This window comes from Homo sapiens, chromosome X (genome assembly GCF_000001405.40).
Source record: "Homo sapiens chromosome X, GRCh38.p14 Primary Assembly".
Taxonomy (NCBI): domain Eukaryota; kingdom Metazoa; phylum Chordata; class Mammalia; order Primates; family Hominidae; genus Homo; species Homo sapiens.
The window spans coordinates 69,107,786-70,106,325 of NC_000023.11; the positions used below are offsets into that span (position 1 = coordinate 69,107,786).

The 998,540-nt window shown below is 42.7% G+C and overlaps 5 protein-coding genes, 2 long non-coding RNA genes, 1 other non-coding gene and 6 pseudogenes across 24 annotated transcripts, besides 30 other annotated features; 9 read left to right on the forward strand and 5 right to left on the reverse strand.

The window, feature by feature from the left end:
• Positions 14,024-14,533: an enhancer, noted in NCBI's record as "H3K4me1 hESC enhancer chrX:68341652-68342161 (GRCh37/hg19 assembly coordinates)". NCBI's record gives its function as "activates a minimal SCP1, AML or CMV promoter by ChIP-STARR-seq in naive H9 embryonic stem cells {active_cell/tissue: H9 hESC(naive)}" and the evidence as "EXISTENCE:reporter gene assay evidence [ECO:0000049][PMID:30033119]".
• On the forward strand, positions 21,018-28,291 carry LOC107985646 (uncharacterized). The gene is made up of 3 exons (XR_001755985.2): positions 21,018-21,157; positions 21,822-21,975; positions 28,190-28,291. It is a non-coding gene; the product is annotated as an uncharacterized LOC107985646 (long non-coding RNA).
• Positions 31,385-32,307: an enhancer, noted in NCBI's record as "H3K4me1 hESC enhancer chrX:68359013-68359935 (GRCh37/hg19 assembly coordinates)". NCBI's record gives its function as "activates a minimal SCP1, AML or CMV promoter by ChIP-STARR-seq in naive H9 embryonic stem cells {active_cell/tissue: H9 hESC(naive)}" and the evidence as "EXISTENCE:reporter gene assay evidence [ECO:0000049][PMID:30033119]".
• Positions 32,308-33,229: an enhancer, noted in NCBI's record as "H3K4me1 hESC enhancer chrX:68359936-68360857 (GRCh37/hg19 assembly coordinates)". NCBI's record gives its function as "activates a minimal SCP1, AML or CMV promoter by ChIP-STARR-seq in naive H9 embryonic stem cells {active_cell/tissue: H9 hESC(naive)}" and the evidence as "EXISTENCE:reporter gene assay evidence [ECO:0000049][PMID:30033119]".
• Positions 42,358-43,557: an enhancer, noted in NCBI's record as "P300/CBP strongly-dependent group 1 enhancer chrX:68369986-68371185 (GRCh37/hg19 assembly coordinates)". NCBI's record gives its function as "activates an origin of replication core promoter dependent on BRD2, BRD4, P300/CBP, MED14 and CDK7 cofactors, with strong dependence on P300/CBP, by STARR-seq in HCT116 cells {active_cell/tissue: HCT116}" and the evidence as "EXISTENCE:reporter gene assay evidence [ECO:0000049][PMID:35650434]".
• Positions 50,637-51,136: an enhancer, noted in NCBI's record as "H3K4me1 hESC enhancer chrX:68378265-68378764 (GRCh37/hg19 assembly coordinates)". NCBI's record gives its function as "activates a minimal SCP1, AML or CMV promoter by ChIP-STARR-seq in primed H9 embryonic stem cells {active_cell/tissue: H9 hESC(primed)}" and the evidence as "EXISTENCE:reporter gene assay evidence [ECO:0000049][PMID:30033119]".
• PJA1 (praja ring finger ubiquitin ligase 1) lies at positions 52,961-57,668 on the reverse strand. Of its 5 annotated transcripts, NM_022368.5 has the most exons (3): positions 57,587-57,668; positions 55,161-55,681; positions 52,961-54,596 (listed from the first exon to the last, which is right to left on the reverse strand). In NM_022368.5, the coding sequence occupies exons 2-3, from the start codon at positions 55,451-55,453 to the stop codon at positions 53,522-53,524; spliced, it is 1,368 nt and encodes a 455-aa protein (NP_071763.2). In that variant the 5' UTR covers positions 55,454-55,681; positions 57,587-57,668; the 3' UTR covers positions 52,961-53,521. The 5 variants fall into 5 exon arrangements, with proteins under 5 accessions (NP_071763.2, NP_660095.1, NP_001369705.1 ...); NM_145119.4 differs by having other exon boundaries at positions 52,961-55,681; NM_001382776.1 differs by having other exon boundaries at positions 53,076-55,349.
• On the forward strand, positions 66,225-67,131 carry HMGN1P35 (high mobility group nucleosome binding domain 1 pseudogene 35; annotated as a pseudogene).
• Positions 67,132-71,771: 4,640 nt separating this feature from the next.
• On the forward strand, positions 71,772-102,139 carry LINC00269 (long intergenic non-protein coding RNA 269). The gene is made up of 5 exons (NR_103715.1): positions 71,772-71,860; positions 93,692-93,847; positions 96,547-96,664; positions 97,106-97,242; positions 100,467-102,139. It is a non-coding gene; the product is annotated as a long intergenic non-protein coding RNA 269 (long non-coding RNA).
• Positions 81,937-82,438: an enhancer, noted in NCBI's record as "H3K4me1 hESC enhancer chrX:68409565-68410066 (GRCh37/hg19 assembly coordinates)". NCBI's record gives its function as "activates a minimal SCP1, AML or CMV promoter by ChIP-STARR-seq in primed H9 embryonic stem cells {active_cell/tissue: H9 hESC(primed)}" and the evidence as "EXISTENCE:reporter gene assay evidence [ECO:0000049][PMID:30033119]".
• Positions 82,439-82,938: an enhancer, noted in NCBI's record as "H3K4me1 hESC enhancer chrX:68410067-68410566 (GRCh37/hg19 assembly coordinates)". NCBI's record gives its function as "activates a minimal SCP1, AML or CMV promoter by ChIP-STARR-seq in primed H9 embryonic stem cells {active_cell/tissue: H9 hESC(primed)}" and the evidence as "EXISTENCE:reporter gene assay evidence [ECO:0000049][PMID:30033119]".
• Positions 109,429-109,928: an enhancer, noted in NCBI's record as "H3K4me1 hESC enhancer chrX:68437057-68437556 (GRCh37/hg19 assembly coordinates)". NCBI's record gives its function as "activates a minimal SCP1, AML or CMV promoter by ChIP-STARR-seq in naive H9 embryonic stem cells {active_cell/tissue: H9 hESC(naive)}" and the evidence as "EXISTENCE:reporter gene assay evidence [ECO:0000049][PMID:30033119]".
• Positions 114,571-115,342: an enhancer, noted in NCBI's record as "H3K4me1 hESC enhancer chrX:68442199-68442970 (GRCh37/hg19 assembly coordinates)". NCBI's record gives its function as "activates a minimal SCP1, AML or CMV promoter by ChIP-STARR-seq in primed H9 embryonic stem cells {active_cell/tissue: H9 hESC(primed)}" and the evidence as "EXISTENCE:reporter gene assay evidence [ECO:0000049][PMID:30033119]".
• Positions 148,341-148,841: an enhancer, noted in NCBI's record as "H3K4me1 hESC enhancer chrX:68475969-68476469 (GRCh37/hg19 assembly coordinates)". NCBI's record gives its function as "activates a minimal SCP1, AML or CMV promoter by ChIP-STARR-seq in naive H9 embryonic stem cells {active_cell/tissue: H9 hESC(naive)}" and the evidence as "EXISTENCE:reporter gene assay evidence [ECO:0000049][PMID:30033119]".
• Positions 149,327-149,828: an enhancer, noted in NCBI's record as "H3K4me1 hESC enhancer chrX:68476955-68477456 (GRCh37/hg19 assembly coordinates)". NCBI's record gives its function as "activates a minimal SCP1, AML or CMV promoter by ChIP-STARR-seq in naive H9 embryonic stem cells {active_cell/tissue: H9 hESC(naive)}" and the evidence as "EXISTENCE:reporter gene assay evidence [ECO:0000049][PMID:30033119]".
• Positions 155,333-155,884: an enhancer, noted in NCBI's record as "NANOG-H3K27ac hESC enhancer chrX:68482961-68483512 (GRCh37/hg19 assembly coordinates)". NCBI's record gives its function as "activates a minimal SCP1, AML or CMV promoter by ChIP-STARR-seq in primed H9 embryonic stem cells {active_cell/tissue: H9 hESC(primed)}" and the evidence as "EXISTENCE:reporter gene assay evidence [ECO:0000049][PMID:30033119]".
• Positions 155,885-156,435: an enhancer, noted in NCBI's record as "OCT4-NANOG-H3K27ac hESC enhancer chrX:68483513-68484063 (GRCh37/hg19 assembly coordinates)". NCBI's record gives its function as "activates a minimal SCP1, AML or CMV promoter by ChIP-STARR-seq in primed H9 embryonic stem cells {active_cell/tissue: H9 hESC(primed)}" and the evidence as "EXISTENCE:reporter gene assay evidence [ECO:0000049][PMID:30033119]".
• Positions 156,436-156,986: an enhancer, noted in NCBI's record as "OCT4-NANOG-H3K27ac hESC enhancer chrX:68484064-68484614 (GRCh37/hg19 assembly coordinates)". NCBI's record gives its function as "activates a minimal SCP1, AML or CMV promoter by ChIP-STARR-seq in naive and primed H9 embryonic stem cells {active_cell/tissue: H9 hESC(naive and primed)}" and the evidence as "EXISTENCE:reporter gene assay evidence [ECO:0000049][PMID:30033119]".
• Positions 172,723-172,905: a silencer, noted in NCBI's record as "fragment chrX:68500351-68500533 (GRCh37/hg19 assembly coordinates)". NCBI's record gives its function as "represses an EF-1alpha promoter that drives an FKBP-Casp9 reporter gene in an ReSE screen in phorbol 12-myristate 13-acetate-treated (for megakaryocytic differentiation) K562 erythroleukemia cells {active_cell/tissue: K562(+PMA)}" and the evidence as "EXISTENCE:reporter gene assay evidence [ECO:0000049][PMID:32094911]".
• Positions 178,213-179,194: an enhancer, noted in NCBI's record as "H3K4me1 hESC enhancer chrX:68505841-68506822 (GRCh37/hg19 assembly coordinates)". NCBI's record gives its function as "activates a minimal SCP1, AML or CMV promoter by ChIP-STARR-seq in naive H9 embryonic stem cells {active_cell/tissue: H9 hESC(naive)}" and the evidence as "EXISTENCE:reporter gene assay evidence [ECO:0000049][PMID:30033119]".
• Positions 182,182-183,073: an enhancer, noted in NCBI's record as "NANOG-H3K4me1 hESC enhancer chrX:68509810-68510701 (GRCh37/hg19 assembly coordinates)". NCBI's record gives its function as "activates a minimal SCP1, AML or CMV promoter by ChIP-STARR-seq in naive H9 embryonic stem cells {active_cell/tissue: H9 hESC(naive)}" and the evidence as "EXISTENCE:reporter gene assay evidence [ECO:0000049][PMID:30033119]".
• Positions 185,682-186,182: an enhancer, noted in NCBI's record as "H3K4me1 hESC enhancer chrX:68513310-68513810 (GRCh37/hg19 assembly coordinates)". NCBI's record gives its function as "activates a minimal SCP1, AML or CMV promoter by ChIP-STARR-seq in primed H9 embryonic stem cells {active_cell/tissue: H9 hESC(primed)}" and the evidence as "EXISTENCE:reporter gene assay evidence [ECO:0000049][PMID:30033119]".
• Positions 186,183-186,683: an enhancer, noted in NCBI's record as "H3K4me1 hESC enhancer chrX:68513811-68514311 (GRCh37/hg19 assembly coordinates)". NCBI's record gives its function as "activates a minimal SCP1, AML or CMV promoter by ChIP-STARR-seq in primed H9 embryonic stem cells {active_cell/tissue: H9 hESC(primed)}" and the evidence as "EXISTENCE:reporter gene assay evidence [ECO:0000049][PMID:30033119]".
• Positions 197,711-198,221: an enhancer, noted in NCBI's record as "NANOG hESC enhancer chrX:68525339-68525849 (GRCh37/hg19 assembly coordinates)". NCBI's record gives its function as "activates a minimal SCP1, AML or CMV promoter by ChIP-STARR-seq in naive H9 embryonic stem cells {active_cell/tissue: H9 hESC(naive)}" and the evidence as "EXISTENCE:reporter gene assay evidence [ECO:0000049][PMID:30033119]".
• Positions 270,070-270,592: an enhancer, noted in NCBI's record as "NANOG hESC enhancer chrX:68597698-68598220 (GRCh37/hg19 assembly coordinates)". NCBI's record gives its function as "activates a minimal SCP1, AML or CMV promoter by ChIP-STARR-seq in naive H9 embryonic stem cells {active_cell/tissue: H9 hESC(naive)}" and the evidence as "EXISTENCE:reporter gene assay evidence [ECO:0000049][PMID:30033119]".
• Positions 279,868-279,917: a silencer, noted in NCBI's record as "silent region_20887". NCBI's record gives its function as "represses an Ori minimal core promoter by ATAC-STARR-seq in GM12878 lymphoblastoid cells {active_cell/tissue: GM12878}" and the evidence as "EXISTENCE:reporter gene assay evidence [ECO:0000049][PMID:35858748]".
• Positions 340,985-341,485: an enhancer, noted in NCBI's record as "H3K4me1 hESC enhancer chrX:68668613-68669113 (GRCh37/hg19 assembly coordinates)". NCBI's record gives its function as "activates a minimal SCP1, AML or CMV promoter by ChIP-STARR-seq in primed H9 embryonic stem cells {active_cell/tissue: H9 hESC(primed)}" and the evidence as "EXISTENCE:reporter gene assay evidence [ECO:0000049][PMID:30033119]".
• CYCSP43 (CYCS pseudogene 43) lies at positions 377,541-377,937 on the reverse strand (annotated as a pseudogene).
• On the forward strand, positions 396,541-424,723 carry NALF2 (NALCN channel auxiliary factor 2). Of its 3 annotated transcripts, NM_015686.3 has the most exons (3): positions 396,541-398,358; positions 421,208-421,379; positions 421,786-424,723. In NM_015686.3, the coding sequence occupies exons 1-3, from the start codon at positions 397,498-397,500 to the stop codon at positions 422,169-422,171; spliced, it is 1,419 nt and encodes a 472-aa protein (NP_056501.2). In that variant the 5' UTR covers positions 396,541-397,497; the 3' UTR covers positions 422,172-424,723. The 3 variants fall into 3 exon arrangements, with proteins under 3 accessions (NP_056501.2, XP_011529211.1, XP_011529210.1); XM_011530909.3 differs by lacking the exons at positions 421,208-421,379; positions 421,786-424,723 and adding an exon at positions 406,096-407,326; XM_011530908.3 differs by lacking the exons at positions 421,208-421,379; positions 421,786-424,723 and adding an exon at positions 398,726-402,470.
• Positions 397,494-397,667: a silencer, noted in NCBI's record as "fragment chrX:68725122-68725295 (GRCh37/hg19 assembly coordinates)". NCBI's record gives its function as "represses an EF-1alpha promoter that drives an FKBP-Casp9 reporter gene in an ReSE screen in phorbol 12-myristate 13-acetate-treated (for megakaryocytic differentiation) K562 erythroleukemia cells {active_cell/tissue: K562(+PMA)}" and the evidence as "EXISTENCE:reporter gene assay evidence [ECO:0000049][PMID:32094911]".
• Positions 398,599-399,098: an enhancer, noted in NCBI's record as "H3K4me1 hESC enhancer chrX:68726227-68726726 (GRCh37/hg19 assembly coordinates)". NCBI's record gives its function as "activates a minimal SCP1, AML or CMV promoter by ChIP-STARR-seq in primed H9 embryonic stem cells {active_cell/tissue: H9 hESC(primed)}" and the evidence as "EXISTENCE:reporter gene assay evidence [ECO:0000049][PMID:30033119]".
• Positions 468,468-468,668: a silencer, noted in NCBI's record as "peak7391 fragment used in MPRA reporter construct". NCBI's record gives its function as "represses an SCP1 promoter by STARR-seq MPRAs in K562 erythroleukemia cells {active_cell/tissue: K562}" and the evidence as "EXISTENCE:reporter gene assay evidence [ECO:0000049][PMID:32103011]".
• Positions 508,156-508,275: a silencer, noted in NCBI's record as "silent region_20888". NCBI's record gives its function as "represses an Ori minimal core promoter by ATAC-STARR-seq in GM12878 lymphoblastoid cells {active_cell/tissue: GM12878}" and the evidence as "EXISTENCE:reporter gene assay evidence [ECO:0000049][PMID:35858748]".
• EDA (ectodysplasin A) lies at positions 508,328-931,687 on the forward strand. Of its 10 annotated transcripts, none has more exons than NM_001399.5 (8): positions 508,328-508,919; positions 849,242-849,347; positions 915,433-915,456; positions 920,072-920,251; positions 921,719-921,753; positions 922,684-922,735; positions 925,613-925,743; positions 927,573-931,687. In NM_001399.5, the coding sequence occupies exons 1-8, from the start codon at positions 508,524-508,526 to the stop codon at positions 927,822-927,824; spliced, it is 1,176 nt and encodes a 391-aa protein (NP_001390.1). In that variant the 5' UTR covers positions 508,328-508,523; the 3' UTR covers positions 927,825-931,687. The 10 variants fall into 10 exon arrangements, 9 of the variants coding, with proteins under 9 accessions (NP_001390.1, NP_001005609.1, NP_001427691.1 ...); NM_001005609.2 differs by having other exon boundaries at positions 925,613-925,737; NM_001440762.1 differs by having other exon boundaries at positions 925,613-925,701.
• RNA5SP506 (RNA, 5S ribosomal pseudogene 506) lies at positions 564,694-564,812 on the forward strand (annotated as a pseudogene).
• LOC124905293 (uncharacterized) lies at positions 585,171-585,370 on the forward strand (annotated as a pseudogene).
• Positions 597,829-598,620: an enhancer, noted in NCBI's record as "OCT4-NANOG hESC enhancer chrX:68925458-68926249 (GRCh37/hg19 assembly coordinates)". NCBI's record gives its function as "activates a minimal SCP1, AML or CMV promoter by ChIP-STARR-seq in primed H9 embryonic stem cells {active_cell/tissue: H9 hESC(primed)}" and the evidence as "EXISTENCE:reporter gene assay evidence [ECO:0000049][PMID:30033119]".
• Positions 730,784-730,984: a silencer, noted in NCBI's record as "fragment chrX:69058411-69058611 (GRCh37/hg19 assembly coordinates)". NCBI's record gives its function as "represses an EF-1alpha promoter that drives an FKBP-Casp9 reporter gene in an ReSE screen in K562 erythroleukemia cells {active_cell/tissue: K562}" and the evidence as "EXISTENCE:reporter gene assay evidence [ECO:0000049][PMID:32094911]".
• PRKXP2 (PRKX pseudogene 2) lies at positions 770,360-771,159 on the reverse strand (annotated as a pseudogene).
• CNOT7P1 (CCR4-NOT transcription complex subunit 7 pseudogene 1) lies at positions 829,503-830,472 on the reverse strand (annotated as a pseudogene).
• On the forward strand, positions 915,072-915,138 carry MIR676 (microRNA 676). Its single transcript, NR_037494.1, has one exon. It is a non-coding gene; the product is annotated as a microRNA 676 (primary transcript).
• AWAT2 (acyl-CoA wax alcohol acyltransferase 2) lies at positions 932,757-942,153 on the reverse strand. 2 transcript variants are annotated; one of them, NM_001002254.1, is made up of 8 exons: positions 942,063-942,153; positions 936,567-936,677; positions 936,141-936,211; positions 935,693-935,897; positions 935,284-935,458; positions 934,402-934,601; positions 933,988-934,177; positions 932,757-933,837 (listed from the first exon to the last, which is right to left on the reverse strand). In NM_001002254.1, the coding sequence occupies exons 1-7, from the start codon at positions 942,145-942,147 to the stop codon at positions 934,023-934,025; spliced, it is 1,002 nt and encodes a 333-aa protein (NP_001002254.1). In that variant the 5' UTR covers positions 942,148-942,153; the 3' UTR covers positions 932,757-933,837; positions 933,988-934,022. The 2 variants fall into 2 exon arrangements, with proteins under 2 accessions (NP_001002254.1, XP_011529178.1); XM_011530876.3 differs by having other exon boundaries at positions 933,695-933,813.
• On the forward strand, positions 954,672-956,394 carry OTUD6A (OTU deubiquitinase 6A). Its single transcript, NM_207320.3, has one exon. The coding sequence runs from the start codon at positions 954,740-954,742 to the stop codon at positions 955,604-955,606; it is 867 nt and encodes a 288-aa protein (NP_997203.1). The 5' UTR covers positions 954,672-954,739; the 3' UTR covers positions 955,607-956,394.
• Positions 978,557-978,791: a silencer, noted in NCBI's record as "fragment chrX:69306192-69306426 (GRCh37/hg19 assembly coordinates)". NCBI's record gives its function as "represses an EF-1alpha promoter that drives an FKBP-Casp9 reporter gene in an ReSE screen in K562 erythroleukemia cells {active_cell/tissue: K562}" and the evidence as "EXISTENCE:reporter gene assay evidence [ECO:0000049][PMID:32094911]".

Genomic DNA, 998,540 nt, shown 5'->3' on the forward strand with positions numbered 1-998,540 from the left:
CCATGTCTCTTGGTTTCTTTCTCTCTTTGGTGTCAGCCTCTCTTTCTGCCTGCTTCTGTTTCTCTTTCTGGCCTTTCTGTCTGCCTTCGTCTCTCGTTTTCATCTTTGGACCCACTGTCTGTCTGTCTGTCTCTCTGGCCCTCTCCCTGGCTCCGTCTCCCTCTGTGTGTGTCTCTGGCTTTATTTCTCTGCCTGTCCCTTTCTCTCTCTCTGTTTGCCTTTCTCCAAACCTGTCTTCTTCTCTAGATGGGTCCATTTCTCTGTGTCCCTGAGCATGTCTTTTTCTATCTTCTCTATGTCTTCTCTCTCTCTGCTTCTCTTTCTGTCTCTCTTCCTCTCTGCCCCACTGCCCTCCCCTGCCATCTCTCCCTTTCCCTCCCCTGAATGGCTCCCAAGAGGCTTTCATCAGCTGCGGAAGCACCAAGTGTGAAGCCTGGCCCCGCAGTGGGCTGGCCGGCCGTGCTTTTGAGCAGGACCAGGCCCATGGCTGCTTTTCCCAGCACAGAGAAGGAGCAAAGAGGGGAAGGAGGAGGGCACCAGCCCCTGCACACAGGATCCTGGGGAAGATTGGAGAAGGAAGGAAGCAACCTTTTGTAGCTCCTCTGCTGAGCAACCCTTTTTACCATGTGATGGAAAGACTCTTTTATCCTCATTTTTCAGATGAGGACACTTAGTCTCAGAGAAGGAAGTGACTTGTCCAAGGTCACACAGTGAGTCCGTGGCAGAGCTGCTAGGATTTGAACCCAGGACTTTCTGCCATCATTTCCCCCTGGGAGAGGGCTTGCTCTTTGGCTTCTCTTAGGCCATGCTCTCTAAGTCCATGCTGGCCTCTGCCTGACAGCTCTCTCTAGGATCCTGGTCTTTGGGCTTTCTTAGTAAGAGACCCAGTTGAAAACCTCCTGGGAAGCAGGGCTGGTGAGGTCCAATGCATCACAATGATGCCACCCAAAGCTGACCCCCAGGAGAGAAACCCCCAGGGCCTCTTGGGAGACATGGCTGAGAATATGGCATCTGATGGGGTGACATAGACAGTCTGAGCTGAAGGAACCCTGGGAGCCACACAGTCCAGCCTCTCTCACTGCACAAATGGGGAGGTTGAGGCCCATGCATAGGGAGTGAGTCCAGATCACCTCAAGACACAGCTCTTAGGGGAGCAGGACAACATTTGAAGAAGAAAATTGTCAGGGACTAGTTTGTTTTGTATAAAGAACATGAAAAGTCTATGTAAGTAAATCCACCTCGCTCACTGCCACTAAGCCATTCATTTTCCATCTCTGGACAAGGCACTTGGAGAAAAGCCTGGGGCTAGTCCCTGTGCCCAGGTCCTTCTCATCTCTGGGGATGACTGAGGGTAGGGTCAGACTGTCTTCTAGGTTTCATGGTCTGCGGCCCTGGGCTTGCCTGCTCCTTTCCCCGCCAGGGGCGGTGTGGGGGCAATACCAGCCCAAGTGGGCAGTGCAGCTGGTGGGAAAGAGCATTTGCTACCAAGACATGAAGGGGCAGTTCGGAGGGGGGGGGGGGGCGCGGCAGGGATTATGGGGCAAAAATGATCAAAAAAGAGACAGAGAGAGACAGAGACAGAGAAGAGGAGGCAGAAGGTGTGAGAAGGCTGGGCCTGGGGCCTGGAGGGAGTTATCAAAGGACAGCGACTGCCTTGGCAGGTCATAGCAGCACCAGTTTCACTCAAGTAGGGCTTGCTGTTTACACACGTGATCTAATTTTGCTTCTCACCACAGGCCTGTGACATTGGTGAGGCTGAGATTACTGTTGCCCATTTGCCAGAAGGGTAAACCAAGGCCCAGGAAAGCAAAACCACTTTAAACTCTGGGGCAGTGAATGAGCTGCTGACCCAAGCCCTTGAGCAAGCCTCAGGTGGCCTTTGCCACTTTGCCCTCAGTCCTGCTCTGGGAGGCAGTGGCATGTGGGTTCCACTGAAGAATTCTCCAGTGAAGTACAGTCAAAGTAGAGGAGCAGGAGCCAGATTCGCTGGAGGGCATTTAGAGGGAGAGAGAAAATGATTTAGGCAGAAGAGGCATTGGCTGCGAGAGGAAGATGAAAGGATCCAACAGACAGGGCTTGGCTCAGGGATGAGTCAGGCCTCCCGAGATAGTAATCTACAAATATCTCTGAGGTGTAAACAGCCAAGTAGGCTTCAAGGAAGAGAAGGAGGAGCAGGAAGGCAGCAGGAGCTGGAAGGGGAGGGGAGGGGTGGGAAGTAGAATGCCTTGGCCAGTCAGTGCAGGGACACCCACCTTGGGAGCTGCGCTGGGAGAGTTAGGCTGAGCCAGGGAGCAGGGCCCTGGAGGACGGCCCTGATGAGCTACAGAAGACCTCAGTGGGTGCCCCATCCTGCAAGGGTGCTGACCTCCCACCCTAGGCCCTCCCATGGAGTGGGCAGGCCACTTCCCATTTTCTGCCCCACTCCCTGGAGTGGGGCTTAGTGCCAACTTGGGTCTCTTCCATCTCTAATAGGACTGACTCTATGAGCACACGCTGCATATTCCCAGCTCTGGGCCTGATTGTCCATCCACACATACTGCCTCAGGGTTGCTTGGCAGCCCAGGGCTGGGAGCAGGAGCCCCCTTCCTAAGCCCATCCCCTCCTTCCTCCCAGGGGCCCCAGGTGCCGGGAGATCTGGCTTGTCTGAGCAAGGCTTAGCCCCCTTGCATCAGCTCAGAGAAGAGGCCACACAGAGATGCCACCCACGGAGGGGCAGGGGCCAGAGCCTCAGCCTCACACTCACACACTTTTCTATGCTCTGCCCAATGTCCTGGTGAGAGGGCCTGGGGTGCTGGTCCTGCTTTAAGCAAAGAGGGAAACAATGTTCCTGGGTTTGAGATGAAATGTTGCCTATAGAAGGCAGAGGAAAAGAGACAGAAGCCATTTTTCTTGAGGGGTTGGAAATATTGTTCCACCCCACCAACAATCCACGTTTACACGAAGCTCACACACACATAGCCACACACATGCACATATGCATGCAGGCATCTCTTCTGCACTCTCTGCCGCGGTAAAACGGAAGGGCCTGGACAGGGGCTCAGAGGAGACCAGAAAGGCCCAGTATAATTCTTGTGTAGTGGCTTTCCGCCTAGCTCACTGGTGCCTCGCCTCAGCTCTGAAAGGTAGAGCTCATAATGTCCATTTCACAGACAAGGAGACTGAGGCTTAAAATGATGAGACTTATGCTCTCGCAGCTAGAAAGTAATAAAACGTGGGGCATCAGACTCGGGTGTGTGTGCCTCTGCCCATGGGCTTGGCCTCCTCCTGCGGGGGCGGTGTGATGGGGACCCTGCAGCTCCCTCTCTTCCGGTCCACCTTGATATTGCAAACCTAGCCCCTTGGGAAGTTATCCTCTGGGTGTCCTCTAAAGCTCCACTTTCTGGGGAAATGAAAGCCTGGCCAGGTCCACTAGCAAGAGGGAGGTGGCCCAGTTTCTGCTGTTCCACCAGGTAAGATGAACCCCTGGCTGCTCCTCTTTGACTTCCTGCCAGGAAGAGGGGTGGGAGGATCTGGGAAGCTCCTTCAGAGCAGGCGTGCTACGCCTTCCCATTTGCAGCCCAGGATCTGCACACTGGAGGCACCCTCGCAGAGCCCACAATGGATGCCAAGTGGCAGTGAGGCCCTGAGGAAGAAACAAAAGGATGTGGGGCAGGCATAGTGAGAAGGATAACTCCTGTGTGTGCAGCATGTGTCAGTCTTCAAAGTGCTTCCAGAGGCATGCCATGGAGACCTAGCCCCTATGAATGAGGGAGGGAGGAAAGGATGACCATCTCTATTTTCCACATGAGAAAAATGAGGACAAGAGAGTAGAAAGGGCTTGTTCAAGGTCCCATAGCTAGACTGTGGACCAGTGCTTTGAGTTGCTGTTGTTGATTTTTCATTGCAACTCATGGTTACAAAACCAACAATAACAATATTTATGTGTGTGTATAAAATCATTTTTTACATCAAGACTCAGTACACATTTATGTAAAAATATATAAGTGTACATAAAATGGAAACAAAAGCTTCGTGAAACTACTTATCCTTACCGTATGGGATGTACTCATTTTATTTTTATTTTTTAGAGACAAGACTCTCACTCTGTCGCCCAGGCTAGAGTGCAGTGGTGTGATCATGGCTTGCACTCCTGGGCTCAAGCAATCTTCCTGCCTCAGCCTCCTGAGTAGCTAGGACTACAGGTGTGCACCATCACACTTAGCTAAGTTTTTAAAAATTTTTTGTAGAGACAGGGTCTTGCTATGTTGTCCAGGCTGGTCTCAAACTCCTAGCGTCAAGTGATCTTCACACCTCAGCCTCCCAAAGTCCTGTGATTACAGGTATGAGCCACTGCACCTGGCCTGCGTGGGATGTACTCTATTCCATTTTTTAAAATCCTGATCAAGACTCACAGAATTGATTGTATGACTTGCTAATGAGTTGCAACACGCAGTTTGAAAAAGACTGCTCTGGGGGCTACAGGCCACAGCCTTAGTTCTCCTGCCTCCAGAGAGAGAGGGCTGTTTGCGTCATGCTGTCCTGCCTCATTTTGAAAAAGAGGGGATGGGACCAGCTTAGTCAAGTGAGGAGATGGAATGGCCATGGTGGCAGAGGATTGGACTGGGGTGCTGTGGTTCATTGGGCCAGAGGAGGCCTCTTGGTGAGGGCTTCCTGCTCCTCTGAGACAAGCACGGAGCACAGGTAAAAGCCATAGAGATCTCAAAATGCTGGCCCCTGAAGGAACATAGAACCAGGATGCTAATACTGGGGCCTGATGGGGTGAAGCCTGTGACAGAAGGAAAAGGATCTGACAGAGGGGAAAGGGAATCATCCTGTGAAAGGTACAGACACCCCTGCACATGGACTCACACATTCACTCACACACATGTGCACATACATGCACATATGCACACACACCTTCCTTTGCAGCCTCCTCCCTCCCATCCTCAAAATTCCAGTTCATCCCCTCCCTCCTGCATACACAGACACACACGCATGCCCTCCCATACCCTCACACCACATACACAGGTTGCTGTGGGTGTCAGGCCTCTGGTGCTAGAAGGGGAACGGCTGCCCCTCCTTGGTGGCCCTTGGTGACCATCGGCCTCTCAGAGAGCAGAGGGTGGGGGAGGCCGGTGGCTTTTCTGGGCCCAATTCTGGCCCACAAGAAGGACCTAGCTGGGGAGACAGAGGTTCTGGGTACCCTAAGAGGAGTGAGAAGGTCTGCTCAGGGCTGTTTCTCATCAAGAGGGCATGGACCCTGGGCACCTGGAACTCAGGGTTCAGAGAAGCCAGGGAAAAGAACAGGAGTGGAGGATGAGAGAAGATTATCTCATAGCGCAACACCCTCAAAAAGAAGATGGCTCAAAAGCTCAAGAGGCATAGGAGCACCTAGACATTGGACTTGAATGGTAGAACTGCCTATAGTCTGACAAAATGGGGCAGTTATTGGAAGTAAGAAGCACAACAGAAGGATTTTCCAAAGGAACTCAGAAATGGCAAGATTACACACCAAGGCTGCAAGGTAGGGCAGAGAACCAAGCCATGGTAGAATGGGGTAACATAGGACTAAAGTCAGAAGCAGTGAGGGCAGCAAACAGTGTCAGGCAGCAAGAAGACTGACAGGAAGTCCACAACCTAGTTCTTCTACCTTCTGGCTTCTCTATCCCAGAAAGAGTTGTATATTGAGAAGGAAAAGCAAACACCAACAAGAGGGCATTGAAGCTCAAAAAGGGCTGAGAAACAGAGACCTGAATGACTTATTAGTTAAGAATATGTGTCTTAGAGTCAGACAGCCCTGGCTCAAAGGCCTGACTGCCACATCCTAGTCATGTGACCCTAGGCAAGTCATTTAACGTTGCTGAGCCTCAGTTTCCCCATGTGTAAAATAAAAACGATCATGCTACCTACTTCACAGGGGGCATGGTGATTCCATGATAATGTGTGTAAATTGCTTGATACAATTTCTGGCACATAGTAAATATTTAATAAATAGCAGCTATTATGATTACTCCTCATTTTTCATGCTACAGACCTCAAGCAAGATCCCCCACCTCCATGCCTTCACTTGGGCTCTTCCACCCAACTAGAAAATCTTTCACCCCATTGCCACATATGCAAATCTTGCTCATGCCTTAAGGCCCAGCTCAACTGTTAACCTCCTCCACAAAGCCTTCCCTTATCACCTCCCAGCTGCCTCTCAGCTCTTTCTCCTCTAAACCTCTTAACACTGTATCTGTCCCTCTTTTCTGGCACTTGCCACCTTCTGTCTCTTATTAAAACTATTTGTTGGCATGGCTTACCTCTCCTACTAGACAGATGGGCAGCTTGCTGAGTAGAGGAATCACATCTTGCTCAGCCCTGGTTCGCCACTGTTTCCAGCCCAGTGATGTTGAATGCTCTTGTTATCATTGTAAATGACTTCGTCTCCAAGTCCGGGTACCAACAGCAATTGCAGATACAAGGTTAGAACTATCATTATCCTTCTAAGAACACATGGAGACTGGGAGGTTTACAAGTATAGCAACAATTCTCCAAAATAGGGAAATGTAGACTTTGGCAATATCAAGCCGCTTTGCTCAGTCTAGAACTTTAACAAAATTCTCAAAAGAAGTACTAAGTTGCTGGTTGTCAGGAAACCTCTGAATGAAGCTGGGAACATAAGGAAGCAGTGCATTCACTAAGAACATGTCCGGGCCAGTTAGGCCTCATTTGATATTGTGACTATGTTGGTCTCGAGTTCAGCAAAGCTTCTGACAAGGACCCCCACGCTGTCCTGGTGAATGAGATAGAGAACTGTGGGCTGGAGAAGGCCAGGCAAGGTGAGTTAGTAGCTGAATAGTTGAACTTAAGGTGTCTTGACTGATGTCAACCTGGAAGCAGTTATTTAGCAGCTGCCACAGGGCCCTGGGCCTTGATCCCATCCTGCACACCAAGGTTATCAGTGATTCGGAGGAGGACACAGAAGGCCTGGTCACCACCAGATCTCTGAAGACCAAGAGCTGCAGGGAACAGCTAATATGTTGATTGAAAAAAAAATGTTTTTTTAATTCTTGACCAGCTGGAAGCAGGGGCCAAAACCAGTCAGATAAAATTGAACAGGGGTAGATGTAACGTCCTGCTTTGAGATTCAAAGCCCAACTGCACAAATACGGGCTAGGGAGACAGACCTTAACAGCCACATGTGTGAAAAAGACCAAGGGCTTTGAGCTGACCACAAGCTTCACAAAAGCCAACAGTGTGACGTGGTGGCTAAAAAAGCTAATGAAATCTCAGTCTGTATGAATAGAAATACAGTTTTCAGATACAGAGAGGTAATAGCTCTACTGTACTCCTGCCTGTCCAGACCATCTGGAATATGGCGCCTGATTGTAGGCCCACATTTGCCAAGGCACATTGATAAACAGCCAGGGAAGGTCACGCAGGCTGGGGAACGGCCACATGTGAGAAGTGGTAGGAGAAACAGCGGCCATTTCCCCTATCCAAGGGTACTCATGAGCCTTGGCCTAAAATAGCAATGTTCTGCAGAGACCACTCACGCTGAGCACTTACTCTGTGTTAGTCACCATGGGAGAAGGCTTTACCGACATGGAACCCCCAACAGCGGCCCTAAGGGGAGGCATTCTCACTCTCATTTGACTCAGGAGGTGTGGAGTAACTTGCACAAGGTCACACATCTAGAAAGTCCCACAGCCAGCAGCACACAAGCCAGATCTGCTTAGTTCCAAAGACTGTACTTTTGTCCAAATAGCTGAAGACCCACATGGGGCAGAGAAAATAAGGGTGGTCTGAGAAGGCATATCTGGGATCTGTGGGTGAAAACCACTGGAAAGTATGATTTCAGCTCAATACATAGATGGTGTTTGTGGGGTTTTGCTTGGTTTTGTTCTGTTTTGCTTTCACTTTTTATTATGGAAAATTTCAGATATATGTAAAAGTAGACAGAATAGTTTCATGAACCCCCATGTATGTACCCATCACCCAGTTTCAACAATTACCAACTCATGGCCAGTGTTGTTCTATCCCCACCCCAACCTACTCCTCATCCAAGGATTATTTTTGAGCCTATTCCAGACATCCTACCAGCATGTATACAGAGGATGATTTTAACAGTCAGCCCTGTCCTGAGCTAGAACTGGTGTCCAGGAGAATGAGGAAAGGAGCTCATTGGCACTGGAAGGCTATGAGTATCCCTGAGGCCATTCTCCATTATGACCAGTCCCTCTCCTTTCCAACATAACTGAATTGATGGGGTGCAGGTCAAGGAGCAGAGAGGGTGGTGCTGCCATCTGAGCAGTGAAGACTACTAAAGTGCCTTGGGATTGCAAGGTTTTTCCTCAGCTAGAGAGCCCCCTACTCCCCCTAGTCTGCAACTGGCACTGTCCTATCCCCGGTACCCAAGGTTTGCTCAGAAAGAAAGAGGCACATATCTCCCTACCGCTAACACACACACACACACACACACACACACACACACTCAAACACATTCACATACTCACACACCCTATTAGAGTCTTTGGAAGGCATGTCCTAGGCCGCCTCTCACACCTTGCCCTGGAGCCCGGGATGAGTCACCTCCTCACCATGGACATGCAGGCACAGGTCTTCATGAGAGCCGTGGGAGCAAGCAAACTTCAAGGCTTCAGGGGCCGCCAACCCCCAGGCCTGAGCTACACTTCTAGCAGGTGGTTTCTCTCAGCACTGCCCACCACCCCCAAGTGCCCTTTAAGTGTACCCCTTCTTTATCAGTCCCTTCCCTGGCCTTCAGCAGGGCCTCCAGCCCTAGTAGGGGACAGTTGGAGGCAGAGGTGTGGTGGGTGCAGTACCCACATCAACTAGGGTAACAGCATGTGACCCATTTAAGGCCCAATATGCCCTTGACCTTGGCAGGGTTCTGGCCTTTGACCTGAACATATGGTCACAAACAGTCAATAGCTCCACAGGTATACACACTGGTTTTGGTGGCTCCCAAATGCCTGTGTCTGTGTTAGTTTATCAGCCTTTAACTAGAATGCCGGGATTGGCCTCCCGCTGTTCTCTCCAGAGACCAATGGCAATTGGGCCTTTAAATAAGTAAATATATTCCAGCGAAGGTGGTGGAGGAAATAGATAACAACAGTGAGTGGAAATTATGACTGGAAATATTGGTAGTTGTTGTTGATAACAGTAATAGGACAAATAGTTAAAGTTGTTGCTGATGGTGACGATGATGGATTTTGTTAAGCTGGTGATAATGGTAGTGGAAGCAGCAGTGGTGACAATGAAGGTAGTCACTTACCAACTTTGTGCTCTTGTGAAAGTCTTTGCACTTCCCTGCACCTAGTTTTCTCATCTGGAAAATGGGCTAAACATTCGTACTTTGCAGAGGATTGTATGACATATTTCTACACTGGGCCTGTCACAATTCCCAGCACATGGTGGGCATTCCATGACGAGTAGTAGGTCCTTTTCCTACCTTTGAATCTCACCGAGACAGTATGGTCTTCCCTAACACCTTATCCACGTAGTGCACCCGAACACCCCAGAGAGGGAGACTAGGTGGCCAAGAGGCTAATCTTGCTACCACTTGACCCAATTCACCGGGAAACCTCCAGGTTAAGCTCTGGTCCATAAGGAGATCTCCCAGAATGCCAAAGGGTGATGATCATCTCTTTGTGGCCAGGAGAGGAAAATGGCCCTTCCCCACTGCCTTGGGTAGATGTGGCAGGATTGACCAAGAAGAGGACACTGTGTGGCTTCTCCGTGCTCTGTAGTCTTCTAACAAGCCCCTCCATGTGGCACAGACAACATGCTGTCTGGAGACATCTCCTGCATTGTTATTAAGTCCCTTGTATTATTTGACTTGGCGTGCATATCTATGTGTGTGTCTGGGTGTGTGCAGTCTCTTCAACTAGACTGCAAGGCCCCCAAGACCTGGGGGTACCCCTTCATCCATTCTGTTCACTCTTCTCACAAGGGCGGCCACCTGGAAAGTTTCAGGCCAACCTAGTTCTTGCTTCTGTGGCTGGGCAGCTGTTAAGGGTCCTTCCAAAAAGGGTGAAGATTCCAAATCTTTCCTAAGCTCTAGGTCTCTGGGCTGAGGGGCCTTCCTGGCCCTTCAGAGACTGTCTTCCAGGCTCTGTCTTCCTCTAGGAAAATCTGTACAGGCCTCTGAACCGAGATTTCTCGGGTGTATCTCTGTGCCACTGTCTCTGTGAGTGAATGTCTTCCAGTCTCTGGGAAATGAGGGCGGAGCCAATGCAAACATTGCCGCTGAATAGAATCTTTGTGGCCTAATGATTTTGGAAAACGATTTCCACGGCGGGCTTATTATTCTGAGGATGGGAACCAGCTGTTTCCCCTTTCCCTGACAGCAGGATAAGAAGGAGCAGATGAAAACTCCAGTTGAAGAGACTGAGGTTTCTGACCTAGAGGGCTCAGTGACGCAGGGATCAGAGGCCCTAGATTTGGGTGTGCAGCATTCTCTCTAGAAAGCTCTAAGATCAGGTCACCTTCCATTCCAGCTGAATCTGGGCAAAGCATTCTTCTCTTTGGAATCAAGGCGTGGACACGATGGCCCCAGGAGGCTCAGGGAGCAAGAAGGCAACAGCATAAGCGGTACTGGGCAAGACTTTGGCAAGACCTGAATAGGAAGCAGGAAGTAAGAGGGCCTTGTGAAGCCCTGGGATAGAAATTTGGGACTCTGAACTGGGAGCTCCACTAAGAGACTGTGGATGGCCAAAGGAGAATGGCCCCATTCCTCACTGCAGACCAACTATAGATCAGGATGTGCCCCTGGTGCTTCTGAATCTATCGACCTCATTCACCCCTCAAGGCCAGCCTTTGAAGCAAAGGGATTATTGTGCTCATTTTACTGATTAGGAACCAACCTGAGGCTCATTCAGAAAGGTGAAGTGATTTGTCCAAAGTCACACACAGACAGCAATGACAGGGCCAGGATTTGAGCCTAGGTCTCGCTCCTAAGTCAGTGCTCTTTCCACTGTTCCAGAAGCCTTAGTTTCCAAGGAGAGCAGTGACAAGTTGGGCCACTGCTGCTGGTGGACAGGGAAGTGGGGAAGAGTGTGGCACTGACTTACTGGCACTTGTCAGGAGCAAGGCTGCTGCATCAGGCCAGGCCAGCATGGATGAGGTTCCTCATGACCCAAGCAACCTTGACCCTTGATGTCCCAGGGTACCAGGGCTGGCTGAGGGCAGTGTCTATGCTAGAGCCCTTTCTGACTCCAAAAAGAATAGGTGTAAGGGCCCTAGGCTCAGCAGTTACTGAAAATGGATTTGGTCTCATTCAAGGCATAGCTCCACCAGGGCATCCAGGGTTCTCTGCCAGTGCCAAGATAGTGCCCCTTGAGATACAAGGAGGCTAGTCCCACTCTCACAGAGCTATTGAGAGGCTGAAACAAGAGAACATATGTGCTTGTGCCCAGAGATGGTGCCATGCACCTGGGTGCTCCATGAGTGTTAGAATCCACATGGCTGAATGAAGGACAAAATAGTGAGGAGATCTGAACCCATGTCAGGGAGGCAGGGGGAGCTAGAAATCCATGGGGCCTGTGGCTGGCATACTCCAGAGCCCACTGCTTCCTCAAGGGGGCCTCTGCTTCCTTCCACAAGCCACAAGCAATGGGTTCAGCTCTCTTTCTGCTTCTCAGCTGCCCCACCTGCTCCGCCCCACCTGCTAAGCCCCTGCCCACTGGGGAAAAGGAAAACGTTCCCAGCAACTCTCCTCCCTCCTGTCTTTGCAACAAATCCACAGCCTTTTGTGTTTTAACTTTACGGTTACTCAGGACAGAGAAACAAGTAAAGAGTGGGGGGTGTCACCAGAATAACAACCAAGAGGAAGCCTCAAAGGGTCAAGAGAGTATAGTTCCAGTTGCTTTTGGCATTCATTGAAATGGAAATGGGGCTGGGGCAGCCGTTCTCATAGGCCTTTCCCAGACTCCTTTTCTTCCATGGTCCATGGACGTCGCTTGTTAACTTCATTCTCTGTTTTATGCCTGAGCTTGGGGCTCCTGTGTGCCCTAGCAAGGTGCCCTCATGATCAGCTCCCACCCCCATCGCTCCTCACCATCAATAGAGTCTGGGGGTAGCACAGACTGTCTTAGGGCAAAATAATAAGCATCGTGATTAACACCATTCAAGCTCAAGCAGACTCAAGTGTGTCATTTACATGGACCCTCGAATGCTTCTGCCGAGAGGGAGCTTAGAGATCATCTAGGTCATCCCCTCCCCCGTTCCTACCCTTTTGGGGAACAAAGAAGGAAACTGAGCCCCAGAGAAGGGGAGTCCTCAAGGTTCTACAGTGAGTAAGAGACTGAGCCAGAAGCAGAGGCCATGGTTCCTGATGGCTCAAAGGGCTTCAGCCATGCTTTTTGTTTCCAACCCTGAGGGCCTGCGGCTTGGGCCTCTGAGAATGAGCCTTAGAGGGTGCATCAGAACCAACTTTGGCCTGCTTTACACAGGGTGGGGTCAGAGGAGCTTTTCCCCTAGCTAAGGGTGACTTAGGCTGTCCTCTGAGGGGCAAAGGAAGGATATTCCCATCTGCTGCTGGCCTGCTATGAGTAAAATACCCCCACATTGGTCAGTTTTTTCCATCCTCATAGCAATCCTACCTAGGAAGAAGGCAGCATGATTATCCTTACTTTGCAGGTGAGGAAACTAAGTGTCAGAAATGTGAAGAGACTTGGCAAAGGTCACCTAGTTTAGAAAGTGCTGTTCTGGCATTGGAACCTGTGTCCTATGACCTCCATCCTCCTGCCTCAGAGGGCTCCTCAGAGCTCGTCTCAGCCAGGCCCCAGCCCGGCCCATGCTCCCTTCCCCTTCCACCTCCAACCCACCTCCAATTCACCTAGCTTGACCCCGATAGGAATGGCCAGGTGGGGGATCCACAGCTCAGTGCTCCTGGGAACACACAGGCTCTGACTCAGCCACTTCTAAGGACTCAGAGGACTTAGGAGGCAGCTCTCAGCACACTGTGGAACAGACAGGTGTCAGTGACAGGCACTGTGTGCAAGTCTTGTCTAGGTATGGTTCTGTGTATATGCACATGCGTGCATGCAGGATGACTGGGTGTCTGAGTCGATTTGCAATTGTGCAGGAGACCCTAGGTCTGTACATGTGTCTGACTCCAAGCACTTGAGGCTCTGTTTGCCTGGGTGGAAACAGATGTCTGGACGTGTGTGCCATTGTATACATGTATCTATCCACATGTACCACTGTGTCTATGGACGTGTATTTCTCCATGTAAATCTGTAACTACAACTGTGTGTGTGCAGGATTGTAAGCACGTGAGATAATCTTTCCAGTGTCCGGGTGTGGCTGGGTGTGGACACAGGTGCCTATACCAGTATCTGTGCCTGTTGACTGTTGACTCAGATTCGTGTGGGTGCCCAGGTGTGTATAATATCATGTGTGTAATTTATACGAGTCACTGTGCCTGCAGGAGTGTGATCATCAGGGTCTTTGTGCATCTGGGAGAGCATCTCCACCACATGTGCCTGGGTCTAGGGGTATCTGTAATGGCATATATATGTAGAGCACACACTTGAGTATGTCTGCACGTGCATCTGTCTGTGTACACCTGAGTCTCTGAGGGAGCCTGGTACACACAGACCTCGGTGTATTCTCAGACCTGATCTCAATCTCCACTGGGGAGTCTCAGTAGTCCCCCAACATCCCCTGCAGCCTCCGTGACCCTCTCCCCCATGCCGAGAAAGCAGGACCCATCCCGTGCAAGCATCCTTCTCACACCCTGCCAAGTGCACTAATCCCCCTGGGGAAGTGATTACCAACAACCATACACAGCCGGAGTTGCTTAATCACTCTTAAGAAATTTCTTTATAATCTGAGTAAATTACTTTAATTACTTGCAACTACCAATTAGTGTTTGAAGGTTTCCCTTCCAGAGAAACAAGCCTCCCCCTCTGGACTTCCAGCTCCCTCCTCCTTGAGGCTGAGGGGTGCTCACCTGGCTGCCCCTCCTACCAGGCGCCAGACTGCCCCCTCCACCGCCCACAGGGCCCAGGCACAGTGGCCCAGCCCCTGGCTCGGCTTTAGGAGGGCTCGGTTTCTCAGTGGTGCTCTGGGCCCTCCTTCCTGACCCCAGGGCCCATGCCGGAGGAGGAGGCTGGAGAGACTGGTGGTTAGCACACCAGCAGGCCCCAGCCGACTCACCTGATGCACCCCCATGGGGCCTGGCTCAGCTCTGATCCTGTTCCAGGCTCTGCTGCCAATGGCCAGAACTTACCCTCTCTGGGCCTCCCTCCTCTCCTGCCATCACCTGCCTCTCCTGGTATGCAGGGAAAATGGCTGCTGCCTCCGAGCTCCTTGCACAGACCGGGCAGAGCGGATGTAGGTGTCTAAAGGCCAAGCAGTCCTCCAAGTCAGGCTGCTGCTAGCTTATGCTGAAACTCCAGAAGAGACATTGACTTCACCCAGCTTCCACCCCCAGCCTAGGGAACCCCCTAGAGACTCCCAGAGAAAAGGCAGTGTGCTGTAAGAGGGGGAAGAGGAACACTGGCTTTGGGTTGGAATCCTGGCTCTGCTTCACCTGCATGCCCTTGCACAAGTCATTTCCCACTCTAAGCCTCAGTTTCCTTATCTGTAAAATGTGGAAGATGACATTGACTTCACACTTTGGTGTGAAGATTAAACCCCCAGCCGCACGGCAGTGTGCCAAGCACAGAGAAGACACAGAGTACATGCTAATTCTCAATGTGCTATGGGCTGCGGACACAGAAACAGGACCCTGTTGCTGCCTTTAGGAAGCTTCCAGTCTCGTATGTGGAGAACAATCGCAACAGAAGAAGAATTGTGGTACTCGTCCTTAAAAAGAGACACACAAATTATTGGGGATGGTCAGAAAACAAAAAAGTAGGAAAAGTAGAGTTAGTGAAGGAGATAATTTCATTTGGCATTCAACTCACCACCCAATTCCCGTTTGTCCTTCCCTGTGTTCATTAAGACCCTGGACACTTGGGCAAGAGCGTCTTTGTGTGGCACAGTCACATAGGAAGTCACAAGACCCCCCACAGTCCGCTCCAACTCATTTGGGTGCCTTAGTGCGTGTGCATATGTGTTTGCATGTCTGTGTACACATATGCACATGCATGTATAGGATAAATGTGTATGTGTGTGTGCACATGTTCATGAGAATCTTAGGGGAGAAAAAGAGTGGGTTAAGATGAGGCAAGAGAAGCAGGTGGCAGGGAGAAAGGCTCCCGTCTCCCCTCTGCCAGCTCCTCTCTCCCTCTTCCCAGTGCTGGGTGGCAGCCCCTGTTTACAGAGTTCAAGGAGCTCGACTACCCACCCACTGCCCCACTTCAGGCCCCTCTCTTCCACTCGGCACCCCCTTCCATCCCTGATACTCCCGATTTCTTCCAAGCTGTATTTGTACACACAGTTCCCAGAGCATTTGCCCCTCCCCTGTCCCATTAGATTGGTCCCACAGTTCCGACAACTAGGTGCTATTAATATCCGTTTTAAAGATGGGGAAACTGGGGCACAGAGAAATGATATGACACATCCCCTCCAAAAATTGTGCTCGAAGATAAGCTTCTTAAACCCTAGTCCCTTGGCCTCTATGGGGGATCCCACCAACTCTTTGAGGGGCGGGGTGGGGGATTGAAAAGGAAAGCTGCTTCTTTGTCTGGGGGCCGGGGATCACTTGGGTTCCAGCTCCACATCTTTTCTTCACACTTCAGTTTCACTGCCCCCCACCTTTTCCTCACCCCACAGAGATGAGGGAACTGGCAGGCTCCTGGGCAGGCGGTAGGGCTGTGGGGGTTAATTAACTGTTTCCCAAAAAGCTTTGAAGATGAAGGCTCCTGCAGGAGGCAGGCAGTGCAGGCCAGCTTGCAGGCAGGCAGAACTGCCAATGAGTTGGGGCGCCAGGTTGTTACTAAGGAAAAATTCCCAGCTTCTGGCCTCCACTCCACCCACCCCCTGCCAGGTGCTCTGTACTCCGCAAGCTCTCGAGACTCCGTGACCTATCATGCCTGGGCGAGCTTTTTGAAGGTATGCAGCCCTGGTGGAGGGGGAGATGAGACCCTGGTCTCTGGTGGGCAAATGAGGAGGGAGGGGAACGACCCGAGGCTGGAGGTAATGCAGGTCCCAGGGCCATGCAGAAGGGAAGCTGGAGGTGCTGCCCAAACATCCTGCCTGCGAGCCTGTCCCGGCTCGATTTGGCTCTGGCCTTAGCTCAACCACGCCAGGTTAGCCCGGCACACTCCTCTGGCATGTGCCTATGTGTGGGTGTGATCCAGAGGGGCAGAAAGATGGCTCCTGATTCAGTGCCTTGGGTCCTCAGAAGGCCAGAATTGGGATCCGAGATGTTTTTCCCCAGGAAAACCAGGTGAAAAGTAAACTTGTTCCCACCTACAAGCCAGAAAGTTTCCACAACTGCTTCTTTATTCTCTTTCTTGCTTCCCTCCCTCTCTCCTGGTGCTGCAGATATAGAAATGGCAATACCCTGACCCTAGACTGCTGGAACTTACAGTCTAGTTGGAGCGACCAAGTTGTTAGATAAAATACAACTATTTAACCCAGCATTCCTCTTCTATGAGCCATCCTACACTCATGCACGGGAAATTGTACACAACCTAAATGGCCATCATTAGGGGGCTGGTTTTAAAAGCTATTCCATACTATGGAATACAATGCAGTTGGTCAAAAGAATAAGATAGATCAATGCATGCAGAATGGAAAGATGCCCCACACATACGTTAAGTTTATTTTTATTTTATTTTATTTTGAGACAGAATTTCATTATGTTGCTCAGACTGGATTCGAACTCCTAGGTTCAAGTGATCCTCCTGCCTCAGCCTCCTGAGTACTGGGACTATAGGCGCGCACCACCACGCCTGGCTACCATTAAGTTTAAAAAGCTGTAAAACATTGGGTGCACGTGAAGTCAGATCCCACTTGTGAAAAGTGAAACCAGGCTGGGCACAGTGGCTAACGCCTGTAATCCCAGCACTTTGGGAGGCCAAGGCGGGCGGATCACCTGAGGTCAGGAGTTTGATACCAGCCTGGCCAACATGGCGAAACCCCGTCTCTACTAAAAATACAAGAATTAGCCGGGCGTGGTGGCAGGTGCCTGTAATCCCAGCTACTCAGGAGGCTGAGGCAGGAGAATTGCTTGGACCTGGGAGGCGGAGGTTGCAGTGAGCCAAGATTGTGCCATTGCACTCCAGCCTGGGTGACAGCAAGACTGCTTCTCAAAAAAAAAAAAAGAAACCAATTCTACATGTCTATCTGTACTTATTCATGTATGTGTGCAGATATACAGAACAAAGTGCCGGCTTTCCCTCGCCCCTCCTGGACTGCTCCACTAGCCCTGGCCTGGCCTGCAGGTGGGGCCTGACACTTCTTCACTGATCTTCTTCATCCCACAGTGGCACAACTACAAGACAGGAACTAAGAAGAAGTAACTGAATGCCTACTCTAGGCCAGGTCCTTGCTAGGACTGAACATGTGTTTGTCGAGGGTGGCTAAGTCTCAGCTGAGGCCGACCAGCACCACCAGACGTCATCCCGTTGTGACTTCTACCTCCACACCAGATGGCTTCTTCCCACACCAGTCAAACCAGGGTCTCCCTGATCTCTGGCAATGTATGTCTCCCTTTCTCCAGGTCTGGGGCCAGGGGTCAGCAAATGGGTGTGTGCTCTGTGGCCCATGCTAAACCCTGGGAGGGGTGATGGGGAGCCAGAGGAAAGAGTATCGCCCCCACAGTCTGTGGGGGGTGGTGAAAGAGGTAGGGTTCTGATGGCACATATAGAAACCAAACTCCAGTCAACTTGAGCTACAAAGGGATTGGTACCGAGACTCATGGAAAGGGTACTGACAGAACTCATGGGAACCAAAGAGCCAGACTTGAGAGCCACTGGAAGCCAAGGTTCAGGAAACAGGATGTGCAGTGCCTGTCTTGTAACCAGCACTGCCTGGTCAGGATGCTGTCACTGCCACACAGCCCTCATGGCCAATATCCACCTCTCCATTATGTCCCTTGCTCTCATGGCCAGCCCCCTCAACCACCTTAAGTTGAAGCAGTTATCTTAGATTACACCCCAGTAAGACCATAAAATAGGGAGAGGTGATTCCTTCAAAAGAAATCAGGTTGCCAGCCAGGGTGGCTCACGCCTGAAATCACAGCACGTGGGGAGGCCGAGACAGGCAGATTGCTTGAGCCCAGGCGTTCGAGACAAGCCTGGACAACATGGTGAAACCCCATCTCTACAAAAAAAATTTAAAATTATCTGGGCATGGTGGCGAATGCCTGTAGTCCCAGCTACTCAGGAGGTTGAGGTGGGAGGATTGCTTGAGTACCGGAGGTGGAGGTTGCAGTGAGCTGAGATCACACCACTATCACTGCCACTGCACTCCAACCTGGACAACAGAGCCAGACCCTGTCTCAAAAAATTTAAAAAAAAAGAAAAAGAAAAAAAGAAAAGAAATGAGGGGGCAGGGGGACGGGAAATGGGCAGCTTCCAAATGGCAAGTGGCCAGGACAAGGGATGCTAGGACATAGGTATCAGAGCAACCCTAGACCAACAAAGCCTTCTGTGCTGAGGGCGTGGGTAATGGCCATCCAGGCATGTGGGGGAGACGTGTTGAGCCTCCTCGAGGCTGGCCTCGCACCAGGCTCTTTCCACGTATCGTGCCCTTCATCCTCACCTCAGCCCTGAGACACAGGCAGTATCATCTCCAAATACAGATGGGGACCTGAAGGCTCGGAGGCAGGAAATGACTTTTCCGATGTCATCACCTACCAACAGGCTGAATTGGGACTCGAACCCAGGATTCTGGCTGTTCTCTCCCCCTGCCCCCCACCCACAGTGTGGGGAAGCCACTGCACTGCTGTTTGAGCAGCTCCTCAGGATCGCAGCAGGGCCTTCAGGACTCTGTTAGCGGCACTCTCTTGGGCTCTCTTCTCCCTCTCCCTCCTTTCCTCATTCCCACCTCTAGAGCTCAATCTATCTAATCTAAACAAATCTCTGAGCTTGATTTAGAAAGGGTGCTTGAGGCCTTTGGTGCCAGGCGGCCTCGTGGGCAGAGGCAGGGCGAGCTGTGGTCACATTCCCTGGAGGCTTTCCTGCCAGCTCTCTGCAAGGCTGGCCCAGATCTGTTGGCTATGGGCAGGGCCTGAGAAAGAGCCTCAGTCCAGGAGGGGACAGAGCAAGGACTTCCTATTTCTCTGCTGCCTCCTACCCACTCTAGCAGCACTGAGGCAGGCATGAGGCTGCGTGGAAAGCAGGGGGAGTGCAAGATGGCTACAGAAGGCAACCCAGGCTATCCAAGGGAGAAGGGGAGGATTCTTCTGGCTGGAGGGTGGCCTCAGGGGTTCTCCTGCTATCCTACCCCTCCTCTGAGCTGACTACCCAATCAACCACGTTGGTGGCTGGCTCTCCTACCCTCCCTCCCCTCTCCACTGCCAGGGCACAACTATCAGGACTCAAGCCCTTTCCAGGCACTTAGACTACCTCATGGGCTCCTGGCTTCTCACTCACACTAGGTGAGTTGCCCTCTTAGAGAGATGAGTCTTGGGGGACTCTGGATGGGTCTGTTCAGGACCTCAGGCAGGTCTAGGCCACTGGCTTGGAGGCCTACACTCTGCAGCCATGGCTGGCTCAGGGGGATTAGCAATTATCTGAACTCACACTTAGAAATCCTTGACCTGTTCCCCTTGGTCCATCAGCTATACGGCAAAATTAAGGACTGCAGCCTGGAGAAAAAAGTTCCTTCCCACTGTTGCTTGACTGAGCTGCCATGGGCAATGCCAGGAGGTGCATGGGTGTCGGTGAATAGGACAGAGAGACCTGCAGAGTGCAATTCCAACCCTGCCACTATTCGCTGTGTAACCTTGGGTAAGGCCCTCCCCTCTCTAGCTTTCCATTACAACCCCTAGGTCACAGAATTGCTGGAGGCTCAAATGAGTCAATGGTTATAAACAAACTTTGTAACACAAATAATTTATTGAGTGCTCACTAACTGCTGGGCACTATTCTAAGCACTTTCTAGTATTAACTCATTTAAGTCTCACGGCAACCCTGTGACCTAGGGACTTATGGTTGTCACAATTATACAGGGGGATTGGGGGAGACCTAAAGCACAAAGAAACTGTGTAACTCACCCTAAGTCACAGAGCTACTAAGTAGTGAACCAAAAGTTAAGTTCAGGAGACTTGGCTCCAAACATTTCCCCTTATTTCCCCTTAAACACTATGCTACACAGACAGTCACTAACTTATAATGGTTCGACTTAGAATTTTTTGACTTTACAATGCTGCAAAAGCAATAGGCATTCAGTAGAAACTGTAATTCGAGTACCCATACAACCATTGTTTTTACTTTCGATACAGTATTCAATAAAATACATGAGATATTCAACACTTCATTATAAAATACACTTTGTGTTAGATGACTTTGCCTAACTGTAGGCTAATGTAAGTGTTCTGAGCACGTTTGAGGTAGGCGAGGCTAAGCTAGGATGTTCAGTAGGTGAGGTGTATTAAATGAATGCTCGACTTATGATATTTTCAACTTATGATGGGTTTATGTGAACATACCCAACCTTAAGGTGCATCTGCACTATTAAAGGCTGCACATGCCTCAGTATGATTTTTAAATAACTGCCTCTAACTAAGGCTTGTCGTGGTGTTCTTCAGAGAGGAGGCTCTAAGGGAGAGCAAATGAGGATTTGGAGAGGAAAGAACAAGTGAGTGCCTGTTTTTGAAGCTGGTGGAGGTATGCAGAGGTCAGCTTGTGCCTGCCCTGGCTAGGAGCCTGGGGCCCCTTGGATTTCGGGGAGCCTCTGGGCGGCTCCCGTTCACTCTGGCTGCGGGAGCAGGTCGGTGGGGCAGGAGCAGCGGGTGAGCAGCTAATCAGAAGCAGCGGGTCTGCCCGGGCTGCGCCTTGACCGCTTGACTCGCTCCTACGCAGCAGCGAGCGCCTGCTGAAAGGCCTCTGCTCCACCCCGGAGCTACTGGCCGTGGAGGCTGCGGCGGTGGTGGCGGCGGCGGCGGGGCGAAGATGGAGAGCCCGCGAAGCTCCTCCCCAGGGGCAGGCTGCCCGCCACTTTGCTTTGATAGCCTGGTCCGGGAGGCAAGTCCGCAGTCCCGCAGCTCCTCCGGCGCTGCACGCATTCTTCCCGGCCAAGAAGGAACGCGGCGAGCTAACGGGATCCAGATGTAGGAGTCCTCTGGGCTTGGACCCCAAATACCCTAAATACCAGCCAGGCCACCGGGAGACCTGGGGACGTGCAGGAGGCATGCTGGGGACTCCCGGCCTCATCGAGGGCCTGGACCCCACCCTCAAGCCCCCTCCAGTTGTGCTCCAGGGGCCTGAGGGCAAGATCTGGAGCCTGGGCCCAGGCCTCTCCTCTCTCTTGAGTCTGTGCTTGGTCCTGGTGCTTAGCTGCGAGGCTCCCCAGCTCTTTCCCCATGGGAGATGAGGAGCCTGGTGGGTAGCTCTGAGGCCCATGGAAGAGGTTATGTGCTCCTGTTGGACTCAGAAGCCCTATCCTCTGACACTGCCACCACACTCGGTTCTGTCCCCAGCCTGAGCTGGCCCTCTTTGTCCAGAGGGGACTTTGGGCAGCCATGACGTCCAAGGATCACAAGACTTGAGTGCCAAGTCTTGGGTGCGTGTCACTTCAGTTTTCCAGGGCTCAGTTACCTCATCCCTAGAATGGGAGTATGTGTGGGCAGTTCTGCTATGTGAGGAAAAATAGATCCCAGCCCTGAAAGCTGAACCTGGCACCTGGTGGCTCAGAGGGAAAGGAGGCAACTCTCCAGAGACCTCTGGAGTGGTGCCCCCGCCCCCACTCTTACATGCTTGCTTCTTCTCCCACAGGGCCCGGCCATGCTAAGCAGAAGGAAAAGGACTGGCAATGTGTGTTTGGGTCCCTGCTGCAGGAACTAGAGGCTGGGAGGAAAGTTTGGGCAGGCAAATCTGGATGCATCCTTGGACATATTCCATTAAGAGCGGTGCCACTCAACCTATGGCGGTAAGCTGTGATCCCAGACCAAGAGGCATTACTGAGTATGTGGCAACACAGAGTATTGGATAAATGGTGTGTAATATAATATGATGGACTCTTAAAACTTCCCTCATCCTCAAGCTCTTTTTCAGTCTCCAACAAGCCCAGAGAGCCTGAAATTGCACCATTAGCACTTTACAGCAAGTTATTATTTGCCATTGACACCACAGTGTGAATTAGTTGATTAGCTTGCTGGAGTACCAGGAGTGATGGGGGTGGGGGAGATCATTTCAGAGCCTGGAAGGATAGATCTGGGCCTGACTCAGGTGCAGAGGAAGAGTGCCAGGCCCCCAAGGAGCTGGCACAGGGGGACTGCACCTTCCAGAGCACTGGACTGAGAAACAGAAAACCCACATTCAAGTTCTGCCATTGTCACTGACGAAGTTGTATGCCCACAGTCAGGTCATGCCCCCTTTCTGAGCCTCAGTGTCCTCATCTGTGCAGTAGGTAGAGTGTGCTCTGGATGGGGACAAGGAAGGTAGAGTGGTCTCTAAGTGTTATCTTAAGGAGAACATTCAAAGATTTTAATGTCCCAGCAAAGCTCTCAGCTGGGCCCAGCCCAGGGTCTCCCTATGGTCTTGAGAAAGTGGAGGAAACAAGGTCTTGGGGGTAGAAATTCTGGGCCATAGGAGTGGGGAGTAGGGGGTTCCTGCTTTGTGGGAGACCCAATTCCTGGTCTACACAGACTCAGAAAGGTAGATAAAGAGAGGAGGAAAGAAGAGGGAGTGAGAGGGCTAACTCCAGCCTATCCCCCTCACTGCATTCGCTTTTAAAATAAAACCCATTTATATATAAATGTTGGCCTGATGCCCAGTCTCTGTAGAAAAGCTTTTCTGTATTAAACGCTACAATGAATTAAATTAACCATAATGATTTCTTTGTGAATGGAAACCTCTCTCTCCTCTCTCTCTCTCTCTCTTTCTCTCTCCTTCCCTCTCTCTCTCCCCCTACCCTTTCCCCCCTCCTTTGTGACATGGTTTTGATCAGGTTTTCTCCTCCTTCTTCAACTCCAACACCCCCTACCCTGTCTCCCACCCTCCACCCTTCTACCCCACCACCACCCCTGCCAGCAGCACTGCCCTCCCACCAGTGACTAGTTCTGTGGGCCCTTCCCAGGTTAAACTGATGCCTTCTGGCTTCCAATGGGGAGCAGAAATCAGCCAGCTTAGGGGACTCATGTGCACAAATGGAGCTGAGGACATGCCCTGGGAAAGCATGTGCCCACCGTGACTTCCATGTGAGGTTTTCCAGCTGTACAAGACTTCTCTCAGTCTCACTTCACCTGTAAACTGGAGTGAGTGGTATTGAGGTCAACAAATGAATGCGGGGAAAGTGTAAGGGGGCTATTCCTGTGGGCATGGAATGTGGCTGTGCGCAGGAAAAGAGTAGATGGGAGTCCTTTGTGGGGCATGCCTGAGAACATACCTACCCACAGGGCCATCTCCAAATGTGGGTACCTGGACTCTTGTCCTTGCTCATACATTTAGCCATGTGTGTGTGCATGGCAGGAACATGAGTGCATATGCAGCTTGATCTTCTAGGAACCTCCCCCAGGGCTCTGTGGAGAGAAATCAGACATGGGCTCTGCCTTTGAGGCACTCACAGATGCTGTGCAAGGAGAAATGACCTGAAGAGAGGCTCCGACTTCCAGCTGGGAAGAACCAAGGAAGGCTTCCTGAGAGTGGTAGCTCTTAACCTGGGGGCCAGAAAGGGCAGGCGGAATAACAATAACCTTTCCCACAGACAGAGAGCTTTACACGTCCAAGGCCCTTTTATAGGCATTATGTCATTTCTCCCACACACCAAGCCTATAAAGTATGTGTTATTATCCCCATTTTAGAGATGAGAAGACAGGATTTCAAGCCTCCAATACAAGTTTATTCTACAGCCATAGCCTGGCCCCAGCCCATCACACATTTGATCTCTACCAGGCCAAGCCACCCAACACAGTGACTCCAGTCCTCAAGCTGTGACTCACACAGCTTTCCCCTCCTTTTGTACCATCACCTCACAAGTACATCCTTTCCATACCTCAGTGTCTCCATCTGTACTATGAGCAGTGCCCCCAGAGCCCAACCCACAGCCTTCAAAATTACCAGGCCATTGTATGCCACTGAGTCTCTTCCCAAACTGCATCCTCTGCCTCCTTGTCCACCTTCCAAACACCTGTTTACCTTTCAAGTCTCCCAACACCCCTCAGTACGATGCAGTGGCTGCCTCTTTTGCCTTCCCTCCCTCCCTGCACTCTGAACAATATCCCAGCAGGACACCCAAATAAGACATTTGAATGCTTTGTGGACATGTCTGTGCCTCCCACCAGATGGTGAGCTCGGAGAGGGTGGGAGTGATCTCTGATGCATTTCTGTTTCTCTGGGGCCCAACGCAGAACAAATCACTGAGATGTTTGTGGAAGGGGTGAGGTGTGGGGGGCTGGGGAGAGGGGCAGATGGTCTTTTCAATGCGGAGTCTACCGAGGTATTTGTGGCCTTCATTCAATCAAAAACTGTTAGGATAAATGAACATTTATGATAGTTCTAGGATATATCAATTTTGAGATGGTGAGGGCAAAGCCAGGGGGCTGCCATCCACTGACTGCAAGCTGGAAACAGGAAAGACAAGTATACTAAGGTTGGGGGTAGTGATGTGAGATGGATGACTCCCAGGGCTATGAAGCCTTCCTACTGAGGCTAAAAAGCCTCTGGAAAAATAGGTCCCAACAGCCACAGGGCACAACAGGCAGATGCTGCTGGCCCAAAACAACGAACCCATCACACAAAGGCAGATTTCTTTCTAGAAGGCTGGAATCCTCTAGAGGCTTTGTGGAAAGGGGAGACATGGGAGCCTGATAAAGGGGCAACATCTTGAGTCACACAGGCATGAAGGGCAGGGGCATGGAAGGGAAGTCTGCCCCTGCCCTTTCTGTTTCACTCAGCTGCCCTAAAACTGGTGGGCACTGGCCCAGCCCCAGGGCTTGTAGGGTTGTACCTGGATCCTAAATGCATAGATAGCCATATCTGACAGAGGCCAGAGATGTTAATGAGGCCATTCCCCAGCCTCTATGCCTTTGGAGGTCCCTCGGTAGATGGTGGCCATGGGGGTCACATAGGAGGGAGACCAGGCTATGGGGCTGGCTCAGAAGAGTTTGGCAGGGTCCCAGCAGGCCTGCCCTGGCACAGAGATGTGAACGCACGGCCGTTGCAACTGGTCTAATTGCTGTCTCATCAGCTCTCCTAGGGGCTCATTCCAGAGACAAGCAAAGGGAGGTTTCTGCTGTGAGACTTGAGGGAGCCTGAAGAGAGGTGGAGGGGCCAGCACCTTGAAAGGCACTGACAAACCCCAGCACGCCCAGGGCAGAGACCCAAGTCTGGGGGTATGGCAGGGAGAGGCAGGGAGCAAAATGGCCAGGAGGGAAGGGACTAACTTTCCCGTCGGCTGCTCTTGGCTCCCCCCTTGATCCTGTGTCTCTCCCTAGTTAATGTTCCATATCTCCTTTTCCAGGGTCCTTATTGGGCTGTCCCCACTTCCCCACCTGTCCTCCACACCTCAGACCACTGCTGACAGCTTCCCAGCTTCCCATCCCTACTTCAGCTGTCACCCAGGACCTCAAAAACCTAATTACAAGAATCAGCGGACTTAGCTCGTGGAACCTCTCAGTCACATTTGATATTTGTGACTACTTCCTGCTATGTGACAATTGCGACTCCCTAATCCTCTACTGTCTACTCAGACATGGCTTTCCTAGTTCTCCTCCGGCTTCTTTGACCATTCTTTCTCAGTCTCTTTCCCAGGCCCCTATTCTCCAGTATGCCCCTTAAATGTCGGGTCACCTCCCCTACGGATGCTCTCCCTGGCTCTCTCAGCCCCTCCTGCGGCTTCCACCACCTCCTCTCAGCAAGTAAATTCCATGTAACCTCAGCCTGGGCTACTCCCCCAAGCATCAGCTAGTACAGACATTTACCCAGTGGTCATCATCAAAGACACTTCAAACCCACCTTGCCCCAAACAGAATTTATACTCCCAGACCACACCTCATTGCTCCAGACCCACACCACACTTCATTTCAGCTTTATTTCTCCAGGGGTAACCCTACCATCCACCCAAGTTCCTGGCTAGAAACCTTTGCTCCTCCCTCTCCCTTGCTCCTCACATCTAATTAGTTACTGTGACCTGCCAATTTTACCTCCTTAATAGCTCTGGAATCCATCCCAAGCATTCCATCCCTACAAACACGGCCGGAATCCAGGCCTTTATCATTTCTCTGCCACCAGAGTGCGTCCTCCTCGGACCAGCCTCCACACTACAGCCACTTAGACCTTTCCTGCAGACAAATCTGAGCATGTAATTCTCCAATTCAAATCTGCCAGTGACTCCCCACTGCCCCCAGAGGAGAGTCTAAGTTCCTGAGCCTGGCGCACAGGCCCTTGAGATCCGGCCCCTGCTCACCTATCCCACCTCCCAGCCCTGGAAGGGATTGTGCTTTCATGCTATGCTCTATAGTCTCACCTTACTCTTCTGCTGGCAAGCTTCTACTCACACAGGCAGCTTGGTGGAGTGGTTGAGAGTGTGGGCTCAGGGCCCTGACTGCCTAACCAGGAAAGTCACTTATCCTCTCTGGGCCTCAGTTTCCCTATCTGTAAAATGGGGGTGAAGACTGTTTTTACCCCTTAAGGTTGTATTTCTCTTACAAGGGAATAAATTAGATCATGCATGTAAAGCACTTACAACAGTGCCTGACACACATGAAGCACTGTAGAGTGTTAACCACTATTTATTATTCCCCTTTAAGAACCAGTGCGGACAATACCGTATCTGTGAAGCCACACCCTCCTCTGAGACTACGTGCTCCTCTTCTGGCTCCTTCTGGGACTCTAGAGCCCTGGCTAACTTCTATCACAACACTTGAGACCATCTGCCTGCTGCTTGACCTTTCTCCCTTGCTACTTGATATCCAGGACTGAAGTCTACCCATATTTGCATCTCTGGCACCTAGCCCATGACTTTTCATATGGGCCTCAGACTAGCCTGAGATCAGTACTACAATATTATCATGTCCATTCTGCAGATGAAGAAATTGAGGCTCAGAGAGGTAAAGGCAATTTTCCAAGATCGCACAGCTAGAAATTAGCAAAACGTGGGTTTAAACCCAGATCTGCAGGATTCCGAACCCCACGATCTTTCTACTTTATCTAACTCCTTGGGGGAGGGGAGTCTTGAAATCTTGTCCTAGAAGGAAAGATTAAAGAACTAGTGGATGCTCTGCCTAGAGGAGAGACAACTCAGGAGCAAGGACAATCCCCTCCCTTCCCACCCATCTGCCTGAAGCCTACTGGTGCTGGTATGTGTGTTTCAATGTTGATGCCAATGCGTGTGTTGGACACGTGTGCAATGAGGTCATGCCAGAATGCTAGAGATGGAAACCTTCATCTCAGAGCCCCTGCTCACCTTTATATAGTTCTCCAGAGTTTACAAAATGTTTTTGCATCTCATCTCATCATTTGATCAGCCTCACGCACCTGGGATGTGGTAGTCATGCCCCAGACAGGGCAGTGAACTGCCGCAAGTCACCCAGAAGTGGCAGAGCTGGGACTCCAACATTTAGTCAATGCATAAAGTCTGCAGCAAGCCCCTTCCTTCCAGCAGGAAGCCTGAGGATTCTGAGACTGTGGCTGGGGAAGTTATTCCCCCAAAGAAAAGGGATGTGAATGCTGGGTGTGGCCCAACCTAGAGAGAGGACAGGCGAGAGAGAAGGTCTCTCAGACTCAGGGTTCCCATCTGCAAATGGAATAACACCCCCACCCTCACATGGTAGGCGTAAGTCTCAAAAGAGATGATATACGTAAAATGAAACAAATGCCTGGTCTGTCCTAAGCACCCAACAGATACCACACTGCAGCTTAACTCGTGGAAAGCTTGTTTGAAACAGTGGCAAAGGTGTTCAAGGAAAGCCTGCCTGTCAAGAATTAGGCAGAGCTGGGTTTTGAAATGCCATCTCTGCCCCTTACCAACTGTAGGGCCTTAAGAAAGTCACATAAACCCTCCAAGTTTTTGCTGCCTCATTTGTAGGATGGAGACAATGAAGTCTACCTGACAGAATCGTTGTGAACGGCCACATGCGAGTATGTGTGTAAAATGGCTGACACAGGAGCTGGCACTAATAGAGTCATTATTATTGTTCTCACAGATTAGATGGCAGAGCCAGTGATGAAGACTCTGGAGCCATACCACCTGGGTTCTAAGCCCAGCTTTATCTACTAGCTATGTGACCCTCAGCAAGTCACTTCACTTCTCTGTGCCTTGGTTTCTTCAGCACACGTACGGTTGGGATTAAATAAGTGACTACATGTCAAATGCTTCTGGCAAAGGGTACATGCTCTGAGTGTTGGTGAGCATTGTTATTATCAGACAAAGGCCCGAGAGGCATGAAATAGTGTCCCTCTTCTCCCAGGGCATCACATCCCCTTCGTGAACAAAGACATTAGTTGAGGCCAGTTTGAACAGATTAATGGGGTTCCTTTCATTCAGCTTCCTAAAGGCATAAAATGACCCCTCCTGAGCTGGGGCCCTGCTTGTAAGGATAACTGTGTGCAAGCCAGTCTTCAGCCAAGATGCCCTAGGCTGTCCCCCAGATTCAGCCAGAACTGTCCAGAGTCCTTGCAAAGGGCTTTGTTGGGCTCGGAGAGCTCAGAAAACATTACCTGCTATCCCTCTCCCTTCTTGGGAGGCCAGAGGTGGCCGTTAAGGAATAGATCCACCGTTCACACACCTAACTCTGGCCCCCACGGCTGTGGGCGGTAGGGGCTTGGCTACGTGGGCTCAGCAGCAGCAGGAGGACCGGGTAGGGCAGAGTTGGGGGCCAACACCTGGGGTCCAGGCCCAGGCGGTGGAGGGCCGACAATGCTGCCTGAAGTTCCTGTTCTGGCTCCATTTACAACAGGCTTCCTGGAGTCACGGTGCATTTTCCCAGGCGCCTGCTCTCGGCTTTCATAGCTGCCTCCCACCACCCAGACCCAGCTAGGCCGGCCTTAGGGCACCCAGAAGGAAGCAGGAGCCCAAGTACTGGCTCACTTGGGTCAGTGCTTGGGCTGGCTAGCCGCGGCTTTCACATACAACTCCGCAGCCGCGAGGAGATGACCCCTCCCCTCCCCATCCCCAGGCCAGCCCGGCCCCGCCCCGCCCCCAGTGCCGCGTGGAGGGAAATCAGGAGAAGCCGAGGAATTGTTTGTAATTACTGTGTTTTTAAAGGCTTTTCCGTGAGCCTTCAGCCGATTTCGGGGGAGGGCAGCTTGCCAGGGAGCATTGAAATGGAAATCCTGTGTTCTAGCCGGGACCCTCTTGGAAGGAGATTCTTCCCAGAGAAAAGACCAGAAGCCCCGCCCCGTCCCCCGGGTCCCCCGTGCGCGGCTGTGGTCATGGCGGGCTCAGCGATGTGTGGCGGCTTTGTGGAACGGCATTCCTGGCCAACGGGCCTCAGCTCTGCCTCGGGACCCCACCATTCAGCCCCCGCATGAAAGGCCGCTGCCCGGGCCCGCAGCTCCCACTCTCCCCCACCCCAAGGACGCACCCATTCACCTCCTCTCCCCACCGCAACTCCCTTTCCCCCACTTTCCCCAAACGGGAGGCGCTAGCCATGGAACATGGCACATCCAGGGCTACCTCCTCCCAAGTTACCCAGAGGTCATGTGTACAAGCAGCAATTCTAACAACAGTCCCTCAGGCGTGAGCGGCATTTTACAGTTTGCAATGCCTTTGCACATCCACCAGGCCAGTTACTCCTCGTAGCAACCCCGCTAGGAGCTTCTATTATTATCAGTTCTCAAATGGGGCTGGGGGAGGGGAAAGCCTTGCCCAAGGCCCCTGGGCTAGCAACTCAATAGAGCTGGGCCTAACCCAGGGGTCTGCAGGATGTCTCCTTCCACCCCCACCCCAGGCTGCCTCTCCCACACGCTGGCTGACACGCAGGCAGGACTGTTCTTCTGGTGCAATCCCTGGGCCTTGTGGTCTGGGATCATTTCCTGTGGCCTAAAGTACTTATTTGCAAGTTGTAAGGACTGCCCGGTTTCTGGAAGCCTGGCTGAATGCTTCCAGCTGGGAATTTAACCTTCTCAGACCCAGCTGTGGATCTTGAGAGCTCTCTTAGTTCCCAACCATTTTCCTGGAGCCCCCTGAGATAAATTAGTTGTGTCTGGGTGGGGACAATGGAGGAGTACTGGACTGGGATCCAGAAGACCTGGCCTGGGCCTGGCTCTGACACCCACTTGCTCTGTGACCTTGGGCAAGTCCCTTCACCTCTCTGATCGCAAATCAAGGCTTAGAAAGTGTGCTTCCCTGCCTGAGTTTGCAAGCCCAGCCTCTTGTTTTCACTGGAGCATGAATGGAATTGACCTTCCCTTACGCAGCTCCTCCACAGCTCAAGGTCTTGTGAGAACCTTGGAATTGTTGCACATGAGAGCTGATTAGGTAGGCCCCTGAAGATAGTGGAAACCACTTCCCCCATCCTCCAGCATCGGATAGATGGGCAAACTGAGGCACAGGAAAGGGGAGCCAGTTGCTCAAGGTCATCCAGGGAAGCTAATAGTAAGGTCAGGATTAAAATCCAGATCAACAGTGGTGATAACAAAGGTAGTGTGAGAGATTTTAGCTTCCTATAATTTTCCACCACTTCCCCAAGACTTCCTTTTATTCACATTTTACACATTATTATTATATATTATTAATTATAACATTAAAAATAAATGCATAGTTAAAATCCTGTGTAAAATGTTTATAAAGTTATCTTCAGAAAACTTTCCTATTTTTATGTATCTGTAACACACATCCTCTGAGCGTATACAGTGTTTGCTCAGCACTTGCAGCCTCAAGGGACAGCTAACCTCCCACCAGATCTCTGCTGCCCTCAAGGCCCTCCTATAGAGAAACGATGGTGGTGACTCAGTAGATATGGGCCCCTTGCACTCTTCCCAGAAGCCTCCTGTTTGTGTTTGGGAACACACAGCACCCGTGGGTACCTTCTTTTGGCCCAGGACCCCACCCCTCCTTAACTAGGGGAGGCTTCTCAGACAGAGCCCCACCCTCCTCCACTTCTGCCCTTACATTGGTTCTAGGAAGACAAAAGTACAAGGAGGAGAGTCCAAGATTTGCAAAGGAATAAAGAAAGTTTCATGGATGTTTCAGAGGTGACTCTGCCTGCCTTTCCCTCATGTCCTCCTCCTTCATAAAGGAAGCAATTTTTTTTTTTGACACAGTCTCACTCTGTCACCCAGGCTAGCGTGCAATGGCACGATCTCAGCTCACTGCGACCTTCACCTCCCAGGTTCAAGTGATTCTCCTGCCTCATCCTCCCAAGTAGCTGGAGTTACAGGCACCTGCCACCACGCCCGGCTAATTTTTGTATTTTTAGTAGAGACAGGGTTTCACCATGTTGGCCAGGCTGGTCTCGAACTCTTGACCTCAGGTGATCTGCCCACCTCGGCCTCCCGAAGTGCTGTGATTACAGGCGTAAGCCACCGTGCCCAGCCCTAAAGGAAGCATTTCTGAGCCTTCCTTAGTCCATAGAACATCAAGGAACTACAGCATGCTACAGCTCCAATAAGCCCTTAGACATCTCCAATTCAACCCTCTCAGGTTACAGATGAAGAAACTGAGGCCCAGAGAGGGGGCAGGGACTGAGAAACCTAGCATAAGACTGAAGACCAGAAACCTCTTCTGCCTGCACAGCCAATATTTTCCCACTGTCCCCTGTACCCTGCTGCCTCCTGCATACACGTACAGGCTCACCCGTGTGTGTGCTAATGCAGGTTGACGGCTGCTGGGAGGGTCACACATGGAGCCACACACCAGCCCATTCACTCTGACACATACCCCAGCTGGCCGTCCCCAGATACACACTCCACCATCCCCATTCGCCCACTCGCCTGCAACTGCCCATCCCATCCCCTCCTCACCATCCCCTCACACAGGCGCACCCACACTGATTCACAGGCCCCTCCCCGCTGGCTGCCCTGGGTCTCCCTTTGTTGATATGACTACCCACAGCTGCACAGAGGAGGTGCTGGGGCAGAGGAGACAGGGAGGGGTGTGTGGAGCGGGGGTTGGGGGAGTCGTATGAATGTAGACTGGATCCAGAAGGCTCCGGCTGGGAGACATGGGGCTCAGCCACACCTTGGATAGAGCAAAGCAAGGGGAAGACTCTCTAGTGTTTGGAGAGGGAACGGGAGACAAGGGCTAAATAGCCCACGCAAGGTAAGCTCAGGAGTGGAGGGGCTGGAGCCCCATTCTGACAAAGCTGGGATGAGGTCCTGGAAGAGTAGCCTGGCAGCCATCCAGAAAATGTCAGTTCGGGGGCCACTGGACATTAGTCTAGACTGGAGGTAGGCAAGGGATGGAAGCTGGGGGCAGCCTCTCTAGAGCTTGGGGAAGAAATTGCTGAGCTGGAGAGAGGCCAGGCAGAGGTCCCCAAGCAAAGAGCTATGAATTTGATAAGTCTCTTGGGCTTTATGAGATTGGACATTGCCTGACACCCTGTGGGTGGCAATCTATGATTATTAGATAAATGAATGAGTGAGCTCTGTCACGCTTTGCCATTGTCATCACAATGGCCTGGGCCTGAGCCCACCACACAGCCCTGGCTGACTTGGTGTGGCTGGCTGCGTGGGGAAGGTTTCAAAGGACAGTGCCTTGAGAAAAGGAACTGAGTCCTTGGGCACCACTAGTGGGATCGGGAGGCCTGGCACAATGGGGCACAGCAGGTGGGGCCCTGGGTCATCATCAGCCAGAGCTAGCAGGGCCCCTCCTAGTCTTTTTTTTTTTTTTTTTTTTTTTGAGATGGAATCTCGCTCTGTTGCCCAGGCTGGAGTGCAGTGGTGCGATCTCGGCTCACTGCAACCTCTGCCTCACGGGTTCAAGCCATTCTCCTGTCTCAGCCTCCCAAGTAGCTGGGAATAGAGACGCATGCCACCACACCTGGCTAATTTTTGTATTTTTAGTAGAGAAGGGGTTTCACCATATTGGTCAGGCTGGTCTCGAACTGCTGACCTCAGGTGATCCACCCGCCTCAGCCTCCCAAACTGCTGAGGTTACAGGTGTGAGCCACCGTGCCCAGCCCCCTCCTAGTCATCTAATCTAACCTCTCCCCCACTCTCTTAGGTGAGGAACCTGAGACTCAGACTGGGAATGAATTTTCCAAGATCCTGCAGCCCACTGGTGACAGGGCTCAGCCTGGGGCATGCCTTGCTCACCCAGTTCAGGCAGCTTACTGCTTCTCCTAGCTCCCGCCTCTGAGCTGCCTCAATCACAGCACTCTCAGCCGCTGAAGTCTGCAGACAGACGCTTGGGAGCCTTGACCCAGTGGCTTCTGGGCCTGGGAGAGATGTGAAGAAACCAGGAAGGATAGAGAACATATAAAGAAAGAGGAGAGATGAACTTCTCTTGGGGGAGCAGAGGAGGAACTACCGGGTCATAAGTAGAGTTGTGCATCTAGGAGACAGATGTCCATTCCAGCCCTTTTCTGCCACTCTGATGCCACTGAGGTTGAGCCAGTTGTTCCTTACTCTCAAAAAGTCCACAGGGCAAGGTTTGTGTTCCCCATACACCACACTGTGTGCGCCCGCATGCACACACACACTGATGCACATGCACAGAGCTCTAGGGGGGATCTATCCTATTATATGACAGAGGCAATGGTTATAAAGACAGTCTCTGTCCCTCCGTCTCACAGTAGGGCCTAGCATTGCAGTTAGAAGGGAAGTACTGGGTGGCTTGGGGGACAAAGGCCCTTGGATTCCATACACCCCCGATGGATATTTTTCTTGTTAACACACAATGCTGCTTGCATAACTGGAACTGGCTAGACACTGTGAGAAATGTTTAGTACTTGGGAAAAAGCAGGAGGAGGAATAAACAGCCACATAGCCATAGGGTCCCAGGGTCTGCTTTCCCAAAGATGGCCTGCTACCCCTACCCTCCCACATTCCCATGAATGGGGTCCTGGAAAGGAGGCTGCAAGGAGGGAGCAAGCGCTCCTCTCAGCCACATCGAATGGCCCACTAGGTATGCAGGGCTTGTCTCTTTGCACAGAACCCAAGGTTCTCTGTGGCCTCTCATCTTTTTGCCCAGCTGACCTAGCAGGACCCTCTGGTCCTGGATTCTGGTCAGATCCAATCTCTAGGCTGGGTCCAGGCTGGGTGAGCAGCAGTTGGACAACTGTCAGGGCCCAAGCTGAAGGGATGTCTCCACACGCCTAATAAGGTCTATGTAGAAAAACCAGTTGTTTCTATTCAACCCAAGCTTCAGTCTTGGCCCTAATTCCAGCGATAAAGCAATCTCTGAGACGGTAAGCAGTGGCTTAAGGATGTGGGAGAGATGAGGGGGAGATGATCAAAGAAAACTGATTTTATCAGATGATTTGGGAAAACTTCTTTGGCAAAAATGTGGTCAACTCCTTTGTCCCCTCAGCTGGCCCCCTTAGCGTTGTCAAATGCATAGGCCTTATCTTTAAATACAGGGCTAGGATGAAAGGACAAGGGAAAATGGGCCCAGATGCCTCAACCCAAGTCTGAAAGGAGATGCGTATGGGTACGTGTACAAGGCCAATGAGCAAAGATGGCATGATGCCCGTCCTCAGCCACCAGGGCCAACCCATATGAAAACCACCTTCTTGATGCTTCCCTGGAGCGAACAGGCCCAAGGGTAAATGGTCCTCAGAAACTGACATTCTCTCACTGTAGGCTTAGGGGTGGGGAGGGTGAGAAACATTGTATCCCCTGGCCCCTGCTCCTCAGTTCTTTTGCAGACAGAACTTCCTGTTGCCATACCCTTAATCCTTTTCTGGAGGCAAGACTTCCCAGAACTTCATTTTCTTCATGCCCACCTCTGCCTTTCCCATTACCTTTTGGGAGGTGGACTCCTTGAAAAGACGCCATGCTAGGCCCCAAGTATCCCATTCCAATTCTCATTCTGCCTGCCCCCTGGAAAATGGGTAAGGGGGATCTGGTGACTGGAACCCCTGGGTCCTTAAATGAGAAGCATGTTTGTTTATAGCCAGAAGAAATTCATCCCTACTCCCACCCCCTCCCACGTCTGTGTATATGTCTCAGAAGTTCCTGCCACAGCCTCTGCACCAAGCTGGCTGGGGAGGTGGGGTCCCCTCCTCCCACTTCTCCCAACCTTCCCACCCCTGGATCCCCGAGAGGCGGGGCTGAGGCAGCTGCCACATTCAGCGTGGCAGAGCCGCTAGCTCAGTACAAATCAGAAACACATTGGAGGCAATGCAGGCCGGGCGGGGAGCAGACAGGCCAGGGCTGGGGCCCATTAAGGCCGGAGCCCGGCCGCGCTGTTTACCATCTCAGCACAAGGTTTCAGGTTTGCCTCTTGATTGTTTGTTTGTTTCAGAGATGAGAAAGGCCAAGAAGGCAGCTGACAAGGACCATGGGGGGCATGGCGGGGAGGGGGTAAGGAGGCCCTGGCTCTCACAGGTTCTCCCCACCCTGCAACTCACCAAGTGTAGGAGAAGCAAGCTGCCTCTTTTCCCTACCCCCACCCCCAAATTTCAACCAGATGTGCAGTCAGATTCTTCCTCTCTTGGTTAGGGGAAACAAAAGAAATTAAAAATGGGACCCTAGAGACACCACTTTCAAAAGAACCCTAATATAAAGAAGGGATGAAAGGGAGACACAGGAAGGACTTCCGGAGGTGCAGGTGAAATGGGAGAGGTGAGGGGGGTAGCTCACCCCTTCCCCGAAAGACAAGTTCCTAAAGATTCCTATCTGGGGTTGGGTGGTTGCAGGGAGGGTGGTGCTGCCTGGAAGGATGATTGCTCTGGGAGGTCCCACTGAGTCTCAGATGTAAAGGATTCAAAGATGTCCGCAGACATGAATAGAGTCGATACATCTTGATTCAGTGAGTCCTGACTTAATCAGGGCTGGCAGTAGAGATCCTGGAGCCCAGCCCTTCGCCGAGAGACAGAGACTCTGAGGCCCAGGGAGGGGAAGGCATTGCTCAGGATAGCACAGCAGATCAGGTTCTGGACAAAGCCTGCATCAGAGGCCTGCTGGCTCCCGGTCCAGTGCTCTTTTCATTTTGTGCTGCTCCCCTTGCTCAAGTGTCGTGATTTTGTAGGAAAGCAGATTCCGGGCTTCTCTCACCCAGTCTCACCCCAGCTCTAAACTAGGGTCTGGGTGTTCTCTTTCAGGGGATCTCCGCAAAGTCTGAAAGTTCTCTCTGGATTTGCTCTGCAACCGCAGCTGCCTGTGAGGGAGTTTCTACTAGTGCTTGCCTCTTCACCCAGACCAGTCTCAAATACCCACAGTTGATTGTGAACAGCGTTGCCAAATGGTGAGCACTTGAGTTTAGGTGACTGGGCCCATGACCTTGTTTCTGGAAGCAGAGCTTCCAGCCTGCCACTGGCTAGTCCAACCCAGGCTACCAAGAATTTCATGCCCAGCACTGTTCAGTCCCTACTCGGCTCCTCCCTCATCTCAGATCTGTCTGCCTCCTTGCCAAGTCTGTTGTAAACCTGGTCTCCTTCCATGCCCACCAGAGGCCAGGCTGAGGGAGTAGAGACCCTCTGGTCTAATCTGTAGCTGTCTCTGGATGCTCTCTGGACTCCTGGAGGGACCTGGAAAGAGATGGTCCCCACAACATATACATACTTGCACACATACACTGTTTCCAGAAGCATCTGGTGACGGCTGTCCTTCCACTTGTGCCTAGGGGGCTGGCTAAGCCTCACCCTACTGTTAAGACTACCAGCCTTGCAGTAACCCATGGCCCATTGTCTACACAAAGCCCTTGCCCCAAGGGGCTTTGAAAACACCTGTGTTGGTGTCCATGCCAACAGTGCTAAGGATCAATGCTAAAGAACAGGTTTGGGGAGATGGTGACCAAGGAGATTAGATTCTCTTTCAGTGACCCCTCCTCTCTCTCTCTCTCTCACACACACACACACACACACACACACACACGCACACACATGCACAAACATCCTCCTCATTCCTCTCTCTCTCTTTCCCCCCTCACTCCCCATTTCTCTTTTTTCTTGCAATAAATTCTAAACAGATGGGCAAGTCTTCTACCCCCACTTCTGAAGCTGAGAGGGAATATCAGCCATGGGGGAACCAGAAATCACTCCCTTCCTCGGACTGGATCATCCCAGCCTCTCTGGGCCTCCCTTTCCAGTGTCTCATGCCTCACTGGATTAGGCCAGATATTACAAAGTATTTCCTTAGTCCTTTTTGTTCTGTGTCTACTATTGACACTTGTGCTTTCCTCGCTGCAGGGCCTTAAACATAGTGGGGGGTGAGGAGGAGGGAGGGGGGAGGACACACTTTCTAGGATTCAGCTATCTGAAGGGCCAGACCCAGGCTGCAACCCTATTATCACGGGGGAAGAAAAGCTAAACTCCTGGGCATGACTGAGAATATCAATGGAGTGTCGTGTCTGCCTATACAAGCTCTCTAAGCCTAGAGACAAGCACAAACAGAAACAGCAGCATTTGGAGCAATCAAGTGCTGCTTCTTGCTTTGCAGCAAGAGCTGGGTCTTGTTATTTGAGCTATAGACAGAGGGATTTCTATGTCTCCATGTGATTTTCCCTCTCAGCGCCAAGGCCCAGAATCCCTATGCATAGGCAGGGCTGGGACAAAGCCTCTCACATCTCAAAGATGTTCCCAGAATGAGCAGCGGAGACAAAGTTGGGCTGAGCTACCTGGTTTCTTCGGCCTGCAGCCCCTTATGGCTACAGCTGTGGCCACAGAGCCAGCACCCTGGCCCCTGGGGTTGACCTTTAAACTCAGCTGAAGCTTCACCTGGACTCTTAGACCCCTGGCTTGGGTGTCATCATCACCTGCAACTGGTTTCACAGCAACTTGTGCCTCTGCCTTGCACCCCAGATCCAGCAGCTAACCCCCAAGCTTATCTGTCTGGGCCCATCATAGGACTATGGAAGGTTGCCATAAGAGGGGCACAATCGCTACTTGCTTCTCTGACAAGTAATAATAGCAATGATAACTAACACCTTTCGAATGCTTGCTATGAGCCAGGCACTGTTCCAAGAGCTTTATATGTATGCTATGACATAGAAACTCAGCATTACTCTCATTTGACGCGAGAGACCTGAGGCACAGAGAGGTTGAGTAACATGTCTAAGGTCACACAGCTAGCATGTATAAGAAGTGGAATTCAGCCGAGTATAAAGATCATGCCCTCAAGCACACAATCACTGCCTTCCAGGGCTGCTGCCCTGTCTTCTCAGTCTTCCCAGGATTGCAGTCAGGCCTCCAAACCCCATGCCCTGTGGCTATTCTTCAATTGGCTGCCTATCAGAGTCTTACCAGATGCCAACCACCTGCCTGATACCTCCCCAACCCTCCGACCCTAGGCTCGCTTGCCTTCCTGCCTGCCAGGCTGGGCCTTGTCTTCTTGCCATCTGATGGGACCTTCCCCCATTACCTGCCCTGCTCTATCTAGGGCATTTCTTCAGAACTGACAGCATTGTTACCTCTGCTGGAGATTTAGCATGGTGCAGTCCAATAGAAATATAATGCGAACCACATATGGAATTTTCTAGTAGCTCAGTTAAAAAGTTTTTTCTAAAAAACAGGTGAAATTAATTTTAGTAATATATTTTATTTCACTCAATATATCCAAACTATTATTTCAACATGTAATCAATATAAAAATTATTAATGAGATGTTTTACTTGTGATCTTCCACAGTAAATCTTCAAAGTCCAGAGTGTATTTCTGCTTCCAACACATGTCAATTCCAACTAGGCACAGGTCAAGTGCTGACTAGCCACAGGTGACGAGTGGCTACTGTATTGAACAACACAGATCTAGAAACAGAGTGTGGACCTGGAGGGACCCAGAGTACAGAAGATAACGAAAATAATGCAGAGGCAGGGTTGGTATACTGTGCAAGGGAAGCAGGAAGCGGGAGGGATATTGACTTGGGAGCTAAGAGTCCTGGGTTCTACTCTTGGTGCTGATGCTACGTGACCAGGGAGCTTGAATAAATACTTCACCTTCTCTAGATATTACAACTATATTACAATGAGAAGATTGGCCTGAAGACTCTTCCAGCTTGAACATTCAACCACCACCGCCTCCTATCTCCCCACACACCGAGGATATCTAGTTATTAGTAAAAACAGGAAGTCCAGTAAGTGATGCAGTTCTCAGGAAGCAAGATGAGCACTGGTAGAGCCCCATTTCTCCAGACCATAAAAGTGTGGCCTCTTCTGGAAATATCCCTGGTTTTGTGGAACTTGGCCCTTCACTCCTCACAACCAAAGGACACTGAAACTCGGCCTTGGACTGTCACAGATAGACACTTAAATCAATGCAGATTCAGGTCACCTTTCCAACAACAGGAGCAGTTTAAGCACAAGTCAGCCCAGGGGTATATCAGGCAGTCAGTTCTCACCTTTTTGAGAACCCTCCTGGCTCAGTGTTTCTCAGTCTTCATTCATGGGCATCCACCTCCACGTTCTATGTACCCCATATCAACCAAAAAGGTTTTGATACAAGCTTGACTTTCCGGAGGTCAGATCACGGGGAAGAAAATAGGTATCTTGAATCTGCTTCTACAAACTACACATGCCCTTGGGAATTCTGTAATCTACCACCACCACATCCCTACCTCCTGACCAAGCTCACAGTCATTGGCCTAAATGAAAACACTTTTTCCATTAGAGAAGTGTTTTTAGTAGGGTTCTAATCCTGAGATTTCAGAAGACAAGGGAATTTTCCAGTGATTTGGGCTAGTTATAATCCACTTGGAGCCATGTTGGCCTATTAGAATTATTATTCTAAAGAAAATATAGCCTGCTTAAAGTTATTACTGGAGTAGCCTTATCACCAAGGTCAAATGTAGAATGAAAATAAGTATTCTACTTCCAGTTCATAAAAAGAAATAATTTTTCTTTTTGTTTTATTATTATTATTTTGAGACAGAGTCTCACTCTGTCACCCAGGCTGGAGTGCAGTGGCGTGACCACAGCACACTGCAACCTGGACCTCCCGGGCTCAAGGGGTCCTCCTGCCTCAGCCTTCTGAGTAGCTGGGACTACAGGTGTGTGCCACCACACCTGGCTAATTTTTTTAAAATTTTTTTGTAAATACAGGGTGTCGCCATGCTTCCCAGGCTGGGCTCAAACTCCTGGCCACAAGCAATCCTCCTTCCTCGACCTCCCAAAGTGCTGGGATTACAGGTGTGAGTCACCACACCCTGCTAGAAGTCATTTTTCTCTGGTGACTTAAGACTTTGTTTATGAAGGTGGGATGGGCCAGTGTATGTATTGATAGGGGAAAATCTTTGCAAATGTGGACAAGGACACAGAAAAAAAAATGGACATTTTGCTTGGACATTGCCCCTGAGACAATTATTTCAAGACTTGGTTACAGCTTTTGGCTATGGGACCTTGGGCAAGTTTCTTCCCTTCTCTGAGACTTGGCGCCCCCATCTATAAGGTGGGATCAACAAAGCCAGCCCACCTGAGTCCCAGAGTTGTTATGAGAGAGGGGCCTATAAGATAACTAACATGCAAACAGAATTTGTAGACTTCAAAGTGTTGAGCATGTTGAGCACATGTGAAGGGTTATCTCCCCACCCAGAGGAAAACAGGGGTACAAACGTGGAGACTATCATGTCTTTCGGCTATCTTCTGCATGTTCAGTGTCAGTGGAGAGGCTCAGAAAATGTTTTGTCTACTATGGTTCAAGGGTAGATTGGGCACTGGGAAGCAACCAGTGCCCAGGAGGGGTGGAAGGAATCTCTGAGTCAGAGGTGAGAATGGAAGAGGCAAAGGATGTAAAGATCTTGAGTAGGATCTTGAGCAAAGTTAATAATAATAATTTTTAAAGCTTATAGTTTATAGCATTCTACTTTTTGAGAAAACACTTGTGCAAATACTAATCTTCATAACAACTCTGAGAAGTGAGAACTATAATTATCTCAATTTTACTGCTGAGGCCCAGAGAGTGAAAGTCATTTATCCAAAGACACACAAGGCTACTAAATGACAAAGCCAGGATTTGAATCCTAGGCTGTGTGATGATAAAGTTATCCTCTGTTCACACTATGCTGCCCCTGACCCCAAGAGAACTGTGGACAAGCACACAATAATACTAACAGGCTCATGGCACTGTCCAGGCACTGTTCTATGTCCCTTATGCATATTATCTCATTTAATGCTCATCACACCCCTATCAGGTAGGTATCATGATTATCCTCCTCACTACATAGGGAACACTGAGGCACAGAGACATTAAGTCACCTATCTAAGGCTACCCAGCTGCCAAGTGGCAGAGCTGAGATATGAAGCTGGCCATCTGGCTCCGGTGTCCTTAACCACTTCCCCATGCAGCGTTTTAGGCCAAGCTGTCTTGCCCAGGCTGTGGCCTGAAGGAGGCACCACCTATGAGCCTCTCGGTTAGTGGCAGCAGGGAAACAACCCAGGCCCTCCTCTGCAGGCTGGATCCAGCATGCCCTCCCCAGGAGTAGCGAGCCACCATGCCCACCTTTTTTTTTTTTTTTCTCGAGACAGAGTCTCACTCTGTCACCCAGGCTGGAGTGCAGTGGCAAGATCTCGTCTCACTGCAACCTCTGCCTCCCAGGTTCAAGCGATTCTCCCGCCTCAGCCTCCCAAGTAGCTGGGACTGCAGGCGCCAGCCACCATGCCTGGCTAATTTTTTGTATTTTTTTAGTAGAGACAGGCTTCGCCATGTTGGCCAGGCTGGTCTCAAACTCCTGACCTCAGGTGATCTACCCACCTCAGCCTCCCACAGAGCTGGAATTACAGGCGTGAGCCACCATGCCCGGCCATGCCCACCTTTTAAGAGAGCTCAGTCAAGCAGAAGCAAGCTCAGCCTGACAGAGAGGCAAGATGGTGTAGTGGAAAGAATGTGTCCTCTAGCATCAGACAAACCTAAGTTGAAATTTTGGGTTTGGAAATTACTTTGTGGCCTTGGGCAACTCACTGAACTTCTGTGGATGTCAGTGTCCCACATCACTAAGGGCTGTTGTGAGAAGTAAATGAAATGGCTATATAGAAAAGTGAATTATATACTCTAAAGTGCTCTTGAAGGTTAGTTCTAATTGTTAGTTGTTCTATAGGGCTAAGTTCCTTGGCCCAGGCTGGGCCACAGCGGCGACAGGGAGAAGGGGGCTTTAGAAATGCTAATACCATGCGTGAGTGACAGTGCGAGGACAATGGAGGAGGGCGCTGTGAATGGGGCCGCCGAGGCCTGGGAGCCGGGCTCCCCACGTGGGAGCCGGGTGGGGGAGGGGCGGGAGGGGAGAAGCGGGTCCCAGCCTAGGGACTCCGAGCATGGGCTAATTGGAAGGGGCTGCAGCTCCGGGGGCAGGAAGGGGGAGGGGATTACCTGCTGGTCGGCCGCGGAGGGGCGGGGCTCCGAGGAGGTGGCGGGCCCTGCCGGCACGGGGAGGGGGCGCCGGAAGAGCCTTGACCCTCTGACCTGGAGACCCGGAGAAAAACGGTGGGGAAGCCGGGGGAAAAAGGCCCTGGGCCTAGGCCTGCTGGGGTGAAAACTGAGCAAGGGGTTTGGGGATGGGCAACTCTAGGTCCAAACCTCTTCTGGAGGTAGGAAAGACGTGACAGCTAGTTTCCAAACTCAGCTCGGGTCCTGACCACCTTGGGTTGACTTGGGAATCAGCCTCCCCAGAGAGAGAGAGCCAGCGAGAGGTGTGCGGTTGGGTGTGATGGGCTGGAGGGTAGGGGGAGGCAAAAGGTGGATTCTTACCTTCTTTTCTTCCCCCCCACGCTCCTCACCCCATCTCTTCCCTCTCTTCCTCTTCCCTCACCCCTCTCCTTTTGCCCTTCCCTCCCCTCCCCCTCCACCATGAAGGCTGTTTTTGTTCCTCCTCCTGGCCTAGCCCCTGAGGTGTGCAAACAGGAAAGACCTCTCCCTGGGCAGTGAGTAAGGAGGGAAAAATGAGGTGTTGAAAAGATGACAAGTCGCCCTGTCAGAGCTCACCTTGGCAGGGAGCAGGCGGCAGGGGCCTGTGGGTGGTTGGGGGAGGTCGGCCCTGGAAGCCAGCCTACATGTACCCAGAGCCAGGCAAGCTGATACGCAACAAGCAGGCACTGTGTATGCGTTTGTTTGGTTTAGAAAAGTCTAGCCCCCTCCCATTCCCACCATCAAAGATTCCTTCCTTTCCTTCCCAGTCGGAAGAGTAAAAGCCGCTGGGCCAGTGGTTTAGTGTATGATTGAAGGGGAAGGGGCAGTGGGAGAGGGCTGGGCAGGAGGCCCAAATCCGTCTTCTAAACTCCAAGACTTGGATCCCAAAGCCTCCTGGACATCCCTTGCATGTTTCAAAGGCACCTCGCACTTGACACATCCTAACCTGAATTCATCAATGCCACTTTCCACACCCGTGCATTCGGTCTCTCCTATATGGCTCCTATCTCAGTAAATGACCTCATCTTTCAGCCACCCAAGCCAAAATCTTGGGAGTCATCCAAGACTTCCTCATATCACCATTTGGATTGGTCTCCCAATCTGTTCAGTTCCCTCTTATCTCTCAAATCTGTCTCATCTCTCTTCCCTGTGGCCACGACCCTATGTCAGCTTCCTTCATTCATTTACTCATTCGGCAACTTTTTATTAAGCCCTTACCATGTGCCAGGCACTGTGCTAGCCACTGAAGATTTGGCTGTGAATAAATCCAATCTGGTTCACAGTCCCATGGAGTTTTCTGTCAGGCACAGCTGGGCTCGCTGCAGTGGGATGGGGCCAACAAGACGAGCCAGAACACGATGGTTAAAAGCAGGTATTCAGGCCAGGCGTGGTGGCTCACGCCTGTAATCCCAGCACTTTGGGAGGCCAAGGCAGGCAGATCACCTGAGGTCAGGAGTTCGAGACCAGCCTGGGCAACATGGTGAAACCCCATCTCTACTAAAAATACAAGTGGCTCTACCACTTATAACTGTGTGGCCTTGGGCAAGTCACTTAATCTCCCTGTGCTTGTTTTCTTGTGTGGAAGATGCGGGTGATGATAGCACCTACCTCATAGGGCTAATCTCAGGGTTGACTACATTGATATTTTAAAGTGCCAGCTAGCACAGTGTTCTATTCGCATTGTTAATTTTATTATTTAAAATATGCAGTGAGGCAAGGCCTGACCATAAACCAAGTTCCAGGAGTCCAGGGGGAGGCCAGGCTAGGCTGGGAAGCAGTGGGTTGGATTGCAAGAATATGACAGCAGGAGCTTGCCATGGTCCTGTCAAGAAGTCAGCATAAGCAAATCCAACCGAGTCCTCATTAGCTGGCAGAGGCCTGTCATAGGACCTCCAGGTGCAGCATCCAGAAATCCAAAGGATAGGAAGCAAAGGGTAGCATAACAGTTACTGCCAAGAAGGCTGGAGTAGCAGCTCCAGCTCTGCTGCTTCCTAGCTATGTGACCCTGAACAGGTCATTCCCCCTTCTGAGCCTCAGTTTCCTAAGGATGGCAGTTAGCAAGTGCTGAGAGCTTAATATGTGCCAGGCACTGTCCTATGCACCTGCTCCCTGCAAAGGGAGCTACTATTATTTAACTCCCATTTTACAGATGAGAAAACTGAGGCACAGAGCACTTCAGGCTCTTGCCCAAGGTCACAGAGCAAGTGAAGTGCAAAACTAAGACCTGAAGGCAGGTATCTTTGAGACTAGTGATCAGAGCACCTTCCTTATACAGCTGCTGTGAAAATTCACTGAGATGATACTTAGGGAAGTGTTTAAACAGGCTGGCAGGCTGCCCAGGAAGGACTGTCATCAGACTGTGGGCTCTTGTCACTGGGCTGAGGCTACAAAGGCAAAAGGAAGCCTGAGCCTCAGGCATCAAACAGGCCCTGAGGCAGCATCAGCAACTCCAGGAACAGGCCAGAATTCCGCTGGTCAGAAGCAGGGCTCAAGGTTAAGCCTGGGCTAGTGGCCAAGGGAACTAACCCATGAGACTGAGGGCAGAGACCATTTAAGTCACTTTTGGATTCCCCAGTGCTCCACAAAAGGAAGTACTTAATAAATATAGGAAGGAAATGGCACTTTTAGAGTGCCTCCTGTGTACGGCCACTGCACTAGTCCCTCATGCCCTCTTTGAAGCAGTCCTGTGAGGTTATTATCCCCCTTCAACTGATAAGGAAACTGAGGCTCAGAGAGGTGAAGTTTCTCACTAAGGGCCCAGAGCTGATGAGTAGTCAGGTGACTCTTCCAACCTAGAGAAGAGAGAGGGGAAAAAAAAAAAAAAGGACAAAGAACCCCTCCCATTCATGGCAGTGGAGGAAGGTGCATTTTAACACCCCAATTGACAATTCTCTGATGATCATGGGCCTTACCACCTCTGCCTCACACTACCCATCTATGGCCAATGGACAAGCTCTACCTCTGCAGAGCCAGCACAGGACGAGATTTGCACTTATATGTCCTAAGCCTTCACTGACAACCCTTGGGGACAGGGCCATAGAAGCCCCCACCCTCGCTGGCCTCAAAACTTGGTGCTGTGGGACATTTTCACATGAGAACGAAGAGACCAGCAGGAATTTCCGACTCCCACAGCCCTAGATAAGATCCCAGGTCAGCTACCCTCTTAGCTGAGGGGACTCTGGGCAAGCTTTGGGCCTTTCTTTTCCCAGTGCCCAGCCTGGGAGGGAGGAGTCAATGTGGCAGCCATGTCTAATCAGGCGGGGCCCCATGACACAGAAGCTCCTTCATCTAGGCCTGCGGAGGGGTCAGACTGGGGTTCTGGGAGGGGCCAGAGGAGACACAGAGCCCATCCAGCCCAGACCAGCCCACATTCCTCAGCAGGCCTGGATGGGGTGAGCATGCGCAACAGGAAGCCAAGCCCTTCACCAAGAGGCTAAGCTGCCATCTGTGCATGCAGACAGCAGTGAGCAAAGGGCCTGGGCCAGCGGAGTCAATTGCACAGAAAAAAAATAGCAAACATTTTGCTTCCTCCCCCTACCCCAGCCCCCACCCCACCATGGTGCAACACTCAGCTTCCAAAGGGAATGTTGGACTCCTGCTAACTATTTTTCTCCAGACTGGGGCCAGGCATCCAGAGTCAGCCTTGCTAAGTTGCTGAAGAGAGAATGATGGGGTGGAGGGATTCTTTCTACCCAGGGAGTAGTTTGTTTGTTTGTTTGTTTTCCTTCTGAACCTTGAGCTCCCACTGCTCCAGCCCAGAAAAAAAAGAGCTAGGAAAAACAACAACAGTCCCATTAAGATGGTATAGTATATTTTGTCTATCTATCATTTCATTTGCTCATTCCCACCACTCTATGGGATAGGGATTTTTTTTTGGGTCCCATTTTATAAATAAGCAAACCAAAGCTGAGAGAGGGCATATGCTTGATCAAGACTCACAGTTAATTAGCACTAAAACTGCTTCAGACCCAGGTCTGACTCCAAATGCTGTGGTCGTTCCACTAGGCGACATTGCCTGGGTGCAAAGCCTCTTTGCAACTCCAACATAGGACCAGGGTGGCCAACGAGGGCCCGCTTGGCTTCCCTCAGGAAGATCCCGGCCTGAGAGGTTTCAGTCAGTGTTCGAGCAACATTTGAATTGTCTTTTAATTATTTCCCCCCAATCATCTGCTTGTTGAAGAGAATTTAAGAAATGCCCTCAAAAAGGAAAGACACTTAAAATTACCTATATCCCACCACTGAGAGAGAACCACTGTTAGCTAACTTCATGGTAGGTTTCCTGATAATCTTTTTATTATGCACATATACAATGTGAAGATCTCTTTTACATACCTGAGATCATGGTGGACCTGCTTTGAGTGCTGGGCCACCTTCCAGCCCCCACATCATATCTTCATGAGGCCAGCTCAACTGCAGTTCTTCTCTCTTGGAGACCTGCTGGAGCCAAAATTTCTGGTTCCCCACCGGGGGCCTGGCCTTGTAGCTGAAAGTCTCGACTGGCGTTTTCCCATTTATATCCTGACAATAGACTCCCCAGTTCATTACTACATTACTAGATGTCACGTGGGAGGGTCTTTCTTTAACTCAGGGTCTCACATGCACAACACACACACACACACACACACACACACACACACACACACACACACACGGTACTGTTTCATACCTCCAGGCCTTCGTTCATTCAGGCCCCTTTGCCTGAGATTTCTGCCCTTTTTTCTCCCTCCCTCCCTCTTTCTCTGTCTCTGTCATGTATGCACATGGTAAAAAAAAAAAAAAAAAAAAAAAGAAAAGAAAGAAAGAAAACAAACAAAAATAAAAACAATCAAATTAACATAACAAAAACTCCAAAAGAGAAAAAGAGCATACACTGAGAAGCGAGGCTCCTCTTGTCCCTCACCTTGGCCCCTGTTTCTTATATATCATCTTTCCTGAGATATTCTGTATATTGGTTAGTACAAATGAAAATGTATCTTTTGTGAACCATGAATGATAATAACTGCCCACTGTTGGACACCTTGCTTTTGTAACTTCTTGATTTTTTGATACTGTTGCACGGCAATAACTGTGGATGTGCCTCATGCTGGGTACAGGCTGTCTAGCGAAGTATCTGATGGCTGTGCCATAATTTATTAAACCGGGCCCCTAGTAATGGATATTTAAATGCCTTTCTGTCTCTTGCTACTACAAACAATGCAACAATAAAGATACTTGTAAAAACAACCTTGTGCTTTTGCACATGTAGCATAAATTCCTACTACTGGAATTGCTGGGTCAGAAAGTATGTGGATTTTAAATGTTAATACATTTTACTAAAGGGCCCTTCAAACAAATGGTAACAATTGACACCCCCACCGTTAAAGACAACCCCACAAAGACAACGTAGAAAGGGCCCATCCTACACTCCCTTTCCTTACCTGTTTGGTGCTTCTGAGGCCCAGCCCCCTCCCAGCTGGGCCAGCCAGGCTCTTTGCTCTCAGGTCACCCTATGCCTGCCTCCACATTGCCTTTCACAAAGAATATGGCAAACCTATGTTTGTCTGTCTCCCACACTAGACTGTCAGCTTTTTGAGGGAAGGACTAAGCCCTACTCATCTCTTGCAGGCCCCAACTGAACACACCACAGGCAGAAGCTCAATCAATATTTGTTGAACTAAACTAGCCAGCTCTGAATCTCCATCTTTGAGTGCAAGAGTGGGCAGAAATGTGTTTGCTGAATGCAATGTGAGCATGATCCTGACTGAGCAGAGCCTTGGGCTTAGTTCCCTGGGTCCCTGCAGATCTGTCTCCATGTGTTTGGTGGCCCAGTCCCTGATTCCCTTCAGGCTGGCCCCCAGGCCCTGCTTTAGTGACACACCTCTGACTATGGGTAGACACTGTCTCCTAGTCCTCAGTTCCCGTGGAAGAATTCTTCTATGTATGTGTCTTGTTTCTCCTCTTTCTCCTACTGAAGTGCCTGACTTCTATTGTCTGTGTGCCCCTGAGCTGCTCTTGCCCTGGTCCCACAGTGCTCTGCTTGGAGGCAAGTGGCACAGAGTGCTTACAACCAGAGTGCCTGAATGGGGTCTAGCTGCAGCCAGTTGGGGCTTCTACACTGACATCCAGATCCCCGCATGCTCCCCACCACAGTGGGACTAGGATGGATGGGGAGAAAACATCTCTGTTGCCCTCCCCCACCGAGCAAACACGCTCTTGCTCTGTCTTCAAAATGCCATCACCTTTCTGAACGTTGGTCTCCTTACCACTCACCTGGGGTTGATGGCAGGGTCCAGTGAAATCAGTGAATGCAAAGGGGTCTGGGGAAATCTTATCCAAATGTGAGAGACTGTGAAGTCTCACTAATGTTTTACCACCCTTCTTGGGATAGTGAAGTACACAGGGAGGAAACAGGAGGAAGGGGGACCTCCAGGGATCAGCAAAACCCACAGCAATGGGCCTAGCTACTAAGCTCCAGGCTGCAGAGGCAAATGCCAAGGCAGGCTGAAAGGGTTGCCCAGGGGTCCCAGAACCTGGCTTGCTCCACGCCAGACCTTGAGCAAGGCTGGGACCATGTCGGCAAACACCCTATCAGCTTCATGTTTTTCAGAGGTTCAATCCGGGCCAAAGAGGGGTGTGCTGAGACTTGTTGCCATGTATTTCTCCATCTTCAGATAAACGCCACCTTCTCTCCACAGGCCTTGGGCATGAGAACAGCCTCTGACACACTGGGGATTCCACAGGACAAACAGAAAATGGGATAGAGGTTGAGGGTTGAGAGGGTGGCAGGAGGGGAAGGGGGCGCCAGGGCCTTCAGAGGCTGGGGGTGGGAGTGGGGCTAAGCTTGGTCCAAGCCCCCATGACTCCTACTGGGTTCTCTGAACACAGCCCCTGCCTGAGCCTACCTTGGGAGAGGAATCTATTCACCTTGTCACCAAGTGTTGCTGAACACTTTTGTGCCAAGCAGTGCATGCCAGGACTGTAGAAATGGCTCACAAATAGCTTTTGATCTCAAGAACTTAGAGATGGGAGACACAGAGAGGAAAGGGGCTAGGGGATATTGAATTTTTCTTTTCAGGAGCTGGCAAATTAGGTTTTTTTTTTTTGTTGTTGTTGTTGTTTTCGTTTTGTTTTTGACATGGAGTCTTGCTCTGTTGCCCAGGCTGGAGTGCAGTGGTGCGATCTCGGCTCACTGCAACCTCCACCTCCCGGGTTCAAGCCATTCTCCTGCCTCAGCCTCCCGAGTAGCTGGGACTACAGGCTCCCCACCACCACGCCCAGCTAATTTTTGTATTTTTAGTAGAGACGGGGTTTCACCACATTGGTCAGGCTGGTCTCAAACCCCTGACCTCGTGATCAGTCCACCTCGGCCTCCCAAAGTGCTGGGATTACAGGCTTAAGCCACCGCGCCCGGCCACAGATGAACTTTTTAAAGGATGAATAAAATTTAAACAGAGCTGGAAAGGACATTTCGGGTCAGAGGTCCTTAGGCACTTCCATGGAAGGGTTTCACTGAAACAAAGGGCTAAGAGAAGGGTAGGGCCTTAGGGCACAGTAAGAGCCTTCTAATGGTTCAGCTGTAGTGCCAGCTGGGGAGACCACCTCAGGAAGTTACAGTACTCTCTTGCAAGATGTAGTGCTTTATGCCTCAAATGATTGACCAAATCTGGGGCTTTTTATTTCACAGCCAGAAAACAAGACCAGAAACCCAGAAGTAAATTGCAGTGTGTGATACCTTCAATGAATATCCAAACAACTTACTCTCATAAATGACTGCTTCATGTCTGGAGGCCCCTGAGGCCTGCTGTTCTAAAACCATGGCCCCGGGTGCCAATGACAGGTCCACTGCATCATAAACAGAAATTGCCTGACCCTTGGCCATGTGGAATATCTCATATGATGAGGAAAACAATCACAAAAGTGGGCTACGGGGTTGGCAAGTGTGCCACTTGGGGTTCCTAGTTAACAAACAACAGAAACCAATGCTAGTTAATTGAATCAGAAAAGTTTTATTGGAAAGCTATAGAGGAGCTTGGGGAATTGTCAGAGAGGCTGGAGAATCAGAAACTGGCAGGAGCAAGGGAACTGGGCAGCCAAGGACACAGCCACATCCTGCCATAGGAGCTATTGGCCGCCAGCACTGTCAGCACGGAACCCACATCACTGCCGCCCCATACCACCACTGCTGCCGCCCCTGCTGCCACCAACATAATCACCACAGCAGCACGGGGACAAATGATTCAGGACCCCCACTTCTCTGACTTTCTCCCTCCAGCCTTAAAGTACTGGGCACGAGTGTATGATGGGCTTAGTTGACATCCCAGGTCCAAGTCGCAGCTGCTCAGGGCCCCAGGAGTACAGGTCTTGGGGCCTGTGGGCTTTCCTGGTAGAGCACGCCTCAAGTCCACAAGACACTGCAGTAGCAGGTTGCTCCAACACACCAGCAGGGGGCTTTGAGCACCGGGTAAGTGTCCCTTTCTGTGCAGAGATTAATTCTGACTAAAAGGCAAATTAGGGTCGCTGCTATGCAATAGCAACAGAAAGGAAGATGATTAGGACCCAATCGTGCTCCTAAAATACCTCCTTAGGTGGTGCCCGTCGGAGCACAGCAAAGGTTAATGGCAAACCTCCAAAACCCCACCCTAAAAGGGCTCTCCAAGGACTCAGACTCCTGAGCCTCCATAACCAGCTGAGGTGCTGGCTGAAGGCCAAGGGGAAACCTAGAATGACTTGTGAGGGATGAAGTCATAAATATCAGCTTGACCAGTTGCAGAAAAAAGAGCTGCAGTTTCAACCCACGTTTCTGTACTTGCAGTGAGAGAAGAAGAATGACATCTTGCTTTTTCTAAATTGGAAAAATTTTTGATTTTGCTTATTTTGTTGTAATAATATTCATGAAAATGCACTGACACTGTAAACAATATGAAGCAAATTCATTATTTCAAGTGAAAAACAAAAGCCTCCTTCCTGACTGCTTTCCCCCAATCCTCCGTCCCTCCCTAGAAGTAACCCCGGCCATCAGTTAGGCATGTCGCCTTCCAGACATTCTTAAGCATTTTCATATAAAGTTTGGTTTTGTAAGGCTTTATTTTACACAAACACTGTACATGTTGCTCTACACTATGCTTTCTTTACTTAACACTGTCTTGGAGATCTTTTCATGTCAGTACATCCAACTTTTAACTGCTGCATAGTTTTAATTCCATACTAGCAAGGAACCCAGGTTGGGCTGAAGGACATGCACCATTTGAATATGTTGATAGATAGCTACTACCCAAACCGTTCTCCAAAAAGACTGCTATAGTTTATATGCACACCAACCCCATGAGTCTTCTCATTTCATCTCTTCCTAGCCCAAACTAGATATTATCACGAAGAAAAGCTATTGGCTTCTGATAGATGTAATATGTTTCATTGGTGTGTTAAATTACATGTCACCGATTATGAGTCAGGTTGAACATGAACAACATCCAGCCTGTTGGAGATGTGCAGAAATAGCACTCAGAAACTGTTAGTAGGAGCATGAACAAGTACAATGACTTTGGAAAGCAATTTGGCAATATCTAGTTGGGGTGAAGATGCTCAAACCCTAGGACCCAGAAATTTCACTTCCATATACTTACCTCTAGAGAACTTCACACATGTGCACAAAAGCACATCTGTTTAGTATGTTCATTGCCGCAAAATGCTGGGAAGAACCTAAGTGTTCACCAGTAGGGAAATGGATAAATAAGGTGTGGTAATTCATACAATTAAATATTTTGTATACAGCAGTTAAACTGCATGAACTAGATCCATATGTATCGAAATGGCTGTCTCCAAAACACTGTTGAATCTAAAATTCAAGTTGCAAAATGATATATACAGTCTATCGGTTATATCCATTTAAAAAACATTAATACTCTTTGATTGTGAATATTTATATACACATATACATACAAACACACACTCATATATATGTCTAAAGACATAGACAAGAAGTAAACACACCATTTTCTGGGTAGTGCTTACCTCTGTGTAAGAAAGAAGGTAAATATTATGGGCTGAGGAACTTTACCTGTGCCTAAAAAAATTTATTTATTGGAGAGAGAGAGAAGAGAGGGGTGGCGAGGGGGAGAGAGAGAGAGACAGACAGACAGACAGACAGACAGAGACATCTCTGAAGCAAATACAGCCGAATGTTAAAACCTGTTCACTCTGTGTAGGTGAGTACCTGTATTTTCCTGTAGCACTTGTGTGGCATATTTTTTCAATTCCTATCTGTGTCACTGTGTTAAGCTATAAAATTGGCATATAGCTTTATTTTTTTGGACCCATTCCCTCTAAGAGTTACTATTTTCTCAAAGGTGATTTTAACTCATTCATCCCTACATTCAGTTTGGACTTAATCCTACCATTGTTTTGTTTCTTTACCATGCTTTCTTATTGTTTCTTTCTTTCCTTCTTTCTTTTCTTCCTTCTTCATCTATTTGACCTTTTCCCCTGCAGTAGTTGGACAACCATACACTTTATTCCTACTTTTAAAGTCACTACCTTCATTTTTTTTTTTTTTTTTTGCAATTGTTGAAGTCAGCATTTCCAGTGAAACTAAAGCTTTTGATGCAAATGCAAGGGATCAATTATAAAGTCATTCAGTACCACTGCTTCAGACAAAACCAAAAAATTCCATTATACCATGTAAAACCAAAAGAACAACTTTAATAAGCTTTTACGGCACTGCAATTACAGGAACATCGACCCATAACATGCAACAAAAATGATTTTGCCTTTTGGACATATTTAACAGATAAACTTGACATTACAAGTAACAGCAACACATTCCCATTCTACTGAAGAAAACAAATGCGATTTAACTTTCAGGTTAGAAAACGTATCTTCTTACTGCAATCTCAAGTAGCATTTAGAAAGTTTAGTTTTCCCTTTTCTAACCTCTAAAAGATGATATGATTTTTAATGCAATCATACACAACTGTTTTCACATTGGAAATAATCACGAGGAATCAATAGGTTTAGGCTAACTGACTGATTGGTTTTATTTCCATTGTTAATTTCAAGAGGGCTCCTGCAGTATTGTGGATTTCAGATGGGGAAAATAATCAGACCAGGAGTAAACGGCCTTGGTCTTTAGAGTGGGGGAGGGAACATGCAGCGGCACACGGGGCAGGTGCCTGACTTCTGAAGCCAGATGGACACACACGGCTTGTGGAAATAGTGGTGGCACGGCAGCTCAGTTGCCACCTCCCCCTTCACATATTCGCTACAGCAGATGGGGCAGCACATCTCCTGACCAACTGCGCCATGATCTTCAGTGACCAGGATCTCGGGAAGAGCGTCAATGCTCTCCTTGCTTGCTGGTGGATTGGCCACCTCTACATCCACTGCGAGAGACTCCAAGTGCGCAAGGGCAGTTTCCATTGCCTGGGCCAGGCGTTCTTCAAGTGCCATGTAGGTGAGGAACTGAGGGTCCACATAGGAAATGGCTTCAGCCACTCCTAACCCATCTGCAAATCCATCAAAGAGGCTCCAATCCACTTCTAGGTCTTCGCTCACACTGGAGTCATCTTCAAGGTTGTTGTTTCCATCCAGCATGAATACCCCAGGTTGCATCAACTCGTGACCAGAATCATTATCCCCCTCACTGCTACTGTCATTCTCATGGTACTGGAGCCAAGGAATTTCTCCTTCTTCCAGGGATGCCTGCTCTTCCTGAAGAGATGGTTCTCGAACTTCTTCAAGGTAATTGCTGCCATTGCTGCCAGCACTGGCCCCGGCGCCAGCCCCGGCACTGGCACTAGCACCGGGGCCAGGGCTGGTGCCAGTGCTGGCACTCACCTTAGCCTGTGGAGGTTCCCGCTCTTCTTTCCCCGGCAGAGTCTCCCAGCTTTCGCCACTGGAGGACAGGGTTTGCTCTCGGCTTCGATATTTCCGACGCAGAGCAGCAATCCACTCTTTGTCACTGTCAGAGTCTTCGTCGCAGTATTTGTAGTAATCATCACTGTGCGTCCAGAAGTCAGGGTCGGCCATGGTGCGTCGTCGTCTCGGCACCTTTTCTGGTTTCACTTGGTCACTCCTCGCTTCCCGTTTGTCTTCAGGGTACTTTGGCTCGGGATAGCCACTTGAACTCTCGCCTCTCCCTCTTCTTGCCAGGCCATCCGAGTGGCCCTCATTGTCATTGGCGGTATCCCTCCACCTGGAAGTACTGTGTGGCATATCGTCATCATCATCAGTATCAAAAAAAATTTTTGGTTTCACGCAGTTTGGACTTGCCAGGTTTCTGATTTTGGGCCTGACCACAGGTTCCTCTGCACTCTTTGAGGTGTTTTCCCCACCACCACAAATACTCACAGGAGCCCTGCTGGGACGTGCAGGTAAATTTTGCTCCCTTCTCTCCCTCTCCGAGCTGTCACCTTTTGTAGCCAGCTTGCCTTCAGAAGACGACTGTGAGGCCACACTACTTTGTGGCAGGAAGTCAGCTCTGCTAGCTGAGCATCTTGCTGCAGGGACTGGGTCTAACTTGTCTCGCTCCTCTCTCACATCACGGCTAAAACTAGAGAAATGTGGAGGTGGCCCAGCCAAAGACCTTGCCCCTTTCTCTGGGTCATACAGCTTATCATCTTTAAACTTGCCAGTTTTCCCTCTCACTGGCGGTCGCTCAACAGGCCCAGCCCCCTCCTCCTCACTATCATCTGCCCCATAAGAGTCAATATGTCCATAGGCCATTCCTCTTCTGCTACCCGAAGCTCTGTACTCTCTTGGCGGATACCTGGAATAGTCCTCATTATCAATATTCAGGTTGGTTCCCGAACTCTCGCTGTCGTCCCAACTACGACGAGTAGTGGAAAATGGCGATCGGCTCCTCTTGGTGGTTTGACTGGGGGCTGATCTGTGCATTGGGACTTCGGAGTTCGTCTTTCTCTGGCTGGCAATCCTTTCCCGCTGGCTCGTGGGTGGCCTGAAACTGACATAAGCATGCCTTCTTCCATACCTCCTACCTGTATTGGACTGATACCCTCCTGTTGGATTGGGCCATACAGGCTTGCTAGATTCCTGACCCATCACTCTGACTTAGGAGGGTTTCCAATACAGCTGGGGCTCGGGTAGGAGGGCTCCTGCTCCCTGCACACGTTTTTGAGATGGGAAAGTAAAATCAGTTTAGAATAAAGGAGCAGGGAGATTTATTTTCACTTCAGCAGGCAGGTAACAGAAAGAATAAGGGGCCTTTAAAATTAGTTTCACTTTCTTCTAAGGCCTGGAGTAGCATTCCAGTGACTGTCAGGTGTAGACCTGGAACACATTTTTAATGTTGGCAAAATGATTACAAGACTGGGTTTGCAGGAAAGCCAGACTTAGAGGAGAATCTGACGGAAGGTTGGGGGGTGACTGGACGCTTGGAAGGTGGGTGAAGTACTGTGGAATTGTGCAACGTGGGGAAAGGAAAGACTGCTATAGTTTTTTTTATGGGGTGTCTGCATTTTTCTGAGTGCTGCAGACATACAGGAGAAATGCAAATTGGAATAGAGTGGAAAATACAGATCGCCGTGTGTGCACGAGTGCCTATGTGTCTGTCTATCAAGAGGAGAGGGACAGGTGGAAGGGGACCAGTAATCCTGCAACAGAGGGATGTTTACGTTTGTAGGGGGAAAGGGTATGAGTGTTAGAATGAGACCCATTCTGGATGTGGGTATGAAAATGACAGGCATGGGTGGGGTGGCTTTGGAGGAGAGGGGTGCGTGTATGTATGAGGAAAGGGAAGGTGTTTGTGTGTGTAGCTGTATGTGAGGCAGCTGAAACTACAGAAGGATGCCCATGTTTATGCGTATGTCACAGGCAGAGGAGTGTATGGTTGGCAATGGAGAGGAGTGTCTGAGAGTTTGTGTGTGTGTATGTTAGTCAAAATGGGAGGCAACAATGGAGAAATGTCAGTGTGAGCAAATGCAGCAGGCACAAATGGAAGCGGGGGTGGGGGGTGCGCAGCACTGGAGAGGGATGTGCTTGAGGTGGATGGAACAGAGGCAGGCAATCAAAGAATGATGCCTGCCTGTGTGGATATGGCAAGCAGGGAGGCAGGTTGTGTCCCCGTAGAAGGATTTATGTGAGTGCGAGTGTGTGCACCTCAGGGACCAGCAAAAGAGAGCTGTGTCTGACACACGTGGCAGACAGAGCAATAGAGGAGAGCATTTGAGAAGGGGGTATGAATGAGCACATGTGGCTACATATGTATGTCACTGGCCAGCGATAGAAGGATGTCCTTATGTGTGTATATGACAGGAAGGAAGAAGGAGGGCAGCCGGAGGGGGTGTGTGAATAGGCATGTGTTCGCGAGAGCACGCAGAGGCCGAGCAGGGAGGGGGCCGGTGCTAGAGGTGTGTATGTGGTAGGCGGATAGAGGAGGGGGAAGGCATGGGAGGGTGTGAGGGTGTGAGGGTGTGTGAGAGGGTGTGTGCTGCGTGTGCCTGCGCATGCGCGGGGGAGGGGAAGCACTGGAACCTTGAGGATGGAGGGGCAAGGAGGGGGCTGCAATGGAAGGCTTCTGTGCGGGGGCGCGTGCTCGCGACACACGGGGGGTGGGGGGTAGGGGGGACGCAATGTCATAAAAAGAGGTGGGAAAAGGCCATCAGCTCAAACGGGAGACCCCAACCGATGTGGCAGGGGAGAGGGAAAATGAAAGAAAAGGGCGTGCGTGGGTCTAGTTTTCCCTGAGAATAATTATTTTTTCCTTCCAATTTTTTCCCTGGGAACAGTATTTTTACCTAAAAATCTTAACCATTTACCATTTGGCAAAACAACAGCAAAATATGGGAAGAAAGGCCACGGAGTGCTCCGCAAAGGGGCCGAGGAGGGAAGAAGGAAGGAGAGGGGAGGAGAGGCAGGGAGAAGTGGGAGAGGGCCGCGACCACCACTGCCCTCCCAATAGCGATGAAAGCCACTCGAGTGGGGACCGCGCCACACCAAAGGGGTTCCGGCAGCGGAAGATGTGGCCCCAGAACAGGCCGATGGAGGACATGGGCCTCACTCTGCAGTCAGGTCCCGCGTCCGCCCCACCCCTTCCCGAGGGGCGAACCTGAAAAGCAGTTCCCAGGAACCCCCCAAAATCCTCGCCCCCGTGCCCGGCCACTCGCCCCGCGCCCGGCCACTCGCGCCACCGCCAGCGCCCGGATGAATCGAGGAAACAATCAGCCTTTCACTCACCAAGTCCAGAAAGCCACACGCTTTTCAGAGAAGCAGAGCTCTCGGATCTCCGACCGCCACGACCGCCAGAGCCGCTGCTCCCGGTCCCGAGCTCCTCCCCCGCCAGACAGCAGCGGGGCGGGCGGCGACTGCGGCGGCGGAAGTGATTGTGAAGTCAGCTGGAGCCCGCCTCCTTGATGTGGCGGGGGCGGCAGCTGCTCTCCACAAATCAGGGTGGGCCCGAAAGCATTATTTCATCTTAAATGATGAAATCGTCAAGGATACAGAAAAGGACAGCGAAAAATGTCACAAACACCCAGCTTTAACTAATGTTAAACATTTAGCTATATTGCCTTCTGGTTTTTTAATAAATAAAATAAAATCTGCAAATTCTTTCTGATTAAGTCCAATGTGAGAGTAATTACGTTACTACATCACATCCTATGTTACGTGTTATGGTTGTACCGAAAGTATTAAAACTGTGAAACCATATTTAGGGTTGCAGTAAGCTTAAATTTTTTTTAACCTGATGGTTAAAGCAAATTGAAGCTGTTTATGTTGAATTTGTTGCTGCTAATCACAAAACCAAGCTTCTCTGTCCAAGAGATCATAGGACACAACACAGGTTCATATTCTGTTATTGCATTGCAGTTAAAAATATTGTAGTTACGCCTTTTGGATTTATACCATTTTACTGAATTCTGAAGTCTTTAAATTGCGCTTTATAATGGAACTCTAGTATTTACAGCCAATGTAAACATTTCCCATGTTCACAACAGTAGCAAAGTTTTGTTCTTACTGGAAACAAAATGCATAATAGAACAAAAATCTTAGGGGTAACAACATAATAGAAATAAAATGTATAACTTTCAAACCATTAAAGTAATAATATGTGGAACAAAGAGAAAAACTCATTCTTAACAAAGGTCAAGAAATGTTGCTGGGGGGGTACAAAAAAAAGGATGCAAAAAGAAAACAAAAATGCAGGAATCCAAATATATCAGCATGCATTATGGGTTAACATCTCCTAATAAAAACCAAACTCTTATTTTGAGCATTTTGTTTTTAAAAGCTAAGTTATATTCTATTTATGTGAGTTTCACCTAAAGCAGAAATAGGAATAAAAAATATATGAGAGTAAAATACTAGCAGAAAAAAGGGAGAGAGGGAATGAGGGAAGGAAAGAAGCAAAAAAAAAAAAAAGGAAGGAAAGGAAGGAGGAAACAAACTCGTAACAATATCAATATCCTAAACATCGAGAACTCAAAGTAAAAAGAACTAAAGAGAACAAAACAGGTTGCTTTATTCACTGAGAAAGATATGACAAGCTGGTGGTGTGTGCCTGTAGTCCCAACTACTTAGGAGGCTGAAGCAGGAGGATTGTGTGAGCCCAGGAGGTTGAGGCTGAAGTGAGTGAAGATCACGCCACTGCACTCCAGCCTGGACAACCAAGCAAGATGCCATCTCAAAATGATGATGATAATAATAACAATAATAGAACTTCATTGGTGAGAAATCTGAAACTATCAAATTTTTTAATGGAGATACATTTTCATCTAGCAATTCTACTTCTAGTCAATTGCTCTATTGTGTGTTCTATTGAGACACACAAATGGAGAAAGATATGTGAATAGGAGTGTAGCAAGATAATGCAAACAACTTTAATTCTCCTCAACAAATAAATTGTTTAAATTTATTTAAACATGTTGCATGGTGGCTCATGTACAGACATGGTGGTTGACACCTGTAATCGCAGCACTTTGGGAGACCAAGGCAGGAGGATTGCTTGAGCCCAGGAGTTGAGACCAGCCTGGACAATATGGTGAAACCCCATCTCTACAAAAAAAACGTAAAAATTTCCCTGGCGCAATGGTACGTGCCTGTAGTCCCAGCTACTTGGGAGGCTGAGGTGGGAGAATCACTTGAGCCCAGGAGGTTGAGGCTGCAGTGAGCCAAGATTGCGCCACTGTGATCCAGCCTGGGCAATAGTCAGACCCTGTCTCAAAAAAAAAAAAAAAAAAAAGAAAGAAAGAAAGAAGGCAAGTATATATGTATATATGTACTGGTCTAATATAAATATATTAAGTGAAAAAAGCATGTTGCAGAACAGTGCATTTTAAAAAAAAACATATGATAGTCACAAAAATTTATGTGCCAAACAATGTAGTTTCAAAATATATAAAGCAAATACTGTTAGAAATATAAAGAGAGATCAGGAAGTCTGCAATTATAGTGGGAAACTTCACCTCATTTCTTATGGTATAGATAAATCAAATAGACTGCAAAATAAATAACGATATGAGGAAATGGGACAGTACAATATACCGAATGTATATGTATTTTTGTTTTTTTGAGACAGAGTCTTGCTCTGTCATCCAGGCTGGAGTACAGTGGTAAAATCTTGGCTCACTGCAACCTCCACCTCCCGAGTTCAAGCAATCTCCTGCCTCAGCCTCCTGAGTTGCTGGGACTGCAGGTGTGCACCACCACACCCAGCTAGTTTTTGTATTTTTTAGTGGAAATGGGGTTTCACCATGTTGACCAGGCTGGTCTCGAATTCCTGATCTCAAGCAATCCACCTGCATCGGTATCCCAAAGTGCTGGAGTTACAAGCGTGAGCCACTGTGCCCAGCTTGTATATGTATTTTTGGACTCAAGAGAGGATACATTTTCTTTATAAAAATATTTTTAAATATGTCAACTATACAGAAAAGTAGAGTATAAAATACACATTTTAATGCACCTGTCACATGGATTGAGCAAATTTTATTTTCTCCAGATCCTCAGATCCTTCTGTTTTTGAAACAAAATAGTACAGATGAAGCCCTCACTTCATCCTATTCACTTGACCTCTCTCTTGAAAATAAGCCTTATTTGGAAGTTGATGTGCTGTCGTCTTGTTCATGTTTGTGTGTGTGTGTATGTGTATATATATATATATATATATATATATGTGTGTGTATATATATGTATGTATATATGTGTATATATGTATATGTGCATATAAGTGTATGTATACATATATATACAGATATATAATATATATTTACATATATATATCTGTGACCAATACACAATTTTGTTTCATGTATTTAAATTATACAGATGGTATCATTATAAATATATACTTTTGCAACTTAGATTTTCACTCTGTTGTTTTTTGAAACTCAGCAATTTTGATACCTGTAGATCTGAGTCATGCATTTTAACTGCTGAATATTACTGTATCAATTATCCAATACATTACTATAACATATTATTGTATGGACTTCTTTTGCATAAGTTATCCAATTTATCTCTTTTCCTACTGTTTCTGTTTTGTGCAATTATAAGTGAGGATTCAATGAACATCCTAGTGCATGGCTCCTTGTGCCTACATAGAAGAGTTTCTTCAGGGCAGAGCTTCCCAACTGAGTTATAAGTGTTCTGATATATTGATCCCCTTAGCTCTCCAGGAAGGTAGCTTTGGCTTCAGCAGCTGCCCCTAGAGACTGTTGCCTCTGGCCAAGAGCACACTGTCTGTTTATTCCAGTGAGCTGATAGCATTTTAAATATATGTTCTGATGTGAAAAGGATTGAAATAAATTGCTCTAGTATGGAAACATTGAAGTAGAATTTCTTGGTCAAAGAGTATGTAGTAGGTATCTATTGCTGTGTAACAAATTTCCCTAAAACATAGCAGCTAAAAACAACAAACATTTATCATATCAGTTTCTATGGGTCTGGAATCCAGGCATGGCTTAGTTAGGTGCCTCTGACTCAAACTTTCTTACGAGGTTGCACCCAAGCTCTCATCTAGGGTTGCAGTCTCATTTGAAGGCTCAAGTAGGGTAAGAGGTCCACTTCCAAGCTCTTTTACATGGTTGTTGACAGGCCAAAGAAGACCCATTTCTAAGCTAACTCATGTGGCTGTTGTCAGACTTTGATTCCTTGTCGTGTGGACCTATCCGTAGGCTTCCTAAGTCTCCTCACAGCATGGTAGCTGGAGAGAGAGAAAGAGAGAGAGAGAGAGAGAGAGAGATCCCAAGAGGAAAGATGCAGTCTTTTTATAACTTAATCTCAGAAGTGAGATCTCATCACTTTTGCCATATCCTATTCATTAAAAACAAGCCATGGAATTTGTTCATTTTATCTAAGTAATCAAATTTGTGGCCATAGAGTTGTTCATAATACTTTTTATTATCCTTTTAATGTCCATGAGGTCAGTAGCAATGGCTCCTCTCTAATTTCTGATATGAGTAATTTTGTTTACTCTCTTTTTTTCTGGGTCAGTCTGGCTACAAGCTTCTCAATCTTGTTGACCTTTTCAAAGAACCAGCTTTTGATTGTATTGCTTTTTCTCTACTATTGTTCTGTTTTCAATTTCATTGATTCCTGTTTTAATTTTTATTGCATTTTTTTCTGCTTACTTTGGGCTGAATTTGCTGTTTTATTTTCTAGTTTCCTAAGATGGAAGCTTAGATGATTTATTTAAGGTATTTCTTATTTTCTAATGTATGCATTCAATGCTACAAATTTCCCTCTAAGCACCACTTTTGCTGCATCCCACAAATTTTGGTAATTTATCTCAAAATATTTTAAAATTTATCTTGACACTTCTTCTCTAACCCATGTTTTCTTTAGAAGTATATTGTTTAATCCCCAAATATTATGTGATTTTCCAGCTACCATTCTTCTATTGATTCCTAATTCAATTTCATTGTGGTCTGAAAGCATACTTTGTATAATGTCTATTCTTTTAAATTTGTTGAGGCATGTTTCATGGCCCAGGATGTAGTCAATCTTGGTGAATGTTCAATGTGAGCTTGAAAAGAATGTGTATTCTGCTTTTGTTGGATGAAGTTGTCTATAAATGTCAATTAGATCCAGTTGATTGATGGTGCTATTCAGTTCAACTATATCTTTACTGATTTTCTGCCTGCTGGATCTGTCAATTACTGATTGAGTGGTGTTGAAGTCTCCAACTATAATTGTGGATTCATCTATTTTTTCTTGAAGTCCTATCAGTTTTTGACTCATGTATTTTGATGCTCTGTTGTTAGGCACACACACATTAAAGATTGTTGTGTCTTCTTGGAGAACTGACTCCTCTTTCATTACATAACACCCCTATTTATCCCTAATAATTTTCTTTGTTCTGAAATCTGCTGTGTCTGCAATTAACATAGCTACTCTGGCTTTCTTTTGATTACTGTTAGTATGGTATATATTTCTGAATCCCTTTACTTTTAGTTTGTCTTTAGAAAGTTGGTTTCATGTAGATAACATATAGTTAAATCTTGTTTTTAAAATCCATTCTGACAGTCTCTTTTAATTGGTGCATTTAGATCATTCACATTTAAAGTGATTATTGATATAGTTGGATTAATATTTACCATACTTGTAACTATTCCCTATTTGATGCCCTTGCTGTTTTTTTTTTTTTTTTTTTTTTGAGATGGAATCTTGCTCTGTCACCCAGGCTGGAGTGCAGTGGTGCGATCTCAGCTCACTGCAAACTCCACCTCCCAGGTTCAAGTGGTTCTCCAGCCTCCTGAGTAGCTGGGATTACAGGCGCCCACCACACCTGGGTAATTTTTGTATTTTTTTAGTAGAGACAGGGTTTCACCATGTTGCCCAGGCTGGTGTTGAACTCCTGACCTCAGGTGATCCACCCACCTTGGCCTCCCAAAGTGCTGGGATTACAGGTGTGAGCCACGATGTTCAGCCCTTTTTTTTTTTTTTTTTTGAGATAGGGTCTCACTCTGTCACTCAGACTGGATTGCAGTGGTGCGATGTCAGCTCACTGCAGCCTTGTCTCCCAGGCTCAAGTAATCCTCCCACCTCAGCCTCCTGAGTAGCTGGGACTACAGGCACACACCACCATGCTCAGCTAACTTTTTAACTTTTTTGTAGAGATGAGGCCTCCCTATATTTCCCAGGCTGGTCTGGAACTCCTGGGATCAAGCGATCCTCCCACCTCACCTCCCAAAGTGCTGGGATTACAGGCACGAACCACTGCACCCAGTTTCTCTGATTTTAATTAAGCATTTTATATGTTCAATTTTCTCTCCTCTCTTAGCATATTAATTTTACTTTTTATTTTTACTTTTTTAGTGATTACTCTAAAGCTTGCAATATACATTTACAACTAGTCCAAGTTCACTTTTAAATAACACTATAACTCCTCATGAATAGGGCAGGCACCTTATAACATAATATTTCCAATTCCTTCCTTCAATCTCTTATTACAGAAATGTAATAAGCATTTCTGTCATTCATTTCATTAGTATATATACTATAATCATCCAACATATTGTTACTATTATTTTTGAACAAGCTGTTATTAGATCAGTTAGTAACAAGAAAAACAAAATATTTTATTTTATTTATGCTGTCACTTATTTCTGTTTTAATGTTCTTCCTTTCTTTACGTAGATTCATATTTCTAACCAGTATTATTTTTCTTCTCTCTGAAGAACCTCTTTTAACATTTCTTGCAAGGCAGTTCCTAGAAGTGACATCATAACATGTTTGCCACATTCTATTTATTAAAGGTGAGTTACTAAGCCTAACCCACACTCAATGGGAGGAGATTACCCAAGAGCATGCATGGGGGCAGGAGGAGGACATCATGAGGCATCATGGGGGCAGGAGGAGGTTGGAGCATTTCAACCTGAATAAATATTCCCAATCTGTTTTCCAAAATGGTTGTAACAATTCACATTTTCACCTGAAGTTTATTCACATCTCTGCTTTTGGTGAGTATTTCACCAGATCCTCAGCACTCTTGATATAGGCTTTAAAATTGTTGCCAATTAAAATTGTTGCCAATCTGATGAGTATGGAACACTGGCTTTGCTTTTCCCTGAATTACTAGAGAAGTTAAGCATCCTTTTACAGTTTTTGACCATATAGATCTCTTCTCTGAAATGCTTGTTCATATCTTTTGTCCATGTTTCTACTGGGGTTGTTTTTATGGTTATTGATTTCTAGGAGTTCTTTGTATATTCTGAATACCAGATGTCAGCTGTATTTGTACCGTTGCAAATATCTTCTCATAGTCAGAATTTTCTTTAAATGTAAATATGAAATTTTAAAAGCACTTAAAATAAACCATGGGAGAATGTTTTTTCATAATCCTAGAATGGAGAAGACCTTTGTAAGTTCAATGAACTATAGAAGAGAAAAAAAAAGAGAAAGAGAAAAGTTTCAACTACATCAAAAAAAATATTCTGGCCAGCAAAAAATAAACAATTCTAAGTAAAGTAAAAGACAAATGCAGAGCCAGGCACAGTGGCTCGCCTTGACAACTTGAAGCCAGGAGTTCAAGACCAGCTTAGGCAACATAGCAAGACCCCATTTCAATTAAATATTTGCTGCTAATTGCATAAAGGACTAATTTCCCAAATACATGAAGAGCTCCTATAAATCAATAAAAGACCAACAAACCAATTTTAACATGAGCAAAGGATACCAATATACATTTTATTAGAAAGGAAATACAAATGGCATTTCAACATTTGAGAAGACGTTCAAGCTCAGTGATAAAAATAAAATGGGATGTGATTTCACCCATCAGACTGAGCAATGAGAGACAGTTTGATAAACACTGTTGTTGAAGGTGTGGAGCCACAGGCAGGCACCCTTCAACATTGCCGGTGGTAGGGTGAGGTTACTTGGTAGTTAGAGCCTCTGTAGTCAGCAAGTTGGCAATAGCTATCAAATTACTAATGCACATACTTTTTGGCCCAGAAATTCTACTTCTAGGAATTTGCTTACAGATATACTTGCACATGATTGAAGTGAAATATGTGCTGTTATATTCCTTACATCACAGTATTGTTTTTAATAGCAAAAAACTAGAACGAACCTAAACGTTTATCAAGAGGGAAATGAATAGTTGTGATGGTGGAAGACCTACTGTAACACAGCTAAGATGCAGAATCTAATGCTAGTTGTATCAGAAGGGATAAATCTAGAAATCAATATTGAATGCAAAAAGTGAGTTGTAAGAGGGTATGTATATTACCATAGTATTTATATATGTTTTAAAAGCACATAGAGGGCATTGTAGGTTCAAGATTGTTCTATCTTCTCAGAGAATTATTTGATCACTAATAAATGACGTAATGACGTATCTCTAATAAGACTTTTGGTATAAAGGTCAATCCTGTCAGCAATTCTACTTTCCAGTTTGTTTGTTTGTTTGTTTGTTTGTTTGTTTGTTTTGAGATGGAGTCTCGCTCTGTCGCCCAGGCAGGAGTGCAGCAGCATGATCTCGACTCACTGCAACCTCCGCCTCCTGGGTTCAGGCGATTCTCCTGCCTCAGCCTCTCAAGTAGCTGGGAATACAGGCTCATGCCACCATGCCAGGCTAATTTTTGTATTTTTAGTAGAGACACGGTTTTGCCATGTTGGCCAGGCTGGTCTTGAACTCCTGACCTCAAGTGATCTGCCTGCCTGGGCCTCCCAAAGTGCTGGAATTACAGGAGTGAGCAACCAGGCCGGCCTCCAGTTTTCTTTTGATAAGATTTTTTTCTGGTATATTTTTACTCATCTTTTAAAAATATTTTTAAGGTAATATCTTTATAATTACACACAAATATTTATGTAATTTTAGACACAGTCATAAAAGAAATCCTACGTGCATGCTTTACTAAAACTATAGTCTTTTCTGAGCTTGGGTGGCCGGAGGAGTGGTAGCAGCCAGCCAGCCTAGCTTCGCGAAGGCTCTCCGCGCGCCGCGGCCCACAGGCACCCGGCACGCGCCCTCCCCGCCGCCAGGATTCCCAAGAGGAAGGTCTGCTCCGCTGAAGGGGCCGCCAAGGAAGAGCCCAAGAGGAGATCTGCGCGATTGTCAGCTAAACCTCCTGCAAAAGTGGAAGCAAAGCCGAAAAAGGCTTTGCAAAGGACAAATCTTCAGACAAAAAAGTGCAAACAAAACGGAAAAGGGGAGCAAAGGGAAGACAGGCCAAAGTGGCTAACCAACAAACTAAAGAAGATTTACCTGCAGAAAACAGGGAAAGGAAAACTGAGGAGAGTCCAGCCTCTGATGAAGCAGGAGCCAAGACTGATTAGCACCATATACAATGTCTTATCAGTGGTCCCTGTCTCCCTTCTTGTACAATCCAGAGGAACATTTTTATCAACTATTTTGTAAATGCAAGTTTTTTAGTAGCTCTAGAAACATTTTTAAGAAGGAGGGAATCACACCTTATCCCATTTTTAAGTGTAAATGCTTTTTTTTTAAGAGTTGAAATCGTTTGTTGGTTGTTTATTTTTTGGTACAACCAGAAAATAGTGTGGGATATTGAATTATGGGAGTCTTTGACCGTCTCGGGTGCCAGCTTAACATTCCATAGATGGTGGGTTAGTTTTTATATCCTATAATACAAAGCATATTAAATGGCAATATGGAGTCAGTCCTGCATTTAATGTCTTGAACATTTTAAATTACTTCTAGTCCCATGTTTTTTTGTTTTTTTTTTTTAGTAGAATTGTTTCCTAAAGAAAACCACTCCTTGATCATGGCTCTCCCTGTCAGAATTGTGTGCACTCTATAACATCTTTGGTTCCGGTAGTCCTGTTTTCCTGATAACTTTGTTACTGTGCTGTGAAAGATTTAAAATTTGAATATGTGGTGTACATGCTATTCAGTTGTGAATTGGTGGGACGTATATAACAGCTTATCAACATGTGAAGGTACTGGTACTTGATAGCCTCTTAAGGAAAATTTGCTTCCAAATTTTAAGCAGGAAAGTCAGTGGAATAACTTTAAAAAAGAATTACAATACATGGCTTTTTAGATTTTTGTTACATATGTTAAGAATTGTGTACAAATCAAAATGTCTGTACTGATCCTCAACCAATAAACTCTCAATTATGAAAGAAAAAAATTATAGCCCTTTCTATTTTTACTTGCCTCCCACCTTGGCCTATATCAGTACCCCCTCCACAACCTATGTCAATAAACTAGTATTTATTATTCCATATTTTTCTTCATACCTGTGTAATCACATACAGACATATGCGTACACATATATGTATACTTCTGTGTGTATATACATACACACATATGCAATACATGCACAAGTTTTTATTTGTCCTTTTTTATTAAAATGAGATTATATACATACTTTTCCAGTTCATGTTCTTCTCACTCAATAACACTCCCTGGAAATCAATCAGTATGGCTCTAATTACTAATCTTCAATGGTTTCCTAGTGTTTCAGAGTGTGGATGTGTCACAATCTACTCAGCTATTACTATGATTTTTAGGGTTTAAAAAAGCTGTAAGTAATTATGCAATACACATCTGTTATGGTTTGAATGTCTCCTCCAAAACTCATGTTGAACTTTAATTGCCAATGTAATGGAATTGGGAGATGGGGCCTTTAAGAGGTGATTAGGTCATGAGGGCTCCACCCTCTTGAATGAATTAATGTCATTATTGTGGCAGTGAGTTAGTTACAGAGGGAATGGGTTCCTAATAAAATGATAAGTTTGGCCTCTTCTTACTCTGTGTTCTGCATGCTCACTTCCACCTTTTGCCTTCCACCATGGGATTACCCTCACCAGATGCCAGTGCCATGCTCTTGGACTTCCCAACCTCCAGAACCATGAGCCAAATAAACTTCTGTTCTTTACAAATTACCCAGTCTGTGGTATTCTGATACAGCAGCAGAAAATGAACTAAGACATCTTTGTCCATATAGGTCCTTAAGTACCGGGGCTTCCATTCTTATGGGATGATGTCTCAGAAGTAGGATTGCTGGGTCAAATGATGTGCATCTTTTTTATTTTAATAAATGGTGCCAGACTGCTTTCCCCAAAGGCTGGAGCCTTCTCACTTCCTCGACAATGTGTGGCCCAGCAGCCTGGCTAACTTGACTTATTCTTGGCAGAGATTCCTCTCCAAGGAATTTGAAATTCAAAAGGAGACACACAGAGATTGAGAAGACTGGAGCTGAGTCATATTCATATCAATCAATTCTGAAAACAAGCCCAATATCTTGAAAATACAGTCTTAGTTTTTGCCCAAGTTAGCCAGAGTTGAATTCTGTTGCTTGCAACCAAAAGACACTAATAAACCGTAGTTATGGACTGAGACCTCAACCTGGTCACAAATCCAGCCATGATCCCAACTACGAATTCAACTCTAATCCACACCGTAGACTTAATCCTCACCCAGGTTGGAAACTGAGGGCCATTCCTGGCCCCAGACTTCACTGAACTCCTGCCAAGAACCCCTCTTCAAGGGGTGTTCCTGGCTGTCAGTGGATACATTTCAGTGGAAACATTTCTGCCAAACATATCCATAACCTGGGACCAAAAGTTAAGGCTTCTTTGTGACAACCAATGCCCATGACTTCTGGAGACAGGGGGGAATTTCTTCTGAAGAAAATTTTGTAAAATCTAAGAGATGTTTTGGGGACATCTGGGTTGCAGGAAATAAAAGGCCAAAAGAGAACATGGTTCTGGGGTGAAGGTTTAGTTTGTGGAGGCAGATAATAGGGATATGAGGGAGCCAAGTGTCTGGAGCTGAATGGGGCTGGGTTGAATCGCCTGCTGGAGCCTACATGGGTCTCTATGAGAGAGAGATCCCATGCTCCCAAGGCAAGCTCAGAGGAGTTGTCATCAAGAGGTCCAGGCAGCCTGTAGCCCAGAGTCCTCCTCCTTTGTCTCTCTCAACATTCTGGCACTGCCTCAACTAGCCCAATGGGCCCCCATGAGGCTCAGGCCCCTTTTCCCACTGTCCTGACTTCCCACAGGCCCCAAAGCCACCTGCCACCTCCTCCTTCCCTTCAATTTACTTCCCATCATCTTTTCCCCAGGTGTGTCTTCTCACTGCATGCCTCCTGCTGAATTTCAGGGATTAGGACTGTCTACCATGGGACACAGCTCCCTTCTCTTCTCCCCAGAGCCAGGAGGCTCTTGCCAAATCTGGTCCCAGCCTCGCTCCAAGGATCTCTGAAGGGAATTAGGCAGAACTTGCTGGGTGTGTGGCTGGAGAGACAAGCCAAGAGTGTGGGGAGGCGACTACCATTTGTCAAACACCTATTGTTATATACCAGGTAGGGAGTTAGCACTTAGCTCCCCTATTTAATCTCCACAGCAAGCCAATGAGATAGCAATTTTTATGGTCAGATAGGGAAGCTGAGGCCCAGGGATGTTCAAAGATTTGTCCAAGGCTACTCAGCCAGAGGTGGCAGAGCTGGGATTTGGACTCAGGACTGTTGATTCCAAAGGCAGCTCCTTCTAGGACTAAAGCAAGAGGAATGTAGTGGCCTCAGTTCCTCCCTGAAAGGGAGGCCCTACCAGGTAGAGAGTTCCCTGGTGGAGGCCTAGAGCACCTTCCTGGACCCTGGGCCCACTCTGTAGGGAGGGCTAGCTGGGTAAGAGCTGTGCTAGAGGGGCAGAGAAGCAGGTTCCTCTCACCCCAACCCCTGCAGGTTCCGCTCAGGCAGTGCTGGCCTCCCTCCTCCCATAGGGTCTCCCCGCTCCCTTTATTCCTCAACAGAGAGAGAAGGGAGCCAGCAGACAGTGCTGAGAGTAGAGTAGGCAGTCAGAAGACCAGACACAGATCATTCACAGGCAAGAACTCTGGGCTGCCCCTGCTTCACTGTTTCCATCAGGGCAATGGGGCATGGGAGGGTGTATAAGACGATGGCTGAGACCGTGTCAACTCCACCAGTGTGTGTGTGGTGAGGCCTGCCTGGGCAGGCAAGTGCTGTGACCATGTCAGTGGAGATGGCTCTGCCCACAGAACATGATTCAGGGGATAGCAAGGGCAGGAGCTAGGGTAAGCCAGGAAGACACATCAATAGCTGGTACGAGAGCTCTGTTAGGCCCTGCCTGGGGTCCAAGCCCTGCCTCTGGCTGCTCCATCATGACAGAAAGGTGGAGGATAAGCAAATGAGAATCTGTGGTTAATAGAAATGGGGTCTTTTTGAAAAGAGGAACACTAGGGGAAGTGCAAGAAGGTAACAAAGGGCTGGAAACACTCTCCTGGTTGTCCTGAGAGGCAGAGGAAATTGCACCTGTAAGAAAAAGCTTGCCTTTAGATCTCCACAGAGGCAAGGGGCACTGTGTGGCTGATTAAACGGAGCTCTAGTTACAGGCCTGATACCCCTGCTTGCTGTGCAACCCTGAGCAGGTCTTTTTTTTCCTCTCTGGGTCTCAGTGTTTCCATCTGCACAGTGAGAATTTGGACCTAAATGTTCTCCAAGAGCTCTCTCAGCTCTCAAATTCCAGAATCTTCTCTAAACCTTCTCTGAGTCAAGCCCCTTGAGCATGGCTGTGCCTCAGGCACTGACAGTTGTTTTAATGTGCTGATCAGTAGTGGAAGTCACAGTAACATTGTGAGGTGGGGGTGGTGTGCATTGGGGTCATCCTAGGATCCAACGTGAACTCCTCACCACGGCCTAGAGGCTTGAGTGGATTAATGCCCTGCCCATCTTTCCAGCCTCCCCTCTCCCTCTCCAGTTTCCCCTGGCTTCCTTTCCTTGTCTGGGATGTATCAGACTCCCTCTTGCTTTGGCACCTTCACATACACTGTTCACTATACTTGGAACGCAGGATCCCCACCTCTTTGGTAATTCTCTTCCTTTTGATCTTAGCTGAAATGGCCCCTCTTCCAGGAAGTCTTCCTGGGCCCCTAGCCTAGGCCAGCTCCCAGTCTGAAACACACTCATAGCATCATGATAATGATCATAGTAGTAGTTGCTTGTACCATATAAGTATGTTTGTATCTGTCTCTCCTCCTCAATTACTATCAGCTCCCTGATAGCAGGACCCTTGTTTATCTCATTCACAGCTTTACCCCTGGTGTCCAATAACCCAGGAAACTTTTAACCAACAAATATTTCTTGAAAACAAAACCCCTAGAAGCTGCCATGTGCTGTAGACCTACTGGGGGCCAGGCACAGACATACAGCATCTCATTGGGTCCTTGGATCATGCTCTCCCTACTTATTTCTTAGGTGCAGAGATGGTGTGGCAGAGAGCTGATGGGTTTTTTCCTTCCAGAAGATCTTTGTCCTGGACCAGTTGGCTGGGGTGTGCAGAGCTGGGCCTGGCAAGCAGGTCTGCCTGTTTTGTGCCTCCTTTTTTGCTTGCCACCACTCTTCAGAGAGGAGCAGCAGCTGTGGCCGCTCCTCGTGTTCCCATAGCAACCAATGCTTACCTCCCGCTCACACTGGTTCCTAATTGCCTGATTACGCATCTTCTCCCCCGCCAGCTCGCCAGCTCGGGAGCTTCTTGAGAGCAGGGTCCATGGCAGGCTTTGCTCACCATTGCGTGGCTCCAGGCTCAGTGAGTATTAGTTAAATGAACAAAAATGAATGCATGACCATCCATGCACTTGGGTTTTTAAAAGCTTTCATCAAAAACAAGGCACCTGGCAGCCTGTAGTGGCTTGGGGGAGGGCGAATTTGAGGACTCGTTGCTCCTGGCTCACCTCTGCTGAGTGGCGTGGGTGGCCAGCCCCCCTTCTCCTCTCTCCCCTGCTGCCTGGGGAAGCTCTTTAGAAAACAGGCAAGACAGCCTGCACGGTCATGGCTGCTGGCAGGAGGGGGATGCTGGAGACGGTGTGACACCCTCCCCTACCAATCCCCCCACCCCTGCTCCACCATGCACAGGCACACTCGAACTCCCTCACCACCTCCTTCTGATGGAAGCCATCTCAAATGGCCAGTTTTTGCTTTCAGAATTACCAGAAACAATTGAGCAGCCTATTCAATTCTAATGCTCTGTTCACAATCTCACCAGTCAGCCCCTTTACTCTGTTCCCATTGCCACCATGTTAATCCCACTCACCACCATCTTCCACCTGAGCTGCTCCAACAGCTACCTCCCTGCCCCCTTTCTGTCCTTTTCTCTTCCCCCTCGTGCCCTCCCTCACGCCATCTTCCATGAAACAGACAGAAGGAGTGTCCCAAACAGAAATCATCCCACGTTATTCCTAGCCAGACTCACGACAGAGGCAGGTGCATTTTTACTATTTTTGTGGCATGACAGAGTCTGTGTAAGTCACTGAAGCGCCTAGAGGGGAAGCAGGTAGAGCTACTAGTCCATTAATTTAGTCTTTAAATGTTTGTTCCCTTAAATGTTTGGCTTTGGACCACGCATGAGCTAGTGAGCCCAGAGCTCACAAGGATGGGACCAATATGAGTTTTTACCCTAATGGAAGGAACAGAAAAAAAAAAAAAACAATATGTGATCTGCACTTTGTAGAGGGTGCTATGGGAATGTACAGGGAAGTATGTTTGTGCAGAACCAGATGAAGGAACATTTGAGCTGGGTTTCCTATCAGAAATTGTTGGTTGCAAGCAACAGAAAGCATCTCTGATTAACTTAGGAGAGAAGGGAATTTATGGGGTTGGAGGGGTAAGCTATAGGGAGCTTACAGAATCAAGGGAAAAGCTAGAGAACCAGGTATGGAAATCGACATAAGCAAAGGCACTTCTTGGGGAGGGGTTGGGAAGGAATAGGAAGCAGGAATGGTTTGATCAGGATGTTGCCAATAACATGAATGAAGTCTGTTTCCTCTATTCTTATATTGCTTATTCCAGATTCAAAGTCCAATGAGACTGTCCAGTCACCAAGCTTAGTCCCATGCTCGCCTCCTGGCTATACTGGGCTGAGGGGGGGAAGGCAACTTCCCTTTGGCTTCTATGGAAGGAGGCATGCATGGATTTATTGTTTCACCAACATTACCCACAATCAGGCAGAGACAATTCACTAAACTGGAGCCTAAGGAAAGGGGAGGAATGAAGGCTGGGAAGCCACAAACCAACAAATGTCCACTCTCTGCTTGATGGCAGCAAAAAAAAAGAGGAAGAGGGCATTCTAGCCAGAGAGAACCGAATGGACAAAGAAAGAGCTGAAGCCTGCTGTGCTCCTGGCAGGCAGGCAGCAATGTGTGACTGGGGCGTAAGAGGAGGAAGGCAAAGAGCCACAGATGAGATGGGAACAGGGAGAAGACAGATCACAGTGTGCCCTGTGGAGTGGGCCCTAGGGAGCCAGTCTCTGGGGGTGGGGGGTGACCACATTGGCATTTTAGAACCTTCACTCTGGGGGTGTCAAGAATGGATCAGAGATGGCAAAGTTGGAGATGGGGAGACCAGCAAGGAACTCTTGTAGGCAAGAGATGATGAGGCCTGAATTCCAACATTGGTGATGAAACGGAAAGAAGACAATGGATTCAAGAGCAATGCAGGACCTAGAATCCTGAAGTTTGAGGGGGTGGAGGATGGAGAGGAGTAAGAGATGACTGTGTGTCAAGAGGGAGGAGTGAGTTTGGGAGAATTTGTGCTTTCTTCATGGGCTTCAAGAAGCCCACAAAGAATGGGTGTTCTCTCAGCACTCATTCAATCAGTAGTTAATGTCAGCCTGGCCCCACTAGCATATACTCTATTGAAAAAGGTGGGGAGAGAGTGAGAACTTTGTTTTTTTGAGATAGAGTCTCATTCTGTCACCCAGGCTAGAGTGCAGTGGTGCAATCTCGGCTCACTGCAACCTCCACCTCTCGGGTTCAAGTGACTCTCGTGCCTCAGCCTTCTGAGTAGCTAGGATTACGGGCGTGCGCTGCCATGCCGAGCTATTTTTTTTTTTTTTTTTTAGTAGAGATGGGGTTTCACCATGTTGGCCAAGCTGGCCAACTTGTGACCTCAAATTACCCACCCACCTCAGCCTCCCAAAGTGCTGGGATTACAGGCATGAGCCACCCACACCCAGCCAAGAGTGAGAACTCTTAATGGGCCCTCTCATACTCTGCTGGTGGGAACATACACTGATGCAGTTACTCTGGAGAACAATCTGGAAGTATGTTTTACTGTTTTAAATATGCATACCTCAGCACGTTGATTTCTAGAAATTTGTCCTAAAGAAATAACAAGTGTGTACAGATAAACATAGGTACAAGGATGGCTCAACATTGTTTATAAAAGTAAAAAACTGGAAACTACCTCAATATGCATCAACAGGGAAACTGGCTAAATAATAAGCCAGTAGGGACAGAAAAGAGAGAAGACACTGACCACATCCCTGGCCTCTGCAGCCTGACAGGCCTCAGTGGAGGAGAAGGGTAAAGCTTTCATTTTTAGTGAAGTTTGGGTTTTGTCTGTTCCACTAGGCTGGACATGTTAATTCCTGGAGGTAATTGGAGGATTTTTTTTAATTATCTGAAAGCGTCTCAAAAAGTTCTGGCTCTTCAGGAGATTTCATCCAAGAAGTAGGGGAGAAATAGGTCACAGAGAGTGTTTAGGAAGAAATAGGAGGGAGAAAATAAGTTTTCTGCTTGTGGATTTCAACCCGTTTACTAAAGTTACAATAACAACCATTACCTCTGGGGAATTCTGATTGAGGGAGGCAAGACTTTTACTTAATACTTTAAAAACTTTTGCATTGTTTGAATGTTTTACAATGTGCCCAAATCACAGAAATAAAAAGATAGTAAAAACAACAAAGATACTCGCATTTGTGGAGAGAGTGGAGATGCTGACAAGCTCCCTGAACCCCTGGAGCTTCTAGAGCAGGGTTTCTCAACCTGGGCACTATTGACTTGTTGCAAGGGCTGTCCTGTGCATTGCTGGGGGTGGGGGGCAGTGAGGCAGACTGTTAGCAGTATCCCTGGCCTCTGCCCACGAGGTGCCAATAGCACACCCCCACCCTGAGTTCTGACAACCAAACTGTCTCCAGACATTGTCAAATGTCTCCTGGGGGACAAAATCACCCCCAGTTGAGACAACTGCTCTAGAGGGATTATTCAGAATACGTGGGTGTCTTCTGAGCCTCTGGGCCTGGTGACCTCATTAATCCTATCTCCTAATGGCTCCCTGCCAGCACCTTTCCATGGCTCCATTGGTCTGGGAGTCAGAAGATGTAGCTTCCAGTTTCGGTTCTGCCACTTACTAGCGATGTGATCTTGGGCCTTCCAGAGCCTCATTTCCTCATCCCTAAAATGGGATAATTAACAATGACATGGCTCAAGGACAACCAGGTTCTCCCTTTCAACTGGATCTTTCCCTACTGCTTTTCAGGTGCCCAGGTGTCTCCCACTGAAACCAAGAAACCAACCCACCTTCCAGGACCTTACTTCCTTCTGCAGCTACTTCCCTGCCTCTCTCTTCTTCTTCACAGCCAAACTTCTTCAAAGAGTCATCTCACTCTTTTGAAGGCATTTCACACTCAATGTGTCCTAAACTGATCTCATGATCTTCCTCCCCAAACCTACTGTCTTCTCCTGTCCCTTATCATAGCAAAGGGACCCCCTTACATCTAGTTACACAAGCCTAGGAGTCATTTTCAACATCTTCCACATTACCAACCTCATAGCCAATCCTGCTCGTTTTACTTCCTAAGTTGCTTTGGCTTTCAAGATTATTTATTTCTAAACAGGAAATACATTGAAAAATCAAAATAAATATAAAACGAGATTTAGTAAGGAGTCTCACCCAACTCCATTAACTTCAGCACTCCCCCTAAAACACACACATAAACCACCTTTATTTGGGGGGTGGGTTTCCTTCCAGTGCATCTTTATGGAAAGACAAACAATAGATATTGCTTCCTTTCTTCCACAAAATACAATACTCTACATGCTGTTCTGTACCTTGCATTTTTCACCTAAAAGTATATTTTGTCAATCTTTCTGTTCAGTATTAGAAATCTTTTGCTCTGTTTTTACAAATAGTATTCTACTGGGTGGACCTAACAACATTTCTTTTACCATTCCCTTATTTACAAGTGCCAGTTATAGGAAATCTGCTATTCTAAGCAATCTCTAAACATCTTTTCAACCCATCCACTTGTTTCAGTCTCCTTTGTCTCCACTCTAGCACAAGCTACCACCATCCTCTCCTGGACTCAGCAGAATAGCTTCCTAAATACTCTACCCAAATCATCTCTTGCTCTATCTTCACATAGTGGCTGGACTGGTATTTTCAAAACATGACTTTGATCATATCCTTGCCTTGCTTAACGACCTGCTGCAGCTTTCTTGTGGTTTCAGGGTAAAGACAAAACTCCTCCTTATGGCCTGTGAAGCCTCATTGAGTCTGGCCCTGCCTCACCCACCTCTCCCTGCTCCCCTGACCCCCTCTGCCCCCTCCTTCTCCACTCCACTCCCAGTGGCCACCTTTTAGTTCTTTGCATATGTTGTTCCTTCTTTTTTTTTTTAGACAGAGTCTTGCTCTGTTGCCCAGGCTGGAGTGCAGTGGCGCGATCTCGGCTCACTGCAAACTCTGCCTCCCGGGTTCACGCCATTCTCCTGCCTCAGCCTCCCGAGTAGCTGGGACTACAGGTGCCCGCCACCATGCCCGGCTAATTTTTTGTATTTTTAGTAGAGACGGGGTTTCACCGTGTTAGCCAGGATGGTCTCGATCTCCTGACCTCGTGATCCACCCGCCTCGGCCTCCCAAAGTGCTGGGATTACAGGCGTGAGCCACCAAGCCCGGCCCATATGTTGTTCCTTCTGCATAAAACACTCCACTCTGCTCCACTCACCAGGTTCCTTTCTATGTGTCCTTAAGATCTCACCTTCTTTGTCCACTCCTCAGGAAGCCTTCCCTGAGCTCCCTGCTAGGTCAAAGCCCCAAATTAAAGGATCTCATTAGCACCGCGTGCTTCTCCTGCATAACCCTAGTCCCAGTTGTAAGTTCACATTCATTTGGGGGACACTTTGATAAATGTCTGGCTCCTGTTCCCATGTGGACTATGAGGTCCATGAGGGCAGAGGCCTTACCTATCTTTGCTTTCCATAAAGGCCCTGCATCTAGAAAATTGTTGACCAAATGAATGAAAGGATGAGGCATATAAGGGCCCCAGCAGAGAACCTGACACATAGTAGGTGCTCAAGAAGTGTTGCTTTCCTCTTTCTTGCATTCACTGTCTTTGCTCTGGAGCCTGTAATGGGTTGCCTTCTATGTGCGCTACTCAACAACGCTGCTCTCTAAACACTCAGCCTGTGGCCTTTGCTTGGGCTTCTCCTTTCTTGATATGACTCATTTAATGGCTGATCATTTCTTCCTCCTGAAAATCCTCTCTTGTCTTGGCTTGATGCCCTGGGATCCCTTTACCCATGGTGGCTTCCTCTCTACTTTCTCTTCCTCTGCCTACCCCGAGATGTTGGGATTCCTCAGGTTTTATCCCAAACCCCTTCCCTTCTCATTCTATACACTCTCTTTTGAGCCATCTCATCTATGCTCATAGCTTCCATCAACATGTATGTCAAACTTTGAGTCTCCCGCTCAGGTTTTTGTAATATGCCTCAGGTCCCCGTATTAAATGCCAGCCTCTGCCTCTAGAATGTAAGTGGAGCGAGACAGCAGAGATTGTGTCTATGTTTGCTTATTACAGTGTCCCCAGCCCCTGAAGCAGTACTTGGCACATAGTAGTCACCCAATAAATACATATTGTCAAATACATAAATGGCAGGGCCCATGTTATGATGGTGACAGCTGCCTTCTCCAGAGGCAGCCTTTTTCTTGGCAAGGCAGTGGGGCAGAGAAAGAGGCTGGGTGCTAAATGTCATGTCCTGGCTTTTCTCATGCTGGGCCTTAGCAGATATCTCACACCCACAGTCAGGATGAAAGATGAAATTCCAAGCAGGATTTGCACCCAGGAGCCAGCAGTCTCTGAATCAGCAAACTGTCCTATGGGGTTGTTTCACCCCATTTGCAAACCATAAGGCAGCCTTTGAGAGAGAAGGCAGCTCAACACAACATGTGCTAGCATCATGTCCAGCCGAGTAGCCTTTAAGGGGAGCAAATAGCTGGCCACATCGTGTGGCAATGTTGTCAGAGGGGAGGAGGGCATTAGGCTGAGGCTGCACCTGCCAGGATATGGACATGAGGTTGAATCCTCCTGCCCCACTGAAGAGGGGAGCCAGACCACTCTGCTCCCAAACCCAGGGCCTTTCCAACAAAGGTCAAGGGTGGAGGAAAGCCAGGTTGAGTGGGCAGAGGAATTCTGCTTATAGCCCTGACACACTGCCTGTGGCACAGCCTCCTACAACAGACTGGCCTGTAAGGCCAGGTCCTGCCCGGTCTGCATGAGAACTGACACAAAAGTACAGACCGTTCTAAGTCAGAGCTGAGGTGGCCCTTTGAACCCCAGATCCACCCACCTCATGATTCCGTTGGAAAAGCTGAGGTTTAGGTTCAGGCAGAGACTGTCCTGTAGTTGGTAACTAGCAAGCCAGGGCGTCTGGCTTATCTCTTAGCCTTTAGCCTGCTTGGCCCTACAGACTTGATAGTTTCTTCCTGCTTACATTTTAGAGGGAAGAGACAGACCACAATTTTAAAAAGAATATGCAAGTAAAATATGTAGCATGAAAGATGGTGGCAAGGGTTATGGAAAAGAAGAAAGTAGTGGAGGGGGAATGAGGGTGCTAGGGTTTGTGATTTTAGATGGCATCATCAGGGGAGGCCTCCTTAACAAGGGAGCACTGGAGCAAAGTCTGAGGGAGGTGAGTGAGTGCACTTGCTCTCTCTACAGTGTACTGTGAGGACACCCAAGACAGAGCCCGAACCTCCAGACTGCCCCCAACAGGGCCATGGTCAGAGGGCCTCCTGGGAGGTTTGCCTATGGATTTTGGCCTGGCCACAGGGACAGGAATAAGCATATCTTCTGAAACTGAGGCTGGACACAGAACCAAAGGCCTATGACACCCTAGGTCAGGTAATATTAATAACAACAGTAATAATAATAATAATAGCACCATTTTATCTGCATTGAGCACATACCATATGCCAGGCACTGTTTCTAGCACGTTACGTGTGTTATCTATCTTATTCCATTCACACAATGACCCTATGAAAACAGTGCTGTTCTAATGCCCATTTCATAGATGAGAAAACAAAGTCTCAGAGTGGTTACAGAACTTGCCCAAGGTCACAAAGCCAATGAGCAGCAGAGTTGTGCTTTGATCCTAGGTCTTTGGACTCCAGAGCCCATGTTTCATAGACAGAAGCAGGTTTTAGCCATCTGGGCTGGAACGTTTGTCTAGAAACAGAGGGTAGATGAGATGATCTCTTGGGTTCTCTGCTGTGGTCATAAGGGCCAGGCAGCTCAGAGGCAGTTGAAAGTGATGTCTAATATGGAAGCCAACCTGGGATAGGATTGTGTCTGAGGCCTCTACAGAAGAGGTAGGCTTCATCTTCTCTGGAATGTGAGCTCCGTGAACGCAAAGCCTTTTCTGTCTGGTCTGCTGCTCTATCACCACTGCCTGACACTAGTCAGTGATCAATAAATATTGGTGTAAATGAGTGAATACAAGAATGAACCAATAATTCACTCTCACTTATCGAAGGTGGGCCCAGCCAGACACTGCCATCTTTCCAAACAACCAGGGCATCTGGACTTGTGTCTCCCTGAGAATGTGAGGCAAAGAAAGAAGGCATGGCAGAACTAGGAGCAAAGGAGATGCTGCTGGGGTCGGGAGCCAGGACAGAGCCCAGAGCTGAGGACTGGGACAGTGATGGGTGCAGAGAGGCCACCCTTTGTGAACACAGTTCTGGGTGCTTTACATATGCCTCCTCATATCATCCTTCCCACAGCTTTGGGAGATAGAGATTACTACCTCATAGAAAGATGAGGAGACTGAGGCATAGAGAGGCTAAATGACTTGCCATGAATCATACAAGCATTATGGGGTGGAGCTGGGTTTAAACTGAGATTGGCAAGGCAGGCCAATTGCTTTGTGTGGTCCCTAACTGGGGTGCAGTTAGAAACTCTTTCCCCTCTGCTGTCTACCTTCCCCCATCTCAACCTCCCAAGCTCCTTTGCTCTGCAGCTGTCCCCAGACCTCAGCCTGGGAGCTGGACCCTGCCTCTTCAGTCTCCCTAAAGAGTGGAGACTCCAATGCAACAGGTCTTCCCTCCCTCCCTCCCTCCTTCCCTCCCTCCATGTACCCTAGAGGTCTGAGGTCAGGGCAAAGCCAGGACCAGCAGTAAAGAACAGACATGGAGTGAGACAGATCCAGATTTAAGTCCTGGTTCTTCCACTTAATACCTCAGAGAGGAAGAACTACCTTGCTGAGCCTCAGTGTCCTCCTCTATACATATGGGATAATATCACCCATGTCATGGCGTTGTGGGGACTAACTGAAATCACTTAGGGGAAGGAACTGGATTCCAGGTGAGCTGGAGACAGGAAGAGGCAGTCATAATAGTCCACCACATTACAGCTTACACAGCACGTTTCCATTAATTTCTAGGCTCCCCTTTTTTTCTGTATAACCATTCTATTGGGTAAAGTTATTGTCCCTCTTCTGTAAATGAGAACACTGGGGCTTGGAAGTGACTTGCTAACCAAAGGCATGCAGTCTGGAAGTCACAAGGCAGACATTCTAAGCTAGATGCATGTGACACCCGAGTGTGTGGGGAGCCCCCTTCACCTTCCAAGGCGAGCACTCCTTTACCCTCCGATATCAAGTTTGGTGGTGACAGTACTCATCTTGTAAAGTGCTGGTTCTCCTGATCCTCTCCTCCAAAGCAAGACTCAGTGGTGCACTGAGAGGATCTCCTCCAGGCCACAGCCCTACCTCACTCTGCAGTAGCAGCAATGAGGAAAGAAAAATGGTTGTCCCAGCACAGGATGGGAGAGTGAAGCATGGTCACAATGAGGGCCAGAGAACGAGCAGGAGGTAAGCAGGAACCCTGAAGTAGTGCACCTCAAACCTAGGAAAAACCATGTCTTTGGCCATCTTTAGAGGCGGCTTACCAGAGAACAAGACACTTCCCCGTCGTCAGGTCATAGCAGTCATCCTCTGTGCGTGGCTCTGTCTCATATTGTGAACTTGTTCTTTGTGTAGAATGGGTCTCTTTTCTGCTGTAGCCCATGAGGTTTTTCCCTTATCTTTGATGGTCTGTGAATTTCCCACAAAGTGTCTAGGTATAGACTTATTTTATTTATTTGGCTTAGTCCTTGGCCCGCCCTTTCTCCCTGAAACTCATACCTCTTTTCCTTTCTGAAAAACTCTCAGCTATTATCTCTCAATGATTGCCTCCTCACCATTATCTGTTTGGAGCTTCTGTTAGACTTAGGCCAGAGCCCCTCAATGCCAACCTTCATGCCTACTAACTGCTCTTTCAAAGTTTGTTTCTATGCTGGTGTGAATCCCTCAGCACTAGCCTACAATTCTCTAATTCTTTCCATGACTGTGTCCAGGCTAGAGCTATCGCATTCATTGAAGTTTGCTTTCTTTTTATTTCGATAACTATATTTTTGACTTCCAAAGTTTCTACTTGATTTTCTCTTTTTATCTCTCTTCCTGTTTTTGTGCAATCCTATTTTGTCCTTTTAAGGAATATCATTCCTTCATTTCTCTCTGTGTGCATCCTGGGCATGCTTATTTTCAAAATCTGTCAGCCTATTCTCTAAAACTCATCTGGAGTAAATTTATGTGCTGATTGTAGATTTTGCTGGCTCTCCCTGAGCATTAGATTTCTTTATGTGTTTTGGAATTTTGGTTTGGAGAGGGAGTGTTGGTGTTGTTTTGTTTGTGTTTGTGTCTTATTGTCTTTCTCTCTCAGTGCTTGCCCCTCCCTATCTGGTGGTTTCATGGTGGCCTCCACTGGCCCCTCCACACCCCTCAGCCCAGAATCCGATTTTATGACACTCAGGTCTCTTGCCCTATAGGACATGTTGGGGGCATTCTCCTGCTTCAGTGTAGAACCTTGGGGCTCGGTTCACTTCCTTGTCATGAGGCCGAGTCTGCCTCCACCCAGCTCCTCATGGCCCAGGCTGCCTTGTAGTCAGAACTCCCAGAAGCAGCTGGAAGCTGTCTTTTCCAGCTCGTAAGGGGAGAGCCCTGCCCCTCCTCCCCCTGGTTTCTGCCTCCCATCCCACAATGGAGCACTTGTAGTACTCACAGGAGCTGAGTCCCGGCCACTCCTGCCCACCCCCCACCACGGCGCCCGTGTTCTGACCCAGGGGCCGGCAGGCTACAGCTGTGCTGGTTGCTTTGCATTTCTGTGTGTGCTCTATATCTCATTTTTTTCAGCCTGATTCTGTCTTTGGGGTTTTCTCTTTTTACAGTGTATTGATCTTCCATCACTCTGTGCTTGGTACAGAGGGGCTCTGTTGCCATCTTAACTGGAAATGTACTCTAATTGTGTACTGTATGTACCATAACCAGAAATTATTTAACCAATCCCCCATTGTTACACTTTTATGTTGTTTGCCATTTGGGGCTAGTACAAACAAGAAGGCAATAAACATCCTTAATGCACTTGTCTAATTCCTAATGCGAAGTTGTGAGATCAAAGGGTAGCCATGTTTCCATTTGATACATATTTCATTTTGTAGGTACTACCCCAACCATCACCACCACCACCAATACACCATCGCTGGCATCTGGTTTGTTGAACAGAACAAGGGAAACCCTGGAAATAAATGAGACCGTGCTGTCGTAAAGTCTAACTTAGTGTACACAGGTGAGGCATTCTTAGACAACTTCTTCCCTGTTTCCATCTCTTTTGGAGCCCCAGCTCCTTCTCATGGGTTATTTCATTTAATCTTCATGACATCCCTACAGGATAGGGAAATCTCATTTTGCAGAAGAGGAAGCCAAGGCTCAGAGAGGTAAGACGACCTCCTAAGATTTTACTGATAGGAAGAGGAGTCCACGTGAAGTTGAGGAGAAAGGTGGGGTGCTCCCCAGTCCACTGAGCTGCAGAAGGGGGGCCTTCTGGTCTTCACTGATCCATATGTTTAGGAATTTGGCTGCCTCCATGAGACCATGGTACAGCGATTGTGGGCAACTCCTAATTGTCTGGGTTTAGGCACACTGGGGCAGCCTCCACTGCGTGTGGGACAAGTGCTGGCTTTGCAACTCAGGCTCAGCCCCTCTGTAGTTAAGTAATGATGAGCTCCTCCTTATCCTCTCATTTTTCAACGGGAGATAGCCGGGTATAGTGAGAGCACACAGGCTCTGGATTCAGTTAAAAACCAGCTCTGCCACTTTCCTGCTGTTTGACCTTGGCAAGCCACCTCACCTCTGTGGGTCTCAGTTTCCACATCTGTAATGTGGGGTAATAAGGCTTCTCTTGGAGAGGCATTGTTAAGATGAAAGAAAGACCGGTGTGCCTGGCACATAGTAGAGATTCAAATAAAGCCTGTTTCTGACAAGGGTGAAAGGTCACATAGCTAAGCCTGCTCAGCCAATCAGCTGGGGCCACACCCTGTCCTGACTCCACACTCAGTGTTCTTCCCAATGCAACTGTCTGGGCCTCCTTCAGCTATTTGTTTCATTGTCCTGTCCTACCATGTTCCCTCCTGCCAAAAAGAAAGAACCATCCCAAGGAGCTGAAGCTCTGGCCTCTGTGCATGCTCCCACAGCTTCTGCTGGGCTGCCTGACAGGAGCATGGGCCCTGAAAGCTTCACACGTGTCCCCGGACCCCACCACAGGTGTGAGCCTGGATGCATGACTCTGCAAGATGCTACACACCAAGAGGACTGGAAGTTTGAGATTACTGTGGAGTGGTGGCTGCTGATGGGGCCTCCGGCCTGCCCACTGCCTAGGCCTGTAGCCCTCAAACAAGTCTCCCCTGCTCTCTTGGAGGCACTGCCCGCAGCCTGTTGGAAGATCACAAAAAGCAAGAATTGGCCCTTCCTCCTCTGGCAGAGCCTGCATAGCCTCTGGGAGGCAATTAGGGCTTGGGCCTGCCTTGGGAATTCCCAAGGGTACCCAAAAACACTTCAAAGTCACAAGCCCATCTGCCTGCTTCACCCTGGGGGAAAGGGGCAAGGGGGGCATATTGCAATCACTCCCCAGATGGGAAGCTGAGGAGACCAGTCTCAGGCCCACGGTGGCCTGGGATGGAAACTCTGGCCATGTGGGGTTCTTCCTTTGCACAGTGCTGTGGCACATGGAGATATCTGGTTGTGGGCTCAGTGTGAGGGAATGGGGTACTGGTGAGCAGAGGTGAGGCAGGGATACTTGGAGTCCCAAGTGCCTGCAGCTCTCACAGCTTACAACCTGGGTCTCAAGATAGGCAGAAAGACTCTGTCACAGGGAGGTGGCACTGGAACCTCATGAGATTAGAACTGAAGACCAAGGCCCTTCCAGCCTGGTCACTGGCACACTTCTAAGGTGCTCTCTGCCCATCACTGGCGGTTAGTGCTCCTAGAGCTCTGTGCCAGGCCCACCTCTCTTCCATCCTTCACATGCCTCTGGTGTGACCTCATCCACCCCTCAGATTGCAGCTACCACCTCTGTGCTAATAAGAGTTCAGATGAAGTGAGTGCTAACTCTGTGCCAGGCACTGTTCTAAACATTGTGCTTGTGTCAGTTCATTTAATCTTCACAGCAACCTAATGAGGTTGACCCTAATACTACGCCATCATACAGATGAAGAAGACAATGAGGTCTGGGAGGCTATGGAACTTGCTAGGAAGAGGCTGATGACTCCCAAACTGCTCTCTTTCGAGCTGGTTTCTCTTCTCATCTCCTTTCTTCCTGTTACTCATGACACACCTAGGCTGGAATGTCCCACAAGCTCCTCAGACCCACCACAGCCAAAACTGCACTGACATTTCTCCTGTACCCACACCCCATCTCAAAATCCTCCTTCTCCCAGAAGCCTCATCCCCCACAGTTACTCTCCCATCTACTACATCCCTGGGTGGTATATCTTGCATTCCTTTCTCTTCCCCCTGCAACACCTTGAGGGTCTTCAGTCCTACCCACTCACATTTCTTCAATCTCCCTCCTCTTTTTCTCCTTCCTCAGTGATCCTTCCCCCTGGGGTCTTCTTCTTCTCCTTCTTCTTTAGTTTTATTTTAATTAATACATAATAATTTTGCATATTTATGGGGTGTAGTGATGTTTCCATACATGTATACATTGTGCAGTGATCAAATCAGTGTAATTCACATAACCATCATTGAAGCATTTATCATTTCTCTGTGGTGGGGACATTCAAAATCCTCTCTTCTAGATATTTTGCAAGATACACTACATGATTGTTAACTGCATGGCCTTGCTGCACAGTAGCACACCAGAACTTACTCCTCCTGTCTAATTGTAACATAGTTACAGTTGGAACAACTTCTCCACATCTCCCCTCCCCAGCCTGTGGGAGCCATTGTTCTACTCTCTACTTCTATAAGATCAACTTTTTTAGATTCTTCATCTCATATCTCTACTTTTGTCTTCTCCCCTCACATTTATCTTCCACACTGCCATGGGAAGGGCCCATGGCCCATCCCCTGCTCAAAATCCTTCTATGGTTTCCCATGGCCTACGGTATCAAGGCCAAATTCCTGATCCTAACATGCAGGGGCCCCCACAGTGGGAACAACTATCTGTTGAACTTCACCCTTTACTTTCCCAGCCACTCCCTCTAGCCAATCTGGCCTCCTTGCTGTCCTTCTAAGGTACCTTTCAATGCCTTGAACTCCTGTCTTTGGCATACTCCATCCCATCCCCACACTCCTCTACACCCTTGGAATACTCTCCTTCTTCCCATCCACCTGTTCTGAATGTCCATCCCAAATGTCACCTTCTCGGTGAAGCCTTCCTGTCCTCTCCTGTTGAAAGTACTCTTGGCTGTGTTGAGACTGCAGCAGTGTAATATGGAGATCGGACAGACCATGAGATTTGGAGACAAAACTGAGCCATGGGACATCTGAGAAGGCCCTTTAATCACTCTACCTCAGTGTCCTTCCTTATAAAATGCAGCCATGAATACCTCTCCCCTGGGTTGTGTGAGGGTGGAATAAGAGGCAGCAGGCAAACCTTGGCACACAGTGAACAGGCCTTGGGAGAGCCCATCACCTCTTCCCAGGGGCACTCCATGTCCACAGCCCTCTGCGCCACAGCACACTGCCAAGGACTGTTCTACCACCCCCGACCCCTGAGATTGTTTCTCTATCTTTGCTTTCTTCCTAGCCCAGCATGCAGTAGTCCTCAGAAATCCCTGAGGGAGGAAAGTCCTGACAGGAAACCTTTCTGGGCAGCCTCAGTTTGGGGCCTGATGGTAGAGATTTTCCCCAGTCTTAACGAGTGAGGCCTGCATCATTGTATTGTACAGGTCAAGGTGGGTTGTTCTGGTTCCACTGAGCACTGAGGACTCCAGGAGTAACAAGCCCCCATCCTTCGTTGGCTGGAGAGGCTGTCATGACATGGTCATCTCCCCTAAGAAAGGGAACTTGGCCTGAGAAGCACTGGGCTCTGGGAGCAAGGCATGTGAGCTCTGGTCACAGAAAACCTGTTCTTAGAGGAGACCTGGATACCTTGTTCCTGGATTTATCAACTATCAGGTTTCTTAGCTTTTCTCCCCTGGGCCATGGGTCCAAGAACCAATGGAGCATTTCTGGGTTTGAGCAATCTGTACTTCCCTCTGTTCTTCCCCCCAGCCTGATCAAAGCTCTTGGACCTTACTCTCCTGTTCCTTTAACAGCAAGTTTAGGAGCATGGTCATGGGGGCTAGAGTGCCCAGACAATCCAGCTGAGCCCAACAAGACAGAGAATAAGCATAACCTTATATGTGATTGAGAATAACCTTATATGTGATTGAGTCATCAGTCACAAATCACACTCCCTGATTCAGAGACTCTCAGAGTAGCAGTGCTAGGGCAGTTCCATATACCTTTCTCCTTGCATTGCAGCTGGGCAGACTGAGGTCCAGAGAGGGTGAGGGACTGATTCAGATCACACAGCAAGACAGCAGTGGAACCCAGACCTCCAGACTCCCAGCCCAGGGCCATTTTTCCCACACCTAGGACTCTATCTGAGAAAGTGATGGTAACTGGTAGGAGAAGCTGGGGGTGGGGGCTGCAGGAGGCAGGAACTTGAGGGGAGGAATGTGGGACTGGAAGGTGGAGGGGAAGCAAAGCCCCCAGCGCTGAGTGGCGGCCCACCCTGGAGACATCAGCCCAGCTATCACACGGCTTCCTCTGCTGAGGATTAGCACAAACATCCCCCAGCTGTGGCCCTCCCTGCTGGCCAGCTGTGCAGGCTTTGGGTGGCGCGCCCCAGATGCAGGAGGCCCCAGGCTGGAGGCTGGACTTTCTCTCTTGTGACGTTGTGTGCTCTCCCGGCATCCAGAGGGCATGGGCCAGCCTCTGGCTCATCTCTGCTGTCAGGCCCGGTGAAGGACAGTCAACACTCCTGACTGATCAAAGGCACTCCCACCCTCTGGCCCCAGGAGTGCCGGGGCCGAAGGGGAGTGGGAGAGCTCAGATGCCGTCCTGTCATGCTTTGAAGTCCCCAATGCATTCTGGGGTAGAACTTGCTGTGGAGTGAGACCTCTGGAACACAAACTTAACAAAAATTCCTGACATGTGTTATGATGGAGGCAGGAGAGCCGAGTCCTGACACCCTTGGCCAGACCTTTCACCTCTCTGAGCCTTGCCCTTTCCAACTGGGCCAGGAGGGGACTGGATTCTGCAGAGTAAAGGCCAGGCCAGCTTGCCATCCCGTGACTCTGTGAGTTTCTCTTTCTTCTCTCAGAGGCCAGGTGGGCAGGGTGGCCCAGAAAAGGCTTATGGGCAGGAATAGAGGTAGTCTGGCACCAAGGACAGGGTGCGTGGGATAGCTGGGTGTGGGGGCTATTTATTCATTCATTTATTCATTCATCCATCCATGGAGCACCTACTGCATTCCTTAGCCCAAGGACTTGGAAATCGGGCACCCTAACATGCTGCTCCACTACTCAAGGGACCTATTAATAGATTCTGAACTGGCTCCTCCCCTCACCGTGCATTGCCTCTGTTCTAGAGCTAGGATGGGCACACTGGTTTGTGACTTTTAGCCATCAGGGGCCATATCCAGCAGGGGTTTTGGTTGAATCTGAGTCCAGCTAAGTTAAACCAAAAATAGATTTACTGGAAAGCTTTGGGATGGCTCACAGTCTTGTTGGGGAAGGGGGAGAACCAACCTCAGAGAAAGGGAAGGCACCCAATGAGGCAGGGAAGTATGTTACAGAACCAAGGGACAGTCAAGCTCATACACTACTTCCGGGACTGCTTCTCCTCACCTGACCCCTCCCAGTGGACCCTGACATTGGGAATCATTTCTGAAATGCTTCTTTTCATGAGGAGTATCTGGCTGTCTGTCAGGGGGCTTCAGGAGGGAGCTCTTTGAGCTTCTGGCCTTCCCCCCTCCCTCCCTGAACTCTCTCCAGCTACTGCAGCCTATGCCCAAGCTGATATTGTTTTCTAACTGACCAAGCTCTTTGGCTTCTCCAAATGCCCCAGCCAGCCCTGGGCTTTCTGAACTCACTATATCTCCAAATAACTTCTTTTTCCCCTCCATGTATGTCCTTTAGGGTCACAACGAAAGGGGCCAACACAGACATCTCCCTCACTGGTCTTGATCATTTTGTGCCTGGCCCCAGCCTAATTTAAAGCCCTGTAAACTAGTACATGTCGTGACCTCAGGGTAAAGGTGAAACCCCCTGCCATCTGCTGAGGGGGTAGGGGGGGCACCTGCTGGAGGAATGGTACAGTCCAGACCCATGATTGCCCCAGGAGAATCAGCCAGAGGCAAGCCAGTCTGCTCAAAGCCCTGGAGGCTGAGAGGTCTGGTGGCAGCCTGTCAAGGAGCCAACCGTGCAGGGGGCTGGCCAGGCTGGATGTGGGAACCACACTGGAGACTTATTGGCGCAGATCCCTCTCATAGCTATGCTACAAGCCCTCTTATCAGATGCAAAGGGGATCTTCTGTTCTCCACAAGGGCAATGTCCTACCAAGGTGGGGGTAAAACTGGCCTTGGGAAATTAGAGACATTACGTGACTTGCTGAAGGTTATGTAGATGATAATGAGCAGAGCTGCAACTCCCCAGTCCTCAGTCAGCAACAAAGCACTCTAGCAAAGACCACATTGTACCAGCTCCCCCAGATAGCTTTCAGGAGCCCCCAGCTCCCCCGCCAGCCACCTGCCTCAGGCCTTAACTACTTCATTAGAACCACAGTGTGTCCAAGCTTGAAGAGACCTCAGAGGTCAGTAGCCTAGCCCTCCCCTCACACACACATATGCATACACACACAAGTACACCATTACAGCTGGAAAATTGAGGCTTGGGGAGGGAAAGGAGAATGCCAAAGATTGGCAAGCAGGTTGATGGGTCTAGAAGCCAGATCCCTGGGCTCCTCTGGCAGCCATGGTTCTGTGTACAAGCCTGGCTACATTCCTGTCCTTATCTTACAACCTAGCCGCAACAGCTATTCCTACCTGTCCTCTTTTCTCCCTGTCCTCGAGCTTTGCATTCAGGGCCGAACCTACTGCTGGAGAAGTCCCCGCCTTCCACCCGAGCACCCATGGATCAGCTGGTGCCCCTACAGCTATCCTGGTGGAAGAGCCACCCCACTTCTGGCCCACTTCCTTCTCTTTTAATAGCATGTGTGAAGAAGAAGCTGTTGGTGCCAAAAAGATTCCAAGAAAATAGGTAGGCCCAGGCCAGGCAGCCCAAGCTGCTAATGCAAAGAGGCAGCTCCTACCCTTCCATCAAAGCCCTGGAATCCAGAACTGCAAAGGCCCCAGGGAGGAAGTAAAAGGAAGCTGAGTTGCTAAGTGGCCTGCCCCCATCCTCCACCCCACTGCAGATGCCTGGCTGGCTGGACAGGAGGGCACTAGCAGAGGAATGATGATAACCATCCCTCCCATCTGGACGGCCCTTTCACACACCACTAACAGGCTTCCCTCCCCTTCTCTTGTCCCAGCCACACAAAAGGCTTGGTAATTATCCCCAGTAGCCAGATGGAGGCTCAGAGAAGACAAGAAACCTGCCTGAGGTTGCACAGCTAGTTGGTGGTGGTATTAAGCACAATTTGCAATCCAGGAATCCATGTCCCGTGCATATTCCCCTTAGCTTTCACCTGGCTTACAAACCCAGGCCTTGGACTCCTGGATCTCTGCCCCAGCCAGAGGGCAAAGAGGATAGGGCACCCAGGCTGGGAGGGACTGTAATAGAAGAGGGTTTAAGATGGGGGAGGGCACTGAGGACCAATATGACAGAAAAAAGCAAGTCTACCCCTGTCCCAAGTTTCCCTCATTGCCCTCTCGACTGAAGAACTTTCTTTAGCTTTTCTTTTAGAGCAGATCTGCTGGAAACACATTCTCTTAGTTTTTCTTCATCTGAGAATGTCTTTACTTCTGCTTCCTTCTTGAATGATATTTTCACTGGATATTGAACTCTCTGGGTTGACAGTTCTTTTCTTCTGGAATTTAAAAAATACTGTGACACTTCCTCTGGTCTCCATGGTTTCAGGCAAGAAATCCACCATCATTCATACTCAGGTCTCTTCTGACTTCAAGGGCCTGCTCCAAAGGAGGCCATGCAGGGTAGCAGAAAGAACTCTGGAGGACTGGGAGTTGAGCCACAGCTCCACCACTTCCTATCCATGTGACATCGCATGAGTCCCTCCACCATTCCCAACCTCAGCTTTTACATTGCTGCTATAAAAGGGTGGGACTGGATTGTCACACTAAAGACCCTGACATTCCCTGGGTCTCTGAGAACTATCCAATTCCCAGGGGTGCCAAGCTCCTGATGATGAGGAAAGAGACCCCACAGAGACACCCTCTGTCCCTGCTTTCCTTGGGGGATGTGGCTTGAGTCCTGTACTTTTTGTTCCCTCGACTGACGCCTGCCCTGGCCTCACCTAGCCCATTGAGGCAGGGAGGGTTCTTAGGATGTTTCAGGCTTCCCAACCCAGCTCTCAAATCCTGAGCAACCAGGGGAACCCTCTCTTTCCCTCTCGTCAGGGCCATTGCAGAGCACTCCTTCAGTGGGCAGGGGGGCAATCTCCAGGACCATCCAATGTCTCTCCCCATCCTACCCACCCTACAGTACAGTCTGACTGCTGGGCTCTCCCAGACACTGCCATGCTGTTTTCATGCTTCCATTTTGTTCCCTTTGCCTTGGAAATCCTTTCTCCCTTGTCTACTTGGCAAGGTCTTGCAGAAGCAATACTAGCTCTTTACTTCTCTCTGCCTCAGTTTTCTCATCTGTAAATTAGAGATGACAATAATAGTAATAATACCTACCCCATAAAGTCATTGGGAAGATCAAACAAGCTACTCCCTATGAAATCCTTTGAACAGTGGTTGGCCCATAGTAAATATTCAGCAGACACTAGCTTATTATTACAGTTATCATTAACACTATTATAGTGTGATGGTTAAGTGCACAGACCTTAGAATCAGACTTCCTCTGTACAAATCCCCTGTGTCAACTTAACCAACTACTTGACCTCTATGTGCTTCAGTATTCTCATCTTTAAAAGGCGGTTAATAATAGCCCCACCTCATAAGGTTGTTATGAGGATCAAATGAGACAACACTTTGCACAGAGCCTGACACATAGTAAGCCCTCAAAAAATGTTAGCTGTGATGATAAGGATGCTCATCAACAATTCAGCTTCCTTTCCTCTTGAGAAAGAGAGGCAGCAGGTACTCTTGGGGAACGTGTCCACTGGAACATGAGCTAGGGAGAGACATCCATGCACCCATGCAACTCTTAGACCACATCACGTTCCTGGTTCTGGCTTGTGAGATTCCCCACCTCTGTGACTTCATGTGGCCTGTTCTCTATGCCTAGGTTGCCCTGTCCCCAGGCCAAGTTCCAAGGCCTCACCTTTGGGAGGCCTCCCACAGTTCCTGCATGTTGACTGAATTCCAGGTTCCTGTAGGACACACCCAACAGGCCATCTGAAGCTCTATCCGATGCTCCCCAAAGTCTGCTTGGGGTGGAGTTAGTTCTGCACTACAGCCCTTGATTCTAGTCCTGGCTCTGCCCCCTGACTTTCTGTGTGACTTGGGGTCAGTGTCTTTTCCTTTCTGGGCCTCGTTTTTTTTATCTATAACATGAGAAGTTTGGCTCAAATGGTCTTTAAGGTTTCTCCCAGATGGGTAAATCCTAGCATTACTCACCACTGTCATCCCAGGGCTAAGCTAGTCCAGTGCCTGATGTTAAACATTTGATAGGGACTCAGACTGAACTAAAGTGGACTGATTATAGAACCACAGACAAATGCCTCGACCCAGTCCCTCCCATACCTCCTGTACGTCCTGTCACCCAGGCTTTAGCCATCCTTGGCTGCCCAGCTCCCCAACCTCTGCAACTCAGGGCTTGAGGACAGAGCCTAGCTGCTGCCTGAAGGCTGGGCTGCTGGGGCCCCAGCAGGAATGTTCCTGGGCTTATTTTGGTCCCTTAAATTAGAAGGCTGGAGGTTCTAATTTACAACTCCCTGCCTGGAGCGGGAGCCTGGGCTGGGGTGGCCTGCCTCAGCTGCCAAGCATGAACCCCACTCTAGACCACAACCCAACCTCAGAGCTGCCTGTGGCTATTCCTGCATAGCAACAGCACAGACAACAAAGGCCCCTTAACCTTCCTCTTCTAGCGGCAACTATAGCAGTGGCTGCTGCTGCCTTGGGACTCAGCAGGATGAGGTACAGAACAGGGAATGGGCTGGCTAAGTCAAAACACTAGGAAGGCACAGATAGTTCCTGTGCCCACACTGGGCACTCACCCTTTGGGCATCTTGGCAAGGCCACAGGGGCTGCCCCCACAGAGCTAGGCCAGACAGAGAAATGTGGCCAATGGAAACTAAGGCCTGGGACCTAGAGGGCCACTGAGCTTTGAGGGAAGAGCCAGCTGTTTTCCATCTTCACTGAGGACTGAGGGAATAGAAACAGGCAGGAAAAACAGTGAGAAGAACCACTGGTTTCAAAAGACCAGCTTTCTATCCTAGGCATACTGTGGAGAGGTGACTGGACCTCCAGCCGTCCTCCTTCAATCCACTCTCCAGGCTGCCATCAGAGGTACCTTGCCAGCAAAGACCTGATCGGATTATTTCTTTAATTAAAACATTTCAATGGCTCCCTATCGCCTACAGGGGAAAATCCAGCCTTTCATTCAAGGAGCTAAGGCCCTTCACAATGTGGCCCCAGCCTACCTTTCTGCGCCACTCCCAAGGCCTCTCCTACCCCACACACCCTACAATACAGCCACTCTGGCGGCTGGCTTTCCCCCAGACCTCCCATGCTCTTTCATGCCTCCATTTTATTCCCTCTGCCTGGGAAGTCCTTTCTCCCTTGGCTCCTTAGCAAACTCTTTTTTATGGTTGAAGCCTCAGCTCAAATATTCCGTATTCAGGTACAAAGGTAACAGTTTCCTCTCTTGTGTTTCCAGTGTTTCCCTCAGACTTTTATTCATTCAAGCAGCATGTATTGGATACCTACTATACAACAAGCATTGTTCTAGGAACCAGGGATACAGTGGCAAAAATGACAAGCCATAGACCCTGCCCTCATGAAACTTCATGTAGAGGAGACATACAGCAGATCGGTAAGCTGACAAATACATAAGATGATCTGAAATAGTGTTGTGTACAGGGTGTACTGGAAAATGCTGAGTGATCTGCTTAAAGGAGGGCATCTGCGGCACCTGCTGACTTCTGTGGTGCTGACATTCCCATCATGGCTCATCTCAAGCTGGCAGTGTGAAGTCATTGAATACTGAGTTGGGAAGAGCCAGTGAAAGCCAGCTCCAGCACATTGGTACATACTAAAAAGAAAAGAAAACCAGTTAATAGAATAGAGAGCAACTGAGGCACAGACGCGGGGAGTGTTGCTAAATTCAATTAGGTGCGGGGTGGGGCCAGGGAAGGCCTCTTTGAAGAGGTGACATTTAGGGGATGGCCTGAATGACAAGAGGCCAGTTATGCAAAGATCTGGGGGAAGCTCTTGGCACTTTTGGTTTTTAAAAATACTTTTTCTATTGAGGCATAATTTCCATACATTAAAGTGCACTAATCTTAAGTGTACAGCTCCATGAATACTTACATATGTATCAGCCTCTGTAACCACCACCTAGGTCGAGATATAGACCATTTTCAGCACTCCAGAAGGCTCTTGTGTGCCTCTTCCCAATCAGTAATCCCTGTCCCAAGGGAAACTACTATTTTGACTTCTCTCCCTGTAGGTTGGTTCCGCATGTTTTTGAAGTTCATATCCATGGAATATAAATATAGCATGCCATAGTATGTTCTTTCTTTATGCTGTATTTCCCTCACTTAACATCACATCTGGGAGAGCCGCCCATGTTGTTACATGTTACATGTGGCCATGTTCTTTTTCACTGCTGTGTGGTATTCCATTATATGACCCTTTCCTGGTACCTTCCATGTTAATGATGTTTCCCTGTCTGTCTCCTCCTCGGGGCCTGAGACAGGGCAGTGTAACACAGCACGAGCAGCTATGAGCTCTGATGTGGGCCCGACCACTGCTGAGCTCAGGGATGTGGAGTCCTCTTCTCTGAACAGGATGTTCCCTTCTGTCTTTGTATCCATGAAACAGATAGTGGCAAGCCTTCCTACAGATGTAGCAAAGAGTTAGCAAGATGATCCACAGCAAGCACTTAGTGGAGGCCCTGGTCTGGAGGGTCTGCTCAAGGGCACCCCAGGTGCCTTCTCCACCCTTGGCCTGTGCATTTGGCAAGCAGCAGGTATAGTTCGTGCATGCATGTGGGGGAAACACAGCACACATATGATTGTATGTTGTGCTGTGAAATGACTGCCGAGATTGCTTTGGGGATGGTTGGGGTGAGGGACAGGTTTGAGGCACCAGAGGCACTTCCATTGCTGAGAGTGCCCGGAATGTGAGCTGCCACAGAAAGGTCTTCAGTACCCTCCCCACTAGGCTGGACCAGGATGTATAGAGGGAAAGAAAGAGGCAAGGGACTTATGACCCCTGCCACAGCGCTTGCACAGGAAGGAGTGCAGAGCATTCTTGCTGGGGTCTCTGCTCCCTCCCTGCACTCCGCTTCAATTTACAGTTGCATGAACTTAGGTTTGGAGAAGTAAGGTCAATTTCACATAGCCTAGAAAGTGTTGGAGGAGAGATTCAAACCTAGGTGTGTTTAACTGAAAGCCAGTGGGTTGAGGGCATCTTGTGAGACCTTGAGGGTGCTGACCCAGCCTCAAGGAGACAGAGTAGCTGGGCAAGCAGGCTGGGCTCTGGCCTGGAGGAAGGCCTTGGGCCTGGTGCTGCCAACTGCAGAAGGGCTGTCTGGGGAGCCCCTACCAACACATCCCACATAATGGGGCTCACCTAGGCATCACATCCTCTTTTTTCTCCCTTTACTCCCGAGAGGAGACAGTAAGCAGTGGAAGAGGAGTGCCTAAAAAGAAACACGTGTCCTCAGCATTCCAACTACAGCTCCCTGCCTGCCCACTCCCCTGCACCTCCCCCTCACTTCCCCACCAGCCCCTGCCCGTGAGCAGCCTTGTCCTTGGTGCTGCCACCTCTGGCTCTCCCCATACCTCCAATTTGTTTCCAGAGGCCTTGAAGGCCAATCTTTCTTCATGACAGAGCCTCGTCCTTTAGCCTCTCATTATCTCTCTCTTTCCCTGGCTCCTGGGAGCCCCAGGCCAGGGAGGGAGAGTGATGGGGTGGGGACACAAGAACATGTGGCTCCCAGTCCTGACTCTGCCACAGATTCCCTGCATGCCATTGGGTCAGTCCCTTCTCTTTTCTGGCCTCTTTCCCTATCTGTGCAATGAGCCAATCTCCAAGGGCCTTGTCAGCCTTGCGTTTCTCACCAGGCAGCAGAGACTCATTGCCCTAATGGAGAGAAGCAGAATGAACTCCAGCTCGAGGTCAAGAGCAGACCTGGAGGCAGAGAGGAGGCCAACTGGACTGTGTTCAAAATGGAGGGCTGATTCAGGAATAACGGCATAAAGAGGCTGGGATCTGCTCACCCTGGGCCCCTTTTCCTGTGACTGCTCCCTCAATATGCGTTCAACAAGTCACTATGGAGCAGTAGCTCTGGACCAGGCAATGAGTTAGGTGCAGCAAACCCTTGGTTCCTCACTTTGGCCTTACAATTCCAGCCATAGCTTCTACTTCTCTTCCCTACAGACATGGAGGAATTTGGGGCCTGATCATCCAAGGCCACACAGAGAATTAAAACCGAAAACTGGGCTCAAATTCTCATCTCCTAACCACCACTACCTCCCCACACCTTGTCAAAATTTTTCTCCCTAGAATCCTAGACTCACTGTCTGATCCGGAAGGCACTTTAATCATGCCTAAGAGCCTGGAGATTTATAAAGGAAGCTGTAACTGGGAAGAATCCGGCCTGCTGGGAAGCTGCTTCTCCCAGGTACCCACAAGCAAGATACATGGCTTCACTCCTCTGTGCCCCCACAGTATTTCGTTTCCCCATGTAGGCACATCAGTGGGTGCAGGTTGCCCCCTTTCATCATTTACTCACATGCTTGTCTCTGGCACTGAGCAGAGCCTGTGTCTCCTCTATCTCCGTATCTCCCAGGCCTGGGCCAGGCAGACATGGGGAAGCAATTCAGTGGGTGCCCGTGGTGTGGAATTGACCATGTTGCTCCTGAAACACAGTTTCTTTTTCTCTCTTTCTTTTTTCTTTCTTTCTTTTCTTTCTTTCTTTCTTTCTTTCTTTCTTTCTTTCTTTCTTTCTTTCTTTCTTTGTCTTTTTCTTTCTCTCTCTTTCTTTCTTCTTTCTTTCTCTTACCCTCTCTCTCTTTCTCCCCTTCCTTCCTTCCTTCCTTGCTTCCTTCCTTTTTTGAGACAGGGTCTTGCTCTATTACCCCGAGTGGAGTGGAGTGGTGCCATCTTGGCTCATTGCATCGTTGACCTCCCGAGCTCAAGTGATCCTCCCACCTCAGCCTCCCACTTTTCGGGACTACAGGCACACACCACCACAGCCAGGTAACTTTGTATTTTTAGTAGACAGGGTTTTACCATGTTGCCCAGGCTGGTCTTGAACTCCTGGCCTCAAGCAATCTACCTGCCTCAGCCTCCCAAAGTGCTGGGATTCCAGGCGTGAGCCACTGCGCCCAGCCCCTGAAATGTAGTTTCTTCTGTGCCTGCCCTCAGTGAGTGAGCTCTGGAGACAGGTGCTCTGGATTTGTGCAGTGGTTCTGTCACTAAGCCCAACTTTCACAGTGACTTAACCTTTCTGTGCCTTGCTTTCCTACTGGTAAAATATCAGCAATTACAGTACTGATTCATGGGGTTGCTGTGATGCACCCCAAATAGTGTCTGGTACATAGTAAATGTTCAGTATTTATTACCACTATTACTACTGCTCCCAACCCTACTACTGCACTCACTACTACTACCGTTTTAACTTAAGGATGTATGAAGCTATTTCCTAGATAGGCTTCCAGAAGTCGATATTCCTCATATATGATTGCCAGCCTAAAGGCTGTGAACTAGCCTCCTCTTCTCCAATTTTCTCATGCCTAGGACTCACCTGGGGATCTCATTAAAATGCAGGTTCTGATTCAGCAGATCTAGGGTGGGGCTAGAGACCCTGCACTTCTAACGAGCTCCCAGGTAGTACTGACACTGCTGGTCCAGGGACCACACTTTCTATAGCAGCCCTTGCCAATATTAACTACCAAAGAGAGCTACTGTCTATTGAAAATCCAGTAAGTGGCAGACCCTGTGGAAGTGCTCCACATGCATTATCTCCTTGAATCCTTGCATCAGCCCTGAAGGGTATGTATTTTCATCCCTATTCTACAGATGAGAAAACTGAGGCTCAGATAAATCAAGTGACTTTCCCAAAGTTACACAGCTTGGAAGTGGCAGAGATAGGGTTTGAACTCAGACCAGGCTGACTCCCAACCCCCATTTTTTTCCATTCTTGCAAACAGCCTCCCTGTGGTGTGGCAGACCCCAGAGGATGTCTGTCCCCCCACAGAGAGAGGACTGCAACACAGCACCTGAAGTGATAGCAAAAATCACTCTCTGGGCACAGCTCTTTAACATATCCGAAGCACTTACCTGCCCACCACAGGCCTGGTAAACAGGCAGGGCAAGGACCTGGATCCCTGTTGAAGCTGGTGAGGACTGAGAGCTGTTGGGGTGGGTGTGAGGGCACGCAGAGGGTAGAGGAAGGCCCTGGCCTGGATTCACCAAGGGATGGCCCATGACCCAGGAGCTATTCCTCATCTCTGTATGCTCAGGAATCCTCCAAGGTTGCAGACTCAGGGCCACTGAATGTCACTGGCCCAAAGCCCAAGATGCTGAGGTCTCAACCAAAGGACCCATTTTATGCACTGGGGGCAGGACAGCAAGCCAGCAAGAAGCCCCTGTGTTCTCACTGGCTTCTTACCATGAGGTAAGCCCTCAGCCTCAGCAGAGAGAGCCTGTTGCTTCTGGCAGCTCTGTGGTCCAGGGCTGCTGTGTCCCAGCCAAGCCTAGAGACATCCTCACACCTTCTGGCTCCCTGATTATGCCCATTCCTTTTCCTGACTAGGCCCATAACAACCTGTTTTCACACAGTGCATAAGACGATAAACATGTGCTACTCTCTTGGGTCTTTCCTGGGTCTCCTAACGGGACCATGGATCTGTTGGGTATCTGAGAGACAGGTTTCTGGGGTCGGAGATTCCCCTAGAATTGTAGGTAAAACCATAGGGGGATGTGACATTTTAGAAATGGCTATTCGTAGCTTTTACTATTCATCTACTGATTTAGCAAATATTGATTGAATGCTTATTTTGTGTGGGGCACTGAGTTGGGCACTAGGAGTACAGTGATGAGCGAAACAGAGATCCCTGCCTCCAGGAAGCTTCCAGTCTAGGGAGCAGTCAGTGAACAAGTAAGCAAACCAATAATATCTACACGTAAGGACAGATAGTGATGCTGGGTTCTGTCTAGTCCAGTGTCATTCACTACATAAACAGGCACTGCTAACATTTTTGAAGGGATGCCTGAGTGAGGGCCAGGGTGAGGGAGGGGCAGGGCCTGCCAAAGGTCAGACCCCCAAAACAGACCCTCAGGCTTCAGGGCATGCATGTGGACCATCGCATGCATGAACTGTTTAAGTGGGCATGGAGCTAATCAACAGAGCTGCAGAAGAGAATGACCACCTTGGGCCTGGCATGTTTTTTGGTGACCAAAAAAGCCACCCCCACCTCCATTCCTATACTGAGCTTATCCATTTCCAACACAGATTGCTCATGGGGGAACCTCACCCCACACCCCTCTTACCCCAAAGGCAGCCGTTCTCCCTCTAGCCTGCTGGGTGGGCTCTGGACCTTCCTTGGGCCTCACTCCTGAGAAGGTCCAGCTGGTGGGTCCAGCTGGGGATTTCAAGGACGATGGGGCCCATCTGGAGGGAGCTTGGAGTGAGCCAGAGGGGCCAGTAGGGAGGAAAAGCCCCTTGGGAACAGAAGACTGGGCTGGGAGGACTCTCTCAGAATGATGCAAAGAAGAAAAGGAAAGGCCAGGAACCTGGGCTGGCATTCATGAGCGCATTCTGAGGCCTGAAAGAACTCTGAGAGGTCACCTTCACTCATCCCACCTTCATCTAGGATGCACTTCCACTGTATCTGAATCTATGTCAGTGTGCAGTTTCTAAAGACTCCTGGCTGGCGAGTGAGCCCTCTCCCTGCCCACTGTGCCTTAGCACTCTTCTCTTTCTTCTCTGGTGGCTCCTGTGGCCCAGACACCAGGCACTGTGTGGGGAAAGGTAAAGAGTGGATCCACAGCTGAAGAAGTCCTCTCTCTGTTCTAGAGGACTTCAGTCTCATGCAGGAGACAAAGCCTAAAGAATTTTCTTGGATACAATGTGGTCAGTGCTTTCGGTCTTCTGATGAGGGAGAATTATGTCTGTGGAGGGTGGGGTGAGGGGACCAGCAGGGAGAGTAAGGAAAGGCCTCCCAGAGGAGGCATCAAGAAGAAGTGAGAGGCTCTATGGGCAGAAGGCCATCCCAAGCTTCCAGAGAGCTGCCTGCTCTGGTCAAATCCCCATTCAGATGTTCAAGTCCCGTATACCATGTTTCAGCCAAATGCTTGCCCAGCCTCTCCTTTCCCACTTCCCGAAGCAGGGAGCTCATTCCCTCTCAGGACAGAGATCATTTCAGGACAGGCCTAACTCTAAGAAGTTGCTTCCTTTTTTTTTTTTTTTTCTTTTTGAGATGGAGTCTCACTCTGTTGCCCAGGCTTGAGTGCAGTGGCACAATCTCGGCTCACTACAACCTCCGCCTCCTGGGTTCAAGCAATTCTCCTGTCTCAGCCTCCCAAGTAGCTGAGACTACAGAGGCATGCCACCACACCAGGCTAATTTTTGTATTTTCAGTAGAGACGGGGTTTCACCACGTTGGTCAGGCTGGTCTCAAACTCCTGACCTCAGGTGATCCACCTGCCTCAGCCTCTCAAAGTGCTGGGATTACAGGCGTAAGCCACAGTGCCCGGCCCAAAAGTTGCTTTCTCCAACTTTTGGGCTGAACTCTGTCTCTTTGTGGCTTCCATCCATTGGTCACAGTGCTGCCTCTGGGGGCCACCTAAGCTCTGTCTTCTCCCTCTGCCCTCCAACAGCTTCTTAGAGGTCTGAAGCATCACCATAGCCATAACCCCTGAGTCTTCTCCAAGCAAAACAACTCCACTTCCTTCAACTGTTCTTCATGAGACCAGGGCCCCCGCTTTCTCCACAGCATGCTTTTGCCTCCCTGGTCATGCTCCAGTGTGACTCTGGTACCCTTAATATGTGGCACACAGAGCTGACACCATATTCCAGGGCAGTCTGTCACCTCCTTGTTCTTGAAACTTTACTTCTATACTGCCTACAGATGCAGCTGAAGGTTCCATGGATGTATTTGGTCAGACCATGCATATGACAGTCACCTCCTCACCTCTGCTCCTTGCCCTCTCACCTGGTTCCCCCTTGCCAGCCTACATTTGAGGACTGGATCCAAGAGCAAGACCTAACATTTCTCCCTGTCGTATTTACTTTGTAAGCTTCAGCCCCTCCTTCTAGTCTGTCAGGAATGGGAATGTTTTTGAAAACAGACTCTGAAAGCCAATGAGATGTGCTCCTCCTGCCCACAGTTGGACCCAGGCTCCATATTTGATCAGTGAACAGCCACGTCCGCACATGTGCCACAAGGCATTTGTCTGCAAATTCATCCGGAGACCTTGACAGATGCCTGGAGGTCAGAAATCAGCCTCCTCTATGCTGCCATGTGGCCCCAGGAGCCTGAAGGAAACACCAAGTACATCTAGAAGTTGATGGTTGACCGATGGGAGAGGGGGCAAGATGCCAGTCACTCAGTCAGCCAACCTTTCCTGAAGATTGTTGGAGGCTCCAAGTGACATAGGGGATAATGCAGAGAACATTCAGAGACATCATCTACTGCCTGTGCGCTCTGGAAGTTTCTAGTCTCACAAAAAGGAAGACCAGGGAGGCCCTTAAGAAAATATAGCAGGCTGAATAATATCCCCCAAAGATATCAGGTCCTAATCCCTGGAACCTGTAAAAGTTACCTGATTTGGAAAAATGATCTTGGCAGATGTGATCAAGTTAAGGGTTTCTAAATGCAATCACATAAGAGGGAGGCAGAGGAGACTTGAAACAGATGGAAAAAGAAAAGAAAAGACCACGTGACCATAGAGGCAGAGATTGGAGTGAAGTGGCTACAAGCCAAGGAATGCTGGCAGCCACAGAAGCTGGAAAAGACAAGGACCAGATTCTCCCTTAGAGCCTCTGGAAGGAGCATGGCCCCATCAACACCTTGATTTTGGCCCAGTGATACTGGCTTTAGACGTCTAGCCTCCAGATCCGTGAGAGAATACATTTTTGTTTTCTTCAGCCACCAAGTTTGTGGTCATTGTTACAGAAGCCACAGGAAACCGAGATAGGTAATGAGGGAGGTCCACAGGCAGGTGAGGGGCCTGGACCACGACCAAGGTGGGCCAGGCAACTGATGGCCATAAATCTTAGGCAAGGCTTCCTGGAAGAGGCTGGAGCTGGGATCTCAAGAGTGATAGAGGAGGGGGCTTGGCAGAGGGAAGAGACAGGGCTCCCTGGGCTGTGACAATTGAGCAGATCAGGCCTGGTGTGGCCAGAGATCACTGAGACTGCAGAAGTGAAGGGGGGTGGTGTGTATGTGAAAAGGCCACATCCTGCCAAGTTGCCACTTTACGTCCTTCCCAGGGGAAAATGAGCAGAACCCTGCGTCGCCAGCAGGGTGGCCCTTGGTCATCCTGCAAAAAGCCAAGATGTGGGGTCAGACAGACCTGGTTCTAGCACCACCACATACTGGTGCCTGCTGCCTCCCTGAGCCTCAGTCTCCCCATCAGCAAAATGGGGATGATAATATTGGTATAATTTCTAAGGATACTTTCTCATTTTCCAGCTTTCCCTTGTTGTCGCATTTCTTCTTTAAGCTAGATGTTCACAGGCAAGAGGAGGGCTGCTGCTTTTAAATGAAGGGATGCCAGGGCGGCATGGAAATGCCAAGACCCCCCTCCTCGGGATGAGGTGGGGGTTGGGCAAAACAGTAGCTGGCTGTGATTCTGTGCACACTGAAGGCCAGTGCCCTCCCTGCTTGCCTCCAAGAGCTGCCCTGCCAGGGCAGGTGCCCCTTCTTCCCCATAGGGCCTGGCTCCTCCCTCCTGATGTCTGCCAGCCCAGCTCCCAGGCAGCCTCAGGAAGGCATGGAGGAGAGTCGAGCTTGGCTATTTATAACATGGGATGTGATAAACACTTCCAAGAGATATTTCCCGATAGACCAAATTCAACAGAGATTACATAAGCAATTAGATCTTCTGAGCTTCTTTTTGCACAGAGGCTGCCAAAAGCATGTGTGAGCAAGTCTTTCTTTATAGTCATACATTTATACTTTATGAGAATGTAATTGAAATGTTTCAGGTGAGCAAGCCCACCCTCCCTCCCTGCTCCACGACTCACCATCTCCCCCCAGCTGCCACAGGCTGGTTAGGGGACCTTGGGGCCTCTTCTTCTCAGCCAGCTGTATGTTCCTGGCCAAACTTCTGCCCCTGTCTGTACAAATACAGGGCTAGACAAGCTGGCGTCTTGAAGGATGTTGGGAGATTTGAGGACTCCCATGCCAGGGGCTGTGGGAAGAAGAGCACTAGGCAGGGAGCCCCAAGCCTGAACTGAAGCCTTACTGCCCCCATTGACTTGCTGAGTGGCCTCAGGCAGGACTCTTGCTCATTCTGTACCTTGTTTTTCCTTCTGTACAATGGGGAGAACAACCCCTAGACCATAGTGCTGTCATGAGAATTATGTGAGAATGTATATGTAAAGCTCCCACCCTGGTCTACGGTAGGTGCTCAAGACATTCTGAATCCTAGGGTCCCTTTCCTCTCTCTGGTCCACCATGGGCAGAGAGGACGGTTAGTAAGGAGTTTGGCTCCTGGTTCATCTGGCCTACCCTCACTGGACTCACCTTCCTCTTATGCCACTTGCTTCTCCCCAAGTGCAGACGCTGCTTTCTCACCACACCTGATGGCTGCGGTGGGCCTTAACAGTGGGAGTTGTCTCTTGCTAAGGGTGAGAGCTGTCTACTTTCGACAAGGGTTGCGCCTCCACTTCTTCCTGGTCCAAGTGCCAAGACTCAAGCTGATCCTCAGGTGCTGGCCCTTCCCACCACAGTAGGATCTTTTGTCTGTCAAAATGTGCAGGTCCAAATCCCCCAAAGCCTTACAGCCAGCAGCCCCTGGGTCCTGGCTCTCATAAGTTTAGCTGTCATGACTTGACACACAGTGGCCCAGCAGGCCCGCCTGCCCACTTTGTCCATGGGGGAACTGGGCAGGATGGCTGGCTGGCAGCAGCCCAAGGTGGCTGGGGTGCTGAGAGGAGGCCTGACCCTAATTATCCTCTCCTTCCTCAGCTCTGGTTGTCCTCTTCACGAACCCTGAGCTCCTGCCACACTCAGTTGCTTACTCTGTTCTTCCCACCTCCAGGCCTTTGCCTGTGCTGGTCCCTCAGCCTCTGCTCCATCTCCATGTAATAGGTCCCTACTCATCATACAGGTCCCAGTCCAAATACTGACCTACTCTGCAAAGGCAACGATCTCCAAGATCTGCACTCCCAGGGGCTTAGTGTGTCACCCTCTCCTGGTATCAGGGTGTACTGTGGGTCTATGCTCTCTGTGGTCCCCTGTGGCTAGCCTGGAGCGCCTAGCTCAGAGGAGATGCCCTGGGGTATTTTGGGCAGTAGGATCAGGGTGGTCAGTATGGGGGACAGTGAGGCAGGTGGAATCTCTTCCCCCAAGGCCAAGCAGAAATGGGCCAGCATAGCTGGGGGCTCCTTTCAGTGGAAGAAATGGAAGCGAGGGGTTGAGGGAGGGTGGAGCCTCTTAAAGCTAAGATGTGACTTTAAAGGCATTCAGCAAGCACTCAAAGAAGGTTATTGTGGGACCCCTGGAAATACTTCTGCTGTGTAAGTGGCAAGGGGTCTGTTTTAATGTGGTGGACAGAAAACTGGCCCTGGAATCAGAAGACCACCATGCAACCAGCTATGTGATCTTGGCCAAGTCACCTGTTCTGACTCTCAGTTTCTTCATTGTACAATGGCATAGGAATCCCTACCTTACATGGCTGTTTCAAGAAGCAAATGATAGCATGTGAACACTAGTCAGGACCGAAACAAACCACCATTTCCCTTCCCCACCAGGCCCTCCAGGGAGCTCACAATGTATCTGGGGGCCTTATCCAGTAGAGCCCAAGTAGATTCCTAAGTGTTGAGGGCCTCGAAGTTGAGTAATGAGTTCTTTTTTTGTTGTTGTTTGTTTTTTGTGACAGGTTCTCACTCTGTCACCCAGGCTGGAGTGCAGTGGTGTGATCTCCGCTCACTGCAACCTCTGCCTCCCAGGTTCAAGTGATTCTCCTGCCTCAGCCTCCAGAGTAGCTGGGATTACAGGCGCCTGCTACCATGCCTGGCTAATTTTTTGTATTTTTAGTAGAGACAGGGTTTCACCATGTTGGCCAGGCTGGTCTTGAACTCCTGCCCTCAGGTGATCCACCCACCTCGGCCTCCCGAAGTGCAGGAATTACAGGTGTGAGCCAGCACACTTGGCCGAGTGATGAGTTCTTAAAGGGACATCTTATGACGACAGAGGTCACGGGAGTGAGGATAAATGACTACAGCATAGATGCAGGTAAGACAACAGGAAGAATTCTCAAATGATGAGGACTTGGAACCAAGAAACTTTTAGAAAGGAAAGATCCTGTAAGGAATTGACATCTGAGCTCAAATCTGTATGACATGAAGGACCTGGCCATGAGAAGTGGAGCAAGTGTGTTCCAGACAGAGGGAACAGCAATGCAAAGGCTCTGAGGCAGGAACCAGCTTGTAGGTTCAGGGGCACACAAGAGATGAGTGTAATTGGAACAGAGTGAGTAAGGGGAAAGTGATACCAGATGAGGCCAGCGGTATCAGCAGGGGCCACTCTGGAGAGCCTTGTAGGCCATGGGTAAGGACTTCACATTTTCCTCTGAGTGACATCGGAAGCCTTGGGAGGGTTGTGAGGAGGGGAGTAACATGACTGACTTAGGACTGTCACAAATCATTCAGCTTTTGTGTGACTAACAGTTGGGAAGGGACAATCCTAGAAGCAGGGAAGCTGAGAAAAGGCTGCTGATCCAGGCCAGAGGTGAGAGTGACCTGGACAAGGATGGCTGCAGTGGAGGTGTGGGGAAGAGATTGGGTCTGTGATTTATTTAGAGGTAAAGAAAGAATACTTACACTGGGCACGGTGGCTCACATCTGTAGTCTCAGCACTTTGGGAGACTGAAGTGGGTGGATCACTTAAGGTCAGGAGTTCAGACCAGCCCAGACAACATGGTGAAATCCCGTCTCTACCAAAAATACACAAATTAGTGGGCGTGGTGGTGTGTGCCTGTAGTCCCAGCTACTCGGGAGGCTTAGGTGGGAGGACCACCTGAGCAGCAGAGGTTACAGTGAGCCGTGATGGCACCACTGCACTCCAGTCTGGGTGACAGAGTGAGGCCCTGCCTCAAGAAAAAAGGAAAAAGAGAGAACAAAGAACGCTTACTTGGCATCTATTATATGTGCATCCATCATCTCACTGAATCCTCCTGACTGCCCTGTGAAGTCAAGCTCATTTACCTCCACTGAACTGAGGAGGAAATTTAGTCTCAGACAGGCAAGTGGCCTGCCCAAAGTCACACAGCAAAGTGGCAGACTAGGACTAGGAGCCAGTTCTGTGTGATTCCAAAGCTTACATGCTTTCCATGACACTGTGACTGGGTCCTGGGCTAGGTCCTGCTTTCCCCGACATCAGCTCTCTGAAGAGGAGTTTCTTGCCACTGCTATGTTCTAAACCCGGCCTGGAGCCCTGTTCAGCCCACCTGATTCTCCTCCCTCACTCCTGAGACCAGCCTTCATGTCTTCATCTGTAAAATGCAGGGACAGCCCATTGTCACTATGGCAATGTGAGGGCTAAATGAGATGGGATGAGATAGCAAAAGCTCCCTGTCTAGGGTCTGGCACACTCCCTTCCCTCTTCCCTCTTAGCGGCAGGATTCACCTGTGGCCTAGATGCCCAGCAAGCTGCCCCCGCTGCCCTGGTGCTCCCTTCCCCACCCAGTTCCCCACTGAGAAGCCAGCACCCCTAGGCAGGGCCCTGTCAGGCACACGCTCTCCCTTGTTCTCGCTGTCCATTCCTCGTGGCTCAGGCAGATGGGATGAGTCCTGTCATGCAAGAAGGATGCAGAAGCAGGAAGAAAAGCTCACCTCCTCTGGCATGATGTTTTTTATTCCCACCAAAAACAAACGTAACTGACACTCACTCTGTGGGGTCCAAGCCCCTCTGGGGAAACAGAGAGGGAGCAAAATATCCATCCCATGCCTTTCCTCTCCACATCCCAACTCTTCTGCCACAAAGCCTCAAGAATACTTCAAACCAAAAGGAAGCAATGGCTTGCTCTCGGTGCAGCACTCTTACGGTACATCTGGAGAATCTCAGGCTCAGGAAAAAGGGACTTGGCCAAGAGCACACAGCTACTTAACAGTAGCACCAGAAATGAAATCCTCGTCTTCACTCCTAGAAGTGTGCCTTTGCCTCTCGTCGTGACCACACGGCAGCCCGCAGGTACCTGGCATGTGAGCCCATGTGCCCCTGACTAGCTTCCACTATTCTATGCAAGGGCCACTCAAGGGGCATTGGTGGGGGGTGTCTATGTTCAGCATCTCTTACAAGCCCCTGACCCTTGCTCCCTGTCCCCAGGACAGAGGTTCCATCCTGGGTCACCCCAGAGTAAGGACTCATTCCCCAAGCTGCGTGGATCAAGGGCCCAGGAACGGACGCCACTACTGTTCTCTTGCCTCAGCCACCCACCTCCATCCCTGGAGACTGGCTTCTCCCCGGATTACCTGGCACCCACTATGCCCCCTCTTGGCAGTCCCATCATTGACCCCAACCCAGACTCTCTCCTACTCAAGCCAGGAAGAGTGGGAGGGCACACAGAGGCCATGAGGAAACTCGTGCTGAGCCGGCCCTTGGGGACCTCATACTGGTGAGCAAGAAAGGGGCCATGGCCTCTGGGGGTGAGAGAGCCAGCGCGGGATTATGGGCTCCTCGCTCGGAAATGATTGGTCGTGACAAGCTCACTGCAGGAACAAAGCCATGTGAAATTGACCTCATCACCAGCGATCAGATCAGATTGTTTAGTGTGAGGGGAATGTGAGGGGGTGTTCAGCTAGGCGATGACCTAGTTAGGGCCTTAAAGAGGCAGAGCAGCTGCCCCACTCTGGGGAGACAGAGGCAAGAGGCCTCCCAGGGGAAGCCCCCACTGAGCTGCAGGTAGAGGAAGACCCATTCCCATGCAGGCCTTTCAGCATCTCCAGAGGGTAGCTGAGCACCTGGGCTAGGGTCTAGCCTCAGGGGACTAAGGGACAGTGATAGAGGGGGCCAGGGTAGGAAGCAAGGGCAGAGTTCCTATACTTGTCCAGGGAGATTAATGAGATAGAGCAAAAACTGGGGCAACTCGGAGGGTAGAAGTTGGGGAGATCCTAGGGGACAGGAGTTGAATTTATTTAACAATTATTTGTTTATTTACTACACCTCAGATGCTATTCTGAATATTTTACATATATTAACTCAACCCTCAAAACAACCCAATGAAGTAGATACAATTATGATGCCCATTTTATAGATGGGAAAAACTGAGACTTGCGAATCTATTATGTGGCCCAGCCTGGGCTGTCTGGTTCTGGTGTCTGTGCTATTAACTGCTGTATTCTACTGCATTGCCTCTCTTTGACAGGGTTGACCAAATGTGGCAGGCCAGATAGAAACTAGGAGGAGGTTCCCAATGCCTTTGAGGCCTTTCTTTCCTATCAGGCCCTAGGGGCACCAGGAGGCCCAGAGGCTGGGGCAGGGAAGAGGGGTCCTGTCGGGAACTTCAGGAACAGGTGCCTGTTTTCTCCTTGGATCCTGTTTCCTGACACTTGCTTGAGGAACCAAGAGGGGAGGGAAAGCAAAGGCACATGTGGTCAGCTGGGCAGAGCAGGCTCCTTTCTGCCAAGTGCTGCCTTAGGGAATATGATTTCTGCTGCCTGAGAAGTATAGAGGGATGCCAGAGAGGGGGCAGGACTTCTGGTGGGCACATGGTGTTAACTCTTTCATCTCTGATATGTATGCAAAAAGCTTAGCACAGGGCCTGGCACAGAGAAGTAAGGCACTCACTAAATGTGCAACAAACAGCAAAATCCACTGGGGGTAGGGCCAGAGCAACAGCTGCAGCATGAAGGATCCTGGTTGGCTTCTGGGAATCATTCCAGGGAGACCAGAAATCTCCCCTTGAGGGCTTGAAGCATAGAGAGACCCCTGCCACCCCAAGGAGTTTGGAAGCACCTGAGGCCAGTGCCTGGGTGGAATCTGCTGGGAGTTGCAAGTGTGCCGCTCTGATGGAAGTTGAGGGGTAGATACAGAACTGGTCTGGCCAGGCTAGGCTGGGCCCCTTCCTAGTTTGGTGCAAGCTGAAGAGCCCAGGCTGGCAGGATCTCAAGACTTCGTGCCTGCTCGCTAGGAAGTATGTGGCTGAAAAGCACTCTTGCTACTCCCGGGCGCTGGGCTGAAGGAGCTGACTCAATGCTCTGTGCCTCTCTTCTTACAGGGCATCCAGTCCTGAATGTGCCCCCAGAGCAGGCCTCTCTGCTCTCTGGCTCTTGGCTGCCCAGTTCCCTGGGCACCTGAGGTCTCCTGTCAAGGGCTTTGGGTCTCAGGCAGGGACGGGCCAGCCTGCCTCCTGCCCTGGCCTTCTTTCCAGCTGCCTGCCTACTGTCCCTATGTCCTCAGGCTGGGCCAGTTTCCATTCCCCCACCTTATCTCAGACTGAGGTGAGGTGGGACATGACCTGGTGGGACATCATTTCTGACCAGTAGCCCTTCCCTGGAATATTTCTGATGCTCCTGCCAACTCCCTCCCCAATTTGGTTTAGGATAGGGATGCCCTCTCCCAGGATGCAGCACAACTACAATGGGTTGGAGGGCCTCTCATTCTCTCCTGAGAGCCCACATTGAGAGAATGCAGGCAGAAAAGGACCTTAATTCTTCGGGGAGACCTCTGAAGGACTGCCAAAGGGCAGAGGGAGCTGGAGTGACCTGGATGATCCCAAGGACCACAATTAAGACCTGTGGGTGGAAGCCACAGAAATAGTGATTTTAGTCCACTTCCAGAAAAGACCTCCTGTCAGTTTGAGCTGTTCTGCAAGGGGATGGCTGAGTCAGGGCCTATCGATACCCCCGTCCCCAGAGGTTTGGAAGTAGAGGCTGGATGGACAACCATGACGGATGCTGTAATAGGGCCTTTGAAAGGAGGGTGGGACTATTCTATCCCCATGTCCTTCTCTGTGTTTTTTGTTGCAATTGCTACAGCCCCATGGGATGTTGTCCTCTGGTCAGCTCCCCTCAACAGAATACCTATGCAAGTTCTTGAAGTTAAAGACAAACAAAAAGGCCAAGAGCAAATTCAAGACATGGCTTTGGGGTGGAGGGAAAGAGAGGAGGAAAGAGACAAGGAGAAAATAAAAGTGTGGGGTGGGGGGCAGCGCAAGAGCAATGACAGAGAAAGGGAGATAGATAAATAGAAAAAGGGCCAGAGACATCAAACCAGAGGCAGGGACAAAGTTGGAGACGGAGAACTGTTTCCTGGACTTCATTCTCCTTTGTCTCCAGCCCAGTGGCATTGAGGTTTCTGAGGAACATAGCTGACCCCTAACCCTATATGTTGCTTCAAAAGTGAAGGAGTGGCCCCCAAGGGCAGCTGTGCCAGTTGCATTGGTCAAGGCCTTGGAACATGCCTGGCCTGGGCCACCAGGCTTCTCCTCAGTTGTGCCTTTGAGCAAAGAGAGGCTTTCAGTGGGGCCCCAGAGGCGCCCAGGTGGGAAAAGCCAAGAGAAGGCTCTGGGGGAGATGGTCTCTGACCTCATACATCTAAAGAGCTGCCACTGGGTAGAGAGGGCAGACTAGGGTCTGGTGGCCCCAGGGTACAGAGCTGTGATCCACAGGTGGCAGCCACACAGAGGTAGTACTCAGCTCAATCCAGGGAAGGACTTGATAGTCATCAGGGCTTTTCACAGAGGGATGGAGTAAGAGAGGCAAGAGAGGCTGGCTGACCTCCTGGTGGTGGAGTGGGAGGGCCCAGGATTGCATGGAAATGAGACTAGACAGCTTCAGAGCCTAAGAGAGGAGCTGATTCTGTGATTCCCTGTGTACTGGGTGACACATCTTTCCAGCCCAAAGGAGAGAATCCTGCGTTACTTTACATAGCCAAGCTTTCTAACAAGGCTTTTACATAAGAATGTTTCTATGTTTCTAATCTGAAGAATTTGCATGTATCTATGTTGTAATCTCTATGACTATGTAACTATCTATCTATGCATTTATAAATTTCCATAGCTCTGTATCTCTATATCTATCTATATATCTAAATGCCTCTATATCTAAGTAACTATAGGTCTATTTATGCATCTCTTTGCTCTATGTCTATCTATTCTCTATGCATCTCTCTCTCCACTTCTGAACGATCTCCAGGATGGAGATCCTGGAGGTTTAGAGCCCCCTGCTTCCTCAGCTGCCTCTGTCCATGGCCATTGCCCACCTTCATGCCAGTTGTTCAAGGCCTGCCCTCCTGGCCTCCTTTCCCACAGGACAGTGGCCGTCCCGGGCTTGGGCCAAGGGGTTACTAGGAGGATCCTGGCCAAAGTCCGGAAAGCCATCCTTGCAAGCCAGAAGCAGCTGCTCTGCCTGCATTTGGGGGTTAGGAAGACAGGAGAAGCAGGAAGAGAATTCTGGGGAAGTGTCGGGGAGGGGAAGTGTGGGGGAGGGGAGGGTGGGAGACAGGGAATGTAGGAGCAACCGAGCACTTGTTAATTTTTATTATGGGAGGCAGAACATCCAGATTAGTGGCCCGGTGTTGTCATGTACTTGCTGTGTGATCTAGGACAAAGTCCTGTCCTTCGCTGTGCTTTAGTGTTTCTGTCCACACCATGAACATCTTTAAGGATCCTTCTGGAGCTGCTGTCCTGGAGTTTGGTGACAGGGCAACGGTCATCAAACTTTTAAAATCATGAACTCTTATCACTAAAGCATTTTGAGCACACCAACTCAACATATTCACAGAAATTTGTTTATACACAATAGTGATTAAGAACACAGACTTTGGGCCTGGCCTGTGTGAGTTTGCATGCTGGCTTTTTGCTTGGGCAGGTGATTCCATCTCTTTCCACATGCTATGGAAAGTGGAGCTGGTAATACTACTTACGGCCATAAGGTGTTGTGAGGATCTTGTGAGTTAATGCATGTGGTGTCTGGGACACAGTAAGTGTACATGTGTTGCTATTATTATACATGCATTACTTTACTAATTGATTAGGTATATCACAAATGACATGCTGAACGTCAAAACTGTTAAAAGGTGAGGTAAAAATAAATAAAACATATATTGTGATATTTTTCTCTCATTCCCCAAATGGGTTGCCTGGTACAGTTGGAGTTGGAGGTGACTGTTGTAGAGTTTGGTTGGGACCTCTTCTCTCGCCTTCTGACTGACTCTACTAGAGGAGCTTGAGTTTGACAGTGGGCCCCCAGGAGCTGACTGGGATGCCCCTCACTACACAACCACTCCTGGGGCTGCTGCATCTTTCCAGGAGTCCCAAAGGGAGCCCTACTTCCCTAGACCCCAAGGGCCAGCGCCATCCCAGGGACCCTCCCACACAGGCCCCCAGGCTCTGCGGCCCACACATCAGGCCTCTGATTTTTCCACAGACCAGAGCCTGGTGTCCAGGTGGAGTCCCTTCTTCTTTCCCTCAGCATAGCCGGCCTCACAGGGTAGGACACCAACCTCTGAACCACAGATGAGCAAGCCAAGCCCAGGGCTAACAGTTGGCATGAATCACTATTTATCAAATTCATAATAAGAGCTCACCACTAGTCGGGCGCGGTGACTCACGCCTGTAATCCCAGCACTTTGGGAGGCCGAGGCAGGTGGATCACAAGGTCAGGAGATCGAGACCATCCTGGCTAACATGGTGAAACCCCGTCTCCACTAAAAATACAAAAAATTAGCCGGGCGAGGTGGCAGGCACCTGTAGTCCCAGCTACTCGGGAGGCTGAGGCAGGAGAATGGTGTGAACCCCGGGAAGTGGAGCTTGCAGTGAGCCAAGATCGCTCCACTGCACTCCAGCCTGGGCGACAGAGCGAGACTCCATTTCAAAAAAAAAAAAAAAAAAAAAGAAAGAAAAAGAAAAAAGAAAAAGAAAGAAAAGAGCTCACCACTGGCCGGGTGCGGTGGCTCACAATTGTAATCCCAGCACTTTGGGGGGCCAAGGCAGGTGTATCGCTTGAGGTCAGGGGTTCAAGACCAGGTTGGCCAACATGGTGAAACCCTGTCTCTACTAAAAATACAAAAATTAACCGGGCGTGGTGGCAGGCACCTGTAATCCCAGTTACTTGGGAGGCTGAGGCAGGAGAATCGCCTGAACCCGGGAGGCGGAGGTTGCAGTGAGCTGAGATCGCGCCACTGCACTCCAGCCTGGGTGACAGATCAAGACTCTGTCTCAAAAAAACAAAAACAAAAACAAACAAACAAACCCTCACCATTACTGAGCGCTTTGTTAGGCACTTTCTTAAGCACTTTACCTGCGCTGTCCCAAGTGTCTCGTGAGGCAGGTGCTCTTATTCCAATGTGACTGATGCTGGAGAGCACATGGTGAATAAGCCAGGGAGCCCGAAAAGACTTCCAGCAGTGTGACTGGAGAGCAGCCTCTTAACCACCTTTTGATGCAGAATGAACGAATGAGGGAACGGGTTCTCGGGCCCCCTCCACACTATTCCAAGTCACCTGCTGTTGCCTTCCTTAAGTCGGGGCTTATCCAGACCCCTCAGCTTCCCCGCTTTTTTTTCTCCCGGTCTCCAGGTCAGCAGGTCCAAGGCTCTTCCGGCGCCCCCTCCCCGTGCCGGCAGGGCCCCCTACCTCCTCGGAGCCCCGCCCCTCCGCGGCCGACCCGCAGGTAATCCCCACCCCCATCCTGCCCCCAGAGCTGCAGCCCCTTCCAATTAGCCCAGGCTCGGAGCTTCTAGGCTGGGACCGGCTTCTCCCCTCCCGCCCCTCCCCCACCTGGCTCCCACGTGGGGAGCCCGGCTCCCAGGCCTCGGCGGCCCCATTCACAGCGCCCTCCTCCATTGTCCTCGCACTGTCACTCACGCATGGTATTAGCATTTCTAAAGCCCCCTTCTCCGCGTCGCCGCTGTGGCCCAGCCAAAAAGGGGCTCACTTTGAAACGTAAGTTTTGGGAAGGGGTGCTTCCTAGGCTGCTCAAAAGCTTATCTTTGGGTCCTTTAACTCCGGGCCTCAGTGTGTTCGCCGATGAAATGGGGAGAATTGTTCTCCCTCATCTCTAGGCTCAAAACACCTGGAGCTTCTCAGCTCCAAGAGTGGTTGAGAAACAGGGCGGCCCCCAGGGGCCCCAATCAACTGCCTGTCCCTTCCTCTGGGTTTCCTGAGCCCTGCCAGTCTGGACCCTCCATTTCCCACCCACGTGCCAGGGGACACATGGAGTTTTGTCAAAACTGGTTTTCCCTGCCCTAACCCAGGCGCCTTTGTTAAGGGCCTGGCAGGATGGGGCATGAATGGGGGTGACTTCTTTGCCCTGGCATCTGAAACCCGCCTAAACACTTGGATGGAGAGACAGCGCCACCCAGTGGCTGCCTGGGCTCTATGCCAATGTTCCCTGGGGTGGGTCCTCGCATACCTAGCTTCTGGGCTGGTAACGGAGGAGTCTCACCAGAGAAACCCTTTTCACTTGTGGAATTTCATTTACATTCGTTTAGCTGCTTCAGACCCCAAGCTAAATAAAGAGCTGGTGGTTAGAGTCCCAGCCGGCTCAGCTCAACCTCACACCCCACCCCACCCCTCTCATCCCTTGACCACCCTCACCACCCCTGCCCTGAGGCTCAGTCCATGGGGCTGGCGATGGCTCTTGCTCTAGGCTTTTCACCTCCCTGGGCCTCACTTTTCTCCATCTGGAAAATGGTAGAATATTCCCCAGCCACCCCCTCCTCCTGGTGGGCTGGGGAAATGGGCACTAGCTCGGGAGTTCCCTTTTTGTGGGGTGAAGGGGGGTGTGGGTATGAGGGCCAGGCAGTCCTCCAAGTCAGTTGGCCACCTGGACCCTGAGAATAGGCTCTGGCCCCATCCGTACACCACTGCCTGGAGACCCATCAGCTGCTGACCAGCCCCTCTGAATACCAGGAAAATAGGACCACCCCTCCCCCATGCCTGCTTTCTTTCTTTAGTTCCTACCCCCTGCTTCTAGCCTCTTCCTGCTTCCTACCCCCAACCCTGCCTGTTCAGCCGTATGCTACAGGCTGTGGGCATTTCTCTTCAAGCCTCAGAGTGAGCAAAATGAGGCAGGTGACCTCTGTCTCCAGTTAAAGTCCCCTCCATATCCAGTTCCCTTCTGGAGCCCCTTTTGAACCTGCTCTGGCCGAAGCAAGTGTAGGGACCAAGGCAAAATTTCAACTTCACCCTTGGAAGTTTCGCTGAAAAATCAACTCACAGAAGGCAGATTAATCAGAGAAAAGGCATACAAATGTATTAACATGTGCACAGGGAGAATCACGGAGTGATTACCCACGCCCGCAGTGGGGGGCAGAAGCTTAGATACCATCTTGAGGTTACACAAAGAATGGGGACTTGGATCGTGGCAAACAGGTTATGGGAAGGGGGAGAAGAGGAATTCTGCTGAGGGGCAATAAATGATTACCAATGAGAATGACTGAATTGGGGAACACAGATTAACGTGTAAACAGTTCTCTTTGGAATTTAAACGACCCTGAGAGACACGTTATTCTGTGAAAAGAAACCAAACATTTTTGGTTTTCTTTTCTGCAATAGATAATAAGATAACAGGGAAGGAAAAAAAATTGTTCCCCTTGGAGGGTCTGTCCGTGGGGACAACGTACCCCACGTTGTAGTGGGGGGGGAAACATCCAGTGCCTGTTGATGTCTAGAGAACTTTAATTCAAAATACTCCTTATACCAGGGAGCCATATTTTGGGGTGAAATTCCTTGTGCTCCTTCACAGGCAATGAGGAGAGAGGGAACCAACAGTCGGCCCCAGAAGTCTGGAGTACCCAGCCTACATCCTCCCGAAGCTCCTGGCCTTCTCTGGTGGAGTCTCCCTCTGCGTAGGAGAGGGCAAAAGGGCTCCAAGCTCCCTCTGGCTTGGGGAGACAGAGGAGGTGGACTGGGCCTAGAGCTTCTTTTGTCTGAAATCTGCTTAGGCCTCCAGAAATACTGGACTGATGGAGAGAGTAGGAGAGAGGAGGAGGCTCGGTGGGGGAGGAGGAAGCAGAAGATGCTCAGCTCTCTGATGAAGCGTCACCTCTAAGCAGGCTCCAACCCAGACTTTTCCCCAATCCAGCAGGAGGTAGCAGCGAAAAAGAGCTGAGAGCAGGCCCAGCAACATGGATCTGCAGCATCAAGGGTAGGGCCCTGCTGGTCTTCAGCCCCTCTAGCTCTGCTCTGAAAAAAATCAGAGGCCCTGGGACACCTAGGTGTGGGTGTGGGGTATTTAAGGGGAGGCCCCCCATCCCAAAACAGCTCTATTCAGTCTGTCATTTTTATTAGAGTTCCAAATAAGATTTTACCTAGAGAAAATATGCCACCAAAAAATAAAATTTAACAAACCCTGATTTAACCCATCCCTACATTTTACAAAGGGAGAAACTAAGGCCTAAAAAGGTAAATTAAGGTGGTCCTGGCATCCAGCATAAGGCATTGCACCCACGAACTCCTCAATCAACACTTGTAGGAGGAGCAATTGAATGCCATGAAATTTTCAGATAAATTTAAAGCATAACTGAATTCACTTTCAATGTATATATGAACACACCACAAGACCTGCCACCTTCTCAAGCTCTCTAAGTAAGTTATCATACAAGCAACAACAAAGAAACTTAAGAATTTGCTCAAATGTTGGGAATTACCTAAAATCGGAGTGAACTCTCTTAATTGAGGTGTAAGCAAAGGGATCATTTCTAAAATTGCCTAATTGTCCTTGCCTGCTGTCCAAGCCAGGATGTGTATATATATATATATATATTCGTGTGTAAATTTTGGCTAATTTTCATCATGGGTTTAACATTAGCTTGGCTGATGTTTGACATGAAGAAGCCAAAAAGGAAAAGCTTTCTCTTGCTTTGAGGTTGAAATGTGAAAGATGTAATCCTGAACACAAAGACATATTCACACCCCAAAAGGGTGGTTTGGTACATGGGGCTCCTCATTGTCACTGAACCGAGGCAAGGGTTCCAGTACTCCAGTTCCTTTCTCAGCCCTCCATGGATCATCATGCACCACAGAATAACTTGTGGATGCACACTGGCATGATTTTTTCATCATCCTCATGTAGATTATCCCCAGGAGGGGTTTAATTCTGGGCTACTTTCTCTAACCAACTGTTGATGGACTATCAGGAAAGTAATGTAATGTTAGGAGGGGCTTGAGTAGGACTTAATGATCAAGAGAAGCCATCTACCAAAATGGGATCGTGCATACAAAAAGCAAAGAGAAATAGTTGGTGGGCTAGGCCCTGGTTTGACTTATCCATGCTGCTGATTTGCTCCACCCTCACAGCCCACTTCCCTATACCCCCAGTATGGCTAAGTAGAAAGAGCTTTCTGCCACTGACTCTCACTAAACATGACTTCATGCAAGCCACTTTTTTCTCTGAGCCTCAGTTTCTTCATCTGCAAAAAGGGGGTTGAAAGTGAGCTATAGATCAAGAAAAGTGAACAAATAATCCACAGAATGGGTGAAAATATTTGCCAATCATATATCTAATAAGGGTTTAGTGTTCAGAATGTATAAAGGACTCTTACAACCCAAGAATAAAAAGACAACCCAAATTTTTTTAAATGCACAAGAGAAATTTGGACAAATAATTTCTCCAAAGAAGATATGCAAATTTCCATTAGCACACGAGAAGATGCTCAACATCATAGTCATTAAGGAAATGCAAATCAAAACCACAATGAGGTACCACATCACACCCACTACCACGGCTAGGATAAATTTTTTTTAACTCAGAAAATAACAAGTGTGTGTAAGGATGTAGAGAAATGGGAACCCTCCTGCATTGCTGGTGGAAATATAAAAATGATACAGCCACTGTGGAAAATAATCTGTCATTTCCTCAAAATATTAAACATAGAATGACAACACGGCCCAGCAATTTCACTTCTAGGTATATACCCAAGAGAAATGAAAGCACAAGTTCATGCTAAAACTTGTACATGAAGGTTCACAGCAGCATTGTTCATAATACTCAAAAGGTGGAAATGACCCAAAAGGCCAGCAACTGGTTAATGAATAGACAAAATGCTGTATATCCATACAATGGAATACCACTCAGCATTAAAAAGGAATGAAGTACTGATCTAGGCTATAACATGGATGAACCTTGAAAACACTATGCTAACTGAAAGAAGCCAGATACAAAAGGGCACGTATTTTATTATTCCATTTATATGAAGTGTCCAGAATAGGCAAATCCATTGAGACAGAAAACAGATCAGTGGTTGATATGGGTTGGGGGAAAAGGGGGATGGAGAGTGACTGCTAATGGATATGGGGTTTCTTTTTAGGGTGATGAAATGCTCTGGAATTAGATAGTAATAATGCTTGCACATACTAAAATCCTGGAATTGTACACTTTAAAAGGGTGAATTTTATAGTATGTGAATTATATCTCAATCTTTTTTAGAAAGAGTGAACTGTAGCAGTAATTTACAAATTTGGCAGAATCGCAACTACTCCAGAACTACCCCTCCTCCTGGGGATTCTGGGCCTGTAAGTCTGTATCTTTAACATGCCCCTGGGGTGGTTCAGATGCAGCCAGGTTTGGGAACCACTGGACCAGCTCTAACATTCTAGGTCCCTGCCTGTGTCTGTAATGAGAGGTACCTGTAAACAGTTGCACACAGCCCCTTTCTCTGTGGGAGCTGGCCCCTCTCAGGTTCTGCATGCCCTGAAACAACCAGACCTCACACCCCAAGAAGGACCTGTTGCATTAGCCACAGAAACAGACCCCTCTTGTGCTCCTGAGGCTGCAGGGGGTTTTCCGACCTCTGAGGCAGGTCTGCTGGCGTTGGCCCCCCCGGGTGTGGGGGCCCTTTCACTCCTCCCCCCGCTCCTTCCTCCAGGGTCTCCCTCAGTGGAGCCTGAGATCCATTGCCCTTTGCTCTGCACCAATGCCAGGCCTACCCAGCAGGCCATGTGGTGGAGGAACTCAAACCCCGCTGGAGGACCTGGCAGGGGAGGGGGCCACAGGGATGACCCTCAGGTGCCTGGGAAACCTCAGGCCTGGGCCAGCTTGGCTCTGGTGCCTGGACCAGACTCTGAGGACGGAGCTCTTGGAGAGGAAATCCAGGCCCCATCTTCAGCAGGAGGCGCAAGCAGATGAGTGCTTCTGGTCCCCTTCAGTGTGAATGAGGACAGGAGTGTGTGTACGGGCCTAGCAAGGCCGTAGGCTCCACTGCAAGCCAAGGTGTTAAGGCCTTACCAAGAACTCCTTATGAGCTTTGCCTTGTCTGAGGCTCAACTCATACTCTTTCCTCACAATCGCTGCAACAATAATAACACCTCCCACTGATTGAGGACTGACTATCTGCTTGGCCCAATGAAGCATGCTTTGAGATATTTCACTTCAATTAATCCTCACAACTTTTTCAGTAGGAATTACTCTTCTCACTGTACCTGAGGAATGAGGAAGTCAAAACTCATATATTCACTCCATGAATATTTATTGAGCACTTACTATGTGTCAGGCCCTCTGCTAGGTGCTGGGAATACGGAAGTGAGTAAAGTCTAGCCCCTCTTAGAGATTACATTTGGTCTTTAAGCAGGAAATGAGCTTTCTAGAAAGAGGTTGGGCTGAGATAGCAAGCCAGGTCCACTTGAGTCCACAAGTCCTCCTCCCCCAGGCTGCCCCACCTCTACCACATGTGTAGATCCCCTCCACACAAAGCTCCCAGAAGCCCTCCCAGGGCTGCCCTGTGGCTGGGTTGGTCCAAGAACGTGAGAGGAGCACAGTGCTCCCAAATGTTAGTTGTTCACATCCCATCAGCATGATTTTTGCCATAGTCTCACCCCTGTTTCATTATTCAGCTGCTGTTTCTCTTTAAATTGACTCATTTCTGAAAAAAAAGACCTTTCATACATACTTACCTTAGTGTCATACTAAGCAATGATATCTATGAAATCATTTGTTAGTGTGCTGGTTGCATTCCTTTCCTAATAAACCTTTAAATGAATTTATCACTATCAACATATAAATCTTTATTTATGTGCCACTTAAAATTCCCTCAACACCAGCAATATGAGCACCATACTTTGGGGAAACACTGGGATAGAAAGAAAATATGACTCCCTTAGCTGCTTGGAGGGGAACTTGCGTGGAGACCACCTTTGTTGGGAAGTGGCTTTGGTAACCCTGCTTTGGGCTAGACCCTGAGCCTCCAGAGCCCAGAAGTGCCCTGATTGAAGGCTTATTTGTTATTCTAGAGAGGCCAGGAGAGAAGCAAGAGGAAATGCAGTTGACAAGATGCTGGAAGAGCCTTCATACTGCCAAGTGACCCCCCCCCTTTATAACCCCCACTCCCCCAGTCACCAGTTAGTCATTCTCCTCAAGGAAGGCTTGAGGCAAGTAGTGAAGGCTGTGGGCCTCTGGGCAGACTGAAGAAGGCAGAACCCCAGGCAGCAAACTGTCTGCATGTACAGAAATCCTGGGGAAGCCTTTGGATTATCTCAAGGTTCAGGCCAAGCTCACCCATATTTGATAAGGGCAGGGATCCACAGCCACAGTGGCTGCGTGACCCTAGACAATTAACTTCATCACACCTCGGTGTTCCCATTTTAAAAATGGGGAAATAAGAGGGCTTTCCTTTCAGAGTGGTTATGAGAATTAACAGACAAAATGTGTGAGTGGACTTCTGTAAAGGCCCATCTAAATATTATCATTTTATTATAATTACTATTCAACAAATTCAATAAACATGCTTTGGCTCCTTTGGTGCACAAGGCAGCATTCCAGGCACTTAGGCACGAGGGAGGAAAAGCGACGGGTGTGGAGGGGTACACAGAGATGAGTACAATGCAGTCCCTGCTGTCTACAAGCGGAAGCAGACAGACAAACAATTTGGGTTGAACCATATGAAATTGCCAACATTCATCCATTTTTGGCCCACAAACCAGTACTACTTTTGACATCAGGCAAAGTGAAATAAACCCAAAATAGAAACCAAGGAGGGAATGATTTTCTCTAGCTGGAAAAAGGAGGGAAGGTTTCCCTTGAGGAAGTGAGATTTGACTGAATCCTGAAGGATGGGTTGGACTCCAATAGGCTGGAAACCAGTGAGAAAACCCTTGCAGCCTAGGAGGAAGGGAGAGCATAGACAAAGGCATGGAGGCGGAGTCGTGCAGAGCTTGTTTGGGAAATGGGGATGGACCGTGTTGCTAAAGGCATAAGGTACCTGGGGGAATGCACTGCAGAGGAGCCCAGAGAGCCGAGCGGGACCCATTGTTGGGGGTCTTAGCTGCTGACCTTGTCTTCCCTTGGGACTTGGTGGCTGTCCATCAGCAAACAGGGGATGCCATCATTCCTGCGTGCTTATTTGGGCAAGTGACCCAAAGTGGGTCGGCAGCCTTTCTATGTTACCACAAAAGGCTGAAATGGTAGTCAGCCAAAAGAAAGAACTTTCTGGAAGTGAACTATAAGAACCTATTCTAGAATGACCAAGGAAGGCTGAGGATTCCCTTCACCTGGAGACCTTGAAAAGCAGAAGAGATTCTCATCTGTCTGGTTCCAGAACAATTCTGCCCAGAGGCAGGGGGCTGGACCAGATGACCTATTTGGGTTCTTTCCAGTCTGCTGCCTTGATGATCTCATCTTTCCCTCTTCCTCTGGATGAGGCTTCTTCACCCCAGCTTAGACTCATGGGGATTACTCCTGTTGCTAGAGATCTCCCAGGTCCCCAAAGCCACAGTTCTTCCAGTTGGTGATTCACAGCTTTGTCAGCAAGATCATCCCAAACATCTAGCCTCCCTCATCCTTGCTGTCAACTTGAGTAAGCTCAGCCTTTCTCCTCCTAGCTTCCCTTGGAGGTAAGAAAAAGCAGGCTATTAGCCTTGTATAGCCAAGACCCTTCCTGTTCAGTCTTATCATTAGCCTTCCTCTCACCTTTGAAGAGATAGGGAGGACCTCCCACATGCAATAGATTTTAGAGTCAAAAGGCCTGGGTTTGAATTGAGACTGGCTGTATGACCTTGGGCAAGTCGTTTAAGGGCACTTACTGTGTGCTAAGTGACAACTTGTTGAATAAATCCAGTTGTATGCATTATCCCCATTTTATGGGCAAGGAAACTGAGTGAGCCTCCAAGAGGTTAAGTCTCTTGCTCACTGTCACCCAGCTAGTAAGTGGTAGAGTTAGGACTGGAACTCAGATCTGACAGATTCCAAAGGCTGTGCCATCTCCACTCTGTTGTGTTACCTCTTGCTTCACTAACTCAACCTCAGTTTCTGCCATCTGTAAATTGGGGCTAATATGCTCTGCCCCACAGCTATTGGGACGATTTAAAAACAAATATACTGTGTGTGAAAGTGATGTATAAGTCAAAAAGTGCTGAGCAGACACTAGATAATTATACCTTCTGAAGCCCTGGTCAATTCTCTGGGCTTCTGCCCACACCTTTGGGAAGCAGTTTCTGAGGGCAGCAGGCAAAGTGAACCTCTCCCTTCCTTCGTACGGACCTCTTTTCCATCACAGCTGTTATCGCACTGGGCTGTCATTCTTTCCTTAGCATGCTGGCCTCCCTAATTCAACTGTGAGCATCTCCAGGGCCCAGTGCTTGCCACATAGTAGCACCCAAGGAGTGTGGCATGAATGAATAAATAATGTAGCAACTTTCCTCCACAAACCTGCTCCTTCTCTGTCAGAGTTCCTGCCATACTCCGTTCTCTGTCGATGGTCCAGACTCCTGTCCTCCCTCCCTAGACTAGAGCCCAGCTTTCTGACTGAGCTGCCTACTGCTAGCCTCCTGCCTACCAATCCTGTGGTCACACGCTAACCTCAGCCAGCTGGCATTCAGTCCTCAGCATCTGGCCCCAGCCCCATTCTCTTTGAGACCTTCCCACCCACTCTACTGCCTTCACACTGCCAGGGTACTGACCAAATGGCCAGCCTCAGTTTCTCAAACATGCTGGACATTTCCCTACTTCTCTGCCTCAGCACTCCCTCTACAGGAGTGTCCTTCTCATCCAATGCCCTCTTGTCAACGTGCATGTTCTGGCTTCTTTGTGAAGCTTTCCCTAACCATCCACCCCCTCCAAAGCTCAAGGTGATCTCATTTTCCCATGAATCTCCATTGTGCAGGGCAGATGCCCTTTAGAGGGCTCCTTCATATCTTCTATCTTCTCAGGTGTCATTTGCATCCTGCTCTGTGACCTTGGGCATGCTCCTACTCCTGTTCTGGGCTTCAGTCTCCAATCTGTACAGATGCGTCCAGTGACTCTTGCAACCCTGCCACCCTGTGATCTGGCTCCTTTGGGGGTCTGGGAGAACAAGACACCGAAGAGGAAGAGCTCCAAGTAGGCTGGCCCCAAGTGGGGCTTTCGACTCTTGACAGCACATGCTCAGCTCCCATTCCTGAAAATCAGCTTCTCAGATATTACATGCTAGTTGGCTTGCTTAATAAAGGGATAAATAAATATCTACTTAACATGATTACTGTCAGAGGCCTGAGCTCCAGAGCCTTTCCATCATTGGGGTTTTATTGCCAGAGAAGCTAATTAGCTCTAATTAGGCAACTCCCAGGTGCTTAAGACAGGGGGATTGGGGGAGAGGAGGGGATGGGGGAGTGGAAGGCAGGTGGAGAAGGGGAAGGAAAGGTGCTTGTTTCCTTATTCACCTCTCTCAGCTGCTAACCTCCCATGACTGGGCTTGGGACACCTCAGGAACCTCAAGCTTAGTGACATCTCAGGTACCTGGTTCTTAACTCCTCACCCATCTTGGATGAAGGGAGGAAGACTCTTGAGAACCTACTATGTCCAGGTGGTGCATTAAGTATGTTCTCTGCATGACCTCATTTGATCTTCACAATAACCTTCCGAGGTAGGAAGTATTCATTGCCCATTTCATAGATGAGGAAAAGGAGATGCACAGAAGTTAAGCTCTTTGTCTGGGTTCACACCACCAGGAAGCAGAGGAGCTGGACCTGGATCTGATTCCAAGGCCAGGGCTGCTGTCTTTGGCTACTGCTGCCCCTAACAGGAAGTTTGTACTGCTTAGAGAGGGGCTTTTGGATAGTCAGTGGCTTGCCTTTGCTGTGGTGCAGCTTTTCCAGGATGGGCCCAACTGGGCACAGCCAGAGCTTGCACAGTACCTGAGTTGGTCATGTTTAGATTCAGGGACTCCTCCCCCATGAGTCAAAGCTCTGGGCTGGAAATCCTGGATGACTCAGACTCCTGCCCTCAGGGAGCTCATGTTCCAGTGGAGGTCTATGGTCATTGGAATAGCAAGTCATTGAAGTACAAAACCTATATAAAGAAATACATCTGTATTCCATCATGACATTACTCTGCTCAGACATTTTTCCTAGGTTTTGAGGCCCTAAATCAGCAAATTTGGATTTCCATGAGACTGCCTGGGGTATGGGAAGGAGTGTAAACTGTGGAGCCTCAATCTGAATCTAGGTTCTGTCATTTATTAGGTGTATGATCTTGGCCATGTCCCTCTTTATCTCTGTCTGCCATTACTCCCACCATTCTGGACCTAGCATCCCAACTCTTACCTGGAAACCCAGTTTCTTAACTGGCTTCCCTGTCTGCTTCCTGCTTCTCTGTAATCCAGTCTTCGCACTGTAGCCAGAATCAGCTGGATAAACATGAGACAGCTCATGCGATAGCCCTCTCTAAGTCCTTCAAAGTCCTCACCATGGCCTGCAAAGCTGCATAATTGAACCCCTGTCTATCCTGTCTACCTCCCTGGCCTCCTTTCAGTCCACACTCTGTCACCAAACTCCACCATGTTGGTCTCAATGTTGTTTGAAACAAACTGACCTCCTTTCTACCTCAGGGCCTTTTTTCTTGCTGTTCCTGCCACTTCAATGTTCTCACCCCAGCCACATGTGCATTGTTGGCTTCTTCTCATTCTGAAATGTCACCTCCTCAGAGACATAACAGCAATATCACTTTTGTTCTGTATTCAGCACTTCTTTTGTCTCCTTCCAAACATGACCATTGGTCATTATTTTTTATTCCTTAAAAAAAATGTGTTTATTGTCTGTTTCCTTCTACTCAAGTGAGGATAATGACTTTCTTTTCATCACCACTGTGCCACAGATAGTGTGCAGCACATAGTAGGTGCTGTGCTCAATATGGATGTGTTAGATAGACAGATGGATAGGTTGACGGTTGGAGTAGTGAATGAATCAACACTTCTTAAAGCTGTCATGAGGATTAAATGAGATAATGAGTGTTAAATGTCTGGCACAGAGCCCAGCAAAGAACATAGCTCAATAGCTAATAGTTGAATCTGCGTGTGACCTGCTGCCAGACACCCAACTGCTTCCTGAGCCGGCCTCACCCTAGCCAACTAGTTCATCCCAACACTCTGCTCCCTTCAAGGCCCAGCTCCTACTGCCCTAGAAACAACCAATTCTTATCTGTAGGCAGTGGTGTGCTGGAGTTGAGAGCTGGTTATTAAATATTCAAGAACTTTACATGCAGCTTGTTAAGCTATTGGTAGCTTAAGAGTGGCCATGGTGGTAGTATTTATATCACAGAAATTGGAAGATAGTACAAGTTTGTACTATTTGCCACCTGCAAAGAGCCAGTTTCCCGGTACACCACCACTAGGCTTCACCTCTGCTGTCTCCCCACCCTAGCAAAGTACCCTACCCCATGTTCTCTGCCTGCATCCAGCCTGCCAGCCTTCAAGGTCCAGATCTAGCACTGAGTCCCCCAGAAAGCTGTGTAGCCCTCTCTGATCTCACTCCAGCTGATAGCCTCAGTGTGACCAGGCTAGAGTACCTAAGCCAGCATTTCTATGTATTGACTTTTGTCATCTTTTTCTTCAAGTAAACATGAGAATCTAGTCCCCAAAGTTCTTTTAAAACTGTGAAAGTAGCAGCATGGTCTATATATTTTTTCTTCTCTTCTTCCATGGTGCCTAGCACAGGACTGGGAACTGTAGAGGTATTCTGTAAAGACTCACAGCAGCAACTTGGTAGAGTGACAGGAATCTAGGACAGGGAAACAGGAGCTTTGCATTTTGGCTCAACTCAACCACTGACTTGCAGAGGGACCTGAGGCCAGTCCCTTTCCCTTTCTGGGCCTCAGTTGACCCATCTAAACTGATATTGATGATTTCAAAACTTCCTTCAAATTTCAGGCTACAAAGGGTTTATTCATTGACTGATATGCTAAAAAGTGTTTATTATTTTTATGGGAGAAGTCAGGTATTTTCTTTCCTTTCTTTCTTTTTTTTTTTTTTTTTTTTTTAGATGGAGTCTCGCTCTGTCTCCCAGGCTAGAGTGCAGTGGCGCAATCTCAGCTCACTGCAAACTGCCTCCCGTGTTCAAGTGATTCTCCTGCCTCAGCCTCCTGAGTAGCTGAGACTACATGCATGCGCCACCACACCCAGCTAATTTTTGTATTTTTAGTAGAGACGGGGTTTCACCACGTTGGCCAGGCCGGTCTCGAACTCCTGACCTCAGGAGATCCGGGGACCTCAGACTTCCAAAGTGCTGGGATTACAGGTGTGAGCCACTGTGCCTAGCCAAGGTATTTTCAAAGAAAGTGGCCTCTCTCCCACCCCATCCACCACAATAGAAGACTTGGAAGGGCCGTTAAAGAAGCTTAAACCCACCCATGACCTCTGTTCTGCAGATAATGATAGCTAGGATTTACTAAGCATTTATTATGTGCCAGGTACTACTCTAAATACCTTATTTACGTGGACTAACTAATTTAGCCTCCATAACAACAATGCTAAAATGTAGATACTATTAACAGTATCATTTTACAGATGAGGAAACTAAGGATCAAAGAAGTGAAACAACTTGCTGGAGTCACACAGTGAGGAAGTAGGCTTGAACTAGGCAGCCTGATCCTAAGCCCCACACACCTAACCACTATGCTGTACTACCTTTTACAGTTTCTCAGAGGAAGTGGCTGCCTCTCAGAGGCCCAGAGGCCCCCAGGCAGACAGCTAGCTTTCCCACCATGCTTCAATAGGTCCCAATGTAGCCTGAGCTTTACCAATAGGCCTTAGAGGAAACAGCATATATTGGTTTCTCCATGTCCTAGCTATATGACCTTGGGCAAGCCCCTCTGCCTCTCTGAGCCTCAGTTGTCTCATCTATTTCATGCTGGGGTCTGTAAGGATTGAGAGAAGAAGGAGATCAGCATGTACTGAATGCCTACGTGTGTCCAGGCACATTGCTTTAAATTACCTCCTCTGATTCTCCTGGAAGCCTAGAGGGAAAAATGATTTCTCTTGTTTTATAGAAGTGGAAACACTCTCAGAAAGGCTTATAACTTTCTTAAAGCCACACAGTCAGGAGGGTCAGAAATGGGATTCAAACCCCTAGACTTCATGCTCTTTTTGTTCAAACAAACATTTTATCTTAGAACAGCTTAAGATTTATTTAAAAGAAAAAAAAAGAGAATACAGAGTTCCCACATACCCCGTACCCAGTTTCCTCTGTTCTTAGCATCTTCCACTAGGATGATATATTTGTCACAATTAATGAGCCAATATTGATACATTGTTATTATTAAAGTCAGATTTTCTTCATTTTTACTTATTTTTTTTTCTGTCCTAAGATACCAAATTACATATAGTCATCATGTCTCCTTAGTCTCCTCTTGGCTGTGACAGTTTCTCAGACTTTCCTTGTTTTTGATGATCTGGACAATTTTGGGGGAGTACCAGTCAGGTATTTTAGAACATCCTTCAACTGGGATTTGTCTGATGTTTTTCTCATGATCAGACTGGGGTTATGGGTTTTAGAGAGGAAGACCACAGAGGTGAAGTGTCATTCTCATCCCATCATATCAAGGGTACTTATGATCAATATGACTTATCACTGTTGTTGACCTTGATCACCTGGAAGAGGTAGTGTTTGACAGGTTTCTCCACTGTAAAATTACTCTTTGTTTTTCTTCTTTCCATATTGTACTCTTTGGAGGAAAGTCACACATATGTGCAGCCCACTCTTAAGGAATGCAGAATGGGAAGATATGCTCCTTCTCCTTGTGGGAGCAGGATCTACATAAATTATTTGTAATTCTTCTACACGGGAGATTCACCCCTTCTCCTCCATGTATTTATTTATTTGATCATTTCTTTATATCACTATAGACTCATGGATATTTGTTTTATACTTTGGGTTATAATCCAATTCTACATTATTTATTTTGTTGCTCAAATTGTTCCAGTTTTGGCCATTGGAAGCTCTTTTAGCTGGCTCCTATATCCCTTTGACATAATCCCACCATTGTGGGTTTTATTTTTTTAGTATAATAATTCTTTTCTAGTGCTACAAGATGCTCCAGGCTCATCTTGTATATTTTCTGTTATCTGGAATCAACCACTTTTGTGAGGAGCTCTGGTTCCTTTTATTGGAGAATGGTATTAGAAACCAAGATCTGGGCACTGGGTGTGCTTGTTGCTACTGGGCCCTCATGGCTAAGAGAATAAGGAGATGTATGTGTATATACTAACTAGCATATATAAACATATCTACAAATATTTCTCTGCATAACCATCTGTACCTATATTAAGCTAAACATGAGTTCATACTGATGTCTCCCACTGTAATGCATCGCCACATGGATCATTCCAGCCTTCTCTCTTGCTTATCTGTACACTCTCACTCCGACAGTGAGCAGCCTGGCTTCCACCATCCGCCATATGACTTCGTGCTCTTTTCTTAGCCCTTCCTCCCTCACTTCTGCCAAGTTCCCAAGGCTTACATGGCATCTGCCATGGGAAGTAGCTGTGTTCAGCTTTCCTGGGCTATGGGTCGCCCTCAGTGGCTGGCTGTGATTTTGCAGCCTGGGAAAGCCTTGCCCTCAGGCCCCCTTTGGTTTGGTTTCCACAGGCAGTCCTCGAAGGAACCTCCTCCAGTCCTTTGGAGAACACAGGATGGTTGGCACCAGTGCCTGCCTGTGGATGACTAAACCATTAGACCTGCAGGAACTCATTGCTGGTGTGGCAGCAGCCCCTTCTCCACTGCCTGGTGTGCTAGTCTTACCATCCCTTCCCCTGCCATCCAAGGGGGTCTAGCCAGCCAAGGGGGTCTCTTGCTTAGCCTTGCTCAGACCAGCAGTCCCAGGCCAGTGGTCTGGGCTGAGGTGTGGTAGAAGATCCAGAGAAAATTAGAATCCCAGGCATGGGCAACCCACAGCATAAAGGGCTAAGGCTCCTTTGGCCAGAGTTCAAATCGGTTTGGTTCAGTGACTGTCACCTTGGAGCAGTACATTCTATAGCCCCATGCAAACGGGGCCCCTGCACCAGCCCCACTACTCAGGGGCCCCTGTGCTTTGGAGGGCCTTCCTCCTTGTGTTCTCATTTATTCTCTGGTGCCTAGTACAGGCCAGGGCTGGCAGCACCTCTCAAATGGAGTGCTCCGAGCCCAAACATGGACCCATGCACACCCCAGTCTCTGTGCCTCCTCTTTGGGGCAATCTCTGGCTGGCATGCATGGAGTCGACCAGATGCCCTGAGGAGCTCCAGGACTCGCATCTATGGTGTCTTCCTGGGGTTCTGTGGCTGGGCCTAGTTCCAGGAGAACGATCTGGCAGGCAGATAGCTCCTGCTCACTGGCACAGTACTTTTTTGTGCAGGATCATGAGAAAGATTAGGCTGCCAGAATGGTGCTAACAGGCTGATTTGGGGTGGCTCGAATTGTTTATATAGAAATGGGCCCAAGGCCCACAACACTCTAGGGGCAGTCCTTCTTTGGAACTTACAGAGTTAAAAGTACAAAATATCCAAGCTGCAAGGGAGTTTGGAAGCCATTTAGCCCAAGGCGTTATTGGTGTATATTTGTCATCATCCCCTTGCCCCAGAATCTGCCCTGGGCTGGCCCAAGCCTGGAGCTGCTGAGTTGGAGAGAGTAATAAACCTGGTCCCTGCCCTCTAAGGGCCTCCCAGTCTAATGAAAGACACAGACACAGAAATTGTCACTTAGAATAATGTATTTAAAAGAATAGCAGTAATACTGGTAGCAGATAGCACATACTGAGCTCTTACTCTGTACCAGGTACTGTGCTGTGTATTTGGCATGCATCATCTTATTATTTGCCCTCAATGAGTTCTGAAGTGGGTTCTACTATTATTCTTCTCTCATGGAGGAGGCAACTGAGGCTCACAAATGTAAAATGGCCTAAGCATGAGAGTCAAGAGTCTGCCTCAGATCTGTCCAGCTCCACAGCCTGAGTTCTTTCACACTCTCACACCTAAAGCCTGCAGAAACGGAGGCCAAATGGGGTAAGGCAACTTGCCCAGAAAGAAAGAACTTGAATCCAGTGCCCTCTGCCCTCAGCCCTGCAGGGAAGCCGCCAAGCCTTGCCAGAAAGACAGTGGCATGTGTCCACGATCTTGGCTCTCTTCTCCTGCCATGGTCTCATCACCTGGCACAGTCCCAACCCCAGGCTGAGCCGAGCAGGCCATGTGGCTAGCACATCTCCCTTTCAGCTCTGCCAGGCCTGCAGCTGGCCCACCCCTTGCATGCCCCCTCCAGTGCCCAGCTCCCTCTCCTCGGCCAACGACGCAGCCCTCCTTCCGTTCAACATTCCTGCCAGCTGGTGTGTGTGCCCTGTACGAGGAGGCTGGGTTGCCATGGCAGCCGTGGAGAGCTGGTGTGGACGGGGGCCACCCTGGCGCAGGGTTCCTAACCTCCCTGGGAAGGGAGGCTGTGGCCCCGGGCCTAAGGAGTGCTTTAGCAGGTCACCTCAGAAGGCCTACCCCCACCCCGCCCTGGCCCTCTGCCCACACCGGGTGTGCTTTAAGAGCTCTCACTTCACAAGAAAGGGATGAGCTAGGGAGGAAAAATGCCCAGGCCCTTCAGAGCTCAAGCCCAATATAGCAGAACTAATTTGAAATGTCACTTAGGGCAGTCTCTCTCCCAGCCAGCGAAAAGCTGGTTTATTTACATAGTCGGCCATGGCAGGAGGCCAAGAACCCCACCATGCCAAGGCGTAGGGGATGGGTGGCTGGGAGCCCCAGTTGTGTCCCCTTGGCCTGGAAACTTGCTGAAAACCACCATCTGGAAACCCCTGTGGGCAGAAGGGCCCCATGCATGCCTTCCCCGCTCCAGCCAGCACTCCCCCCTTTCAGGGCCGCAGGATAGGGCAGGAACTACTAGTGACTGTCTTGGTGCCAATTCTGTGCCAGGCACTATGCTGCATGCTTGACACAGTTTTCTCATTAAGCCCTTGCCAAGCTGAGTGGAGGGGTTATTATTACCTCCATTTCACAAGTGAGCAAACTGAGGCCAAGAAGGATGTATGACTTTTGGGGGCTATAAAGCAAGTAAGTAAGGATTACTTAACTTGCAGTTGGTATTCAAATCCAGGTCAGTCTGACTCCTGAGCCTATGTCTTGCCCCCTGCATCCATATTCTGTATCTTGAGTCCTTGGATCTCACTGGCCCAGCCACCACCAAGGATGGGGCCTGTGGGAGCCACTGAGCCTGTGAATTGATTTACTGATGGCTTTTTTTTTTTTTTTTTTGACACAGGGTCTTGCTTTGTCACCCAGGCTATGGTACAATCATAGCTCACTGCAGTCTTGAACTCCTGTGCACAAGCTATCCTCCTGCCTCAGCCTCCCAAGTAACCAAGTAGCTGGGACTGTAGGTGCACACCACTGTGCCCAGCTTCCAATGGCCTTTTTAAGCAGAGTCCCTATAGGCTCTACTGGATTTCCCAGTGAGCCACTGGTCTAGGGACTGACAGGAGTGGGGTAGGTCAGGGTGGACCCAGGCCCCTAGTAGAAGAATGGAAGCTCTTCCTTGTATCTACCTGTCTTCTTTAGTCATGAGAACACCCAGGTCCCTGGCTGAGATAGGGCATGTAGAATTGACACTCTTATCTGTCTATACTTGACTCTGTCATGTACCAGACATGTAGCAAACATCTTCTGTATGCCTGGAACTGTGCTGGACATTGGGAGGATGATGGTGAAAAAGACACAGTCCCTGCACGCACAAAGCTCCAACTCACTGTCCACAATAAGACACCAAAGGCTAACATTAAGTGGTCAATGCTAGGTGCTGTTTTAAGCAGCTCGTGTAGATTAATTTGTTATGTGTTTTTAAAATTTTTTTATTTTTAATTTTTGTGGGTACATAGTAGGTGTCTATATTTATGGGGTACATGAGATATTTTGATACAGACATATCTAATGTGTAATAATCACATCAGAGTAAATGGGGTATCTATCACCTCAAGCATTTGTGTTTTGTGTTACAAGTAATCCAGTTATACTCTTTCAGTTATTTTTAAATGCACAATTAAGTTATTATTGACTATATCATGTGGTTGTGCGATCAAATAGTAGATCTTATTCATTCATTCATTCACTCATTCTATTTTGTTGTACCCATTAACCATCCCACCTCCCGCCTAAGCTCCCCACTACCCTTCCCAGCCTCTGGTAACCATCCTTCTATTCTCTATGTCCGTGAGTTCAATTGTTTTGATATTCAGATCTCACAAATAAGTGAGAACATGCGATATGTGTCTTTCTGTGCCTGTTGTGTGAATTAGTTTGTATAATCCTTTTAGCAAGGCTATGTGATAAGTACTATTATTATTCACAGATGAGGAAGCAGAGGCATTGAGAAAAAAAGCATCTTGTCCAAGATCAAACAGCTAGCAAGTGACAAAGTTGGGGTTTAAACCCAGGTATACTGCTTTCAGAACCAAACTTCTGATCCAGCATTATTGAGAATACAAGGAAGAGAGCTGAATGTGGCAGCAAGAAGGCTCCAGACTAGACATAGAGGAGGCTTTCCAAGGCCACCGTGGCAGGCAGGCATGAGAAGGTGTTCACCAGCCAAAGGCCTTTCCTTGGGTACTTTTCCAGAGTGTCGACCCTGGGGAAAGGGGTCAGGGGTGGCTCAAGCTGCCTTCAGAGAAGTCTGACCACTCTGTCAGATCTTGACTCCATTTTTCTTGGATTTCCTATTTTGGCTGCTTCTTGGAGGGGCCCACTGGAGAAGGGCCTACACTCAGTGCTAGAGCCCTGGGAAGAAGATGTGGCTGGGATCAGCTGGAAATCATTAAGCGACGTTGGCAGGGCAGACTGAGGTGGGGAAGGATATGAAGAAGGCCCAGAACCCAAGGCGGTGGTGTGGCAAGTGGCCAGCCAGCAGGCTCAGGGCTGATGGGACAAACATAGGGTCAGGTGGGGAGGAGGAACTGCTTGGCCCCAAGTAGAGAGCCTGCTCACTAAGTGGTCCTCCTCGAGGCTCAAGACCCAGGGAGCAAACATCTGGAGAGAAGGCTGAGAGAGGAGATGGAGACTTGACCTGATAGATGGGAAAGGGGTCTGAAGTTCTTTTAGAACCCAGGCTACTTGGTGGGTTAGGATACCCCGACCACACTCGACTTTGCTGTATGCCTCCTGATGACTCATTTAGCCTTTCTGGGATTTCCCAAAGCAGCCCAGAAGGAATTAGAGAGAATTCAGTGGTGCTAAGGGCTAAGATGTCCCCTCCCCCTGCCCCAGCCCTACTGCCAGTGCCCACCAGCCATACAATTCCTCTGAAGAAAGGCAAGCAGGAGACTTGCCTTTGCTACTGCCACGAGCTCTGGAGAATTGTATCTGGTAAATGTTTCTTAACCTAGAAACCCAGGGAGGAGTGGGCAAGAGAGAGGCTGCTGTGTGGGCAGGAGGCCCATCTAAGCTCCTCAGGCAGTTGGCTCAGAACTGGTGCTGAGGCCGCCTTGAGGAAAGGGGCAGCACTAGCTGGCAAGTTAGTGGCAAAGCTGCTGACCTCAGGGAATTGATCTGGGGAGAAGGGCAGAAGCTCAGTTTCTGCCTGACCCATCTAGAACTGCAATGAGTTCCACTGAGTAGGGAGACTGTGGGACATCTCACCAGAGGCCACTGAGAACTAAGAGAGGTGCCAAGTAAAAGTGGGCTTTGTCCTAGGATTCCTCTAACCTCCTCAGCTGGTTCAGGATCCCAGGGACCCGCAAGCAGTCATGGGACCAGCACCCTGCGGCCTCTGATGCAGGCCTGACAGCACCTCTATGGCCTTTAACAAGCAGGTGGCCAGCAGAAGGAGATCCAGGGCCTTAGTGAGCTGGGAGAATGTGCTGGAGTGACATTCAAGGTACCAGAAATGTCATCTAGTTGCCACTAAGCCTCTGGGATGAATTTTGTAGGTCCCTGTCTCCTTTAATTTCACTCCTCTAACTCCACCAATGGCCCACTCTCCTTATACTCCTTCGGTGACTCTTCATTCTCCCCAACGTTCCCCACTCTACCATTTTCTCATGCTACCTCCTTGCATACTGTCTTCACATCCCGGCATTGGGATCAGCCACATTGACATGTGTATTTCCAATCCTTGCCCCATGCTCTGTCATCCCGAGTAGGCAGCCAAGAGCCAGCTGGGTCCCTGCGAGCCCTGTGTGAACAGGGCAGGTATATTCTGTGTCTCTCCATTTTAGCAGAGAGATGCCAACTTGGGCTACTGAAGGGGAGAAAAAGGACAGAGAAGGAAGGAGACCAATGAAACAGGATGGAGCTGCTCAGCTGTACCCCAACTCTCAGCAGCCTTAGTTAGCAACAAGGGCTCTCAGGCTTATGGGAGCACATGCTAGAAAGCATGTGAGCATAGAACAGGGCTCTGCCAATCATGGGCTGGCAGGCAGCAGGCAGATGAGCTCAGGATTCACCTTCCCTACAGCTCCCCCTACCCCCAGCTTCCCATGAAAGAACTCTTGCTGGCCCAGGTCCCAAAGTCCAGGGAAGCTCTGGGCACTGGGGGGTAACTGCCAGAACACTCTCCTTTCCCCCATCTTTGTGTCTGTTGATGCTAATTCCCCCGGCTGCCCATCTAAGAGCCCTGCTGTACTCCTCACTCTCCCTTTCTCACCCTCACAACCAATCAATCATAAAATCACCAAACCCTGCCCATTTCAACTCCTAAACCTCACATCTTTTTTTCCCATTCTGTACCTTTCACTATCACTAACCTAATCTTCAAAACAACAACACTATCTGTCCTTTGCTAAGTGCTTTAGATATGCCAGGTTCGATGCTAACTATTTACATATATTTGCCTCATTTAACACCCTCACAACAACCCTCTGTGAGCTGTACTACTTTATTGGCTCTATTTTACAGATTAGGGCAACTGAGGCCCAGAGCAATGAAGTCCCGTGCTCAAGGGCATTCGAACTCAGGCAATCTGATCCCAGAGCCACACATGAAGTCACGGTGCTCTCGTGTCCCCTCCCTGAACACTGATCTTACTGCCTTTCCTCCTCCCTCCTTACTGCTGCCAGGGTGGTTTCTCCAAAGCCCAGGTCTGATCATGTCTGTTGGACTCCTGGCCCAGGGCCCTGTTCTGGATTTCCTTAGAGTGTCCACGCATCCCTCCTCACTGCCATTGCCCCTTGTCCAGGCTGTCAGCATTTCTTGCCTTCCGACTTTTGCATTCCACTGTCAGCTTCTTGAGAGCTGGGGCTGCCTCTGTCCTGTTCACCAACAAAATATCCATCACACAGATGAGCTGGATAAAAATTCATTGAGTCAACAGATGGAAGAACAGACTCCCTGTTTCCTGTCTTCTCCCATCCAATACCTTTGCCACACTATTGCCAAAGGGATCTTTCCAAGTGTAGCCCTAAGCATGTCGTTCCTCTGCTGGAAATCCATCACTGACAAATGTGACCCGCAGACTCTACTTCTAGGAATTTATCCTATGGCTACAAATGCAAATAGACAGATGCCATATGCACAGATTATTTATTGCCCCCAATGTAATCACAAATGATTGGAAATAACCTAAATGTCCATCAGTTGGAGATGGATTAACTCTTGGACATGAAAAGAGAATGAGGTTCTAGATCCTTGAGGAATCACCACACTGTCATCCACAATGTTTAAACTAACTTACACTCCCACCAACAGAGTAAAAGTGTTCCTATTTCTCCACATCCTCTCCAGCATCTGCTGTTTCCTGACTTTTTAATGATCACCATTCTAACTGGCATGAGATGGTATCTCACTGTGGTTTTCATTTGCATTTCTCTAATGACCAGTGATGATGAGCTTTTTTTCATATGTTTGTGGGCCGCATAAATGTCTTCTTTTGAGAAGTGTCTGTTCATATCCTTTGCCCACTTTTTGATGGGGTTGTTTGTTTTTTTCTTGTAAATTTGTTTAAATTCCTTGTAGATGCTGGATATTAGCCCTTTGTCAGGTGGGTAGATTGCAAAAATTTTCTCCCATTCTGTAGGTTGCCTGTTCACTCTGATGATAGTTTCTTTTGCTGTGCAGAAGCTCTTTAATTAGATCCCATTTGTCAATTTGTCTTTTGTTGCCATTGCTTTTGGTGTTTTAGACATGAAGTCTTTGCCCATGCCTATGTCCTGACTGGTATTGCCTAGGTTTTCTTCTAGGGTTTTTATGGTTTTAGGTCTTATGTTTAAGTCTTTAATCCATCTTGAGTTAATTTTTGTATAAGGAAGGGGTCCAGTTTCAGTTTTCTGCCTATGGCTAGCCAGTTTTCCCAACACCATTTATTAAATAGGGAATCCTTTCCCCAATTGCTTGTTTTTGTCAGGTTTGTCAAAGATCAGATGGTTGTAAATGTGTGACGTTATTTCTGAGGCCTCTGTTCTGTTCCATTGGTCTATATATCTGTTTTGGTACCAATACCATGCTCTTTTGGTTACTGTAGACTTGTAGTATAGTTTGAAGCAGGTAGCATGACACCTCCAGCTTTGTTCTTTTGCTTAGGATTGTCTTGGCTATAAAGGCTCTTTTTTGGTTCCATATGAAACTAAAAGTATTTTTTTCTAATTCTGTGAAGAAGGTCAATGGTAGCTTGATGGGAATAGCATTGAATGTATAAATTACTTTGGACAGTATGGCCATTTTCACGATATTAATTCTTCCTATCCATGAGCATGGAATGTTTTTCCATTTGTTTGTGTCCTCTCTTATTTCCTTGAGCAGTGGTTTGTAGTTCTCCTTGAAGAGGTCCTTCACCTCCCTCGAACCAGAAATACCATTTGACCCAGCAATCCCATTACTGGGTATATACCCAAAGGATTATAAATCATTCTACTATAAAGATACATGCACATGTATGTTTACTGCAGCGCTATTCACAATGGCAAAGACTTGGAACCAACCCAAATGCCCATCAATGATAGACTGGATAAAGAAAATGTGGCACATATACACCATGGAATACTATGAAGCCACAAAAATGGATGAGTTCATGTCCTTTGCAGGGACATGGATGAAGCTGGAAACCATCATTCTCAGCAAACTAACACAGGAACAGAAAACCAAACACCACACGTTCCCACTCATAAGTGGGAGTTGAACAATGAGAGCACGTGGACACAGGGAGGGAAACATCACACACCAGGGCCTGTCAGGGGGTAGGAGGGTAGGGGAGAAATGTCATTAGGAGAAATACCTAATGTAGATGACTGGTTGATCAGTGCAGCAAACCACCATGACACATGTATACCTATGTAACAAACCTGCACATTCTGCACATGTATCCCAGAATTTAAACTATAATAAAAAAAAAGAATGAGGAAGCACTTTATATACTGACATGGAACAATCCCTAAATGTAATATTTGGTGAAAAAGCAAACTGCAGAATAGCGGCTATAGCATTCATATAAAATAAAGGAGGAAAAGTATATATAAATGCATTTGCGGGATTCCCAGGCAAGATGGCCAAATAGGGACAGCTTCGATCTGTAGCTCCCAGCGAGACCAATGCAGAAGGCAGGTGATTTCTGCATTTCCAACTGAGGTACACAGTTCATCTCACTGGGACTGGTTAGACAGTGGGTACAGCCCATGGAGGGTGAGCAGAAACAAGGTTTCTGCATTGCCTCACCCAGGAAGTGCAAGGGGTCAGGGAACTCCCTCCCCAAGCCAAGGGAAGTCATGAGGGACCATGCTGTGAGGGACGGTGCTATCCGGCCCAGATACTATGCTTTCCCCCATGGTCTTCACAACCCACAGACCAGTAGATTCCCTCAGATACCTACACCACCAGGACCCTGGGTTTCAAGCACAAAACTGGGTGGCCATTTGGGCAGACACCAAGCTAGCTGCAGGAGTTTTGTTTCACACCCCAATGGCACCTGGAATGCCAGCGAGACAGAACTGTTCATTCCCCCTGGAAAGGGGGCTGAAGCCAGGGAGTCAAGTGGTCTTGCTCAGTGGATCCCACCCCCATGGAGCCCAGCAAGCTAAGATCCACCGGCTTGAAATTCTTCCTGCCAGCACAGCAGTCTGAAGTCAACCTGGGATGCTCAAGCTTGGTGGGGTGAGGGGTGTCCAGCATTACTAAGGCTTCAGTATGCAGTTTTCCCCTCATAGTGCAAACAAAGCCACCGGGAAGTTCAGACTGGGCAGAACCTACCACAGCACTGCAAAGCCGCTGTAGACAGACTTCCTCTCTATATTCTTCCTCTCTGGGCAGGGAATCTCTGAAAGAAAGGCAGCAGCTCCAGTCAGGGGCTTATAGACAAAACTCCCATCTCACTGGGACAGAGCACCTGGGGGAAGGGGCAGCTGTGGGTGCAGCTTCAGCAGACTTAAATATTCCTGCCTGCTGGCTCTGAAGAGAGCAGTGGATCCCCCAGCACAATGCTCGAGCTCTGCTAAGGCACAGACTACCTCCTCAAGTGAGTCTTTGACACCCATGCCTCCTGACTGAGAGATACCTCCCAGCAGGGGTCAACAAACACCCCATACAGGAGAGCTCTGGCTGGCATCTGGCAGGTGCCCCTCTGGGATGAAGCTTCCAGAGGAAGGAGCAGGCAGCAATCTTTGCTGTTCTGCAGCCTCTGCTGGTGATACCCAGGCAAACAGGGTCTGGGGTGGACCCCCAGCAAACTCCAGCAGACCTGCAGAAGAGAGGCCTCACTGTTAGAAAGAAAATTAACAACAAAAAGCAATAGCATCAACATCGACAGAAAGGATGACCATGCAAAAACTCCATCCGAAGGTCACTAACAGCAAAGACCAAAGGTAGATAAATCCATGAAGATGAGTAAAAACCAGCACAAAAAGGCTGAAAATTCCAAAAACCAGAATGCCTCTTCTCTTCCAAAGGATCACAACTCCTCACCAGCAAGAGAACAAAACTGGATGGAGAATGAATTTGACAAATTGACAAAAGTAGGCTTCAGAAAGTGGGTAATAGCAAACTCCTCTGAGCTAACGGAGCATGTTCTAACCCAATGCAAGGAAGCTAAGAACCTTGATAAAAGGTTGGAGGAATTGCTAACTAGAATAAGCAGTTTAGAGAAGAACATAAATGACCGGATGGAGCTGAAAAACATAGCACGAGAACTTCATGAAGCATATACAAGCATCAACAGCCAAATCAATCAAGCGGAAGAAAGGTTATCAAAGATTGAAGATCAACTTAATGAAATAAAGCATGAAGACAGGATTAGAGAAAAAAGAATGAAAAGGAACGAACAAAGCTTCCAAGAAATATGGGATTATGTGAAAAGACCAAACCTACATTTGATTGGTGTACCTGAAAGTGACAGGGAGAATGGAAATAACTTGGAAAACACATTTCAGGATATTATTCAGGAGAACTTCCCCAACCTAGCAACACAGGCCAACATTCAAATTCAGGAAACACAGAGAACACCGCAAAGATACTCCTCAAGAAGAGGAAATCCAACTGCATGGAAACTGAACAACCTGCTCCTGAATGACTACTGGGTAAATAATGAAATTAAGATAGAAATAAATAAGTTCTTTGAAACCAATGAGAACAAAGAGACAATGTACCAGAATCTCTGGGACACGGCTAAAGCAGTGTTTAGAGGAAAATTTGTAGCACTAAATGCCCACAAGAGACAGCAGGAAAGATCTAAAATCAACACCCTAACATCACAATTAAAAGAACTAGAGAAGCAAATGCAAACAAATTCAAAAGCTAGCAGAAGACAAGAAATAACTAATATCAGAGCAGAACTGAAGGACATGGGGATATGAAAAACCCTTCAAAAAAATCAATGAATCCAAGAGCTGGTTTTTTGAAAAGATTAACAAAATAGAGAGACTGCTAGCCAGACTAACAAAGAAGAAAAGAGAGGGCTGGGCACAGTGGCTCAACCCTATAATCCCATCACTTTGGGAGGCCAAGGTTGCTTGATCACCTAAGGTCAGGAATTCAAAACCAGCCTGGCCAACATGGTGAAACCCTGTCTCTACTAAAAATACAAAAAATTAGCCAGGCATGGTGGTGCATGCCTGTAATCCCAGGTACTCAGGAGGCTGAGGCAGGAGAATTGCTTGAACCTTGGAGGCAGAGGTTGCAGTGAGCTGAGTTTGTGCCATTGCACTACAGCCTGGGCAACAAGAGTGAAACTCCGTCCCCCCATCCCCCAAAAAAAAGAAAGAAAAGAGAGAAGCACTGAATAGACACAATAAAAAATGGTAAAGGAGAGATCACCACCAATCCCACAGAAATACAAACTACCACTACCATCAGAGACTACTATAAACACCTCTATGCAAATAAACTAAAAAATCTAGAAGAAATGAATAAATTCCTGGACACCCGCCCAAGACTAAACCAGGAAGAAGTCGAATCCCTGAATAGCCCAATAACAAGTTCTGAAGCTGAGGGAATAATTAATAGCCTACCAACCAAAAACAGCCCAGGACCAGACAGATTCACAGCCGAATTCCACCAGAGGTAGAAAGAGGAGCTGGTATGATTCCTTCTGAAACTATTCCAAACAATAGAAAAAGAGGGACTCCTCCCTAACTTATTTTATGAGGTCAGCATCACCCTGAAAACAAAACCCGGCAGAGACACACACAAAAAAGAAAATTTCAAGCCAATATCCCTGATGAACATCAGTGTGAAAATCCTCAATAAAATACTGGCAAACCAATCCAGCAGCATATCAAAAAGCTTATCCATCATGATCAAGTGGGCTTCATTCCTGGGATGCAAGGCTGGTTCAACATATGAAAATCAATCAACGTAATCTATCACTTAAACAGAACCAATGACAAAAGCCACATGATTATCTCAATAGATGCAGAAAAGGCCTTCAATCATATTTAACAACTCAATACTAAAAACACTTAATAAACTAGGTATTGATGGAACATATCTCAAAAAAATAAGAGCTATTTATGACAAACCCATAGCCAATATCATACTGAATGGGCAAAAGCTGGAAGCATTCCCTTTGAAAACCGGCACAAGACAAGGATGCCCTCTCTCACCACTCCTATTTAACATAGTATTGGAAGTTCTGGCCAGGGCAATCAGGCGAGAGAAAGAAATAAATTGTATTCAAATATGAAGAGAGGAAGTCAAATTATCTCTGTTTGCAGATGACAAGATTTTATATTTAGAAAACCCCATTGTCTCAGCCCAAAAACTCCTTAAGCTGATAAGCAACTGTAGCAAAGTCTCAGGATACAAAATCAATGTGCAAAAATCACAAGCAATCCTATACACCAATAATAGACAAACAGAGTCAAATCATGAGGAAACTCCCATTCACAACTGCTACAAAGAGAATAAAATATCTAGGAATACAACTTACAAGCAATGTGAAGGACCTCTTCAAGGAGAACTGCAAACCACTGCTCAAGGAAATGAGAGAGGACACAAACAAATGGAAAAACATTCAATGCTCATGGATAGGAAGAATCAGTATGGTGAAAATGGCCATATTGCCCGAAATAATTTATAGATTCAATGCTATTCCCATCAAGCTACCATTGACCTTCTTCACAGAATTAGAAAAAACTACTTTTAGTTTTATATGGAACCAAAAAAGAGCCTTTATAGCCAAGACAATCCTAAGCAAAAAGAACAAAGCTGGAGGCATCACACTACCTGACATCAAACTATACTACAAGGCTACAGTAACCAAAAGGGCATGGTATTGGTACCAAAACAGATATATAGACCAACGGAACAAAACAAAGGCCTCAGAAATAATGCAACACATCTACAACCATCTGATCTTTGACAAACCTGACAAAAACAAGCAATGAGGAAAGAATTCCCTATTTAATAAATGGTGTTGGGAAAACTGGCTAGCCATAGGCAGAAAACTGAAACTGGACCCCTTCCTTACACCTTATACAAAAATTAACTCAAGATGGATTAAAGACTTAAATGTAAGATCTAAAACCATAAAAACCCTAGAAGAAAACCTAGGCAATACCATTCAAGACATAGGCATGGGCAAAGACTTCATGACTAAAACACCAAAAGCAATTGCAACAAAAGCCAGAATTGACAAATGTGATCTAATTAAACTAAAGAGCTTCTGCACAGCAAAAGAAACTATCTTCAGAATGAACAGGCAACCTACAGAATGGGAGAAAATTTTTGCAATCTACCCATCTGACAAAGGGCTAATATCCAGCATCTACAAGGAACTTAAACAAATTTACAAGAAAAAAACAAAACAAAACAACCCTATCAAAAAGTGGGCGAAGGATATGAACAGACACCTTCAAAAGAAGACATGTATGTGGCCAACGAACATATGAAAAAAAGCTCATCATCACTGGTCATTAGAGAAATGCAAATGAAAACCACAGTGAGATACCATCTCATGCCAGTTAGAATGGTGATCATTAAAAAGTCAGGAAACAACAGATGCTGGAGAGGATGTAGAGAAATAGAGATGCTTTTATACTGTTGGTGGGAGTATAAATCAGTTCAGCCATTGTGGAAGACAGTGTGGTGATTCCTCAAGGATCTAGAACTAGAAATACCATTTGACCCAGCAATCCCATTACTGGGTATATACCCAAAGGATTATAAATCATTCTACTATAAAGACACGTGCACACGCATGTTTATTGCAGCACTATTCACAATGGCAAAGACTTGGAACCAACACAAATGCTCATCAATGTTAGACTGGTTAAAGAAAATGTGGCACATATATACCACGGAATACTATGCAACCATAAAAAAAGAGTGAGTTCATGTTTCTTTCAACGACATGGTTGAAGCTGGAAACCATGATTCTCGGCCGAATTACACAAGATCAGAAAACCAAACACTACATGTTGTCACTCATAAGTGGGAGCTGAGCAATGAGAACACATGGACACAGGGAGGGAAACATCACACACCAGGGCCTGTCGAGAGGTGGGAGGCTAGGGGAGGGATAGCATTAGGAGAAATACCTAATGTAGATGACAGGCTGATGGGTGCAGCAAACCACCATGGCACATGTATACCTATGTAATAAACCTGTATGTTCTGCACATGTATCCCAGAACTTAAAGTATAATTTAAAAATGCATTTGCTGTGTATGTTAACCTACTTGTCTCTTCTACTTTTAAATTTTTTGAACTGTGTGAATTTATTACCTAGTGAAAAATATAAACTTCATTATTTAAAATCTAATAATGTGAATGACAATTTTTATTTACACAAACAAAACGAGGTCTCATCAGTCACACACCTAACCTTGGCCATGCTGTTTCCTCAACCTAAACTGCCCTTCCCCTTCCTTCTAGCTTCTCTGAATGGCTACATTTGTGCTGCCCATTCTGGTGGGCACAAGCTGCACATGGGTATTAAGCACTTGAAATGTGACTAGTCCAAATTGAGATGTGCTGTAAGTATAAAATCCACACCAGAATATGAACACTCAGTATGAAAAAAGAATCTCAAATATCTGTATAATTTTATGATCTTCATTACATGTTAAAATGAGAATATTTTAGACATGTTGGGTTTTAAAAGATACAATTAAAATTAACTTCAGCTTCCTTCTACTTTTTAAATATGGCTAGTACACCAGATTCAGTGGCTCACACCTGTAATCTCAGCACTTTGGGAGGCTGAGGTGTTTGGATCACTTGAGCCCAGGGGTTCGAGACCAGCCTGGGCAACACAGCAAAACCTCATCTCTACAAGATAGAAAGTGAAGATTAGCTGGGCTTGGTGGCACACACCTATAGTCCCAGCTACTTGGGAGGTTGAGGCAGGAGGATTGCTTGAGCCTGGGAGGTCAAGGCTGCAGTGAGCTGTGATCATGTCACTGCATTCCAGCCTAGGTAACAAAGCGAAGCCCTGTCTCTACAAAATATATATATATATACATACATACACTGAAAAGAAACATATGGCTAGGCGCAGTGGCTCACGCCTGTAATCCCAGCACTTTGGGAGGCTGAGGCAGGTAGATCACCTGAGGTCAGCAGTTCAAGACCAGCCTGACCAACATGGTGAAATCCCATCTCTACTAAATAAAAAAAAAATTGGCTGGGCATGGTGGCGCATGCCTATAACCCCAGCTACTTGGGAGGCTGAGGCAGGAGAATTGCTTGAACCCAGGAGGCAGAGGTTCCAGTGAGCCAAGATTGTACCATTGCACTTCAGCCTGGGCAACAAGAGCGAAAACTCTGTCCAAAAAAAAAAAAAAAAAAAAACGGCAAAAAAGGAAAAAAAAGAAACATATATGGCTACTAGAAAATTCCAGACTACGTATGTGGCTCACATCTGTGGCTTGCATGATACTCCTATTGCACAGGGCTAATCTAAATTCTATAGTTCTCCTGGTGTGCTTTGAAGGCCACCCCCTTTGTGAAGCTCTCTTTGAATCCCTGCCTGGATTCCTCTTTGCTGCCTTACTGGGATTCCAGTGCTGGGCAGGTGTGAGCTTGATGACTTCGTGTGTCTCTCACTCCCTAACCTGTGTTCAAGGCCCTGGAGGGAAAGGCCCAGTCAACTTCCTCTCTGCATCCTTCAGAGTCTTTGCCAACTGGGTATAGAGCGGGGCAAAGAAAACAGCTCAACTGATTCAACTTAGATGAGCTGAAGTGAATATTTTGATGGGTACTGAGAAGCTGGCAGGATTAACCCAGAGGTCAACCCAGGACCAAGGGCCCAGCAAGCAGCAGAGGCTACTCCTAAGGTCATCTCCATTCCTCTGCCTCAAGACCCAGTGGCATGGCCCCAAGTCAGCAGCTCTACTCTAGAAAAGCAGGAAGAATGGGACTATGTCAGAGGAAGGCTGAGATTTCCATTGCAGGTGCAGAGGTGAATAAAGGCCCGAGGGAAAGGGAACATATTTGCATCACCTATGAGCATTATCTTGTGTAATGCAGAGGCTATGCAAGTAGGATCTGGAATCAGAAAGTTGAGTGGAAAATCTAACTCTATTCTGTGAAAATATTAAAAACCATTGAGTTATATAGTTTAAATGGGTGAATTGTGTGATATGTGAATTATATTTCAATAAAGCCGTTACATAAAAAAATCATCTAGCTCTGCCATTGGCAAGCTGTGCAGCCAAGAGCAAATAGATTTCCTGTCTGTTCCTTAGCTTTTACGTCTATCAAAGGGAGGTGATAATAATAATACTTATCTCATGGCTGGGTGCGGTGGCTCACACCTGCAATTCCAGCACTTTGGGAGGCTGAGGTGGGTGGATCACCAGAGGTCAGGAGTTCGAGACCAGCCTGGCCAACATGGTGAATCCCCGTCTCTACTAAAAATACAAAAAACAGCCGGGCACGGTGGTGGGCACCTGTAATCTCAGTTACTCGGGTGGCTGAGGCAGGAGAATCACTTGAACCCAGGAGGCAGAGGTTGCAGTGAGCTGAGATCGCGCCATTGCACTCCAGCCTGGGCAACAGAGCGAGACTCTGTCTCAAAACAAAACAAAAACAAAAACAAACAACAACAAAAAAAAACATATCTCACGGGGTTTCTGTGAGAATTAAATGAACAAGTGCACATGAATCATTTCATGGTATGCCTACAGTAAGTGCTCATTAAATACTGGCAGCTATGTTATTACTGTGTGCCAAGCACTGTGCTAGTCATGTCACACACAGTATTTCAATCATCACAATTATGTCATAGCAAGCATGTATTACCACCCTCATATGAAGGATGCAGAAATTTAGTCCAGAGAGACCCCACATTGATGTAGGTCTCTACTGGCAGAGCTAACATTGGCTTGTCCAGTTCCTGCCCCTTCCCCCTTTGACATGCCTTGATCCACTCAAAGGACTTCTGGTCACCTTCAGGGCAGAAGTCTCAGCCACTGCTTCCCCTGAGTGCCAGTGAGGTCCAAGGAGTTCTGATAGGCCTTTCTCTAGGAATGTGCCTTGGCACCGGCCTGGCATGGGGTCTCCAGCCAGCTCTTTAGAATGGAGGCTGGATCTAAGGTTCAGAGTCAACCCCAGAGCAAGGACCATAGAGTCAATGGCCATTGGGTCATGCTAGCTAAGAAAGCACATGTTCTTGAAGCCAACTCTGAGTTCAGATAGCTAAAGATTCATCCAAAGCATTTACTGGATCCCAGGGACTGCTCTAAGTGACTTTGCATGCCTCATCTCAATGAATTATCACAATGAGGTAGGCTTTACTTCCCCAATTTATAGGCAGGGGACCTGAGGCTCAAAGAGGTGACTTACCCATCTGGAGCAAGAAATCAAACCCAGGCCCCATTTGCTCACCAACTCTATTCATTCATATTTCTTATTCTTTCATTCATTAATCACCAATTAGTTACTGAGGACACAATGTGAATTAATTCTGTTATAGAAACAAGACTGGGGGAGAACTGAGGAGGAAGAAACCCAATGACAGCTGGGAGGGGTGTGTGTGTGTGTTGTGGGGAGCATTGGCAGACAGTGAATGTCTCCCAGACAAAGCATTGATTGAAGAATAAACACGATTTCACTGGGGGTGGGGAAGGGAGAAGGGGAAGATGTTTTAGGGGAGGGAACAGCTTGGGCAGGGCTGTCAGAATGCAGTGTGTTTTGTGGCTGATGAGAGACAAGATGGAATGTGATGGGGCCTGTAGAGGACATGCGGGACAGTGCAGGAGGTGGACCTGCAACCTGTATCTTACAGGTCTTGTGTGCCAGTGCAAGGTGTCTGGACTGAACTTGATGGGCCTGGGGAGCCACAGAGGATTTTATGCATGGTCAGTTTGCTTTGTAGAAAGACCACTCTGACAGCAGGGTGGAGTGCAGATCTAGGAGGCTGACCTGGAGGCAGAAACCCAGACAGAAGACCTTGGGAATAGGTCAGGGAAAGTGATAGATAAACTACAGTTGTGGCCCTGAGGACAGCAAAGAGGGGACAAATCTCCCAAGAATTGTAGTTGGTAGATGGGACAGGATGGATTAAAGGCAGAGGATGGGTGGAAGTCAAGGCTGATTCCCAGGCTCTGGCTTGGGCATCTTGTTAGATGAGGTTGCCAGGCCCTGAGTCAGGAAGGAACACAGAGGAGGAGCAAACATAGGGCACGTTGAGTTTCAGGACATCCAGGTATGGAATGGCTGCATTTGGAGCCCAGCGGTGAGGTCTGGGCTGGAGAAAGATTTGAGAACCCTTGGCTGCTTTCTTGATTCTTGGTCTCATGCTCCTCCTATTATGTGCAACCAACGTCAAATATCTTCTGAAAATGGACAGTCCTGATGACACAGCAGAGAAACTCCCATTGGATTTGGGGTCTAAAAGCAGTCCAGCCAGGAGGCAGTGGGGTTTCTGCAGGGTTCATGCAAATGCAGCAAGACTCAGAGAGCTGGACTGGATGGAAAGACAAGAGGTCACCTCATCCAGCTTGGTTCTAGGCAGAATTCCCCCTAAACCATAATTTCCATAAGAGCCCTCCCCCTCCCCCATCATAGCCAGTCAGGGAAAGAGCTGGAAGAACTCTGAGTAGTGCCAGGAGAGGACCAACCGGAGTGTGATTTGCATATAATTTGCATAAGACAATCTGTTCTCTGGTAATTTTCAAGTGAAAATGTTATCATCGCTCCCGGAGGGTTACTGCTGCGTGATTTTTCTTTCCTTTGTTCTTCCGCACACACAGACTGCCCCAGGTCTGCCCTCGAGGAAGGCTTAATGGAGAGGAGGGGCCAGAGAAGGGCTGGGAAAGGAGGGTCTGTAGCGTCCAGACCTGTGCTCAGTCTGGGGCTCCCTTCCCAGGGCACAGTGTAGACCCATGTTTCTATTGAACCCCCTCAGGGCTCTTCAGAGCCTCCCACCCCCCACCAGGCCTAGGCTGCTGCCTGCCTCCCCCTGACCCCTGGCTGCTGTGCTCTGGGGCCTCCCTTGGGGCCTAGCTGCTCCGTGGGGCCCAGGCAGCTCACAGCACAGGCCTGGCTCAGGGGACGTTTTCTAATAGGCGGATAATTGCCTCTGTTAATTGCAATTTGATTTTAGCAATTTTTCTCTAAGAGCCTAGAGGCCTCAGGCCCAGATATGGAAAGGAGGTGCATGGGTAGAGCTTCCAAGCTAGGGTCTAACTGCTCAGAACTTACCACCTGCTGGGTCTCCCCTAGGCTCTGCCCCGGCTGGGCAGGGGACTGAAGCCTGCACTTCATCTCACCCCACAGCCTCAGCTCCACAAGGACATGCTGCAGATGGCTCTGAGAAACACCCTCCTTTCCCAGCCCTGAGGGAGTAGTTTGGTGGAAGCCTCTGGAAGGGGTCAGTTGGCAGACACCCCAGGGGCAGAGCAGGAGCCCCACTACAAAGCCTGGAGGGCTTCCAGCTGGAGCCAAGAGACTGCAGGAGTTCTCTCCCATGGCCATCTTTGTTCCTCAGACACTTTTCTGGGACTGCCAGCCTCTCCTCCCAGTTACCAGCCAGCTTTGTCTTCCAAGGTCCCTCAGAGCATGGCTTTTGGAGCCCAGCCACCTAATAAACCTAGAGCAGGTTCCTCTATTTTATTTCTCTGTGCTCCAACTCCTTGGTCTTAAAGTGGGGAAATAATAGTATCTCCATGGTAGTGATCAAAGCAGTTAATGTGGGCCAAGTTCTTCAAGTTCTTCACCCAGTGCCTGGCACATATTAACTTCTCTATAAATGGTAGCTGTATTCTGGCTTTTACCATAATCCACATCTTGGGATACCCTGGGCAGGCCTCTAGTCCTGCAGCCTATGATCATATGGGTCCTCAAAGGCCAAGGTGGAATCATGTGGGAGAAAGGTGCCTTAAGGTGAGCATCCCTAAATGAAGCAGGGTCTGCCCGGGACAGGGCTGGGGGCTAGGAGGCAAAAGCGGCAGCCTGAAGTCTCCAGAGTGGAAGTTCATCGCTTTGAAGCTGGGTGCTTCAGGATGAAGAGTAAATTATGCCTCTTGCCCATTCACTCTCCTTCACCTCTGCCTACCCATCCAAACTGGCCATTCCTCCACTAAAGAGGACTTCCTGGAGGAAGAGACCTCCAGGGAAGGGAGAGGTTTGTGGAGTCACATTGCTTCCTTGGAAAGGTATGTAGGCCAGATTCCTTTTCCTCTTGTTAGCTGTGAGCCTTGGGCCTCTGACTCTACCTCTCCCAGCCTTAGTTTGCCCCTCTGTACCAAAGAAGCCACTCTATGTCCCACATGGGGTGGCTATGGGGAGCAGCTAGAATAACGCGTGGCCGCCTGCAAGTAGGTGCTTCGTAAATAACCATTTCCTCCTCTGTTCCTTCCCGTTCCTTCATGTGTAAGGGGAGCAATTCTCTCCCTGTGTTTATGCCTGTGTTGCCTGCCTCTCCCCGCCCAATTCCTCAGCATGGAGGTGTCGGCCACTGCCTTCCTTCCCACTGCACACAGGCCTTCTCTGTAGCTGGCAAGGAGGGGGGAAGTGGAGGCAGGCAGTGGTTTGGGGCCCAGGGAGAGTGTCTCGGCGCCTGCCCACCACCTCTGGCCTGCCACTCCAGGCAGCATGCTAATTAAGACTGGAGGACCCACAGAACAAAATTGCAGGCCCCCTGCCTCAGCCCAGCCCCCAGTGGCCTAGTGGGGAAATCTGGCAGCACAGACAGGCCCTTTGCTTTGGGCTTGGTGGAGGTTGGGTAGAGCTGGGCTGGGCAGTGGCCCAGAGAGGAAACAGAGGAGGGATTGGCCTGGGTCTCCGGGAGCCTGGCCTCTTAGGCAGGGCAGGAACCAAGAGATGTGAGGAGAAGGCCACAATTTCTGCTTGGTCCTGGGCCATGCTCGGCCTGGTCTGGCCTGACCCTGCCTGTAAAGGAGGTGTTGACAGAATGATGGGGTGGGAGGTCCCCAGATGGGGGCACCGCAGGGCCAGCATGCTGGGAGGTGACTGCCTGGTACCTTTTCCTGGGGCTTCTGGACTCTATTACCTACTATAGATTTGTGAAACTCAGGGAAAAGTCCCTTTACTTCCCTGAGCCTCAGTTTCCTCTTCTCTCAAATGGGGCTGATGAACAATATGTAATGAAAACATGCATGGAAATGAGGCATGCTAGATTCAGGAGAGTGGTTATGTCTGGGGAGGCTGAGAGGAAGGGAAATGGGCCAGGGCAGAAGTACATAAGGACCCTTATCTCTATTGGATAGTTTTATTCCTAAAACAAGGCATGAAGCATGTGTGGAATACTGTTAAGATTTCACAAAATTGGGCGATAGGTACACAGGTGTCTGTTAAGGTATTTGTTTCTAGTTTCTTTTCTGTGTGTCTGAAATATTTCACAATCAAACAAATGTCCAGTGACAGCATCACATGCAGGATTTGAAATGTGCTGAACCTCAGGAATCCCTTACAAGAGTGAAGTGGACGTGCCCTGGGAAACAAACTCCAGTGCTGACCGGGACCCCGAGGCCAGAGGCATATGGCAATCTATGCATTTTAGGTAAAGTGAGCAGGAGAAAACAATCTCAAAATTCACATCCTCTTTCTGTGACGTATGCTTTCCAATAGGCATGTACACCTAACTAAGGAGTCAATTAAGTATTATAAGTAGGGTCAACGAGCTGGCATGGCATCTGTGGCACATATGAGGCAGACCCCTCTGTCTCCTCCGCCATGAAGTGCTGGAGTATTGGGTCAAACCTGATTCCAGTGACCACCTAGATCACTGGTTCTCAGCTCTGGCTCCACATGAGAATCACCTGGGGAGCTTTTAAAACATACTAATGTCCAGGCCCCATACCCAGGGACTCTGACTTAATTGGTGTGGGGTGGGAACTGAACATTCGTATGTTTTAAAAGCTCCCCAGATGATTCTCCTGTGTAGCCAAGGCTGTGAACCACTGCGCTACAGCCAGCAAGGCTGTTCCCAGCACCCCTCGGCCTCTCCCTCTTACCTGCTTTGAGAGAGGGCCCTGGAACCAAACACAAGCAGTCATCCTTCTCGGGCCAAAGCTGTGTGACCTTTTGCCTTTAGAGCACATTGCCCAGAATCCCTGACTCCTCCCTCAACCCACAGAGGACTGCTGGCTTTTAAGGACGGTGAGGAGGTGAAGAGGAATCATCCTCCACCATAAGGCTGAGTGAGGTTGTAATTAGAAATCATCCACCCCATTGGCTACTTCTCTACCTGCATCTCCTGGGCCTTTGGCCCTGGTGGATGCAGCAAACTCCTTCCTGAAACTCCTCCATTGGCTTTCATGAAGACTTATTGTCCTGATTCTCCTCTGATCTCTCTGCCAATGCCCTCTACCAACACACACAAACACACACATACAACTTCTCTGCTTCCTCCTCTTCTGTTCACCCACGCCTCATACATTTCCACCTTGAGGTCTGGCTTTGGCACAAAATTTCTGTCTTAAGACACTTTCTGCTCCCTCAGCCACACTGCCCTCTTAAAAGAGGCTTTTCTTTTCTTTTCTTTTCTTTTTTCTTTTTTCTTTTTTTTTTTTTGAGATGGAGTCTCGCTCTGTTGCCCAGGCTGGAGTGCAGTGGCATGATCTCGGCTCACTGCAACCTCCAAAAGGAGGCTTTACAAATTTCTTTCCAGCCCCATCCTCTTTGCCAAACTCCAGTCTCACATCCCCAACTGGGAGACACCTGGAATTCTCTCTAGCACCTCAAATTTAACATGGCTAAGCTAGATTCATCTCGTCTTCCATGTGCCCTCCACCAGCCATCTGGTCCAATTACTGCTCATGGTGCCACTGTTCACTCAGCTCAGCAAACTTCGGTCACCACAAATGCTCCCTGTCCCTGCTTTCCCCTCCCACATCCTCCAGCCAGTGGGTCACCCTCCAGACTGTTGAGTCTCCTCTGGTCATGTTCTCTGCACCCCAGGATTTTCCTCCACCTCTATGCTCCCCACCCCTGCTTCAGTTGAGACCGTCTCATCCCTGCTGAAACCATCACAACTGCTGCTTCCACAGTGGCGCTCCTCCCTCTCAACACTCCTCCCCATTGCCTGTCCATAAAGTCACAATTCTTCAGGATAGGAGACAAGATCCTGTGCAGTAGTCTGCAACTGCACGTTCTAACCCTCTCCCCATAGCTTCTGCAGGAAACCTTCCTCTCCTGGCAGGCTGCTGCCATTTGACATGCCTTGATCATCCAGGGCTCCACACTGTCCTCCAACAGTCTCAGTCTGCATGGAGGTCACAAAAATCATTGGCGTGCAGAGGCTGGGTAGGGAAGGGAAGTGAGGGATGTGAGCTGAGTTGGAGATGCAATCAGGAGTAGGGCAGTGTGTGGAGAATGGGAGTGGCATGCCTCATTTACAAGTGGTGACATTCTTCAATTCCCACCAATCATGCCCATGCAGGAATGAGGGCCTATCTTAGTTTCTTTGGACTGCAGTAACAGAATACCATAGACTGGGTGGCTTATAAACAATGGAAATTTATTTCTCACAATTCTGGAGGTTGAGAAGTCCAAGATCAAGGTGCTGGCCGATTTGGTTTCTGGTGAGGGCCTGCTTCCTAGATGGCCATCTTCTCACTGTAACCTCAGTAGCAGAAGGGGCAAGGGTATCTCCGGAGTCTCTTTTAGAAGGGCACTAATCTCATTCATGAGGACTGCACTCCCATGACCCGATCAGCTCCCAAAGACCCCACTTCGTAGTACCATCACCTAGGGGGCTACGATTTCAATGTATGAATTTTGGGGGGAATACAAACATTCAGACTATAACAGGGCCCAATGTTGCCAGATCCTCTAATTTATCCAGAGAAGCCAGAAATCCAAAACCTGAAGGTAAAATCTCTAGATTTTTTAAAATGTCAAATCATTCAGATTTTTGTAAAATTTTGAGCTGGGTCACACAAAACACATCTGCCACCAGGTGCTGCTCATTGACTCCAGTCTTGCAATATCCAGGCTGGTTCCACACCCAGCCCTGCTTAGAGTTGTGCCCTCCTACCCCTCCTGTCCCAAGCCTCCCCAGTCTTCAAGGCCCAGGTAAGGTACAATCGAGCTGGTGAAGCCCTCCCTGGCTACCCCAGTCCTCTCCAACTTCCTGTGACCTTTAGCCTTCAACATCATGTACCTGGCACCCTGGCTAGGGTGCTTAGGGAGGCAGCAGAGCACCAAGGTTAGAGGTTAGAAGTGTGGAATTGTAATTAGGCTGCTTGGATTTGAACGTCGGCTTAGCTATTTATCAGCTGTGTGACCCTAGGCAAGTTTTTTACCTTCTCTGTGACCCATTTTCTTTTTCATGAGGTTGTTATATGGATTAAATGAGATAATCTATGAAAAGCACTTGGGGCCGGGCACGGTGGCTCACGCCTGTAATCCCAGCACTTTGGGAGGCTGAGATGGGTGGATCACCTGAAGTCAGGAATTCGAGGCCAGCCTGGCCAACATGGTGAAACCCTGTCTCTACTAAAAATACAAAAATTGGCCTGGCATGGTGGCACACACCTGTAATCCTAGCTACTCAGGAGGCTGAGGCAGGAGAATCACTGGAACCTGGGAGACAGAGGTTGCAGTGAGCCGAGATCTCACCACTGCACTCCAGCCTGGGCGACAGAGTAAGACTCCATCTCAAAAAAAAAAAAAAAAAAGAAAGAAAGAAAGAAAAGAAAGAAAGAAAGAAAGAAAGAAAGAAAGGAAGGAAGGAAGGAAGGAAGGAAGGAAGGAAGGAAGAAAGAAAGAAAGAAAGAAAGAAAGAAAGAAAGAAAGAAAGAAAGAAAGAAAGAAAAAGAAAGAAAGAAAAGAAAAGCACTTGGAACAGTGCATGGTTTATAATAAACACTCAATAAATGGTACCTGTTATTATCATTGCTTCTGGGGGTTGTTTGCTCACCATTTACATGTTCAGATTTTGCCTATTTGTCTATATGCCCAGAGAGAGCAGGAATCATGCCTTATAGCATCTTCACCCTCTATCCCTGAACCCTTCAATACCTTGTCCACACACTCAGGAGCACAATCGACACATGAGAAAATGTTGGTTGCAACAGATTGAATTCAATCGACAAACATATATTGCATACTGACACTATGCCAGGCACGGTGCTAGACACCAACAGCAAAGCACTGCAGTAGCAACACTGGCATTAGAATCAGGCACCCCAGCCTGCTGCTTCCTAACTGTGTGAGTGCTAGCCGACTGCTTCCTACCAGTAGCCTTCATTTCAGCATCTGTAGGATGGCAAGACCTCCCTATACCTAGGGTTGCTGGGGGCACTCTGGAGAGGTATGGGTATCCTTGTCTCAACTTAGGTAGCTTTTCTAAGATTTGAAGGAAAGTACTCAAGTGTCTGTTCATGGGCGGGAAGCTGGCAGATAGGCTGCTTCTCCCAGTACCTTCTGGCTCTGAGCCTGCGGCCCTGAGAGGTTTCGCTATAGATTGCCTCACTGCCCCGCATGTGCTGTCTCCAGCCTCCCTCTCAGGGAACACACTCCTGCCAGGGTGTGCGTGTGTGTATGTGTGTGTGTGTGGTGTGTGTGTGTGTGTGTGTGGCCAACTTGACCACAGGCTGGATAAGACAGAGTAGCTTACATCATAGAATCACTGCCAATTTTAAAGCAAGTTTTAGACACCGTTCTTTAAAAAGTTTCCTGAGTGTTTCTCATCATCTGGGTAAGCTCTAGGCCGCTTGGCCAGCTCTCTGCTCCCCACTCTTTGCTACCCTATGGCAACTCAAATATACATATATCTACATCTTCCCTCCCACTTCATTATGCTGAATAATTTGACCTTCTCTAGCCCCTGCCCTTATGCAGCTCCCAGACTGCCTTTCTACCTTTCGAAATTCACTATCATGCTCTACTTAACACTGGACCACTTCCTTTCTCTCTCACCCTTTCTCTTTGCCCTAGAGGGGAAGGCAGCGGTGTAGAGATGTATCCCCTATCCCCACCCCGTGTGAATTTTGTCTCAACCCCTTGGATGCTAGAAGTGACTTTAGTTGTTTGGATTAAAACTGTTTTTTTCTCTTCCATCATATATTCACATGTGTGTGCAGCCATGAAGCATTTAGCGCATCTAGCGCAGCACCTGGCCTGTGAAAGGAGACCCTTGTGATTAACCCTCCCCCCATCTTACCCTTCAGGTTCTGAGGCCACAGACTGGAAAGAGACTGATCCCTGTCCTCCACCTCACCCCACCCAAGAGCTCACCGTCCAAAGAGGGAGAGGAAGAGCCAGACACCCAAACCTGTGCTGCCAACAGGAGTAGATAGAGGAGGTGGGAAAGCCATCTAACCAGGGGCTAGTAGGAAATCGCTCAATAGAAAGTGACATTTCAGCTGTGTCTTTAAGGATGAATGAGGGCAATGGGAGTGGCATGCAAAGGACAGAGGTGAGAAGCATCAGATAGTCCACCATGGCAGAAGAGAGAGTGGATATGGGTGTGGGGTCAGGGGAGGAGCTAGATTGGGGCCCACTGTGACTGGCCTTGAAAGCCAGGCTAAAGAATTTGGACTTAATCCTGTCGGCAATACTGAGCCATCAGAGGTTTTGTAAGTAGGGGAGTAACATGATCAGAGCTGTGTTTAAGGAAGATTAATTAAAAATAATGTATGGTGTGTTTAATTCATGGCTAGCCCTGGGCTTTGGAGAAGACGGGAGATGAAGAAAACAAGGCCCCAATGAGCAGGCAATTCACAAAATAATGGCCAATAAACATATGAAAAGATGTTCAACCCCACTAGAATGCAAAGAAATGCAAATTAAAGCAACAATGAGATACCATATTTGGCCTATCAAATTAGCAGGGATTAAAAATGATAACACTTGATGCTGCGGAGGGTTTTGTGAGGCGGTCCCTTGCTCACTGCGGGGAGGGGTGCGGGGGAGGGGGTCGGGCTGCAAATCACTTCGGCCGTTGGAAGGGCCGTTTGACAAGAAATAAGAAAAGCTTTTTAGAAGTGCACATAGTGTGACCGAGAAATCCCACTTCTAGGTATTTGTCCTAAAGAAATTGTGGATGTGAGTAAAAATTTATGCCCCAAATATCTCCCTGCCCTGGGTGTTATTTATAAAAGCAAATAGGTGGATCGAATAGGGGAAGTGTTAAAATTGTGTGGCTGCGACCTCGGAGACTGGACCTTAACATTTCTGAATCCTCAAACGCTGGAGGCAGCAGACAAAACCGCTATTTCTTTTTTAAGCTGCCGGTGGTGTGTTGCCCGGGTCTCTAAGGGGAGCAGCTAAAATTTGTCCTGGGGGCAGACGGTGCCTTTGTTCCGCTAGGGACCCACAGGCGAGGCCTCTTGGTCATGCAGATGTACCTCAAGTACCTATTCATTGTCTTGGGGAGGCCCTGACTCCATATGCAGATGCGGTAAGCAGCGATGTTAAGCATTCTGTTTAATAATGTAAAAGGCCTTCTTCATTGTGGGCTGGGCGGCATCTCTGCAGAATCTCTTGTGATGTTAAATGATTTTCAGCTTCCTTTGGCCAGGCTTTGCGACAGCATGGGGGCAGGTGGGGAGGGGGGTGGGGGGGTCGATGACAGCCCTGGCATGGGAATAGAAAGGACGGAAGAAAAGAAGCTCGGGTTTGAGGAGGACAGGGTCCCAGCAACGAGGCGGCAGCCTGGATTAAAGACCATGACCGCCAGCAGTGAGCCCTGGGAAAGGGCAGGGACTCAGAGCAAATGAGGCCGCTATCGATTGTAATTCCCCATGCCAGTATTACCCCAAGAGAAGTTCTGTACAGGAGAGGATTTTAGGTGGGCCATGGAGGAAAAAGAAATTGAATACTTGGGGCCGGGTGCGGTGGCTCACGCCTGAAATCCTAGCACTTTGGGAGACTGAGGTGGGTGGATCACAAGGTCAAGAGATCCAGACCATCCTGGCCAACATGGTGAAACCCCGTCTCTACTAAAAATACAAAAATTAGCTGGTTGTGGTGGTGCACGCCTGTATTCCCAGCTACTCAAGAGGCTGAGGCAGGAGAATCGCTTGAACCTGGGAGGCGGAGGTTGTAGTGAGCCAAGATTGCGCCACTGCACTCCAGCCTAGCAACAGAGAGAGACTCCGTCTCAAAAAAAATAAAATAAAATAAAATAAAATAAAATAAAATAAATTGAATACTTGCTTAGGATGAAACTGAAGCAAAAAGGTGAGGGGGGGAGTTTTGCTAGAAAGACCAATATTAGTGTACATGCTAGGACAGGTGGAACATGAATATGGCAAGTGGCGAAGGTGGTTCGCAATGAACTGCTATGGGAAACACCACTCCGTGTTACCAACAAGCCATCAGAAAGTCAGTAAGTTATGACTTACCGACTCAGTTGTATGTTGGGAAATTAAGACAGAGGCTGTAGTCCACACAGAGACTGCGGGTCTCAGAAATAGCTACAGCAACACAGAGAGAAAGGGGCGATGAGGGCACCAGAAGGGAACAGGGAAAATCCCAGAGCACTGGGGGCTGCAGGTGACAAAGGACAAGCAAAACAACAGAATCCCCGGAGTGGGAGCATTGTAAACTCAGGGAGGGCTCTAGCCTTCCTCCAGAGACCCAGGTGGGCTCTGGGACTTGGGCCATTTGGATGTTGAGTGCTCATGGGAGGCTGGGGAACTTGGAGATGTTCAGGTCCTAAGTGCATGACACATCCAGCCAGATGGCTAGGCAGCCATTCACAATTTTGATTTCAAGCATTCCTAATTATGTAGAGGGATGTCAATGAGATATTGTGAAGTGAAAAAGAACAGAAGGTCAAGCACAATGGCTCACACCTGTAATCCCAGAACTTTGGGAAACTGAGGCAGGAGGCTCACTTAAGGCCAGGAGTTTGAGAGCAGCTTGGGCAACATACTGAGGCCCCGTCTCTGAAAAAAAAAAAAATTTTTTTTTAACTAGCCCGGCATGGTGGCTTGGGCCTGTAGTACTAACTACTCAAGGGGCAGAGGCAGGAGGATTGTTTGAGCCCAGGAATTTGAGGCTGCAGTAAGCCTTGTTGTGCTACTGTACTCCCCAGCCTGGGTGATAGAGCAAGACCCTGTCTCAAATAAATAATTTTTTAAAAAAAAGAAAAAGAACACAAAACAATATTAAGTTATGACTTCAATTATTTTTTTTAAAGACTAGAAGGGAGGCTGGGCATGGTGGCTCACACCTGTAATCTCAACACTTGGGGAGGCCAAGGTGGGCAGATCAGGAGGTCAGGAGTTCGAGACCAGCCTGGCCAACATAGTGAAACCCCATCTCTACTAAAAATAGAAAAATTAGCCAGGTGGGCGCCTGTAATCCCAGCTACTTGGGAGGCTGAGGCAGAAGAATCACTGGAACCCAGGAGGTGGAGGTTGTGGTGAGCCGAGGTCACACCACTGCACTCCAGACTGGGCAACAGAGTGAGATTCTGTCTCAAAAAAAAAAAAAAAAAAAAGACTAGAAGGGAATTTACCAAAACATTATTGGTGAATCTCACCCAGGTGGAAGCCATAAGAGGAGCCATTGTCAGCCAAGGGAGTCCAAGAGACCGCCATATTTGAATCACGGGTTATTATGGGCTGTATGTTTGTATCCCCCCCAAATTCATGTGTTTCAATCTAATCCCCAAGGTGATGGTATTAGAAGGTAGGAACCTTTGCGAGGTGATTAGGTCATGCGGGTGCAGCCTTCATGAATGAGATTAGTACCCCTGTAAAACAGACCCCCAAAAGTTCTCAAGCCCTCTTTCCCCCATGTCAGGATACAACATGAAGTCAAAATCAGCAGTCTGCCACCCTGAAGAGGGGCCTCACTAAAACCTGAACACACTGTCATCCTGATCTCAGACTTCCAGCCTCCAGAACTGTGAGAAATAAATTTCTCTAGTTTCTAAGCCACCCGGTCTATGGTACTTTGTTATAGCAGCCCAAACTGACAAAGACAGCCATCAGAAAAGTAGACATTTGCAAGGCACCTTCATTCACTACCATTCCAGAAACGGGAAGTTGTATGGCAAAGTCCCAGGATGTGAGAAGTCTAATGTGCTGGTCACAGGTGTCAGTTGTGATCAGATCCATACGGCTTATCAGAGCCCTCTGGCCACTGAGCGGAGGATGCATTATAGCGAGTTAGAAGATCAGAGAGAACAGCTGGAAGTTGATTACAGTCATCCAAGAGAGAGGTGACAAGGATCTGTACTCCTACTGAGGCAGTGGGGAAAGAAAGAAGCAGAGGATTCAAGACATATTGAGGTGGTGGAATCTAAGAAATTTGGTGACAAATTGGATGTAGATGAAAAAGAAGGTGGCCTGAAGGGGGTCTTCCAGGTATCAGGGAGGGCTTGCACCCCTGGGTGGAACAGGTGGACTAGAGAATGAGGAGGCCTAGCTCTAGGCACAGCTGTCACAAGGCCAGCACTATCACCTCTCCATGCCTCTGCTCCCCTATGTCATTTGTTTTCCTAGGGGGCTGATCCCAGGTGTGAGGCAGTGAGGGATGGAGGGCAGCAAGGAAGGGCAAGGGAGTACCAGACAACTACTGACAGCAGGCCATAGCTGAAAGGGCCCTTGGGGACCTTCCAGTCCAACCTCTTCATGGTACAGGTAAGGAAACAGAGGCCCTCATTCTTACAAGGTTGGTAGCAGGAAGGAAGCGTAGCTTTTCCCAACACCACAGATTAGGACAGTCTCAGGGAAGGACACTGATAAGCTGGCTTAGGCCACATGGTCACCCTTGTGGCCAAGCAGGCTGGATTTTTTACCCTGTAGGGGCTAAGGGAAAACTTCCCCTTCACCCTCTGAAGGTTTGCTGAAATATCAATTCACAAAAGGCAGGCTAACTGGCGGGGGAAAGGCATACAATTTATTCATGTGTACATGTGTAGACAGGGAGCATCACAGAGTGATTACCCAAGCCCACAATGGAGTGCAAAAGCTTTTATACCATCTTGAGGTTACAGAAAGAACGGGAGCTCCCTTGAGGCATGGCCAAAAACAGGTCATGGTGGTAAATCAGGTTACGGTGGCAGGACACGTTATGGGAGGGGCAGAAGGGGAGGCCTGAGGAGCAAAGGTGGTCTCCTTAGGTAGATGAACCCTCACAGGTAGCAGCCCTCAGAGAGAATAGACGGTAAATGTTTCTTTCAGATCTTTAAGGTATGAGACTCTCAGCTCATCTTTCCCAGATCTTGACAAGGGAAGGCCTGGCTGCATCAATGCAGATTCTGCACAGATGCAAATCGCCCCCACAAAAGACAGCTTTGCAGGGACACTTCTGTTTGCTGAGCCCCTGACAGCCGTCTCAAAATATGTCAAATATAATTGGGGGTAAAATATTTTCATCTCCTTTAACCCAAAGAAGAAGGAAAATGAATCCCAAAAGGATCAAGACAATCATTATCACAGATTCTCTGGACTCTTAAAAATTAGAGTGAAGGTTAACTCTAAATGTGGACTTTGACCAATGCAACTTCACTGGTGTGTGTCCACAGAGAAAGAAGGTCATCCCATCCAAAAATGAAGTTAAAATATCATGAAGTCCATTCTCCTGCATCCAAACTACCAGTCTATCACCTCTTCCTCAACTCAGGAAATGATTAAGAGTATGGGCTTTTTTGAATTTGAATCTTAGTTCTGCCACTTACTAGCTTTGTGAACTGAATGAGTCATTTTACCTTTGGACTTCAGTTTCCCTAGAAAACTTCATAGGCTTGTTGTTTAGATTGAATGAGTTAATATTTGGAAGGTGCTAAGAACAGGGTCTAACATATAGTAAGTGCTATGCAAATGTTGTCAAAGGTACGATTATGTCATTCCTCACTTAAAACCCCATGCTACTTCCTCTTCCTCCCAAGCTAACCTCCTCCATGAAGTCTTCCCTGCCTGTCCTTCCCTCAACTCCCAAGAGGCTGTGCTGTACTGTAGCTTACCTTCCTCTACATAGAAGTCTCCCTGAGGGAGGTCAGGGACTCTGTCAGAGCTCTTGCTTGGCTCCCAGCATTACAGCACAGTGCCTGCACAAAAGCAGGACCTTGGGAAATGGTGAATGCATGGATGTCTTATGTTTGAAGAACTTCTTGCACTTTACAAAGCGCTTTTCACTTCTGTTATCTCACTTAAACCACACTCTAGACTTGTAGAATGGGTAATATTGCCTTCATTTTATAGATGGGGAAGCTAAGGTTTTGAAAAGTCAGGGGGCACAGCTAGCATATGGCAAGGCTGGGGTGCAAGCTCGGGGCTTCTGCTGTCAAAGCAAGTGGGAAGATAGCCCTGAGTGAAAGGTTACTGGAACCCAATTCCAATTCTGGTTTTTGCAGCTGGACTCGCTCTATGATTTCAAATACATTCTTTTCCCTCTCCGGGCCTCTGTTTCCTTACCTGTACCATGAAGAGGTTGGACTGGAAGGTCCCCAAGGGCCCTTTCAGCTACGGCCTGCTGTCAGTAGTTGTCTGGTGCTCCCTTGCCCTTCCTCGCTGCCCCCCATCCCTCACTGCCTCACATCTGGGATCAGCCCCCTAGGAGAACAAATGACACGGGGGAGCAGGGGCATGGAGAGGTGGCAGTGCTGGCTGGGCCCCAGTGGAGGCTAAACTGTTAGAGGACTCATTAGATGGTAATGAACTGCAGTTGAGCATATTGATTACCTCTCAAATCATTTCCTCCTAATTCAGTTCTCCAGGGTCAACAGGCCCCTGGCTTCTCTGGGCTTTCCACCCATCCTCTAACTAAATAGTCAAGGGCTTCATCTGAGGGCTGCCAAGCCCAAGGGGAGCAGGGTGGGAGGAGGGAAAATGCTAAGGTATAAGCCCCCATGTCTGTCTTACTGCCCCTTCAGCTTGCACTTGTATAGTCAGGGCCAGCCTCACAGATATGCCACCAGTGCAATCCACGGGGTCCCACACTTGCTTTAATGCTCTGCTGTTCTCACTTTGAAATTCCATTTTTTTTTTTTTTAAGACAGGGTCTCATTCTGTCGCCCAAGCTGGAGCAGCATGATTTCGGCTCACTGCAGCCTTGATCTCCCGGGCTCTGTTGATCCTCACACCTCAGCTACCTGAGTAGCCAGGACTACAGGCATGTGACACCACGCCCAGGTAACTTTTATACTTTTTGTAGAGATGGAGTTTTGCTATGTTGCTCAGGCTGGTCTCAAATTCCTGGGCTCAAGCAATCCGCCTGCCTCAGCTCCCAAAGTGCTGGGATTACAGGCGTGAGCCACTGCACCTGGCTGAAATTCTTAGTAATTTTTTTTTTTTTGACGGAGTCTGGCTCTGTCGCCCAGGCTGGTGTGCAGTGGCATGATCTCGGCTCACTGCAACCTCTGCCTCCCGGGTTCAAGCGATTCTCCTGCCTCAGCCTCCTGAGTAGCTGGGACTACAGGTGCGCCACCACGCCCTGCTAATTTTTTGTATTTTTAGTAGAGACGGGGTTTCACTGTGTTAGCCAGGATGGTCTCGATTTCCTGACCTTGTGATCCACCCGCCTCAGCCTCCCAAAGTGCTGGGATTACAGGTGTGAGCCACTGCGCCCAACTCTAATTTTTTTTTTTTTTTTTTTTTTTTATCAAGAGGCCTTGCATTTTTATTTTGCACTGGGCCCTGCAAAGTATGTAGTAGATAGGTAGTCACAGGCCAGACTGTGGTCTGTGTAAGTGGCACCCACTAGAGTGTTCAAAATGGTAGCTCTGGCTGGGAGGGCCTCTCGAGCCCATAGAGTTTAGTCCCCTAGATTGATGCTCAAGATTGGAATACACTTGCCCAAGGCCACACAGTCCAGCCAGTCAGTGGCAGTGTTGAAGAGTAGAACCTAGACCGCCTTTCCTTTTCCTCCAGATATTAGGACCCTCCAAGTTTCTCTAGAATAAGCCCTTGGTCTAGATCACTCCCGTCACCGCTTTTAAATTTTTTTTTATTATTTCCATAGGTTTTTGGGGAACAGGTGGTGTTTGGTTACATGAGTAAATTCTTTAGTGGTGATTTGTGAGATTTTGGTGCATCTGTCTCCTGAGCAGTATCCACTACACCCAATTTGTAGTCTTTCATCCCTCACCTCCTCCCCACCCTTTCCCCCGAGTCCCCAAATTTCATTGTTGTCATTCTTACGCCTTTGCATCCTCATAACTTAGCTCTCACTTACGAGTGAGAACATACGATGTTTGGTTTTCCATTCCTGAGTTACTTCACTTAGGATAATAGTCTCCAATCCCATTCCACGCGTCGCTTGCTTGATAGGCATTTGGGTTGGTTCCATATTTTTGCAATGGCAAATTGTGTCACTTTTTTTTTTTTTTTGAGACAGAGTCTCGCTCTGTCACCCAGGCTGGAGTGCAGTGGTGTGCAATCTTGGCTCACTGCAACCTCCACCTCCCGGGTTCAAGCAATTCCCTGCCTCAGCCTCCCGAGTAGCTGGGATTACAGGCGCCTGCCACCACACCTGACTAATTTTTGTATTTTTAGTAGAGACGGGGTTTCACCATCGTGGCCAGGCTGGTCTTGAACTCCTGACCTCGTGATGCACCCACCTCGGCCTCCCAAAGTGCTGGGATTACAGGTGTGAGCCACCGTGCCCAGCCATGTGACCCCTTTTTGACAAGTGATCTTTTAAGTGCTCAGAGCTGTAGATCATCAAGGAGCTTCAGCCCCCATCACAACTCTCATTGGATGCAATGGGCTCTGGTTTTCCTCCCAGGTCATTGCTCCCCTCTAGTGTGAGAGCTCATTGCCTCACATGGCAGACCATTCCATTGTGAGACACCTGTGACACATGTAACTTTTAGGAAAGCTCTTTAAGAAAATTATGTGAGTTTCCCTCCTTATAATAGTCACCCTTTGGCCCTAGTTATTTTCTTGAGGAACACTTAGAATTAAGTTGGCACCTTCTCCTCTCAAGACTCTCAGGTAGGCCAGCAGAACAGCTTTTCTGTAGGTGGGAAAATGATGGAGTTGATCTGTCCACCTTTAGTCCTATTAGCCCAAGGAATCAGGGTCTCCAATAAGGAGGCAGAGGAAGGGCATGACAAATGAGCACACTTGGCTTGCCGTGCTCCCAGGTGGGAGAGCACCCAAGGGTGTGGGCAGCCCCTGGCTGGGAGGTCAGTACTCTTTGAACATGAGAGCAAGGTAAGCTCTGGGGGTGCAAGGCTTCCCTGTTCTTTTGATTCTCTGCTAAATCCACCAGGGCTTGTTACAGAAATGAGTCCACAGGAGGAATGGTGATCATGCATGTGAATGCCCTGTAGGCCTCAGAATGGTTCTTAGAGAGAGGATGTATTTCAATTCCCTCTCTCTCCTGACTGAGGAAGAGCCTATGGGTTAGAATCACAAAAGGAGGTCTGTGGGTTAGACACCTGGAAGGACTGCCTGACTCCGAAGCCTGGGATGCATCTGATGAGTGCCCATAGAATGCTCTCTGGCCCTGGGGTGTTCAAGCTCAGCTGCACATTAGAATCAGAGGGGAGCTGTTTCAAAGTACCTGTACTCAGGCCCCATTCCCAGAGACTTGCATTTTTTCAGGCAGGGATATGGCCCAGGTATCAGCATTTTCAAATGGATCCCCAAGGGATTATAATGTGCAGCTGAGGCTAAAATCTAGTCATCTAGAGCAGGGCTTCTCCAACTTTAATGTAAAGAGAAATCACCTGGGGATTTTGTTTGAATGAGGATTTCGATTCAGTAGTTATGGGCCTGAGCTTCTGCATTCCTATCAAGCCACCAGGAAATGTCCATGTTGCCAGCCGTGGACAGCACCCTGAGACATCTTTAAGCCAAGGATGACTTGAGCCCTCTTAAGTCTAGGACTGGACAGACGGAGTAGGGCCTGAAAGCTCAAACATGGACTTGATGCCCTTCAAGGACACTGCAAACCTTAGTGGTATGGAGAGCCCAGGCCCGGCTCCTCTAGAAAAGCCTCAGGTTTGGTCCTGAGGCAGCAGTACTGGCTGAGTAAGAGAGTTCCCATGGCCAGTGCAGGAAGCTCTGTGAGCCAGTTTTTGGAGCTCAGAATTTGCAGCTACAAGGCAAATCTCACAGCTCCCAGCATCCTCATTCACTAAGCTCAAGAGCCTGGGCATGTGTTGGTCTGCCCTTCCTGCCAAGGTCAACAGCACTGGAATCCCCAACTCTCCACTGCCCTCAAGAGTGATGCGCCCTCAGCCTCCTTCAAACCCCCAACCTCGCCGCTAAGTTGGGCCTCAAATGGTGATGGGTGGCAGAGGGCCCAGATGTCCCCTGCTTTGCTCCCTTGGGCTGTCACTGTTCCCAGGGGCCCAATTAAGCCAGCGCTTTGTCCCTCGGCAGTGGAGGCAGGCATCCCTGGCACTCTTCCGCTCCAGACTCCATCTCTTCATCAGCTGTCACCAGACAGCCCACATAATGTCGGGATTTCATGCTCAATATTCTTGATGAAAGTGGAACATCAAAACCTCAGCGGGGTGGACACATGGAGACTAAGTGAGCGTCTTACCAAAGGAGCTATCTTCTCAGCACAAGAAATTAACAAAGATCCTTTTCCAAGGCTGTCTTATATTATTATTGTCATTATTATTGTTGTTGTTATTTGCTTCCCTTGCATCTAAGTAGGAACAATAAGTTATGCCTTGCTTTTACACACACACACACACACACACACACACACACATCTATATATCTATTCTCTCTTGTATGCTTGCTGATAGCAATCTCTGCCTCCTGTTATAATAAATATTGATTGGCACTGTTAGGAAACGCCAGGGCTTTAATCTCCTGGCTGCCTGCTCTCTGGCTCAGCAACATGGGTGTTAGGGAGGAAGATTGTATTATCTGCTCACACACCTGTTTTGCCACTCGCCTCTCTCCTGCAGCAAAACGTGGGCTATTAATGCCATGGGGAATTAGCTTTCCTGTGATGTCGCTTTGTCTCTTCCCTGTTCCCCTGTTCTTGTGACTCCAGGGAAAAGCACTTTTCTGGTCTGCCAGCCTCGGGCTGTTACTACCCACACAGCCCCCTAGGGCCCTGGCGTAGAGAAGGAGTGCACATAGTCAGTCACTTACTTGTTCTTCACTCATTTAGTTCTTCTCTCATTGAGCATTTGTCAAGCACCGACTTTGGGATGGGCTCAAGGCTGAATCCCATGGAAGCAGTGCTCCATGAAACATAGTCCCTGCCCTCCCAGAGCTCCCAGTTGGTAGGAAAATGATCCTGTTACATACAATGTGGTCAGCATGAAAGCAGAAGGCAGACTAGCCATGTGAGTGGCACCATAGAGGAAAGGGAGATGTTGGCTTCCTGGAGGAGGTGACCATGAGCCTAAATCAAACACCAATAGGATGGGAAATGTCAGCAAATCCCAGCTGAGGGTTCATTCAAGACCAAGCAGTTTGAGGTTCTCAGGAAATGGGTGGCGCTGAGAGGGGAAGAGATGTGTTGAGAGCACTGTTCATTTCTAGTTTGAAACCCCACCCTGCCACTGACCCACTACGTGACCTGGCACAGGTCACAGCCCCTCTCTGGCCTCCATCTGTCCTAAAATGAAACATGAGGTTTACCTCTTCTCAGAACGGGAGGTCCCCACATCCCTCCACCAGGGGCAGCTCCTCTTAGAGGCAGGAACCACCACAGTGTAAGGTTGTTCCCTGGGTGGAGGGTGCCTGTGACAATAACTCTGTCTTGACGCAGAGGTGAGCAGATCCTCTTGCTCAGAGAACCATGACACTGACAGGAAGAAAGGAGTGGGAAGGCAAGCAACCCTGGCTTCCAAAGAGCCTGCCACGGGGAGCCAGCACAGGGCCCTTGTCAGAAGTGGAAGAAGAGAAGAAGAACGTTTATTGCACCAGGCAAAATGGGAGGCACTTTCACATAGATGATGACATTAAATCCCTAACACAAGCCTGTGAAGCAGGGACGATCATACCCACCTCACCAATAAGGAACTTGAGGGGGTGGCAAGGTTTACAGAGATGCTCTGCTGTGCAGTGGCTAAGAGCTTGGGCTCTGGCTCAGACCACCAGATTTGAAGCGTGGCTCTACATCTTTGTAGATAGGGGATCTTGAACAAGTCACTTAACTCCCAGTTTTCTCAGCTCTGAATTGGAGATGATAATCATACCGATTAAATAGGTTAAATGAGATAATATGTAGAAACAACTTGGCTGGTGTATAGCAAGTGCTCAAAGGTCATTGCTACTAGTGGCTGAGGTTATGGAGTCGCTGTATAGCAGGGCTACAATTTGAACTTGAGGATGGCTCTAAAGCCAACGCTCTTTGCAATGTTCTGTACCCTCTAGCTTGCCAACTGCTCACCAGCACTGCCACTCAAGCCTTTCTTTTGAGCTAGGCTGAACAGAGCAGTACTTGCGGCGCTCCCTCCTGCTCAGTGGACTTAATGAAGCTAGGTGCTAGATTGCAGAGCAGAGCACTAAATGTTGTAATGGAGGAGACAGCACAGCGCTATAGGAGCCCAGCTGATGATCGGCACTTCTGGGAGGAGAAGGGGAGCTGTCACAGAGACTGCTCTGACAGTTATCATTCAATACCTACTCTTCCCTTCTCTCTGAGTAACAAAGCTCAAATTTTACCTACCATGGCAATGCCTAGCTGAAAGATTATATTTCCTAGCCTCTCTTACAACTAGATGTGACCATGTGACTACATTCTGAGCAATAAAATGTAAAAGCAAATGTCACATGGGACTTCTGGAGCTGCTGCCTAAAAGGAAATTATTGATAGCTAGGATATGTGCCCTTTCCCTTTTCTGTTGCCAAAATGGTGATGTGATGACTGGAGCTCCAGCAGCCATCTTGAACCCTGACAAGACCTCGAAAATGAAGCTGGTACTAGGATGTTAGAGCAGAGAGATGGAGGAGGTGAGATCTTGATGACTCCACAGTGCCACTGTGCCATCTCTGAACTGCCTATCTCCAGGCGTCTGGTATCTGAGACTATAAACCCTTGTGTGTCTAAGCTAGACTTTTTTGGGTTCAGTTTCTTGCACTGAGTGCAATTCCTAAGTGATTCAGAAAACTCCACAGGAAAGAAATAATTTGCATGGGCTCTAGGAATAAGTAATTCCGGACAGAGGAAACAGCCAGTTCAAGGCACGGATGGAGGTTTGAAATGTGTGACACATGATAGATTTGGCAGGGGTAACCAAGAAGTCAGACATACAGTAGACACCTTGTGTCCCAGCCAAACAGGACTCCTGGCTCATACACCGTGCACTCACTCACTCCACAGTGTGGTCCCCTGGACTCTTCTTTAATAACTCTGGGGACCAGCAGCTTCAGTTGTAATTGTTCATGACCTGTTTGTTTTTTCCTTACATCAAATCAAAAGTAATGCAATTTTCAGGTAGCCAGGTGCTATGATCTCCATTTTGCAGATGAGGAAACCGAGGCTTATGGAGGTTTACCAGCCTGTCCTAGGTTACACAGCTAGTAATGGCAGAGCTGGAATTTAAATCCTGGTTGGCCTGAGTCCATTGCCCTCTTTCTACCACTGGTTCTCAAACTCTAGATGCATCAGAATCATCAAGAAGGCTCATTAAAGCACAGATTGCTAGGTCCTACCCCAGAGTTTCTGATTCAGTGGATCTGCCATGGAGGAGCCAAGAGCTTGCATTTCCAATAAGGTGCACAGCAGGGGAGGTTGGGGAGGGAGTGATGCTGCTCATGTGTAGACCTACTTGGAAAACCACTGGATTAGAGCATTAGCTGGGGACTGGGTCTCCTCATAGCAGGTGTGACAGTGTGGAGGCACTGTGACTTAGCAAAGTGGTGCTTCGTCTGGAGTTCTTGAGTTTATGACCCTTTTCATCTATTGTCAGCCAGGCCAGGATGGGTGGCACCTGAGCCAAGCCCGGGCTTGGCAGGAATGCTGAGAATTCCAAACTAGCAAGCTGCTGGCAGGTTCCAGCTAAAATGCAGACAGGCACCACCCTTAGTCCCTAGGTTAGATTTCTTTGGCTCCTTGGCCCTCAGCCTCCAGAAGGGTTAATGCTGACCCACTGGAACAGAGAGACAGAATGAAGAACTTTTTGTAGGCCAGGAGCCAATCTGAATCTCACTGAAAACCTCCAACCAGACCTGAGAGATTCCATAAGCCCCCAAGAGGTTGCTTGAACTGGAGACTACCATGTAAATACTTTCCTATACATTCATGCAAAGGTTTTAAAAAGATTGTCTTAATAGTTGTGCCCTGTTGGCACGTCAGTTTCAGGCTCTGAATTCCTAGAGAGCAGGGAATGGATTTGCAGGGATGAGGAATTAAAACTCACAATGACAGAGAAAACGGTGATGACAATTATAGTGTTAGGGTTGATGTTGGTGGCCACAGTGTAAGGAGAAGAGGAGAGGGAAGTGGTGGTGGTGGTGGGGAGGTGGAAATGAAGGTGAGGGAGGTAGATGGATGTGAGGTTGATGAAGATGTAAGTGGTGAGTGAGGGTGACGAAGGTAGTGAACTGAGTTGTCCATACCCCTCTGAAGACACTTTCCCTCTTATCTCTGTATGTGTCTGTTTCGCCTTCTAGAACCTCCTCTGGGGCAGGGCCTGTGCCTTGCTCACCTTTGTGTCCTAGCACCTAGCCTGGTGCACTGCACATCGTCAATATCAACAAGTGCTTGCTGACGAATGGAGTGTGAAATGGCATGGGGCAGGAGAGATGGCAAGGCTGGCCAGCCATGATGACCTGGAAGAAGCGGCCACGTTGGAACACTCCCTTGCGGGAGCAGAGGCTCCACAGAATGATGTCCATGCCCCTGGAGCTCAGAGAGAGAACTGTCCCGGTGAGGTACAACAATGGTGCTCCCTGCCAGTGGTGGCTGTGGAATGAGCACGGGGGGCTCTAGAGACTGGCCTGTCTAGTCCAGCTGGGCTCAGTGGGCCCCAGCCAGGCAGCAGCAGCAGCAACTTTGGGGATTTGTTGATTTGTAGAGCCTGCCTGCTGGAGGCAGGCTGTTTTTCCATAATCATCTTTTGTCTGGCTGAACAATAGAGGTGAGGGGGCAGCCAGGCAGGTGGGACATAGCTTGACAAGACCCAGGAAGAGGAGGGGAGGCTCCCACACTGCTTCTAGCCAGCTGCCCCACTGCAGGCCTCCCTTCCTAGCTCGGGCCCTCTGCCGCGGACCCCCAAAGGCTGCTGAGAATCATCAGGCCTGGGATAGGCTCAGCCTGGGACCCCGCCCCCAACCGGGGCTGGCTTTCATACCTCCCCACACACCTCTTTCGCTCAGAAGCTTCGAGGCTTTTGATAAATGTTGGCGCGGTTCAGCGCCCGAAGAAGGCAGGCCGCTCCTGGGAGGAGCCTGTCGACATTCGACACTGGGAGAAGGATGGCCCCACATGGGAGCAGGGTGGGGGTGGGGGCTGCAGCCCAATTCCCCACAGAACAAAAAGAGATTTCTCTCTCCCTTGCACCAGCTGCTGAGTCCCAGCCCCGGCTTGATCATTTTTCAAACTGCAGTAAATTAACATTTTCTGGAGCAGGAAAACCACACTGAGAGGCCTAAATACCAAATTTAGGGATGGCCTCAAGCCCCTTTGGGCCTGCTTCCCCTCCCCCCATTCTTGCTGGGGACTGGGGAGGACAGAGCCCCAAAGGAACAGCTTCTTCCATTTCACTCACACCTTTCCTGGGACTGGCTGAGGGCCCCTCCCCCGTTCCCTGCACACAGCCCTGCCTGTCACCTCCTCTTTGCTGACATTCCCTTCTCCACCTCTCCCACCCCATAGAATGTAGTGCAGGCGTGTTTATTCCCACTTGGCAGAGGCGAGCCGGAGGACCTGGGAAAGAGTGGGGGAGAAAGGGTCCAGTGAGAGTGCAGGGAGGGGTCCTGACGTTGGGCCCCTGAGGCACAAGTTAGAAGTCCTGATACCCCTGGTTTCCCAAACCTGAACTTGATTTATTTCCACTGAGTTGTGAAGCATACAGTTTAGATAGGACAAGGAAGCCCCCAGGCTCTCTGGATCATCTTCCTGTCTCTGCAGGGTGGGAGCTCCCCTATTCCAAGCCTTCAAGGGAAGACATTCCGGGAATAAAGTCTGCTGTGGGTATCTCTGCTTTTGTATCTCCTTGTTGAGATACAGAAGTGTTCGTTTATTCTGAGCAAGGCGGTTGCCCTTTGCTGTGTGCTTAGTATGTGTCAAGTAGCACGTTGGGTGCTTTCCAGGCATCATGTCATTGAAACCTCAGAGAATACTTCCAGGGAAGGGAAACAGAGGCAGACACTGAGGCTCAGAGAAGTGAAATGACTTTCCCAAGGTCCCACGTCAGAGGCAGGACTGCTGTCCAGGTCTATTGGGTGTCAGAGCAGTGCTCTCTTCTCCTGCCACTGTCCCGTCACCCTTCCCGCTCCTCTGTTCAGTGGGCCCAGCTGCCCATGGCGACCTTCCCCTGTTCCCTCTGTCTCTTCTGACTCAGGACTGCCCACAGAGGCTTGAACCAGCTGCACTGTCCTGTCACCAGCTGGGGCCTCAGCTCTAGCAGTGGGGAGCCAGGATCTTGGCCTCACAATGGACTGGGGGGGGGTGGCCACAGCTGGAAGCAGCTGGAAGGCAGGCCTTGTAGAAGGAAGTGCAATGGCACACACACACACACAGAGATACACAGAGACACACACACACAGACACACACACACTGGGGTTGGGTGGGTGCTCAGGGAAACCATTCCCTTTGCCTTTCCAGAGAGCAGAAGGAAAAAAAGGAGTCAGGCTGTGGCCTGAACCCTTGTGTAGCTCAAGCCCTGGGGCGCTTGGCTCTCTCAACATCAGAGGGCTATGAAGTCCCTCAAAATCTGGCACCCATCTACCTTTTGGAACTTATTTCCTGCCCCTTCTCTTTATACTCTCTGGTTCAACCAAACTCAACATTCCTCCTCTGTGCCTTCCCTCATGCTGTTCCTGCTGCCTGGATACCTGCCCTCCTCACTTCCCCGTATGCAAATTCTATCCATCAGCTAGGGCCCAGGTCAACAGCCACTTCCCGCAGGAAGCCTTCTTGGTCCTCCTCACCTCGATACCTCCCTCTTCTCTGCCCCAACCTGAAAGAAATTCTTCCCTCCTCGGCACTTCCTCTCTTAAGGCATTAGCTACTTTCTCCCTGGAATTTGAATCATCTGGATCTGCCTCTTAGACTCCTTCTAGACCAGGAGTTCTCCGAGGGAGGAGCTTGGTCAGATTCATCTCTGTATTTTCTAGCACCTTGCTTGAGATTTCTCTGAAATGTATTGTCTACCGCATACCTCACACGGGAGGGTGGCATAGTGTAGTGGGAAAAACAAGGCTTTGGAGTCAGAGGCACCTAGGGTTAAATCCCTGCCCTGCTTCTTTCCAGCTGGTGCCCTTGAACCAGTTACCTTCCCACTGAGGCTTGATTTTCCTCAGCTCTTGTAAGATAAAAATAATAATTGCTGGCTGGGCGCGGTGGCTCACGCCTGTAATCCAAGCACTTTGGGAGGCTGAGGCAGGCAGATCACAAAGTCAAGAGATCAAGACCATCCTGGCCAGCATAGTGAAACCCCATCTCTACTAAAAATACAAAAATTAGCTGGTCGTGGTGGCGCGCGCCTGTAGTCCCAGCTACTCAGAAGGCTGAGGCAGGAGAATCACTTGAACCCGGGAGGCGGAGGTTGCAGTGAGCTGAGATCACGCCACAGCACTCCAGCCTGGTGACAGAGTAAGGCTCCATCTCAAAAAAAATTGCTACTACCCAGGGTTATGGTCAATATTAAATGTGGAACTAAAAAATAAAGCACCTCCTAAAATATGTGGCACATTTTTGTGTTCAATAGATTATTTGCTCATTACTTCTCCCTTTAACAGGGTCTGAGAAATGAATGAATAAATGAATGAATGAATGAGGAGATGAATTAATGTTGTGCCATCCAGCCGGCTGTAGCCTGAGGTGCTGGGCCACTTCTGGTCTGGCTGTCCTCTCCTCCAGGCAGACCCACCCACCAGCCCACACCCCTCCATTCTGTTCCCAGCCACCCCGGGCCCACAGTTTACATGCTGAAATTCCCAGAAGCCAAGACTTCCAAACAAACCCCCCAAGTTTGGATTTATCAGCCATGCTATTAAAACAGTAATTTTCAGCTGCCTAATGTTTCCAACTTCTGCTCTAATCCAGCGGGTAAATATTTACAGAGCCTGACACCACTCCTAGGCCACTTGCTCTGCTGCCAAACATTCATTTCCCTTGTAGCTCCACTGGTTTGATATTTTTAGGAGCGGGGGAGGATGGAGGGACGTGTGTGTGTGCATGTGTGTGTGTCTCTGTGTGTGTGTGCACACATGCATGCCTGCATGTGTGTGTAAGGGGTGGGAGAGAGGCTGTCTTTCTCATGGTGAGTTCCTGGATGGGGAGAGACACAGGGTAACATAGTCCTTTATACTTCCTTCACCCTGATCTCCCCTACTGGGGGCAGAGGGGAATGGGTATGGTGCAGTGTGTACAGATCCTCAGGCATCCCCTTCCTTGGCCTCCCTCAACCCTTTCACCTTCCCACCACACACACAGTCACACATGCACACACACAGCTAGCCAGCACAAATCTCCATACAGGCTAACCATAGAGACAGCAGAGAAGCCTCGGGGAGCACATGCAGGCACTGGAGGCCTACAGACTTAGGGGCCTGCCTCAATTCTGCCATTTGCCAGATGGGTGGCCGTGACTATGTCCGTCCCCAACTCTGAGTCTGTTTCCTCATCTGTGAAATGCAGGTAAGAATGCCCAGCCCCATGGTGAGATAAGTTGGCGAGCACCAAGCACAGTTATGCTAGGTGCCCTGTAAAAAGTGCTCCCCTCTTGCCTCCTCACCCTTTAGAAAGAAGATAGGAAGCATGCCCTCCAACCCACCAATGCCCCGGTCCTGCTGGAGTGCTGATCACTTGTCAGAACTTCCATGCCCTTGCCTGTGCTCTTCCTTCTGTCTGAAATATTCCCTGAGCCCCGGGAAAGTTCTCAGCATCTTTTCTTAAGACTCAGAACACATGGCTACCTCCTCTGAGAAGTATTCCCTCATGGCCCTAAGAGAATCTCACTCTGTCTCTCTCTCTGTCTTTCTCTTTGATTAAGCATTCTTAGTGAATGAAGCCTGAGTCATATTCATCTCCATGGCCTCAGCATCTAGCACAGAACTAGACAAGGTACTCAAAGAATATTTGTTGTGCATGTGCATATTTGTTTAATATTTATGGATTGGTTGGAAGAGGGGAAGGAGCAAAGGATGGCTTTTAGCTTGAGCTATCTGAGACACTTTATCCCCCTCACAGGGAGAACAAAAGGAAGAGAGAATGGGACCAACATTTATGGAATGCTCCTTGCAGGCAGGGATCTTGTCTGTCTTGTTCCTGTTGCAACCCCAGCATTTAGAATGGTGTCATGACATTTAATGAGCTCCACTCTGTGCCAAGCAGTAAATACTTTACGTGGATTAACTTACTTAACCCTTATAACAGCCCTATGAGGTAGGTGCCTTATTGTAGAGATGGGGGTCACTGGAGCACAGAGAGGTTAAGTCATTCAACCAGGGTCACACAGATAAGAAAAGGCAGAACTGGATTTTGAACTCAGGCAGTCTGGCTTCAGAGCCTGCACTGTTACTACACTATCCTATCTCTCTTCGTAGATACTCGAGGAATATTTGTTGAATGAATAAATGAATGAATGTTTACCATGTGAATGGCTGTACATGGCACAGTTATATATATTTTTATAGACTCCTCACAGCAGCCTTTCCTTGCAGGGTAGGTGCAATCATCTCCATTGTTCAGATGAAGAAACTGAGGCTCAGAGATGTAAAGTAGCTTGTCCCGGGTCACACAGCTAGGAAGCAGCCAGGCCAGCTTGCCTCTGGTGTCCTGTCCGGCTGGAAGCCACAGGAAGAAATCCAAAGGGTGCTTTATTCTCATCCTTTAGTGCACAGAAGGGAGCAGGACTTCTGAACACAGAGGTTTCAGCACCCCAAGAGGCCAAGCTGGAAATGATCATAGATATCATCCATCCCACCCTTTCAGATTGAAGATGAGGAGCTGGGCCCAGAAAGATTAGTAGTTTGCCCAAGGCCATATAGCAACTAAGCCAGTATACCTGAGCCTGCACAGTGCCCCTCCTCTCCTCATCTCTCTCAGGTCTCCCCAGGCCACCCAGGGATCATAGTCCAGCTGGCCCGGCCATGAATCTATTTCCCCATGGGATTGGCTTCTGCTAGCTGGAAACTGAGAGGGGTGTAATGAGGAGGAAAGAGTCCAGCAGGGAGAAAATGGGTTGCTTCGGGGAAGAATTCCAAACAGATTGAGCTACAATGGAGCCCCTGTTATTAGTAGTTGTAGTATCATAAGGATGCCTGAAATGTTGGTGGCGATGATGGTGATGATGATAACGTTCACGGGAGGGGGATAAGGAGAATGAGGATTTGGCATCATGGCTTAGCAGGTTCCTCTCTTCCCCTCCTAGACCAGGATTTGCTCGACCCACTCTAAAGAAAGGACAGCCCAAGTAGGGCCACGCGGATGGCTGCGTAGGCTGAGCCCTGCTCAAGAGTGCCGGCTGCAGGTGACCAGTGGGAGCTAAAATTCAACCCCAGCTCCTTGCACCAACCCATGTACCTTGCCCAGAGGAAAAGATGGCTTTTTCTAATTGCACAGGTTCCATGTATGTTAGGAGTGGCCTTGAGATGAAGCACACAGGAGCATGTATTGGGGATGGGGCAGGGACCAAATGCCACAGGTCATCTTTCCTGGCCAGGCCAACATCCTGGAGCCAAACAGCTGTAACCCTGAATCTGTCCCATTACTTGCTCCCTTGTGATTTGACCTTGAACCAATCACTTTACCTCTCTGAGCCTCAGTTTCCTCATCTGGAGAATGGGGCAGTGTTCGGAGAGTTAAATCAGATAGACAACGTGTTGAACAGAGTCTGGCCCAGAACAGGTGATGAAAACAAAATGAATTCCCTCCTGCATCCCCTTCCCTCTTTCTCCAGGCACTAAATATTTGTTCTATTTTTGTTTGGGGCCCAAGCCCCTCCCAGGCCCCACCCTCACCTGCCTAGGTATCAGGGATTAGAAAACAAAAATTGGCCCTAGGACCTCCAGAGATCCAGAGCACCAATGAAGGACCTCTTAGGCAGTTTCTCCTGAGCATTTGTAGCCAAGACCTAAATATCTGGGCCAGTAATGCCCTGCCTGGCTGTCTGGGAGGCTCCCTTTGGGAATTAAGGAGGCTGCAAGATCCCTGGGTCTTTCCCCTGCCCATCTGCTCCCCCTCCCCAAGGCTGCTGAGAGGCTGAGGTGATGGATGGGGCTCTGACTTCCCCTCACCACTTCTTTGATGAGAAGAAAGAAAAGTCCACCTGAGTCTCAAATCAAAAACAGGTGAATTGCCTCTAAGTCAGGCTGGGCCCTCTCTGGGGTCTACAGGAAGGTTGGGGGCTGAGGGGAGAAAGGGAGAATGTGATAAATCACACTGTCAGGTGGGGGTGCTACCCTCCAGCTGCAACAAGGACCACTGGCAGCTCCAGAGCTGCCTCCTCCGAGGATGGGTGTGTGCCCAGAACAAGAGCTGGGGAACAGGCAATCATCCCTAACGACTCCCACCTCCCATCCTGCCCCCAGTTCTGTCATGCACACATACAACTTCCTTCACATCACCAATCCCCCAAAGCACGTGCCAGGTGGCAACACCACCTCACCTGCGTTCTTATATCCCCAGCATGCTCACAGCTGGGAGGCGCGAGCCTCGGGGCCTGGTCTCAGCTCGCCACCACCTTGCTGCATGTACCTGGGCAAGTCTTTGCCCCTCTCTGGACCGCAGTTTCCTGATTCATCCCACAAGGGGCTAAGTTCTTTTGGAAGCTAAGAGGTGAAAGGCAGGCAATGGCCCTTGGGTGTGTACCCTGGGGTAGAGCTGGAGGGTGGAGTGAGGACCACAGTGGTCCCATATATTGGTGTTTGACTTATCTCTGCCCCAGACCTCTTCCAGCACTGACATTCTACAATTCCAGGCACCAAGAGCTGCCCAGATCCTCAGAGTCAGGGAGCAACTATGCCAGACAGATTCCCCAACATGCTGACATCAGGGCCCACACCCAACCCCAGTCCCTCTTCCAGTGCAACTCACAGACACAGACAGACTCCTCTCTGTCACACCAGTGGCCCCTAGCATTTTAAAGGGGGCCATGGGGACAGAGGGTGAATCTGGGAGAAGCCATGCTCAGGCCTCCTGGGATTGACAGTCACCACTGAAAAATGAAAAAAATAGAGGACGGACTGGGAGAGTCCTCAGATATCTACCTCTCCATTGTCTTCAGGGGCAAACTGAAGCCCAGGGAGAGGATGGGAAAGGTCACACGGCCAGGGCCAGAGGTCAGAGCCGGAGCTGGGATCAGGCCCCAGGTCTCTGGATTCTCAATCTCCCTCCCCTCCAGAAAAGGCTGCACTTGCTAAGAGGACTGGAGGGTTTCTGACCCACAGCTGCCTCCACTCCCAGATTCCAGCAGCGCTGGATGTTCCCTCCCTCACTCCCTGTCTCAACCCGCAAAACCTGGGAGCGAGCCCACAGCCCTGGGAAGAGGCAGGGCCAAGGCCCACTCCACCCTAACATCCCGACTCCTCCAGGGAGAGGCCGCCCGAGCCAGGGCAGAGGGAAAGGAGAGGGAAAGCAGAAGAGAATGGAGAAGGGGGAAGGAGGAGGGGAGAGAAGAGAAGGGAGAAGAGAGGAGGACAAGGGGAGAGGAGCAGGAGGGGGGAGAGAGAAGCGGGGAGTGAAAGCTGAAAGCTGATAAGGAAGAAAGGAGGGGAAAGGTCCGAGGAGAGGAGATGGAACGTGGGCTCTGAGAAGGGAGAAGGCTGACCAGGCGGGGAGTGGAGGGAGGGCAGGTAGGAGAGATACACCCAAAAAAGGGACAAGCTGAAGACAAGAGCAAGGGAAAGGGGTGGGCAGAGGGGCAGGGAAGAGGGCTTCAGCCCAGGGGACTCCCCTCCCCACGTTTCACGGACCTCCCCCAGGGGCAGTGGGGGCGAATTGAAAATGAAACACCTCGTCCCCGGGCCCAGGGATGTGACCCTCGGCATAAGAGGATTAGGGAGGCTTCCAAGAGGAAATGGGGAGGGTGCCAGGAGTGGGGGAGCCGAATGCAAACTCCTGCTGCCCCCGCACCCCCCCCGCCAACGCCGGCAGAAAGTGCGCGCCTCCACGCCCATTGGAGCCATGGAGCGCCAGTGCCCCCTTGTGGCCATGGCCCTTGGCTCACCCGGCCGCAGCGGCGGTCTAGAAAACTGGGGGAAAGGGTGCACGGGGTGGACCTTTGGACACCTGAAGGGTACGAGTGCGACGAAAATCCAGGGGGTGGGTCAGTGACTTTGCTGGAGGCCTCCAAACCCTTCAAGCATCAGTAAAGACCTCAATAGTGAGCCTGGGCGTTTCTCGTTGGCCTCTCCCACCCTTGCAAGGGTGGCTCACAAGGCATGGGCTGGAGGCTCTAAGGCACAAAAAAACCAGCGCACATCCACGCCTCCGAATGCCACGCTCACCCCAGCGGCACAGTTTCCGTCCTTATCCTGGCCTCTGCCTCTCATCAGCCTCTGGGTGCCTCCCACTTCACTCCCAAGGGCCTGCTTCCCTAGGCCATAGCGCACAGCCTGTGTTTGTGTGTGCGTGTGTGTGTGCGGCGGAGTGTAGAGGTTCTTGTCCACAGTGAGGGGTGGAACTGAGCTGGATAAGACACTTACCGGGAAGAGTCAAGAACCCTGGGTTCCAACTTGCTTCCATGGCTGTCTTGCTGTGCAACTTTGAGCATGTCTTTGCCCTCTCTGGGCCTCAGGCTCCCCATCTGGAAGCAAAAGACTTGGCCTCAATGATTTCTAAGGGTCTATCCAGCCCTCTACACTCTATCTCTATCTCTAACACTCTAACTCTATCATTCCAAAAGAGAGAGCTTGAGGAAGAAACTAGTCCAACGCAAGGGAGAATTAGTAAGTACTCCATTGTCGTGTGGAGAAGGGGTTTGCAACTATAATCAGGTGGACATCCCACCCAGCCCTTGGCCCCAACTCCTCCTCCAGTGCCCTCAGCAATACTTCTGCCCCAGATCTGCACAGAGACGCCTGTGGGTTTCAAACTCAGGCCCGCTCAGTGGGACTGGGGTAACTTCTTCCACGCCAGAGGTCCAGGGCAAGAGGCCAGCCGCCCTCCTCAGTCCCTCACCATGACAGGGGGTGCAGAACTCCTTATGTGTCCATTCAAAGCCCAGAGCCCCAGAGTGGATGGAAAGTGCAAGGTCAGCAAGATCTCTTCTCTTCAGTGAGCCCAGCTCAAGGCAGGAGACTCAGCCTGGAAATGGAGAAACCTGAGCCTGGCTCAGCTCCCCCAGAGAGGAGGGGAGGGAGGGGAGGAAGCACAGGGAGGTGAAGGGCACCTCAAGGAGGCAGCCTGTCTCAGGCAGGAGATACCTTGCCCAGTGCTGAGAAAGCCATGAAGGAGAACGAAGCCCTGAAAGGTGTGGGGTGGAGGAGGCAGGGTCACCCAGCTAGGGAAATGAACCAGAAAGAAGGCAAAGAGTGTCTTTGGTTTGAGTCAGTTAGGTGCTTGAGTCTGTCAGTTATTTTTTCTCTGCCTCAATTTCCTCATCTGCAAAATGGGGGTAATAGTATTCACATCACTGAGCTGTTGTGAGGATTACATGAGTTAACATTTGTAAAAAGCACTTAGAACATTCCCTGGTACCTAGTCCGTAATTTTGTTTTATTTCTATTTTTAACCCCCAGGAAATCCCGTCCCAGAGCATACAGTCTGAGGAATCCTGGAATGCTCTAAGACCCTTATACTTAAAGACTTAAAAGAATTGATCAGGGCCGGGCACGGTGGCTCACGCCTGTAATGCCAGCACTTTGGGAGGCCGAGGCAGTTGGATTGCTTGGGGCCAGAGTTGGAGACCAGCCTGGGCAACATGGTGAAACCCTATCTCTACAAAAAATACAAAAAAATTAGCCGAGTGTGGTGGTGCATGCCTGTGGTCCCAGCTGCTCAGGAGGCTGAGGTGGGAGGATCACCTGGGCCCAGGAGGTGGAGGCTGCAGTGAGCTGTGATCACCCACTGCACTCCCGTCTGGGACAGGAGTGAGACCCTGTCAAAAAAAAAAAAAAAAAAGAGAGAAAGAAAAGAAAGAAAGAACAGCTGAGCGTGGTGGCTCATGCCTGTAATCCCAGCACTTTGGGAGGCCGAGGCGGGCGGATCACAAGGTCAGGAAATCAAGACCATCCTGGCTAACATGGTGAAACCCCGTTTCTACTAAAAATAGAAAAAATTAGCCGGGCATGGTGGCGGGCACCTGTGGTCCCAGCTACTCGGGAGGCTGAGTCAGGAGAATGGCATGAACCCGGGAGGCGGAGCTTGCAGTGAGCCGAGATAGCGCCACTGCACTCTAGCCTGGGCAACAGAGCAGACTCTGTCTCAAAAAAAAAAAAAAAGAAAGAAAAAAAGAAAAGAAAAGAAAGAAAGAGAGAGAGAAAGAAAAGAAAAGAAAGAATTGATCAGGTTCAAATTTCACTCCTCAGCTCCCTGCTACCCATTATGAATACAAATAGGTCAATCTAAGCTCACAGACTGAAAAAGACTTACCTAAGATCACACAGCAAATTGTGGCTCAGTTGAGGTTTCTTCACTGCCAGGCCTGAACCTCACTGTTTGTCCTTCCCTAGACTGGTGTCCTTTGGTATCTCTGCTTGCCAGCTCTGACCCTAAATCTTAGATGGGATCTCAGCAAGTGTCCCAGTGGCTGGACCACAGCTCTGAGACTGGGAGGCTCTCTTTCGGTTTGTTGAAGGTCCTGTCTGGCAGTTAGTTCATCTCTTCACTCCTGTGTCCCTTGGAACCAGTTTTTCCAGCTGAAAGGAACCTTGGAGGTCAGCTGGTCCCCAAGCTTCCCCTTTCATCTGCCATCTGCCATCACTAGAGACCTCCATCACCATCTTTTTCCATCTCTGTACCCTCTGACCCCCTCCTTCAAACTCCCTGCCCCTGACTCTGCCCCGTCCTGCAGGTCTTTAACTCCAAATAACCTAGACCCTCCCTGGCCTCTTGTCGTATTTCCCTGGGGGCCAGCTGTGTCTGGTTGAAGAGCTTGCTCAGCCTGGTGATTAACATCAAACAGGACAACCAGGGAAACAGAGTCATCAGTCCTATTCAGCTCAGCAGCCAGCTGGCCCTCCTGCCTTGCCACCACCCCACCAGGCTGGCCGCTATGCCAGGTTTTGCCTTTTCTCAGTTTCTGCTTGGAGCGGCCAAGCGTAACAAGCCCAACTGCCCTGCCCAGGAGAGGGTAGTGTCCAGAGACTCAGGCAGGACTCCAGGCCTACGGAGAAGGTGACCATGGGCCACCACCAGCAGGGCTGAGGAGGTGGAGGAGCTCTCTCATCCTTCCAGCACTGCCCCCTCCCTCCCTGCAGCCCAGCTTGGGCTGGGCTATTCCCTAGCGCCTGGGCTAGACCTGTTTCCAATGATTCACGTCTATGCATTCCCACCTCGCCCCTGGGAGCCAGCTCTGCACTCTTAATAGATCTTACGGTTAAGAAGTTTTTTCCTGCTACTCAGCGTTAGTGCTTAAAGTGCAGTTACACTCTGAAAATTGACCATAAAATGACACCATGGGGTCCACATTTATCCTCCAGTCACAATTCCAGACCAGCTTGGTTCAGTTTTCAGGTTGAAAAATGGCTTTTGGGGGCTTCAAACTCCACCCAAGTCCTAAATCTGCCTCAGTGCTTCCCCCTCAGTGGCGCCTCCCTCCCCCAGGCTGGGGGAGAGGCAGGCCCTTGGACTGCTGAGGTGGCGAGCCAGGCCCAGCTCAGCTTGGACCATTTCCTGCCACAGTTGGGTGGAGGTGGGGGCAGCTGTGGGAGTGTGAGGGACTTGGCCTGGACATAGGCAGAGATGGGCCCAGCCTACCCAAGCTCTGGGGCCTTGAATGAGCCCCCATGCTGTGAGGGACACTGGAATGAGTCCCCCTTCCATCCCTGCTCTCCTGGCAGGGCGAGGGCCAAGGCTGAGAGAGGGAGCTTCCTCAGCCCAGAATCTCTGCAGAGCCTCTGGGAGGCAGGGTGGGAAAGGGAGGGATACTGGAGGTCTTCAGATGCCCCCCCTGCCCATTATTATGCCTTGAGGCAGGGGCAACCCTCTGTTCAATCGCTCTTGTTTGCTCAGCAAATGTGGCAATTCTCTTATCTTGGGTGTGCTACTCCTCAACTGTTTGGCCAGTCAGTTTAGGGCTAAGGGCTGGATTCACACTTGCTCTGGCCTTGAGATCACCCCTGGTGCAAGTCAGAATAAGGAGGCACCTGGCAGTATAAATGTGGGGGCCACGGGCTTTAGGTCTGAGCGCTGTGAGCTGCTGGCTCCTCAGGTTATCGGCTGCCGCTGCCGCCAAGTGCCTACACTAAAGCACAGGCAGGTTACCTGTAGGAGGACCCTCCTTAGTGTTTTTCCCTCCTGTTTACTCGAACAAGGCCTGGTTATCTGGTTCCCAAGTCTACAGCAAATTAGAAGCAGTAAATCAGAAGGAGGGCAGAGGGGCTGCTGGAAGCAGGCACACTAAAAGTGTCAAGAAGTGAGAGCTGATGGCCTGACAGCAGGGGAGTAGGCAGCAAACTAGTAAAACACAAAACAACCCCAACCAGGTACAAGAGCTCAAAGAAGACAAACAAGCTGGGGCCATTTAGCCTAGCGGGGACACCCTGGGGGAGAGCGCCACAGCACAGTGCTGATAATGGTGGGCTATTAATGAGGAGGACCCCAAATCTTTAGAAAGAAGAGTCCAGGAAGATGAGGAAGATATTTCCTAAACACGTATGTCAAAAATGAGTGATCTTGGGCCGGGTGTGGTGGCTCATGCCTGTAATCCCAGAACTTTGGGAGACCGAGGCAGGCAGATCGCCTGAGGTTGGGAGTTCAAGACCAGCCTGACCAACATGGAGAAACCCCATCTCTACTAAAGATCCAGAATTTTCCAGGCAAGGTGGCACATGCCTGTAATCCCAGCTACTCAGGAGGCTGAGGCAGAAGAATCACTTGAACCCGGGAGGCAGAGGTTGCGTTGAGCTGAGATTGCACCATTGAACTCCAGCCTAGGCAACAAGAGCGAAACTCCGTCTCAAAGAAGAAAAAAGAGTGATTTTTTTCGGGGGGAGGGTTTTTTGAGGTGGGCACTCACTGGAATAAAATCTCAGCTTTCAGGCAAATTCTAAAGTCCAGAGTGCCTCATTCCTCAAACCCTCCCCACCCTACAGAGCTGAAGTCAGCTGGGTGACCCATTCCAAGAGCCAGTGCACAGAGAGGCATGCCTGCCTGCTTTGGAGCCAGTCCTGAGTTCAGCCCCAGCTCCACCGCTTGCTGTCCATGGGACTCTTGACAAGTCACGTTACCTCAGCTATTTCCTCTGTAAAATGTTGGCAAGAATACCTGCTTTGCATGGCTGGGAGGATTCAGTCAGTAAAATTAAAGCCCACATGTCCAGCCCCCAGTGCATAGTAGGGACTCACCTGGTGTTTTGTTTTTCTCCTTCGAGGAGGTCTCCTTCCAGAGGTCAGAAAATTGTGGCCCAGCCTGTCTTTCCCAGCCCTCCCTTGTGATAGGATCTCAGCGGGCAGCAGCACTGGGGCTTCTGCTCTTAGCCTTTTTGGCAGGGACAATGGAGCTCGGAGGTGATACTGGCTTTGGGTGGGGCTATCTGCTGGCATGTGCCAGAAGATGGGGGAGAAGGAGGAGGAATCAGGGCTGTGGGAGCCAGGGGTTAAGGCTGTGGGGAAGAGGTCAAGAAGCCCCTTTTGCTTCTTCCTCTTCCTCTGGTCTCCACAGCCTTCCCTTGCAAGAGCATCTCCTCTAGCCTTCATGATGCCAGTCAAGAGCACCTGGAACTCGGGCTGGGCATGGTAGCCCATGCCTGTAATCCTAGCAGTTTGGGAGGCCAAGGCGGGTGGATCACTTGAGGCCAGGAGTTTGAGACCAACCTGGCCAAGATGGTGAAACCCCGTCTCTACTAAAAATACAAAAATTAGCCGTGTGTGGTGGTGTGCACCTGTAGTCCCAGCTACTGGGGTGGCTGAGGCAAGAGAATCGCTTGAACCAGGGAGGCAGAGTTGCAGCGAGCCACTGCACTCCAGCCTGGGTGACGGAGCGGGATGCCGTCTCAAAAAAAAAAAAAAAAAAAGCACCTGGAACTCAAGCCAGGAATAGTGAAGAGGGGCCCACCTCCTGGGGGACAGGTGCCAACAAATGTCATGGGAAAAGTACCTGTGGCACAAGCTAAGCTGGCCAGTGGCAGCATGGACCAGGCATAACCAGTGTCTGAAGACAGGCGGGTACACCTGGCACCTGCTGGCTGGGACACCAGTATTCCAGAGACATGTGGAACACAGTCCCTCTGCTCAGAGGCAAGCTTCAAACTTTCCCTCATTGTCTTTGGTGAACACCCTCCCCGCCGTGCCATGTAGGTGGGGCCGCAAAAGACAGGAAGGCTCCTGCTTGGGGAGAATGAGGGAGTAGGAGACACCTGGATCTATCTCATTCAAGAGAGAAAAGTGACATTTGAAGGACAGTGAAAAGAGCACTAGATTAAGCCAGTCTCATCCCATACCCAGACTGGTGCCATCTTTTGAGTTTCAGTTTCCCCAAAGAGCTTGGGCTTTGGGGACAGACAGACCTACTTCCTCGATGACTCTGGGCAGGTCATTTCTCCTTCATAAGCCTCAGTTTCCTCTTCTACTTCATGGGATTGCTGAAGAGAACCTGTGATTAAAAGGACTGGCCTGGCACAGTGGCTCATGCCTGTAATCCCAGCACTTTGGGAGGCCGAGGGAGGTGGATCACAACGTCAAGAGATCAAGACCATCCTGGCCAACACGGTGAAACCCCGTCTTTACTAAAAATACAGAAAAATTACCTGGGCGTGGTGGCACGTGCCTGTAGTCCCAGCTACTCAGGAGGCTGAGGCAGGAGGATTGCTTGAACCCGGGAGGCGGAGATTGCAGTGAGCTGAGATCGCACTACTGCACTCCAGCCTGGTGACAGAATGAGATTCCATCTCAAAAAAAGAACAAACAACAACAACAAAAGGACTAAGCCTGGTGTCTGGGGAGTACATACTAAATGGTGTATGTCTACACACTCCACTCCTCCGAGCACTTTTCATGAATTGACTCCTTTACTCCTCACAGCAATGCTGTGGACTAGGAATTGCTATAATGCTCATTTTAAGGACGGGGACACTGAGGTTCTGAGGGTGTAAGTGACTTTCCCTATGTTGCATAGCTAAGAAGCCACAGAAGCAGGATTCAAACCCAGGCATCATGACTCTAAAGCTTTTACCAATTATGCCATAATGAGGATTTTTTAAGCAAATGGATGCAAAAGTGCTTTGTCAACTGTAGGCTGCTAAACTCATGTGAGGGGAGGGTTGTGTTATTTAAAAATCATATCGGCCAGGTGCAGTGGTTCACGCCTGTAATCCCAGCCCTTTGGGAGGTCAAGGCTGGTAGATCACTTGAGGTCAGGAGTCTGAGAGCAGCCTGGGCAGCATGGTGAAACCCAGACTCTACTAAAAATACAAACAAGAAAAAAATTAGCCCGGCATGGTGGCGGGTGCCTGTAGTTCCAGCTACTTGGGAAACTGAGGTGAGAGGATCACTTGAACCCAGGAGGTGGAGGTTGCAGTTAGTCAAGATCACTCCACTGCACTCCAGCCTGGGCAACAGAGTGAGACTCCGTCTCAGTGAAAAAATTAATTAATTAATTAAAATAAAAATCATATTATCAGCTAGTCCCTGGAGACACGGTGGGCACGAGACTGTAGAATGAAAGGTCCCCCAGCCCTGCAGGTCTGGGTGGTCCCTACCAGGCCTCTTGTTTCCCTGGCTTCCAACAACCCATGTTCCTCTTGGCCTTGGCCTTCATGTGTGGAGCTTCTCTGCTGGCACCTGTCCCCTGGGACCTAAGCCTGTGGAGGGTGGCTCAGCACCCTGCTGCTGCCAGGAAAGGGACATCAAAGTGGCAGCATGAGGGTGAGATGGCTGCCTGCTTTGTTTTTAGAGGCTGTGGGTTTCATGGCACACACACAAGCATGCAAGGAAGGGGAGACAGACTGGCTGGCAGGCAGGCAGGTCAAGGAGCTGGTGGGCTAGGGAGTGGCTGGGAGGAGCAGTGTGGAAGGATGAGGGTGACAGCAAAATGTGGCAAAGGCCCAGAGGGAGGGAGGGAAGAGGTGGTATTGGTGTGGGTGGCTGGGAGGGTGTGTTCATTATGTCACTGCTGCTGGGCTTCTGGAGGGAAGCCCTGGGGAATGCTGCACGCCTAGCAGCAGGCTGCTAGAGGGTTGTGGGCTGCCATCGGTTGGTATTTCCTTCCTTCCTTCCTTCCTTCCTTCCTTCCTTCCTTCCTTCCTTCCTTCCTTCCTTCATGCATGTATGCATTCATTTCTACATTCATCCGACAACTACTCATTGAACCATCAAGTATGGAATCGTGGGTTTAGCAAAAGAGCTCTGGAGTCAGACTGCCTGTGTTGAATTCTGGCTGTACTTTTTATTGGCTGTGTGACCTGGAGCGAGCTACTCACCCACTGTGCCTCAGTGTCTGAATCTGTAAAGTGGGTATAATAATAGTACTTACCTCAGAGGATGGTTGTGAGGATTCGATGGGTTATTCCATGTAAAATTCTTAGGACAACGCCTGGCACATAGTAAGTGCTCAATAAACATTTGTTAAGTATGTTCCTGCTTGCATGCATGCATACACACATACACACACACACACACACACACACACACACACACACACACACACAAACAAACACATATGCACAGCCTTCCAGACCTTGTGTCAGGCACTAGGAGCACTAGGATAACAAGACAGACACAGTCCCTGCTCTCATGGAGCTGACTTTTAATCTTGAACTGATGCTATAGTGAAGCCCTTCCTGTCATTTCTAGAATCCTCCTAAGCAGACAGAAGTGGAACAATGTTTAAACTGGCACTGCTGGGCCCAGAATGCAGCCTCTGTCCCTCTCTGCTATGCATTCCTCAGTGGGTACAGGCCAGGCCTGACAGTTCTGCACTTTGGAGACCTTTCTCCACAGTCCTGAAAGGAACTAGCCCATGAGCTCAGGCAAATGGTGTGACCAGAGTGGACCTCATCATTAGCTGACTTCTAGGATATTTCCTAGATGGAAGAAATTAGTTACCCAAGAAAGTGGACCAGGAAAGAAAATCAAAATCTCTCTCTCTCTCTCTCTCTCTCTCTCTCTCTCTCTGTCTCTGTCTCTCACTTGATGTTCTTGGGCTTTCTGGATTAGCCCACACTGGTAGGCATGTCACTAGTGTGCCTACACACACCTCTGCATAGATATATGTAAGAACATGTGTGGGCACAGATGGACCCAGAGTGCCTGAGGAAAAATGTCCATGTAAAATGAAAGAACGGAGCAGGTAGAGGGTTGAGCTGAAGCCTGGACACCAGACCAGTGTGATGGGATTCAGTAGGTATGGCCTCTAGGGCCCAGAGGAACCTTGCTACCCCACCCATAGTGGCCACTCTGCCCCAGCTGAGGCATGGCCTCAGAACATCAAAGTGTGTCCCAGAGAGCAAGAGTACCCAGGAAGGGAAGGGTAAAAAAGAGGCATTAGGACAGAAAAGATTCTGTGCCGAACAAATATGGGAAAAGCCCAGTTAAACCAATGTAAATAGTTTTTTGGTTTCTGGTTTTCTACTGCAGGACTTCTCAGAGCCTTCAGTAAGCTATTGTACAAGCAAATTACTGAGGATGTGTGTGTTTCTGTGTGTCACAGTCTATTGTGTCTCCCAGATGAATTTAACCACAAAAGTATTTCTTTGCAGAATGGCTCCAGGCAAGTGTTCACTCTGGAGAATATAGCTTTGAGTTTTCTCCAAGCCCTGACCTCAGCCTTCTTCCATTGCCCTCACATACTAGAATCTTCTTGCCCAATTTCTGAAGTCCCAATGTAGAGGGTTGTTGGGGGTCACAGAACTTGCTGCCTGGCCTGTCACCTGCTTCTGCAGCCTGTTCTCTGTTCCCTCAGCCTCCATGCCCTCCCCACGCTTGTGGAATTCATCAGCGAAGTGTCAGAGGCTGGCCAACCAATTCCCCTTCAGAGCTTCCCACTGAGGCCAGCCCTGGAGGCAGAGTCTCCCTTCAGATCCCCTCAATGCCATCCACCTGATCCTGAGGTGGGTCAGCTAAGGTGGCGGCAGAGGGGCCCACCCCAGTGCCTGTGGGCCTGTGCTGTTCCACATGAAGGGGTTCCTGTTCATTACCACCCTAACTCATTAGAGCAGCACCAGGCCCAGGAGGATGAAGAAAGAGAGCTGTGCAAATTAATGAGCGACCAAATTAAACATGTTCCCTCAGCCAGCAAGAGGTTCCAGTTGATCAGCTGAGGACTAGGGATTTGAAAGTGGGAAGTCCCTGCCCCATGGGCCAGAGACCCTGAGGCAGCCATCTCTCACTGTTCCTTAAGGCAGCCCATCAGGAGCAGGGTTGCCAAATTTAGCAAACCAAAATACAGGGCACCCAATTACAATCTGAATTTCAATACTTGTACTGTTAGTACAAGTATATCCCATGCAATATTTGGGACATACTTATACGAAAAAATTATTCATTGCTTATCTCACATTCAAATTTAACTGAGGCCAGGCGCGGTGGCTCACGCCTGTAATCCTAGCACTTTGGGAGGCCGAGGCGGGCAGATCACCTGAGGTCGGGAGTTCTAGACCAGCCTGACCAACACAGAGAAACTCCATCTCTACTAAAAATACAAAATCAGCTGGGCGTGGTGGCGCATGCCTGTAATCCCAGCTGCTCGGGAGGCTGAGGCAGGAAAATCACTTGAACCCGGGAGGCAGAGGTTGTGTTGAGCCAAGATCGCACTATTGTACTCCAACCTGGGCAAGAAGAGTGAAACTCCGTCTCAAAAAAATAAAAAAAAAAAAATTAAAAATTAACTGAATGTCCTGTACTTTATCTGGCCATCTTGGTCTGGAGGGTCCCAAAGCTCCAGGAGCTGTGGCACAGATCCAGTCTGGGACAGGGACAAGCATCTTAAGCGCGAAGACTAAGAGAACTAGCCCGCCGCCCCAACCCCACCATGTAAGGGGCTAATTCTCCTTTATCTCTGAGGACCTGATTTCCTTGTACCCTTGAGGGCCTTGAGGAAACAATGAGATGCTAGTGAAAGGGCTCTGCCTGGATTGGGAGGCAGGAGCCCTGAGGGCAAGTCCCACCACTGCTCTGGTCTCACTGGGTGATCCTGGGACAGTCACTTCTGCTGCAGAGCAAGATATAAAGGCCCTGCCAGTGCTGATTCTACCAGTCTCTGTCAGAAATGCCTCTGAGTGGCTGGAGAGACTATGGCCACCATGGCCCCCCTCCCCCCGTAGGCTCTGTGGCACTAATGCTGGGAATACGGAGGTGCATGGCATCCACTCCAGGGGATGGTATGTGTGTCTGCTGCTCACCTTTCTCTACAGAGGAGGCTTAATCATATTATCCTCATGCATGGGAGCAGGGTGGACCCATTTTATAGATGGGGAGAACAAAGCCCGAAGAGATTTCTAGCTGAGTCAAAACAGGAACTTCGGCTTCCTTCAGGAGCCCCATCTTTTCTCCTTCCTCACTCTGGGTGGATCCAGATGGGGGCAGTCAGCCCTACCCCACGTGGGCACCTGTGTTGTTAGTGATGTCACCAGAAAGGCAGCTTGGATCGCTCCAGCTGCTCCCCTGCCCACCCTGCTCCCCACGCTTCAGTGGGCAGAGAGCTTAGGGTTAGCCATATTGTAAGGCCAGATGTGGATTTGGGTTCTAATTCTCTTCTCTTTTTTCCCCCTGAGGTCTAAATCCTTTAAGTCTTTCTTTTTGCTTCCTGAGGAAGGGAAACACATGGGCTTGAGTGGATGGGGCTTCTCTGCTTCCAGCTGCCATAGTCAAGCTCCCCAGACCCAGACCCAGCCCCAGATATGTCTCCAGCCTGATCTGGCCAATGAGGCTCTACAGCAGTGCCACCCAGGCCTCCAGTGCCGGGCACATTTGGGGGCTATTCCTGGACTGTAATAAGGCACTACTAGGCTGAGCGCGGTGGCTCACACCAGTAATCCCAGCACTTTGGGAGGCTGAGGTGGGCAGATCACGAGGTCACGAGTTCGAGACCAGCCTGTCCAATATGGTGAAACCCTGTCTCTACTAAAAAATACAAAAATTTGCCGTGCGTGATGGCGGGCACCTGTAGTCCCAGCTACTCGGGAGGCTGAGACAGGAGAATCATTTGAACCCGGGAGGCGGAGGTTGCAGTGAGCCAGGATCTCGCCACTGCACTCCAGCCTGGGTGACAAAGTGAGACTCCATCTCAAAATAATAATAATAATAATAATAATAATAATAATAGTAATAATAACAATAATAATAATAAGGTGCTCCTGCCAGAGAAAGCAGACTTGCAACCTTCTCTCTGAGGGGCAGGACACTCTCTGTTGCTCCTGGAACACCCTCCTTCCCCATCCTCCAGCACCAAATAGAGCACCCACACCATCACATTTTTGCTGGTGACTGACTCATTCACTGAACATAATTCAGAAACGCAAATAATAATCATGGCTTGTATCTGCATGTTAGGGCTGAATGGGACCTGATAGATTATTTAGTCCAGTCCCCTTTCTATGACAAATGGAGAAACTAAGGCCCAGGGGGAGGAAGGGACTTGAAAACATGTGTTCAACATCTGCCAAGCACCATGTAAATTTGACGAGTAAAGGCCCAGTGAGCTCCACTTTATAGATGAAGAAACTGAGGGCTACAGAGGATAACTGACTTATTCAAGGCCACACAGCCAGGAAGGGACTGAACCAAGATTTGAGCCCTAGTCTCTGACTCAAAAGCCCATGCTCCTACCACCACCAGGATGCTGCCTCTGCATGCTGGGCAGGACTCCAAATGAATGATGCCGTGCTCTGGCCTGCAAGACTGGGTACGCCTGACAGCCAGTTGGTGGCCACAGAGGAAGCTTTCCTTACTTCCGTGCCCACACTTGCCCTTTCACACTGCACTCTTCTCTCAGTCCTCACCCTCACAAAATTCTCTGCCCCAGCTCTACCACCCCCAGGCCAGGAAGCCCCTCCTGAAGTCTGACCCCATTCCTTAGTACTGTGGCCTGCTGTCCTTGCCGTCTGGAGGGGATCAGACGATCCCTACAATTTGTAAAGCACTATCCCTTAGGTGGGATCATTTAGGTCCCACTCTGGGTGTTTGGCACTATCTCTATTTTATACCTGAAGAAACTGAGGCTCAGCGAGGTTACTCACGTGCAGCCTTGAACCTGCCATCTCATTGATTCCATTCGCAGAGCTCCCTTTTCATCTCATCTCAAACACCTCAACTCTAGTCTCCATTAGAATTCCAAGCATGAAAATAACAGATGGCATTTGTCCAAAAGCCCCTCCCTGTCCCCAGTCGCCTACTCTGTGCTCTTCAGCCTTCCCTGGGGATCTGTCCTCACTGCCATAGCCCTATCCTGTCTCTTGGTTGGGAGGCGAAGGGGATGAGTCAGTTCTAGCTCTAGCATCGGGCCAGTGCCCCATTGATTGAGGCCTGTGCCATAGGTGCCCCTGCCTAGCATCCCCTCCTCCCATGACCCTGGGGTGATGGCTGTCAGCCCAGGCCTTGGCCAATCCTCCTATCTAATCTAGTCCCCTCTCAGCTTCCAAATGTCCTCATCCAGACTAGCAGGAGAGTTCAAGTGGAAGTTTCCACCCCTCAGATCCCCACCCCTTACTCCCATTATTAGTGAGACGCAGAGAAGTGAAGGGAAGACAGAGATACAGTTAGGAAGGGGGGAAAGGCAGGGGAAAAGGGGAGAGACAAAGCCCAAAAGAGAGGAGAAGGAGGAAGAACAGGAAGAGGAAAGAAAGCCAGAGACACAAGGACAGTGACAGAGAAGGAAAGGAAGGACATCACTCCATTGTTCCCCAAAGACAATCAATTCAGTTGCTGACAGGCAGCTAAGGTTCCTTCAGGAGAGGGGCTCTTTATTGCATCATCAACACCTAACAGAGTGCCTGGCATATAGTAGGCGCTCAACACATGCTCGCTCATTTGAAGGAATGAATGAAAGCCCATCTGTCCTCACCGGCTGTCCCACTAATCCCAACCTCACTTCCTCTGAGCTCCAATTCCATTTTGAGGAGTTGTAGTGCTCTTCATCTGGTGCCTGGCATGGCCTGCCAGAGACTGTCAGTTCTCTTTCCATGTGCTTATGTCATAGATTCCTAGACTGTCAGAGCTGGCAGAGCCCTCAGACAACCTCAGCCCACTCCTCATGGTACAAATGGGGGGCACTGAGGCCCAGAGCTGGGAAGGCACTTGTGCTGTGTCACTCAGCAGAGCTGGAAGTAGAAGGCTGTATGCATTCTGGCTGCCCTGGGGTTCAGTGCATTGCATCCTGCAGCTCTGGACCTCCCCAGTGAGCCCATCTGCAGCCATGCTGTGGGTGAGGTCAGAAATCTTTGTTCTGCAGAAGAGATGACAACTCCCTGTCCTCACAGCCTGGTGGACAGCCCTGGCCAGGTGGGGGCCCTGCTTCCAGGGGAGGACTACAGGCAGGATGGTACCGAGGCTCTCCTCCCCAGTGAGTTGAAGGTGGGGGTCCAGGAATGAAGGGAGCACCCACCAGGACCAGGACCCTGACACAGTCTCCCCACCCATCCATCCTACCTTTCTCTCCTGACTGCCATGGGGGTCTCATTCACTCTAGAGTCGAAGCCCTGAACTTGGGCTCTGATAGACCTGGGTCTTCTACTTCCTAGCTGCAAATCCCTTCACCTCTCCGAGCCTTGATTTCCTTGTCAGCAAAATGGGCTAACTACCATTCCAACTTCATATGATTTGTGTGAGACTTAAAGGAGGTAGTGTACATCCTAAGAATTGCATAGCACCTGTCTGGCACACAGTGAATGCTCAATAAATGTGAGTAATTATGGGGCCCTCTTTCACCATCCTGCTGACCTTACCTCCTCTCATTCTACTGGCTTCTTGCATGGTCTTGAAGTGCCCCACTACCAGCATCCACTGAAAAGGTAGTTTCTGGCCCCAGGGCCCCCAGATCTCCTTGAGCATTCAGTGTGACCTTGGGCAGCCCACTTCACCTCATTTCCCTCATCCTTCAAACGCCTTCGTGGTGCTTCCATATACATCAAGGGACCCTCGGCTTCTTCTAGGTTTAATATTGCATTTCTAGAAACCATCTTTCTGTGTTGAGCCGGGTCGGTCTAGAATCTAGCCTAAATCCTCATGCTTGGATGTGCATGTGTGTGTGTGTGTATGTGTGTGCATGTGTTCATGTGCACTCCTGGGGGGAGGGCTGGGAAGTCCCAAACTTCCCCCTTTTCTCAGGCCAGTTTCTCTTCCACAGGGCAAGAAGCTTGTGGCTAGCCAGGATCCAATCTCCCTGCTGCAGACTGGCTGCCACCTGCCTGCCAAAGGGACGGTGGATCTTGTTCTCTGCACCCAACCAGTCCCACCTGTGGTCCTCCACCAAGCCCACCTGTGGTCCTCTGCGAGCAGCATCATCCACTTGGCTACATCCTCCCAGCCTCAGGACTTGCCTTTCCACCAGCCCCCGCCAGGGCTTTCTCCTGATTCCTCTCCCTCTGCTTCTCAGTCGGGGGGCCCTCCCTGGTCCCCCAGTACCCCACCCCACCACACATACACACACACACACACACACACACACACACACACACACACTCCCTACAGCCAGCTCTCCATCTCCTGTCCCTCTCCTTTCCTCCTTTTCCAAGACAAATCCAAACGTCTTGGTTCCTGTGCCTGACTTGCTGTGTGATCCTGAACAGCACACTTCCTCTCCCTCTCTGCCTCCCTTGAACCATTTGTGAAATGAGGGGAATCACACCTCCTACCTGTCAGCATTGCTGCAGCCTCTACCACAGGCCACAACAGGGAGGAGAAATGGACTAGACGGGTGGTTGCTGGGGCAGGTCGTGCCACTGTGGCTGGTCCTATTGGCACAGTAGCATGAAGTTGCAGAGTCCTGGCAGGGACTTAGACGCAACAGAGGTGACCTACCCTCGGACATCAGAGTGCCCTCCACAGGGTCCCCACTCCTTCCCAGAAGGACTATGGGCTCCCTCTGCCCTTCTGAACTGTCCACACAGATAATACAAGGACATCCTGATGTGGGTCCTCGGTCCCTGGTCTGCTCCCCAACTGTAAATTTGCAAATAAAGTCATCTCTAAGGAAGCCCCTTGGGCCCAGGGCTGTGGCGAGGCCAGGACCTGCGGCCAGCCAGGTGGCTTCCATTAGGTGCCAGCCAGCCCAGGACAGCAGAGCCGCTAATCCCAAGGTTTATGGGGCAGTCCTGCTCGCCAAGGCTCAAGGGCCCAAAAAGCAAAAATGGAATTTCCAAACTCCACTCAGTTTTTCCTCGATTTTTGTACTGCTTCCCAATCCCGGACTCTCTTTTTCATTCCTTGTTTTTGTCTCCCTCATCCTCTCAATCTCACAGTGCCTCCCTCTGCTCTCTGCTGGGCCTCCAGGCTCTCTAACCGCCTCTCCCCTCCCTGCTGACCAACTTTCTCTATCTTCACAGAGAACTTGTAGGTATGACACTGTGGTTGCTACAACTTTGAAACCCCTTCTTCTTCTTGTGCTCTTGCTCTGGGCTCTCTCTGTCCCCCTAAGACTAAGTCATTCATTCTCCCCCTCTCCTTTCTTGTCTTTCCTGGCTCAGCTGCCTCTTCCTCCTGGGCAGCAGCAGGGGCCTCAGTGGGCAAGGTGGGGAGCAGATGTGGGATGCCCTGCACCCCCACTGCTACCTTAGCGGACAAGGCTCATGGCAGCCCAGTGGATGGGTGAGCAGACAGATGAGTGGGTGGTGCAAGCCCTCCCAAGCCAGGCCTGCCAAGCACACAAGTACTTAGCCTACCTGGCTGCACAGACTTCAGCAGGGGTTTTGATTGACAACAGGAAATAAAGTAAAACACATAAAACAGAAAAAAATGCAGCCACCCAGCAACTGAATGCAAGCAGAACAGTAAGCAAGCTGCTTGGGCTTGGAGGGTGCTGGATAGACAGGACAGGCACAGAAAGAGAAGACCCTAAGTACTGGGTACCTGCCTTATGCCAGGGCTCTGGGCCAGGCTGGATCTGCACAGCAGTCCTGGCACAAAGATAAGGAGATGAGGACCCAGAGAGGCTAAGTGGCTTCCCCAAGGCATCTCTCCTAAAACATCCATCACTCCTCCTAAAGGACTCTCCTGTCACTGTCCTGCCCCAGGGTTCCAGGCTTTTCTTTCTCAGGCCTGTCCTCTGTATGGGGCCCCGCTGACAGGGCAAACTGCTTAGATAAGGCCAGTTGCCAGGACAGCCTATGTCTTAACCATTGCTGAAGTATTGGTCATCTTCAGGGTTTCCCCTGTTGTGCTCCTATCAGCTGCTTCCACTCCAGGCCACACCCCTTGGGGTCACAGTGGCCTCTACTCTAGTCCCAGGGCAAAGTTGCTCACCCTCTTGGTGCTCTTTGCTCCTGGATCCACAAGCTTCTCCATGGCCTGGGGTTTAGGCCCATAACTCAGCATCTGAACCTACCTCAGTGGTCTCAGTGGACTTCCTGAGCTCCACCCAAGACACTTGCCCCAATCAGCCTCTTCTCATCTACTCTACCCTGTCTCTTCTCCCCCAGTTCCCCCCAGCTCTCCACCCATATTCCACACCCACCATGTTCCAATTCTGGCCTTCTCTTTTTCCTTTTGATCCATTTTCCTCGTCTGCTTTTGCTATCAGTCACCTCTCTCCATTTTCCAGAGACCTGATGAAGGGAAGACAGGGACCCCAGTTCCCGGTACCTGCAGAGCAACGTAGCAGCCATATAGGAGGTTGAAGCCATATCCTAAAGCTCCTAGCAATATCCCTGGGGAAGGGAAAGTAAAGGGAGCCTACGGATAAGCAACTTCCCTCAAATCAGCTCGTTGCAAGGAAGGCAAAACTTGAGGTTAAGATGGAGGTTTCAGGCCTTGGTTACATGCTGAGAGAGGATTGCTGCCCCCTTCTCCCAATGCCCATGGGAGGGTCTATGTGAGTGACACTTCTAGAGCACAGAGAATACACTGAGAATGGTGCCTCCGGAGTTGGGGGCTCTACTTCCCTCCTACCCAGAATCTCCTATCCAAGTATTGCAAGGCAAGGACTTATCTCTCCCCTTCCACGGCTACCACCTTGGGCCACGCTGCCATCACCTCTCCCCTGACTCCAACAACAGCCTCCTCTCTGTGCTCCTACAATTAATTCTCCACACAACAACCAGAAAAATCTTTCAAACATGTAAATCAGATCATAGCACACCACAGCTCAAAATCCTCCAATGGCTTTTTCTGCCCTTAGAATAAACTTAGGGTGGAGTTCGTGACCAACATGGTGAAACTCTGTCTCTACTAAAAATACAAAAAAATTATCCGTGTGTGGTGGTGCATGCCTGTAATCCCAGCTACTTGGGGGGCTGAGGCAGGAGAATCACTTGAACCCAGAACCCGAGACCCCACCCCTGCACTCCAGCCTGGGCGACAGAGCCAGACTCCGTCTCACAAAAAAAAAAAAAAAAAAAAAAAAGAATAAACCTAGGCTGCTTACACACCCCTTGAGGTGCTTCGTGATCTGGTCTTCCAGCTCCTGCTTCTCCACTCCCCCCACCTATCCATCCACCGCCACCCCAAGCACCTCCTTCCTTCCCCCATTCCTGTCCGCAGGCGGGGCTGAGAAAAATGGACATTCTGCCATCAATGATAGACTGGATTAAGAAAATGTGGCACATATATATCATGGAATACTATGCAGCCATAAGAAAGGATGAGTTCGTGTCCTTTGCAGGGACATGGATGAAGCTGGAAACCATCATTCTAAGGAAACTATCACAAGGACAGAAAACCAAACACGGCATGTTCTCACTCATAGGTGGGAGCTGAACAGCGAGAACACAGGGACACAGGGCAGGGAACATCACACACCCGGGCCTGTCGTGGGGTGGGGAGCTGGGGGAGGGATAACATTAGGAGAAATATCTAATGTAAATGACGAGTTGATGGGTGCAGCAAATCAACATGGCACATATATACATATGTAACAAACCTGCACGTTGTACGTTGTGCACATGTACCCTAGAACTTAAAGTATAATTTAAAAAAAAAAGAAAGAAAGAAAGAAAAAGAAAAATGGACACTCTAGTTCTGGAAGGGAGGACCGCACAAAAACTTGCCAATCAACTGACGTCTCTCTAATGGTCGAGGGAAGCCGACTAAGGTGTCTTTGAGGGGGCGGTGATGGTAGGGAATTTAGAGGGTGGAGAGATTTGAAGAAAAGTTAGGAGAGTTGGTGCTGAGCCTGGATCAAGCAGGAAGGAGAATATGCACACCTGAAAGAAAGAAGGCCACCGACTTGCATCGGCACCCACCCTGTGCCCCGCCATTCAGACCCATTTTCTCTTTCCGGCTTCACCACCGCAGAGTGTGTTCCACTAGTTCCATTTCACAGACCAAGAAACTGAGGCTCCGAGAAAAATGAAGTGAACTGCCCGAACTGCCCCGGGTCACGCAGCTGAGCCCGGCTGCCAGCACAAGCCAGTGGGACTCTTTTCACGCCTGGGGCTCTGAAGAGCTGCTTGGGAACCATCAATTACTGAATCGAAGCAATTGAGGGAGCCCGGCGCGGCCTCGCCGCCTGCCCGGGCGGCTGCTCGAGCCCCTCCTCTTCTGCCGGCTGAGGCGTTTAGTCATTTAGACTTTGAAGGCAGCCTATTCTCACCAGCAGCTTTCCTGCCCGCACATTTGCATTTGGAGCCTTTCATCTGATCTCTCGGAATTAAAGGCTTTGTCTCCGATTAAAAGAATTCCAGGCCGGAGGAGCCCGGAGAGGGAGGGGAGGGGGCTCCAGGCCCCAGGCCTTCCTTCCCAGAGCTCCTGGCCTCGAACCGGCTCCGCCGGCTCCAGCGCGGGAGGCGGGGCGGCCCGGAAGGCCTGGTTTGGCCGGATAAAGCGAGGACCGTCTCAGGGATCCTACTCTACTCTTTAACCCTGCCGACTTCCCTGGCCACCCCGGGCGGAGCCTCCCAGCAGCCTAGGATGCAGTTGGTCCAGTACCAGGAGCTGGCTCAGGCAGCCTCCCAATCCCGACTCTAATGTTTATTGGCTGTGTGCTATTGCGCAGCCGGGCTCTCCCCTCGGAGCCTCAGTTTCCTCCTCTACAAAATGGGAGCAAGGGAATCTGTAAAAGTTGGGCTCCACCTGCCCATGGCAGAGGAAAGGGTTTGCTATTAAGAGGCAGGGAAAGAAATGCAAACTCCAGATGTGTCCCTATGTCCCTTTGGACAAAAGCTTTCTCCTGTGTGGGCCTCAGGCTCCCCCTTGTAAAACGGGCTGTTGGGTTTGGAGGGCTCTCCTCCAACTCAGAAATATTATGGGATGCTGAGTCTCCAGGACCCATTCAGTCAGCTCCTTCCCTCTTGCCCTGACCCCAGCCTGGACTTGGTCCCCTCCCCCATCATTATAATACTTTTGTCCCAGTTCCCTAGGCCACCCTGGCTGCACATTAGATTAACTTAGGGAGATTTATGAAAATATCAATGTCAAGCCCCAGAGATCCAGATTTAATTGTTTTGGGGTGGGGCCAGGGCCAAGTTTTTCAAAGCTCCCCAGGTGATTCTAGTGTGCAGCCAGGTCTGAGAACCACTGCCCTAGGCCGTCCAGTACTTCTGCCACAGGCAACTCAAGGGTAGAGGGTGGGAACCCGGACCCTGGTTCTGACCTTTCCCCATGGTAACCCTGGGTTAGTCACTTGCCTTCTCTGCGCTGCAGTTATTTCAGGTATAGAAGATGAGAATGAGGGGATTAAATGAGATCATGCATGTAAAGCGCTGGCTGGGCACAGACGCAGTGCTCATTCACCAAATCCTGTCTCTATGGTCTCCTTTCCAATTTGGAGTTAACTCGGGGCTCCTCTCCGCAACCCTGAGAGGGCAGCAGGTTAAAGAAGTAGACATTACACATGGGCAGACTGAGGCCCAGAGGAGAAGTGACTCACCCAAGGTCAGGTAGCTAGAAGGATCCTTGAAGATCCAGAGTTCTTGCAGAGTGGGGGATAGCATCATCTTTAAGTGTGCAGCCTCTGGAGTCACTGCCTTGGATTCAAATTCTGGGTCCATCACTTATTAGCAGTGTGAACCTGAGTTGCTTATTTTCTGTGCCTCAGTTTTCTCATCTTTAAAATGGGGACAATAATAGCACTCCCCTCCTGGGCACTCATCAAGCTAGTTCCCCCTTTCCCAGCCCCAGCCACCTCCAACACTGTAAGTCAGAAAGCCCAGGCCCAGAGAGGGGAAGAGACTGGCCCAGTCATACAGTGCGTTAGAGGCAGAGCTTGGTCAAAACTCAGTTCCCCTCACCCTTCTGGGGGGCCTCCTGGTGTAGGAACCAGCACTTGTTTCTATGCCTCATATAGTCCTCTCCGCTCGCAAAGAATGGTAAAATCTTGTATGGCCAGGTCATTGGCAATTTTCTGTCTCCCAGTGTTCATGGAGAAAAGCAGCAAAGGAATTTTCATTCTCTCCCAGGCTTTCTTATTTTCTTTTATTTTTATTTTTTTCTCTGTGCGCTCTCTCAAGCTGGCTCTTCACTTGCTCTGATGCCTCTCTTCCCTTCCATTTTCTCCCTGTTTAATTCCCTCTGGTAACTCAAAACCATCTGAATGGATTTAAATAAACCTCTCCTCAAATAGTCTCCTTCAAGGGGGAGAGGATGGTAAGTTCAGCCTGAAGGGAGAGTTTCTCTGATGAGTCTAGTGAACGCTGACAGCACGCGGGGCGGGACGGGAGGGGGAGGTGCGCACAGTGACTGATGGTGGTGATTGACCTGGGAGGGAGCTGATGGTGTGGCAGGGGTGCAGGGGGTGCTGGCTTGGATGACAATGCAGAGACAATGCGGAGGCATGAGCTGAAGAAAGGGGATGCAGCCGGCCAGGGCTGAAGTGGGCGGGTGGGGGGTCCATGAATAGCGTCTCAGAGGAGTCAGCACCTGGGGAGTCACAGAACAGCCTCACTTGAGAGGCCCAGAAGGCTGGTCTAATCCACTTCAACTCCTGCTCCTCCCCCAACACACACACACACACACACACACACACACACACACACACACACACACACACACACACCAGATGGAAACGGGCCTTTCCCAAGGGGTTCAGGAAGCATTGAGCAGTGAAAGACCCTCTTAAATGGCAAAAGCATCACCTGGAGAGGGAATATCTTACCTCATTGGCACCAGTTAGTAACATTACATATGAGTTTATCATTTACCCCCAACAGTGTGTATTACATATCTATAGTCCCTAAGCACGGTGACAGGCCGAATAAGTGAAAATAATAATCATAATAATAGCAGCCAACCATTTCTGGGTGTTTACCATGTGCTGGGCACTGTTTTAGGTATTTCACATACACGGATTCATGAAATCTCACAACACAATGAGGATAGTACAATTAAAACCCCCATTTTGCAGATGAGGAAAACTGGGCCCAGAGAGGTTAAGAAACTTGCCCAAGATCATTCAGCTAGTAAGTGACAGAGATGGGTTTAAACTTGGCTGTTTGGCTTCAGAGCTCATGAAGTTAACTATTCTCATATGCAGAGATGAACAAAATGGGTCCCTCCCTCAGAGAGCTGGCAGTCTGGAGGAGATGCCCTCCTAACAGCAAAAAACAACCTTTCAGGGTAGCAAATGATGTCATATAAATAACCCTAGGAGTCAAGAAACTGCATTCAAATTCTGAGCTGTGTGGCCTTGGGCAAGTTACTCGACCTCAGATGGAAGGAGCCGTAACCCTTTCTCACAGGGTTGTTGGAATAATCCATTGAATGTGAAAGTGTTTAGTAACCCAAACAGAGCTGGAGGGAAGGGATCATTATTGGTAGTGTTTTCTATCCACCTGCTCGTGACCTATCACGTTCTGTTCCCCATCTGCCAATATATATACCCGTGCACTTACCCAACTTTGAACCTCTGTCCCCCAAGCCAACAGTACTCAACTCCCAGCAACACCCCACAAAAACACTCCTACTTGTAGACATGCACACACCTGTCCCTGCACACACACTCCTTGTGCAAATGCACAGCCCTATTCTTGCACACATGTGACTATCCCTATGTACACAAACCCTCCCTTGAAATTCTGTTAGCAAGAGCCCTGTCTACAGGGTTCAGAAACGCAATTCTTGTGCAACCCAGCTAATCTTTCTGTCACATGGGGGCTGTAGGTGGGTGGGCATCAGCAGAGAATGGGGTGGTGTAGGGTACAAAGTACAGTGTGGAAGAGGTCTGTCAGGAAGGCAGCAGAGACCTGCTCAGGCCCAGCCTTTCAAGCAATCTGTTTAGCCCTGCAGCTAAGGAGACCATTAGCGGTGGCTTCTCATTTCAGATTTCCCAGCATGCCATGGCTTGCAGACTGCACACTGTTTATTTGGAGAAGCCGAGAAAAATTGTTTGTATAATTAGAGTGGGGACAAGGGCTGCCCTTGAAGGGGTTCTCCACAGGAGATCTGGGCTTGCAGCAGACGCCAGCTCCAAGGTCCCGCCACCCGCCTGAGGAGCACCCGGCTACAGCCCAAGAACAACAGAGGCTGGCAAGCTTGAGCTGGCTGGCCTGCAGGGCCTCCACCATGGCCTCTCTGGCCCCCTTTCTTGGTGGTAACTGATTGGACAGACCACCATTGTTCCACCAGGGCCCCCCTAGGACCAAGTAGAGAAGAGAGAGGGTCAAAGTGCCAATGAAGCCTCCATGGGGTGCAAAGGGCCCAGGCTTTGGATTTAGATCTTTGCTTCACTGGGCCTCAGTTTCCTCATCTGGAAAACAGGGATGGTAATATGCCTATTGGATCATGGTGACTGGAAAGAGAAGTGACATCTGTGTCAAGGTCTGGCAGGATGCCACAGTGTTTCATAGATGCCTTCTTTCCCACCCTTTTCTGGGGTGGACTTTCATTTCTTGTTTCTTTTACGTCTAGTTAATCGCCATTTGAAGAGTTGGTTTTAATTCTATTCACCTGGGACTTTTCAATGACTTCTAACATAGTATCACTGAGTCCAGACAATTTGTTTCCTTCTCTCTCTAAGCAGCTCTCTCTCTAAGTCTTTTCTCCTATTGCCTTTGATTGTCAGAAATTCTGATTGGATCTAAATTTGTCCTCATGAAACAACTATTCCCCCTTTCCCATCCCCATACCGAGGTCTGAGTTCTACTTCCCATCTGTAGGCTGGCCACTCTTGACACAAGTCCTAGAGCTCAGAGCCAGGGGTCCATGATCAGGGAAGATCCCCACCTAACGAACAGAGATTCAGACTGGAGCCTGCTCCTTCAGGCCGGGCTTAACCTTGTATTCTATGGCCTAGCCTCGGCACCACACTTCCTTGCCCTCCTTCCCCAGAGTTGCAGCCTTAAAGTTCAGATCACCATCTGGGCAACCTTCTTCCCTGGTCCTGTCAGGGTGTTGTGGGGTAAGGAGCAAATATCTTTTTAGCTCCTAGGGAAGGAGCTGAAGTTTCCATTTGTACCTCACTTTTGCCATCTGTGAAATGGGGAACTGGGCTAGATAAACTTCAAGACACGCCATGATCTCAGTGAATGCTCACACTCATCTGTGAAGTGGGTAGAGAGGTACCAGGGTCACCAGGTCACAAAGCATCAAGGGGCAGAGCCAGGGTTCCAGTTCAGGTTAGGCTGACTCCAAAGTGCTCTTAAGTCTCAGAGAGATACATACACATAAAACAAAGAAAAGGCAGGAGAATCAGCTCTCTGGTTGAGAGGAAGCAGCATTCATTCATTCATTCATTCATCCGTTTCTTCTTTTCATTTATTTTCATTATGAAATATTTCAGACACACATGAAGGTTTCAAGATTGATGCAACAGCTCCCTTTCACCATCATTCAGCTGCAGAAATAATATGGATGTTTCAGATGTGTCCAAGTTAACACATGTAGCTGGAGTTTATTCATTTTCACTGCTGTAATGGTATTCCATTGTATAAATACATTATGACTTATTCATCCGGTCTCCTGATTATGAACCTGTGGGTAGCTTTGCATAATTGAAGAAAAGGAAGAGTGCTGCTGTGAACACCCTTATATGTGTCTCCCAATGGACACGTGTGTTAGCATTTCTCTGGGGTTTTGCTGGATCTGCGTGTGCGTGCTCATCGTCACCTTTACAAGTACTGCCAAGTTGCCCTGTTCATTCATCTCTTCATAGGGCAAATGTTTGCTGAGCACTTCCTATATGTCAGGCTCTGGTATGAGAGCAGAGCTGGAGAAGCCATCTCCTTTAAAGTGAGAAGCAGAGGGAAAGGGTTAGGCTTAGTTGGAAGGAACTTGGGGAGATGTAAGTAGGCAATTGCCAAGAATTTGTGGAGAACTCTATGGAAAGAGCTTTCAGGTGGTTTATGCCATCTTACTTTGGGACACATAGGGGAAGGGGAAAGACCTCTCCCTCCCAGCCAGCTCCCTATGGGATACAATCATGAGAGCTTGGGGCTGGCAGTCAGCAGGTCTGGGTATTGGTCCTGGGTCTGCCTCAAATTCATCATGTTCTGCTGGCTAGGTACCTTTCCCACTGTGGCCTGAATTTCTCCTCAGTACAAGGCAAGGAGGCAAGACAATGCTTCAGTCTGTATTGTCTACAGTCAACAGATTTGGGTTGTAAGAATTAATGTATCACGTTACCCTCCAGAGCCTTGAATTTCTTTTCTTTATCCTGGGCTTGCTAATCCTTGCTAGTATTTCTGGAGTATTCCTGGCACCTCCCATCTCCCAAGGCTGCCAGGAATACTCCAGAAGGGTTCAGTGGTATCCTTTGAAGCACTGTTCTCCCTTAGGTACATTCCTGTCAGGAGGCAGTGGGATGGCAAAGATGACCCTTGACTTCCCTGCTGGCTTCTAACTTGCTCCTCCCATTTCTGCAGGGCCTCTTTCCCAGACCCTGCTCCCACTTCAATTCAGCCATCTTCACACACAAAGTATAAATATAAAAAATAAATAAACCTAGAGTGAGCCCCAGAACTGAAGCAAATTGTTGGCAAGCGTTGGCCGCTGATTAGCATGCATAGTGGACGTGCAACTGGGCATATCGGATAGAACTGCACTTTTCCGCAGGCTAGAGCTATCAGCATGGGCTGAGCTGGGGAGTGATGCGTGGTGGTGGGGGCAGTGATGGTGCTCTAGTTGGACCCAGGGAGCTCATCTGCCAGGAGGGCCCCAGGCTTGCTCTCTCAGGCTGCTCTGCTCCTCATCCATGCTCCCCAAACCTCATCAGGGGTTTCCCTGCAGCAAGCAAGAACCTAGGACCCACTCAAGGGAGATGCAGAAGGTGCGGAAGTGGAGCCAGGTGGTCAGGGGCAGATAGGCCCAGGGTCTAGGGTCCGCTGAGTGACCTTGGGCAAGTGCATTCATCATCCTAAGCCTCCGCTTCCTCATCTGCAAAAGGGGAACAATAATAATAAATACCTTGTAGGGTTCTGGGGGCTCAAGGAGTTCAGAAGAATGCCTAGCAGTGATAAACACATAGTAGGAACATAAACAATGTGAGCCCTTTTCCGCCCCCATCATCACTATGTAATGATCGCCCCACCCCATGTATGGGCACAGACCAGGAAAAGCATGAAGCAAAAGGAATGTCTGGAGGAATCCATGGAGAAAGAAGAAGAAAAAGTGAAAACAGCTCACATATATTGAATGCACTGTGTGAAGTGCTTTGCAGTCTTTACCACTTCATTTTAACACCTCAGCAGTCCTTTGCAGATGAGGAAACTGAGGCACTGACAGGTTGTAACTTCCCCAAGGTCATGCAGCTACGTAGTAGCAGACCTGGCTGGTATTTAAACCCAGGTCATTTTACTTTAGTTGGGCCAAATACAGGACCCCCAAGTTCAATTTGAATTTCAGATAAAAAATGAATACTTCTGTAGTACATACTTATATGAAAAAGACATACTTATGCTACAAAATATTCATTGTTTGTCTGAAATTGAAACTTAACTAGGCCTGCTGTCTTTTCATTTGCTCAATCTGGCACCTCTAACTCCAGTGGCTGCACTCCTTAACAGTACCTTAAAACACCTCCCTCACTCTAAGGCCTCTGATGAACAGGTTAAGGATAGGCCCCTGCCTGGGGCCCCAGGTTCTCTCTCCCACCCACTTGCACTTCTACACCTGGTAACTACATTTGAAGAAGCACATAACCAGCCCCTCAGAACTTGGTTTTAATAGAGGAGAGATTGGATCTCAAACCTCGGTGGGGCCCTTAGCAGTCAGGGGGATCACTAAAAAGGGAGTGCCAGAGGAGCAGGTTGTCCCTCAGGGGACTTGGGGGCCCAAATCCCAGAGGCCTGAGCTGCAAGTCCATGGGGTAGAACAGTGGAAAGGTTATGCTTGCTCTGGAATGAGCAAACCTGGGTTTGAAGATGGGAACTGCCACCACATGATGCTAGGCAAGTGACTTCACCCCTCCAAGCCTCATTTTCTCATCTATAGAACAACTATGAACAATAATAGCGCCTTTATCTCATGGGGTTATTGTGGGGAGTAAAGGAGATAAGTCATGGCACATTGTAAGCACTCAGTGAGTGTGACTTATTGTTACCAATCCCCTGAAGCAGTTCCCTCCCCTCACCTACTCTTACCCAGGGTTCTCTCCTCCTGCACTGCAAGCTTGAGATTTCTTTCAGGGTGGAGAGAGGGAGACCAGGCAGCTGATGAGGGTCAGGCCTCTGGTGTTACTTCCTCTGCAGCTGCCACGCTTGACATGTGGGGACACCTGCTCCCACCCTCCTCCCAGCCCCCGTCCTGCCAGCCCCAGCTCCTGAATAATTCACGAAAATACCAATACCCCAGCTATCCTCTTTCATTGAATGGGGGCTCTGGACAAGTGGTTTCTCATCTAAACTCTGCTGTAGCTATGGGGAAGATCAGCTGGGGCGGGGGGGTGGGTGGGTACGGCACAGGGTATGGGATAGGGTAGGCAGGGCCAAGGGTTGAGGGGAGGAGCAAGAGGTGTAGCTTTATGGCTCCAAGTCCCCCATCCCTCCCATTGCTGATCTCCAACTTGGGAAACTTGGGAAAGCTTGGGAAACGCTGGAGACTTGTCTCTAGCCACTTTTCTTCTCTGAGTCTGTTTCCCCATCTGTGAAGTGCTGATACAATCCCCACATCATAGGGTGAGTGTGAGCAGAAAGTGAGAGGGTGGATGAGAAACCACTTTTTCAAGCTCTCTAACACTGTCCACAGGCAAAGCATTATCATTGCATCTGGGCCTTTGTTTTGCCATCTGTAAAATGGAAACCAGAATGCCTGCCTTCTAGGGGTGTTTTGAGGATCAAATAATATGTCTTCTGGGCTTCTCAGGCTGTTTCCCCCAGCACAGAGCACCGCTGCCCACCCTCCCTCCCCCTTGCCTGGTTAATTCCTTCTCATTCTTCAGAGCTGCTCAAAGTGTTTCCTCTTCTGAGAGACTTTCCTGCCTTCCCCTAACCCCCATCGCCCTCCGAACTGGCTTGGGCACCCCGTCCCCTGGCTTGCTTCACCCCCTGTCCGGACTCCCACCCCCACATTCTGTCCTGGCCCATTTCCTCCTCCGTTTCCATACTAGGCAGCCAGGTCACATCTTGTTCTTCATTTTCCCCTGCCAGCATGGGGCCTGGCATAGAGTCTGCACTCAGTAAACATTTGCAGAATGAGGAAAAGTGCCTCGTAAACACTGACGTGTTGTCCAGATATGAGGGGTTGTTAGCGGGGCATCCCTTTGAAACCCAACATTCTTCCTAGCATCATCGGCATCATGACGGAGCTGCATTTTTCACCACTGGATCTCTCCTCCTCATCTGAAGCCTTTGTCCCTGGGAGTGGGCCTAGGGTGACACTGAGGCTGGTGGGGTGGGTGGGGGGTACCTGGTGGAATCTGGGGCCAGCTGGGGCAGTCTGTGAGCTTGCTCCAGCCTGTCTCCCGGGCCTCTGGTCTGCTGTTCTGCCCCGCCTAGCCCACTGCGTTCAGTTGCAGACACCTCATTATCACAGCGATGCAGCCAAGCTGGAGGCAGTTCAGAGAAGAGCAGTGAGAGCAATGTGGGGAGGTGGGGGCCTGGCGCTGGTGCTGGCGGTGGGGGAAGGGAGCAGTCCCAGGGCCGAGGCTGGAGTTTGGCTCAGCAAGGCTCAGTGGGGAACCTGAGAAGTGCAGCATCTGTGCACCAGCGTCTGGAGAACGGACCTCCTCAGTAAGGGAAGAAATGAGCTAGCAGCAAAGACTAGAAGCCAAGGGGACCCCGGCATAAGCCAGCGTAGGACCCAGCCAACTACCCTTTCCAACCTTCAAATGCAACTTCACCTGTTGCCACCTTTGCCACTACTGCTGTGACTGAAGAGAGGCCACATCCTTCGAGTGAGAAGCAAAGGGAAGAGGCAAAGGAAGTGGGGAGGCTGGCAGTGCCCACTGAGACCCACAGTCTGTGGAAAGTGCTACTTGGTGATCTAGGCTGCCCCTGCTGTCTACTGCCCAAGGTGGAAGGGAACTTTGAACACTGCTGAGCACCACCCTCCCCCATCCCGCCTCCATCTTATTATGAAAAGATGCAGGCCTAAGGAGGGCACTCTTTAGGGGAGGGACTTGGCCAAAATTCCTTGAGTCTATGGTGCAACCTGGACTGGAACCTGGGCCTCTGAACTCCAAGTTTTGTTGTTTTTCCACCATGCTTCCAAGCTGGTTGTTGTTGTTGTTGTTGTTGTTGTTGTTGTTGTTGTTGTTGTTTTTGTTTTGAGACAAGGTCTCACTCTGTCACCCACCCTTAAACTCCTGGGCTCAAACGATCCTCCTGCCTCAGCCTCCTGAGTACCTGGGACTACAGGCATGCGCTACAATACCTGGCTAATTTTTTAAAGTTTTTGTAGAGACAGGGTCTTACTATGTTGCCTGGGCTAATCTCAAATTCCTGGCCTCGAGCAATCCTTCTGCCTCAGCTCCCCAAAGCACTAGGATTACAGGCGTGAGCCACCGTGCCTGGCTCCACCATCTTTTCTCTCCCCAGGAACTGAGAGAGCTGCTGTCCAGACTGTGTGTATCCTGCCATCTGTCTAGGGACACACACTGTAGTAACATCACCCCACAATCACACTCACACACCACACATACATAAATACACTTGTTCCAGGTGTGATACTACTTTGGCTTTCCAAGACACCTTCCAAAATGGAATGGCATGAGATGCGGATCAAGCCCAAGACCTCTTGCCTCATGGTCTGTGCTCTTGCCTCTAAGCCTTTGCCCTTGCTGGCCTCTCCGCCTGAAATGTTTTACTCTGGAATTTGACCTGGCTGGTTTCATCTCATCACCAATGTCATCACCAATGTTCCAATGTCACTCTTCTCAGAAGCCTTCCCTGACCACAGGTCACTCCCTAGCTCATCACACTGTTTCTTGTTCTTCGCAGCACTGAGCACTCTTTTAAATCAGCTTGTTTGTAGACTTTCTTATTCTCCCAAATGGAAACTCATTAAGGGCAGGAAGCACATCTGGCTGGTGAAGGAAATCAAAGTGCTTTACCCCCAAATAGATTTCTTCAACATATTTTGAGCCGGCTGTCAGGGAGCCAGGAAAGAGAAGTGTCCCTGCAAAGCCGTCTTTTGTGGGGGCGATTTGCATCTGTGCAGAATCTGCATTGATGCAGCCAGGCCTTCCCTTGTCAAGATCTGGGAAAGATGAGCTGAGAGTCTCATACCTTAAAGATCTGAAAGAAACATTTACCGTCTATTCTCTCTGAGGGCTGCTACCTGTGAGGGTTCATCTACCTAAGGAGACCACCTTTGCTCCTCAGGCCTCCCCTTCTGCCCCTCCCATAACCTGTTCTGCCACCATAACCTGATTTACCACCATGACCTGTTTTTGGCCATGCCTCAAGGGAGCTCCCATTCTTTCTGTAACCTCAAGATGGTATAAAAGCTTTTGCACTCCATTGTGGGCTTGGGTAATCACTCTGTGATGCTCCCTGTCTACACATGTACACATGAATAAATTGTATGCCTTTCCCCCGCCAGTTAGCCTGCCTTTTGTGAGTTGATATTTCAGCAAACCTTCAGAGGGTGAAGGGGGAGTTTTCCCGTGGCCTCTACACTGGTTTTCTGCTATAACCACAGCATCTAGAATAGTACCCTAGCACACTTGTGCACATACACACACACACACACACACACACACACACACACACATTAAGTGAATAAATAACCAAACTCAGAGCAAATTTTTTTTCTTCCAGAAAAAAAAATCTAGCCCATACATAAAGAACTTAACCCCAGGCCTGAACTGGAGGAGTACTGGGCTATTTCATTCATTCAATAAATATTTATTTATAACCAGGCATCATTCTAGGCACTGGAGACATAGTGAGCAAAACACAGATCCCTGCCTCCATAGATGGGAGCTGATGATGATGAAGAAGGCAAGTAAGAAAGTGATAATGCATGTGAGAAGCTGATAAGTGCCCTGAAGAAAAACAAAGTAGGAAGTGGGGTAAGAGTGCTGGGGTTGGGGTCACATTTTCTTTACTGCTTGTAGTAGAAGGACACTTAGGTGTGGAAATTTAAATATGGCAGTCATTTCAACAGAAACCTAACGGCCCTCAGACAGCCAGCCTGAGGATATAAGAAGAGTGCTTCAGGCAAAGGAAAGCACAAACATAAAAGCCGTGAGGTTGGAGTGTGCCTGAGTGACTGAGGACGTCTGGACAGCTGGAGCAAAATATGTGAAGGGGAGAGTAGTGGCAAGGGGGTCTATTGTCACAGGGTAGGCAACCCTCCTGTCAGTGGCCTGTGCTTGAGGAGCCAAGAATCAGGGACTGCAGAACACTCAGAAATGCCTTCCAAGGAGTGTCTCAGACTCCTGCCTCTGCCACCTTTCCTGAGTCTAGGGTCCTAGCCTGGCCCAGCTCCCTTGGGTGTCCTGGTTTGCTCTGCCTGTGGGCACAGGATGCTTCCATTAGCTTGGCTGAGGACAAAGAGGGCTGCTGGCAATAACCCTTACATTTGCTTGCACTATGTCCCTGAATCCTGCCATAGTTTCCCCCAGCCTACCTTAAAACAGTCAGGGTTGGTGACTTTAACCCCACATGACAGAAAAAATGAGATATAGAGAGTAGGCCAGTGATCGATGTTTACAAAGCACTTCTCATTGAATCTTCACAAGGACCTTGGAGTTCCAGCCTCTTTTGACAGATGGGAAAAGGGAGACAGGCATGTAAAGTGAGATTTTCTGAGGTTACACAGCCAGATCATGTCAAAGCTGGAACTGAAATTCAGATCTTTCTATCTCTGCTATTTCCATGATACCGCTCAGCCTCTGTGGAAGGAGTGGGAGGTTGGGAGGTGAAGCCCAGGACACAGGTAGGTCATTTACACTGAGGAGGTACTGATTAAATCTCATGGCATAATGGAAAGAATGTGGACTTTAGAATCCCTACAGACTGGAATTAGAATCCCAGAGTTGCTGTGTGACCTTGGGCAAGTTGCTTCTTTTCTGAGCCCCATTTTCTCGTGTCTAAAGCAGATTGAAAATCTCTACTTTGTGCAGTTGTTTCATGGATTCAGTGAAATCTCAGGTGGGCAAGTGCCCCATTTGGTGTCCAGCACATAGTCAATGCCTATCAGTGTGGGACCTTCTTTATATGTTCATTGAGTTATATCTGACTGAAGCGAAAAGGCAGAGGCTGCTGGCACTGTGGCCAGTCTTGCTACTCCCATGCCTGGGTGAAATTAGGGCTGGGGCTGGGCCTGGATAAGAGTCCCAGAGACTGTGCTAGACTTGTCAGCACCAAGTCTCAGACCTGGCCCTGAGAAGCCTTCTGGGACTAAGTCGGCCGCAATGCCATTCCTCTGCCAGTCCAACTCTTTACTGGGAACTCAGGAAAAAAAGGGTGGGGGGAGTGGATGAGCAGGGTCGGGATCTAAGCCCACCTCTTCTCCCTGTATTCTCATCCTGCCTTCCCTCTCTCCAGGCCTGCAGAGAAAGCAGTACCCTGCCTCCAGCAGTTCTGCCCCTCCCCCACCTGAGGGTTTCCCTCCCCACAACCCCAGGGCTCTGGGCTGTTTAATGGGGTGGAGCTGTCTTTAATCTGCTCCATAAATGTTTTCTGGATCCTCATTAGAAACCATAATGTCCTATTAATATGCTGATGAGATTTCATTTGGGGCTAGGTAAGGAAGAGTAGCTGGGAGGATGTGGGGTGGGGGCGAGGGAATGGAATTCCCCATGGGGATCCCAAGGGAACGAAGCGTAGCTGAGCTCATGGTGTCTCCCCCTAGTCCTTGGGAAACTCAGGAAGACTCAGTCGCAGGCCCCATCGTTCCCTCCACACAGACCCCCAGGGGTCTGAGTCAGCTGCTGTGGGGACTGGCAGATAGATGCGCACACGCCCCTCCACACCCCACCACTGAATATCACCTTGGGGCCTCACCCCAGTGACCAGTGTTAGTCACCAAAGCCTACACTCATTCTTCATTTGTTCCTACCACTGGCATCTACACTGAACATGTTGGGGCCTAGCACCCATTTAGGCCCTGGGCATACGGACTTCAGTAAGACACAATATGGCGCTTTTGGACAATGGAAAGAAGCAAGGTATGTAATGTGGCCAGCATGTAGCCGGCTCCCAGTAAATTGTGGCTATGAAGACAGGTTTCTGTCCTTGTGTTGCTCCTAATCTGATGGGTAAGGGAGGCAAATGTGTAAACAATTAAAATCCAGTTGAGATGATGGAGGAGTTTGAGCATAACAAAGAGGGAGGGGCTATGTGTGTTCATGCGGCTGGGTGTGTGGGTGCAATTCCTTAGATATTTACAGATGCGGCTTCTGTGCCAGGCCTTTCTGTGTGCTGTGCCCTCAGCCAGGAATGCCTGGTTCTGCTGGCTAACCTCACATCATGTCTGTCCCTGCGATCTCCACCATAGGCAGAGAAGGGTTGGCATATGCAGATGAATTGGCATCTCTGTCTTGTTTCCCTGAATGAGCTGTGAGCTCGAGCTGGTGCCTCGAATGGCTTTCACTAATGGTCATCTGCATGCTCCTCTCCAAGACTCCCTGTTCAGCAAGAACCCTATTCCCTCACTTCCTTCAAACTGCCTTGGCCACTGCTGGCTCCTGACTCCTGGCTCAGACCCTCTATTCCTGGCTTCTTAAAGTCATTCATATTGGGAGCCCTGATTCAGCTAGCCCTGACTTCCTAGGCAGGCAGCTGATCCCTTTCTGCAGGGCTCCCTGCCTAACTCCCCTCCCATGGCTACCCCTGGGAGCACCTTGGCCTGAGCCTCTCCTATTCCCCTCCCCTCTTCCCAGGAAAACTCCCCTTCCTGGCTATTTGGCCTCTGTCCCAGCTGGAGCACATTTGCTGTGGTACCTCACAGTTTGCAGGCTGCTCTTTCAACCCAGTATTCGGGTACTTGGTCAGTCATCTGGGCTCTGAACTCCTCAGGACCAGTCAGTCACCTATCCCTGTCTCTGTGACAGGTGGAAAGGACAAGTGGAACAGGCAGCGTTCAGGTTCTAACACCACTACTTATTTGCTGGGTGACCTTAGGCAAGTTACTTAAGCTCTCTATGCTTTGTTTTCTATAAAAGGGGAATAATAATATCTATGTCACAGAGACCTTGTGTGGATTCAAGGAGATAATGTGAATAAAGCACTCAGCGCAGTGCCTGACGCACACGAAGTGCTCACCAAATGCCAGTTATCATTCCCCAGCCTTCTCAGAGGTTCATACAGGTTATTGCCAAGCCCACACTGTGGCTGCCCAGCCTCCAGGTCTTTCCCCTGCCCCTAGTTCAGCTTATTCCTGTTGCCCAGGTTCTGTCTTTGGAATCAGGCCGACCTGAGTTCACTTCTAGTTCTACCACTTAACTCAGTGAGTATTTCTCTGATCCTCAGTTTGTTTCTCTGTAAACTGGGACTATGAATTGCCCCCCCCCACCCTCACCAGGTTGATGTGAGGATCAAATGAAATAAATGGCTGGCATCACAGTGCCCATCACAATGTCTGTCACATAGTAGGAATTTTTCTTACCAGATCCATGGAGCTCAGGTATGAAACCAGCTTGGCTTGGGCCCAGGGGTGGGGTAGGCACAGAGGGAGGAGAATAACTAGGAAAACTGACATGGATGACAAGAACGCCCTAGTAAGGGTAGTCAGGCTCACCGAGGCAGTACCTGAAGGGCATAGTAAGCTTAGACATGAGGTAGGCAGTGGGCACTGACAAGAGTGCTGAGCTGACTTTTGGGTCCAGTAGAAGCAGTAATAACTAAGTCTTGCAGAATGCAGTCCCAGGCAGTAACACCCTCATCCCTCGGGGTGGGAGTGGGAGTAGTAAAAGGAGGGGCCTGGGGAATATGCTCGTGGTGGTGGTCAGGCAAAGGGTGAGAGATACAAGGAAAAAGGCCCGTACTAGAGAGAACCCAGCAAGTGGGGATCAGGTAGAAGCAGAGCATGGGAGGAGAGCCTGGGCCCCCACTCCAACACCCCACATACCTGGTCTGCTGTCAGGAGCATTGAACTGCAGGCTGGTGGGGCTTAGGTTTGGGGGACTAGGCTGCCTGGGGTTGGTTTCCCATTTACTAGCCATGTGACTTTGGGCATGCCACTGGCCTCTCTGTGCCTCAGTCTCCTCATCTGTAAAGTAGCAATCATATTCTCTACCCCAAAGGGTTGTGCCTTACTATGTGTAAAGCACTTAGAACTGGGGTTGGCATATAAGTTTTGCTATTAATAGTATTACTTTAGCTATTACTTTATGATCCTGCCTGCCCCTCCCAGGTCTGTCTTAGGCCCTGGGCCAGGAAGGGAGGACCCTCAGGAGAGCCAGTCCGGCTGGGGATAAAGTCTGCTGAGGCTGACAGTGGGGAAAAGCTGAGATGGGTGCATCCACTCTCTGTCTTCCCATCAGTACCTGCTCCTCTGAGGTAGTCTCATCTCCAACGGCCCTCTGAGCTCTGATCGCCTGTGATATATGATCAAGAGTCCTTCATTAAGTGTCTGCCATCCTGTACTGGGATCTGACCAGGCCTGCCTTTAAGGACAAATCCAGACCCTCAGATAGGGGCAGAAAAGCAAAGAATCACAGATTCTTAGAGCTAACATCTTAAAGGGTCTAGAACTGTCCAGATTTCCAATATTCTGCCTCATTGTTTTCATGAGCAGTCAGAATTACTTAGAAATTCCAGACGGTTGACCAGGCACGGTGGCTCACGCCTGTAATCCCAGCACTTTGGGGGGCCAAGGTGGGTGGATCACCTGAGGTCAGGAGTTCGAGACCAGCCTGGCCAACATGGTGAAACCCCCGTCTCTACTAAAAATACAAAAATTAGCCAGGCATGGTGGCACACACCTGTAATCCCACCTACTCGGGAGGCTGAGGCAGGAGAATCACTTGAACCCAGGAGGTGGGGGTTGCAGTGAGCCGAGATCACACCATTGCACTCCAGCCTGGGCGACAAGAGCAAAACTCCATCTAAAAAAAAAAAAAAGAAATTCCAGACAATCTGGTTCAAATCCCAACTCACACACTTATTAGCCGTTTAACATTGGGCAAGCAATCTGACCTCTTTGAGCCTCAGTTTCCCCATCTGTAAGATGCAGGTAACAGCAATCTCTCCCTGTAGTGTCACTGTCAGGATAGAGAGTGGTGTGAGAATAGGCAGGAAGGTCTGAGTGGGGCAGACAGAATGATTATGAAAGTAGAATTTCTAAGTAAAGTGGGGTCGGGGGGCAAGTGAGTGGGTCCCAAGTGCAAACCCAGATATTTCAAAGGCCAGTCCCTGTCTCTGACTGCCTGAAGAGTTTTCTGGTGCCTGATTCCTTCCTGCAAGGACTTGGGTGGACCCTGGTTGGATGGGGCTCAAGACATGGCAGGGTCTGAAGCTGAAGTTGGGGGGAGACGGAAACCAGAGGCTGATTAACATAAAATCTCTCTGAGCTGCAACTCCTGGACACCAGAGCAAGGAAAGGCAGGAGGGGGACAGGAGCTGAGCAAGGCAGTAGAGGAAATGGAGACCTGGGCAGTGGATGACTTTAGGAGGACTCTAGGAACATACAGGCAGCCTTGAGGTCAAGGCCAAGGGCTTAAAGCCAGGAGCTGGCCCACCTCAAAGCAGCCATTGTGGTTCTCCAAAGCTCAACTTATCTCTAAGGAGCTGCTCAGATCAGGAAATCATCCATCTAAAAACATTTATTAAGCACTTACTAAGCAGACACTGGGGCTGGGAAAACAGAAGTGCAGCCCACAGGCCTTGCCTTCTTATGACTTGATATCTCTAAGTTGAAGTCCTGAGGCAGAGGCAAGGTGAGGGATGGGGCGTGTGTGGAACTTTATCTCAGCTCTATCACTGATTTGCATAATACAGCCTTCTTTCTCTCTGAGCCTCAGCTTCCCCACTGGCACAATAAGAGAGGGTGGGGGAACAGATGCTTTATAAGGGCCCATGAGTCTGAACTGGTGAAGTGGGCTCAGCGGCCATAATAGGGGCTGAGCAGAGCCCAAAGTCTCAGAGCAACAGGGCTGGGAAGCTCTTTCTGAGCCTAGAAGGTGCCCACTTATCCCCCCACCCCCTCCCCAAGCTTCCTGGCCCTCCTATACCTCCCAGGGAGGTCCTTTGGGCTGTGAAACTCCCTTCTCACCTTTCCTGCTATGTGGTGTGGTCTGTCCAGACGTCTGCTTGCCCACCAGGCCTGGAGCACTTAGGTTTTGGACCATGGAAGAGCAGCCATGGTGAACTGATGTGGCTGTTTCCCTTATAGGCCCCAGACCCTCTCTGGTGACCATAGGAGGCCAATTAGCAGAGAACAAAATGCTTCCTGCCCTGAGCCCTTGCCTACCACTGCCTGCATCTGCTCAGGGCTTAATGGTCATTTGAGCTGTCTCTGGGGACGGAGGATGGGGCTTCCACGGACTGCCTGGCTCCAGGCAACAGCCTGCATCCTGAGGGAGGCCAGAGGAGGAGGAGCAAGGTGATTGCAGCTGCTGGAGAAGCCCAAGAAAGCAGGAATACAGTATACTTGGAGCCAGCGCCAGCATCTGGAGGCTGCTCCTGCCACCTACCTGGGAACTGATGCTCCCCAGCATCTCCTGCACCTCTGCAAGGCCCTAGCTGCTGGTGGGCACAGTGGGTGGGTGCGGTGGGGGGCAGTGCGGGAAGCACTGAGCCTTTAGAGAATCCTCTTAGTGGAGGAAGCTGCTGGGGTCTAGACTCCTCCTCACTGGGCCCTATGCTCTTGTGGGTAGGATATGGCTAAGGGCCTTCATCTCAAACTTTCCAGGCTGGTCTGGAAAACTGGTTTCTCTGCCTGCCTGCTACGAAGAAAATGCTCGGTTGGAAGGGAGAAGAACTGGGTTATGGTTGGTGCCTGCCGCTGATGTGCTGCTCCATGGTTTTTCCAGCCCTGGGCCTCAGTTTTCTCATCTGTTAGGTCAGAATGACTGTGCACCTTGCCACGTCAGCTGACTGGCTTGGAAGAGTGACCTCCAAGAGTTCAGGCAGGTGGGATGGCTGATGTGGGGAGGCTGGAGTGGAGGGCACAGGGGTCAGGGGTGGAGAGAGACTAAGTCTAGAGAGGTGATGTCACTTCCACAGAGGGGTCTCCACTGATGCCCCTCTCCCACCTGGATCTGAAATCCCACCCTATCACATGTATTAGTTGTGTGACCTTGGGCAAGTCACTGAATCCTTCTGTGCCTCAATAGAGTGGGGATTAGGACAATCTTACAAATCACTCATGAGATAGTGTGTATAAATGAGGTTACCCTTGTGAAGCACCTAGCAGTGCCTAGACAGAACTCAGGTGAGGGAGAGGGACAGTGGGAGCACTGTCACATGGAGAAAATGCCTGCAGGAGCCCTCAGGCACAGCTGCCACCAGCCACCAGCCCCAGCCTCCCACCCCTGCCCTGCTATGAATAATGAACTGGTATCGATCCCCTACTCGGGAAATTCCCTGTGACCTGTGATAAAAATACACCCAGCCTGCCAGCCTGGAGCTCCAGACAGGTTTTCAACAGTCAGGGCTGAGCTTATCTGCACATCCCCCACCCCACTCCCAGCCCTAAGAGGGGAGCTCAGTAGAACAGGGCATTAGAGACTGAGACCAGGTGGTGCCCACCATCTCCACCATCCCATCTCCAGGTAGATGAGATTAAAAAGCGGGATAATCTGTGGTGGGAGCCTTCCTAGCCAGGCCCCAGGAGGGAGGACCTGGGTTTGAATCCTGCCTCTATCGCTTCCTGCCAAGTGTCTCAGTTTCATCAGCTGTAAAATGAAGATAGCCATTCCTTCCTCATAGAGATAGTCCTAGATTCAAATGATTTAAGGTATGTATAAATGCCCAGCACAGTGCCTGGCCAATGGGAGGCACTCAATAAATGGCAGTTAGGCCTTCCCAATTTTTCCTCCTGCTCCCTGTCTTTGCTGTAAAACTCAGGACTGTTTTGCAGGGGAATGAAACATTGAGTGACTTATTAAAAAATAAGAGGCTTATTGATATATAACTCACAAACCATAAAATTCACCCCCTTAAAGTGCACAATTGAGTGGTTTTTAAGTATATTCACAGGGTTGTGCAACCATCATGATTATCTAATTTTAGGACATTTTCATCTACCCTAAAAGAAATCTCTTGCCCATTAGCAGTCACTACCAATTCCCACCTCCTCCATCCCATGACCTTGACAACCATGGATCTACTTTTTATCTCTGTGGATTTACCTTTTCTGAATATTTTATACTAGTGGAATCACATCACATGTGGCATTTTGTGTCTGGCTTCTTTCAATTAGCTTAATGTTTTCCAGTTTCATCCTTGTTGTGCCAGGTAATAGTACTTCATTCTTTTTTATGGCTAAGAAATATTCCATCATACAGATAAACTATATTTTGTGTATCCATTCATGGGTCGACAGATATTTAGGTTGTTTCCACTTTTTGGTTATTGTGAATAATACTGCTACGAACCTTCATGTACAAGTTCTTCTGTAGACATATGTTTTCATTTATCTTGGAGATATATACATATATAACATTTTGAGGAACTGCTAAACCATTTTCTAAAGCAGCTGCATCATTTTACATTTCCACCATCAGTGTATGATGGTTCCAGTTTCTCCACATCCTTGTCAACACACATTATTATCTTTTTGATTCTAGCCAACCAAGTGGCTATGAACTGATATGTCATTGTGGTTTTGATGTTGAGCATCTTTTCATGTGTTTTTAGTCAGTTGTGTATCTTCCTTGAGAAATATATTTTCAGATACTTTGCCAATTTTTAAATTGGATTGCCTTTTGTGTGTGTGTGTGTGTGTGTGTGTGTGTGTGTGTGTGCTTGTTTTGTTTGTCTATTTAATTAGACAAAAATTCAAAAGGAGCAATAGGGATATTCAGTGACAAGTAATTCTCCTTCCTCCTTTCCTCCAAATATCCATTCTCCCTCCTGGGAGACAGACTCTTTTAGTAGTTTCTATTTATTTTTTCAGAGGTATTTCATGCATTTACAAACATATAAATCTATTAATATGTATAATAAGAAATTATTTAAATTACTTCAGTAATGAAATTTGTTTTATAATTTCATATGCTAGATCATCATAGGCACAAAACTTAACAACAAGGCAACATTCCTTATTTCAGTTCTGTGTTATTACTTTAGATTTTACCTTTATGTAATGATATATCATTTGTCATCTACCATATTTTTATCTTCATTGGATACTTCAAAAACATTAAGAGAAAATTTTTTCAGGCTGGATGCGGTGGCTCATGACTAATCCCAGCACTTTGGGAAGCCAAGGAGGGCAGATCTCTTGAGGTCAAGAGTTCGAGACCAGCCTGGCCAACATGGTAAAACCCCGTCTCTACTAAAAATACAAAAATTAGCTAGGCCTGGTGGCGTGCGCCTGTAGTCCCAGCTACTCAGGAGGCTGAGGCAGGAGAATTGCTTGAACCCAGGAGGCGGAGGTTGCTGTGAGCCAGAGATTGCACCACTGCACTCCAGCCTGGGGGACAGAGTAAGACTCCATCTTAAAAAAAAAAAAAAAAAAGAAAATTTTTTCTTTAGAGACAGGGTCTCATTCTGTCACCCAGGCTGGAGGGCAGTGGTGCAATCATGGCTCCCTGCAGCCTCAAACTCCTGGACTCAAGTGATCCTCTCACCTCAGCCTCCCAAATAGCTGGGATTACAGGTGGGTGACACCACACCCAGCTAATTACTTTATTTTTTGTAGAGATGGGGGTCTCACTTTGTTGCCCATCCTGGTGTCAAGCTCCTTGTCTCAAGTGATCCTCCTGCCTCGACGTCCCAAAGTGCTGGAATTACAGGTGTGAACCTAGCCTAAAAATATTTTAATATAGGAGGTTTCAAACATACCCAAAAGGAGAGAGACTAATACAATAGATCCCCAAGTACCCAACTAGTATGCACATTTTAAGCTATTAATAAACAATGCCAAGTTTTTATCTTACACAAGGTTTTTAGTTATTTATATTCCTATCTGCTACATATGAGATTTACACTATTTTTTATTTATACAGAGTAATTGTACATATTTATGAGGTACATGTGATATTTCGATATGTGCATTCAATGTGTAATTTTCAAATCTGGGTAATTGGAATGTCCATCACCTCAAACATTTATCCTTTCCTTTTCTTGGGAACATTCCAAATCTTCTCTTCTAGCTATCTTGAAATATACAGTACATTGTTGTTAACTATAGTCACTCTACTGTGCAACTGAATGCTAGAATTTATTCCTTCTATGTAACAGTATTTTTGAACCTAGTGATATGGTTTTGCTCTGTGTCCCCACCCAAATCTCACGTCCAATTGTAATCCCCAGGTGATTGGATTATGGTGGGTGGTTTCCCCCATGCTGTTCTTGTGATAGTGAGGGAGTTCTCACATGGTTTGATGATTTAAAAGTGTGTGGCAGTTTCCCCCTTGCTCTCTCTCTCTTTCTCTTGCCTCCATGTAAGACATGCCTTACTTCCCCTTCAGCTTCTGCCATGATTGTAAGTTTCCTGAGGCCTCCCTAGCCATGGGGAACTGTGAGTCAATTAAGCCTCCTTCCTTTATAAATTACCCAGTCTCAGGCAGTTCTTTATAGCAGTGTGAAAACAGACTAATACACCCGGTAACCAATCTTTCTTGATTCTCCCTTCCCTCTACCCTTCCCAGCCTCTTGTAACCACTATTTTATTCCTTGCCTCCACGAGATCAACTTTTAAAGCTCCCACATGAATGAGAACATGCAATATTTGTCTTCCCATGCCTGACTTATTTTACTTTACATAATGACCTCCAGTTCCATAAATGTTGCTACAAATGACAGCATTTCATTATTTCATTTTTTATGGCTGAATAGTATTTTATTGTATATATATGCCACATTTTCTTTATCCATTTATCCACTGAGTTCACTTACGTGGATTCTGTATGTTGGCTTTTGTGAATAGTGCTGCAGTAAACATGGGTGTGTAGGGGTCTCCTTGATATACTGATTTTCTTTCTTTTGGGTATATACCTAGCAATGGGATTGCTGGATCATATGGTAGATCTATTTTTAGTTTTGAAAGGCACCTCCATGCTTGTTTCCATGGTGGCTGTACCAATTTGCAGTCCCACCAGCAGTGTATTAGCATTCCACTTTCTCCACATCCTTGCCAGAATATGTTATTTTTTGTCTTTTTGATAATAGCCATTCTAACTGCAGGGAGATGATATTTAATTATGGTTTTGATTAGCACTTCCCTGATGATTAGTGATATTGAGCATCTTTCTTATGCCTATTGGTCATTTGTATGTCCTCTTTTGAGAAATGTCTATTCAAATCATTTGCCTATTTTTTTTTTTTTTTGAGAGGGAGTCTTGCTCTGTTGTTCAGGCTGGAGTGCAGTGGCACGATCTCAGCTCACCTCTGCCAGAGGCAGCCTCTGCCTCCTGGGTTCAAGCGATTATCCTGCCTCAGCCTCCTGAGTAGCTGGGATTACAGGCGCTTGCCACCACGCCCAACTAATTTTTGTATTTTTAGTAGGGAGACGGGGTTTCACCATGTTGGCCAGGCTGGTCTCGAACTCCTCACCTCAGGTGATCCACCCGCTTCAGCCTCCCAAAGTACTGGGATTACAGGCATGAGCCACCTCACCCAGCCATTTGATTATTTTAAAATTTATTTGTTTATTTGCTGTTAAGTTGTTTGAGTTTCTTATATATTCTGGTTATTAATCTCTTGTCAAATAGATAGTTTGCAAATATTTTCTCTCACTCTCTAGGTTGTCTCTTCACTCTATTGATTGTTTCCTTTGTTGTGCAGAAGCTTTTTACCTTGAGGTAATCCCATTAGTCTATTTTTGCTTTTGTCACCTGTGCTTTTGAGGTCTTACCCCAAACATCTTTCCTCAGACCAATTTTGGGAAACATTTCCCCAATGTTTTCTTCTAGTACATTCAGAGTTTCAGGTCTTACATTTAAGTTTTTAAACCATTTTGATTTTATTTTTTTATATGGTGAGAGATGGGTGTTTAGTTTCATCTTTCTGCATATGGATATCCAATTTTCTCAGCACTATTTATTGAAGAGACTGTCCTTTTCTCAATGAATGTTCTTGGCACTTTTGTGAAAAATGAGTTGGCTGTAAATGTGTGGGTTTATTTCTGGTTTTTCAATGTAATATTTTGTTCCATTTGACTATGTATCTGTTTTTATGCCAGTACCATGCTGTATTGGTTATTATACGTTTGTAGTATATTTTTATTTGCATATATATAAATATAAATATATAAATATATATTTTGAGACAGGGTCTCACTCTGTCACCCAGGCTGGAGTGGAGTGGTGTGATCACAACTCACTGTAGCTTGGATCTTTTGGGCTCAAGCAATCCTCCCACCTCAGCCTCCTAAGTAGCTGGAACTATATGCAGGCACACACCATCACACCTGGCTAATTTTTATATTTTTTGTAGAGATGAGGTTTCACCATATAGCTTAGGCTGTTGTAGTCTATTTTAAAGTCAGGTAGTGTGATGCCTTCAGCTTTGTTCTTTTTTGCTCAGAATTGTTTTCGCTATTCAAGATATCCGTGGTTCCATATGAATTTTAGGATTTTTTTTTCTATTTCTTTGAAGAATTTCATTGGCATTTTGATAGAGATTGCATTGAATATGTAGATTTCTTTGGATGGTATGGACATTTTAACAATATTAATTATTTCAATTTGTGAACATTGCATGCCTTTCCATTTTTCGTGCCCTCTTCAATTTTTTTAATCAGTGTTTTATAGTTTTCATTGTAGAGATCTTTCACTTCTTTGGTTAAATTTATTCTTGTTTTTTTTTTGTAGCTATTGTAAATGGGATTGCTTTCTTGATTTCTTTTACAGATTGTTCACTGTTGGCATATAAAAATGCTACTGACTTTTGTATGCTGATTTTTTTTTATCCTGCAACTTTACTGAATTTATCAGTATTAACAGTTTTTTAGTAGAGTCTCTAGATTTTTCTAAATATAAGATCATATCATCTGCAGTTTGGCTTATTTGTTTCCAATTTGAATGCCCTTTATTTATTTTTCTTTCCTAGTTGTCCTGGCTAAGATTTTCAGTACTACATTAAATAAAAGTGGTGAAAGTGGGCACTCTGGTCTTGCTCCAGATACTAGAGGAAAGGCTTTCACATTTTCTCCATTCGACATGATGTTAGCTGTGGGTTTATCATATATGGACTTCTTTTCTTTTCTTTTCTTGTCTTGTCTTGTCTTTTTTTCTTTTCTTTTTCTTTTTTTTTTTTTTTTTTTGAGACAGAGTGTCGCTCTCTCGCCCAGGCTGGAGTCCAGTGTCTTGATCTCGGCTCACTGCAACCTCCGCCTCCCAGGCTCAAGTGATTCTCCCACCTCAGCCTCCTGAGTAGCTGGGACTGAAGGCACCTGCCACTGCACCTGGCTAATTTTTGTATTTTTAGTAGAGACAGGGTTTCACTATATTTGTTAGACTGGTCTCCAACTCCTGACCTCAGGTGATCCACCCACCTTGGCCTCCCAAAGTGCTGGGATTACAGGCGTGAGCCACCACGCCCAGCCTATGGACTTTATTTCTTTAAGGTATGTTTCTTCTATACCAGTTTGTTGAGAGTTTTTATCATGAAAGGGTGTTGAATTTTATCAAATGCTTTTTCTGCATTTTTTGAGATGATCATATGGCATTTGTTCTTTATTCTGTTGATGTGGCCTATCACATTTATTAGTTTGCATATGTTGAATCTTTCTTGCATCTCTGGGATAAATCCCACTTGATCATGGTGTATTATATTTTTGATGTGTTGTTGAATTTGATGTGCTGATATTTTGTTGAGAAATTTTACATCTATGTTCATTAAGGATATTGGCCTGTAGTTTTTGTTGTTGTTGTTGTATCCTCATCTGGTTTTGGTATCAGAGTAATGCTGGCCTCATAGAATAAGTTAAAAAGAATTCTTTCCTCTTCAACTTTTTTTATATTTTGAGAATTAGGGCCAGTGTTTGGTAGAATTTAGCAATAAAGCCATCCAGTCCTGGGCTTTTCTTTGTTGGGAGATGTTTTATTACTGATTTAGTCTTGCTACTTGTTTCTGGTCTGTTCAGGTTTTCTCTTTCTTCCCCATTCAATCTTGGTGGGTTATTATATGTGTCCAGGAATTTGTCCATTTCCTCTAGGTTTTTCAATTTGTTGGAATATAGTTGTTCATAATAGTCTCTAGTGATCCTTTGTATTTCTGTTTTATCAGTTGTAATGTCTCCTCCTTCATTTCTGATTTTATTTGTTTGGGTTTTCTCTCTTTTTTCCTTAGTCTAGCTAAGAGTTTGTCAAATCCTTTAAGAAAACCAACTTTTCATTTCATTGATATCTTGTATTTTTTAGTCTCTGTTTCATTTAGTTCTGCTCTGAATTATTTCGTTTCTTTCTTTCTTTCCTTTATCAAATGCTTTTTTCTGCATTTTTTGAGATGGAGTCTCTCTCTGTCACCCAGGCTAGAGTGCAGTGGCACAATCTTAGCTCACTGCGACCTCTGCCTCCAGGGTTCAAGTGATTCTCCCACCTCAGCCTCCTGAGTAGCTGGGATTATAGGCACACGCCATCATGCCTGCCTAATTTTTTATATCTTTAGTATAGATGGGGTTTCTCCATGTTGGCCAGGCTGGTCTTGAACTCCTGACCTTGTGATCTGCCAGCCTCAGCCTCCCAAAGTGCTGGGATTACAGGCATGAGCCACCACTCCCAGCGATGTTTGTTCTTTATTCTGTTGATGTGGCCTATCGCATTTATTAATTTGCATATGTTAATCATTCTTGCATCCCTGGGAGCACCAGGTTGGCCATTCCACACGTCCCTGGGTAACATGGGGTCACCAGCAGTGTCTACAATGGGGTAGGTGGACAAATCCCCAGGCCAGCAGGTGAGGTGGGTGTGTGCCAGCAGTGTCTGTGGTAGGGTGAGTGGGCCAGTCATTGGGCCCCTGGGCTGGGCAAATGGGTGCAAGGTGGCCCAGCTTTTGGAAGTGGGATGTGGTTGCTGTCAGTTGCAGCGGCCCTCAGCAGACTGCTGTCACGCTCTTGGATTGTTTTTTGTTGTTGAATTGTAAGAGTTCCTCATATATTTTGAATACAAGTCCTTTATCAGGTGTATGATTAGCAAATATCTTCTTCCATCTTGTGATGTGTATTTGTCTCTTCATTTCTTGGTGGTGTCTGTGTTAGGCCATTCTTGCATTGCTCTAAAGGAATACCTGAGCCTGCGTAATTTATAAAGAAAAGTGGTTTAATTGGCTCATAGTTCTGCAGGCTGTACAAGCATAGCATCAGCATCTGTTTGGCTTCTGACAAGGGCTCAGGGAGCTTTTACTGTTGGCAGAAGGTGAAGCAGGAGCAAGCACATCACATGGCAAGAGCAGGAGGGGTGGGGGGAGGTGACACACAGTTTTAAACAACCAGATCTCACAAGAACTCACTCACTATTATGAGGACAGCACCCAGTCATGAGGGATTTGCCCCCATGACCCAAACACCTCCCACCGGCCCCACCTCCAACACTGGGGATTTCATTTCAATATGAGATTTGGTGGGGGCAAATATCCAAACCATATCAGTGTCCTTTGAAACACAAAAGTTTTTAATCATGATGAGATCAAACTTATCTTTTTATGTCACTTGCATTTTTTTTTTTTCCGAGATGGAGTCTCACTCTGTCACCCAGGGTAGAGTGCAGCGGCGCAATCTCAGCTCACTGCAACCTCTGTCTCCCGGGTTCAAGAGATTCTCCTGTCTCAGCCTCCTGAGTAGCTGGGACTACAGGCACCTGTCACCATGCCTGGCTAATTTTTGTATTTTTAGTAGAGACGAGGTTTCACCATATTGGCCAAGCTGGTCTCAAACTCCTGACTTTGTGATCCACCTGCCTCGGCCTCCCAAAGTCCTGGGATTACAGGAGTGAGCCACTGCACCTGGCCATCATTGGTATTTTTTATATTGTGCCTAAGAAACCATGGGAGCCTAATCCAAAGTCACTATTTTCTTCTAACACCTTTATAGTTTTAGCTCTTACATTTAGGTCTCCAGTACATTTTGAGTTAATTTATGAGTTGGTATGAGATGGCAGTCAAACTTCATTCTTTTGAATGTGGACATACAATTTTCCCAGCACCACTTGTTGAAAAGGCTATTCTTATCCCACTGAATTGTCTTGACACTCTTGTTGAAAATCAATTGACCATGTATGCAATAGTTTATTTCTGTATTCTCAGTTATGTTCCATTGTTTTCAATGTCTACCCTTATGCCAGCACTATAGTGTCTTGATTACAGTAGCTTTGTAGTAAATTTGAAATTGGGAAGAGTGAGTACAGTGAGCGTTCCAACTTTGTTCTTCTCATTTAAAAGTGTGTTGACTTTTCTAGATTCCTTTCAATTCAATATGAATTTTAGAATAAGTGTATCCATTTCTGCAAAAAAAAAAAAAAACTAGCTAGGTTATAAAATAGGGATTGGATTTGATCTATGGATCATTTGGGGGTCTCTTGCCCTCTTATCAATATGAAGCTTTCTGATACATTGACATGGGTTTTTTTTTATTTCTTCAGGTCTTCTTTATTTCTTTTAATGGTATTTTATAGTTTTCAATGTGCAAGTTTTGCATTTCTTTCATTAAATTAATTCCTAGGTATTTATTTATTTATTTATTTGAGACGGAGATTCATTCTTGTTGCCCAGGCTGGAGTGCAATGGTGCGATCTTGGCTCACTGCAACCTCCATCTCCCAGGTTCAATTGATTCTCCTGCCTCAGCCTCCCGAGTACCTTGGATTACAGGCTTGCTGAATTTTTTTATTAGTTCTAACTGTGTTGTGTGTGTATGCATTTCTTGGAATTTTCTATATACAAGGTAATGCTATCTGTGAATAGAGAACATTTTACCTCTTTCATTCCAACCTGGATGTTTAAAAATATATTTTTCTTGCCTAATTTCCCTGGCTAGAATCTGCAGCACAATGTTTAATAGAAATAGTGAAAGGAGACATCTTTGTTTTATGCTTGATCTTGGTGGGAATGCTGTGGTTGTTTTGTAGATTCCCTTCATCCAGTATAAGAAAATTCCTTCCTATTCCTAGTTTGTGTAGTGTTTTATTATGAAAGCTTGTTGCATTATGCCAAGTGCTGTTTCTTTGTCCATTGAGATGAACACATTTTGTCTTTTATGATATTAATATAGTGTACATTGATTGACCTTTGAATGTTAAGACAACCTTGAGTTCCTGGGAAAAATCCTACTTGGTCATTATGTGTAATCCTTTTTATCAGTTGCTAGGTTTGCATTACTAGTATTTTGTTGAGCATTTTATAGTCTATATTTATTCGACTGTAGTTTTTTTTTTTCCTGAGATAGTTTTGGTTTTAATATCTAGGTAATACTGGCCTCATAATATGAGTTGGCAAATGTTCCCTACTCTCATATTTTGGAAGATATTGTGAAGAATTCATATTAGTTTTTCTTTAAATGTTTGGTAGAATTCACCAGTGAAGTCATCTGAGCCTGGGTTTGTCTTTGTGGGATTTTAAAAATTATTAGTTCAATCTCTTTATTTTTTACAGTCTATTCAGAATTTCTATTTCTTCTCATATCATTTTCAGTCATTGTCTTTTTATAAATTTGTCCACTTCATCTGGATTGTCTAATTTATCAGCATGCAGTTGTTCATAGTATTCCCCTATAGCCCTTTTTATTTCTGAAAGGATGGTATTAAAATCCCTGCTATTGTTTCCCATTTTAGTAATTTGAGTCCTCTCTTTTTCTCTTGGCCAGCCTAGCTAATGGTTTGTCAATTCTATTGACATGTTTGAAGAACTATTTGTTTTAATTCTTGGTATTGCTTTTCTATACTTTATTTGATTAATTATCAAATAAAGTATAGAACTGCTTTAACCTCTGTTGTTTCCCTCTTTCTCCTTGCTTTGGGTTTAGTTTGCTCTTCCTTTTCTAGTTTCCTATGGTGGAAGGATGGGGTATTGTTTGAAATATTTGTTCTTTTCTAATATAGGCATTTAGCTATAAACATTCCTCTGACTATTGCTTTAGCTGCATCACATAATTTATTATGTGTTGTGTTTCTGTTTTCATTCATCTCAAAGTGTTTGATTATTTAGGAATGTGTTATTTAGTTTCCATAGATTAGTGAATTTCCCAAATTTTCTTGTTTTATTGACTTTCAATTTATTTCTATTTTGAGCGACTATGTCTTATATTATTTCAATCGTTTTAAATTTACCGAGACTGGCCAGGCTTGGTGGCTCATGCCTGTAATCCTACCACTTTGGGAGGCTGAGGCGGGCAGATCACCTGAGGTCAGGAGTTCCAGACCAGCCTGGCCAACATGGTGAAACCCTGTTTCTATTAAAAATACAAAAATTAGCCAAGCATGGTGTTGCACACCTGTAGTCCTAGCTACTCGGGAGGCTGAGGCAGGAGAATTGCTTGAACCCGGGAGATGGAGGTTGCGGTGAGCCAAGATCACGCCACTCCACTCCAGCCTGGGCGACAGAGCGAGACTTCATCTCAAAAAGATAAAAATAAAAATAAATTTACTGAGTCTCATTTTATGACCTAACATATGATCTATTCTATAGAATGTTCCATATGCACTTGAGAGGAGTGTGTTGAGAAGAAGCTGTCATTGGGTGGAGTGTTCTAAATATGTCTGTTAGATCAGTTGATAGTGTTGTCCAAATCTTCTATATCTTTGTTGATATATCTGTCTAGTTGTTCTATCAAGCATCCAAAGTGGCATATTAAAGTCTCCAACAATTATTGTTGAATTGTTTATTTCTTCCCTCAGTTCTGTCCAGTGTTTCCTTCATGTAATTTGCGCTCTTTTGTTAGGTACATATAGATTTATACTTTTTATGTCTTCCTGATTGATTGACTCTTTTGTCATTATAAAACATCATTCTTTTAATCTAGAAATAATTTTTGTCATTTTTTAAAACTTTTCTCTTAGATTCAGGGGTACATGTGCAAGTTTTTCATATAGGTAAACTCGTGTCATGCAGATATGTTGTAGAGATTATTTTGTCACCCAGGTATTAAGCCCAGTACCCAATAGTTACTTTTTCTGATCTTCTCCCTCCTCCCACCCCCAACCCTCAAGTAGGCCCCAGTGCCTGTTGTTCCCCTCTTTGCATCCATGAGTTCTTATCATTTAGCTCCCACTTATAAGTGAGAACATTTGGTATTTCATTTTCTGTTTGTGCATTAGTTTGCTAAGGATAATGGCCTCCAGCTTCATCCATGTTCCCACAAAAGACATGATCTCATTCTTTTTATGGCTACGTAGTATTCCATGGTGTATATGTACAACATTTTCTTTATTAAATCTGTCATTGATGGACATTTAGGTTGGTTCCATGTCTTTGCTAAGAATAATTTTGTCTTAAAATCTATTTTGTCAATAATAGTATAGCCAGTCCAGCCCTCTCTTGGTTATTGTTTGCATGATATTTTTTCCTTCCCTTTATGTTCAACTGATTTGTTTCTTTAAAACTAATGATGTCTCTTGTAGACAATGTATAGTTGCTCATTTTTTTTGTTTGTTTGTTTTTGTTTTTTGTTTTGTTTTGTTGTTGTTGAGATGGAGTCTTGCTCTGTCACCCAAGCTGGAGTGCGGTAGCACAATCTCGGTCCACTGCAACCTCGTCTCCCGGGTTCAAAGGATTCTCCTGCCTCAGCTTCCCGAGTAGCTGGGATTACAGGCTCCCACCACCATACCGGACTCATTTTTGTATTTTTAGTAGAGATAGGGTTTCGCCATGTTGTCCAGACTGGTCTAGAACTCCTGACCTCAGATGATCTGCCTGCTTCGGCCTCCCAAAGTGCTGGGATTACAGGCGTGAGCCACCATGTCCTGCCATCATGTTGTTTTTATCGATTCTGCCAATCCCTGCCTTTTGATTGGGGTGTTTAATTCATTGATACTTAAAGCAATTACTAATAAGGTTGAAATTATACCTGCCATTTTGTTATTTCTTCTCTATGTGTCTTATCTCTTTTTTGTTCCTCTATTCCTCCATTACTGCCTACTTCTATGTTAATTAGATATTTTATAGTGTACCATTTTAATTTTCTTATTTCTTTTACTATGTATCTTTTGAGCTATTTTCTTAGTAGTCACCCTGGGGATTACAATTAAGATCTTAATGTAAAACAATCTAGTTTGGATTTGTACTAAATATCAATAGTCTGCAATAAACTTGTTCCCATATATCTCCATTCCCTCCCCTTCCTTTGTACTATTATTGTCATACAAATTTCATCTTTATACATTATAAGCTTATCAACAGTTTTGTTATTATTGCTTTATGCCAATGTCTTTTAAGTCAGATAGAAGAAGAAAAGCGTCACAAACAAAAACGGGCTTATACTGACTTTTATATACCTATGTAGTACATTTACCATGCTCTATTTCTGTGGATTTAAGTTATCATCTAGAGTCCTTTCATTTCAGACCATAGAACCTCCTTAGTGTTTCTTGCAGTGCAGGCCTGCTGACAATAAAATCTCTATTTATTTTAAAAATATCTTGAAGTGCCTTAATTTCTTCTCCATTTTTGAAGAATAATTTTACTGGACATAGAAATCTTAACTGACAATATTTTTCTTTCAGCACTTTGAATATGCCATCCCTCTACCTTGTGGCCTCCATAATTTCTAACAAAAAGTTAGCTATTAATCTTATTGCTGACACTTGTATGTGATGAATCATTTTTCTCTTACTGCTTTCAAGCTTTTCTCTTTGTCTGTGACTTTTATCAATTGACCACGATGTGTGTATGTGTGGATCACATTGCATTTATCCTAGTTGGAGTTTGTTCAGCTTCTCAATATGTAAATTCATGTTTTTCATCAAATTAGGGACTTTTGGCCAGTTTTTTTCTCCAAATATTCCTTCTGCCCCTTTATCTTTCTTTTCTCCTTCTGAAACTCTCATTATGCATCTGTTGGTACATTTGATGCTGTCCCACATGTCTCTGAAGCTCTGTTCATTTTTCTTCATTTTTTTCTTTTTATTCTTCAGACTTGAAAATCTTAGTTCAAGTTCAGATTTGCTGATTTTGTTTAATTCTTTTTTTTAAATTTTATTATTATTATACTTTAAGTTTCAGGGTACATGTGCACAATGTGCAGGTTTGTTACATATGTATACATGTGCCATGTTGGTGTGCTGCACCCATTAACTCGTCATTTAGCATTAGGTATATCTCCCAATGCTATCCCTCCCCCCTCCCCCCACCCCACAACAGTCCCCGGAGTGTGATGTTCTCCTTCCTGTGTCCATGTGTTCTCATTGTTCAATTCCCACCTATCAGTGAGAACATGCAGTGTTTGGTTTTTTGTCCTTGCGATAGTTTGCTGGGAATGATGGTTTCCAGTTTCACCCATGTCCCTAGAAAGAACATGAACTCATCATTTTTTATGGCTGCATAGTATTCCATGGTGTATATGTGCCACATTTTCTTAATCCAGTCTATCGTTGTTGGACATTTGGGTTGGTTCCAAGTCTTTGCTATTGTGAATAGTGCCGCAATAAACATACGTGTGCATGTGTCTTTATAGCAGCATGATTTATAGTCCTTTGGGTATATACCCAGTAATGGGATGGCTGGGTCAAATGGTATTTCTAGTTCTAGATCCCTGAGGAATCGCCACACTGACTTCCACAATGGTTGAACTAGTTTACAGTCCCACCAACAGTGTAAAAGTGTTCCTATTTCTCCACATCCTCTCCAGCACCTGTTGTTTCCTGACTTTTTAATGATCGCCATTCTAACTGGTGTGAGATGGTATCTCATTGTGGTTTTGATTTGCATTTCTCTGATGGCCAGTGATGATGAGCATTTTTTCATATGTCTGTTGGCTGCATAAATGTCTTCTTTTGAGAAGTGTCTGTTCATATCCTTCGGCCACTTTTTGATGGGGTTGTTTGTTTTTTTCTTGTATATTTGTTTGAGTTCATTGTAGATTCTGGATATTAGCCCTTTGTCAGATGAGTAGGTTGTGAAAATTTTCTCCCATTTTGTAGGTTGCCTGTTCACTCTGATGGTAGTTTCTTTTGCTGTACAGAAGCTCTTTAGTTTAATTAGATCCCATTTGTCAATTTTGGCTTTTGTTGCCATTGCTTTTGGTGTTTTAGACATGAAGTCCTTGCCCATGCCTATGTCCTGAATGGTATTGCCTAGGTTTTCTTCTAGGGTTTTTATGGTTTTAGGTCTAACATGTAAGTCTTTAATCCATCTTGAATTAATTTTTGTATAAGGTGTAAGGAAGGGATCGGGTTTCAGCTTTCTACATATGGCTAGCCAGTTTTCCCAGCACCATTTATTAAATAGGGAATCCTTTCCCCACTGCTTGTTTTTGTCAGGTTTGTCAAAGATCAGATGGTTGTAGATATGCGGCATTATTTCTGAGGGCTGTGTTCTGTTCCATTGGTCTACATCTCTGTTTTGGTACCAGTACCATGCTGTTTTGGTTACTGTAGCCTTGTAGTATAGTTTGAAGTCAGGTAGCATGATGCCTCCAGCTTTGTTCCTTTGGCTTAGGGTTGACTTGGCAATGTGGGCTCTTTTTTGGTTCCATATGAACTTTAAAGTAGTTTTTTCCAATTCTGTGAAGAAAGTCATTGGTAGCTTGATGGGGATGGCATTGAATCTATAAATTACCTTGGGCAGTATGGCCATTTTCACGATATTGATTCTTCCTACCCATGAGCATGGAATGTTCTTCCATTTGTCTGTGTCCTCTTTTATTTCGTTGAGCAGTGGTTTGTAGTTCTCCTTGAAGAGGTCCTTCACATCCCTTGTAAGTTCGATTCCTAGGCATTTTACTCTCTTTGAAGCAATTGTGAATGGGAGTTCACTCATGATTTGGCTCTGTGTTTGTCTGTTATTGGTGTGTAAGAATGCTTCTGATTTTTGTACATTGATTTTGTATCCTGAGACTTTGCTGAAGTTGCTTATCGGCTTAAGGAGATTTTGGGCTGAGACAATGGGGATTTCTAGATATACAATCATGTCATCTGCAAACAGGGACAATTTGACTTCCTCTTTTGCTAATTGAATACCCTTTATTTCCTTCTCCTGCCTAATTGCCCTGGCCAGAACTTCCAACACTATGTTGAATAGGAGTGGTGAGAGAGGGCATCCCTGTCTTGTGCCAGTTTTCAAAGGGAATGCTTCCAGTATTTCCCCTTTCAGTATGATATTGGCTGTGGGTTTGTCATAGATAGCTCTTATTATTTTGAGATACGTCCCATCAATACCTAATTTATGGAGACTTTTTAGCATGAAGGTTGTTGAATTTTGTCAAAGGCCTTTTCTGCATCTATTGAGATAATCATGGGGTTTTTGTCTTTGGTTCAGTTTATATGCTGGATTACATTTATTGATTTGCGTATGTTGAACCAGCCTTGCATCCCAGGGATGAAGCCCACTTGATCATGGTGGATAAGCTTTTTGATGTGCTGCTGGGTTCGGTTTGCCAGTATTTTATTGAGGATTTTTGCATCGATGTTCATCAAGGATATTGGTCTAAAATTCTCTTTTCTTGTTGTGTCTCTGCCAGGCTTTGGTATCAGGATGATGCTGGCCTCATCCTGAGTTAGGGAAGATTTCCTCTTTTTCTATTGATTGGAATAGTTTCAGAAGGAATGGTACCAGCTCCTCCTTGTACCTCTGGTAGAATTCGGCTGTGAATCCATCTGGTCCTGGACTTTTTTTGGTTGGTAAGCTATTGATTATTGCCACAATTTCAGAGCCCGTTATTGGTCTATTCAGAGATTCAACTTCTTCCTGGTTTAGTCTTGGGAGGGTGCATGTGTCGAGGAATTTATCCATTTCTTCTAGATTTTCTAGTTTATTTGCATAGAGTTGTTTGTAGTATTCTCTGAAGGCAGTTTGTATTTCTGTGGGATCAGTGATTTTTTCTTCTGTGAGCTCAAATCTGCTGTTGAGCCCCTCTAGTGAATTTTTAAATGTCGTTTACTGTACTTTTTTGTTTGTTTGTTTGAGATGGAGTCTTGCTCTGTTGTCCAAGCTGGAGTGCAATGGTGTGATCTTGGCTCACTGCAACCTCCACCTCCCAGGTTCAAGCGATTCTTCTGCCTCAGCCTCTGAAGTACTGGGATTACAGGCACCCACCATACCCAGCTAATTTTTGTATTTTTGTAGAGACGGGGTTTCACCATGTTGGCCAGGTTGGTCTTGAACTCCTGACCTTAAGTGATCTGCCCACCTTGGCCTCTCAGAGTGTTGGGATTACAGACATGAGCCACCAAGCCTGGCCTACTGTACTTCTTAACTGCAAAATTTCTATTTGGTTTGTGTGTCCGTGTATGTGTATATGAAAATATATATAACATTAAATTTACCATTTTAACCATTTTTATATGTTTTTTGTATTTTATTTATTTATTTTTGAGACAGGGTCTCACTGTGTTGCCCAGGCTGGAGTGCAGTGGCATATGATCGTGGCTCAGTGCAGCCTTGAACTTCTGGGCTCAAGGGATCCTCGCTGGGACTACAGGTGCATGCCACCATGCCCAGCTAATTTTCTTCTACATTTTGATAGAGAAGATATCTTCCTATGTTGCCCATTCTGGTCTCGAACTCCTGGCCTCAAACAATCCTCACTCCTTGGCCTCGCAAAGTGCTGGGATTACAGGTGTGAGCCACCATGTCCAGCCCATTTTAACTATTTTTCAGTGTACAGTTGTATCTTAGTACCTGAAAAGGTTTGGTTCCAGGACCGTCCCCCATGGATACTGAAATCCATGGATGCTCAAGTCCCTTATATGAAATGACACAGTAGTTGTATATAACCTACACATCTTCCTGTAGACTTTAAATCATCTTTATATTACTTATAACATCTAATACAATATAAATATTATATAAATGTTATACTGTATTATTTTCATTCATATTATTTTTATCATTGTATTATTATTTTTATTGCTTCTTTCCACATATTTTTGAATTGAGTTCCAAATCAAAATATTCCAAATCAATGTTTTTTCCAAATATTTTCGATTTGGTTGAATCAGCAGATGCAGAACCTGTGGATACAGGGGGCCAACTGTACATATCATGGAATCAAGTGCATTCGCATTGTTGTGCAATCATTACCATAATTCATCTCCGGTACCTTTTCATTTTCCAAAACTAAAACTCTATACCCTTTAAACAATAACTTCCAAGTCTCTCCTCCCTTCAGCCCTTAGCAATCATCATTCTAATATTTTGTCTCTATAAATTTGAGACTACTCTAGCTACTCTAGCTAGGTGTAAGTGGAATCATACAATATTTGTTCTTTTATATATGGCTTATTTTTCACTTGGCATGATGTTTTCAAGGTTCATCCATACTATAGCATATGTCAGAACTTTCTTCCTTCTTAAGGCTGTGTAATATTCCACTGTATGTCTATACCACATTTTGTTTATTGATTCATCCCATTGATAAACATTTGGGTTGTTTCCACCTTTTGGCTATCATGAATGATGCTACTATGAGTATGAGTGTACAAATATTTGTTCAACTTCCTGCTTTAAATTCTTTGGGGTATATACTCAAAAGTGGAATTGCTTGATCATTTGGTAATTCTATGATTGTTTTTTTCTGTCATACTGTGTTCCACAGCAGGTGTACCATTTTATATTCCCACTAGCAGTGCACAAGTGTTCCAATTTCTCCTTATCCTGGTCAACATCTGTTGTTTCCTGTTTTTGTTTTTATAAAGCCATCATAATGGGTATGAAGTAGCAGTATCTCATTGAGTATCTTTTTATGTGCCTATTAGCCATTTGTATATCTTTTTTGGAGAAATGTCTATTCAAGTCCTTTGCTCATTTATATTGTTTTGTTTTATTTTGTTTGAGATGGAGTTTCGCTCTGTTGCCCAGGCTGGAGTGCAGTGGTGCGATCTCTGCTCACTGCATCCTCTGCCTCCCGGATTCAAGCAATTCCCTTGCCTCAGCTTTCCGAGTAGCTGGGACTACAGGTACACGCCACCTCACCCATCTAATTTTTCTATTTTTAGTAGAGATTAGATTTCACCATCTTGGCCAGGCTGGTCTCAAACTCTTGACCTTAAGTGATCTGCCTGCCTTGGCCTCCCGAAGTGGTGGGATTACAAGCATGAGCCACTACACCTGGTCCTTTGCTCATCTTTGTTTTTTTGTTGTTGTTGAGACAGAGTCTTGCTCTGTCGCCCAGGCTGGAGTGCAGTGATGCAATCTTGGCTCAATGCAACCTCTACCTCCCAGGTTCAAGCAATTCTCCTGTCTCAGCCTCCTGAAAAGCTGGGACTACAGGCATGCACCACCACGCCCGGCTAATTTTTATATTTTTAGTAGAGACGGGGTTTCGCCACGTTGGCCAGGCTTGTCTCAAACTCCTGACCTCAAGTGATCCGCCCGCCTCGGCGTCCCAAAGTGCTAGGATTACAGGCATCAGCCACCATGCCCGGCCCTTTGCTCATTTTTGAACTGGGTTGGTTGTTGTTGTTGTTGTTGAGTTTTAGGAGTTACTTATATATTCTGGATAGTAATTCGTTATTAAATACGTGACTTACAAATATTTTCACCCATTCCATAGAGTCACAAAATATTTTTCCCTTTCCTTTTTACTGAGTTAATAGTGTCCTGTAATGCAGAAAATTTCTAATTTTGGTGAAGTCCAACTTGTCTTTTTTTTTTCTTTTGCTGCTGCGCTTTTGGTGTCATATCCAAGAAATTATTTTTAAATCCAATGCATTGAAGATTTTTCCCTCTCCACACGTTCTCTTACATGAGTTTTATAGTTTTAGCTCTTATGTTTAGGCCTTTGATTCATTTTGAGTTAATTTTTGTATATGATGTTAGATAATGATCTAACTTTATTCTTTTGCATGTGGATATTTAGTTTTCTCAGAACCATTTGTTGAAAATACTGTACTTTCCCCATTGAATGGTTTCAGCACTCTTGTAAAAAATCATTTGACCATGTCTGTGAAGATTTACTTCTGAGCTCTATTCCATTGGTCTGTATGTCTGTCTTTATGCCAGTCTGTACTTCATGGTTTTGATTACTGTAGATTTGTAGTAAGTTTTACTATCAAAAAGTGTGAATTCTCCATCTTTTTTCTTCTTTTTCAAGAATGTTTTGGCTATTCAGGTCCCTTGAGATTCCATATGAATTTGAGGATGAGTTTTTCTGTTTCTGAAAAAAAAATAATGCTATTTTGATAGGGATTGCATTAAATCTATGGATCTCTTTGGGTAGTACTATCATCTCAGTCTTCCAATCCATGACCACAGATATCCTTCAGTTTTCTATGTCTTCTTTAAATTCCTTCAGCAACTTTTGTGTGTGTGTGTGTGTGTGTGTGTGTGTGTGTGTGAGATGGGGTCTCACTCCATCCAGTCTGGAGTGCAGTGGCATGATCACAACTCACTGCAGCCTTGATCTCCCAGGCTCAAGCAATCCTCCCACCTCAGCCTCCTGAGTAGTTGGGACAAGAGGTGTTCACCACCACGCCTGGCTTTTTAAAAAAACTGTAGTAGAGATGCAGTCTTGCTATATTGCCCAGGCTGATCTCAAACTCCTGAACTCAAGCAACCCTACCCGCCTTGGCCTTCAAAAGTTCTGAGATTACAGGCATGAACCACTGTGCCTGGACCTTCAGCAACATTTTTTTTTTGAGATAAGGTCTTGCTCTGACACCCAGGTTGGAGTGCAGTGGCATGATCACAGCTCACTGCAGCCTCGACCTCCTCAGCTTGAGGCTCAAGCATTCCCCCACCTCAGTTTCTTGAGTAGCTGGGACCACAGGCGCACACCACCATGCCCAGCTAATTTTTAATTTTTTTTTTCAGAGACAGGGTCTCACTATGTTGCCCAGAGTGGTCCTGAGCTGCTAGCCTCAAGCAATCCTTCCACCTTGGCCTCCCAACGTGTTGGGATTACAGGCATGAGCCACTGTACCTGGCCAACATTTTATAGTTTTCAGTGTACAACCATTTTGCCTCCTTGGTTAAGTTTATTCCTAAGTATTTTACTCTTTTTGATGCTATTGTCAGTGTAATTGTTCTCTTAATTTTCTTTTCAGATTGTTCAATGTTAGTGTATAGACCCACAACTTATTTTTGCATGTTGATTTTGTATTGTGGAACTTTGCTGAATTTGTTTATTAGTTCTAACAGTGTTTTATGGAATTTTTAGGGTTTTTCTATATATAAGACCATGTCATCTGTAAATGAAGATAATTTTACTTCTTCCTTTCCAAGTTGAATGGCATTTAATTATTTAGAGGTGGTTTCCTTCAGTTTAAAAAATATATTTATATATTAATCTTGTATCCTGCAATGTTGCTATAATAGCTTGTTAATTCCAGGAGATTTTTTTGTTGATTCTTTAGGATTTTTGTCATAGACTATCATATAATCTGTGAACAAAGACATTCTTATTTCTTCCTTCCCAATCTGTATACCTTTTATTTCTTTTTTTGTCTCACTGTATTAGCCAGGCCTGCTAGTATGATGTTAAATAGAAGTGGTGAGATCAGACACCCTTTCCTTGTGTCTGATCTTAGCAGGAAACCACCTAGTTTTTCACCATTAGTTTTGATGTTAGCTGTAAGTCTTTTTTAGATGTTCCTTATCAAGAGATGTTTTTTAAAAAATCATGAACAGGTGTTGAATTTTTTCAAATAATTTTTCTGCATCTATTGGTATGATCATGTCTTTTTTTCTTTCACTTGTTGATGTGATGAATTATATTAATTAATTTTCAATGTACATATTTATAATAGATGAGTTAAAGTCTTTGTTTAGTAAGTCCTAACTTTTGTGCCTCTTCAAGGACAGTTTCTATTGTATGTGGGACATAAGTTTGCTTCTCTGCCTGGCTCATAATTGTTTGTTGAAAACTGGACTTTTTAAATAATATAATGCCACAATTCTGGAAATCAGTTTCTCCCCACTTCCAGGGTTTGTTTCTGTTATTGTTTGTTTCAGTTGTTGTTGTTTGTTTAGTGATTTTTCCAACCAATTCTAAAAAGTGTATTCTCTGTCATAATTTGGCTACTGAAGGATATGTACCTTCATATCTCAAGCTCGGTTAGCTTACTGGTCAGCTAATGATTGGAGAGAGACTTCCTTAAGTGCCTTGAACCAATAATTATCTGCCCTGTGATGAGGGGCGTGTGCATGTTGGGACATCTCTTCAATGATCCAGCAGTTTACAACTTTGCCTTAGCCTTCATTTTCTACTTTTACCAGCCTCAATGCCAGTCAGAGGTGAAACCTTAGGGCATTCTCAGGTATATCTGGAGCATGCACACAATCCTGAACATGTGAGTGGCCTTCTAGAACCCTAGGAGTTTGTCAGAGCATGACAAATCCCCTTCTGAACATCTCATTCCTTAGATCCTCTTTTTAAGTTTTTGGCCAGATAGCCTCTTGTTTACCCCAATTGGTACAGCTGTTGTAATGTTAAATAATTGCCACTGATTTTTTTTTTTTAAATTCGCTTTGGATAGAATGTTTCCCACTGACTGAACTCTGAGCCAGGTCAAATAAAAGCAAATACTGTGAGTGGTCTTTTTCCAGGGAGCTGCTAGACAGGTCAAGTAGTAACAATTATCTGGGAATTGAGCTCTTTGAGGATCTCCAAACCTTGTCTGCCCCATCTGATTGCTTTAAGGCTGCTGGTTCTCAAGACTACCATGGATCTGGAAAGAAAGAGATGGGGAATAGGTCAAGTCCAAACCCCACAAAACTCACTGTTCTTACCAAGAGTCAGCAGGTTTTTTAATAAAACTCCTTGGATTGTTGCAAAATTTTGGTTAATTTCTGTTGCAAGCTTTTGGTTAATTTCCAGAGTTCTAGAAAAGTTGATTTTGATCATTTGTGCCAGAGTTCTCATTGTTTTCAAGGAGGAGCAGATTTTTAGAGGTTCTCACTCTACTGTTCAGACATCTTGCTCTGAGTGACTCTTGTAGGATAGGCAGACATCTATGAAAAAAGCAGGGGAAAAATTCCAGACAGAAGAAACAGCATGTGCAAAGGATGGAGCTGTGAAAGATCATGGCTTATTTGGGATTGGCAAGTGACCCTGAATGACTAGATCCTAGGAAAGGTGGTGAGGATGTATATTATTCGGGATTTATTTCTATTGCAAGTAACTAAAACTCGCTCAAGCAGGCTTGAGGGTTTGTGTAAAAAAGATATTAGTCAACTCATGAAATTGATAAGGCTATGAGTAGATCTAGCTTTAGGCACAGCTGGATCTAGTGCCTCAAATGATCTTTAGGATTCAGCTTTTGTCTCTCCTCCCTGAGCTCTGCTTTTTTGTATATCGGTGTCATTCTTAGACAAATTATTCTCTTATGGTTGCAAGATGGTGGCCAACAGGTCCAATCTTACATCCTCAAAGCTCTAAATTCAATGGTAAAAGAAATATCTTATTCCCAACAACTCTGTCAAAAGTCCCAGGACTAGGTCTCACTGTATTACTTTCTAAATTAATCACTGTGGCCAGGGGAAACAGGACAAATTGATTGGCCAGGCCTGAATCATATGCTCTTTCCTTGAACCAGGGGTAAAGTCAGCTACTAACTGAACCACAGAGACTGAGCAGGGGAAAAGGGTAGTTTTTCAAGGAATATATAGATTATCTTACTAGGAAATGGATAATAAATATGAATCAGGCAAAAACAATAAACACACCCTCCACAAAGAGTGGTAGAAGCTAGACTAAGAAGTGCCAGCTCTAGAGAGATTCTGCATCCCAGGATCACACTCCTGACCACTCAACAAACTGGTTAGAACACACTCTGTGCTGGGTACTGTAATACCAGCCCTCAATAAAGCTCCAGTCTAGTTTTAGACATTCTCTCTCTCTTTTTTTTTTTTTGAAAGGGAGTCTCACTCTGTCACCAGGCTGGACTGCAGTGGCACAATCTCAGCTCACTGCAACCTCTGCCTCCCGGGCAAGCGATTCTCATGCCTCAGCCTCCCAAGTAGCTGGGATTACAGGCACATGCCACCATGCTAGGCTAATTTTTGTATTTTTAGTAAAGATGGGGTTTCACCATGTTGGCCAGGCTGGTCTACCTACAGTTTCTTTAATGAGACTTTTTTAGGTGATCCCCTTGTCCAAACCTTTCATTGCCCAGACTAGAAAATTGACACCCAGAGAGGGATGGGAACTTTACCACTGTCACACAGCAAATCAGTGGCAAAACTGGGACAAGAACCAGGTTGGCTTCTTTGTGCTACATACATATCCCACATCCATTCTTCAAGTTATCTTTCCAGTCCACCTCTGGGGAGCCTTCTCAGAGTACCCCTGTCCCTGCTGGTATCCCCAACAGAATGGCTAACTTCCACTGGGTTGACTCTAATGGAGTTAGTAAGTCAGTCTTTGGGCTCACTGTTGGATTTTTTCCCCTGTTGCTTCACCCTTTGTCCAGCCCCAACATGTAGGCTTCCTGTCCCTATACTATCGGGTCTCTTGTTCCACCTTCTCTGGATAACCACTAAGAAGCTTTTGAAAGTAGCCACTTTTCCATGGGATATTCTGTGGGCAGCTCACAGAGGTAGCACTCAGATACAGGTAGTGTGAGCCAAGGGAAGTTGATAACACCCCACTCTAAGAGCATGGAAATCAGGGGGACTGTAACCCTTTCCACTCCTCTAACCGAGGAAGAGGAGAGAGGTGCAGAAAAGGTCACAAAAACACCTTGGGAGTTATCTAAGTAACCTGAGTCTGTCTGCTTCAGAAACTGGATCTCTCAGTCCCATCCACCAGTGAGGTCATCTGCACCCTTTCCTGGCTGTCTCCCCTGACCCACAAAACCATGGCAATTCCCCCTTTCTGGAAGCTTCCCTGCTGGTTTCTCTCACTGGGGCTCACTGCAGCCTCACTGCCCCACCATCACCTCATGCTTTGATCACCGCAGCACCCCTCTGCTTCTACTCACGCCCTTCCTCCCACTGTCAGTCTATTCTTTAGACAGAAACCAGGGGGATTTTGTTCAAATAGAAGTCGGACTATGTCCCTCCTCTGATAAAAACCCTCCCACAAACTCCCCATTTCACTCAAAATAAAATATGAAGTCTTTATAATGGCCTACAAGACCCTTCACCAACTGGTCTCCTGTTAAATCTCTGATTACTCTTGCCCTCCCTCCTTCCCCCTTCTCCTGCACCCTGACCTCCTGGACAGCCAGTCACGCTCTCTCCTCAGGACTTTTGAGACCTGGACAGGCAGTTCATTGTGCTTGGAATATTTGTTTCCCACATATCTGTGTGGTGTGCTCCCATAACAACTTCAGTTCTTTAATCAAATGTTACCTCCTTGGTGACGTCTCCCCTGACTACTCTTTTAAAATGTTTAACCTCCATCTTTCTCCAACATTCTTTTATTTTTCTCCATGGATCCTCTAATGTGCTACAACTTTTTTTTTAACTGAGTCTCACTCTGTCACCCAGGCTGGAGTGCAGTGGCATGATCTTGGCTCACTGCAACCTCTGTCTCCTGGGCTCAAGTGATTATCCTGCCTCAGCTTCCTGAGTAACTGGGACTATAGGTGTGCACCACCATGCCCGGCTACTTTTCTGTATTTTAGTAGAGACAGGGTTTCATCATGTTACCCAGGCTGGTCTCAAACTCCTGAGCTCAGGCAATCCACCTGCCTCGGTCTCCCAAAGTTACAGACATGAGCCACTGCACTCAGCCATATGCTACATCTTTTATTGATTGATTTTATTTATTGATATCATTGAGCCTTATGAAGTAGCAGTTTTTGTCTGTTTTTCCAGATACTTCATTGCCAGCACTTAGAGCAATGCCTGATGCATAGTAGGTGCTTCATACATATTTGTTGAATGAATACATGAATGAATAGTTCTGAATAATCAGAATTTTGGACAGTTTTTGAATCATGCAAAATCAGAGCTAAGAAGTTACTTAGACCACTTTGTCTAACTGCCCAGTTTCATTTGACAGGTGAGGAGACTGAGACTCAGAGAAGGAAACAGACTTGCCCACAGTGACAGAGGGAGTTAGTTTAGTCAGAAATCAGTTTAGGGGATGGTTCCAAGATGGCCGAATAGGAACAGCTCCAGTCTACAGCTCCCAGCGTGAGCAATGCAGAAGACGGGTAATTTCTGCATTTCCAATTGAGGTACCGGGTTCATCTCACCGGGGCTTGTCAGACAGTGGGTGCATGATAGTGGGTGCAGCCCAACGAGCATGAGCCAGAGCAGGGTGAAGCATTGCCTCACCCAGGAAGTGCAAGGGGTCAGGGAATTCCCTTTCCTAGCCAAGGGAAGCTGTGACAGAGGGCACCTGGAAAATCGGGTCACTCCCACCCTAATACTGAGCTTTTCCAATGGTCTTAGCAAATGGCACACCAGGAGATTATATCCCGCGCCTGGCTCAGAGGGTCACATGCCCACAGAGCCTCACTCTTTGCTAGCACAGTAGTCTGAGCGCAAACTGCAAGGCAGCAGTGAGGCTTGGGGAGGGGTGCCCGCCATTGCTGAGGCTTAAGTAAGTAAACAAAGCCACTGGGAAGCTCGAACTGGGTGGAGCCCACGGCAGCTCAGGGAGGCCTGCCTGCCTCGGTAGACTGCACCTCTGGGGGCAGGGCAGAGCTGAACAAAAGGCAGCAGAAGCCTCTGCAAACTTAAATGACCCTGTCTGACAGCTTTGAAGAGAGTAGTGGTTCTCCCAGCATGGAGTTTGAGACCTGAGAATGGACAGACTGCCTCCTCAAGTGGGTCCCTGACCCCCAAGTAGCCTAACTGGGAGGCACCCCCCAGGAGGGGCAGACTGACACCTCACATGGCCGCGTACCCCTCTGAGACGAAGCTTCCAGAGGAAAGATCATGCAGCAACATTTGCTGTTCAGCAATATTCGCTGTTCTGCAGCCTCCGCTGCGGATACCCAGGCAAACAGGGTCTGGAATGGACCTCCAGCAAACTCCAACAGACCTGCAGCTGAAGGTCCTGACTGTTAGAAGGAAAATTAACAAACAGAAAGGACATCCACACCAAAACCCCATCTGTACATCACCATCATCAAAGACCAAAGGTATATAAAACCACAAAGTTGGGGAAAAAACAGAGCAGAAAAGTTGAAAATTCTAAAAATCAGGGCGGCTCTCCCCCTACAAAGAAACACAGCTCCTTGCCAGCAATGAAACAAAGCTGGATGGAGAATGACTTTGACGAGTTGAGAGAAGAAGGCTTCAGATGATAAAACTTCTCCAAGCTAAAGGAGGAAGTTCGAACCCATCGCAAAGAAGTTAAAACCTTGAAAAAAGATTAGACGAAAGGCTAACTAGAATAACCAGTGTAGAGAAGTACTTAAATGACCTGATGGAGCTGAAAACCATGGAACGAGAACTACGTGACGAATGCACAAGCTTCAGTAGCCAATTCGATCAACTGGAAGAAAGGGTATCCATGATCAAAGATCAAATGAATGAAATGAAGCAAGAAGAGAAGTTTAGAGAAAAATGAGTAAAAAGAAATGAACAAAGCCTCCAAGAAATATGGGACTATGTGAAAAGACCAAATCTATGTCTGATTGGTGTACCTGAAAGTGATGGGGAGAATGGAACCAAGTTGGAAAACACTCTGCAGGATATTATCCAGGAGAACTTTCAGAACCTAGCAAGGCAGACCAACATTCAAATTCAAGAAATACAGAGAATGCCACAAAGATACTCCTTGAGAAGAGCAACTCCAAGACACATAATTGTCAGATTCACCAAAGTTGAAATGAAGGAAAAAATCTTAAGGGCAGCCAGAAACAAAGGTCAGGTTACCTACAAAGAGAAGCCCATCAGACTAACAGCGGATCTCTTGGCAGAAATGCTACAAGCCAGCAGAGTGTGGGGGCCAATATTCAACATTCTTAAAGAAAAGAATTTTCAATGCAGAATTTCATATCCAGCCAAACTAAGCTTCATAAATGAAGGAGAAATAAAATCCTTTACAGACAAGCAAATGCTGAGAGATTTTGTCACCACCAGGCCTGCCCTAAAAGAGCTCCTGAAGGAAGCACTAAACATGGAAAGGAATAACCGGTACCAGCCACTGAAAAAACATGCCAAATTGTAAAGACCATTGATACTAGGAAGAAACCGCATCAACTAATGAGCAAAATAACCAGCTAACATCATAATGACGGGATCAAATTCACACATAACAATATTAACCTTAAATGTAACTGGGATAAATGCTCCAATTAAAAGACACAGACTGGCAAATTGGATAAAGAGTCAAGACACATCAGTGTGCTGCATTCAGGAAACCCATCTCATATGCAGAGACACACATAGGCTCAAAATAAAAGGATGGAGGAAGATCTACCAAGCAAATGGCAAACAAAAAAAGGCTGGGGTTGCAATCCTAGTCTCTGATAAAACAGACTTTAAACCAACAAAGATCAAAAGAGACAAAGAAGGCCATTACATAATGGTAAAGGGATTAATTCAACAAGAAGAGCTAACTATCCTAAATATATATGCACCCAATACAGGAGCACCCAGATTCATAAAGCAAGTCCTTAGAGACCTACAAAGAGACTTAGACTCCCACACAATAATCATGGGAGACTTTAACACCCCACTGTGAACATCAGACAGATCAACGAGACAGAAAGTTAACAAGGATATCCAGGAATTGAACTCAGCTCTCCACCAAGCAGACCTAATAAACATCTACAGAACTCTCCACTCCAAATCAAGAGAATGTACATTCTTCTCAGCACCACATCGCACTTATTACAAAATTGACAACATAGTTGGAAGTAAAGCACTCCTCAGCAAATGTAAAAGAACAGAAATTACAACAAACTGTCTCTCAGACCACAGTGCAATCAAACTAGAACTCAGGATTAAGAAACTCACTGAAAACTGCACAACTACATGGAAACTGAACAACCTGCTCCTAAATGGCTACTGGGTACATAACAAAATGAAGGCAGAAATAAAGATGTTCTTTGAAACCAATGAGAACAAAGACACAACATACCAGAATCTCTGGGACACATCTAAAGCAGCATGTAGAGGCAAATTTATAGCACTAAATACCCACAAGAGAAAGCAGGAAAGATCTAAAATCAATACCCTAACATCACAATTGAAAGAACTAGAGAAGCAAGAGCAAACACATTCAAAAGCTAGCAGAAGGCAAGAAATAACTAAGATCAGAGCAGAACTGAAGGAGATAGAGACACAAATCCTTCAAAAAATCAATGAATCCAGGAGCTGGTTTTTTGAAAAGATCAACAGAATTGATAGACTGCTAGCAAGACTAATAAAGAAGAAAAGAGAGAAGAATCAAATAGATGCAATAAAAAATGATAAAGGGGATATCACCACCAATCCCACAGAAACACAAACTACCATCAGAGAATACTATAAACACCTCTACTCAAATAAACTAGAAAATCTAGAAGAAATGGATAAATTCCTCGACACAAACACCCTCCCAAGACTAAATCAGGAAGAAGTTGAATCTCTGAATAGACCAATAATAGGCTCTGAAATTGAGGCAATAATTAATAGACTACCAACCAAAAAAAGTCCAGGACAAGACGGATTCACAGCCGAATTCTACCAGAGGTACAAGGAGGAGCTGGTACCATTCCTTCTGAAACTATTCCAATCAATAGAAAAAGAGGGAATCCTCCCTAACTCATTTTATGAGGCCAGCATCATTCTGATACGAAAGCCTGGCAGAGACACAACAAAAAAAGAGAATTTTAGACCAATATCCCTGACGAACATTGATGCAAAAATCCTCAATAAAATCCTGGCAAACCAAATCCAGCAGCACATCAAAAAGCTTATCCACCATGATCAAGTGGGCTTCATCCCTGGGATGCAAGGCTGGTTCAACATATGCAAATCAATAAACATAATCCATCACATAAACAGAACCAAAGACAAAAACCCCATGATTATCTCAATAGATGCATAAAAAGCCTTTGACAAAATTCAACAGCCCTTCATGCTAAAAACTCTCAATAAATTAGGTGTTGATGGGACGTATCTCAAAATAATAAGAGCTATTTATGACAAACCCACAGCCAATATCATAATGAATAGGCAAAAACTGGAAGCATTCCCTTTGAAAACTGGCACAAGACAGGGATGCCCTCTCTCACCACTCCTATTCAACATAGTGTTGGAAGTTCTGGCTATGGCAATCAGGCAGGAGAAAGAAATAAAGGGTATTCAATTAGGAAAAGAGGAAGTCAAATTGTCCCTGTTTGCAGATGACATGATTGTATATTTAGAAAACCCCATCGTCTCAGCTCAAAATCTCCTTAAGCTGATAAGCAACTTCAGCAAAGTCTCAGGATACAAAATCAAGTTGCAAAAATCACAAGCATTCTTATACACCAACAACAGACAGAGAGCCAAATCATGAGTGAACTCTCATTCACAATTGCTTTGAAGAGAATAAAATACCTAGGAATCCAACTTACAAGGGATGTGAAGGACCTCTTCAAGGAGAACTACAAACCACTGCTCAATGAAATAAAAGAGGACACAAACAAATGGAAGAACATTCCATGCTCATGGATAGGAAGAATCAATATCGTGAAAATGGCCATACTGCCCAAGGTAATTTATAGATTCAATGCCATCCCCATCAAGCTACCAATGACTTTCTTCACAGAATTGGAAAAAACTACTTTAAAGTTCATATGGAACCAAAAAAGAGCCCACATTGCCAAGACAATCCTAAGCCAAAAGAACAAAGCTGGAGGCATCATGCTACCTGACTTCAAACTATACTACAAGGCTACAGTAACCAAAACAGCATGGTACTGGTACCAAAACAGAGATGTAGACCAATGGAACAGAACAGAGCCTTCAGAAATAACACCACACATCTACAACCATCTGATCTTTGACAAACCTGACAAAAACAAGAAATTGGGAAAGGATTCCCTATTTAATAAATGGTGCTGGGAAAACTGGCTAGCCATATGTACAAAGCTGAAACTGGATCCCTTCCTTACACCTTATACAAAAATTAATTCAAGATGGATTAAAGACTTACATGTTAGACCTAAAACCATAAAAACCCTAGAAGAAAACCTAGGCAATACCATTCAGGACATAGGCATGGGCAAGGACTTCATGTCTAAAACACCAAAAGCAATGGCAACAAAAGCCAAAATTGACAAATGGGATCTAATTAAACTAAAGAGCTTCTGCACAGCAAAAGAAACTACCATCAGAGTGAACAGGCACCCTACAGAGTGGGAGAAAATTTTTACAATCTACCCATCTGACAAAGGGCTAATATCCAGAATCTACAATGAACTCAAACAAATTTACAAGAAAAAAGTCAAACAACCCCATCAAAAAGTGGCCGAAGGATATGAACAGGCATAAAAGAAGACATTTATGCATCCAACAGACATATGAAAAAATGCTCATCATCACTGGCCATCAGAGAAATGCAAATCAAAACCACAATGAGATACCATCTCACACCAGTTAGAATGGCAATCCTTAAATAGTCAGGAAACAACAGGTGCTGGAGAGGATGTGGAGAAATAGGAACGCTCTTACACTGTTGGTGGGACTGTAAACTCATTCAACCATTGTGGAAGTCAGTGTGGCAATTCCTCAAGGATCTAGAACTAGAAATACCATTTGACCCAGCCATCCCATTACTGGGTATGTACCCAAAGGATTATAAATCATGCTGCTATAAAGACACATGCACACGTATGTTTATTGCGGCACTATTCACAATAGCAAAAACTTGGAACCAACCCAATTGTCCATCAATGATAGACTGGATTAAGAAAATGTGACACATATACACCATGGAATACTATGCAGCCTTAAAAAAGGATGAGTTCATGTCCTTTGTAGGGACATGGAAGTAGCTGGAAACCATCTTTCTTAGCAAACTATCCCAAGGACAAAAAACCAAACACCACATGTTCTCACTCATAAGTGGGAATTGAGCAATGAGAACACTTGGACACAGGAAGGAGAACATCACACACCGGGGCCTGTCGTGGGGTGGGGGAAGGGGGGAGGGATAGCATTAGGAGATATACCTAATGTAAATGACGAGTTAGTGGGTGCAGCATACCAACATGGCACATGTATAGATATGTAACAAACCTGCACGTTGTGCACATGTACCCTAGAACTTAAAGTATAATAATAATAAAAAAGAATATATATACAAAAAAAAGAGAAATCAGTAATTTAACTCAGAGAACCAGGGAGCTTTTCATAGCTGTTTTCTCAGGATCTATGCTGTCCTACAAGGAAGCCCCTTCTATGCATGAGGAGAGGGGAGGGGTCATTGCAGTGGGGAGAAGAGTGTGGTGATGAGTAGCATGCATCAAATGCCTATTTTGTCCCTGGTGTTACACTAGGCTTTTTTTTTTTTTTTTCGTTATAGCCACATTAACCCGGTCTGATATACTTAGGTGTCTCAATGGTCTCATTCCACTTGACACTTTGAATAAATATTCTTTTCCCCATTTTACAGGTAAGGAAGCTGAATCTCAGAGAAGTGAGTTGCCTAAAATCACATAGCCAGTAAACAGTGGTGCAAGGATTCAGTTCCAGGTATGTTAATGAATAGAGTCAAGAGTCTTTCTCTGACATTCAGGACTCTAGCCAGCTCCCCAGGGACTCCAATTGAAGACTGAGTCTCAGTCAGGGGCTCATGGTCCCAAATATCCTTTAGAAGCAGCAAGTCTGGAACAGGCCACGGCAGGCCCAGCAGCTGCAGGGGTGTCACACACTGCTGTACTGCCTGGCCCAGAGCCTCATTTTTCTGTGTCCCAGGCCTGAAAAGCTGGGCCTGTTTTCAGGGTTGGACTAACTTTTTCCCCACAGAGTATGGATAGTCCACAGTGGAGCCAAATGGAGGCTGCTCCCACCCCTTGAAAGAGAGGAGAAAGGGGGAAGGGGTGCAGAACAGCCTTCCAGAAGGGATAGCTTTGCCGAGTTTCAGCCTAATATCCTGGAGCTATTCCTAGGTAGATTGTGGTCAGTGGAATTATGCTTTTATCAGGCTGCTGGGAGTTTCAATAAAATCTTTATGGCCGGGAAAGTTCTCTTTATGGAAATCAGATTATTGAAGTGCCTGCCGGAGGAAGGGCATCACCAGCCTGCCTTTCTCCCCACTGCCTCCTTCCTCCTCTTCAGGATGGCTTCCCCACTCAGTTTCCTCCCTCCCCTCCCCATGGGCCCCCAGCTCCCAGGACAATTTCAGCTCCACAGGTTGAAACACAGAGAGTGCCTTGGCAAGTAAATGAGCACTAAGGGAACTTATTGAGGGTGTTGGTGGGACTGCAAAATTAATGTTGCAAAATAGCTCTTGCCCTGTCCCCCCTTCATCTTTCCCATTGAGAAGCCCTGGTTTTGCCATTTCTGGGTCAAGTTATCTCCACTCCTGGCTCACTATGTTGGCAATTCCTAGATTCTAATCCTTGGGACACAACTGAGCCCTCCTCTACCCCCACCATCTCCTGCCCTGTCCATCTGTCTACAGAACCTTCTGGAACCTTCCTGCCTGGCATCTCATGGGGCTGGGGTTGAGGCCTGGTCCTGAGGCAAGGTTGCTACAGCTCTATGGGGACTAGCTTGGGAGTGTCCTGCCCTGTAGCTCTTTCTTGGGGGTGGAGGAGCAACTATGGTTGAGGCCCCCCACACTCTATCCCATAAACTGTCTGCTGGGGGAAGTCTTGCCTCAGGAGGTTTTCCTTGTGGCTTTCTGGGAGGTTTTAATTTAGCAAAAAAAGGAAAGTGGTTTGGACCAAATGGTCTCTTTCAGGACTAGAGTCTTTAAAAAGCCCCCCTGAAATCTGGTGCTTTTGCCTACCCATGTTCTCCCACTGCCTATCTTCCAACATCCTGTCCCCAGTGTCTTCTACTAGGTGACTAGTTAGAAAAACATCATGTCCTCTGAGGAACAGTTGAAAGAACTGGAGGAGAGAAGACTGAGGAGGCCTGAGTCTATGTCTTCAGCCCTTTGAAAGACTGTCATGAGGCAGAGGAAGTGGACCCTGCATGGTCCCAGGAGTACAGTTAAACGAGGCCCCAGCTGGTATGTTCACTCTGTTATCACACAAAGCATTGTTCCCATTTTATAGATGAGGAAACTGAGGTCCAAGGCCACATAACTAGGAAATGGTGGGGCTGCCTTTCAAAGCCAGGTCACTTGACATCAAATCTAGCACTCTCCATATCCCGCTGCTCTGAGCACTGGACAAAGGCAACCAGTAGGCAGTGTTGGGTTCAGCATAGGCAACCCTTTTTAGCTATCCCTCAAAGCAGCCCCTACCCCACCCATGCAAGGTAGAGGCTGAGCTGTGCATACCCCCAGGCTGTTCCCAACCACTGCCTATAACCCACTCTGTCTAACCCTGTCTCTTCTCCACCCCTCACCCTGCCTTAGACCTTTGGCCTGTATCCCAATTCTGCATCTACCTCTGACATTCCTATTTGCCTGGAAGTAACACTCATTCTCCCAAATTGACATGCCCCAGAATTTCCTTACTCCCAGGCTGGCTTTGGACCTTTCAGAACTCAACTTAGCCCAGCTAGTTTGCCCTGTGCTCCCATCCTGTCCACTCCTGCCCTCCCGACTTAGACAATAAGGAAGAACTTCCTGACAGTCAGAGCTGTCCAAGGATGGCTGGGCAGAGCTGGCTGCCCGGGACCAGGCATTAGGTAGGGGGCTGTCCAAGCTGGGAATCCTTCCAGTGGTTTCCATTGATTTACATATTCATCTTTCCTGCGTGAGCCCTTCTATTATAATTCATCGGTTTTGCAAGCACCCTCTTGTTTCCCATTCTTTCTTGCTGTCTCCTTCTGCATCCTTGTCTTCATCTGACTTTCTCCTCTTTCTGTTTATTTTTCACTTTGATTCTCTCTTTATCTTTCTCTGTGTATTTTTACCTCCTCACATTTATCTCCCTTTTGCCTCCTCTGTTTCTGTCTTTTTCTTCCTTCCCTCGATCCTGAGTCTCTTTCTCTGTGTCCTCCCTGCCCCTTCTTTGTCTCTCTAGCTCAGTCCTCCATCTGTTTCACTTTTACTCTGGGTCCCACTGTATTCTTCTTTCTCTCTCTCCTATTTTCCCACCTTTCTCCCTTTCTGTCTCTGCCTCGCCTGCCCCAGCCCCTCCCTCAGAGCCTCTCCTGACCGAGGGTCTGCTCTACTTGGCGAAGCCTGCTTTCCTCAGCTCTCTACAAAGGAGCCACCTGTGTCTTTTGTGTCTCTCCAATCTCAGGCTGTAACTTCTGTGGCAGCTCATACTGGGAAGCTGGATTTGAACAAGATCCTCTTGGCCCCTGGGAAGCTGGAGGAAACCCTGGGTCCTGCAATTTCTTTCCCCAAAAGAGGAAGTTACATTCTCAGCCTCCTTTAGGCCTCAGCTGGAGCTCCTGGTCTGCTCAGAACCATGGGACTCAGGAATAAGCGGGCCCTCAATGACACTTAGGAAGTCTGGTCTTTTGAGCTCAGCTCCACCATGGCCACCCTTTCTCCATATCTGGAGGTCACTCCCCTCCTCTGGCACCCACTTCAGGTCTGGCCCCACCCTTGTTCCAGAATTGCTGATGCTTACTCTCAAAGGAACAGGAAGAAGCCCAGTATTGCTGAAGTCTAGACTGTGGGGTGACAATTTGGCCCCAGGTGGCCTAGAGCAAGAGCATAGCATGGGAAGAGTAGAGGACTCAGGTTGAGAGTGGGTGGGAGAAATCAAGGGATGAAACTGGAGAGGTAGGCTGGGGCTAGGCCAAAGAGGAGGGTTGGATTTTATCTTGAGACTACTGGGGAGATATTGAAGGTTACTAAGCAGGGAAGAGAGAGGGCCCTATCTGGCCTCTGGATGGGTCCTGGATTGCAGAGGGGCAAGAGAAGAAGCAGGGAGAATGGTGAGAAGGCTGTAGATGAAGTCTAGTTGAGAAATAATGGAGCTTTGGACCAGGGTGGTGGCAGTGGAGATGGAGAGGAGTGGACTTTTCATGGCATATTTAGGATGTGGGATATAGAGTTTGGTGGTTAATTAGCTGTATGTATGGTAGGAAGGGAGGTGTCAAGGCAGATTCTGGCTTGTACAGTTGGGTGGCCGGTACTACCTGCTATTGGCATGGAAAACATAAGAGGAGGAACAGTTTGGAGACAAGATGAGTTCCGGGTTGGCCATGTGGAATCCAAAGTGCTCATGGGTCATCCTGATTGAGATAGCAGTCAGGCAGTGGCAGGTCCTAGAGCTCAGAAGGCAGGTCTGGAGTGGAACTAGAGATGTGGGAGATGGCCAGGGAAGCTGTGGGAAGGGGTGAGCCAGCCCAGAGCAAGAGCATGGCATGGGAAGAGGAGAGGGCTTAGGTTAGGGTCTGGGGAGATTTTCAGGAATCTGCAGAGCAAAAGAAAGTCTGTTAAGGAGACTGAGCAGGATGGCTCAGAGAGATTGGATGCCTGGAGAGCACAGGGGCAGAAAAAAACAAGGAAATGATTAGTGCCAAAAGGAAGGGGTCATCAACTGTGTGAAATGTTATGAAGTCAAATATCATGAGGAAGGAAAAGTGTCCAGCAGATTTCATGATGAGAAGTGGTGACTTTCATAAGAACATTTTTCAGCAGTGATGGGCATGGTAGCTGGACTGCAGTAGTTGAAAAAGTGGGGACAGCCAAGAGTGTTTGCCCTAATCCTGCCACATTCCACTCTATTTAATCATGTTCCTCTGCTCAGGAATGGAGAGGAGCCACCAAGCTTCCATTGCTTTCCACTACCCTGAGGTCTGAAGTCTGATTTTCCCTCTCCCCACCCATGACTCTCCTGTGCACGCACACACACACACACACACACACACACGACAGACACATGCTTCTTCACTTCTTTTTGCTTCAGCAGGCTGAATTCTAGGGTTCCCCCACCCTTTCCCACTGCAGACTCAGAAATAAATTGTTCACTGCCCCAATGGTGAAATCTTATCTGGTCTGGTAAAAAAAACGTGTGTCTGGAGCAGCTGAGCTCCACGTTTCAGCCAAGTGGGTGAGCTGGCCGCTGGCTGGCTGGCTAGTGTGCAGCCTGGGGTGGGGGCAGGGGTGGGAGATGGGAGGAGGAAGGGGAGCAGAGACTGGGATGGGTGTGAGGAGCAGGGGAAGGGGAGGGGAAAGAAGAAAGAAGATTGGGAAGTGGGAAGCGGGGCAAGGAGAGCTGTGAATGCTGAGAGGCTGGAAATGTTGAAAATGGAACTGCTTCCTGCAGTCAAAACTTGTGTCTAAATCTTGCCTTCACTACTTGCTACCTCTGTGGCAAGTAACTTTCCTCTCTGAGGCTCAGTTTGCTCATCTATAAGATGGATTTCATAATAGGTATCTTATTGTACTCTTCATCAGGCAGAATATTTTCTTCTTACTCTTACGGTCATTGTCCTTGTCATTATTATTATCAGGACAGTGCTGGTGTTGGGAGAAAGCCAGGCAGCTTTCTGGGGACCTTGCCTGAGCTACAGAAGCAACCACCCTGGGTCCCTGGGCCCCAGAGTCCTATACTTTCTACCTGGCTTTCTTTTCAGGGAGTGCTCGGGTTGTCTGAAGCTGGTAGTGGCAGCCAGCAAAGATGTCCGGGGCAAGCTTTAAAGAATGGCCATCTGGCCCCAGGCTTAGCAGTTCCTGCAGCCCTTTTAGCTTTTGCTCAGAGACAGTCTGCAGAAGGGAAGGCAGCCCAGCCTCAGGGGCTGGAACTCCACCTGCTTAGACACACCTATCTTAGCTGTACACCAAAGCCAATCCATTTTCAGGCCTGACTTTTGTGAGCCACGACCGCAGCTTTCCACAGACACCTCCGGCCAGCTGCTCACCACATGCTGCCTGGGTTTGGAGATGGGAGAGCTTCTGATGCCACAGGAGGACAAGGAGGCCAGAGGAGCACACAAGGCATGCCATCCACCCACCCCCAGGATCCTGATGTAGAGGCTGGTGTTGCTCTCAGGCTTAGTGCTGGCGAGCTCTACCTTCTCCTGTCCCTGGATCTGCGGAGTCCTGAGGAAACTCCAAGCCATGTCTGCCCCTTTGTGCCTACTGCTGCTTCTGCTCTAACCCCTGCTCTCCTGCCCTGTCAGGACGTTTCAACAAAAGGAGATCTACTGCTGAGGGGATTACGACTGATGGAAAAGAATCCATCACAGCACTAGGGCAGCAGGAAGTGGAGAAATGAGACACACTTTTCAGTTTGGGAGGGGGATGCCACCTCTTTCTGATTGGCAAGGCAGGAAGCTGGGGCCCAGACCATGCAGAAAGCCAAGCCAAAAGGGTGCTGGTGCTCCTCCGGGGCTGTAGGCCAGGAGCAGCAGTGGCAGACCATCTGGATGCAATCAAGCCTGCAATGACCTCATGGGGAGAAGGGGGGAGCCCCCAGAACTGAGAGCTTTGGGCCTCGCTCTCACTGATGAGGGAGGGAGAGGAGCTGTGTGGGGATGAGACACGGAGCATTTAGTGAAGTGAGAAGTATGAAAATGGATGAGTCAGGACAGAGGGGAGAAGCAAGCTGCCATCCTCGACTCACTTGGACTCAAAACTTTGAGAGAACCAGCCTGAGGAGAGCCAAAGCAGAAGCTGAAGAAGAGCTCCCATTCCCCAAGTCCATGGGCTCCAAGTGCAGCCTTGCTTGGAAAGGCAGGGACAGCAGCATGTGGCAAGGTAGGTTTCAGATGGGTTCCAGTCCCTGCATAGACTTAGAAGTTGGTAGGCAAGGTAGCTGGCAAGGACTTTCCAGTGTGAGAGGACTGGGTCCTTTCGGATGATCCCTTGGAGAGGTCTGTAGGGCAGAACAGGAGAAGTGGAGTCCACAGTGCAGTACAGGGGAACTGGCAATGGCCTGAAGCCCAGGTCCCAAGCAGAGCTAGTGGAGGAGCTGGAGCTTCACAGCTTGGAGCAGAGAAGGGAGGGGAACAGGATCGTTGTCCTCAAAGTTCAGAAAGGCTGTCATGAGCAGAGGGAGCAGACAGTTTCTGTGGGGCCCCAGGGGGCAGAGATGCCTGGGCAAAAGCCACAGGGAAACAGAGTTCTTCAGCTTAATCCAAAAAATAATTGTCTTAAGAACTGTCCAAGCATGAAATTGGAGAGGAAGGAGATAGTGAGTGCCCCATTACTGGAGATGTGTGAACAAGGGCTGGACAGCCACATTGTGGATATTCAAAGAGTAGAGGCGGATGGTCTCTTGGCATCCTCTGGCGACCCTGTCATGAGACTGCCTGGCTCCATGAATGAGGTTACTCACCTGTGTGAGATGCAACCCAAGGAAAGAGCACTCACTCCTTGGAGCTCTCCAAGGGATGGTGACTTGAGTCTGTACCTCCCAAGACACCTAGCTCGATGTGATAACATCATGTGAGCATTTGCTTATGTGGCTGTGCTGTTCTTTCATCATTGGATCCACAGGCCTTGGGCCTCTTACAATATCAGCAACATCAGCATCTCAACACACTGAGTAGAGTGGACATGTTTGATGATACATTTTTTTTCATACCGCATGGCTCCTAATAGCTTCCTATGGGGCTCAATCCAGAAAGCAGCGATTGGTTTCAACTTCATGGGCAATTGAAGGGATTCTCCGGGGTGATTTTGACTACCTGCAATTGAGTCTTATAGACTGACTTAAGATGCTAAGCTCATGTAAGGCGTGGCTTCACAAGATGCTTTATAACACTGCTAGGCACAAAGCAGTGTGCTGGGGAAGGTATGGTGTGAGGGCCCAGACACAAAGGATCTCTTCCTGGAGGCCTGATGCCTCCATCCTTCCCTTAACAAAGGACAATTACCTCCCCTCTTCCCCTGCTCCTCCGTTGGAGATCCTGTTGCTGCTATCTTCTAAAGAGATCCAGACTCAGACCATTTTTTTCCATCTCACCAGTTTCATTTTGGTCCAAGCCACCATCATCTCATTGGAGCAATCCCAAGAGCTTCCTCACTGCTTTCTCTGCATTCACTCCTGCCTTCCATGCTGTTTGTTCACCCCAAAGTGGCTAGATCATTTCTGTTAAGATGTGAGTCAGATCCTGTCACTCATCTGCTCAAAACCCTCCAGTGGCTCCATTCTTCTCAGAGCAAAAGCCAAATGACTTACAAGGCCCTACAAGACCTGGCCCTCATGCCGCTTCTCAGACTCATTTCCCTCCACTCCACCCATCACTAGCCATTCCTCAAACCCACCTCGATACCTTTGTACCGCTCTTCCTGCTACTGGAGACACTCTTTCTATAAAACTTGATATAACTCATACCTTCACTTCCTTCAGTCTCTAATCCAATGCCACTTCATTGGAAAGGCCTTCTCCCTGACCACATTATATAAAATAGTGACTCCACCAGCCTATCCTACCCAGCACTATCTACTCTCCTCACCTGGATTTCCTTTCTCCATCACTTCTCACCATTTGACGTATTATATATTTATGTATGTATTTTACCTTTATTTGCCTATTAGAATATAAGACAGGGTTTTCTGTTCTCTGCTGTATCCCCAGCATCTAGTGCCTGGAGTGTAGTATGTGCTCAATAAATATGGAATGAATAGACAATTTAGAACATACCCCTATGGGCCCTCACAACCAGGGCAGAGAGCCAATTGCCTCTGTCCTAACACTCCATGCTTCCTGTTCTTTAATGTCACTCATTCTGACCTCCTGGACACTGGGCTCAGCCTGACTCCACTCATGAAGGCTTCCTTCCTGCCTTAGCTGACACTTTAGCCTTGCCCTTCTGTTTTTCTAATGCCTGTTTCCCACCTGCCTGATCCTTTCTGCTAGCCACAGCTAATCCTCTGGCCTGGCATCCTTACATGTGAGATGCAGGACTGTGGCCAGGCACTTCCTGGCTCATCAGACTCCCAGGCCTGGAATGTGTCAGGCAGGCCTACGCTGCACACTGCCACCACCTATGCCACTCCAACCAAAAGTACATGCTAACTTGCTCATAAGCACCCCAAGATGTTGAGAGAGGAGGGTTGGGGGAGAATTATTTGGAATTTATGCTATCTGAGCCTCTTCAGAGAGAGGCAAGCCTAGGACACAGTACTCTGGAAGGAAGTAGTTCCTGCCTCAATGGACAGGTTCCATGTTTTGCTGAGTTGGAGGTGACCCTGTAGAGAAAGATCAGGGCAAAGACCTGGCTCTAGAGGTGCAGAGAAAGCCTTGAAGGAAGCAAACAACACAGCTTGTCAGTGAGCAGCCCAGTGTTGGGAGAGGGCCAGGTGGCTAAACACTGGGGCTCGGGAGCTCTGTTCCTGGGGTAGTGACTGGGCCAGATGCACCTGAGAGTAACTTGGTACAAAATTCAGGGGCCTAGACAGAGGTCACAGACTCTCTTGAGTAACCAGGATCACTAGCTCACACTGAGGGCAGAGAGGAGAACTGAGCAGATGTGTAACAAGAAGCAGAGAGAGCACCAACCACTGTACTAGACACTTTGGATGCATTTTTTCACAACAGCCTTATGAAATATGCATGATTATTCCCATTTTACAAATGAGCAAAGTGAAACTCAGATTTGAAATGACATGTCCAGTGTTACAGCTACAAAATGGCAGAGCCAGAAAAGAACTTCTGACTCTGATTAGGTCTTTCTACCAAATTTGCATTGAGTGTATCCTGTGCAGTCTGCACTTTGCACCTATTGTCCAATTCGCACATTTGGACAGTCCCCCAGGGTAGGTGGTGTTGTTCCTGTTTCATAACTTAGGAATCAGGCTCAGGACTGGTTAAGGGACTGCCCCAGCTAGTGAGAAGTGAGGCTTAGTTTTAAACCAACTTCTTTTTTTTTTTTTTTAGACAGTCTCACTCTGTCACCCAGTGGCACGATCTCAGCTCACTACAACCTCTGCCTCCCAGGTTCAAGCGATTCTCCTGCCTAAGCCTCCTGAGTAGCTGTGATTACAGGTGCGTGCCACCACACTTGGCTGATTTTTTGTATTTTTAGTAGAGACAGGGTTTCACCGTGTTAGCCAGGATGGTCTCGATCTCCTGACCTCGTGATCCGCCTGCCTCGGCCTCCCAAAGTGCTGGGATTACAGGCGTGAGCCACCATGCCCGACTTAAACCAACTTCTATTACATTCCAAGGTCCATAACCTTTTTACTATACTCCCCAGTAAACATTTTGTTGAAAGAAAAAAAAAAAACAATGAATGAATGAACAAAGACAGCCAATTCTTGGGGATTTTGGAAAGAACACTTGCCTGAGAACAGGTTGGTCTCAAGTGGGGGCTAGAAGTGAAGGGGGTCTCAAGAGCCATCTAGATTGGAAGGGAGGGAGGATTTTAGATGTGTCCAGAGGGATTGAATGAGACTGGACAGTTTTCCCCAGGCCCTGTGGCACTGTCCTGGGTAGTGAGGCCAAGGTAAAGGTTGGGAGCAGGCCGGCTTCAGAGATGTGGAATCTGGGCATTCACACAGGGTCTGGTGCTCCGAAAGGTCCCACACTTGGCTTAATGCTCTGGAGTTGCTGTCTTGAAATTCTTAATGATTTTTGAACAGGAGCCTTGCATTTTTTTTTTTTTTCAGGCAGAGTTTCACTCTTGTTGCCCAAGCTGCAGTGCAATGACGCGATCTTGGCTCACTGCAACCTCCGCCTCCTGGGTTCAAGCGATTCTCTGGCCTCAGCCTCCCGAGTAGCTGGGGTTACAGGTGCGCCACATGCCCAGCTAATTTTTTGTATTTTTAGTAGAAATCGGGTTTCACCATGTTAGGCAGGTTGGTCTTGAATCCTGACCTCAGGTGATCTGCCCGCCTCGGCCTCCCAAAGTGCCAGGTTTACAGGTGTGAGCCACCACCCCGGGCTGTGAGCCTTGCATTTTAACTTTGCACTAGCCCCTGCAAATTACATAGCCAGTTTTACTGGGAATTCCAAGTCTTGGAGGAACAATGTCCTTCCTCCACGCCTCCTTGTGTCTGCTCTTTCCTCACAAATTTCACCCTGTACGTGATTCCTGAGTATATTCCCTAAAGCACAGCCTTGCATTGTCATTGCTCTGCTTAAGAACCTCCCATGTCTCCCTATTGCTCATTGCTTCACTCCAAACAGCTCAGCTTGTACAGCCCTCAAAGCCCCCCCTTCTGTCTGTTTTCTCAGGACCCTTTCACATAGACCTTCTCCTACTGCCCCCAACATGCCCACAGGCCTGGGTCTTCCCCGTGGGCCCTGGTGTACTGTAAACCTTCAATGCCTGATGGCTGGAGGAAGGTGCCCAGGCATTTATATGAGGAATTCTTCCTTTCTACCAGCACATCAGGTCAAAAAGGGCAGGGGTTTTTTTGTTTGCTTGGCGTGTGTGTGTGTGTGTGTGTCTGTGTGTGTGTGTCCTTTTCACTGATGGGTCCACAGCACCCAGGACAGGACCCAGCACATAGTAGATAGTAAATAAGTAACCACTGAATGAATGAATAAATGAGTGAATTCAAGCTTCTCTGTAATCTGGCTTCAACACACTCCAAGCCTGACCCCTATGTGCTTCAGCCCAATGGAACAAGTCCTTGTTCCCCATGTACATCCTTTAATGTTCCCACAACCTAGATGCCCCTACTTCCAACAATCACATCTTCATATCTGAGCCATTTTCAAGACTCCACCCAAATGCCATTTATTCCATGAACACTTCCCTAAACACTACAGCTAGCCATGACCTCTTCTTCTGGGTTCTCTGTAGTGATTGATACCTCTCTTAAAGCCTCTCTCCATTTTTTGGATGTAGCAGAAGGAGTCAAATAGACTTGGGCTCAAATCTTTTATCTGCTACTTACTAGCTGCATGATCTTTGACCTGTCACTCACCTCCCAAGCCTCAGTTTCTTCAACTGTAAATTAGACTTACAATAGCACTTACCTCATTGAGTGTATGTGAATTAAATGAAACAACTTACAACGATGAAATGAAAACAGCTTAGTGCTAAGTGCATATAATGATAATATTATTATCATCAACAACAACAATAATAATAGCAAAATGCTATTTATGTATCTGCACAATAATAGTACCTTCCTATGGGGAAGGTGCTATTGTTATTAATTCTCTCATTTTGCAGGTGGAGAAACAGACCCAGAGGTTTTGTAACCTGTTCAAGGTCACACTACTAGCAAACGGTGAAGCTAGGATTGACAAACCAGGCCGTCTGCTCTGCCCAGTTTCAGAGTTCCAGGCCTCTGTCTGCCTCCAGGACCCAGGAGAGCAGGTCTTGCTTCCTCAGGGAAGCACCCCAGGCAGCAGCTATGGCAGCTTCATAGCTCAGCCCAGCCCAGCCTGACCAAGAGGGACTGCATTTGTTCCAAATTACAGATGGTTTGTTTGAAACACAAATCATTTGTAATCAGAGGGGCAAGGTAGAAATAGATGCTTCTCTTTCTCTAAATGAAGCCCTCAGTCAGGCTTGCCCAAAGGGTATTCTTTTTCTTTTACTTGGCCCTGAGGAGGGCATGGTTATAGTGTGCTCTCAATGAGGTCTAAATAAAAGCAAACAAGGGCTAATTCAAAACTGGCTGTCTTGCCACCCACACCCCCCAGTTCCTGCCTCTCTGCCTTCTGTTCTGCCATTCCGGCCTTGGATTGGTGATGGCGCAGTGATTCCCCAGGGGGAATCTTAAGGGGTGCCGTGAAAATCTCCTCTAATTCTCTAAACAAAATGAATTTGAACCTGATTTTAACTGAAAAACTAATGGAAACCATGTATCAGCCTTGACTGAGAAGGTCTTGGGGAGGGGTGCTCAGAAAGTCCTCAGAGAACCAGGAATCCTGGGACTGTGCACACAGGTGGCATGGAGAATTAGGGCAAATTTCTGGATTATGAACTCCCAAACTACCTTGGCCTCAGCTGGGCTGGAGACCGTAGTCACCAAGTCCCCCTCTACAGGGATTACTTCCCCAACTTCTGTCTCTGCCTCTGCCCCCAACACCAGATCTTGAGGTCACTCTCACGGATGTCATCAGGGGGAGAGCCTTCTTTCTGTGAGTGAGTAGAAGGTAAGGGAGACCCAGAATCCAGTTGCATTTAGCTCAGCACTGTCCCCCCAACCCCCCACCTCAGAATTCCCATCTCTGTATTGTTCCAGTTTGGGGTTGCCTACAGGAGAAATTCACACAAGATCTGGAAGGCGGAAACACAGCAGCAGCCATTGCTCTGCTGGTTGACTTAGAGCAAGCTTCTCCAACCCGTGGCCTGTGGGCCACATGCAGCCCAGGACAGCTTTGAATGTGGCCCAACACAAATTTGTAAACTTTCTTAAAACATTATGAGATTCTTTTGAGATTTTTTTTTTTTTTAGCTCATTAGCTATCATTAGTGTTAGTGTATTTTATGTGTGGCCCAAGACAATTCTTCTTCCAATGTGGTCCAGGGAAGCCAAAAGATTGGGCACCCCTGAAGAGGTACTGTGGAAGCTCGCCGGCTGGCTTCTCTGTCTGTCATGGGGCAGTGGTCAGTCCTATGTCTTTCTAGCTCTCCCACATCTTCTTAGGCTTCTGCAAGTCCCTGGCCCCGAGCATGTGCAGCTCGGTGGTAGAGGATGCCAGCTTCTGCAGGTCCCCCACACAATCCAGGCTGGAGGCGTTGAGAGACAGGTGTGGGTTCCTGTTTGTCCTCATTCTCTCCCATTTCCTGTCCAGCTTTTCCTTCTGACTGCTAGCTTTGCTCTCCTTTAGCCACTTCAGTCCCACCACTAGATGTAGAGGCCACACCCTTCCGTAGGTTTCTTTATCAGCTCCCAATATGGTGAAAATTATAATTCCCATAATAAATTTCTTTTTTTTTTTTTTTTTGAGACGGAGTCTCGCTCTGTCGCCCAGGCTGGAGTGCAGTGGCGCGATCTCGGCTCACTGCAAGCTCCGCCTCCCGGGTTCACGCCATTCTCCTGCCTCAGCCTCCCGAGTAGCTGGGACTACAGGCGCCCGCCACCACGCCCGGCTAATTTTTTGTATTTTTAGTAGAGGCGGGGTTTCATTGTGTTAGCCAGGATGGTCTCGATCTCCTGACCTCATGATCCGCCCGCCTCTGCCTCCCAAAGTGCTGGGATTACAGGCGTGAGCCACCGCGCCCGGCCTAAATTTCTTATTCTATATCACTCACAGTGGCTCTGCTTCTCTGATCACACTCTAACAGATACAGTGTCCAGTAAATGCCATTTAATCAGTATGACTACAGTAGGGGTTTTACAGACTGGGACGAATCTTTGTCATCTGTGTATGTACCAAGGGGCTGGCAGAGAATCTTTGAGTTGCTTCGATGGTGCTTGCTGAATGGAAGGGAACTGATTCAAGGCTCTGGACAATCAGTCAGTAATTGCTGTGACCCATTGTGAGCTAAGTCCTGGATACGCAAATGTAATTGGATGCAATTAATACTCTGCAATCCATTTGGATGTAGAACACTCAGAAATAAACAACAACTGATGGCCAATGATAATAAGAATATTTAGTACTTATTGAGTACATTGTATGTGTTACTCCATTTAATCCTCACACTAGCTTCTGAGGTAGGTGGGAAATGTGATCCTTGGGGAAATTAAATAGCTTGCCCAAGTTCACAAAGAATGGAACTGCAATGGAAAGGATTATGCTCCAGGGCCTGCATAGGGCTGTAACTGCTGTGCCTGGCAGGGGCTTTCCTAGTAAGGGTGCCCTTGAAGGCACTGAGAGCACTGAAGAGTCATGGGCAAACTCTACCCCACTGTTGCCAAGTATTGTCAGAGCTCAGAGGCGGGAGGATAGAGCAGTGAGCAGGGGCCAAAGGCCAAGGGAAGCTTCCTGGTGGGATCATGGGGCCTGAGCTCAGCCTTGAAAACTAAAGAAGACTGAGCCTGAGCTTAGCCTTGAAAACTAAAGAGACTGAGCCAATTCTCCAGGCTAGAAACCTGGGCCTTATCCTTGATGACCCCTCTTTTATCCTCTCTGCCCCATCTGTCATCTAGTTCTCTAGATGCTTCATTGGAAATGTCTTCAACCATCCCCCTTTCTAGCTTCCACTACTCCTGGACCTGTGGGACCTCAGACCTTCCTCATCTCTGGCCTGGTCCTTTGGTCTAGCCTCTTCCTCCCTGGCCTCCTAGCTTCCAGTCATACCTGTTCAAATTCACACTGGCTTCCAAAGCTATCTTTTTCAAACTCAGCTCTGATCATGCCATACCCGCACTTCTATCAGGGTCCCACAGGATAAAATAATGACATTAAGATTGAACGATAATGAAGTTACTGATATTCAACCATTTTTGACCTACAAAAGTGGCAATTTCCTACAGTTTTTCTAATATTAGTAGTAGTAATAATAATCAGTTTATCAAGCCCTTATACTGTGTTAAGGCTGGACACATTGCCACCAAACACACTCCCCACAATTTTCCCACTCTTTTACCCCTGTTGTCTGCCTGCCTCTTTTGAGCTTTTTTCTGCCTTACTTGGTCTGGTTCAGTGTGTTTTCCTCTGTACCTTGGTCTCACTCCCTTTACTGCCTACTCTGTCTGTCTCTCTTCTGTTTATTTCTCTTTGTCACTTTGTCTCTCTCTCTCTCTCTGATTCTCTTTCTATCTCTGACTCTCTTTCTAGCTATCTGGCTTATAATGTCTGTTTTATTATTTTTCTCCTCCCCTTCACTGTCATTCTCACCTTCTCTGTGTGTATATTTTCCCCTTCCTCTGTCTCTATCTGTGTTCATTTACCCCACTCTTTCTCATCATGAGTGAGTGTGTGTGTGTGTGTGTGTATGTGTGTCTAGACATGTTTCTTGACCTCCCAGGACTCTGGTGTCTATGAGGCCCAGCTGAGATTGAGGTCCAGAGCTCCCCTTCTATGGAGCTGGAAAGACAGAACAGCCAGAAGCAAGCAGCTGGCTTGGGGGCTGTGTTTGTCCTTGAGTTCATGGCACCCCCACAAAGGCAGCTTCAGGAACTTGTGGCCTGCCCTAGGGCTGCAGCCTCATCCTGCCTGCAGCCAACAAGGCAATAGGTACACATGGCAATGGCCCAGATGCAAAACCCAGCTGTGCAAATTAGCCTAAGGCCTGCAAGAAATTAGACTGGATCTAAAAGAGATCAGGCTGTGGAAGAAGAAAAATGTTAGTTAAAAGAGAAAATTCCTGCTCCCACCTCTAGGTCATAGATCACAGAAGAGAATCCTCGAATCAGGAGGGACCTCAAGGGGCCATCTGGCTTGGCTGCATCTTAGAACAGGTCAGGCCCCAACCAGTCAAGAGAATGGCTGTCTTTCCATCTTTCAACAACACAGACCAGAGATTTTTCAGTGTCTACCAACAGTACTTTGTTCTTGGAATGAACCCCTGCATTGTGAAAACATTTGACAGAGAGCCCAGACCACTAGAGTCACTCATATTGGGACCCAGATATGTACTCTAACCTCAAATCTGTCTCCCACCCCACATTCTTTCACATCTCAGCACCCACCACCACCATTCACCAAAATCATCAAACCAAAGCCTGGGAATCTACCTTTCTTTCTTTTACCAGCCTGTCCAATCTATCAACAATCTTGGCAGCTCCAACTCCTAACTGCATTCCCAATCTGACTCCTCACATCACAACCAAACTTACTGCCATGGTTCAAGCCACCATCATGTCCACCTAGAAGCCTATGCACCTCCTTCCAGGTCTCCTAGACTCCATTATTGCCTTCTCCACTCCATTCTCCCCAGCATATGGGAAGATTTTTTTTAAAAGCTAAATCATCAGATCATGTCATTCCTCTGCTCAAAACTCTCCTCTGGGTTCTCATCACACCAAACCCCAAGTCTTCACTGTGACACATGAAACCCTGCATCATCTAACTGCATCTCCCTCTCCTCCTCTCCCACTCCACTCTGGCTACAATGCCCCCTTGCTGCTCCTTGAATATACCAAACTCATTCCCTCCTTAGGGACTGTGCCTTAACTCTCTGTTCTTTTTATTATGTTCTTCCCCCAGATCTTCATGTGTGTGTTCCTTCACTTCATTTCAAGCCCCACTCAAAGGTCACCTCCTCCAAGAGGCCCATTCTGACCGTCCTGGCTAAAATAGCCCTTGCCTCACATCCCCTCACAAAGTCTCCACCCCACAGCTCTCTATCTATTTTATAACCTTCCTTTATTTTTCTTCAAGGCATTTTGAACTGCGTGGCATTATATTCTATATTTATTTGATGATTGGCTGCCTCCATCACTGTTTCCCCAGTGCCTAGAATTGTGTCTAGCACTTGGTAGATAGCGAGTGGTGGTTGAATGGATGAATGAAACCCTTTTGCTTATAGACTATGTGACTTTGGTCAAGTTACTTAACTCTTCTGACTTTTAGTTTATTCATCTCTAAGATAGAAATAATGACACCTACCTTGTGAGCTGTTGTGCGGAGTAAACGAGATAATGGATGTAATGAATAGAGAGTCTGGCACTAGAAATTACTAATTATTAAAATAGCCAGTGTAGTTTCCACTGAATTCTTCAGGTTCTGTCCTCAGTGGAAGCAGAGAGCAGCTACTCACCCCTTTCCAGGTTGAATAAGCCCAATCCTATTCATTTTTGTGATGTTAGACATGGCAGTACAGGATGCAGGAGCCCCAAGCTGACAGCTTCTCAGAATCCACCTAGGGCAGGAATGAGCCACAGAGACTTTAAGTCAACTCCCTTAAATATGCTAATAGAGCTAAAGAAAACCATGGATAAGGAGCTAAAGGAAATTTGGGAAACAATCTATGAATAAAATAAAAATATCAATAAAATGGCAGAAATTATAAAAAGCAGCTAACTAGAAATTCTGGGACTGAAAATTATAAAAACTAAAGTTTTTTCTGAGCCACAGATGTCCTGTTTCCTCTATGAGGGACTATAGGCCAGGTGGCCAGGGTCTGTGATTTTGAGGTGCAAATCCCATGAGGTTCCAAGAAAAGGAATTTTATTACCATTGAGAGCACAGGATTTAGAGTTAGACAGACCTGGGGTCCAATCCCAGCTCTACTGTGTAACCTTGGGCAGTGGCTTACTCTCCCTGGCCTTAGTAATGGCAATCTTAGTAGTCTGTCAGGAGGAAGAAATGAGACAGCTCATGCAAAGCACTTAGGCCTGTATCTGGCATGTGGTCAGCACTCCCTAAGTGGCAGCTATTATTACAAGTATTATCGTGATCTCATCCATCCCTGTCTCTAGGCAGCTCTACACTCCAACCATATCTCAGAGGTCTGGCTCAAACTCTTTAAAACATCCCACCCTCCTGCCAGGAAAACCACCCCAGCTTCAAACTGGCTATAGCACATGGAGATTTTGCCCTGCATGGAGAAAAATGGCACCAGCTCTCCCTATGGCCATGGAGATCGAAGCTGGAGACATGGCCTCTGCTGTTTGGTGCCTATGGGCAAGAAGAAAAAACCCAAGTGACATCAGCAAAATGGCAGACCAGGCAGCTCCAAATGCCCATCCTTCCACAGAAACATATAAAAACTTGCAGAAAATGTCAGTATCAACTTTGTCAGAACTCCGAAAAACAGGCAAATGCTTATAGCAACCACAGAAACATTGAATTTTAAAAAGTCCACTTCAAAATGCTCCTGACATTCAAGAAAATCTCTGTCAAAACACTAGCTGAACATAAGATAAAGGAACAAAGATTTCAGTGACCACACAAGGCAAAAAAAAAAAAAAAAAAAAACCCACAGTCTTTGCAAAAATAGTTTGGAAAAGTCACTAAACAAATGGATGACTACAACCTTCAACAACCAAGAACAGCAAACCCCAGGGAAGGGGAAGAAAATGATTTCCAGAGTTACAACATTATAATATTCGAATGTCTAGCTTTCAACAAAAATCACAAAGCATACAAAGCTTATTCAAAGGGAAAAAAATAAGAACGCTCAGATGTTGGACTTACTATTGAAGGCTTTAATCAACTCTCTTAAATATGCTCAAAGACCTAAAGGAAACCATGGACAAAGAACAAAAGGAAATCAGGAAAATGATGTATGAACAAAATAAGGCTATCAATAAGGAGATAGAAATTATAAAAAGGAGCCAAGTAGAAATTCAACACCTGAAAAGTACAATAACTTAAATATAAAAATCATTAAGAAGTACCAACAACAGATTTAAGCAGGTAGAAATAAGGATTAGTGAACTTTAAGACAGAACAGTTGAAGTTATCCAGTGTGAGGACCAGAAAGAAAAAAAATAAATAAAGAAGGGAGAAAAGTGAACAGAGCCTAAGAGACCTATAGAGCACCATCAAGCAGACCAACATACACATTATGCAAGTCTCAGAAGGAGAAGACAGAAAAAGAGAAAGAAATAATATTGAAAGAAATAATTGCTGGAAAGGTCCCCAAACTTGATGAAAAACCCAAGTCTATAATCCAAGAAGCTCAACTAACTCCAAACTGTTCAAAGGCAAAGAGAGAATCTTGAAAGCAGCAAGAGAGAAGCAACTTATAAAGTAGAAGTTTTCCTCAGTAAGATTATCAGCTGATTTCTCACCAGAAGCCATGCAGATTAGAAGGCAACAGGGTGGCATATTTAAAGAGAATACTATGAACAACTGTACGCCAACAAATTAGATAAGCTCAATGAAATGAACATATTTCTAGAAACACACAAATTATCAAAACTCACTGAAGAAGAAAGAAAATCTTAACAGACCTAAAACCAAAAAAGAATCAGAAATTAAAAGAAAAAAAACAACTCCCAATAAAGTACAGGAACAGATTGTTTCTTTACTGGTAAATCCTACCAAACATTTAAAGAAAATTTAACATCAACTCTTCTAAGACTTTTCCAGAAAATTGAAGAGGAAGGAATGCAACCCAACTCATTCTTTGAGTATCACTATCTGATACTAAAGCCATATAAAGACATCACATTAAAAGAAAATTGAAGGTTAGTATTTTTATGAATATATATATATATATATATATATATACACAAAAATACAAAATACTAGCAAATCAAATCCAAGAATATATCACAAGAATTATAGACATAATCAAGAGGGATTTATCAGAGGAATGCAAGGTTGGTTCAACATAAGAAAATCAATGTAACACACCACATTAATAGAATGAAGTATAAAAATAGTCTCAATTGATGCAGAAAAGGCATTTGACAAAACTGAATATTCTTTCCTGATAAAAACAGTCAGAAAACTAGGAAGAGGAGGGAAATGCCTCGACATGATAAAAGTCGTATATGAAAAAGCCACAACTAACATCAGACTCAATGGTGAAATACTGAAAGCTTTCCCCCTAAGATCAGGAGCAAGACCAGGATACCTGCTTTCTCCACTGCTGTTCTACATTGTAACAGAAATTTTAGTCAGAGCAATTAGGCAAGAAGAAAATAAAATGCATTGAAGTTGGAAAGAAAGAAGTAAAAATATCTTTATTCATAGGTGACATGAGCCTATATATAGAGAATGCCAAATAATCCACAAAAAAACTACTAAAGCCAGTAAACAAATTCGGCAAACAAAGTGTACAAGTTCAACATGCAAAAATCAGTCGTATTTCTATAAACTAGCAATGAACAACGTGAAAAGGACAAAATACCTAGAAATAAATTTAACCAAGAAGGTGAAATACTTGTACACTGAAAATTACAAAACATTACTGAAAGACGTTAAAGAAGACCTAAATAAATGGGAAAACATCTATGTTCATGAATTGGAAGACAATATTGTTGAGATGTCAACACTATCTGTTTTAGTTTTTTCAGGCTGCTACAACAAAATACCACAGACTGGGTAATTTTTAAACAACAGAAATTTATTTCTTACAGTTCTTCTGGAGTCTGGGAAGTCCAAGATCAAGACATTAGTTGGTTTGAGGGCTGCTCTCTGCTTCCAAGATGGCACCTTGTTGCTGCATCCTCCAGAGGGGAAGGACACTATGTCTTCACATGATATTAGGAACAGAAGGGTGAGCTCACCCCCTCAAGCCTTTTTAAAGGTTTGAGGCACTAATTCTTATAAGTGCCTAAGACACTAATCTCATCCATGAGGGTGGATCCTTCATGGCCTAATCATCTCCTAAATGCCCTACCTCTTAATATTGTTGCATTGGGGATTAAGTTTCAGCATAGAATTTGAAGTGGACACAAACATTCAAACCATAGAACTACCCAAAGCAATCTACAGATTCAATGTGATCTTTATCAAATTCCAGTGGCTTTTTTGCACAAAATGGAAAAGCTTATTTTCAAATTCACAGGAATTGCAATGGACCCTGAATAGCCAAAAAAAGATTCTTGAAAAAGAATAAAGTTGGAGGATTAATGCTTTCCAATGTCAAACTTACTACAAAGCTATAATAATCTTTAGACTGGGGAGGCTGCAGCTCAGGCTGAACAAGGACTCTAAGCTCTCAATTCCCACATCCCACCCAGGATGATTCTCTTCCTCACAGGGGCCTGCCAGTGCCTCTTAATTTTCTTTATTCTCCTCTGAGCTGACCCAGCAGCAGCCTGGCCTCCAGCTGGGGATATCTACTGCTACACTTTCATGAGGAAAGAATGCGATGGCTACAAAGAGACTCAGAGAAGCAGGCTAGAGTAAGGGCTTGGCCAGGTGTTGGAGAAGGACAGGGGTCCCTACTCTGTAAGTCCTCCCACTCCTGTACCCCAAAGACTACAGTCATAGACTAAGAGAATGCCACAGCCAGAAGAGCCCTTAGAAACCAGAGTCCACCCAATCCCACTTTATAGATGAGAGATTGATGCCCGGAGATGGGAAAGGAGTGACCCAAAATTACACAACAGTTGAACTAAGTGAATCATAATACTACTGGGCTGGAAAACACTTTTAAATGTACCCTAGCCTTCCCATCAAACCCCTAATCTAATGAAGATTTGCTCTTAACAGCATCTCCAATGACAAGTGATTGTCAGGCTATGACTTAAACACCTTCAAAAACGGGGTGCTCACTCCCTTCCAAGGCAGATTTATATTTCTGGCTTTCTAAGCATAAGCAGGCTGGTTGAGAAGGAGTAGCCCCATCCTATCCAGCAAATCCTGAATGAACATAAGGCCCATCTCATGGTATCCCTACAGGGAGAAGTCTTGCCTCCCACCAGCCCTCACTCTTCTCTTCTCTCTCTGTCTTCTATGCAGCTCTTCATTTTGCCTGTGGCTGGGGTTTTGTTACAGTAAAGAAGCAAAGGGTTTGCTTTTCTAGGAACTGGCTCTATATACCTTCTGAGAATCACTAACCTCTAAATGCAGCCGAATGATTTTCCTCCCAAATCCCTCTTTGGGCAGAAACCAGAAGTCGAAAACTTTCAGGGTCCTTTGGAGTATCTGAAGGGCCTGCATCCAGGGTGGCCTGAAGTCAGCCTGAACTCACAGCCCCACATCCTGGCTGGTGGAAATGGGTGTTCCAGAGCCCCTGGAGCTCTGGAAATTGTCAGCACCTCCAGAGCTCACCTTTGCTTGGGGAAGGGCCCCTCTCTACTCTCTTCTTGCCCCCTCTCTGGCAACCTAATGCCCCACTTTCCCTGCTCCCCTACTTCTCCCCTACCAATACTTCAATAACAAGGCCCATTGGCTATTGTAGTCTAAACCCTGCCACCATTTTACAGGTGGGAAAATTGAGCTGCTGCAGATGCATGCATTTCAAGCTTCCCAGGAACCTGCAGGAATGCCACATCCTCGCTCCCATCCTCTCCCAAGTTCTTGGCCCAATCTACTTGCACACTCTGGGCAGACCTGACTCTGACATGCCAGGGTTAGAAAAGGCCTGGAGGAAGCCGAAAGCTTTTGACCTAAGGAAGACCCTGCTGATGGCGGACCTAGTGATTATCATGATCATTATCATGCCCAGGCATATTTGTTACCTACGCATGTTTTCCCCATAGCTGCATGTGCCCACTTCCACCCACCTGCCTGACTACCATGAGGATGACACTGGTGCCAGGGGGCACACTGGGATTCACTCCAGCTCAGCCCAGCCTGCCAAGGCCACCATTGCTTCTGGAGCACCCTACTGATGTCAAGTCTGCTTCTGTGGCTGCTGGGGATTTGGAGAGGGACAGCTGGCCTTTGCCCTCAGCCTGCTCTTCTTGCCCTGTTCTGCTCTCTCTCCTCTATATTCCTTCTTTGCTCATGGAACTTGGTTATAAATCCTAAACACCCAAACACCCATAAATTCTCAATTCATTCTGCAGATATTTCCTGTGTTGGGGTTTTCAGCAGCATCTGCTGGTTTGAAGTTCCCTCTTTATTTGTCCTGGGGGCACCATTACTCTCAACTTTAGCAGTTTTCCTGCTCTGTAGTTCTTGCCAGACTCCATCGGAGGAAGAGAAAATTGGTGAAAGAATAATTATTATTATTGTTATAAATATATATTTCATTTTGGTTTCTTTTTTTATCCCTCTAGGCTCTGATGAGTATCCCAGGCAGGGGCTGGCAAGAGGATGGCTTCTTTATGGACCTCAGGGCAGTGGGCTTGTCCTGTTGGATCCTGGCACTTTGCCTTCCAGGTAAAGACATCTGCCAAAAGGCCATTCCTTGCTATTCTGCCCAACGGTACCCAGTTCTCCAGCAACTTTCTTCCCACCAAATATCCTGGCTCAAGTTCCCAAGTCTCCAGGAAACTTCCTTAAGCAAGTAGTAAAGCACCTACTGCATATGAGGCACTATCCAATACTTGGGCTTGATTATTTCTCACCATATCTTTATAAGGCAGGGCTACTTAGTTACATTGTGCAGAGGAGGAGACCGAGGTTCAGAGAGGAGAAGTTATTGGTCCAAGGTGATCCAACTAGCAATTGAAAGAGCTGGGATTTCAATTCAGATCTGTCTGGCCCCAAAGCTGATACTCATTCCACTTGACTATACACTCTCCTCCGAATTCCTGAAGAACTTCTTTTATGAGCTGCAGTATCTCACACCTGGAACGAAGTTGCTTTGGCTTGCTCTACTTGTTTCTGGAGTCCACCTGACTACAGTATGTAGATTCTCAGAATTTTAGAAACTTATGGATCCATTCGTTTAAGGACTTAATACTATAGAAGGGAAAACTGAGGCCCAGAGAGGGCATGTAGGTGGCACATAATACATTCATTGTTTTCTTCATGAGATGTAAGCCCCTTGAAGACAGGAACCATGCCTCCCCCTACATTTCTTATACATATCCCCAACACACACAGACACACAGATGCACACCCCACTTGATGCAGTATTTAGCACAAATAAAAACTATGACTTGTTAAGTGACAGGGACTGCTGGGTGCCAGTTATCTTACTTGACTTTCACAGCAACCCTATGTGGTTCAATTTCTAGATAAGATTGAGGATCAGAGAGGGAAAGTGGTGTGTCCAAGGTCACACAGTAAGGTATTGGCTGAGGCAGGATTCGAATTTCAGGTCTGACAGACCCTTTCTGTCATTCTGCATGATCACTTTAACAACAGCATAACAACAGCTAATGTTTATTGAATGAGTACTATACGTGAAGGACTAGCTAAGTGAGTAATCTAATACAAGTAATTAATTCAATCTTTACAATAACCCTATGAAATTTCCTCACTCTACAGATGATAAAACGGTTGCTTAGGAAAGCTGAGAAACTTGCCCAAAGCCAAAAAAACTAGTGAGTGGCTGAGCCAGGTTGATTTGATCCAAGGTTGATCTTACCCACACTATAAAAGGTCCTCTTTATCTGCAGATAATTGATATTGGAGGGAAAATTCCACTGAAAGAGAATCGTTTAAATTGTCATAGTAAAAAAAGAATAGGTTTACTTAGATTTCTCATTAAAAAATGAAACCAAAAAGTATGATAAGCAATTTCTCTTATATTTTAAAAAATAGGGCTGAAATTATAGTTCTGTTCTAGTTCTTAGGGCAGGCAAAAACAACGACTCAAACATTAGTTGCTTTGTGGTGTGATTTTTCTGACAAAACTGTAGGACATCATGGCATAACATCTTTTACTTTGCTTTTCATAGCATGATCATAAAGAAGGTCATTTTATTAAAAGTATTCAAGGACTTTGGTTTTCCTAAGGATATCTCTCAATAATTTGTGAGTCAACTCATTTTTGAAGCTTTTATTTTGTTCTCATCCTTGTTGACTTGCTCGTCAACTTTTAACTGATCTAATTCTGCCAGCCTTCTCTTGTGTCAATGGCTTTGCTGAGATGCTGGAAGTTTTCCAATATCACTTTTGTTGATTTCATGAACTCCTGAATCTTTTCTAATATTTGCAGTTTTACTTTGCAAACTCATTGGCATTGTATTTTCTCTTTACGTTCTGGTGTTTATAATACTCAACAATCAGAAAAGACTGGTCGAGATTCTAATGTTAATCTGGGAGGGATGCCAGAGTAATTCTATAATTGGCCAGTTTGCTAGTGAATACCTTAATGGTCTCTTGCTTTCCTACCTAATCTTATGACTGCAGTGACTTAGAAAATGAATACTTGGATAATAAGAACATCTTTGCACTACTTCAGTAAGTACCTAGCAATTAACATATATTTAGTAGTCAATAAATATAGTAAAATAGGGAAGCACTGGATTTACCTCTCAGTTGTGTCATTTACTAGGTGTTACTTTGGGCAAGTTACTTTGTTACTTCATCTCAGTGAGCTTTGGTATCCTTTTCTGTAGAATGGGAACATGGTAGTATTTAAGCATCCTTCCTTCTGCTTCAAATGATTCAGCTAATCCAATCACACCATTTCTATTTTCCTTGCTAGTGATTGGTTCAGGAATGAATATACAACCCAATCCTAGCCAATGAGATATAAGGGGAAATCTACCTAGGCACCTCTAGGAAAGATTTCCTTCCTCCTAGGGAGACAAAGAGAGAGTTTCTGTCTTCCTCTAGGTGATGTTAACACCTAGAAGTGACATTTGGCACAGATGTATTCATCTCCAACCACCAGGGGAACCAACCTTAAAAAGAAGTTTTGCTAAGGATGGTGGAAAAAAGAGACGGAAAGATTCTAGTTCCCTGATGATATTGTTGAACCACTGATTTTGTCATGCTTGAGCCCACTCTACCCCTGGAATTCTGTTATTTGAGATAGTAATTTTCTAATTGGTTAGGCTGGTTTGAGTCATGGTTTCTCTTACTCGCAGCTAAAACCGTCCTAATGGACACAAGTACCTATTTCACACAGATCTTAAAATAAAAAAGATAATCCATGTAAAGGGCATAGCACTCAATACCTATTATCTTTAAGTACCTAGAAATTAAAAACTGTTTGCAGGTTTATTTACTACCCAAATGGTTTCTCTTGTGACTCTTTTTTAGAGAAGGGACAAAGTAGCAAATGTACATCTCTCTACACATCCTCATAGTTTATATCTTGCTGGGGTTGAGGTGGAGAGAGAGAAAAAGCATGAGTCTTTGTCTTGTCCTAGAACAATCAAGAGTTGATGTCCCTCTGAGGAACTGGATGGGTTGAACGCAAATTTTCTGTTTTGACACACCAGTTACATCAGTAAAGAGTGACTAAAGAAAGAAAGGAATTAGCAAGTCCTTTGCAATCTAGAAACCTCCCAATCAGGATGCCATGCACCTCTAAGAATCTCTAGAGTTTTCAAAACAGGCCTCCCATAGAGGGATTCACAAAAACTGGAATGTTTCCTCCGTGAGAAGACAGAGCTGAGGCCAGAACACAGCTCGTTCTCCAGTATTCCCCATCTCTGAAAATGGCACCACTATCCATTCAGAAGCAAAGCATCATCTTTGACACTTTCCTGTCTCCTTCTCTGCCCTCATATACAGTACAACCCCAAGTCCTGTTAGGAGGACTCAATGAACTAATAATGCCTAAAAGTAAGCATTCAGTAGATGCCTGGTACATATTAAGTGCTCAATAAGTGGTAGCTGCTATCATTATCATGCAACATACCAGCCTCAGGATGGGCACCAAGCTATTCCCTTGGTTCCCTCAAACATATTAGTACGAGCTGACTTTTTCACAAGGAAAATGAACAAAGAGAAGAAGGAAATACTATAATTTACAAAACCACAGGCAGCATAAAAACAATCTGTCAGGATCAATTCCAGTTTAATCCTAGTGAAAAAACTAATAAACTTGGAGGACCCTCAAACAGTGTCTCTTGAAGGGATGGCACACTCACTCCTGATGACCTGACACAATCCTAGCGGCACTTTTGTCTGGTGTCTTCTCCACAACTCTCTGCCTGTCTTACCATGTGGTCTCCCTAACCCAGGAGCTTGGACTCTTGTCTCATTCTAGTACAAGTGTCAACTTCCCAACCCTTCCATTTACAACACACCAGTAGCTCTAGTCAGTGACACACAGCTAGTTCATAGCTGATAGGTAGAGTCACAATGAGTGAAGCATTTGCACCCCCTAGCAGGAGGAGGCCTTTAGAAGTCCATGATGGCAGCCCTGCTGTTGTAGATGATGTTGGGCCAGCTCCCCTTTTCCAGCTATCCCATTTCTACCCATCTCCCAGCTGTGAGTGCTGTGGTTAACAGCAAGGCTTCCTTGGATACTTGCCCTGGGCTGATGGGAGCCACCTAATTCAGAGTTGCATGGGAGGTTATACTTCCCCCTCACCAGCAGGAAGGACAGTCAGTGACCGATATGGGAATACATAAGTCCAACCTCTCACTCAAGATGGGATAACCCTGTGATGTGATTTATGCTCCAGAGCCCCCACATCCACTCTGAAACAGGTCAAAACTAGACATTGCCTTTCTTGCCCCCTACCTCTTCCCTATCCTGCTTTCCTGCCTCACAAGCCTTTCCAGAAGGGCATGCCCCCAATAAGTCACACGCCCTGAATCCCTGCTTCAGGCTCCACTTCTCATGTACCCAACCTAAGACACTCATCCACAGCTGGAACTTGTCTAATTGTTCCAATGTTCCTCCCAAACAGGGGTATCGCTTACAGAAATCCACAGATTCCAGACCTAAAATAGAATCTGGTCTTAATCGCATAGTAACCCAGACACACACAAGTTGCAGGCAGAAGAGCAGCCTTTCTTCATACTACTCTGCAGGCTCCTGGATTCTCACAGTTGGATCAACTGCTCTAGACAAAGGTGCCAAAGCCGGGGTTCTCTCCTGAGGACAGCTGATCACTGGCATGGAGAAAGCAGATTTCTGAGACCACAAAGGAGAGAAATGTTAGAGACAGTTGGAGCCTCCAGGGCAGGGACAATCACTCCTCAGGCTAGCATCATCTGGGGGCCGCATACACATCTGGTAAATTGATGTTGACCTAAGTAGTGAAGAGCTGGCAGAATGAAGAGAAATAAGATTTGATTCAGCAGAAATGGGCCATTCATCCACTTCAGTTCAAACTTTCTTAGTTCCCAACATCCCTATGGTCTTGTCAGGACAAACCATGACCATCATCAGTCTCTGCCACCTTCCAGTCATCTGACAATCTGCACCTCTCACTCAATGGAACATTATGCAAATTTCACATTCAACAATGGTCTGTTGGTGCTGTAATTGACATCCAGATTAGCCCTAAGAAAGGATTTCCTGACATTAGCAGAAAAATGTTCAACATTACCTAGAGTGGTTGGTTAATGTCATATTCCAACTAATGAAAATGTGAGCAATTCACCACCCCCACTACTTTTCAAGTGTTAGCGATTTGACTCACAAAATCAATCGGGAAAGAAAATGTCATTAAAGAAAAAGTGCCTTCATACCCCCAAATAAATGTTTTCTGAATGCTTTTCTCCCCTGCTCATCATTGGCCATCTGTCTGCGTAATGTTTGCTATTTAAGAATGTTCCTCCTCTAGGTCTCTGATGGCTCTGCTTTGCTGCTTTCTCCATCCCTCCTTTTTCAGCAGCCAGTCCTGCATGGCACTAAGAATGATTCCAGTAAGAGGAATTTAGGTGAAACCTAAGGAATGATTTTCTGGCTTTGAAAGATGTGAGACACTGGAAAAAAAAATAGTGGAGAGAAGTAGTGGAATCTCCATGGGAATGACCTTGGAGAACACTGACCCTCACAGAATCATAGATTCATGGAGTCTCAGGGCTGCAATGAATTTAGGGGCTTGCAGTCTCACCTCTGATTCAGAGCCTCAAGCCTTCTCTGCAGTATTTCTACCAAGTGCTCAGCTTGACCCAGTTTGCACACCACCAGCTTACCCTCTCTCAAGGCAGGCAGTTGGTTTTATGACAGGATAGCTTGAACTCTGAGAAAGTTCCAAATCTGTCTCCCTATATCTACCACCTCTTATCTCAGTCCCCAGGGGCCATATAGACCATGCCTGTCACTGTGTCCTTTAGAGGTCTGAAGTCACATCCTGAGGCCAAATAGCCCCACTTCTTCCAACTATTTCTCATGGGACTTGGGCTCCCTGTCCCTTCTTAACCTCCTCATTCCCCTGTAGAGATGTACCCGTGTGCCCTTAATGTATGGGGCCTCTAGGCTGGATACGTGTTCCAGACAGCAGAGAAGAGCAAAGCTGTTACATACTTGACTTGGTCTCTTTATCTCTATTGATACATCCCAAGTTCATGATGGCTTTCAGGATAGCATTTCTGCTCAGTGTTTCCTCTCTTTCCTTAGAAGGGATTTATATTGCTGGAGAGGTCAGCCCATTGCATTAGGATCTGTGCCTGGCGTGGTAGTTGTGTGACCCTGGGTAAGTGAGTCCAGCTGTCTGAACCTGTTTCCTCATCTGCGAAATAAGGATTATAAGAGTACCTACCTCATATGGTTGTCATGGGAAGTAAATGAGATAATGGATGGAAAATACATGACACATGGCAAAAGCTCAGTATACATTAGCTCTCTTTCCCTTTCCTTTCCTTATTTCTTGGCCCTAGGGCCTGGCTGACAGCTGGGGGCATCTCTAGGCCTGTGTGTGAAGGAAAAGCCGACGGGTGGAGTAACAGGACCGTAACCAGATGGCCCAGATTTCCGAGGACAAGCCTAATTTTAAGTATTCTGTTCTGTGATCAGATCATGTATTAGACAATCTGGCCCGATATTTTAGCTTGAAAAATATGGTCACTAGAATTGATGATGACATAGCGTGAATGCCCTAGCATAGACCAGCAGGCAAAAGATGGCAGAGCTTGGGTCCTAGTCAGGTAGCAGTGTGCTCACCCCGTGTGGTAAAATCAGGCAGTGATCCTATAAAGAGAACAGGTGGCAGGAATAGAAAATCAAGGCCTTCTCTCTAGTTCTAGGACCCAGCTTGGGCCCCTTCTTCACATATCTGTTCCCTGCTCTAGGGTGGGCTAGGCATGGACTGAGAGGGGCAGGACAATGCCATATGGAGGGAAAGCTGCCTACCCTTAGGTGGGACCCTGGGCCGAAAGTCAGTGGAGAGGGGAGCTTGCCCAGATACTTCCTCCAACTGCCTCTGAGCACTCTGCTCCTTCCTGCTCTCCTTTTCCTTTTCTCCTCTTGGATCACCTCCCTCTGCTTTCTATGTGTCTGTTTCTAGGTCTCACTAGTCTTTTGAACTCTGTGGCAAATTCTAGGTAGATCTCTGGGCAGTTTTCATGTATACTGCCCAAGGAAGGTCTTTCAACAAAAGAGCTGGAGTCTGGGAACCAAGGGGAGGATCCAGGCTGGGACTAGTCCCTGCTTGGTCACAAATTTGCTGTGTGACCTCAGGCAAATCACATCTTCTCTGAGTCTCTGTCCCCATCAGCAAGGTTTGGACTAGGTGACCTCTAAAGGTCCTTCCATCTAAAAAGTTCCACGATTTCAGTATGTGTGTGTTGATGCATCCCACGGAATCTCTGTACATCTTTGTTTTTCTTCAAACTGTCAGCCTATTTCTCTGTCTTTTTTCCCTCTCTCTTTCTCCCCCCTTCCTTTCTTCCCTCCCTTTCTGCAGTTCCCTCTTCCTCTTAGACTCTGTCAAGCTCCCCGACCTCTTTCTTCCTCTGAGATGTTCTGTGCTGCCTTTCACCATTGCTCCAATGCTGTTCTTCAGTAAGCACTTATTTATCCCAGCTCTGGGCACCCCTCTGCCACAGGGGTCCCATATGCACTCAGGGTACCAATCTGGCCAACTTAGGGCCTGAGAAAGGGGGACTGGGCAGCCGTAATAATTAACGCCTAGGCTGCCTACCATGGTCCTCTGCTGCCACCTGTCGTTAGTCCGGAGTGACACTGCTCTGGGGGCTGCTGAGCCCACAGGGGCCACTACCGCTGCTCTGGCCGACAGGAATCCATTACATGCAGTGTCCTGCCAGGCCTGATTTAAAGCTCATCCTGTAATCCGTCTTGCGCCCCCTCTGGGCCTGTCTCCGGTTTCCTAGCCTGTGAAATGGATGGAAGTTGTCTTCAGCTCTGGCAGAGAGAGGTGAGGAGTAGAGGCTCTAGGGACACCTGGCTTTGCAGCCTGCCCCTGTGCTTGTCCTGGTGGGTGACCTGGGGTGAATCCTTCCCCATCCCCTTCTTTGCAGCCTGCAGTATTGAAATGGATGATGTGGGAAGACATGGTTGAGAGAAAAGGGGCAAGATGGATTCCTGTCTTTCACACAAGCAGTACAATGCTGAGAAACTGGAAATGGACATACCCACTGCATCTACAAACCTTTGGCCAGGTCACAACTCCATCTTAGCAGCCAAGCCTTTCTATTCATTCACCCATTCACTTATTACTCACCCATTCATTCCACCAAGCAGCCTGGGGCTGTGGGAAAAAGCACTCAGCGGGAAATCAGAAGCCCAACCTTCTCGGCTCAGCTCAGCCACGGTTCTCCAACCTGGGCCAAGCCCGTATCTTTCTCTGAGCCTCCATTCCCTCCTCTGTAACATGAAGGGGTTGGGACAGACCAGGAGAAGTCTAAATTCCCTCCCTCATTCTGCCATTCTAAAGTGATGATTCTCCAATTGCAGGTGCCTTGCTAAGCACACTGGGTGATGAACAATTACAGATCCCCACTCAGAGGCCAGGGAAAACCTGCCTCATAGCCCCCAGACACCCTCCACTCACCTCCTAGACCTCTGGCTGGCCTTTTCAAAGCCCACCAATGAGCAGGCCCTTGCTAAGTTCCTCCTTTCTTCCCCCGGGGCACTGTTCTGGTGCCAACTGTCAGGTCATATGACAAGCACAGATGTCTAGACGTCATCTAGCCCTGGCCACTTGGGTTCATGAAAATCAGCAATTCCTGGCACTGAAAAGTCCTTAAGACTTCCTCCTGGCGATGCCAGCCCCAGCATCCCCAGAGACTTGAACTGGGGCCAGGATGAGCGGGCTGGAGCTGGTTGGCATCAGACTCAGAGTCCCAAACTCCTCCCTCGCCAGGTTTTAAAGCCACTGAGAACCCTGCTGCACAGCCATTGACATCTGAAAGGTTGCAAAGAAGCCTAGCTTGGGGACTGGTGGCTTCCTGGCCCAAGCTCTGCTCCCAGAAATACTCAGCTGAAGCCAGGGTCCCAGGCCAGCTGCATCATCTCAGCCTGGCTACACTGCCATCGGCAAGGTGCCATGCACAGAATTGCAGCCAGGTAGTGGCCTCCCAAAAGGAGCTGGCTGGTGGTGTCTGGGAGCTGTTCCTCATCTCCCCATCCCTGCAAACCGCCCCCAGACCTCAGCCTTTCATGAGGGAGGTCCTGCCCACATCTGCTGCTGGCCGTCACATCTGCAATGGATTACAAGGCTGGCCCAGGCTCAGGCCCATCCCAGATGTGGATTCCCCTGGAATGTGCCTTCTCTCTAATTGTCCAGCCTCTGAAGGGTCCGAGACCCCCTCCTCTTCGTCCACCCCTGCTGCACCCCAGTGAGCATGCTGAGGCCTTCCTCCTTTCCCACAGCTTGTGCCGGAACAGCCACAGCCGGGACCAGGGCCAGCCCAGTCGGGGGCTGCACTCTCCTCCAGCCTGGTCCATGGGGCTGGGGAGCGGGAGGTCTCAGCCCATCCCCCTCTTTTTTCCTGGGGCCAGGCACTGCAGGGCAGAGGGAGAATCTCTGGAAAACTCACTAGAGGTGAAAGAATTTGGCTCTGAAGTGCAGGCTCCCCTAATCCCTGGCCCTTCCTGGGAATGCCATTAACCTCCCTAGCCCCACTGATGGAAAGAACAGGTCTTCATTGGGCCAGGCCAGCTCCTCAAAGGCTCCTAAATGACAGCTTGGCTGGGCAAAGTGGCTCTTCTGGGTCCCAACCAGCATCCTCATGCCCCGGTGGGTTGCAACAGCCTCCCAAGTGGTGGCATGGGCCCCAGTCTCTCTCCTTTAACACGATCTCTCACAGGGCCTCCAGAGAAATTTTTAAGACACAAATCTTAGCTCGAACTTTGGCTTTGAAACCTAGCTCTGCCAAACTGTCTGTGTGGTTCTGGGCAACTGGTTTCACCTCTCTGAGCCTCAAAATCCTCCTACACAAAATGAAGACACGACTGTCATTATTCCTGGCTGAGATTTATTGAGCGCTTACTGCCAGCCAGGTTCTGTTTTAAGCACTTTACATGTCTTACCTCAGAAAAACCCTATGAGAAAGGTGCTATTATTGCCTCCATTTTACAGATGATAAAACTGAGCTGTTGAAAAGTTGCATATCATGCCCAAGGTCACTCAACTAGTAAATGGCTGAGCCAGGATTGAACCCAGGCTGACTGACACTTGAGCGTGTACACAAGAAGGATTTCATTAATAGAACCTAATATAATCTGTATTATTATTAAAAGCAGTAATCTGATTATCCCCCTGCTTAAAAGCCAGTCGCTCCCCAATACTTACAATATAAAGTTCAAATTCCCTAGCCTGGTCTTTAAGGTCCTTTAAAATTTAGTTCTGATCCAATTGTTTTGCCTTTGCTCATAGACCCCTTTACTCCAGCTATTTCAGAGCACATTTACCATTTCATCTAATTTGCATGCAATACCCCTGTGGCTGTGTGCACTGTGATTCTCTCTGCCTGGAATCCCTTTGCCCTGTACACCTGCAGCTCTCCTACTCATTCTTCAGGACTCAAGACAACTGTCAGCACCCCTGTGAAGCCTTTCCAGATAGCTGATTCCTCCTTGGTGCACTTGTAACATTTTGCCCATGTATCTATTATCATACTTTTTACACTGTATTCTAAGGGCCAAGTCTCCTCCTCTCTCTGGAGCATCAGTTACCCTGGTGGGTGAATGAGTGGATGGTTTCTAAAGGCCCTTTCAGATTTGCCTTACCATGGCCTTGAGGTCAGTGTCTGAGTGAGCTCTGGGCTGGCTTTGGTCCCAGCCAACAGCTTGGGAAGATGTACAGAGAAGCAGAAAAGAGACGACTTGGGAAGGCGGGGTGAGACCCTGAGTCCTGCCACCACTTCTCCCTTTCTTCCTGCCAAACCTCTTTCCTCACCTTCCAAACCCCCCTGAAAAAATCCACTTCCTCCAAACAGCTTATCCTGCCCCTCCAGTAGTACCAGAAGTGGCTCATCCATTCCACAGCACTCCAACCCAGGCACAACCGCCTCCACTATACCTCCCCTAGGACAGATCTGCTCCTGTAGTTTGTTCTTTAGCTTAGGGGTGTCCCAGCCAGGGATCTTGGCTCATACATCTGTTTATCTGTAAGTCTGTCCATACTTTCTTTAGAATTGGTGTCCTTCATTTGGAGGACCTGTGTTCAGAGAACTGACCCAGGCCAGAAGGCCCAGGTGAGAGCCCAAACCAGGTCTCAGGGTTACAGAGTTCTTCTTTCTCCCAGGCATGAGCCAGAGAGAGAGAGACAGGGTACATCAGAGCTGGAGGCCCTTTAGGGCTCATCTGGTCCACTGCTGTGCCCCACCTTTCCCCCAGTGGTACAGCTGGGAAATCAGGGCTCAGAGCTAATTAGAGGTTCTCCAGCTAATCAGAGGCAGAGTGGAGAGTAGAGCTCTCTCCACCGCACCACCAAATCCTCAGGTCCTTTAACCCCTTACCTCAGGGTGACACCCTGAGCTGCTTTGGTTGGAGTCAGGGAGAGGGCTAAGAATTCTCAGTTCAGTCACGTCTCTCTGGGCCCCCTTCAAATGTCTTTCTTCCAGGAAGCCTTCCCAAATTATCCCCACTCCCATTTCATTCTGCCCACCTCGCTGCTGCCCATCTTCTCAGCACACTGATGTCCCTGCTCTCCCCTCTTCCACATGGTATGGGATGTGTCCTTCCTGTGGTCTCTGTACCATCTCCACTCCTAAAATAACCGAAGGACTGAGAGACAGATTTACTGACTTAGTGATTGCCTAGCTGGCATGGCTGGTTGAGAGCAGTGGACTGTCTGGCTGTCTGACTGAATGACACTGTCCTGCTGGCCACTAGAGACTGATGGTTGATGGACAGGCTGACTGACAGACAGATGAGCTGACAGACTGACCAACTCTAGGAAGACCCCAGAGGGTCCAAGAACACAGCACACCAAACAGAGGGGCAACACATAATGAGAGTCCCTCAGCAAGGCTTTTGTCAGGACACCTCCAGCAGCCTGTCACCAATGAGGAGGGGAGGGAGGTAGTGGAGGGATAGGGTGGCAGAGGAGCTAATGAAAACCAGATGTGCTGCTGGTCTGCCTCAGTGAGGGGACCAAGGTGAGGACTTGACCTGGCTCCTGGCACTAGGACCTTCTTGGTGGGCACTTTGCAGAAAAGCAGGAAAAAACCCAGGGGGTTGGGTGTCGGGGGCACTTTCCCTTTAGCATGCAGAACTGCATCTGGGCCTTCAGGAAGAGGAGCCTCATACTTTTCCCTGTCATATCCTCCATCCAGTTGACATTTTAAAATAATAGACTCAGTCTGGCTTTTTACAAAGGAACAGGGCCCCCAGTAGGCTCACAGGATTTTGAGCTGGTTCCTATTAAGTTCTTTGCAATTGGAAGGCACTCCATTTCTCAGGCAAACCCTCAACCTTTTGCTGACAGGTGGAATTGTGTTTGGGGGCTGCTTTCTCATGCTTTTCAGGGTTGGTCATTTCATCCCTTCTGTGTCTGTCACTGTACTCCTGGGAGGGGACGTGCCTTCCCTAAAGAGATCCATTTGCCCACAGGAAAGAAGGCTCACGCTCCTGCGGGTGAAGGTATTGGGTGAGTCTCTGGGAAGTCCATTCCCTTCCACAGTCTTACAAAGAAGAACAGGCTGGGGCTGAGAGAGAGGACCCTGGAATCTGAGAGTGCAAAAAAGGGAGGAAATCCTGCTTCCAGACTGCTGGGTCCATGGTCAGTCACACATAATTGCAGTCATAACGAACACATTTGAAGCTCACAGGCCTGTGCAAAACAATGTGATTAATAAGGGAAGACATAAAGCAAATGAGCACCCCAGACAAGCAAATTGTTTTCAGGGCCATGAAGCCAACCAGAGGCTAGGCTGCCCTGTTGGCCACCTCACTCCCCACCCCATGCCTGACCCACCAACTTCTGGTCTTTCCCATTTATCTCTCCCTGGCAAGCACAAGCTGTTACCCACAGTCTAGGCAGAGGGAGGGGCAACAAGGGAGGGGACAAGGCCATAAGCAGTTTTCAGTGATGGACAAAGGAAAGGGCCTGACCTTGGAATTAAGGGAGTTCTAGTCCTAGCCTTTCTGTGGATCAATTCTATGGTGGTGGTGGGTTAACAGGGAACACATTTCAGTTCAACGTGAGGAAGAACTTTCTGAAAGTTTGAACTGCCTAAAGGGAAAATGGTGAATTCCTGCACTAGTGGTGAGCTAACAGAGCTTGGTCGTTAGCTCACCCATTGGGATGTTATTGGAAGAGCTCAGGCATAAAATAGGGAAGTATGAGAAGCTTCCTTCCCACATTGTGGCTCTATGGCTCTGTGACCTTAGGCAAAGCACCTGAATGGTCTGAATCTTGAATTCCTCATCTGGAAAGAGAGATGGAGAGCATTTCTGAGAATAATGGAAAGCTCAGTTCTACCTTCGTCACAATGGTGTTGAAGGTCTGAAATGGATACTGTGAATACAAGCACTATGAGAAGGACTAGAAAGCCATGAGGGATGGTTCGGGGTGGCATTGACTCCCAACCTCAATGGCGTGGCTGGTGCTGCACTGCTGGGGGAGCAGGCAGCCTCCCAGTGCATCTCTTCTGCATTCCCCAAACTTTCACAGCCCCTAAAGCCCAGCTGAGATCCCACCCCATCACCTCATCTTGGGTGATTGGCTGTCCCTGACCTTAAGAGCCTTCTGACTGTTCTGCTCTCTGAGCTGCAACAGACAGTGGCATTTGGAGAATTTGCTATTCAGTTACCTGTGCTGTTTCTCTAATGTCATCTTGAACTGTTCCTAAATCTTTTCATAGTTGCTTGCCTGCCTCCTCATCCAGACTGTATTTAATTCTTCATCACACATTTTATTCCAAAAGTATTCAAAGCAGAAGCTACACTCCAAGCTCCATGGGGGACAGGAGTGGATCTTAAGCATCTTGGTCAGGGTAGTGTATCACACACTGAGAAACAGTACTAGCCTACTTTCACATATTGGAAGCACACAGCTCATGAAATCATCCAGAGGCTTGAGATCTAATTATTGAACAAGAGAGATGAGGTCCAGCCAAGATGCTACATTAGCAGCAGACTGCTCCATGCTGTCACTAACATTGCCACCTCTGGACACTTGCCCTTGTGCCAGCAGACTCTTGGCTCTGCTGTAGCCATCACAGATAATCTCTTGCACTGGGGTGGGAGCATCTGATTGGCTGTATTTAGGTCATGTGAATGTGTCTGTAACTGTTAGGGAGCTGAAAGAACTACCTGTCTCCCTTTGGCTTCTGTACTGCTTCCCACTTATCTTGAGAGTGCCCCTAAACAGGCAAGGTGTTCAGGTACTAGTCAGTCACTACTGTCCTCTCCCACCCAATGTTACAGCAATCACTCAAAGTTGTGTGAGCCTAACCATGCCTAGCTAATTTCTTTAATTTGCCCAGACTGGTCTCGAACTCCTGAGTTCAAGTTATTTTCCCACCTCAGCCTCCCAAAGTGCTGGGATTATAGGCGTGAGCCACCAAACCTGGCTAGGACTTCATTGCTTATCCCCCTGTCTCCAACTTCACCTCATCCTGTGGCTCTGATGCACTTCCCTATTTTCCAACCTGTGACCTCTTAACAATGAATCCTGACTCCTTCCCAGCAATATCATTACAGACTGCCTTAAATAGCATCCCACTCCACTCCCACCAGACCTAGGGAGCCTCCAACCAAATAACATAACTCCATCCCCATTCATGAATCAGCCTCTCCTGCAGACTACTGTCCACGCCCCACTTCCATTACCAGAGCATTACCAGTGCAGCTGGGAGTCCTGCTAGGAAGATGTGTGCTGGGAGAGGGGCTGTGGTGTAGATGGCCCAACAGTGGCCACTTGACTTCGGTCAGATGTTGCTAGTAAAATGGTAGTCATGGCTCTGTCTCCATTTTTACCTTTATCTGCAGACTTCTTTGCCTTGGGGGATAGGGCTTGAACTTCCTGGGAATCTATTCCAGAAGGAGAATCTTGATGAAGCTGTACAGAAGTGAGTTCTGCACTGCCCAGCACTCAGCTGCCTCCAGCCTGAGGTTCCTTCAGATTGGCTGGGAGCTTTCTCTCCATCTAAGGTAAAGCTTAGGGTTCCTGATCCTCATTACTTTTAGTGTAGCTGCCATCCATTCCACATGCCTCCCCACAGCTACTTCTGCCTCAACAACCAAGACTTGAGTTTGAACCTAAAAGGTAGGCTCAGCTGCCCCAGCTTACCTCTAATCACTTGTGATAGTCTCCACTTCAATCTCACAACACCAGGTAATTGTATCACAGGGGTAATTCCAGTGGGTTGTGACAGAGATAGCCAGCTGTCCACCAAAGATTGTGCTTCGCTTCTGTAAGTGTAGAGCTTTTGCTGGGAACCAACCATCTAGCTAGGGACTACATTTTCCACGGTCCTTATCTCAATGTTAGGCCACATGACTGGTTTTATGGCAATAGTAAGTGAGCAGAAATTATAGGTATCACTCAGAAGCTGAGACAGTTAAGTATTAGGTGTGCCTTCCTCATGCTCTCCTCCCCTTTCCTTGCAACCTTGGGACCTGTGTTGAAGGTGGCAACATTACAAGATAGTTGAAGCTACGTCTCTAAATGGCGACAGAAAGCAGAGTGGCCCAACCCTTGCAGACCACATTGGACTGCCATGAGCTAGCATTAAATTTTTGTTATGTTATACTTTTAAGATTTTGAAGTTGTGCTATAGCAGTTAGCCCATCCTGACAATATCTTAGGCCAAATATGCAGCCTAGTGTGGTCTCCAATAACCTTGCCTGAAGAGGCTCCAGTCAGCACCGTTTTGATCCATGCCGCCTGAATCTTTGCAGGAATGTCAGGCTCCCCTTTCCGTTGCTGTATGTAAATAGGTGTTTAATCTCATCCCAAACACAGAACTTCAGATCCTCTCTCTGCCAGATGGCCAAGAACTTGACATATGCTTTCCCAGCACTTTCTCTGCTTCAAATGACCTACACTAAAATCAACAACCAACTGTAGCTGAAAAATTTAGTGCCTTCAACCCATGTACCACCTCATGAATGGAACCCTGCAAGTTCTCTAACATGCCTCCTCAGTATAGGCTCCAAGTCATTTCTTTGAAAAGTATACATATTCTTTAGCATCTTCATGCCACTCTTTAAACTCCTTTCTTAGGAGGTGATTTGCTGCCGTATGTCCTCTCCAACATACCCATCCCCAAACAGCCCACAAAACCCCAGAGTTTTTGGTACCTGGTAGCATCCAACATAGGCTGTGTCCTTTGTTCTGTCACCTGCCTCAGGCTCCTGTGTCCCACAGGCTCCAATGTCTACTTGGCTCTTCCTGTCAATTCCACCATATTCCTCAGGGAATATGAAAGGTCTCTGCTCTCCAGAAGCAAACCTCTTAAATTTCTGTGTCTGTCTGATTTCCTGAGGGGAATTTTAGGCTTGAACAACCCTGGAAAATCTCCAATGCAAATAGAGTCCCAGCTCCTTGGTGAAGCCCCCATTCCCACGCATGACCCTCCTCCAGGGACTTTAATGCTGAGACTGCTGCTGTCTCCACCATATCCCTCTCCTCCTGGGAGGGGATTCCCAACACCATTATTGCCTGGGCTACATCCAGTTTGTCTCCAGCCCTAGACTCATTCTATTAACAATTTAAGGGCCACAGGGCCTCATCTGCATTCAGTTCTTCGGTATGCTTTGTTTTGGGTGCAGCTAGACTCTGCATCACACACACTTCAACAATTCTGGATGGGCCCCATCCCCTGATAACTGCCCCCACCCCAACACCATGTAACTCCCTTATTATGCCCTTTAACATCAGAAGAGTGGGCTAGTATAGTCCTTTACTGGAGGAAAAAGTCTTACTATTACCTGATCAATCACACATACAAAGCCAGGAACAATGTGAAGAATAGGTCTTTACTCACGGCTCCAGTTGCCTATTGCAAACAGGAGAGTCGTGTCTCTGCCCTCCCCCTCCCCCTTCGTGGATTAGCTCCTCTATTCAAATCAATGGCCTCAGTAGGCCTTTGTTCTCCCCTTTCAGGGCCACCCACAGAGTTGCCCTCTCTTGGTGTCTCAAGGAGCCTCTCCTCTGAGATTCCTCCTGTCCTCTCTTCCCCCGCCCAGGCTCCTTGGCCTTTTAAGCTGTCTGTCCCCTCAAGATCTAATCTTTTTTCCTCCTTGGCCTTAGGCATGATGTGTCAGTTATATTATTCAATTGAGTTTGCCCCTGGATGGAGCTAGAAAGGGCTTGTACCCCTGCAGGTGGAAAGGGAGATGAAGGAAAGCATTCCCCACTGGTCCAGCTTCAGGGTCAAGCACTTACAAGGGTCAAGCACTCACAGTGAACCATGATTCCTACCTCAGAGAAGCCCTCAGGTGCCTCTTACAATCGGGCCTTTCACGTTGACAGGGGTGACTGCCTCTTAACATACCCTCTGTGTGTAACGCTGCTAAAAGAATCTCGTATCAGTTTGCTCCCCTTTGGGTTGCATCACAAAAGATCCCCTTCGGTTATCCCAGTCTGGTGTGTTCCAGGCCCCAGGAAGGGTGCAGAGAGGAAAAACCCCATCTAGCTGCATTGGACAACTCCACTTATGTGACATTACTATGGCTCTATTCTCAACTTCACCAGATTTCAACTCTATCCCACCTCCATTATTTATTCCATTCAATCATGTATTCATTTATTCATCAAAACTCACTGTCTCAGGCCCTAAGCTAGGTGCTGGGGATACAGAGACAAATAAGATGTAGTCCCCACTCTCTGGTTGTTCCCACACAATGGAAACAGACAAGCACAGTATGCTGCAATTAGTACTATGAAAGAAGGAAGCAGTTACTCCTCTTTCCAATGTAGAGGCATTTATTTCATTTTCTTTCCTAATTTCTTTGGCTTGAACCTCTAGCACATTGTTAAATAGGAGTGGTGAGAGTGGACATCTTTGTTTTATTCCTAATCTCAGGAGAAGAAATTTTGGTCCTTCACCATTCAGTATGATGTTAGCTGTGGGTTTTTAAAGATAGCCTTTATCAGGATGCGGAAGTTTCCTTCTATTTCTAGTTTGCTTAGTATGTTTATCATGAAAAGGTATTAGATTTTTGTCAATTGTCTATTGAAATAATCATGTGGATTTTTTCATGATTCTAATAATATGGTATATGGTATATTACATTGATTGGTTTTCATATATTGAACCAACCTTGAACCCCTGGTGTAAGTCCCACTTGGTCATTGTAGATGATTCTTCTTAAATGCTGCTAGATTTGATTTGCTAGTATTTTGTTGAGGATTTTTGAAATCATATTCACAAGAGATATTGATCTGTAGTTTTCTTTTGTTGTGATGTATTTTTCTGGTTTTGTTATCAGGGCAATACTATCCTCATAAAAGAGTTAGGAAGTGTTCACTTTTCTATTTTTTGGAAGAGTTTGCAATTGATTGGCTATTTCACCTTTAAACATTTGGTAGAATTCACCAATGAAGCCATCTGGGCCTAGGTTTTTCTTCGTGGGTAGTTTTTTTTTTTAATTGCTAATTGAGTCTCTTTACTTGTTAAAGGTCTATTCAGATTATCAACTTCTTCTTGGATCCATTTCAGCGGTTTGTTTTTGTCTTAGTTCATTTTGTGCTGCCACAACAGAATACCTGAGACTGGGTAATTTATAAAAAACAGTAATTTATTTCTCACAGGTGTGGAGGCTGGGAAATCCACAGCCAAGGCACCAGCACCTGGTGAGGTCCTTCTTGCTGCATCCTCACACAGCAAAAGGTGGAAGAGCAAAAGGGGATGAGCACTGTGTTCTCACAGGTCTGAGGCCCAAGGATCTCTAAAGTATCTTTAGATAATTTAGAAATCTTGGTATAGGAAGCCATGCCTCCACAGCTCTTGCACTCTATGAGCCTGCAGAATTAGCATCACATGGATGACACCAGGGATCACTGCTTGCAACCCTGTGGCCTGAGCTGTGCCTGGGCCTGCTGAAGCCACAGCTAGGGTGGTCAAGGAGTGCTCCACCAGAATGCAGGGAGCAAAGACCTGAGGCAGCCCTGGCAAGCAAGCCCCAAGGTCCCACAGGCATCCTGGCCTCCCTGCCTTTTAAGCTATTCTGCCCTCAAGGCCCTGGCACTCTGGGCCTGTGATGGGTGGGACAGTCCCTAAAGAACTCTGAAATGCCTTTAAGGTCATTTTCCTATTATCTTAATAAATAGTATTTGGCTCCTGTTATCCATAATTATCTTCTTATCAAATAGTTTCTTGGCTATACCCTTGTTTTTTTTCTCCTAAAGAGGTTTTTAAATTCCTTATATGGCCAGCTGAGAATTTTCCAAATCTTTATGTTCTGCTTCCCTTTTAATTATAAATTCTGTCTTTAAATCATCTTTTCTTTACTGTAAGCTGTTGGGAGAAGCCAAACAGCATCCTGAACACTTTGCTGCTTAGAGATTTCTTCTGGCAAATATTCTAGTTCATCAGTCTTATGTTCTGCCTTCCACAGAGTCTTAGGACATGAACACAATTCAACCAAGTTCTTTGCCACTTTGGAACAAGGATGGCCTTTCCTCCAGTTTCCAACACTTTGCTCTTCATTTCCATCTGAGACCTATCAGAATCATTATGACAGAATCTTTACTATCCATATTTTTACCTGCATTCTGGTCACAACCACTTAGGTAATTTCTAAGAAGATTCAGGCTCTCCCTAGTTCTGGGGACTTCTGAGCCCTCACCGGAATCATCCTGAATGCTTCATTAACAGCAATACAGCTTTTTCTAGCCTGATTCTCCACATTTTTCCAGCCTCTACCCATTACCCAGTTCCAAAGCTGCTTCTACATTTTCAGGTTTTTGTTATAGCAACATCCCACTCATCTGGTACCAATTTCTGTCTTTGTTTATGTTGCTACAACAGAATACTTGAGACTGGGTATTTTATAAAAAACAGAAATTTATTTATAATAGTTCTGGTGACTGGAAAGTCCAAGATCAAGACAATGACCTGTGGTCAGGGCCTTTTTGTTGCAGCTTCACATGATAAAAGGCAGAAAGGCAAAAAGAGGACAAACACTGTGTCCTCACATGGCAGAAGAATGGAAAAGAGTAAACCCACTTCAACAAGTACTTTTTTTTTTTTTGAGAGAGAGTCTCACTCTATTGCCCAGGCCAGAGTGCAGAGGCACGATCTCATCTCACTGCAACCTCCGCCTCCCGGGTTCAAGTGATTCTCCTGCCTCAGCCTCCTGAGTAGTTGGGATTACAGGCACCTGCTACCACGCCTGGCTGATTTTTGTGTTTTTAGTAGAGACAGGGTTTCACCATGTTGGCCAGGCTGGTCTCGAACTCCTGACCTCAAAAGATCCACCCACCTCGGCCTCCCAAAGTGCTGGGATTACAGGCGTGAGCCATCGTACCCAGTCAACAAGCCCTATTTGTAGCAGCATTAATCCATTTATGAGAACAGACCCTTCATGACTTAAACATCTCCCCAAAGGCCCCACCTCCCAATACTATTGTATTAAGTATTGGATTAAGTTTCTAGCACATGAATTTTGGAGAATACATTCAGATCACAGCAGTATCTTTCTAGGAATTTGTTCATTTCATCTATGAAATGTGTTGGCTACAGTTATCGATATCTCCTTATAATCATTTTTAAGGTTGGTAATGATGCCTCTCTTTCATTCCTGATTTTAGTAATTTGAACCTTCTCTATTTCTATTTCAGTCTAACTAAAAGATTGTCAATTTTGTTGATGTTTTCAAAGAAAAAATTTTTTATCACTTTTCTCTATTGTTTGCTATTCCTTATTTCATTCATTTCCATTCCAATCCTTATTCTTCCCTTCCTTCTCCTTGCTTTAGGTTTAATTTGCTCTTCTTTTTGTTAGACAAATACTGCCAATTTTCTTGCCATGTCATTCTGGGTTAGTTACTCCATCTCTGAGAGCTTTAGTTCCTCATTTGCAAAATGCTAGGACCTACCTCTTCATAGGTTGTTGAGAGGATAAAGTGAGATAATGCTGAAGTACTTGGTGCTTAGCCTGGCACAGAGTCAGTGCTTAACAAATGGTAGTTCTTATTGCTTGTTTGTGCCAGGTCCTGTACTTGGCGTTTCATCCATGTAATGCTGCAATTATGCCCCATGACGTCTTGCAAGAGTGGAATCAATTATAAGACTTTAAAAATATCTTTTACTTATGGCCAACCCAAACACATTCGAAATCTAGAAAATGGGGTAAACCATTTCTCCACTGTTACTAGTTGATAGTCTTTAGTCCACAGATCTGCCTCAAATGGGTGCTTGGAAGGCTGTCATTCCTGGGTACCCCTCCTTCCTTCTTTTATTACTCCTTTGCCCCCACCCCCACTTCTACCCCCAGGGTCCTTGCACTATTCTGCTACCACCTCTTGTGGTCAAGGATGGTGAGATTGATTGGCCCTTTATGGCCAAGATCAGTGGGAAGAGCTCCTGGCTCTGGAAGGACAGGGGAACCCCTCATTCTTCAGATGAAGCACCTTCCAGACCAGTAAACCACTCTATTGCTTCTATCCATTTCCCGTCTGAAAAAAAAAAAGTCAATACATTGTTACAATAGATGGCTTCTTCATGTGAGGTAAACATGGGGAGGAATGATTGGATGACTTATGATATGAAAAGACTTCTCACCAGGAGTAAGAACAGTGAAGTGCAAGCATCCTAATGGAACCTTTTGCGCTCTTGCAAAGAAGAGTACTGCAACATCCCCTCAGTGAGTTGGGAGCGTCAGGTGGATATCAGGGATCTTTGCACACCAGGTAGAAGCTAGTCACATGAGATAAATCTTCACTGAGCATAAAAGCTAACTCTATGCCAGTCATCACATTGGACTTCCCAACATCATTTGAGGGCCACTGTCACTGAATTCTCCAATCAGACAGTAAGAAATCTTTTTCTCAAGAATACTACTAGCCACATTCTTGTCCCAGAAACACCTCCCAATTCCACAGGCTCCAACTCCGAGGTGTCCAGATGATATTTTGTGGGAGGAAGCTTATTAATTCCTGGAGTCTTGGAGAGAGCTGCCTACTCCTATCAAAGATTGAGGTAGCATGGCGTCCCTGTGATGCTCAAAAGTTGTTACACGCACCCCACTATTTGTTCCCACAATCTCCTCTCTTCAGCAGCTTTGACAAGAAACAACTAATCTTATCACTATTATTATTGCCTGGAGCTGGGAGTATCCCCTATCCTGATTACTTCCCTGATGAGTAGATATTGTTATAAACCATTATGTCGGTGGTTCTCAAGGTGTGGCCTCCAAACCAGCAGCATCAGCATTCACCTGAATAGCTGCTGGAAATGCAAATTCTTGGCCGCATCCCACACCTATTCAATCAGAAATCCTGGAGTAGGCCTTAGCCATCTGTGTTTTAACAATTCCTCCAGATGATACTGATGCCTGCTTGAGTTTTGAAAACCATTGCATTATGGGTCCGACCCCTATTCCTTCTTCCAGTTGTATTTTGTAAAGTGGCAAGCATCCTGACCAGTTCATTACCAGATACAAAATTGCTGTCTGGCAGTAAAGTAGCTTATGTCTAACCAGGACTTTCAAATGTTGTAGCAAAATCTGATCTCTGAACAGGCTTTCAGGTGTCTTACACAGGTGTCACGTTGTTTTTCTTTTGTGTCAGTGATGCTGTGTTGCCACCATCACTTGCCTATCAGCAGCTGGGAACTTGCTCCTTAGCACATATGCAAACTTGGCTCCTATCTGCCCATCTGGGCCCTTGCCACTGATGTCAAAAATATCCAGTGGCCAGATAGGACTCTCTTCCAAATATCAAAAAGGAAAGTGGGAGACCAGGGGCATCTCCTTCATAGCATTATGTGCATGAACTCAAAAGCCCATATACCCATTCTACCTGCCTCTGTTATGCCCAGAGGGTCCCCAACATATTTTTTTAAAGTTCTTTAAGTCTCAATTCAGGGATTCTTTGGATAATGATAAGAATATTTTTCACCTTTTGATTTCTGCCCATTGAAGCAGTTCCCATAACAACCAACTCTGAAACTCTCTCTTGGGCAGAATGTATCCAAGCAAAACATGCCTGCCAGCATACTTGTGATGTTGTGGATGCTCTCTGATTCCAGGTAAGGTTCACTGGGCAAGACAACTAGCAAAACACAAGTATGTTGCCCAGGTGATATTTATTTTATTCTAGAGGAAAAAAAAAAAAAAGGAATTCTAAGGGTTTGGTGGGCTGATTTATTTTCAAATAGGTTATTTGCATGGTCAGTGATTTTACTGAATGCTTGAGATGCAGGTATGACATTTTATTTGAACTTCCTTGGTTATTTTGGGCCACAGAAAATTAACTCCATATCTATTCCCTCCCTGAAGTGTCTATTGTCATGTATTCTACAGAGTACCATAGGGTCATATTTCTGAGGTCATTCAAAATGTACTTCTACACCCCATTCAAGGGCATTGTAACACCTTATGCAATACTCTATTCATCGGGGGCACTTTGTGCCTTTCTTGGAACCTAACACTTGTGCTTTGGGACAAGTGTTAGTTTCCACCAGAGGGGCAGTTCCCCTACAGCCTGCAGCTCCACATTATATCACTGAAATATGTCCTTTCCCCATCAGGGGAAGTGAGACTAGCTGAAATTCACAGAGTTTATAACTGCTCTGGGCACAGGCTACAGGAGTACCTTAGGCTTGAAGTCTTGCCCTTCCTATTCAGGGAGGTAGCCCTTTTTCCATCACAGATTGTTTGTATCCCTTTGCTAGATGTGGTGTTAATGTCTACCAGGTGTGCTTTATAGAAAAGAGCTCCTGATCTCTGTTACATACCAAATTGATAACAAGTACTGCTCAGGCAACCACTGAGTAACATTCAACTTAGTACCCTTAAAGACATATGTTAGAGAATTGATACCCACCCAAATTCTGAAGAGTAAAGATTTATCCATGATTTTTCACTTCAGGCTGAAAACTCAAGTTTTCCTTTTTTGAAAAAAAATTAATTTTATTTTAAGTTCCAGGATACATGTGGAGGACATGCAGGTTTGTTATACAGGTAAGCTTACGTGTGCCATGGTGGTTTGTTGCACCTATCAACCCATCACCTAGGTATTAAGCCCCACATGTATTAGCTATTCTTCCTGATGCTCTCCCCCACCCAACACCCCCAACAGGCCCCAGCATGTGTTGTTTCCCCTCCCTGTGTCCATGTGTTCTTATCGTTCAGCTTCCACTTATAATAAGTGAGCACATGCGGTGTTTGGTTTTCTGTTCCTGTATTAGAAACACAAGTTTTTCTAATTACTTGAGTTGTGTGCCTACTCCGTCAATTTTTAAACTTTCTCATTTTCTAATAAATGTCTTTATGGCTATAACTTCATTTCTGAGTATGCTTTGGCCCGGTTAATTTCCTCCTTAACCCATTAATTGTTTAGAATATGTTCTTAAATACCTAAATGTATGGCTATCATCATGGTCTAAATGTTTGTGACACCCCAAAATTTATATGTTGAAACCTAATCACTAATGTGATAGTATTGGAAGATGGGACCTTTGAGAAGAGATTTGATGAGTACCCTCATAAAAGAGGCCCCAAACAGCTAGCTACCCTCTACCACCATGTAAGGAGACAGTGAGAAGGCACTGTCTATGAACAGGAATGTGGGCTTTCATCAGACCCAATCTGCTGGCACCTTGATCCCACAGTTCCAGCCTCCAGAACTGTGGGAAATAAATTTTTGTTGTTTATAAGCTACCCAGTATATGGTGCTTTGTTAAAACACCCAAACAGACTAAGACAGATATTTGTCTTTTTATTTTTTATTTTTAAATTTGTTGCATTGTGCTCAGTAAATGTGGTCTGTTTACAATAAATTTTAAAAATATTTATCAAGATTGGCAATTTACATGAACATTTCATATGCACCTGAAAATAATATGTATTTTTAACTGTTGGGTACAAAGTTTTATATCTATATACATAAATGCATGCACACTGTTTATATCATCAAGTCTATTAATATTATTAGCCAATACCTCTCTATTCTTAATTATTCTTTATCTAGTGATCTTTCCATTTCTGAGAGTTATGCTAAAGTCTCCCACTTTGATTGTAGAATCATAAATTTCTCCTTGTAATTATTGTTTTATATATTTTGAAACTACTTCCTTAGGTTCATATGATTTTCTGCCTCTATTATATCTTCCTGGTAAATTGTTCCTTTATTCATTTTGAAATTTCCCTCTTTGTCCCTTTAATGTTATTTCATCTACTACTAATAATGCTTTCTTTTTGTTAATATTTGTCTGGCATATCATTTTCTATCCCCTTATATTTTTAACCTTCCTGTGTCATTTTGTTTAGCTGTTATTTGTCTTCTATACTCAAGCGAGAACACCTGTGATTTAATAGATGAATTTCTTCACATATATTCTTATTACTGATATGTTTTGACTCAAATCTGTCTTGTTTTGTATTTTCTATTTACCTTGATTTCTCTTTGTTTCTTCTGTACTGAAAAAATGATTTTCTTTTCTCACAGTTCCTCTTCTGATTTGAAATCTAAACATTTGGGAAGCAGGAAATGAATGATCAGAGAGTTGAAGTGTTTAGTTCAAGGGTAAGTGTTTAGTTCAAGTAAGTGTGACCTTAGTGACTTGATACCTTTAGGTATCTGTGCCAAGATTAAAACCCAGATCTGACTGATTTCAAAGTCAAATGTCTCATATCCTTTGTGGAATGAGGCAAGATATAAATAAGAAAACTCAAAATCCAGGCTCTTCCTAATTCAGATTCTTTATTAAGAACTGACTGTGTGCCAGGCACTGTTCAAAGAGCTTCTCATTTTCTTCACCTCACTGTCATCAGTTTGAACAGAAAATAAGCACAACGTACCTGTAAGTTATGCTAGGCAAGACTGCCTGCTGCTCAGTATTGGAGGCCTCCATGTCCTCTACCTGGACATAACATACGAGGTGAGCACTCATCTTCCCCAAAATACAAGGTAATCTACCAATCTCCACTGGGTAGTCCTTCATTCTTTCATTTAACCAATATACATCAAACACCTACCATATACCATGCATTAGTTTCTGCCCTCTTGGAGCTTATATTCTAGTGTAGAAGGCAGATAATAAACAAGAAGACAAAAAGTAAATTACGCTATCAGATAGTAATAAGTTCTATAAGAAAATAGAGTTGAATACTTTAGAGTGACTGGTGGGAGGTAGGGTCTACTTTAGATAGGGTGGTCAGGAAAGGCTCTCTACAAGAGAAAATGTATCTATATGTACAAGTGGTTGTAGATAGGAGATCTATGTGTCTGACTCTATAATAAGATGTAGTCAGAGATAGCCTCTCTGAGAAAGAGGCATTGGATCTGAGAAACTAAATAATGAAAAGAGCAAACTATGTGGCTATGGTGGCAGGCATTCCAGGCAAAGGAAACAGAGCGGCGGGAACAGGCCTCGAGATGGATTTTGGTGTGTTTAAGGTAAAGCAAGAAGGCTGGCATGGTTGAGGGGAAAGTGGTGGAAGATAAAGTCAGAAAGCGGGTTAGCGGCAGCATTAGCAGGACATTGCAGGCCATGGTTATGAGTTGATTTTGTTCTAAATACGATAAGAAGCCATTGAAAGGTCTTGTTGTTGCTTCTGCTGTTGTTTTATTGTTTTGTTTTGTTTTGTTTTGCATTTAACCATGGAAATTTTCAAACATATAACAAATTAGAATGATACAATGAATCCTCATGTAACTATCACTCAGCTCCAACAACTAACATATGGTCAATCTTATTTCCTTTATACCCTCCATGCCACCCATAGGCACTGAATTATTAAGCATAACCCAGATAGCATACCCTTTAATCTGCAAATACTTTATTATATAGCTACAAAAATGAGGACTCTTTATTTTTAAACATTACCACAATATATTGGAGAGATTTATATATGGGAGTGGTATGGTATAATTTGTATTTAAAAGATCATTCTAGCTACTTATGTAGAATGGATTATAGGTGCTCAAGGGTGGCAATGAAGAGATAGGTTAGGCTATTGCAGTGGTCCAGGAGACAGATGGTGATGGTTTGACCCAGGAGTAGCATTGGAGATGGAGACAAGTCAGGCTTCTGTAAATGGGAAGGTAATAGTAGCCCATGAAGCTAGGAAACCTTGTAATTATAAAATTCTAAGGGAGCTCCTGTTCTAAAACCACAGTCGCTTTTGTCAGCATTATCCAAATGCTTTGAGGAAAAAGAATGGTCCCTGGAAATGCTACTCTGGGGTAGCCAAGGATGGTTGCTCTGTACATCACCCAAACCATCTGGCCTGAGGTATAGATACTTATGCTGCCCAAATATATCACCACTTCACAGTTTTGAGGTACATGCTGGATGCTGGTCATGATGTAGTATAACACTCCTAGCACTACTAGGAGGGCCACAATACAATAGTTGACGTGGCAGTCCAGGGTTCTGCCTACTTATAAAGCTGCTGCAGATTTGCTGAGATCACTGCTCCTGAAGGCCTAAGCCAGGATGGAGATCCCAGGATCACTGCTTGCCAGACCAGCCAACGGCACTGTAGCCACAGAGGTCTCTAGCTGTAGTCAAGGAGGAAAAGAAAACGTACAAACTGGAAAAAAACTGGGGTTGAATTTAAGATTTTCTCTGGGGACTGAACTAGGCCATAAGATGACATGACAGGTGGCAGGAGGATGTAAAACAAATCACGAGGTTGATGTCAAGAAAATCAACAACAGGTTGGAAAGGAGTGTACATGCAGGGTCAGTGAAAGTGGCTCAGGGTGTAAGCTACAAATCATTCAGGAGCGTCAGAGGCTGGTTCCAGCCATGTGGTTTGAGATTTGGGTAGAGGTGGAGGTGGCTGATAGGAGAAATCCTGTCAGGCAGAGTGAGATACTGGCAGATGCTCCTCTACTCATCTGTTCCTTTTGGGATTACACATGAAGATGCATGTCTGCTGAGGCCTCAGCTTCCTGAATATTTAGGCCACTCTGCATGTAGCCAGAAGAAAAGGGATGGACAGTTGTGGCATGAGTCTTGTGTAATCTTGGTTGTCCTAGGGGAGTCTTAGCTTACTGTTTTGAGGGGTGCGTAAAGCTTCCCCTATTCTCCCCAGATATTTATGTCAATAAAATTTCAGAGCATGCACTCCTCTGGCCCTGGCACACAGTATTCATATTTCATACAGACCCGGGCCCTGGAAATAAGGTCCTGGTCTTTACAGTCCTGGAGGGAGGAAGTTTTCTGAGCTTATGCTCCAAGAATATCTCTCCAAAAGCCACAGAGTTGGCCAGCATTTCAGCTACTGACAGGGGTGGACTGTCCAGCTGCCTGAGAGGCCCACATTAAGTGCTGACAACAATAGATCAAGGTGAAAATCACTGCCCTACATGGGGAAGGCAGGGAATGAATGACCACAAAAACCTGCAACTTAATATGCTTACTCAAGGCCTCTGGGGAAGGATTTCACTTGTAACAGACCTCTTAGCAGGGCTCCAGATGGTGATAATGGCGAACATGATGATGATGATGTGATGGTTGCTACTTATTGAGTACTCACTGCATGCCAGACATTATGCTAAGTGCTTTATATACATTATCTCACTTAATCATCATAGCAACCCTGAGAGGCTCTTATTATTATCTTCATTCTAAGGAAACTGGAACTCTAAAAGGTTAAATAATTTGTTCAATGTTATCAGCTAGTAAGTGGCTGAGCCCAAATTCAAATACATGCAGTCTAACCTCAGAGTCTGAGCTCTTAACTCTGCTATGTTGCCCATAGAAGGTGTCCATTCAAAATATAACAAGTTTAGTGCAAAGCATCAGTGAGGTCTGTTGGACTAGATCCCTGTGGATAAAATTGCATAACATTCTGGAATATACTATGGCCTGGATTATCAGGCCATAGTCCTGAATGTGAAAATGGGGCAGGCATGAAAATAGGATGAGGGAAAGAGGAGGCCCAGGGACTCAACTCTCCCATGGCACAGATTCAATGATGCTTCTCCCAACATGCATGTTTGGCTGTGGGTAGTAGATAGTAGGGTCACCAAAATACATGCACTCTTTTCAGTTGTGGGAAAAGCCCAAGTAATAGCCATGCTGGAAAACTGTTAGGGCCTCTAGTTCACATTCTAGCTATATCCAGTGGACACCATTTAATAAGATTTTCCACTTCCAACAGTTCATTGTGTGGGAGCCCAGTCAAACCCTTCTAAAACTGCTCACCAAGTGAATTTCTTCATTCTACAGAGGGCTTCAGCAAGACTGTGGTATTCCAAAGCACAGAGAGCCAGTTGGTTTCACCTTGGCTCTTAGTAGCCGATCACCTTTGATAGGGATTGGTGCATTGCAATTTCAGTCTTTCCAGGAACCCAGTATAACGACCATGCAGGAGAAGGTTTCCTGACCATGCATATGGAAAAGCCATTGTCTTGTCCTCTCTTAGAGAAACGCTTCAGCTTTGCCCCCAAACTGTAAAAGTTAAGACATTATATAGCCACATAACAAATCAAGGAAGTTCTATCTCTCTTGTAACTATTCTCATGACAGCATGGCTGTAGATGGGAGTAGCCATTCTATGTGATTGACAGTCTTTAACTCTCACTTCCATCCTGACATTTCCCATAGATTCTCAAACTAACGTGGTTAGAAGTCTTTAATCCACCTTCTGCTAGTTAACCCTGTAATATTGTCACAGGCTCTTTCAATGAGGTTGGCAGGCACATGAACCAATTTATCTACCTCTAAAGGAACTAGGATACTGACCAAGGACACAGCCTTCCAGGACAGTATAACTTCTCAGAAGAAGAAACCAGGAGACAGAAGAAATGTGACTGAGCTGAGATTTTGACTATTCCACACATTGATGTACCAGGACCTATATTTCAATAAGACAGCATGGTAGTCATAAATGTCATTTACCAGTTATCTTTTATTTTACTCCTTCAGACATGGTAGAGTTGTACTTCTCTACTCCCACTGAAGTTGGACATGGTCATGTAATTTGCTTTGGCCAATGAAAAAATAACAGAATTGACATAGGTCGCTTCTAGGTAGAAAGTTCATGAGTCAGTGAATGATTCAGCTTGTCCCCCTCCCCTAATGCAGCAATTGTTGAAAAGGGTTGAGATGGATGCTCTGTCATCCTGGGTCTCTGATAATTATGATAAGCAGAGACCTCAGCTGACCTGCAATGGACATGCAGCATGAGCAAGAAATAAACCTTTATTGTTTTAAGCACTAGTTTTGGGGATGGTTTGTTACTGCAGCACACCTTAACCTATCTTGACCAATACAAATAAATGTTCTCCCTCTGAGAGAGGAGAGATTCAGGAACTCAAGGAAAGTACAGATAACACCTTCAGATTTCAGTTTCTCTGGCCCTCCCCATTCCTGACTGACTTCAGATCTTTGGGTAACGGAGAAGAATGGGAACTCTAACTTTGGCAGAATTATTAGCATCAGCACCGCAACTATAAGCAACCACTTCCTGTTTTGATCAACCCCAGTTTCTTGGGGTTAACCCCAGCCAACTCAAGAGGGTTATTCACAAAGCTGGGCCTATGAAATGTTTGGGAATGTGGAAAAGTGGCAAGTGGAAAACAGCCTTCTAGTTATCTTTGAGGACCTTGTCCCTTCAAACCAGCCTGAACCACCCATGGAGCATGTTGCCAGCAGCCAATAATGGTGATCCTTAGCACTTTTGCTCTTTATTTTCTCCCTTTCAGTTTTCCCGTTTTCTGTTCTGACTTTATCTCCCATTTCTAGTCTTACGTTTATTCTTCAGGCTTGATGACTGATCTTGCCTTCTCTGGGTTTTTAACTTTTGCCATTTGCTTGTTGGCCCTTGCCATTCTTTGCCACCACAAGTTAACAACAACCACACAATATCTTCCATTATTGAGCACCTATTATGTGCCAGGCACTATGCCAACCACTGCCTTATTTCATTTAATTCTCACAACAGCTCTGAGAAGTAGGTATTATTGGAGTTTCCATTTTACAGAAAAGAAAAATATGTGGCTCAGAGAGAAGTCAGCCAGTGAATGACAGCTCTAGGATTCCAATCAATTGTATCCCAAGCCTACCTAACACTTCTATACCCACCCAGCCCTGGCTCTTGGGAAGTAAACAATAGCAGCTATCCAATCACTGCCCGGCTTTCCAAAGGAGCCCATCTCAGCCCTCACTAAAGGATCAAACCCTACAGATGCTTTGGATGACTGAATAATCAATTATGCCCTTTGGCTTTTGTAACAACTCATAGATGGACTTTCCCACCCCTTTTAGAACATGGGGCAATAATGCAGCTGGATCATATCCCCATTTACTCTCCAAATTTTGTCCCACAGAGAACCCCAGTCTGGGAAAACCCCAAGTCATCTCTGGCACTATCACCTCTGAGCCAACCCAGTTATGTACCTGAAAGGCCAAAAATCTTTTTCCTGGGCTTGGGCCTGTCAACCAGCTCCCAAGCTATAATATTTAGAGGATATTTAGGGGCGTTTGTGCTTGGTGAGATTATAGAGGCTCACAACCCATCTCTCTGATTTTTCAAGCTGTTTCTGTGATCTAACCACTGAGATGGACTTCCTTGCATTGGCAGGTGAACCATCCTATCACAAGAGGCCCTTGAACACTGGCACAGGGTACTTTTACTCTTGAGCTTGTTTTTTAGGAAGCTAACAGCAACAAACATAAACTCCACAAGATTGAGAATAAGCACTACTCACCAGCAAAGTTGCTTCAGATGCCTAGAAGCCTTACCTCAAGGGGTCTCTGGACAATCCCTAACTATAAGATCAAAACGTGACATCTTGGAGCAACTTCCCCTCAGCCCACATGAGTGAAGATGGTTCTCTTCCTTGGAGATTTCAGTTGCAGATCACCACTTGGTTGTGAGTTCCTCCTTCCTGAGATACAAAGACACAAGAGAAGCTATGTAACAAGGTAAAGGATAATTACCAAGCAAATGCCTGCACCATCAGGATAAGGTCCACCATCACCCAGAATGTCTCTCAAAGATTAGGGAAATGGGAGGAGAAAGGTGCTGCTCCACTGTAAGATCACAGCTCATCCCATTAACAGTTGCCTTCAGACATCTCAGCCATTGTATAGCTCTAGCAGGCCTATGAGGTCTATTCCAGGCATTAAATATGCCTAACAGGACTTCTGGTGGCCACAGATCAGGCTTGTGTCTTATAGCACGTTGATATTCATGGGAGTTTAAAAATCCATGAGGCCATTGGGACTATTGAAGTTCCATTGAGATAATTGGAGCCTTTCTAACAGAACATGCTTACCTTGTGATCTGCGTTGAATCTTACTCCCCTCCCAGGGCAACAGGGCCATATGATGGTGGTGGATGCCCTCCCCATGGTGGCATGATTCATGCCTTTCTCCAGGTTTTCAACTACCCCAGCTACTGTTGCCTTGTTAAGCAGGGACTTCAATTTTGTCTCTTAAGTTCGTAGGTTTGATAGTTTTCAAAGTTCTTTCAGTCCACATTAGACTACCTATCACCCACTACCTACAAACCAGAGGATAGACTGAGTCAAACAGCAAGATAATAGAAGGGTATCTCCTGGTCTAGGCATCACAGCCACCATGGGGACTCCATCTAGCTCCCCACCACCAAGCTAATCTCTAAGAACTCCTTGTCCCTCTCCACCCAGAGCATGCCTTGGCCTTCTAATTATAGGCTTCACCCTCTACTTCCTAAAACCACAGAGTACCACCATAGTCACAGACCACCCAGGGAAACCTAACAAACTCTGTGTGATTCAACAGGAAATGATACCAGGCTTATGGCAATAGGCATCAAACACTAGTCAAAGCTGGGCTTGTGAGAGTCAGCCGTTTCATTCAAAAGACTAAAAGGATATTCCTTTATAGCGCTGGATCGGATATGACTTTTGTGAAGCATCTATTGTGCAATTCCTTCATCTGAGCATAACCTCTGACAGTAGGCTATGCCTACTATACATTTGGAGATGATCATTTTAATGATGTATCAGGAGTCAGATTGTGGTAGTCCAAGATAGGAGCCAAAGCAAATCTTCTCTAACCCCCTAGCAGGTTTACACTTTTGTGGAATCCCCCCAGAGACCCCAACAAAGAATGGCAGTTTGGCTGGAGAAAAGTATCTATAAATTTGTGAATGTGCCCTATAACCATGGATATCCTCCATGATCCACAGATCTGGCATTCTAGAAATTAGAACAATATGAATGGCATTTTCTTACTCCCCATCCTGAAGGTCTTTCTCTCTAGATTGGTCTAGAAACGGTGGTCTGAGGACCACATGGACCTCTCAAAGTTGGAATTTATCAATCCACAGTCCTCCTACATGCAAAATAATAGCTCAGAATACTAAGGAGGCATGTCTGGGAGTGTGTTAAGATGTCATGGAGGTGGTCCATCACACTTGGTCTAAGAGGATACGGGAGATACATTCTGCCTTGTGATTGGAGTGTTTAATCCATTCACACTTAATGTTATAATTAACATGGTAGAATTCACATCTGTTGTTTTGCTATTTGTTTTCTATATGTCACATCTTTTTTTTCTTCTGTTTTTCCATACTGCCTTCTTTTATATGAAATGCATATTTTCTAGTCTAGTATTTAAGTTGTTTTGTTGTTGTTTTACTACATTTTTAGTGGTTTTTTTTTTTTTTTTTTTTTTGACGAAGTCTCACTCTGTCGCCCAGGCTGGAGTGCAAGTGGCACGATCTCGGCTCACTGCAGGCTCTGCCTCCCAGGTTCACACTATTCTCCTACCTCAGCCTCCCAAGTAGCTGGGACTACAGGTGCCTGCCACCACGCCTGGCTAATTTTTTTGTATTTTTAGTAGAGACGGGGTTTCACCATGTTAGCCAGGATGGTCTCTATCTCCTGACTTCGTGATCTGCCCGCCTCAGCCTCCAAAGTGTTGGGATTACAGGCGTGAGCCACCACACCCGGCCTAGTTATTTTCTTAATAATTGCTCTGGGGATTACAATATGCATCTTAATTTAAAACAATCTAAATCAAATTAATACTAATTCAATTACAATAGTATATAGAAACTGCAGCTCCCTTCTACCTCCCTCTTTTGTATTATTATTGTTGTACGTCTTTTTTTTTTTTTTTTTTTTGAGACGGAGCCTTGCTCTGACGCCAGGCTGGAGTGCAGTGGCCCGATCTCGGCTCACTGTAAACTCCACCTTCCAGGTTCAAGTGATTCTCCAGCCTCAGCCTCTCAAGTAGCTGGGATCACAGGTGCCCGCCACCACACCCAGCTAATTTTTTTTTGTATTTTTAGTAGAGACGGTGTTTCACCATGTTGGCCAGGATGGTCTCGATCTCCTGACCTCGTGATCTGCCTGCCTCGGCCTCCCAAAGTGCTGGGATTACAAGCGTGAGCCACCACGCCAGGCCTATTGTCATCCCTCTTTATGTTAATTCCATTAACAGTTTTGTAATTATTGTTTTATGCATTCATCTTTTAATTTAGTTAAAAGAAGGAAAGAGTAAACCTATATATTTTTATACTGTATATTTATCTATGCAATGACCTTTGCCAATGCTCTTTATTTCTTTGTGTGGATTCAACTAGCCATCTAATTTGTTGTCCTTTCAGCCTAAAGGACTCCTTTTAGTATTTTATTTTATATTTTATTTTATTTCATTTTATTTTGAGATGAGGTCTCACTCTGTCGCCCAAGCTGGAGTGTAGTGGCACGATCACAGCTCACTGCAGCCTCGACCTCCCTAGGCCCAGTTGATCCTCCCATCTCAGCATCCTGAGTAGCTGGGAATATAGGCGTGCACCACCATGCCCAGCTAATTTTTGTATTTTTTGTAGAGACCAGGTTTTGCCATGTTGCCTAGGCTGGTCTCAAACTCCTGGGCTCAAGCAGTCTGCCTGCCTCGGCCTCCCAAAGTGCTGGGATTACAGGCATGAGCCATGTATTCCCATATTCCCAGCCCGTTCTCCAGCCCTTTTTTTTTTTTTTTCTTAACAACAGAAATTTATGTTCTCACAATTCTGGAGGCTAGAAGTCCAAGATGAAGGTTTTGTCAGGGTTGATTTCTGATGAGGCTTTTCTTCCTGGCTTGTAGACAGCTGTCTTCTTGCTCTGTCCTCACAGGGCCTCTTTGTGCATGCAAGGAGAGCAAACTTCAATGCCTCTTCCTCTTCTTATAAGGACATCAACCCTGTTGAATTAGAGCCCCACCCTTATGACCTATTTTAACTTTAATTACCTCCCTAAAGGTCCTCTCTCCAAATACAGTCACATTGGGGGTTAGGGCTTCAACATATGAATTTTGGGGGAAACACATTCATTCCGTAATATTTGGTATTATGTAAAGAAGGTATTTGGCAGTTGACTGTTTGTTCTCACGTTCAACAGTCCCCTGAAGACACTGTCACTCCTTATTAATTATTCCTATACTTGTAAATCCCTGACAGATTGCCTTTTTAAAAATGTAATCTTGGGCTAGAAAAGATATTTTTAAATGCACAAATTATAAATGTATAGCTCAGTAATCTATCACAAAGAAAACATCTATGTAAATATACAACCCAAGTCAGGAAACAGAACATTGCTATATCCCAAGTTTCACCTCATAACTTTTACCCTTTCCCTTCTCCACAAAGGTAAACCACTATATTGACTTTTAATACTATAGTTTAGTTATGCCTGTTTTTGAACATTATGAAGGGGAATCTTATAGTGGATGCTACTTTGCAGTTGGCTTTTTAATTTGGTGTTGTTTATGAGATTCATCCATGTTGCTGGGTGTAACTGTAGCTTGTTCATTTTCACTGCTGTATAGTATTCCACGGCAGGAATATACCACAATTTATTTATTCCTTCTACTACTGATAAACATTTGGGTGATTACAAATAATCCTACTATGAATATTTTTATACATATAATTGGTAGAATTTAGAGGTGGATTTGTTGGCTCACAAGGTATATGTGTTGTTAATTTTAAAATACATGACAAATTATTTTCTTTTTTTTAACTTTTATCTTAGTTTCAGGGCTACATGTGCAGATTTGTGATATAGGTAAATTGCATATTATGGGGGTGCACAGATTATTTTATCACCCAGGTACTAAGCACAGCACCCAATAGGTAGTTTCTCAATTCTTACCCTCCTCCCACTCTGCACCCTCAAGTAGGCCCCAGTCCATTGTTTCTTTCTGTCTACGTGTACTCAATGTTTAGCTCCCACTTAAAAGTGAGAACATGTGACATTTGGCTTTCTGCTCCTGTATTACATCACTTGGGATAATGGTCTCCAGCTCCACCCATCATTGAAGAGACTGTCCCTTCCGCATTGTGTGTTCTTGGCACCTTTGTTGAAAATCAACTGACCATATATGTGTAAACTTACTTCTGGGCTCTCTATTCTGTTCCATTGGTCTATGTGTCCGTTTTTATGCCAGAACCATGCTGTTTTGGTTACTATAGATTTGTAGTATATTTCAAAGTCAAGTAGTGTTGAGAAGTGACAGCTGCTGGCAGTCCTCGCAGCCCTCGCTTGCTCTCAGCGCCTCCTCGGCCTTGGCGCCCACTCTGGCCGTGCTTGAGGAGCCCTTCAGCCCCCCACTGCACTGTGGGAGCCCCTTTGGGCCAGCCAAGGCCGGAGCTGGCTCCCTCAGGTTGTGGGGAGGTGTGGAGGGAGAGGCGCACGTGGGAACCGGGGCCAGCGCGAGTTCCGGGTGGGCATGGGCTTGGCCACCCAACACTCGGAGCAGCCGGCTGGCCCGCAAGCCCCGGGCAGTGAGGGGCTGAGCACCTGGGCCAGCAGCTGCTGTGCTCGATTTCTCGACAGGCCTTAGCTGCCTCCCCGCAGGGCAGGGCTCGGAACCTGCAGCCTGCCATGCCTGAGCCTCCTCCCCCTGCCGCCCCCGCCCCCCAGCACCCCCCGCCCCCTCTCCCCCCCCCCGCCGTGGGCTTCTGCGCAGCCAAGCCTCCCGGACAAGCTTTACTCCCTGCTCCATGGCGCCCAGTCCCATAGACCACCCAAGGGTTGAGGAGTGCCGCGTATGGGACTGACAGGCAGCTCCACCTGTGGCCCCAGTGCGGGATCCACTGGGTAAAGCCAGCTGGGCTCCTGAGTCTGGTGGGGACTTGGAGAACCTTTACGTCTAGCTAAGGGATTGTAAATACACCAATCAGCACTCTGTATCTAGCTCAAGGTTTGTAAACACACCAATCAGCACCCTGTGTCTAGCTCAGGGTTTGTGAATGTAGCAATCAGCACTCTGGATCTAGTTAATCTGGTGGGGACTTGGAGAATCTTTATGTCTAGCTAAGGGATTGTGAATGCACCAATCGGCACTCTGTATCTAGCTCAAGGTTTGTAAATGCACCAATCAGCACTCTGTGTCTAGCTCAGGGTTTGTAAATACACCAATCGACACTCTGTATCTAGCTAATCTAGTGGGGACATGGAGAGCTTTTGTGTCTAGCTCAGGGATTGTAAATGCACCAATCAGCACCCTGTCAAAACAGACAAATCAGCTCTCTGTAAAACAGACCAATTGGCTCTCTGTAAAATGGACCAATCAGCAGGATGTGGGTGGGGCCAGATAAGAGAATAAAAGCAGGCTGCCTGAGCCAGCAGTGGCAACCCCCTGGGGTCCCCTTCCACACTGTGGAAGCTTTGTTTTTTTGCTCTTTGCAATAAATCTTGCTGCTGGTCACTGTTTGGGTCCACACTGCCTTTATGAGTTGTAACACTCACCGTGAAAGTCTGCAGCTTCACTCCTGAAGCCAGTGAGACCACAAACCCACCAGAAGGAAGAAACTGCAAACACATCCGAATATCCGAAGGAACAAATTCCGGACATGCCGCCTTTAAGAACTGTGACACTCACCGCGAGGGTCTGCAGCTTCATTCTTGAAGTCAATGAGACCAAGAACCCACCAATTCCAGACACAGTGTGATGCCTCCAGCTTTGTTGTTTTTGCTCAAGATTGCTTTGGTTATTTGATATCTTTTATGGTTCCATATTAACTTTAGGATTTTTTTTCTATTTCTGTGAAAAACGTCATGAGAGTTTTGATAGGAGTTGTGTTGAATTTGTAGATTGCTGTGGGCAGTATGGACATTTTAACAATATTAATTCTTCTAATCCATGAACACAATGTATCTTTCATTTTTTGTGTGTGTTTTCTTCAATTTGTTTCATCAATGTTATATAATTTTTAATGTATAGATCTTTCACCTCTTTGGTTAAGCATATTTTTAGAGCTATTGCCTGGGCCCTGGATTTACTGGAGTCTGGGCTAGTCTGGTGCTGGGGCAGGTCTGGATACTGGATCCATGGGAGCTGTCCCAGAGGCTGGGTGTGTGGTGTTGCTTTGGAGGCTAAGTCTGAAGGCTGGCCTGGTGCCTGGGTCCATGGGGGTCATCCCAGCACTGGGGTCTGCTTGGTCAAGCCTGGACCCTGAGTCTGCTAGAGCATGGGGTTGCAGGAGACAGCTAGGAGCCTGTGTCCACAGGAGACAGCCAGGGGCCTGTGTCCACAGGAACCAACCTGGAGGCTGTGTCCATCGGGGCAAGCTTGGGTTTGGGGGCTGCAAATTGTAGCCTGGTGCCTGGGGCTAGAGGTGCTGGCCTGGAACTGGGGCCTAGCCTGGAGGCTGGGTTCTTATGGGCTAGCCCAGTGCTGGGTGGTCTGGAGCTGCTTATGGCAACTGGGGTCCAGCCTGGAGGCTGGTGCCATGCAGCCCTGTCTCGTGCTGGATTTTACTGGGGCAGCCTGGTGTTGGGATCCCAGGAAAAGTCCAGTGCTCCTTCCCCTTTGTGGGGGATATCTCCCTCTGTGCACTGTGCTGCCTGGGGTTAGGAAAGGGATGACAGAGGTAATATGAAACTGTCCTTTCTACCCTCTTCAAATAATCTTTTCTGATTTGTGTGCTACATTCAGCTTCTGTCGTCTCTTACCTCGTCGTCTTAGCTCTTGTGAATGTATCTTTGTGTGTTTATAGTTGTTCAAATTGATGTTTTTGTTAGGGGATGAGTGCTAGGAAGTCCTATTCTGCCATCTTTCTGATATCACTCTCCCTCAACTTTTGTTTGTCAGAAAAAGCCTTTACTTCTCCTTCACTGTTAAAGGCTAATTTCACAGGGTACAAAATTACCAGTTTTTTTTTAATATCAACATTTAAAAGTATTACACTCTACTGTCTTGCTTGCATGGTTTCTGAGAAGTCAAATGAAACTCTTATCTATAGGTAAGGTGGTTCTTTTCCCCTCTGGCTTCTTACAATATTTTTTCTTTATATTTGATTTTTGAAGTTTGAATAAGATATGCCTAGGTGTAGATTTTTTGGTATTTATCTTGTTTGGTGTTCTCTGAGATTCCTGGATCTGTGGTTTGGTGTCTGGCATTAATTTGGAAGAAATTCTCTGTCAATATTGCTTCAAATATTTCCTCTATTCTGTTCTATCTTTATTCTCCTTCTGGTATCCCCATTACATGCATTTTACTCCTTTTATATAGTTGTTCTGCAGTTCTTGGATATTCTGTTACTTTTTTTTCCCCAGAGCATTTTTTATCTTCATTCTTCAGTTTTGGAAGTTTCTATTGCTATGTCCTTAAGTTCATGGGTTCTTTCCTCAGCTATGTCCAGTCTATTAATGAACCCATCAAGGTCATGCTTCATTTCTGTTATAGTGTTTTTGATCTCTAGCATTTCTTTTTTTACAATCTCTTAGAATTTCCATCTCCGCTTACATTATCTATCTGTTTTTCCATATTGTCTACTTTTTCCATTGAAACCCTTAGTGTATTAATCATAGCTTTTAAAATTTCTAAACTAGTAATTCCAATATTCCTGCCATATCTGACTCTGGTTCTGATGCTTGTTTACACTCTTTAAACTGTAAACAAGCAGTTTGCAGTTGTTTAAACTGTGGTGGGGTTTTTTTTTTTTTTTTTTCTTTTTGCATGACTTGTAGTCTTTTGTTGGAAAGTGGACAAGATGCCTTGGCTACAGGGAACTGTGGTGAATAGGTCTTTAGCAATATAATAGTAAGGCGCATTGCTAAAGGAGGGAAGGGGAAGCATTTTATACTCCTATAATTAGGTCTCAGTCTTTTGGTGAGCCTGTGTCCCTGGACTGTGAACTTCACAAGTGCTTCTTGGTTTCCCCCCATCTTGTGTCAGGATGGCTAGCGGGGACTGGGATTGGGTATTTCCTTTCCCCCAGGTAGGTTAGACTCTGATAAAAGTTCAGCAGGTTAGACTCTGGTAAAATAGTTTCTCCTGAGGGCGGACCTTGTTAAGAAGAACAGAATGTTCTGCATATTTCAAAATGGTTACTTTTCCCCCTCCCCTTGCTGAAAGAATGAGAGGATTTTTCTGATATTTACTGTGAGAACCTCGTAGAGCTCCTGGAGCTAAAATTCAAAAAAGAGTTGGGGTCCCCTAAGACTGGGTCCCCCTGAAGTTTTTAACCCTCATATTGTCCACCTTGAGTCTTGAGCAATTGGTCCATTACAGTTCAGGTTTTCTTCCCCTGACACTAGTTCTTGCAGAGGTTTCTGTTTGTAGGTTTCTTCTCTGGTAAGTAGTGATTCTGTGTATTTGCTTGTCTGTCTCTCCAGTTTTGAGGACAGTAATTTGCCCTGTGACCTTACTTCTCTGACGGATCTAAGAAGAGTACTTGAATTTTTAGTTTTTTTCAGCTTTTTACTTGTTGTTAGAATGGAGTGGCAATTTCTAAGCCCTTTACATGCTAGACTGGAAACCAGAAGTTCTTTGTGTTCACTTAAAAGATAAAATTTCAAAAAGAAAAATTCTTAGCTGCAACCATAGTCTAGATGATGCCTCACTGACTCTTGCAAATGTTGGTGAGAGTCAGGATTAGGCTTGACACATGGGTTATAAACCTGTAGTGATAGCCTGTAAGCCCCAAGTTTTTCTGTATGTCCTTGATCACTTAGGGGTTTGCCATTCAAGTACTGCAGGCATTTTGTCCTGTATCAACAAAGCCAGTGTTTCCCAAAAGTCAGAAGTATCAGAACTATTTTTTAAAAATTAATGAGGCTCCCATCTCCAGAATTTCTGATTTAGGAGGTCTCCATGAAGCCTGAGGATTTGTTGTTTTGTTTTGTATTTTCTTTCATTTGGCTTTTTATTCGTTTTTTGATTCTCAGCTATTGGGATGCCCATCGAGGGTTAGAAACTACTAGTCTAGCTCTCCCTCTCCCTCTCCCTCTCCCTCTCCCGTCTCCTCACGGTCTCCCTCTCCCTCTCCCTCGTCTCCCCACGGTCTCCCTCTCCCTCTCCCTCTCTCTCTACGGTCTCCCTCTGATGCCGAGGGGAGGCTACACTGTAGTGCCGCCATCTCGGCTCACTGCAACCTCCCTGCCTGATTCTCCTGCTTCAGCCTGCCAAGTGCCTGGGATTGCAGGCACACGCCGCCACGCCTGACTGGTTTTCGTATTTTTTTGGTGGAGACGGGGTTTTGCCGTGTTGGCTGGGCTGGTCTCCAGCTCCTAACCACAAGTGATCTGCTAGCCTCAGCCTCCCGAGGTGCCGGGATTGCAGATGGAGTCTCGCTCACTCAGTGCTCAATGTTGCCCAGGCTGGAGTGCAGTGGCGTGATCTCGGCTCGCTACAACCTCCACCTCCCAGCCACCTGCCTTGGCCTCCCAAAGTGCCGAGATTGCAGCCTTTGCCCAGCCACCACCCCGTCTGGGAAGCGAGGAGCGTCTCTGCCTTGCCGCCCATCGTCTGGGATGTGAGGAGCCCCTCTGCCCGGCCGCCCAGTCTGGGAAGTGAGGAGTGCCTCTTCCCGGCAGCCATCCCATCTAGGAAGTGAGGAGCGTCTCTGCCCGGCCGCCCATCGTCTGAGATGTGGGGAGCGCCTCTGCCCCGCTGCCCCGTCTGGGATGTGAGGAGCGCCTCTGGCCCGGCCACAACCCCATCTGGGAACTGAGGAGCGTCTCTGCCCCACTGCCACCCTGTCTGGGAGGTGAGGAGCATCTCTGCCCGGCCGCCCTGTCTGAGAAGTGAGGAGCCCCTCCGCCCAGCAGCCACCCAGTCTGGGAAGTGAGGAGCATCTCCGCCTGGCAGCCGCCCCCTCCAGGAGGTGGGGGACAGCCCCCGCCCGGCCAGCCTCCCCGTCCGGGAGGGAGGTGGAGGGCAGCCCCCACCCGGCCAGCCGCCCCATCCAGGAGGGAGGTGGGGGGCAGCCCTCGCCCAGCCAGCCACCCCTTCTGGGAGGGAGGTGGGGGGCAGCCCCCGCCCAGCCAGCCACCCCGTCCGGGAGGGAGGTGGGGGGCGCCTCTGCCCGGCCGCCCCGTCTGGGAGGTGGGGTGCCCCTCTGCCCGGCTGCCACCCCGTCTGGGAGGTGTACCCAGCAGCTCATTGAGAACGGGCCATGATGACGATGGCAGTTTTGTCGAGTGGAAGGGGGGGAAGTGTGGGGAAAGGAAAGAGAAATCAGATTGTTGCTGTGTCTGTGTAGAAAGAAGTAGACATGGGAGACTCCATTTCGTTCTGTACTAAGAAAAATTCTTCTGCCTTGGGATGCTGTTAATCTATGGCCTTACCCCCAACCCCTTGCTCTCTGAAACATGTGCTGTGTCCACTCAGGGTAAATGGATTAAGGGCGGTGCAAGATGTGCTTTGTTAAACAGATGCTTGAAGGCAGCATGCTCCTTAAGAGTCATCACCACTCCCTAATCTCAAGTACCCAGGGACACAAAAACTGCGGAAGGCCGCAGGGTCCTCTGCCTAGGAAAACCAGAGACCCTTGTTCACATGTTTATCTGCTGACCTTCCCTCCGCTAATGTCCTATGACCCTGCCAAATCCCCCTCTCCGAGAAACACCCAAGAATGATCAATAAATACTAAAAAAAAAAAAAAAAAAAAAAAGACTTGGTGCAGAATTGAATAAATTGAACCTCAACACTTAATTGTTTCAGGACATGAAATCCAAAACAACCTTCTGTAATGGCCAGTGATTGGCACTTGTGAGCATTTCTTATTTTATTTTATTTTTATTTTTTGAGACACAGTCTTGCTCTGTTGCCCAGGCTGGAGTGCAGTGGCACGGGCTTGGCTCACTGCAACCTCCACCTCCCAGGTTCAAGCAATTCTCCTGCCTCAGTGTCCCAAGTGGCTGAGACTACAGGTGCGCACCACCACACCCGGCTAACTTTTTGTATTTTTGGTAGAGATGGGGTTTCACCATGTTGGCCAGGCTGGTCTTGAGCTCCTGACCTCAGGTGATTCACCACCTGGGCCTCTCAAAAGTGCTGTGATTACAGGAATGAGCCACCATGCCAGACCACTTGTGAGCATTTAGTGTCCTAAAACAAATTCTCAGACAGATTATAAATGTGTACATTTTTACACTGAAAATACCACAAAAGGGGCCAGGCACGGTGGCTCACACTTGGAATCCCAGCACTTTGGTACGCCGAGGTGGGTTGATCGCCTGGGGCCGGAAGTTCCAGACCAGCCTGGCCAATAAGGTGAATGGTGAAACTCCATCTCTACTAAAAATACAAAAAGCACACAAACAAACAAACAAACAGAACAGAACAGCTGGGCATGCACCTGTGGTCCCAGCTACTTGGGGGGCTCAGGCACAAGAGTCACTGGGACCCAGGAGGTGGAAGTTGCAGTGAGCTGAGATTGTGTCACAGTCACTGCGCTCCGGCCTGGGAAACAGAGAGAGACTCCTGTCTCAAAAAAAAAAAGAGAGAAAAAAGAGAAAAGAAAAAAAGAAAGAAAGAGCCCCTCTTACAACTAAAAAAGTCTGGGCATAGCAGAACAAACAAACATGAAGACTTTCAAAGATGATGCTGTGGTCTGAAGGTTTATGTCCTACTCAAATTCAAATGTTGAAATCCTAAACCCCCAAGATGATGACATTAAAAGGTGGGGCCTTTAGGAGGTGAATAGTTCATAAGGGTGGAGCCCTCATGAATAGAATTAGTGCCCTTACTAAAGTGGCCTGAAGAAACGTGTTGCCCCATTCTACCATGTGAGGACACAGTGAGAAGGCACTGTCTATGAGCCAGAAAATGGGCCCTCATCAGACTCTAAATCTTCTGGCACCTAGATCTTGGACTTCCTAACCTCCAGAACTGGGAAAAATAAATTTCTATTGTTTATTTAAAAAAAAAAAAAGAAACTACTAGTCTATATCTCTTAATTAGAATTCTAGGATTCAAATTCCAAGTTGTCAATATGCATTTCTTTAGTGTGACCTGCAGGTGGTGCTGCTGTAGTATTCCAATATAACTCAGAAAAAGAGCTAATGGAAAGAAAGCCAGGTTTAGGAAGGAAATTAATATAAATTCAAAGCCCTAAATCCAACCAGAATAAAAGATGGCATTCTTAGGTGACAGAAAACTAAAGGTTAATTCATACCCCAAAAGAATCATTTGTTCCTCATATTACCTCAGAGTGGATCTGAAATGCCATTTTCCACCCTTCTAACTTGAATGAGCTTATATGTAGATAGTCAGCAAGTCCAGATTCATCAATACCTGGGCTCTCTCAAAACACCATTGCCTTTAACCACTGAAGACCTGCCACCACCTGAAATCTTCTCACTTCTCTTTTACAAAAAAGAGCCAAATTCAAGTAGAGGAACTTGAAAACTTGATGAACTTCTGCCATAGTTTATACATAGAGTCCTGGAGCCTGGGGATGCTGAATTAGAGTGAACACATTCCCTTTTCAAGGCTGAGCATCCTAACTGTAAGACCTAAGAATAAGTTGAAGGTCTGATACAGGAATAGAATTTTCCTCTTCTGAGAACACCTCTCAAGTAGATGATAATTTACTTGGCAAAGTGGATAATTTGGCTGTGAGCCTAGCCCAAAGATAATGTTGGCAGCACTTATCACAGATGAAGCGCAGGGTCTCAATTGCTCCAGGAGATAAGTTTCTGGTTCTCAAGCTAGATATTTCTAAGGTCAAGCAGACATATGGCCAGGGAGTGGTGGTGGTTTGGATTACTTAGCTCTGAGCTCCAAGGTGCCACCAGAAGCAGATGCCCTTCAATAAAGCAGAGCTTCCTAGCCTGTGTGCTGCAACACAGATATTAATCTCCTCAGCCTTAAGTGATTGGGCAGAACCTGAGGCAGCTGGAGCCTGGACCAGTCGCCTCCCTGACCATGAGTACTTTCCTGTTTATCCTACTGTGCTATACAAATGTTACCATTTTCTATGTGTGCTATGAATGAGAAAGGTTAGGAAGTTCTGCAATAAATTCTGCCAGGACTGGGGCAGGCCTGGACCAGGTAATTGCTGGGCCCACTAGACCCAATTCCCCAATAATGCCAAAGACCACCAATACATACAATACATGGGTATCACCAGTCTTTTTTAATGTGCGGTTCAGATATCAGGGTTATGGCTGAGCCAGCCCTATTTTCCTGTCACCAGCTGCTCCAATGTTATCCAGTTATGGATTCAGGCCACGCAGCATGGTCTCTTCTTGTGGCCTGCCCACTAAGCTACTATCAACTAGGACTACTTCCCTCTCCAATCTGTATCTTCATGCACTGGTTCCTCCTCATTTGCCTCATGAAATCACATGACCAGTGGTTCTTCAGTCCAGGGTGTCTAGGAATTTTTCTGGTTCCATGATCTAGGCTAGTGTGCCTCAGATAACACTTTGTCTTGGAAGCATGACCTCAGGGTAACATTGTTTCTTTGTGTTGATAGGTCAGTAGAATGTGATAAAATGATGGCTAACTGACCTTGTCTATAATAGAGGCAGAAAATAGTGGTGTATTTTTCTATTAGAACATGGATGTAATGTGGCTAGAAATCTCATGGAATCTTTCCTGAGGGGGGCTGCTAACCTATATGTAAGGAACAGTCTATCTTTCTACTACATATCTGCCTCCAATTCATACCCCCACCTAGATTAGGAGATAATTGAGAAATGCCAGCAACCCAGAATTTCCATGGAAGTCTATAGCAACACAGATACAGGTCGGAAGCCCACGGACAGTAGCCTGAGCCTATTCATATGCATAATAGTTCACAGGGGTCACCAGGCCTGTGAACACAAGGTGAGCATCTCTTCCCTAGCTTCTGTCAGTTGACTCTTGGGGCAACTGTAACTTTCCTCCATCACTCCAAATTTTCAGTAAAGGTTTATATGCCCATTCAGTCTTTTGTGGTGAACTGTGTTGAAGAAAGGTACAGGGCTTCCAAAGGAGTGTGTCTTATCCCCTTTCCTCCCACTCACTGAGGCTATGTAGATGTAGCAGCAAAAAATCAGAGGGAACTATAGTTCAGGACTTATAGGTGGTGACAGGGTGAAGCCAAGAGAGATATTAGCAGGGATAAGCATATGGAACAGAAGAGCAGTGCTCAAGCACAGCTCAGTGGTGGACATGAGACAAACCTCCTTTTCTTCCCCCCAAATATACCAGAGGGTAGGACTCTTGAGGAAAGAGCTTTGATACTTGAGAAATAAGCAAACATTATAATCATTTTTGGGGAAAATATTCAACTGCTCACACTATAATAAATGTAAAACAGGTAACACTGCATATATACTATGTTTACCATTTTGAAATGATATATCTATATCTCCACTTATTTACCAATAGATAGATAAATAGATAGGGAAATAGAAACTACATCAAAATGTGAACAAGGGTTACCTTGAGGCAGTGGGATATTGAGTGATATCTATCTAAATCTTTATACATTTTTATGTTTGAATAATAGCTTTATTGATATATACTTTATATACCATAAAATTCACCCTTTTAAATTGTACAATTCAGTGGCTTTTAGTATGTTCATAAAAGTGTGCAACCATCACAATCAATTTTAGAACATTTTCATCACCTCCAAGAGAAACTCCATACCCATTAGCAGTCACTCCACATTCCTCCCTCCCACTACTCCGTAGCTACCACTAATCAGCTTTCTGTCTCATCTCTATGGATTTTCCTATTCTGGACACTTCGTTTAAATAGAATCATATAATATGTGGCCTTTTGTGTTTGGTTTCCTTCACTTAATGTAATGTTTTCAAGGTTCATCCACATTGTAGCATGTATCAAAAACTTCATTTTTTTAAGGCTGAATAGCATTCCATTGTATGGATAGACCACATTTTGTTTATCCCTTCATCTGTTGATAGAAATTTAGGTTGTTTCCACTTCTTAGCTATTATCAATGATGTTGTTACACATGTTAGTGTATCAGTCTTTGTGTGGACAAGTTTTTATTTCTCTTGGATAGATAACTACGAGTGGAATAATTGTGTTATTCGTTTGGTAACTCTATGTTTAACTTAAGAAACTGCCAAACAGTTACATTTCTTATTTTCCAAAATTTCTACTGTGAGTATCTACTGCTTTTATGATCATAAAAAATAAGCAATTCACAACAGAGAAAGAAACCACAAAAGCTTCTGTCGCCTCTCATATACTAATCAACTCAGAGAATCACTCCAGGCTCAGCCTGCCGCCTTCCTCTTCTCATCTTTCTTCTTGTCTGATCCACTAGTTTCTGTCCCACTGGTATTGTACCTAAATGAAAGCCATTATGTCTGGAACAAAAGAGGTAATGGGAAAGGCCCCCAGGTGAGTATGCTGAGCTTAAGAAACAACAGCAAAAAGGCTGATGTGGCTGGAGCAGAGGAAGCAAAAGAAGGAAAGAGTGGTGGGCGAGGTCACAGAGGAAATGGTGTTGGGCTGGGAAGACCTCTCTAACAAGGTAGTATTTGAGCAGATATCCTCACAAAAGCATTTTAGACAAAGGGAACAGCCAGTACAAAGGGCCTGTGGTAGAAACATGCTTGACTTGTTTGAGGAATAGGCAAGGAAGCTGGTATGGTTGGAAGGAGTAAGCAAGGGCGTCAGCAATAGCAAAAAGGGCAGAGAGTGATGGAGAGGGGCAGATTTGGTAGTGTCCTAATGGCCACCGAGAAAGTATTCATTTTCAGAGAAATAGGGAGCCATAGGAAGGTTTTGAGGAAAGGAGGGACATGATTTGGCTTATTGGGCTGCTCTGTGAGGCGATGCTGCAGAGGTGAACAGAGGCCCTCCAACTATCCGAAATTTCTGGACCAACTCCAAATAGCCCTGTGCTTCACAAAGCCTGATATCTAGATATGTACGGATACATCAGCCAGAGGGATTTTTTTTTACTAACTTAAATTAGATTACAGCATCCTCTGTTTAACACCTTCCAGTGGCTTCCCATCACGTATTGGCTTCTCCAGTATCCTTGCCTGCAAGATCAGTGTCTGGCTTTGTCCTCATCACCTCCCACTCTCCCCTTTTCTCCCTCCCACATTGAGCTGCCTTCTTGGTTGCCCTCCCCCTACCCACTTGCCTGGCTCATTCCCACCTCAAGTCATGTGCACTTGTTCCATCTGCTGGGACACTCTTCTCTGAGCTCTTCTGATGGCTTGCTCTTTCTTATCATTCAGATCCCAGCCATTATGTCACCTCCACAAAGAGATCTTCCCTGATCACTCTCTATAAAGCAGCCGTAGAAGCCCTCCCTTTCATAACACCCTGATTTCTTCCTTCTCAGCACTTATCTTTCCATGTAATTGTCTTGACTATTTACTTATTGTCTAAGTTCATCCCTAGAATGTGAGTTCCAGAGGATAGAGACTTTATTTTGTTCATTACTATATCCCCAAAAACCTAGGACAGTGTTGGCACATAGTAGGCAGTTAATAAATGCTTGCTGAATAGATGACTGAAAGAAAATCAAGCCTTTCCCTCTCGATTTCTCTAGCACTGCTGAGACAGTCAAGATTTTTCAAAAGAAAATGTACAAGAAAAGGAGGCTAAAAGTAAAATAAAGAAAACGCAAAAAGTATAGCAGAGCTTTACAATAAAGCATTGGTTATTTATGAAAGAATTAGTGAGACTACATCTACATAAAACCCACAGCTAACATCATACAATGGTGAAAAACTGAAAGCTTCCTGCTAAGACCAAGAACAAGATGCAGATATCCACTTTTGCCAGTTCTATTCAACATTGTACTGGAATTTCTAGCCAGGGCAATTAAGCAAGAAAAGAGAATAAAAGACATCCAGATTGGAAAGGAAGATGTAAAGCTAACTTTATTTGCAGATGGCATGATCTTGTATATAGAAAATCCTAAAGAAGCCACTAAAAACTATCAGAACTAATAGATGAGTTCAGTAAGTTTGCAAGGAGCTTCCAGGGAAACAAGGGCTGGTAGGTAGGGTTTCCTGCCCCTCCCAGAGCTGCTGGGAGTTCACACTTCTTCAGGTACCATTTCTGTGGAATGAAACAGTCCAGACACACAAAGACTCTTTTTGCCTTTCTGCAAGCTCTTCCCCCGCCCCATGGCTATCGCCCCTTTGTGAAAAGGTTGAAGGATTATAGTCTCATATCCTGTGTGCCCTGTGAGCTGTGCTAGCCAAGACAATCTTCAACCAGAGTGTAGTTATCTCAGGATAAGGAATCGGGAGTGTGTAATGCATCCTCTCCTAAGCTTTTGTATTTTCTCTCTCCCTCTCTCCCTCTCTCCCTCCCTTTCTCTGGTTTTGTTTTTCACTTGGCTTCCTAGCAAATTTCCTTTTGATAAATTCTAATATTGTTTCATCTGAACTGAAGGGAATAGGATTTGTCTACATCTCAGTCGCTGCAGGGCTAGCTTGGAGGTCAGAGGTCCCTTGAGGCTAGGTGTGGGGGTGGCTGTAGCCAGCACAGCTGGAGATGCAGGGAAGGGTTGAAGCTGTGCAAATTTGTGTTTTGGACAATGGCTTAAGATACTGGAGGGATAGACTTTTGGCTAGGGATCGAGTGCATCTCAGTAAGGAAGAATGTGGTTGCCTGGAGACTTGCCGATCTGATCAAGATGACTTTAACTGGAAAAGGTGGTGGAAGGGGGGAGCAAAACATGCCCATATCAGACTGTAAGACCAGATACTATAGACAGCAACAGACATATCAGCGACAGAAGAATAATAGTGAAAGAGACACCCAGTGATTTGCAGGAGAAAATGACTGAGAAGGAAATCGGGCATGGCGCTTCCAGCCTTGACTGTCAATATACCAGTGTGAAGAGTAAGAGCTGAAAACAAAGCAAAATGAGATTTTTCAATACGAAGAAGTAAAAAAAAATCAAAGATATCATTAAGACTTAGATGAAAGGGATTCACAACTGAAAAATATACTAACTGGCACTTTTAAAGGATAGAAGGATATGGAAGCACTAATTTTGTGGCATCCAGAGGGGCAGGTTAAGAACAGAGAATCGGGAGAGAATACTAGGGAAAATAAACAGGACTCCAAGAATTGTGGAAAATAATCGTTTGCTCACTCATTTTGTGCCCTGCAGTCCGGATAGAGCAGTGAACAAGTTGGTCAAGGTTCCTGCTCTCATGAAGCTGATACTAAGGGGAGCTAGATAATAGACACATGAACAAGTAAATTAACAAAATAAAATCAGATAGTGAAAAGGCTCACAGAAAAATAAAACTGACAGACAATGAAAGGGAGGGAGGAATTACTATAATTTGGGTGGTCCTGGATGGCCTATGTGCAGAGGTGGCTTTTGAGCTAGTAACAAAGTGAGGGAGTGAACCGTGTGAACATCTAAGGGAAGAGCATACAAGCAAAGGAAACAGCAAAGGCAAAGGACTTGACCTCTTGGAAGAAATGAAAGAAGGCAATTATCTCAGTTTGGTTCTCTCAGATGCAGACACAGAGACAAGGATCTGAGTGCAGCTAGTTTATTGGGTGGGGTGGGAATACCAGTAGAGCAGTGGGAAAGTCAGAAAGGGAAGCAAATGCAGTCAGTAAAGGGTATGTTAATAAACCAGCTGCACAGTGGATAACGGTCTTAATACCCCAGGGAAACTCTGGGAAATGGGACAAAACACACATCTCAGAATTACTCTATCTTCTTGGAGTCATTAATTTATGGCTGTTCTCCATGAAGAGAGTGACCTTTCAAGCTTCCAGCAAAAGCAGCCAGATACAAAGCTGTAGTGGGAGTGCACTGAAATGACAAATCTGAGGAATCTGAGAAGTAGATGACACTGTCGGCTATAACTAGTAAGCCTGGAGCAGACCAAGATCAGTTTCCAAACTAGTAGCCAGCAGAGGTGTTTGAGTTAGCCTGCAGAGTTCTCTCTTGTTTCTGTTTGTTTTATTTTGTTTTTGCTTTTTGTTACCAATAATTAAAAATCAGATGATTTCACATTATTAATCTAGATTTCTAGTTCTCTTGGGAAAAAAGATCAAAAGATCTCATAATAGTGGATCTTCATTTGGCAAGGTGACGGTCTATTGGAACTGAGTAGCAGATGCCTCACTGAGAAGGATTATGTGCTTTCCAATTAACAAGTCTTTAAGTTTTGGATCAGTGGTCTAGGGTATTGTAGGTAGTGATAAGGAGTCTTAAAGCAAATTAAAATGGAGACCAGGCTTGAAGAATCCCTGAGCAGACAAAACCAGTTAGGCCTTGTAAGTGACCTAAGCCTGGCTTGATTTGCAAACGTAAGCAAAACTTAACTTGAGCTACTTCTTGTAAATGTCTATATTTTTTAAAAAAACAGAACTTAAGCTCAATCAATTATAAACAGTCAACAAACTTGTAATTATATAACTAGGAACTTTTCAAAGGGATAAACCACATAAGACAATTGTAAAATTGTAACCAATCAAATGTTTGCTTTGCTTTGTTTCTGTGTCTGTCCTATAAAACTTCCCACTTGTGTTCCCTTGGTAGAGTTCCTGAACCACTTCTGATTTGCAGCTGCCCAGTTCATGAATCATTGTTTGCTCAAATAAACTTTTAAAAATTGTATTATGCCTCAGTTTACTTCTTAACAGGAGTTAATATTTCATTCTAAGCACATGGGCAAATTGAAAGTAGGGGACTGATGCAATCTGTTCACTCTGTATGCAGAAAGAGTCAAGAGGAGAAGCAGGTAGACAAGTAAGAAGGCTGTTGTAATCCTGGGCAAGAGATGATGGGGTCTTGGAAATGGGTTCAATGGTGAAGACAAGCAGGGAAGGAATTTGGAGTGAATGGGACAGAGTATACTGATATATAGGGTGAGGGGGAATGAGGTATTTTGTATTATAGCCAGATTTCTGGCATAAGTAGATGTGTATATAGTACTACAAATTCACTGAAATAGGGAAGACTGGAGAAGAAACTGGTTTGAGGAGAAAATCAAAAGTTCTATTTTGAACACGATACATTTAAAATGCCTATTAGACAACCAAGTGGACATATGAAACCGGATATATGAGCTGTCTCTTAGATGTGGATCAGGAGCTCAGGGGTGAGGTGGGGGGTGGGGAGACAGGAATTTGGGAGTTATCAGAATTTAGAAATGGGACTACACCTTACGTTTCTGGCAATATTGTATCTGAGATATCCAGACAATAACTTTCTCTTACAAAATACCTAGAAACACTGGATGAAAGATAACAAATATCCTTTTAAATCCATTGCTGAACTCAAAAGGAAGCAAGCAAAATCCCCAAGAGCCAAAACAAAGAGCACAGCTTAAAAGAAGAGCCCTAGGCTGGTGCCACTTTATGAGTGCCCTGGAGGCAACTGTGGATTACCAACCAAGTAGAGTTTGAAGGGTTTGGCTGTTTATTCTGGACCTCCTTTTTGTTTGATTTGGGGTTGGGGAAGGCAAACTACCAATCATCATATTTATCGTAAAAAAGGCCCTATGCAGTTTTGTTTTTTAGATTTACTTTTATTATTACCTATATTTTAAGTTATTATGCAATTAACCACTTTTATTTTTAACAGCATTATTGAGGTATAATTGCTATTCAAAAATTGCACATATTTAATGTATACAATTCAATGACTTTGGACTATACATATACTTGTGAAACCATCACCATTTCCATCACCTACAAAAGTCTCCTTGTGTCTCAATTTTTGGTGGTAAGAACACTTAACATGAAATCCACCCTCTTAACAAATTCTTAAGTGTACAGTACAGTATTGTTGACTATAGGCACTATGCTGTAAAGCAGAACTTTAGAAAGAATGCATCTTGCATAATTCAAACTTTATACCAGTTAAACTCCCTATTTTCCCCTCCCTCAAGTCCCTGGTAACCACAGTTCTATTCTCTGCTTCTCTAAGTGTGACTAATTTAGGTACCTCATATAAGTGGAATCATGAATATTTGTCCTTCTGTGACTGGCTTATTTCACGTAGCATAATGTTCTCCAGGTTCATCCACACTGTTTCAAATCACAGGATTTCCTTCTTTTTAAAGGATGAGTAATATCATATCATATATGTATATATCACATTTTCTTTATCCATTCATCTGTCGATGGACACTTGTGTCATTTCCATAACTTGGCTATTGTGAATAATGGTGCAGTGAACACGGGCATGCAAATAACTCTTCAAGATCCTGATATCAGTTTTTTTTGGATATATACCCAGAAGTGGAACTACTGGATCATGTGGTAGTTCTACTTTTTAAAATTTCTTGAAAAACTTCTGTGCTTTTATCAGTAGCATCTGCACTATTTTATATTCCCACCGTGTGGAAGGGTTCCAATTTCTCCACATCCTTGCCAACACTTGTTATCTTTTGCTTTTTTTATTTTAATATCTTCTTCTTTTTTAATAAACTTTAAGTTCTAGGGTACATGTGCACAATGTGCAGGTTTGTTACATATGTATACATGTGCCATGATGGTGTGCTGCACCCATTAACTCGTCATTTACATTAGGTATATCTCCTAATGCTATCCCTCCCCCTGCCCCCACCCCATGACAGGCCCCGGTGTGTGATGTTCCCCTTCCTGTGTCCAAGTTCTCATTGTACAATTCCCACCTATGAGTGAGAACATGCGGTGTTTGGTTTTTTGTCCTTGCAATAGTTTGCTGAGAATGATGGTTTCCAGCTTCATCCATGTCCCTACAAAGGACATGAACTCATCCTTTTTTATGGCTGCATAATATTCCATGGTGTATATGTGCCACATATTCTTAATCCAGTCTATCACTGGTGGACATTTGGGTTGGTTCCAAGTCTTTGCTATTGTGAATAGTGCCACAATAAACATACATGTGCATGTGTCCTTATAGTAGCATGATTTATAATCCTTTGGGTACATACCCAGTAATGGGATGGCTGGGTCAAATGGTATTTCTAGTTCTAGATCCCTGAGGAATCGCCACACTGACTTCCACAATGGTTGAACTAGTTTACAGTCCCACCAACAGTGTAAAAGTGTTCCTATTTCTCCACATCCTCTCCAGCACCTGTTGTTTCCTGACTTTTTAATGATCGCCATTCTAACTGGTGTGAGATGGTATCTCATTGTGGTTTTGATTTTCATTTCTCTGATGGCCAGTGATGATGAGCATTTTTTCATGTGTCTGTTGGCTGCATAAATGTCTTCTTTTGAGAAGTGTCTGTTCATATCCTTTGCCCACTTTTTGATGGGGTTGTTTGTTTTTTTCTTGTGAATTTGTTTGAGTCCTTTGTAGATTCTGGATATTAGCCCTTTGTCAGATAAGTAGATTTCAAAAATTTTCTCCCATTCTGTAGGTTGCCTGTTCACTCTGATGGTAGTTTCTTTTGTTGTGCAGAAGCTCTTTAGTTTAATTAGATCCCATTTGTCAATTTTGGCTTTCGTTGCCATTGCTTTTGGTGTTTTAGACATGTAGTCCTTGCCCATGCCTATGTCCTGAATGGTATTGCCTAGGTTTTCTTCTAGGGTTTTTTTATGGTTTTAGGTCTAACATTTAAGTTTTAATCCATCTTGAATTGATTTTTGTATAAGGTGTAAGGAAGGGATCCAGTTTCAGCTTTCTACATATGGCTAGCCAGTCTTCCCGGCACCATTTATTAAATAGGGAATCCTTTCCCCATTGCTTGTTTTTCTCAGGTTTGTCAAAGATCAGATGGTTGTAGATGTGTGGTATTATTTCTGAGGGCTCTGTTCTATTCCATTGGTCTGTATCTCTGTTTTGGTACCAGTACCATGCTGTTTTGGTTACTATAGCCTTGTGGTGTAGTTTGAAGTCAGGTAGCATGATGCCTCCAGCTTTGTTCTTTTTGCTTAGGATTGTCTTGGCAATGTGGGCTCTTTTTTGGTTCCATATGAACTTTAAAGTAGTTTTTTCCAATTCTGTGAAGAAAGTCATTGGTAGCTTGATGGGGATGGCATTGAATCTATAAATTACCTTGGGCAGTATGGCCATTTTCACAATATTGATTCTTCCTACCCATGAGCATGGAATGTTCTTCCATTTGTTTGTGTCCTCTTTTATTTCGTTGAGCAGTGGTTTGTAGTATCCTTGAAGAGGTCCTTCACATCCCTTGTAAGTTGGATTCCTAGGTATTTTATTCTCTTTGAAGCAATTGTGAGTGGGAGTTCACTCATGATTTGACTCTCTCTTTATCTGTTATTGGTGTATAAGAATGCTTGTGATTTTTGCACATCGATTTTGTATCCTGAGACTTTGCTGAAGTTGCTTACCAGCTTAAGGAGATTTGGGGCTGAGACGATGGGGTTTTCTAAATATACAATCATGTCATCTGCAAACAGGGACAATTTGACTTCCTCTTTTGCTAATTGAATACGCTTTATTTCTTTCTCCTGCCTGATTGCCCTGGCCAGAACTTAAAACACTATGTTGAATAGGAGTGGTGAGAGAGGGCATCCCTGTCTTGTGCCAGTTTTCAAAGGGAATGTTTCCAGGTTTGCCCATTCAGTATGATATTGGCTGTGGGTTTGTCATGAATAGCTCTTATTATTTTGAGATACATCCCATCAATACCTAATTTATTGAGATTTTTTAGCATGAAGGTTGTTGAATTTTGTCAAAGGCCTTTTCTGCATCTATTGAGATAATCATGTGGTTTTTGTCTTTGGTTCTGTTTATATGCTGGATTGTGTTTATTGATTTTTGTATGTTGAACCAACCTTGCATCCCAGGGATGAAGCCCACTTGATCATGGTGGATAAGCTTTTTGATGTGCTGCTGGATTCAGTTTGCCAGTATTTTATTGAGGATTTTCGCATCAATGTTCATCAGGGATATTGGTCTAAAATTCTCTTTTTTTGTTGTGTCTCTGTCAGGCTTTGGTATCAGGATGATGCTGGCCTCATAAAATGAGTTAGGGAGGATTCCCTCTTTTTCTATTGATTGGAATAGTTTCATAAGGAGTGGTACCAGCTCCTCCTTCTACCAGAGGTACAAGGAGGATCTTTTGCTTTTTGATAATAGCCATCCTAACTGATGTGAGACTGTATCTCATTGTGATTTTGATGTGCATTTCCCTGATGATTAGTGATGTTGAACATCTTTCCATATACCGGATGTCCATCTGTATATCTTCTTTGGAGAAATGTCTATTCAAGTCCTTTGCCCATTTTTAAACCGGTTTTTTTTAATTGAGCTGTAGGGCGTTCTTATGTATTTTGTATATTTTTGTTTGTTTTACATTTGGAATTTAATTTTTATTTTATTATTTTTTGGCTTAAACTTTTTTATTTTAGGTTTGAGAGTACATATGAAGGTTTGTTATACACATAAACATGTGTCATGGGGGTTCGTTGTATATATTACACCACCCAGGTATTAAGCTCAGTACCCAATAGTTACCTTTACTGCTCCTCTCCCCCAGCCTACCCACCCCCCTCAAGTAGATCTCACTGTCTGTTGTTTCCTTCTTTGTGTTCATAAGTACTTATCATTTAGCTCCCACTTATAAGTGAGAAAATGCAGTATTTGTTTTTCTTTTCCTATGTTAGTTTGCTAAGGATGATAGCTTCCAGCTTCATCCATGTTACCACAAAAGACATTATCTCATTCTTTTTTATGGCTGCATAATATTCCATGGTGTATATGTACCACATTTTCTTTATCCAGTCAGTCATTGATGGACATTTAGGTTGATTCCATGTCTTTGCTATTGTGAACAGTGCTGCAATGAACATTTGCATGCATGTGTCTTAATGGTAGATTGCTTTATATTCCTCTGAGTACATACCCAGTAATGGGATTGCTGGGTCAAATGGTAGTTTTGATTTTAGCTCTTTGAGGAATTTCCATAGTGCTTTCCACAATGTTTAAACTAATTTACACTCCCACCAACAGTGTATAAGGGTTCCCTTTTCTCCGCAACCTCATCAGCATCTGTTATTTTTGATTCTTTAATAATAGCAATTCTGACTGTTGTAAGATGGTATCTCATTGTGGTTTTGATTTGCATTTCTCTAATGATCAGTGATATTGGGCTTTTTTTTTCATATGCTTATTGGCTATGTGTATGTTGTCTTTTGAGAAGTGTCTGTTCATGGCCTTTGCCCACTTTTTAAATGGGGTTTTTTGTTTTTCTCTTGTAAGTTTGTTTAAACACCATATAAATGCTGGATATTAGACCTTTGTCAGATCCATAGTTTGCAAATATTTTCTTCCATTCTGTAGGTTGTCTGTTTACTCTGTTGATAGTTTATTTTGCTCTGCAGAAGCTCATAAGTTTAATTAGATCCCATTTGTCAATTTTTGCTTTTGTGGCAATTGTTTTTGGTGTCTTGGTCATGAAATCTTTGCCCATTCCTAGGTCCAGGATGGCACAGCCTAGGTTGTCTTCCAGGGTTTTTATAGTTTTGGATTTTACATTTAAGTCTTCAATCCATCTTGAGTTGAGTTTGTGTATGGTGTAAGGAAGGGGTCCATCCTCAATCTTCTGCATATGACTAGCCAGTTATCCCAGCACCATTTATTGAATAGGAAGTCTTTTCTCCCTTGCTTGTTTTTGTCAGCTTTGTCAAAGATCAGATGGTCATAGATGTGCAGCCTTATTTCTGGACCCTCTATTCTATCCCATTGTTCCATGTGCCTGTTTTAGTACCAGTACCATACTATTTTGGTCACTGTGGCCTTGTAGTATAGTTTGAAGTCAGGTAATGTATTTCCTCCTATTTTGTTCTTTTTGCTTAGCATTGCCTTGGCTATTCGGTCTATTTCTTGGTTCCATATAAATTCTAAAATAATTTTTTCTAGTTCTGTAAAAAATGTTATTGGTAATTTGATAGGAATAACATTGAATCTGTAAATTGCTTTGGGCAGTATAGCCATTTAATGATATTCTTCCAATCCATGAGCATGGGATATTTTTCCATTTGTCTGTGTCTTCTCTGATTTCTTTGAGTAGTGTTGTGTAATTCTCATTGTAGAGATCTTTCACCTCCCTAGTTAGCTGTATTCTTAGTTATTTAATTTTTTGTGGCAATTGTGAACAGGATTGCTTCTCTGATTTGGTTCTTAGTTTGGTTGTTGTTGATGTATAGGAATGCTAGTGAGTTTTTACATTGATTTTGTATCCTGAAACTTTGCTGACATTGTTTATCAGCTGAAAGAGCTTTTGGACTAAGACTATGGGATTTTCTAGATATGGAATCATGTCGTCTGCAAACAGAGAAAGTTTCACTTCCTCCCTTCCTATTCGGATGCTCTTTATTTCTGTCTCTTGCCTGATTGCTCTGGCCAGGACTTATGATACTATGTTGAATAGGAGCGGTGAGAGAGGGCATCCTTGTCTTGTGCTGGTTTTCAAAAGGAATGCTTCCAGCTTTTGCCCATTCAGTATAATGTTGGCTGTGTGTTTGTCATAGATGACTCTTATGATTTTCTGTATAATTTTGAGGTATGTTCCTTCAATACCTAGTTTATTCAGAGTTTTTAACATGAAGTGATGTTGAATTTTATCAAAAGCCTTTTCTGCATCGATTGAGATAATCATGTGGTTTTTGTCTTTAATTTTGTTTCTGTGATGAATCACATTGATTGATTTGTGTATGTTGAACTTCATTCTGGGGATGAAGCCTACTTGATCATGGTGGATTCACTTTTTGATGGCTGCTGGATTTGGTTTGCAAGTATTTTCTTGATAATTTTTGCATTGATGTTCATCAAGGATGTTGGCCTGAAGTTTTCTTTTTTTTGTTGTGTCTCCACCAGGTTTTGGTATCAAGATGATGCTGGCATCATAGAATGAGTTAGGGAAAAGTCCCTCCCCCTCAATTTTTGGGAATACTTTCAGTAGGAATGGTACCAGCTCTTCTTTGTACATCTGGTAGAATTCGGCTGTGAAACCATCAGGTTCTGGGCTTTTTATGGTTTGTAGGCTATTTATTACTGATTCAATTTTGGAGTTTGTTATTGATCTGTTCAAGGAATCAGTTTCTTCCTGGCTCTGTCTTGGGAGGGTGTATGTGTCCAGGAATTTATCCATCTCTTCTAAGATTTCTAATTTGTGTGTGTAGAGGTGTTCATAGTGTTTGTTGATGGTTTTTATTTCTGTGGGGCCAGTAGTAACATTCCCTTCCTCATTTCTTTCTTTTTTTTTTCTTTTTGTCTTTTTTTTTGAGATGGAGTCTCACTCTGTCACTCAGGCTGGAGTGCAGTGGTGTGATCTTGGCTCATGGGCTCACTGCAACCTCTGCCTCCCAGGTTCAAGTGATTCTTCTGCCTCAGCATCCTGAGTAGCTGGGATTACAGGCATGCACCACCGTGCCTGGCTAATTTTTCTTTTTTTTTTTTTGTTGCCCAGGCTTCAGTGCAGTGGCACGATCTCAGCTCACTGCAAGCTCCATCTCCCAGGTTCACACCATTCTCCTGCCTCAGCCTCCTGAGTAGCTGGGACTACAGACACCCACCACCACACCTGGCTAATTTTTTGTATTTTTAGTAGAGATGGGGTTTCACCGTGTTAGCCAAGATGGTCTCGATCTCCTGACCTCACGATCTGCCCACCTTGGCCTCCCAAAGTGCTGGTATTACAGGCGTAAGCCACAGCAACTGGCTGCTAATATTTGAATTTTTAGTAGAGACGAGTTTCACCATGTTGGCCAGGCTGGTCTCAAACTCCCAACCTCAAGTGAACTGCCTACCTCAGCCTCCCAAAGTGCTGGGATTACAGGCGTGAGCCACCACACCCAGCCTCCCTTCATCATTTCTAATTGTATTTATTTGGATCTTGTCTCTTTCCTTCTTAATTAGTCTAAGCTAGTGGCCTGTCTATTTTATTAATTTTTTCAAAAAACCAACTCCTGGATTTGTTTATTTTTTTGAATGGTTTATTGTGTCTTGATTTTCTTCAGTTCAGCTCTGATTTTTGTTACTTCTCATCTTCTACTAGCTTTGGGGTTGATTTCTTCTTGCCTCTTGAATTCTTTCAGTTGTGAATCTAAGTTGCTAATTTGAGATCTTTCTAACTTTTTGTTGTATTTAGTGCTATGAATTTCCTGTTTAACACTGCCTTAACTGTGTCCCAGAGATTCTGGTGTATTATATCTTCGTTCTCATTATTTTCAAAGAACTTCTTGATTTCTGCCTTAATTTCATTATTTACTGAAGTCATTCAGGAGCATGTTGTTTAATTTCCATGTAATTGTATGGTTTTGAGCAATTTTCATTGTATTGACTTGTATTTTTATTGTGCTGTGGCCTGAGAGTGTGTTTGGCATGATTTCATTTTTTTTACATTTGTCAAGGATTGTTTTATGTCCAGTTATGTGGTTGATTTTAGAGTATGTGCCATGTGGTGATGAGAAGAATGTATATTCTGTTGTTTTGGGGTGGAGACTTCTTAAAAGTCTATCAAATCCATTTGATCCAATGCTGAGTTTAGGTCCTGAATATCTTTGTTAATTTTCTGCCTCAAAGATCTGTGTAATACTGTCAGTGGAGTGTTGAAGATTCCCACTATTATTATGTGGGAATCTATGTCTGTTGTCAGGTCTCTAAGAACTTGCTTTATGAATCTAGGTGATCCTGTGTTGGGTGCATATATATTTAGGACAGTTAAGTCTTCTTATTGAATTGAACACTTTAACATTATGAAATGCCCTTTTTTGTCTTTTTTGATTTTTGTTGGTTTGAAATCTGTTTTGTCTGAAATTAAAATTGCAACTCCTGCTTTTTTCTGTTTCTCATTTGCTTGTTAGATTTTTTTCCATCCCTTTATTTTGAGCCTATGAGTGTCATTACCTGTGAGATGGGTCTCTTGAAGACAGCATAAAGTTGGGTCTTGCTTTTTTTTTTAATCCAGCTTGACACTTTGTGCCTTTTAAGTGGGGTCACTTAGCCTATTTACATTCAAGGTTAGTGTTGATATGTGGGATTTGATCCTGTCATTGTGCTGTCAGCTGGTTATTATGTTGGCTTGTTTGTGTAGTTGTTTTACAGTGACACTGGTCTGTGTGTTTAAGTGTGTTTGTGTATTAGCTGGTAGCAGCCCTTCTTTTCTATATTTAGTGCTTCTTTCAAGATCTCCTGTAAGGCAAGTCTGGTGGTAATGAAGTCCCTCAACATTTGCTCATCTGAAAAGGATCTTTTTTCTTCTTCACATATGAAGCTTAGTTTGGCTGAATATGGAATTCTTGGTTGAAGAATTTTTTTATTTAACAATGTTGAATTTAGTCCCCCAGTCTCTTCTGGTTTGTAGGGTTTCAGCTGAGAGGTCCACTGTTAGCCTGATGGGGATCCCTTTGTAGGTGACCTGCCCTTTCTCTCTAGCTGCCTTTAACATGCTTTCTTTCATTTTGACCTTGGGAAATCTGACAATTATATGTCTTGGGATGACCTTGTGTATCATCTTGCCGGAGTTCTCTCTATTTCCTGAATTTGACTGTTGGCTTCTCTATCAAGGTTGGGAAGTTTTCATGGACAATACCCTGAAATATATTTTCCAAGTCATTTGCTTTCTCTCCCTCCCTTTCAGGGGGGCCAGTGATTCATAGATTTGGCCTCTTTACATAATCCCATACTTCTTGGAGGTTTTGTTTATTCTTTTTTCTCTATTTTTGTCTGAATGCCTTATTTCAGAAAACCAGTCTTCAAGTTCTGAGATTCTTTCCTCAGCTTGGTTTATTTTGCTGTTAATACTTGTGATTGCATTGTGAAATTATCCTATTGTGTTATTCAGCTCTGTCCGACGTGTTAGGTTTTCTTTATACCAGCTATTTCATTCTTCAGCTCCCTTATCACTTTATTGTGATTCTTATTTTCCTTGGATCAGGTTTTGCCATCCTCCTGCATCTCAACAATCTTTGTTCCAATCCATATTCTGAATTCTATTCCTGTCATTCCAGCCAGTTCAGCTTGGTTAAAAACTCTTGTTGGAGAACTGGTGTGGTTGTTTGGAGGACATATGACACTGGCCATTTGAGTTATCGGAGTTCTTGTGTTGGTTCTTTCTCATCTCTGTGTGTGGCTGTTCCTTTAACTGCAGTGTAGATTGAGTACAGTAATATACTTCCTTTCTGGATGTTTTCACCTGGCAGAGGCTTTGTGTAGGATCTTTATTTGAAGCTGACTTCTTCTCTCTGGTTTCACAGGGGTGTACGTTAGCAAGGTCTTTTTTGTGTTGAAGCTTTGGGGTGTGATCCAGCAGGTGGCACTTAGGCTTACTGGTCAGTTGGTAGACTCTTGCTCAGTTGTGTGATTCCCCTATGTTTCCTCACAGTTGAAGCCATGTTCCCTCTCAGTTCTCTGAAAGTGAGGATTCCTCTCCCCCTTGAGTGCTGGCTGTAGTTCATGGCAATTTCAGTGTTTGTGTTTCTTCCCCAGGTGAGAGACAGCAGATGAAGGGATCTCAGTAGTGGTTGGGGCCAAGGGTTGTTTGCTTGACTCCTGGGGGCCCCACCCCAGAGAGATGTAGGACAGCAATCTCTCAGTGCAGTCAGCCCAAGATGGAGGGTTTCTGCTGTGGCCACAAGCCAGGGGTTCCCTGTCTGGTGATGAGCTCTGAGGGGTGTGTGGGACCCATGGGAGACAGACTGGCCTCCTCTCCTTGGGTTGACTGTAGTTTGCTGATGGTATGGATAAGGTACTTAGGGTCTTTGCTCCTTCATTAGTCCAAGGGTGGCAAGGGAAGTTCCACTGGAAAGGCAGTGGCAGAGAGGCTTCCGGTGCCCCTGGGGGCTCTGTCCTGGGAGTTGCTGAGTTGCTACTGGCTCAATAGCTCTGGCGGGGAGTGGCTGGAGGCCCAGGCCTAGAGGACCTGTGTGAGGAGCTATGGGAACAGGCATCCACGTTACAGTCTGGCCCCTTTTACACAGGGTTGATGCAGTATGCTTGGGGCCTGCTCCAGTCCCTAGTCACCTCAGGTTTTCCAGAACCTGGAGGTGTCACTAGTGAAGACTGCAAAACAGCAAAGATGGCAGCCTGCCCTCCCCCTGGGAGCTTTTTCCCAGGGAGGTTCAGACCTGTTGCCAGCCCAAAGGCACCTGTAGGAAGTGACTGGAGACCCCAGTTGGGAGGTCACACTAGTGAGGAGGAACAGGATCAGGACCTGATTTAAAAAGCAGTCTGCCCACGTTTTGGTAGAACAGTTGTGCTGTGCTGGGGGTCCACTTCAGCCCCTGGTCACCTCAGACACTCTGAAGCTCAAAGGCTGGAATGGCTAAGTCACCCAAACAGCAGAGATGGTGGCCCACCTCCCCCTCTGGGAGCACCATCCCAGGGGGAATTCAGATCTCTGTCAGATGTAGAGCTTGGGCAGGGGTGGCTGGAGGACCTGGTTGTGAGGTCCCACCCAGCGAGGAGGAATGGGATCGGGCATCCACTTAAAGCAGCAGTCTGGCCACATTTTGGTAGAGAAGCTGTGCTGTACCAGAGGATCAGTTCTGCCCTGCGTCAGCTCACACTCTCCAAAGCCTGAAGGCTAGAACAGCTAAGGTACCCGAACAGCAAAGATGGTGGACTACACCTCCCCCAAGGAGCTCCTTCTTAGGGAGGTGTAATGCCACTACTGGTAGCCAGCTGGAACTCCAATCCAGTAGGTCTTATCTTGTGAGGTGCCATGGAAGTGGGGCCTGCAGGCTGTTGCTGCTCAGCCCTCTGGATTCTGCCTCTTTCCTACTATTCTACTTTCCCACTTTGCTGAAGCTGCAGCTACTTTTGCCAGAAATCCCAAGTATCTAAGGCTCCAGGGTCTCTGTGCACGCCTGAGCTCTGCTGAAACTCCACATAGCTCTGACTGTCAGACTGAATGCTGAAGGCCCTGGTGGAGTGGGTTCACAAGATCTCCTGACCTGAGGTTTGCAAAGATCTGTGGGAGAAGCATGGTTTCCAGGGGTCACTCATTCACTCATTACTTCCCTGGGCATGGGAGGATCCTTTGGCTCTGTGTTGCTCCCAGGTGGGCTGTTGTCCTGTCTCACTTTTCTCCCTTCCCTGTGGGTCAAGTTGTTTCCTTGATTAATCCCAATGGGCATACCTGGATGTTTCAGTTGAGCATATTGTATTTACTCACCCTTTCTCTTCCTTTCCATGACAGCCATGCACACTAGCTGCTTCTAGTCAGCCATTTGGCCACTCCTTGTATTTTGGATATTAAGTTTTTATCAGTACCATCATAAAAACAGACCTATAGACCAATGGAACAGAATAGAGAGCACAGAATTAGACGCACACATCTATAGTTAACTGATCTTCAACCAAGGTACCAAGAATACACAACAGGGAAAGGACAGTGTCTTCAACAAATAGTGTTGGGAAAACTCAATACCTGCATGCAAAAGAATGAAATTAGACCCTTATCTTACACCTTACACAAAAATAAACTCAAAATGGGTTAAACATTTAAACATAAAATCTGATACTAAAACTCCTAAAAGAAAACATAGAGGAAAAGCTTTATGACATTGGTCATAATTAACGAATTTAAAGTAAAACTTTAATTAAATTAACTCTAATTAAAGTAAACTAACTCTAACTAAAGTAAAAATTTGGCAAAACGAAAAAACAATTTTTAACTTTAAGATACCAATGACCTCTCATTACTTATTTTTCCATATCCAAACCTGGGCCTCAGTTCTTTTTCTATTTTCCGAAAGTTAATTTGTATTGAAGTATAACATATAAATAGAAAAGTGTATATATCTTAAGTGTCTAGCTTGATAACTTTTCTTTTCTTTTCTTTTCTTTTCTTTTCTTTTCTTTTTTATGGAGTCTCGCTCTGTCACCCAGGCTGGAGCGCAGTGGCAAGATCTCGGCTCACTGCAACCTCCAACTCCCTGGTTCAAGCAATTCTCCTGCCTCAGCCTTCTGAGTAGCTGGGATTACAGGTGCATGGCACCACACCTAGCTAATTTTTTTGTATTTTTAGTAGAGACAGGGTTTCACCATGTTAGCTAGACTGGTCTCAAACTCCTGACCTCAGACAATCTGCCCACCTCAGCTTCCCAAAGTGTTGGGATTACAGACGTGAGCCACCTTGCCTGGCCAATAAATTTTCTTTAAGTGAACAAATCCATGTAACCAACACCCAGATCAAGAAACAGAGCATTACCCCAGAAGCCTCACTTTACATCCTGTTCTGTCACTATCTCCCAAAGGTAACTCTATTCTAACTTCTAACATTGTAGGTCAATTTTATCTGTTTTGGAACTTTATAGAATGGACTTATATAGTATGTACTTTTTTATCTGGCCTCTTTTGCTCAATACTTCGCTTGTAAAATTCACCCGTGTTTTGGATGGAGGTGTAATTTGTTCATTCTCATTGCTGTATAGTATTCCAGTGTATGAACACATCACAATTTATTTATCCATTATACTGGTGATGAATGTTTGGAATGTTCCAGTTTGGAGCTATTACAAATAATGCTGATAATAATGATGCATTGTCTTATACATGTCTTTTGATGGAGAAATATTTGTATTTCTGTTAGGCATATACTAGAAGTGGAATCGCTGAGAGATAAGATATGTGTATATTAAGCTTCATTAGATACTTCCAGTTTTCCAAATTTGTTGTAAAAATTTACCCTCCCACCAGCAGTGTATAAGACTGCTTACATTTAATACAATTAATTTTTTATTATTTCACATTTTTCCATTCCGGTAGGTATAAAGAAATTTCACACTGTGGTTTTAATTCACATTTCCCTGATGACTAATGAAGTTAAATACTTTTTCATATGTTTACTAGTCATTCCAGTATCTTTGTTTTTTTGGGGGGGTTATTTTTGTTTTTCTTTGTGATTTACAAGTGTTTCTTATATAGTCTAGATACAATCTTCTGTTGGATCTATACATTGCAAATACCTTTACCTGCTTTGTGACTTCTCTTTTCACTTGTTAATGGTACCTTTTGATAAACAGAAGTTCTTAGTTTCAATACAATCCAATTTAACAATGTTTTCTTAAATGGTTAGTACTTTTATGTCCTGATCATGAAATCTCTGCTTATCTTAAGGTCATGAAGATATTCTCTATTTTTTTCCCTAAAAGCTCTATTGTTTTGCTTTTCACATTTAGATCTCTGATCATGCAGCTTTTGATTTAACAGACATATGGGTGTAGCAGAAAAAGGCTCTGGGCCCTTGTAAGAAGTAAGAGTAAGAATTAAAACCATCACACACACTAATGAAGGCCCCCAATGAACCAAACCTTAGTAAAGTATAGACTAGAAAAAAATCCCACTTCATAATCATATGAGAAAACAAGCACTTAGCTGTTTTGACTTTAGCATTATTGTATATGTATCAGTGAAGTCTCTTTTAAGGATTCGTACCACAAAGAGTTAAGGCTAAAATTTATATGACTTGTATGTCCAGGAAATTGCAACTAAATATTAACAAAAGTATTCCCAGATTGGTAGTGGTCTGGCGTGCCTAGTAGAAGCAAAGGTAAATCAACTGCAAGGATGGAACTTCAACCCAGGCCATACAGAACTCTGACAAATAAAGCCACATAAAACTGAGCTCACAATTCAAAGAAACAAAAGGCATGAGGAAATATGACACCATTAGTGAGAATTGGCAGAAATAAGACAACAGGATTATACCTCTATGAAATCCATATAATGGAATTAGCAGGTACAGAATATATGTCTCATATGGTAAAAGAAATAAAACTTAAAACAAGAAAAGGAAAAAGGAGCAATATACTATTTGAAAAAGACCGGAAATTATTTTCAGATTTTTAAAATAAAAACTTTTGAGATAATTATAGATTCACGTGCATTTGCAAGAAATAATGCAGAGAGATCCCATTATCTTTTACCCAGTTTCCCCCAATGGTAACATCTTACGTAACTATAGCACAATATCACAACCAGGATATTGACATGGAAACAACCCATTGATTTTATTCAAATTTCTCCAGTTTTACTTATAATCATTTATTTGTGTGTGTGCATTTAGTACTATGCAATTCTATTACTTATAAATTCATGTATCTGCCACCACAGTTAAGATATAAAAGTTCTATCACCATCAGGCTCCCTCATGTTGCCCTTTTATAACCCACCTCCTTCCTGCTCCCTCTCCCATACCTAATCCTTAGCACCCACTTATCTTTTTTTCATCTCTATAATTTTGTCATTTCAAAAATGCTATATAAATGGGATCATACAGTATGTAATATTTCAAGGTTAGTGTTTTTTACTGGCCATAATTCCCTGGAGATTTATCCCAGTGGTTGTGTTCATCAAGTTTGTTCTTTTTTGTTGCTGAGTAGTGAGAGATAGGACTAGCTGGATTTCCTAGGCCGACTAAGAATTCCTAAGCCTAGCTGGGGAAGGTGACCATGCCTATCTTTAAACTCGGGGCTTGTAACTCAGCTCACACCCAACCAATCAGGTAGTAAAAAGGGCTCACTAAAATACAAATTAAGCTAAAAGCAGGAGGTAAAGAAATAGTCAAATCATATATCGCCTGAGAGAACAGGGGGAGGGACAATGATCAGGATATAAACCCAGGCATTTGAGCAGGGAGTGGGCAACCCCCTTTGGGTCCCCTCCCATTGTATGGGAGCTCTGTTTTCACTCTATTAAAGCTTGCAACTGCACACTCTTCTGGTCCTTGTTTGTTACAGTTGGAGCTGAGCTTTCGCTCACCGTCCACCACTGCTGTTTGCCACCATGGCAAACACTGACTTCCACCCCTCCAGATCTGGCAGGGTATCCACTGTGTTTCTGATACAGCAAGGTGCCCATTGCCGCTCCTGACTGGGCTAAAGGCTCGTCATTTTTCCTGCATGGCTAAGTGCCCAGGTTCATCCTAATTGAGCTGAAAACTGGTCGCTGGGTTCCATGGTTCTCTTCTAGGACCCATGGCTTCTAATAGAGCTATAACACTCACCACATGGCCCAAGGTTCCATTCCTTGGAATCCGTGAGGCCAAGAACCCCAGATCAGAGAACAAAAGGCTTGCCATCATCTTGGGAGTGGCCCATCCCATCTTGGGAGCTCTAAGAACAAAGACCCGCCCATAACAGTAGTATTCTGGGGAGGAGCCAAGAAGGCCTAATAGGAACAGCTCCTGTCTACAGCTCCCAGCATGAGCAATGCAGAAGACGGGTGATTTCTGCATTTCCATCTGAGGTACCAGGTTCATCTCACTTGGGAGTGCCAGACAGTGGGCGCAGGTCAGTGGGTGCACACACTGTACACGAGCCGAAGCAGGGCGAGGCATTTCCTCACTTGGGAAGTGCAAGGGGTCAGGGAGATCCCTTTCCGAGTCAAAGAAAGGGGTGACGGACGCACCTGGAAAATTGGGTCACTCCCACGCGAATACTGCACTTTTACGACCGGCTTAAAAAACGGTGCACCACGAGATTATATCCCGCACCTGGCTGGGAGGGTCCTATGCCCATGGAGTCTCGCTGCTTGCTAGCACAGCAGTCTGAGATCAAACTGCAAGGCAGCAGCGAGGCTGGGGGAGGGGTGCCCGCCATTGCCCAGGCTTGCTTAGGTAAACAAAGCAGCCAGGAAGCTCCAACTGGGTGGAGCCCACCAAAGCTCAAGGAGGCCTGCCTGCCTCTGTAGGCTCCACCTCTGGGGGCAGGGCACAGACAAACAAAAAGACAGCAGTAACCTCTGCAGACTTAAATGTCCCTGTCTGACAGCTTTGAAGAGAGCAGTAGTTCTTGCAGCACTCAGCTGGAGATCTCAGAACGGGCAGACTGCCTCCTCAAGTGGGTCCCTGACCCCTGAGCAGCCTAACTGGGAGGCACCCCCCAGCAGGGGCACACTGACACCTCACATGGCAGGGTACTCCAACAGACCTGCAGCTGAGGGTCCTGTCTGTTAGAAGGAAAACTAACAAACAGAAAGGACATCCACACCAAAAACCCATCTGTACATCACCATCATCAAAGACCAAAAGTAGATGAAACCACAAAGATGGGGAAAAAACAGAAGAGAAAAACTGGAAACTCTAAAAAGCAGAGCGCCTCTCCTCCTCCAAAGGAATGCAGTTCCTCACCAGCAATGGAACAAAGCTGGATGGAGAATGACTTTGACGAGCTGAGAGAAGAAGACTTCAGATGATCAAATTGCTCTGAGCTACGGGAGGACATTCAAACCAAAGGCAAAGAAGTTGAAAACTTTGAAAACAATTTAGAAGAATGTATAACTGGAATAAGCAATACAGAGAAGTGCTTAAAGGAGCTGATGGAGCTGAAAACCAAGGCTCGAGAACTACGTGAAGAATGCAGAAGCCTCAGGAGCCGATACGATCAACTGGAAGAAAGGGTATCAGCAATGGAAGATAAAATGAATGAAATGAAGTGAGAAGGGAAGTTTAGAGAAAAAAGAATAAAAAGAAATGAGCAAAGCCTCCAAGAAATATGGGACCATGTGAAAAGACCAAATCTACGTCTGATTGGTGTACCTGAAAGTGATGGGGAGAATGGACCCAAGTTGGAAAACACTCTGCAGGATATTATCCAGGAGAACTTGCCCAATCTAGCCAGGCAGGCCAACATTCAGATTTAGGAAATACAGAGAAAGCCACAAAGATACTCCTCGAGAAGAGCAACTCCAAGACACATAATTGTCAGATTCACCAAAGTTGAAATGAAGGAAAAAATGTTAAGGGTAGCCAGAGAGAAAGGTCGGGTTACCCTCAAAGGGAAGCCCATCAGACTAACAGCAGATCTCTCCGCAGAAACCCCATAAGCCAGAAGAGAGTGGGGACCAATATTCAACATTCTTAAAGAAAATAATTTTCAAACCAGAATTTCATATCCAGCCAAACTAAGCTTCATAAGTGAAGGAGAAATAAAATACTTTACAGACAAGGAAATGCTGAGAGATTTTATCACCACCAGGCCTGCCCTAAAAGAGCTCCTGAAGGAAGCGCTAAACATGGAAAGGCACAACCAGTACCAGCCGCTGCAAAATCATGCCAAAATGTAAAGACAATCGAGACTAGGAAGAAACTGCATCAACTAAGGAGCAAAAGAACCAGCTAACATCATAAAGACAGGATCAAATTCACACATAACACTATTAACTTTAAATGTAAATGGACTAAATGTTCCAATTAAAAGACACAGACTGGAAAATTGGATAAAGAGTCAAGACACATCAGTGTGCTGTATTCAGGAAACCCATCTCACATGCAGAGACACACATAGGCTCAAAATAGAAGGATGGAGGAAGATCTACCAAGCAAATGGAAAACAAAAAAGGCAGGGGTTGCAATCCTAGTCTCTGATAAAACAGACTTTAAACCAACAAAGATCAAAAGAGACAAAGAAGGCCATTACTTAATGGTAAAGGGATCAATTCAACAAGAAGAGCTAACTATCCTAAATATATGTGCACCCAACACAGGAGCACCCACATTCATAAAGCAAGTCCTGAGTGACCTACAAAGAGACTTAGACTCCCACACATTAATAATGGGAGACTTTAACACCCCACTGTCAACGTTAGACAGATCAATGAGACAGAAAGTCAACAAGGATACCCAGGAATTGAACTCAGCTCTGCACCAAGTGGACCTAATAGACATCTACAGAACTCTCCACCCCAAATCAACAGAATATACATTTTTTTCAGCACCGCACCACACCTATTCCAAAATTGACCACATACTTGGAAGTAAAGCTCTCCTCAGCAAACGTAGAAGAACAGAGATTATAACAAACTATCTCTCAGACCACAGTGCAATCAAACTAGAACTCAGGATTAAGAATCTCACTCAAAACCACTCAACTACATGGAAACTGAACAACCTGCTCCTGAATGACTACTGGGTACATAACGAAATGAAGGCAGAAATAAAGATGTTCTTTGAAACCAACGAGAACAAAGACACAACATACCAGAATCTCTGGGACGCATTCAAAGCAGTGTGTAGAGGGAAATTTATAGCACTAAATGCCCACAAGAGAAAGCAGGAAAGATCCAAAACTGACACCCTAACATCACAATTAAAAGAACTAGAAAAGCAAGAGCAAACACATTCAAAAGCTAGCAGAAGGCAAGAAATAACTAAAATCAGAGTAGAACTGAAGGAAATAGAGACACAAAAAAACCCTCAAAAAATTAATGAATCCAGGAGGTGGTTTTTTGAAAGGATCAACAAAATTGATAGACTGCTAGCAAGACTAATAAAGAAAAAAAGAGAGAAGAATCAAAGAGATGCAATAAAAAATGATAAAGGGGATACCACCACCGATCCCACAGGAATACAAACTACCATCAGAGAATACTACAAACACCTCTATGCAAATAAACTAGAAAATCTAGAAGAAATGGATAAATTCCTCGACACATACACCCTCCCAAGACTAAACCAGGAAGAAGTTGAATCTCTGAATAGACCAAAAACAGGATCTGAAATTGTGACAATAATCAATAGCTTCCAACCAAAAAGAGTCCAGGACCAGATGGATTCACAGCCGAATTCTACCAGAGGTATAAGGAGGAGCTGGTACCATTCCTTCTGAAACTATTCCAATCAATAGAAAAAGAGGGAATCCTCCGTAACTCATTTTATGAGGCCAGCATAATTCTGATGCCAAAGCCGGGCAGAGACACAACCAAAAAAGAGAATTTTAGACCAATATCCTTGATGAACATTGAAGCAAAAATCCTCAATAAAATACTGGCAAAACGAATCCAGCAGCACATCAAAAAGCTTATCCACCATGATCAAGTGGGCTTCATCCCTGGGATGCAAGGCTGGTTCAATATACGCAAATCAATAAATGTAATCCAGCATATAAACAGAGCCAAAGACAAAAACCACATGATTATCTCAATAGATGCAGAAAAGACCTTTGACAAAATTCAACAACGCTTCATGCTAAAAACTCTCAATAAATTAGGTATAGATGGGACATATTTCAAAATAATAAGAGCTATCTATGACAAACCCACAGCCAATATAATACTGAATGGGCAAAAACTGGAAGCATTCCCTTTGAAAACTGGCACAAGACAGGGATGCCCTCTCTCACCACTCCTATTCAACATAGTGTTGGAAGTTCTGGCCAGGGCAATTAGGCAGGAGAAGGAAATAGAGGGTATCCAATTAGGAAAAGAGGAAGTCAAATTGTCCCTGTTTGCAGATGACATGATTGTATATCTAGAAAACCCCATTGTCTCAGCCCAAAATCTCCTTAAGCTGATAAGCAACTTCAGCAAAGTCTCAGGATACAAAATCAATGTACAAAATCACAAGCATTCTTATACACCAATAACAGACAAACAGAGAGCCAAATCATGAGTGAAATCCCATTCACAATTGCTTCAAAGAGAATAAAATACCTAGGAATCCAACTTACAAGGGATGTGAAGGACCTCTTCAAGGAGAACTACAAACCACTGCTCAAGGAAATAAAAGAGGATACAAACAAATAGAAGAACATTCCATGCTCATGGGGAGGAAGAATCAATATCGTGAAAATGGCCATACTGCCCAAGGTAATTTACAGATTCAATGCCATCCCCATCAAGCTACCAATGACTTTCTTCACAGAATTGGAAAAAACTACTTTAAAGTTCATATGGAACCAAAAAAGAGCCCGCATTGCCAAGTCAATCCTGAGCCAAAAGAACAAAGCTGGAGGCATCACACTACCTGACTTCAAACTATACTAGGAGGCTACAGTAACCAAAACAGCATGGTACTGGTACCAAAACAGAGATATAGATCAATGGAACAGAATAGAGCCCTCAGAAATAACGCCGCATATCTACAACTATCTGATCTTTGACAAACCTGAGAAAAACAAGCAATGGGGAAAGGATTCCCTATTTAATAAATGGTGCTGGGAAAACTGGCTAGCCATATGTAGAAAGCTGAAACTGGATCCCTTCCTTACACCTTATACAAAAATCAATTCAAGATGGATTAAAGACTTATATGTTAGACCTAAAACCATAAAAACCCTAGAAGAAAACCTAGGCTTTACCATTCAGGACATAGGCATGGGCACGGACTTCATGTCTAAAACACCAAAAGCAATGGCAACAAAAGACAAAATTGACAAATGGGATCTAATTAAACTAAAGAGCTTCTGCACAGCAAAAGAAACTACCATCAGAGTGAACAGGCAACCTACAAAATGGGAGAAAATTTTCGCAACCTACTCATCTGACAAAGGGCTAATATCCAGAATCTACAATGAACTCAAACAAGTTTACAAGAAAAAAACAAACAACCCCATCAAAAAGTGGGTGAAGGACATGAACAGACACTTCTCAAAAGAAGACATTTATGCAGCCAAAAAACACATGAAGAAATGCTCATCATCACTGGCCATCAGAGAAATGCAAATCAAAACCACAATGACATACCATCTCACACCAGTTAGAATGGCGATCATTAAAAAGTCAGGAAACAACAGGTGCTGGAGAGGATGTGGAGAAATAGGAACACTTTTACACTGTTGGTGAGACTGTAAACTAGTTCAACCATTGTGGAAGTCAGTGTGGCGATTCCTCAGGGATCTAGAACTAGAAATACCATTTGACCCAGCCATCCCTTTACTGGGTGTATACCCAAAGGACTATAAATCATGCTGCTATAAAGACACATGCACACGTATGTTTATTGCGGCATTATTCACAATAGCAAAGACTTGGAACCAACCCAAATGTCCAACAATGATAGACTGGATTAAGAAAATGTGGCACATATACACCATGGAATACTATGCAGCCATAAAAAAGGATGAGTTCATGTCCTTTGCAGGGACATGGATGAAATTGGAAATCATCATTCTCAGTAAACTATCGCAAGAACAAAAAACCAAACACCGCATATTCTCACTCATAGGTGGGAATTGAACAATGAGATCACATGGACACAGGAAGGGGAATATCACACTCTGGGGACTGTTGTGGGGTGGGGGGAGGGGGGAGGGATAGCATTGGGAGATATACCTAATGCTAGATGACGAGTTAATGGGTGCAGCACACCAGCATGGCACATGTATACATATGTAACTAACCTGCGCAATGTGCACATGTACCCTAAAACTTAAAGTATAATAAAAAAAATAAAAATAAAAAAATAAAAAATAAATAAATAAAGTAGAGAAAGATCTTAAAAAAAAAAAAGTAGTATTCCATGATATGGAAGTAACACAGTTTGTTTAATCATTTTCCCACTGAAAGATATCTGTATTGTTTCCAATTTTTGGCTACTATGAATAAAGCTGCTATAAATATTCATGTACAGGTGTTTGTGTAAACATGTTTTCATTTCTCTGGAATAAATCCCCAGGGGTCTAATTGATGGATCACATGGTAGCTGCAGGTTTAGTTTTATAAGAAACAGCGAAACTGTTTTTCAGATGACTATACCATTTTATATTCCTAGTAATTTATGTGGAATCTGGTTTCTCAGCGTCCACACCAGCATTTAGTGTTGTCACTGTTTTTTAAATTTTAGCCATGCTGATGTTTGTAGTGATACCTTATTATGGTTTTAATTTGTATTTCCCTAATGGATAATGATGCTATAAATATTTTAATGTGCTTATTTGCCATCCGTATATCCTCTTTGGTGAAATATGTCTTCATGTCTTTTGTCCATTTTCTAATTGGATTGTTTTGTTTTTCTACTTTTGAGTATTGATAATTCTTTATATATTCTAGATACCAGTACTTTATTGGATATATCACTTACGAATATCTTCCCCCAGCCTGTAGCTTCTGTCTTTATTCTCTTAACAGGATCTTTTCCAAAGTGAAGGTTTTTAATTTTGATGGGATCCAATCTATCAATTTTCCTTCTATGCATCATGCTTTTGATGCAAGTCTAGGAAATCTTTGCCTAGCCCTAGATTCTGAAGACTTTCTCCTGTTTTGTTCTCTAAAAGTTTTACAGATTCATGTTTTACATTTAAGTCTGTGGCCCATTTTGAGTTAATCCTTACATGAGTTGAGAGGTTTAGTTTGAGGTTCTCCTCCTCCTCCACCTCCTCCTTCTTCTCTTCTTCTACTTTCTTCTTCCTTTTTTCTTTTTTTTTTTTTTTTTGCCTATGTATGTCCAATTGTTCCTGCACCATTAGTTTAAAACACTCTCCTTCCACTGGACACAGTGGCTCGCACCTGTAATCCCAGCTACTTGGGAGGCTGAGGTGGGAGGATTGTTTGAGGCCACGAGTTTGAAACCAGCCTGAGCAACATAGCAACCCCATCTCTAAAATAATAATAACAAATTAGAGGAATGGTGGCTCATGCCTGTGGTCCTAACTACTCGGGAGACTGAGGCGGGAAGATTGTTTGAGCCCAGGAGTTCGAGGCTGCAGTGAGCTATGGTGTTGCCAACAGAGCGAGACCCTGTTTCTAAAAAAGGACCCTCCTTCCCTTTGTCCATCATTAAATTGGATTGCTTGTTGATTGTATGCGCTCTTCTTTAACTATTGATATGGTGAATTATTTTGACTGATTTTCAAATGATGAAAATAGGTTTCTATACCAGTAATAAACCCCACTTAGTCACTGTGTATAATTTTTTTAAATAAATTGTTAGATTTGGATTACTAATATTTTATTGAGAATTTTTGTGTCTAAGTTCATGAGAGATGTTGGTCTGCAGTTGTCTTTTCTTGTACTTTTGTTGTCTATTTTTGATATCAAGGTAGTACTCATAAAATGAGTTGGGAAATATTCTTCCTCTTTCATTTTCTGGAGTGAATTGAATAAAATTGGTGCTAATTCATCCTTAAATGTTTGGTAAGAATATTCAGTGAAAACATCTTGGCCTGGAGATTTCTTTTCCAGGAGTTTTAAATTTCCTTAATAGCTATAGAGCTAGTCAAATAATATAGTTCCTATTGGGTGAGTTTTGACAGTTTGTGGTTTTTAAGGAACTGGTCCAATTCTTCTAAGTTGTTGAATTTATGAGTGTAAAGTTGTTATAGTATTCCCATACTATCCTTTTAATAGCCTTAGGATCTGTGTTGCTATCCTGCCTCATTCTTGATATTGGTGGTTTGTGTCTTCTCTCTTTTTAATTTATCAGTCTTGCTAAAGGTTAATCGCTTTTATTTTTAAAGAACCACCTTCTTGTTTTCTTTATTTTCTCTATTGTTTTCCTACTGCCAGTTCATTGATTTATGTTCTTAATTGTTTTCTTCCTTCTGCTTCTTTCAAGTTTATTTTGCTCTTCTTTTCTAGTTTCCTGAGGTAAGAACTTATATTATTGATTTGAGACGCTACCTTTTTCTAATGTAAGCATTTAATGCTAAAAATGTCCCTTTCAGCTCTACCTTACCTGCATTCTCTGTATTTTGATATGTGTATTTTCACTTTAGTTCAGTTCTATATATTTTAAATTTTCCTTTGAGTCTAATAATTCCATGAATTATTCTGATGTATGTTGACTAATTTCCACAACTTTAGAGATTTTACAGTCATCTTTCTGTTATTGAGTTCTAGTTTGATTCCATTATGGCCAGAGAACATACTCTGTATGATTTCAATTCTTAAAAATTTTTGAGGTTTTTTTTTTATGATCCAGGATATGGTCTATGTTGGCGGATGTTTCATGGGCATTTGAAAACAATTTGTATTCTGCTCAATATATGTCAGTCAGATCCAATTGGTTTATGGTATTGTTCAGTTCTATACACTTGCTGATTTTCTGTCTAGAAGTTCTGCTCAGTTCTATACGCTTGCTGATTTTCTATCTAGAAGTTCTATCAGTTGCTAAGAAGATAGTGTTGAAGTTCCGCACTATAATTGTGGATTTTTCTATTTCTCCTTTCGGTTCTATCAGTTTTTATCTCATGTGTTTCGAGGCTCTCTTTTGGGGTGTGCACATAGGAGATCACTATGTCATTTTGGTGCATTGATCCTTTCATGACTATGCAATATCCTTCTTTGTCTGTAATAATTTTATTGGCTATGACATCTACTTTATAGAATATTAACACAGCCATTCCTGCCTTTTTATGTTTGAATGGCAAGTCTTTTATTTTCAACCTATGTTGATAAATTTAAGTGAACTCCTTGTAAACAGCAAATATGTCATTTAAAAAAACCCACTCTACCAATTTCTCTTTTAATTAGTGTATTTACACCATTAACACTTAAGGTAATTATTGATATTTTAGGGCTTAAATGTGACATTTTGCTATTTGCTTTCTGGTTCCTGTTTCCCATTCCTCTGTTTCTCTTTTCTTGCTTCTTGTGTGTTAATTAAACATTGATTTTTAGTGTTTTTAAGTGTATCAGTTTGTGTAGTTATTGTTTTATATTGTTATTACAATATGCATGTGTAACTTATCAAAGACTACTAATATCAATTTCTTACCACTTTAAGGTGTTTTAAATGTATCTGGATTTTCTTTTTATTCAGGTATAGTGAGGCCAACAGATCAGGAGATGATTACCGTTGAAAAGATAGTTTGTTACAAGATCCTAAGAGAAGGGCATAAGCAATGCCACACAGGACAGCATGGAAAAGTACCAGGCCAGTAAATTACGTGGCTGAAAGAGTGAAGGGAAAGCGTGGGCAAAAAGCTTTATTGTGGTTTTCTGAGGAAGGAATGCGCGAGGTAGGGCAAGTAATTGAGTATGCTTTGGTTTGGATAGTTTGAATACTTTTGGCTGTCTCTAGGCTGTAGGGAAGGTCCCTAGTTGTCTAGCACCTGGCCTTGGGGTGATTAGGGCAGAGGAATATTGCCTCCTGGAGCATAAAATCCAGGTAGAAGAAGTGGTCTGGAGTGTGGGTTCCGGATTGGTTCATTTGCATATGAAAGACATGCTCCCTGGTGAATGTATCGCTGAGAATTGTTTAGCCCTAGGAGGAGCAGTCTCTCCCCAGTCAGCAATGCCCTAGGTGCCAAAGCATCAATAATATAGGAAACAAGAAAATATAGTAATACACAAATGAAATATAGAAACATCACTTCCCTTTAGGCTCCTTTAGCTTCTTCATATTTAAATAACATTGCCTTGAGTATCAGGTGGTATTATATTTGTTTCAATCATCAAATATAATTTAGAAAACTCATGGGGATATGTAGCCATATTTCTGCTTTTTCTGTTGTTCTTTCATCTTTCCTGCAATTCTAAGATTCCTTCTTTTATCACTTCCTTTCTACTTGAAGAAACCTCTTTAGCAATTCTTTAAGGGGAGGTCTACTAGTGACCAATTCTTTCAGTCATCTTTCATGTGGCAATGTCTTTATTTTTTTTATTTTATTTTTTTTTATACTTTAAGTTTTAGGATACATGTGCACAATGTGCAGGTTAGTTATATATGTACACATGTGCCATGCTGGTGCACTGCACCCACTAACTCGTCCTCTAGCATTAGGTATATCTCACACTGCAATCCCTACCCCCTCCCCCAACCCCACAACAGTCCCCAGAGTGTGATGTTCCCCTTCTTGTGTCCATGTGTTCTCATAGTTCAATTCCCACCTATGAGTGAGAATATGTGGTGTTTGGTTTTTTGTTCTTGCAATAGTTTACCGAGAATGATGGTTTCCAATTTCATCCATGTCCCTACAAAGGACATGAACTCATCATTTTTTAAGACTGCATAGTATTCCATGGTGTATATGTGCCACATTTTCTTAATCCAGTCTATCATTGTTGGACATTTGGGTTGGTTCCAATTCTTTGCTATTGTGAATAGTGCCGCAATAAACATACGTGTGCATGTGTCTTTATAGCAGCATGATTTATAGTCCTTTGGGTATACACCCAGTAATGGGATGGCTGGGTCAAATGGTATTTCTAGTTCTAGATCCCTGAGGAATCGCCACACTGACTTCCACAATGGTTGAACTAGTTTACAGTCCCACCAACAGTGTAAAAGTGTTCCTATTTCTCCACATCCTCTCCAGCACCTGTTGTTTCCTGACTTTTTAATGATTGTCATACTAACTGGTGTGAAATGGTATGTCATTGTGGTTTTGATTTGCATTTCTCTGATGGCCAGTGACAGTGAGCATTTTTCATGTGTTTTTTGGCTGCATAAATGTCTTCTTTTGAGAAGTATCTGTTCATATCCTTTGCCCACTTTTTGATGGGGTTGTTTGTTTTTTTCTTGTAAACTTGTTTGAGTTCATTGTAGATTCTGGATATTAGCCCTTTGTCAGATGAGTAGGTTGCGAAAATTTTCTCCCATTTTGTAGGTTGCCTGTTCACTCTGATGGTAGTTTCTTTTGCTGTGCAGAACTCTTTAATTTAATTAGATCCCATTTGTCAATTTTGTCTTTTGTTGCCATTGCTTTTGGTGTTTTAGACATGAAGTCCTTGCCCATGCCTATGTCCTGAATGGTAATGCCTAGGTTTTCTTCTAGGGTTTTTATGGTTTTAGGTCTAACATATAAGTCTTTAATCCATCTTGAATTGATTTTGTATAAGGTGTAAGGAAGGGATCCGGTTTCAGCTTTCTACATATGGCTAGCCAGTTTTCCCAGCACCATTTATTAAATAGGGAATCCTTTCCCCATTGCTTGTTTTTCTCAGGTTTGTCAAAGATCATATAGTTGTAGATATGCGGTGTTATTTCTGAAGGCTCTGTTCTGTTCCATTGATCTATATCTCTGTTTTGGTACCAGTACCATGCTGTTTTGGTTACTGTAGCCTTGTAGTATAGTTTGAAGTCAGGTAGTGTGATGCCTCCAGCTTTGTTCTTTTGGCTCAGGATTGACTTGGCGATGAGGGCTCCTTTTTGGTTCCATATGAACTTTAAAGTAGTTTTTTCCAATTCTGTGAAGAAAGTCATTGGTAGCTTGATGGGAATGTCATTGAATCTATAAATTACCTTGGGCAGTATGGCCATTTTCACGATATTGATTCCTCTTACCCATGAACATGGAATGTTCTTCCATTTGTTTGTATCCTCTTTTATTTCCTTGAGCAGTGGTTTGTAGTTCTCCTTGAAGAGGTCCTTCACATCCCTTGTAAGTTGGATTCCTAGGTATTTTATTCTCTTTGAAGCCATTGTGAATGGGAGTTCACTCTCATGATTTGGCTCTCTTGTTTGTCTGTTATTGGTGTATAAGAATGCTTGTGATTTTTGTACATTGATTTTGTATCCTGAGACTTTGCTGAAGTTACTTATCAGTTTAAGGAGATTTTGGGCTGAGACAGTGGGGTTTTCTAGATATACAATCATGTCATCTGCAAACAGGGACAATTTGACTTCCTCTTTTCTTAATTGAATACCCTTTATTTCCTTCTCCTGCCTGATTGCCCTGGCCAGAACTTCCAACACTATGTTGAATAGGAGTGGTGAGAGAGGGCATCCCTGTCTTGTGCCAGTTTTCAAAGGGAATGCTTCCAGTTTTTGCCCATTCAGTATTATATTGGCTGTGGGTTTGTCATAGATACCTCTTATTATTTTGAGATACGTCCCATCAATACCTAATTTATTGAGAGTTTTTAGCATGAAGGGTTGTTGAATTTTGTCAAAGGCCTTTTCTGCATCTATTGAGATAATCATGTGGTTTTTGTCTTTGGCTCTGTTTATATGCTGGATTACATTTATTGGTTTGCGTATATTGAACCAGCCTTGCATCCCAGGGTTGAAGCCCACTTGATCATGGTGGATAAGCTTTTTGATGTGCTGCTGGATTCGTTTTGCCAGTATTTTATTGAGGATTTTTGCATCAATGTTCATCAAGGATATTGGTCTAAAATTCTCTTTTTTGGTTGTGTCTCTGCCCGGCTTTGGTATCAGAATTATGCTGGCCTCATAAAATGAGTTACGGAGGATTCCCTCTTTTTCTATTGATTGGAATAGTTTCAGAAGGAATGGTACCAGCTCCTCCTTATACCTCTGGTAGAATTCGGCTGTGAATCCATCTGGTCCTGGACTCTTTTTGGTTGGTAAGCTATTGATTATTGCCACAATTTCAGCTCCTGTTATTGGTCTTTTCAGAGATTCAACTTCTTCCTGGTTTAGTCTTGGGAGGGTGTATGTGTCGAGGAATTTATCCATTTCTGATTTTCTAGTTTATTTGCGTAGAGGTGTTTATAGTATTCTCTGATGGTAGTTTGTATTTCTGTGGGATTGGTGGTGATATCCCCTTTATCATTTTTTATTGCGTCTATTTGATTCTTCTCTCTTTTTTCCTTTATTAGTCTTGCTAGTGGTCTATCAGTTTTGTTGATCCTTTCAAAAAACCAGCTCCTGGATTCTTTAATTTTTTGAAGAGTTTTTTGTGTCTCTATGTCCTTCAGTTCTGCTCTGATTTTAGTTATTTCTTGCCTTCTGCTAGCTTTTGAATGTGTTTGCTCTTGCTTTTCTAGTTCTTTTAATTGTGATGTTAGGGTGTCAATTTTGGATCTTTCCTGCTTTCTCTTGTGGGCATTTAGTGCTATAAATTTCCCTCTACACACTGCTTTGAATGCATCCCAGAGATTCTGGTATGTCGTGTATTTGTTCTCATTGGTTTCAAAGAACATCTTTACTTCTGCCTTCATTTCGTTATGTACCCAGTAGTCATTCAGGAGCAGGTTGTTCAGTTTCCATGTAGTTGAGTGGTTTTGAGTGAGATTCTTAATCCTGAGTTCTAGTTTGATTGCGCTGTGGTCTGAGAGACAGTTTGTTATAATTTCTGTTCTTTTACATTTGCTGAGGAGTGCTTTACTTCCAACTATATGGTCAGTTTTGGAATAGGTGTGGTGTGGTGCTGAAAAAAATGTATATTCTGTTGATTTGGGGTGGAGAGTTCTGTAGATGTCTATTAGGTCCGCTTGGTGCAGAGCTGAGTTCAATTCCTGGGTATCCTTGTTGACGTTCTGTCTTGTTGATCTGTCTAATGTTGACAGTGGGCTGTTAAAGTTTCCCATTATTAATGTGTGGGAGTCTAAGTCTCTTTGTAGGTCACTCAGGACTTGCTTTATGAATCTGGGTGCTCCTGTATTGGGTGCATATATATTTAGGATAGTTAGCTCTTCTTGTTGAATTGATCCCTTGACCATTATGTAATGGCCTTCTTTGTCTCTTTTGATCTATGTTGGTTTATAGTCTGTTTTATCAGAGACTAGGATTGCAACCCCTGCCTTTTTTGTTTTCCATTTGCTTGGTAGATCTTCCTCCATCCTTTTATTTTGAGCCTATGTGTATCTCTGCATATGAGATGGGTTTCCTGAATACAGCACACTGATGTGTCTTGACTCTTTTTCCAATTTGCCAGTCTGTGTCTTTTAATTGGAGCATTTAGTCCATTTACATTTAAAGTTAATAGTGTTATGTGTGAATTTGATCCTGTCATTATGATGTTAGCTGGTTCTTTCGCTGGTTAGTTGATGCAGTTTCTTCCTAATCTCGATGGTCTTTACATTTTGGCATGATTTTGCAGCGGCTGGTACTGGTTGTTCCTTTCCATGTTTAGCGCTTCCTTCAGGAGCTCTTTTAGGGCAGGCCTGGTGGTGACAAAATCTCTCAGCATTTCCTTGTCTGTAAAGTATTTTATTTCTCCTTCACTTATGAAGCTTAGTTTGGCTGGATATGAAATTCTGCATTGAAAATTCTTTTCTTTAAGAATGTTGAATATTGGCCCCCACTCTCTTCTGGCTTATAGAGTTTCTGCTGAGAGATCTGCTGTTAGTCTGATGGGCTTCCCTTTGTGGGTAACCCGACCTTTCTCTCTGGCTGTCTTCAACATTTTTTCCTTCATTTCAACTTTGGTGAATCTGACAATTATGTGTCTTGGTGTTGCTCTTCTCGAGGAGTATCTTTGTGGCTTTCTCTGTATTTCCTGAATCTGAATGTTGGCCTGCCTTGCTAGATTGGGGAAGTTCTCCTGGATAATATCCTGCAGAGTGTTTTCCAACTTGGTTCCATTCTCCCCGTCAGTTTCAGGGACACCAATCAGACATAGATTTGGTCTTTTCACATAGTCCCATGTTTCTTGGAGGCTTTGCTCGTTTCTTTTTATTCTTTTTTCTCTAAACTTCCCTTCTCGCTTAATTTCATTCATTTCATCTTCCATCGCTGATACCCTTTCTTCCAGTTGATCACATCGGCTCCTGAGGCTTCTGCATTCTTCACGTAGTTCTCGAGCCTTGGTTTTCAGCTCCATCAGCTCCTTTAAGCACTTCTCTGTATTGGTTATTCTAGTTATACATTCTTCTAAATTTTTTTCAAAGTTTTCAACTTCTTTGCCTTTGGTTTGAATGTTCTCCCATAGCTCGGAGTAATTTGATCATCTGAAGTCTTCTTCTCTCAGCTCGTCAAAGTCATTCTCCATCCAGCTTTGTTCCATTGCTGGTGAGGAACTGCGTTCCTTTGGAGGAGGACAGGCACTCTGCTTTTTAGAGTTTCCAGTTTTTCTGCTCTGTTTTTTTCCCATCTTTGTTGTTTTATCTACTTTTTGTCTTTGATGATGGTGATGTACGGATGGGTTTTTGTTGTGGATGTCCTTTCTGTTTGTTAGTTTTCCTTCTAACAGACAGGACCCTCAGCTGCAGGTCTGTTGGAGTACCTGGCCGTGTGACATGTCAGTCTGCCCCTGCTGGGGGGTGCCTCCCAGTTAGGCTGCTCGGGGGTCAGGGGTCAGGGACCCACTTGAGGAAGCAGTCTGCCTGTTCTCAGATCTCCAGCTGCGTGCTGGGAGAACCACTGCTCTCTTCAAAGCTCAGACGGAAATGCAGAAATCACCCATCTTCTGCATCGCTCATGCTGGGAGCTGTAGACCAGAGCTGTTCCTATTCAGCTATCTTGGCTCCTCCCCCAGCAATGTCTTTATTTCCACTTTATTCCTGAAGTATAGTTTCATCAGATATAGAAGTCACAGTTGACAGCTCTTTTCTTGAAAAAAAGCACTTGAAAAATGTACCACTTCCTTCTGGTCTTCATGGTTTCAGATGAGAAATCTGCTGTAATTTGAATTGGTGTTCCCATATAGGTAATGTGTCATTTCCCTCTGTCTCCTTTCAGGCTTTTTTCTTTGTCATTACTTTTCAGAAGTTTAATTATCGTATGTCTTGATGTAGACTTTTTTGGGGTTCTCATTTTGGGGTTTGTTCAGTTTCTTAGAAGTTTTTAGTCATTATTTCTTTAAATATTCTTTCATTATCACTCTTTGCTTTCTCTTTCTGGGGCTCCAATGGTATCAATGTTTGATTTTTGTTATGCCACAGATATATAAGTCTCTGTTCATATTTTTTCCAGTCTATTTTATCTCTGTGGTTCAGACTGGATGAATTCCATTGACAAGTCTATCAGTCCCAACTGATTCGATCCTCTGTTATCTCCACTCTAGTATTGAACCCATCTAACAAGTATTTAATCTCTATTTTGATTATATAACATATATTTGATTCTTTTTTATAATTTCTATTTATTTACTGAGAAATTCTATTTTTTTCTTTGTTGTAAGATAATTTTTATAATGGCTATTTTAAAATCCTTGTCAGATAATTTCAACATCTGATTCATCTTAGTGTTGCCACCTGTTGATTATCTTTTCTCATTAAAGTTGTGATTTTCTTCTTATGATAGGCAATTTTTTATTGTATCCTAAACATTGTGTCTATTATTTTAGGAGGCTCTGGATCCTATTTAAATATTTTATTATAGCAAGAAGTCACCCTGTTAGATATAGCATACAGGTCTTGGCCTACTTTTGTGGACTCTGATTCTAATGACAATTAAATTTTAGAGCCTTTGAAGTGCCATTTTTGTGAGCTTGATTATCTGGTGCGGCTGGAGCTCTCACTAGTTTCTGGCAGTGATGCTGAGTAGGGAGAAGGAGTTTCCCCAGGCCATCCCACAATAGTATAGAACATCCCCTGGTCCATGCCACTTGTGATGGGATCCTCCTTGCTGCTGCTACTCAGTTACTTTGTTTCTCTTGGTGGAGGATGGAAGTACCCAGACTAATAAGGAAGGAGAACACTTCTCTTGGTCCCTTATCATCAGCAGGTTCTCCAATTGATCTTCCCTGCTAATGCTACCAGTTTCACCTGGGATTATCATCAAGATTCCCATGTCATCCAGGGGAAAAGTGAGTCTACCTTGGCTGTCTTCTATTGCTAGGTAGAAAGGAGATCAGGAAACACTAGGCCTGGGTAGCCTTCTTTTTGGTTGGGGTTATAGGATGTCCTGCTAAGTTTCCTCCAATCCTAGAGTCTCTAACCAGTCTACCCTCCTCTTTCCACTGTTTACAGTTCTCTTTTGTCTGGCTCTTGCATTATTTCCTGGGTTTATCTTATCATTGAATCTATACCACCCTGTCCAGGAGGAACTTGTTTATGCCATGTTATTTGGATCTGAAGCCCCATTTGTTTTCTTTTAAGAATTTGTATTTTTTTGTTCAGATTCTCTATCTTTTAATCTTTATGGCCATATTTTTCCTTTCTTATTTATATAAAAATGCTTTAAAGCCCTTGTCTACAAATTCCAATATGTGGCTTATTTCAGGTTGGTTTATATTGACTGCTGTTTCTCTTGACATTGAGTCACATTTTTCTGTTTCTTCACATATCTACTCACTTTTTATTTTACTTTTGACCTTGTGGATTGTACAGTATAGTGACTGTAGATTTTGTTTTGTCCTCAAAGTGTGTTGACTTTTTTTTCTAGTGGGCAGATAAATCACCAGTTGATAACATTGAACTGATGGGGGCTAGATTTCATACTTTTTTAGGATGAGTATCTTTCAATAATTTAGTCTTACTCTTAGGGTAAGTACCTTTATCCTTGGACATAGTCTTTATTCCAAAGTTAAAGGGTTTATGGGTTTCAATGAAAAGCTTGAAATATTTGCCAAGAGAAATTTACCCCTTTTACTTGGCAGCACTCAAACTCTAAATTCTGCCTTCTCTGCAGTGGGGAGCAGCTGAAATCTCTGCTCAGGATTTTCAGCCTTCTAGTTGTTACTTTCCTCCAGGTCCTTAGAGTCCCTCCATGCATGTGATTTCAGGGTCAGTCAAGGATTTTAGGGGCTCCCTCTACAGTTCCCCTTTTAAAAAAATCAGATTTCCCTCCTTAATTTCCAGCTGCTCTGGCAGGTCCAATCTCTGTCTTCTGACACTTCAGGCCAAAAATAATGTGACTGATTAAGTTCAAGCCATTCTGTGACATAAGAGCTGGGGATTGCTCTCAGGGAAAAGGCATATAATTGTGGATCTCAACCAGTGAAATTTCCTTCTTTTAAGGGTCAAATCTCTTCCTGCTTCTCCTTGTTTTTATTCAATATCCAGTGCATTCAAATAGCTGGCATTTTTCAAATATTAGTTTTAAAAATATTTTTCTAGAGTTTATAGTTGTCTGTGAGAAAGTTAGTCTAATACAACCTATTTTGCCATTACTGGAACTAGAACTCCTCTCCTTTAACTCACAGCCTGGTCATCTCTGAACTACGCTATTGTAATAGACTTCTTAATAGCTTCCATGCCTCTAGCTGTTCTTGTAATCCATGGTATGCACCACCAGCAGAGTGATCATTTGAAGATGCATATCTGATCCTGGTATCCTCTGATTACAATTCTTCAGTGCCTTTCCCCTGTAACATATACAGGATAAAGTCAAAATTCCTTAACATGACAAGTCTGCTGTCTATCTCTTCATCTTTATATTAGGACAGCTGCTCATCTTTCTTGACATCTATCCTCTCACCATACTGAATTACTTGCAGTTTCTCTATTATGCCCTGCTATCTTGTTTTAGGGCCTTTGCACCCTGCATTCTCCCTGATACTAAAATAAAACAAAATAGAAAAGAATGGAAATAAATATACTGCTATAATAATAATTCTAGACAACATTTATTGAGTGCATTTCATGTGCCAGGTGCTATGGTTGGAGCTTTTATTTTCTCATTTTGTCCTCATAACATTATGAGGTAAGTAACTTTGTAATCCCCACTTCACAGATGGCAAAACTGTGGCTCAGAGATGTTAAATGGTAGGGCAGCACTATTCTAGAATCAGGCTATGCTCTACTGTCTCCCACTAAAGCAAACTATACTTATAGGGCTTGGAAATGGAAGAACTAAGATTGCCTTTGAGAGTCAAACAGTTGAATTAACACAAGATGACTATTAACAGAGGTATGCAATGACACCTTAATAAGACAGAATAGCTCCCTTACCAGTAATGCTTGACTATAAACTGATGGAAGTCATTGGGACATACAAAGAAATAATGTGTCAAACAGAAGGACAGCTGGTCAACTATGATACTGTTATGGTTTGGATGTGGATTGTTTGTCCCCACAAAAACTTATGTTTTGATCCCAGTGTGGGGATCTTAGGAGGTAGGGCTTAGTGGGAGGTGTCTGGGTGATGGAAGTGGATTCCTCATGAGTAGCTTGGTGCTGTTCTAACAGTGGTGAGTGAGGTCTCACTCTTGCAAGACTGTATTAGTTTTTATAATGATGAATTAGTTCCTGTGAGGGGGTTTGTTATAAACCCAGCATGCCCCTCAGGTTTTCCTCTCTTTGCATGTGCGCACTTTCTTTTTGGCCTCCTCCACCATGTTGTGACATAGCAGAAAAGCCCTCACCAGAAGCCATGGTCATGCCCTTGAACTTTTCAACCTACAGAACCATCAGCTAAATAAACATCTTTTCTGTATAAGTTATCCAACTCAGGTATTTTTATAGCAACACAAAATAGATTAAGACGGATGCATACACAAAAAGAATCACCGAGACAAATATGAGCAGCTCCCTCTAGGCACTTTCCAAATGATTTGGAATCCTGGTCTAAGGACCTACCCATGATAACCAGCATATTTATTGTAGAGAAGAGATTTCCAGTTTTCTTGGCCAAATATTTTTATATATTTAAATAATACAACTAGCTCCCTTCACTTTTATTTCATGCTCACTAAACAAGCTTCTCACTATAATTTTGATTTCTTATCCCTTGCCTACATGTAAGAGAATGCACAGGTATGGTTTACATGTGTGTTGCTACTATGAGGGGAATCAGTCTAAGAGAACAAGCTGAGGGTGGCATTATGGCTATGACAGGAGAGCAAAAAAAAAAAAAAAAAAAAAAAAAAAGGGTATATCCTGGTTCCTACATGATATTATAGAGCCACTGAATTAAGCAGTCTGGAACCTTCCCTGTCACTAGAGCTTTTGTTATGGGTGAGAAAATACCTGTTCTAATAAAGAAGTAAGCTCATTTGGGATTTTCTGTTATATGTTGCCAAAAGCAACCCAACTTATAGAGTGAGGCAGATACCAAGTATTTAACGAATGTCGGGGAAGGGTATGATGAAAGAGAGTGTGAGCAGTGGGGCGAGGGGGAGTTACTGACGTATTGGTAGATAACAACAGTGAGGAGGGTGTAGGGTGGTTTATATGGGTTGGCTCTCTGTCCCCATCCAAATCTAATCTCAAATTGTAATCCCCCAAATCCCCACGTGTCAAGGGAGGAACCAAGTGGGAGGTGATTGGATCATGGGGTGGTTTTCCTCATGCTGTTCTCATGATAGTAAGTTCTCATGAGATTTGGTGGTTTTATAGAGGGCAGTTCCCCTGTGCTTGCTCTTCACTCCCTCCTGCCACCTTGTGAAGAAGTTACCTGCTTCCCCTTCCCCTTCTCCCAAGATTGTAAGCTTCCTGAGGCCTCCTAGCCATGTTTCCTGTTAAGCCTGCAGAACTGTGAGTCAAGTAAACCTCTTTCCTTTATAATTACCCAGTCTTGGGTAGTATTCTTTGTAGCAGTGTGAAAACAGACTAATACAGTGGTATTGTTGATAGTATGAGTCCCATAAGCAGAATTTTAACACAAGATTTGGGAGTAATGGCTTATAAGGAAAAATTGAAAGCAAGAAGGATTCCTACCTCACAGTCCTGATATGTGTAGTATGAAGGAAAAAACACCTATGAGAGAATTGATGTGCTAAGGGGCCATCTAGATTGCAGTTATGGCAGGAAGTTGAGGGAATATTTCAAGAAAAGGCTGAAGGGATTTTGCTGATCACAGAGTGTGCATTCCAGAGGGCACAGTGAAAGGATTTGTCTGGATGAAAAAAGAGGAGAAGTTCAAGATCTGGTCAGCTAAGAGAAAGTATAGAGTAATCCAGGCAATAATGAATGATGTGCTGGGCATTATCTGTCTGATTCAGATTCATTCCATGCTCTTCTCCTGTTAATGATGTTACTCAGGTATTCTTGTCCACCGGCTTTGGCTAATGGGAAACACTGGTGGGAGATGGAGTATGGAAGAAAGTATAAGCCAGGGCACACCTCGGGAGGCACTTTGTGTCAGTGGCTCCATCTTTCTCCATAATTTTAGCTCCCCACTAGACATACCTTTCATCACGATCCCAGATCTCACTAGCTAACCTTGGCTTTCGCTCCTCCCTTGTGTTTCTCCAGTGCTAGAGATAGTAGAGACTTCCTGTTGTGGCTAATATCTGTGCTGCTTTGCTGTTTGACTCTTCAACTTTTCTATTACCTGTGTTGCTAATTTCCTATATTAAATTTCCTGTTTTAAAAATTTAGAGGCCGGGCATGGTGGCTCCTGCTTGTAATCCCAGCACTCTTGGAGGTGGAGGAGGGTGGATCACCTGATGTCAGGAGTTCGAGACCAGCCTGACCAACATGGTAAAACCCCATCTCTACTAAATACAAAAAAAAAAAAATTAGGTTGGCGTGGTGATGAGCACCTGTAATTCCAGCTAGTTGGGAGGCTGAGGCAGGAGAATCACTTGAACCCGGGAGGTATAGGTTGCAGTGAGCCAAGATCGAGCCATTGCACTCCAGCCTGGGCAACAGAGTGAAACTCCGTCTCAAAAAAAAAAAAAAAAAGACTGCTTTGTTTTTTTTCTCTGGCTGTTATCAGTGCCTACAGTGTCTTGACTGTGACTAGAGCTGCACCCTTTCCAAAAATCATGTTAGTTTTGAATGCAGTTCTTGGGCCAGCAACTCCTCTTACATGGTTTAGTCCTGGTCTCTCTGGTTTCGCTTTCATAAGTAGTATGTCTTAAGGATCAGAATATTTTCCTGGGTCAAGTTAATACTGATGGTGTTGTTTAAAGTATCAGTTTAGAAACCTATTGACATACCAGGTTGGCCTCTTTATGGCAGACAATTATTGAAAGGGGTGGCTGCTTTTCTGCAGGTCCGTTAAAGTGACCATAATAGGATTAAAAAGCTGGAAATGTTCATGATGTAACAGAAATCTCTGGCTATTTTGAGATTCAGAAGTGGAGGATCTTTAATGTCACATGGTACTACCTAACAAATTTAAATCATTGCATGTGCCTTCATGTCCCACAACAGGCACCACAGAAAAGCAGACCTCATCCCATTATTCAAGGCCTTGGTTTGAACCATCTTCCTTATCCCACATTTTTAAATCTGTTTCCCATCCTCCTGATTGTAGACCTTACCACTAGTCTCCTTATAGCCTTTATTTGGCCTGATTTATCTAGAGTAAATATTTTTATTTCCTCATTGGCCACAATCTAGACTGTTCCTCTGGCTATGCTGTCTTTGGCTGCTTAAGGTAATTTGTTACCCTACATTGTTGGTCGAAATGTGTCCTCCAAGCTACTTGGCCACCTTGCCTCAGAGTCCTGTGGATGGTACTCCACTAGGTTTTTTTTCAAGCTCTAGGAGTGGGATCATAACTAGTAGGAGGAGTGCCTCTAACATACTTGTGGAAAGAGATAATTCAACCCTCACTATAATGGTCATATGCTTTCATCTGACCCAGTATCTGTTTGGGGAATCATCCCTCCCAAATTAGTTCATATGATTCAGATGAGGAAAACCATCCCATTTTTCACATTCAGAGGGTTGGGTAAATGAACTAGGCCTGGCTAATTGGAGTCCTCCCTCTTCTTGGCCATAATCATTAGCCCAGGATTGGTTAATAAAAATCTGGTCAATGAAATTCTTCCTTGGCATTTTTGCTGTAACTATTGAGATAGATGCAGACTTTCTCTCTGAGATCAAAGACACTAATGAACCATGTAAGCCTAGAGTTGAGAGAGGCCATCTTTATCACCATGACCCCAAGTGTGAAATCCAGCAAAGAAAGAAGCAGAACTAAGAGATGGAGAGACTGATTATATAATTTGAGGCCTGGGTCTAGCTGTGTCTGTAGCCAGTTGTACTCCTGTACTTCCCTTTTGGTCTTATACCACTTTGGGTTAAGCTTCTGTCACTTACAACCAAATGAGTCCTTACTTTTCAAATTTCATCTTAGGGAGATATTTATGTAAACAGGCCAGGGCAATTTAGATATGTTCATGCTAAATGAAGTCATGAGATTTATGAAGATGTGATTGAGGCAAATTATAACTTTCTGCCCCTTCTCTTCCCTCCCTGCCACAATTCATAAAGTTCTGGAAAACCACAGGTAAATTACAGAGGTTAGACCCATTTGAGTTGCCTATATATGTTCTGGAAGACATTCTTCTTTTTCTTCTCCTGGATCTCCTGGAGATTTTCCCTGATGACAACTTATACTATTTAAAAAGAGTCCAGGGCTTGGGATCAGAAGTCACAAATGGTACCTACCTTTAAGAACCAAGGTCATAATGACTACACAAGCTTGAGTGAGGAGAAAACACAACTGTGGCCATAGTGTGACTAAGGTAATACTGACCAGAGTCTCTGAGCTCACAGTCTTAGTTTTTGAGGAGGCAATATAGTAAAATGTAAAAAGCAAGAGTTTTGGAATCACATAGACCCATTTTCCAGTTCTATCTCTGCCACTTCCTAGTGAAATAATCCTAACAAAACTACTTCTCTGATCCTCAGTTACTCCAACAGTAAAATGAAGAATGTGCCCTACAAGGTTGTCTAGAAGGAGTAAATAAGATATTAACACCTATGGTCAAGGTAACTGCAATAGCTTTCTAATGCCCTGCAATTCTTGCCCCCTACCATCCATTCCCCACACAGCAGCCAGAAAGTTAAAAATTTACTATTGAGATATAAGTTATGTACAATAAGTGATTCGATTTGATTTGATAGTATGATTTTTTTGGTTTAATGGTACGATTTGACAGTATGGTTCGATAAGTTTTGACAGATATATACACCTATGAAAACACCACTACAATCAGGATACAGAACATTTTCATCATCCCCAAAAGATTCTTGATGCCCCTTTGCAGTCCAGTCACTCTTGCACGTCCAGCCCCATAGCTGGAATGACTTTTTTTAACATGTAACTCAGACCATGCAAGTCCTCTATTCCATTCCTTTCAATGGATTCCTATCCCTCAAGAAATTAAATCTAAATTTCTTACCATGTCCTTTCAATGCTGTTTGTGTTCTGAATCTTGCCACCTTGTAGCATGTGTTCCTTTATCAATACTATGTTTTAGCCACACTGGCCTCCTTTGTATTCACTAAGCCCTTCAAGCCCTTTACCACCTGTTATTGTTTCTTCTGCTTGGCATCCTCTTCCTCAATTATAATTACATCACTAGCTTGTCACCTTTCAGGTCTCAGCTTAAATGCAACTCCCTCAGAGAAGTCTTCCCTGTCTACCAAAAACGGACTCCCATAATTACTCTTTCTTTCTCAGGGTATCCCTAAGTACCCTGTTTCTTTCCTTCCCAGCCATCATCTCATTTATTTATTTATTTGCATACATACACCATCTGTCTGCAATGCCTGTCTCACTCAGTTGACTGTAGTCTCCATGGTAGAAAGATCATGAATCTTTTGCTTCCCATTGTATCTGTGGTGCCTGCCACCTAGCATTCAATAAATATTTGTTGAATGACTTAATTATGCATAAACATACCTAGAAGAGTGTCTGGCATATAACATGTGTGCAATAAATATTAGTTTCATCTGCCAACCCCTATCTTACTTTCCTCAACATCATAAAGGAAATATTGAAAAACCCATAGCTAACATCATACTCAATGGTAAAAGTTTGGAAGCTTTTCCTTTAAGATCAGGAATAAGGAAGAAATGCCCACTTTTACCACTTCTATTTAACATAATATTGGAAGTTCTGGCCAGAGCAATTAGGCAAAAATAAATAAATAAATAAATAAATAAAAGGCATCCTCATTGGAAAGGAAGGATTAAAATTATCTCTTTCACAGACAACATGATCCTGTATGTAGAAAACACTAAAGATTCCAGAAAAGAAAACTGTTAGAACTAATAAATAAATTCAGCCAAGTTGCAGAACACAAAATCAACACACAAAATATTAGTTGCATTTTGTCAACTAGGAAGGAACAATCCAAAAAGGATATTAAGAAGTAATTCCAACTGGACGCAGTGGCTCATGCCTATAATCCCAGCACTTTGGGAGGCCCGAGGCAGGTGGATCACCTGAGGTCAGGAGTTCAAGACCAGTCTGACCAACATGGAGAAACCCTGTCTCTACTAAAAATACAAAAATTAGCCAGGCGTGGTGGCGCATGCCTGTAATCCCAGCTACTCGGGAGGCTGAGGCACGAGAATTGCTTGAACCTGGGAGGCAGAAGTTGCAGTGAGCCAAGATCGCACCATTGCACTCCAGCCTGGGCAACAAGAGTGAAACTCTGTCTCAAAAAAAAAAAGTAATTCCATTTACAATAGCGTTGAAAAGAATAAAATACTTAAGAATAAATTTAACCAAGAAGTCAAAAGCCTTGTAAATGAAAACTACAAACACTGCTGAAAGAAAACATAAATAAATAGCAAGACATCTGGTTATCATGGATTGGAAGATTTAAGATTAAGATGACAATAATACTCAAAGCTATCTACAGATTCAATGCAATCCTCATCAAAAATCCTAATTGAGGTTTTTTTTCACATAAATAGAAAAACCCATCCTAAACTTCATATGGAATCTCAAGGGACCCCAAATAGTCAAAACACCCTTGAAAAAGAAGGAAAAAAGTCAGAGGACTCACACTTTTTTTTTTTGAGACAGGGCCTTGCACTGTCACCCAGGCTGAAATGCAGTGGTGCAATCATGGCTGACTAAAGCCTCAACCTCCTGTGCTCGAGATCCTCCCACCTAAGCCTCCCTGAGTAGCTAGGACTACAGGTATGTGTCACCATGCTCAGCTAATTTTTAAATTTTTTATAGAGACAGTGGTCTCACTATGTTTCCCAGGCTGGCCTAGAACACCTGGCCTCAAGTAATCCTCCTGCCTCAGCCTCCCAAAGTGCTGGGATTACTTGTGTGAACCACTGCCCAGCTGTCTCACACCTCTGGATCTCAAAACTTACTACAAATCTACAATAATGAAAACAGTATGGTACTGACATAAGGACAGACATATAGATGAATGGAATAGAATAGAGAGCCCAGATATAAACATTCACCTATATAGTCAACATTTTATTTTTGACAAAGGTACAAAGACCATTCAATGGGGGAAAGAAATACCTTTTCAACAAATGGTGGTAGGAAGACTGAATATCTACATTTAAAAGAATGAAGTTGGATCCTTACTCAGCACCGTATACAAAAATTAATTCAAAATGGATCAAATACCTGTACATAAGATCTAAAACTATAAAATTCTTAGAACACATGGGACATTGGATGTGGCATTTGATATGACAACAAAAACACAGGCAACAAAAGAAAAAAATAGATAAATGAGGCTTCAACAAATCAAAAACTTTTGTGCATCAAAGGACACTAACAAAAGAAAAGACAACCCACAGAATGAAAGAAAAGCTTTACAAATCATGTATCTGATAAGGAATTAATATTCAGAATATATAAAGAACTTCTACCATTCAATAACAGAAGAAACAAACAACCCAATTTGAAAATGGGCAAATAACTTGAGTAAAACATTTCTCCAAAGAAGATGTACAGATGGCCAACAATCATATGAAAAGATGCTCAACTTCACTAATTAGAGAAATGCATATTAAAACCACAATGAGAGACCATTTTACACCCATTAGGGATGACATTATTTTTAAAAATGTGAAATAACAAATGTTAGCAAGCATGTGGATAATTGGAACCCTCTTGCATTACTATTGGGAATGTAAAATGGTGCAGCTACTGTGAAAAAACAATTTGATCGTTCTTAAATGTAGAGTTACCATGTGAACTGGCAATTTCACTCCTGAGTATACTGAAAAGCACTGAAAGCAGGGACTCAAACAGATACTTGTACACCAAGGTTCATAGCAGCTTTATTCACAATAGCCAAAATGTGCAAACAACTCAAGTGTCCATCAACACATGAATGAATGAACAAAATGTGGTAAATACATAAAATTGAATATTGTTCAGCCTTAAAAAGAAATTAAATTCTGATGCATGTTATAACATGGATGAACCTTGAAAACATTATGCTAAGTGAAGTAAGCCAGACACAAAAGGACAAACATAGCATAATTTTATTTCTATGAGATACTCAGAATAGGCACATTTGCAGAGATAGAAAATAGAATAGAGGCTACTAGGAGCCAGGGGAAGGGAAAAATTAGGACTTATTATTTAATAGGTGCAGCGTTTCTGTTTGTAGTGATGAAAACATTCTGGAAATTGATAGTGGTGATGGTTGCTTGACATTGTGAATGTATTTAATGCCACCGAATTGTACATTTTTAAATGGTAAGTTTTATGTTATGTATATTACTACATTTAAAATGCAAAAAAAGTAAAGCCAAGATAGCTAACTTGAAAAAATAAAGGGATGGAGAAAGATATACCATGATAACACTAACTAAAGAACGCTGGAATGTCTATATTAATTTCAGAAAAGGAAGTTCAGAGCAAGGAAATATCCAGGATAAAGAGGAGCACTGCATTGATGATAAAGGGGTCAGTTCTCCAAGAACACATAGCAATCTTTAATGCTATGTGTCTAATAACAGACTGTCAAAATACATGATGCAAAAACTGATCAAACTGCATGAGAAATAGACAAATCCACAATTATAGTTGCAGATTTCAACAGACATCTTTCAGTAATTGATAGATCAAGTAGAAAGAAAATTAGTAAGGATATAGTGGAATTGAATGCCCCATCAATCAACTGGATCTAATTGACGTTTATGGAATACTTTATTCAACAACAGCAGAATACACATTCTTCTCAAGCTCACATGGATCATTCGCCAATATAGACCACATCATGAGCCATAAAAAAACACATGAACAATTTTTTTAAATAAAAATTATACAAAGTATGTTCTCAGTACACAGCAGAATTACACTAGAAATCTATAACAGAAAAATAGCTGGAAAATCCCCAAATATTTGGGGATTAAATAACACATTTTTAAATGGCATATAGATCAAATAAATAGTCTCAAAAGAAATTTTAAAAACATTTTGAGATAAAGAAAATAAAAATATAACTTACCAGTTTGTGGGATGCAGGGAAATTCAGAGGAGAATTTATAGCATTAAAAGTGTATATTAGAAAAGAAAGAAACTAAAATTAATAATCTAAGCTTCCAGCTATGAAACTAGAGAAAGTAGAATGATTTAAGCCTAAAGCAACTAGAAAAAAGAAAAAATTAAATCAGAAATCAATGAAATTGAAAACAGGAAAACAATACAGCAAATCAGCAAAACCAAAAACTTGTTCACTTGTTTGTTTGCTTGTTTAAAAAAAGGTAAATAAGATCAATAAACCTCTAGCTAGACTGACTGAGGGAAGAAAAAGAAGGCAAAAAATTCCAATGTGAAAAATGAAAGTGAAGTCATCACTGCTGATCCTATGGACATTCAAAAGATAATAAAGGAATAATATGAACATCCCTATGCTCACAACTTGACAACTTATATGAAATGGAACAATTTCTTGAAAGACACAAACTATTAAACTGACACAAGGAGAAATAGATCATTTGAATAGGCCTATATCTAGCAGAGAAATTGAATTAATCATTCATAACGTTACAAAAAAAATAGTTACAGGCCCAAATAGTTTCACTGGTGAACTCTACCAAACATTTAAAGAAGAAATGCTACAAATTATCTACAATCTCTTCCAGAAAAAAAGATAAAAAATATTCCTTAACTCATACTATGAGGCCAGCATTACCCTAATATGAAAACCTAATACCACTGCCCTAATACCAAAGATAAAGACATTACAAGAAAAGTCAACTACAGAACAATGTCTCTCATGAATACAAATGCAAAAATCCTCTACAAAATAGTATCAAACTGAATCCACAATGTATAAAAACTATACACATGACCAAGTGGGATTTATTTCAAATATGCAAGACTGGTTCAGCATTCAAAAATCAATTAATGTAATCCGCTGCATCAACAGGCTAAGGAAGAAAAATCATATGATCATGTCAACTGATCCAGAAAAAGCATTTCACAAAATTCAAAACCCATTCATGATAAAAAAACAAAACCTCTCAGCAATCTAATGGGGGGAACTTTTACAATTTGATAAAGAACATCTACAAAAAAACCTGCAGCTCACTTCATATTAATGGTGAGTAACAGGATGCTTTCTCCTTAAGATCAGGAACAGAGAAGGATATATCCTTTCATCACTCCTATTCAACATTATACTGGAAATCCCAGTTAGCGCAATAAGAGAAGAAAAGGAAATATAGTATACAAATTGGGAAAGAAAAAATAACACTCTGTTCACAGGTGACATTATAGTCAGTGTAGAAAGTCCCAGAAATTGACCAAAAAACCCCAAACCTCCTAGAACTAATATATACAAATTTCAATTGCTTTTATTTTCAAATTAGAATTTGAAATTAAAAACACAATAACATCTACAATAGCACCCAAAATTTAGATATAAATTTAACATGTATAGGATCTACATGTCAAAAACTAGAAAACTCAGATGAAAGAAATTAAATATGACCTGAATAAATTGAGAGAGGTTCTGTGTTCATGGATTAGAAGGCTTGATATTGTTAAATGTCAATTCTTCCCAATTTAATCTAAAGATTCAATGCAATTCTGATCAAAATCTCAGCAAGTTATTTTCTAGATATCAACAAACTGATTCTAAAGATTATATGGAAAAGCAAAATTCCCAGAATAGCCAACAAAATACTGGAGAAGGAGAATAAAGTTAAAAGATTGACACTATCCAACTTCAAGACTTATTATAAAGCTACAGTAATGGAAACAGTGTGCCACTGGTGAAAGATGGACAAGTAGATCAACGGAACAGAATAGAGACCCCAGAAAACAGACCCACACATATATAGGTAACTGATCTTTGACAAGGAGCAAAGGCAATTCTATATAGAAAGGATAGTTTTTTCAACAAAACATCCATATGCAAAAAATGACTGTAGACACAGACTTTAAACCTTTCACAATAATTAACTCAAAGGGAATCATAGACCTAAACATAAAGTGCAATACTATAAAAGTTCTAGAAGATAACACAAGAGAAAATCCATGTGACCTGGGATTTGGCAATTAGTTTTTAAATAAACACCAAAGTGCAACCCATGAAAGAAAAAATGATAAACTGGACTTTACTAAAATTAAAATTTCTCTGTGACACTGTTTAGAGAATCAAAAGACAAGCTACACTCTGGGAGAAAATATTTGCAAACCACATACGTGATGAAAAAAACTTGTATTCAAAATATACCATGAAGTCTTTAAACTCAACAATGAGAAAACAAATAATTCAATTAAGAAATAGGCAAAAAGATGAACAGATATCCACCTAATCAGATATACAGATATCAAATAAACATATGAAAAGATACTCAACATTATATGTCATTAGGTATTGCAAATTCAAACAACAATGAGATACCACTACACACCTATTAGAAAGATGAAAATTTTGGCCAGGTGCGGCAGCTCACACACCGCTCCTACATGATTTTTTAAAACCATATACATTTAACACATCACTCCTACATGATGTTTTAAAAGCATATACATTAAGTTCACTCTTCGTGCTTCAAGGTTCTGTGGATTTTGACAAATATATACTATCACGGTAATGAACCTGCATGAGCACTCCCTGAACCTAAAGTAAATGTTGCAATTTTTGTAAATGATGCATATGAGCCATAGCAATAAAAAGTATATTTTTAAGTAAAAAAAAAAAAAAAGACAGAAAGAAAGAAATGAAACAATTTCGGCCAGGCGTGGTGGCTCACGCCTGTAATCTCAGCACTTTGGGAGGCCGAGGCAGGCAGATCATGAGGTCAGGAGATTGAGACCATCCTGGTTAACACAGTGAAACCCCGTCTCTACTAAGAAATACAAAAAATTAGCCAGGCATGGTGGCGGGCGCCTGTAGTTCCAGCTACTCAGGAGGCTGAGGCAGGAGAATGGCATGAACCCAGGAGGCGGAGCTTGCAGTGAGCCAAGATCAAGCCACTGCACTCCAGCCTGGGTGACAGAGCGAGACTGTCTCAGAAAAAAAAAAAAAAAAAGCAGAAAGAAATAAATGAAACAATTTCACTGAAAGGAGTGGGGGTAATAGATTCTAAGTACCTTTAGAAATGTGTGGAGTAGGGCCAGGTGCAGTGGCTCATGCCTGTATTCCCAACACTTTGGGAGGCCAAGGCAGGAGGATCGCTTGAGCCCAGGAGTTGTAGACCAGCTGCTGTCTCTATACAAAGCACAAATATTAGCTGGCCATGGTGGCGTGCAACTGTATTCCCAGCTATTTGGGAGGCTGAAGTGGGAAGGTCACCTGAGTCCAGGAGGTCAAGGCCACACTGAGCCATGAACATGCCACTGCACTCCAGCCTGGGCAACAGAGTGAGACCCTGAAAAAGATGAAAGAAAGAGAAAAAAAGAGAGAGAGAGAGAGAGGGAGGGAAGGAAGGAAGGAAGGAAGGAAGGAAGGAAGGAAGGAAGGAAGGAAGGAAGGAAGGAAAGGGGAAGGGGAAGGAAGGAAGGAAAGAAGGGAAGGAAGGAAGGACTGAGAAAAGAAAAGAGTGGAGTTTGTAAGATTAACACAAAGAACTGCACATAAGCACTGTAATCTAGTTGATAAAGTCTGATTCCCATGGGGATATGTGTTAGCCATTCTGATATTGTTATGCATGTATACTGAAATTAAACAATTGACTAAATAGCAGATAGTGGGAACCAGTGTTTCTTACTGTTCTGTTGGTATGGGAATTCATAGATAAACAAGAAGAGGAGACTAAAATGATCCATGTGGTAATGGATTAGAGTTGGAGGCATCAGTATGAGCCCAGATTTAACTTAATACAGATATAAATGGTTATGTATATAAGTGATTATAGATAGGAGCATATACATGGGTTAGTATACGTACATATTTCTTTGCTCTGTCAGCTGAGAGAGCCTAGAAGCAATGACACCCCTGGAGCAAAAAGCACACCAAGTATCCAGATCTTAGTTTACAATATCATTCTTCAATTAGAAAAATGAGGGCTCCTTGGAGAAATGGCTGATTCTAGGACTGGGGCAGGAAACATACAAGTTGAGTTTGGCATCTTGCAGTGCTAGAAACAAGGATGTGCTAACGGACACACACACACACATACACACACACATACACACACCACACACACATTGATGAGGGGTATGTCAAAAGAGCACAGGAGCCAACTGAAAGAGCTCCCAATGGCCAAAGCTAGAACAATTTGAGCACAAGCTATAGTATTGGATTATAACCCAAAGTATAAAATGAGTATCCATGAGTCCATAGTGATATAAATGACTGAATAAATTAATAAACTGAGGAGAAGAAACAAATCTCCTGTGCAGAAGAGTTCCAAATAACTTATGTGGACATTCTGCCCTCAAGGAGGGGGGTGCATACCACCCCACTCCTTAGGTGAGGGTTGCACATAGTGACTTTCTTCCAAAGAGTACAGCATGGGAAGGGAAAAAAAAAAGAGAGAGAAAGAGAGGATAACTTTACAGTAGAGAAACCTGACAAACACTACCTAAGCAAGGTCAATAACAACAGACATAAATCGTGTTGATAGTATGTATTCTTGATATGATGTAATGAAAACAGCACTTCAACTCTGCTCTCTTTCTCCTAATAATCCATAACCCCATTCTTACATTATCTCTTGCCTGAGAAAAGCATCAGACCAATTTCAGTCATGAGGAATCCTACAAAATACCCAACCAGTACTCCAAAATTGTAAAGGAAAGTGTGAGAAACTACTACAGCCAAGAGGAACATAACGAGACACGACGACTACATGTAACCTGGTATCCTGAATGGGATACTGGGACAGAAAAAGGACATTAGATAAAAACTAACGAAATCTGAAAAAACCATGTGCTTTAATTAATAATGATGTACAAGTACTGGTTCATTAACTTTAACAGACGTACCATACTCATGTAATATGTTAATAATAAGAGAAACTTGGTGTAGAATATATGGGAAATCTCTGTAACATCTCAAATTTTCTGTAAATCTTAAACTGTTCTAAAAACCAAAGCCTATCTTAAAATATTTGGTAACTCAAAAGATGACAAAGTCCATCTCATTATGGTTCTTATTTGCATTTCTCTGATTAAAGGTGATATTGAACAGCTTTTTATAGGTTTACTGTCCATGCATACTTTTCTTTACTGATTTTCCTGTTTAAGTCCTTTGCCCTCTTTCCATTGAAGTATTTGTGTTTTTGTTAATACGTTGTAAGATGAAGGAAATTAACCTTTGTCTGTCACGTGTACTCTTTCTCAATTTGTCCTTTGTCTTTCAATATTATGACATTTTCTGCTTTACAGAATTTTTTCATTTTTACGTAGTCAAACCTGTCAATCTTCCTCTTATGGCTTATGCATTTCATATATGCTTGAAAAGGCTGCTGCTACACTGGAATTATAAAAACGTTCACTCATATTTCCTTCTACTGGTTCATGGTTTTATTGTTTTCACATTTTGTATTATTATTTTTTTAATTTTTTAAATTTTATTATTATTATACTTTAAGTTTTAGGTTACATGTGCACAACGTGCAGGTTTGTTACATATGTATACATGTGCCATGTTGGTGTGCTGTGCTGCACCCATTAACTCGTCATTTAGCATTAGGTATATCTCCTAATGCTATCCCTCCCCCCTCCCCCCACCCCACAACAGGCCCCGGTGTGTGATGTTCCCCTTCCTGTGTCCATGTGTTCTCATTGTTCAATTCCCACCTATGAGTAAGAACATGCGGTGTTTGGTTTTTTGTCTTTGCGATAGTTTGCTGAGAATGATGGTTTCCAGCTTCATCCATGTCCCTACAAAGAACATGAACTCATCATTTTCTATGGCTGCATAGTATTCCATGGTGTATATGTGCCACATTTTCTTAATCCAGTCTATCATTGTTGGACATTTGGGTTGGTTCCAAGTCTTTGCTATTGTGAATAGTGCCACAATAAACATACGTGTGCATGTGTCTGTATAGCAGCATGATTTATAATCCTTTGAGTATATACCCAGTAATGGGATGGCTGGGTCAAATGGTATTTCTAGTTCTAGATCCCTGAGGAATCACCACACTGACTTCCACAATGGTTGAACTAGTTTACAGTCCCACCAACAGTGTAAAAATGTTCCTATTTCTCCACATCCTCTCCAGCACCTGTTGTTTCCTGACTTTTTAATGATCGCCATTCTAACTGGTGTGAGATGGTATCTCATTGTGGTTTTGATTTGCATTTCTCTGATGGCCAGTGATGGTGAGCATTTTTTCATGTGTCTTTTGGCTGCATAAATGTCTTCTTTTGAAAAGTGTCTACAGACACTCCAGTGAGAATGGCGATCATTAAAAAGTCAGGAAACAACAGATGCTGGAGAGGATGTGGAGAAATAGGAACACTTTTACACTGTTGGTGGGACTGTAAACTAATTCAACCATTGTGGAAGTCAGTGTGGCGATTCCTCAGGGATCTAGAACTAGAAATACCATTTGACCCAGCCATCCCATTACTGGGTATATACCCAAAGGACTATAAATCATGTTGCTATAAAGACACATGCACACGTATGTTTACTGCGGCACTATTCACAATAGCAAAGACTTGGAACCAACCCAAATGTCCAACAATGACAGACTGGATTAAGAAAATGTGGCACATATACACCATGGAATACTATGCAGCCATAAAAAATGATGAGTTCAGGTCCTTTGTAGGGACATGGATGAAATTGGAAATCATCATTCTCAGTAAACTATCACAAGGACAAAAAACCAAACACTGCATGTTCTCACTCATAGATGGGAATTGCACAATAAGAACACATGGACACAGGAAGGGGAACATCACACTCTGGGGACTGTTATGGGGTGGGGGGTGGGGAGAGGGATAGCATTAGGAGATATACCTAATGCTAAATGACAAGTTAATGGGTGCAGCACACCAGCATGGCACATGTATACATATGTAACTAACCTGCACATTGTGCACATGTACCCTAAAACTTAAAGTATAATAATAATAATAATAATAAAAGAAAAGTGTCTGTTCATATCCTTTGCCCACTTTTTGATGGGGTTGTTTGATTTTTTTCTTGTAAATTTGTTTGAGTTCTTTGTAGATTCTGGTTATTAGCCCTTTGTCAGATGGGTAGACTGCAAAAATTTTCTCCCATTCTGTAGGTTGCCTGTTCACTCTGATGGTAGTTTCTTTTGCTGTGCAGAAACTCTTTAGTTTAATTATATCCCATTTGACTATTTTGGCTTTTGTTGCCATTGCTTTTGGTGTTTTAGTCATGAAGTCTTTGCCCATGCCTATGTCCTGAATGGTATTGCCTAGGTTTTCTTCTAGGGTTTTTATGGTGTTAGGTCTTACATTTAAGTCTTTAATCCATTTTGAGTTAATTTTTATATACAGTGTAAGGAAGGGATCCAGTTTCAGCTTTCTACACATGGCTAGCCAGTTTTCCCAGCACCATTTATTAAATAGGGAATCCTTTCCGCATTGCTTGTTTTTGTCAGGTTTGTCAAAGATCAGATGGTTATAGATGTGTGGTGTTATTTCTGAGGCCTCTGTTCTGTTCCATTGGTCTATATCTCTGTTTTGGTACCAGTACCATGCTGTTTTGGTTACTGTAGTATAGTCTGAAGTCAGGTAGCGTGATGCCTCCAGCTTTGTTCTTTTTCCTTAGGATTGCCTTGGCTATGCGGGCTCTTTTTTGGTTCCATATGAAATTTAAAGTAGTTTTTTCCAATTCTTTGAAGAAAGTCAGTGGTAGCTTGATGGGGATGGCATTGAATCTATAAATTACCTTGGACAATATGGCCATTTTCACAGTATTGATTCTTCCTATCCATGAGCATGGAATGTTCTTCCATTTGTTTGTGTCCTCTTTTATTTCGTTGAGTAGTGGTTTGTAGTTCTCCTCGAAGAGGTCCTTCACAGCCCTTGTAAGTTGGATTCCTAGGTATTTTATTCTCTTTGTGGTAATTATGAATGGGAGTCCACTCATGATTTGGCTCTCTGTTTGTCTCTTAATGGTGTATAGGGATGCTTGTGATTTTTGCACATTGATTTTGTATCCTGAGACTTTGCTGAAGTTGCTTACCAGCTTAAGGAGATTTTGGGCTGAGATGATAGAGTTTTCTAAATATACAATCATGTCATCTGCAAACAGGGACAATTTGACTTCCTCTTTTCCTAATTGAATACCATTTATTTCTTTCTCTTGCCTGATTGCCCTAGCCAGAACTTCCAACACTATGTTGAATAGGAGTGTTGAGAGAAGGCATCCTTGTTTTGTGCCGGTTTTCAAAGGGAATGCTTCCAGTTTTTGCCCATTCAGTATGATATTGGCTGTGGATTTGTCATAAATAGCTCTTATTATTTTGAGATATGTTCCATCAATACCTAGTTTATTGAGAGTTTTTAGCATGGAGGGCTGTGTGGCATCATCCTGATACCAAAGCCTGGCAGAGACACAACAAAAAAAAAAGAGAATTTTAGGCCAATATCCCTGATGAACATCCATGCGAAAATCCTCAATAAAATACTGGCAAACCGAATCCAGCAGCACATCAAAAAGCTTATCCACCACGATCAAGTTTGCTTCATCCCTGGGATACAAGCCTGGTTCAACATATGCAAATCAATAAACGTAATCCATCACATAAACAGAACCAATGACAAAAAACACATGATTATCTCAATAGGTGCAGAAAAGACCTTCGGTAGTGGCCAGTTATTACTCATTAGCATTTTTGAGATAAGCTCTCAAGTCTGCCCTTTCTGCCTTCTTGATGCCAGTGAAAATCATTTTTGTTCCAGGAATGCACTTCTTGTGATTCTCCAAATACTCCATCAGTGTACCCTCTCCCCAGTTGATGCCTCTGTTCTTATTGGCATCTGTGTAACAGAATTCAACAGCCTGACCTGTCTTCCACCCAAAGAGGTCATGGAGGTCTGGCCCAGGCTTGTGCTTGACTTCCTTTTCCACAGTGTGTCACTGGGCACACTTTTGAGCAAAAATCTTCTTGCCTTTCTCAACATCACCCACATTTAATTCTCTCTTTTATTGCTGGCACTATGAAGGTTCCCGCTGGGAAGCCAGACGTCCTGCCCTCTCTCTGACATACTATTCATTTAGTCATATCATCTACTTTAATGCTTTATATTTACCTTGATTTTTATCTTTTTTTTTCTTTTTCTGTTTTTTTTACAAGTACTTTAGTTTTTGTTTTTCTGTTTTTCCTTTTACTGTTTTATGTTTTATGCTTTTGCTATTCTTCAAAAACTTTTAAATTTACAATAGACAAATAATAAAATTAAAAAATTATAATCTACAATTGACACATAATTGCACATATTTATAGGTTGCAATGTGATGTTTAAATGCATATATACATAGTATAATGATGAAACTGGTAATTACCATATCCATCACTTTAAACGTATTTATCATTTCTGATAAATATGTGACAACATTCAAAATCTTCTCTTCTGGCTATCTTTTTAATTTTTTTTTTTTTTTTTTTTTTTGAGACGGAGTCTCTCTCAGTCGCCCAGGCTGGAGTGCAGTGGGAAGATCTCGGCTCACTGCAAGCTCCGCCTCCCAGGTTCACGCCATTCTCCTGCCTCAGCCTCCCGAGTAGCTGGGACTACAAGCGCCCGCCACTGCGCCCAGCTAATTGTTTTGTATTTTTAGTAGAGACGGGGTTTCACCGTGTTAGCCAGGATGGTCTCAATCTCCTGACCTCCTGATCCGCCCGTCTCGGCCTCCCAAAGTGCTGGGATTACAGGCGTGAGCCACCGCGCCCAGCCTCTTTTTAATTTTTAATTTTAATTTTTACAGATTTAGCAGGTGCAAGTGCAGTTTTGTTACATGGATATATTACATAATGGTGAAGTCTGTGTTTTTCGTGTAACCATCACCCAAATAGTGTACATTGTACCTATTCATTTCTAGTTATCACAAAAAATACAATACATTATTATTTGCTATAGTCGCCCTGCTGTGTAACAGAACGCCAGAACTTTTCTTCCTGTCTAACTATAACTTTGTGCCCATTGACCAGCCTCTTCTAGTTTCCCCCACCCCCAACCCCTGTCTCCTCTCCCCAGCTTCAGGTATCCACTGTTCTACTCTCTACATCCATTAAATCATTTTTTTTTTTTGGATTCCACATATGAGTGAGATCATGCAGTTTTTGTCTTTCTGTGCCTGGCTTTTTTCATTTCGTGTAATGTCTTCCAGGTTCATCTATGTTGCCACAAATGACAAGATACCATTTTGTTTCATAATTGAATAGTGTGTGTGTGGGGGGGGGTGTGTGCAACATTTTTTTTTATCCATTCATCGTCAAATGGGCAGTTAGGTTGATTCCATATTTTGGCTATTGTCAATAATGCTGCAATAAACATGGGTGTACAGATATCTTTTTCTGACATACTGATTTTATTTCCTTTGTATGTATACTCAGTAATGGGATTGCTGGATCATATTGTAGTTCTATTTTTAATTTTTAAAGGAACTTTCATACTGTTTTCCATGGTGGCTGTACTAATTTACATTTCTACCAGCAGTGTATGAGTTCCCTTTTCTCTGCATCCTCACCAGCATTTGCTAATTTTTGTCTTTTTGACAACAGCAATTCTAGCTAGGGTGAAGTGATATCTCATTATGGTTTTGATTGATTTTAATTTCTCTCTGATAATTAGTGATGTTGAGCATTTTTTCATATATCTGTTGGCCATTTGTATGTCTTCTTTTGAGAGATGTTTATTAAAGTCTTTTGCCAAAAATGGCAAAAATTAATTTGATTATTTGTTTTTGTTTTGTTTTGTTTTTGCTATTGAGTTGAGTTCCTTATATATTCTGGGTAGTAACTCCCTGCCAGATGCATGGTTTGCAAATACTTTCTCTCGTTCTGTAGACTGCTGTTTTCACTTTATTGATTGTTTCCTTTGCTGTGCAGAAGCTTTTAAGTTTGATGTAATCCCATTTGTCTATGTTTGCTTTTGTTGCCTGTTCTTTTGAGGTCTTATTTTAAAAATCCATGCCTAGTCCAATGTCTGGGCTTAAGTACTTCCCCCATATTTTCTTCTAGTAGTTTCATAGTTTGGGGATCCTACATTTAAATATTTAATCCATTTAGAGTTGATTTTTATATATGGTGAGAGATAGCGGTTTAGTTTCATGCTTACGTAAGTGTATGTCCAGTTTTCCCAACACCATTTATTGAAGATACTGCCCTTTCCCCAATGTGTGTTCTTGAAGCCTTTGCCAAAAGTCCGTGAGCTATAAATGCATGGGTTCATTCCTGGGTTCTCTATTCTGTTCCATTGGTTTATGTGCCTGTTTCTATGCCAGTACTGGGCTATTTTGGTTGCTATAGCTTTGTAGTATATTTTGAAGTCAGGTATTGTAATACCTCCAGCTTTGTTCTTTTTTGCTTGAAATTGCTTTGGTATCGGGGATCTTCTGCTTTTCCATATAAATTTTAAGATTGTTTTTCTATTTTTGTGAATAATGTCATTGGTATTTTGATAGGTATTGCATTGAGTCTGTTATTTCTATTCGTTTAATAGTTACCTTTAAATGTTACCATTTATACTTAAATAAACCAAGTTTAATCGATATCTCTATCTTCTCCTAAGTGATACAAAGACCTTCTAATGCTTTAATGCCCATCACTACCACCTCTCCCCCACTTACTTATTACCTTTAATAAGTAATTTAGTTCCACCCTTTTATAAATTCCCCCAACTTAGTCACTATTTTTATTGTTTCATATAGGTAATGGTTGTTTATGCTTATCTAAATTTCACAAATTTCTTTGCTCACTATTTTTTCTTTCATCTAATTCTTCCTTCTGGAGATTATTCTAAAAATCCGTTAGTGAGGATCTGATTTTACATTTCTGAAAATGTCTTTATTTGGCTCTTGTTTTTAAATATTAGCTTTTCAAAGACTAATCTTCTAGCTTGACAGATATTTTCCTTTGGCACTTTGAAAGTACTATTCTTGAGAAGTCTTCACAAAGTCAGAAGAGCAGTCTTGAGAAGAGCAGTCTTGAGAAGTCTTCTCTTTGTTTATGAGTCATTCCTTTGGAGATAATCCATCATCTTTGTCTGGCTTCTTTTCAGATATTCTCTATCTTTTTTACCACCATATGTCTATGTGAGGCTTTCTTTGTATTTGTGCTGCCTGGGATTGGCAGGGCAGTTGTAATTCTTGAATCTAAAGATTCATGTCATTCATCAACAAAAAAAAATTATCAGCCATTATTCTTCGGATCTTACTTCTCTCTCATTTTCTCCATTCTCTCCATCTAGAAATGCAATTATATATTCTCATTCTGTCTTCCATATCTTTAAATTTCTCCTTTACAATTCCTATCTCTTTCTCTGCTTCTGCTGCATTCTGAGCAATTTCTTCAGATCTGCATTTCAGATAATGCATTTTCTCTTTATTTCTATCTAATTTGCTACTTAACCCGCCCATTAAATTTTAAAATCAACAATTACATTTTTTTTATTAATGGGAAACTTACTTGGTTCTTTAAAAAATTTTATCTAGACTTCCAGTTCAGGAATGATAGTATAGATTCATTCATCTATTCTCTCCCTGCTGGATGCAACTATAATCCTAGAAACAATGCAAGAGGCAACCAAAAGATAACTCTGCAAGGTGAAAAGAGGATGATGAACTAGTTAGGGACCTAAGGACTTGAGGAAAGATACAGCAGGGTATCTAAAGATCACCCACCCAACAGAAGAAATAGACCCAGACCTATCAGCAACTGACCTCAACCTAGCAGCAGGTAGCCCAGGTAGATTCATTTCTTTCCCAGATGGAACAGGATTCCCAACGACAACCCCAGCTGAACTTGGCAGCACTGGCAAGGGGAATCGGTGGGGATTCCCTCTGACAATATGTGGCCAGAGGAAGCCTCTCCTGCTTCACTATGTCCAAGAATCCCCTCTTTCAGGGAGAGACAATGGGCAACTGGAAGCACCAGCAAGGGGGACCATACCATATCAAACAACCTGGAACTGGAAACCTCTTTGTCTCCATGATCTGACACTCCCCTGCCCCACCAAGAGATATGAGACAGGCTGGTCCAGGGGCATCAGCAGGGAAAATTCCATTGAAATGACCTGTCTGGAGCTGGAGGAACTCTCAGTCTCTCATAGACAGGGAGATCATGCTGCAAGAAGCACTGGGCTAGGAAACACTGTTCTTCTCCACAGGGCAAGAGATTCCCTTTCATACCAAGCAGCAGGTGGCACTGGTAGCCAGGAGGATCCCACCATAATGAGAGCCTTCTCCCAGATATTGTGCTAGGTTGCAAACATAAAAGAAATGTTATATTATTTTAAGTTCTAAACATAAAAGAAAAATTACTAACTTGTACTTAATCTGAATCTAACCTTTCTGCTCCTCAAACGATATCATTAAGAAAATTTAAAAGTAAACCACAGACTAGGAGAAAATGTTCACAACAAATATATCTGACAAAGGACTTGTATCCTGAATATATAAATCCTTATAAGTCAGTGGTTCTCAACTGGGGGTGATTTTTGTTCTCTGGGGACAGTTGACAATGTTTAAAGACATTTTTGGTTGTCACAACTGGAGTGGGTATTTTCCTAGTAGAATCTAGTAGGCAGAGGCCAGGGATGCTGTTTAAAGCCCTACAATGCACAGGACAGCCCCACACAACAAAGAATTATCTGGCCCGAAATGTCAATAGTATTATATCAAGAAACCCTGTTATATAAATCAGTAACGAAAAGACAGACAACCCAATTTTTTTTAATGGGCAAAAAACTTGAACTGATACTTCACAGAAAAACATACATAAATGGCCAATAAGCAGATAAAAGGTGTTCAACATCTTTGGTCTGAAGAAATGCAAACTAAAACCACAAGAAACCACCAAGCAACAACCAGAATGGTAAAGAAAAAGTTTAATAATACCACATGTTAGGGAAGATGTGAAACAACTGGATCTTTCATACATGGTAGCAGATACAATGATTTGAAAAGGAGTTTGGAATTTTCCTGTAAAGTTCAACATATACCTACTCTATGACCCAGCAATTCTACTCTTGTATATTTACCCCAAAGATATAAAAATATATGTCCACAACAAGACTTCTACAAGAATGTTTATAGCATCTTTATTTATAATAGTCCTAAATTAAAAACATCCCAAATGTCCATCATCAACAGGAGAATAAATAAGCAAATTGTAGTATGTCCATACAATGAAATACTATTCAGCAATAAAAAAGGGAAAGAAATTCAAAACCATAATGAGGTATTACTTCACAACCATAGGGTGGCCATAATCAAAAAGTCAGATATTAACAAGTGTTGGTGAGGATGTGGAGAAATCAGAACCTCATATGCTTCAGTTGGGAATCAAAATGCTGCAGCCACTTGGAAAAGAGTTTGGCAGTGTCTCAAGAAGTTAAACACAGAGTTACCACATGACCCAACATTTCCACTCCTAGGTATATTTCCAAGGGAAATGAAAATATACGTCCATGCAAAGACTTGTACATGATTATTTATAGCAGCGTTATGCATATTAGTCAAAAGTGGAAACAAAATGTGGTATATCCATACAATGGCATATTATTCACCATAAAAAGGAATGAAGTATTGATACATGCTACAACATGGATGAACCTTCAAAACATTATGCTAAGTGAAAGAAATCAACCACAAAAGACCACATGTTATATGATTCCATTTATATGAAATGTCCATAATAGGCAAATCTATAGAGACAAAAAGTGGATTGATGGGTGGTTGCTTAGGGATGGAGACGGGGGTTGTGGCTGGAGGGTGATGACTAAGGGGTATAGAGTTTCATTTTGGGATAATAAAAACTTTCTAAAATCAATTGTTGTGATGGTTATACAATTCTGTGAATATACTGTACTAGAAATCATTGAATTGTACACTTATATGGATAAATTGTGTGGTATGTGAATTACCTCTCAATGTAGCTGTCAGCAAAAAAGAGAATGAAGTATCTGATAAACAAATATGTAGAATATACAAAATATCATAAAACCAAAAGAAGTAGACCCCAAAGAGTATATACTGTGTTGTTTCATTTATATGAGATTCTAGAACAGGAAAACTAATGCACAGCAACAGAAACCATATCCATCGTTGCCTGTGTGGGCCAAGGACTAAGAGAAAGTGAAAATGAGAAGACTTTCAAGTGTGATGGAAGTATTTTACATCTTGATTTTAAGTGGTAGAAATAGAGAGCACACATTCATTAAAACTCATTGAGTTGTACACTTAGGATATGTGCACTTCACTGTATGTAAATTTTACCTCAGTTAAGAGAGGATACAGGAGACAAGTGACTCGAGAAAGGAAGAGAGGAGAAATAGAAGAGAGGAAGACGGGAGGGGAAGAGAGGGAGAAAGGAGGGAGCAGACTTAGGAGATATTTATAAAATAGAATCTATAGATTTGGCATCTGGTTGGATATAAAGGATCAGGGAGAGAAGGGACTGCAATAAAAAAGGTGGCAGAGTAATAGTCTGTAAGAATCCCGACTTTAAAGCCAGATAAATGGGTAAGAGACTCCTCCAAGAACTAGCTGTGGGATCCTGGGCAATCATCTCACCTCTCAGAGCCTTCCTTGGTTTATTCACCTGTAAAAATGATAACAACCCATCTTTCATGAATTTTTATAAGGATTAATGAAATAATACATGTAAAGACCTACAGGAATTCAATTATGACTCTCAGATTTCTGACTCAGCCCCTAGACAGGTCTTGCTCTGCCTCTGGGATGAGATAGTGGTCTCAGATACATGAAGGAGTTATAGAAGGGATATTCAGAGAAAAAAGCCCAAAGTGAGGATGAGCAGCAGTTTCCCAGCATGCTGAGGGCTGGACTTGGGGCCCAGGACAAAAGTCACTAGATCTACTTTTAGGAGACATCTTCCCACCAGATTCTTAAGCTGGTAGGTGGGATGCTGGTAATAACCTCACTCTTCTAGTTCATAGTCTGAGAGGCATACACCCTCTAAACCTCTTTTCTTACCTCTACCTGGGCCATCAAGTTTGGCCTTGGACCCCATTTTTCTGGCTTGGTGGGTAGAGTGGTACTCTCTCTGAGAGCAATGGGACACTTCCCTGGACTCTGTGGGGGAAGCCTACATCTTTTGTATCTGATCAAAATCCTGCTTCCTTTTCCATCCATGCCTTAATGTCCAAAGGTGTGCAAGGCCCAGAGGGTGGAAAGTCTGGGCCACCTCTGACCTATCAGAGCTACCAGGCAAAGCAATAGAAGCTGAGTCATGGTTTCTGGATTAGCTTCGAGGAATAACTTGGGAAGGGTCATGCTCCTCAGACTTTGACATGGTTGCTTGGGGATCTTAGGGGCTTCAGGCTGATGATTTTTGAGCCTGTAAGAGAAGTCATCCTATTTCCAGTGTTTTGAACCCCTTCCTTCTCCTATGACTTCCCACATCCCCAGATGAGCTGGTGAGCAGCACCACCTCCCAGTCATGACCCTGAACCTCATCAGTCCCAAGATTTGACTGAGTTTCATCCTGCCTGTCTCAAGACAGAGCAACATTCCTGAAGCACTGCAGAGAGTGTGGGGGTGGCTATAAGGAGCTGGAGAAAGTGGCCAGAAATTTGGGATTCTGACAACCTTTCATCAGAAGTCACCTCAGGTGAGGAAAAATAACCTCAGTTACCATGTGGGGGCAGCAGAGGCCAGTTAAAAAACCTGGAGCCTGGACTAGGCGTTCCTGGGTTAAAAGGTTTCGGTCTGTGCGGGGAGTCATGTCGAGTCTGCTCAGTCCCAGGCCAGCATTACCTCCCTGCAGGCCAGCGCAGACCTGGCCCAATGTGGGGAGGGGGTGTTCCAAAGCAGTCAGAGAAGTCCAAAAAGAGGAAAGGTTCCAGGACAGTAGGGCAGCCTTGAAGACCCAAAATGCCACAATAGACAAGTCCAAAGCATAGTAAGGGAAGAGAGCAGTTATTTACATATAATTTCGTTCAGTCCTTACTGTGAGTATGCACAGAAATCTCTCCCTCCCTAACTGATTCTCACATAGATACATTCTTCTCCACTTTTGATATTCTTGGCTGACCTCTCCTAGCCTAGAACTCCTGTTCAGAACAGCTACCTCAGCTTCTGCCCCAGATCACCCTAGCAATAACTTTTCCATGTCCATCATGCTGGCCTTTAATGCCTGGAAGAACCACCTTCTTACCTTTATGGTCCATGAATTTAGGGTATCCGGATATTGTAAGAATGCAACTCAGGGATTCAGGGAAGAGTGTCATCCTCCCCCTGGGTACACAAGAAGGGTGAGTCATCAGTGATTTCTTGGGGAAGAGGGTGAGGCTGGTAACCAGTGCTAGCTTGATTTGTTACAAAACTCAGAAAACAATGGCTATCTACATTCTACAAATGAGCCTGAAAGCCAGAAAAACTCCAGAAAGACAAGGCCTTACTGGGAGAGTCCAAAAGCAAGCTCAGACTTCAGAGAAGAAAGAGGGAGCCTGTTAACTGACGTGTTGGGAGTTCAAGATGCCATCCACTCTGGAGACCACATACCTGATAGAATAAACAAACCCAGATATTAGTTTAGACCAACCAGTGAATGTGCTGAGCATCCCTGAGGAATGTCCTGGAGAAGCCTCACTGTTTTTCCTCCTGCGCTTCCATACCCATGTGTCAGGGTCAGATGAACTTCGAGTGGTTTCCTGGCTTCCTTCCTGCAGGCCTAGAGACTTCCATCCTGAAAGCTGCCATTAACACATTATCCCTTTGGGTGGGTCACATCTCTCCTTTGGACTGGGTCAAGAGTGAGAAAAAGTTGCCCTGGCCCTCCCCCAAAGATAATTCTGAAGATAACCCTCAGGTAAAGGGCTCTACTGGCCATCATGAAGGCAAAACAGGACAGAAGTAACAAAAGCAACATATTGCACATACTAGGTTTGGTGAATTGTTACAGTGGAATAAATGTAAAGTGACAAAGGATCCACCTTCCAAAGTTTCCAGATAGTTGGAAGTTGGGCTCTATCTCCTGATCCCTTCTACGATGGCCACTGGAAGCTGCTAGGCTTCTTTCCTCTGCACTCCTTGGAGGGAGATCATCTCCCTCTAATCCCCCCACCCACATTTCACCCAACCCATCCCTGAAGCAAGGGCATGCAGGCCTCTTTTCTCTGCATGAGGAATCTGTATTTCAGAGGATGTTCACCCTGGGGAATGAGGAGGAGCACCCAACCCACAAGCCTTTGCTATACATAGAAATCTTCCCCTCTGGGAGTTTCCTCCCAGCAGATAACCAGACTTAATAACCTGCTGGTGAATGTGTCTCAGGCAGCATAAAAGAATAGAAAGACATCATGAGAGAAGAAAAAGGGAGGGCTTATTCTCTCCAACAAAGAACAGTTCAGGGAGGTCTAATATGTACTGAGGACCATATATAAGACACTTTAAGGTCATCATGACATTTTTTCTGCACAACAACCTTACGAAGTAACTATTTCTCCCCGTTTTTTTAACTGATAGGAAAACTGGCTCTGATTCTTTGTGCTCAGAAGTGCTAGGCTGGGTTGTAAACCCAGGCCTGCCTGATTCCAAAGTTAATGCTGTTTTAAAATACCAAAGTGCTGATTTATGAAGAGAGTGGGAGCTGATTGAGGCAACTGCGAGATCACTGGACCAGGACCCAAGCCACAGGAGGAGAACCACAGATCCTCCAGCAGACAGGACAGCCACAAAGCTGAAGTGCTTTGGCTTTGTGGAGGGCATATGCCAGAGTATTGCCCTCCCTCCAACACAGAGGCAGTAGAGGAGCAGGTTGTTGGAGAAGCCCCCAAGCCAGGGAAACCCAGGTTTTCCTTGGGCCCAAAGTCCCAGGTCACACATGGGTCAGTGTCCAAGGTGACTTGGACTCTAGTGCTCTGCCCAGATTTACTGCCTCAAGACCTCTACTCAGCTTCCTTCTATACTTAGCTCTACTGATAACAGGAGATGAGTCTGACCGTGACTTCACACTGAGTTGTGGAGGATGGAGCTCCTTCCTTACGCCCTGGCCCTAACTTTCACCACTTTCAGGAGGCAGTTGCCTCCAATGTGATGAGGCAGGAAGCTACAGAGAGGGGCTTTCTGGCCTTGACAAGCAATCTGCACCAGATCCAGGACCAGGAGCCTTTTGGCCAAGGCCTTGCCCTGCCTGGGAAGCAGACTCCAGAGAGGATCTGAAGAGCAGTGCTAGAGGGGTCCCATCTACCCATTACCAGATGGAAAATCTACCTCTATCTTGACAGGTATGTCTCATGTTCACCCATTAAAAAGTACTCAGTGAAGAAAGAAGCTGCTTCCCTTGAAAGGAGAAACTCATAGCACTGAAGAGAGAATCTATGGAAGAAGCAGCTCTAGTTTTCCCCCAACTCTGACCCTTTGAATTTCTCCTTTCCCCTTAGGGCCCTAGGTCTCCGTCTGATCTCACCATCATCACTTCCTTGGTAAAACAGAACCTGGGGGCTCCCAGGTTGAAGCAACGAATATCTTGGGGAGGAGGCATGCAGGAGAGAAGCTCTCATTCCCAGTACCCCCACAGTGAACTCCATGGTAGGGCTTGGCCTCTTTCTTTTTGCCCCTGCTGCCACATACTACATGCCCCAGCGATGTGTCACTCTCTTTTTAAGACTCTGGCCTGAGAGAGGCACAAAGCCTATCCTTGGCTTTCCCTGGGCACAGTAGAGTGAGCAGGAAGCAACTGCACAAAGAACTTTCTGAAGCAGTCTGGGAGAAGGAGAGGGACATGCCAGAAACCCAAACAGTCCAGCTTTCACAGCACATGTCTCAGAGCCAACCACAGCCAAGTTTTCTCTGAGACTCACACATTCTGTCTGTACTATATTCAGGCTCCAAAGCAGCAGAAGGCTGGCTCCTTCCCTCTCCATTCCTGACCTGTGCTCACAGGGTAGGCACCTCTTACCTCCAACCTCAGGGGGCAAGTGTTTGAGGGCTGGGTTCCCTCCCTGGCCAGTACTACAGAAACCTGCGTCACAGTCTTCTTGGAGTCCTCCCCCTCAGCTCTGGTTCCCTCTCTGAAGAATGCATTTCTTTTCCAGGTGATCCTTAGGACTCAGTTGTTGATTGATACCATTTATTAACTGACAGTTCAAGTGAGTGCCAACCCCCTACGTTGAGGGGTTTGGCTATGACCTTTATAGGCCCCACAGTCTGACAACACTGTAGCCCTATGAGACCTTTAACATCCAAATATCAAGAGTTACCCACACATGTACAACAAGGGTCTGATTTCATCAGAGTTGGCATCTTAATTCTCTGTACTGTGAAGTGTGGGGACTTGCATTCAGCCCAAAACAATAACCTTTATTAAAAACTCTTTGGATATACCTGAACCACTGTACTTTCATCCTTGCTATGAGAGGCATAAGAAATAGCTTTCAATTTAAGCAGGAAAAATGAAAATTGGAAACAAGATTTCCAGTGAATCTTGAAACTGAGAGAGCTTTGAAAATTAAAGACCCTCTACCTATGGCAATCTTTAACATAGGAAAAAATGGTCCTCCAAAGTATAAACTAGAAGAGAAGCTTTTGTGGGAAGGAAAGAAATGAATGAGGTAATCTCAATGTGACTAAAATCCTAAAGTGCTTTTCTCCATGGCTTTTCCATCCTAGAGGGTGTCTGAATTCCCTTTGCTCAAGCCACCCTCTCTATGCATCAAATCATAGAATCACAAAACCTTGGATGTCAAAAGCTTTAGAGATCATCTTGTGGCTATATCACCATAAGCAGTCATTCAACTTCTCCTTAGATATCTGCTTGAAGATACCTTCATTGAGAGGAATTCATTATCTCTGGAGGCAGACATGAGAGAATAACCTTCTGTTTCTACATGGTGTGGGTCATGTTTGGTATTAAAACACAGTCATGCTAGCAGATTCATTAAGGTAAAGCCATACTCCTCTAATGGAATTGGGATGGTCTCACTTTCTCACTTGAAATGTTTATTAATTAATTAATTCTAAATACGGAGCATCTATGTGCTAGGCATTGTGTTTGCAGCTAGAGAAACAAGGAGGAACAAAAACAGACATGGTTCCTGTTCTGAAGGATTCTGGAGTGTAGTGGGAGAGACAGTGATTAACCAAGGAATCACGCAAATAAGGGTGTAAATGCATCTAAGATAAGTGCTATGAAGAAAGGAAGACAGTTCTACAAGGGATCTAACAAGGGAACCTGACCTAGCCTGCAGGAACTAGTCAAGGAAATCTTCCCTGAGGAAGTGATGCTGGAACTGGAATCTGAGTATTAAGTAGGATTAGCCAGGCAAAGTGGCTAGAGGTAGGGAGTAAAGAGAGTGTTTCAGGCAAAAGAAACAGCATGTGCAAAGCTCCTGTGGCCAAAAAGACATGGCATTTGGAACTCAAAGGTGGCCAGTGTGGGCCAGGCATGGTGGCTCACACCTGCAATTCCAGAACTTTGGGAGGCCTAGGCAGGAGGATCACTTGAGGCCATTCTCAGGTATTCTGTTAGAGCAACACAAAATGGACTAAGACATAAGATTATTGGCTAAGAGTGAGAGGGTGGACACAGGGGTTGGAGGTTTAAGAAAAGAATGGAGAAGATTTGAAATAGTCATCCTGGAGAATGAAAAGTACTAAAGAAATTTAGTACCTGTTTGGATTGTGAAGCAATGTTGAAGGCTTGATTGAGATTGGTGATTTATAGTGGAGCAGGTCCCGTTTGTGACAATGGAGGTGGGTGGCTGAGGTAGAGTGGAAGAGATGGGGCAGTTTAGGAACCGGGAAGCCCAGGTGATGGCTGAATTTTAATTTGTATACTGAAGTCCCCTAGGATGATGGCGGGCCTTGCAGTCAGGGGTGGGGAAGCCAGTGAGACAGAAACCAAATCCTTCATTTGGTTTCAGTAGCTGCAGGGTCTGTACACTCCAAGCTCTGGAGTAGTGGTGAGCCTAGAGGTAGCCATCTAGGTACCTTTGTGGCCTAGAGTGGGATGGATCCTAGGGTGAGGCCACTCTGTCAACTTAGGGATAAGGTCAGATTCCTCATATTAGAAAGTAAAAGTGAAAGGGCCCAAGGTGGGTTAAAATGTGAACATTTACTTCTCTTGGTTTTGACTGAGAAGATATTAAAATATCTAGGAGGAATCTCCTGGGTTTAAGTCCATGTCCCAGCCCCATCTATCCCAGCTCACCCACAGCTGCCAAACAATCAAGAAGTTGAAAATGTTATTTGGTGTTTGAATCTTGGCAATTACCCAGAATCACTAAGTTTATTCTGAGAAGAGATCAAGTAGTCATGAACTCCGGAACCAGACTGCATATACTCAAATTCTCCCTTCGCCACTTGCCAACTGCATGACCTTAGACAAGTGACTTAACCTGTCTGTACCTCAGTGTCTAGAAAATAGAGACAACGGTAGATCTACCCCACATAATTGTTGTCATAGAGGGTTAAGTGGCTTAAAATATGTAAATGCTTAGAATAGTACCTGGTGCATGTTAAGCACTATGTAACTGTTCATTTTTATTGTTATTGACTCTCTCCCAATTCACTCAATGTCTCTCTCATTCACTCAATCACTTGATACTACCCTGCTTGCTGGAATCTCCCTGGCTCTGAACCCTAACCTGAATAACTACTTTTGATCCTTCCCCTATGCAGTTTCTTTCCCGGGTCTGTTTACCTCTAGACGAAATAAGCTCGGGGCCTTCAAATGTTCCTCGTATGACGTGACCACTAGTGCACTAGCCCAGCGACTTACCTTTGGACATCTTGCATCTTGTCATTGTATCCTAGCTTAAATGGGTTGTTCAGAATGGAGCACAGTGCTCCAGGTAGGACATGACAAGTGTAGGGAAGGGCAGAACCATCTCTTCTCTTGTTCTGGTTCTCTACTTATATTAATGCAGCCTAAAATCTAATTAGCTCTGTTGGCAGCACCATCACTCTGTTGGCTCACATTGACTTTACAATCAAATCAAGGTCTTTTTCACATGTGCTGTTGTTAAACCAGGCAGAGCTCTTCTATCCTGTGCTAGAGGAATAAACCCGGCTGTAGTTGCTAGGAGAAAGTCAAGTCTAGTAGCCAAAAGCCCAGTGTCTTAGGGGTTTAGTTCAGGCAAGAAATTGGTGGTTAGGGTTCATGGCAGTTGCTACTCACTGCCTGCCTAATAATGATTTTTCTCTTCTTCCTTACTTATAGAATCCCAATTTTGTTCAGGGCAGCAGTGTGCCCAGCTAAAAGTACTGGATTTCCCAGCTTCCTTTGCAGCTAGGAATGTCCTTATGACATGGTTCTAGTCAGAGATGTAGGTGGATGTCACTGGAGAGGGCGTTCCATTTGGAATAAAAATGTAAAGCCCCTCTAGAAGATCCTTTGTCCTTAGCCTTCTTGCCCCCTAGCTCTTTCCCTTCTTCTTCTCTAGAATGCAGACATGAGGCTTAGAGCTGTAGCAGCCATGTTGTGACCATGAGGCAAAAAGCAAGTGGATGAAAGCCTACCTTAAGATGGTGGAGATGAAAAACCAGGGTCTTGATGGCATCGTTGAACTGCCACATCAGTCCTATCTGGGCCTTCCATCAAGGAAATTTTTGTTGAATGAGACAAGTAAACCTCTGTCTGTTTAAGCCACTGTTGTAGAGTTGTCTGGTATTTGCAGCCAAAAATATTCCTAATTAATATAGTAACCCTACATGACAGAAAAACTGGGGTTCCAAATGGAGGGCAAACATGACTACAGGAATCCAGAAGAAGAAGATATGTAGAAATACAAGCGGGCAGTCGGGATTAGAGGAGTCTGTCAGTGGGCCACCAGACCTCTCAGCCACTGGGTTAGGGCGCAGGGTCAGGACTTCCTTCCTGGATGGTGAACTGAAAGAGCATGACTGGGTCTAGTCCTTGACAGAGCACTGGTAGAGGCAGGCAGGGTTTCTGACTGAGGGACTCAGATACAGGACATGAGACAGAAGGTTAGGGATCAGAAGTGGGGAATGAGGTAGAGACTCGATGGAAACTTGAGATCGGACTCAGATCAGTGGTGAAGGGACAACTTGATACTGAGTTTCAGTGTGCATACCCAGGTTACTTCAATCCTTCCTGTCTTAGGACAGGGATAGCCTGCAAATAGGAGAGAAATTACTCCAACTATGAAGGCAGGATCCAGGCAGATCCTGACAAGCGTCAGCTCAAGCTGCGCTTTAGCCATCCTGACACTCTTCTTACAGATTCACCCTTAATTACATGCCCTTCTTTCCATCTTTTTCCCCCATGACCTTTTAAGATCTGAGCTTAACAGAAAGCTCCTGATGCAACCACACTGGTCACTTTAAACAGCTCCCACTTTGTCTTCTTCCTAATTGTCAGCATTTCACTGCAAGAAACCTTCCCCTTCTCCCTCTCCCTCAAGTTGTCTTCCCCTCTGCCTGGTTTGAGGGCACTCTATTGCTCTTCTTGTTCAGTCTGGGCCCCCTCAGGAGTGACCCGCCTCCATCCCCTGGCTTTAGCCTCCACTAACCCGGGAGCAGGTGGAAAGAAAGGGCTGAGAAGAAGGACTGGCCAGGGCCCACCAGCTCTGGGGGAACAGCGGGCCACTCCAGTTCCCCTCCCCACCTTGGCTATTCTGCTCCAGGGGCCGATTAAGGCCAATGCCTTCCCTTCCCCCATCCCAATTTCTTGGGTCATCTGAAGTTAGAGAATGAGAGCCTCTTCTGACTGTTGGTTTGCTAGCACTTCTTCTTTGTGTGCAGCGGGAACTGTCTGGGTAAGTTATTGTTATATTGTGCTCCTGTGATAAATGGACCTTTGTGAGACACTTTTCACCCTGTGTGTGCTTGGGGAGAGGGAGGGAGTCTTGCCTGAGTGACTTCTCACAGAAAGCTCCAGAGGTGCTCAGAGCTGATAGCCTAGACCTGGCAGGCTGCTCTTTCATTGGCAGTCAAGGGTGTCAATCACTGTGGCCCTGCCAATCAGCTCCGAACTAGGTATCTGTAAGCGATTAGCTTTCTTTGTTAGAACACTGAACCCTCCAAGGACTAAACAAAGAATGGCTCAGGAAAGACAGTTCCTAGGTGGGCAGGGGCAGTCGTGCCAGTGTCACTAACTGGAACTCTTTGGTTTCATCCTCTTTCTAGCCCTGCCTCCTAGCTCCTTTCAATTCTACTTCTTTCATTTCCCTCCCATGTGCATTTATTTTCTCTGTCTCCACTGCTGCTGCCTTTGTTCAGCCCTCCACACCTCTCACCTGACTACTAACCAGTCTCCCAACTAGTTTCCCTGCCTGCCGTCTCACTCCCTCCAATCCAGTCTCCATGCTGCAGTCAAATCAATCTTCTAAAAATACAAGTCTGATCGTGTCACCTCCTGCTGAAAACCTTTCGGCCTGTTCCATGGCTCCTAGTGCCCTTGGGATAAAGTCCAAACTACTTAGCATGGCACCCAGGGCCCTTCATGATTTGGCTCCTGCCAAATCCTCAGCCTCATTTTGGCAGTGCTCCCACTTCACACCTAGTCATGATGAACTACTTTGCAGGTTTCTGAACGTACCATTCCTGGCGTTACTTCTGGTCCTTTACACATAACATTCCCACTGCCTGGGACATCCTTCACACACCGCCTTCTTTGCTACCTGTCCAGCCGGTCCTTACTCATCCCTTAAGGTTTCAACTAAACTCCTTCAGCTCAAGACACATATTTTACTCATGTCTATATTGCTGATGCCTAATACAGCATCTAGAATGTAATAGATCCTCAATAGATGTTTGACAAAGGAATGAATCAATGAATGAATGACTCAACTCCAGCGGCTGTGTGCAGAATCATCTCTGAGGGAATCTGGCAAAGTTGACTGGTCCCTCCCTCTATGGGAGGGACACCTACCATCCTTATTGCACTAGGTTGCAATTTCTTCTTTAACATGTCTGCCTCTCTAATTCAACTGTGAGCACCTCAAGGGCAGGGCCGTCTGATTCACCGCAGTATCCTACTTAGCCCCTAGCACAGTGCTTGTAACATAATGAATAAATAGGCCTCCCAAATGCCTGACAGTTTTGTCCCTTGTCTCATTTCCTGCTACTCCCTTCCCCACAAATTCTCACCATCAATATAGCCAAACTGCCACACTCGTGGCTTCACAAACATACAAAGCTGCTCCCTACCCCTGAAACTTTTCATCTGCATTCCTTTTATTTGGAATGCCCTTCTCAACCACCCACCCTAATCCTGCTACTTTAGAAACTAGCTCCATTTGTCCCTCTTCCAGAAACCTTTTATGTACCCACCCCAGTCCACCTCTGAGTAGTGCTAACGATGCCCACCCATTTCATTTGATCCTTGGCATCCCTTCGTGTTACTCAGGGGAAAACCAAGACTCAGAAAAGGAAAAGACTCTCAAGGGTACACAGCATATCAGCAGTTGAGTTATTTATCCAAGGCTCTAGTTCATGAATCCTCCCACTAGCCAATATACATGTCTTGTTTCCTTATATAGACTATAATTTCCTTTAAGGAAGGAATGCCTTGGCTCTTTCATCTTTCCAGGGCCTTACTGGAGTGTTAAGAGAATTCTAGAGTCAGACTGAGTTTCTTTTTTAGCTGCTCTGGTTACTTTAGGCAACAACCACACTAAACCTCAGCTTCTTTGTATGTAAATGAAGATAACAGTAGTACCTATCTCATAACACTGTTGTGAAGATTGGATGACGAATGCATGCAAAATGTATAGAGCAGTACCTAGCACATAGTACGCGCTCAATTAAGGCTATTTTCTTTATTGTTATTCTTAACATTAACAAATGCTTGCCGGCAACGGTTGACAAAAAATTACAATGTGAGTTACTGGGAGTGAGGAAGGCAAGCAGACCACAGGGTCAGTGGAGTCCAAACAAGGTTAGTGGCGCGTCAGGATGTTTGTACGTCCGAATTCCTAGTGCCATGTGACTCTGTGAGGGCCCAAGCACATGGTTCCATCCGGGCGGCGCAGCTTCTCTAACTCTCAGTCAGCTATTCTCAGCAGCCTGTAGGGGGAGCCAAAAAGCTAGGACGGGGGCTGGTGCTTGGGTGGGGGGCGGGCGGGTGGGGGGTGGAGGCTGCTGGAAATATTCCTAAGGGCAAACACCGACACCCCACCACTACTATCTTAGCCCACCGCCTTGCCCCCTCCAGGACGCTCTCCAAACTCAGTCTTCCTCAGCAGCTAAGCTGGGAGCTGTCCTTCAGCACCAAGGGCCGCCTTGTCCTCGGGCAGGACGGTGAGGGCGAAGGTGGAGTTAGGGACACTGGACTGGTCCGATCCGCAGCCGGCTCGAGCGTCTTCCAGTCACGGGGACGGCGGAGGCGACCCAGAGAGGCAGCAAGCAGCTACGAGATGCCTGCTGCTCCTTGCCTCCAAGAATCACCCTCAGAAGTCCCCTAGCCCTCGGGGGAGTGAGGGACGGCCATGGAGAGGAAGGCGGGCGCCCGGGTTAGTGGGGGAGGGGGAGCGCCGAGGCCTGGGACTCAGCGTGTGGCATGTGCACGCGGGCAGCGGGCGGATGAACGGAGGCGCTGAAGTGAATGGAGTTGGGGGTGGACTGGAAACATCCCCAAACAGCACCGGCTGCGGCCGGCGGGGGCTGGGGCGGGGTGGGGTGGGGGGAGTCCTGAGGCGCAGGCGCAGTCGGGGCACCAGTCCCGCTCCCTCCTCCTCTCCGTGCCTCTTTCTCCGCCCTGCTCCCCGCCAAACACACTTGCACAGGGGCTCTCAAGGTGTTCTCCGCACAGCGGAAGATGGCGACAGACTGAGGGTGCATGGCCAGCGGGAGCCACGGGGCCGTGCCGCTGGGCTGCAGCCACAGCGGTGCGAACGAGAGGCGGAAGCGAGAGGCGCACTAAGTAAAGCCCGGTGTCTGCGTCCGGCGCCTGTGGCGCTGCCGGGAGCCAGGTGGCCCGCCCGAGCCGGAACTCCAGGAGCAGCGGGTGCGGAGCCAGAGCGGAGCCCGCCAGGGACTGGCCCCGGCGAACACCCGGAGCGCGAACGAAGCCCGAAGGGCCCGGCAACGGACCGGCCGGCCGGCCTAGGAGGGCGCGAGCGAGGCAGGGAGCGGCGTGGAGCGGGCAGCGGGCGGACGGGCGGGAGCGGAGCGGCGCGGGGCGAGGGGAGCGGAGCGGAGCGCGGCGGCGGGGCCCGCACGGCGGCGCTGAGGGGCGCAGAGCTGCGCCGAACCGAGACGGCCGGTTTGGAGTGCGAGCCGGGCGGCCGCCGGCGCGGAGTGAAGTGGCACGGAGCCGAGGGCAGCTGAGGGGCCCGACACTATGAGGAGTGCGGCGCCGCCGCCGCAGCCGCCACCGCCCCAGTGCCCCGCACCGCCCCCAGCCGGGACGCCGGGCAGCGCCTAGCGGGCCGGGCGGCGGCGCCCGGGCTGAGAGCGACGGAGCGCGGGAGCGGCGCGGAGACGGCACCAGAGCGCCCCGCGACTCCGGCCTGAGCGGGGCATCGCGCCGGCCGGCCTGCCTCACCATGCAGCCCCCGAGGTAGAGCCTGGACGGCGCCGAGGAGCGCAGAGCGGCGCGCAGCCCGCCCGCCCCAGACGGCCGTCTGGCCTCGCGCCTGCCTGTTCCCTCCAGCCCGGACCCCCCTGAAATATGTTCAGGGGCGCTTGGATGTGGCCCGGGAAAGACGCCGCCGCGCTGACTATCTGCTGCTGCTGCTGCTGCTGGGCTCCCAGGCCGAGCGACAAACCTTGCGCCGACTCCGAGCGGGCGCAGCGATGGCGACTGTCCCTGGCGTCCCTGCTCTTCTTCACCGTGCTGCTCGCTGACCATCTGTGGCTGTGCGCGGGGGCCCGGCCCCGGGCCAGGGAGCTGAGCAGCGCCATGCGGCCCCCATGGGGGGCCGGCCGGGAGCGGCAGCCGGTGCCTCCTCGCGCGGTGCTGCCGCTGCCGCCGCCGCCGCCCGGCGAGCCCAGCGCGCCCCCAGGCACCTGCGGCCCCAGATACAGCAACCTGACCAAAGCCGCCCCCGCCGCCGGCTCTCGGCCGGTCTGCGGCGGCGTCCCAGAGCCCACGGGGCTGGACGCAGCTTGCACCAAATTGCAATCTTTGCAGAGACTTTTCGAACCGACTACTCCGGCCCCCCCTCTGCGGCCCCCTGACTCCCTTTCCCGTGCCCCGGCCGAGTTCCCCTCCGCCAAAAAAAACTTGCTCAAAGGCCACTTTCGGAACTTCACTCTCTCCTTTTGCGACACCTACACGGTCTGGGACTTGCTGCTGGGCATGGACCGCCCCGACAGCCTGGACTGTAGCCTGGACACCCTGATGGGGGACCTGCTGGCCGTGGTGGCCAGCCCGGGCTCCGGGGCCTGGGAGGCGTGTAGCAACTGTATCGAGGCGTACCAGCGGCTGGACCGACACGCTCAGGAAAAATATGACGAGTTCGACCTCGTGCTGCATAAATACTTACAGGCGGAAGAGTACTCAATCCGGTCCTGCACGAAAGGCTGTAAGGTAAGGACTGGCTTCCGCAGCCACAGCAGCCGCCCTGGGCAGCGGCAGCGGCCGCAGTGGGACCGGGAGAAAAAAGGAAGTCTCCCTTTCTACCCACCCCACCACTCCCACCGTGCCCAGTGCAGCACTACCAGTGCCACCCTGGGACCTTCCCTAGTGAAGAGGCCTCAGGGATTCAGGTCAGGTAACCACCTGGCTAACTTCTATTAATTCCGGGTTTGGGCACCTTAGGCCTGGGGCTTCCTGGCGCCCTGCTCCCTCATGAGTGGGGAGGGGCCGCAGGGCCCTGGGCTGACAATGAGGTGGCAGGAGGGATTGTGCTCCCCCCAGCCTCCATCCTCAGCCAGCCATGCCCCTCTCCTTTCAGAGGCTGGAACTGAACGTCCTGGGACTGGCTGGTGCAGGGGGAAGGCCAAAGATGGGAGGAAGAATATTTGGCAACCAAACCCTCACCCTTTGGCTTCTGCCAGTGGGTGAGAGGACGAGCACTCCTGGTGGTGGGGCACACCACACACTTGACCTTATGTGACCTGAGGTGACTGGCCAGAGCCGAGGCAGGTCGAGCCCAGGGGCTGCCTGTCTTCTCCCAAGGAAGTCACCTGCAGGCTCTTCTCCCCTGACAAAGGAAGGAGCTGGGAACAGGGAACAGCGACTGGTGGGAAGGCCACTGAAGGTTAGTGCATTCTCATACAAAACTCCCAGTGCCTTCCCAGCACCCCATGGTGACAGTGGGGGGAACACTGGCTTTCTAGCTGCTGGGGATAGGTATCCAGAGGAGAGGTGAGGCAGCTGCAGACCGGCCCGCCTAGGGAAGAGCTGAGTGTTAAGAAACTTCTTGACCCTCGGCGGGGTTGCTCTGGACAGTTAGGTGGGTGAGGGCTGCAAACATTTGGGACTTGATGGTACTGCCCTGCTCGCCCAGCCTGGCCAGGTGACCTGCCTTTGGGAGGAAAGAGAACAGCAAGGTCAAAGGGTCAGATGACAAGGAGACCAGGAGGGGTGGTGGCCTCACACATCCTCGAGCTGGGGCCAAGAGCTGGAGAGTGAGACAGTTGCTTTCTAGCCTAGCTCGTGTCCCTCCAAGACTTTGGGGAGGGGCAGAAAGTGCCATTTTCCATCCAGCATGGCCCTTGTGGACTTCTGCAGGGCTTCCATGCTTTTAGCGGGTTCCCTAGGGATTGGGGCAGAGGGTTGGGAAGGAAAAGGGTAGTTCCTCGCTCCTGACTTCACTTTCTCCTTCTCCTTTTTCCTGCTCTCGTAACCTAGCAGTCTCCCTCCCGCCTCCCTCAGCCTCAGCTGACTCACTGCCTCACTCACACTACCAAATGAGATATTCCACTTCTTAAAGGTATACAGACAGATAGACACACACACTGCCATACACCATCACCACCACCCCGGGCAAAGTCACATAGGCATGCAGAGAGGTCGTCACACCCACAAACAGTGTCATTAGAAGCAGATGCCGTGTCACACACACGCACATCTCCCCATGGTATCAGAGACACGCAGGCAGAAGTACTGTCACATGAAGAAGGGCACATTTTGTCTTACAGAGACACATACCCTCGATGTCAGCCACGGACACATACACTCAGTGGGAGCAGAGAGACAGGGTCCACAAGCAGATGGAATCAAGGATGTCTGTTTTTTGTGGCCCTCCCTTCAACCCCATGGCCCTGTTTTTTGTTTGTTTGTTTTGTTTTTTTCCTCAATCACCAGTATGAATGAGAGGCATGCCACAACTTCCCCATGGGGTTTTCTCCGTGTTGTAGTTGACTCCGATTTCTGTCTGGACCTGAACTAAATACAAATCTCTCATGTTGATTGTTTTTACCAAGCAGTGTGACGTAGGAGAAATACATCTGATCTCTCCAGTTCAGGAGGCCTTATCACCTCTACTTCTTGTTAGTGGTATGACCTTGGGCAAGTCACTTCACTTCTGTAAGCTTTCATTTCCTCATTTGTAAAACAGGGATCATCATCCTTGCTCTGCCCACATCCTGGGTCTTTTGTGGGAAGAAGGTGCAGATGTATTTTGTAATAAGAATATAACATCTGACATTAATGTAATGCTTAAGGTTTTTCCGCCCCTCTCGTGTGTGTTATGAGATCAAGGAGGCTGGTGATACTAGCACCACTACTCCCATTTTACAGATGAGGAAACTCAGGTGCAAGGGGATCAAATGGTTTGCCCTAAGGTCACTCAGCTAATGAGCAGGAGTGCCAGGACTCCAGCCCACGTGTTTTGGTGCCAACCTCGTGCTTTTGCCATGGCCTCACATCAAGTTCCTGATGGCCCTCCCTCCTCTCCTTTGTCTTCTTGTCTGTCTCTCTCCAGCAAACCAGCGAACTCCTCCTGTGCTCTCGCTGCCTGCTGTGCCGGCAGAAGGGCAGTGCCAGCTCCATAGCTCTCTTCCGGCCTTTCCCACCCTTGTCCAATGCTCTCTCCCTCAACTGAGGCCAGACCCACCTGGCTCTCGAATCCAGCTGTATGATGGGCACGAAGGGAAAAGACAGCCCTGCTACCCTACTTGGACTGTAGGCTCCTCTCTCCTCAGTCCCTCACCCCACCTCCCTGGCAGGCCTTACTTGCCATTCCCAAACCCCGTTCCTGGGCTCCAAGCCCTCCTGTCTGGTCCCCACCCCAAATGGGATCCCTGCGAGATGACGCCCCACCCTCAGAGCTTCTCCTGAGTGGAGAGACCACAGCCCCAGGCCAAGATGAAGAGGCTTTCTTACTTCTAGAAACCAAGCTGGGAACCTCTGTTTCAGAGCCAGGTGACCCCCTGTCCCCAGGACCCTGTACTGAGTGCATCAGTTAGCTCTTCCCTGGGTGGCCCCAGAAACCCTGTTCTCTGCCTTTGCAATATCTGCCCCCGTTTCAGGCCACACAGGGCCCCACGAATCATACCTGTCCTCGCTGCTGCCTGTGACACCTCCCAATTTAGTACCAGCTGCAACATTTCCTTAATGTGCAACTGACTTCCTCTCACACAGCAGGGCAATGTAACTTAGGTAGGCCGATGCCCTTCCCCGCCCTGGCCTCTCCCAACTCCCAGGGTCATGCCTCACCTCTCTCTTAGCTTCCTGTGCATCCCCACAAGCCCTATTTCCTCCAACCCCCACCCCACTCTCTTGGCCATAGCTAGGGTTACTGGACAACCACCACACTCCCCCATGGCTCTCCATCCTCCCAGTTCTGCCACACTCCTGCCTTTCTGATTGCCTCTTCCCCCACCTCTGTCTCTTTCCTACTCTCTCTTCAGAACATTCAGACTAGGGGGAGTGATGGAGATGGGGGCAAAATCCTGGCTTCTTCTCTCATAGCTGTTGATCTGAGGGGAAATAGAGGCCCAAGGGAGGGGCAGTTCTTAGCTCTCTCACCAGCCATAGGGTTGCATTAGTAAAGATGAGTGCCAGGGAAGGATGTGATAGTTCTGCTCTATTCCAGACTGACCCAAACCCACCTGGCAGACAGTGTGTTTGATTTTGGGTCTCACACTGACTGGGCTGAGAAGGAGGCAGGAACCCATGTTCTTCTGGAGAGAGTTGAAGGAGGTGTTTCACCTGGAGAAGAGGTGACTCGGGCAGATATGCTGTCTGACTTCACACCTCAGAATAGTTGACATGGTATAAATGAAAAAGCATGACCTGCGTGGCCCCAAAGGGCTTTTATAGTTAGAAAGTTCTAGGTTAAAACCTAGTTCTTTTATTTATTACCTGTGTAACCTTGAGCTAAGGACGTCAACTCTCTGAGCCTCACTTTTCTCACCTGTAAAATGGGGCTAATTCATCGTAACAGTCCTGTGAGGTCATTATTAATGAGAAGAGTCTTTACAGTACCCAGACCTGCCATATCAGAGTTGCTCAGTTTCTTCCTTTCAAAAAAGGAACAGACTGCCTTAGGAGGAAGTGAGCTCCTGCTCCCAGGAAGTGTCTGGCCCGATACAGGTGGACCCTTGGGGAAAATGCCGTGGAGGCAATTCTAACACCAGATTATGAGCAGAGTTGGACCAGGTGACCTTTGAGGTATATTTCAGCCTGGATTTTAGGCCTGTGAGCAAAGCTTGCTCATTGAACAGCAGCACTGGATGGGGAGGGCTGGGGAAGGAGGTTGGTCCTAACGCCCACACAAAGAGAGGGGGTGGGGGGCTGCCAGAGCCAGCGCCTTGCCTTCTGCCCGTACCCGCTGGGGCCCTGCTCTTCCTCCACTCCGGCTGGCAGCTGTTTCTGCCTCACTGCCTTCCTCTCTCCTCCCACCTGCCACAGCTTTCCTGCCAAGCAGGACTCCTTGCTAACACTGGGTATGAGGGGTGCTGAGAGCAGGGAGCTCAGGGCACTGGGTAAAGGACAGGAGCCCCAAGTTGGCCAGTGGTGTCTGTTTTCATCACACAGCTTGCAGTCAGGAAGCAGTGCCCCACAGGCAGCCTCCCTGACCCAGGGCTCTTAGAGCCAGAGAGGTACCCTGGTCCCTGTTTGGGGGTAGAGGAAGGGGCAGGCTGTCTATAAACAGCCTCCCGGGAGCCATGGCAAAGCCTGCCCTTGGGGAGGGGCCTCCAGATCCACAGAAGCTCATCTCTTCACCAAGGAATGTGAGCATGGGGTTCTGGGAAGGAGCAGGAGCCAGGAATCCTGGAGCAGGCAGAGAGAGGAGGCAATGTTTATAGTGAGGACAAGTGAGGACCCACCAACATCCTTTGTTCAGTGTCCCAGTCTCTTGTCCTTGGACCCAGTGACAATCACTGTTACCTTCCTGGAATAGCACACAGTGAATTAAGACTGGGAGTGGGAAAGTGGTCACTCCCACCCTGACCTGCCCCCACTCCAACCTCCATGTTCTTCCCACGTTAGCTCACACCCAACATGCCTATCCACTTTCCAATGACCCTACAACCTTCCCAATCTTCTACTTATCACCCTACGCTCTTCCTAAGCCACACCCACACCTTACTCCCTCTACCTACAGTCCTCCAACCCCTGCCCCTCCTGACAGTTATCTCCACCCCCTTCCACCTCAACTCTGGACCTCACTCCCCACCTCTTTCCTCTCAACAGTCAGCCCCTCACATTCCACATTACTCCCCCTATTCCCATCTCCCACCTGACACCCCTCCCAAACCTTTACTCCAAGATCCCACACCCTCTTCTGGCCTGCATGCCCCTTGGGCCTTGCATCACTCACACCCCACTCACACTTTACCTCCCTTCTCCCCATCCTTTTTCTTGCTCTCTTTCATCTTCTGGTCCTCTCTTCCACCCTCTTTCCTCCTGCCTCCCCCTCTCCCTCTCTGCTCTCTTTCTCCCACTTCCCTTCTCTCGTTACCATTCAGGGTAGACATGTACATGTGTGCATGCACACACAGACACACATTCATACAGACACACATCCCCCGGTCTTCTTCATGGCTACTTCCCATCCTTCCCGCAGGCTGGTGCCTGACTACTACAGTCACCATAGCAACGGGAACCTCCAGGAAGGATACACTGGTATCTCCTGAAGGTGGGGGTTGGGGGAGTTAGGTGGAGAAAGGGAGCCTAACAGCCTCCCACCCAATACCATGGTCTGGCAGGAAGAGTCTGCTGAACATGGTGAAGGTGGGAGTGAGGAAAGGGAAGACAGTGGGTGGAACCAAGATCAAAGGAGGGTCAAGAATCTCCCAACACATCGTAAGCATGCGAGGGTGCTTCTAAGCCATGCGGATGCATGTTGGTCCCCTCTGGATGTGTCAGTACCCTAAGGAAAGGGTATACTCACTTTTTTACATGTGGGTAGGGACATAGGCTGAACCTCAGACTCAGGGGCGGGAGTGTGCCTTAGAAAAACTCCTTTGGGGCAGTTATTCTGTGCCCCCACCCTCTGAGGCAGTTTACCTTCTGTGTGCCCATACAGACTGGGCATCAAACCTGCCCTCCCCAGCTCATTTCTCAGCCACATGTGGATTCCAGCTGCCAGTGTTAGCTGAAAGCCAGGGGTGGCCCCTGCTTCTGGGGATCTGGACAAATCTGGACCCCTACAAGCACCATTCTCCGATGCTGGCCTGGTAGGTCTCTGGGGAATGGGTATGTTTGCGTTTTGTGTGATTACAGGCACACAGACCAGAGTGTGTGCAAGAGGCCAGGGATGCTGGACCAGCCTTTTCTCCCTGGGCATAAAAGTGGGCTCAGTAACGCCTGAATTTTTGATACTGTTAGCCAGATAGGTGCTTAGAGGGGAGGGCAAGGGCACCAGGCGAGCTGCAGCTGGCTCTGGAGAGGGAAGGAGTTACTATGGAGTGACAGGGACTGCCAGGGCCAAAGCTCCTGCTCGAATGCATTCTGGAGAAAGGAGCTGGAACCTGAGCCACAAGTCTGTGCACCAGAAGATGAGGCCAACTGGCTGCAAAGACGAAAGGGCTAAGAAAGGGGAAGGAAAGAAGAAAATTGCGAGTCTTTGAGTGCCTAGGAGATGCCAGGGGCTTTATATATGTTCATGAACTCATTTAATCCTGGCAGTCATCCTAGCAGGCAGGCACTATCATGATTCCCATTTTACACATGAGACAACTGAGGCTCAGTGAGGTGAAATGACCTACCCAGGCCACATAGCAAAAGGACTGGCATACAAACCTAGGTCTGTCTGTTCTTTCTCCAGTGCACAGATGCATGAAGAAAATGCTAATAATCTCCTCCAACTGTCAGAGGTAGTGCCCAGCTGGCTACTGAGAGGCTGGGCTGAGAAGCTGGGCCGACTGGAAGGGAGGCCCAACAGAGCCTATTGGTAGCTTAGAGGTCCTCTGGAGTGGCCCAGATCCAAAACGAGGACCCACCAACATCCTCTTTGTTCAACGTCCCAGTCTCTTGTCCTTGGACCCAGTGACAATCACTGTTACCTTCCTGGAATAGCAACAAGAGAATGGGCACAGGGAAGGAACTGCAAAGGAGATGGGAGGACCTGGGCTCCTCTCGCCTGGAGGGAAGGTATCTCTGTTATATTCTCAGCCCCAATCTGCTGGAGGGATCAAGCAGAGCACGAGGGGAGAAGGTGCAGAACATTAACCTAAGTTAGTCCCTAAGCAGGCCTAATGCAGACCTGAGACCCTGGCCTCCACATCCACTACACCTCAACATGTGCAGTTTCTCCATATCCTTGCACATGCTGGTAGAGCTGGAAGGGAAAACGACTGCAGTAAGACTTTGTTGCCCCAGAGTCCGCTGAGGCCTGGCCTGGGCTTTGGATGCCCAGTTCCCATGCAAGGGTTTTGGTGAGCCCCTAAACTTGAACACCTAGGCTTTTCTTGGGGATTGAAGGAAGTGCCAGTCCACCAAGTTCTGCCAGAAGAGGGGCATTTGGTGGTGATGGGTGTTACCAATGTTCCCTGTCTTATTTGGTTTTAAGAAGATAGCATGGCTACCTGGCTGATCTGTGAAAGGTGAGCTTGTCTGTTTAGTGTTGAACTCATTAAAACTTCCAACTAAGTTAATCTCTTAGAATTATTATAGTCTCAGAATCTTATAATATCTTTTTTTCCAGTTAACCAAAAAGGCCTTTGAGAAATTTTGGAAAGTAGAAGTATAAAAGGAAAAAAGTCCCAGAGCACTTAGTCTTTTTTTTTTCCCGTGGTAAAATGTACATAACATAAAATATACCATTTCAACTATTTTTAAGTGTACAATTCAGTGGAATTAAGCACATTTGCAGTATTGTACAATTATCACCACTATCCATTTCTAAAACGTTTTCATCCTCCCAAACAGAAACTCTGTGCCCATTAAACAAGAACTCCCAGCCGGGCGCGGTGGCTCACACCTGTAATCCCAGCACTTTTGGAGGTCGAGCTGAGCAGATCACCTGAGGTCAGGAGTTCAAGACCAGCCTGGCCAACATGGCGAAACCCCAGCTCTACTAAAAATACAAAACTTAGCCGGGCATGGCGGTGCACACCTGTAATCCCAGCTACTCGGGGTGAGACAGGAGAATCACTTGAACCTGGGAGGTGGAGGTTGCCGTGAGCTGAGATCGCGTCACTGCACTCCAGCCTGGGTGACAGAGTAAGACTCTGTCTCAAAAAATTAAAAAAAAAAAAAACTCCCCATTCTTCCCTCCTTCCAGCCCCTGGTAAGCATTATTCTACTTTCTGTCTCTAGGAATTTGAGTAGGTACTTCATATAAGTGGAGTCATACACTATTTGTCCTTTTGTGTCCAGCTTATTTCATTTAGCATGAACATTTAGTGTTCAAGGTTCATCCATGTTGCAGTATACATCAGTACTTCATTCCTTTTTATGGCTGAGTAATAGTCCATTGTATATCTATGCCACATTTTGTTTATCCATTAATTTGTTGGTGGGCGTTTGGATTATCTCCACTTTTTGGCTATTATAAATAATGCTGCTATGAACATTGGTGTACAGGTATCCTTTGAGTCCCTGCTTTCATTTCTTTTGGGTTTATATTAATACCTAGGAGTAGAATTGCCAGATCATATGGCAATTCTATGTTTAACTTTTTGTGGAACTGCCATCCTGTTTTCCACAATGGCTGAACCATTTTACATTATATTACATTTTATGTTATACATTCTGCACCATTTTACATACATAACAGCAGTATGCAAGAATTCCAGTTTCTCCACATCCTTGTCAACACTTGTTATTTTCTGAAGTGTTTTCGATAATAGCCATCTTGATATGTGTGACTATATATTTTTACATAGTTGAAATCATACTGTTTTTTACCCTGCTCTTTTAAACTTGTTACACTATCTCTTCATGTAATTAAATATTCATAAACATCATTCTTGATGAGTGTACAATATTCCATCACATGAATGTAATGTAATTTATTTAACTAGTCCCCTATTGACATTTATGTTACTTCCAACATTTTGCTATTATAAATAATACTGTGATGATATTCTTTGTTCATAAGTCTGTTTCAGAACGATTCTTTTTTACGAATAAATGCTATCTCAGTCATTTTTTCTTATTTATCTACTTTGCTGAGTTTTTAAAATCACAAAATAATGCATGCTGTTTGTACCAAATCTAACAATACAGCGGTTTATAAAGAAAACATTAATGTTCCTCCTATTAGCTCCCCTCCCAATCCCACTGCCTGAGGTCCCTGATGTTAACAATATGTAGTGTGTTCTCCTGCCCCTCTGTGCAGGCTTACATAAACGTCTACACACAAAATGACTTTTTCTTTCCTTTTGCATACAAATGGGAGCATAGACATTAATTCTGCAAGGTGAAGTTTCAGAGCTAGATGTACAGAATCAAAGAGTATTAACCTTTTTGAGGCTCTTGACATACATTACCAACTTTCTTTCAAATTACTGGGTTATTCTAGTTTATACCCTCACCAAAAGTGTGAGACTAATATGCAGCACACTTTTCCAGTATTGGCTATCACATCTTTAAAGCTTTACTAATTTGGTAGTTGAAAAATGGTACAACATTGGCTTTTCATTTTCATTCCTTAGGTCAGACATTTGTTTTTCTTGTTTATAGGCCATTTGTCTTGCCTGCTTTGTGAATTATCTTTTCATGTTTTGTGTTTTCCTTACTGACTCGTACATGCTTTTTTGTATGTATTAATGATATTAACCTTTTTCTAATCACATTTGTGGCAGATTTTTTTCATTTGTTATTTGCACCATAGAGCTGAAAGGAGGGAATGGAAAGGAAGAGAACTATTCCACACACTTTGTGTCCTTTATCTTACTTAATTCTTGCATCTTCCTTATGAAGTACATGATATTATTCCCATTTTACAGAGGAGAAGACTGGCTCAGAGAGGTTAAATGGCTAGCTTAAGCTCATCCAGCTAGTAAGAGTTGGAGCTGGGATTTGAATGGCAGCAGACAATGGTACCACCCAGTCTTTGCTGGTGTAATTATACTATCGGTAAAGCTTTGTGTGGTAAAGCTTTGTGCTAGTTGCTTAACAGGCATAATTTACTGAAAAGTAAGGGTAGGTACTTTTATTATCTCCATTTTACAGATGAGGAAAGTGTGGATCAGGGAAGTCCAGTAACTTGCCTGGGGTTTTATAACCAGTATGAGCAAACCTAGGGTTTGGACTGCATGACTGAGTTTAAAGATGTTTGACCCTGTCTTCCCACTGTATTTGATTACTCCCTAGGCATCAACTTCTTGGATCCAAATTGAGGCCCAGGAAGGAAAAGTGCCTTTCTCACAGTCACCAGAAAGTTAGTGGCTGAGTCCCTGTCTCCCTACAGGTGGTGACTTGTCCAAATTCACACAGTTGGTGGCAGAGCCAGAATCTGAAGCCAGCTCTAACTCTCTATCTAACTGGAGCAGGGGCTTCTCGATGAAGAGAATTTGTGGAATATGCTGGGGAGAAGGAGTTGGGGAGAAAGTGGAGTGCATAGATACCCTGAGACTTTTCTGAAGGAATGGACTCTGGCATTGGAGTCTTCCAGGGCAAGGCTACTCTAGAAGCCCCCAGATGGTAGGACCTGGGACAGGAGAACTCATGTTCTGAGGCAAGAAAATCTTTCTTCTGGAGACATTTGCCTTCCCTTCACCAACTGCTAAAGATTAAAACAGGAATAGTGAGCCTTTGGCCCTGGGTAGGAAGCTGATGGGCGCAGAAGAAGCAAAGCAGTGTTTGCCTCTTTTTAACACCTCCATCTCTCAGGGTGTGTGTGTGTGCGTTTGTGTGTGTGTTGAGGAGAGAGAGAAAGGAATACTTTGATTGTGGAATGGAAATGATCATTTGTAGCACCTAATATCCAAATGCTATTCCCCCACATCTACTTACAAAGAAAACTTTACTCATGTGGAGAATGGACTACGTAGACTGATTTTAGAGTCACGCCTCCCATCCAGACATACAAATCTCTCCCTAATTTGATGTGAAATTATGTCAGAATGAGATTTGAGTCCACTGGCTTCAGTGGTTGTAGTGAATTGAAGGGACCATCCCAAGGGCAATATGAGTATAAGAGTTTAGACACCGAAGTCCAGATTAACCTGACTTCAAATTTCAGTTCGAAATCTGTCTTCTCTGTGGAATAGCTGTTGAGAACTTGAACATATTCTTTAATCTCTATTGGCATCTCATTTTCCTCACCTTTGGAACTAAAAAATAGGGTCATTATGAGGCTTAAATAACATGAAGCATGCTAATCTCTTAAGAGCACAGTGCCTGCGAGATGGAAAGTGCTCAAGACATGCTAGCCCCCATTGTTATTATTATTATTGGCTGTGGACCTTGGACAAGTTATTTAAACTCTTTGGTCCTCCCTGTCCTCATCTGTAAAGATCTGTCTCTACCTCAAGGGATAGTTGTGAGGTCTCAGTGAGTTAATAAATGTCTGGGTCAGGTGATTAGAACAGAGCCTGGCATATAGTAAGCACTTAATAAATGGTAGCTATTATTATTCTCTCCTTAATTAGGTGTGTTTAATCCAAATGACTGCTTAATATCTAATTGATGTTGACAACACTGGGGTGGGATACTTAGGAGTAGGGAAAGGTAATTTGTGAACAGGAGGTGAAGTATCTATGGTAGGGGATGAGGAGCCAGAAGGCAAGTGGAGGGATTCTAGTGAGGGAAGGCACAAGGATATACTTAGATGGGGGAGGAAAGAGGCAGAGAGGGAGATGGAAAGACTCCAAAGCCCTTGATTTACCTCATCACTAAAGACCAAGCACAGCTGACAGTCATCTTTGATCACATCTCTGTTCTCTCCAGCCTCTCATCTTTCTGGCAAGGCACAGCATTTGGAGGAGGAGGTAAGGATCTGTCTTTGGTGATCCCTGGAGAAGGCTGGAGATTGCTTCCTGGGCCTGGGCCCAGGTATAGCTGTATGTGGCAAACAAGTGTGCCTGGGAAGGGGAAGTGTGTGCAGCTGAAGGGAACCTGTGGCTGTCACTGTCACACTGGCACCATTCCTGTGGTACTCTGCACAACCATTGTGCACAGAAGCTCCCGAAGCTCCCAAAGCTCCCCTCGTCTCATCTTAGTCCTCTGTGTGGCTATGGGACCCCTCATTAGCTCTGTTGTCCTGATAAATTTACCATGGTCCAGACAGTGATGATGGAGTAGATGATCCAGGGCAGGGCAGTGCAGGGCCTGGGGCTCTGCAGCAGGGCAGTGTGGGCTGAGTCTAGCGAGGTTGGTCAGGTCAGGTCTTGGAGATTTTGTTTTGTTGTTTTCGAGGTTCGTGGCTGCAAAGCAGTTTGTTTTTATTTAAAATTCACTTTATCAAAGTACTGTATTTTCATAATTTTAAAAGGCATGTACAAGCTATATATATATATACACACACATATATATGTGTATACACACACACACACCCCAAGCCTCACTCTTCAGAGTCAAACACTTGAGACACTCTTGACTGTTTCTTCTGATATTTACCTCAATATTTCTAAATGGTATGCTAATATTGCTATTTCTTGTTTTTTTCTGTTTTAAATATTTGTGTATACACACATGTATAGATAGATATTCACACATATACATATATACACCTGTGTGTATATATCTCATTTATATGTATCCTTGTAGCTTATAAAGCTTTTAAATTCTAAATATAAAATATCTGTTAAATGACATATATAGATCTCAATGCTTATCATTAAAACAGTAGCCCTCTACTCCACCCCTGAGCCTCACTCTTCAGAATTAAATACTTCCAACTCTCTTAGCTGTTTTCTTCTGATATTTACCTCCACATTTCTAAATGCCATGTCAATATTCTATTTCCCAATTTTTCTCTTTTAAATATCTGTTGACTTTTAAAATGTGATTAAAGGAAGATTTAGCTCTTTTACTCCCAGCAGCACTTAAGATACACACATGCTTCCCCTCCCCTCATACATTCAATATTGGCAAATCAAAATTCCTGATTTTAACAATATTCCATGTTTATATTACTAGAATTATAAATATTGTTCACAGCTGAGTTATGTAGAATACTGTGATTATATTTCCTTCCTTGGTCATCTTGTTTGCATGGAGTTAATAATTGCCTCTTGTTTTCTGTTTGCTTAGTTTTCTCATTTTTTGCTGATAACATTCCCAATTTCTTTATCAGAACTATAAAATCTCACACAAACACTTTCATAACCCATTATTTTCACTTTTTTCCTTGGAGCTCTCCACCTTGCTCTAGTTGCTAGAGGTTTGGTTTTCAAGTACTTGTCAAGTACCTCTGTGTGTATACCTCCTCCACTTGTATACCCAGCTCCATGTGAGGCCCTGAGGACAGTGGACAGATGAGTAAGATACAATCTGTCCTTGGTGAATCTACAGTCTCATGAGTGTATAATTTATAGAAATGTCTTACCAGAAGGCTGTGTGTTAAGACTTTGATCTAAGCTGTCCCTTTGGTCCCACACTCAGGCAGGCCTCCTCTTCTTCGTTTCCCATGAGTTACCAGAATGTGATACAGTCCTCCAAAGAGCAAATGTGATCTTAGGCTGCATTAACAAAAAGTTTCTAGGACAGGAGGGCTGATGCCTCTACTTCACTTTGTGTTGATAAATCCTATCCGGGGATTGTGTGTAGTTGCAAAGGACATGGAAATACAGGGACTCATCTGAATGTGAACAACCAGGCTAACAGAGGACTGGAAACCACATCTTTTGAAATAGTTGAAAAAAAATTGGGGATGTTTGGCTTCTTGAAAGAGTAGTCTACACATAGCTATCTTCAATTTTATTCCCTCACATTTCCTTTTCAATTTTCTACAGGCTGGTTTCTGCCCCCACTGCTCCACTGAAACTGCTCTCACCATAATGAGACTGCCTCTTAATTCCCCAAACCAGTGTGTTCCCATCTAAATCCTTATCTGCTGGCCACTCCCTATTCTTTGAAATTCTCTCCTCCCTTAATTGGCAGAATGCCTCTCTTCTGTTTCTCCTCCAATCTCTTGAGCCACTCCTCCATCTTCATCTGATTCTTTTCCTCCATCTGCCCCTTAAGTGTTAGTTTTTCTAGGGATCTACTGTTGATCCTAGGCAATGCCATCCACTTTCTAGGCTTCCACAATTGCTGAAGCAGCCAGGGTGAGCTAGGTTATGCTCTGGTAACAAACAACCCCCAAATATCTGAGGTTTAGCACAACAAATGGTTACTTCTTTCTCATGATACGTGTCTGAAACAGGTCATCAGGGAACATCTGCTCATGATAGTCACCAAAGACCCAGGATGGTAGAGGATCCAACATAACACTGCTTCCACAGTCAGCATCAGAGGGAGGAGAATGTGGCAAATCATACATTTGCTCTTAAAGCTTCTGCCCAGAAGTGACTCATGTCACCTCAACTCACACTTCATTGTCCAAAGCAAGTCATATGGCCGTGCCTAACTTCAGAGGGTGTGGGAAAGTGTAGTCCTACTATGTCCCTGATGACTAAGTCCCTAACCCCTGATGGCTTCCAAGCCTTTATGCAGACCCTCCTTCTGAGCTGACTGCTGTGTCCAACTGCCTCCTCAACATTTCCACCTGGCTGACTCACATATACCTCAAAGTCAACATGACCCCAAACTGAATTTATCGTCTTCACCCCCAACTCTATGCCTCCTATTTTCCCTGACTTAATAAATGAAACTATTCATCCAGCTACCCAACCCAGAAGCTTGGTCATCATCCTGGATCTCTCCCTCTCTCTCATTCCCCACATCCTTAAATAATCCTGGTGATTCTACCTCTTTAACATCTCACATCCACCCCTTCCTCCCTATTTCTCAATTCTGCCACTGTTGCCTTAGTCGGGGCCCTCACAACCTCTCACTCAGACTGTTGGAATTGTCTTGTAACTGATCTCTGTGCCTCCGGTCTTGATGCCTATACTCCATCAACCACACTTTCAGACAGAAGTCCGAAAAGTTAGTCATGGGAGTGGCAAGCCATCTTTAAGTAGGCAATTATTTGAAACCTATTAAAGGCTCTCCATTGCCTATAGGATGAAGCCCAGCTCCTTGTCAGCTTCCAGAGCATATCATAACCATGGCCATGGCCTTCCTCTGCAACCTCATCTCCCATTGTATCCCACTTTGCGCCCTCTAACTATGCTGAACTACCTACAGTCTCTAAACTCAGCACTATTTCACACTTCCAGGCCTTTATGCCTGCTCATTTCTTTGCTTGAAGTGCACTTATTCTTTCCATATTCCACCTAGTTACCTTCTACTCATTTTTTTTTCAATCCCTAACTCAACCCTCTCCCACATGGAGATGTTTTCCTGTCCTTCAGCCCTCAAAACACAGTTGATCACTCCTCTCTTAATGCTACTACTGTACCAAGGAGATACAGTGCTTCTTGACTTACAATGGGGTTACACCTTGATAAACCCATTGTAAGTTGAGAGTATCTTAAGTTGAAAATGCATTTAATACACCTAACCTACCAAACATCAGAGCTTAGCCTAGCCTACCTCAAACGTGCTCAGAACACTTACATTAGCCTACAATTAGGCAAAATCATCCAACACAAAGTGTATTTTATAATAAAGTGTTGAATATGTCATGTAATTCATTGAATACTGTACTAAAAGTGAAAAACAGAACGGTTGTATGGGTACTTGAAGTATCATTTCCACTGAATATATATTGCTTTCTCACTTTGGTAAAGTTGAAAAAGTGTAAGTTGAGCCATCATAAGTTGGGGACTGTCTGTGCTACCTATCACAGTGACTTAAAATGATTGATTCATATAGTTGTCTCCCCTGCTCCCTGAAGACAGGAATCTTGTCTTACTCATCTCTATTATCTGTAGTTCCCAGTACAGTGCCAGGCACTCAGAAGATGTTCAAGAAATGTTTGCATGGACAAATAATGAGAAAAACAGACTCAGAGAAGTCTAAAAATACCTGCAGGGTTGGCACAGGGGACAGGAAGGTAGCTGTTCCATATGGCACCAGTAGAGCTAGTAAGAGCTGCGAGTGAAGCCACAAGGAGGAATTAGTTCAAAATAAGGAAGAACTTCTGTAACTGCTAGAGTTATCTGAAGATATGGGCTGCCCTAGGACAGCATGACCCCCTGTGACAAGGCTTACAATCAGAAACTGGATAAGCACTTGGCAGTGATGTTGGAGTGGAAATTCCAACAGCAGATAGGGCAGTGTTGTGATGGTTCTCATGGTCCCTTCTATTCTGGAACAGTCATGACCCTGACTCCTCTGCTCACCTGATTGACAGGGATTATCTAGGCCCCTTCAGAGCTGCTCCTACATTAGGAACACTGTTTCTCCACTGGACCAACCCTGTCCAGGCTGGGCCCATCCAGCCACTGGCCTTTGAGCAGATGGCCCAAGAGGCTTGGTGGTGGGAGAGCTTTCTGGAACTGCACTGGCTCTAGGTTCTCACCCTCCTCTCTGGCCATCTCCCCTGCCTTTCCTTCAGGCCATGCCACTTTGACTCATGACTGCTCAGTTTGAGAAGCAGGACAGCTGTTGCTTATTTTTACAGCCACTTAAGTAGAACCCTATTATCCACCTGGATTTGCCCTTTAATGCATCTAATCCCAGTCTGATTCTACCAATCCCAGTGAACTACTGTCCCCAGAGTTATGTCCATGATCTCCTTCCTCTGGTTGAGGAGACTGATTTTGACCTAACCCTGTTCTGATCCAACTTTTGAAAGCCCAGAGTCGGGACTAGGAGCACTTGGCTCTTTTCAGACCCTGCCCGAGGGGGTTCCTCACACACTTCTCTGTGTGCTGATGGATGCAGTACAAAGAGGCATCAGGTTAGCAGTCAGGTTGCCTCCCTTCTAATCATGGCTTATAGTTGATTTCTTGCATGCCTCTGACTTGGCTAAGCCAACCCTCTTCTTTGGGTCTCAGTTTCCCTATGGGTAAAATCTGGGAGCGGAGTGTACCGTGGTGTCTGTGGACAGTGGATTTCATCCCCATGTGTAGCTCACATTGCTGCTTTGCCTCCACAGGCTCTGCGGCTGCAGCTCCAGCTGCTGGCCAAGGGCCCCAAGGGTACATTAGGAAGACAAGCAGCCCTGGAGAGAAGGCCTATAGGGAGGATTTGGATGGGGAAACAGGCCCCAGGGATGGAAGCAAGTTAGAATCCATGAAGGAAACTGCTTACTTCCTGGTTGGCAAGAACTAAAGCTCTCCTCCCTGGAGGGCTTTTCAGCCCCAGAACCAAGGAGCTCGGTATGGCCTCCGCTTTCTAAACTTTCTGGCCCTGAGTCCTGGCTTTGGGATGTAAAAGTCTTCTTTCTAGAGGAGAGTGGGGATGATGATGCCCTGGCCAGGGCTGCAAGCGCCAGAGCCAGAGGGTAAGGCTCTCTGGGTCCTCCCTAGATTGGCAACTGCAGAGCCCAGGAGGGGTGGTGACACCTCTCATCTTGCCCCTCCCATTTCTGGAGTGCTCTGCAGCCCAGCTGGGAGGAGGGATGGGACAGCCTTCGCAGCTTCCTTTTTGGGTTAATTGGTGTTCCCTCTAGTTATTTCCTGCTCCCTTCCCCTCCCAGTTCCCATAGCAACTGGGCTGTAGCAGCCAGAACTTGATTGAGCCCAGCAGTGGCCCGACTGAGGTGGGGAAAGGAGGGCACTGCCAGGTCAATGCTTCCCACCCCACCCATCCCCCGCTGCCATCTCAAGGGTTCAGGATGGTTAAGCCCAGAGGACAGGGCATAATTGGAAAGCCTTTTATGCCAGGGCTAGAGTTTGAAGAGTCTAACATGCCAGAGCAGGCCTGGTTCTCCTCAGCTCTCCTCCCCTCCCCATGCCCTGTGTCCTGCCTCTTAAATTTTGAATTCACTGTTGCTGGTAGGATTGTTCAGTAGGAAGAACCCTGGAGTTGGAGGTGGGAAACCAGGTTTCCAGTTCCTCCCAAACCGATGGTTCTCAACCGTGGCTGCATACTAAAATTGCCTGAGGTATTTTGAAAAACTACAGATGTGTAGGCTCCACCCACAAGGATTCTGACTTAGTTGGTCTGGATGTGATGTGAGCCAGACAGGAGTATTTTTTTTCTTTTTTTTTTTTTTTTAGACAGGGTCTCACTGTGTTGCCCAGGTTGGAGTGCAATGGTGTGATCTCAGCTCACTGCAACCTCCTCCCCCTGGGCAAAGGTGACCCTCCCACCTCAGCATCCTAAATAAGTGGGATCCAAGGTGTGCACCACCACACCCAGCTATGTTTTTATGTAGAGACAGGGTTTCACCATGTTGTCCAGGCTGGTCTAGGACTCCTGGACTCAAGCAATCCACCAGCTTCAGCCTCCCAAAGTGCTGGGATTACCATCATGAGCCACCGCATCCAGCCCAAGACAGGAGTATTTTTTGGAAGCTCTTTGAGTGATTGTGATATGCAGCCAGAGTTGAGATCCTGGAGAACAAAAGAGCTCCGTAGTTCACCCAGAACTGACTGTTATCTTGTTCTGAGACATTTCTTCCCTTTCCCTGCATCCCTTGCCTCCAGCAAGCCCCACAACTCTCCTAAGCCGGGCCCTCCTGGCTTTCCTCCATCCTTGTAGACAAGTGCCCAGGAACCTGTGAATGCCCAAACAACCTCCCCCGTCAACCCCTGGCTCAGTCCTAACACTAGTGAAACAGGGCAAGCTACCTAGGTCCATCTAAGAAACAGGGCTGCAGAGTCTAAGGCAGGCTTGTTGCCCAAGCTGTAACAAACACTGAGAGCCAGATCTTTCACCTGAGAAGGACCCCAGGCTACCTCTGAGGCATGAGGGATAGCAATGGCCTCCGCTGGCCGGCTGTGGGGCTGAGGAATTGGATTACCTCTGAGCCCCACATCACTCTTCTTCCTCCATTCCCCTCATTAGCTCCTTGCCTGTTCCTGCCTCGCCACCCACAGGCCTGGTGTCCTCCCCAAGCAATCTGCTCACCCACTTGTTGTCATGGTGACTCTGGCTGGGGGTGTGGGGACTGAGTGGGGAGGTCGTCTAATTAAGGAGAAAGGCCACACTCCCAATGTCAGGCCACCCCTCCCCCTTCCCCAACCTACCCTGGCTGGCTCCCTCCATTCCTCCCTCCAGGAGCAGATGACGGGAGCGCCCAGCCACCATAGCCTGTTACTGGGCTAATTGCAGTTGCCTGGGAGGAGGGCAGGAACTCCACTGGGGCCTCCTCACCTAGGAGCTGGAACACTGAACTAGAAGAGCCCAGAGAGAATTCCACAGGGACCTCTGAGTCACACTGATGGATGCAGGGTTGGGAGGGGGCCGATTGCACACATTTTGGGGTGAGGGTGAGGCAGGCTCTGGGTCCAGGCTACAGACATTGAGGCAGAGCCTATGGACAGAGACTCATCTTGGCACTCTGGGGCTCAAAAGATGGAGGGAAGTCTCTAAGGTACTGGGACCCTTAGTTCTTGTAATTTCATGTTCTTTCCTGCCTTACTTCTGTTTCTTTCTCCTCCCCTTCTTGCGCTCTCTTATTCCTCTTTCTTAGCTTTGCTTTCTTACAGCCCCATCTCTCTTAGCCACTCTTATTCCATCTTATTCACCCCCGCTTGTTCTTACCCATCTTTCTTACTCCCTCTTTCTTACCGCTTCCTCTTAACAGCTCCGCTTACCCCTATCTCACCCTCTGTTATGTCCCTACCTTTCAACTTCTTTCACCCTCACCCCACTCTTAACCCTTCACCTCCCTTACACCCTCCACCTCTAATTCCCTGGCTCTTTCTCCCCAACCCCGTTGTTTCCTACCCCCACTATTCCTACCATTCCTTACCCTCTCTTTGCTATACACCTCCTGTCTTCCACCCCTTACCCCAACTGCCACTCTCTCATACCCCTCAAACCCCTCTCTTCCTGCCCTCCTTTAACCCTCCAGCTCTCTTACCCTGCCTCCTATTTTCACCTGTTTTTTCACCCTCCTTTCACTCTTTTCCCGTTCCTTTTCACATACTCTTTTAGCCCAGTAATTTCATATTTAGGAATTTATATAAATAAAATTTAACACAAGTGTGTGAGAGATGTGTGTATAAAGACAGTCACTGGAGCGTTGTTCATAATAGTGAAAATGTGGAAATAAGTGTCCATGAGCAAGAGATCACCAATGCCCTTTTCATTCCATTCATACAAAACCATTCTCTGTTCTCTTAACACACCATGGATTTGTTTGCCGACATACCTTTGCTTAAGCTATTGTCTCAGCCTGGAATGCCCATTTACCTCATCTCTACCCATCCCATCTAACATCCTGATTTGAGTCCAAGCTCAACTGTTCTCCCACCACTGAAATCTTTCCCTGCTTCTCTACTTGCTTCCCTCCAGTGGTCCATGGTTTGAACTCTCCTTTCTATAGATCATATGCCATAGATTCAAATTAGATGTGTCTACCCATGAAACTGGAATTTTCATGAGCGTAGGGACATGTCCTCATTTACTTGTCCTGTTCATTCATTCAACAGATTTTTTAAAGTGTATATTGTGCCGAGTATACAACAGTTAATAAAGCAAACCCATGTCTGCTTACGTGCAACTCACATTTTAGTGGGGCTGACAGGAACAAAACAAGAGTGCAGAGAAAGTAATACTTGTGGTGAAGAAACAAGGAAAAGAGAATAATGAGGGCAGCATCCTTTGGTGAGAGGGGTAAGGGAGATCCTCTCTGAGGAGAGGACATTTAAACTGAGACCTGAAAAGTGAGAATGACCCAGACATGTCAAGAGTAGGGGGAAGAGCATTCTGGGCCAAAAGAATAGCATGTGCCAAGGCCCTGAGGTGGGAACAAGTAGGGCATGTTCAAGGAAAAGAAAGAAAATGAAGTTGGAGAGAAAGACAGGAGCAAAGTTATACGAGGGCTAGAAGTCTGTGGTCAGAAGCTTAATTCTAAATGCATCAAAGGGTTTGGAGCAAAGGAGTAACATGAGTCAATTGCGTTTTGAGACCACTCTTCCTCCTGTGTGGACAGTGGATTGGAAAGAGCAAGGGTGCAGGTGGAGAGGCCAGATGGGAGACTGTCATCCAGGTGAGAGATGATGATGGCTTGCCCAAAGGCATAGATGTGGAGCTACAATTGGCATGCCTTGCTGATGGACTAGATGTGGGGATACAGAGAAACGGAAATGAAGGCTGACATCTAGGTTTCATGGCACTCACTGAAATGGTCAAGACTTGAGGAGGACAGTGGATTGGGGATTAAAAAAATAAGATCTACATTTTAAAATTTATAACATGTTAAATTTGAGATGCCTGTGAGATACCGAAGTCCCAAGCAATGCTTTGCTCTTTGGGGGACTGGTTAGCAACACAACCTACCCCATCACCCACTAGTACCTCCCTGCTTTGGAAAAGGCCAGTGTGGGATTGCATTGCCAAAGTCCATGTTCACAGCAGTTATTTGTAGTTTAGTGAAAATGTTTGAAGTAAGTATAAGAAACTGACAGTGCTTCTGAAACCATGTTGCTCAGAATATGGTAGAAGAGCCTCCTGTGGCACAGTGACCTGGACCTGGCTCAGAAATGCAGATTCTGAGCCCACCTCCGTCCTCTTGAAGCTGAAACAGAGGGAGACATCTGCATATTTTAACAAATGCTTCAGGGGGTTCTGAGGCACTCTGAAGTCTGAGAACCATTGCTGTGAGGAACAACAATGAACCTAGAAAGCACCCCTAAAGATACAGGACTGGATGTGGGTGGCAAGACAGGAACAGGCAAGGTGCATGAGAGCCATCTGGGCATCTGTTAAAATGCAGATGCTGACTTGGCAGGTCGGGGGTGGAGCCTGAGATTCTGCATCTCTCACAAGCTCCTAGGTGATGGTGATGCTGCTGGTCCAGGTCCACACTTTGAAGAGCAAGGACCTAGATCAGTGGATCAGTGGTTGACAACTGGAGACAATACCCCTACCCCAGGGGAACATTTGACAATGGCTGGAGACATTTTTTTTGGTTTTTTTTTGTTGTTGTTTTTTTTTTTGGTTTTCACAAGAGGTGAGGGGAGAGAATGCTACTACTGTGTAATGGGTAGAGGCCAGAGATGTTGTGCAGTATCCTGCAGTGTACAGGACAGCCCCCACAACAAAGAATTATCTGACCCATAATGTCAGTAGTATCACTGTTAAGAAACCCTGGGCTTGATGATAACCAAAGAGTATGGAGCAGGGAATCTTCCTTAGCTAGGACCCAGTGCCTGGTAGGAGTGGACTAGATGAGGGACAGGAAGCATACCCATGAAGTGAAACTGCAAAGCAGAGGTTCCAAATGAAACGTAGCAGTGTGTTTGATGTCTGCTCCATGCCAGAGCGGAAGCCAATAGGGCAGAGCATGGATCAAGTAGAGCTCAAAGGCACATGTGTTGCCTGGTAAGGCAGGTTCCTGGTTTTTTTTTTATTATTAAAAATAACCCCTCACATTTACATTACACTTCAGAGTTTACAAAACATTTTCATATATGCCATATTATTTCATCCATACAACACCCTAATGAGGTAAAGCAAGGATTATTCTTTCTCTTTCTTGAATTTAGAAACTCAATACCATCAGCCAAAGAAATGTTTGCTGAATTGAACAGAACTGACATTTGCCTCATTATATATAGGTAGTCTCAGACAAGTCAGATACTTCCTTGGACCAAGTGTAAAATGACAGGGTTGCATGGAATGATTGGCAAGGCTCCTTCCAGTTCTGACCTTCCAGTAATTTTGTGATCTTTGCCAACACACAAATTTTGAGTCTTGGATGACTGCAGACTGGGGTGCTTGGGAGTACTGGCTATGAAATCGGAGATCTTAGGTAAGATGCAGTGGCCTTGATCCAAGCCCTTCTTCCTCTCTACCCCCTGGATCTTGGGGTTAGGTTGGTGAGGCCCCCTTGAGAGACCACAAGTAAGTCCTCCCATCCCTCTCCTCTGAGGTGGGAAGGGGCTGGCACATGGGCTGATGCTCTTTCCTCTCCCCACAGGCTGTCTACAAGGCCTGGCTGTGCTCAGAATACTTCAGCGTGACCCAGCAGGAATGCCAGCGCTGGGTGCCCTGCAAGCAATACTGCCTGGAGGTGCAGACCCGGTGCCCCTTTATACTCCCCGACAATGAGGAAATGGTGTACGGAGGGCTCCCTGGCTTTATCTGTACAGGTAAAGGCAGGGCACTGGGGAAGAGGGAGGAGGCCGGGGGCCCAGGGCAGGCATCAGGTCAGAGGAGTTGGGAGCAGGGATAACAACAGGGGAGTCAGGTGAGAAGAAGGCCAGTGGCTGGACGAATGGGCAGTGACGTCCCCAGGTTGGGATAGGGCCAAGTGGAATAGGGAAAAAGACCAGAGTGTCCTTCTCTGCCCAAAACATGTCCAGGGAGTCATCCCAAAGAAACTGGCTGGGGTCCCCAGGAAAGAAGGGCTCAGAAAGGGCAAGTGTCGAGGGCTGTGGGGAGGGAGCCTTAGATGAGGCTACTTGAGCAGCCCCAGCTCTGGAAACTTGCTCCCTAGGTAAGGCATAGCTATCAGCTCCCCGAGCACCCCACCACACCTTCCTTATCCATTGGCAGGGTTGCTGGATACTTCACCAAAGCGTCTGGAAACCAAGTGCTGTGACGTGCAGTGGGTCTCCTGTGAGGCGAAGAAGAAGAAGTTCAAGGAGTCTGAGGCCCCCAAAACCCACCAGCAGCAATTCCACCACTCCTATTTCCACCACTACCACCAACAGTACCATCACTACCACCCCCATCATGATCCCCCAGGCCGTGTCAGCAACAAGCCCGCCCTGCTGCCGGTCTCTGGGGGCTCCCGCCTCAGCCCTAGCAGGATCCGGCTCTGCGTCCTTGTTCTCATGCTCCTCCATACCGTGGTGTCCTTCTCCAGCAACCAGGGTGGTGGGGGATTGGGGCTGGAGACACTGCCTGCCCTAGAGGAGGGCCTGACACGGGAAGAGTGACAGTAGGGAGGGAGGACAGACCTCCACCACACTGACATCAGCTCCAGCTCCCCCAGGTTGGGGGGGAGGGGGCTCCTCCCATGGGAGGTGTAGGATAAGGTGGGGGCGGGGGAAATGGGGGAATGACACATCCCCCCCAACCTACCCCCACCCCAAAAGCAGCTCCAACAGAATGGCCAGAGGGCCTCAGGGAGCTGCAAAACTCATCCAGGAGAAAAAGGCAGGAGCAGCAAGTGACCCCTCCCAAGCTCCCATCTATGGGGCTTAGCAAAAAAAGGGAGGAAGTGGGGGCTGGATATGCCCACCCCTGCCAAAAGCCCTGACCCCAGGGAAGGAGGCTGCTCACCCAGCCTTGGCCCTGCAGGGAATGTTGGGGGGCACAGAGGGGAGAAGCTCTTTCCCCCACTCCACATTCCTTTTGTTGCCAAGATCCTTAATTCCCTCCTGCCCATATCCCTACAGGCGACGGCAGACAGTGCAATGGCCCTCCTGCCACTTCAGCACACCTTGCCCCACCTGGGACCATCACACGTGAAGCACCAGGCTGGGAGATGAGGTGCACACAGTTGCAGCTAGGTCGGGGCCCCAGTTAAGCTGTGCCCCACCACCCTAGGCAATGAGGGGCAGGAAAGGGGTACAGAATGAATGGTGAAAGAGAGTGGAGATACGGAAGGGGGAGAGGAGAGGAGAAATGTGGACAGAGGGCTTGAAGACATGGCCGAATAGGCTACTGCCACCCGGCTTTGGGGAGATGGGCGATAAGTGTTGAGGTAGGCTCGAGAACTGCTCCCCAAATCAGTGAGAATTGCATTAGGAGCCCTCTGGGGAAAGAGCACAGGAACTGAGTTGCTGGGCCTCAAAACAAAAGGCTGCAGGCACATGGTTAGACTGCCGCTGTCTGAAGGACCATATCTTACAGAAGGTGCACATACTCCCAAGGGCCACTCTTGCCCTGGAGATCTTGGCCTTGGGGCCAAAGACATTTCCATTTCCGATCTCCATGGGGAGGAGGGACTTAAGCCCAAGTGGGTCAGGCCTGGCCCAGGTCCTTATACTCCCCTATCTTGTCCTAGCCCAGGCCTCCATGAAGGAGAACCTGGTGGCATTGCCCCAGAGCTCTCCAGAGATGAGCCTCCCCTATCCCCACCCTGTCCCCGTCCCCAGCCTACCAAAGAGTATTCACACCTTTCCATCCCTGACTCTATGGGTTACTGTCCCAATTGCGAAACACCCATACTCCTCTTCACCCTGTAGCAGGGTCTTCTGCTCCAGTCACCCCGGCCTCTTGCAAGAGAAAGTCCAGGGACTGGCAAGAAGACCCTTTGACTAAAGATAATGTGCTGTCATATCTTGGCTGAGAAACTGTTGAGTCAGGCTAGAGGACTGGACAAGAGAAGAGGCATTGAGAGCCCCCTTGGGAGCCATTAGCCTTGCTCTGGTCTGCTGTGTGGGGTTGGGGAGTAGGGGGGATCCCACATTGCCTGGGACATCTGAATGCTGATACGAATGGACAGGAAAGGGAGCCAGAGCTGTATACCTGGGACAGGCCAGGGAGCCTTTAGTGCCAGCAGGGCCTGTGTCCTGGGATGTGATGCTAGTGAGTGAATGGGAGGGCGGGCCTGGAGCTGCGTGAGAGTGAAACCAAGAAGCGGATGGGGAAGGGAGAGCTGGCCTTGGTCAGCTTAGGGATGAATGGAGAAGGAATCATTCATGGGCCTCGGCTAGGTCCCAGACTGATTACATGAGACTGGGGAGTCCTTCCCTGCCAGTTTTCTCATTTATTACAGCCTATCCCCCAACCCTACCCCTGTGCCCTGCCTACACACTCCCGTTTGGCCCTCAGCACTTTGGGCCTGGTCACATACCCCATCCCTAGAGTGCTCTTTTCAGCTGGGGAGGGGAAGAGGTGCTGGCTCCTTTCCAGACATGCTTATGTATAAGTAAAGGGGCAGGTGCTTGGGCTCCAGAGAGACCCTAGGTACTGCCTTCTAACTCCTGCATCCTCAGAAGGGGAAAAGGGACTGGGAAGTAAAGGGAAACCATATGGCCCCAGGGAATGGACCCTTGGAGACTCCCATCCTCTCTTCCCCCTCACCAAGTGCCCAGGAGACCCCTGGCTCAGACCAGCCCAAGGCCTTGCCCAGTGGCAGGGGAAAGGGGCACCTCACTCCACCTCAAAGTCATTTGACTGCCCCCATCCACCCCACCACCCTAATCTTCCACCACCTCTCCGGCTGCCCCTGCCCTCCATCACAGACAGCAGAGCCGGGCAGCTTTCTTATGCCATTTTCTACACTGTGCTTCATGAGTAGGACTTTCTTGCACTAGTTCCTATGACTGAGTCTCCAAACTGGTTTCCTAGTAGTCCCCCATCCCTTCCTCCCTTACCCAGCTATGATTCAGTTGTCTCTGCCCTCCCTCTTACCCTGCCTCTGTGTTTCGGTGAGAGTCTCTGTATATGTACTGCTTTCTGTTTTGTTGCATTGTGGGGCAGAGGCCTCTCTGCTCTTGTTTAACCCCATAAAGAAATAAATGGTAAGACTTGATGATAACCCTCCCTTCATGGCTTTGTTCTGTGGAGTTGAGCTTGCTGCATTAGGAAAGTCTGTGGCTTGGGGAGGGGGTGGGACCAGAGATGTTGACCCTGTGCCCAGCTCTCTGTCAGCTCAAATCTCAGGAAGAAAGGGTAGACTGTAGTAGACCATTCAAGACAAGGACTCACAAAGCCAGCCACCTGCAGGGATCAGGCAGATCACTGTACAGAGTGAAGTAGGCCAGGTTGGGGAAAAGTGCAGACTCCAATTTGAGTGCTGAGAACTGCAGGACATGTGCAAAGGAGGCAGCTGAAGCCCAGGGTTGTCTTGGGGAATGTAGGTCCAGTGTTGCCAATCTTCTCATTCTTCAAGGGAAGTTAGGACTGGGGATTCTAACATGAAGCCCCCTAATTCATAAATGTTGGCTCAAGTATAAAAACTAACAAACCTACCTCCATGAGGGCTAAACAAGTCTGTAGGCTCTACATGGCCTGGGGATTGCCAGTTCTTGCTTTTGTTGCAGCCTTCAGTTCTAGTCTGCCAGCCTCATCTCTCCTACACCTCTTAACCAGACCCATCGTCCCACCACAGAAGGAAGGTCACTTGGCGACAACTGCTGGAGGGGTGGAAGACAGGGCTCTCCATCACTAACACTGCTTTCACATAAATGGGGAAAGGAGAGCATGGTCAGGAGAGAGGCTGGTGTCCTGACTGAGCTGCCAAATTACTTTTCCAAGAAAACATGAGCCCACTCCACTTCCCCAAAAGCAGCATAACATGGAGGTCACAGCATGGTCGCCGGAGCCAGACCATATGAGTTCCAAGTCTAGCCAGCGCCATTGTTACGGCATCTTTGGGGTGTCACTTTTCTGGCCGGAAACCTCTGTGGTCAGTGACACTTTTGCCCAAGTTCTTGTCCTGCATCCAGGAAGAATGAAGTATGCAGACAAGTGGAGGGTGAGCAAGACAAAGAGGGGCTTTATTGAGTGTTAGAACAGCTCAGAGGGGACCCACAGTGGGTAGCTCCTCTGCAGGCAGGTCATCCTGTCATCTCTGCAGCTCTCAGCAGAGAGGAGGCCCTGGAGAGGGTAGCTCCTCTCTGCAGCTGGTAGTCCTGACATCTCTGCAGGTCTCTGAAGCTCTCAGCAGAGAGGGTAGCTCCTCACTGCAGCTGGTCATCCTGTCATCTGCTCAACTCTGGCTGAACCCAGGGCTTTTATGGGCCTCAGAGGGGAGGAAGTGTGCACCGATTGGCCCATGGGCAGCCATGGGCAGGCCCAGAAAAGGCACCACAAGTTCCCACTCCAGTCTGTGGGACTGGCAGCCTGGCCCCCAGCCTTCAGACCCTTGCTGGCCTGAAGGTGGGGCCTCACCGGGGACCCGCCCCCTTTCACCAAGGAACCTATCTGCCTTCTGCTGCTGTTCATGGTGCCCAGGCTTGGCCCAACTTTGCTCCAAGATCAGAAGAGGCGCCAGCAGCAGGGAGAAGGCAGGCAGCGGGAGCAGGCACTTTTGAGCCTGCGAGCGCAGGGGGGCCTTCCTGGGCCCCTACAAGTGCTGGGATGCCTGAGTCTGCAGCCATGGTTTGGGCGGCTGCACTGTGCCTGGCGGAGCAGGGCTCCTGCCTGCTCCATGGAGCAGGAGACCCAGGTCTGCAACCGTGGTTTGGGCAGCTGCAGCTGTGCCCAGGAGGGCAGGGCTCCTGCCTGCTGTCAGCCCCTCAAGAGCACGGGGATGCTCAGATCTGCAGGCACGACTTGGGCAGCTGCAGCTCCACCTGGGAGGGTGGGTCTCCTGCCTGCTTTGTAAAGTAGGACGCCCAGGCCTGGGGGATAGGGCTCCTACCTGCTCTGTGGAGCAGGAGGCCTGGACCACACCTTCCTGCTGCAGCCGACATCTTGGCAGTGGCCACTGTAGATGGGCCACTGCTGCCATCACCATCTCCTACTTGTATGAGTTTGAGCAAGAGTTCCTTTACTTCCTTGAACCATGGTGTCCTCATCTATCACAAGGGTTATTGTGAGAATTAGACCGTGTAGTACATGAAGCACTTGGCAAAACAGCTGGCACAAAGGAGCCACTCACATGCTGATTGTTATCATTACTCACTCAGTCTTTCTTCTCTTTCCTTCACCCCCACCTAAAACAGTCACCAAGTTCCATCATTCTTTTGTAAGACGTTCAAATCCTTCCCCTACTTTCCACCCTGACTCCCACTAAGCTGTTTCAGGCCTTCAGTAGCTTTTGCCTGGACTACTGCAATAGCCTATCAACCAATCTCTTGTCCAGTCACTCCAGCTCTGATCCATCCTCTACCTAGCACAGTCCCACATGCTTCAGAGGCACTTGACAGAGATTTTGTGAAACAATTGCTGCCATAGTTGAGTTACCTAGAGGACACAGCTAATCTTCCTTAAGCAAACATTACACCCCTGGAGAACATCAAAAACATCAGATGGCTCCACATTGTCTGTAGAATCAAGTGTAAACTTCTGAGCATCCCATTCAAGGCTCTTTGTTTTTTGATCATATCCTACCAGTCTGATCTTCCCCCGTAGGTGCTCATATACTCACATCCACGCCCCACTGCCCTACTGGGTAGTCTCTGAATGAGCTCTGCACTGTCTCATCTCCTACCCTTGGCTCGCATTGTCTCTTCTGCCTGGAATGCCCTCTTTCCATCTCTGCCTATCACTGACTTTCCTAGTTTTCAAAGTCCAGCTCAAATGCCACCTCTGCTATGAAGACTTCCACATTCTCCCCTCTCTCAAGCTGGAAAAAAATCTCTTCCTCCTCTGTACTTCAATAACACTTTGTCCCTTAATCGTGGTACTGATTATATCCTGCCTGTGTTCAACTTATTCATTCAAAATATACCTACTGAGCAAGTACTATATATCAAACCCTGCGCTGGGTGCTGGCAAACAGCAGGAAACAGACACATTATAAATCCACACGATAACATGACTTTATGCATTGGACAACCCATAATATCACCCACTACAGCACATTAGAGTTTTTGTCTCACTGCATGCCCAAGAGGAGGGAGCCAGGTTCTCTTGGCCTTGGGCATAGGAAAGAGAGATGAGGGATTGCAGGTCCCACACTAACCTGCTACATACAAAAGCAGAGGAGGCAATACACCCACAGTGCTATGGGAGTAAAAGGCACAATAGCTGTGCCAAGGAAGTAGCTCTACAAGCCATATGTCACCATTTCACTCCTGGACTAAGCTACCATCACCCTGCAGCTGCCTCTCTGAGCTCTCCCTCCCTCAGCCAGGCCCAGGCCCAGGCCCTGGCACTCTCTCTTCAGGTCAATCCAACTGCAGACAGCCTGTCTCTTGCAGCCTCAGCATGGGCAAGGAAGAAGCATGGCAGTGGCTCACAGCCCTGGCAGCATATCAGAATCACCTGGAGAGTTTTAGTTCTGGCCTTACCAGCAGAGAGTCTGATTTAATTAGTCCGGGGTGGGAGTCCCAGCTTCAGCATTGTTTAGAAAACTCCACAAGTGATTCTAGTGTGCAGCCAGGCTTTACAACCACCGGGTGAAGAGAAGGCTTTGGCTACATGAAGTCCTTGTTATTTGAGGATAAGTGGTGCTAGAAAAAGGCCACTTACAATGAATCCACTTGAAATGGGGACCAACATTTCACAGTAGAGCAGAAGAAAAGGGGAAAAGGATTTGGTTAGGACTTCATCTTGAGAAATAAAATTGGAAACATGGAAAATATTTTAGTTTCCATTTAAAATGTACAAAATGTATAAATGTATACATAATTACAAATATGCACTAATTCTTATAATGAACAAAGAATGAGTCAAGCACTGGGGGATAATGTAATTTTCCTGACCAAAGTACATGAGAGGATAATATTGACTTTTGCAGCACAGTCATAAGCAGAGATTTTGTTTTGTTTTTCCAAAATTAGAGAGCTTCTTCAATTATCCCAAGGACCTCTTGTAATCCTTTGAGAGTTGAATCATTCTCTTTGAAGCCTTGATCCTGTCATTACCCAGGTCAATTTTCTCTTCTGCCAGGGGTAACTGGCCTATCTCTGCCAAATCCCCATTTATTAAAGACTTTTACATGACATTAGAGAGGGTCTCCAACATCACTTTCATTGACTTCATGAAACCTTGAATCCTTTTCAAGACCTGCAGTTTCACCCAGAGATTTATTGGGATTATGCAGTGCTAACAATTAACAAGAGACTGAAAAAGACCTTAGCAAAATGGTTGTAGACAACCACTATTTGGGTGTTAAATGGGAAGAGGGGTCTATGAGGGACTCAAAATAGTGACTGCTTTATGCTATGACAACTTCGCCTTTCTACCCAACTTCATAAAGTCCCTTTTCCTTTTGGGGTTCTTAATCTGCTTATCTCTAAAATGAAGGGATAGGATTAGATGTTTTTATAAATATGAAATAAGTTAACCCAAATGAAGTAATCTACGTGAAGACATGGAGCCCAGTTGGTAGCGCAGAGGAGCAACTCCATAACTCCTGCGTTTTCTTCCCTCCAAAACATACTTAGATTCTTTTAGGTGACACTAAGGGGTGAAGTAGGGAAAAGGGAGATGGAGAAGCCCATTAGAGCAACTAGAAGGAAGTCTCAGAACTTCTGCGCCATGCCCAAGTTTCTATCCAACTGCCATTACCTCCTGTTACATTCACTGTGGCAGGTCGCAGAGAAACTAACTGCTTAGGGGTGTAGGATGGGAATCCAAAACTCATTCAGACATGAAGAAGCTCAAGAAGCTCCTGTGTTGGTTGGGGAGAAAACATATGAACAGAAATTGGTCAAAATACCTCTAGAATCTGACCATTTCTCTCACCTCCATTGTCACCACCTAGTCCAGGCCACCACCAACTCTCTCATAGACCACTGCAATGGCCTCCTAACTGGTCTCCCTGCTTCCAGTCTTGCACCCCATGCACAGTTCACTCAGAGTATCTCTTAAAAATGCAAACCAGATCATGTCTCTCCCTGGCTAACACCCTCTCCTAGTTTCCCATCTAAATCAAAATAAATTCCAGACTCCTTAGCGTGGCCCACAGTGCCCTACACGACCTGCCGATTGTCTATGTCTCCAACCTCACCTAGCATATTCCCTTCACTCTCCTACAGCCACCCTGCCTTATTTATTTTCCTCTGATAATGCTAAGCTTGTTCCTGTCTCAGGACCTTTGTACACGCCATTTCTCAGCCTGAAATGTTATTCCCCCAGACTTTTGCAATGCTCCTCATGATCAGGTCCGAGCTCAGATACCGCTTTCTCAGAAAGGTTTTTCCTGGCTACTCTAGGTATAGTAGTGCCCTTCTCACCGCAGACACTCTATCATACCACCCTGCTTTTTATATGATCTAGCACTTGTAACTATTTGGAACGATCTTGTTTATACTTTGGCTTTCTTGTTTATTGCCTGTTTCTCCATTTGAATGTAAGCTCTGAGCAGACAAGGACCTTGTCTGTCTTATTTATTATCTTCCCAGTGCCTTAGTCAATGCTCACTGAGTGAATGGATGTAGATGCAGAAGTGGTGGGTGGTTCATCTGAGCAGGAATGAGTGGTACAGGATGTGTGGAGTGGGTGGCAAGAGATGAGCTTGAAAGATAGCCTGAGGTAAAAACACAGAAGGCCGTGAAGGTCAGGCCAGGGAATGTGTGGGCTTTATATGGTGACCCATTGGGAGCCATGGAAGATGTTGAGCTTGAGAGCTGACCTGGAGTAAGATTCAGCTGGTGCCATATGCCGGATGGACTGGTAGGTGAAGTAAACGGAGGGCCTATCAACCACTCTGTGCCCGCGCTGGTACCCACTTTCCTCTAGGCCCTCCACTGTCCTGTTCCACCCCGCTCCCCGACTCTTCTGGGGCCACGGAAGAGCCCTGACTGCTGTTCCCCGACACCGGCCGCTGGGTGGCGCTGTGGCTCCTCCTACCCAGGCTGGAGGCACCAGGGAGGCGGAGGCGCAGCCGCGGAACTGGGCCTGGCGCTAGGGTCCGTGGGCGCCTGCAGAGCGGGTTCTTCCTCGTCGGTTCCTTTCTCCCACTTCGCGCGCTTCTCCCGCGTTCAGGCCCGTTCCCATCCCTAACCCGGCCCGCGGTAGCCCGCTCTCCTTCGCTTCTGACCTTCCTTCGCTTTCCGACCAGCCGGGCCAGAGGCAGGGGCCTGGGCGGGACACGGGAGGGGTTGGGGCCGAGTGTCGCCCTTCTTTTTCAGCCCGTTCAGGCCTCTAGTCTCCCTGGACCCCAACGACAGAGCTCGCGACCGCAGCCCTGAGCCGGCCGGTCCCGTCCAGCCAGGCCCGGGACTAAAGGGAGCTCAGGGCTGAAAGGGCAGCATTTTCCTGCGGAGGGACCAGAGCCATTAAGGGGCCAATTCACCGTTTATGTTAATAGTCCTGCCTTTCCTCCCGGCCCCTGGAGCAAGAAGCCAATCTTCTGGGACTCCTCCAGTGGCCCTTTCCACCCTCCTGCCATGTGTCCCAGATTACATCTGCCACCACCCCATATATATATTCTATATCCTAAACTGATCTCTCCTTCGTCACTGCTGTTGTCTGCCCAGATCTTCATTACCTCCCAACTGGCATTCCTGCCTCTAGCCTCCTGCCCTTGCAGCCCAGACACCTTCGCACAGAGCCAGGAGCCTCCTGGAGCACTGGCCTGGCATCCTGCCCCTCTAATGGTTCCCATTGTTTGGGAAAAAATCGAAAGCTGGTGTTCAAGGCCTTCCACATTCTGACCATTTTGGCCAACTCACTTCAACTCACATCCAGACTCAAAGGCATACCCCTGGTGGGCTGCCCTGAGTAGAAGAGGAATTAGAACAGGAACCGAACAGAGTGGGAGGCTCTGTAAGACTCTATACAGGGCTCCATAGCATCTATTTGAACAGCCTTAACTCATGATCACATTGTCACAAGACTAGAGAGATGCAGAGAACACAATTCCTGCCTGCCCTGGAACACTAGAGCACATCCGTATTTATTCCTTTGGCCCCTCTCTTTTTCCCCTGTTCCCAGGATCTGTCCTCTCCTGCCATCTCCTTGTTCCCTCTTCTCCTCTGTCTTGTCCCCTCATGACCCTCCTGCTGGTACAGGAGGCAGGAGGCTTTATTCTCAACGAGCACACAGCATCCTGCCACAAAGTGCTTGATGACATGCATGACCAGGCTTCTCTGTAATATCGAGTTTCACTTTCAGCACTTGGGTTGGTTTTTTGTTTTTGTTTTTCTTGAGGAACCTGCTATTCACAGATACTAAGACTGTAGGTAGCCGTTCTTGAGGAAAGGTCAGAGACTCCTATATTGATCTTAGCCTTGTTGAACCCAGAACACAAACCTGAAAATTAACATGGAAAAGCATACAGGTGAAGAGGAAAATTGCAAAGGTAGATTTATTGGCAGACAAACACTGATGGTTAATTTCAAGATGCCCTGGGCCCTTGGACTCCTGGAATCAATGCCCAGGGTCAGATATGGCTCATTTGTGGCCTAGTGGACAAAAGAGCTTGGAATGAAAGACACAGCCCTGAGAAGGCTGGGATAAGAGGAAGAGACAGTTCCTCTTCCCTGGCTCCATCTTGGGGTAACTTCCTCTGGGAAATGACAGCTTCCTGTCCCCCAAATTAGCTCTGCTGCTTAGAATACCCTTTTCCACTTGTACTGCATGTATACATACACACAGTGTCTTGCTAATCCTCACAATAACCATGCACAGTAGAAATTAATTTAGGTTTACAGATTAAAAAAACTGAGGCTTGAGGAGGCCAAAAGATCCACTCACCCAAAATAAACAAGCAAAATGCAGAGCAGAAGGCCAGGAATAGAAGCCAAGAACTCCAACTCTAAGACCAGTGCCAGCAGCTTTCCATCCATGGTTTCATGATCTGTTGAAGATCCAAAGCTAGGTCAACTGGCCCCAGCCCTGTACCCTCACCCTGTTCTCAAGAGTGATTGAAAAAGCAGGCAATGTGACTGAAGCCAGGTGAAGGGCTTTCACCTGGCTCCTGGGCCATGCTGACACCTGGCCTGGCTCTGAATGATGGCAGGGGAACTCAGTCAATGTTGAGGTTTGCAGGACCATCAGAGCAACAGCCAGCCTCATGCCAAACCCTTTCTAATGTAGAAGTCTCCACCTGGAGCTTCCAGAGCTATTTTGTTTAACTTGGCAGTGTTGATCTATTCAGTATTTAAATTTGAGTTGGGTTTCCTCTATAAGAGGTTGTATAGTGTAGTCATTAACAACATAGCTTAGGTTTGCATCCTGCCTCTGTCACTTGTTCTCTGTGACTCTGGGAAGGTTACTTAAACTCTCTGTGCTTCATCTTGCTCATCTGTAAAATGGAGATTTAAAAAATAGTACTCTACCTCATAGGGTTACTATGAGTGTTGAGTTATATCTAAAGCTCTTAGAATAGTATCTGACACATAGTAAATGCTATGTGTTTGTTATTACTATTATTATTATATACAAATTGGGGAGAATTCACATAAAACTCAAATTTCTCACTTCCCCTTAAATATTCAGAAGATCTGACAGCCCTGGATCTCCACTGTTGCCTAGAATGGAATCCGCCCTCTTCAGGTGGGATGTGCTCTTTCCTGGTCAGCCTCAGTCCTGTAAATTCCCATTTGGTCCCTGACACTGAAGCCAGGTGTCACTTGCCATTTGTCATCTTACATGCAGCTAGCTACGTGGGTTTTCATTATCTTCCTGGCCTCTAAAACCAGTCTGTCATCTCTCACCACTGCTTAAATGGTACAAGGGGCAAGGAACATCATGAAGCAGAAATTGTCAGCCAATGGGGACATCTCAAGAGATCCCTACCAGGCCAGTCAGAAACCTTTGCCTGCCTTCTCTTTAATGTCCCAGAATGGCACTTAGTCACACCAACTTGAAGGTCAAGAGAAGCAGCAAAGATGGTAAAGGGAGGCAAAATGAGGCCATGGCATTCCAGAGCATCCTCTCCTGCAGCCCCAAAGTTGGGTTTAAAATTTGGCTCAAGGACTCAATAGTAATAACAATTCTAGTAAGATACACTCACATCTCTGCCAAGTGATGTATGTACAGCATCATGAATAATAGAAACTATTAGAAAGAACTGAAATGTCATCAATTTGACACATACCTACAGTGGAATACTATGTGATCATTAAAAAGAACATGAAGAGTGGTGTGTACGATATGCTTCCATTTCTGTAGGAAGGGGAAAAGGGAAATATAAACACGCACACATGTACTTGCTTATATTTGTATTTGTATAGAATATCTCTGGAAGGATGTCTGAATATAGTGTAGACGTAAAATATCTATGGAAGGATAAGTCAAGAAATTGGTGACCAGTGCTGCCTCTGGGGAAAAGAATTGTGTAGCTGGGAGAGAAAGAAGACATGCTTTTTTTTCAATATATACCTTTGTATTTCTTTTGAATTTTACACCATGAATCTAAGTGAAAAAAAAAATCTTGTTTTAATAAATCCTGCAGTAGATACAAAAGGAACAAAAAAACCAATTCCAGTATCCCTCCTAAGACAACCTGAAGTCACAGACAAGTTGAATCACAATCAAGGCTGCACAGGAAACAACCTGGAGTCTGCAGTACCCCAGCCTTTCATTTGCAGTCATTTACACAGTCGTCATTCTATGTCCAAGTGTACATAAATCGTGTTTACTCTGCTTCTTCTTGCCTGGGCCATCTCCTCTATTCTGCTCAGGCTGGCTACATTCAAGCTCTAAAAATTCCTCGTTTGGGCTGCCTTCTTGGCACCCAGAAGTTCAGCCTTCTGGGGATTGTGGCTAAAGTGAAAAGAAGTTTGGCAACAGCAGTGCACCCAAAGACCAGGTCTTAAACCCTCCTTCTCCGAAAGTGCTTCTCCCAGTTATCTGGAGAGGGATCTCTGAAGTGGGCAGAGCCCTTGCATCTGTGTATGGCACCCTGCCAACCAAGGCCCACCTCCATTACCTGACCAAAGACCCCTTATTCAATTCAACAGCTTTAAAAATAAACCCTACCCTGTGCAAAGCTCCAGGCCAGGTGTAAAGATCCTGGGGTGCTGGGGACACCAGGAAAAGGAGACAGAGTGCCTGTCCTCTAGAGATACATAGTCTAGATTTGGAAAAAGTCTGAGTTGGGAGAAATGTGGGGGGATAACTGAGGTGATGGTTTTCACCCAGAATTCTGTGGTGCCCTCGGGCTTTACAGAAGAGCTTCGGGAGTTCTGCAAAGGTCAGATGTGTTGGCAGATTCAGACAGCAACCGAGAGCTGCTACCTTTAATTTCAAAACATTGATTTGATCAAAACAGCCCCATAATTCTGATTGATTCACTTTATAATAAGGTAAATGGCATAAATTTGATCCCAGTGAACACATTTCTATTAATAAAACACTGCTTTTATCTGTTTTACATGGTAGGATTCTGTGTAAGTTTTCATTAAAAGGGGAAGGGTTCGGCTAGTATAAAAGGCCCTACTTAGTTGTTGTTGTTTTTTTTAAAACCATCCCATACTTCATTTCATACTCCCATCGTTCAATAGAGGAGAAAACAGACCCAGAGAAAAGAAAGAACTTGCCCAAGGTCACACGGCCGGGCAGTAGAACCTGGTCCAGAAGCAGGGCTTCTTCTCAACTAATACACCTCTAGATTTAAGATAGAGTCTGAGTTAAGAATTGAATTGGGTTAGGGACTTCTTTTTCTGTGGGATCTCTGCAGGGCTGGAATGGATATTTCAGGATACTTTGGAGCTCAACCAGCCCAGCAAACCACCATTTTCTTCATCTCATGGCCTTCTTACGGGGCCTGTGCTTTCCACGGGCCCCAGGTCTAGGCTTCTTTCTGTCAGAGACACAACCCTGCTGCTCGCTTTGCTCTCTGGGGCTTCCTGGGATTCCCTCAAGCCAGGGCCTGGGCCGGGAAAGCCAAAATTTACTTCTTGCTCAACATGGGTTGACTCCCAGAGGCTGGGTCTGAGCTCTAAGCCTCTTGCCCGCCCTACCTGGGGGCTCATATCCCTTGCCTTGTTCCCGCTCGTTCTGCCCCCTCCCTCACAGGTGTCTGCCCCCTTTAACACTCCCTCACTGGCAGACATCCATGCCGGCCCTCCCCCTTAGTCACCACTCCCCCTGAAACCACTACTGCTGCCTCAGACCTCCTGCCTTTTATCTTGCCCCAGAAGCCGAGCCCTCTGGTCCCTTAATTGTTCAGCTTGCTCCTTTCTGAACTCACTCCAATTGAGCTCCATAAATTGTAGATAATTGGACTGTCTCACTCAGATTACGAGCCCCTGGGGCAGTGTCTTCTTGGTCTGGTACAGCCCTGCCCAGAAAGGGAGGGGGGCTGGGGTGGGGCACAGAGGAGGCCAACCCTGGGGTCTGGCTCAGACCCCTGGGGAGAAAACACAGAGTCACAGCACAGACATTTCTCCACTGCTAAGCTTTGCAGCCTTGATCCCTGTTGCCTGCCCTAGTCCTCATAGGTCGGCAACTGTGTGAGACATCAATGCTTCTCCACCAACAATGCTGGCAGAAATTGTCTGGTATACAAAGTGGTTTTAAAAATATTGTCAAAGAAGTTCTAGGATTCTGGGTAAAAGACTTTCCTTTGGGGGGCACCTGAGTGAGTCACCAGTAAAGAGCTAAGGGCTTATGGGTAAAAACTCAGGCTGAAGACAGTCCTGGGCAACTTGCCCCTCAGTGGGCATGCTCAATTCCACATAATAACATCTTCCCAGGGAAGTTTATGCTGCCAGCCATCTTGGGCACTGCCAGGAAGGTTGACTTGGCCACATCCTAGGTATCCAGGGAGTGGGATAATTATTGCTTCAAGGGGTAGTTAGAGCAAAAAGTGAGGGGCTAAGGCAATAATGCTTTGCTCCAGACCCAGAACTCCCTCTCTGCCCACTATCCCATGACTTCCCATTGCCCTGGCACTGCAGGGACCCAGGACACACCCTGGAGCAGTTCTTTGGCTATTTTTTGGCTATTTTTTTTTAAACCATCCCAGACTTTATTTAAAACTCCTATTGTTCAATAGAGGAGAAAACATACCCAGAGAAAAGAAAGGACTTGCCCAAGAACCCACAACCTGGCAGAAGTAGATCCTGGTCCAGAGGATATGGGAGATGCTCTCCTCCCCCTGGCCACCACACCACCAAGGTCATGCTGCACAGATTCATCCCCTTCTGTTTCCCATTGTATCAAAAGTTCCCATCACTGTCCATCAAATCTCCTGAAGGTAGTGGAGCTCACAGTCATACTCAGGGCCTGCCATGGAACTTGGCACAAAGTAAATGTCTGTTGAGTAAACGAATGAATTAGTGAGTGCAGTAATTATGATCTGAATTTTTCCATGCTTTCGACCTTTAGAGAATCTATCGCCTTCCTTCTCTGGTGGGTCTAACAACATAGAATTCAGTAGTGGGAAGTGAAGGGGGAAGTCATATTGTCTGTCCTCTTGCCTCCAGTTGGGACTGTATGCAAATACTCCCAAGCAGAAGGTTTTTAAGACTTCCATAAAAGGAGGCTGAAATGGAAGCAGCTGGGCTGTAGTCAAAAGAACACTCAAACTTGGAATCAGAAGTCCTGTTATGAGATCTGCTCTTGCACTCATTAGCTAGAATCCAAATTGCAATGGAGGAAATGAGGCCAGAACTAGGAACAGGATATATATGTTCCTCCACAGAGCATTTGGACATCCATTCAGCCAACAAAACTCCACTGAATACCTGCTACGTGCCAGGTACTATTCTAGGGGCTTTCTATCACTGTGGCTGCTGGGTGGAAGCATCATCAAAGAGCAAAACTGCAGACAGGGAGACGTTAGGAGGTAGTATCACTAGACATTATAACTAAACCCCGGTTTCTGTTGTGATACGTTGAATAGATAATGGCATCACAAATAAAGATAAGAAACACAGGGATCTTGTTTTATATTTGATGGAAGAAGATTCTAGAAGGTTATGAGCTTGGTTTGGGACGTGTAAAATTTGAGGAAATGGAGGAGGAGGAGAGATCCAATAGACAGTGAATGTATAGGTCTAGAACTTAGACAAAAGGCTTGGACTTGACTGAGAGTATTGGGAGTCCTCAATATAAGGCTATCTAGGGAGAAGGTATATAGAGAGAAAAGATGAGGGCTAGGGAAAGTACTTTTGAATATGCCAACTTTAAAAATGCACATAAAAGATAATGTATAATGCAGCAATGAAGATTTAAAAGAAGCATTCAGTCAGAAAGGGAGAAGGTGATCCATAGTAGGGAAACATCAGGAGAGCCAAGGTAGGTTTCAAAAAGGCAGAAGTGGTTAGCACAGATGGTGTAGAGAAGAATTTCAATAAAAGAAAAATCTGGAATGTCTGTGTGAATTCTGCCCTAACTATTTGCCATGTGGTTAGTGGAATGATGGGAGCCTAGAAGCTGTGGGTTGAGGAGTAATTGGGAGGCAAGGAAAGGGAGACAATAAATTAGACCACTCTTTCAAGAACCTTGGCTGAGGCCAAACAGATGATGGTAGTGGAAGGAAAACACAAGCTCAAGAGAGAATTTTTAGAAGACGGGAGAGACTTTGTGTGTGTGTGTGTGTGTGTGTGTGTGTGTATCCTCAGTGGAAGAAGCTGGCAGAGGTTGAAGATTCAATAAAGGAGACATGATGATAGGATTCAGAACACAGAAAGAATAATGTGCCTTGTATAGGAAAAGGAACACTCTTCTCAGAGAAAAAGGAAAAGAGAAAAGGACAATAGGAGGTGCAAACAAACTTATGGTTGTGGAAGAGGGGCTCATAAACTATGGCCTCTTTCTAAGTGGTGGAAAAGTTTTAGAATTGTGGCTAAGGGAAATGGGAGGGAGAGCTGAATAGAAGTAAAAAAAAAACAATAGTATTGGAAATTAACTAAAATTAGAAATCATACATTTGTAGTGGTGATGGCTGCCATACATTTCAGCAGCAGCCCATCTGGAGTGGTTGCTGCCATGACACCAACTGCCGTAGAGGAGGCACGGTCAGGGCTGCATGCTCCATGAAGCTGGCAGGAGCTGGGAACAGGCAGAAGTCCTGCCCACTTCCAAGTTGGAGGGGTGGGAGCCCCGCCCTCCCTGGAGCAGCTGCAGCCACTGTAGACCTGGGCGTGTCTTCACTCTCGAGGGCCCAGGAAATCTTCCCCCACCCCGACAGGCTAGGAAGTGCCTGTTCCCACTGCCTGGCCTTTCCTCACTCCCAACACCTGCTCCGATTTCACAGCAAAGTTGTGGCCAAGCCCAGGCACTGTTGCAACCTGGCCAGGTGTCCACGCACTCAGGAAAGTGCTGACATGTCAACCCCCTGCCACCTCGGCCCCCTCTGAACTTTGGGCATCAACAATCACAGGAGGGAGGCTGAGGGGGGACTAAGGGTGGCTTAGTACAGGCCTGCAGGCACCCCCTCAGCAAAAACAGCCCAGGTACCATGGGTACTGTGGATGGCAGGTTAATGGTGGCAGGAGGCAGACAGGCTCCTGAGTGAAAAGGGGTGGATCCCTGGTGAAACCCCTCCTTCAGGCCAGGGACAGCATGAAGCCCAGGAACTGGGATGCCAGTTGCATGGACCAGAGTGAGAACTTATGGTGCTTTATCCAGGCCTGCCCATGGCCATCCATGGACCAATCAGCATGCACTTCCTCCCGTCTGGAGCCCATAAAACCCCCAGACTCAGCCAGACTCAAGCAGGCAACAGGACGACCTGCCTGCGGAGAGGAGCTACCCACTTCAGGTCTCCCGAGAGCTGTACTGTTACTCAATAAAGCACCTCTTCATCTTACTCACTCTCCAGTTGTCAGCATACCTCATTCTTCCTGGATGCAGGAGAAGAAATTGGGACCCGTCTAATGGTGGGACTGAAAGAGCTGTAACACAAACAGCTGAAACGTGTCCCTGACTGGCTACATTGCAGGCAGCAAGAAGGAGAGAAGAGAGGAGAGAGCTGTGGCCCTTCAGAGAGCCCAGATCTAGGAGCTCCCCAAGCCAGGGCTATGACACCCTCTTTGGGGCTCTGAGGTTCCTGGCATCTCCAAGCCTCTGGCACCACCATGTTTCTCATTGCCAGAGTGGAAGCTGCTTGCAGTATGCCTGGTCCAGCCTCAGCCTCACAGGGAGCCAGCACCCTTGCCAGCGCCTGGAGCTGCCCACCCCACCACAGCTGGCATGCCTGGTTATGCACAACGGCCGGACCCCATGCTCACTCACTCACATACCCCTTGCCACTCCACACCTGGCTCACCCTTGGCAGGTGTGGGATCCAGGCCAGTAGCATGAGCCAAGAGTAGCCTGACAGGCCAAGAGGGCAGAATAAGCCCAGTGGGCCCAAGCAAAACTTGGGCAAAAGCACCCCTTGCCACAGAGGTTTCTGGCCAGAAAAGTGACAACCCAAAGATCCTGTGACAGTGGCATCCATCTGAATGGCATATCCAATTTTTCTCCAGAAGTTCTGACAGAAGAGCAGGGGAGGTAGATTTCCCTGTTGGTTCAGGGTTTGGGATTTGTAAAGGTAAGTGCAACAGATAGGCAAGAGAGCTTGGCTGGTGAAGTTACTGGTGAGAATATCAATCATGGAAGCCAGGATGGGTGGGAAAACAAAATGATGGGCTACTGCTAATACATCTTAATAGTGATAGGGTTAAAAATATGGAGTTGTAATGAAATGGAAGAGGCACTACAGTAGGGAAGTGTGAGAGCTGGAAGATTCTAGTTGTACTATAGTGTTCAGGCCACATCCCCAGAGATTCAGATTCAATTCATTTGAGTTGGTCCCAAGCATCAGTACTTTTAAAAACTTTTTCAAGTGATTGCAGGTCAAAAACCACTGGGCTAGAGATATAAGTGGAATCATCCATATGAATGTTGAAATCAGCCAATGTGGCAAGAGAAATTGGAATGGAGAAGGAATATATAAACTAAGCAAGGGGTGGCAAAAATCCTCTGACAATGAAGAGAAAATGGACAGTGATGGTGGACAGAAGCAGATAGAAGGGAATGATACCAGATGGACTGAGTATTGAGGGAGGAAGGGATTTTACATAATGATGGAGAACAATGGCCTGGAAACAGCCACAGGGATTTAGGTGATGCCAATCCTACTTTTAGGCAATGTACTGGTGGGATATAGGAGAAGGAGCTGGTTTGTAGAGGAAGAGTGTCCACGAAGGGCCTGATTTTAGCAGCTAGTGCAGGAGGTGGAGGGTGCACTCTGAGAAGAGGTTGAAAGTGTATGGGAGCTTGCTGACCTTAGAGTGCCATTTCCATAGTGCACATTAGAATCAGGGCTGCCTTACTGCTCAGCCCCAGAGATGATATTCACACTGGAATTATAAAGAAGAAGAAGAAAGTCCAGAGGAGCTGGGAGTTGAGATAATAAGAGAATGTTTGTGACCAGATAAGACTTCTGTGCTTCTCCTTACTCTGCTTGCTTTAGGTTTTTCTTTGGCTTCTTGAAGGACTGATTAACAAGCAGGTTTGGGATCCCACTCATTTAAAATAGGCATCTGCTAATAGCCTTCCCATTATATCTCTCAATTCACCTTTTCTCTTGAATGTTTCTCAACGTCCTCAGCCACCTACTGCTTACAATGTCCTGTTGGGCCCCAGCTTGAAAGGGCATCATTGTAACTTGATTTCACCATGCCACCTTCCATTCAAGAATCATAGAATCAGCCAAGTGGCTGGTCTGCTGAGACTTTTGGGATATTTGGCTACAAGGATCTGGGTGGGCCTTCTCTTCTACAAGCCTGATTCTTTCAGGCAGAAGACATGTTGTAGAAGTTTGAGAGATAAGTACAGAGGGACACGAGGGATTCAATGGCTAAAAGAAGTCACAGCTAAAGGAAGTCTCACTCTTGGGCCCCAAACATTGCTTCTTGGCTGAATGTCAGTGAAAGAACACTGACTTAGGTGAAGATTAGAAAACAGTTTGCAAGAGAATGGGCATTTCCTGCATTAATTGGGCCTATGACAGTCTTCTGCTTTGAGTTCACTAATCCAAGCTCTATTTTAAAAGAAAAGGCTCATGTGGTAGTGTCCTCCCATCCCACTTGTGTTTCACATCACCATCAGAACTACTCAGTCCAGAGTGAGAGTACCCAGCCCTAACCCTGGGAAGGAACAATCATGTTTTGTTTGGGCCATGGCATATACACATGTACCCATACCCACCCTCAGATCCCTGCAGGGCTTTCCAAATAAGCCAATCCCCACTTGTTCAAGGCCCTAGAGCTGAGCAGGCTTTCCCACCCCAGGGGATGAAAAAGTGAGTGTGAATGGTCTGGGCACAGTGGCTCAAGCCTGTAATCCCAGCACTTTGGGAGGCTCAGGTGGGTGGATCACCTGAGGTCAAGAGTTCAAGACCAGCCTGGCCAACATGGTGAAACCCCGTCTCCACAATAATACAAAAAATTAGCTGGGCATGGTGGTGGATGCCTGTAATCCCAGCTACTCAGGCAGCTGAGACAGGAGAATCACTTGAACCTGGGAGGCAGAGGTTGCAGCGAGCCGAGATTGTGCCACTGCACTCCAGCCTGGGCAACAAGAGCGAAACTCCTAAAAAAAAAAAAAAGTGAGTGTGAATGAGTCATGAGTCATGGCCTGTGCTACACAGAATTCTAGAGATGACCCTCTCTCCCACAATGATCCACACTCTTGTATAATTGCTTCCACTTGAGTGTGGGTGGAACTGGTAAACATGAAGGGCTATCACCCCCATGATTATGCTACTATTTAACAAAGTGATGTTTCAGATATAATTAAGGTCCATAATCAGTTCTGTTTGAGTTAATCAAAATGGGGATTTTCCTGAGTGGGGCCTGACTGATTGAGGTGAGTCTTTAAAAGACACAAAAAGTCATTTCAACAAATGATGCTGCTGCATGTGGACATCCAACAACAAAAAGAGAAAACGACCTGAATTTCATGCCTTATACAAAGTGTAATTCCAAGTGGATTGTAGATTTAAATATAAAATATAAAACTTTAAAACTTTTAGAAGAAAACATAGGAGAAAACCTTTGTGACCTAGGAATTGGTGAAGAGTTCTTAGACTTGACATGAAAAGTCTGATCTATAAAAGAAAAATAATAACAAATTTGACTTCATTAAAAGTAGAAACTTTTACTCTGAAAGATCCGTTAAGAGGAAGAAAAGACAAACTACAGACTTGGATAAAATATTTGCAAGCCACATGTCTGACAAAGGGCATGTATCTAGAATGTATAAAGAGCTCTGAAAACTCAACAGTAGAAAGCAAACAATCCAATTAGAAAATAAGCGAAAGGCATGAAGAGACATTTCACTAAAGAGAATATACAGATGGGAAGGAAGCACATGAAAAGATGTTCATCATCATTAGCTATTAGGGAATTGCTAATTAAAACCACCTATCCAAAAGACTGAAAAAAATAGTGACAACACCAAATGCTGGTGAGGATGTGAGAAACTGGATGGCTCCTTCCTCGCTGGTGGGAATGTGAAATAGTACAGCCACTCTGGAGAAGAGTATGGCAGTTTCTTTAAAACTATACGTACATTTACCATATAACCCAGCTCTTGGACAAGTATCCCAGAAAAGTGAAAATCTATGTTGACACAAAAATCTGCTCACAATTGTTCCTATCAGGTTTTTTTGCACTGGCCAGGCCCAAAAACAACCCAAAGTTTGTCACTTGGTGAGTGGTTAAGCAAATTATGGTACATCCTTACCATGGAATACTACTCAGCAATAAAAGGGGAATGCAGTATTATTGATACATAAAAAAAGGTTGGATGGATCTCAAGGGCATTATGCTGAGTGGAGACAAAAAGCCAATCTCAAAAGGTCACATGCTGAATGTTATGTAACATTCTCAAAATGACAAAATTATAAAGTCACGGAACAGATAAGTAGTTGCAAGTTAGGGATGGTGGGAGGGAATGGGGTAGTGTGACTACCAAGGGGTGGCACAAGGGAAACCTTTAACGTAAGAAACAGCTGTGAATCTTGACTGCAGTTGTGGTTTCAGGAATCTACATATGTGATAAAATAGCATAGAAGTATACACATACATTGCACCAATGTCAGTTTCCTGGATTTGATATAGTACTATACTGATATAAGACATAACTGTCGGGGAACACTACATTGGACCTCTCTGTGTTATCTTTTCAACTTCCTGTGACTCCATAATTATTTCAAAATAAATTAAAGACAGAGAGAGGAAGAGGGAGGGAGAGTGAAAGGGAGTGAGCAAGAGAGCAGCCGCACTCTTTCTGACCTTGCAGAAGCAAACAGTCACGTTAGGAACTGCTTGTGGAAGGGGCCATGTGGCAATGACCTCAGAGCGGCGGCCTCTAGGACCTGAGACTAACCCCTGGCCAACAGCCAGCAATAAGACGGGGGCTTGAGGTCTATAATTGCAAGGAACTGAATTCTGCCAACAACCAGTGAGCTTAGAAGAGGGCCCCAAGTTTCAGATAAGATTGCAGCCCTGCAAATACCTTGATTTCAACCTAGTAAGACCCTGGAGCAGAGGACCAGCTAAACTGTGCCCAGACTCCTGATGCATGGAAACCATGAGATAATAAATTTGTGTTGTTTTAAGCCATTAAATTTATGGTAATTTGTTATGCAGCAATAGATAACTAATGCACAGCCCCAAGGGTAAGCTGCCATTGAACAACTGGGAGCTTTGCTTCCAGGAGCCACAGTTGGGACCTACACATTCTGACAAAAGAAACCAGCAACAAGAGGAGGGAGGAGCCAGTCTCGGAGTTGAAACAGATGCTCGTGGTCTTTACCCCCCGCCCCCCAAAAAATATATGACTTTTCAGTTCAGAGTCTTGAACTGCCTCCAAACCAACCCAGCTCTGCTGGCTTCTTGACCCTGCAGTCGGCTGTCACATCCCAAATATGCTGTTCACAGTCACAAATGAATTGCAGATTGATGGTACTGTACACTTGCCCTGCTTCTCGCTGCAGATTTTCAGCTATAGCTAATTCCCCTTGCAACCTTTCTTAACCCCACCTGGGGATGTGGCCTTGCACCCAGGGCCCCAGCTGCTCCAGCAGCCCTACCAGTTCACAGGCAACTGCATTAAGACAGCCTGAGCCTCAGAAACTGTCCGTTTCTCCCTTTCTTCTAGGCGCCAGAACTGGGGCCAGCAGGACACCCAGGCTGGCTCTCAGTAAATGCCAGAAAGGGGACATAGAGTAGGATTGCACAATTGGGCTGGGAGCTTTCTTACGATCTTGGTTTCTGCTGCTTTGTATCGTGGTCACTGTATTAGTCTGCTTGGGCTGCCATAACAAAATACCAAAGACTGTGTAGCTTAAACAACAGAAATTTATTTTTTTTTCATGGTTTTGGAGGTGGAGACATCCAAGATCAAGGTGCTAGACAATTTGGTTCTTGGTGAGAGCTCTCTTTCTGCCTTATAGACTGCCATCTTCTCATCACATCCTCACATAGTGAAGGGAGAGAGAGCTCTGGTTTCTCTTCTTCTTCCATAAAGGCACCAGTTCTCTCATATCAGGGCCCCATCCTTATGACCTCATTTAATCTTTATTACCTCCTCACAGCCCCTATCACCAAATACAGTCACATTGGGAGTTAGAGCTTTAACATATGAATTTGGCGGGGGCAGGGGGAATAAAACATTGAGTTCATAACAGTCACCCTATGCTGTGCCCAGCATTCACAAATTCTGTTCTGGTACAGGTGGGCAGGGTTAGTGAGAGGTGGGAGCAAAAGCCACTGAGTCATGCCCTCATAAGCTTGACTAGTCTCACGTCCAGTCTTGAAAGGTGGCACTATATAGTGAAAAGAGCATGGACTGTGGTATCAGGCACATGTTTCCTCTTACTGGTTGTGAGACCGTGAGTAAGTTACTCAAACTCTCTGAGCTTCAGTTTCCTCATATGTCAAATGGAAATGATAATCCATATTTCTCACGAGTGTTGTCAGGATTTGATGAAATTATGCATGTAAAAGCACCTATTAGCACCCTGTGTATAGTGCTCATGCAATAAAGATTAGTGCCTTTCTCCATTGGCCCTCTCAGTCCACTCCCCATACCAGTCACCCTCACCAGGCCCATTGCATGCGCTGGCTACTACCCACGCTGCTCTTTTTTGCTCTGGGTGGAGGATGGCAATAGTCCACATCCTTGAATTGGAGACTGCAGTAGGCAGAATTTCTAAGAATGTCCCCAGGATTTTATGTTCTAATTCCCAAAACCTGTAAATGTGATAAGCTATCTCTCTCAGGGTTATAGTGCGTTATATGGCCCAGTTGACCTTAGAGAAGGGAGATTTAATGGAATATCATTTAACCTTTAAAAGGAAGGAAATTCTGACACATGCCACAACATGGCTAAAATTTCAAAATATGATGCTAAGTTAACCAAGCAAGTCATAAAATAATTGTATGATTCCACTTATATGAGATACCTAGAGTAGTCAAATTCACAGAGATAGAAAATGGAATAGTGGTTGCTAGGGGCTGGGGGTATGAAGGAATGCAGAGGTATTGTTGAATGGGTACAGAGTTTCAGTTTGGGAGGATGAAAAACTTCTGGAGATGGACGTTGGGGATGGCTGCACAGCAATATGAGTGTACTTAATCTCAACGGACTGTACACTTAATGGTTCAGTGGCCCATTTTCTGTATTTTACCACAATAAAAAAGGGAGAATATCTGGATGTACCTGATCTAATCACGAGTCCTTAAAAGCAGTGAACTTTCTCCAGCTGGTGGCAAAAGAGGAAGGCAGAAAAGAAAGGCAAAGTGATTTGAAGAAGTTGAGTCGCTGTTGCTGCTTTGAAAATGGAGGAAGGGGCCTGTGAGAAGAAATGCAGGCAACCTCTCAGGACAGCGAGCAGCCCCCAGCTAACAGCCAGCGAGGAAACAGGACCTTAGACCTACAGCCACAAGGAAGTGAATTCTGCCGGCAACCTAAATGAACTTGGAAATGGATATTTACTCAGCCTCCAGACAAGAGCCCAAGCCAGCAGAAATCTTGATCTTGCTTTTATGAGACCTTGAGCAGGGAACCCAGTTGAGCCCACCTAGACTTCTGATCTACAGAACTGTGAGCTAACAAATAGGTGGTGTTTTAAAGCTGCTAAGTTTGTGCTAGTGTGTTACAACAGTCATAGAAAGCTAATACAGAAGCCTTAGAGTTTTAGTCATGTGAGGAAGCACCATCGCCCTAGAAGGTTGTTGCTGTCAGCTTTATTCATTAAGATATTTCTGCATGCACATATTCAACATATTTGTTGCATGCCTCCTATGTGCCAGACACTGTGCTAGGCCTTGAGGATACAGTAACAGAGCTTAAACAGACCTGTGGAACTTGCAGCCTGGTCCAGGGACAGTATTCTTTCCCTCTGGCCAAGGCTAGAGGCTGTGACCTGCATGGGCAACCTGACCTCCAGCAGAGCATTCTGGCCTGTTGCCAGGTTCCCCTTGGGCCCTCTCAGCATCTGAATGCTTGGAACCATTCCCTAATGGTTATGATGGGAGTGACAGAAAGGAGCAACCACAGGAAGGAACAAACTGGGAAAATCTTGCTGAGGCCCAGAGCCTGGGCACCACAGTTCTGCTCCGTAACACACAGATACTTCGCAGGGGTGCCTGTGGGTGTGGGCAAGGCTCTTAGCATTTTGGGACAAGCTGAGGCCCAGACAACTTAAATAGAAGGGTCTGCCTGGTCTTCTGAAAGAGTAAAAGTGAGGAGGGGGATGAAGTGAGTGTTATCTGTGGCCATTTTCAAGGTTCCTAGTGAGCACTTGAGAGGGAGGCGCACGGTGGCAAATGTGCTTGGGGATATAGAGAATGTGGCTGGGGATGGTGAAAACCTGGCAAGAGATGGCAGGGGTGCACAGAAGAGATGGGCAGGAGCGCAGCCTTCTGAAGCAAAAAGAGTTGGAGTGGGATTCTGGGTGGAGAGGCCAGGGAGAAAGGGGCAACAGTGAATGAAGAGGCCCCAGCCTGGCCAAGCTCAGCAACTGAGAGGCTGGGTGGGGCCTAGGCTTTGGAGACTCAATCCCTCTTCCTTGGGGGAAGTGCCAGGGGTGGGGCCATGGACAGCTTAGCTCTCCAGCCCCTTAGCAGCCCTTCCTAACTCACTGGTAATCTGTTTATATGTTTATTTGCAAGATTGGTTTCTGCTTCAGTGAGGGGGGGCTTGGATCTCTGCCCTCAGGCCCTCAGTTCTGAGTTAAACTTCCCTAAGGAGCGGACTGCAGGCTCTCTGCCCCATTTGGCTGACTTTCCTCTGCCCTCTCTGTTCCTTGGGACCCTGACTGGTGGACAAGGAAGTTCCGGGTGGGAAGGGGGTCTGGTCTTCCAGGACTGGCCAGAGAAGCGAAGGGCTCTGGTTCCCTACAGGCCCAGACATCTGGGGCGGGGGTGGGGTGGGTCTGGGCAGGAACTCCGGCTTCATAGGAACCCTGAGAAAATCAAACTGAAATCCTGCCCAGGGAAATCTGCAGTTGTCCAACAAGAGCTTCGCTTTAATACATGTGGTAATTTTTTTGTTGTGCTTATTCAGACTGCAGCAGCTGCAGAGGGAGAGGCCCGTGAAGGGGGCAATGAGACTGGAGTGGGGTGGCAGGGTGGGGAAAAGGTAAAGGCCGCGTTGCCACGGAAGACCAGAGCCTAATGAGGGGAAAGCGGTGAGGTGCAGGCACTTGGGCCTTGGGAGAGGAAATCCCGGGGAATGCAGGACTGAGTCTGAAGACAGACAGCAAAGAGAGGGCCAGTGAGAGCCTGACTGGGGAGGCGCATGGTTTGGATGATGGTGGTGGGGGCCGAGGAGGGAGGGCGTGAGAAAGCAACCCTTTTACTGCTGATGGATATTGTCTCTTACCATAAGTCAGCATGTGAAGTATTTGTCTATTGCAAAACTGGAGAGATAAAATTCTGGAAGGTCATTCCCAAGGATAGGAGAGGGGCACCTGAATGAATCATCAGAGAAACCCAGGGGAAGTGGGTGGAGTTCGTAACCTGAACTAGGAAAGGCCTGATGATTCACTGGGCTCCAGGCCTGTCAATCCACTGTACTCTGCCAATGGTCTGAGAACTGAAGGTGTCCCTCAAACATGACACTGGAATTCAGTGAGTGCTGTAAAGGGGGAGGGGAGGGAGTTTTGAAACAGGAAGCGACAGGGAGTCTGCTACTGCCCTTTGAAGGGGGCTGACCTGAGTCATAGAGCTAGAAAGGACCTCGAGATCATCTGACCCAACCTCTTTGTTTTATACTCAAGGAACCGGCATTCAGAGAAGGGAAGAAATTTGTCCAAGGTCACAGAGTTAGTGAACTACGTAGACAAACAGGCTTCAGAAAGAGGCCACATAGGTTACTAGAGAGAATAGTCTCAGGTGTTAGCCCAGATAGGGTCTGCAAATACTTGGCAAACATAATGCCGCTTCTCACTCCTCTGTCCCTGGTGGACATTGCACCCCAATTTCAGTGCTGACGCTACTTTGAAGTCCTTCTTAACTGAGTACACTAGGCATTGACATGGAAAATGAAAGCAATTTGTAATTTCAGGCCTACAATAACAGCTGTGTGTGTCACAGAAGGGTAGAACTAGTCCTAATGTCTAATTCGTTAGATACCATTATCGAAGGCTCTTTGGGTTGCAAGCAACTGAAGGAAGAGTTACCCTCAGGAAAGACAGGAACCAGGACTGCTTTGTAGATCTAAACAGTGGCAGTTGGTGGCCCCTCCTCATTAAAGCACTGCTACTCATGAGACCCAGCTTCAATGACTGGCTGCCACACTTTGTGTCTCCCGCTGCCGGTTTAAAATTCCTTGGAGAGTGAAGTTGTTTGGACCGAGTTGTAAGAGATTTTTAAACCCTGGAACAATAAGTGATGGAGCAGGGACAGGTCTACTGGATAGAAAATCAGCAGTGACTGCCATAGGGGTGGCACCTCCGCAGGAGGTGTCTACCAGATACGCTTCAGGAAAACCTAAGGGGACCAAGAGAAACAGGCTGGAGTGAAGGTGGGCTTTTCAGAGACCAGAGCCTAGAGGCATCTAAGAGGAGTTACGGAAACATCTGCTAGGCTACTTGAAGTGCAAGAAAGGCCACTTTTGGGGTAGATAAAGGAGTATATTCCTTACTCTGGGACCAGGAACCAGGGTAGTTCTCTCAGGGGACAGAAAAGATACTCAGGACAAGTATAGAGTTTCCCAGGGCAAGGAGGTAATCTGGCAATGTCCCCCATCTCCCTTCACCCCTCCCCACTGCAAAGCCAAATTAATAAAGCGGATTCTGGAAAGGACAGAGAATCCCACCAGCCCTAATGGTGGCACAAACCCAAACTTTCCAGGCAATGAGTCTGAATAGCATGGTCAAGCATCCAATTCAGACAGGGCTGAGGCCAAGAATAGGAATGGGGATTGAATGCCCTATAATCTGCCGGCCAAATCCATCAGTGGAAAGATCTGAGATCCATTAGGAAAATAAATGTCTTCTGTAAACTCATTTATTTCTAGGGTTTTGTAATTCTTAAAAAATTGTTGTGTTCCCCTCAACTTCTGAGAAAAGTTCTTTTCAAAAACTCCCAGCTTGTCGTAGATCAATTCAAGTGAAAGGCTTGGGCCATAGAAGGGTCAAGACAGCTGGGAAGGTTTCAAGCTCCCAACAGGGAGGAATGGAGATGGCTGCGATGGGCCCAGTTGAAGTCTTAGGTAGAGAAGATGGAGGCAAGTTACATAGAAAGGTGGCATTTCTGAGACATAAAGTTTCTTCCTTAGAAACTTTTCTTTTCTTTCTTAGAGGGTGGATGTAGATGACTATGGTCTGTACATAAGACACTATTTGGAGGCTTTGGGTCTGAAGGCAAGATGGAGTTGATGAAAATTCAGGTTGGGGCCTTTTTAAGGAAAGACTACTCCTAGAGGAGTTCAATTCTTTTTCTCTCTCTCACCTTTGCCTCTGTCTTTGACTGTATATGTGACACTGTGCAAGTTACCTAACCTCATAGAGCCCGAGTTTTCTCATTTTTAAGGTAGAAATACCAAGTAGAGGGTTAAATAAGGATTAAATGAGATAATATGCAAACTGTTTAACATTCTTGGCCCAGAGCAGCAGATGATCAAAGAGTCTATAAAGCTTACTTTTTTTCCTTGCTTCTGTGTGTGTGTGTATCTTTATACCACATACTGCAGTAGAGGCTGGATATTCAGAGATGAAATGATAAAATCTCTGCCCTCAAGTGTCTTGCAAGCTGGAAAAGAAGATAGTTAAATAAACATCAATTATAATAATGTCTCTAGTGAAGTGTATGTATAAACTTAGTGGAAATGTGGAGGAAGTAAGACAAGTCTACCCGAGGAAGTCAGAGAAGGCCGCACAGAGGAGGTAGCATTTGATCTGGACTTTACAGGATGAATAGAAACTTTCTCAGTGAACAAGCATGGGGAGAGTCCTTGAGGCCGAGGAAACAGCATGTGCAAGGCACAGAAGTATAAGAAAGCATACCAAATTCGATATTGCTGAAGCTTTATGTGTTACCGTATCAGGCAAAGAAGGTAAATTTCATCCCATCGTCTGGTGCATGTTACTGAAGAATTTTGAGCAGGAAAGTGACTTATCACAATAGCAATAACATTTAGAAAGGTTTGGAGGGATAGTAAGATTAGAGGTTAGATGGAACACTATTATTTCGGGCAAAACGGGACCTTAATTGGAGCAGTGGCAAATGGGCATGAAGAGGAGTAGGTGGATTGGAGAATTATTTTTTATTTTTATTTTTTTGAAATGGAGTTTCGCTCTTGTTGCCCAGGCTGGAGTGCAATGGCGCGATTTCAGCTCACCACAACCTCTGCCTCCTGGGTTCAAGTGATTCTCCTGCCTCAGCCTCCCAAGTAGCTAAGATTACAGGCACGTGCCACCACGTTCGGCTAAATTTGTATTTTTAGTAGAGACGGGGTTTCTCTGTGTTGGTCAGGCTGGTCTCGAACTTCCAACCTCAGGTGATCTGCCCTCCTCGGTCTCCCAAAATGCTGGGATTACAGGCGTGAGCCACCGCCCCCGGCCCTGGAGAATTATTAGGAAGACAGAACCTTTAGAGTTTTTAGTAATGAATTGGATGTGGAGAATGAGGAAGGGGCAAGAATCTAGTATCTGTCTGGCCTTTGGGCAACTGGCTACACTACTGTAACATATGCTGGGATAGACAACATGGGAGGAGGAGGGAACAGAGTATGGGGCAGGGAGGAGATGATACTTTCCATTTTGCAATGTTAGGTTGAAGAGTCTGTGGGACGCCCAGGTGGAGATGTTCATAGGCAGCTCAGAGGGGAATCTGAGCTAGAAGTGGAAATTTGGAAAATATCAATGGTAGTTAAAAAGAAAAAAGAAATAGCAACATTTAAAAAGCTGGGCAGAGGCACTTTGAAAGACAGCCTGGCAGTTCTTCTGAAGGTTAAACATAGAGTTACCATTTGACCCAGCAATTCTGCTCCCTAATATATATATATATATACTCAAGAGAAATGAAAACACACATGCACACAAAAATTTGTACCAAAGTGCTCCTAGCAGCACTATTTACAATTGCCAAAAGGTGGAAACAACTCACATGTCCATCAATGGATGAATGGACAAACAAATGCTGGCATATCCATACAATGGAATATCATTGAACCTTAAAAAGAAATGAAGTACTGGCACATGCTACAGTATGGATAAACTTTGAAACATTATGCTAAGCAAAAGAAGCCAGATGCAAAAGACATATACTGTGTAACCTTATTTTTATGAAATGTTCAGAATAGGCAAATTCGGAGGACAGAAAGTAGATTAGTGTGTTGTTTAGGACTAGTTTCGGGGGTGATGGCTAAGGAGTATGGGGCTTCTTTTAAGGGTAATGAAAATGTTCTGGAATGAGTGGTAAAGGTTGCATAACTCTGAATATATACTAAAAACAACCTAATTGTGCACTTCACAGATGTGAGTTGCGTGGTATGTGAATTGCATCTCAATAAAGCTGTTACTAAAATTCAGGAAAAAAAGATGGGCAGAAAAAGAAAGGCCTTTGGGGGAAATGTCCTAAAGATAGGATAGTCAACAGCAAGTACTGGGGCAGATACACAGGAATAAGAGCAGGTCAAGAGAGTGTTCCAAAACAAGGGTCACATGCCAGGGACAAGCCATGTAAGATCGGGACTTCATTTCTTCTTTCCACCTCTTTTTTCTCCTGCCTGGATAAAAAGACATCTCAGCTGTGGTCCTGAGAAGACAGGAGAGGCTAGAACCTCTCATACTGAGGCCCGAGGACCTGTACTTATGCAAAAGCTTCAGAATAGATGAACAAAACAGAAGCTAGAGGCAGAAGATAGAGGCAGAGACCAAATGAGAGGAAAGGACAAGATCCTTCCTACTGAGAAATCTTAGGATAATCATCTAGTCTTTTCCAAGTGACCAGTTTTATCCTGGAAGAAATAAATTTTGTCAACTGCTGGTCCCACAAAACTAGACACCAGTGGGGCATCACATGATGAAGTAGAATGGCCCTTGAATAAATACCCATTATTTTGGCAAAGTTGTCGCCAAAGAGCACTGAGTATGTTGTTTTCTATGCAGGACCCTAAATAAAGCGTTTTAACCATGCCCCCCCAAAAAGGCAAAGGGGCTTACAATCTAAATTCATATAGCACATATGGATATTAGACCATGAGTTCCATCTGTGTAAAGACTTCATATCATTTACATCTGTATGTCCAGCATTCCGCAGGGAACCTGCATAATACAGCTGCACAGTGAGGGTTCCTTACCTTACCAGTCACTGAATTAATAAATGAATGAAGCAAATGGACATGTAATAAAAAACCAGCAGCACACTTAAAGGTTGGAATATAGGAGAAATTAAATTCCTGTGTAGAGGGGTAAGGAAGTGAGGGAAAATATTAAAAGTTCCCGGGTTAGTTGAGTGGAGCCTAGTTTGAGTTGCCAGTTCAGACCAGCCAGGAAAAATACCTGAGTAGAGCTGACCTAGTCTGAGATGGTAGGCTGTGATGGACCTGGGGGAAACAGAGAGGCAGGCCTAGTCCACAAGCTTCCAGTTCCAACGTTTGAAAACACTGTGCCCAACCAATGAACCTGTAGGCCCAATTTGGCCTAAAGGCCATACTTCGCAACCTGTGAGAAGGCTTATTAAGAGGAGGTAGCAGTCAGAGATATTTGAATTAAGGAAGAAAGAAAGCTTATGAGTTGTGGGGGGTGTGCATTCCAGGGTCAAGTTCGGACAGATTGCTCAGAAGAAGGGGACTTTGACTGAGGGAGACTGAGAGGCCAGCCAAGGGAGAAAGAAGAGACTGGAGAAATGAAGTTAACTAGAGCTGTCAGGCAAGAGACAAAGTCCTGGCAAGAGAAAAATAAGAAGCTACCCTAGGGGAAAGAGACAGAATGCGTTACTCCCTCCACTGGACTCCCATAGCACTTAGAGCATAATATCATAATCATTCACTGAGGTGCTTGTTTTACCACTAGACTGAGCACAGGGCCCATGTCTGATTCTTCTGTGCATGTGCCCCAATGTCCTGACAATGTTTTTAGACTGAATGAATAGTTGGATGAATGGATGACTGAATGAGAAGAGTATATTTAATGCAATCAATGGCTTAGGAAGCCATCCAAAAGAAGACAAAAGTTCTATGTGTAAGGATGCTTATTGCAGCATTATCTATAATAGTGAAAAATTGGAAATACTTAAGTCAATGATGGTGCTTCCACTCAATGGAATATTATGTGGCTATTAAAATGGTAATTATGAGGACGCCGTAGCAATACAGCAAATGATTATGATATAATGCTAAGCGACACAAGCAGAATATGAAATTGCAGCTACGCAATGATTACAAGTATGTAAAAATGATCTATGCATATGGCCAAGCTTTGAAGAGGGGAGCATAAAAAATGAAAATGACTCATCATGGTGGCAGGATGGTCAGTGAATTATTTTTTTCTTTTCTTTGTATTTATGTTGATGTTGTTTATGCCATTACAAAGGAAAAAATAATGTTGATAGTTGGGAGACAAACTGAACCATGACCTTGAAAATTGGACAGAGAGGGCTCGTGCTAGACATGGCGATCCCACATAAAAGGAGGCTGGGGCTGGGACTGCTGGCATGGGAAAGAAAAGGTGAATTTGGAAGATATATGTAGCTATTTTCTGCCTGCTCCCTCTTCTGCCAAGCTGTAACCTTGGAAGATTGTACTTGTGCTGTAATTGAGAGACTAAGGAATTTGAAATCCGAAGACCCAAAGTTCTGCTGCTTACCAACTCTGTGACATATTGAGCAGTTTATTAACCTCTCTGAGCCTCAGTGTGATGATCTGTAAAATGGAGATAGTGATTGTTTCCTCACAGGATGGTTGTGAGGATTAAGTGGCAGATAATGCATTTAAAAGCCATTTGTAAATGATGATGCCTGTAAAGCTATAAAGAGTTATTAGTATCATTATCATCTTCATTATAGTTACTATTATGCCACCCAACTTGGCTTGAAATTCCACCCATAAGAGATTTATTTCAACAACAAGCAAACACCTCTGGAAGAATTCAAAGGAGGAGCTATCAGTCATTCAAGAGTTGGTACAGCCTAGTCTAGGGCTTCTCAACTCTGGCTGCTGTTAGAATCACCTGTGAGATTAAAAAAAAAAATGATGACCAGTTCCTGCCCCTAACAAATTAAGTCAGAATATCTAGAGGTGGAGGCCAGGCAGGGCTATTTTTTAAAGCTCCCAATTTGCAGCTGCAGTTGAAATTTACTGGCAAAATGGGTCCTGAAGCCAGCCAGACAGCCCTGGCATTGAATTTCAGATTGAATTTTATCTTCTTCACTTACTAAGTGTGTGACCTTGGAGCAATTACACAATCTCTGCAAGCTTCACTTCCCTTATCTTTGACATGGAAAGAACAGTGGTACCTATCATATGGCTGTGGTGAGGATTAAATGTGTTAATACGTGTAAACCACTCTAGCACAATGCCTGGCACACAGTAAGTGCATGAATTGTTAGTTGTTTTTGTTATTTGTAGGCCCTGCACCAAGCCCACCCTCAGAAACACCTCCTGATCTTAGCGGGAGGGGAGAGAAGGTGCAGCATGGAGTCTGCCTTATCACTGCTCTTGCTTGGACTCTAATGCCAGGCTCCCAGTGGTTGTCCTCTTTGCCCAGATGTTCTAACACCTTGGGCTTCGGTTGATGACATGTGACTTTCACAGCAGGCTCTCCTTAATGAAAATTGGCTTCTCCTTGAGATCTCATATATCTAAATCCACATCCAGGCCTACTGTGTGCTGTGTACTGCTCTGGATTGATGCTTGAACCTTGGCTCTCAGGTCTTGGCAATTGGCCCAGATCCAATCTGCCCACTTTCACTTCAGCCTTGCCCTCTTGAGTCCCACCCAACCCAAGTCTTGCTTTTGAAGCATTTCTGACAAGAAAAACTGCCAGATTTGTACACTCTGCCTTTCTGAAAAAGGGACAGAGATAAGACAAATGACTCCAGATTTTTACCTAATGGGGAAATAAGAAGATCAAAGGCTTCTGTGTTCACTCTGTATAACCTACATTGGCAACAGAGAGTCAGCCAAAACCCAAAATGCCTTAACAGGTTTTGTACTCTGTATTAGTTTCCTATGGCTACTGTAACGAATTACCACAAACTTGGTGGCTTAAAGCAACATACATTTATTTTCTCACAGTTAGGAATGCCTGAAGTCCACAATCAGTTCCACTAGGCCAAAATCAAGGTGTTGTCAGAGCCCTGCTCCCTCTGGAGGCTCTAGGAGAGAATCTATTCCTTGCCTCTTCCAGCTTTGGGTGGCTGCCGGCATTCCTTGGCTTGGGGCTGCATCACTCTAATCCGCATGGTTACATTGCCTGCTCCTATTTTCTGTGTGTCAAAGTTCCCTGTGCCTTTCTTATAAGGAAACATGTGATTGCATATAGAACCTACCCAGAAAATTCAGGATAATTTCCCCATCTCAAGACCTTTAACTTAAATCATATCTGCAAAGTGTTTTTTTTTTTTCTGGCATATAACATTTGGTGGATATATCTTGAGGGACCATTTTTCAACCTACCACGTGCTCTAAGGTATTTTCTTTTAATTCCCCTCAGGCCTTCTGCCATATCCCCTCCTGCTTGAGAAATGAGGCCATTCAAGCTTCACGACATTTGTTTGTGGCTCTTCTGTCTGTGTTTATGGTCTGTTTGCTTTTATTAGTTTGAATGACTGCTCCAGGGATCTGAGTGCCCCAGTGGCCTGGGAATTCTAGCATTCTTACAGGAGATTCCTTCTCTTTGACTATATTGATCTGGCCCTAGCTGGGCTGGACTTTGAATGGGCTGAGTGGTTTCTTTCTCTGGAGAGACTGAACAATTACTCGCCTGGAGCTTCCTGCCTCTGTCTGAGTCCAATGCCCTACCTTTGCATTCAGCTGCTTCCTGCTAGTACCCACTCCTTAGGCATAGGAGTGTTGTGGCTGGAGTAGGGGGCAGGGGCTATTGCAGGGGAGAGAACAAAGTGAGCATGGTTCCCATGCAGCATGCTGAGTGTGATGTTAGGAATCCTAAGGTGTTAGGAGCGCACAGAGTGGGGGCCCTGACCCAGATGGGAGGTGTGCGCAGGTGGTCAGGAATGCCTGGGCTGCCTCAGATAGAATGGCTATCTCACCTGCCCTAGTTATCCCTGCTCCAAGATGCTCTAGGGCATAGTACAGGTATAGCAGTTAGTGCACTTGGATTGGAGTCCTGGCTTTCTCATTAGATTGCTGTATGCCTTTGCCAGGCTACTTTAGCTTCTGAATCTCAGTTTCCTCTTGTACTAAAACTGAAAGGGGAGGGGTTAACAATAGCTGTATTAGTGGGTTGTTGTGAGGATTCAGTGAACAGTGTAGGTGAAGGGCATTATGAAATATAAAGTACCATAACCTGTTCTAGTTGTTATTCTTAGCTCACCACTCACTCAATCTTTTCCTTACTTGCCCACTCTCCAGCTTCCTGCAGGCTATTTCATGCTAATCTTTTGTTTTAGCTAATTCAATCCTGATTCTTTCATTGTTTCCTGACTCATTCCTTGCTCTCCACACACCAGGGAACAATTTGTTTCTCACCTATTGTTCGGCTTCCAGTCAATCTCTTGCCAGTCATACATTAACATTTGCAAACAACCACATTTATAGAGAAGTATTATTTCAAAGGGGGTTGTTTATCAACTTCCTGAATTTATGCCCGGTCTAGACAAAAATTCTCTGTGGAGTAGCAACCACTCATGTGGTCAACGGATATTTATTGAGCACCTACTATGTACCAGGTACTGTGCTAAGCACTAGGTATATGAATGAGAATGACAGTCCTGGTCTCTGGCCTCAGAGAGCTCACAGGCTAGTGCAGGAGTCAGACAAGTAAACAAGTCATTTGAGTTTAATGTGAAGGTACCATTAGAAGAAAGCACAAAGTTTTGTGGGAGTAAGTGAAGGGGCAGCAAAACTCAGACTCGATGAGTGGGTGTAGTCGAGAGGCCTTCCAGAAGCAGCAATGCCCCAGAGAGGGCGATATTTAAGCTGAGGCCTAAGGAATTAGTAGAAAGTGGGGAAGAGTTCCCCCAAGTGAAGAGAATGGTATCTCTTCTGGAGGAACTGACAGAAGTTTAATATGGCAGGAACATGGAGTGTGAAGAGGGGACTAGCGAGTGTTGAGGAATGGAAGATGAACCTGTTGAGAGAGGTAGCAGCTTGATTGCACCGGTCCATATTTCAGGCCAGGTTTTGACTTTACTCCTTTGGAAAAAAATGTGAAGCCACTGAAGAGTTTTCAAGAGTTACATGTCATATCTGTATTTTTAAAAATCCTTCTCATTGTTTTATAGGGAACAGATTAAACGGGAGCAAGAATTAGACACAAAGAGGCCAGTTGGGATGCCCATACAGGAATCCAAATGAGAGAAAATGGTGGCCCAGGTAGGATGATGGCAGTGGGGATAGAGCAAGCTGGAACAATGCAAGAGAGATGTAGGTGGTAGAATCAATAGGAATTTGTTGGTGATTGATCAGATGTAGGGGCTAAGGAAGAGGAAGGAGTCAGTTTCCAAAGTTCTGCTTAGCCACTTAGGTGGTTGTTAAATGCTGTGCACTGGGATAGGGAGTACTGGAGAAGGGGCAGGTGTAGGGAGGAAGAAAAATAGTTTATTGGCTGGGCGCGGTGGCTCATACCTGTAATCCCAGCACTTTGGGAGGCCGAGGCTGGCAGATCATTTGAGGTCGGGAGTTTGAGACCAGCCTGGCCAACACGGTGAAACCCCATCTCTACTAAAAATACAAAAATTAGCTGGGTGTGGTAGTGGACGCTGTAATCCCAGCTACCTGGGAGGCTGAGGCAGGAGAATTGCTTGAACCCAGGAGGCAGAGGTTGCAGTGAGCCAAGATCGTGCCATTGCACTCCAGCCTGGGCGACAGAATGAGACTCCATCTCAAAAAAAAGAGAAAGAAAATAGTTTATTAAGTTTTGAATATGTTGATTTTAAAGTGTCTGCAAAACATCAAAATAGATATATGAATATTCAGAACTGAAGATCAGGTAAGAGAGAGATGGCATCAACTGAATAGAGCTGGTCATTGAAGCCATGAGGGTGGACGGGATGGCCCAAGGACAGTGTATAGAGAGAAAATGAGGAAGGGGGCTGAAGAAAGAGGCTTGTGGGACCCCAGTCTTTAAGGGATGAGATGAGGAATAAGAGCATAGAATCTGTCTCATAGTAAATGCACAATAAACATTGCTGAATGAATGAAAGAAGACCGAGAAAAATAGTCTAGAGGTAATCAACTCTCTTTGGGATGGGGAGAAAGGAGAGACAAGGCTTCAAAGAGGAGGTCAGGCTTGACCTAAATCATGAAGAATGACTGGGAGTCTACCAGGACGACAAGGGAGAAAAATTTCATGTCAAGAAGAAGAAAGAGCATGTTCAAAGGCTCAAAAACATAAAAAGTTATGGCCTATGCATATGAATTCTTCCAGACTCCACCTGTGTCTTTCTCCCTTAGGATCTGGCTATGTATCTTTAATGCATCTTAATATCCTTAATAAATCACTGTAATAAATCTTAGCTATGAGTATCAAAAAACCCCACAAAAGTCATGGTGTACTCAAAGATTTTCTGATTTACTATACAGGCATCTTACTCTTATTTTAGATCCACGTTCCTGCTTTCTTCATAACCGAGGGAGCCTGAGTTCAGAATGATAAATACATTTCATGCTGCACTCCAGCTGAATAGTAGGGATTGTTTGGAGTGTGCTGTCAAGGAGTCTGTGGCTGCAAATGGATTTAGTGGTAGACATGAGTGCCATGATTGATTAGCAATATCTGCTGTAGGTGAAGGAGAAAGAAGTTGTAGCATATGTGCCGTTATGTTTGTCATACTGGCCTAGACTTTTCCCTTTTTATTTATCCTCTTCCTCATCATCTGAACCCTGGGTGTGAGGATGGGTTCTCCTCCACTAATCATGAATTGGCAACTCTCCACTTCCAAACAATATGGTCTTCATGAGAGAACGAATATTTGCTGAGAACTTATCCACTGATCAAGCATTGACTGAGTATGTACTTTATGCCAGAAACTGAAATTAGTCCCTGGGGATTCTATATAGAATACATGATTGTCTGCTCAGTCAGATATCATTGTGTTGAACCAAACGGGATGAAGCCCAAATTTTGGGGTCCATGTTGAAATAAAGCATGGCTATCTTTATTTCCAGAACATGGGCAATGGCCAGATTTAACTCCAAGGCACCAGCATGCAGTAAAGTTCTGTTTATTGTGATCTAGTTCTACTTTTTTACCTTAGCTTCTGCTGTGTTTACTGGCCCAGTGAACACAGAAAAAAAGAGCTGTTTGCTTTTACAAAGACTTGTAAATCATACAAGCATAGTGAGCACAGTCTAGCACACTTTTTCTCACATTGTAATGGCTTAAAGCTTGTTCTGTGTGTCTGCTCTTATTTATACTGTACCTCTCATCTTTCTGTTTCTGCAGAAACCCCTGTATAGGTTCTAATTCTCACTGCAGGATTGTTCTGGGTATTGTGTGGTGAAGATCTTGTCATATCGCAGACCTGCAGTGAGTGATAAAGAGGGCTCACTTAAATCCTTATAGAAGGCTCCAGGGCCAGTTCTGGAGACTCAAGAGTGGCAACGTTCCTCTCCAGCAAACTGGCTATGAGCTAGGTTATTGCTGTAGGCTAAACACTAGAATTGAAAGTGTGAACCCTTTCAAGGCCTCTGAAATTTGAAGCAGCAGAGTGAGGTTTTTTAGCAGCTGCTGGTTGGAAATGGGGAGGCAAAGGTAAGAGAACTTGGGGGCTGAGACATTCAGAGGGCCTCATGACCAAGCAACAGGAGGGGTGCAAGGCAGGGCAGAGGGAAAGGAAGACCATGTGAAGCTGCCAAGTCATATCAGCTCATCAGTGCATCTCAGTTACCTGGGTGCGAAGAGACCTGCTATTGATTGTAGTGTGTTCTGCATGTGAAAGGTGTGGAAGCAGGGGGAAATCCTTGAGAACCACTGGCCTAAACAGTGTTTCTATTTCAAGGAGAGGGCTTGGGGACTCAGTAAAGAAAGGTTTTCATTGCTTTTACTGGGGTTGTGGAATTCAAAATCTATAGTGTAGAAGCCTGACGCTATGCTGTTACTATTTTCCGTAATTATTTTCTGTTTTCCCTCGGGGTTTAGTAAAATTCCTTTAGAGAATGTAAACTGTGCTATGGAAAACCAGAAAATGGGACTTTTTTTCAGTGTGGACCTGAGTTTTAAAGGACAGCAGGAAAGCCTAGAGGGTGAGGCATCATTCATTCATTAATCAAAAGAGTTACATATTTTCATATGTTGGGCACTGTGCTAGGTGCTGAAGCTTGAAAGAAGAATAAGACACATCAGGGAACTTAGATTCTAATAGAAGGAGACATTCATGTAAACAAGTAGGTGCACTAAATAATCCAAATGGTTCTGAGATATAAATATAATCTTAATAGAGGCTGGTACCATAGGGTAAGTAATGCTAGTTGCTGTAATAGATGCACTCCCAAATTTAAGTGACTTGACATAACAAAATGTATTTCTTGCTCACATCAGAGTTTATTGTGGGTCAGCTTGGGAAGGGAAGCTCCACTCCACAAAGTCATTTAGAGATACAGACCTGTTTCATCTTCCACTAAAGATCACTAAAAATCACCTATCTGGTGCATGGAAAGAGAGCCAGAGTGGAGAAGATGGACTCTCCAATACCATTTTGGCCCAGAAGTGACCCAGCATGTGGTCATGCGGCCTCATGTAGATGCAAGGGGGCTGGGAGATACAGTGTAATGACATGCAGAGGAGGATATTTGAAACAGGGTTTGATGAACATGTAGCCAGACTCTGCCACAGATGGAATGGACAGTTCTACTTGGAAGGGGCAGGAGAGGCTTCATAGAGGAGGTGACAACTGCATGGAGTATCTAAAGAGAAAGAAGTGTTGGGTATTAGTGTGGAATAATGCCATAGGAAAAATGAAGCCCCAGAGGATGAATTGGGATTGTTACTACAGCCATTTCTTCCCATCTGGAGAGTCTCTTTCCAGAATTCATTTGACTTAAATCATTTAAATCTTCTCCACTCCATACCCATCTTCTTCTTTCCTACTCATTCTGACAGTCTCACCTTAAATGCCACTTAATCCAGGGAAGTCTTACCTGATCGGTAGACTAGGCGAGGTTCTCCTGCTGTGTGATTCCATGATGTCCATTGTCCTTGTTGAGATGATTTAAATGTCTATCTTTCTTATGATACTGTAAGTCCCTTAAGGTCAGAGAACATGCCTGGTTTTATTCATCATTGTATCTCTTGGGATTAGCACTGTGTCTGTCACATAGTAGGCCTTTGATAAGTATTCATTGAATGACTAAGTTTGCCTTCCCAAAGCATCCTTTCCTACAGCACTTTTCTCAGTTATTCATGTGGTTGGTCAGTCAACAGATATTTCATCCTCATTAAGTGCTAGGTATTCTTTTGTATACTGGAGTTAGTGATGAATAAACATTGTCTATTTTTGTTTGATCATAAGTGCTTTCAGAGAAGGATAGAGTGGCCAATTCATTCTGGTTTGCCTAGCGCTTTCCTGGCTTTAGCATAAAAGCGTCATATCCCAGGAACCTCTCCTCACTACCCATTCCCCAGTCCTGGGCAACCCAAGACAATTGGTCACCCTAGAGTAGGATCTGATTCTTTTCTCTACCCTAGATATCTAGCACCATAGCAGTATTCCTGATACATGATAAGTTTTCAACAAATAATTGTTGAGTGTCGGTGGGTGAGTCAGGAGATGATGTAGATGTGGGTTTGGATAAGTGGCTGGTTGGGTGAATGGATATGCTTGTTTTGGAACTTTTCAGAATCTGGAAAAAAGGAGAAGAGACACTTGGAGATTTAAAAACACTCAGGTAATGTCTACAGCAGAGGGCTGGGAGGGAGCGGGACAGCCTTTCAAGAGCTTAAGGTAGTAGCACTCTTCTTTGGGTGCTTGTCTGAATGTTACTGGTTTGGAGTTACCAATGGACCCAGAAGATAAATATCAGGGTGACATGACAAATAAAGTCCTCATCCCACTTTGCTAGTCACTAGTATTATTATGCCCTGGCTATGTCCTCAGGGGAGGTCAGGGTATAAATTAATATTTTCAAGACCTTGCTTTGGGGAAAAAATGCAATAAGCTTTGAGGTTATTGCATGGAGGAGGGGTGTGGAAAGGTGAGAAAATAGCCACAACTACATAATTGCAGCTAATTATATTTTTCAAATGATTTAATGTAATATAGTTAATAAAATTGCATTTATTTTTTTTCTGCCCAGATTCCTGGTGAAGAGGGGTCAACCTTTTCAAATCATTATTTTAAGTACATTATAGTAGCTTTGTATTTTTAGAAATTCATTCTCTTCTGTCTTCAGGGATGCCCTCCAGCCCTACCCCTACCCTGCTTCCTCAAAGATGAGTCAGTTTGGGGAAGTCTTTTCAGACACCTCCAAACACTCAGAGTACTCTGTTCCTACCTTTTTATGGCAGCTACCCCTGAATATTACTGTGAGCTATAAGTGCCTTCTCTCCCTATTAGATGGATACTGCCTTGAGTACCGATATAGATTCAAATATCTACCCTGTCACTTAATACCCGTGTGACTTTCAGCTGGTTAGTTAACGTCTCTGAGCCTCAGCTTCCACTTCTATGAATGGATAACATTGTTTATCTCATAGGATTTTTATAAGGCTTAAATGAGATAACATAGGAATCTCTTATCACACTGCCTGGCACAAGTGGGCCTTTGATAAATGTTAGTTGCCCCCTTCCCCTTCTTTAAGGAAGTAACTGTGTGTTTTTCAATGTAATTTTGAATCTCCAGCACAGGGCCTGGCACACAGTGGGCTGCAAGTGTTTGTCAAATTGAACTGTCAAAGAACTATGGTCATTTTGATTACAATGACATAGTGTAAAAGGTGGGAAACACTATTAGGGGAGGCTGGTGCAAAAATATTTGCAGAGTGAAACACAAGCCATGGCCAGCTCATTAATTTCTGTCTTTACTGTTTCAGTGTTAACTATGTTAGTGTCCTTCTACCTCTTATTTACTCTTTTGTTCATATTGTACCACTGGCATACTTATATCTTAACAATTAGCATATTATACACACTATGATAGAATCATATACTTATATTTTGTCTCCCTGACCAGATTATAAATTCATTGAGTACACAGAATGTGCTTTATACATCTTTGTGTCTCTTGTACCTAAAATAATGCTTGGCATATACAGTATGTGCTTATTCAATGTTTTCTTAACATTGGGTTGTTTTCACCTACTTTAGCATATCTACCTTTGGTAAGAAACTGCTTCCCTAATATGAATCATTTCTCTTCACTGAACTGAAGTTTCTTTTGAGGGTGGAAGCCATGTTTCTCCTATAGGGCCCAGCATAGGGTCAGGCCCACAGTGGGTGCTAATTGCATATTTAATTGACCCACACAGGTTCTTCCATAGTAGGGATATCTTTATGATATCATAAAGAACATTTCTGTTGAACTAAAGATTTACAAGACTCTGATATGGTCTCTTAATATTATACCATATCAGATAAAATTTGATTTCAGTACAACCAAAGAACAAATAACAGTTTTCTTTCTTTTGAAAAAAGAAAAAGAAAATAATGTTACTGTTTTTATAAAAATTAAAAAGCAACAAATCACTTCAAATCACACCATCCAGAAATAATCAGTGTTAATATTTAGTGCACATCTTTTCAGACATCTCTCTATGCACATATTCAGAAAAGAGATAGATGGATGGCTAGCTAGATAAAAGTGATTTTATGAAAATGGGATCATAGTGTGCAGGCCAGTTTTATTAAAAAGTATTGTTTAATTTTACTTGAATTTAGCAGAAGACTCAAATGAAACCACAGGAATTGACAACCTTTGGATAAATATTATGTCACTTCAAGAGATACTGACTCCGCACTACAGAAGATAAGATTTTCACTGTTATACCTCCTCTCACCTCTTTCCCAACTTCCAGGTTTTTATTAGTTATGTCTTTACTCTGTCAATGTTGTTAACTTTTATATGCTGCTCTGCCACCAACATTACCCCAATTATTTAGGGGATGTATATATAGCATATAGTATAAATATTTATTTATTCACTTAAATGAATTCAATGCTCCACCTCTATTCCTTTATCATGGCCTCTCTACTCCCAGATTTTTACATTTTATTTTTCTTTTGGTTGGCTGGATTACTTAGAAGGTCTTATGAATGCTGTATTTCTGAGTTCTGTTAGTTGCTTTTTTATTTGAAAAAGTAGTCGACTGACTGGCTGGGCACGGTGGCTCACGCCTGTAATACCAGCACTTTTGGACGCCGAGGTGGGCGGATTACGAGGTCGGGAGATCGAGACCATCCTGGCTAACACGCGGAAACCCTGTCTCTACTAAAAATACAAAAAAATTAGCCGGGCGTGGTGACGGGCTCCTGTAGTCCTAGCTTCTCAGGAGGCTGAGGCAGGAGAATGGCGTGAACCCGGGAGGCGGAGTTTGCAGTGAGCCGAGATCGCGCCACTGCTCTCCAGCGTGGGCGACAGAGCAAGACTCCGTCTCAAGAAAAAAAAAAAAAGTAGTCGACTGGGTATGATATATTTGAGTGTCACTTAAACTTTCTCTCAATATTTTATAGACCTGTACCATTGTCTTTTGATATAGAATATTGCCGTGAAGTCTAAGGCCCGGCTGATTTTTCCTTCATATAAAAATCTTGCTTGTTTTTCTGCCTATACATCTAAATAGTTATTTGTTTATCCTTGATATTCAAAACCTTACTTACCATAGGTCTCAACTCAAGTCACTCTTAAATTTTTTCTAGAGCATAGTATGCCCTTTCTGTCTACAGATTCACTTCTTTAATTTCAGAGAAATTTTCCTCTATTATATTCCTAAATACCTTTTCTGTACAATTTGTTGGCTTCTCCATAGACTTTAGGGATCCTAACCAGCCTAGTTAGATTGTCTTCATTTTCCATAACTACTGTCCTGTCTATGATTGAATTAATCCCTTTGTCTTTTACCTTTGTTTCACTATGATTATCACAATACTTCCTTTCATGTCAGTGATTTTATTTTCAGTCATGGCTATTTTGTGCCATGCTGTTTCTATGTAATTTATGTATTAGTCTGTTTTCACGCTGCTGATAAAGACATACCCAAGACTGGAAAGAAAAAGAGGTTTAATTGGACTTACCGTCCATGTAGCTGGGGAAGGTCTCACAATCATAGTGGAGGGCAAAAGGCACTTCTGACTTGGCAGTGGCAACAGAGAATAAGGAGGAAGCAAAAGCAGAAACCCCTGATAAACCCATCAGATCTCATGAAACGTATTCGCTATCACGAGAATAGCATGGGGAAGACCAGCCTCACTGATTCAGTTACCTCCCGCTGGGTCCTTCCCACAACACGTGGGAATTTTGGGAAATACAATTCAAGTTGAGATTTGGGTGGGGACACAGCCAAACCATATCATTCCACCCCTGCCCCTCCCAAATCTCATATCCTCACATTTCAAAACCAATCATGCCTTCCCAACAGTCCCCCAAAGTCTCAACTCATTTCAGCATTAACCCAAAAGTCCACAGTCCAAAGTCTCATCTGAGACAAAGCAAGTCCCTTCTGCCTTTGAGCCTGTAAAATCAAAAGCAAGCTAGTTACTTCATAGATACAATGGGGGTACAGGAATTGGGTTAATATAGCCATTCCAAATGGGAGAAATTGGCCAAAACAAAGGGGTTACAGGGCCCATGCAAGTCTGAAATCCAGCAGGGCTGTCAAAGTTTAAAGCTCCAAAACGGTCTTTTTTGACTCCAGGTCTCACATCCAGGTCATGCTGATGTAAGAGGTGGGTTCCCATGGTCTTAGGCAGCTCTGCCCCCATGGCTTTGCAGGATACAGCCTCCTTCCCAGCTGCTTTCACAGGCTGGCATTGAGTGTCTGTGGCTTTTCCAGGCGAATAGTCAAAGCTATTGGTGGAGCTACCATTCTGGGGTCTGGAGGACAGTGGCCCTCTTCTCACATCTCCACTAGGCAGTGCCCCAGTAAGGACTCTGTGGTGGCTCCAACCACACATTTCCCTTCAGCACTGACCTAGCAGAGGTTCTCCATGAGTGCCTTCGCCCTTGCAGCAAACTTCTGCCTGGGCATCCAGGCATTTCCATACATCTTCTGAAATCTAGGCGGAGGTTCCCAAACCCCAGTTCTTGACTTCTGTGCACTTACAGGCTCAGCACCTTGCGGAAGCTGCCAAGTCTTGGGGCTTGCACCCGCTGAAGCCATGGCCCAAGCTCTATGTTGGCCCCTTTCAGCCACAGCTGGAGCTGCTTGGATGCAGGGCAGCACATCTCTAAGCTGCACAAAGCACGGGGACCCTGGGCCTGGCCTAGGAAACCATTTTCTCCTGGGCCTCCAGCCTGTGATGGGAAGGGCTGCCGTGAAGACCTCTGACATGCCCTGGAGGCATTTTCCGCACTGTCTTGGGGACTAACATTTGGCTTCCCGTTACTTATACAAATTTCTGCAGCTGGCTTGAATTTCTCCTCAAAAAATTGATTTTTCTTTTCTACTGCATCATCAGGCTGCAAATTTTCTGAACTTTTATGCCCTGTTTCCCTTTTAAAATAGAATGCTTTTAACAGCACCCAAGTCACCTTTTGAATGTTTTGCTGCTTAGAAATTTCTTCAGCCAGATGCCCTAAATTATCTCTCTGAAGTTCAAAATTCCACAAATCTCTAGGACAGGGGCAAAATGTCGCCAGCCTCTTTGCTAAAACATAACAAGAGTCACTTTTGCTCCAGTTCCCAACAAGTTCCTCTTCTCCATCTGAGACCACCTCAGCCTGGACCTTATTGTTCATATCACTATCGGCATTTTTGTCAAAGCCATTCAACAAGTCTCTAGGAGGTTCCATACTTTCCCACATTTTCCTTTCTTCTTCTGAGCCCTCTGAACTGTTCCAACCTCTGCCTGTTACCCAGTTCCAAAGTCACCTCCACATTTTCAGGTATCTTTTCAGCAACGCCCCACTCTACTGGTATTTACTAATTTACTGTATTAGTCTGTTTTCGGGCTGCTCATAAAGACATACCTGAGACTGGGAAGAAAAAGAGGTTTAATTGGACTTACAGTTCCATGTGGCTGGGGAAGGTCTCACAATCATGGTGGAGGGCGAAAGGCAGCAAGAGAGAATGAGGAGGAAGTAAAAGCGGAAACCCCTGATAAAGCCATAAGATCTCGTGAGACGTATTCACTATCACGAGAATAGCATGGGAAAGACTGGCCCCCATGATTCAATTACCTCCCACTGGGTCCCTCCCACAATACATGGGAATTCTGGAAGATACAATTCAAGCTGAGATTTGGGTGGGGACACAGCCAAACCGTATCAATTTATTAATGCTGAAATGCTATTGTTTGGTTCTTACTATGTTTCTTTAGTTCTGCCATCTCCTCATTCAGTTATTATCCTGTCTTTTAATTCTTATTTATTGAATTCATATTTTATTGAGTTCTAACACTGAAAAACTCAGAGCATTCTTACGTTTCTTGGATTATGTTTCCTTCCACATGTTTTTCTAAGTGAATTTTAAAATTAGGATCATTGTAACTTCATATACAGTTTTAAGAAATAATACAGGGAGATCCTATGTAACTTTTGCTAAATTTTCCCCAAAGGTAGCACATCTTGCAAAACTATAGTATAAAATCGCAACCAGGACATTGACGTTGACACAATTCATCCATCTTATTCAGATGTCCTCAGCTTTGCTTCTAGTCACTTTTGTGTGCAAGTGCATGCGGATGCGTGTGTGTGTGTGTATGTGTGTGTTTTTAACCTCTATGCAATTTATCACCTGTGTAGGTTTATGTATCCACCACCACAGCCAGGATACAGAACAATTCCAACACCACAAGAATCCCTTGTATTGCCCTTTTATGACCACACCCTCATACCTCCCACTTGACCCTCACCATCCCTAACCCCTGGAAACCACTAATTTGTTCACCTTTAGAACTTTGTCATTTTGAGCATGCTATATAAATGGAGGTATACAGTATATGACCTCTATGGATTGGCTTTTTTCACTTAGTATTTCCTGGAGATCTATCCAAGTTATTCCATGATCAGCAGTTTGTTTTTTTAGATTACTGAGTAGTACATGCTATAATATGGGTGTACCACAGTTTGTTTAACCATTCACCCATTGAAGTACATCTGGGTTGTTTCCAGTTTTGGACTATTATGGGGAAAGCTGCTACGAGCATTTGTGCACAGGTTTTTGTGTGACTATGAATTTTCATTTCTCTGGGATAAATGCCCAAGACTGCAATTGCTGCTCCATATGGATTTAATCTCTTGTTTGCATGCTATGTTTTTTCCTTTTTCTCCTTTGGTTGTGGTGGTATGTTGGCATAGTAGCCATGCCATTTCTTTCCCCCTTTGCCTATGCTTAACATGGGCAGGTCTGGCCAGAACTTCTATTCGCTTTGATATAATTTGATTTAATTCTCCATGACACCTTTCTCAGCTTATCTAGGACCCTTTTCTATTCCCCTCCAAGGTCTTATTTGAAAGCAGAATGTTCTGTTCAATTCATTGTTCTGTAGCCTTCAGATAAAGTCTGTGAAGGGCAAAACTCAGCTAAGCCTGGCCCCTCTTTGCTGAGGGGCCTGGACTCTTTTCTCTGTTTTCTGATGTTTTGTTAAATGTCCATAGATGGCCCACTTCCACCTGCCAGTGGCATAGTCCACTCCCAAAGCTTTGGCTCAATACTTCTAAGAAACAGGGAAATAGGGAACCTCAAGAAAATGGCAAGCCCTGGCAGCCCTGCCTGCTTTGGCTGAGATATTGCAGTAATATGTTAGAGCTTCTCCTCTTGAGGACATTTGCTGGACTCTTCCTAAATGCTCTGTTTCTGAACTCCTCCCCCTCCATCCCACAGTCCTGTTGACCACTCTCCAAATTGGTGGATTTCACTGATGGATAACTTACAGGAGTTTGTTGACTTGTTTTTTTCCCTAAGTGTTGCTTCTAGGGGTGGGAACAGAGTAAAGAACATTGTAGCAATGCCCCGAGGCCCTTTAATTTTCTTCCCTGGCTGCTGCCTTTGGGAATTTATAGTTTGAAGTTTTACTCTTTTCCTTGTTTGCTGCTGTTGAAATCGCTAGCATCTTTCTAATTATGATTTTGTGTGTGTGTGTGTGTGTGCGCATGTGTTCATTTTGTTAGATATTTGGCAGTGGTGGTAGGATATTGGGTAAGATTCTCTAGGTCAGCTTTATTCTGTCAACTTCTTCAGGAAATCTCAAATGGTGTTTTCTTAACTTTTTCATGCTGAAGGGCCTGAAGCTGGAGAAGAATAGCCCTTTTGGGAAGGTACGGAAATATAACAGAGTTGGGCAGTCACTGCCTCCAGGACCTGGAGGGGAGAACATAAGTTAGGAAAAGCTGACATGGCACACTCAAACATGGAATTAACCTGGGACCCCTAGCTGCATATGAACCTTTCTCTCCTTCACTCCCCTTATCCAACTTTCCCCAAGTTCTGTCGATTTGCCTCCAAATTCCTCCTCACATGTAACTCTTCTTTTCTGTCTTACTGTCATTGCCTTTAGTCAAATCCTTGTCATATTAAATATTGTAGAAATCCTTTATTCTGGATTTCTACAGTATTCTCCAAACAGGGTTCCATGTCTCTAGTTTCTTCCGCATGCATGCCATCCTCCCTACACTGCCAATTTGCCTAAAATAACACGTTGACACTTTTGACACAATGTTAGTTTTCCTAAAACACCACTTTGTATATACCCTCTCCTTTTGAAGGTCATCAGAAACCTTCCAATTGCCAAAAAAAAAAAATTTAAACTTCAAACTTCTTAACATGGTCTAAAATATTAAGAGCAGCTAATATTGATATGGTACTTACTAAATGCGGGAACAGTCTAACTCATTTTTTACATACTGAATGATTTCATCCTCAAAACAAATCTTTGGGGTGATGGTTGTAATTATCCTTATTTTACACGTGAAAAAAACTAAAGCAAGAGAGGTCTCATATTTTTCCCAAGGCCACACCGCTAGTAAGTTGAGGAAATGGGATTTAAATGCTGGCAGTATGGCTCCAGAGTCCATTCTCTTAAGCCAGTCCATGACATTGCTTCCCTACAATGTCCTTTTTTATCTGCCATACTAATTACCTGTGTAGCTTTATCACTCTCTCCTCACCACCCATGTACCTATATTCTGGCCACATCATGCTACTTGATATTCTCTGAACATACCATATTCTTTCATGGCTCTGCTCCTTTTTACATGTTGTTCTCTCCATGGACCACTCTCACCCCTTACCAAACCTGCTTGGTCAAGTCTCATTCATCATTGTTTTCTCCTGCTCCTTTTTGCTAAAGTGCAAATCTAATTTTGCAATTTAAGGTTTGCCCTTCAGTGAGGCCCCATGACCTCTAGGATACACCCAGGTTTCTCAGCACAGTAGATAAGGCCCTGCAAGATCTAGTCCTTGCCTATCGCTCCAGCATCATACTTTCATCTTTCCCAGTCACACCTCATATGCCACTCATACCAAACTACTTGGAATTTCTCAAACACATCATTCTGTTCCATGCCTCTGTGCTTTTGTCCATATTCTTTTTCTGATTGGAATCCCTTGCCTACCTGGAAGACTCCTACGCATGCTTCAAGACTTAGTGCAATCATCTTCTTTGTGGTGAAGGCTTCCCTGCCCTGATCTGACCTCCTTTATGTTCCTTGGAGAATAACTGGTTATTCTCTTCTCAGTGTCATCCATGTACCTTGTACATTACTTCTGTTATAGCATTTATCACACCATTGCACAATTTTTTTTTATTTTTTTATTTTTCAGACTGGTTATATCTGCTTCAGATGCACAATTTTTTTTACACAGCTATCTTCTTTATTAACTTACTTGAGGGAGATGATAGTATTTTTATTTCTTTAAAGTTTACTCTCACTTGTATCTGGCACATAAATGGCACTCCAACTTACATGTTGGAGGAATGAATCTTAATAGCCCCAGTGTCTAACACAGTGCTAGGACACAGTAGGTTCTCAGTAAATATCTGTGTAATTAGCAAATAAATGTATAAGCTTTTATCTTACTGTTATTTGCTCTCCTTCTAGGCACTTCCTACTTCTTCAAGCAGATCTTTTAGTGGGAGCTCCCAGTGCCTCTGAGCTAGCTTGTGAGTCTATTTTCCAGTGTAAAAGTTTACCTGGAAGGGAATAGCATGACCTTAGACAACATGGCTAGAGGAGAAGGGCTGGGTCAAGCTGGGAAGAGCAGAGCAAGGTAGAATATTTGCCAGCACCTAACAGGTTTTGGTGTGCTAGGGTAGCTCTGCAGATATGGCTAACTCTTCCTAAGGCAATGATTCCCAAACCTGAGTGGACAACACAATTGTTGGGAAATAATTCTCCATGGTGTCTGCATATTTTGTGAGCAGTGGCACTGACTTTCTTTGTTACAGACTATATTTTCAAGGATGTTTGTACAGAAAACAGCCTTGGAAGACAGAGATGGTGTCTCCCTCCAAAACAAAGAGCAGGGTTATTTCTGTCCCATGTAATAAAGATAACCTTTCCTTCTAGGGTAAACGTCAGGCAGGCTTACTACCCATTATAAAAGAACTGGGAGTTGAACAATGAGAACACATGGACACAGGGAGGGGAACATCACACACTGGGACCTGTCGGGGGGTGGGGGGCTAGGGGAAGGATAGCATTAGAAGAAATACCTAATGCAGGTGATGGGTTGACGGGTGCAGCAGACCACCATGGCACATGTATACCTATGTAATAAACCTGCACGTTCTGTACATGTACCCCAGAACGTAAAGTAAAATAAATAAATTTTAAAAAAAATTCAGGTTTGTTAAGCTTGGGTTTCCTCTTCTTTTTTACTATTTATTTATTTATAGAGATAAAGTCTCACTATGTTGCTCAAGCTGGTCTCAAACTCCTGGGCTCAAGTGATCCTCCCTGCCTCAGCCTCCCAAAGTGCTGGGATTACAGTCGTAAGCCACTGCCCCCGGTCAGTTTCCTCTTCTGTAACACAATCCAGATGCTTGCATCACCTGGCCCTCTTCAAGTCATCCCGTGAGAATTAGGGTACAGGAAACTGGCACACATGCTGATACTCTGGATATTGCTTCTGCTGTAAATAATAGTAACAACTGTAATGCCAGGCCCAGTGGCTCACACCTGTATCTCAGTGCTTTGGGAGGCTGAGACCAGCCCAGGCAACATAGCAAGACCCTGTCTCTAAAAAAATAATTTAAAATTTAGCTGGGCATGGTGGTGCACGGTTGCATTCCCAGCTACTCGAGAGGTTGAGGTGGGAGGATCTCTTGAGCCCAGGAGTTTGAGGCTACAGTGAGCTGTGATCGCACCACTGCACTGCAGCTCTGAGACAGAGCAAGATCCTGTCTCAAAAAAAATTAAAATAATAATATTATTATTACATTATTATTTAATAATAATAATAACTCCTGTCTCTGACCCAGGAGTTTTATATCTTCTACAAATATTCATGAAATCACGGCAGGATAACTTGTTAGCTTGCAAGTAGGATACAATCTCAGATCCTTCACAGTTCTTGACAAGAATCACCTGGAGAGCTTGTTTAAAATGTAGGTTTCTGGGTTGCCCCTCAGATTATGATTTGATAGTTCTAGGAGGAAGGCCTACGAATATGAATTTTTGATAAGTTATTCTGATGCTGGAGGCCTTTTTACCTCCCCTGAGAAACACCATCTTCAGAATTGTTAACTTGGATTTCACTATAGACTAGTCAAATATTTCTTTTTTTCTTTTTTCTGTGTTTTTTTTATTTTTTTATTTTTTTTTGAGATGGAGTCTCGCTCTGTCACCCGGAGTGCAGTGGTGCCATCTCAGCTCACTGCAACCTCCGCCTCCCGGGTTCAAGTGATTCTCCTGGCTCAGCCTTCTGAGTAGCTGGGATTACAGGCACACACCACCATGCCCGGCTAGTTTTTGTATTTTTAGTAGAGACGGGGTTTCACAATGTTGTCCAGGATGGTCTCGATCTCCTGACCTCGTGATCCGTCCGCCTTGACCTCCCAAAATGCTGGGATTACAGGTGTGAGCCACTACCGCGCCTGGCCCAAACATTTCTTCAGACATAGATAGAAGTAGTCATAGATTAACATATGAGTTCTTTTGACAATTTTTTCTAGTTTAATATAAAATGGTTAACATAGAAAATATCTGCTCAATAGATTAAAATGTAAATAAATAGAAACAAAAATAAATTGGTACCTTCGTCACTAAACTCAACTGTTGAATCACGGTGTAAATTAAACTTGAGCTTTCATTTCTCCTCTGATAAAAAAGTGGGAAATGGTTCTTATACTAGATGACTGGTTCCTCCAGCCTGGGTTTCAACAAACATTTCCTGACCACTGATTGTGTACCAAGCGCTTGTTCTAGGTGCCAGAAATATAGGAATGAATGAGACAAAATTCCAGCTTTTGTGAAGCTTAAATTCTAGTGGAGAGACACAGACACTGAACTCATGGACAAATACCTCAGGTGTTTTCAGATAGTGAATAAAACAGAGCAATGGGACAGAGGATGACCTGGTGAGTATTGAGGGGCATCTTAGCTATAGCAGGCAGAAAAAGTCTTTCTGGGGAGGTAACATTTGCGATATGATTAAAAGAAATTTTGTGGCTGTCAGTCTCTGCCTGCCAGAGACTTGCCCATTTGTAGGAATTGAAGGTCTTTAGCCTTCGTGGTCAGCCTCACCCAGCTCCTGCCAAGACTGAAAATATAACAACAGCTTTTTCCCACTGGTGGCTGAAGTTCAGAATTAGCTTGATACCCTAAGCACATGATCTGGTGTGTTTGAGGAAAGCCCTAATCTAAAGAACTGGGCTTCACTCATTTGACACATATTTAAAGTCTGTGTCAAAAATTATTCTAGGCATTGTGGATAAGGCAGTGAATAAGAGCAGCCCTTACTCTCATGGAGCTTCTAGTAGCTTCTATGGCTGGCTTGAACTCCATCCTCACCCTACCCCCACCAGCCTAGACCTTGCCCAGTCTGTCTTCTTAGGTTGAGAGGGGAACTAGACCATGTTCTCTTCAAACCAGATCAATCCCCAGAATCCAGAAACTTCTACCCAAATTTCTATGATTATCACCGCTGTGCAAATACTACTGTTCCTGGGCCCCAGACTCCAAATTGGCTCTGAAACCAGTACAAATAAGACTTGAATTAGCCTCATTACCTTGAACCCTGTGACTTGGACTTTTGGCAATCTCCCTTCTTCAGGTTGGGGCCCTTCTTTCTCGCTATTGCTGCCTGCCAGTCTACTCTGTCCTCTTTCCCTGTCAGGTCCCAGCATGCCTGTTGCTGTGGTTATGCCACTGACTCCTAGAACTCCTTCTAGCTTACTTGCTCATTGCCTGATGATCAAACCTAAATGAAAACAAAGAAGATGGAGGCAGCAGTGCCTGCATCAACAGCCCTTCTCCAGTGAGAGATTCCTTCCAATCAGGAAGAGGTTGCTCTGGCAACCACCAGACTTCTCACTTCTAACTTACTCTAATCCCTCTCTTATCAATTTTCTATTACAATTGAATGAGTTTCTTTTCTGAGACAAGTTTCTCAACCATTTTTATAACCTGCTTTGTGGCACCAATTAGCCTTTTCTTAAAGGGAAGGAATTCTTTATCTTTCTGACAATTATTTCAGTGCTTATTATATGTAAGGCAGCATGCTGGGCCTCAGTGGTAGTTTTGAAGATGGAAATACTGTATAGTTATGATGTATGAGGGAGAGCACTGGATTTGGAGTCAGAATACCTGGTATTTAAAAATCACTTTTTAAATTTATAGAAGTCATACAAAATCATGACCAATAGCTAAAACAGCACGGAGAAACATAAAATGAAAAATAAAAGTACTCATCTCTTATTCCCATTTCTCATATATAAGCAATATATTTCTGTGTTTCAGTAATTTCCAGTACATGTATAAGCATATGTCTTTCCTGGTTTTCCCCACAAATGGGATCACTACCATACATATTATTCTGCTCTTTGACTTTATTTTACTATTTATTGAGCATTTTTTTTCGATCAGCATATATCTTCACATTCTCTTTGATGGTTGCATTGTATGGATGTACAATCCACTACTGCTGGCCATTTATGTGTCCGAATTGTTTTTATTACAATGACTTTACAATAAATATTTTGGTACACATATTTTGGTAGAAGTGGTAGTATTTGTGTTGGATAAATTTCTAGATGAGAAACTACTGGGTTGTAAGTGTAAGCTTACTGGGTTGTAAGCATTTAACATTTTGAACATATATTGCCAAATTGCTCTTCTAAACAATTGTATCAATCTATCGTCTTGACAACAGCATATGAGAGTGACTATTTGCCAAGAAAACCTGGTCTTTAATCCCATTACTTTCTAGGAGTGCAACATTGGGGAAATTACTTAACCTAGTTGAACTGCCATGACTTCTCTGTAGAATGGAGATGACAGAGCCTTCCTCACACAATTGTAAGGGTTAAAATTAAATAGGACAATCTCAAAAAATTAACATAGGGTTACCATGTGACCCAGTAATTACACTCCTAGGTATGTGCTCAAGAGAAATGAAGGTGTATGACCCCACAAAAATTTGCACATGAATATTTATATTGCAGCATTTTTCATAATTGCCAAAAGATAGAAACAATCGGATGTCCATCAACTATACACACACACACACACACACATACCTATATATAGATATAAATAATGTGCTATATCTATTTAATTAAATATTATTTGTCAGTAAAAAATAATGAAGTGCTGACATATGCCGTAACACAGATGAACCTTGAAAATATACCATGTGAAAGAAGCTACTCACAAAAGGCCACATATTGTATGAGCCCAGTTATATGAAATGGCAAGAACAGGCACCTCTATACAAACAGAAAGTAGATTAATGGTTGTTTAGAGCTGAGGAAAGGTTAGTGGGGGAAAATGGAGAGTGATTGCTAATGAGTATGGGGCTTCTTTTTTGGGGTGATGAGAATGTTTTAAAATTGGTTATGGTAATGGTTGCACAACTCTGTGACTATACTAAAATATTGATTTTATACTTTAAATGGATAAATTATATGCTATATGAATTATATCTAAAGTTCTTATATAAAAATATTAAATGAGATAATACTTTTGCTTCCAGCCAAATGGAGTAATAGGTACCAAATTTACCTTTCTACTTGACACAACCTCCCTGAAAACTCCAGACAAAATATATAAAACAAGGTTTTTTGAGACACTAGCTATCAGGCAATGAAAAATAGTGATTCCTGAAAAATGAGAAAGAAATGAGGTGAGCCCTAAGGTTGCCCAACTTGCTGCCATGAGGGAGTTTTTAGGTTACAACACAATAAGGGGGAGCCCAGGTAGATCCCAGTACACTCCTTAAGTTGAGAAGATGGGGGTGAGAGTTCAGGTAGACTAAAGTGGCTACAGTTCATAGATCAGAGTATTGAAGAGGAAGGAGTTGCACAAAAAGAAACTTTTGGAGATCTGCAAATATTACCCCAGATCAGCATATGCATGTGAGGAAACTACCCAAAGGCAAGGAAAAAGCCATTCAAAAGGATTAAAGGGAATGCAGCACTCACATGAGACCAGTAATAGTGTCCATACCCACCAACCAGAATGGAATACTTCATAACTCACAAAGCATTGGGTAGAGTACTCAGGAAGGTCTTGTCTCAGTAATGGGAGATAATTAGCTCTAGATCAAGTACTATTTCAGATTCACATAAAAATTATAAAAGCGGGCCGGGCGCGGTGGCTCACGCCTGTAATCCCAGCACTTTGGGAGGCCGAGGCGGGCGGATCACGAGGTCAGGAGATCGAGACCACGGTGAAACCCCGTCTCTACTAAAAATACAAAAAATTAGCCGGGCGCAGTGGCGGGCGCCTGTAGTCCCAGCTACTCGGGAGGCTGAGGCAGGAGAATGGCGTGAACCTGGGAGGCGGAGCTTGCAGTGAGCGGAGATCGCGCCACAGCACTCCCGCCTGGGCGACAGAACGAGACTCCGTCACAAAAAAAAAAAAAAAAAAAATTATAAAAGCGAGGCCTCTAAGGGTCAAACTTTTTCCAAATAACCCTACTGTATCCCAGAGCAAGCCTCAAGAAGATTTATAGGAATACAAAAGTATCCAGCACACAACAATGTGAAATGTACATTATCCAGCATCCAATCAAAGGTTACCAGGTGTGCAAACAAGGAGAACACAATCCATAATGAGGAAAAAAAATCAATCAATGGAAGCCATCCCAAAATGGACACAAATGTTACAATTAGCCAAGGACACATGAAAAGATTTATTATTAACCATATTACATATGTACAAAGAATTAACTAGAGACATAGAAGATATCAAAAAGACCCTAATTGAACTCACAGAGATGGAAAGTACAATGTATGAGATGAAAAATATACTGGATGAGATTAAGATCAGATTAGACATTGGAGAAGATCAGTAAACCTGAAGGCATAGCAATAGAGCTATCGAAAATGAAACACATAGAGAAAAGAGAATTTTTAAAAATTAAAAGAAGCATCAGCAAGCTGTGGGACAACTTTAAGCAATGTAATACACATGTAATTGGAGTCTCTGAAAGGGAAGAAGGCAGAAAAATATTTGAAAAAATCGGCCAAAAATTTTCAAGTTTGATGAAATATATAAACCCAAGCATTCAAGAAGTTCAAAGAACCTCAAGAAACATGAAGAAAACCAAGCCAAGGCATATAATAATCAAATTGCTCAAAACCAGTGATAAAGACAAAATATTCGAAGCAGCCAAAGGGGAAAAATTTCAACACTCTTAAATGCAGAGTAAAATGTTAACAGCAGCCAGAGGAAAAAAGACACATTACATTCAAAGGAACAAAGAATGAGAGCAGACTTCTCATTGTAAAAATCAAGCAAGAGAACAGCGGAGCAACATCTTTAAAGGACTGCAAGAGAAATGAACTGCCAATCTAGAAATCTTTGCCCAATGGAAATAGTTTTCAAAATAAAGATGAAATAAATATTTTTCAGACATACAATAGCCAAAAGAATTCATCACCACCTGCACTACAAGAAATATAGAAGGAAGTCCCCTAGGAAGGAGGAAGATGATACCAAAAGGAAATATGGAATGAACCAGATGGAATGAACCAAAAGGAATGAAGGGCACTGGAAATGATAACTACGTAAATAAATATACAAGATTGTTTTCTTATTATTTAAATCTATTTAAAAGATAATTGGATAGTTAAGCAAAAATAATAACAATGTATTGCGGGATTTATAATTAAAAGTAAAATGTATGACAAAACACAAAAGTCAGGAGGGGAAATGAAAATATACTATTTTAAGGTGATTATACTATTTTTAAGGTAGTATGCTATAACTTAAAGGTAGATTATGATAAGTTAAAGATATATATTACAAACTCTAAAACAACCACTAAAATAACAAAACAAAAATTATAGTCAATAAGCTGGAAAAGGAGGTAAAGTGGAATCACACACACAAAAAATCCTCAGTTCAGAAGAAGGCAGGAAAAGAGGAATAAAAACCAGATGGGAAAAATAGAAAATAGCAAGATGATAGACTTAAACCTGGCTATTATCAGTAATCACATTATATGTAAATAGTCTAAACACCTCAATTATAAGGCAGAAAATGTCAGATTAGATAAAATACCAAGACCACGTCAACTGTGATGCCTTTTTGATGTGCCAACTTGGCTACGCTACAGTTTTCAGTTATTTAGTCAAACACTAATCTAGGTGTTTCAGTGAAGATATTTTGCAGGTGTGACTAAGCCCCTAATCAGTTAACTTTAAGTAAGGAATTTTATCCTGGATGGACCTGACTGAATCTATTAAAAGGCTGTAAAAGCAGAGCTGAGATTTCCCTGGGAGAGAGAAGAAATTCCACCAGTAGACCACAGCTTTGGCCCATATATCCATACGATTCCATTCTGCTCATTATCCTTCCTTCATGACTTCCTGCAGATAAAAGTTTCAGCCTGTGTGCATGAGTTCTAAACTGCCTGTGATCCTCCCTTCCTGACTGACTGCCGTATAGATTTTGGACTTGCTTAGCCAGTTCTCACACAATCTCACAATTGTATATGTCAATTCTTTATAAAGTCTCTCTCTCTCTCTCTCTCTTCACTCCCCCCTCCACCTCTGGTCACACACATCCTACTGGTTCTGCTTCTGATGATAAATCATCTCATCATGGCTTTTACCTGTTGATATCAGTCACTCCAAGTCTCCTCTGTATATCCCTTTTATGACCCCATATCCCTCCCCTCCTCAACTTCTGAAATTCTTCCACTTTACTTCATGGAATTCCTGGTCAGTCATCACCATTCCCCTGTATCCACAACTGCTTCTTTATACGTTCCCTTCATTTTTTGTGCTTTACTGAAATCAAATTCTCCTCTAAGGTCTTCACTCTCTGAAACCCTTTTAAATGGTGCTGCTTTCTCTTCCTCACTTCTAGCACCACAGGGCCTGGAGATGGAAAAGAACTCCTTCTCATTGTTGCTTCCAGAACATTCTCCCTTCCTCCTCAATAGTAACCCCCAGCTTTAAATCTCATGTCATCAGATTATACCATCTACTATCTGTACTCAGGGCAGTCAACTACTGATCCCAGATCACTCACCCTTACTCAAAGATTTTAGCACCTGGCTCACTGTCACTCTCACTAACACTATTCCTGTCATAATTCTTAGTCATTTTAGTAACCACATAGATTATCCTTCTCTCAGCTCCCTGACTTCCTCTCCTCTAATTACCTTGTCCTCCACCCTACTTGAGCTGCTAACCCACATGGTTGTATCATTGACTTTAACATTAGTAGAAGCTACTATTCCTTGGCCGGGCGCGGTGGCTCATGCCTATAATCCCAGCACTTTGGGAGGCCAAGGCAGGTGGATCACCTGAGGTCAGGAGTTTGAGACCGGCCTTACCAATATGGTGAAACCCAGTCTCTACTAAAAATACAAAAATTAGCCGGGCATGGTGGCAGGCGCCTGTAGTCCCAGCTACTTGGGAGGCTGAGACAGGAGAATTGCTTGAACCTGGGAGGCAGAGGTTGCAGTGAGCTGAGATGGCGCCACTGCACTCCAGCCTGGATGACAGAGTGAGACTCCATCTCAAAAAAAAAAAAAAAAAAAAAAAAAGCTACTATTCCTCTCTTTTCTGAGTTTCAATCATCCCAGTCTGCAACTACCACATCTTTCTAACTCATTCCCCTATTCTAATGATATGTTAGTCCCACTCAATGAAGCTACTACTCCCACTCTCTTTCATGTCCACACTTCCCTCCATACTGTACATAAACTCCATGGCCAACCATTATTTTAATTCCTTTGCATGTGCTCTCAATTCCCTTGCTCCTCTCTTACTTTTCACTCAAATGGCCAAATCCTAAGTCTGGTTAAATCCAACTGTCCACCTATCTTGCACCTCCATAATTAAATTTGGCTGGGAAACAGCACACATCATGCTGACTCCTCATCTTATATTCATAAGAAATACTGGTCTGTAGTTTTCTTCCCATGTAGTATCTTTGCCTAGCTTTAGTATTAGGGTAACACTGGCCTCATACAATGAGTTGGGAAGTTCTCCCTCCTGTTCTTGTCCTTCTCCTCTTCCTCCTCCTTCTTCTTTCTTCTTCTTCTTCTTCTTCTTCTTCTTCTTCTTCTTCTTCTTCTTTTTAAGATTATGTACAACTGACATTATTTCTTTCTTAAGTGTTTCGTAGAATTTGTGAGTGAAACCATCTGGGCCTGGACGCTTTTTAACTACAAATCACATTTACTTGACGGATCTCAAACTACCCAGGTTACCTATTCCTTTTTGAGTGAACTTCGATAATGTGTATCTGTCAAGAAATTGGTCCATTACATCTAAGGAGTATAGACATAAATTTGTTTGTATTATTTCGCTATTATACTTATAATGTCTGAAGGGTGAGCAACCATTAAAATAACAAAACAAGGAGTTATAGTCAATAATCTAAAACAAGACAAAATGGAATAATAAAAAGTATTCAATTCCAGAGAAGACAAAGAGGAAAGATGGAAGAAAAATAAAATGGAACAAATAGAAAACATGATAGATTTAAATCTAAGCATACCTAAAATTACATTAAATGAAAATTACCTCAACACTCCAGTGAAAAGGCAGAGATTGTCAAATAGGGTAAAAATGCAAGACCTAACCATAGTTGCTGCCTGCAAGAGCCATACTTTAAATATAAAGAGACAAATAGGTGAAAAGGAAAAAATGGGGAAAATATAACATGGCAACTCTTGTCAAAAGGAATCTGGAGTGGCTATTAACATCAGACAGTGTAGATTTCAGCACAAATGATATCGTTAGGAATAAAGAAGGTCATTTCATAATGACAAAGGGTTCCATTCATCAGGAAGAAATAAGATTTCTAAATGTTTATGCAGCTAATAAAAGAGCTTCAAAATACATGGAACAAAAACTGACAGAACTACAAGAAAAAATAGACAAATCCATGATTCTGACTGGAGACTTCAATACCCCTCTCTTAAAATTTGATGGGATAAGGCCGGGCGCCGTGGCTCACGCCTGTAATCCCAGCACTTTGGTAGGCCGAGGCGGCCGGATCACGAGGTCAAGAGATCAAGACCATCCTGGCCAACATGGTGAAACCTCGTCTCTATTAAAAATATAAAAATTAGCTGGGCGTGGTGGCGGGCGCATGTAGTCCCAGCTACTCGGGAGGCTGAGGCAGGAGAATTGCTTAAACCCGGGAGGCAGAGGTTGCAGTGAGCCAAGATCACGCCATTGCACTCCAGCCTGGGCAACAGAGCGGGACGCCGTCTCAAAAAAAAAAAAAAATTTTGATGGGATAAGTAGAAAATCAGTAAGGATGTAAAAGATTTCAACAACACTATTGCTGCGGTCTGAATGTTTGTGTCTCCACAAAATTCATATGCTGAAAATCCCCAATGTGATAACATTAAGAGGTGAGACCTTTGGGAGGGGCTTCACTCTCATTAATGGGATTAGTGCCCTTATAAAAGAGGCTTGAGGAAGCCCCTTTGCCTTTTCACCATATGAGGACATGCAGAAGGCACCGTTAGGAAGAATGGGCCCTCACCAGACACTGAATCTGCTGGGTGCCTTGATCTTGGCCTTCCCAACCTCCAGAACTATAAACAATAAATTTCTGTCAGTCTAACAACTACCAACCAACTTAAACTAATTGACATAATATAGTGTAATTCACTATATTATGGAACACTCCACCCAACTACAGAAGAATACTCATTGCTTTCAAGTGTACATGAAACATTCAAGATGGCCTACATTGAAGGTAATATAAGAAACATTAAGAAAATTAAAAGAATCCAGCCATACAAAGTATGTGTTCTCATCAAAACAAAATTACAAATCAATAACAAAAACATACCTGAAAATTCTCCAAATATTTAAAAACAAAATGACACCCTTCTAACTAATCCATGGATCAAAGAAGAGGTCTAAAGGGTTATTAGAATATATTCTGATCTGAATGAAAGTGAAAATACAACATAGAAGAATTTGCAAGATGCTGCTAAAGTAGTAAAAGGGGAAAATTTATAGCATGAAAACACTTATATTAACAAAGAACAAACGTTCTAAAGTCATTGACTTCAATTTCATATTAAGACACTAGGAAATGAAGAGCAAATTCAACCCAAAATAAACTGAAAAAAGGAAACACGTAAATAAAAAAAGAACAGGGTGGGAGTCAATGGTATAGAAAACAGGAAAACAATAGAGAAAAATCAATGAAGCCAAAATCTGGTTCTTTGAAAAGATCAATAAAATTGGTAAGCCTCTACCAGATTGACCAACAAAACAGAGGGAAGACATGCATCACTAATGTCAGAAATAAGAAAAATGATATCACTACAGAATCCACAAAATATTAAGTGGATTATGGGACGCTAACAATTATATGCCTATAAATTTGACAATTTAAATAAAATGGATAAATTCTCTGAAAGAAACAAACTACCAAAGCTCACACAAGAACAATTAGATAACTTGAATAGCCCTACATCTATTAATACAATTGAATTGGTAATTAAAAACCTGCCACAAAGGAAACATCAGGCCCCAGATGACTTCATCGATGAATTCTACCAAAAATTTAAGGAATAAACAATACCAATTCAACACTAACTCTTCCAGAAAATTGAGGAAGAGAGAATATTTCCCAACTAATTGTTCTGATACCAAGATATTTTCTATGGCCAGCACTACCCTGATACAAAAATTTTCTGAACAAAATTTCAGCAAACAGAATTCAATATTATATAAAAAGGATGATAATGCACTATGATGACATAGGGTTTATCCCAAAAATGCAGGGTTGATTTTATATTTGAAAATTAGTCAATGTAACTCACTATATTAACAAACTGGAAAGAAAAAATTACATGATCATCTTAACCAGTGCAAAAAAAGTACATGACAAAATTTAACATCTGTTTCTCATATAAATTCTCAGCAAAGTAGGAATCACTGGGGACTTCCTCAACCTGATGAAAAACAGTTACAAAGAACCTATAGCTAGTATGATACTTATTAGTGAAGGATCAGGAATAGGGAAAGGAATGTCCACTTTTACTCTTCTATTCAACATTGCATTGGACATTCTAGCCAGTGCAATCAGGCAAGACAAATAAATAAAAGATATCCAGATCGGAACGGAAGAAGTAAAACTGTATTTATTCACAAACATGATAATTTATCTAGAAGTCTGATGGAATTTTTAGAAAATCTCTTTAAACTATTAAGTGTGTTTGGCAAGATTGCAGGATACAAGATCAGTACACAAAAATTAATTGTGTTTCTGTATACTAGCAATGAAAAATCAATAATTGAAATAAATAAAACAATACCATTTACAATAGCAACAAAATACTTAGGGATCTTAATCCAATACCTAATCCAAAATACTTAAGGATACACCTGACAAAAGATGTGAAAGATCTGTACAGTGAAAACTACAGAAAATTGCTGGGAGAAACTGAAGAAAACCCAAAATGATTGGGGAGATATATTATATTTGTGGGTCAGAAGATTCAACATTATTAAAGTGTCAATTCTCCCCAGATTGATCTATGGATTTAAATGCAATCCCAATCAAAATCCCTGAAGGCTTGTAGAATTGACAAGCTGATTCTAAAATTCATATGGAAATGCAAAGGACATAGAATAGTTAAAGCAACTTTGAAGAAGAACATAATTAGAGGGCTAGTAAAAATGCCCATACTACCCAAAGCAATCTACAGATTAAATACAATCCCTATGAAAATTTCAACATCATTCATTACAGAAATTTTTAGAAATCTTAAAATTCATATGGAACCACAAAAAATCTTGACTAAGGCAATTGTGAGGAAAAAGGGAAAGCTGGAGGCATCACACTACTGGATTTCAAATATATTACAAAGCTGTAGTAATTCAGACAGCATACTATTGGCATAAAAACAGATACATCAACCAATGGAATAGAATAGAGAGCCCAGGCCGGGCACGGTGGCTCATGCCTGTAATCCCAGCACTTTAGGAGGCCGAGGAGGGCAGATCACGAGGTCAGGAGTTCAAGATCAGCCTGGCCAATATGGTGAAACCCTGTCTCTATTAAAATTACAAAAATTAGCCAGGTGTGGTGGTGTGTGCCTTTAGTTCCAGCTACTCGGGAGGCTGAGGCAGAAGAATCACTTGAACCCGGGAGGTGGAGGTTGCAGTGAGCCAAGATCGCACCTCTGTACTCCAGCCTGGGCAACAGAGCGAGATGCCGTCTCAGAAAAAAAAAAGAAGAAGAAGAAGAATCAAGAGCCCAGGGAAATCCACACATCCATGGTCAACTGATTTTTCACAAAGATGCCAACAACTCCTAATGGAGAAAGAAAAAGAGAATAGTCTCTTCAATAAATAGCATTGAATAAACTGGACATCCATATACAGAAAAATGAGAATGGACCCTTGTCTCACCTCTTATACACGAATCAACTCAAAATGGATTAAAGACTTAAACGTAAAACCTGAAAATATAAAATCACTGAAAGGAAACATGAGGTAAATCTCCATGACGTTGGTCTGGGCAGAGACTTCTTGGATATGACATCAAACCACAGGCAAAAATAGACAAACAGGATTGTATCAAAATAAAAAGCTGCTGCACAGCAAAGGAAACAATTAATAGAATGAAGAGACAACACAGGGATTGGGAGAAAATATTTGCAAATCATACATCGAATAAGGGGCTAATATATACAAGGGACTCAAACTGCTCAAGAACAAAGAAAACAAATAACCCTATTTAAAAATGGGCAAAGGATTTGAATAGAAATTTTTCAAAAGAAGACGTAAAAGTGGCCAACATATATATGAAAAAAATCTTCAATATCTCTAATCATCAGAGAAATGCAAAATAAAACCAGAATGAAATATCACCTCACACCTGTTAGATTGACTATCATCAAAAAGATGAAAGATAACAAGCATTGTTAAGGATATGGAGAAAAGGGAACTTTTATACACTTTTGGTAGTATTATAAATTAGTACAGTCATTTTCTCAAAAACTGAAAAATAGAATCACCATATGATCCAGAAATCCCACTACTGGGTATATACCCAAAGGAATTCAAATCAGTATGCTGAAGAGATGCCTGCATTTCCATGTTTATTGCTGCATTATTCACAATAGCTAAGATACAGAAACAACCTAAGTGTCCATCAATGGATGAATGGATTTTAAATTGTGGTATTTATACATAATACTATTTGGCCTTAAAAAACACACAGGAAATTCCAGGCCAGGCACAGTGGCTCATGCCTGTTATCCCAATGCTTTGGGAAGCTGAGGCAGGAGGATCCCTTGAGGCCAGGAGTTCAAGACCAGCCTTAGCAGTATATCAAGACCCCGTCTCTCCAAAATAAAATAAAATAAATAGCCAGGCATGTCATGCACCTGTAGTCCTAGCTACTTGGAAGACTGAGACAGGAGAATTGCTTGAGCCCAGGAATGCAAGGTTATAGTTATATCACTGTACTCCAGCCTGGGTGACAGACCCTTTCTCTAAAAACAAAAACAAAAAATAAACAGGAAATTCTGCCATCTGTGACAACATGTGTGGACTTAGAGTATATTATGTTAAATGAAATAAGCCAGACATAGAGACAAATGCCGCAGGATCTCACTTATACATGGAATTTTTAAAAGTTGAACTCACAGAAGTAGAGAGTAGAATGGTGGTTACCAGAGGCTGGTGGTGGGAGGGGGATGGGGAAAGGGGAGACATTATCAACAAGTACAAAATTTCAGTTAGACAAGAAGAATAAGTTCTGGTGTTGTATTGCACAACAAAGGTGACTAAAGTTAATCATGTATATTTCAAAATAGCTAAAAGAGAGGATTTTAAATGTTCTCACAACAAAGAAATGATAAGCATTCAAGGTGACAAATACGTTAATTATTTGATTTGATCATTCTGCAATGTATGCTTGTATTGAAACATCACATTGTACTCCATAAATATATGCAATTATTATTTGTCAGTTAAAAATTAAAAAGAACAAAGTTAGAGGGCTAATACTACCTGATTTTAAGACTTCCTTTAAAGCTACAGTAATATAGACAGCATGGTATTGGTGTGAAGATAGATAAATAGATCAGTGGAATAGAATAGAAAAACCATAAATAGACTTTTACATGTAAGGACAACTGATTTTTGACAAAGGTGAAGAGGCAATTTAGTTGAGAAAGGATACTGTTTTCAATAAATGATGCTAGAGCAATTAGATAGATATGTATATGTCAAAAAAGAGAGAACATAAATCCATACCTTGCATCTAAAAAAATGCTCAAAATGGATCATAGACTTAAATGTAATACTTCTAGATAGAATAGCATAGAGCATAGATGTAAATATAAATTTCTAGAAGAAAACATAGAAAAAAACCTTTGTGAACTAGGATTAGGCAAAAATGTCTTAGATATGACACCAAAAACACAATACATAAAAATGTGATAAATTGGACTTCATTAAAATTTAAAACATCTGTTCTTCAAAAGACATGGTGAAGAAAAGAGTAAGATGACCCACAAAATGAGAGAAAATATGTGCAAACCATATATCTTATAAAGGACATGCACTCAGAATATATAGAGAACTGCCAAAACTTATCACTAAGAAAATAAATAACTAAATTAAAAATGGGCAAAAAATATGAAAAGATATTTCACTAAAGAAGATATCTGAATGGCAAATAAGCACGTGAAAATATGCTCAACATTGATAGTCCTTAGGGAAATATAAATAAAATTGCAATGAGATACCAACTATTAGAACAGTTAAAATTTTGACCATACCAAGTCTTGGCAAGGATGCAGAGGAAATGGAACTCTCTCATACATTGCTGATGGGAATGTAAATGGTACAACCATTTTTGAAAACAGTTTGCAGGTTCTTAAAAAGTTAAACATACATTTGCTATAAGATCCAGCTTTGTCCATTTGTGCTGCTATAACAGATTACCTGAGACTGGGTTATTTATTTATTTGAGACTGAGTTTCACTCTTGTCACCCAGATTGGAGTGCAATGGCGCAATCTCGGCTCACTGCAACCTCCACCTCCCGGGTTCAAGCAATTCTTCTGCCTTGGCCTCCCGAGTAGCTGGGATTACAGGCGCCTGCCACCACACCTGGCTAATTTTTTGTATTTTTAGTAGAGACGGGGTTTCACCATGTTGGCCAGGCTGGTCTCGAACTGCTGACCTCAGATGATCCACCTGCCTCGGCCTCCCAAAGTGCTGGGATTACAGGCATGAGCCACCGCGCCCAGCCACTGGGTCATTTATAAGAACAGAAATTTATTTTCTCGTAGTTCTGGAGACAAGGAAGTCCAAGATCAAGGTCTGGCATGTTCGTTGTCTGAGGGCCGCTCTCTGCTTCCCTGATGGTGTTTTATTTGCTTCACTCTCTGGAGGGGAGGAAGACTGCGCTATCACATGGCAGAAGGGCAAAAGGAACAAAATCCTGTCAACCCCTTTTTAGAGGGCATTTAATCCCATTCACAAAAGTGGGGAACTCTCATAACCTAATCACCTCTTAAATGTCCCACCTCTTAATACTACCACATTGGCAATGCCTGAATTTTGGAGGAGACACATTCAAACCATAGCACCAACCACACTACTCTTAGATTTTTACCCAAGAGAAATGAAAGTATGTGTCAGGACAAATACTTGTACATGAATGTTCATAGCAGCTTTATTTGTACTGGCCAACAACTGGAAACAGCTCAAATGTTTGGAAATGGATAAACAAACTGTGGTATGTCGACACAATAGACTATTGCTCAGCATTAAACAGGAATAAACTGAGTGAATGGCATAACATGGATGAATCTCAAAAGAATTAAGCTGAGTGAAAGAAGCCAAAGTGTTCATATTGTATGATTCCATTTATGTAAAACAAGAAGAAATGCAAACTAATACATAATGACAGAAAGCAGATCAGTAGTTCCCTTGAGACAAGGCTGAATGGGGACAGATTAAAAAAGGGCATGCAGAAACTTTGGAGTAATGGTTATGTTCAATATCTTAATTGTGACGGTATATACATACATTAATCTCATTAAATTGTATACTTTAAACGTGTGAAATTTTATTGTATGCCAATTATATCTCAACAAAGGTGTTAAATTAAATGATCCTGGCAACATTTTTTTATGGCCATAGACAAGCTTATTCTAAAATTTATATTGAAAGGTACAGGACCTAGAATAGCTAAAGCATCTTTAAAAAGAAGAATAAAATGGGAGGAATGAGTCTACCCAATATGAAGTCCTGCTACATAGCCACAGTAATCAAAATAGTGTCACGTTGGAAGGATAGACACATAGATCAATAAAATGGGATAGAGAACCTAGAAATAGACACACACAAATATGCCCAATTGATTTTTGACAAAGGTGTAAAACCAATTCAATTGAGGAAGCATAGACTTTTCAATAAACGGTCCTGGAGCCACTGAGCATCTATAGGCAGAAAAATGAACATCTATCTAAACCTTATACCTTATAAAATTAACTCAAGGTGAATTACAGACTTAACAAAGAACTATTATTTAAAAGTTTAGAAAAATAGGGGGAAATCTTTTGGATATAGGGCCAGGCAGAATTTGTAGACTTTATACCAAAAGCATGATCCATAAAAGAAAAAATTATAAATTGGACTTTATCAAAGTTAAAAACTTTTGCTTTGTGAAAAAACATGTTAAAGGAGGAAAAGATAAGCTACACACTGGGAGAAAATATTTGTACAACACATATTTGATAAAGGATTTGTATCTCATATACTACAAAGAGCTCTTAAAACTCAACAATAAAAAAGCAATCCTATTAGAAAATGGGCAAAAGACATGAAGAAACCAAGAACATGGTCAAATAAGCTTATGGAAGTATGTCAACACCATTAGCCTTTAGGGCGATAAAAATTGCCCTGTGTGAGGTCATAATGAGATAATCACTATACACCTATCAGAATGGTTAAAATAGAAAAGTGACAACACCATATGCCAGTTAGTATGTAAAGAAAATGAATTCCCAATATGTTGCTGGTGGAAATATAAAATGGCACAGCCACTCTGGAAAACAGTTTGATAGTTTATTATAAAACTAAACATGCAATTACTATATGACCCAGTAATTACACACCTGGGCATTTATCCCAGAAAAATGAAAATTTGTATTGACCTAAAAACTTGTACACAAATGTTAATAGCAGCCTTATTCATAACAGTCAAGACTGGGAACAACTCAGGTAACATAAAACGGGTGAATGTTTAAACAAACCACGGTATATCCATACCACGGATTACTACTTAGCAACAGAAAGGAACAAACTACTGATACACATGTCTTAGTCTGTTTTATATTGCTATAACAATACCACAGACTGTGTACTTGATAAACAATAGGAGTTTGTTTGGATCACATTCTGGAGGCTGAGAAGTCGAAGAGCATGGCACCAGCATCTGGTGAGGGCATTCATGCTCCATCATCCATCCCATGGCAGAAGGCAGAAAAGCAAGAGAGGTACAAGAGAGGGAGAGCAAAAGGAGGCCAAACTTGCTTTTATAACAAAACCATTCTCATGATAACTAACTCACTCCAGAGATAAGGTTATTAATCCATTCATGAGAGCAGAACCCTCAATGACCTAGTCACCTCTTATTAGGTTCCATCTCCCAGCGCTGCTGCATTGGGGATAAAGTTTTCAACACATGAACTTTGGGGGACTCATATAAACCATAGCAATGGATTATATGTGCCTTAATCTTGGACTTTCCAGCCTCCAGAACTGTGAGAAATAGATTTCTGCTCTTTATAAATTGCTCATGTGAGGGTATTTTGTTATAGCTGCCTAAACAGACCAAGACAGGCCCTCATGTACAGAAATACTGTCTCATGTAAAAAGGATGGAGGGATAGGGGAGACTGAAAGCCAGTCTAGGCAGAAGGAACAGCAGGTGCAATAGCCCTGAGGCAAGAGAGAAGTTGACTGGGGTTGGAGGTGCAGGACAGAAAGAAGGTAGTTGAAGCAGAGGATTTCACCAGGGGAAGGAGATGAGCTCAGAGATGTGGCTTGGATCAAGATTGTATATTGCCCTGTAGACAGTTGTAAGAAGTTTAGATTTTATTCTGGTTGAGATAGAAATCATCTTATGGTTTTGAGCAGGAGAGTACCATGATCTGCTTTGTAATTTAGGCAGATCATACACACTGGTGTATGAGCAGAACAAGGAAGAAAGTGGAAAGGCCAGTTAGAAGGTTGTTGCAGTGATCCAGTTAAGGGAAGAAGGTTTAGCCTAGGGTAAAGGGACCTGTTAGTTCTGTGAAGTAAAGAAATGGTCCGTGTTATGGATATGTTGAGGTGTCACATTAATGTCTCATACAGAAAGATGTGTTAAATGTGAGATAGTGGCAAGTACCTCCAAATGACACTTACCAGCAGGTAGCTGGAAATCCAGAAAAGCATCAAGAAGTAAAGAGCTAGATATAAGAGTCATTATCATTGAGGGTATGATTGAGTGCTTGGAAATAGATGACATCACCAAAGAAGCAAGAGAGAAGAACAGAGAAGACCGAGGGTAGAATTTGGGATAGCACCCGTATTCATGTTATTTTTTTCTGTTAAAATTACTTTAAATTATGAAAGTAATATAAAAATATTACAAGAAATTTGAAAGTAGAAAAAAGAAAAAAGTCTGATGACCCAAATCAACCATTTTATTATTTTGAAAGATTTCTTCCTCCAGGGTTTTTAATATATATCATTTAACTAGTGTGCATATAGTTTTATATTGTATTATATTTCCTCACTGTTCCAGAATAGCCTACACTTTGGAAGTGGGAGAAGAGGGCCCAGCAAAGCCAATGGAATTATTTAGCAAAGGAGAGTAATACAAGGGAGTAGTGGCATTAGACTCCTATCGGTGACTTTGGAACGGAAATAGAGATGTATATAGATGCTAGTTTTTAGTTTGGTGGCAAAAGGAAGGGAAAGGATAAAATCTTGAAGTGGTGGGTGGATCCAGGGAGGGTTTTTTGGGTGAAAGATATCTAAGTATTTCTATAGGCAGAGGAAGGAAGCAGAAGAGAGGGAGAAATTGGAAATGTTGTTGACAGGGTATGGAGCATAGTCTCTACAGAAGTAGGAGGGGTCTGGATTAACAGCTGGGAGAGAGATAAATTTCTCTGACATAGGAGAGAAGAAGAAGAGATTGGGTAAGGGAAGAAGTTGAGGTAGCTCATCCTCCTTGAAGATGACTTGAGGGTCTCAGTCACGTAGAAGATAGTCAGGTCATCTCCCGAGAATGAGAGAGACAAAAGTGGGCCATGGGCTTTGGGAAGTAAATAATGTTTGGATTGGTTAAGACAGAAAGTCAAGAAGATTGCAAAGCAGATCAGTGGGTAACTAAAGTTGGAATTAGAATTAGAGAGGACCTCCAACATCATCTAGTCCAATTCCTCATTTATAGATGAAGGCTTGAGGTTAAGAGGGGTATGCCAATCACACAGCTACTAAGAGTTAGAGCTGGGATGTAGAACCTAGGTCTACATAAACTGTCCAGCCCAGAAAAGCAAGCTTAATGTTTTCCTTTTGATCCATCCCATGGGAAAGACTTTCCCCTGGCTAGCCAGGGACAAAACAGGGCAAAACCCAGGAAACACCTTTATTCCAAATGCAAGCACTCTCCAGAATCTGCATGTACAAAATCTACAAAATCTACAGCCCTCTCTACAAAATGCAAGCACTCTCCAAAATCTACAGCCCTCTCTGTAAGAGCTATCTTAACAAATAATCCCTCATCTAGAATATTGAAAAGCCAAGTATAGGGTTTCAAAAAAGTGTTGGAAGGCTTTTACCTTAATCAACTAGACAATACACCTCAAAAGAGCTCTATTCCATTTTGTCACAATGAAATAGAGGCTTAGCAAAAAATTAGAAATAACCTCGAATAACCAACATTAGGGACATGGTTTAATAAGCGATGATCCATCAACAGCATGGAATGTGCAGTCATTAAAATAATTATAAAGACTGTAGAAATAAAAACATGCTTATGATATAATGGTCAGAGAAGATGCAGAATTCAAAATGATAATTATACCATAATAGCAAATATGTAAAAATAACTTATGCCCATTGAAGGTAACATTCAGAAAGAGAAAACTGTTCATCTGTTCATGATGAATTACAGATGTCATGACTTCTAAATATTCTTTATTATTGTTATATCATCTGTTCAAATAAACATTCAAATAAATAAAAAGTAACTATTATTTCCTCCAGAAAAGAAGTACTCATTTTCACGGTTGCTGAAAGCAAATGTTTTCTATTGTTAAATAAACTTAAATGAAGGCATGGATGGGGATCCTAGTCCATTGGAATGCTCAACTTCTTCAACACAATAAGCAAAGGCATTCAGCAGCAATGTCTTCTGGCTGTCACAGGAACATATTTTGGGTACCTCTCCTTTAGCAACACCCCCTTTTTCTCCCTTTCCCTCCTCTAGGATTAGAAGCAGATGGCAGGAGCTGGTAGATCTGGAAGGGCAGCCCAGGGAGAGAAGAGGTTCTAATATTAGGCTCCTAGGTGTTATAGTAGTTTCACCTATTTATTTGCTTAAATTTATTTTTGATTTATTTTAGCAACTGTACTCCATAAAAGGGAAGAAAGGAACTATTTTAATCTGTAATCCTACTACTGAATACAATTTTTTAATGTATCTGTTCTCTGGAGATAGGCTTTTATACAATGAAAATATCTATACAATTGTGTGTTCTATTTTTGTCTCTTAACATTATTGTGTTTAGATATTTCAATGTTTATTGCAGTCCTCAGAAGTAAGATTACATAATATTCCATTCAATCTATATGTCTTAATTCACTTATCTATTCTGATTTTGTTGGACATTTGGCTATTACCTTTTTAAAAGATTATGCATAATGGCATTGTAAAATGTACTTGTATATATAGTTTTTTTTCCTTCTTTTGAAAGATTACCTAATGAAAAACTTCCAGGAGTGGAATTACTGTGTGAAAGGGCATGAATTTTCTTTATGGCTTCTCACATAAATTGCCAAATTGCCCTTCAAAAGAATTGTCCTAATTTATCCTGCTGCTCATACTATTGTATGATGATATCTTTCTATTCTCTTTCTCAGAGCTGAATCAACATGTACTTGATGTTTTTTGCTACTTTAATAAGTATAAAATAATATCTCATTATTGTTCTTTAGTACCAGCATGATTGAATGAGTTAAATTATATCATCTAAGAACCCAATCTCAGATCTTGAATTAAAACTGGTGGCTCCCAACTCCTAGTCCAATGCTTTTTTTAAAACAAAACAAAACAAAACAAATTAGTGTGTGTGTGTGTGTGTGTGTCTGTGTGTGTGTATGAATTGTGTGTTTCACACCTTTCCCAGCTGCCTAATGGTGTGAGTTGTTGCTGGAGAGAAGGTGAAGAGAAAGGGGGCAACTACCAAAGGGTTGAAGTTACTCCCTGCCATATGTTGCTCTTCCACACTATATAAGAGATGCCAGGATGCCAGGTATCATCAAGTTAATCAATGAATGGCAGAGCAAAACTGGAAGCTGATAAGTACTGCCAAAGAATGGAGAAAACTATCAATGAAAAAACTCAGGCTTGTTTTTGATTTCTGGACCTGTACTGGTTTTCAGTCATACATAAAGCCCAAAGGTATACGGGCACTTAATAGAAAATCAGTTACACAATATGTGAAGTGCTAGAAAAATTGGCAGAATTCTTCACAATCCTCCCTAATGTGTTCCTGAAGTTTCCTAGTGAGCCTACTCATGAGATTGTATTTACTTGTACTTTGTTGCCAGGCAAGAATCAAGGTGTTGTATTTCAACCAGATGTCTTGAGCTGGGTTTTGCAAGATAGCGTAGCAAACAGGGAGACATGTGTTTTCCTTTACACAGACCTTCTTAGGCCATCACCAGCTGCTTTCAGTCTCATGTGTGGATCTCTCCACTTGTCAGATTTCCTAGCTCCTGAGGTTTTGGAAAAGCCACTCTTGGTTTCTTTAATCCATTTTGGGCATTGCTAATTCTCTTTTAGGTGTCAAATTACACTTCCGGCAGTTTCTTAGGCCATCCCTTAGGCTGCCTCCCTAACCTGGGCCCCAAGGGTTATGGGGCCTGCTGACCTTAAAGCAGTCTGATTGCAATAGTTCTCTCTAGTGTCAAGGAAAATTATGAAAGACTGAATGGGCAAAAAAGATTACTGGATGTTCTGACTTGTGCATTCTTCTGGGATATCTGTGCCTTTTATTGTATTTGAGCTATTTAACAACTTTATAAGTTGTAAGAAACTGAAAATAATGCAAAATACTCTTATCCATAGAAATACAAAGAATTTTGTCTGATGCCATCCAATTGGTTATTGTCCTGGATATTGGATATTGACCAGTTTTGTATCTATTTGAAAACTCAGTTCAGTATTCTTAATTACCTGTAAGAATCTATGTTCTTCAAATTCACCTTTGAACTGGTTGTAACATCTTACTGTTTCTCTCATTAAATAATGAGTTCAATAAAAATTTTTGACATGTGTTTCTTTTATATTTGCATGAGTCATGATATTTTCTTTAAAAATTATCCTTTAACACTAGCCTGCCTTTCTTCAGAGGCTTGCAGGTCCAAATGAGCCTCTCTTTTTGCCTTTTTGTCTGAACTGGAAGCATTTAGCTCTGTTCACCATGATATTTCAATTTAACTATTTTTAAAAAGTGAGAGAAGAATTCAAAATGACAACTATATTAGCTATAACTTCAACTAATGCTTCCTCCGACCAGCTCCTCTCAGAATTCTGTTCTCCAGCTTCCCCAAAAGACACTTTTGGAAGAAGCAATTTACTTTGATAGCAAGTTTTTGGCCCCATCAGAATCTGGAGAAAGAAGCTCCCCGACTTGTTCACAGCAGATATAATCACCCCCTTTGGAGGCTGGGGCTTCTCAGAAGTCAAGTGGTCGTTTCTCGGTAAGTTTTGACCTTTCAAAAACTGTAGTTTTATGTAAAAACCAATTGCTTTATGTAGAAACTTTTCATTTCCACCTCAAATTTCAAAATTTTAAAAGTACATTTAGGGGACAGCTTGGCAGCTGTTTCTTTAAAAATAAATGTTACCAATTAAAGTATAAAGGTCAGTTGCACAGAGCCTTTTGGTGGCAGGATTCTGAAACAGTCAAGGCAAGGTGAGGATTTGCACTCAGCTGTTGAATACAGGAATGAGGCTGGATAAAATGGAGGAATACCTCAAGGCAAAGTACAAACCAGGAAAATTATTAGAGACTGGTAGGGAATGAGGACTAGGAATCAGAAGCTAAGCCAGTGATTTCTAGTTGATTTCCTGTTTCATGCTTTTAGCTCAGCAGAAGTAAAATGAAAGTAATTCATGTGTTTTGAAAATGCCTTAAGAGTGTCAGGTACAGATATGTAAGGTAGTAGCTTGAGGGTAGAGGGAGGAGCAATTGGTTCTAGTCCAGCTCATTCATTAACTTAATGGGCATGATTCTTGGCCCTTCTAGGCTTCAGTTTCTTCTTTTGAAATAGGTTGGACTGGACTCGGTGGCCTCCTGAGGGTCTTCCAGTTCTGACCTCTTGAGTTATGTATAAAAGCTGAGGGAAAAAAAAGCATGTGAGTTTTGGAACTCTGGGGGTTAAAGTAGAACTCGCTAAACTTGGGTTGTCACACCTAGTACTGCAGACCTAAGGCCTTTGGGCCCAGGAGCCCAAGATCTGGTGGGTAGTAGTGACGCTTAGGTCATATAATTTCTCGGGGCTCCCATCTCCTTCCCTCTCAGCAGGCACTCTCCTTTCTCAAGCAATTTGGCACATTCCTAAGGGCAACTTCCTTCCCGCAGGCATGGGCTTGGTGTCTCAACTCCTGCTTCTGTGGGTCCTGCTTTCTGTTGCTACAGAAAGCTTAGTTTCTAGTCTTTTCACAAAGGAGTCAGTTTGTGGAAGCTTATTCTTCAGTAGCCATTGCTGTAAAGCACATTTCAGTCAAGCAAAGTCTGTATTCCCAGTGTTAATCGAAGATAGGTCACAATAGGAAAACAAAATCCCTAAGCTGACTGAACTGAACTTGTATGATAAAAAGGGTTAAGATAGTGGTCAAGACTGCTGTAGGTCTATGACATGCTGGATTTGGCCTCCTGGGTATTCATTTATTAGTTCACACAGTTCACTGAAGTTCTGTGAGCTGTGAGTGCCTATAGCCAGTGCTCAAAAAACTCTTTGAGAAGTGGATGGATGTATAAATGAAGTAATGAATGGGCAAGTGAAAGAATCAATATAAAACCCTCTGGGAATTTTTTGCTGAAACTGTTATTTTGTAGTAGCACTTTGCAAACCCCCTCTGCTAGCAGGTACCCCACTATTTTCTCCTTGGCTCTACCTCACGTAATTTCTTGGGTCTCCATTTTCTACTGCTGCAATTTTCTGCTTCAGTTTTGTGATTTTTCGAGATCTAATTTGACTTGGCTGCAGTATCATACCTTCCCATTGGACGGTAAGATCATATTGGAATGAGGAAAAGGTACCGCCATCTAGTATCTATTAGATTCTAACTTTAAAATTACAGAAAACTCCTTATTCCTTAGGTTTCTGAGTATGCAAAATAAATTGTTCAGCATGGCATAATGAAAAGAATGTGGGCTTTTCAATCAGGACAGATTTGGATTTGAATCTTAGCACTACATCTACCAGCTGGGGGACATCAGACACAGTACTTCACTTTTCTCTGGGCCTGTCTTTTTTTTTACATGTAGGAAAATGAGCAATTTATCTTGTAAGGTTGTTCCTGAAGATCAAATGAGATAAACATATGTAACTTTGCCAAACATAGTGCCTGGCACATAGTAGGTACTCAATACGAGGTAGCTATTATCTTAATATCTTACATTTGTATAGCATTTTATATTTTACAAATTCTACCATACTTTCTTTTACTCATCCTAATTCTAGCATCATTATTTATTAACAGAATATATATATATTCTATATATATTCTATATATATATATATACACATTGATATCATAAGACTGAAGATCAACTTGGAGCTCATCTTCATACACCAACTGCTCACCTTGGACCTAGGCTTCCATGATTCCCATCCTTCCAGGAGCCAGACTGTTACCCTGTAGCGTCCATTCCTGGATTTTTACTCATCAAGTGTTAAGCAGCTTAGAAGCGTGCTTAAATTCCAATAGGCTATTAATTTAGCATTTCTTAGCCCAGGACTGCTAGTTCTCTGAGTTGTTTAAAGGAAAGCTTTCGAATTGGGGTGATTCACATTTTTTTGTGCAATGTTTGAAGACTCTAAAACTGTTAGGACATGGCATTTCCCAAATTATAAGAGTGTGCCTGTGAATCTGGTCCAGCTCAGAGGTGTAGTGGGAGGAGGGACAAGGCCATTTAAAAGCTTTGCTGCTATACTGAATTTGTGAAATAGAGTCCCTATTTTCCAAATAAAAATGTTCTTATTGTACATTAATTGTATTAATTCTTTGTTTTGTCCACAAATGTATTCCCAGCACTTAGACTGGTGCCCGGCACATAGCAGATACTCTATGAATGCTTACTGAATAAATATGCTATATAAAATATCCAAAGTTAAGTGTATTACCTGAATGTAATCTAGTTGTGGGCAGCTGGAGTCATTTTGGGAAAGTTATTATAACTCTAGATTTTTCCAAGCCCTGTCACAGGTTGCTTATCACAGAACCAAGATTGGATCCTAGAGAGCCTTACTCTCCAGGGCTCAGATCCCTAAGATCTGTTCTCTAATTCTCATGACCAAGAAATGCAGACTGTGGGCACAATAAGCTCTTTGGCCAGATGGAGCAGGCAAATATAAGTGTAATGAGTAAATATGACAGGTTTAGTAAGAAAAAGAACCCTAGGCTGAGTCAGGTACACTGACTGTGTAACCTTGGATAAGTCATTCAAGTAGTCACCTCTCTGAGCTTCAGTTTCCTCCCATTAAATGATGTCAAATGGCCACTCTACCTACCACACATAGTTGTTTGGAGGATGTCAGAACCTGTAAAAAACAATTCCAGTGATTCTCTTAAAGTCCTACTTTGCCAGAACTGAATCTGCAATCTCCACTGTGGTCCTGATGTGACATGTGGCATGGCTCTGTGGAATATGTAGTGCAGTATGTGTTTCTAGGCTACTTGGTGGCCCGAATGGTGGTGCTGACACACATTGCAGGGGACACAGATGCAAATGACATTCTGCCAGCAACAGGATTTTCTATTTTTGAATGAAAAATTCCTCTCATGAAGTGAGAGCCTCCCCATATGCTCGGCCACCCATGAGTAGCCAAAGACTTTATTGCAAAAATGAATATTCCATGTTATTATTGTGCCATTTTGCTCCCTAAAGCAAGAATAATTTCTATCTCCTTATTATTGCTTCATGAATTTCTGCAAACATTTCTATGCCAGTCATGGCCATAGTCATTTCTCACAGCAAGTAAGAGGTCTGCTTTTCTTCTCCCTTCTTCAGTATATGTTTAATTTTTTTTCCTAAATACTCCTGACAGCCTCACTTATATAACTGTGCTCAGCATTTTATTTTACTTTGCTTTCCACCTAAAGCAGCTGTCTTCTCTCCGTCAAACCTAGACCCCTTCTGCCTTCAAACTGCTGCTTAAAATTCATCTCTACAGAGTCTCCAATCCATTAACAAAGATTTGGTAAGCAATGGCTTGAGGTAGATTCTGTAGGGGCTAAGACAAAGCCCTGTCCTTTGAGGAGTGCTAGCTATAAGCTGGAAAAATTAGACCCTCACACAGAATGGGGGAAGAATTAGCAATTGTGAGTGGCATACTCTCAGTGCCAGCTGTGTCGTATGGGCAGGGTGTCCTGGTGGAGAGCACTGTGGGCAGGCAGGGTCAGGAGGCGGAACTTGAGCTGGGCCTTGAAAAATGAGCCAATTTCAAATAGGCAAAGGGGAAGGGAAAGGAAATTGGAAAGGGGAAGTGGAATAATGTCAGCAAGAGGCAAAGACACAGGAATGTGGACATTTGTTCCTGGACAATGAGAGCCAACGTTATGCAGAGGCAGAGGTTTGTGGAGACCTAGCAGTGGCACAGCTGGAAAGGTAGTGTGGGGCCAGATTGGAGGACCTTGGATGTTAGGCTACTGTTCTGAAGTCAGTGGGATTACTGTGCAGAAGAATGACCTGATAGGATCCAGATTTAGATACCTTTATCTAATTATAGTATACTCAGTGGCCTTGGAGTTAGGGCAAAATGGTGGTGTCGGTAGCAGCCAGGCAGGAGGGAGAAGAAACTCTGACTTGCAGCCAGCTTATCACTCTGCCACTCCAGAAATCTCACAATTTCTATGTGTCTAGCTCTATGAAGCTGATACACTACCTGTTGTCAGCTGGGAGGTAAGGTTGAGGACATGGAGCATGGTATCTTTGAGCCAGTCAGACCTGGATTCAAATTCAGACTCTGCCACTTAGTTGCTTTTGAATTTGGGCCAGTCATTTAACCTCCCTGAGCCTTGGTTTCCTCATCAGTGAAACACGGAAAACACTAAACTCACACAGAAGTTAATAAGAAAGACTGGCACATCAAAGATAAATCTTCAACCAATGTTCCTTTCCTTCCTTCTCTCCTCTTGTAGTTAGCTTTGTGACCCTGAGTATCTTTTTCTCTGGGAGAATTGCCTCATGCAAAATGAGACAGCTGTCCTTTCCTACTTTACTATGCTAAAAGAAAAGGCCTTGCCTATCCAGTAACACATCTGACCAGTCCTTCTTTCTCCTTCTTCTTACTCTACTAGGGATGGAATTCATTCATCCCATCAACAAACATTTATTGAGAGCCTATTATGTGTCAGGCACTATTCTTGGTCCTGTAGACAAAGCAGTGAACAAAACCAGACAAAAATCTCTGCCCTTGTAGAACTGATATTCTAGTTGTGGCTGCAGAAGAGTCATACAATAAACAAATAAATATATAATATGTGCTAAGAAGAAAAATACAGCAAAATAAGGGGACAGAGAATGATAGGTTGATAGGAAATTGGCCAAGGAAAGGTTCTCTGATAAGGTGACATCTAAGAAGAGTCCTGGAGGAAGTAAGGGAGAAGCCATGTGGCTGTCTGGGAGAATAGCATTTCAGGCAGGAGGAAATACAGGTAAGAAGACCCTTAAGTGGGAGCATTCTTTGCAGGTTCAAGGAACAACCAAGAGTCCAACATGACTGGAGCAGAGTGAACAAGGAAAACAGAGGTAGATTACAAGCCCAGGGAAGCAAACAGCAATCAGATCATGTAGGGCCTTGTAGGCCAAGATAAGAACTTTGAGAGAGATGGAGAACCATTGGAGGAGATGGAGCATAAGAGTGATAGACTCTGACTTAATATTTTCACAGAATGTCTCTGACTACAGGGTAGGGAATAGACTGTAGGATGGCCAGGACAAAAGCATGGAGACCCTGTATACATTTATAGTAATCCAGGTGAGAGAGCACTGGGGTTTGGACTAGGATGATGACAGGAAGGTGGTGAGAAGTGGTCAGGTTCTAGATACATTTTAAAGGCAGAACTGACAGAACCCACTAACATATTTGATGTGGAGTGTTCAAGAAATCGTTCAAGGATGATCTCATAGTTTTGGGCTTGTCCGATGGGAGGTTGGCGTTGCCATTTACTGAGATGCAGAAGACCAAGGGATAAGTACATTTCGGGGGAGAAGAGGTTTGTTTTTGGTCATGTTAGGTTTGAGATGTCTATTAGACAGTTAAGTGAAAATGGAGAGGATCAAGTTGAATACAAAAGCAACAAGTCAGGGGAAGTTGGTGAGAACATATAGGTCCTATCTCAAACTTTAAGTATGCAGAAGCAGGGCCAGGGACTTAGTGAAGGCAAATTATGTAGATGCTTTTCTACATTTCTGCCATGTCCTTGAGTACTGCTACATGTTTTTCCTCTCATCCTTTTTTGATGGAAGTCTCCTACATAACAGGGACTAACATTTACTATGCATTTATTATATGCCACACAGTGATAGCATCTCAAGGAGTTGAGAAAGTGCCACCCCATAATATGCCACTTTGGACTTCAAACTGAGGGCATTTGGGGAACAGCAAATTCAGGGAGGGATTTCTGAACTTTCCTTTTCTGTCTAAAGACAGATCCTCCAAAAGGAACTCAATTGTTATGAATCCCCTCCCTGGAAATCTCATCAACCAGGGAAGATTAAACCCGTATTACAAGAGAGGAGACTGGAGGTTGACATCATGCCCAGATAAGCTTTATCACAGGGTGTCACCTATTCTTCTGAGGTCCCATTTATCTTTCCCCAAAATCATTTATTCCTCCTAGAGGCCTACTTCCCCCCTCCCCTCTTCCCTATGAAAAGGGTCTATAAGCTTCTAGATCTCACTGGGTTGGGCATTCACTTTTTTTTCATGTGATGTCCCCATGCATGTAAAAAAAATGTGTATGCCTGCTATAGTTTGGATGTGGTTTGTTGTCCCTACCAAATCTCATGTTGAAATTTGATCCCCAACATTGGAGGTGGTGCCTAATGGGAAGTGTGTTAGTTATGAGAGCAGATTCCTTGCGAATAGATTAATGCCCTCCCTGGGGATGAATGCATTTTTGCTCTGTTAGTTCCCCCCAGAACTGGTTTTTAAAAAGAGCCTGCCCCCACCCCATCTCTCTTGCTTCCTCTCTCCCCATGTGATCTCTGCACATGCTAGCTCTCCTTCACCTTCTGCCATGAGCGAAAGCAGCCTGAGGTCCTCATCAAATGTTCAGTCCTAAACTTTTCCCAGACATCAGAATCATGAGCCAAATAACGTTTTTTTCTTTATAAATTACCCAGCCTCAGGTATTCCTTTATAGCAACACAAAATAGACTAAGATAATATATTTTCTCCTATTAATCTGTCTGCTGTCAATTTATTTCACAGACTCAGTTACCAAACCATCTGAGGATAGAGGAAAGCCTTCCCTCTCCTACACATCCTGTTTAAGTACAGCTGTCTTGCAAAATATATACTGTCATCTCCGTTTTGCAGATAAGAAAACTGAGGCTCTGTAAGAGAAGCAAAAATCACTTGTCCTAAGTCACATAGCTTATAAGTGAATAAGGTGGGATTCAAACCAGGATCTAAGTCCAAAGTTCGTGTTCCTTCCAACTATCTGATTATCGCTAAGTAGGCCAGAGAGTCACCTGATCTCTATGTCAATTATTTATTCTGTGGATTAACCAGAGCTAAGAGGTATTTAAAACCAGTCCCTGCCTAACTCCTTAGCATATTCCACTCAATTGGTGGGTATTCAGGGGTTGACAACATATTTTGGATCTTTATTATTTGGGGGTTGTCAACTAATATTGTTTTATTTTATTTTATTTTATTTTATTTTATTTTATTTTATTTTATTTTATTTTATTTTATTTTATTTTATTTTATTTTATTTTTTGAGATAGAGTTTCGCTTTTGTCACCCATGCTGGAGTGCAATGGCACAATCTCAGCTCACTGCAACCTCCGCCTCTCTGGTTCAAGCGATTTTCCTGCCTCAGCCTCCTGAGTAGTTGGGATTACAGGTGCCCGCCACCATATCCAACTAATTTTTGTATTTTTAGTAGAGATGGGTTTTCACCATGTTGGCCAGGCTGATCTGGAACTCCTGACCTCAGGTGATCTGCCCATCTCAGCCTCCCAAAGTGTTGAGATTACAGGCATGAGCCACCACGCCCAGCTATATTATTTTTTAGGGCCAGACAAACAAAAGTAGGAAGGGAAACTTGATGAGACAGACAGGTCAGTGAAATATTACAAACCAACTATATTTTAATTTCTGGATTATTTATTTTTCTGGATTACTCACAACTTCCATAGCAGCACAAGTAAGAGGATAATTTCACAATTTTCATTTGGTTCTATTTCCTTTGTAACTTTCCATAATGTATCATGTAGCTCTTCACCCAGGAAATGTTTCATAAGTGGTACGGACAGGCATCCCTTGGACAAGTTCCCTTTTTGGAATTCTAGGTAGTCTAAGTTACCGTGAGTGACTTCATGTCTTATTCATTTGACAAACAATATTGGTGCCTACTATGTGGTAGGTGCCATGCTAGGTATTAGAAATATCAAAATAAAACAATATTGGTGCCTACTATGTGGTAGGTGCTATGCTAGAGATTAGAAATAGCAAAATAGAAAGGACACAATTCTTACCATCAAGGAGCTCATAGTTTAGTGGTAAGAAATCCATGTGAAACATTCAAAATGCAGTGTGGTAAGTGATATCATCAAAGTATGCTCAGGGTGCAATGAAAGCACAAAGGAAGTCTGGTTGGAGTGAGTTGTGGGGCCATACCAGACAGAACATGTGAATTGATTCTTGAAGAATTTATCAGGTTTCTAAGGTAGGGGCAATCTTGACAAAGAAACTAGTTTGTTCAAAGGCACGGTGGTGTGAGAAGTGTCAGCAAATTTAGTAGTGTGCAAGCATGACTTCCTTGTAAAATGGTGGAAGATAATGTTGGAGAGACAGACTAGAGGGCATGTTAAGGAGCTTATATCTTGTCTCCCGTAGTACCTGGGATCAAAGAGGTAAGGTGAATGAGTGACAAGGACAGTAATGAAGGATAGAAGAAAGAGGTGGTGATGGCTGTGGAACTTGATTGTTCATGCTTATTTCAAGGAGACAGTTCTAGCTGAGTGTAGCCACATGGGAATGTGAATCCAGAGTTATAGGGTCTTCTGGTTTTTTAACAGAAAAGCAGGAAATCTGGATTTTTTAAAAATGTGAAATCTCCAGAGTTCCAATAGCTGACAATTGCTTTTTTTTTTTTTTAATTCAAAGGTTTAGTTGATACTGCACCGAACACAACACATCTGTTTGCTGGATGTGGCCTGCAGGCTGTCATTGAGACCTGTGCTTTAGGGGACAGGATACGTATGGAAGCATAGAAGCTAACTGAAACAAAACTTTAAAACACTTAAAAAATAACCACATACATTCCTCTCTGGATTGCCCCATTCCAACATTTCTACTGCATATGATGACACATGTTCTTTCTCTGGGGAAGCAAAGAGAGGTCCCAGGTCAAATGCAACCCTCAGGGCTTCTGAGGGCAATGGTGTAATCCAGAGTCTCAGTCAAGCCTGGTAGAACATGGTAAGGTGAGACCAGTGTGGCCCCTGAGCATCACCATCACCACCAGGAGATGGCTGTCATTTGTTTCCTTTTCATTTTAGAGGAAGAAAGGGCAGCCTGTTTAAACTGTGTATGCAAGAAAGTCAACATGGCCAGTGACAACACAGACAAAACACAGTGTAAAGGCTGTTAAAGTTCAAACTCCTCATTTTACTGCCGGAGAAACTAAGGCCCTGAAAAAGCACAGTGACTTGCTCAGAGGGACCCAGCAACCTAGTGGCAGGATGAAGTCTCCTGACTCCTGGTCTAGCATTCTTTCCAATAATCCCGGGCTGTGATAATTAAAGTAAATCAGCCTGGCAGTTTTCCTAGCATCTAGAATTCCTGGACTGGACAAGCAGGACTTGAGAGCAGCTGTTAAACACCTTTTTTCCCCTTAGCTCTAGGATGATGATATTCTTTGTGAACTTTATATTTCATGGGTAGGGGTTAAAGAGACGACACAAAGATGTTTTTGAAGCACTGAGACCATTCACAAAGTGTACAGAGAAAAGTTGTCTGTGGCTAATATATTTAAGGCTTATGACCTCTGTGCTCTCTGGACTGACCTGCCAGCAGATGCTTTTGGTTTTGTGTTTTATTTCTCTTATTTTGTCTTCTTTTCTATTTCTATCTATGTTTTTCTTCTCTTCCACCAGCCTAGGTCTTAGGCCTACACATAAGTGCCCCCGGCATTGCTGAGCCTCCATGATGACACTCAAGATGCCTGCTGCAAGTCAATAAAATTGTTAATTATTCATTACTCAATAACACGGAATGAGAGTGCGTAGTGACTATGAAGCATACATGGTTCCCCTGCTATGGTCATTTCGCTTTCTATAATCTCAGACTAGTAACTCTTGTCAATTGTGACTCTTGATTTAATCCTTTCCATCCTTCATTTCAGGGTCTATTGTTCTGCCTTTTGCCACTTTTTTTTTTTTATCTGAACCCGTTTCTGATTGGTGCAGCTGTTGAAGATGCTGCAGTTGCAGCAGTGTACATCTGGAACATTTGGCTGACTTGTTGAACTTCCCCCAGGGAGTACTCCAGGAGAAGGATGGGAGGGGTGGAGAGGCCAGAACAGTTGCCTGTAAATAAAGATGCCAGTAGTGTCTGGCCATTCTGTGGACCACACTTGTACAAATCCACTTCATTCTGGCCCTCGGTTTCCCTGTCTACTCACTGAAGACATACGTTCTCCAATCAAAACTGCTGCAGTGGAAGAAATCTATTCTGGCTGTGGATGCTCTCATACAGCATTTTTTGCATTGTACAGGGATCGATAGATATTTGTTGAATTAATTAATATATCAAGAAATCCTAGGAGACTGTTTTACCCTTCAAGGGACAACATCATTTCAGTTCCGCTTGGCATGGGGCGGCTTCTCTGTTACTTAGATTGAGCCTTCAGAGTCACTCCAGGAGTGAGGCTGCTTGAGTCCCACCCATTCCCATAGTTCCCAGGCTCCTGGGTCTCCTTTTCTTCGGGCGAGCCATTGAATTGCAAACACAGCAGGCATGGTTTCATTCCAAACCCAGAGCTGTTTTAATTAGTTTAACGTCTGTTAAACGCTTTGAAGATTGGAAGCAACAGATAAGTACTGGATGATGTTATTAACAACTGCAGTTAATTGCAAACATTTCTATTAATGCTAGTTTCTGCCTCCTTTTCTTTGCTCTACTTTCTTTCCAAGGTTCCCAAATTCTTAGCCTCCCCCTCCTTTCCTCCCCGTACTGGCGCTATAGGGTTAAACTGGGGCGGAGCCCAGGGATGAACGACAGCGCCAGTCACCAACTGGTACGGGGCAAGCGGGAAGAGCTGGGTGGGGCGGCCAGGCAGAGGCGAACCCTCACGCCCCCAGGCCCCGCCCCGCGGCTGGAGGCCCGGCTGGAACGGCACGGGGCGGGGCGCCAAGGCTTGGCGGCCCCGTGGTTGGGCGTCCCGGCAGCCGCTTGAGGGATGGGGCGGGGTCGGCCGGGACCTCCTCCTTCATTCCCTCGGCGGGCCGAGCCTCCCCTCTCTCCCGCCCCTCCTCCTCCCTTTCCCACCCCTCGGAGTAGAGCTGCACATGCGGCTGCTCCCTGCTCCGTCCCGCCCAGCCACTGTCGCGCAGGAACGGGTCCCTGCAGCCCCCAGCCGATGGCAGGACAGTAGCCGCCTGTCAGAGGTCGTGAACGGCTGAGGCAGACGCAGCGGCTCCCGGGCCTCAAGAGAGTGGGTGTCTCCGGAGGCCATGGGCTACCCGGAGGTGGAGCGCAGGGAACTCCTGCCTGCAGCAGCGCCGCGGGAGCGAGGGAGCCAGGGCTGCGGGTGTGGCGGGGCCCCTGCCCGGGCGGGCGAAGGGAACAGCTGCCTGCTCTTCCTGGGTTTCTTTGGCCTCTCGCTGGCCCTCCACCTGCTGACGTTGTGCTGCTACCTAGAGTTGCGCTCGGAGTTGCGGCGGGAACGTGGAGCCGAGTCCCGCCTTGGCGGCTCGGGCACCCCTGGCACCTCTGGCACCCTAAGCAGCCTCGGTGGCCTCGACCCTGACAGCCCCATCACCAGTCACCTTGGGCAGCCGTCACCTAAGCAGCAGCCATTGGAACCGGGAGAAGCCGCACTCCACTCTGACTCCCAGGACGGGCACCAGGTGAGTCACCTAGTAGGGGCGGCGGCGGCCCCCTCCCCTCGCGGGTAGGGCGAGGGCCCTCCGCCACAGGGGCCTGGGAGCACTCAGCAACCTCGAGCCAATTTAGAGGGCAGGACCAGGGAGGGACCAGGCGAGCAAGGGAGAAGTTGCCCAGGGCAGGTTGTCTTCGGTCCCTGGCCCAGCTAATCCAGACTCCCTGGGGACCCCTTGACTTGGAAAGTCTCGCGCGCGCCCGCGGCCCCTGGCTGCGGGCTGCCTCGAGAAAAGTTGGCGACGCTCCCGTCGAGGAGGTGCCTGCGCTGCCCCCCGGCCGACTAACGGCTTGGCCCTTCTGCTCGTGATGAGGTTCTCTGCCCGCGGTGCTTGTTTTTTCGTGTCTAGAGCTGATGCCAGAACCAGCAGGCTCCCCTTTGGAGTTGGAGCTGTAAACAGCTGTAATAACTGTTCCACGCCCGCCCGTTGAAACAACTTTTAACCGCATTTTCAGCGCGGGTCCTTGTGCGCTGACCAGAACGTGGGCTTGTTCACACTTACCTGCAATTTGAGACTGATTGTCCTCGGCGTTCTAGTGAGGATCAGCGCCCCTGAGGAATTCTGGTAGAAATATGCCGTCTTGCTAGACAACTTCTGAACAGCAATTTTAAAAATCTATGGAAATAAAACTCACCCTTTGCATGCCGGTTCTGATTCTTAAGCGGGGTAGGTGTGCGGTGGGAAGGGTGGGTGGGAAGCGCTTTTACTACTGTTAGCTTGAGAACGGGAATCTGCCAATGGAATAATTACTCAGGACTCGTCCCCCAAGAGCAGTTTTGTTTGTTTTTGCAATCTTTATGGTGTTTGTGCCCTAATAAGCAAACTATTAGCTTTGGTGTTTGTTTTCTATTCTATTCTTTCTAGCTTTTTATTCAAGTAAATTTCGTTCACTTAACGTAAATACTGTCTTGGTTGCCATATGTGAAACTTAGGAGAAGCATCCAAGGATCCTTTCGAGGTGGCTAAAGAATAATAATAAAATTGTACCTCTTAGGGAAGAGAGCAAGTTGTACAAATAAGTTCCTTGAGGTGAGGGACCCAAGCCTTCTATATTTACTGCCACATCCAGAGTCATTGTCACAACTCTGTAAACATTATTTGTGCCACTTTGACCTCCCATCTAAAGTGGTACGCTTGATAGAGACATCATATTCATGATAATAGTGTAATGTTAGGACTGATACTTAAAAAAAAAAAAAAAGATGTGCATTGTAAAGTTGCCCTGAGCCTTAAAATGTCTTACTAGCACACTCCAATTTATATAACAGCTTATCAAAGAAGAGAATCAGCAGACATGCTTCTCATACTTGAAACTTTAAACATTGTAGCTAAACGATAATTAACTAGGATTCTGACTCCTTTATTTATCTACTGCCACTCCCCCCACACCCCAATGCCCAGCAGAAGTATTTAGCAGCTGAACATTGATATTCTGTGAAAAGATGAAAGAATTAAACTTCTTTAATCAAATGTTGGCCAATACTTTTTGGCATTCAGGATGGACAGAGCCATTTTTATAGACTGAGGATTAGCAGAACAGCTGTACTGTAAGGTTTCTGTGATGGCATGAAACTCTTACAGGTGTATAATGGCATTTAGTTACCTACCCTTTGTGTGGCACTAAAATAGTTCTGTCTAGATTTAAACACAGCTTCCTATCTTCTGTCTTTTATTCTTTCTGTTTTAATATTTTTGAGCAATAGAAGCAAGGATACTAGCTCTTTACATTTGTTGACATCAATTGGAATCAGTTTCCTAGAGTTATGAAGGGCTTATATGAGTCCATTTCGTTTGATTCCCTTGGGAAACATAGGCCCTAAAGGGAAAGTGACTTGCCCAAGGTCACATAACTAGAGTCAAAACTGGGATGATAGTTGCTCTAACTCCTAGTTGGGTGCCCATTCCCCCAACTACCTCCTGGGACCTTTTGCGAGGGAGCAAGATGGAGCTCCACATTAGAACTTTTGCAAAGTAGAGGGCTCAGCTCTGCATCATTTTGTTCTACTCTGCCTGTATTTTGACCACAGTAAGTTTAACCGTGTGTTCCTTATTCTTCCTGAACTTCACTTTCAGATTTGGAGTATACTTTGAAGGAATTTTAGCCCAAATTCAACTTGTTTATTTTAAGTTGTTCAACTTAAGTTTATCTTATCTTGTATATTAGTTTTAGTATACAAAAATAACTTTTTAAAAAAGTTGATTGGGTATTAAATTAATACTGCTACAAGCTTGGTTAAAATTTCTAGTGCCCTGGTGCACCCTCTGCTGGCTTTACAGTGACATTTAATTTTCAGTATCTGCTGACACTCAGAATTCTACATTGTGCTGACAGATTCTGATTCAGTAAATAAGGAAGTAAACAGCCTTGTGGGATTTGGCCACGTAGGTCATATTTTTATATTTTAGTTTTTAAACACAAACAACTGCTGTTACAGCAAATCTTGGATGGAGAGGAAGAAAGATAAAAATATACACCCTTCAACGGGCAGTACATTCAGGTTTCTTACCAGTTTATCTGTAAGGAGTGAAGGCAAGCTGATGAGAGTAAACTGCAGGAAGCTCTCATGAGACCAAGTGGGCAGAACAGTCAGAGACACTTCATGCAGGTAGGCAAAAGTAAACCTATCCATACTTATGAGATGATGGGCTCTGGGCTCTCAGTTATGACTCAAGAAAGGGACCTGGAAATCACTGTAGATGTATGTATATCATCTGTCAATTTAAAAACTTTTTAAGCAGGGCACACAAGGAAGTTAGGGCAGGTAGGATACAGAGCAGAGAGATCAGCACAGTTCTCCATGTGAAATGTTAGAAAAGTCTCCCTGGTGGGGACACACTTGCTGATGATGAAGTGAGAGAGTCACATCAGACCTTCCGTAATCAATCATCTCCTTCAGCTGGAGCAACCAAGTAGCTGAGATTTGTCTGGATAGTTGGTGGAGATTATCTCAAGAGCAAGGGATATCTCATTTGTGTCTGAATTAGGACAATATACAGTAATATGATCGTCAGAGTAAAAAACTAAAAATCACTGTTGATCATTCTGTGGAGATGTTGCGCCGGTTGTGATTGTGGTCCTCAAAGGCCAAGAATGTAGTGGGTATCATCAGGAAGGGTGTCAAAAACAACAAAACAAACCACTTACAAAACACTTATTTTTTCCATGTACAAGATCAAAAGCAGATTGGCTTCTACAATCAGACAGGAAATTCTGGTGGCTGCTCCTCAAGAAAAGCCTAACAGCTGATAAAAGTCCTCAAAAACCCCATTAAATTGATCAAAAGGATGAAGGGATTTTCTAGTTGGTTTTTCAGTCTGGATAGAAAGAGGTTGAAGGAGGAATATGATCAAAGTCTACCAAACCATGAGCGAGATGAATATGATTAATATATTGGTGTAACGTAACAATCCAGTTCAATAAATAGAAAGCCTGCTGTGCCAGACACAATGTTAAGTATTAGACACCTTTTAATGTTTGAAAAATTATTTTCAAGAGGAGGCAAATAAAGGTAGTATCTTATTCAACTCATTGTCTCAAGTAATAGTCAAAATTATGGGTAGATCAATACAGATTTACTTAGAACTGTTAGGGCTATTTGGAGTATGTTCCTAATTATTTGAAGTGATGTCATAGATGTCAACCTTAAAGTTCTACAAAACATTGCTTGACATAACTAGATAGACCATTAGTGTATCCAGAGTTGACATTACCTGTGTTAAGGCTCTTCGATCAAGAACATAACTAGGAATCATTCGAGGTGATTCAAGGTGAGCACAATGAATAAATCCAAGGATTTTTTTTTTTAGGGAGGTGGGATCTAGATAAAATACCTTTACTGTGGGTTTGAATACAGAACTTTTGATCAACTTGCTTCATTATTCCCATCGCATTTTCTCTCTCACTAACTCTGCTGCAACCCACCCATCATATCCTGTCTTAGAATCATTCTTTAGTTGTTATTGCTGTTGTTTTCAAATACATTTTATGTCTTTACATTAGAGCTCCTTAGAAATCTGCCTTCATTTTTGTCTTTCTCCATAATGCCTGACACAGTGCTAGTTACAGTTACTGTACTCAAATACTTGTTGAGTTGAATATTATTTTGGGACTTTGGAGGTGTTTATGTGAAACAAAGACATTTTCTCTTTCTATAACAGGCCTGTTTTCCTCAGGTCTTGCTAAGCCTGTGACCTGTCAGCTATGCTTAGGTGAGTAAATAGTTCCACTGGAAATGTTTCACTGATTTCTAGAATAATTAGAAAGTGAAATGGAGAAGAGCCTTAACCACGTGGTCAGTCTCCCAGTTTCACACCTTCTCTCTAAAATGGTGCAAAAAGCTTCCTGTAATATATTGTTTGATGTTTTGTTTTATTTGCTTTTAGGTCTCATGTCTTTCTTTCTATCTTAGATCTTGTGAAAAAATAATCTGTAATTTATCTGTAACTACCTTATAGAGAAGATCTCTTTAAAGTAAAGAACCTCTGAAGCCATTTAATTCCCAAGAACATTACCAAGAGAAACCACCTTGCCTGTAGAGGACCATTTTATCTAACTCCTCTGTAAATACTCAGGACTTAGCTTTTCATTTCATTTCTTTCTTTTATTAAAAATCTTTTCTATTGAAGTATAACTCATACACAGAAAAGTATATAAATCATATTTGTACAATTTGATGAATCATTACAAAGTGAATATACTCACGTCACCAGCACCCAGGTCAAGAAATAGAACATTATTATATGCCACAACTCCTCCTTACACCCTATTGTTATCACTATATCCTCCTCACTCTCTCAAGTTCTGACATCATAGATTAGTTTTTTTATCTTTCTCCATAGTGCCTGACATAGTGCTAGTTGGATTAGTTTATTAGTTTTGTTCATTTTGAACTTTATATAAATGAAATCAAACAGTGTGTATTCTTTTGGATCTGGTGTTTTTTGCTCAATACTGTTTTCGTGACATCCATTCAGGTTGTTGCTTGTGGCTGTAGTTTTTTATTTGTATTTTTTGTGTGTGTGAGACAGAGTCTTGCTCTGTCACCCAGGTTGGAGTGCAGTGGCATGATCACAGCTCACTGCAGCCATAACCTCCCAGGAACAAGCGATCTTCCAACCTCAGCTTTTTGAGTAGCTGGGACCACAGGCACATGCCACCATGCCTCATTTTTAATTTTTTATAGGCTCATTTTTAATTTTTTTATAGAGACAGGATCTCTCTATGTTGCCCAGACTGGTCTTGAACTCCTGGCCTGAAGCAATACTCCCACCTCAGTGTACCAAAGTGATGGGATTACAGATGTGAACCACCATGCCCAGCCATTTATTTGTATTTTTGTATATTATTTCGTTGCTCGAATATACCACAGTCTATTTACTCTATTTTTAATGAATTTGTGGATTGTTTCCAGTCTGGGGCTATTACGGATGCTGATGTTGTGAATATTATTATACATGTCTTTTGGTTACATATGCTTGAATTTCTATTGCTTGTATAGATCAGAGTTGCTGGGTCATGGAGGATGCATATTTTTGACATTATTGATAATGACAGTTTTTCTAAGTCATTGTATCAATTTACATGCTCACCAGCAATGTATGAGAATTTCAGCTGTTTCACATTCTTACTAACACTTGGTATTGCCAGTCTTTTTAGCCATAGCTGTTCTGGTGGGTGGCTTTGTAGTAATATCCGTTGATTTTAATTGGCATTTCTCAGAAGACTGATGAGGTTGTGCTCTTTTTCATGTTTATTATGCATTTGCATATCTTCTGTGAAATGCCTATACAAGTTTTTTGCCCATTTTTCTATTAGTCTGTCTTTTTCTTATAGATTTGTAGGAATTCTTTATATACTCTGAATATGAACTATTTTTGTATTTTTTATGTTGTAAGCCATTCCCAAATCTGTGATTTACCTTTCTTTATGGTATCCTTTGATGAACAGAAGTTTTTAATTTTAATGTGTTTAATTTTTTAGTATTTTCCTTTATGGATAGTGTTTTCTGTGTCCCATTTAAGAAATATTTTCTTACCTTGAAATTGTAGATATTCTCCCATATTATCTTCTAGAAGCTTTATGTTTTTGACATTTACATTTAGGTCTATACTCCACTTGAAATCGATTTTTGTGTATGCTAAGATACAGAAACTAAGCTTCATTTTTTAAAATATAGATATCCAACTGATCCAGTACCATTAATTATAAGGACTGTCTTTCCCCCAGTCCTCTATAGCATCACCTTTGTCATAAATCAGGTGCCTGTATATATGCAAGATTGTTTCTGAACTGTTTATTCTATTCTGTTGGTCTCTTTGTCATTACATCACTACCACAATCTTAATTACTGGACTTTATTATTACCTGGTAAAGCAACTCCTTTCACCTTGTTCCTCTTATTTAAAAGTATCTTGGATATTCTTGGCCCTTTGCATTTAGAATCAGCTTGTCATGTTCCACAAAAAAGAAACGTGCTGAGATTTTTATTGGGATTGCATTGCATCTAAAAATCAATTTAGAGGGAACTCACCATTTTATGGTATTCAGTTTTCCAATCCATGAACATGCCCAGCAGATTTGGTGTTTGGTGAGTGCCTTCTTCTTGATCCATAGAATGACACACTCTTGCTGTATCCTCACGTGGTGGAAGGGATAAATGCACTTCCTTGGACCTATTTTATAAGGACATTAATCTCATTTACAAGGGCTCTGCCCTCATTATTTAATTGCCCCCTAAAAGCCTCATCAAATACCATCACATTGGTGATGATATTTCAACATATGAATTTTGGGGGGAACACAAACATTCAGACCATAGCAAACCTATTTTAGACATTTTCTCAGCATCCTTTATGTCTGTTACATACTTTTCTCTGTATTCTATCCTTCTTTTTCTCTCTATACTTCATTCTAGGTATTTTCTTTTTTTTCTTTTTTTTTTTTTGAGACAGTTGCATCTACATACTTTATTTTCAAAAAATCTTCACAGGAACAATGCAAGGTAGATATTGCCGTGTCTCTATTTTTACATGTGGAGAAGCAGACCCAGAGGGGTTAAATAACTGTCTGCAATCATATAGCTATTTCTGGAACTGTGTTTTAAATAGGAATTTTATAAACCATATATAGAACTTGTATCAACTGGACCATTTAAAATGTGCATGGAGAAGTTTCTATTTAAAGGACTCCCATGAAAGGTAGATTAATTCAATAAGTAGTATTGGGATTTACTGACTTGCCATTTTGGGGGTTTAAAAAAAAAGACAAGTAAAACTGGATCCTTATCTCACCTCTTATACCAAAATAAATTCCAGATGGAACAAAGATTTACATGTAAAACATGAAGTCACAGACATCCTAGAAGAACACATGGATGCATATTTTTAGAATCTTACATTCTGGATATTTTCCTGTGACTTAACTTCCAATTCATTAATTCTGTCTTCAGCTTTGTCTAAACTCCCTTTAAACTCACTCATTGAGTTCTTAATATTATTTGTCATGTTTTTTATTTTTAGAATTTTCATTTGGTTCTTTTTATAAGATAGTGTTTGGTTCTCAGCCAAACTCTGCCAAAATATCTTTTAACATACTGGCCATAATTATTTGAAAATCTTCATTTGATTACTCATTATTTCAATCCTTGAGGGTACGTTTCTATTGTCTATTGTTTGTCTTAATTTTCTATCACTTTACCTTTCTCCTGGTTAGTTTTGATTGAATGGTAGACATTATATATGAAAGATTATAGTAGAGATGGTTTGAGACCTCAGTTATTTTTATCTTTATCTAGAAAGGATTTATACTCACTTCTGGCACGTGGTTAGAGACACTAGCAATCTCACATCTCCTTAATTCAATATGAGACTGAGATAATTTAAAGCTGCCCTTCAATCCAAGTGAAGGTTGACTTACCCTTCCTTTTAGTATTTATGCCTTCTAAGTTGAAACCCAAAGCTTGGGTTTTTTTTTCCCCTTGGGAGTTCTCCCTCTTTGAAGGGTCCTTAATTCCAATTTTTGTTCTTGTAGCTTCATGAGTCTGTCAGAAGCTCCTCTCTCTCTCTCTCTCTCTCTCTCTCTCTCAGCTGACTCTACTATATCAGCCAATGACCTTAGGAGAAAAACAGCCTCTCTCAGTTTTCTTTTTATCCTGCATTTTGGCTTTATAGTATTGCATTACTTTGTTAGATCTCAGATATCTTCAAACATATATCATTTATATCTTGCCCCAATTTTCTTGTGTTTTTTTAAGCAGGAAATTTAGCCCAAATTACTTTTGCTTCCATTACTAGAAGCAGAATCAGCTTATCATTTCTTCAACAAATGTTTATTGATCATCTCCTGTGTATCATGCACTGTACAAAACAATGGAGATGCAGCTGTTGAACAGATTAGAGGGGATTCCTGCCATTGTGGAGCATACAGACAAGTGAACAGGCACATATAATACAATTTCATAAAGCAATGGTAGGGTTAATCATAGGATGATGTAGAGCACTAAGGAGGAGTGCCTGACCATGACTTTTGAAATCAAGGAACATGTTCTTGACAAAGCATCTTCTGAGCTTAAACCTAAAAAGTAAGTAAGAATTATCTAGGATAAGACTGTTTTAGGCAGTAGGAACAGCAAGTGCAAAGGCCTGGAGATGAAAGAGAACATGGTACATCCAGGAATAAGAAAACCTAGTTTGTATGAAGCTACTATTATCAAGACAGGGTGGTTCTGGCATGAGGACAGGCATATATATCAATGGAACAGGACTGAGAGGTCAAAAATAAACTCTTATATTTATAATCAATTGATTTTTGACAAAAGTACCAAGATGATTAGTTGGGGGGAAAAGATACCCTGTTCAATAAATGATGTTGGGAAAATTGGATATCCACATGCAAAAAAGATGAACTTAGATACTCACTAGAGACCATACCCCAAAAATGAACTCAAAATGGATCATAGGCTTAAATGTAAGTACCAAAACAATAAAATGTTTAGAAGAAAACATAGAAAATCCTTAAGATCTTGCAGAGCAAAGATTTATTAGATATGACACCAAACACATAGTCTAAAAAAGAAATGAACCGTTTTGGAAAGAAACTTTTTTTTTTTTTCAAAAGAAAACCTTGAAAAATGAAAAGAAATGCAACAGACTAGGAGAAAATCTTTGGAAAACATATATCTGGTAAATAACTTATATTCAAAGGAATTTACAAAGGATTCTTGGAATGTAATAATAAGACAAACCAAACAAAAAAATGAGCAAAAGATATGAACAGATATTATACCACAAATGAAGATACACAAATGGCTAAATAAATACATGAAAACATGTTCGACATCATTATCCATTACAGAAATTTAAATTAAAACCACAGTGAGATACCATTTCACACCCACTAGACTGGCTATAATGAAAAAGACAATAAGAAGTGGAGATGTGGAGAAATGGAAACTCTCATACATTGCTAGTGGAAATGTAAAATGATTCAGCTGTTTTGTAAAACAGTTTGTCAGTTCCTCAATAAGTTAACATAGAATTACAATATGACCCAGCATTTCCACTCCTAGGCATATACCTAAGATAATTGAAAACGTATGTTCACACAAAAGCCTCTACATTGAATGTTCATAGCAGCATTATTCATAATAGTCAAAAAGTAAAACAGCTCCAATGTCTGATGTGGTATAATGTGATATAATATTCTATACAATGCAATATTTTTCAGCCATTAAAAGGAATGAATTATGAATAATGCTACAACATGGCTGAGCCTCAAATATATTATGCTAAGTGAAGGAAGTTAGTCACAAAAAAACCACATTGTATGATTCCATTTATATGAAATGTCCAGAATAGGCAAATATATAGAGACAAAAATTAGATTACTGGATGCCTGGGGCAGGGGGTAGGAATTAGGATTAACTGAATATGGGCATAAGGGCACTTATTGGGGATGAAAATATTCTAAAACTGATTTACCACAGCCAGGGTTATAGCAGTGGAACGAAATAAAGGAAATGATGCAAGAGATATCATGAAGTTACACAATTCTGTAAAGTTACTAGAAATTATTGAATTGTACACTTAAAATGGATGAATTCTACAGTATGTGAATTATATCTATATAAAGTAGTTTTTTTTAAGTGTCTGGCACATAGAAGATGGTGAATAAATGTGTAAGGGGCGTTGGTTGTTTCTGAATGATACCTATCTTTAGAGGAAGAGAATCTTCAAGGCTATTCGATTTACTTCAGAGATTTCTCCCTCTAACAGATGTGTCCAGGGTCCCAGTGCAGAATCAATTGAATTAGAAGCTTCAAGGATGGGAGTCTAGTCGTATATAATTTGACAAAGCCCTATGGGTGATTTTGCCAAGCACTGCAAATTGAGACTCTGTGATTTATGGAATTGTGAATGGCTTAGTATGGTCAGAACTCAGGGTGCATGTGGGACCCAATAGGTACTTGCACTAGAGTGGGCAGTAATCAAGAATCTTGGCCCAGAATCATCTCTGTCTTCCTCGCTTTCCCTTTTTTCCTCTCTACATCCCTCTCCCTTTCTGCCTCCCTGCCTCTCTCTCTGCTTCTTACTCTTATTCTCTCTGATAGAAATAGCTAGCTAGCTATTCCCAGATCCTACTTAGAATTTTTTTCAGAATTGTAGGGTTAAAATATATCATACAGATCATCCGTGGCAGTGGTTCTTAACCAGGGATGCATATTAGTCTTACCTGGAGAACTTTTTCAAGATACACAGGTCCCTGGCCACACCCAGACATACATCATTAGAATCTTTAGAGTGAGACCATGGGCATATATAGTTTATAAAAAGGTTTTTCAGGTGATGCTGATGCTCATCTCCATTTGAGAACGTACTGCTCTAAAGGAAGAAATAAAAGCATAAAGAAGATAAGATTTGGTTCCCCATGCCTAACTTCAGCTTCCCTGTTACAGATTATTAGGTCTGTATCACCTGTGTTACTGAAGCTACTTTTGAAGACCACTAGACCTGAGCTTGGGTGGTAGTGAATGCTTAATGAACACCACTGTGGAATACCATTTGGAAAATCAATTCATAAACTCTGGGGAGAGAGGGATTAGATTTCAGTTGCCATTTCCTCAGCCAGATGATAGTGCTGTGTGCTTGGAATAGCCAAGAAAGGAGGGTGGTTTCCTGTCTCTTGTGGCTTCCTGGTGACTTCTCTTGGTGCTAGCTGCTGAAACCACTTTAAAATAATAGGCTGTTGAGTAATTTTCTCCATGTATATCCACCTGTCAGTGGGCCTGCACTTCAGAGATGAAGAGTAGTTTTTATTGGCGTGATGGCATATAGCAGGGATTGAAACCAAACAGCCGCAATGAAATTGATTTTCAAAAAGAAATTACTTCTGAATTTTATTCTGTGGTTTGTGGATTGTTATTCTTACTTCATCCTGCCACACCAGTGGCCTACAAGGACAATGAAAGCTTGGACATAAGTAAGAGTTTTGGATCAATCCACAAGGCTCTGTACCTAGAAAAATTGCATGCTGCGAAAGCACTTTTGCTATGTAGTCTAAATGTTGGGGAAACTCTGAGAGTTTCTTCTGTAAGGATGGACCTTAACACCTGCCACAACTAGTCAGACTGAGGGAAAGAAGGGCAAAGAGTAGCTTTCAGGAGTTCTTTCGACTCAACCCCCACTCCATTGAGTCCCTATTTGGTATGAGATAATGCTAGTAGGGGGATTGTATCCTCAAGACAGATTCAGCTAACAGAACCAATGAAGGAGCACAAACCTACTTCATCCTTAATGACATTAGACAAATCCTTTGGTGCAGCTTGTTTCTGTTTGGATTCCCAGCTGACATCTCAAATTTAGTAAGCTAAACTGAACTTATCTTCATTCTTCCCCTTCCCACCACACACACCAAATTTTATAAAAGTAAACCCTGGTTTCATGCTCTCAATCACTTATGCATAAAACTTGGAAGGCCTTATATTTTTACTTCTCCCTTGTCCTTGCTACCTATATATAGCAATCAATTGTTAAGTTGACTCCTACTTTGTGATGTTGATTTATATTGTTCATGATGTCTCTTGCATGACTCCCTTTCTTTCTAGTCTCACTGCTATCACTCTGGCTGTATTTGGCTTAGATGATCTTCAAGGTGCCTCCCAACAATGAAAATCTGTGACTCTTTCTCAGCTCCTTATTACCTCACTCCTACAGTGGTTGTGTAGCTGAGAGTTGCTTTGTTCTCTGTTCCATATATATACCTCAGCTAGATTATTTTTCTTCCAGAGTTATTTTGTTATGTCACTTCCTCCTCAGAAACCTTGACATCTCCCTACTGCCCGTAGAATAAAGTTCAGACTTCTTAAACTGGCATTCTAAGCCCCTTTGCAATTGGGTTTGAACTACTCTGTCACTCTTCTTTTTATTCTCTGTTTGAATCTTGTTTTATCCAGACTGGTCCACTGACAGGCCGCGTTCTGGCCTTTGTTTGTTTACCTGTTCCCCCGAAGAAGAATGTTCTTTCCTCCAACCTGTCTCTTGGACCCCTCCAGGTCCTTCAAAGCTCAACTTAAACCTTAACTCTTGTGTGCATTCTTCCTTGCCCATCTATCCATCCCAGCACCCTAAATTCCTCATTCAGCACTGTGCTGTGTTGTAGGTGTTCTTGTTTCCTTAACTTGATGTGAAGGTTTTTGAAGACAGAGACTGAGTGTTACATTCCTTTATAGCTCTTATACCTACAACGCTAACTGTACTCTTTTAATTAAATACCAAAGTGAATCTTAAGGTATTGAAACATTCCCCCTAATATCGGACTCTAAAATATAGTTGTACACATTGATTGTGAGGATTATCATGCTACCTTAAGGATCTGGTGATTATTAATGGAGTCTGTCAGTAGGGCTTCTTTGCTTTTAGAGCCCTGCTTAAGGTCAAGCACCCTCACAGAAAGTTTCTTAGACTCTAGAGCTTCCTTCCTCAGTTCCTTTCCCTCCTTCAGATCTTTAAAAGCCTTCCACATAACAAGTATTCATATTCCACTTTGACCTGCTGTATACCTCTTGATTTCCTCAATACAGCAAGTCCTTACCTTCAAAATGCTTTCGGAATTCATTTCTCCCTGAATACTGAAGGTACCTCAACTTCTTGGCTTTCAGATTCTAACTCACGTGCCAGGTCACGAGAGGCTCCATACCCAAGTTTCTTTTCAAGTCACAAACCCCATACACCCCCATCGTATATCAAAGTTCCCTAACCCTCTTGTTTGTATTTTTAACAGTAACTCATTTAAACGTGTAAATGTGGGAAAGCCCTTAAGGTCAGGACTCTCTCTGTTTGTCTTGTATAGTGCAAAATATGCCGGTGTTCCAAATAATAAAGGTTTAGGGAAAAGCCCAGGTTGTGGTTATGTACGTGTCTGTGTTTGTCTGTGTGAGGGAGTCAAGGAAGGGGAGGGGGAGAAAATGGAGGGACTGACTTGTGTTTCTTTGTGTTTGCGTATAAGTATTAAATGCTAGAATTCTAGCATTTAATTTCTAGGAGAAATGTGATTCATAGTTCAGGACATAAGACCAAGTAGTACTACTGTTTCATAAACTACACTCTTACATTTCCAGTTAACCCATTTTCTTCTCAGCCCCTGACTTTACCTATTCATTCAGAAAGTCTGGCTCCCACCTGCTAAACCAGAGTGCCTCATGCTTATTTTGGTCTGTTTTGGATATCTTTCTTATCCTGGAGGTTGTAGAAAGAGTACTGGAATAAGTTCTGGCTCTTAACCAACTAGCATATTTCAGTGTCCTTATTTGTAAAATGGGAAAGACAGTACCTTCCCTGTCTCCTTCGCACTGTCTTTTTGAGGATCAAACACAAATATGTGTGAAAAATATAAAGTCTTGTGGTTATTTCTTAGAGGACTATTTGATAAATCTGTCTCTTTGTCTCGTTAATTATGTAAAACTTTTTTTCTAATTACTACCTTATATTTTCCATATAGTTGCCCTGTCTGTTGACATAAATTCACAGGGGTTGGTAATGGTACTGCATTTTTTCAAATCGTGCTTTTATGTTATACTCCCTTTTTGCATTTACAAATGCTTTCTTTCAGCCTGGCCCTCTGACAATTTATTTCCACAAGTTGTAGAGGGATAACTGGATTGGAAATTGGGATACAGTAGTACTGGTCCCAGGTCTGCGTTTAGTTATTCTCTTCTAGTTAAGTTGGTTCACCTTAGGTAGGTCATTTCATCTTTCTGGCTCTCTGTTTACTTATCTGCAAAATGTTGGAGATTGAAGTTGGTGATCTATAAGTTCTCTTCAAACACTAACAATTTATCATTGCAGCTAAATAGAATTCCTGATGCTGGCCAGGCACGGTGGCTCACACCTGTAATCCCAGCATTTTGGAAGACTGAGGTGGGTGGATCACCTGAGGTCAGGAGTTCGAGACCAGCCTGACCAACGTGGTGAAACCCCGTCTCTACTAAAAATACAAAAATCAACTGGGTGTGGTGGCACGCACCTGTAATCCTAGCTACTTGGGAGGCTGAGGCAGGAGAATCAGCTTGAGCCCAAGAGGTGGAGGTTGCAGTGAGCCAAGATCGCACCACTGCACTCCAGCCTGGGTGACAGAGCGAGACTCCGTGTCAAAAAAAAAAAAAAAAAAGAATTCCTGATGCTTTTTTTTCAGTTTTTCCTGCTCCACACCCCGCTCCTTGAGAATCACTGGCCTAATGAATATAGTCCAGATGCCAAATTCAAGACCTACATCAGTGTTGGCTTGCCAGTATTATGTACTGTTTCCAACAAGAACCCCCGGTTATATATAGATTGGTTTTCTTACTGCACATTCCTACCTTCATTGCCACTGTGTCATTCCCCCTGTTAAAATCTTTTTTTTTTCTTTTTTTTTTTGTGGTAGAATACTCCTTTGTCTCTAAGGACAAGCTTAAATGTTATACTTTCCTGTGAAGCCTTTCCTAATAGCTTAAACCTTAGTAATATTTTTTCTATTTCATCTGAACCACATCTGCATTTATGATATGCCAGACACTATACCTGGCATTGTAGGAGACAGAAAGATAAAATAAGTTCCTCACATTAGAGAAGGCTGAAATTGGGAATTAGCATTCTGGGCAGTGGTTAGCAGCATCAGCAAAGACTTGGAAATAGTAGAGTGGAGTAGAGTAGAGGGTGAGTTTGGATAAAGGCTTAGAGCCCATGGACCTTACTTATTTGGCCTATAACTATATATCCTCTTATGACAGTTCTTGTGATAGTATGCTACCTTATAATATGAAATTGTGGTTTATTTGTCATTTATTGGCTACCTAGCTTTCATTTCCTTTTCCTAATACCATTGCAGTTTCTTTTTGGAGTAGTCCCTTTCCATTATTGGATGGTGTAATAGGAAATCTAGGTGCCTGTATCCCACAAGAGAAGCCAAAGGGGTCAAGTCCTTCTACTTACTACCCCAGTAAAATCAAAGAGCAGTAGCCATGTGATGTATGGTCAACCAACCTACATTCTCTTGTGGGGCTGGCTTGACTTTTTGTCTTACAGTCTATATCCTTTGGCCCATTGCTCCAATCACCCTCTTGCAATTACCTCAAGTCTCTTGACTCTCTGTCCCCAGGTCCCCCTGTCTTAACAAAACCTCAGTCTAGGATTAGCCCTACCATTTGGCTTTATCAGTTCTACATGAAAGACTGTTGAATAGGACTGCAGAGAATAACCAATTACAGCCACTACAAATTCAGGCCCCAACCTCTGCTGGATACTTAGTTACCTAGCAATCTTTCTTTCTGTGGACTGAATTAGCTTGATCTTCTGAACTCAGCAGCAATTCTGTACTCTCACTTTGGTCCTCAGACCTCCTGCTCTAAGACATACTTCACTTTCAGCTGTTAAAACCCAATTCCTACTTCACTGAAAACAATCAAGACTATCTGTGACATCATCTGCAAATCCATTCCCCTCACTAACTATAATACCACCTATGGATTTTACTCCATTTGCCCCCACTCTTGTGCTCCTGTCTCCATAGAGGAAATGTGTTCCTTTGGTTCAAGACCAGTCCTTTTATCTGAGCTTTGGATCTTCTCCCCGCTTACTATCTCATGGTCCTTTCTCTTAGTCATTTTCTTCCTATCCTGTATCTTGGATCTCTCTCAAACTTCTTTTTTTCCTCTTAGCATGTAGTCATGCTCACATCTCATCTTTGGGGGGGACCTTTTTTGACCCAAATCTTCCTAAAACTACCCTTTCCTACTTCTGTAAATAGTTAAGCTTCTGAAAAGAGTGGAATAAACTTGCTGTCTTTACGTTTTAACCACTCATTGATACCTAATCCTCCTGTGGTTCAGCTTCTGTGTCCTCCTCCCAGGAGTTTGTGCTTGCTCACCAGTGACCTTCATATTGTAAAATTTAACGGGACACATTTATTCTAATCATATTTCACTTATCTGTCAAGTCCTTTATTTTATTATTTAAAATTTTTGATAATAAGCAGAGAAAGCCACTTGACATTATGAATTTACTGGGGATAGTTATTTCAATGATTAATGTTCCTCAGTGAATATTTATTATGAAGTTTCAATTTTGTTTTAGAATTTTGTAATTGAGATATAATTTACATAACTTAAAATTCATCCTTTTAAAGTGTACAAAACACTAGTTTTTAGTATATTCACAGAGTTGTGCAACTGTGACCATTGTCTAATCCAAGAACATTTTCATTGCCCCCCAAAGAAACTGTATCCATTAGCAGTCATTCCCCAATTCCTCCTTTCCCCCATCCTCTATCAACCACTAATCTACTTTCTGCCGCTATGGATTTACCTATGCTGGACATGTCATATAAATGGAATCATGTAATATGTGGCTTTATGTGTCTGGCCTTCTTCACTTAGCATAATATTTTCAAAATTCATCCATGCTGGAACATGTATCCGTCCTTTTTCCCTTTTACAGGTGAATAAAATTCCATTGTATGGATATACCACCTTTTATTTATCTATTTTGTCTATTGATGAACATTTGAGTTGTTTCCACCTTGGGGTATTATGAATAATGCTGCTATGAACATGGAGGTGTACAGGTTTTTGTTTAAACACCTGTTTTCCATTCATTTGGGGTATATACCTAGTGGTGGAATTGCTGGGTCCTATGTTAATTCTATGTTTAACTTATTGAGGAACCACCAAGCTGTTTTTCACAATTGTTGAACCATATTACATTGTCACCAGCAGTGTATAAGGGTTCCAGTTTCTCCACATCCCTGCCAACGCTTGTTGTGATCTTTTTTATTATAGCCATCTTACTGAGCATAAGGTGATATCTAATTGTTTTGATTTGCATTTCCCTAAAGACTAATGATATTGAGCATTTTTTCATATACATATTGGCCGTTTGTATATCTTTGAAGAAATGTCTATCCAAATCCTTTGTCCATTTCTAAATTGCATTATATGCCTTTTAATTTTTGAATTGCAAGAGTTCTTAATGTATTCTGCATACTAAACCCTTATTAGAGATAAAATTTGCAAATATTTTCTCCCATTCTATGTGTTGTAGTTCTTTATTTTTATTTTATCCTGAGGCAGGGTCTCACTCTGTTGCCCAGGCGGGAGTGCGGTGGCATGATCTCGGCTCACTGCGACCTCCATCTCCTGGGCTAAAGTGATCCTTCCGCATCAGCCCCCTAAGTAGCTGACATTACAGGCTTGCACCACCATGCCCGGATAATTTTTTTATTATTTTTTTTAATAGAGATGGAGTTTCCCCATGTTGGCCAGGCTGGTCACGAACTCCTGACCTCAAGTGATTCGCCCACCTCGGCCTCCCAGAGTGCTGGGATTACAGACATGAGCTACCATGCCCGGCCTCCTTATTTTTTGAACCCTCTCCTCTTTTGGTTTCCATGGCAATAGGCTTTCTTATTTTTTTTTCCTACTTCTCTGACTATTCCTTCCCAAGTTCTTTTAGAAGGTTCTTTCCTACGTATCTCTTAAATGTTGTTACAGTCATGTGCCACATAATGATGTTTCTGTCAATGATGAAGCACATGTACAATGAGGGTGGTCCCGTAAGATTATAATGGAGGTGAACAATTTTTATTGTCTAGTGACATCTCATAGCTGTTGTAACATTGTAGTACAATGCATTACCTTTTCTATGTTTGCATATGTTTAGATATACAAATATTTACTATTGTGTTACAATTATCTATGACTTTATGAATATTATGTACAGTGTTCAGTATAGTAACATGTTACACAGGTTTGTAGCCTAGGAGCAATAGGCTATACCTGTGTAGTAGGCTATACCATCCAGATTTGTGTAAATATACTCTATGATGTTCACACAATGACAAAATAACCAAATGACATATTTCTCAGAATGTATCCCTGCTGTTAAGTGACACATGACACACTATTTCCTAGGTCTACACTCTTGCCTTCTTTTCTCTTGTTAGTTTATATATTCTCCCAGTGTGATCTCTTTTAAATTCATGGCTTTTAACTGTCATCTATGTAGGAATGATTTTGAAGCCAAGATCTACAGTATATACAGTTCAGACCTCTTTCCTGTATCCCATATCTGCTGAGCTCCAGTAGTATTTCTATTGGAAATCTTTTGAGTATAGCATAGGCAACTTGAAATCAATTTATCCTAAACTGCATTTATCACCTTCCTACCCCAAACCTGCTTTTCCTCCCCTGTTCATCTCAGTGAGTACTACTACCATTCATTTACTTATCTAAGCCAGAAGTGGAATTGTTCTAGATTACTCCTTCTCACTTCCTCCCCACTCACATTCTAACACCAAATCTTTTTTTTTTTTTTTTTTTTGACACAGAGTTTCACTCTTTCACCCAGGCTGGAGTGCAGTGGCATCATCTCGGCTCACTGCAACCTCTGCCTTCTGGTTTCAAGCGATTCTCCTGCCTCAGCCTCCTGAGTAGCTGGGATTACAGGCGCCCGCCACCATGCCCAGCTAATTTTTGTATTTTTAGTAGAGACGGGGTTTCACCATGTTATCCAGGCTGGACTCGAACTCCTGACCTCGCTAACACCAAATCTTATAGATTCTACCTTCTTAGTGTTTCTTCAGTTTCTCCTCTCATTTCAATACTTACTACCTCAAAGGCCACCACCAACCCAGTTTAGTTTAACTTCTACTTTTTTTTTCAACTTGAGTGTCACCTACTCCAAAAAACTTTCCTTAACTATTCTTTGCCAGGTCTGAAATATATGCTCTTTGGTGTTCCTATAAAATTCTATGCTTACTCCTGTCACTGCACTTAACTATAACACACTGTACTCTACTGATATAGTTCTGATGTTTGTCCCCTCCAAATCTCATGTTAAAACATAATCCCCAATGTTGGAGGTGGGGCCTGGTGGAAGGTGTTTGAGTCATGGGGGCAGATCCCTCATTAATGGCTTGATGTTGTCCTTAAGATAGTGAGTTCTCATGAGGTCTGGTTGTTTAAAAGTGTGTGGCACCTCTTCTCCTCTTCCTTGCTCCCTTTCTCACCATGTGATGTGCCTACTCCCACTCCACCTTCCAGCATGATTTTAAGCTTCCTGAGGCCCTTCCCAGAAGCCAAGCAGATGTAGGTACCATGCTTGTACAGCCAGTAGAACTGTGAGCCAATTAAGCCTCTTTTTATTAGTAAATCACCCAGTCTCACAGTCTCAGGTATTACTTTATAGTAATAGTAATGCAAAAATGGCCTAATACATCTGTGCATGTTATTTAACTTGTCTACCTTATCTAGTAAACTGAAGTCCTTCTCTACTAAACCCCTCTGCTAAACCCCTTTTTGTATGACTATGTCCACAATGCCTAGAACAATGTCACGCACACCATAGGTGCTCAAACTGGTTCATGGTTTTTTTTTTTTTTTTTGATGCTCAAACTTTTGAAGGAAAGAATTAGAATGTGATACTTTATTATAAATCCCTAGGCAGAATACGTTCAAGGAAACCGTTTCTTCTTGCTACTGTAACTTTTTGTTGTCATACTTTCTATTTATTGAGAGGATTATGTTTTTCTTGGGACCTGGACTTATGTGAAGTGAACAAAACAAGATTAATTGTGCTCTGTCTGTCAGACATCCCACCTCACTTTCTCCATCATGCTCCAGTGGGGTGTGGCAAGGTTGTAGCATTGTCACAAGTGGGACAAGGATTGGAAGGGCAGGACAAGCAAAATTTTCAACCGCAATTTTTTTAGCATTGCCCTGGGAAATCACACAATAGTAGAGCTGAAAAGAATTTCAAGAGACTGTCTTATCCAGGCCCTCTGCCTTCAAGCAAGTGAATTTTAAAGCATTCATGACAAATGGTCACTCAGGAGCCCCTAATAATCTCACTAAGAAGAATATTCAATGGAGATGGGAAGAAATACAAAAGTGCAAAAGTTATGTATGCCAAGTAGTCCACAGGTATACTTCAATATAGAGAAGGATATATTAGGAAATGACTCCGGTGCAAATCTATATATAGATCTGTGTTTTCTCATTGCCTTTTATTAACAAATGGGAAGTGTCATTCCCCAGAGAACTGAGCACGTTATCTGGTGTGGAGTCAAAAAAAAGAAGGAATTAGAGATCAAAGAAGGACTCTGAAATTGTTCCTGGAATCTGGGCTAATGGAATGAGCCAGCTGCCTTGGGAAAGACCTGTATCAGATAGATGAGTTATGCTGCTTCAGGCTGTTTAATTAATGAGATTGGGTTCTGTAACTGACCTGTGGATATGAAATCTGCAGACTGAGGACAGAACATACTATTGTGAAGAAATTTTGCATTCTAAGTGGAGGATTGTGGAGTGGTACTCTACATGGCAGTTAGATACATGGACTTCATAGCCTGAAGTCAGGATTTGAATCCCAGCCCTGCCATTTACTACAAGTCTCCCACTAGTCTTCTCCATTTCTTCGTCTATAATAAAGATAATATCGACTCTATAAAGTTGTTATGAGAATCAAAGAGGCAATGGATATGAACCTTATAGCAATAGTGCTTGGCATATAGTAAGTCCTCACTAAATGTTAACTACTACTACTACTACTGCTTAGTAGTAGTAGTGTTCTAATCATTACTGTGCTGTACTAAAGAGACAATGAGCAAGCAAAGGGGGAAATGCTTGGTTAGTCTTAGCAGGAAATTCATGGTTATTTGGTGGTGGTGGTGGAGGCAATGAAAAAAGGTTGCCAATAGTGTAAATGCCTAGAGAGCCTTCTCATGGGCACCTGAATTCTGTCACATTTCCAATATTAGATGTTTGCTGATTATATGAGGGCTACACCTATCATATAGTATTTCACTTAAAAAATGTTTCCATTGGCTTAATACTTTAGGCTCTGCTACTCCTTGCAAAGATCAATACAAATCCCCAAATTACCTGAAAAGCCTATTTTACATTCTCTTTCTTAAGAAATACTGTTGTTGCCCACCCCCATAATATTGACACTTTGCCAATGAATTATACAAAAAACAAGAAAAGAAATAAACAATCACGTTGTACTAGAGGCAGCCAGTATTTCCAAATGATGGGTCCATGACATACAAGCAAGAGAAGTTCATGAATAGTTCAGTACTTAGAATTTGAATGTTGGCTAGATTGGGAAAACTCATGTAACAGGTTTTAACCCCAGTTTGAGGGAGTTGTTTTAAAAAGAACTTCCTAATAATCATTTACAGTCCAGTTAGCCATTTTCCCATTTGTAGTAAGGGTTTTTATTTAGCCTTGCTCATTTAAAATTGGTCTTCAGTAATGCATTTGGGGCTTGATAACTGTGCAAATGATTTTCTCAAATAGCATTGTGATGATGCCAAGAGCTCTGAATGCTTTTTATGGCTTCACCCCAATTCTACAGGAACATGAATGTGTTGAATAAAACTTTCTCTGGGTTAGTCTGAGCAGTAATTTCTAGTTTCTGTACCGTAAGCCTATCATGTAGGTAAGATCGTAAGCTAAATAGTCACAGACCTGCTTTATTGTTGTTTATTTCTTATTGTGGTAAAATATATGTAATGTAAAATTTATCATTTTAGTCATTTTTAGGTGTACCGTTCAGTGGCATTACGTACATTCACAATGTTGTGCAATGATTGCCACTATCTATTTCCAGAATGTTTTTATCCTTCCAAATGGAAACTCTTTCTACCCATTAACCAACTCCCTACTCTCCCCTCCCCCCAGCCCCTATCAACCATTAATCTAACTTTTTTTCTGTGAATTTGGCTACTCTAAATACCTCATGTAAGTGGAGTCATACACTATTTGTCCTTTCATGACTGGCTTACTTAAATTAGCTAAGGTTCACTTATGTTGTAGCATGTATCAGAATTTTATTCCTATTATGGCTGAATGATACTCCATTGTATGTATATACCACATTTTGTTTATCCATTTATCTGTGGATGGACACTTGGGTTGCTTCCACCTTGGGGTATTGTGAATAATGCTGCTATGAACATGGGTGTACACATTTTCATTTGAACACCTGTTTTCAATTCATTTAGGGTACATACTAAGGAGTAGGATTGCTGAGTTGTATGGTAATTCTACATTTAACTTACTGAGGAACCACCAAACTGTTTTCCATAATTTTTGAATAATTTTCGCATTTTTACCAGAGGTGTATGAGGGTTCCAAATTTCTCCACATCCTTATCAACACTTGTTATTATATTTTTGATTATACCCATCCTATTGTATGTAAAGTGGTATTTAATTATTGTTTTGATTGGCATTGCCCTAAAAACTAATGATATTGAGCATCTTTCCATATGCTTATTGGTTATTTGCATATCTTTGGAGAAATGTCCATTAAAGTCCTTTGTCCATTTTTTAATCAGGTTATTTTTGTTGTTGTTGAGTTGTAGGAGTTTTTTAAATATATTCTAGATATTAACCTCTTATCCATATATGTGATTTGCAAATATTTTCTCCCATTTTGTGGATTACCTTTTCACTTTGTTGTTAATATCTTTTGATGCACAAAATTTTAAATATTAATGTAGTCCAATTTATCTATTTTTTGTGTATGTGCTTTTGGTATCATATCAAGAAATCTTGAAAAATCCAATTTCATGAAGTTTTTCTCCTATATTTTCTTCTAAGAATTTTATAGTTGTAGGTCTTTTGTTTAGGCCTTTGAACCATTTTGAGTTAATTTTTGTATATGGTATAAGATAAAGGTTCAGTTTCACTCTTTTATACGTAGATATCCAGTTTTCCTAATGCCATTTGTTGAGAAGACTGTCCTTTCTCAACTGAATGGTCTTGGTATCCTTGTTGAAAATCAATTGATCATATATGTGAGGATTTATTTCTGGTCTTTTTGTTTTGTTCACAGACCTGCTTTTGATTCTTGGCTTTGTTACTTAGTGGGTGACAATCTGTGGGTTACTTAACCTCTCTCATGATAACTCCCATGATAGAAAGTAAGCTTCATGAGGGCTGACATTTTTGTACCTTTTGTTTACTGTTATATTCCTAATTAATCAATATTTGATTACAAATAATAATATTTGTTGTTGAATGAGCAATAACTTCAGAAGGCTGTTGTAAGAATTAAATGAAATAATATATGTAAAATGTTCAGTACACTTCCTGGCACATAGTGGGTGAGAAATGTTAGTTATTTAACTTATTTTTCTATTAATTGTAGAACTCCTAAGAATAAATTAAATGGTAAATCTTAAAGTGGTACTGTTTCAAGTGGGTCTCTCTTCGAAATCAGAGGACAGTTTGGTATGGGTATGGAGTTACCTTGAATTGAGTGGCCCTCAATTGGAGGGGCACACAAGAACGCAGCACAACCATCTTCCCCTCTCATAAGTTGCTGAGACTGGCTCCCTTGTTTCTGGCACCCCAGAGACAAAGGCTGGGTGAACACTGCTGCTGAGATGCCAAAGAAGAAAATGAGGGTTTAGGGTGAAGTGGGGTAAGGAGAGCAGATATTTAGGCATTTGGTAGGCAGCTCTTTAGGTCTGAAAGGAACAAAATATGTGTCACTGTGATGTACTAACACCAGGCCTGGCAGGAGAATTAGGGGGTTTGGATTTTTGAGGATCTACCATGGGCCAAGTGTCAACCATTGGACTTAGAGATTTACATATATTCTAATTTGTCTTCACAATTTCCCTGCAAAGTAGATATTATCCCCATTTTACAGATGAGAAACAGCCTCTGAGAGATTAAATAACAGGTTATAAGTAGCAGAACTGGGATTTAAACCAAAATTTATCTTGACTCCAAAGCCTGGGACCTGAAACAACATGGATTTTATTTAATTTCCTTATAAATTCTAGCCCTTCTGGTAATCGTGAGAACAGCTAATAAAAATTTTGGGCTCATGTAATGTTTTCGTTTGTTGTTTTTTTTTTCCTGACACATAACTGCTAAGCATTTACATTATCACCATGTCCTGTTCTGTTGTTTTAACTGGCAAATTGGAGGTACCAAACAGTTTTTCTGAGAAATGTAAAATTTTCTAAATTATATGCCTGTGCATTTTTATAATTTGCAGTGGCAAATTATAAAACGCAATAGCAATTATGCTATTTGTAGTTTGTTACATTTGGCAAGATATGTGGTGGGGTGAGTGGTTGGGAGAGATGTGAGGGTGTGTATGTGTGTGTGCATATATACATATATAATTTGTGTATATACATACACACATGAAAATAGTGGGAAACACCCAAGTCAGTAAAATGGACAAACACATTGAGGAAAATGGCTTTAAAGGTTTCTAACAAAAATAATGTAATTCTTGTGCTAAGTATTAGACTAGTATATTTCACTCTACTTCTAAGCCATGCCAGTCATTTTTATAAACTCATACTGTTGTTTGCAACATAATAAAGGCAGAAAATGCAGTTGGTTCATCAAAGTCACTCCCTTTGTCATAACTTTATATGGAGGGATATTACACTATTGGTGCCAACTTTATAGAAGGACAGGCTGTTGCTTGGATGTTTGCATGTATATGTATAATGGTGCAGCAAGAATTATGTTAGGACTCTCATGGGTACATTCTATTTAGACTATGAGAAGACAAGAGCTCGGATTATAGAGCTAAACTGCATGGCTTTGAATTGTTGTTCTCACAGTAGCTTTGTGACCTTGAATAAACTACATAGGGAAACTGAGGCTCACAGTTGATGTGAAAAGTGGAAAAAATAACAAGCTGTGTAATTCATAGGGTGGTTATGAGAATAAAATACTTGCGAAGTATTTAGAAAAGTTCCTGGCTTACAGAAAGTGTTCAATAAGTGTTAGCTGCTGTGTTTGTTATTGTTGATTACTGTTGTTATTTTTACTGCCAGAAATAATAGTAGTAGTAGTTGGAGGAGGAGGAGGAAGAGGAGGAGGAGGAGGATTATAGGTGTGTCACAGACTGAAAATGAGTGGGGAGGCAATGTCCTATAGTGCAAAATTTTAGCTTTAGAGGCTGAAAGGCCTGGGTTTGATTACTGCTTTTATTATTTATCAGCTGTGTGACTTAAAACTTAACCTAGTTGTTCTTTCATGAGTAAAGTGAATAAAATAATATACGAATGATTACATTTCAGTATTATTGTGAAGACCACATTGAAGTCACATATATAAAAATACTTGATAAGCTGAAATACTATACGTTATATGTGTATATTGCTATTTGCCAACTCTCTTAAAAAGAACCAAAAAGAGTTGGCAAATAGCAACATACACACATAGCGTATTTATATGTTTTATTCTTATAAAGAACCAAGGAGAATTGAAAATGACTTATAAAAATGACAAAACATTTATATTGTCAAAATTGGTATAATATGAAGATAAACCCAGAGTAGAAAGCTTTGAATTATTATTATATCATTTATTATTTTCTTTGTGCTATGATATACACTGTAAAAATCTTGCCTCATTTACTCCTTTCAACACCTCTTTAGGTCTAAGGCAGGAACTTGATTTAATTCAAGTTTTGAAATATTACTATAGCTTCAATGTAAATACCTCACAGAAAACAAAACAAAACAAAGCAAAACTGAAGTTCAGAGAGGTTAACTTGCCTGTGTTCACAAAGCCAGTAAGCCAGTAAGCTACATAGCCAGGACTGGAATCTAGCCCTGATTTCAAAGCCTCTTAACTGAACTTGAAAGATGGCAGTGGGAGGTGAAAAGATTTTGAGAAAATACTATAAGGGATGAGTGGAAGCTAGACATTATTGAAGATACTCTAAATAAATGTTGTTTCTTCTCCTATTTTCGACCTTAGTAAAAATGTTCTTAAGGAAAATCTAAACCTAGTCAATAACCTGAGGGAGCCAAGGAATGTAATATAAGCCCAATGAGAGCAAAGACTATTTCTTCTTTACCACTGTATTCCCTGTGACTAGAACAGTGCCTAGCATATAGCAGGCCCTCAACAAATAATTATTACTTTTATGTATAAAATACATCAAAACATATATGGTAAAAAAAAAAGACCTAGTCATATTTTTAGATTCTTTTTACTTAGAGTTCTTTTTTTTTCTTCTCTTCAACTTTTATTTTAAATTTAGGGGGACATGTGCAGGATGTGCAGATTTGTTACATGGGTAAACATGTGCCACGGTGGTTTGCTGCACAGATCATCCCATCACCTAGGTATTAAGCCCAGCATCCATTAGCTATTCTTCCTGATGCTCTGACAACTCTAGTAAGAGTTGTTTGTTTGTTTATTTTTTTCTTGTAAATTTGTTTAATTTCCTTGTAGACTCTGGATATTAGACCTTTGTCAGATGGATAGCTTGCCAACATTTTTATCCCATTCTGTAGGTTGTCTGTTCACTCTGTTGATCCTTTCTTTTGCCATGCCGAAGCTCTTCAGTTTAATTAGATCCCATTTGTCAATTTTTGCTTTTGTTGCAATTGCTTTTGGCATTTTAGTCATGAAATCTTTGCCCATTTCTATGTCCTGAATGATATTGCCCAGATTTTCTTTTAGGGTTTTTATAGTTTTGGGTTTTACATTTAAGTCTTTAATCCATCCTGAGTTATTTTTTGTATATGGTGTATGGAAGGTGTCCAATTTCAATTTTCTGCATATGGCTAGCCAGTTCTCCCAGCACCATTTATTAAATAGGGAATCGTTTCCCCATTGCTTGTTTTTGTCAGGTTTGTTGAAAATCAGATGGTTGTAGGTGTGCAGTCTTATTTCTGAGTTCTCTATTCTGTTCCATTGGTCTATGTGTCTGTTCTTGTACTGGTACCATGCTGTTACTGTAATCTTGTAGTATAGTTTGAAGTTGGATAGCATGAGGCCTCCAGCTTTGTTCTTTTTGCTTAGGATTGTCTTGGCTATTTGGGCTCTTTTTTGGTTCTATATAAATTTTAAAATAGTTTTTTTTTTCTAATTTTGTGAAGAATGTCAATGGTAGTTTAATGAGAGTAGTGTTGAATCTATAAATTACTTTGTGCAGTATGGCCATTTTCAAGATATTGATTCTTCCTATCCATGAGCATGGAATGTTTCTCCATTTCTTTGTGTCCTCTCTGATTTCCTTGAGCAGTGGTCTGTAGTTCTTCTTGAAGAGGTCCCTCACTTCCCTTGTTAGCTGTATTCCTAGGTGTCTTATTCATTTTGTAGCAATTGTGAATGGGAATTAATTCATGATTTGGCTCTCTGCTTGCCTGTTGTTGGTGTATAGCAATGCTAGCAATTTTTGCACATTGATTCTATATCTTGAGACTTTGCTGAAGTTGTTTATCAGCTTAAGAGCTTAAGGAGCTTTTGGGCCGAGATGATGGGGTTTTCTAGATATAGGATCATGTCATCTGCAAACAAAGATAATTTGACTTCCTCTCTTCCTATTTGAATACCTTTATTTCCTTCTCTTGCCTGATTGCCCTGGACAGAGCTTCCAATACTATGTTGAATAGGAGTGGTAAGAGGGGGTATCCTTGTCTTGTGCCAGTTTTCAAGGGGAATGCTTCTAGCTTTTGCCCATTCAGTATACTATTGGCTGTGGGTTTGTCATAAATGGCTGTTATTATTTTGAGGTATGTTTCTTCAATATCTGGTTTATTGAGAGATTTTAACGTGAAGGGATGTTGAATTTTATTGAAGGCCTTTTCTGCATCTATTGAGATAATCTTGTGGTTTTTGTCTTTAGTTCTGTATATGTGATGAGTCACGTTTATTGATTTGTGTACGTTGAACCAACGTTGTAACCTGGGGATGAAGCTGACTTGATCATGGTGGATGAACTTTTTGATGTGCTACTGTATTTTATTGAGGATTTTTGCATTGATGTTCACCAAGGATATTGGCCTAACGTTTTCTTTTTTTTGTTGTATCTCTGCCAGGATTTGGTATCAGGATGATGCTGACCTCATAAAATGAGTTCAGGAGGAGTCCCTCCTTTTCAATTGTTTGGAATAGTTTCAGTAGAAACAGTACCAACTCTTCTTTGTACCTCTGGTAGAATTCAGCTGTGAACCTGTGTGGTCCTGGGCTTTTTGGTTGGTAGGCTCTTTGTCAAAGTCTTAATTTCAGAACTCATTATTGGTCTATTCAAGGATTCAATTTCTTCCTGGTTCAGTCTTGGGAGGGTGTATGTGACCAGAAATTTATCGAATTTTTTCTGGATTTTCTAGTTTATGTTCATAGAGGTGTTTATAGTATTCTTTGATGGTTGTTTGTATTTCTGTGGGGTCAGTGGTGATATCCCTCTTATTTCTGATTGTGTTTAGAGTGTTTCAAGGTTTTTTCATGTCTCTATCTCCTTCACTTCAGCTCTGATCTTTGTTATTTCTTGTCCTCTGCTAGCTTTGGAATTTGGTTGCTCTTAGTTCTCTAGTTCTTTTATATATATGTGTGTGTGTATATATATATATGTGTGTGTATATATATATATGTATAAAATACTTGAAGTTCTAGGGTACATGTGCACAATGTGCACGTTTGTTACATATGTATACATGTGCCATGTTGGTGTGCCTCACCCATTAACTCGAACCTGATGTAAATGACGAGTTCTCTAGTTCTTTTAGTTGAGATGTTAGGTTGCTAACTTTAGATCTTTCTAGATTTCTGATGTGGGCATTTAGTGGTATAAATTTCCCTCTTAACACTGCTTGAGCTGCATCGCAGAGATTCTGGTACGTTGTCTCTTTGTTCTCATTAGTTTCAAAGAACTTCTTGATTTCTGCCTTAATTTCACTATTTACTCAACAGTCATTCAGGAGCATATTGTTCAATTTACACGCAGTTTTGTGGTTTTGAGTGAATTTCTTAATCTTGAGTACTAATTTGATTGTGCTGTGGTCTGAAAGACTGTTATGATTTCAGTTCTTTTGCATTTGTTGAGGGGTATTTTACTGCCAATTATATGATCAATTTTAGAGTAACTGCCATGTGATGATGAGAAGAATGTATTATGTTGTTTTGAGGTGGAGAGTTCTATAGATATCAGGTCCACTTGATCTAGAGCTGAGTTCAGGTAGTAAATATCTTTGTTAATTTTCTATCTTGATGATCTGTCTAATATTGCCAGTGGGGTGTTAAAGTTTCCCACTATTATTGTTTGAGAGTCTAAGTCTCTTTGTAGGTCTCTAAGAATTTGCCTTATGAATCTGGGTGCTTCTGTATTAGTTGTATGTATATTTAGGATAGTTAGCTCCTCTTGTTGAATTGAACCCTTTACCATTGTGTAATGCCCTTTTTTGTCTTTTTTGATCTTTGTTGATTTAAAGTCTGTTTTGTCAGAAAATAGGATTGCAACCCCTGCTTTTTTCTGTTTTCCATTTGCTTGTAAATTTTCCTTCATCCCTTTATTTTGAGCCTATGTGTGTCTTTGCACATGAGATGGGTCACTTGAAGACAGCAATACCAATGGGTCTTGGCTCTTTATCCAGTTTGCCATTCTGTGTGTCTTTTAATTGAGTCATTTAGCCCATTTACATTTAAGATTAGCATGTGTGAGTTTGTTAGTTATATGTGAGTTTGATCCTGTCATCTTGATGATAGCTGGTTATTTTGTAGACTTGTTTATGTGGTTGCTTCATAGTGTCACTGGTTTGTGTACTTCAGTGTGTTTTGTAGTGGCCAGTAACAGTTTTTCCTTTCCATATTTAGTGCTTCCTTCAGGAGCTTTTGAAAGGCAGGTCTGGTGGTAATGAATTCCAGCTTTTTCTTGTCTGAAGAGGATCTTATTTCTCCTTCACTTACGAAGCTTAGTTTGGCCAGATATAATTTTCTGGGTTGGAATTTCTTTTCTTTAAGTACGTTGAATATTGTCCCCCAGTCTCTTCTGGCTTGTAGGGTTTCTGCTGAGAGGTCTGCTATTAGTCTGATGGTTTTCACTTTGTCAGTGACCTGACCTTTCTCTCTGGTTGCCCTTAACATTTTTTCTTTTATTTCAACCTTGCAGAATCTGATGATTATGTGTCTTGGGGTTGATCTTCTCATGGAGTATCTTACTGGGGTTCTCTGCATTTCCTGAATTTGAATGTTGGCCTGTCTTGCTATTTTGGGAACATTCTCCTGGATGATTTCCTGAACTATGTTTTCCAGCTTGGTTCCATTCTCCCTGTCTCTTTTAGGTTCCCCAGTCGTAGGTTCAGTTTCTTTACATAATCCCATATTTCATGGAGGTTTTGTTCATTCCTTTCATTTTTTTTCTCTATTCTTGTCTGCCTGTCTTATTTCAGAAAGATAGTCTTGAAGCACTGAGATTTTTTCCTCCTCTTGGTATATTCTGTTATTGCTACTTGTGATTGCATTGTGAAGTTCTCGTGTTGTGTTTTTCAGCTCCATCAGGTTGGCTGTGTTCCTCTCTAAACTGGCTCTTCTGGCTATCAGCTCCTGTATTGTTTTATCATGATTCTTCGCTTCTTTGCACTGGGTTACAACATGCTCCTTTAGCTCAGCAAAGTTTATTATTATCCACCTTCTGAAGCCCACTTCCATCTATTCAGCCATCTCAGCCTCAGCCCAGTTCTGTGCCTTTGCTGGAGAGGTGTTGCAGTCATTTGGAGAAGAGGCACTCTGACTTTTTGAGTTTTCAGCATTTTTACGTTGATTCTTTCTTATCTTTGTGGGCTTCTCTTCCTTTGATCTTTGAGGTTACTGACCTTTGAATTAGATTTTTGTGGGGTTTTTTGTTGATGTTGTTATTGTTGTTGTTTTCTGTTTGTTTTCCTTTTAACAGTCAGGCCACTGTACCGTAGGACTGCTGTGGTTTGCTGGTGGTCCACTCCAGACTCCAGTTGCCTCGGTTTCTCCAGTACCTTGAGTTATCACCAGTGAAGGCCATGAAACAGCAAACATGACAGCCAGCTCCTTCCTCTGGAAGCTCTGTCCCAGGGGGGTACTGACCTGTTGCCAGCCCACATGTGCCTGTAGGAAGGAGCTAGAGACCCCCATTGTGAGGTCTTAGTCAGGAAGAATGGGATCAGAAGCCCACCGAAAGAAGCAGTCTGGCTGCTTTTTGGTAGAGCAGGTGTGTTGTATTTCGGGGGGACCCTTCCTTGTCCAAACCACCTGTATTCTTAACAGCCAGCAGGCTGGAGTGGCTGAGTCAACCAAACCTCAGAGATGGAGGCCACCCTTTCCCCCAGGAGATCCGTCCCAGGGAGAGATCAGAGCTCTATCCGTAGAACCCTGGCTGCAGTGGCTGAAGCCGCCACTGGGAGATCCTGCCCAGTGAGGAGGAATGGATCAGGGTCCCACTTAAAGAAGTAGTCTGGCACTGATCTGGCAAGGCAGCTGTGCTGCGCTGTGGGGAACCCTTCCCCATCCAGGCCATCTGTATTCTCCAAAGTTGGCAGGTTGGAATGGCTGAGTCTACGGATCAGCAGAGATGGTGGCCGCCCCTCCCCACAGGAGTTCAGTCCTGTCTCAGGCAGACTCCAGCCTGTTGCCTTTGGCTGGCTTGAATTCCAAGCCAGTGCATCTTAATGTGTGAGGTGCTGTGGAAGTGGGGCCCACAGAACTGCTTGGCTCCCTGGAATCACCCCCCTTCCTAGGGACATGTATGGATGGACTTGCCAGTGATCCTGGGTCTGGAGTATGCATTATAAAACTCTTGGGTTTCTGTGTGTGCCTGAGTGGCTGCTCTGCTGAGACTCCACACAGCTCTGTGTATTGGACCCAAGGTCCTGGTGGTGTGGGGTCACAAGGTGATCTCCTGATCCATGGGTTGCATAGATCTGTGGGAGAAACGTGGTTTCCTGGGGCAGGGTCACACAATCACTCACAGCTTCCCTTGGCTGGGGGTGGAGGGTTCCTTTGGCTGCATGTCACTCCCGGGTGGGCCGTCATCCCTCTCTACTTTTCTTCATTCTCTGTAGGTCAAGTTGTTTGCCTAGTCAGTCCCAATGGGAGAACCTGGATATTTCAGTTGAAGGTGCTGAATTCACTCACCCCTTTCATTCCTCTCCATTAGTGCTGCAGACTGAAGCTGCTTCTAATCGACCATCTTGGCCCCTCCCATATTTTTAGATTCTTATGAAATAGAGTGTTAGCTAATGCATATTAGGTAGTTCCTGAAATGGTTTCAGTGAATTATGTGTGCATATAAATGTGAAGCATCTAAATGATAGGTTGGTCTATTTAGTCCAGTTGCCGGTGTCAATAGGAGAATGGTAACTCTATTAATTTGTGTAAACAGTGCAATTGTGGTGACTATCTGGGGATTAGATACTGGGAACCTATTGACTGACAAATGTATAAGGTAGGGCTATTATTTCTTTACTTTTTTTGGCTTATAGCAAGCTTCCCAGTAGAATAATATTAAATGCTATAAAATAAGCAAAGTGAATACTCAAACCTATTTCCTTTGTACCCTTGTAGTATGTGAAATACAGTCTTTTTTTTTTTTTTTGAGACAGGGTCTCACTCTGTCACCCAGGCTGGAGTGCAGTGGCGTGATCTCAGCTCACTGCAACCTCCGCCTGCCAGGTTCAAGCGATTCTCCTGTCTCAGCCTCCAGAGTAGCTGGGATTGCAGGCATGCCCCACCAAGGCTGGCCACTTTTTATATTTTTAGTGGAGATGGGGTTTCACCATGTTGGCCAGGCTGGTCTTGAACTCCTGACCTCAGGTGATCTGCCTACCTCGGCCTCCCAAAGTGCTGGGATTACAGGCATGAGCCACCACACCCAGCCAATACAGTCTTTTTTGAGGGTAAGGAAAGAGGTAGTACTTATCTCAGGGAAATTCTTTAAACCAAAGAGTTGGAACTGTGGCTGCCACATCTTTATGGGAAATGTGGCTTAATGATTTATTATACTATTTGTGTTCATACAACAAAGAGCACTCCCTGTTTGCTGAGGTAGTATAGTACAAGAACATTGGATTTGGAGTAAGAAGACTTTGGTTCTACTACTTACTGTGTGACTTTGAGCAAACCATTGACTCCCTCTATGGAATAATAACATCTTCCGTCTCTCATAGGATACTAGGAATGTCAAAAGGAAGTCATAGGTGTTTGTTCACTCATTCCTTTCAAAGATACTTATTGAGTTGCTACTTTATGCCACGTATGGTATATTAGATATTGGATATATTATAGCGGCAAACAAAACAGATAGTGTCTCTGACCCTGATGTAATTCATAGTCTAATGGCAGAGCCAGCAAATATATAAGTAAATATGTACTTACAAAGGGCTATGAATGGTGGTTACCAGAGGCTGGGAAGGGTCGTAGGGAGAGGGGTCACGAAGAGGGGTTGGTTAATGGATACCAACATATAGTTAGATATAAGGAATAAGTTCTAGTGTTTGATAGCACAATAGAGTGACTATCATTAACAATAATTGATTGTATATTTCAAAAAGGCTAGAAGACAAGATTTGCAATGTTCTCAACACAAAGAAATGATAAATGTTTGAGGTGATGAATATCTTAATTACCCATATCCAACCATTACACACTGTATGCTTGTATCAAAATATCACATGTACTCCAAAAATATAATATGTACAACTATTATGTATCCATTAAATTAAAAAAGAAACCAAAGGGCTATGAAGAGTGCTGTGAGAGAATAATAGGGGAGGGTCTGCTTTAATTAGAATGAACAGAGAAGGTTTTGCTGAGTAGGTAGCATTGTTACTGAGACATAGGATGAGAGGGGCGTTGGGAGGGGGGCACATACCAGGTGATGGAAAAGCCTATGTGAAAGTCTTGAAGCAAGGAAGAGCGTGGGATGTTGGAGGAACTAGAAAAAGAGCACTGTGACTGGAAAGTAGTTAGTAAGGGGGAAAGTTAGGCAAGATGAGATTGTAAAGGCAGGGGGATCCATGGCTTCTTCACCAAAGTTCGCAGTAGAGTTTGGATTCTGTTCTAAGTGAAAAGTCCTAAAACAGGAAAGAGTTTGGCATGTTCAAGGTACAAAAGGATGCCAGTGTGACTAGAGCCTAGTATGAGTAGAGGGCATGTTGGTGGGACAAGAAGTTTGAATTTTGACCTAAGTAAAATGGGAAGACATTGGAGGGTTTTAAGATTTTATAGAAACAATTAGTGCAGATGTAGATTTTTGAAGAAGATTCCTCTAGCTGATGTGTGGAAAAGGGAGAATCAAGAAGTGAAACTAGAATAGTTGGATGTTCTTTCTTTCCAGGTAAAGAAGGTGATGGCATTGGACTAATGTGGTAGTAGTGAAGGGGAAATGATGTAAAGGGGTTCAAGGTATATCTTGAACATACAGCTGAGAGAACAAGCTTTCTGGTATTGGTATCCAGGTATATAATCTATCTACTGATGTGGGGGAAATTTGGGGGGGTCAGTTTTTGAGACTAGGGAGGTGTAGAAATCAAGACTTTAGTTTTGATGAAGTTTGCTTCTGAGAAGTTTAATAAAATGAGGAGCAAATAGTATCCATTTGTTTATTTTTACAGCTTGGAATGCATTGATCTTTTATAAGAGCAGTTTCAGTGGCATGGTAGGATGGAACAGTTTAAGATAGGAGATACTGGAGTTTAAATGCCTGAGGATAATCTATAGAGTAGAGATTGCTGATGCAGGAGAGAGATGCAATAAACAAAAATATAAAGTCTTTGAAAGGGGTTGGGAGAAGAAATGGGATATAGAGCACAAATGGAAGATTTGGCCTTTGAGAGGGACAGGAGCAGTTCATCCACTCTAACAGGAGGAAAGAAGAGGAGAAAATGTGTGTAGGTGGAGATCACCTGATGAATTTGGTGGTGGGAAGTGAGGTGTGCCCACCTCTGATGATACCCTTCTCAATTAAGTATGGGGCAAGATCGTCAGGGCAGAGAGCAGAGGAGAGTGATGAAAGTTTTGAAGAGAGAAAATAGTTGTCCTGGAAAGCAGGCTTGATAAAGTTGTAGATTTCAAACAAGCAGCATTTAGTACCTGTTTGAGATCTGTGATTATGAGTTTAAGTACAACCTGTCACCGAGATTGTGTGATTGCTTCTAGCAACATTTAGCTGCTCAGGTGCAAATTCAGAGCAGTCAAATGACTGAATTTATCCAGGGTCAAGGACTTGCCAGGCTAGGGCAAGCAAGTTGAGGAAGTGATTACAATGGCAAACCACTGAAAATCCTGCATAAGGAGGGAAGAGGTTGACAGATAGTGACAAAGTGGCAAGCTTAATAGATTGGAGTCTTGATGAAGTTCATTTACTCATTTAACAAAGAATTTGAAAGATAGAAATTATAATACTCGGTATTGACTGGGGATAAGGGAAAATTAGAAACGGTAAAGGGATCATTAGGGACATGTTTTTGGCACAGATTAAAAAAAGGGATTCTAAATTTCTCAATATATTTCATATCTGACTACACAATCTTTCATCTTACACTTTTAGTAGATTTCTAGCTTAAATACTCCCAACAGAAAGTAGCTTTACTGTTAAACAAATTCACCATTCTTGTCTTTGACCTTTAACCTGTGGCCTCCGTGGAAGTGGTCCAGGAAATAATCTTAGAATTAATTGCTTAAACTTTCCAACTATCTTGTTGAGTTACTGCCAGTCCATAAATATCTTAAGAAATAAAAAAGATATAGTGCTTAAAATGTGTATGAAAGTGTTAGAGAATATTATATTGCTATAATCATAGAAGCAGCTTTCATTTCATATGATTTATTATTAAGAACAAAGTCCAGTACCATGCTGTTTTGCTTACTGTAGCCTTGTAGTATAGTTTGAAGTCAGGTAGTGTGATGCCTCCAGCTTTGTTCTTTTGGCTTAGGATTGACTTGGCAATGTGGGCTCTTTTTTGGTTCCATATGAACTTTAAAGTAGTTTTTTCCAATCTGTAAAGAAAGTCATTGGTAACTTGATGGGGATGGCATTGAATCTATAAATTACCTTGGGCAGTATGGCCATTTTCACAATATTGATTCTACCTACCCATGAGCATGGAATGTTCTTCCATTTGTTTGTATCCTCTTTTATTTCATTGAGCAGTGGCTGGTAGTTCTCCTTGAAGAGGTCCTTCACATCCCTTGTAAGTTGGATTCCTAGGTATTTTATTCTCTTGGAAGCAATTGTGAATGGGAGTTCACTCATGATTTGGCTCTGTTTGTCTGTTATTGGTATATAAGAATGCTTGTGATTTTCGTACATTGATTTTGTATCCTGAGACTTTGCTGAAGTTGCTTATCAGCTTGAGGAGATTTTGGGCTGAGAAGATGGGGTTTTCTAGATATACAATCATGTCATCTGCAAACAGGGACAATTTGACTTCCTCTTTTCCTAATTGAATACCCTTTATTTCCTTCTCCTGCCTGATTGCCCTGGCCAGAACTTCCAACACTATGTTGAATAGGAGTGGTGAGAGAGGGCATCCCTATCTTGTGCCCGTTTTCAAAGGGAATGCTTCCAGTTTTTGCCCATTCAGTATGATAATGGCTGTGGGTTTGGAACAGAACAGAGCCCTCAGAAATAATGCCGCATATCTACAACTATCTGATCTTTGACAAACCTGACAAAAACAAGCAATGGGGAAAGGATTCCCTATTTAATAAATGGTGCTGGGAAAACTGGCTAGCCATATGTAGAAAGCTGAAACTGAATCCCTTCCTTACACCTTATACAAAAATTAATTCAAGATGGATTAAAGACTTAAATGTTAGACCTAAAACCATAAAAACCCTAGAAGAAAACCTAGGCAATACCATTCAGGACATAGGCATGGGCAAGGACTTCATGTCTAAAACACCTGAAGCAATGGCAACAAAAGTCAAAATTGAAAAATGGGATCTAATTAAACTAAAGAGCTTCTGCACAGCAAAAGAAACTACCATCAGAGTGAACAGGCAACCTACAGAATGGGAGAAAATTTTTGCAACCTACTCATCTGACAAAGGGCTAATATCCAGAATCTACAATGAACTCAAATTTACAAGAAAAAAACAAACAAATCCATCAAAAAGTGGGCAAAGGATATGAACAGACACTTCTCAAAAGAAGACATTTATGCAGCCAAAAAACACATGAAAAAATGCTCATCATCACTGGCCATCAGAGAAATGCAAATCAAAACCACCATGAGATACCATCTCACACCAGTTAGAGTGGCGATCATTAAAAAGTCAGGAAACAACAGGTGCTGGAGAGGATGTGGAGAAATAGGAACACTTTTACACTGTTGGTAGGACTGTAAACTAGTTCAACCATTGTGGAAGTCAGTGTGGCGATTCCTCAGGGATCTAGAACTAGAAATACCATTTGAACCAGCCATCCCATTACTGGGTATATACCCAAAGGATTATAAATCATGCTGCTATAAAGACACATGCACACATATGTTTATAGCGGCACTATTCACAATAGCAAAGACTTGGAACCAACCTAAATGTCCAACAACGATAGACTGGATTAAGGAAATGTGGCACATATACACCATGGAATACTATGCAGCCATAAAAAATGATGAGTTCATGTCCTTTGTAGGGACATGGATGAAACTGGAAACCATCATTCTCAGCAAACCATCGCAAGGACAAAAAACCAAACACTGCATGTTCTCACTCATAGGTGGGAATTGAACAATGAGAACACATGGACACAGGAAGGGGAACATCACACACCGGGGACTGTTGTGGGGTGGGGGGAGGGGGGAAGGATAGCATTAGGAGATATACCTAATGCTAAATGATGAGTTAATGGGTGCAGCACACCAACATGGCACATGTATACATGTGTAACAAACCTGCACATTGTGCACATGTACCCTAAAACTTGAAGTATAATAACAATACAATTAAAAAAAAAACAAAAAAAAGAACAAAGTCCATCCTTGATTTTGGATAACACTCTCAGGTATAAACGTATTTTCTCATTTCACTTAACAAATGTTCATAAACTTCTGCTATGTGCTAGGCTAAATGCTAGAGATAGAATAGAAAATAAAACAATAGGCTGGGCGCGGTGGCTCACGCCTGGAATCCCAGCACTTTGGGAGGCCGAGTTGGGCAGATCACCTGAGGTCGGGAGTTCGAGACCAGCCTGGCCAACATGGAGAAACCCCGTCTCTACTAAAAATACAAAATTAGCCTGGCATGTGGTGCATGCCTGTAATCCCAGCTACTCGGGAGGCTGAGGCAGGAGAATTGCTTGAACTGGGAGGCAGAGGTTGGCGGTGAGCCGAGATCACACCATTGCACTCTAGCCTGGGCAACGAGGGAAACTCCATCTCAAAAACAAACAAGCAATCAAAAAGACAGTAAAGGTCCCTCCCCTCAGGAATCTTACATTCCTATGCGGAGACCTTATGATTGTGTCCAGAAGGTATCATTACCTTCTTTTACAGATGACAAAAGTGAAGCTCAGATTACTCAAGTCAAACTAGAAGCTAGGTCTTCAGATCCTCAGTTTTGTCTGTCTTCTGTAATGCATTGTTTCCTTTTTAGCATGATAATACCTACCTTTAGTGATCATTTTTGGATAAATCTGAAGGATTTGGACCACATATTTTCCCCATGTGTCTGAATTCATTCCAGTTGTATATGTGGTGGAGGGGGACTATCTTGAGAAAGTTCTCCACTATTATTTACATCATTAGAATCTATATATATATATATATATATATATTGCACTTTGTGATTTAAATTATGCTGCAATAGGTAAGGAGGGTGAGAGGGAGACAAACCTCACAACAAAATACCTGTTCCCCTGTCCCATTATTCATGTCTCCGTTACTCATTCTGTCCTAGGAGCTCATTCTGTCTCTCCATCTCACTGTCACTTAGGTGATAATCTACTCCATTATCCACTGATCTCCTTGCCCACCATCTAACCTACTGCCAATTTAGGCAAAATTACCCTTGTCTTTCCCTCCTAATTTCTCAAGCTCACCATTTGTCAGATATATGCCTTGTCTGTGCCTCTCAGGTAACTCAGTATTTGAGGAAATCTAGGTCTACAGCTGACCTCACAAATTCCACCTGTGCAGTACTGTGTGCACATCAAGTGTTCAAATGCTATTTCCTGACTAAAACCTATATTGAGGCATTTTTGAGCCTTTCACAATGCTCCTTAGTCCTATTAATCTAATCTTCAGAAATCTCTGTCACATACTTTTCTATTACTACTGCCAGCACTCTAAGTCAGACCACCTGCAATGCATATACCATCAACTCCTTTTCTCTCCCTCACTTCTTTTTATTCACTTGGCAAAGTCAAAATCACAATTCTAATAACATTCTGCCTCCTTGGTGCTTTTACCCATGCAATAAAAGTGGCTGGAAAAAAACAGATGACTACACTGCCTGATCTCACTTTATGTATATATGTATGTATGTATGCATGCATTTATGTATTTTAGATTCAGGGGGGACATGTGCAGTTTTCTTATATAGGTATATTGCAGGATGCTGAGGCCTGGGGTATGATTTATCCCATCACTTAGGTAGCGAGCATAGTACTCAATAGTTTTTCAACCCCTGCGCTCCTCCCTCCCCCAGCATTCAGTAGTCCCCAGTGTCTATTGTGGCCATCTTTAGTTCCATGTGTACCCAATGTTTCACTGTCACTACAAGTGAGAACACGTGGTATTTGGTTTTCTGTTCCTGCATTAGTTTGCTTAGGATAATGGCCTCCAACTGCATCCATGTTGTTGCAAAAGGCATGATTTCATTCTTTTTTATGGCTACATAGTATTCCGTGGTGTATAGGTACCACATTTTCTTTACCCAATCCACTGTTGATGGGCACCTGGGTTGAGTCCATGTCTTAGCTATTGTGAATAGTGCTGCAATGAATATATGTGTGCATTTGTCTTTTTGGTAGAATGATTTATTTTTCTTTGGGTATATACCCAGTAATAAGATTGCTGGGTTGAATGGTAATTCTATTTTGATTTCTTTGAGAAGTCTTCTAACTGCATTTCACAGGGGCTGAACTAATTTGCATTCCCACCAACAGTGTATAAGTGTTCACTTTTCTCTGCAATCTCACCAACATGTTTGTTTGCTTACTTTATAATAAAAGCTATTCCGATTGGTGTGAGATGATACCTTATTGTGGATTTGATTTGCATTTTTCTGGTGATTAGTGATGTTGAGCATTTTTTCATGTTTATTGGCTACTTCTTTTGAGAAGTGTCTGTTCATGTCCTTTGCCCACTTTTTAATGGAGTTACTTGTTTTCTTTTCTTAAATTCCTTATGGATTCTAGATATTAGTCTTTTGTTGGATGCATATTTTGCAGATATTTTCTCTCATTCTGTAGGTTGTCTGTTTACTCTGTTGGTAGTTTCTTTCACTGTGCAGAAGCTCTTTTGTTTAAGTCTCATGTGTCTATTTTTCATTTTGTTGCATTTGCTGTTGGGATCTTCATCATAAATTCCTTGCCTAGGCCAATGTCTAGAAGAGTATTTCCTAGGTTTTCTTCTAGGATTTTATAGTGGGACATCTTACATTTAAGTCTTTAAGCCATCTTGATTTAATTTTTGTACATGGTGAAAGGTAGGGAGTCAAGTTTCATTCTTCTGCATATGGTTAGCCAGTTGTCCCAGCACCATTTATTGAATAGGGTATCCTTTCTCTCCTGTTTACTTTTGTCAACTTTGTCAAAGATCAGTTGGTTGTAGGTATGCAGCTTCATTTCAGGGGTCTCTATTCTGTTCCATTGGCCTGTGGGTCTGTTTTTGTACCATGCTGTTTTGGTTACTGTAGCTTTGTAGTACAGTTTTAAGTCAGGTAATGTGATGCCTCTAGCTTTCTTTTTGCTTAGGATTGCCTTGGCTATTCAAGCTGTTTTTTGGTTCCATATGAAGCTTTGAATAGCTTTTTTTCTAATTCTGTGAAAAATGATATTGGTAATTTGATAGGAATAGCATTGACTCTGTAGATTGCTTTGGGCACTGTGGACATTTTAACAATATTGATTCTTCTAGCCCATGAGCATGGAATGCTTTTTTGTTTGCTTGTGTCATCTCTGAATTCCTTTAGTAGTATTTTGTAGGTCTCCTCATAGAGATATTTTACCTTCTTGGTTAGCTGTACTCCTAGGTATTTGTGTGTGTGTGTGTGTGTGTGTGTGTGTGTGTGTGTGTATTGTAAATGGAATTGCATTCTTGATTTGGCTCTCAGCTTGAACATTATTAGTGTGTGGAAATGCTACTGATCTTTGTGCATTGATTTTGTATCCTGAGACTTTGCTGAGGTCTTATCAGATCTAGGAGTCTTTTGGCAGAATCTTTAGAGTTTTCTAGGTATTGAATCATATTGTCAGCAACAAGAGATAATTTGACTTACTCTTTTTCTATTGGGATGCCTTTTATTTCTTTCTCTCACTTTGAATTCATGAATGTAGAACTCAAGTTAGACCTTTATGCAGCCTTTCTAGTTCATTCATTCCCTTCCTTTTTAAGATTTTGTCATACTTTCTTCTCAAACTCTCAACATCACTGCCCACATGCTCACTTTCAACAGAGAACTCTGCTTCCTATGTTTGCATGGTACTAAAGAGTTTACAAAGTACTTTTGCATGCCTTTTCTGATTCTATCTCTCCCTCTTCTGCCCTTGGAAATTGCTAGTTTAAGCAGTATTCTTCTTTAGAGCAAATAACTCTTGGTTCTTCAGTTGATTCTAGTATCTAGTTTACCTCTCCTAACCATTTAAGCTGCGCAGATCAACCTGTGCTTGCATTTCGCAGTCTGTAAAAGGAGGATCCTTACACCTACCATTTTCACTTACAGGAACATTGTATAAGCATTTGTCTTTACTCTGATTCTTTTTAAGTCTTCGACTACAAAGAAACTGATTTTCCATCCACACCCACAGCAATACAAAAGATAACCTCCCTGGACTGGAGATTCAGTGATTATTTTTTGACTCCAAAGTGTCTGATCTGCAGTTTGATAATCAAGAAAAATCCATTTTTATCGTGGCCTAGACTAGCTTCTAGTCTAAATATTAGTGTGCTCTGTTTTAATATTTCTCCATGTATTAAATCAGAGTTTTCAGAGCAAATAAAATAAGGATGAGCTTTAATTTTCTAAAAGTATTTCTTTACTAAAGGATTCCTTTTGGGTTGAACAGGTTCTTGGTAGATTTTAAATGAGTTGACTGATACAAATTCAGTTTATACTACATTTCGGGAACATCCTTTTGTTAACAATGAGCTACATTTGTACAGGCAGTCCCCAATTTTCACCACAGTGGTATTCCTGGGAACTGTTATAAAACAGATCATATTTTCCTACAGGAACAATATTACTATTGGGGTTTGTGTTCCTGACCAAAGATGTAGCATCAAATAAATCATAAATATAATCAACAATGTGACATGAAAGCAAAGATATAGGAACTAGAAATCTATAATCATTTTAAGTAGTTAAAAATTACACTCCAAATCCTACAAAATGGACACAAATATGGCATATGCAATCATTACACAAATGACACCAATGCATTAGAAAGTGTGCGTAATGCCCTTAAAATGCAACCCAATTTTACAGTAAATTTTACCAAAAATAACCTGCTAGTCACAAGGGATCTATTTGTAGTAATAAATTCTTTCTTTTTGCTATCTTGTAATACAAAAATTCTTGTGGTGTTGGAGGCAGTGTATGGTCTAAATGATCTGACTTTGTTCCCAAACCTGGCAGTGCATCAGTCACCTGATGAGCTTTAAAGATGCAGGTTTCTGGGCCTGAACCCCAGAGAATGTCATTGAATAGGACTGTGGGGAGGCCAGGAATGTGTATTTTTAAAAGTTCCCTAGGCGATTCTGACGCACAGCCAAGTTTAGAATCCTAGGCATGGATGTGTCAGTACCTATTTATCTTTCCCATCCCTTTTTTTCAGCAAGCTCATACATTCAGAATCATTCCACCGACCATAACATTTGTGCTGGTAATAGGTTTAATACGTGTTTCCAAGGTGTTTCTTTCATTGAAAAACATTTTAAAAAGTAAAGGCTGTCTTGAAGTTTGAAAAACATTTTAGTAAGTGAGGATGAAGTCCACATTTCTCTACTCACCCACTCCTATATGTAGCTTTGAATAGGCTTAGGTATTAAATCATGTCTTAGGAAGTGACAGTTTTTTTGACAGCCATCAGAGTTCTTTGTAGTTGATTGGGAATCAAGAAGAATTGCTAGGTCATTAATCCCTAGTATTTTTTTTAATTTTAAAAAATTTATTCTTTTTTTATTATACTTTAAGTTCTAGGGTACATGTGCACAATGTGCAGGTTTGTTACATATGTATACATGTGCCATGTTGGTGTGCTGCACCCATTAACTCGTCATTTACATTAGGTATATCTCCTAATGCTATCCCTCCCCACTCCCCCCACCCCACAACAGGCCCCGGTGTGTGATGTTCCCCACCCTGTGTCCAAGTGTTCTCATTGTTCAATTCCCACCTATGAGTGAGTACATGTGGTGTTTGGTTTTCTGTCATTGCGATAGTTTGCTGAGAATGATGGTTTCCAGCTTCATCCATGTCCCTACAAAGGGCAGGAACTCATCCTTTTTTATGGCTGCATAGTATTCCACGGTGTATATGTGCCACATTTTCTTAATCTAGTCTATCATTGGTGGACATTTGTGTTGGTTCCAAGTCTTTGCTATTGTGAATAGTGCCGCAATAAACATACGTGTGCATGTGTCTTTATAGCAGCATGATTTATAATCCTTTGGGTATATACCTATCCAGTAATGGGATGGCTGGGTCAAATGGTATTTCTAGTTCTAGATCCTTGAGGAATCGCCACACTGTCTTCCACAATGGTTGAACTAGTTTACAGTCCCACCAACAGTGTAAAAGTGTTCCTATTTTTCCACATCCTCTCCAGCACCTGTTGTTTCCTGACTTTTTAATGATCGCCACTCTAACTGGTGTGAGATGGTATCTCATGGTGGTTTTGATTTGCATTTCTCTGATGGCCAGTGATGATGAGCATTTTTTCATGTGTTTTTTGGCTGCATAAATGTCTTCTTTTGAGAAGTGTCTGTTCATATCCTTTGCCCACTTTTTGATGGGGTTGTTTGATTTTTTCTTGTAAATTTGTTTAAATTCTTCATAGATTCTGGATATTAGCCCTTTGTCAGATGGGTAGATTGTAAAAATTTTCTCCCACTCTGTAGGTTGCCTCTTCACTCTGATGGTAGTTTCTTTTGCTGTGCAGAAGCTCTTTAGTTTAATTAGATCCCATTTGTCAATTTTGGCTTTTGTTGCCATTGCTTTTGGTGTTTTAGACATGAAGTCCTTGCCCATGCCTATGTCCTGAATGGTATTGCCTAGGTTTTCTTCTAGGGTTTTTATGGTTTTAGGTCTAAGATTTGAGTCTTTAATCCATTTAGAATTAATTTTTGTATATGGTGTAAGGAAGGGATCCAGTTTTAGCTTTCTATATATGGCTAGCCAGTTCTCCCAGCACCATTTATTGAATAGGGAATCCTTTACCCATTTCTTGTTTTTGTCAGGTTTGTCAAAGATCAGATGGTTGTAGATGTGTGGTATTATTTCTGAGGGCTCTGTTCTGTTCCCTTGGTCTATATCTCTGTTTTGGTACCAGTACCATGCTGTTTTGGTTACTGTAGCCTTGTAGTATAGTTTGAAGTCAGGTAGTGTGATGCCTCCAGCTTTGTTCTTTTGGCTTAGGATTAATCACTAGTATTTTTTAAAAAATACATTTCATTGTGTATATTTAAGGTATACAACATAATGTTATGGGATACATATACATAGTAAAAAGATAATTACAGTGAAACAAACTAATGTATCCATCATCTCACATAGTTACCTATTTTTTTGTTTCTGTAGCAAGAGCAGCTAAAATTTACTTATTTAGCATGAATCCCAAATACAGTACAATTTTATTACATATACTCCTCATGTTGTACATTAGATCTCTAGACTTGTTTATCCTATATATCTGCTATTTGTTATCCTCTGACCTACATACATCTCTCCATTTTCTCCCTCAAGCCCCCACCCATAGTAATCACTGTTGTGTTCTCTATCTTCATATGTTTGAATTTTTAAGATTCTGCATATAAGTGATGTCATGTGATATGGTTTGGCTGTGTCCCCACCCAAATCTCATCTTGAATTGTAGCTCCCATAATTCCCACATATCATGGGAGGAACCTGGTGGAAGGCAATTGAATTGTGGTGGAGGTCTTTCCTGTGCTGTTCTCATGATAGTGAGTTCTCATGAGATCTGATGGTTTTATAAAGGGGAGTTCCCCTGCACATGCCTTCTCTTGCCTGCTGCAATGTAAGATGTGTCTTGCTTCTCCTTCACCATCTGCCATGATTGTGAGGCCTCCCAGCCATGTGAAACTGTGAGTCCATTAAACCTCTTTCCTTTATAAATTACCCAGTCTCAGATATGTCTTTATTAGCAGCGTGAAAACAGACTAATACAGTAAATTGGCACCGAGGTAGTGGGACATTGCTGTAAAGATACCCAAAAATGTGGAAGCGTCTTTAGAACTGGGTATCAGGCAGAGGTTGGAACAGTTTAGAGCACTCAGAAGAAGTCAGGAAAATATGGGAAAGTTTGGAACTTCCTAGAGACTTGTTGAATGGCTTTAACCAAAATGCTGATAGTGATATGGACAAAAAAAGTTCAGGCTGAAGTGGTCTCAGATGGAGATGAGGAACTTGTTGGGAACTGGAGCAAAGATGACTCTTGCTATGTTTTAACACAGAGACTGATGGCATATTGCCCCTGCCCTAGAGATGTGTGGAACTTTGAACTTGAGAAAATTCTAGGAAGAAATTTCTAAGCAGTAAAGCATTCAAGAAGTGACTTGGATACTGTTAAAAGCATTCAGTTTTATGTATTCACAAAGATATGGTTTGGAATTGGAACTTATGTTTAAAAGGGAAGCAGAGCATAAAAGTTTGGAAAATTTGTAGCTGGATGATGCGACAGAAAATAAAAACCCATTTTCTGAGGAGAAATTCAAGCTGGCTGCAGAAATTTACATAAGTAATGAGGAGCCAAATGTTAATTGCCAAGACAATAGGGGAAATGTCTCCAGGGTATGTCAGAGGTTTCCACGGCAGCCCCTGCCCTCACAAGCCCAAGGCATAAGAGGAAAAATTGGTTTCGTGAGCCTGGGTCCAGGGATCCCCCTGCTGTATGTGCAGCCCAGGGACTTGGTGTCCTGTGTCCCAGCTGCTTCAGCTGTGGCTAAAAGGGGCCAAGGTACAACTCGGCCTGTGACTTCAGAGGGTGCAAGCCCCAATTTTTGGCAGCTTCCATGTGGTATTGAGCCTGCGGATGCACAGAAGTCAAGAATTGAAGTTTGGAGGCCTCTGCCTAGATTTCAGAGGATGTATGGAAATGCCTGGATGTCCAGGCAAAGATTGCTGCAGCAGTGGGGCCTTCATGGAGAACCTCTGCTAGGGCAGTGCAGAAGGGAAATGTGGGGTGCAAGCCCTCAGCCAGAATCCTTACTGGGGCACTGCCTGGTGGAGCTATGAGAAGGCCACTGTCCTCCAGACCCCAGAATTGTAGATCTACTGACAGCTTGTACTGTGTACCTAGAAAAGCCACAGACACTCAACGCCACCCTGTTAAAGCAGCCAGGAGGGGGCTGTACCCTGCAAAGCCACAGGGGTGGAGCTGCCCAAGGCCATGGGAGCCCACCTCTTGCATCAGCGTTACCTGGATGTGAGACATGGAATTCAAAGGAGATAATTTTGGAGCTCTAAGATTTAACTGCCCTGCTAGATTTTGGACTTGCATGAGGCCTGAAGCCCCTTCGTTTTGGCCATTTCTTCTATTTGGAATGAGTATATTTACCCAATGCCTGTACCCCCACTGTATCTGGGAAGTAACTAACTTGCTTTTGATTTTACAGGCTCATATGCAAAAGGGACTTGCCTTGTGTCAAATGAGACTTTGATCTGTGGACTTTTGAGTTAATGCTGAAATGAGTTAAGACTTTAGGGGACTGTTGGGAAAGCATGATTGGTTTTGAAATGTGAGGACATGAGATTTGGGAAGGGCCAACGGTGGAATGATATGGTTTGGCTGTGTCGCCACCCAAATCTCATCTTGAATTGTAGCTCTTATAATTCCCACGTGTCATGGGAGGGACCCTGTAGGAGGTATTTGAATCAAGGGGCGTGTCTTTTCCACGCTGTTCTCTTGATAGTAAGTGAGTTTTCGTGAGATCTGATGATTTTATAAAGGGGAGATCCCCTGCACATGCCCTCTCTTGCCTGCTGCCATGTAAGACATGTCTTGCTTGCCCTTTGCCTTCCACCATGATTGTGAGGCCTCCCCTGCCATGTGGAACTATGAGTCAATTAAACCCTTTTCCTTTATAAATTACTCGTCCTTATGTCTTTATTAGCAGCATGAGAACACCTAATACATCATGCAATATTTTTCTTTCTGTGTCTGGCTTATTTCACTTAGCATAATGTCCTCCAGGCTTATCCATGTTGTGGCAAATGGCAAGATCTCATTTCTTTTTAGGCCAAATAATATTTCATTGTGTGTGTGTGTGTGTGTGTGTTACACACTATAGTTTCTTTATCCATTTGTCCATTGATGAACATTTAAGTTGTTTCCATATCTTGGCTATTGTGAACAATGCTGCAGCGAACATGAGAGTGCAGATATCTTTATGAGGTGGTGATTTCATTGCTTTTGGGTATATGCCCAGAGAGGGTCATATGGTAGTTCTATTTTTAATTTATTTAGAAACCTCTGTATTGTTTTCCATAATGGTCATACCAATCTACATCCCTACCAGCAGTGTACAAGAGTTCTCTTTTCTCCATGCCTGTGGCAACATTGTTATCTTTTGACTTTTTGATAATAGCCATTCTAGTGGGTGTGAAGTGGTATCTCATAGTGGCTTTGATTTGCCTTTCCCTGGTGACTAATGATGTAGAGCATTTTTTCATATGCTCATTGGAGATTTTTATGTATTCTTTAAAGAAATGTCTATTCAGGTCTTCTGACCATTTTGTAGTTAGGTGTTTGTTTTTCTGCTATTGAGTTGTATGAGTTCTTTATACATTTTGGATGTTAATCTCTTGTCAGATATATGATTTGCAAATATTTTCTCCCAATACATAGACTGCCATTTCATTTTGTTGATTGTTTCCTTTTCTGTGCAGAAGCTTTTTAGTTTGTTGTAGTCTCATTTATTTAATTTTCCTTTTGTGGCTTGAGCTTTTAGTGTGATATGTAAAAAATCATTGTCAAGGCCAACATCCAGGAGCTTTTCTCTTATATTCCCTTCAAAAAGTTTTATAATCTCTGGTCTTACATTTAGGTCTTTTATCCATTTGAATTTATTATGGTATAAGCTAAAGATTCAATTTTATTCTTTTGCACGTGGAAATCCAGTTTTTCTAGCACCATTTATTGAAGAGACTACCCTTTCCCCATTGTGTTCTCTTGGTGCCGTTGTCACAAAGTAATTGACTGTATATGTTTGGATTTTTTCCTGGGCGCTCTATTCTGTTTCACTGGTCTATGTGTCTGTTTTTATGCCAGAACAATACCATTTTGATTACTATAGGTTTGTAATATAATAAATTATATAATATAATCAGGAAGTATGATGCCTCCAATTTTGTTTTCCTTTCTCAGAATTGTTTTGTTTATTCAAGGTCTTTTATGTTTCCATACAAATTTTAGGATAGTTTTTGCTATTTCTGTGAACAATGCCATTGGGATTTTGATTGGGATTGCACTGAATCAGTATATTATTTTGGATAGTATGGACATTTCATCAATATTAATTTTTCCAATCGATGAGCATGGGATATCTTTCCATTTATTGGTATCTTTTTCAGTTTATTTCATCAGTGTTTTGCAGTTTTGGGTATACATATCTTTCACCTCATTGGTTAAATTTATTAAGTATGTTTTCGATGCTATCATAAATGGGATTGTTTATTTCTTTTTCAGTTAGGTAATTATTTTTGTATAAAAATGTTACTTTTTTTGTATGTTGATTTTGTATCCTGCAACTTTACTGAATTCATTTATTAGTTCTAACAGTTTTTTATGGACTTGGGGTTTTTTACATATAAGATCATCTCATCTGCAAATAGAGATAATTTTACTTCTTCCTTTCTTATTTGGGTATCTTTTGTTTCTTTTTCTTGTCTGATTGTTCTGTCTAGTACTTTCAGTACTATGTTGAATAGAGGTGGTGGGAGTAGGCATTCCTGCCTTGTATCACATTGTAGTGGACAAGCTGTAAGTTTCTCCTTATTGATTATAAGGTTAGCTGTGGGTTTTTCATAAAATGGCCTTACATTATGTTGAGGAACATTAATACCTAAACTTTTGAAAGTTTTTGTCAAAAAAGGATGTTGGGCTTTTTTGAATGCTTTTTCTGCATCAATTGAGATGATCATGTGGTTTTTATCTTTCATTTTGTTAATGTCATATGTATCACATGGATTGATTTGCTTATGTTAAACCAGTCTTGCATAACAGGGATAATTCCCACTTGGTCAGCTTATATAATCTTTTTGATGTATTGTTGGATTTTGTTTCCTAATATTTTATTGAGGAGTTTTTGCATTAATATTCATCAGTAGCCTTTAGTTTTCTTTTCTTGTGATGTCTTTATCAAGCTTAAGAATTCAGGTGATGCTGGCCTCATAACATGTGTTGGAAAGTATTCCTGCTAGCTCTGTTTTTAGAAGAGTTTAAGAAGTATTGGTGTTAATTCTTCTTTGAGTGTTTGGTAGAATTTAGTCATGAAGCTACCTGGTTTTGGGTGTTTCTTTGTTGTGAGATTTTTAATTACTTCTTTAATCTGTTTATTTGTTATTAGTCTGTTCAAGCTTTCTATTTCTTCCTGACTCAATCTTGGTAGGTTGTATTTTTCTAGGAATTTATTTATTTCCTCTAGGTTATCCAATTCGTTGGCATATAATTGTTCATAATAGTCTCTTTTAATTTCTTTTTCTTTTTCTTTTTTTTTTTTTTTTGAAATGGAGTCTCGCTCTGTCGCCCAGGCTGGAGTGCAGTGGTGCGATCTTGGCTCAAGCTTTGCCTCCCAGGTTCATGCCATTCTCCTGCCTCAGCCTCCTGAGTAGCTGAGACTACAGGCGCCCACCACCACGCCCAGCTAATTTTTTTTTATTTTTAGTAGAGACAGGGTTTCACCATGTTAGCCAGGATGGTCTCGATCTCCTGATCTCGTGATCCTCCCACCTCGACCTCCCATAGTGTTGGGATTACAGGCGTGAGCCACCGTGCCTGGCCGTCTCTTTTAATTTCTTAAGTGTCTTATAATTTTTTCACTTTCACTTTCATTCTATTTGAGCCTTTTCTATTTTTGTCTTAGACTGGCTAAGGATTTGTTAATATTGTTTATTTTTTTCAAACAACCAACTCTTAGTTTTATTGATTTTTTCTATGATTTTTCTGTTCTCTGTTTATTTCTGTTCTGATTTTTATGATTTCTTTCCTTCTTCTAATTTTGGGTTTAGTTTGTGCTTCTTTTATTAGTTACTTAAGGCATAATGTTAGACTATTTATTTGGGACCTGTCTTAATTCATTTTGTGTTGCTATAACTGAATACCACAGACTGCGCAATTTATAAGAAAAGATAAATGTTTCTTGTAGTTCTGGAGGCTGGGAAGTCCAAGATTGAGGGGCCTGCATCTGGCGAGGGCCTTCTTGCTGTGTCACTCCATGGCAGAAGGTGGAAGGACAAAAAAGTATGAGAGAGCAAGATGGGGCCAAACTGGCTTTTATAACAAGCCCACTCTCACAATAACTAATTCACTCTCACAGTAATAACAACCTATTCATGAGGGCAAAGTCCTCATTACCTAGTCATCTCTTGTTAGGCCCACCTCCCATCACTGTTGCATTGGGGACTAAGTTTCTAACACCATGAACTTTGAAGGACACATTCAAACAATATCAGGATCCTTCTTCATTTTTAATGTAGGCATTTATTGCTATAAATTCCCTTTTAGAACTGATTTTGCCATATCCCATAGGTTTTGGTGTGTTGTGTTTTCATTATCGCTTGTCTCAAGATATTTTCAAATTGCCCTTTTGATTTCTTCTTTGATCCAGGGCATGTTTAGTTATTTGTGAATTTTCCAAGATTTCTTACTGTTATTGATTTCTAGTTTTTTTATAATTATGGTCTAAAGTGACACTAGATATGATTTCAATCTTTCTCAATTTATTAAGACTTGTTTTGTGGCCTAACATGGCCTATCCTGGAGAATGTTCCATGTGCATTAGAGAAAAATGTATATTCAGCTGCTCTTGGATGGAAAGGTTTTTTTATACATTTGTTAGGCCCATTTGATCAGAAGTACAATTTAAATCCAGTATTTCCTTATGAATTTTCTGTCTGGTTGATCTACCCATTGATCTACCCATTGAAGAAAGTGAGATACTGAAGTTCCCTACTATTTTTTTTGGAGATGGAGTCTCACCCTGTCACCCAGGCTGGAGTGCAATGGCGTGATCTTGGCTCACTGCAACCTCCACCTCCCAGGTTTAAATGATTCTCCTGCCTCAGCCTCCCGAGTAGCTGGGATTATAGGTGTCCACCACCACGCCCAGCTAATTTTTGTATTTTGAGTAGATGGGGTTTCACCGTGTTAGCCAGGATGAACTCTTGATCTCATGATCTGCCCACCTTGGCCTCCCAAAGTGCTGGGATTACAGGCTTGAGCCACCACGCCCAGCCTGAAGTTCCCTACTATTATTGTATTGCTATCGATTTCTCCTTTTATGTCCATTCATATTTACTTTATGTATTTAGGTGCTCCAATGTTAGATTCCTATATATTTATAATTGTTATGTTTTCTTGATGAATTGACTTCTTTATCATTAAACAATGACCTTCTGTGTTTCTTGTAAAAATTTTTGACTGGAAGTCTGTTTTGTCAGATATAAAGATATAAGCACAGCCACTTTGCTCTCTTTTGGTTACCATTTGTGTAGAATAGCTTTTCCCATTCCTTTGCTTTCAGCCTATGGCCTTAAAGCTTAAGTGGGTACCCCATAGACACCATATAGTTGGACCTTTTTTTTTTTTAATCCATTCGACTACTCTATGTCTTTTGATTGGAGAAGTTAATTCACTTACATTCAAGGTTATTATTAATAGGTAAAGACTTACTACTGCCATTTTGTTTATTATTTATGGTTGTTTTTTAGCTTCTTTGTTCCTTTCTTTCTCTGTTGTCTATCTTTGTGATTTGATACTTTTCTTAGTGCTGAACTTTGAGTCCTCTCTGTTTATCATTTGTATATCTGCTGTAGGTTTTTGTTTTATGTTTACCGTGATGCTTACATAAAACATCTTATAGTTATAATAAACTATTTTAAGCTAATTTCAACTTCTATCACATGCAGAAACTAGACTTTTACCTTCGTTTTCCACAATTTATATTTTTGATGTAACAATTTACATCTTTTTATATTGGGTATTTTTAACAACATTATAATTTTAGTTATTGTTAACCATCTTTTTTTCTTTTTCTTTTTCTTTTCAACTTTTATTTTAGATTCACATGGTACATGTGTAGGTTTGTTAACTGGGAATATTGCATGATGCTGAGGTTTGGGGTATGAATGATTCTATCACCCAAGCACTGAGCATAGTACCTAATAGTTAATTTTTCAACCCTTGCCCCCTACCCCATTCCCTTCTCTAATTGTTCCCAGTTTCTATTGTTGCTATCTTTATGTCTATGAGTTGTTCACTGTTTTGACTTATAACCATACTAGAGTTATGTATGATTTACACACCATTACAACAGTATTGGAATATTCTGGATTTGAGTATGTATTTACCTCTACCAGTAAGTTTTAGATTTTCATATGTGTTCATAATAGTAATTATCTTCTTTATGTTTCAACTTGAAGAACTTCCTTAAGCATTTCTTGTAGGGCAGGTCCAGTGGTGATGAATTCCTTAAATTTTTTCTTGTCTGGGAAAAACTGTCTCCTTCATTTCTGAATGACAGACTTGCTGGGTATAGTATTCTTGGCTGACTGTTTTTTTTTTTTTTTTTTTCTTTCAGGACTTTGACTACATCATTTCATTCTCTTATGGCCTACAAGGTTTCTGCTGAGAAATCCACTGATATTCTAATGGATATTCCTTTGTATGTGACTTGACATTTTTCTCTTGCTGGTTTTAAAGTTTTCTCTTTGACTTTTGACAGTTTGATGATAGTGTACCTTAGAGAGGGCCCCTTTGGGTAGTAACTGTTTGCGAACTTTTGAGCTTTGTGAATCTGGATGTTGATATCTCTCCCAAGACTTCGGAAGTTGTCAGCAATTGTTTCATTAAATAATATTTCTGTCCCTTTCTCTATCTCTTCTCCTTTGAAAATCCCATAATGTGAAAGTTTGTTTAATGTTTGCTTAATGATGCTCCTTAAGTCCCATAGGCTGTTTTCACTCTTTTTCATTCCTTTTATTTTTACTGAGTCATTTCAAAAAAAAAACCACCATCTTCAGGTTGACAGATTCTTTCTTCTGTTTGATCTAGTCTGCTATTGAAGTTCTCTCTATTGTATTTTTTTAATTTTGCTGATTGAACTTTTCAGCTCCAGGATTTATTTTTGGTTCTTTTTAATGATATCTATCTCTTTGTTGAATTTATCACTCAGATCATAAATTATTCTCCAATTTCATTGAATTGTTTCTATATCTTCTGTGGTATCTTGCTGAATTTCCTTAACATTAATATTTTGAACTCATTTTCAGGTAATTTGTAAGTTTACATTTATTTGGGGTTAATTATTGGAGAATTATTCCATTCCTCTGGTAGTATCATGCTTCCTTGCTTTTTCATGTTTTTTGTGTGTGTCCCTGCGTTGATGGCTGTGCATCAGTTGGTGTAGTCACCTCTTCCAAACTTTACAGAGTGGTTTTTGTATGGGAAGACATTCACCTGAAGATGGGCCTGAGGGTGACAATTGAGCAGACTATGGTGACTCTCATTCCATGTGGGCACAATGGTGTAGTCTTTGTGCAGCTTATTTAGTTGTAATCAATGTCTATGAAGACTGCAGAAGCCTCAGTAGTCTAGGCTACTGGAGTTTGTTGCAGTGATGGTGGCTTCATAGGTTATTAGGGCAACAGCTTTAGGGATCCTCCTGGTCTTACTTTTCCCACAGTGGGGTGTCTGAGCTGTGGGTATCTGTGTTGGTGTCAGATCTGACATGGCCAATAGGCAGCCACAGTGGTACTTAGATCCAGGGCACAGGTGCTCAGAGCAGCTGTGAAGGTGATTTCCTGGGTGCAGGGTCTTGTGAAACTATGGTAGCACACAAAACTTGAGGCATATGTTCACTCTCCAAGGCATGAATGACTGCAGTTTTCCCACTAACCAGGGACTGTTGCTCTGTGGCACACTTCAGAAGGTTGGGTCCAGGGGACTGTGATATAGCTGTGGTTCTGACCAGCTAATTCCAAGCTGGTTCCAAGCTGATTCTGAATGGGGGAATAGGGTGGCAGAGGCAAGGTGTTTCTTTCCCTTCCCTAAGCAGCCATCCTGGGTTTGTGTGCTCTATAGGTTTTCTGCTGCTTCTTTGATGTTCTCTGGTGCTCTCCTTTAGTCATTTCTGTCAAAAATGTAGTCATTTATTCATTGTTTTGTTTTTATGTGTGTGTGGTAGACAAAACAGTACTGGGAACTTCTCTTTGGCCATCTTGCTAATGTCATTCTTTTTTTCCTCTCAATCACTAGTCTTTTCAAAAGAAACTCCATGTGTCACCTATTAGAGACACTTATATAAAGTTTTTATTCTCCTAGTAGATTGAAAGCTCCATGAAGCCAAAGACCAGGTCTTAAATATCCCCTATTTTTGCCCGTAAATCCTAATACATTGAAGGAACTCAGTAAATATTTATTTATTGAACAGTGAATAATAGCACTTCTGCCAATTGGTAAGATGGGCATAAAATGGTATTTCCTGACTACTGCTTGTTCACTTTTGAGAAAATTCTTCCCTGTATAGTTTGCATTCATAGGTCTGGATATGTGAATGTAAGTTTTAGAGTTGTGGGGGGGACTTAGGTCATGTTATACACCTACCATGTTTTTAAATGGGAAACCTGAGGTTTTGTTTAAGGTTACCATGCCAGGTTTTTCTCCATTTCATATTTTTCTTTTTATCCATTTATCACATTTGAGTACCTGCTGTGTATGAGCCCCAAAAAGCAAATGGTCCATTTCCTTTATGAAGTAAGAGGCAAGGTCATTTTCTGAAAAGGGTGGAGCTGGGGAATAGTGCTCTGGAGGATTGAGAAGATTGGAGAATTTTTAAAAGTTATGGCAGAGTCTACGGCCATACCACCCTGAATGAGCCTGATCTCGTCTGATCTTGGAAGCTAAGCAGGGTCGGGCCTGGTTAGTACTTGGATGGGAGACCACCTGGGAATACCGGGTGCTGTAGGCTTTGGCCGGGCGTGGTGGCTCACGCCTGTAATGCCAGCACTTTGGGAGGCCGAGGCGGGCGGATCACGAGGTCAGGAGATCGATACCATTTTGGCTAACATGGTGAAACCCCGTCTCTACTAAAAATTCAAAAAAATTAGCCGGGCGTGGTGGTGGGCACCTGTAGTCCCAGCTTCTGAGGAGGCTGAGGCAGGAGAATGGCATGAACCCGGGAGGCAGAGCTTGCAGTGAGCCGAGATTGCGCCACTGCACTCCAGCCTGGGCGACAGAGTGAGACAACGTCTCAAAAAAAAAAAAAAAGTGGCAGAAAGTGAAAAAGAAAACCACAGCAAGATTGGTGAGCAGATTTCAGGAGTCTGCTGCAAGTGATTTTTATTTTATGTATTGAAACACATCTGCCTGTTTTGTTACTTTGCCCTATAACTTGGCTACTGGAGATAAGCACAGAGAAAGTGAACGGTAGGAATGATCAATGGTTAGAATTTGGCCTAGATGAGTACAAAAACATCATTATCATTATCAATAACAATAACATCATCATAGTGAGTTCAGAGGTTTTGTGGTTTTGGCAAGAGTGTAACAGCATTGATACATTATGGAACCTAAGCTGGATAGGGAAGGAAGTGAAGAAAATTTTGATTAATAGGGAGAAAGTAGAGGAAGAAGGGTCAGTAAACTAGAGGTCTTGATGACCTGAAAGAATAGTGATAGTAGGAATAGTTGAACCAGCAAAGCTGGAAGTTTGTGATCGAGAATTTCATGTTTGAATTAGTGATTTTGGAGATGGAGTAGGAAAGGGTGATGGAAACTTCCAAGGTGTACAGAGTGAGTGGCTCATATGGAATGGAAGGATGAGGTCATTGGAGATGAAGAAGTTAAGGAACGGAAAGGTCAGCATATTCGGTATGCTATACCACACTTTCATGAATTTATCTTCCTTTTAGATGGTAACAAAAATACATCCTACACCCAGGCAATTTTACTGTATTCAAAAAAAAAAAATCATTTAGAAGCAAAGTTATTGGTGTGAGGTGAATATATTCTATAGTCTGAATCAATTCATGAGATCTAATAATGTTCGGTAACTATTTCCTCCATGATCAGTTTTACTATGAAATTTATTGTCTGAATCAAGCTTTGCCTTAGGTGGAGGATGGGGTCTTTATTAGTGTTCACAAGAGACATGTTTAAATGTCAGCTCTAGGACAGCTATTCTAGGCTATTCAAAGTCTATTCTCCAAGGAATTTGAAGAGCTCTCAGAGTGGATATATTAAATTAGCTGTTGCAGTAAGAAAGATGTGGAATTTTCAATCTCTGCCTCTTTGCTATCCCCTTTGTCTTTGGACATGGTCACATTCCCTCATCTAAAAAACATTTCCTGGAACCCTGCTGCCCCGTCAAGCTACCTCTCAACTCTCTTCTTCCTTTCCTTGCTATAAATATTTACTTTTCTCTTTATTTATTGAAAACAGCTAATTTTTATTGAACAATATTGTAGGAAAAGCCTATCTATCTATCTATCTATCTATCTATCTATCTATCTATCTATCATCATAATACATAGCTTTTGTTATTTGGGGTATACTTTTCTCTGTTACATATGTACCTTTTTTTCCCCATAGTTTGAATCACAAACTGTTAAGTCTTATGAGGGTAGAAGGTCTGTCTATTTTGTCTGCCACTATATAGCTAGTATATATGCCTATCACATAGGAGGGACTCCATAATCAAATGTGAAATGAATAAATGGTGTATATTTTAAATTTGTATTTTGATTTTTTCTATTTAACATAAGTATTTCCCTTTTTCTTCAGACTTTATTATATTCAAAAAGTATTTTATTGTTTTAATAGATCATAAATCACTACTTTTTGTAGTTGGACATTTCAAGTATTTTACAATCATTTACTATTACCAACAACAATGTAATGTACAACCTTTAGCATTAATGTATTTGCTTGATATTATTCTTTCATGGAACAATTTTTTAAAAGTTAAATTCCAGGGAGTGGGATTACTGGGCAAAAGTGAGTATTTTCATTCTGGTGAGCTTGTTGAAAGAATTGAATACCTTTTGCCTTCATGTCCTGACTCCTTCCTAAGTGGCTTGGAATTTGGCTCCTTCCTCTACCACTTCAAAGAAATACTTCTTCCAATGGCTTCCTATTTGCCAAATCAGCCTGTTTGTTTTGAGCTTTAAGAACCTTCTTGACTTTTCTTGTAACGTTTAATACTAATTTACTACCACCTTCTACTCTCTTGGCTTCATGACATGTCATTATTTTGGTTCTCTTGTTGCCTCCCTGACTGATGTCCTTCCTTGAACCTCTGAAGTGTAACCTTTCCCAAGGTTCTGTCCTGTCCCCTCCAACACTATTATCTCTGTTTTATTTTTTTCTTTTTTGAAACAGTGTCTTGCTTTGTTGACCAAGCTGCAGTGTAGTGGTGTGACCTTGGCTCATTGAAGCATTGACCTCCAGGCCCAAGAGATCCTCCCACCTCAGCCTCCTGAGTAGCTGGGACCAAAAGCACATGCCACCATGGCCAGCTAATTAAAAAAAATTGTAGAGATGAGGTGTTGCTGTATTGCCCAGGCTGGTCTCAATCTCCCAGGCTGAAGCAATCTGCCCTCCTCAGCCTCCCAAGGTGCAGGGATTATAGGCATGAGCCTCCATGCCTGGTTTCTCTATATATTTTAGTAACTCCCAAATTATTATATCTAGCCCTGACTTCATTCTTAAGCTTCAGATTTGCATTTCATTTCTTGATCTCCCATTAGTGTTCAATATTGTATACTCATCGTGTCTAAAAATGAATTAATTTCCACCCTCCAAATCAGTTCCCTGTAACTATTCCATTTCTGATAATGCTGTTGCCATTCCTAAAATCTGGACACCATGGAGACATTTTGATCCTTCCTCCTCTTTTGCTCCACCTATTCCATTAGTTGCCCTGCTATATGAATTCACTGTCCCTAATTTTTTTTCAAATTTTTTTTCTTAATTGATTCATTCATTTATTTAACAAATATTTATTAAGAACTACCATCTACCAGGTACTATTTATGGAACCAAAGATATAGCAGTGAACATAACAGACAAAAATTCTGGCCCTCACAGAGCCAATAGTCTAGTGGAGGAAGACACACAAGCAGATAAGTAAAATACATAGAATGTCAGATAATACAAAGTTATATGGAGAAAAATTAGGGAAGTTGGAGAGAGAAGGTCAAGACAGGATGTGTATGTATATGTGCACATTTTAAAATTGGGTAGTCCAGGGAAGCTAACTGAGAAGGTGATATTTGAGCAAAGATCTGGAGGCAGTCAGGAAAGAGCCAGGCAAATATGGGAGAGGATAAGGGAGCATTCCAGGCAGAAGAAGTAGCAAATGTAAAGGCCCTCAGATGGGGGAGAACATGAGTGTTCCAGAAATAGCAACATGGCCATTGTGACTGAAGCAGAATGAGTAAAAGGAAGAGTAATAGAGGTGAGGTCAGAGAGGTAAGAGGAGAGGAACAGATCATGTAGGGCTTTGTAGGTCATTGTAAAGACTTTGGCTTTGTGTTATGAGTGAAATAGGAAACCAATGGAGGGGCTTGAGCAAAGGGGTTACCTGATTTGACCTATTTTATTGGTAGGAAAACTTTAGCTGCTGGGTTGAGACTAGACTGTAGCAGGGCAAGGGTAGAAGCAGGAAGTAAGTAAGGGGGCTATTGCAGTAAGTTAGGTGAGAGCTGATGGCTTGGACCAGAGTAGTGGTGGTGAAAGTGGTAAAAGATTGTTGGATTCTGAATTTACTGTTGATTGAACGTGGCATGTGAGAGGAAACAGGGAAGTCAAGGATGTCTTTGAGATTTTGGCCTCAAATGGAAGAATGAGTTTTTCTGTGTGTGTGTGTGTGTGCGCGCGCGCACGTGTGCTTGTGTGTGTGTGTGTGTGTAATCTCTAATTTCTTGGACTCTCAATATATATTTTATTCTGTTCTATACCATACTTAATTTTCACCTGGGCTGTATCAATAATCTTGATAAATGTTCAGTGGTGAATCAGATCTCCTCTTCCAGCCTCTCTTCTCACTCCAGTTCACCCTTTATAAAGTGAGGCACTAATCATATCTTCAGTGGTTTCCCATTGCACTTAATTCAGTAGGTGGACTCCCCTGTCTTGGATTCAAGGCCCTCCATAATATGAGCCCAACCTATTTATTTGGCTTTATCCTTTGCTGTTTTCTTTTTTTTATTATTACACTTTAAGTTTTAGGGTACATGTGCACAATGTGCAGGTTAGTTACATATGTATACATGTGCCATGCTGGTGCGCTGCACCCACTAACTCGTCATCTAGCATTAGGTATATCTCCCAATGCTATCCCTCCCCCCTCCCCCCACCCCACAACTGGCCCCAGAGTGTGATGTTCCCCTTCCTGTGTCCATGTGTTCTCATTGTTCAATTCCCACCTATGAGTGAGAATATGCGGTGTTTGGTTTTTTGTTCTTGCGATAGTTTACTGAGAATGATGATTTCCAATTTCATCCATGTCCCTACAAAGGACATGAACTCATCCTTTTTTATGGCTGCATAGTATTCCATGGTGTATATGTGCCACATTTTCTTAATCCAGTCTATCATTGTTGGACATTTGGATTGGTTCCAAGTCTTTGCTATTGTGAATAATGCCGCAATAAACATACGTGTGCATGTGTCTTTATAGCAGCATGATTTATAGTCCTTTGGGTATATACCCAGTAATGGGATGGCTGGTTCAAATGGCATTTCTAGTTCTAGATCCCTGAGGAATCGCCACACTGACTTCCACAATGGTTGAACTAGTTTGCAGTCCCACCAACAGTGTAAAAGTGTTCCTATTTCTCCACATCCTCTCCAGCACCTGTTGTTTCCTGACTTTTTAATGATCGCCATTCTAACTGGTGTGAGATGGTATCTCGTTGTGGTTTTGATTTGCATTTCTCTGATGGCCAGTGATGGTGAGCATTTTTCATGTGTTTTTTGGCTGCATAAATGTCTTCTTTTGAGAAGTGTCTGTTCATGTCCTTTGCCCACTTTTTGATGGGGTTGTTTTTTTCTTGTAAATTTGTTTGAGTTCATTGTAGATTCTGGATGTTAGCCCTTTGTCAGATGAGTAGGTTGTGAAAATTTTCTCCCATTCTGTAGGTTGCCTGTTCACTCTGATGGTAGTTTCTTTTGCTGTGCAGCTCTTTAGTTTAATTAGATCCCATTTGTCAATTTTGGCTTTTGTTGCCATTGCTTTTGGTGTTTTAGACATGAAGTCCTTGCCCATGCCTATGTCCTGAATGGTAAAGCCTAGGTTTTCTTCTAGGGTTTTTATGGTTTTAGGTCTAACATTTAAGTCTTTAATCCATCTTGAATTGATTTTTGTATAAGGTGTAAGGAAGGGACCCAGTTTCAGCTTTCTACATATGGCTAGCCAGTTTTCCCAGCACCATTTATTAAATAGGGAATCCTTTCCCCATTGCTTGTTTTTGTCAGGTTTGTCAAAGATCAGATAGTTGTAGATATGCGACGTTATTCCTGAGGGCTCTGTTCTGTTCCATTGATCTATATCTCTGTTTTGGTACCAGTACCATGCTGTTTTGGTTACTGTAGCCTTGTAGTATAGTTTGAAGTCAGGTAGTGTGATGCCTCCAGCTTTGTTCTTTTGGCTTAGGATTGACTTGGTGATGCGGGCTCTTTTTTGGTTCCATATGAACTTTAAAGTAGTTTTTTCCAATACTGTGAAGAAAGTCATTGGTAGCTTGATGGGGATGACATTGAATCTGTAAATTACCTTGGACAGTATGGCCATTTTCACGATATTGATTCTTCCTACCCATAAGCATGTAATGTTCTTCCATTTGTTTGTATCCTCTTTTATTTCCTTGAGCAGTGGTTTGTAGTTCTCCTTGAAGAGGTCCTTCACAACCCTTGTAAGTTGGATTCCTAGGTATTTTATTCTCTTTGTAGCAATTGTGAATGGGAGTTCACTCACGATTTGGCTCTCTGTTTGTCTGTTGTTGGTGTATAAGAATGCTTGTGATTTTTGTACATTGATTTTGTATCCTGAGACTTTGCTGAAGTTGCTTATCAGCTTAAGGAGATTTTGGGCTGAGACAATGGGGTTTTCTACATATACAATCATGTCGTCTGCAAACAGGGACAATTTGACTTCCTCTTTTCCTAATTGAATACCCTTTATTTCCTTTTCCTGCCTAATTGCCCTAGGCCAGAACTTCCAACACTATGTTGAATAGGAGTGGTGAGAGGGCATCCCTGTCTTGTGCCAGTTTTCAAAGGGAATGCTTCCAGTTTTTGCCCATTCAGTATGATATTGGCTGTGGGTTTGTCATAGATAGCTCTTATTATTTTGAAATACGTCCCATCAATACCTAATTTATTGAGAGTTTTTAGCATGAAGGGTTGTTGAATTTTGTCAAAGGCGTTTTCTGCATCTATTGAAATAATCATGTGGTTTTTGTCTTTGGTTCTGTTTATATGCTGGATTACGTTTATTGATTTGCGTATATTGAACCGGCCTTGCATCCCAGGGATGAAGCCCACTTGATCATGGTGGATAAGCTTTTTGATGTGCTGCTGGATTCGGTTTGCCAGTATTTTATTGAGGATTTTTGCATCGATGTTCATCAAGGATATTGGTCTAAAATTCTCTTTTTTGGTTGTGTCTCTGCCCGGCTTTTGTATCAGGATGATGCTGGCCTCATAAAATGAGTTAGGGAGGATTCCCTCTTTTTCTATTGATTGGAATAGTTTCAGAAGGAATGGTACGAGTTCCTCCTCGTACCTCTGGTAGAATTCGGCTGTGAATCCATCTGGTCCTGGACTCTTGGGTTGGTAAGCTATTGATTATTGCCACAATTTCAGATCCTGTTATTGGTCTATTCAGAGATTCAACATCTTCCTTGTTTAGTCTTGGGAGGGTGTATGTGTAGAGGAATTTATCCATTTCTTCTAGATTTTCTAGTGTATTTGTGTAGAGGTGTTTGTCGTATTCTCTGATGGTAGTTTGTATTTCTGTGGGATCGGTGGTGATATCCTCTTTATCATTTTTTATTGCGTCTATTTGATTCTTCTCTCTTTTTTTCTTTATTAGTCTTGCTAGCGGTTTATCAATTTTGTTGATCTTTTCAAAAACCCAGCTCCTGGATTCTTTAATTTTTTGAAGGGTTTTTTGTGTCTCTATTTCCTTCAGTTCTGCTCTGATTTTAGTTATTTCTTGCCTTCTGCTAGCTTTTGAATGTGTTTGCTCTTGCTTTTCTAGTTCTTTTAATTGTGATGTTAGGGTGTCAATTTTGGATCTTTCCTGCTTTCTCTTGTGGGCATTTAGTGCTATAAATTTCCCTCTACACACTGCTTTGAATGCGTCCCAGAGATTCTGGTATGTTGTGTCTTTGTTCTCATTGGTTTCAAAGATCATCTTTATTTCTGCCTTCATTTCGTTGTGTACCCAGTAGTCATTCAGGAGCAGGTTGTTCAGTTTCCATGTAGTTGAGCGGTTTTGAGTGAGTTTCTGAATCCTGAGTTCTAGTTTGATTGCACTGTGGTCTGAGAGATAGTTTGTTATAATTTCTGTTCTTTTACATTTGCTGAGGAGAGCTTTACTTCCAAGTATGTGGTCAATTTTGTAATAGGTGTGGTGTGGTGCTGAAAAGAATGTATATTCTGTTGATTTGGGGTGGAGAGTTCTGTAGATGTCTATTAAGTCTGCTTGGTGCAGAGCTGAGTTCAATTCCTGGGTATCCTTGTTGACTTTCTGTCTTGTTGATCTGTCTAATGTTGACAGTGGGGTGTTAAAGTCTCCCATTATTAATGTGTGGGAGTCTAAGTCTCTTTGTAGGTCACTCAGGACTTGCTTTGTGAATCTGGGTGCTCCTGTATTGGGTGCATATATATTTAGGATAGTTAGCTCTTCTTGTTGAATTGATCCCTTGACCATTATGTAATGGCCTTCTTTGTCTCTTTTGATCTTTGTTGGTTTAAAGTCTGTTTTATCAGAGACTAGGATTGCAACCCCTGCCTTTTTTTGTTTTCCATTTGCTTGGTAGATCTTCCTCCATCCTTTTATTTTGAGCCTATGTGTGTCTCTGCACGTGAGATGGGTTTCCTGAATACAGCAAACTGATGGGTCTTGACTCTTTATCCAATTTGCCAGTCTGTGTCTTTTAATTGGAGCATTTAGTCCATTTACATTTAAAGTTAATACTGTTATGTGTGAATTTGATCCTGTCATTATGATGTTAGCTGGTTATTTTGCTTGTTAGTTGATGCAGTTTCTTCCTAGTCTCGATGGTCTTTACAATTTGGCATGATTTTGCAGCGGCTGGTACCGGTTGTTCCTTTCCATGTTTAGCGCTTCCTTCAGGAGCTCTTTTAGGGCAGGCCTGGTGGTGACAAAATCTCTCAGCATTTGCTTGTGTGTAAAGTATTTTATTTCTCCTTCACTTATGAAGCTTAGTTTGGCTGGATATGAAATTCTGGGTTGAAGATTCTTTTCTTTAAGAATGTTGAATATTGGCCCCCACTCTCTTCTGGCTTGTAGAGTTTCTGCGGAGAGATCTGCTGTTAGTCTGATGGGCTTCCCTTTGAGGGTAACCCGACCTTTCTCTCTGGTTGCCCTTAACATTTTTTCCTTCATTTCAACTTTGGTGAATCTGACAATTATGTGTCTTGGAGTTGCTCTTCTCGAGGAGTATCTTTGTGGCGTTCTCTGTATTTCCTGAATCTGAACGTTGGCCTGCTTTGCTAGATTGGGGAAGTTCTCCTGGATAATATCCTGCAGAGTGTTTTCCAACTTGGGTCCATTCTCCCCGTCACTTTCAGGTACACCAATCAGATGTAGATTTGGTCTTTTCACATAGTCCCATATTTCTTGGAGGCTTTGCTCGTTTCTTTTTATTCTTTTTTCTCTAAACTTCCCTTCTCGCTTAATTTCATTCATTTCATCTTCCATCATTGATACCCTTTCTTCCAGTTGATCGCATCGGCTCCTGAGGCTTCTGCATTCTTCACGTAGTTCTCGAGCCTTGGTTTTCAGCTCCATCAGCTCCTTTAAGCACTTCTCTGTATTGGTTATTCTAGTTATACATTCTTCTAAATTTTTTTCAAAGTTTTCAACTTCTTTGCCTTTGTTTTGAATGTCCTCCTGTAGCTCGGAGTAATTTGATCGTCTGAAGCCTTCTTCTCTCAGCTCGTCAAAGTCATTCTCCGTCCGGCTTTGTTCCGTTGCTGGTGAGGAACTGTGTTCCTTTGGAGGAGGAGAGGCGCTGTGCTTTTTAGAGTTTCCAGTTTTTCTGCTCTGTTTTTTCCCCATCTTTGTGGTTTTATCTACTTTTGGTCTTTGATGATCGTGATGTACAGATGGGTTTTTGGTGTGGATGTCCTTTCTGTTTGTTAGTTTTCCTTCTAACAGACAGGACCCTCAGCTGCAGGTCTGTTGGAGTACCTGGCCGTGTGAGGTGTCAGTCTGCCCCTGCTGGGGGTGCCTCCCAGTTAGGCTGCTCAGGGGTCAGGGGTCAGGGACCCGCTTGTGGAGGCAGTCTGCCTGTTCTCAGATCTCCAGCTGCGTGCTGGGAGAACCACTGCTCTCTTCAAAGCTGTCAGACAGGGGCATTTAAGTCTGCAGAGGTTACTGCTGTCTTTTTGTTTGTCTGTGCCCTGCCCCCAGAGGTGGAGCCTACAGAGGCAGGCAGGCCTCCTTGAGCTGTGGTGGGCTCCACCCAGTTGGAGCTTCCAGTCTGCTTTGTTCACCTAAGCAAGCCTGGGCAATGGCGGGCGCCCCTCCCCCAGCCTCGCTGCCACCTTGCAGTTTGATCTCAGACTGCTGTGCTATCAATCAGCGAGACTCCGTGGACGTAGGACACTCCAAGCCAGGTGTGGGATATAATCTCCTCGTGCGCCGTTTTTTAAGCCCCTCGGAAATGCGCAGTATTCGGGTGGGAGTGACCCGATTTTCCAGGTGCCGTCTGTCACTCCTTTCTTTGACTAGGAAAGGGAACTCCCTGACCCCTTGGGCTTCCCGAGTGAGGCAATGCCTCGCCCTGCTTCGGCTCGCACACGGTTCACGCACCCACTGACCTATGCCCACTGTCTGGCACTCCCTAGTGAGATGAACCCGGTATGTCAGATGGAAACGCAGAAATCACCCATCTTCTGCCTCACTCTCCCTGGGAGCTGTAGACCGGAGCTGTTCCTATTTGGCCATCTTGGCTCCTCCCCCCTGCTGTTCTCTTATATCTTCCAAATAAAGTGACTTGCTGCTCCTTGAGTTTAGTGTTTATCAACATGCAATACGTTATAGATGATGCTTATTTGGAATCACATAATGGTTAAGAATATAAACCTCTGTAGCTGGATACCCCAGGTTTGAATCATAATTTCATTTCTCATTGTGCCTTTGGACAGTTTGACCACTATATCTTAGTTTTCTATCTCTAAAATAGGGATAATATTAATACCAGTCTACTTCATAGAGGTGTTTTGAGGATTAAAGGGGTTTATATTTAAAACACAAAAACAGTGCCTGACCAACATGTTAAGTACTCTAATGTCTTGGCTGTCATTGTTGTTATTATCGTTACTATTCTTATTGTCTCTTTCTCTCCCCACTGTAATATCAGGTCTGTGAGGGCAGGGATTTTTATCTGCTTTGTTTACTGTTCTATCCCTATTGCCTACAACAGTGCCTGGCATATAATAATAATAAATGCTCAGTAAATATTTGTGAAATGAACAATTGCAGTTTCCTTAGCCCAAGATGACTACTACTGCTGTCTCTTCCCCCTACTCTCTTCTCTCAAGAACCTGTCCAAACTACAAGGCTTATTATGAATGCCATGTATTCCATGGAATACTTCATGATTTTCTGATCTTTCTCCCCAAGCTAAGTTTAATCTCTCATTTCTTTGAATTCCCATAATAACTTACTTATGGTTTTCTTACATCTATTACATTTATTTGCCTTTCATCTTAGTCATTTTTATCTAATCTCGCTTACTAGATATTAAGTTCTTAAACGGCAGACTGTGTCTTACTCATTTTATATCCCTTGTGATGCTAGTATAATGCCTTGAACATGGTAGATGCTCAATAGACATTTGCTGATTGAACTGAATCTGTTTTACTATTTATATACTTAGTTGTATACAAATTTTCAGATTTCTAAGTCATACTTCCAAGGTATTAAATCTCTGTGCAATTTATTTCTTAGGTATCCTAAGTGTTCAAGCTTAGAAAGACTATGCTTTTTTATCTGCAGTTGCAGAAAAAATAGATTTGTCTTAAATCTTGTTTTAACTACCTAAGGACCTTATACCAGATTATGAAATTGTCCTGCATATATGATCCTAAAGGGGAAGGTTTATCAAATATAGCAATATACAGCTGGAATTCAATGATCTAGTACATCACCTAAGAACTCAGATGAAAAAAGGCTTTGTGCAGATAAAGTGTGTGTCACAAGATCCATGCACTTAAGCTCATGCATGTTACATAGTGTAAGATTCTGAGATACTCGCTTATAATTTATTTACTCATCATTATGCTTTAATCATGATTATCATATTTCCTCGCCAACAGCTGTGGAGAGGCCATTTAGAAATGTTAACAAGGCTCATCGAATAGTAGGAGGGAGAGACAGCTGACTCTAAGGAAGGAGACAGAAAAACCGAAAAACAAACCAGGAACTCATAGCAGTGTGGGTCTAATAGCCCTATATGACTTAAATAAGTCTTGAGGGCATCAACATGTTATAATATAGCTCAGTAATTGATGTTCATAATAATGACCCAAATTCATCAAAAAAACAATTAAATTGTGATCATCTACTATGTTCTATTTGTGAAGATAAGCAATGAGTATTGAGTGTTTAGATTTCCATCCAAAAGATTAAATTTAAAATGGTGTTGTGTATAAAGTAATAAACCCTGAACTAGCAGGACAACTCGACTAACTCCTTCCTGAGTTACAATCAAGATTTTCCTTCATTCAATATATACCTTTCTGTTCAAGCCTCTCTAACTAGAATTGAAATGCAATGGTAAGGCAACATGAGGCAGTAAATCTATGAAAATGAATTGTTCATTCACACTACATTTATAAAACAGGAAATACGATTATAAAACAGATGTTGACTGATTGAAATGCTGTATGCTCAATCATGTTAGTGTTTATTTGATAAGGAATGCCATTTGTTTAGCTTTGCTTATTTATTCAGTGACTGTGGCCTGGAATTTTATTAGATGCTGTATAGCTGTATATCTCTGCCCACCAGAATGCTGAGAGAATCTTAGCTTGAATGAAACTGGATAAGAAGTTGGAGCTGTTTAGCTTTGGTAGTGAAGATGAGAAGACTTTAGTTTTGAAGGTTTTCCATTTTAAATGTCTTTGTTTTGTTTTATTTCATTTATATATGGGTGCCAGAACATAGAAGTGACTAATAGTCTGGAAGTATTCATTACTTGTTTAACTTTATTCTGAAAACTTTCATCTTCCTAAAAGTCTTTCAATGGCTACCCAGGGAGAGATCGAGAGCCAAGAAAATTTCCTGAAATGGAATCATTTATAACTGATATGTTTCTGAATAATGGAGAAAACTTAAATTTAATTTTAAAAGTACTGTAATACTAAACAGCTCTTATATTTGAAATAAATTATTCAACTAATTTTTTGTTCTCCCTTGGAGCCAGTTAGCAAATATCTTTTGTGTTGCAGTGAGATTACAGCAAATGATTTCATGGGAACATTTATTTAGATTTTGTATTTTATTTTATTAGCTGATAATATCTGGGCCTTTATGATATAGAAACTAGTACAATAAATATTTGAATGAATAGATTTAGGAACCAGATAATTTGGAAGGATAATTTCAAAACTTGAGTGAACTATGACATTTAAAACCAGCATCTTGGATCATCATGTAACATATTGTGTAATATACATTATAGTGAAATAGATTTTAAAATTTAATACCTTAAGCAAAATATTTTAGGAAGAATTTTTCTTTCTTTTAAAGAACAAGATAAATAGGTTTCTAGTCCCCCACATCCAAATATTTTTGTGTCCATTTTACCCTCTTGATAAAGGCAGAAAAGGGTTTTTATTTGTTCCTAATGCAGATTAAGAGTTGTTAACCTCTACAAACTACACAGCCAAACTAAAGTCAGTTCAGAAGGATGTGATATGTTATATAAATGTAGTATGTTATGCAGCATTACAAGTTCCTTATAATCTCAACAAATAGCATTTAGAATTTACTAATTGATTTAAAAATAAAAACCAATGCATGTTAACATAAATAACATAAATAGCATTTTACAAACAATAATTTCTACTTCATCAAGAACATTCTTAAGTGAAATGGCATGTCTTTCTTTTCTTTTCTTTTCTTTTTTGTTTTGAGACAGAGTCTTGCCCTTGTTGCCCAGGCTGGAGTGCAGAGGCACGAACTCGGCTCACTGCAACCTCCGCCTCCCAGGTTCAAGCGATTCTCCTACCTCAGCCTCCCGAGTAGCTGGGATTACAGGCATCCGCCACCATGCTTGGCTAATTTTTATATTTTTAATTGAGACAGGGTTTCACCATGTTGGCCAAATCCTGAGCTCAGGTAATCCGCCCACCTTGGCCTCCCAAAGTGTTGGGATTATAGGCATGAGCCACCGCGCCCAGCCTGAAATGGCATTTCTTTCTCTGAAAATGCATGATGGTAAAGAATACAATGGCCACTAATATAGGTTGGTGTCCCTGCCTTAATCCATGCAAGGCACCAACAGTTTTTGCACCACTATTTTTTAAGATAACAGCTTTATTAAGATATAGTTTAGATACCATATACTTCACCCATTTCAAGTGCTAATTCATTGGTTTTTAGTACATTCACAGAGTTGTGCAACTATTATCATAATCAATTTTAGAGACACAAAAGGAAACCCTGTACCTATAAGTAGTCACTACCCATTTTTCCTGAACCCTCTCCTCTTCCAGCCCCTAGGAATCATATATCTACTTTCTGTCTCTATAGATTTGACCATTCTGGACATTTCATTTAAGTGGAATCATATAATGTATAATCTTTTATGACTGGCTTTTTCACTTAGCATAATATTTTCAGGATTCATCCATATGAATCCTGTATTTCATTCTTTTTATGGTTGAATGATATTCTATTATATAGTTATATTACATTTATCTATTCATCAATGGATGGACATTAGGTTGTTTCCATTTTTTGCCTGTTGTGAATAATGCTGCTCTCAATATTTGTGTACATGTTTTTGTGTAAACATTTGTTTTCAATTCTCTTGAGTATATACCTACAAGTGGAATTGCTGGGTCATATGGTAACTCTCTGTTGAACTTTTTGAGGAACTTCCAGACTGTTTTCCAAAGTGGCTGCACCATATTACATTTCCACAAGCAACATATGAGGGTTCCAATTACTCTTCATCCTTGTCTACACTTGTTATTGTCTATTTTTTATTATATTCTTCCTAGTGAATTTGAAGTGATATTTCAGTTGTGGTTTTGATTTGTATTTTCCTGAAGACTAATGATTTTTTCATGTGCTCATTGGCTACTTATACGTATCCTTTGGAGAAATGTATATTCAGATCCTTTGCCCATTTTTCAATTGAGTAGTTTTTTTTTTTTTTTAGTTGTAAGTGTTCTTTATATATTCTGGATATGAGTCTCTTATCAGATATTTAACTTGCAAATATTGTCTTTCATTCTATGAGTTGTTTCTTCACTCTTATTTGTGTGAAGGAAAAGAAAGGGAGTATTGCCATCTTAACAATATTAAGCCCTCCAGTCTATGAACATGAGATGTCTTTTCATTTACTTAGATCTTCTTTACTTTCTTTCAACAGTGTTTTGTAGTTTTCAGCATAAGTTCTACCCATCTTTTGTTAAGTTTATTCTTAAACTTTTATGCTGCAAAGTTTAATGTCCAATTTATCTAATTTTCCTTTTGTGGCTTCTCCTTTAGGTATCATTTTAAAGAAAGTATTGCCTAACCCAAGGTCACAAGGATATACATTAATGTTTTCTTCTAAGAGTTTTATAGTTTTAGCCTTTACATTTAGGTCTGTGATCCATTTTTTATTTTATTTTATTTTTATTTTGGCAAGCCTGTACAACCTGCACTGAGGGATGCATTGATGCAGTCAATATCTGAAGATGAACTATTAAAAAGTAAGTGTAAAACAGTGTCTTAGGTTAGGGTCCCTGAGAAATACACTCTAAGATGGAGTTAGAATATAAGCAGTTTGTTGGGGAATGCACTCCGATCAACTCCTGTGGGGAAGTGAAGGAAAGCATTGAGCAGTAGAAGGAGTTGAGCTGTTAGTACAAAGTCTTCACAGGAGCTCTGGGGCTTGGATGGCAAAATGAGAATACTTTCACGTTGAAGGGGGCCTTTGTACCCTACCCTCTTCACAGACTTATCAAGGGATTTTCACTGCCCTGGGAAAAAGAGGTTCTTTCTGGACAAAGGTAATTTTCTTGAGGGATTTGGTTGAGACTCAGCACCTCATTCCTGAAGCAAGGAACAGGACAACATACACCTCACAGTGGCAGTGTTAATTCTCAATGGAGGAACTGTGTTGGGATACTATGGGGGAAAGAAAAGACAATTAGTATGTGGATATGCCTCTATGTCAGTGAAAACTTTCATAGAAGAGGTGATACTTGGACTGCCTTGCAATATGGAGGTGTATTTATCAGGTAGTATAGAGAAATAGTATTCCACTGATATATGTAAGCAAAGCCTGGTGCTTTTTATTTATTTTTTTTGAGACAGAGTTTCCCTTGATCGCCCAGGCTGGAGTGCAATGGCATGTTCTTGACTCACTACAACCTCCACCTCCCGGGCTCAAGCAATTCTTGTGCCTCAGCCTCCCAAGTAGCTGAGATTACAGGCATGCACCACCATGCCCAGCTAATTTTTGTATTTTTAGTAGAGATGGGGTTTTGCTATGTTGGCCAGGCTGGTCTCAAACTCCTGGCCTCAAGTGATCTGCCCATCTTGGCCTCCTGAAGTGCTGGGATTACAGGTTTGAGCCACTGCACCTGACCCAAAGAAACATATGTCACTCAGAGTGGCTTAGAGTGTAGGATCCAGGAGGAGGGATTGAAGAGGAGGATAATGAGGTGGTGACAAAGGATGAAACTGCAGAAGTAGCAAGGTCTAGGCTATGGAGAGGTAAATGGCATGCCCAGAAGTTTGTATTTTATTTTAACAGCAAGGCAGGCCTTTAAGCAAAGGAAGATCTTGTATGATACGTGCTTTATTTAATTTTTATACGTGGTGTGAGGAGTAGATCCAACTTCATTCTTTTACTTGTGGATATCCAGTTGTCCCAGCACCATTTGTTGAAGACTGTTTTTCCCCTATTGAATTCTCTCGGCACTCTTGTCAAAAATCAATTGATTGTAAACGTAAGCGTTTATTTCTAGACTCTCAATTCTACTCCATTAATCTATATGTCTGTCCTTATGCCAGCAGTACTACATTGTCTTAATTACTTTGTAGCTTTGTTGTAAGTTTTGAAATCAGGACGTATGAGTCGTATAACTGTTCTTCTTTTTTTTTATTTATTATTATTATTATACTTTAAGTTTTAGGGTACATGTGCACAATGTGCAGGTTAGTTACATATGTATACATGTGCCATGCTTTTTTTTTTTTGAGACGGAGTCTTGCTCTGTCGCCCAGGCTAGAGTGCAGTGGCGCAATCTTGGCTCACTGCAAACTCCGCTTCCTGGGTTCAAGCGAGTCTCCTGTCTCAGCCTCCCGAGTAGCTGGGTTCAAGCGAGTCTCCTGTCTCAGCCTCCCGAGTAGCTGGGATTACAGGCACCCACCACCGTGCCTGGCTAATTTTTGTATTTTTTAGTAGAGACAGGGTTTCACCATCTTAGCCAGGCTGGTCTCGAACTCCTGACCTCATGATCCACCCACCTCGGCCTCCCAAAGTGCTGGGATTACAGGTGTGAGCCACCGCGCCCGGCCCAACTTTGTTCTTCTTTATCAAGATTGGTTTTGGCTATTCTGTGCCGCTGAATTTCCATATGAATTTTAAGATCAGCCTGTATTTTGATAAGGTTGTGTTTAATCTGTAGATCAATTTAGGGAGTATTGCCATCTTAACAATATTAAGTCCTCTAGTCTATAATGTGGGATGTCTTTTCATTTACTTAGATCTTCGTTACTTTCTTTCAACAATATTTTGTAGTTTTCAGTATAAGTTCTACACATCTTTTGTCAAATTTATTCCTAATGTTTTATTTTATTTTGATGCTATTATAAATGGGATTGTTTCTTAAATTTTATTTTTCAATAGTTCATTGCAAAAATAGAATTAGAGCTAATTTTTAATATTGACCTTGTATACTGCAAACTTGCTAAACTTGTTTATTAGCTTTAGTAGGGTCTTTGTGTGTGTGTGTGGATTCCTTAGACTTTGCTCTATATAATATTATGTTATCTGCAAACAGAGAGAGTTTTCTGGATGCCTTTCATTTCTTTTTATTGCCTAAGTTCATAACTATAACCTCTAGTAACAATGCGTTGAATAGAAGTGGTAAGAGCAGACATCCTTGTCCTGTTAGGGGGAAAATATTCAGTTATCACTTAGTATAATGTTAGCTCTGGGTCTTTCCTAGGTACCCCTTAATGTGGTTGAGGAAGTTTCCTTCTATTGCTAATTTTTTGAGTATTTTTATCATGAGAGAGGGTATTGAATTTTGTCAACGTTTTTCCATGTGTATTGAGATATTCATGAATTTTTTCCTTTATTCTATTCATATGATATATTAATTGATTTTCTGATATTAATCCAACCTTGCATTCCTGGGATAAATTTCATTTGGTCATGTTATACAATCCTTTTTATATATTACTGGATTCAGTTTGCTAGTATTTTATTGAAGATTTTTATGACTATATTCATAAGATATATTGGTCTATAGTTTTCTTGTGATATCTTTTTCTGGTTTTGGTAACAAGGTAATACTGATGTCATAGAATGAGTTGAGAAGTATTCCCTCCTCTTATATTTCTTGGAAGAGTTTGAGAAGGATGGGTATTAATTGTTCTTTAAATGTTTACTAGAATTCATCAGGGAAGCCATGTAAGCCTAGGCTTTTCTTTGTGAGTAATTTTTTTATTACAAATTCAATCACTTGTTTTAGGTCTATACATCTTTTATATTTCTTCCTGAATCAATGTTGGTAGTTTTTGTTTTTCTAGGTACTTTCCCATTTCATCTAAGTTATATAATTTGTATACATACAGTTGTTGATCATATTCCCTTATAGTCCTTGATGTATGTTTATGGTTAATAGTAATGTCCTCTCTTTCATTCTGAATTTTAGTAAATCGAGTCTTTATTTTTGGCTTCATCAATCTAACTAAAGGTTTGTCAATTTTGTGGATATTTTCAAAGAAAAAAATCGCCTTTTGAAAAGAGAAGTAGCAAATTAATCATTTGAAGGCAGCTAGTAACCACTATATAATGACCTCACTGACAGTGTGTTCCTGGCCACATGTTTCTTAACCTCCTGGAACCTCAGTTGCTTCATCTATAAAATGGGGCGATATGGCTTGCCTCATAGATTTGCCTTTAAAATTAGATGAATTAACGTGTAAAATCTCTAGCACAATACCTATTTATGACAGATATTGTACCTTTCAGTAAATGCTTGTATCTTTTTCTTCCACATTATTGTGCTGACCCTGGTTTTACTGCATTATTCTTCAGTAGCCAGCTTTAATTTAATAAAGTAAACCTTAAAAATGACTTCTCTTTTAAAGTCTGAAAAAATATTTTTGTGCTTTTTCTTCTACCATATAATCAAGATGATATTTATTTTCACTAAAATTTAGGCATATAACCAATTTCAGAATGTAAGCAGGTGAAACATTGGTTTAATATTAATCATAAATGAAAGTAAAAGCACAGCTGGGATTGTATATAATAAATTATCATGCTCTGTATTATTTTCATCTTTTTCTCATCTCAGTAGTAATTTTATTTCCTATTAAATATCCATAGAGATAATTTGTTTCTTCTTAAAGTAGAGCACCATCTCTCAGATAACTTTAACATTTCTGAGACAATTCTGACCTTTTAATGAACTTTATGATAGTTCAGCAGTGTTATAAATAATGAACCTGAAACTCTAAAAAGTTACCAAAACTTCTTTCAAATTGTGGTATATAATTTATTCAAGTAAAGAAAGGTAACTCTAATCAATTTTTATATTTTATTAAAAGTTTCTACGTCCTATTAGTAGGATTTATATTCTCTCTTTCCTAAGTATCTTTTGTCCTAACTTCCTCCATAGGTATGCACCTTTATTGCTTGCCAGTAACTTGAGGAAATAAGAACATTTCTTCCAGACTTTGAGTCAATGAAAATTGACTCCCATATGGAAATAGGAATTGAATGCTACTGTCTCATGTATGAACTCGGTATTTGGCCTAGATCTTTTCCCTTTCTCTGAAATGAGGAAGATGTTATGGTACCTCACTTCACATGTGCCTGACCAGCTGTTGTAACATGTATCTTCATGAACCCTATGTACTGGTTTCACTCTATGGATTGCCTGTACAGTGGGAATAATTGAATTGACAAATAGGGTTATGATTAGGTTATGATAGAAACTCTCTAGCCCAGCCTGACACAAGTAGATCACAAAACATCTTTATTCTAACACTGATGGTAGGAAAGCATCTCCCAGGGATGTCGGTAGAGTTCCCAGGGGTAACTTTCATCTCAATAGGTCTCCAACTCTAAGCAGAAGACATGTTTTGCCATGGAATACAGAGAGTGAAAACTCATGAATGAATGAGAAAAATTCATTCTCAAGAGACCTGCCTTAGCTAGCTAACACACGTCATTAGCAATATGATCTTGACGGAATTATTAAACATCTCCAAGCTTCAATTTCCATGGATGTGGGTGGTGATAACAGGATTGTTGAGAAATTTTAATAAGATAATTAATGTAAAGTACTTAACACAGTGCCCAGTTCATTGTAAGGGATTTTCATCAAGTTTTGTCAAAATAATTTCTCTCCTATGACTCACTTGGGTGTTGTAACAGGTCCGTTAAAGCTTTCTTTTACTATATCTGAAATTTTTGTCCTATATTCTTCAGATCAGTGGTTTTATTATTGATGCTTTGGGTTTGTGTCCCTGCCCAAATCATGTTATTGTAGGTTAAGGTAATATTTGCCTTTATAATGCTACTACATTATTGTTCATTCATTCAATAAATATTTATTGAGCACCTATCATCTGTTAAAATCTTTAGACAAATTAAAGTTAAAGACTATACTTTCAGGGATCATTTCTATAGTTTATTACTGGAGAAGTTTCTTTGAATGTATAGAGCACTAAAAACCATATTATCTCCCAAGTGTAAAGCTGCCTCTTGGTGTTGGTTTACTTCAGTTGCCATTTGCCATTAATGATTGTTCTTCTTTTCTTTGGGGAGAATAAGAGACAGAGGACACAGTCTGGGTGGGGAAAAATATTAAATTTAGCAGAGTCTAATTGAGCAAAGAACTATTCATGAATTGAGCAACCCTCAAAACCAGAACAAAGGGAGGGGAGAGAAGAAGATGACAGGGTTGGCAATCACTCCTCTGCTTTCTCTGTTTAACCACCATGACTATGACAGCTCTTCTTCACACAGGCCAAAATCAATCTGATCTCCAGAGAATGGTTTAGGTGAGTTAAGTGAAGTGTGGACCTAATTACATACTATACTGGAAAATACTTTATAAATTAAGTGCTATATATATACTATCGTTACTATAATAACATTTCCACCTAATTCCTCTCAGTAAAACTTCATTCTCTTCCATGTCACCCAGCTCTCTGACACAATACCTCTGATCATACCCTTCTACCATATCACATCTTCTCACTTCCCCATTGTAAATAAGCTTTCATGAAGATACAATCCAATTGATTCGGTTAATTTTGCCAATTTCAGTTTTTAGATGCCATTTGTCCTTTCAGTCTTTCCGGAAGACTGAGGGTGGTGAAGACAATGATAATGCCATTGTATTCATGACACCTTATTCAATTGCTTTATAATTTGTCCAGTAAAATAGTACTTCTATTGCTGGAGATTTCTCCAGGAGTGCTCCATAAAGGAAATACATGTTTTAATAACCTTTTTAGCTACTGTTATAGTATTGGCCTTCCTACATGGAAAGCTCCTATCCAATCGGAGAATATAGACTATTATGAGAACATACTCATATCCCATTTAAGATGGCAAATGAATGAAATTCCTCTGTAAATGTTCAAATGGACCATCAGAAAGTACAAATGTACCACCTGAAGTTTTTATTGTCTTCCAAGGATTATGGGTTTGACAAAGCAAACATTGGTTATAAACCATTTTGGCAATTTAAAAATAGTCCCCACACTAATATTTTTTCATAATTGGCATAATTTTTTATACTCCATGATGAGTTATGAAGTACAGAACTTTTAATAATGGAGGCTTTAAGGACTTGAGAAAGACCAGGTGGCCATCTGTGCCCTCTATGAGTCCATGCTTAATATTGAATTTATATTCTTTTAAATATCAGATTTGTTTCTCCAATTCAGGTGTAGCACTGTTTATTAAATAGGGTAAAATAGGTAATCTGACCTCAATCAGTCTTAAGGAGTTATTTTAAATTGCATATCTTAACAATTTCAGTACTGGCTGACTTGTTATGAAAATCTGCCAAAGCATTTCCTTAGTATTTAATAATTCTTGTTCTGCGTTTGGGTTAGCAGTTTTATAAAACTAGTTTCTTCATTAGAGATCTGGAAAGTCTCACCTAGTCTAATGGTGTATTAAAGTTATCAGAAATCTCTACTTGTCAGAGTCCTTTCCATGAATCTCCTTGAAGACCAAACACTTTAGGCTTATAGTTGCTCAGGAAAGTACCAGAGTAAACAACCATCTGTGAATAATAATGCTTAAAATGGCCATGGTTAAAGGCCTGTTGAGAGTTCACTACAACGTTGATGCAATTGACAAGGAAATTCAGTTATTTTTGCTGCATACAACATTTTAAGATAACTAGAATTATGACTTATCATTATACCAGGACTACTAGATTTCTATGTATTTTATACAATTTCTGAAACATGTATTAATAACACATCCATGCAAATATAACTCAAAGGGTTAGCTTTACTTATTATTTGACAACACTTTCCATATAATTTAATATATTGAATAAGCCCAGTTAGTTTATATTTCTCTTTTCACAAAGAGAGGTATCCTTTTGAGATGTTCCAAGGGCCTATCTGGAAAATCCCAAAGTTAATTCAAAGTCAAGAAAGAGACTTAAATTATAATTTGATTTTGTGAAGTTTGTCAAAAATATCAAAGGTTTTGGCCTGGCATGGTGGCTCATGCCTGTAATCCCAGCACTTTGGGAGGCCAAGGCAGGTGGATTGCTTGAACTCATGAGTTTGAGACCAGCCTGGGCAACATGGCAAAACCCTATCTCTACTAAAAATATAAAAATTAGCCAAGTGTGGTGGTGTGTGCCTGTAGTCCCAGCTACTCGGCAGGCTGAGGCAGGAGAATCGCTTGAACTTGGGAGGTGGAGGTAGCAGTGAGCTGAGATCGCACCACTGTAGAGAAAGAAAAAGAAAAAGGAAAGGAAGAAGGAAGGAAGAGAAAGAAGGAAAATATATATATATGGTTTAAAACACTTGGTCAAAATATGATAAGTGACTGTGAAATAACAGTAATCATTTAAATAGAGTGATAATTAAAAGACTTTAAAAGGCAAATATAGAAACATAGTTGTAGAAAAATCCTTGGCTGTTTTAGAGGACTCAGTTTTCCTTCTTTCCTTCTTTCTTTTTTTTTTTTTTTTTGACGGAGTCTAGCACTATTGCCTGGGCTGGAGTGCAGTGGCACGATCTCGGCTCACTGCAACCTCCACCTCCCAGGTTCAAGCGATTCTCCTGCCTCAGCCTTCTGAATAGCTGGGATTACAAGTGCCCGCTACCACGCCCAGCTAATTTTTAGTAGAGATGGGGTTTTACTATGTTGGCCAGTCTGGTCTCGAACACCTGACCTTGTGATCCACCCGCCTCCCGCCTTGGCCTCCCAAAGTGCTGGGATTACAGGCATGAGCCACTGCACCCAGCCTCAGTTTTCTTAAGTAAGCAAAAACCTAATATAGAACGTGAAGCACAAGGAATCATCTTGATAAAGCACAGAATCTTTGTTTCCTAGGCCAGTTACCTACCAAAAAGGTAAAGAAAGAACTCTCAAAATTTCCTATTACGAGCAGATCAAAGGCCAGACGCAGTGGCTCACGCCTGTAATCTCAGCACTTTGGGAGGCCGAGGTGGGTGGATCACCTGAGGTCAGGATTTCGAGACCAGCCTGACCAACATAGTGAAACCCCATCTCTACTAAAAATACAAAATTAGCTGGGCGTGGTGGCACATGCCTGTAATCCCAGCTATTTGGGAGGCTGAGGTGGGAGAATTGCTTGAACCCAGGAGGCAGAGGTTTCAGTGAGTGAAGATCGCACCATTGCACTCCAGCCTGGGCAATAAGAGCAAAACTCTGTCTCAAAAAAAAAAAAACGTGGATCAAGATTCCAAGAAAGCCTTATTGTTTCAACACAAGGTAAAAAATTGTAGTTTTGCATCAGTGTACATTTGGTAGTAAGGCTCAATTTTTAGAAAAACTTGTGAATAATTTCCTTCTCATCTTAGCTTGATCACACATAAAATTACTTTCATAAGATTTATCTTCCACAAACCTTCTATAATCTTTTTATGTCTCTTATTTTTCATATAGTTTTTGGTTTCTCATTTTGGAACAATCAATCATTCTACTTTAGGATAAAAATTACCCTCTTTTTTTCTTCTTCCGTACCTCATAGCTTCACTTACTAAAAACATGTCTTACTTTACTCACGTACAACGGTTGTTTTCCTTTTATTTCTATTTTAAATTACCATATATTGATTAGGATTTTCAACTCTTAGTAACCTTAATTTCTAGTGAAAACCCAGGAAGTAAAACAACTTAAAACCCTCTGTTATATACAAACATTTTATGAATATGCATTTCATAATTTCTAGAACACGTGCTTCTTCATAGAGTAGTTTTTTCATGTTTACTAATAGACCCAAATAGCATACCTATACTGTTTGAAAACAAGATGCCAAAATATGTGTACTTTAAACTTACATTTTGTAATTAATATTTTGGTATTTTTAACTTTCTTAGAAATGACCTAGACATTTCATGAATATGTATTAGAGTAATTCCTCCTTTACTGCAGTTTCAGTTATCTGCGATCAATTGCAGTTCAGAAATAGGTGAGTACAATATAATGAGATATTTTGAGAGAGGGAGAGTGAAAGGTTCTTGTATTGGTTCGAACCCCAGGAGCACACCAACAGACAGAACGAGGTAGTGTGGAGCAACACGCTGTTTTAATGAGCGCCTGGGTGCAGACGGGCTGAGACCTAAAATGGCGTCAGCACCAAATGAGGACAGGGCAGGGATTTTATAGTCTCCTCTAAACAGAAAGTGTCTCAGTCTGATGTAACTGCTACGCGGTACCCTGACGGCCTCTCTCTCAGTCTTCAGGAGGTACGTGTCTTCCAGCCATCTCTCTTCCTGCTTCTGCTATCTTGCTGAGGCACGCTGCTGGTGCAAGTGGTCTTGGATCTTGGGACTGGGCCTGAGAAGGGAGGAGTTATTCATTCCGTTAAGCTTTCAGGCCCTGGGGAGAATCTTTCATTCCCATCTATTTGGTTATAGAAAAAGGGAAAAGCGATGACTTTCTCAATAACTACTTCAAGCGTGACATGGGGGGTGTTGTGGGCACCTTGGAAACAAAGAAAAACTTAATTTTTGGGTTATTCTTGACAGACGGGTTGGTGTCCATCGTGTCGTTGCAGCAGGAACATCATCTGGATTGTCTGGTGGTTAACTGTAGTTTCAGCAAGACTTTTAATAGCTTTTATTATTAGTGGGATAATACAGGGGAGAAACTGGAGGAACCCGATGATGAAGATTACTGTCCCTACCAGTGTTTTAAATCCTCCTAAATTAGAGAACCACCCTCCAGAAGGTTTGTTGGGTCCCACCCATCCCTTCCAGGTTTGGACTGGTACATGGGCTACTTTTCTGATGTTTGAAGCAATTTCTAGAACTGCTTTTTTGTTATCGTCTATGTTAAGACAGCAATTAGAGATATTAAACTTACCACAGACCCCACTCTCTTCTGCTAATAACTAGTCTAGTGGTAGCCTGTTTTGATAAATTGCCGCATGCATTTGGTTTTGTTGTTGCGGGAGCATTTCCAGGGCTGGGGAGGTTTGGTTAGTGATTATCTCTAGAACTGTCTGTGGCCTAATTATTCTGTTTAGCATATATATGGGAGTGCGATAACCCCAGGAACCATCCTCAGCCCAAGTGGCAGGACCGTGATATTCGATGATCCGTTGCGGAGGCCATTTGTCCTTTTGCCATCTTTGGCTTCCTTCTACCTTTAAGGATTGTTTTTCTTTGTTTAGGTTATTATATACAGGGACTCCGAGGGTGTTGCCCACTGTTAATGTTTTGGAGGAAGGAGTATCCTTGCGGGGTGAGCTTGACCCTGGTGCGACGGATCCAGTAGGGGAGTCCTTGGATTCTCACTGCAGTTGGCATGCTGAGTATCACAGTGTAGGGCCTGACCACTTCGGTTGTAGCTTTTTGAGAGGGTTGGGTTGGCAGATAAACACATCTGTGCCTGCAAGACAGTTATGTTGAGAGGACAAGGAGGTGTCGACAGGCAGAGGCATGGCCTCATTTGTTGCTTCACGAATAAAAGACAGTGTCTGGATTAAGGAAGGGAGGTAATTCCCGAGTGGCTCAGAGTCTGGTAAGGGTGGAGGCCCTAAAAGAAAAGTTCGGCCATACATGATTTCAAAGGGACTATAAAAAGAGGGTGCTTTTGGTGTTGCGCAGAGTCTCATGAGGGCAAAAGAGAGATTTTTTTTGTCCACGACTGCCGGGTTTCTAGAGTTGGGCTTGGTGAGTTGGGCTTTAAGGACAGAGTTGACCTTTTCAACTTTGCCTGAAGATTGGGGCCTGTAGGGTGTGTGGAGAATCCATTTTATTCCCAAGGATGTAGAGACGCCTTGGGTAATTTGGCTGATAGAGTCAGGCTGTTATCAGATTGGATGAGTGTTGGGAGTCCAAAACGGGGAATTCTATGCATGATGAGAGTTTGTGTGACGACATTTGCACCTTCTGAAGTTGTTGGGAATGCTTCTACCCACCCGGAGAAAGTACAGACAAAGACTAGAAGATAGCAGAGCCATTTACCGGGCAGCATGTGAGTGAAGTCTACTTGCCAATCTTGCCCGGGTGCCTGGCCCCGGGCTTGGTGGGTAGGAAAAGGCAGTGGCGGAGGGACCCCTGGGGTGACACTCAGTGGCAGATAAAGCAGGTCTGGGTGATTTCTCAAACACGGCTAGAAAGGTGAGGACAAGTGAGAATAGGGTGGAGAAGTTGGAAGAGAGGTTTGTACCCGACATGGAAAGAGTTGTGGAGACTTTAGAGGATAGGAATTGTTTAAGAGTGAGGAAGAACGAAGCACCCTCCCTTGACATACCATGGTCCTTGTTTTTGAAGGTTTTGGGCTTGGTAGTCCTCTTTTTCTTCTGAGGAGTAAAGAGGAGAGAAGAAGGACAGGGACAGAGCATGGCCGAGTTTAGATGGGAGCTGGTTAGCATGGTGATGTGGGGAGTTTCTATGAATAGAGCATACACTTGGAGGAGGCATGGGGCAGGGATGAGACTTAGTACACTGCGGTGAGCTAGCATATCTTTGATGTTATGGGTTGAATAAACTGTTAGGTTGGCATGGAGAGATGGTTTTATGCTTTTAAGAGTGAGGACTGCAGCTGCCGCTGATGCTTGGAGGCAGGCAGGTCATCCGAGAACTGTGGCTTCAAGCTGTTTAGAGAGGTAGGCAACAATCTGGAGGGTGGGTCCCTTAGACTGCGTTAGAACACCTAGTGCAACTCCATGCCATTCGCTGGTATAGAGGGAGAAAGGTTTGGTGAGGTCTGGGAAAGTGAGGACGGGGGCTGAGAGCCTTACGGAGTAGACGGAAAGGTTGGGTAATAGTCTGCGCAGGGTTTAAAGGCTCATGGAGAGGGCCTTTAGCAGGGTTTAAAGGCTCATGGAGAGGGCCTTTAGCAGCTTGATATAAGTTTGGCAAGTAGAGTGAAGGAGGGAACCCAGAGCCTAAAATATCCCGCTAGTCCTAGAAAAGAGATAATTTCTTGCTTAGTTTGCAGAGGCAGGAGGGACTAGAGGAGGGATATGCGGTCGGTTGTGAGCCGTCGGGTTTGCGGGGTAAGAGCTAGGCCTAGATAGGTGACTGAGGGGGTGCATATTTGTGCTTTCTTAGGGGAGACCTGATACCCCTGTTCTGCCAAGAAGTTGAAAAGAGGGATAGTATGGGTGTTGCAGTCTCTTTGAGAGGGGCTACACAGGAGCAGATCATTAACATATTGAAGGAGAGTGGACGGTTTTAGGGATAAGATACAGAGGTCATGAGCAAGGGCCTGCCCAAAATGGTGGGGGCTGTTTCTGAAACCTTGAGGTAGTATGCATGTGAGCTGGTGTGAAAGGTGTCAGGGTCTTCCCACATAAAGGCAAAGAGGTCTTGAGAATCAGGGTGTAAAGGAATTGTGAAAAAAGCATCCTTTAGGTTTAGAACAGAAAAATGGGTGGTATTGGAGGGAATTGCGGAAAGTGAAGTATATGGGTTAGGAACTACTGGACATACTGGGAGTACAGCCTGGTTAATGAGCCTGAGGTCCTTGACTAAGTGATAAGTTCCATCTGGCTTTTTGACAGGTAGAATTGGTGTGTTAAAAGGGGAGTCTGTTGGGCGGAGTAGGTGACTGGCAAGGAGGCGAGAAATGATAGGCTTTAGGCCTATGAGAGCTGCTTGGGGGATGGGATACTGCTTCTGTGATAGGAACTGGGTGGGCTCTTTAAGGGTAATGCGGACAGGAGTGTGGTGTTTTGCGACTGAGGAAAAAGGTGTGGAAGTATCCCAAATAGCGGGGTTAACTACGGATGGGGAATAAGGAAAGGTTGCATGTTTTAAAGTGGGAGGTTGGAGGAGTAGAAGAAAGTTAGAAGCACCAGAGAGGGGTTTGGGTTGATGCATTGGGTACTATGGGGAACGTGGAAGTGGAGAGTAGTGTGGAGTTTTGAAAGGATGTCTCTGCCTAGGAGTGGAGTTGGGCATGAGGGCAGGACTAAGAAAGAGCGAGTGAAGGAAAAGGTGTGCGGGGAGCAGAAAAGTGGAGAGGTGGCTCAGGGTTTGGAGACTTGTCCATTAATTCCCACAACAGAGACTTGGGAGGACTAGGTGGGTCCTGAAAAATTAGGTAAAGCAGAGTAGGTTGCCCCAGTATTAATTTTAAAAAAGCATACTGGCTTACCTGCCACCATCAGAGTTACCCTTGGCTCGTATGAAGAGATGGTAGTTGCTGGGGCATCTGTTCCAGGGCACTGTCGGTCTTCAGTGGCAAGGCTGATGAGATCTCAGTAGGAGGTTTTGGTCGGCTCAGGAAGGGATGGGGGCAGTCCTTGTGGGGGCCACTCACAGTCCGACTTCCAGTGGGGTCCTCCGCAGAGGGGGCATGGCCTGGTGGGCTTACCTGGGTTTGGTCATTGTCTGGACCAGTCGCCTTCATTGCCACACTTGAAACAGGTGCCAGGTGGAGGTGGATTGCTAGGAGGATTCTGTGTGGAGCTGCGGCCCTTGGGCCTGCAGGGCCCCTTATGGTGGAGGCAAGCATTTGAAACTGCCTGTTTTTGCCTTTCACTTTCCTCATCACGATTGTTAGACTTTGAAGGCAAAATTAAGAAGGTCTTGTTGTAGGATTTGAGGGCCACCGTCAAGCTTCTGAAGCTTGCGCCAGATATCGGGGGTGGATTGGGAGATGAACTGAAGGTCCCTTCTGGGCTGGCTGGGTCTAGGTTGGTATACTTTCTCATGGCTTCAGTTAAACGAGAGAGAAAAAGGTCTGGGTTTTCGTCAGGACCCTGGGTGATTTATGAAAGTTTTTCATAGTTGACTGCTTTATGGACACCCTTTTTGAGTCCTGCAAGGAGACACACAATCATGTGGTCTCGATGGCAGCATCCAAGGGCTTCATCTTGATAATCCCAGTGGGGGTCCTGGTTGGGGACTACCTCTGCGCCAGTAGGCTGGGCAGGAGCTTGGTGATGAATTGTATTAGCATACGCCTGAGCTAGGGTCCAGATATGGTCCCGGTCTTCTGGGGTGAGGGTGGAAGAGAGGATAATACAGAGGTCATGCCAAGTTCATAAGACTGGGTGAGGTACTGAAACTCTAATATAAGAGGTAGGGTCTTCTGGAAATGAACCAAGTCTTTTGTTAATTTGAGAGAGATCAGTGAGGGAGAAGGGAACATGAACTCTAACAATACCTTCAGTTCCTGCTACTTCCCAAAGGGGACACTCTAGCACAGGTGCTGAAGTAAGGGTGGGGCATGGACCAAAGATGGTACCTGAGTGAGTACAGGTGGGAGAGAAGGAAGAAGCCGGAAGTGGTTCTTGCCGAGGGTTTGAAGGGGGAAGGGGGCGTTGAGCTGATAGGCAGTGGAGGATAGATAGGGGCATAAGGTGGCAGGATGGGTTTACAGTCCTCAGGAGAGGGCGGTGGGGGAGGAGAATGGGTACAGACAATACTAGAATTGTCCTGAGGAGGGGAAGGTGTAGGAAAAGAAGTGGATACTGCTGATTGGGAAGATGGTGGCTGGGAAGATGGCAGCTGAGAGGATGGTGGCTGGGAAGATGGCAGCTGAGAGGATGGCAACTGGGAAGATGGCGACTGAGAAGATAAAGAGGAGGCTTGGGGGACTAAAGGTGGTTGAGAGAGAGAGGAGGGGTGGACAGCAGTCTGCTGGATCCAACAAGGAAAAAGAGGTTGGGCTGGGAGGAGAAAGGCGATCAGGGCGGCGAGAATGGAGGAGAAGGATTTGAACAGGTGAGCAAGAATTGCCGAGGTTGGGTTGTGATCTGAGTGCAAAAAAGCCTGGACATAAGGAATTTCTCCCCATTTTTCCAGCCGTCAGCAATAATTGCTTAAGTCAGTTAAAACTGTAAAGTCGAATGTTCATTTGCGGGCCATTTGGACCCATTATCTAATTCATACTGTGGCCAGACTGAATTGCAAAAAAGACAAGGTGTTTAGGGCGGATATTTTGTCTGAGGCCTAAGGTTTGCAAGTTTTTTTTTTTTTTATGAGGCAGCCTAGAGGGCTGTCCTTTGGAATGGAAGACTGGGAATTTCCCATAACGGAGGGTAGGCTCAGGAGAAAAGGGAAAGGGAGACCATCTTGCATGGCCGTAGGGAGACGATAAAAGGAGCAATTGTCACCGCTGCCTTTTTCGTTCCTGGAATGGGATCAAATGGCTTAGAAGTGTCCCCCTAAGACCAGATGATCAGCGAGTGCCTGGCACACACCGGAACCTTCTTGGACCAAGGTTGGATTTTCGGACCGGAGAAACCAAGAGAGGCCGTGCAGATTTTTCCCTGTTAACCAGGCTCCCAGGAAACTTTACCAGTAGGTGAGATCAGTGACTGATGTGCATGCACAGAGAGGCGACTAGAGGCTGAGGAGTTTCCTTTGTCCGGCTGCTGTGGCCTGCTCTCCAGGGTGGAGGCGTAGGTCCACAGGGGACATACACCGGAGCCCCTCCCGGTTTTCGGCACCAGATGAAAGGTTCTTGTATCTGTTCTAATCCCGAGAGCGTGCCAACAGACAACACGAGGTAGTGTGGAGCAATACGCTGTTTTAATGAGCGCCTGGGTGCAGACGGGCTGAGGCCTAAAATGGCGTCAGCACCAAATGAGGCCAGGGCAGGGGTTTTATAGTCTCCTGTAAACAGAAAGTGTCTCAGTCTTATGTAACTGCTACGCAGTACCCTGACGGCCTCTCTCTCGGTCTTCAGGCGGTACGTGTCTTCTGGCCAGCTCTCTTCCTGCTTCTGCTATCTTGCTGAGGCATGCTGTTGGTGGAAGTGGTCTTGCGTCTTGGGACTGGGCCTGAGAAGGGAGGAGTTATTCATTCCCTTAAGTTTCAGGCCCTGGGGAGAATCTTTCAGAGAGAGAGAAAGACCACATCTATATTACTTTTATTGTAATATATCGTTATAATTTTGGTATTTTATTAGTTGTTGTTAATCTCTTACTGTGCCTAATTTATAAGCTAAATCTTATCATAGGTATGTATGTATAGATAACAACATAGTATATATAGAGTTTGGTACTACCTTTGGTTTCAGGCATTGATGAAAAGAGTTGAACTCTGTAAAACATTTGAAGAGATTTATTCTGAGCCAAATATGAATGACCAATGGCCTGTGACACAGCCCCAGTAAATCCTGAGAACGTGTGCTACAGCTTGGTTTTACACATGTTAGGGAGACAAGACATCAATCAGTTCATGTAATATGTACATTGATTTGGTCTGGAAAGGCAAGGCAACTGGAAGCTGGGGTTTCCAGGTCATAGGCAGATTCAAAGATTTTCTGATTGGTAATTGGTTGAAACAGTTATTATCTAAAGACCTGGAATCAATAGAAAGAATGTCTGGGTTAAGATAAGAGGTTGTGGAGACCAAGATTTTATCATGCAGACAAAGCCTCCAGGTAGCAGAGGTAACAGGCTTCAGAGAGAATAGATTGTAAATATTTCTTATCAGACCTAAAGGGTCTGTTCTATCAGTTTTAAGGTCTCTGTTTTGATGTTAATGTTAGTCAGCTGTGCCTGAATTTCAAAAGGGGGGAGGGTATAATGAGAAATGTCCCATTATCACTTGAACTAGTTTTCAGGTTAACTTCGGAATGCCCTTGCCCAGAGGTGAGGAGTGGGGGGAGTGGGTGGGAGGATCCATCAGTGCATCTACTGGGTGTCTTGGAATTTATCTCCCAAGGATAAGGTGGGGACTACTGTACTTAATATAACATAGAAGGACTTTAAGATTTTAAGTTACTGAAAAAGATTTTTGAAATTTTGACAAGTTCACTTAAACTTGTATCCCATTTACATTCACTTAATTTACTTATTCTTGACAATTCTTGAATTGCTCATTAAACAAAACTGGCCATTGAAGGAGTTCAGGAAATACCACCCTAAAATATGTATATCGGTATACATATTTTTGTTATGTTGATGACTTTGAGCTGAAGCACTTGAAAAACAGCAAAATAGGCCAGGCGTGGTGGCTCACACCTGTAATCCCAGCACTTTGGGAGGCCGAGGTGGGCCATTCACCTGAGGTCAGGAGTTCAAGATCAGCCTGGCCAACATGGTGAAACCCTGTCTCTACTAAAAAAAATACAAAATTAGCTGGATGTCGTGATGGGCACCTGTAATCCCAGCTACTCGGGAGGCTGAGGCAGGAGAATGGCTTGAACCTGGGAGGCGGAGGTTGCAGTGAGCTGAGATCACACCATTGCACTCCAGCCTGGGCTACAAGAGTGAAACTCCATCTCAAAAAAAAAAAAAAAAGAAAGAAAGAAAAAAGAAAAACAGCAAAATACAGAGGCTTTCTGAGTTCCCCCTCCATCTGCCTAAAGACTAATGCTACAAAAGGAACTCAATTGTCATCAGTCCTCTGAAGATTAACTGTTATCACAAGAGAGAAGGCCAGAAGTCCATCGCAACCAGACAAACCTTGTCACAACATCATCTATTCTCTAAGGGGCCCATTCATCTTTCCCTAACACCATTTACTCTGAAGATATCTCTTTTCTTTGACCTCTAACCATTTTACTCATAGTAGCAGTAGGGATTGAGTCAAGGGACCTTTGTCCTTTTTTAAAATGACCTGCCTGATTATTGCCCTAAGCAATTTTTAGTTAGGCTGCTCATTATATTTGTCTTTGGGCTTTTAAAATTTCTCCAAACTGAGGTAAATAGAGTGGACTGGTTTGGGTCACTGAAATGTTGGGGGACCAACAGGGAGTCCCTCTGGTTCATCCATCCTTTGTTAGATTCAACCTTTGTTTTAACCCCATCAGTGTCCATTTTAGTCATCTCATTTTTAAGAACCATCTAAAAATTTTCTACGCCAAATTTGCATTTCTAAAGTGATGGTTCTTAGGTAAAACAAGGTACAAAATTTATATCTCAAAGGTACAGAACTCAGATTTCAGCACTAATTGTCATTATTTGCTCAAACCAAGAAAAGAAGGTATAGGTAAAGGCCCAGTTAAGACAAGATGGCCAAGAAAATCACCTTAAACAAAGGTAAGGCTTGTTATGTAAATTTAAGTCAATGCTTTCTCCATTGTAAGAGCTTCTAATAAGAGTCCTGCCTTTCTTCCGGTGCAGAGACAGAGACAGCCTTATAAATGGAGATTTCCTTTATAGATGTAAATTTATTTTACAAAACGTCTCAAAATAACTAAAAATAGGCAGATTCCCAGCCCAAGTTTTTAAATTAGATTACTGAGTTCAGAGTGGTTCCCATTAATGCATAGGGCAGACAAAGCATCTTCTATGCCAGCCTAGGATACATTTCACTGTTGTTCTGAGTTTAAGATTTTGACGAAGGCATAGAGTGGTTAAAGAAGCAGGCCACCTTTATCTGAGGGCTGAACTTCTCTAAACAACTTTTTTATCCTGAGATGGGAAAATAAGCAAAAAGGTTAATAAATTTAGAGTACTATCGATGAAAAGTGTCAAACTCTGTAAAATATTTTTGAAAAGATTTTTTCTGATCCAAATATGAGTCACCATGACCCGTGACACAGCCCTCAGGAGATCCTGAGAATATGTGCCCAAGGTGTTTGAGGTGCAGCTTGGTTTTATACATTTTAGGGAGATGTGAAACTTCAATCAAACACATTTAAGAAATACATTGGTTCAGTCCAGAAAGGCAGGACAACTCGAAGAAGGGTGGGGGTGGGGAGGCTTCCAGGTTGTATGTAGATTTACAATTTTTCTAATTGGCAATTGGTTGAAAGAGTTATCAATAGAAAGGAATGTCTATGTTGAGATAAGAGGTTGTGGAGACCAAGGTTTTATCATACAAATGAAGCCTCCAGGTAGCAGGCTTCAGAGAGAATAGATTATAAATGTTTCTTATCAGACTATGTTGATGTTAATGCTGAAGAGGCCTAATGAGGCATGTCTGACCCCCACTTCCTGTCATGGCCTGGACCAGTCTCTCAGGTTAAATTTTAAAGTGCCCTGGCCTAGGAAGAAGTCCATTCAGGTGGTTGGGGGGTACCTTAGAATTTTATTTTTGGTTTACAGTAGGCAGAGGAGGATAAAGAGAAAGATGGAGAGAAAGATAAAGAACAGTCAGAATCATCAGTCAACATAAAATATTTTCTCTCTCCAAAGATCATGTTGACCAGAAAGAGGTGGACAGAGTTGGCAGAACATATAGTCAACAGGGTTTTGAGAAGAGAGGTTTCAGTCAACTGAGAGGTTCTTATGGGAGAAGCAAGAATAAGTACAGAAAACAGAGAGAACTAATTCTTACAAATATTTTTCTGAAAATGGTCCAAGTGGTATTAGACAGGTTTGGACACAGGAATCTTTTAGACATAATTTGAAACCTCCACCATGGAAATATTCTTTATTTCTCTCTGAGAGATTGGTTAATTATCATCTAAGGAGTGAAGCCTTTGGGGGCTTCTTCTAGTGAGGAAATAGTGCAGGACAAAGTGAGTGAGTTCATCAGATGTCTTGTATAAAAACTGACAGTTTATTTTCCAATTCTCTGGCTGTTTACGATAAAGTCAGACATCTCAGAGCACAGGGTACTTTAGTTTGGGACCCCTTGTTTTTGGTTTAAAATTTATACCGCAAGGTCCTCTTGGTCCTCGTAGATGTTGTAGCTGTAAAGACACCCAACTGTTTGCCTTTTGTAAGGAGTTTTCCCACTGTGCCCACTGTAACTCTAAGTTACTCTGAGTTCACCCATTTCTCTAGAAAAACACAGGTTCTATATCCATAATTCTTATACATGAAATTTGCTAGAGTTCCACATGGAGGAGTTCTAGATTTTTTGGATCCAGATGAACCCATGATTTCCTATCATATTCTAGTAACCTTACCTACCTATTGAACCCAGTCCAGTTTCTGTCTGACCCAGGCAGACACCTGTGGCACCCCCATACAGTACCCATTCCTGTTTCTATTGTGACTTCTGAATCCATTGTGGATTTAAAAAAATGCTAAAATAAATTTGAGAGCTCAAGCAACAAATTTGTGGAGCCCAGAATCTGAGAGAGAAATCACCCATGACCCCAGTTGCTCTAATAGATCAGTGGGCATAATGGGCTCTGTTGGGTACTTTTACTTAGTCACTCAGTGTTACTGGGGGTCACTGGAGTTCTACTTTGGATCCGACTTCCGATGCCAATCTGTTAAAAGAAAAACTTTAGACAAACTAAATTTAACAGAGTTTAATTGAGGAAAGAATGATTCACAAATTGGGCAGCCCTCAAAACCAGAACAGGTTAACAGAACTCTTGCATGCAGCATTTATGGACGAAAAACTGAGTGCCCTAAGAGAGACAGCTTGATTGGTTACAGCTCTGCCTTTGCCTTATTTGAGCATGGTGTAATCAGTTAGCTACCTGCAGTTGACCGAAGCTTGGCTGCTGTGATTGGTGGACACTCAGCTATTTGTTACAAAAGTATACTGTGAAGTTGGGCTTTTGGTTAGTTTTTATGTACGTAGGTTTTAGTTCATCAGTTCATTAGGTAAGGACTCAAGTATGGAGGCTTCACACATGTATGAGGAGCTGTGCTGGAACTGGGGCTATAACAGTGATTAGAGGTAGATTTACTATAAAGTGAATGAAGCTTAAATTCCAAGGCCCTTCACTTGCAGGGACATCTTCTACGGCCCTATAACTAATTTTGTATTTGTAATTTGGTATTATTGTTCTTGAAGAAAATTCTGCAACTCATATATTTTAAGTCCAACAAAACCTGTATCTGGCTAGGAAGAAAACAAAGTTCCTGTTACCTGCTCCCATTTTGATGGGAGCTGGGGTGGGGGCAGACAAAAAATATAAAAAATAGATCTATAATATATCAGGTGGAAGCAAATATAGGAGAAACTTAGAGCAAGGAAAGGGATGTATAAAAAGTGAGGGGTGGGAGTTGCTGTCTCACTTATGTGGTCAAGAAATACCTCTGTGATATAGCAAGACCCAGAAGAAATGAAGGATAACATCATGCAGATAATTGGGAGAAGAACCAACTGGATAGAGAAAATAGCATGTGCAAAGGTCCTGAGTCTAGAATGTGTTCTTGGTGTGTTTGAGGAATGGCAAAGTTGTCAATGTAGCAGAAACAGTAAGAAATGAAGTCTGAGATCATGATGGTTCACTGGGCTTTCCATCAGCTTAAAACTCTTTCACAGATGCTGCTGTGTTTATTTAATTGTAAGTTTGGACCTTTGTGAAAGGCTTTTTATTTGTTTATGTTATTTTTCATTGTGTATCTAACAGCCAGTATAGTCTGTTAATTCCTAATTCTGACCATTCAAATATCAGTACCCTTGTGTGCTTCAGACCATCTGCAGATTCAGTCAACTATATGCTTTCTGTTTGGTTTTCAAACCATCAGTGGAAATCTTGAAGGATATGTGGCCTTTTAGCATTTGGCTAGGGACCATTGATTGACATTTAATCTTTCAGTCAGTCTTGAGTATGGTCTTTGAAATGTTTACAAGTTCTCTCAGCTCTAATGTGGCACATCAGTTTTGACTCTATAAAGCTATTCTGAGACACCGTCAAATACTTTCCTAAACTCAGGATATAAAAACAGTTATAGCACTCACCTGATAACTTTTATATCAAAAGTAAAGGAAGGAAGAAAGGGAGGGGAGGGTGAACGAGTTTTTTTCCTAATGAACCCATACTAGCTCCTAGTGTCCACTGATTTCTCTTTGCTTTAAACTGTTTTCAGCATTATTTTTTTCTCTTTTTAAAGAGGGGGCATCTCAGGCTGGCTTTGAATTTTTGGACTCTAGAGATCCTCTCACCTCAACCTCCAGAGGAACTGGGACTATAGGCATGGGCCATCACTCCTGTCTATGTCCCCAGCATTTTAAACTGATGTTGTTATTAAGAAAATTGTAGATTCTTTTTTTTTTCTTGTAAATTTGTTTGAGTTCATTGTACATTCTGGATATTAGCCCTTTGTCAGATGAGTAGATTGCAAAAATTTTCTCCCATTCTGTAGGTTGCCTGTTCACTCTAATAGTAGTTTCTTTTGCTGTGCAGAAGCTCTTGAGTTTAATTAGATCCCATTTGTCAATTTTGGCTTTTGTTGCCATTGCTTTTGGTGTTTTATACTTGAAGTCCTTGCCCATGCCTATGTCCTGAATGGTATTGCCTAGGTCTTCTTCTAGGGTTTTTATGGTTTTAGGTCTAACATTTAAGTCTTTAATCCATCTTGAATTGATTTTTGTATAAGGTGTAAGGAAGGGATCCAGTTTCAGCTTTCTACATATGGCTAGCCAGTTTTCCCAGCACCATTTATTAAATAGGGAATCCTTTCCCCATTTCTTGTTTTTGTCAGGTTTGTCAAAGATCAGATAGTTGTAGATATGCGGCATTATTTCTGAGGGCTCTGTTCTGTTCCATTGGTCTATATCTCTGTTTTGGTACCAGTACCATGCTGTTTTGGTTACTGTTGCCTTTAGTATAGTTTGAAGTCAGGTAGTGTGATGCCTCCAGCTTTGTTCTTTTGGCGTAGGATTGACTTGGCAATGCGGGCTCTTTTTTGGTTCCATATGAACTTTAGTTTTTTCCAATTCTGTGAAGAGAGTCATTGGTAAATTGATGGGGATGGCATTGAATCCATAAATTACCTTAGGCAGTATAGCCATTTTCACGATATTAATTCTTCCTACCCATGAGCATGGAATGTTCTTCCATTTGTTTGTATCCTCTTTGATTTCATTGAGCAGTGGCTTGTAGTTCTCCTTGAAGAGGTCCTTCACATCCCTTGTAAGTTGGATTCCTAGGCATTTTATTCTCTTTGAAGCAATTGTGAATGGGAGTTCACTCATGATTTGGCTCTCTTGTTTGTCTGTTATTGGTGTATAAGAATGCTTGTGATTTTTGCACATTGATTTTGTATCCTGAGACTTTGCTGAAGTTGCCTATCAGCTTAAGGAGATTTTGGGCTGAGAAGATGGGGTTTTCTAGATATACAATCATGTCATCTGCAAACAGGGACAATTTGACTTCCTCTTTTCCTAATTGAATACTCTTTATTTCCTTCTCCTGCCTGATTGCCCTGGCCAGAACTTCCAACACTATGTTGAATAGGAGTGGTGAGAGAGGGCATCGCTGTCTTGTGCCAGTTTTCAAAGGGAATGCTTCCAGTTTTTGCCCATTCAGTATGATATTGGCTGTGGGTTTGTCATAGATAGCTCTTATTATTTTGAGATACGTCCCATCAATACCTAACTTATTGAGAGTTTTTAGCATGAAGGGTTGTTGAATTTTGTCAAAGGCCTTTTCTGCATCCATTGAGATAATCACGTGGTTTTTGTCTTTGGTTCTGTTTATATGCTGGATTATGTTTATTGATTTGTCTATGTTGAACCAGCCTTGCATCCCAGGGATGAAGCCCACTTGATCATGGTGGATAAGCTTTTTGATGTGCTGCTGGATTCAGTTTGCCAGTATTTTATTGAGGATTTTTGCATCGATGTACATCAGGGATATTGGTCTAAAATTCTCTTTTTTGGTTGTGTCTCCGCCAGGCTTTGGTATCAGGATGATGCTGACCTCATAAAATGAGTTAGGGAGGATTCCCTCTTTTTCTATTGATTGGAATAGTTTCAGAAGGAATGGTACCAGCTCCTCCTTGTACCTCTGGTAGAATTCGGCTGTGAATGCTTGTGGTCCTGGACTTTTTTTGGTTGGTAGGCTATTAATTATTGCCTCAATTTCAGATCCTGTTATTGGTCTATTCAGAGATTCAACTTCTTCCTGGTTTAGTCTTGAGAGAGTGTATGTGTCGAGGAATTTATCCATTTCTTCTAGATTTTCTAGTTTATTTGCGTAGAGGTGTTTATAGTATTCTCTGATGGTAGTTTGTATTTCTGTGGGATCGATGGTGATATCCCCTTTATCATTTTTTATTGCGTCTATTTGATTCTTCTCTCTTCTCTTCTTTATTAGTCTTGCTAGCAGTCTATCAATTTTGTTGATCTTTTCAAAAAACCAGCTCCTGGATTCATTGATTTTTTTGAAGGGTTTTTTGTGTCTCTATTTCCTTCAGTTCTGCTCTGATCTTAGTTATTTCTTGCCTGCTGCTAGCTTTTGAATGTGTTTGCTCTTGCTTCTCTAGTTCTTTTAATTGTGATGTTAGAGTGTCAATTTTAGATCTTTCCTGCTTTCTCTTGTGGGCATTTAGTGCTGTAAATTTCCCTCTACACACTGCTTTGAATGTGTCCCAGAGATTCTGGTATGTTTTGTCTTTGTTCTCGTTGGTTTCAAAGAACATCTTTATTTTTGCCTTCATTTCATTATGTATCCAGTAGTCATTCATTCGGAGTAATTATAAATGGTAATGTGTCTTTAATTTTGGTTTCCACATGTTAATTATTAGTATATATAGATGCAGTTCATATTTGTCTCTTGACATTGGACCTTAAACAACCCCATCAAAAAGTGGGCGAAGGATATGAACAGACACTTCTCAAAAGAAGACATTTATGCAGCCAAAAGACACATGAGAAAATGCTCATCATCACTGGCCATCAGAAAAATGCAAATCAAAACCACAATGAGATACCATCTCACACCAATTAGAATGGCGATCATTAAAAAGTCAGGAAACAACAGGCGCTGGAGAGGATGTGGAGAAATAGGAACACTTTTACACTGTTGGTGGGACTGTAAACTAGTTCAACCATTGTGGAAGTCAGTGTGGTGATTCCTCAGGGATCTATAACTAGAAATACCATTTGACCCAGCCATCCCATTACTGGGTATATACCCAAAGCATTATAAACCATGCTGCTGTAAAGACACATGCACATGCATGTTTATTGCGGCACTATTCACAATAGCAAAGACTTGGAACCAACCCAAATGTCCAACAATGATAGACTGGATTAAGGAAATGTGCCACATATACACCATGGAATACTATGCAGCCATAAAAAAATGATGAGTTCATGTCCTTTGTAGGGACATGGATGAAGCTGGAAACCATCATTCTCAGCAAACTATTGCAGGGACAAAAAAACCAAACAGTGCATGTTCTCACTCATAGGTGGGAATTGAACAATGAGAACACATGGACACAGGAAGGGGAACATCACACACCGGGGCCTGTTGTAGGGTGGGGGGAGGGGAAGGGATAGCATTAGGAGATATACCTAATGTTAAATGACGAGTTAATGGGTGCAACACACCAACATGGCACATGTATACATACGTAACAAACCTGCACGTTGTGCACATGTACCCTAAAACTTAAAGTATATTTTAAAAAGAGGAAAATTGTAGATTCACAGCAATTTTCAGAAATAATACGGAGAGCTCCTTTGTATGCTCTAGTTTCCGCTAATGGTAACAGTTTACAGAACTATAGTATAATATCATGACCAGGAATTGACATTGGTACAATCTACCCATCTTATTCATATTTCTTCAGATTTACTTGTAGTCGTATACAATCTTATCTGTGTAGCCTTGTGTATCTACTACCACAGTTGAGATACAGAACAGTTCCAACATCAAAAGGATCCCTTGTTTTGTCCTTTTATAAACACACCCGCTGCCTCCTTGTGTACCCTCCCTTTACCCCATGTCTAACCCCTGGCAACCACTAATCTCCTGTTTCTACAGTTTTGTCATTTCTAAAATGTCATATAAATGGAATCATATGGTATGTACACTTTGGGGATTTACTTTTTTTCACTTAGCATAGTCCCCTTGGAATCCATCCAAATTGTTGTGTGTATTAATAGTTTGTTCCTTTTTATTGCTGAGTAATGTTTCATTGTGTGGATGAACTGTAGTTTGTTTAACCAGTCACCTGTTGAAGGACATCAAGGCTTATTCCAGTTTTTGGCAATTACAAAGAAAGCTGCCATGAACATTTGTGTGTAGGTTTTTGTTTGAACATGTTTTTATTTTTCTGGGATAAATGCCTAAGAATCCAGTTGCTGGGTCGTATTATAGTTGCATGTTTAGTTTTTTTTTTTTTTCCAAGAAACTGCCAAACTATTTACAATAATTTATAATTTTACTTTATACAAAATTTATAATTTTACTTTACCATAGTGGCAGTACTATTTTACATTCCCACCATGAATGGTTCTCTTTCTCCACATTCTTGCCAGCATTTGGCACTGTCACTATTTTTAATATTAGCCATTTGGATAGGTGTGTAGTAGTGTATCATAGTAATTTTAATTTTAATTTCCCTGATGGCTAATAATATTGAACATCTTTTCATGTATTGATCTGCAATCTCTGTGTCCTCTTTAGTTAAGTGTCTCTTCATGTCTTTTGTTTTATTTTTAGTTTACTCTTGAGTTTTGAGAGTTCTTTATATATTCTAGATATAAGTTCATTTTCAAATATGTGGTTTGGAAATATTTTCTCGTAGTCTATAAGCTTATCTTTTTGTTGTGCTCACATAGGCTTTCACAGAGCAAGGGTTTTAAATTTTGGTAAGGTCCAATTTATCAATTTTTTCTTTTATAGATCATACTTTTTGTGTCAAGTCTAAGAACTCTTTGCCTCACCCTAGTTCCCAAAGATTTTCTCCTGTTTTTAAAAAAGGTTTTATAATTTTACTTTTATATTTAAGTCTATGATACATTTTGAGTTAACTTTTATATAAATTGTGAAGATTATTTCAGGGTTACTTTACTTGCCTGGGGATATCCAATTGCTCCAGCATCATTTGTTGAAAAGGCTATGCTTCCTCCATTGAATTGGGTTTGACTTTAGTCATGCATATTTATATGAACATATTTTTGAGTTCTCTGTTTTGTCTCATGGAGCTGTATGTCTACCCTCCACTAATACCATGCTGTTTTGATTACGGTAGCTATATATGTTAAGTGTTAATATGTGCTAGAGTGATTCCTTCTCCTTTTTTTCTCTTTTCCAGGGTTGTTCTACCTATTCTGGGGCCTGTGCCTTTCCATATAACTTAAAATAAGCTTGCCTATGTCTACAAAAATCCTTGTTAGGATTTTTATAGGAATTATAGTAAACCTGTGGATCAATATGGGGAAAATTGACATCTTTACAATGTTGTCTTCCAATCAATGAACACAATATATCTATCTATTTAGGTCTTTTAAAAATTCCTTTCAACCCATTTTTTTTTTTTTTTTTTTACTTTTTGTAACTTTTATTTTAGGTTCAGGAGTACATGTGCAGGTTTGTTATACAGGTAAACTCATGTCACAGGAGTTTGTTGTACAGATTATTTTGTCACCCAGGTACTAAGCCTAGTACGCAAGAGTTATTTTTTTCTGATCCTCTCCCTCTTCTCACCCTCCATCCTCAAGTAGGCCCCAGTGTCTAACATTCCCCTCTTTGTGTCCGTGTGTTCTCATCATTTAGCTCCCACTTATACGTGAGAATATGCAGTATTTGGCTTTCTGTTCCTGCATTAATGTGCTAAGGATAATGGCCTCAAGCTCCATCCATGTTCCTACAAAGGACATGATTTCATTCTTTTTAATGGTTGCATAATATTCCATGGTATATATGTACCACATTTTCTTTGACCAGTTTGCTATTGATGGACATTTACATTGATTCCATGTCTTTGCTATTGTGAGTAGTGCTGCAGTGAACATACGCCACATGCATGTGTCTTTATGGTAGAATGATTTATATTCCTTTGGGTATTTGCCCAATAATGAGATTGCTGGGTCAAATGGTAGTTCTTTGAGGAATTGCCACACTGTTTTTCACAATAGTTGAACTAATTTATTCTCCCACTAACAGTGTATAAGCATTCTCTTTTCTTTGCAACCTCTCCAGCATCTGTTATTTTTGACTTTCTAGTAGTAGTCATTTTGACTGGTGTGAGATGGTATCTCATTGTGGTTTTGATTTGCATTTTTCTAATGATCAGTGATATTGAGTTTTTTTTTCATGTGCTTGTTGGCTGCATGTATATATTCTTTTGAAAAGTGTCTGTTCATGTCCTTTGCCTACTTTTTAATGGGTTTGTTTTCTTGTAGATTTCAGTTCCTCATAGATGCTGGATATTAGACCTTTGTCAGATGCATAGTTTACACATATTTTCTCCTATTCTATGGGTTATTTGTTTAATCTGCTGATAGTTTCTTTTGCTGTACAGAAGCTCTTTAATTAGATCCCATTTGTCCATTTTTGCTTTTGTTGCAATCGCTTTTGGCATCTTCATCATGAAATCTTTGCCTGTGCCTATATCCTGAGTGGTATTGCCTAGATTTTCTTCTAGGGTTTTTATAGTTTGGGGTTTTACATTTCAGTCTTTACTCGTTCTTGAGTTAACTTTTGTATATGTTGTAAGGAAGGGATCCAGTTTCAATCTTTTGCATATGGCTAGCCTGTTTTCCCAGCACCTTTATTGAATAGAGGGATTCCTTTCACCATTGCTTGTTTTTGTTGACTTTGTCAAAGATCAGATAGTTGTAGGTGTGTGGCTTTATTTCTAGGCTCTCTATTCTGTTCCATTGATCTATGCATCTGTTTTGTTCCATTACCATGCTGTTTTGGTTACTGTCACCCTGTAATATAGTTTAAAGTCAGGTAATATGATGCCTTCAGCTTATTTTTTTTTTTTCCTTAGGATTGCCTTGGCTACTTGGGCTGTTATTTGGTTCCATATGAATTTTAAAATAGTTTTTTCTAGTTCTGTGAAGAATGTCATTGATAGTTTGATAGGAATAGCATTGAATCTCTAAATTGCTTTGGGCAGTATGGCCATTTTAATGATATTGATTCTTCTTATCCATGAGCATGGAATGGTTTTACATTTGTTTGTGTCTTTCCTGATGTCTTTGAGCAGTGTTTTGTAATTCTCATTGATCTTTCACCTCCCTGGTTAGCTGTATTCCTAGGTATTTTATTCGTTTTGTAACAGTTGTGAATGGGATTGCATTCCTGATTTGGCTCTCTGCTTGGCTATTGTTGATGTATAGGAATGTTAGTGATTTTTGTACACTGATTTTGTATCCTGAAACTTTGCTGAAGTTGTCTATCAGCTGAAGGAGCTTTTGGGCCAAGACTGTGGGGTTTTCTGGGTATAGAATCATGTCATCAGCAAACAGGGATAGTTTGACTTCCTCTCTTACTATTTGGATGCCCTTTATTTCTGTCTCTTGTGTGATTGCTCTGGCTAGGACCTACAATACCATGTTGGATAGGAGTGGTGAGAAAGGGCATCCTTGTCTTGTGCTGGTTTTCAAGGGGAATGCTTCCAGCTTTTGCCCATTCAATATGATGTTGTCTGTGGGTTTGTCATAAATGGCTTTTATTATTTTGAGGTATGTCCCTTCAATACCTAGGTTATTGAGAGTTTTTAACATGAAGGGATTCAACAGCATTTTATAATGTTCAGTATATACAGCCTGTATGTGTTTTGTTAGGTATCTACCTAAGTACTCTATTTTCTTCAGTGCTATTGTAACTGGTATTATATTTTAAATTTTAGTTTCTGCATGTTTATTGTCAGTATATAGAAAAGCAATTGAATATTTGTGTGTTGATCTTTTATCTGTGTACTTGGTGATATGGTTCGGGTCTGTGTCACCTCCCAAATCTCATGTCAAATTGTTTTTTTTTTTTTTTTCGAGATGGAGTCTTGCTCTGTCACCCAGGCTGGAGTGCAGTGGCACGATCTCAGCTCATTGCAAGCTCTGCCTCCCAGGTTCACACCATTCTCCTGCCTCAGCCTCCCAAGTAGCTGGGACTACAGGTGCCCACCACCATGCCTGGCTAATTTTTTGTATTTTTAGTAGAGACAGGGTTTCACTGTGTTAGCCAGGATAGTCTTGATCTCCTGACCTCCTGATCCACCCTCCTTGGCCTCCCAAAGTGCTGGGATTACAGGTGTGAGCCACCATGCCTGGCCAATCTCATGTCAAATTGTAATCCCCAATGTTGGAGGTGGGGCCTGGTAGGAAGTGATTGGATCCTGGGGGCAGATTTCTCTTTTGGTGCTGTTTATGTGATAGTGAGTTATCATGAGATATGGTTGTTTAAAAGTGTGTAGCATGTCCCCACTTTTCTCTCTTCCTCGTGTTCTGGCCATGTAAAATGTGCCTGCTTCCCCTTCACCTTCTGCCGTGATTGGCCTCCCCAGAAGCCGTCAACGTTTCCTATACAACCAGTGGAACTATGAGCCAATTAAACCTCTTTTCTTTATAAATTACCCAGTCTCAGGTACTTCTTTATACCAGTGTGAGAATGGACTAATACACTTGGTAAACTCACTTATAGATTCTAAGTGTTTTTCTGTAGTTTCCTTGGGATCTTCAACGTAGACATAGCATCTGCAAACAAAGATAGTTTTCTTTCTTTCTTTCTTTCTTTCTAACCTGTATGCCTTTTTTTTCTTGTCTTATTGCACTAGCTAGTACTTCTAGTACTGTGTTTAGTATTGAGAACAACTATTCTTGCCTTGTTCCTATCTTAAGGAAAAAATACTCAGATTTTACCATTAAGTATGATGTTACCTGTAGGACTTTGTAGATGCTTTTTATCAAGTGAGTTAATTTTTCTCTATTTCAAATTACTGAGAGTTTTTTTTTCATGATTGAGTGTTGGACTTTGTCAGATACCTTTTCTGCATTGATTGATATGATCATATGATTTTTCTTCTTCATCTTGTTGATTATTGTGAATTACATTGATTGATTTTTGAATGTTAAGCCAGCCTTGCATACCTGGAATAAACCCCACTTGTTCATGATGTATAATTCTTTTCATATATTTTGGATCCAGTTTGCTAATATTTTTATGAGGATTTTTGTATTTAAGTTCATGAACAATTATTGGTCCTTAGTTTCCTTTTTTAAATTATATTTTCTTTGTCTGGTTTTGGTATGAAGATAACACTACCCTTATAAAATGAGTTAGGAAGTATTACCTTCTTCCTATTTTTCTGGAAGAAATTTGTTAAAGTTTATGTTAATTCCTCTTTAATGATTGGTGGAATTCACCAGTGAATTCAGTTGAGCCTGAAGATTTCTTTTTCAGGAGCTTTTAAATTACAGATTGAATTATTTTGATAGTTACAAGTCTACTCAGATTATCTATTTCATCTTGGTTGAGGCTTGGTAGGTTGTTGTTTCTGAGGAATTGGTCCATTTCTTCTCAGTTATCAAATTTATGAGCATAAAGTTATTCATAGTATGCCCTTATATTTTTAATGGTTGTAGGATCTAGTGATATATTCTGTTTCATTCCTGACATTGATAATTTGCATCTTTTTTCTTTTTGTCAGTGTTGTTAGAGTTTTGTCAATTGTATTGTTTTTTTTTTCCCTAAGGAACTAGTTTTTTATTTTATTGATTTTCTTTTTTATTGCATAAGACTGAATTATTTAAAAATGTTTTCCTCATAGTTTCTTTATAATGCATGTAACTGTTTAACACATTTTAAAAAAAAATTTCAATAGCTTTAAGGGTACAAGTGATTTTTGGTTACATGGATGAATTGTATAGTGATGAAGTCTGAGCTTTTAGTGTACCTGTCACCTGAATAGTGTCTACATTGTACCCAACAGGTAATTTTTCATCCCTTACCACTCTCTCACCCTCCCCACTTCTGAGTCTCCAATGTTCATTATACCACTCTGCATACCCCTGTGTATCAATGGCTTAACTTCCACTTATAAGTGAGAACATGCGGCATTTGTTTTTCCATTCCTGAGTTACTTCATTTAGGATAATGGCCTCCAGTTCCATCCAAGTTGCTGCAAAAGACATTATTTTGTTCTTCTTTATGGCTGAGGAGTATTCCGTTATACACACACACACACACACACACACACACCACATTTTCTTTCTTTTTTTTTTTGAAATGGAGTTTCACTCTGTTGCGCAGCCTGGAGTGCAATGGCATGATTTCGGCTCACTGCAACCTCTGCCTCCCAGGTTCAAGCAAGTCTCCTGCCTCAGGCTCCTGAGTAGCTGGGACTACAGGTGTGCACCACCACGCCTGGCTAATTTTTGTATTTTTAGTAGGGATGGGGTTTCACCATGTTGGTTAGGCTCGTCTCGAACTCCTGACCTCATAATCCGCCTGCCTCGGCCTCCCAAAGCGCAGGGATTACAGGTGTGAGCCACCGTGCCCGGCCACCACATTTTCTTTATCTACTCACCCACTGATGGGCACTTAGGTTGGTTCTATATTTTTGCAATTGTGAATTGTACTGCAGTAAACATGCAGTTGATGTTTGTATGGTGTATTTTTTCATTTTATTATTTGCAGTTGTTTACTTTGAACACTTTGAAAAATATTGTGCCCTTTCTATTGGCCTTTACAATTTCAGAACAGAAATTCTTGGCCTTTTGAATTGATGTTCCCTATTAGTAATATGCGTTTATTTCTTTTTATTTTTTAGATTTCAAAATTTTAATTATGGTGTGTCTTAGCATGGATTTCTTTGAGTTTATCCCACTTGAAGTTGACTCAGTTTCCTGGGTGTGTATCTTTTACCAAATTTTGGAAACTTTCAACCATTATTTTTTTGAATATTCATTTTGTCCCACATCCTTTCACCTCTCTTTCTGGGACTCCAATGATATGAGTATTAGATCTTTTTTCATTGACCCACAGGTCATGTTTTTTACATCTGTACTTTCCCTGTTTTTCAGATTGGGTGAATTCCACTGTGTTCTCTCCTCCAGTTCACTGATTCTATCCTTTGTCATCTCCATTGTACTATTGAGTCCTCCAGCAATCTTATTTTAAAAGTTTCTGCCATTATTTTCTCAGTTATAGAGTTTCCATTTGGTTCCTTTTTTAATAATTTCTATTTCTTTGCTGCATTTTTCCTTTTTCATCTGTTTCAAGATAATTTGTAATTGATTGCAGAAACATTGTTATAATAGCTGCTTTCAAATGTTGTTAAATAATTCTAACATCTGATTTCATCCCAGTGTTGATCTTAGTTGATTGTCTTTTCTTCTTCAAGTTGTTATTGTCTTGTTTCTTGGTATGATGGGTGATTTTTTTTATTGTATCATAGATGTTTTGTCTATCATGTTAGGTGACTTTGGATCTCATTTAAATCTTTTATTTTAGCAGTCACCTTGTTTAGGTTTAGCCTGTGAGTTGTGGGCCTACTTTTGTGGGTTGTGGTTCCAGTGGCAGTTTAATTTTCATAGCTTTTGTGGTGTTATTTTGGTTTGCTTGGTTTATCTGGTGCTGCTGGGGCTTCCACTGCTCCTGCTGGTGGTGCTTGACGGGGCAGAAGGGGTTTCCCAAGGCCTACCATTGATTGTCTCTGGAAGAAGGAAGGGCATGGTGGGATTCTCCACCAGTGTTCCCCACTCTAGTCTTCCTCCAAAAGTGTTTGGGCAAAGGAGGAGAGTCTTGGGTTTGTGAGATAAAGAAGCTTCTAAGAACTGGTGCTTCTTCTGACTCAAGTGCCATCTCTGGTTCCGTTTTCTTTCCTAACGTGTTTGAGTGTAGATGGAATATTTTGAATCCATAGGGATAAAGAGGCTTCTCAGAGCAGGCTGCCTGCTTCAGCTGGGTCTCTCCTATAGGTTCAGCCTTGTCAGCCTCAGTATGTCTTGGGGGCAAAGGGAAGCTCAGGCCTGGTGGGGAAAGAGAGTACTTCCCCTGTCTGCTCATTGCTGGTTGGGCTCCCAATTGATCCACCGTGCTGGTGACATTGGGCTCACCTGATGTTGTCAGAAGACTCCCATTTGATTTAGGAGAGGAATGAGCCCACGTGGGCTGATCTCTGTTGCTAAGATAGGGGATTCACAAACACCAGGTCTAGGTGGTCTTTCTCTGTGGAGTATGGGGATGCAAGATATCCCATAGCTTTGCTGTTCTTCCATTCTAAACCAACTCATCTTCTTGTTATCACTCTCATAGTTTCCTTTGGTTGTCTCTTATGTCATTTCCAGGTTTTATAGTTGTGTTTAGCTGAGAGAAGCAGGGAAAACACCATCCTGCCCAAACTGGAAGTCTTTTTAATAATGTATTCTATAAAACCTATCTAGAATTGAGGTTACATTCACCAGCTTGTAGACATGACTTTCTTTTTAAAAAAAATCAAGACTACATTTGCCTCTCTCTAGACTTCTGCACCTCTCTCATTATTCACAATTCTGTGTAGATATTAGTTTGGAAATCTTAGTGTAAGATCTTTCCAGTATCCTGGAACTTATCCTAGGACGAGTGCTTCTTAATCTTTTCTTCTGTCTCTCTGTTTTCATCTTTCTTCAACTCATGTTTTCTGTACCCTTTCTTGTCCTTCTTTTCTTTTCTTTTTTATTTTTATTTATTTATTTTTTGAGACAGAGTCTTGTTCTGTCGCCCAGGCTGGAGTGCAGTGGTGCTATCTCTGCTCACTGCAAGCTCCACCTCCCAGGTTCATGCCATTCTCCTGCCTCAGCCTCCCGAGTAGCTTGGACTACAGGTGCCCACCACCACGCCTGGCTCATTTTTTTGTATTTTTAGTAGAGACGGGGTTTCACCTTGTTAGCCAGGATGGTCTCGATCTCCTGACCTCGTGATCTGCCCGCCTCAGCCTCCTAAAGTATCTTTTCTTTAAATAGAGGAAAAGTGGAAATAAAATAGGAATATTTTTCTTTCTCTTTGTTACCTAATGTTAGTTTTCTGGTTACTGATTGCAATTTGAAATCCCTTTTTGTTATCCTCAGAATATATCTCTTTTTAAGGCTCACATCATTCTGAATCTTGGCCTTTTGGGTGTTTTGCAGGCTCATGACACTCTTGTAGTTATCACTGGTTATGTCTATTTCATTACACTAGTAGAGCTATGAATACCAACTTAAGAGTCAGACAGACTTGCATTTGAATCTCACCTCTGCCTCTTTCTATGTGTGTGATTTGGGATTGGTTGTTTAACCTCTAAGCTATTATTTCCTCATCTATAAAATGGAAACAATAGTACTATTAATAATAGGACCAACTTTGTAGGGTTTTTATAAGGATTAAATGAAATAATATACATTAATCATGTAGCACCATTCCTTACATAGAGTAAATTAAATGCCATTGTTGTTATATATTTTTAAAATCTGAGATTATAGAAACACGTTATAGCTTTCTTTTGATACTTATCTTTTTCTCCATCTTTATAATTGTACAGTCATAACTTCACCTTTGAGTGCCTTCCAGTAGCTTATATAAATTAAAGTTCTCAAGGAAGAAGGTTACATATCTTTTAAATTGTGAAATTTCACCTAATTTAATTGCAACTGGCATTCTTAATGCAGTTTCTGGTGATGGTCCTCTTACTGAGTAGTAAACGCAAATATTTCACATGCAATTGGTGTGTAGGTGTTAAATTAGCCTTTCTGGTTAACCATCCATAAATATTTCAAAATACTTACCTTGTGTGGGTACCCAGCTTGCTTCTACATGCTACAAAAGTTTTTGCTTGTTTGACATTATCATATGTCCTACCTGTATTTCTTGCTGTATTTTAAAATAAGTTCACAGTTATAGAACATCAGCATACATCCCTGGTGAAAAATGAAGTTTATGAGTCACTTAGTAACTTGAACTTTCTGAACAGGAATCATATCTAATTTTATATTTTGTATAGTGCCCAACCCATTCAGGTCTTTATCACTAACAATTGTACCTAAAATGATGCAGCAATTGTATGAAGGTCAGCAAACTGACATCATTATGAGTGTATTCTAACTAACCTAATTCTTCCAGTGTGTTTTTCCTCTGAGTTAAAGTTGGTAATCTTTTTAATCTTGGTAAATTCTTTAGGTTTCATGTTTGGTAGCTATAATTCTGGAACCTCCCAAAACTATCTTAATTAGAGGCATGTTAGAATGTGTTTGAATGTTTTCTGCTGTAGTTTGGTTACTTCTGGGCAGTATTATGTAATCTTAAGATGTGTTTTCTTCAGGAATTCAACCTTTCCCGCTTTCTTTCACCTATTATTTTTAGCACTCCACCCCCTCCTCTGGGAAGAATAGGAATCCAAATTGTTGTTAGTCTCCTGGAGATGCATAGAACTAGGGTCTTGCTAACTCTAACCTTTGAGTGTTCTAGATTGCTTTTGAGGGCCATCCTTGGTGTTATGGTCAAATTGTAACTTGGATAATTTAGATTCTCATAACAGAAATATAATTGAAATGGCACAAGGTCTAGTATTTTCCTTCTTGATGTCATGAAATGGTGCTGTGCATTGGTGAGGTACCTGGCTTTCTCCATGATGTTCCATTGGTGAATTGATTACTAGGTTTGGTTTGTTTATATGCTTGTAAAGTGTTATTGAGTCCTTTGGGGGAATCAATTAATTAGTGGTGGTTGGGTTGCTTTATGTTCCACTATAGAATTGTACCCTTGCCAGAAGAAATATAGATGAAAGTGACTGAGTCCTTGGGCCTGATTTGGAGTTGACCCTTTTCCACGCTTTCCTGGCCTACTGCTATTTCCAAGTCTCTTTCTTTAGGCCATTCTATAACTTTGCTTTTTCTTTTTTTTAAGAAACATATTCTGGCTTCCCTTTGTACAGAACCCTCTTCCTTAGACTGCTTCCACAGTGTACCAAGTGTCTGGAATGCCCTCTCCTTTGTCTGCCAAACCATTTCTCTGCTGTAAGCTTGAGAGTGCTAGAAATCTCACCTCCTTCGTTAAACTCTGTTGACCTAAGTGTCATAGAAGTGACAGTTCCCTGAGGCTCAGATCATGTAAACACTTCTCCCTGTCAGTTTATGTAGATGTTCAGTGTTTTATACTCCTATTTTAGGTATCTTTGTGGGATGGTTATCTGTGTTGTCTGGTATCTTAGATTTTTAAATCCACAAAGGGGAGAAATCCTATCAGACTTACTGAGTATTCAGTCACGCAAGTAACTAGGCATTTAATGTACTGTTCTTTGATGGCAGTGTCATTGAGGAAAAAAGTGAACAAATTACTTCTGTGAAAAATTAAAACTCTTGCTGCTTGTTGAACTTTCTAATAAATAACTGAGCTTATAGGCTTAGGAAATGGGATTGGGATGTTCAACGTTTCAATTCTTGGCCACATAGTATCTACTATAATGTTTTAGAAGTTTTATTTCTCTTTCCTCCATACTAGTCAGATAACTCAAATATTTGACTTCATCGCTTAGTAATCTTTGTATGCATTATAATGCTGCCTTTCAGTTTACATGCCATTAACTAGAGAAGTCTTAAATTTCTATTGTTAAATTCTCCACAGATCTGACTGAACGTGTGGTGGATTTCTACCTCTGGGAATGCGATTATTTATTAACTGCCTTGACAAAAACTTTTAGACAGAGACAAAACCCTTCACAATTAGAACTCTGCCTGTATTTCCTCCTTTATGTCCTGCCATACCCTATCACTCATCTAGCTCCAACAGTACCAAAGTAATAGTAATTTCCCATGCCCACAGCCATACCTTTGTACACATAATGTTATCTTCTCCTGAAGTGCATTTTTCTTTCTCTAACCCCTTATTCATCTGGCATATTCTTGACTTATCTAAAATTTCTTCTATTCTGTGAGCATTTTTTGACACTTGTACTAGACAAAGTTAGTTCTATTTTCATTCTCCCATGTAGCATCCTCTACACACCTCTAGTCACACCTTTAGTTTTACATACTTAAGCAATGTATTTTTTGCCATTTGTTTGTGGTCCTACCCCTATCCATTTCACTGTAAGTTTCTTAAAGACAAGAACTGTTTGTTTTCCCAAAGTTTGAAGAGTTATTGACACATAGCATGTGCTCAGTACTTGTTGAAATGAATGAATGAATGAACGAACCAAGGACAGGCATGTCAATGGCATTAGAAACCATGGGTATGGGGACTTCTGCTTTTGTTTTGACGGACTAACTGGTATCAGACCAACCATCCCTCAAGAAAATATAGAAAGACTGGATAAAATTACAAAATATCTGTTTAAAAGCATCACAGTGTTACCAAAGTAACAGGGTCAAAATCCCAGAGAGAAAGGAGATGTATTGAGGTGAGCCTAATAGTCTGTGCTAGATTTCCTTTGAAGGCATTTTCCAGTGTAAGTGATATGGGTAAAGAGACTGAGAAGCCAAACTGAAAGTGGTAACTAAGAGACAGATAAGATGAGCAGGGGTTTCAGCGGTCTCACAGGGCTGTAGAGATAAAAAGTGAAGTTCAGCTATATCCTGACAGTCAGAACTTGAGGGTCTAAGATGCCAGAGAAAAGGAAAGTACAGTGAGTTTAGTTCAGTATTTTACACTATTTTTTCCTTTGAGGAATTGGCTGATTTATAAGTGGTACAAGGCAAAAAAGTTGAGAAGTTAAGCAGAGAGTGGCAGATACAATGCTTAGTAGTTAAGCAGAGCTTTCATCAATTTCACAATGCTGAAGAGACAGAAATTAGAGTTCAGAGCCTGCCAAAGAGGAGGGACCCTGGTAATTATTCCAGGTTTTCAGTTTGGATCCCCAAAGGGCTAAACTCTAGGAGTAAGGATGAACTAGAAAATACCATTTTTCACAAAGACTGAAGTGGAGCTTTGAATCAGCTCAACCTTAGCAGGATTAATGTGATCTGTCCTTCACCACCTGCCAAAAGCAAAAGTAAATCTTTGGAGGAAGATAATATCATCCAGTGCTCCTCTAACTTTTAATATATAATGTCTGGCATTCAATAAAAATATTACTTGGCTTACCAGGTATGTTAGTTTGCTAAGGCTGTTGTAACAAAGTACCATAGATTGGGTGGCTTAAACAATAGAACTTTATTGTTTTACAGTTCTAGAGGCTGGAAAGTCCAAGATCAAGGTTCTAGAAGATTTGGAGTCTGGTGAAGGTGAAACGGGAGAGTTCCCTGACTCCCTTGCAGGACTTGTGATGGGTGTGGCTCACTTGCCACACGTTCAAACCCCTTACAGGAGCGGGAGCACACGGACAGGCAGGTGCACAAGCCTGGGCGAGTGCTTTTGGGCTCTGGCCCCATGGTAGCATCCACGGGTGTGTTACAATTAATGCTCTTTTAGCAGTTGCCATCTGCAGACGGCTACGTGTTAAACCAGCTCAGTGGAGAGTCAGAATGGCAGTGTTTTACACTCTGTGCTCTTGGTACCTGGGCTCTTTTCTGGCGTTCAAGAAGAATCAGGTCACACTGACTTGATGAATGGTGAATGCGGGTATTTTATTGAGTGGTGGAGTGGCTCTCAGCAGGATGGATGGGGAGCTGAAAAAGGGGTGGGGTTAGAAGATGAACTTCCCCCAGAGTTCGGCTGTCCGCAGTGAACTCCTCTCGACGACTTTCAGATGCTCTTTCTCTTTTCTCCTTCTCTGCTGCACTCTGCTGCTCATCTGCTCATCTGCTCGTGGAGCCTGAGGTTTGGGGTTTATATGGGTACAGGATGGGGGTTGTGGAGGGCCAAACGGCAACATTTGAGCATGAAAACAGGACTACCTATTCCCATTTAGGGCTGTGGATTTCCAGGCTTGAGGATGGGGCCTTTGCCAGGGAACTGCCCTCTACTACCCAGTATTTCCCTGCCTCCTGTTTGGATCAAAGGCATAATTTCTTTGATTTATGGTTGGCCATTCTCCTGCTGTGTTCTCACATGGCAGAAGGGAGAATGGAAATCTCTGGGGTCTCTTTATAAGGGAACTAATTCCATTTATGAGGGCTCTGCCCTCATGACCTAATCACCTTCCAAAGGCCCTAACTTCCTAATACCATTGCATTAGGGGTTAGGATTTCAACATGTGAATTTTGAGGGGCACTTGCTGTACTGTACCATCTCCTTTCAGGCCTCATTTCACCATCCTTGTCTAAACTTAAATCTGCATCTTTAAGATTGCTGAGGTTTTCTGTTTTGTGTTGCTTGTTTTTTCCTATTCCTAAAGCATTTAATAGAAATAGATCTTGTTTGGGTGTGTTAAAGAATTTGTATTTTGTGCTTTTGTCAGCTTACATTTTTGGTTTGTTGCTGTTTCTAACCCCTTCTCTTCTATTGTCAAGTCATTTAACCAATATTTTTTGATGTACTATGTGCCAGGCCCTGTGCTAAATGATTGTGATAAAAAATGAGTAATAGGCTGGGCGTGGTGGCTCATGCCTATAATCTCAGCACTTTGGGAGGCGGAGGTGGGCGGATCACTTGAGGTCAGGAGTTCAAGACCAGCCTGGCCAACATGGTGAAACCCCTTCTCTACTAAAAATACAAAAATTAGCTGGGCATGGTGGCGCATGCCTGTAGTCCCAGCTACTCGGGAGGCTGACGTGGGAGAATCACTTGAACAAGGAGGCGGAGGTTTCGGTGAGCTGTCATCACACCACTGCACTCCAGCCTGGGCGGCAGAGTGAGACTCCATCTCAAAAAAAAAAAAAATGAGTAATAGCTAGTGGGGAACTTAGACACTTAAACATTTTTGATATGGTAAGGTGAATGTTGTAGGGGAATCATACGAACACAGAAGAGTGGTTACTTCTGCCTATGGTGCCACCTAGAAGGTGACATTTGAGCTAAGTCTCTAATGATTAGTAAAACATCCTGTGGAGAAAGAGTAGGTGTGCATTTTGGGCAGAGGAAACAATATGTGCAAGGGCACAGAGTATTGAAGAATTTGATGTATTCAGGGATCAAATATAATTTGGCATGGCTAGGATGAAGGCTGTGGGGCAAGAGAAAGGGATAGAGTAACAGATTCAACTGGAAAAGTTGGCAGGAAGATGGGTAATAATGAAGCATTTTAAGCAGGAGAGTGTACAAACTATGTATTGGCAGATAATTGACAGTGATGGGAATGAACTGGAGAGGGCTAAGAGGAAAAGTAGACAGAAGAGTTGAGAGGCTGGTTTAATAGCTCAAGTGAAAAACAAGCTAGTGCAGTGGCAGTGGGGATACAGAGAAGAACCCAGGTTTAAGAGGAATGATAGAGGTACTAGATAGAACACATCTCTACCCCATGGTGTACAGGTTTCCCCCATAAATAATGAATGGTTTGTATCTATTATTCTTTTCTTAGTAAACTGCATATATAGAGTGTACCCCCAATGGAGGTAGGGATAAGGGTTTAATGGGGAATCAGGTCAAATACAGAGTATCTCAGAATATATAAAAACCAAATAAAATGAATCTGGCTGGGTGGAAATTGATGCAGAGATTCTTAGGATTTGGTAAAGTGAGTAACTGTATCTGAGTGAGTATCTTTGGATGACTATATCATGGCCTTTCTTCCTAAGTTTCTGTCATATCTCTCCTTTTCACTTTTAGCTCCATGTTTCTTTTTCACTGAGAAAAAAGAAAGCAGTAAGTAGTGAAACTTCAAAAGTTCCTACTCCCATACCTATTCACCTACCAGCATCTGTGCCACTTTTCTCTCTCTCCTGTGGCTGTAGATGAACTTTCCATGTTTTTAATCTAAAGCCAACCTCTCCACCTATGTACTAAATTTCATCTCCTCTTTCCCACCAAAGGACATTGCTCCATCAATTATACCCTACTTTTCCTTCTCTTTCCTTCACACTCCATAGCCAACCCCTTAGCCATTCTATCAACTTAACATTCTATGTATATCCATGCCATTTCTCATCCTCTCCACTGCTACCACCCTGATATAAACCACTATCAATCTCTGAACTATATTGTATCAATAGCTTCCTAACTTATCTCTCTGCTTTTACTCTTGCCCCCTATTTTATTCTAATTACACAGGATCCAGAATGAACCTTTTAAAACATAAGTCAAATCGTGTCCCTCTTTGCTCTCATTGGCTTCTCATCTTACTGAAAATAAAATCAACAGTCCAGTATGTTCTACGCAAAGCTACCTCTCTGACCACATTTTCTACCACTCCACCCCTTATTCTTAGCAGTCAAACAAGTCAAGCATTTTCTAGACTTGGGATCTTTGCACTTTCTGATACCTCTGTCTAGAATGTTTCCTCCCCCTTTCCACAGATATGTACCATATGGTTTGTTTCCTCACTTCTTTTGGGTCTCTCTTCAAATCTCAAGCATCTTTCCTAGACTGCCCTTTATAGCAAGCAAAACTCTCCTGCTCACCATCCCTGTTTGACATTTTATGCTGCTTTATTTTTCTTTATATCATTTATCACTACTTTATATTCTTTCCATTTATTTATTCATTTGTTTTTTAATTTTTAAAATTTTTTTGTGGAGACATTGTCTTACTATGTTGCCCAGGCCAGTCTCGAGCTCCTGACCTCAAATGATCCTCCTGCCTCAGCCTCCCAAAGTGCTGGGATTACAGGTGTGAGCTACTGCACCAGCCTATTTATTTGTTTATTGTATGTTCTTCCTTTTGAATGAGAGGGTCTTTGAGGATGGGGATTTTGTTTTGTTCACTGCTGTATCCACAGAAGTGCTCAGTGTATTAGGTGCTCAATATTTCTGAATGAACAAATGAATTAATCAGGGAATCCATCCTGGAGGAGATGAACCTTGACAAGGCTTCTCAAAGCATGAAGGGCCATGACTTGGTAGAAAAGAAGGGAAGAGCTAAGGGCATTATATACACAAGCAGTGTCATTTACCAAGACAGGGATGTAAGTATGAGCTCCTGAAGTCTGGGGACAGTAAGCATGTTGTCTTACTACTATGAATGACAGCTAAGATGTGAATGGAGGTAGAAGTATAATGTTCTTGCATATTAAATCCTTTCTAGTCTTCAGACCTTCAAACCCTACCTCTCTGAGGCCTCATTTGACTCCACAAGTTTTACTTTCACAATGAAACTTGTTAGTTCCTTGGGGACAAGGACCTTGGTTTAGCCTTTTGTACCCAATAGATGCTTAAAATGCGTGTGTTTGATTTGGCAAAGGAAAATTGCTCAGTGCTGTGCTTTAGTAAATAAAAGAATCTACCTTTTGTGACCATAATGAAAAATATGCATTACACTTAGCTTATTATCTTCATTGCTTTATGTAAGATAGTACTACTGAACAAATATTAATCCGCAGACAGCAATTTTCTGCTTTTATCCTGGGAAGATACTCACATATGTCAGACGTTATCAAATTGTTCACTTAAAATTGGTGAATTTTATTATTCATTAATTCTTTTTAAAATATTTGATAGAATTCTTCAGTGAAACCATGTCAACCTGAAATTTTATTTGTTGGATAGTTTATACATACAACTTATTTAGTAGATATAGAACTGTTCAGGATATCTGTTTCTTCTTGAATGAGTTTAGTTATTTTGTATCTTTCAAAGAATTGGACTGTTTTATTGCTTATTTTTATATAGAGAGTTTTTCATGGTATTCCACTGTTGTCTTTTTAATGTCTGTAGGGTATGTTGTATTAGCCTCACTTTCATTCTTCAGATTAGTAATTTGTGTCTTCTTACCTTTTTTTCTTGGTCTGTGTGGTTAAAGGCTTATCAATTACATTGATATTTTCAAAGAACCAGCTATTGGCTTCATTGACACTTCTCAATTTAAAACAAAAATTATTTTATCATGCTTACTTTGGCTTAATTTGCTATTCTTTTCCAATTTTATTAAGCTGAATGAGTAGGTTATGAATTGAAGCCTTTATTCTTTTTCTTTTTTTTTTCTTTTTTTTGAGATGGTGTCTCATTCTGTCGCCCAGGCTGGAGTACAGTAGCGTGATCTCGGCTCACTGCAACCTCCGCCTCCCGGGTTCAAGCAATTATCCTGCCTCAACCTCCTGAGTAGCTGAGATTACAGGCGCATGCCACTATGCATAGCTAATTTTTGTATTTTTAGTAGAGATGGGGTTTCACCATGTTGGCCAGGCTGGTCTCAAACTCCTGACCTCAGGCTATCTGCCTGCCTTTGGCCTCCCAAAGTGCTGGATTACAGGTGTGAGCCACCTTTATTCTCTTTTCTAACATAAGCATTTAATACTATAAATGTCCCCTAAGCACTGCTACAGCTGTTGAATAGCGGTGGTGAGAGTCAATATCCTTGTTCTGTTCTTAACCTTAGGGGAAAAACATTAAATCTTTCGCCATTAAATATCATGTTAGCTGTAGATTTTTCATAGATGCTCTTGATCAGATTAAGGCAGTTGCCTCCCATTCCTAATTTATTGAAACTTTTTTTTTATGAAGATTAGATGTTGAATTTTGCCTAATATATTTTTTGTGCCTTTTGAGATGACCATCTGCATTTCCTTCTTTATTCTGTTGACATGGTAATCTGTTACATTGATTAATTATTAAATATTTTATTGAAGATTTATTTATTTATTTTATTATACTTTTAAGTTCTAGGGTACATGTGCACAACGTGCAGGTTTGTTACATATGTATACATGTGCCATGTTGGTGTGCTGCACCCATTAACTCGTCATTTACATTAGGTATATGTCCTAATGCTATAATTTCCCCCTTCCACCACCCCACAACAGGCCCCAGTGTGTGATGTTCCCCACCCTGTGTCCAAGTGTTCTCATTTTTCAATTCCCACCTATGAGTGAGTACATGCAGTGTTTAGTTTTCTGTCCTTGCAGTAGTTTGCTCAGAATGATGGTTTCCAGCTTCATCCATGTCCCTACAAAGGACATGAACTCATCCTTTTTTATGGCTGCATAGTATTCCGTGGTGTATATGTGCCACATTTTCTTATGCAGTCTATCATTGTTCAACATTTGTGTTGGTTCCAAGTCTTTGCTGTTGTGAATAGTGCCACAATAAACATACATGTGCATGTGTCTTTATAGTAGCATGATTTATAATCCTTTGGGTATGTACCCAGTAATGGGATGGCTGGGTCAAATGGTATTTCTAGTTCTAGATCCTTGAGGAATCGCCACACTGTCTTCCACAATGGTTGAACCAGTTTACAGTCCCACCAACAGTGTAAAAGTGTTCCTATTTCTCCACATCCTCTCCAGCACCTGTTGTTTCCTGACTTTTTAATGATCGCCATTCTAACTAGTGTGAGATGGTATCTCATTGTGATTTTGATTTGCATTTCTCTAATGGCCAGTGATAATGAGCATTTCTTCATGTGTCTTTTGGCTGCATAAATGTCTTCTTTTGAGAAGTGTCTGTTCATATCCTTTGCCCACTTTTTGATGGGGTTGTTTGATTTTTTCTTGTAAATTTGTTTAAATTCTTCATAGATTCTGGATATTAGCCCTTTGTCAGATGGGTAGATTGTAAAAATTTTCTCCCACTCTGTAGGTTGCCTCTTCACTCTGATAGTAGTTTCTTTTGCTGTGCAGAAGCTCTTTAGTTTAATTAGATCCCATTTGTCAATTTTGGCTTTTGTTGCCATTGCTTTTGGTGTTTTAGACATGAAGTCCTTGCCCATGCCTATGTCCTGAATGGTATTGCCTAGGTTTTCTTCCAGGGGTTTTATGGTTTTAGGTCTAACATTTAAGTCTTTAATCCATCTTGTATTAATTTTTGTATAAGGTGTAAGGAAGGGATCCAGTTTCAGGTTTCTACATATGGCTAGCCAGTTTTCCCAGCACCATTTATTAAACAGGGAATCCTTTCCCCATTTCTTGTTTTTTGTCAGGTTTGTCAAAGATCAGATGATTGTAGATGTGTGGTATTATTTCTGAGGGCTCTGTTCTATTCCGTTGGTCTATATCTCTGTTTTGGTACCAGTACCATGCTGTTTTGGTTACTGTGGCCTTGTAGTATAGTTTGAAGTCAGGTAGCATGATGCCTCCAGCTTTGTTCTTTTTGCTTAGGATTGTCTTGGCAATGCGGGCTCTTTTTTGGTTCCATATGAACTTTAAAGTAGTTTTTTCCAATTCTGTGAAGAAAGTCATTGGTAACTTGATGGGGATGGCATTGAATCTTTAAATTACCTTGGACAGTATGGCCATTTTCATGATATTGATTCTTCCTATCCATGAGCATGGAATGTTCTTCCATTTGTTTGTGTCCTCTTTTATTTCACTGAGCAGTGGTTTGTCGTTCTCCTTGAAGAGGTCCTTCACATCCCTTGTAAGTTGGATTCCTAGGTATTTTATTCTCTTTGAAGATTTTTACATATTAATGAGAGATATTGGTCTGAAATTTTTTTGTTGTAATATTTTTGCTTTTTTTTTTATCAAGGTAATAATCGCTTCATATAAAATGAGTTGGGAAGTTTTTTCTTCTCTTGTATTTCCTGAAAGTTTGTGGAAAATTGGTATTATTTCTTTCTTAAATGTTTGGTGTAATTTGCCAGTGAAGTCATATGGGGTTGGAGGGCTTTTGTTCTTGTTGGAAGGTTTTTAACAAAAAGTATTTTAAAATAGATATGAGATTATTCAGATTATCTATTTTTTTCTTCAGTGAGCTTTTATAATTTGTGTCTCTCAAGAAATTTGTCCATTTGTCTGAGTTGTCAAATACATGGACACAGTGTTATTTGTAGTATTCTCTTATTATCTTTTAAATTTCTGTGGGGTCAAGAATGATGCCTCTCTTCTATTCCTGGTATAGATAATTTGTGTCTTCTGTTTTCTTGGTCAGTCTAGCTATAGATTTATCAATTTTTTTGGTCTTTTCATAGGACCAGCTTGTGATTTGATTAAAAACAGGTAAAAAACAGAAACAAACATTTTTTATTGATTTCCGTTTTTATTTATTTCTTTTCTCCTCCTTGCTTTGTGTTTAATTTGCTCTTCTTTCTTTAGTGTTTTCAGTAGGGAGGTTAGATGACTAATGTTAGTCTTTCTATTCTGATATAAGCATTTGATGCTGTCATTTTTTTCTGTCAGCACTGCTTTAACTATATCCAAAAAATTTTGGTATGTTGAATTTTCATTTTCATTCAGATCAAAATATTTTAAAATTTCTCTTGAGAATTCTTCTTTGATTCATGAGTTATTGAGATAGATATTGTTTAATTTCCAAGCATTTGGAAATTAAAGCCTATTTTATGTTTACTGATTTCTAGTTTAATTTCATTGTGTTAGAGAACATACTCTGTATAATTTCAACTCCTAAAAAACTTTGTCACACCCATTAGGATGATTACTGTTTTTTAAGAAACACAGAAAATAGCATGTGTTGGTGAGGATGTGGAGGAATTGGAACCCTTCTGCATTGTTGGTAGGATTCTAAAATGGTGCAACCATTATGGAAAACAGGAAGGGGGTTCCTCAAAAATTTAAAAATAGAGCTACCCTATGATCCAGCAATCCCACTTCTGAGAATACATCCAAAAGAATTGAAAGCAAGGTCTTGAAGGGCTGTTTACACACCTATGTTCATACCGGCATTATTTACAATAGTCAAGAGGTGAAAACAACCCAAGTGTTCATTGACAGATGAATGAATAAACAAAATGGTGTGTTTGTATGTATACACACATGCATACACATACAACAGAATATTTTGTATGTGTATATACACATACAACAGAATATTTTGTATGTGTATATACACATACAAATGGCATATTTATAATGGTATAACAATGGTGAATATATATACACACACACATTCAGTGGAATATTATTTAGCCTTAAAAGGGAAGGCTGTGACTCCTGTCATATGCTACAGCATGGATGGGCTTTGAAGGTATTAGGCTAAGTAAAAGAAACTAGTCACAAAAAGACAAATACTATTTGTTCTGTCGTTTAATTGTTTGTTTTCTGATTGTCCCCTCTAGTCTTTGTTCCTCTCTTTCCCATTTTCTGTTTTCTTTTGTAATATTGATAGTTTAAATCTTAGTTCACTTCTCCAAGCTTTTGGTGTAATTCTTTGCGTCTGTTCTGTGCATGTACAGCTTAGGGCTGAGCACAAGACTTATGTGGATTCATACACAGAATTAGAAGATCCCATTCTCTAGCTCTCTCCTCTCCAGAATTTTATTCATGAACCCACTCTTGAGACCATGGTTGCCACTTTCCCAATTCCCCTAGTCAAAAAGACAGGGTATTCTTGGAATTTTAGCTGCTTACACAGCCATCAGAGCCAATCAGTTCCACAACTAGGGCTTTTGGGGCAAAGCTGCTGGAAAAAACAGAAAACAAGAACAAAAGAGGATTGCCCCCACACACTCTTTGCTCACAGGGACCACTTTTCTTGTTTATTCTTGCTAGTAATACAGGGTTTCTATTAGGATTGTCACCAATCATGCCACTGCTCTGCCATGCAGCTCTGCAACTGGAATCCACCCCCAGGAAAATCTGCAAGAGAAAAAAAAAAAATAGGCTGGGCGTGGTGGCTCATGCCTATAATCCCAGCACTTCAAGAGGCTAAGGTGGGCGGATCACCTGAGGTCGGGAGTTCAAGACCAGCCTGACCAACATGGTGAAACCCCATCTCTACTAAACATACAAAATTAGCTGGGCGTGGTGGCGCATGCTGTAATCCCAGCTACTCGGGAGACTGAGGCAGGAGAATCACTTGAACCTGGGAGGCGGAGGTTGCAGTGAGCCGAGATTGTGCCATTGCACTCCGGCCTGGGCAACAAGAGCGAAACTCCGTCTCAAAAAAAAAGGACACCCACTTATGTTTTGTTTGTTTTCATTTTTGTTTTTTGAGACAGAGTCTTATTCTGTCACTCAGTAGTGGTGCGATCTCGGCTCGCTGCAACCTCCACCTCCCGGGTTCAAGCAATTCTCCTGTCTCAGCTTCCCGAGTAGGTGGGATTGCGGACATGCACCACCATGCCTGGCTAATTCTGTATTTTTAGTAGAGACGAAGTTTCTCCGTGTTGGCCAGGCTGCTCTCGAACTCCTGGCCTCATGTGATTCACCCACCTTGGCCTCCCAAAGTGCTGGGATTACAGGCGTGAGCCACTGCATCCAGCTTTTTCTCTAAAGTTTTAACTCCCCTTCAAAATCTACCTGTTTTTGGTTACTTGGCAGTGTTGCCAGTTAATTGATTTTTGTATTTTTTTTCCAGCAGTTTTAGTTGTATCAGGAGGAGAGATAGGTTGTAGTGAGCTTACTCCAACTTTTTTTTTTTTTTTGAGACAGTGTCTCACTCTGTCACCCAGGCTGGAGTACAGTGGCGCGATCTTGGCTCACTGCAACCTTAGTCTCCTGGATTCAAGCAATTCTCCTGCCTCAGCCTCCTGAGTAGCTGGGATTACAGGCGCCTGCCACCATGCCCGGCTAATTTTTTGTATTTTTAGTAGAGATGGGTTTCACCATGCTGACCAGGCTGGTCTCGAACTTCTGACCTCAAGTGATCCACCCATCTCGGCCTCCCAAAGTGCAGGGATTACAGGCTTGAGCTACTGTACCCAGCCGAGCTTACTCCATCTTGACCAAAACTGGAATTCATCTTTTTACTTGTAAACTCCCTGTATGTTTATATTTAATGTGAGTCTCTTATGGACAACATATAGTTGACTTTTTATTCAGTCTCACAATTTCTGGCTTTAAATTTGGATGTTTGGATAATTTTCATCTAATGTAATCATGGTAATGTTCAGGTTTAAATCTACCATTTTGCTACTTGTATTCTATTTGTTCTATTTGCTCTCTAGTTCTTTTTATCTTCTTTTCTTGCCTTCTTTTGGAGTAATTGAATTATGATTTAATTTTATCTCCACTGTTGGCTTACTAGCTATACTTCTTTGTTTTCAGTGGTTGCACCAGATTGTGCTTATTGTATCCTACCTTAAAATAATATCATACTACTTCACATGTAGTGTAAGAACCACACAACAACACACTTTGATTTTGTCTCTCTCATCCTTTGTGCCATTGTTTTCACACATTTTACTTTTACATATACTATAAACCTCCTAATTATTGTTATTTTTGCTTTACATAGTTATTTATCTTTTAAGAAGAATTAAAAAATGATTACATATCTTTCATATTTACCATTTATAGTGTTATTTCTTTGTGTAAATCAAAGTTTGCTCTGGTATCATTGTCTTTCTGCCTGAAGAGCTTAATTTAAAATTTCTTGCAGTGTAAGTCTGCTGGTAATGAATTCTCTGTTTTTGTTTGCCTGAAAAGGTCTTTTTAAAGAGTTCAGCTTTGAAAAACAATTTCACTGGGTGAAGGATTCTAGGCTGACAGATTTTTTTTTCTTTCATCACTTCAAATATGTCACTCCCCTGTCTTTTGAATAGTGTAGTTTCTGATGATATATCTGTAATTATTCTTACCTTTGTTCTGCTATATAATATGCCTTTAATTTGGCTGCCTTTAGCATTTTCTCTTTATCACTGGTTTAAAGGAATTAGGTTATGGTATGCCTTAGTATGGTTTTCACTGTGTTTGTCTTGTTTGAGGTTTGTTGACTTTTTTGAATTATCAAGTTTATAATTTTCAATAAATTGGTAAATTTTTGGTCATAATTTCTTCAAATTATTTTTTGCCTTTATGTCCTTTGGGAGTTCCAATGCTCTGTTCACTTATTTTCAGTCTTTTTCTCTCTATGCTTCATTTTCAATGGCTTCTGTTGCTTAGTCTTTAAGTTTACTGATCTTTTTCTGCAGTGTCTAATCTGTTCTTAATCCCATCTAGTATTCTTTTAAATTTAGATACTGTATTTTTAATCTTCAGAGCTTTCATTTTTTTATTTCTGTCCTGGTTTTAGTTATTTGATTCTTCTGTTTTGTTTGGTGAGTCTAGCTAATTTCTCAATTTTGTAGATCTTTTCAAAGACTAAACTTCTGGTTTTATTGATTTTCTCTATTGTTTTTCATGATTTCATTAATCTCTGTCTTAATCTTTATTAATTCCTTTCTTCTGCTTGCTTTAGGTTTAGTTTGCTCTTTTTAGAGTGTCTTAAGGTAGAAAGTTATTGACTTCAGATCTTTCTTCTTTTTAAATATATACATTTACAGCTGTAAACATCCCTTTAAGCACTATTTTAGTTGCATCTCATAAGTTTTGGTATGTTGTCTTCATTTTTATTCATCTCAAAATATTTTCTAATTTCCAGTTTGATTTTTTTCATTGACCTATTGGTTATTTAGGAGTATGCTACTTCATTTACACATATTTTTAATTTCCCAACTTTATTTCTGTTATTGATTGCTGATTTTATTCCATTGTAGTCAGAAAACATACTTTGTATGATTTATGTTCATTTAAATTTATTGAGGATTGTTTTATGGCCTAGCATATGGTCTAACCTGGAGAATGTTCCATGTGCATTTCAGAAGAATATACCTTCTACTCTTGTTGGATAGAGTGTTATATTGATGTCTGTAAGGTATATTTGGTTTATAATTTTGTTCAAGTCTTCTGTATCCTCTTGGTCTTCTGCCTAGTTTTTCTATTCATTACTGAAAGTGGGATATTGAAGTTTCCAACTATTACTGTTGAGTTGTCTGTTTCTTTCTTCAAATTTGTTAGATTTTGCTTCATGTATTTTGGGGTCTGTTGTATGTACATGATTTTTAATTGTTATGTCTTCCTAATGGGTTGATCATTATATCACTACATAATATCCCTGTTTATCTTTGGTAAACATTTTATCTTAAAGTATGTTTTGTTTGACATTAATATTGCCACTCCAACATTTTTATGGTTGCTGCTTACATACTATATCTTTTCCATTATTTTACTTTCAACCAATTTGTGTTTTTTAATCTAAAATATCTGTCTTACAGAAAGCTTATAGTTTAACCTTATTTTTTTAAAAAAAGTCTGATAATCTCTGACTTTTGATTGGATTGTTTAGTCATATTTAATTTTATTATTGATGTAGTTGGATTTATATCTGCCACTTTGCTTTTGACCCTCTATATCTTTTGTCTTCTTTGTTCCTCTATTTGTACTTCTGCTTTCTTTTGAATTAAATGAATATTTTTCTGGTATAACATTTTAATTCCTTTTATGATTTTTTCACTATATATTTTTAATCACTTTCACAGTGGTTGCTGTATGGCTTACCATATATGTCTTAATTTATCATGATCTAGTTCATTTTTTACTAGCTTAATTTCAGTGAGATATAGACACTTTACTCCTAGGTAGGTCTAGTCCCTCCTCACTTTTGATGCTTTTATTGTTATACACATTACACACACACAAACACATATACAACACACATGCACATATATATTACAAATCAAGCAAAAACATTGTTATATGTATTGCCTTATATAATTTGTATATTTTAAAGAAGCTGAGAGAACAAAGAAGAGCAATTACATTTATATAGAGTGTATTATATTAACCTTTATATTGCCTTTTTTGGTTCTCTTTATTTTTTCCTGTAGATTCAAGTTACCACTTGCTATCATTGCCTTACTTCAGTACAGCTTGTTCTCACCCACCTGTGTGGTGCTGTTATTGTCAAATTAATATATTTCTATATGTAATAAGCCCAATAATTCAATTATATACCTATTGTTTTGTATAATTAAATTAGTTCAAAGAAGAAAGAATAAACATATACATTTTACTGTCTTTCTAAGTGTATAATTACCTTTACAAAACACTCTGTGTTTTTCTCTATGGGATCAAATTACCACCAAGGATTAGGCTTTTTTAGCCTGAAGAGTTTCTTCAGTATTTCTTATAGGTCATGTATGCTAGCAACACATTATCTGTCTTTGTTTATATAGGACTATCTATATCATCATCATTTTTGAAAGATATTTTTTTCTGGAGAAAATATTCTTGGTTGATGGTGTTTTTTTTTGTTTGTTTCCTTTCATTACCTTGAAAATATCACTCTGTTGCCTTTTAGCCTCCATTGTCTCTAATGGGAAGTCAGCTGTTAAACCTATTGGGTTCCCTTGTATGTGATGAGTTGTTTTTCTCTAGTTACTTTCAAGATTTTAACTTTGTCTTTCAGCATTTCTGCTATGATGTGTTTGGGTGTAGATCTCATTGCTTTTATCTTACTTGGAGTTTGTTGAGCTTTTTGTATTTGTAGGTTAATATTTTTCACCAAATTTAGGATGTTTTTTAACATTATTTTTTCTAATAGTTTTTCTGCCTCTTTCTCTCTTGTCTCCCTCTAGTACTCCATTACATTTATTCAGTGTATTTAATGGAGTCCTGCATTGCTCTGAGGCTCTTTTAATTATTCTTCATTCTTTCTTTTCTTTCTTATCTTGGATTGCATAATCTGTTGATCTTTCTTCAGATTCACTGATTCTTTCCTCTGCCTGTCAAATCTACTGTTGAACCCCTCTCATGAATTTTTCATTTTAGTTATTATACTTTTCAACTCTACAACTTCCATATATATTTTTTTCTATTTCATATATATAGAAAATATATATGTAATATATTATATGCAATTTCTGTGTATTATTGGGATTCTGTATTTGATGCGGCATTGTTATCATAGCTTCCTTTACTTCTTTAGCCATGGTTTCCTTTAGTTTTTTGAACATATTTATAATACTTGCCTTGAAGACTTTGTCTACCAAGTCTAACACCTGAGCTTCCCTAAGACAGTTTCTCTTGCCTACTTTTTAAAAAGCTGTGTGTGAGTCACACTTTACCCATTCTTTGCATGTTTTGTAATTTTTTGTTGAAAACTGGGAATTTTTGATAATATAGCAATCTGGATAATATTTACCACCAACACCCCCTTCCCCAGTTCAAGATTTGTTGTTATTGTTTGCTAGTTGTTTAGTGATTTGGATGTAGTAGTTCAGTGAAGTCTACTTTCCCTACACTATGAAGTCTCTGATGTCACCTCAGAAGGCACAAGGTTTCTTATGTGCACAATCACCTTGGGATGGCATTGGTTTTTATCAGGGCTCTATTTGATGGTTTCTTTTTCTGATCTCTCTGTTGTCAGTCTATTGGTATCATACATAGTCAGCTATTAGCCAACATTAGTTGCCAACTGGTTGTTCTATTGTTTTTGTCAATGTATGGGGCATAAATTGCTCAATCTGATCCAATTAAATTCAGCACCTTTTGTATAGGTAGTTTTGAGACTAGTATTTGAAGTTTACTCTGATTCCAAGACACCTCTTGGAACACATCTAAGCATGTGTCTTTCCCTGATTCTCTTACATATGTATCTAGCTGATGTATGGTTTAGCTTGTTGCTGTCTTAAAGTAACCAGCCCTTTCTTAATTACTCACCACCAAAATCTCCATTGTTTCCACAGAGCTCTGAGGTCTGAACTTACTCATGCTCTGTTCCAAATAAAGTCAGTTCCCTAGGGGAGAGTTTTGGAGTCTTCTGTTCTTATGGTCTTCCTGCCCCCTGGGGAAAACATCTGCATTACTCCTCCAGAGCTGGCAGCTTAGACAGTAGCCTGCTTTTCTTGCAGTTACACCCCCTACTTTATTGATGGGATTGGCAGCTTTTGAGTTTCCCAGCTTTTCTCTCCTGGTGTAGAATCTTGCCTTATGAGTGAGCTGAGATAAGGGTATTTGAGGCCCAGTATTCTTGGCCATCCATGCCTTGGGTGGAACTTCTGTCCTACAAGTGGTAAGTGTGTAGAGTCAGAGCCATGCCCACCTGGATTAGAGTTTATGAAACACAGGTTTGGGTGTAGGTAAGAAATGTTGGCATCCTACCCTACCCCGTGTGACACCGTAATCCTAGGCTGTGAGCTGGAGGGAGATGGAACTCTGTGTTTTTGGCTGTAATTGCCCAAAGTAGAGTTTCTGTTACACTGATCTGGGGAAATAGAGATGGGGTAAGAGAAGCAGGAGATGAATTGTGTCTTAAATGTCACAGACTGACATTGCTGTTACCAAAATGTAGTAGATTTTCTTGAAGAAATATTTCTTCATTTTCTGTATGCTTTTAGGACAGTTTCCAAAGACTTTTAGCAGTTGTTGCTTTTTTATAATTTTCACAAACTGTGGTTGTTTAACTAGGTTGAGAGTCTGTCCAGCACTTCATGCCACTATCCTGGAAGTCATTCCCCATATTGTTTTTCTGACGGTTCTTTTCCTCAACTTTTGGTAGCTCCCTCTCACATAGATGCAGATTTGGTAATCAGCCAATACTCACCATGCTCTGTTACAGTTTTCTCTTCTTGCCTGTGGCCTGGATAGTACTTCTATGCAGTAAACTAGGGCAATAATTGGGCTTACCTTGTTTGGTTCTGTTTTCTTGGGGGTCACAGTCCTGTGCTACCTGTTGTGTAATATCTGAAATAAATGATATTTTTTATGGCTTTCCAGTTGTTTAAGGAAGAAGGATAAATCTGGTCCCTTCTACTACATCCTGGCTGTAAGTTAGATTCCCAGTCCAGTACTCTTCATCTCCTCTTTTTTCTTTACCTGATTAGGAGCTGAGACTTGAGATTTGAATTCTGGCTCCCCACCGGTTAAGGCAAGTCACCTCATTTTTTTCCTACCTCATTTTTCTCTACAAAGTGGAACTAATACAAGTACTTCCCTTTTACTGTTTTTGTGAGAATTGAGTTAATGTTTGTTAAGTGTTTATAACAGAATATGGCCAATAGGAAACTCAAATAAGTTTTAGCCACTACTACCACCACCATCACCACTGCCGCCGTTGCTACTACTACTACTGCTGCTGCTACTACTACTACTTCCCATGTATCACTGGAGAAATTGTCTAAGGCATTGCTTATGGTACAGATATGGAAGAGGACTGGACCATAATATTTAGTAGATACTGCTGGATTTTAAACATTATATAGTAGTTGGTTTTTTGTATGTGTGAACTCTCATTTGTTTGTATTAATGTGCAAACTTAAGATGATAGAACTTCAGAGCTGGAAGAGATCACCTGTGTCAATCACGAGCAAAATTAGGTACATAGAGCTGATTCCCTGGGCTAAGATCATGTAACAAGTTCATCTCTGACTTCCATTAAGTGCTGTTAGTGTCACACCATGATACCACTTGCCTCTTCTGTATCTAATGTCCTCCTCCACCATCATCCAAGGGAAAATTGTGCTAATAGTTCTCTACAATTGGGTAAATTTAAAAATTGAGGTAAAACCAAAGATAGTGTTAACTGCCCACATGAACTCTTAGGGTAGTTCAACCTAGGTAAGTAAATGTGTTCAATATCCAGGCATTAGTAGACCATCCATAGCCTGTTTCTATTTATAAAGATCTGGAAATAGTTAAGGTGGCTAATTTTGGAAATGTATTTCATTTCCATCTGGTCTGAATCAATGAACTTAAACTTCATGCTATGTGGGATGGAGACATTTTATGAGATACCAGATTTAAAGACTATTATATAATGTTCCCAGAGTCTTCTTTTGGTATTACAAGATAAGTTTAATTATCTGTGCACAAGTGATATGATAACAGTAATATCTGATGAAGAAGCAAGTGGATGCCTCCTGTTGACTTGGATATCCTTCTTTGAGCCTTCAAGCCTTCCCTGTATGATGTTCTCTGTCAGGAGAACAGTGCATTTGGTGCTTTACTTTAGTACTCTTGAGCATATCAAGGTGATATGATAGCACTGGCAACCTGTTTCTGAATATCTGTGTGCCAAGGCATTGCTCTAAATTCTAAACCCTTTCCCCACATTATCTCATTTTAATCATCACAGAAACATTCCAAAATAGGTATTCCAGTTTTATAGAGGAATGAAACTGAGGCTCAAAACAGTGAAGTATCTTGTCCAAGATTATGTAGAAGGCCAGGAACAGATGTGGAATTCTGACACAGAGTGTCTGACTCTGAAGCCCCGTGTTTCCCATAGGGGTTATCATTGGAATTAGCACTGAAATCATTGGTCATAGTACTGCTACTAAATGCAAAGCTCTACTACTAAAACTTTTAAAGGCAATGTTGTAAAGATACTACCGTGTATCTTTGCACCCAGAAGATTAATAGGAGGAACAAGTAATTAAAGGTTTCATGTTAGATAAGACTTTGGTGAAAGAATGCAAGAAGCTAAAGTAGTACTATGGGCTTAAACCCCCAAATGGTATCCATCTATTGGTTTTACCAGCCAGCAGGTGGTCTTCAAGAAAGGAGGATGTTTTGGTTAAGCAAAAAGACGTTGTGGTTTAGAGTAGCAAGGGTTGGTTGCAGTTAGTGCTGCGAGGTGCTTTATGTACTTCTCATTCGATCCTTATAATGGTGCTTTAAATTAGGTTGTATCATCCTCATTTTCAGAAGACGAAGTTGAAACTTAATAACTTGCCTACGGGCACAGGCTGTTATAGAATTTGGCAGTCGCTCCCCAGGTCTGCCTACTCTGAGCCTGTGTCCTTTCCTCTCTCTCACTCTGCCTGAAGTCACGTCCAGGTAGCATCATATCTGCTACTATCTCGTTTTCCTCTTCGCTTTGGACTTCAGATTATTTTTCAATGGATAGAGAGAAGGTATATTTCTCTATTACTTAAAATTTTTTCATTGGACAGATATGTGGGATTCTTACATCACAATTCATCTGGAGTCAGTGAAGGGCAGGAATGGGTATCTGGAGCAGTTTTCACATACTAATTAACATATCCAGTTTCTATGCTTTACCTTGGAATTCTATCATTCATGATAACACTCATTATTTCAGGCTGATCACAAGTTCTGATGGGTAGCTATATATGTTTTTGACTGATGAAACCTAAAGAATAGTTCATTAATGGATGCCATTCGTCTAGGAAATTAAATCTTCAAAAATTGGGTCTTTTTGGGAAAATAGAATAAAAGAACCTTTGGTAAAAAGGTAGTTCTTGTAGTTGATAGTACTTGGGATTAGTGATCTTGCAAGTTAATGATCCTGAGTCCTGCCTCCCATTAACCTTTAATGTCAGCTGTCACAAAAAAACAAAACCAAAAAATGGCTATGAGCTTAAAAAATCATTTTACTTTTGCTTTCCTGTGTTCTGGTTCATCAAAGCAGTCTTTTCTTTGCTCGTTAAGAAAAAAGAGACCCTGCAAATAAAATACTAAAAACCTCACTAGTGGAGTTGACTTATCAGTGTTCCAAAATATTTAGTGCTCCAGAAAATTCAATCATAAAAACTAAATTATGAAAATGAAGATCTTCTGGCTGGGCATGGTGGCTCACACCTGTAATCTCAGCACTTTCAGAGGCCAAGGTGGGCAGATCACCAGAGGTCAGGGGTTTGAGACCAGCCTAGCCAACATGGTGAAACCTCATCTCTACTAAAAATAGAAATACTAGCCAGGTGTGGTAGTGGGCACCTGTAATCCCAGCTACTCAAGAGGCTGAGGCAGGAGAATCACTTGAACCTGGAGGAAGAGGTTGCAGTGAGCCAAGATCACACCACTGCACTGCAGCCTGGGTGACAGAGCGAGCCTCCGTCTCAAGAAGAAAAGGAAAAAGAAAATTAAGATCTTCCACTCCTTCCCTCCTTCTCCTACTGCCTTCCTCTCTTCCCCTCCTCTCCCTCTTCCTTCCCCCACTTATTTTCTCATTCTCTTGCTCTCATTCTCTCTTTTGTTCCCTCATTTTCTCTGCCTTTCTCATTCTCTTTCTTTCTCTGTCTCTCTCTTATTTTCTCTCTCACATTGTTTGCACTGTAGCTGCCTCTCCTTTATGTGAACACTAAGCAATATCATGTTTGCCCCAGGTTGCCATGGAAATGTTGCAAGTAGGCCTTTTAAGGAAGCTGACTTGCTCCATTAGTGAAATCATACTCAAATTTTCTGAGGATGGTAATTTAGGAATATTTCTACATAGAGATAAGGGCTCAGAAGTCTGAAGTCTAGGCACACCTCCCAACCCCAACTTCTATTCTCCTACATATACAGTTTTCTTCCATTGTGTCTTCTTGGAGACCTGGGTATGATTTTATTGAGGGCATATGTGGATTTCTTTAGACTTCTATTATTCTCTGATTTTTTTTAGTCCACAGAACAGTGACTTCCAGTATGCCCTTTTTCAGAGCAGAAGGGAAGGGTATAAATTGAAGTTTGGGGCATATAAAACCTGGCTTAAGGTGGAAACAAAAGTGTTTTACAGTGAGGGAGAGAAATCTTGACTCCTGCAAACGCATGCAGGTAGAAAAAGGTGAAGATTTTATCTGGTAAAAGGGATTCCTACCCTCCTCTTTGCCCTCCGCACCAAAATAAAAAAGAAAGAAATTGAAAAGATTCACCATCCTCCGGATGGTGAGGAGAGAAATGAGTCATATGTTCTTGGCCTCTAGGGATGGGATGAAGGAAATACTTGGTACTGCTGCAGCCCCAATGGAAAGGGATTTAATGCCCAGTATAGCAATAGAGAAGGGCAACTTTAGGAAGGCCCAAGTTTCATTAAGAGGTTTAACACTCTAGCAGAGGCATCCTCTATGCACTGCAGTGAATAGCAGCTTCTCCCTCACACAAATATGTTCTGAGGTTCTAGGCACTGGAGATAGAGTTATGAATAGATACAATTCCCTCCCTTCCTAGAGTACATAGTCCTACTGGGAGAGGCAGGCAACAGATTTCAAAAATTGCTAAGAAAATATCAGATGGTAATAAACAAGAAGAAAGAAATAAACAGGATAGTGAGAAAAAAGCTAGTAATGATGGAAAGGATACTCATGATAGGATGGTTAGAACTCTTCTTTGAGGAGATAACATTTAAACTGAGACTTATAGATGAGAAGGAACTAGCCACACAAAGAGCCAGGAGAGAAACAGTATTCAGATAGAGAAAAAAGCAAATTCGAAAGCCCTGAAATAAGAAGTGTTTGGCCTTTCTTAGGAACCAAGGGAAAGTATGAGCAGTGTGAAATATTGGCAGAGGCCAGATTGTGCAGATTGGGATTTATAAGCCATGTACAAGGAATGTGGATTTTATTCTGAGTGCAGTTAAAAGATATTGTGGGATTTTAAACTGGAGTGCAACCTATCAGATTGTGCTTTAACATGATTACTGTCTGCAGAGTGGACAGTGGATTGAAAGAGGTCAGCAGTGGAAGCAGAAATATTGGTGGGGAGGCTACTGCCTTTTTCCAAGGAAGAGATAAGGTGATCTTGGATTAGAATGATAACAATGAAGGTGAAGGGAAGTGGAAGGATTTTGGTTATAATTTGAAGATAGAGTCAACAGGGCTTGCCCATGGGTTAGATGGGGGGATAGAGAAAAAGAAAGAAAAGACTGTTTTCCTTTCTGGTTTTAGTAACTGGGTAGCTTAAAATGGAGTGTTGGAAGGGTGGTGGTTAGGATTTGCAAGTGAGACAGCGATTTGGAAAAGGAGAAGTCTGCGTGAGACTGGCAGAGTCCTGAAATTGACAGATCAAGAGCAGTTAATTCAGCCACTGCCCTGCTGGTAAGGAGGGCAGTGAGAGAAAATGAGAGAAATGTTGCAAATAGGCCTTTTAAGGAAGCTGACTTACTCCATTAGTGAAATCATACTCAAATCATACTCCTGGAGGAAAGAAGTAGGTCCCTGGAGGAGACTGAAGGTGAGAAGCTGCTCAGCCCACTCTTGTGGTAGGGGAAGCAGTTAACAGATGCAGAAGAGATTCTGCCTGGTTCAGGAGAGAATGGGAAAACTTGGAGTTCCAAGATTTGGTGGAGGAGGGTGGGTTGAGGTTCTTGTTGCCTTTGTTGTGATCAGGTACCTCAATTTTAATCCTCAGGCTGATGGAATCCAGAGAAACACCTGTTGAATCTGTAATAGGAAAAATCACTGGAAATGAAAACCACACTCTTCTATTTATAAAAGAGGGTTGATTTGATAAAGGGATGAGAAATAAGATGATTTGCAAAGTTCTGTTTCCGACTACTCATGACCACAGGGATAGGCAAAGGTTTATTACCAAGGACTGTGCTAAAAAAGCCCGTCGTGTGATATGTTGTAAGTTTGCATCACGTAAACAAAATTAGGATATGTGCTGCTGGTTGCCTTTAAGGAATTATAACTTCAATATTATACTTTTTTTAAAAAAAGAAAAAAGAAAAGAAAGGCATCTTTAGGATAATCAATACACCAACTGTGACTTGTCTCCTTTAGGAAGATGGCATAGCATAATAGCTTAAAAGCATGGACTCTTGAGCTGCCTGGGTTCTAATCTCTGCTTTACCACTTACCCGCAGCATGGTCTTGGGTCAGTTAGTTAACATTCTTTAAGCCTAAGCTTTTAAATCTGTAAAATAAGGATGTAGAGCCTCCCTCATAAGGTTGTTTTGATGATAAAATATGTTGATATTTATAAAGTGCTTAAAACAGTACCCATGTCAGTGTTTGTTAAATAAGATAAAATGAATAAGCATTTGAATAGGAGGCAAATCGAAGAAATGTAAGACTAGCCCAAAATACAGGGTCATTTTTTTTTAATTATACTTTAAGTTTTAGGGTACATGTGCACATTGTGCAGGTTAGTTACATATGTATACATGTGCCATGCTGGTGCGCTGCACCCACTAACTCGTCATCTAGCATTAGGTATATCTCCCAGTGCTATCCCTCCCCCCTCCCCCCTCCCCACCACAGTCCCCAGAGTGTGATATTCCCCTTCCTGTGTCCATGTGATCTCATTGTTCAATTCCCACCTATGAGTGAGAATATGCGGTGTTTGGTTTTTTGTTCTTGCGATAGTTTACTGAGAATGATGGTTTCCAATTTCATCCATGTCCCTACAAAGGACATGAACTCATCATTTCTTATGGCTGCATAGTATTCCATGGTGTATATGTGCCACATTTTCTTAATCCAGTCTATCATTGTTGGACATTTGGGTTGGTTCCAAGTCTTTGCTATTGTGAATAATGCCGCAATAAACATACGTGTGCATGTGTCTTTATAGCAGCATGATTTATAGTCATTTGGGTATATACCCAGTAATGGGATGGCTGGGTCAAATGGTATTTCTAGTTCTAGATCCCTGAGGAATCACCACACTGACTTCCACAATGGTTGAACTAGTTTACAGTCCCACCAACAGTGAAATACAGGGTCATTTTATAGAGCCGGCAGGACAAAGAAAGCAGTCAGCTGACAGTTGAAACTCAGGTCTGGAGTAGCCAGCATTGGTTCTGAAGTAGGACAATGGTGCTTGTTATGACTTCATTAGTCTCTTCTTGGCTGCAGGAAAAGAGCTGATAAAGACCTTTTGAGGCCCAGAGACAGGTAAAGTATCCCTAGATCTCTAACAACACTAAACTACATACAAATAACACAGATAACTTTCCGTTGACATAGGACTAATAGGATTTTAGTTCCAGAAAAATCACTGTTTTTCCGAAGTTCATTATGAATCCCAATGTGTCTTTTAGAAACTTTTTAGAAACTTCCTCTCACTAAGGTTCTTTTTTTTTTTTTTTTTTTTTTTTTTTGGTTGGGGAGAGGGGGCCATCGCTTCTGTCAGAAGAATAGACAAAATAAAACAAGTTAGTTTTCTTTTTCTTTTTTTTATGATTATACTTTAAGTTCTAGGGTACATGTGTACAACGTGCAGGTTTGTTACATATGTATACATGTGCCATGTTGGTGTGCTGCACCTGTTAACTTGTCATTTACATTAGGTATATCTCCTAATGCTATCCCTCCCCCTCCCCCTCCCCCCACCCCATGACAGGCCCCGGTGTATGATGTTCCCCTCCCTATGTACAAGTGTTCTCATTGTTCAATTCTCACCTGTGAGTGAGAACATGCGGTGTTTGGTTTTCTGTCCTCGCGATAGTTTGCCCAGAATGATGGTTTCCAGCTTCATCCATGTCCCTACAAAGGGCAGGAACTCATCCTTTTTTATGGCTGCATAGTATTCCATGGTGTATATGTGCCACATTTTCTTAATCCAGTCTATCATTGTTGGACATTTGTGTTGGTTCCAAGTCTTTGCTATTGTGAATAGTGCCGCAGTAAACATACGTGTGCGTGTGTCTTTATAGCAGCATGATTTATAATCCTTTGGGTGTATGCCCAGTAGTGGGACGGCTGGGTCAAATGGCATTTCTAGTTCTAGATCCTTGAGGAATCTCCACACTGTCTTCCACAATGGTTGAACTAGTTTACAGTCCTACCAACAGTGTAAGAGTGTTCCTATTTCTCCACATCCTCTCCAGCACCTGTTGTTTCCTGACTTTTTAATGATCGCCATTCTAACTAGTGTGAGATGGTATCTCATTGTGATTTTGACTCGCATTTCTCTAATGGCCAGTGATGATGAGCATTTTTTCATGTGTCTGTGGGCTGCATAAATGTCTTCTTTTGAGAAGTGTCTGTTCATATCCTTCGCCCACTTTTAGATGGGGTTGTTTGATTTTTTTCTTATAAATTTGTTTAAGTTCTTCATAGATTCTGGATATTAGCCCTTTGTCAGATGGGTAGATTGTAAAAATTTTCTCCCATTCTGTAGGTTCCCTGTTCACTCTGATGGTAGTTTCTTTTGCTGTGCAGAAGCTCTTTAGTTTAATTAGATCCCATTTGTCAATTTTGGCTTTTGTTGCCATTGCTTTTGGTGTTTTAGACATGAAGTCCTTGCCCATGCCTATGTCCTGAATGGTATTGCCTAGGTTTTCTTCTAGGGGTTTTATGGTTTTAGGTCTAACATTTAAGTCTTTAATCCGTCTTGAATTAATTTTAGTATAAGGTGTAAGGAAGGATCCAGTTTCAGCTTTCTACATATGGCTAGCCAGTTTTCCCAGCACCATTTATTAAACAGGGAATCCTTTCCCCATTTCTTGTTTTTTGTCAGGTTTGTCAAAGATCAGATGGTTGTAGATGTGTGGTATTATTTCTGAGGGCTCTATTCTGTTCCATTGGTCTATATCTCTGTTTTGGTACCAGTACCATGCTGTTTTGGTTACGGTGGCCTTGTAGTATAGTTTGAAGTCAGGTAGCGCGATGCCTCCAGCTTTGTTCTTTTTGCTTAGGATTGTCTTGGCAATGTGGGCTCCTTTTTTGGTTCCATATGAACTTTAAAGTAGTTTTTTCCAATTCTATGAAGAAAGTCATTGGTAGCTTGATGGGGATGGCATTGAATCTATAAATTACCTTGGACAGTATGGCCATTTTCACGATATTGATTCTTCCTATCCATGAGCATGGAATGTTCTTCCATTTGTTTGTATCCTCTTTTATTTCGTTAAGCAGTGGTTTATAGTTCTCCTTGAAGAGGTCCTTCACATCCCTTGTAAGTCGGATTCCTAGGTATTTTATTCCCTTTGAAGCAATTGTGAATGGGAGTTCACTCATGATTTGGCTCTCTGTTTGTCTGTTATAGGAATTCTGTTATAACAGAACAGAATCCTGTTCTGTTATAACAGGAATTCCTGTTATAGGAATGCTTGTGGCTTTTGCACATTGATTTTGTATCCTGAGACTTTGCTGAAGTTGCTTATCAGCTTAAGGAGATTTTGGGCTGCGACGATGGGGTTTTCTAGATATACAATCATGTCATCTGCAAACAGGGACAATTTGACTTCCTCTTTTCCTAGTTGAATACCCTTTATTTCTTTCTCTTGCCTGATTGCCCTGGCCAGAACTTCCAACACTATGTTGAATAGGAGTGGTGAGAGAGGACATCCCTGTCTTGTGCCAGTTTTCAAAGGGAATGCTTCCAGTTTTTGCCCATTCAGTTTGATATTGGCTGTGGGTTTTTCATTAATAGCTGTTATTATTTTGAGATACATCCCATCAGTACCTAGTTTATTGAGAGTTTTTAGCATGAAGGGCTGTTGAATTTTGTCGAAGGCCTTTTCTGCATCTATTGTGATAATCATGTGGTTTTTGTCTTTGGTTTTATTCATATGCTGAATTACGTTTATTGATTTGCGTACGTTGAACCAGCCTTGCATCCCAGGGATGAAGCCAGCCTGATCCTGGTGGATAAGCTTTTTGATGTGCTGCTGGATTCAGTTTGCCAGTATTTTATTGAGGATTTTTGCATCGATGTTCATCAGGGATATTTGTCTAAAATTCTCTTTCTTTGTTGTGTCTCTGCCAGGCTTTGGTATCAGGATGATGTTGGCCTCATAAAATGAATTAGGGAAGATTCCCTCTTTTTCTATTGATTGGAATAGTTTCAGAAGGAAAGGTACCAGCTCCTCTTTGTACCTCTGGTAGAATTCGGCTGTGAATCCATCTGGTCCTGGACTGTTTTGGTTGGTAGGCTATTAATTATTGCCTCAATTTCAGAACCTGTCATTGGTCTATTCAGGGATTCAACTTCTTCCTGGTTTAGTCTTGGGAGGGTGTATGTGTTGAGGAATTTATCCATTTCTTCTAGATTTTCTAGTTTATTTGTGTAGAGGTGTTTATAGTATTCTCTGATGGTAGTTTGTATATCTGTGGGATCGGTGGTGATATCTCCTTTATCATTTTTTATTGCATCTATTTGATTCTTCTCTCTTTTCTTCTTTATTAGTCTTGCTAGCGGTCTATCAATTTTGTTGATCTTTTCAAAAAACCAGCTCCTGGATTCATTGATTTTTTGAAGGGTTTTTTGTGTCTCTATCTCCTTCAGTTCTGCTCTGATTTTAGTTATTTCTTGCCTTCTGCTAGCTTTTGAATGTGTTTGCTCTTGCTTCTCTAGTTCTTTTAATTGTGATGTTAGGGTGTCAATTTTAGATCTTTCCTGCTTTCTCCTGTGGTCATTTAGTGCTATGAATTTCCCTCTACACACTGCTTTAAATGTGTCCCAGAGATTCTGGTATGTTGTGTCTTTGTTCGCATTGGTTTCAAAGAACATCTTTATTTCTGTCTTCATTTCGTTATGTACCCAGCAGTCATTCAGGAGCAGGTTGTTCAGTTTCCATGTAGTTGAGCAGTTTTGAGTGAGTTTCTTAATCCTGAGTTCTAGTTTGATTGCACTGTGATCAGAGAGACAGTTTGTTATAATTTCTGTTCTTTTACATTTGCTGAGGAGTGCTTTACTTCCCACTATGTGGTCAATTTTGGAATAAGTGCAATGTGGTGCTGAGAAGAATGTATATTCTGTTGATATGGGGTGGAGAGTTCTATATATGTCTATTAGGTCTGCTTGGTGCAGAGCTGAATTCAATTCCTGGATATCCTTGTTAACTTTCTGTCTCGATCTGTTTAATGTTGACAGTGGGATGTTAAAGTCTCCCATTATTATTGTCTGGGTGTCTAAGTCTCTTTGTAGGTCTCTAAGGTCTTGCTTTATGAATCTGGGTGCTCCTGTCTTGGGTGCATATATATTTAGGATAGTTGGCTCTTCTTGTTGAATTAAACCCTTTACCATTATATAATAGCCTTCTTTGTCTTTTTTCATCTTTGTTGGTTTAAAGTCTGTTTTATCAGAGACTAGGATTGCAATCCCTGCTTTTTTTTTTCCATTTGCTTGGTATATCTTCCTCCATCCCTTTATTTTGAGCCTATGTGTGTTTCTGCACGTGAGATGGATCTCCTGAATACAGCACATGGATGGGTCTTGACTCTTTATCCAATTTGCGTCTGTGTCTTTTAATTGGAGCATTTATCCCATTTACATCTAAGGTTAATATTGTTATGTGTGAATTTGATCCTGTCATTATGATGTTAGCTGGTTATTTTGCTTGTTAGTTGATGCACTTTCTTCCTAGCATTGATGGTCTTTACAATTTGACATGCTTTTGCAGTGGCTGGTACTGGTTGTTCCTTTCCATGTTTAGTGCTTCCTTCAGGAGCTCTTGTAAGGCAGGCCTGGTGGTGACAAAATCAGCATTTGTTTGTCTGTAAAGGATTTTATTTCTCCTTCACTATGAAGCTTAGTTTGGCTGGGTATGAAATTCTGGGTTGAAAATTCTTTTCTTCAAGAATGTTGAATATTGGCCCCCACTCTCTTCTGACTTGTAGAGTTTCTGCCGAGAGATCAGCTTTTAGTCTGATGAGCTACCCTTTGTGAGTAACCCGACCTTTCTGTCTGGCTGCCCTTAACATTTTTTCCTTCATTTCAACTTTGGTGAATCTGACAATTATATGTATTGGAGTTGCTGTTCTCGAGTATCTTTGTGGTGTTCTCTGTATTTCCTGAATTTGAATGTTGGCCTGCCTTGCTAGGTTAGGGAAGTTCTCCTGGATAATATCCTGAAGAGTGTTTTCCAAGTTGGTTCCATTCTCCCCGTCACTTTCAGGTACAGCAATCAGTCATAGATTTGGTCTTTTCACATAGTCCCATATTTCTTGGAGACTTTCTTTCTTTTTACTCTTTTTTCTCTAAACTTCTCACTTCATTTCATTAATTTGATCTTCAATCACTGATACCCTTTCTTCCATTTGATCAAATCAGCTACTGAAGCTTGTGCATGCATCATGTAGTTCTCGTGCCAAGGTCTTCAGCTCCATCAGGTCATTTAAGGACTTCTCTACACTGTTTATTCTAGTTAGCCATTTGTCTAGTCTTTTTTCAAGGTTTTTAGCTTCTTTGCGATGGGTTTGAACGTCCTCCTTTAGCTTGGAGAAGTTTGTTGTTACTGATCATCTGAAGCCTTCTTCTCTCAACTCATCAAATTCACTCTGTGTCCAGCTTTGTTCCATTGCTGGTGAGGAGCTGAGTTCCTTTGGAGGAGAAGAGGCGCTCTGATTTTTAGAATTTTCATGTTTTCTGCTCTGGTTTCTCCCCGTCTTTGTGGTTTTATCTACCTTTGGTCTTTGATGATGGTGACGTACAGATAGGGTTTTGGTGTGGATGTCCTTTCTGTTTGTTGGTTTTCCTTCTAACAGTTATGACCCTCATCTGCAGGTCTGTTGGAGTTTGCTGGAGGTCCACTCCAGACCCTGTTTTTGCCAGGGTATCACCAGCAGAGGCTGCAGAACAGGAAATATTTTAGAATGGAAAATGTTGCTGCCTGATCCTTCCTCTGGAAGCTTCATCTCAGAGGGGCACCTGGCTGTATGAGGTGTCAGTCGGCCCCTACTGGGAGGTGTCTCCCAGTTAGGCTACCCATGGGTCAGGGTCTCACTTGAGGAGGCAGTCTGTCTGTCCTCAGATCTCAAACTCCATGTTGGGAGAACCACTACTCTCTTCAAAGCTGTCAGACAGAGACATTTAAGTCTGCAGAAGTTTCTGCTGCCTTTTGTTCAGCTATGCCCTACCCCCAGAGGTGGAGTCTACAGAGGCTGACAGGCCTCCTTGAGCTTTGGTGGGCTCCACCCTGTTGGAGCTTCCCAGCAGCTTTGTTTACCTACTCAAGCCTCAGCAATGGCAGACGCCCCTCCCCCAGCCTCGCTGCCACCTTGCAGTTCGATCTCAGACTGCTGTGCTAGCAGCGAGTGAGGCGCTGTGGGCATGGGACCCTCCGAGCCAGGCATGGGATATAATCTCCTGGTGTGCTGTTTGCTAAGGCTGTTGGAAAAGCGCAGTATTAGAGTGGGGAGTGTCCCAATTTTCCAGGTACCATCTGTCACAGCTTCCCTTTGCTAAGAAAGGGAATTCCCCAACCCCTTGAGCTTCCCGGGTGAGGCGATGCCCCGCCCTGCTCCATGGGCTGCACCCACTGTCTGACAAGCCCCAGTGAGATGAAGCGGGTACCTCAGTTGGAAATGCAGAAATCACCCCTCCTCTGTGTCACTCATGCTGGGAGCTGCAGAATGGAGCTGTTCCTATTCGGCCATCTTGGAACCTCCTCAGTTTTATTTTTCTTACAATTTGTTTTTCTCCTGAAGAAGTAACTCTAAATTTTTTATTGAACACACAATGTGTATTTTATTCCTATTAACCAGGATGTTGCCTCCTCCTTCCTGTTTTGTTCCAGGTATTGATACTCAAAAGATTTATAATTGCATTTTTTATATATTAGAGGAACTACCAAGTGGTGCTTTATGAGAATCAAATGGCAAAAGTCAGCATCTGTAGTTGGATCAGGGTAGTAATTATAAGCAGCACATTTATCTTATTCCTTCTGTGGAGTAGAGCAGAATTAAGGCCCTTTTTAGAGTTATAGGGCTGCATAGGTTTGGAGAGCCCTCATCCATCTGCTTCCCTGTAGGTTCAACTCTACCTAAACGTTTCTAGAAAGATGAATATCTTATTTTTTAAGGGCCTTTGAGAATTAAATTTCGAAACCTCCTTCTAAGTCATTTCTGTGTTTAGGATATTCACTGTCAGGACATTATTTTATTCAAGTAAAATCCCATTACAAAGACACAGATATTTCCCCCGTCTCTTGAATGCCCTACAGAAATAATGCTTCGTTGCGCTGACTGCAATGGACTACATTACTACAATAAACCTATACCAGCAAACTTTTTTTCTGTCCCCAATTCCATACCAGCTAGTTTATAATACAGATATCTGGTCTTATGTCTGCTTTGCAGGGGAAAGAAGAGGACAAAACTGGGGAAGAGGTATGAGAGGTTTCCTTTTATAACCTTTCCTCTTTGCTGCTAGGTTGGGATCACTCGCAGGTTTACCATTGACAGAGTGAGGTGAGCTCGCTTGTTTTCTGTTCTTATCCATGGGTTGGGAATGTTATTTATAGCAATATACTAATTATAAAAAAATTCTACTCAAACCAAAGAAACAGGAAGGTCTGTTAAGGGGAGATCAATTAGTGATGAACTCTTAGCTGTATTTGAGTCCCTTTTCTCTTCCCCAGTGTTTGTTAGTCTTCTGGTCGTTTTGATTTTCACATTCTTCTGAATGTATCCCATGAGAAAGTCCTAGTAGATGCTGTTGGACTAAGAAGAAACTTAATAGTTAAGCTATGTCTCTTTAGTAATTAAAGGGGGTGCTGCAAATAATTTAGTAAAAAAAAAGAGGGGGAGTGCTAACTCATGTTGGTTGGTCAGGTGTGATAGCTCACAGTTAACATTTGTTTAGCCAACTTAATTCCAAGGTTAAGCATTAGTTGAAATCTCTCTTTTTTGAATAATATTGATTGCATGATCCTGAATGTTCAGCATTAAGTCAGCTTAATGTATTTCTTTTAGGAAGTAAAAGTTATCATCTGGTATATAGTAAGGACCTAATGTAGTTCATATCTCTTTCTTTATAATTAAAAATATATTCTCACTTCGCAGCAGATACTATGTTAGCTGCTTAGCAGCAACATGTTCATAAGGAAGGAAAATCTTATACATTTAATTCTGCCCAGAGGGGTGCTATAAAGTATTATGAACAGAAAGCTGAACTTTCATAACGAAGCCATTGTGGATATTGTGTCAAGACGTCATTTTAATAATCCAAATTTTAATCATCCTGACTTTACCTGTCACATCGTATTTTATTTTCTATTAGCCACACATCTCTGAAATGTTCTCTAAGAGGCAGTGGTAATAGAATCTATACCTGTCCTAATATATTTGCATTGTCAGGCATTGATGAGAGAATAGGTTTAATATACTTTGTACAAAGCTCCCCACATGGGCTCAGTCTCTGTGTGGAATATATTTTCTATGTGACTAACAATATGAACTTAACAGCATCTTCTCATTATGGAGTCATCATGCTCAAGCGATTTGTCTCCATTTTTATTGCGTATCACTCAGAAGTAGGGTTTATATTGAAATGTATCCTGGATGAAGGCCCTGCTAAAATATTTCATGTTTATATTCCTCCAGTTCTACTACTACATGTGCTCCTCTTTGGAACTGTCCTTTAAGACTACTTTCAAACATCGGGTATAGGCTTCAAAAGGTGTTCATCTTCATCTTTATACACAAAGAGCAAACGTTAAGCATTGTAATTCATCCAGATAATTGATCATAAGCCAAAAGTTCCAGTTGGGTAGAGGGTAAGACTGTTGCCCCTGGGATGGAGAAATGGGTATCTTGGATGAAATGCTCTAATAGTGTGGACTAGATGATCTGGTAGAAAGAAGATTCAGTGTCAAGGTGTTAGCTGTTTATGTCCTTATAGAATTTATAGATTATCTTAGTGTGCTTGCTTCTTCCTCTTCAATTGCCCTGATTTGGGCTGCCCTGGGAACATTTATATTCAGCAAACATTTTTTGAGCAATGCTTAAGTACAAACTTAAAGAAACAAGTTTGAAGGCCAGGCGTGGTGGCTCACGCCTGTAATCCCAGCACTTTGGGAGGCTGAGGTGGGCAGATCACCTGAGGTCAGGAGTTCAAGACCAGTCTGGCCAACATTGATGAAACCCCGTCTGTACTAAAAATACAAAAAATTAGCTGGGTGTGGTGGCATGCGCCTGTAGTTCCAGCTACTCAGGAGGCTGAGACAGGAGAATCGCTTGAGCCCGGGAGGTGTAGGTTGCGGTGAGCCGAGATCGCACCAGTGCACTCCAGCTTGAGCAACAAGAGTGAAACTCTGTCTCAGAAAATAAAAATAAAAAAGACAACAACAACAAAAAACCCAGATGGAGATCACATCTTTTTTTTCCATTTGGATACTTATGAAACCGATTGTCAAGTTGGAGGTTTTGGGTTATATCTGATTCCTGGTTCCACACAAGAATTTATGTGCTGTCTGATCTGTTTATCCTCTAATGCATTTTGATCTTTAAAGTTACTTCAAGTCATTAAACATTTGCATTAATTGAAAAATAGGATTTATTATTCAGTAATTCTGTATATTTTAAGATTTCTTTCCTCTTCTTTCTAGGGAAATTAATGACTTTCTTTTTTAAACCAGCATCATTCCCCAATACAGCATTGTAACTAATGATAGCTGGGATATACTCAATTCCAAATGGTCCAGTGTCATTTTTCTGTATAGTAGGAGTGAATAAGATCATCTGTAGATTAGCCAGAAGGAAAATGGCTTTGTGTTTTACCTTTGTAGCAGCCTCTTGAAGGATATCTAATTTGATACAGTTATCTGTAAGAAATAGAATAAAGCAAGATAAAGCACGTATGTTTAGATGTGTGGCTGACAGCTCTCCTGAAAGCAGAAAGTGCTAATTTTTTACTTTAAAAAAAAATCTGGAAGAAGGCCTCAAGTAATTCAGGGGAAGACAAATGATGCTGAAATGAAGTCACGTGACTCAGTGGATAATTCCAGTGAAACCCAGGAAGAACCGCATTAGTGATAGTCTGTAAGTATACACCGTGTTTTACAATAGGTTGATTGCACTAAACAAAGGAGAAAATCCTTTCTCTGAGGAGCTTACAGTCTAAAGATACAAGCTGGTGCGGTACAATATGGAATGAGAACAATAAGTGAGCCCCATGGTAGGTGGTCTTCATAGCTGAAATGCTTCGAAACAAGTGCCTTCTTGGAAAGGTAGAGGTTGGAGAGGGAGTGGCCCAGGTGTGCAAAGAAGTTGAAGGCTGTTCTTTTGGGACTGGGGAATAAGGATAAGGAAGGAGAGGGCTGGATAGTGTGTCTGAAAAGAGGCTCGACATAAAAATGGGTAAAGAGATCAGACTGACATTGGCATGGTACAGCGTGGTGATTTAGAGAACAAGGGGAAATGCCAGCAGAAGAGGACTGAGAGAGAGGGGCAAACAACATACCTTAAGACTGTATTACAGCAAATACCACGTCTTTAAAGATTCTCCAGATCTCTCCCTAGATCTGGAGAATGCTGCTTGTAACAGACTCTTGCCAGTGTGAATGGATTCTGTACCAGAGGAAAGAACAGTCTAGTATGGTTGGAACAATCCAGTAAGATTCTGTATGTGAAAAGGGCTTTGTACAAACCTCTCATGGGGTTTTATAAAAGCTCTTTTGTACAAAAAAAAAAAAAAAAAAAAAAGCAAAGCAGTACAAATGTACATCATCATCATTTTGCCTAGCTTTGACTTTATTAAATTTTTGGTTGGTAAAGTATTTTAAGAAAAGGTTAGCAGTAGAACTTCCCATTTCAGAGATGTTATCAGAAACAGATTTGATATTATAAATGCTTCACTTGTTTCCATGTTAGCTTGTTACAACTTCTCATAGTAAATGTTCCCACAAAGGGCTCTCTATTTTCCTTACAGTTGAACTAATACTTCACATAAGTGAAGATCCTCATTCTCATCCTCATTCCTGCCCCCTCTCTTGTTATCCAGCCTCTTTTTCACTTGTGTTCATATGCTCATATGTTTTCTTTGGTCTCACAAAACTAATTTTATAGTCTGCCTTATTCCAGCAAGGATATCAGTTGGTTTACCAAGAAATACATACAATAACAGGATTAACAAATTGACAGGGAAATGGGTATGAAGGGAAAATAATTATAAGAAACAAAATGAGGCCAGGGTAAGGTTAGTACACCGAGTATACAGCACTGGAGACTTATGATTGTGCCCTAAATTTGACTCAGCTTCTTAGCAGACGGATCAAGGAAGGAAATGTTAGTTATAACAGTTGCAGGTGTCTATAAGGTAAAAATGAACTCGTTTCTCAGAAGCAGCACAGCTTTTCTTGAGACTTGTAAGAAATTCCTCCCATGGGGTTTTATAAATGCCAATTTGTTGGGTATGAATTTTATCCTGGGGGCACTGGGAAGCCAGTGAAGTTTTTGATTTAGGGGATGACATGCACAAAGCCATATTTAAAGCAGGTATAGGAAAGCTCAAATGAGTTGCGGGGGAACTAGATGCAGGAACAAGTTAGAGACGAGGCTCTAAGAGTCTGGGCAACAAGGATATATAGAGGGAATGGCAGATGAAGAAAAGCTATAAGAGAGGTTAGGAAGATGTACAAGGTCATTGCTTAGATATCAATGGAAAAGGAAGAATCAAGGATGCCTCTAGGGTTCAGGTATAGCTAAAGTAATGGTATCATAATCCCTTGCAAGTAAAAGGAGGAAAGATGTGTTAAAGTGTAAAGCCCAGAAGATGATGAAAAAGCTGAGATAACCACTATGGGTTCTTATAGTCACATTTTAGAACAAGCAGAACAAAGAAAATGGAGAGTTATCATTTATTTAGCACATTATAGTTTATGAAGTACTTTTACATACAGTATCTTATTTTGTCCTCATGACATTCCTGTGAAGGAAGTAGTACTATCCACATTTTACAGATAAAAAATCTTGGACTAAATGATTAACTGACGTTTTAGTAAGTGCCTTGTTTTTCCCCCACTGTATTACACTGCCTCAAGAAGACCACCTGCTTGCAGCTATTGACATAATATTATCAGATGAAAATATCAGGACAAGGTTAGAGTTTTGCCATCATTATAAACATGAGTATTTTGCTTTGCTTTATACAATTGTTCTACTGGGGACATTTGATAGGAATAGGACTGTTTGCCCCTACACTAAATGTCCCCAGACTACTATGCTTTTAAAATTTAATATCTGCTTTTTATACTTCTTTAATCTCTTCCACTGCTGTCAGCTGTTACTACTTGATGCGTCTGGCAGTTCCCCTCCTCCTAATCATTTGTACCCCTGGAAACCAAACAAATATGCTTGTTACTTTTAGACACAATCTTAAGAGTGACTATGCGTTGAATTAGAACATAGGGAGTCCTCTTATGAGAACTCTAACCCTTATTTATGTTTTTACGGGTAAAGAACATAAGTCTTACTGTACATTCATTCTTAGAATATATAATTTTGGCTCTCTTCTAGTGTCTTGGCCAATTTTGAGTAGTTGAAAGTGCTGGATAAGTTACCTAGAAAAGTGAGGTATCAGTATATATATTTAATATGTAACCTTGGCCAATACTTTTTAAAAATAGGTGTTTTGGTGGTGACTGGAAAGTAATCATGCTTTACAAAGGGAAGGTTGTGAATTTTTCGTGAATAGTAGTCTAGATGCCAAAGGTTTGAAGTGACTGCCCAACCTCCTTTATTCCAGAATGACTGGTGACCACTTCTCTCAGTCCCCATTCCCCTCTACTGGAAAAGTTGCAGACATTTTCTTTGTTCTCCAGTAAGTCTTTCTTCCCAAAACAGTCACAGAAGCTTCCAACCAGCCCTTTCTTGGTTCACTTGTCTTTCTCTTTTTCCCTCTGCGAGGAAGGCTTTTCATAAAGATTTATTGACTATCCACGCGGCATTGTTCCTATAGGAAGCACTGAACTCCTCAGTGTGAAATCTGTGTCTCCAGCTGGCTAAATAAAGTACTTTGTGACACTTGGTACAGCATGTGCATAATTCAGATGTGTGGACTGTGGCCCAAGCATCATGAGCACTCAGCCCATGTCCAAATAGAAGCAGTGTTTTTTTTACAAATTTACTTTTCAAATTAATTTTTAAGATGAACAATTAGTGGCTAATCAATACATTTATTAAGCCACCTGAACTGAGTAGAAATGAGAGAGAAGAGGAAAGGTGATTTCCCTTCACACTCGATTGAAGTATGAAATTAATAAAAGTAGATGTCATTGGAACTCAGCAAGATCAGTAATTAAAACTCTTGGTCTTTCAGATGTTCCTAGGAAAGATTGTATCCTTCATTATGATGGAAATGGAAAATGCTTATTTCTCTGCACAGGTAGTTTGGGACAAAGGAACTACTTTTACTGTTAGTTAGAAATATCCTCATGTCACCTTGTGCCCAGAAAAATAGGAATGATTTTGGATTAGTTGTGGTCTGTTAAAAATACAGTGGTGATATTACCATTTTATGGCTTTGAATTGAGCTTTGGGAAAAAGTTTCTACTTTGATGCTTTTAGGAGCTCATGATTGGATATAAGATTTTACAAAGATAATTGGGAGAAAACAACTTCCTATGTCCTTTTATGAATTCATTTAAGGTGTAAAAGTATTTTCTAGAAATAGGCAGGATATCTAGGCCTTGATAGGAGTGAGGGACATTTCTTCAGCTTTAGTAGTCATCCTGTTTTGCATGTGACCATGTCAGTATATCCATTTTAGACTGGCCTTTCAGAAGAAGAGAAATTTGCTTTTCCTTCTTTTTGCTTTTGTATCTAAGTGTCTATTACAGGAACATACATTTGGTGGGTATTCAAATGCCTCTGATGAGATGTTTATTGGTAAATGAAAAATGTTTTCTGAAGGGAGCAAATGGTATGCTCTCTAAAGATAATCAGATTTATCAGTTCAAAAATATGGCAATGCAACTGAAGTATCTAGATTGAATGGTAAACTATGAATTATGCCTACACAATGCTGCAACTGCCGCCTTATGTGACCTCAACTTTTGCAGTATAATGAAGGTATATTATTAAACATTTAAATAGCCTCACTTACTGAATAAACAATCAGTGGCTTGATAAATTATGTTTGGACCTAGCACTAGAGATACTTCACTCATTATAGTGCTTGTGAGCACTAAGGCCAACCCCTGATATTTGAGGGACATTATGCAAATTTCCCCAGAGCAGCATGGTTTGGAGTTCTCTGTCTGATACATCAGTTAGCGTTAGTGCCCTGTGGCTAAAAAGGATATGATGATGGGTGAGTATCCAAGTGTAAGGTTAAAATAAACCAATGAGTTTTGAGGCTTTAGACTTTCATTTCATTTCATCCATCAGCTACATTGAGCTTTCCTTTAGAAAACCAGACTAGCGTTGACCTGCTAGAGTCCCTGGGGAGACTATGCTATAATAAATTTTGATTAGGTATTAGTAGATATAAGAGAGAGAAGAGATGAGCTAGCCAGGAAGGGTGAGGTGGGCAGAAGGGACATTACTGAGCTGAGGAGGGGATAATTAGATTAGAACAAAGGAAAGTGTATATGCCTCCTCACTCTTCCTCTCAACTACTGTTTTGGTCTAGCAATGAACCTTGCTCATTGATCTCTTATCCTTCCTGTCTTAGTTTTCTTCCACCACTACCACTACCACTCCCATTCATTTTTTATTCTTTTTTTTTTTTTTTTTTTTTTTTTTGAGACAGAGTCTCACTCTGTTGCCCAGGCTAAAGTATAGTGGTCCAATCTCAGCTCACTGCAACCTCCGCCTCCTGGGTTCAGGCGATTCTCGTGCCTCAACCACCTGAGTAGCTGGGATTATAGGTGCCTGCCACCATGCCTGGCTAGTTTTTGTATTTTTAGTAGAGACAGGGTTTCACCACATTGGCCAGGCTGGTCTTGAACTCCTGATCTCAAGTGATCCACCCGCCTCTCCCTCCCAAAGTGCTGGGATTACAGGTGTGAGCCACCGCACCCTGCCCGTTTCTTATTCTTGATGCCTTCTGTCCTTCTGTATATTCCCTAATAAGTATTACATAATAAAAGAAAGACAACAAGGAAAACTGTTGTTTTTCTTTGTTTTTGTTGTATTTTTGAAAAATATTTCCTACTTTTTCCCCTTTACCTTTCTTCATTGATGCTGCCCAAATAAAACCTTTATCAGATAATCTCCTTTACCATATTTGTACAAAAGGATTCTATTATAAACTACTGCAGCTGAGCTCATTTTGTTTATTTAAGTAATAATATTCTCTGGATGACATCTCAATCACTCTGACACCTTGTCATCTAGGGTGGCATCCCAGGGTATTTATAATCTTCTCAATGGTTAGCATGCAATTCTCAAACCAAATTAATTTGAAGTCACTTTAACTTAAAATGATTTGAAAAGATCCCCAAATCAAATTGTCATAGGCATGGCACCGCCTAACAATCAGAGATTAGTGCTTTGGAACAATGATTCTTAAACTGTTTAGCTTCTGAAGGAAATATTTAGTCAACACTCCACCCTAAGAAGAGGGACAATCATTTATCACTGAACAGCCAGAACTTTCTGATCTCAAGCACTCTCTCAAAAAAAGTTCTTAAAGGCTATGAGAGAATGTAGCAACAGTGGTGGACCTAAGAAGAGAATTGGCTTACCTATTCATTCATTCATTTTCATGCGTTCATTCAACAAATATATACTGAGGGCCTACTATATGCCAGCATTATTTTATATAGGTTCTATCTACCTTGTTATACAAAAGATAATATTACCTGGTTTGAAAATGCTCATTCTCTAGTGGTGAGTAACCTACGGTTAAATTAGAGTAACCCTTAGTTCCATTTCTCTTTGGTAACCAATGATTCAGTACTATGTAGTTTGGATCACTTTGCAGTATAGTGGTTTTGTCTTCCTATTCTGTGATGTTTTTCTAGCCTGCAGCCTCTTACCCATCATTCATAACCATCACTGGTGTTCATTGAATTGTACTTGTAGTTGTTTGCAATGTGTTGGTTTTAATTTTCTTTCTTTTTGAACTTTTTATTTTAAAATATTTTAAACATAACTTTTTATTTTCAGAAATACAGGAAGTTTCAAAAAATAGTACAGAGAAGTCTCTTGTACCCTTCATTCAGTTTTCCCCAATGATTATATATTATATAATTAGAGTACAATATTAAAACCAGGAAACTGACATTGGTACAATGTGTGTATAAATTCTATGCCATCTTATCACTTCTGAGGATTTGTATAGCCAATAAAAACAATTCCATCACCACGAAGATCTCTTTCTTGCTATCTACCCCTTTAGAGTCAAACCTGCTCCCTACCATTCTTCACTATCTGTAGCCCCTGGCAACCACTAATTTGCTTTCCATGTCTAAAACTTTGTCATTTCTAGCATATTAAAGAAAAAGAATCGTACAGCATGTGACCTTTTGGGATTGGCTTGTTTTTCACTGAGCACGATACCCTTGAGATTTATCTAAGTTTTTGTCTGTATCAATAGTTTGTTCGTTGTTATTGCTGAGTAGTATTCCATGTTATGGATGTACCACGGTTTGCTCAATTGTTTGCCCACTTTATTGTTCTATTTCCTTGTTCACTGATTCTTTTCTCCTGTTCTCCCTGTTCTGCTGTTGAGCCCACACATTGAGTTTTCAATTTGGCAAGTATATTTTTTCAGTTCTAAAATTTCCATTTGATTTTTTTGTAGGGGGGAAGTATCTGGCATTTTTTTTTAACTTCTATTTTAGGTTCAGGGTTACATATGCAGGTTTGTTATATAGGTAAACTCATGTCATGGGAGTTTGAGATTATTTCATCACCCAGATACTAAGCCTAGTACCCAATCGTTATTTTTTCTGACCCTCTCTCTCCTCCCACCCTTCACTCTCAAGTAGGTCCCAGTGTCTTATAGGTCCTTAGGTCCCCTCTTTGAGTCCATGTGTTTTCATCATTTAGCTCCCACTTATAAGTGAGAACGTGTAGTATTTGGTTTTCTGCTCCTGCGTTAGTTTGCTAAGGATAATGGCTTCCAGCTCTATTCACGTTCCTGCAGGAGGCATGGTCTCATTCTCTTTCATGGCTGCATAGTATTCCATGGTGTATATGTACCACACTTTCTTAATCCAGTCTGTCATTGGTGGGCATTTAGGTTGATTCCATGTCTTTGCCATTGTGAATAGTGCTGCAATGAACATTTGCATGCATCTGTCTTTGTGGTAGAATGATTTATATTCCTTTGGGTATATACCCAGTAATGGGACTACTGGATCGAATGGTAGTTCTGTTTTTAGCTCTTTGAGGAATCACCACACTGCATTCCACAGTGGTTGAACTAATATACACTCCCGCCAACAGTGTATAAGCATTCCCTTTTCTCTACAGCCTTGCCAGCATCTGTTATTTTTTGACTTTGAGTTGGCCTTTGCTGAAGGTGCTATGGATGGGAGTGGAGCCACAGTCTTATCCGTGGTGTTTAGGTGGAGTAGGAAGGTGATTAGAATTATTCTGTCTTGCCAGGCTGCCATTTTCCTAGTCCTTTGGCTAGAAAGAGCCACCTTTCCTTGTGACTTGATGTTAAACACCTAGAAATCCTTAAAAGTAGTAACATAATTACTAGTAACATTGTGATTGTGTTAATTATGCCACATTTTACTTACTTTTTAGTACTTTTATTGAAGTATTGACATACAATTAAGTACATTTAAAGTTTACAATTTGATGCACACACCCATCACCACAATCTAAATAATAAATATACCTATCATGCCCAAAAGTTTACTTGTGTCCCTTTGTATTCCCTCCATTCCTTCCCTACTCACCTCCTCCTATCCTAGGCAACTGTTGATTTGCTTTTTTTTTCAATACAGATTAGTTTGCATATTCTAGAATTTTTATAAATGGATTCATAGAGTATGAACTTTTTCTCTGGTTTCTTTTACTCAGTATAATTATTTTTATACTCATCCATGCTGTCATGTATATAAATAGTTCATTCCTTTCTTATTGTTTAGTAGTAGCAGTATATTATAGATATGTGACAATTCATTTTTCCTTTCAACTGTTGATAAACATGTGACTTGTTTCCACTTTTTGGCTATTACAGATAAATGCTATGAACATTTGTATACAAGTGTTTTTGTGTACACATGCTTTTATTCTTAGATAAAAAGACAGTGGAATTGCTGGGATATATGGCAGGTGTATGTTTACCTGGTAAGAAATTGCCAAACTTTCAAATTTTGCACTAGCACTAGCAGTGTATGAGCATTCCAGTTGTTTCACATCCTGACAAGACTTGGTGTACTAAGTCTTTTTAATTGTAGCCATTCTAGTAGATGTACAGTATTATTTCATGCTAAGAAGTTTTAATTTGCATTTTCCTAATGGCAGATTATATTGAACATCTTTTCATGTGCTTATTTGGCATCTGAATATATTATTTGATGAAGCATTCATTCAAGTATTTTGCTGAATTTTAAGTTCTTTCTCATCTTATTATTGAGTTGTAAGAGTTCCTTATATATTCTAGGTGCAAGTCCTTTGTCACATATACGTTCTGTTAATAGTTTTCCCCATCTGTGGCTTGACTTTACATTTTCACAGTGATGTCTTCTGAAGAGTGAACATCTTTAATGTTCATGAAATCCAATGTAATGATTTTTCCCCTTTTGTAATTTCTGGAGTTTTGTAATAATTAAGAAATCTTTGACAAACCTAAGTACATTGAGATTTTCTTCTGTTTTCATCAAAAAGTTTTATAATTTTAGCTCGTACATTTAGGTCCATGATCCATATTGACTTAATGTTTTATACAATGTGTAGTAAGTGCCAAGGTGTCTTTATTTATTTTTTTGCATATGGATATCCACTTGTTTCAGCATGGTTTGTTGAATAGACAGTTCTTTTCCCAATGTATTGCATTGACATCTTTATTGAAAATCAGTTGATGATATAAGAGCAGATCTATTTCTCGGTTCTATTATGTATCATTAATAAATTTGCCTGTTTTACACAATAATATACTGTCTTGATTATTATAGTTTTATATTAAGTCCCAAAAAAGTAACATATGTCCTCCATAATTGTTCTTTTTTGAAGTTATTTAGACTCATCTAGGTGCTTTACATTTTCTTACAAATTTTAGAACCCAATTGTCAATTTCTACAAACATTTCTCCTTATTTGGGTTTAATGTGTTGTTCTTCTACTAGTTATTTAATGTAGGAAGATGGAGTCATTGATTTGAGAACTTTCTTGTTCTTTCCTAACGTAGGCATTTAGTGCTATAAATTCCCCCAAAATATTGATTATGATATACGGTTTATTCATCATCATTCAGTTCACAATCTTTTTCTAATTTCTGTTTTGATTTCCTCTTTGACCTATGGATTAGTTAGAAGTGCAATATTTAATTTCCAAATACTTAATGATTTTCTAGATGTCTTTCTGTTCTTGACATCTAATTTATTTTCATTGTGGTAATGGAGCATTCTTTGTGCCACTTGCATTTTTTAAAATTTGTTGAGACTTGTTTCATGGCCCAGAGCGTGATCTAGCTTGGTAAATGTTCCATGGGCAGTTGTGTACTCGTCAATGCTGAGTTGTGTGTTTTATAAATATCAAGTAGTTTACTTGGTTGATAGTGTTTGCAAAGTCTTCTGTCTCCTAACTGATTTTCTGTCTACTTATTTTATCAATATTAAGGGATGAGTAATGAAATCTCTGAATATAATTGTGTATTTGTCTATTTCTCCTTGCACTTCTATCAGTGATCCAGCTTTCTTTTGATTAGTATCAGTGTGGTATATCATTTTTCATTCTTTAACTTTTAACCCATTTGTGCCTTTATATTTAAAATGTGTTTCCTGTTAAGCAGTATGTTGTTGGATCTTGCTTTTTTAATTCCGTCTGACAGTCTCTGCCTCTTAATTGAGGTGTTTAAAGCACTTCGATTTAATGTGACAATTGATGTGGTTAGGTTTAAGTCTATCATCTTGTCATTTGCTTTTTATTTATCCCAGATATTCTTTGTTCCCTTTTTCTTCTTTTCCTGACTTCTTTTTGATTAAGTATCATTATAATTATATTGCAAAGCCTTTGTTGGATGATTAGCTTTATCTCTTAGTATGTTAGGGGTTGCTTTAGGGTTTATAGCACACACAACAAGAAAAAAAATTATGTAATTATTATTTCTGGTGTTCTTCATTCCTTTCTATATATCCATATTTTCATCTGATGTCATTTTATTTTTTCCTGAAGGATGTGCTGTAACATTTCTTATACTATGGGTAGTAGGCAATGAATTCTTCCTTGTATGGGCAGGGGTGGTGTGTGTGGTGTAAAAAGGCAACATGATGGGATTGAAAGTGTGGGATTGAACTCATAGCAATCACTAATCTGTTCTATCTTTATAATTTTCTCACTTCTAGATTATTTTACAAAAGGAATCATAGCGTATGTATGTCCTTTTGAGATTCGCCGTTTTCACTCAGCACAATTCTCTGCACATTCACCCAAGCTGTTGTGTATATCAAGAATTTATTCCTTTTATTTGTTCACAGTTTGTTTAACCATTCACATGTTAAAGGACATTGATCTATTTCCAGTTTTTGGCTATAATGATTTGAGCTTATGTGAACATTTGTATATAGGTTTTTGCATAAATATAAGTTTCCATTTCCCGGGATTATTGCTCAAGAGTGCAATTGATGGATTGTATGGTAGTTGTGTGTTTAGTTTTATAAGAAACTGCCAAGTTGTTATCCAGAGAAACTGTACAATTGTACATTCCCACTAATAATGTATGAGTGATTCCCTTTTTCCACAGCCCTGCCAGCATTTGGTGTTGTCACTCATTTTTATTTTAATCATACAGATAGGTGTGCAGTGATATCTCATTGTGGTTTGAAGCTGCATTTTCTAATGGCTAATGTGGCAGAACATCTTTTCATGTGCTTATTTTGCCATCTGTACACCCTCAGGTGAAATAGCTCTTCAAATCTCCCATTTTCTAATGGGATTTTTTTTAACTGTTGAGTTTTGAGAGCTCTTTATGTATTCAACATACTAGTCCTCTTGGATGTGGGTCTTGCAAGTATTTTTCTCCCAGTGTGTAGCTTGTCTTTTCATCCCCTTAAGAGGGTCTTATGAAGAGCAAAAGATTTAATTTGGATAAAGTCCAACTTAATCACTTTTTTTTGATAGATTAGGCTTTTGGTGCCAAGTCTGAAAACTCTTTGCCTAGTCTTAGATTCTATTTGCTCATATTTTTTTTCTAAAAGTTTAGTTGTTTTAAATTTTACACTTAAGTCCATAATTCATGTTGACTTAATTTTGTGTATGGGTGAAAGTTAGTTCAACAGCAGTTTTTTCCTTTCTGACTATAGATGTTCAACTGCTCTAGCATCATTTGTTGAAAAAACTATACTTACGCCATTGAACTACTTTTGCTCCTTTATTGAAAATCAGTTATGTCATGCAAAGAAAGTATTTATTTATTTATTTATTTATTTATTTATTGAGACAGAGTCTCGCTCTGTGGCCAGGCTGGAGTGCAGCAGCACGATCTCAGCTCACTGCAACCTCCGCCTCCCAGGTTCAAGCGATTCTCCTGCCTCAGCCCCCCCAAGTCGCTGGGACTACAGGTGTGCACCACCACACCCAGCTAATTTTTTTGTATTTTTAGTAGAGACAGGTTTTCACCATGTTGGCCAGTATGGTCTCGATCTCTTGACCCCGTGACCTGCCCACCTCGGCCTCCCAAAGTGCTGGGATTACACGCGTGAGCCACCACACCTGGCCAAGAAAGGAAGTATTTTTATACGTAGTACTCCTTGGATGAACCTTGACAACATAATTAAACAAACTAGATGCAAAAGGCTACATATTATGTGATTCAGTTTATATGTCCAGAATAGGAAAGTTCATAAAGACAAAATTTAAATTAGTAGTTGCAGTGCCTGGTGTGAGGGGGAAATAAGGAATGACTACTACTGGACATGAGGCTTCTTTTTGGGGTGATCAAAATATTCCAAAATTAGATATTGGTGAAACAACTACGTGAATATGCAAAATACCATTAAGTTGTATAACTAAGAGAATGAATTTTATTGTATGTGAATTTAGCTCAATAAAGCCGTTATGAAAAATAGATTGGGCATATTTTTATGTGTTCATTTCTGGGTTATGTATTCTGTTCCATTGATATATGCATGAATCACTCTACCAGTGATGGTAAAGATGGAATCATATGATACACAGACCTTTATGATTGGCTATTAGCTGTGATGTTAGCTGTAGGAACTTTGTAGATGCACTTTATCAGATTGAAGGATTTCCGTGTTGCTACTTACTGAGAGATTTTTCATGAATTAGTGTTGGACTTTATCAAATGCTTTTTAATTTTTTAACATTTTTTTGATGGAGTCTTGATCTGTTGCCCAGGCTGGAGTACAGTGGTGCAATCATGGCTCACTGCTGCTTACCTCTCGAGCTCAAGCGATCCTCCTGCCTCAGCCTCCTGAGTAGCTGGGACTATAGGCACACACCACCATGCCTGGCTAATTTTTTATTTTTTAATATTTTCTAGAGACAAGTTTTCCCTATATTGCCCAGGCTGATCTCAAACTCCTGGGCTGAAGCAATCCTCTCACCTTGGCCTCCCAAAGTGCTGGGATTACAGACGTGAGCTACTGTACCCAGCCTATCAAGTACATTTTATGTGTCAGTTAATATTATCATGATGTTCTTATTTATCCTGTTGATATAGTGGATTACATTAAATGATTTTCTAATGTTGAACCAGCCTTGCATACCTGGAATAAGACCCATTTATAATGAATCATTTTATACAATGTTAGCTTCAATTTGTTAAATTTTTATTAAGGTAAAATCTACATAATGTAAAATTCAACATTTTATTTTATTTTTAATAATTTCAATTTTCATTTTAGATTCAGGGGTACATGTGCAGGTTTGTTTTACAGGTATATTGCATGTCGCTGAGGACTGGGGTATGATTGATCCTATCCTCATTAGTGAGCAAAGTATCCAATAGTTATTCAACTCCTGTGCCCCTCCCTCCCTCCATTTGGTAGTCACCAGTGTCTATTATTGCTGTCTTTATGTCCATGTGTACCCAATGTTTAGCTCCCACTTATGAGTGAGAAAATGTGGTATTTGGTGTTCTGTTCCTCCATTAATTTGCTTAGGATAATGGTCTCCAGCTGCATCCATGCTGCTGCAGAGGGCATGATTTCATTCTTTTTTATGGCTGTGTATTATTCCATAGTGTATATTGACTACGTTGTCTTTATCCGGTCCCATAGATAGGCATCTAGGTTGATTAAATTTGCCACTTTAGACTGTACCATTCAGTGATTCCTAGTATATTCACAGTGCTCTGCAACCATTGCTACTAATTCCAGAATATTTTCATCACCCCCAAAAAACCCTCTATCCATTAAGCAGTCATTCCACACTTCTTCCGTTACACATTAAGCCGTCATTTCACACCTATTCCATCCCTAGCCCCTGATAACTACTAATCTACTTCCTATTTCAATAAATTTGTCAATGATAGACATTTCATATTAATGGAATCATGATACACACCTTTACGATTAGCTTCTTTCAGTTAGCATGTTTTCAAGGTTTGTCTGTGTTATAGCTTGTATCAGAAAGTCATTGCTTTTTAAGGCTGAATAATATTCCATTGCATGAAAATACTACATTTTGTTTATACATTCATCTATTATTGATAGACAGTTGGGTTGTTTCCACCCTTTGGCTTTTGTTTATAATACTGCTATGAGCATTGGTGTACAAGTGTCTATTTGTGTCGCTGCTTTCAATTCTTTTGGCGATATACCTAGAAGTGGAATTTCTGGATCATATGGGAATTCTGTGTTTAACTTTTTGAGGAACCACTATTCTGTTTTCCACAGCAGCTCCACCATTTTACATCCCACCTGCAATGCACAAGGGTTCCAATTTCTCCATATCCTTGCCAACACTTGTTATTTTCTGTTTTTGTTGTTGTTTTTTTTTAATAATAACTATCCTAATGGGTATGAAGTGGTATCTTATTGTGGTTTTTATTTGCATTCACCTAATGATTAGAGATGTTGCACATCTTTTCATGTGTTTATTAGCCATTTATGTATCTTTTTTGGAGAAATAACCATTAAAGTTTGTGTGTTTGTGTGTTGAATTATAAGAATTCTGTATATATTCTGGAATTAATCTCCTGTTAGATATGATTTGCAAATATTTTATCCCATTTCTATGGGTTGTCTTTTCACTCTCCTGATAGTGTCCTTTGGTGAACAAAAGTTTTTAGTTTTGTGGGTGCTGGATATTTTTTTATTCCATAAATAATCTTTAGTTCTGTTCTGGGATGCAGTCAAGTTACTAGGAAACAGTTTAATTCCTTCAGGTATTGCTTTTAAAATTAGTTAGATGAGTACAGAGCAGAGCTTAGCCTGGTGCTAATTATTCCCTACTCCCAAGGCAACACCCTGTTAGGCACTCTACTCAATGCCTAGTGAATTATGAGTTTTTCCATTCTGGCTGAGACAAAAGCTATTATTACTGGATTTTGTGTGATCACTAGATAATGTTCTCTCTAATCTTTTTGGATTTTTTCCACTGTGGCCTTGGGTAGTTCCCTCACATGCATCCACTGATTAGTGCTCTGCTGAATACTCAAGTGGGAACATTTACAGGTCTCCAGGATTTTCTTTCTGCACTGCTTTCTCCTCTCCAGTACTCCGTCCTGTGAACTTTAGATAATCTTGGTCTTCTTAGCCTCTTAGCTCTGTCTCAACTCAGAAAGTCTGCTAATCTCTACTTGGGTTCTTCAGTCTACACTGCAGCCTAGAAATCCGCTCACAGCAATAAGCTAAGGCAGCCACTGGACTCATTTTACTTGTTTCCAGACTCTGGAGAGTTATTATCTTTTGTTACCTGATGTTCAGGTTCTTGAAAACCTTTTGTTGTATATTTTGTTTTGTTATTTTAAAAAAAGCAAAACATAGTTTTGTTTTGGGCGTTTTAGGCTGTTACTTCTTCTTGATCAGAAGTGAACCTGTCATATTGTTTTAAATTGTAACTGTATACTAGTAGCTCAGAGAAATTTCTGATTCTAGAGACTTCCCTGAACTTGCACAGGCTTAAATTCTTAGCCATATGATATTTGAAAGATTAAATATACAAATGTAATAGGGAGATCAACGTAATTATCTTGGTTGTTCTCTTTGTTCATTTTCCAACCCTACCTATTCAACTGAGTGGATATCTTTATTCCTCTGTAAGGCACCCTTCAAATTATTATTATATTTGTGTTGAACAGAGGCATTAAAGAATGTCTTGTAGAATGGCATGATTGATTCTGCTGTCCCCAACCTCCCACATTTAGGATAAACTCCATACATCCTAGTTCTCCCAAGTAAAATATTATGGGTCAATTATTGATGAACCTTTAAAAAATCATTATATGTGTATTTTGAACTATATTTTGAGATTCTTTTAAGTTTATTGCCCACCATGAAAAGTATTCCTTCTTTTTTTATTTGTCTTTCCTGAACTGAAATCCCTGAAATTTCAGACAGAACTCCTATTCTTCCAGTATTTTTGACAGACATGTTTGGGCTCACTGCCCCAATGTTGTTCATGTTCTTGTATGAGTTTGATAATATCCCATCTCAGTCATCACTTTTTGTAACTAAAGAGACCTCACTCATCCTTTTAATCTGTTTTCATACAACCACCTTCCCTTCTGTACCTATGCCAATCCTTTTGAATTTCTCTATTTCTCTATTTCCATTCTGTCTTAAGGTATAGCTCCCAGAGCTACATATAATATTCCATATTGTAACTCAAATATTTATATAATGGTGTGACTGAGGAGAATAATATCCTTCCTTTGCCTTTATTGAAGAATCCCAGTATTTGTAAAAACTTTTTTGATGTCTTCTGGAAATGTTCCCATATTCCTTTTAAGCTTATACAGTGACTCCAGAACACATCACATTGTAAGTTATTTGTACTGTTGTTCACCAAATTCACCCTATAATCTCTGTAAATACTCACCTAATTGGTATGATTTATTTTATAAGTCCAATTTTTATCATTTGTTGTAAAGTTATAAAATTTAAATGAGATTAATTTAATGAACGCCAAAATTTGAAATAAAAAGTTATAGATGATAGTTACAACCTATATCTGTCTCAACATCTATTATATTTCTGTATTTTGGTTTTGATGCATAGTATGGAGAAAATCTTCATTCACACAGATAAATAATTCTAAATGGCAGCAATTTTTAATAGCTCATCTTGTAACCATAGATCATTACTTAATTAACTGATCCTAAAACTTCAAAGAATAGTAGGAAACTTTTATTTTGAAATTGAGTCATTGACAATATCTGACAAGTGCTTATATTCTTTAACAAAATATAAGAGAAACATCCAAAGCTCACAAGTGCATAAATTGTAATATAATGTATTAATTTCTTATAATGTATTAATGGTAGTTTCTTTTGCTGTGCAGAAGCTCTTTACTATAATGTATTAATGTCACTTGTTATTCTATAACTGATTCTTACATGACAAAAGAATAGTTGAACAGATGTGCAGGGGCTCAATTTGATGCCAGGCAAGCATTAGGCACATATGCCATAGAATTATACTTTTTACAAATTTTTGTATGAACAGTGATGTAGTTTGGCTGTGTCCCCACCCAAATCTCACCTTGAATTGTAATAATCCCATGTGTCAAAGGCAGGGCCAGGTGGAGATAATTGAATCACGAGGGTGGTTTTCCCCATGCTGTTCTCGTAGTAGTGAATAAGTCTCAAGAGATCTGATGGTTTTATAAATGGAAGTTCCCCTGAACAAGCTGTCTTGCCTGCCACGATGTAAGACATGCCTTTGCTCCTCCTCTGCCTTTCACCATGATTGTGAGGCCTCCCCAGCCATATGGAACTGTAGTCCATTAAACCTCTTTTTTTTAAATAAATTACCCAGTCTCGGGTATGTCTTTATTAACAGCATGAGAACAGAGTAATACAAACAGAAATGCATAGCCCTGAAGAAGAGGGGAGCTGTGGCCTTCCTAATCATCTGCCTATCTAGGAGAATTTTAATATATGCACAGAAATGGCAGGAGAAGATTTATTCTGAGCTTTAAGCAAATACTAGTTGACCCTCTGAAACAAGTTAGTTAGTAGGTGGTTGGTCTTCAACAATATATATTTAGTATCTAACATAGTCAGGTGTGTGTGTATTGATAGTTCTTAACTTTCACTACAGTTTTTTAAAGTGTTTTAAAAATGATTTTCAAATTAAGTATTTGCAGAATTCCTGAAGTACCTCTGTATCCTAGAGTCCTGGAGAATACAGTTTTAAAACTATTTAAGATCTAAATATTTATTATGATTCTCTAGCTAGTTTATTTTCCTTAGTTATATTGACCTCCTCAAAAAAAAATAAATACTTTTAGTCAGGGATTATTTTCCTTTACAAAACCTATGAGTCTTTTCTCCAGTAGCTTATGACAATTGTTTGTTTCTGTTGATTCTGGGTTTTGTTGTTGTTGTTGTTGTTGTTGTTGTTGTTGTTTGGACAGGTTTTAGAAACTTTCCCAATATGGAGGTTAAACATGCTGGTTTGTGGTTCTATAGAGATCTCTAGTGAATGTTGGGGGTGGGTAGGTGAGTATTTTGTTGGCAGTTCCTCAGCCCTTTGGTAGAATGGCCATAAATCATGGCAAGTTGCACCTTTGTAAAGGGTAATTTTGATTTATCACCTGTGTCTCTTTAAAATTCTTGAGTGACCAGGACCCCAATTTATACAACTATACGTAGTTTGTCATTTGGGGGTTAGAAGTTACCACCGTGGATTTAGTACATCTAACCGACATGTTTCATAAGCCAGTTTGGGAATAAAAGACTATCTAAGATCCTCTAGGTAAGTAGTGACTCACATAATTTACTTGTTTAATCTCTCTGATAGTGCTTTTTCATCTGACTGTATCCTTTTCACTGTGATCTTCAAGTAGCTCTGTCACTTTCTTATATGTCCTGTGGTATGACCAGAGCCATGAACTGGGCTAGACTACATTATTTTACTTGTGATGCCATATGAGTTGGGGAAAGAGAAGTTTTGTGAAATTGGCCCCCAAATTATTAAAGTTCTAAATTTAAGTATAAATTACAAAATGATAAATTACAAATTTAGGTATAAAACAACGTAGTTTTATAACATTGAAGATAAATTTGCATTTCAGAAAAGGTTTTGCTAAAAATGCATGTGGATGTTGAATATGTAGTATATGAAAACAAACTTATACCTTTTCTTGTTTAGAGAATGAATTCTACATGCACCTCTAGTAGACAGGGATTCTTGTAGATAGATTACTGTTTGTGTGATTTATGACTCCTATCATAAGACGTTGCTGGTTTTTTGTAATGAAGTCTAAATTCTCATTCATGTCAAATCTATATAATGATCATATTTAGTTGAGTTTCTAAAGTTTATCTTTTAATTCAAACCTTCTGTATAATCTTTAATGTGCACACTTTTCCCAGTTGTATTATCATTTAATTATAGCAGTGTAATATAAAAGTCAAAGTTAATATACTTAGATTTTAGAAATGCTGACAAATAGAGACCCCTACAAATAGTTGAGACTTCATTAAACATTTGGATTCAAGCTGGCGAGCCAAAGCAAGAATCATTATACCAACAGTAAATGAAAGGAAGTATGGTTTTGCTATTGGTTCTTGATTGAGAAAAAATAACTGGAGGCAAAAGATGAGCCAGCCTCCTGAACAGTAATAAATAGTGATCTAAAACTCATACCACTAAAGGTTTAAGAGTCTGAATGCCAGAACGTACTTGTTAAATGTCTCCTCCATAAGCTATTTGGACAGTTCTGCCTTTTGGGTGCCCCTTCATTTTCCTTTCTTGAAGCGTTTGCTAAATGAACCGTCTAAAACTTCTTGTGGTAAACCATGATGATATCCTTTGTTTTTGACAATTGAAGGGTTCATTGGATTTTTATGCTGGCTGTTAAGTACAGTAATCATGGTTTATACATAGCATAAGAGGTCTGGCTCTCTATCTCCTTTATGTTTGAGATGCAGTTAGGGTAACCTCCTATTTGAGCTTGAATCTTGCTGTCCCAAGTTTTCTTAGTGATGAAATTGAGCAAACCAGTAACTGACCCATGAACCTTTAGAATGATGGAGTAAAAACACTTCCTGCAATTTTCTGGCACAACCACTACCTTCAGCTGTTAGCAAACGTTTTCTTTAAAGGACCAGAGAATAAATAGTTTGGGCTTTATGACAGAATTCATAAGATTTCTGTCACAACTACTCAACTCTACTGTTATAGTGTGTAAGTAGCCATACACAGTACATAAATGAGTATGGCTGTGTTCTAGTAAAATTGTATTTACAAAAATAAGTGTTGAGGAGGATTCAGAGAAATTGGAACCACATATATTACCAGTTGGAATGTAAAATGGTACAGCCAGTGTAGAAACAGTTTGGCAGTTCCTCAAAAAGTTAAATATAGGATTACCATATGACCCAGCAATTCCATTCTAAGGTATATACCCAAAAGAATTGCTAACAGATATTTGAACAAGTACTTGTACACAAATGTTCATAGCAGTATTATTCTCAATAGCCAAAAGCTGAAAACAACTCAGATGTCCATCAACAGATGAATGGATGATCAAATTGTGATACACCCATACAAAAGAATATTATTCAGTGATAAAAAGGAATGGACTGCTGATACATGCTAGTACATGAATAAACCTCTTAAACATCCCAAGTGAAAAGAGCCAGACACAAAATGTCACATTTTGTATGGTTCAATTTATCTGAAATATCCAGAATAGGTAAATCCATAGAGATAGAAAGCAGATCAGTGGTTTCTAAGGACTGGAGGTAGATAGAAATAGGGAATGACTGCTTCGTGGGTATGGAGTCACCTTTAGGGGTGATGAAAATGTTTTGGAACTAGATAGACATGGTGGTTGCATAAGATTTTGAATATTAAATGCTACTGATTTGTATAATTCATGCATTTAATAGTACTAAACGCTACTGAATTGTATAATTTTAAATGATTAATTTCATCTTATGTAAATTTCACCTCAAAGAAAACCAAAAACAAACAAACAAAACGAACAAAAACAGTCAGCTACCCTGATTGGCCATAGCTTGCTGACCTCTGCTCTACCTAATTCAGGAATACTGTACATCTTCTATCTCCGAATTATTTTTGTCTCTAATGTCATTGTGGTTACTGGAGAATATGTTGTAAAATGGTAGAAAAGGCTTATATGGCCATGATACAACTTGACTACCAAGAACTGATAAAGCATGAAACACCAACATTTTCTCTGAGGGCTTTGTCAGTCACTTTAGTAGTCATAGTTTAAAGACAGAAACAAAACTTGTGGCTACTTATATCATAAAAATGTTTATTAAGCTGTTGTATATGTATATGTATACAGATATGGTTGTGTATAAATGCATTGGCTCTAAAAGAATTCTGTGTCTAACCTGTATCCCTTATAACATTTTATAAAGAAAGATACAAATATTAATAAAACATATACAGATGAAATGTTGTATATGTATATAAATGCTGTATATGTATAATATAAATAATATCTCCAAGAGTACTTACACCATTATCCTACAGAGCAAATGCTCTCAGGCCAAATCCAGCCCACTGCCTGTCTTTGTAGATAAGTGTTTTTTAATGGCAGCTTTATTGAGATATAATTCACATATCATACAGTTTACCTATTTAAATTGTACAATTCAATAATCTTTAACATATTAACAGAGTTGTGTAACCATTACCACAATCCATTTTAGGACATTTTCATCACCATAACAAGAAACCCTATACCTATTAGCAGCCATTCCCTGTTTTCTCCTGAGGACCTGGTGATTTGGTTTGGCTCTGTGTCCCCACCCAAATCTCATGTCAAATTGTAATTCCCAATATTGGGGGAGGTACCTGGTGAGAAGTGATTGGATCATGGGGACAGATTTTTGCCTTGCTATTCTCGTGATAGTGAGTGAGTTCTCATGAGATCTGGTTGTATAAAAGTGTGTGGCAATTCCCCCTTCACTCTCTCTTTCCTGTCACCATATGAAGACATGCTTGCTTCTCTTTCATCCTTCCACCAAGACTGTAAGTTTCCTGAGGCCTCCCTAGCCATGTCTCCCATACAGCCTGCAGAACTGTGAGTCAATTAAACCTCTTTTCTTGATAAATTACCCAGTCTCACCTAGTTATTTATAGCAATGTGAGAACAGACTAATACACCTGGCAACCACTATTCTACTTTCCATCTCTATAGATTTGTCTATGATGTACATTTTATATAAATAGAATCACACAATATGCAGTCCTTTGTGACTGATGTCTTTCACTTAGCATGGTGTTTACAAAGTTCATCCATGTTGTAGTATGTATCTACTTAATTTTTTTCTATGATTGAATAATAGTCCATTGTATGAAAATACAACATTTTATTTATCTACTCATCAGGTGATGGCCATTTGGGTTGTTTTCATCTATTGGCTATTATTAATCTTCTGTGAACACTCATGTATAAGTTTTCGTGTGGATGTATGTATTCATTTCTCTTGTAACAAATTCTACCTAGGAGTAGAATTACTGGATCATATGGCAGCTCTTTTAACCTTATGAGGAACTGCTAGATTGTTATTCAAGGTGTCTGCACCTTGTTCATTATCATCAGCAGTTTATGATGGTTCTGTTTCATCACAACCTCACCAATACTTATTTTCTGTCTGTAAATAAAGTTTTATTGGAACACCACCACATTCATTCATTTACGTATTATCTATGGCTACTTTTGCAGTACAACTAAAGAGTTGAATAGTTATGATACAGACTGTATGACTCAAAAGGCCCAAAATATTTACTAATTGGCCCTTCACAGAAAAAGTTTGCTGCTAGAGGTATTGTTATAAAGTTGAAGTTAGTCATGTTATATTTTGAATGTCTTGGTGAAGTATGCTAATTACAGGAATTAGTCTAGTATATTCTTTCGTATGACTTTCCGAAGTGGCCTCAACAGAAACCTATAGTCACTTAAAACAAAGTATACTTGTATGGCCAGTATCTTAGCTATGCAATTATATCTGTTAGACAGAAATTCTATGATTAAAAAAGAGAGGCAATTCATTGTCATAATTTGTCATCAAAAGCATTATAACAAATTATAAAAATACTAGAAAAGGTAGGTATAGTATCAAAATGATAAATACCAGTAAACATGATGCTCCAGAACATGTAAAATATATATTTTGGAGTATCATAGCATAGCACGGGGAGGGGAAAATTAAGTTTGCAAGTCAAGAATAGTGTGGGGGAGGGAGTTTGGAGAGAAAAGACAAGTTGGGTAGACTTTGGAGGATACGGCAGGTGCTAAATCTTAGAAGAATCTGCAATGCTCACTTTGTTCCCAGAAGTAGCTACACCCAAGTCAACCCCTGGCTTGTTTTCCACTAACGGAGCCAAATACAAACTGGGGTGGCTACAGATATGGAAAGCTGGTATCAAGATCTTATTTTTGATAAGTAAAAAGGACTATACATGAGGAGTGCCATCAAGATGGGGATGGGGTGACTGGGAGGAGGAAGAGAAAGGTGAGTCAGTCATGCACAAAACTTAATTATTTTGGCTCCTCAGCAGTTTTGTTTGTCACCAAGTGTGTGTAGACAAATAACATTAAATGCTCTTAAAAAAAAAAAAAAAAAAAAAAAAAACATTAAGCAGCTACTAAGGAGACTTCTACTGAGAGGAGAGGAGGGGTTAAGGAGCCTTGCCCAGAATTTATTTTGGTCTTGTGTGGCCACACAAATGTGTGTCTTAGCAACTGCATTCAATTATGAGGCACATTAGTGCTGCTTTGTGTGGTTATATAGTGGTACTTGTTTTAAACAGGGCCAATTTCATTATGGAGGAGCTTTCCTGGAGGATTTGTTCATCGAAGTGTCTCAGTGATAGAGTTCTGCTTCAAATATATTGAAAGAAATTACAGGCCTAGGATAGGGAGCGGGCCAATAAAGCGTCTGGTACCTGGCTTCTCTGTTGTAAATTAACTGGTAAAAAGATCTTTGAAGCCAACCAAGGACTGGGAGACGGAATAACTTGACAAAGTATCTAAAATATAACTTGACTGAGCTCTGAAACTATTACTAGAGAAAAATAACCTGTGTATACACCCTCAAAATGAAAAGAGGTTTGGGTAACTAACATGTGGTGTTTTCTCCTTCCCTCACTTGTACTGCAGGATTACTACTTGTATAGAATACATTGAAGCCACGTCAACAAACTATTTTCTATGGATCATTCACCAGGTCACAGAAATAGTCATATTTTTCAGAATGTGAGTCTTGTTTTGATAAGCCTGAAGTGTAAGTATATCTGTAGGTCAATAAAGAATTATAGAAAAGGAATTAACATCAGTATATAACTTCCATTAAAATTAAACATAGTGGGCCAAGGGTAGATATGCTATTGTCATTGGAGTTAAAAGTTTAATCAAAGCAGTGAAATAGTTCTCGCTGGATTAAATAGAGATGGTTTCCTAAAGAAGATGGAAATCTTTAAGCAGTTTAAATGACAGAAGAGATTTTTTTTTTGCTTCTTTTTTTTATTTTATTTCTTATTATTATACTTTAAGTTTTAGGGTACATGTGCACAATGTGCAGGTTAGTTACATATGTATACATGTGCCATGCTGGTGCGCTGCACCCACTAACTCGTCATCCAGCATTAGGTGTATCTCCTAATGCTATCCCTCCCCCCTCCCCCAACCCCACAACAGTCCCCAGAGTATGATGTTCCCCTTCCTGTGTCCATGTGTTCTCATTGTTCAATTCCCACCTATGAGTGAGAATATGCAGTCTTTGGTTTTCTGTTCTTGTGATAGTTTACTGAGAATGATGATTTCCAATTTCATCCATGTCCCTACAAAGGACATGAACTCATCATTTTTTATGGTTGCATAGTATTCCATGGTGTATATGTGCCACATTTTCTTAATCCAGTCTATCATTGTTGGACATTTCGGTTGGTTCCAAGTCTTTGTTTGCTATTGTGAATAATGCTGCAATAAACATACGTGTGCATGTGTCTTTATAGCAGCATGATTTATAGTCCTTTGGGTATATACCCAGTAATGGGATGACTGGGTCAAATGGTATTTCTAGTTCTAGATCCCTGAGGAATCACCACACTGACTTCCACAATGGTTGAACTAGTTTACAGTCCCACCAACAGTGTAAAAGTGTTCCTATTTCTCCACATCCTCTCCAGCACCTGTTGTTTCCTGACTTTTTAATGATTGCCATTCTAACTGGTGTGAGATGGTATGTCATTGTGGTTTTGATTTGCATTTCTCTGATGGCCAGTGATGGTGAGCATTTTTCATGTGTTTTTTGGCTGCATAAATGTCTTCTTTTGAGAAGTGTCTGTTCATGTCCTTCACCCACTTTTTGATGGGGTTGTTTGTTTTTTTCTTGTAAATTTGTTTGAGTTCATTGTAGATTCTGGATATTAGCCCTTTGTCAGATGAGTAGGTTGTGAAAATTTTCTCCCATTCTGTAGGTTGCCTGTTCACTCTGATGGTAGTTTCTTTTGCTGTGCAGAAGCTCTTTAGTTTAATTAGATCCCATTTGTCAATTTTGTCTTTTGTTGCCATTGCTTTTGGAGTTTTAGACATGAAGTCCTTGCCCATGCCTATGTCCTGAATGGTAATGCCTAGGTTTTCTTCTAGGGTTTTTATGGTTTTAGGTCTAACATTTAAGTCTTTAATCCATCTTGAATTGATTTTTGTATAAGGTGTAAGGAAGGGATCCAGTTTCAGCTTTCTACATATGGCTAGCCAGTTTTCCCAGCACCATTTATTAAATAGGGAATCCTTTCCCCATTGCTTGTTTTTCTCAGGTTTGTCAAAGATCAGATAGTTGTAGATATGTGGCGTTATTTTTGAGGGCTCTGTTCTGTTCCATTGATCTATATCTCTGTTTTGGTACCAGTACCATGCTGTTTTGGTTACTGTAGCCTTGTAGTATAGTTTGAAGTCAGGTAGTGTGATGCCTCCAGCTTTGTTCTTTTGGCTTAGGATTGACTTGGCAATGCGGGCTCTTTTTTGGTTCCATATGAACTTTAAAGTAGTTTTTTCCAGTTCTGTGAAGAAAGTCATTGGTAGCTTGATGGGGATGGCATTGAATCTGTAAATTACCTTGGGCAGCATGGCCATTTTCACGATATTGATTCTTCCTACCCATGAGCATGGAATGTTCTTCCATTTCTTTGCATCCTCTTTTATTTCCTTGAGCAGTGGTTTGTAGTTCTCCTTGAAGAGGTCCTTCACATCCCTTGTAAGTTGGATTCCTAGGTATTTTATTCTCTTGGAAGCAATTGTGAATGGGAGTTCACTCCTGATTTGGCTCTCTGTTTGTCTGTTGTTGGTGTATAAGAATGCTTGTGATTTTTGTACATTGATTTTGTATCCTGAGACTTTGCTGAAGTTGCTTATCAGCTTAAGGAGATTTTGGGCTGAGACAATGGGGTTTTCTAGATATACAATCATGTCGTCTGCAAACAGGGACAATTTGACTTCCTCTTTTCCTAATTGAATACCCTTTATTTCCTTCTCCTGCCTAATTGCCCTGGCCAGAACTTCCAACACTATGTTGAATAGGAGTGGTGAGAGAGGGCATCCCTGTCTTGTGCCAGTTTTCAAAGGGAATGCTTCCAGTTTTTGCCCATTCAGTTTGATATTGGCTGTGGGTTTGTCATAGATAGCTCTTATTATTTTGAGATATGTCCCACCAATACCTAATTTATTGAGAGTTTTTAGCATGAAGGGTTGTTGAATTTTGTCAAAGGCCTTTTCTGCATCTATTGAAATAATCATGTGGTTTTTGTCTTTGGTTCTGTTTATATGCTGGATTACATTTATTGATTTGCGCATATTGAACCAGCCTTGCATCCCAGGGTTGAAGCCCACTTGATCATGGTGGATAAGCTTTTTGATGTGCTGCTGAATTCGATTTGCCAGTATTTTATTGAGGATTTTTGCATCAATGTTCATCAAGGATATTGGTCTAAAATTCTCTTTTTTGGTTGTGTCTCTGCCCGGCTTTGGTATCAGGATGATGCTGGCCTCATAAAATGAGTTAGGGAGGATTCCCTCTTTTTCTATTGATTGGAATAGTTTCAGAAGGAATGGTACCAGTTCCTCCTTGTACCTCTGGTAGAATTCGGCTGTGAATCCATCTGGTCCTGGGCTCTTTTTGGTTGGTAAGCTATTGATTATTGCCGCAATTTCAGCTCCTGTTATTGGTCTATTCAGAGATTCAACCTCTTCCTGGTTTAGTCTTGAGAGAGTGTATGTGTCGAGGAATTTATCCATTTCTTCTAGATTTTCTAGTTTATTTGCGTAGAGGTGTTTATAGTATTCTCTGATGGTAGTTTGTATTTCTGTGGGATCAGTGGTGATATCCCCTTTATCATTTTTTATTGCATCTATTTTATTGTCTCTTTTTTTCTTTATTAGTCTTGCTAGCGGTCTATCAATTTTGTTGATCCTTTCAAAAACCCAGCGCCTGGATTCATTAAGTTTTTGAAGGGTTTTTTGTGTCTCTATTTCCTTCAGTTCTGCTCTGATTTTAGTTATTTTTTGCCTTCTGCTAGCTTTTGAATGTGTTTGCTCTTGCTTTTCTAGTTCTTTTAATTGTGATGTTAGGGTGTCAATTTTGGATCTTTCCTGCTTTCTCTTGTGGGCATTTAGTGCTATAAATTTCCCTCTACACACTGCTTTGAATGTGTCCCAGAGATTCTGGTATGTTGTGTCTTTGTTCTCGTTGGTTTCAAAGAACATCTTTATTTCTGCCTTCATTTCGTTATGTACCCAGTAGTCATTCAGGAGCAGGTTGTTCAGTTTCCATGTAGTTGAGTAGTTTTGAGTGAGATTCTTAATCCTGAGTTCTAGTTTGATTGCACTGTGGTCTGAGAGATAGTTTGTTATAATTTCTGTTCTTTTACATTTGCTGAGGAGAGCTTTACTTCCAAGTATGTGGTCAATTTTGGAATAGGTGTGGTGTGGTGCTGAAAAGAATGTATATTCTGTTGATTTGGGGTGGAGAGTTCTGTAGATGTCTATTAGGTCCGCTTGGTGCAGAGCTGAGTTCAATTCCTCGGTATCCTTGTTGACTTTCTGTCTCATTGATCTGTCTGATGTTGACAGTGGGGTGTTAAAGTCTCCCATTATTAATGTGTGGGAGTCTAAGTCTCTTTGTAGTTCACTCAGGACTTGCTTTATGAATCTGGGTGCTCCTGTATTGGGTGCATATATATTTAGGATAGTTAGCTCTTCTTGTTGAATTGATCCCTTGACCATTATGTAATGGCCTTCTTTGTCTCTTTTGATCTTTGTTGGTTTGAAGTCTGTTTTATCAGAGACTAGGATTGCAACCCCTGCCTTTTTTTGTTTTCCATTTGCTTGGTAGATCTTCCTCCATCCTTTTATTTTGAGCCTATGTGTGTCTCTGCACGTGAGATGGGTTTCCTGAATACAGCAAACTGATGGGTCTTGACTCTTTATCCAATTTGCCAGTCTGTGTCTTTTAATTGGAGCATTTAGTCCATTTACATTTAAAGTTAATATTGTTATGTGTGAATTTGATCCTGTCATTATGATGTTAGCTGGTTATTTTGCTCGTTAGTTGATGCAGTTTCTTCCTAGTCTCGATGGTCTTTACATTTTGGCATGATTTTGTGGTGGCTGGTACCGGTTGTTCCTTTCCATGTTTAGCACTTCCTTCAGTAGCTCTTTTAGGGCAGGCCTGGTGGTGACAAAATCTCTCAGCATTTGCTTGTGTGTAAAGTATTTTATTTCTCCTTCACTTATGAAGCTTAGTTTGGCTGGATATGAAATTCTGCATTGAAAATTCTTTTCTTTAGGAATGTTGAATATTGGCCCCCACTCTCTTCTGGCTTGTAGAGTTTCTGCCGAGAGATCCGTTGTTAGCCTGATGGGCTTCCCTTTGAGGGTAACCTGACCTTTCTCTCTGGCTGCCCTTAACATTTTTTCCTTCATTTCAACTTTGGTGAATCTGACAATTATGTGTCTTGCAGTTGCTCTTCTCAAGGAGTATCTTTGTGGCATTCTCTGTATTTCCTGAATCTGAATGTTGGCCTGCCTTGCTAGATTGGGGAAGTTCTCCTGGATAATATCCTGCAGAGTGTTTTCCAACTTGGCTCCATTCTCCCCATCACTTTCAGGTACACCAATCAGACATAGATTTGGTCTTTTCACATAGTCCCATATTTCTTGGAGGCTTTGTTCATTTCTTTTTATTCTTTTTTCTCTATACTTCCCTTCTCGCTTCATTTCATTCATTTCATCTTCCATCACTGATACCCTTTCTTCCAGTTGATCACATCGGCTCCTGAGGCTTCTGCATTCTTCACATAGTTCTCGAGCCTTGGTTTTCAGCTCCATCAGCTCCTTTAAGCACTTCTCTGTATTGATTATTCTAGTTATACATTCTTCTAAATTGTTTTCAAAGTTTTCAACTTCTTTGCCTTTGGTTTGAATTTCCTCCCGTAGCTCGGAGTAATTTGATCATCTGAAGCCTTCTTCTCTCAGCTCGTCAAAGTCCTTCTCCGTCCAGCTTTGTTCCATTGCTAGTGAGGAACTACGTTCCTTTGGAGGAGGAGAGGCGCTGTGCTTTTTAGAGTTTCCAGTTTTTCTGCTCTGTTTTTTTCCCATCTTTGTGGTTTTATCTACTTTTGGTCTTTGATGATGGTGATGTACAGATGGGTTTTTGGTGTGGCTGTCCTTTCTGTTTGTTAGTTTTCCTTCTAACAGACAGGACCCTCAGCTGCAGGTCTGTTGGAGTTCCTGGCCGTGTGAGGTGTCAGTCTGCCCCTGCTGGGGGGTGCCTCCCAGTTAGGCTGCTCAGGGGTCAGGGGTCAGGGAGCCACTTGAGGAGGCAGTCTGCCCGTTCTCAGATCTCCAGCTGCGTGCTGGGAGAACCACTGCTCTCTTTAAAGCTGTCAGACAGGGACATTTAAGTCTGCAGAGGTTACTGCTGTCTTTTTGTTTGTCTGTGCCCTGCCCCCAGAGGTGGAGCCTACAGAGGCAGGCAGGCCTCCTTGAGCTGTGGTGGGCTCCACCCAGTTCCAGCTTCCCAGCTGCTTTGTTTACCTAAGCAAGCCTGGGCAATGGCGGGCGCCCCTCCCCCAGCCTCGCTGCCGCCTTGCAGTTTGATCTCAGACTGCTGTGCTATCAATCAGCGAGACTCCGTGGGCGTAGGACCCTCCGAGCCAGGTGCGGGATATAATCTCGTGGTGCCCCGTTTTTTTAGCCTGTCGGAAAAGCGCAGTATTCGGGTGGGAGTGACCTGATTTTCCAGGTGCCATCTGTCACCCCTTTCTTTGAGTAGGAAAGGGAACTCCCTGACCCCTTGCGCTTCCCAAGTGAGGCAATGCCTCGCCCTGCTTGGGCTCATGCATGGTGCGTGCACCCACTGACCTGCGCCCACTGTCTCGCACTCCCTAGTGAGATGAACCCGGTACCTCAGATGGAAATGCAGAAATCACCCGTCTTCTGCATCGCTCACACTGGGAGCTGTAGACCGGAGCTGTTCCTATTCGGCCATCTTGGCTCCTCCCCAGAAGAGATGTTTTGTGAGCAAGGGTAAGGGAATACAATCTGGTTTTGTTTCTTAGCAGAACCAGAAGTAGTAGCAGAATAACCTAACAAAAGGATTTATGAAATCAGCGGAGATAAATTGGGTGATGAAGTCATCTCATATTTCTTAGGGCAAATTTTTCAAATGAAGGCTCTGCACCAGCTGTATCTATTTCATCCGTATCCACGGTCACCATTCTGTTAAAACCTTTGTCAAAGCAATTTCGGGCTAAATTCCCAAACTCATTGTCCTTTACTTAGTCCTCATTCTTCATGAATTTGATGTACCCTCTCACAAGTATTCCTTGATCTTGGTGATACTATGCTATCCTAACTTTCCTTCTGCTTCTAAAAATTGTATCTATATTCCTCCTTGTCTCTTTTTCTCATTTTCTATATTCATTCTCTTTTAACACTACTTTTTAGGATGCAGTTATACAGTCTCTTATCATGGCCTCAAAAAGTAGATAGGTGATCTACTAATATAGCTTAACATTCCAAGTGGCTGATGGCAAATCTTTTCTAAATGAAAAGGGGAAAATTGAAGCAGAGAGGCACTTTGTAATTTGGTAAGTGTTAAAATAATGTATTAAAGTTGAATCTAGCATGAACTTAGATTTCTGATTCCCAGGCCTGTTTAAAAACACTTTAGAAGATGTTTTCCCAGGTTTATTATGTGAGCACATCTTGAGCATCTTGAGTACTTTTGGCTTATCAGCATGGTGGCTGCTTGACTAAATTATCCAATTCTTAACAAATCCTAATAGCTCAGAATATCCATACTGTTTGGTGAATGAAAATATATAAAGGAAACCTAGTAATTCAATAGGGCCAATGCCATGAGAAGACCCCTTAAAGTCCTCTTTTTTCTTTTTTTTATATATTATTATTATTATACTTTAAGTTTTAGGGTACATGTGCACAACGTGCAGGTTTGTTACATATGTAGACATGTGCCATCTTTTTTCAAGATCTATGTATGTCGGGAGAGGGGGCAGAGGGGTGAAATTTGGAGAAAAGGAAGGGGAAGAGAGGGAAAGAGAAAGAATGTGTTCAGATACTACTTTTACCCGTTAAATTGCTTAGCCGTATATTTTATTTAATCTTAGTTCAATGGATAGCAAATTAATCAGGAAAGAATATTCAGTGTGTGACCCACTCAGTGACTGAAATACCCTGCTACTAAGAGTTCCTAAATATATGCAGTATGCATACCTTGTATATTACTAAGAATATTTGGGCCCAAAAGTATAACAAAACAAAGGATGAATCACCTGGTAATCAACTTTTGTTGGTGTTATTGTTCTCAGCTTCATGTTCTTTTACAGAATAGTATGTTTCACATGAAACAGTGTCTGACCATCTTCTTGGAGCAAGTAGAGCAAAGCATCTAGATGGTCTGCTCTACACTATCATATTTAAACATACTGCTGGTGCCAGCAGTTCAGAGTCCCTCATAGAATTTCTTAGATGAATTGTAAATTTTGTCAGCTAGTAATTTCCTCATGGCTTTTTTTTTTGGTCACTTAACAAATGCTCTAATTTGTGTAATCTTTTCACACATATACCCCTCAAAACAGGCAACTGAAGTAGTTATGATAAGTGAAACACAGTGCTTTGGTTTTCATTTGAATACAGTATTGCCTTTTAAAGGGCATATATGCTTATAGTTAACTTATGACAGGGAAGATATGCCTCCTTTAAGCTTTTTTACTTTTTCTTATGAAAAATTCAAACATATACACAGGTAGATTAGTATGATGGAATGGACTCCCCATGTATGTACACATCACCCTGCTTCAACAAATATCAATTCATGGTCATTTTTTAAACAAAATTTGAGTTTATGAAGTTAGAAAATAAATTATACCTAAGTACTTGATAGAATGTAAAGGTAATTTGGAAAGGTCTGGAGATAGGAATAGTAAAAATAATAAGAAACATTTATATGTTGATGACAAGCCCTTTGTCAATTGCTTTGCTTATGTTAATTACTTCTCACAAAATCCCATTTTATGGGAACCACATTATTATAATTTTGAAATACAAAAAAATTTGAGACACAGAGAGGTAAAGTGACATGTCTCAGGTACCCAACTATAAGTGACAGACTTGGGCTTTGATCCTAGGAAGCCTGGCTCCAAAATCTATCTTCTTAATCACCATAAGAGGGATAAGATGTAGAAAATAAGTGTGATATTCAACTGAAGGTAAATTAGAAATTAAAGCTGTAATTCATGAAATTATAATGTATGCTAATAGACAAATACTAATTTTATAGAAATTTTATTTTCTGTGCAACAATTGTATTTTTTTTTTCTTTTGGAGATGGAGTTTCACTCTCTCATCCAGGCTGGAGTGCAGTGGTACTGTCTTGGCTCACTGCAACCTCCGCCTCCTGGGTTCAAGCAATTTTCCTGGCTCAGGCTCCTGAGTAGCTGGGATTACAGGCACGTGCCACCACACCTGGCTAATTTTTGTATTTTTAGTAGAGACGGGGTTTCTCCATGTTGGTCAGGCTGGTCTCAAATTCCTGACCTCGTGATCTGCCTGCCTTGGTCTCCCAAAGTGCTGGGATTCCAGGCGTGAGCCACTGCACCCGGCAACAATTGTATTTTAAAAATTTTTCTTTTTATTTCAACAGTTTTGGGGGGTACAGCTGCGTTTTGGTTACCTGGATAAGTTCTTTAGTGGTGATTTCTGGGATTTTGGTGTATCCATTACCTGAGCAGTGTGTAGTGTAACCAATATTTAGCCTTTTATTCCTCGTCCCCCTTCTAACCATTCCCCCACTGAGTCCCCAAAGTCCATTATATCATTCTTATGCCTTTGCCTCCTCATAGCTTAGCTCCCACTTATAAGTGAGAACATATGATATTAATATCTGGTTTTTCATTCCTGAATTACTTCACTTAGAATAATGGCCTCCAGCTCCATCCAAGTTGCTGCAAAAGACATTATTTTGTTCTTTTTTATGGATGAGTGGTGTTCCATGGTGCATATATACCACATTTTCTTTATCCACTGGTTTGTCACAAGGCACTTAGGTTGCTCCCATATTTTTGCCATTGTGAATTGTGCCACTATAAATATGGATGTGCATGTGTCTTTTTCATATAATGACTTGTTTTCCTTTGGGTATATACCCAGTAGTGGGATTGCTGAATCAAATGGTAGTTCTACTTTTAAATCTTTAAAGAATCTCCATACTGTTTTCTATAGTGGTTATATGAATTTACATTCCCACTAGCAGTCTAAAAAAATATTCCCTTTCCACCACATCCATGCCAACATCTATCGTTTTTGACCTTTTAATTACAGCCATTTTTGCAGGAGTAAGGTAGTATTTCATTGTGGTTTTAATTTGCATTTCCCGGATAATTAGTGATATTGAGTATTTCTTTCATATGTTTGTTGGCTGTTTGTATATCTTCTTTTGAGAATTGTCTATTCATGCCCTTTGCCCACTTTTTGATGGGATTATTTGTTCTTTTCTTGCTGATTTGCTTGAGTTCCTTGTAGACTGGATATTAGTCCTTTGTCAGACACATAGTTTGCAAATGTTTTCTCCCACTCTGTGGGTTTCCTGCTCTGCTGATTATTTCTTTTGCTGTGCAGAAGCTTTTTAGTTTAATTAGGTCCCATCTATTTAGTTTTGTTTTTGTTGCATTTGCTTTTGTAGTCTTAGTCATGAATTCTTTGCCTAAGCCAATGTCTAGAAGAGTTTTTCCAATGTTATCTTCTAGAGTTTTTATGGTTTCACATCTTAGATTTAAGTCTTTTATCCATCTTGAGTTGATTTTTGTGTAAGGTGAAATTTTATAGAAATTTTGTTAGCACAACTTTTCAGGACTACATCTGTTTCACAAAGTAAAGGCATACTTGTAGATTGAAAAGAAACAATTAAGATGTCAGAAACTCTCTGATATAAGTTTTATTTTGTAGTTTGCATTCTATCACACCATATCATTACTATCAATTAAGATTTCTTTGGCTACAAGTAACAGAAAACTCAACTCAAAGTGGTTCTAATAGTAGGGTTTTTTTTTTTTAATTATCTCCCATAACACACCAGTCAAATGGTTCTAGAGTTGGGAAATTCCAAGGTAGAGTGATGTTATCAAGGACCCAGGTACTTTCCGTCTTTCTCTCTCACCTCTTGCATGTTGGCTTTTGCCTTTAAGCTTGTCCCCTAATGGTTGAATGGAGCTTTTTGTTTGTTTGTTTGTTTTTGTTTTTTTTTTTTTTTTTTTGCTCCCGCTTTAGCTTATAAGGCCAACCAAATAAGCAGATCTTTCTGAGGATAGCAGTTTTAGGCCTGTTATGCTCTTTTCTCTACAAGCAAAGAAGAGGAAGTTTCTCTTTATGTCAGAGCAAAACCTTTCTCAGAATCAAAACTACCTATAAGCTGAAGTTCCATTGTCAAGATTGGACTGCTTACCCATACTCTAGCTGAAAAAGAGGCTGGAAAAGCTAGTGTCTCCTATTTTTAGCTTCTAGCAGAAGGTGGGTTTTAGCAGAAAAGAAAGAGAAAATGGGTTAACTTAGGGAGGGTAGATTCACTCCTGGATGTAGAAAACTCGTCTCTGGCAAAACGTCTTTACATGTGTCTTGGTAATGGGCTTACTGTTTGAGCTTGTGCTTCCTGCAGGCTTACTATTTGAGCTTGTGCTTCCTGCATTTATTCACTCAACAAATATTTACTGAATGCTTTTCACTTAGAGATGCTTGAGTTGAAATCTGAAGGGTGAATAGTATTTAATTAGGCAAAGAAGAGAGGGAGGTGACTAAAGAGATTCCAGACAGAAGAAGTAGTAGCATTAAAAAACAGGGTATATTCAAAGGACCATACACAAGCACAGATAACAAGAAGAGTGGTTGAAAGAAAAAAAAAAACCTTGCTTTGAGATATAGGCAGAGCTCAGACTCTGTAGGACATTGTAGGCCATAGTAGTAGTAAAGTTTTCGGCCTTTAGCCACTGAAGGGCTTTAAGTAAGGGATATTGTGATCAGCTTCACATTAAAACAATTTTAAACATTTTATTTGGAAATAATTTAGACCCACGAGAAGTTTCAAAATTAGTAAGGAAGTTCCAGTGTACCCTTCACTCATATTCCCCCAGTAATAATATCTGAAATAATGTTAGGACAATTATTAAAACCAGGAAACAGACACTGATACAACACTATTAACTGAATGACAGACACTTTTTGTATTTTATCAGTTAGCTATGAATTTCTAAAAGACTCCTCTAGCTACAATATAAACAATGTTTTGGAGGACTAGAGTGAATGCGTGGAGACCAGTGAAGAGGCTATTGCAGTAGATAAGGTGAGATGTTGGTGGCTCAGACTAGGATGTTGGCAGTGAAGATTCTGAATATTAGATTCAATAGATATTTGGGAGGTAAAATAAAGTGAACTAGGTAATTCATTGGATGGGATGTTGAAAGAGAGAAAGTCATTATTTCTAGGTTTCTGGCTTGGATAACTGAATAGAAGGTGATGCTATTTACTGAAATAAGGACTAGGTTTGTGTGTATGGAGGGGCAGAGATGAGTAGCTCACCCTTGGATGGACAGGTAGATCTGTTGAGTATGCAAATGAATTTGAAACTCTGGAGCTCAAAAGAGGGGCTACATAGTATTCTATAGCATGATGTACAATGACATATTTATTTATTTTTTATTTTTAAATTCTTTGTAGAGTTGGGGTCTTGCTCCGTCACCCAGGCTGCAGTGCAGTGGCACAATCATAGCTCACTACAAAAGCTTGAACTCTCGGGCTCAAGCAATCTCCCTGCCTCAGCCTCCCAAGTAGCTTAATGGGAGGCTAATCCACCCCACCACACCCAGCTAATTTTATTTTTTGTAGAGACAGAGTCTCGCTATGTTGCCCAGGCTGGCATCAAACTCCTGGCCTCAACTGATCCTCCTGCCTCAGCCTCTCAAAGTGCTACGATTACAGGTGTGAGCAACAGCTCAGCCTCTGACATACTTAATAACTGTTTTCTGTTCTTAGAACTTTTTCCAAATTTTTCTTCTTAAAATAAACATAATTGTAGCTAAATCTTTGTGTACATCCTTAATCATTCCTCAGGATAAATTCCCTGGAGTAAAATTTATAGGCCAAATAACATGTCTATTTTAAATAAAAACTTATCAAATATTGAAATTATTTTCCTTCTGTATGATTCTATAAATCATTAAAAACATAATCTGAGTGGCACAAGGACTGAGGTTCAAGTGAAGCATGGGCTGCCACAGTCAGAGCCGAGGTACAAGCAAGGTGCAGACTACTGCCATCAGGGCTAAGAGGCAAGGCCACTGGGGCTTAGGTGCAAGCAGCACATGCATTCCCCACACACTGGCCTAGGCTGTCACCTCTGAAGGCAGCTGTGCCCTCCCCAGTGGCAAAGCCACAGCATGGCCAGTACCACTCCCAACCTGAACATTTCACCATGGGCCTGGGGATCACCTCACCCCATCTACACACTATCAGGGGCTTGAGGACAAGCCCACCTGGCCCAGCTCCGCCCCCTCCCCCATCCAGAACATACAGTCCAGGGACCAGGGGATTGCCCAGCCCGGTCCACCACCGTTAACACCTCAGAACTCCTCCAGGGGTCCTGAGGTAGGACCTACCCACCCTGCCACTCCACCACCTGCATAGCACTTACCAGCATAGCACCTACCTACATAGCACCTACCTACTAGCACCTTCCACCTGTGGGTCTGAAGACTGGCTCAGCCAGCTCATCATAGCCACCACCAACACCAGTGCACATTGCTCTAGACCCAGAGGGTCATTCTGCCACTGCCACTGACATCGCCTAAGCCATGTTGGCTGTCCAGGGGCCTGATAACCCACCCATCTGCCTGGCCCACTGTTACAACTACCAACTACTAACATCTGAGTAAGTCATCTGGAGACCCAAGAATTGGCCTACTAACACTGGAGCCAATGTATGCCACCTGGGCCCCAAGAATAGAAATGCTCTGCTTAGTGCTGCCACCACTAGGAGCCAAAGACAGGACCACCTAGAATCCCACTACTCAGCAAAACTTCACCACAGCTTCCACAAATAACTACACCCTAAGCCACTGAGGAAATTACAGATATCCCTGATGCTGTTTATAGCCAAAGAAATCATACAGAGACTACACTGCTGCACACGCCCAGAATCAAAGCCAAAGTGCCCTGCTCAACCAATACCACAGATACGTCTTCAGGAAAATGTCCCCACCATGAATGCAAATTCAAAAAATTGGAAGAAGTGACTATTATACCAGATGTGCAGATATCAAATAAAGAAACAGGAAACATGAAAAAGTAAGGGATGATGACATCTCCAAAGGAACACAATGATTCTGCAGCAACAACTACAAATAAAAAATAAATTAATGAAATCTCAGAAAAAACATTCACAATGATGATTTTAAAGAAGCTGAGTGAGATACAAGAGAATACCGAAAAACAATACACAGAAATCAGAAAAACAATTCAGGATGTGAATGAAGTTTTACCAGAGATAGATATCATAAAAAAGAACCAAACAAATTCTGGAACTGAATAATCACTTGATGAGATACAAAACATATTTGAAAACCCCAACAATAGATTAGATCAAGCAGAAGAAAGAATCTCAGAACTTGAAAACAGGTCTTTTGAAATAACCCAATCAGACAGAAATGAAAAATGAAGAAAAAAGAACAAAAAAGAATAAGCAGAGCTTTTTTTATATGTATAGGACACCATAAAGTGAACAAATACTTGAGTTATCTAGAAGGCAAGCGGATAATAAAAGGGTTAGAAAATGCATTTAGCAAAACAGATTTTATAAATAAAACTTCCTAAGACTAGCAAGAGATTTAGACATCCAGGTACAGGAGGCTCAGAGGTCCCCAAACACATACATAGCAAAAAGATCTTCTCCATGGCACATTGTAGGCAAACATTCTAAAGTCAAAGAGAATAAAATAAAATTAAAATTGAATTAAATTAAAACAGCAAGAGAAAAGCATCTAGTCACCTATAAGGGAGTCGCCATCAGACTAACAGCAGATTTCTCAGCAGAAATTTTACAAACCAGAAAGAATGGGATGATATATTCAAAGTTCTGAAAGAAAAAAGCTGCTAATCAAAAATACTATACCCAGCAAAATTGCTGTTCATAAAAGAAGAAGAGAGACAGACAAAAGATGAGAGACTTTATCACCACTAGATCTGCCCTAAGAAAGTTCTCAAGGGAGTCCTAAACCTGGCAGTGAAAGGATTACATTTACCATCATAAAAACACACATAGTTATAAACCTCACTGGTAAAGCAAACACACAAATGAGGCAGAGAAACAGCTCAAACGGTACCACTACAGAAAACCACCAAACCATAATGAAAAACAAGAGAAAAAGAAAGGAACAAAGGATATACATAACAACCAGAAAAAATAACAATATGCCAGAAACAAACCCTCACATACTAATAATAAACTTGAATGTAAATGTATTAAATTCTCCACATAAAAGATATAGACTGGCTGAATGTATTTTTAAAAAACATGACCTAACTATATGCTATGTACAAGAAATGAACTTTACCTGTAAAGACACATATAGGTTGACAGTAAAGACATGGAAGAACGTACATATCCTACTCAAATGGGAACCAAAAGTGAGCAGGAGTAGCTATACTTATAGCAAATAAATTAGAGTTTAAGTCAAAAACAGTAAAAAAGGCAAAGTCACTATAAAATGACAAAGGGATCAATCCAGTAGGAAGATATAATTGAAATACATACACACCTAACACTGGAGCTCCCAGATTCAAAGAGCAAATATTACTAGATCTAAACAGAGAGATAGGCTTAAATGCAATAATAGTGGGGGACCTCAACATTCCACTCTCGGTATTAGACAGATTATCTAAATAGAAAATCGACAAAAAAACATTGGATTTAAACTGAACTCTAGACCAAATGGACCTAACAGACATTTACAGAACAGTTTATCTAACACCTACAGACTATACATTCTTCTCATCAGCATGTGGAACATTCTCCAGGATAGACCATATGTTAAGCCACAAAACAAGTCTCAACAAATTTTTAAAAATTGGAATCATACAAAGTATCTTCTCAGACCACAAGAGAATAAAACTAGAAATCAATACCAAGAGGAACTTTGGAAACTCTACAAATACCTGGAAATTAAACAACATGCTCCTGGATGACCACTGAGCCAATGAAGAAATTAAAATGGAAATCAAAAAATTTCTTGAAGAAAATGAAAACGGAAACACAATATACCAAAACCTGTGGGATACAGCAGAAGCAGTGCCAAGAGGGAAGTTTATGGCAGCAAATGCCTACTTCAAAAAAGTAGAACAGAACTAGAAAAGGAAGAACAAACCAAGCCAAAATTAGCATAAGGAAAGAAATAAAGACCAGAGCACACCTACAGAAAATAGAGACTAAAAAAATACAAAGGATCAATAAATAAAAAGATGGAAAATAATCCTAAAATTTATATGGAACCACAAAAGACCCAGAATAGCCAAAGCTAGCCTGAGCAAAAAGAGCAAAACTGGAAGAATCACATTACCTGACTTAAAATTATACCACAGACCTATAGTAACCAAAACAACATGGTACTGGCATTAAAACAGACACATAGACCAAGGGAACAGAATAGAGAACCCAGAAACAAATCTATACAGTAAATTAATTTTCAACAAGTGTGCCAAGAATATACATTGGGGAAAGGATGGTCTTCAATGAATGACACTGGGAAATCTGGATAAATATATATGCAGAATGAAACTAGACCCCAATCTCTCATCATACACAAAAATCAAAATGGATTAAAGACTTAAATCTAAGACCTCAAACTATGAAACTACTAAAAGAAAACATTGGGGAAACTCTCCAGAACATTGGACTGGGCAAAGATTTTTTGAGTAATGTCCCAGAAGCACAGCCAACCAAAGCAAAAATGGACAAATAGGATCACATCAAGTTTAAAAAGCTTCTGCACAGCAAAGGAAACAATCAACAAAGTGTAGGAAACCCCACAGAATGGGAGAAGGTAATATGCTGGGACTGATGAATTAATCCATTGTCAATCTGACAATGGATTAATAACCAGAATACATAAGGAGCTTAAACAACTCTATAGGAAAAAAATCTAATGATCTTATCAAAAATGGGCAAAAGATCTGAATAGACATTTCTCAAAAGAAGACATGTAAATGTCCAACAGGTGTATGAAAAAATGCTCAACTTCTAATCACTGGGGAAATGTAAGTCAAAACCACAATGGGATATCATCTTACCTTCAGTTAGAATGGCTATTACTAAAAAGACAAAAAAAAAAAAAACCCACAGATGCTGGCAAGGATATGGAGAAAAGGAAACTTTTATCCACTGTTGGTAGGAGTGTAAATTAGCACAGCCATTGTCAAAAACAGTATGCAGATTTCTCAAAAAAAAAAAGCTAAAAATAGAACTACCATATGATCTAGCAATCCCACTACTGGGAATTTATCCAAAGGAAAAGAAACCAATATGTCAGAGATACATGCACGCTCATGTTTATTGTAGCGCTGTTCACAATAATCAAGATACGGAGTCAACCTACGTGTCCATCAATGGATGAATGGAGAAAATGTGGCATGTATACACAATGTAATACTATTTGGCCATAGAAAATAATGGAGTTATTCCTTTTGCAGCAACATGGTTGAAACTGGAGGTCATTATGTTAAGTGAAATAAGCCAGACACAGAAAGACAAATACTGCACATTCTCACTCATATGTGGGAGCTACAAAAGTTGATCACATGAAGATAGAGTGGAATGGATACCAGAGACTGGGAAGGGTATATGGGTGGAAGCGGGGAGCAGGGGATGACGTGGAAGGGATGAGAGATTGGTTAATGAGAATAAACATACATACTTAGTTAGGAGAAATAAGTTCTAATGTTCAGTAGCAGAGTAGGGTTACTATAGTAAACAACGTGTTATATTTTTCAAAATAGCTAGAAGAGAGGACTTGAAGTGTACCCAACACATAGAAATGATTAATACATGGGTAATGGATACCCTAAATACTCTGACTTGATCTTTACACACTATGCATGTAATAAAATTTCATGTGTACCTTATAAATATATACAAATATAATGTATCATTTTTTAAAAAATAACCTGATGCCTCATTAGCCTAGGCATGGAACAAACTTCAGTGTTCTAAGAGGGGCTGGAGACTGATGAATAATGAGAAAGCTGAGAAAATTATACAAAACAAAAGTAGTATCTGAACTTCTATCAGCCACCAATATAGTATGTTGTGATATTAACCATCATAATCCATTTGTTACCACATTTTAAAATGTAAACTATTAGAGAATTTCTCTACCTTTTGGGATAGTAAATTTTGTTTCTATAGAATTTATTCTGTATTGAACTTTTACTGTTCCTTAAAGCAAGGTGTACCTGAGAAGTTCGTGTTAAAGAGTCTCATAAAGTCTCATATTATCTGTGACCTCTGCACATTTACCAACACAAGAACCATGTTGTACCTGAGAGTATTGTGGAGACTCTTTATAATACTTGGAAGGTCATGCACAGTTCAAATTAGATTTAGGGAGTGCCTTGTTCAACCACATTTATGATGTGTCCCTTATTGGCCAGAGTAGATCCTGACACCTAAGCAGAATGAAGAACATTTCCTGGGTGCAGTACATACTTCAAAACATTTAATATTAGTGTGTTGAAAAGAGCATCAAGGCAACACTTTTAAAATTTTAAGTAAAAGTATAGGAAAATGTATTTATGAGTTTGGAGTAGGGAAACCTTTTTTTTTGAGAGACAGGGTCTTGCTCTATCGCCCAGGCTGGAGTACAGTACCATGATCAGGACTCAGTGCAGCGTCAAACTCCTAGTCTTTAGTGATCCTCCTGCCTCAGCCTCCCTAGTACCTAGGACTACAGGCACATGCCATCTTTTTTTTTTTCTTAAGAAACAGGGTCTCACTGTGTTGCCTAAGCTGGTCTCAAACTCCTGGGCTCAAGTTATCCTCCCACCTTAGCCTCCCAAAGTGCTGGGATTTTAGGCATGAACCACTCACTGTACCCAGCAGGGAAATTCTTAAGATAAACTGAGGATCACTCATAAGAAGTTTATAAATTTGACACATTAAAATTATAAATTTCTGTTCATCAAAAAACATAATTAAAATGTGAAACAAAATCCAAAAACCAGAAGATATTTGTTACACATATGACTGATAAGGGATTGTTACCAAGAATATATAAAGAACTTCTCAAACCATTTTTTATAAAAGACACCCATTATAAAAATGATTTGAATAAGCAGTTCGTAGAAGAAGAAACATGAATGACTAATAAACATAAAAAGATTATCATTCTTACTAGTAATCTGGAAAATACAAGTTAATACCACCAAGTTAACATTTCATGCCTATCAAATTTGCAAAAAATCACCAAGTCTGACAGTTCCAATTTTGGCTAGAATGTAGAACGAGAGACATTTTCTACACTGCTGGTGGTAGTGTAAATAGTTACAACCACTTTGGAGAACAATATGGCAATAGCTATTAAAGTTGAAGATGTATGTAACTGATGAATGACCCAGGCACTTTTACTCCTAGGCGAATTCCTGGAGAGACTTTCTCATGATAAGTCAGGAGATATGCACATGAATATATTTTTAAAAGCACATTGTTTATAATATCAAGAAATTGGAAACAACTTAAATCCCCACGAGCAAGGGAATAAATAAATTATGGTATATTAAATATACAGTGAATACTATATACTAGAGGAAAATGAATGGACTAGAACTACATGAATAAATATAGATGAATATCACAAGCATAGTGCTGAGCAAAAAAAACAAGTGTAGAAGAATATGTATATAATGGAACAGTTTATATAAAGTTTTAAAATATCCTCAACAATTCTATTGCTGTAATATATAATTATATAATATATAATTCTATGTAGTATACTTATAAGTATATATAGAAATATATAAAAATTATAAACAAATTCAAGATGGTATTTAATTGTTGGGCAAGAAAGGGCAAGGTGATCAGGGAAGAGGTACACAATAAAAATTCAACTATATTCGTAATGTTTTATTTCTTAAGTTGAGTAGTAGGAACATAAGTATTTATTGTATTATTCTTTGTGCCTTTTTATAACTTGTAAACATTTTAAATGGTTTTTGAAGGTATTGGATTGGATTTAGAGTCAGAAGGAGACTCTAGCTTGCCACTAACCAACTGTATGTCCTTAGGCAAGTCACTTTTCCAGAGAAAATTGGAACAGCTTTTATGACACCAGAAGTTGGACTTATTTAAAATCATGGACAAACTGTAATATACACTTGTCAATGGCTGTCTGGCAGTGTCTGCACAGTTTTTCAGTTTCACCAAAATTTATTGAAGTCAAAAGAAAAATACGCATAAAGGCCACAAAACACTAAAGTAAAACTTACAATGTCAAAAACCTTGACCACATTGTGTGTACATTGTTTTGAGTTCATTATTCTATCCCTGGCTACCAAAATATAGACAGACAGGTGCTAGGCCTACATAGAAGGTTCTACATGATTTGGAACCAGCCACCTGTACTTAAAGAACTGAACCAAGCAAACTTAAGTGATCACAGGGAAGATTCTGTAGTTGCTAGGTTTTTTTTTCCCCCTCTTGGTATGTTAAGATTTATATGGGTGGCTGAAATAATTATGTACAGCTGATACAGATACTAAGATTTTTTAGATGTATCCATACCAACCCTTCTGTGAATATTCTCTGTATTAGAATGCATCTTGTCTTTTTAGCATTTGAAAAAGATAATTCAGGGGTTGGTATTTTTTCAAAGCTTGCTTTAGAAAAATGGTTGACATAACATGCATGATACCTAACGTCACTCAGTTTTTTTGGTTTTTTTTTAAGACTTTAGTTTTGATTTTTTCATGAAATGTTGAAGATGTTTTAAGTGTGTAGTGAATAACTTTTAGTGTTTTTTAAAACTTAGGCCCTCTGATTAATATTCAGTTTGTCCATAAATAGGCCTTATCAATCCATTCTATTACCCTTTACAAAAACCCTTTGTTTCATTTAAGTGGGTCTATCTCTCTATCCCTTATTTTAATTCAAATATTCCATTGTGAAATTTTGCTTTCTTGGCAAATTCCAACAATGCAAAAACTGCAGTTACTTTTGCTGTCGCCGTAATGTATGGTGATCAGATCAGGGTAACTAGCATATCTATCATCTCAAACATTTATTATTTCTTTGTTTTGGAAGCATTCAGTAGCCTCCCTTTAGCTATTTGAAACTATATATTATTGTTAACTATAGTCATCCTACATTGGTGTAGAATACTAGAACTTATTCTCCTATCTAGTTGTAATTTTGTATCCTTTTGCAAATTTCTCCATATCCCTCCCTTCCCCCTCCCCTTCCCAGCCTCTAGTATTCTTCTTTTCTACTTTCCACTTTTATGAGATCAACATTTTAAAGTTTCCACATATGAGTGAGAATATATGGTGTTTAATTTTCTGTTCCTTATTTCACTTAACATAATGTCCTCTAGTTCCATCCATGTTGCCACAAATGACAGGATTTTCATTCTTTTTTATGGATGAGTAGTATTCCATTGTGCATATTATACCAAATTTTCTTTATCCATTCATCTATTAATGGATACTTAGGTTCCTTCCAAATTTTGGCTATTGCAAATAGTGCTGCAGTAAACATGGGGGTGCAGATGTCTTTCTGATATAATGACTTCCTTTTCTTTGGATCAATTCCCGGTAGTGAGATTGCTAGATCATATGGTAGTTCTATTTTTAATTTTTTGAGAAATCTTCATATTGTTCTTCATAGTGTCTATTGCTCTCAATTGCCACTATGCTAATTTATATTTGAGAAAGAATGTGATTCACTTTCTAATATTTCTTCAATAGAAAGTAGATAAGATTTCTGATTGTTTCTTAACAATCTTCTCAAAAGATTGCAGAAATCACAGTTGGAAACAGAGATATTCAGTCTGCTAAGATGGCTGAGGTTATACTTTAATCATTGTTTATACATCTATGAAATATTATTATAGGAGGATGTCAACTACCAGTTTTCCTTCTCTTGTGAAGACAAAGCTAAAAGAAACAGGTTTAAACTATATTGGTAGTGTTAGGTTACATATAACAAAGAAATGCTCAATAATGAGGTTTGTTAGATACTAGATTAGTCAACAAAAAAAGATAGCTGAATTTCACTCATGGGAAAATCCTTATGAAATAGGATAGATAATCATCTAACATGATCGGCTAGTGGGAATGATCTTCATGTAACTAAATGGCCTCTTAGGACTCCTTCCAAACTCTGAATTCTGTGAAAATAATGTAATTAAAACCTGTTTCCAAAATAAATATATAGTTATTAATACTACATAGAATTGTTTAATAAGTTTACAATAAATGTCTACCACATTGGCAAACAAATCTAGAATACCCTGGAGCCATGTTATAACATTGTCATAGAATCTTTGTTATTGGTATTGTTATTGTTGTTTAAGTTGGAACATTAATAGATGAGGAAACTGAGGATCAGAGGTTAAGGGACTTGCCCAAGGTCATAAAGTAGCACTTTCAGGACTAAAACCTAGCTTTGTATTTCTACTTCTGGTTCAAAGCTTTCCATCTCATCACCCTCCTGACCTTGGGCTTCCTGTTCTGGGAGTGCTTAGAGGTGAGGCTGAGATATGTCCTGGAGAAACTTACTTAATGTCAATTATGTTCTGTATCAAATAGAACTACAAGAAATCTAGGAGAAGCTTCAGCAACCTTGAAATTAAGGAACACTGGTTTTCTCTGCCTCTGGAGGGGCCAGAGTAGTTATATATAGTCAGTCTCCTTCACTACATTCAAAGGAACCATATCTGCCTTTGCTCATTGCTGAAACTATAGTTCTTGACACAAAGGTACGAAAATATCTGTTAAATGAGTGAATGGATATAAATGAAATTAACTTTCTTTATTTTATAATCAGACATAAATTTTGTACTAGGCCACTGGCTATTTGTAAAGCTGGGTATATCCTCTCTTTTATTTTTCAAAAGGCCTCTCCAAGATATATCTTTTTTAGTTTTATTTTTTTACCTCCTCTGCTTAGGAAAGTAAGACAAAACTAAACTTAAAAAACAAGTTTCACTTTTTCCCAGGTAGGAGCTTCCATGTTGGTTTGCCTCTTGTGGTAGAGTCAAATTTACTGCAGCAATTAACAACATGTTGTGCTATTAAATCACCACCAACACAAAATGCTTTAATTAAGCAACCATGTGCCCAAGATGCTGATTGAAATTAAGCAGCTGTGGTTCCTGCTTGTAGTCTAACTCAGACAATACTGATCAGGACATGCTGTATGTGTAAAAGGACCCAAAACTTGAACAAATGACAAATAGTAAGTTATTTACATACATGAATTTGAGTTGGTATATAATACACTCTGATATAGGAAGATCCAGTATACAAGATTTTGAATTTTAAGATGAACTAACTGAGATTTAGGTTATAGCATGTCTGCCATTTATTTACTACCTACTATGTGCAAGACATTATGCTGGGGGCTCTCTATACTTACTTTCTGAATTTTCACAAAAACCCTGTGTGATTGGCATTATCCTCCGTATACAGACAAACAGGCATGGAGAAGTAAAGTAATTACTCATTGCCACATTGTAAATAAGGCGGAATTCAAGGCCAGGTTACCTGAATTGATAATCTATTATATTTCTATTGTACCATCCTACCTTTTCCAGTGTAATGAAAGGAATACTGGATAAGTAATCAAGATATCTGAATTTTAGACTTTGTTCTGTCTTGGGAAAGTCAACTAATAACTCTGACTTTAGATTTTCTTTTTTATATAATGGGGAAAGATCATTTATTGTCTATGTTAGGGCATGCCTGTGGTGACAGTACTTCCTATATGAATAGTCTCGACTTGTTCTACCAATAGAAGAGAGTATTTAATATTGGGATTATCAACATATCTGAGACTCTTTTGTATTTAGTTGGCAGTACATATTTATCTAACAAAAATTTGTTGGGTACTTAAAATATGGAAGGCACTGTGCTATGTGATAGAGATACACTGATGTGGGGAAACAAAAAGACAATGTACCCCACCTTCATGGAGCATACAATAATTTAGTGGGAGACACAGACATTAAAAACCTACCAATAAATGTAAAATTTACAAATGGGTTACATGCTACAAAAGAGAAGAATGTGATTCCATGAAAACATGATATCGTACCTTGACTCACATGACAATGAAGAGGGCTTAGACTGAGATCTGAAGGAGGAGTAGGAGTTATCTAGACAGATGGTAGGGGGTAAGAGAGTTCCAAGCAGAGGAAATGGCATGTGCAAGGTCCTATGGTAGCAAGGAGCATAGAGAGTTTCAACAAATGAAGAGTCAAGTATAGCTGGAACATAGAAAGAAATAGGGAGACAGTAGAGCAAGAAGAGGCTTGAGGGTAGGTAGAGTCTAAACTATGCCAGGGCTCATAGGCCATGTTAAGATCTTAGTTAAGCTCTGGTTAAGTTTAGCTTACTTTGGACTTTATGAAAAAGAAATGACTCGATTTTTTATTGTATACTTATGTTTACCCAGTGATTTTACAAAGAAATTTTCTAGTTATATACCATCCACATTTTAAGCAGTTAAAAAGAGTAAACATAGTTGGAAATGCGACTTAGAAATGAATGACATATATTTATGAATGGAAACTAGGAAGAAAATTCTATAGATGAGAATTAAAATCTGTGACACATAGTATCTTAAGAGGATTCAATTCACTAAGTAGGCAAAATTTTAAATGTAACATGTATTTTTTGGACAGCTATTATAAAAGATACTGCTAAATAAGAAAAATAATGCCATATCTGGGTAAGAGCTATTGCTGGTAAAAGTGAGAGAAAGAAGAAAATGGTTGTGTGCTAGTGTAGTCTGGGACAACATGATGAAGATGATTATAGTTGAATTTACCCCTGGATACTGGATATGGACTACAGGAGGAGGGCACACTAGATACCTCTATTGTGTCTCAAAAACACAAATAATAATTTTAGATTTTGGAGAGTAAGAAGGAGGAAATAGATTTCTTAGCCTTTGCCTCTTTTACCACAGTTTTTTCATCCAGAGTAATCTAAAGACAAGTTGGGGAGTTATTTCCTAGACCACATCCTGTGTGTGTCTACCTACCAATCACTTCTAATGCCATAGACTTTCAATTTACAACAGCATCTTAGAGATCATCTGGTCTACTTCCTTTATTTAATAAATTAGGAAACAGGCTCCTGTCAGGCATTGAGTCAGAGTTATCAGTGTCCACCCATCTGATCGCTAACAGAATATTTGGAGAGATATCATTTAAAGAGAGAAGCAGGGACAGAAAATGACCTTAGTGTGTCAGTATAAAGAATACAAACTTTGGAATCAGAATGCCTATCTTCACAGTTCTGGTACTGCCAGGGACCTTGAATAAATTACTTAGTATCTCTGAACTTAAATTTCCTCAAGTGTAAAATAGGGCTAAGAAAAGTACTTCCTTTACAAGTGGGCATAAGGAATAAATGTGATTATGAGTAAAAGTGTTTTGTAGTCAAAATGTAAATTATGAAACCTTACGTAAATATAAATTTCTGTGCTGACAGAATACACCAAACCAAATTGTACAGCCAGTGACAGCAACTGTACTGAATAGTGTTGTGTTTTGGCTTCCTCTTTTTTCTTCTCCCTATTTTGTTAATCTTATTGTTTTTATTGTTTGTATATTATATGTTTATTGTATGTATATTATAAATTTATTGTATTCATCTATTACTGGGAAAGGATACAAATTACAACTAGCCAAAAGAATAGTCCCATATGGCAGAGTTCAGGAAGGTTCCAATCATGAAGCTTCCATTATCCTCAGGACATGTTACCCTCCTAGCATCAATATGTATCAGTACACATGGAGTATTGCCAACTTAGGAAGCTCACCTAAGCTTTAGTGTTCAGACTTTTTGTTGAAGATTAATTACATAGGCATGATTGATTCATTTATTGCCCATGTGGTTGAACTCAGTGTTTAGGTCAACTGATACTGCATGACTCAAAGCCTCCAACCTAAGTCACATAGTTGATCTTTCTGATGTGGCCAGCTCCCACCTAAAGACTCTCAGGTTTGTAATGTCATAACTGTGCTCCTGAAAGAAGTTGGATGTGGTTAAGATCTTGCTGGTAAATGTCTTCGATGATAGTGCCGTTGAGGTACCCCATGAGTAGCAAGATAAGGTATGTTTTATTCCTTTCAAGGTGAAGACAAACTGCAACTGAGAGGCTATTCAAATAGACACTAAATATTAACAAAAATCTATAAAAGCAAAATAATTTTTCAATAGTTAATTGAGTGGAGTCAATATTATTGGCTATGGGCCTTAATCAGTAGTATTATGGCATTAAGGTTGCAGTAGCCCACTGTTAAGTGCCATTCATTTTCATTAGGTTTGGGCATTAGCCATATTGGGCTCATCAAGAAGGCAGCAGGAATAATAGCTGCTTCTTTTAGTAGGTCTTGTATAATGGGTCTTATTTCTTGTACGCCTTGTTTCTATCTATATTGGGCCACATTTACTATTTTAACCTGATGGTGGTGGTGGGGAGGTCCATGGGGTACCATTTGTCAAGCTTATTTTAAGTGCCAAATACTTAATATTGTTTAAATTTGTTACTCTTTGGGTCAGAGCATCAATGCTCACTGTATTAGTCTGTTCTCACACTGCTATAAGCTACCCAAAACTGGTAATTTATGGAAAAAAAGAGGTTTAATTGACGCACAGTTCCACCGGGTGCACAGGAAGAATGTCTGGGAGGCTTCAGAAAACTAACAATCGTGGCAGAAGGCGAAAGGGGAAGAGAGAGAGCAAAGAGGGAAGTGCTACACACTTTTAAACAACGAGATCTCATGAGAACTCACTATCATGAGGACAGCAAGGGGGAAATCCACTGCTGTGATCCAGTCACTTCCCACTGAGTCCCTCCCTCCAACATAGGGAATTACAATTCGACATGAGATTTGGGTGGGGACACAGAGCCAAACCATATCACTTCCACTGGGATATTTTAGGTCAATGAGCACTATGACCCTGAGGAATTTAGGCAAGGTAAATGTTAAGGTGAGGCATACCTGTTTGTCCTCTATTTTATATTTGGCAACTCCCCGAATAGTATAAGAAGTACTTTGTTTAAAAATTTAATGTGATCTCCTAACAGTATAAGAGGTACTTTGTTTAAAAATTTAGTGTGATCTCCAGATACAACTGTAACTGGAGTCCCAGAATTGATTAAGACCCTGAAGATTTGCCATTTGGTGCATCTTGGTAGATGTTAAAATTAATAAATTAATTTAGAACTGAGGTTGTAGAGGCACAAAAGCTAATTAAAGCCCTTTTTACCTTTCTTTTGCATAGATTGTTTTAGTAAATGTTGGATTTCCAATTGGGTAAAAAAAATCATAAGCCTCTGCTTTAGTTATTGTTTCCTCCTCCATATCAAGATTTCTTGTTGGCCAGGTGCGGTGGCTCACACCTGTAATCCCAGCACTTTGGGGGGCTGAGGTGGGCGGATCACGAGGTCAGGAGTTCGAGACCAGCCTGACCAACATGGTGAAATCCCGTCTCAACTAAATACAAAAATTAGCTGGGCGTGGTGGTGCATGCCTGTAATCCCAGCTACTCAGGAGGCTGAGGCAGGAGAATTGCCTGAACCTGGGAGGCAGAGGTTGCAGTGAGCCAAGATCGTGCCATTGCACTCCAGCCTGGGTGACAGAGCGAGACTCCATCTCAAAAAAAAAAAAAAAAAAAAAAAAAAAAAAAAAAAAAAAAAAAAAAGATTTTTTGTTTTATTTTTGTGGTTATTGGACATTCATCAAGGAGAGAGAGTCCTCTCTCCCTGCTCATATTTATAAGTTTCTTCCTCCAGAGAGTTGCAATTCAGTATCATCAGGGTTAAGGGCCTCCCTGCGGTGATTGTTGCTCTATTGGGTTTAAGAAACCTGGGCTGGCTGGGCACGGTGGCTCACACCTGTAATCCCAGCACTTTGGGAGGTCAAGGCAGGTGGATCACCTGAGGTCAGGAGTTTGAGACCAGCCTGGCCAACATGGTGAAACCGCATTCTACTAAAAATACAAAAATTAGCTGGGCGTGGTGGTGGCCACCTGTAATCCTAGCTATTCAAGAAGCTGAGGCAGGAGAATCACTTGAACCCAGGAGGCGGAGGTTGCAGTGAGTCGAGATCACGCCATTGCACTCCAGCCTGGGCAACAAGAGCGAGACTCCATCTCAAAAAAAAAAAAAAAATAGAAACCTGGGCTTCGGTGAGATTTAATTTAATCCTTTGGCATGTTGACAAGTCACAGCCCTCAATTGAACCCAGAGTTTTTGTTGGTCATTTTTATAGTTGTCCATTAGGGTGATAGTTTCCTCTGGACATTTAAAAGGAGTAAGGGTAAAACATTTGGGGCTGTCTTCTATAAGGGCTTGTGCCACTGGATAACATGGGCATCTTTTTATAGCCTTGAGGACCAGAATCTGTTTGGATGGCATACGCAGTAGCAGCAGTAGCAAAGGCATCATACAGTCCTAGTTAGCCATCTGATTTTTGGAGTGTAGACTTCAACATGCCACATGGTGACTACTCTGCTTCATATAATCAACTAACCAATGGGCCCATATATAGTACAAGATGTAGACTTTCCCCTGAGCACTCTATAAAATGGGGACCAAGGCCTCATTAAGGCATACAACCAATGGTCATAGAGTAAAAGTCCTCTGCCTGAGCCTAGCATCAATCATGCCTTATTCTAGAATTGAGACACATGATTCAAACTGAAACACTCATAAAGGCCTGGGCCAATATGCGTGACCCAGGGCTACTCTAAGTAGGGCCCCAATACCATATTCCTATCCCTAAATGTAAATCACTGAAACTTATTAATTAGGTAGATTAAATCTATAACAGAGTCTTGGTAGGAGTTGGCATATGCAGTACAGCACAGCACAACTCATAGTGCAGGCTGACCAGCAGGCAGCAGCACATTTCAAAGTGTACCCTGGCCAGTTAGCAAGCCAAAAGCAAGAGAAGAAAGACCCCTAGGTAGTGATGGTTATTGCCCTAACATCCTCCTCACGGTGCCAATTTTCTTGTGGTTGCCCTGCAAGAGGGGATAATTCCCCTCACCCAAAATGTGGTTTGGATGTCAAGACCAATGATGCCACACATGCAGTAAAAAAGGCATGAGAAGGTTTATTACAGACATAATGAGGTTTTCTGGAGAGAGCAGGGATGGCTCCCAAGCCAATCTGAAATGGCTTCAGTGAAGAGAATGGCAAGTATCTTTGGTTTTTATTGTGGTTAGGTGGTGGGGCCAAGGTGAGGTTTCCTGTGCTGGTTGTGCCTTGTGTGGTTTGAACTTTGAGGCTTGCACCATGGGAAAGAGTTACCAGGCCCTCTTATCACCTTGTCCTGATGTGGGACAAAAAGGGGAAGGGACAGGAGTGGGGCTTGAAAGCTGTCACCAATTATACAACAAAAATATACTCAGGCTCTTTATTATAATTTTCATCTCTAAAAATAAATTCCAGTGCCACCAGTAAAAGGAAAAGTAGAAGCTTACCAGCTAAACAAGATGGCTAAAATGAAAACATGTTCAGTTTCTTTTAAAAAGCTACTAGTGTTTTTTAAAATATCGATGTTAGTAATCTCAGATTTATTCTTCTTAAATTTATCAGCCTTCTTTTTGATGCTGTACTGAAAATTAAGATGTAGTAGTGATATCCACTCTCTTCCACTATGTAATTCTATTTTTAGAAGTCCTATGTAGCTTTAATGCTATGCTTTATTTTGAAAATATAGTTTTATTTATAAAGATTTCTTATCTGTCTTTGGATAAAACCAAATATTGCCTCACAGAAGCTGAGACCTCTGGTCTGCATCAGTGCACTTGTATTCTGTACCACAAACTAATTGTGCTTCTTGGAAAAATCATTTGTTCTGTGCATTAGATTCTTCATCTGTAAATTTGTTCATCCAATGTCTGCTTTCTATGAGATAGACTTTGAATGAGGTGTTGAGGGTACAGAACTGAATAAGGCATGGTCCTTGCTCTTAAAGAGCTCACAGTCTGGTGGGGGACATAAATGTCTGCAATTACAATATGATACAGTAATTGTCATGATAGAAGTCTGCAGGTGGTCCTGGGAATAATAGTGATATGGATAATACCTTTACTAGGTATTCTTCACTAGGAGGGGAATAAATGGAGAACAACCATGTTAAAGTACTTTGAGATGTATAATGTGAAACAAAATCACAAATAGATACCCAACTTCATTTCATCTAATTTATTCATTTTGAGCTTAAGTACTTAGAGCTTTTGGTACTCTTGAAATGTATTTTTGGAATTTTGGAATTACTGTGGGACTGTATTTGATGCGTTTCTAATTAAGATTTATTTTTAGTTTTTGATGGTCATATTCTCCAGATGATGAAACTGTGTGTTCTTCTTACCACCATGGTTGAGTGCAGCTGGGGCAAATGACACAACTGGCAGACTGCTAATACTATAAAATTATGGTTTCTAAAGACCTCAGTTGGGCCCGCAGAGCACCATTCAGTAATCCTTTTATGTGTTCTTAATTATTCCCCTCTCCTGTTGACAGGGGCTACTACCATTGCAAACCTTGACTACCTTTCTCATGAGCACTGCTCCACACATTCTCCTCAATATGAGCCTTGCCAGCCAGTCTTACCAGTCTTACCTTCTGTCATTCTCTTAAGACACAGTTATACTGCATTTCTACCTAACTATTGAGTGAGTCATGCTGCTTTAGGTCTCTGTACCTTTGTACATTCTATTCCTCTGATGGGAATCCATCACCCCACACCAACCTTAACCAGCTTCTATTTTTTTCAAGACTCAGCTCACATATCTCCACTCTCTGAGGCCTTCTTTGGCAGCCCAAGCATAGTTAGCCACTCCTTCATTTGCATCACCACTAGACATAGTATTTTCTGCTGTTATAGAATGTAGCATACTCTATTATACTTGTTTACTTTCTTAATTTTCTCCTCTAATAAACTGTCAAGTCCTCAAGAACAGGGACTATCTATCTTCGGTCTCCAGCACCTAGTATAATGTTGGCACAAACATAAATATTTATTGAGAGAGGAAAGGTAAGGAAACAACATAAATATTAGACATATACAGCTTCTTTCAGAAAGCAAAACCACTGTTTTATTAATTTCAATCTTTTAAGCTAATTTGCAGTGGCATACCCCAGTTTCCTTTTTCTCTCAACCTTTAGGAAAATTTCTTTCAATTTAATAGAAAGATGCTGCATTTAAAAAAAAAAAAACTCCAACAAAGACAGCTGTCTGACAGCTGTAGACCATCTGTGCTTTCAGTCCTGGGTAAAAACATCTGGCTACTTGAGAATAGAAGCTCTGTAGTAAAGCAGTTTCCTAGACTGATGGTGATTAGTATTCTACAAATATGCCTTGCATTGTCCCACTTTGACATGATATAATGTACACAACTTGTCCCTCTAAATTATGAAGTTTCTTTTTGCTTGTATACCTCAACGAAGGTTAACAAACAACAAAAACAAAAAATGAAGTGTTATCATGTTGCTACATTTTGGCCATGAAAACTGCTTTTGTCATAAAAGACAACATCACAAAAAGTAAGTGATGAATCCAGAGGAGTGTGCATATGTACCCATACATTTATGTTGTTAGGCAACCGTCTATACCACATATGAATTTCTCCTCAAACAAAATATTCAGACTAAATGCCAAACATCCTTTTCTATGTTTCCCAGATTTGGAACTACCTCAGGGACTATTTCCATTTAAAAAGCCATGGAAGAAATAAAGTATAAAAGACCTGGTTCCATGTATCAAAATACCTGCAGTTCTGTCTAGCTATATTTAACCCTCCTTGATCAACTAATAAGTTTCCTCTTACTTATTTGTACAGAATTCTGAAAAATATCATATCAATTACATGAGTAGCATCATATGCACACATTCTATTTCAAATGTTCAGTCTTTAATAAAGCTGTGAGTAGCGGGACTGATCCAAGATGGTCGATTAGAAGCAGCTGCAGTTTGTGGCACTCACAGAGAGGAATGAAAAGGGGTGAGTGAATTCAGCACCTTCATCTGAAATATCCGGCTTCTCACACTGGGACTGACTAGGTAAACAACTTGACCAACAGAGAATGAAGAAAAGCAGGATGGGGTGACAGCCCACACAGGAGCAGCACAGAACCAAAGGAACCCCCATCCCCAGCCAAGGGAAGCCGTGAGTGATTGTGCAACCCCACACAAGAAAACATGCTTCTCCCATGGATCTTTGCAACCCATGGATCAGGAGATCCCCTCGTGAACCCATGCCACCAGGGCCTTGGGTCTGATAGACAGAGCTGTATAGAGTCTTGGCAGAATAGCCACTCAGGCATACACAGAGACCCAGGAGTTTTATATACTTTGGCCCTGGGATTCCCAGCAAGGCAGGAAATCCGTCCGTACCTATCCCTAGGAAAGGGGCTGAATCCAGGGAGCCAAGCAACGTCATTCTTTGGGCCCCACTTCCACATTATCTCACAAGTTAAGACCCACAGGTTTGGAATTCCAGCTAGCCAATGGCAATGGGCTGGAGTCTGACTGAGACAAGTCCAAGTTCCTGGGGGGAGGGGAAGTTGCCATCTCTGCAGTTCAGTCGACTCAGCTGCTCCAGCCTGCCGGCTTTGGAGAGTCCAGATGTTCCAGAGGAGGAGAGGTCCCCCACAACACAGTACAGCTGCCTTGCCAGATTGTGGCCAAACTGCTTCTTTAAGCAGGACACTGATCCATTCCTCCTCGCTGGGTGGGACATCCCTGCAGGAGCTTCAGCCACTTCAGCCAGGATTCTATGGACAGAGCTATGATCTCTCCCTGGGACAGCTTCTGGAGTTGGGGTGGGGGTGGGGGGTAGCCGCCATGTCAGCAGTTGGGTAGACTCAGCCGTTCCAGCCTGCTGGCTGTGGAGAAAACAGACAGTCTGGACGAGGAAGGGTCCCTCACAGTGCAGCACAGCTGCCTTGCCAGATCTTGGCCAGAGTGCTTCTTTAATTGGGACCCCAATCCATTTCTCCACACTAGGTGGGACCTCCCTGCGGGGGCTTCAGCCACACCAGCAAGGGTTCTACAGACAAATCTCTGATCTCTCCCTGGGACAGAGCTTCTGGGCATAGGGGCGGCTGCCACCTCCACAGTTCAGTTGACTCAGCCGCTCCAGCTTGCTGGCTGTGGAGAATACAGGTGGTCTTGATGGGGAAGGTCCCCCACAACACAGCACACTTGCATTGCCCAAAAGCAGCCAGACTGCTTCTTAGGGCAGGTCCCTGATCCAGTTCCTCCTGACTGGGTGAGATCTTTCAACTATAGGAGGTGGTGGATCTCCAGCCACCTCCTTTAGGTTTGTGCAGGACAGCAAGAGGTCAGTAGCCCCCTGGGATGGAGCTACCAGAGGAAGGGGGTGGCTGCTGTCTTTGCTGTTTCATGGCCTTTACTGGTGATAACTCCAGGCATGGGACAAACCAAGGCAACTGGGGTCTGGAATGGACCCCCAGAAAACCATGGCAGCCCTGAGGTAGAGTGGCCTGACTGTTAAAATAAAAACAAACAGAAAACAACAAGATCAACAAAAAGGACCCCACAAAAACCTCATTCAAAGGTCAGCAATGTCAAAGATCAAAGGTAGATAAGCCCACAAAGACAAGAAAGAATCACCAAAAAATTGCTGAGAACTCAAAAAGCTAGACTGCCTCTTCTCCAAATGACTCCAACACCTCTCCAGCAAAGGACACAGAACTGAGCTGAGGCTGAGATGGCTGAATTGACAGAAGTAGGCCTCAAAAGCTAGGTAATAATGAACTTCGCTGAGCTAAAGGAGCATGCTATAACCCAATGCAAAGAAGCTAAGAATCATGAAAAAACAATACAGGAGCAGATAGCCACAATAGGCAATTTAGAGAGGAACATAACTGAGCTGATGGAGCTGAAAAACCCAAAACATGAGAACTTCACAATGCAATCAAAAGTATCAATAGCAGAATATACCAAACAGAGGAAAGAATCTCAGAGCTTAAAGACTATCTTTCTGAAATAAGGCAGGCAGACAAGAATAGAGGAAAAAGAATGAAAAGGAATGAACCAAACCATCCGAGAAATATGGGATTATGTAAAGAGATGGAACCTATGACTGATTGGGGTACCTGAAAGAGATGAGAAGAATGAGAAGAATGGAACCAACTTTTAAAACATACTTCAGGATATCATCCAGGACAACTTCCTCAACCTAGCAAGACAGGCCAACATTCAAATTCAGAAAATGCTGAGAACCCCAGGAAAATACCCCACGAGAAGATTGACCCCAAGACACGACACATAATCATCAGATTTCCAAGGTTGAAATGAAAGAAAAAATGTTAAGTGCAGCCAGAGAAAAAGGCCAGGTCACCTACAAAGGGAAACCCATCATACTAACAGCGGACCTCTCAGTGGAAACCCTAAAAAGCCAGAAAAGATTGGGGCCAATGTTCAACATTCTTTAAAAAATAAAAAGAAATTCTAACCCATAATTTCATATCCAGCCAAAATAAGCTTCATAAGCGAAGGAGAAATAAGATCCTTTTCAGACAGGCGAATGCTGGGGGAATTTGTTACCATCAGGCCTACCTTGCAAGAGCTCCTGAAGAAAGCACAGAATATGGAAAGGAAAAACCATTACCAGCCACTACAAAAACACACTGAAGTACACAGACCAGTGACACTATGAAGCAACCACATAAACAAGTCTGCAGAATAACCAGCTAGCATCATAATGACAGGATTAAACTCACACATAACAATAATAACCTTAAATGTAAATGGACTGAATTCCCCAATTAAAAGACACAGAAAGGCAAGCTAGATAAAAAGCCAAGACCCATTAGTATGCTGTCTTCAGCAGACCCATCTCATGTGCAAAGACACACATAGGCTCAAAATAAATGGATGGAAGAAAATTTACCAAGCAAATGGAAAACAGAAAAAAGCAAAGGTTGCAATACTAGTTTCTAACAAAACAGATTTTAAACCAACCAAGATTTTAAAAAAGACAAGGGCATTACATAATAGTAAAGGATTCAATGCAACAAGAAGAGCTATTTAGGTATCTTAAATGTATATGTGCCTAATACAGGAGCAATCAGATTCATAAAACAAGTTCTTAGAGACCTACAAAGAGACTTAGACTCCTGCACAATAATAGTGGGAAGCTTTGACACCCCACTGACAATATTAGACAGGTCATTGAGACAGAAAATTTCAAAAAAATATTCAGGACCTGAAAGTCAGCTCTAGATCAAGTGGACCTGATAGATATCTACAGAACTCTCCACCTCAAAACAACAGAGTATACATTCTTCTCATTGCCACATTGTACTTACTCTAAAATTGATCACATAATCGGAAGTAAAACACTCCTCAGCAAATGCAAAAGAACTAAAATCATAACAGTCTCTTAGACCACAGCACTATCAAATTAGAACTCAAGATTAAGAATTTCACTCAAAACCACACAACCACCTGGAAATTGAACAACCTGCTGCTGAATGACTCTTGGGTAAATAATGAAATTAAAGCAGAAGTCAAGAAGTTCTTTGAAACTAATGAGAACAAAGAGACAGTGAACCTGATTCTCTGGGATGCAGCTAAAGCAGTGTTAAGAGGGAAATTTATACCACTAAATGCCCACATCAGAAATTCAGAAAGATCTCAAGTTAGCAACCTAACATCTCAACTAAAAGAACTAGAGAACCAAGAGCAATCCAACCCCAAACCTAGCAGAAGACAAGAAATAACGAAGATCAGAGCTGAACTAAAGGAGATAGAGACATGAAAAACCCTTTGAAAGCTCAACAAATCCAGGAGCTGGTTTTTTGAAAATATTAATGAAATAGACTGCTAGCTAGACTAATAAAGAATAAACATGAGATGAATCAAATAAACACAATCAGAAATTATAAGGGGGATATCACCACTGACCCCACAGAAATACAAACTACCATCAGAGAATACTATGAACACCTCTATGCACATAAACTAGAAAATCTGGAAGAAATTGATAAATTTCTGGACACATACACCTTCCCAAGACTGAACCAGGAAGAAATTGAATCCCTGAACAGACCAATAACAAGCTCTGAAATTGGGTCAGCAATAAATAGCCTACCAACCAAAAAAAGCCCAGGACCAGATTGATTCACAGCAGAATTCTACCAGATGTACAAAGAAGAGCTGGTACCATTTCTACTGAAACTATTCTAAACAATTGGAAAGGAAAGACTCCTCTCAAACTCGTTTTATGAAGCCAGTATCATCCTGATACCACAACCTGGCAGAGATACAACAACGAAAAAGAAAACTTCAGGCCAATAACCTTAGTGAACGTTGATGCAAAAATCCTCAATAAAATACTGACAAACTGAATCCAGCAACACATCAAAAGGCTAATCCACCACAATCAAGTTGGCTTTATCTCTGGGATGCAGGGTTGGTTCAACATATGCAAATCAATAAGTGTCATTCATCACATAAACAGAACTAAGAATAAAACCACATGATTATCTCAATAGAAGCAGAAAAGTCCTTTGATAAAATCCAATGTCCCTTGATGTTAAAAACTCTTAATAAACTAGATGTTGAAGGAACGTACCTCAAAATAATAAGAGCCATATATGACAAACCCATAGCCAGTATCATACTGAATGGGCAAATGCTGGAAGCATTTCCCTTGAAAACCAGCACAAGACAAGGATCCCATCTCTCACCACTCCTATTCACCATAGTATTGGAAGTACTGGCCAAGGCAATCAGGCAAGAGAAAGAAAGGAAGAAATAAGGATATTCAAATAGGAAGAGATGAAGTCAAATTATCTTTGTTTGTAGATGACATGATCCTATATCTAGAAAACCCCATCGTCTAAGCCCAAACGCTGCTTAAGCTGATAAGCAACTTCAATAATGTCTCTGGATATAAAATAAATGTACAAAAATCACCAGCATTCCTATACACCAACAACAGGGAAGCAGAGAGCCAAGTCATGAATTAACTCCCACTCATAATTGCTACAAAAGGAATAAAATGCCTAGGAATATGGCTAACAAGGGACATGAAGGACCTCTTCAAGGAGAACTTACAAACCACTGCTCAAGGAAATGAGAGAGGACACAAACAAATGGAGAAACATTCCATGCTCATGGATAGGAAGAATCAATATCTTGAAAATGGCCTTGCTGCCCCAAAGTAATTTATAGAGTCAATGCTATTCTCGTTAAACTACCACTGACATTCTTAACAGAATTAGAAAAAACTTTTAAAAAATTCATGTGGAAGCAAAAAAAAAAAAAAACAAAAAACACCCAAATAGCCAAGATAATCCTAAACAAAATGAACAAAGATGGAGGCATCAGGCTACCCGACTTCAAACCGTGCTACAAGGTTACAGTAACCAAAACAGCATGGTAGTGGTACAAGACCAGACACATAGACCAATGGAACAGAATAGGGAATTCAGAAATAATACTGCACACCTACAACCATTTGATCTTTGACAAACTTGACAAAAACTAGCAATGGGAAAATGACTCCCTATTTAGTAATTGGTGCTGAGAGTTCTATCTAGCCATATGTGGAAATTTGAAACTAGACCCCTTCGTTACACCATATACAAAAATTAACTCAAGATGAATTAAAGACTTAAATGTGAAACCCAAAACTATAAAAACCCCAGAAGAAAATCTAGGCTGTAACATTCAGGACATTGGCACGGGTAAAGATTTCATAACAAAAACACCAAAAGCAATTGCAACAAAAGCAAAAATTGACAAATGGGATCTAATTAAACTAAAGAGCTTCTGCACAGCAAATGAAACTACCAACAGAGTAAACAGATAACCTACAGAATGGGAGAAAAGTTTTGCAATGTATCCATCTGACAAAGCTCTGATATCCAGCATCTATAAGGAATTTAAACAAATTTACAAGAAAAAAACAACCCCATTAAAAGGTGGTCAAAGGACATGAACAGACACTTCTCTAAGAAGACATACATGCGGCCAACAAACATAAAAAATGTTCAACATCACTGATCATTAGAGAAATGCAAATCAAAACCACAATGAGATATCATCTCATGCCAGTCAGAATGGCTATTACTAAAAAGTCAGAAATAACAGATGCTGGCTAGGTTGTGGAGAAAAGGGAATGCTTTTACACTGATAGTAGGAGTGTAAATTAGTTCAACCATTGTGGAAGACAGTGTGGTGATTCTTCAAAGACCTAGAGGCAGAAATACTATTTGACCCAGTAATCCCATTACTGGGTATATACCCAAAGGAATATAAATCATTCTATTATAAAGATACATGCACACATATGTTCTTTACAGCACTATTCAGAACAGCTAAGACATGGAATCAACCTAAATGCCCATCATTGATAGACTGGATAAAGAAAATGTGGTATATATACACCATGGAATACTATGCAGCCATAAAAAGGAACAAGATCATGTCCTTTGCAGTGACATGGATGGAGTTGGAAGCCATTATCCTCAGCAAACTAACACAGGAACAGAAAATAAACATTCTTATTCTTATAAGTGTGTTCTTATAAGTGGGAGGGTTATGATGAGAACACATAGACACATGGGTGGAACAACACACACTGGGGCCTACTGGGGGGGATGAGGGGGGTGGGAGAGCATCAGGAAGAATAGCTAGTGGATTCTGGACTCAATACCTGGGTTATGGGATGATCTGTGCAGCAAACCACCATGGCACATGTTTATCTATGTAACAAACCTGCACATCCTGCACATGTGCCCCTAAACTTAAAATAAAAGCTGAAGAAAAAAAATAAAAAATAAAGCTGTGAGTAGCTATCAACAATAGTATTTGAATTTCCAAAATTTTCAAGTACCATATATCTCAGATTTCACAACTTTGATCTTAAATGGTTAGTCTCACTAATAATAATTTAAAAGTACTTGAATTTATGAATTTTGTAATTAACCTTCATTAGCTTAACTTTAATATTAGCACAAAATTAACAGCAGTTCACATTTCAGTACCGAGATCTTGATGTGTATGTGTGTGAATGTGCATAAAGATAAAGAATACAGATGTAAGTCAGATATGCCAGCAAGTGGTTAATAAAATGTGGTAGCATGGCATTTGTGCCTAGCTTATTTGCATCAGATTTACTCTTCTGGGTGCCTCTTGGATGTTTTTCAGTTTTTTTAAATTGTTATAAGATATGTGTAACATAAAATTTACCATCTTAGGCATTTGAAATGTACAGTTTGGTGTTACTAAATACATTCATAATGTTGTGCCACCATCACTACCATCCATCTCTATAACTTTTTGTCTTGTAAAACTGATCAGTTGAACATACTTGGTGAGTATGCCATAACTTTTTTACTGAAAATTGGGAGGCCAGGCACAGTGGCTCACTCCTGTAATTTCAGTGCCTTAGGAAGCTGAGGCAGGATGATTGCTTGAGGCCAGGAGTTTGAGGCCAGCCTGGGCAACATATTGAGACCCCATCTCTACAAAACACGTTTTAAAATTAGTTACGTATGGTGGTGCACGCCTGTAGTCCTAGCTACTTGGGAAGCAGATGCAGGAGGATGACTTGAGCCAAGGAGTTCAGGGTTACAATGAGCTATGATCATGCCACAGCACTCCACCTCCAGCCTCGGCAACAAAGTGAGACCCTGTCTCTAAAAAAATTAAAGAAAATTGGGGCCCTAACTTTTTACCTTCAAAAGTTTGTAGGTATGTCCAGAGATAGTGTGATTTTAAAGTGACTTACTGATTAACTGTAGTGTGTCTGGAGGAAGCATAACTTATAGATGAACTGGAAGCCCCAAACAGTGGTCAAAGGACATCAGTGCTAGAGAAGAGCATTGAGGGACAATATAGTACTTCCCTTTGAAAGGGCAGAACTCAAGTCAACGAGGGTGAGTGCCAAAAAGCCACTTTCAGATCAATGTAAGAAGAAACTTTCTAGCAGATGCCTTAAATACTTAAGCAGTAGAATGATGATTGTCTGTATGGAATATATTGTGTGGAAGATTAGACTAAATAAGTTCTAACATCCTGTTGTTATGTTATTCTATTTTTTTAATTTATTTATTATTATTATACTTTAAGTTTTAGGGTACATGTGCACAATGTGCAGGTTAGTTACATGTGTACACATGTGCCATGCTGGTGCGCTGCACCCACTAACTCGTCATCCAGCATTAGGTATATCTCCCAATGCTATCCCTCCCCCCTCCCCCACCCCACAACTGGCCCCAGAGTGTGATGTTCCCCTTCCTGTGTCCATGTGTTCTCATTGTTCAATTCCCACCTATGAGTGAGAATATGCGGTGTTTTGTTTTTTGTTCTTGTGATAGTTTACTGAGAATGATGATTTCCAATTTCATCCAAGTCCCTACAAAGGACATGAACTCATCATTTTTTATGGCTGCATAGTATTCCATGGTGTATATGTGCCACATTTTCTTAATCCAGTCTATCATTGTTGGACATTTGGGTTGGATCCAAGTCTTTGCTATTGTGAATAATGCTGCAATAAACATACGTGTGCATGTGTCTTTATAGCAGCATGATTTATAGTCCTTTGGGTATATACCCAGTAATGGGATGGCTGGGTCAAATGGTATTTCTAGTTCTAGATCCCTGAGGAATCGCCACACTGACTTCCACAATGGTTGAACTAGTTTACAGTCCCACCAACAGTGTAAAAGTGTTCCTATTTTTCCACATCCTCTCCAGCACCTGTTGTTTCCTGACTTTTTAATGACTGCCATTCTAACTGGTGTGAGATGGTATGTCATTGTGGTTTTGATTTGCATTTCTCTGATGGCCAGTGATGGTGAGCATTTTTTCATATGTTTTTTGGCTGCATAAATGTCTTCTTTTGAGAAGTGTCTGTTCATATCCTTTGCCCACTTTTTGATGGGGTTGTTTGTTTTTTTCTTGTAAATTTGTTTGAGTTCATTGTAGATTCTGGATATTAGCCCTTTGTCAGATGAGTAGGTTGCGAAAATTTTCTCCCATTCTGTAGGTTGCCTGTTCACTCTGATGGTAGTTTCTTTTGCTGTACAGAAGCTCTTTAGTTTAATTAGATCCCATTTGTCAATTTTGGCTTTTGTTGTCATTGCTTTTGGAGTTTTAGACATGAAGTCCTTGCCCATGCCTGTGTCCTGAATGGTAATGTCTAGGTTTTCTTCTAGGGTTTTTATGGTTTTAGGTCTAACATTTAAGTCTTTAATCCATCTTGAATTGATTTTTGTATAAGGTGTAAGGAAGGGATCCAGTTTCAGCTTTCTACATATGGCTAGCCAGTTTTCCCAGCACCATTTATTAAATAGGGAATCCTTTCCCCATTGCTTGTTTTTCTCAGGTTTGTCAAAGATCAGATAGTTGTAGATATGTGGCGTTATTTCTGAGGGCTCTGTTCTGTTCCATTGATCTATATCTCTGTTTTGGTACCAGTACCATGCTGTTTTGGTTACTGTAGCCTTGTAGTATAGTTTGAAGTCAGGTAGTGTGATGCCTCCAGCTTTGTTCTTTTGGCTCAGGATTGACTTGGCAATGCAGGCTCTTTTTTGGTTCCATATGAACTTTAAAGTAGTTTTTTCCAATTCTGTGAAGAAAGTCATTGGTAGCTTGATGGGGATTGCATTGAATCTGTAAATTACCTTGGGCAGTATGGCCATTTTCACGATATTGATTCTTCCTACGCATGAGCATGGAATGTTCTTCCATTTGTTTGTATCCTCTTTTATTTCCTTGAGCAGTGGTTTGTAGTTCTCCTTGAAGAGGTCCTTCACATCCCTTGTAAGTTGGATTCCTAGGTATTTTATTCTCTTTGAAGCCATTGTGAATGGGAGTTCTCTCATGATTTGGCTCTCTGTTTGTCTGCTGTTGGTGTATAAGAATGCTTGTGCTTTTTGTACATTGATTTTGTATCCTGAGACTTTGCTGAAGTTGCTTATCAGCTTAAGGAGATTTTGGGCTGAGACAATGGGGTTTTCTAGATATACAATCATGTCGTCTGCAAACAGGGACAATTTGACTTCTTCTTTTCCTAATTGAATACCCTTTATTTCCTTCTCCTGCCTAATTGCCCTGGCCAGAACTTCCAACACTATGTTGAATAGGAGTGGTGAGAGAGGGCATCCCTGTCTTGTGCCAGTTTTCAAAGGGAATGCTTCCAGTTTTTGCCCATTCAGTATGATATTGGCTGTGGGTTTGTCATAGGTAGCTCTTATTATTTTGAGATATGTCCCATCAATACCTAATTTATTGAGAGTTTTTAGCATGAAGGTTGTTGAATTTTGTCAAAGGCCTTTTCTGCATCTATTGAGATAATCATGTGGTTTTTGTCTTTGGTTCTGTTTATATGCTGGATTACATTTATTGATTTGCGTATATTGAACCAGCCTTGCATCCCAGGGATGAAGCCCACTTGATCATGGTGGATAAGCTTTTTGATGTGCTGCTGGATTTGGTTTGCCAGTATTTTATTGAGGATTTTTGCATCAATGTTCATCAAAGATATTGGTCTAAAATTCTCTTTTTTGGTTGTGTCTCTGCCCGGCTTTGGTATCAGGATGATGCTGGCCTCATAAAATGAGTTAGGGAGGATTCCCTCTTTTTCTATTGATTGGAATAGTTTCAGAAGGAATGGTACCAGTTCCTCCTTGTACCTCTGGTAGAATTCGGCTGTGAATCCATCTGGTCCTGGACTCTTTTTGGTTGGTAAGCTATTGATTATTGCCACGATTTCAGCTCCTGTTATTGGTCTATTCAGAGATTCAACTTCTTCCTGGTTTAGTCTTGGGAGAGTGTATGTGTCGAGGAATTTATCCATTTCTTCTAGATTTTCTAGTTTATTTGCATAGAGGTGTTTGTAGTATTCTCTGATGGTAGTTTGTATTTCTGTGGGATCTGTGGTGATATCCCCTTTATCATTTTTTATTGCGTCTATTTGATTCTTCTCTCTTTTTCTCTTTATTAGTCTTGCTAGTGGTCTATCAATTTTGTTGATCCTCTCAAAAACCCAGCTCCTGGATTCATTAATTTTTTGAAGGGTTTTTTGTGTCTCTATTTCCTTCAGTTCTGCTCTGATTTTAGTTATTTCTTGCCTTCTGCTAGCTTTTGAATGTGTTTGCTCTTGCTTTTCTAGTTCCTTTAATTGTGATGTTAGGGTGTCAATTCTGAATCTTTCCTGCTTTCTCTTGTGGGCATTTAGTGCTATAAATTTCCCTCTACACACTGCTATGAATGCATCCCAGAGATTCTGGTATGTTGTGTCTTTGTTCTCGTTGGTTTCAAAGAACATCTTTATTTCTGCCTTCATTTCGTTATGTACCCAGTAGTCATTCAGGAGCAGGTTGTTCAGTTTCCATGTAGTTGAGTGGTTTTGAGTGACATTCTTAATCCTGCGTTCTAGTTTGATTGCACTGTGGTCTGAGAGATAGTTTGTTATAATTTCTGTTCTTTTACATTTGCTGAGGAGAGCTTTACTTCCAAGTATGTGGTCAATTTTGGAATAGGTGTGATGTGGTGCTGAGAAGAATGTATATTCTGTTGATTTGGGGTGGAGAGTTCTGTAGATGTCTAATAGGTCTGCTTGTTGCAGAGCTGAGTTCAAGTCCTGGATATCCTTGTTAACCTTCTGTCTTGTTGATCTGTCTAATGTTGACAGTGGGGTATTAAAGTCTCCCATTATTAATGTGTGGGAGTCTAAGTCTCTTTGTAGGTCACTCAGGACTTGCTTTATGAATCTGGGTGCTCCTGTATTGGGTGCATATATATTTAGGATAGTTAGCTCTTCTTGTTGAATTGATCCCTTGACCATTATGTAATGGCCTTCTTTGTCTCTTTTGATCTTTGTTGGTTTGAAGTCTGTTTTATCAGAGACTAGGATTGCAACCCCTGCCTTTTTTTGTTTTCCATTTGCTTGGTAGATCTTCCTCCATCCTTTTATTTTGAGCCTATGTGTGTCTCTGCACGTGAGATGGGTTTCCTGAATATAGCACACTGATGGGTCTTGACTCTTTATCCAATTTGCCAGTCTGTGTCTTTTAATTGGAGCATTTAGTCCATTTACATTTAAAGTTAATATTGTTATGTGTGAATTTGATCCTGTCATTATGATGTTAGCTGGTGATTTTGCTTGTTAGTTGATGCAGTTTCTTCCTAGTCTCGATGGTCTTTACATTTTGGCATGATTTTGCAGTGGCTGGAACCGGTTGTTCCTTTCCATGTTTAGCACTTCCTTCAGTAGCTCTTTTAGGGCAGGCCTGGTGGTGACAAAATCTCTCAGCATTTGCTTTTCTGTAAAGTATTTTATTTCTCCTTCACTTATGAAGCTTAGTTTGGCTGGATATGAAATTCTGCATTGAAAATTCTTTTCTTTAGGAATGTTGAATATTGGCCCCCACTCTCTTCTGGCTTTTAGAGTTTCTGCCGAGAGATCCGTTGTTAGTCTGATGGGCTTCCCTTTGAGGGTAACCCGACCTTTCTCTCTGGCTGCCCTTAACATTTTTTCTTTCATTTCAACTTTGGTGAATCTGACAATTATGTGTCTTGCAGTTGCTCTTCTCAAGGAGTATCTTTGTGGCATTCTCTGTATTTCCTGAATCTGAATGTTGGCCTGCCTTGCTAGATTGGGGAAGTTCTCCTGGATAATATCTTGCAGACTGTTTTCCAACTTGGTTCCATTCTCCCCATCACTTTCAGGTACACCAATCAGACATAGATTTGGTCTTTTCACATAGTCCCATATTTCTTGCAGGCTTTGCTCGTTTCTTTTTATTCTTTTTTCTCTAAACTTCCCTTCTCGCTTCATTTCATTCATTTCATCTTCCATCACTGATACCCTTTCTTCCAGTTGATCACATCAGCTCCTGAGGCTTCTGCATTCTTCACATAGTTCTCGAGCCTTGGTTTTCAGCTCCATCAACTCCTTTAAGCACTTCTCTGTATTGATTATTCTAGTTATACATTCTTCTAAATTTTTTTCAAAGTTTTCAACCTCTTTGCCTTTGGTTTGAATTTCCTCCCGTAGCTTGGAGTAATTTGATCGTCTGAAGCCTTCTTCTCTCAGCTCGTCAAAGTCATTCAACGTCCAGCTTTGTTCCATTGCTAGTGAGGAACTGTGTTCCTTTGGAGGAGGAGAGGCGCTCTGCTTTTTAGAGTTTCCAGTTTTTCTGCTCTGTTTTTTCCCCATCTTTGTGGTTTTATCTACTTTTGGTCTTTGATGATGGTGATGTACAGATGGGTTTTTGGTGTGGCTGTCCTTTCTGATTGTTAGTCTTCCTTCTAACAGACAGGACCCTCAGCTGCAGGTCTGTTGGAGTTCCTGGCCGTGTGAGGTGTCAGTCTGCCCCTGCTGGGGGGTGCCTCCCAGTTAGGCTGCTCAGGGGTCAGGGGTCAGGGAGCCACTTGAGGAGGCAGTCTGCCCGTTCTCAGATCTCCAGCTGCGTGCTGGGAGAACCACTGCTCTCTTCAAAGCTGTCAGACAGGGACATTTAAGTCTGCAGAAGTTACTGCTGTCTTTTTGTTTGTCTGTGCCCTGCCCCCAGAGGTGGAGCCTACAGAGGCAGGCAGGCCTCCTTGAGCTGTGGTGGGCTCCACCCAGTTGGAGCTTCCAGTCTGCTTTGTTTATGTAAGCAAGCCTGGGCAATGGTGGGCGCCCCTCTCCCAGCCTCGCTGCCGCCTTGCAGTTTGATCTCAGACTGCTGTGCTAGCAATCAGCGAGACTCCGTGGGCGTAGGACCCTCCGAGTCAGGTGTGGGATATAATCTCCTGATGCACCCTTTTTTAAGCCCATTGGAAAAGCGCAGTATTCGGGTGGGAGTGACCCGATTTTCCAGGTGCCGTTTGTCACCCCTTTCTTTGACTAGGAAAGGGAACTCCCTGACCCCTTGCACTTCCCAAGTGAGGCAATGCCTCCCCTTGCTTCGGCTCGCGCACGGTGCACTGCACCCACTGACCTGTGCCCAGTGTCTGGCACTCCCTAGTGAGATGAAACCAGTGCCTCAGATGGAAATGCAGAAATCACCTTTCTTCTGCGTCGCTCACGCTGGGAGCTGTAGACCGGAGCTGTTCCTATTCGGCCATCTTGGCTCCTCCCTCATGTTATTCTATTAAAGATAGGAAACACATTGAATAGTAGTCAGGTTTCCTGTCATATCATGTTTTTCATTAGCCCATCAATGAAACCATCTTCCTTACCTTTCTAGATTGTTACACCATTTTGTCAAGTGACAGCTAGTGTACCCTTCAGTTCTTTCTGTTTTCTTTGCCTAAAATGTTCTTCTCCTAGATCTTTTAATAGCAGTGCCATTTTTATCATTCATTTCTCATCTCAAATGCCATCGTTTCAGAAAGGGATTCCCTGACCATTCTGTTTAAAATAGTCCACTTATGCCCCTTCATCATCATCCCCCATTATTCTCTATCATATCACCTTGTTTATTTCCTTCAGGGAAATGATTATATTCTGTAATTTTCTTGTTTGCTTTTTTCCGTCTTTCCTCACTTAGACGTAAGCCCCATGAGGTCATGAACCTTTTCTATCTTGTTCATAGGTAAATCCCTAGTTCCCAACACAGTGCTGTCCACGCATAAAGATGGTAAATATTTGTTAAATGGATAAAGACCCTCACACCACATTTAGGGTTTTTTTTATGGTAAAGACATTCTTGGACTGGAAGAGCCTTGCTCAGAGACATTTTGCACTTCCCCACCACCTCATATCAGGTATTTGGATGTCCAAGGTTGATAATCTTTCCATTTTTATAATATGTCAAAAAGTGGTCCTTTTTCTGTTACTGCTTTCAATGATGACAGGTTTTCCAAAATGTAAAGACAAGAAACTGGAGCATTCATGGAAAAAAATGTTGTTGTAATTAAAATTTTGTGGCTATATTTAAGGATAAATGATAAACATCACAGATGGTTGTTTGCAAAGATGTATGTGAGTGCTTGGTTACATGGGCTTCATCCAGTGGTTTGCTGTAACTTAATTATTTAACTGATAGGATCAGAAATGGAATCACCTGAGACATTATGGTAGCACCTGCTTCTGAAACCATTATCAAAGTGATCTTTATGTCATCTTTCTTCCCAGGGTCTAGTGAAGATGACCACCTGCTTGCCTTGGCTTTAACTTACTTCAGTGCTCACTAGTCATGTTTCTTTTATTTCTCCACCTAGCTTTAATGATTTTTTAGAAATAATTTCATTCATTATATGTGGGTGCTATATTAACATCAAACCACATTTCTCTTTTCATAAATCCCCTAAAAGCACATCTTTCTAAGCAAAACATTTTAGTTTGCAATGACCCTGTGTTATAGTTTGCCATTACCTTATTTTCTATATTTGACAGTATTGTCTAATGTATTTTGGGCAGGCTTTTTGATCAGCTTTTTTACTGACAATAACAGGCAAGTATTTCCATTAGTCTTCCGGCTCCTTTTATCCCTATATTCTTTCTTCTTTCTTCCTGTCTTTTCATCTTGCTTCTTCCCCATGCATTTTTTCTATTTATCTTAAAAATATTTTTCTTGTGTGATGTGCCATAAATTGATGTTGACAAAATGGTTTCTATCAATAAATGAATTCTTAAATTTACTGAAAATTTTAATTGAATTTTTTAAAGCCAGAATGACTCCTTGTTCTTCCCAAAGACAAAAAGCTGTTCATGTCCACACCTGCTAATCTAAGCTGTGGATTCTTAGTCCTTTGAAACACACAAAACAGTGCTCAGCAAAATTTTTTATTTTTTCTAAGTGCCAGAATACTGGCTACTGCTGAGGTAATTGGTTAGCCACACGTTGTATATGTTATTATTATGGCTTTTAAAGCTCCAAGTATAGGTAGAAACTAGGAAAAAAATTTGTATAATCCTCAAAATATTAAACTTCCATAAATAGTATTTGCATAGGTGCCACATGAGATTTCCTTTGAAAATCAAAAAAAAGAAATTTATGGAAAACTAATACTCGTGTAATAACATAAGTTACCACTCAAAAGGTAAATAGTATAATAACTGACAGTGTATCTTTTAGGGATCATGGAAACGCTTGAAATTGTGAGTAGGACAGCATTTGATATGAAATAAGCTTGCAGAAATGATTCAGTAGCTAACTGGATATTGGTGACATAGAATGTTTCCGAAATGCCAGCCTGTGATAAGATATTCTGAGACCTTGAATGCTTAAGTATGTTTGTAGAGCAGTTTTTCTCAATCTTTATTCTTTAGAACCCTAGTGTAACAAAAGATATGACTAGTTTGGCTTGAGGAGAGTAGAGGGTTCCATAGCCAAAGAAGTTTGGGGTATACCACATACTATGTTTCTCCCTTATATCCTTATTACACATATTAACATATTAAAGGCAGTAAAAGTACCTGTTGTTTACCTTTATTTTACCCATTGTTTCCAAACTTACTTGATGAGAAATCCTTTTATTATTATTATTAAACTTTAAGTTCTAGGGTACATGTGCACAACGTACAAGTTTGATACATAAGTATACTTGTGCCATCTTGGTTTGCTGCACCCATCAACTCATCATTTACGTTAGGTACTACTCCTAATGCTATACCTCCCCCAGCCCCTTACCCCACAACAGGTGTGATGTTCCCCACTCTGTGTCCAAGTGATCTTCTCGTTCAGTCCCCACCTATGAGTGAGAAGATGCGGTGTTTGGATTTCTGTCCTTGTGATAGTTTGCTGAGAATGATGGTTTCCAGCTTCATCCATGTCCCTGCAAAGGATTTGAACTCATCCATTTTTTATGGCTGCATAGTATTTGATGGTGTATATGTGCCACATTTTCTTAATCCAGTCTATCATTGATGGACATTTGTGTTGGTTCCAAGTCTTTGCTATTGTGAATAGTGCCACAATAAACATACATGTGCATGTGTCTTTATATTGGCATGATTTATAATCCTTTGGGTATACACCCAGTAATGGGATTGCTGAGTCAAATGGTAATTCTAGTTCTAGATCCCTGAGGAATCGCCACACTGTCTTCCACAATGGTTGAACTAATTTGCATTCCCACCAACAGTGTAAAAGTTCCTGTTTCTCCACATCCTCTCCAGCATCTTTTTAATGATTGCCATTCTAACTTGCATGAGATGGTATCTTATTGTGGTTTTGATTTGCATTTCTCTAATGACCATGATGATGAGCATTTTTTCATGTGTCTGTTGGCTGCATAGATGTCCTCTTTTGAGAAGTGTCTGTTCATATCCTTTGCCCACTTTTTGATGCAGCTTTTTTTTTCTTGTAAATTTGTTTGAGTTCTTTGTAGATTCTGGATATTAGCCCTTTGTCAGATGGGTAGACGGCAAAAATTTTCTCCCATTCTGTAGGTTACCTGTTCACTCTGATGGTAGTTTCTTTTGCTGTGCAGAAGCTCTTTAGTTTAATTAGATCCCAGTTGTCAATTTTGGCTTTTGTTTTCATTACTTTTGGTGTTTCAGTCATGGAGTCCTTGCCAATGCCTGTGTCCTGAATGATATTGCCTAGGTTTTCTTCTAGGATTTTTATGGTTTTAGGTCTAACATTTAAGTCTTTAATCAATCTCGAGTTAATTTTTGTATAAGGTGTAAGGAAGGGATCCAGTTTCAGCTTTCTACATATGGCTAGCCAGTTTTCCCAGCACCATTTATTAAATAGGGAATCCTTTCCCCATTTCTTGTATTTGTCAAATTGTCAAAGATCAGATGGTTGTAGATGTGTGGTATTATTTCTGAGGGCTCTGTTCTGTTCCATTGGTCTATATCTCTGTCTTGGTACCAGTACCATGCTGTTTTGGTTACTGTAGCCTTGTAGTATAGTTTGAAGTCAGGTAGCATGATGCCTCCAGCTTTGTTCTTTTTGCTTAGGATTGTCTTGGCAATGCAGGCTCTTTTTTGGTTCCATATGAAATTTAAAGTAGTTTTTTTTCCAATTCTGTGAAGAAAGTCATTGGTAGCTCAATGGGGATGGCATTGAATCTATAAATTACTTGGGGAAGTATGGCCATTTTCACAATATTGATTCTTCCTATCCGTGAGCATGGAATATTCTTCCATTTGTCTGTGTCCTCTTTTATTTCCTTGAGCAGTGGTTTGTAGTTCTCCTTGAAGAGGTCCTTCACATCCCTTGTAAGTTGGATTCCTAGGTATTTTATTCTCTTGGAAGCAATTGTGAATGGGAATTCATTCATGATTTGGCTCTCTGTTTGTCTGTTATTGGTGTATAGGAATGCTTGTGATTTTTGCACATTGATTTTGTATCCTGAGACTTTGCTGAAGTTGCTTATCAGCTTAAGGAGATTTTGGGCTGAGACAATGGGGTTTTCTAAATATACAATCATGTCATCTGCAAACAGGGACAATTTGACTTCCTCATTTCCTAATTGAATACCCTTTATTTATTTCTCCTGCCTGATTGCCCTGGCCAGAACTTCCAACACTATGTTGAATAGGAGTGGTGAGAGAGGGCATCCCTGTCTTGTGCCAGTTTTCAAAGGGAATGCTTCCAGTTTTTGCCCATTCAGTATGATACTGGCTGTGGGTTTGTCATAAATAGCTCTAATTATTTTGAGATATGTTCCATCAATACCTAATTTATTGAGAGTTTTTAGCATGAAGCGCTGTTGAATTTTGTCAAAGGCCTTTTCTGCATCTGTTGAGATAATCATGTGGTTTTTTTGTTGTTGTTGGTTCTGTGTGGATTACGTTTATTGATTTGCGTATGTTGAACCAGCCTTGCATCCCAGGGATGAAGCTGACTTGATCGTGGTGGATAAGCTTTTTGCTGTGCTGCTGGATTCGGTTTGCCATTATATTATTGAGGAGTTTTGCATCAATGTTCATCAGGGATATTGGTCTAAAATTCTCTTTTTTTTTTTTGCTGTGTCTCTGCCAGGCTTTGATATCAGGATGATGTTGGCCTCATAAAATGATTTAGGGAGGATTCCCTCTTTTTCTACTGATTGGAGTCATTTCAGAAGGAATGGTACCAGCTCCTCTTTGTACCTCTGGTAGAATTCGGCTGTGATTCCGTCTGGTCCTGGAATGTTTTTGGTTGGTAGGCTATTAATTATTGCCTCAATTTCAGAGCCTGTTATTGGTCTATTCAGAGATTCAACTTCTTTCTGGTTTAGTCTTGGGAAGGTTATCTGTCCTGGAATTCATCCATTTCTTTCTTTATATATATATACTTTAAGTTCTAGGGTACATGTGCACAACGTGCAGGTTTGTTACATACGTATACAGGTGCCATGTTAGTGTGCTGCACCCATTAACTCGTCATTTACATTAGGTATATCTCCTAATGCTATCCCACCCCCCTCCCCCTACCCCACGACAGGCACCAGTGTGTGATGTTCCCCACCCTGTGTCCAAGTGTTCTCATTATTCAATTCCCACCTATGAGTGAGAACATACGATGTTTGGTTTTCTGTCCTTGTGATAGTTTGCTGAGAATGATGGTTTCCAGCTTCATCCATGTCCCTACAAAGGACATGAACTCATCCAACTATGTGTTATATGTGGTCAATTTTAGAATAAGTGACACTGTTGATTTGGGGTGGAGAGTTCTGTAGATGTCTATTAGGTCCGCTTGTTGCAGAGCTGAGTTCAAGTCCTGGATATCCTTGTTAACCTTCTGTCTTGTTGATCTGTCTAATATTGACAGTGGGGTGTTAAAGTCTCCCATTATTAATGTGTGGGAGTCCAAGTCTCTTTTTAGGTCTCTCAGTACTTGCTTTATGAATCTGGATGCTCCTGTATTGGGTGCATATATATTTAGGATAGTTAGCTCTTCTTGTTGAATTGATCCCTTGACCATTATGTAATGGCCTTCTTTGTCTCTTTTGATCTTTGTTGGTTTAAAGTCTGTTTTATTAGAGACTGGGATTGCAACCCCTGCTTTTTTTTTTTTTTTTTGCTTTCCATTTGCTTGGTAGATCTTCCTCCATCCCTTTATTTTGAGCCTATGTGTGTCTCTGCACATGAGATGGGTCTGCTGAACATAGCCCACGGATGGGTCTTGACTCTTTATCCAATTTGCCAGTCTGTGTCTTTTAACTGGGGCATTTAGCCCATGTACATTTAAGGTTAATATTGTTATGTGTGAATTTGATCCTGTCATTATGATGTTAGCTGGTTATTTTCCTCATTAATTGATGCAGTTTCTTCCTAGCATTGATGGTCTTTACAATTTGGCATGTTTTTGCAGTGGCTGGTACCAGTTGTTCCTTTCCATGTTTAGTGTTTCCTTCAGGAGCTCTTGTAAGGCAGGCCTGGTGGTGACAAAATCTCTTAGCATTTACTTCTCTGTAAAGGATTTAATTTCTCCTTCACTTATGAAGCTTAGTTTGGCTGGATATGAAATTCTGGGTTGAAAATTCTTTTCTTTAAGAATGTTAAATATCGGACCCCACTCTCTTCTGATTTGTAGGGTTTCTGCCGAGAGATCAGCTGTTAGTCTGATGGACTTCCTTTGTGGGTAACTCGACCTTTCTCTCTGGCTGCCCTTAACACTTTTTCCTTCATTTCAACCTTGGTGAATCTGACAATTATGTGCCTTGGGGTTGCTCTTCTCGAGGAGTATCTTTCTGTTGTTCTCTGTATTTCCTGAATTTGAATGTTGGCCTGCCTTGGTAGGTTGGGGAAGTTCTCCTGGATAATATCCTGCAGAGTGTTTTCCAACTTGGTTCCCTTCTCCCATCACTTTCAGGTACACCAGTCAAATGTAGATTTGGTCTTTTTCCATAGTCCCATGTTTCTTGGAGTGTTTGTTCATTTCTTTTTACTCTTTTTTCTCTAACCTTGTTTTCTCACTTTATTTCATTAATTTGATCTTCAATCACTGATACCCTTTCTTCCACTTGATCAAATCAGCTATTGAAGCTTGTGCATGTGTCACGTAGTTCTCGTGGCATGGTTTTCAGCTCCATCAGGTCATTTAAGGTCTTCTCTACACTGTTTATTCTAGTTAGCCGTTTGTCTAATCTTTTTTCAAGGTTTTTTGCTTCCTTGGGATGGGTTCAAACATCCTCTTTTAGCTTGGAGAAATTTGTTATTACCCACCTTCTGAAGCCTACTTCTGTCAACTTGTCAGTCATTCTCCATCCAGCTTTGTTCCGCTGCTGTTGAGGAGCTGCGAGCCTTTGGAGGAGAAGAGGCACTCTGATTTTTAGAATTTTCAGCTTTTCTGCTCTGGTTTCTCCCCATCTTTTTGGTTTTATCTACCTTTGGTCTTTGATGTTGGTGACCTACAGATGGGGTTTTGGTGTAGATGACCTTTTTGTTGATGTTGATGCTATTCCTTTCTGTTTGGTAGTTTTCCTTCTAACAGTTAGGTCCCTCAGCTGCAGGTCTGTTGGAGTTTGCTGGAGGTCCACTCCAGACCCTGTGTGCCTGGGTATCACCAGTGGAGGCTGCAGAACAGCAAATATTGCAGAACAGCAAATATTGCTGCCTGATCATTCCTCTGGAAGCTTCATCCCAGACGGGCAGCCACCTCTATGAGGTGTCTATCAGCACCTACTGGGAGATGTCTCCCAGTTAGGCTATACAGAGGTCAGGGACCCACTTGAGGAGGCAGTCTGTCCATTCTCAGAGCTCAAACGTCGTGCTGAGAGAACCACTGCTCTCTTCAGAGCTGTCAGACAGGGACATTTAAGTCTGCAGAAGTTGTCTGCTGCCTTTTGTTTAGCTATGCCCTGCCCCCAGAGGTAGAGTCTAGAGGCAGTAGGCCTGGTTGAGCTGTGGTGGGCACCGCCCAGTTCAAGCTTCCAGACCACTTTGTTTACCTACTCAAGCCTCAGCAATGGCAGACGCCCCTCCCCCAGCCAGGCTGCCACCTCACAGTTGGATCTCAGACTGCTGCGCTACCAGTGAGCAAGGCTTTGTGGGTGTGGGACCCACCGAGCCAGGCATTGGAGAGAATCTTCTTGTCTGCCAGTTGCTAAGACCTTGAGAAAAGCACAGTATTTGGGCGGGAGTGTCCCGTTTTTCCAGGTAGTCTGTCACAGCTTCCCGTGGCTAGGAAAGGGAAATCCCCCAACTCTTTGCACTTCCCAGTTGAGGCGATGCCATGCCCTGCTTCAGCTCACCCTCCATGGGCTGCACCCACTGTCCATCCAGTCTCAATGAGTTGAACCAGGTACCTCAGCTGGAAATGCAGAAATCACCCATCTTCTGCTTCGCTCACTCTGGGAGCTGCAGACCAGAGCTGTTCCTATTTGGCCATCTTGGAATGCCCCCAAGAAATCCTTTTATGATAGGCTAACTCTTAGTGTATTATGAGACACTAGTGTTTTGGAGAGCACAGTTTGGAAAATTCTGTTTTAGAATGCTCTTCAAAATCTAGCTGAATAAGCTATTCTGTTTTTTAAATTCTTTAATTTTTAAAAAATTTTTTTGTTTCTTTTTCATTTTTGTGGGTATATGGTAGCCATATATATTTATTGGGTGCATGAGATATTTTGATACAGGCATACCATGCATAATAATCACATCGGGGTAAAACCTGGCATATCTTCAGGAAGTTTGATAATGTGTCTGGTGTACTTCAGTAGCAAACTACAAAAATAAAGTCTAGAAAAGTATAAAGGTGACTACACAGTTAAACCCACAATCAGAGTTGTGGCTTAGTGCAATTCTCCCTTCTTTATCTCTACAGTCAGTCCATGGTGCTGCCTCACAACCACTGTGCCACTGCCACGACACCTATCTTCTGGCTTTTATTTTGGATTCTTTTCTTTTAATTGTTCCATGAGATGATGACTTTTCATTGTATTAAAGACCAGCTGAATTACCTGTCACTGCTTAAGAGACTCATAAACCAGTGTTAAATGAAGGCTCATAAAAACAATTTAAAAATGAAGTTGTAACAGTTTTCTATAATTGTTGCATATGATTTTTTTGTTAAGATCATGTTTATATTCTTCAAGACACATATGAATAAATCTCTGTTTCTACTCACTCTGTAACATGCTATAGAGAGTTGTCTATGTGACAAGTAGCTCAATTGAAAGTCAATGCCTACAGTTAAAAGTGTCTTCCTTTGCGAATAGTCATGGAGATCGTCACCAGGAAATGCACATCTTTTAAAGCAAAAGGATCATCCAAAGGAATTGGTGGCATATGAGGAATTGATTGTCCTCTTTACCATACCCTGTTGAAATGTGCTGTAGCAGGACCCAGAGCTGCATGAATTCCAGATATTGTTCTTCAAATAAGTTCTCAGGGAGACCTGGGGACTCAAGAACTGATCCCAATATGATCTTACCATTCCATCTTTAGGGTGACCTTTCCATTTTACAGCTTGACAATGGTGATACATTTCAGACATTATAAAGATGTTGGATTCCTTTGGGGATCCTCTTTGAAATCACTGTTTCTTTTCTCTGCCACGATGTCTCAGCATTGTAAAGAGGATCTGTCACTTTTGGCAGCCACAATCTCCCCATGCTGAACGTGAGTCTACTTTATGGTAAAGAACAGGCTGTCCCTTTCAGTAAGCACATAGCCTCTGAGTGGAACTCTGTTTCATCTACTGTAGTAGAGGATCCTGCCTTGCACTTTGAGTGGTTAGACACTCCTCAGATTAGGCATTAGGCTTAGTTGCCTTTGAAAGAGCATATTGCCTTTGCAATCAACTACAAATGATCTTTACATTAGCTAATGCCATGTGATAAAATGTGCATGTAGGATTTCAAGAAATAAACATCTGGGCTGGGCGTGGTGGCTCACGCCTGTAATCCCAGCACTTTGGGAGGCTGAGGCGGGTGGATCACGAGGTCAAGAGATCAAGACCATCCTGGCCAACATGGTGAAACCCCATCTCTACTAAATATACAAAAAATTAGCCGGGCGTGGTGGCAGGCGCCTGTAGTCCCAGCTACTCAGGAAGCTGAGGCAGGACAATGGCATGAACCCAGGAGGCGGTGCTTGCAGTGAGCCAAGATCGCGCCACTGCACTCCAGCCTGGGTGACAGAGCGAGACTCCGTCTCAAAAAAAATAAATAAAAAACAAATAAACATCTGGAATTCATGCAGGTCTGGGTCCTGCTACAGCACATTTCAACAGCGTTATGGTAAAGTGGACAATCAATTCCTTATAAACCACCACTTTCTTTGGTTGATCCAAAGGAATATATCTCTTTTATTTGCCCTCAAGACTGCCTATCTCTCATGTTTGTTCCTTAGGTGATTATTCCTTTCAAACTGACTTTCAGATTATCAGAACTCTCATTTGTTTTAAGTTTTTCCCAATCCAAATTTGTTCATCTTCAAAATGGCATTTTGTTAGTCTAATTTTGTGATGATATCCACACAAAGAAATAAATGCAAATATGTAGATGTTTGAAAACCCCTCCTGTCCATATAGGCAGATATAGAAAATGTGTATTTATGAACCGAACTAATCAGCATTTTAAATGAGATGTATCCCAGCCTATATTTTAGGTCAGACCATCCCAATTTTGTTGAATTGTTGAATTTCCATTTAGCTGTTTTCAACAGTATAGTAACAAACAGGAAGAAAGTTACTTTTGTTTATAGAGATTAGGTCCAAATGGCTTCAACTCACCAGGCCACTCTTCAGACATGCTCATTTCCCTTTGCTTCTATTCACCATCTATTCTCCCTTCTTAGAAAAATGAGTTTCTTTATCTCCTTCATCTTTTTAACCTACACCCACAGTTGAACTTTTCCAAAATCTATAACTTGGGCTTGGAACTTCCTACCCTATATCCCCAGCCTCTTCCCTTCAGTTTATCCAGGAATCTTTTGAAATCCTACATGAACATTTTGTCACATGGCTTAGCTAACTAATTGAGAGAAAGATGGTACAATCTTTGCTTTACTCAGTCTAAAAGTATTGTCACACCATAATATGCACTTACTCCTCTGCCTTGTCACAAGAGTAATATGTTATTTCCTTTTGAAAACATTCTGTTCAATAGTCAGTTGTCTACAGGCTCTTTATGACCATCCATGTATGATCCCCTTTACTTTTTAGAGACTAAGTCAAACTCCCTCTGTTCAGTATTCCACAAATGTGTGCTACTAATGAAAACCTGTGTGTGATTGAGGGTAAGGTTGGGGAGAGGAAGCCAACTCTGGCATCGAAAAGATGTGATCAGCCAGATGGTGAAGTAGTTGAAGAATGGCATTATCAGCTAGGGCTGGGGAGCAACATGTGATCAAATTGGTCAAGACCTCAAAACGATTTCAGAGTTATAACAGGCTAGTTCTGTACACTGATGTTTCCCAAACTCTGCTGCAGTATATTAACAAGTGTTATGAAAAAAGAAGGGGGATGTGATTACATTTAACCTGATGTGTTTACTTATTGCTCTCTTGCCTAAAACTTTTCAGTAGTTACTCTCTGCAGTTCAAATAATTTCCAACCTCTTTTCCATCAACTGATAAGGTTTGCCTGCCTCTAGACTCTCATCTGGTGCTATGCTCCTGTGAATTCAACTGCACTCCAGCCACACTGGCCTTTTTTTTTCTTTTCCTCAAACTCACCAAGCTTTTTTCTAATTCAGGCTTTGCACATGCTCTTCCTTCTGCCTGGAAAATTCAAGCTTATTCATGGCCAGCGAGAGACAGCACTCCTCTTTCAGGTTATGGCTCACACACTACCTCCTAAAGATGCCCCCAAACCCATTGTTTTCTCTATTCTTTTCCTTCATAGAAATATCATGTTTAATTATTTTTTCTTACTTCTTGTCTATTAGTCTTCCCCCACTGGAGTGAAAGCAAGGTTCTTGCTTATTTTGTTTACTTTTGTGTCTCCAGAATACAGAACAGTGCCTGGCATATGGCATGAGCCCAATATATATTTGTTGAATGAATGAATGAAATGTTGTTGAAAAGAATACAGGAACTAACTCAAATGTCCAACAACAAGAAAATGATCATATGTATTATTTGATTAAATTCAATATATTTTTAGTTATAAATAACAGGAATATTATGCAAAACAAATATTTTTGTTAAGGGGAAAATATAGAATAAAATTGTCTTACTCCATTCAACCTGCTATAACAAAATTCCATGTACTAGATAATTTGTAAAGAACATAAATTTATTTTCTCATAGTTTTGGAGGCTGGGAAGTCTAAGATCAAGCTCCAGCAGGTTCAGTTGTCTGGCGAGGGTTTCTCTCTGCTTCCAAAATGGTGCCTTGTTGCTGCATTCTCTGGCAGGCAGAAACATTATATCCTCACATGTCAGAAGGCAGGTCAAGAGAGCCAAACACTGTGTGAAGCCTTTTTTCTACATGCCTTAATCCCATTCACAAAGGAAGAGCCTTCATGGCCTAATTACTTCTTAAAGGTCCCACTCTTAATACTATCACATTGGCCATTAAGTTTCAACATCTGAAATTCAGAGGGGACACATTCAAACCATAACAACAATATCTTCTGTATGCTATGGTGAAATATGTATACATATGGACAATAATAAAAGTAATTCAGTATGTGTATATGCGCTCAGCTGTTTGTTCCATGAATTTTAACATGTTTGTATTATCTTCATAATAAAAATAAATAATGTATCTAAAATTCTAGGTGAGCAAAAGAAATATCAATGCATTAGCCTTGTTACTATGGTCAATAGTAGAGGAGAACAGCAAGAGGAATTTCAAAATTCCTATTACAGTGCCAAGATTAGTGCTCCAAATTTTTTCTTGAGGGACATGGAGAACTTGGAGAGATTTAGGAGAGTTTGGATACAGAATTATTAGAGAAATACTAAGGAAATTCATTTTCTTTTCTTTTTTGTGACTGGGTCTCACTTTATTACCCAGGCTCAAGTAGTTCTCCCACTTCAGCCTCCCAAATTCCTGGACTACAGGCACATACCATCATGCCCAGCTATTTCTTTCTTTCTTTTTTCTTTTTTAAGCAGAGGCAAGATCTCACTATGTTGTCCAGGCTGGTCTCGAACTCCTGAGCTCAAGCAATCCTCTCACCTCAACCTCCCAAAGTGCTGGGATTACAGGAATGAGCCACCATGCCCAGGCAATATAGTTTCTTCTTCAGGCAGAATAATTCTACTTTATAATCTCCATTGAGAGCTGAATAAATAGTAAGGGACCTAAGTTACAGTAAATTATAGAATTACAGAAATAAACTTTTCAAGATGAGTGTCTTAAAAGCAAGGAATTTGTGACAAAAGGAGTGTGTGGGATCTCCTACATAGGAGAACTCTTAGTAACAGGGAATTTAGATGATTGTCTTTTAGTCTTGACAAGGCTAAATGTAGTCCTACCTAAAGCTAAAGAAAAGTATAAAATTTTCCACAGGGTTATTTCAGTCTTGTCATTCTGCTTCTTAACTTTGGGAAGACAGAAAAATATTTCTGCTATCTACTATATCAGGGGTCCCCCCCGTCGGACCATCGACCAATCTGTGGCCTGTTAGGAACCAGGCTGCACATCAGGAGGTGAGCAATGGGCGGATGAGTAAGGGAAGCTTCATGTGTATTTACAGCTGCTCCCCATCACTTGCATTATCACCTAAGTTCCGCCTTCTATCAGATCAGCAGTGGCATTAGATTCTCATAGGAGCGCAAACCCTATTGTAAATCACACATACGAGGGATCTAGGTTGCGTGCTCCTTATGAGAATCTAATGTCTGGTGATCTGTCACTGTCTCCCATCACCCCCATATGGGACTGTCTAGTTGCAGGAAAACAAGTTCTGGGCTCCCACTGATTCTACATTATGGTGAGTTGTATAATGAGTTCATTATATATTACAAAATAATAATAATAGAAATAAAGTGCACAATAAATGTAATGCATTTGAATCATCCTGAAACCATCTCCCCACCCCAGTCCATGGAAAAATTGTCTTCCACAAAACCAGTCCCTGGTGCCAAAAATATTGGGGACCACTGTAGTATACAGACTAAATCCATTTTGTTTAATAGCTTGTTTACTAAGCATCTTGAGCAAGGCTAGAGATTGTAAGATGAGAGATGCAAAAATACATATGATATGGCTTGGATCTGTGTCCCCACCCAAATCTCATGTTGAATTGTAATCCCCAATGTTGGAGGTGGCGCCTGGTGGCAGGTGATTTGTTCATGGGGATGGATCCTTCATGAATGGTTCAGCAGCATCCCCTTGGTCCTGTACTTGTGATAGAGTCCTAACAAGATCTGGTTGTGTAAAAGTGTGTAGCACCTCCCCGACTCTCTCTCTCTTGCCCCTGCTCTGGCCACGTGAAACATCCCTGCTCCACCTTTGCCTTCTGCTATGATTATAAATTTCCTGAGGCTTCCCCAGAAGCCAAGCAGATGCCAGCTTCATGCTTCCTGTACAAGCTGCAGAACCATGAGCCAACGAAACCTCTTTTCTTTATAAATTACCCAGTCTCAGGTATTTCTTTATAGCAATGCAAGAACTGACTGATCATATAGTAAAGAAAGTGCCTTCAAGGAGCTTATGGGTTAGTAAGTTATACTTGATAAAAATAAATGTGCAAACGAATATAATTTCTAGAAAAATAAGGTGCAGCAATCCTTCAAGACTCCAAATTTGTAACTTTACTCTTTATAGACTTTAACAGTTGTCTTTTTTATTTTGTTTTTAAATTTATTTTTACTACATTTAATTGTATATTTGAGGTTTATAACATTATGTTATAGGATACATACAGATAATGAAATAGTTACTATAGGGAAGCAGATGAATATATCTGTCATCTCATTGTTACTTGTTATGTGTGACAAGAGCAGCTAAAATATTTAACAAAAATTCCTAATACGGTCACATCAGTATGGTACTGACATAAATGAAGAGTTGTCTTTATTCTCTTCTATCTGACCATTTCCCTCTTTAGTCATACTCACCATACCTTTCATTTCATTATACAGAGTATTTCTAAGTCAGTGCAGTACAGAGGAAAGAACACTAGATTTGGAATTAAGAGATCAGTTTTTTTTTTTCCATTCTGCCTTTCCTCTGCATTAGCTGGGTAACTCAGTTGCTTTATCTATAAAATGCAGATGGTAAGACTTGCCCTACTTACTTCATATAAAGACAGGTACTTTGTAAAATATAAAAAGCCATATATATGGGATGGAATTATAAAGACTTCATTAAATAGCCGGGTGCGGTGGCTCACGCCTGTAATCCCAGCACTTTGGGAGGCCGAGGCAGGTGGATCACGAGGTCAGGAGATCGAGACCATCCTGGCTAACACGGTGAAACCCCGTCTCTATTAAAAATACAAAAAATTAGCCGAGCGTGGTGGCGGGGGCCTGTAGTTCCAGCTACTCGGGAGGCGGAGGCAGGAGAATGGCGTGCACCCAGGAGGCAGAGCTTGCAGTGAGCCGAGATCGCGCCACTGCACTCCAGCCTGGGCGACAGAGCAAGACTCTGTCTCAAAAAAAAAAAAAAAAAAGACTTCATTAAATAAAGCACAGTATAAATGGGACAACTCCCTTGAAGAAGAAAAAAGGGGGTGGGAGAAGTAAAATATAATGAGAAAGAAATGTAGACTACAGCGAATTTTTAATCTAGCCTTTTATGGTTCTTAGGCATCAAGACCTCTGGCCCAATTTTGACCCAGTTGAGATGAGAAATTTGAAGAGAGGATGAGAAAAACTCAAATCATCTCATAGCCTTTGAAAGACAGGCTCTGAAAAAACATATTGATTGGTATCACTATTTTTTGACTTCTGAATAATCCAAATAGACTTTTAATTAGCCCATTTAGAAGTTGTGGGAAATAAGGAAGTTTTCCTAAGGCTGCTGTAGTGTTGATCTTCTAGTAGAGATCAAGCTGTTTGAATTTTTGATGAAGAGTTATGCCCCCAAGCATGATGGGTTTTCTCTGCCTTGGCAGAACTACCCAATACTCTTAGATGATGTGTGTCTATCCCTTAAACTTCAGCTTTGAGAAGCATTGGAAAAAATGTGTCAGCCCACCAAATTGTCACAAGCCTCCTGGTCCTAGTAGAACAAATTCTGCAATGTGGGGCCCCATCCCTCAACAGTTTTAGGTTGGATCTCTGCAAACTTTGGCCATCACTTGCATATGTTTTCTCTCTGCAGACATTTGTTTAGAACACTCCACATCTGCTTTTGTCTCCAAAGTCCCACAAGCATAATTTATTCAATCCTATATAAAAATGGCATGAAATGAGTATGACGAAACCTGCTGTAATGATGACCAATGAGTTCTTTCCCACCACCACCTGATATAATTGGCATCAGCTACAGCCCAGTTCCACTCATTTTTTCCCAGGAGTGACCTCAGCGTAAGTACATTTCTCCTCTTCAGGCTTAAATTTGATTCTTGTGGAATGTGTAGTTAAAGTCTTGATGAGTTGAGAAGAAGGAAATGAGGGAAAGGAAAATAAGTAATTGTCACCAGTTGGTAACCTCGTAAACTTGGCTTTTCATGGGACTCATAAAATAGCGTGCAGAGTGTATTCAACTATAGTTATTCCCTTAGAAACTCCAGACATATTCAAGCATGTTCATATATTAGGGTAGCTCTACATAGTTGAAGGAGAAAAAACATTTTCAGTTTACATCTTTAATTTGAAACAGATTTTGCTTATATGGTAGTTTAATTGTGGATAACCTTTCACATCTAGTTTTGTTACAGTTGGTTTTAGTGATGGTCTTTATAACACAGAGATCTATCTGATTCTTAGATACATTTTTCATATATTTGGCTAATTGGGAAATCAGTGAAATTGGTCTCTATTCATTTGTGGATTTTGTGGATAGTTATTCTTCTCTTTGACATACTTTTGTCTCCCAGTGACTGATTATAGCTTCAGCCTTACCTGTAAAGGCTTTATCTGTCAGATACTTGGCATCCTAATGAGGAAGGACAATTAGCAACTTTACATAGCACTTCTGTGTTTCTTTCGCCAGGGTTAATAGGTCAGCCTTTGGCCTTGCTCAAATCTATTCGCTCAAGAAGTTATGAAACTCTTTTTTGGGTTTAGAGTGGTAGGGCCCTCAAGAATCTCTGATTTTTGATATTAACACCCTTGTCGTTTTCTCACCCAGAATGAATAGGGCATTGTGGACATGATGGAATGTGAATTCCAAGGCTAGGTCATAAAAATACATTGAGTCTTCCACCTTGCTCTTTCTTGGATATTTGTACTGAGGGAAGCCAGCTGTCATATCCTAAGGGCACTCAAGCAGCCTGTGGAGAGCTCTAGAATTGAGACCTCCTACCAATAGCCAGCAAATAGCTGAGGCTTTCTGCCACAACCATGTGAGTGAACCATCTTAGAAGAGGATCCTCCAGCCCCAGTTAAGTCTTCAGATGACTGCAGCGCCAGCTAACATTTGGATTACAACCTTATGAGATACCCAAGGCCAAAACTACATAGCTAAACTGCTCCTGAATTTCTGACTCCAGCAACTGTGTGAGATAATAAATGCTTGTTGTTGTTTTAGGACACTAATTTTTGAGGTCATTGTTTAAGCAACAATAAATAACTAATATAGGAATCAACGTTTGTGAAATTCAAACATGGTCTGGTTTACTAGTGGCCAAACTCAAGGACGAAATTTTCAAATTAAGTTTTTAAATAAACAGTCATCCTTAAAAATAGAAGGCTAAAGAGAAAAATAATTCATGAAAGTTGCACTTTTTCTTCGTGTCGTTTTTTGTTTGTTTTTGGTTTGTTGTTGTTGTTGTTTTTTGAGACAGAGGCTTGCTCTGTCGCCCAGGCTGGAATGCAGTGGCACCATCTCGGCTCACTGCAACCTCCACCTCCTGGGCTCAAGTGATTCTCCCACTTCAGCCTCCCGAGCAGCTGGGATTACAGGTGCCTGCCACCATGCCTGGCTAATTTTTGTATTTTTATTAGAGACAGGGTTTCACCATGTTGGCCAGGCTGATCTTGAACTCCTGACCTCAGGTGATCCGCCCACCTCGGCCTCCCAGAGTGCTGAGATTACAGGTGTGAGCCACCGTGCCCGGCCTGTTTGTTTTATTAACTTCGTCAGTCACCAAAAAGGGGGGGAAAAGTTGAAAAGGGACTGCCTGTGTTAGAACACAACCAAAATGTCCCAAGCCTTGACTTGTTAGTATTGAGAAGAAGGAATAGAGGTTTGTTCCCATGTTACCAAATAAACAACTCCCAGGAATATTTGGAGGAACCTGGCACCTGGGCAGTCAGCAGAAACATGTGTTTACTTGACTCCTTCGGTGTACTAAAAGGGAATCTTGGTCTCTTCAGATTCCAGGTGGAGAGTGCTTTGGAGCCCCAACTGATACAGGCCCCCAGTTTTGTTGCTGTCTCCCTCATACCTAATAAACCTTACTGCAAAATTGAAGGAAGAGAGCAGAAAATTTTGAGTATGTGAGAATGGCAGAGACTAAAGTAGCTTATTCAGATGCTGATGTAAAGGATTGGGTACTTTTTGACCAGTTGATTGATAAAAGAATCACCTTGTGGAATACGGGTTGTGTATGGAGTTTTGAAGAATGAAGGGGAACCCAGGGTTGTGCTAAGAGTTGTTGGTGCTTATTGAGAAGTCCCAGTCAGAAATAATGCAAGTACCTTTCTAGCACCAATGAGAAGGTTCTTAAGGGTATCTGCTCCTCAGTGGCCTATACTAGACATATCAGACATATGGACAAGTGTGATTCCCAAAATATTGGGGATACTGATAAATGAATGCCTACTTTTTTAAATGTAGTAAATTAGCATACAGTAAAATGTACTTGTTGTGGGGGGAGTTTTACTGTTCAGTGAGTTTCCATATACATGCATATTTATTTACCACCGTAATCAGGATACAGAGCAGTTCCATCACCAAAAAACTCCTTCATACTACCTATATGTGGTCATACCCTCCTCTCTCCTTACTACTACCAACCACTGATTTGTTTTGTCTTTTCAAGAATATTATATAAATATATGTAAGTGCATATATACAGCATGTAACCGCTGAGACTGGTTTCTGTCACTCAGGATAATGCCTTTGAGATTCATCTAACTTGCTGCATGCATCAATAGCTCACTTGGTTTTTGCTAAGTTGTATTCCGTTGTTTGAATGTACCACAGGTTTTTTTTTAATCCATTCACACATTGAAGCAAGTTTCAGCTTTTTTTTTCCAGTTTTGGTGATTATAAATAGAACTACTAAATACATTGATGTACAGGTTTTTATGTGAACATAAGTTTTCATTTCTCTGGGATAAATACATAGGAGTGGGTCATATGATAATGTGATAATACCTAGTACTGGGTCATATGATAAGTCTATTTTTATGTTTTACTTTAAATGAAACTGTCAAACTGTTTTCCAGAATGGTTGTGCCATTTTGCATTCCCACTGGTAATGTATGAGAGTGCCACTTGTTCTACTTCTTTACTAGCACTTGGTATTGTTACTACTTTTCTTTTAATTTTAGCCATTCTAATAGGTGTGTAGTGTTATAGTGATTTTAATTTTACATTTTCCTAATGGCTAATTGTATGGATCATCTTTTCATATGTTCAACTGTCTACTTTTTATTTTGCAAAGTAAGGACATTCAAAACTTAAATATAAAAGGACATTATAACATCAAAAAGTTAATAAATGTAGCTTCATGAAAAGTTTACCACATTGTCTTAATTATTTTACCTTAGGCCACTTGAAATTTGGTTGTGAATAGGCATTGGTCTATAGTACTGACAAGCCCCTAATGTCTAGGACCAGTTCTTTTGGCATTGGCATTATTGTAAGAATTCAGGGATCAGCATAGTAGTTCCTCTTGCTGAAGGGTCTTACTAGATAAATCTTCATTGGCTCTATGCCATTTACAGGGTCACATGCAAACTTTCTGGCATGATAGTTGGGATACTTTATAGTTTTTCATCCCACTACCATTTTTTCTTTATCTCCTACTATTCTCTCTACTACTTTGTTTCTAGCCACCTCACTTACTTTACTGTCCCCCATACAATCCCCAGTTTCATCCTTCATCTGGAATGCCCATCAAGCCTATTCAGATCCTACTTATTCTTCAAGCTGTTATTCAGTGTTTCACCAAGTATATTCTGAGGAAATCCTGCATTGGAATATTCTAGAATTATGAAATGTGCAGATTCCTGGGCCCTGCTCTGGACTTACTGAATTAGACTTTCTGGGGATGGGCCCCAGGAACTGAAATTCCAACAAGTGTCCAGTATGTGATCCTTAGTCACAACTGAATATGAGAACCCCTGAATCTAGCTGAAGTCCTATCTTTGTGAAGCCGTCATATGTGAGTCCTACTCCATAGTGATTTCACCTTTCTTTTAAGGATTGTCAAACTTTCTTCCTATTTAAATTTGTCAGCAGCACTCATTTTGACATTTCATCTATTATTTAAATGTTAAAGTGTGATTTAGTTTATAAGCCACTGAAGAATAGGAATTCATATCCCGTTTAACATGTAGCATAATATAGTTTAATATAATGCACACAAAGTCTATATACACACACACACACACACACACACACACACACACACACACACACACACACATACATATTATTTCCATCCTTTTTGGTAGTGGAGTTCTGAGATTCAAGGAGAACCACAATTGTCTCTAATCATTTTTTCAAAGGCATAGTTCTGTGAACAATGATGATGTAAAGCTTTGGGAATCTTGCCTTTGATTTGAGATATTTTCTACTCCCAGTGCTAAACTGAATTAAGCCTTTGAAAATCCCATTGACACTTTAAAAAATCTTAAATATTTGTTATATGAAGGGGTGGTAGTGTCTCATTGCTTTTGTAGTGTGTTGACTAGCCAAGCACGCTTGTCTTTGAAACATACCATGTTGATTCCACTTGCTCCTCAGTGCTTTATTCATGCCATCTAAGTTTCGTATACTAACCTCTCTTTCTGCTGAAATTTTTCCCATTATTCAAGTCCCACAGCAATTCTCAACTCCTCTATAAAACTTACTGTTACAACTTGAGCCTACAAGGATTTCTCTCTTCTGTGAACTCCTAGTACTTCCTGCCTATAATTCTCATTTGGCACTTAACGTATACATTGTCTGGTAACATACTGTTGTTTTCTTGCTCCACTCTTATTATTTAACTTTCCATGGGTGAATGTCATGCTTTGCAAGCTAGCCACGATTCCTCGATGTTCAGGAACTTTTTTAAAAATATGTTTTTCTAGTGTAGAAAAAAAATGAAGAATTTAAGTAGTTGTAGCAATACATTGACCTTTATAGAAACAACTGTTGGTGGTGGAAGCTGACAGAGGATGTTGCAATGCTAGTTTCTTAAAGAGGCAACCAGTGTGAAAATCAATATTATACAAAGGCAGATGTATTGGGATATGACTTATGTACAACTTTAAATAATGTTTTTTTACTCCATGCTTGTAAATATATTCATAATTTGCAGTACATAATGATTAATGATGTGAGGGTGTGATTAAGGCCATATCTATACCTGACCTGCATACTGATCCATGGCAGGCATGACCAAACTGCTCGCTTGCCATCTTTATAATCAATATTAATTGTTGTGGCTGAATCCATCATGTGATGAGTCCCATTGGTTGTTAAGAAATCCTTAAAAACAGATGGCCAGTACCTTGGTCTGTTGATTCCACGCATGTAGTTGTGGTTTTATATACTGAAGGACAGATGACAGCATACAACACCTCTGTGGCTTATTAGTAGAGTTGGTCTGATTCAGAGGATACCTGGACTTTTTGCCCTTTTACAAGGTCTGAAGAAGTAGGAATGGTTTGAGCCTCTGTCATTTTCTCAAATTCCCTTTGGTTCAGAGGCTACTTATCCAGTGCAGAAAGATAGAAGGCACCCTTAGCTTTTACCTTTCTCCAACTCATTTAATCCAATCAGGAACCTAGTTCTGTGCAGCCTACCCTTATAACATCTCTTGAGTCCATGCTGTATTTCTATCCTTACTACTGCTGCCTTATTTCAAGGTTTCTTATATCACTAAGATTAACTGTTTCACTACCTACAGTCTCATCTGCTTCCAATATATATTCCATAGTCATTGGGAGGGATCATGTTATTCTTCCTTAAAATGTTTCCATGGCTTCTATTGCTTAAATGATAAAATGTAGTCTTTAGGATGGCATCCAAAGCCCTCCATTGTCTGGCCACTGCCTGACTTTCCACAGTCATCTCTGGAGAATCCCATTTGTATTCTCTAGCCACATTGAATTAGTTCCTGGATGTATCATGCTGTTTTATGCCTTCATGCTTTTGCACATACTACATGTTATGCTTGGAATGCTCTTTTCCAGTTTATCATTCTACCCCATAAAGGCTCTGAACAAGTACTATTTTACACTCTTCTATTATTTGTGCCTCCACTGCTTCCTATACACATTTCCATCTTAGCCCCTGTGAAATCTTATTTGTTTATATGTCTGACTACCCCAAATAGACTATAAACTTCTTTTGGAGGGGGGTTATAAAAGTAAAATTTATTTAGAATGACAAAGAAATTATAACAAATTATAAATCTTCAAACATTTACACCAAAACGTCACAAAATCTAGATCAAGGGTTTGTGTGTGTGTGTGTGTGTGTGTGTGCACGTGTGTGTATAACTTTTGTAAATTTTCCTGAAGCAAATAGGATATCTTTTGAATGTTGGCACTCTCAGATGAAACTAAGTAGAGATCAGGTCTTCTCACCCTGCTCAATTTCTTCCTTCATGGCTTCTCACTGTAACTATTACTTTTATTCTCTTTTGTGCTTATGCATTTAAAATTTTCTGCATTTTATCAATATGTTCTAACTAAATTTAACCAGTTTCTATTGAAAGAGCAATGAAATAAAAGCCAATTTAATCACACATATTATAACTTATGCCAACAATGCTTTGGATGTATTCACCTATGTGTGCATCTGTTCTTTTTCAGCTCTCATTTATTTGTTGATTAGATTTAAAACCACTGTGCCTTGTGCACATTGGCATCACATCCCACTTGGAAGAGAAAAATCCTCAGTAGATATACAATGATGTAAATCTTGTGACTCTATCAAATGAACAGGTTTCAGTAACATCTTTCCACCTGTTTGGCTAGTTCCAAGAACTTTTATTTCTCCCTTTTATACAACTGGAAATGAAGGCAGAGAATGATAAACGAACTGGGTTCCTATAGTCCAACACAGTGATTCTCTCTTTGGTCCAGTGTCATCCCTATCATCTGGAAACTTAGAAATGCAGATTCCCAGCCACATCCCATATCTACTGAATCAAAAACTCTAAAATGTAGAGGGAGAGGCAGCAATATGTAATTTAACATGAAGTCAAGATGATTCTGATGCATGCTAAGTTTGAAAAGCACGGGAACTTAAAGATCCTAGTATGCTATTGATTGCCCTGTTTTCTCCTTGTTCTGAAATTAATGTATAAGGCATGTTATATCCTACAGAAAAATGCCTTAGTGGTATTCTATCATTATGCAAAACTGAAAATCAAGGGAGATCTTTGTGTGCCCTCCTTCACGGAGGGTAGGAAGTTTGGCATTATAGCAGATTATAGATCTACAGAGACGGAGTTTCCCTCTTGTTGCCCAGGATGGAGTGCAATGGCACAATCTCAGCTCACCGCAACCTCCGCTTCCTGGGTTCAAGTGATTCTCCTGCCTTAGCTTCCCAAGTAACTGGGATTACAGGCATGTGCCACCATGCCTGGCTAATATTGTATTTTTAGTAGAGACGGGGTTTCTCCATGTTGGTCAGGCTGGTCTCGAACTCCCTACCTCAGGTGATCCACCCACCTCAGCCTCCCAAAGTGATTTTTAAAATACCCTTTTAAGTACATGGTTGAACTGGCCCAAAATTAAATAACATCTCTAAAAGCTACAAATAATCAGACATCACAAATACAGAGCAGTAAACTAGGGGTAGTGAGCTACTATTTGGCATTTGTCTGAGTATATCTGCTGATCTCCGTTGGCCTTTAGTTCGGTTTTAATGGGCCACTCAAGTTTGGGAGCAGAAGATAAAACTAGAGACCTGAGAAAGGTGGGAGGTCAGATTGGAGAGCCCCGAATTAAGCCAAGATTTCCAAAGGGTCACAGGCATATTGGATGAACTAGGAAAAGAAATCCTTGCAGATGGAGCAATGGAAATACATGCCTGTCTCAGTCTTGGTGCTGACTGGAGTGAGAAAAAAAAATTCTCCACTGAGATTTCCTAATCACAAGCCCACACTCAAAAAAAGGTTGAGACTAGAATTCCCACTGCTGGTGTGGCCTGAAAAACCCACAGAGATATCTGGAACTTTAAACATCTCCCACATTGGTACTGCTTTCCAAGCACCTCATAGATATAATGCAAATCATATTTTGAAGAATTCATTTAAACACAAGCTTCAAATAATTCCTACAGATAAAGTTCCCATGAACATGAATTCACAATAAAAAATCACACAATTTATGAAGAAGTAAGCCATTATAAGTGACTAAGCAGAAATAAATAGCAAACTACAGGAGCAGATCTACAAATACAACAGAAATTATCAGATAACAGACTATAAAATAATTGGCATAATATAGTTAAATAAAAGAAGGCCCTGAGGTATGATGAAGGTATAGGAGACTATCAAATGTGACAGGCAAATTTGAAAAAGAACCAAGTAGAATATCTGTAAATGAAAAATATAATCATTAAAATTAGAAATTCCATAGATTAAATAGATTAGACACAGATGAAGAGAGAATGAGGAATTGAAATAAATTATACAGAATGTAACACAGAGAACAAAGAGGTGGAAAACAGGCTAGGTTAAGAAACATGGAGGATAGAATGAGAAAGGTCTACCATGTGTTTAATTGGAGTTCCAGAGAGATAAAATGGGGGAAAGGCAATATTTAAAGAGAGGATGACTGAAATTTTCCCAAAATTGATGAACAGTACCCAATTTAGGATTTTCAATAAGTTCTAAGCAAGTTAAATTAAAAATCGTAATCCAGGCTTAGACATATTGTGGTGAAAGTATGAAACACCCAAATCAGAGAAAAGCTCAACATTAGCCAGGCAAAAAAGATTATACTTAGAAGAAAGACAACTAAACTCAATAAAATGACAGCTAACTGACAGCAACAGTGGAAGCCAGAAGAAATTGTGATAGTATCTTCCATAGTCAATGACAGTAGTCAGCAAATGTTTTCTGTAAAAAGCGCAATAATAATTATTTTAGGCTTTGCGGGCCATGTACAGTCTTTGTTGCATACTCCTCTGTTTGTTTTTTGTTTGTTTGTTTGTTTTTGGTTTCTTTCACAACACTTTCAAATATAAAAACAATTCTTAGCTCAAGGGTCACACCGAAACACACTGCAGGCCAGATTTGGCCTATAGGTCATAGTTTGCTTACCCTAATCTGTGAGATAATAACTGTTGTTTTGTTCATTTTATTTTATGGTCAGGGGTACATGTGCAGGTTTGTTAGGCAAACTTGTGTCATGGGGGTTTATTATATAGATTATTTCGTCACTCAGGTATTAAGCCTATTACTCAACAGTTATTTTTCCTAATCCTTTCCCTTCTCCCACCCTCCACCCTCCACCTTCCGACAGGCCCCACTGTGGTTTGTTTTGTTTTGTTTTGTTTGAGATGGAATCTCACTCTGTCGCCCAGGCTGGAGTGCAGTGATACCATCTCAGCTCAATGCAGCCTCTGCCTCCTGGGTTCAAGCGATTCTCCAGTCTCAGCCTCCCGTGTAGCTGCGATTATAGGCACCTGCCACCATGCCCAGCTAATTTTTGTATTTTTAGTAGAGACAGGGTTTCACCATGTTGGCCAGGCTGGTCTTGAACTCCTCACCTCAGGTTATCTGCCCATCTCAGCCTCCCAAAGTGCTGGGATTACAGGCATGAGTCTCAGTGTGTATTGTTCCCCTCTATGTGTCCATGTGTTGTCATCATTTAGCTCCCAATTATAGATAAGAACATGTGATATTTTGGTTTTCTGTTCCTGCATTAGTTTGCTTAGGATAAAGGCTTCCAGCTCCATCCATTTTCCTGCAAAGGACATGATCTCATTCTTTTTATGGCTGCAAGTATTTCACGGTGTATAGATACCACATTTTCTTTATCCAGTCTATCACTGATGGACATTTAGATTGGGTCCATGTCTTTGCTGTTGTGAATAGTGCTGCAATGAACATACGCATGCATGTGTCTTTATAATAGAACAATTTATATTCCTTTGGGTATATACCCAGTAATGGGATTGCTGGGTCAAATGTATTTCTGTCTTTAGGTCTTTGAGGAATCACCACACTGTCTTCCACAGTGGTTGAACTAATTTACACTCCCACCAACAGTGTATAAGCATTCCTTTTTCTCCACAACCTTGCCAGCATGTTATTTTTTTACTTTTTTACTTTTTCATGATAGCTATTCTGATTGATGTGAGATGACATGTCATTGTGGTTTTGATTTGCATTTCCCTAATGATCAGTGATGCTGAGCTTTTTTTTTCACATGATTTTTGGCAGTGTATATGTCTTTTGAAAAGTGTCTGTTTATATCCTTTGCCCACTCTTTCATGAAGTTGGTTGTTTTCTTATAATTTTAAGTTCCTTATAGATGCAGATATTACACCTTTGTCAGATGCATGGTTTGCAAAAAATTTCTCCCATTCCGTAGGTTGCCTGTTCACTCGGTTGATAGTTTCCTTTGCTCTGCAGAAGCTCTTAAGTTTAATTAGATCACATTTGTCAGTTTTTGCTTTTGTTCCAGTTGCTTTTGGAAAGCAAAGATTTCTTCGTTGTGAAATCTTTGCCTGTTTCTATGTCTTGAATGATATCACCTAAGTTTTCTTCCAGGGTTTGTGTAGTTTTGGGTTTTACATTTAAGTCTTTAATCCATCTTTAATTAATTTTTCTATATAGTATAAGGAAGGAGTCCAGTTTCAATCTTCTGCATATGGCTAGACAGTATTCCCAGCACCATTTATTGAATAAGGAGTCTTTTTTCCATTGCTTATTTTTGTCAGGTTTGTGGAAGACCAGATGGTTGTAGGTGTGCGGCCTTATTTCTGGGTTCTCTATTCTGTTCCATTGGTCTACATGTCTGTACTTATACCAGTACCATGCTATTTTGCTTGCTGTAGCCCCATAGTATAGTTTGAAGTCAGATAGCATGTTACCTGCAGCTTTGTTCTTTTTGCTTAAGATTGTCTTGTATATTCGGGGTCTTTTCTGGTTCTATCTGAATTTTAAAATAGTTTTTTTCTAGTTCTGTGAAGAATCTCAATGGTAGTTTATTTTTTTGCTCAGCATTTTATTTATTTTTTATTTATTTCAATAGGTTTTTGGGGAACAGGTGATGTTTGGTTACGTGGATAAGTCCTTTAGTGATGATTTCTGAGATTTTGGTGCACCCATCACCCAAGCAGTATACACTGCACCTTATTTGTAGTCTTTTATCCCTCACCCCTCTCCCACACTTCCCCTCAAGTCCCCAAAGTCCATTGTATCATTCATGTCTTTGCATCCTCATAGCTTAGCTCTCACTTATAAGTGAGAATATACAATGTTTGATTTTCCACTCCTGAGTTACTTCACTTAGAATGATGGTCTCCAACTCCATCCAGGTTGCTGCAAATGCCATTATTTCATTCCTTTTTATGGCTGAGTAGTATTCCATGGTGTGTGTGTGTGTGTGTGTGTGTGTGTGTGTGTGTGTGTGTGTTGCAAATTCTGCTGCTATAAACATGCATGTGTAAGGTTTTTTTTTTCATATAATGTCTTATTTTCCTCGAGGTAGATACCCAGTAGTGGGATTGCTGTATCAAATGGTAGATCTACTTTTAGTTCTTTAAGGAAACTCTATACTCTTTTCCATAAAGGTTATACTAATTGACATTCCCACCAGCACTGTAACAGTGTTCCCTTTTCACCACATCCACACCAACATCTGTTATTTTTTGATTTTTTAATTATGGCCATTCTTGTAGTAGTGAGGTGGTATCACCTGGTGGTTTTGATTTGCATTTCCCTGATAATTTGTGATGTTGAGCATTTTTCATATGTTTGTTGGCTGTTTGTATATCTTCTTTTGATAACTGTCTATTCATGTCCTTAGCTTACTTTTTGATGCGATTATTTTTTTTTTTTGGAGGGGGCTGATTTGTTTGAGTTCTTTGTAGCTTCTGGACGTTAGTCCTTTGTCAGATGCATAGTTTGCAAAGATTTTCTCCCACTCTGTGGGTTGTCTGTTTACTCTGCTAACTGTTCCTCTTGCCATCCAAAAGCTCTTTAGTTTAATTAAGTCCCACCTATTTGACTTTGTTTTTGTTGCATTTGCTTTTGGGTTTTTGGTCATGCAGTCTTTGCCTAAGCCAATGTCTAGAAGGGCTTTTCTGATGTTATCTTCTAGAATTTTTATAGTTTCAGGTCTTAGGTTTAAGTCCTTGATCCATCTTGAGTTGATTTTTTTGTACGAGGTGGGAGACGAGGATCCAATTTCATTTTCCAACATGTGGCTTGCCAATTATCCCAGAACCGGTTGTTGAACAGGGTGTCATTTCCCTACTCTATGTTTTTCTTTGCTTTGTCGAAGATCAGTTGGCTGTAAGTATTTGGCTTTATTTCTGAGTTCTCTATTCTGTTCCATTAATCTATGTGCCTATTTTTATACCAGCACCATGCTGTTTTGGTGACTGTAGCCTTATAGTTTGAAGTCCCGTATTGTGAGGCCTCCAGATGTGTTCTTTTTGCTTAGTGTTGCTTTGGCTATGCAGGCTCTTTTTTGGTTCCATATGAATTTTAGAATTGTTTTTTCTAGTTCTGTGAAAAATGATGAAGGTATTGTTATGGGAATTGCATTGAATTTGTAGATTGCTTTTGGCAGTATGGTCATTTTCACAATATTGATTCTGTCTATCAGTGAGCATTGGATGTGTTTCCATTTTGGCTATGCGGGCTCTTTTTTGGTTCTATATGAATTTTAGGATTGTTTTTTCTCGTTCTGTGAAAAATGATGAAGGTATTGTTATGGGAATTGCATTGAATTTGTAGATTGCTTTTGGCAGTATGGTCATTTTCACAATATTGATTATATCTATCGATGAGCATTGGATGTGTTTCCATTTTGTCTATGTGGGCTCTTTTTTGGTTCCATATGAATTTTAGGATTGTTTGTTTTATCTAGTTCTGTGAAAAACGATGAAGGTCTTGTTATGGGAATTGCATTGAATTTGTAGATTGCTTTTGGCAGTATGGTCATTTTCACAATATTGATTCTATCTATCGATGAGCACTGGATGTGTTTCTATTTGTTTGTGTACTATGATTTCTTTCAGCAGTGCTTTGTAGTTCTCCTTGTAGAGATCTTTCACCTCCTTGGTTAGCTGTATTCCTAGGTATTTTATTCTTTTGTGGCAATTGTGAATGAGATTGCATTCCTGATTTGGCTCTCAGCTTTCCTGTTGTTGGTGTATAGGAATGCTACTGATTTTTGTACATTGATTCTGTACCCTGGGACTTTGCCTAAGTTGTGTATCAGCTTAAGAAGCTTTTGGGCCAAGACTATAGGGTTTTCTAAATACTGGATCACGTCATCTGCACACAGGGATAGTTTGACTTTCTCTTTACCAATTTGGATGCCCTTTATTTCATTATCTTGCCTGATTGCTCTGGCCAGGACTTCTAATACTATGATGAATAGGAGTCAAGAGAGGGCATCCTTGTCTTGTGAGTGTTTTCAAGGGGGATGCTTCCAGCTTTTGCCCATTAAGTATATTGGCTGTGGGTTTGCCATAGATGGCTCTTATTATTTTTAGGTATGCTTCTTCAATACCTAGTTTATTGAGTTTTTTTAAAAACCATGAAGAGGTGTTGAATTTTATTGAAAACCTTTTCTGTATCTATTGTGATAATCATGTGGGTTTTGTCTTTAGTTCTATTTATGTGATGAATCACATTCATTGATCTGTGTCTGTTGAACCAACCTTGCATCCCAGGGATAAAGTATATTTGATCGTGGTGGATAAGCTTTTTGATGTGCTGCTGGAGTTCGTTTGCTGGTATTTTGTTGAGGATTTCTGCATCAATGTTCATCAAGGATATTGGCCTAAAGTTTTCTTTTTTTGATGTTATCTCTGTCAGGTTTTGGTATTCAGATGATGCTAGCCTTGTAGAATGAGTTAGGGAGGAATCCCTCCTCATCATTTTTTTGAAATAGTTTCAGTAGGCATGAAACCAACTCTTCTTTGTACATCTCGTAGAAACCAGCTATGAATCTCTCTGGTCCTGGGCTTTTTTTGGTTGGCAGGCTATTTATTACTGCCTCACTTATGGAGCTTGTTATTGGTCTGTTCAGGGATTCAATTTCTTCCTGGTTCAATCTTGGGAAGGTATGTGTGTCCAAGAATTTAACCATTTCTTCTAGATTTTCTAGTTTATGTGCATAGAGGTGTTCATAATATTCTTTGATGATTGTTTGTATTTCTGTGGGGTCAGTGGTAATATTCCCTTTGTCATTTCTTTTTGTGTTTATTTGAATCTTCTCTCATTTCTTCTTTATTAGTTTAGCTAGTGGTATGTCTATTTAATTAATTTTTTCAAAGAAACAGCTCCTAGATTCATTAATCTTTTAAATGGTTTTCCATGTCTCTATCTCCTTCAGTTCACCTCTGATTTTGGTTATTTCTTGTTTTCTGCTAGCTTTGGGGTTTGTTTGTTCTTGATTCTCAAGTCTTTAAGTTGTGATGTTAGGTTAACTTGAGATCTTTCTAACTTTTTGATGTGGGCATTTAGTGCTATAAATTTACCTCTTAACAGTGCCTTAGCTGTGTCCCAGAGATTCTGGTATGTTGTATCTTTGTTCTCAGTAATTTCAAAGAACTTCTTGATTTTTGCCTTAATTTCATTATTTATCCAAAAGTCATTCAGGAGCAGGTTATTCAATTTCCATGTAATTGTATGGTCTTGAGCCTTAGTTTTGATTTCTAACTTGTTTGTACTGTGGTCCAGGATATTCTTTTGTTATGATTTCGGTTCTTTGGCATTTGCTGAGGAGTGCTTTGCTTACAATTATGCAATCGATTTTAGAGTATGTGCCATGTAGTGATGAGAAGAATGCATATTCTGTAGTTTTTGGGTGGAGAGTTCTGTGGATATCTATCAGGTTCATATGATCCATTGCTGAGTTCATGTCTTGAGTATCTTTGTTAATTTTGTCTCAATGATCTGTCTAATATTGTCAGTGAGGTGTTAAAGTCTCTCACTATTATTGTGTGGGTGTCTAAGTCTCTTTGAAGGTCTCTAAGAACTTGCTTTATGAATCTGGGTACTTCTGTGTTGGGTGCATATATATTTAGGATAGTTAGATCTTCTTTTTCAATAGAACCCTTTACCATTATATAATGCCCTTCCTTGTATTTTTTTTTTTTATCTTTGCTGGTTTAAAGTCTGTTTTATCAGAAATCAGGGTTGCAACAACTGTTGTTTTCTGTTTTCTCTTTGCTTGGTAGATTTTTCTCCATCCCTTTATTTTGAGCCAATGTATGCCATTGCATGTGAGATGGATCTCTTGAAGACAGCATACCAATGGATCTTGGCTCTTTATCCAGCTTGCCACTCTGTGTCTTTTAATTGGGGTGTTTGGCTCATTTACATTTAAGATTAGTATTGATATGTATGGATTTGATCCTGTCATCATGATGTTAGCTGGTTATTTTTCAGACTTGATTATGTGGTTGCTTCATAATGTCACTGGTCTGTGTACTTCAGTGTGTTTTTGTAGTGATTGGTAATGGTCTTTCCTTTCCATATTTAGTGCTCCCTTCAGGAGCTCTTGTAAGGCAGGTTTGGTGGTAACAAATTCCCTCAGCATTTGCTTGTCTGAAAATGACCTTATTTCTCCTTTGCTTATGAAGCTTAGTTTGGCGGGATATGAAATTATGGGTTGGAATTTATTTTCTTTAAGAGTGTTGAATATTGGCTTCCAATCTCTTCTGGCTTATAGGGTTTCTGAGATGTTCACTGGTAATCTGATGATGGGCTTCCCTGTGTAGGTGACCTGACCTTCTCTCTAGCTGCATTTAACATTTTTTCTTTCATTTCAACCTTGGAAAATCTGATGATTATGTGTCTTGGGGTCGACCTTCTCAAAGAGTATCTTCTTGGGGTTCTCTGCATTTCCTTTATTTGAATATTGGCTTCTCTAGTTAGGTTGGGGAAATTCTCATGGATGATATCCTGAAATATGTTTTCCAAGTTGGTTCTATTCTCCCCATCTCTTTCAGGGACACCAATGAGTTGTGTCTTCCCTCTGTCCACTCTCAGCACCTTCACTCTGAAGATCTGTTAAAAGCACACGAGTCGTCTCAGTCCCTCAGTGGGAGCTGTTTCACCTGGCGTCATCTAGTCAGCCATCTTCAATAATAACTGTTAAATGAACATTTATATCCACTGAAACCACTAAGTGAAATAAAGATGTGTTTAGGCAAAGAACTGAGTTTATGACTTATAGATCCTCACCAAGGAAACTTCCAAAAGATGTACTTCACAGAAGAAGAAAATGATCCCAGAAGGAAAATTTGAGATGTAAGACAGAAGAACAAGCAAAGATTGTTTAAACATGTGGGTAAATATAAACAAACATTGGCTTTATAAAACAATAATAATGTCTAATTTGTAAGTTAAAGAAAAACTATATAGAAAGAAAATACCAGACAATAACATGATACAAACCAGCAGGGGATGATCCAAGTTCAGGAAAAGATTGTTCATGAATATACTAACCTTAAAACTTAAATATACATGCTGTAAATTCTAGGGTGAACAATAAAATAGTAGAAATAGAGTAGATAGCTTTCAAAGTAATAGGAGTGAAGGGGATCCTCAATCCATAACAGTGGGGAAAAAGGAATATGAAAAGAAATATAGAAAAAGTGGGAGAAATACAAAGCACAAAATGAGCTGGTATGTATATAATCACAGTAGATGTAAATGGACTAAATTCTCTGGTTAAAAGACAAAAATTATCACACTTACAAAATAAATTTAGGCATATGCTCTCTATAAGACACTCATCTAAAGCATAAGAACACAGGAAGATTAAAACCCAAAGAATAAAAGACAAATACTAACAAAAAACTGAGATACTACATTACTATCAGACAAAATAGAACTTAAGGCAAAAAGAATAAAGTAGGTTTCTACTTAAACATGGTAAATTAACCACGTTTCTGTCATTTAGTAGGAGTTTGTGAGATATTTGAGATAAAAATGATAAGAATCCATGAGGACAAAGAGAACAGGAGAAGAAACTTCAATTCATGAGACAGTTTAATACATATTGAAGAGAATAGGTAGAAGATAGATGACAGCAAGTATTAGTTATCTACGGCTGCATAACAAATTACTCCAAAACTTAGTGGCTTAAAATAACAAGTACTTATCTCACACCATTCCTGAGAGTTAGGAATCTGGAAGTAATTTACTTGGGGATTCCTGGCTCAAAATTTTTCATGAGGTTGCTGTTAGGAAGACTACAGTCATCTGAAGATTTGACTGGGGCTAGAGGATATGCTTCCAAAATGGCTCACTCACATAGCTATTCGCAGGAGTCCTCAGTTCTCCACCACATGGGCCTCTCCACAGGTTGCTTGAGTACCATTATGACATGTTACCTGGCTTCCTCCAGAGCAAGTGATCCAAAAGATAAATGATGAAGACACAGTAGTACCTTTTATGATTTAGTCTCCAAAGTTGCATACCATCATTTCTGCTTTATTCTGTTCATTAGAAGCAAGGCATTAAGTCCAGCTCACATTCAAGAGGGAAATTAGGTTTTATTTATTGAAGGAAGGAATATTTTTAAAAAGTTGTGAACATACATATTTTCTTGAGACAGAGTCTCACTTTGTCACCCATGCTGGAGTGCAGTGGCATGATCATGGCTCACTGCAGTCTCAACCTCCTGGGCTCAAGTGATCCTACTGCTTCAGCCTCCCCAGTAGCTAGGACTACAGTCATGTGCCACCATACCCAGCTATTTTATTTTATTTTTTTGTAGAATCAGGATCTCTCTATGTTGCCCAGTCTAGTCAAACTTCTGGCCTGAGCAAACCCCTCTCCTCGGCCTCCCACAGTCCTGTGATTACAGGTATGAGCCACTGTGCCTGGCCAAGAACATATTTTAAAACAACCACTGAGTGGCAACTGAGTGAAGTAGAGTAACTACAACACAAATGCCTGCATAATGTGGTACTTACTAGAAGGAGCCAATTGGCCCTGTATAACCCCTGAGAGATTTGTAACTTTTAAGCACTGAATCCAACAAGAAGCCAGGGAAATATGCAGGGCTGAAAACAATAGCCTTGACTAAAAATCCATGTAGGAAATAGTTGGACTCTCAGATCCCCTCACTCTAACACACACCACAACAGCACCACCACTAGGAAAGAAAATAGATCTTTATTTTCTGAAAAAAAAAAAAAATAGATGAATATCTCTATGGTAAAATTAATAGATGGTAAACCAGGGGATACTGTCCTGCCCTCAAATTGGTACCCAGTGAATTGTGTGCCTCCATCCTCTCTCTTGCCTCTCCTGCACAGTAAGGAAATACAGGATTCTTAAGAAATTAAATGGCCAGAGAAAGGACCTCCAGATACTGATATTTGAGACTCCCCTAAACAAATAATCACCTTGCCTTCAATGACCCTACCATATGGTCTACCCATTGACAAGCTCCAATCATGTGCACACAACTTTCAGTCAGTTTTTTATTGATTCATTTTTTAACATGAACATGTAGGCAAGGATTACTACATAGCTGAGGAAGCCTCAAACATTAAAGATAGGGTAAACAACAGCCAAACAGAAAAGAAGAACTTGAAAAAAATAGACAATAAAGCAAACAGAAGAAAAGTGTATATATATATATACATATATATGTATATATATGTGTGTGTATATATATATATACATATATGTATATATATGTGTGTATATATGTGTGTGTATATATACATATATGTATATATATGTGTGTATATATGTGTGTATTTATGTGTGTGTGTATATATGTATTTACACATATACATATGTATATGTATGTATGTGCATCTACAGGTGTATGTATGTGTGGGCATATATGTATATACATACATATGTGTATGTATATGTGTGTGTGTGTATATATATTCTGTGCAAAGTGAGAGAGGGAATAGTTGTGTACTAGCTTAAATATTGCACCATTTTGTATTTTGAGATGGTTGAAATGGAACCAAGCACTAAAATTTGAAACGATCTTATACACATGCAAAAACTGGCAGCTTTTCACATGTAGCATTATATTGACATTTTACTTGACTTCCTAAGCCACTAGTGAATTAACCTGGCTTCTTTGTATTCATTATTTTAAAGAATGTATTCATTTGTTTTTACATACTAATGTTAGAAGTAGGTGCTGGGGTAGAGCTAACTTAATTGCTCTCTCTCTCTCTCAGTGTTGTTATTCTTTTTTAAAATGTTTGTTTTATAGAAGTATAATTTACATACAGCAAATGTTGCCTTTTAAATTTTTAATTTTAAAATTGTACTATTCTGACACAACCAAGGACCCTCACAGAGTCCACTTCACTCCCCTGCTAACTCCACTGGAGCAGGTGCTGGTACTCACAGCTGCAAGACCTGAAGATGGATCACACCTGAAAATTGATGCACTCTTTGCAGACACTCCCTAGTACCAGCCCAGAGCCCATTAGCTCCACTGGGTGGCTGGACCCAGAAGAGAAATAACAGCCACTACAGTTCAGCTCTCAGGAAGCCCCATTCCTAGGGGACAGGGAGAACACCACATCAAGGGAGCACCTCGTAGGACAAAAGAATCTGAACCATAGCCCTTGAATCCCAGATCTTCCCTCTGACATAGTCTACCCAAATGAGAAGGAACCAGAAAAACAATTCTGGTAATAGGACAAAACAATGTTCTTTAACACCCCCAGAAGATCATACCAGCTCACAAGCAGTGGATCCAAACCAAGATGAAATCTCTGAATTGCCAGAAAAATAATTCAGAAGGTCAATTATTAAGCTAATCAAGGAGGCACCAGAAAAAAGTGAAGTCCAACTTAAATCAAAAACATGGCCAGGCACAGTGGCTCATGCCTGTAATCCCAGCACTGTGGGAGGCTGAGGCGGGTGGATCACTTGAGGTCAGGAGTTCAAGAACAGCCTGGCCAACATGGTGAAATCCCACCTCTACTAAAATTACAAAAATTAGCCAGGCATGGTAGTGCATGCCTGTAATACCAGCTACTCGGGAGGCTGAGGTATGAGAACTGCTTGAACCTGGGAGGTGGAGGTTGCAGTGAGTCGAGATCGCCACTGCACTCCAGCCTGGGTGACAGAGCGAGACTCCATCTTGAAATAAAAAACATGATACAGGATATGAAAGAAAAATTATTCAGTGAAATAGATAGCATAAATAAAAAACAATCACAACTTCTGGAAATCAAGGACACAGAGAAATGCAAAATGCACTGGAAAGTCTCAGCAATAGAATCAAACAAGCATAAAAAAGAACTTCAGAGCTTGAAGACAAGGCTTTCAAATTAACCCACTCCATCAAAGACAAAGAAAAAAGAATTTAAAAAATGAATAAAGCCTCTGTATTAGTCAGGGTTTTCTTAGACAGAACTAATAGGGTATATATATAAAGTTTATACTTAATAAACTCCCATATATATACATACATATATATGTATATATAGTGGGATCACAAGGTCCCACAATAGGTTATTTGCAAGCTGAGGAGCAAGAAGAGCCAGTCCGAGTCCCAAAACTGAAGAACTTGGAGCCCAATGTTTGAGGACAGGAAGCATCCAGCACGAGAGAAAGATGTAGACTGGGAGGCTACGCCTGTCTCTTCTTTTCACATTTTCCTGCCTGCTTTATATTCACTGGAAGCTGATTAGATCGTGCCCACCAGATTAAGGGTGGATTTGCCTTCCCCAGCCCACTGACTCAATTGTTAATCTCTTTTGGCAACACCCACACAGACACACCCAAGATTAATCCTTTGTATCCCTCAATCCAATCAAGTTGACACTTAGTATTAACCATCACAAGTCCACCCCTTGTCAACTTGAACCCATACACATCTCCTGAGATCATTCATAATCTTCAAATAAAGACAATGAGGTCATAATTACACCTAACATAATACAACTGTCCTTCGTACAACTGGAATTGCACCAATCCCCAACTCAAATACTATTAAATAAAGTTAACACTTAAATGCTGATACGAAGTCAGTAAGTCTTACGTCACATGATAAAGGAAAAGGAAATAAGATGAAGATATTTTCTTAGTACAAGTATATAAATGCACCAACATGTTTTTAACAAAAGAAGTAGGAAATATTCATGACAGTTACAGTCCCCGTTTCTGCAGCTGGTCATGTGGTCGTAGCTGGTATTGATGACTACCTTCTTCTACTACCCATTCTGTATTCTCTTTGCCTTCAGCGAGCACCTCAGCAGGTCATGGCTTTTTTCCTGGTGGAGTGACTCAAACCTTCATTCCTGGAGGGTCTGGGTCATTCATAGTCCTGCCTGGATTGGGCTGTTGTAGTTTCCCATTGACCTTAATCACAAGGTATGGTAATGCTAAGAGACGCCCTAATGGATCTCCTGTATTCCATGCATACTCTTCCTTACCATCCTTGTGGAGTAGTAGACTTATTTCATGTTGATAGCCTGGGTCAACCACCCCAGCCAACACTGTAACTCCCCTTTTACCCTGTTGACTTAAGATTAGGAGGAGCCTAAAGTGTCCAGGTGGCAATCTTAACTTCCAGTTTAATGGAATCATTGTTATGTCTCCTGGTGGCAGCGTTCTTCCCTCTAGAACTAAGATCTCTAGGCCAGCAGAACGTAATGTTGCGGGAACAGGAGGCAAAAATTTTGCTAGTGGATCACTAGGGGTGATGGTAAGTGGTGCCACTTCCACTTCCATCTCTTGATTCCTGGACCTGTGAATTCTGGCTATGGGAGAAATAGTACCATATATTGGATGCTGATTCAGAGCATACACGGCCTTATGGAGAACTTTGCCCCAGCCTGGCACAGTGTTGTCACCTAATTGGCATTGTAATCGTGACTTCAAAAGGCCATTCCACCGTTCTGTCAATCCAGCTGCTTCAGGATGATGGGAAACATGGTAAGACCAGTGAATTCCATGAGCATGAGCCTACTGCCTGCCGCACTTCTTTAGCCATAAAGTGAGTGCCTCGGTTAGAGGCAATGCTGTGTGGAATACTGTGATGGTGGATAAGGCATTCCGTTAGTCCACGGTTGGTAGTCTTGGCAGAAGCATTGTGTGGAGGATAGGTAAACCCATATCTGGAGTAAGTGCCTATTCCAGTGAGGACAAACCTCTGCCCTTTCCATAATGGAAGAGGTCCAATATAATCAACCTGCCACCAGGTGGCTAGCTGATCACCCCAAAGAATGGTGCTATATCGAGGGCTCAGTGTTGGTCTCTGCTGCTGTTAAATTGAGCACTCAGCAGTGGCTGTAGCCAGGTCAGCCTTGGTGGATGGAAGTCCATGTTGCTGAACCCATGCATAACCTCCATCCCTGCCACCATGGCCACTTTGTTCATGGGCCCATTGGGTGATGACAGGGGTGGCTGGGAAAAGAGGCTGAGTGGTGTACACAGAATGAGTCATCCTATTCACTTGATTATTAAACTCCTCCTCCACTGAGGTCACCTGTTGGTGAGCATTCACATGGGATACAAATATCTTCATAGTTTTTGACCACTCAGAGAGGTTCATTCGCCTACCTCTTCCCCAAATTTCTTTGTCACCAATTTTCCAATCATGCTTCTTCCAAGTCCCTGACCATCCAGCCAAACCATTAGCTACAGCCCACAAATCAGTGTATAATCGCACATCTGGCCATTTCTCCTTCATGCAAAGTGCACAACTAGCATTGCTCGAAGTTCTACCCACTGGGATGATTTCCCTTCACCACTGTCCTTCAGGGATGTCCTAGAAAGGAGCTGTAGTGCTCTAGCTTCCACTTTCAGGTGGTGCCTGCATATCATGCAGAACCATCTGTGAACAGGCTGTAATCTTCTCTTCCTCTGTCAACTGATCATAGGGAACTCCTCATGAGGCCATTGGTGCAGGCTGGGGGAGAGAAGGTAGGGTGGCAGGAGTGGAGACCATGGGCATTTGAGCCACTTCCTCATGTAACTTACTTGTGCCTTCAGGAGCTGCTTGAGCCCAATCACGTATATACCACTTCCATTTAATGATGGAATGCTGCTGTGCATGACCCACTTTATGGCTAGATGGGTCAGAAAGCACCCAGTTCATGATAGGCAGTTCAGGTCTCATGGTGACTTGATAACCCATAGTCAAACTGGAAAAGCCCAGTCTCTCTGGCCAAGAGCTGTCTCTCAAAAGGAGAGTAGTTATCTGCAGAAGATGGCAGGGCCTTGCTCCAAAATCCTAGAGGCCTCCATTGTGATTCACCTGTGAGAGCCCGCCAAAGGCTCCAAACAGCATCCCTACCAGCCACTGACACTTCAAGCACCATTGAATCTGCTGGGTCATATGGTCCAAGTGGCAGAGCAGCTTGCACAGCAGCCTAGACCTGTTGCAGAATCTTCTCCTGTTCTGAACTTCACTCAAAACTGGCAGCCTTTCAGGTCACTTGATAAATAGGCCAGTGTAATACACTCAAATGAGGAATGTGTTGCCTCCAAAATCCAAATAAGACCACTAGGCATTGTGCCTCTTTCATGGTTGTAGGAGGGGCCAAATGCAGCAACTTATCCTTTGCCTTAGAAGGAATATCTTGACAGGCCCCACACCACTGGACCCCTAGAAATTTTACTGAGGTAGAAGGTTCCTGAGTTTTAGTTGAATATATTTCCCATCCTCTGGCATGCAAATGTCTCACCAGTAAGTCCATGGTGTTTGCTACTTCTTGCTCACTGGTTCGAATCAGCAAAATGTCATCAATGTAATGGACCAGTATGATATCTTGCAGAAGAGAAAAGCGATCAGGGTCTCTCCAAATAAGATTATGACACAAAGCCAGAGAGGTAATATACTCCTGAGGTAGGATAGTAAAGTATATTGCCGGCCTTGCCAGCTGAAGGCAAATTGCTTCTGGTGGGCCTTATGGACAGGAATGGAAAAAAGGGCATTTGCCAAGTCAATGGCTGCATACCAGGTACCGGTAGATGTGTTAATTTGCTCGAGCAATGAAACCACATCTGGTACAACAGCTGCAATTGGAGTTACCACTTGGTTAAGCTTATGATAATCCACTGTCATTCTGCAAGATCCATCTGTCTTCTGCACAGGCCAAATGGGAGAGTTGAATGGGGATGTGGTGGGAATCACCACCCCTGTGTCTTTCAAGACCTTGATGGTGGCACTAATCTCTGCAATCCCGCCACTGATGCAATATTGTTTTTGATTTACTATTCGTCTAGGTAGAGGCAGCTCTAATGGCTTCCATTTGGCCTTTCTCACCATAGTAGCCCTCACCTTACTAGTCAGGGAGCCAATGTGAGGGTTCTGCCAGCTGCTAAGTATGTCTATGCCAATTATGCATTCTGGCACTGAGGAAATGACCACAGGATGAGTCTGGGGACCCACTGGACCCACTGTAAGTCTGACCTGAGCTAAAACTCCATTGATTACCTGACCTCCATAAGCCCCTACTTGACGTTTTGGGTCCCCTGGAATCAAGGTCAGCTCAGAGCCAGTGTCCAGTAGTCCCCAAAATATCTGATCATTTCCCTTTCCCCAGTGCACAGTTACCCTGGTAAAAGGCCGGAGGTCTCCTTGGGGAAGGAGAGGAGAAAGATTCACTGCATAAATTGTCAGTAATATAGTGGGGTCCTTCCTCAAGGGGACCCAGCCTCCCCTTCATTCAAGGGGTTCTGGGTCTGTAAACGGGCTCAAGTCTGGAAATTGATTGAGGGGCTGTGATTCAAATTAGTTTTTTGTCCATTTGACCTAGAAGTTTTCTGTTTGTGTAATTTAAGTAGGAATGCAGTAGGCTTCCTATCAATTTCACTCCTAGGAACACCATGATTAATTAGCCAATGTCAGAGCTCTCCACTAGTCAGACTATTCTGATTGTTGCTTTGCCTCTGCTGTCCATTATGGTAGCCATGCCCACCTTGCCTTTCATGGTTGAGTGCTGTCACGTGGCCGCTGCCACCTCAGGATCCAATTATTCCCATTGTATTTGAATTTTGTAGTTGAGTGACTATGGTTCCCACCATTAGATCTGACATACAGAGAAGAGCAATTACAGGGCTATTCAAAGATGCAGGTGCTGCCCTCACAAATCTATTTTGCAAGGCATCAGTCAAGGGTATAGCTTCTGGACCCTCCCAGCTGGGATGAGTAAGTCTAAAGTAACTAATCCACTCCACCATCCCAATCTCCCTAAGCCTTTGGATCCCTTCCTCTACATTAAACCAAGAAAGATCAGGCATTTCCAGCTCACTCATGGTGGGCCATCTTTTAATCCATATTTCAGCTAACCAAGCAAATAAACTATTATAACCTTTTTTAACTCCCTGAGCTGCAACATTAAAAGCAGAGTCCCTACTTAGTGGGCCCAAATCAATAAATTCAGCCTGATCCAACTCTATGTTTCTTCCACCGTTATCTGATACCCTTAATATCTATTCCCATGCTTGTTCTCCAGGTTTCTGTTTATATTAATTAGAGAACTCAAACAGTTCTTTTCCAGTGTAGTGCACCTCCTCATGGGTCACACTCTCAAACTTACCTCTAGGGGCCCGCCGGGAGTTTAGTCTAGTTATAGGTCTAGAGGCAAACAGAGATGTTGGGGGTGGTTTCTGAGGAGAATCAACATTATCTTGCCTGGCAACTGCCTCAGGGGAGGCCATTACTGTTGCCTCAGGCAGTGCAGGGTTTATCTCCTCAAAGGTGGACAAGCTGATGGCAGCATAGGTCAGGGAGGGGACGTTGCCACTACTAGGGATGGGGAAACTGTTCCTTCTTGCAAAAAAGGTTCATCAGAGTTTGCAAACTCAGTGTGCCCAGCTTCATCAGGGTCCTCCCACGCATCCCCATTCCAGGTTGCAGGGTCCCATTTTTTTTCCAATCAATGCCCTCATTTTAACAGTAGATACTTGGCAAGGCTGTGCATGCATCTTTCATTGTAGGTCAACCACTCGTATAGTAAGAGCTTGTGTCTGTTTTTCCACAGTTTCAGCTCTTTCTCTGCAGGAGATAAGACTCTCACTCAGGGCAATCTTAGCAGATTTGCGGCTCAGTATCTGCTTCTGAAGTCAGGTGACAGAATCCCTGAGTTCATTTTCTTTCATCACTTTTTCCACTGAACTTAGGAGCAACCAACCAGCTTCATTATGTTCCTTGGTTCTCCACATATGGTCAAAGGTATTATGTATAGAGTCATTGAGCTCCTTGCCTCTCATGAGTGGTGAATCAGAAGTGTCAAATGCATTTATTTTGCATAACTCTCTAAACAGTTTCTGCCAAGGACTATTAATGTTCTCCATACTATTAGAAGTAGAGTCCTTAGCATTTTTGAGTCTAATCATATTAAGCAGCCAACTCCAGAAACCCCAAAACCAACAAAAGAACTCCATGCTTAATATTCTGTTTCTCTAGAAACACTCCTGGTACTAAAATCTGTATTAGTTATGGTTCTTTCAGAGGGACAGAACTAACAGTATGCATATATAAAGGGGAATTTATTGAGTATTAACTTATACAATCCCAAGGTCCCACAATAGGCTGTCTGCAAACTGAGGAGTAAGGAGAGCCAGCCTGAGTCCCAAAACGGAAGAACTTGGAACTTGGAGTCCAGTGTTCGAGGGCAGGAAGCATCCAGCATGAGAGGAAGATGTAGACTAGGAGGCTAGGCCCGTCTCTCCTTTTCACATTTTTCTGCCTGCTTTATATTCACTGGAAGCTGATTAGATTGCCCACTGGATTAAGGGTGGATCTGCCTTCCCCAGCATACTGACTGAAATATTAATCTCTTTTGGCAACACCCACACAGACACACCCAGGATTAATACTTTGTATCCCTCAATCCAACCAAGTTGGCACTCAGTATTAACCATCACATCTTCCAAGAACTTTGGGACTATGTTAAACATCCAAACCTAAGAATAACTGGCTTTCTGAGGAAGAAGAGAAACCTAAAAGTTTGGAAAAGATATTTGAGGAAATAATTGAGGAAAACTTCCCTGGCCTTGCTAGAGAGCTAGACATCCAAATACAAGAAGCTCAAAGAACACCTGGGAAATTCATCACAAAAAGATCATCACCTAGGTACATAGTCATCAGGTTATCTAAAGTCAAGACATAGGAAGGAATCTTAGGAGCTGTGAGACAAAAACATCAGGAAACTTATAAAGGAAAACCTATCAGATTAACAGCAGATGTCTCAACAGAAACCCTACAAGGTAGAGGGGATTGGGGTCCTGTTTTTAGCCTCCTTAAACAAAACAATTATCAATGAAGAATTTTGTATCTAGTGAAACTAAGCTTCATAAATGAAGGAAAGATACAATCTTTTCCAGACAAACAAATGCTGAGAGAATTTGCCATAACCAAGCTGGCACTACAAGAACTGCTAAAAGGAGCTCTAAATCTTGAAACAAATTCTCAAAATACACCAAAATAGAACCTCCTTAAAGCATAAATCTCACAGGACCTATATAACAATAACACAAACAAAAAAACAAAGTATTCAAGCAACAAATAGCATGATGTATAGAATAGTACCTCACATCTCAATACTAACTTTGAATGTGAATGGCCTAAATCCTCCACTTAAAAGATATAGAATGGCAGAATGGATAAGAATTCACCAACCAAGTTTCTACTGTCTTCAGGAGACTCGCCTAACACATAAGGACTCACATGAACTTAGATAAAGGGGTGGGAAAAGATAATCCATGCAAATGGACACCAAAAGCAAGCTGGAGTAGCTATACTAATAACAGACAAAACAAACTTTAGAGCAACAGCAGTTTAAAAAGACAGAGCAACATTATATTAATGATAGAAGGACTAGTCCAACAGGAAAATATCACAATTGTAAATATATATGCACCTAACACTGGAGCTCCAAAATTTATAAAACAATTACTACTAGACCTGAGAAATGAGATACACAGCAACATAATAATAGCGAGGGACTTTAATACCCTACTGACAGCACTAGACAGGTCATCAAGACAGAAAGTCAACAAAGAAACAATGGACTTAAAATATGCCCTACACAAATAGACTTAACAGATATATACAGAACATTCTACCCAACAACTGCAAAATATATATTCTATTCCTCAGCACATGGAACATTCTCCAAGATAGACCATATGATAGGCCAAAAAAAACTCAACAAACTTAAGAAAATTGAAATTATAGCAAGTACTTTCTCAGACCATAGTGGAATAAAATTGGAAAGCAACTCCAAAAGCAACCCTCAAAACCATGCAAATACATGGAAATTAAGTAACCTGCTCCTGAGTGATCATTGGGTTAAGAACGAAATTAAAATGGAAATTTAAAAATTCTTTGCACTAAACAATAATAGTGACACAACCTATCAAAACCCCTGGGATAGATCAAAAGCAGTGCTAAGAGGAAAGTTCATAACATTAAATGCCTACATCAAAAAGTCTGAAAGAATACAAATAGACAATCTAAGGTCACACCTCACAGAACTGGAGAAACAAGAACAATCCAAACCCAAATCCAGCAAAAGAAAAGAAATAACAAAGATTAGAGCAGAACTAAATGAAATTGAAACAAACAAAAAAAATACAAAAGATAAATGAAACAAAAAGCTGGTTCTTTGAAAACATAAATAAAATTGATAGACCATTAGTGAGATTAATCAAGAAGAGAGAAGATCCAAAGAAGCTCAATTAGAAATGAAATGGGAAATATTACAACTGATACCACAGAAATACAAAATATCATTCAAGGCTACTATGAACACCTTTATGTGCATAAACTAGAAAACCTAGAGGAGATGGATAAATTCTAAGAGAGAATTGAAATGATAATTTAAAAATTGCCAACAAGCAAAGAATCCGGGATCATAAAGATTCACAGCTGAATTCTATCAGACAGTCAAAGAAGAATTGGTACTAATCCTATGGAAACTATTCCAAAAGATAGAGAAAGAGGGAATCCTCTCTGAATGATTCTATGAAGCCAGTATCACCCTAATGCCAAAGCCAGCAAAGGACATAACAAAACAAGAAAACTACAGACCAATATCCCTGATAGATGCAAAAATCCTCAACAAAATACTAGCAAACCGAATCCAACAGAATATCAAAAAGATAATCCATCATGCTCAAGGTGGTTTCATACAAGGGTTGCAGGGATGGTTTAACATATGTAAGTCGCTGGGCACGGTAGCTCACGCCTGTAATCCCAACACTTTGGGAGGCCGAGGCAGGCGGATCACCTGAGGTCGGAAGTTCAAGACCAGCCTGACCAACATGGAGAAACCCCATCTCTACTAAAAATACAAAAAGTTAGCTGGACGTGGTGACACATGCCTGTAATCCCAGCTACTCAGGAGGCTGAGGCAGGAGAATCACGTGAACCCGGGAGGCAGAGGTTGTGGTGACCTGAGATTGTGCCATTGCACTCCAGCCTGGGCAAAAAGAGCGAAACTCTGCCTCAAGAAGAAAAAAAAAGGAAAAGAAAAAAAAGTAAGTCAATTAATGTGATACACCACATAAACAGAATTAAAAACAAAAATCACACGATCATCTCAATAGATGCAGAAAAAGCATTTGACAAAATCCATCATCCCTTTATGTTTAAAACCCTCAGCAAAATCAGCATACAAGGGACATACCTTAAGATAATAAAGGCTATCTATGACATACCCACAGCCAACATTATACTGAATGGGGAAAAGTTGAAAGTGTTCTTCCTGAGAACTGAAACAAGACGAGGATGCCCACTTTCACCATTTCTATTCAACATAGTACTGGAAGTCCTAGCCAGAGCAATCAGACAAGAGAAAGAAAGAAAGGGCATCCAGATTCGTAGAGAGGATGTCACTGTTTACTGATTATATGGTCATATACCTAGAAAACCCTAAAGACTCATCCAAAAACCTCCTAGAACTGGTAAATTAATTCAGCAAAGTTTCAGAATACAAAATTAATGTACACAAATCAGTAGGTCTGCTATACACCAACAGCAGCCAAGCTGAGAATCTAATCAAGAACTCAACCCCTTTCACAATAGCTGCAAAAAAATAAAATACTTAGGAATATAACTAACCAAGCAAATGAAAGACCTCTATGAGGAAAACTACAAAACACTGCTGAATGAAACAATAAATGGCACAAACAAATGGTAACACATTCCATGCTCATGGATGGGTAGAATTAATATTACGAAAATAACCATACTGCCAAAAGCAATCTACAAGTTCAATTCTCATCACAATACCATCATCATTCTTCATATAACTAGAAAAAACAATCCTAAAATTCATATGGAAGCAAAAAAGAGCCCACACAGCCAAAGCAAGATGAAGCAAAAAGAACAAATCTGGAGGCCTCACAATACCTGACTTTGAACTATACTATAAGGCTATAGTCACCAAAACAGCATGGTGCTGATATAAAAATAGGCACATAGATCAGCAGAACAGAATAGAGAACCTAGAAATAAAGTCAAACACTTAGAGCCAACTGATCTTCAACAAAGCAAACAAAAACATAAAGTGGGGAAAGAACACCCTATTCAACAAATGCTGCTGGGATAATTGGCAGGCCACATGCAGGAGAATGAAACTGGATCCTCATCTCTCACTTTATACAAAAAATCAACTCAAGATGGATCAAGGACTTAGAAATCTAAGACCTGAAACTATAAAAATTCTAGAAGATAACATCAGAAAAACCCTTCTAGACATTGGCTTAGGCAAATTTACTTCATGACCAAAAACCTAAAAGCAAATGCAACAAAAACAAAGATAAATAAGTGGGACTTAATTAACTAAAGAGCTTTTGCATGGCAAAAAGAACAGTCAGCAGAGTAAACAGACAACCCACAGAGAGGAAGAAAATCTTTACAAACTATGCATCTGACAAAGGACTAATATCCAGAATCTATAAAGAACTCAAACACATCAGCCCCCCAAAAAACCAAAGAATCCCATCAAAACATAGGCTAAGGACATGAATAGACAGTTCTCAAAAGAAGATATATATAAACAGCCAACAAACATATGAAAAATGCTCAACATCACAAATTATCAGGAAAATGCAAACCAAAACCACGTGATACCACCTTACTGCTACAAAAATGGCCATAATCAAAAAATCAAAAAATAAGAGATATTGGCATGGACATGGTGAAAAGGGAACACTTTTGCACTGCTGGTGGGAATGTAAACTAGCACAACCGCTATGAAATACAGTGTGGGGACTCCTTAAAGAACTAAAAGTAGATCTACCATTTGATCCAGCAATCCCACTACTATGTATCTACCCAGAGGAAAATAAGTCATTAAGCAAAAAAGATGCCTGCACACGCATGTTTATAGCAACACAATTTGCAGTTCCAAAAATATGGAACCAGCCCAAATGCCCATCAGTTAACGAGTGGATAAAGAAACTGTGGCATATATATATATGGTGAGGTATAAAGGATTACACATTGAGTACAATGTACACTGCTCAGGTGATGAGTGCACAAAAATCTTAGAAATCACCATTGAAGAATTTAATAATAAGAATAAAATATAAGAATAAAATAAAAGAATAAAATAAAAATAATACAATAAAAAATAATAAAAAAAGAATAAAAATAAGAAATGTTTAAAAATTATACTATTCTGAGAGTTTGGGCAAATACATACAGCCATGTAACCATCACTTCAATCATCATGTAAAACCATTGATCATCTTCCTAATTATCCCAGAGATCTTTTTATAGTCAACCCTTACCCCTGCCCTCAGCTCTTGGTAACTACTTGTCTGTTTCCTTTCCCTATAGTTTTGCCTTTTCTAGAACATCCTAAAAATGCAACCATGGAATATGTAGGTTTTTGCATCTGGCCTTTTTTCATTTAGCACAATGCATTTGAGGTTTATCTGTGCTGTTGTACATTAGCTTTCTATGCCTTTTCGTTGCTTAATAAGATTACATTTTATGGACATGATATAGTTTATCCATTCACAGGTTGAAGGACATTTAGATTGTTTCCAGTTTTTATGATTATGAATAAAACTGTTATAAACATTTATTTATGGGGTTTTGTATAAACATAACATCATTTCTCTTTTTTAAATATATAGGAGTAGCACTACTGGGTTGTATGAAGAATGTGTATTTAACTTTAGAAGAAAATGCCAAACTGTTTTGCAAAATGACCATACCACTAGACCCAGCAGGGTGGCTCCTGCCTATAATCCCAGCACTTTGGGAGGCCAAGGTGGGAGGATGGCTTGAGGCCAGGAGTCTGAGACCAGCCTGAGCCCATCTCTGTGAATATATATTTTTTAAATTAGCCAGGCATGATGGTACACACCTGTAGTCCCAGCTACTTAGAAGGCTGAGGCAGGACAACTTGAGTCCAGGAGTTGGAGGCTGCAGTGAACTATGATCATACCACTGTATTCCAGCCTAGGCGACAGAGACCCTGAGTAAAAAAAATGACCATACCATTTTGCATACCCTTGAGCAATATATGAGAGTTCCTGTTACCATCTCTTCGTACTGTTCATTTTTAAAATTATTATCTCAGACATCCTAATAAGCATATAGCAAAATTCCATTGAAATTTAGATTTCTTTAATGATTAATAAAGTTGAATATCTTTTATAATGTAGTAAAGTGTCAGTTTAAACCTGTTACCCATTTTTTCTTTTTTTTGTTTTTTTATTATGACTTTTGAGAGTCCTTTATATTTTTTGTATAGAAGTTCTTTATAAGACATGTGATTTGTAAATATTTTTTCTCAGTCTGTGAGTTGTCTTATTGCTTTCTTACCAGTGTCTTTCACACAGCAGAAATTTTGAAGTCCAATTTATCAAGTTTGTTCTATTATAGATTGTGCTTTTGGTGTCATATCTAAGAAATCTCTCCCAAACCCAAGGTTACAGAGATTTTCTCTTATTTTTCCTTCTGGATATTTTATAGGTATTACATTTATATCTTTGATTTATTTTGGGTTAATTTTTGTATATGGTGCAAAGCATGAGCTGAGGTTCATCTTTTTTGCATATAGATAACAGTTGTTCAAGCACCATTTGTTGAGACTATTCTTTCCCTATTGAATTACTTTGACATCTTTGTCAAAAAGCAATTGACCATATATGTGTAGGTCTATTTCTGGATGCTCTCTTTGTTCCCTTGATCTATGTGTTCATTCTGTTGCCAGTAACACAGACTTGATTCTCTCCTCTAACTTTGTTCTTTTTCTTTTTCTTTTTTTTTGAAAAGATACAGTTTTATTAAACAAACCTGGAATCAACAGTATATTACATAAATTAGACAGCAGTAAAATTTTCCTAGGGCATATGTACAAATCACAGTGATTTCCATTGTGCAACAGACAGGATTAAAAATAGGCACTCCCCTCCCCGACCCCCCATGAGAAGGCGGGGTCACCCCCGCAGGGTTCCCAGTTCTGGCTCGCCAAGGGGTGCACAAACCTGCAAAGGCACTTTGCTTGTGTGCGCGGCAACAGGGGCCCCAGAAGCACGTTGGCAACATGGTGAGGCTGCCCAGTGTTCAGCGCAAAAAAATAATTCAGCTATGGCAGCTGAGCAGAGCTCAACAGCCATCTCAGAGGACAAGGACTGTGGAAAAGCTTCAAATCTCATCCGCTAAAACACAATTGCAATGCCATTTACATGCAGAACAGACGTCTCCACCATGGAAGATCAAACTAAGCCTGAACAGAACTTCCCAACACATGATAATTTACAGAAAACCATGACAGAGCATCCCTGCTATTAGGAAGGACTGTTCTGCGGGGTGCAAGGCCATAAGGTTTGCAAAGCAAACTTGATTATGAAAAGGCTTGGTGAAAATACAGCCCCTCACCTTCACCAAGACACACACACACACACACACACACACACACACACCGCAAAGAAACTATCCAAATGCATTAAGACACCTGTTCGTGTGCTTTTCTTCTTGCTTTTGTTAAGTGAATCCCATCCGTTTAAGTTAGACTAATTAGAAGGCCTTCTTGCCTCCGTCGGCAACAGAGAAAAACAGTGCATACGACTCCTCCAATGTGTGTAAAATGCATGCTAGGTAGATTGAAGGAAAAATGAGAGGAACCCGGGCACCCCACTTCAAATCTCATGTTTGCTGACTATAAAAATAAATCATAGTAATATTATTGAACATTCTACTTTGTTCTTTTTCAAAACTGCTTTGGCCATTCTCGTTCTTTGATTCCGCGCCGCCCCCTCCCCGCCCCCAACCGCTCCCGCCAAGCCTTCAAGGTACTGTTCAGCTCTTAGTGGCTAGTCTGGAACCTGCACTGTGGACTACTGCTTAGTTCCGTTCTCGAAGTCTTTCATATTGCTGTTTAGGATCTGATCCTTGCATTTGCAACTTGGGGATGAGCCCAGGGATTTATAAGCAACTTTATGGAATTGCTTTCCTGATCTTCTCCCTCTCTACAGTCTCTCAGTCCTTTCCTATTCCTTGTTGCTGTTCTTTTTGGTTCTTCAGCCATAGTGATAGGGCTTTAGTTACCTGTTTCTGTCACATACTCATCACTACTTTATCTGCGTCCAGGGCCAAGTGGCTGTAAGAAAGAAAGAAAAAATATAATGGTGATCAACTCACCCTCTTGAGACCTCAGCTCCTCCAACAGGAGAGAAAGTTCGCCTTCCCTCAGTTTTAGGCAACTACAGCATCCCTGCTAATGCTGATGCTGCCATTAATGCTGCTGCCTCTATAATGGAAATGCTTATAACTAGGTCATGAGAGTATGGAAAAAGGAACCAAAAAAACACACAGAGTGTTTACCCCACTGTTTCCTCCTCAAAACAGAACAAGAAATACTGCTGTTTCTTTAAGAGGAAAAGGAAGATGGCATACCTGGGCTGGAGAAAAATTTTCTCCACCTACCCGTTGTTTCTAGCAGTATGGCTTCCTCTTCCTCTGTGCCTGTGTAGCCTCCATCCCCAGCTGAACATGGGTGCAGGTTCCTCCTTCCCTGCCTCCTGTGAAGTTTCACTATAGGCCACAAACTGTGAAAAATCTAAAGTCAACTCTCCCCATGTGTTGGTATTCTTACTTTCTTGGCAAGCAAATTCTGTTCTCCAAAACAGTAGTAGTAGGACAACAAGTTGTTCTTAGCAAAGGAAAAAAATCACTTTATTGTTATTTTAGTTTTTTTAAAAAACCAATAAAGTGGCATATTGTATCTGATTATATTGGGAGGTTTACCATTTTTTTGTTCTGAGGGGGATGGGACCAACCAAGCCATTCACAACGAACATGGGTTCAGAGGAGTTTCTAAATGGAAAGAGATTAATCTGTAGCACCCAGAAGATAAGCCAAACTATGTCATTTTGAGTGAACAGTCAGGTTGGCAAGGCAATGTACTTGAATTTTCATTCACCTTTTCAGCTACCAAAGAATGTTTCTACCCGTCTCTTGACCTAATCATCCTGCAGTTTGGAAAATCAAACTCTCCAATACATGAGATGAGCCAACAGAGCCAGACCATGACCAGGAGATAGCTCATCCCAGAGAAGGACATGCTTAACAACAACAACAAAAAATTCAAAACATCTATTTCCTCCACTGCTGGGGACTTTCAACTAGTTAGGCATGTGACTTCCTGGTGACTCAGGGGACGAAACTAGTGATGAAACAGCCACCACCATATTGCCAGTAGTGGACAAAAAGAGAAGGAAAGTGAATCTGCCTTACAACTGCCAGAAGAACCTCAGGATTTGGCATCATCGGGTCAGAAAAGGAAAATCCATGTGTTGTCCTTCTACCCCAGTAGCTGAATTATAGCATTTTGGTCTCCTGGTATACCTCACATTGGGCAGAAATAGCTATATTAGCATGGATCATAGTTACTGGGCTTTACCTGTTCCCATTGGGCCTTGGTTAGGGAATATCACTTCGTTGGCTTCAAACATGCTTATCTCACATACAGATTGTAATCTTTCCTTTCTTTTGGGAAATTTTCCTGTATGCAAAACATAGAGTGGCAGGGAGATGCAATGTCATGCCCCTTCTCCACAAGGACTTTGGATGTTGGACTTTGCTTTCTTGCCATTACCTAGTGGTTAAAGCCCCATCATTGAAATTTACATAGTTTCTCAATTGGTATTTGGGCAACTCTAACTTCCCATGTAGAAACTTTAACTTCCTTATCCCTGTATAGAAAAATCCTTGCCTTTGGCAAGGGGGAGTGGTGGCAAAGCCTGACGCATCCTGACACCTCATACCCCACGAAGTGCCTTGCCTCCACAAGAAAAAGCAAAGCCAGTGACCAGTTTGGCTGCAGGGCCAGCCCCTTTGCAACTAGCTTTCCGACATTTTTGTTTTAATTTTTTTTTTTAAGGATAGCTCTTAAGGGGTTGATCCTGAGAGGTTGGGCAGGGGGCTTCCTTCCTAATGCACTGTTCTCACTCTCCACCACCACCCCCCAAAAAAAACCTCTTACTAGATATTTGGCCTTCGTAACAAAGGTAAAGAGCCCCAGGTCCCTTTAGCATGCAGAGTAATGGGGATCCCTCCAGGGCCATTGGCACTTCAAGGTGGTCCCAGACTCATAGGAGATTCTGTTGTCATCTTTCTTAAATAAATTTGAATACCTCAGAAGTGATTTGGTCACCAGTTCAGTCCTCACCAACACATCACAGGACTCCCTCCTTAGCCCAGTTGCCATAGTTGCTTAGCTATATTCCTCAGCCAGATCCTTGGAATTGATCCCTCCCACTGGCCCCTATCCACTCAAATCCATTTGCTCTGTGGTTTTTGAGCTGTCTCCATTTCAATGCTGCATTAGTCCATTTTGCGTTGCTATAAGAGACACCTGAGACTGGGTAATTTGTAAAGAAAAGAAGTTTATTTGGTTCATGGTTCTGCCAACTGTACAGACATGGCACCCACATCTGCTCGGCTTCTGGCAAGGCCTCAGGAAGCTTTTACTCATGGTGGAAGGTGAAGGGAGAGTAGGTGTGTCACATGGCAAGAAAGGGAGTAAGAGAGAGGGGGTGGTGCCAGGCTCTTTTTAACAATCAGATCTTGTGGTAACTAATAGAGCAAGAACTCACTCATTACCACAAGGACAGCATCAAGCCACTCATAAGGGATCCACCTCCATGACCCGAACACCTCCCACTAGGCCCTACCTCCAACATTGGGGATCACATTTGAACATGAGGTTTGGAGGGGATGAACACCCAAACTATCTCAACTGCTGTGATGCCTGAGGATCTTTTTCTTTGGGATTGATGCAATTGTTTTTTCTTAATTTAGCATCTGTTTATTGAAAAAAAAACTAGCCTTAATATTATACCATTAGGAGTTCTCTTAAGCCATACAGTCCTTCCAGCATTGCATTCTGAGCAGATTGAGGCAAGCAGGCTAGGATTCCATGGAGTTATAAAGAGTCTTCCCTTGGTGAACAGAGCATGACTCATGTCTATGCAGTCTAAGCATGTAAGGGTTGATCAGTTGCTATACATACCTTGGTGCTTCCCAGAGGTCTCACTCCAGACTGCTCTGCAAATGTGGATAGAGTACACCAGCACCCAGTGTGCATTCATGATTGCCTTAATGAACATTCTCTTGCTATTTTTGGTCTGTCTAGGAGTAAACAGGGTCTAAGAAGGTGCAAGTCAGGTGACTAGGTTAGCCTCCAATTGAAGTTCCATTTTATGAGGTCCCCAGTAGAAGTGTTGATTGCCTGTTTAGTCACAGTGAGCTTTAAGTACATAGAAACAGCCCCTGTCTATTAGGCAGAAACATCATCCTCTAAAGTAACTTCCAACTTACTTCAGTGGAAATATACACTGGTGGCGCATATTCAGTGTCAATTCTCAGTGTTTGTAACTACTTTTTTTTTTTGAGACGGAGTTTCACTCTTGTTGCACAGGCTGGAGTGCAATGGCGCTATCTCAGCTTACTGCATCCTCTGCCTCCTGGGTTCAAGCGATTCTCCTGCCTCAGCCTCCCGAGTAGCTGGGATTACAGGCATGCGCCACCATGCCCAGCTAATTTTGTATTTTTAGTAGAGACGGGGTTTCTCCATGTTGGTCAGGCTGGTCTCGAACTCCCAACCTCAGGTGATCCACCCCCCAATCCCTTGGCCTCCCAAAGTGCTGGGATTACAGGCGTGAGCCACTGCACCCGGCCCTGTAACTACCTTTAATGCCAGAAATATAAAATGTGATGCTGTTAAGTCAAAGCGATTACTAAAGATTGCAAGCTTAATTTTTAATGTAAATATATAATCTGTTCCCCCTCCTAGTGAGCAAGCATGGCCTACATTTCTCAAGTATAAGTACTTTCATGGCAGCCTATAACATATCTCCTCAAAGGAACTCGATCTTTCTTCTGATGCATGTCTTTCAAGCCCAATGCCTACTGTGTCCCAACCACCTCTTCCATTTTCATATTTCAGTTTTTCATTCCCAGTGAGTTGACCTGACAATGTTGTTTTGAGTGTCAGAGCCATGTTAGGGCCAGAGTTTCTCAGATCAGGAACTCGTAGTACCATACAGCCAAATTGCCTTTGCCAGGCCACTGCCACCATTACCACCATTGACTCAAGGTGGGCAGATGAATTCTAGAAATCCTTAGGGAGCCAGGATAACTGGGTACCCAATTTGGATTGACCACGTGGGCAACAGGAATTTGTCTCTAAGATTCTTGCCTTTATTGACTTCCCGGTGCTGTGGGAAAGTCCTATCTATACGTTGATGGCCAGTGACTCCCAATCTTCCCCATGATGGGTTGGCAGAAATCTAATTGGGATTTCTTTGGTTTTGTTTCCTTAGACTTTTTTAATGGGAGGTTTATTTTGTTTCTGAATAAGAAAAAGAAAAGAATACCATGGCCCTTATGAAGGTTTATAGAGTTTTGAGCAGTATTTCAGCCATAAATAAGCAATCTTAGAAGTCTTTGATCAACTAAGTAGTCTTAAAAATATGCTTTTTAGGGGGCCAGGTGTGGTGGCTCATGCCTGTAATCCCAGCATTTTGGGAGGCAAAGGTGGGAGGATCACTTGAGCCCGGGAGTTTGAGATCAGCCAGGGTAACATAGCAAGACATTGTCTCTACAAAAAATAAAGAAGAGAAAAATTAGCCAGGCGTGGTGGGAGGATTGCTTGAGCCTGAGAGGTCAAGGCTGGAGTGAGCTATGATTGCACCACTGCATTCCAGGCTGGGCAATAGAGCAAGACCCTATCTCAAAAAAAAAAGAATTTTTTTCTAACTACTACTGAAAGTGACTGAGTGCAAAAGAGTAGGTTTCTCCATTGTATTCAAAATAATGAGTAGGTCCCAAAATATAGATAGTAGTAGTTGACATATTTCCTCAAAAAGCAGCCAGGAAACTCACTTCAGTATTTGTTTGTATATCAGCTTACAAAAGAAGAAGTGAACCTATACTCCATGTATTTCTAGCTTAATTACCAAGTAGATTAATGGTTGCCTAGGGGTAGAGGGAAGGTGGAAATATAGAATGACTGCTAATAGGCAAGGAGTCTCTTGTAGGTGATGAAAATGTCATAAAATTAGATTGTGGTGATGGTTGCACAACTTAGTGAATATACTAAAAACCAATGAATGATAGACTTTAAATGGATGATTATGTAAGTGAATTATATCTCAATTTTTTAGAAACGAAGTAAAAGTGGAAATGTTTCTATCTTTACAGATTTGCTTATTCTGAACATTTCATATAAAAGGAATCAGAATCATATAAACTCTGGTCTTTTGTAATTGCCTTCTTTTACTTAACATAACATTTTTAAGGTTTATCCAGGTTGTAGTGTTATTCTATTTTATTGTTGAATAATATTTTGTTGTATGGATATACCACATTTTCTTTATCCATTCATCAGTTGATGGACATTTGAATTGTTTCCCCCTTTTGGCTATTGTGAATAGTGCTGCTATGAACATTCATGTACAAATTTTTGTTTGAATACCTGTCTTCAATTCTTTCATGTATATACCTATGAGTGGGATATCTGGGTTATATAGTTACTCTATGTTTCACTTTTCAAGGAACTGCCAAACTGTCTTCCAAAGTGGCTGCAACATTTTACATTCTTACTAGCAATGCTGGAGGATTCCAATTTCTCCACATCATTGTCAACATTTGCTATTATCTCTCTTTTCTATTATAACCACCCTAATGGATATAAAGTGGTATCTCCTTGTGGTTTTTTACTTGCATTTTCCTAGTGATTAATGATGTTAAGCATCTTTTCACGTGCTCATTGGCCATTTGTACATCTTTTCTAGGGAAACATCTATTCATATCTTTTGCCCAATTTTTAATTAGTTCAGTTGTCTCTTTTATTGTGGTAAAATATAAATAACATAAAATTTATCATTTTAACCATTTTTAAACACATAGTTCTGTGGCATTAAGTACATTCCCATTGTTGTGAAACCATTACCACTGTCATCTCCAAAACGTTATCATCTTCCCAAACTGAAACTCTTTAACTATTAAACACTAACTCCCCATTCTTCTTCCCAGCCCCTGGCAACCACCATTCTACATTCTGTCTCTAAGAATTTGACTATTCTAAGTACCTCATATAAATGGAATCTTACAATATTTTTTATGAATGGCTTATTTTACTTAGCATAATGTCTTCAAGGTTCATCCATGTTGCAGCATGAATCAGAATTTTATTTCTCTTTAAGGCTGAATGGGAGAGTGCCATCAACAAGATCGTGAAACAGGATGCTGTTCATATTTCTCCACAGCAACAATAATTTTGCAGCCATCCACAGACAAAATTGTCTTTGTAGGAGCCTTGGAATTCAGGTACAAGTTTGTGAAACCCCTGCAGAACCCAAGACTTAGGAAGGTCATTTTGACAAGAGGTACCCACATCCAGATAACATACTTACTAACCTTTGTTTCAACTCCAGACCCGGAAACAGCCCCATCTACCTGTGGGCTCAGCTACAGCCCCATCTAGCTTTGGTCCTGCTACCAAAACCATCTGCCAAGAGGCCCAGGGGAATTATGCATACTACTGCCTCAGGAGAGAGGCCTACTAACCTCAGTATCAGATGTGGACCTTGAAATAACACTGTAACTTATCTCCAGCCTTTCTTAGTAATTGTACAAGATCAATCCTGCTCACATAAGGATCCAGAGGGAGACACACTTAGGTCCCTGGGGCAGGATTACCAACCTCACTCCCACAGCAGGTGCCTAAATGGCTCTGAATCCCATCTTCAGCCTCACCCAGCTTTGGTCTGAGAGCAATCCTTCCCACACAGGGACACAGAGGGAGGCATGCTTTGCTGTGCTCTGCAGGCAAGCCAGTTTACCTAGTTCCCATAGTAGATCATGAAACAGACCTAAAAAGTGGCATCAGCCCCCCTCAGCTGTAGCTTGAGAGCAGTCCTGCCCATGAAGAGACCTGCAGGGAGAAATGACCATCAGTGACCTTGCAGGCGGACCTGATGTTCTCAGTCCCACTGTGGATCTTGAAATGGCCCCGTTATTTGGCTCCAGTGCCTCTCAACTGTAGTCTGATAGCAGGACTGCCCACCCAGGGACCCACCAGGAGAAATGCCAATCTGTGACCCCAGAAAAAGGCTGAAGACTTCAGTTTCAGCTTGTAGGCCCTAAAACAGCCCTGCAACTTGGTTCTAGCCCTTCTCAGCTGCAGACTACAGTAGTACTGCATGCCAAGGTACCCACTCAGTGATCCAACAAGAGCTTTCCCAGGGACTCAAAGTAAGTCACACCCATCCACATACCTAGTAACAGGCCTGCCATCTGTGGGCCCTGAATTGGGTGCTCATCCTGGCACCAGTCCTACAAACCAACATCCTAGAGACAGTCCAGTCACCCAGGGACCAGACAGGATCCACAGCTGCTAGAGCCCCTGATAATAGACCTGCCAACTGTGGACCCCAATTGCAGACCCAGCAGCAGCCACATTACCCAGTTCAAACCCCATTTGACTGTGATTCCAGAGGCATTCCATCAACCCAAGAACCTAACAGAAGAAGGCCTTAACTTACCAAAATCAGTCTGCAAAGACTGAAAGAGGAATTTCCTTCAAATACATGGACATCAATGCAAAGCTACACAAATAAGGAAGAATCAAGCAAATGTGAGCCACCAAAGGAAACAAATAAAGTTCCAATTACTGACGGCAAGAAATGGAGATCTACAAATTACCTGACAGAATTCAAAATGATCATCTTAAAGAAGCTCAGTGAGATTCAAGGAAACATAGATAGACAACTAAATAAAATTAATAGCCTAGGCAGCATGGGGAGACCTCATCTCTACAAAAATAATTAACTGGACATGTTGGAGTGTGCCTTATAGTACCAGCTACTTGGGATGCTGAGGCAGGAGGATTACTTGAACCCAGGAGGTAGGCTGCAGTAAGCCATGATCGCACCACTGCACTCTAGCCTGGGCAACAGAGTGAGACTCCATCTCAAAAAAATAATAAAAACAAATAAATAAAATTAAGAAAATAATTCATGATCAAAGTGAGAAGTCTAATAAATAGGAATCATTTAAAAAGAACTAAATGGCGCTAAAGAATACAATGATAGAACTGAAGACTTCAATAGAGAGCTTCAACAGCAGACTCCATCATACAGAAGAATTAGCACACTTGAAGAGAGAAAAGGAAAAGAAAGTTTATTTAAAGAAATACTGTCTGAAAACTTCAAATGTTGAGAAGGGATATAGACCCCCCAGATTTATGAAGCTCAAAAGACCTCAAATGAAATAACTCAAAGAAGAATACTCCAAGGTACATTATATTCAAATTGTCAAAAGTCAAAGACAAAGCATCAAGAGATAAGAGATTCATCACATATAAGGGAACCCTCATAAGGCTACCATGAGACTTCTCAACAGAAAATCTTGCAAGCCAGGAGGGAGTAGGATGGTATATACAAAGTGCTGAAAGAAAAGGAAACTACCAACTAGGAATATTATACCTGGCAAATCTGTCTTTTGGAAATGAAGGAGAAATAAAGACATTTACAAGCAAAAGCTGAGGGAGTTCATCACCACTGGGCCTGTCTTACAAGAAATACTAAAAGCAGTTCTTAGAATTGAAACAAAAGGATGCTAATTAACAACATGAAAACACATGAAAGTAAAAAACTCCATGGTAAAGGTAAATACATAGTCAAATTCAGAATACTTTGATAATGTAATAGTGGTATATAAATCACCTGTCTCTAGTATAAAAGTTATCTCTAGTATAAATGTTAAAAGACAAGACTGTTAAAAATAACTATAGCTATAACATTTTGTTAAAGGATACACAATATAAAGAGATGAATTATGACATCAAAAACATAAAATGTTGGGGTAGACAAAAGTGTAGAGTTTTTAAAATAACCTTCTGTAAATATAAGATGTTCTGTCTAAGTCTTATGATGACCACAAAACAAAACCTATAGTAAATACACAAAAGATAAACAGAAAGGAATCAAAGCATACCACCATAGAAAATCATCATATCACAAAGGAAGACAAAAAGAGGAAGAAAGAAACAAAGGACCTACAAAGCAACCAGAAAACAAGTAATAAAATGACAGTGATAAGTCCTTACCTATCAATAATTACCTTGAATGTATAGGGATTAAAGTCTCCAATCAAAAGACAGAGTGACCGAATGGATTTAAAAAAAAAAAAAAGACCTAGTGACATTCTGCCCACAAGAGACTCATTTAAACTTTGAGGAGACATATATTGAAAGTGAATAGATGAAAAAATATATTGCATACAAATGGAAACCAAAAGAGAGCAGGAGTAGCTGTGCTTATGTCAGACAAAATAGACTTTAAGTCAAAAGCTGTAAAAAGAGACAAAGCAGGTAATTATATAATGAAAAAAGGGGTCAATTCATCAAGAGGATATAAAAATTATGAATATATAAGGCTGAATAACATTCCACTGAATGTATACATACTACATTTTGTTTATCCACTAAATCTGTTGATGGACCCCTGGGTTGCTTTCACGTTTTGGCTATTGTAAATAATGTTGCTATAAACATGGCGGTACAAATATCTGTTCAAGTTCTTGCTTTCCATTTTTTGTGGTATATACCCAGAAGTGAAGTGGAATTGTTGTATTGTGGGGTAGTTATATATATATATATATATATATATATATATATATATATATATTATGTTTTTCCACAGCAGCTGCACCATTTTTACATCCCCACCAGCAATAGACAAGGGTTTCAATTTCTCCACATTTTTACCAAAACTTGTTATTTTCTGGTTTGTTTTTTACTTTTTATTTATTTATTTACATATTTATTTTTTGAGACAGGGTCTCATTCTGTTTCCCAGACTGAAGTGCAGTGGTGCAATCATGGATCACTGCAGCTTTGACCTCCCGGGCTCAAGCGATCTTCCCACTTCGTCCTCCATAGTAGCTGGGACTACAGGCACACACCACCACACCTGGTTAATTTTTTAAATTTTCTTGCAGATACAGGGTCTTACCATGTGGCCCAGGCTGGTCTTGAACTCCTTGGCTTAAGCCATCCTCCTGCCTTGGCCCCCCAAAGTGCTGGGATTACAGGTATGAGCCACCACGCCTGGCCTTCTGGTTTGTTTTTTTAACAATAGTCTTCCAATTGGTGTGAAGTGGTGTCTCATTGTAGATTTGATTTGCATTTCCTTACTGATTAGTGAGGCTGAGTATCTTTCCATGTGCTTATTGGCTCTTTGTATATCTTCTTTGGAGAAACATCTACTCAAATTCTTTAGCCAATTTTTAATTGTTTTTTGTCATTTGATTTTTTATTTATATGGATTCTTTATATATTATGGGTATAAATCCCCTAACAAATATATGACTGTAAATATTTTCTCTCATTCTGTAGGTTTTTGTTTCACTTTCTTATGCTGTTCTTTGAAGCACACAGATTATACCTTTGATGATGTCTACTTTATCTATATTTTGTTGGTATTGCTTGTGCTTTTGGTGTCATATCTAAAAATTCATTTTCTAATCCAAGGTCATGAGACTTCATATCTGTTTTCTTCTAGCAGTTTTATAGTATTAGCTTTTCTAGTTAGGTCTCTATGGTCTACTTTGAGCTAATTTTGTGTATGGCATGAGGTAGAGGTCTAACTTCTTTCTTTTCCACGTGGATATTCGGTTGTCCAAGTACCATATGTATAAAAGGCTATGCTTTCCTCATTGACTTGCCTTGACATCCTCCTTCTTTTTATTAAATTCAAAGTGAGTACATGGTGAATGAACTCCCATTCATAATTGCCACAAAAAGAATAAAATACCTAGGAATTCAGCTAACAAGGGAAGTGAAGGGCCTATTCAAGGAACACTACAAACCACTGCTCAAAGAATTCAGAGGTGACACAAACTAACGGAAAAACATTCCATGCTCATGGATAGGAAGAATCAATATTATGAAAATGGCCATACTGCCCAGAGCAATTTAAAGATTCAATGCCATTCACATTAAATTACCAGTGATATTCTTCACAGAATTAGAAAAAACTATTTTAAAATTTATATGGAACCAAAAAAAAAAAGAGCCCAAATAACCAAGGTAATCCTAAGCAAAAAGAACAAAGCTAGAGACATCATGCTACCCAACTTTACTATATTACTATACTACCCAACTATACTATAGGGCTACAGTAACCAAAAGAGCATGGTACTGATACAAGAACAGACACATAGACCAATGGAACAGAATAGAGAACTCAGAAATAAGACTGCACATCTACAACCATCTGATCTTTGAGAGACCTGACAAAAACAAGCAATGGGGAAAGGATTCCCTGTTTAGTAAGTGGTGCTGGGAGAACTGGCTAGCCATATGAAGAAAATTGAAACTGGACCCCTTCCTTACACTATATATAAACATCAACTGAGGATGAATTAAAGACTTAAATGTAAAACTTTAACTATAAAACCCCTAGAAGAAAATCTAGGCAATACCATTCAATACAAGCAAAGATTTCATGATGAAAATGCCAAAGCAATTGCAACAAAAGCAAAAAATGACACATGGGACCTAATTAAACTAAAGAGCTTCTGCACAGCAAAAGAAACTATCAGCGGAGTAAACAGACAGCCTACAGAATGGGAGAAAATATTTGCAATCTATGCATCTGACAAATGCCTAATATCCAGCATCTGTAAGGAACTTAAACAAATTTACAAAAAAAAAACTCCATTAAAAAGTGGGCAAAGGACATGAACAGCCACTTCTCAAAAGAAGACATATATGTGGCCAAAAACATATGAACAAAAGCTCAACATCACTGATCATTAGAGGAATACAAATCAAAACCATAGTGAGATACCATCTCATGCCAGTCAGAATGGCTATTATTAAAACGTCAAAAATAACAGATGCTGGCAAGGTTGTGGAGAAAAACAAACACTTTTACACTGTTGGTAGGAGTGTAAATTAGCTCAACCATTATGGAAAACAGTGTGGCGATTCCTCAAAGACCTAAGGACAGAAATACCATTCTGCCCAGCAATCCCATTACTGGGGATGTACCCAAACCACTGTATATATTCGTTATATATGTGAAGCAATATAAATCGTTCTACTATAAAGACACATGCATGCATATGTCCATTGTAGCACTATTCACAATAGCAAAGACATGGAATCAACCTAAATGCTCCTCAACCATAGACTGGATAAAGAAAATGTGGTACATATACACTATGGAATACTATGCAGCCATAAAAAGGAACGAGATCATGTCCTTTGCAGGGACATGGATGGAGCTGGGGGCCGTTGTGCTTAGCAAACTAATGCAGGAACAGAAAACCAAGTACCACGTGTTCTCACTTATCAGTGGGAGCTAAATGATGAGAACACATGGACACATGGGGGGAAGAATACACACTGGGGCCTGTCAGAGGGTGGGGAGTGGGAGGAGAGAGAGGATCAGATAGAATAATTAGTGATGCTGGGCTTCATACCTGGGTGATGGGATGATCTGTGCAGCAAACCACCGTGGCACACGTTTACCTATGTAACAAACCTGTACATCCTGCACATGTACCCCTGAACTTATAAGTTGGAAATAAAAAAAAAAGTGAGTGCATGAAGTTAGAAAAGGACGCAGGAGAAAATTTTTCATGTGGTGATCTTTAGAACCTAAGCTTTAAGTTTGTTAAACCTTCATGTTTCTCATGAGTAAAATATGGTAATGAGCTTAGTACGATACTGTTGATTACAAAGTATTGAGGGGTACATATCACATTTTCAGAAAGTATTTACCTTCACAGTCTGGAGTTATAAGGTATTTGTATGCTTCTTTGACAAATACCTGCAAATGTAAATATGCAGAAGGTTAATTGAGTTTTTGAATGCCATTTCTACTGAACAGGAGAGTTTCAGGTATAAATGTCTTTGCTCTATGTAAACTAATATTACATGCTCTTTCAGCTTCTCTTTTTCATACCCAATAAAGCTTTTAGTAAATAAAAATGATGCAGATAGAGAAAATGCTTCTTGAGGTGTATTTTAATAGGAAAAGTTTCTGACCTGTCAGTCAGTTTTTAAAATTCCAGAGAAGTGTCTGCCATGGCTTTTTTTTTAGACACAAACTAACAAAAATGTCACACTTATGCTGTGACCACAGCTACTATTGTCCCCACAGAGCTAGGGACCAAAAAATCTTCCAGTTCTAATAACATATTTGAATGCTAGGATAAACCAATTGAAAAATAGATTAGAGCCACGAAGAACATTAGAGATCATGTAATATTTAGCTCACAAATTTAGTTTGTTTGACAGTGTTTTAACAATTAAAATTAGTTTCCCCTATTTTTTAAAGGAAATAATTTCAAATAAAAGGTTGAACTTTTCTTGAAAACCAGATGCTCTGGCAATCCTGGGCCTGCATTCTCACATGGTAACAATGGGCTGGAACTGAGAAGTGTTCTTCAGGTCATCACTCACTCTTGTCCCTCTGACACTAAAATGCTTGTTTCATTTCCATGAATCATTACACTTACAGTTATGTTTCACGTAGCAGCCCATTTCATTTATTAATGTTACCTGCCTGGACCCTCACATCTGATTCAATTCTCACCCCACTCCCCCTCCATATTAGCTTTCTAATGCTGCTGTAACAAATTACTACAAATTTAGTGGCTTAAAACAACAAAAATTTGTAATCTCACACTCCTGGAGGCTAGAAGTCCAAAATCAAGGTTTTGGGAGGTTTGGTTCCCTTTGTGGGTTCTGAAGGAGAATCTGTTCATGCCTCTCTGGTGGCTGCTGGCAAACCTTGCTATTCTTTGGCTTGTGGACCCATCACTCCAACCTCTGCCTTAATCTTCATATCACTTTCTCATCTGTATCTGTGTGTCTCAAATCCTCTTCTGCCTATTTCTTATAAGGACACCTGTCTTTGGATTTGGGGCCCACCCTAAATCCAGGATGATCTAACATTGAGATCATTAACTAATTTTATCTGTAAAGGCCCTTTTTCCAAACAAGGCCGCATTCACAGGTTCCAAGTTAGGACATGAACTTATCTTTTTGAGACCACTATTTAACTCACTACAACTCCATTTTAAAGATAAGAAAACTGAATCCAAGACAGGTTTAGTTACTCCTCCAAAATCATACAACTAGTTTGTGATAGAATTGATTCAAAAACATTAGTCCCCTAACTCCCAAATGAGTTTCCTTTCCACTATTTTATGTTGCTCTTTTACTTCAGATCAGTTCATGTTCCACATAAAATATGGAATAAACATAAAGAATAATAAGTTTCCTCTAGCTCTATCACTTTGTAATTTTGTGCATTATTTTAGCTGATGGAAATCTTTAAAATGTGTGATCTCTTTAACAGTTTGTTATTCTCTATTAAAATATCAGAAATTAGTACATAAACCAGTTGCATGTTAATTTAAAGCTGTCTGAAGAAAAGATTTTGTTGTTGTTCAAATTCTGGCTCTGTTACTAAATTGCTGTGTTTTCCTGGGCAAGTCCCATCCTCTCTCTGGATTTCAATTTGCCCACTTGTAAAACAAAGGAGTTGGACCAAGATGAATTCTAAGGTCTCCCCCAGCACCAACTTTCTGGGATTCTGTTTTTGCAGAATTATTCTGAATGTGGTTAATCAGCCACTTTGAGGTACTATTGTCCAGCTAAGCTTTTAGGAATAGTAGTTTCCAGAAGAGAAAATCTATTTCACCACCGCCTCTATTTTGAGTTGATTTTTGTATATGGTATAAGAAAGGGGTCCAGTTTCAATCTACTGCATATGGCTAGGCAGTTATCCCAGCACCATTTATTGAATAGGGAGTCTTTCCCCCATTGCTTTTGTCGACTTTGTTGAAGATCAGATGGTTGTAGGGGACGGCTTTATTTCTGGGCTATTTCTGTTCCGTTGGACTGTGCATCTATTTTTTTACCAGTACCAGTACCAATATTTTTGGTTACTGGAGACTTGCAGTATAGTTTGAAGTCAGGTAAGGTGATGCCTCTAGCTTTGTTCTTTTTGCTTAGGATTGTGTTGGCTATTCGAGCTCCTTTTTGGTTCCAAACGAATATTTAAATTATTTTTTCTAATTCTGTGAAGAATATCATTGGTAGTTTGATAGGAATAGCATCAAATCTGCAAATTACTTTGAGCAGTACGGCCATTTTAACAATATTGATTCTTCCTATCCATGAGCATGGAATGTTTTTCCATTTGTTTATGTCATCTCTGATTTCTTTGAGCAGTGTTTTGTAATTCTCATTGTAGAGATCTTTCACCTCCTTGGTTAGCTGTATTCCTAGGTAATTTATCTTTTTTGTGGCTATTGTGAGTGGGATTGCATTCTTGATTTTGTTCTCAGCTTGGATGCTGTTGATATATAGGAATGCTACCGATTTTTGTACCTTGATGTTGTATCCTGAAACTTTGCCAAAGTTGTTTATCAGCTTAAGGAGCTTTTAGGCAGAGACTATGGGGTTTTCTAGGTATAAAATCATATTGTCTGCAAACAGAGATAGTTTGACTTCCTCTCTTCCTATTTGGATGTCTTTTATTTCTTTCTCTTGCCTGATTGTTTTGGCCAGGACTTCCAGTGCTATGTTGAATAGGAGTGGAGAGAGAGAGGGCATCCTTGTCTTGTTCTGGTTTTCAAGGTGGGGTGCTTCCAGCTTTTGCCCAATCAGTATGATGTGGCTATGGGTTTGTCATACATGACTTTTTATTATTTTGAAGTATGTTCCTTCAATGCCACATTTGCGGGGTGGGATTAACATGAAGGCTGTTGAATTTTATCAAAGGCCTTTTCTGCATCTATTGAGATGATCATGTGTTTTTGCTTTTAGTTCTGTTTATGTGATGAATCGCATTTATTGATTTGCATATGTTGAATCAAACTTGCATCGAAGGAATAAAGCCTACTTGATCACACCACCTCTATTACGATGAGGGGATGAGGGTACTTTAAGTTTAGTTTCCAGCGGTGAGACTGGATTTGTACGATGCCATCCATCTTCCTCCTCACCCCATCCCTTCTTTGCAGCCTTTCTCAACCTACACACACACACACACACACACACACACACACACACACACTGATGCACATACCCTTATCATCTTTCTGTCCCAGTATATAGCCATTGAAAAAGAAGTCAACTGGCAGACCAAGATGTCAAACCCTGATTTTAAACACTTTAACACCATCCTGAAACCAAAAAATACCCGTTTTGACTATAAACAGGTAAAAGAGTAAAAATAAAAAATCCTACATTATATAAATGTTGTTCTGACAAACTGTTTTCACCCTGATTTCTCTTCATTGTGCTCTAATTTTTAAACCTTCTTGACATTTGACTTTATAGGCTACAACTTTCCACTTTCCACATTTGACTTTATAGGCTACAACTTTCCACTTTCCACTTTCCACAGCGGTAATTATCATTTGTTCTGTGGCTAGTTCTGAAAAAGGAGCCAGGAAATTTGAGCTTCCAGCAAAATCTCCCTGAGTATAATTCACTAGATAAACTGTACAAGTCTATTCTCTTTTAAATAAATTACTTGAGTTCTTACTTAAATGATGTACTGTATTAGTTTGCCAGGGCTACCTTAAGAAAATACCACAAACTGTGTGGCTTAAACAACAGAGATTTATTTTCTTGCAGCTCTAAAAGCTGGAAGTCTGAGATCAGACTTCCAGTCAGGTATCAGCAGGATTGATTTCTTCTGAGGTCTCTCTCCTTGGCTTGCAGATGGCCACTGTCTTGCTGCCTCTTTACATGGTCTTTCCACTGCCTCTTTACATGGTCTTTCCTCTGTGAGCACGCATTTCTGATATCTCTCTGTAGATTCTAATCTCTCTTCTGATAAGGACACCACTCAGATTGGATTTAGGCCCACTCAGCCTCATGTTAACTTAATTACCTCTTTAAATATCTTATCTCCAAATATAGCCACATTGTGAGGTACTGGGGGGACTGGTGTGACATCTTGGTCTGCCAGTTGGCTTCTTTTTCAATGGCTGTATACTGGGATAGAAAGATGATAAGGGTATGTGCATCAGTGTGTGTGTGTGTGTGTGTGTGTGTGTGTGTGTAGGTTGAGAAAGGCTGCAAAGAAGGGATGGGGTGAGGAGGAAGATGGATGGTTTCGTACAACATACAAATTTGGGGAGAAGAGGACACAATTCAGCCCATAACATGTACCATATTATTTCACACATTATGAAATGTTAAACCTAGAAGTAATTTAGAGACTATTTAGTATAATCCTCTCATTTTGTAGGTTATAAAGACTGAGGTACAGGGAAGTTAAAAACACTTACCTAAGGCAAGCCATATGGAATTAGTGGCAGAGGCAGGACTAGAAATCAGGTCTTCCAGCTCCAAGTTCCATGCCCTTTCCACCATACCATGCTGCTACTTTAGTCCATTTGACTTATTCATGCCTTTAACTTCTCTTCTTCTCACTCTTCCTCTTGATGATTTAGAATAAATTTGGCAAATATATTAAATTAGCTATTTTTAAAACTATATTTACCTTAATTTTCCTGTACTTACTACCCTCCACAACTCAAATTTTGAAAAGAAAAATATTTAAGGAGTTTTCTACTTAATTTCCTATCACTTTTCTCTTTATACATATATTTTTCACTCTTGCTTTGAAATAACAGGATTTTTCTAAGGTAAATGAACTTTTGCTTGCCAGAATAGACAATGAATTGAAATCAAAGAACCCTCAGCTTTTTGTCACCTTTTTGGGATCTGAGGTAGAGAAAAAAATTTGCACAAACCTATGCCTCTCCCCTTTCTTATTACCTGTCCTTCTCTTTCCCTACAGTAGGATTTTAAAGCTTCTAGAAACTTTGATATACACACTCCTCCTCCCTCCCCCACCAAAACAATAAATACCATCATTGAACTGGTGCCATAAAAAGTGCCTGATTTTTCATTCTTTAGCCAGAGGTATTTAAGCTCAAACTTTGGAACCTGAAAGGAAAGAAAATTCTGAATATAAATGTACCTTTCCTTTACTTGTAAATCTTCTCCATTCGCCTTTTAGAGTGAAATATCAAGAGAGAAAAGGGAGAAACTTTGAGTTATAAAGTGAGTGATATGAATGTTTAAGACATTTATTAAAATTAGGTGTACTCTTCCATTTAATCCAGGGTTTTACTTTTACTTAAACTACTAAAGAAACTATTTCTTTTCAATAGTCAGCTAGTTACTTCAGTGGACCAGGGAACACTTTTTTCTCTCCTGTCTAAAGCTCCAGTTGTTTGCTTCTTGAGAGATAGATGTTTAATGACAAAAAGCCTTTCTTCAAATGAGTCCCTTGGGTAACATAGCCCCCATGCTGCCCCTCTCTTACCTTGCTGATTACTAAGGAATTCATCTGGATAAGTCACCCTCTATGGAGACAAGAAAGGGGCAGGGATTCATCCCATCCTGCCTCTAGTGCAACGTGTCAGAGCTTGATCCTATTGCCTGCTTATTCAGTACAGACAGAAACACTGGGAAGCACTAAAATATAGATGTCTGTGCCATTAAGGTACAAAAGACTATTAAAATATGTCTGTCAAGCAGATCTGTATTGTATCACAGTCTTAATGATTTTGACTGTCCAGAAGATAGAAATATAGATTAAATTTGATTGACATGCTCTCAGACTGGACATGAATGTGTGGGTGAAAGTAAGTACAGGATCATATTATTTAATAAACAATTTGGACAACATGAAATAATAAAAACAGTGATTTCTTTTTCAAATGGCATTCTCAGAGGGTCTAGAAATTTCTGATTTGGTGGAGGGGGGTTGGCTATAGGACTCGATTCCTCCCCCTACCCAAGTAATTTCGACTGGAAGTTCCATATGTATTTTTATTGTGGTAAAAATGCATAAAGTTCCACTTTTTATGCTTTAAGATTTTAATTTCTGTTTTCTAGTTCATTTGAGGTTGGGCATGGTGGCTCACGCCTGTAATCCCAACACTTTGGGAGGCCGAAGCAGGTGGCTCATTTGAGGTCAGGAGTTTGAGACCAGCCCTGGCTAACATGGTGAAACCCCATCCCTGCTAAAAATACAAAAAAAAAAAAATTAGCTGGGTGTGGTGGCAGGCACATGTTGTCCCAGCTACTCAGGAGGCTGAGACACGAGAATCGCTTGAAACCCGGGAGGCGGAGGTTGCAGTGAGCCGAGATCACACCACTGCACTCCAGCCTGGGTGACAGAGCGAGACTCCGTCTAAATAGAAAAATCAATAATTCATTTGAATAGAAAGTTCATTGGTTTCTAAAAAATGTCCTAAAGTACTATGAGAGAAAATTTTTTCCTGATATCTGAATATGTTTATATAAAAAATCTTGGCTATATAAAATAAAAATAAGTGTTATGTATTGAAATTTTTTATTGAAAACCATACAATTGGAACTGCCCTGGTTGTTGTACCTTTTGAACAAATTTCCTTCACATAGTGACAAATTGCTTTTGTCATCTTTTCCCTATCCTTGTTTTCAGCAGTCAGAATAGCAAGGTCCACTATGTTGTCTGATGTGCCTACAGCCAGGCTCTGATGGAGACAGAGTTCTCTTGCTTTTTTACTTCTTTGCAATTACCATGGCTTTCAGCAGACATTTGCACCCCTGTAACTTGGTGGGTGCTGCTTTTGCTATGATTTTTAAGTGTCATCTTCTATGAAGTATAGTACTGAAGAGGAGTTATTGTATAGTGGGAATAAAACTGTTGAGCTCCACTGGATGGTTCTTTTAATGTGAGATCATACCATCCAGTAAGACTCAGAGGGATATATTGAAATCACACATTTGAGAATCACTTCCATTCTTCTCCAGCACTATTGCTTATCATAAGGATTGAACTAGTTCTGTGAGAGACACAATGAGGTACATCTGGTGGGCTAGATTTGCTGTAATAGCCTCATCAAATGGTCCATGTTAATCACAGCAACTAGCAATTGCTTTACCATTGTTCAGGTTGTCATTTGCAATCTGATTATTTGGTAATGAACTGCCCTTAGCCGACCTGCCAACCTCAGGTCTGTTTACGAAACCTGTGACATTATGAGAAATACAGTATTCCTAGTAGTATAATCCAAAAATCTAAAAAACCATGTTGCAAATGGGAGGGAGGTCATAATTCCTGTCTGAGTATTGGAAGTTGCAATTATTAACAGTTGTGTGTGTGTGTGTGTTTGTGTGCGTGTGTCACTAGATAATATGTATATACATATACTGTAATTATTACAATATATATACAGTGAATACATATATGTAATTTCTTAACTGTTCCTACCCACTCTATTCATTAATTCCATACAATTATATATCACTTTACATTCTCCAAAATACTTCCGTATACATTCTTGTTTAATCCTTATACTAGCTCTGTTAGTAAAAATTGTTCTCTATTTTATAAAGAAAGTGAAGCTATGAAAGGTAATATATCTTGCAAGATTTCAGAGCTAGGAAATGGTTGAGTCCGAATTGTTTTTCTAAACTCCTAGCCTACTGCTTTTTTCTGTTACACCCCAGCTATCTTTGTTATAGAGGCAGTGTGTTATAATGGACCCAGACTGCCCGGATTTGAATCAGAGATCTTTTACTTCCTAGTGGTATGACCTTAGACAAATTATTAAACCTCTCTGTGCCAAAGTTTCCTCATCTGAAAAATGGGGTTAATAATAGTATCTACCTTTGTTGTGAGGATTAAACGAGTTGATATAGAGATGGTGTTTGGAACAGTGACTTGAGTAGTTAGCATTATGTTAGTGTTTGATGCTATTATTACCTTTATTATTATCATTCTTGTCATAATCAGCATATTGCATAGCATGGTGGCTAAGATCTCTATTTTTTAAGATCTCAGTCACTGCATGCAAACAGTCTAGATTCAAATCCAAACTCTACTACTGTGTGACCTTGGACAAATTACTTTGACTTTCTGTGCCTCAGTTTTATCATAAATATATATATCATATGTATGATATATATATATCAAACATTGGGCTAAGTATGTTACATGAATTAATTTAGTAGTCATAACAGCCATGTGTGACTAACACTTTATATATTTATGATATATATATTTTAATACATATTTTATCATAAAAATATATATCATAAATATATAAAGTGTTAGTCACACATGGCTGTTATGACTACCAAATTAGTTAATTCATGTAACACACTTAGCCCAGTGTTTGATGTTAGAACCCCCACTTGCCTTATTCCTAACATCTTGGCTGCAAACTCAGACCCATGAGGTGTCTGTATGGCAGTTGTATATTGTATATGACATATGTAATTCATCAGTCCTCTATAGTCTAATCACACAAGCTAGTGGTTTGGTTGTCATGATAGTTCTTGGTAGGAATGTGTTTGTCATATAAAAGTTATTTTGGTATGGTGTGGTGAAATGAGTATTCACTGGAGATCTGGTTCTATTGCCGAGTGGCCTTACAAGTGAAATTCTGGAGCCTGGAGAAAAAAACTTTAGCAAGAGTAAGAAATGAATTCTCAGTCACCCTCTTTTCTCTCTCCCTACTAATGCTGTAATGCTATATTTTCCAGCCTATGGTGGGGTGGGTCTATAGTGGTAAGACAGTGTGGTATCATTATATTTAGGAAGAAAATTGTTTCAAGTTTGAAATTTTTTCCAATATTATATTAGAAGTCAACTGGAGAATGATATTTACTTAGTAGTTATTTTAGAAATAACTTTTCTAGGCCCAATCTATTAAGAAATGAAGGAGATCATCCTACAGACAGATCACAGGCAAACCCTCATTTTAGGGAATGACTTTATTCCAGAAGATAATTTCTAAGTTGATAGTTTGGCACTTGAATATTTTTCTATAGAAATTATGTTATTTTTCTGTAGCAATTAGGTTATTGTGTTATTATGCTGAAGTTTCCAGGTTAGCCTACAACCTGTGAAAGGATTGAAATACTGTGATAGAACTGAAATACCGTACTGTACTGAAATACTATTAACTAGCAATTAAAGCAAAATGTAATTGAATAAGAAATAGCACCTTGACACTAAAGCATGAGCATAGCAGAGTTAATTACAGGTTAAGAAGATAGATGGAGGCTTTGGGAGAGTCTTTCTGAAGAGCACTTCTAGGTACTTTCAATGGACATTAGAAGTTGATGGCACAGGTTTTATGTCTAACTTCAGAAAGGATGACTTTTCTTTTCCTTGATACAGCTATCTCACAGTGCTCTTATAACTATCAGCCATTATTAGGGCTATTTGGGGTTCATAAATAGAACAAAGAGACCAAGAAAGGTAATTTTGAGGTAACTGGGCAAGAAATAGCAGAAGAAAGAACATTTAAAGGGGTAATATGGATCCATGTGAGGTTATGTGATTGCTTAAGGTGGAATTGACCACAGTAAATGATAAAAAGAAGAAAAGTGGGGAGCTCAGTTTGTGCGTAGGATCCCAGTGGAAAGAAAGACAGTGAGAAGCTTTCCAGGAAACCCCAGCACCTTTTTAACTTCAATTCACACATTCTTTCTGTACTGTTCCTTTTGTGTTCCCTTTCTCCCCTACTAGACTAGTTCTTGAAGGGCAGATATGGTTTCTTATTCATCCCTCTGCTTCCAACAATAACTAGCACATAGTAGGTGTTAACACACTGTATGTTGAAATGATATCACATATGATCTTTTAGGCCAATTAATGTGCTTCTTATTTGACCAGGGCATTAGAAAGCTGTAAAATTGTGCTCTCAACTAGCATTTGGTACATAGTTCTAGCATTTGAGTTGAATTCAGAATTGTAATGTTATAAATAGAGAACTGAGAACCCATGCATGAATTGTCCGTTTGGTTATAGACCTAGTCTCTTTTCCCCATTTCATGAGTGACATCATCTTTTCTTTCTCCATCTCTCTGTCTTGGAGCATGGTCTGGCCAAACTAATTTTGTAAATACCCTAAAGATGGAGCTTTGGACACTCCCTGATTGACAAAGCTCTCTGGAGCTTTTATACCTTCTCTCAGAAACACATAGTAACATTCTGGTTCCAAAGAGATGGTGTAGAGTTTGACTATTGATTCTTTGTCCTGCTTGCTTGCTTTTGTTCTGTTTGACCCCTTCCCTGATGCATTCCTGCTGGAGACAAACCCACATGCTGAACCATGGGGAACAGTCTGTAATGAAACAACAAGCTGCTCCCAATTTTAAATATTGCATGTTGGGGCAAAGGCAGAGTTCCTTTTCCTCTAAAGCTATAACATTAAAAAAATTCTGTTTGATATTCAGAGTTATTTGATCTGGCAGTTTAACAACTGTTGATGTTTTAATTGCTTCTTTAAAGGATTTCATCTACATTTCTAGGTTTATTTTTATTTTACTCTGAAGGAATGTCAATATTAGCCATCATTTTGCCCAGTAAGTTCCCATTGCAGGATCTTGGAGTAAAATCCAGTAATTACTGGAGCTGGTAACTTAAGACCCTGCTGAGAAATTTGGCAGCTTCACTTTTCCTGAGGAGGCATCTCTCCCCATGGAGCTAGCAATCATTTATTGTTCTGAATCAATTTTAAGTGAGTTTTGTACCTTAGAGACCAGCTTTCTATGTTCCTTTGAAAGCTATTTAAATCATTCTTTTTGGGTGAAAGAGGAATGTTAAGTCATGTTAAGTCACTCTTTTTTTGTATGCACCTAATAAGAGCAACAAAGTAACTCTTAGACAAATGTACAATTGTAAGATGTGCTAGCAAGAAAAATTTAGCAAGTTTATAATCCCTCAGGGTCTTACTTCATTTTTATTTGTCTATTCATAAGTTTATTTCCAAGACCAAATAGAATGTTTTGTTGGCGTGCTACTTACATGTATGCAGCTAGCCATTTGAATTCTCTCAACAAAACTACACACATTCAAAGCAGTTTAGAGATGAAAGGGTCCTCTGAGATCATCTAGTCTAGCCTCTTCTAAATGCTTTAACCTTGTATTTATTAATAAAAGGAGAGCTGGATGAGCTTGCATCTTTGCTCTTCTGTCATATATCCTTTGAATTATTCCAATGAAAAAAATGTTTGTTAAATGCTTAGATGCTGAACCCAGTCTGAAGCAATTTGCTTCAGAAGGCATGGTTCTTAGAGTTTTGGAGCCTACACAGTAAAACCAATAGCACTGACATATTATATATTGTCTGTCACATTTTCTCTTCTGAAGTTTCTTTACACTCCATCATCACCCCTACCAGGCCCCCTCCGCACACACACACACATAAACACACACACACACACACACACATATCTTGGGGAGATGAAAACAAATCTCTTAAACTTTTATTTTTCTGCTTTGAAGCCACACTCCCAGAAAAGACTTTTTTTTAAAAAAAGTATTTTAAAAATTATTAAATTTTTAAAAATTTTTTTTGAAAATTTAAATTAAAAAACTATATTATGGGTACATAATAGTTGTACATATGTATGGGGTACATGTGATATTTTGGTTTTTGTTTTGTTTTGAGACGGACTGTTGCCCAGGCTGGAGTGCAGTGGCGTGATCTCAGGTCACTGCAACCTTTGCCTCCCGGGTTAAAGTGATTCTCCTGCCTCAGTCTCCCGAGTAGCTGGGATTACAGGCGCCCACCACCATGCCTGGCTAATTTTTTTGTATTTTTTTTAAAGACGGGGTTTCCCATGTTGGGCAGGCTGGTGTCGAACTCCTGACCTCAAGTGATCCGCCCCTCTAGGCCTCCAAAAGTGTGAGATTACAGGCGTGAGCCACCACCCCCGGCCACATGTGGTATTTTGATACAGGCACACAATGTGTAATGATCAAATCAGGGTAATTGGAATATCAGTCATCTCAAGCATTTATCTTTTTTGTGTTAGGAATATTCCAAATCAATTCTTCTAGTTATTTTGAAATATACAAGAATTATTGTTAACTATAATTGACCTATTGTACTACCAAACACTAGATATTATTCCTTTTATTCAACTGTATTTTTGTACCCATTAACCATTCCCTCTTCCCCTCTTTTTTTTTTCTTTGAGACACTATCTTGCTCTGTTGTCTAGACTAGAGTGCAGTGGCACATTCATGGCTCACTGCAGCCTTGAACTCTTGGGCTCAAGCAATCCTCCTACCTCAGCCTCCCAAGTAGCTGGGATTACAGGCATGCACCATAATGCCTGGCCATTTCTTTAAATCTCTGTAGAGATAGGGTCTCACTATTTGCCCAGGCTGGTCTCAAACTCCTGGACTTAAGTGATCTTCCCACTTCGGCCTTCCGAAGTGTTGGGATTACAGGCATGAGCCATCGTGCCTGGCCCCCTCTTCTACTCTTTATCCACCCTCCCCACTAGCCTTCCCAGCCTCTGGTAACCAGATCATTTTACTCTATCACCATGAGTTCAATTTTTTTTTGTAGCTTCCACATGTGAGTGAGAATGTGCAATGTTTGTCTTTCTGTGCCTGACTTATTTCATTTAACATGGTGATCTCCAGTTCCATCCATGTTGTTGCAAATGACAGGATCTCATTCTTTTTTATAGCTGAATAGGACTCCTTTTTGTTATAAGTACCACATCTTCTTTATCCATTTGTCTGTTGATGAACAGTTAGGTTGCTTCCAAATCTTGGCTATTGTGAATAGTGCTGCAATAAACATGGGAGAGCAGATATTTCTTCAATATACTGATTTCATTTCTTTTACACATATACCCAACAGTGAGATTGCTGGATCATATGGTAGTTCTATTTTTAGTTTTTTGAAGAACCTCTATACTGTTCTTCATAGTGGCTGTACTAACTTACATTCCCACAGCAGTGTACAAGAATTGCCCTTTCTCTTTTACCCTTGTCAGGGATAATCAAAGGTTAAATGAAAGGACCAGCCAACTGATTGATGGGAGGGACACTGGTTAGGATAGTTGAGGAGAAGTGGACTTAGCCACAAGGTGTATTATTCAGCTTTCCCATATTTTTCCTTCCTTTACTCTATCTCCTCAACACTGGGAATATAAGACTTTTCACTCATAGACTTAATGTCCAACAAACTTTTTGGGAAATGGAAGCAATTACTAGTTCAGCTGTCTGGTTCTTCCTCTGAATTTTTTTTTTTTAATGCCGAAAACCCAGAAACTTCCAAATGAATCTCCTGGCCTTTTCTACTGGTTATTTCTTGTGCAGCTTCACTAGGCTTAAAAGGTCAGCCTCTTCATTGGGCCATGATGTTATGATTGTAACTCTAGACTATTTTCTTCTTGGCATCCCTTCTCAATAGATAGCACTCAGTGATTGAAAGTGTAACAGATTGCTACTGTGTGAGGAATTTCAGAATATAAACTATGGTAGTTAGAAAATGATATGGATATAGTATATGTTAGAACCCGTCTTTGCCTGGATCACTTTTCATGAGTCTTTTTCTGTTGATGTTGACCCGTTCTAGCCCCTCCGAACCTAAGGTTTTTGTTTTTGTTTTCACTTGACTTAACTAGACCATAAGCTCCATGAGGGAGGAGACTATCCTGTTTGCCTTATTCACTGCTATAAATTTCCATATCTCATATGCCTAATATAATACTTGGCACATAGTAGGCATCCAATAAATATTTACTGACTGAATTAAATAGTCAGTAGTCTTGTCCTAGTTCCCGTATTTGCTACAGTAAGAGCCCTCTTGCTGAACTCTGCCTGGTTATTGATGAAACCAGGTCATCTATGTCTTCTGTTTATCTTTGAGTATAGACTATACCCCAGCAACTTCCAACAACCTTCTGGCAGCAATATTTTTCTGATTGCCCACTCTTAAAACTCTTCAAGTGCCCTCTTCTCACACCAGATTTCTGTCCTAACTAACCATCCTACGTCATTTCTGACAAAATCTTTCCTTTATCTATTGTTCAAGATTATATGAGTTCAAAAATTTCTTACGATGTACTGTACTTGCAGTCAGTCTCCTACTTGATGTCCTATAGAACACAAAGTTACATTTGCATAATAAGGGCCACCTCCTTTCTATCTCCCAGAAGGGCTACCCCAAATCATAAATAGTAAGAGGAATCTTTTGAGCACAAGGACAAAAAGAAGCAGGATAACTCCATTTTTTGAAAAGAAAATTTTAAAATATCACATTGAGATGATGGTGTGAAAGTACTTTCCTGAAGTTAAATTTGCAAGTGTCTGCCTTCTTCTCTCCTCTGGGTATCACACTGACACATCTGCCATTCGAATTGGATTTTGTGAAGCTTTTGAATTGTGAGTGACACAGAATGCTGTGGCTTTCAGAATGTCTTTGTATTGTTCCCTCCTGAGAGCTAGGATGATGGGATATATTATGGTGGTGCTGTCTGTATTCTCAATCATCAGCGCAAATTGACAGCAGCACCATAAAGTCAGGTTTATTGGCACGCGTGCACGCACACACACATACACGCACGCACACACATACACACCCCTACAGGTTGTTAGAGTACAAGTTCTACAGTATTTATGTAAAAGAAAAAAGAATACTTTTAGCTAAACGTAATGTCTTTTCTTCTCTGTATTTCCATGCATACCTGAGAACATAAAAGATATTCAATAAGTATGTGGAAAAGTTAAAATTGTTGCCTTGATGACAGTTTCATTTCTCAGGCTGTAGAATAATTCAAGCAAGGAATTGCTACTCTGGTCATAATTCTGAAAAGGAAGAAAGAACTGCTTGGTGAGATAGTGATGATAGGCACCTTGGGAGAAAGTGAGTGTGTCATACTAGAGTTTGTAATAATGAAGGAAGTAAGTGCTGCTGATGGTTCCACATCTATTATAGGCTTTACAAAAGCATATTTCAGAAATTAGGGAAATGAAAGATAGGTATGTCCCCCTTGTCTTGATATACTACATTTTTTTAAATGATAAGAGGCTTTCAAAGTTGAATACTCCTAATTTCTTGGCAATAGAGAAGGAAAGGGAGTATCTAAAACAGTCATATTCAACATTTCCTGTGCCCTAACACACACCAGAAAGGACATGACATATGCCTAGTAATAGTGCTCACTACAGAAGGTACAATAACACACATCACAATTTATAGAGAAGCATATGTATTTTGAATCCCCACCCAAAGGGCCATTCTCCTCTCCCTAGCCTCTACACATGGTGTCATTGTTTTGTGTGACTGCACAGGAAGTTATTTGATAAGTTCAGATGTGACATGTTAAAAGGAAGAACCTAGAACCAAGTACACATTCTAGACAAGGACATTATTCTATAAATAGTATCAGGAAAGTCAGAGCCTTGTAAAAAAAAATGTTAAGGACCACTAAATGTGTACATATATTTAGTTCTGTTTAGAGCAAGAACAAGGAAGAGCTAGGCCTACTTGGCATCCTGTTAAAAGTGACAGCTGGCAGAACTATTCAACCAGACTTCTGTATTAATGATATTGATGTTCAAACAGAAAAGGGTGAATGGAACATGGTTAAGAAGGAATTTTTGAAGCTCAAGTTAGATGAGAAATTAGAAAAGAGATATCTATTCCCTTTGAGTCTCTAATCCCAGAAGAACTAGATCTAAGAGAAAAGAAAAAAAAATCTAGAGAAGAAAAACTAGATCTATGAGAAAGAAGCTGCAGAGATAGTCACAAAACTACTACTCCCAGTTTTTGAGATGTCATAAAGGGTAAATTCCAAAAGATAAAAGATGGACAAATTCCCTGATTTTCTCAGAGAGGAAGGTTGGGAGTGATTTGCTGAAGCTATGGATCTGTACACTTGACAATTACTCCCAGCATAATTCTAAAATGTATTTTCAATGAGATGCTTTATAGACATTCATTAAAGAAAATAATGGCCACTGGGACCTCCAAGTTGGTTCTCTAAGAAGTCATTAAGAAAATAATATTTATGTGTCATTTCTTGATAGGATCACTAAACTAGACTTTAAGGGCAAGACATCATAAAATAGGGATCCAGTAAGATAATTAATCCTATATCTTGTGTTATCCTTGTAGAGACCAGGACATAAGAGAAGACTGATAGCAGTTGGAGGAATTTACCTTGGTTGAACTCTGTGTATTCATTTCAATGTAGAGGGAATTACTGAGTAGCTTACCATAGAGCTCTGTCCTGTTCAACACTTTCATCAATAACTTGGACAAAGATATAAAAAGTATATATATATATATATAATTATTGGATTATACAAAATTAGAAACAACAGATAACATATGCATGACAAATGGCTTGTCTGGTATCAACCAAGGCAAGGTACCATACTTCAGGAATCACTGGAAAATATTGCATCTGGAGGAAGGTTTTACTTAGGGGCTGAAAACCATATCTGATGAAGAATGGGGATTTTTTAGCTTTGCAAATAAAAGACTTTAGTGGGACATGGTAGTGGTCTTTAAATATTAGAAAAAATGGTATATGTAGGAGAAATTAGAATGATGAGGGAATAGTTGGAACTGAGTGGAGGATATATAGGAAGGAAGATTTTGGCTTAGTTTAGGACAATTTTCTAACATTTTTTTCTGTTTAACATAGTAGTGGTCTGTTTAATAAGTTAGTGAGCTCCTTCCCTATCAATAGAGGAATTCAAGCAGAAGCTAGACAACCATCTTTTGGAGTGATTGTTAATGTGATTCTTTCCTTAGAGGAAGATTTAGACAAGATGAGTTCTGAAATCTCTTCCAACTCTGAGATTTTATGATTACTATCTCTACTGGCAGTTTTTCTTGTTAACAACTGTGTCCATCATAATTTTCAAAGGGAAAGTCAGTAATCCTGAAAATTACATCACAGATATCCTGTTTATAAAACTTTTCCCCCCAAATGTTTATTTTCCATCTTCTCATATCTTCCTTCCTTTCTTTCCTTCCCATTACCCATTTAAAGGCATATTCAATTAGTAATACACCTGTAGTGATAATCAGAGCCCTACTTATTTATACCTTCTACAATTATTTGGGTTTTTTTGTTTGTTGGTTGGTTTGTTTTGTTTTGTTTTGTTTGAGACAGTGTCTCACTCTGTTGCCCAGGCTAGAGTGTAGGAGCTTGATCTCATCTCAGCTCACAGCAACCTCTGCTTCCAGGTTCAAGGGATTCTCGTGTCTCAGCCTCCCAAGTAGCTGGGATTACAGGTGTGTACCACCACGCCCAGCATTTTTGTGTTTTTAGTAGAGACAGGGTTTCACCATGTTAGACAGGCTGGTGTGGAACTCCTGAGCTCAAGTGATCCGTTCACCTTGGCCTCCCAAAGTGTTGGGATTACAGGCGTGAGCCACCGCGCCCGGCCCTTCTACAATTATTTGTACCATCAGAATGAGCTATAAATTTGCTTGCTCTTTTCTTTTGTATGTATGTGTTTGGAGAAAAAAACTTTACAACATTTTTAACAGAATAAGTCAATATTTATTTTGAAAAAGTGATATACTGCTTAGTCTCCACCATCCACCCAGTAAAACAATCTGTCTTCTAGAAGTATCAAGTACTGTTTTATCATTTAGGATGTCACCTGAAAAGATTAAGGATAGTCCAAGCATTCTAGTATCCCCTATTAAATGACTATGGATTTATCTCTTGTCTATAAACGTATACAATTTTTCTTGAACCTTTTTTACCCATTTCTATTTTCAGCCTAAATCATTTCTAAGTATAATGATGATAATGAACTCATAAATTTTTGATAAAGTAGTATGCATTTTCTTCCACACAAGTGTTTGGCATTGTTGCATATCTCTTTTAAGTGGATAATTCAACAGTTATTAAGCCCCTACTATGTGTTAGGCAGTTTTATATCTATTATTAAAGTGCTTATGAAGTAGATGGAATTACTCATAGATTTGGGTTTTTTTAATTAATTATTTTTTTTTTTAGAAACAAGGTCTTGCTACGTTGCCCAGGCTGGCCTCAAACTCCTGGATTCAAGTAATCCTTCTGCCTCAGCCTCCTGAGTATCTGGGGCTATAGGCACACTCCATTGCACCCACCTACTAATAGGTTTTAACTTTGGTTTTCAGTGGGTTATCTATAATATGCTAGGTAAAGGAGAGAGAGAGAGAGAGAGAGAGAGTGTGTGTGTGTGTGTGTGTGTGTGTGTGTGTGTGTGTGTGTGTGTGTGTGTTTCAGTCTTCCTAGGGGTTTACTGTACTTCTTGAATCTTTAATCTATACATTTATATCTTTGACCAAATTTGGGGAAATTTTGACCATTTCTTCAAATATTTTTCTACCCCATTTTCTCTCTCCTCTCCTTCTAAGATTTCAATTACATATGTGTTTGAACCTTAGCTTTCATCTTACAGGTCCCTGAGGCTCTGCTTATTTTTTCCAATCTTTTTCCTTCCTATTGTCTAAGTTGGACTTTTCTGTGAATCTATCACGTTCACTGACTATTTTGTCATTTCCATTCTGCTAAGTCTGAGGGTGAACTTTTATCTCAAATATTGGATTTTTCTGTTTCAATTTTTTCTTTCTTTTTCAGTTACTATTTCTTTGTTGAGATTTTCTGTCTTTTACTTTATGCAGATATGTTTTCCTTTATACGCTGAAGCATAATTAACAATAGCTGCCTTAAAATCTTGTCTGCTGATTTCAATGTATGTATCACTTCAGAGTTGGTCTCTGTTAGAATGAGTAACATTTTCTAGTTTTTTTCATATGTTGAATGTGAAAAAACATATTGTATACTGGATACTATGAAAGATTGTATACTACATACTTTGTATTATATACTGGGTACTATAAAAGATTGTGTTATAGACCCTCTGGATTCTGTTACATTCCTCAAAAGAGTATTTTTTTAAGCAAGCATTTAACTTGGCTGAACTCAAATTATAAACCCTCTCTCCCCTGCAGTGGGAAGTAGCTCAAATCTATGTTCAGAACTTTTATGTTTAGCTGGGCTGCTTGTAGTCTGCCCTGCACATGTACAGTTCAAGTGTTAGCCAGCGATTCAGACAGAATCTATATCCAGAATTTAGGATCACCTCTGGCTTTCTGCTTTCTAGGATTTCTCCCTCACTTTCCAATAGCTGTAGATGCCCACTCTGTCCTCCAGTTCTTTAAACCAGTGGGAATGCAGATTTCTATCTGAGTTCTACACACTCCATGAGATGCTAAAAGCCATTTTTAGAAACAGAAAACTCACTCAATTTCCCTTATTTTAAATGTCAACTCCCCTCTCATGTGTTCCATCTGTATGCTTGTTTTATTCTCCAGTGCTTTCAGGTAGCTTTTTACTTTTTCTTTTATCCAGAGTTACAGGCACACCTCAGAGATATATTGTGGGTTTGTTTCCAAGCAACCAGAATAAAACTAATATCATAATAAAATGAGTCATATGAATTTGGGGGTTGCCCAGTAAGTATAAAAGTTATGTTTACATGATACTATAGTCTGTTAAGTGTGCAATAGCAATATGTCCAAAAAAACAAACTACATACCTTAACTCAAAAATAGTTTGTTGCTAAAAAATGCTACCAATCAGCTGAGCCTTCAGTCATAATCTTTTTGCTGGTGAAGAGTCGTGCCTTGATGTTGATGGCAGCTGACTGCTCGGGGCAGTGGTTGCTGAAGGTTGAGGTGGCTGTGGCACTTTCTTAAAATAAGACAACAATAAAGTTCGCTGCATCAATTGACTATTGTTTTCACAAAAGATTTCACTGTAACGTGATGCTGTTTGATAGCATTTTAACTATAGTAGAACTTCTTTCAAAATTGTGTTAAATCCTCTCATTGTCATTCCAACAGTGTTCACAGCATCTTCACCAGGATTAGATCCTATCTCAAGAAACGACTTCCTTTGCTAATCCATAAGAAGCAACTTCTTATGTGTTCAAGTTTTATCATGAGATTGCAGCAATTGAGTCACATCTTTGGGCTTCAGTTATAATTCTAGATCTCTTGCTGTTTCCACCACATTTGCAGTTACTTCCTCCACTGAAGTCTTGAACCCCTCAAAGTCATCAATGAGGGTTAGACGCAACTTCTTCTAACCTTGTATTAATGTTGATATTTTGACCTGCTTCCATGAGTCATGAATATGCTTAATGGATCTAGAATGGTGAATCCTTTCTGGAAGGTTCTTTACTTACTCTGCCCCAATACATCAGAGGAATTACCATCTATGGCAGCTGTGGCCTTATGAAATGTATTTCTTGAATAATAAGACATGAAGGTTGAAATTACTCCTTGATCCACAGGCTGCAGAATGGGTGTTGTGTTAGTAGACATGAAAACATTTATCTCCTAGTACATCTCCATCAGAGCTCTTGGGTGACCAGGCATATTGTCCATGAGCAGTAGTATTTTGAATGGAATCTTTTATTTTTCTGAGCAGTAGGTCTCAATACTGGACTTAAAATTTCAATAAACCATGCTGCAAGCAGATATGCTGTCATTCAGGCTTTTTTGTTCCATTTCTAGAGCTGAGGCAGGATGGATTTAACATAATTCTTTTTCTTTTCTTTTTTTTTTTTTTTTTGAGACAGGGTCTCACTCTGTTGCCCAGGCTGGAGTATAGTGGCATTATCTTGACTCACGCAACTTCTGCCTCCCAGGTTCAAGCAATTCTCCCACCTCAGCCTCCTGAGTAGCTGGGACTACAGTCACACACCATCACACTCGTCTAATTTTTGTATTTTTAGTAGGGACAGGGTTTCACCATGTTGGCCAGGCTGGTTTTCAACTCCTGATCTCAGGTGATCTAACTGCCTCAGCCTCCCAAAGTGCTGGGATTACAGGCATGAGCCACCACACCCGGTGAAGATTTAGCATAATTCTTAAGGGCCTGTGATTTTTGGAAAGGTAAATTAGAATTGGCTTCAACTTAAAATCACCAGCTGCTTTAACCCCTAATAACAAGAGTCAGCCAATCCTTTGAAACTTTGAAATCAGGCATTGACTTCTCCTCTCTAGCTATGAAAGTCCTAGATAGCATCTTCTTCCAATACAGGATTATTTTGTCTGCATTGAAAATCTGATGTTTAATGTAGCAACCTTCATCAATTGTCTTGGCTAGATTTTTCTGGATAACCTGCTGCAGCATCTATGTCAGCACCTACTGCTTCATGTTGCACTTTTGTTACTGGAGACAGATTCTTTCCTTAAGCCGCAAGAACCAACCTTTGCTACCTTCCAACTTTTCTTCTGCAGCTTCCTCACTTCTTTCAGCCTTCACAGAGTTGAAGAGAGTTAGGGCCTTGCTCTGGATTAGGCTTTGGCTTAAAGAAATGTTGTAGCTGGTTTGATCTTCTATCCAGGCCACTAAAACTTTCTCCATATCGGCAATAAGGCTGTTTTTCTTTCTTATCATTTGTGTGTTCATTGGAGTAGTGCTTTAAATTTCCTTCAAACACTTTTCCTTTGCATTCATAACTTGGCTAACTCCTTGGTACAAGAGGCCTAGCTTTAAGCCTATCTCGGCTTTCAACATGCCTTTCTCACTAAACTTAACGATTTCTAGCTTTTGATTTAACATGAGAGTTGTGCCACTCTCCCTTTCACTGACACTTAGAAGTGATTGTAGGTTTATTAATTGGCCTATTTTCAATGTTGTTGTGTCTCTGGGAATAGGAAGGCCTGAGGAGAGGCAAAGAGATGGGGGAACAGCTGGTTGTTGGGTAAGTCAGAATACACACAATATTTTTTAATTAAGTTTTCTCTCTTATATGGGTGCAGTTTGTAGTGACCCAAAACAATTACCCTAGTAACATCAAAGATCACTGATCACAGCTCATTATAACAGATATCATAATTATGAAAACTTTTGAAATATTGTGAGAAATACCAAAATGTGACACAGAGACCCAAAGTGAGCACATGCTGTTAGAAAACCAACACCAATAGATTTGCTCAAGGTAGGTTTGCCACAAACATCTAATTTGTTTAAAACGCAGTATGTGTGAAGCATATTAAAGCTACTGTCAGATCAAGCCTCTTGCAGATAATAACTGTATTGATCTGACAGGAGCTTACATGGCCATGATTAGAAGTGGAGCCATCCTGTAATATATCTACTCAACATGTTTTAGAAGAGAATACTGAGGCCCAGAAAGATTAAGCGACCTTCCCAGTGTCACATGACTAGAAAATAATAGAGCTAAAGTTTAAATATAGGCTTTCTGGCTCCTGATCCAGAGCATTTCCACATGTTACTTTTTATAATTTACCTTTTAATTTTATTTTTAATTGACATGTTATAATTATACATATTTTGGGGGTCCATAGTGATGTTTCAATACATATAATGTATAGTGATCAGATCAGGGTAATTAGCATATCTGTCCTCTCAAACATTTATCATTTCTTTGTGTTGGGAAATTCAGCATCCCCCTTCTAGCTATTTGGAACTATATAATAAATTATTATTAACTATAGACATCTTAACGGTGGTATAGAAGACTAGAACTTACTCCTCCCAGCTATAATTTTATATCCTTTAGATATCAGTAATATTCTTTCTCAGGCATTATTCTCCCAGATGGGTAAGTCCTGATTCTTTTGTCTCTCCTCATATAATACCAATTACTCCCATTACCTTAATGAGTTTTCCTTGTAGATGTCCACTAAACATTTTCCAACTTCCTTCTAATCTTTTTTAGGTTTCCACTGTTTTCCAGTATTGGCTTTCATTACATAAAAAGAGGAAAGTGTCTCTTGATTTCTTTCCAATGACCTTTTTGAATTATATCCCAGCAACATCTTCAGGGAATGGTTTTTGAGGCTTTAAATATGATTTCTTTGTTAAAAGTAGAAGCTTAGAAACTGTAATCTTACATAATTCAGATTATTCTCCTCCTAAATATGTTACTTTATTCACCCTTATAGGAAATTTTACCTTTTCTATCCTCTCATAAGTCTCATTAGGCCTTTCTTTTTGTAATGTTTCCCATTTGTTGTAGCCTTTCATATAGAAAGAACTTTATGTCCTCTGTAATCTTAAACCCATGTTCTTCCAGATCACTAGCAAAAATGTTAAGATAGACTGTGTGGTATTGTGAATTAAAAAAGCATCATGGACCAGGCGCGGTGGCTCATGCCTGTAATCCCAGCACTTTGGGAGGCCAAGGTGGGTGGATCACCTGAGGTCGGGAGTTCAAGACCAGCCTGACCAACATGGCGAAACCCCATCTCTACTAAAAATACAAAATTAGCCGGGTGTGGTGGCACATCCCTGTAATCCCAGCTACTCGGGAGGCTGAGGCAGGAGACTCACTTGAACCCAGGAGGCGGAGGTTGCAGTGAGCCAAGATCGTGCCATTGCAATCCAGCCTGGGCAACAAGAGCGAAAAAAAAAAAAGCATCATGACAGGTGTACATATATGCAAAAACTATTTATTGAGTGCCTACTCTGCACTGGTCACTTTGCTGGGTGCTGAAGGTATAATAATGAGCAAGACAGACATAGTCCTTGCCTTCCTAGGGCTTTTATGGTCCAGTAGAGAAGTCAGACAACTAAACAAGCAATAAAAAATAAAAACTAAGTGTGGACATGGGAGGAAGTGCAGGGTGCTATGGAAGCACGTAACAGTAGAATCTAACCTGTCTGGGGCGGGAGAGGGCAGAGAAAACCCTCCAGATTAAGACAGATTCTGATCCCAGTTCTGCTGCAACCTTATGTGGCTTTCTTGTCGGTGCTCCTCTCTTGGCCTCAGTTTTCTCTGAGTAAATAAAGTTGTTGAACAAGATAGTCTTCAACATCTTTTCCAATTAGTTAATTCTGCAGTTTCAGTAGTGATGCATGATACCGTTAAGTGCAGACTTTGAAGGCAGATACACCTGAGTTTTATACTCTCTCGACCCCAACTTCCACATCTACAAAATGGGAATAATGACTACTTCAGGGTACTGGTATGAGAATTAAATGAGATCAGTTATGCAAGGCTGAAGTTACAGAGAGGACACAGATTAAACATGAGCCATTTTCCTTTTATGCCAATTTCAATAAATAAGCAACTTAAAGCATTATCTTTGAAGTAAAACATTTATTATAAAGTAGAATGCAACGTTTATATGAATTTTAAGATAAACCAAAGAAATTTTCTATTTTGGTACATGCCACCAGACATTAGTAACATTAATCTCTACTGTTCTTTTTTTTTTTTTTTTTTTTTTTTGAGACGGAGTCTCACTCTGTCACCCAGGCTGGAGTGCAGTGGCGCGATCTTGGCTCACTGCAAGCTCTGCCTCCCGGGTTCACGCCATTCTCCTGCCTCAGCCTCCCAAGTAGCTGGGACTACAGGCACCCGCCACCACGCCCGGCTAATTTTTTTGTATGTTTTTAGTAGAGACAGGGTTTCACTGTGTTAGCCAGGATGGTCTCAATCTCCTGATCTTGTGATCCACCCGCCTCGGCCTCCCAAAGTGCTGGGATTACAGGCGTGAGCCACCACACCCGGCCTAATCTCTTTTCTTATGGGTACTTTATTGAAAAATTTGAGAAGCACTGTGTGAAAGTACCTAGTATGGTGCCTGGTATAATAATACTCTTTATTGAGTTCATAATAGGAACTCAATAAATGATAGATCTGGGGAGTGCTCATCATTACATTTTTTAATATCTAGATCAGTCTCCTTTGTTTATTGTCCTTAAAATTGTTCTCCTGGTCCTACAACTTCTGTGTTAACTCATTTTTTTGTTGTTGTTGTTGAGATAGAGTCTTGCTCTGTCACCCAGGCTGGAGTATAATGGCACGTCTCAGCTCACTGCAACCTCCACCTCCCGGGTTCAAGCAATAATCCCTGCCTCAGCCTCCCGAGTAGCTGGGATTACAGGTGCCTGCCACCACACCTGGCTAATTTTTGTATTTTTAGTAGAGACGGGGTTTTGCCATGTTGGCCAGGCTGGTCTCAAACTCCTGACCTCAGGTGATCCACCCACCTAGGCTTCCCAAAGTGCTGGGATTACAGGCATGAGCCACCATGCCCGGCCGCTCATTTTTGTTTGTAAGCAATCTGTGGTATATGACCTTAAAAAAACTTGAAAACCCAAATAAATATCATCCATTGGTTTCCCATTGACCATATTCTTATTTACTTCCTCAAAAACTCTTGCAAATGAATCAAGACATGATTTCTACTTACAGAAAATAGGTTGCCTTTCCCCACTGAGTTATGTTGCCATTTACATATTTGGTCTTATAGATTAAGGTGTTTGAACTCAAAACTAGGAGAGTATTTTAGAACCACAGTAAGCTTATAAAGCCCAACTCCTAGTGTTTGTGTTAACAGGTAAAGGAATATCATGGATAAATATTATCCACAGATGATCCTCAAACCTTCCTTTACCTATCGTTTGAACACATTTCTTCATCAGAAACTATATACCAGAGGAAGAAAATTGACTAAAATCACTTTTCATCTACATCAAGTAATCCCAGATTAACTCTATTTTATGCTAATCGCCTCTTCATTCCAAATTTCTATGGCACTTAGATTATCAATTTTTTAATAATAATATTGTTAATATAATATGTTTTAAGTCAGTCTCTGGTTTTCATATACCTTGTGTTTTGCTACCCCCAAAAGATCACAAACTCCTACGTAAGCATGAAATATATTTTGAGGTTCTCTTTTTATATATATCTTATTCTATAATGTCTGGTAATTTACAAGTTCTGTACAATGTAGATGCTTAGTAACCATTTGTTAACTAATTTTATACCTTCTCATGGGTATAACTACTTTGAAAAAGGCAAAAGAATATCAGCAGGAAAGAAATGGAAGGGAATTCATGATGGCAAGTACTGGTGATGAAATTATGCCTAAACTGAATTTATTTCCCAAATTCCAGAATAGGCTAATCCATCCTTTCTGCTAAAGGAAGCTGAATACCCCATCCCCTGCTTTTTTTTTTTTTTTTTTTTTTTTCCAGACAGAGTCTTCCTCTGTCACCCAGGCTGGAGTGCAGAGGCACAATCTCAGCTCACTACAACCTCCGTCTGTCGGGTTCAAGAGATTCTCCTGCCTCAGCCTCCCAAGTAGCTGGGACCATAGGTGTGTGCCACCACACCAGGCTAATTTTTGTATTTTCAGTAGAGATGGGGTTTCGCCATATTGGCCAGGCAGGTCTCCAACTCCTGACCTCAAGTGATCTGCCTGCCTCAGCCTCCCAAAGTGCTGGGATTACAGGTGTGAACCACCGTGCCCGGCCAGGAAGCTGAATACCTATTATAAGTGAAATGTAACTTGAACTCTCTGCAAAGAAATTGTTATTCTGAAATCATCTGCCTTACTATGAAGTGACAGTTCTCTAAGAAATGTGTTACCTTTTTCCTAAAAAGAGAACCTTCACTCCTTTAGCAGTCAAGTGAGTTAATTTCCTTTCAGTTTTATCAAAACCATTTCCAAACTCCAGCTTAGCTTTTCCTGTGAAGACAGTCAACTCTGGTGGTATCCGTACACACAGACTGGTTTGAAAAAAAATCTCTGGGAAAATTAAACCTAGGGTTCTTTTGAAAGTAACTGATTGGATTCACTATAAATAAATTTATTTTTGACAGATAACTGAGAGTATTTGTGACTGGCTAACAGCAGGAACTAGAGTAGACTTCGTAGTCTAGCAGGAGTTAAAACTTGAGAAATGGCCACTGATGATGAAAACCCATAGCTGATAGATAAGTAACCATTTGGAGTACTACAAAAGAAAAGCCACTGATAATTTATTGTATTTTTTAATCCCCATTACAAAAAAAAAAAACTCTTGGGTGCATTTATAAACACACAGACACTAAACATGACTGGGATCACACCTGGGCTATTCAGCTTCTCCAAACTCATTAACTGAAAAGATATAGATTAATTGGAGGGAGTTCAGAGAAGAGTAACAAAAATGATTAAGGGGCCAGAGGGATTGATTTATGAGCAAAGATTAAAAGAATTTTGTCTATACAATTTAACTAAGTGATGACTAAGGGGGAAGAGGGTGGGGATACAACTGTCTGAAGGGTATAAACACCAAGGAGAGAGGAGAATAATTTACTATGCAACATGAGAATATAACTAGGGCTAATAAGCTATAATTACCCAAAGGAATAACAGAATACATATTTCAGGGAAACTCAGAACCATGAGACCGCCAACTTGTTTCTCAAGGAGACACTGGCAGATACTTATAACATTAGTCTCATCCAGATTAACAAGTATGTGGTGTGAAACAATCATTTTATGCCATTGAGCTCTCTCTTTCCCCACCCTCTTCAACAGTCTTGCTTTTTACATTATTGTGGCATAGTTCAAGTCCAGCCTAGTGCACCGGTCTATATAGTTTTATCTTTGTTAGTGCCGATAAGTCAAAGTTTAATTCCAATAGTGGCCATACAAGAGCCCTTCCTTTTGGATTTACTGTGAATTTAATTGAAAAGCATCAAAATAAGGAATCATATCTGAAGAGGAGAAAATCTTGGATTCTGCTTCAGAAGTCATAGTATTTGTGTTTTGGATCTCCAATAATAAACTTTCAAATTATATTTAATGTCTAGAAAAGTTCAATTTTAGCATTATTGCAAGAAAAAAGACACTAAAAATAAATCTTTGTAGGCTTCATGATTTGTGTAAACTTTGGAATGTGGTTCTTCAGAAAACAAATTATTAGTCTGTGGGTAACTGCAGGCTAAGTTATTTGGCTAATTCCTATTGTGCTATCATGACATTCCAGAGCATTGCTATTTAACTTTGCCAGATAAGATTTTGCATGTCACTGCAGTGAGAGCAGCTTCTTTTGTATGCATACTTTTCTCCTTCTTTTCCTTTGTGTTGGGAATCTTCATAGGGTGATCCCAGTCTAGAAATACCATTTTTTCCCTTCACCATTGCATTGACAAGTTCTTCTGGTTTTATGTTAAATTTTATACTTCCTTGTCAACATTTCTCTTAAATAATATATTAATGCAATATTTTAAATAAAATTTTTATATAAACGTTTAATGTTATAATAGTTTTACATTTACAGAAAAGTTGTGGAGATAATACAGAGTCCCCATATACTCTATCCCCAGTGTGCCCCTATTACATTAGTATGGTACATTTGTCATATCAAATGACCTAATACTGATACATTATTATTAATTAAAATTCATACTTTATTCACTGTTTTTAGTTTTTACCTAATGTCCTCTTTCTGTTCCAAGATTCCATCCAAGATGCCACAGTACATTTAGTATCCCCTTGACTATAGTAATTTCTCAGACTTTCCAATGACCTTAACAGTTTTGAGGAGTACTAGTTAGGTATTTTGCAGAATGTCCTTCAGTTGGGATTTGTCTAATGTTTTTCTCATGACTAGAATGGGGTTATGGGCTTTTGGAAGGAAGACTACAGAGGTAAAATGCCATTTGAAGCACATCATAGCAAAGGTACATACTATCTTCAACTTGGGGAAGCTGATTGAAAAAAAAAATTTTAAGTACATAGTATCAACATGACTTATCACTATTATTGTTAACCTTGGTCACCTGGCCAAGTAGTGTTTGTCAGATTTCTCCACTGTAAACTTATTTTGCCTTTTCATATTTCACTGTTTGTAAGGAAATCATTATGAACAGCCCATGCTAAAGGAATGAGGAATTAGGCTCCACCTCCTTGATGGTGAAGTATCTACATAAATTATTTGGAATTCTTCTGCAGTTGATCTGCCTATTCTGACACTATTTATTTATTTATTTATTTATTTATTTATTTATTTATGTCTAGATAAAGTGATATTTATTTTATACTTTGGGTTATAATCCAATACGCTTTATTCTGTTGTTCAAATCATTCTGGCTTTGGCCTTTGGGAGGTCTTTCAGTTGGCTCCTGTGTCCCTTTGATGTACCCTCATGCATGTGGGCTTTTATTGAACACTTCTTAACTTGATGGCACTACAAGATGCTACAGGTTCATATGTATATTTCCTGCCCCAGTTAGTCCTATGATCACCCAATTCTCCAAGGATCTCTGGTTCCTTTTATTGGGTATTACAAAACAAGATCTGAGTGCTAGATGTGCTCATTGCTACTGGGTGTCATTACTTCTAGGCCTTCTCAGCTGACAGAGGAAGAAAATGTATGTGTATACTAGCCCATGTATGTATACACATATCTATGAATATTTCCATATGTAACCATCTGGGTCTTTACTAAGCTAAACATGAGTTCATACTGATGTCCCCAGCGCTAATACAATACCACATGGATCATTCTAACCTTCTCTCCTGCTTGCGTGTAACTTCCTGTTGCCATCCACCATCCATTTACTTGATCATCCGATTCCAATTTGTGGCTATAGTGGTTTCAGGCTTGTTAATTCACACCTCTGTGGGGACAACTTTATCAAATATAGTAGATGCTTATCTATGGTTCCTTTTGTCTTTAGTCTTACAAACTCATTTCCAAAATTACTTAGGTTGGGCCTTTTTCCCCCTTGTCCTTCAGAGAAGTTGTTTCATACATATAATTAGATTCTTTTGTCAAATTCTGTATCCCATCCTGAGATCAATCCCCTGATGACTTCTTCTTAGATTATTTTTTAACTTTTGCATACATTAAGATTTACTTTTTGGCCTGTAAAATTATGTGAAGTTTGAAAAATGCATAGTGTTGTATATCCACCATTACAGTATCATACGGAATATTTCGTCACCCTAAAAATCTCCTGTGTCCCACCTACTCAACCCTCCCTCCTCCTCCACATACCTCTGACAACCACTGATCATCTGTATACCATCTCTACAGTTTTGCCTTTTCCAAAATGTTGCATAAATAGGATAGTGAAGTGTATAGACTTTCCAACTGGCTTCTTTCACTTGGCAATATATATTTTACATTTAGCCATGTCTTTGCATAGCTTGATAGCTCATTCCTGTTTTATCGCTGAATAGAATTCTATTATATGGATGTACCACAGTTTGTTTATTCATTCACCTATTAAGTGACATCTTGGTTGCTTCTAATTTTGGTGATTATGAGTAAGGCTGCTATAAACATTTGTGTGCAGATTTTTGTGTAATCGTAAGTTTCAAATCAGTTGGGTAAATACAAAGGAGTGTGATTGCTGGATCATATGGTAAAACTATGTTTAACTTTGTAAGAACTGCCAAACTGTCTTCCAAAGTGGCTAACCATTTTTGCAATCTCACCAGCAGTGAATGAGGGTTCCTGTTACTATGCTTTCTTGCCAGCAATTGATATTATCAGTTTTTGAATTTCAGCCTTTCTAATGAGTGTCTAATGATATTTCATTTTTGTCTTAATTTTTATTTCACTAATGACAACCTTGCCCACCTTTGAGTGGTTATAAACTATGAATTTTTAAACAATAGTTTTAGTTTTACTAATTCTCTCTTTGTTAGAATTGAGGGAACAATGCTTTCAAAGTGTTAGGCTTTTTATTTATATTAGAAAAAGGTTTAAAATTCAGGCTGCTACCTTTTTATAAATGTGTCGATTTGTGCTTCTGTACTAATTAGCTACAACGTAGGCAAAGGAAGCATCCACTAAAGTGAATGCTAAGTCACCAGTGGCAGACAGTGAATCACAAGAACCTTATTGGATTGTTGTGCACAAAGTAGAGGGAGTTTTGTTGGTAAGCAAGATGCCTATAAGATTATTGTTTTTCTGGATGTATCCGGGACTTCATTTTATTCTTTTTCATTCTTCCCTCTCTCATTACCATCACCACACACACACACCTTTCTGTCCTCCCCACCTAAACATGGAAACAGCAGTAAGGAGGACTAAAATGTAATCAGAATATATATGCAGCATGACTTTTTCTTGCTTTAGGACCAGATAACCAGAGTGACTTTCTTTTTTCCTATTCCAATGTGACTAGCGGATAAATGATTTCTTTCACAACTGTTAGTTGTATCTGATTTTGATGGCCTTTCTTAAAATTTTACTTTAAGTTCCTGAATACATGTGCAGAACATGCAGGTTTGTTACATAGGTATACATGTGTCATGGTGGTTTGCTGCACCTATTGACTCGTCCTCTAAGTCCCGTCCCCTTGCCCCCCACCCCCAAACAAGCCCTGGTGTGTGTTGTTCACCTCCCTGTGTCCATGTGTTCTTATTGTTCAACTCCCACTTATGAGTGAGAACATGAGGTGTTTGGTTTTCTGTTCCTGTGTTAGTTTGCTGAGATGATGGCTTCCAGCTTCATCCAAGTCCCTTCAAAGGACATGATCTCATTCCTTTTTATGGCTGCGTAGTATTCCATGGTGTATATGTGCCACATTTTCTTTATCCACTCTATCATTGATAGGCATTTGGGTTGGTTCCATGACTTTGCTATTGTAAATAGTGCTGCAATAAACATACATGTGCATGTGTCTTTAAATCAGTAGAATGATTTATTTAGATGATTTATTTGTAGTAGAATGATTTATTCCTTTGGGTATATATCCAGTAATGAGATTGTTGGGTCAAATGGTATTTTTGGTTCTAGATCCTTGAGGAACTGCCATACTGTCTTCCACAATGGTTGAACTAATTTACATTCCCACCAACAGTGTAAAAGCATTCCTATTTCTCCACAGCCTCGCCATCATCTATTGTTTCCTGACTTTTTAATAATTGCCATTCTGACTGGCATGAGATCGTATCTCATTGTGGTTTTAATTTGCATTTCTCTAATTATCAGTGATGTTGAGCTTTTTTTCATATGTTTGTTGGCTATGTAAATGTCTTCTTTTGAGAATTGTCTGTTCATATCGTTTGCCCACTTTCTGATTGGGGTTGTTTTTTTCTTGCAAATTTCAGTTCCTTGTAAATTCTGGATATTAGACCTTTGTCAGATGGGTAGATCGCAAAAGTTTTCTCCCATTCTGTAGGTTGCCTGTTCATTCTGATGATACTTTGTTTTGCTGTGCAGAAGCTCTTTAGTTTAATTAGATCCCGTTTGTCAATTTTGGCTTTTGTTGCAATTGCTTTTGGCATTTTCGTCATGAAGTCTTTGCCCATGCCTGTGTCCTGAATGGTATTGCCTAGGTTTTCTTCTAGGGTTTTTATGGTTCTGGGTTTTACATGTAAGTCCTTAATCCATCTTGAGTTAATTTTTGTATGTGGTGTAGGGAAGGGGTCCAGTTTCAAATTTCTGCATGTGGCTAGACAGAACTCTCAACACAATTTATCCCATTGCCTCTTTTTGTCAGGCTTGTCGACAATCAGATGGTTGTAGATGTGTGGTGTTACTTCTGAGGTCTCTGTTCTCTTCCATTGGTCTATATGTCTGTTTTGGTACCAGTACCGTGCTGTTTTGGTTACTGTAGCCTTGTAGTATAGTTTGAAGTCAGGTAATGTGATGCCTCCAGCTTTGTTCTTTTTACTTAGGATTGTCTTGGCTATACAGGGTTGTCTTTGATTCCACATGAAATTTAAAGTAGTTTTTTCTAATTCTGTGAGGAATGTCAATGGTAGTTTGATGGAAATAACATTGAATCTATAAATTACTTTGGGCAGTATGGCCATTTTCATGATACTGATTCTTCCTATCCTTGAGGATGGAATGTTTTTCCAATTGTTTGTGTCCTCCCTTATTTCCTTGAACAGTGGTTTGTAACAAGTTCTTCTTGAAGAGGTCCTTCAAATCCCTTGTTAGCTCTATTCCTGGGTATTTTATTCTCTTTGTAGTGATTGTGAATGGGAGTTCACTCGTGATTTGGCTCTCTGTTGTCTATTTTTGGTGTAAGGGAATGCTTGTGATTTTTGCACATTGATTTTGTATTCTGAGACTTTGCTGAAGTTGCTTATCAGTTTAAGGAGTTTGGGGGCTGAGACAATGGGGTTTTCTAAATATAAAATCATGTTGTCTGCAAACAGAGACAATCTGACTTCCTCTCTTCTTATTTGAATACCCTTATTTCTTTCTCTTGCCTGATTGCCCTGGCCACAACTTCCAAGACTATGTTGAATCGGAGTGGTAAGAGAGGGCATCCTTGTCCTGTGCTGGTTTTCAAAGGGAATGTGTCCAGCTTTTGCCCATTGAATATGATATTGGCTGTGGGTTTGTCATAAATAGCTCTTATTATTTTGACATATGTTCCATCAATACTTAGTTTATTGAGAGTTTTTAACATGAAGGGATGTTGAATTTTATCAAAGGCCTTTTCTGCATCTATTGAGATAATCATGTGGTTTTTGTCTTTGGTTCTGTTTATGTGATGGATTACATTTATTGATTTGCATATGTTGAACCAGCTTTGCATTCCAGGAATGAAGCAAACTTGATCTTGGTGGATAAGTTTTTTGATGTGCTGCTGGATTCAGTTTGCCAGTGTTTTTATTGAGGATTTTTGCATCAATATTCATCAGGAATATTGGCCTGAAGTTTTCTGTTTTTGTTGTGTCTCTTCCCAGTTTTGGTATCAGGATGATGCTGGCTTCATAAAATGAGTTAGGGAGTAGTTCCTCCTTTTCAATTTGGAATAGTTTCAGAAGGAATGGTACCAGCTTCTCTTTGTACCTCTGGTAGAATTTGGCTGTGAATCCATCTGGTCCTGGGCTTTTTTTTTTTTTTTTGGTTGGTAGTCTATTAATTACTGCCTCAATTTTAGAACTTATTATTGGTCTATTCAGGGATTCGATTTCTTCCTGGTTTAGTCTTGGGAGGGTGTATATGTGTCCAGGAATTTATCCATTTCTTCTAGATTTTCTAGTTTATTTGCATAGAGATTTTTATATTATTCTCTGATGGTAGTTTGTATTTCTGTGGGGTCAGTGGTGATATCCCCATTATTATTTTTTATTGTGTCCACTTAATTCTGTCTTTTCTTCTTTATTAGTCTAGCTAGTGGTCTATTTTGTTAATTTTTTCAAAAACTCAGCTCCTGGATTCATTGATTTTTTTTTGGAGGGTTTTTTGTGTATCTGTCCTCTTCAATTCTGCTCTGATCTTAGTTATTTCTTGTCTTCTGCTAGCTTTTGGATTAGTTTGCTCTTGCCTCTCTAGCTCTTTTAATTGTGATGTTAGGGTGTCGATTTGAGATCTCTCTAGCTTTCTGATGTTGGCATTTAGTGCTATAAATTTCCCTCTTAACACTGCTTTAGCTGTGTCCCAGAGATTCTGGTACATTGTCTCTTTGTTCTCATTGGTTTCAAAGAACTTCTTGATTTCTGCTTTAATTTCATCATTTACCCAGGAGTCATTCAGGAGCAGGTTGTTCAATTTCCATGTAATTGTGTGGTTTTCAGTGAGTTTCTTAATCCTGAGTCCTAATTTGATTGCACTGTGGTCTGAGAGACTGTTTGTTACGATGTCAGTTCTTTTGCATTTGCTGAGAAGTGTTTTACTTCCAATTATGTGGTCTATTTTAGACTAAGTGCCATGTGGCACTGAGAAGAATGTATATTTTGTTGATTTGGGGTGAAGAATTCTGTAGATGTCTATTAGGTCCACTTGTTCCAGAACTGAGTTCAAGTCCTGAATATTCTTGTTAATTTTTATCTCATTGATCTGTCTAATATTGACAGTGGGGTGTTAAAGTCTCCCACGATTATTGTGTGGGAGTCTAAGTCTCTTCGAAGGTCTCTAAGAACTTGTTTTATGAATCTGGGTACTCCTGTATTGGGTGCATATATATTTAGAATAGTTAGCTATTGTTGCATTGTTGCCTTTACCGTTTTGTAATACCCTTCTTTGTCTTTTTTGATCTTTGTTTTTTTAAAGTCTGTTTTGTCAGAGACTAGGATTGCAACCCCTGCTTTTTTTGCTTTCCATTTGCTTGGAAAATTTTCCTCCATCCCTTTGTTTTGAGTCTATGTGTGTCTTTGCACATGAGATGGGTCTCCCGAATACAGCACACCAATGGGTCTTGACTCTTTATCCAATTTACCAGTCTGTGTCTTTTAATTGGGCCATTTAGCCCATTTACATTTAAGGTTAGTATTGTTATGTGTGAATTTGATCCTGTCATCATGATGCTATCTGGTTATTGTGCACACTAATTGATGCAGTTTCTTCATAGTGTCATTGGTCTTTATATTTTGGTGTGTTTTTGCAGTGGCTGGTACTGGTTTTTCCTTTCCATATTTAGTGCTTCTTTCAGGAGCTCTTGCAAGGCAGGCTGGCAATAACAAAATCCCTCAGCATTTGCTTGTCTGGAAAGGATTTTATTTCTCCTTTGCTTATGAAGCTTAGTTTGGCTGGATATGAAATTCTGGGTTGAAAATTCTTTTCTAAGAATGTTGAATATTGGCCCCCAATCTCTTCTGGCTTGTAGAGTTTCTGCTGAGATGTCCACTGTTAGTCTGATGGGCTTCCCTTTGTAGGTGACCTAGCCTTTCTCTCTGGCTGCCCTTAACACTTTTTCCTTCATTTCAACCTTGGAGAATCTGATGGTTATGTGTCTTGGGGTTGATCTTCTCATGGAGTATCTTAGTGGTGCCCTCTGTATTTCCTGAATTTGCATGTTGGCCTGTCTTGCTAGGTTGGGGAAGTTCTCCTGGATTATATCCTGAAGTGTGTTTTCCAGCTTTTTGATTGCCTTTTAACACTAATTTAGGTCCTTCCTCTCTGAGTATACCTGGTGCTACCATGTTGCCCCATCTCTCCCCAAGCTGCAAACTTGTCTTTCTCCCTTTGTTTCCAATTCCATCTTACCCATTCTATATGCCATTACTTCAGGGTCACACTAGGTAAAAAACAATAATAGTAATTGTCTAAATCAATTTTATTTTAAATGTTAGGGGGGAAGAATACAACTAACATTAATTGAACATCTACAATGCACCAAGCACTTTTATACATGTTCTCATTTAATTCTCACAACAATCCCATGGTGATTGTTATTTCTGTTGTATAGATGCCATTAATTTAGAGGTAAGTGGCATGCTTTAACCCTTTTGTACATACTATTCCGTCTGTCTAGGATACCCCTTCAGTTCCATCTCTATCGAGCAAACTACCAAACCTTCAAAAGCCACTTCAGATGTCATCTCCCTAGCTGGTGGTCTCAGCACTGCCCATGTCAATTCTGAAAAGACTCTCCAAGTAATTCTGATACTGGCCCCTGGTTAAGAGTCATCATATGAAACAATACTGTGTAAAGAGCAAGAGCCACGTCTTACTGATATTTGTATTCCTGTTGCATTGCAGAGTCTATTTTGCATTCCACAGTAGTATTTTGGTCAGTGTTTATTGAAGGAATTATTTGAGGTTTATGGAAATGCCCATGTTATGTTGTATGTTACTGGGGGTGGGTAGATTTTGAAAAATTCAAGTAAATGTATTCAGATAAATGCTACATCTCTGGGGAGCAGTAGAAGTGAAAGGTGGTGATAACTATGAATGAAACCCATATAAACACAGAGGCAACAATTTTTAGAAAGAAGAGAATGCTTATCATATTTTTATTCTTTTTGGAAACAAACTACTTTTCTCATAATGCAAACTAAAAAAAGTAAAATTTGATAAAGTCTGTTTGGCTGGTACAAATACACAGCACATAATTGTAAACCAGGGATATTTCCTTGGGAAACGGATTGCCATCAGAAAAAGAGACTGCATGAAATGTTTAACATTTATTAAAGTGGCATAGGTTAAAGTGTTAAATAGCTGAAAAACACTGAAGTAGGAACTCATAGAAAAGTTTGGGTAGCCTACTATCCTTTATAAAAAGCAGGATCTTTGTTGATTCAAAATACTTGGTTGCCTTGGGCTCTATGGTATTGAATGTTGCTAAAAATAAATGCGCCACCAACTTGCACTTAGAAATTTCTTCATTCTATAAAAGTTTACATTGTGTTGTAACAGAATTTGACCTTTATTGGCAAGAAATAATGTAAAACATTTCTAATCAATTCTCAAGCATGATATGGCAGCACTTTCCACACAACTAGGTACCAGCTGATAAGAGATGAGATCTCTGATTACTATTTCAGCAGTTACCATTAGTACAAGTAAAAATGAATATTGTGACTGGCAAGTGCTCAAGGATTTTAGTACTAACATAATTATTTATTGCTTAGAACTTGGCTCTGCATGGTCCAAGTTCAATGTCAATTTAAGACCCCAGCAAGATACTGTACAGCTGACTTCATTTGCCAAAGAAATTTGAAAACTTTTTTAAAGCTATTAAAAGCATTCTTGCTGTTTTTTGGCAGTGCTAGGTAGAACTTGGCTCATCATGGAGCTGGGATAATCACAGAGTGAGCGAATGATAATTTAGGTCCTTAGGCAAACATACAAGCTTTGAAGCCTGGGTATTTCTAATTGCATGCCTAGTACCTGATTGACATGATTCTGAGGTTAAACAACTACCCTGAGAAGCTGCTCCTAGTTGCCGATTGTTTACCAGTGACCTTCCACTCCTACACATAGAATTGTGTTTCACCTACTGACAGTGGTCTGCCAAAGTCCAGGATGAATCTTCCTGGAGTGTAGATTCTGCTCAGGGTTAACAGAAAACACTTCACTTCATTCTATTTTTGTGTGTGTGTGTGTGTGTGTGTGTGTGTGTGTGTGTGTGTGTGTGTGATGTATAATGCAAAATTCTTCTAAAATGGGAGACTTCAAAGAAATGTTAGGACTTAAGCCTGTCCCTCCCACTCCTGCCATGGGGAGACGGCATTTGGAAGTGTGGAGAATCTTAAAAACACTGCTCTAAGTTATGGCCACTTTTCTGGAATGCTGTTATCTCTCACCTCTGCCCAGAAGTATCCTGCTTATTTTTCAAAAGTCATTGTCCCCATCTTCTGTACCCCAAGCAGAGTTAACACTTCTCTGCGGCTCCGTAGACTTTCCTTTATGAACCTCATATGGCATTCATCCCATTGTTGTGATTGCCTGTTTGTCTTCTCACTAGGTAGGTGGTGAGCCTCAGAAGAACAAGGTCTACAGGTTCTTTATATCCTCAGTGCCTTGCACTGTATTTGACTAGAGCAAGTAACTAGCAAACAGTGAATAGTGAATAGGTAGATGGATAACTGGATGATAGAACAGACAGGAAAATGTCCATTGATATGTCCACCCACGTGAATAAGATTCTGAGCTCCTCTCCTAATATTCTAGTTTAGGCCTCTGAATATAGAAATGGGTGTTCACTGGGCTGTTTTCAACTTGCATATCAGTTATACCCTTACTTTTAATGGGGAAATATCAATGTAATTCATTCTATTAAGGCTCAGGAAGAAAAATCATATGATCATATCAATTAATGAAAACAAAGTATTTAACAAAATCCAATACCAATTCATGATTTAAAAAAAAAAAGAAACTCCCAACCAACTAGGAGTAGAGGGGAACATCCACAAATTGATAAAGGACATCTACAAAAGTTCTACAGGTAACATCATACTTTATGGTGAAAGACTAAATGCTTTTCTTCTAAAATCAGGAACAAGATTAAGATGTCTGCTCTCATCATTTCTAGTCAACATTGTGCTGGAGGTTCTAGCCAGTGAAATAAGGAAGCAATAAATAAGAGGCAACCAATTTAGAAAGGAAATAAAACTGTCTTTATACACAGACGACATGATTATCTTTGTAAAAAGTTGTAAGAAATCCACAAAACAACTACCAGAACTAGTAAGTGAATACAGCAAGTTCACAGGATACAGGGTCATTATTAAAAATCAATTCTATTCCTATATACTAGGAATAAACAATCAGAAATTGAAAATTTTAAGAATACCATTCTTAATAGCATCAAAAATATGAAATATTAAGATGTCAGTTTTCCCAAAATTGATCTATAGATTCAATGCAATTTAAATTTTTTATAGGAACTGATAAGCTGATCTGAAAATTTATGTGGAAAGTCTGAGTACCTAGAATATCCTAAACAACTTTGAAAAAAGAACAAAGTTGGAGGACCTATGCTACCTGATTTCAAGGCTTATTAGAAAGCTACAGTACATAGTGTTTTTAATATAGACAGTAGATCTGGTTGCAGAATAGTGAGCCAAGAAATAAACCCACACATATATGGTCAAATGATCTGCAACAAAAGTGTGAAGCAATTCAATGGAAAAATTATATTTAAAAGACAAAATACAGCATGGAAGAAAATATTTGCAAATCACTTATCTGATAAAGAACTGTTATCAAGAATATATAATGATCTTTTAAAAAATCAATAATAAAAAGCACACAACTCAATACTTTTAAATGGAAGAAAGAGAGTCAGGGACAATGGTGGATATCTGTAATCCCAACTACTTGGGAGGCTGAGGTAACAAGATCACTTGAGCCCAGTTTGAAACCAGCCTGGGCAACATAGCCAGATCTTGTCTCTAAAAACAAATAAACAAAAAATTTAAATGGGTGAAGTATTTGAAAAGACACTTCACTAAAGAAGATATATGAAAAGATCCTCAACATCATTAGCCATCAGAGAAATGCAAATTAAAGCCATAATGAGAGACTACTACATACCTATTAGAATAATTAAACTTAAAAAGACTGACCATACCAAGTTTTGATGAGGATATGAGAACCTGAAACTCTCATACACACTGCTGGTGGGAATGTAAAATGGTACATCCACTTTAGGAAATAGTTTGGCAGTTTCTTATAACATGTACTTACCACATAGTATATGTTACCCAACAGTTCTACTCCAAGGTATTTCCTAAGAGAAATAAAAGCGTATGTCCACACAAAGACTTGCACACCAATGTCTGTAACAGTTTTATTTGTAGTAACTAAAAACTGGAAACAAATCATTTTGTCCCTCAACAGATAGTGGATAAACAAACTCTGTTACATCCATGCAACAGAATACTACTTATCAATGAAAAGGAATGAACTGATACATATTATAACGTTAGAATCTCAAACTAATTATGCTGAGAGAAAGAAGCCCGACAAAGTATCTTGTGTGATGCTATTTATATAAAATTCTAGAAAATGAAAACTGATCTATAGTGGCAAAAAGCAGATCAGTCGTTACCTGGAAATGCAGAGGGCATCAGAGACTGGGCTGAGTGGGAAGGGATTACAAAGGATCATGAGGAAACTTTTGGGGGTGATGGATATCCTTGTTATTTTGATTGTGATGATGGTTTCACAGGTGTACATAGATGTACATACATATGTAAAAACTTAAATATGTACAATTTGTTGTATGTCTATAAAGCCGTAAAAATGATCTCTGTGGCTGAAAATGAAGCTGGTTATAACTTAATCTGGAGTGTGTTTCAGGTATCAGTGGGTTATAAGAGAAAGGATATAGATAGGCTTTGAGGCTGGAGTTAAAGAGGCAGGTTAAATAATAGAGACGGGCTATTCTTTAGTTGGCTTCTTGCCAGAACGCTTTTTCAGATAAAGGTTCTGAGAGACTGATTTAAATTTAGTAATGGCAAAGGAAGATTTCTGTTCCAAGGTTACTAATTGGTTTTTAAATTGCCATATGATTATTTTTATATCTTATGAGTAATACATGCACATAGTTTTTAAAAATATGAACTAAGTACCTAAAAGTTTATAATGCAGACAATGTTTCACTGTTCCAACCCTCCGAATCCTAATCCTCTGAGATTACCTTTCACTCTATTAACTGTTTCTGTTTAGTTCTTCTATTGACTGCTTCCATATATACTGCTATTTCTTAATTCATCTATTTTACGCTTTATTAACTTTGTAATTTAATAAATGAGGCTATAACTCACTTATACTATCTCTTGTCCCAATTTAGTTATGATGCTTTTTAGTTCCTCTTCTTTTTTTTTTTGAGGAATATACTTAGACCTTTATTTCTTGTTTCGTAAACTATAGACAGTATCTCTTAGTTCTTTGTAAAAACTAAGAGTTTGTAAAAAGAGGCCATTAGTTCCCTTTATCTCTCTCCCCTACCTGCCAATTCTAGTCATGTGTACTTTTACTTTTTACATTGCCAAGAGTGGTAATGTTTATGTTTTGCTCTACATTTATAATTAACTATCTCTATAATTAAATATCCTGTGCTTTTATATATTGGTTATTTCCAGAAGTTGAAAATCAATATACAGTGTTTGTACTATTGTTAATTATTTAAAATTTTTCTCTCTTCTGTCAAGTGTTGATAGTATTACATTTCTTAATTTGTAAAACTTGTTTTTTTCTGGATTTTCTAATTACCTTTATTTTTTCTTGCATCGTCTGCTACATTCATAAGTTTCTCTAATTTCTTAAAGATGGATAGGCCTGGCGTGGTGGCTCACGCCTATAATCCCAGCACTTTGGGAGGCCGAGGCGGGCAGATCATGAGGTCAGGAGTTCGAGACCAGCCTGGCCAACATGGTGAAACACCGTCTCTACTAAAAATACAAAAAATTAGCTGGGTATGGTGGTGCCTGTAATCCCAGATACTCAGGAGGCTGAGGCAGGAGAATCGCTTGAACCCGGGAGGCAGAGGTTGCAGTGAGCTGAAATCGTACCACTGCACTCCAGCCCAGCTGACAGTGAGAGAGACCATCTCAAAAAAAAAAAATGGATAAAATGGTGAATCCTTTTCCCTGTCTTTTTCTTGATGCCTCTCTCTTGGAGCCCCCCTTCCTTCCATTCAGACGAAGTGTTCCTTAGGCCTCTACTGTATGGCTGGGACTTACTTTTATTAGTCTTTGCAATATTAAAATGTCATGTTTTTGTTATCAGACTCAACTGATAGTTGGTTAGGACAAAATTATAGGTTTGAAATAATTTTCTGTCATAATTTTGAAGGCATTCCTCCATTGTTCTCTCTAAGAGCCAGCGTTGCTGATGAGATGACCAAGCCATTCCAATTCTTGTTCCCTTAACTATTAATGTTTTTCCTCTCTGGGAGCTTTTAGGATCTTTTCTATATCTTTGCTGTTCTGAAATTTCATAATGTGTGTAGGGGTTGAGCAAAATGGTTTAGTACCCCAGATATAAGGCCTGCACCTCAATAAGCCCCAACTATGTAAATAGAGCCATTATACTGGGGGACCTCTAAATTCCAGATAGTAGAGGTCTTTGTTTTACAGCATTAATGCCCACATTAGTTACTTCAATTCTTCTTAGACAATTTATTCAATCTCTTTAGAGAAGAACCTTCTGATTTTTTTCTTTGCCTTGGGAATCAATGCCTGAATACTAGCAGTTCTATATGCAGTGGAGGAAAATGATTAATATACAGATTTTCAATGAATTTCTCATATTTCATTTTCACCCTCTGCCTTACTTGACATTTCCAATTTTCAAACTTTTCTGTGATCCTACAGGGCAGACCAACATCCTCCCAAGCTGTAAGCCCCCTCTGTCATTTTATCTGCCAATCTTTATCAGCCAGCATCCTATTCAATGTCTGTCTATCAGAAATGTATTGGGATCTCTTTTCTGCTGACTCCCTCTACTATTGTCTTCATTATATCTTTTTTATTGTTTAATGTCATTGTTAAATTTTTTTATTTTTAATTTTTGTGAGTACATAGTAGGTATATATATATTTATGGGTTACACGAGATATTTTGATACAGGCACACAATGTGTAATAATCACAACAAGGTAAATGCAGTAACCATCACTTCAAGCATGTATCCCTTCTTTGTATTGCAAACAATCCAATTATACTCTTAGTTTTTTAAAATGTACAATATTTTAAAACGTACAATAATAAAATGTACAATGATTGTTGACTGTAGTCACCTTGTTATGCTATCAAATACTAGATCTTATTCATTCTATCTAACTATATTTTTTACCCTTTAATAATCCCTACTCCCCCACCCATTACTACCCTTCCCAGCCTCTGATAACCATCATTCTACTCTACATCCCCACGAGTTCAGTTGTCTTTATTGTTTAGCTCCCACAAATGTGTGAGAATATATGAAGTTTGTCTGACTTCTTTCAATTAACGTCACGACCTCCATTTCCCTCCATGTTGTTGCAAATGACAGTATCTCATTCTTTTTATGGATAAATAGTACTGCATTGTGTATGTGTACCATATCTTCTTTATCCATTCATCTGTTGATAGATACTTAGGTTGCTTCCAAATCTTGGCTATTGTGAATAGTGGCACAATAAACATGGGAGTGTAGACATCTCTTTGATATACCGATGTCCTTTCTTTTGGGTATATACCTAGCAGTAGGATTGCTGGATCATATATGGTAGTTCTATTTTTAGTTTTTTGAGGAACCTCCAAACTGTTCTCCACAGTGATTATAATAATTTACATTCCCACCAACAGTGTACAAGGGTTCCCTATTCTCCACATCCTCATCAGCATGTGTTATTGCCCGTCTTTTTTTATAAGAAAACATTTTTGAAGCCTTTATTTACAAAAGCTTTAAAAACAAGTAATACCCTCTGTTTTGAAAATAATGTTTTGTTTAAAAAGGACCACCCAGTTACAGCACTGTAATATCATGAGTAAAGAATGTACAAGGGAGACAAACCAATGTGACTAACATTTGGAGATTTGCTAATATTATTGATTGAAGTATAGGTAATACACATTATAACTTGTAGTCAATCATTTCAGGGTAGGGTTAATGATTACCGAAAAGTCTTCCTACATCCTACACATGCTCTGGTCTGGTCACATATTCTGCATGGCTAAATATTTCACAGTCTCTTTTGTCAATATATGTAAAATAGATTGCAAAGATATACACAAAAAAAACAAGCATTACACTCCTCAGGTAATTTTATTAGCTCTCTCTCTCTATATGACAATATATATATATTCTCATATATTCTCAAGCATCAAAATGTTATACTTGACTGAAGATTTGTTTCAGAAAATATTTTATCCTTTATTTATGTACTCATATATATATGAGTACATTATATATATATTATATATATACATTTATATATGGATTTTGTTTTGTACCAAATCTCTCCATTATTTACCTTTGTAGCAACTAGGAAAGCACAATTTTTGACTTCTAATTTAATTTGGTACAAAATATACCTAAAGACTTGTTATCTTTGGATTTTAAAAAAAATCAATTTGTATAACCAACAAATCAAGAGCATCATAAGTATGGCTACGAAATTAAAAAAACAAGGGTAAACAGTGATGGAATAAAAATAAGCAGATCAAGGGAAGTGTGCTATCATAAAGTAACTGTAGCTTCAACATCTTGAGTACCAGTTTCCTGGCAGATACTAAGTATTCAATCACAAGGAATTTTTCCTGAAGGGGGTAAGACTGGTTTGAAAAGTCTTCAGTCACAGAGCAGCCTACACATGCCAATTAAAAACTGACAGACACTAGATGTGCTTGGAAGATTAAACATTATGTACAGAAACAGCAGTTACTAAGCTCCTCAGTAGTTTCTTGTCTTTTTTTTAGTTTCACTGAATTGACAGTTTGCACAATAAATGTGCTACATTCTGTGGGTCAAAACCGAGTAAATGCTGTGTAAAGTTGGTAGATGGTCATTTTTCCAGCTAAGATCAAGTAAAAACAACATTTCTGATAAAACAGAGGTTTTGAGTTAGAATCACTCTCCAAAGTACAAAACTGATGGTCCACAATCTCAAATAGCTAAAACTCCTGCAGAATGGAAGGGAGAGACATGAAACAGAGAAATAAATTACAGTCAGTGCTAGTTAATTTAGGAAAAGGGAGAAATAAACCAAACTCCCAAGTAGGTAAAGTTTATCAAAATATTCAATGATGTAGCTTTCTCCACTCTGTCACACACGCTTGCTAACAAGTATATTAAATTAAGGCCAAATTTAACCTAAATGTGTTTTTTTGTTGTTGTTGTTTGTTTGTTCTTTTGTGGGTTTTTTTGTTTTCTTTTTTTAATCTGAGATAGGAACGATCATACTTAGTACTGAAAGGCAGACAATAAAATGGGCCATGAAAGGGCGGGGGGAAGGGACTGTCTGTTGTTCAAAGGATTCAACCAGAGATAAAACCTATATACAAGCATGTGTGTAGCTCAAAATAAAATAAAAATAAAAGGACTATTTCATGTCATGACTGCTTGTTGGCTTCTTCTTCATATGCATTCCCTGTGCCATTCTGTACATAGGATGAACCAGAACCAAGGCCATACAAATGACCACAATATTTGGCATCATCAGTATGATCTTCAAAGAACATTCCTCTCATTTTGAAAAAGGCCATTCCTGTCAGCAATGATTTAGATCCTGCCTGATGTGGTGGTCCTATCTATGCCAGCTCTAACTGTTCTGCCACCTCCTGTAATCCATCTTTGAGATGTTTGCAGCTCTTCATGAGGTACTTCACATCATAAATGACAGGTAAAAACAATCGAAGGATCTCAAAGAAGTCAAGTTCTTCTTCAGGCAAGTTAGAGTTGGTCAGCATTTTGATTAAATAGCCAAAGTTGTAACTGCTGTGAAATGACAACCATTTGACCCCTTCACAGAGGACCACTCCTGAAGTCATAAGAAGTTCTGCAAAGTACTGGGTCTCAATTCCTTCCTCATCATGTTTTTTAAACTGGATACCAGATGTTGTTAGTAGCTCTATAGAGTTCTGGGCATACATGTCCTCTGTCAAATTAAATTTAAAATTAAACTGCCAAGTTGAAGTTCCTGGAGGGTATTCTCCTTGCTCATTTATAAATGTCAGTCCTAGCTGAATTATCTTTAACAAGTCTACATTACACCGCAATAGTTGGTATTGATAGTCAGCATTGCTCCTGAATCCTCCAGTGGGTCTTGCAACCACACCTGGAAACTCGGTGTCCATAGCAACGTAATTATATTTTCGGATAACTTGATGAATTTTCTTCATCTCTTCATCCACGTTGCAAGCCCAAACTTCACAAATTCTTTGGCTATGATGTACAGTTGCTGCTGGCATAGTGAGGGCACAAGGGAGTCTAGATGCCAAGCATCAAAATGTTATACTTGATTGAAGATTTGTTTCAGAGAATATTTTGTCCTTTATTTATGTACTTGTGTCACTGAGCTCTCACTCCTCCTCCTCCCCCTGGCCATAGAGACAGCACCCGGCGGCAGTGGCAGTGGCGGGTGCCCCATAGACACCTCTCGCCCAGCAAGGGATCTGCACCACACCGTGGTGCGCTGTCACTTTTCGCACCGCCTGTCTTTTGAATAAAAGTTAAAATGGATAAAGGCCATTTTCACTGGGGTGAGATGATATCTCATTGTAGTTTCAATTTGCATTTCTCTGATGATAGATGATGTTGAGTACCTTTTAATATGCTTCTTTGCCATTTGTATGTCTTCTTTTGAGAAATGTCTATTCAGATCTTTTGCTCATTTTAAAATCGAATTATTAGATTTTTTTTCCTATGAAGTGGTTTGAGCTCCTTATATATTCTGGTTATTAATCTCTGTCAGATGAGTACTTTGCAAATATTTTCTCCCATTCTGTGGATTATCTCTTAACTTTGTGGATTGTTTCCTTTGCTATGTAGAAGTTTTTAATTTGATATGCTCCCATTTGTCCATTTTTACTTTGGTTGCCTGTGCTTGTGGGATATTAAATTTTTGCCCAGTCCAATTTCCTGGAGTTCCCTCAATTTTTTTCTATTAGTGTCATAGTTTGAGGTCCTAGATTTAAGTCTTTAATCCATTTTAATTTTATCTTTGTTTACAGTGAGAGATAGGAGTCTAGTTTCATTCTTTTGCAAATGGATATCCAGTTTTCCCAGCACCATTTACTGAAGAGACTGTCTTTTCCAAATGTATGTTCTTGGAACCTTTATCAAACATGAGTTCACTGTAGATGTATGGATTTATTCCAGGGTTCTGTATTCTGTTCCATAGTCTATGTGTCTCTTTTAATGCTAGTACCATGCTGTTTGGGTTGCTATAGCTCTGTATTACAATTTGAAGTCAGGTGATGTGATTCTTCCAGTTTTGTTCTTTTTGCTCAGGATAGCTTTGGCTATTCTGGGTCTTTTGTGGTTCCATATACATTTTAGAATTTTTTTTATTTCCATGAAGAATGTCATTGATATTTTGATAGGGATTGCATTGAATCAGTAGATAGCTTGGGGTACTATGAATATTTAACAATATTGATTTTTCTAATCCATGAACATGGACTATCTTTTCCATTTTTTGTGTGTCCTCTTCAATTTCTTACGTCAATGTTTTATAGTTTTCAATGTAGAGATATTTCACTTCTTTGGTTAAGTTTATTCCTAGGTATTGTATTTTATTTGTGGCTATTTTAATGGGATTACTTTCTTAATTTCTTTTTCAGATTGTTTGCTGCTGACATATAGAAATGCTGTGTTGATTTTTTTTTATCCTGAAACGTTACTGAACTTGTTTATCAGTTCTAATTGTTTTTTTGGTGGAGTCTTTAGTTTTTTCCACATATAAGATCATTTCATCTGCAAATAAAGATAATTCAACTTTGTCCTTTCCAATTTGGATGCCCTTTATATCTTTCTCTCATCCAATTGCTCTAGCCAGGACTTCCAGTACTGTCTTGAATAACAGTGGTGAAAGTGGGCATCTTTGTCTTATTCCAGATCTTGGAGAAAAGGCTTCCAGTTTTTCCCTATTGCGTATGATACTAACTGTGGGTCTGTTATATATGGCTTTTATTGTATTGAGGTATGTTCCTTCTATACCCAGTTTGTTGAGGGTTTTTATCATGAACAGATGTTGAATTTTATCAAACTCTTTTTTCAGCATCAATTGAAATGATCATATCATTTTTGTCCTTCATTCTGTTGATATGATGTATCACATTGATTGACTTGCATATGTTGAACCATCCTTGCATTCCTGGGATAAATCCCACTTTGTCACAGTGAGTGATCTCTTTAATGTGTCGTTGAATTCAGTTTGCTAGTATTTTGTTGAGGATTTTTGTATCAATGTTTATCAGGGATATTGGCTTGTAGTTTTCTTTTTTTGATGTGTTTTTGTCTGGTTTTGGTATCAGGGTAATACTGGCCTTATAGAATGAGTGTGGAAGTACTCCCTCATTCTCTATTTTTTGGAATACTTTGAGTAGGATTGATATTAGTTCTTTTTTAAATGTTTGATAAAATTCAGCAGTGAAGCAATTGGGTCCCAGGCTTTTCTTTGCTGAGAGATGTTTTATTACAACTTCAATCTCATTATTTGTTATTAGTCTGTTCAGGTGATGGATTTCATCATGGTTCAATCTTGGTAGGTTGTATGTGTCTAGGAATTTACCAGTTTCTTCTAGATTTTTCAATTTATTGGCATACAGTTGTTCATAATAGCCTATAATGATCTTTTGTATTTCTTCAGTGTCAGTTATAATGTCTCCTTTTTCATCTCTAATTTTATTACTTTAGGTCTTCTCTCTTTTTGTAGTTAGTTGGGCTAAAGGTTTGTTGATTTTTTTATCTTTTGATAAAAAAACTTTTCATTTTATTGATCTTTTGTATTTTTATTTCAAATTTCTACTCTAATCATTATTATTTCTTTTCTTCTAATTTTGAGTTTGCTTCGGTCTTGCATTTCTGTTTCTTTTTTAACTTTTGTGAGTACATAGTAGGTGTATATATTTGTGAGTTACAGGAGGTATTTTGATACAGGCATGCAGTGCATAATAATCACATCATGATAAATGAGGTATCCATTTCCTCAAACATTTATCCCTTGTGTTACAAATAATACAATTATACTATTTTAGTTAGTTTTCAATGTACAATTAAATGCAATTCTAGTTCTTTAAGATACATCATTAGGTTGTTCATTTGAAATTTTTCTAGTTTTTTATTGTAGGTGCTTATTGTTATAAACTTTCCTCTTAGTACTGCTTTCACTGTATCCCATAGGTTCTTGTATGTTGTGTTTCCATTTTCATTTGCTGCAAGAAATTTTTTAATTTCCTTCTTAGTTTCTTCATTGGCCCACTGGTCATTCAGGAGTATATTGTTTAATTTCCATGTGTTTGTATAATGTCCAAAATTCCTCGTTATTGATTTCTAGTTTTATTCCATCATGGTCAGGGAAGATACTTGATATTATTTCAAGTTTTTGAATGTTTTAAGACTTCTCTTGTGGCCTAACATATGGTCTATCCTTGAGAATGATCCATGTGCTGAGAAGAAGAATATGTACTTTGCAACCCTTGGATGAAATGTTACGTGAATATCCATTAGGTCCATTTGGTCTATAGTGCAGATTAAGTCTGATGCTTCTTTGTTCATTTTCTGTCTGGATGATGTATCCAATGCTGAAAGTGAAGTGTTGAAGTCTCCATCTATTATTGTGTTGGGGTCTATCTCTCTCTTTAACTCTAATAACATTTGTTTTATATATCTGGGTCTTCCAGTGTTGGGTGCATATATACATATATTTAAAATTGTTATATCCTCTTGTTGAATTGACCCCTTTATCATTATATAATGACCTTCTTTGTCTCTTTTATAGCTTTTGTCTTGAAATATATTTTGTCTGATAGAAGTATAGCTATTCCTGCTAATTTTTTTGTTTCCATTAGCATGGAATATCTTTTCCCATCCCTTTATTTTCAGTCTATGTTTGTCTTTATACATGAAGTGCATTTCTTGTAGGCAACAGATCATTGGGTCTTGATTTTTTATCCACTTAGCCACTCTATGTTTTTTGATTGAAGATTTTAGTCCATTTACACTCAATGTTATTATTGATAAGTAAAGATTTACTCCTGCCATTTTATTACTTGTTTTATATTTTTGTGGTCTTCTCTTCCTTCTTTCCTTTCTTCCTGTCTTCCTTCTAGTGAAGGTGATTTTCTCTGATGGTATGATTTAATTTCTTGATTTTGATTTTTTGTGTATCTGTTGTACTTTTTTATTTAAGATTACCACTATGGTTGCAAATAATATCTTATAACCATTTATTTTAAACTGATGGCAACTTAACAATGATTACATATACAAACAAACTAACAAGCAAAGAGAAAACGAATAGACACTCTACACTTTAACTTCATCCCCCCACTTTAAAACCTTCTTTTCTATTTATATCTTATTATATTGTCTATGTCTTGAAAAGTTGTCATAGTTATTATTTTTTATTGGTTCTTCATTTAGTCTTTCTACTTAGGATAAGAGTTATTTACACACCAGAGTTACAATGTTATAATATTCTGTGTTTTCCTGTATACTTACTATTACCAGTGAGTTTCGTATGTGCAGGTGATTATTTATTACTTATTAATGTTCTTTTCTTTCTGATTGAAGTACTCCCTTTAGCATTTTTTGTAGGACAGGCCTGGTGTTGAAATCCCTCAGCTTTTGTTTGTCTGGGAAAGTCTTTATCTCTCCTTCATGTTTGAAGGATATTTTCACTGAATATACTATTCTAGGGTAAAAGGTGTTTTTTTTTCCTTCAGCACTTTAAATATGTCATGCCACTCTCTTCTAGCCTGTAGGGTTTCCACTGAGAAGTCTGCTGCCAGATGTATACAGCTCCATTGTTATGTTATTTGTTTCTTTTCTCTTGCTGCTTTCAGGATCCTTTCTTTATCCTTCACCTTTAGGAGTTTGATAATTAAATGCTATGAGGTAGTCTTTTTTGGGTTAAATCTGCTTGGTATTCTATAACCTTCTTATACTTGAATATGGATACCTTTCTCCAGGTTTGGGATGTTCTCTGTTATCCCTTTGAAGAAAGTTTCTGCCCTGATCTCTCTCTATCTCTTCTTTAAGGCAAATAACTCTTGTATTTGCCCTTTTGAGGCTATTTTCTAGATCTTATAGGCATGCTTCATTTTTTTGTATTCTTTTTTCTTTTGTCTCCTCTGACTGTGTATTTTCAAATAGCCTGTCTTCAGGCTTACTAATTTTTGCTTCTGCTTGATCAATTCTGCTAGTAAGAGACTCTGATGCATTCTTCAGTATGCCAATTGCATTTTTCAGCTCCAGAATTTCTTCTTTATTCTTTTGTTTCAATCTCTTTGTTAAATTTATCTGATAGGATTCTGAATTTCTTCTCTGTGTTAGCTTGGATTTCATTGAGCTTCCTCAAAACAGCTATGTTGAATTCTCTGAGAAGTCACATATCTCATTTTCTCCAGGATTGGTCACCAATGCCTTATTTAGTTCATTTGGTAAGGTCTTGATGCTTGTGGATATTCATCGATGTCTGGGCATTGAACAGTTACGTATTGACTAGTCTCCGCAGTCTAGGTTTATTTGAACCCATCCTTCTTGGGAGGGCTTTCCAGGTATTTGAAGGGACTTGAGTGTTGTGATCTAAGTCTTTGGTCACTGCAGCTTTAGGGCCACCCCAAGCCCAATAATGCTGTGGCTCTTGCAGACTCATAGAGGTACCACCTGGTGGTCATGGGTAAGATCTGGGAGAATTCCCTGAATTGCCATACAGAGACTCTTGCTCTCTTCCCTTACTTTCCCCCAAACAGAGTCTCTGTCTCTATGCTGAGCTGTCTGAGGCTAGGAGAGGGGTGACACAAAGCACCACTGTGGCCACCACCACCTGGACTGTGCTGGGTCAGACCCAAAGCCAAGATAGCACTGAGTCTCACCCCAGGCCTGTGGTAACCACTGCCTGGCTACTGCCTATGTTCACTGAAGGCCCAAGGGCTCTACAATCAGCAGGTGGCAAATCTAGCCAAGCGTACGATATTCCATTCAGGGTGGCAAGTCTCCCTGGCCCCAGACAGGTCCAACGATGCCATCCAGGAGCCAGAACATGGAGTCAGGAAGCATAGGAACCTACTTGGTGATCTATTCTACTGTGGCTGAGCTGACACCCAAAGTGCAAGACAAAGTCCTTCCCACTCTTCCTTACCCTTTCCTCAAGCAGAAGAGTCTCTCCCTGTGGCTACCACTGCCTCAGGCCCATGGTGAGTACTGCCTGGCTATTGCCAGTGTTCACTCAAGGCCCAAGGGTCTTTAGTCAGCTTGTGGTGAATGCTGCCAGGCCTGGGACTCTTCCTTCAGGGCAGTGGGCTCCCCTCTGGCCCAGGACAGGTCCAGAAATGCCATCCAAGAGCCGAGGCCTAGAATTTGGGACCCCAAGAACCCACTTGGTGCTCTACCCCACTGTGGCTGAGCTAGGACCTAAGCTGTAAAACAAAGTCCCTTCTACTCTTCCCTCTCCTTTTGTCAAGCAAGAGGATTCTCTCATAGCCACCACAGTTGGGAATGTACTGGGCCACACCTGAAGCCAGCACAGCTGAATCTCACACAAGGCCCGTGTTGAGTACTGCCTGGCTACCACTGCTGGTTTTTCAGGGGCCAAAGGCTCTTCAGTCAGCAGGTGATGGATTCTGTCAGGACTGGATCCTTCCCTTCAAGGCGGCAGGTTCCCTTCTGACCCAGGATGTGTTTAGAAATGTCCTCCAGGAGCCAGGGCCTGGAATGGGAGCCTTAGGACTCTGCCTGGTACCCTATTCTACTGTGGCTGAGCTGGTATCCAAGTTGCAAGACAAAGTCCTCTTTATTCTCCCCTCGCCTCTCCTCAAGAAGAGGGAAGGAATCTCTCCTGGAGCTGTAAGCTGCACTGCTTTTGGTTGAGGGAGGGGTGATGCAAGCACTCCCTTGGCACCCCAGCTGATATATCACTAGATTACGTGCATTCCAAGCTGCTGTCTCCAAACCCAGCACAGCACCAGGACTTGCCCAGGAATTGCTGTCCTTGTGGCCTAGACTGCCTTTAAAGTTTATTTAGAACCCCAAAGCACTTTAGCCTACAGTATTAGGGCTTGCCAGAACTCAGGTTCCAACCACTGGGATGGACAGTTCCAACCACTGGCTAGCACTGGTCTAATGCTCCTTCCATGGTTGCCAGCTGAGTTCTGCCCCAGGTTGCTTTCCGCTGTGACAGGGCAGCACTGAGTTTCAATGCAAAGTCACAATCACTGTGCTCTCCCTCCCCAAAGTGCAGATTCTCTCTGTGCCACATGGCCACTGTTGGGGGATGGGTGAGAGGTGGCATAGGTGGTTTTAAGACTGTCTTTCCTACCCTCTTCACTGCCTCTTTCCTTAATATGATGTTAAAACTAGGTACTATGATCACTCATCTGATTTTTGGTTCTTATTAAGGTGGTTTCTGTATGGATATTTGTTCAATTTGATGTTCCTGCAAGGGGAGGGGATGATCACTGAAGGCTTTCATTTGGCCATTTTGCTCCACCTCCTCCACCTCTGTTTGTCTGTTTAATGTCATTTTAATGGGATCTTGGGAGAGAGAGGAGCTAAAACTGTTTGGTTAGTTACCTTGATGCAGATAACTATATACTTGTTAAATTTTAAAGTTTATGGAGTTTCTGTGGATTTTTTGGAAAATATTTGTAATTAGGAGCAATTAGCTATGAACTGGACAAACCTACATTGTTTATCCATTTATAGAAATCAAAGGATTCGTTAGAGTTAAAGCTCTGTGAAAGAGATTAGTATAAAGCATTGAAATCTAATTCTCCATTGCTTCATGGAAAGATATCTTTAGTCCCTAATACTAAATCAAACAATGGATATGTATAAAATTGACTCTAATGAATAGGGTATTTTGCTATACTTCATTTCATTTGTTTATATTTTATCCTAATTTCTTTTTGAGTGGGTTGCTCCATTGAGATACTATACAAAATATTCATGAGACAACACTCAGCATACTTTCTTCACTCACTTTCATGGTCACAAGCAAGAGTCAGGAATTTTCCTCTAAGAAAATGACATTTCCACAGACATCCTAATGCTGGATTCCAGTCAGTAGCCATATTGAAAAAAATTGTCTCTCAAGACATTTGTCTCTCAGTTTTACAGCCACTGAAATAGTATTGGCCTGCCATTACGTCACATAATGAATTATTTTGTATTTACCTGAAGGGAGGCCCTGGACACACCTGGACACATGGGGCACTAAAATGCCAAGCTAGCAGAGAACAGCATTGCAGCTTTGGATTTGTCTAATCTCACAGTGGCTTTGCTGGTCTCGTGTTTTTCTTGCCAGTCCTTTTATGCCCTTGGTGATTCTAGTGTTATAGTCTTTAAAATCCTGAATTTGTGTCCCAGGCCCTTTACTGTTTTTCCCAATCCTCGGGTTTGTTTCAGGCTTTTATTATGGACTAAATCCTTGCTGATTAACCTGCCTGCCCCTAAGATACCTGTATCTTAAACTCTTCTTTGAATTCAATCTGCGTACTTATAGCCTATCCTGCCTGACCTTTTCCTCTGAAGTTATTTACTGATCTCTGAGATTCACTTTCTATACTCACATTCCTGTGAGCCAGTCCTGGATTAATGGTCCACTGGCCACGTATCTACATTCATATCCTTGTTATCTACCCAAGCCCATGAGTCTATTTGGACCATTGTTTCTAGTCTTTCTTTCATTATCTGAGCCCTAGTTATAACAGTTGAACTCTAGTCTACAATGTATTTCAATATCAATGTAAACTGAATATCACTCATCTTTCCTTAAAATTTTTCCCACTACTTAATTTTTTTATAATATTTGGAACATTTTTGCCTTCTCAGAATCAGTAGTCATCTGTTTCTTAATTTGCTTCTTATTTGTATCCTATTCCCCTCCCCCAAGTTCTGACTGTTGCAACTCTGTTTTCACTAACTACCTCACTTTTCTCTTTCCTTCATATTTATCTAGAATGTTGTAGTCAGATGTGGCTTGGGGTAGTTTATGTGGTGTAAGTCTCCATTGGCAGCAGAATGGATTTCGTAGAATGCTATTAATAGTGAAATTTTGGACAAGGAGAAAAAAATCCTAGTTTAAATATATTGCTCAGGCAATCTCATTTTAGTCATAACGCTACTCTAACTTGTGCTAATCCAGCTTCATAAAGGTAAACTGCAACATCATTATCAAATATTTAAGAGCCATTTAACAATTCACAATTAAGAGGTTGTGTTTGAGCTAATGTTTTCTGAATCCAGAGCTCATTTAATTTATAAGCTACTCACAAATGATTGCCTTTAGTGATTTCCAGGTACTATAAGTGGAAGAGTATGTTTTTCTCTTTATGTGCCAAAGCACCTTTCACTTTAGAAGCATGAGGAATTACAAAATAAATAAGCACACACTCCCAAGGGAAGGCAGTGTCATCCAGTATATATTGTTGCCCTTCCTTTTATTCAAAGATGTCACTACTGATCTAATCCACTCTCATGGGGAGCAAAGACTAAATCTTCAACCAGAAGTCCTTTCTATATGACATACATACAAACCATTTTTTTTATTTGTGTCTGCAGCTGCTACTTGTAGAGCCTGTCACTGGATGTATTTCTGTGTTTGACTTGTGGTCAGCTGAAAGCCTTTGCTCAAAAAGTTCAAAAATTCCATATTGTTGCATTCCAAGCTGGTCTCTGCTGCTGTTTTCCCCAGCAGCCCACAGCTATGTTAATGTTAGTTAGAGCTATTCTATAATACACCTTTAGAGTATTTCTTATGCCACCCCTGCTTATGGTTATGCCATAAAGCTCACCATACCAAAGATGCTTTGGTTTCCTTCTGCCATTGTATTTCTACGCATGTCAGCAAGGAACAGTGATTTAATGCTGATAGAGACCAACTGACTTCCAGAATCTCAGTAGTAGTCATCCCCTCTTACCATTTTACATTAAGCATGACTCTGACTCTGACAATAAAACAGTTCACCAAGTAGATGTGATATCTGTGGTGGGTGTAAATTTCAAAGTCATACAAAAGCTGGACCCAACTTATATTTTCCATTGATGAGGATCAATTCAGTAAGCTTTTAGTTTTTCAGCTCTGTTCTGGATGTTAGGAATCAAGCTAGACCTAGGAAACAAAAAGTCAGGGCAGGGGTCCATTTTCCCCCTTTGCATTAATAGTTTTATGTTTCTAATAACTCATCTTTCTCCTTGATGTACATCTTAAATAGATTTCACCCTGTCCAGAGGACAAGTCCACACTGGTTCTGGACCCACAAATATACCTGCCATTGAGGAGGCATAGCTTACTACCTATGGGGGAAGAAAAAATACAATTAAGATATATAAGGCATTATTTGATAAATGTGAGGGGATCTGTTCTGCCCCAAAATGGGATCTAAGAAAAGCCAGAGATTGAACTGGTCTGTAGTACAATTTCACACTGGTGCCATTCCATGGTAATCTTCCCAAGTAAAAATACTTTTTTTATTTTCCTTTCTACTTTGTAGTTACTTGCATTGTTGGGCAGTGATTTTTAAGTCAAACTGCCTAGGAAGCAGAATTCAGTGACTGCTTTTAGCTCTATGTGATGAAAAAATGTTGGTTGTGTTTAGATTCCACATTTAGCGTTACTCCGTAATTTCAGTCATCCTCTGACATATCTACAACAAGACATGGCAATCCCTGGCACTCACATCAGAGATGTCCAAGATGCCAGTTTCATTTGGCATTTGGCCTGATTGCTGCCACCACCACCCCCACCCCACTGGTGACAGCTCCCATGGGATGCTATGATCAATGTTGAATGTCCTTGTTTGCTTACTCCCAGGAGTTGGCACACTCTGTTCAGCAACTAGCACATACTGTGCTTCTATTGTTGTCACACTGTTTTTGAAACCTTACTACCTCCTATTGTGTAGTGCTGTCACAGCTACAAAAAAACCACAAAATTGTTTGTATGTTGTTTGTCTATGTATATTAAAGATAGATTCTAGTTCAGTGCCTTCCATATGGTAAGTACTCAATGTTTATTCAGACAACACCACCCTGAATGACCTTCTCTAGACCTTTTGTTGATAATCAAAGCATGTCGAGTTAAGGGTTCTTATGATTAAAAGTGCGTTCAATGCCATCTTTTGTAATCATTTTATATCTATGACATATCTATCATGGATATGTACCAATGAGACAACCCTGTTTCACTCATTGGTGCCAGGATGCTTATATCTTGCTATAGTGAAATCAGAGATTTTCTTGAATGTTTCAGGGCATAAATGGTTTAATTTATTTGAAGGTCCCAGCTGATAGGTCATGGATGATGATAGTGATGGCAGTGGTTGCAATAAGAAAAATAGATTTTATATTCAACAACATGAAAGAGAAATCATTTTGAAAAATAATAGATGATTTGCTGATTTTACAGAGCCTGGTATGTACCTGCCTCCTCTTGAGGGGCATGAAGTACCAATTTCATAAATACATTAACTCTGGGAATGATAGAAGAAAAGGTGAAAAACATTAGCTATGCAAGACCCCTATTTTACCCAGAAGAAAAAAGAGGACTTTGTTTTTTTAGTCTAAAGGTAATGAACCGATTGATAAATGAACAATACAGCTGTTTCTCAAAGTTTAGTTCAAGGATTGGGTGCACCCCTAGTGAGCAAGTTGAAAAGTCAGATTCTAGGGTTCCACCTCAGACTGACTTTAAATTTGGGAAGGGTAAGGCCTAGGATTCTGCATTTTGACACTCATGCCTAGTGATTCTGATGTACACTGAAGTTTGAGAACCACTGACCTATAGGGTTCTCATTCTTAGGATCCTTTTGACTTGATTCCTGCCAATAGTGTATTGAATCCTTAGTGTACTCTCCATGATGGATCTCAAAAACTAGGCCCAATTAGAGTCAAAAAAAAATCTTGGCTTTAAGGAATGGATTGGTGATAGTCCGCTCTCTGGTTTAAGTATGTCCCCTCCAAAATGTAGGTGTTGCCAATGTGGTGGTATTAAGAGGTGAGGCCTTTAAGAGGCAATTAGGCCATTATGGCTCCTACCTTGTGAATGGGTTTAAGGTCATTTTAAAAGTGGCTTTACGCTATTTAATAAATGGTGCTGGGAAAACTGGCTAGCCATATGTAGAAACTGAAATTGGATCCCTTCCTTACACCTTATACAAAAATCAATTCAAGATGGATTAAAGACTTAAACATTAGACCTAAAACCATAAAAACCCTAGAAGAAAACCTAGGCATTACCATTCAGGACATAGGCATGGGCAAGGACTTCATGTCTAAAACACCAAAAGCAATGGCAACAAAAGCCAAAATTGACAAATGGGATCTAATTAAACTAAAGAGCTTCTGCACAGCAAAAGAAACTACCATCAGAGTGAACAGGCAACCTACAAAATGGGAGAAAATTTTCGCAACCTACTCATCTGACAAAGGGCTAATATCCAGAATCTACAATGAACTCAAACAAATTTACAAGAAAAAAACAAACAACCCCATCAAAAAGTGGGCAAAGGACATGAACAGACACTTCTCAAAAGAAGACATTTATGCAGCCAAAAAACACATGAAAAAATGCTCACCATCACTGGCCATCAGAGAAATGCAAATCAAAACCACAATGACATACCATCTCACACCAGTTAGAATGGCAATCATTAAAAAGTCAGGAAGCAACAGGTGCTGGAGAGGATGTGGAGAAATAGGAACACTTTTACACTGTTGGTGGGACTGTAAACTAGTTCAACCATTGTGGAAGTCAGTGTGGCGATTCCTCAGGGATCTAGAACTAGAAATACCATTTGACCCAGCCATCCCATTACTGGGTATATACCCAAAGGACTATAAATCATGCTGCTATAAAGACACATGCACACGTATGTTTATTGCGGCATTATTCACAATAGCAAAGACTTGGAACCAACCCAAATATCCAACAATGATAGACTGGATTAAGAAAATGTGGCACATATACACCATGGAATACTATGCAGCCATAAAAAAGGATGAGTTCATGTCCTTTGTAGGGACATGGATGAAATTGGAAATCATCATTCTCAGTAAACTATTGCAAGAACAAAAAACCAAACACCGCATATTCTCACTCATAGGTGGGAATTGAACAATGAGAACACATGGACACAGGAAGGGGAACATCACACTCTGGGGCCTGTTGTGGGGTGGGGGGAGGGGGGAGGGATAGCATTGGGAGATATACCTAATGGTAGATGACGAGTTAGTGGGTGCAGCACACCAACATGGCACATGTATACATATGTAACTAACCTGCACATTGTGCACATGGACCCTAAAACTTAAAGTATAATAATAATAAATAAAAAAAGAAAAAAAAAGATATGAAAGTCTCTTATCACCAGGCTCAAACAAATAAAGATCCTCAATAAAGAAAAATAAAAAAAAATAAAAAATAAAAGTGGCTTTACGCAGTATTCAGCTCTCTCGCCCTTCTGCCTTCCATCATGTGAGTACACAGTGTTCCTCCCCTCTAGAGGATGCAGCAACAAGATGCCATCTTGGAAGCAGAGAGTAGCCCCCACTTCATAATCAAACCTGTTGGCACCTTGATCTTGGAATTTCTAGCTCCCAGAACTGTGAGAAAATAAATTTCTCTTCTTTATAAGATACCGAATCTCTGGTATTTCATTATAACAACATGAACAAAGACAATCTAATTATTCTTTCAAGAGAGTGAGATTTATTAGGGCCTATTATGTGCCAGGCCCAGGGCTAGGCACTAGCTATACAAAAATGGATGTGTGATCCCTTCCCTAAAGAGGCTTATGAGTAATTTTCTATGAATTATCTAGTAAAATCAAGGACATTAGCCATGAAATAGAAAATGAATTAAATTTACTCTATGTCATGGTACCAAAAAAGTACCAAATAATTTTGTGGGTTTAGATATATAAAAAATATGTTTGTAGAAGTGTCTGGAGAGTCACTAGCAATAATGGATGTATCCCTCATGTCTCACTATGAACGAACTGTTTCCAGCTGAGATCCCTGTAATTTGCAGGTGCTGTTTACCATGTAATTTTACCCTAGGAAACAAGGGTGTAATCACTTAATAAAGTGTAAAGAATTAGATTTTTTTCCCCCTTGAGCAAAATGCCTGGCTGTGGCCAACATTCCTGATGCTTCCTCCCTTGTGCAATAGGAAAGCAATATTCTAAAAGAGAAGACTGTTTTATTCATATCCTGCAACTTGCCTCTGGAGGCTATGCTAATGAATGCAAAACTCAAGCTGGAATTCCAGATATTTTGTGTGAGCAGCCACTGATTTTTGTCTTTACCATTATACAGAGGATAGTTTTCCCTGCTACCTGTAACTGAGATGCAAAAAAGGGCCCTGTGAATAGGGACTCTCTCATTTTAAGCAGTGTTTTTGTGTTGTTTTCTTCTTATTTTTATTGAAAAAATAGAAACCATGTGTATTAGTCCATTTTCATTCTGCTGATAAAGGCATACCTAAGACTGGGCAATTTAAAAAAGAAAGAAGTTTAATTGGACTTACAGTTCTCCGTGGCTGGGGAAGCCTCACAATCATGGGGGAAGGCAAGGAAGAGCAAGTCACGTCTTACATGGATGGCAGCAGGCGAAGAGAGAGAGCTTGTGCAGGGGAAGTCCTTTTTTTAAAGCCATCAGATCTCATGAAACTTATTCACTAATTACAAGAACAGCAGGGAAAGACTTGCTCCCATGATTTAGTTGCCTCCCACCAGGTCCCTCCCACAACACATGGGAATTAATCATGAGATCTGAGTGGGGACACAGCCAAACCATGAACTATGTTCAAAGCATTTTCATATACAGGCAGGCAGTTCTCTTCTAATGAACACTTGACTTATGAATGTCCCATATTCATCAACAACCTCTCTTGAGGGACTTTGAACTACTCTTACTACTCATGGAAGGTGGAGTTGTTTCTGCTGTCTGCAGAAGTTTGTTTCTCCCTCAACTCTCCTCTTCTGGGGGCTTGAGTTCTCACAAGCTCCTATTAGACCCTTAGAACAGTTAATACAAGAGTATCTTTTCCTAATGCCACCACTAGGATGCAGGAAGGTGCTAGGGCCCCTGCCAGAACTCCCATAGGAGCTCAGCCCATGAGGGAGCACAACAAGTATGAGGGAATCTCTGGAATTGTAGTTGGTAATGGCGGGGAGGTTCTTCATCTGCATTTCAAAATATCTTTTCCTAGAAATAGCATTGTGCTGAATAGCCTACCCTTGTAGAACTTGGGTGTATGATAGATTCACCAATCTAGACCACAGCCAGAAATCAAGCAGTAAACAAATGGTTTCTAAGCCACTAGAAAATATGCATCTTACTTATTGGAAAAGCCGTTCAAAACCACACTCATTGCCTGTTTATTCTGTTTGTACATAAGTCTTATTAGTTTTAACTAAATGTCAAGCCTATAGCAGATTATAAGCAGCAAATCTGAAAGGACTGGAAAAGATGTTACAGGTAGGTAAAGTGAAATCTGATAGTTGATGGCAAGACAAAAGATAAAATAACATTAAAAAGAAGTTTAAGCACTCAAAAACCAATCACAATGAAACAGTACTTCACATCCACCAGAATGGTGGATTGATTAAAAATACTGACAGTACCAACCGTTGGTGAAGATGCAGAGCACTGGGACCCTTTATGTTGTTGGTGGGCATTTAAAATGGTAGTCACTCTGGAAAATAGTTTGGCAGTTTCTTACAACAAATACCATATAACCCAGAGGTTCTACTCCTAGGTGTTTACCCAAGAAACATGAAAATATAGGTCTACACAAAGACTTGTACATGAATGTTAATATTAGCTTTATTTATAATAGCCCCAAACTAGGAAAAACCCAAATGTCTATCAATGGGAGAATTCATAGAAAAAATGTGATAGAGCCATACAGTGAAATACTGCTACTCAGCACTAAAAAGGAATGAACTAGTGATACATGCAACAACATGAATGAATCTCACTGACAGTATGTTGAGTGAAAATTCATATTCATTCATACATATGAAAAATTGTAATGGATGATTGTAATCTAGAACAGGAAAAATTAGCTATTGTGATAGAAATCAGAACAGTAGTTGTCTCAGGGTCAGGGGTACTGGAGAATGACTGAAGGGCACAAGAGAAAATTTTAGGGGGTGATGGAAATCTTGATTTGTCTTGAGTTTGGTGGTAGTTACAAAAGCGTGTATATTTATCAAATCTCTTCAACCCGTATGCTTAAAATTTGTGCATTTTATTGCATCTAAATTATATATCAAATTTTTATAAAGTACAAAAATTTCAAAAGGGAAAAAATCCTTCAGAAGATCCCCCTGCTGCAGGATCTAAGTCTAAATTCCTCAACATGATCTGGCTCTTACTTAATACTCCTTGGCTTATTTCTCACCATTCCCTCTCACCTCCTACCACTTATTCTAAGCTACTTATAGTTCCAAAAGTTGTTATTCTTTCTTTTTCCTCTGAACCTTTAAGCACAGCACTCCTTTTTCCTGGAATTCCTTTTCCATTTTCCATTTATCACTAAATCATTGACATCCTTTAGGACTCACAGAAGTAGCACACCTCCTCCAAGACGACTTGTTCACTTTCAGGTTGTGTTAGATGCTTCCCCTCTTGCTCCCAGAGAACTTGAAGCTCCTCTCCATCAAAGCATGTATTGCTCTATAATGTAATTGTAATAATTAAAAAACCCTCAAACCCATAGTGGACTGAGGTCATTTAATGTACAGGCAAATAGTCCTCCACATATTCAGTAAGCCCTGAATTAAATCACATATTATAAACTAATTTCTTTTTTATTGCATTATACTAGGCCCTATCATATACTTTAATATTCATAAACACTGAAGTAAATATTGCTATTACGGGGTTTTTTTAGTTTTTAAGTTCACAGGTACATGTGCAGAATGTACAAGTTTGTTACATACATAACTGTGTATCCTGGGCGTTTGTTATACAAATTATTTCATCACCCAGGTATTAAGCCTAGTATCCATTTGTTATTTTTCCTGATCCTCTCCATCCTCCCACCTTCCACCCTCCAATAGGCTCCAGTGTGTGTTGTCCCCACCATGTGTCCATGTGTTCCCATCATTTAGCTCCCACTTACAAGTGAAAACATACCATATTTGGTTTTCTGTTCCTGCATTAGTTTGCTAAGGATAATGGCCTCCAGCTCCATCTATGTCACTGCAAAGGACATGATCTCGTTCTTTTTTAATGGCTGCATAGCTGAAGTAAGTTTCAGCACTCAAAGTTATCAAGAAAACTCTTCTATCCAGGATGACTTGTAGAGTTGCAAATGATTGAGATTTTATTGTAAACAGCAGTTTAGTTTTATACTATTATTAGTACTTAGCTTATTTATATTGTGAGTTAAGTAACTTTCTGTGGGCTTATCAGGAGAACTAGCCAAACTTTATTATGTTGATTGTATGAGAAAATGCATTTTTACATTCCAATCAAGTGACTCAAAAATACTACTCAGTTGAACCATGTGAAATTGTTGATTGATATTCAACCATTTTTGACAAAAATGGCAGTTTATTTTGAAATGCAGTCCTGTTGACAAGATGGAAATTACCTACACATTGATTTATTAATTTTATATTTAATACATTCATGTATCCTTCAAGATGCTAATCCTACACCTTAAGGATATTGGGTAAATCACAGAATTTTGAAGAAAATTTGTGTGGAATATTGGGGCTTTCTTGGGTCCAACCCATTTTTTTTCCACTTAATCAGAGATGGAGCAGACATGAGGACTCTGGAATTTTTTATTTTTTGAACTGATAATAGAATGAAAATGCAGATTCATTTGTTCTATTTTAGGCCCCAAATTAACCATTCTATTTTGAAGATTAAGTTTAATAATAATAGTAATAGCAAACATTTATTAAGTGCATGCTACATGCTAAGTACTGTTCTAACTCTGCAACTGTTTTATCTGCAAAGTACTATTATTATCCCTACTTACTGATGAGGAAACTAAAGTTTAAGTAACTTGTTCCAGGTTATACAGCTAGTAAGTGGCAGAGTTGGCATTAGAATCACTCAGTCCTACTACCGTGTTTACTGTTTACCTCAAGCACATGGTTTTACCACAGTAAAGCACTCATGCTAAAAGATTATGATTCAATTCAGCAAATATATATTTAAGCTATGATTATTAGTGAAGCCAGACCCATTCACATATGAAACATATTGTATTATTATCAGAGACCATTATAAGACAGTAGAGGACCAGGTACCAAAATTAGTCTTATAGACCACAAGTGCTATAGGAATCTCAGAAGAGGAGAAAATAATTGTGTACTTTGTCATGACTAACTCCCAGAAGAGCATTGACAAATAGTACCTCAGTATTGGATGCACAGCATTTTGGGAACAAACCAAAATTACATCATAAATAGCAATGTGGCAAAATCATGAATGTGTAATAATGAAGTCCAATGGGGAGCAGCAAATTCAAGGTTTTCTTTCTTTCTTTCTTTCTTTCTTTCTTTCTTTCTTTCTCTTTCTCTTTCTCTTTCTCTTTCTTTCTTCTTTTTTTTTTTTTTTTTTTACAGAGTTTTGCTCTTGTTGCCCAGGCTGGAGTGCAGTGGTGCGACCTCAGCTCACTGCAACCTCTGCCTCCCAGGTTCAGGCGATTCTCCTACCTCAGCCTCCCCAGTAGCTGGGATTATAGGCACCCCCCACCACCACACCCGGCTAATTTTGTATTTTTAGTAGAGATGGGGTTTCACCATGTTGGTCAGGCTGGTTTCGAACTCCTGACCTCAGGTGATCCGCCCACCTCGGCCTCCCAAAGTGCTGGGATTACAGGCGTGAGCCACTGCTCCCAGCCAAATTCAAGGTTTTCTGTTCAATTTTCTGTTCAACTCAAATTCTGAGTGAGCATCCTCAGTATGTGTGGGAAGTTAGAAATTTGTGGCTAGGCTCTCTGAATCCCAGAAATATATGAAGAAATGGGACCTGATGGATTATTTATTAGATATTCAGGGTGGAAGAAATGGGATTCAGAAATTAACCAAAATGTCATGCCTACATGATTGGAATAATAATGGTATCAAAAATAAAATGGTTTGTACAGTGGAGGGGAAGATGGGCTCAGGCTTTAGACACATCAAACTTAAGGTACAGGTAGACTGTCTATGGAAAGCTGGTTTTTTATGTTGGCTATGACTGAGTGGGGTCAACCTTTGACTAATGTACTTGTAATTTTTACAGATGGCCCTATTGAATTTCTTCTTCCCTGATGAAAAGCCATACTCTGAAGAAGAAAGTAGGCGTGTTCGCCGCAATAAAAGAAGCAAAAGCAATGAAGGAGCAGATGGTAAGTCTACTCAGTTGATCCTTTATCACTTCTGAATTATTTGTTAGTAAAAGTATCCTTTTAAGAACTACCTTCTTGGTAGGGCATGGTGGCTCACGCCTGTAATCCTAGCACTTTGGGAGGCCCACGCGGGCAGATCACTTGAGGTGAGGAATTCAAAACCAGCCTGGCCAACATGGTGAAACCCTGTCTCTACTAAAAATACAAAAAAAATTAGCCGGGCCTAGTCCCAGCTGCTTGGGAGACTAAGGCAGGAGAATCGCTTGAAACTGGGAGGTAGAGGTTGCAGTGAGCTGAGACTGTGCCACTGCACTCCAGCCTGGGTGACAGTGCGAGACTCCATCTCAAAAAAAAAAAAACAAAAAAAAAAAACCACTACCTTTTCAAGTGTGCTTCATCATCTTATATACTGTCCACCACAGACCCAAGGTCATAGACTATTTCTGCAGCCTAACCTACCAATCAGTCCTTTAACATAGAACTAACTATACAAGGATCCTCCCTCCTCCAACTCCAGATACCTTCAGTCCTTTCTCAGTATGTCTGAGAGCCATGATAGCATTTGTATCTCTCAAAATCACCCTCTATAAGGGCCTCATCTCTCCCGGAGATGTCCCACACCTATTAAGGTCAACAGGAGGATTTGGTTCTATTCTTGGAATTGACAGTGTTGTACCCTGCTAGCACTTACATGATGTGTTAATTCCAATGATAATTTTATCAATGTTGGTATCCACTACCATGCCCAAATCTGAACTAGACCTTCTAGAACTAGTTTATAAGTTTCTTGTGGGCAGAGATTTCATTTCTCTTTGTATAAGCCTAGAATCTAGCCTACTATCTGGAACATTGTTGGTGATTGTTATGTAAGTCGATGATGTTGACTGCCCCTTCAGCTAGGCAGTGATGTATCAATGGAAACCATCCCTGTTCTGGGTGTAATAGCTTTGAGTTAACTAGCAATGCATTCTGTGGGGCATAACAAAATGTTGAGCTAGCTCCTGGGCAGGGTCTTTGAATTGCTCTGATATTTCAGCATCACTCTGTCAATTGACATAATGCTACCCCTTTGGGCACAGGGGTTTGTAGAATACATAGCTCTGGGCTGCTGCAAAGGCATCTGGATTCAAAGACAGCATGTGTCTGGCTACATCTGCCAATAATATGTGTCTGGAGGGTTACAAAGCAATATGACTTTATACAGATGAAAATGAAAATTTTAAACTGACATTTGTTGATGTGAGTAAGGGCCACTGATGGAAGCAGTTTTAGAGGGCGGAAGCTATTAAAGAGATGGAGCCAGGACTTTGTCAGTAGGGGCAATAAGAAGTATAACTGGCTGAAATCTGAGAAAGAGCTCAGAACAAGGACCCCATAATAATACCAAAAAAAAAAAAAAAAAGAGCCAGAGCAGTAAGATAGGGTTTTCTAGTCAGTGGAGGTGGCAGCAGCATTGAGCCTTTGAATGGAGAACTGGACCAGTGGGGCCATTCTCTAGAGAAGTCATTTTGCATACAATTGATGACCAATTCAAGCCTAAGAAATGCAGTCCATGTAGTAAAAGTTACCCATTATTCACCTACTACTTGTAGCCAGTTTCCCAGAAGTCTTCTGGCTATGTGGAAGCAGGGAGCTAAGAAGCATGGACCCTTTCCTCTCCTAATCATCTCACCCTCTGATACATGTAAGTCTCTCCACCTTCAGCTTTTCCCCTGAGGCTACTCCCACAACCATCAAACTTTTCATAATCCCTGGTTGCAAAGGAAGAGAGGAGACAGGTGGTAAGAGCAATATCACCTTCTATAGTGGGCGTGGTCTTCCCTCCCTCTCTGAGTGGTAAGTCTAATGGCTTCTAAGGTTTACCTCTTCATCTAACCTCCGAAGTTTTCTCTTAAAGAAAATAATTTCCTCCTTTCCCTAAAACTACTTTATCCAAATTCAGCTACCAACGTCTCTGATACCGATCTTCCTTAGAATGTTTATTCTGTCCTAATACAAAACAGTTTTCTCTCTGGTCAAGGTCAAAGCCTCTCATTAATTTTTAGCACTTCTTATATACTTCCCTCCTGATCTGATACTCTAGTCAGTCACTAGACTCTAGTCTCTTGGTGCCAATGCCAAGTTTCTCATGCAGTCCAGGCATTTTTCTTTAATCAGTATAGCTTGGAGGAATCCAAGAGTCCCTTAGAGTTAGGAGTATAGAATGCCTGGGGGTCCTTGAATTTTATTAGATTTCCAACTTTTCACCTGGTGGTCTGTAGAACCATTTCTTTAGATGTGGCAGATGCTCCAATGAGTTAAAGAGTGGTAAGTCAATCCAAATCTCCTTTTCCTTTGAACCATTCTTGTTACTCTGATGAGCGTATACTATATTTATTCAATACACTCATCAAATATTTACTAAGTAAATACAGCAGTTTATATAGTACTTGAATAAACATTCAATAAGGATTTTTTTTAATATTCCCACTGCCTAGAAACAGACTTGGCACCTAGTAGACCCTCAATAAATATGTCCTGTTGCCCTCAAAGTGATTTACTTCCAGCATAAAGAGGCAGACAATAAATAAAGTTGGTTAAATTTGATAAGTGGTATGAAGAAAAATATAGCTGAGCAACAGGGAGAGAGAGTGATGGGGTATGCTGTAAGATGATCAAGGAAGGTACTCTGATAAGGGAACATTTGGGAAGAGACCTGAATGAAATGAAGTAAGAGCTATGCAAATGTCTGGGGAAAAAAGAAGCAGAAAATTCAAAGGCTCTGAAGCAGAAGAATGTTTGGTATGTTCCAGAAAGATCAGTGTGGCTGGGAGCAGAGTAAGAAGAGGAAGAGGGAAGGAGATGAGTTAAGAAAGCAAAATCCAATCTAGAGCCTTGTTGGCCAAGGTAAGGACTCTGGCTTTTATTCTGCATGAAATGGAGGACCACTGGAGGATTTTGAGCAGAGGAATGACAGGATCTGATGTATGTTTTAACAGCATTCCTCTGGCTGCTGTATTGAAAATAGGTGCAGGAAGAAAGGATACAAGCAGGAAGAATCTTTAGGAGAGTATTACAATAATCCAGGCAAGAGATGATGGTGGCTTAGACCAGGATGGAAGCAGTGTGGGTGGGGAGAAGTGGTCAGATTTTAGAGAGATTTTGAAGGAATGGCTGAAGGATTTTTCAGATTGATTAGATAAGGGATATGACAGACAGAGAAGAGGCATCAGTGACCCCAGGGTTTTGGACTTCAGGAACTAAACAGGTAGAATTGCCATTTCTGAGATGAGGAAGCAAAGGAGAGAAGCAGTGTAGAGGAATATGGGGAAAGAGTTTAGTTAGGCTTGTTAAATTTGAGGTAGCTATTAAACAGCCAAGTGGATATATAAGTCTACACTAAACATCACTGTGTATCATGAAAATAAGATGACTCTCTTTTGTACAAAGGACTTGTCATTGAAGAAGTGAGTCAGTCTGGAAACTGCTCTGAACAGAATAAGAGGTAGGATGGGATAGGTAAATCATAGTGGGGTGAGTTATGGCCAAAAAAAAAATCTTATCAGGTGTTGATTATAAATTCACAAATTACTTGATATGTTATAATAAAAATTTAACTATCTAAGCTCAGGTTTGCCTCACAAGTGTCAAAGAACAAGTCATTTACCTTGAAGAGTTAAGAACATGGCAGAAGTTCGTGACCAGCCTGGGCAACATGGTGAAACCCCGTCTCTACCAAAAATACAAAAAAAAAAAAAATAGCGGGGCACTGTGGCACACACCTGTAGTCCCAGCTACTCAGGAGGCTGAGGTAGGAGAATTGCTTGAGCCCAAGAGGCAGAGGTTGCAGTGAGCCAAGATCGTGCCACTGCACTTCAGCCTAGGCAACAGAGTGAAACTCCATCCAAAAAAAGAAAAAAAAAGAAAGAAAGAAAGAAAGAAAAAGAAAGTCTAGACCCTACTTCATTTGTTTGGTCATTCATCATTTAACAAATGTTTTTTACAGGTGCCCGCCACAACACCCAGCTAATTTTTGTATTTTTAGTAGAGACTGGGTTTCACTATGTTGGCCAGGCTGGTCTCGAACTGCTGACGTTGAGTGATCCGCCCACCTCAGCCTCCCAAAGTGCTGGGATTACAGGGGTAAGCCACTGCATCCAGCCTAGACTTTCTTTCTAGGAACTATAGATATTAAGCTTAATGATCTCCACAAATCCCTGTGAGAGAAAAAAATTTTTATAAACAGTTCATTAACTCTTGGAAACGGAAGGGATGTAGTGATCCTTAGGAGCTGCATAGGTTCACCAAGAACAAATCAGGCTGCAGAAGCCTATTTTCCTGTTTTCATCAGACTATTAAACTAGTTGATTAGAGGCATAGCATACACATAGTCTATCTTGCCTTTTAAAAAGAAAGTCAGTGGCAATATCCAGGGTATATACAATCTTTCTGACTCACCATTCAAGAATGACTAGGTTCATCTCAGTTTCTCCATTCAAATTACTTTATAAATGAAAGCATTGGCTAGCTAAGCAGGAGTCTCAAACACATGGTTAGTTTCAACTCTTAGAAAAGAAGTGAATTTCGTTTTCTTTACTACATTTCTTCCTTGAATTCACTGACTTGAGTTGGCCAGAAGTATTTCAGATCGTTTAAGTTTATTCGTACTAATTATGTGAGGCCTTTGGTTGTTGTTCTTCTTCAAAGAAAGTATGATACCTTCACTGTGGGTGTTGAGTCACAACAGTTCTAGAAATCTGTGCCAGGATTTCTTGCTGTGTCTTATCTTTGTGATGTGTTTCTGAAGTAATAATAGCTCCAGGTGGCTTGTTTGGTCATCTCTTGCACAGCACTCCAGAAATCCACAGAACTTTATTTTCTAGTTAGAATGAAATGTAGAATGTATTTGGGAGGTCATGAGGCCTTAGAATCAGGTAAAATGAATCCAGAATTCCCAAGGAGGTAGTTTCCATATTTCACAAATATTATTGTAAAAACATCTGTTCTCTTCCGATAGGAGCATTTTCAGGAGTTAATAAAAATCTTAATATCTCTCCACACCTGCCTGCCTTCCATGTTTCCGTCCTGGTAAGAGAATAAAATTGCAGCATGGTGTAATAGAAGAGGTACTAGACTGAGCTGCAATTTCTTGATTCCAATCTTGATGTCACTGCCACCTTACCAGCCATGTGAACTTGGAGAAGTCACGTACTTCTAAGCTTCAGTTTTCTTGTCCTTAAAACAGGGATAATTAGCCCTGCTTACCTCATAGAGTTGTTGTGTTTATCAAAAGTGTTAATGTCTGCAAAAGTACCTCATTTTATTTTATTTTATTTTTGAGAGGGAATCTCGCTCTGTCACGCAGGCTGGAGTGCAGTGGTGCAATCTCAGCTCACTGCAATCTCCGCCTCCTGGGTTCAAGTAATTCTCCTGCCTCAGCCTCCCAAGTAGCTGGGATTACAGGCACCCGCCACCACACCTGGCTAACTTTTATATTTTAGTAGAGGCAGGGTTTCACCTTGTTGGCCAGGCTGATCTCAAACTCCTGACCTCAAATGATCCTCACGCCTCGGCCTCCCAAAGTGCTGGGATCACAGGCACGAGCCACTGCACCTGGCCTACAAAAATACTTCAAAAATTATTAAGTGCTATTACTATGCTCTCTCTGGAAAATGAACACACTAGTATGGTGTGCCAGGCATTTGGGGCATTCACATTCCCTAATTTATGGACAACAATTATAATTTCTTCAGAAATGCTCTCTATCAGCCAAATTGCCCATTTTTGTTCTCACTCATGCTATCCAAGCCCATAGGAAGAAGACTCCAAGCCTCACACTATGGCCTACCTCATCACAGCAAATGATCACATCTGCACATTGCTCTGTGGCACTATCTCACTCTGGCTGGCTGGCTGTATATATGTATCCCTTTTTGTTAGTATTTCAGAAATTTCTCTTCCTTGTAGTTTACTTTTGGACATATCAAAAAACTTAGTATTCTTTTCTACTATTATAAAAGAGTAGAGGGAAAAACAAGATTGAAATATATCCTTTGTACTTCAATTTTTAAAAATAATAATGGAATGGGGCATAGCTACTATTAAATTGATACAGATGAACATGAGAGTCTATGATGTCAAAGAAAACAGACTTTCTGCCCGTACAAATGTTAGCTAGAATTAAGAATTGCCCTCATTTTAGTACTGCTCTTGTATTTATTGCTTTCAGTGAGCCATCACTGTGGATTATCAAATGAGAGAGTAAAATCATTTTGAGAGCGATAGAGTTTCAGGGGCTTGTTCACAAGACAAAAGTAAAGCTTTTGAAGGCTCACCATGTGTGTGGACTCGAAGAGGATTGTTGATTTCACATGTAGAATCCCCAAGGTTGCCTGCTGGTAGTGGGTGCCAACAGCTTAAGTGCCCACAGCAGAACACTCTGGAGAGTGGCTTTGTATCAAATAAGACATTAAGTAAGCTAAAATATCTAGCTTGCTCATACTCCAAAATATCCTTTAAAACTGTATTTTCATTGATGGAACTAGCCCTGCAGTAAATGATCTCAACAGGCCATCACCACTAACACTTGGTTAACAAGCATTTTTAGAATACCAACTGCTTGTAAGACGTTGTACCAGGTTCTGTAATTGGTATAGCTACCAAACTCCTGTACTTAGTATGTAAGGCCTAAATTGAATTGGGTATAGAGGTTAAAGATTAAGATGCTTAAAATATTTATGGGATTTTTTAAATTACAAAAATGATACATATATTATAACAAATATGAGCAATACAGAATCAGGAAAGGTATAATGTGAACATGCCCTCCCCACCCACTGCCCCGCTACAATACTGCTTATAAAGTTAAGACATCTTTGAGGAATATCTCACTTGCCTAAAGGAAGTCATAGGCCCACCTGACCTGATGTTCTCTAAAGGTCCTTCCTGTCTACTCAGTCTCTCTAAAGTTCCTTCTAGTTATTTTTTTCTCAATATTAGGGAAATTGGTGAACTCTAAGCCAGGAGATCTAGATTCTAATTCCAGCTCTGCCATTAGTAGTTATAGTAGCAGGATGACCTTAGGAAAGTCTTACTTCACTTCTCTGATCTTAGTCTCTTCTAAAGGGTTAAACTAGAATCAGTGATTCTCAACTGGATTGTAAGAGATCCAAAAGCATATAAGGAGTTTTTTTTTGAAGCATGCATACTCCTGGGAATTCTGACCACTCTACACCCCATTAAGAAAACTATACTGAGGAAGGTACTATTACTGATGAGAGCATATCATATCCTTCAGATGTATTAGGATAAGAAAAGATGTTGAACTACTAGAATAGATGGTTGAATTGTTTCCTTCCAACTCTGATATAACTTGTTACTAACTATTCCTGACTTCTATAATATAATGATAATAGCTAGGCTAGTTTTAGCCAATCAGATGATGTCTATGTCTAGATGATTAAATACTAAGGGTTTCAATTTGGATGGTCAGTGAGCCTTTTCATTAGCATCCCTGAGAACGCTCAATAAGGATTAAGTGCATGCAAATGGTTTCATGAAGTGAAGGCTAAGAAGGTTAATCTGTTGGCTGAGTGGTGAACTGCTAGCTCACTTCTGTATGGCTCCTCAAAATATCACAGGCAGATATAGATGTGCGGTCAGAAGGCACCTGTTGGCTCTGTAGTGTATTACTTACACAACCCTGCCTTACCCTAGATTCTACTCCTTGACCTGTAGGGCCTCTTCAGTCTCAAAGATAAGGAACTACTACAGCTTCCTTTTTTAAAAAACTCATTCATTCAGTAAATGTTTATTAAGTACCAAACTAGTTGTTAAATCAATGTTTATTGATCACCCTTCCAGACACTAAGGGCACAGTAGTGAACAAGATAAGACCCTACCCTAATCAAACTCACTGTGGATGATTTCAATACAGTGTAGTGACCATATAATGGGGTAAGCACAGGGTGCTATGGGACACACTGGCACCTGATCTAGACTTGGGAGGACAGGGAATGTCTCCTAATAAGTGTAACATCTGAGCTGCAAACTGATGGATGCTATAGTTAGCCAAATGAAGATTTGAGGGAAGTGTGCACCAGGCAGAGAGAATATACATGTTGGAAGGCTTAGAGTAAAGAGGGAGCATGGCTCATTTAAGGAACTAAAAGAAGTTTGTAAGGGTGTAGGATAAAGATCTAAAGTGAAAATGATCATAAATGAGCTGGCCAAGAGGGGTCAAATCACGCAGGGCTTTGGAATCCATTTTATGGAATTTAGAAACTATCCTAAAGGCAATGGGGAAGTACAGGATCAATGTCAAGAATAGATTATATGGCAAATATCTTCAAATGCTAAACACACATACTGTAATCCAGCAATTCCACTTCTATTTATAGATATACTAACATACTGGAAATCATTTATCAATGAAGATATTCTTTGCTGTACTATTTATAATAGCAGAGAATTAGAAATACATGTCCATTATTTAGGAACTCATTAAATATGATAAATCTGTAACTGGTCATCATGGTTGCTCTGAGGAAGAAAACTGAGTGTTTGGGGCTGAGGTGAGGAGGGAGTTGACTAGTTGAACATGTGCATGTTCTACCAGTTTAAAATAAACAGATAAAATTTAATTTTAAAAATAGTCTGGACACGGTGGCTTACGCCTGTAATCCCAGCACTTTGGGAGGCCAAGGTGAGAAGATGGCTTGAGGCCAGGAGTTTGAAACCAGTCTGGACAACATAGTGAGACTGCATCTCTACAAAAATTTTTTTTATTAGCGAATTGTGGTGGCATGCACCTGTAGTCCCAGCTGCATGGGAGGCTAAGGTGGGAGGATTGCTTGAGCCTAGGAGTTCAAGGCTGCAGTGAGCTATGATTGAGCCTCTGCTCTCCAGCCTGGGTGACAGTACAAGACCGTTTCTCAAAAAAATAAAAATAAATAAAATGGTCATGATATGCCATTTTCTACTCATTACCTAAATACATTAGCAACAATTTTATAATACATTAACATCCTATTATAATTAGGGGTGGAAAAACTCATATATTGCTGGAAAGAATGTAAATTGTTATAACCATTTTGGATTTTAATCTCTCTGGTAAAGTTAAACATTAGGATACCTGTGATCCAGCATTCACTGTCTTGGGAATCTAGCCTACAAAAATAAGAATTCAGCCGGGTGCAGTGGCTCACGCCTGTAATCCCAACACTTTGGGAGGCCGAGGCAGGTGGATCACCTGAGGTCAGGAGTTCGAGACCAGCCTGGCTAACATGGTGAAACCCCGTCTCTACTAAAAATACAAAAATTAGCCAGGTGTGGTGGCATGGCCTGTAACCCCAGCTACTAGGGAGGCTGAGGCAGGAGAATTGCTTGTACCCGGGAGGTGGAGGTTGCAGTGAGCCAAGATCGCACCACTGCAGCCTGGGCGAAAGAGTGAGACTCCATCTCAAAAAAAAAAAAAAAAATGAGAATTCTAGTATATAGGTCATACATAAAAGGATATTTATTATATCACTGTTTTGTTGCCAAAAGGAGGGATAACTCTAATATCTATGAATAAGAAAATGGTAAAATAAACTACGACATAGACATACTATTGAATATTATGTATATTATTATTCAGTGTAATAATAATGGTAATATTATTACTATTAAAAGGAATGAGTTCTATGTAGTTCTGTGTAATGGTCTGAAGTAGCCATGTTCTATTGCTAGGTTTAAAAATGCAAGTTTTAGAGTAATGTGTATAATATGATCCCATTTTCATAGAGAAAGATTTTAACATATATTTTTTATTTTATATGTAAACATATATAAAATATTTTATAAATATTATAGGTGTGTGTGTGTATATATATATATATAAACATAGGAACAGATGTGGGAAAGGGAAGCATCAGTGAATATCGATTACCTTGGGTGGAAGAGGGTTGGATGGGAAGGGAATAACTATTAAATGGTTCTTTATGTAGTTCTATATGTTTGATTTGTTACAATAACATGTGTAACTGTAATTTATAAGAATATAAAAAGTGGTTAAAGTGGATAGAAAATAATGGACGTGAGAGGGCATAATGAAGACAAAGAAGGGAGGAGATTGCTGTAATGATACACAAAAGGAATGACAGTGGCTGAATTAAAGTAACAGCAATAAAGACAGAAGTAGATAGATTTGAGTTCCTAGGTAGAAAAAATAGGACTTGGTGATTTGATTGAAGGGAGAAAAAGAAGAGTCAAGGAAGCCACCCAGGTTTCTGGCAAGGTACTATACTAGTCACTGATATAATGATCGGGGAAGAAGATGTGTGGTTTTGGACAGGTTGAGTTTCAGGTACCAGTGGGAAATTCAAGGAGGAGAAACCTGTAAGCAGTCCAAGATATGCATCTGAAGCTCAAGAGAGATAGCTGGTCTGAAAATATAGATATGGAGATAATTAGCTACATTAGGACTCTCTCAGTTACAAGTGACAGATAGCTGGCCTAAATTGGCTTAAGATTTTAGAAAAGAAGGAGGGGGAGGATTTATTGCCTCATTTAACTGCAAAGTCCTTCATGAAGCTGGCTTAAAACATGGCTTAACCTTAGGGCTTAAATGATATCATCAGGACTTTCTCCGCTCTGCTTTCCTTTGTATTGGCCTCATTCTTCATGTAGGTTCTCACTATGAGGTGACAAAAATAGCTACTAGAAGCTCTAGACTTACATCTTACCAATTCAACAAGCCCAGTGGAAAGAGGATGCCTTATTCAGTAAGAAAGATGTTGGCAACGCTGGTGAGAGCAGTTTTAGTACAGTAGTTGGGGCAGAAGGGTTCATGATGAAACCAGATGAGGAATTAGAAAACAGCAAATATAAACAAAAGAGAGGAGGAGAAGAGAGGAATAGCTAGAGATTCATTAAGCATCTATTATGTGGAAGACACTGTGTTATATTACACCCGGGGACACAAAGATGCATAAAATATGGGGTTTTTTTTAAGCTCTGGAAGCCCACAGCCTTCAGAAAAGAGAAAATCTTATAAGTAATTCACAAAGGTGATAGATAAGTACTTACATAGAAGTATGATAAGACTGTCATGGGAGCATAGAGGAGGGAACCACAGAATGGTCAACCAAATACATTAAATACATCTCTGAGGAGAAGTGCATAATGGCTGGCACATACTAGGCATGCATATATGACGAATTAGGTGACAATTATGTTTTGGAAGGTGAATGGGACTTTGATGAAGAAAGCTAGACAACCCATTTCTAACAAAGGGAACAGCAAGTACAAAGCTAACCAATCCCCTAGGTTTGCTGGCTTTCCTCTCGGCATGAGGCTTAGAATAAGGGCTGAGAGAAAGCCAAAACTGTTGGGCAGAGAAAATGTGACAAGAGGCCAAAATAGCCTAAGGGGGCCTTCAAATGCCCATTCAGGTACTTAATAAGTGGCCTTTCAATCCCAAATTATCTTAGCATCTTCCCTACCTCACTATTTCTCTCCGCTAGCCTCCATACACAGAAATAAATGTTAGCAAGGCAAGCACAATTCTTCCTTGCTAATAAATATAAAATGTAAGCCATGTATAATGGTTCTTAACACTGGTAGCAGTTTTAATTTCTCTGATCTTCTACTATACCAATATCTGGTGCAAGGCAGCAAAATACATTTAGTACCTTGATGTAATTTAGAAGCAATGATTGATCCTACCTTCCTTGTGTAAGACTCTTAGCTGACTTAGAGAACATAAGTCCTATGTAATTAACATGTTCACAAATGTAGAGAGAGCTGTTTTTGAAATGGTGAAGTACCAAGGACGCTTTGCTGTAAGCTTATGAATCTTGGCTGCATTTTACCACTGCTTCCAGCATGTAGCTCCTTTAATGAACCTAGTACTCTGGTGCATTAAGTCACTTGTTTAGGGTCTAGTCACGCTGAATTCTATATACTGCGAGCCAGAGGTCTAATCAACCTATGCTCTTTGTCACATGGTATACTGGAAAGAAGAGGTCTTTGTGCAGATCTATTCTCCCTATAGCACAACAAGTCGTGGGCCTGGCCTGCTGCCAGAAAGTTAGTAGTGTCATCTGTGTAGATGAAATTCAGCAACTCATTATCTTACATTGTGCCAGAAGAGTGGGAAGAAGATTGACTTGGTAATTTGCTATGTTTCGATCCTAATCTGTTTAGAAATATGATTTCTTTAAAAGGAAATGGAAAAGAATGTGTTTCTCATGATAGCTTCACAGTATCTCCTGAGAGGATGTTCAGTTATTGTAAATACAGCAATTTAATTCTCTCCTTGAATTTCAGATGTATTTCATCTCTTTAAAAAATAAATGTGTTGAAATGATCAGATTATAAAGTATGAATTGTATACTTCCAAAAGTGGAATTTTATATTTCAGATTACACAAAAAAACTTTTTTCATGAGTCATAAAGTTATTGGTTTGTATACTATGTTATTTTTATACATCATCTCCAAAACTCTTTAAAAATAAGTTTACATTGTAACCTATTTAAAGGAGAAAGGCATATTTGCGGTACACATATTTTATCTCAGAGTCATTTCAGCATTTTGAGTCTAATTCATTCTTCCCACCCTGTAGCATAGTATGCAAAATCCAGAAGCTATCAGAAGCAAGGCCCAAATTTAGTGTAGTAAAGCTTCTAGTACATGGGTGAAATACACACATAAGAAAGAAAAAAGAACAAGGCCAGGTGTGGTGGCTCACACCTGTATTCCCAGTACTTTGGGAGACCAAGGCAGGAGGATCTCTTGAGGCCAGGAACTTGAGACCAGCCGGGGAACATAGCAAGACCCCCATCTCAAAAAAAATTTTTTTTAATTGGCCAAGCTGGGTGGTACACATGTGTAGTCCCAGCTACTTGAGAGGTTGAGGCAGGAGGATCACTTGAGCCCAGGAGTTTGAGGCTGCAGTGAGCTATGACTGCACCACTGCACTTGAACTTGGGCAACAAAGTGATGACCTGTCTCAAAAAGAAAAAGAAAGAAAGAAAAAATTCAGTTGATATCAAGTTTCTGACCCTTAGTTTCTCTCTGAGACAGTTTGGAGTAAGGAAAGAGCATAAGATTTAAAATCACACAAATCCTAGCTCTACTACTTTTAGCTTTGTGGCCTTGGCCAAGTCATGTAACCTCTCTCAAGCTAACTTTTCTCATTATATAATGATAGTAATGATACTTCCTTTGATAAGACTTTATAAGGACTAGAGATAAATTAAAATGCCTAAACCATTGCAGGCAACATAACAGGTGCTCAATAATTGGTAATTATTAGTATCAACTGTAAAATGAGAATAGTACTAATTTATTTCTCAGGTTATGAGTCGAATGAATGAGAATGCTTTTTTTTTCAAGCACCTTAATCTCTTAGCTATTTCGTAGTTGAAAAGAAGTTATCCTGCTTATCTCACAGGATTGTGATGATCAAAAAGGATAATAAATGCTAAAACACCTAGAAAAACATAAAGTGCTGCTCAACATTGGGACCAAGCTTCCCTGTATACTGAACATCTCACTATATGGTCCAGAACGGGATCTTCATGGTGATTCTTAGTCCTCAATAGACAGCTGTATCTAGCGTGATAAGACAGGGAAGTCTCAAAACACTTTACAAAGATTTCTGTCAGGTTTCAAAGTTTGCTGTCAACGAAGTAGACCTTAATTACCCAGAAAACTCATTTCTGTGGAACTCCTTATATGGAGCCAAGGAAGCAAGGTGTTAAACTGTGCATAACTCTTATTAGGTGAGGACTATATAGCATTGTAATTAGAAAGAAATCTGAGGTATAGTGTTCAAGCCAACTCTATAAATGCCGTCTTAAAGATTATATAATGTATTCTAAAATATTTCATATGGATTTCTAAAGAATTGAATAACAATCAAATATGCTAAACATAAAAATGACTCAGGACACAGTTTAATAATTCCTGATGCCAAATATATATCAGAATCTGTAGGACCTTAACAATATTATTTATGAATATAAATTATTGATCAAAACTGTACAAGTAAATGTTGAAGACTGGACCAAACCTGATCTGGGTTGAAGTCCTGAGCTCCCTCACTCACTCGTCCTCTAATTTGGAACTAGTCAGCCTCCATGTCATTTCACTGATTGCTGTAGAAGGTCAAATGAATTGATGTCTGTGCAAATGCTATGCAAACTGTAAAATGATGTACAAATGTGAAGTATTATTTATCATAAAAGTTGAATACAGAAAAATGGTTTGAAACAGTTTATTAATTTGGGAATGTCAAAGAAATAAGAGATTATGAGAAAACCAAAGTCCTGGTTATGTTTAGTATATCATGCAACATTGCCATGGGGTGGCAACCATAGCAACAAAGTAAGTAATCTTTTCCACCAGACATTTCTGGTTACAGCCTCTTGTTTGACTCAAGCCAGTCCCCCTCCTTGACTGCCTTTTTACCTCCTCACTTTTGATCCTTATTCATCCTTCCAAGATCCAGCTGTAGGCTTCATAGCCTTTAAGAGGCCTTGATAAACCTCTATCCAGATAGCTCATCTTAGTTTACATTCTTCCACGTGCATGCTTAAGATACTTATAATTTCTAGGCCTTTTTCATGTGCTTCTCGCGTCTTCACAGCTATGTAACAAGCCAAAAGAGGTTAGAGATTCCTTCTATCTCGGTGTGGCAACTAGCATAATGCAAACAGTTAAGTACTTAATGAATATTTGTAGATTGAAAGAAAACATGCTGCAGGCCCAATGCTAAAGCATACCCTTCTTTCAAAAAAGAAAACTATATTTGAAAGAGCTTAAGAGATGGTCAGTAGACAATGCAGTTGTCTATGAAGCCACAGTGAGTTATATATATAAAATGGCAACTAATTGGTAACTTATTGGGAGATCAAGGGAAGAAGTTGTTGTAAATATTTGTTCATGAGGGAGAAGCCTTCAGGCTCTTTCCAGTTCTATCCCTGTACCACAGTAATGATACTGTGCACAAATGGCTTCCTCAAAGGGCTATACTGTGTAATATACATAATGTTCCATTTTCACATTTAAATGTAAGTTAAGAAACAAAATTACATTGTAATTTATCATCACATATTTATTATCTCCCCTTCTTCTCCCAAATTTTATGATTTTTCTGATTGCTAAGGTATAGTGTGGCACTCTTCACCATTTATTGGCATAATACAGAGCTTAGATAACATTCACATGCAGAACACCCTCCCTGGAGCCCTTGGGGTTCTGTAGATTTTTCTAGCACGATGGCTGTAACTAGGCCCCCTTTTCTTCTTGCTCAAGAAAGCCTATCAGAATGTGAATAAGAGTGACACTATCATAGAAATAACATTTGTTCCAGTTTTTATTTAAGTAAATTATTAATGACCTTCAGGACTTCGTTAGTAACAAAATGTTTGCAGTACACTTCAATACCACAGTTGCAGTCACTGGGGCAGTAAAATGGACTTTGGTTTCACATTTAAGGACCTGGGTTCAAGTTGTAAGTCTGCCACTTATTTTCTATGAAACTTTGAACATGCTTCTTGATCTCTCAGCCTCAGTTCCTATAAAATGGCAATAACAGTAATACATCACTGGGATGATATGGGGATTAAATACAATGTTATTTGAAAAACCAATTTTTAAAATGTAAAGCCCTGGGCAAATCTGAGTTCTGTATCCCCTTATGCACCCATGTAATTCTCCTTTCTGTCATTGCCATGCCCTTGGTTTAGGCCTTCCAACTACCTATTGCTTTGTCTCCTTCCTTACCTTATATGAATTCCTCATCCCCTTTTCCTTCAAAATCATTCTCTTGTAGTTGATCCAACTAACAGTCACAGATTCATTTTCTTTTCCATTTGAATTAGCTATAACTAACTAAGCTAATCTAAGCTAATCTAAGCTAATCTAAGCCCTAACTCCTAGAGGTTGTTCTTAATTATGAACTTGCATGCAGTCTGGGACAGAAAAACAGAAAACTCCTTACTTATTTTAGAGTTTTCAATCTTTTCCTCCACCCCCAGATAATGTTTTTATATACACCAAAAGTCAAGCTCTTCTCTTGCCTTCCCAATACCTCCAGTGTATACCCACACATAGCCCAGTGCTGAAAGACAGCTTAGGGAATGCAGAGGAAAGGGACTGACCACCAAAAACAAGACAAGGATCTTGTGGGAAGACAGGACCCAAGTTCTCTAGATGGCTGAACTACAACCTCAAATGTCTTAGCATTCTCAAAATTTGTATGGGAACCTTCAGCAGTAGGGCCTGGCTATACCTACTGCTACTGTTCCAAGCTCTAACACCACGTGGTCCAGTCCAGTAGAGCAAACAAAGATTGTAAAACTAGGACCAGCTGCCACTTACAGTGTTTCTTGGGCCTTCACAAGCAGCTCCACTCCTTGCCCATTGCTCCTCCTACTGGTTCTGATCCATATTGGAACTCCCTCTAACTTGCATTGCCTTCTCCCTCATTCCCTAGTTGTCCCAGTTGGATGAGAATTGTGAGTTCCTAGATCTCTCTCAAAAGACATTCTTCCATATATACGACAGGAGACTTATACAGCGTCAAAATCTAACAACCCAAATGCCCATCAACAGAATAGTGTATGGATAAACTACGATATATTCATACAATGAAATATTAAACAGCAACCAAACCAATGAACTGTAGCAACAGTTATGAATATGAGTGAATCTTACCAATATAATGTTAAGCTTATAAAAAGTAAATCCCCTATGTTGAATTTGCCAACAAAAGAAAAAACTATGTTTGTATTAAACGTATTTAAGAAGCAAGTCATCTCGGACCTGTAATAAAGACAAACCTAATTTAATATTGAAAAGACTAAGTCCTAAAATATTAAATGTAGCATAATAACCTTTGTAAGTTACAAACAACTAACTTTAAATATATATATATATATTAGGAATATATACAAATGTGATATAATTATATGAAAAGGAAATTGAGGGAATGAATGAACACAGGATTCAGGATAAAGATTACTTGAAAAAAAAAGATTACTTGAGTGGGTAAATTGTAGGGAGATGAGAGTGAGAAGGAAATATATGGTTGAATGTAAGTTTTTAACAAAGTCCTAGCTTTTGCTTTGGGTGACTGTTTTACAAGTGCTTATTACATTATTTTATTAAAGCTAAATAAATACAAAAATAAGCAATGGGGGAAAGGAGTCACTATTCAATAATAATGCTGGGATAACTGACTGTCCAAAATAATGAAATATGTAGAAGAATGAAACTGGACCCCTACCCATCACCATATACAAAAATTAACTCAAGATTGATTAAAGACTTAAATATAAGACCTCAGACTGTAAGAATCCTAAACAAAAACCGAGGAAACACCATTCTGGACATCAGCTTTGGGAAAGAATGTATGACTAAGTTATCAAAAACAATTGTAACAAAAACAAAAATTAAGTGGGACCTAATTAAACTAAAGAGCTTCTGCACAGCAAAATAAATTTCAACAGAGCAAACAGACAACCTACAAATATTTGCAAACTATACATCTGACAAAGGTCTGATATCCAGAATCTATAAGGAACTTAAGTTTGTCTTTATTACAGGTCCAAGATGACTTGCTTCTTAAATACGTTTAATACAAACATAGAACAAGGAAATTGAACAAGCAGAAAACAAATAACCCCCTTTAAAAATGGGCAAAAGATATGAACAGACACTTCTCAAAAGAAGATATACAAGTGGCCAAGAAACATGAAAAAATGTTCGGCATCACTAATCATTAGAGAAATGCAAATCAAAATCACAATGAGAAACCATCTCACACCAGTCAGAATGGCTTTTATTAAAAAGTCAAAAAATAACAAATGCTAGTGAGGTTGTGGAGAAAATGGAACACTTATGCACTGTTGGTGGGAATGTAAACTAGTTCAACCACTGTGGAAAGCAGTTTGGAGATTGCTCAAAGAACTAAAAGTAGAACTACCATTTGACCCAACAATCCCGTTACTGGGTATATATCCAAAAGAAAATAAACCATTCTACCAAAAAGATGTATGCACTCATATGTTCATGGCAGCACTCTTCACAATAGCAAAGACATGGAATCAACCTAGGTGCACATCAATGGCAGATTGGATAAAGAAAATGTGGTTCATATACACCGTGGAATATAACGCAGCTATAAAAAAGAATAAAAGTATGGCCTGTACAGGTACATGGATACAGCTGGAGGCCATTATCCTAAGCGAATTAACACAGAAACAGAAAACCAAATACCAGGTGTTCTCACTTGTAAGTGGGAGCTAAACATCGGGTACATATGGACATAAAGATGGCAACAATAGACACTGGGGACTACATGTGGAGGGAGGGAAGGAGGGAGGGAGAGGGCAAGGGTTGAAAAACTACATTTTGGGTACTATGCTCACTATCTGGTGATGGAATCAATTTTGCTACAAACCTCGGCATCACACAACATACCCATATAACAAACCTGCACATGTACTCCCTGAATCTAAAATAAAAGTTGAAATTTTTAAAAAACTAAATAAATAAAAGTGGGCTACACATAGACCAATGTGAATGTGCTATAAATGTAAAATAGATTTCATAATAGATTTCAAAGACTTAGTACCAAAAAAGCAATGTAAAATATCTCATTAATACACATCTATATTGATTACATGCTGAAATTAAAATAGTTTAGGTTTATTGGGTTACATAAAAAAAATCTATTAAAAATTAATTTCACCTGATTCTTTTTACTTTTTTAATATGGTTAATAGAAATTTTTAAATTACCTATGTGGCTCACATTTGTGACTCACATTATGTTTCTATCAGACATAGAAACGTGTCATGGTGGTATAAGAATTCTAGAGCACTGCTCTTTATGTGTAAACCCAGCTGTTTTCAGGCTTAAAGCTATTTAGTTTGTCTTTTTAGGTTTAATAATTCTAATTTATTTTTTTTCAGGGCTTCTGAAACCTTAATTGAAAGTTTTAATAAATACAAAAGTAATACATGCTCCTTTTAAAACAAAATTAAATATCAGAGAAATTTATGATGTAACAGAAGGAATGTAACACCACAATCTTAGCTCCCAGATATAGACACGGTTAAGAATTAAGAAGACTTTCTAGGTATATGTGTTTTTAAAGTATTAGAATGTGAACATCAAAGTTATCCCTATTCTTTCTCATTTTTTCTGACACCAGAGAGGCAACGGAAGATCATGGCTCAATGTTTGTGCCAAGCAGAGAACTAAAGTAGTGGTTCCCACCTCTGGAGTTACAGTCCTCTATCGTTAGCTGGAGTTTGGAATTTTTTTCCTGGCCAAATCTCTTCCCCTCACCCCAAAAAAGTGCCATTTGGCATATGTTTACACTAAAAGCTGAAGTGAACTAAAATTAGTGTTTTGAGAATTTCCTAATACCCCTTGGGAAAATATCAGAGACCCAATGGGATATTGTAAGACCAGAACTAACAATCACTATTTCAGGGTATTGATTTCCAACAAAGTACCTGATCATTTCTCTCAGTGGGTATGAACCAGGCTTCTGATGGGAGTGTAATGATTTGGAGAAAACAAGGTGGATCTATTTCTCTATAGGTTTCTCTCTGTTCTTAGGAAGAAATTCAATGGAGGTAGCTGTGACAGGGGGAGGGGGGGTGGAAAAGGGGTCCAAAGGTCAGATCTTGATTATGTGCTAGATCTTGAAACTTTTCTTTTCAAATTGCCTGAGGCCCTATAAAAATCATTAATATAGAAATAGCTATTTTTTCAAGCCTTGGACTAAGTGCCATGGAAATTACAGAAGTTATTTTCTTTGTTCACATTATTGATTGACAAGTTCAAAGATTTTGGATACATTTCTTGGAACAGACATCAAACAGTTTGACATTTTTCCTTTTCTATTCAATGAAATGAATCCTTCATTCAACATCATATGCTTAGGAAACACACCAATGAATTTTTAAATCATATTCTATATTACCCCTGTTCCTGCACTGGTTGAGACCTGTGAGAGAAAAATAATACAAACTGCTCTTTTACTGCTATTCTGATTAGAATCTCTTTCCTCTCCTTTTGCAGGGAAATGGCAGACTTGAACTAGGCATTCCAACGAAGGCTTTTCTGAAACACTTTTTAAGTCATTGTTCTCAGCCATCCTATCTATTCTAAAGTCCATTATCATTTTTCTTCTAGCCTGAACCCCTTGACACCACAATTCTAATGTATTTGTCTGTTTCTTTTTTGGTCACATGTTCATTTGTCTTGCTTCTGCCTTCTCTTAGATTGGCAGTTCCTTGAGGTGAGAGACCATGTCTAGGTCTAATTCCAAAGTAATATAAATCTACATGGTCAGAAAATACTTATTAACAAAATTATTACCTAGAACCCATTTGCCCCAAACTCTACCTAGGTTTATTTTATGAAATTAATGCTTTCATTTAAAACCATTAAGTTCACATAACAGTAAACTTCTTCAAAGATCACACAAAAAGATAAATTGGAGCTAGAAACACAAATGAACAGCATGGAAGAGTTTTGGATATTAATGGCCCATGTATATATTTTTCACATTTTTAGTTTGCTTTTGCTATACAAAAATGTGTCCTGTTTATGGAGTACTGTGTGATCTTATTTATTAAACAGAACAGTATATTAGACAGATCATTCAGTTGGAAATACATCTGGAATTCAGATCTAGTTCAAACACGAACTAGCTATGGGACTTACGTGCTCAGTTTTTTGGGCAGAGGAAGGAAATGACCTAACACTGATCCTGATAACCTCACAAGGGTATTGACAAGATCAATGCATCAGAAATATATCAGAAAGTGTTTTGTAAACTAAATACCATATAAATATGTGGGATGTCCTTACGTTTGCAGTTTCAACATTCAAGAAGACCATTCATTTCCTGTTAGCATCCCTTGTACTTTGAGGATGTGGCCACAAGGTCCTTTGGCCTTTGTCAGTATCATCAAAAATGCCAGCTTTTAGACACAGATGTGATTTATTTGAAAGAATTATATTAGCTCACTTTTATCTTTTAAAAAATTAAGACAATATTTTATTAAAATAACTAAACAGGCCCAGCCCAGTGAGGCACGCCTGTAATTCCAGCACTTTGGGAGACCAAGGTGGAAGGATTGCCTGAGTTCAGGAGTTCGAGACCAGCCTGGCCAATGTAGTGAAACTCCATCTCTAAAAAAAAAAAAAAAAAAAAAAAAAAAAAAAAAAATTAGCTGGGTGTGGTGGTACACGTCTGTAATCCCAGCTATTTGGGTGGCTGAGGCACAAGAATTGCTTGAACCCGGGAGGCGGAGGTTGCAGTGAGCTGAAGTTGCATCACTGCACTCCATCCTGGGTGACAGAGCCAGAATCTGTCTCAAAAAAAAAAAAAAAAAAGAAAGAAAGAAAAAAAGCAGCTTTCTCGAGATATAATTCACATATCATACACTTCACCCATTTATACAATTCAGTGGTTTTTAGAATGTTCTCAGACTTGTGCAATCATCACCACAATTTATTCTAGAACAATTTCATCACCTCAAAAAGAAACCCTTTAGCTATTATCCCTCAATTCCCCTATTCCCTCTCCCAGTCATAGGCAACCAGCAATCTACTTTCTATCTCAATAAGTTTGCCTATTCGAGACATTTCATATCAATGGATTCATACACTACGTGGTATTTTGTGTCTGGCTTCTTTCTCTTAGCATAATTTTTTCAAGGTTTATCCAGGTTGTAACATATATCAATACTTCATTCCTTTTTTATCATGGTAAAATATACATAACAAAATTTACCATTTTAACCATTTTTAAGTATACAATTCAGTGTCACTGAGTATATTCATAATGTTGTGCAACCATTGCCACTGTACATTTCCAGAACTTTTTCCTCCTTCCAAAAAGAAACTCTGTGTCCATCAAACAATAACTCCCCATGACCCTGCTCCCTGCAGCCCCTGGTCACCTCTATTGTACTTTCTGTATCTATGACTACCTATTCTAGTTCCCTCAGATAAGTGGAATCATACAATATTTGTCCCTTTGTGTCTGGCTTACTTTCCTTAGCATATAAGTCAAGGTCCATCTGCGTTATAGCATATACAGTACTTCATTCCTTTTTGTGGATGAATCATATTCCATTTATGAATATACTATATTTTATCCACTCATCAGTTGATGAACACAGGTTGTTCCTGCTTTGGGATATTATGAATAATGCTACTGTGAACATTCATTTACAAGATTTTTATGGAAATATGTTTTTATTTATCTTAGCTATGTACCTAGAAGTGGAATTGCTGGGCCAAATGTTAACTTTGTGTCAGCTTTTTAAGGAAATACCAGACTGTTTTCCAAAGTAGCTACATCATTTTATAATCCCACCAGTAGCAGATAAGGGTTCTAATTTGTTTGTCTTCTCATCAACACTTGTTACTATTTATCTTTTTGATTATATCATAGTGGGTGTGAAGTGGTATCTCACTGTAGTTTTCATTTACATTTCCCTGATGACCGATGATGTCAAGCATCTTTTCATGTGATTATTGGCCATTTGTATATTTTCTTTAGAGGAATGTCTATTTAGATATTTTGCCTAGTCTTCAAGCAGATTATTTGTCTTTTTATTATTAAGTTATTTATATATTCTGGATCCCATCTCTTATAAGATATATTATTTGCCAATATTTTGTCTCATTCTGTGGATGGCCTTTTCACTTTATTGTTGGTTTCATTTGCAGCACAGAGTTTTTAATTTTGATAAAGTTCAATTCATCTATTTTTTTTCTTTTATCACTTATATTTCTCATTTTTTAGTGTTTCTATTTTCTATTTTTTAGTGTTTCTATTATAACTTAGAAAAGTCCAGGATCTGTTTTTTTTACTGAGAAAACTTAGAAAAGGCCAGGGTATGTTTTTCACTGAGATTTTATATCAGTCACAACTCAAGTGGCTCTGTGATTTCACTGTGATTTCAGGGCTTTATAGCTTCTTTGACCACAATAGTCTGCCTAGCTTTGCCATCTTAGTTTCTCTCATATTTGACTCTCTGAAAAATGGTATGGTCTAATCTGGGTGACAAGGAGTCAATATTTCTTCTCCCTCACCCTCCTGTAAAGACCTTCCTTCCCATCTTACAGTTGGCAGAAATGGAGTGAGACTATATCATATAGGTATGTCTGTGCCTTAACATCGAACTAACCTGTACATGGTCTCTCCAATAACAGACTGCATTTTGCCTACAGAGATCTACTATAGTAAGTATTCTGTAACACTTAGCTATGATGTTGGCTGTTAGGCCCTAGCAACCTGTGCTTTTTCTGAATAGCTTAGTTACAAAATACTGTAGCAAAAGAATTCGTCGGAGCTGATTACTATAACAATGTGCCAGAATAATACTTTTACATTTAAAAAATCTAGACCTCTAAGATTCCTCTCAGCCATGAAATTATGTTAACTTTGAGCAGTTAAAATTATTTTATAAAAACTAACATCTGATTTACTTATTCTAGACTAAATAAGCCAAGTGCTGTAATAAAGATCTCAAGCTATATTCTAAAAAATTATCATTGATTACATTCCTACTATGTTCCAGGCACTATGGTAGGCACTCTAATCCTCCCATCATCTCTGCACATGAAGTGGAAGTTACTCTCATTTTACATATAGACACAGATAACAACCTCAGATATGTTAAATAACTTGAGTAGAGTTACAGGTGGTGTGGAAAGATAAGAACAAAAATAAAGTCTTCCTTGTCTTATTTTGCCCCTCTGGGCAGGTGTTCATTTTGTCTTTTTGATGCTTCCAGTATCTGTGTTGACCTTTTCTTGCCTGAGCCTTGGGCAGGCTGGGCTTTCTGTAGAGCTACTTGACTGGAAGCTTTTTCTAGCCACAAGCATTCCACTGGGGTTGTGGGGGCATCTGCTCACTTTACTGTCTCTTGGTAGAAAAGCTTAAAGTGAATTTTTAAAGTGAAAGTTTAGAATCTTAGTAAAGCTATAAGACATAGACCCAACCCCAAACTGCTGTCTCAGTGGGGTTCATCTCTCTTTACCGCTAGATCCTTTTATGTCAGTAGGATAGGACCTTGGACATTATTGCCAGTGGTATACAGTATCACTATGGTATGACTGAAAGTTTGAGTACTATTTCTACACTCCTGTACCACAAAAGCAATCTCATACTATAGAAACAAACCTGTACTGTAGAATAGAAGAGAATTGAGCAGGAAATGTTTAGTTTGCATTGCAAACTTTTTTATTTTTTGTTTTTTTCTCACTTTTAGCATCTTGGGCTTCTATTCTGGGGATTAGAGATAGTAAGTAATTATAATATCAAGATGAGATGACAATATCATTCTTTTTCTGTTCCAAGTGAATGATGGCTCTTTGGCCCATAAGCTGTAACACACATAAGTAAAGGGGTTAAATTGAAGGCATGCAAGAAGCAGGAAACAACCACTACATGGTCACGTGGGAGAAACATTAGTTGAATACAGATATAATTGTTAGAAGTCAGTCACGTTCTCTAGAAGCTTTTTCAGACTTACTGAATACCAACTTTGTGCCCTCACTTTATGTGCTTTACATCATTGAATTCTCATAACAATCCTGTGAAGTTAGTATTATTATTCTCATTTTATAGACAAGAAAACTATGGCTCAGAAAGATTAGGTAATTTGCCCAAAGCCACACAACTAGTGAGTGGCAAATGCAGAGACTGAACCAAAGTCTTTTTGACTCCAAAGTTCTTTCAACTACACTGCCTCCAAATGACTTAGCATGGTCAGATACTTGCTTTTTTCCTTGTAGTATCCACTGTTATGATCAGCCTGGTGCTAGTAATGCAGCAGCATCTGAAGCATAGTGGTTGGAGGAGAGGGGAAGGGGGCGTTTAAGGACCAGAAAATGGCATCTAAGATAGGACTTGTCAAGTGGAGACATGGGACCTCTCTCCTGAAACCATGAATTTAAAATTGTATTCTTTACACTAAGAATCCCAACAAGTAAAAGTCACTAATACTTACAGTTGAGAGTGTGCGTGTGGGGAAAATGTTGCTGCCGTTACTTTTGAGACTTAGAGCAGCTGCTATTGCAACCTCCAGGGTACCCTACTCCCACCAGTCTTACTTTTACTTTACAGTAACTGTGAATGTCAAATCTTGTTTTAGGCACAAGGAACAAAGTTTCCCTGCCGCTTACATCTTTCCCCCCAAGAAACACAAAGGGCTTTACAAACCCACAAAGGAGCGTTGCATAGAAAGAGAACTTGGACCATACCAAGAGTGATTGGTTTAACACTCCACACATTTCCAGTGAAATTGGGAAAGGCATCTTGCATGCCTTTCCATAAACCTACTAAATCTCCATCTCTTCAAGTTTCCTTAGACTCTCTTTTACTATGGTTTATTCCCTAAATTATTGCTACTGTCAGAAATCCTGTTAGATATCCAGAAATTCACTTTTGAGGATATTGTGTGCTCTGCAGATTTTTTTTCTTAAAAATAAAACAGAGTTCTTTTACATTTGCTGAGGAGAGCTTTACTTCCAACTATGTGGTCAATTTTGGAATAGGTGTGGTGTGGTGCTGAAAAAAATGTATATTCTGTTGATTTGGGGTGGAGAGTTCTGTAGATGTCTATTAGGTCCCCTTGGTGCAGAGCTGAGTTCAATTCCTGGGTATCCTTGTTGACTTTCTGTCTCGTTGATCTGTCTAATGTTGACAGTGGGGTGTTAAAGTCTCCCATTATTAATGTGTGGGAGTCTAAGTCTCTTTGTAGGTCACTCAGGACTTGCTTTATGAATCTGGGTGCTCCTGTATTGGGTGCATAAATATTTAGGATAGTTAGCTCCTCTTGTTGAATTGATCCCTTTACCATTATGTAATGGCCTTCTTTGTCTCTTTTGATCTTTGTTGGTTTAAAGTCTGTTTTATCAGAGACTAGGATTGCAACCCCTGCCTTTTTTTGTTTTCCATTGGCTTGGTAGATCTTTCTCCATCCTTTTATTTTGAGCCTATGTGTGTCTCTGCACGTGAGATGAGTTTCCTGAATACAGCACACTGATGGGTCTTGACTCTTTATCCAACTTGCCAGTCTGTGTCTTTTAATTGCAGAATTTAGTCCATTTATATTTAAAGTTAATATTGTTATGTGTGAATTTGATCCTGTCATTATGATGTTAGCTGGTGATTTTGCTCGTTAGTTGATGCAGTTTCTTCCTAGTCTCGATGGTCTTTACATTTTGGCATGATTTTGCAGCGGCTGGTACCGGTTGTTCCTTTCCATGTTTAGCGCTTCCTTCAGGAGCTCTTTTAGGGCAGGCCTGGTGGTGACAAAATCTCTCAGCATTTGCTTGTCTATAAAGTATTTTATTTCTCCTTCACTTATGAAGCTTAGTTTGGCTGGATATGAAATTCTGGGTTGAAAATTCTTTTCTTTAAGAATGTTGAATATTGGCCCCCACTCTCTTCTGGCTTGTAGGGTTTCTGCCGAGAGATCCGCTGTTAGTCTGATGGGCTTTCCTTTGAGGGTAACCCGACGTTTCTCTCTGGCTGCCCTTAACATTTTTTCCTTCATTTCAACTTTGGTGAATCTGACAATTATGTGTCTTGGAGTTGCTCTTCTCGAGGAGTATCTTTGTGGCGTTCTCTGTATTTCCTGAATCTGAACGTTGGCCTGCCTTGCTAGATTGGGGAAGTTCTCCTGGATAATATCCTGCAGAGTGTTTTCCAACTTGGTTCCATTCTCCACATCCTCAGCAAATGTAAAAGAACAGAAATTATAACAAACTATCTCTCAGACCACAGTGCAATCAAACTAGAACTCAGGATTAAGAATCTCACTCAAAGCCGCTCCACTACATGGAAACTGAACAACCTGCTCCTGAATGACTACTGGGTACATAACGAAATGAAGGCAGACATAAAGATGTTCTTTGAAACCAACGAGAACAAAGACACCACATACCAGAATCTCTGGGACGCATTCAAAGCAGTGTGTAGAGGGAAATTTATAGCACTAAATGCCTACAAGAGAAAGCAGGAAAGATCCAAAATTGACACCCTAACATCACAATTAAAAGAACTAGAAAAGCAAGAGCAAACACATTCAAAAGCTAGCAGAAGGCAAGAAATAACTAAAATCAGAGCAGAACTGAAGGAAATAGAGACACAAAAAACCCTTCAAAAAATCAATGAATCCAGGAGCTGGTTTTTTGAAAGGATCAACAAAATTGATAGACCGCTAGCAAGACTAATAAAGAAAAAAAGAGAGAAGAATCAAATAGACACAATAAAAAATGATAAAGGGGATATCACCACCGATCCCACAGAAATACAAACTACCATCAGAGAATACTACAAACACCTCTACGCAAACAAACTAGAAAATCTAGAAGAAATGGATACATTCCTCGACACATACACTCTCCCAAGACTAAACCAGGAAGAAGTTGAATCTCTGAATAGACCAATAACAGGCTCTGAAATTGTGGCAATAATCAATAGTTTACCAACCAAAAAGAGTCCAGGACCAGATGGATTCACAGCCGAATTCTACCAGAGGTACAAGGAGGAACTGGTACCATTCCTTCTGAAACTATTCCAATCAACAGAAAAAGAGGGAATCCTCCCTAACTCATTTTATGAGGCCAGCATCATTCTGATACCAAAGCCGGGCAGAGACACAACCAAAAAAGAGAATTTTAGACCAATATCCTTGATGAACATTGATGCAAAAATCCTCAATAAAATACTGGCAAACCGAATCCAGCAGCACATCAAAAAGCTTATCCACCATGATCAAGTGGACTTCATCCCTGGGATGCAAGGCTGGTTCAATATACGCAAATCAATAAATGTAATCCAGCATATAAACAGAGCCAAAGACAAAAACCACATGATTATCTCAATAGATGCAGAAAAAGCCTTTGACAAAATTCAACAACCCTTCATGCTAAAAACTCTCAATAAATTAGGTATTCATGGGACGTATTTCAAAATAATAAGAGCTATCTATGACAAACCCACAGCCAATATCATACTGAATGGGCAAAAACTGGAAGCATTCCCTTTGAAAACTGGCACAAGACAGGGATGCCCTCTCTCACCGCTCCTATTCAACATAGTGTTGGAAGTTCTGGCCAGGGCAATCAGGCAGGAGAAGGAAATAAAGGGTATTCAATTAGGAAAAGAGGAAGTCAAATTGTCCCTGTTTGCAGACGACATGATTGTTTATCTAGAAAACCCCATCGTCTCAGCCCAAAATCTCCTTAAGCTGATAAGCAACTTCAGCAAAGTCTCAGGATACAAAATCAATGTACAAAAATCACAAGCATTCTTATACACCAACAACAGACAAACAGAGAGCCAAATCATGAGTGAACTCCCATTCACAATTGCTTCAAAGAGAATAAAATACCTAGGAATCCAACTTACAAGGGATGTGAAGGACCTCTTCAAGGAGAACTACAAACCACTGCTCAAGGAAATAAAAGAGGACACAAGCAAATGGAAGAACATTCCATGCTCATGGGTAGGAAGAATCAATATCGTGAAAATGGCCATACTGCCCAAGGTAATTTACAGATTCAATGCCATCCCCATCAAGCTACCAATGACTTTCTTCACAGAATTGGAAAAAACTACTTTAAAGTTCATATGGAACCAAAAAAGAGCCCGCATCGCCAAGTCAATCCTAAGCCAAAAGAACAAAGCTGGAGGCATCACACTACCTGACTTCAAACTATACTACAAGGCTACAGTAACCAAAACAGCATGGTACTGGTACCAAAACAGAGATATAGATCAATGGAACAGAACAGAGCCCTCAGAAATAACGCCGCATATCTACAACTATCTGATCTTTGACAAACCTGAGAAAAACAAGCAATGGGGAAAGGATTCCCTATTTAATAAATGGTGCTGGGAAAACTGGCTAGCCATATGTAGAAAGCTGAAACTGGATCCCTTCCTTACACCTTATACAAAAATCAATTCAAGATGGATTAAAGATTTAAACGTTAGACCTAAAACCATAAAAACCCTAGAAGAAAACCTAGGCATTACCATTCAGGACATAGGCGTGGGCAAGGACTTCATGTCCAAAACACCAAAAGCAATGGCAACAAAAGCCAAAATTGACAAATGGGATCTAATTAAACTAAAGAGCTTCTGCACAGCAAAAGAAACTACCATCAGAGTGAACAGGCAACCTGCAACATGGGAGAAAATTTTCGCAACCTACTCATCTGACAAAGGGCTAATATCCAGAATCTACAATGAACTCAAACAAATTTACAAGAAAAAAACAAACAACCCCATCAAAAAGTGGGCAAAGGACATGAACAGACACTTCTCAAAAGAAGACATTTATGCAGCCAAAAAACACATGAAAAAATGCTCATCATCACTGGCCATCAGAGAAATGCAAATCAAAACCACTATGAGATATCATCTCACACCAGTTAGAATGGCAATCATTAAAAAGTCAGGAAACAACAGGTGCTGGAGAGGATGTGGAGAAGTAGGAACACTTTTACACTGTTGGTGGGACTGTAAACTAGTTCAACCATTGTGGAAGTCAGTGTGGCGATTCCTCAGGGATCTAGAACTAGAAATACCATTTGACCCAGCCATCCCATTACTGGGTATATACCCAAATGACTATAAATCATGCTGCTATAAAGACACATGCACACGTATGTTTATTGCGGCATTATTCACAATAGCAAAGACTTGGAACCAACCCAAATGTCCAACAATGATAGACTGGATTAAGAAAATGTGGCACATATACACCATGGAATACTATGCAGCCATAAAAAATGATGAGTTCATGTCCTTTGTAGGGACATGGATGAAATTGGAAACCATTATTCTCAGTAAACTATCGCAAGAACAAAAAACCAAACACCGCATATTCTCACTCATAGGTGGGAATTGAACAATGAGATCACATGGACACAGGAAGGGGAATATCACACTCTGGGGACTGTGGTGGGGTCGGGGGAGGGAGGAGGGATAGCATTGGGAGATATACCTAATGATAGATGACATGTTAGTGGGTGCAGCGCACCAGCATGGCACATGTATACATATGTAACTAACCTGCACAATGTGCACATGTACCCTAAAACTTAAAGTATAATAAAAAAAAAAAAATTAAAAAAAAAAATTTTTTTTTTTAAAAATAAATAAATAAAAAAAAAATAAAACAGAGTGACTTCCATTTCCACCAAGGTGGAGAAACCCCATTCCTCCTATGTCCTCCCTCTTACAACTAAAATACCCTGGGTATAACACAACAAACAAAACTGAGTGGTGGGAAGAAAAATGAAGACTGTCTTGGAACTTGAAGAACAAGTGGTCAGCTCCCTGGGTTTCCTTTTTGCCTCTCACATATCCCAGACAGGGCACTACAGAAGCCTCCAATTCATAACTGCCACTAAGCACAGACAAAAAAACACTCTAAGAAAAGCCTGTTTCCTGTATCCAAAAAAAAAGAGGTAAAGGGTCACTTTACAGCAGAAAACTTTTTGACCATACTTTTCCTACTCCAGTGTAACAATAACGGAAAAAGTTTTACCCTCCCCACCAGCCTACAGCTTCAGTGGGACCTACCCAGAAGTTAAGATTCTATTCCATTTCTTCCCCCCACAAAAGCAGACAGCTTGCTCTTAATCCACTACTAGAGCATTGTTGGCAGGACTGAGCAGACAGCTCATCGTCTCTCCCCCATCTGTCAGAAGCAGATGGTGCTCCTATTCTCCTGCCAGAGTAGTGTCAACCCAGTCCAGTGGCAACCTAAGCCACCACACCCACCAAGCAGCAAGGAGAATTAATGGCTCAGTATAAGGTAGGGCTAATTGCCAGTAGATTTAACCCCCCACCATCTCATGTCATTGCTGCCCAATGGGGGTAAGAGGTTGAGCTTCCACCCCTACCTAGTATCAAAAAGACTGAACAAGGAACTGCATGTCAAGACTAGTAAGCTCATTATGTTAAGTGAATTAAGCCAGGCACAGAAAGACAAACTTCACGTGTCCTCACTTATTTGTGGGAGCTAAAAATCAAGACAGTTGAACTAATGGAGATAGAGAATAGAAGGACAGTTACCAGAGGCTGGAAAGGATAATGAAGGGCTGAGAGGAGAGTGGGGATGGTTAATGGGTACAAAAAATAGTTAGAAGAATAAGACCTAGTATTTAATCATACAACAGAGGGACTATAGTCAATAATAATTTAACTGTACATTTTTAAATAACCAAAAGAGTATAAGTGGATTGTAACACAAAGGATAAATGCCTGAGGGGATGGATACGCCATGTTCCATGACATGATTGTTTCACATTGCGTGCCTGTATCAAAGTACCTCATGTACCCCATAAATATATACACCTACTGTGTACCCACAAAAATTAAAAATAAAAATTTTAAAGACTAGTAAGGGCCAGTCGCGGTGGCTCATGCCTGTAATCCCAGCACTTTGGGAGGCCGAGGCGGGTGGACCACCTGAAGTCAGGGATTCGAGACCAGCCTGGCCAACATGGTGAAACCCCGTCTCTACTAAAAATACAAAAATTAGCCGGGCGTGGTGGCAGGCACCTGTAATCCCAGCTGTTCAGGAGGCTGAGGCAGGAGAATTGCTTGAACCCGGGAGGTGGCGGTTGCAGTGAGCCAAGATTGCGCCACTGCACTCCAGCCTGGGCAAGAGAGCGAGACTCCATCTCAAAAAGAAAAAAAATTGTTTAATTTAAAATAAAATAAAATAAAAATAAGGACTTTACTTTTCCCTCAGCCCCTGGTGCTAGGGAGGCCCGGTGGAAAGCTGAACCCCCACACCCACCTGACAGTAATGAGACTGAAAGAGGCAGCGTGAAGCAAGGCTAGTCACCACTCCTATTCCCACTGCCCTGATGTCAGCAAGGCCCAGTGAGGAACTGAACCACCACCTCCAATCAGCATCAGTGAGGCTTAACAAGGTGGTGAAAGGTAAAGCTAATTGGCAATCCGCTTCTCCCCCTCCCATCCCCTGATGCCAGCAGGGCCTGGCAGGGAGCTGACCTTACACCTCCATTCAGAGGCAACAAAATCCAGAAGCCTTGTCAGTCATTGCCCCACTTTCACTTGGATAGTATCAGTGAGGCCAAGGGGGTAGCCGAACTTTCACTCCACCCATTTGCAACAGGAAAGTGTGAGTCAGTGCCCCACTTTGTTGCCAGGGTCATGTCAGCAGGGCACATCAGGAAGCTGAACATACTTGGCCCTCACATTATACCTCACATAGGGGTTTCCTGCTTTAAAAAGATTAAATAGAATCCAGAGTTTCATAATATATAATAATATCCACAATTTCAAGATTAAAGTTGAAACTCACTAATCAGAAAAGACAATCCAATGGACACCAACACCAAGATAAATCAGATTTTATCTGACAATTATAAAACAGCTGTAGTAAAATCCATAATAAAAATTATCTAACAAGCAATTACAAATCCTCCTGAAACACAGAAATATATATATAATCTCAGCAAAGAAATAGAAGTTATAAAAATAAGCAAATAGAAATTATAGAACTGAAAATTACAATAACTGCAATTTTAAAAGTTGGCAAATGAGCTCAATAGTAGAGTGGAGATAGCAGAAAACAGAATCCATAAACTTGAGGACAGATGAATACAATTACTTTATCTGAACAACAGGAAAAAAAAAGATCAGAGCCTCAGGGAACCCGTGGGACAATAACAAAAGATCTAGTATTCGTATCATCAGTGTCTAAAAGGAGGGGAGAGAGAAAGAGGTTAGGCTTTCTTTTTTTTTTTTTTTTTTCATTTTTTGTGTGTTCATAGTTATTCATTGAAGCATTCTTATGATGGCTACTTTAAAAATATTTGTCATATAATTCTATCATCTCTGTCATCTCACTGTTGGCTGTTGGCTTCTACTGATTATCTTTTCTTCATTCAGTTCGACATATTCTTGGTTCTTAGTATGATGGGTAACATTTTATTGAAACCTTAACATTTTTCTATTTTGTTTTAATGTTCTCAATCTTATTTAAACCCGCTTTAGTTAAAGCTTTTTGTGACACTGTCTGGTAGGCGTAGAGGGGCTGCCACCTCATTACTGCCTGGTAGAAGTGGAAGTGTAGGTCCCACACTTGGTCTCCTCTGACACCTGAAGGATAAAGAGCTTCTCGTTACTGCTAGATTGGGGTAGGACTTCCAGCTACCTGTAACTAGCTATCTACTGATAGCTATCTACTGATTGATAGCTATCTACTGATAGCTATCTACTGATTGATAGCTATCTACTGATAGCTAGACCAGTTCCAACTGCCGGAGTCTAGTTATCTGCCAGGGGGGATGAAAGTGTCAGCTCTCTTCTTGGCCTTCTCTGATACCACATCAGCAGGGTACCTTGTTACAGCCTCATGAAGGTGGAATTCTAGGCTCCCCACTCGGCTTTTGTTGGTTGTTTGTGTGAATGGGGTGGGGCCACAGGTTTTTTTTCTGTAGTGTTTGACTAAAGCGGATATTATCGAAAAGTTTTCTCTCATGCTGGGTTGCTCCTTTTTTGGTCCTTTGGCTCAAGAGAGCAGGATTTTGCTAGGGCTTTTTTTTTTTTTTTTCTGTCTGTTCTTGTTGGCATTTCTAGGTTGCTGACTTCTTCACTTCCAAGTCTGGGATTTATGAGGCAGAAAGAAAACCAGGAGAACTTATTACCCTGTTGCTCCCTGGGTCCCAATGGTCAGTCCATTTTTCTCTGTTCTTCAGATTGAGTAAACTATATTCATCTGTCTTTGAGTTTGTTGTTTCTATATTTTGTCATCTCCACTCTATATTTTAGCCCATTTAGCAAGTTGGCTTATTTTGGTCATTTTAAATTTTAGTTATATAATTTCTATTTTTATTTTTTTAACTTCTATTTTTTTGTTTTGTATTTGTTCATTAGTTTCAAGGGAATTCATAATTATTGAAGCAGTTTTTGATGTCTATTTTAAAACTTCTGTCAAATAGCTCAAAAATCTGATTCATCCCTGTATTATATCAGTTGATTTTTTGATTCACATTATTACTCCTGGTTCTCATTATGATGCGTGATTTTTTTATTGTATTCTGGACATTTTTAATATTATGTTAGGAGATTTTTGACCCTACTTACATCTTCTATTTAAGCACTTTTTAAGTACAGTGTGTCAGCTCTGGCCTACTTCTGTGGGCTGTAATTCCAATGACAATTTTGTTTTCTAAGCCCTTGCAATGCCTCTATTCTGGTCTGCTTCATGCTCTGGCTCTACTTGAGCTCCTGCTTGACTCCTACTGGTGTTACCTATGGGAACAGAAGGTGCTTCCATGGACCATCCAGTTTCACTACTAGAAGGTCAGGAATACTAGACCTGCGGGACAGAGAAGGTTTTCTCTTAACTATTCTCCAGCCACCCAGAGCTTGTGGGCTTTCCACTCCATCTCTGCTAGTGCCTGCAGAGGAAGAAATTACCTAATTGGGCTCCCTTCTGCTGGGTAGAGGGACAGCAGGTACAGATTCTGTATGAGTCTTTGCCACTAGGTGGAGGTTCAGAAATCTCCTAGCCGGAGATCATTTTCTGTCATTTTTTGCCACTCTTTGGAGGGCCAGGAGGCACCAAGGCCTGTGTTGCCTTCTGCCATTGGGTAAATGTCTGTTGGCAGACGCCTGGCCTGGATTATCTTCTGTTGCTAGGTAAAGGGCTAGGAGCCACTGCATCTGGGGAGAGAGGGTTGGGAAGCACCTGGCCAGCTGGCACTGCTGCTGCAAGAGAAGTGCCTGCCACCCACTGGTGTGGGGCAGAGGATGGGTTAGCCTGCTCCGGTTCCACTGTTGTATTAATAGTTACTTTAAGAAGATTGGGTCCCCTGCCACTGGGTAAGGGTTTCCCTGCTAAGTCCTTGTTGGGCTTTCCTTTTTCCAATCCTTTGGCCAGAGACAGCAGGCTTTTATTTTTTTCATTTTTGTCTATGCATGTTGGTGATTCCAGGTTGCAGGACTCGCTAGCACTGGGATATATGAGAGACAGAGGGAAAACCCAGGGAACTCACCGCCATGTAGTTTCTCAAGTTGTGATGTCCCTAGCCAGTCCACTTTCTCTTTTCCACTTTTCAAAGCTTTTGTGATTGTCCATTGAATTGTTTCCAGGGTATTTAGTTGTAGTTAAAAGGAAGAAGGCATCTTGTCCCAGAACCAGAACCCTGACTTACATATATTTTCAATTGTAATAAGTGGCATCCTATTGTCTTTATGTTTCTTCAATGTGCTTTTTTCACAGAATATCATGTTTTTGAGATCCACTCATTTTGGTAAACATACATGTATAATTTATTCATTTTAAATGCTATAAAATTTGCTCTTATATGAATATGCCACAAGTTATTTATTCATTCTCCTGTTGGTGGACAATGAGGTTTCCATTTCTCTCTATTACAAACAATGCTGCAGTAAATGTTCTCATACATGTCTCCTTGTGCACATGTGAGGGAGTTTATTTGGGTCTATATCCAGAGTGAAATTACTAGGTCCCAGGATATATACAGCATGAACTTTGTCAAATATTGCCTAATTGCTCTCCAAAATCATACCAGTCTATACTCTTGCCAAAAATGTGTGAGATGTTTCATTTTGCCACATTTTCACCAAAATTTGTATTAATGTAGTCAACTTTATTCAGCTCTTTTCCTATGAGTCTGCTTTTGTGTCTTCTTTATGAAATCTTTCCCTACACTAAAGTCATAAAAATATTCTTCAATATGTTTTCAAATACTTTAAAAATGTTTTTTCTCCAATTTAGGCCTTTAGTCTGTGTCTGTGACTTATTTTTGTGTGTGGTCTGATAAAAGAATCTTATTCTACTTTTTCTAATATGGATAGCCAATTGCTCCAACACCATTCATTGAAGAGTCCTTTCTTTCCCCATTTATAATGCCACTTCAATCATGTTTCACGTTCCCATAGAGTCTAGGTTGACTCTGAAGTTTAAAAAAACCCTTAAAAAACCCTTAATAAAACAAAAATAAATAAATAATATAAAAAAGTAAAATAATAAATAAAATAAAATAAAAATAACCCCCCAAAATGAGGGTTAAGTACAATATTGAGTTTAAAATGAGAAACTTTTTATTACAGGTACCCCAAATAAAACCTTAACCTTAAACTAACTTTCTACTAGTAAAGGAACTTTGAGGATCAGGGGTAGGGATTAACACTGATTAAGTACCTGTTAACATTGATTAAGCACCTATGATGTATCAGATACTGCTGGTCAATTTACTGCCATGGTCATTTTATTTATCCTTTGCAATAACTTTGAGAAAGAAATTATGTTATTACCATTTTAGAGGTAAGAATGCTAAAACTTTGAAAGGTTAAGTTGCCTAGGCCACACAGCAGGTTGGACAGAGCTTAAATTCAGGTCTGTCTGATTCAAAAGAGCTTGATTTTGTCAGTCTACTACACTGCTTCCAAGGAAAGCTCACAGCCCTGAACTGAGGAAGATGTGACTTGCCCACTAGGAGTAGAATATGTGTTACAATGCACTGTTGTGCATTGAATGACCAAGTATTCTCAGAATGACTGCTTTACTTGTTTGCACTCCTGACTAGTGCAAAACATCAGTCTAAGATGAGCTCCTGCTTCCTCTCTCATCCTCTTCTAGTTTATTTATATCTCTATCTCATATTTCTTCAACTTGAGGTACAAATTTGGTTGTCAGAGACTTTCCTGCTAAGCTCTAGGTAGCATGGGGGAAGAAAAAGTAAACAAGGGGTGGTTAAGGGAGGGCTAAATCACTTATTCTTGTTAACAATTTTGGATTGGATTTCATATATTAAAGGAACCAAATGTAACGCTGATGTGATATCAGCCCTTGCATTATTTTATCATGTTATCACAATTGGATATTGACTTCTTATTAAACTATCATTTTTTCCTCCTTTGAACTCGGTGCTCATTGCTCCCTAAGACTGTTATGAAGAAGTTGTAGTAAGTGGCAAAAGCAAGAGATTTGGTATCAGATAACATAAGTTTGAGTCCTAACTCTGCTTTTGGCTCTGGGATCCTACACAAGTGATATTTTCTTCCTTGAGCTTCAGGTTTCTTCTCTGTAAAATGGACATTAACATGAGTTAATGTGAGGATTAAATAAAATAACAATTGCAAATTTACCTTGTAAAATAATGTGCAAAGGGAGGTTCTTATTCATCTGCCATTCTCTATAATCATTTCTGTTCTTTTCACATCTATACCAACAGCTCCCTGCTAGATGACCCTGATGCAGCAACCCTAATGCCATTGTTCTCAAATTCATAAGAATCACCTAGGACTTGCTTTGTAAATACAGATTTCCTGGCTCTACCCTCAGATTTTATTAATAGATCTGAGTTGAGGCCCAGAAATCTGTACTTTTAAAATTCTTTCCAGACAATTCTTTAAACACAGCCAGATAGAAGACATACTTTGCCTAAAACACTTACCACCATATATACAAAGAATTTCTTGGCCCTGAGTGGGATTCAAGGTTAAAGCAGCTTACAGTGAGAGGTTATAATCCCCAGCCTTCCCTAATGTTCCAAACTCCTATTCCGCCTAGGTCAAAGAGGACCCAGCCACATGATATCTTAACATTCCCTTCCACTGCTGTGATTGCAGCTGCATTGTGAGTCCCTAGAAGCAAAGCCTAGTAAATTAAACCAGCAATTATTGCTGTTTAAAATGGTAGTGATTTTAAGAGTTTTCTTTGAAAAGTCTGTCAATAGGAGCAGAAGACTATGAATAACACCAAAATATTTAGCTGTCTATTGAAATTTCTTTACAGTATCAAATAAAATGGGAACAGATGCAACTAGACCAGAACTTGGTTAGTAGGTAACAGATTTATTGGGCTTGCTCATTTTAAAAATTAAGGTTATAAACAACACATGTCAAAAATCCTATAAAACTGCTGTGGAAATCATCTTCCTGGAAAGCCAAAATCCCTGCTAATATTCTGAATTTGCTTTTCAGAACTGAAAATGGCATTGTATACATCTGCCCCACTATTTGAAACAATGTTTCCTTGAGACAGAGCTCACTCTGCCCTGAGTGTGCATTCAGTAGCTACCCCAAAGTTTCAAATACCTGCTCTCTTCCCAGAATGTAATCCATCCAATCCCTTGAGAGAAGACAAATTCTGTATTTACAAATACAGGTGGAGTTGCTATGAGTTACAGTTTTCTGGAAGTTTTCATATATAGCTCATGATTTGAAAGTAAAAGGAAGTCATATGACAGTGAAGTCACCAGGTCTTCCATCTATCCTGAAGGATAGAGAGAGACCTGATGAGAATCTCAATTGGCTGTTTTTCTTTTTACTGTCACATATGCAGGTTTCCTGTTGAATCTCTCTGGTCCACTGTTCCCTCTAATGAAGTCATGTTCTGTGCTCAGGGCAGTAATATCTTCAGAAGCAGATGTCTCCCATAAAGCATGACTTCATTCCTTGGAATGGGAAGAGCCAGCAGTAGACTGTTGGGCTAATGGGTGGGGAGGGCTTTATTTAAAAATAGTTTTCTAAAATAATGTGTTTAACTTTTTAATACATTTCTATAAAAAGGCAAATTAGTTTGTTGCTGTTTTTTGTTGTTGTTGTTTTTGTTTTTGTTTTTGTTAACCTCACTCCGTACTTCCAGAAGGGGCAACCACTAGACCAGAAGGAATGGAGTCCTCGCAGAGCACAGGCACTTCCATCCAGTTGTTTGTACAGATGGGTGAAAATTAGGATTTTCCAGATGCTGAATCTAGGCTCTGTATCAGACCCCACTGAATCACAGCCTAGATTTCAACAAGCCTTTTTATAACAGCCCTGGAGCTTAGAGGAAATAAACTGAAGTGCCCAAGGAAAGTTACTGACCCAGATGCTCCAGCAAATTAGGCAAGTGGGAATATTGCTAGAGAAGGGAAGAGTAGAGAAAAAGGGTGGACCAATTAGAAGGATGCAGTTTGAAGTCAATCCAAACTTGCTAAAGAGAATGGGCTTTCCAGGCTATTCCTGTTCCTTTAGAAAAGTACATGTAGGGCAGTTCCTGAACACTGACTTCTCAAATTATTAGGAATAACCAAGATGAATGGCATCCTGTACTCTCTGACATCCTATCATCAGGGCTTACAGGCACTGCCCATGTGTTCTAGTGTGTTACTCACTTCTATTTCTGTCTATGCAGAAGGTGATCACTAAACAAGGTCCAAAGAGCTAATTTCCTAAACATGGAGGGCAAAGACCTTTTCCATAAACAAGATCCATAAACAAGGAAACATGATAAGGTAGTTACCATCTGAGCTTGGTACCTTCAATTTGTAAATTTAATCACTACATCCCCATAAGAGGTCCATTTCAGTTACAGCTATGCATTAAAAATGAAGATATGCCAATAATTCTGTAAATATTGATTGATGGCAGTAAATACTGAAATTAAATTTCCTTTCCCAACTCCCACATTAGTCACCTTGGCCAGCAACCGGTCCTCCTCCAGATAACTCTTTAAGCTTCATCTCCACCATAAAGCCTGATACAGTTTGGCTCTGTGTCCCCACCCAAATCTCATCTTGAATTGTACTCCCATAATTCCCACATGTGAGTGGGAGATAACTGAATCATGGGAGCAGTTTCCCCCATACTGTTCTCATGATAGTGAATAAGTCTCACAAGATCTAATAGTTTGATAAGGGCAAACATGTTTCGCTTGACTGTCATTCTTTCTCTTGTCTGCTGCCATGTGAGACGTGCCTTTCACCTTCCACCATGATTGTGAGGCCTCCCCGGCCACGTGGACCTGTAAGTCCATTAAACCTCTTTTTCTTCCTAGTCTCAGGTATGTCTTTATCAGCACCATGAAATGGACTAATACAGTAAACTGGTACCAGCAGAATGGGGTGTTGCTGAAAAGATACCCAAAAAAGTGGAAGCAACTTTGGAAGTAGGTAACAGGCAGAAGTTGGAACAGTTTGGAGGGCTCAGAAGAAGACAGGAAAATGTGGGAAAGTTTGGAACTTCCTAGAGACGTGTTGAATGGTTTTGACAAAAATGCTGATAGTGATATAAACAATAAGGTCCAGGCTGAGGTGGTCTCAGATAGAGATGAGGAACTTGTTGAGAACTGGAGCAAAGGTGATTCTTGTTATGTTTTAGCAAAGAGACTGGCAGCATTTTGTCCCACCCTAGAGATTTATAGAACTTTGAACTTGTGAGAGATGATTTAGGGTATCTGGTGGAAGAAATTTCTAGGCAGCAAATCACTCAAGAGGTGACTTGGGTGCTGTTAAAAGCATTTAGTTTTAAAAGGGAAACAGAGCATAAAAGTTTGGAAAATTAACCTGACAATGGGATAGAAAAGAAAATTCCATTTTCTGAGGAGAAATTCAAGCCAGCTGCAGAAATTTGCATAAGTAATCAGAAGCCAAATGTTAATCCCCAAGACAATGGGGAAAATGTCTCCAGGGCATCTCAGAGGTCTTCACTGCAGCCCCTCCCATCACAGGCCTGGAGGCCTAGGAGGGAAAAGTGGTTTCGTGGGCCAGGCCCAGGGTCCCTGTGCTGTGTGCAGCCTAGGGACTTGGTGCCCTGCGTCCCAGCCACTCTAGCAGTGGCTAAAAGGAGCCAACATAGAGCTTAGGCCATAGCTTCAGAGGTTGCAAGCCCCAAGCCATGGCAACTTCCACTTGGTTTTGAGCCTGCAAGTGTACAGAAGTCAAGAATTGGGGTTTAGGAACCTCCGCCTAGATTTCAGAAGATGTATGGAAATGCCTGGATTCCCAGGCAGAAGTTTGCTGCAGGGGCAGGATCCTCATGGAGAACCTCTGCTAGGGCAATGCAGAAGGGAAAAGAGGGGTCAGAGTCCCCATACAGAGTCCTTACTGGGGCACTGCCTAGTGGAGCTGTGAAAAGAGGGCCACCATCCTCCAGACCCCAGAATGGTAGATCCACTGACTGCTTGCACCATGCACCTGGAAAAGCCACAGACACTCAACACCAGCCCATGAAGGCAGCTGAGAGGGAAGCTGTACCGTGCAAAGCCACAGGGGTGGAGCTGCCCAAGACCATGGGAACCCACTTCTTGCATCAGCTGGATATGAGACATGGAGTCAAAGGAGATCATTTCGGTACTTTAAGATTTGACTGCCCTGCTGGATTTCAGACTTGCATGGGGCCTGTAGCCCCTTTGTTCCAGCCAATTCCTCCCATTTGGAATGGCTGTATTTACCCAATGCCTGTACTGTACACTTATTGTATCTAGGAAGTAACTAACTTGCTTTTGGTTTTACAGGCTCATAGGCAGAAGGGACTTGCCTTGTCTCAGATGAGACTTTGGACTGTTGACTTTTGAGTTAATGCTGAAATGAGTTAAGACTTTGGAGGACTGTTGGGAAGGCATGATTGGTTTTGAAATGTGAGGACATGTGATATGGGAGGGATCAGGGGCAGAATGATATGGTTTGTCTTTGTGTCCTCACCCAAATCTCATCTTGAATTGTACTCCCATAATTCCCATGTTGTGGGAGGGACCTGGTGGGAGATAATTGAATCATGGGGGCAGTTTCCCCCATACTGTTCTCATGGTAGTGAATAAGTCTCACAAGATCTGATGGTTTGATAAGGGGAAACATGTGTTGCTTGGCTCTCATTCTTTCTCTTGTCTGCCACCATGTGAGATGTGCCTTTCACCTTCCACCATGACTGTGAGGCCTCCCCAGCCACGTGGAACTGTAAGTCCATTAAACCTCTTTTTCTTCCCAGTCTCGGGTATGTCTTTATCAACAGTGTAAAAACAGACTAATACAAAGCCTTCCTAGGGCAACCTCCCAGACTTTGTTTCTTATCTCCTTGAGTCCATCCTTCCTGTCTCCTCCTTCTGTACCTTTGTCTTTCATCCTTCCCACCTCTGATGCCTCTAGAGACAATAACATTGGTGCCTGAAATAAAAATAAATGGAAAACAGATAAGAAGAGATTATGAACTTTTAAAAAATCATTGTAGCTGAGTGGACTGAGAAAAATAAACTGAGGTCGTGTATGAGTTGTTGTCTCTCAAGAAAGTGTCACACACTAGGAATAACCATATTATTTTTAATGAAGGATACTGGACTTTTTTTCTACCAGGGAGAAAAAAGTCACCCAATGATATCCTAGAAAAAGGGAGTTAGGGCTAAGTATAGTGGCTCACGCCTGTAATCCCAGTACTTTGGGAGGCCAAGGTGGGTGGATCACTTGAGGTCAGGAGTTCAAAACCAGCCTGGCCAATATGGTGAAACCCCATCTCTACTAAAAATACAAAAAAAATTAGCTGGGCACAGTGGCAGGTGCCTGTAATCCCACCTACTCGGGAGGCTGAGGCAGGAGAATTGCTTCAACCCAGGAGGCAGAGGTTGCAGTGAGCTGAGATGGCGCCATTGCACTCCAGCCTGGGCTACAAGAGTGAGACTCTGTCTCAGAGAAAAAAAAAAAAAAAGGAAAAAAAGAAAAAGAGAAAATGGGAGTTAGGCCCAAATCGAGATATTACAGAACAAAACAGTTCCCATGTTCCTTAAACTGTTACAAAGCATAGAAAGAGAAATAATTCCTCTCAGTTCATGTTATAAAATTGGTATAACCTTGATAACAAACTCTTCCAAAGCAGCACCAGAAAGACAACTAAAGATATCTCACATAAAAATCTTAGGTAACTACTAGCAAATCAAACCATGCAATATATTTATAGTGTGTCATGACCAAGTAGGGTTTGTCCTAGGAATGCAAAGATTATTCAATAATAGGAAATCTCTTAATATTATATTATATCATCAACTCAAAGGATATAAATCATTTGATCACCTCAGATGTCACAAAGGCATTTAATAAAAATCTAACACTCTTTCCTGATTATTCTTAGTAAACGAGGAATAAAAGGGCATTCTCTAATATGATAAAGAATATCTTGGCCTAATAAACAGCATAGTACTTAATGGTAAATATATTAGAGGCATTTCTGCTAGAATTGGGAATAAGACAAAGATGCTCATTGTAACTGCTGATGTTCAACATTATTCTTGAAGTTCTTACCAATGTAATGGGGCAAGAAATTGAAATAAGAGATATCACTGTTGGGGAATTATACAAAGTACCATTATTTACAGATATTGTTCTATAGCTAGAAAACCCAAGAGAATGGATTAAAAAGATATTATAAATAGCAATCACCGAGGTGGCCAGGTCTTATATTATCTGTTTGTAGTACAAATATGGTACTAGCATATCTTGTGTTCAAACAACATTTATAAGTTGAATATAATTGAAAGAATTAACTGAAAAAGAACTTTCTACAGGCAGTTAAATCCTTCAAGGCCATTTCAGAATCTTGCTGTGTCTTGGGATAATTATTGTGAACACCAATTTATATTGGATAAAGAGGTTCAGTTAATTGAGATTTCTGTTTGCTTGAGTTTGGGACAAATGAAGTTTATATGGTTATAGAATTTTGCAAAAAGATGAATTTGTCTTTATTGAGTGCCTAGAGAATATCTTACACTTGCTTTTCATGTTATCTTGTATAAACCTCATAACAACTCTATAAGGTAAGTAATAGTATCCCCATTTTATAAATGAGAATGTACTCAGAGAGATGAAGCAATTTGCTCAGTGTCATGCAGCACTTACTAAGTAGTGGAGCTGGGCTTGAATGCAGTTCTGTGACTTCAAAGACCATGCCTTTTCCACTAGTGACTTTCAATTATGTGTTCAATTTCCCTGGAAGAGAAATGTATTTCCTGGGACAAAGTTCTGCTGAGTATAATGTATAGAGGATGGCCAACACACAGCTACCAAAACAGACACTGCCTTTATGGAGAAGGGGGTGGCAATAATGAAAATATTAAAGGCAAGATAAATACTTACCATGTTGAAGGATAATCCCAGAAGAATCCAGGTAGTATACCCTTCTTGGGGAAAAAAATTGGATTGGCTCTTTCTAAATCAAAGTATTAGCAGCACCTCCATCCTAGGGCAGGCACTAATGTAAATGACTGGAGTACATACAAACTGAACATCAGAAATCCTTAGTTTGTCCCATCAGAAGAAGAATCTAGTGTGACTCAGGATAAGCTCCATTCCTGATTAAAGGGACACAACATGCACAATAGCACAATAGCTAGCCATCTTGAACTGTTCTGGGACCCAATCTAGAGCCATGTTGCATATGTGTGGTTCTCAATGTAATCGCTGTTTGTGGTTTGGTTTGGCTGGCCAGCTGCCATGGTAGCACTCCTCCTCAGTGAAGAGGAGCCAGCCAAATGGCTGTCATCATATGCTTCTGGGAACAGCACATTGATGCCAGCCATTTGGGCCCCTTCAGCCCATTGATGGGGTTAATCTGCCGACAGTAAGACAGGGTAGCTCTGATGATTTATGTCACATCCCAAAAGTAGATTCCCTTCTGACTCCTATGTTCTGCTGAACAAAAAGGTTGGATGATAAATTGCCAGTGTAGCCTTTACTATGTTTAGTGAGTTAACACATCTCAACTACTGAAGCAATCCATTTGATTCATGTGCATACTGCTTAAAATAATTTTTTGCATTTCCTTAGCACTTCATACTTTCCAAAGCTGTTTTTGCTTCTATTATCTCATTAATCCCAAGAGCTGGAGATGGAATACTCTGGAATATTCTTAACCTCAGACTTCTGTTGAGCCCAAGTGAAGGAGAAATGGTGTTCAGGGCTTGTCCTAGAGTAGTGGTTCTCAACCTTGGTCACACATTAGACTCCCCTGGGAAGGTTTGAAAAATCCTCATGCCCAGGTCTGACCCCACACCAATTGCATCAGAATTCCTAGGGCTGGGGTCCAAGCATTGAGAGTTTTTGAAACTCCACAGGTGATTACAATGTATAGACAGATGTGAGAACCACTAAGAAGATAAATTCAATCTGAGGCATGAGAGTTCCCGGTAACAGGAATGCGTTCAAGTGGCAATGTCACAGTGGTATTAGAGACACGGGCTGTATCATTCTCCATGAGGGTTGAAGTCCTGGAACAAAATGTGCTCATGAAAGAGTGTGTAGATAAAGAAAAGCAGGGGCCTGAAAACTAACTTTTGATATTCATAGTGTTAAGGTTTCTATCTGTGTTAACCTAGTTTTTTTTTCAAAGGCAACATGATTTCATAATGAAAAAAAAAAACATGACTAATCAGAGGCCTTTGTGGAAGGAACTGTGCATATATCTAAAGGGATCAATGGGTGTAATTTATTTAGACTTTCAAAAAATCTCTAACTGACGTTCTGCAGCAAAGGTTATTATGCTTTAAGTTATGTCACCATGAACCATGGAATTAGAGGGGCCATCCTATGAAGAGGGCTTGAATGCAGGGATAAAGGGGAGTGATAAATGCTGTTTCTGGTTTTATTAAACATTTTTGTATATAGTCTAGGTGAAAGAGTTTGCAGTGGAATCTCTAAGTTTGCAGATGATGAATCATTTAGTCCAAACACCCATTCAAAGTTCTGCCACTTACTAGCTGTGTGACCCTTGAAAAGTTACTTAACCTCTCTTGTCCTGTTTCCTCAACTGTAAGATAATGGAATTGGACATGAACATCTCAGCTAGAAATTCTGTAGATTAGCTTAACTCAGCTCCCCTCTTTGTGTTGATAATGAAAACAACACATAATCAAGTTCTTTGGTTGATTAGGGCAATGTTAGAGAGTGACAATTATGGGGTCAAGGACCAGAGAAAGCAATTGTTATACAGAATTATTCACTATACAGAGTTCATTGTAACCAGATTGACAAAGCACTATTTCTGCCAGCCATCTGCTGGAACACAAAAATAGCTTTGTTATACAGGACCGTCCTTTATAATTGGATTTAACCTGTATGACAGATTTCTTCAACAATAAATTTATAAATCCTTGTATAGCATTTTAGACCTGAGGTTCATAAAATTTTGGAGTAAGAGGTCACCTAGTCCATACCTATATTTGGCAGGAGGAGAGAGAAATGCAGACAGGTGAAGTGATTCGCCCAAGGTCAGACAGCAAATAAGTCATAGAGCTGTATCTCTGGACAACTACTCCGGTTTTCTTCTCCCTACACTCAGTTCTCAAAGCAGTCAGGAATATAGCCATTTGAGTCCCAGGCCAGACCTATTTTGAAGCTGTTTGGTTAGCCCTGCCAGGTAGGTATGTGGCTTGATAATGATGGTGATAGAAAATGAATGTGATGATGATAGCTGCTATTTATTGAGTGCCTATATGTGCTAGGCCTTGTGTTAAGTACTGTAAATTATCTAATTCAATCCTCCTGACATCCCTTTTGAGGTAGATATTATTGTCCCAATTTTCATAAATGAAAAAACTGATTGAGAGGTGAAGTAACTTGCCCAAGGTTACATAGCTATTGAATATTATTATAGAACTAGAATTCAAACCCAGTTCTGAAAAGTTAACAAAGTTCATGCTGTTTCCACAACCCCAGTATTTCCCAAACAGTACAATACAGAACATTAAGTCAACAAGAGATAGGTATTTCTTTAAAAAGCTTCTATAACCAAATAAGTTTGGGAAATGCTGCATTTCATATCCCCTTTTTGAAGAGTCACATTTCTAAGTAGTATATTAAAGGATATGAGAAATCTTCAATGAAGAAATCTGTTTTTCCTTAACCATGTGTTTCCCAGACTCTTTTTTGACCAAGGAGCCCCATTTCCAATAACATCCGTTGATGTCACACAGGACCCTGGTGCTCTCTAGAACACAGTGTGAAAAACACTGCATGATCTCCCATTCATCTTTCTGATTATCTTCAGAGATTGTTACCCTTAGGCCTGGCTTTCTCCATCCTAACCACTAAAGTGACCAAAGACTAAGTGTTGCAGAATACTTATTTAGCAAAGAAACACGCTTATGACTTTGGGAACATATTTGGTACCTATACCTCATGAAACTTTGAGGGACCATTATGCTTCTGAAATGTCAGTAGTTGGTAGGACTCTTTTAGTACTGTCTTAACCACAGTAATATTTTTTAGTCTTTTCCAAACTAAGCCAGAACTGAGCCAGAGAAGTTTCACAGCTGATCATAACTTAAGTTTGTGGAGCCTGAAGCCCCAGAGATGGGCCCCTGCTGCAAGGGCTAGAGAGGAAATCCTTGGATGAGGAATGTAAGCCATCTCGCCTAAGAAATACTTGAGATTGGGATGGGATGGGGCGGGATGAAAATCAACTTGCAAACCCCTACCTTTTCTTGCCTTTTTGTCACGCTTTACAGCAGATGCTGAAACTGTAATCTGGGTTCTGAACATGGGCATTCCATGTGGTTCTCATTCAAAATTCTCACTCTTCTTTGAAGCTAATGGCTTCTATCTTCTTCATATATATTGAGCTTGCCACGCATATTTGCACATTTCCTCTGTTTACAATTCTAATAGTGTGAGATAGAAGATAAACTCTTAAGATGCCAAGATTTGAAGATACAAACTGTATTGAAGAATGGTTTTCTTTTTCTTGAATAAAATGTCCATTCCTGTACCTCCCTGGTTGCTAGCCATTGCCTTCTCTTTATTCCTTTACTAACTGGTACTGAATAAATGTTGACAATGTCCAGTTCTCTGGTATTGTTCTCAACATAAAGGGAGAAAAGCATGAAAGCTAGAAGCCTGGGCCAGGAGCAGTGACTCACACCTGTAATCCCAGAGAGGCCAACGAAGGAGGATTGCTTGAGGCCAAGATTTCGAGACCAGCCTGGGCAACATAGTGAGACCCTATTGCTACAAAAAATAGTTTTAAAAAGCTAGCTGGGTGTGGTGGCACATGTCTGTAGTCCTAGCTACTTGGGAGGCTGAGGCAGGAGGATTGCGTGAGCCCAGGAGGTTAAGGCTGCAATGGGCCATGATTGTGCCACTGCACTCCAGCCTGAGCCACAGAGCAAGACCATGTATCAGGAAAAAAAGGTGGGGGAAAGCTGGAGCCTACTACCTGTATAACCAGAGAACAAATAAAATTAAATTAAAATTTATGAATACCTACTCTATGCACATGACTTTCATTTATTTAGGCCATAAAATAACTATAAATTGATAGAATTATGCCCATTTTACAAATGGACAGTTTTTTGAAACTATTATCGTTAATACTTTAAGCTTAGCATGACTGTGATTCAATGGAAGGTACAATGAGCTTGGAGTCAGAATCTTGGTTTACTTCCCAGGTTTACCACTTTCTTCGTCATTCGTTTGTTCATTCAACAAACATTTTTATTGAACAGCTACTATAAAAGAAATGCTTTAGGAGCTGGAGATACAGAGATGAGTAATTCACAGCCCTTGCCCTCAAGGAGTTAACAATGTATTAAGTAGAACGATCACATATCAGAAAATTATAATTTGATAAATGCAACAGTGTGTTAATGGAACACAGAGGAATTAGTGTCTGACTTTTAAAGTTTTAAAGGATGTGTAGGTATTGAGGGAAAGTGGGACTGGAGAAGGGCACTTCAAGCAGAGGGAATGGCATGAAGAAAGGTACAGAGGCAAGAGGTATGTGAAAGGTGTGGTGGATGTAGAGCCAGGGCTTGGAGATTCATGTTGAACTACATGCCATGCAGTGTTGCTTTTAAACTAGTGGATGTTTTATAAATTTATTTTTATAATTACAGACTATTTTTAGAACAGTTTTTGTATACAGGAATATTGAACAGAAACAGAGAGTTCCTGTATACAAAGAGTTCCTCTTCCCACCCTTGGCAACCACTGATCTTTTTACTATCTCTGTAGTTTTTCCTTTTCCAGACTGCCATATGGTTGGAATTATACAGTATGTAGCATTTTCAAACTGACTTCTTTCACTTAGCAATATGCATTTAAGGTTCCTCTGTGTCTTTTTCTGGATTGATAGCTTATTTATTTTTATTGCTGAATAATATTCCATTATATGGATGTCCACAGTTTATTTAACCATTTACCTATGAAATGACATCTTAGTTGCTTCCAATTTGAGGCAATGATGAATAAAGCTGCTATAAACATTGGTATGAAGGTTTTTGTGTGGACATAAGTTTTCAGCACATTTGGGTAAATAAACACCTAGGAGCACAATTTATGGGTCATATGGTAAGACTATGTTTAGCTTTGTAAGAAACTGCCAACCTGACTTCCAAAGTGGCTGTAACATTTTGCATTCCCACCAGCAATAAGTGAGAGTTCTTTTTGTTCCATATTCTCTCAAGCATTTAATGTTGTCAGTATTTTGAATTTTAGCCCTTCTAAGAGATGTTTGGTGCTATCTCATTGTTTTAAGTTGCAATTCCCTGATGACAATGGTGTTGAGCATATTTTTCTATGCTTATTTGCCATCTGTATATCTTCTTTGTTGAGGTGTCTATGCAAGTCTTTTGCCCATTTCTTAATTGGATCATTTTTTTCTGATTTTTGAGTTTTCTGTTCAGATCTTTGCCCATTTCTTAATTGGGTTAACTGTTTTCTTATTGTTATAAGAGTTCTTTATGTATTTTGGATAAGTCCTTTATCAGATACATGTTTTACAAATATTTTCTCCCAGTCTGTGGCTTGTCTCTTGATTCACTTCACAGTATCTTTCTCAGAAATTTTTAATTTTAATGAAGTTCAACTTATCAGTTTTTTTTCTTTCACAGATTGTGCTTTTGGTGTTCTATCTAAAAATTTATTGCCAAGCCCAAGGTCATCTAGATTTCTCCTATGTTATCTTATAAGAGTTTTATGGTTTTGTGCTTTGCATTTGGATCTATGATCCATTTTGAGTTAATTTTTGTCAAAGTTGTCTAGATTTTTTTGTATAAATGTCCAGTTATCCCAGCACCATTTGTTGAAAAAAAAACTATCCCTTCTCCATTAGGTTGCCTTTGCTCCTTTGTCAAAAATTTATTGACTGTATTTGTGTGGGTCTATTTCTGTTCCATTAATTTGTGGTATTTCACAAATACCACTGTCTTGATTACTGTAGCTTTATAGTAAGTATTGAATCAAGTAGTGTCATTCTTCAACTTTGTTGTTATTCTTCAATATTGTGTTGGCTGTTCTGAGTCTTTTGCCTTTCCATATAAACTTTAGAATCAGTTTGTTGATACCCACAAGGCAACTTGCTGAGATCTTGATATTGTTTGGCTGTGTCCCCACCTAAATCTCATCTTGAATTGTGGTTCCCATAATCCATACATGTTGTGGAGGGGCCTGGTGGGAAGTAATTGAATCATAAAGGCAGTTACTCCCATGCTGTTCTGGTGATGCTGAGTGAGTTCTAGTGAGATCTGATGGTTTTATGAGGGGCTTTTTCCCCTTTGCTCGGCACTCCTTTCGCCTGCCTCCATGTAAGACATGCCTGTTTTGCCTTCTGCTATGATGGTAAGTTTCCTGAGGCCTCCCCAACCATGTGGAACTGTGGGTCAATTAAACCTCTTTTCTTTATAAATTACCCAGTCTTGGGTATGTCTTCATAGCAGCATGAAAATGGACTAATGCAGATCTTAATTGGGATTGCTATAGACAAAGTTGGGAAAAAGTGACATCTTAACAATATTGAGTCTTCCTATCCACGAACATTGATCATGGATAGGAAGACACAACATTATTAAGATGTCCATTGATTTAGATCTTTATTTTCTTTCATTGAAGTTTTGTATTTTTCCTCATATAGATATTCATATTTTGTTAGATTTATACCTAAGTATTTCTCTATATATTATGTTAATATAAATAGTGTTTGTTTTTAATTTCTAAATTCCAGTTGGTCACTGCTGGTATGTAGGAAAGCAATTGATTTTTATATATTAGGTGTGTATCCTGCAACCTTATTATAATTGCTACTTAGTTCTAGAAGATTTTTGTTGATTCCTTGGGATTTTCACATAGACAATCATGTAATCTGTGAACAAAGACAGTTTTGTCTCTTACTTCTCAATCTTTATGCCTCTTATTTCCTGTTCTTGCCTATTGCATCAGCTAGCATTTCCAGTATTATGTTCAGTAGGAGTGGTGAATGGGAACATCCTTGCCTTGTTCCCAATCTTAAAGGGAAAGCATCTAGTTCCTCACCATTAAATTAGCTGTATGGTATATGGATGTCCAATATTCCAGGATCATAAATATTCTGAATGTTATAGATGTTCTCTATCAAATTGTGGAAGTGCCCTTTGATTCATAATTGGCTGAGAGTTTTTATCATGAAGTGATGTTGCATTTTGTCAAAAATCCTTTTTTGGATCTATTGACATGATCATATGATTCTTCTTTAACCTTTTGATGAGTAATGGGATTCAATTGATTTTTGAATGGTTAACCAGCCTTGCATACCAGGAATAAATCCCATTTGGTTGTGGTATATAATTATTTTAATACATTGTTGGCTTTGATTAGCTAATATTTTATTGAGGATTTTTGCATCTATATTCAAGAGATAGCAGTGGTAGTTTTCCTTTCTTGTAGTGCCTCTGTCTGTTTGGTATATCAGGGTAATGCTGACCTCATAGAATGAGGTAGGAAGTGTTCCCCCTGCTTCTATTTCCTTTTTTATATAATTTCAACTTTTATTTTAGATTTGGGGGTACATGTGCAGGTTTGCTATATGGGTATATTGCACAGTGCTGATGTTTGGAGTATAGATGATCTCATCACCCAGGTAGTGCCTCTGATTTTAGTTTTTGAAACAGACTGTAGGGAATTAGTATGATTTCATCTTTCAATATTTGATTAAATTCACCAGTGAAACCACTGGGGCCTGGTGCTTTCCCTTTTGGAAGGTTACAAATTGTCAATTCAATTTTTTTATTACATATAGGCCTACACAGATTACCTGTTTCTCCTTGTGTGAGTTATGGTAGATTGTGTCTTTTAAGGAATTAGCCCATTTTACCTAAGTGATCAAATTTGTGGGCATAGAGTTATTCATAATATTCTTTTATTGTTCTTTTAATGTCCATGGGATCAATAGTGATGGCAGCCCCTCTGTCATTTCTGATATTAGTAAAATTTGTGTCTTCTCACTCTTTCTTGGTAGGAGTTTGTCAATTTTTTTGATCTGGGAACCAGCTTTCAATTTCATTGATTTTCTCTATTGCTTTCCTGTTTTTACTTTCATTTATTTTTGCTCTCATTTTTATTACTTCCTTTCTTCTGCTTACTTTACATTTAATTTGTTCTTTACTTCTAGTTTCTTAAGGTAGAAGCTTAGATATTGATTTTATATCTTTCTCCTATTCTAATATATGTATCCAATACTATAAATTTCCCTCTCAGCACTGCTTTTGCTCCATCCCACAAATTTTGATAGGTTTCATTTTAATTGTCATCTTGTTCAAAATATATTTTTAATTTTCCTTGAGACTTTTCCTTTGACCCATGTCTTATTTAGAAGGGTGGATTTGTTTGTTTGTTTGGGTTTTGTTTTGTTTTGTTTTGTTTTGTTTTGTTTTGTTTTGATGCGGAGTCTCGCTCTGTCTCCCAGGCTGGAATGTAGTGGCTCAGTCTTGGCTCACTGCAACGTCCGCCTCCCAGGTTCAAGTGATTCTCCTGCCTTAGCCTCCAGAGTAGCTGGGATTACAGGCATGCACCACCATGCCCAGCTAATTTTTGTATTTTTAGTAGAGACAGGGTTTCACCAGGTTGGCCAGGCTGGTCTCAAACTCCTGACCTCAGGTGATCTGCCCGTCTCAGCTTCCCGAAGTGCTACGATTACAGATATGAGCCACTGCACCCAACCTAGAAGGGTGTTTTTAAATCACCAAGTAGTTTGGGATTTTTCCAACTATCTTGTTATTAATTTTTAGTGTAATTCCATTGTGATATAAGAGCATACTTTGTATGATATCTCTTTTTAATTTTTAAGGTGTGTTTTATGGCACAGAATATGGTCTGCCTTGTTCAGTGTTCCATGTGAATCTGAGAAGAATGTGTATCCTACTATTGTTAGATGAAGTATTCTATAAACGTCAGTTAGATCTAGTTGATTGATGGTACTATTCAGCTCAACTATATTGTCACTGATTTTCTGCCTGCTAGATCTGGCAATTACTGAGGACATATTGAAGTCTCCAACTAATAGTAGATTCCTCTATTTCTCCTTGCAGTTATTTTGCCTTATGTATTTTGATGTTCTGTTGTCAGGCACGCATACATTAAAGATTGTTATGTTTTCCTGGAGTACTGACTCTTTTTTATCATAATGTAATACCCATCTTTTTCCCTAATCATTTTCCTTGCTCTGAAGTCGGCTTTGTCTGAAATTAATACAGCTATCCCAGCCTTCTTTTGATTAGGAGTTAGCATGATATATCTTTCTCCATCCCTATACTTTAATCTACCTGTGTCTTTATATTTAAAGTGGATTTTTTTATAGACAACATATAGTTGGGTCTTGTTTCTTCATTCACTCTGGCAGTCTTTATCTTTTAACTGGTGTGTTCAGAGCATTCACATTTAAATTGATTATTGATATAGCTGGATTAATATCTATCATTGTATTAGTCTGTTTTCACACTGCTGATAAAGACATACCCGAGACTGGGTAATTTATAAAGAAAAAAGGTTTAATGGACCTACAGTTCCACATGGCTAAGGAGGCCTCATGATCATGGTGGAAGGCAAACGGCACGTGTTACATGATGTCAAACAAGAGAGAATGAGAGCCAAGCAAAAAGGGGTTTCTCCTTATAAAACCATCAGATCTCGTGAGACTTATTCACTACCACGAGAACAGTGTGGAGGAAACTGCCTCCATGACTCAGTTATCTCTACCGGGTCCCTCCCACAACATGTGGGAATTATGGGAGCTACAATTCAAGATGAGATTTGGATTGGGGACGCAGCCAAACTATATCAACCATATTTGTAATTATTTTCTATTTGTTGCCATTTTTCTTTGTTTCTTTTTTTTGGCTTCCACTTTTTCTGCCTTCCCTGATTTTAATTAAGCATTTTATATGATTCCATTTTCTCTTCTCTCAGCATGTCAATTACACTTTGTTTAAAGAAAAGTTTAGTGGTTACCCTACAGTTTGATACATACATTTGCAACTAATCCAAGTCCATTTTGAAATAACACTATACTACTTCTCCCAATCCTTCCCTTTCATCCCTTAAAATACTGCTGTGATTTGTTTCACATATCCACATACTACAATCACAGAAAGCATTTTTGCATTTTCGCTTTTTTTTTTTTTTTGGAGACAGGGTCTCACTCTGTCACCCAAGCTGGAGCGTAGTGGAATGATCTCGGCTCACTGCAACCTCTGCCTCCCGGGTTCAAGCAATTCTCGTGCCTCAGCCTCCCGAGTAGCTGGGACTACAGGCATGAGCCACCATGCCTGGCTAATTTTTGTATTTTTGGTAGAGACAGGGTTTCACCATGTTGGCCAGGCTGGTTATTATTTTGAACAAACTGTTATCTAGTAAATCTATTAAGAACAAGTAAAATGTTTTATTTTACCGTCATTTATTTGTTATCTAATGTGCTTTCCTTCTTTATGTAGATCTAAGTTTCTGACCTATGTCATTTGCCCTCACCGAAGAACTTCTGTTAACATTTCTTGCAAGGCCGATCTACTAGCAACAAGCTCCTTCTTTTTTGTTTGTCTGAGGAAGTCTTTATTTCTCCTTCATTTTGAAGGATGGTTTCACTGGATACAAAATTCTAGCTTGCTATTTTGTATGATTGATCCTCATCGGAACCCTGGGCTTTGAGTAGAGACAGAGTATGTAGTGTCCCCTAATTTAGCAGTTGAAGAACCAGAAGAAAAGTCACTTGCCCTATGGTCATTTTGTGGTTGAGTAAGCACTAGAATCTGGCTAGACCTGCTGCTGCTGGCCTCCATGGCCCTGATTCCATCACAAGATCCCCTTTTCTTATTGTCAGATAGGCAAACTACCTGCCCATATTGATCAAAATTTGTCCAATCCCAATTTTACTCCTATCAAAGCAGTCCCCCGTACTGCATAGCTATATGTCCCCCTCTGATGCAGGTGGGTTTTGTCGAAAGAAAACATATGGTTACAAATAGGGGGAATTGGAATGATATAAAAATGTAGCTTATTACACTAGAAATAGATATGTAATAGTGATAGTGCTCTGAATAGGTATGAATAAGGTTCTGAAGCATATAGAGAAAACAAATAGATGTATCTAAAAGATTATAGAACTCATCAGGGATTACTGCTTTTGCTCTGAGTCAAGATGCTCGCGTCTAGTATGGGACAGCTCTAGCTCCCTGACATTTTCTCTCTAGAAGCTGCAACTACAGTAGCCTCAAGTGAAAGCAGTGAACATGGTAGAGACAGAGCCAAATCTTAAAGGTCCGTGTTGAAAATAATAAGAATTACTTACTGGTCATGGTGAGCTATCTTAGAACAAGAAGAAACTCCTATACTGCTGAAATGATGTACTTATTAGCACTTGTGGGAAATGTGATACTGTCTAATGACAATCTTGTGAATACTTTTACATCTTTGTTTTTTCCCAAGGGATATGCCAAATGTTCACTAAGCAGGAGCTCTCTGAGAGCCCTTCTATGACCCAAACTATAGTGGAAGAAGACTTTGTGAGCCCCGAGCCCAGCAAAGCTGCCTTACGGAAAAGCAGCCAGACTGTTTTCCACGTGGATCTGTGTCCCTGCTATTCCTCACTGAGCAAGGCCTCCCGACCTGAGACCCCAGCCACCCCACCGCTACCTGGGCTCTTGGGCCAGTAGCAGCTCTGCACCTCCCTGGGACAGAGCTCCCAGTGGAAGCAGGCAGGCCTGCCACTTTTGCTGCTTCACAGCTCCCTCCTCTAATGCCCTCAGGCTCAGGAGAGAGCAAGGTGATTAAGGACTATCATGGACCTCCAGCACAGTGCAGATGCCTTACAGAAAAGCAGCCAGACTGTTTTCCATGCAGGTCTCTGACCTTGTTACTCCTCACTGGGCAACGCCTCTCCACCTGGGCCCCCAGCACAACCACCCTGCCCCTGCCTGAACACTTGTCAGTGGTGGCTCTGCATTTCTCTGGGAAAAGAAATCCCAGAGACAACCTACAGCCCCTCTCCCATTGCAGCTGCAGCGGTATCGCCCTTACTGCCCATGGGCTGGGGAAGGAACAAAGGGCCTGGTTGTGTCACTGTACCTCCAGCACACTGCAGCAACCACAGGGAGAAGAGCACAGTAGCTCTTCCCTGTGAGTCCTTACCCCCTACACTTCACCAGATAGGGCCCCCAACTTGGGATCTCAGAGTAGCTGCCCCAACCCTGACTGAGCATTCCCGCTGGTAGTGGCTGTGTTCCCCTGAGGTGGAACTTATGAGGAAACTGACAGCCCCTCTGCCACTGCCACTGCAGTGGTTCTGCTCTTGCTGCCTTCAGACTGAGGAAGAAACAAAGAGCCTAAGGGCTTTACTTATACTTCCAGCACACCACAGTTGCCATATGGAAAGGAGCCCAGTCTCTCTTCCCAGTGAGCCTCTGACCCCCTGCTCTTCACCAAGCAGGGCCCCAGCTCAGGCCCATAGTGCAGCTGCCCCACCCTCTGGCTGAACATTCCCATTGGCAGCAGCTCTGCATTTCTCTGGGGTGGAGCTCCCAGAGACGACTGAAAGCCCTTCTGCCACTGCCACTGCATTGATACTGCCCTTGCTGCTCTCTGACTGGAAAAGGAACTAAGATCCTGAGTGCTTTACTCACACCTCCAGCATACCACAGCTGCCCTAAGGAGAAGAGGCCAGTCTGTCTTCCCCTACAATACCCCTGCCTCCCTACTCATTACCAGGCAGGGTGCCCTGGCTTGGGCCCACGGCACAGCTGCCCTACCCCAGGCTGATTGCTCCAATCGGTAGTGGCTCTATATTTATCTGGGGTGGAGCTCCAAGATACAAGTGGCAGGCCCTCTGCCATTGCCACTGCCAAGGTCCTGGCCCTTTCAGTCCCCAAGCTGGGGAGGGAACATAATGCCTGAGCACAGCCCAGGAGTGCCAAGTGGAGAGCTGAGAGCTGAGATCTACAGCCAGCACTCATGTAGGAAGGGAGCCCACACCCTCAGATCACTGAGAGGGAGCACAGCTGAAGACACAAGGAAATACAGAGGAACCACATGGCTGGGCAAGAGCCTGCCTACTGGCCATTATGCCTAAGTGCTATCTACTGGATCACAGCTCAAATTTCAACAACAAAAATACTTTGCTAGCGTACCCCCCGATAAAATCAAGGACAAGAGTTCAGCTACAAATGAAGACCTAGCGCAAAGCCTCAGCCCTCTGATACATCCAAAAACAAAGTCAACTGACCATAACTGAAATTATACCACAGTTAAAGGAACATCAGCCCACGCAGATGAGAAAGAACCAGCATGAGAACTCTGGCAATTCAAAAAGCCAGAGTTCTCCTTACATCCAAATGAATGTACCGGTATCCAGCAAGAGTTCTTAGCCAGGCTGAAATGGCTGGAATGATAGTCATAAAATTCAGAATAAGATTCAGGAGAAAGTCAAAACCCAATCCAAGGAATCTAAGGACTACAATAAAATGATACAGGAGCTGAAAGATGAAATAGACATTTTAAGAAAGAACCAAACTGATGTGATAGAACTGCAAAATACACTATAAAAATCTCATAATGCAATTGCAAGTATTACCAGCAGAATAGACTAAGCTAAGGAAGAACCTCAGATCTCACAGACTGGTTCTCCAAACTAAATCAGTCAGACAAAAATAAAGAAAAAAAGAATTTTAAAAGAACGAGCAAAACCTCTGAGAAATAGGGAATTATGTAAAGACATCAAATCTAACACTCATTGGCATCTCTTGAAAGAGAGGGAGGGAATACGAGCAACTTGGAAAACCTACTTGAGGATATTATCCATGAAAATTTCCCCAAACTCGCTAGAGAGGCCAACATTCAAAGCCAGGAAATGCAGAAAACCCCTATGAGATACTGTACAAGACAACCATCCCCAAGACACATAGTCATCAGATTCTCCAAGGTCAACATGAAAGAACAAGTATTAAAGGCATCTAGAGAGAAGGGGCAGGCTACCTACAAAGGTAACCCCATCAGGCTAACAGTGGACCTTTCAGCAGAAACCCTACAAGCCAAAAGAGATTGGGAGCCTATATTCAGCATTCTTAAAGAAAAGAAACTCCGGCCAGGCACAGTGGCTCACGTCTGTAATCTCAGCGCTTTGGGAGGCCAACGCGGGTGGATCACCTGAGGTCAGGAGTTTGAGACCACCCTGGCCAACATGGCAAAACTCTGTCTCTACTAAAAATACAAAAATTAGTCGGGCATGGTGGTGCATGCCTGTAATCCCAGCTACTCGGGAGGCTGAGGCAGGAGAATCACTTGAACCCAGGAGGCGGAGGTTGCAGTGAGCCGAGATCACGCCTTTGCACTCCAGCCTGGGCAACAGAGTGAGACTCCATCTAAACAACAATAAAAAAAAGAAACTCCAACCAAGAATTTCATGTCCAGCCAAACTAAGCTTCATAAGCAGAGGAGAAATAAGATCCTTTTCAGGCAAGCAAATGCTAAGGAAATTCATTACCACCAGACCTTACAAGAGGTCCTTAAGGGAGTGGTAAATATGGAAATGAAAGACCATTACTGGCTACCACAAAAGCACAATTAGGTACATAGACCATTGACACTATAAAGCAACTATACAATCAAGTCTACATAATAACCAGCTAACAACACAATGACAAGATCAAATTTGCACATATCAATATTACCCTTGAATGTAAATGGGACAAATGCACCAATTAAAAGTCACATAGTGGCAAGTTGGATAAAGAAGCAAGACCCAACTTCTTTCTTCAAGAGACCCATCTCACATACAGTGACACTCATAGGCCCAAAGTAAAGGGATGGAGAAAATCTGCCAAGCAAATGGAGAAAGAAAAAAAAAAACAAAAAAAAACAGGGATTGCTATTTTAACTTCAGACAAAACAGCCTTTAAACCAACAACAATTTTAAAAGACAAAGAAGGGCATTACATAATGGTAAATGGTTCAATTCAACAAGAAGACCTAGCTATCCTAAATATATATGTACCCAACACAGGAGTACCCACATTTATAAAACAAGCTCTGAGAGACCTACAGAGAGACTTAGATAACCGTACAGTAATAGTGGGAGACTTCAACACCCCACTGACAGTATTAGAAAGATCATTGAGGCAGAAAACTAATATAGATATTTCAGACCTGAACTTGATACTTGACCAAATGAGCCTAACAGACATCTACAGAACTCTCTACCAATTAAAAAAAAACCCAGAATATACATTCTTCTTATCTGCACATAGCATATGCTCTAAAATTGACCACACAATTGGCCATAAAACAATTCTCAGCAAATTAAAAAAGAAAAACAGAAATCATACCAACCACACTGTCAAACCACAGCACAATAAAAATAGAAATCAATACCAAGAAGATCACTCAAAACCATACAAATAACCTGCTCCTGAATGACTTCTGGGAAAATAATGAAATTAAGCAGAAACCAAGAAATTCTTTGAAACTAATGAAAACAAAGATACAACTTACCAGAATCTCTCGGGCACTGCTAAAGCAGTGCTAAGTACTAGATGCCCACATCAAAAAGTTAGAAAGATCTCAGATTAACAACCTAACATCACACTTTGAGGAACTAGAAAAACAAGAGCAAACCAACCCCATACTAGCGGAAGACAAGAAATAACCAAAATCAAAGCTGAACTGAATGTATTTGAGATGTGAAAAAACATACAAAAGATCAATGAAATCATACTTGGTTTTTTGAAAGAATAAATAAGATAGACCACTAGCTAGAGTAATAAAGAAAAAAAGAGAGAAGATCAAAATAAACACAGTCAGAAATGACAAAAGGGGCATTACCATCAATACAACAGAAATGCAAAAAAAAAAATCAGAGACTATCAAAAACACCTCTATGCACACAAACTAGAAAACCTAGAAGAAACTGATAAATTCCTGGAAACATACAACCTCCTGAGACTGAGCCAGGAAGAAATTGAATCCCTGAACAGACCAATAATGAGCTCCAAAATTGACTCAGTAATAAATAGCCTGCTAAGAAACTAAAAAGCACAGGACCAGGTGGATTCACAGCCAAATTCTACCAGATGTACATAGAAGAGTTGGTACCATTCCTACTGAACCTATTCCAAAAAGTTGAGGAGGAGGGGCTTCCCCCTAACTCACTCTGAGGCCAGCATCATCCTGCTACCAAAACTTGGCAGAGACAAAAAAAACTTCAGGCCAATATCCTTGTTGAACATAAAAGCAAAAATCCTCAACACAATACTAGCAAACTGAATCTAGCAGCACCTCAAAAAAGCTAAGCCACCACAATCAAGTAGGCTTTATCCCTGGAATGCAAGGTTTGTTCAATGTACGTAAATCAATAAAAATTATTCACCACCTAAACAAAACTAAAAACAACAACCACATAATCATCTCAATAGATGCAGAAAAGGCTTTCAAGAAAATACAGCACCACTTCATGTTAAAAATCCTCAACAAACTAGGCATTGAAGGAACGTACTTTAAAATAATAAGAGCCATTTATGACAAACCCACAGCCAACATCATACTGAATGGGCAAAAGCTGGAAGCATTCTTATTGAGAACCAGAACAAGACAAGGATGCCCTCTCTCACCACTCCCATTCAACACAGTATTGGAACTACTAGCCACAGCAATCGAGCAAGAGAAAGAAATAAAAGGCATCCAAATAGGAAGAGAAGAAGTCAAACTATCCCTCTTTGCAGACAATATGATTCTATACCTAGAAAACCCCCATAGTCTCTGCCCAAAAGCTCCTTGATCTGATAAACAACTCCAGCAAGTTTCAGGATATAAAATCAATGTACAAAAATTAGTAGCATTCCTATACACCAGCAACATCCAAGCTGAGAGCCAAAACAAGAATGCAGTCCCATTCACAACAGCCCAAAAAGAATAAAATACCTAGGAATACAGCTAAACAAGGGGTGAAAGACCTCTACACTGAGAATTACAAAGCACTGCTCACAGAAATCAGAGATGACACAAACAAATGGAAAAAACATTCCATGTTTATGCGTCAGAAGAATCAATATTGTCAAAATGGTCATAATACCCAAAGAAATTTACAGATTCAATGCTATTGTTATCAAACTACCAATGACATTCTTCACAAAACTAGAAAAAACTATTTTAAAATTCATATGGAACCAAAAAAGAGCCTGAATAGCCAAGGCAATCCAAAGCAAGTAGAACAAAGCTGGAGGCATCATATTACCTGACTTCAAACTATATGTTAAGGCTGCAATACCCAAAACAGTATGGTACAGATCGAACAATGGAATAGAATAGGTAGCCCAGAAATAATGTCACACACCTATGACCATCTGATCTTTGACAAAATTAACAAAAACAAACGATCTAGAAAGGACTTACTATTCAATAAATGGTGCTGGGATAGCTGGCTAGCCATAAGCAGAGATAATTGAAACTGGGCCCCTTCCTTACACCATATACAAAAATTAACTCAAGGTGGATTAAATCCTTAAATTTAAAACCCAAAACTATAAAAACCCTTGAGGAAAATCTAGGAAATACCATTCTAGACATAGACCCTGGAAAAAAATTTATGACAGAGACATGAAAAGCAATTGCAACAAAAACAAAAATTGACAAATGGGACCTAATTAAACTAAAGAGCTCCTGCATAGCAAAACAGCAAAAGAAGCTATCAACAGAGTAAACAGACAACCCAAAGAATGGAGAAAATATTTGCAAACAATGTATCTGACAAAGATATATCCAGTATCTATAAGAAACTTAAACAAATATACAAGCAAAAAAACAAGCAACCCCATTAAAGAGTGGGCAAAGGACATAAACAGACACTTTTCAAAAGAAGACATATACATGAGCAGTAAGCACATGAAAAAATGCTCAGCATCACTGATCATTAGAGAAATATAAATCAAAACTAAATGAGATACCATCTCACACCAGTCAGAATGGCTATTACTAAAAAAATCAAAAAATAAGAGATGCTGGTGAAATTGTGGAGAAAAAGGAACACTTATATACTTCTGGTGGGAGTGTAAATTAGTCCAGCCATTGTGGAAAGCAGTGCGGTGATTCCTCAAAGAACTTAAAGCAGAATTAGCATGCAACCCAGCAATCTCATTATTGGGTATATACACAAAAGAATATAAATTGTTCTACCATAAAGACACATGCACATGTATGTTCATGGCAGCACTCTTCACAATAGCAAAGATGTGGAATCAGCCTAGATGACCATCAACGGTAGACTGGATAAAGAAAATGTACGTACATGTCATGGAATACTATGCAGCACAGTAGACTGGATAAAGAAAATGTACATACATGTCATGGAATAATATGCAGCCATAAAAAAGAATGAGATCATGTTCTTTGCAGCAACATGGATGGACCTGGAGGCTGTAATCCCAAGCAAACTAATGCAGGGACAGAAAACCAAATGCTACATCTTCTCACTTATAAGTGGGAGCTACACATTGAATACATATGGACACAAAGAGGGGAACAATAGACACCAGGGCCTTCTTGCGAGTGGAGAGTGGGAGGAGGGTGAAGATCAAAAAACTACTTATTGGGTACTACGTTTATTACCTGGGTGATGAAATAATATATACACCAAACCCCTGTGACACACAGTTTATCTATAGGACCAACCTGCACATGTACCCCAGAAACTAAAATAAAAGTTTAAGAAATGACTTTGAGCCCTGTTTCTGTTGGTACTCTTCATGTCATGGGCATTTTAGGGAAAAAATATAAAAATTTTAGTTAACTCTTTGTCTTACACTGTATGCCAAAATCTATACCAGATTAATTGTAGATTTAAAAATAAAAATGAAACCATAAAAGAACTAGAAAATATATAAAGAGTTACCTATAATATCACATTAGGGAAGGCCTAAGTAAGCATGACACTGAAGGCAGTAACCATATAGGAAAAGATTATTAGGTTTAACTACATGTAAGGAAAGCTTTTCACACCCTTTGACCCAACAGTGTCATTTCTAATGACACATCCTAAAAAACCTTTGGACAAGTGTATAAAAATGTACATATGTGGGGCCGGGTGCAGTGGCTCACGCCTGTAATCCCAGCACTTTGGGAGGCCGAGGCAGGCGGATCACGAGGTCAGGAGATAGAGACCATCCTGGCTAACACAGTGAAACCCCATCTCTACTAAAAAAATACAAAAAATTAGCCGGGCGTGGTGGCGGGTGCCTGTAGTCCCAGCTACTCGGGAGGCTGAGACAGGAGAATGGCGTGAACCCGGGAGGCAGAGTTTGCAGTGAGCCAAGATCGCACCACTACACTCCAGCCTGCGCGACAGAGCGAGACTCCGTCTCAAAAAAAAAAAAAAAGTACATCATTGTTTATAAATGTACATAACATATAAATTGTTTATAAATGTACATATAAATTGTTTATAAAATGTACATATAAATTGCTTATAAACATACATTGTTTATAAATGTACATCATTGTTTATAATAGTGAAAAACTGGACCCAATCTAAATATTTATCAAAGATGATTAAACGCTGATGCATCCATATTAAAAATTACAATGTAAAAATGTAGTTATTGACATAAAAAAGGTTATCAAATGACATTTTTCATCTGATCCCATTTTGTAAAAATACCTATTTATATACATAGAAGACTTCTAGATGTGCATGAAATGTTAGTAGTGATTATTTGGGGGTGCTTTAATAAGCTCTTTTTCCTTTTGCTCCTCTTTTGTATGTATATACGTATGTATGCATGCGTTTATGTATGTGTAAGGAGTAGGTATATTTTGTATGAAAATAATAGAAGCTTAAAAAGATTTTAAAATTTCCATTTCTCTCTTTTCACTTGTGGATTTAAGTCAGACCTTCTCCAGGAAGCTATTTGTTCCCCTTAAGTGGCCAGTATAATTCCTGAAGCCACTCCCTCATCTTTTGTATTTCCCTATTCAACTGTAAGTTCTTGAAGGTAGAGTTGTGAGTTGCGTTTCATTATTTACTGCCTTCCATACACATACTCTGTAAGGACTGGTTGGCTGGTGATGGCCTGATTTCTTCAAAGTCTGCTTTTGAAGTCTGATATAACAGTGCTTACCCTTAACCAGCTGAAACGGTCAAAAACTTGGTCCGGGCCAGCACACCTTTGCAAAGAGGGCAGGGTAGCCATAATGGCTGTCTTCCTACTACTCTCCTAGGCTGTGGTGGCTAGCTGGCTGATAGAGCTGAGCCCTTTCTGTGTAAATCTTTCCCCAAACAGCTTTCTTGTTCAAGAAAAAGGCGTTTCTCAGGTTGAGTCGCTGCCTCATATCATTAATGTCTATGTAGTTGTGCTTTCCTCTCAGAACTTCCAAGCACATTTTCAAGAACTCGCAATGCTGTTAAAAAAAAAATTCATAAAGGATGGGTAACAAAGAAAGAAGACAAAGAACTGGGAGGAGAGGAGAGGAGAAGAGAGAAGGAAAAGAGAATTGAGATTCATGACCTTAAGTACAGCAGGTTGCTCCAATCTAAAACATCCCCTGGACATAACAATAGCTACTGTTGCACATGAAATTACTTTGCCAGAAAAGTCTACACAGACATTGGTTTTTCAAGGGACCTGTGAAAGCTCTGATGGCCACTCTGGCAGCCCTCCAGGTTAGAGACTTTACTGATCTCTAATAGGGCCTGCTCTTATAGTTAGAGATCATTCCACGTTTGTTGCAAATATCAAATGAGATGATAAATGGAAATATGTTTTATAAACTATAATATTGAAATGCTTGGTGTTCCTTTTGTAAGCTCTTGAGGGCACTGACAGTGGTTTAATGTATAACTGTGTCTTCATGGCAGTTTGGAACAGATTTTAAATACCTGTATTTAAAGAAAGTCAAATCCGTATACAGAATGAAGAGAATTTATTTCCTAGAAGGGAAAAAAAAAATGACTGTCTGGGAGCGACCTAAACTGTTTGGGGAGTTGCGGTCACCTAACTATGTTAGAAACACCTTGGGTTTTCTAAGTACCTTCAATTGATTAGAATTATTTTCCTTAGAAGTAATTTCCAATAAAATGCTTGTGATTTCACTGCCAATGAAATGGTTGACATGTCTTATTTTATTTTATTTTATTTTATTTTATTTATTTATTTATTTTTGAGATGGAGTCTCGCTCTGTCACCCAGGCTGGAGTGTAGAGCGTGATCTTGGTTCACTGCAAGCTCCACCTCCCAGGTTCACGCCATTCTCCTGGCTCAGCCTTCCAAGTAGCTGGGACTACAGGCGCCCACCACCACGCCCAGCTAATTTTTTGTGTTTTTAGTAGAGACGAGGTTTCACTGTGTTAGCCAGGATGGTCTTGATCTCCTGACCTCGTGATCCACCCGCCTCGGCCTCCCAAAGTGCTGGGATTACAGGTGTGAGCCACCACCCCCGGCCGACATTTCTTTTAAAGTGTCCATTAACTTATAGTAAATTACAATGGAAATGCATGTGGCCCTCAAGAGTGTATTATGGTCAAACTTTTAATAAGTAACAAATTAAATCATGATAAGGAAGTGACTAAAAGTTAAACACTGCTGCTCTGCTCTTTCCATGAAAATGACCCTTTGCTCCTTCCAAGTTCAACACGAGACTTCATATCAGATTCTCACCTGAACGCATGACTCTTCAACCTCAGGACTTGCAGAATTAATGGAATGCTGTCCTAAGGTTGTTGAGTTGTGCATTTCTGGGCATTTCATCTCTATGGGGAAGTACCCATTCCCTCACCCCAAAGACTGAAGTAGAGAGATTTTTCTCCCTAGGGAAGAATCTTCCTTGAAACTTTTGTGGCCTCAGGAGTCAGAAGACAGAATGGGGAGGTTTGATAGTTGGATCCTTGCCAAAAGCCTGACCCTTGGCTGTGAGACTCCCTCAAATTTGCAGTGTCTTGGGGATCCCTCCTAGTGACTATCTTAGAAAATAAACATTTTCTGTTCATTTCCAATGACTTAATTATCTATTTTATTTTTCTTATAGGCCCAGTTAAAAACAAGAAAAAGGGTAAGTTCCTGACTTTATAAAATTGCTGTCTTGTCATATATTTTCTAAAGTTAGAAGAAAAAAATCAAGAGTGCGATTTTTGTATTATATTCTTTCAGCATTGTCTGTCTGTTATTTTATTCAATCATATGTTATCTTCTTGAGTATTGTAGTTTCTGAAGAACAAGAAATCATTCTTCAGTGATGATTCACCTCTTTCATTCTTCCTTGTTCTTCTCCCTGCCCTTCTTTTTATTCTTTTTTTTTTTTTTTTTTTTTTTTTTTTGAGACGGAGTTTCACTCTTGTTGCCCAGGCTGGAATGTAATGATGCAATCTTAGCTCACTGAAACCTCCACCTTTGGGGTTCAAGCGATTCTCTTGCCTCAGCCTCCTGAGTAGCTGGGATTACAGGCACTCGCTTTTATCCTTTTTTTCCTCCTTTATCAAATCAGTGATTGAGTGTGAATGAAATCCTGTGTCACCATGTAGGAACTAGATACGCTACCTATCAAAAGATGTCAGTACCCTATTTCTTGGACTTAAAGCTTCCCTGATTTGATTTCCCAAAGAGTCAGGGAAGGTATTTCTTGCTTTGAGGATTCAATATCATTTTCTCTGTAATGAAAAAGCTATTCTGGAGTAGTACCCTGACCATTTAGTCTTTTCAAAGCAGCTTCCATTGTGCCGTTGTTGGGTCAGTAAGTCCCCAGTGTACTTGCAATGAAACTGGCCCTAGGGCATCTACAAGTGCTCACTTACTAAAAGAGGAGAATCAATCCAAAGACAGAACAGTCTCCAAAGACAGGGCCAGGCAATATGGTCTACTTCTTAGGACTGAAAGAACCAATTATGAAACTAGTTAAAGCACCTGTTTGTTTCTGGGTTCTGACCTGGGAGGAAGACAGAGTAAAACTAATGATTGTTCATTAAAATGCTTTAAGTGAAATGATGCTGTGTGATAAGATTTATGGAGCTTTATAGAATAGATTGTCAACCCCGGACTAGGCCAAAAAGACTGGCTTCAGCTGCAGTCTGCCACTTCTTTGAACACTAGGGTACTCTGGTGCCTTGAGGTATCATAGTCCACATGGAAAAGTTGTGTGCCTGTTGTAAAGAAGCTGAGGAATGGCCTGGCCTCCTGAGGGCCTGAACTGAGCAAGGCTGGAAAACAGCCAGGGAGCTGGAGTCAGTGAGGAAACCTTTCCCTGTGGGGCCTGGGCACTTACCACCAAGATATTCTGTCTTTTAAGAAAGTAGATTTGATTTTCAAACATGTAGTTCTTAACTCTTGTCATATCCCTTTAAAACAGAAATTATAACTCAGATCATTGCCTGGCACTGCTACCTTGTGTACGGGACATTATTGAGAAGACAGTGCACATAGGCTTTAAACATTTACTTTGGCTGAAAGTTATTTAGAAGCCATTTAATATGGATTTCCTTGGACATGGTGAATAGGCACATGCTTGAAGAGGTAAATTGAATTGTTCTCTTAATTTTCACCCTTTAATGGAATTTTCCTCCTTCCACAACTCTCTCTCACTCACTCATTCACTCACTTTTGGTTGTTCTTTGATTTTGGGCTTAGCTAAAAGGTTAAGGAAATACTCCTTTGATGAAGTTTAGCTTTGAAAGGAATGTGTATATTCTTTCATCTAACACTACATAGGGTATGTTTCTAAGTACAAACGTCTCTGGGCTTTTATATCATGAGGTGTTCTGTTAAAGTAAGGAAATCGAGAGAAGGGAGTCAATCCTCTGAAGTTATCCTCTTGCTCCAGGGGTCATTTTGTACATTCTCTTCTCTGGGCCCAACTTTGTGTAAGTATGCAAGTGTGAGAAGCTCACTTGCCTAACCCTTGTTGCAGAGAAGCAGAGGACCAGCTGCAGAACTGGAACAAAGCAGGAGTTTTTTTTTTTCTCAAATGCCTTCTAACATTTTCATAAGTGAACATTCTCTGTTTTCACTGCAACCATTAGTCTCTTGGACTGGAGGAGTTTCTGGCTCTAATTCTTCCAAAATTACATTAGCAATTACAGGAGACTCACATTCTTGAAGGTGAAGTTTGTGCTACCCACAGAACACCCTCTAGCTTGAAAATCACTGTTAGGCTTGGAAATCTTGGAACACAGGACAGCCTAATATGCACCAACTTCTGTGTCTGTGCCACCTAGAAAATAAGGAGGGAGAAGCAAACCTTACAACCAGGCTAAGAAAGCTTCCTGACTGCAAGGGGTAAGCCACCCCTCCTTATAGAAACTCAGTCTCATGAGGAAACAGAGAAATCATTGAGGCCAAGCTCCTTGTTTCACAGATGTAGAAACTAAGGCTCAAGGAGAGGAAGGGATTTGCCCAAAGTGTGTCTGTGGCAGAGCTGGGGCTTACATCCTTATCTCCTGAGTACAGATTTTGTGTTCTTTCCACTACACTAGCTGGAATTGAAACTTGGGCTCTGAATAAGCCTGATTTGGAAGCTGCCCAAATCTGAAAGGAGATGGTTTTCCTGTTCAGCATCTTGAAATTGGCTAGATCTAGAAACGGGGCAGATCCAATCTTTTGCTGCTAAGTGCAGAGAAACCTCTAAAGCTCATGCCTCTAGGTCTTTAAGGCTACAGGGACTCTTCTGGGAGAGATGTTCTCTGGACCTTCCTTTCCTTCCTTTCTGAGGAAGAGACCCCACGATGACCCCATGGTTTCATTCCAAATGCAGATGTGGTTAGACATAGACAAATGGCCTCTTGAGTGGCATTGCCATGAGGATTGGGTTTCTTGGCCATGAGGCATTGTTCTTAAGGGAGGACCTGATAAATCAGGACAAGATTCTCCTGCCTAAGTGTCTGGGGAGCAAGAAGTCAGAGTCAGTAAGAAGGTTTTTAGTGAGACTAGAGAAGGTTGTATTTAAAACTAAGAAACTACCTCAGGTGAAGACATTGTGATGAAGTCTGGAAACAGGCTTCCATTCCTGAAACTTTCCATAAAATTGTGAGAAGGTGGTGAAGGAAGGAAGAAGACCTGTGCCTACATGTAGTCTTTGAGTGGAGCTGCACAGAGCAGAGGAAGTCAACAGGAAGAGCTGGAGGTTTTGGTTCAAGACCACAGTTATGACTCATTTAAGATAACTACATCCTGGTGGGAATGTTGAAAGGACTGGAATATGAAATAGGAGGGTCGAGATTGTTCTAGAAGGATAGCAAGGAGGAAAGGGGGAAGAGTTGGTGGGCATGATTAATAATACATTTGAGAATGGGACTTCTGAGGAAAGACTTTGGGAAGCTGGATTATTTAGCCTATAGAAATAGGGGTTGGTGGGTAACTTAATTTCTTTTCATATATAAGGATTATTATGTATATGTATATTCTTCTCTGTCTACACAAATAGAATAAGAGCTTAAACTGCCACAAGAGGGACATCATTTAATATACCAGAGAACTTCCTAACAGTGAGCAGTGAGGGGCAATAAACATTGGAACATGTTACTATGGAGTTTGCAGAATTTCCTTTCCCAGAGATCTTTTAAAATAGAGTTTACAGAGGTCAGCTGAGAGAGTGAAACTTGCTGCCTCCTCCTCAGCTCCCTCTACTCTCTGTCTCTGCTTCTTTCCTGTTTCTCAATATCTCTCTCTCTCCCTCCTCCTCTTTCCGTGCCCCTCTTCCTCCTTCTCCATTCCCCCATCTCCAAAACTCCTTCCCATTCCTCATTCCCGACTAGCACTGTCCCCATCCCAACCCCCATTTCCTGTACATCCTGACTCCTGGAGGAACCTTCCTGGAGCTGATACTGTTCCTAAGGCCAGGCTGTACGGCTTCCTCTTGTTATCGACATCAAGTCCACCAAACTGGGCAGTAAACATAAAAGCTCCACATTCTTCAACAATAGCCCTTTCTAAAAAGAACCACAAAGTGACCCATAGGTCTAATCACTTGGTAGAGAAATTCTCATCCTTTGGACTCAGCTGAAATGTAACCTCCTTTTTGAAACCTTCTCTGACCTCTTCAGCATTTGGTCCCTACCCACTAAGGTAGCACTTCTACTATCCCATGACTGTGTCTGTTTCCCCACAGACACAGACTGATCTCCTGGAGGGCCACTTATTTCTATATGCTCAAACCTAGCTTTGTAAATGCATATTCACAAAAGGGAGTGGGGGGAGGGGAGAGAAAGCATAAGACAGACGGAGACAGGGAGACAGAGATGTGTGATAAAGGTATCCAACTCTTTAGCAGGGCCTCCCAGAGAGCTGACTTTGTGTCCTCAGAAGTCTGTAGAACTCCTGACAGTACACTCATCACAGGAAATAACTACAAATGTAACACTGAGGCCAGGCGCGGTGGCTCACGCCTGTAATCCCAGCATTTTGGGAGGCTGAGGCAGGCAGATCACCCGAAGTCAGGAGTTTGAGACCAACCTGGCCGACATGGTGAAACCCCGTCTCTACTAAAAATACAAAAATTAGCAGGTCGCGGTGGCACGCGCCTGTAATCCCAGTTACTCCAGAGGCTGAGGCAGGAGAATCGCTTGAACCCGGGAGGTGGAGGTTGCAGTGAGCCGAGATCGTGCCACTGAACTCCAGCCTGGGCAACAGAGCAGGACTCCGTCTCAAAAAAAAAAGTAACACTGAATCCTATTTTTCAGGAAAGAAAGCAGGACCTCCTGGACCCAATGGCCCTCCAGGACCCCCAGGACCTCCAGGACCCCAGGGACCCCCAGGAATTCCAGGGATTCCTGGAATTCCAGGAACAACTGTTATGGGACCACCTGGTCCTCCAGGTCCTCCTGGTCCTCAAGGACCCCCTGGCCTCCAGGGACCTTCTGGTGAGTTCCCCTGTCTCTCCACCCCACCAGGTGCCTTTAAAGTACTTTAGGAGAGCAGGAGTGGGTGATCCTGAGAGCAGTTTCAAACGGTGGAGATGGGGTTGGTGTGCAATAAGGGATGCAGATCTCCTAGCCCAGTGTAAAACTAGGAATTGGACAAGCCAGTAGGGCCTGGCCTGCTCTAGCTTCTTATATCTACCAAACTGTCAAGGACAGGCCACCTGTTCTTGCCCCATCTCAACCCTTCTGTTACAAGCCCTCCCTGACTCTTGGCCTCCCTGTAGTGGACCAGTAAAACTCATATGAGCCAGAGACAGAGGCCCTGGTGGTTCACAGGAGTTCCAGTGGGGAATAGATGTAATCTTCTGTGATTCCCAGCATCTAGCTCCACATGCTGATGTTTGCATAGAAATAGGCTATGGAGTAGAAAGTTGAGGACTGAACAAAATGACAAGCCCTAGGATAGTTTCATCTTGTGAAGTCTGAAGTGCTTTTCCCATAGCAAGTAGTCACTAATGGTCAAGAAGTTAGAAACTTAAGAGTCACTCAGGCTGTGGATGAAGCAAACCCAGGCACCAAGGCTGTCCTGTCCGGGAACCAAGTGCTTCTTGCACTAGATCCTTACCCTACCACACTTGCCATTCAAATGTCATTTCATCCCTTTGCATCTTTCTCCTTAAGCCCTGAAGGGCATCCGAAAGGTATGAATGCAGATCCAAACCTGCCTAATTGGAGTTGACAAGAGTCAGACTGCCTGGGCTAATGTCAGTTGTTATTTCTTTCTCCTGCTCCTCACTCCCCTGCCCTGTATCTTGGGGCTTTAAAGAAATGGACCCTTACAGCTGATTTCTCCAGGGGCAAGAATTCTGCAGCAGGATTCAGATTCTTTAACTTGTACTTCACACAGGGCTCAGCAGTGTTACCATGGCCACAAGAGATGGAGTTAGAGATTTTTTTTCAACCAATCATTCCTTAAATATTGAGCACTTTCTGTATACAAAGAGATATATTGATACATGGTCCCTTTTCTTATAGAGTTTATCTCCTAGAGGAAGAGAGAACAAAGAAACAAGATATTTACAAATAGCAGTGGGCTCTATGAAGAAAATTAATAGAAAGGGAGCAAAACACTAGAGAAGCCAATGCCATTGCCTCAGGGTCACACAGTGATGGGAATGCTCTCTCATTGTTCTCCATGGGTGCCCGGTGGGGCTTGCCTTGGGCTAATATTGGCCAGAGGCAATACTCAGAAGTTTCCCTGCTGGGTGCTGGGCCCACTGAAGATGAAGGTCAGGGCAGGAAACAGAAGGGGTGCACTCTGACTCTTCCTCCAGCTCTGAGCCCTGGAGAATAAAGCTCAGACAGGGCTGGCTGCAGGGAGCATGGCTCACCACCACTAGCTGCTCAGGTGAGGGGAAAAGGAAGTCAAAAGATTATGCCCTCTGATTGTCCTATCCTATTTTGCAGGTGCTGCTGATAAAGCTGGAACTCGAGAAAACCAGGTTGGCTGGGGATTGCTCTCTTCCTGGGTAGGAGGGAAAGCCACAGGCTAGAGCCACCTTTAAATTAGCTTCTTATTAGATTTCCTGAGGCTTTATTTCATGAGAACACCCCGGAGATTCTGACGGTTTTCACTCACAGCCCCCTCCCATCTCTATGAATAGAAAAGCTTTGCCCCAGGGCATGTTTTTAGCTAAGGAAAGGGTGTCTTGCCAGGATCATTTTTCCTCATTCCACAGGAGACCCCAGGTTCACCATAGCCAGGCCCAGTAGTCAGCTGAAATAAGCTGCCAGTCAGACCTATTCACCTGAGCCTCCAACTCCCCAACCACCCCAGACACCTTGCCGGCTCTCAGACCACCTGGGATCCGGAGCTGAAGAGTTGAAGAGTATGTCCTTGAAAAACAGCCAACCAGCTCCAGGCCCAGCCTAGCCTGGGCGTCTGCCTTAATGGCCTGAAGAGCTCCTCCCAGTCTTTGAGCTTCCTAATCTGTCTCTATTGGCAGGTTCTACTGCCTTGCCTTGTCTCATCTCAGCCTCCCTTGCTACAGCTGTGTGGCCACAGTGATAAATCTACACAGCTGCACAGTGCTTGACGGCTTGCAGGGCAATTTTATATCCATCACCTCATTTGATCTTCAGACATCCCTGTGAGAGAGGCCAGACATTCTTATAATCCCCATTTTACAGTTAGGGAAATGAGGCTCAGAGGCATTACATTTGGTTGAGGTCACATAGCTAGGAAGCGGTAGAGCTACAAAATCATATTACCCTCTAGTAGAAATGTAGTCAGTAACATCCCAAGACAGGGGAGAGGGATCAGAATTGGATTACAATAGAAGACTAGAAACCAGGATGGAAACATGGGACTGGTGGCTGAGCAAGCAGCCATTACTCATAGTGACTACTCTCTATCCTTCTCATCCTGCCAGCCAGCTGTGGTGCATCTACAGGGCCAAGGGTCAGCAATTCAAGTCAAGAATGGTAAGAATCAAAATAGGCTCTCTCCCAAAGAGGAGCTTCTCCCCTGCCTCCTCCCCAGCCTCCAAATAATCACCCAGCCTAGTTCCTCCCAGGCCGCTGAGGTACCGTTGGCATACGAAGTCATTCTTTGCTCCATCATGCCCTCTACTGGCTGTCCTGAGCAATTGCTGGCATCAAGACCAGTTGCTACACCCAAATTGCTTTAGAATCACTGATGACGGAGCTGAAAGGGACTTGAGACATCATCTAGCCCAGGCATTCTCAGGGGATGGAGGTTATATCAGAGCCACCATGGAGATATGTGTAGTTAGATTAATATTTTCACAATACAAATTATAGAAAGTAAAACTATGTAAAATTAAATTTTTCTTGTCTGATCTACACAGGTGGGCAGACAGGCTGCATCTCTCAGGGAAGGTGGGGCATGTTAGAATCTCCAGGGAATTTAAGATGCTAGTGTCTATCAAAAAGGAGAACATGTTTAATGGGGTTAAGAAACACTGATTTGTTGTAATCCCTGCATTTAAAAGATGGGGAAACAGAGTCCCAGAGAGATTGGATAATACCATAATAAATCATGCTGTCTCATATTTGTACGATACTTTAGAGTTCTCAGCATACTTTCTTTGTCTTTAATTTCATTCAGTCCTCACAACCACCCTATGAGGTAGGTATGAGCTCCTTTTTACAAGACAGAAAGTGAAGTTCAGAGAGATTAATTAAGTTTCCCAATATTTCTTAGTCAAGTTAGTTTAGGAGCCAGGATTCAAAACTACATCTTTCTGACTCTTTCCTCTCCCCTGTGCTACTTCAGTGATATGTATGTACACTCCACTGAATGATTAGGTTCATTTTCTTCCCCCAAAGAAACATGAACATTCATGAAAGAACAGCACTTTGGAATAATGTCCAGTCCCCAGAGTGCACAAAGCCTAAAATGCGTGAACCCCCAGGAGCCTTGGGAAGCAGCAAGCTAGCCAAGATGCCAGATGCTTACAGAGCTTGGGGTGGAAGGGAGGGGTTGTGAGTACAGAAACGGTAAAGGAAGGTTAAAAAAAACAGCTACATGGGGACAGTTTCTAAGAACTCAGTCAGTCCTGAACTGGCTGTGCTGAGTTTCCTTAATGACTGTATTTAGCTACTTCCCTGACTGCCACCTCCATGTCTGACTTAGTAGCCTCAGAAGTGTAAATAGGAACACAATGGCACCAAAACCCAATTGGTCCTGCTGGGGACCCCAAGGCCCTGAGTGGGCCATGATCCCCACCTGTCCAGGGAGGCCAGAGACAGGCCAAAATAGATTTGTTTGGATATCTAGATGGATAGTGTTTATTCTGTGCTAGCAGCCACTGATTTTGCTCCCACTGCCACATAATAAGATTGTTTCCAGCCCCTCTGGGCCAATCCTCAGAGGTGGTCTGTGCTGACCTTTAGTACTACCAGAAGAAGTGATGGGGGTGGGGTGCAGTGACTCACACCTGTAATCCCAGCACTTTGGGAGGCCGAGGCTGGCGGATCACATGAGGCCAAAAGTTTGAGACCAGCCTGGCCAACATGGTGAAACCCCGTCTCCACAAAAAATACAAAAATTAGCTGGGCATAGTGGCACACACCTGTAATCCCAGCTGCTCGGGAGGCTGAGGCAGGAGAATCACTTGAACCCGGGAGGTGGAGGTTGCAGTGAGCCAAGATCACACCACTGCACTCCAGCCTTGGTGACAGAGTGAGTGACAGTCCATCTCAGAAAAAAAAAAAAAAGAAGAAGAAGTGATGGGGTCAGGGGTTGGAGGACGTCATGCAGAGTGGTCCATTGATGGGACAGAGCCAGGGCAGCTCCTAGCCCATCTACTTACCACCTCAAGGAAAGATGGTCACCTTTTCCAGAAAGGCTGTTTCCTCACCCCTCAGACAGGCAGGCCTACTGAAACTGGCCAAAGATGGACTTATAAAATATAATTTCTTGGGTGCAGGATGGATGGCTTAGAGGGGAAAAGGCTCCCTGGGCTTGGATGTCCTCCTCTCATGGTGGGAAGGAACATTCCTCTTTCTGCAGGATGGAAAGAGAAGTTTTTCCTCCATCCTCACACACTGGCTTCCGCTGTCCAAAGGAGTGTGACTGCCCCCTCCACCCCTGCCTGGGGTGGGGCTGAGACAGATGCTTTGCCAAGGGTGGCTCGGCTCCTATCCTCCCAGCTGGCTCTATTGCAGCCTGCCAGTCTATCCTTCACTCTCATAAGGATCCCTCTCACCTATGGGGCCCTGGTACTAGTGGTCAGTAGCCCCAGTTACCATGGAGTCTGAATCATCTCTAATCCCTAAGGTTCTCCAGATAGACAGTGGGCTGAGTGGTTTCCTCCCAGGGAGGCTTTCCAGAAAGCTGTGGGTGTGGAAGAACCGTAAAAAAGAATCTCTTAAGGAGAAAGAGAAAACCCATGAACCTATGAGATGAGAGGGATTCAGGAGCTCTGGCTGGGAAAGTAAAATTGAATAATAAGACCTAGCCTGCCACTCAGTGTCTGAATTTTGCCTGTGCAGGCCCCATAACAACAAAGAAAATAGGGCAGCATGCCCACTCTCATCCTCCACCGGCAAATTCCAGCTAGAAGGTATTGGTTAAAGACCCTTCCAGATGCAAGGGTCAAGAAAGGAAGGATAAAGACAGACAGGCAGAGCCCAGGAGCCCTGAAGCAGGCCTGGCAGCTGCTTTACAAACAGAACAGCTTCTCTGCTTTCAAATGCTCTTCTTAAAGTTTGGCCTTCTAGGCTACCCTGGTTGCACTGGGATAGGGGTGGGGGTTGTGAACTCCTTGGTATTTATTTTCTGTTGCCTCGATTATTCTGACATGTACTGAGTGACTGCCCTTCTCTCATACTGAGATCTTTCAGGTGGAGTGCTCAATGACTGGTCTCGCATCACTATGAACCCCAAGGTGTTTAAGCTACATCCCCGCAGCGGGGAGCTGGAGGTACTGGTGGACGGCACCTACTTCATCTATAGTCAGGTAGAAGTGAGTACGGTCTTAGGCCTAACTCTTCTTATATCCAGAATGCAGATCCGGTGCAGGCCACATAGGGGCACTGTGGAGCCAGCCAAGACCATCCAATGGCTAACTTCCTGCTTTGGGTGAGGGGGTGGGGGGACCGCACTGGGAGGGAGTTGAAAGGAGGAAAGAGAGAGGGGGCCAGCTTCTTTTGTTTTGTTTTGTTTTGTTTTTCCTTAGCCAAATATTATTGAAAAACTGTGAAAAAGACCCCTCCCACACCCTGCCATCTGATTCCCTCCTGCAGGGCCTCAGGCCCCTGTTTACCCTCTGAGCTGTTTGGCTGCACTGCCAAACTTGAACTTGGTCTCAGTACATTCTTTGAAAGTCAGTTCCAGGGTTACTGAGAACCCTTTCCCTCAACACTGCTGGCTCGGACGTTGTAATGAATAGTGCTCCTGCAGACTTTCTTTCCACCTCAAAAAGATTTCTGACTGTCTTTCCTTCCTCTTTCTCCCATTTGTTTCCCTATCTTTCTATTCCTCTATTCTTGCCTCCTTCCTGCTGTCATTCTCCCAGCCCTTTCTCCCTCTGCTTTTGTCCTCTTCCTGCCCTGGGCCCGCTCCCCAAGTCCACCAGTGTCCATCTACTTCCGTTCCCCCATTGTTTGCCTCCATGGGAGTGGCTCCTTGGAGATAAAGGAAGATGAGCCATGAGGTTGGGATTTTTGTGGGATGGGCAGCAAGCAGGCAGGTGGACAGAAGGACTATGGAGCCAACAGATGGGTGTCACATGAGAGCGGCCAGAGAAGGTGGGCTAACAAGCATCTGCTAGGCACACTGAGCACCCCGCTGTAGCTTGGGTCCTGACCCGTATATGGCACCCAAATATGCTGTTCCCACCTGAAGAGCTGATAGAGGGAGTGACCTTTCATAAAATGATTTACGGTGATATCTGAGAGTCCCAACACCCATGGGGCACATGGGCATAACCCTGATGTCCTGTGAGCCAAGTTCCACGTGGTGGGGGTGGGCGGCAGATCAAAACTTGGTGTGAGGTATGATGGATAAGGGTAGTGAAGGATGGAAAAATTAATTTTCTGAGCCTAGGAGAGAATTGAGAGTGGCCCATGCAGGCTGGGAAAATCCCCATGACATTAGGCCACTGAGCATAAGTTAGTGCTTCCTTCTGGCCACAAAGTTAGGGGCCTGGGCTTTTCCAAATTCTTTGTCTTGTTTGTGGTAGCTAGCTCTCGATCTCTCTGGACCTGTTTCCTCAATCATCAGATGGGAGGCCCAAGGGGCACTGTGAATCAGTGAGGGGAGTCCAGGCCCAGGGGAGGGGTGGTGCAAGCTGAATAAGCTTCTGTTAAGGAGCTCAAGAAATCACAAGTTGTTACATGCCCTCTCTGGGGAATCAGTGACTTCTAAGTTTCTCCACAAATAGTCCGTGGGGCTCAAGAATGGAAGTCAGTTTGTGTCCACGGCACTGTGTACACACCTGCTACGTGCAGAGCACTCTGCTTCATGTCAGGGCTGGGGCAGGGGTGGGCGGGGGAACAGGGGCACGGTGAAGCTGCAAATAGGGCATGGTTCTTAGCCTTACAGAGTTTGCGACAAGTGTGCTGTTGTAAGAAAAGTTTGCTCAGCCAGCTGAGCCCCATGGACTAGGGGAAGAACAATGCCTGTCACCTGTCCTTTCCTGTTGGCCAGCTAGCACGCCTTCACATGGCACTGCCCCATCCATGGGGTATACTAACAGCTCATCTGAGAAGATTCTGTCAATTCACCACAGGGAGGGCCCCCCACCCTCTCTTTCCTCTCTTCCCCAATCCCTTCTTGTTGCCTCTCACTCAGGTATACTACATCAACTTCACTGACTTTGCCAGCTATGAGGTGGTGGTGGATGAGAAGCCCTTCCTGCAGTGCACACGCAGCATCGAGACGGGCAAGACCAACTACAACACTTGCTATACCGCAGGCGTCTGCCTCCTCAAGGCCCGGCAGAAGATCGCCGTCAAGATGGTGCACGCTGACATCTCCATCAACATGAGCAAGCACACCACGTTCTTTGGGGCCATCAGGCTGGGTGAAGCCCCTGCATCCTAGATTCCCCCCATTTTGCCTCTGTCCGTGCCCCTTCCCTGGGTTTGGGAGCCAGGACTCCCAGAACCTCTAAGTGCTGCTGTGGAGTGAGGTGTATTGGTGTTGCAGCCGCAGAGAAATGCCCCAGTGTTATTTATTCCCCAGTGACTCCAGGGTGACAAGGCCTGCTTGACTTTCCAGAATGACCTTGAGTTAACAGGACAGTTGATGGAGCCCCAGGGTTTACATGAAGCAGAACCTTCTTTGGTTCCATGTTGACTGACTTATGGCATGACTCTTCAACCCCGAGGTCCCTGTTGTCAGATCTATTGTTTGTTGCACTAAAATGAGGATCCAGGGCAGCAGGCCAGAGAAAGCAAAGGTGCACTCCAGACTCTGGGGGTGGACATCTGACCCCAAGGGGGCTGCTGCTCCTCTCTTGGGTAGGGTAGTGGCTGGGGTGGAGTGGGAAGGGAGCATTGCAGCCTAAGAAGAAGGCCAGAGAGGGAAAAGGCAGGTGCTTTTGGCAGAGACCATAAGAGAAACCTGCCAAGGAGCATCCTTGGCAGTGGGAATGTTCTTTCTGCTCTATACTGTGGCCTGCAGGAGGGTTGGAGTGCTCTTCCCACTCCAGCTGACAGCCACACCGTGGCAGCTTGCTGGGCTTTGGGAAGTTTGCTGTGCTTTGGAACAATCACAGGGAATGGCCACAAACCTGCCCGCCTAAGACCCTGAATCCGTACTTGGGTCACATGACTCTCATTTTATTTACAGCTGTGCTCCACACTCAGAAAATTCCCTGGGGTCACCTTCTAGTTGCCCCCATTCCCAGCCTGACTAGAACTCCTGTCTTCTTTCTCCATGGAGCCTACCTCTGTCTGAGACAGGTGCCTAACCTGGGACCTGTGGTCATGTGAGTCTGGGATATTCTTTAGCTTACCTGGGCACAAACAGAATTTTCCATTTATTAAGCAGTACAAATGTTTTTCATCCATTCCTAATCAAATTCTGTCTGGGGACGAAGGGTTGGACGGGATGACCTCCAGAAGTCCCTTCAATTTCTAGTACCTGTGACTCTTAGCCCTCACCACAGCCTTCTAAATTCCCAAATCCTAGACTGCTCCTGGGCATTAGCAAGGCAGAGCCTTTTTACCTGGCCTAGAAAGGGCAAGGGGTGAGGATAGGACAGAGGGATTTTGTTCAAGTTTGCTGCAACCCAAGTGGACGTTAGGCCAGGCCTTATCTGAAAGGCCAGCAGCTGATGCTGTACTAACCCAGTCTTTCTTCACTCTGGCTTCAAAAAGCCACAGCAGAGCATTGTCACCGCAGGTGCTCATGCTGCTCCCCTAAAGCCAGGCTCAGGAGAAGCCAGTGTCTAGGCACTGAGCAGGGATCTGCCCCCTAGTTCAGGTCCAAATTCACCTTCCCCTAAACCCCAAGCTTCCCAACAGATCATATGGTAGGACCCTCGAGAGCCTTACTTCAAAGTGCCTGGGCTCAGCCTGGTTTCTGGGTGCTAGATCCAGCCCAAACCTGGGAAGGCCAGCCTTGTACAGTCTGCTCCTCTTGTTCCTGAAATGTGTTTCCTTTTCAGGAGATGGGGAATAATTTCCTTCAGGCAGCTGAAATTCACCAAGAACAGCGGGTACTTATTTCTCAGCTGTGCCTTCCCTTTCTAAGCAACCACACTGCTTGGCCCTTCAAGGGTCAGGGTGAGACGTGATGGGCTAGGCCTCCGTTGTCTGGTTGCTAATGACAGCCTTGCAACCCAAGGTGAGGTGAACTCCAGGCATGTGTCTGGCCCTAACTCCTATAAAGTGCCTCGGACAGTCCGCAGTTGTAGCAGAAACCAACAAGAACCACTCCTTCATGTTTGGAAAATAATTTCTCTTGTATTATCTCCTTTGAAGAAGGCAAGGCTGATAATATGACAAACATCATTGTTTAGATGAGGCTCAGAGAGGTAGCACTCTCAGAGTGTTTTGACCAGTTTAAGCCGCAGACCTGGAGCTTCAGCCAGGTCTGACTCCAAAGCTGTTCCATTACACCACAGCATTGTGTGGAATTTGAGGTCTAGAGAGAACCAATAAAAGTGGTAATTGGGAACTGAAATCCTTGAGAGTTCCGGGGAGAAACCCAGAGATGCCTGATTTCATTCCTCGATGGTAATACCCGTCCTCTCGGCTGCCAGGGGCTCTGTGGCAAAAAGAGTCAGACATTTCTTTGGAAAACAGCGAACAGCCTTAGAGCTCTTGTGTTCAGAAGAATCTTCCTGGCACAATGTTGGAGCAGCAGGCCTCTGGGACCCACAGAACTTGTGGCCTTTATGTTCTTTCACCCATCCTAGGAACCAGCCAACCATCATGTGTAGAGCCCCTACTGTGGGCAAAGTCCTCCTTTCATTACCCTACAGACAGCTTACAGGAGCCAGCCTGCTTCCCACAACTACTAGTGTGACTCCTTATCTCTTTCCACCATACCTTAGAGACTTTGATACTACCAGGGTCTCTCAGGGATGGAGGGAAGACCTGAAAGAGAGGACTGGTTCTGAGGCCAGAAAGGTGTGAGGAGAGAGGAGGAAAAGTCTTCCTAATTGTGCCCCTAAAGAGCATCCTGATACCATTCTATTCTCCAGACATGGAGGGGATGATAAAGGAAATAGGATCTCCACTGGACCCTTGATTCATTCTGAACCCTCCAAAGGAACTCTAGAGGGCGAGGGATGATGAGGGAAGCAATAGGTAGCTGGGGAGCCCTATTGCTGCTAAGTCATTGGCAAAGTGACAAAGCAATTTACTGATGAGAGAATGTGGAAATAGATGTGCAGTTTGGAATTATGTTGGTGTGAATTTGCCAGAGGACCAATGCTTGCATGGAGAATGGGACGAGGACATTTGTGGGCAAGCAGATGACAGAGGTTTGAAGGAGAATGGCATGGCAGGAGTCTCTGCCAGTTACTTGGGCTTCAACAGCCAAGCTGGCACAAAAGACAGCTGGCGGAGGCTGCTCGGCTACTGGTTACCTGGAGAAGTAGTATTTGCCTATTTCCCCCTTCATCCATCCTGAGCCAAATTTCTTTTGCTGAACAGGAAAGAGCTAGGAACCCTGGAGGTAAACAAAGACTTTGATCCATGTATGAGTGTATGTGTTTATGTAACTTCCTGTGGATGCAAATAGATTCAGAGAAATTTAGAGCTAAAAAGGCCCTTAGAGGGAATCTAGCCCAACCTACATTCCACCCTGTTACTTATGTAGAAACTGAGGCCCAGAGAGGGAAGATGACCTGCCCCAAGTGGTGAGCAAGCACCAACCTCCAGACTCAGCAGAGTGAGGGGGTAAAGCAGTTCCTGTCCCACATGGCCATCTTCTTTCTTCCACCCACAAACTCCAGGCTGGAAGTACTTGGCCCCCTTCAGGAGCCTGGCCAGGCAGGGAGAGAGTAGCTGCAGCCTTCATCAGAACTCTTCCTCCTCCCAAGGCATTCTCCCAGCTCTAGCCTCTGGACTGGAAAGCACAAGACTGGCCCAGTGCCAGCAAGTCCTTAGGCTACTGTAATGCTGCCTCAGGACCCATCCCTGCCTGGAGGCTCCTCTAGGCCCTGTGAGCACAAAGAAGAAAGCTGATTTTTGTCTTTTAATCCATTTCAGGACTCTCTCCAGGAGGGCTCGGGGTGTGTCATTTCTATATTCCTCCAGCTGGGATTGGGGGGTGGGCTTTGTTGTGAGAATGGCCTGGAGCAGGCCCAATGCTGCTTTTGGGGGTCAGCATCCAGTGTGAGATACTGTGTATATAAACTATATATAATGTATATAAACTGGGATGTAAGTTTGTGTAAATTAATGGTTTATTCTTTGCAAATAAAACGCTTTCCCCGTCTGTTCTTGAAATCGGCGTGAGTACTTCCTACATGTTAGGTGCTTCTTTGCAAATGACGCCACACATGAGCTAGGGGAAGGACTAAGGCACCCATTTCAGAGGCAGCAACAGAAGGAAGATGGTCTGAATTTCCTGTTGGAACATCCCACATTCTCTCCATGCCTCAGACCACACTCCCACATCCCCATTACCTTAGGTCAGGGTGTCCAGTCTTTTGGCTTCCCTGGGCCACATTGGAAGAATTGTCTTGGGCCACACATAAAATACACTAACACTAACAATAGCTGATGAGCTAAAAAAAAAAAAAAAAAAAAAAGTCACAAAAAATTCTCATCATGTTTTAAGAAAGTTTATGAATTTGTGTTGGGCCCCATTCAAAGCCATCCTGGCCCACATGTGGCCCGCAGGCCACAGGTTAGACAACCTTGCCTTAGGTCTTCTGTGACTGTGACCACATGACCGGTAGGCTAGATGTCCTGCCAAAAGGAACATTGTCCTGGGGCAGCAATACACAGAACTGACTCACTCTCAGCTTAAGAATGTGGCATCTACAAAAGATACTTCAGGCCTGGGCCCCAAATAGCCTGGGTAGACCCAGCCTCCAGCTCATTTTGCAGATGAGGAAACCAACACTTTAATTTGAATTTAAGTGGCTCACCCAGAGTTACCCAACTAGTAAGTGTGTCAACCTGGTCTGATTCCTTCCCAGCCGAGGCTGCTGTTACCTGGGAAAGTAGTATTTGCCTATTTTCCCCTCCATCCATCCTGAGCCAAAATCAATAAGGAAGAGGCTCACATGAAAAAGACCAGATTGCAGCTCAAGAACACGTAGCTCAAGAGAGGTCTTGCGCTTTTCACAACCCCAGCAGCCTTTCCCCCAGCCCCCCGCCAATCTTTTGGCTTCCCTGGGCCCGCCCCTGTGCCATCGTATAGGTGGAACAATGTGCACACAGCAGACCACGACAAACCTGCAATGGCCAGGTGTGCATGGGCTGGGTGTTGGAGCCCAGGCTGGTCCTATGGCCACCTTAGAGGTTTGTTTGTTTGTTTTTTAAGGAAACCAGTCACAGGAAAGCTACAGACTGTTTAAAAACACTTTATGGAAGCTCAGGGAAAACGTAATCTCTGGCACAAGAAGTAACAAAGACAGCAGAAAAGCAGAAGCATGTCTTTGGCCACTGTATACAAATCATCACATGAGGCAGGCACCCAGGATAGAGGCAGCAGCTCACACTGCAGTAAACACGCAGGATGTTGTAGACCAAATTGACCAACGTAATGCAGGTAAATCACTGGACCAAATGGCACCCACCCAAGAGGGATGGAATGAGAGGGATGTGAGCCAAATTTTGTAGCCTGTCATTGCAACAGCCATTAGACCAAGAGTCTGAGAGACTTGCCATTCAGAAGGAGAGTTCTTTATGGCTGCTAAAAGCCAGGCGCCTCATTTTCATCCTGAGCAGGCTGGCTGACTCTCAAACAAAGGCCAGAATTATAGGGCCACACAAGTATAGGCAAGTTGCTGAGGGAATGACAGAGAAAATTAGGCCTGAGCCCAACCCATTCTGTTACAGCTTTGTGAGGCAGAAACTGAGTGAGGGCTAGTGGGTAGCAGAGGGTATTTCGGGCGTTGTTTGCTCAGGGACAGGAAATGGGTAAAATGGTTGGAGAAGAAAATGGTGTAGCTCTCCAGTTTATAAAGTTCAATCACATCCAATATTGTTTGATCTTCCCAACGGCCTTTGAGGTAAGCAAGAGACAGATTGTTAGTCTCATTTTATAGAAGAAGAAAGGAGGCTCAGAGGTGACTGATTGCCCCAAAGTCACATGGCTTGAAGTTGGTGGAGCTTAAACTCAAAGCCCACTGGCTCTCAAGGCCCCAGTCCTACTCCTGTAGGAAGCAGGACTCAATGCCAGAAGATGGGGCTCAATGCCGGGAGATGGGGCTGTTTGACAGCTAGAGAAGGAGAGACATGCATCCCAGAGCCTTCAAAACAGAGTAGTTGGTGCACACGCAGTTATCAGAAGATGGGCTTTTTATTTTGTCCATTGTTTTCCTCAATGCTGGCACCAAAGTGCCGTCAGGGCACCTCTCCCCTAGGCTCTTCCCTGTTTCTTGGGACTATCTCACCAGTAGCTGCAAAGAAAGGGCAGAAAAGAGCTGGAAGGAAAAAAAAGGAGGTGGGAAAAGGAGTGCAGAAAACAAGCAAATGAACAAACAGCCCCTCCCCATAAGGAGGACTGGTCAAATCAGGAGCGGGAGCCTGATAGGTGACTTTTGTCCTCCTGTTCTCACTGGGTCCATCCATACCTTCCAGCCAGGGTGAAGGCTACTGGGGATGTCTGTCAAATTATCTCCAGCTCCTGGGTCTCTGAGATACCAAACTTGGTCTTATGCTGGTCAAACAGTTTACGTAGGGCATCAATATAGAGTGTGTGATATTTAGCCACGATCTCCTGGCTTGGATTCTCAATCTTGGGCATTGGTAGAGGCTCCCCGACTGCCAGGGGAGACAGTGAAGGAAAAGGGAAAAGCATCAGAATAGCTCATTCCTCAGAATGGGCCCCAGGCTTCAAGCCCAGACTCTTCCCCATCCTCACCTCAAAAAGCTGCCACTCATCCCAGCCAGCCTCCCTGCCTCTGAGCAGAGTCAGAGCTGAGGTTCAGCCTCAGAGCTAGATCCTGTGTCCTAGACTCAGGCTGCCAGCAGAAACGCCCACTCACCGATGGTGGTTACAGGCCGACTATAGGGCAGAAGGCCCCAGGAGTTCTTGGTGAAGCCACGTCCATAGAAAGCACAAGGGTAGATGTGTACCATGCTCTGGAACCACTTCTGGAAGCGGTTGACAAAGCCACCAGGAGTGAAAATGTGCTGATCATAGAGGTCCGTCTCCCCAAAGGCATAGGCAGGTATTAGAGGCACCCTGCAGAGCAAAAGCATATCTTCTGAAGCCCAGAAAGGTAGGGACCTTGTCGAATGCCAGACACGCTGACGGCGCATGATCCCTGGGTCTGCCTACAGGCTTCTCAGACCCCAGTCCAGCTGTGCCTAGGTCCAAGTTGAGTGTGGGGGCTCCATGGCCTACCCCTGGCTGCCTGTGGGAGCAAAGTAGCAGTAAGCTAAAGAAGGAGGCAAGCCCAGACCCTCCTGGGAACCCCTGGGTCTGAAACGCTGGAAAGTAAGACCCAAGGGCCATGCCAGTTGATTTTCTTCACTTTAACACAAGCTAAGCTTGGCTCTCTCTGAGACAGGGTTGTTGCCAGTCCCCTTGTATAGAGGGGCCGGCCCAGATGAGAGGCTGGTGTGAGGGAGAACAGGCTCAGGGCTGGCCCTCTGCCCATTCTGCTTCAGCAGAAATGCCTCCAGGACCTGGCCCCAGCTCTTCAACCCAGAGGTGGCTTTCCTCCTCCCTCTTTTTTTTTTTTAACTTATTTATTTTTTTAATTGACAAATAAAACTTATCTTTCTGATGACCATAGTTCGTAAGAATGTATTGTATACTTCCTCCTCTCTCTGTGGATGTCCTTTCATCAAAACCCCCTCTTCTTCTTTCCCTGCAACACTTTTGGATCCCTTCCGCCAGCCTGGACTGGAGCTGTCCTTACCCATGCTGAAGGGCCATGCGCACAAAGCCAGACCGGTTCTTCAACACCAGGGTAGAAGAACCTGGCAGGCTGTATCTGCACTCAGCCAGTCCACCAATCACCACAATGACCATGTTGCCTGTGCCTTTATGAGTCAGCAGAAAGTCAATGGAGGATCGACTCACAGAGCAGGCCCCTGGTGGATAGAAAAAGCCAAACAGCCACTGGTCACTTCCCAAACCCCTACATTTCCTTTCTACTGCTTCAAAGGAGGGGGAGTGCAAGGAGCCTAACATCAGGCAGGTGAGCCTATGATAGCTGTTTCACACCAGAGGGGATTGGGAGCTGGCCTTGCTCTCACGCATCCCCCTACAATTCTCCCTTGGGGAGCCATTTTTTCTTTGGCTTTGTGTCCTAGGAGCCAACTTACCTGTAGACATTACATATTCTCTGAGGAAAGGCATCCAGAAAAAGGCTCCCAGTGTGAGTATGTAAGGGGTGATGCCAGGAAATATCTTGGAGAAGCCTGAGGCCTCTGTGGCAAAGTGGCCAAACCATCCATGGGCAAAGAGCCCATGAGGGTGGCAGACGAGGATGTAGTTGCGGCTGGGGCAGATGTCATGAGTCTTCAGAAGCTGCGGAAGAAAGTAGAATCAGGAGGGCTATTCCCAGGGTAGAGAACTTCTCTTTTGGGCAGAGATCTGAAAGGAAAAGGACTGCTAGGTCTAGCCATGCAGGTTGCCCAATGTGCAACTCCAGGGGGCGTCATTCTCAAGAGGCTCAATGTGGATGGCGCCCTCCACCCCTAGCCTGACCCAACTGCTAGCACTGAAGTCGGGGCTGGACCTGGGCCTGAGTGGGGACCTGGGGCTACTGACCTTGAGAGGGAAATAATCGCTGTAGTGTTTCCACAGGCGCCAGTGCCTCACACAGGTAAACCGGCGGCCGCCTGAAAACAGAGGCAATGCAGCCAAGCTTTGTCCATTCCCACTGTGGGCCTGCCCCAGGGTGCTCTCACCCCCTGCTGTTTCCTGGCCTCTTAAGTGGCAACCAAGGTGGGCATATCAGGGCAATTTAGGACAGGCCTAGCTTCTGCTTCACTAGCTGCCCCTCCCCTAACCCACTCCAGTTCTGATCTGGGCCTTTCTACCACCTTAAAAGGACCCCTTCCCTCAGCCTCTCTAGCCCAGGGAGGGACAGGCTAAAGGGCTGTCTGGGAATTGGCCAGAGCCTCTCAGGATTGTGATGAGAGAAGGGGAAAGAGCATGTGGCATGTGGCAACACAGCACCAGCAGGATGCTTACCTCGCTGAGGGGTCTTCCAGTCAAAAGCCAGCCAGGTAAGAATAAGCACAGTGACAGGCCAGTATGGTGTGAACACCACCAGGTAGAGGTTGACAGCAATCACAGTGGTTGCTGCAGGAAGCCCAGACCAGAGTTAATGAATTTCAAGCAGTCCCTCACACTTACCCTCTCTCCGGAGTTCTGTCCACCCCAAGGTCACGTGCACTCTCTCTCACCCATACCCACTCAACACTCTCACTTCTTCACCCCAGCACCTGGCCCATCTGCCCATGTTCCCAGCCCCCTCTTCTATCTGGCCTTGGGAACCCGATTCAGGTCTAGAAGGGAAGGTGTCTTCTTCCCCAGCTGAGCTGAATTCACACTGTAAGCCCTCTCCTCTCTGGGCCCTGCTCCAGCACTGCACTGGGCTCTGCCTGCAGTGTGGTCAATGGCAGTGAGCCAGCGGTGGGCCACCAGAGGTGGGGAATCCTGGAACAGTTTTCCTCCAATTCACGTCCTCCTCTCCAAATCTTCTCTCTGAGGCATTAGTTAAGGGAATACCAGGGAAAGCAAAGACCCATCTTCAGCCCAGTTGGGAGCACACCAGATGGCAAACAAAGAAAAATACAAACCAGAATAGAATAAGGTACTGGGCTGTATTAAGTTCCAGTAAGATAGGAACACTGTAGGTTAGCATGGTTAGGAAGAGTTACTAGAGATGAGTCATAGGGAGCCACACTCAGAATTACTACTGGACTCAGTTTTTAAGGCAGCTGTAGTAAGATTATTTGGGAAAGTGGGTCAGTAAAAGGTTAGAAAAGACAGAGAACATTTCTAATTGAACATTGCAGATTGAACACAAGGTTTTGCCTTGACTTCTTGCTGGAGCTCCATGAAAATTATCATTAAAATGTTTTTTAAAGTGTAGATCCACAAGGAGAAAGAGAATTAATGAGATGCCAACAGCAGATAAGAGATATTAGCAAAACATTTCCATGTAGGAAAGCAGATGGAAGAGTGGGTAACTGACTTAGAACAAAAAAATTAAAATCTAGTTACCTGCAAGGGGGATGCCTACAAGATGTGAGCCTATTTGCACTGGAGGATCTAGGAAAGACTCAGAATTTGGAGGCATCAGGTGCCACAAGAGGCAGGGATGAGGCACAGGGCTAGAAAAACTGGAGGATTGGTTGAAAGTCTGCCAAGGAATTAGAACCCCAGGTTCCCTCTCCTCCCCTACACAACTGGATGATGGGAGGATTGTTCCCCAAAAAATTGAACCAAACAGACTCTAGACTCAAATACTTACACTAGACACAGCTAAGATATTATATATGCAGCCAAATTATTAATCAAGTATAGAAGTGGAATAAAGGTAATTTCAGATGCACACCGTCTCAGATAATTGGTCTCCCATGCTCCTGTCTCAGAAAACTACTGGAGAATGTGCTTCACCAAAATGAGGGAGTAAACCAAGAAAGAGGAAGGCATAGAATCCAGGAAAAAAAGGACCCAACAAAGGAGGGCAGCAAGCAGGGCCAGGGATAGGGAGAGGTGAGCAAGGTGCCCAGGGCACAACATTGAGCAAGACACTAACTCTCAGGTCATGCATGTACTGGCCCATCACTTGCACAGCCCTGAGAGTGAGCAGCTTCTTAAATTTTGCACCCAAGGTGTCTCAAGGGCCCTGGAGGTGACAGCTGTGCATGAGGCCAAATTGTAACAGGAAGATACCAGGCTCCAGCAGCGATGTTCTAAAGGAAATAAAAGGATGGGGGGACTTAGATTCTTGTTGCATTTGCCCGTACTGAGAGATTGACAGGTCTGCACAGATTCAGAGGGTGAATTCATGATAACTAATAGATTTCTAATAGATAATAAAAGAAATGTAAAATGAAGCAATTAACTACAATTCATTTCAGTTTACGGTATGAGTAAGGCTACAACTAGACTTTCTGAATGAAATGAATGATTTTTCTAATACTTTGTGGTAAGAAACCCACCCCCTATATGGCTTTAGGATGCTTCACTATGAAATGTTAAATTTGTGTGTCTGTTTCAAGACCACTGTACTCAATTTTTTTTTTTTTTTTGGACAGGGTCTCACTCTGTCACCTAGGTTGGAGTGCAGTGCCATGATCTCAGCTCACTGCAACTTCCGCCTCCCGGGTTCAAGCAGTTCTTGTGCCTCAACCTCCCCAGTAGCTAGGATTACAGGTGCACGCCACCATGCCTGGCTGATTTTTGTATCTTTAGCAGAGATGGGGTTTCACCATGTTGGCCAGGCTGGTCTCAAACTCCTGACCTCAAGTGATCCACCCACCTCAGCCTCCCAAAGTGCTAGGATTATAGACGTGAGCCGCCGCCACCGACCTGTACTCAATAATTTTATCTGTGAATTCTAGAGTCTGTGAAGCTTTTTATGTAACAGTTTTCTACCCAATATTTAATAGGGAGCATTCACAACTGTGCTTCCTCTTTTCTAGTCTCAACGGTTTCTTTTTCCAGAAAAACTTTGAAATTATTTTGTCAAATTGCAATGATGATACTTCTAGGATTGGAATTAGGTATTTTTAATCCTTATGTTAAGTAGAAAAAGTTTTATTTCTATAAAATATTTAGTACTTAAGATTCAAAAATTGATTTTAAAATATTACACTAAAAAATAAAATAATAAAATAAAATGAGGCAATTATTAACTTCAGGGAAAACAGGAAATTCCATGGGAAAGGAAATATAATCTTGGTGACTAAATAGCTCAATTATGAATCATATTTTCTAGTCATAGGCATTTAACCAAAACCTGTGCTATAACAATTTTGGGAGGATGGGGGAAGAGGAAGTTCTAGTGATAGTGTGCACAGCCAAATTCTCATCTTCCATATTAGGAAGTCAATAGACAATGTCTAAAATTGTTACATCAGCAAATAATAAGATTTAGAAATATGGAAGTAAATTCCAGAAGAAAGAACCAACAAAGTTGAAAAGCACTGCCTTGGGAAAGAGAATTAAGGGTAGAGCAAAGGCCAGCAGTTCTAGGGTTTTGATAAGTGCCATATGACACTACTGACTTCTTTGAGAAGTAAAGAGAGGCATTGGGTCTGATCCAGAGGACACCTCCCAGTTTCCTTTAGGCTCTGCTCAAACCTAGGCAGTGCTGGGGACATCTTGTAAGCGTGGCCTCAGGTGGGGTGCCCTGTGATGTGATGAATCTTGGATCTGCCACTTACTGTGTGTGACCAAAGACGTTGCTGAACCTCAGTTCCTCATCTGCAAGATGGGAACTAAAATACCAATATCTGCACTATTTCCCTCACTTATTGGGAGGGCCTTCTCTCAAGGCCTTTAGGGTCCGGATGGATTCAATTGCACTCCTAGAGTGAAGAGCTGAGAGGCCTCCGAAGGGCCATTGCCCCACTTGCCCTATGTGAACTAGTGAGGAAGGGGCAAACGCCTGCAGCCCATATCTGCTGCCAGGACCGAGAGCTCTTCTGCCTGCCCTCTCTGTACCTCTTAGTATACCCCGAAGTCAAACTCCAGTTAAGAGTCCTCTGAGTCCATTTTGTCCCTGGACTCATCCCCTTTCAGCCACTCTCCTCCTTAACCCTTCTCTGCCCCACCTGCCCCCCTGCCAGCTCACACTGGGACCTGATCCCTCAGTCTTGCTTCCTCCATTTCTCCCGTGCCCCCACCCCCCATCTTCAAGTCCTATTCATTCTACTCCAATTTCTTGAATCTCCCCTCTTCTTTCCTCTTCTCTGCATCACCATCACTACCGGCCTGGTCCAAATTACCGCCATCTGGATTATTGCAACAGCCTCCTACCTGGCATTGCCCCTTCCACTTCTATCTTCCTATAATCAGTTGACTTCACAGAGCTAGAGTAATCTCTGATGCCATCACCCTGTGTCAGTCTCCCTCATGGCTCCACATGGCTCTCAAAAAAAGTCCAAACTCCTTCCCATGGTTTACAAAGCCCTACACAATCTGTCCCCTGCCTGTTTCTCCAGTCTCTTCCTTCTTCCCTCTCTTGTTTGTTCATTCATTCATTCAATAAATATATATCGAGCACCAATTCTGTGCTTCTCACCCTCCACCTCACTTAACCACTGGCAGCTCCTTGAATGCATTATGTGCCCTTTGCCATCCTAGCTTTTCCATGTGTTGCCCACTCTCTGCCCCAAATGCTCTTCCTTTCTTCACCTATTTCCTATTTGTCCTTCAAGAGTCAACTCAAATTCAAGAGAAAAATGGGCAGAGGTCATAAATGGGCAGTTAACAGAAAAAGAAATACTAATTGCTGATAAACATGAAAAGATGCTCAAACTCATCAGTAATTAAGGACGTTCAAAATGAGGCGACAGCTCATGGTTTCTTGCCTATCACTTCTGGGTGGAGGTAGTAAGGACTGTGAATGAGTTCTCCATTCACTTTCCCTCCCATGCTGTGGTAATCCCTCAAGCCCCATTTTGCAGCGACACAATTTGGTGGTGCCTCCGTCAGCCTGAATATCAATGTCCACAGTGAGCGGTGACTCCCACCAACCTATGTTGGACATTCAGCATGAACAAGAAATAAACATTTGCTGGGTTAAGCCACTGAGATTTCAGGGTGAATTTATCAGCACGGCATACCTAGACCATCCTGATTAATACACCCTGAATGCTCCCACTTTGCAAATGAGGAAAACAAGACTCAGAAAGGATAAATACCTTGCTAAGAATTACACAGATAGTAAGTAGTAGAACTGGAATTTGAAAACAGGTGAGGTGAGGTAAGGAATGCCCACCCTTCCTATTCACTGGCGTGCCTCTGTGCCAGCTCTGTGCACCAAGGCCTATCTGCATTCTTTATTCCTAGATAGCTTGCAAGGTCACTTAATTCATTTCCCTGACTCCAGCCAGTACTCACCTGAACCACTGGAAAGGCAAGAATGTTTTCCAGGACCCCTTCCCACAGTGATGATTTGTTTCAGCATTTAGAACACAGTGGCCAGCATAGAAATAACTTTCACAAAGTGTTTGTAGTGTAAGCGTTGGAAGACATGGATGGATAAATTGTCGAATTCCTCAGGATGAGGTTTCCAGAGCCTCGGTCTGCCACCTGACCCAACTATCTCTAATTGGTGGTTTGCTTGAGTCCCTGTGATTGCAGCCAAGCCCTTTTCCTTGGCTAGCCTCAGTGGAACTGCTCCTCATCTTCCCAAAGAATGCCCTCTACACCCCAATGTAGACCGAGAAGGGCTCACACCTGCAGCAAAGTCCATGTGCATAGACGTGCATATACACACCCCTGCATAGGCACACACCCATATGCACACACACATGCCCACAGGGACACTCACAGATCCCACAAATACCATGGCCAGGTGGGTCAGGCCAGAGGCTGGTGTTACCAACCTTCCTGGTTTTACTGGAACAACCCTAGTTTGACCATTGAACATCCTGCAACCCTAAAATCCTTCAGTCTCAGGCAAGCCAGGATGGTTGGTCACCCTACCAAAGGCTGAAGACTCACTGATAAGCAAGGCACTGAAGGACCACTGGAAAACAGCAAAGACATCCAGGGCAGTCTTGAGGTCCTTCTTAGAGGGCAAGAGCATTGTGCCCAGCGTCCCAGTGGCTCCAGGTAAGCACTGTTCAGCTGCCCAGCCCTGATTGCTCAGGAGTCTGTGATGTTTCCTCTCTTAATGTTTTCTTCCCCAGCCTCTGGCTAGCCTCCGCCCCTGTACCACCCCTCCACAGAATTACAGGACCATATAATGCCTCTGCTTATCCAGTTCCTTCCAGCTGCCCACTCACCTGTACTTTTACCCACTTGGGTATTGCCTGGACTGAGATTGTGACACTCCTTTGCGCACTTGGCTAGAGAAATGTGATGAAACCCTGGTGTGAAAGTTAGTGTGGGCGTGCAGCTGACAAGAGGCCTCCAGGGCCAGTCTGGATGGTGGAGAGTGATGGGCAGGAAGGAGCCCAGGGCTCAAATGGGACACAGGGCTTGCATTTCTGTTTCTGAGGCCCAACTGTCTATGGTCTCTCAGTGACAATGGGATTGGAGGGCAGAGGGAAGGAGGTCACAGGCAAGGCCTTAGAAATACCTTCAGCCTTTTAGTCAGTCTGGGAGAACTCATTACTCACATTGAAGAGACATCACATGTATGTCTGTGAGCTATCATAGGTACTGAATAAACCTATTATTGAATGAAGAAACAAATATTGGTGTATATTATTCTGTGTACATGAAATTTTAGAATAGGCAAAACCAATCTATAGTGAAACAAATCACAGCAGTGGTTACCTGTGCTTGGGGATTGACTAGGAAGGGGCATGATGGAAACCTTTAGGGGTAACAGTGACGTTCTCTGTCTTGATAGGACTGTGAGTTACACAGATCAAAACCTCATTACTCAGTGAGTATACACTTAAAATGTGTACGTTTCACTGCCTGTGGATTTTACCTCGAAAGTAAAAAAAAAAAGTTGAACTCTCATTAATTCTGAAGTGTTTAGGGGTGAAGAATACTAGGCTGGGCATGGTAGCTCACACCTGTAATCCCAGCACTTTGGGAGGCCAAGGCAGGAGGATCACTTGAGGCCAGGAATTAGAGATTACAGTGAGCTATGACCGTGCCACTGCACTCCAGCCTGGATGACAGAGTGAGACACTGTCTCTAAAAAAACAAAACAAAAAAGAGTGCTGATGTCTGCAATTTACTTTGAAATGCATGTAAAATATATTGATGGATGGATACAGGGATGTACTGATGGATAAATATGTAATAAATCAAACAAAGATTGATTTATTAAATCTAGTAAAATATATAAATATTTTATATTTTTAATATTTTAATATTTTTTATATTTTAATATATTTTTATATATTAATATTTATATATAATATATTAAATATATTTTTATATTTTAATATTTTATATTTTATATTTCTGTACAGATAACATAAAATATTATCTGTACAATCTAGGTGGTGGGTATTCACTGTACAATTCTTTCAACTACTCGGTAGGTTTGAATTTTTTTATAATAGAATTTTGAAAAAAGAGTTCCCTCAAGGTCATACTTTGGGAGGCCGAGGCAGGCAGATCACCTGAGGTCGGGAGTTCGAAACCAGCCTGACCAACATGGAGAAACCCCATCTCTACTGAAAAATACACAATTAGCCGGGCGTGGTGGCACATGCCTGTAATCCCAGCTACTCAGGAGGCTGAGGCAGGAGAATCGCTTGAACCCAGGAGATGGAAGCTGTGGTGAGCTGAGATCGCACCATTGCACTCCAGCCTAGGCAACGGGAGCAAAACTCTGTCTCAAAAAAAAAAAGTAGTGGCTCGCTCCTGTAATCCCAGCATTTTGGGAGGCCAAGGTGGGTGGATCACATGAGGCCAGGAATTCGAGACCAGCCTGGCCAATATGGCGACACCCCATCTCTACTAAAAATACAAAAAATTAGCCGGACATGGTGGCGTGTGCCTATAATCCCAACTACTCTGGAGGATGAGGCATGAGAATCACTTGAACCCGGGAGGCAGAGGTTGCAGTAAGCTGAGATCATGCCACTGCACTCCAGCCTGGGCAACAGAGCAAGACTCTGTCTCAAACAAACAAAAAAAGAAGAAATTTTACAAATATGATTTTTTTCATGCACATACATGTGCACATGTGGTCTTTGCCTGTGAGTATATATGTACAAAGGGAAATACGTATCTAGTTGTCAACACATATTTATATATGCACATTAGTAGGTGGCACCTCCAAGTCTGTGTGTGATGGGAGATATGCGAGTGTGAAAGATACCAAGTCCAGCCAGGTGTGTCCTATGGGCCAAATACATGGAAGGGTGGAAGACTGGAAGGGTGGAAGACTGGAAGGGTGTCTTAACACAACATCTAATTATTATGAGGACATAATATATGCCAGGCACTCTTCTGGGCAGCAAAACAAACTAAAAAAAAATCATGCTTTTGTGAAGTTTATATTCTGGTGGAGGAAGACAAATGATAGAAATTAATTAATTAACTAATTCTATAGTGCATTCTAAGGTGATAAAACCTACGGGGAAAAAACATTTGAGCAGAGTAAGAAGAACGCAGAGTGCTGGGAGGTGGGAAGGGATCAGGCAGGGAGAGCAGGCTTTACAATTTTAAAAGGAGTGATCAGGGAAGGCCACGCTGAGAAGGTGGCATTTGAGCAAAGGCTTGAAGGAGATGAGGAAGCAAGCAGTGTGGCAATTTGGATTGAGAATGTTCTAGGCAATAGAAACAGTAAGGGCACACAATCCCTGGAATAAGGTGTCCCTGGCAGGTCACGAGGAGCAGCAAGAAGGCTTGAATCAAGTGAATGAGAAGAACTGAGTAGGTGAGGGCAGAGAGCAGAGAGCCTGGCAAAGACCTTCTACTCTGACCGAAATGGAGAGCCCCTGTAGGGCTTTGAGCAGAGAAGAGCCAGAATGACTTAAGTTGCTAAAGGGTAGGGAAGAAGGAGGAGACCTTTGAGGGGCTATGACAATAATCCCCTGTGAGAGATAACAGTGCCTCACACCAGGCTGGGTGGCAGTGGAGATGGAGAGAAGTAGTTGGATTCTCCGTGAACACAGAATTCCACAAAAGACCGTTTGGCAGAAGGGTTGGAGTTGGGGGTGAGGCAGAGGAAGAACATTCTGTATGGCCCTGTGGGAAGGATCTGCACTTCCCTGCCAAGGAGAAGCCACCTCAGCACAGCTGGGCTTGGGCTGTGGGCCAAGTGCATGGAGTCCCAGGACACTTCCAGGGGCCAGCACCCAAGCAGCGAGTGAAGACCGCAGCAGCCTGAAAAGAGAGGAAGAGCTGCCTACCAAAGAAGAAAGCCTGGGGCTGAAAGGCCACTTCACTCCCTCCACTGAGACACTCCTGAGACAGGCCTCATTCGTATCAAGCCTGGCCTTGCGGAACTGTGTTGTCCCCACCTCTTCACACATCTGTCCCCTGCCCCTGATGCCTCACTCTCCCGTCTTGGTCTGGGAGCTCTCAGGGGCAGGAATTGGGTGGTTCTGGGTCTGACTGTTCTCACGTGCCCAGCCCCTAACACAGGCCACACAGTAGCCACTCACTGACAATTGTTATGAAGATGCCTGAGTGGATGGAGGCCTGGCCCGTATGGCACTGGGCAAGTCTCTGAGGCTTGGTTTCCTCACTTCTAAATAGGAGATAACTAGTGGTCACTCAGACATGTGAGAATCCAGAGAAGTAACAGATGGCCGATCACTTTGTGAACCGTGAAATGGTGTCCAAACATAGGTTGCCACCATTGCTGCCATTGAGAGAAGGGGTGGGAAGGATACAGTGGGGCACTGAGAAGTGAAGGCCCAGAGCTAAACTGAATTTGTCCCAGAATGGGCTTCCCTCCAACAGCGTCGCTGTGGAGAAAGAATGGCAGAAATTCTGGAGCAGAAGCCATGGCAGTGTGAACGTTTTGGACATTTTGGAAGCCCTGCCTTCTCGTCCACAGAAAGAAGGCCGTGTACCTAGCTGATGCATCTGCATGCATCCCCTCATCCTAATACCAAACAGAGAAGTGGTCAAGATTGTGTGGGTGCTTCCAGTCCTCAGTCTTATCCCCCTCCACCATCTCTCCACTCTATCCTTACAACATGCCTGGACTTTCTGAGGCTCACAGATGGTCAGAGCTGGAAAGGTTCTTGGAGTTTTCCATTAATAATAATTCCAAGCAACTCAGGGGAAGACTCTCCATAGCTTTCATTGAGCCCCCTGCCAGTGAAATATTTCTTCATGCTCTCAGACCCAGGCTCAAACCCCACTGGTCCTACTCTCTAGGCTCCTGGAAACAGATGAAAAATAAAGCCAGTCATTCTTCCTTTACATAGCAGTTTTTACTCTGCCCAGGTAGAGTTGTCGGATAAAATAACAGGATGCCAGTTAAATTGGAATTTCAGATAAACCATGAACAATGTTTGAGTGTAATATTTGGGACATACTTACACTAAAACATTATTGCATGGGACATACTTCTACTCAAATATTATTTGTTGTCCATCTGAAACTCAAATTTAACCAGGTTCTGTACTTTTATTTGCTAAATCTGGCAACCCTAGGATCAGACCAGGATCATGTGGTCAAAGCAGTTGGCACACCCTGGCAGCCACAGCCAGGCCTTGTCTGGCACATCCAGATAGCAGACCCCATTCAGTGGCTCACGAAGTCTGAATGTCACCCCCAGTTTCTCAGCTGCCCCAGAAATCAGGCTAGCCTCCATCCCCTGCACTTAACGGCTTACTCAGATTCTTCCAGCAGAGTCCCCACTGTGCTGAGGGATATTTCCTGCATGCCCGGCACCCACTGCCAGCCCACCCATCTCTTCTGAAGGGAGGTGGCCTGCTGGTCAGCGATTTTATGTATTCTGGCTCAAGTTCCAGTTCTCGCTTTCTCTCATTTAGCAAACTAAGAATGATCAGGGGATGAGAGCCTGCCTAAGAAACCAAAGCAGGACATTAGTGATGGAAGGCAAAAAAAAAATCAAGCATGATAGTTTGAAAGTGCCAGAGTGGGCCTCTTCTGACTCAGAGGATTGGAGATGGTCACTGTCCTCTGCTCTGGTGGGTAACATGTACCTTTCCTGTTTCCAAAGGACTCCTGGGATTGGCAGCTTTCACATGGCCACTTTTTCCCAAACATTGACATTCACCTCCAACCTCATGCCACTGGCGACAGTAACAAGTCTCAAACTCTCCCAGGAATGCTTATATAATCCTTCAGCAGATGTGGAAAGGGAACAGAAGAAGCTTCTGTGTGTACATGGACCATTGCTGAGGAGGGACAGAGGGAGAAAAGAGGCTAGAACGCTAATCAAGAGCAAGACTAGGAATCTCTCTTCCAAAGGTCAGCTTCAATTTTGTATGTAGTTCTGTAGTTGCTTCTTTTTTTTTTTTTTTTTTTTTTGAGACGGAATCTCTCTCTGTCACCCAGGCTGGAGTGCAGTGGCGCGATCTCGGCTCACTGCAACCTCCGCCTCCCGGGTTCACGCCATTCTCCTGCCTCAGCCTCCGGAGTAGCTGGGACTACAGGTGCCCCCCACCACACCCGGCCAATTTTTTGTATTTTTAGTAGAGACGGGGTTTCACCATGTTAGCCAGGATGGTCTCAATCTCCTGACCTTGTGATCCGCCCGCCTCGGCCTCCCAAATGTAGTTGTTTCTTTTTAATCTGTCTTCTCCTACTTGGCTGTATGCTCCTTGAGATTAGGAGTCTCTATTTTGTTCATTGTTACATCCTAAGTGCCTAGAACAGTGCCTGGAACATTGCAGGGCTGATAAATGGTGGCTGAATGACTGATTGAATGAATGAGCAAAGGGGGTTGGCGTAGGAGGAGGATCAGCGTAGGAGGAGGGTCAGGAACAAGGTTAAAGCAGCACAGAAACCAGGCCTGAACAGAGCAGGAAGCTCATGTGGCCCCAGAGCCTTAAAGGACAGTGGGAGGATGAAGAAAGAGTAAATCCACAGTGATCTACTCAAAAGCCTTCAGTGAGGTTGCCTCCTTGTTGCCCAGTCTGCTGTATCGCCTGACTCACACTCCAACACCTACAATCCGGTGATATAATCCTTCATAGGCAAGTTCTAGGAAGACAGTTATTCTCTAGATGCCCAGGAACTGTAAGCCCAGGACAAGATGGGATGATTTCCTCACATCCTCTCTCTTTAGACTGAAATAACACCATGTGCTATTGTGTCTAGTTAGGAGAACTTGGTTATATTGTCTTATGTTTGACAATTTCTCAACAGCCCTTGAGCTCACTGGAAACTTCCCTCTGATGTAGGCTAGAAACTCAATCCAGACAGACACTTAGGGACCATTAAGCTCTGAACTAATGAGGGTCCTGATTACCATGGAAACTGCCATCTCTGGTTACCTGTGAAGGGGAGAAGAAATAAGGGTAAAGGGTGGATGTGGGGATACAGAATGGGGAACAGGAGTTGGGAGGTAGGGACTGAGGTATGGTAGAGTGAAGAAACTGCAATTTATTCCTGGCCTCTGGTGCCAGGCACTGAGCACTGCATTTCACATGCATTTGATCATCACACCCCCCGGGAAGTTACGCACTCATTCTCTTCTCCACCCACCTCGCTGACTGGCAAAGCATAACCATTAATTAACAAGATGGCCTATCACCATTCCTAGTGCTTATTATTGGAAGAGGTAACCTTGAACTCCCTGCCATCTAATCCTCATCAAAAGCCACTTGTGAGAAATGATATTCATAGAGAGATGCTTGAAGAGCAGGCAGCTCATCTATTGCTGGAGACACGTGACTTTAAAAGGCAAGGCCTGTGCTTCGGAAGTTGGATCATAATCTCCAGATGGGAAAGTGTGTGTTGGGGGAGTAGGCTTCAGTTCAGAGCTGGAAAAGGCACATTCGATATTATAATAACTATGGTTTCCTTAACACAAACTACAGACAGGAAAGCTCAACATTTGCAAAGCTGGTTTTTCTGCACTTCAGGCCACAAAAACAAACCCACACAATGGGATTTGACATTCAGAGGGACCTGTCATTCCTTCTGCAGAATCTGAAAAAGCTATCTTGATTGCAGCAAACAAGCAGACTCTACATGACCATTGCTATCACACTATCAAAGTCCAAAAGATGTCTCTTTCAGGATCAGCATAATGGTTTTCTAAAATTATAATTGCTTTGATTCATTTTAAGTCACAGTATTTAATTTCTTTGAAACATGCAAATGCCAGTAAGGGAGAGTGTGAAATAGTTCCATTTATTTCAAATAAGATAGGAGAAGATAGAATAGACATCCTTTGCCCTATTCCTCTTGCTATTACAACTAAAAACTCTGGATATCATATACAAAACAAACACAAGACTCCAAAAAGTGGAAAGAAGGCAGACCACATAGGGTCTTCAGGACAGGAGGAATGACATGAATTTTCTTTTTGATTCATATATCTTAGACTTGAAGTTAAAGAAGCCAACAACCAAAAATACACTAACAGCCATAGACAAAAAGAGTCCCTATAAAAGCCTGTTTTCTCCAGCCAAGGGATTAGGAATGAATTAGCCTAGCAAGACAGAAAAGTTTTAGACAATAATCACTCTATGCCAGCCATAACCAGAGAAAAAAACAACTGTGGCCCCACCCCCACCAGCAAAGACTGAGTGGGGAGACTAGACTTCCAATAATGATCAAAGGATGGATATACCAAGAAGATACAAAGATCCTAAAATGTGTAGGATTTGCAACAGAGGTGCAAAATATGAAAAGCTAAGCCTGATAGAGCTGAAAGGAGAAATAGAAAAGGCTACAATTACAGTCAGAGACTTCAAAACTCCTCTCTCAACAATAAACATAAGAATTAGACAGAAAATCAGCAAGATATAAAAGAATTGAACAACATCATGAACCACTGGGATCTAAACAACATTTTTAGAGCACTCCACCCAACAGGAGCAAAACATGAATTCTTTAAAGTGCCCATGGAACATATATTAAGATAGGCCATACTCTGGGCCATAAACTAAACAAACCCTAACAAATTTAAATGAATTGAAATCATATACAAATGTGTTCTCTAACCACAAAGGAATCTGTGTTAGGCTATTCTTGCATAGCTATATATAAAGAAATACCGGCTGGGCCAGGAGCGGTAGCTCATGCCTGTAATCCCAGCACCTTGGGAGGCGGAGGCGGGTGGATTACTTGAGGTCAGGAGCTCAAGACCAGCCTGGCCAACATGGCGAAAACCTATCTCTACTAAAAATACAAAAATTAGCTGCTAGAGGCTGAGGCAGGAGAATCACTTGAAGCCAGGACGCAGAGGTTGCAGTGAGCCGAGATCACGCCATTGCACTCTAGCCTGGGTGACAGAGCGAGACTGTCTCAAAAAGAAAAAAAAAGGAAAAATACCTGAGATTGGGTAAGTTATAAACAAAAGAGAAAAGAGGTTTAATTGGCTCATGGTTCTGATGGCTGTACAGGAAGCATAGCAGCTTCTGCTTTTTAGGGAGATCTCAGGACACTTCCAATCATGGAGGAAGGAGCAAGAAAGAGATGAGGGGAGGTGCCACACACTTTTGAACAACTAGATTTCACAGGAACTCACTCACAATCTCAAGGACAGTACCAAGAGGATGGTGCTAAACCACTCATGAGAAATCTGCCCCCCATGATCCAATCACCTCCCACAGGCCCCGCCTCCAACAGAGGGTATTACAATTCAACATGAGGTTTGGGCAGGGACACAGACCCAAACCATATCAGAATCAAAGTAGAAATCATTAATAGATAACAGGAAAACCTACAAACACTTGGAAGCTAATAACTCACTTGTAAATAATCCATGGGCCAAAAAGTCTCAAGGAAAACCAAAAAGTACATTGAACTGAAGGATAATGAAAACTAAACATATCAAAACATGGGAGAACCAGTTAAAGTAGTACTGAGAAGGAAGTTTATATCACTAAGCGTATACTTTGGAAAAAGAGAAAAAGTCTGAAAGCAATTATTCAAGCTCCCACCTCAAGAACCTAGCAAAAGAAGAGCAAACTAAACCCAAAGCAAGCAGAAGGAAGAATATAATAAATAGCATAAACTAATGAAATCTAAAACAGAAAATCAATGGGGAAAATCAATAAGACAACATGCTAGTTCTTTGAAAAGATCAATAAAATTGACAAATCTTTAGCAAGACTGACAAAGAACAAAAGAGGAAACACAAATTACCAATAAAGCAGGGAATACCACTATAAATCCTCCCAACATCAAACAATAAAAATGGAATACTACAAATAATTCTGCACACATAAATTTGACTACTCAGAATAAATGGACCAATTCCTCAAAAAACACAAGCTACCAAAATTCACTCAATATGAAATATATAATTTGATTAGTCCTATTAAGGAAAACTTTTTTTTAATTTTAAAACTCCCAAGAAAGTGATCTCTTGGCCCTGATGGTTTCACTGGAGAATCCTATCAAATGTTTAAAGAAGAATTATTACTGATTTTACACAATCTCTTTCCAAAAAAATAGAAGAGGAAGGAACACTTCCCTCCTCTTCTTGTGAAGTTAGTATTTACCCTGACACTAAAACTAAACAAAACAGTACCAAAAAAGAAAACTGCAGACCAATACCTCTCATGAACATAGATTTTTTTTAATCCTTTTTTAAATTACCAAAAGAATTCCTCAACATATAAAAATAATGATAAACTATGACCAAATCAGGTTGATTTCTGAAATGCAAGACTAGCTTAATACTTAAAAATCAATCACTATAGTCTATCATATTAATAGGTTATAGAAGAAAAATCATATTGGCATATCAATACAGAAAAAACATTGACAACATTTAATACCCATTCATGTCAAAAACTCTCAGAAAAATAGGAATAGATGGGAAAGGCCTCAACTAGATAAATAACATTTACAAAATCCTACAGCTAACATCATACTTATCAGTGAAAGATGAAATTCTTTTCCTCCTAAAATCAAGATCAAAACAAGGATGTCTGCCCTTGCCACTCTTATCCAACATAGTGCTGGAAGTTCTAATCAGCACTATAAGGCAAGAAAAGGAAATAAAAGACATACTTACTGGAAAGGATGAAATAAAACTGTCCCTATTCACAGATGACATGATTGCCTACATAGAAAATTCCAAGGAATCAAGGGGGGAAAAAACCTCCTAGAAATAATTAGCTAGTTAAGCAAGGTCACAGAACACAAGATAAACAAAAAAAGTCAATTGTATTTTTATATACTAGCAATGACCATGTGAACATTGTAAATGTTCACATTATAAAAATACAATACCATTTACAATCACTCAAAAAAAGAGAAATGCTTAAGTGTAAATCTAACAAAATATGCACAGGATTTATATGCTGAAAATCATGCAGTGTCACTGAAAGAAATCAATGAAGATCTACGTAAATGGAGATACATACCCAGGTGTTCAAGGACTGGAAGACTCAACATAGTAAAGATGTCAATTCTCCCCAAATTGATATTCAGCTTGAACACGATTCCTACAAAAATCCTGGCCAGGCGCGGTGGCTCACGCCTGTAATCTCAGCATTTTGGGAGGCTGAGGTGAGAGGCTCGCTTGAGCCCAGGAGTTCGAAACCAGCCTGAGCAACATAGTGAGGCCCCGTTTCTACAAAAAGTAAAAAAAAAAAAAAAAAAAAAAAAGTTAGCTGGATATGGTGGTGTGTGTAGTCATCCCGGCACTTTGAGAGGCCAAGGCAGGGGGATCGCTTGAACTCAGGAGTTCAAGACCAGCCTGGCCAACATGGTGAAACCCTGTCTCTACTAAAAATACAAAAAGTATCCGGGTGTGGTGGTGTGCGCCTGTAGTCCCAGCTACTCAGGAGGCTGAGACATGAGACTTGCTTGAACCCAGAAGCTGGAGGCTGCAGTGAGCCGAGATCATGCCACTGCACTCCAGCCTGGGTGACAGAGCAAGACTCCGTCTCAAAAAAAAAAAGAAAAAAAAAGGAAGGAAGGAAACCAAGGAAGGAAGAAGAAAGAGAGTAAGAGAGAGAGAGAGAGGAAGAAAGAGAGTGAGAGAGAGAGAAAGAAAATAGGCAAATGAAGGGCTGAGCATGGTGTCTCACATCTGTAATCCCAGCACTTTGGAAGGCAGAGGTGGAGGACCACTTGAGCCCAGACTGGAGTGCAGTGCCGCTATCTTGGCTCACTACAACTTCTGCTTCCCAGGCTCAAGCTATCCTCCCACCTCAGCCCCCAGGAGTAGTTGGGACTACAGGCACACACCACCACACCTGGCTAATTTTTGTATTTCTAGTAGAGTTAGGGCTTCACCATGTTGCCCAGGCTGGTCTGGAACTCCTGACCTCAAGACATCCTCCCACCTTGGCCTCCCAAAGTGCTGGGATTACAGGCGTGAGCCACCGCATCTGGCAAAAAAAAAAAAAAAAAAAAAATTCCCCAAAATTAGCCAAGTATGGTGGTGCCTGTAGTCCCAGCTACTCAGGATGTTGAGGCAGGAGGATCACCTGAGCCTGAGCCCAGGAGTTTGAGGCTGCAATGAGCCATGATCACGCCACTGCATTCCACCCTCGGTGACAGAGCTAGACTCCACCCCCCCCAAAAAAAAGAGAGAGAAAATAGGCAAATGACATAAACATTTTACTGAAAAGGATATGGCATAGATGACAAATGAGCACATGAAAAAAGGAACATCATTAGCCATCAGGGAACTTCACACTTATCAAAATGGCTAAAATAAAAACTTGTGACTGGGCACAGTGGCTCATGCCAGCACTTTGGGAGGCCGAGGCGAGTAAATCACCTGAGGTCAGGAGTTCCAAGACCAGCCTGGCCAACACGGCGAAACCTCGTCTCTACTAAAAATACAAAAATTAGCCGGGCGTGGTGGCAGGCGCCTGTAGTCCCGGCTACCCGGGAGGCTGAGGCAGGAGAATCGCTTGGACCTGGGAGGCAGAGGTTGCAGTGAGCTGAGATTGCACCATTGCACTCCAGCCTGGGCGACAGAGCGAGACTCCGTTCCCCGCGCCCCCCCCTCAAAAAAAGAGTAAACTGAAAGGACTGTGTTTGCAGGAATGTAAGGAAATGTCCTTGTTCTGATGCACAAGTTAATGGTTCCCTGGTGAAGGGACCTGAAAGACTGGAGAAAAACGCACTGCTTCCTCAACAGTAGGGGCAATGCCAAGTCCAGGGTTAGAGCACATTCAGCGGTGTAGTATCTGTCATGTGGCTGTCAGGCATGGCTACTGCCTGCATTGTGTGCAGACTTGGAAATGAAGTCGGCTCTCAATCAGCGAAAGACTCTACAGGCCCAACTGCCACACACATTGCAGGAAGGCCATATTTGAATCCCGCCAAAAACCTTTGCTGTGGGGTCCAATGGGCTCATACTTCCGGTCTCCCAACAGCCAATCCTAGCACTGGGCATTTGCGGGTGGCCCAGCAAGTGGCCTAGCACTTGCGGGGGCGTGGCCATGGAGACACAGTGACCAAAGGCAGAGAAGAATGCGAATGGGGGAGGGGAAGCGGAGGCTGAGGTGAGCCTAGAGCGGCGGTTAGAGCCGGTGAGGTGAAAGAGAGCGACCGTTAGGACAGGCTGAGGACTTCTGGTCTGTTCGGTACTTGAACTGCCAGCAAATTTCAACTCCCGCTTGCCATTCAACATCATGGATGATCCGAAGAGTGAACAGCAGCGCATACTGCGCCGCCACCAACGCGAGAGGCAGGAGCTGCAGGCCCAGATCCGGAGCTTAAAAAACTCGGTCCCCAAGACCGACAAGACGAAAAGAAAGCAGTTGCTCCAAGACGTGGCCCGCATGGAGGCCGAGATGGCTCAGAAGCACCGGCAGGAGCTGGAGAAGTTCCAAGACGACAGTAGCATTGAATCTGTCGTCGAAGACCTGGCCAAGATGAATCTGGAAAACCGGCCTCCCCGCTCCTCCAAAGCCCACAGAAAGAGAGAAAGAATGGAGTCCGAGGAGAGGGAGCGCCAGGAGAGCATCTTCCAGGCTGAGATGTCGGAGCACCTGGCCGGCTTCAAGCGCGAGGAGGAGGAGAAGCTCGCCGCCATCCTGGGAGCCAGGGGTCTGGAGATGAAAGCGATCCCGGCCGACGGCCACTGCATGTACCGCGCCATCCAAGACCAGCTGGTGTTCAGCGTGTCTGTGGAGATGCTGCGCTGCCGCACCGCCAGCTACATGAAGAAGCACGTCGACGAGTTCCTGCCCTTCTTCAGCAACCCCGAGACCAGCGACTCCTTCGGCTACGACGACTTCATGATCTACTGCGACAACATCGTGCGCACCACGGCATGGGGAGGCCAGCTGGAGCTGAGGGCCCTGTCGCACGTCCTGAAGACCCCCATCGAGGTGATCCAGGCCGACTCGCCCACCTTGATCATCGGGGAGGAGTACGTCAAGAAGCCGATCATCCTGGTCTACCTGCGCTATGCCTACAGCCTCGGCGAGCACTACAACTCCGTGACACCGCTCGAGGCCGGCGCCGCCGGGGGCGTGCTCCCGCGTCTCCTGTAGGCCCCAAGGCGCTGAGCAGCCCCGGGAAACTGTCGCCGTCGCCGCATCTCCTCAGTAGGCTCAGTTTATTTTCCCCTTTTGCTTTTCTCTGTTTTTCTTTTCCTTCCTTTTAATCAAAACTACCCGCCCCCGCCCCGCCCCCGCTTTCCTAACCTTGCTGCTTTCACAGGGTGGGAAACGAAATTCGAGGGAAATTCCCCGGAAATATGAGGGAAATCTCTGCATTGCACCACCAGAGGGGCATAAATTTGAAAGTTCTAACCTCTTCTTGCCCTTAAGGGTCTTTTACCTCCCTCACCAACTAAGATTTGGTCATGTTGCGTATAACTTCACCACAAAAATGGAAATATTGGCCGGGCGCGGTGGCTCACGCCTGTAATCCCAGCACTTTGGGAGGCCGAGGCGGGCGGATCACGAGGTCAGGAGTTCGAGACCAGCCTGGCCAACATGGTGAAACCCCACCTCTACAAAAAATACAAAAATTAGCCGGGCGTGGTGGCAGGCACCTGTAGTCCCAGATACTCGGGAGGCTAAGGCAGGAGAATCGCTTGACGGGAAGCGGAGGTTGCAGTGAGCCGAGATCGTGCCTTTGCACTCCAGCGTGGAAGACAGTGAGACTCCGTCTCAAAAAAATGAAAAATTAGCCAGGCAGGTTGGCGGGGGCCTGTAATCCTAGCTACTTGGGGTGCTGAGGCAGGAGAATCAACTGAACCCGGGAGGCGGAGGCTGCAGTGGGCCGGGATCGTACTACTGCACTCCAGCATGGAAGACAGCGAGACTCCGTCTCCAAAAAAAAAAAAAGAAAAAAAGGAAATGTTAAGTTTCATGTGTTCTGGGAAAAATAAATCTAGTAGACTAGCTCGGGGAGTCTTCAGGTTTTCCTATGAATGTCTTGGATTACTTAGACAAAATTGGAGTTTATGTGATCAAAATGCCTTGTGAAGGCCTTTTGCTGAGTTTTGGGGGGAAAGATTGCCATGGTTTGCTATTTACTTAAGCTAGACTACTCAGGAGATGTCTCAAGTTATGAACAAGAGATCCGCTAGTACTTTGTTTTGTTTTCTTTTCATCAAAACTTGTGTGGTTCCTAATTAATTTTAGTTTCTCCCATGTTTGCTAATTCTAAATAACAGCATTTGTTAAAACATGTAAGGTAAATCTGTTAAATAGATAAAGTAAATTTAGATAAACTGATAGGCTAGATAAGGTTTACTCTAAGATGTGAAAGATCTGAACTTAATTTCCTTTACTAAAGGTAGGAAGAGATAGGACTTTATTCAAATAGTTGATACGTTTCATTATCTTTACAACTGGTATAAAGAAAAAAGAGACACATTGATAGGTAATTTACTTACTCTAAGGGGTGAAGATCTGAATCGAGTAAGTTTCCTTTATTCTTAGAGATATAAAGGTGTATGAATTTATTCAAGTACTTGATTGACCTTGTTATATCATCTGGTATGAAGTGTGAAAGATATGAATGTAACAACTTTCCTTATTTCTTAGAGATACAGAAATATCTAAAAAGATTCTTTAAAATATTAAAGTTTTATTCTATTTTGTTACATCAAAAGTGAACAATATACTTTTGTTATTTGAGACTTGTTAATATCCTTGAATTTTCCAAAAGAATATAAAATGAAATGATTTACAGTCAACAACTTATGAAAATTTTAATCTTTACTTTCTGTAATTCAGTGAGATTAATTTTGGAAATTCTTTCTACATTCCAAATGCTCTAAGATAAAATATATATGTTTTTGAAAGTTTTTAAACATGTAGTTTGTTCAAAAATAAAAACCATTTAAAAAATACCTGCTTCTCTGTTTTTGTGTAGCTAACTTCATATAGAGTTTATATCCCAGGATCTACTTAAGCAAAGGAATCCTGGAGGGTTAGGGAGCATAGGCCTGTTGCGGGTGGCGGGGTGGTGGTTGCTGACTGGGGACAGGGGCAAAGACTGCTGAAGGGCTCTAGAAATGGGAAAGGTGCTCTACTTCAGTGGGCTGCATAGGGTCAGGGAAGGGGGTGACAAGCTAAAAGAAGAGGCCTGGCTAGGGTAGGGGACCTTCATGGACAAAGAGGCCCAGCTGGGTAGCGGGGGCACAGGCTAGGAAAGAAGTCCTGGCTGAGGGAGGATGCCTGCAAAGGGTCCAGGCTGGAGGCTGGGGCATGGACTGGTGAAGGGTTCCTGGTAGGAGAAGGTGGCCCAGCTGGGGCAGGCTGGAGAAGGAGAGGAAGGGGGCCTGGCTTGGGAAGGGAAGCTGTTTGGGAACTGGGCTACAGTCTGGGGAAGGGGTCCTGGCAGGGGTGGAGTTGGGTGGAGAGAAGGGCAGGAAAGGGGGCTGGGTCAAGAAAGAGTCACTGTCTATACAAGGAGGAATAGGCTGACCAGGGGGCAACTCAAAGGGACAAGATGCCTCGTAGCAACGGGTCTTTGGCTATTGAATGGGGAAATGGCTCTGGCAAACTGCCTGGCCAGGGGAATTGAAGGGAATTGGGAAATTGGGCCTGGATAGGGAAGGGAGCCTCACTGGGGAGGGCACACAGGCTGAAGAAGTGCCATATGGTGTGGAGGGGTCATTGAAGAAGGAAGCCTGGCTGGGATGGGGGGAGGGGGGACCTGGCTGCAAGGGTGGGGGAATGCTGGCTGGGAAAGGTGGCCCGGCTGATGATGCAGGCTTAGGTGACCAAAGGGGCCAAGCATGGGAGTGGCCTTGGCAGGGCAAGGAGGAAGATCTTGGGGAAGAGGTAACAGGCTAGGGAGGCACTGGCAGAGGAAGGGGACAAGGCTGGGCAAGGGAACCTGGCTGTGGACTGGGACACGGGGTGGGGAAGGAAGCCTGGCTGGGAGGGACATAATAGGGTGAGCGGGGGTGGGGGGAGCAGGTTAGGGAAGAACTGGCTGGTCAAGGGAAGGAGGCCCAGTTGAGTTAGGAGCCAAAGGATGAGAAAGGTGTTCCTAGCTGTTAATGAGAGGAAAGGCTGGGGAAGAACGCCTGGCCGGCGGAGGGGACATGGGCTGTCCAGTGGAGTCCAGGCTGGAGAAGGCACTGGACCAGGGAAGGAGATCTAGCAGGAAAGTAAGCATAAGCTGGGGAGGAGGACATAGACTCGGGGAGAAGGACATAGATTGGCGGAGAGGGCGAGACTGAGGAAGGGTCCCAGACATGGGGATGTGCCTGTCTTGTAAAGGGACCACAGTCTTGAGAGGCTGGCACAATCTATGGAAGACAGATGGGTGTGGGGTAGGGAGGATTGTGGGGTAAAAAGACCCCTTAGGGAAAGGTTGCCTAACTGGAGAGCGACTCTGACAGCGGAAGGGGCTGGGGAGGGAGGCACAGACTAGGAAAGGGAACCTGGTGGTGGGAAAGGTTTGAATACCGAGAAGGACATAGGCTAGAGATGGGATCATAGGCAGGTTAGTGGGCCCGGCTGGGAGAGGGGGCCTACCAGGTGGAGAGAGCTTGCTAGGAAAGAAATCATGCCTGGGAATGAGGGCCTCTCCCCCTGACAGGAACTTGGCTGAGGAAGGGCACGTGGTTGAGAAAACGGGCTTAGTTGTAGAGGGGCACACAGGATAGGAATGGGGTCTGGCTGGGGTAGGGGCAATAGGCTGGACAAGGGGCCTAGGCAGGCGAAGGCTGTGGAAGGAGGCCTGCCTGGAAAAAGGAGCACAGACTGGGGCAGAGGGCACGTTGGGTGAGGAGAGCTTGGCTGCAGGAGGGGCATGGCTAGGAACCCTTTCCTAGCCGGGGAAGCAGACTTGGCTTAGCACGGGGCACATGTGGGTGAAGGGATCCTGGTGGGAAAGATTGCATGGCTGGGGAGGCCACTGGGTAGGTGAGGGAGAGCTGAGAGAAGATGCCTGACTGCGGAAGGAGGTGCTGGCTGGGAAAGGCCAGCAAAGGGGCAACTCCTTGGAAAAGTGGTCCCGTTGAAAAGGGGAAAGGCTGGGGATGGGTGCCCGGCTGTGGGAAGGGGACATAGAGTTGAAAAAAGGCCTGGGCTGGGGAAGGGCAGACTGGCTAAGGAGGTTGGGGAATAGGCTCTGGCTGGGGTTGAGTCTGTCCTGGGAGAGAAAGGAAGGAGGGGCATCTGGTTGGGGGTACAGGATGAGGAGGAAGCCCCACCGAGACACAGACTGGGAACCCAGCAGTAAGTGGTTAGAGGGCAGAGAGGTGCGCACAGGCTGGTCAGATGGCTAAGAAAGGGGCCAATCTAAAGAGGACACAGCTTGAGGAAGAGGGTCTGGCTGGGGAAAGGGGCCCTGGGCAAGGGGACATAGGCTAAGCAAGGAAAATAAAGTTGGGTCGTGGAGCCTGCCTGGAGATAGGGATATTGGGCAAAGGGGACCTGGAAGGAGAAGGGGCTCTGGCTGGGGTAGAATTCCTTCATGGTCCAGGACAGGCTAGAGACAAGAGTTCAGGCTCGGGAAGTCTGCCTGGTTGCCAAAGAAGGCCTACCTGTCCAGGGGGCACAGGCTGGGGAGGGGCAACAAGCTGGGGCAGAGAGCCTGGGTAGGGTTGCTGCAGAAGGCAGTACTGGCTGGGAAATGGGGCCTGACTGGGGAGGCCGTATCAGTAGGTATAGGGGAAGCATGTCTAGCAGGGCAAGGTGACGTGACTGGAGAAGTGGCCTTGGCTGGGGAAGGAAGCCTAGCTGGGAGGAAAGGTATATAAATGGATGAAGGGGGCCTGGCTAAGTGAGGTGGCCTGACTGAGAAAGCGGGCATGACTGGGTTCCAGGGAACAGGCAGAATCAGGGCTCCTGATGAGAGAAGGGCAGGCAGCACAGGGTGGGGATCGGGTGGGGAAGGGGGACTCCCTGAGAAAGGAGGCCTAGGTCTAGAAAGGAAATAGACTGAGGAGCAAGGTTAAGGAAGCGCAGCTGCGCAAGGAAGGGAGAATAGGCTGGTGACAAGGACACTCATTGCTGAAGGGAGCCTAGTTGGCATAGGGTATAAGTTGGTATAGGATGAAAAAGAGATTCCTGGCTTTTGAAGAGGGGAGGCCACCTGCCTGGGGGCAGAGGAACTTGCTAGGCAAGGGGTTCACAGGGTATGGGGGGATGGCTGGGGAATGGGCACAGCTGTGGAAGGGTGCACTGGCTGGGAAAGGGGGCATAGGCTGGGCAGGGGTCTTAAGTGGAGAAGAGGCATAGGTTGCTTTAGAGGGCACTGCCTGGATAATGTGAGCCTTGCTGGGGGTGGGGCTGGTACAGCCCAAAAAATTCTGTGACAGATGGCACCAAAGATGGTAAAGTCCCATTTTACAGGCTTGTCCCTGAATACAAGAGAAATAGCTATTCCTATTTTGGGAACCTTTAAGATCTCACTCGGCCCGTCCCCAGCTGCCCCCATTGGGTCTGCCTTCAGCAGGAAGGAGAGGGAAGTGTTAACCCAGGCCAGATCCTAACCATGCCCAGAACACAAAGAGGGGGGTCTCCACTGTGGGATCTGGCAGGACACAAGGGATTTGCAGTTTGTTCCATTCTATAACAATGACTACAGTCACTGAGGACAGGCTATTCTGGGCAAGTTCATGAAAGCCATGGGGTACTGTTCTCAAAAGGATCTAATTCCAGAAGCAACTTTCATTCATTTCCTTACTGTTTTTTATTTATTCATTATCATTCCCTCTCCCCTCTTGCCATAGCAATAAAAAATAAGATGCTTCTTGTATGCAAATTTAGGCTCTGGAGTCAGACATCTATCTGGGTTTAAAGCCGAAATTGCCCACCTACTTCCTAGCTTTGCGACCTTGGATAAGTCACCTAAACTTTCTGGGCCTCAGTTTCCTCATGGATAACATAGGGAGATTAATACTTGTCTTAGAGATATTTCTTCAGGATGTTAAGAACATTAAATGAAAATGCCTCCGGGCGTGATGGCTCACACCTGTAATCCCAGCACTTTGGGGGCCAAGGCGTGTGGATTATTTAAGGCCAGGAGTTCGAGACCAGCCTGAACAAAAAGATGAAACCCCATCTCTACTAAAAATACAAAAATTAGCTGGGCATGGTGGCACACGCCTGTGGACCCAGCTACTTGGGAGGCTGAGGCAGGAGAATCGCTTGAAACCGCAAGGCAGAGGTTGCAGTGAGCCGAGATCGCGTCATTGCGCTCCAGCCTGGGCAACAAGAGCGAAACTCCATCTCAAAAAAAAAAAAAAGGAAAAGAAAATACATATCAAGTGTCCAGTAAATAAGTGCCCAACAAATGTTAGCTACTATTAATATTATCTAGGAGCCCATGAACATGACATTATTGGCTCTGGCAGCAGCCACTTCTTGATTTTGTCTACAGTGACTTTTGGGGCCACTTGGCCTCTTCCCACAGGTCCTGCAGGGGAAGCAGAGACTCTCCCAGGGCTGTCTGCCCCAGCTGTTGCTATCAGAGCTTCTACTGGAGCTCACCAAAAGTGCCCCTCTGGGGACAGGGTGACCTGCATGGAGGAACTCCTCAGGCTCTTCTTTTCAGGACTTTTCTACACAAACACATAATAGACTCACATGTTTTGAAAAACAATATTGGTGTCATTCTATTGAAATTGGCTTTTAAACTTAACAATACATTATAAACACTTTCTTGTGTCCTTAACAGTCTTCAATATGATGATTTTAAAGCCTGCCTTCTAGCCAATGAATGTGCCATAATTTATTTATTCAATTTTATTGTTGGACGTTTAGATTGCTTTCAATTTCTCACCACTATAAATATGCCACTGTAATATCCTTGCAGCTGAATCTTTGTCTATATTTCTGATTATTTCCTTTTGATAAGATTTGTAGACGTGATCTAGGTCAAAAAGGAGGGGCTCTTAATGCGTACTGGGAAAGACTGCATGAATTTACACTCCCAGGCTATGAGGCTGTTATATTCCCACATAATTGCCAACACGGAAAATTATCATTGTTGCTAATTTGTCAGATGAAAAATGTTGTATTAGTGGATGTTTCATTGATTACTAGTGAGATTGAATATTCCTCTATGTGTTTATTTCATTCATGCAGGAATAAGTATTTCTCTTTTTTTGAATTTCAACTTTATTTTAGATTCAGGAGACACATGTGTAGATTTGTTATGTGGGCATATTGCATGACACTTAGGTTTGGAGTACAAATGATCCCATCACCTAGGCAATGAGTATAGTAGTCAACAGGTAGTTTTTCAGCCCTCGCCCCTTCCGCCTCCACCTCCCCCATAGTAGTCCCAGGTGTCTATTGTATCCATCTTTAGGTCCTTGTTTACCCAAAGTTTAGCACCCACTTATAAGTGAGAACATACGGTATTTTGTTTTCCAGGAACAAATATTTCTTATTTTGTTGCCTATTCCTGAACTTCACTTAATTTTCTCTGAATAAGTTTGTCTTTTTCTTTTTTTTGTTTGTTTGTTTGTTTTTGTTTTTGTTTTTTGAGACAGAGGCTCACTCTGTCGCCCAGGCTGGAGTGCAATGGCACAATCTCGGCTCACTGCAACCTCTGCCTCCTGGGTTCAAGCGTTTCTCCTGTCTCAGCCTCTCAAGTAGCTGGGATTACAGGCACACGCCACCACACCTGGCTAATTTTTTGTATTTTAGTAGAGACAGGGTTTCACCGTGTTGCCCAGGCTGATCTTGAACTCCTGAGCTCAGGCGATCCACCCATCTCAGACTCCCAAAGTGCTAAGATTACAGGCGTGAGCCACAGCACCCGGCCTTCTTCTGCATTTTTAATAGGACCTTCCATATTAATAAATCTGATCACTTGTCATTTGAATATTTTAAAAAATAGTTGGCCAGGCGTGGTGGTTCATGCCTGTAATCCCAGCACTTTGGGAGGCCAAGGCAGGCAGATCATGAGGTCAGGAGATCGAAACCATCCTGGCTACTAAAAATACAAAAATTAGCTGGGCGTGATGGCGCATGCCTCTAATCCCAGCTACTCAGAAGGCTGAGGCAGGAGAACCACTTGAACCAGGGAGACAGAGCTTGCAGTGAGCCAAGATTGTGCCACTGCACTCCACCCTGGGCAACAGAGTCAGACTCTGTCTCAAAAAAAAAAAATAGTTTTTCCTGTGCATTAATTAGCCTTTCAGTTTTGTTTCTTTCTTTTTGCATATGTGTAAGTTTAAAATCATAATGTAAGTTTAAAATCTATTAATCTTTTTCATTATGGTTTCTGTCTTGGTGTCAGTCTTAGAAAAGTCTTCCTTATCCTGAAAATGGATCGATACTTGTGCATAATTTATTTCGATTTTTTAATGCTTTCTCTTTATATTTATATTTAATATATCCACCTGGAAATTACATGGGTGTAAGATAAGGACATAAAGTGATTTTCCTCAATTATGATAGTTAACCAATTAGCTCAACACTATTTATTGAATAATCCACCATTTCACCACTGATTTGAATTGCCACCTTCCATATATATTACATTCTTATACTATAAAAAGGTGAATCTCTTTTAATCAGTGATACAGAAAACCTATATTTTTTTACCTCAGTTTGAAACTGTCAGCTATCCATTCATCCACTCTTTTCATATTTACCGATGATAACAGTGATAAACCATAGCTTAAGAGAGAGAAAAGATGTAGTCCCAGTGCTCACCGTCTAGAGGTGGCAGACAGGAAAACAGAAATAGACAGAAAGCAACATGACCAATGCTGTGATGAGAGGAAGCACAGAGGAAGAAAGGACACTGAATCCGACTTGCTGTGTCAGGAGGCTTAGCAGGAGCTCCCAGAGAACACAACCAGAGCAGAGACAAGAAGGAGTGAAAGAACGGGTGTCTCCTGTTCAGCCTAGCTGAAGGGTAGTTGTGAGAGAGTTGTGGAAAAGAAGCTGAAGAGGGAGGCAGGAGAAGTAACCCAGCTTAAGTAAACATCTGTTTTACTCATAATATTACAAATTAAATGAGATACCATGTTTCATCAGTCAGATTAGCAAAGAAGTAAAGTTTGTTCGTATGCTGTGTTGATGAGGGAATGCAGAAACAGGCACTCTCAAACATTGCTGATGGATGGTGTATAAATGGGTACAATCTCTTTGGAGGGCTATTTGGCAATAGCTATCAAATTTAAAGTGCATAAACCACTATCATTTGTATTTTTAGCAGTTTCCCTTGCACATGATTAGAATATATATTTAAAAGGATATAACTGGTCACTTTTGAGGAGGGGAACCAGGTTCCTAGGGGAAAGGATGGGAGGGGGCTTCTCACTGTGTAATCTCTTGAACTTCTGGTATTTTGAACTATATGAATTAAAAATTTAAACCTAACCTACTTAATAAAATGCACATAGCTTTTGACCTCGCAATATATTGAGGGTATACATATTGTGGCAGGCCAGATCTCACTAACACAGACCTCCATAACAAATGTTTCAGTACTGACTGACGTGGTTAAGTATTAAAAGCCAGTGCCCTTATATAAAGGCTGGGATGTAACAAAAGCTCACCAAGAGTTTTGCCTAGGCCTTTCCTGGGAGTTAAACCATGAAAAAATAATGAAGGAATTTTTTTTTTTTTTTTTTAGATGGAGACTTGCTCTGTCACCCAGGCTGGAATGCAGTGGCACGATCTTGGCTCACTGCTACCTCTGCCTCCCAAGTTCAAGTGATTCTCCTTTCTCAGCCTCCCGAGTAGCTGGGACTACAGGCGCCCGCCACCACACCCTGCTAATTTTTGTATTTTTAGTAGACACGAAGTTTCACCATATTGGTTAGGCTGGTCTCGAACTCCTGACCTCATGTGATCCACCCACCTTGGCCTCCCAAAGTGCTGGGATTACAGGCGGCATGAGCCACTGCGCCCGGCCATAACGAAGGAATCCTTAACAGGAAGCTATTTAGGATTAAAAGAGTTTTATCAGGGGCCTGAAGAAACTCCCCAGGCCTCCACAAACAAGTTTATTGGAGGTCTGAGGGAACTCCCCAAACCTCCATGATTTAGCAGGAGACAAGATAAGGGTAATCACCCCAGCACCTAGACCCATTTAGATTAAGTAAATTTACTGAGGCTCCAGAGGAAGGTCTTCAGGACTCAGACCTTAGTTATAGATTAAAAGCAGTTAATTACCAGGCGCAATGGCTCATGCCTGTAATCCCAGCACTTTGGGAGGCCAAGGCGGGCGGACCACGAGGTCAGGAGTTCGAGACCAGCCTGACCAACGTGGTGAAACCCCGTCTCTACTAAAAATACAAAAATCAGCTGGGCATGATGGGGCATGCCTGTAATCCCAGCTACTCAGGAGGCTGAGGCAAGAGAATCGCTTGAACCAGGAGGCAGAGGTTGCAGTGAGCAGAGATCGTGCCACTGCACTCCCCGCTTGGTGACAAAGCGAGACTCTGTCTCAAAAAAAGAAGAAGTTAATCATTTATGTCTTTAGATGAATGCACACTTACATGTAGACATATAGCTTAGAAGGTATATAAGCTCTGGAAAACTTTGTAATTTTGAGTTGATCTGGTGATAATTTCCAGGCCTTCTCCCTGTGACTGGTTACAGAAATAAAAACTCTCTTCCTCCCCAGTTCATCTGCATCTTGTTATTGGGCCATAAGAAATAGCAGCCCAATCCTCGGTTTGGTCCGGGAACAACATTACACAAAGTCTATTTTTAGGATGTTCATTACAGCATTATTTGTCAATGCAAACATCTAGACACACCTTAATATCCTCAGTAAAGTCTAATTAAATAAATTTTGGTATATCTATATTAATTATTACCTCTAGGGAGAGGAATAGAAATGAGTGAGTGAAAGGAAGAAGATGGTGAATTTTCACTTTGAAACTACGTACTTCTATATAGCTGATTTTTTTTTTCTTTTGAGACAGAGTCCTGCTCTGTCGCCCAGGCCGGAGTGCAGTGGTGCGACCTCAGCACACTGCAACCTCTGCCTCCTGGGTTCAAGTGATTCTCTTGCCTCAGCCTCCCAAGTAGCTGGGATTACAGGCACACACCACCATGCCTAGCTAACTTTTTTGTATTTTTAATAGAGATGGGATTTTGCCATGTTGTCCAGGCTGGTCTCGAACTCCTGACCTCAGGTGATCTGCCCACCTCGGCTTCCCAAAGTGCTGGGATTACAGGTGTGAGCCACTGTGCCCAGCCTATATAGCTGAATTTTTGTATTGTGGTGGTATATACATAACAAAATCTACTACTTTAGCTGTTTTTAAGTGTACCCTTCAATGGCACTAAGTACATTCATATTGATTTGCAACCATCAGCAACATCTGTCTAGAATTTTCTCATCTTCCCAAACTGAAACTTCATACCCATTAAACATTAACTCCCCATTCCCACTCCCCTCAGCCCATCAACCAATATTCTTTTTTTTTTTTTTTGAGATGGAGTCTTGCTCTGTCACCCAGGCTGGAGTGCAGTGGCGGGATCTCAGCTCACTGCAACCTCCACCTCCTGGGTTCAAGCGATTCTCCTGCCTCAGCCTCCTGAGTAGCTGGGATTACGGGCACCTGCCACCACGCCCAGCTAATTTTTGTATTTTTAATAGAGACGGGGTTTCACCATGTTGGTCAGGCTGCTCTCAAACTCCTGACCTCATGATCCGCCTGCCTCAGTCCCCCAAAGTGCTGGGATTACAGGCGTGAGCCACTATGCCCGGCCCATCAACCAATATTCTACTTTATGTCTCTGTGAATTTAACTACTCTGGGTACCTCATACAAGTGTAATCATACAGTGTTTGTCCTTTTGTGTCTGGCTTATTAGCATCATGTTTTCAATCCTTATCTGTGTTGTGGCACGTGTGAGAATTTCCTTCTTTTGTAAGGCTGAATAATATTTCGTGGTGTGTATGTACCACATTGTGTTTATCCATTATATTGTTGAATTTTTAAATAGAAAATGTTATCTATGTATTATCTAAACACTAGAAAAAATATTTTTTTAAACTGGATGGTTTCCTCTTTTTTTTTTCTCTGAAATAATTTAAATAGCATAGGAATTATTTGCTCCTTGAAACTTTGAAATAATCCATTCACTTGTGAAACTGGGCCTGGGCCTTTGAGGTAAGACTCTTGACAGATACAATTCTTGAAAGAAAAGCTATGTAGTGTAAAAACAATAATAATTTATCTAAAATACATAGGGACAAAAATTGAAGAACAAAAAATCAGGAGGTAAAAAGGAAAGGTGACAATTTTCTCATCTCTCAGAGGGTGAATCAGACACAATTTCACTTTAGAAGCTGAAATATTGAGAATTATAGGCATAGGCATGGTGTTTAACATCATAAAAATAACCACCAGTAGAACTAAAAACAGATTGCCTATCTTCCCATTTAGAAGATCTTTTTTAAAAAAAGAAAAGAAAACCCAGCCCTTGGAGCAACACATAGAAAACCTAGGTAATTGGCCTTTTTGTGGGGGTGGGGAGGGGGTGTAGTTGTGCATTTCTTTTGGTATCTTCATTTTTCCTTGGGTTTACATTATTTTGCATATGGAGATAATGAGATTGTGGTAGGCTAGTGTGGCCTGAACCTAGTTTAAGACAGAAGATAATAGAAGATATCTACTTTTCTGGTTTTGGTTCCTTTTCATTTCAGTGGGTCTTAACCTAAGGGAATTATGCAAATATGCATTTACCCAACCATCAAGTCCCATCTTCACTGTGAATGTGAAAAATGCATCCCCTAAATATGTTTATTGTTCCTGAATATCTTGAAAAAAAGAAAAAAGAAACCTTGTTAACAGCCATTGACCTAGATTGATCACTATAGGTCTTCCCAGCTGTCTTTCTCTCTCTCTCTCTCTCCCCTGCCCCACCACGCACACACAAAAGACCTGAGACCTGTCTCAATGTTGTGCATGACTCCACAACACAAGGCAGAAGTGATAGGAAAGCAGTCATGGTTTGGTGTAAGAATGTTTTGATAATCAGAGGTATTCAAAAATATAAAGGACCATCTCACAAGGAGGCTTGTAAGCCAGGCTGGATAACCACTACCTACCACCTCATAAAGAGGTTTTCAGGCCATTCAAGCACCTGATGGTAATTTAGAAGCTTTCCACCTCACCTGAGGATTTAGAAAACAAAAGAGATTTCTTTTGCATGGAGGTGAGGAGTGAACCAGAGGAAGCAGACAGCCCTAAGTAATGGGGAAGGCTAGCTTGGGAGGTGGAGGACCACTGACAGAGGTTTGCTTTGGCCCAGTTGAGTCCTCTTTCTAGAACCACATAAATGTTAATCCGCAACCAGGCCCTGATCAGTCTTGAGTTTGTTGAGCTGAAGAAGCAGCCTGAGGTGGAGACACCACGACTACAATGTTGATTCCAATCCCCCTTCCTAAGTGCAAATCAGCTACTTCAGCCCAACTTGGAGAGTTGCTTAAGGGACCTATTCTAATGAATAGCCTAGAGTGACTGGAACACATTCTCAAGTGTGTAAATAGTGCTTTTGAAATATTTGAGGGGGCTTAAAAACAGCTTGTTCTCTTTAAGTAGCCTATTCAGTTAAACAAAATGTATCAAGTATCTCCAATGACAGGCACTGCTTGCTGGGTTGGGGCCCAGGAAGGCCTCAAAACAGTTAAGACTGCCTTGGTGCTCTCCAAGGAGGCCTAGCCTCAGAGGTGAGACCAACATAAATCCAAGTGACCCCCAATCCAAGGCCCAACAGTAAGTGCTGTGGTCCAATAAGAAGATGAGGAAATGAAGTGGGGATGCCCTGGGCCAGCTTGGGGTGGAGGAATCACAGAGCAAGGGAAATGGGGAGACTTGAAAGGCCAGCTTAGATTTAGGTGGGCAATGCTGAAGGCAAGGGCATTCCAGGTAGAGGGAACCCCATTAGGCAAACACACAAAGATGACAGTCTGCGAGACACATGTAGAGAACAGTTGTTCACATTTCCAGCATCCATTGCCCACTATTCCTGCAAAAGCCCCCACTTATCCTTTGGTGCACCAACTCTCTCCCACCCTCTTAAGTTGAAAGGGGTTCACCAGGGCCCTCCCCCTTAGGCCTGCCAATTAAAATACCTCTTCTCCCTGGCCACAGTGACTGGTTCACGATGTTATATGTAAAAATGTTTATTTAGAAATAGAATGTTTGTTCCCCAGTGCCACAAAGAAATAGCACTTGAACATAAATTTAATTCTCTCAGCAAGGCCATTTTTACTTTCTGCAGAAAGGGCACACTCGCCAGCAGTTTTGCCACAAGAGTATACCGAACAAAAGAGACAGGGTCATTTATAACCTGACGCATTCACCCTACTGCTGTCACCGGTTTCCACTGGCTGCAACAGGACCTCACATTCTGTATTTGTCCCAATTGGCTAGCAACTTAGAACTTTTTAAAAGAGGCAAAGGCAGAAGAGAACAAAGGAAGGAAGAGGTAACTTGCGGAATGCTGAGAAAGGTAAAAAACTCCTCCAAATAAGGAAGGGGAACGGGCTATGACCTAATGCTTGCTTGGACCAGTATAAGCATGCCAGGGCAAATATTTAGGCTAAATTGTGGGAGCTAAGAACACAAAGTACATTGATTTCTGTATTACGGCTAGCGGATATTTTAAAACGTTAGCACAGTTATTTGAATAAATTTCGCTTCTAAGAGAAGTTACTATTTATTCCTAATTAGACGGAGAGGAAAGTCTCTTTGAAGAGGAACCTCTACTTCACTTTTTACAAAGATGAGCTCGTGGCCTGGGCTCATCCAATCAGAGGAAAAGTCAGGATATGATGGGTGCATGAGCTTTGTTGCTTTTTTGTTTTGAGATGGGGTCTCGCTCTGTCGCCCAGGCTGGAATGCAGTGGTGCGATCTCAGCTCACTGCAGCCTCCGCCTCTTGGGTTCAAGCAATTCTCTCACCTCAGCCTCCTGAGTAGGGAGGGATTACAGGCGCCTGCCACCATGCCCAGGAAACTTTTGCATTTTTTGGTAGAGACGGGGTTTCCCCCTGTTGGCCAGGCTGGTCTCAAACTTCTGACCTCAGGTGATCCACCCGCCTTGGCCTCCCAAAGTGCTATTACAGGCGTGAGCCACCGCACCCGGATGCTTCATTGCTTTTTTTTTTTTTTTTGAACCTTGGTCCATCTTAACCTTCGGATCAGGACTGCTGCAATTGCTACAGGCTGTTCCCTTTGAAGCCACCTTGGAAAATCACCATATTGAATCAGTTCCTCGGAAGAGGCTATTAAGGCCTTCCTGGAATTGCAGGTGAGTTCACAGTTCTTGGAAAATCCCAATCAGAATTTTGTTTGAAAGGAGGAAGGAAATGGGTAGCAACAACAGCATTTTCCAATGTTCCAAATCTATGTGCACGAAGCAACTTTTTCTAGAATTCTCAGCCACCTGGAAACCAAGAAGAGGTTACTCAGGGTATATTCTAGCCCTCAATCATTACTGAGGGTACACAGAGTACTCAGTTTTTTATCATAAGGACCAGCCCCCACAGCAACTTCTTGAGCTACCTTTTCTGTAGAGCCTTGACTCAGCGACCACCCCATACCTGAGATAAGAGATAATGTTTTTTCTGCAACTTGCTCACCCTTCCAGGAAAAACTCTTCTTTACTGACGATTTAGAATGTTACAATATAGGCAATGGAATCCATTAAGTTAATGTTTTCAGAAGAAATGAGACATCAGAGCTATGCTTTAGGAATGACACAAAGGATGACATTTGGGGGAAATAATGAATTGCAAGGAGAGATTGAAGAGAAGAAGATGAATTGAGGGTTTCTCTTTTAATTCATGACAGATGATGCTGACCTGGATTGGGGCAGTGGCAGCAGGGAGAGAGGAGGGGACCAAAGTCGTGAACATTAGGAATAGAATTAGCATTTATGTGGAGATTAAGGGTAAAGCCAGGATCAGAGGTGATCCTGGTGATTCCCTGGTTTCTAAGTAATTCTGGAAATGGTTCACTGAAACTTAGGCCCTTAAAAATCCCTTAAATCAGGGCCGGACACGGTGACTCACGCCTGTAATCCTGGCACATTGGAAGGCTGAGATAGGAAGACTGCTTGAGCTCAGGGATTCAAGACCAGCCTGGGCAACACAGTGAGATCCCGTCTCTACAAAAAAAATCTAAAAATTAGCCAGGTGTGGTGGTATGTCCCTATAGTCCCAGCTATTTGGAGAGCTGAGGAGCTGAGGTGGGAGGATAGCTTGAGCCTGGGAGGTTGAGGCTGCAGTGAACCGTGATTGCACCACTGCATTTCAGCCTGGGCAACAGAGCAAGACCCTTCCCCTCAACCCTTAAATTGTCCATTCCTCCCAATAAAATCCCTTAAATTGTCTATCAAGTAGAGTATATCCAGTTTCATGTATACAACCTTTGTACACTAAAGGTTTTTGGTACCTCTGAGCTAAACTAAAAAGAGGTGTGCGTGTGTGTGTGTGTGTGTGTGCGCAAGCGAGAGAGAGAGAGAGAGAGAGAGAATGTGAGAGAGAGAGAGAGAGAGAACAGACTATCTTAGAAAAGATAAGAAAGTACAAGAAGACAAACTCAGTGGCTAAGGGGCAGGGTGTGAATGTATTGCTTATTCAAAATAATAAATATGGTTAAAATTTAAAATATATATAATTAAAATTAATAAAGTTAGTAGCAAGCCAAGCATGTGTCAAGAGTCATCCAGCAGTAACCCTCAGCAAACAATATTGCCGCCAAACTCAGAATGATTCACTTGATAACAGTAAGACAAGAGCTTCAGCAGGACAGTGCAGGGAGGGCTCTGGCACTCTGGCTGTAATGAGTTCTGCATCCTTCTTCCTGTAGTTCTCCAGTAAGTAACTATTTGGCTGGATTTCGTAGCCTATCTTTTTATCGTATGTACATCCCACCCCTTTCAAGGAAAGCAGTGATTCTCAGAAATAATAAAGTCACATTTTAAAAAGCAATAATTTCTTTCCTGAATTCAGACCCATGATGGATTTTGGGTTTTACATCATTTTGCAAAGCAGTTTCTGTTCTTTCTGTTTCTACTGGTGGAGAGACCTGAGGCCCATACAATGCTTTGTCTAAAAACAGATCCATTAAACCCTAGTGACACAAAGAAACTGCAGCAGAAGCTTTGAAATTCAAGAACTTTTCGCAGGCTTTTTTTGTTGTTTTGTTTTTGTTTTTTACTTTGGGCCAGGTCAAATTTTTAGCTTTGGTGTATTCCCCTCTCTGATCTTTGAAGATAGTCCCCCAAAAGCCAGGTGAGGAGAGTGCAGGAAAGAAAGGATGGTGGGGAGTAACCCTTAAGATTCCATAGAATAAGCAATAGAATAAGCACCACGAGAATAGACATCAAACATTATCAGAGCTTTGTTTTTTCCCCAGTGGAGTAATAGGTGAATTTAATTTCTGCAGATTATCAGCTGTGAGCATATGTTACATTTTATTTTACATTGTATTTCAACAAAAACAAATCAGTATAAACACTCCTAAATAGTATAAGAGACTCATTAAATGATTTTATAGTATTTTTTCTGCAAACAAAATGCCTTTCTGTAAATAAGAAAAAAATCATTTTAAATTGCAAATGTTTTCCCTTTTTTTAATGGAAAAATAATCAGGCGCAATTTTTTTCAATGAATAAAGATTTCCCCAGACAGACTTGTACTAAATGTTAACATTTTAAACATTTCAGTGATGTAGTATGCTAACTACATACACATACACAATAGCTAACATGAAGAAAAGTTAAAATCTCCCTTAAAAAACTGAAAATTGATCAAACTAATAATTCAAATTTTTAAAAAATTCAATGTTTTCCTAAAAATAGCTTTATATTTTAAGGACTTACTAGAAAAATGAAGCTGCAAAGTAACTTATAGAATAAAACCATACAAGCAAGTAGGTAATTTACTATAAAATTCATTGTCATCCTCCTAAGTTTTTCAGTATTATATAAAAACTATAAATGTTAAAATAAATGTTTACAAAGGAGGATGTGACTAAGGCAACAGGAGGATGGGGGTTGGGGAGACACTTCTGGGGTAATCATAAATGTGTTATTTCTGGATCTGAGCACTGGTAATACAGCTGTATTCATTTGGGAGCACTCGTGGAGATGGACCATTATGAAATGGGAACTTTTCTGCATATGTGTTATACTTCTATTTTAATAAATAACATTAAAAGCAAAAAAGAGGGGAAAGTCAAACAGAGGAGTTGAATGTTACAGAATTTTAGGATGGTGACCGAGACTAGGTTGGATATTGTGAATAACAATAGTGACAATAACTACCATGTATATGGCTAATAATTATTTCAGTGAACACTTATCCTGTGCCAAATATTGCTATAAGTACTTTACATATATTGACAAATTTAATTCTCCCCAACCCACTGAAGTATGCACTATTATAGTCTCCATTCTACAAATGAGGAAACTGATAAACAGAGTGGTTAAGTAACTTGCCCAAGGAGGTTATAGACTACTATTTCAAGAAGTTTATAGTGAATGAAAAAAGAGAACAGTAAATCATGCAGAAAACAGGGAGGTTTGTTTTTTGTTCTGTTGTATAGGCAGGGGTTGAGCGCATTTATGTTTCAGGAGAGAAGCCAGGGAAAGGGGAGTGAAAGTGCTTGATCCCTCCCTCAGGCGACCAGAAAGGATGGATCAAGAACCCAAGTATGTACAGCTTTGCCCAAGGGAATGGCCTCCCCTAAGATCTGAAAAGCCAAGAGTTCTGTGCACTAGAGAGCAGAGAGAACACACCTTAGGTAAAGTAGATTGTTGAGGACCTTGCTGAACGATGAGGAGGCCAGGAGTGGGTAAAGAAAGCTGGAGAAAATATGCAGTGAGGATTCCTCAATGTCTATCACAGTTAAAGCAATTGCACATGTCTGAATCCCACCCCAGGCCTACTGAATGGCATTCTCTGGAGGTGGATTCCCCGTGACAGCATTTTTAACCAGCTCTAAAGGTGCTTCCGATGTCCCTTAAGTTTAAGAGACATAGTGGCATGTGAGATCCACAGACAGAGGATGAAGTGAAGAAGGATCCACCCTCTAAGACGGAGCATGGAGGGACAGTTTCCCCAGAAACTGGGACTTTTTAAATAAGTTCTTCAAATGATTCTAATGTAGGTAGTCTGTGGGCCACACTGAGGAAGTTTTGCCTGTAGGGTGACAGTGGCTAAGCATGTAGACTCTGGAGCCAGATTCTGAATACTGTACTACTATTACCTGTGCAACCTTTGGCAAGTGAGTTAACCTCTCTGTGCCTCAATTTTCTCATCTGAAAAATGGGGCTAATAATAGATAGTACCCATTTCATAAGGTTGTTGTATTAAATAAGTTGATATATGTAAAGTGCTTGAAACATAATAAACATCCAATACTCAGTAAATATTAGCTATCAGTGTTGCTTTGTTTTTATCATTCACCATAGTTGGGGGGTGCAGGACCACTGAAAGTATGACCTGAAAAGTAGGTTAGGCAATGGAATGTTCAAGTAGACTCATGAAAATCACCCGAAAAGTCTTGTGACCAGCTCAGGAGGAGAAAGGGGGACTAAAACCTAATAATGAGGCAAAGTGAGAGTTGTACTCCTTTATGACTCGTCTGACTAGGGTCCCTCGTTGGTGAAGACAGTCATTGACAGGGGAAGTGTCACGCAGTATAGAGCTACATCTGGCAAAGTGAGAGTGGCAGGGAGATGGACATAAAACTGCTGCTAGGCCCTCCCTAGATGGAGAGCATACTGGTTATTGAAAGAGGCTAATGTATTCAAGAAAGACTTGATAAAAAGAGTAGCTTGGGAACCAGTACTGCAAGGATGGCCAACTGCTTAAAATCTGCCTTGTTCTGTCCCTGGTGGGAAACACCAGGCTCTAAAAGTGCTCTCAAATCAACTAAAGTCCTTTATTACCATCTGACTAAAGGCCTTAGATTCTAAGCTAAGCCTCCTTGGCAAGCATTTGGAGACCTGTCACCAGCCACAGGGCCAGGCTGCTGCTTAGCCTCTTGGTGTGTCTTTTGCTCCTTTGCAACTTAATCCTGTTTTGGATGTCAGTTACGCGGGACACAGAGAGGCTAGAGAGAAAGCTGGAACCCAGGTCCCAAGAGAAACAGTTGAAGGAGCTGGGGCTGCTTAGCTTGAAGAAGAGAAGACTTGAGTGTTTTGAATGAACTTCTTCAAGTTGGTTTTTGTTTGTTTGTTTTGTTTTTTGTTGTTGTTGTTGTTGTTGTTTTTGAGATGGATTCTTGCTCTGTCTCCCAGGCTGGAGTGCAGTGGCACGATCTCGGCTCACTGCAACCTCCACCTCCTGGGTACAAGCGATTCTCTGCCTCAGCCTCCCAAATAGCTGGGATTACAGGCACCCGCTACCATGCCCAGCTGATTTTTGTATTTTTAGTAGAGAAGGGGTTTCACCATGTTGGCCAGGCTGGTCTTGAACTCCTGACCTCGTGATCCACCTGCCTCGGCCTCCCAAAGTGCTGGGATTACAGGTGTGAGCCACCGCGCCCGGCCCAAGTTTTTTTAAAATCAATTTAGCTGGTAGCAACTGTCCCTCGCAGCCACCAGAGGCCCTGTCAAAAGAACATCAGCAGGGGACCAACTTGCATGGGTCCCTTTTGGCAGGCAGCCTCAGGGTCAGGGGTCAGACTGCGGGCACTGCTTCAATGACACAACTACAATGTGAAAGTCTAAGAGTTCTTATTAGCACTTACCCACCCTGGGGTGTACACGGCATGCCCTGGAGGCCGCATGCACACAGGCACACACACAAGGTCAGGGAGCACGTGAGAGAGAAGAGAGCATGTCAACTAGCAGCATATATTGGAGAATAGGGTGTGTGGGGGTCGCTTTTAATTTCACAGGCAAATGCTTGAATGGTCCTGCACCAGAGATGTCTCTAAGTTCTTATCTCCAAACACCTACTGGAGCCATTTGGGTGTGGTGTCGAACTGGAAACGGTACTGGAAACGGTGTCAAGGGTGATTGAATGAGACCTGCCTCTGGCACGAGAAAGCTAAACCTGCATTCAAAATGAATGCCGAGGCAACATAAAATTATAAGCATTCACTACATCAACGCAGTGTGGGTTCTGTACCTCTGAAGGGCTATTATAAAGCTGCAAGAGCAGGTGGGATGTGAGGGGTGGTGCCCAAGGGGCAGAACTAGGATTCATAAGTGGGTAGAAATTTCAGGGAGGCATCTTTCAGCTCAATACAAGGAATTAACTTTCTAAGAGAACTGATCGACCATGAATCAGAATGGATACCTTGTGAGGTACTGGGTAATGAGTTCCCTGTCACTGGAGGAGTGCAAGCTCAGGTTGTATGACAAGTTTACAGGAGAGCACATTTAAGCATCCAGTTAAACTTTACAGCTAAAACGCTTGTTCTCTGTTTGTGTTCAGCAGCCTGGTTTCATTTCATAACCCTTGGCTTCTTAGCCCTGGGCTTTAACAGGCTGATTTAACATCTGGCAACCAGGTCACATCTAAATATAACTAGGAAATGGATGTTGGGTAGCACTTTGATTCTCTCATAAGCCCCAATTAGGTCCATGAGCGTCTCTCCTTTCTAGCTACCGTCACCTCTCCTCTCTCAGACTGCCTACAAAGTAGGATACATTTCTCTGGTTCCCTGATTTCTTGCTGTCTTTGAAACAAACCCATAGGCCCTTTAGGATTTAGGATAGGAGGTGACAAAACAGCAAACATGGGCAAGTAATCCAGAGGCCCAGGAACTTTGTCCAAGTTTCCAGAGCAGATGTCCATTGTCTACTAAACAAGTGCTTCTCAAACTTTCATGTGCATTGAATCACCCCGGGATCTTGTTACAATGAAGATTCTGATTTAGGATCCTGAGAGTCTGCATTTCTAACAAACGCCTGATGATGCTAATGCTGCTGGTCCATGAATCTAAGACATTATGTAAATGGCAGGTAACTCACATGCCTACAGGATTAGCATAAATAGTTGAGCGAAGCCCAGGGGTTCTGAGAAGGTAGCAAATGGATAAACCAGTTGCTCTTCAAATATCCCTGGACTCCCTGGGCCCTAGATCTCGTTACCTACCCCATCCCCCTGCCCAGGTGAAGGCCTCCTTGGCATTTTCTTCAGATTTCTTCCTTCAAAACAAAGGGCTTGGAATCCACAAAGGGCGCCGCCCACCACCAGGTACAACGTTTAAAAAAGTTTTTAATTTAAAAAATTTTATTTTTGGCTAGGCGCAGTGGCTCATGCCTGTAATCCCAGCACTTTGGGAGGCTGAGGCAGGCGGATCATGAGGCTAGGAGTTCGAGACTAGCCTGGCCTACATGGTGAAACCCCATCTCTACTAAAAATACAAAAAAATTAGCTGGGTGTGGTGGCAGGCACCTGTAATCCCAGCTACTCGGGAGGCTGAGGCAGGAGAATCGCTTGAACCCAGGAAGCGGTTGCAGTGAGCTGAGATCACGCCAATGCACTCCAGCCTGGGTGACAGAGCAAGACTCTGTCTTGCGGGGGGAATGGGGGGGTGCTCTTTTTTTTCATTCAATACAATGCTCAATGGATGTCTCCATCTTGAGCTCTCCCACCTCACACACACGCTATTTTTTTTTTTTTGAGACAGAGTCTCACTCTGTGACCCAGGCTGGAGTGCAGTGGCATGATCACAGCTCACTGCAGCCTCGATCTCCCCAGGCTCAGGTGATCTTCCCACCTCAGCCTCCCAATTAGCTGGGACTACAGGTGCAAGCCACCACGCCTGGGTAATTTTTGTATTTTTAGTAGAGACGGGATTTCGCCATGTTGCCCAGGCTGGTCTCAAACTCCTGGGCTCAAGTGATCCACCTGCCTCGGCCACTCAAAGTGCTGGGATTACAGGCGTGAGCTACTGCACCCAGCCTGACTTTTGTTTTGTTTTGTTTTTTTAATACAGACGGGGTCTCATGTTGCCCAGGCTGCTCCTGTGCTCAAGCAATCCTCCCGCCTCGGCCTCCCAAAGTGCTGAGATTACAGGTGTGAACCACTGCACCTGGCCACACACACACTTTAAACAGAAGGTTTGCTGCAGTTGTTTTTTGCCAGTAGACTCCAGGACAAACCCCAAGTTGGAGGGCAAAGACTTTCACCTCTGTAAAAGAATTGTTCCTTCCATAAGAGGTTCATCCAGTAAGAAAAATGGTAGTAGAGAAAGAGACTTAAGCCTGGGTTTATAATCATTGAAGAAGACCCTACCCCACCACCTTGGTCCCTCAGGGAAGTAGCAGTGGAGAGCAAAACCCAGCTCATTCTACAGAAGCCCTCTTTCATAATGGAAGCACAAATACCTCCCCAAAAGGAGCTGTGCTAACTTTCAAGAGTGGTGGGCATCCTGTCATGAAACAGCCTGGGCACACAGCTATATGAGTCAGATATGGTAAACACCAAGCATCCCAAGGAGGGAAAGGTTCTCAGAACTAGCTGCCTCCCCAAGGGAAGGAAGAGTTGTGTTCAAGGCTCCAGGACATCATCCCTCTCACACCACACTATGCTCTGGGCGCATGGAGGGGTGGTGGACCTCATACCTCAGGGGCATGTTCTGTTGGAAGTGGCTCAAACGAGACACTTACAAACCTGTCTCAGCAGCCTGCCTGTCAAATTATACCTCTGTGCTGGGTCAAACTTTTGGCCAATTAGAACTTAGAAGAGCAGACCAGTGCGGTGGCTCACGCCTGTAATCACACCACTTTGGCAGGCTGAGGTGGGAGGATTGCTGGAGCCCAGGAGTTCGAGACCAGCCTGGGCAACATGGTGAAACCCCTTCTCTACAAAAAAATAGAAAAATTAGCAGGGCATGATGGCGTGCGTCTATAATCTCAGCTACTCAGGAGGATGAGTTGAGGCCACATGGAGTGGCTCACACCTGTAATCCCAGCACTTTGGGAGGATGAGGCAGGCAGATCACTTGAAGTCACAAGTTCAGGACCAGCCTGGCCAACACGGTGAAACCCCTTCTTTACTAAAAATACAAAAATTAGCCGGGTGTGGTGGCAGACGCCTGTAATCCCAGCTACTCGGAAGGCTGAGCCATGAGAATCGCTTGAACCCGGGAGGTGGAAGTTGCAGTGAGCTAAGATCATGCTACTGCTCTCCAGCCTGGGTGACAGAGCGAGACTCCATCTCAAAAAAAAAAAAAAGAGGCTGAGGTGGGAGGATCACTTGAGCCCAAAAGGTCGAGGCTGCAGTGGACTGTGATCACACCACTGCACTCCAGCCTGGGTGACAGAGTGAGACCCTGACTCAAAAAGAAAAACAAAAAAGAATTTAGAGGAGCAAAGGCCACTATCAGCTGGCCCTTCACAGGTGTGGTGAGAATGGTGGTGGTGGCCCCAGTTGGGCACAAAGGTAAGCCCTGGGATGGAGAACTGACAGGGCCTAATAGTGTCTGCTCCCAGACAGACAGACTGCTACTTGGTAGGAATGCCACAGTTGTTGCAGAGAAGCTGTGTTAAACTGGGAAAAGCTTGCTTTGAGAATCGATCCAATTAGACTGCAATTCTAGCTCCCCCACTTTCTAGCACTGAGACCTTGGAGCAAGTTACTTCACTGCTCTGTGCCTCCGTTTCCCCCTTGCAAAAACAAAGCAAGACCTACCTCTTCAGTGTATTGTGAGGATTTAACGAGGCATTTGTGAAAGCACTTGACACAGAGCATGTGCTCTAAAAATGTTTCTTTCCTTCCTTTGGCCTGGCAGCATATGTTTACTAAGGAAAGCTGAGACATAGAGAGGCCAGCCCTATCCCTTGGACTGATGCCAAATTGGAGGCCTCTACATGCCATGCCCAGGAAACAAATATAAGACCAGAAGAAGATTAGATAAAGCTGCTGTCTGCCTGCCTGCCAATGTGACAGCTCTTTTGGGTTCTGACAAAGGAGAGCAAGCCAGTCTGAACAGAGTACCAGCTCTGGGAGTTTCGGATCCCAGAAAAAGGTCCTAAGTCCTGGGTGACAAAGACAAGGTCTCTAACTGCCCCAGTCTGGCATACATAGTCGGAGGCTGGCAGATGCATAGAAGAGGCCTAGACGGGGAAATCAAGATGGCTCCAACTCTGACTGCCACGAAAAATGTGGTTTCTGGAGTCCCGGGTCAAGAAGCTTCCCTCTTTCTGAGCGCCAGAGAAGAGTTCCAGAATGAACAGGAAGTGCAAAGAGAGAGCCAGCCGAGAGGCAACCCTAAAAGAACTATCCATCAGAGGCTCAGATCACAACTGCTCTTCTATGCATTGGCTTAAAAATCAAATTCCATTCTGGACAAATTTCCTTATTGCACGCAAGCTGCTCTAATTTCAAGAATGTCAAATACGCAGCCAAATGCAATTACATTTTAAGCACAGCACTCACTTGAAATATAGCACAAATTTCTAAACCAATTTTAATCAAATTACAGAGAGGGCAGACATGCTCAGCAACCTGAAATTCCACCTGATCCAGAGAGCCTTTCCTGATTAGTTAGAAGAGTGGCCAGTTCACTGGCTCTCCCCTGCCTGTTGTGTTCACTGTCTGCTCTCAGGTATGTCTTTATCCTTATTCTTGTACACTGTGTAGATGTGTTTGTTGATTATGCATTTCTGCCCTGGTTACCTGTTTGCTTGGTTAATCACATGTCCTTTATGCCTGAGCAGTCTTTTGGCTATTTCCTTCTGGTGCCTCTCTGTGGGCATGGGCCTGGCCTTGGAATCCTCCCATGCAGGGCTTCTGCCCAGGTGCTTAATAAGGGTTCTTTGAGAATGAAAGCTCAAAAAGTCTTAGGCCAAACCAGGTGGCTGCTGGGACATTATGTGACAGCAAGTCTAAGCCCTCCCCCAGAATTTAGGCAATAACTCATTTATTATCTGGGCAATGGGTCTAAGTGCCTTAGTGTCACTCTGGTCTAGAAGACTGGCCTACCCCTCACAGCCAAGCATCACCAGAGATGCCTGCATGTATATTCCTGCCACAGGTGGCTGGAGGAAGAGCTGCCTGTGTGCTCCCTCTAATGCTCAGCCCACTGACCAAGACCTGAGGGAATCATATCCAGGGGGCAGCTGACAGAAAGGAGATCAGAAGTTAGCTAATGAAGAGGTCTGTGACTGGCTTTGGGAGTTCTTCCATTGGGAAACCCACATTGTTGATTTCTGGATTGCCCCAAAAGGCTTCAGGACCGTCATTCAGGCACAAAAGGGCTCTGGGCTCCATGGACTGCCTGTAGCTCACACCCACTTCTTGGTTCTCTCTCTCTCTCTCTCTCTCTTCTTCCCTCTCTCCTTCTGCCTCCCTCTCCCTCTTCTTCCCTCTCTCCTTCTGCCTCCCTCTCCCTCTTTTCTTCTCCTCTCCCTCTCTCTGACTCTTTCCATCTTTGACAGTGTGTGTTTGTCTCAGTCTTTTTCTCCTCCATCTCCATCTCTCTGTTCTCTCTGTCTCTGTCTCTTTCTCTTTCTCTTCCACTCCCACTCCTCTCTCTGTCTCTGTCTCTGTGTCTCCACTCTCACTCTTGCTCTCTCCCCCTTCTCTCTCCTCTCTCTTACTCTCACTGTCTCATCACTACACACTCCATATGTCCATATACAGAAACACCCATTTTTCCCTTTAACAAGCCCACAAATTAAAAAAGGTAATTTCACTTAGAAACTAAGAGAAAGGAAGTAGCCCAGAGCACAGATGTCAGCCTCAGTCAGGATGTTAAACCAACCCCCCTTAACTCTTTTTCTGTTGTGTGATGAGGTCTCAGGGCTCCAGCCCCCACAGGAACTGTCGTCCTGCCAGAATTTAACTCACTGGAACCCAAGAGTGACTCACTGGGATGGACAGTCATGAGTTGGATGACAACTTGCTGGGATCTCTAGCATCAGATTGAGGAATGAGGGTGGACTAGATGGAGCAGATAAATGACTTTTAAAGTCTGTCCTTAATGCAAGATTCTGAGATTTTTACAGTTGTGACATACTTGAGACTGAAATGACCAGATAGTATTGAGTTCTGGGCTTTATACATTAAGAGGAACAAACTAGAATATGTCCAGGGGAGTGTTAGTAGGATGGAGCAGGGACTGGAGACCGTGTCACTGTCTCAAAACCAACGTGAACTAAGTGCCTACTGCATGCCAGACACTGGACTCAGCACTAGGCATCCAGATTAATGAGGTACAGCCTTTTGACTTCAAGAACTCACTTGAGTGATCAAATCTAGAAATAGGAGTTTAATAATAACAACATTCATTGAATGCTTGCAATACATCACACACTGTTCAAAGCTTTGTGCTTGTATTATCTGATTTAATCCCTATTTCACAGGTGAGGAAACTGGGACACAGAGAGGTTACATGTGGTGACAGTTTGGTGCCATGAAGATTGATTGAAAGATCTAGGGCTGTCTAGCCTGAAGAAGATTCAAGGGAATGTGGGCCTCTTGTCTTCAGACTTCTCTCAGAGTCCAAGAGAACAGGTGTATTTGTACATGGCCACTGAGGGCAGAGCTGGAACCCAAGAGTGGAAGCATATCTGGACTTAATGAAAGGAAAAAATCTGCCTTAGGAGTCAGAGTTGTCTGTGGGTAAAACAGGTTGCCTGGAGAGGAAGGGAGATGTCTAAGCAGAGGCTGGATGATCACTCAAGAAGGGAGGAGGTGAAGAAGATGTTCCTAAAGGTTTCTTGTAGTTCTGAGGGGCTAGACATCTCTATTTTCTGGCTGCACACTAGCTTGAGGACCCAAATATGTCCCTTTAAAGTCCTATGGATATCCATACTTCAGCTGTCAGAGATAAATATGCCCATCTCTGTATGTAGGAAGCCCCTGTGGCCTGCTTTTATGCTCATCCTTCTGCACAGAGTCCCTAATTATCTTCTTTTGTCCCATGCCGAAGGGGTTTGGGGCCATGCTTTGAAAAGAATCCCACCACAGTCCTCTACCTCAAGTTTCCTGCTCAGGTCTAAGGCTGATCTTATTGCAGTGGAACTGCAGACAAGAGCTAAACAATGCTTCTTCTTCAGTAGGGTGGTCAGACCACAGCAGATGACCAGCAGGCCAGTCACCATCAGCAAAGTCCAGGTAGCCCAAGGCCCCCACGCCTCATACATGGTGGACTGTGGTCACCCATTACTGCCAAGATATATGCTCTGTCCTTCCTCTAAGTCTAGCACACTCACATTGGCCCTTAGCAAAGCATCCAGCAGTGGAGAAGATTGCTAGAGATAGCTAAGTTAGTGAGGTGGCCAGGTATGGCTTTCAGGGTCCCTCCTTCCAGGGCTTGCAGCCTATTGTAGTGGAGGCCCAGACTAGCCAGGGGGAACCAGCCAAGGCCCTCAGGAAGGCTTCTCACCTTATCAGGGCTGTCCAAAACATGGAGCTTCTGCAGGCAGAGGGGCCATGCCTGGGAGCGCTTCATCCCATTGGCCTACAGAGAAAGCTTCTGCAAGGAGAACTGCAAGCCTCAAAAGGTCCCTGGGGTTAAAAACCATCCTCATGTTGCCAGAGAGATCCAGGCAGTGGAGAGTGGCAGGGGCAGACTCCTAAACGTAGGACCCTGGCTCATTCTTTCGAAGGCTCAGATTCTTCACTAGGAAAGCTGTCCTGGTGAAGGCTGGGGCCGGGGGTCAATGGTGCTTCTGAGGGAGGGGCTCTTTCCCGATGCTCCATGCCCCCAAAACAGGTACAATATGTTGTCCTCCAAGTCTACAGCTTTCAGCCTGGGCATAATCTCAAAAAACCAGACAGGCGCACACTGAATCAGATTCCATGGAAATCCAGAGATGTCATGGGCAGAAGGACAGTGGAGAAGTAGGGAATGGCCTTGGAACTGGTGACGCCATGGGCAGTGGGCTGTCACATTTCAGAGACAGTTCTAGGCCATGCTGAGGTGCTGAAGGGCAGGAAGCCTACCAAGGAAGTCTCTTGGGAATGATACCAGTCAGTTTCTACTTAGGTCAAGTGGGATATGCCAAGATAATGTCACTCAGGTTGGATGTTACGTCATGGCTGCTCCGAGTCAGATTCCACTAGTCACCTCTTAGTACCAACTGGCAACCCCCCATACTGGAGATAGGGGATTTGGTTCTAGAGACATCAGGTAGTTGTCAAAGAAGGGAAACTGTCAGAGATGGTTTGGGGTAGGGAGAAGTGGGAAGGTGCTCAGAAGCCAGTTATGACTCGGGTCTAATACCTGAAACTAGTATGCCCCATCTCACTCCTCAGCTGCAAATAACTGCAGGGCACTGGGCCTCTAGTGGAGCTGCCACAGGTTGGGGAGGCTAAAGGCAGAGATGCAGTGAAGATAATTGCTGGCCGAGCTGAGCTCCTACAGCAGGGGCAAGCCAGCCAAGGCCCCTGACTCAATTTCCAGAATGTACTTGCTGCTCAGGTTGATCCAACAGCAAAGGGGAGCCCAAGAAGGTGCCCCAGGCCAGGCGAGTCATGTAGTTATCTGAGAGATTTAGGCTCTCCAAGAAGCTGAGTTTGACCACCTATGGCACCATTGAGGCAGTTGGCCGAGAGATATGGAACCCAAAAGCGACACAAGAACTGGAGTGCTCTGTCATTAGCCAGATGGTTATGGTCCAGGAGGTTGGAAGCCAGGATGAGGGAGCAGAGCCAGTGAAGCTGGTGGAGGGCTTCTGAGACCAAAACCTTCAGCTGGTTGCCCCAAAAGTCCAAGTGTTGAAGCCTTGGTCTGGCCTCAGTTGCACCATCCCCCCTAGAACTTTTAGAAGAAGGTTGTGAGAGAGGTCAAGTTGTTCCACACTACATGGGAGCCCTGCCAGAAACATTTGGAAGCAGAAGCCCTGGCAGAAAACACTCGGCCTGGCCATCAGGGTTGGGGAGAGAGAAGAGTATCTTGGGAGCTAGTGAAAGAGTAGGGTGGAGTTGGGGAGGAAGAGATGAACCCCATACCCTCAAAACAAAAGATCTTGAGCACCAAGATCTGTGTAATGTAATGCCAAATACATTACCTCACTCCAAGAAGTAGGGGTGGTTGTTCCTGTCTTACTAGATAATGAGAGAAGCTCAAAAAAGTGAAGTGACCTGCCCAGCGTACAGGATTTTAACCCAAGTCTGGCTGACTCAAAGCCCATGCTCTTTCAGTTTATCTTACCTCCTTGAGTGTATCTTTTTCTACTTCAAAAACCCCTTGTTCCCTATGGCAACAGGAAATTTGTTTCTATCCATGAATGAATCAGGCGGTCTTACGGTACAATGCAATCAATATGATCCTCGAATGTTAGAGCTGGAAGAGACCTTAGAGAGCATTTCTCTCTGACAACCCTCTCATTTTATAACTAGCACAACAAAAGGCTCAGAGATGGGAAGAGGCTTGTTGAAGGGAACAGCAAATCCGAGCCTGCCTGCTCAGCCCCTGCCCCAGGAGCTCACCAGATAGTGACCAAGAAAGGAGGGAGAGGCAACAATGAATCTATTTCTGGATGCCATAGGGTGGATGCTGCCCACCCACAGTTACTCTTCCTTGGAGATGAAGCACCCACCAAGGACAGGAGGAACCAACTTCTAGCCCTTTCCCTTGGAAAAAGAGTCAACCAGGAAGGTTCTCCACTCCCCAACCCCCACCCCCAACCCTACTCCCTGGAGAATATAACTTACGGGGTAAAAAGGGGTTTTGAGGTTAAAAAAAAAAAAAACAAAAACATGAGTTGGCTGGGCATGGTGGCTCACGCCTGTAATCCCAGCACTTTAGGAGGCCAAGGTAGGCGGATCACCTGAGGTCGGGAGTTCAAGACCAGCCTGATCAACATGGAGAAACCCCGTCTCTACTAAAAAAAAATACAAAATTAGCCAGGCGTGGTGGTGCGTGCCTGTAATCCCAGCTATTCGGGAGGCTGAGGCAGGAGAACCGCTTGAACCTGGGAGGTGGAGGTTGCGGTGAGTCAAGATCACGCTACTGCACTCCAGCCTGGGCAACAAGAGTGAAACTCCATCTCAAAAAACAAACAAACAAAAAAACACATGAGTTCAATTCCCAAGCTCACCATTAACTAGTCTAATAATCTCGGGCAAATGCTGTGACTTCCCTGAGCCTCTTTCCTCATCTGTAAAATAATGATACCTCTCTCACAGGGTTGTTTTGGAGATTCAATGCAATGACAAATGTAAAGCACTTAACGCAAAGTATGCATCTATAACTATTCATTTGTCTCTTATCTACCAAGGACTCCCTTTTTTTTTTTTTTTTTTTTTTGAGACAAGAGTCTTGCTCCGTCACCCAGGCTGGAGTGCAGTGGTGCAACCTCGGCTCACTGCAACCTCCACCTCCTGGGTTCAAGAGATTCTCCTGCCTCAGCCTCCTGAATAGCTGGGATTACAGGCACACGCCACCACGCCCGGCTAATTTTTTGTAATTTTAGTAGTGACAAGGTGTCACCATGTTGGCCAGGCTGGTCTCAAATTCCTAACCTCAGGTAATCCACCAGCCTCGGCCTCCCAAAGTACTCGGATTGCAGGCATGAGCCACCGCGCCTGGCCTCTGGCTAATTTTTGTATTTTTAGTAGAGACAGGGTTTCACCATGTTGGCCAGGCTGGTCTCGAACACCTGACCTCAAGTGATCCACCCACCTCGGCCTACCAAAGTGCTGGGACTACAGTCGTGAGCCACCGCGCCGGGCCAGCTCCCATATTTTCATCCAAGACTGGGCCAGGAAGGCAAAAGTCCCCAGCATGGGGAAGATAGCAGCCTCAGGGCAGAGGTAGCCTTGCAACAAGGAGGCAGAATGATTTATTCTGCTGCTTTTGCAGAAACAGCAAGGCCAGGAGTAGGCTGAGATCTGGTTGGGCCATGCTGTTGGGGTCCTTCAATTTGCCCCAAAACCATGAACCTGGGCTAGGCCTTGGAAACTTTTAAGTAGGCCCATGCTAGGGCAGGAAGTATTGATACAGGATGGGAAAAGTAGGGACCAATATTCTCCCTGGGGGAAAGATGAAAAAGAGAAGTTGGGGAGGGAGTGAACGCTTTTGAAATAGGTAGAGGAAAACTGCTGGGCTTTTCTTGAAAGGAGTCACATCTTGGGGTACCAGGAAATGAACGCTTTCCCTAGCTGGCCTATAAGTTTCCCTCAGCCCTTGGGGGCCATTTTAGGGAAACTCCTCCATTAGAAGGGAAATCCAAGCTCTGAGTAAAAAGACCAGCCTCTCACCCCCTGTATTGTAGGGCTCTGTCTCAGAGACAACAGGAAAGTCAGAGGGTGGGGACCAGGGTGAAATTGGGATAGGGCCCTGCTTCTTGGCAAGTATTGTTCTGGGTGCCCCTCCCTCCACTCATTCAATTACTTAGTGCCAGGCCCTGTGGGGAATAGAAGAATCTCAAGTCTCACCCATATTCAAAACAAAAAACAAAAAAAAACTGTACTGGCCGGGCATGGTGGATGGTGGCTCACACCTGTAATCCCAACACTTTGGGAGGCCGAGGCGGGTGGATTACCTGAGGTCAGGAGTTCGAGACCAGCCTGACCAACATGATGAAACCTTGTCTCTACTAAAAATACAAAAATTAGCCGGGTGTGGTGGCACGCACCTGTAGTCCCAACAACTCGGGAGGGTGAGGCAGGAGAATCGCTTGAATCTGAGAGGCGGAGGTTGCAGTGAGCTGAAATCGTGCCGCTGCACTCCAGCCTGGGCAACAGAGTGAGACTCCGTCTCAAAAAACAAACAAACAGACAAACACACAAACAAAAAACAAAAGCAAAAAATAACTGTACCATGATGCTACTTCCTTCTCTGTCCCTGGATCTTCTTTCTTTTTCAGGCAAGCTCTTGGCAGTTTCTTCCTCTGAAAAAAAAATCCGTGGACTTCATCCCTTTATCTCCATCCCAAATACAACTTCTCCAGTCTAAGCTCAGCTCATCTTTCACCTGCCTCCAGTTTCTGTCTTCCTTCAAGGCAGCTGGACTGCCAGGTCATCAGTTGCATCCATCCAATTCCTTGCTTAGAACTCTTTGATGGCTCTCCACTGCCCCCACCAGATCAAGTCCAGTCTCCTTCACCTGGCACATGAGGTCCTTTGTGATCTGGTCCCTGCTTATCTGTCTGTATTTCTTGTCACTTCTCCCACAAGAAACATGCAATTCATACTTACTTACAGTTCCTGGAATGACTGTGAGTAGCTACCATTTCACACCTCTCTTTATTTGCACATACCATTATTCCTGCAACGCTCTTTCCAGCTTGACTAGCGTAATTTGACCTGTCTTACAACCTGTGGCTGAACCGTGATCTTTTTTGTGAAGCTTTCCTTGATCTCCCATCTTTTCTTGGCTTCAGCCTTCTAGCCATCTAGTCGGCGCCCTCCTCAAACTCCCTGGCAAGTTCCTGCTATGCCTGGTCTTGTTTATTCCCACTTTTGCCCTTCATTTTTCTTCAAGTGAGCTTTATTCTACACCAAACACTCTACTTATGTTGTATGCGTGTTATCACATTGAATCTTCACATCCACCCGGTGAGTTTGATGCCATTATTATCCCCATTTTACAGCTGACAAAACCGAGGCTTGAATATCTATGTTAGTTGCTCAACATCACCCAAGATACAAGGTTAATAAGTGGCATAGTGGAGATCAAACCCAGGTTGACACAAAAGGCTTAATCATGGTGCTAGAGTCCCTAGCCTTTACCGAGTTGAGGGGTGCAGTAACCCTGGGAGAGGCTTGCTGAAGCTGGGCAGAAGTGGAGGTGAAATCTCCTTAGGGCCATGTGTCCTGATGTCCTAGAGGCTACAGTTACTTTGGGGCAGCCCAATGGCCAGTATATGGCTTCTTCCATCTGAGACAGAGAGCAGGCTGTGGCAGGAACAAGGTAGTACCTTTCTAAGGATAAAAAGATGCAAAGTTGGTCCAGTCGCAGTGGCTCATGCCTGTAATCCCATCACTTTGGGAGGCGGAAGTGGGTGGATCACTTGAGGTCAGGCGTTCGAGACCAGTCTGGCCAACATGGTGAAACCCCATCTCTAATGAAAATACAAAAATTAGCTGGGTGTGGTGGGACGCACCTGTAGTCCCAGCTACTCAGAAGCCTGAGGCACAAGAATCGCTTAAACCCAGGAGGCAGAGGTTGCAGTGAGCTGAGATCGCACCACTGTACTCCAGCCTGGGCAACAGAGTGAGACTCCGTCTCAAAAAAAAAAAAAAAAGTTTTAAATACTGAAGCTGCCTACTTTAAGAGCTCTCACAAAATCCTCTAGCCATGCCTAGGCAGAGAAGGTCAAAATGTCCTGGGCAAGACTGACAGGCAGCAAAGAGAAGGCAAAGGGAAGCAAATGAGACAGAAGTTAGGCTCCAACTGCCACCTGGTGGCCAGCCTTAGAGAAGCAAGTGGATGGTTCTAGGGTCGCAAGCTTAGGACACAAGCCAAGGGCCAGAGAGGCTGCTCAGGTGAGCTGGGCCTTGGCTCACGGCATTCATTCATTCATTCACTCACTCACATATTCATCCATCCATCTATCTATTCATTTCTTCATTCATTTAAAAAGGTATATTATACTAGACAGACACAGCACTGGGAATACAGCAGTGAACAAAAACAAAAATTCCTGCTCTCATTGAGCTCATACTGCAGTGGTAGGAGACAGAGCAAAAAAGTCCATGACATTGTGTTTTAGATGGTGATGAGTGCCATGGAGAGAAAGTGGGGAAAGGGGAGGAGCAGAGGCTTTGCCATTTTAAATAAAGCCTCACTCAGAAGGTGAAATTTGATAAAAGACTTGAAGGAAGAAGGAAGGGAGGTAGCCATGAGGATGTCTGTGCGAAGCAGATTCTGGGTTAAAGAAACAGTCTGTGAAAGCCCCAAAAGTAGGAGCATGTGTTATGTGACTGAGGATCGGTCAGGCCAGTGTGGCTGGAGCAGAGTGAACAAGGAGGAGAGTAATAGGAGACAGTCACGGGGAAGCAGGCAGGAGTTCAATCATGTGGGGCTCAGGAGGCATATTTTATATACTGAGTGACAGATAGGAAGCCAGGGGAGGGTGACTTGCCCAGGGTCACCCAAGCTAGCAAGTGGTACTAGGCATTCTGTCTCAAAGGCCTGAGCTCTGTGGTTCTCACAGGGATAGACAAACAGACCAGTGGGACAGAAAAGAGAACTCAGAAATAGACGTATACATATCTGCCCAACTGATTTTTTGACAAAGGTACAAAAGCAATTCAATGGAGGAGAAGGATATTCTTTCCAGCCATTAAATTGTCTAGTGGTTTATTTTTTTATTTTGTTTTATTTTATTTTTTTTTTTGCCTAGGGTTGTCTAATGCTCTAGAGCTGGGCAGAAGTGGAGGTGAAATCTCTTTGGGGCCATGTGTCCTGATGTCCTAGAGACTACAGTTACCTTGGGGCAGCCCAGTGGCCAGTATCTGGCTATCTAATTGCTCTAGAGCATTAGACAACCATAGGTAAAAAAATAAACCCTGAACTAAACCTCATACCTTATACAAAAATGAACTCAACATGGATCACAGGCTTAAAAGTAAAATACAGAACTATAAAACTTTTAGTTTTTAGAAAAAAATAAGAGAAAAGCTTTGGGACCCCGGGCTAGGCAAAAACTTTCTAGGCTTGTCACCAAAAGCATAATCTATAACAGAAAAAATTGATAAATTGACTTCATCAAAATAAAAAATTTTTGCTCTGTGAAAGACATGTTTTAGTCACACAAAACCATGAATTTTCATAACAGCTTTATTCATAATAGCCAAAATGTGCAAGCAACCCGACGTTCTTCATCAAATGACTAGTTAAACAAACTGTGGTACATCTCTACCATGGAATACTACTCACCAATAAAAAGGAATAAATTATTGGTACATTCAACAACTTGGATGAATCTCTAGGGAATTATGCTGAGTGAAAAAAAGCTACTTCCAAAAGGTTATATACCGTATGATTACACTTTTATAACATTCTTGAAATAGCAAAACTATAGCGATGGAGAACAGATTTCGGGTTGCCAGGGATTAAGAATGGGGAGAGGGAAGCTGGTGGATGTGGTTCTAAAAGGACACCATGAAGAATCCTTGTGATGATTGAACAATTCTATACCTTGACTGAGGTTGTGGATACATGAAACTTCACATGTGATAAAAGTGCATAGAACTACACACACACACACACACACACACACATATACAGATGAGGTCATATAAAACATGAAGTCTGACTAAGCTCTGTAGACTGTATCAATGTCGGTGGACTTGTGCTTTGCTTGTTTTTGTTTTTGTTTTGAAACAGGGTTGAAACTGAACAATCTGCTCCTGAATGACTACTGGGTACATAACGAAACGAAGACAGAAATAAAGATGTTCTTTGAAACCAACGAGAACAAAGACACAACATACCAGAATCTCTGGGACACATTCAAAGCAGTGTGTAGAGGGAAATTTATAGCACTAAATACCCACAAGAGAAAGCAGGAAAGATCCAAAATTGACACCCTAACATCACAATTAAAAGAACTAGAAAAGCAAGAGCAAACACATTCAAAAGCTAGCAGAAGGCAAGAAATAACTAAAATCAGAGCAGAACTGAAGGAAATAGAGACACAAAAAACCCTTCAAAAAATTAATGAATCCAGGAGCTGGTTTTTTGAAAGGATCAACAAAATTGATAGACCACTAGCAAGAGTAATAAAGAAGAAAAGAGAGAAGAATCAAATAGACACAATAAAAAATGATAAAGGGGATATCACCACCGATCCCACAGAAATACGAACTACCATCACAGAATACTACAAACACCTCTACGCAAATAAACTAGAAAATCTAGAAGAAATGGATAAATTCCTCGACAAATACACCCTCCCAAGACTAAACCAGGAAGAATTTGAATCTCTGAATAGACCAATAACAGGCCGCTACAAAATCATGCCAAAATGTAAAGACCATCGAGACTAGGAAGAAACTGCATCAACTAACGAGCAAAATCACCAGCTAACATCATAATGACAGGATCAAATTCACACATAACAATATTAACTTTAAATATAAATGGACTAAATTCTGCAATTAAAAGACACAGACTGGCAAGTTGGATAAAGAGTCAAGACACATCAGTGTGCTGTATTCAGGAAACCCATCTCACGTGCAGAGACACACATAGGCTCAAAATAAAAGGATGGAGGAAGATCTACCAAGCCAATGGAAAACAAAAAAAGGCAGGGGTTGCAATCCTAGTCTCTGATAAAACAGACTTTAAACCAACAAAGATCAAAAGAGACAAAGAAGGCCATTACATAATGGTAAAGGGATCAATTCAACAAGAGGAGCTAACTATCCTAAATATTTATGCACCCAATACAGGAGCACCCAGATTCATAAAGCAAGTCCTGAGTGACCTACAAAGAGACTTAGACTCCCACACATTAATAATGGGAGATTTTAACACCCCACTGTCAACATTAGACAGATCAACGAGACAGAAAGTCAACAAGGATACCCAGGAATTGAACTCAGCTCTGCACCAAGCGGACCTAATAGACATCTACAGAACTCTCCACCCCAAATCAACAGAATATACATTTTTTTCAGCACCACACCACACCTATTCCAAAATTGACCACATAGTTGGAAGTAAAGCTCTCCTCAGCAAATGTAAAAGAACAGAAATTATAACAAACTATCTCTCAGACCACAGTGCAATCAAACTAGAACTCAGGATTAAGAATCTCACTCAAAGCCGCTCCACTACATGGAAACTGAACAACCTGCTCCTGAATGACTACTGGGTACATAACGAAATGAAGGCAGAAATAAAGATGTTCTTTGAAACCAACGAGAACAAAGACACCACATACCAGAATCTCTGGGACGCATTCAAAGCAGTGTGTAGAGGGAAATTTATAGCACTAAATGCCCACAAGAGAAAGCAGGAAAGATCCAAAATTGACACCCTAACATCACAATTAAAAGAACTAGAAAAGCAAGAGCAAACACATTCAAAAGCTAGCAGAAGGCAAGAAATAACTAAAATCAGAGCAGAACTGAAGGAAATAGAGACACAAAAAACCCTTCAAAAAATCAATGAATCCAGGAGGTGGTTTTTTGAAAGGATCAACAAAATTGATAGACCGCTAGCAAGACTAATAAAGAAAAAAAGAGAGAAGAATCAAATAGACACAATAAAAAATGATAAAGGGGATATCACCACCGATCCCACAGAAATACAAACTACCATCAGAGAATACTACAAACACCTCTATGCAAATAAACTAGAAAATCTAGAAGAAATGGATACATTCCTCGACACATACACTCTCCCAAGACTAAACCAGGAAGAAGTTGAATCTCTGAATAGACCAATAACAGGCTCTGAAATTGTGGCAATAATCAATAGTTTACCAACCAAAAAGAGTCCAGGACCAGATGGATTCACAGCCGAATTCTACCAGAGGTACAAGGAGGAACTGGTACCATTCCTTCTGAAACTATTCCAATCAATAGAAAAAGAGGGAATCCTCCCTAACTCATTTTATGAGGCCAGCATCATTCTGATACCAAAGCCGGGCAGAGACACAACCAAAAAAGAGAATTTTAGACCAATATCCTTGATGAACATTGATGCAAAAATCCTCAATAAAATACTGGCAAACCGAATCCAGCAGCACATCAAAAAGCTTATCCACCATGATCAAGTGGGCTTCATTCCTGGGATGCAAGGCTGGTTCAATATACGCAAATCAATAAATGTAATCCAGCATATAAACAGAGCCAAAGACAAAAACCACATGATTATCTCAATAGAAGCAGAAAAAGCCTTTGACAAAATTCAACAACCCTTCATGCTAAAAACTCTCAATAAATTAGGTATTGATGGGACGTATTTCAAAATAATAAGAGCTATCTATGACAAACCCACAGCCAATATCATACTGAATGGGCAAAAACTGGAAGCATTCCCTTTGAAAACTGGCACAAGACAGGGATGCCCTTTCTCACCGCTCCTATTCAACATAGTGTTGGAAGTTCTGGCCAGGGCAATCAGGCAGGAGAAGGAAATAAAGGGTATTCAATTAGGAAAAGAGGAAGTCAAATTGTCCCTGTTTGCAGACGACATGATTGTTTATCTAGAAAACCCCATCGTCTCAGCCCAAAATCTCCTTAAGCTGATAAGCAACTTCAGCAAAGTCTCAGGATACAAAATCAATGTACAAACATCACAAGCATTCTTATACACCAACAACAGACAAACAGAGAGCCAAATCATGAGTGAACTCCCATTCACAATTGCTTCAAAGAGAATAAAATACCTAGGAATCCAACTTACAAGGGATGTGAAGGACCTCTTCAAGGAGAACTACAAACCACTGCTCAAGGAAATAAAAGAGGACACAAACAAATGGAAGAACATTCCATGCTCATGGGTAGGAAGAATCAATATCATGAAAATGGCCATACTGCCCAAGGTAATTTACAGATTCAATGCCATCCCCATCAAGCTACCAATGACTTTCTTCACAGAATTGGAAAAAACTACTTTAAAGTTCATATGGAACCAAAAAAGAGCCCGCATCGCCAAGTCAATCCTAAGCCAAAAGAACAAAGCTGGAGGCATCACACTACCTGACTTCAAACTATACTACAAGGCTACAGTAACCAAAACAGCATGGTACTGGTACCAAAACAGAGATATAGATCAATGGAACAGAACAGAGCCCTCAGAAATAATGCCGCATATCTACAACTATCTGATCTTTGACAAACCTGAGAAAAACAAGCAATGGGGAAAGGATTCCCTATTTAATAAATGGTGCTGGGAAAACTGGCTAGCCATATGTAAAAAGCTGAAACTGGATCCCTTCCTTACACCTTACACAAAAATCAATTCAAGATGGATTAAAGATTTAAACGTTAGACCTAAAACCATAAAAACCCTAGAAGAAAACCTAGGCATTACCATTCAGGACATAGGCGTGGGCAAGGACTTCATGTCCAAAACACCAAAAGCAATGGCAACAAAAGCCAAAATTGACAAATGGGATCTAATTAAACTAAAGAGCTTCTCCACAGCAAAAGAAACTACCATCAGAGTGAACAGGCAACCTACAACATGGGAGAAAATTTTCGCAACCTACTCATCTGACAAAGGGCTAATATCCAGAATCTACAATGAACTCAAACAAATTTACAAGAAAAAACAAACAACCCCATCAAAAAGTGGGTGAAGGACATGAACAGACACTTCTCAAAAGAAGACATTTATGCAGCCAAAAAACACATGAAAAAATGCTCATCATCACTGGCCATCAGAGAAATGCAAATCAAAACCACTATGAGATATCATCTCACACCAGTTAGAATGGCAATCATTAAAAAGTCAGGAAACAACAGGTGCTGGAGAGGATGTGGAGAAATAGGAACACTTTTACACTGTTGGTGGGACTGTAAACTAGTTCAACCATTGTGGAAGTCAGTGTGGCGATTCCTCAGGGATCTAGAACTAGAAATACCATTTGACCCAGCCATCCCATTACTGGGTATATACCCAAACGACTATAAATCATGCTGCTATAAAGACACATGCACACGTATGTTTATTGCGGCATTATTCACAATAGCAAAGACTTGGAACCAACCCAAATGTCCAACAATGATAGACTGGATTAAGAAAATGTGGCACATATACACCATGGAATACTATGCAGCCATAAAAAATGATGAGTTCATGTCCTTTGTAGGGACATGGATGAAATTGGAAATCATCATTCTCAGTAAACTATCGCAAGAACAAAAAACCAAACACCGCATATTCTCACTCATAGGTGGGAATTGAACAATGAGAACACATGGACACAGGAAGGGGAACATCACACTCTGGGGACTGTTGTGGGGTCGGGGGAGGGGGGAGGGATAGCATTAGGAGATATACCTAATGCTAAATAACGAGTTAATGGGTGCAGCACACCAGCATGGCACATGTATACATTTGTAAGTAACCTGCACATTGTGCACATGTACCCTAAAACTTAAAGTATAATAATAATAATAAAAATAAATTAATTAATTAATTAAAAAAAAAAGAAACAGGGTTGCCCAGGCTGAAGTGCAGTGGCATGATCACAGCTCACTGTAGCCTCAACCTCCCAGACTCAAGTGATCCTCCCGCCCCAGCCTCCCAGTTAGTTGGGACTAAAGGCGTGCACAACCAAGTGGGCTAATTTTATTTTTTTGTAGGGACAAGGTTTTGATGGGTTGCCCAGGCTGGTCTCACACTCCTGGTCTCAAGCAATCCACCCACCTCAGCCTCCCAAAGTGCTGAGATTACATGCGTGAGCCACCGCGCCAGGCCAGTTGACTGGTTTTGATATTGTACTATAGTTATGCAAGATACCTGCGTTGCCAGAGGTGAGGTAGAGACTACACAGGATCTCACTGCAACTTTCTGTGAACTATTTCAAAACAGAAATGTAAAACCAAAACATAAAACTCTGCAAGAAACCAGGAGAGATTCTAAACAATAAACTTAAGATGTTAGATCAAAAGTTTGGAGACCTCCACTGTCAGTTAAACAAAGAAACAAAAAACCTTAATGTATTTACTGTTAATAATATTCATAACTGAAAAACCAGCTCCTCGGCAAGATTAGAACTACTTCTGATCTGACCTTATGTAAGGGGATATTCAGGAAGATACTTAGTCCAACACTCTTATTTTAATGTTGGGGAAAATGAAGCTCAGAGAGAACTTGTCCACAGTCACACAGCAAAAGAGAATGGTGGAAATAAAATCCTGTTGGTTTTCCGTTTCAGTGAGGATTATAAGAAGCTTGGGGGAAAATAAGGCCAAGTACCTTCGCTTCTCTGAGCCTTTCTTCCTTAAATTCTGTAAAATGGCCAGTTATGAGTTTAAGTATGTAAAGTAACTAGCTTAGTGCCTGGCATGTAGAAAGTACTCTATAAACCATAGTTCCTTTACCCCCTTTGTTGAGAGAAGGACTGCTATGCCTTCAAAGCCAGAAGGGACAGAGAAGAAGACAGCAGCTACTGCAGGGAGTCACCCTCCCCTTCCAGCCCTCCCTGAGTTCTAGACCTCCAGTAGAAATTGATCCTAGTGATATCCTGGGGATAGTCACCATGGAAATGACTAGGGAGAGGGGCGTTCAGTCTCTATGGTGACAGCCCAAGAAACAGGGATGTGACTTGAAAAAAAAAACGCTGGGGATCATGGAGTTCTTTCCATGGAGATGGGAAGGGGGCTTTCTGAGGCTCACATAGGGGGCAGGGGGTAGGGAAATTGGAAAAATGAAGCCATTCATCTCTATGGCAACAGATGGAAAAGGAGTGGAGTCACTGAAAGAACAGTTGACAGTGAAGCTTTCTATCTCTGATGCTAGAGGGCTGTTACAAGTTCACTTAGACCTATTTAAATTTTTTAAATGTCCCCCCATGTGCCATATAAATTCATCTTTCATGTCACCAGTATGCCTCTACACTTTGGGAAAACTAGACCACTGTATCTACTATAGTCTCTCTTCAAACAGTTACGGGGAGGAGTTAAGACATTGTTTATCTGAATTCTTTGGAAATAAGTGCTTTATAAATGGGGGGCATGGAGCAGCCCCAGCTTACCTTTCATGATTCATGAGGGCAGGGAGTTTGTCTGTCTCATTCACTCCAGCACTTTAGAACGGTGTCTCACACATAGCAGGCATTCAGTAAATGTATGTGGAATAAATTAACCATCCTCTTCTTGTTGCCCCCAACTGGAAGTTCCAAGAATATAAAAGTGCTTCAAGTTCCCTGCATATGCTATCACCATTTAAGACTCAGTTTAGGAGCTAGGCACTGTGGCTCACATCTGTAATCCCAACACTTTGGGAGGCGGAGGCAAGAGGATCGCTTGAGGCTAGGAGTTTGAGAGCAGCTTGGGCAACATATTGAGACCCCTGTCTCTACAAAAAAATAAAAAAATAGCCAGGCAGGGTGGCACACGCTTGTGGTCCCAGCTACTTGGGAGGCTGAGGTGGGAGAATCACTTGAGCCCCAGAAGATTGAGCTGCAGTGAGCCAGGATCACACCACTGCATTCCAGCCTGGGTAACAGAGCTATGAAGTCCCTA

Coding starts and splice junctions, on each gene's coding strand:
- PJA1 (NM_145119.4), bottom strand. CDS start 55,453: ATGGGTCAGGAATCTAGCAAGCCTGTATGGCCCAATCCAACAGGAGGG.
- NALF2 (NM_015686.3), top strand. CDS start 397,498: ATGTTCAGGGGCGCTTGGATGTGGCCCGGGAAAGACGCCGCCGCGCTG. Junction 398,359..421,207: donor CCTGCACGAAAGGCTGTAAG/GTAAGGACTGGC, acceptor CTCTCCCCACAG/GCTGTCTACAAGGCCTGGCT. Junction 421,380..421,785: donor CCCTGGCTTTATCTGTACAG/GTAAAGGCAGGG, acceptor ATCCATTGGCAG/GGTTGCTGGATACTTCACCA.
- EDA (NM_001399.5), top strand. CDS start 508,524: ATGGGCTACCCGGAGGTGGAGCGCAGGGAACTCCTGCCTGCAGCAGCG. Junction 920,252..921,718: donor TGGCCTCCAGGGACCTTCTG/GTGAGTTCCCCT, acceptor CCTATTTTGCAG/GTGCTGCTGATAAAGCTGGA. Junction 922,736..925,612: donor AGCAATTCAAGTCAAGAATG/GTAAGAATCAAA, acceptor TCTCATACTGAG/ATCTTTCAGGTGGAGTGCTC.
- AWAT2 (NM_001002254.1), bottom strand. CDS start 942,147: ATGCTCTTGCCCTCTAAGAAGGACCTCAAGACTGCCCTGGATGTCTTT. Junction 935,898..936,140: donor GCGATTATTTCCCTCTCAAG/GTCAGTAGCCCC, acceptor TTTCTTCCGCAG/CTTCTGAAGACTCATGACAT. Junction 934,602..935,283: donor CGCATGGCCCTTCAGCATGG/GTAAGGACAGCT, acceptor TTTGCTCTGCAG/GGTGCCTCTAATACCTGCCT.
- OTUD6A (NM_207320.3), top strand. CDS start 954,740: ATGGATGATCCGAAGAGTGAACAGCAGCGCATACTGCGCCGCCACCAA.